The sequence below is a fragment of the Leptosomus discolor genome, chromosome 1 (genome assembly GCF_034619465.1).
Source record: "Leptosomus discolor isolate bLepDis1 chromosome 1, bLepDis1.hap2, whole genome shotgun sequence".
In the NCBI taxonomy this organism is placed as follows: domain Eukaryota; kingdom Metazoa; phylum Chordata; class Aves; order Leptosomiformes; family Leptosomidae; genus Leptosomus; species Leptosomus discolor.
The window spans coordinates 205,723,848-206,877,280 of record NC_141391.1 but is presented as its reverse complement, the minus strand read 5'-3'; the positions used below and the strand labels follow the sequence as shown (position 1 = coordinate 206,877,280).

Below are 1,153,433 nucleotides of genomic sequence, written 5' to 3'. Positions count from 1 at the left end.
ATACAGATATAATTGCAAATCTTTCTCCTAACATAAAAATACAATTGGCTGTTAAAGTAGCCATTTTAAATAGGCTCATGCATTACAAGTTTCATTTGAAACCAATACCTTTAGCTTGAGTCAAGGCACTTCAAAAGAAAAAGGCTTTGTCTGCTAAAACCATCATCATTGTTCTCTAAAAAATAGAAGAGTACTTAACTGAACAGACCTTGCACTTCCTTTATTGGGACAATAGAGTAATTAATTTTCTTCTTTTTGTTGTTTGTTTTTTCCATTTTAAAGCAACAAATAAGAATTCTGACAGGCCAAATTAAGTGCTTGCTTGTGTCACTCGCATTATCAGGTGATTTCATTAACTGGAGAAATTAAGGTAACAAGGACCTGCAAAATCACAAGTTTATTAACTGTATTGGCATAAGGAACCCAACATTAAATACATGAGTTTTATCACTGGCTTTATCACTTAAAGAGAAAGTGTATACGAATACATATACTTTTTCCCCCCAAGATGACAATAGGTGCCCCAGAAGAAAGCTCAGACAACTCTGCCTTCCTTTTCTTACCTGCATATTGGCTCAGCCAGATAGCTAACCAGAGATCATTTCATTCAAGTGTGGGATTCTGGAAGCAAGAAAATTACTACCTTTGTTCTCCGGTCCTAACCCTTGTTTTAGAAATGTGACATCATTACCAAGCACTAGTAAACTGAAATAAGACTGAGCTGATTTCCTGTTACTTTGCGTACCTCCCTTACAGATGTGTTTTACAGTCCATGGTCACAGCCTTGCAGGAAGACGTTGCTTATTTTTAGCAACATCCTTGAACATTTCTACCAGTGAGCAGATCTATAAGCACCAGTACAATTGCTCAGTCTCATTGATCCAACTGGTTTTTTTTGTTACTGAAGAACAAAGACTACAATGGTGGATTTATGTAATTCAATCAAGTGCCAAAGGCTGGAAGGAACAATATAATCATCTTACGTTCTTTTATTTCCATTTTAATTTAGGAAAAAAAAAAAAAAAAAAGAAAAAAGAAAAAAAGAAGAAAACAAGGGGTCACAGCGTATTTTGCTTATTTTTCCAAACACAATAATTCACATTTACAGTTACGAAAACATTACAAAATTCAGACCATGCAATCAATTCCTGTGGTAGAGATACAGAGCAGTTTCAGAAGATTTGAATTCAGAAACCTCCAGCAGCAAACCTGCCCTTTTCCTTTTCTTCCTGTGCCAACAGCATCTGTTCTGCTACATTATCTGCCATAGAATTCCTGACAGGAATTCTGCACTATTTCACCGGATTTTTCTTCACCCCAGTTAGTTGTAAAACAATATTTCTTGAACCAAGACAAGGACAGAACTTGCCGGTCCTCAGGTTTGCCATCTTGGCATCCCAGGGTACCAGAATCCACATCTCCATGTTAGCTTTCCTTGCATTTGGGAAATCCTAAGTATTCCATATTCTATAACTGCATGGATTCACCACCCTTGAGGTGCTAAGGCCATAGAAGGCCCCAAATACATCATCATCACCCATCCTTCTGCCTCCATCATAAACAATTCACCCCCATATCCTTTATGGTAAGGCAAAATGCAGAAACAGTCCTGCTGCACCGCTTTGCTTTGATCGTGCTTGCTTGGGGCAGGAGGAGGTGCCAACACAGGCTGCACGCTGGGCACAATATGGTATGGTTTGAGAACAAGTGGCTGGTGGCATCCAGGAGATGAACATCGCAAAATGCATATCATCCAGTACAGAAGCAGCCCCAATTATTGTCCCACTCCCATTGTCCTTGCCTTCCACAAGACCACTCCAAGCTCCTAAGGAAGCTTGTCCTCTATCAGGGCAGCCTGTCCACGGTACGGATCCCAAATGTTGACCTCCTCAGGAGAAGGAACAACAGCAGATTTTCCTGCAGTGTCTGCTCCAGGTATTTCACCACCAGGAAGATCAGCAGACCGCATAGTCTCAGTCCTAGATCTGTCTGAGGAGTAGCAAGACAGAGAGCAACTCCCAGCAGAAGAGGAGGTCTCCTCCAATGATGATGTGGCTATCATGATTAACGATGGAGCAAATTCTTGCAGCAGCACAAAGGAATCAATCCAATCCCTCCAGAGCAGTCAGCAAGGAAAAAACAGGGATGGACCATGAGCATCAAACCCTTCCCACACCAGACCCAGACCAACACCCCCATCTCAACTGCTGTTTCCCAGGGTTACAGGAAAGCTCATTCCAGGTTCTCATCTCTAGGGTACTATCAAAACAGAGGGACTGTCCAAACTGAACACAGGGCACTGCTGTCCACCCCATCTCCATGCTGAAGGATGCTCAGCAGTAGTCAGTAAGGCATCTTGCTGGCTTTAGGTAAAGGCCCTTCTCCAAGAAGTCTTCCTTTGGTATGATCATCAAACTGGAGATTTTTACTAAAAACTCTGGTTTTGCGGTCCCAGTAAACTAAGTACAGATATGGGCAACAGTGTGAGTCTTCAGAGTAAAACAGTTCCTCACCACGACAATATCTGAGAATTTAGCCTCACCTAATTATATGCACCTTCCCAGACTGGTGCATATAATTCAGTGTGGGTCATCCAGCAGCAAGTAAATTGTCAAAATGTTGCAAACGAGGAGAAGGAACAACAGAAAAAACGAATGTCTCATGGGCTGCATTTGAAGAAAGGTCACAGATACCAAGTAAGACCAGTTCCTTGGTTGTATTTTCTAATCTGAGCCTCCAAATCCAGAAGACCCCATGGCAGGACACTTCTCTAGCAGAATAGTAGGTGTCCAGGAAGCAGCTGCCCTGGCAGACACAAAGTAGGCTGCCACCAAGAGAGCTGGCAATCTCTTCCCAGTCTTCTCCCCACACACAGGCTGGCTGGATCCTGTCCAAAATTGTAAAAATAAATCTTAAAAAATTGTTTGTTTCAATGTTTTGTTGGAAGCCGTTTCTGCTCCTACTCCTCTCCCAAACAGCAAGCTTTTTGCCAAGAAGGCAGCCCACATAGAAGAGTTGATACAGAAATCCAGGCTGCTAGACAGGAGAGGTATTATGGAGGAACACTTTGTCTCCATAGATAAAAGGCTGGCAGCAATAAGGAGGAATGCCTAGAAATCTGCAGAGGTCTGGTGGTAGCTAAAGAGCAGTCTTTCACCATACATGCCCGAGAGTTTTTCACAAAATTTTTTCTAGCCCTGTAGAATAGGGACGACGTTTAAGAGGATTAAATGGTCTGAGTAAGAAGCAACATACTGCTTATGCCTCGTCTTAGACAAGTGCCCTCATAAGTGCCCTTATACAGTATAGGACATTTTATGCATATGGCACGTTTTCGCTGTAGAGAAAACATCAGTGCTTTAGGCGGGGAAACAGAAACAGTACAGATGAGTGCAATGTCTAGTTGTGCTAGGAGGGAGGCAGGGGTGTTTGGAGAAAGGCAGCCCAGGACAAGGCTGAGCCTCCTGACCCCTGCCCTGCTGAACAATTCACTGGGGTATGCCACAGCTCACAGCTCTCCGCTCCCTGCACAGTGATTCCAAGCACTTCGCACTGTTGGCAGAGAGGCTGTCACACAGCATCCTTCTCCACAGTGAGATAAAATTCTATGACAGAAAACACACTGCACATCAACACTGAGGAGTTAGGACCGTCTCAAAGCAAGTGCATGAACCTCTTGGTCTCCTGGTAGAGCTGAATAGTAACAAAGAGCGTAGGTTAATATACTGGTACCATGGAGGATGAGGTTTTGTTTGAGAAGAAATGCGTCTTCAGTGGAAAATGGCTGAGGTATAAAAGCCAATTTGTGATGTAAGCTGCTGCTGCAGAGACTCACAGAAACCACTGATCTTCCACAACGGTTCACAGGGCCTGTAAAACGACAAAATGATAATTACTAGTTAACAGAATCATAATTGTATTGCGAAAGCTGCACACAGGGATGTGTTCTCCTTTTTAGTTCAGAGATCCCTGATAATACCACGAATACTGATTAAGCTCGGGTTTGCAACCGTTATGGACCAAAACTACACTGAAAGTGAAATATGGCATCACAAACTGAGGCCACCAGCAGATGGTCGTCTTTGAACTGATTCCTTACCAGTGCAAGTGAAGGATTTCCAAGATCCAGACAGCAATGGCAAGGTTCTCTTCCAGAAGAATGAGTCCCCAGGAGACTGTATGGCCCTTCAGCAGAAATACCAGCACTGAGCATGGTAACTGTAGACAGGGGGCTGCCTGCTTCTATACCAGCGACACACAGCGGCTGAGCATCTGTGCATAGACTCTTACAGAGAGTGAATAGCACAAGGTGTGCCCACATTAGATTGAGTTTTCATTAGGAATGTGCTTCCATAGCAAATTTCCTAGTCACCCTGACTGGTTCCCACCAAGTGCCAGCTGCTAAGGGGCACTTGGTCCAGAAAAGCAGCTGGTTCAGAGTAACATCCCCTGAAACGCACAGAGCTTGGGCACTGCATCCTTAGCAACAGGCATTTTACTTGAACAAATCTGCTTCTGTTGGCCTGCGCTGCTTGCTGACAGGTATAGCAAAGGTGAGTGTGAGAGAAGTGATCCACGAGCACAGGTGACACTAGAGCCACATTCCAGAAGAAGCAACAGTTTATTCTGCAGTTGCACCACGGTACAGCCCAGGCAAGCCACTATAAAGCGCAGCAAGACAGAACAGTATGGTCACAAGACAGTCTGCAACTCTTGGAAGGGAGGACTTAAATGCCCTCCCTGATAATGCCTATTAAAGTTAGCATAGACACAACTTTCCTCAGTTTCTTTCTATACTCAAGGTGTGTTTGCAGTGTTCTGTATTTCTCTAAGGGATATAAAAAGCCCATCAGGCTGGAACAGATCTGGCAATTTCAGTTTCAGCTACAAGCTGGTTTTAGAATCAGTTTTTATGAATCCTTGAAAAGAGGTTCAGTTCCACTTTAGTAGGATTGCTGACAGATCATACTGTAAACAGTGTTACTACGTAACATTTACTATCTCACAACTGCATTTGAAAAGCACGCAAAAATGTGAAGAGAAGCTATGGAATATATTTCTAAGAAGTTAATCCCACTCTGAAGTCAGCTATTATTTTATGGCAGAGAAAACATGATAAAACAGACTAAGACAAGATTCAGGCAAACATGGTTTCTAAACAGACATACACATACATTTTCCAGGAAAAACATTATATACCTAATTTCTATAATGTTTTACTCCCTTTGGAAAGTAATTTAGACTACTTTTCTAACCTACGCCTTTAAAGAAAGGCTCAGTACCTTTCCAGGCCATAAGGATAATTAATCACTAAATAAATTGTCTGTATTACATCACTGCAGCCCAGAGAACCAGATCTCAGAAACGGCTGAACAGTAACAGTGCTGTTTCAGAGCCATTCTAAAGAGTAATGCTGAATATGATTATCTCATATTCACTTGTTCTGCCACAGACTCCACATGCAACCCACAGCAAGAAATTTATGATAATAAATTAGGTATGCCAGGAAATGTTCTTTGAGAAATTCTGCTGAAGTCAGTTTTGGCCTTTGTTTTCAGTAACAGAGTAACAGCCCATGCCATTTCCATCAGTGGAAAAGAACTCCCAGTTTGTTTTTACAGAAAATATCTTAAACACAAGACAGCACATTACAAGGCGCAAAGGGTCTGGTTTACAGGTACAAGAACCACCCTCCCCCCCCCCCCCACAGTACATGGTGTTGTTTGTATAGCCATACATAATGAATAAAAAGCAATTGAATTCAGAATAAAAGTGGGATTTTAAAGTATATAGCAGAACTATCTAGATTCATTAAAACATAGTATTAATACAGGAAGTCTTGTTGCTAGTTATTATGTGATGTTATTGTTTATGACAGCACTCGGATCTAATTGCATCAGACTAAACAGAGACAGTCTTAAATGCCCGCTGGATGCCAAATGTCTTGCTCAGAGTACTGCTACTAAACCATTAGGTATCAGACAACATCCATTGAAAGTACTGCCATGTTAGAAGGCGACCGTTCACCTGACTTACTAGCCTGCATGGTGCTCTGTGCCCACCACAGGTAAGCCAGTATTATGTTCGCCAGTCATCCTCTAACCTTAGTGGAAGCAGAATTCAATTGGGTGGGACAGACAACGTTGAACACAAAACTCCCATCTATGTTGGCAGCAAAGCAAGAGCAGCACCATCAGGTACATTTTGCTACTGTATTCTAGTACCAGTAACTTTTGGTAGTGTCTTGAGAGAAATTACCTGCCTCTGATGCTCTTTTTTGAGGGACGAAGTCTGTAAGTCTTCTGATGTCTGTGGTTTTGGATTTTTTTCTAAAAAAGGATTCATATCCCTTTCAAGACCAGGCTAATCTCAAGCTTATTTACTGCAGTAAAATCCTAGCTGACCAGTAAATCACGATGTCATCTGCACATGCTGCAGACTCCTTCGGCCGCGATTCACTTTGTGGGATGACTTCTTATGTGTTCCAATTAACTGTGGGAATTGAATCGTACCCATGTCTTACTTCCATGAAATGCTATTCCAGATAGCTTACCTCAAATGATCATCTATGGAAACAAAGCCAAAAGGATTTTGCATCCTTGGTTACAGCAGGTAATTGGTCTTGGAAACGAGGAGAGTTTGTTCACTTTAAATGGGAAAGATTTAGAAAGTCTGGGTTTGGCAGTCCTCTAAATCCCCTTGTATCATCACTGCTTCATCCCTAATTCAGCATGGTTTCATATTAGCACTCCACTGACCAGCTGTGTCTACCACCATGAAAACAGCAGCAGTCAGGAATTCTCTTTTTCCATCAGCAGGGCAACAGTGACTGAGAACTGCACTTTTAGAAGTACCCACCCCCAAAGAGACATACACGTAGTTGATAGTCATGCACAAAGCACTTAAAAACACAACACAGCAAGTGCTCAGAAACACATGCCAAAACCTCCTGTGATCATATACACAGCATGGAGTTCAGGAGTTGCATGGAAGACCGCCAGAGGCTGCGTGTACGACCGTATAATCATCATATGGAGAGTGTTACAGAAGAGAGATCTAGCCATAAGGTTTATATATTGCTTTAAAAGGGCTTATTCTTTGCCTTTCCATGTTGTGCAGACCCGATAGTCTCTTTCCATCTGCTTCCTCTTCAGAACATTAAAAATAGCATTCACAACAGAGACGTTAAAGTCTTATTTTGGGGCTATAACAAATCCTACAGCCACTGGCATCCCCAGCTGCTTCCTCTTTCCCAGGATCCACGCACTACCTTTCCTGTTACCTCCCTTCAACAATAAAAAACCCCCTAAATCAATGCATTAGTTGGCAAGTACATTTATTTTAGCCATAGATAAATAGCTTACCGTAAGTAGAAAGGTACAATGGCTCACAGCTTCAAACTACTCAGCTTTTACCAAAGTCTGTTTCATGAGCTAATGGCCCAAGTTAGGCTACAGAGAGATTTCAGGCAGGCTATACTGAAAAGTAATCTGAAAAAGCACTCAAACCTTCAGGCGGAGTCCCAAAACAGAAAAAGAAAACATGCATGACATTTCTAAACTGTGGAGGAAACATTTAATCATTGTGGTCCACAATAATCATTGTATCACCAAAACTGTAAGTATCTGTGGGGTTTGTTTTTCCCTCAATATCTTTAGCACAGCTGTAGTGCTAGAGAACATAGAAAAGACAGCAACAATAGAAAATAATTTTAAAAAAAAAACACACACAGAAAAAAAAAATCACCTTTTCTAAGTTTGACCTATGAAATATTTAAACCCATAATAGAGCAATGAGAATGGAGCTGTAAGATGGTTGAGGCTTCTTCCATATACTGCATAAGATCATAGCTCTGAAAAGAGGCAGATTTATGATGGAACACTTTGCAACAAAGACAATATGACATTTTTTCAAAGCATCACAGACTACCAAGGCCACAAAACTAAACCACCTGCCTCTTGAGCTGAAGAGCCTCCAGTGAGCAGCAGCCAGCTGAGATCTAAAGCAAAGATCCATTGAGCAAAACTATCCAAACACCCCACAGAAGTATTGAGTTCTGTCATTTGGCTCGTACTCCTCCATTATCTTCAGCATTAAAAGCAAATTCATTTTTGTGACTCAAAATACATTTTGATTATGCTGTTTCATGACTACCATGCTCTGTGGCATGCCCTCCATGTTGTTCCATAGCAATAAAAAATCAGATTTTAAAGATTAATAGATACAGGAAGGTAAATGACGGTAGCTCCTCACCATACTTCTCATGTCATCTCTCTTCCAAAGAATTCAGCGTAGAGGCAGAATGTAGCACCTCTGGGCACCTACTTAGAATACAAATGAAGAGCTCGGCTAATACAATGGCTAACAAAGTACCTTGTTTTGGTATAAAGAAATGCTATAAACATCAATTTGCTGTGCTTGAAGCACAGAAGCCTGTACAGACACATTAACTCCACTATTTTGCTTTCCAGAATACAGCTTATAAGAAAGATCTGCCTTAAAAGTCCGGCTTATACCTCCTGGGCCATTGACCAGTCAAGAACATAAGCGTCCCCTAAGGAGTTAAAGAAGAAAACTGACTTCCTAGGAATCTCTCTCTGAACCCAGTAGTCAAAGACTAATGGCTGTACCACAGAATTCTGGTTGGAAATGAGGCAAAGAAATGCCATAGCAGCAGCAGCCTTGATCAAATCAGGCAAGGGACAAATACCTTGCAAGGAAGCTGCATGCCTTCATTCAGAAATGTAAAGTGTTCTGCTGTCCAGTTAAACTCCTGCAGTCCTGCTTCCTTGATGGCCTTTCCTCATGCCATCTGAAATCTTCCAGAATGAACACAATGTTCTGATTTTTGTTTGTCTTTCCCTGGTCTAATAACATCATGACTTAATAGAAGTCATTCATTAATTATTCTAGTTTGACCAGAAACAGCATGGAGGCAAAAACGGGTTTTGGCATTACAGCCTAAGATAATCTACTTTCCTGTCTTTCAATCTGCATTTTTTTTAAAAAGTATATTAAATTGTTTAGTAATCCACAAATCTCTCAAGTAATGGTTAAGCTTTGGGAATGGAAAATTTTGAAGCTTGTTGAGATGATTCAAACTGATATCTTTCAGTAAAACACTCATTTTGTATTCTTTCCCCATCCATCCTACGAAAAGGAAAAATGACAAAAAAAAAAAGCTTTCCATTTTTAAACCTTTTCACTTATAAATAGCTTTGCAATTCAAGATACACAAGGAGAAATGGAAACTGATGCAGGAAAGAACTGCAAGAATGGAGGGACTAAAAAACCATGCACTGTACAGAAAGTCTCATCAGGCTGGATCCATCCAGCTCAAAGAAGAAACAGGTAAAGGATATAGATCAGTCTTAAGTGAGCCAAGTTTCTCCTGTTTGATAGTAGTTCAAAAAATAATTGATAAATTAATTTCAAATTTAATTAAGACACTGTAAACTACTATAAATAAGACGGTATCTGGAAAATGGGTGTAAAAGAATGATTTTGTTACCATTCAAAGGCGAAGAGGAAGGACATTGTAGTCTCACGTAACATAGAGCAGCTGGCCCAGGTACTCCTTCAGGATCCAGGTGAATGAGTTCAGTATCTGTGTTGGTTCACAGCAAGGATCTGAGTAAAGGTCTAACTCAGAGATCTTCTATTGAACTTATTTTACTTTGTACAAGACACGCACACTTGTTGCAAAAGAATCAATGATTAGGATTGGTAACTGTGATATATACAGATTCCAGGCCTTGCAGAAATGAGAAGTCAGTATTGTGTAAAGTGAAATCAATTTAACAGGGCAAGGTAAAAATAACCATTTCAGAGTATTTACTAGCCCATTCGTCAGGGCACTTTTCTCAATTTAAGGAGGTCTAATGCATTTAAAAAAATGAGACTGAGTTTAGTGTCCCAGTCGCCAGCTGAATAGCCTTGCAACTGGACCACGGAAAATACAGTCAGTGCCATCATCCCCTCAGTTCTGTATACAGTATGACAATGAGAAGTGCTACCTCCAAAATCCTTGCATAGATCTAATTCATAAATGAGTTTCTGAAATGCTGACATAACATGACTACATGTATGTATTACTGGAAGAATGCAAGCCTCGGTTCCCTAATATGCACTTTTAATTTTGCAAATTATCTTAGTGATCAAGTCTTCCTTACTTCTTAGATGTACAAGTTTCATTGTGTTTTAAACAAACTGAAGTCTATTGCCTTTGTCAAAGGCTAAGAAAATTGGCTCACTACCACATGCCAGCTGATAGGCGATCACTTGACAAACTGTTTTAACTCACTTGAGATGCTGAACATTGAAGTGAGGCAAATTATCCCACCTCTAACAGAACTGCTCGTTGCTTTCTGAAGTCCTTTTGAAAGTGATGAAACAGCTAACTCCTAAAGCTTTCACTGAAAGTCAGTTTATGTAAACAACCCTTCTACAACAGCCATCACAGTTTGGCCTTAAAGGACCTGAACACTTGTACTCTGGTAGTTTAGGGTCCTGTATCGTTGATACTATTTTAGTATTTCTTTCCTCTTTGTCAAGGATGCCAACTGTCAACGTACTGGATTAAAACACTAGAGTTACCAGAAAGCGCTATCAGTTCTTTGCTGCAGCTCCACAGAAGATGCAAATACTTTATTCTGCCTCTTTTGCAGCTTATGGAAGCATTGTATTTCAGCACTGGCCTCAGGAAGGCTCACAGAGAGCACTTAGAGCTCTATTAATCTTCCTTTCACAGATATACTGGGGAAAAAAATGAAGTGAAATTAATCTCTGTACTTCAATATTTAAAATACTATAAAACTCATTTAACAGCCTTGGGATTTATCTTTTAGATCATCTTTGAGACTCTACAGCACTAAAAATTCTGGTTTTGCAAAAAAACCACATTCAAGACTAGCAAACTATTACTCTGCAGCTATATTACCATGTTATTCTTTCTGGCATGGCTTTTAACTAGAGGAAAACGAATCTTCGAGGGCTGAGAATGTGGATAGGCCAAGATGTTTCAAGAGTAAGCATACAATACACCAACCACCTTCTCTCCTAGCAGCACCTAATACATCATCACTTCTTGTAAAATCGTATTAAACCCGGAGAGCATTTAAATACAAACTTTAACAGACATCAGAAGAGCAGCTGCCTTCCTCGCCCTCCATCCCAATTCACTCCTCCAGGGAATGCTCCCTCTCTCCTCTCCGGGACGATCAGGGTACATCTTGCCTGTTTCTTTTTGCTGAGTAGCTCACAACCCTTTTCCTCAATATTTGTAAGATTGGGCTGCGTGGGCCTTTAATACGCAAACATCCAACAGCCTCACATGGGTCAGTAGCTGAGAAACCGCATGTAACTCTCTGTGTCTCCCCAGTCAGAGCTCCAACAACAAAAACATACAAGAACATACCAAAAACCAACTTTATGCCACAGCACTCTCCCAAAGTCGCTGTCTTCAAACGCTGGACACAGCTAGGAAGTTCATCATGGAGTATTGTCTTCAAAGCTTTCCCAGAACATCAGACTCATATGCCTAACTGACTACAAACATCTTGAAAATGTTCTTCTTATCTCAGTAGATTATGTAGTTTGTGACTTTCTTCCATGCCTTAAACAGAGTCAAGTTATAAGTAGAACATCAAAGCAAACTGACAACATTTCAGCCAAACCAACTCAACTTGGCTATGAAAGATACTGGCAGAATCTATAAGCAACAGCTTCAGAATTTGACCAAATATACTCATCTCCATGTGCAGTATCTAACAAATTAGACTTTTTTTTTTTTTAAGGTAACATGTCTAGAAGTATGAAGGATTAAAACCATACTTTTGTTAGAGAGTAAAAATAGTAGAAAGATCATCATTAGAAACTGGATGCGATCAACTATCCTTGCTGACTTACAGGTATCTTAAGACATAATGCACTGGACAAAATCTCATCTTGAACATGTGTTCAAATACGTTTGCTACACTGAAGTCACTGAATATGACTGGGATATGCTCCTTCTGGTTGTTGGTGTTCAGATGTATATTCTAAATTACGCAGTTGATAAATAAAAATCAGAAGTTATTTTAATAAATCCCCCAGTAATTCTTATTAAAAAAAAAATATAAGTTTTGGCAATTTACACCAAGTGAAAGGTAATGCTATTCTCATTGGAAAATTATCTTTGTTTTAATAATAAAGCTCTCAATAAAAGTTAGACAAAGTATTTTATATTTGTGATTTATGGAATCAAAAGAGGAATTGCTGCATCTTTGTTTTAATCTACCAAAAAAATCCTGGCATACAGGACAAGTACTAGCCTTTTGCAATCCAAACTATGTAACATTCTCAGGATGACTGAGTTTCATAGGATTTTTAGAATAGATTTCGTGGGGAGGTTTTAATCACGTTGTAAGAGAATCACTACACTGGAACACAGAGGAAGAGCAAGAATCTGTGAGTATACCTCAGCATATTGATTTTGTTTTTTTCCAGAGTAAGACGTTGTGGTTCCTGAGGTAAATTATTACACCTTTGAGTTTATGTACAAAACTGATGGATAATTCATTGGTTTCAGTTTAGATAACTGATACATTACTTTGACAAATGGCCAAACCCTTCTGGAATTATCTCGGTACCCATTTGAAATGTGGCTCCCACTCAGCCATTTGTACTGTACAGTCTCAAAAGTGCATCCTGATTTTGTAGAAATGAGGTCACTTATTTGTAACACGTGTTTGAGATGTCCTCTCTGTCATACCATAAGGAATTCTGATCAGACTGTGTATCACTCTGGCACTGTATGCTACATAACTGAAAAGCTTCACCTGCTCAAGTTCCCGGTTTCCTAGACTTTTCTTCATGCTTTTCAATATAAAATGCAGTTTTAAGTACACTTACTTACTCTCTAATCAGTCTGCACAGTCTTGCATTACTGTAATAATAATGATAATTTTACATTACAGACATCTGTATGTTCTTTATCTGCAAAAGAAATTAAAGATCAGCATATTCCGCAGGATTCAAGGCACCCATTCCTTAGACATCTACACAACAGCCCAACCTGGGAGCGGGAAGCACAGTGACACCACCTCTTCCCAAACTTCTCTATTAGTGCAAGGACAGAAAAGTAGAGTACAAAGAAGTTAGCTGGGAACAGCTAGTTCTGTGAAGCTGCAGTGACTTCCACTGACAACATATTTGGTCTTAAACATCTTTGTTCCATTGCAATTAAAGAGTCAAATTTCAGATAGTACATTCTGATCAGTACATCCTCACACACATACATCTTTCTTCTGTAACAGCTGCTCTGAAAGTCCTTTCAGAATTCAGGCATTGCGCTACAGAAATACAGTTCCTCTATAGGACTGTATTTCTACACTGTGGGCTCAATCCTTCCCATTCTAAAATCCAGAAGGGAGTATGACCAAAACCGGTATAGCATTACACTCCCCCCATATGGATCTCAACCCATTGACTGCACTTTAAGAAATAACCTGAATTATGCCTCAGGTGTGTCAGGTAACAGTCCTAAAGCCTTCCCACTACCACAAAACAGAAACCACATGCAGAGCAAAGCAATCAGAAAACACCTTGTCTGGAACCATGCCGGACTTTGAAAAGCACTGCTCCTAAATATGCTATGGATAAAAAGCTTGATAAATGCATTTTAACTCAGCCATTTTTAAATACAGCATATTTTCATGACTTGGAAACATAACCAATTGAAATTCTGCTTCTAGCTTCCCCTATGTCAAGGCAGCTTCTTTGCAAGAACTCCAAAAAGATAGGTGTGGAAATGGTTTTCTTGCACCTATACAACTGAAATTTTAATATTCCTGAATTTTTGCAAAAACTACAGGCACCGATGTAGCTAATGACTAGCAATTATTACTCTTTCAGCAGTCTCATCTTCCTCATTCATAGCCTGTGAGTGCACTTTCTCACAGGCTATGAATTATTAAAGGATGAGCTGCTTGCAGCCTCTTAGAATCATAGAATCATTAGGTTGGAAAAGACGCCCAAGATCATCAAGTCCAACCGCCAACCCAACCCCACCATGCCCACTAAACCATGTCCTGGATTCCCACATCTACACGTTTTCTGAACACCTCTGTGGATGGTGACTCCACCATCTCCCTGGGCAGCCTGTCAATGTTTGACCACTCTTTCCTCATGTCCAGTCTAAGCCTCCTTTGGTGCAATGTGAGGCCATTTCCCCTTGTTCTATCGCTTGTTACTTGGGAGAACAGACCAACCCCCACCTCACTACAACCCCCTCTCAGGTAGCTGTAGAGAGCAATAAGGTCTCCCCTCAGCCTCCTCTTCTCCAGACTAAACAAATCCAGTTCCCTCAGCTGCTCCTCATATGACTTGTTCTCCCTCTACCCTTTTTTTCAAAACAAAATAGTCACAAATTTGAAGTTTCCAACCCTGGAATTACTCTTTGACCCACGGGCTCTTAGTTATTAATATGAAGTGTAACAACTTCAAGAGACATCCACACAGTAGGATAGCCAGTATCATGGCAGGGTTTCCTTTTTGCTTGATTTGGAACAGAAATTTACCCTTTCATACTAGCCACCATGCTGTTCGGCATGCTGCAGATTGATCTCTTTTGCTCCCTAAGGTTTCATGTGGAATTTAAATCACGAAGCTGCTAATTGCACACACGGAAACAGAAACTGCAATCCAGCAAATGCTATGCTGCTCCCATGCTATGATCCTGAACCCTGTTTCAGTTAAGTTACTACATCTAACACCAAACTTCCTCCAAATAGGTAGCAACATGAAGCCAAATGCGAAATTTTCCAAACCACACTTCCTGATTTTTAATTTGTCCTTTAAAATAACTACATGTTTAATGATGGCTGTGTTTTACTGAGAGTTCGACCACAGAGAATACGCTCACAAGACCACGGGGCTGGAGAAGCCTCTGTAAGCTTATAATTCCCTACATATATTACATTTAGAATACTTAAAATAATCTGAAGAAATATCTAAGCTAGTACAGGGAGCTTCCTTGTGTAAGGCTAGAAAAAAAAACGATTTTTCTATTTGCATAAAGGTACTTGGATACTTGGCATAAAGAAACGAGAGGAATGGAGAAGCAGAAGAGAACAGAGGCTCAGGTTGCTGAGGGACAAGACTGCCTTTCCCAGTGGCGAACCTGCAGGATTTCCTCCATTTCCTGCAGCGCCCTGACTGAGCAGCAGCCTCCTGACAGAGCAGGGATGGAGTGCAGCCTCATCACAACTGCAGTGAAAACCAAGTGTGCGTAAAGCTTCTGGTAGCTTTTCCTAGAGCAGTGGACTAGGCTGACAACTTCCATCTGAGGACAAAGACTGACCAACCAGTAGAGAGCATCTCTAAGGAAACACACCCGCTGTCCACTCATCAAGTCAGAAAGTACAAGGTTAACTGCCTAGACTAGCATGCAAAAGTATTTCACAGCTTTGTTCTGTGTGGAGATGTAAATACTTCTGAAAACACCAGCTATGAAAATTCCAAAAATTCTCCAATTGAAGGTGTTAGGAATAAAGGTGAAGGAAATATACTTGGGAGTTAACCAATAATCATCAACTTATGCTCATTTTCCTGTTTCTTGCATAAAGTTTTTGGATTTACTCTTGACTTCCTATCTTCTCATTTTTACTACCTAGTTACCTCCACAGGATGGAGATGCGAAAAGTATGCAATGCAATGGATGGATGCAAAAAAGATTTCCATCAGCACATTTAATGAAAAACATTTCTTTCAAGCAAGGCACAAAATTTAGATTTATTTATGTAGTTTGATTAATCCCAATTTTTGTTTTACATTAAGTACAAAAACCAACTTGAACGTAGGTGTAAATACAATTTCCACAAAATAGTTCAATGAGATTTAAAATCAGTTTATGTATCCAGAACTGTAAAGCACAATTAAAAGCAGCCCAGGATATACAGATTGCTTACCGTAACTGCTGAAAGAGCTCACACTGTATGACTATATTTAACAACCTCCAGTAATAAGTTACCTCCTTTCTAACCTTTCACTTGAAACGCATTTAGCAATTCTGTACCTAACAAACAAATCATTAAAGAATAAGAAGTGCAGATAACTTTTACTCAAGCTGCGGCCTAAATGAAACACATACACAATTAAAAATTAAATAACAGAATGACTTAAATACTTAGAACATTTCTAAGAACATAAATGCTAAGATAATATAGAAAAATAGCAACAGGTTCAAAGACTTATTTACTTACGGTGTACTGTAGCTGCCTGAAATATTTTAACAATTATAGAAAATCATATTTCCAAGTTTGGTACGTTTTCTAGATGACATACATTTAAGACAACCATCCATGAACTTATTTACAAATAGAAGCTTATTCGTTTTAAAATCTGTATTTAAAAAAAAAAAAAAAAATCAGTTTTGGCACTACCCATAAGGCAATGGATGATATGTACCTAGGACAGCATATCACATAATGAAAGCGTAACCAGAAAAAAAAAAAAATCATACTCTAACTCATTATTTAAAGAAATTGTGAGACTTTAATTATAATTAAAGACTAAATTAAAGAATGAGCATTTTCAAGTCACAAACACCCTATTAGAAATACTAAGATTCTTTTTATATGCAACAGGAAACTGCTTTAATCTGTGAAGCCACTGTGCGATTCTTGTGGGAGAATCTGATATTTCTACGGTTACTGAATTATCAAACTAGTTTTATTATCAAAGAATAGCAAAAAGTTTAAGGAGAACATGATGTTACTTCTTAAGTAAGCAGAAAAAAATATTAGTCTGAAATCCAGCCTTTGTTAACGGTCTATAAAAAACCCCAAAGGTAATTTTGCCATTCACTCCACTGAGCGAAGACCATAGTTTCAAACTCTTTTTTTATTGATATGAACGGTTTTAACAAGTTCCTTTTTGAATGTCTGTCACCTTCAATGATAGTTGAACCTTAAAATTTAATTTCTCAGTGTTTCCACATTTGCACTGCAAAGACTGCAAGCCCAGATTTCAAACTGTGGATTTAATTTAAATTTAAAAAATAATCTTTGCATTTATCTTAAATTTATAAAAACATTTTTTTTCAAAACTTAAGGCAAAAAACCAAGTTTTATTCGTTATGTTTCTTTAAGTCTGCGTAGGTGTATGAGGCTGTTTAAATATCAAAAAAGCTAATGTCATATACAGTATTACCAACAAAAGTAAAGAATAAGGCAGCATGCACCCTTAAGATGAAAAGAAAATTTAATTTTACAAGATGTTTAAATAATCCAAAGGCAAAAAGTGTCTGTCTCCTCTAAGAGTATCTTCATAAAACATGGAAATTTTAGAGGACATCGAGTCACTAAAATATTCCGTTCAACATTTATACAAATACATTACTACAATTATAAGTTTACATACAATCAACTGACATCTCTGTGTTAACTAATTACTTAAATGTACAGGACAAACATAAATAAAGCTGTTAAAACAGGCAAGTACAGTACTGATCTATCATTCAGCACAATGTATTTTTTATTTCTTTCACCTTGAAAAGAATCAGATTAGAACTGTGCGAAGTTGTTCTCCAAACCTAGAAACAAAATAAAAGGATTAAGTATATCTATGCAGGTTTTACATAGCATGGGCATATTCCAAATGCCTAAGTCCTGTTTTCAGGCATGTAATTTATCATTTAACAATCTTTTGTCTGTTCTCAGAAGAGGCCACAGTCTTTAAGGTTATTTTTAATAATGACATCAGTTACAGCATCGAAAACAAACTGCACATTTTTCGTGTCTGTGGCACATGTGAAGTGAGTGTAGATTTCCTTCGTGTCTTTTCTCTTGTTCAGATCTTCAAACTGACATTGAATGTAAGCAGCTGCTTCTTCATAAGTGTTTGATCCTAGAAAGAGAAAATTGCTCAGTTAGCAGGCTGCAAACTGAGAACGACCAAGATGCATGGCGTATCTTTGACAGAAGTGGTTCTCTGGAAATAGTTAACCTAAAGCTCAAGAGGAGTAATTCCACAGCCGTTGCTTTAAGATACCATAAATCAATTTTGAAGGAAACCTTTTGAGGTTTTTAAGACTAAAAACTAAGGACTCAATTTAATTTCAGCTGCAGGGAGAGTCTTTCCATTTACTTCAGTGGCAGACAGAGCACGTGATTAATGATCCAACACTGTTCCCTATATTTGGCTATTTTGTTTCCTTCATTCAAGTTATTTGCTTTCAATTGTTACATTTTTTAAAAGGTTTGGGTTTTTCTCAAAGATATTCAAGATAGGTATTTCCCTAAGATTTTAACGTGCTATTTTCTGTACAATGGAATAGTGAGGTTACAATGAAAATGATACATAAAAAGGCTAAGACTTGTTAAAGGAAATCATCCTCTTTTGCTATGTATTTCCTGAATAAGCCACCTACTTCTAATATGTATGTACACTCCCTGTTCAAATAAACCCTCATGTATGCTCGGGGATTCCTGCTAGTGAAAAAAATTACATCTAAGTACAAAAATAGGAGGTCAGCAGAAAAGGAATGGGCTAAATAAATAACACTGAAAAGAGCTGCAGCAGTAACGTGTAAATGCTATCAGTGGACCCAGCACTATTTCACCTGGTTAAAAAGATGAATCTGAATTTGCACTATTTGTGATCCATAAGACACCGCTCCCATAATGAAGTAATTTAACCAAAAACTACTTGACAACTGCCCCCCTCTTCCAATACCTGCGTATTCAGGGTAGCAAATAGTGAGAGGACTCCTTTTGATTTTTTCTTCAAAAAGATCTTTCTTGTTCAGGAAGAGAATAATAGAAGTGTCTGTGAACCATTTATTGTTGCAGATACTGTCAAACAATTTCATGCTTTCATGCATGCGATTCTGTAATTGAAAAAAACAACACCACCTTGTTGTATTTTATCAGACTTCAACGGTAAAATCAGAATACATATTTTTAATTAGTTACAAATGAACCAGGTAAGTTACAAAACTAAGTTTCTAGCATACAGAATCACATTTTACCACAGCGAAATACAGAGGCCAAGACCACTACAAAGAACACCTCCATGAGTAGGGTTTAAGCAACTACTATTTTTTTTTTTCTCATTTCCATGTTTAAGCCATTTAATATTTTAGAAATTTTTTGGTGTGTTTTGACATTTTGCAGTACAGATATTCCAGAAGAGTTGCTGAGTTACCTGAATTTGTCTTATACAGACTAGATCATCTGGAAATTGAAAATTAAATTCTGCACCTAGCTGAACGTAAGAAAAAAAAAAAGTTCTATAGAACTAGAAAATCAAGTGAGCAGGTTTTTTTCCTCTCATCCTAATTTTTAACTCTATAGAAAACTTAGCCAATATGTAAGAACTTTGGCCAAGCTCCAGTCATTTAAGTAGCAGGATGCTAGCTATGATCTTCTTTGACCACATTTGACTTGAAAGGTTTTTTTATTTCTCTTTCCTCCCCAAACTATATAAGAAGTTGCAGAACATGAGGAAGAGCACAGAAGTCTGTAAATAATTCGCAGACAATAGATAAGCATCACTTTAGATAGTAAAAAGCATGTACTCTTGTGCACACTGATATGGGAGGAGTCATACCTTGAAAGAGGAAAAAGGAGTGGAGGGTGTTGGATGGAAGAAGGAAAAGAAAAATTTCTGCAACCAAGGAAAGAGATCACAGAAATATATGTAGAAAGAAACAAAAACTGAAGACTGAGGAAGGAAAGGAAAACAAACATGTGGTAAAGTAGAAACAGATACGCAATTTCTTACTATATACTTCTAGCACCCATACAGAGACTAAAATGTGTACTGCTGACAAAGCTGCCTTCATTAGTTTATGTGTCCCTTAAAACATGAAAAATTGTAGCTGAAAAGAATCCTTGTCTCACGGTATTCCTTCTGAGAATATGAGGAAATACTTGGCAACCTGCAAGCATGAATTCTATCACCATTTCTCCGAGACCTTTTACACAAAACTCTTACATCTTACAAAGCAGTAATACTCTAGGAGATGTATTTACAGCTTTCCTGTCAAACTCATTTAGTTTCTATCCAACAACTACTCCCTTCTTCAACATTAAGGTACTTGCCATTTCCTCATCTTCAGCCAAGACCAAGTCATAATCACTTAATGCCACACAAAAAATAATTGCTGTAACACCCTCAAAACAATGAATCCACTTCTTCCGCTCTGATCTTTGGCCTCCAACATCAAACATTCTGCAAAACAGAAGTGCAAAGCAGGGAATGAACTTTGGAATTTCTAGCTTTCTGAATGTTAACCAATAAAATCCAAAAGTATCAGCTGTGTAAGTCCGACCACAAAATTTTTAAAAAGGCATAAAAATCTGCAACACTTAATGCTATTTCATGTTTCAGGATAAAACTCCGATTTTAGGACAGCCTTAAAAGCCTTCCTATACAACATTTTACAAAGTATGGTAAGTGTGAGATGAAAACTAAACAAAACTAATTGTTTACAATACTGTATTTCATTAAAAAAAAGTTAATTGCAATCTATAAACAACAAAAATACATGGAGTAAGCTTTACTAAATGTAAACTAGATTGAAGTTTTATTTAACCTTTAGTCCAAATGAATAAAAAGTCTAAAATAATAAAAGGTATTGATCAACAATGTAAAATTCTTTAGGGGCAGAATGATACCTGTTTTAATACTTGGAAATAATGCAATACTAAAGAAACTGGATACAAATAACACTGACTATTATTGTTGGTTTAGTATTCTGAATATAAATAGATAAGATCTAATTTTCACCTTTTCGAATTTCATCTGTAATCTTTAAATCCTGGCGAGTTTCAGCTCCTTTCTCTCCTAAACCAAATTACAACTTGATCTATTTTTCAGCTGTCCACATTTAAACGGGATATTTTTTTAAGAGATGTGAAAATTATTTTCACAATTCTTTTAAACGACAAAATAATAAGCATTACATAATAATTTTCCCTCTAATAAATGCATTTTTTGGAAATGTAGTTAAGTGGGAAAAACTGAGCTATAAAAGTGAGTCTTGTTTCTTTTGAATTCGTAGCTTAGCAGAAATACAGCAATAGGAAAAGACCACATGCCAGAACTTGACAGCAGAGGATTAGCAAATTAGCAGGAGATGAATGGATTTGCTTTTCTCTGCTAAATGCTTCAAATGGCCATTTACTAACTATTATGGGCTACAGCCACTCTGAAACACACAACTTTCATCAGACATCATTAGGAACTTCAAGTATTTTGCAAGCCAGATAAACAACATCCAGATGTAATGAACTGTGAATCATGGAGTGGGAGGGATGGGACCCCACCCCCCCAAAAAAAAGCAGCAGACAGTGGTATCCTGAAATTAAGCGAGATACACATCGTAGGATCTTCTCAGAGAGAGAACACAGACTTTTTCCATCTGTCTCCCTCCTATCACAGAAAAAGAAATCTGTTGCCTGAAATTCTTGTGATGGCTTACGGCTTCAGAACAAAGCAAATGCGTCTCACCTTACTTCCCTATGTTAGTCAATATTCTATCATGCAAAAATTTATTTTTTCCTCCTACTTACAAGCAAATGCAATTATTCCTTTAAAGAGAGGCCCGAGTTTTGCCTTTAGGAGTTTTCTCAAGTAATTTTAACTTTTTTTACATTGTCAAGAAAAAAAGCTTAGGTATAAAAATGTTCAAATGGGAGGAGGCAGACAGAAGAGAAAGAACAGGGGACAGACCGGTTCCTACATCTCCATCCTCTTTGCTGTAAGCAGCAGAATGGACAGCTCTATCATGAAAACCTTCTTTGAGTAAACACATCAGACAAGCAGGAAGAGAAATCCAGACCAGAACAACAATTGTTAAGATACATAGTTATAATCTTTGTAAAGATATTCCAGCATGGCCCAAAATCATTCAGAATTATATTAGTAATAAGGCTACCACATGGAGGGCTTCTGGTAAACAGTACGGCATGTAGGATTGAACAACAAATCTCATTCTTTAAGACGGAACAGAATACTGAGAAACTAATCAAGAAAATGGTTCCTTTTTCTTTGTGGACACCAGCTTCTAAGGAACCTGAGAAATTAAATGCTTATACTGATGGCAGTACTGTAATAATTGAATACAGATCAATATGCATAGATCTCAGCTAGTTCAGTAATATCTTAAGGCACTGCCCAAAGCAAAAATATTAAATACTCCTAAGACGGTAACCGAGAGGTGTAAGAAACATGGCACAATTTCCCATATTAATAAAAAAACTGTAGTAAAAAGTTCTTTCAAAGAATAGCAAAAATATGTAAAGAAAATATGTCTGCACAAGAGGCATTGTATGATTTTGGCTTGTTCAGGTTATGCTGTCAGCATGTATCCTGGGAAGGGAGGGAAAATGCAGCAGACGGTAACTTCTAGAACATAGGAGAAGGGTAATTTCCAGTTTTATTCGCACACATTGATTTTAGCCAGAAATGTTTGCTTCAGATCAGAATAGCCTCTTGGCCAGTGGTGTATTTCACCAGTGACGCTTGTCTTTTTTGGAGGTTGTTAGTACACCTAACAAACTTCCAGTTTGTTACGCAAACCATCTTTTTGCACTCATCTTTGAAATTTTTATATAAAATCTAGTGCTGGATGAAGTTTTGGCACCACAGTGAACACCTCAACAGCAAGTAGTAAGAACCTGTTTTATGTAATGAAGCTTCTCCATATGATATCAGTACAGAGAAATACAGGCACACAGGAAAAACACCCAACTACTTGGCACCGAAAATTCTTAAAAAACAGTAAGGCTGCAAGTACCTTTCAGAAAAACTAGCCATTCTGGACAGTGGTCTTAAAAGTTCACAAGCTTTCCATCTGCCCTGTTAGAAGTCCTACTGAGGCCTGTTAGGTCACAGTCCCAAAAGACTGAAACACTCAGAAGCTGCTTAATCTGCAGATAAATTTTTTAAAAGTTTTGAAAGAATGACTTACAGATTCCACCTTCCAACATGGGAGGGTGCACACACAGGGCTGTGTGCAAGCCCACCTTTTAAGCACTTGCCTGAGGTACCAAAATTCATAGCACTGCCCATGGTTTGACTGCTCAAAAGAACCATATTTTGCTTTTGCAAGTCAGAGTCTACAATGAACTAAAAAGAAATACAAGGCAGTGCTGAAAGAACTGAAGTTCGTAACAGCTGAATCTACCCCCTTATCTAAAGAATTAAGGTATTAGAGAAATGCCTTAAATGACTTTCCTTTATTTAAAGAAAACAGACATCTCCAATGAGATTAAAAGATGACTATGCCGGGTTAAGACAAATTACTTCACTGAACTAAATGTAAAGCATTAAAGACACTCCTCCAGTCACCACCCTACTAGCTATGTTAATGAGCTATATTAAATGGGCAGTTTTGGGAATGGTTTCTCTGCAATTGTGCAAATTTAAGGACTTGTGCAAAGTCCTTTCATTAGCATAATATGTTTTTGAAAGCTAGTGTTGCCAGCTTTGCTATGCTTCTTTCAGACTATTTAAGCAAAGCAGATGATTCCAGTATCCACATAAAATGTGATATGGGCCAAAAGGAGACCAGATATTTATTATTATTGTTTTCACTTCTTTTTTTAAGATTATACAAATTGTTTGTTCCAGTCCCCAGCACTGTGAAACATTTTGAATTTGACAAATATTTTTTGAGGCAGGGTGCTTAAAAAATATGATACATATCTGGCAAGTCTCACATATTACACATTTATTAAAACTAATCTGTGTTTTTTTATTACCGCCTTTTCCTGTATTCCCTGGGCTGTAAGGTTGCAGGGGGGCAGGTAGGCAAAAAACCCTGCCGATTTAATGTTAGTGTACTGCATGACTAGGTAAATTGCACTTGAAGGGATTCAATCACAGTTGTTATTTTTAGAAGTCTTCAAGTGTTCCGAGTTGCTAGATTTTTATTTAAAAAAAACACACTAAAAATAAGTAGAGAAGGAAACAAATTAGAAGAAAAACAAAGATCCTTCTCTCTTTGATCAAAAACTGTCAGAAACTTCATAACCTCTAACAAGGTCTTCTACTGGGTATACTTCCGTGCAAGTGGCAATGCTCATTGCCCATTTAATGTTCTACAATGGAATAACACCATTTTTAAAACATTTTAAAGATTACTCCTGTTCGAATTTAAAAGTTAAAAAAGAATTCCTTAGAGATGTTCCTTACCTTCAGAGATACATCTTTGAGGGGAAGTCTCTGGATATCACCCTATATAAATGCAAGTCAGTCACCTACTCCTACTTAGTTCTCAAATAATTAGTGATGGCTATACTCATAGGAAGATATTTTGTACTTGTATACCTTAATAATTAATACCTTAAATTTTAGGTATTACTTCTGTCAATTCTAATGTTTTATAATTTTGTACTAAGACCTGAATTTCCCTAAGAATTTGATAAATTATCAGAAGAACATTTCTACAAAATAAGGTGTTCATTGAAGACAAAAGTAACAAATAATCAGCCTGAACTTCTGAAATAGTGTATAGAAACAGGATTAAGATGACTTGCTATTTGCATTTTAGAATGAATCAATAATCAAAGCCATGCTAAGTGCTTTACAGAGAAGGCTGAAAGGAGGCTCAAACTCAAAGAATCTAAACACACACAGCAAAACAAGAAAGGAAAGATAATGAAAAAAATTGAAGTACACAATATTGCACAGCTAGTCATGCTTATATACCTTCACCTTGGTATAATCAAGCCTTTTATGCCTTTAGTTCACCTTAAGGGCTCTTTTCAATGTTGTTTCATAGTCTACCTCTTCAAGCCTTTCCAGTAACTCATTAAGCCTGTCTCCTAAGGCACCTAAATTTTAAACACCTGCTGTACAGGTGTTTAAATGTACAACATTACAGCTAAATACTTCCAACGCCCCGTCTTAAAGTTACATGTTTTACAAAAGTGTAATCATATGGTCCTGGTAATAGACTTAATAGGACTGTAAGCATATAGTCCTTACAGCACTCCTAATAATCAGTACAGACTGGAAGTAGCTATCTGCACAGAAATCCATTCAGAGTATGGAAGAATTTAAACCCATCTACAATAGGGAACTGAACAAGATACTTTAGAGAGTGACCGAGAAACTGGATAGCTCCTCAGAACACTGAAGGCCTCTCTTGAGGCTTGGCTAAGGACTACTCTCCTTAGGTTTGCAAGCGATTAATTCCTATTTAACCAGCTATTATCTTACGGATTAACACGAATTTTGTACACTTAAAACTCTAAAACATGGAAACAAAATTATTTCCACAGTACTGATGGCCCCAGAGCATCCATATTACAGTACTTGTTATGCATTTACATGAAAAAAAATATTTTCCATGAAGATACTAAACAAATATATTGTATAAACATGCTGGCAACAATCTCTGCACAATCTAAATGCAGATGCAATGGAAGTTTTACTGAGTTTTGTTCTCATTCTTCCTGATCATCAGGAGGTAGATTATTATTACATTTATACTATCCTATGCCTTCATCACGAATGTCTTTGGATATAAAATGTTCATATTATTAACATAATTTTTTAAATATCACACCACAGGAAACATAAGTCACGTTCTTCATCGCTAAAAATACTACCTTAAAGTACAACACATATTTGAATTCAGTTCTTCACGAAAATGCATCTACTCTTTCATACACCACCAGCAAACATTTATAAGCCTCCAGCTCCCCAACTGAATTTAAAGGGAAGAATCTGATGGAAGAACAGCTATTTAACATGGCAGAAAATGGAATATTTTGAAATTTAATTTGCATATAAAATACCTTTACAAAAAGCTTCCAATAAAACCAAAGCATTTATTACTTAATAGCTGCATATTTATTCTGAGTTATTACAGGAGTTCCAACAACTCCCACATCCCTTCAGAAAATAGAGCCAAGCACGAGGAATTTTTTTCAGGAAAAAAAAAAGGGGGGGGGGGGGGAGGTAGAGGGGGGAAATCAAAGTTGTGGTTAGACAAATTTATTAAATTACATCATTATAAGTCCATCTTCTAGAACTTTACAGAAACCATAACAGACAGATGAACATGCAGCACAAATTACATACTTAAAATGAAGATCTTTGAAAGTAAAGTGTGTTTCCACTATTCCTGTAGTTTTCACTCTAGTCCTGAGAACATCCTGTTGAGTTGGAATGTAGCTGGTTTGTGCTATCCTGTCCAAGTCATTCAAGTAACTGAAGGTAAAAATAAATACTGCTTTCAGTTATTCACAAAATAGTAACACGACAACTACAAAGAATTACAGAAGTTCTAGGTCCATTCATTGTATTGTGCTTGACTTATTTTATAAAATAGCTTTCTAAGATAAGACAAAAGACAAGACACATTATTCCCTTCAATTTTCCAAGGTTTTTTTAATAAGCTTTAGAGACATAAAGATATCTCACCCTAGAAGAAAGAAAACTTAGGCAATTGACTCCATTACAAAGAATTCTTCTTCTGAAATCCCAAAAATGTATGGTTCCATGTACACCTATGTTATTTGCACTAACTAGAAGAACACATTTATCCTTGTAACCTACTGAAGTGCAAGTTACTTTGAACTATAACCAAAGCCCAGAATTACCCTTGATTTAATAATAGGTATGAAAAGAACAACTCAGTGTTTTGGCCAGAATTAATGTATTTAAGAAAATACTTAATACATAACAATTAACTTTCTTTTGAGAATTTCTAATTGCATGTATTTTTTACATCAGTATACATTCATTGCCAAAATTCTTGCAATGCAGGCCAAGAAGCCCAGTGTTTCTAAAAACCATACAAATCTTTTTTTTGTGCTTTTCCCACAGTAAATAGGGAAGGCTTTATATTCTTCTTTCAGTAACCAGAACTTTGCAATTTTAAGGATACAACTGTACAGCTAGAAGAACAGTTTTCTCATGAAAATGGAAGCAGAGGTATTCAGAACAATAAAATAGGACAGAGGATGTTACCATAGGAAAGTAAGTGATCCTCCAAATTGAAGAAAGTTCATTGAAGTGCTATCTCTTAAGTCAAAAGATCTGGCATCACGAGCTCAGCTTGTTGCCATCTACCCTCGGTACCCTTAGAACAACTTCAGCAAACAATAATCATGCTGGAAGTATCAGTGTTGTTTCAGCACAGTTTAGCTGTAGTTTTCTCACAGTCTCCTTATCTGCATGTTGTCTATTTATCTACAGTTACTCTAAAGAACAGAAGCACCTCATTTTAAGGCAAGTGAAAACCAACTTCAAACACTACAAATTAATTCAGACTAAAGCTTTTAAAAATTGCCCTAAGGCCAGTAGCACAGCTATGCCATTCTTTACCACCCTCCCCCTCCCCCTCAATGGACTCTTTTCCTTGACTGACTTATCGTTGCTTGCTGCCACCATATCTTATTTCTCACACCCTTGATTCCTTACCAGTTTATTTTTTTAATGAAGTATCCTAGCATAGAAGATACATCCTGATTGCTACATTTGCTCAACACATTTCTAACAGAGAGAATAAATTAACAAAGAAAATGCAGCAACGTTGAACCATTGGAGAAAGTCTATTACAAACACTGAAGTAGTATTACCATCCTTGGTAATACAGATTCACATCATGTAATCAAGTTTCCCAGACATATTCAGATACTGAACAGGTACTTAAGTCATGTTTTTGTAATAAATTAAAGCAATTTTTGTCTTCCTCAAGAGGAAGAAACAACTGGTGAGAACATGACTAATTCGTAATTATACCACAACTCTTCCTTTCCAACCTTGAAGCCTAGTTGGAGCATTTTCACCCAAGTAGACTATATCTTTGTCTGGATACTTCTAGATTTTCCATCTACATGGGAGCAGAATTCCTCAAAAGATAAGGCTTCCCTTATATTCCTTTAGCTACTACTTAGAAGACAAAGAGAATCTTGTTTGTCACATAGCACTTACTAGGCAGCAGAGTCATTAAGCTGATATTCTCTAGATCTGTTGAAACAAGCTTGGACTCCACTGTCTTTCCACAGTCTCTTGATAACTCCAGCAAGTTCTGCAGTCATAAATCCTTCTTCTGCTGCTCCAGCTAAGACAAAGAGTTGACGAGCATCATCCTTTAGGATGTAAACAGAAAGTGGAGAGACAAACATTGAGAAATACAACAGAAGTATTATCACCTAAGAACTATATTCAGCAAATGAGTTATTTTCTTAACCTGGTAAATGTGAATGTAACCAAACAAAAAAATGTGAAGGAAAACATTTGGGTTTAATGTTCTGCATAGGATATTAATTCCCACATTTTTCAACAACAGAAGAAGACTAAAGTAAACTAAATTTCTCATTAGCTGATAAAGCTTCTTCTGATCTGTTTATAACTTGAACTAAGTTTCTATAAACGGGAGTAGTAACATATTTTGTGCTCATCTAAAGTTAACCTTATTTGCTTATCAAATACCACAAACTGAATAGAATGGTTAGCATACACACCAGAACCTTCAGAAATGCAGATGTATATTCATTGACTGAAAACACATTAATCACTCAAGCTTCAAAAAACAACTTTGAAAGTGACAAATGCTCATTTCTTCTCAAATCATGCATCAGGAAATGGAAAAACACTTCTTAAAACCTTTCCAGATAAATCAGTTACAAGTATCCATCACCTTAATTATTCTACAGAGACCAAGTTTTCTTGGTAATGTGATATCAAGCAAACATCAAGATTTTTTAAGAGAACAAGTACTGGATTTTAAGACTTTATATGACAACTGCTTTTGAGAGTGAGGCTGATGGAGTACAGGGTGTCAATCCACCAGTCTCCTTTGAGAGACTAGGTGGCTATCTTCATCCAATTCTGACTGAGGAAAGAAACTTAAAAAAATGTTAGACCTGTAAGGCATTGGAAAAAGAAGACAGCAGCTGGCTAGAGGAAAAGAGATCCACATTAGTACTCTCTTGTGGGTAGCTGCTTGACCTCAGTTATTAGCTGTATGTGATCTAATGCCAAGGTATGCCAGTCAGAAACATCAGCATACCTGTGGCTTGTAACTACTACCCACAGCATGTACTGTTTATCCAATAATTGAAAGAAAGAGAACAAATGATACTGGAAAGGAGGAAGGAGAGAAGCGAGGCTTAGGCACATCAGCTGGGAACTTAAAGTATTTCAAGAAAGATAAGGATTTAAAAAAGAATCATAGATGGTTATTCTCACAAAACAGTAAGTGAAGATACAGATGCTAATCTGTAGAAAAATCCAGTTCTGCCACCTTTGCTGTTTAAACAATAAGCTGTGAAAAAAAAAAAAACCCACAACCATTTTCAGGATAAGCACAGAAAGTAGGGATCGTTCTAAAGATATTGTCCGCTGTAGGCTTAAATAATTAAAGATTATGACAGCTAACAGGGAAACTGTTTACAGATGGATTGAATAATACTGATATTCACAGCTTGAAAGCAAAGTCAATTCAAGACAAACTTGAAGAGATTTATATATATATATATGAACAAAAGGTATCTGATATACAGTTTAAAAAGTCTTTTGAAAGCTAAAGTAGTTACAAATCTAGAAATGAACATTTGTCAAACAAATTAACAGAATACCGATTACTGTACATGTACAAGACAAATTGTGGACAATAAAAATTCAGTGGTTTGCACTAATAATTACATAAAAAGAAGACAGAGCAGTAAAGATCAAAGGGTTGGATAGTCAGATGTCACAGACTGTAGCTCAAGCAATACACCTGCATAAAAGAAACCTGAATGACAATTCTGGTCTTGAATACTGTTTGTGGATGCAAATGCCAGGGACCTACAACTCATAGAAGCAGCAGATCTTGAAGAGCTGCCAATATATTAAGACACATGATGGAAACAACTTAGACACTGACAGTCAATTTGTCATGAATGATTATGCCATTTCACACCTGACATGGTCCGACTTTTGAACATAACAAAATTTACTGTTTCAAACAGTGCTCATCTCTACATGCTCCCAAATGTGCGGGAGCAGAAAGGGGAGGTGGAACATGGGAATCAATTTCAGCTTTTTTAAAGCCAAAGCATTAAAATAAAAAGTGGTCTCCATTACCCACATACTCCCTTTCCTAAGGATGGCAAGTACTACAGACACCACAAGTCCTATTTTCATTACAAACTAATGCTACTTTAACTATACTGGAATGGGGCAGCTTCCTCTCTAGGTGTCATTATTTTTGCACTAGATTTCATAAATGTAAATAAACTAATTTAACCATCTCTCTAGCTAATCACAGCAAATCTCACATTCAGAAAGCAGTCCACAGTCCCTTAAAGCACATACACTGAAAGTCTCTTAAAACACAGTTTCTACTTTAGTACTGAAACATCCTGTAGGACAAAGGAAGATACACCAGTCTTGAGACTGATGATTACTGACGCTGCTGGTGTAATCTGTGCTCCCTTGCTTCAACAGCTTTAAAAAAGAAAATGTTCAACTCACTGCTTTACCATTCATCTTATGACAGACAAACAACCCATTTAGAGTAAAACTGTCAGAAAGTAACAGAAAAGAGTCTGAATGTAAAGGTTTCCATAAGGAGACACAATTTGGAGCTTTTTTTTTTTCTGAAAAAGATGACAAAATTACAACAAAATAGAATATAATTTAAAAGGTTATACTCTAATAAACAAGGAGTAACTATACATTATTTTTTTTTTAAGTAAGACTGATGTATAACACAAGCTCTGAATTCTTTTTTCCGTTTCTGACTTTACAATTGGCAAAATTCTAGTACTGACGTTCCATAGCAGTGTTGCTCTGAAAAAAGAATTTGGACCACCAAGACCTGCCTAAGTGCAAAGGGTTGGACAGCTATTTCAAGATTATCCTCATCAAAAGTTTGCCTCATCATTATATAGCTCTCTGAGGCACAGAAACTCAGATGACTTCAAATTGCTATCAAATATAAAATAGCCCCCAAAATCTTCTTGTTAGTCATTTTAGCTGCCAACACCTAAATTTACTCCTCCTCCGTTTTCCCTTACTATGTATTTAGCAACATGAGTCTACCATCTGCGTCTTTCCAACATTAACTGCCAGACTCCAGAGAGGACTCCATTGCATAAATACGAACCTAACATGCCATAAGATACTGTTGCTGCTCTTGAAATATTTGATCTTAAGGGAAGACGACAGCAAACGTGAGAACAAGTGTAGAGAGGAATAACCAATGAAAATGAAGCTTTTACTAGTTATATTTACAATTGAAGAGGTTTCAGGTAGAATGAACATATGTACATAAAATAATGACTACCGAAAAGCAAAATGAAAATTAACCAATAATTCACAACTGCCAATCAGATTTGGACGTCAGATACAACTTTATGATGAACTTTATGTAATCTTACAAATGCCTGTCTTCCTTATGACAACCATACACAACGCATTTCACGAGGTCACTGAAGGTACGCTCTCTAATATTTATAAGTTGTTTTTTAAGCAATCAGTAAGACCTTGAACACAAGACACTGCCATGAATGAAGAATTTACATACTGTTTCTTATTTTTCAAGACCCTCCTCTCTTCCCAAACTGTAATTCAATCTTAATACAATGGTAAGAACTTAATTATGACAAAATATCCTTCTGACTACCTTAAATACTTATTTCAATACATGAACAGCAAAAAAGTTCATCTTTCCTGCAAGACAGCCATAACGCAGCTAGTTCCTGCTTCAAAAACTGTACTGGTGAGCGTTCCATATTCTGACATGGACTTCTACAGAAAGAAAATAAAAGCACACATCCCGAACTAAGTTTCAGTGCTCTTCGGACTAACAACTTTGGTATCATTTTCAGCACTGCAGCACAGAGTGTATTCCTGTAACCAGATGACAAGCAAAACCACTTAAACTAAGTATATTACAGAGAAATTCAGAACACCTAACCTTCTGAACAGATGTGGACGCAATCAGGGTCACCACAGGTAAGAGTACACGGTTAGGACTGCAGAAACAGTAAGAATCAATTCTGCAGACCAGCTTTCAATTGGTGGAATGGTAAACAGACTCATCAGAATTCTGTACGTAGGACATTAGATGAAATGAGATGGCAAAGATGCATAAAAGCTTAGAAAAAGAGTCTCCTATTTCTTGGGAAAAATTCTTAATCCATATGGTATCATGAAAAAATGGAATACCAGCAGCAGGGCTATGCTCATGTCTCTGCTTTGAGTAAAATAAAGTCCTCCACACTGGAAATCAGCATGAAACAGCATCAAGCTCAGAGGCTGGAAATGTTTTAGGCACTGCTATGCTGATGACCTAAGTGCAGACAGTAGCTAGATGCCTACTTATTTAAGCTGTGGGTTTTTTTAAGGAACACGTAGATGTCTAACTTAAATGACTTACAGAATCTAACAGCCCACAAATCCATACAAATAGAGAGACATGACTGCATAGTTTTAGGGAGTTTTCGAAAAAAATTAAACACAGATGTTTAGTGCTCCAAATTTAGATAGAATTTGGACAACTGTATCTAAACCAAACAGTTGCTATGAATCAACCCAGTGCTGATTGCTCTGCAGGTCACCTTGCCATGCGAAGACCAATGGCTTTCAATCAAACTTTGTACCCTACAAAGATGATTTTTGGATATCAACAGATTTTTTTTTTTTTTTCAGGAAATAGTAATAGACAAAAATTGAAAATGAATGGGTATTTCAGCTGTATATCTGTGCGTGTACTTCAATACTCACAGCCCTGGTTGGATCACCAAAGTCTATCTTCAACCTCCCCATTGCTCTAATGATAGCAATAATGGACTGAATGGTGTTACTGTAGACAACAGCTTTGTACTGTTTACATTCTTCTTCCGAATAACCAGCTTCATGGATAATCCTATGGAAGGAAAAAAAATAAATTCTCTATTCAATCTAAAAAAAAAATTATTTCTCTATCATAGTATTTTTATCATACTTACTTCATTTGCTTGACAATTGTGCTTTTCCCTGATTCACCAGCTCCTGAAAAATAAATGTGTGACAATTCACTGAGCAGACTTCTATTAATCTTTGAAAATACATTTAGTTTCTACACCTGAAATATCTAATCAACATAATAACCTTCAATAGTTAAAAGTACATTTGTCACAAATTAATTTTTGGTATCAAAACGTAAGCGTCTCAAGATGGAAGTTTCAAAATCAAACTCCAAGAACAAATTACTCGGCTCTAAAAAGTCTTTTCTTTTTACAGAAGTGATCACAATCTTTACACAGCCTGCTGGCGTTTCTAATGCAAACAGATGATCAGTTGTTCAACTTCAAAGGGGTCTGAAGCTCAGTTCCTCTGCCTTTTTAATCAACACCTAACCAAAACCCTCCTTTTTAAGTTCTTCACACTGTATTAATGGTCTTCAATGTTGCAAAGAAAGGAACATCTTCAAACTCTTCAGGGTTCTAGTCCTTGTAAACATCTTTTGGCTCTTGCAAGAATAAACCAGCACAGTAAGACTACTTTTTGTTGGAACAGATTGATGAGGTTTGCCAGACATGCTGAAACCATTCTCAATGCTCAACAAATTAAAAAAAAAAAAAGAAAAAAAAAGTGGATGCTATGTTAAAATACAAAGCTTACAAAACCAATTAGTATGTCTGCCAGCAGACGGGGAAAAAAAAAATGCAGTTCTTGCTGTCTTAACAACCTTGGTTTACTTTACCTCCACTTTCTTTACTCTTGCTTCTTTCTCTGAAAAAATTCAGGAACTTTCACAGCTGTGATCTAATCCCTTTAGACAGCAAGCTCCCGGTTGGTCTGTGACTGGTGCTGAATTCTCCCTCTTACATTTCCTTTCACAATATGGGTTTGCAGAAGCAAGTCTTCACACAGTCTGCAGGCGTTTCTAATGCAAACAGATCACCAGCTGTACAGTTCCAACACAAACTAAGAAAACTCTCTTCTTTAGAGGTCACTGTGACCACAGGAAGCCACCGATAAAGGCTGGATTTATTCATCTTCAAAAAGAGAAAGAAGGGGAATCCAAGGCATTATGAGGCTTGGATTCACAGCCTTACCCTGATCCTCAGCCTAACTACACAGCAAATACTCCTGGAAGTGATTTCCAGGCACATGAACAAAAAGAAGGTGACTGGGAATTGCCAGCATGGATTTACAAAGTGCAAACTGTGCCTAACTTGACAATTTTTTGTGTGGATACAATGGGTTTTGGGGAGGAAGGACACCAATGGTTGTCATTAATTTTGGCTCTTACAAGGCTTCCAATGCCACCTCCCATAGCATCTTTGTTCCAAATTGAATAAATATCAACTTCAGGCTGTCTGAAAAATCTGCCTAGACAGCCAGACTTAAAGGTTTCTGGTCAACAGTTTAAAATCCAAGTGGAAGGCAGTTAGAAGAGGCAATCTTTGGGAGATGATACTGGGCTAACACAGTTCTAACATCTTCATCAATGACCTGAAAGCCTGGATGGAACACATCCACAGTAAGTCTACAGGCTACATCAGCCTGGGAGGCCAGGGAAGTGCTCACGTGTTGGAGAACAGAGCTGCTATTCAGAGGGTCCTCAACAAGCTACAGGACTGAGCTGACAGGAATCTCATGGTAGTGAACAGAGACAAATGTCAAGTCCTGCAAGTGGCACCGAATAACCCATGCAACAATACAGACCTGGGACTCGTAGGTTAGGGAACAACCTCACAGAAAACAACCATGAGGATCAACAACCTGAAGAGTCAGTAGCGAGCCCTGGAAGCAATGAAGGTCAACCACATACTGGGCTGCTGCACTGGGTCTGGCTGGGATGGAGTTAACCTTCTTCACACCAGTCCATACAGTGCTGTGCTATGGATTTGTGGCTAAACCAGTGCTGATGATACAGCAGTGGTTTTGCTCTTGCAGAAAGTGCATGTACTGCATCAAGGCTTTTTCTCTTTTCCACCCTGTCCCCATTCCTAGCGAGTAGGCTCGGGGTAGACAAGAGGCTGAGAAGGGACATAGACAGGACAAGTGACACAAGTTGACCAAGGGATATTCCATACCACATGTTCCCATGCTCAGCAGTAAAATCTTTGGGAAAGAAGGAGGAAGGGTGGACATTTGTGGTTACGGTGTTTGTCTCAACCTTTGTTTGTCACAACCTCTGTAAGTGTGGTTATTGTGAAGGGTCTAGAGAACAAGTCTTACGAGGAGTGGCAAAGGTAACCAGGGTTCTTTAGCCTGGAGAAATGACGGCTCAGGAGAGACCTTATCTCTCTCTACAACTACGTGAAAGGGGGTTGTAGCCACATGGGTGGCTGACTCTTCTCCCAAGTAATAAGTACGAGCGGAAATGGCCTCAAGTTGTGCCAGACAAGGTTTAGATTGGATATTAGGAAAAATTTCTTCATGAAAAAGTAGTCAAACATTGGAACAGGGAAGTGGTTGAGTCACCATCCCTGGAGATACTCAAAAGACATGTAGACATGGCACTTAGGGACATGGTTTAGTGGTGGACTCGGCAGTGTTAGGTTAACGGTTGGACTCTATGATCTTAAAGGTCTTTTCCAACCCAAGTGATTCTATGATTCTTCTCACAAAACCGTTACGCATGTTCAGGCTCTGCTTTCCAGGAAGTGGCCAAACATCTGCCTCCCAATGGGAAACAGGGAATTCATTCCTGTTTTTGCTTTGCTTGCGTGTGTAAGCTTTTGCTTTCCCCATTCAAATGCCATTATCTTGATCCACGAGCCTTCCCGCCTTCCTTCTACTTTCTCTTTATCCCGAAGAAGAGGAGAGTGATCAAGCAGCAGTTGGGTGTTTGGGTTGACCTGGGTCAACAGCTACCTGCTGCACTGGCAAAACTGCAGTCAAGAAGTCAAAAGAAGCTGTTATTCCCCAGCAGTCAGCATTCATGATCCTGTATCCAAGTACTCCTCCCCCCCCGTCAGTGCCCAGTAAATGAGATACTGATAAAATAGCAAAAATACAGCAGAAGGTCACTTAGTTGATTACAGGGCTAGTGCATATGGAATACAAGGAGAAGCTACACAGAACTGGGCTTTTTAATCCTGGAAAGGCTACCGGGGGGGGGGGGGGGGGGGTGGGGGGGGGTGGGTGTGTAGGGGTGTGTCTAATTGCTGTCGTCTCCATAAAACCCACTTAAAGACAGCTGAAGACAGAAACAAACTTCTCAGAAGCACACAACAAAAAGATGTGAGGCAATCAAGAAGCTGCAGCACAGGCTGCATCACAGACATAGGGGAAGCAGGGAACCTATCTCTGTGGAAGAGGTGAAGCACTGGAACCAATTGTACATAGAGGAAGTAGAAACAGCACTGGAGATCTTCAAGAATCAGCTGGACAAGGTTCTGAGCAACCTTACCTATTTTGATGTTAGCCTGGCTTTGAGCCAAGGGTTGAGCCAAATGACGTCTAGAGGTTTCTTCCAACATAAAATATTATTTGATGGCAGTATAACAGAATATTTCTATACTCTTACTAGTGTATAGTGATGCATTTGGGATAGTCCTCCTGTTAAATGAAATATGTAGCTTCATGACAGGCTCAACCCAATTTAAGATGGGCTGCCAAAAGTTGTCCCACCTCCTCCCCAGCACTGCTACTGATGTGGCTAGACTTCCCTTCCTCCAGCACACAGTGGAATGAGCATCAGCACCACCAGGAGCTAGTGTGCTGCAGAATTAAGTAGCTAAGGAATACAGTATGCCTGTTAACATCAATCTGGGATTGCTTACTGACACCTTCAGCTAATGTCCAAGTAAAAGATTTATTTTTTATAAACTTGCAAGTTTATTTATAGAGTGGCAATAGTTCTCAGACACTGAGCTGCCATGGAAGTTCAATATCAGTATACTAATATAAACAGAAAACAGATACACCAGTGAAAAAGTAATTTGTTATTGTGACATCTGAAGCATTTATAAACCAAAATAACACTTAATCTCTAAATACCTAATTAGGCACTTAAGCACAAATAGGTGACAAAAGTTTAAAGATTAGATATATTAATGAAATGACTATAATTTGCCTTGGGTTAGTATTTTTATTCAAGCAGCTTGAAGAAAGTGTATAACCCTGCATTCAACAGCATTTTGGAGATACTAAGAGATATTACTACAGCATTTAAGTCATGTAACTCTGTGAAGTGCTTTTTCTTTAAAAATTCACCACATTTGACTAACCAAGCAGGGCTAGTATCACAGCTAGTCAGAGTATCAAAACTTCATTATTTTGCAATACACTTTCTACTCAGTTTTTTCAGGAGTCAAGATATGCGTGTTTCTCTATGGTGACAGAATTCGTGTGTACCATATACCTAGAATTCTCATAAAAGCCCTCTCAGTAACATAACCACAAACACTCATAATAAATATGAGAAAAACAATTCAGTCACTTATTACAGAGTACCTAACATCAACAGCGAGTTCCTGGAAGATACATTCTCCTATTTTATTTAATGGAAATTAGAAACAGTTGTGTTTGGTTTGGCTTTTTATCTTTAACTGCAGGCTAAAAACTCCTGCAGCTTACCTAATAATCTTTGCAAAGTATGTAAGAAAGTGACACCTTACTCAATGTCCCACACCGAAAGGAGACTCATTTTTGCACTCCTGAATGCAGAGTTCAGCCAGATTTTCTAATGAGTGCATTTGTAAAATTTCCTCCTTTATCCCAGTACGAGTAAGTTTTCCATACAGTAAAATGGGAACTAACTCTATTTTAGAAAGTTTCAGACAGAAGCAAGCAGTATTAAGTATTTCATGTGACAGCTGCATATAAAATGTCAAAGCTAGCTGTTCTGTCACAACCAAACCCTACCCAAACTTAGACAGGCTTTATTGTATATTCCTCAATCATCTAGTAAAGGATGCTATTTATTGCCTGCTACTTAAATGCGAGCCTTGATTTCAGCTTCACTACTGCCAATAATTTGAACAGACAGTCTTATTGGCTCAGTAACTATTTATGTGTAACATAAATGCATAAATACATTTATTATGTATTCATAAAGAGACATGACAGTTCTAGTTCTTCTCAGACTAGAAAAACAGCAGTGTATCAGTTCCGAATTTGAAAGAATGGTGGGCGGTTTTTGTTTGCTTAGTTTTAAATGAACGTCTAAGTTAATTGTTAGGTCATCACTTTGGCAAAAGAAAGTTTCACTAACTGCTGAGTATTTTCATCTCTCTTGCATGCTTTGTGTCCTTTGTGCGCTCCTCACAAAAAAAAAAAAAAGAAAAATACAGGGGAACACGTCCTATGAAAATCCAATTTAAAGCACAGAATTTTAGAACTTTTATTCACATAGTTCAGTAGGAATATAACTTCGCTTAAGTCTAATACTCTTATTACACCTGCTTGTTAGAAAGCAGGTAGATCCTTATGCTTCATTGTGCAGACTGACCAAGTGTGGAAGCAAAGCACGTCCAACTTCATCAGCACAACTGAATGCAGGAAACAGCAGAACCACATCTTCCCCCATAGATTCTACTATAATCTGCTGGGTCTTCTGCCTCCAAGTTTAGTCCCCAGACTCTATCTCCACACGTCAATACTTCCACAGCTACTATTGGTGTTATCCAAAGCAGTCGTTTACTAGATCCAGCATGAGTTACGACAGCACTCTCTGAACTCATACCTAGCACATAAACCCAGGCCTGTGGCGAACCCTGCGGCACCATCCATGACATAGTTAATCTGAAACTCGGCTAAATAAGAAGGACTAAATTTGTATTATCATTCTTCTTTCAAAGCCAGCTTTCAACTTCGTAAATAGAAAAATCAAAGCATCTTCATGTTCAAAAAGCCAACCAAAAAAACTATTTAACCTCACGTATAGTGCTCTGAAGGAACCGAGCTAAAGCAACATTTGATTCTCCAAGCTGCTATTTGGCCAATTACACAAGAACCTACTGAAAAATATTTAAGAGACATACTCAGTTGGACCTGATGATCTTAAGGGTCTTTTACAAACTAAATGATTCTATGGTTCTATGATCCCACGACTCACTACTATGAAATTGTAGCAAACATCATTTTAGACAGATTCATTACTCTTTTACTTTCTAAATGGAGCAGGTCTGTGTTTAAAACAAATTGAAATAAGCATTTTATAATTTGATTAAAAATATCAGGTCAGCAAAAATGTTACTTTAAACCCTCATAGTGTCTCATGATTTCTTATCCCACACACTGCCTACATAGCAAGCATTCCAGAACTACAGATTTCTGGAACAAATGTTTTATGCACCCAAGCACAGAAACTGCTGTTTCTAAGTGCTGAGATCTTAATAGTAACATTTCTAACCTGAGAAGCATTTGCTAATTGCTTTCTGAAGTAACTAATGAAACACCAAAATAAAGAGTAATGCAAACTTCAAGTCCACAGTATCCCTCTTTAGAGGAAACCAACTGTCAAGTACAACAATTCCTAACAGCACAAATATATTCCTTGCAACACTAACACAGAAAAAACTGTTGACTAAATTTGGGTAAAAAAGAACCCAAACCAACCTAGATTAAGAGCAGAGTTAGATAAAGACTTAAGAGTAGAATGGGGCTGGCTTTGAACCACAACTAAGTGGGACACAAAGGCCCACAAACAAGTAGAATAGTCTTGCCTCCTTGCCAGGAAAGAGTTCAAGTATGGACAAGAGTAATTAATATAAAACTTTCAATGAATGCTCACCAGCTTTTCAAACTGTAAAACAGGAGACTTGCACCAGGTTAAACACACACACGTGCAAAACTTAAAACAAAACACATTGACTCCAAAATTGCTGGATTCACCTACTGTCAAGTCCTCTCCCCACAACTCTATCTAGTCTCCTGTCAGATGTGAATATTTCACAGTATAAAACACAAGATGAACAATGCCTGTTGCTCAGCTGCCACTGGTCACAACACAAGGTATGTGCTCAGTTTCTGCTTCTGCTACGGGGCCAGTAATCTCTTTATGAAAGCACATGACAAGCAGATAGCTTAGAAGTATAATCTCTTAAATTTATCGCCTCATGACACATTAGCAGACATGAGATTTAAATCAGAATTCAAGCTGCTAATCATTGTTACTATATTCAAAATACTTTAATGCTAGAACAAGAAATCCAGTGAAACTTGTTGCTACACATCCACTAGACAAGTTACCACTAAATGAAACACTCTGACACCAGCACCCACACTGCTCTGTCTCCCTGCAAAATTTTGTTTTGTCTTGTCTCCCCACTGCGCCTTTTTGAAGTCACCCAGCAGTTCCACTTCTTATCTACCATCTTGTATTCTAATTCTGGGGAGGCTTCTGTCACTGACAGAGTTTACGTTCCTTTTCCCCTTCCCAACAGTTTTCATATCGTCACCCAAAGGTTGATAGTACTTATCTCTTATAAGGTGGCATTAGTCTCAGGATTTCCATAGCTACTGGAATTTGAACGTGCCAGGAAACTTTGAACGAGTTAAGAAAGAGGGTGTGTGAATAATATCTGGAAGAACGTATTTCAGTAACTACGCCATGTAGTAATAGAGTGTGAATCCCAGACTACATTACTGGGTGAAGCCACAAGAGTGACAGATTCTGAAATCATGACACTGACTCTGAGACAACTCTCAAGGTTTCAGTAGCTGCATGCTGGCTTAGTCCTACAGAAGCAGCATCATTTAAACCTATAAGCCACTGTCACTGTTGTAAATTCCCTAACAAATCAAGAATTAATTACAAGTAATTTTTGTCTTTCCTAGGTCTTCAGTATTGCTCTTAGTAGATGTTTGAAATCAATAGGACACATAAAATATATACAAACGTAATTTAAGAAACCATTAATATAAAACAGTACCTCAAGAAACAATGCCATAACAACTCACATGAGCGTCCCGTGTGTTTATTCAGGTCTAGACCTCCAATAAATTGCTTTAAGCTTCTTAGATACCTAGCCTATAGTAAACATATAAGCAAGCAATAAAGACTGTATTAATTAGTTTAGTACTGGAACAACAAAGGAAAACTATGAGTTTATATTCAGCATAACCTCTGGAACTCAGTGAATTCAAAAAATAAAATTTAATGGGGAAGTGAGCAGAGTGCACACTCCATTTTGCAAACCTTGAGGTAACTTTTATTCATACCTTTATCTTTAGAAGTATGACTTGAGTTTCCAGCTATTTCAGATTTTCTATTAGTGCTTAAAATCTCTTTATGACAAAGGTTTTATGAAATCTTTTTGTTTAGAATTTGATGTATGTGATAAGCAGACACCTTAGCAGAAATTTTATTATGTGCAATTTTATGTACGACACACTTGAACGCATGCAGCTTTTGAATACAAATTGTATCTAGGTCTTCAAAGCTGTCCTTATATTTATATTCCTCAACTGTTTCAAATTACTGGTTGTACAGCTATGGCTATATAGTAGGAATCCTTTATCATTATGTGTGTCACTTATACCATATCCATGTTGTGGACTCATTGTCTTGCTGTACAGGACAGCATCAGTGCAATCAAGTGTCATGTTTCAGAAACTTTGTGAAACATTCAAAAGGAAATCTGGCACCTTGGAATTGAATCTACTTTAAGGCTATTGTTAAGAACGTACAAGAGATCTCTTAAAAAACAGTATCATTGCCTTACAGAGGGACAGTGCCGTTTTACTTTAAAATCAGAAGTATTTTCTTCAATTAAGATATAAGCATAGCTTCCTTTGTGTGAGGTGCCAAAGCCAGCAGGACCATGACAAACTGAGACTCAAAGGTTTGGAAATAAACCTCTTACTTATGCCAGAAATTAAACAAGGGAATGGATGCACATTTAGAGATGAAAACCACATAGTAACCATGCTTGCTGCCTGACAGCTATATGCCACACTACTAGTGGCTGAAACATTTGTGGATCCAGGTTACTTAACATGTCAATGCTGACGGCAGCTTGGTAAGATTATCAGTTGACTACCTGAATGTATCAAAAGCCAGCCTCCACGCTACTATCCTCTAAAAGATTTGGGAATCTCCTCAAAATTCAAAGCCCAGAAACTTGTTAAGTGTTTCTAACGGAACTTCACTAATCACAAATAACTAACCTTCTCTTCAAAATTAAAATAAGATTTAAATTTGTTGTTTACAGAAGTTGAAGTGGTTACCTTTTTCCATACATAATAGTATGCCCAGAAACAATCACTACGTAATTTCAAATAATGGTATGAAATATGACTAAAGACCTTCTAGAACAGGAGTTTGAGTATTACATATGACCACACTACATGAGAGATAAGCTGAGTGCTCCAACAGAAAGAGCCACCTCCTTCGCTCTGGCACTGTTTACCAAGACAGTTACTGTCAATTTCTGCCAACGGAGCACACTAGGCCTTACCCAGACCTCCAATAACCTCTTGAAATCCAGAGTGCCCTGACATTTTTCTTCACAGTGTGGTTGGCCTTCACATTCTTTTACTGTTCACTCAGCTATCAATACAGTGTGCAAAGACGGCAGGTTCAGTGACTGAGATACCAGACACAACTTCCACTACCAAGCAGACTACCATTAATCACAACCAAAGCTACTGTACAGAAAATTCCCCACTGCAACAGAGACATACTTAATACAAGTTATTCTGGTGGAGTGATACAACAAAAGAACTTGGAATTCTCAGCATATTTTCATCTTAGGCTCTACTAGGAATGCAGGACAACACTACTGTTGTAACTAGCTACAATTGTGAGAGTCCACAGTCCCTGCTACCTCATATTACTATGTAACTGTACAAAGAGTTGGGAAAAATCAAAAAGCAAAGTACATGCATCTCTATCAAAACAGGAAACAGATCTCTCACGTAAATCTCAACTGATTTTGTTCAAAGCTCTACTTGTCCTGTAACACTAAGGCATTATTTGCTAACGAGATAAATGGGTACTGTCAAAGTTATACCAAAATAAATGCAGTTACACCAAAAGTTAGCCCATTATTGAAAAAGCAGTGCAATGAACTTTAGCTCAGATAAATTCTCAGTCTTCATCCACATCTAACTTAAGCGTTTTTCATCTTGTAGTTCAAGGACTAAGATCCACAAAAATAAGGAAAATAAGCATATTGATAGTTGACCTAAATTCACTACAAAAAGGTCTCCATTTTCAACAAAAAATTGTGAAGACTTCATTTAACATTTCAAACTGTGTCACTTTAAAAGATCTAGCTATCCAGACCGATCTTTTTCAAAAGCACACATTTTGAGAACCCTTATTTGTATTTGAACCAGGGAAGAAAATTCACATGTATATTGAACCATATTCTTTTGTTACATGCACATGCATTTTCCACACAAAGCTACCTACAAGCAGAATATTATTTGTGGCTAGCAGTACTGAAACAAAAATCTCGCTTTTGTTGTCGTTTAAACAGGTTTTGTAATTAACTGGTCTCAAATTAAACTGAGAAAGCTCTGAAGTAGATAAAAGTTTCAACCCATTCAACTAGACAGTTGCACCCAAACAAATCCAGAAGCAAGGAATAAGATACCCACATAAACTACAGCTTGTTAGGCCTCAAACAAGCACGTGTCAAAGCCTGATCTAATCTAACCCCAAAAGGTCCTACGCACCAGAAAAGAGACAGAGAAAATAACCTAGGTAGTCTCTCATCTAGGAATTAAATGACAGCCTTTGCTGAGGCACTAAAGCTCATTAGAAGGAATCCCTGTCAATGACTTTAAGGGCTTTAGAAAGCATACAATGGTCTTCCTAACAGTTTACCGGATTTATTAAGGATCAGTAACTGAATCTGCATACAGCTGAGAAATCCACTTTCAAAACGCTTCAAGAAATACTTAATACACCAAGAACACAGATCACACTTAAATGAGACTTAGCAGCTTATTTTCAGTCCACCCTGGTACAGTACATCACTGGTAGATTCTGAAATCAATGACCATTCAAAGTAACAGTTAATTAAATAAAATCTATAAATTGTCAAGACAACAGTCTTATTTACTCCCAATGTTGTTATTGCAAGACATCTATCTTCAGTCATACCAAGTTTTAAACTGCATTCCAATACCACATTCACACTGTATTGTTTATAATATTAGTACAACTTCACTGTTTTAACTGAAGACTAATGTCTCCATTCTCCTTTCTACTGTTTGGACACCGAGCTGGCAGTTATGCTTCTTGTCCACAACCATCCTGCATTCTTCACAAAGCGCTAGGTAGAAGAGGATTCTTCCTAGTCAAGCCTATGACCCATAAGTTAGAATATCATAAGGAAACACACGTCTGAGACTCCTTGGACGTGGAACTAAGAGAAATTCGTACCTCCATTTTGCGATCAAATGCCCTAATCAACACACTCCTTGAGAAAGCCTGGCACTACCTCCTACTCCAGCAATGAGGTTTTAAATTACGTGGGTTTTGAATAGAGTTTAACATGTCTACCAACTGCACCTCACAAGTGAACGCAATTTCACGTGACTCCTAATGCGATTCTACAGTAAACTGTGACACAGAAATGCAGAAATCGAAAGAATCCTATTCTGCACCGATTCTCCCCTCCACCCGCTGCTATGCACTTCCAGTACTCCATCTGCATAAGGCATATATCTCTGCTCCTCATCATGCTTTTATTCAGGTCCTCCCCAGACTGTTGTGAAATACCGGTTAAATTGACCACTCTAGCAGCAAAGGAAGACCAAACAGAACAGCCAATTTAACTATTAAACCATCACAAAACTGAATTAAGCATTTGAAAGTGCCAGGGAGAGGGCAAAACCATTCAGCCAGATGCTGCAAGGGCACTCTCCCGTTTTAGCAACACAGAGCTTCTAGAATTGCTCAACTGCTTATTAGACAACATGCACTGCTTATTTCCAGCATTCTGATATGGATTTAGAAAGCGGGCAAGAACCTCCTGAGTTTTACTGGAAAGTATTAAAAAAACACCCAGATATTCAGAATATCCTTATGACTGTAACGGGTAACAACTCATATTATGAGCCAAACAACTAACAGCTTCATCCATGTAAAAAAAAACAACCAACATACAGTTCTAAGCAAGAAATTACTTTATCAACTTTACGAAAGGAAGATGGGATACAGTAGCCATTTGATTCCAACAGTATTCTCATTCCAAGAAACAGTCCATATTAAATATCAGAAGATATTAAGAATTATAAACCTGCTTCACAGCTTCAACAGGAATTTTCATTACAGTACATTGATTTCTTCTTTAAAAGCAATCTGTTTAGAGCAACGATTGTAAAGACTTCCTGTCCATTCTGGTTGCCTAGATACTGTTGTATTTCACTACAGATTTCATCAGGTACCTTTTGCTAAGTATACCACAAACCTCAAATGCAATACTCCATTTCTAAAAGGCATACATGAAAAAGTAATGAGGTACAGTTTATTTCATAAATCAAAGCACTGTAACTTCAAGTGGTGTTACTTTAAATATGTAGCTTTATGAAAAGTATTTTCTAATTCCAATATCAATTTAGATACATATAATATTGCAGTTTACACGCATCTCTAAATATAAACATGTAACAACCATATAAAGATATAGATATACGTCAACACCACTACTTGATTTATTAAATTGATACCTAAACATGCAAGAAATTATCTTATTCAGAGCTTCAGTGACCCTTCAATTACCAAAGCCAGGAAAGGAAAGCAATTTATTTGCCTATGTTTTACAACAAATCTCTTATTTACAGAATTGGTTCTTAAATGCTCTACGTCAATTACTCCCATCAGCTGAGATCCTGAAAGAATGAAATCAAGAGAAATTTTTAAAAATTACACAGAAACATAGTTTTCAAGGAAAGAGCTAGCCATCAATTAAACCATCAATTAAAAAGATCGGCAATTCATCAATTAGCCATCAATTAAACCAAAGTGGAAAGGAAAGCAAAAATTTGACCTGAACAGATAACATATGTTCAAATCAAGGAATAACACATAGGTGATTTTTAAGCCATTTTGCTGGGACAGTATGAACAGATACATGATACTTTACCTCCTGTTAAATATTCAAGCTATAGATTAATTCCGGAGATTTTGAAGCTGGCTCCACAGCTTTGCAATTCCAAGGGCAAAGCCACAACAGTGGGAAATGTCTTCCAAAGCCCCAACTCTAACACTTCTTACAGCATAGTGAAAGGGTTATGGGCAGTCACAAACATGGGTAATTAGTCTATGACACCATATCATTCCTTCATTTCCCACTCTGATTCTCGTCAAACAAATCTTATTTTGTCTTGTCGGCTCCTACTCAAGGGACAAGGAGAACAAAATATGCTCAGCATTAAGAAGAGACGAGTTCACATCTTTTATTGCAAAAGCATACATTCCTAGTACACAAAAGTGTCCTGGCAAAACCCGTTTATTTTTCTCTTAATCGACTGATAAATTTCAATATCTTAATTATCCTTCACTAAGCAATCTTACTAAGTCAAACCACTCCAAAAACTCTCCATTTTTCTGAATAGTGTGCTCAAAACTTCTTGCTCTCAAGATTAAAGCAGTTCCAACTGCTCTCCGTATACCTTACCAACTTAAATACTTTTCGGACACAGAATCTCTCACCTGACGCCAACTTCCATTTACAGAACAACAAAACAGTAATTTACACAAAGCCTGAGGTAACAGTAGGACACTGAGCAAACACAGGCAATAAATAGAACAGCTGACCTCAGTAAAGCTGGACAATGACTAAGACTGAACCTCAGAATAGCAAGATTTCATCACTACAGGTTCTCCTATACACATCTTGCAAAAAACCTTTTAACAGCAAATTATCAAGTCAGTTCAGATACTTATTTCAGCATTTCCATGGCAGAAAAACTTCACACTTAACATTGCGCTTTTCTACTTCCAGTTTTCTACCTTGACATCTGCTGGATAGAATATGACAGGAAACTCTGCAGACATCCACCAAGCTCAGCAGCAAAACTGACTTCAGAATTTTATGCCCTTTGAACCCGGACTCACGGTTTGGTTTCAAAATACTTAGTTAGACTTCAGGATGTGCAGACTACTCAACTCTTCCTTCTCAGAAGACCAAAACAACTAAAGAGTAACACGTGGCAGGAAAAGAACAATCCACTTTGGTGATATGATCATATAAATCAGCACAGCCTAACTCGTTGTAGCACAACACCGGAGTTCAAGTTGTGGTAACACAACTGCTACACAAGGAGCTATACCATAAACTTTAGTTCTCAAGTGAGTTAAAAATAACTTCACAAAAGGAGGTTTGCTTAAATACACGATCATTTCAGTAATATAATCTGTAGGACTGAAGTAAACTGTCCTATCAGCACAATGATGATATAACCGTGTTGCCAGAAAAACTAAGAAACTAATCAAATCAGTGTATTACAGAACTTACATACAGTCTTGAGGCACCACTGATGCTGGGAGTGAACAGCTTACCAAAAAGTACCTTACCAGTGGTTTCTGGTCTCTAATTCAGGGGGGGAACGAACACCAAAGCAGCATTATATTGTTTTTAAAAGACAACTTGAAGGAAAATAAATTTTTAAGCTTAAAATGTTTTCTAAAAATAAAATATAAAAAAAGCCTGAATGTCTGATACAAAAGATCATTTTTATATATCCATAACTACACTCTTTAAACAAGAGACAAAAAAGCCATGTCACCATTACTAGTATCATGGCATAGTACACAACACATGGTTTCTCTCTAGCTGTTTCTGAAACAACATGTACTGAAGGTAAATTTTTTCCTAAGAATGTTAAGGAATTAAAACCATGATACAATCGCAGAATGGGCTGGGTTGGAAGGGACCTTAAAAAGGAGTTCTAACCCCCCTGCCATGGCAGGGACACCTTCCACTAGATCAGGTTGCTCAAAGCCCCATCCAACCTGGCCTTGAACAGTGATTTTTCCAAAGAAAGTTCCAAAATGAAGATTTTAAAATAATAATTTTAACAACAGGTGACCTGAAATCACTGATTTGTATTGTAGTGCAGAAGTCTATACACACATTAAAAGCCAACATTATGACATTGTAAATCATTACATCAACATTCAAACAGAAAGAGATAAAGATAAAAGAACTCAAACTGCAATTATACAAACACAACCATTACTGAATGGCCATCTTCTCTGCACGTCCATGAGCTTCCTTTCACAAAAGCAAAGGGGATAATTACACTATGGAAATCTAATAATTTTGATTTTGTTCTTTGAAAATATTGTCACATTTAGTACAAAGGCTTGAGGATTTCATTAACTTAACTACCAAGTCAGATACAAAAGTCCACATAAAAAATATCCTGACGGCCAGAGTCCAACTGTACCATATTAAAATACAAGAGAGCTTCTAGTTCAGAACTCCTGCGAAACCTAAGCAGACAGGGGGGTGGCAGACAGACAAGACTAACAAGCAAAAAAAGAAATAAACCCAAACATTAAACACTTCTTTCAGGTATCACGAAACAGCTTTTAAATAAGCAGTAAACTCTGTAAATATCTATAGACAGCTGTCTCCGAAGGTGAGACAGGAAGTATTTTGTCAGAAATGTTTTGGACTAGGCTGGCATAGTCTCTGAAGTGTGCAATAGCTGTTTCTCAGAATAAGGCTTTTTTGAGAACTCCTGTAAGTTCAGACTTCTGAAGTCTTTTTTTTGCCTGCAAGGGTGGAGAAAGAGAATACTCTGGAGGAAAAGCAAGAGACATAATGGTACAAACAGCATGTATTTTTTTTTTTTTAGTCCAATATGCAGCCAGGTCTGGAGGAAGGCAGGTATTGCCAAGGACTGCGAGGATCACGCTGTTGAAAAGATGATTATGCAGTGAGAGTCGGTTGACTGAGCAGACAGAAAGATGCAGGTCTGTAACAAAAGAAAAGCAGCCAGAGAAAGATGCCCGAGATGTGAAGATCTGGAATAACAACCAAATTGTTCTAGTTACTGCCTTAAGGAACAGGAAGAACTGCAATGAAAAAGATTAAGAGCAGTATGCTGTCTTAAGTTAAAAACCAGGCATCTTTAAGAACGTGACATGTCAATGTTCCAGTACAAATTGCAAGGATCTATTCAGGAATGGAAATGTGACTCTTGGTGATGAGTATAAAGGTATCCATTGAACTGAAATCTACAAATGTGATTGTCCAGAAAGACAACGGATAATTACAGTTGTCAAATACATGGTCTGTGACCTCCTGGATCCCAGGACCCACTCCTAAGGAATGCTTAAGACATAGCTGCTGCCTTTTTCATTCAAGATAGTAAGAACCTGAACACTGAATTTGCTATATTAGGTGAAGAATGTGATAATCCACAAGACAAAGCGCTAATCCTATAAACTCATGCTGCCAGTTTGAATGTATTCATAAAACCTGATGAGTTAACCTCATACCAGAAGGCTTTCTACTAAATGAGGTACTGCCTGTTCTCCTGCAGTTGGCATAAATTCAGTCTTACATGCTTTAGCTAATTCAAGAGAAATGTACTTGCAAATCCACACCTGATCTGGATCACGTGTATATTAATGCAGTACACAGATCGATCGCAGAGAACTACCATCTCCCAACATGAGTAGAACTACATTCACTCTGCAAGCATCACTGGAATCTTTACTTGTTGAACACTAAAAGTTAAGATAAGGAGCTATGAAAGAGAAAAACAACTTGGGTCTACTGCTTCCTCTACTTGGAAGCCAGCCAAAATACACAATGCTTTTCAAAATCTCACTCGCACCAAGTATATGAGCTTACCTACAAGAAATGACAACAAATACCATAAGAATATTCAAACAATTAGGAACCAGAAGCTTAGGAACTATCAACTTGACACAAAATATTAAAGTGCTTAAGGAAAAGTACTTTTGTATGTTAAATTTTTAGTGTTGGACAATATACTAGAGTGCACTTATACTTTTTGTTGAGTTACCATGAAATTTAAGTATTTCTTTGTCACATATTGATTGAAAATAACTTTAAATGAAAGAAGCTCGCTTATTTAATGTTTTTTAAAAATAAAACCACCAAATTCCATGTATAAAGAAGTGTTTTCCATTTGTTTTACAAACTATATGCTCAAATTCAGCTTACTTCTAATAATGAGGATGGTGCTCAGAAATTTTCCAGAAAAGGTTCTCCTGCTGTTGGGAGCACACTGAAGTGCACGGACTTACAAGGTTAAAGTGTTGTTATACACGGATGGTGTTCCAAATCCAGTATTTTTATTCCAAATGACCTGCAGTCAAATTTGTACAAAATGATGCACCAATTTACTGATACAGCGAAAGAAGTGAGATAATCCAGGCCAACAATATTTTGCACAGCTGTGCAGTGTGTCTGCTTCTTCCTAGAGACACAACAACAAAACATAAATCTAACATGGATCAGTGATGTTGTTCATAAAGTCATGGTTTAGATACAGCAATGTCACATCTCTCAATTAAATCACCGCAACTTCCCATTTTAGAAAAAACTTTAGAAAAGCATATAATGGAACAAATTAAAGGCTAGAAATAGACTGACTTTATAAACACATCTTCCCTCAACTGAGCATTCTAGTTGAAGCTTCAGTAGGATCCTCTAATCACCAAACAAAAACATAGTTCTTAGAGATGCTGGAATAAATGTGCCTTGTTGGGTCAATAGGTATACAGCTACATGCTCTTTTTCTACGTAAGTGAAGTATTTTAGATGCCTCTCACACATTGCATTTCCCTGGCAGCAGACCACAATTTGTACTTTCATTTCAGTATCTTTTTAACAGAACAAGCCCATAAATAGATGCAGGAGTACAACCGATAAACTATGACATATGGGCTGAACAAGCAATTGGGAAAGTGAGCAGTGAGAAGACACTGACTCTAGTGGAAGTAACTTTAAATAGTTTTGCCAACGGATAAAGCATTCCTATAACATTTAAGAAATCTGACACAGTTGCAAGGAAAGTAACAGAAAAACGTTCATACACAAATGCATCCACAGGTGCATCACAAAACCTCACTCTGAGTTCAGTAAACATTTAGGTACTTTTGTGCAAATAATGACTTAAACACTGGTCCTAAAAGAAGTTAACCTCCTAGTTTTCACACCTCTTTTTAATAGGGGAGGCGGAAATATTAAACCAAGTGAAATACTGCTCAGAACACTATGAGAAAATACATGTAATTGAACATTTGTTCCATATGCTAAGATTTCATAGGATTCCAGCACAAAAATATACTTTCCTCAAAAGCTTTTAGGTATCAGAAACACAGAATTTACAAAATTAAAAACCAAAAGCTCATAACACAGGACTTTATACATTAAGAGAATTAAACAACTGAAAATAGTGACAAAAGTAATTCTCAAGTTTAAAGCATCTTTCTATTGATGTGGACTTTATCTGTACCCACCAAATATGATGAAAGATATGAAGATGACTACCAAATCACATGTACTAGAAGTTCCATACAGAACAGCAAAATACTGAAAAATTATCTTAAATGCCTTCCCAGAAGACACATAAAGCATTACTTTGCCACCTTTGAAAGAGACAGAAGCACCTTCTGCAGTACTGCTATTGATCACACAAGGGACAACCCTTCCATGGAACAATCTGAGCATTCCAAAAGTGTGCAGGACTAGGCACAGCATCCACCAAACACCTAACGCTCTCCAGAAAACAAACCAAAAAGAAAAGCTTTAATTGTTTCTTTCAGAAGTGACATTTTAAATCTATAAACACATTTCAGGACATTTGTTTTCCCATACTAGGTTTATTTCATCTCTTCACCTACACATTAAAATACTTCTGTTTCTTGTACCTTTCTGGACCTATTTTAGAATTCAATAACAGAAAGAAGCTATTTAAGAGGTCTACTACAATGTTTGTAGTGAATAGATCACCGTAGAAGAGCAATCTAGCAAAAACCAATGTCAAGGGGAGCAAGAAATTGGGCAGTTGTTTAAAAAGTTTGCCCAAAACTGTAGCTCTGGGAGGGAAAGGGCAGCACAAGGAAAGCTGCAACTCAACAGCTATTTAACTTTGGATTAGGAGTTACAGCTGGTCTGGTTTAGCTATATGGCACATGCTGCAAAACTCCCTACAACATTAGTACAATACAATTCTTGCAGCATTCAGCTGTCCACAAGTTGTACAGTAGTTTTAGTCCTGCACAAAGGTATTTCTAATAAAAACCTTCACTTCCTTTTTTCTTCTACATTTTTAAAAATAATCTTACTTACGTTTACACACATGCATATCACTTAAGATACACAAAAAAGCTAGCTTCAAGTACTTGCGAGCAAAACCGAAGAACACATGATAGCATATTACGTGAGTCACTACATTACGCATTTAGAACCCCCATCATGGTTGTACTTCCCGTTGTTAAGACTTCAGCAACATAAGCAACTTCCACCAAAAAAAACAAACACCCCACAACGCAAAAACTTAAATAGCGCTTTGCCTTGTGTTCCTTTGATGCTTTCTGCACTTCATTCTCACAGCAACAGTTGAGGAGATGTTCAGGTCTAAAAGAAACCTTAAGAGCAAACATCCTCCAACCTAAAATTTCCTTCCTCTGCGCAGAAGTACACAGAATCGACGCCAAAATTTGAGACGTTTTCCCCCCTCCATATGGAAGTTAGGGCTCGCTCTGAACAAGGGCCCCGGCACAAGCTATGCCGTGCCGCCTCCCCAGGACGGCCCCACCCCTAACCCTGCAAGAAGCCGAGGTGCCCACCTGCGCGAAGGGGCTGCTGTGCCTCCCCTCCCCCCGAAAACTTTTGAGGGGCCATAAGCACGTAACCCCACCAGGGCAGAGCGGCGCCCCCTCCGCCGCGTTACCGGAGGAAGGCATCCCCCTCCCAACCGCCCTCCACGCCCGAGGAGCGGGGCCCTCTGCGCGGCCATCCCCGGGTGCCACATTAGCTGCCAGCCGCCTCGGCGGGCACCCGCCCCGCCCTCGCCATCAAGGGGCCCTCACCGCCGGGCTGGGAGGCGAGGGGGCACCTCGCCTCGGGGCTGGGGGGGGGGAGCGGGCTGCTTCAGGGGGACCCTCGCCTCGCGGGAGCCCTTACCTAAGAGGAGCAGCTTGACCTCCCTGGCCGCCTTCTCGCCATCCTCTCGCAGGTTCCTGTCGATCATCTTGCTCCTCTCCACCGCCGCCTTGTCCTCGGCGCTCAGCGTGCAGCCCATTTTGGGAAGGGGGGCTGCTTTACTTCGCCGGGAGAAGAGAAGCAACGGAACGGCGGGGTTTCGCGCCCGGGGCCGCCGGAGAGGCGCTGAGGAGGGAGGGGGAGGGAGCGCCTCCCCGCTCGCTTTCTCCTTCCCCCCCTCCCTCACCTGAAACGCAACGGCGCAGGCACCGCTCGCCGAGGTTGCCTCACGCAGAAGCGGGCGGCGAGGAAGAAAGCGGAGAGCGGGCGGGCGAGGGGAGGGGAGGGAGGCTCGCCTGAGGGGGGGGCGGGCGACGGGAGGGGAAAGGAGGCTCGCCTGAGGGGGGGGGCGGGCGAGGGGAGGCTCGTCTGAGTGTGGGCGGGCAAGGGGAGGGGAGGGGAGGCTCGCCTGAGGGTGGGCGGGCAAGGGGAGGGGAGGGGAGGCTCGCCTGAGGGGGGGTGGGCGAGGGGAGGCTCGCCTGAGGCCACCCCGGGGAAGCGCGGAGGGAGAAGGCGGGCGGCTGCCGGGGGAGGCCACGCGCCCCGGGCTGACGCCGCTCCCGCCGTCGCGGCCCTCGCGCTCCCGCGGCACCGCCCCCGCCCCTCCGGAGGCGCTCGCTCGGTCGCGCGCACCGCCCACACGGGGGGGGGGGGGGGGGGGGCGGGCGGGGGAGTCGGGGAAAGCGCGCACAGCGGGAAGGGCGGGGCGACTGCGCGTGCGCACGGCATCCGCGAGCCGTTGCGGGGGGGGGGGGGGGGAGGAGGCGGGGAGGAGCGCAACAGGAGCGGGACGTAGATGAGGTTAAAAAGGGCGCTGCCGCTGCGTCTGCGTGACGCTATCGCGCGCGAGCCGCGGGGACCTGCTGGTGGTGGGGGGAAACCGCTGAGGGCTCGAGTTCAAACGGTTCTGTGCGGGAGGTTCCATCCCGCGGGGGGGGGGGGGGGGGGGCAGGGTTGTACCGACGCCCGCAGGGGCGGTTCGGGCCGCCCGCCGGGCGGTAAGGGAGCAGGCCGAGCAGGCCGCTCGCCACGGTCACCGCCGCGCCTGGGGGCCGCCGGCGGCTACCGGCATCCCCGCCGAGGTCCGTCAGAGGGCCTGGGAACCCAGCCCCCACCGGCGCTGGGCGCTCGGGGCTGCGGGGCGGCCGTCCCCTCGAGAGGGGCCTGGGGAGCAGCGGGCCTTTCGGCTCACGGCACTCGCCGATCGGCAGCGTTTTTCCCCTGCGAAAAGAAAGCCAAATGAAACGGTCCCACCCCACGGCTCGAAGCGACTCGGTCCGCGTTCTCTTGCTGTGCCTGGGATGCTTTCTCAGAGCTCAGGTGTGGGAGTGTTGTCCCGTAGGCGGCGTCCGGTACCCGGTGTGCGGAACGCCAATACAAACACCGAATCGAGGGCTTTTGTTTCACTGATGCGCATCAATGGGTGTCTGTCTCAAGACAGCACCCCAGCCTCAGAGCTTCGCAAAATTACACACTTCACTGATACACATTCATCATTATTCCCTTCGATGATTGGTTCTTCTTCCTCGCTTCTAATGAAAACTAGTGCACAGTCTCCTGTTGTCCTTTTAGAGCAGTCGGTAGCATTTGGGAAGGTAGTCAATGAGTTTGTGGTCACAATCTCCACTTGCTGGAATTACTTTTAACTCCTTCTCTAATCTTGCCAGTCCCGGGCAGTTCTTCATGGTTTGCTGACCATAGCGCAACCCATCACCCTTTCTGACAGAGCCATATTGTCTAATAGGTAGTTCCTAAATCTAGTGTTAAATCATGTCTAGTTACTGTTTCACAAAAATTGGATCAAGACAATACGAAGGACTCTTAGCAGCTTCCCAATTGCTTCAATCACATTTTACATTTTATTAATATCAATGATAATGGGACTGTCTGCATATGCACATCCTATCGAGGGTTGTTTTGTTGCTTCCTTGTTTTGTTCTTTAATATAAAACACCTCAGAAAACTGTATACAATGTCTTCAGCTCTTTCTCAACCATGCACATGTTGAGCTGCTTGGATTACAGAACAAAGATCCTATTACCTTATAATAGGATCACAGGAAAATTTGAGTACCTCGGGAGTTCGTCTGGTCCAGTCTCCTGCTCAAAGCGCTGTCAGCTGAGCTTCTGCGTGACTTTGTATCCACCCCGCCCCTCCAACTCGTGGTCAAGTCAGTTTGAAACAAAGTAGATTTCACAGATTTTTTTAGATAAAACAGCCTGCACATAAGATAAAGCTTCATGAATCTCAAGTGTCAGTCAAAACATCTCATAAGACACAAGAGTCTACAAGGCAAGTCTGTTAAATTAAGGTTCATCTTCCCCAGTGAGTCCTTCGGATTTTTTGTTTCTATAGGATCTCAAGAATTTCTGCACCCAGAATGAACTCAAAAAGAGCAGAGTTTTATAGTATGGCAGGTGTTTTAGCATTAAAGTACAAAGACTTGTAGTCAGACTCAGCTGTTACTGTACTTGGTAAATTAAAAGCTGTTTCCTGTAACACTTTATGTTGGTGGAAAAGTGTATCAAATGTTCAATTTTTATTGGGTGTGTTCGATTTTCTTCTTCACAGGGGTCTTTGAATGGTGACACTGAATATAAGTAATGATGTAAAATGAAGTAGGTAACACTCAACTAAACTGTGATTTAAATACTTTTAACACTTTCTGGTTGGTAGGGGTGCACTCAACCCTAGCAAGGTATAGTATAGAATACTTTCTTAAAGAAACCCTGAACAATATTAACTCTTAAGACTGCATAGGAACTCAGACACTTTATTTGGCCATCTTCATTGTGCTGCTGCTATGGAGAACAGCTGGGCAGCTGAGAGGTGTGACTTGCTTCTCTTCCACCAGCCATTTGTCCTCCTGAGTGGTTCATGTACCCAGTCCATTTTGTGTTCTCTTGTGCAGACTTCCACACTGGTACCATGGGATAAGAGTTTTTGCAAAACAGTTCAGCTCGCTTATGGGAACCTAGTCTTGTTTTAGGGTTCCCGGCATCTCCTGTGACAAAGTGGCAGAGGTAGTGATGTAGACCGCTGTTCGGGAAAGAATGGAATGAGGGGAGAGGAAAATTAATAAGCTTAGGGGTGGTTTTCTGGTTTGGAAATAAAGGACGAGGAATATTTATGAGTTAAATAACATGTGGTTTGGCTATTGGCAAGTGAAAGTTTGCAGATTAAGGGATGAGAAAGTAGTAAGTAGAGATTATGGTAGACAGAATTATGTGATAATGACAGAGGTAGATGTTATAAGGATGGAGATACTACAAGTAGGACATCCCAACCTTGCACGGATTTTGTTCCATTTAGCCATGTGCCTAGTGCACACATTTTTATACTTTAGACTAAGAGTGTCTGCTACGTTTCTGTCTCTGCCCTCTTGCCCTCTGCCCCACTGTCACTGCAGCCACAGGTGCGAAGTAGCCCCATGTTTGTTTTCTGTTCGTCACCCTGTAGCGGGAAAACAAAACTGTCTACTCTCTGCTTTTTTACATATTTAGCTAGTCTTAAATATAAACAGATTTAATTCTCTTTTTAGTCCTATTTGTCTTAAAAATACTTTATTTCATAATTAGGGACTTTTCTGCTACCTTTTTCCTATTACAATCCTGTGGATAACAGGTACTGTTTTTTACGTGGACAACATTACCAAAACCAGGACTACTCCTGAAGATGTGCTTGCATATGTTTTCTCTGATATACATGCTACTTGTGTTGAAATTTGAGGCCAATTTCTATTGATTTTTATTTTTATATGAGCAGAAGAAATAGTCATTACAGGTTACATATGATTCACCAATGTTGTTTCCTCCTTGGAAATAATAAAAGATTCTTTCAACTGTGTTCATCAATGTCAGTTGTTTAGTTCTACATACGGAATAATGGCCCAGATTATAAATTACTATATTCTAGAGTTACTTCAGACCAATAGAAGCTCTAGGGATCATGGAATAACACATGCTCTTTTTACAGTGCCCAAGAATGCTGAAGAATGTTTGTGCTAACTGTTGTGGCCAGGAAACTCCCAATATTCAGAACAAATTTTGCTAGTGCAGTGCTTTACAACAAATAATGTCTTACATGATAGTAAGTTTTAGAGCAGTGGAGGCCTGAGTCTGTATCTGGAGCTAGTACAGATCTCTGTATAATGTCTTAAAGTGTTTTCTTGTAATCTAATATATTTTGCTGCATAGTAGAAGAAACTATAGTTAAATATAGTCTCTATTTGGGCAGTACACCAGCTACCATTTTTATTCAAAATGCAGGAATGTGTTTGCTCTAATGCATTGATTAGAGTTGCTTTACAGCAGTATGGTTACATGAGACATGAGTGCATTTCATCCCTCTAGTTAGAATTACACAGCTTTTCCCTTCACCTGACGAGCTGGGAGGTTGCTTAGAAGCTGTGTGTGTGTTTTGCAGCCTTGTTCCTGAGAGAGGATTATTTCAAGAGATTTTGTTGTTTTGCTTGCTTTAACAACAAGTAGCTGTTGTTCGGTGTGACCTCCTTTTGAGCCCCCATCACATGCTCTTGGGCTTATTTTTCTGTAAGATTATCTTTAGCTGCCACTGCATGGACTTAATAGATAGAATTTCTTGTGTTTAGTATGGAATTTACGGTGTTTTGTGGGGATAATGATCAGCCTTCTGCCTTCTATTTTTCTGTTCTACAGATTTTAATTTAAATTATCTGATTCAACTACCTTATTTCCACTCATCTTTAACCAGACACAGTACACAAAATCATATATGAGAAATTGAATAGAATTGTTATGAAAGATAGAGAGGAAAGTGGGCAAGAATTTGAATTTCTATCTTTGGACCAAGGTAAAATACTTTCTGAACAAAGCATGTAACTATATGCATAATATATATAAGGTAATGTAATGCCTAAATGAAAATAAAATTTTGTCAAATTTATTTAATTTCTTTATGTGCTAAGAAAACAAAATGTTTCCAAGATTCAGTGCAAAGTATCTTCTTCCATACTACTGCTTCACTCTTAAAGTGTGTATATTGTAGTTTCTACTTTAGCCAACTTCTTGATTTTTGTGAGAGAAAAATAGAACATTCCTGCAAATTTTTGAGCAAGTTTGTAAGTTGATGATTTCAGTGTCCAAAACACTGTAGATAAGTCCTCTCATAGAATATGATAGGGCCAGGAGGAAATGTTCAGCAAGGCATGTTTTTGAAAGATTATCTTGTGAGATTGAATTCTGAATAGTTACGGCAAAATAAGCTACATGCACTACTCTCCATTGTAACCCTGAGCTGCAAAGGAACTCATCATGATGTGAACTTAATAAACAAAAGAAGATCTCACTGAAAAATTGAGCATGTTATTAATAAATAATATATTACTTTGTAAGAGAGAGACACACACACAGATAAACATTTGTTTCCATAGGGCTAAGAGGCTGTCACAAAATCCTGTAGAAGTTCAGAACATAATGCAGTTAGTATTCCCATAACAAAAATGGATTATACATAAAATAAAGAACAAAAAAATCAGGTAAACATGTAATATGCTGGAACATATGCCTCTTTGGGGTGTGGTCTGGGCAGTTATGTTATTCTTTGTTCCTTTGTAGGTACGGATAAATTCAAATTATTTCACAGTGAGTGTGAAATAACACTGAGAACCACTGACTTGTGTTTGTAAATGTTATTCCATGTGAGTAAAAATGAGATGCATGAATATATCCATGTGCACTTCTCACATCAGCAAAAGTTACAGAGTGGATATTATTCTATTTGTGTGAAGCTTAGGTAAATCTTTTTTGTAGTCACTGTTTCAGTTTTGAATTGTAGGAACATCAGTGTTTATGCAAAAATATCCATCAGTGTAATGTTTACTCTTACGATGCTAGGTCATCATAAATTGGTGTCTTTTTAAATGAATTCAAGATAAACATCTTTATTCAAGATCTGTGAAAGTATAGTGAGTGAAACAACTATGTAAGATCATGGAATCATAGAATGGTTTGGGTTGGAGGAGATCTCAAAGATCATCTAGTTCCAACCTCCCTGCCGTGGCAGGGACACCTTCCACTGACCAGGTTGCTCAAAGCCCCATCCAACCTGGCCTTGAACACTTCCAGGGATGGAGCATCCACAACTTCCTTAGGCAACCTGTTCCAGTGTCTCACCACCCTCAGGGGGAAGAACCTCTTTCTTATATCTAGTCTAAACCTGCCCTCTCCCAGCTTCCAGCCATTACCCCCTGTCCTATCACTGCAGGCCCTTGTAAATAGTCCCTCCCCACCTTTCCTGCAGGCCCCCTTTAAGTACTGGAAGGCCGCTATAAGGTCTCCCTAGAGCCTCCTCCTTTCCAGGCTGAACAAGCCCAACTCTCTCAACCTGTCCTCGTAGGAAAGGTGTTCCAACTCTCTGACCGTCTTGGTAGCCCTCCTCTGGACTTGCTCCAACAGATCCATGCCTTTCTTGTGTTGGGGGCTCCAGAGCTGGATGCAGTATTCCAGGTGGGGTCTCATGAGAGCAGAGTAGAGGGACAGAATCACCTCCCTTGACCAGCTGGCCACACACCTTTTGATGCAGCCCAGGATGGCTTTTTGGGCTGCAAGCACACACTGTTGGCTCATGTTCATCCTATCATCCACCAGCATGCCCAAGTCCTTCTCCCTGAGACTGCTCTCAATCCACTCATTTCCCAGCCTGTATCTGTGCTTGAGATTGCCCCAGCCCAAGTGCAGGACCTTGCACTTGGCCGTGTTAAAGTTCCTGAGGCTGGCCTGGGCCCACCTCTCCAGGTTGTCAAGGTCCCTCTGGATGGCATCCCTTCCCTTCAGCATGTCAACCTCACCACACAACTTGGTGTCATCAGCAAACTTGCTGAGAGTGCACTCAATCCCACTGTCCATGCCACTGACAAAGATGTTAAATAGTTAGACAGTACCGATCCCCGAGGAGCACCACTTGTTACTGGCCTCCGCTCGAACATCAAGCCATTGACCGTAACTCTTTGAGTGTGACCATCCAGCCAATACCTTATCCACCGAGTGGTCCATCCGTCAAATCCATGTCTTTCCAATTTAGAGACAAGGATGTCATGTGGGACAGTGTCAAAGGCATTGCCCAAGTCCAGATAGATGACATCAGTTGCTGTTCCCTTGTCAATTGATGCTGTAACTTCCTCATAAAAGGCCACAAGATTCGTCAGGCGGGATTTTCCCTTGGTGAAGCCGTGTTGGTTGCCACTGATCACCTCCACATTTTCCATGTGCCACAGCAGAGCCTTCGGGAGGATGCGCTGTACTAAATGAGATATTCAGGAAAATTACTACAGGAACGTTCCATTTTTCTCTCAAATAAACACAGAGTAACGATAATAAAATATAACAACTTTTTGACTGTCACATCTAGTGTCTTCATTTGTATTCTGAAAGGCAGCTCTTATGAGTAGGTAGCTCAAATAGTCTGTTTTCTTTTACTGTATTTGTAAATTGCATATGAACATTACTTATTGTGGTAAATAGATTCTGCAATATATTAATATAAGGCTTGAATTCCTAGCCATAAATATACTACAAATTTAGCAAAGATTTTGCTGACAAAGCGTATCAATGAACCAAAGAATAGAACTAATTACTTAGGAGATTCAGAGACTTCAAGAATTGCAAATTTAAAATGAATTACAGGTAAGGTCTGTTGATTGAATGGAGTAGATTATGATGGTGTTATCCAATAATTTTTTTTTTCTTGCAAATGAAAGGTATGTGATATTCACATGTAAATGAAAAAAAAAAAAAAACCCAACCATATTTTAATAAGTGGTCCTTTTCATTTTTGCAGACATTTATGTGTGGGTTATGACAGGGTTTTTTTCCATTTTGGAATGTTAAATACCTGTGAGTACTTATCAGTAAATACAAGGTAAAATAGCTTTGAACTATATATCAAAGTGGGTTTGTCCTTCTCTTCGCCAGGTATGATGACATAAAGTCTAATACTAGACCTTGTGGTTCTATTACTATGACTCTATAGGATTCTCTTGATTACATAAGATGGAGAAGAAACAAAGTCATAAAGCTGCCTGCCTCCTTTCAGTGACTATGATGGAGCAGCAACATGAAGCAGGTCTGAAGGAAGGCTTTTGCCATGGTTTTATGTTTACGTGTACACTGAATCTTCAAGGTATTCCTGGTCATTCTCAGTCGTACAAGGTCCCAGATTCAATCGAAAGTCATACTTAGATCTACGCTTGCTTTTACTCTTAGCTTGTAATTAGTTTTGAATTCTGCTGCTTCTTAAGAAGGGCTTGTGTGCCCTAGAGCTCGTCTTTTTTTTTTTCCTTAGCTACACCGGTTGACCTACATAATCCAACAAACCTTAGTTTTAAGCAGTTTATTAGAAGCAACAAAGTTCATGGTTCAAATCCTGGGTACACTGAAGTAAATGAAAATGTTACCATTACTATAACTTTACCATTAGGGTACTTCAGTACAGACAGAATTTCTCTTTTGCAACTCCTCGAGTGCTTTGGGTTATATATATACATATACACACACACACACACATATATATATATATAAATAATGTGTTTCAGTGCATTCCTGATCTACAGCCAGGGTGCTCAGCATCTGTCAAAATTCTTATGTAGTTAGATTATGCTGGCTTTTACTGTGTGGCAAAAACATTGTTTTTACTGGGTAAATGAAGAAAGTCACTATAATTTTTCTATCTAAAATCTAATTCTAAGCGATTTGAGAAGAAAGATATGCTCATAGTTTAGACCTTGAAATCGTAACATCTACGTTAATTTCAATCTCCATTCAAAATTCTGTGTTTCTGTGGATTTAGTAATGTTTTCATTAAGTTTCTCCTTAAATTGCCTAAAAAAAAGTATAATGTGGATCACAGAGATGTGGGTAAATATACAGGATATTCTCTAAGGCTGTGGCAGGATGGGTTGTATTTTGTTGGTTTATATGAAATGCATTATTAGTCAGAGCAAAACAGATATTAGCCTCATTACAGGAAATAGCGGTTTCTAATGCTTCTTCCTTCATCTTCTGGACAGGAACAAGTAAACCCAACACATGGTTATATTTCAGTGCTCCTTTGTTTGCCTTGGAATTTGCTTCACTTTTATATGAATTAGTCCAAGTCACCTGGGTAATGTTATTCATTCTATTGTTTGTTTACAAGTTCAATGTCCTTAAAGCTTATAGTAATAATAGGCTGATACTTTTTTTCAAGTAGACTAGTTCACTTTTCTCAGTGTCTGTGCAGAATACTGAAAATCAATGGTTGGAAAGTTATTAATTTTTAATTTTCATTGTGAATTGAATACCATTATAGTATTTAGCTGAATAATACATTATATCTAATGGTACCTGGTATTATAAGTTATATTTTGAATATAATCTTCCCTTTGAAAGACAAGAAGTTTTGCCTTGGAGTATTCTGTTGATCTGTTTAAATCTCACAAAAAAAAACCCAAAAATCACATGTGCCAGAGGAGGATTCTGTCTAAAGGTTTTTTTTTTCTTGAGTAGAGTATGTAGAATCAATTGTGTTAACAGAATAAAATCAAGTAAAACAAACAATTTTTTTTAGAAAAATGCAATCTTGAAACAGGCATAAAATCTATTTGTAAAATAACAAGAAAATATTTTCAGTAATATTTTGTCTTAAAAATGTTATAGTTAGCAGTAGAAATAATATATATTAGCTAAATACTGTCAACATTATTAATACCAAGTCCCAGATCCACTGTCGTCAATATTCATAAGACTTGATTGCCGCTTGGGATTACACAGTGTTGGAGAAAGCACTAAATAGTGTAGAAATACAAACCTTGATTAACAAAATCATTTCTTCACCTCTCCAGCATGCAAAAATAATTCTTCCTTGTCTGTCACAAGGTCAGGTGAGTGGATAATCTGGTGAACTATTCTATGCAGTTTATTCAGTCATGTTGAGTTTTGGCTAGTCTAGCTAGGCTTTATTCCCAAGAAAGTAGATGCTGTTTTCAGCTTCTCTCATGAGAGGCATTTGGAAGATCCAGATATTTCCCTAACTGAAGCAGAACCATAAAACTGAGCTGTAAGCCTTTGCTCCAAGAATTTGAGGAACCCAGATTAAGAAAACTATGTATTGATAAAACTGTCTAAGGGAGCAAAAACAGGAAATGTTTTTAGATGACAAAGAGCTGTCAGGAATTTAAACAGGAAAGACCGAGTCGAGTACTGTTTGTTAGTGCAGAATGCTAATGCTGTATGCAGAATGACCATTGCCCTAACGATTAGAGCTTTAACAGAAACTCAGTCCAAGGTCAGGCAATCCAGGTCAGCAGTGCAAAGTGGTCCACAAGGTACTTCGCTGGTTAAAAAAGCTGAAAACTGAATTAGAGACAAGGGAGTCAGGTATCAACTGTGCCCTAAATTAGTAGGACCAAGTCACAAACAAGAGTTATGATCAGAAAAAGGTTTAGGCCGCTCTAAAGACAGCAAGGTATTACAGCTAGGGTCAGAGAAGTCAGAGGCAAACTGTGAAGGCCAGACAAGCAGTGAGCTCCAGCTGGAGCAGAGTAACACAGTGCAGAGTAATCAGGAGGTGATCACAGATGGAGATAGAAGCAGGTAGGTGCTGGCACACAGAATGGTCTTTGTCTGCAGGACAGAAAGCCTTGATAAAAAAGGAAGAGGTGGGAATGGTTTAAATGCCATCCTGATAGCGAGCTTTATGGTGTGACTGAAGAGCTACACTTCCCTCGGTGTGGCAAGGCAGGTTGGGCCATGGACAGGCACTTGTTGGGTGGATGGGCTCACAGTGCTGCCTATCACCGGAAGGCTTGGAGGCTTCACTGCTCACCAAAGCTTGTCAGTTGAGAAATCATTACAATTCTTAGCAGCTCCTTTGCTGGTGGATTAGGATTATTATGTCAATGAATAGCTGCAGTTCCAAGTTTCCACTGCCTGAGGCTCACAGCAGTCCCTCCGTCTCCCATGGGTGAGCAAAGCTGGAGCCTGAGGCTCTGGTTTCAGAGCAGAACTGCCAGGAATGGGCAGTTTTCCTCCATAATTGTGTCTTAGACTGAAACCAGATAGGTAGTAAGCAAAACAGTTTGGGATCCACAAACTGCATTTTTACAAAACCAAACCAAACGAAACCAACAAACAAAAAAATCCAAAACTGTATAACATTCTCATAAGTTTTAAACTGACACATTTGGTAGGTTTCATTCATCTTAAATAATCCTTATCTCTCACTGGTCTATGCTTCCTTTGCATATTGGAGCAAAGTAAGATTAAGTCCCATCACAGCCTTTGTTTTTGCTAGGTAACGTTGGCATTGAGTTTGGGCTATATTGTGCTTTTTCGTTTCGGGAGCTACTCAGAAGTATGTTCAATCACGGTGTAAATAGTAGGTTTCTACAAGTTTCTGTTCTTACAAAAACAGATCTGATGTTATTGTATTCTCTATTAAAAAGTGGTAATGAGATTGTATATACAGAAATATTACAAAAAAATAAATACAATATTAACATTGAAGTAATGCTGCTGAGGAGTAACTTCTTTACTCTGAGTGACAGAGCACTGGAACAGGCTGCCCAGACTCTCCTACTCTGGAGATTTTCAAAACCTGCCTGGACACAGTTCTGTGCAACCTGCTGTAGGTGAACCTGTTTTAGCAGGGGGGATTTTGGGCTAGATGATTTCCAGAGGTCCCTGCCAATCCCTACCATTCTGTGATTCTGTGATTCTGAGCTATGCTACAGTAGACTGGTCAACCTACATCAAAATAACAGAAAACAGATATAAAATTCACTTCCTTATGGATTAAAAAGTAGGAACAAAATTAATTAAAATCCTCATTTTACTGAATTTTGTTTTCCAAAAATAAATATTTTTTATTTTTTGATTAAAATCTGTAAAATCTGACTAAATTTTCCATGACATTCAAACTTAAAATGCAGCAATATGCTTTATCCATGATTCAGACCTTAGAGATATTTAAGAGAAGTGAGCTGGCAGATTTTTAAAATGTATATAAAATTTTGTATCCTTATATAGATATGTATTTTTGTCATTTGTGACATTTATGTCAGTATTATGTCCAGATTTTCACCCATGGATGGGATTTGTAGAAGGGTTCTGCAGAAAACAGTAGTAATTTCTGTTCTGTTCAACACTGTGCTTGATAACTTGGAATTAATTACTATACCATATCTGATAAAACTTGCATATTATACACAGGCCAACAAAACATTAAGTAATGATGAGGCTAAGGCAGTTATACAGAATGACCTAGAATGATTGTAAAGCTGGACCTTGGGGGAAAAAAATATGTTTGTTTAGCTAAACAAAGAATAAGTGTATGAAGAGGCAATTTTACGAGGTAGTGTGGATGCACCAAAAAAAGGAAGTTGAAAATCTACAGCCAATGTATAAATCATCATAAAAATGCCTGGAGATAATTCTCTAACAAAAAGCATGAGGAACGAGAGCTGGTTGCACTGTGTCTCGCAGTGGCTTGGACAGTCTCTTCAGAAGGTGCTGCCCATCTGTGCCTTACCGAGAGGAAGGCGTGTGTTCAGAGCAGTCACCTCGTGCCAGGCAGTGCGCTGAGGAGACCGTTGACACTTGCTCTCTCAGTTGACAAGTACACAATTTAAGGCTCGGGAGTAGATGGAATCAAACTAGATAATGTGTCTTTTATACTTCCTTAACATCGGCATACCTATGATAAAATAATTTAGGAAAGAACTGTAGCAAATTCTTCTAATTAGAGATTACAAATTGCCTCAATGTGATCTTGCAAAAGATCCCACAAGTGAAGCTGATTCTCACAATGGCATGGTCGTTCCTTAGTTAAACTAAAGCTGTGTGACTTGCCACAGATAGCTGTCATATAGAATTCTGTAATTTGAATAAAAGGAACATTTAATTCATTATGAAATGTGGTGGAGATACCTGGAAATTTTCATGTTCCTTTGAACTGCTTTGTAGCTCATTGCTAACCTAACAGCTGCTAGGCTTTACAGTTATAGTTCAAAGCCTGATTTATGTTACTGATTAAAAATCACCTAAAAGCCATTGGAAAAAAGAATTATCGGCACGTAAAAATGCAGTACAGGTCTGTCTACCAGGTTTACCAAGCCTTTTACTGGATCTGTCTGCTGAATTTTGATTCTTACTTACTAAAGTTTTAGATCTTGGTGACTAACAGTAAAGAGAAGCTGCTGTTGGCATTAAAAAAATCACCTTTGTAGTTGTGTTATTATGCAGAGTAGTCTGATTCTTCAGGCTCTTAATCTGGTATCTGAAGAAGATAGTATAAGTAATTGATAAATATGATGAGAACTGGGGAGATAACAGCTAGCGCTGTTGTGGCATCATGGGTGAACATGTGATGCAAATATGTGACTTGACTGTGGAGATTACAGAGACAGAGGACACCAAGACCAGCACTGATAGTGAGTTGATTTTACACAGGATATGCCTACGCTGCGCAGTGGTCAGGACCATGGCAATTTCTGAGCTAGCAGGGCCACGCAAGAAAAATGCTTCGCATTACCATGCTTCAAGGAGGGCTTACAAGGTTGGGCGTACTGCAGTACCTCGCCTAAACTGCAGAACTGGCTCCCCATCTCCTCTGGCTCCTCAGCATGGTTTGAAAGTGTCTGTGGGACCCAGACACCCTCTGCTAGTGTCCACAATACAGAACAGTAATGAACGTTCCTAGCTTGTTATGCCCCACATAAGGCCATAATGAGAAAGCAAAAAACCCAGGTTTCAGGGATGAGGGTATCACAGAAACATGGCAGTTTTCTCAGGAATAGGTGTTGCTGCAGTACTGACTTGGCCACACCAGCCTAGCCTATCCAAATATAAATGTTATTTTTCACACCAAACTACTTCATTTTAACTTCCTCTTTATGTATGTATATATATTGTTTATTCAGAAGCACGTTACAGCTTCTGGTGGGTTGAAGCAGGCAGTGGGGTGTCTCTCTATTCATACATTTCTGCTTTTTAATAGGATCTATTCAGAGCAAGACAAAAGCCTGATTGAATGCTGGGAGAAATTTTGTATCGTAGAGTCATTTAAATGTGAACTAGGACATTCTCTGGACAATTACATAAAAATGGCAAGTGACCCTCTGTACAATAGTTACTTTCAACATGATCCAAGGCCAAGACAGGCTTTTGACAGTTATATAATGCAGATGGGTCATGATCAGCCAACACAGAAATGTTCGGCATTGTGCAAAACGAGAATCACATTTAGCAAAGTTGAAACCAAAAAAAAAAAGACAGACAAAAAAGCTTTCTTTTTCAGTATGCTGATCAATTTTCTAATTAATAATATTCAAATTTAGAAATATTTATTTGTAGTCTGAAAGCTAAATACTGATAGGAAGATTGGAAAAGACTAAAATAAGAAATTTGGGAGCTCTTCTAACTTTGACACACCTGTTTGCAAAAACATCTGCAGTATATTGTAAATTGTTGATGAAACTACGGGTTAGTGATCATATATGCTATTGATCTATATGAAATACATGTATTTTTATTTATAAATATTTTACTGTGCCTCTAAAATAGCTGTAGACTGATTTAGTTACAGAACTGAATTCCAGAATTCGCAAATCCAAATAATTTAGCTCACTGCTAGCATCTTGTCACCTCTGCTTTTCTTCCTGCTTTTTCCACTGCAAAAAATGTTGCTTAGTACTCTGTGTTAATGCTTATTTGCTCTTTCTTATGCCAAAACAGTAATTTCACAGAAAAATATCAACAATATATCTCAAAAAATACGCTTGCATCCATAAACACCACATTGCAGCAGTATGAATTTTCTCTTCTCCCAATGGTAATAAGATCTTAAACTACATGGAATTATGGTGTTTCAGTGTACTTAATTTATACTGTAAATGCCAAAGGCTTCACAAACAGATATGTATCTCTCTCTATAAAGATAAACTAGACTAAAAAGCCTTATTTTTATATAAGTTATATAGATATATAAAATCTGCTGCGGGGGAACTGTAGCACAAGCTTCTTTGCTATCTCTACTATTGTTTTTTCAATGTAGCCTGAAGAAAAATCTGTTGATATTAAGGATTATTTATGGTCTTCCTTTGCATTATCTCATTCACTTCCCAGATGATATGAATAATGTTAATTACTGACATACAGGAACTGTAATACAATTTCAAATTAATTATCCTTTTGTGGTATCCCTTCTTTCAGAGTAGCTGGCCCCTAATGTTCCCCAGTAAATATTCCAAATAGTGTAATGGACAATCGTGTAAAAACAAATCAATGAGGAAGCTTTTTTGTAAGTGAGGCTATTGAATCGTTTGTTTATAGAAATTGGTGTTGCAGATATTAGTATCTTCAGGTTGTGTGACTAAAGGCAATATTTTATTATTCACTCTGATCTTTTTTTTTTCCCTCCGTAAACCTTCTTACATCCACAAGAATACTTTATAGTAGTGAAGAGGTGAATTGTAAGTTGTGTTAAAAACAAGATTTCCTTATCTGTCCTTAGGTTCCTGCTTTTCATATGTACAAACTGAATTACAAGGTGAATTTTATCAAGAATCATGTTTTTATGCTAATTACAAAAAAAGGCCTCTATTGTTATGCCATCTTTTCTGCTTCGAGGCTAGCTGGTTTTGGTTACTACTTCTTTTTGCTACGATGTATGGCATCAGATCTGTGGAACAAGTATACAAAAGGCTGAATCTGAGAAGAGTTAAGATTTGTTTCAAAACAATACTAAACCTTAAACAAGTGTTATTCAATAAGAAATGTTTTTATAACTTAAGTTGTCAATCTCTGCCTGTTACCAGCATGATTGTCCTGAATTTGATAGTAATTAATCTCTTGAGGATGTTTTTTGTCACAGCTTTTTTTCCAAAGCCTAGTTAGGTAAGGAATTATTCTAAAATACTTCCATCTCTTAACACAGTAAATATACAAAGATTTAATCTTTAACTCTTCCATGGAGCCTTCCTTACTATTAAATGATAGTGAGATGAACCATAATTTGATCTTCTTTTTAAAGGTGGCTTGTTTCCAAACCCTCATTTCCTCCTTGTGGGCTCTTGTATGGGTAGACTGCTAGGGAAACAACATAAATAAGAGGAGCTACATCTTTTTGCAGAATGCTGGTACCTGGTCCTTCACTGAACCAGTGCATCCTCTCTGCATATCAGTGTAGAATTGCAGAATAACAGATCCTTGATAGTAGGAAATGTGTTCGTTATGAAAGTAGTATTGAAAGAGTTAATTGCCAAAAACACATAAAGAAGTCATAAAGCAATCAAGCACTGGATGACAACAAATAGTCAAGACAAGAGCCTGACAGATTAATCGTTCCTTCTTTAATTTTGTTTAATATAGTCTTTGATTAATAAAAAACTTTTCAACCTATAATATACCAAAATCCCATAAAATTCAGTAGATCTTGCATGAGAATAAACTGAAAGATACAGACAGAAAAGTAAGGTTTCCTCCAAACTATAGTACTTTTTAACAGAAAAGATATAAAGATCTTATTTATGACAGTGGGATTGAGTGAACCTTCAGCAAGTTTGCCAATGACACCAAGCTGTGTGGTGTGGTCGACACGCTGGAGGTTAGGGATGCCATCCAGAGGGAGCTTGACAAGCTGGAGTGATGGGCCTGTGCAAACCTGATGAAGTTCAACAAGCCCGAGTACAAGGTCCTGCACCTGGGTCAGGGCAATCCCAAGCACAGATATGGGCTGGGTGATGAATGGATCAAGAGCAGCCCTGCAGAGACGGACTTGGGGAGGTGCTGGTGGATGAAAAACTGAGTATGAGCCAGCAGTGTGTTCTCACAGCCCACAAAGCCAGTCACATACTGGGCTGCATCAAGAGAAGCGTGGCCAGCAGGTCGAGGGAGGTGATTCTGCCCCTCTGCTCTGATGAGATCCCACCTGGAATACTGCATCCAGCTCTGGGGCCCCCAACACAAGAAAGACATGGAGCTGTTGGAGCAAGTCCAGAGGAGGGCTACCAAGATGGTCAGAGGGTTGGAACACCTTTCCTACGAGGACAGGTTGAGAGAGTTGGGCTTGTTCAGCCTGGAGAAGAGAAGGCTTCGGGGAGACCTTGTTGTGGCCTTTCAGTACTTAAAGGGGGCCTGCAGGAAAGGTGGGGAGGGACTCTTGATCAGGGAATGTAGTGATAGGACAAGGGTTACTGGTTTCAAACAGAAAGAGGGGAGATTTAGATTAGGTATTGGGAAGAAATTCTTTGCTGTGAGGGTGGTGAGACATGGGAACAGGTTGCCCAGAGAAGCTATGGCTGCCCCCTCCCTGGCAGTGTTCAAGGCCAGGTTGGATGGGGCTTTGAGCAACCTGGTCTAGTGGAAGGTGTCCCTGCCCATGGCAGGGGGGTTGGAACTATGTGATTTTTAAGGTCTCTTACAACCCAGAGTCATTCTGTGACTCTGTGATTATTTAGACCCTTATCTTGATCCCACTGTATTTATAATGAATATTTAAAGAATTGCAGTGAACTTCAGATAATGCTCTTGCTGCACAGAGTATCTGATAGGGAGCTTTATTTACCACAAGGCAAAGCAAAAGTGCAAGCTTACAAATATTTTCATTCAGTTTGGGTGGATGAACCTGTATGGACTTTGAGAAATAAATATAGAGTTTAATAACACAGTACCCTCTGCTCTGTTTTTCAAAAGTAGGTCTTAGGATGCTGGCCAAACTTCACTTTGGGTCATTAGCTTCTATTTAAATTTCCCCTATGGTTCTTCCTAGTTGGAAATGTTATATTTCATTGCCCTTTTTTGGGGCATAGCTTGCTTTTTCCATATTAAATTTAACTACTTTTTTTATCAATACTCTGTCTGTCAACACTCTTTGACTTAGTTGCTCCACCCCATTATTATATATAAACCTGTCTGCCCCTACTGTCATGTTTCTACGTAATGTTTAGTTAAGGCTTATGCTAGGCACCAAACTATCCAAGGTATAGCCTAAAGCTCACTGTGTCCTAAAGAACCATCTGCACTCTATAAATAATAATACAAAATAAAAAAGACTTCATGGTGACATAGACTGCATTACTATGTTTCAGCTGCTATCTAGCAACATTACAGTCAGTGGCAAATGTGCACATTACTCAGCTTAGTTCTTTGTAATAAACATTAAATGTAGGGTGCCATTTTTGTTGGTACATAAAGACTGTTTGAACATGGAATCAGAAACTTGCATGAAGCAGAAACAGAACATACAATCCCTTGGATGATGTTCTTAACATACACATACAAAAATGTATTCTTTCTCCTAAGTATGGGATTAGTTGTGGACAATTTGAGGAAAAAGATACATGCTAACTACTGTCTGCTGTAAAGAGAAAGTGAATTTTCTTAATATTAACAATATTGATTTGTTGTAAAAAAGCCAAAATGATAGAAAAGATATGGCAAAGGTTTGTGGGAGAAAGAGTCCTATTCAGCTGTTATCTTGGGAGTTTAACCAAGTGATTTCCCCCCACATTATGGGAAGGATAATTTGTAAAGGCCTCTTAAGACTTGTAGTGTAAATGTAAAATTGCATGAGGAAAGCAGCCTGATGAGAAGCACATGATATGGCTAAGTTCATATTGTTAATGATTATAAGATGTGAGCAAAGCCAACATTAAAGTAAATCAAGTTAAATGAAAATTTGCAAATGGTTGATGAAATCTGAATATGGAAAAAATAGTGCACACAGTGATGCTATCCAAAAGTGTCAGAAATGCCATATCCCCTGCTGTTTGCACTCCTGAAAGCATTCCAATGACACCTTGCATTTAAAATCACAATTACCAAGCCTCTTCTTTTGCTTCTGTGCTGAGCAGAAGAGGGGAATTGCTATGGAGACAATATATAGCTAATAGCTTGAGGGTAGGTGGAATAAATTCAATAAATAAACAGTCACAGCTGAAAAGAAGGAATGAGGGATGACAACCAAGTCTGACAAAAAGCATCTGATTTTATATTGAAACTTTGAAAAGAATGTAGAAGTCAAATACTGTCACTAAAAACTGATAAAGCCATTGAAACAATCAGGGAAAAAACATCAGGAAATTATCTACTGTTCAAAATAAGAAGCTAACAGACTATCATAGGACCTTTTACTAAACTCTACAGTTGTTTCTATGGCTTTGAATTGGTCATTTATATTATTGCACTCTTTGAGCATCAGATTACTATGAAATCCCTCTAGGTTTCCAGTTTGGGCATTGTGTGAGCACTTGCCCTCTCTATTTAGCCAGTTCATTTCTTCATGTGCTCTTAAAACCAGCAAAAAGCTGGGCTGGTATGACAAGCCCACTCCAAGGGATACAATCAAGCAATCTTAAAAATCACCCGCTGATTTTAAGAAGCAATTATATGTCTGAGAAAGGTCATTAAATAATGCATAGTATGGCAAGTGACAGAGAGTTATGTTAATGGAAACACTTAACACTGTTACCATGGTTAGTGTGAAAAACATGCCCAAAAGGGGCCAGTGCTGTTGACTGCCACTATTGATTCCAGAAAACCTCATTAGTTCTGCTTCTTGAGTTAGGAAATACTGGAGAAATGCCTGTCATTGTTCTTCTGTCAATTAGAACCAAATATAACAAAAGTATAATCTGTTTTTTGTTACCATGTCTCTGTTATGTCTATAGCTCCTTCCCACAGTATATTATTTACTATTGATCAACAGAAATATTTTAATTGTGGGAAAGAAAAACTCTGACTGCAATCATTACCTTCCAGTAGTCTCTCTGTGTACCTCGTCTAGCTTCACATCTTTCATTGGAGAGCCAGATCATAAATACTTTTCCTTTAGTGACTTTTCCGTTTTCAATCAGATGGTTTTTAGTCATTAAGTTGTGTGGGTTTATACTGCCTTTCATCAGATTCACAGCCTGGTTTTGATTCTGTCACTGGCCGTGTCTTATGTCCCAAGGAAGGAGGAGGGTCTTTTTCATAGGAAAGGCTGAAGGGTTGTTGAGGTTTTTTTTGCTAGAGCCTCAAATTCTACACATCTCTTCTGTCCCAGTTATTCACCCAAGCTGTAACTAATCAGCATGACAACTTTGTTAAATTTTGGTGTTATTTTCAAGGAATTAGCTTTGTCCCTTTTATTAGCATACGGCTTGATCTCCTCATTACTTTTCTGTAAAATAATACAAATCTTTTAATAATTTGGAAATAGAACTGACAGAGCTATGCTTAGAATTTTTTTTTCAGCTTATTTTTCTCCCTGTTGTCACCTAGGATCCTTCTAATCAAACGTAGCAGTTGAGAAGCTGGCATACCTTAACTTTTGCTCCTCCTATTGCAGATGCAATAATGTACGGCAAAGAAACTATAGTGACTGCTGAAAGCAGTCATAGGCTGACATGAGTAGTTCCAACAACTACTGTTTTCCAGAAAAACTCTTGAGCTATTCATTTTAATTGCTGTCATAATTGGTGGAAGAGAGCAAGTGGATGTGCTAGGCTATGAAGAAATAGGAAGGATCACAACCGAGAAGCCTGGACTCTTACTGCTAACATGTCTTCATTTTAATGCAAAAAGTATCAAAAGGAGCTATAGTACTCAAAGTTTCTTTTACAACATACTGACATGTAGTGGATGTGAACATGCATTGTAGAATTCTGTATATAGAGAAATATAAAGAATCCTCAATTTTTCCCAGGACAATAAAGCCAGATGTGCACAGTTCAGTAAACCCTGATGTGCAACTGTTCTCTGACTACCACCTGTCTATCTCAGCCTTAGCTTTCCATCTCTCTGACCTCTACTCCTGGGTGGCCCACTAGACGTTGCAGCAGCACATGGCTAGCGCTGAGTTACTTGACTTGTTCTTGGTAAAGTAAGAGTCCAGAGAGAGCACCATGGAGCTGGCCGTGGGTTAACCTCTTTGCCTAGGGTGGGTTTACAGTGCATGCTGGCATCTGTGCTGCCACAGTGATTAAAGGTAGATCAGCCATGTCCAAACTGTGCTCCCATCACTGATTAAGATGGGGTTTTTCTTCTTATTCCAGCTATCTAGAAATCAGGTATCTGATCTAAGCAATTTATCTAGTTGGTGTTACCTCCATATAAGGAATGGGAAAGATAGAAACTTCTGAAAGACAATTTGTCTCCTATTTTATTCAACCATTTTGGGATTAAGTGAGTCACCCCTTAGGTTTATCAGTCCCTCTACACTGATTACAAAGAAAACCTGTATGACTAGCCTAGATTACTCCACTTTTCAGATGATAAGAGCTTGGAGGCAGGAATCCCACCTAAACTGAGTGACAGGGGAATTGGCTGAAAAAGTACTTCAGTGAGAGAAGCTGAAATCTAGGACTGCTCACAAGTGAAACAATAGAAGTAGTAAAACAGTAGATCTACATGTCATTGTAGTAAAGTGTTGTAAATGAGTTTGTAGTCTAATGAAGCCTTGTTACAAAATGCCATCCTATACTCCAGAAGTGGAGATATTACCTTGTGTGTTGAAATGCTTGTGTTTCCACTGAAAGAAGCCCTCAAAATTAACTAATATCACAGTATTTTGTAGTTTTATTTATATGCATTGGTAATATTCTTGAATATTTTACTGGCTTCGAGCTATGGATGCCAATGTCTAGGCACAGTAACTCGGTAAGCAAATTATCGACTGTACAAATAAACAGAATTCCACTGGTCTAAGTACAGCAATACTGATTTATGCCAACTGAGATTTTGAAGCTATGTATTTTGATGGAAAGCTTTGAGAAAAATAATTCCGTAACATAAAAAGTGTAAAGACAAATCTGAAAACAAAAATAATTCATTTTGTTTAACTGTCCAAGATGAAACACAATTGCATCTTTTCTTTTATTGTGCATTCTTATTTATAGTACACAGTAAACTATGGAATGGGAACAACTGGCATATTGTGTAGCTTCTAACAGTGGCTGACGCTAGTTCAAATAGATGATCTTGACAGCATGCCCAAAGAAATGTTTCAGCTTTACAGTGTAGAAAGTGTTGTGTTTCTTCTGTGAACTAAGTGCTTACATGAAACATATACAGATACAGTGTTTAGATTAAGAACATAGTCTTTATTTCATTGAGGCTGCATTGTTCAAGCTTGTGGCCCTACAGGGAGGAAAAGGAGTTCCTGGAGAAATGACTGGAGAGCTGGTTGAACCTTACTGCTCCTCTGAAGTAGCATGGTAACTTAATACAGCTGGAGTTGCTGACTCAATCCCCTGTTTTCATCTCTTAAGAATGGTATTAGCTGCCAGGGCTTAGAGCAGGAGACATGATTGAATCCTGAGACTTGCCAAATGAGGCTGTGTGAACTGTTTGGGTCTTCACCAGAGCCATAGCAATGTACAGACTGCAGCTGCAAGGGGGCCAGGGATCAGGCTTTTGCACTTTGTGTGAATGCATGTGAATGTGTAGCTCTGTGATTTCAGGGAGTATCAACTCCACAAGCAAACTACAGAAATAAAGTAAATTCAAGATGCCTGATGTATCAGAATGTGGATGTTTTAAAGTTTGTATCAGATTTGCCTGTTTGTACCAAAAGTGCGCGAGGTGCCTAGGCTGGAATGCTACCAACAGCAGAACAGAAAATGCAAGACCGCTAGACTTTCCTTTCTCGTGCATTGTACTTATAGGTCATTGGCTTCCTCTATAAACACAAAAGAGTTTGGTCAAACAATTCATGTTTGGCAAGCTGTATAAAAAACCTCATTTACTCAAAGCAATTCTAATTAGTACATAAATGTGTGAATAGATCAAATTCTTCTGATAGTTTTCATCCTAAGTATATAAGTTAACATTTATTCTTTTGATCATGGTCCCCTTCAGTCACAGGGATGAGGAGTCCAAACATCGCATTGTAACAAGCTGCAGCCCAAACAATTTCAGGAAAACTATGTGGACAAGGTGTGGCCCAAAAGGTGTGTTGTGTTTACAGTAAACTGACATGATCAGCCAAAGGTTCTGCATGTGACCTTGCTGTTTGGGACAAACCGACAGCTGCCATAGCTTGTATTTTCCATCAGTTTTGTAGGACATGCTATGCCTGTGATATGTCTAAATGTGAATTTTACTTATTTTAAATGAATAAATACTAAATCCTATTGGAATTCTGTATTGGATTTGTGAGGGAAGGTTTTGGTAGCAGGGGGGCTACAGGGGTGGCTTCTATGAGAAGCTGCTAGAAGATCCCCTATGTCTGAAACAGCCAATGCCAGCTGGTTCCAAGACGGACCAGCTGCTGGCCAAGGCCAAGCCCATGAGCGACAGTGGTAGTGCCTCTGGGATAACATATGTAAGAAAGGAAAAAAAATGCCCAGAACAATTGCAGCCAGAAAGAGGAGTGAGAATACTTGACAGAAACAACCATGCAAACACCAAGGTCAGTGAAGAAGGAGGGGGAGGAGGTGCTTCAGGTGCGGAGCAGAGATTCCCCTGCAGCCCTTGGTGAAGACCATGGTGAGGCAGGCTGTTCCCCTGCAGCCCATGGAGGTTAACAGTGGAGCAGAGACCCACCTGCAGTCCATGGAGGACCCGACACTGGAGCAGGTGGGTGCTTGAAGGAGGCTGTGACCCTGTGGGAAGCCTGTGCTGGAGCAGGCTCCTGGCAGGACCCATGGAGAGAGGAGCCCATGCTGGAGCAGGTTTGCTGGCAGGACTTGTGACCCCATGGGGGACCAACACTGGAACAGTCAGTTCCTGAAGGACTGCACCCTGTGGAAGGGACTCACGCTGGAGCAGCTTGTGAAGAACTGCAGCACATGGGAAGGACTCACGTTGGAGAGGTTTGTGGAGGCCTGTCTGCTGTGGGAGGGACCCCATGCTGGAGCAGGGGAAGAGTGTGAGGAGTCCTCCCCCTGAGGAGGAAGGAGTGGCAGAGACAACATGCGATGAACTGACCACAACCCACATTCACTGTCCACCTGCGCTGCTGTGGGGAAGGAGGTAGAGAAATTTGAAATGAAGTTAAGCCTGGGAGGAAGGGAGGTGTGGGGGGAAGGTGTTTGAAGATTTGATGTTATTTCTCATTATCCTACTCTGATTTGATTGGTAATAAATGAAACTAATTTCTCCAAGTCACATCTGTTTTGCCTGTGATGGTAATTGGTGAGTGATCTCTCCCTGTTCTTATCTCGACCCATGAGCCTTTCGTTATATTTTCTCTTCCCTGTCCAGCTGAGGAGGGGAGTGATAGAGCGACTTTGGTGGGCACCTGGCATCCAGCCAAGGTCAACCCACCACAAATACTCATTCCAAAATGACTATGAAATGGTGCAATATTACGTATTCTGACATTTCAATTTTTGGAAGCATTCAGCTGTTTAATAAAACACTAAGGAACAATATTTTGTCTTCACATGCAATGTTACATTAGCTATATGCAGTTAGTTATAAACATGAGTATATCTATTGAAATGATTCATTGTGATAATTCAGACTATGAATCACTTTCAGACAGCATGGGAAGTCTGCACTAGCTGATGTGCTGTTAGAAGGGCAACCAAGTTGTCCACTACTGTGCCAAAGTGTGACACATTATGGCACACACAAAATGCAGTAGAGCCTAAGGGGAAGCTTCTAGGCTGCTGTGAACTTGTTATTTCTGGGTCTCAGCTCCACTGCTTACTGGATTTGTGACTTCAGGTTTCTTTCTTACTCTCTCTGACCAGCTCTGTACTAACTGATTTTGCTCAAAACTGCCTATGGTTGCTGTCAGCCTGACAGATCCAGTTTAGGGAGCAAGAGTTGGAACCTCGTCACCTCTGACGCTCTGGTGACCGCTGGCAGCTAAATCACACCTGGGTTCTGTAGACCTGCTCTAACAGAGGGCTAAAACTCAGACAACTTCTACAAAAATCACCTAGTGATAACCAGGATGCATTCTATCAGACAGTGATGTGCCCAGCTTATATCACAACCACTGCTTTGTGTTAACATAATTTCAGGATAATGCACCTATGTCCTGCTGGTGCCAAGAGGTCAGCTGATGTTAGGTCAGATGCTAAGTAAGAATGAAACCTGCATTTTTGGTATCCAGCCTGTGTAAAAATAAGGCCTGATTTGGATTAGAAGAAATAGAAGAATATCAGGCTAAGTTTTAAGGTAGTGAGTATTATTTTTAGGAAGGTCAGTATTTTATCTCATTTACATTTTTATATTCCAGACATTTTTTAAAAATAGTCTTTTATTCAGTGTGCCTGCTCAAGGGAGAACAGACTATCCATTAGCATGTCCTAATTAAGAGTGTTTTCTACTAGATTACAAATGTGACCTTTTATGTACAATAATATTGACTGATTTAGCTCTGCATCTGTCAGTGAATCTTTACTGCACTCTCATTCCCTTGATTTTCTGTAATGTGAGTACTCCACAAATAACATCAGTTCCTCTATTCTTGGGACACAGCCTGCCTGGGGCTAGTTAAGTTTTATCAATGTATGGGTTGTTTTCCAGTTTGTTTCTCAGAAACATATTGGCAGAAATATACCGGCAAGTGTGGCAGATATGGAAAATAATTTACCTACCATGCCACAGTTATGTAAACTGTCTTTGTCTTCTTGGAAAGAAGTTTGGATGTATATTGAATTTGAACCGTGAGCTCTATAAAATTGCTTGTATTTCTGCAGAAATTATGTGCATTTTTCAAACCAGAAACTGAATGTTACTCATCTGTGTCCTGTCCTCTAACTTTTCTTCACAAGAAGAGCAAACATGGGTCTTTCTTCTCTTCTTCTGTACAAATATTTAAGCTTTGAAATTAAATCCAAAAATATTAAAACAAACAAACAGGAAAAAATTTTTGAGCATTGCCTTTGCATTCCTTAATGTTTTGTTCAAAATGGTCTGCGAATAAGGCTTTTTACCTCAAATTAAGATGGGAAAAGTGTGCAATACCTGCTGGTCAGTAAGTGAGCATAAAGCCTCAGTCCAATATACAGTCCCCACTCTAAAAGAGCAACTATTTTCTATTGTAAGTAGAAAGTGAGTTTTCCCTTGAAGACTATAATTATACAAACAAATGTTAACTAAAAAATGTGTTACAAGACATTCATAGTATAAACCAAAGGCACAGATGTCAGACAACAATGTAATTAAGATATGGTGAGAATTTGCAAAATTACAATCTTTCAGTATCGAATTTGAATCCGTGGGTACAGAAGTATTTACAGTGGTGTGGTGTGGTGTGGTATGGTTTGGTTTGGTTTGTTTTGTTTTTCCCATTTGCCAGCCAGTTCGCCTTGATTTAATATTCATGATTTTCAGCATTTACACCTGTCCATCCATTAATGACCTAATTTCATGACTTCATGTAATACAGGTGGGATGTGACCCTGAACGTGTGTACACAGGGCTGATTGACAGGAAGTCGCTGGGAAGGCTGACTGCAGAGCTGAGGGTATTTCTTGTGGGATGCCCATTGTGACCAGAGCATATTTAAAGCATACTCTTAGTTTTATTTTCTTGTTTGAGCACACCATGTTGATTTGAGAGGGTACAGCAGAATGGAAATCATTTAGACAAGATGTCAGAGGGTTTTTACTGCCTGAGACTGAAGTTGCCTTTGGGACTGGGCCTGGTTAGTACCAGCTGCCCATGCCTGAGATCTCACCAACAGGCAGGGAATGTCCCGCAGACTGGAGCAAACTCAAATCCTGCTGTTTTCTTTAAATATTAACTTCTTGGGGAATGGAAAATTGTTGAGAGTCAAAGAAAGCTGTGCTTGGCATCTGTTTGATTTGTGATAGTTTTAGTACAGCTTTTCCTCTGCAGGGTATTCTGCAGTCTATAGGCCTGTTAAATCGTCATATTTCTTTAGAAAGCCAGGTGCTCTGCAGCTAAAGCAAGTTTACAAGGGCAAATTTAGCTTGCAGAACAGATAAAGGAGTGGTTTGAGCCCAGTACAGACTGAGAAAAAGAAAAGAGACAACGTGAAGTGGACAGGGCACGCTGCAAAGGACATAATGGTGTTGGCTGGATGACAGGCTGCAGAGAAAAAGTTAATTCCATTGTCACAGTAGCTAGAAGCCAACAGGAAAGACTAATAAGCTGTGGTAAGTCCCATGCCCTTAACAGTATTTAAGGATGTCCCACAATGCCTTTTTCCATTTGAATTTCAGATTAGATATTAACTGCAGTTGTTTTATCGCTTTCCTGCAGTGTAGTGATGGCACTCTTTGCACATTACAGGCCTGTTTCCGTGGAGTGGTGGATGCTTCAGAGCTCGTGGAGGTGAGGCTGCTCATCAGCTTAAAGCACCACATCCCATCCCAGTTTACAGAGGAAATCTGCATTATCTATTTGGTAGTACCAAAACTTTTTATGTTTTATTTCACAGCATCTTTAAAATGTTGCCTAGGCTCTACCTACAAACAAAATCTGACTCTTCTCTCCATCCCACCTGTTTCATACTGGCATAATTCTCCTGAGGTCACAGTGGTTCCTATTTTACACTGTGTAAGATGAGACAGGTAAGAAAGTTTTGTAGTCTGCAAGCCTATGGCTGTGAGTGATTAGCTGTCTCATGTCAGAAGGAAATAAAACTAGAAATTGGGCGTGCAAATGAGCAGATATTGGCTACTGACTTCTGCTAAAGGTTTTCCAGTGAATGGAAACACTGCAACATTACAACGCACCATTTATTTCCAACCATCCCTGTTTTGGCAAGCAAGGTTTCTAAAAACAGCATCAGTAAACCTGTATCCCAGTGTTACTACATTGAAAACACCATTTTGCCACCTAGTGGTAGACTCTGCTTTTATCTTCTGTATGTTTTTACTTCTCGAACTTGCATCTTCTTACTGTGCTGTGAACTGTGTATTGTTCAGGCAGACAATTCTTCCTAGAAGGGGTATAGTAATTTTCTAAAATAGGAGTTACATGTTCAGTGTAAACTGAAAGTTTGTTGGGATGAACTGGCCAACTAATTTATTTTAAGTACTGTCTGGTTTGAAAAGTTTCTTACTGATCAAAACTTGTATTATCATGTTAAAGATGAAAATAATTAAACTTTTAGTCCTGTTGAAGGTTTTGATTACACAGCATCTTCCAAAGTTTTGCTCTGTTATGATTTTCAGAGTAGATGGAGGACTTCACTTTGGCTGTTCATGGCTTGGATGAGTGTACTCTTCACTGGGTAAAAAACTGGCTGGACGGCCGAGCACAGAGAGTTGTGGTGAACAGAGTTAAATCCAGTTGGCTGCTGGTCACAAGCGGTGTTTTCCAGGGCTCAGTTTTTGGCTCAGTTTTGGGACCAGTCTTGTTTAATATCTTTATCTGTGATCTTGATGAGGGGATCAAGTGCTCCCTCAGTAAGTTTGCAGACGACACCAAGTTGGGCAGGAGTGTTGATCTGCTCGACAGTAGGAAGGCTCTGCAGAGGGATCTGGACAGGCTGGATTGATGGGCTGAGGTCAACTGTATGAGGTTCAACAAGGCCAAGGGCCAGGTCTTGCACTTGGGTCACCACAACCCCATGCAGCGCTACAGGCTTGCGGATGAGTGTCTGGAAAGCTGTCCAGTGGAAAAGGATCTAGGGGTGCTGGTTGGCAGCCGGCTGAACATGAGCCAGCAGTGTGCCCAGGTGGCCAAGAAGGCCAACAGCATCCTGGCCTGTATCAGCAATAGTGTGGCCAGCAGGAGTAGGGAAGTGTTTGTCCCCCCTCAGCACTGGTGAGGCCGCACCTCAAATGCTGTGTGCAGTTTTGGGCCCTTCACTACAAGAAGGACACTGAGGTGCTGGAGCATGTCCAGAGAAGGGCAACGAAGCTCGTGAAGGGTCTGGAGAACAGTTCTTACGAGAAGTGGCTGAGGGAACTGGGATTGTTTAGCCTGGAGAAGAGGAGGCTGAGGGGAGACATTGTCGCTCTCTACAACTGTCTGAAAGGAGGTTGTAGTGAGGTGGGTGTCAGTGTCTTTTCCCAAGTAACAAGTAATAGGACAAGAGGAAATGGCCTCAAGTTGTGCCAGGGGAGGTTTAGATTGGACATTAGGAAAAATTTCTTCACTGAAATGGTTGTCAAGCATTGGAACAGGCTGCCCAGGGAAATGGTTGAGTCACCATCCCTGGAGGTACTTAAAAGATGTGTAAATGTGGTGCTTGAGGACAGGGTTTAGTGGTGAACTTAGCAGTTTTAGGTTAATGGTTGGACTCTATGTTCTTTTCCAGGTCTTTTCCAACCTGAACGATTCTATGGCTCTATGGTTCAGGCTGTCATAGGGCCAAGCAGAATCCCCTACCACACATAGCTTTTTGAGACTCATTGGGTTGCAGGAACAAGGCCGTAGGTGCTTTGGTGCATTGATGCATTGCACTTAATTTTGAGGGAGGAAGGGAGCTGCTGTACAGCCCAGCGATAAACCCTTCTGAAATAACAGCATCTCTAAAAGAAGGCCTTGCTGAACCATGCACTAAGTGTGGTATTCTGTGCGTACAGACACTCCCATCTGGGATATATTTAATTATAACAAAGCTGTCTTTTGTTTAGCATCTCAGAAACAGCTATGTTTTGTCCGTAAGCCAGAGAAAGAAACTGAGAAAAAAAAAAAAAAAGAAGGAAGGTGTATTATTTTAGTCAATGTAGTTTTATTTTGATGTTTTCTGCTTGTGGGGTTTGATGGAAGGAACATATTTCCTGAGTGGTTTGCTAAACATTTTTCTAATTTAAACTTCTGAAATGTATGCCAAAACTCCAGTGACCTTTCCTCTTGCTATAATAGCTGTTGTCTTACTGGAGAGGGCTAGCTAAGTATTGCTGGTGAAATTATACCTTCCCAAGACAGTATAGTGCTGGCTAAAAAAAGAACCATATAGAAAGGAAAAAGTCAAGACCTGAGATGCTAAAGAAATTGAGAAAATTGTATAGACTTCTTCCAAAGAAAATGGCCTGTTTCTAGGTTTTCTCAGTCACTGACACCACTATGTGAACTGATGAGAAGTCAGAAAATATTGTGTAAAGAGGGTCTCAACCTGGGTACTGTTGCATGAAGTCAGTTGGGGAGGGGCTAAAGGCATGCTTAGTAAAGGTGAACTCAGGTGTGTCGGGGCCATCTGGTGAGCGAGGACGATCTGGCAAGTGAGGACGTGAGGATGGAACTGCACACAAACATTCAGTCGTCATTTTTGTTTGCCTGGTTATTCATTCACAGCATGGCATCGTTGTGCATATTCCTTTAAAGATAGACTGACTAGGGTTCCCAAATGAAAGCAAATAACTGATCATCAACTCCCATAAAAATCCATCTAAAGTGATAAGGCTTTCTCCAAAAGGCTAAGATAAAATTCGGAGAGCAGGAAGACACAGTCCAGAACTGGATGTGAATTGACACAGGCTACCCTAATTTTTATCAACTTCCTGAATACATTTCGAAGTAAAATATCAAAAAGATCCTCAGAAAACTGTTTTAACTCACGCTGACAAGTAAGAATCCTAAAGAGGATTTATTGTTCAACTTTTTCTATCTCTCCTCTCTCTCCAAAATAAAAGAATTGCATTTATAAATAAAGTAAAAGTTAGACCCAACTTCACTGATTTCAGACCTCATACAAAAATACTTACGTATTTCATTGATGTTTTAACTTTGGTAAGATTCATGCAGATTTGTAGAAGTTCCCAATAAGGATGTTTACTCTAAGTTTCTTCAAATGAATTATTTCATGACACCTGTAAACTGTTAAAGAATGGTTTCTTCCTTGTGTGTATGTCAAATCATATACCAATTTACCAGTGAGTTTTACTGTGGTTTTGAATCAGGTTGTCATGGAACAGAAAACCAAAACCATGACCCTTATTTCCATCAGCTTCACCTCTTTGGTAAACAGATGGTATTTGATTTGGCTGAGTGAACTGAGATATTTCTGAAGTGACTTCAATGATCTGTCTGCACAAGTTGTTTTTCAACAAATTGTATGATCATAGGATAATTCAGGTGGGAAGAGACCTCAGGAAGTCTCTAGGTTAACCTCCTACTCCAAGCAGGGTTATCTATGAGCTCAGGCTAGGTTGCTCGGGACTTTGCCCAGCCAGGTCTTGAAACCCTCCCAGAATGGACATTGAAACAATCTCTCTGTGCAACTTCTGCTACTTCTTGGTGGTCCTTCCTGAACACTTTGACTGAGCACAGATGCCTGAGAGACCTTGCCAGTGAAGACTGAGGCAGAGAAAGCAGAGTACCTCAGCCTTAGCTCTGTGTGCTGTCACTAAATCACCTTCCCATTCAGCAAGGGTCCCACATTTCCATTGTTCAGCCCTGTATTACTAATGTAGCAGAAGGACCTCTCCCTTGTTCCCCTTGATGTCCCTTGCAAGTCTCAATTCCAGCTGAGCTCTGCCTTTCACAACACCATCCCTGCATTCCTGGGCTACGTTTCTTCCACTTGAATAGGCTACCTTTTTGCACTGAAGCTCCATCACACATTCCCAGGTCAGCCAAGCCAGTCTCCTGATATGTCTACTTGTTTTCTTGAGTATTGGGGTGGAGGATGATGTCCTTAAAGACCTACCAATTTCCTAAGCTCCTTTACCCTTCAGAGATGCCTCCCACAGGTTCCCACCTGATGGCTCCCTAGATAAGCCAAAGTCTGTTTTGCTGATGTCCAGGGTCTGCCCACTGCTGTTGTCTTTCCTCACTCCCCACAGGATCTTGAACTGCATGATTTCATGTTCACTACTAGCAAGGCTACAATGATTATCCAGATATGTCTGGGTAGTGCCCAACCAGTTCTTCCTGTCACTGTCTCCGGCAGTGCATCATCCCTGGCTGTCCCATCCAGTAACTACATTGAGAAGTTACCCCTGAGAACCATCAGAAATCTCACTGAATGGTTGCGTCCTGTTGTTTCCCATCCAGCAGATGTTGGAGGATTCAAGTCCACCGTGAGAACCAGGATCTGTGACCAGAAACATCTTCGAGTTGTTTAAAGAAATTGCTGTCCACTTCTTACCATGATCAGGGAGTCTGTAACAACGACCCACCACAATGTGTCCCTTACCAGCCTCTCCTCTTGTTCCTGACCCACAGGCTTTCCACCAGCCAGACATTCATCCCATACAAGACCTCCATACATCCAAGCTGCTCCTCTGCATGAAGATCAACCCTCCTTGTGTTCACTGCCTGTGTTTCCTGGAGAGCTTGCATCCATCCTGTTGCTCCCTCCAGCTGTGCAAGCTGTCCCACATGTGTCAGTTATTCCAACAATGTTGTGGTTTCACAATTCCATGTGGAGATCTGGTTCCTCCTGCTTCTTACCCGGTTGCAGGTCTTCGTATACTCTTAAAGTTGATGTCTCGTTAGCCTTTTTGGTGTCTCTTGATCCCAGCACCCTGCACCCTTTGCTTTCCGCCTCTGTTCACTGCTACTTCACTTAACCATAGGTTGTTATTTCTGTCCCTCATAATTTCAAGTAAAACTTGCCTCACCAGCTATGCCATCTTGTTGACAAACACTTTTTTACCCTACTTTGTCAGGTGGATCCCATCTCTCCCTAGCAGCCCTCAATCCTCAAAAAGGATCCTCTGCTTTTTAAAAGCCAAATCCCTGTTGATGACACCGGTTGCATAACTAGGTATTGATTTGCAAAACCATCTGCTCTTTCACATGCATTTCCCCTTCACCAGGGAGAACAAGGAAACACCACCTGGGCCCTGGGCCCTTTATCCTCATGCCTGGAGCCATCTAGTCACTCCCGACTACCAGTTAACAATATAAGCAACCTATTCCATTGCTGAAATTAGATACTTATATTTTAAACGTAACTTGAGTCTAAGATTATCTTAAAGAGACAATTATTATAATTTTAAGACTTTAAATAATTTTCTGTTTTCTATCCACATTTGATTAAACATTGAACCTTGGAAAATCAATTACTTAAAAGTAGATACAATCACAGAAATCCTTTGAACTTAGATCACTACATTCATCTTGCATCACTAGTATTTCTTGATAAATTTATTTTTCTTGTGAGTATTTAATCTATCTCTGTAGACTACACATTGGAAAAGTCTGTATGTCTCTATATACCTATACACTTTTCCAGTAATTTTTTTGTAGAATGCTGTCTCTTGATTTTGGTCTCACAAAGTAGAGAAATCTGACTGCCTTTTTCATAAGAAATGACCTTTCTGTTGCTGAAATATATGTTCCCTCAAGAATCTAGGAAAAATTGTCTGCCATGGTTAAGACTGTTCAAAAGGGAAATTAAATGCTTCCATTATAGCTCACATCTCTTATTGGATCTTGAACCTCAGGTTGCATGCGATGCAAAGCAGTTCTCAGAGAAACCCTGAACTCTCCTGACTTGACATTCAGGTTTTCTGTCTAAAAGTACAGTTTCCAGTAGGAATAATTTTTTACAAATTAATTCTATGATCTCTCAACACCTCTGCAGTGCCATTTAGTAGAGTCTTGGCTTCCCATTAACTACAGTAGTGGGTGAGATTTTTTACTACAGTATTTGTTCTCAGTATTTTAACTCTTTTCTGTGATTACCTCTGCTGCTAAAATGGCGACATTGTCAAGTCTAGTGAAAATTTAACAAACATTCATTGTCTGCACAAATGGAATGAAATCTCAGCTATAAAATGCTGGTTGATTATACAGCCTTGAATGAAACATTATACTTCTTATTTTGCATTATTATTACAGTTTTCTTTTATGTTCTGTTCTGAAATATGCAAAGCAGCTTTTTGTTGTTGTTGTTCAGTATCTATGTTGTTCAGAATGTTTGATATGAATTCCAAGTTATGAAATAAACATTTATCTCTGTAGGTTGTAAGCTTGGAAAACCATATGGCAAAAAGTTAGCAAACCAACAAGGGTGTCTTAGCAAAGAACAAAATACACCTTCTTTTGTAAAATATTAATTTCATATTGGTATATGGGACATATGAGGCATATAAGGTACGAGGAATAAAAAAGAGTGTTTTGCGTCTACAACCTCATTACTTTGTGCAAAAATACATACTGATCCAGCTAGCAATAACAGGTGGATAAAGTCCCTATTTTTTTCCCTGGTAAATCTCTGCCTATGTAAGGCTACAAAACACATTTCACAACTAATTAATAATTATATTCATGATTAGGAAACAGTCTGATTGTGTAGAAGTATAGAATGGTGTTTCTACCCAGAAAGAGAAGAGTTCAGCTATGACTGTGTATATGACACCTATAAATGTAATCAAAGACATGTGCATATTACTTGCCCCCTTTGCAAGCACACAAAAAGAATGCAGTGATGGGGGAACAAAATTCAGTGCTGTTGATCTGAAATGAAACAAAATTGGTGCTTCGTGATCTCCAGAAGAACAGTAACCTACCTCAAACCTGTCTGGATGGAGGAGATGACAAATTCTTGTGCAGAGAGAGAAAGGATCAGTGAAAGAAACAATTTGCCTGATTGTGAGAAGACCTAGAGAAGCAAGCAGAAAATTTTTGCTTTCCCTTCAGGGCAGAAAGGACCATGCTTGCTTCAAGAGCATCTTTTACCTCATCCCCTGCTAGCAGGATCGCAGTAGCAACTCCTTTTTTAGCAATGTGAATAAAATTTAACTTTAAAGAACTATCATATCCCCAAAATTCAGCATGTCCTCTTCTTTTAGGTGAGGGACTCCTGAAGTAATTGGTGATAAACTACAGCTTCTCTCGTAGATCCATTGTACTCAGCTAACAAGTCCTGGGGCTCAATCGCCTACCCCTCGCCACCACTCCATCCTCAGCCTCCCAGGAGCTGCTCTGGAGTCTACAACCTCCAACTCCTGCATAATGTTAGGCTGCTCACTCAGACACAGCTCATGCTTAGACTTGCCATGTCTCAGCTCTCACAGCTTTATGGCATGGTGATCTAATTAGTGTGGATGTCTTCACTTGTAGTAAAATAGGAAGGGCAAAAAGATGCTTAGGCCTGCTTATTGGTTTCTTCCATTAATCACCCTCTACCTCTGCTATATGATGTCACTCTGGACTTCAGTCCTTCTTAAGCACTGATTATCTTTCTTTTTTCTTATTTTAGGCCTTAGTCGTCAAACTCACAATTCTGGAAGGGTGGTAGTTTTAAAGAATTTGTTTTAGTTTAAAAAGCAGTTTTACAGCAGTATTGTTTTATTTTAATGGACATCTTACTAATAACCAGCAACCTTGGAAAAAGTTGCCTTTGCCCTCTGTGCTTTAACAGGAATAATTTTTCATTAGTAGAATTTGCCTATGAATTCTTAATGCGGAAGCTTTATGAAAAGCCGTATTCAAATGCTGAGGGACAGAGAATACTAAGAAAGACTGGATTATGCTGCATAAGGAAAAGCAGTCAGAAGACCAAGTATTTATTTGGGCATTGAAAGTCTCAAGCTGTGACAAAGTTAGACATTATATGGGTTGATTGTTCATCCTCTGTACCACGCTCTTCCAAACATCACATCTGCAGTTCCTGATTCACACTGCAATTACTAGAGGCAGCACAGGATTGCTATAAATAGGCAAAACAGAAAATGTTTGGGATCTAGTAGCAACTTTTGAATGAGAAAGCACCAATCCCAAACTGTAGCTAACTATAATCTTGGCACTCATTAGTGTACACTAAATCCTATCTTCCAGAAGGAAGAAAGAAACCCAAAATCTTCTCATCCAGCAATTTTCAAGTAGGCACCTGTAGCAGGTGTGTGTCTTTAAGCCTTCACACTGTCTCCTGCTTGCTTATATGTGTATGCAAACACTTAAGGCAAACATTAGTAAATACACAGTCTTAGACACTGGAACAGGTGCCTAAGGAAGTTGTTGATGTTCCATCCCTGGAAGTGTTCAAGGCCAGGTTGGATGGAGCCTTGAGCAACCTGGTTCCAGGGGGGTTGGAACTAGGTGATCTTTGAGGTCCCTTCCAACCCAAACCATTCTGTGATTCTATATCAGAGAGATGTGAGCTGAGCCCCTGCAGCTGGGATCATTACAATGCCTGTGAGCTCTCTCTTACCTAAATAACGGTCATATAGATGATGAAGTAAGCCAGGATCACTATACATATGTTATATGTTTGAAAACTCTCCACCATTACTTGATTGTAAGCCCACCCTCCTTCTAATACATTAATAGAGAATTTAATAGAAATAGTAGCTCAGAAGAAACGTGTATTTACAGGAATGAGGTGCAGCATGGGAAGTTCAGATGGATCAATTTATTTTGGGGAGACAGAAAAACGGGAAGTCTGAAAGTTCAACTGAATTCCTCCTTAATTGCAAAGTACAAATCCTGCTATAAAAGATGAACCCTTTATATTGCCATGTAATCTTATAATATGTATATAATAACTTTTTGTGTTAAACTCACAGACATGCCTTGGAAAACCACTTATGTGAGAGTTTCATGGATGCCCTGCACTGAAGGACCTGGATCACTCAAAATACTCTTTTTCCTTTTAGTACAACACATGATTAAAATTCAGTTTTCTTTTTTTTTTTTTTTTTTTTAATTTTCCAAATTGAGCACAATCCCCCTCCCAGCCATTCAAAACACTGATTTTATAGATGTGATGGGTTGGCCCTGGCTGGACATCAGGTAACCATCAAAGCTGCTTTATCACTCCCCTCCTCAGCTGGACACAGGAGAGAAAATATAATGAAAGGCTCATGGGTTGAGATAAGAACAGGGAAAGATTATTCACCGATTTCCATTATGGGCAAAACAGACTCAACTCGGGATAAATGTAATTTATTACCAATCAAATCACAGAAGCATAATGAGAAATAAAACCAAATCTTAAAAACATCTTCTCCCCACCCCTCCCTTCCTCCCAGGGTTAACCTCACTCCCAACTTCTCTGCCTCCTCCCCCCGAATGGCACAGGGGTACAGGGAATGAGGGTTGCAGTCAGCTCATTACACGTTGTTTCTGTTGCTCTTTCCTCCTCAGGGGGAGGACTCCTCACACTCTTCCCCTGCTCCAGCATGGGGTCCCTCCCACAGTAGACAGTTCTCCATGAACTTCTCCAACATGAGTCCTTCCCACAGGCTGTAGTTCTTCACAAACTGTTCCAGCATGGGTCCCCCACGGGGTCAGAAATCCTGCCAGCAAACCTGCTCCAGTGTGGGCTCCTCTCTCCATGAGTCCACAGGTCCTGCGAGAAGCCTGCTCCAGCACAGGCTTCCCACAGGGTCACAGCCTCCTTCAAGCATCCACCTGCTCCAGTGTCAGTTCCTCCATGGGCTGCAGGTGGGTCTTCGCTCCACTGTTAACCTCCATAGGCTGCAAGGGGACAGCCTGCCTCACCATGGTCTTCCAGGGGCTGCAGGGGAATCTCTGCTCCAGCACCTGAAGCACCTCCTCCCCCTCCTTCTTCACTGACCTTGGTGTTTGCATGGTTGTTTCTGTCAAGTATTCTCACTCCTATTTCTGGCTGCAATTGCTCCTGCAGAATAGCTTTTTTCCTCCTCTTTTAAACACGTTATCCCAGAGGTGCAACCACCGTTGCTGATGGGCTCGGCCTTGGCCAGCGGTGGGCCCATCTTGGGGCCAGCTGGCATTGGCTGTATCAGACATAGGGGAAACTTCTAGTAGCTTCTCACAGAAGCCACCCCTGTAACCCCCCCACTACTAAAACCTTGCCTTACAAACCTGTTACAATAGATTACACAGATATTCAGAAGTTAGACATGTTGGGGAAGCTTTATTTTCGTTGAAGAAAAGCTCTTAAAGAAGTGTTAACTATGCTTAAAAGTGAATGCAGAAATAGGCTTAAATAAGTTTTTCTATTTCATGCAAAAAATGGGTGCTGTTGGAAGAGTTATTTCAAGAAAGAACTCTACTAAGACAGAAAACATCCAATAAGCTTTTAACACCTTTTGTATTTTATGAGATTTACTTGGAGACTGAGCCATAAACTATGGGGCTTTTGGGACTTTCACCCTCTTCCATGTGTTTAGTTTAGCAATTATTTGGAAGCAGAATAGTTTTCTTTCCTCTTGTCCTTTAGTGACAGCTGTAAATGTTTACTTGGAGAGGCACATAATTATGGTTATCTGTCTGAAATTGCAGAATAAAAGGAAAACAGAAACTGAGACCCCTCATTCAGATCAAGGGAGAAAAGGGGCCAATAAATCACTCTTTCCTGGACTCTGTAGCTATCTGTCCAGCCCTGGGGCCAGACAGCATGTATCTGTTTCACATTGACTGGGTCCTTCCAAAGTACTGTCCAAAAATTGCAAAAGGTTTCGTTTTGCCTTCTGTTCTCAGCTGCACACAGCCCTCACCAGCTATGGCTGATAACCTGTCTCAAAGCTTGTCAAATATGTCAGAAGAGAGCGTTTCCTTATCTTATTTGAAAAAAGGGAACCTACTCCCAAATAAAATACAAGGTAGCTGCAGCAGAACACCAAAGCAGCTTCCTCAGAGTAGTCTGAGTGTTTGAATAGAAACTTGCTGTGATGTATTTGGAGTACAGCTTTGCCCTGTCCTTTGTTTCCTTCTGTTATTTGCCATTATCTCAGATCTGGGTTGCTGAACTGTCAAGGAAATGTGCAGACTGACGAGGCAGTTGGGCTCTGCACACCACTGTGGCACTGAAAAGCCTGCAAATGTCAGAGTCCTGGGGCTTCATGGCATCCTGGCACTGCCTCGTAGCCCTGAAAACAGTACTGCATCCCTGGATAATTTTGATTTTTGTGGCCTCGTATTTCTACTCTGATAAATGAAAACTGTCTCCTCACTATTCACGTGGGATACAACAGTATTGACATAATTACTCTGTATACACTGCACTGGAATGTGCAGATGAGATTTTGGGATTTCAAGTATCTTAGAATATTTGTTCAACAGTGCAAACATTAACTGCCTTTATGGAGTTCTGCCTCGGGATCAATTGCAGAATGTCATCGCTGACTCAGAAACACAGGATTGTAATGGCATGTTGTAAAACAGACAAAATCCTACCCATCAGCTTATTTGCATATTTAGAGATCCTAAATCCTTTTAATTACAATTGAGATAAGAAGGTGGATGTTTAAAGGAGTATTTTCTATAAAAATACACTCCAGATTAAATTTGGGACTCAGTAAACTCCAAATGAAATCCTTAAATACAGAATTGTTAAGTTTAAGATCAATAAATGTTTGAGGTGTTTAAGGTATATGTGATTCTTGCTTCCAAAAGTCTGAAAAATATTGTTATTCGGAGGGTTAAAGGTGTGTTTAGGATTAGCTGTTGAAAACTTTTTTGTAAAATAAGGATATGAATGTAGCAGACACTGAATAAACCCACTGTGCATGCATTGAAATCGATGTGCAAAAGATTTGATATCGTTGTTTATTTTCACTGTTGTAGACTCTATTCTGTATGCACTGCTGTGCACTTCAGTGTGATAACCAAACCCCTCTCAAGAGCACGCCAAGTAATCAGGCTAGCACATGCCAAGTGCAGAATCACTGAATCGCAGAATCACAGAACGTTAGGGATTGGAAGGGACCTCGAAAGATCACCTAGTCCAACTCCCCTGCCAGAGCAGGACCACCTAAAGTAGGTCGCACAGGAACATGTCCAGGCAGGTTTTGAATGTCCCTAGAGAAGGAGACTCCACAGCCTCTCTGGGCAGCCTTTTCCAGGGCTCTGTCACCCTCACAGTCAAAAAGTTTTTCCATATATTAATGTGGAACCTCCTGTGCTCCAGCTTGCACCCGTTGCCCCTTGTCCTGTCGTTGGACATCACCAAGAACAGCCCGGCTCCATCCTCCTGACACTCGCCCTTTACATATTTATAAGCATTGATGAGGTCACCCCTCAGTCTCCTCCAAGCTAAAGAGACCCAGCTCCCTCAGCCTTTCATCCTAAGGGAGATGTTCCACCCCCCTCATCATCTGTGTGGCTCTGCGCTGGACTCTTTCCAGCAGTTCCCTGTCCTTCTTGAACTGAGAGGCCCAGAACTGGACACACTATTCCAGATGCGGTCTCACCAGGGCAGAGGAGAGGGGGAGGAGAACCTCTCTCGACCTACTGACCACACCCCTTCTAATACACCCCAGGATGCATTGGCCTTCTTGGCCACGAGGGCACATGGCTGGCTCATGGTCATCCTGCTGTCCACCAGGACCCCCAGGTCCCTTTCCCCTATGCTGCTCTCTAACAGCTCAGTCCCCAACCTATGCTGATATATGGGGTTATTCCTCCCCAGGTGCAAGACTCTACACTTGCCCTTGTTGAACCTCATCAGGTTCCTCCCTGCCCACCTCTCCAGCCTGTCCAGGTCTCGCTGAATGGCAGCACAGCCTTTTGGTGTGTCAGCCACTCCTCCCAGTTTTGTGTCATCAGCAAACTTGCTGACAGTGCACTCTGTTCCCTCTTCCAGGTCATTGATGAATATATTGAATAGTACTGGTTCCAGTACTGACCCCTGAGGGACTCCACTAGTTACAGGCCTCCAACTAGACTATGTCCCATTGACTACAACCCTCTGACTTTCCTTCAACTAATTCACAGTCCATCTCACTACCTGATCATCTAGACCACTCTTCTGCAGTTTAGCTGGGAGGATGCTGTGGGAACTGCATACAACTGGAGCTTCTCAGCCAGGAGCCCCATTGTGAAAGACAGGCATCATACATGGGCATAAATAAAACATCATATTTGTGCTAGAAATGTTGCAATAAGGAATCATTGAAAATTTCAGTTAAATTCCCCGTAGTCACCTTGAGGTTCCACTTCGCTGCAATATCTGCTGAGCATTAAGGTCTGAGCAGTTCTCCTGAATTTGGTTGATCCTTCCTACCTCTGTGCTTTCCTCTCGCTGGTGCTGGCACAGGTTGGCCATGGAGATCTGGTTTACAGAAGGGATTCAGGTTAAAACTAACCTCTTTTTTTTTGACAGTTCCAACCTGGCAGTTTCTCATCTGACCCAAAAACATAAGCTGGAGGGGAGCGGGAAAAGGAAATGGAGGGACAGAGACAAATTGCCAGTATTTCAAGAAAGTCTAGAGCACCTCTTCCTGCAGCAGTGTTTGCTCGTGGAAATGCAAGGACAGCTACTTGTGTTGGCTCCTTCTAGGCAAGAGAGAGAGATGGGCACTTCCAGAAAGTGGTTTTAAGATTCCTTAACAAAAAGTATCTACTAATGTTGATCATCTTTGAAGGTGCCTATCCCTTTCCCCTGAAAAAATCATGGGGAACTAATTTAGAATATACAGCTAATTTATAGACTTCTGAAATAGGTGAGATAAACCTCCCTACAGGACTCTAATGTTAAGATTGGTACTTTGATTTCTCTGTACTATATGCTTACAATATTCATTCGTGATCATTTGTGTACTTGTTAACGTCATGTCATTTTCTTTTCCTGACATTTGTGTGTCAGTCAGTAGTCCATCACCAATCTTCTTTGTTGATCTGTAAAACAAGGATTCAGGTTTGAGACATTTCTACATCCATTTAATTTGTTTTGTATCTATTTTTCTGTGTTATTACTGCATTTTGTTCTTTGAAATCTTGATAATTCATTTTGTGAATGGCTGTTGCAGGGATGAAAAAAAGGAAAAATAGCTTAAAAACAGATCTTTGTGCTGCTTTTAAGCTGCTGTTGTTGATTTATGGAGCTTCCTGCCTACAGAACTTGATAAACTGCCTCATTCCTTGGATAATATGCAGTTCTATTACACAAATGGTACATTACATAAATGACACCCAGCGAGCTCAAGCATGACTTGTACTTTCTCGTGTCCAAATTCTGAAGAGTGAACCATAAGAGCAGGCTTGTCACCTAAACAGTATCTCTCTTGCATCACTAGTTGCACCCTGCTTTTGTGTGACCAGACTGTAAGGCTCCAGTCATATTATCTGGGTGGACATCCTACCTGTGAGGGGATGCCTTTGCTCACCATCCAAGATCTGAACCATGACTGATGACTCTTCTCAGCCCTGAGGTCCTCAACATGTTTCCTTTGGACAAACCTCATCTCTAAGTTAGCTAAAGCTGAGCTTGCTTGGTCCCTCTATAACCAGTGCAGAAAAATGGACACTCCTGGATGTGATTCATCTCAGTCCAGAGCAGTTACTTGAAGCAGGTCAACAAATTTCTTCCTTCTGGGGAGCATAAATGTCTCTCCATTGATGATAAAGGGAAATAGGAGCTACTGTCTGGTGACCCTCCCTTAATTAACTCCCTCCAGACACAGCTTAATTTCAGGACCATATGTAAGAAGATCTGTATAAATTCGTTTAAACTGGCTCTTAGCATAGGGCTTGTTGTCCACAGGTTACAACATGAAGGGTTTATCCTTCATAAGCGATACAATAAAATTAGTTTTATCAACTGCCAAAGCTATTCATTAAACACCAGCAGTTATCAGATACTGAGAGCTTCTTTAAGAAACTTTGGGGAGATTAACTCCATGACACCTTCAGCAGACATCTCCAGCCATGGAAATCAGATAAGTAATATGACTTCTCATTACAGGCAGCAGGATGAATAGGATGGAATAAAAACCCAGGGTCCTTTTTGCTGTTCCTGCTGGCAAACATCCCCTCTGAAAAAATAGAGAATGACAGATCAACATACCAGTTACTAGAGAGCTGGAAATAAGCATTGCTCCTTAGACTTCTGGCTGAATTAGAAAATGAAAAATTTCTTTAACCACTTTTGGGTCCTGAAAACAACTTAAAATATCTTTTTACAAGTCAGTCTCCTACGTGCTTTCAAAATTTGTCATCAGAAACAATTGCAAAATATAGGAAAATATTTGGTTAACCTATAATCTTACAAAATTGAACTGAGTTGATTTTACAGGTGTTATTTAAACCATTTTTGAAAAAATGTGTAAAAAAGTGTTGGTTTAGGCTTTTCAGTTTAGATTCTCTCAAGAATATTTGTTTCTAATTAAATATTAAATGTATATTAGCATTTTGGGTTTTCATATTTTATAAAACTGTTTCAGCCTTTAAAATGCTGTAATCACTTTTCACAAAAGAATCATAAAAATAACTAAAATGGAGAGCCTGCTTCCAGTTGCAAACACTGATTGTTGTGAGATGACATCGGAAACACTGAGGGGGTATTGATTGTGCCTTATTGCTATTCTCTATTAAAGAAGAAACAATAGATTTTAAAAGTTCCTGTATTTTAAACTCTGTGTGGTTCGAGCTGCTCTGTATTAAGACTTCCTGTTGTTGCCACTAGATAGCAGTGTATGTCTTCTGAGTTTCAAATATGTATTTTTTACCCAGCTAACCTATAGATCTCACTTCCTATGTATTAGTATTTATTTCAATTCCTCCTGAAGGGTGATGCAGGATTTGTGGAAAGAGCTATAGAGTAGTGTGTGCTAAATATATAAAGTAATATTAGCTGCTATTTGCTAATTTTTGTTGAAAATGATGAGCTGCAAAACAGCAAGGATGAAAAAGGGGTAGACCTTGTGATGTTCCACTTATGCAGACTCATAGAAAACCAATTGGTGAAAATGGAGTTCCTCTGATATATATTAGTATGGTGGGAGGAAAATGTGTCCCACAGTCTATGAATTCCTGAGCATCCTGAGAAAATAGAAATGAAAATATGTGCCTATTACAGGTTGAAGGGCCAGCAAGGTTGTCTGCTGTATTTATTGCTATGTTCCTTTGAAAAGGGTACTGCTTTGGTCAGCACTGTGGTAGTCAAAGGATGTAAGAGCACTGCTTAAAAATAAGTCACATGTCCATTACGACATGTTGAATAACATGATTCAGCAGTTTGCTCTCTCTGTTCTTAGCAGTATTTTGAAGTAAACCTTTCCCTGTTTAATGCATATGGAAGTTAAAAATGTATTCAGCTAAGAGGTAACTCAAGTCTTCTTTCCCACTGCCCGTCTCTGCTGAAATAAAACTGAAGGGCTTGTTAATGCAAAATTAAGAGGCTCTGGCTTCCAGAGCTTTACTCAAACAAGTTATCACCCTGATGTGAAGTGGGCTGTGATTCAAAAATTGCACATTTCTGATGAACACCATTAAAAAAAAAAAAAAAAAAAGAACTCCAGAAAAAATTAATGCCAACATTGTTACAAGGAGACATTGCTGAACAGATGGGCAAGCTTCTGGCAGGAGCACTTTAGAAACTAGCATCAGTGACTTGGCTACAGGGAGGGAGATGGAGAAAGGGGGAGAAGGGAGAAGAAAATAAGATAAACAGATGCTCAAACTTCAGCAGAATCCTAGCCAACTCAAAGCAGCAACTCTATTACATTAGAGAAAAAACAGCGTTTATTATGAGATGCCTTGCTTTGTTGGTGTACTCAGGAGTTCAAAGGACTTGAATAAATTTGAATACTTGAATACGAGAGTAAATATAAATATTTGAGGATTTTTCATTTTGCGTTCATTGGGTTTTGTTTTTTTTTGGTTTTGGTGGGTCAAGGTGGTGCTCTTTGGGAAAACATAACCTGAAGCCAAGGCACAACTGGCTGTCAAGATAGACTAGTTCTGATGTAAGGGTATTGTTTTAAACACAGAAGAGTCAAAAAATATGCAATGAAAAGCTTTTCAATGTTAGAGGGGCACTGAGCAAAAGAACCGTTGCTACCAGTGGTCTTGTCTTTCCTGGGATAAATGACATACTGCAAGGGCAGAACTAACCTTTTCCTTCCGTTGCCTTGAGTTTTCTCGGGATTCTTCCTGAGAAAGCCATTTATTCCTATAGCTCTTCTTTACCATTGACCATATAAAGGTTATATTCCCTTCATACACACTCCCCACCATCAATTTTCCATGGGATCACCTGGTGGATGCACTTGGGTACAGAACCTGTGGCCACCACTATGGATGGAAACCTTCTGCCTTGAGGAGGGAAATGCAGGGAAACCACAAGTAGCGGTTGAAATTGGCATTTCTAAAACTGGTGTTGAGAATTTGGCTAAGGCACTGTGCAATACAAATGAGAACTTACACTTTGTGGCCAGAACCCCTTAATTTCTCATTGTTTCAGAATAAGAGCAGTCCACTGCAGTCAAGAATTTTTGGTTTTGTCTGATGATGACCTAGTGCTGTTGGAATGAGGCTGATGTAAGTCAAATAAGAAGCAGGAGCACAGCTTCCACTGGTGACTGCAGTGCTTCTACCCACATCTTAATCATATACTCTCTGAAATGTTTCTCTTAATTTCCCTTGTGGCCCGCTCTTTTGTAGTTTTAATATGTGACCTGTTGCATATCTACTCAAATAGCTCTTTTTTTTTTCCCTATTTTCTATTTTTCTATTCTGTTTGGAACATTTCTTAGGTCCAGACCTTTAAACCTCTTGATATATTAATGAAAAATATTCACATAAACCAGTCCTTTCATCATAACTATTTTATGCAACAAACCCATATAGTTCATCTAGGTCAGATAATCTACTTAAATAACATTGAAATAAATGAACAGATAAATGTGAACTTCAGTCGGGTCATTTACTTCATCTCAGAATGCTACAAATTATACTGTACTGTAACTAGAGCTGGTCAAAATGAGTGAAAATTACATTAATGACAATTGCTTTAATTTTTCAAGGATTTTGATTTTTCAGAGATTTTTTTTTCTTCTGGGTTTTTATTTTTTTAATAGGAAAACAGTATAGTTCTGCACCTGTTTTCAAAGGCAAAAGAATCAAGAAAAAAGAAGAAAATAAATACAAAACCACATCTTTCACAATTGTTTCTGAGAATTCAGACTTTCATGTATCAGCAGAATCAATCAATTCTAGCAGCAGAGGATCTATGGTGTAGGATTGAGCTATTTTATACCTGAAATTAGTTGAGCAGAGTTTTACACTAGCCACTATACTGAGGCCAAACAGAAAAGTGCTGAAGTCACTTCAAAAAGAAAAGGGAAAAAAAAAGAAGAAAGAAGAAGAGATTGTATTTATATTGCTATTAAACTGGAGATGGGGACTGATCGTACTGTCTGTCTTGTTTCCATTTAGAAAGCCTCGCCTTAATATGCTTTTTTTTATCAACCAACAGGTCTTTAACATAATAACAACAGCCCAGAGGTACTGGGAAAAAGAAGGTCGATACACGCCTTCTTATTCCAGTCTGAATATATTGATGAGATTATTTCATAGAGCCACCCAACTAAACAGGCAGTAAAGTGGCCTTTGGATATGAAAGTGTAAAATGAAATTTGGAAAGGCTCCATACACACAGGAAACTTCTGCAGCTTCCAGTCAGCCCAATAACCTGAGTCTAAAACAACATTCTAGTTGTATGCAATGAAACAAATCATTAAAAAATAACAACTAATCGTATATACCTGGTATTTCTGAAAAGACACTTTCAGGGAAAGCTGGACGTTTATAATTTCAGGGCAAATCTTGGCCACTGCAGTTTGTAGATTGCTTATGCTGACACTGATTATAAGAAATCAGACTGTGTATAAACTCAATTTAAAATACTTTAATGAGATTTGGCAGACATTAGGAACATTACATAGCTTATGCATTACTTTGTTTTCATCCATCTCCTTGATCACATTTTCCCAGAAACCTCCATTCCGCTTCTTGTGGCGAAGCTACCGGGATCTGATGCCTCTGTGGCCTTTTGCCTGAGCCCTGCTAAAATGAACTGTGCTGGGCCTGTGGGCACTGTGGTAGCAGCTTGTTTTGGGGAAGGAACAAAAACTGTTTGCCTTCTGCCTGCCTTTAATATGGCCTTTTGCAGCTTTCAGGTTCACATGTTGTAAAAAATCATCGTGGCTGTGTGGCCAGATAGATGTCTCTACTCATAGGTGTTATCAAGGTCAGTGGACCAGTCCTTGCTAATACAGACACATTTAATGTGTTGACAGTGGTGCCTGTGGTGTCTCTAAGCAATAGCCAGCTCTAAAAGAGGCCAAAGAAATTTCCCTTCCTGCAATTGGCATTTTCTTGGGAGAGCAGCACAAGTCTGGTTTGAGTCAGAGCTTTAGGATGCTTCTAGCCCTGTAGCAAAAGACTTCTATAAAAGTCAGATCCTGAAACACTTACTTAGAAACAGATGGGTATGTCAGGCTGTGCTCTGTGAACCCAGGAGGGAAATGGGGCAGGAAGATTGGTAAGGAACTGGATGTTATGCCTCATATTTCCTCACGCTATTTTCTGCCTGATAAAGGATCTGAACTGGTAGTGCTATGATAATAAAATTAATTTGCATCATCTGAACTTTCTCCAGTTATTTAATAGATTACTCAATAAAAGGACAAAATCTGACCATGGTGGGAGGTACTTAATGGGCCAGTAATTAACTGATCTCCAAGCAAGTAGAAGCTGGAACACATCAGAATATTGAAATAAAAACTCAGACACAAAAAAGAGGAGATACTTTTCATTTGTAGGATTAGAATATACATTTCTTTTCTTTATTCAAAGTAATTTACAAATTTTAGGTTTGGAAAAATTACCTTTTTGGAAGTGATCCAGGTTTTTCTTTCTCATCTTCATCTCTCCTCTGTTGCCCCTCTTGAGAGGGAGATAGGTGGGGAGAAGAGAGAAAGGACACATAGAGGAAGAAATGAACAGTTATTATTCATTTTCAAATTTCATCAAAACAGCAAATGCTTCTTTTTTTTTTAAAAAAAAAGTTATTATTTTTTCACAGTTTTCTAGTTTAAAGGGCCCAAATTAATCATTTATTGAGTCTCGCTGGAATCTTCTTTTGTTACATGATGGTTTTTTGTCCTTTTTTTATTACATGTCAACTTTATAAATAAAATGTTTATGGCTTTAGCACAATGTTATTAAATAGCCATATCTTATTGGGCGTTATGAATTTCAGTGTGAAAAGTGCATGAGAATGGAATAGTAAGTCTAATAACCTTATTTATCACTGATCTTGATAAAATGTTCTGATAAAAATTTTAGTCACTCTAATTCATTGAGGACTAAGATAACCAGTTCATTATAATGAATTACAAAATAAATCAAACCATAGCTTTGGCTCAAAAAATACCCCAAATTTTATCTTTTCAGCGCATCATTAATAGTTTCAGCTTATATCTTTAAGAAGCAAGTTAGTATTGACTGGCTGACAAGGCAAGAGATCGTAACGATATTTTATCCTTTTATCTTGGAGAAAGTCTGGTAAAACTTTTTCTTAAAAGAATTGCTTGGTCAAAACAGAATTTGTAAGTTCTTATATTCCAGTTTCAACACAAAAAGTTTTCTTCTCCAAACCAAAATGCCACTCCAAAGAAGTCTAGAAGGAGTAGAAGAGTAAGCAAGAGCAAAAAAAGCTAAAGCTAGCCAGGGAGGTGGTGCGCATGAAAGCAAGTGAAGATGCAAGGGGTGTGCAGCTCTGGATTTGGACATGTAGTGCCGAGCGGGTACTTGCAGCTGCCCACATGTGGGCAGGGCAGTAGAAATCTGCTCTGTCCAGTGGAAGCTGGAAAGTGGCTCAGCTTGCCCTGAAGTTAACATGAGGGACTCTGTTCAGTTGCTCAAATGTGTATGTCCAGTACCACAGGGGACAGCCTTGAGCACGAGAATACTTGAGATGTGTGTGTCCCGCAGGCAGGATACCCGATGGGTCTGTGTGTGGGCTAGCTGACCAAGTCCTCACAGCCATCCATGTTGACAGCTGTCAGCATCTTGAGAAGGGAAGATTTTATGCTAGCTGTATAGAGAAACATGTTGAGGCTCAGAACAACGAAATTGTGAGAGCTCTACAGGTGAATACTGGTAGTGGTGGGCCTAGAGCCCAGGAAAGCAGTTCTGCCAACACACAGTATAAATTCATTTGGTGATTTCAGCAACCCCATCTACAACAGTACATCAAAGCACAAAAGAAGCAACCGGTCTATTCTAACTCTGTCTAAGTATGAATAATGTTCCCAAGGATGCTTGTTGCTTGGAATTCCTGATTTGTGAAAGCTCCTTCCTCTCATGCATTTACAAGATTTGGTGCACATATACCAGATTTGAGAATTTAGTAACCCAGTTTTGAAAAACCAAATTATCTACATCCCAAGGAACTTGGGGGGATTTGTACTTTAAGCTCTGCTGAAATTCTTTCACCTTTTACTTTAGGAAGGTATGGAAATAAGAAGGAGAGAGAAGGTGCTATAAAAATATTAACAATGTATGCTATAGTATATTAGTAAATGCTTCGGTACACTGCCAGCATATTTAGAGACAATAAAACTCAGATGCCCTAGAGAGGACATGAGCCTTGCTCTTGTCCATGCTTGATTTCCTAAAAGGACATAAGTGCCCTTGCCACACTGTAAAATATGTTCTGGTATTCCATTGGCAAGATAGTTCACAAATGTAAGTTATCTCCCAAATTTAAAAAATATTAACCTGACCCACCAGGGAAAAGAGGCTCTAAATGGCTTTGTTTCATTATGCTGTTGGCAGAATAAAGAAGAGACACTTTTCAAATAATTAAGAATCTGCAAATAAAAAGACTCAGGTCAGCGCTGTTTCAAGATTACATCTAGAGGAGGCTGCTGAGGTCATTGATTTTATTTTTAGCTACTAACACATTTGTTTCAACTACAGAAGCCGCTCCTCAAAAGAACTCTGAGAACAAACATTCTTATTCATTGCTTTCTTTTAAGAAATAAAACCAGAAAGCCTTGAAGATTAAGCTACTTATCAACACTTCCAGGGCTATGTTCTCCTTTTTAGCATGGCCTGTCTAGCTGGAGCCTCAAAATCAATTAACTAAGAGGTCTTCATCACCTCTGGAATTCGACTCATTCAGATCAGTAATTACAGAAGGTTTCCATGAAGCAGTGGTTTCTCAAAGAGTTAATTGAAATGCAGGAACAGCTTAATTCTGATTCAGCAGACTTAGCTCCAAACTTCAAAGGAATTGTGATTTACCATTTGGTTCTTTATTTGTCTATTTAAATTAATCATGTTGCTCAAAGGCAAGGGAAATGAAATGTTGGAGGCCTCAGAGTCGTTCCAGCATAAATGTTAAGATACATTAGTCCTGTGAGATACAAATTCTGAATTTATATTGTATTTTTATTTCTTTTATAAAATATTTATTTCATTTATCTTTCCTGGCAAAAATAGGACTTGCCCCTCAAATCCCTGAACTGTACACCACATCTAGGTTCATTAATCTTAAATACACTAACATAAGAAAACATTCCCAGGGCCTGGTTCAAATTTTACAAAGGTAATACAAAGCTTATCAGATCTGTGGTTTACTTACTCCCTCGATGAAGTAGGCTGCCCAGCAATCCCAGCACGATTCACAACTTCAAATAGAAACCTACTACTGCTTTAGACATCCAGACGTTTGACAGCAATTTATCTCAACACACACAAAATGAATCTGTGTAACACCTGCCCCGTGCAGTTGTATTTTGATCCCCAGACGTGCAAAGACATAAGGCCAGAAAGGAGGATTTAAGAGATGCCACCAGGTTTATGTCCATGCATGCTGTCTCCGTTCTCTGTCTATAGAGTGAATGATGGGAAGGTGAGACTGCGCAGAGACCTTATCCAGCTTCGTAGCTATTCCTGACAAGGTAAAGGTAAGATAAAAGCTGTGAATTCCTGGGCATGCTTCCCTGAGACGGGCTCGACCTCCAGCACTCACTAGAAGCCAGGGCACACGTGATTAACCAGCCACCTTCCAGCACAGGGATGGACTGATAACTGTCACTAGCTAGGTGCGTATCCTGCTGAGAAGGGAGAGCACTTTTTCTACTTGTGGTTCCAGAAAACTTGTGAGCTTGCTCTCACAGACATGGTTTCCCTGGTGTACTGACGTGGTGAAAGGCATTTACATCAGCATCCAGAAGCCACCCAGGGAGGTCTGCAGCAAAGGACATACACCAGGAAACAATGACTGTCTGTAGTGGCCAGTCCCCCACCTTTGCAGAGACCTCTGCCAGGTTCTCACAGCCTCTCCTCGATGCTCTTGGGTGATTCCAATCTGGCTTCAGCTGGTGCTTCACTGTGGTTGGCAGAGTGGCTGAATCCTCCACAAGACAGCTTCTGCAGCTTCCCTCTCCATCCGTAGCATCCATGCAGCAGGGATAGGCTCCATGGGTGACACCATTGCTGAATAGAGAGGGTGGACTTCAGCAGAAGTCATCTGCAACTACAAAACTCAGCTCCCTCCAACTCTTCATGATTTCTGATCACCAGTAATGCCTCATGAGATGGGCTGCTTCACTCCCTTTGCCCCATATCTCACGCTTCTCAGGAGCTGTTTGCCCAGGCCACCAGTAAGTCCCTCTATGTCTGCATAAATCTGTTTATTTCTATGAACTACTTATTGAATAACTGCTGCTGCTTCAGAGCCGGACATGGCTCTACTTCCTTTTCTTCTCTGACACTGCTCCAGAGGGTCTACTACTGGGAAAGATCCTCATGGTACTTATCCTGCACCATCACATACAAAAAAATCTCTTCCGCTGTGTCTGTCTGGCACTGTCTGAGCAGCAGGAGGTTGTTGTCAGCCAATCAGCAAGGGACATCTCAGCCACACACAGACATCTCTCACATGTCTATGTTTCGATGACTTCTGAGGATACGCCATCTAACATGTGCTGTGAGTCACTTGCTCCTTCCTTGCCATAGCTTTGAAAGTTGATGGGCAACTGTGCCCTCTCTGGTGTGTGGTCCCATGCCTGCAATGGGAGGAGAGGAGCTAGAGAGGACAGTTTCTGGCCAGCACCATCATTATGCTGAAAATCTGTACATGCATGCTAGGAGGGCTTGGCAATGACCTGGGTCAAGGGGTGTTGGAAAGAAAATCAATGTGGTGGATTCTTGCCTGCCCTCCAAGCTGGCGCAGCCCTCCAGTCTGACCTTCCTGATGGTGATGGCATGTGGTGGAGGAAGACAAGTACAGTTGGATCTAAAAGGCCTTGGGGAAGTCAAATAAACCCAGTGTTTCTCACCCTTGACTCTGGGGAAGGACAGGAGACATACATCTAATTCCTAACTGTACCCTGTCCTGTGGAAGGACAGGAGCATCTTGTCAGCCACTGTGCTTGGCACAAAGCCACACACAGCAGCTTGTGAGGTGGGCTGTGCCTTGGCCATCATTTCTAATTGGCAGTGGGATATTAGAAGTGCAAACAGTGGCGTTGTGCTTCCCCCAAAATGACATTCTTCTGATGGCAGAGTTTGAATTCCTTTCTGAAAAACTTTCCCTGTCAGTGAACAAATGTAGTGGTATTGGCTCTGATCGTTTCCCCATGTGCAGCCGAGCTGCGTGTCCTCTTCAGGCCCCTCTGCCCAGGACGTTGACCAGAACAATGGTCAGTGGGGCACCTGCTCCATTCTACCAAGGAGATGCTTTCCCTGACCCCAGGTGTGGGTGTTCGGGGATCAGTGAGTCACTTGAAGAGTAGCTGTACATAACCCCATAGACTTCCCTGGCTCTGATGTGCAGTATGTGCTTGTTGCACTGCTAAGGAAGACTTTGGCATTATTCCTACCTGTTATCCTCTGAAATGATGGGAGAATTGAGAGAATTGTGAGTGTGTGTCTCCTCTCCTTTCTGCCCTCTAGACTGCTCCATCCTGTAGCACACCACAGTGACTCCCTTGCTTCATTGGGTAAGCTAGTGTGTCTCCACCAAAAGCACAAGCCACCCTGGCAGCTATGACCAGAGGCTGCATTGTCCCACGAAGAAACATGTGCAAACCTGCTTCCTCAGGCTGACTGTGGGGGCTGGGGCCCCATATTGGAAGGATTAGAAGTATTAGAAGGATGTATCTGATGTGACAGTATGAGAGGAGGATCTGCCTCATCTTGCAGAAATGATAGAAGCTGCTCCAACTAAATAGAGTGTCTTTATGTCTTGTTGGGGTCTTTTACAAAACGATCCTCTGTCGCCTACTAAAGAGTGAGCCCTGACCCACAGGGAAGGCAGAGATGGCAATTCCTCACTTTTCTGTGAACTAAATGTAACTCTTTCCCATACAAACCCTCAAGAAGGGTAGTTGCTTAGCTTTCTCACTTCTTAGATGTGCAATCTTCTCATTATAGCTTTCAGGATGAGCAGAAATCTGTAATTTGATATTTAACTTGGAGTGAGTGCAAAGTCTGCTGCATCCTTAACATTCTTTGAAGTGAGAAGGGTCAATCTGTAGCACCATTTCCCTAGTCATGATTTCTGTCCTTGTGTTCCCTGTAAATACAATTTTAATTACTAGCTCATGATTATTAATCACTGTAATTGCAAGATAATTCTGTTCTGAAAAAAAGGCTGTGGTAAAATGGGTCCTTTACTCAGCAGCACTGCACTCTGAGAGTTTTCACAGCAGTACCTCAATGATTAAGTCTGGGATTTTCAAGACAGCTCCAATCCTCTGTTGAATTGAAATCAGATACAAGCACCTAACCCTCTTAAGATCCTTTGAAGATCTCAGCTGGAAATTTTCAGTGGTTTTTAATTTTTTTATCTAGTGTAGAACCATCATGGCTAAGACCAACTATTTTTGCCTGTTTTCTCTGAGATGCAGCATTAGCAGACCTGTTTTGGACTGGTGAAAATTGTGCAGTCCTGGAAACCTGGTGGGAGCCATGAAAGTGTGCAGATGCACTTGCAGGTATGATGTGAAGAGGCAGGGCTGATAGCTGTCCCTGAGCTTCCTGTGTCTGCTGAGGAACTCTTTCACACTGTGCAATACATGAATAGCAATTAAAGCCAGTTGGCTCTCAGGACATTGTTTACCGCAAAACTGACTGTAAAAGTGCCACCAGACCATGATCCCCTCCTTGGTTTTACCAGGGTACATCACTTTACCAAGGTGTAAAATGCAGCATAAGAGAATTCACAGACCCTTTGTTGAAAATTAGTGAGGAAAGTCAAGATGTTGGGAGGCATCACTTAATGAATGGTACATTTATTGCAGTTATCTGAAGCACGCAGTACCAGTTGCAGAGTGCTGAAGAAACATGTCATAACCTGGTCCTGGGAAATACTGATCTTTGTTTGAAAGGCCTGCTGGCCACAGCTTTCCTTGTGATTAGTGCTACAAATGAGTTGTCTCACTCCGCGTATGAGTCCCATCTCTCCTCCCCTTGAATATCTGAACTGTTTCAGCCTCAGTTCTAGGTCTCCAGTTTACAGAAGATTCTAGAGATTTAACTGGAATAAAAACTATGCCACAGATTGTTTGCTTAACTGAGCAGGCTATGGATGTATTTATCAATGGGCATGTACCTGTCTGCTTGAGTATGTAGCTACGCCCCCGCCCCCCCCTCTGCCCATGCATCCATATCCCTCTTCTAAGTAATCTTCTGTAGTGGTTTTCTGCTGCTTTTTGATTGTTCTCTGGTTTAAGTACATGACTGCTGTCCTTGCAGTTTAAATGACACCTATCACAAGCACTTTAGGACTGAAGTGAGTGTATAAATACAGTCTTATGTACAGCAAGGCATTAAACTAAAGTTATTTTAGGAGGTTTAGAAAAACTCAAAAGGCATAATTTCTTCTCTGTTTTCTCCTTTTCTTCCATAGGAGAAAACTAGCCTAGGGCAGTGCTGGGGGAATGGAAAAGAGGGATGGCAAAACAGACATCAGTGCCCCAGAAACTCCAGTGCTGGAGCACAGAGTGCCTGATATGGCACTACAACCTAACATAGGTTGCTCTGGGTCCCTGCCCAGAGCCTGACCCTGCCAACACCAGCTTGGCCTTTCTCTGTCCTTTCCCAGTTGACCAGCACTCTATGAGGGGGAGCAGTGGTGACATCAGAGTGGCGATGCCTTCTGGGTGGGAAGGATACCCCCAAACCAGCCTTGGAGCACCAGCCATGCCCCAGGTCCTGACACACGGACCATGCTGCAGCTGCCACTATTTCATATCCCAGTCATAGGTACCTGCTCATTTGGCTCTGAATTGTAATGTGCTTCCTGCTTTCTAGTTGGTTTTATTCTCCCCTCCCAAATATGTTTTTAGAAGGAGAGTACATTTTCTCCTTGTATCTAAAATTTAGTGCATCTCTGTTTACCTGAATTCCAACACCATTAACTTTACTCAGTAAAATTTTATTTTCTGTCTGTCATTGCTGGGGGGAGAGGAAAAGAAAACTGGCTTCAAATAGTAATATGTACAGTTCATCCCATTTTATGAGCAGAGCTATTCACCTGCCTAGAGCACACCTAAGCCTGGGCAGTGCTGGGCATTGAAACCTGATGAAGCCATTGTGAGGGAAAGGAGTGAAAGGAGCAGCCAGTTCTAAGGATTTAAGTATTTTTTCAGTAGTTAGACATTCCCAGAGAGCTTAACCTATGTGTTGGACTTCATAAATTATTCCGGAAGGTCACAGACACTTTCTGGCTTATTAAGTATTATGTCCTCCCTGCTTTATTTTTTTCTGAGTGTTTTTGGGCCCACAGACTTAGATTACACTATGACTCTAGATCATACAGCAAAAAAATACTTATGTATGTAATGAAGGTCTGTAGCAGAGACCCTTGGAGCTGCTGGTTTGGTTCTACACAAATGCACAATTACTGCAGAGCAAAGGCAGCCCTTGGCTTTCTAAGAAAAGACATAGCAATTGTGAGAAATTTTCATCATGACTTTAAGTCAAGGATTTTTCCTAGCACCAATGACCTTTGCTCAAAAGCTAAGCAGGTGGAGAAGTAACTACGGTGTATCTAGACTCAGTGTTGTGAATTAGTTTAAGTAACTTGTACTGTAGCTCTGTTAGCAAAGATTAACATCGTCAGGATCCCTCCCTTCCCGCATATGTGTGTGGTGGAGGACTTGACAGTTTTGGCTGTCAGATAGAATAGTTATTATATAATAATTATTATATAATATGGCACACCTGCCTTTGCACTAAACTCTGTCATCTGCGCCTCTGGAAAGATGAGACAGGCTAATTATCCTGTTTAGCTGTATATGTAACAGCCTGAGGCAATTGAGAGGGGAGTTCTGCCATAAAATGTATAATTGCTGGAGGCATGTTTGTCTGTGGTTTGTGTAATTTTAAGCATCCTGTTTTATACTTCTCAGAAAGAAACACCTATCCAGTTCCCAGCCACTGCTATCAGTGCTGGCACCTCATCCCTCCTCCTTGCCATGAGATCAGTCATCTGTGCTGTGTTTCCTTTTGGGAGCTGTGTTTGCTTTTGGGAGCAAGGCTGGTCTGAACTGGGTTTCCCAACTATTGCTATGAGTACAGTTCTCTACTACTGCAATACCTTGTGCTGTAATAGTGGCTGCACAGGAGAGAGTAATATTGTATGTTCAGTACTTCTACTGCTGTGAGTCTGGGCGGTGCAGGCTGACTCCCTGGCTGTGTGTGATGTTAGCAGTGATAGAAGTCGCCCAATTTGGAGTGTCTGTGACTAGGAAGTCCTCTACTGAAGTGTCTCTTTCTGGTCAAAGGTCAGGTCAGGATGGAGTGAAGCATTCCTAAATCATCCAGAAGTGTTTCTAACTGATCCTATATGAACTGGATAGCATCTTGGCTTCTAGACTCAGTGTCCTACTGGTGCCTGTTGGATATGTGGAGCTTGTGCCACAGGCAGGTTTCTGCAGTTAATAGGATTTTTCCTGGCTAGGTTAATTCTGGACATTGGGTCTGAAGAGTAACCTAGTGGGAGAACACCTACCAGCTACAGAAGAGATAGGTCATATATAATAATATAATAATGTAGGAGTCACAAATAATCACATAATTGAAATGCCTCAGGCTGAGGACAGGATCAAACATAACTCTGTTTCTACTGATTTAGTTCTTAGTTAATGGACACCCACCATCAGATCAGATTTTTAATGCCAGGCAGTTATAACTGCTTTGTCTTGTCCAAGTAGATGTTCCCTGGTATAGCAGAGCATACTCTTTGCAGGATTAGATGGAGCTTAGCTGCCTCCTCAGCTTGTCTGGGGCTCATGGCAGGGTTTGCGAGAAGTGGGTTCCTGCTGTGCCAGAGAGAACATGGCCACCCGACCATGGGCCCAGGCCAAACTGTCCCTGGTGCTGCCGAGGGAGGGAGCAGGGACAGCCTCGGGACCCAACTAGCTGCTCATGAGGGGCTGCAGTATCCTGTAACACCCCTCTGAAGCTGTCAGAATTACTCCTGGAAATGACAGCTTAACCGTGACACCTACATGTGCCTTCTGGCACTGGCGGCAGGTGCATCCAAGGCAGACATCACCCTGCTCCATCCTGCTTCTTCCCACAGAGATGAAAGCTGGTGCGTAGGCTGGAGGGAGTGCTGCTTTATACCACAGCGGATATCTGCCTAACAATTTTGACATAGCCTAAATCTATAAATCCCTTGATCCATTAAAGCTGTTTTTGTCAGGTCAAAATATGTTTATTTTCCTTTCAGAAGAAGCTTAGCTCACTTAAAGCAGCACATAGAGCTTTTTTCTCACTTTTTCCTGGTGCTCAAAGAGTTTTTCCTCCAACGGATGAAACAGCGAAGTAGTTTCTGGCTATTATAGTAACTTGGAAGAAAGGGAAAAAACAGAGTAAGAGTGAGTTATCAGCTATGTGACCCTAGCCTCTCAATACCTGTTCGTGTTACGAAGCTAAGGCACAGAGAAGTAGTTTTCTTTTGGTGCAGGGAATAGATCAGGTCTGAGGAAGGGGTCTGTGCTCTTTTAGGAATCTCAGACTGTAAGGAAAAAGCTGTCCTCTTCTCTCTACCTGTCAACACACTTGCCCTCTGCAGTAGGGTCTTTTTGGCGTCACTGTGATTAATTTCTTTTCAGGAATGGTTTTGAAGGCAGGGGGAGGTCTTTGTGTGTGTCCTGCAGTGCACTCAAACCTCCTTCCTACACCCCTGTTCAGTGGTGACCCCTCAGGAGCTGCTCGTCTCTTGCTCTCTGCTGAATTGCTGACATCTAAAAATACTAAAATCACTGGATTGTCAAGGACTAAATAAAAGCATTTTCAAGCTTCAACTGAGTTATTGAAAGCAGTTTTCTAGCTGTCTTGAGTTCTGCATGTGTGTCACATTTGAATATACTCTTTTGTAATGTTAACAGATACACTTTGGAGATAGCTGCTCACAACAAATTAATGAGACATTTCATGACAAGAATTCTTACCAGCTAATTAAATTACCTGCCTAGCTTACTAGCATTAATCTCTCCTCTCCCAATTTATCGGTGTAAACAGACAGATTTTCATGCAAATTAAGTGTTGTTTGAAATGGCTGACAAACATCTTTGAATCTCTTGTTTGGTGATTCTAACACAATATAGAAAAAATGATAAAATAACTAGAAATCACTCTTGATTACTGCTTCCACAGATTCGTAAAGACAGTACTTTATCAGTTTCTTTAACCATACATCACACAAAGGGACTAGCCTGCTCCGCCATTAAAAAAAAAAAAAAAAAAAGACATTTTATAAAGCCTTATTTCCGACACTTAATGATCAAGAATGGGAGTAACTGTAGCTGTCACAGGTATAAATTTCGGAGGCTTTAACAGACTTAAGTTATAATGGAAGTCTTTTGTTGGGCATCCATATGTCTCCAAAAGATTATAACAATGGCCGAAAAAGAAAAAAAAACATTTTATAGGTATGTTTTAGACCTAAACAGCAGAAAGCCTAAACAGCACTTTTCCTCTAAAAAAACTGTTCTGATATTTTTTAGTTCTGATCCACTCACTGCTTTCAGGGGTGCCCACTTCTCCAGTAGAGGGGGGAAAGTTTTAAAGATTTTTCTATTGAGAAAGATGCTAGAATAAGAATGAAGAGAACTGGTTTTTCTCCAGCCCTCTTTCTAATTCAGCTGTGTGAGCCACTTTGTCCTTCAGTGCCTGAGCTTCTTCTCTCTGTCCCTTCCCTCTGTCATCAGTTGTAAGCTTCATCCACTGCAAGCAGTCTTTTACTCCCTATGAGCAGTAAGACACCAATAAGAATGCAGTAAAATCAGATTATCTTGGTTTACTGCATTGAGCCAAACTGTGAAATTCAAATCAATTTCAGCCAACTGAAATATTTTCGTTTACATTCTGGAGGATGAACGTACCTATTTCTGCATGAATAAAGCTTAATCTCAAACAAATGGCTTCATTTTCAAGCATTTGACAAAAGTGCCTGGAAACTTGAAAAAAAAAAAAAAGGCTACTTCCAAAAAGCAGGATAAGGAGGTATTTGGGCTGTCTTCTTTCAGTCTGGAGCCTCATGTTTCCAAAGGATGAAGAAAGCCAAGTTCAAATCCCTTCTCTGCTTTCTTTCAGGTAAGGAGCAATTCCCTGTCTCATAGCCCATACTCTAACCAATGACAAAAATGTATTCAGCACAGGTGGGTTGTTTAAGCTCTTCTAACCAAGTGCTTCCAGTTTATATGAAAACACCTACATTTCAGTATGAGAAAAGTAGCAGTCCCAGTGACTAGTGGCCCAGTGATTATGGGACACTAAAGACAGATGGAAGAGCTGGATTGAACATTGTGACTATTACTTTTTTAATGAAACAAGCATCACTCCTGAAACTTGATTGCATAGCCCTCCTACTGACAAAGTCTGATCTGTTACCTCTTGCACATTGTGGATCAGCATTAATATTATTACAAGTAGAGACAAAATTCAGCCAAGGATGATAGAATGATTAAATTATTGATTCTCTCTTCATCTGAAATGTGCAGTCAACCTCAAATATTTGTTCAATTGCAAGGTTTCCTGCAATTCCATTTTCCAGAAAGCTCCTGCATAAGCAGGATCAGAGATTGTGCTTTCGCATAAATGGTTTCCTTTATGGAATATTGTTTCTAACACATTCCTGTCCCAGAATATTGAGAGCCATACTTAACTTACTTTACTTTTGTTGGTGGTGTTTTCCTTTTAAAGACTCACACGCAAAGTGTCTCTCCTAGGCTCATGAAATCTGATACTGTATCTGAATATATTGCTGTGGCTTTCAGAGGTCTGTTTATAACATGCAAAACTCATGATGAAGTTCATTAAAAAAGTACACAAAATTCAAAATGATTATGCAATCTTTGGACGCAAATTAGAGAAACTCAAACAAATATCAAGGACAGAAAACACACCAGCAAACTCCCTGTTCTGAAAAACTTCAGCAGACCAGTCTCAGGAAGCACATTAAAAAAAAAAAAAAAAAAAGGTGATTTCAGTTAACCCAAAACTGGTGTAGACACAGGATCTGGTAAGGGCTCAGAGGGAGGGCCCATCAGCTTGCCTGTGGTGAGCCCAGCAAGGAAACCCTTTGGCTTTCTTTCTGCTGCTCTAGTCAGGGTTAAGAGCCACTCAGCAAGATGTCTTGTCTGATGGCAGGCATTTCCTTCAAGAGAAAAAGATGTTTATTCGAGATCGAGTGGAATACCCCATACTAACCTGATATCCATCTGCACGTCCACAATGCCACCAGCAGGACAACAGCGACACAGCTTGCTGATGACCCCACTGTCGTAGGGCAGCTCAGCATCACACAGTGTCTAAATCTGCCTGCTGCGTTGCTGGGATTATCAAGGCTTTGCTACAACGGACCCCTTGGTCATGTAAAATGACATATCAGATATAATAGCCAGGCTAATGGAGGGTGCCTAATCCAATTCATCTGTGTTCTGACTCACACAAAGGAAACTGCATTTCATTAAATGAGCTATTTCTAGTACCTACATGTGTTAAATTAGGTATTTCTCTGTTGCAGTGCAGTGTAGTGTACACAGATTTGGTCCTTTCGCACCATGGTTGTTGCAGAGGTAGAGAGGAAGAAGAAGTGAACATGCAGCTCCCGCTGCTGTGCAGATGACGGGGCAGTGATGGCCTTGCACTAACGCAGCCCTTTGTCTCTGGAGACACAAACTGAAAGAAATGGCTTATGTGGCAAACAGACCAGTTTTTCTTGTGGCAATCAGCTACATTGGAGTGCTTGGTCTGTGAATGGCCACCTGAGTCGGGGCAATCCCTGGCATCAATACGGGCTGGGAGACGAAGGGATTGAGAGCAGCTCTGCCAAGAAGGACTTGAAGGTACTGGTGGATGAAAAGCTGGACATGAGCTGGCAATGTGCGCTCACAGCCCTGAAGGTAAACTGTGTCCTGGGCTACATCAAAAGCAGCGTGGCCAGCAGGTTGAGGGAGGTGATTCTGCCCCTCTACTCTGCTCTGGTGAGACCCCACCTGGAATACTGCGTCCAGCTCTGGGGCCCCTAGCACAGGAAAGACATGGACCTGTTGGAGTGGGTCCAGAGGAAGACCACAGAAATGATCATGGGGCTGGAGCACCTCCCTGATGAGGACAGGCTGAGACAGTTGAGGTTGTTCAGCCTGGAGAAGAGAAGGTTCCAGGGAGACCTTATAGCGGCCTTCCAGGGGGCCTATGAGAAAGATGAGGGCAATCTTTTTAGCAGGGCCTGTTGTGATAGGACAAGGAGTAACAGTTTTAAACTAACAGAGGGCAGATTTAGACTGAATGTAAGGAAGAACTTTTTTTTACAGTGAGGGTGGTGAAACATTTGAACAGGTTGCCTAGAGAGGTGGTAGAAGCCCCATCCCTGGGAACATTCAAGGTCAGGTTGGACGGGGCTCTGAGCAACCTGATCTGGCTAAAGACGTCCCTGCTTTCTGAAGAGGGGTTGGACTAGATGACCTTTAGAGGTCCCTTCCTACCCAAACTATTCTATGATTCTAATAAGAAGATATTTTTTCTTCAATGTCCTTAAAATTTCTGTTGGACAAATAACATTTTTTTAAGCAATGACAACCGATGACCAATATATAATTTGCAGCTCAGATATTTGAGCAAATAATGGTTTACGCTCAGCATTGTGGAACTTTCAGGATTCACAAATATTTCTACTAATAGATTTGGAGATACTTTAGTATAACAAATAACGAATAGGGCATACTTCCGCCAGAAATCTGATGATTTTTTCTTTTATTTTTATGACTTTATAGAGTATTTTTATTCTCCTTGTCTAACCCTACATTTTACGTACATACTATGTGTTTTGTAGTGGGTGACAACACATAGTTACAATTGCATATAAAAATACTATTCTGAATTTTTAGCTGGCTGCCTCACTATGATTTCTCTTTCAGTGCAATCATCTGAAGTATAATTATGCAGGAAGATCTGATAGATCATATAATTTTAGTTCTACATAAGCGGCAGGTTTCTGCACACAGTGGGGTGTTCCAAGGCCAATGAGAGCTAATCTATATATTGCAGGGAGCTCTGCGTAATAGTAGTTGTAGGTTTTAGTAAGCTTTAATTGAGTCTGTCAGAGCCCTGTAAGTTTTCAATATAAATTGTGATTACTGATTTCAGCCCATCATCTTAAAAAAGAAGTTTGCAACTGATGGGTGGATTTCCTCTTCTACCTCTTCCACAGAAAATTGCTGACAAAACTTCCAATGGTCTTCTGAAGCAATAAACCACTAAATTTATGTATTATATTTTAAAATAATTAGTCTGCTTACAAAACTTAAAGCTTGCAACATTTTGCAGAAAGCGGTCTTTCTGGAAGAAAATGGATGCAAAGAGGAATCTGTTGGGTGTGCTGTCTGCCTGCAGTTTGGTTCCCTGCCCAGGAACACTGAAGTGGCCCTGGCATTTTGCCTGCCTGGCTTTCTCCAGCATGGTTAGGCAACACTGCTGTCAGAATATTTGGGCTGATTACTGTTTTCAGCTAGAGGACACAATGTGGAATATCAGACCCCGTCTGCACTGATCTTTTTAGTTTTATAGCTTAAATCCTTCTTCTTCCCCTTTTCTGTTTGTTCCTAGAATATTTACAGAGCAAAATCATTCTGCACTCAGACTTTTTTTTCCCTTAACAAGGAATTGCCTTTAAGCCTGCTCTTGCAAGACAGATTATGAACTCTCTAGCAGCATTTCGCTGCACCTTTCCCAATGTTTATGATTTTTTTGCCTCAAATCAGTCTGACCCAAACATTACACAATATTCCAAATAAGATTTCCTTAGTGTCTGGGATGTTGTCATTGGTACTTCCTTGTCTCCACTGAAATCACCTTGCCTGATCCAGCCTGGGTTCACATTTCCCTCTCAAATGGCCTTTTTCTCATGTGAGAAACAGTTCCTTAATAGTGCTACCATGCGATACCTGTTCTATTTGTGTATTAATTTCCTTTTATGTGATTTCTGTTTGACTAATTACTGTGCCTTTCAAGTACTTTACTGAAATAGAATGAGACCTTAAGTGTCATACATATTCACCACAAAAAAACCCTCAGCCAGACACAGAAAACTCCATGTAGATTCCCTTATCAATGCAAGCAAGATTGTTTTCAGCCAAGTTTAACAAGGGTGGGGTGAACTGTAATTAAACTGCTGTAATATTCCAAGGAATTATGGTGGGGTTTGATGTATTATTTGTACTGTCTACTCAGGCTACTTTAACATCTTAATTAAGCTGTGCCTTAAAAGACTGCAGGAGCATGATTCAAAAGGCTGTGCTCTGTGAAGGCCATGAAAACAAATAAGCACTTGTAAGGGGCTGAGTTAGGCATGCTGGTACCTCGAGCAGCCTAAACGCACATACCCTCTCCAGTGCCCACCACGGAGCAGCTTTGGCTCCAAATTGGCTCCAAGTTCATCCTTCTTGAAAATCAAAGAAGAGTTTTCCACCCTGAGGTACGCAATGGCTCATGAGGCAGATGTGGACGCAAATATAATATAAAATAACGTAAATATGAAACATTTTCAACTATTCCTATACCTTGCTTTCATGAATTCTCTGGTTCCTGTAGGGTATTTCTAACTGCTGATGTCCTGACCACTTGATGTCTCTTCAGTGCTTAAATATTAATATACAAGTACAAAACATGGATAATTTTTAAATAAAGCTTAGCCATGTGTATTCCTTAAAGACCTGTGGGATGTGATAGTGGTAGTGAAAGGCAGATAAAACAGTTAAGATGAAATTTTTAATAAATCTCCGAAGATTTCATTTTCACTTTGCTTTGAAAGTGACCAGGTGAGAAAACACACTATCTAATGACTAATTACTTCTCCCATTAATAACGTGTTGACTGTACACTTCAGAAGATGTTTTCACTTTAACCTTCTTAGTGTGTTTTTTGCCAAGCAATCTGCTGTCTTCAGCTTACCTCCTAGCAATAAAAGTTAACTGATTTTTTTTTTCTCCCTACTCTCAACAAGGTCAATCTCTCTGTTCGCCTGACACAGGTTATAAGTCCTACTACAATCCTTTTGATCATAACACCAGGATTATTGACAAGCTGTCAAAACATGGGTTGTCACTGATGCTTTTCTGAGTTTCAGTATTGACTATATGCCCTAATAACAAAGAAGCAGCATCATAATAATTTCAGTTCCCAAACCAACAGGTTGCAGGTCCCAACCAATGAAGGACTGACAGACTGAGCAAAACAGCAGAAATAGCTATCTTACAGAATGCAGTAAACTAATAATGTTTGTGAACAATTATGTTTCAACACAGAATTTTAGTAGAATATGGTCCATCAAAGTTTCTGGGATATGACACCAAGCTGTTTCAGTTTCCATTGCAGACCTTTTGAAATAAATGGTCTTAATAACTCTTCTCTTCTTCTGCTCTGCAGAAAAAACAACATTCATCTCAGTTTTGTAACATATATACTCGACATTGAAAAAATGTTGTCACAAATCAACATGATGCTCTTTTATTGTTGTGTCTCCTAATATCTGCTAACATTCATCAATAATAAGAAAATTTTAACTAGCAGTTTAATAAAAAGATGGAGCCTAGATGGATGAAGAATGCCAACATCCTGGAAAGTAGATATTGGATATTGGGTGCATTAAAAGACTGATGGCTTAGGACTGTTTCCAGCCTTAATTCTAGTTTCTAGGCTCTGTCTGGGAGTTGGTAATGTTCGAATTAACTGTCTTTTGACTGCCTCCTTGCCCAGGTTATAGGAAGGAAGACTGATGATCTATGTCAAGTTCCCTTCTTTTATCTTTGCAAAAAGTTTATTGAAAACCTCATGCTGTGCCTATTTCCCTGACTTTTTTAGTAAATATAAAGTAGGAAGAAGTCTGTCCATTCTTGTATTGGAAACATGCTATTGAAAGTGTCAGTAGCTGGATGCTATGAAAGACTTAAGCATGTAGTTAAGCTGGTATCCAAGGCCTGAGTTTAGGTAATGCCAGCTGCCCCATACATGAATTACCATGGGTGGCTATATATTGAGTGCTTAACACTGATACTCAGGCCATCTGGAGATATAACCCTTATTAATTGCTCTGCTCATCTTTAATCTCTACTTTTTTAAAAAAAATCCCATTTTCTATAATGTTATTGTGGTGTGAACTTATACCACCAAACATGATTTATGTGCTCTGCTAAATCAGATCACATATACTATTTTAGGGCCAACGCATTTCCTCTCAAAATACCAAAGTACTTTACAGACAACCAAGCTGAACAAAGTAGGCCATTTTTACAAGGGCCTGTGGTGATAGGATGAGAGGTAATGGTTGGAAGCTGGGAGAAGGCAGGTTTAGACTAGATACAAGGAAGAAGTTCTTCTCCCTGAGGGTGGTGAAACACTGGAACAGGTTGCCTAAGGAAGTTGTGGATGCTCCATCCATGGATGTGTTCAAGACCAGGTTGGATGGAGCCTTGAGCAACCTGGTCTAGTGGAAGGTGTCCCTGCCACGGCAGGGGGGGTTGGAAGTAGATGATCTTTGAGCTCTCTTCTAACCCAAACCTTTCTATGATTCTATGATTCACAGTCTTATTACAACTTTGCCAAGAATACCAGTAGGTGCAGTGTATTTTGACTGACTCTGACTATTTTTCCATACGAGTACTAAATTTACTCTCAGATAGTTCCAGAAGCATCTCAGCCACATGGTCTCAAGTACTAAACTACAATAAATTTTACCTTGCTGGTTCATACAATTCCTGGGAGATTTCCTACGGAAATGAACGTAGTTTGACTATGACTTTCCAACTGTGTGGCTGGTTGGCTACCATTTGTCTGTCCCCTGACAGCCAACACAACGCCTTGCATGGTGTGGGGGTGATCATTGGGTAAAGATTAAAGGTAGTGGAGTGTCTCTAAGAAAGGGAGAATTCGGACTTCGAATCTGGCCATGTACTCCCCAGCCCACTGGGGAGCACAGGAGAGAATCAAGAAGCAGCTACATCAGGAAAGGGAGTCTCCTCTTTTTGTGATACTCCACACAGCAAAGAGGAGTTTGAGCCACAGATCCAGAAAGAGGAGGATTTGCCAAGGTATAAATAAAGGGTTTCAGGGAGGCATCCACAATGGTCATTGGTGCAAAAGTTGTGATCAGAGATGAAGCAACACAGCCCAGTGCATACCAGTTCCTGCAGGGAAGAGATCACTGCCTTTTCTTCTGCCTTTGTTTTTGTTCCTGGTTATTGAGTATTGGTTATCGTTTAAATAAGATTTGAAGAGGAAAAATCCAAAATGCAATACCTCAAACCCTGGTTTTAGTTCTCTAAAAAGGGACATATACATCTTTCAAGTACCCAAGACAGACAGCTTTATAAAGACTGCACTCCAAATTCCCATTCAGTCTCTGTGTAGGCTCTCGGCTTTACAAAGCTTTAATAAAAATACAGGAAGGGCCTACAGAATTATTCTCCTTCCATATGCCTGAGCTAAGAGTGGCTCAACTTACAAATACATTTTGTGAACCTCAGAGGCTTGAATAGCTTTTACCAATATAATAATTTTTGACTGGATTTCATCTGATATTGTCCCTTCACATCAGAGGGGGTTGCTTCTGAGAAATTATGTTTTTCTTAAAATATATTAAACTGGTTCTTAGTCAGTATTATAGCCTTGACAGGAAAAAAAGGATGGAGAAGCTCAAAGCAGTCTTGGAGCTTGATTATGTGTTTTGCTAAGGTACAGTACAAACTGGCATCAATAAACATTTCTGAGTTTGTGCATATGAAAGTCGCCAGGTGCTAGGTAAAAGAGTTAAATTAACAATATTTGGAAACTAAAATCCCCTCTATATCCACAGAACAATTTTATCCAGGTCTCTTCTCAACTCCTTCCCTAATCAATTTGAACTGTGATCTGGTGGGCTGAGTATTTTGGGGGAGAGGCTAATTCTTTAATCTGCATGCTAAGGCTGTCATTAGCAGTTTCCCAGTGATTTTGGCCTCACCAACTGTTGCAGGGAGTGTTGGACCAACATTACCAAGGAGCAGCTGGATGATGGTACAAGCAGTGCCAGTGACCTGGAGATAAAAAGCCTGGTGTTTCTTCCCTAGACCCACCAATTTCCTCAAGGATGAGCTTCTGGTGGTAGACAGATTTTTAAATGAAAATTACATTTTGTCAGATTTGTTTTGCTCTGTCATTAGATCTGATGGCCATGTGTAAACTATGAGCCTGAGTTGTCTAAGTGGGATCTGTTAGTTTACACAGTAATGGCTGTAACCTGGAGGCAATAATATGAGTTTAACAAATAAGAACAACTTACTCAGCATTCCTCAAAGGCTGGAGAGGAGGAACAGGCAGCTGACCCCAAATGCTTGAAAAATACTCCTTGTAGCAGTAATGCACTAAAGTAAACACTGAGAGGAAAGTGCTGTGAAACAGTTTCGTCAAGGACCAGTGTAATAACAGAGCAGCTCAAGTTAAGGCTAATTAAATTATTTTAGTTACTAGAGGGATGGGATTTTCCAGCTGTGTCCAAGCCGCAATAACAAACTTTCCTTAGAGTGCAGATTCTTTCTTGATTCTTTAGCTTTAAACAGCTCAAATGTTATTCTTGCCCATGACAGCCTTATCAGATATTTGGCTTCAGAAATGCTTGCCTGGCTGCAATGGCAGCAGAAGAAAGCAAGTGGGGTGAATTAGATAAAGAATCCAGAGTCCTTGACAGCAGTGGGTTTTTTGGAGGTGAGGTGAGGAGGAGAAGGAGGGAGGAGATGTTGCTTTGTAGCAGATTTTCTGTGAGCTGCTAGATCTTCTTTGGGCTTTCTTCATCTGTATTAAGACTAAATTTGAGATCCAGACTTTTGCTCCTTCCTCGTATAAATAATTCTTATTTGTTTCTGCAACCCTTCAACTTCAATATTTTCAGGAGTGGCTAAAAAAAATTTAGCTCCTTTTTTAGATGCCTGGCTAGTGGCTTTAATATAGGATGAAAATGTTGCTGCAGTGTCGCTGCTTTTTGGAGATCACTCCCTAGAAGTAAAAGAAAAATAAAGATTACTTATTAATGGCTCACTATACCTTCTAACAAAGGCAAGAAATTTTAATAGAGCAATAAACTAGACAAAAGCTGAGAAATTTTGACTGCAGAAGAGTTGTATATATACATGCACATAAATGTAAGATTTATTTTCTGATTTTAGTCGCTAAGCAATTACACCTGATGAGTAAGGACAGAACAGAGGGTCAGCTGTTCTTTCTAAATGATATAGACAGTAACAAGGCTTCATTCGCCACGGTAACTAAAAGCTTCACTGTCCATGCTTTAGTTGATAAGATGTCCAAGACAGGCAGCTGTAGCTTTACTCACTTGCCAACCCAGTCAGAGAAAAGGCAATACTACTCTGTGAAATATGAGTGACAGTGATGGTGGAATGAATATGTGCTTGTGATCAAGAACAACCTGCCTACAATCCACAAAGAAATAAGGCTGCTGTCATAATTTTAAATGAGGTTTGTGAAGATATCAAGAGGGACAGAGTTGGAAGCACCAGAGAACTGTGGTACTTAATACAGAGACACTGATCTAACTTTTCTACCCTACCCCACTCTGTAATTTTCTATTAAATAGACCAGTGACCTATACTAGGTACGAAGTGCAGAGAATTTTTTAATCTTTTTTTTTCCAGTTACAATGAAAAAAAAAATTAATAGCATAGGCAAATGTCAGCACAGAGCTGAGCAAAGAATTTACAACAAATATTCTATTACAGCTTAGTTTCTATTGCTGCTTTTGGAACTATGCAAGTGTAAACTCTTAGTGTCTATTATATTCCCCTTTGTATTTAACCCACAGACGATATTTAACTCTTACAGACTGGCTGTGAAAGCTGGGTCTTTAGCTCAGCCTGGAATCACTTAAGGGGCTAGTTCAGGAAGATGTTCCTGTTTCAGACTTTGGTGTGGTGTGGCACCCAACACACAAATATCCTGAAAATTTTACATCAGCTAATTGTAGATCATTTGAACTAAGGTCTTGCAAAAGTGCATTAGAATTTCATCAAAGGTTTTGTAAAATCTTATAAAAGCTCTGATAACACAAGCTAAGATTTGTATTCAGGAGAATGGGCACCATTCTTAGTTTATGTTGTTTGGGAAAGAATTTAATCTGAAAAGGGCACTAATTTATTGGAATTAGTATATGTATCCAAGGCTCTGTGTTGCAAAAAATGCATTGATTTAAATACGCTGGATACTTACAGTATGTATGTGTAAATGTGAAGAGGGGTCTTCAATGATATTTACGTTTTTATTTATGGTAATTTTTTTTGATTAGCACATAGGCCCAAATTAGTCAGTTTAGCTGAATAATCCCCACCGAGCATTCCTCGGCTCCTCAGAGCCTAACATGGGGAACTGCTTTCTGGAAGTGCCTCTCATTCCTCAGACTGTACAGGAAGCTTCACTGAAGCATCGAAATATCCTGGGATGGGCTATTTATTTTACTGTTTGAATAAATAAACTATTTATTCACGAAGGTACTAGTGTCCTTATGTATAGGGCCAGAGTTAGATTTGCTCATATGTTCTCTGAGGGATGAAACTTGCTGTGACTAGAAAGGTCCCAGCTGAAGTGATGGTCCCAGCCTTGGTGATGTTTTTATTGGAGGAATTTTATAGATAATGTGGTTATTAAATTTTCTGCTTTGGGTTAATGCCCCGTTCCTGTGAATTTCCCTCCTTAGTCTAACGTTTCTCTGTGCAATGCAAGTAGCATTCAATACAAAAACCCAACCTCATGAGTACACTGTCAAGAGTTTCCTCCCCCTTCCTTGAGATGTGAGTTTGCTGCCCCTCTCCCATTTCTGTCCCTGCTTCAAAAGCAAGGACCTTGCTCTGCAGTACTTTCAGAAGCCCAGATCTCTCAAGAGAAGCTTCAGTATGTGGATAACTACACAGAGCTACACAGACATAGTTGTCTGTTGTTCAGTTGTGAATTTATGAAAGGATAAAAATTTCCCAGACATTCAGGAAAAGCCGATGCTTGCCCTGAGAAGTGAATGTATAAGATAGACCTAGAAGAAAATTGAAGAACTAATGGGGAACTCCTCAGACACCCATCTATGATCCAGGTGTGATTATTTCAGAGATCAGTTTAGCTATGAAGAAGATGGGGAATTTTCTGGATGACATGAGAGATTAAATCCCTAGAAGGCATAGATGGTTTTATCTGTAAAGGTGAGAAAAATGTGCCAGGGCTAAGGGAAAGGGAAAAGGGACATGAAGTTCAAGGTGAGCAAGCAGCAGAGCGACTGGGGCCATGTGGGCGAAGATGAGATGCTGTGCAGATGCGACGAAAGGAAACCGTTGCTTTGAATTTCTTCGTCACCTGTTAAGCCATCTTTTCCCCAGTGGGTAGAGATGTTTTAATAGGGTCCAGCTGATCCCTGAGAACCACTTAGAAAGCTGGAAGTGTGCAATGTATAGTGCCTTGCACAGGAGCATTTCTGTCCACTCCCTGTAGAGAGAGGAGCCACTCCTCTCAGTCTTCCACAAAGTCCTGGGAAATGTAAAACAAACCAGACTTAGACGTCTTCCTTGAGATAAATCAAAAGCTTAGAGAGAGAAGCAACTGTGAAAAAAATATATAATTTCCCTCTGTCTTCTTTTTCTATAAATGCATTATCATGATAGTTGAAAGGCGATGCAGACCAATTCACATGTAAGCAATTGCTTTAGTTGTTTTTATTTCATCAACTGAGTTCACTGAGGAAAACAAGTGACAGTTATTCTACATTCTTAAACTGCTGGTGAATAAAACAGACACAGTGAATTTCTTGAATAAATGAAAGAGTAAGTCTCCCTTGAACTTCTGTTGCTTAACTGCGTGCAGCTGTTCACAAGTATTCCACATCATCAGAGTTGCAGATTTTCTTTAATCACCTTTGAAGGTAAAGCGGAATTTGTCTGTAAATAATTCTTGCTTGCTTAAACCTGTGTGCCTCATTTTCTGCCTTGTCCTGGGAAGCCAACCTGAAAAAAAAATATTTTACAACATGATTAGAAGGACCAGGTGTAAGACTTCATGGGCAACTGGGAAAAAAATATTTCTGTATTAACATTAAAGTTTTCACTGTAAGAAATATAAATGTTAGAAGGTTCTGAAATTCAAAGTTGCATTTGTGTTAAAATAGAACTATTTTTTCTGAAATATAAACAACATTTAATTTGGTAGTCCAATACTTTCCTCCATCTGCAGACTCTGTATTATAAAAATGAGATTCTATTCTGTGATCTCCGGCTTGTCCACACAAATATATTTGCCCAGTGTAGTAAAGAGCTACCAGTGAAAAGCACATTGACAAATTCAGAAACCTGGGAAGAGCTTAATTCCAATTTATTTGGGAGTTTTCTTGTGTGAATTCGACATTTATATACTTATTAATGTGTTATCAAAAACTGCATTTTTGGGGAAGATACACAACTGAAGAGATCACCATCTGAAAAAAAAATAAGCAAGGTCAAAATAAAAAATTCTGTGGAAATGTAGAATCATAGAATCACAGAACCATTAGGTTGGAAAAGACCTCCAAAATCATTGAGACCAACCGTTGACCTAATACCACCATGCCCACTAAACCATGTCCCAAAGTGCCACCCCTACAGGTTTTTTGAACACCTTCAGGTATGGTGACTCCACCATTTCCCTAGACAACCTGTTCCAATGCTTGACCACTCTTTTGGTAAAGAAATTTTTCCTATTATCCAATCTAAACCTCCCCTGGCACAACTTGAGGCCATTACCTCTCATCCTATCGCTTGTTACATGGGAGAAGAGACCAACACCCACCTCACTACAGCCTCCTTTCAGGTAGTTTTGGAAAGCAATAAGGTCTCCCCTCAGCCTCCTCTTCTCCAGACTAAACAACCCCAGTTCCCTTGGCCGCTCCTCACAAGACCTGTTCTCCAGACCCTTCACCAGCTTCGTTGCCCTTCTCTGGACACGCTCCAGCACCTCAATGTCCTTCTTGTAGTGAGGGGCCCAAAACTGCACACAGCATTTGAGGTGCGGCCTCACCGGTGCCAAGTACAGGGGCACAATCACTTTCCTGCTTCTGCTGGCCACACTATTGCTGATACAGGCCAGGATGCTGTTGGCCTTCTTGGCCACCTGGGCACACTGCTGGCTCATGTTCAGCCGGCTGTCAACTCAACCAGCACCCCCAGGTCCTTTTCTGCTGGGCAGCTTTCCAGCCACTCATCCCCAAGCCTGTAGCGCTGCATGGAGTTGTTGTGACCCAAGTTCAGGACCCGGCACCTGGCCTTGTTGAACCTCATACAATTGGCCTCAGCCCATTGGCCTGTCCAGAACCCTCTGCAGATCCTTCTTACCTTTGAGCAGATCAACACTCCCACCCAACTTGGTGTTGTCTGCAAACTTGCTGAGGGTGCACTCGATCCCCTCATTGAGATCATTGAAGGGCTTCCAAAACAATGAAGATCCCCTAACAAAATGATCAATGAAGTGTCTTCGTCCTTCATGAGGAGTGCACAGCATTGTACGGGGCTGTGCATGCTCCCTGCTGCAGGAGAAACGAGCAGTGCACTGAGAAAATTAATTGCATTCCTGAATGCTACAGCAACAAATTAGATGATTTTTGTTTCTTCTTTTTTTCCCCGCAGACCCACTTATGCATCACACAGATGGAAAATTCTTGTACGATGAATATGCAAACAGCTCCTCCTTTCCCACAGTCAGACCTAGTGAGATAATTTGGGGTTAGAATGGAATAAGCCTTATAATAGGCTTAAGGCATTTCATGCAGGACATCCGTGACTCATTAGCTCATTGTTCTTCACTCATGTACAAAATCTTTCTCTTCATACAAGATACTTCTTAGCTGTCTATTATGTTGACAACTAAGCACTGACTTTTCAGTGTTCATGCTTTATGTAACAGACAGCTTATAACAGTCACGCAGATAAGTAGGGAATGACTTTACAATGCTATTGGTACTTTGCACGATGTGGGAACTATTTTCTTCTCTATATGTAGATAAAAGACAGCAGAAGTATAATCTCCAGTGAAATCAGCCCTGCTTTGGATAGCATCCCTGCAATGCTTTGGCACAAAAGAAAGAAATATGCTTTCATTCTCACAGAAACAACGTCATAGCCAACAAAACTCCAGCTTCTCTGCCTCTGTGCTCTTCTAAGTCTCTGAGAAATGCACATTTCACCTGTAAAACATATTAGGTTAATCTTCTGGTCTATGCCACATTAGTAAAGCCTCACATGAAATATGGTGTCACTATGGGTCACTGTACTTCATGTGCACATGAGAAAGTTCACACGAGACCAACAGCAGTTACCAAAGAAAACACTGAAGTACTGAAAGAGCTTTTAAAAGAAAAGAAGATGGAGTAATGAAAAGATAATACACTTCAAATACACACAGGCGTGCTGTATAATGAAAGGTAATGACCGAATCTTCCAGGTTTAAAGAAAAATGCATGGAAATAAAATTTGTTTGGAGGCTAATAAAGAAAAATAACTCTTCTGGTTTAGGAAGTCCCAGGCCATATTAAAGTGAAAGGACATTTTGGGAAACAACCTCTCTGCTTGGCCTGATCTTTTACACATCCCTAAGTATTTCCTTTTGATCCTACAGGAGTAGGAGTTAGATGAACTTTTAGTCTGACCCTGAATGGTTCCTATTTTCATTTGTTAACATTGTCTGAAATAACACTTTGTGAAAAAAACATACTTAAAAACCTCATTGTTTCATCTGTCACTGAGGCAGTCAAGAAATAAGTCTACTATAATGAGTGGTTTGTGATCATGAGATCTGTTTTCCTTTCACTCCAAGCACTATGAAGAGAGCTGTACATTTTAATTTTCCTTTTTGTGGTTGACTGGTCTTCTTCTACTTGTATCACATCTGCTCACCACATCTCAGAGGTCTTCTGGGCTGTTTGTTGACACTCAGGGTGCCTAAGTTTTCCAGTTACAGGCCTGTATTCTGGAATGCAGAATTCTTTTTTCCAGTAGTCTGGATGCTACAATTTGACTACAGTGTACAGTTTGATGTGTTCTTGGGTACTTATCTCATGTCAGTCTTTTTGACACACTTCAGAAGGAGCTGGGGATCTATCTGTTGACCAAACAGGCTGAAGGAAAAATGTTAATAAATGTTTGTAAATGTTTGCCTTATGTGTTTCATATGATTCTCTCCAAATCTTTTCCTAAAAGGGATGTGAAAATTTATTGTCCAATGGTCTCAGTGTTCTCACATCTTTTATATTTCTGCAAAGGTTACAATTTCATATTTTTATTCACTTGTCTTTCCTTTAATGCTACAGTTCTTCCCTGGATAAGCTGTCAGTAATTGCAGTCCCTTTCTAGCAGGATATGTCTAAAATAATAGTGCCGCTCTCTCAGAGCGTGGGCTGAAAGCACTTTGGAGCAGCTTGCAGCGGCTTTTAAGAAATGTCCTCCAGTGATTTATAGTCATGTTCTACTTGAATGGCTTCCTGCTCCTGAAAGAGCTGGTTGAACTTTTCATGCACAAACATCACCGCAAGACATTTCTTTCAGTTTTGGTCTACCTTTGCTCTACCCATATTAGTGTCACTGAGGCAAAAACCGGCGGCTGTCCTCCCTTTCATAGGAAGGTGCCTCATCTCTTGCTCCTATGTCATCATTTTTATCTTTACCCTTTGTCCTGGGTTACAGTGTAAAATGTGCCAAAAGAAAAAAAAAATATATTCTATTACCATCTTCAGGAGCTGTTGAGACCAGGTGGGGTGGTGCTCCCTGCCTCCCTCCTCTGGACTATCTCCTGTTACTGGGCACAACAATGCCTTATCGCCTGACCCATCGATAACTCGCTCCTGGGCTATCTCCTGTTAATGGCCCATCAAGGGCCAACTGCCTCAGGACTCCCCATCCCATTGTGAGATGCTCCGCCCGGGGAGGGGAGGGAAGGAGCCAAGCAGTCCATGCCAAATAAAAACGGAGATTTTGAACACCCTAGCAGCCTTTCTTCCACTGGATTCCCAGAGGAGCTTTTCCCCCCACTGGAGTTCCAGAGGACAAGAGCTACCTACCTACCACTGGACCTTCGGAGGAAGACCAGACCAGACTGATTGCTGCTTCCACAGAACTACACCCATCACTTCAGGAGGACTGCAGCCAGCATCTTATCGGACTGCTACTGCCACCCTAGCAGGGTGTCAGGTTGTATTCCTGACTCTGTCAGTGTAAACCAGTGGGTTGTTTGTTTTTCCCTGCCTTGTGTTATATATATATATATATATATTAGTAAAGAACTGTTATTCCTATTCCCCATATCTTTGCCTGAAGGCCCGTTAATTTCAAAATTGTAATAGTTTGGAGGGAAGGGGGTTGCACTCTCCATTTCAAGGGAGGCTCCTGCCTTCCTCCACAGACACCTGTCTTTTCAAACCAAGACACCCTTTCATTCATGTCATGGGTATTTTAGAATAGGTCACTAGTTCTCTGACATACGGGATAAATGCATCATGTTGAAGAAACCATGGTTGTTTCATTCTTTGGTCAATCAACGCCTCAGAGTTTGCAATATCTGTGATTTATGGAAGATATTTTGCAGTTTTGAGATTTGTTACAGTGTTTCTGAATTGATTTATTATCTTCACTTAGGTTTTGTAATGATTTTACCTTTCCAGGGCCCATATCCCAGTATTTCCATTAACAATCAAAATTTCATATTTATCCAGTACTAGATATACTGTCCATGCTCTTTCTAGGTGTTTGAAAGATCTGTGATCCCAGTCTGACCCTGCTGTTTCCCATCTGGGCTCTGGGTTGCCATTGGCTGTTCTGCTGATCCATTCAAGTTCTGCTTTACTGGCTTCACATTCCCTCTTTCAGAGGCAAAACGCTCTTGTTGGTCATCTTTGCCTGACTGCTGTGCCCATGCTGCAGGGATGTAACCACCTCCCCCTTCATAGTATCTGTCAGTCTCCTTTTCCAGATGAACCGCTTGGAAATATTTTTGCCTTTCTTAAAATGGCAATAGTGCTTACGTTTTATTTTTCATTTTATTTATCCCCTACCTTTGTATTTCTGCATTTGCTTTTGTAACAATTTAATACATCTTTCTTACAATTTCCATATTTATATATATTATTTGATGGCCTACTTTTGTGCCTGACTCATATGCTCTACATTTGGTTCTGAGCTTACTTACTTGCTCTGAATGTAACTCTTGGTTGATTTATTATGGGCTGTCAGAGCTTTCCCATTTGAGCTCCTTCATACTTCATGGCCGTGATTAATCTATCACAACATTGGTTCACATTTTAAGATTTGATAATTAATCAGCCATTTTGCACAAGTGGGCAATATATATTTTGCACTTTTCCTAAAGAGTTGTAAATACGGTCTTTAAATAAGTATCATTTGTCTGGGCTGAAAATATTTTTGGACCATTGCTAGTATTTTGCATAGACACTTCTGGTCTATTATCAAGATGGCCAAGGTCTGCCGAATCATAAGATAGCTTTCCTTAGCACTGACAATAACACAGCTGTTCTTGCTTTTTTCCATTTCTATCTTCATTCAAATTTTATCATTTCCGTTTTATGGTGTGAAAATTTCTATTTGCAAAAGACTTCCCTTTCATAGCTAGATGCTTGGAGGTGGGTTTTCAATACAGCACCACCATTATATTTTGACTAAAACACTTGTGTTTTTCTTTTACTTTTATACATTTGCTTGTAGATAAGTGGTTGAGGGGACAGTCAGTTTGTCCTGTTAGTACTTGCATTTACTTGCAGGAGCTGGCTTTAGATACTAATTTTTCTGTTAAATTGTTAAAAATGAGGACAACATTCAGGTTTACTCCTTCTTTCATATATAGTATTCTTTTACATTCAGGATTTACTGGAGATAATTATTTTAAATTCCCAACATTATCTTATTTATTAAAACAATATACCATATAATGATTTTTATAAGAGAGTTATCTTTTATAACTTCATTTAATTAGATTCAGTTTTAATTGGTGATAGTTGACAGATGTGATTTTCCGAAGACCACCTCTCTCTTCCACATTCAGTGGCCATACTTTCTCACCTATTTATTTCACCCTGTTCCCTCTGTTACTTTCCCAGTAAAATATTTCTAGTCAATTCCAGACTGGCTGTCATCTCTTTCCTCTCTCTCCTAACACCTCTCTTCCTCTCTTCTCGGGAGCTGGAGATTCTAAAACTGATCAGAAATTATAATTGGAGGGTGCAGGAAAAGAGACAAAGAGGCCTCCCTCTGATTTTAGGAGCTGGGAATATGGAGGAGGAAACCAATATCAGTTGAAGCTGATAACTTGTCAGATAAACTCAAAAATACATGTTCATGTTAATAATTGATTTTCAATAGCAATGACTTCCACCAAACCCAAAATTGTCCAATTATGTGTTCCAAACATGGCCTTTCCAGCCAAGCAATAACTCTCTGCTCTTTAGTTAGTGTTTATAGTAGCACAACTCACTAGCTTGAAATCTACAAAACTGTTCTTCTATTTTGCAGGTCATTCTTATGGATTCTTCCTATAAGGCTATCAGTCATCTTTATTGCTTATTCACATCAGTCTCTTCTGAAATTCGTAGCTACCTATGGTAGGCTGTAGTCCACTAATTCCACTGACTCAAGGCAGGAAGCAATTATAACCAAAAAAAAAAAAAAAAAAAAAAGAATAAGAAAAAGTTGGCTTAAAGTCCCCTTTTATTACTCAAACTAATTTCTTCCATACATGACAACTCTGACAAGTTAATTTTTGTTTATTTTAATTGGAGTTTTATGTTATACAGGCACCTATGATTAATCTGTCACCCTGGACATATAAATTATACAAATTTAAAATTTAGAGTACTCACTTTAAATATAATTTCATCAAACTTCTCTAAGATTCCCTCCAGCAAAAAAGCACAGCATGTATTTTTACAGCTATTTCTAATATACATTCCTATTAATAGGGAACACTACAAGAATAAATTGAGGGCCTGCTGAACTATAAGACAACATTTAGATGACAGAGAATTGATTTTCTATAAAGCTGAGGGATTTTATAAAAAAATAAATAAAATCTTTAGGGAACAATTTGCAAATTAAATATGTGAAATTGGATGTCTCTAAGTCACATATCGATTTGATTTTCATAAACACTTTGCTTGTCGATACAGTAGGTGATCATTGCTCAGTCTTCTTGAAAACATCAAATGGGGTAAGACAATTATAGTAACAACATCCTGGACCTCCTGGAAAATTTGACCTGAGAAAGTCTGCTTTTCCTTTTGGAGTTCATCTTACACATCCAACGAAAAGTGGATGCAACCTATTCTGTCCAATGGGTGCCGATATGGAGCTGATTTGCGAACCTTGTGCTGCTGAACTGTGGAGGATGAGGCTTACTGTGTGTCCCCAGGTCCAGAAGAATAGAACAACTGCCTTCTGTGAACTCATCATGCTCTTCTGCCAGGAGGGCAAGACCCACCATGTTATGGCATAAGCTGTACCAGGAGTACTCCAAGAGGAGAGCTGGGTGGGAACAGTTCCTTCCTTGCTGCTTTTTTCTGTTTTACTGGGAGTAAACCACAAAAAGAAGTACATAGTTTTGACATGTCCATTGTGACCAATATTGAACTGTACTACAGAGCATAATAAATTTTTTTGAAGTTCAGTATGAACTAAGGACAGTCTATCCATTTTGTTGAGAACTGTTGAGAAACAATTATCAGAAAAAGAATTCTCAGCTCAGTTTTTCAAAACAGATCCATTAAACAATTAAAATTAATTTCAACCTTATATTGCAATCAGATTGCATCTATTATTTTAAATAGCATCACTGCCTTGCAGAATAAGAAGCAGGAGACAGATTGGTGTGGAACAGTCAGGGATATTTACTTCTTTAGTAACAAAGCAATTTGCAGCACTCTAGCTGTTGCTAACAGAGAATATGTAAGTCATAAAGTGCAGTTAGGTGATAAATTGATTTATAATTCATAATTTATCTAATTATAATTAATTTATTTATTTATAATGTGCCCTCTTCTCTGCTCACTAATCCTTCTCCCTCAGGAGTTATTCTGATTTTAATCCACAGATTAAGCAGATAGGTAAGTGGTATGCAGGGTAGATGAGAATGGACTCTTGTCTCCTGCTAATGTAGGATTTTCTGCCCAAACTTATTCCAATGTAAGGCACAGCATGAATGTCCATCAGTCTAATCTGAAATTTAAAATAAAAAGTTCACAACCATGAAGACACTGTTTTGTTGTCCTGAAACTCTACAAGTGGGACCCATACCCCTTCAGAACACATCCTTTTTCAGTTTCTCACTTTGAGTCTCAGAAACCTTGATAAAATATCTATTAAAGCTCAGATACCTTAAAGCTTCTTTAGGTTCTTGTTAGTTGGCTTTCACTGCTTCATACAGTTGAGTTCCTGGTGAGGAAGGCATATAGCTTTGTAAGATAAGAGTTAGAAATTAACTGTTTCAAGCACCTCTTTCAAAAACTCTGAAACGTTACTTGAAAACTTTTTCTAAGTCTCTGGTACACCTCATTCATACCATATCTACACATGCTACCGTATCTTCACCAACATGGCTGTGTTGCACGCCAACTAAGAAAGTCGTGAGCCGCTGCTTTTGCTCTGTGAAAAGGAAATCAAAAATAGAAAGGAAGAATGAGAAGTTCTAGACAAAAACTGTTCTGTCTTACAATGTTCGAAGAAGTCCCAACGTATACATTCAGACAGCTTAACTTTAATACCTGGCACTTTCAACTTTTGGACGGTTGAATCACAAAAGGCATTTGTGTTTACAGGATTTGTAATTTGAAGAGGTTGGAAATGTTTTTAAAAAAAAATATTAGAAAATAACTCCTGCAACACTAGGCTATTGTTTTGCAAATTGGTTCAAAACTTATCCAGAGGACAGCTTTCTTGTACATCCTAGTCTTTGAATAGGTTTGTCAGTGTCTCTTCCATCTGCCTTAGGGCTGCAAGCAAATCCAAGATCTAAGCAGGGCAGAGGGAGTCATCTTGTAGTCAATCTCTGTTTTGCATTAGCAAACCGTAAAAGCTGTTAATCGCTACTTAGCTCCTCGAAGCAGATTGTCAGGGACTTGGAGTGAAAAATTGAATAATGTTGGAATTTGTGGTAGATACTGGATAGCAATTCTAAACTGACTTCTTGGCAAAAAACAACTGTAAAATCCTACAAAGATAGCCCTCTGTCTCATAAATCTCACCAAAACCAGGAGGAATTCTGTTTTCTTGAAAAAATTTTCTCCCTCCTCCTTTTTTCCCATTGAAATGTGTATCTCTAATATATTGTTAATGAAATAACTAGATGTGGTTTAGGCTGTATGCAAGGCGAAGATTTACGGCAGATCTCAGAGACAGTGGTTTTCCTTTCCACAGCTCTAGCACTAAACCACTATCTACTCATGATCATTTTGTGAAATATGTGCATGCTGTTTGGTTAAGAATAACATCAAGCAGATCAAAATCTTATTAAAGAAAAAAACCCTGCCTCAGTGCCTTACTGATGAGTGAAGTCATGCCAAAGTTCAGTCTTTTAATGTGATAATTTTCGTGATAATGTGAGAATAGCAGCTCTCTGGTGAGAACAAAATTAACGGAAGAGAGAATAGGAGCTTAGGCAGCTTCTTGAGCAGCTTCATAGCTGTTTGCAGAACCATTAAGAGCGTGGTCATGAGATTTGTCATCCTACATATGTGCAATACATTTGTCACTGAAATAAATGTGTGTTACCATGTTATCTCCTACAAAACAGGGAATACTTCAGGGTTGCAAATCAGTTTTTCACAGGTGGAGAAATCAATTGTATGATAGCTCTCACAGTAATATTTTATTTCCATTATATGGAATCCATCTGAACATAAATAGTTACTAAAGGCACCTAGACAGTCCTTTTTTTCCAGGAATCCTGACATGAGCCTGGCTATCCAATGCCAGGAAATGGTTTTCTGCACCAAGAACTAGCAGGAGAGGGTGATGATAAAGAAAATTTCCTGTGGTCAAGTTTCCCCAGGCAGAGGGCTAGGATTGTGTGTTTTTTCTTGTATACCACTTCTGTGCCGAAAAATCTCATTCCCAAGGTGTTGTTGACACCAGCTGTACTGGCAGCTAAACAGAGTCAGGGTCCAGGCTCGAGAAATGCCCTCAGGACCAAAGAGCAGGCCATGCTTTTCTAGTGGTAATTTATCAGCACAGAGATGGATTTTCTGATCACATATTTTCAGATCCCAGCCACAGGACTCCTGGGACAGCACAGGTACGGCAAGGTGGATCCTGATTAACTGGTCTGGCCAGACGAAGAAGAGACACTTAGAAAGAGGTGTCAAGATGAAGGGGTGTATAAGGTGAGATGGGGAAAAAGGTGAAGGAAGAGAGAATTTGGAAGTTAATAGCAGGGAGAGAGGAGACAGAGAAAACAGGAGTGGCAGCAATAATAGTGTGTCTCTGCTTTCCATCCTCTTCAGCCTGTTTCCTAAATGCAATTCTACAGCCACTCATCCTCCTCTACCATGCCACCTTGTACCAAAGCAAGACTGTTCAATTTGTATTGTTATGGCAATCAGAAGACTTTTTGCACTGTTATCTTTGCAGTATTTTATTATTGGGTGCAACTTCAAGCCAGAGTTACCAGCAGACATACCTTAGTCCAGTGCCCTCCACGGCCCTTCCTGCGGTGCATGGTCTTCTGATTTCTGCCTCTGCTGGACAAGTCGGGTCATTCTGCTGCAGGAGGATACAGTGCAGCTGAATTTCAGCAGACAGTTCAAGTGTTTTGTACTTCTCAGCTTCTTCCGTCCTCATTCATGTGGAAATTTATTGTTTGTGAAGACATAGGGAAAAAGTGTGTTTGAAAGCTTTTGCTTTTGAATGATTTTAACTACAGTGACATTCAACACAAAGAAGGGCAAACAGGTGAATTTCCATGGATAAGCATAGTGTCTATGCTCCTTGTAGACCAGCTTCAACCAACTCAGGAGCAATATGTTTGGTCTTCAGGCAAATGTACGATTTAGGTATGAAAAATAAAGATGTGACATCCATACCACTTGCTGTAGACACCTTTATAACTTTTCTGATTATACTGTCATCTGGAGGAAAAATATAACTCTGTATCATTAATCAGATCATAAGTTAAATTGCAAACTAAATGTTCATTAAACTTTGTTATCATTCTGCAGCTGGGTAGCCTTTATGTTTCTCTAACCCACACTTTCTTACAGTTTCTAATAATTCCTTCAGAGTCAAATTTCTTAATATGAAATATACTGAGACATAAATCTATATCTTTGCTTTGATCAAAAGTTCCAACTGTGGATTGTCAGTAACTTCTTGAAAAAAAGATCCATCTTTATATTCCACGCGAGGTGCAGAGTAGTGGAAAATCAAATCCCTAACAACAGTTTTATTAATTTTAATGTGATAAAGTCAAATTTATTATTCTAATATGAAATCATTACAGTGCTTCCCTCTGAATTCCCTCTGAATCTTCTTCTTCATAAGACTAACTAGTAAATGTGCCAAGCTCTTTCATTAGCACAAATTAGAGCAAATGCAAGGATTTGTACTTCAATAAATTTTCACGGATGCATGAAATTGCATGGCCAATAATTGTAGCTAGCTCAGTTATTTTAGCAATTATACTGTGTGCAGAGGAAATTAAAGTAAACCATTGCAAACTCCAATCTTGACAGTTTTCCACAAGCAGAACACCGTCCTGCTACACTCAATGAGGGCTCTCAAGAGAAAAACCTTGGTAATTTTTTTTTTTGTGATCTGTGACTCTGGACCTCATACACCATGCAGGGGCACGAGCTCAGTTCTGGCACAGATTTCCAAGAGGCACCGCCTCTTATCTCTGTAAACCATGACTCATTGAGGGATCTTTAGAGGCCCTACAATAATATTCAGAAAACTGGGATTTCTACAGCCTCAGGTAGCATACTTTTATTCTGTTCTCCCAAGTTTTTGAGTAGAGTGTTATTTTTCGCCCTGCATCATTGGCGGTTGCGTACTGCTGATACAAACTGTTAAACAGCTGCTGAGTTCCACTAGAGAGCTTCTCTTTTATTGCAATATGGCTGAAATACAAATCTTTACAATTAACAAACAATTCTGAATAACAAGGAACCAACAGATGAAAACACATAAATTAGCCAGACAAATAAGTGCAAGCAGGGACCGCAAACCCACAGCACAGAAGCAACTAAACCTGCTCGCTCAGCACATGCCAGACTCAGGTTCAGAGCAGGGAAGTTCCCTTGTGCAAAATGCTCATTCACTGGCAGAGCCCAGCTTTGTCAGACATATTTTGGTAGCAGCCGCCGCTCTGCCCTGTGCCACAAACCAACCACTTGACTCACCATCTGCCTGCATGCTGACCTGTTAGCCAGGCAGAGCAATTTGGGTGGGCAATGAGTGATACTCACATGCATCCTGGTGTCTCTGGACTGCTGGAAGCATTCCTCATAGCTACAGGCACAGACCCAAACGCAATCTGGAACAGTCTCAAGCACTCTTTAATTATTCGTCTTGCCTGCAGCTCAAGTCAGAGACACGATATGTAGGCACTGATAATGAATCAGTTAGCAAATCTCTGGTGCAAACCAACCCTGACAGTTACAGAGAAAAGCAGTATTGGAGAGAAGAGAAAGCAAACTTGAAAATAAAAATATTTGGATACCCCAAAAATACAGGCTGCAAAGTGTCAGGGAAGCATCCCTTCATCCCAAAATACTGACTGAAAGTGAAAGAACCAAGAGTGACTTTGTCATGGGCTTCAGTTTATCTGATTACCTTACCCTTCATTGCCTGACAGGGCTGCAAACTTCAGAGGATACTACACGTCCTCAGGGACCTCAGTGATCTTCAGATATCCAGGGAGAGAATGAAATCAGAGGCTGTGGTGTAAGGAGCATGTATGGCTGACTCTGGCACAGGGTCTGAGATTCCACAGGAAGGATTGCTGGGGACAGGCTTGGTGAGGCCAGCAATGAGGAGACGGGGCCAGGAAGGCTGGGGGAGAGAAAGAGGCGAAAATGGAGGTAAGTGGTATGAGAAGAGTAGATACATACTGGTCCACAGGGTTCATCAAGTGTGCTAACAGCTCAGTTTTCCAAAACATCCAGCCTTTCTTTTTCTAGGACTGTAAATGACCACACCATTAGGGATAAGGAAAATTAATTTTTTTGCTGTCAGTGCTGTTTGTTCAGTGTCCCATTCATTCAAAAATTATCTAATGCATGGGGCAAGCAGGGCACCCTGGATTATTTTAACTCTTGGAGGAATGCCCTGTCTACACCATCACACTTGCACGTATTGTACAATCCCTTCTGTATCTGGTATCACGTTCCCTGCTGAAATAAATTGGTTTTTAAAAAAGCAGAACAATATTCGCTTCAAAAGTCAGGAGCAAGTGGAAACAAAGGTATATAAAAAGCAGTATCTTGGAAAGGAAACATTTTGTGCAAATCTATTTTCACAAGTGCCCAAAAATCCAATTTTCATTGCAGTAACATAGCATTTTACTCAGATGAGGCTCCTGTACAGCAACTCTACAAAGATAAATGAACCTTTCTACTATATATAAGTGATTTATTGTCTCTACACTGGTGCTATATTTTATAACGGATTGTATTAGGATTAAAATAAGGTTATGTATAATTGCCAGCAGTGCTTAGCCTAAGTACTAGTTTGTCCCACCTCTGTGCATCAAACCCAGTATTTTAAAACATGATTAATACCTGTCTCATTATTACCTGCTAACATTGATATCTAAGGAAAGAAATCCAGAGTTAAGAGGAAATTATATTCTGCAATAGTTTAATTATCTTTTTTTTTCTTGTTTATGGACTAAAGCCTAAAGGACTTCCTCAAAGATGACTTTGCCAGAATATAGAACAAGCATCTCAGTATTTGACCTTATGACTATAGCCTTCATAATTACAGGTAATTAGTGAAGTAATTGAGACTTATCATTCAGAAAGCAACATTAGTACTTACTGGGAGATCTGGTTTTCAGCAACCTGTTCTCCAATTTTATTGTGAGATTGCAAGTCACACTGAGTGCTGATATCTAATCTTTTAAAGATATTATTGTGGAAATCAAGCAGCGTAATCAAGTCTCCAAAAGTGCTGAAACCTGCAGAGGTCATTCCATTGACATCTTTGTAGGTCCAGCTCCGGCTCTGGGTTTCTTCATCTCCTGTACGATCCCTCTACAATTTACTGGTGCATCCTAATGCTGTTAACCTGAGCAGAAAAAGGTAATACACTATGGTTAATAGTACACTCTTTCTGTTCAGACTGTTTCTACAATGATAAGCATACTGAGAGTCCTGACCCAGAATAGATCTGGGAACTATCAAACAAACATATTTTCAAAAAAAACCCCAAACAATAACAAATGTACTCCATCACCACATGTTTCATTTTTCTTTTCTTTTGATAGTAAATCTTCTTTCATGTTAATTCAAGGATCCTGCTGTTTTAACTTTTTGAAATTACATATTCGAACTTATCTTCTGTTACACACTGCATATTTGTTCCCTACATGTCTGCAGGAGATTTGTACATGGAGTGAATGATAAATGCAACAAAAAAGAGATACACAGTGTGGATTAGGGAAGATCATTTTCATTTTGAATGATTTCTAATGGAGTTTGCAGTAATTGCAAGCCTTGTAGATAAGTTTATAAAAATTTGAATTTAAGAGCGACGCACTCTGTTGATGATAAATGACAGAGAAGAATGCAGTAGCCCTGACCTCCCACACAAGAAAATTCAATGCGGCCCTTTTGATGTCAGCTGAAAGGCTTCAATAGTTTTAAAAACTGAAAATATTCAGAAATAGGGGTTAATGCTACAGAAAGGACTTGGATTTTTCAAGATATAAGGCCTATAGATGTCACAGACAGAAGAGAACAAATGTAATGACAGGAGGCATTGATTTGTCCTAAACCAAGCATTTAGGGATTGGATTCAGTTAACATGTGTATGAAGTCAAGTGTCTACATAAAGGGGGACATTATGATCTGCTGCTGTCTGCGGTGCCTAAGGTTATTCTACACAGTTTCTTTCTGCCCTTCCAGAAGGACACAGGTCTTCTGTAAACCAGATATGCCCCTGTCATTTGTACATGGATATTTTGGAGAAATAGGACATATCAGAAAACGCCAGGTGCCAATTTTTAGGCACCAAAAATTCGCTTTAGATGTACAGAGCTGAACTCTGTGCCCAAGTTTCCACTGCAGTCAATGGAGAGTTGGTCAGTGCAATCAGTGAAGCTTAGAAAACTACCCAGGCGTCTGATCAAGAGATGTCTATTTTGGGGTGAACTGAAACTCTCTTGTGCCTCCACTGGTGCATTGACACCACTTCTGAGGACTAGCATTGGACTTGACATAGCTAGTTCACATGTAAACGCCTGCATTCTTAATTTAGAAGTCAGTCTGGACTGAAGTCTGATCTATATTCAAAGTGTTCAACAGAAAAGGGTCAGTTCGGCTACATTTGTCAGATGAATTGCCCCTAGAAGGGCATATCCTGGAACCCACAGAGGCTCGTTCAGACTCAGACACTAACTTTTAGACATCTAAGGTCAGATGGTATGAATCTATTTACCATCCTGATTTGGAAACTTAAGTGGCTAAAGAAGATAACACTGAAAAAACCTTATGAAAACACTCTAGGAGAACTGAACTGTTTTTTCTTTCCGTTGTAGAGTTGTTGAGGGTGGCAACATGGATAGAGACTGTCTCTGAGGGAGAAATCCTCAGCAGGAGTGGATCTAGCTTTGGTCAGTGCTAAAGGCCTTGTTAGCTGAGAGTAGAATCAGATTTATGGTCTATTTACTTCTGCAGGACCGTGTTCATTTATGGTTGAGTAATAAACATATTGTACTCCTCTCCCAAGACTTATCACCTTCTACTGGTTGTTTGCAGTCTGTTTTCCCAAGTTTATTCTTGTCTTAGTGATTTTAAACCATTTCTGATTGTGAGCGACTGTCAGACAGTGATTTACAGCAGCCTTTACCCAGATCACAGCACATTGCCGTAGATCCTTTGCCAAGGCTTCTTGACCTCTTTCTCTTTACACTGTCTAGGGTTGAAGGATTACTTACATGTCCATTTCGGTCATTTGAGATAAGGGCCCTGATATTTTCATTCACACACTGCTAACTTTATTGAATTGTCCTCTGTGCCATGGTGTACATCCTATGCTATGAGAAGGACACATTTTTGATGGAGAAGAGCAGATACTCTTTTTTTCCCTAGACTAAATCCTGCATGGTTCCAGATTCCTAAAGAAAACCCACCTTAAAGTTTGCCATCCAGTCCTATCCCTTGGGCACTTTCCCAACTAAAAGGGACAGACCTTCACTGGGCTTAAGTCAGCATGCTTCTACTGCAGAAACCTCAGGTGTGATAGTTTACGTTCAGAGATGATCTGATTTATACTTTGTGGCCTTTGGCATCGTAATTCTGCCCTCTCAGTCCTATCACCACATGGCACTACCTAAAGAAAAAAATAGGTCTTTTGCTGCCATAAAAACCAGTAAGAACAACTTTGAAGCAAGGTAGAGGAAATATCTATATAAGGACCTTCATGAGGAATATATTCAGGATTCCTTAAAAAGCATCTGTTATTGCTCCTTCCTCTGAGACACAGTCTGGGTTAAACTTCAAGAAGCCTCGCAGAATCACAGAATCACAGAATGTTAGGGGTTGGAAGGGACCTCTGGAGACCATCTAGTCCAACGCCCCTGCCAGAGCAGGTTCACCTACAGCAGGTCACACAGGAATGCATCCAGGCGGGTTTTGAATGTCTCCAGGGAAGGAGACTCCACAACCTCCCTGGGCAGCCTGTTCCAGTGCTCTGCCACCCTCACAGTCAAAAAGTTTTTCCTTATGTTAACGTGGAACCTCCTGTGCTCCAGCTTGCACCCATTGCCCCTTGTCCTGTCATTGGCCATCACCGAGAAGAGCCCGGCTCCATCCTCCTGACACTCGCCCTTTACCTATTTATAAACATTAATGAGGTCATCCCTCAACCTCCTCTTCTCCAAGCTAAAGAGACACAGCTCCCATCCATGCTTTCATTTCCTCACTCATTTTGACTGAGTGTGTACTATTCACGTCTGTGTTGCTTTTAATTCAGTGACTAGGCTGAAGAAGATGAGGCTTATGTCCTGCTGCAGGCACAAAAGCGTACAGAGCCACACAGTGCAATGAAGCACAGTCTAACTCAAAGCTAGCACAAAACTGTTCTGTCCAGAAACAAATGGGGTCACAGCTCCTTCCCCTTGAAGCAAAGGAAAAGAATTTATGACAGGCTTTGAAATGATGTAACTTACTTCTCCCCTTCCTTTCTCAAATGAGTCCTGCCCATTGCAGTGGCTGGTGTTAAGCTGTGTAAAGACCTATTACATTGCCTGCCATCCATCACATACCGTCTGCTCCTAAATGACCCCCAAAGGAAGGCACAGCAAAATCAGAGTTACTCAAAATCTTGCCCATATTGTTTCAGTGATAAGATATTAGATATCACTTCACTGATATCTATAGACACCTAAATCAACAAATTCCCTCTGGACAAATTTTATTCATGGTAATACCACACATTTTTTTATTATTAAGCTATTTATACATTTATTTATTGAACTGAATCTCCACCCTTTTACTCATAGCCAGTCCCTGTTATTTCCTATTTAAAAGTACCAGTAAATGCAAGAAGAAAATAATATTCATCTGTAAAAGGATATAGATTTATACCATTTTTTGGACAGGAGCCAAAGCCTACTCTAGCAGAATAGTAGTCTATCACAGTAATGTTGGCTGGAAGTAAGTGAAAGAAGAAAGACTGAACAAGGATGCTGACCTGTACTAATAAGACTTTAGCTGTTAGCCTGTGAGCACAGAAGCACATATAAGTATATAGTATAATCATCTTAACAGTATCTGTCATGGCATACCTTGGAAGGGCAGGGTATAAAGGATCTGTTTTGCTGGTTTGCAAAAAAAAAAAAAAAAGAAAAAGTCAATTCTTTATAGTCAGCAGAATTCTTTACAAAACTTCCCAAGGAGAAAGCAGATGCTGAGTAGCGCAAAATTAATCTTGTAACATACTAGCTATAAACTACGGTAACACAAATCAATATTGCAGCCCTACACTATCAGCTGCTGAGCATAGAAATAGTCAGCTGTATTGTGTAGGACATATGCTCTGCTCTCTGGTTTTTCACCCTGGATTTCTTTTTTAGGTCCCGAGTCAGTGCCTGTTGGAACCAGTGACAGAAACATGGCTTTGGATCAAGCCCTCAAATGTAGATTTATACTGACCAGTAACTGAGAAATACTGCAGTTGAGTCAGTGCTGCAAAAGTGTTGCTGGTTCTGCTATCCTCTGCTTGAGCCAAATTGCTCTGTGTAAGAAGAAAGCCAATCACTTTTGAACTGTATAATTTTACCACAGCAAAATCTGACCCTGTAAGTGTAAAACTGCACATGGCAATTATTCGGTTCTGCGGGAAATGAACTCACTGTGTATTTAAGGCTTCTGTCCAACAGCAATTAGGTTACTTTATAGCTAAATGTGTAGCTACTAATGCAGCAAAACCACTGCCTGTAACAACCATAGCTTAAAGCTTCAGCTGCAGAAATCCAGGCAGTTTCTGGTGACACAGTCATTAGCTCTTTTGTAGTTGACTGCAAAGGCAGCCCACGTTCTGCCGTAGCTCAGTTCACCAGGCCAAAAATCAGGGAACAGGGATATGTTGCAGGAATATTCTGTCCCCGAACCCTGATTCTCATTTTGATTCACAGACAGCCTCCCTCAGTCCCCGTGTTCAGCAGGTGAAGGCATGAAACAGGCGTTCAGCGCTGAAAATGGAACAGTCCAGGCAGCAACATCTCTTCCTCGAACTATTCAACTTTGAAGGCTGATATTTGCAAAGAGAAAACATGGTAGATAAACACAACTGCAAAATGTATCTATGAGCTAGTAGCACTCATTCAATAAGTCCCTTTGGCCCTGGCCACAAAGCCTGATACCGTCAAAAGCATCTCCCATTCTGCCTTCTGAATGTCTCCATGATCTACACTGTGTGAGGGTCTGCTATACCCTTCAGGTCCTGATACATTGTGGGATGACCCAGTGAAGCAGTTGTATGAAATCAAAATAGAGTTAAACAAAGTTTAATTTCTTGACCGCTGAAAGTGATTGTTGCCAATGAGCCTGTCCACAGACTTTCACTATAATAAAAGGTCAAATAGATTCATAGGTCAAATTGAATAATCTGTTGCAATATTCCTCTTTGAGTCTTTTCTAGTGAACAGTGGTCTGATGTAAGCTTTTGCAAAGGATGTGTTTCTACTGATATCCACAAATTCTGGGAACTTAGGAATCCCTTCCACCATCTCCTTTCATTTAGACCTCGCCCTGGACAGGGGCAATGTGAGTTAACCTGTTACCACCCCTTAGGGAGCACATTGCAGATGCAACCTTCCGAGCTGGTGAGGTAGAACCACTCCAATGAAACAAATCTAGTTGGTCTATACCAGCCTTTTATTCCCACCAGTGCCCCACTCTCTGCCTTTCCATTTTGTACTCTCTATGTCATACCTTTCCCATATGAAGTCTTTTCTAATAAACCAGCAAAGCCAAACTTTAAATGGAAAAATATATAAAGCTTATATAATAAGTCTCCTTAATCAGCATCTGCTGATGAGTTTTATATTTTATGACACTTTCTCAGTTTATATTTATTTACCATATCTATAAAAACGGCAATAAATCCCATGTTCAGAGCTTAGATGAGAGTTGCTGTTAATTCCAAGATGCAGCTCCTGTTTATACAGCACACAGAACGATGAAGAATGCATTAAGTAACTCACTGGAAAATGGAAGCTGTACTTGGGCACATATTTTTTGTCCTTTGTATCAGTGATATGCAAAGGCAATTATGTTTATTGGCGCTTTATCAAGCACTCTGGCAGGAAGATGCAGAGACATTGGAAGAGACATGCTTCATTTCCTTGCCAGTACCTGACTTTCAAGACATTTCAGACACAGAGAGAACTTAAAAAATATTCTCTTCACTTTTCCCTGTGCCCCATCATAGTACTAGATCTCTGAGAATAATGGGTTTTATAGTTCAGTGGCTCAACCTGGGGAGGAAAGAAATAGTTTTGGTTGATATCATTATTTTTCCTAAGGCTTCATTGAATTTTGAGGTCATAAACCTGTAATTTTTTTTTTCCTTAAAATAAATTACAACTATTTAGAAAAGAAAGCAAAGTTTTGAAAGAAACCGGGGGACAAAATATATCCAAACTTTAAACTTCAATATTTACTCAGATTAGTTTTAAATTAGTCTTGGACTTCTTCAGTCCGTGCCAATTCAGCCAAGTGCATCTGTATATAACAATGGTTCAGTATGTAGGACATCTGCGTGGCAGCCAGAGGATACCAGGACATACTCTTCTTTTCGTGGTCTTTCCAATTGCTGCTGTCCCTGCCATCTGTCCATCGCTGTGACCACTCTGTTCTGCTTCTAGAGGAGCATTAGCAGTGGTGACCAAAATCATAAGCAGGGCTCGGATACACTTGTCTCATCTGTGTTTCTGCCTATAGCTCTGAGCTTGAGTGGAAGCTGGGAAGATAACACAAAATAATATCTGTGGTCTAATGTATAATTCTTTCTGTGTTTTGCAATAGACACACCATTAGAGGCACACTACATATCTGTAGTTTTGTTTAGCCTTCAGAATGTAATATTTGATTAACTTTTTCTTGGTTTTTCATAATTTCTTCCACCTGGTACTTTATGACTTGCATGGATTTAATGTAAATTTAGCATGTCTGAAGACCATTAAGGAAAAATATTGCTAGAAAAGAGCTACCACTTCTTGATTGGTATCTATCAAATTCAGTTGGTTACTGACTTTTTAATTGGAAGATATTTCTTTCTATTATTTATGAACATTCAAGCAGAATTTCCTCTCTAAATTCCTTAGTTAAACTGAATAGAGAAAGTACAAAGAATTAGATTTTAAGAGTTTAAATGATGAGCTGTTAATTGACATACCACAGCCAGGCTCACATAATTAATTAATATATCAATCAGCCACTTAGCCTTCGTTATTGAAAATACCATTGGGAGTTTTGTTGCTGTTCTGAATATGAAGATATTATTGGGCTTATGAGCCTGCTTAAATGTGTAAATAAAAACACACTTCTAATTTTTTGTCAAAGATATAGACAACTAACACCACACCATGGGAAACACTGGCTGTATTATTTTAAGAATTGACATAGCCTCTGCAAATACAGAAAAATTTCTAACTGGCACATTCAAATAGTCTCATATTAAAGAAATATATAGGCCAATGATGGATAACAGCTGAGGATGTTAAAATATATAGGGTCTGTTACCAAAAGACATCAATTAATTACTATGTAGAAATTCAGTGAATATATCATATTATCCCGAACTCAGTTTCTATTAATACAACTATTAGTCTCGATTTGGCTGGAAATGGCAGGTTGATAAAGCTGAAAGCTGTGGGATGCTTTTGCAAATGTTGTAGAAACAAATATGCTGATTAGCGTTTCGTCACAGTAGCCAGTCAGAAAAACTTCATGTAGACATAAGCTGAATATGCTCCCACCATCCAAAATGACCTATGCTTGTCCAAGCTAGTCCCACTTTCTTCATATTTTTTGCATTAGCACTGAACTGCTGCAGCCACTGAGCAGGGCTCTGAGGTACCAAACTTTGCAATTGCAGTTAATAGGAGTTGTTCTTGAGAGTTTATGATTTACTCCTCCGTTCTGTGAACGCATGCCCTCCTTTGGCAGGGGAAGAGCTGCAGCCTCCCTCCTCCACCAAGTCTCTTTGGACAACAGGGACTTGACTTTTCCCATTTATCGTGTCTGTAATTTAGTTTTCCAATGCTGATAGCAGCATATCCTAGGCAACACACAAGCCTTGAGAAAGCAGACCTGTGGAAGCCCTTTTGCCCCTGGTATGTTCTGCAAGTGTGAAATGAGGAGGATGGAGAGGTGAAGGCCAAGTGGGGCCCAAGGACTCCTAAGGAGTTTCAGCATCCCAGAAGCTGGGAGGATGCCCATGTCCTGCACCTCTAGCCCTACTCCAAGCCAGCTTGCTTTCAACAGTTGGCTGCATCAGCCCCAGTGTTTTGTTGTTTTGCTTTGGTATTTTTTTTTTTTTCAAACGGTGGTATCTGAACCCCAGAATATCTATGAATGATTACTAAGTGGCTTACAAAAAGTAGCTATGAAAAGCAGAACTACTGTCCATGAGTTTCACCTGTTAGGGTCCACAGCTCCACTGGAAAGATGGCAAGGCTCTTTAGGCCATAGTAACCTCCTGTCCTCAGGGCTGACAGGGTCTCCTCCTTCAAACACTGTTCCCACTCCCCTCCTCGTGGACTGACGAAACACCTTGAGCCTGCCCAGTCCCTTATCCAGAAGTGTCTTTAGCAATGATGCCTGTACATTTTAGATGACAAATAGTTCATAAACCAGACCACTAGCTCTCAGTTAATTTACTTGCAGAACAGATTTAGATCCCAGTAACTGAAAACAACTTGTACATTACAGCCTATCCAGAGATGTAGATGGTTATGGGGTATCCAGGATCAATACCAATTCACAGAGGATGCTACCCAGGACCTGCTGTTAGGAGTTTCATTTCTGGCTTTAATGAAACCTGCATTCTACATTTGGTCAACAAGATTTCTTGCAGCAATAAACTGCGCTTTTTACAGCGAGCCTCTGCTGTGGGAACAATAATGCACTAAGCTCCATAGCTTGCTCCTTCACAGGAGAAGTCCTAGGCTATTAAAGTAACTATACCTACCAGCTGTACAAATTATTGTTTGTTAGTTATTTAATAACTGTTAAATATCATTAATGTAAATACATATATTTAGATAAATAGTCCATGAATGAAATGTTAATATTATTAAATATTAAACAATTTTAAGAGTGTCTTAGGAACTTAATTGGTCTGGATAAAAAATTGATTCTTTTCCTCTGCAGCATAGGGCATGAACAAACGTTCAGCTTTTTTGTGTTATAGAATTCAGCTGGTTTCAGTGAACTTTAAAAATCCAGCTTGCTGTGTCACACTACACTCATATTTTATTGTTTATGCTCAGGTATAAATGCAGGTATAAAATTTGTTATTGATTGCATTTAATTAGGAAAGACTGAAGCCCTACAACAGGCTAGCAGGGAACTTGACCCATTATGTTGAAAGATGTCTCCATTATCTTATCCTTTCTGTTGGTCTTTAATAGTGCAAACGCTTATGCGGTGGCTTGACATGCAAGTAACAGAAATGTATTCAGATCACACATAGAGAAACAGCAAGCACATTCCCTGATGTGTTTGTCAGGCTGCTCACTCCGTGGCCACCAGTGTAAAGTGGACAAGAAACCCCCCAAATGAGCAGGAAATCAGGCAGAGAGCTTACATTGCTACCAGGACACATAAAAATTGTCAGTTCTACATCAAGACATTGCATGGTAAAACAGCAAGCTCATACACCTTCCCTAGGCAATTCTAGTATCTTCACATCTGAAGTGCTGTGATTGTACCCATCATGACCAGGAAACTGTGGCAGAATTAGAGGGTATTCAGATTAAAACAGTAAAATTGATCTAGCAGCTGAAAGGTTAAATTATAACATAGAGGTTAAAAGTTAAAAACATGTATAGTTTGAGTTAAAAAAATCTGTTGGCAGTAATGTGTAAAATTAATTGGCTTATAAAATCACAATGATGTTGAATATTTATTTAGTGAGATACACAAAACAGTAATTAGGAGTAATAGGATATAAAGAGGAAAGATAATGTGTTGGACAGCTATCAGGATGTGTGTCAAAGCGTAATTCATTAGGTTGTGAAAAAATCTAATGCTGAACGTGGTGGAATATTAACATTTTGCAAATTAAAGATATACTAGGCAAAGCACAAAAAGGATTCTCGGAAAAAATCAGGCTGCTCTGACACCATTTTTTTTTGCTTGTTTTTTACTGTAGCTGTATAAACTATCGCTCAGGAAAGCAACGAAATTACACAGGCACAAATGAGAGTGATACTACCAGTTAGTTCTACAGCTAGAAAAAAATCTAATGCAATTATAACTGGGGACAGTTCTTGTACTCCTATAGCTAGATTTAATCAGAAGTGCTTATATATTTAGACTTAAAATATTAGTCCTCTCACCCAAGGTATCAACCACTCTTCAGTTCCCACATGAATTGCCTGTGTTGGACTGCCACTGGAAAATCAGTCACAGCCCTGCCAATGACAGTCAACGGTGGTTCTCCATGGAACTGGTGATACAGTCACACCTCTGAGAGTCAGAACAGGCTCAGGCACCCCCCCTGTGTGACCCAGTCATAATCCAGATGAACTGAGTCAGTTTAAGTAGTTACAGATCTATAAAACTAAGTATCAGAAAAAAAAACATCCACTGTGATCTTCTTAGCTTCTCTGCCAGTGTAAGCTTTTTGCAAGAAATTAATCAGAAAAAGTAGACAACGATATTTCTTCTCCACCAAATAATGCATTCAGCAGAAATGCTACTTTTAATACTTCAGTAGAGGGGTTCTATTTAAGTGATGGGGAATGAAAACTGTTAAAATGAATTTTCATGTAAGAATGTTTTTTTTACTTTTGTGAAATACTTCTTTTTTGAAACACCATTTTTCAATTTTCAATTGACAACAATTACAGAAAAAAAGTTTATGAGAAAGGTTAAAAAACTCATAAATGAAACATTTAATCCTTTATTCTGAAGTTGAGCAAAACGTTCTGATTTATTCCACAATGAATCCACTAATTTTTATGCAGCTTTAATTCTGAATCCTTACCTCCAACTAGGATGTGCAGAGTTTTGCTAACAGAACTTCTGGCGTGCAGAAAATAACTGATTTTCTGTTTAGTAGATCAATTCCTTAAGTAGCTTTACTCTTTATCACCTTGGAAAGGGATCAGTGCCAAGCACAAGCCAAGATTTTTTTTCCCATAAGTAACAAACTCATGATTATGGTGATCATACACTGAATAGCACAGAATCACAGACTGGTAGGGGTTGGACGGGACCTCTGGAGATCATCCAGTCCAACCCCTCTGCCAGAGCAGGTTCACCTACAGCAGGTCACACAGGATCACATCCAGGTGGGTTCTGAATATCTCCAGGGAAGGAGACTCCACAACCTCCCTGGGCAGCCTGTGCCAGTGCTCTGTCACCCTTAATGTGAGGAAGTTTTTCCTCATGTTGATGTGGAACTTCCTGTGTGCCAGTTTGTGCCCGTTGCCTCTTGTCGTGTCACTAGGCATCACTGAGAAGAGCCTGGTCCCATCCTCTTGACACCTGCCCTTTAGATATTTATAAGTGTCGATAAGGCCCCCTCTCAGTGTTCGTTTCTCCAGGTTAAACAGCCCCAGGTCTCTCAGCCTTTCCTCATAAAAGAAATACTCCAGTCCCCTCATCATCTTTGTGATGATTTGGCACAGGACCCTACACTTGCCCTTATTGACCCTCATCAGGTGCCTCCCTGCCCAGCTCTCCAGCCTGTCCAGGTCTCACTGAATGGCAGCACAGCCTTTTGGTGTGTCAGCCACTCCTGCCAGGTCTGTATCATCAGCAAACTTGCTGAGGGTGCACTCTGTCCATCCAGGTCATTGACGAATATGTTGAACAAGACAGGCCCTAGTACTGACCCCTGGGGAGTCACAGGCCTCCAACTGGATTCAGCACCCCTGATCACAACTCTCTGAGCTCTGTCCTTCAGCCAGTTCTCAACCCACCTCACTGTCCACTTGTCTGTCCCACACTTCCTAAGCTTAACTATGAGGATGTTGTGGGAGGCTGTCAAAAGCCTTGTTTTGTCAAAACATGACAAAACATGCTTTGTCTTTTTGCAGTTATCAAGGCGAAAGGCAACACTGATTTATATTTTGTTAAACAATGAACCCGACTGCTTTGTAAACAGAAATGTTCAGATGATCTGAACACACCTGGGGAACATCACCGGACTTGGAGTATTTTACCATTTCCAGGTCTATTTTAAGTTATGAGCATAAGCAGACTCTGAAATATGGTTTTAGTGGGAAACTAAGCACAGAAGATGTATGAGAGGTTTGCAATTTTCTAGTCACTCTCTTACCATTCTATTGTGTCATTGGCATCCTTAGGCTCCTAACTGGAAGTGCTGTTCAGAAATGAGTTACAGGGAATGGTTACAACAAATATCTCGTACTTAACGTTTTGTCTCAAACACTTTTTTTTTCTCAAATTCGGTATTGTTTGTTTTATGAAGCCTAACATACAGTGCAAGGTATTATCTCACAGGCATTTAGAATTAGATACAGAATACCTAAGGGTTCTCACAAATTCTATTACTGATTTGTAGGTGGTTATCTATTTATACTATATAATACAAACAGTGAAGAATATAAGCTCAGTGTAACATTAGAGATGTTTTCATGATGAAATTGTGTTTTAATTGAATATCTGTGTTGAATTGTTTCAGTATTTGTGTAAAGTACAAAGCAAACGACCCATTCTTTGGCATCTGCTAATAAAAATCTGTGACTTAGAGTAAATAATAACAAGTAATCTGCCTACTTACTGCAAATTAAACACAGAGTAGTAGCTTTAGGATGATGTATATAGGAATAAAATTTATCAGCTAGCACTCCACATATAAGGGCTTAAATTAAATCAGCATTTCGAATGGACAAAATGATACACAGTGGCCAGTTCAGCACTACTGCAAGAATTTCCTTTTCTTTCTGCAATGAAGCATTAAAAAATATTATAAATCAGAGCAGCAATAAGTCTAAATTACCTGTGGTTTTGACCTACTGCGTTCTCAGTCCTTGATAATAATGCAGGGAGTTAAAACAATGATATAGTTAGGAGAGGAGCACGCCTCATGCCTCAGCCTGCATGTATTGCTTTTCTGTCAATATCTCAGAGAAATGCCAGCATGTGCTTATTTTATCAGAGTGTGTGCATGCACGTGTGTTTTAGCAAAATAATCTAGTAACAACAGATGTACCGTAATTATGACTGAGTTGATTAAACTTCCAGGAAGAAATGCCTACTTTTTCTGTAATGGTTATTTCCATCACAATTCAAAACTCAGTATTGGATCCAGTAGGAGTCCTGCAATTTAATAGAAAAATAATTGCATCCTTAAGTAGACAACTTACGTTGCTAATTGCTGCTTAATGTTCTGTGGTTTAAAGATTGCACATGCTACCATGGTATGAAGGTAACCTGTGGCACTGATGGTGATGGGGACCGCAGAGTTAGGTACTCTTACTGTGCTGCTGAAGAGGCTGTATCTTTTGATGGCTAATAGTAGTCCTATGCTTGCCAGAGTGTTCCTACTGCAGAATTCAAAAGTGTGGTTTGACAGCTCTGGCTAGAGATCTCTATTCTCTCTTTGCATCTATGAAGCTTCCCCATGAAAGCAAAATTTTCTCAGCACCAGTTTCCACCTGTACAAGTTCACAAAGAGGATCAGAAGACACCGGGCTCAGGCCACGCCACAACATGTCACATTTCAAAGGAGCAAAGCAGAATAGAATAAAACCTTAGCACTGAAGTCAAGTGAGGATCGGCCTCTTCCTGAACCTCTTTAGCACATTCTTCAGTTGTACATCAAATGGGGCAGAAATCGTTCTCGGGGCTTATTTTAAAAATTAACACAGTAGAAGTGGCTTCATACCTACAGTGGGTCTTTATCTACTGTGAACCTCAAAGCACAGGAGAAGCCTCGTGCTCGATGAAGGAATATTTCTATGGACCAGCTTTGTAATGAAATTTTCTATTTGCCAGCCTTTTCCCATAATATAAGCAGTAGACAGAACTGACAGTTGTCTTTATAGTTCACACACTTTTACAGCATAACAATAGCATGTATCTACGCAGTTGCTGTATTTTGCTAGGAATTTTCACCAAAATCAAATTAAAACTTCCTTCTGCTATTAGTCTTTTAAAAAAATTGGACCAGTAAGCTGCAGGAACAGAAGGTAAAGGAACTGCAATATTTCTGTGGGGCTGAACTCATGGTAGAGTTCAGTCCTAGGCTGTTGCTTGTCCTTTTTGTATTCTTCCCTTGAATTTTGTTGTGAGTGCTAGAGGGAGTTAGGAGTGATGTGCACGGACAGAATGATGTTGTGCTTACAAATATTGCTTTTCAAAAAACCAGAGCTTATGAACTGTATTTCTGAAATATGTTACATACCTTGAAGTTTTATGGATCCCCAATGTGCTTTATTTTAAGATTAGTAGGACTCTTTCGGGCAGGGACAATAAGAATTGTGAAGAGAGTGCACTTTCTTTTGAGAAAATATAACTTTTTTTCTTTTCTTGCTTGAAGTGACCAACTAGCAGGAGAAACATTTTAGAAGAAACTTAGATGTTATTTTAATCAAGATTTATGAAATTATATTAATTTCAAAATGCTTGCATGAGATACAACAGGAAAGATGGGAGAAATAATAACTGTTTTCCATTTAAATATCCACTTTCTTCCCTGAAGGGATTCCAAGCACTTTACAAGCCATCAGACTTAGTAGGCCACAGGGACCATTTGTCTGAAATGCCGTCTCCTCCGAGGTGGAGCTGAGCAGGCATTTTCCTGCACGTAGTAGCAACATAGAATGCATTATCACAGAAACTGAGAAATACCTTCTCTGCCTAAAGCTGGTTAAGAGAAGCTGTAATGCCAGATTCCTGATGCCTCATCAGTCTATACAACAGACTTAATGACCTGCAGTTACACTGTCCTTGAGCCCAAGAACAGCAGTCCTGCCAGATGTGTACCTACGGGCAGCAGCGAGTGTTGTTCCTGTGCCATGGTTCTCGGGGGCCGTGAGTCTGTCTGTTCCCCTCAGCTTCTTCTGAGATGAGTTGTGACAGTTCCTATTACTGCAAGAAACCTCATATGTAACCTCCATCTCCCTGTGTCCCAGACTCCCATCCCAAAAAGTACTTCCCCACAGCTACCCCTTTTTGTATTCTGTCTACATGGCTTGTAAAACCTAGGGGACAATTTCATGTATAATGAGGTACGTCACCACAGAGATGAATATACTCCAAAAACTCTCTAACATTTACTTGTTTTGATTATGTTTCTAAAATGCTTCCTATTCCTATGGCTAAACATTTGATGTTCACCTCCCTTCAGTCTTCCTGATCTGGATAACTGCCAAAGAAGATGCTGTATCCTTTAGTTACACTATATTAAATCTCATTCTGGTTACAGGTCCGTGGTGAGTGACAAGAATGTGCACTGGGACACTGGTATATTGGACAACCCTGATTTCAGTGAGACAACTCAATTCTCCTCTGCCTAAGGCTTGGATCCAGTGCCCTCTGCAAGGTAATGGACTCCCACCAGTGGGTGGCCCGATACCAAACTGCTTTATCTGGCTATTAAGATCATTGTTAACAATTTTTCTTCCAGTGGAAGAGTCCGACATTTTCATATTTCTCCTAAAACCCAGTGGAGTACATTCATTTTTAAATTTATGAGGAAGAAGAATTCGAAAACATCTCATTTTAGAAAAATCTACAGTTCATCAGAATGCTTTATTTTGTTGGTGTCAAGATGGTTCATGTTCTTACTGTAAAAGCAACATGCAATGATACAGATAAAATGAATCTTTTAAAAGTTTAAATAATTGATGTTTCAGTGAATTTAAAACATAATGTTGAATAGAAAGCAAACAAAAATAGAATTTAAACAAAAATAAATACTATTTAAAAATCTGCTGAAAATTTCATTTAAATTAAATATTTTATCCAAAACATCCTAGTGCTTTTGAAACAGCATTTTTCAGTAAAAAAAAAAACTCAGTTATCGGAGTTTTTCCTCACCATAGCTCCTCTTAGTTAGAACTCCAAATAGTAGGTGCTTTCTGCCACATCCCAGTATCGGTGAAAGACTTTGAATAGCTTCCAAGAAGAGCTTATTTTGAGGATTTTTTTCCCAGCTCATCTCCAAGACACTTTGGGAATTTTCATATACAGTGAGAAATTCAGAACTGAATAGGCAGCATAATTGAAATACATGAAAAAGAGAATTATTTTTGCTTTTGAGAAGCAGTACTTCCTTACTGTCTCCACCTAAAAATCCTGTATGCTATTGATTTACATCTGTAGAGGATTCTGATGGTCAAAATGAGACTTGGACGGTGCGTAGTCAAACAGCAAAAGTAATACCATTGAGCAACACAGTGTAAAGAACTGAAGATGGATCTGCCTGACTGCACCTCAGGACATTGGGTATACACTACCCAAAAATGGCGTGCAGGGTTTAATAAGCTTAGATTGCATCTCTCCTGTTGAATGCATCCAACCCAAGGAGTTAACCGTAGCCCTAAGCAAACTGGTGAAGAGTGGAAAATACTTTTGATGATCAGGATTAGCCCCTTTTAAGTAGGCTCAGGGTGGCTTCGTCTAGGTAGTAACCTTGTTGCCTCGAGACATAATGATTATTATTTTTTTCTGTGAGGTATTTTTTAAGTGAAATTCAGTTCAAACATGGATAAAGTTGTGTTGAGGTCCACTTAACTGAATTTTTGTAGTCTGGAACTGAGAGTAGGCATTGCAACTCCTGGAGTATGTAGGACTTTCTGTCACTAAAGAGCAGTGAGGGTAGAGATGCAGCCTTGTAGGTGTGCGGCAGTCCCTGACATGGTCTTCAAACAAGTTTTCTGTCAGTGGCTCTGGTTGGTTTAACATAAAAGAAATCCCAAAAGCAAACTAACATCCATGCACTGCAGACAGGAATGGCACAGGATCCAGTGCCTGCAGTGAGCTCAGGAACTAAATTATATGGTAGTGTAGACAAACTCTAAAAAGAAATAAATGACACAGTTAGGGGTATTTGCCTGTTACATGATCACCAGAATGGAAAGGAAAAGCAATTATGAGTTGCTGACAAAGTTACCATGGAGTGCGTTTTAGTTATCATTCATGTAGTCTTTCTGATTTCCAGCTCTTATTCTTTCATACGTAGACTCAGTGATGATGAATGGGGAAATGCCACTTACTGAAAGTTCCTCAGGGAAAAAAATTGTGCTTCCAGAAACACAGACAGCTGTGTTTCTTAGGTTCAAGGGGAATGTTTGCTATTTGAACTAGTTCCCTGTTGTTGCTGGCATCTCACAGCAGAGGGCTTCCCACTCTTCAACCAAATGCAGGATTTTTCCCTTACACTATTAACTAGGAATGATACTCATCTATATTTAGATAGGTGAGAAATAGGTGCCAGTGTGAGCACTTCATCTAAAATACTCTCTATAACTGGTGGAGAAACTTGCTTGAATCAGCCTCTATCTGCTGGCTATAAAAGAAGATCAGAGCAGTGATTTAGGCTGCATGCCTAAATTTTATAAAGCTAAGTGAAATGAATCATGATTTGATTGGATAGTTCATCCTCTTGGGAAAAGTAACATAAACTTCTGTAAGTACTTCTTTAAGTAAAATGCTTAAGTAAATATATAGCCATGAGGATTTAAAGACAAAATGTAACTCTGACTATGAAAAGCATGACATTTTCCGATTTATAAACTAGGCTGATACAGTAGATTAACTAACTCCCTCTTACAAATGTAATAAAGAAGCTTCAAAGCGTAACTTTATTAATAATTTCCCCTAAAGTATTAAGGATATTTTGGGGCTGGAGATATGGCAAAATCATGTATTTCTCTATGGTATCGCCAAGGACACATCTACATAGCAAATAGCAAAACAGCTGTAATGATAAAGGAGAGTTTCTGTGGGAGTTTAAATATCTTCTTCCATGTCTTCAGAGAATGATTAAAAAAAATTCTATTCTACTCTCTACTTTGCTGCTTATCACAAACTAAGGATTTTGTTTTCATATTGGGAATGTATTTTGCTGCCTTTGTACAGGAGCTAACATAGTGAAACCCAATGTAATGCAAGCAGTGAATAATAATATTTTTTCTTGGTACAATTATAATTTTAAGACATTCATTCTTGTTTTCTTAAGCAATTGGAGAGTTACAGGCTATTTTTTTTAATGGAGTGAGACAATACTGAGGACAACAGAAACATCACCCTTACCTTCATTGGGGGCAAGTGATGATTTTGTAACTGACTGAATGTTAAAATGCAATTCAGTAAGAAATAATAAGCACTGTCTTAACACATTTTTGGTTTAGCTAAGAAGGTTAAGCTTTCTTATAGCTTGCTATATCCTACTGAAAATTTACTCCCGATCAAATACAGCATTACCACTGAATTTATTTTTTTACCATATTAATATTCTCAAGATAATGTGGTTCGGTTCTTTTGGGCCATTTTGCTTGTTCTTAAAACATTTGAGTGTATCATAGCAATTTGCTATGGCTTCCACTGACGTTTTAAATGGCCTCATTTGATGTAGAGCACTAGTATCCGTAAACACACGTGTATTTCAATCCAGATCAGCTAGGCATGAAGTAAAATCCCTATCCCAGCTCGAGATACCCCTGCTTACCTACAGTGTTACAGAATATATTAATGCGAAGGTTGTCTCCACTGCATTATTTCTAACTTTCACAACATTACCTTGGACTGCTGTTGGCCTCCAGCTAGACAGAGGCCATGACCAAATTCAAGTACCATGATTTATTTAGATGAAAGGCAAGGAATGTGACTTTTCAATTAAAGCCATTCCCTACAGAGCTGCAGGATCTCATTTACTTGGAATGCAAAGACCTTTTCTTGTGAACCAAACTCCTCCAGATTTAGGGAATGCATTTAGCAGTCTGTAATACTGTAGCCCTGGTTTTATCACATATCTGTGCTTCCTCCTCAAGAGTCAGATAACATATGTGGATTTTTATTAAGGTATAAGTCTATATGGTCTGATCCAAAACTCATCAGCAAAATGCTGGTCTCTGCTGTGAAGCTAAAGGGACTGATTTTAATCTTACTTAAACTTTTGGCATCATGAAGTTAGTCTTAATATGTACTCATATCTGTGATTACTCCCTCTCAGCTACCTGCTCCTAAGACTGCAGACTCATGCATTTTTGCATGAACCTTCAGTCATGCATTACATTTCTTCAAGGTAAGATTTTGCATAAAAGAAAAATTTCCTTTCTCACATATTTTCTGATTCGCTATAATCGCACCCGTGCCAGTCTGGAGTAACTAAAAGCTGTTTTTCTTCCTGGAGTTAAATTTATGCAATGGTATAAAAAAGAGACACAAGTATGCTTTCACGCGGGATAAGGGGCAACTAAACCAGAGGCTTTGGTGTAAGATTAAAATTTGGCTTAAAACTCTCACCCTTCAAATACCTCTTTTTCTGCACTCATGCATCCCTTCACCTCCTTCAGAGCCTTTAAAAAACAGGTTGGGACATATATAGGAGACAAAACCAAAGTGTTTTTTGTTTTTTTTTTTTTCCTTTGGCAGCTGAAATGAAACCTATCAGGTGGAAAGGATGTTGCTGGCTAAGTGAGAGAAGGAACTGGAGGTAAGTCTCAGAACTATCTGTGGGTTCAGAAAGGCATGCTGAGTGTATACCTTGGAATATCAGCGAGTTTATAGAAGTGCAGAGTGTTGTCAAAGCATTTAGGATCAGCTGTGAAAAGATCATTTAAGCACATCACAGTATTGAAGTACTATCACATGCCTACAGTATATTATTTTGAATCACCCCCCTCCCTGTGTTTCTGCAATGGGTGTATGTAGCATTGGTGCAATGAGTCGTATGAATGTGGCTGTATAATGGATGTACAGACACTCAGTGAGTGTTCAGACATTTTGGTGCAGAGCTGGGGATCCAAAGACTTTGGGGTTTATTATAAAAAGCAGAAGTAATATTTTTAAAGCTGAGGTTGTCTCTGTGTCATGAGGTTAAACAGTTGCAACACACAGCCTGCCCTGAACTTCTAGGAACAGCCGGTCCAGAGCTTATTTTTTGTACTATTTTGCACTGGTTTTGGGCAGTCTTTTCCCAGGCTAGACCAGTGTCCTAGGGAGGTAAGTCCTGCAGAAGTGGGTCAGCAATGATAGAGACAGCAGATAACAGCCCAGACCATACAGTGAGGGTTGGGGTGCTACTGCCTTAACTCTGCCTTCAAATAATTCAGCCCTGAATCTGAATCACCTGTCTTGAGTCCAAATCTGAATTTAACATTATAAAAGAGAAACCAGAGCAAGACTTTTCCTTTCCATGCCCCTTTCCCAAGAAATACACACGGAGTGCTGGAGGGTTATGTTGGTTGTATTGAAGAATCAGAGAGTTTAAGCTCCTAACTGAAATGAGAATGGTCACCACCTCAGCTGACATTATTCCCAGCAATAAGAGAAAGCTTTATGCTTTCAGCCCATGTCATGATCTTCACCTGACAGGCAGAGAGGTTCAGGGAGCAACTACTTAAAAAAGAAAAAGAAAAAAAAAAAAGGAGGGAAGAATTGCTTTTATGTTGCTTACAGTACAGAAGGATTATTCTGCTGCGTGTAGCTGTATGAACGGTCTTATAATCATGTTAGAAAAGCACTTTTAGTAGACTAGAGCACAGCTTTAGTCTCCCCCAGTGTTCACTGGACAACAACAGATGGAGCAGATGGAATAGTGTCAGAGGCTGCAGGAGCAATCTGCATGTTGAAGTTGAAGAGTCCCTCAGGCAAGAAAATTCTGTCTAAGTGTAGTTTAAGTCTCGGGATTTCATTCAAGCTTAGCGGAACTTTTAAGACGTGTAGTCCACTCTGAACTCTTTAAAAAAATGTCAACAGGTTTGCAACAACTACTGTGCTGCTTCAATGTGCAGCCAAATCGTTCTTACTGCTTTGGTGACAGACAATCCAGGCAGATGATTTATTTGCTTGTTGCGATTTTTCACTGCAGATTTTAGCAACTCACTAAAAAAAAAAGCACATTCCTCATAATGCAGAATGTATTGAAATTTGCCATCTGCTTCATTCTAAGTATCTATAGGGTTTGGTTGACAACTGTAGCCCATAACTTCTGGCCTTGGCTAATCCACAGCACCACACTTTTGACTCCTCTTTTCCTGGACTTGGCGTCGTTCTCTACAGGTTTGAAACAAGACCTCCACACCTCCTCACAATGGCTTTTAACCTTTTGGGCATCACTCGTAACAAGAATGTGCTCCTGGAGTGTGAAATCGGAATATTAACAAGAGTGTGAATCTTTTCTTCACACCACAGAGGAGCAGGGATGCTGGCAGATGAATCCTCTACTCCAGAAATGTTGGCAATTGAAACAAAATACCATGAAGTGGATAAGAAATATATATGCTGGGATGTAACTGTCTATTGCACCCAGCCCAGCTGGCACACACTGCACTCTAGGCACCAGCTGGCAGGAGATCAGCATCTATCGTAGACACATTTAGGATGCCTCTTAAGCTTTTAGCGTAGGCAATGGGGACTGTTATCATCTCTCTCCTGCTCTATGGGATCCCTTTGCAGTTTCAGTCCATTTCCTTGGAGAAAAACATCCACATGACAAAACTGTGGGTGCAATAGCACCCAGAAGAAGTACCTGGATGCAGTCCAAGGACTGAATGGCATCTCTAACTACTGTACTACCCCCAGCTCTTCCACTCCATTTTGATAAGCGTTCTGCTGCATTTCCAGACATCCAGCAGCCTGCCTGCCATGCTGCCTGCCCAGAGATCTCAGCCCCAGGGCCCCCATGCATGGCCCTGAGTGACACTCAAGTGCCACTGTCCCCTCACTGCCCACAGGATGGGGAACCGATTTCTGCTTGCTCAGTGCGATCCCCAGAAGATGAGGTTCTTTCTGTGGTCTAAGACACAGAATAGTTACAGAAACCAGACACTTTTTCTTTTTTAATGTTGCCTTCCATGCTCATTTGATATATAACGGTACTACAGTGCAGAGAGGCATATACTCCTTGAATTATTGTTGTCAATCAAAGGCAAACCACGCAATAAATTGAACAGTGACACAAATGACAAATAATTTTAAAGGAAAAGAGAACCAGGACTTTGCTGCCTACTCAGTACTTTTCCAGGAGACAGACAAAGGACTCCATATTCTTCTGCTGTCAGTCTTGCACTTTTTATAAGCACTAATTTAACTAAGAAATCTTAAAACACTGGAGAATGCGGATAAATATAGCAGCTATTTTATCTGCAGAAGAGCATTGCGTATTTCATGTAGCCTGTTTAACAATGTTTTATCTATATTAGCAGTATCTTCCAGGCAGCAACATATCTTTTGTGTCTCTTCCTTTTTCTCACTCCAGAGGGCTGAAATGTTTATTGAGGGAAAATGTGGTATAAAGAGTACTTGATTGTCACATGACATCTCCTTATTTTAAGCAACTTTTAATCCTATGGCTCATGAATATTTCCTGCTGCTCCAACATTTCTGAAAGAAAAAAATATAGCAGATACGTTCACAACTGGATATTAGAAGTTATGTTGTACCAGAATATTTTATGCTAAAAGATTTCCCATTTAGATCTTTTAAAAAACAATGTAAAACCTTTCACAAGCAACAGAAAGATACTGGTCATGGTCTGAAGTGGTTGTAATAGTGTAATGAGACAACAGTAGTCAGGTGTATAATTGATAATTTTTCATCACTTTAAGTTCATTTTATTGATAGGATGATACGCCCTTTCATTTTTCAATCACATTGTGTTACTCAGTTGATCCGAATACATATCTAGTATCAGCTATGCCAAAAATAATTTGCTATCTCTGTCTCAGTTTGTGATTGATAACTACATCTTCCACATTAAATTATTTAGTTGTTTTTCTATTCTAACATAGGTAAATCTTTTAAGTATTCAGTTTTAAGATATGAACAACAACTGCATTTCATGAAACAGTGCACATCTCCCTTTTAAAATTTCTTCTATAGTCCCATTCAACAAGGACATACCTTTAAAGCAATACTAATGCATTTTATACAGCTATGAAAACCCTTTAATTTAGAAATATAATGTAAAAATGGAGGTATTTATTCTGAATGTTGCCTAAATTAATAGTGTCTGAAAGTAATTATTACTAAAACTAGGATGTTCTTTACCTAATAACCTCAGTCTTTTTCTAGTGAAAACTGCCCTGTTCAAAAAGGACACAGTGACAACAGTGTGGTATTCTACCCTTGCCAAGCTAAGAAAGAAGGTCAAGGAGTCAAGGACTACAGAGATGTGTACAGTAGGAAATTTTGTTGCTCTAAGAGTTATGACAAGTGTAAGGAGAAATTCTGTTACACCAGTATACAAAGATTTATACAGGTACATGTCTTCCAGTTTGTGATGTGAAATAAGTTAAATCAGCAGAAGATCCAACACATTTGCTAGCAGGCCTATAGCATTAAAAATAACATATATGGACTAACAGATCATACATGAACTGACATAGTTTTATGGCTTTCACCCTGTAAACCAGGTCTGAAATGCTGCTTGTATCTAATGATCTTTGTATCAGCAAATGATAAGAAGGGCTTCTTCGTTATTTTTCAACAAATTCTCCATCAGTAGGATAAAGAAAAGAAGAAAAAAAAACACAGTAGGAATTTTCTTGCATAGTGTCTTAGGATAACTTTTAGAATATCATGTTCCAGTCACTGTTTTCCACTATGTCACACCTGCTTATGCCATTTATGACATGTTACACTACACAACCATAATAGAAAGTGACTTATCTAGTGTAACACAAAGTGAGGCATTAGCAAATGTATAAATAGCTTTGGGAGGGAATCAGATTTAGCAAGGAAATTTTGATTACTTCAGACAGTTCAGATTTTGATAGACTTTTAGTCAGTTTGCAACAGAAGTCTATGTGCTTGCATTATTCAGTGCAATTTAATATGAATTACAAGATGAAAAATGTAAAGAGACATTCCGGTAAAACTCGGTGCCAGAATACGCTAAAGAAACATGTGAGCTGTATTTATGGACATTAGATACCAAATTCAAAGAATAAAAAAGACCAAGCATCTAGAGACTCATGTCATTTACAGATCATGGTCCAAATATTGAAAATACTTAAGGCTATGAATAATTTAACATATTCACAGTTAAGGCAATACATGTCTGTTGTTCTATTGATATTGAGGAGACTAAGCAGGTATGTGCATTTAACTGTATGGACAATGCATAATTAGTCTCTTAGGCTTTTTATTGTCTAACATTTTTTCCTTATGACTTTGCAAAAAATTACTTTTAGTAATTAGGAGAATAAAATAAAATTTTAAAGTATGGAAATACAGAAAAAGATGCTAAATTATGTAAGAACTATCATACAGGAATACACTTTGTCTCAATCAAATGGATATTCATAATTACATGATTGCCTTACTTCAATGTTTTACTTGTGAGGAGTAATAATCAGAAAATTAAAGAAAGCTTCTTGCCCACATTCCTAGAATGATTGTAAAACATTTTTGAAAGTTTTACTCAATATGTTATCTTAAAAAGAAATACATTCTTGACAAAAAGAGTAAAACTTCCCATGAAAAATACTTTAGAAAAATAGCTAAATTTAAGCAGAATAAAACCTCAATGAATTTCCATTACAATATGGTAAATATAGAAATACTATACCTTATTAGTTCCATGACATAATTGGAAACTATCTGGAAAACATATATATAAGTTCACAATGTTAATAGAAGCAACCTTTACATTGCTGCCCTGTGATGTAAGACTTTTCTATTGTGCTACACCAGTGCTTCCTTTATACAGGTTTGGATTAAAAATACCTAATATTTTAGACCTCTTCCTTGATTACTCCAATATGCTTTACAGGAAAAGATAAATTCTATCAGTGAATGTATGGGAAGGCAGCAAGTCCTGTTCAGATCTGAATTCTGAAATATTTTTAATTTATGTAACATGACAGTGGTATTTCCATCTACTGAAAATTACACATATATTTCTGCAATGAACCACTCAAAAGTGACTCACTACAGTTAAGAAGTGGTAGAACATGTGCACTTAGCATGATTCTCGCATTGTAATTTTTGAGATACATTATGTTCCAAACAGGGGAACCTTTCTGCACTCATTAGCAGAGCTTGCTTTTTCCAACGGGATTGCACACATGTAAATTCTGACATGGAATATAGATAAACACTGGAGCACAGATTAGCAATAATAGGATAAGAAAAAAGAACAGGTTTAAATATTCTTTGTACCTAGATATATTTCAGGTTTGGCAATATGTTTGTGGTTTAGCAAATAGAAATAAATTCCAGAAACACCAACATCTCTCTTGGAAACAGGGGATTAGCTTCATTACAGAGTATTTTATCTTTTATTAACTGTTAGTACATATGCAATACAACGGAGAATCAGACTGCATAAAAATAAAGCACAGTTTTTTAATAATGAAAAAATTAATGATAAAATAATTTTAATACCTTCTAATGCTTTTTCTTTTTTTTTTTACATTTGTGGGATTAGTTGACTGTCTTTGGCACACACAGCACAGTTGAGATATATAAGACAATCACTCATTTCCAAAGAGTAAGAATAACTGAGTTGATTAGCTGATGTGAGCGTGAAATAGCTTTTCCATTGACGAAAATTTCAAGGTGTTAGAAAATAATTATCATAAAAAGGGAAGAAAAATAAAAGTTGCATACATTTGTATTACCCAGACCCTCAAGGAGAATATACTGCAGAACAGTTAAAACATTAGATTGGTTTCTAAATATTTCTTTCGATAATTTTGAGGTTTTTTCACTCCACCACATAGAAAATGAATCTACCTCTCAAATCTTAAAATGGAAAATTTTGTCATCCATGAAATATACCTGAAATAATGAATTCTGTAAAATTTTTAAAGCAAAATGCATTGTAGCTTAAACTTTCCATAAATTTGTAAAAATTTCGGTTTTAACAAATAAATACCACTCAAAAAACAAACCACGGACAAAACAAGACCTTGTAACACTTCCGATCAATTCTGTTAATCCATTCCTTTCTGGTGGAGATTTTTTTTCATTCTCAGATTCCTCCCACATTCTTCCACGCTGCAGAATCTTTCTAAGTAAAGCCATTCCTTGATGTAATGGGGAAACCAAATTTTCTTAGGAGGTTCCTCAAACACATTTTTCCAGTCATTCAGGCTGCAAAATCATTCTCACAGGTAAAATGTTGTTATGCTTTCAAGCTTTTGAGGGCAGAACTGAAGAGCTGCTGTTTGCTAGAGTCAACTGTGAAAATTACAAAACTCATCTTGCAGCAGTCAGATCCCATTTCATCTGTAGGACAGGACACATCTTCTATAAAGTCATTTCATACTATTTTTAATTACAGATCCCATGCATTTCAAACAGGGACATTTAATTCCCAAGAAGTGTCTCTAGGTGAGTCTGTTACAGCAAGATAAACACTGAAGAGTAATCTGAAACTTCGCCATTTCCTAAATCCATCCCCCGGCCAGTTCTGACAAGCTGCATCAGAATGAAATAAAATTTATGTGCATAACCCAGTTTTGTCTAAAAAGAACAATTTCTATTTATTTCATTAAAATGTAAAATTATGTAGGCAAAAAAAGTGATGGACCTCCAGAATTCCTGAAATAAGAGTTAAGTAGGCAATATAAGATTCCCAACTGCAGATATTGTCTTGGATTCATCTGATTTCAACTTGGAGTTATTCCTCTTTACTTCAAGCAATGACCACACCCACACTAGGAAAGAAGTTGTCCAATTTTCCATTTCTTGGGAGAGTAAAAGACACTTCTAGATGGTTGATCACATTTCAGGTGTACTTCGAAGAGCACAGATGCCAACATGACAAGTACGGTCCCAGTTAAAACTGAGTAGAACAAAACCTGTTTCCTATGATAAGATTCAGTGTTGAGGTTCACTGACAGGACGGTGACAGCAATAAACTTTTCTTCTAGCTCTGAAGATGGGGCTGCAGTAGCCAGAAAGAGAAAAATATTAAGGGCTGATTCATTTAAAATCACCAAAAATCTGAGGAAAAATATGTGGCACAATTCACACAGGAAGAGTAATCTGTTTTTTTGCTATAACATTTTTTACTTCAGTCTGAAGGAGGCAGGTAATTAAATGTTCTCATGGTTTGTGCTAATGGAGAGAAGGGACTGATTAGATTATGGCTGTGTGTTTCTGTTAGAGGCAGAGGCAGAAATCCAGCAGGAAAATTATAAAACCAAAAGACAACAAATCTGGAAAGCTATGATACTACTGTATAGGCATTTCTGGCATGGAGAGAGTGAAGAGAGCATCCATGACACTGCCTGGAAAGAGCCTGAGAACCACATGGAGGGGAGAGGCTTCTTGGTTTTGTTCCTGGTATGTTGGCAGAAATGGGATTTTGTCTGGAATTTCTGTAAATAGACAGGGTTTCATTCAAAAGCAGCTACTTCTGATCATCATTTTTTCATCCTCATGGAAATAATCCCTGAGACTGTGAATTCTGTTAGAATTGCAGAATCAAAGGAGGTAAAGTGCCTTCCTATTCATGTGTGTGTAATTACACACTTTCACATACTTTACATTTTCTTGAAGCTGCTACATTTTATCTCTAATATATTTTAATCTGTAATTTAAGAAATACAATAAAAATGGGTTTACTGAATAATTTCCTCTGTAAAATTTAAAACCCTTTTACTGTTACTTCTTAAAGCACAGTGAGGCCCAGGGCACTGTACTGTAACCTTTAGATTTCTTTAACACATTCTAATGGGAATTGGAAACACTTTCATAGCTGTGCATGCTATTAAACACTAACCTAATATTACAGCTGAGTATACAAGTAGCAACAGTACAAAGAATAAATTTTGATGTGCTTTTTTTTGAAGAGAGTAAGAGTAAGAAACGGTTTGTTGTTTACATACAGACTTCATATTTTTAAAGTAGATTTGACACAGTTCTTTATTTAAATCTCTTAACAATAAAAATACAATGCTGCATTATCCCCATTTCCCTGTTTCCACAAAGACACTATTTTATTTAATGTTTCTAAAAAGTAGTCTGAAGTAAACAGATTCACAAACAGACACAATTATATGCAGGAACATCTGGTTAGTTATTGCCCTTCTTTGATCTGGTACAGGTAATAGGGCAAGATGAATGATTTTTAAGCAGTCTAGCACAATTACACTGCCAAAAGCATCATATACTATATTAAGGTGAGTACTGAGGAGGAATTATGCTAAAGCTCAACAAATGTAGTTCAGCAGTCATACAAATTTGATGTAGAGTTCTATCTTTAAAGTTAAAAGCATGTTACATTTCTAATTTTGAAATATACTGGAATAGTACAAGACTCATTTTATTTCCTATTTCAAACATATTCCCTTGAAATGGTAAAATCACTTGGAGCAGAGTCCAAAACTTTGGACACTTATACCTTTGTTTGCTAAGAGCCTGAAAAGGTAGTGAAGGTCACAAAATGAGCTGTTTATTTCTCATGAAATCTTTGACTGTTTAGAGAAAACACAACCCCATCCTCCCCGAAACCTCACAAAAGACCACTTCAAAGTGGAAATAATCCAAGATGCTTGATAACAGGCGCAGCTCAAATTTAAGTGCTGCACAGCTTAACTATCCGCCATCTGCTTTGCTGCCTTGTGGGAATTTCCAAGCAAACACAGCCCGTCTCATGCTGCCTGACACTGCCAAGGGAGAATCCTGGCGTGGATGACTGCCACGTGCCACTGCAGACAAATGCTTCTCATCTGTGGCTTGGCTCCACACCTATGGTAGCATTCACATAGCGTGATTAATATTACTGACTACAGATCCAGTGATTTAGTCTAGGTGAGGCTGAAAAGTAAAAGCTCTCTATTAGTTCACTGGCGTGGTTGACGAAAACCAGTCCCTGGCAGAATGTACCCTCCCTCATGCTAGAAGCATTGTGGTGGTGCTCTTGCACTTTGCTGGAAAAGCTCTGATTTCCAACTAAATGAGAATGCTTTACAAGGTATTTCTCATTCATGGTAACAGTAGGAGAGAAATCAATAGCGCATTCACAGCTGATCCCCAGCAGCTCTCATTCTTCCTATTCTAAAAAAAAAAAAAAAAAAAAAAAAAAGAAAAAAAAGTGCTGAGCAGTTCCTTAGTCTGGACAACTTCATTATCTGACACTAGTCCCAGTTACAGAAGGTGTAAAACCTGAACAGAGCCCAGTCTCTTAGCTTTTGTTAGCTAACACCTATTGTCTTGGTAAGGGCAGGACTCATTCCGCCTTCCTGTTTCCCAGTTATTGTTCTTTTCCCATTATGGCGATCCTCTCTTATAGCCCATCTTCATCTTTAGGTGTTCTGGAGCACATTACTACACTACCCACTGACACTTCTTCAGAGCACCATTGCAGGAGAAAAGTTATTACTTTTCTTTTTTGTACAGAAATTGAGTTCTCTTAACTAATTATCAGAGTGTCCTCATCTGTGTGGGGTTTATTTTTCTTTTTGAACAAAGCAAACATAGGTGACTTTACTCACTTCAGACAATGATTCATAGTTTTCTCTGTGTTCAGAGCATAGACAGATGTGAACTGCTACAGCAGAGGATTCTGCTATAATTCTTCTCTTACACAATTTGATCTCAAAGTACAATGTACTGCTGTACTGCTGTTCTTCTTTAAATCTATTGCTGCATCTAGAAATCCCAATTGATTATGAACTTTCATTCTATAGTGTGTTTTAGAGGCCCACAGTAAGAGATTCCAGTTCTCTGAAGCTGAAAGTCTTAATGGTTGAGGGAAAGCTGTACCTCCAATTTGTAAAAGAACTAAGTTGCAGAGCAACTAAATGACTTCCTAATATCACTCTCAAGGACGGTGATAAGCAGGAAGCTCTAAACTTGGTTTCTTAATCAAGAAACATCTTTGAATTTTTAAGAAATTAATCTTGTGTGATCTGGCAACTTTAGAGAATTTCCAGCTGATGGTCTGAGTGTGAGAAATTAGATTTGTTCCCTTTCAGTGACAAAATATGTGGTACATGCACACAGGGATGCATGGTGTCGTTTCTCTCATCTTTACCTGGCGTAAAGCCGTTTGTACAGTAGATGCAAAGCAAGAAGCTGAGAAGACCTGAAAAAATTCCAAGATCTGTGACATGGAAAGAAAAAGAGTGGCAGCAGGGGCATGAATGGAGACACCCTCAGAACATGGTGCCAGATGCACAGGTGTAGCCTCTGGGAGCGAACATGCCTGAGTGACCCGGTACCAGGTAGCAGCATACCCTGTGCTCCAACGGAATAAGAGGGAACTGTGTTCTTGCAGCTATAGGACAGGTAGGGATGTTTTCCTCTCAGTGCTAGGACAGAGTTGGACTCATGAAGGCAGCAGTGCAGACACTGCATTTGGCAATGAAAAGAATTCTCTTGTCCAAAGTTAGTAGTTTGTTTTGGTTTTTTTTTCAGAAAAGGACAAAATCTGTGCTTAAGTCCATTGTAAGAAATTCTTTCAAACAGAAACTGCTAAAGAAGAATATTCAGTTATAGAGAATCTTCTTGGAAATAGTTTGATCTCTGAAACTTTCCATCTCAAGTAAAAAGGAGTTGAGAAAGTAATTTATGTACAGTGATGCAACAGAGCAGTGGGTAGTACATGCTGTCTGGAGGATGGCCTCCTCCTCTAGGCTGCTCAGGAGAAAGCCTGCCTGCACCAGAGACTCAGGAGGCAGCAACGCTGCTCCCCACAGGAGGAAGGCTGGGGCTGTGCCGCAGGGAGCTGGGCGGCCTGTTACCACTGCTTACCATGGCTGGAGGGGCCCAAGCCCCTGTTGGATGGAGCAGAGTCCTCTTGAGGAGGAGTACGCAGACCGAGGAAGGACCAGGGTTTGGACAAGCCACTGGGACAGGCGGGTGAGGAGGGCTCAGTGGGCCCATGGGGTAGGGCTGCCTGAACCCAGACATGGTGCCCCAGAGCAGTGGCTCCTGCCACCCCTTTCTCTCCCCCGAGGTCTTACCATGCTCTGGGTGCCCACGTGCCTCCTCCCATGTGGCAGCCACAGCAGGGCAGGACACTCCAGCCCTGGAGCAGCAGCACAGCTGCCATGCCCTGACCTCCAGGAGAATTTCCATGCCTGCTGGCAGACCCCCAAAGTCTCACCCCTCTGCCAGTCATGTGACCTATTCACCCCACCTCCTTCTGCCTGGAGCACCATTTTGTAAAAGTTCATATCCAGGTGCTCTCAGACAGGCCTGTGATTGGCTGACAGGACCATATGCCCCACCCACTATACCCAGAAGTACCTCAGGGCAGGAAGTTCCACTTTCCATGAGCTCATGGGTGCCATTTATGACATCATAACCCATGTGTTCTCGTACTGCTCTGTGACCGACCGGTTGCTATTTTTTGGAACTGACACACCCGCATGATCTAAGAGCACCCACTGGTTGGCTGCCTCTTTCCTTTGTAATGGTAATTTCTCATATCTAAAGATATGTTGCTTTAGACAGACTTATTTACCTTTGTCTATATAAATATCTATAGTAAAAAGTATACAAATGTACATAAATATGTATTTTATTTATACATAGCTACACCTTATACCAATATTCTTATATATGTGTATTATAGCACATATGTATGGGGTGCAGGCACAAACATGACCCTGCGGTGCTGCTGGGGCAGCCTCAGGGCTCTGCTCGGGGCTGCCCTGTGTGGCCAACACAGGCCCATCAAAGTGGGACTCCAGGGCGAAATGCCAACAGCAGAAGAACATGTGTGAAGTCTGTAAGGAAATAAGAAACTTTGTGTTAGTCTTGTCGTATTGGTGCCTTGGGACAGCATTTTCCTTTATCTGTGTACTTGATTCATAAAATCATACTGAGGCATCACAATCCTGAAAAATGGAATTTTATAGAATCATAGAATTATTAGGTTGGAATAGACCTCTAAGATCATCAAGTCCAACTGTTTTCTTATTAGTCTGGCAGATATTGTTGCTCTCAAGCTTTCTTCCAGTCTGTCAGAGTGCAAGAGATGTAGTAGGCACATGCGGAGTCATATAGAAAACTTTTAAATTATTTATTTATTTTACCTTTGCGCGAACTTTAGTATCTGGAGCTGGATGCCATGCCAGGGCTGTTATGGAGCACGACAACCCTAACCAATACAAAAGCCTTCACAGGTTACTCTTTAGTGAATGAATCTGTCTTTGAACATACCTTTTTAGCAGATTTTCATGATTATTCTAATGACTCTGAAGCAGCTTTCCAAATTATTTAATTGGTCTGATGATAAAGAATTGGAACAGTTTCTTCTTTCATATTATGAAATATTATTTCTCCAGATGTTGCTAACACAACATGAAACTGAAGGTACAAACCTTGTGTAGTTTTTAAAGTCATGTTTCAACATTTAACATTGTTGATACAAGCTCCAGGATGGAATCATGTGCAGAAAATAAGTTTCTTCTTGCTAATATGAACTCATTATTTAATTGGTCTGATGATAAAGTATTGGAACAGGTTTTTTTTTCATATTATGAAACATTATTTCTCCAGCTGTTGATTCTTGTTCAGCTCGGATTTCCTTGACTTTCTCATAACAACACATTTGTGGAACTGAATTTCATATTATCTATCTGGAATTGAATAGTACATTGCTAATCTCAGCAGAGAGTCAGTTGCTGCTTCCCCCTATAAATGCAGCATTTGAACTTGAATCGACATCTACATTTGACGTCAAATGACACCTCTATTATAACCAGTAAATTTCTGATTAGCCAGTGAGGTAGCCCTTGATAATATGTAGCAGGGAAGTTGGTAAACAGTATTATAACTCGGGGAAAGATTACTTAGAATATTATGTAAAACTGAAAGAAATAATTTTTTCCATTACTCAACAGATTTCTTTCTGTCTGGTCTGTCAATGGCAAGTGTCTCTTCCCCTTCCTCTGGAACCTTTTTTCCAGTTTTTCTTGGATAAGAAGAGATAATGTAAGGTGAGTGATGTACAATGAGAAAGCAGGGTGCCATATCATAAAGCTCATGATAATCCAGTAAAATACATATTTATGAAGACAGGATCAGATTGAATTTATAGACAAAATTATTGCATAGAGGGAAATTAATGTGTAATTCTGCACCAGAAAAAATTGAAAGTTTACCATAGTATACTGCTGTATTATCAGGGGCAACACCACAGGTCTGGTGACTTTTGAGAAGAAAACTTACGAATCATTAGAGGTAGCTGTCATTTTCTGCAAGCAGGTACTGAAGTGCCTACAATATGTTTGGAAATAGAAGCCTGGGAATCTTTTAGGGCTGTAAAAAACTGTAGGAAAAAGTGTTTATATTGATATGAATGGAGGGAGAATGTGAATATTAAAAGTAAATATTAAATGTGTTGTGAGGCCTCCAGTAGCAGGTTGTCAAGACACAATTGTTCAGGTTGGAAAAGATTGTTAAGATCATCAAGTCCAACCATTAACCAAGATCCTAGCCCACATATACCTGCAGGTAGGAAGCAGAGACAGTGACTAAAGACTAATGACTCACAGCAGTGGGACAAGGTAGAAGATTAATCACCATCATCTCCTGAAGGATACAATGAAAGATATACAAAACCAGCACACTCCTATGAAGAACCTGATAGATGTGGGGAGGGGCTCAAAAATGGATGCTCCTGGTCCTTTGCAACACAGGAGGGCGTTTCGGCAGAAGCAGGACATGCTGTGGGGCAGATGGGGACTGGCAAAGCCCCAGCAGGCTGGGGAGGCACTTTGACCTCTGCTGCCTCACGATGTCCTTTGCCAGCCTCTCTAATGACTCCTGCCCACCTGGTGCCTGCTGTGACACATCTTCTTCTCCCTCTTCTGTCAGTCTGTCCCAGAGTTTTGAAGAGCTCTACAGGTCATCATTGGCCAAAGGACTGCACCCCATAACAGTCTCACAGGTACTGTAGGCTCTCCCCAGCCACGGGCAGAGGGATCCCACCTCTCGCACTCCATGTGAAACTTCCCTGGAAGTGCAGTTTCTGATTCATGTGTTGATCAGACAGTTCCTCAGGTTCTCTTCTAGGGATCCTCTTGGGGCTTTTCCTTACTGTCCCCACACACATTCTTCTGCTGTTGTCATTTTGTCCTGGATTTCCACTTTGGCAGGCCATGTTGCCTATGCTGGGCAGCCCTGAGCAAAGCCCTGCGGTTGTCCCAGGAGCACTACAGGGTCCTATGCAGCAGGAGCCAGCAAGGGCCTCTCAGGGCTGGGTTCTGCTCTGCCCTGTCCGAGGGCTGTGCAGGGACTCTTGGTGGCCTCCTGGGACAGGTCTGTAGACCTAGGTCATTTTTCAACCTGTTCATGTCCATCACCACTCCTGAATCTGACACCCCCCGACCCTCGTCACCTTCCTCCACTCCAGAGATGTGAGGTCATCCTTTGAAGTTGGGAGCCCTGCACCTGCATTTTGAATGTATTTACTTTCTATTAACATTAAAATTTAATTACTTATTTAATTTTATCTTTTTAAAGAAGTAGTTTTTCAATATTTACCACATTTTTAAGAACATATATATTTAGTTTATATATGTTCAAAAGTAGGTTATTATATATACATATCTAAATATATTATTTAACTTGCAGCTGCGTATAGACAAATAAAATACATATTTATGCATAGTTGTACACGCTTGTCTATATAAATTTATAGAATTTTTAAGAATATCTATAAATAAAAGTTTATATATGGAAGGAGAAATATATATATATGTATAGGTAAATTTGTGTATTTTTGGATAGTCTCACTTCCTGGCTAAAAGGAAATGGGGAGCCAATCTGTTGGCTTCAAAAAATGGCAACTGGCCAGTCACCAAGCAATGAGAAAACATTTTGGGTATGAGGCAGTTGGGCAGGGTGGCCACTGTGTGTGCAGGGGACGGAGATACCTCATGCTATACGTATCCAGCACCGTCAGCAACACGTCAGGCAGTGCCCCTGCCAGCTCCACCCCAAGCTGTGCTGTGTCCAGCTCTGCCTAGTGGCTCTTCCCAGAGGCCTGTCCATACTCTGGTAGGAGCCCTTGGCAGTTTTGGAGTGCAAAATAAACATCCTCATTATTCAGCCATCTCAACAAAGTTTCCTAAAGCTTTAAATTGCTTAATTTTACTTTGCAAATCTTAGCTATCTGCCTATATTAATTATTCTAGCAACAGAACAATTGCTGAAATTGATGCTGTCAACTGTGTTGCTTTCTTCTTTGGCCACAGTGTCTGTCTGTGGACAAACTCAGGATGCCCCACATCAGTTAATGGAAGCATTTGTTAATGCTCTGCAGTTGCTGTGTATCATTCGCTTTCCAACTCTTGGCTGAGACAGGAAAATTAAGGAACATATTCTAGTCTCTGGTTTACCTCCCTCACTGGACATACGTGACCTGCAGGGCCTGCTTTAGCTGAGTGTTGGTGTGTTTTGTACAGACTACAAAACCACCAAAAGGAAACATTATTTTTGAAGTCCAATAGTAAGCAGAATTTCCAGTTACATGAAGGAAGTGGATTCAGGTCAAACGGAAGATTATATGAAGTTGTTCACTTGAACTGTAGATGTCTATGGCCACAGCAGGGGTGCAGAGTATCAGGTGTAAACTGGGCTCTGCTTTCTTTTTTTTTTTTCTTTTTCTCTTTCATTGTAAAGATAGAATTCACCTCAAATTTGCTGCTAGAGACCTAGAAAGTGGACACAGCTGCAAATCCCCAAAGGACATGCCCATGTTCACCTAGCCCAGATTTAGCAACCATTCACAAGTACTGCTCTATTACGTTATCTTTTTCTTTGTGGAATGAGCATATTACATTTTTTTCACCTAGGATATTGTTGGCTACTAAATATTTTCACATATATAGAAAATCATTAGGCAAAGGTAAAGAAGAAACCCATTGAGAACTATTAAAAACAAAGATGCCTGGAAATCCCTGGGATTTATTTGCTCTGTTCTTATGTGTTTCATGCCTGCTGCTATCCAGTGTCAGAGAAAAGAACCCAGGCCAGACAAGTAGGTATTACAATATTCACCACAGAAAAGAACCCACAAATCATGTTTATTTGCTTTACAGTGCTGCATTCACATGCAGCAGTACTGTTTCACTGCAGCATTTCAGTTTTCATTGGTGTTGAGATCCGATGAAGACGAGCTGTAGCTCCTGATTTGGTTTGATTCATTGTGCTGAGCCATACTTTGTTTCTACAAGATCACAAGGAAAAATTTGTTGAAGAGATGACACAAAGGATGTGTCAGGTACCAGGTAACCAGCATCTGGGGGTCTCACTGCCTAGTTGGAACACAGCCTGGAACTATCAGTCCTTGCAACAAATGCAGGCCAGTTTTATGTTGACGTAAAACCCATATGAAATTAATGAGATTCAAGTGAATTTCAGATGGAGGGCTTGTTAGACCGTGAAATTCAAAGCAAAATTTAACAAGATTAACATATAAGTAGAAAATGGGAGAAATAATTGCATGAACTTCTCTGTACCCAAGCACAAGATTTTTCAATTTTGGGTTTTGTGACCGTGCTTGATTAAAGATAAACATTTGCCTTTTGTGTAACATGTAAGAATCTCGGATACATTCTCATCTAGCTTGACTGCCCAGCCATAATTTCTTTCAGCACCCAGTAAATTTAGAGTAGGTTTACTTTGCTATATTGATTTGTGCTTGACTTACCCATGCGATATACTTCAGACTCAGTGTATGGCTTATGTTCTTTAATAAAAACAAAATCTTTGATATATGACCAAAACCCAAGCATTATGGCCTCACTAGAAGTTTCATTTTCTCAAGTAATTTGTATTTTTTCTGTCTCTCTACCAGGTCTATAATCCTAGTTCATCCTTGAGTTTTCCCATCAGAAATTCTTAACCGTGACACCCATATGTTGTGGTGCCACTATGTGTGTATGTGTGTCCACATCTACATTTATAAGCACGAGCCTGAAATGCAATTCAGATAAATGTAAGATTCAGTAAAGCTATATGGAAAGCAGAAGTGTCTCTTCATAAACAGAGCTTTAAGCTCTCAGTGTGCTCAACTATTTCCCTATTCTTCTAAATCTTCCCTTGCTTCTTTGCTGCCTAGGTGGGATGTGAAGGCTCTGTACCACTCTGAAGTGGAAAATCCTGAAAGCTTTCCAAATCAGAATTTTGTTTTAAGATTTTTTGCACAGAGATTCTGTATACAAGGGTTGTAATACGAACGGACCTTTTCAATGCTGTTCCAATTTGCAAGAAAATAGGGAAATCTGTAAGGCATGAGCAAAAAGAGTAGAATCTTCTGAAAAATAGGTTCTGGTTTCTGTATTTATTAAGTAATATAAATAAACATTGTAACAATTTAAAATATTCAAGAGATGGAATATTTCCAACAAGATGGTGAGAGGCCATTATAGAAAGTATCAAAGCAAATTGCTTCTGTGATACCTCTGTCAGGAGGATCACTATTCTATACATGCTGTCTCTTGCTAGGATGATTAGTAACAAAGTGATTTTATAATGATTTTATGTCTTTTTTTGTCTCCATACCTCAAAGTTGCAGAACAGTTTGCATTGTCAGTATGCCTAAACAATTACATTAGCCATGTTTATTCCACAGTATCTCAGATGATTTGAAATCCTAACTTGTGAAATTATTTCCATTCAAATTATTCTAGTTCTTCCTTAAGATAGAAGTTTCCCGTTATGTTTGTTAAAAACTTACCAAATTGACCTTTACTTTCCCTGCAAGCTGGTTCTTTCTGGATGAGAACAAGTAATAGAAGCTCTGAATTCATCAATTAACTTGTAGGACTTTATGAATAAGTATGATCTTAATTTTTTGTTCTTTATAGTACCTTGCAGGCAATCAGTCTTGAAGAGTTCAGCTATAGTGCAAATACAGTGCAAGTGTAAATCTTCCCAATGAACAACAGAGGATCTAAAATATGGTTCCATCATTTTATATAAATTAATACATATTTTGTAGTGATGATATTTTGGTCATAGCCAAATGTGTAAGTAAATAAGAAAGACTTTAAATGTCATTCTGATTTATCAGAGTCTGAAAACATGAACCGATCTATGAAGAAGCAAATACCCGGATTACCTGCTATTCTTTCCCACAGCAATATGGAGCTAGACAGGACAGAGATGTAATACAGCCTGAATCAGCTGGGAAATCAGATCATAGTGGCAATTCAACATAGCATGTCTGCACTCCTGTTTTGGTTAAATGAATCAACCTGTGCATGAGTAAATTACTAAAAAGCAAATCAAGTGCCTGAAAACCTGTAAGAAAATGGGGAACAAGAGTTGCTGAATAACTGCATAGAAATCATTCACCCAACCCTACAAACAATACACAAAATTACTTTCAAAATTTCTCTGCCAATATGTCAGACATATGTCTTCCTTCAGCAGGCAGTGGAGGCTGGTGCTTCTCTCTGGGCATCAGAATTTCTACCAATTTCATTACTCTGTTTCACTTGTATAATAAAGTGTGTGACTGTTAATAGCCCCCAAGTGCATCTGCTAGCTGGCATTTCTGAAGTTCATCAGGAGCTTACACTTTTTTATCTCAGGTGGGATGGTACCACATTCCCCCTGATTTACCAGAGCCATTTATCAAAGACATCTGCTGAAACACAAATATCAGCCAAGGTCATTTTTTGATCTAGTACACTGCCATATCCATTGATTTTCTAACTTCTACCACCTTTCCACAGCATCCTCTGGAAACAGTCTTTTTTGTTTTCCTTTGTAATGTTCATAGCCATACCTAATTCACATTTCCAGAAGCTATATCACAGGAGGATCATTCACTTCAAACTATTTTGCAAATGAGCAGGAAATTCTCCCATCAACGCCTGGGGAAGACATTCCTAATAACTTCCATTAGTATTAATAGAAGTTGCCAGCATGGATCTCTGTGCATTTTATTGAGAGCAGACTTCAAATTGGACTCTGAATGTTTCAATTTATTTTTAATTGTGTAAGTAAATCCATCCAAAAATCCAATGGAAGATTTACATCCTTTCTAAACTGTTTCTAGGTGAAATGTGAGCCCCTTCCTAAGGTAATAAAAAGTGAGTCAATATTGCTCATGAGAAGCCAGGTACTTTCCAATAATAACTATAAAAGCACACTTCAATGCAAAAGGAAAAAGAAGAAAAAAAGAAAGAGGAAAGAAGTTTGCTACTGTTAGAACTGTAGCAAACTTCTGCTTTTAAATTAGGTTATTAATTATTAAAAACGAGTGGTCCATCTTTAACTTGCACCGTTTCACATTTCAGTATAAACTGAGTTGCAGTAAAGAATATGTTTTTCTGGCTAATATAAAATACTCTTGTCAACAAATATGTCACTACCCTGACGACTAAAATGTATCACCTCAGTTATACCCTCCAAGCTGTATCTTCTTGACAGAGTGATGTCATTGTCACACTTCCCAATTGTTTTGATTCATTCAGTGTCCCTCATTGTACATCAGAAGCGGGCTGTCAACATGGTGAAATGGCTGGTGTGATACTGACGGCTTGTCAGGGAGAGACATTCTACAGACACAATAAGCAAGGAAATTCTTTGAATGGTGTTGTCATGGGTAGTGGAAAAACTGATTTTTGTGGTCTTTTTACTTACTGATTTATGCAAGGACTTCTGGAAATACCAGGGTAAGTGGCAGAACAACAAATTACCTGAATAATTTAGGACTTGTCTCTGAAGACCGAGACTATTCTCTGCGTCTGAAAAACTTTTCGGAGAAGAAAAGCAGCAATACAAATGAAGACATCAATGCATGTTAGCAAATCACCTACAGCTAGCACCCAAGATTTAGAAATTGAGATGATATAACAAATAGTTTAAATAATTTACTCTCTGTTTTGCTTAGCAACATTAGCCTTCCCCCCTGATTAAAGTTGTTTCAAGGGGCTCAGAATGAGAAGCAAGCTGAAAATTCAGTCCAAGTAAGAACAAGAAAACCCATTATGGTCAACCTAAAAATGCCTGAAATGAAGATAGGTTTGGCCAAATGCTCTATAATTAAAGAGTTGTGGGCTTTCAATCAGAGAAAAATGTCATCACATTCACTTATTAAGTGCCAGAATAACTTAGCTTCATTTCATGGTTCTTGCACACAAATTGCACTTAGATTGATTGGTATGGAGAAGTTCCTCTTTGTTGTACATAGCAATTTATGTCAGAGCAATTCCTTTGAGTTCTAAGGAGAAATAGAGCCATCCTAGATGAAATATAATCACTATGTAAACCATGGCTGTGCTACACCAGTCACCTTCATTTTCAGGTGCATGCTGTATGGTTGGGAAGTGCCAGGGAACATCGGCAGGTGAATTGTTCACAAAGTTCCTCCTCTTCTCATTGATCAATAGGAAGCAGAGTCCCACATTCATAGTTTGCATTGAGTTGTGGAAGGAGTGAGGATGTGCTATTTATTGTTAGTGTCATTGTGGGAAGAAGACGGCTAATAGATGGGTTTTGCTGTTTTGACATGAAGCTTGTTAGATCTGATATCTTTTTTCTGACTTAAGGAAGGCATCTCTATGGTCGAAGTCAGTCTGCCAAAATAAGTTTTCATCAGAGCTGTCAGAGATACAGACCTAAATCTCACGCATAAGCATGGGTAGACTCCTTCTCAAAGGAGATTCCAAGGGAATTGTATCAATTCCTTTGAAAACAAAACCATTTATAGGGGTGGAAGAATTTAAATCTGAATAAACAAGACTGAAAATTATGTACAAAATCACCAGCTGTCTCAAATCCATTTGATCCCTCTTGAACATCTCCAGTGCTATGTTCTGCAATTAATGTGAAAGTGCCTGGTCATTACAAGATAGGATGCCAACAAAGATTTTTGTTATAACCATTTATCATAACCTAGACAATGGATTCAGAATATAACGAAAATCTGACATACAAAAATCGAGCAGAATAGCTAAGAGAAAATATGGCATCTTAGTCATGCCTACAGATAAAAAGGTGTCACGAACTTCTTATGTAGAGTTATACCACTTAGGGAAGGAAGTTGATGTCAGTTCATGCACCTAACTCGGGTGAAATCCAGAGCAGCTAAATCTGGAAGCCAAATTTTCTGAAGAGTCAATATTAAAAAATAGTTATCCCCAAAAAGACAACTGAGTCTACCCAAATCCAACTCTTAAATTCAAGCTGTGTCAATAGCTATGTATAGTCTTTCAGCTATCAAAGGGGTTCATGAGAGGTATTTGGAGGTCTCAGTCTCGGATATAGACAGTATTCCTTAGCTTTAGCCTGCCAAAATATCCCAAATCAAGAAAGGATGATAATGTCCAAAGTCTATACTGACTCCTGAGTAAGACCTCCTTAGTAATGCTGAAGACATGGTTATAACATCTGACAGATCATTGGCATATGTTTTGTTAAAGTAGCTTCTAGAGTAATACACAAAGTAAAGCCATATTCCTTTAGTTTAAATTTCAAAGAGAGATTTTTATTGTTCATTATAAATCATTCATTTCATCAGTATAGGTTTTAAATGACCAATATATTTCCCTACTTGCTTAAACTAATTTTCTTCTTTCAGGTGTTGATCTTGAGGTTGATCTACTTTTCTTCAAAGAGCCAAAATACTGATTAAACAATAATTTATAAGAAAATTATCATTTATTGATCCATACTCTCAAAAAATCAGACAAACTGAGTTCAACTGCTGTCACTTCTTTTCACAGTGGGATCTCTAAACTTATTTTCATTTCTTCTGAAGTAGCTACTTACCGGATTAAGTATCACTATTGCAGTAAAGGTGTCAGAATCTAGCTAATAATTTCCTGTTTGCTTTGTGTAAAATGGAACCTTGTTGTTATCTTTTGTGAACAGTACAATTATATACCATAGTTTCCATTTAATTTCTTATTAAGCTCCCTTCAAATTATTTTGTGGAATACTCTGCTTTGACAAAGTCTGTCAAAGGATTTTAGGTGATTTAGCCACTGAAATAAATAAGAATATCGTCCCTGGTGATATTCCTTCAGAAAGTAAAATAGGAGAAATAAATGAGAGAAATGTGAGTATTCTGGTATACAGTCACAGAATCACAGAATCACAAAATCACAGAATCACAGAATCACAGAATATTAGGGTTTGGAAGGGCCCTCAAAATATCATCTAGTCCAACCCCCCTGCCAGACCTGGACAACCTAGAGCAGGTCACACAGGAACGTGTCCAGGCAGGTATGAATGCCTCCAGAGAAGGAGACTCCACACCCTCTCTGGGCAGCCTGTTCCAGTGCTCTGTCACCCTCACAGTGAAAAAGTTTTTCCTTATGTCCAGATTAAGCCCTATTACAGAGGAATCACAACATGTAAATTGCTGAACTGTGGGCAGGTACTCCTGCCTCTTTCATCAGGTAGGAGTAATCCTCAAAGACCTGCCACATTGCCAGCATGTCTAAGAAAGGAAGAGGTAAGGAAATCTTTACTCCACAATTCTGCTTTATCACAGTTAGAGAACTAGCTGCAGTCTGCCTCAGAACAGATGCAACACAATTATTTTGCCAGAGCAGATCTGGAGGGAAGTGATGGTTGACTGAAGTCCTGAATCCTGGATGGGACTAGCAGGCACAACAGCCTCTCTCCCCTGGAAATGTTCTTTAAATAAGAGAACAAGATTTGGGCCATTTGTACAAAATTGACAATTGATCTGCTTTTGCACTGTGAGTTCAACAGGTCTAGAGCACATCTGGCTCACTCTCGCACAGAAGGCATCTGTGCGACGTGTGTGCATTTCAGTCCAGGAAAACCCAGGCAAAAACGTGACAACCAGTTCCTGGCTTCCTCCATCAATTTACAAATGTTGTGGCGAAAGTCACAGACTAACATGTTCCAAAATTAGAGCATTAGGAAGATGTCTTCTAGTTATATATGTTATTTCAAAATGAGATGTGGGGAGATTTGTGTCTTGCTCTGAGATACCTCACTGTCACACATAGTGATGGACCACTGATTTGAGTCCAGTTTAGACTAGTTTGCAGTTTGGCCCTATTTATTTCCACCATTAGTAAGTCTCAAAAACTGTTGTCATTAATAAATTTCTTTTTCATGTGATCACAGATAGCATCCCTTTTACCTCTGTATCTCCTTGTCAGAATTTTCTTGAAGTTCTTGGAGGATGACCCACTGAACTTGGTTACAAATTAGCATGCTACGATACAGAACAGAGTGTCTCAGTGCAGATCTTCTGTCCCAATATTCCCACTTGTTTTCATACCTGCGCTTGAAATCTTCCTAGTCTGCAAGGTAAGAGCAGCACATTTCGCTTTTTATTTGCCCATTACCCTAACTAGGCCTCTATGGAGAACATGTGAGAGATGTGTAGTGTGGATATTTTTTATAAATAAGTTGTGCAATTTTGTCAGTTATATTAGTTTCCAATGCCTTCAGAAACAGAACTTCAGCGTAGCCACCACTCACGGCAACTTCCTCTTACATTTTTTTTCTTGTAAGTCGGCTCACAGAATGCCTCTTCAAAAACAGCTGAAAGAGATTATGTTCCCAAGCTCTATTGGATCACATCTAAAATAAGCAAATCAATGCAGCTCTGGTGCAACATTTCAGTCTTCAAAACAAAAACTACCAGAATCACTTATCTGCTACAGGAAACAATACAAATACTTGTAGATGCCTCCAGCAACAGTGGAGAAGAAATCAAGTGTGAACTGCAAAGCTCTGCATACAGATAACTTCAACACAATTTTTGGATGGGTACTTGAGTTGCAAAGAGCAGTGTTTAGTGCAAATGATACCTGTGGTGTTATATTCAAAGGGTGACACACATTGGGGGTTGGGAGATAGCTGGTAGGTAGATCTGTATGCTCCCTACCCACTTCTATGCCAATGTTGACTTGTGGATACAAATGAATACAGGTGAACATTCACCAGCTGTCTTGAGCGTTTACCAAAAAAAATATGGCCTTATCCTGTGGGATACCTCATGACTATCAGTGATTATAGATTCAGTTTGCACTCAGTAAATTTATGGTGATCTGAGGTAATACATCGTGTCTAAAGGGAAGTGTGGTCCAAACTGACAAACACTGTTTTAGGACCCAGACTCTGTGATTTGGTGATGGTTTTTTGCACAATCAGATATTTTTAAAGCAAGTTTTCAACAGATTGGAATAATACATTTGCACAGCCATTGCAAACATTTTCAAAAGTTTTGAAAACAAATCACAGGAATGAAGATTAATAGATTTCACTAGGTTTAAGGCAATACTGGAAAATGTATGCAGACTTCATAGAGAAAACAAATTTCTTTAATGATAGTTGTGAAATACTTGGAGATACAAGATTAACTGAAAAATGATTTTTTTTTTCTCCTTCGTCTTCTCTATTCTGGCTTCCTTCCAAACAAACAAATCTTTCGATAATGGTGATTTGTTTGAAGTGTCGTTTGTTATGACTTGCAAAAGTCTTCCCAAAGTCTCCAGACAGGACAGGAATAAAGCTTACGTATCATTAAAATGGGCAGAAATAGTTGGAAGGAATAAAAATATCCTGCATAAAAATATTTTACATGTATCTGAGTTTGCAATCAGTTTGCTGTCTTGTTTCTTATCAGCAAATTGTAAAGACAAAACAGCTTTCACAACGGCAACCTTTAAAACATGTTACTAATTAGATTAAATTAGATTTAAAATAGCCATTTAGTGACTTTCTCAGTAAACTGGTAAAGAACAATAGTATTCCTCAGAGTATACATGCTTTGGGCAAATACATCTACTACAGTGTTTCACGTATTAAAATTGAGCAATTCAATCAGCCTGCTTGATTGGATTGATGGCAACATCTGGTGTATGAGCTTGCTGATCCATTTAAGACTGTGAATAAGTTTGCTCTCAGTTTTACATGTCTCTGCCTTTTATCTGTCTTTGGATGGCTTTTGCTGTTGTAATTAGACAGCTCTGGTAAGTGCTGAAGTCTCTGGTTGTGTATGTAAATAAATTCATCACCTTGGCACAAATAAGTCCCCTTTTAAAACAATGTCAGGTAGTGAACGTTAATCTTGTACCAAATTATTTCATATTATTACATATTCCAGATTCAGCTTTCAAGAAGCCAGTGGCTTTACAATAGCCTCAATACAATTTGTCTAGCCTGGCAAAGGATGTGCAACACAGATTACACCAGTGCATGGTCAACATCAGAGAATTAGACTGAGAGCTTGAAGAATCTCTTCTACACTCTACCTTAGGTCCCAGAGGAACAAGTGGGTCAAAAAGGAAATGTCAAAGATTTCCAAGGGAAGGATGAAATTTAGCTGTGCAGAGATTTTCTTCTGACTTTTTTTTTTTTCTCCAAGATCCAAGTTGTGTATCCAAGTCTCATGCATCTTTAATGGATTAGAGTGTGCTGACAGTTAACTATGAGCAAGGGGAAAAGTGTAGGCAAACTAAATTCAGATGCCCACCAGATTGCAGGCAAAAGATATAATAAGTATATTTCCTGATAGGATTAGTGATGATTACTGAGTACCACAGGTAGAAATCAACTCACCTGGTTATTATCGAAGTACATCATAAAAGAGAAGCTTGGTTCTATTAATAGAAAAATCAATGAGAAAAGTCATATTTCACATTTTTAGATTTTATGTTTCATATTTCACATTTAATTTCTCCTCCTCAGTCTCATGGACAGAGGTGATCTGATGAATCCCTAGAGTAACTCCACTGGCTTTGAGAAGATACACAAAGCATAATACAGCTATGAATGCTGAGATGGCAAAACTAAAAATGATCTACTGTGAAAGGGAGAGTCCTATTTCCTGATCAGTCAGGTTGCAAACAAAGAGAGTGTAAACTTTACCTGTCATTCATTCAGTGACCTGGTGTTGGTAAACCCTGTGTGGACAGGTCTCATCTTCCACCTCAGCTTCTGCTGAAATGGAAAGTTCCATTGAATCTGTGTCATAAAACAACTGGATTTGTTATATGCTGAGATTAAAACCAGAGCCATCACTAGTTGAACTTCATTTGCCTCCTGCAAGGAGTTGTTATCAGTGTGTCTAACACAATAGAGTAAGACCAAGTTATTTAGTTATTCAAGTCATTTCCCCAGGGCTTAGTGCTCAGGCAGAGTGTTTTGCAAACATTAAGAGCCTGAAGACAGTGCATTGTCCGACACTACAATAATAGCAGATATTGAATGTGCTATTATATACATGTCCTTTCACACTGCTGGCATTTCAGTGCCTGCACTGTGCAGACTGGCAGTGATTTCTTTTGGTGAAAGACACGGAATGGCAGCTCTCAGGCAGTTAACAATCTTGTTGGACCTTACTAGCTTTTGTCTTATGCTGTGCCTATGTTCTGTTGTCTAGAGCTGGCAATATACTTTGATTTCAAGTAATTAATCTTTTGCTTTAATATCTAGTTTCACAGAACTAAAAATTTGACACTGATTTATTTATTTACAAAGCATAAAATTGTCATAAACTCAATAGCCATTAAACAAAAACATTATTCCACCAAAACTCTAGTAGATAGATCTTCACTATCATGGTCAGATTACGTACTCATTCAGTCCAATTGGAGCATGTGGTAAAGCATAAGATTACTTTTACAATCATGTTATATACAGAGAAGTTTTAGAACATTTGGATTATTCTTTTTGCATTTTTGTACATCTGCACATTCAAAATAAATTTCGTTTCCCATAAAGTTTTAATGGCTTTTCAGCCTTTCTAGGTAGAATGTCAAATTTACTGTTACAAGAAATATTTGGATTTTTAATTTATTTACAATGACTAAACACTTCCTTTTAAGTGTAGTGCACTACAAAGGCAAGGTACAACTAATAACAAATATTAAACATATCTTGAAAAACCAACCTCTTTAGATATAGGCGAATTTAAAATTTGACAGTTCTTTTCATTCTATGAGGATTTAAATTGAATTTTTAATTATTTCTTAATTTTGTATAACATTTTTTAAAGTATTTATGCATTTTTTGTAAAATACACAATGTAAATGTAAAATTTTGAGGATACCTTTTTTAGGGTTTTTTTTTTTAATTTTACTCAGATTGGAATTTTGATGAAGTTGGCTTTTTTTTTATTATTATTTTAAAATAGAGCATACAGTTTCTCTGCATTTTTCATTCATCTGTCAGAAACATTTAGCATAAGTAACAGAAGGCAAACTATCCAGCTGCTATTAATTCATAGAATCATAGAATTATTTAGGTTGGAAAAGACCTTTAAGATCAGCGAGTCCAACCATTAACCTAGCACTGCCAAGTCCACCACTAAACCATATCTCTAAGTGCCACATCTCCATGTCATCTTAGATCTAAGCAAATATTTGTGTTTTCTGTGTGAACAACCACAGAGACACTTTTTGTATTCCAAATATTTGCCCACTCTCACCACATTAATAAATTTGAATACTTGGATTTTGTAACATAAAATATCTCCATCTCATAGAAAGTAGTCAGTAAGTTAATTATGAGCAAAAAAAAAAGAGAAAGGAATATTTTAATTGTTTGGCAGCAGGAGATCACATAGTCAGTGATCACATCATAAATAACTCAGTCTGCAAGGCACACAGCCGTGGCAATGGTGAGTCCTGTGGCTGAGGTGTACAGGGGGTTCCCAGAGCCAGGGAAAATGGAAGAAGTACAGAGATCCTCACCAGGAGCTGGCGGCATTTCCAAGAGAAGCTTGGGCACGGACAGGAGCAGCCTTTGGAGATTTGAACAGCCCTGGAAAGCACTTGCAACAGCAGCGCTGTGACCAGGGCCTGCAAGCAGAGGTTGAGAGGGCACCACAGTTGGTGTAGCAGGGCATGTGAGAAGGGTTGTGCACCTTGCTTGTGGGACCACAGCCCAGGAAATTGCTCTAAGTCTCTGCCATAATAGTGGGCATTCACCTTATGGTTAAAACCAGTGTTTCTACAGAGAAAGCCCCTGAGATATCTGATGCTTCCACCCAGAAAGAACAGGTAAGGAAGGAGACTTCAGCACAGACAGTAGGTTGCAATCAGTGCCTAGACCCTTCTCCTGGAGAAAAGGTAAGTGCCTGCAAAAAATGCGCACACGTTGATGATCTGTTGCATCAGGTGGTTGAGTTGCAGGAAACAATTAAAAGGCCGTGCACTATTAGAGGGGCAGAGACATAGATAGATAAGTGGTTTCAGAACCATGCTTCTGTAGTAGACAACAGAGAATGAGGCACCTTGGACCCTGATGACACACAAAAGCAGGACTCTGCTTCAGTCCCTACCCTCCAGCATTACAACCAAAACCAGATATGAAGATTTAACAGCTGTAGATACCCACAAGCAAGGTCTGCAAGGAGAAACTGTACCAGCAGCCTACAGTGGATACTGCAAAATGAAATGAGTGCTCATAATGGGTGACCATCTGTTAAGGGGCACTAAGGTGCCCATCTGCCAGCCTGATGGGGAGTCATGAGAGGTATGCTGCCTTCCAGGAGCTAAGGTCTGAGATGTTACTGAGAGGGTGCCAGAACTTATCAAGAGCACAGACTGCTATCCGTTGCTACTCTTTCATGTGGGCATGAATGACACCACAAGCCAGAACCTGGGCAGAATCAAGGAAGACTACAAAGCCCTGTGGATGCAAGCGAAAAGTTCTGGTTCCCAAGTTATATTTTCTTCCATTTTACCAGTTAGAGGAAAGGGTGCAGGCAGAAATATACAATGCAAATCAACTTCTGGCTTCATGGCTGGTGCCGTTGTGAGGGTTTTGTCTTTCACGACAATAGGATGTCCCGTCTAGAAGAGGCAAGGGAATCTTTGGTAGCAGGCTGGTCAGCTTGATGAGGTGGGCTTTAAACCAAAGGACGTGGAGGGCAGGGTCCAAAGTAACAATGGCCACGCCATTGCAGCCAACTGGAGAATAAGCCAGGGCAACCAGACCAGTGGCAAATGTTCTTTAGCTGCCTCACAAGATGAGAACCAGAAGACCAACCACCTCAAGTGTATGTATACCAATGCATACAGCCTGGTGAACAAACAGGAGCTCAGTGCCCAGTCAGAAAGTTATGATATTTTAGGAGTAACTGAAACATAGTGGGACAACCCACATGACTAGAGGATTGCAATGGATGGCTATAGGCTGTTTTGTAAAGACAGGCAGAGAAGAAGAGGAGTTGCGTCCTATGTTAAGGAGAACCTTGAATGTATAGAAGTCAACCACGGAGACTGTGGAAGCACTATTGAATGCCTCCAGGTCAAGATCAGAGGGGCGGCCATCTTCAAGGGGGATCTTACAGTAGGCATCTGCTACCGACCCCAAACCAAGACAATAAGGCCAACAAAGAAATATTTGGGTCACTTAAGGGGTGACTTATACTACCCAGACATTTGAGCTCCATCAAGTTCCTGGAATGCGTAGAGGACTGCTTCCTCATACAAATGTTAGATTTCCCAAGCAGAAATGAGGAACTGCTGGACTTGCTATTCACAAACCAAGAAAACCTACTTTGAAATACCTAAGTTAGTGATAGCCTTGGCTGCAGTGATCACAATATTGTGGAGTCTGGGATCCTGCTGAGCACACCAAAGCTTAGTACTAAGACAAAGGTTTTAGACTTTAGAAAAGCAAATTTTAGCTTGCTCAGGGCTCAGCTGGGAGGGATTCCATGGGAAGCTTCCAAGGAAGATAAAGCAGCTAGTGAGTGCCGTCGGTTTTCCAAGAATGCTCTCCTTGAGCACAAAATCTGTTCACCCTTTTTAAAGGTAAGGGAAGTAGGCAGAGCAAGAGACCCCTGTGGCTTAAATGCGAGCTTCTGCGTCTGCTCAAAACAAAAAGAGAAGCGTACCAGAGAGGGAATAACCGATGAATACTCATTGAGAACTACAAGGGCATTGCCAGGGTGTACAGAGATGCAGTTAGAAAAGCAAAAGCTGAGCTCAAACTGAAATTGGCCAGAGATGTCAAAAACTGTAAGAAAGGGTTCTTCAGGTACGTAACCAACAAGCAGAAACAGAAGGAAAATATTTGCCCTCTGTTAAAAAGGAGAGGTGAATTAGTGACCAACAATGCTGAAAAGGCAGAAGTTCTCAACATTTTCTTCACCTCTGTCTTTACCAACCCTGTTGGGTCCCAGGCCTTGGGAACGAAAATCCAGGTTGATGCAAACATAGACCCGCTGTCAGTGAAGGAAGAGTTGGTATGTGAACTGTTACAGGAGCTTGACCCCTACAAATTGATATGCCCTGACTTTATCCACCCAAAGGTGTTAAGATCGCTGGCTGACATCATGGCAAGGCTGCTCTCCATAATCTTTGAGAAGTCTTGGAGATCAATGGATGTCCTAGAAGACTGGAAGAAGGCTAATGTCACCCCCATCTACAAGAAAGGCTTAAAGGAGGATCTATGAAATTATAGGCCCATCAGTCTTCAGTCCCTGAGAAAGTTATGGAACAAATCCTCCTGGGAGCTATCACAAGTCAAAAGAAGCACGTGATTGGGAAAAGCCAGCATGGATTCACCAATGGCAAATCACACTTGACAAACCTGATGGCTTTTTTTGACAAAGTAACCTACTCAGTTGATGTGGGGGGAAGAAGTGGACATTGTCTACCTGTATTTCTACAAGGCTTTCAATATGGTTTCCTACAGCCTTGTCCTAAAGAAACTGATGATTATGGTCTAGACAAGTGGTCTGTGTGGTGGGTGGGGAACTGGCTGACAGGCTGCTCCTAGAGGGTGGTGGTAAATAGCTCCTTTTCAAACTGGCAGCCTGTCAGAAGTGGGGTGCCCCAGGGACTGACACTGGGCCCAATGCTGTGTAATATCTTCATAAGTGATCTGGATGATGGGATCAAGTGTACTGTGATGAGGATTGCTGACGGAGGCCTACAAGCATCGGAGGTGGGCTATAAGAAAGATGGGGACAAAATTTTATCAGGGCCTATTGTGATAGGATAAGGAGTAATGGTTTCAAACTAAAGGAGGGTAGATTTAGGAAATTTTTCACGATGAAGGTAGTGAAACACTGACACAGGTTGCCCAGAGAGGTGGTAGAAGCCCCATCCCTGGAAACATTCAAGGTCAGATTGGATGGGGCTTTGAGCAACCTTATCTGGCTAAAGATGTCTCTGCTCACTGCAGAGGGGTTGGACTAGATAATCTTTAAAGGTTCCTTCCAACCCAAACTATTCTATGATTCTGTTCTATTCTATGTTACCAAACTGAATGGGGAAATGAACACTTCAGACAGGAGAGCCACCCTGCAGGAACAATTGGAATGGCTGGAAGAGTGGGCTAACAAGAACCTTATGAAGTTCAAGAAGGACAAGTGCAAGGTCTTGCACCTGGGAAAACATAATCCAGGAGGGCAGCACAGGCTGGGATCTACCTGGCTGGAGAGCAGCTCTGTGGAAAGGGACCTTGGAGTCCTGGTGGACAACAAGGTCATTATGAGTGTACAGTGCTGCTGTGGCAAAGAAAGCCAACAGGATGGCTGGGTTGCATCAACAAGGGCATCACCAGCAGAGATAAGGAAGTCATTATTCCATTCTACTCAGTGCTTGTCAGGCCACACCTGGAATACTGTGTTCAGTTTTGGTCCCCGCTATATAAAAAAGATGTGAACAGGCTGGAGAGGGTCCAGAGAAGGGCCACAATGATGATCAAAGGACTGGGAAGCCTGCTTTATGAGGAAAAAGCTGAGAGAACTGGGTTTGTTCAGCCTTGAGAAAAGAGGGCTTAGAGAAGATCTTACACCATGTTCCAGTATTTAAAGGCTACAAAGTAGATGGAGACTCCCTTTTTACAACCAGTTACATGAAAAAGACAAGGGGTAATGGGCACAAGTTACTCCTGGGGAGGTTCTGATTGGACACAAGAGGAAAACTTTTCACAATGAGAACAATTAACTGTTGGAATAATTTCCCCAGGGAAGTGGTGGATTCCCCAACATTAGACACTTTTAAGATTCAGCTGGACAGGATGCTAGGCCATCTTGTCTAGATCATGCCTTTCCCCAGAAAGCCTGGGCCAGATGATCCTTGAGGTCTCTTCCAACCCGGTGTTCTGTGATTCGACAATTCTATGATTCTATGATAGTGTAATGGCTAAGTAATGGAGCTCAAGGAGAACACAATATTAACTAAACAATGCAGCAGGGGATAGGTTAATGAAAGAATAAAGAAGCAATAATCAATCTTCCCGACTCAGTTGCTGTCAGCTTTTGTAAGCTGAGCAGTCATGCCTGCTAAAGAAATGGATGTTAGACTTCCAATGAAAACCCCTCTGCTTCTGGGAATGATGCTAGCATTTTAGACCTCAGTCCAGCAGTGCCCTTAACAGCACTGTATGGGAACCTGATAAATAATGTCAGGGCAGTTCTGTAGAGCAAAATAAGTTCATGCATAAGACATGTTCTCTTGCAAATTCACGTTTCAATCACACCTGCAGGAGGAAGGATTGAATTTTAGAAGGCAGTGAATCAGAACATTTTGGTTATCAATAAGGCATATGTTCTCAGTGTGATGTAGTGGCTAGTACAGTCTTTGGATGCATAGACATGTAGGGCTGTCTACCCAGTAAGGCATGTCTGAGTTATCATTCAGAGGTGGGAGCAGCCTGTCTGTCTCAGGGAAGTGCTCCACGCAGACTAATCAGTCTTGCTGAGAAGTGACACAGCCCTCAGTTGTGCTGTCTTAAATCCACAGGAAAACAAGAAAAAAACCCAACTCACTGCTCTTGTATACAGTATTAGAGAAATCTGATGAAATATCATACACGTTCTGTGGCCTCTGTTCCACTTAGCAAAGATTAAGATTAATGATTCAGTCACAGTGTACCAGCACAAATTCCCAGCCAGCATCACTCACTATTGCTGGACAGCAGTCGGACCCACTAAGATTGCTGACCTGTTTTGACTACAGCTGATACACTCATAAGAAATACATATGAAACCAAAGGGGTAACCAGCTCCATCTAAATTTTTTAAGTGTCTACAGTATAGGTGTTTACAGAGCAGTCAGATTTGTCAGCTGTCAGTACAGCTAATGAAGATCTAGTCAATGCAGTCAATGAGACAAGACTCAGTTGCCTAAATATGGATTCCTAATGCCATTTGAGATGCCCCGGAGGATGTCATACATCTACCCAGAGCTGAGTTATATGACCCCACCTCAGAGGGAGACCAGTGCCTTGCTGCAGCAGCAGCAGGAGGATGGACAGGTTAGCTCACAGCATCTAGCTGATGCTAGACACTGATGCTTGGCAGCTGAATATTGCCACTAGAGAGTTATTTTTCTTCTCTGAGAACAAACATCTACATTGGGAAGTTGAAAATCTCTCTGGATTCACTACGTTTATTATATTTCTATTGTCTGTAATTGTCTAAACTTATCACACACATAGGCACCAACTCTGTAATACCTAAACTTGGTGTCTAAATATAAGGCCTCATTTCTGACAATCAAAAAGACACAGGTTTGTGTAGTGGATGTTCCAGCCTATGCATTGCTGAGGCACAGTGCTACTACTGTTTTCCAAAGGGCTATCTCATTTCCAGAAACTAATCTTTGGAAAGCAAATTTTGTTTTCCTCAGACTTTCCAAAATACTGATTTTCAAGGGGTGATCCCAAGGATCAGAATTTCAGCACATGAGTAGACAAAGAATTTGCAGGTGTGTGAATGCAGGGCATTGATACTGCGAGCACAGCTTCGCTGCAGCCTCCCTTTGAAACTTCAGATTTGTGCTTTGACTCACACCTGCAAAGCAAATCTGTCTAATCCCAGTTCCAGAGTCAAATGACCTGAGACACGTCAAACGAAGTTTATCAATCACAATCACTAAGGTCAAACCTATTTCATGCAGTGGGGCAGTGTACAGCACAGGTCCAAACTAGTAACCAGAAGAGTGTGCAATACCTTGCAAATATGCCAACTTGGATCTGGAATTAGTAGAGTTCATTTATGAGTAGCCATTGGCAGGGTTTAGCTAAAGCAAAGCAGAGGAGCAGTACTGAGCAAGGCACAGATTTAAGCCCTCTCTGCACTACTCAACACTTCTGAATCCAGGGTTGGTGTCCCTGTCCCTCTTCACAGTTAGCCAGTTAGCCAGCAGCAGAGCTAGTAAGGAAGCCCAAGATGGATTCTCCACATCCCTGTCTCACAGAGTGCTATAACCTCCCATTAAAATATGAAACAGATAACAGGAAAATCTGATCACTTGTACACAGAAAGATGAAAATGTCACTGTTATAAAAATTCACTGTAAGAGGAAATGGTTTATCAGGTATTTTGTGTTCCCTCTGGCAACGTGCTGATAAAAAAAAGCACAGAATTCCAATTCTATCTTGAATAACTGTCCGTTCTGTTCTGTCTCCCCCGCATATGTTTGAGTTTGCTTTATCGGATAAGCAAGAAAAATATAATTTAAAATTTATAAAATACTGAGTTTATGATTAAAAGTAATGGGTCCAAAATCATAAGATTCCTGAGTGTGGCCCAAGATCTTTTAATTTTTTTTTTTTTTCAATGCATTTGAATGTTTTTTTGCCCCTATTGCCCCTTTTGGAAGATGGGAAAAAATAAATACACATTTTATTCAATGAGAACTGTAAAATGAAGTGCAATAAACCCCTGCTATTTGCAGATACTTCAAATAGGCAAACTTGAAAAGAAATAAAATAAGACTTTGAGGAATCTAATTTACATTTTCTATCAAAAATGGAGATTTGGTGTCAGGTGAAATTACACATTAACCAATCCAAGCTATCAAATAGTAATACAGTCAATGTAGCACACATTTATATTCATAGTCCTCTTGCACTAATGCAAATTATTTGTACATATTTTCCCTATTTAATTCCCTTTTACTTTTGGTCTCGTCACCTAGAACATCACTGACAACTTACAACATGTGGTTAAAATGTTGTCCTTTGATTTTTAACAGACAAAACCCCTATCTGTAGCAGATGCTTTAGGCAAGTCTTGATAGGTTACAAGGCTGCACCAGACATTAAATGGGTACCTGGCAAGCTTAGAGAAATCTGCCATTCACTGAGTCTGTTTTAGGCTAATAGCCAGGAGATCTCTTGGCCCAGGCGTGAGACGGAGATAACAAAGAAGCTTCCCACAACAAGCCCTCAGAAATGGCACACAGGGGCTTACATGATTTGGCAGGCTTTGCAGTGGAATGTGGAGGGAGGAGATAAATTTCACGTTTCTGGGCCGTTTGGATGCTCTGAGAAACAGTGATAAAAATTGTAATCAGATCATTATCACGTTGCCAGAACGTCCACTTAAATTATAAATCTTGAATGGAAAATAAATATATATATATAGCCTTGGGTCCATATTCTGCAGCTTTTCCGTGTACTAAAACTTCCTTTGGCTACAGTACAGATTTCAGACAAGCAGCAAACTTCAGGGCCAGAATGATATCATGGCTACAAGATGAAGCTCTCTGCCTGAGTGAATTTCGGCTTGACAGAGCGGAGGAAGAGGAGGATTAGGGCACTACTCATGTCTCCAGCACAGGCTCCACACTCCTGCCATGCACAGCCAGAGGCTCTGGCCTTCATTCTGCTTCATACTGTGCTTGTTACTGTGTGGCAATAGAATGCTGAAGAATCTGGTGAGGAATTCATTCTTCTTGGCCTTACACAAGCTTTACACAAGCTCTTGATTATGCTACGAGAGCCTCCTCCTCTGAAACTACATTTAGCTGCCTTGACATAATTTGTGATAACTCTGTCTTCAAGCTTCACGTAACTGTTCACACCTTAATGGTCCACCAATCTCTTCTTAAATCTGTGATCAGGCTTTGCTCTAAAGGCAGTGAAGTTTTACTCCAGATAAGGAAAGCAGTGCTTTGTCTGCTGCTAAAAGCATTTTCACCTTGCAGTTGCCCTTGGTCAAGTAACAGAGCTGCTCACATCTGCCTTGCTCCAGGCTGGTCCCTTCCGGACACACTAGCTGTGTCACCCTGCTTGGCATCACTTAGCGACACTGAGGCCGTGACTTTTTTTTGGGTTTCATTTCAAAGATCTCAACATAGTGTTGGTGCTGCTAAAGTTGTCACATGGTTCTGTCGTATGAACTGGCATTACATGTTGAGTGCTAGAGAGACTAGCATGATATGGAGAATTGTTTCAGTGGACAAGTCCTGCTGGAATAACACCAGATAACTGCATAAAGCAGGAATCAAACATCAGTGACATAGACGTACCAAAAGAACAACAGCAGGTGCAATGCAAATCCTGTTGAATTGATGCGTTGTAACAAGCTTGCTGAATCGTGAGTACACCACTTGTAGCAGTGAAAGCAGAATCATCATATGTAAACACAGGCCATACCATACAAATCAATGATCTGTATTAGTTGCTGAAACAGAGCTTGCTTCAAAACCTCTTTCGGTCAGTTGCCGAAGGCGCATTTATTAGGTCAATAGAAGTGTGAGGTTCCTTTCCTCCACTACAAAGCAGCTGAATAAGCCTGTATTTCTGTACTGGAAGAGGCTTTTCTGATCAGTCTGATTATCGAGACAAAGAAATTTATTTGCAAGCAGAGAATTCACAGTAAGGTAATTTCCATAGCCAACCACAGAGGTAGACTATATTTCCTCCAGAATCCTGGGCATACTAGCACTTTGAAATATTCAATATATCACAGCATCAACCCCTTAGTTTATCTACCATCACTCTCTGAGATGAACATCTTGTTTTGGAAGAAGTTTAAGCTGCTCCAGTTCATGTTTATTGACATTTTGCCCCTTTTTGTTGTCTTTTGGGCTAACTCCCCTGTGGATCTAATCCAGGCAGCTCAGCTAGCCTAATTGTACAGATACAGAAAAAATAATTTACTTTTTCCTTCTATCTCATTAACAAAAGTATTTATCATTCCAAGGAACGAGTTTTGTGAGGGAAAATCTTGTCCAGCTGTGCATGAATTCCCTAAGGATTGTTAGCTTTATCACGGCATTTTTCTAATTTATGGATGCAAATGTAAAGGTGACCTATAAAGGGAAAAAAATGTTAGATACTTCTTTGCTCTTATTTGATGAATAAAGAAAGACTAGAAAGTTTCTTTCAAAAATGTTAAAAGTGTTAAACGCACTTTCCTGTTTTGCAGGAATGCTCTGGGATTAATCAGAGAACTACTTGACGTATAAAAATCCTCTAATTCAGATTTCAGTGTCTAAGGTGGGAAGGGGGTTTAGTTAGACTCTTTGTTTCATTAAAAATTACAAAAATTAAACTTTAACAGTACTCTTGATAAAAATTATCTTTCAGAAAAATGAATTAAAAGAACAGCAGGAGGTGTAATGCAAAACCTTTTCTGTGATATACCAGGAAATACAGCAAGGACTGATGTTCCTGAAATAGCCTGTCTTTCTGTATCTTGCCAATGCATCTGTCAGTTCCTGAGAATTTTTGAACAAATTGGCCAACTTCAACCAAATCTGACTTGGGGATCTATGGCCCAAAGTACTACATTCCCATAAATTTCATTGAAAGTGGTAGCTCTGAAGAGAAAAATCCAAATCAGCACCCCTACAGTGGAAAATCTGGACTATTAGATAGTATTATAGACATCTATGTCAGCTCATCAGTCAACACATCTGTAGCTTCAAGTCTGACAGCTGATAAACAGAGATCATGGGCAGAAGTTGAGGGTACTTTACAGGACATGATAGGAAAGCAGGGTTATTGTAAAGGTTTTAGGGAACATGGAGAAAACTAAAGTTGCACATGGGATCCATTTTTTCTTAGCGAATTATTGTCAAAAGAAAAGGATTTAGGCCAGATTCTTTCCTGGTATAAATCACCATGTACTTAATTACAGTAGTTGATTATCTGGCCACAGCTGCAGTGGTTATGAAAAGGGAGACTTAGCTCATGAAGGAGATTCTTACCACAGAGAACTCCTTTTGCTGTTTGTCCCTCTTATTTTGGTTGGAAGGTCAAATAAATGTTTAATATTTAGATAACATTGGATATCACCAGAGTTCTGTTCAAATATTAATTAATGGTTTGCCACAGTACCCCTGTGAATGATGCGTACATTCCAATAAAACATGGTAATGATAATGATGTGGGGGAGACTGCATTTCTTGCTCCAGAACATGCAATGAGTCAAGAGGACAGGAATTCAGAGTATCTATGCACAGTCCTTAGGAAGACACAGCACCAGCACTGCTGACGACATAAACATTGAGAGTTCCCCAAGCCCTAGTCCAAGGTGAAGAAATGAGGCAGAGTGATGTCTGTGATCAGCCACCTGAGAGGAGCAATGTTGGCTATTTATTGCCCTTTTACCCTGTAATTCATTTTCTGCAGGCCTATGTAAGAGAAGCTGTGCCTGTCACACTCACACTACACCTATTAGTTGCTGAATATGTGATTTGTTGGAGATTGTTAGGCAGTCTTTAATTAGAGCATCTCTAGCAACTTTTACTTCATTAACTGAAATGGCAGCATCTGCATCCTTTCTTCCCTAACAATTTTGCCGTATTTTTCTTTCTTCATTCTGGGCTTTTCATCAGCTGCATCTCCTGTCAGCCTCCCACTCATCCCCCATCAGTTGCAGACAAAGATGTTGATTTCCATTGTGTGACAGCATCTTAAGAAACAAAACCTGAGCGGTTAACTCTAAATTATTGGAGCAAGAGCCATGACTGCCCCAGCAGTTATGAGTGCTGCTGTTCTGCTCTTAAATTTTCTTCATACTGCAGAATTGCCAATGCAAATCACATACTGCAGTGACCAAGTCAGCTAACAGAGCTGGCAACCGGCCAGCATGTGCTGTGCTGGAGGAGGTATGGGAGGAAAAAATCCTGTACATTTGGGACAGATACATGTACGTGGATCCCCTAAATCAGACAGGTGTAGAAATAGATCAAAAGAGTTAAAGCAGCAAACCTCCAAGATAAGAAAGCCATTTCAAAGACACTGCTGGAATAAGAAGGGGTTTTTTGGTTTCTTCAACTGTGTGCTTAGCTCAGGCCAAGGGAGAGAAGATGAATTCTATGATCTGGCAATAAAACTGCATAGCAATACTTTGCTTCTCAGTAATAACTTTCAGGGAGTTTCTCATTAAATCTGCACTACTGCATTGCACATATACACAGAGCTCAGCTTAACAGTGTAGCCAACAACATAGCACTTCACTGTAACTCTTTTATACCCAGTTTGAACATGATGTGCAAACTGTGCTTTATTTTTATTAACACCCTGATTCCAGAAGACAGAAGTTACGTGTTTAAGCCCATTCCTGTGAGAACTGCTGATGTGAACAATGACTTTCCAATATCAGGCAACTATATCTCACTATAGGAACTATCTGTCTAGAATTTTAATGGCAAGAGAAGACTCTGAAGGAGCTGAAAGCATAGCAATAGGGGTACATTAACATAGGCAGGCCTGGCAGTTCCTGGAAGGCAACTCTGGGAAATTTATCTACTGGTAGAGAAGACTGAGAAGACTTCCTGATGGTCTCAGACACAGTCCCGGAACCATTTTCAGTGTTTGCCCCCGCAAATAGGAATAGAAAGAGGGTGAGCAGTGGTAACGGGAAAATGGTATGGAGAAGTAAATAGAAAGTAGACCAAGAAGTGGAACTTGGTGAAACACTAATTAAAATTAAAGGAGGAAGATGTAAATCTTGGTCACTGGGATCAGCACCAGCCTCGTAAAGAAAGGTAGCAGAGGTTAATGTAAGTGTGACTCTTATTCATCTGACCCTTGGTTTTAAACTACAGCTATCTTCAGGACATGGTTTAGTGAGCATAGTGGTATTAGGTCAACAGTTGGACTTGACGATCTCAGAGGTCTATTCCAACCTAGTGATTCTGTGATTCCATATGCTATGTAACAGTTGCACTAGAGAAGACACCTATTGCAGGCAGGGAGAAGGAAGGCACTTTCTATGCAAGTTACAGATAAAGGTCAAGTGCTACTGAGAGATGAGAAAAATGCAGATTGGAAGTCAAGATTTTTCATTGGTTTTTAGTCTGATTAAGTCATTGGGTGAATGTAGCCATGTCATTTACTTGACTAAGCTCCCCCATCTACAAAACGAAAGTAATAATATTTAATTGTAATAATATAAACTCAAAGTTAGGTACTTTTCACCAAATAGCCCTTTGTTACATACACTTCATCCTGCACTATACCAAGGTCACTCAGGCTGCCAGCACAGAGATTGAGTGTCTGATCAGACTTTTCTCAGAATTTCACTATGTGTGAAATTGAAAGTTCTTGAAGTCATGGCTTACATTTCTTTCTACTGCCTGAATGTGCCTCTCATGTTGTGAAACATTACAGAAAACGATGAAGGAGAAAAAGAGCTTCTACTTTAAAGGATGCCTACACACTTAAATTGGCATGATGCTATTAGAGCATCATGTGACAGACTCACATTGATTTGACCTTTTACTACTGCATATTCACTGCTTAATCAGATGAAATAAATGCCTTACTACCTCTTGAAAATGTTGTACCATGAACACTGTCTAATTATCATTTATTTACATATATTCAGGCAGCTTTTGACAGACTGCACAAGTATTTATCTGTTAGTGTGGTAGCTGTCTTTTTCTTTTGTATTTAAAAGGTCTCATAAGTTTTCAATTTATTAAAAAACATCTAACATTAATTTGCTGATACACTCTAAAATGTCCTCTATTGTCTAGAACAAGCTGCATATTTCAAATGATACCAAAGGTAACTTGATGAAACCAGGTGGTATACTCTGGGTGATATTTGTGTGTTATGTATTCTGGATGATAGCAGTCTGCATTTGTAATGTGTTCAGAGACAAAACAATCCAGTTTCACTACCTCTTTCGCTTTCTTTGAGGGAGGCTTGAGCTAGAACTAACATAAGGCAATCACTGAATGATGTTTGTCCCTTGAAAGGAGTTTTCCATTGAGGTTGCTGGCATTATGGACCATGAAAGCAAGCTCCTAAGGAGTGGTTCACTCATTCCTTTTCTGAAAAGGTTAATCATATGGGTACTCTTCTTCTCATGGCATCACGTTAGTAACTTATCTTACTTAGGAGAGACATGTTAATCCCACAGATAAAGTAAAAATATCTCTTAGCCATAAAAGTAACAATCAGCAGCACCAGTTAGGAACCAGTCTACTCTACAAGAAAACGCTCTGAGAGAACAGAGATTATTTTTTAAAAGGTGCTAAAAATATGCTTATGAATGGGTGGTACTGCTGACAGTGCAATTCTTCTAATTAGTTTATCCCAACACTTATTATTGCCTGAGATGAAATACAGCTCTGGTATCACTATAAATTACTACCACAGATAACTAGCTAGCTGACAACAGGATAATATTCTGAACAGATGCTAGCCAAGAAGGCTAACAGCGTCCTGGCCTGTATCAGAAATAATATGGCCAGCATAAGCAGGGAAATGATTGTGCCCTTGTACTCAGCACTGGTGAGGCCACACCTCGAATGCTGTGTGCAGTTTTGGGCACCTCAGTACAAGAAGGACATTGAGGTGCTGGAGCGTGTCCAGAGAAGGGCAACAAAGCTGGTGAAGGGTCTGGAGAACAGGTCTTATGAGGAGCGGCCGAGGGAACTGGGGTTGTTCAGACTGGAGAAGAGGAGGCTGAGGGGAGACCTTATCACTCTCTACAACTACCTGAGAGGGGGTTGTAGTGAGGTGGGGGTCGGTCTCTTCTCCTGAGTAACAAATGATAGGACAAGAGGAAATGGCCTCAAGTTGCACCAGGGGAGGTTTAGATCGGACATTAGGAAAATTTTCTTTACTGAAAGAGAGGTCAAACATTGGAACAGGCTGCCGAGGGAAATGGTGGAGTCATCATCCCTGGAGGTATTTAAAAAGTGTGGCACATCTAGCCGTGGTTTAGTGGGCACGGTGGTGTTGGGTTGTGTGATATTTTGTGTCATGCCGGTACATTTACATATAAATTTAAGAGCAAAGGCCGTAATTAAACTCTCTAGCATTTCAGTAGGAAGACGTATTTTCCCATTAAGAATAGAAATACTTTAGTCAAAGTTAAGACTTGCATTACATCAACAAAACTTCAAAACAAGACCAAATCGAAGTAAAATCTCTTTTGTACTGTTCAGCCATATAAGCTGAATACAAAATGATTGCCTTTTTGTACAGCAGAGTACAGAGGTCTCAAAGTCCAATATTAAAAGGAAGTCTAGAACATAATGATAGACTGTTTTACCATTATAAAGTTGCATTGTATATTTGTACTTGAAAAGACAGACAAGACCATTATAACCTGCATATCCCCATAAAACAAGGAATTTAATTTCCCTGATTAACTTCTGCTTACAGCAGAAACTAGAGGAGTGGCCAGTGATTTTTAAATTTCCAGTGATGGAGAAGCTATCTACCACAGCTCTTGTTAAAGTACTCTAATGATTAATGGCCTTTGCTGTTAATAGTGCGTGTTCTACTTATTGACTAGGCTTCTTTAGGTTTAATTTCAAGCATTTATGTCTTCTTACACATGTCTCTGTAGGACAGAGGTGCCTCCTTTGTTATCAGATTTCTGTTCCACGTTTAGATATTCAAAAAGGTGATTGGATCACTGCTTGTAACTCTCTTTTTGATAAACTCCTACATACACAACCAAGATTTCATTAGCCCTTTGGCAAAATAATTTTACTGGAGACAATGCTCAGCTGATTATCACTATAGTCTCAGTATGCCTTTTTTAAAGCTATTTTTAATGTGAGTAGAGATCCCCATGCTGTAATCAGGTTCTGTATTCCCCCTTTCTAAATGAGTAATTTTACAGTTGATTTTACTGAAGGCCAAATTAATTGCTTGCAGCCTGAATTATCAAGTAATGATTTGGATTGGTTTATTTTTGTAACATATAGAATCACAGAACGGTTTGGGTTGGAAGGGAATACAAAGATCACCTAGTTCTAACCCCCCTGCCATGGGCAGGGACACCTTCCACTAGACCAGGTTGCTCCAAGCCCCATCCAGCCTGGCCTTGAGCACTGCCAGGGAGGGGGCAGTCACAGCTTCTCTGAGCAGCCTGTTCCAGTGTCTCACCACGCTCACAGTAAAGAACTTCTTCCTTGCGTCTAATCTAAATCTCCCCTCTTACGGTTTGAGATGGTTACCCCTCATCCTATCACTACACTCCCTGATCAAGAGTCCCTCCCCACCTTTCCTGTACGCCCCCTTTAAGTACTGAAAGGCCGCTATAAGGTCTCCCTGGAGCCTTCCCTTCTCCAGGCTGAACAACCCCAGCTCTCTCAGCCTGTCCTCATAGGGGAGGTGCTCCAGCCCCTGATCACCTTTGTGGCCCTCCTCTGGACTTGCTTGAGCAGGTCCATGTCTTTCTTACACTGGAGGCCCCAGAACTGCTCACAACACTGCAGGTGAGGTCTCACCAGAGCAGAGCAGAGGGGGAAAATCCCCTCCCTCGACCTGCTGGCCACGCTTCTTTTGATGCAGCCCAGGATGTGATTGGCTTTCTGGGCTGTGAGCACACACTGCTGGCTCATATTCAGCTTTTCTTCCACCGCTATCTTCATAGCAGTCTCGTTACTTGTGTCTTCTGTGAACTTTGTCAGCAGCAGTTTTAGATTTTCTTCCAGGTCAGTAATACTGTGTAGAATACATGAAGCCAAGGCCTTGCTTTTAATCTATTCTAGGCAGATTCAGGGTTCTCAGTGAAAATGGTCATCAATCTAAGTTTAAATACTTCATGGAAGTCTAAGTTCCCTCAGCCACTCCTCGTAAGACTCCTCATAAGACTCCTCATGAATAACGGCTGAACTGGTGTTATTTAATCTAGAGAAAAAAAAAGTCATATTGTGTTGTATATCTATACAATACGAGTCTTCAAATACATAAAAGTGACCTTAAAGGGGAAAGAAGGAAACCCTTCTAAATATCTGCTGCCAGCAGGGCAAGAAGTAACAGGTTTGAACGAGGACATGGGAGATTTACATTTAAAATCTAGGAAAAAAATTTCAATAGTGAGAATAGTTTAACACAGCAGGGTTCATATGAGTCTGGTTGGATCATTGCTATTTGAAGTTTGAAGTATTTGAAAAATATTGCAGCCAGCCATCTAAGGGACAGAGGGAAAGAGTAGGTTAACTGCCCCTGCCTTCTGCACAGGGAAGAGCCTGGCTGGGCTGCTGAGCTTCCTTCCAGCTTTGTTTCACTGATGATTCCATCTCTGTCTTGCCTGCAGCATCTTCCACTGTGTCATCCAGCAAGGGTTGCATGGTGTCTGCGGGGCTCTGACTGCAAGAATGGGGGTCATCACTACGGTGAGAAATGCTGTTTACTGTGTTGCAACAGAGCTGCTCTGTATTTACTGCTTCCGTTGGTTTTGTTGTGAAGCGCCTCATTGCAGCATATGGGTCAGGCAGCATAAAGCTGGAAAACTTCTCTGATTCTTTTCTCAAGCTCTTGCTGACATTCAGTCTTAGGGGGGAGGCCATGCACATGCCATCCTAACAGAAGGATGTTGTAGGTGCTAGAACTACCCTGAATATTTGTTGACACAGATCATGCATGTCTGCAGCATGTGTTAACCTCTGCCTGGGGCACAGTAAAGCCACTCTGATTAGCATATTTTCTTTCTGTGCTGCAGATCCTAGTTCAAAACTACAAATCTTGCAGGTGGAAAGGTCATTTGGATTAGATCTATCATGAGAAATTGTCTCTATTTGGGAGGGCTAAAAGCTATTCAACAAGAATAGTTAATGGTTTGTTTTCAAAGTTCTCTGTAGCAATGCAGTGTCTTTTGTTCTTGGTATAGATATAAGTGGGCTTAAAGGATATAGTTAAGAAATGTGCCTTGGTTTGCTCTGGTGGATGACCAGTTTAAATTCTCTTTAATCCCTTTTAAAAATCAATCTGTTTGTTTCAGCAACTTCAAAAAAATAGTAAAAAAGGCACAGTGAATGCATATTTCATTTTTCATGGATTTCATACTTTAGATTTGTCTTATTTGTCCATTTAAAATTCAACCTATTTTCATGATTTTTAATGTACTTTGAAACCAGCATTGCTCTGACTTTCTGGCTCAAGTTACATCAATTCACTATTATTTGAATTCTTGGCGTTTTTGTTCTCAACAATAAGGATGATCATTTTCAAATCAACACATTTCTGACCAGATTAGAACAGAGGAAGCACTGGCTCCAATGACACTTTAATGTATCATGGAATAAATATAGTGCTTGAGAAGTGAATTTTTTTCCTGGTATTGTAATTATTCTTGTGATTGAAGCAAGATTATTTTATTTTTATGCTCCATTACTAGATAATTTAAAATGTTACATTTATTTAATGAGTAAAGCAATACAAGCGCTTTGGCAGGACAATATTTTTGCTGTATCAAAAATATTTCTTTTACTTTAAGCGGTAAGTCCCAGCACCAGAAATACTGTGTTCTTGCTCACAATATGGTAAATATTTAATCATTCATTGTCACTGCTAAGCATAACTTTTCCTCTAGTTCTCTCTTTACAATGTGACATGACTAACTACTCTTGCCATTATGTCCTCATTTAATAATGTCATCATGAAGTAGTAGCTTGTCGTCTCCATAATGAGATCAGTGCCTGGAAAAAACAAAGCAGAGTAATCATGCATCATTGTCACGGATGGTGTCATGCACTTCACTTGGAAGAGAGAAGCAACAATATACTTTATCGATATAAAGTAGTGAGTTTACAAAGTTCAATGGTAAATGTGACAGTGATTTAACAAGATTCGGTGGCAAGGTACAGTCTATTTATTGCATAGAGGACAGGGTCAGACAAAACTGTCAGGGAGACCCTCCCACTGAGTCATGAGGCTCAGAAAGGACCCCCTTGCTTTCCAAACTCCTTCTCAGAGAGGAGTCTAGGTGTGGTTGGATTCAATCCTAGTCCCAGACTTAGTCAACAGTTTATGTCTAAAGGATTATATATGTGCAATAAATCCTTTATATCACTTAGCTAAGATTTTGAAGTTTAGTGTGCTATTAATCACTTACCAAGAATCTATTGTGGCAAGAAATCTCAACCTCAACGAGTAACCTTGAGAGGCATCCCTGCTCAAGGGGAGATCCTGACATGCAGCCCGCTGCCGTGCAGGAGTGCTCAATGGGCCTTGTTCTGTCCATTTTTTATCAAGTAAGTAGATTGACTTATAGTCATAGTTGCACACCAGCATCTGGGTCACTGTCCCAGACAGCCTTTGGTTACCATGTTGCCATCCACCCTGAGAAGTCCAGAGTGAGCTGGATGCAGACACCACAACCCCCACTGGAGGCTATGGCTTAAGCAGGGGGGCAGGGGAGTGGTGATGTCGGGGATGAGGGACACACATACAGATATTTTTTATAAGTAAACATTCTATTTCAGCCTTTCAGTACTTAAAGGCTTTCTTTATAAGAAAGATGAGGACAGGCTTATAGCAGGGCCTGTTGTGATAGGACAAGGAGTAATGGTTTTAAACTAAAAGTGGGTAGATTTTGACTAGGTACGAGGAATAATTTTTTTACAATGAGAGCAGTGAGATACTGCAACAGGCTGCCCAGAAAGATGGTAGATGTCCCATATCTGGAAACATTCAAGGTCAGGTTGGACAGGGCTCTGAGCAACCTGAAGATGTCCCTGCTCATTGCAGAGGGGGTTGGAGTAGATCACCTCTAAAGGTTGCCTCCAACCGAAACTATTCTATGATTCTCTGACGTGCTTGGACAAGAATCAACTATAATGGATCAGCGGCATTCAATAATGTGTCAGCAGCTTTCAATACTGAAGAGAACTCCAGAAGAAAGAAAAACAAGGTAACGGTCTCATAACACAAGAAGGAGGTTTTGCACCAGGTCAGTAAATGCTAGTCTGGGTGCAGCTCTGTAGAGGATGTAAGTTAACGTAGATGAGCTGAAATTAATGTTTATTTAGACTGACAATTTAGCTTATAACACAGAAGATGACCAGTGAGGGGAAGGAAATGTGAAACAGAGGAAAATGTTGTCACAACCATTGGAAAGTGCCCTCAATATGATGGCAGAAATGTATGGATGGTTACTGCTCTCGTTCCACACAACTTCAACCAAGGGGTGAATGAGGCTCATTAAAGGAAATTAGCAAGCAAAGCAAACGTCATATGAACTGGAAGATGAACAAAACATAATTAGTACCATTATCAGTCCTTGATATGAATTTCGCAGAAATTCCTACCCCTTTGTCCCTTGCGATGTTGGTCCGTATGTGCAGATGACACATTATATACACATTCTGCCACTTCTGCTTCACACTATGATATGCCATTTCCTCAGTCCATGGCTACTAGCATTTAGTACTGACTGTTTTCAAAAGTTACTTTAACAACTCTCTCTTTCTCTGAGAGTTTTTGTGCTGTCAGGATTTTCTGAGGGGAGCAATGTTGGTTTACATTTTGCACAGTCCAGGCTAGCATATAAGGGGTGAAATACTTAAAACGTTAATTCAAAAAAATTCTATGTCCAATGAGTCATTAGGGCTTCTTCATGCTGATTACACGGAGCCTTCTTGGCTTGACTCTTCTCAAAAAATGCTGTAAAGCATTCTTTTCTGAAGATACCAATGTCACTTGTATTAGTTCTTCATAAAAATTGTTTGTTAAATTAGATCAAAAAAGGACTCATATTCCCTTATGTCTTAACATTTTCTCTGTCTAAAGAATAGGATATCAGCAATGCAAAGGTCTACATCTGTTTTGGCTTAGGTAATAGAGCTGCCTGGACAGAAGCAAAGAGAATTCACAATTCTGTTTGTGACCTAACAATGCAGCCACACAAGAGGATGTTGCTGAAATTTCCATGCAACGATTCAGCCGCCCTGCATGGGTTTTATGGAGATGAACTGGAAATGGAGAACATAATTTTATTGCAGACTTAGCAGGAAATAGTAAAAATATCCAGTTCTTCTACAAAGATAATCTCATGGAGTTACAGTAAATATTACAAAACAGCTGGTGATTAAGATAACAGTCTGCATGATGAGGTGAGGGGTCCAGCTCTTGAGATCTCCCTCTGTTTTTTCTTTTTTATAAGTAGGAAAGTTCACAACGAGATGAAGTTTAACCAATCTAAACTTTTTATCTCCTTTCAGTGTTCCTATTCAAACCTCTTCTGTGCTCCACATGACAGTGAGGACACGAGGAAAAAGATGTACACAGCAGTTGCATTAGCTATACAGGTGCACAAACTTTATTCCTTACGTCCTTCGAGTAATACCTTCTAATCCTGATACCAGTTCTGTGAGCTGAAGAAATCCCTTCTTGAATGAATGTCTGTATGATGAAAGTACAACCATACCAACACTTTATATACACCCAACTACTCAGTGTTTACTCAGGGATTGCTGGGTGGCTGAGATGAAACATAAGAAAACACTTTACTCCTGGGTCTTGCAGTAGAGGGAAAAATTTTTCTCTTTTCTAGTAGGTAATGGCAATTGACATCGTAACAATGACATGGGAGAGGAATAGGCCTCACGATCTCACTGTAAAATTGTGTACAGCCTATGAAAAGGATAAATAAGCCTCCATATGCATTCTACAGGGAAACAATGATCTTTTGCTGAGCCTTTCTATATGGCACAAGCAGCCAGGCAATCATTCTTTGCGGGTCCAGAACGAGGGTAAAAATATTGTTACAGCAACACTTTGGTTTTTTTCCTTGTCTAAAGAGTGCATCCAAAACTTGAGGCTCCAGGCAGCTGGGACTTTTATAAGCTTTTCAGACATATAAAACGCTATTGTGCACAAATATCTGCACAGTACCCTGCACACCTTGATTATGCGTGAATTAATTACTGGTATCATTAAACAACAGTTACGATGTTGTTAATAATAGCAGTAGTAATAATACAAACAAGGGAGAATTTAAGTTTCCTGTCTAGGAAAGAAACAGTATCAGGAGCATGTCAGTTTTCACAAAATGTAGTGAAAGAAATAAACATGAAAGCAAAGCTTAACAAAGAACTAAACCATAAAGGAAGACTGGGTGAGATGCCTGGCCAGCTGGACAACATTTACATTCCAAGCAGTGTTCCCATGATTTACTCTGAACACATGGTGAGGTCATGACTATCAAATAACTATAGTCCAGATTCACATATCTTTGGGCCTGAAAAGAAAATTGAAGGACAAAAAGATTAAAAACCTGGTCATTTAAATAAGTGTTTTAATATATCACAGAAGAACGTAACTTCTTCCATCCATGAGGATTTTCAAAATCTTTCTGTAGGGAAATCATTTTCTCCTTCATTGACTTTGCAAAGATATTTGATATGGTGGGATGAAACTGAAGATGAGGTTCCCATAACATTTAGTTGAATTTTCATGTAAGCTTTATTGCAATAAAAATATTTGTCAAAGCCAAAGGCACGATACTGGAGTGCTTTGTCACTATAAAAGACATAAAACAAGGGCATATATTATGATGCTTGCTTTTTATCTATTTTTTATCTATTTTCTGGCATTTTTCAAACATACAGGAAAAAAACTACAGCAGGTTAAATAAGAAATGATAGGAAATTCCAACACTTATAAACTTGTATTTAGCAATTAATATGCAGATTGTACACTCTTGACTCAAGAGTGAATTCATCTCCACAGCTGCTTGTTCTTAGCCTTCTAAACTTAATCCTACATCTCCAATTCCATTCACTCTTCCGTGCCCTTTCTCCGTGTTCTACCAAGTGCCTTCTTTTTTTTCCCAATATGCTTAAATGACTTTTTCAGTTTCCTTCATATTTGACTATGTGTAAAAAACTTGCTGACTTCTTTTAATTGCTTCAGCACTGTCATATCAAATTCATCTAATCCTTAGATTTTTTCTGTCCATGTAATTCCAATAATTTTCAATGAGAATTTAAGCATTTTTAACTTTTAGTCTAATCTTGAGCATGAAGATCTCAGAGCAAATATAGTTGTTGTCTACACAATTCCCTGTGGAGTTCTGATTATAAGCTGAGTTTTCTACTTTTCCAAATCCTTTTGGTATATATCATAGAATCATGGAATTTTTTGGGTTGGAAGAGACCTCAAAGATCACCTAGTTCCAACCCCCCCCGCCATGGGCAGGGACACCTTCCACTAGACCAGGTTGCTCAAAGCCCCATCCAACCTGGCCTTGAACACTGCCAGGGAGGGGCAGCCACAGCTTCTCTGGGCAACCTGTTCCCGTGTCTCAGCACCCTCACAGTGAAGAACTTCTTCCTTACATCTAATCTAAATCTATCCTCTTTCAATTCAAAACTGTTACCCCTCATCCTATCACTACACTCTCTGATAAAGAGTCCCTCTCCACTTTTCTATAGGCTCCCTTTAAGTACTGGAAAGCTGCTATGGCATCTCCCAGCATATGGTGTTTCTAATCTCCTTCAAACAACCTGCTTATATGAAATACCTTGATTCATTAAGCCTGATCTTACATATAAGACATTATTTTGTCTTTTATTCAGACTTCCTTTTACTCCAGAATCATCAGGGTTTTCTGTCATTTCTTTTGGCTGTTGTTCTTATCTGAGAGAGACTAATTGATGAGGTTTTCCTCTGATATGCCTTTTTTTTTTGGTTATACATAGCCTACTAACCACATTCCTCAGGCAATAAGAGAGCCAAAATCATACATTCTGCAAACCTCAGACTTGTGAAGAACCTGCTCCCTGCCTTAGGTCATCCCTAAAATCTCCCAGGATTTTACTTATCATCTCTGTTAAAATGCAATGATTTGATGATTGTCAAAATTGAAAGACAAGTAGGATTCAGACAGTAGGTAGGAGATAACTCAGATGAAGTAAATTAAAAATTTATTGAGAAAGAAGAAAAGGTCCACAAAACAAGAAAAGATCCTATATTATTTGTTGAAATAAATGAAGACAAAAAAAAAGAGAGGACCCTAGCAGGTGGACCTAGGCTGAATCACGAACCCAGAAGTGGAGGTCAAATAGAGTTTTGCAACCCGTGAAAGAGTTTTTTCTCCTTAGTAATCATAAAGTCAAGATTTACAGTTTGTGACAAATCTAAAAGGTGATACCTCTACTACCGTCATACACTACGTAATGGTTCATTATCAGCGTGAACTGAAAGGGAAAAATACTGTTCTCCTAATGACCAAAATGGTGTATTGCAGTGTCATGCCCTGTCTGGGGACAGTACAAACGCCTAATAACTAGGACATGCTGAAGGATCGCAGCTAAATAAATTGTGCTGCAGTCTTAAAACATAACAAATAAAGCTGGTTTTTATATAGGTACATGAAGTGTTAGATCTTGAATTTTGAAGCAAGCTAGATGTGGAAAAAAATTCAGAGTAATATATTTATGATTTTCGTAGTTCCATTTGCTATTCCTAGTGTCTGCAGGCTTGCTTCCTGAGAGGTAATACAATTAAAGTGGACAATTAAGTCTCATTCAATTGCTGTAGTCATTACAGATTTGGAGTATCACTCAACCTATTAACATTCAGGTTCCATTAATCCAAATTTTTGTAATGGATGAAGTGAGGCTTTATTAGTATAACTGCAAACGACCATGTTCCTTATGCTTTCCAACTGCATATAAAATACTATAGACAGATTGAAAATTTTTACTTTGGGCACACTGGCAAAGGCTGACATCAACAGTGAAGTTCAACTGATCTTCTGACTACTCTGTTCATAATCACACACGTTGCTCTTCTAATCACATACTTATCCTGAGGTCTAATTCCTGTGTCCAACGCGTGGATGTTGAGAAACACTGTGTATCACATTCAGACAATACTAATTTCCACTAGTCCAGTTCTGGATTCGTGGGGGCAAAAAGGGGAGAAAATCTGTTCTAGGTAGAATCAGAGCCCCTTGCACTTTCCCAAGAGATTGTTCTAGCAGGCTGTGTCTTGAGATGCACTGCTGAAAGCCTGGCCATCTCCCACCAGCCTGCACCTCTGTGCTGTTGTCCTGAGAACTTGCTGTGGATGATCACACTGCCTTACTGGCAACCCAAGTCATGCAGCATAGCCCTGAAGGTTCATTTTTTAATGGCAAAGACAGAAAAAGTGTTCAGCCACCATCAGCTTGAACTTGTCAGAATTCCTTCTCGACTCCATGGCTGTTGATGAGCCCAAACTGAGCTCATATACTCAGTTATTCATGGTGAAATAAGTCAAAGGGGAGCATGTCAGCTTTCCTGTCTGCTTACCAATGGCCAAGCTTCCACACTAATATGAACTAGGTATAGACTCTTCTTGGCATCCATATCACAGTTCTTGCAATATCAAATCCTACCCCAAAGGTGCAAAATATCCTGGTGACTCACCTGGGGCACGTTTTCATTCTCATTTCCTCAGCTGAGTCTAACCAAACTTCCAGCTGAAAACCCAGTGTCAGCATTCTCTCCATAACTACAGCTCACTAACACCTTTTTTTTTTATGCTTTTTTGATTTAAGTGCATCTTCCATTTGCTAATTATAATTAATGGAGTGCTTCTGAAACTCCTGTGATGGAACATGATAACATTAGGATTGGTTTGCTACAACAATTAGACCATCTTCAATTTTTCTGTCTTATTTTTTCAGCTTTAACAGATAATAAAATCTGTTATCGGAACAGGCTGCCCAGGGAAGTGGTGGAGTCACCATCCTTGGAGGTGTTCAGAGACTGTGTAGATGTGAAACTTTGGGACATGGTTTAGTGGGCATGGTGGTATTAGGTTGACAGTCAGACTTGATGATTTTAGAGGTTTCTTCCAACCTAATGATGTCATGATTCTGTGATTCTGCAGAGAATAACATGTTTGCTATGACAGAAAATTCCAAAAATATTGTGGAAAGTCCTTCCTCAAGTAAACACTAGAATATTAAGATTTCCTAATATTCTACAATACACAAATGTGTGGATTGAAAAATAGCGGCATTAATTCTAAACGTTTATATTGAATTTTCTGTACTGAATTATTAAAATGATGTATTAATTATTTATGTGTAGCATTGATGTACTCCCTAATAAGAAAATATATGAAGTAGAGTTGCAGAGTACAAAAAAAGGAAAAAAAAAAAGTTAATATTTGCAGCAAAGAACTCCCCAGTCGTTCCAGGTTGAAAACTTCGTTGTTGCCATATCCATCACAGGTTGCCATGAAGTGCTTTTCATTGAAATACGTAGTCATAGGGACATCCAGATGATTATTGCCTTTCCACATTCACAGTATTAGGGACCAAAGAAGTGCGTCTACTTTAGGTTCAAAGGAACTAATTGATAATTTCTATTCTGATAGTCAAGGGATGGAATATATTAAATGTTGAAATGGCACATGTTTGAATGAGCAATGAAAACATAAATTCCTTAAGAAGGGTTTGTGTAGTGGATATTTTGGAACACCTGATTAATTATAGACTTATTTTCTGTCCATTAGTACTATAGGTAATATAACAGACTGCTAAAGGAAAAAAAATATTCCAAAGCTGGATCCTTCTGCAACGCACTTTGAATCTTGCTAACTACTATGGACCACATTACAGCACTGTCATTAATAGGAGACAGCTACAAAATCAGAACTAGGTCTTCTGAAGCACACAGTGGTGATACTCCGAAGACACTAACAGATGAAATGATGCTGACCTTCTCTACATGTGGATGACAAACAGTGTCATGGTACACTAGACAGGGCAGCTGACATGGAATCACACAAAATTAACTCATTGTGATCACAGGACTGGCAAAAGGAAGATAATAGGGTACAAGGTTGTGATCTGCTGACACAAGTACTACTTCTGCCCTATTCCCGCGGCAGTCAGACAGGGTGCTGCCCTTGGTTTAGGGTTTATGGAATATTTTAGATGTAAAAGCTCCTGAAGAAAAGGAGGAGAGGAACGCAGAATCCCCATTGGGCCTCTCACTACAAGAAAGACATTGAGGTGCTGGAGTGTGTCCAGAGAAGGGCAAGAAAGCTGGTGAAGGGTCTGGAGAACAGGTCTGGTGAGGAGCGGCTGAGGGAACTGGGGCTGTTTAGCCTGGGGAAGAGGAGGCTGAGGGCAGACCTTACTGCTCTCTCCAACTACCTGAAAGGAGGTTGTATGAGGTGGGGGTCAGTCTCTTCTCTCAAGTAACAAGCGATAGGACAAGAGAAAATGGCTTCAAGTTGCACCACGGGAGGTTTAGATTGGACATTAGGAAAAAATTCTTTACTGAACGAGTGGTCAAACATCGGAACAGGCTGCCCAGGGAAGTGGTGGAGTCACCATCCTTGGAGGTGTTCAGAGACTGTGTAGATGTGAAACTTTGGGACATGGTTTAGTGGGCATGGTGGTATTAGGTTGACAGTTGGACTTGATAATTTTAGAGGTTTCTTCCAACCTAATGATGTCATGATTCTGTGATTCTGCAGAGAATAACATGTTTGCTATGACAGAAAATTCCAAAAATATTGTGGAAATACACTTGGGAAATTCCTCATATCCTTTCTGTTCTGTTAAGTTTCCCAGAGACACTTTTGAAAGCCAGCTTTGAGGGAGAGAGAAAAAATACTGAAGTTAGAGAGTTTCTTAACAATTTCATATACACATTACCAAGTGGCCTACAGTAGTCAAGCAGGAACTTGATAATTTCTGAACTGTAGACATTGTATAATACAATCATATACAAGTGAGAAGAAATAAATTTGTAATTTAATGATGAAGGATACAACGATCCCAGTTTTCATAGACCCCCCTAAAATAATAAGAAAACTTACCAATAGTTCAAAGACTATGGCTAATCATAAAAGAGAATTTTCATTACATCGAGTTATTTCTAGTTCAATATTTGGGTTTTTTTTTCTATATTAAAGCAAGCTAAAATAGTAAGAGAGAGAAGAATGGTATACTCTGCAATATTTTATTTTAAAAAAATCGGTAATGATCTCTGTGTCCTTTGAACCATAATATATCCTAATGTCTGAGATTGATGAAAGTAATAATGATCCCTTTATGTAATTAAGCATATAGAAGTTTATTTATGAAACTTACACTTTATTTTTCTGTATCATGTATGCCATAAGGTTGTTTTCAGAATAACTCAACTGAAAGTACATTTCAAACTTCACTTATGAATTATATTTGCTGTTTGTCATAAGTTTTGTATGTAACTTCTCTACCTATCATGTAAGCATTTCATAAAAAAACTACCCACAACCCACCTTGTTCATAAATTAATATCCACAGTTATTGAAGGCAGTGGGATTGTGGATTTCACTTGATATTCAGCATTGATAATATTGCAATTTATCAACAGTAATAATATATCCGAGTAGGGCAAATTAAGTAAAGTTATAGGAGAAAAAATGTGTTCCATTATGCCTATAAAGCATTTGAGAGCTGATCAACTCCACTGAAGTCTCCAAAATTGCAATTATTTCAAGAAATTGGATGTATTAAGAGCAGCCAACACAGTCAGCAGTTACATACCCTCTTAGCTCAGAGGTTAGCCCTAAAGAGTATTCTACATCCGTTAGTGATGTGTAATACGCGTATATGATAAAGAACTATTTGTTGCTCCCTGAAGATTATTAAGATATCAATTATTTAAGACATGTTCATTTTTCTCTTTCATCTAGAAGAGTATTTATGCTCTGCTGCAGTTTTTAATAAAAGATTGTGTCACTCTTCAAGTTTAGATTCTGATTTAAACAGGTTTTCCATGCACTGTGTGACTGATTAGATGTTCCATCTATTATTTGGGGTAGCTACAGCTTTAATGTAATTCTCAGCTAAGTCCTTCACTTACCTAATCTATCGTGAACTAATCTATTAATACAAAAATTGATGAATTGGACTAAATTGTGCTATTATTATGTGCTGTATTACATGAGCAGAATATGGTGGAATGGGAAAAACACATTCTTTGGATTCGATATGCCTTTTGACAGAATTGCCAGCCCATGAACAACAATTGTGGAATGTGCCTGTAGTATTGAGCTCACCCTGATTTTCTAAAAAGCTTTGCAAAACAGCCTTGTAACTTCTACACAGCTTTCATGGAAAACAGTTATTTGATTTCACCCTGGTGCTCTTTATCTGCCATAGGAAAAAAGAGCCTTACCCTACAATAGTTTTGTGGTTCAAACCCTTGTCTCCACAGTGGGGAAGGCAGGAATCTGAAACATGAGATGTCTGAGGCAACTATGACAAGCTCCGAGCAGGAAACCTTCCTGCTGCTCAGAAGTGGCTGGGAGTCAGACTCTTTCTGGGCTTTCAGGCTGTTTTGGTTTATTTTGTCTGTGAAGCATCTTCAAAGACACTAGTTTCATCCAGACAGATTTGCAAAAATTAAGTGAATTGTTTTTTCAACCTTTTCCCTCACCCTTTGTCCTTCTCAAAACTAATAATTTCGGTGGGCAAAATTATAGCTTGGGTATGTATTATTAAATACCTCATAAGTAGTGCTGGGTAACATCTTTTAAGAAGAAATTTAACCCATGAATATAATGTTCAAAATGTCTTGTGCTGTTATGGCTATTGAATGCTATAATACTGCTGACTAGCTGGAAGTTTCACTCAAGATTAGTATTTCTTTGGGCTACACAAACACATTCAAAGGTGCATCTGTTGTGTTTTATGCACATAAAATGACAGAAACAAAATATACGATCAAGTCAAACTCACAGAACATTTGTGCAGTCTCAGATTTGTGCAGTGATGAACAAGAGATTTCTTAAACTGGGAGGAAATGTTTAAATTTGGTGCATTATTACTGAACATTTTAGCAAGGCAGCTATACTCATATTTGAAAATAGGAAAGGTCAGTTCCCTGAGGAATTGAGACCTTGCTGTCCATTTCGTCATTTCAATACCTTTGCTTTCAAATTGAGGGGTATTTTCTAAAACTTCAGATCACAAATGTATCAGGGACTGCTAGAAAGAGCAGACATTTATAAAAATGGAATATCTCCATAAAAGTTCTGGGGACTAAGACCCTGGAAACAGGTTTACCAACAGGAAGAAGAGCTGCTAGACCAAACCAGCTGCCTGTGTGGCCCATGCAATGAGCTGGAGTTCATGAGGGCAGAAAGTTGAAACACACAATAGAAGTCTTGCTTATTGTCTTTTGACAGTAAACTGAGAATGGATATCTTCCCTTTTTCTTTTCTGTGTCTCTCTGGGCTATTTGTTAGCTGCGCGAAAAGCAACAATAATATAGTAGATAAACAAACCATGCAAGTCCATTGATTTTCACTTTTTTGCAAGATAAAAAAATATTAAAAAATTAAAATATGGGAGAATACAGGGTAGAATTTCTAAAAATATAGACATGATTTAGGACTCAAAATCCAATTGAGGAGAAAATTAGGTAAGTCAATCAGTTTTAATGCTTTCTTCCAGAGGGCATAGGACTGAAACATTAAATAAAGAACTAAGTGGTCTTAGGTGTCCATAAACAATACTCACAGCTGCAGTTTAAAATTCTTCCCTTCTCACAGCCTATATAATTTCTTTTTTTCTTAACTTTGTCACCTTTTGAAAATATATTCAGTACTCATGGAAAAAGCACATGAAAATACAGAAAATAATCTTTCTCTATGATGCACCGAGAAGAGGATTTTCACACAATGTACTCATTCTCTCCCATTCCCCATCGACAAACAGTAATTGATCATCTAACTAACTATTTATTCCTGAAAATTTTCATCTCTTGTTCTGTTTCTCTCTGATATGCTTAGTAAATGAATGCTTAAAACAATCGTCATGGAGTTTTTACTATGGAGAAATAGGCCATTAAGTTTCAAATCAATGTGGATGATTGCAGTGTGAAACTAACAATTTTCTTGAAATTAATACTGGAAATGAAAAGCTGCGGCAAAGAAGTAAAATCAAGCTTCATTATTAGATGCACTCCCACCATTTCTACAGAACTTAGATGAGTATCTTATGTAAGGAACTTAACACATTTCTGATTTTTCACTCAATGCCCTTTTCCTAAAACCCACTAAACTCAATGAAAAGATTTTTGATAACTCTTATAAAACCTAAATTGAGCCTTTGCTTATCCATGTGTATATTCAAGTATATTTTCATAGCATCACCCAAAAGTCTTGAGAAACCACTTGGAAAGAGGACGGTCTTTGATTAGGAATCAGTGTGGTATGAGCCCTGACGAAGAATACCTGCGTCAGTCACACCAACAGCCACCAGCAGCATAAGCAATGCCCACAGAAACTGATGAAATCTTAATTTATGTAGCTAGAGCCTATGTCAAACTACGGTAAGAAGAAATAGGGGTACAGTCATCACAGAGGGCATATTGCTTATCCAAAAGGCACATATGCAGGCTCTGTAAGGCAACTTATTAAAACAGAGAGTTAAAAACTGTCTTTATCTCGAAAAGCTTGCAATCTAAGCAGAAAAGACAGGGAAAGGGCAGATAAATACAGGTACAAAGCAGTCAAATGGCTTTGGCAAGGTCAGTAACAGAGCTAGAATTAGAAATCAAATATCTTAAAACCCAACCAAGGGATTTCAGAACTACTGAAGGATGTGTGTTGCATATGACTTTAATGAAGCCTTTAAAATTATAAAGGAGATAATTGTTCAGGAAAAATATCTCATGTTGTAGCCTGGCTGCAATCAAATGTGTTTTTTTCATGGAAAGCCTATTTCTCTTCTGACTTTTCCAAAAGAAATTAAGAAAGAGGCAGAAATCAAAAAGAATTTTGATTAACAACTGGAAATTCTCTGCTGCTCAAGCATATTTTGCTAGTGTAGAACAAAGAAAAATAATAACAAAAAAGCCTGCAGAAAATGAAATATGTATATATATATAGATTAGCTAATTTGGATTTATTGGACTTTTCTCCTTTACAGCAATATAAAAAAGACTGGCTTAATAGAAGAGAATGTGAGGGACAAAGATTTATAGAGAGTAATATAATATTTAGATACAACTTTCCTTTAATGTTCTGTCTGGACATATACTTACTTTCTCTGATACAGCTCTGCTCATTTTTTCCTTAACATTTACTGTCCCAAAGGCCAGAGTAGATCAAACTATATCACATACCTGCAATACATAAACCAAACTATTCAATTCTCAGAATTACGATTTCTAAACCTTATTATTTCTTATTGACTATTTATTTTAAAATTATTTTTAAGGGGTTTTGTGTGAATATTTTTTTGCAGATGCAACGTGGAGCTCAGGAAACTAAGCAGTAACACATTGTAAGAGCCCTGCCCATCAAGAAATCACAGCTTCCTGCAGCAGGAGGCTATGAGACAAAAAGATTTGAGCTGTTACAAAGTGTTGTAATTGAGAACAGCAATAAGGCAGAGCAGGAGAGAGCCTTGAGCTGCTGGTTCAGCGACTGCAGCACAAGAGGCAGCTGATGTTGGTGCCAGCAGTTTCTCACACACACAGTATGAGTGTGAGCATGTGTATGTGTGCATGGATGAGCATATGTCAGAAAGGCTGCCAAAATTCAATGCAGGAAGACACACCTGAATGATATAAGAGCGCCTTTTCCTACAATTATTAGAGCAATGGATAAAGAAGAGCAAATTATTCATCTGAACTTAGCTGTGACAGACTCTGATACATTTCCAAAAACACATGTCCATATTATCTCCGTTCAAGTCCTTTGCTTTTATTAACTCATAGGATGAGTTTTTTAATATTCTTTGGACAATAAGGCAAATTTACTAACCTAGATTTAGCAACAAAAATAGGAAAGGAGAAGAAAACTGCTACATTTCTGGTATTAGCAGCTGCACCATTCTGAGGAACATGAGAAAGATCTCAGCTCTTAAAAAGACACATGAAAGGTGCACAATGAGCACAATGCAGTCCTAAGTAACTCCAGATGAGACATTGGCTGTTACATACAAAGCACAAGCAACAACTGTTGAGGCATAAACACGTAGTTCTGAGGGCAAGTGTCTTTTCCAGTTCAATCAGTGATAATGAAGCTTCCCCTTGCTTGATCAATTAGCTTTTAAATTAAAGAGGGAACTTAACATTCATCTAGCTTATAGATCCAGTAAGGATGTCTTTTTAAAAGAGATAGATGCAGAAAGGTGTAGCTTCATCTTACTTTAGACCTCTTCAATACTTAAATCTGAACTAGTCAGCCCCACCTCCCTAGTCAATGGAGAGAAACAGACACTTTGAATGTCTATCTTGAACAACTGTTTTAGGAAGGGATGAATCATGCCCTAGAAACATTTATTTTTCTTGAGCCTTCTCAACTGTAAATCTCTCAAGATAAGGGTCTTTGGTATGAGATTTTTACTCCTAATGGCATAAACATTGACATGTGACTCCTAGTTTCAGTCCCGAGAAGAAATAGCCTGTGAACATGTATAAAGAAGAGGTAAAAGATAATCATTTAGAGTAACTCTGAGCACCACCAGAAGCTTGGAAATGGGTGAACAATGCAAGCAGTACAAAGGTAGAAAGACAACCTTGTGGTCCATTGACTTTTTTTAACCTTGGTCCAGAAACCTATGTGCTAAGGGGTGATGGAGTAAATCAATACAGCTAAGTACAGTGTCTTTGTCATAAGATGAAATATTCCCTTCAAAACTTTCTGCAAACTTTAAACTTTATATCTATGGAGTAAATCATTAACTACTAATGCCAGCGTTTCCCAGCTAATGTAATGGAGATGAGGAACAGCTTTACCAACATCAAATAATGAGTCTATATTAGAAACAAGAAATAGCATGTGAGTCTTCTAACCAGGTTTGATTTCAGACCACTACAATTACTACAGTGATTTTCCACTTAATTCATCTAATACACTGCAATACTTAGACTAAAATTGTTCGTTCTTTCACAAAAGTGCTTTCTTTTGATGCATTGACCCATTGTATTAAAGTAATAGGTAAATTGTTTAAGAACATGCAGTGAAAGGAATTTGAACCTTTTTATTTCTGATCTTTCAAAAGGACCATATACCACCTAATAGCCTGCTCCAGCCTCCAGTGAAGTTCATAGAAAGACTACCATTCGTCTTAATGAGGGCTGACTCAGTCCTGTGGTTCTACTAATTTAAATCAGCTATAAATGAGTCCCCTGGTTTTTAAAATAAATGGCACAGTATTACCAGCAATGAGTATGTGTTCAGTAATACTTTCTTTTTCTTTTATTACTGACTCGACATCTTTTCTTATTCCCACCAAATAGCTGGAAGAGGTGAAGAATAAAACGTATTCCCCAAATAAAATATAAAATCCTACCTTTGGAGTCTTGACCATATTCCCAATTTTAGGTGATGGCTGCTTGCCAGTCTCAGTTCTTCTTCAGAGCCAATGAGTTACAGAGTTTCTCAGTGGGCTTTGGTCAGCTACTGCTACAGGCTTAGTCAGTTGGAGCAATGATAAAAGGTGCCACCAGTCATCAGTCATACCTCAGCCTCACCTAGCAGTGAGAGCAAAGTGATCATATTGCTGCCATGTGTGGGATGAAAGAGTTCAGAGACAGAGCAGAAACAAAACCACGGTTGCTATCAGTTGCTGAAACACTGATGCAGAAAATCACCTCTTAGCTAAATCCTTAGTGGATATAAACTGGCCTTTAGCTCCAGTGAAGTCAGTTGATGTCACATCAGTGGATATCAGCTGCAGAAGTTTCCTGTTGTCACTGCACGTTGCATGGCCTCAGGTTCAGGCTGTGCCTGTTGTTAGACTCACATAACCACAAGTGGCTTTACTTTGCCCCGTGGGCTCCAACTAACATCACCCCAAGAATGCAACATAATGCTTGTTGGCTTCACTGCAGACGTGCTTCTACCATGTATTAATTCTCTTAGTAACTAAAAGGTATTCTGTGTTATTCTGTCCATTCAGATATAAGCTTATGCGGGCATAATTTTGGGAAGCAATGATCCTTATTTATCAGTGTCGAAGACATGAAAGCAAGTACATTGTGCAGAGTTTGAAACATCTGCTTCAGCTCCTTTTAGCCATTCAGGAGGTTATTCAACAAGGAACAGGGAAGCAGAGTCAAACAGGTACTCCAGAGCTGGTTAAGGACACAATTGCCACCTTGCCTTGGGTGTCCTGTGGATACCATGCAGCACTTTGGAAGGCTTTGCTCCCTCTCATCCCCAGGAAGGAGAGAGACAGCAGAGGTCCTGGCAGCGGTGCATTGTCTCAACCTCACCTTTATTTAATAGATAGGAAAATCTGCAGAGCTTGGAGGAGTGAGACCAATACTTAGGGAAACTTTTTACTTCATCTCTTCGTTATTTCTTTATGGCTGTCTTGGATCAGTTGCTGAGCTCTATTCACTTCTGAGAATTATCACTTCCTTCCTCACCTTCTGGATTTTACCAAATGGTGTAATGTACTATATTAAAAAAGCAAACAAGCAGAGAGACTCAGAAACTATTGCTAATAGTTGCTTTTCAGACTTTTTTTTTTCTAAGTAGTTTATGTTTCAAGACAGGATTTCAGAGTTGATTAACTGTCTGCTGTTGTTGCAACCATTACTTTGGTAGGCAGCTCTCCAATATCAGTGCGTCTAGTTTAAATCTGACTCAAAGGATGCAAAAGCATTTATTTTTGTCCATCTCTTCTGGTATCTAGTGACGTTAAGGGAAAGCTTTACAGTATTGTCAAAGGCCTTGATTCTGAGTTTACTGACCCAGTAAGAGAGCCATTAGGCATGACATACCTGACAATCATTCTGCATACTTCCCCAGGAGAATAATATTTTGTCTGCTTATTAATAGATGTTATTGCTTGAGATGATACAAATATAATGGAAACTATGACAACTGGTTAAAAACACCATATCTTATGGCTTGAGCGATTTATTTGCCAAAATTTCTGGTCAACACTTAGTAAATATACTGCAGATAATTAGTGTTTCATGTTATTGACATCCCCATGTTTTCATAATAATGCTGTTTTATTTTGATAGTCTGTTCCCATAAGGCTGCTCATGTGATTGTGATTCATTATAGCCTTAAAAGCATTTGTTTTTATCTGAAAAGTGCAGAAATCAAAACACTGCATGCAAAGGGAAGATAAAAATTGAGGAGCACAAGAGACATAGAAGAGAGGGGTATTGATCTTGCCTTAGTAAAAATCAAGCAGGACAAGTGGGACAGTTGCACATCACCAAGTGTCTCATCACCATATTGAGGTCTGTAACACAAGTCCACAGATTTATAAACTTCTTTGGTCATCTCTGCCCAGTCCCTTTCCTGAAGGTGAACTGTATATGCAAGGAGTGGGCACAGATTTCATACTGAGGAGAATTGTATTAGGCATTTATCCCAGCTTGTGCAATCTGCCTCTGAATTAGTCCCGAAGAAAAACCTTGGCATTCTTTGGTATTCTATGCAAAACCTTGCAGAATCAAGGTCACAGCACTTACATGTACACATACTAGAAACAGGCTGGAAATGTTTGCATTGCAACACAGACCTTTGGGCACAGCTGGCACTGACTGGACTTGCTCTTTGATGCACTTCCCACTTCTACTCATGCCTGTAGGGTTGTATTTTGGACTGTTAGTCTTTAGCCCTCAGAAAAGCTTTGTCTGACAAGAAGTAATGTGCTTGAACTGAGGTATGAGATATTAAGGCTGTGTGTGATGACAATATTTAATGCTAAAACAGATGAAGCACTCATTGGTTGAGGAAGTTGTGGAAGCTCCATTGCTGGCTATTCGCGATGACAGGCTAGATTAACGTGACATAGATGATCCTGCTTAGGTCCAAAAACCCATCTGACGACTTGGCCTGTTTATCTCCACCATCCATAAAGGAAACCTAGGTGACTAGGTGTCTGTGAAGATTGATGTTGCAGGGGCATATAGGAAAGGAGATGTATCACTTTAAGAGTGAAGAATTTAATAGCTTTTGTCTAAGTAGAAATACATATGCACGTATCTCCTGTACTGTGAGAATGTGGATTTCCAAGACAATGGAGGCGTTCAACCAATTGCCAAATTCAAACAAATTACAAGTCTGGAATTAAATGCTGGCTGTGGCTAAAATATATATATTTCTGCATGAAGTTTACACAGTAGCCTGCATATCTATTTGCTGCATCAAAGCAATTGTACTGTTCCTTCCTTAACAAATGCCGTAAGTTACTGTGAAATATTATACTGTGTGATTTACTTTTTAGAATGGCAGCTTCACAAATCTCAATTCTGAACTGTCTGAATATTTTTTGCAGCAACAACAGAATCAGGTCTCACCTGAAAAATTTACAAGTCTTCCTTGCAGTATCTTGGATTGCTTCAACCTCTAACTTCTGCATGTTCAAAAGCAAAATTTAAAACCTCTCAAAATTATCCTAGCTTTTCTGGACTTTTCAGGCATTTTGAATTTTTATCTGCAAATGAGACTGAAAAGTATATTCCTCCAGGTGATTTGGTTGCTCTTATTCAAAATCTTGTCTGAACACCAGCTGCAGTCACTGCCTACTTTAATCATTAGAAGAATGGTACTTGTTAAAACAATAAAATTTTAACTGAAATGTGTCTTCACAATCATGATTGTCGGAAAAGAACTTCAGGACTGCTTGCTGCTTCTGACAAGACTACATTGGAAATTTGTATCAAGTGAAATGATAATGGCCTGCTGTTACAAAAATAATCCTCTTGGTTATTAATAATAAATAGCATTGGACACCAATTAATTCATGACACATTATTAAAAGAATTTTATGAATTAGAGTCAGAAAAAAAGGCATGTTTATGATTAATGAGTTCTTCGTTTGAACCATTTCCAAAATCAATACATAAAGCTTTAAAATTCCTATATCTAATGCAAAGCACAGCATGCTGGCCAACATCTACTACTGTCTTAATCCAGGGACTGCTACCCAGGCTGCCAGGTTGGTCTGGCTGGAAAGTACCAGTCCTGCTGCCAGAGGTACCACTGAACTCTGGTCTTCTCTATTTTTCAAGAAAACTGAGGCAGCACAACAAAAGGAACAGTAGAACATGCTGTAGGATCAGAAACAAAAAGATCAAGGGGAATGCATTTAATTTTAATCTGTCCACTTGACCTTCACATTCATTCCAGCTTTTCTTTTAGATAGTGTTCACTGCTCATTGTAGCTGTAAGTTCAAAATTTGCTACCTCAGCTTTTGGACCAACTCCCTCTGAAGAAACAAAAATCCTATTAACTTCTATAGAAAGAGGGTCATGACCCATGTGATCACTTAGCAGTGTTTCCTCTTTCCTCTACAGAGAACAGCCAGAAGGCTAGCAAAAATGTAAGATTGTTTTTTTGCTAAAGGAAGAGTGAAAGAATTCACAATGCTCCCCGCAGGCCTTAATGAAGGAAGGCTTCTGGGAAGTTTTAATGACTTTTGCATATAGAATCTCAAATTGATCCTTGGGATTGACCCTGTGCCCACTCCAGCAGCAGTGAGTCCAAGCTGCTCCCAAACACATCTCCAATAGTAGAAAGGTCTGAACCTCTGCAAGCAACGTGTTCTACTCTTTTGCTATATTACCATGAAAACCCTTCCCCTATTACCCAACCTACATACTATTCTTATTCTTCAGGGACATGGAGAACAGCTTTCCTCTTTGTAGCATCTTTTCATATATCTAAAGATTGTTACCAAAATCCCTCATTTTTTTTACTACATCTACTTTATATCTCCATTATGCTAAACAATTCTACTTTGTTCAGCATCTCCTTGCAGGTTATGTGTACTGCATCTACAATTGCTTAAATTTCTAGATATTCATATGACACTTTCTGTAGCAGAGGTGAAGAGCTAAGTATGTGCAGTATAGACAGTTATGAGTTCCTCCTACTCATGTTAAAAGAAGTTGATCAACTATATGAATACTACAAAAAGATAATACTTTTTTTTTAATGCAAAGAATAATAATAACTTTTAATAACAAGTGATTAAAGTGTTGGATAAAGAGTCAAGAAGATAAAGTATTTAAATCACCAGGAAAATGCCTTTAGAATAAAAGGCAAAGAATTTTTCATGGATGAGGGAGGAACTAGATAGGAAACAGAAAATAAATTGTAAAAATTAAAAAAGTTCATAGCAAAGCACATTGGGACTCTTACTGAGTCTAGTATTGTACTTAATGAACTAGAATAAGGACACAGAAACTACTTGAAAAATACCATATTAAAGAGGGTTGACTGAGATAATTTGATCTGTTATCAGGCATTACTTCTATAGTACATAGCAAGAAGTATAGCATCATGAACAACACTAATTTCTCTAATTTTTTATTCTTAGGTCAGTTTTTTAAGATCCCTGGTCATGTTTGTTTTTCCCCTCTACACTTTTTACAACTTTCCCTACTATTCATTATGTTTAGTAGTCACTGATAGGTAAACCCTCCATGAATTTAACTGATCCCATTTCGTCTCCACAGTGCATTATGTCAATATGTTTTACACTTCAGTGATATACTCTCTGAAAAAGGCTTTCCTTTTATTGTTTTATTGTTTTATTGTAAACAGATTATTTTTTTGGCTGCCCTGCTGTTGGATCATGAGAAACAGTGAATAATCAATTCCTATTCACTTTCTTCAGGAATTTATAGACTTTTGACCAAACTGCCTAAATAATCTCTTTTCCAATCTAATTGTTCTGCTCTGTTAATCATCTTTTATAGAAGTTGTTTGAAGTTTTGATCAGCTTTGTTCTACTATATCCTCTCTGAGATGGAGTGACCCGGAGTCCACAAAGCATTCATGGCTGGACATGATTTTTCTGCATAAAGTCATGCTTGACTGCTACTTGCCTTGACTTATTCTACAGAAAATACAAGGATTTTTATGTGATCCTGTACTTTTCCAAATGTGGATGTTAAAATAATGGTTAGATAATATTTTGGTTTTTCTTTTGCTGTGTTTGAAAAAGAAGAACTAAGACTTAGTGTGTGAAATCTTACTGATTCATTGTGATGTCTCTTATTTGATGTCTCTCATTTAGTGTCTCGCAGTTCAAATACACAGTAACTTCAAATGTCTACTAAATGTAAGTACTCTTTAATCTATTTTTTCATACAGCTTGAGCTTACATTTCTTTCTGTCCTAATTGACCACAGCTGACTTTGTTTTGTGGAGACTTCTGTTAAAAAAACACTTGTGCCACCTCAATATATTGATGTGTTTATCTTCCCCACTCAGTAGCCAACCAACTCTTCCCTGGGTTCTTACTCTCTCTCTTAAGGCACTTACAGTATGTTTTCTTGTCCATCTTAATGTCCCTTGCAAGCTGTACCTAATTTTGTACTTTTTTGTGCTTTCTGCTACTGTCCGCAGATGCTTATCTCTACTTGTGTCCCTGGCAACTTGGCTTAATTTGCTCGTCTCTAGACTTCCTTCCTATATTGCCAGCTCTTGATCCAGCCACAGCAGTCTCTTACTGCTTTTCATCCTCCATACTTGCACAGTTTGTGATTGTGCCCATACTATCATTTTCTTAAGAGAGCTACCTATTAGCTCATATTCCTTTTTATATGGATTTGCTTTGAATAGTAATGCTCTGAGTTTAATGATGCCTTCACTACGTGGGGACCAGACAGACAGTCTCAGTCTAAAGGATTTCCTTCCTCAGCAGATTTCTGTTTTGTTCAAGGACCCCAATGCCATTATAACTTGTGTCTGATTCCACCACCTACTCACAGATAACTGCATCTACCTCATCTTCACAGCAAATTTGTCTATAGAGGATCCCTGCTACGGCAATTGCCTTTATTACCTTTTAAAGAATTCCTATAAGGACATCCATCTATGTGTTCAGGATCTCAGAGCTTACATATAAATCTGATGTACATGGCAACATATTTTTTTACTGTAAAACATGCATATTTTGATACTAATATTCTCATCATGTAAATAATCCCTTTGCAAGACATAGAGTAAATAATGTGAACAATATAAGGACTATGTAAAAAAGCAAGAGTGTGGATGTATATATGGAATATTTACAATACTAGCTGCCTCCCCTGAAATAGTTTATTGTAAAAATAATAAGAATTCAAGAAAGAACAAGGGAAATGAAACTGTGCAACATTACACATAAGGACTCTAACTCCCAGACTTTAAAAACAACAATATCGTTCATATTTGTGCAAGATAAATCTAGAAGGGGATTCTCACTAGTTTCACTAAGATATGAGAACTTCACAGGGCCACTAAAAGGCTACTCATAGTTGTTAAAGTGTACAAAGTCCATTGGTCCCTTCTACACCAGCACCTTGGAAAGAACTGCAGCATCTCAGTGTGTAGTCAACAGGAGGCAGCACTACAGGCTTGGGGATGAGTGGCTGGAAAGCTGCCCAGAGGAAAAGGACCTTGGGGTGCTGGTTGACAGCTGGCTGAACATGAGCCAGCAGTGTGCCCAGGTGGCCAAGAAGGCCAACAGCATCCTGGCCTGTATCAGAAATAGTGTGGCCAGCAGGAGGAAGGAGGTGATCATCCCTCTGTACTCAGCACTGGTGAGGCCGCACCTCGAATACCGTGTGCAGTTTTGGGCCCCTCACTACAAGAAGGACATTGAGGTGCTGGAGCGTGTCCAGAGAAGGGCAACGAAGCTGGTGAGGGGTCTGGAGAACAGGTCTGATGGGGAGCAGCTGAGGAAACTGGGGCTGTTTAGTCTGGAGAAGAGGAGGCTGAGGGCAGACCTTATTGCTCTCTACTACTACCTGAAAGGCGGTTGCAGTGAGGTGGGGGTCAGTCTCTTCTCCCAAGTAACAAGTCATAGGACAAGAGGAAGTGGCCTCAAGCTGCGGCAGGAGAGGTTTAGATTGAACATTAGGACATATTTTTTTACCGAAAGAGTGGTCAAACATTGGAACAGGCTGCCCAGGGAAATGGTGGAGTCACCATCCCTGAAGGTGTTCAGAAAACGTGTAGATGTGGCACTTCAGGACATGGTTTAGTGGGCATGGTGGTGTTGTGTTGGCGGTTGGACTTGATGATCTCAGAGTTCTATTCCAACCTAATGATTCTATGATTCTATGATTACATTCCTACATAGACCATTTTCTTGAACCTTACAGCAGATCTCAGCTATTCAAGTCAATCACCTCATTAATTTTATTTCACATGATAAATATTGGTTTTCCTACATCTACCAGTACCAACAAATAGTATTACCTTTAAAAGCCACTGCTCTGTTTGATTACTGTCCTGGTTTTGTTGTGAATGTGTCACCATTGCCATTATTCAAGTTCACTCTCTATTCTTTGTAAGACTTCTATAAGCTTTGTAAAAGTCTTCTCATTTTTGTGAGTGCATATCAACTGTTCTGCTTCACTATCTTTATGGTATGTCATATACGTATGTTGGGACTTTTTCTCAGCATTTTCATGAACTGCCTGTAGAATTCTGATATTTTCTTCCTATTTTTTATGTACAGAAATTTCCTGATTACATTTCAAATATAATGTAAAAGTTAAAATCTATACTGAAGCTAATCCTTTGCGGCTTTTTTGTGTCAATTTTAGCATCAGAGATAAAACCTGAAATTATTCGAGCCATCTCTTTAACACAGCACTCATATTGGATATAATATTGTGGTGGTTTGGTCCTGGTCAGATGCCAGGTACCCACCAAAGCCACTCTATCACTCTCACCCCCTCAGCTGGACAGAGGAGAGAGAATATAACAACAGGCACGTGGGTCAGATAAAGACAGTTTAATGAAGAAAAAGCCGCGCGCAGAAGCAAAAGCAAAACAAAAGAGCTTATTCTCTACTTCCCATCAGCAGGCGATGTCCAGCCATTTCCTGGGAAGCAGGGCTCCGGTACGCGTAGCCGTTGCTCTGGACGACAAACATGAAACAAATGTGTCCCCCCTTTCTTCCTGTTTTCCCCAGCTTATATTGCTGAGCAGGCGTCATGTGGTATGGAATATCCCTTTGGTCAGTCTGGGTCAGCTGTCCTGGCTATATCCCCTCCCAAGTTTTTACCCACTCCCAGCCTACTGGGGAAATGTTGGGGAAACAGCCTTGGTGCTGTGTGAGCCCTACTCTGTGGCAGTCAAGACACTGGTGTATTATCTAGCTACCACTGCACAGCACAGTGAGGGCTCCATCTCAGGCAGACCCATTACAAATATCATCTTTTCTTACATTTTTTTCAGTAATACTTTCTCTGCTAACATCTATACAACATTTTTTTCTCATTGAGAAACTTTTCAAAAACAAAGGAAATATTTGTCTTTAAGTACTTTGCATTCCAGCTCACAATTAGTAGAACTAAGCAGCAAAAATCCCTAACAACATTATAAAAATGTAACAAAATTCAAAACACAAATAATATCAGGTGAAAAAGGAAATACAAATGTGATCAGCAATTAAAATTCATCTTCTATAAAAAAGAGAGTGAATGCTATTTTATTTCTTGATTAGCTAGGTCGCTTATCTGGATGAGATGTTCTGTGTCAGTATTTCAGGAAAACTTTATAAGAGAGTGAGCCCAAAGTATATCATAAATACTTTTAGCTTCTAATGTGAAGGTCTTAATAATAAACTTTCTTTTTCAAAGGAGAAGTCCAGTGTCTGCTACTGTATGAGTTCAATTTCTAATAAGCCCTTCAGCATTAATGGAGAAGAGAATCATATTCCGTATTAATGGATCCCAGAAGTGCTATTTGATGACAAATGTACAAGTAGTTTTATCTTTTGGGCATAGTAGCTGAATTTATTTGACTTGGCATGTAAAGAACTAAGATCTGCTGGTAGACTGAGTGTATTAAATGACATCAGTACTAAAGGCAATAATCTGGGAGCATCCAAAGAACAAAATCCAGGGTTATCAACAGAAGCAGAAGAGGATAAGATTTTTTTTCTCCACACCACATAGCCAGAGGTGGCTTCCTTATTGTTATAAACATTTTTTGAGGACTTGCACAGCCTTGTTGAAAGGCAGTAAAGAGAACAATCTTGGCGGTGCATATTTCTAAAGAAACAAATAAAGGTGTCTCAGCTACATACCAGTGGGCAGCTCTGAACTGCACAATGTTTTCCTTCCATGGCATGCAAACAAAGTTTTCCATCCTCAGAGATAATTCAGGAAAAAAAAAACAACAATAATCATGTAAACCAACCACACCAACAGGAACCCAAATCTCCTTTTCTCACATCAACCTTGAAGTAGCTTCCTTAAACTTGCTAAAGGGTAAATTTGGCCTATTCTATGTTATCAAGTATGTTTATTCATTGTTATGTGATTTTAAAGGTTAGAGACCTGTTTAACTGTAGCATTATTTTAAATTATTGTGTGTTTTTTTCTAAATGCTGCTTAGTATCAAAGGACTAGTTTATGGATTGTTGCATTTATTCATCTAAAACATGGACTAAATTGTACTGATACTGGCATTGTGTTGAGTTGGTTTGGGTTTTCATTTTTTTTCCCCAGAGTGCCATGTTCTAGCTTATGTAGGTGACTATTTTAGGCAGTTTTCTCATTCAGATATGATGTTTTACCTTTAAGTGTCACTGCAAGTGCTGAGGCTGCTGAGGTTTTATGCTCAGACAACTAAATTCAGTCACAGATTCTCATTTCTAGACGGAAACATTCATACAGATTGTCAAAGCTCTCTGTCCTGCAACTCCTCACAGACCCATCTGCGGTTTTAATGCACATAGTCTCCAGTTTACATCATTTAACTTTGGAAAGGTCCACTTTACTTTTTGCCATATCAGATAATATAATTTGCTCCTTTGTAACACTTCATTTAACAAACAAAATTAACCTCTGGAACCGGGCTGTGTATGGCCCTAGCTTGGCAATGCTGGAGAGCTTGGGGGATGTCTCTTCGCTGTAGTGCTGCAGTATCAAAGGTAGCAAGTAGGATCATTGCTGACTCCCCCTCCTCTCTGGGAAGGATGAAGGTAACCAAAAAGCACTAAGGAATCAGGAAAGACTAACTTCAGATGAAGAGTACTTGGTGACCAAGGTTCAGAAGGGAGCATGCTGTGGCTGTTCCACAGCTGTATTGGTAAAAGAGAAGTGAGAGTCTGAGGCATACCTCGATGGTACCATGATAGTGCTGTTTGCATTCGCTGCTGAGGGCAGCGCTACACAGGTCTGGTCCAAAAACCATTTAGAAACACAGCTGGACACCCATGTAGCCCATGGCCACCAGATCAGAGCAGCCCTGCAGTCTCCTGGCTCTGAGCACAAGGAAAACAAATGTCTGCCTGTTTGCACTTGGCCATGACACACCAGGAGTGTGAGAGCAACCAAACGCACGGGCTGTGTTTCTCTGCAGCTTTATTATAGTTTCATATTGGTAGGGATATAGTCACCCTGTATAACCCCCCAGCATGATGACTACATGCTGTCCTGCTATAGAGGCAGAACCTTCCCTTGTAAAAAAATTTCTGCACAGTTTTCTTCCAAAGGCCATCAGAACTCATTCTCTCACAAATCCTGTTTCCAAAGCCAAGTTGCAACTGTTCAAGTTGAGGACTAACTTTTGTGAACAAGCCTGTGCTTTTTTGCGTTAGTAACAGAAGTCTAGCCTGTGTTTATCATTTCTCTGGTACAGGTGAGAAGTGGCTCCTCGGACGCTCCCTGTAGGAACCCACCACCCAGCACCTCCCTCTCCTCTTTGGCTCACCCTGGCATGGTGACCTGCAGAGCTGCAAACCTCATTTTCTGTCCTGAGACTTTTTTGAATAGAGGAGGGAAGTACAGGAAATTAAAAGGGTGAGAAACGTTGGAATCAGGAGTGTATATGAGCTTTTGGATTGCTGAGCTTGCAGGCAAGAGTACGTTGAGCTGAACTTTTGCTATGATTTGGTATTATTTTTTCTGTTGTTTTTTTTTTTTTTTTAGAGCGTTTATTTGGGACATATGCTTTTTATATGTGTATGTGAATTAATGAATAAAATGAAATATTCAGGCTCATATAATTTCCAACTATCTGGTTTATGCAAGTTTGGCCAGCTGATATACAGCATGAAGCACATGAGTAAAGGATAGCAACATTTTTCTCCCCATCCACTTTATAACATACAATTTTACATTTTTATTTCTTGAGATATATTTGCAGTCATGCTGCAATTAACACACAGTCCTGGGGAGGCAGAACAGTATTAATATATATTTATAAGACCCCATTTAAGATAATATAAAATCACTGTTCCTTGAGATTACATGGGAAAGAAGTTTTACTGCCTATGTGAATGAAAGAAGGCACTATTGTGATGGGCAGAAAGCAGCAGACATAGCTATTTCTAGGTAAGCAGGTAGCTATCCTCATATATAATCTCATTAAAATATCAAAGCAAGTCCACCGAGGGTCCTGAGAAGTAACATCATGATGCCACTAAAATGTGAGATTACTGAAAAAGCACCACATCACTTTGCCAATGAAGCTTATTTCCACGCACGATAGCATGGAGCTGCCATGCCAATTGGTGTTACTGATTGGTTTTTTGGCCTTCCTAGACTTTAGCAGGTTTCTGCTACCAGATACCATATCTGTGTGTACAGTTAAATTACATCTCCCATTTTTAATTGTATGCGATACCGGTTTTGACTATTTTAAAAAATGCTTTGCACTGTGTATGCTTTTCAGCTTCACTGTGCCTGAGTGTTTTATTGGAACATTAACTCAGCTTACTTGAGAATTACTGGGTAGTAAATGCACTAGTGAGGGAATTTACATGTGGTGGGGTTTTAATTTAATTTATTGTTCAAATAATGACCTATGGTGCAACATACAATTATTTTGTCTAATTATTCCTGTTTGAAGGCTATTAGTCATACTTTGCTATGGATTAACCTTGCAGATTTGAAGCACTTATGAAAATAAACCTGTGATTTCAGAAGGGAGCACATGCCTTTAGTTATATATGTGCTTCACAGTAGAAATTATTTTCATACATTCTCTGCTGTGGTTTTATTTCTAATCTCCCAGTTCTAATGAGTCATATCTGTCATTTGTTCTTAAGCCGTGATGGTCTTCTGTTAATATTCCAGCTATATCTAGGACTAAAGTATCTGCAGCCATTCACTGGCCACAACTTTTCTGCCTTCACAATAGACCTGATGGTTTGAAATGTGTTTCCTTGAGGAACATTCCAGTCTTAAAAATATCTTAGTTAAAACTCATGACTCAGGTTTAGATCTTCAGGGGTACTGAGCACATACCCATTGCTGATTCAGTAGCACATGGACACTGCAGTGTTCCAATGATTGTCTACAGATGTATAAACATCTGTTTGGTCCAAAAGACTGATTCATTGAATCCACCTTAAAGACTCAGGATCCGTATCCAAATACAGGGAGATACCTCTCAGAAGGAAAATCCCAAAAGCTTTAGGGTGGCACCTGTCTCTCTAGCCTATATAAAGTGTATATTTCCTAACAGGGCGGTTCAGCTCCCCACACACAGAGCAAGAAGCTGCCTAGAACCAGTGCAAAAGGGAGACCAAGAAGGGAGTGGTCTGAACCATACTCAGGTACAGCCCTGCACAGGGCAACCCAAAATTCAGACCTATATTACCAGACCATTAATTTAAATTGGTTTTCTCCAAATGTGAGAGACAGAGGTAGCAATACTCACCCACAACAGATGATCTGGTCTTCAATGCATTTTCAGACAATGAAGTCTGTGAACAAGTACACTGGTGCTTGCTGGTGTTGGTAAGTAACTGTTCTCTCTTATTCCCATTAAATTAATTACCTACAGACTCTCTAATCTCACTTCAGGTGATGAGAAAAAAATAGTCTGATTATGGATCTAAGTTGCTTGAACACTTCGGAAAGCATTGCCATATGTCTACATGTATGTACAAGCACTGATTTTGAACACGTAATTTTCTTTCTTCCATAAAGTACTTAAATGCTTTTGCTTTCCCAGTCTCTGAGCAGACTGGGAGCTGTTTGCTGCAAAATCCAATTCTTTATTACAGGAGACTGCAGCTAATTCAGGGACCATCTGTGTGTGCTTATAACTTAAATAATTCCCTTCAAGGTGCATTATATTGCACTTGTCAAAGTTCAATTTAATCTCCACTGATGTTGCCTGTTTACCTGGTTTTGCTCTTTCCCAATGGAGCTCATCACATTCCTTTTGAGTTTGCACATAAATAATCTTGAGACAGCAGCATATATTACAAGTTTTCTGCATTTTAGTGAATCATGCAAAAAGGACAGTTTCTGCACATTTACAGTGCAAAGGATGCTCTACTAGAATTGCCACCTGTCCTCCCACATTGTTCCCTCTCACAGGGTCGCACACCACTGTCCCACGAAGCATACAGCAGCAAAGTGGAATTTCCATCCTAAGCACAGACAGCGGAGTGGGGGAGAAAGCTGTCCCACCTCAGCCTCCCTGATGCGCATGGATCCCAGTTCAGATTAACGAGGAGGAGCAGGTGTCTGGAAGAACAGCGGGTGGCATTTTGAATAGCCCACTGAAGATTCATGTGACATAGTGAACATCTTCTGATGGATGGCTTCTTTCAGCCAGAGTGTGACTACAGCACAGGGAGAGATAATTAGCTCTAAGTTAGCTGTCTTAGGTACCAAGAGCAATGATGCCTGAGGCTTCAGTGCAGCTATATAACTGTTTGCCAAAGACTGTGTTGCTGTGAGTATTCTGCTATTGACATCTAAGCCAGCTGGACTTCAGGTACTGCAGGCTTATCAGCTGCAACCCTTATGCAGAGGTGTGTGGATGCTCTTTAACTTTCTTTCTGTACATTTGCTGTCTTTTCAATATCTCTTATTAGGCCCAACCACTCACGGGAGGTATAAAGGACATGTGTTTCTCATGAGGGATTAATCTCTCTGAACTCTAGCCTTCAAGTGCATGCAGCTGGAGCTGCAGTACTGGCTGCTGGTTCTCCTGCGCCCTGCTCTGTGTTGCCAATTCCTTGGGTCTTATCATACAGTTTTGTAGCTTTTTGTGATTTTCCTGAAAGTCCTAGTTCTCCTGTGACTTTAAATTTTTCATAATGTGAATATTTCTTTGTCACATGAAGATCTGGAAAATGTTAAAACTAAAGCCCCAGGCACTGGAAGGAAAGAAAAGACTAGCATTTATGATTTTTAATGCCACATGATTTTTAAAGGCCTGAATTACAATTACCAAAAACTGATCACTACTAAATGTAACACCAAATCAGAACTGGAGACAACTTAGACAGACAGCACACACTGTGGTTGCTGTCAGCTGACAAACTACAGGGATGCCCATGTCTTCTCACGCTGAATCCTGGTTGTCTCTGAGAAAAAGTGCTGCAGGATTTACCAGCATCACAGGAGCCTGCAGCTAGAAAGGCGGAAACAAAGAGAAACCACAGGAGGAAACAAAATGGCTTCATGTCAGGAGTGAAAGCTAAAAAATTAAGCAATGGAAAAAACAGCAAATCAGCAGGTGCTCATAGAAATGGAAGAATGTAAGCATGGAATGAACGTGGTCACAAGGTTAGGAAACAATGAGGGAGGAGTACAGAAGACAAGGGTGGGTAAGACCCTACCTTTCAGGCAGAACCATTAGTGTGTCAGTTCCCATCTGACTGTCCTCTCCCACAGATTCTTGCTGAACAGGAATCTGCCAGAAGCTGATCTGAGGTGAAGGAAAGCAAAATACCCTTAAATATCTGTTCAGGGACATTTTGCACTTGGATAGAAGGGACAGTCAGGATAAATCCTTTGGGAGAAAGAAGGAAATACTGACAAGGGTTTACTTGGAGTGTTGCTTCTCTCTCTCATCTATTTAGACAGCGCATACATAGAAGCAGAACCTGTGCCTCTGTATCTGCACAATGCCTAGAGTATTTCAGGAGCTGCAGTCAAGTAAAAGAAGGGAAATACATTGAGAAAAGGAAAGCAGAAAGGATATTTTTTTGTGTACCCAAGAAAATGAAGACAATCCTACTGAATGATAATTTATCTATATTTAAGGATTTCATTCTTCCCATATATTTGCTGGGTATCTTCAGCCATCTCAAAACCTGAAAAATTATTTTATGGAATGCAGATTTTTTAGATTTTTTTTTTGTAGAAGTGTATTATAAGCATGTAAATGTGTGATGAATGCCACACCAGCATGCTGTTTCATTTAAAACTCATTGATTCTCTGTTGTGCAGATTTCCTTTCCTGGTTACTGGGAAGAACCATACAGAGGCAAGCCATGAAAGACAGAAGGAAGGTGCAGTGAATAGATACTCTTAGAAAGGACAGAAAAGACAAAAGGAAAATTAGACACAGAAAAGAGAGAAAAAGGGGGTAAAATGTAAAGAAAAGAAGACCAAGCCCAAGAACTACTTACCTATGTAAAGTTAAACATATGCATAATCTTTTGTTTTCTGCAAAAGACTTTTTTTTTAAATAAATTGCACAATTTTTTTGTGCATAAAATTATACCCTGCTATTGCATTTTTCTGCCAGAGGGCTATATAAGCCTTCTAACACTATTTCTTTTCTGTGCAAATCTTTTCTTAAAAATTACTTTATCTCATCTCACTAATGAGCGCAAAAAATCAGCAAAGTCTGAGGTGTATTATTTAATGCATCTTCTTCCAGCATGTAAAAACTGTAAAATAAATTTGTACAATTTATTGGGTACTGCTAAGGCTGTGAGCCAACATTTTGTCATTAAAAGAAAACTAGGAATGTTTGTAGCATTTGCTGATATGTGGTAAGATACATTTGTTGACATAAATACTGTTCCTAAGAGCCCAGAGCCGGTATGTAAATCTGCGATTTTCTGGTAATTCTGATTGATTGTCAAACATGGCACCCCTGCCAGACAGTCTTTCTTTTTAACCACAGAGATCTGCAGGACTATTAAGGCTTCCCAGGCTTCCTAAAAATTTTTAAGCAATGTAAGAGCTTCCCAAATAAGTGTATGCTTATTAAAGGCATGATAATCTACATAAAACTGGAGGTTATTGCAGTGCCTTGACTAGTGATGCAATCCTCACTGGAGGGACTTTCCTCTTAACTCGAGTTTCATGCATTTTTCAGCAATAGGAAACAATGAGGGAAATGTGTTTACCAGCTGTAAGTTGTAAAAGGAGCTTATGATGTTCAGAGTAAATGCCTTACACAGTTCTGATTATGAGGTAAATGCTAATAACTCACAATGCACTCAAAGTGCCACTGCATTACTCTGCTTGTTCATGTGAGATAATTATAGCAAATGGGAGAGTTTTTCAGGTGAAAGGGTTGTTCAGCTCATCTCCTTTTAGTGCATGACTATAATTTTAAAGTCTATGTGTCATGGTTTTATCTCATTAGATAAATTAGTAATAAATAAATAAATCCATCACTGACTTGGGTTGTAACCTTAGAAAAGTTTCTGCTGCCTTTACTTTTCTTCTCATATTTACCTGTCTATCAATCTCATTAGATTTCCAAGGCAGAGATTCTCTCACGAGGTATTTTGCTCTCAGCTATGGCCCAGTATAAAAGACCTCGAACTTATTTAGAGTCTGCTCACTAGTGTAATATAAAATAGCGTTAATAAAGAGTTCAAAATAGTAGCATCTCTATTGCTGTCATTGAAGACTATTCTATAGACCGATACTTCTGACTCAAAGAAAGTGTTCCTTTTTCATATTTTATCACACCCCTTTCATTCTCTGCACAACTCTATCTGTTCTTAGCTGTTCTGCTGAGCACTGTCCTGAACACTCCTCTACCTCAAAAGTCCACTCATCAAAGATTTATAAATTGGATTAATGTTTCATCACTCTTAAGTTAGATACACAGATTTCCCTTTCTAAATCCTTCTTCAAACCCCCCCCAGCCCCTTGATTTTTTTTTTTATGGTTCATCTTTAGCTATCCACTATTTCATGCAAAGGCACCCTTTTATGTACATATAGCGCAAACAAAATATCACCAAGGTAATTGATGGCCCTAAAAAATTGCTTTAAAAGAACTGAAATAACAAAGCATTCTTATTTATGCTGAATGTACCGTACTACAGGCAAGTAACATGGTTCCCCAGTGACACACCATAAACCGTGCTTCCACCAGTTTTAATGCCTTTCTCAGAAGAACAGCTTCTCCGTTTAAAGTTTAAAATATATATTTGATATTTAAAGCAAAAGGATTCCTTTTGCCCTTCAGATTCTTTGCCAGTTGTAAGGCACAATGGGAACTCCTTTGCCAGCACCGACATCCGGCTCTCATTCTGCTGGTGCCACAACTGATTACACTCTACAGAAATATGAGAACTGCTAGCAGCAGGTCCAGGAAGGCTCAGCCTTCCCCCACCTTTTAAAGGCTTTGATTCAAAATGTGATTCACAGCTCCAAAGTGTTTTTCCCCATGTGGATATGCATTTGAAACACTATGCCAAGTAAAAATGTTTGCTTTTCTTTTGAGGGGTATGAATACACCACATATTTTTCAAATAAAATACTTTAGAACACTGTATTAATCGATGGACTTTTTTTTCACACAGAGCTATTTTCTCAAGGTCAACCCCTGTTCCAAATGAAATCCAGGGGAGATTCACAACTGATTGCAGTGGGATCAGGATATTGCATTTAAGGTCAGTTTCTCTCCTCAGACCTTAGCATCTGTGTATGCAACAAAATAAGTGGTCAGACTTGCAGAAAACACAAGCAGAAATTGGTTGTCCTTGGAAAAAAATGATCCTGATGGTCCACAACAAGCACTGTATGTGTGATCATTTGCAGACTTTCTTATAGCTCCTAGTATTATTTTTGTAACTCCAAGTTAGAGCTGGAAGAACAGTAATAGACTCTAGTGGAATCCATCTACCTAAAATATTTAGTGAACAATCACAACCTATCTAAAAAGCCAAAGAAGAAGAAAAGAAGCTTCATTTTCCTGTAGAGTCATCTGAGTAATTTTTAGTCATTTTGCTTCCACTCTGTTTTCCTTTTACCCCTTCCTTCTCACTCCACATCCTCCATTCTCTCTCCCCTCCTCCTTCCGTTTCTCCTGTCTTAATCCTTGCATAAGAATGTAACTACCCTTCTGCCCTTAAGAAGATAGAAGGGTATATTTTGTTTTCCAAAGTGCATTTCTGCTGAATAATATGCCGTGTTCTGATACAGTTCAATAATGGCTTTTCATACATATTAACTCTGAGATTTCTAGAGACTCTAGCTCTGAACAGTTTCAACTGAACAATTCCTATGCTCATGTTTGTATTAGTGACTGTGAAGGTTATAAAAGCACATCAGTGCTGTCAGCGGTCATCTGCCTAACCAAAGTGCCTACTGATGAGATGCCCTGGGATATCTGAGACAGTGGTGGCAGACATGATAGACGAACCTAGCACTCTTCTGCCTGTATTTGAACAACAGTGTTAAGCCTTAGGTATCACTGTCCATGTAAGGTGAATTGCTATATGGGCTCTGTTCCCGGAACTGAGTAGGTGTCTAATGGTTATAAAGGGAATTTAGATGCCATAGCTGTCATATAGACACTTGCATACATATGCTTAGATTTAAATGTCTTGGTTTAGAGCTGGAGTTCATTCATGTGGTTTTAATTGGCATAAATGGCACTGTGATCATTGTCATATAACACTACTCCGTAAGGAATAGTTCCTTCTTATTACTTCATGACAATTTTGATGCCAAAGCAACATAGGCTTTTAAGAAGATTAAAAAAAAACCAAACCAACCAAAACCCAATAAGTAAACCAACAACCTGCTACTTAACAACCACTTCTAAAGGAAAGGAATGTCTGCAGTTTGTTTATAGATACACAACCAAAATCATACCATACCAGGCAAAGTATGGGAATCAGCTAATAAGTTTTGTCTGCCATGCTTAATTCTATGAAGAGGGTGACCTTTAGCCGGAACGAATGAAGCCTCTCTGTTGTGGCACATCATGAACTGAGACTTCTGAGTATTAGCAGAGATAATCTGGTGCTAGAATAAAGTCATCACTATTAATCTGGTGCTCGATGTGTGGAGGCTGCAACGTGTATGGCGTTATTGCCCTACTGAATTTGAGACAGGACTGTAAATTGTCTTTGAAAAAATAAACTTTCATTATCTCAGTTCAGAAACAACTGGCTAGCTTTAGTGAACTCTAATTCAAAGATTTTGGTTCCATACACCAATTAGATCATAGCAGACCTTGTTTGGAAACATTGTGTTTTAGCAATACAACAGTGCTAGATGAAAATCAATACTGTAACTGATGTTATTTTTCAAGAGGAGAGGGTTGTATTCGATTTCCTACATACTGGAGATCAGCTAGCTACAGACCTTAATAAGAACTAGACCAGAAATCCTTGACATGCAGCAAAACCAAGTCATGATTCAATCTCACACTGCTATAGAAGATTCAAATGACTGCAGATCCTAGAAGGGTCTTGAGGCAGAAAAACCTTCCATGGTGTCTTACATTATGATCATTTCTGACTCTTCATGCCATACTCAGCTATGCTGCTCTACACTCTTGATCCTACAAAGTGGCGAGAAATATGAAATCACGTTTAATCAAAGGCAGCTAGAAGTGTTTAGAATTTCATCTGGTTTTGATTTACCTGCACAGTGTTGGAAGTCCATGATATAAGATGTTGGCCATGTTGATGCCTGGGTAATGTCTTCTTCAGGGAAGTAGAAGCACATGGCATTTATACATAATAGAAAAAAGGATTCTTCTGTTGATATAAACCACTGCCTCCAATGTTTTACAAAAGCAATATATACAAAAGCAGCTACTCTGCTTCAACCCACTAAATTCCCCAAAACTGAAATTATAAAAAAGCATTCAATCTGGGGCACAGCAACACAACTTAAATGTTTAGAATTTAGGGTTTGTAGCATAGCAATGGATTTCTACCTTCCCTCATGTCAGCAGTTTTCAGCCGCATTTATAACTTTACTTACACAGCTTAGGACTACATCAATAAATAACACTAATATGCTCATTATTTGAGGCACAAACGGGGACTGTACATTTAGGAAGAAAATACTTCTGAGATTGTATGATTTTGATTGTATTTTCAGTATCTGAAGTGGAACATTTCAAGGAAGCACCAAAAGGAAATGCATAATGAATGATGACCTGAAAATTTCATGTGTTTTCTGATGGAGAAGACTGGTTTATTTGTGACTCTCTCTGATCTGACACCACATGTCTAAAGCCATTTTAATGCAATCAGTGAAGCTTTCAAGTGTGTAAAGCTAACACAGTCTTAAAATTGGACACATCTTGATTAAATCATCTTTAAAATCAACTTTAATTTATTGTGTCTATCTCTACAGTACTTTTTGAGTCTTAACTTCATCAATAAATTAGCACTGGTCAAAAGTCTATTTTTATTTAAAAAAAAAACCACATTCAGACACCGAGCCTGTGTGAGATGATGCCGTGTACAAATTCTATTAATGCAAGCCAGTGCTGCTGAATCCTCAGGTAAGTCAACAATTAAAGTATAATGTGTTGTTCTTCTAGGCTTTCACACCATGGAGGCTGTTACCAGCACTCTTTCAGTTTTATCAGATAATTTATGAGGAAAGAAAGGAAATTGAGAAATAGTTAATAATATGGAAAATGAGATAATTAATACAAAGCACCAAAGTTTTTTGAAACCACAGTTTCTGTAAAAACTCTTAATCACAGCATCACTCTTGATCTCCACAGGCTTGAAATAAACTGAGTTTACAGTAGTCTTACCACCCAAGGAGAAGGGAAAGCAGGATAACTCAGCTGCTCCTTCACTCATCATGGCTATAGGGGCCATGCAGTAGGCCCAGGGTGCAGCATCTGCTATAGAGTCTACGTACAAGAAAATTGCATATTCCATCCATCCCATTTCATTGATATGGGTCAGCCCTCAGCTAATGTCTGTGCAAGAAATGGGCAAGAATTAGAGAACTGGCTGAAACTCACTTGAGTATATTGGGACAAGCAGAGAATACGGTGATGCAGGCTCAGCCTTTTTGACTTAAAGCTTGTGGCCCTTCTTAAACACAGGGTGATGCATACCAAGAATGGCTTTAGACACTGTCCCTTGGCACATGCTGTTCACTGATCTGGGTACAGAGTCCATTTTGCTATTTTGAAACAGGTAACAGGCAAGTACACATTTTAGATGTGACCTTGCTATCTTTCTCTCAGCCATGGACACTTCCAAATTAGACTACCAAAACATGAGGATCCATCACAATACCATGATCCTGGACAAACTGCATTGGAGCTTACAGAGACAGTCCAGCATGCCTTTGCCTACAAAGCCCATGCTAGTTGCCTCATGGTTTTCCAACACTTTTCAGGGTGTGGAGCTACGAGCCATGCATTTCTTGATAGGACACAACACACCTGTTCGAAGAACACTTTGTTTCCTTTGGGTGTGCTTACAGGGGTGAGGTAAGCCAAGTGATCAAACTGACCGTCCTTGTATTGGGTTTGTATGGCAAGGTTTTGGTAGTCGGGGGGAGGGGGGGTTACAGAGGTGGCTTCTGTGAGAAGCTGCTAGAAGCTCCCCAGGATCCAATTTCTGGCCTGCCTCTGGCCAAGGACAGTCCAATCAGCACCTCTATGAATAAACCTACTTAAGAGGGGGAAAAAACTGTTGGGCAGGTTTTTGTTTGTGAATCTTTGTTTGTGAGCGGAGGAGAGGAAGGGGATGTGAGAGAAACAACCCTGCAGACACCCAGGTCAGTAAGGAAGGAGAGGGGGAGGTGTGCCAGAGCAGAGATTCCTCTGCTGCCCATGGTAAGATGGCAGGCTGACCCACTGCAGAGGAGGGAGATCAACAGTGGCCCAGATGTTTGCCTGCAGCATGTGGAAAACCCCAGGCTGGAGCAAGAGGCTGTGCCTGGAGAAGGCCATGGCTCCGAGGCAGTCCGCGCTGGAGCCGCCCGTCGGTGGGAGGGCGGCAGCCCTGGGAGGGACATGCGCTGGGGCGGTTCGTGGGGAGCGGCGGCCCCGCGGGAAGGACTCGTGTTGGAGAAGTTCATGGAGGACTGTCTGCCATGAGAGGGACCCCATGCTGGAGCAGAGGAGGACTGCGAGGGCCCCTCTCCTGGAGCAGGAAGGAGCAGCGGAGACACCTTCTGACAAACTGACCACAACCCCCATTCCCTGCCCCCTGCACTGCTGGGGGGAGGAGGTAAAGAAATTTGTAGCAGAGCGGAGCCAAGAAGAAAGGAGGGGTGGGGGGAAGGTGTTTTTAAGACTTGGTTGCATTTCTCATTATCCTTGATGGTAATGGTGCTTAAATTGATGTTGTTTTCCCCAAGTCAGGTCTGGTTTTTGCCTGTGACCACAATTGGTGAGTGAGCCCCCCCGTCCTTTCTCTTGGCCCTTGAGATTTTTCGTTATATTTTCTCCTTCTCATCCCACAGAGCAGGTAGGGGTGAGCAAGAGGCTGCGTGGTACTTTGTTGCCAGTTGGGTGAGCTTAAAATACAACATTCCTCTATGTTCAATGGAGCCAATGCCAGACGGCTCCAAGATGGACACACCGTTGGCCAAGGCCGAGCCCATAAGCAATGGTGGTAGTGCCTGTGGGATACATATTTAAGAAGGAGGAAGAAAAAAAACATGCAATGGCAACTGCAGCCAAAAAGAGAAGTGAGGATATGTGAAAGAAAAAACTCTGCAGACACCAAGGTCAGTGAAGAAGGAGGGGGAGGAGGTGCTCCAGGCGCCAGAGCAGACATTCCCCTGCAACCCATGGTGAAGACCATGGTGAGGCAGGCTGTGTCCCTGCAGCCCATGGAGATTAACAGTGGAGCAGATATCCACCTGCAGCCCATGGAGGACCCCATGCTGGAGCAGGCAGATGCCCAAAGGGGCCTGTGACCCCATGGGAAGCCTGTACTGGAGCAGGCTCCTGGCAGGACCCATGGAGAGAGGAGCCCACATTGGAGCAGGTTTTCTGGCAGGACTTGTGACCCCATGGGACACCCACACTAGAGCAGTCTGTTCCTGAGGGACTGCACCCCATAGAAGGAATCATGTTGGACCAGTTTGTGAAGAACTGTAGGCCGTGGGAAGGACTCGCATTGGAGAAGTTTGTGGAGGACTGTCTCCCATGGGAGGGACCCCACACTGGAGCAGGGGAAGTGTGTGAGGAGTCCTCCCCCTGAGGTGGAAGAAGCAGCAGAGACAACATGTGATGAACTGACCACAACCTCCATTTCCCATCCCCCTGTGCTGCTGACAAGGAGGAGGTAGGGAACTCAGAAGTATAGTTGAGATCAGGAAGAAGAGGATGGTGGCAGGAAGGTGTTTTTAAGATTTGTATTTATTTCTCGTTATCCTACTCTGATTTGATTGGTAATGAATTAACAGTAAATTTTGCCATGTTGAGTTGTTTTGCCCATGACAGTAATTGGTGAGGGCGCTCTTCCTGTCCTTATCTTGACCCACGAGTCTTTCATTATATTTTCTCTCCTCTCCAGCTGAGAAGGGGAGTGATAGAGTGGCTTTGGTGGGCACCTGGCATCTAGCCAGGGTTAACCCACCACAGCCTTTTATTTTAAGGGAAAGGGCATCATCAGAAGGACATTTCCCATGAAGTGTGGAACCAATCTCACAGAGCTGCTACAAGATCTTCTCATGCATGCAGAAGTTATTGATCTCAGAGCTCTGGGGGTAAGCTTGCAATTTTCATCAGAAGGAGAGGCAGAGTTCCTTCTGTTGCTTTTCCTTATTGGCTGGATGACTGAAGCCTTTACTTATACCTGGTTTTTGGGGGGTTTTTTGAGTCTGTGTGAAGAACTGTAATTACAGGTTTATTAAATTAAAGGCCATCGAGTTATTATATTGATATTTTTATTTTAATTTTTTCTCAACTACACAGTTAGGTGTGCAACCCAGATAAGTTCCAAAGTTCCAATAATGATTCTTTTTTTTACTTTCTGTAATGAAGTAGGATTAGTGAGGCGAGAATCAGAGGAACCACACTGAAGGTGCGGGTTTTGATTTCAGAAAAAATTAGAGATTAATCAAAAGCTTTAATGATTGAATTCTTTATTAATCTTATATTTCAATATATACATAATAAACAGGAACACAAAAACCTATTTGTACAAGGTCAAAGACGCACACCATAATTAATGCCCTTGTTGACAGAAAAGCACATCAGGTTCTTTATTAAATGTACGTCAACTTTCCTGCTTCCTCAACTATCCACCTAATTATCAGAGATTTCAGCAAAAAATATCGATTTACTTGTCCTGAGGTATATTCAGAAAGTTAGCATTAATTCTGCAAGGGATTGCTGTGCTCTGATTTTTTAGCATCCAAAATATTTTTACTGGAGGGGAAGGGGCATTACATGTTAATTGAATATGTGTATCTAGTCTTTCACCATAACATTGATCAGATGATGGTTCCTATAGCTCCAACTTTCCTGTCACTGTGTTTCGCTGTTTCCTCTATTGTGACAGGTGAGCTTTGACTTTCAAATGGAAGGTGATAATGTGCTAGTCACATCATCCCATTTGGTTAGTTATTTCATAAAACTATTTTGATGACTAATCACTTTTACTGTGTCAAAATGAATCCTACTCAGTTTGAAAGGTACCGTACAGGCATAGTAGTAATGGATTAAAATTGCATGTGGTTAATGTCTTTAACATTTTTAAAATGCAGAAAGAACCATTAGTGCTCTACATAGTTTGTAAACCATACACATGCTTATGCATAACAATAAGGGAACGCAAGACTGGTTCCCGAAGTCTAGTCGTTAATAACAAATACTGTACCATTCTTTTCATAAACCAATATAGCTCTATCTTAAAATCAATTAGGTTTTATACCCTAACTTTTATAATTGGAAGTCTGTTTCAGAATTTTGTTTCTTTCGTGGTTAAAAATCTCCTCATATCCAGCCTAATTGCATTCATAGCTAGTTTATATGCATTTATTCTTGTGTCAGCACTGTCCTTTGCCATAAATAGTTTTTCCCTTCCTGATGCTTACCCGTCAAGGATCTTTATAGAGCAGTCATATCCTCTCTGAGACTTCATCTGACAGACTAAACAAGTAAAGCTTTTTTAATAACTTTTTATAAAAATGTTCTCCATTCTATTGATCATCCCAGTAGCTATTATGTTTCTTGTCCAGATTTTGACTCAACTTCTCCACAAATAACCAGAAAAATCTGTGATACTTTAGATGGGTTTTCTCCAGCATCTTGAACAGGCATTAATACTTCTGTGATCCATCTATTACATCTCACCATTGCACTCAACTTCTTTTTTATTGCTAGTTATGATGTTTTGTGTATTGATTGGCATATGCCAGTCTCTACTGTTCCCAAAACTTTATCTCCCTATTAGTTTGTATGTACACATTTGTGTGTTTACTAAAATCACTAGCACTTTTGCTGTGATTAATTACAAAAATAAATGCAGAGTATCTGTTACATTGCAGAGTATGTCTGTCTGCACCTGATTTACAGATATTTCAACTCTGTTAATCTGAATTATAAGAGCCCAAAGCAATATCTTTTCATGTTTTTGTTCCAGAGATTCCAAGTTCAAAATTCCTGAACTTTACCAAAAACACTTCACAGTCTATTAGCAATAATTAAACCCAAATCCAAGTTTTTGAAACAAGTCTTAAAGACCTTAACATTATCAGCACTGCAGTTAAAGATACAAATGCTGACCCTGTAGGTGAACTCTAGCAAGCTCAGGTAGGTCACATAACGTGGGAACACAGAGTTCAAACTGCAAAATCCACCCAGTCTCTTGAGCAGAGCAGCCAGACATTGCTGAATGACATAATGATGCAACAACATTCCTCTCTATCTTGGAGAAATCAAATGAAAAATTTGTTGTGTAAAGGGAAAGCAATAGGCATCAAACTTCCATAAAAATTCTGTGACATGTGCATCTGGCCACCTTAGATACATGTGAAAGTTCCATAATCAAAGCTTAGGCAGATGGACTGAGTATAAAGAATAGGTCACAAAGATAAAATCATTTGCAATTTGTATGTATGTTTGCTTACATTTTAGAATAATATTGCAACTGGAGAAAGAATTTTGCCAGAAAGTGTTTTGGCTGAAAAACTGGGATAGACCTGAAATACCTTTGCAGCCTAAACTGAAATGTGCCCCTGATTTTAAAAAATCTGATTCAGCACAAAACGAAATTATGAGCCACTGAAATTCGTACAATTAGAAGTGATTGCTTTCTCAGTGAATCTCTCCACTACTATGTACGCAGGCAGTTAGTTCAAGAGTTTTGTCAGTTTGAATGAGTTTGCAAGCAGCTGTCACACATCTTTAGCCAATTTTTCCTTGTCACATACAAAAAGCTCTGTCACCAGGACTGGAATGACTGTAATTAGAAGTTATACAAACCACATGGATTTCTTATAATGTTTTGAAGTGAAATTTCTGTAATATTTCTTGAACTTATGCAAGATGACAGCTTGGCACTGTGGGATAATCTGCTAATACTCAGGACAGGTACAGCACAGATGCATTTTCCCACACAGCCTTGCAAAGCAGCACAGCTGTGTTTTATCACAGTGTGAGAACCTCAGGGAGGAAGGATGGGCTTGGGGCATACTTCTCCTGTATACTCCCTGTGTGACCATATTAAAAAACAGGCTGTCAAGCAGAGATGAAGAGGTGATGATACTTCAGAACTGTGCTGTGGATACACTTTAATGAATGATGGTGGGACGGGGCTCATACAGGGAAAGCTTTTCTCATGGCTAGGTGCAAATCAGCTCTGATCTAGAAGACATTTAGCCATGGTAACAGGGGAAAGTACCTCAGGATACTGAAATACTAATGTAGCTCTTTGGTTTCAAGAGTGGAGACCACTCTTGTCCAGACAACTCAGAAAACAAGTGATGGCATTTATAAATGTCCAAACCTATCTATTAGGCAGAAAGTCACATACTTAAGAAGACATGTTCGGAGGTATTTCTGCCTTCACTTCCATTATAAGGCTGATTGATTACTAATATTTGGGAGTTTTGAACTTTTCTGATGTATTTAAAATGGTAATAATGGCTTCTAGGATAGATACAGTCATACCAAAACAAAAGTATAACCTTTTCTCATTTGATTAAATGCTACTGCTAAAAAACACCTCATGGTGGTGTAAGAGTGTCTACACTGCTACATTACACATAAAATTCATACCTTACCACTCTGTGGTCATAACAGTAAGGCTTTATATGCAGGTACAGCAGACAACTCCCTTTCACACATATTTCCCGTGGAAGTGTTCAGATGAACTTCCATCAGTCAGAAGTAACTTTCAGTTATAGCTTTTCTCTAACACTGTGTGCTGGGTTTGTGTGGCATGGTTTTGGTAGCAGGGTGGGCTACAGGGTTAGCTTCTGTGAGAAGCTGCCAGAAGCTTCACTTATGTCCAATAGACACCACCCCCCAATGCCAAGGCCGAGCCCATCAGCGACAGTGGTAGTGCCTCTGGGATAATGTATTTAAGAAGGGAAAAAAGCTATTGTGCAAGGGCAACTGCAGCCAAAGAGAGGAGTGAGGATATGTGAGAGAAAGAACTCTGCAGGCACCAAGGTCAGTGAAGAAGGAGGGGGAGGAGGTGCTCCAGGCGCCAGAGCAGACATTCCCCTGCAGCCCGTGGTGGAGATCATGGTGAGGCAGGCTGTGTCCCTGCAGCCCATGGAGATTAATGGTGGAGCAGAGACCCACCTGCAGCCCATGGAGGACCCCATGCTGGAGCAGGTAGATGCCCAAAGGGGCCTGTGACCCCATGGGAAGCCTGTGCTGGAGCAGGCTCCTGGCAGGACCCATGGAGAGAGGAGCCCACATTGGAGCAGGTTTTCTGGCAGGACTTGTGACCCCATGGGACATCCACACTGGAGCAGTCTGTTCCTGAGGGACTGCACCCCATAGAAGGGATCCATGTTGGACCAGTTTGTGAAGAACTGTAGGCCATGGGAAGGACTCGCATTGGAGAAGTTTGTGGAGTACTGTCTCCCATGGGAGGGACCCCACACTGGAGCAGGGGAAGTGTGTGAGGAGCCCTCTCCCTGAGTTGGAAGAAGCAGCAGAGACAACATGTGATGAACTGACCACAACCTCCATTTCCCATCCCCCTGTGCTGCTGACAAGGAGGAGGTATTGAAAATCATGAGTAAAGTTGAGCCCAGGAAGCAGGGAGGGGTGGAGGGAATGTATTCTAAGATTAAGCTTTTATTTTCTCATTATCACACTCTGATTTGATTTGTAATAAATTAAACCATTTTTCTTCCCTGAATAGAGTCTGCTTTGCCCGTGATAGCAATTGGCAAGAGATCTCCCTGTCCTTATCTTGACTCACGAGCCATTCATTATATTTTCTCTCCTCTGTCCATCTGAGGAGCGGAGTTATGGATGACTGCATCCAAAGAGATACAGTCAATTGTTCAATGTCCAAGTGGAAACCATGAAAGAGTGGTATCCCTCAGGGGTCTGCACTGGGACTAAAAGTACTTGATATCTCCATCCATGACATAGGCAGTGGGATTGAGTGCACCCTCAGTGAGTTTGCACCAAACTGAGTGGTGTAGTTGATTAACTTCAGGGAAGGAATGCCTGTACAGAGGGACCTCAGCAGACTTGAGGAGTGTGCCCATGTGAACCTCATGAAGTTCAATAAGGCCAAGCGCACAGTCCTGCACCTGGGTCAGGGCAATCCCAATATCAATACAGACCTGGGGGGGGGGGTGGGGGGGTGTGTGTGGGGGTGTCTCTGAATGGATTGAGAGCAGCCCTGCAGAGAATGATTTAGGAATAATGATGGATGAAAAATCCGATACAAGCCAGTAATGTGTGGCCACAGCCCAGAAAGCTAATCATATCCTGGGCTGCATCAAAAGAAGCGTGGCCAGCAGGTCAAATGAGGCAATTCTTCCCCTCTAGTCTGTTCTGGTGAGACCCCACCTGGAGTGCTGTGTCCATTTCTGGAGTCCTCAGTACAAGAAAGATATGGACCTGTTAGAGCAGATCGAGAGCAGGGTCACAAATATAATCAAAGGGATAGAACACCTCTCTGAGAGAGCTGGGTTTATTCAGCCTGGAGAAGGGAAGGCTCTGGGGAGACATTATTGTGGCCTTTCAATATACAAAGGGGGCTTTTAAGAAAGATGGAGAGAGACTTTCACCAAGGTCTGTAGTGACAGGACAAGGGGCAACGGTGTTAAATTGAAAGAAGCTGGATTTAGATTCAATGTAAGGAAGACATTTTTTACAACGAGGGTGGTGAGACACTGGAACAGGTTGCCCAGAGAATTTGTGGCTGCCCCCTTCCTGGCAGTGTTCAAGGCCAGGTTGGATGGGGCTTGGAGCAACCTGGTATAGTAGAAGGAGTCCCTGCCTATTGCAGGGGCATTGGAACTAGGTGATGCTTAAGGTCCATTCCAACACATGATTCCATGATTTCAAAGCTTGTTCTGTTCTGCTTCTGGAAACATAAATGATGTCTTTTTTGAGCACCATAATATGTCTGCACAGATGTTGCAATTATAGCAGGATAGATTGTACAATTCAAAATCGGATTATCTTTGGCAAATTGTTTTCTTTGGCACTGTCATAAAGTTCAGCCTTCAAGCAAGGTAAAGCTCTAGGAATCAGTTTATTTAGGGCAAATATTTCTTCTGTGCCATAATTAAAAACTAGTAATTAGGCTTACAATACATGATTATTTGTGCTTTGAATCCTGATCACAGCAACACACTCTTCACTGATGTTTTGATCTTTTCTGTTCCCTATCATAAGCAACACTAACTACAATAGGCAGGGGATAAAATCTGCCAATCATACAAATTAGAAGCTCAGTGGGAGATCCCCACATGGATTATCAAAGGGAAGCAGTACAGTGATTGTAAAAAAAAAGGGAGAAAACTGGGGTTTTAATTCTGTTTCTCTCTCCAAGTTGATTATGCAGCCCCACTGCAAAGAGTAGAACAGAAACACTGAAGTACTTGGTCCCCATTCATTGATGTGGCAGAAGCAAACCTGTGGCATAGGCCTTTAGTCCAGAAGTATCTGTTTCTTAGCTGTGTGTAGCAGCTTTGTTCTGGTCCCCAGCATTTACACAAAGGAATAATAAAGAAGCTACGCTGATAAACTGGTGAGGTGTGAGATACTATTTTTACAGCTGTGGAGTAGCAGATGCAGACTACTGATGGAGTTAAGCTGCCTGGTTAATTCCTGCCTGTTGCTGTTATTAGTCCGTTATGGTAGGAAAATCACTTTACCACTTGGTCTCACTTTGACTTTAGGTTACCAAGTCCCATGCTGTAACAGCTCTTACCTTATAATGTGCTATTGCCCAAGTACAGGAAGTGCATTTGAGCTGTAAATGTCACTAAGCTTTTTTTTTTTTTTTAGCAAACTGAACTTAGTATCACCCTACGTTTTTTTAGATGCTTGGCTGAGGTGGCTGAACAGGTTAAGTCTGTGGATTCCTTTGATGTTCAGATAGGATCTAACACCCATTTGCTGGTGACACCTCTGAAAATCTCAGCCCTAATCATGGCTGTTAATCCATTACACTTTTTGGTTTATATATTAGACAGTCCACATGACCATACTGTGGTCAAGGAGTTATGAGCCTACAAAAGTTTGAGCTGAAGGTCATGCCAAAAACCATCTTTTTTTTTCCTGTGTGCTTTCCCCAGTGCCAGCTTTCACCATGCCAGCTTCTACCAAGGGAAAGGGAGGTCAGTCAGAGGCATGCAAGTTACAGTCCTGAGCTCAGTCCAGAGTGTGTCTACATGCTGGGTTAATCATGTATCTGAGCCCATCCCAAGCACCATCACAACTATGCACTCCAAGGTTGACAAAGGCAAAGGACCTTGAGGCAAAGGACTCTGAGTCCTGTGCTCCTAATGATACTCTATGGACAGATAAGGCACAGGCAGCCCTATCCATGAAAAGTCACCTGAAACTGGTTATTGATAAGCATATTATAAATCTTTTGCTCATAAGCTACAGAGATCATAAAATCTCTTATTTGAGAAAGCCAGCTGAAATACAGAGAAGGGAAGTGCTTTGCAAAAGCTGCTTCCCTAACACTCTTTGCTCTTGCCAGTCTCCTAAATGGAACCAAAATAATGTGTCACTCATATCAAACTGAGAAATGACCAAAATAAAACCAGGGGAAGTGTCCCTCTTATTAAGGTATCAGGTCACAGAGCGCAATTCAAGTGGTGGTCTGTCTCCTTCCAGGGCCTAGAGGGGTGGATGGTTGAAGGGATCAGAAACTGAACACCCTTTTGCTCAGACTCGCAAAATCTTTCTGGCCACCTCATTGTTGACCTAATCATAAATTCATGACTGCTGTGAAAAACTCAGGCTGTGAGCTTTATTGACCCAAGCATAACACCCAACAATTCAGGAGGGAACAATCTAAACATCTCATTTCATTTCCCCTCATGAAGCGAAGAGCCCATATCACTTTCAAGTTCGTTTAATCTTTCTTATATGTTCCAGCAGAAAAGAACGCCCATGTACACTTTTGGTGAACTAAAATTACGTGAAATTTACCTATGCTGAATTTTACAGTTTCTAAGGGCAACATTGTATAGTTTGCCATACAGAGAAATGCATCATGCTGAGGAAAAAGTGACATTTTTATATATAAATATGCAATGCCTGAGTTATTGTGTCCTTTAAATAGGAAAAGCCCTTGAAAAGAGTAAAGAACTGCACCGAGCTGCTCAGTGGCTACCTCATTTTAAATAGCGGGGATTCAGCAAGTACCATTTCTTCCCGTCTGCTTGCGTGACACTATAGGGAGTGAAACAAAATAACAAGCTTAAGATATTCAAAATCAGGCTAAAACAGAAGGAATGGAACGACAGGGGTTGGAAGAGGAATTTCTAAACATATATATGATTTGGAATATCCTTTCTTTTGTTTGGAAAATCCCATAGATGTTCTTTCACTCAGGCATTCAGTTAGTAAATCAGTCTTACTGGAAATACATTCAGTTTCCACAGAGAACTAGCTATACATTCCTTTTATGACTGAAGCACCGAAAATTTGACTAAGAAGAACTTCCATTATGTATAGTAAAGTCATCTTGTATCTATGAAAAACATTACCTGTCAGCACAATGTATTGACACACAGACACTCTAAAAGTTAATGTGAACTTGGTTTGAATGTTTGTTAGTGAAATGGCATTAAACCTGTGTGAGCAGTTTAATTCACTTTCAAACTGAAATAAGTGAAAGGAAATTGCCACCCCTTGAATTCTGAATAAGGATGCCAAATCAAGGATTCAATAACAATTACTTTTTGAATTTGTGTTTTTAATTTGGATTAATGGCCCTGAAAGTCCTCATGCAAAGAAATCCTGAGTCTTTTTGGCTCACTGAAAATTCATTTTTTTCCGAAGTTGGAAGCTGTGGTAAGTGGACAGAAGTGTTTTTAAAAGGTGATGAAATGTTTTCAAGGCCAGGTTGGATGGGGCTTTGAGCAACCTGGTCTAGTGGAAGGTGTCCCTGCCCATGGCAGGGGAGTTGGAACTAGATGATCTTTAAGGTCCCTTCCAACCCAAACCTTTCTATGATTCTATTATATTTAAAACCTCTTGAGTATTTTTCATATGCATATATTGAAAATGCAGTTAAAGTAACAAATGAGGCTTGTTTTAGTAGATAATAATAAAGTAACAGTAGCTGAATTTAGCAGGATCTTTGTCTGACAGTGAATCGTAAGACCGAGTCAATAAATTTTAACGTGTATGTTAGGAGAGTCACCTTCAGGTGAGCAATAAGGAAAACTCAGGGAGAGCTTGATCAGGTAACAGAGGAACAATAGGTTTTGGGAGTATGACTTTTTTTCCATCAGCTATATAGGAGAAATAGTAATGAGTTTATTTCCCACTGGCTTTACTCCTATTCCAGCGATGTTCTCACTCAGAACAAGCTTCTTATTTCAAGTCATGTAAGAACTTCAGAAACTCTTCATGCTGTCATGCGGTCTAGGATTTCCACAGAAAATGGGCAGCAGATACTGCACCAAAATGGCTGCTGCCAAGTTTTCTGTCAGTGCTGGAGTGCGTGTCTCTGCCCACCCTCGCATCTCCCCTCGCCCTGCCAACGGCCCAGGACCCTATTCCAGCCCCTGGGGCCATCAGTCCCCTCCCCAGCGAGGCCATAGGACACTGAGTCAGGCCCACCCGTGGCTGATGTCCCAGGGACGTGTCTGATGCCCAGGGCTGGGGGTGCCGTGGTGCCCCCCAGCCTGCTCTGCTTCTGTCTGGGAGCTTGTGCCCCTCAGCCCCTGCACAACGGTGTGCGGAGAGGATGGGTGGGATCCAGGCAGCCGTGAATAACGAGCTAGCAGCAAGAGAGGAGTAAATCACAGTCTTTCAGGAGATTCAATAACTTGCTGAGCAAAAGGGTAACAGGGATTCTCCTGGATTGCTAATAGGACAGAGCAGTTACAAGCTCTCCTTTATTTGGAGAACAGCAGCTGAAGCTGACTCACACAAAATGTTAAATCTTATACTGACCTACTATACCCTCTATTACAATTACTGTGTCTCTACCTGGAGAGTTATGTTCTCCATGCAACATGTTCAGCTTATCAAAGTGATGCATGTACACAAGCCTACATATTCATGCTGATTTTCAGGGATACATATATATATAAATAGATTCTTGAAAGTATATAAATATATATACATATTTAGATAGGACAAAAATCTCAGTGAAATATTTGTATATGAAATCAGATTGTCTGTTAAACATACAGTTCAAGCTCAGTAATTGCTCATACAAATGCTGGCTGGAATGTGGTAGGAGTTTTAGCAAATATTTGGATGTCCAGAAAATTTAGATCTATGCACGTACAGTATATTTGTAATGTGCAGAGGGAAATATTTCTTTGTGAATATTTAAAGTAATTGGTTGCAAAGGTCATCAATCAATCTTTAGGCAAGGAAGCCAAAAGTGAAAAGTCATTTTTACTTAATGCCAATGCCTCTTCCTCTGAAAGAGAAAACTCAAAATAATGAGCTTAAAAATAATAACAAATTATCAATAATATTTTTCTGATGTGAATTTTCAAATACATTTTTTAAAGTAAAATTCTTGATGTTTTCAGATCCGTAAACACTCCTAGGAAAAAACACTAGCCACATGCATATTTATTTGCAATCAATGAATGATATATTTCTAAGTCTCAAAGAATCAAATATTATGATTTTATTTGTAACAGGGATTTTAATCACTGTTTCCTAGACAGCTCTGCAGCAAAGCAGTACCATTGTGTTTCACAGATCCTTCAGTGCTCCCAAGCTGAACATACTGTAAACATGCCCTTAATGACCTTTCACATGCAAGGGATGTGTATTTTTTTCTTTTTTTTGGCCACCCTACATGTCTTGCTTTGCCAATCAAAACCTGAACTGGAAAGAAGTCACTATCAAGTTGACAGATCCTCACATTTCTGGCTTGATTCTGCATGTTTACCACTGTTTTATAGACAAATGTGTCTAACTGATCGATAAGCTAGCCTCATCAGGCCATGAAAAGTATTTACTTGCTCTCAGTGAATGCCAAAATTCCCTGTGTCATTCAATAGGCTGGCAAATGAGGACACATTAAATTGCTTTCCTGCATGTATATGTCTATTGACAAGAGACTTAAAGCTTATCTCCTTTATACCACACAACTATTTTAATGGGTGAATGCTTCAGCCTTTGTCTCTGCTGGGTAATAGAGGTAAACATGCTTTCTTTTCCATAATTTCTCTCCCCCAACTGCATGTGTACACAGAACATTTCCTCTGTAAGGTTAATGGAACAACTTTACATTTTTAAAGATAATATGTTTATTAATAATAAACACAAAGCTCTGTAAAGTTGATGCTCAGGTCTGGAATTCTGTATTTAATTAAGTACCATCACATACCTTCTGTGGTGTCAGGACATCATTTCAATACCTTGCCCATCTGCCAGGCCTAACCTATGGTATGTTTACTTGGTAGAAGACCTTGTTAGAGATTCCTCAAGTTTTATTTACATGACAGAGGTTTAGAGGCATTGTTCTGACCACTATCTGATCTAGGCCATCACAATTTTCAACAGTTGTACGTACAACACATCAGGCGTTCAGAACCTCATAGGAACTTGAAGTTAATCCTTCTCCCAGACATCATGGTCTCCCAGACGTCCAGGTAGAGTTGGATCATACAATAGTTCACTACCACTCCAGCCCGAAAAGATTGTATATGAAGCAAACTATCCAAGACACACATGATTTCACTAGCACAGAGGCATGTTCCAGTAAGTGTCATCAACCACGCCGGTTTAGAGACAAGACCTTCATTACAGATTTGGTCAATATTTCACTAGGTTGACGTGTATGTTAAATCAGGCAAGACTATCTGTGAAGGATATACTTACAACTTCATCAGCTATAATCATGGCATGAATTTTGCAAATGTACCATACAATTTGATCATTTTAATTCAGGGATGCATAAGTAAATTAGGAAAACCCAAACAACTCCTTGAATAAGTCATAGGGCAGAGTTAGTCATAGGTCCATGGTCATCAAAATACCACTCTAGCATCTAATTCATTCTCGTATTCTGCCAGAAAACAGAAAAATATTTTTTTGCCACCCACACATAATATTTGCTGCAGTATCATGACAGGGTCAGATGAAGTATTTTCAGTGCCTTTAACTGCTACAGTTTTGGTTTATGTTTACTTTCTCATGTTGAGAATACTTATGTACATGATTATGATTAGAAGCATTACTAACTTTATTTTAATAGACTTGGTAAGGTGGACATTCTTATCTCTGCTCTGATGAGACTCCACCTGGAGTATTGTGTCCAGCTCTGGAGTCCTTGGCACAGGAAAGACATGGACCTGTTGGAGTAAGTCCAAAGGAGGGCCACAAAAATGATCAGAAGACTGGAACACCTCTGCTATGAAGAAAGGCTGAGAGAGTTGGGGTTGTTCAGCCCGGAGAAGAGAAGGCTCCAGGGAGAGCCTTATTCAGCCTTCCAGTACTAAAATGGGGCCTACAGGAAAGATGGGGAGGGACTCTTTATCAGGGAGTGTAGTGATAGGCCAAAGGGTAATGGTTTTGAACTAAAAGAGGGCAAATTTAGACTACATATAAGGAAGAAATTTTTTATGATGAGGGTGGTGAAACCCTGGCACAGGCTGCCCAGAGAGGTGGTAGAAGCCCCAACCCTGGAAACATTCAAGGTCAGGTTGGACGGGGCTCTGAGCAACCTGATCTAGTTGATTGAGTTGAACTAGGTGACCTTTAAAGGTTCCTTCTGACCCAAACTACTCTATGATTTTATGATTCTATCATATTCTTTTTTGAAAAAAGGAATAACGCATGGCTTTCAAAAGACAGCCCTGCAATTTATCAAGTGATGTAATTCAGGCAGTGTCTGTCTGTGCCTCCATGGCTGTGTACAGGTTCCTATCTGCATCGTGAGAGCTGATAAGATAGTCAAATACTACAGGTCTGTGATTTGTAAACATCTGAATCAAGGGCACTGCTACATTCCCGATCGTTCATGCAGTAGAGTGCAGCAAAACGGAACAAAAAAGCTCTTTGGAGCTCTGACTGCAGTGCCCAGAGTTTAACAAATTAGCTGAATCTGTGGGAAGGTTAAAAGAAGCAAGCTGGTTTGATTCAAGTTATAATTATTTTGTTGATATAATTTCTGGCATCCTTAAAGCTTTTTCATGCCCTCGAAAGGCATGTACTTCTTCCAGCTTCATGCAAATTTTTACTCTATGCATGACCTTGTCAGGCAGCCACATTTAGCATTTCATTGTCTTTGAGAAAGCTCTGTTTTAATTCACTCAAATAATTGCCACAAAAGTGATGCAGTGAAAAAATAAAATCCCTGGGTCTGATGCTGCATTATACCAATTTTTTTAGTAATTTGCAAGACATACAAAATGGATGTAAGACAGTCTTAAATCAAAATAGTAGTGATTTCCACTCAAGTAATTGATAAAACAAAAGCTCAAGGCAACAAGGCCATACACATTTGTAATTCAATCATATTATGTGCTGCATTTCAAAAGGGACACCTGAACTGCCACCAATGTTTGACTGCAGTTCTTGTTACTATGTTATGCTGACATGGAATTTGCCACTGTCTTCCCACGTCTAAGTATTTGCCTGAAACATACAGAATCATGTGTATCAAGAAGAGCTTTTTAGCCCTCTCTCTTCATTTGACAGTTGTCTCTTCCATTGTAACAGGAAGCAATATCCAAGGATCCCCAACTTCTCTCAGACTTTTGGCACAAACATGGCACTGATGCTCTGTTTGGATCCATTGCCCCCAGAGAAGTAAAATTGCTTCAGATTCAGCCTCTTTCCCTGAGTTCACTTTAGAACATTAGGCAAACTTTAATGGAAAAATTTTTTCTTAACAAGCTGAGATGTTCATATCTTTATTATAAAAGGAAAATTTAAAAGGAAGCATTGCTCCTTGGGGAGCATTTCAGTTGCCTGAACATTGGTACCTGACAAGGAGGGGGTTGACGTGTTTTTCTTTTTCTTTTGTTTCTTTAAGAAAAGAAAAAATAAATTAGACATTAATCTAACATATATGATATGGATCAAATCCTTTCTTTTTCTGTACACATAAACACCCTTAATTTTCAGAACCTTAGTATTGCAATCACCCAAGCTGTGTTTCACTTAGTAAGTTCAGGTGAATAATGCAGCTATGGAATAGAGTTCAGGGCACCTGCCAGGTCCTGGACTGTGGGTCATTGCTGACCAACTTAGCTCTATGCTGAGGAGATACACCAACATTAACACTGAAGCTGATTAAAGATAATTCCTGTAGGCCTACTGACCTGCTGTGACACCTTTGAACTGCATGTACTATTAGGACATGAAACCACCATGAGAAGGGATTACAGTGGGACCCAACACATTGTACATCCCCTGCCTACACCAGTGCATTCAGTACTTTAAGGTTTGCAAAAAGGTTTACCCTGAATAGGTCTTACCCTGCATAGGGGGAAGAACCCCACACTTTGCCCTCCAAAACCGTGACTTTTACAGAACTTAAAAGTAGCACAGAAGAAGTAACTTCCCCCCCTGAAATAACAGTCCTGTCTTAAGAACCCTAGGTTTACCAGAGTAAATTAAGTGGAGTAGAAAACGTACTGTAATCAATGCTCATTTTAGGTTCATTTAATCTTAATTTTTATTTCTGCATTTCAAAAATCATGAATAATCTTCTTTACAAACATTTATATTGCACTGTAAATCTGATCGTGTATATCTTTACAGAAGTGCTAAATATATAATATTTAATTTGATTTTGTTGTTTTAGGACGAAGTTTATATTCTTACACACGTCTTGTCTAGCTTAGTTTTTGGTATATATATTTCAGTCGTTTACCCTCTCTGGTTTTAGGGGAAAAAAAAAAAAAAAAGAGTGTAATTGTCCATTGATCCTAAATCACTAGTGTTAAGCAGCAAAATTTTCTCTGATAATAAAGTAAAACCTGAAGTTACATTTCTTCCCTTCAGTTTTTAAGTCCTGGGAAGAAAGATAAGTGAGATATGAGGAAGAACCTGTTAATTAAATATTCCTCTTGAAAATTTCTGACTGCTTCTTTAAAGTCCTTGGTCACTTATTGATTGAAAAGTCTCCCAAAGCCAGATATTTCAAGGAAGAAAAAAATCAAGTGATATGTTTTAAATCTTGCAGCCACTTATTCCCAGTCTTTTCATGTGTTCAAATCTGGTTTTGTTGTAAACCAAAGGTCGTCCTTTGGTTAAGTAAACATAAATATAATTAACGACCGCGTAATACCTGTCTGTACTCACATAAGAGATCTTGTGGCTTTTTAAACCATAAAATTAAGCCTCAAAAATGTTGTTATTGGCTAGAATTTCAAGACAAAAATGGTTTGCGTTACCATATGCCTGAGTTTTCCTCTCATTTAATTTCTACTCCGCTCTTGTGAGACCCCACCTGCAGTACTGCGTTCAGCTCTGGGGCTGGCCTCCAGCAGAAGAAAGACATGGACCTGTTCAAGTGGGTCCAGAGGAGGGCCACAAAGATGATCAGGGGTCTGGAGCACCTCCCCTGTGAGAATAGGCTGAGAGAGTTGGGGTTGTTCAGCCTGGAAAAGAGAAGGCTTCAGGGAGACCTTGTTGTGGCCTTCCAGTACTTAAAGGGGGCCTGCAGGAAAGGTGGGGAGGGACTCTTGATCAGGAAGAGTAGTGATGGGACAAGGGGTGATGGCTTTAAACTGAAAGAGGGTAGATTTGCATTAGATATCAGGAAGAAGTTCTTCATTGAGAGGGTGGTGAGACACTGGAACAGGTTGCCCAGAGAAGTTGTGGATGTCCCTCCCACAGTGGGTCATCCAACTCCTGGCAGTGTTCAAGGCCAGGTTGGATGGGGCTTTGAGCAACCTGATCTAGTGGAAAGTGTCCCTGCCCATGGCTGGGTGGTGGGAACTGGGTGATCTTTAAGGTCCCTTCCAACCCGACCCATTCTACAATTCTATGAATACCCTTTGAATGAGCCTCTTTCAAGAGCAGCACGCTGGTATTGCTGGTGGCATTACATGAGAAACACCAGGAAGGTGCATTGTCCTCAGTCATGAAAAAACAGAGCAAAACATAAGCTTTATTCCCACTCCCAGAGAGTATCCCATCTGAAAGAATATATGAATATATGAAATTATAAATCCCTGTCTAAACAATATGCCATAAATGTCCTGAGGGTTTTACTGGAAACACAATAAAATAGAAGTCAGCAGTTAGATATGCTTGTGAAAGCGTACCTCACACTTGGTAATAATTGTTCAGAAATAATTATCAAGTCATATTTTGCACTGATGAGTGTAGCTTGGATTCTGTATCTAGCTTGTCACCTACTTTTCAAGAAAAATATCAAGTTGGAGAAAGACTACAGGAAAGCAAGAAAAGATAAAATGTTTATCAAATATAAAAGATTTTGTATGCGGATAAAATGGTAGGGAAAACATTCTGTATAAAAGGGTTGGTGATTTAGGATCCAAGAAAGTTTGCCTCACAGTTTGTGGTCCTCAGATGTGCAAGGGTTTGTGGACACATTCTTAGAGGTCAAAATGTAGCTTTGAAAAATATAAGCTGCCAAAATCAGTGGTCAAGGTACAGTTCAAATGTTCAAGGGTTAGGACATTCACTGGAAAATCTTTAGGACCTGCAAATTGAAAAATGCTGAAGATCACCTGGAAAAGAAAAGACTGAAAGGAGACATTGTAACACCTTTACGCTACACAGCAGAGTGTTAGAAATCGAAAGGTGATCCATCATCTGTTGATTTTGGCTGCTGGAATATGCCAAGAACAAATCAGCTTAATTTGCAACAAATGGCCTTTTTGACCATTTGATCAATAAATTGTCCCTCAGGTGGGGTATTAAAAGAAAACTTTCAAGCCCCAAGAATAGTGAAGCAATTCCTCAGCTCCTCCAGACAGGCACTCAAATTTGCTGCAATTCATGGAGGTGGTACCTTTGTAGCATATCCCTTAGATATCAGAAGTACCAAGGTATTTGTATATCACAGGATCCAGATTGCTATTCAGAGGGTCCGTGTAGTTTGTTCCCATCCCTAAGAACTGGCATGAAGACTGACCCCATTATCATGTACTTCTTTAGAGAGAGAATTTCAATTCTGAAGTGAAATCACAACTTTTCCAGCCATATTTTGCCTCCAAGCCAACTTCAAGGTAAATGGTCTCATCTGTCCCTCACGATGTACAGATGATGATGTTATAGCCTGCTGAACTTTCAGCTTCTTCCATCATTTTCTGCTTTCTTTCTTCCTTTTCTTCACTAAGTTAAAATATAGCTTGTTATAGGAACAGTGAGAACCAGAAGAACAGATGCAGCAAGGCACCACTATAGGAGGATAATGATATGTTCTCCAGCACCTATCAGAAAGTAAAAAAAGTAATCATAGTGCTATTTTGGAGGACACCCGGCAGAGCATTAAGTCTTGTGTATTGTCTCACTGCTCACTAAGCAGCACAGAAAATACCTGATACTGAAGCTTATTCCCAGGCTCAAAAGAAACCTCACATTTATTATTAGGGACTAGAAACAAACAATATCTGAAAAAGATACTCAAAATGTTTGTGGAGAGAGAACCAAGAATCATGCTTGTGAGCATTGTGTATTCTTGTAAACTAAGCCACAGACACAGTGAGATTAAAATGGAAGTGCAGATCTCAGCAGTCCTGTGCTCTTTTAAATCTCCAGGACAGCCAAATCTAATCTACACATTTTTGAAAAGCCAAACCTCTTTCAGAAGACAAGTTTCTCCTCCCAGGTTTACAATGCTCCTGCCTCCCAGTGAATCCCTGAGCTTCCATTTTCCACCTGGATTACATTCCTTTCTCAACACACATTATTTCTAAAAACATAACATAATCATCTTATCAATTTAACACCCAGAGAAAAACAGTCAGAAAAACACAAGCTGAGTGGATTTCCAGACTGAAAGAATTAATGAATTTATGTTTTTCCACATTAATTTATGCCTTTGGGTTCTTGGTTTAAAACTACTAAATCATCCTTTGCCGATGCAGATTATACTTTTGAAATAGAAACAGGCTGAAAAGTTCATTTACTATGATTGTAGGACCAGGCAGTGGGTTTTAAAAATTTATTTCTGCAAAGGAAAGGTCAGAGTTTTGAAGCACTGGGGAAATGTAGAAATCGCAAGGAAGGGGTAACATGGCTAGAAACATTACGAAATCAGAGGAAAGAATGCAGGAGAATTGCTTCTTTCTGTAGTTTAACTTCTTTAACATATTCTTGATGGTGAACACTGGGCTAGGTGTGATTCCCAGCTGCATGAGGCTCATGCTTTCATTATGCTGTTTATTTGATGCTCTGCCATGCATATTTCCTATACCAGTGCAGTTACGGTCTTCCTGACTTCTTGGCACTGTGCTAAAGAATGCCTTGTGCTACATTTTTCAGGCCAAATTCCTTGGTCATCAAATTGTGCCATGCTTATGAAGAAATCTTGGTAGGTACCAAAATTTCTCATAGCACCTATGCTGTAGGGGAAATCCTAGGGCTGTCACCCTGTATGTTGCCACATTAAATATTCTGGATGATCTAGCATGAGGTCCCACACCTGTGTGAAGACCTGAGGTCCACCATTGTGCATCCTACAGCCACATGTTCTCATGCCAAGGTCAGTGCTGCTGTAACTCATCAGAACCAAAGCAAGGACCTATGAGAGAGCAAGTACAAGATGACTGCAGAGATCCCTGAGAACGTAGGCACAGGGTGATACCAGGGACACCCAGGATATAAACACAAATGACAGGTGGTTGGCCTCTGGTCCCTAAAGAAATGTTTATGGGGGAGGTGGATAGAACAAGTTTTAGAGCATAGCAAAGAGAATGAAGAACATCTTTCCAACAGGAAATACATCCCATATTGGGTAAAGAAAGAAAAGCGGTAATAAGATGGTATATACCAGTCATGCCTCCTGCCAGAATAAGTGCAAGGTAAGTGCAGAAACAGAGAAAGTGTTCTATCTCTCTCTTGTTTCATAGAATCATAGAATCATAGAATGGTGTGGATTAGAGGGGACCTCAAAGATCGTCTAGTTCCAACCTCCCTGCCATGGCAGAAGCACCTCCCACTAGATCAGGTTGCTTAAAGCTCCATCCAACCTGGCCTTGAACACTTCTAGGGATGGATCATCCACATCTTCCTTAGGCAACCTGTTCCAGTCTTACCACTCTCAGGGTGAAGAACTTCTTCCTTAGATCTAGCCTAAACCTGCCCTCTCCCAGCTTCCAACCATTACCCCTCATCCTATCACTGCAGGCCCTTGTAAGAAGTCCCTCCCCAGCCTTCTTGAAGGCCCCTTTCAGGTACTGGAAGGCCTCTGTAAGGTCTCCGCGAAGCCTTCTCTTTTCCAAGCTGAATAAGCCCAACTCTCTCAGCCTATCATTGTAGGAAAGTTGTTCCAACCTTCTCACCATCTTGGTAGCCCTCCTCTGGACTTGCTCCAATAGCTCAATGCCTTTCTTGTGTTGTGGGCTCCAGACCTGGACGCAGTAGTTCAGGTGGCGTCTCACAAGGGCAGAGTAGAGGGACAGGATCACCTCTCTCAGCCTGCTGGCCACACATCTTTTAATGCAGCCCAGGATACGGTTGGCTTTTTGGGCTGTGAGCGCACACTGTTGGCTCATGTTCATCCTATCATCCACCAGTGCACCTAAGTCCTTCTCCCCAGGACTGCTCTCTTGGTTAAAGGTGCTGCACCTGATCAATGCTACTGCAATTCTGCAGTGGTTCCTCTATCGCTTCCAGCAGAGAAAGAGCAGTAGTTTCATGTGCCGTTTGTCACATTCTGCCACTGCAACTCAGCAGTCACTGCGAAGGGTTATCTCAGACTACATCATTGGGTTAAGGAAATTGGTATTTTAAAGATCAATAACTGCATGTGTGTGTTTTCTGGTCCAGCCTTCCCACATGACAAGATAATTGATACCAAAGCAAGAAGGAAGGGTGAAGGTGCAACCGTGTATCTTAAAAATAACCACAAAATCAGTAGAGCATTCAGCCTTCTCATTTACTAATCTCTACATAATCTAGTCTAACATAAAAGCGACTGTTAGAAAGAAGCGAAGGCTAAGGAAAGATTACAGACACAGACTCCTCCAAAGACAGAGTCCATCTCACCTTCTCAGTTCTGAGGTTAGAGAGGCGGCCTGGTACATAGCAGCCCCTATACATTCCTTGTCTCTTTGTTTACCAGCAGCAGGACATCACACCCTGCCATCCCCACACATGCATGACTTTTTTGGCACTGCTGGCCAGCCAACACAGATCTAGCAAGCACTTGACCAGTATATTTGGAAGTCCTTGTGATCTGAATGCACTCAGTAGCAAGGGATCCCTGGGTGATTTAGGAATGCACCGGTTTTGGCTGGGATAAAGTTAATGTTTTGGATCTGTAATGAAAACAGTGTTGATAACACAGTAATGTTCTAGCTTTTGCTGAGCAGTGCTTGCACAGAGCCAAGGCCTTTTCTGCTTCTCACATCACCCCACCAGCGATCAGGCTGGGGTGCTCAACAGGCTGGGAGGGGACACAGCTGGAACAGCTGACCCCAACGGACCAGGGGGATATCCCGTATCATATGATGTGCTCAGCAATAAAAGTGGGGGGAAAAAGGAGAAAGTAGGGGTGCATTCAAAGTCATGGTGTTTGCTTTCCCAACTAACTGTTAGTATGATGGAGCCCCGCCTGCCAATGGGAAGTGCTGAATTAATTCTGATGTTACCTTGCTTTGCTTTACCTATTAAACTGCCTGTTTCAACCCATGAGTTTTCTAACTTTTGCCCTTTGATTCTCTCCCCCATCCTACTGTGGGGTGAGTGAGCGAGCCTGCTAGGGTTAAACCAAGACAAGAGATTAATCCTGTAATAATCCTATATTGAATCCCATTGCTTGTCCTGAATGTATAAAGCATTGTAACACTGAAAGGTAACACAGTGTTTCTTGCGGGTCACAGCCTTTAACACTTACTGGATTTCTGGACACATTTGCACCTCCTAGCATAGTAAGTGCTTGTGAAGTGAACTCAAAGGTCAGAACCCTTCGAATTCTGTGATAGTTGTGGAGCTCTCTAGATCAAGAGACTATCAAACAGCTTTCAGTCAAAATTTTTTTCATTTTGTATAGATGAAAAGATGCATAGATTTACTTAGTGGATGTTAGAACAGAACTCAGAACATTTGGTTATTCAGTTTCTGCCTAGGCGTACTTCGTCACAGCCCAACCATTTCTGTAACTCCACAGTGATTATATAAGAGGTAAAGGGCCCATTAAAACACCATGGTTCTTATAAATCCTTATCTTGTCAATTTGTCAATTTTTCAGCTGAAAGGGTTGTTACAACCATGAACAAACATCCTAACAGGGTACAGGGACCATCAGTGCCCTTAAAAGAGCCATGAGCTTTGCAGTCATTCAGTATTGTTGTCTTTGAAGGATGGATAAGAAAGAGTTAGAGGTTGCAGTGTGCAATGAAGATTAAAAGTACTTTTTCTGTAGGGAGAGACACATCTGACATCCATTTAAAGATAATGATAGCAGTCTATTAAAGGCAGGTGAAACAAAGGGACAAGGGAAAATGGGTCTAAATAAAAAATAATGGCCATGAAGCTTAAAGGACTTAAAAATAAACACACATCAGGTCACCAACTGGTAAACAATAAAGTCCTAAGTGCCATTTGTCACAGAACTGAATAGATATAAATAAAAAGAACAATGTTTTTCACCTCAAATGGTAAATCGAAAGTATGCTTTTAACCAGGAACAGCCCAACAGAGGGAAACAGAGAAACTCTTTTGATTCAATCTTGACATTACAGAGATAATGGCATCACCTCTCCAGACAGTAGAGGCTGAGTCTGAAGTCCGTTCTTAGGGCCTTTTTGATTTAATTTAAAATAAAAGTAATTGAAAGGAAGATAGAGAGTTCAGGAAGTAGCCTGTGCTTTATTCTTGGGGCTGAGAGACAACTCCGTCCAGCTGAACCAATATGTCTTAAATGAACTATAAAACTATAAAAACCTATAAAACTTAAACAGAGTTCCCAACTAATCTGGTCACCACAAACTGTAAGACTCGTTTCATGAGGGTTTTAATTTTCCTTAATTCAGACTGTGCTGAGAAGATAAGAAGATACAAATACAGATTTCTGCCAGACTGCAGTTCACAGAACAGATTCTCAGCTTTTATACATGGGTGTATTTTATTAAACTCCACAGAGACATGCAGATTCAGAGAAGCTGAGTGTCTTGTCCATCAAGCAAGTAATGCTGTTGTATTTGTGGAAAGGAACAGTTTATTTTAGGACTAGAAAAGGAAACTATTTTATGCAAGATTGTGCTATCCTTTCGTTTGGTTTGCAATGAAATTTGTACATAGAAACTGGATTTGGTTCACCTACTTGAAAATCCTAAATAAGATCTTGCTCAACAGATATGACCAAATTTCCTCACCAAATTGTGTAACTCTTCTGTCCTAAATATCTTCCAGAGTCTTAAATCCTGCTGTCATAGAAGCCACATACACTTGTTGGATAGATACTTCATACCAGGATAATTTAGAACTTCAACCTTTTTTCTTTTATGCTAAAGGAAATTTGCTTGATCTTTGATATAGATGTCAGCAGTTTTGATGCTACCCAGCAGACAGCAACAGTATGCACACACAGCCACATATACGAGCATGTGCACATACACATGCATGCATGCATGCCAGCCAATCTATTACAGTGCCTTCAAATAACACTTTGCGTGTGAACTTTCTAAAATCCCACGTGTCTACTTTGGATGTAACCCACTTGGAAAATTCAAATGAAAAGCAGAAATACGAATGTTTGAGTTGATATTCTAACAGGCTTGGATTACTGAAACACACACTGCCAGTAAAACCATTCAAGATCTCTCATGGGAACTTGATATACAATTTCAGTATCTTTACTCATCTGGTAATGTCTCTGGAAAGCTAGTCATAACCATCATCTTAATTAAAAGATGTCCAAAATTAGACTGACAGAACCATGAGCCTAAGTCTGTCTTCTGTCAGACTCACCGTAATATGTTCTGAAGTTATCCTATATCCCACATACTGTCTTGCTAGTTATTATGTGGCTGTTACAGGAAAATGTTTTTCTTTGCATTAGGAAGCATCAGAGAAGAATATTTGTACATAGTAAATGCCAATTACAGAGGGATATTTTTCAACCCCAATTTCTGCACAGGTAATATATGTAAACCACTTAATGTAACTAGTCACAGTAACCCTTGCTTTGATGTCAATTCCAATAATTTGATCAGTGCCCCTTCAAGGTGGAAAACAGCTTGTGGAGAACAGTTTAAAATGGTTTATCCAGAGAAACAAATACTTAGAGAATTTGTGACTATTGCTCCACAAAAATCACATATGTATGTAACTGAAATGCTGGAATGAATTCAGAATTCAGAATGGAGAAGAAATGGCTAATGCCTACTTTTTAAAATTTTAATTCTGTAAATCAGAACAAAATCCACTGAAGCTGAAAATAATTCAGTGCTAGAAATATGATGCAAATGACATTTGACTCAGGGCTTCCTGAGTTACCTGTTTGTCTGACTTCAGATTCTGATGATTTAAGTTGTTCCTATCTCCATTGCATTCAAGTGTTTCACATTAATGAGCACATAGGACAAATTGTTATGTTAGTTCTCAGATTCCTCTTGCTTCTTCCTCCATCTGCCCAGGACAGACCAGTGCAATTCTAGGCAATGCTGCTGTTACGAGCATCCCTTCCAAAGAAAAGACTACTGAAAGCTTTTACACTTATCTGGAGAACGCGTTGATCTCTAGAAATTTATTACACAGGTGGTCCGGAGCAGAAAATACTCTATTATTTCCCATGTCAGTCTAGATATACCAGAGTGAGATGTACACGCCTTGGTGCCTCATGGATGCATGCTCTAAGATTATAAGTCTTCAGTTCATCAGGTTCTCAAAAGTGCAGGCACCCCATCATCCCTCCTTCCCTTTCCTCAGCAGAAGATGAAAAATATCATGGGGGAAATGTTTGGCTGGGAATAGAGCAGAAGATTTGGCAGAAGATGCAAGGGGTTTTTACATGCTCCCAGCAGATCTGCCACCACTATTCCTCCTTCTCTTCTCCTTCCCCCATTGGAGGAGGTGTAGACTTTGAACATGCCAGTGGAAAAGCCTGTAAGGAGAAAGGGGAGCACAGGAAAAGACTTTGCAAATCAGGTATCTTGGGCCATGCTGCTCAGGGACTAAATCTGGTACTCTAGACCTCCTTATTCATATTTCCAATGTATTTCCTACTTGCAGACCATTGAATTGTATCGCAGTCTCTGTTTTGTTAAGGGTTGCATGGTATTCCTTACAAGAATACATTACTGTAGTCCAGCACAAATCAATTCTGTGTCTATCCAAACTATTGTTCACAGAAGCAAGGGATAGGTAGAACAAATATTAATACTCTGTAAAATAATAACAAGTGTTTGTTCCCAAGTTCCTAATGCACCCACCCCATGCTCTATAAGGATGACTCATGCGTCCTTTCAACCAGTTCTTCCTCTGGATATACAGGGGACCTAAGTTGCTCAGGCTCCAAAACCACTTTGGTACTTTTGAAAAGGTTTCCCATTATGAACTGTCAGACTTTTTCATGAACTTTATGAGGTCTTCTGAAATGGATGAACATCGAAATGCCTTTGATATTATCATTGTCTCTCAGAGTAATAATTATAATTAGCTCTTTTCTAATATCCTCTTTTGGCTTTAGTACAGCTAAGGCTATAAAACAGACTTGAAATTTATCCCAGGCACGTTTGGGATCTCTTTTGTATTTTAAGTCAATATCTAAATATAATCAGCTTTCTTAATGTGAATGAAAAGTCTATACAAAGTCAAAGGACTTTTATGATCTTTTACAAAGATATTAGACTCTTACTCCTATGAAATAACCTTGACTAGATGCCTAGACACTTTGGCAAAGGGCATAGTAAAATGTTTCCTCCTCCCCCCATTTCATTCCTTTATCCCTCTCATGCTCCTTTCCATCTACACAGAATCTTCCTTTCCAAGTGACCTGAGCCTCTCCCACATTCTTGCCTCTCCAAAACCTTATTCCCTTTTCTCCTTTTCATTTTTAAATACTTCATATGCATAATTTATAGCCACTGTGTTTCCTTCTGCAGTCAGAAGCCATTTTCAAAGACATCTGCCCATGGGTCCCTAATAAAACAAGCTCATACCAAAATGATAACTGCTTCCTAAAAAGCAAGTATTCCATCTCCACCACTCCTTGCTGAGGTCTGTCTTGTCTTCTCATATATTTGAACTGTTGCTCTCTTTCAACCTTTAAGATTTGTTGGTCATCCAGCTGTCTACAGGTGTCCCAGGGGTTCAGTCATTGTCTGCTGCTCTTTCCCTTCTGCATACTGTCACCGAGCAACAGCATTCAAAGCACCTTTATTCTGAGGACTCTCTATTTTACTTCTGTGTGGAGCTTGCACCTTTAATACAGATGTAAATCTCATCTTGTGTTTCTGTCATAGTCTTGTCACAGGACCATATGAAAATTCAGATGGGAGGACATCAAGAGGTCTCTAATCTAACCTCCTGCTCAAAGCAGGATCAGCTCTGAAGTCAGATCCCTGATCTGGGCTTTATCCAGCTGCATCTTAAAATCCTTCATGGAAGGAGACTGTGCAAACCTGTTTGGGAAGCCTGATCTAGTGCTGGACTGTACTTGTGAATCTCAGTCTCAACATCCTGAAGAGTACTCAGAGTGTTGCTTTTCTTTACTACTCAGTTACTATGAAAAATCTGTATTCTTTCTTGTCATCAAATTACATCAACTGGGTGCTGGTGTTACACAGACACTCAAAGACATAATTCTTTGTGTAGAAATTAATTTATTTGGATTGTGGCTAAGTGTCATGCACAGAGCATAGGGGATTGTGGCTGTCAGGTGGCAAGAGGAGTCTCCATTGCAAGGGTTCTCACAGCAGTATCTTCAGCTGGATAGAGTGAGACTCCCTGATGTGCTGTTCTGCTCATTTCATATGATCTAGCTGGCCTGTGGTTGTACGTGACCACTTCAGCACTTGTGCGATAAATTGTTATTGATTGTCTCAACTATACACAAAACATCTCCAAAAAGCCTTACCAAAGAGCAGTCCTACGTGACCATTTCTGCATCTGTAGGAACATTTTCTATTGACTATTCACACGTTTTGTCCACGTACAATTTGATTGATCCTGCAGCAAGAATCCCTGTGACACTCCACCCACGACATTAATCAATATATTTAAGCAAATAAATTGGACTTGACTCAGCAGGAGCTGCCCAGTGGGATCTCTAGGGCTGTTTGAAATTCCCACCTGGAGAGTTCTTGCAACAATCAATAAAATACTTAATTTTCAAGGTGGCTGGCATTTCAGACAATCAGCTAGTTTTTTAATTCTCTGTTGGAAAGTGATGATGACAGTAAGCTTAATTTCTAACTTTCATGAGACAGGGAATAATAAAGTCCTAGGAGTCTTTTGCTGTCACTGGTACGTATCTCTGTAATTTCAATAAACCATATATTCCTCCAGGCACTAAGTGGAAGTCTCCAGCTGGGATTCAAATTAGCAAATTAGTTTACTATAGAACCATCATATTGACACGAGCTTAGAAATGGATTTTTGTTTGCTATATTTTGGTTACTGTATTTAACAGTGTATAAAGAAGAAGGGCATTGTATCCATTCATTCAGTATGGACAGGTCTGGTTTGTTCTCAGCTTGTATGTATTTGTTATTAACATACTTTTGTTTCTTTTTCCAGGTATACTTGTTCTATTTTATTCAATTCTGTTAAGCCAGGGTTGATGTCTGATATTGTTGTTGTTATTTGGAAAAAAAAAAAAAAAACAAAACTAATCCAAAACCTTGTCCTTTTGTCTCTTACTTTGTACCAATACCTTATTATTGGAAAGAAAGACTGAATGAGAATATTCTGATGTTACCTCATTTATGCAGATTCAGGGCTGGCATTTGCTTGCTGTCACTGGTACGTATCTCTGTAATTTCAATTTGTCTAAGTCCTACTTTCAGTTGCTCTGGTATGACGCAGCAAGGCTTTTCATTTGATCAAATTCAAATACACTTAAAACTCAGAATTTATGAGTTTGAGATCATGAAGAAAGGGAGGGCATAAGGCCTAAAGAATCTATTAGAAAAGTTTTACCCAAAATAAAACTTTAAGTCCTCTGGAGCTTGGATATCCAAGATGAAATGACAATGACTGAAAGAAATTACAATTAACATAATTTTCTTTTACATGTTACTTCAATCTTTTCCATGAAAACTACGGAAAAGTCTTGGTCCTGGTACTTACTTTAAAGCTGCATAGGAAAAAGTTTATAAAATTAAATTTCCAAGACATTCAATCAGTATTTGGTCAAAGAGTTCAGAAAAACTGTTCAAATACTATTAATTATAATTTCTCTATTTTGTGTATGTGTGTGATTTTTATGAAGACAGTCCTTACACATTGGAAAGTTGAAATATTCATAAATTTATTTCACCTGACATACTGGAGGATTTCCTTTGACTTCACTCTGAAGACCACAGTCAAGTTGGAGAATGTGTATACAAATGCACGCAGAAAACCAGATGCTTCAACCTGTGAAATATTTGCATTAATTATATTTGCACAACATAAAGCAACTTAAAAAATGCCTGTTGTTATCTTTGCTGTATGCTTTGGGTAAGGAAAGTGTCCACCAGCAGAAAGCTTAGAGAAGCACCTCAGTAAAAAACATAATAGCAAGCGGATATGTCTTATAAAAGTTGCTATCAGATAAGAACAAAAGTCTACCCACCATGGTATCCTGTGTCTGACAGTATCCAAAACAAATGCCTTGGGCATATGGGAGAGGTGTAAGCATATAATGATTTTCCCAGAATATTTCCCCATGCTCCTGCTATTTGCAATTCAGAGTTATCTTGGAAGAAATGTGATATTTTTATATTTAAGAGAACTGAGGTAGATAGATCACCACCTGTGCCAGCAATACTCCGTTCCTTGCTAAAAAAAAAAAACAAACAAAAAAAACCAAAAAAAGACAAGCAGTTAAAAAGCAATCAGCTGATGAGAAGTGGTGAGGGGGGGCAAAATCATCTTTGTTATTTTTGTTATTTTTCCTCCCTGGTAAATTATGTGATACTACAAGCACAAAACCTGCCTACATGGCCTTGTTGAGTCTAAGAGTAGGTAGTAAAAGAGCAGATTTCAGTTTGGGAATCAATATCTTTGTGTTTGACAATAGAGCATTTGGATGGGTTTCATGCTTTTGTGTCAACACTCACATGTGTTTGGCAGGGAATGCATGAAGGTGTTCAAAGCAGCAAAGGTTCACAGCCCTTTTCCAACAGAACATAGCTTGCCTGTGGCAAGTTACTTTGGTTTAAAAACGTGACTTGGATTAGAAGGTGCATGTATATTACTTTCAAAATATATTTAAATCTTCTGGAATGCAAAAATTTGCATTGATCATTTCAAGATTTCCTGAGGTGGAGGCACTGCTGATACCCCTTTGGAGTCTGATCCTAAACTCTCTTGCATCCATAACAGTGTTTCTATTGCCTGGACCCAACCTGAGGATATTTTCTTCCTCCTTCTTATTACTTTTGTTTAACTAATATGGTTAAGAAAAATCCGATCTGTTTAACCAGTTTAATTAACAAGTGTAATCTTTCTGGGTGAAGATTATTGTTTTGGATTAATTGAATCTAGTTCAAGTATTCTGAATCAATATATACAATTATAAAAAGAAATAAAACCAGTATTGGACTGGAATACTTGCTCACATACAGATTTCAGTGTTTCCCATTTAACTCTACAGTTTAGGTTAAGCTACTGTAATTTTGGACCTTGGACTACGTATGATGCAATTCCACAGAACTTTGGATTTTTAAAACAATGTTTTCTGGGGTTGCATTGACATCATCATATATTTCACCTCAAAAATTCAGCACTGAGCAGAGGCATTTGTGAAAAAAAGAGCTAGAAAACTATTTTCATGATTAGCAACAGCAAAAATCATACTTGGAGTCTACAAATGTTCAGATCCAGAAGCTGGTAAAATGAATTTATTGACATTAAAATTTTGGATCACATCCAGCAGATCAAATCTTCAGAACTGATAACAAATTTTATCGTGACTAACACTTTCCAATATTAAGTTTTTCTCTTATTTGAAATAGTAAAAAGAGCAGTTCCTTTAGGCTATTTTACAGAGCTGAGCATCAAAAGGGTCTATAATAGCTAAATTTAAGCTATCAAAAGAGAAATTTTTAAAGGCAATTAATGGAGTTTTTTGCAAGCCAGTGTCTTGTAATCTCCCAGTTGGGACAATTTTGTTACACTCTAGTAAAGAAGGTTCTTTATGCACAAACTGTCAAAGGAAGCTTCTCTTCTTACAAACATTATATTTTTAAGCTCAGTGAAATACTTGTTAGACGGAAAATATTGGCAATTTTTTTTCCCCCATCGGGAAATTATTTATCTTTAACTAAAGATGTGTGTCAAAATATTGTCCACCTATACAGTGCTCTATGAGGGACTCTTAGAATAAGTTTATTGAGATAAAACACAGAGCTGGTGACTGTGGAGGACATTTATACCTAAACGCCAGAGGCACTCAGATCCTTTGTATGTACAGAACTGCATAAAGCGTCTTTGAGAGCAAACAAGACGTATGCCTTTTGTCATTGGCTTTAAAAGGAGCAGGGCTGGGTCCTGATAAAGTGAGAGCAAGAACGCAACAAGCTCCTTTTCCTCGTGCATTAACGGTGATGGAAACAGAGAAAAGAACTGCATGGGCAGCCTGATCCACACCAGGAATGCCAGTGCCAGGGAAACAATGCACGTCATTGCTCTCCACAGCTTCCTGAGGGGAGGAAGTGGAGAGGGAGGTGCAGAGCTCTTCTCACTGGTATCCACTGATAAGACATGCGGGAATGATTCAAAGCTTCATCAGGGGAGGTTTAGACTTGACATTAGGAAGCATTTCTTTACCAAGAGGGTGGTCAAACACTGGAACAGGCTTCCTGGAGAGGCGGTTGATGCCCCAAACCTATCAGTGTTTTAAAAGCATTTGGACAATGCCCTTAACAACATGCTTTAACTTTTGGTCAGCCCTGAAGTGGTCAGGCAGTTGGACCAGATGATCATTGTAGGTCCTTTCCAACTGAACTATTCCATTCTATTCTATTCTATTCTATTCTATTCTATTCTATTCTATTCTATTCTATTCTATTCTATTCTATTCTATTCTATTCCTCATAGATCTTCTGTTCCAACAGTTTTTTCCTTCCTTACAGCATGGGGAGTGACCCAGAAGATATTAAGGAAAAAGGAAGGGAGGATGTTCTTCTTCACCAAACCATTTACCTGTCACCAAAATATGAAATTCCATCTATTCCTCCGTGTGCAGTAGATTCCTATTTATACTGTGATTCCTTAGCATTTGATGAAGGAGATTACATTGTTAGAAACAAGCCAAATCCCCACCCTTAAAGTCTAGGAAAGAGGGTAAAAAGTGTCATCTTGGATTCAGTCATGAATTCAGCAAGTTCACTTTTTGCAATAAAATAAAAGCTTCGTTTTCATCCTAAATTTTTCACAATATGACTTATTCTTTGAGCTCTGTCAGGAATAGGGATAACAGTAGTTCAGGAGATGAAAATAAATTATTCTCTGATTCTATGATTAGTTTTTAGCCAGATAAGTCACTTGACTTTCCTGGTAGACATGTTCTGAAGCCTCTTTACAAAGTTTTGCTAGGTCTTACCTTGTGTACATTCGACCCAGCTCCAAGTGGAACAGCAGAATGGAAAGAATATTGTGTGTATTCAGATACTTCATGTTCTTGTTCTAAAAATTACTCTCTCACCAGGCAAGCCCATGAGAGCTCATTAACACAAAGCCTGATTGTCGACTCTGTTTATCAGCTTGATGCCACTGAGTGCATGGAGTTACTCCAGAGCAAAATTGCTGTAACAGGGTGAAGAGAAAACCCCTTCTCATCATTCATATCTTGTCTCTTTTATTAAAAAGGTATAGGATTCTTCCAAATTCCTGTAAGAAATCTGTATTTGCTGGGAATTAGACTTGGGGTTTATAATATTTAAAAATAGTAAACTTATTATTAGTCTTTCTCCTGCTTGTTTTTTTCCTAACCAAAGTTAAGCTTAAATTGAACACTGAACTGTTATGTTTCAATTGTAGAAGTCAGCTCTAATTTTCATCTTTGATGGCTGGCTGGGAAGGGGTCCCAGAATCATGACTGTCTCCCAGCTTTAGCGGAGACAGTCCAGAGCCATTTTTGCAAACTATGGCAGCAGTATCCTTTTTAGGCCATTCAGACCACTTTATGTCAACACCTGTACTAGTTCTGCTCCCACTAGGCAGTGGTCAAGTAGTGTAAACTGAGTTTAAGCAGAACCCAATTATGTTCCTGGCACTGGCAAGTTCTGGAAGCAGGACGCATTTCTTCTCAAGGTGATCTCAGAAATCTCATTACCTCTCATTCCATCCTAGAGTTAGTATGGTTCTATTTGTGTGCAGATACCAAAGTAGTCTTGGAGAAAGAGGTAGGCTGTGGTCTCAGTGCTTGCCTTTTTTCTCTGTTCTCTGGAGTGTCTGCTGGCAACAAATGGTAAAACATGGAGATCCATTGTGTTTATTTATTGTCAATGTTTATGTTAACTTAGTTGTTTTAGCAGATTGCAATAGCTGTGAAACCCCACCACAGAGATGTTCCTGGAATAATTCTCTCCTGCTGCAGCCTAATCAGAGTAGAGAACGTGACTGGGTCAAAGCTTTGGAGTTTGCTAAGATGAGATCCATAAGATGATAAATAATGTATGGTCTAATGTGTTGCAACAAGATGTAAAAGAAAATTAATTCCAGCGGCAGTTTTTATTATTCTCGAGTCTGTAACCTGTCATCTTCGCTGTAAGTCAAATGCCAAATTACAGCTAAAATCCTGTTCTGCAAATGAAATCCTTTAGTCATGCTAATTTTAATTTTAAATTTAATTGTTTGCATTTTACAACTCTTACTATTAGCCTGGAAGCCAGTTCTACCTCTTAAATTTTAAGACACGGAAAAAGCTATTTTCCTATTCTAGTACTACAGATGCAAATGATGTTGTCATAGCCTCATCTCAACTGCTTCTCAAGAAGGCCGTGGGTAATGAATTGATGAGGAGATTGGGGCTATTGGGAAGGCCTGTAGGAAGTTGACGACTTGGGGCAGAAAGGATCTAGAGCCTTTTGGTAGATACAGTATGAAGGCTACAAAGCCATAGAAAACTAGGTTTCATCAGTTCTGCTATAACAGTTTGTTTCTACAGGAAAATATATACATATAAATAATCAGTAAAGTCTAACTATTGCTCAGATTCAACAAGCCATCAGTGGGGACTTATGTCACTTTGAACTGGGAGCATGCACAGCTACTGTGTCTGAGACCTGGGGATAGTAACTTCCTGTCACCTTTAACACTGTCTAGCTCACATGCTTCTCTTATACCTCAACGTTTGGATCTGGTCCTGAACTCCTAATGCTTAAGCTTCAAAATTACTTAAAGGCACTTCACCAGCCAAAAACACCATAAGATTCATTTTCCCCTTAAAGAAATGACTTTGGAGTGACATACGACCTTTTTTCACAGCATAAACCAATTCTAAACAACATTTTATTAGAGGAAATGAAACATACCAGGTGGAGTCGCCACAGGAATTTTAAATTGGCAAAATTAATCAAACTCTAAATTTGACAGGTTAGTAGAGTTAATATAACTAGACTTTCAGAAAATGCCCACTAGTGAATATTGGGCAAGACTGTTACTTTCAAAATGGGAGAAAAAACCCAAACCATTTAGATACCATCTGCTACATGCTATATCCCCTTGCACCCAAAGAGGTTACAGTAGTGCATTCCATAACAAGTGACTGGACATGTACAAATGGCATAGTTTAATCTTTTACTCTAAAAATTCACTAGCTCCAGGCAGACCTCTGTCTGGAACAACTGCAAAAGTGGATTTAAATGACCTTGATGTATATACCACCAAGTACAGAGATAATCATCTGAGAATATATATCTAAATCTAAACTACCAAAGCTAAGTGCTAGAACTCATGTTCAGCTGAAATTTATTGAACATATTTGCAAACCAGCTTGGCTAATATCTAATTTTTAACAGCAGAAGTTCTGCTAATTAGTTCAGTATTCGGCAACTCAGCTTTCAGACATCCTTTTCCCATTGACATAGATACAAGATGCATAGACCAGATTATGAGAAGGCAAATTATCCGGACAGGGAAAACTAACTGGTATCGTAGCACACAGAACAACTATTGGTCCAGCAGATAGTTTTGAATCTCTAACAGGACATTTCTAATAACCTAAATAAGCAACAGCTGAAAATACTTCTCAGAGGAAGAGAAGACAAGGACAATATGCACTCAATCATTCAGAACATGAAATGAATGAAAAGCTAAGAGTGCACATAAAATGAAATGGGAGAGATGATAGGAACCTTTTATTGAGGTGAGTGTAAGATGTTTTTATATATCTACTGTAGAGTATTTTTTGGTATAAACCTCAGGTTTCTGACTGACATTAGGTTGTCCTGAGATCCAGTAGTTACTAAACTGATAAAAAGAGCAGTAAAAAGTATTACTTTAAAAAACTCACTCCATCAGCGAGGGATACTCCTACCACAGAACCAGCAAAGGAGATTATATCATTTGCTCATGCATGCCATTCTGAAAATACAGTATACTCATTTTCACTCAAGGCCAACTGCATATGTGAAAAAAACAAGCAATATCTTCAGTTCCTGGATTGGACATATTGACCAAAACTGGGCAGGATGGAAATGTCTAAATCAAAAACTGAGAATGAAGGAAGTCTTTCATGTTGACCACCCGCTGTAAGAGCACTTAAGTCAATATGTACATGTCCATCTCACTCTGAAGGTTCTCAGGCACTTGAATTTCTGGTTTTATACATGTCCAGGGTCACGCCAGTGCCAGAATCTGGGTGCCAACCTCCCACCCAGCTGGGAGCAGGACTGGAGGCTCAATGGAGCATTCGCCAAGTTCCCCAAGGGACTATGCAAAAATTTTGTTTTTCTAAAATTGTATTTGCATCTGCTTCCCTTTAAATTAGTCCTAGAGGAGGTGTGCAGTCAGATGTGGGAGTGTTCCTCACTCTTCCCGACGATGCCTTCCAAAAAATAATTCAAAACATTTGGCTATAGTGGAGGCACAGGGAACATAACCCTGTAGCACAGCAATTAGTACAGTCCCATGAGATAACAGAAATTAAACAACTGATATAGTTACTTAGTCACACTTACCTAGCAGGCTTTCCCTACGTCCTACAGATTTAGAGGATCTCATGTTTCCAGCCACAAGACTCCCTTATTCTTGGTAAATGGCCTAATATTACTGAAGAAATATCACCAGGGGCTGGTGTGCTCAGGGGCCAGATATTTCATCAAGGACTACCATGTATCTGGAGATCTACAATGTCCAGGACTCATGTGTAGCGTTACTAGCAAAATGTGGTTTTTGGAAAACATTTGGCTCACTAATCCTCTGCTAGAAGTCACAACATACAAGGAGTCTGATACTTACTGTGCAGGGACTCTGCATTCCCTGCATAGTAGCCCCAAGGTCTTATTGTGTAACAGGTTTTTGTATTTGCCTAGATGGGTGTCTTCACTTCGGCAGTGTGAATACTCCTCTGTCTCCAACTTTGCATATGGGAAAGCTTCACAAAGCAAGAACTATTTTTGGTATTTTGGGTAAAATAATATGGACATCTCAAGAGAATTGAGATGCTAGTTGCTGTAATAACAAAATAGTAATAAATTAATATAGCCTAAGAATAAAAACTTATTTAAAGGTGATATGCAGGCATTTCTCATATAGATTGGAATTACCTATATTTGTACTGCATGTGTTTCCAGAACTGAGTGTAAGATCTTAAAAAGACAATGTGGACTACAGCCAGAAGAAAAAAGAAAAAGAAACCTGTGTGTTGCTGTTTTCCATATCATGTAATTCTATAGCAATAAATTCCTTAAAAAATAAATTGCAGCGAAACCTCCTGCTATTCTCATTGTAGCTTGCATATGCAGTAAACTGTATATAAGTCATAAAATAGTTCTTGATTCTATGGGCTAATGTTTCGCTATTTAGAAGGGGACATTTTCTGGGAGTAATGTTACAGTATGTTGCTACACTAGAATATGAACCACTTCTATGAGGTTATGCTACAGATAATTTGGATCTTTTTGTAAAACCTCTCCTGGCAAATGCTTCCTATCATATTGATTTTTGAAGAATACTTGAGTTTCTTATGCTCTTATCATGGCTTATTAACAAACAGTAATCCCAAAAATACATCTATTTTTGGACATTTTTTCTATCAATATTAATTAACTCCTGACTGTGCTAGAATGACTGAGACAGAAGGCAGATTTATTTTGCCTTTTGCTGGGAATCGTGCTTGCAAACCTTGAACAGCATATGTGTGTTTTCATGAAGAGAGACAAAGAAACAAAATCCTCCTGGGTTTCTAGGCCCAAAACCTCAGAAGAAAAATTAAGGTGTGGAATTCACATTTTTAAAAGCAGAGCTAGGAGAGAAAGGATGGCAGAAAATTCATTTATGTATGTAAATACTGTCAGTCATTCTTATGTGCATCAAAAAAGGCAAAGTGACAGGAAGACTGGAAAATAGGAGATTTTACTGATCGATTGTGATCAGAGAGCTCATTCCTCTCTTTGCCCTTAAATACTGTCCTTGCAAGACACTGTAGTACTTGGTCCTCATTAGAAATCTGCTGTCAGCAATAGCCTGAAGGCTTTTGCCCTTCAAGTAGTTGAGATGGAAAGTACAGCAGACATGACATAGCCAGCCCCCTCATGTTTGACAGTTCAGAGCATACTAGATGCATATAACTTTTAACAGCCAACACAGAAAAACAGTGAATGTCTTAAAGTATTCACTTCTGAACAGTGTATTCACCAATTGCTACTGCTACATTCACAATGAAGGAAAGACTCTTCTGAGGAATAATCTTGAAATTAAGGTTTAGACAGAAAATATAAGAAGAGCCACTAGAGATGATCTAAACCAGTACCTTGTGGTGCTCATGAATGAGTCCTTGTTTGATATGTTTCTAAGAGCCTGTAAAGAGATTTTGCAGTCTTCTTCTATGACCTTACATAGATCACTTTCACAATGATTAGAAAGTGTTTCCTAATATTTAATTTAAGTTCTTCCGTTCCAAAAGTTAATTCACTTTCCTACTTACTTCAGGCATATAGAAAAATAGCTTATTCTCCTCTATTATAACCTTTGACAAATTACAATATCATTATTATGATTTCCCCTTTATATCTCTTTCTAAGACCAAACAAAACTAAACCCTTTATGAATTTAGTTTTGATAGTTCTAGTATTACTTTAATTGCTGCTCTGGATAATAATGAGTCTTCTTATCATATGCTATCATTAGTAATGGTGAGACTATTATTTTTGTCTCACTTACATTCCCCTTAATAATGCTTGGAAGATAAAAGTTTATTTAATGTCTAAACATTCAAAGAAGCAGAGTGTTTCCAGATGGCCAGGATAACATTGTTCAACTACCAAAGAAATTTTCTATTACAATTTTAGTAAGATTGCTGGTTATTGTCATGGATTTGTAAGAAGTTTCTTGGCATCTCCATCACTGGTCTTACCAGTTGAAAATGTTCTGGTTTACAGATGACCTGCAGCAGACATGACATGTTGGAGTGCTATGCTTAGAAAAAGATTTTGTTTCTCTTATGACATGGAAAGTAAAGCGTCTGTCCATCAGTATCCTCCTCACAAATAATATAGATTTCTCATTGCTTTTGTAACTCTGATACAAACTAAATATTTAATAAAGGTCCTTAAAATTAGACATATCCAGCATCATGAAATTGTTCATTCTAGTGCCAAAGTCAAGCACTTCCAGGAGACACACAGCTCGAACCACCTTATCCTTCGTTAACAAGTGGCATTGCTCAAAAAAAAAAAAAAAAAAAAAGTGGAAAAGCCTCTTGAACATTACATCTTGCAAGGTAATAATAATAATTAAAAAAATCAAATTAAAACAAACAAAAAAAAGCTTTGCCTGTAACTGCTTATTTTGTCTTAACAAGCATGTCAACCTAGCCTCTATAGTGGGGACCAGACATGACCATAGAGGACCAGATCACCTTGTTATCTGTTTCTTACAAATACAGCACTCTACATCCTGCCAGCATGAGCTTGTGGTAAAAAATTTGATGAAAGAAAGAAGCGCATGTAGTCGCAAAGTTTCTGTGGACAATGTCACTCATGGGTTGAGAGTTTTGGCAACAGCTGATTTGTACATCATTGTTCCCTTGGATTTTTCACAGGGAAGGAAGAGTTCTCAAATCACTCTGAAGATAGTGGCTCTTTGGACTTCAATATACACTGCCTGATCCTAAAAGGAATATGATTTACTAATTGGAAAATTAAGGGTAAGAGGATGAGAATATTCAAATTCTTACACTGAATTAGTTCTGTCCAGAATAACCTCCAGTGAGAAACCATCTCCTGATAAGGCAAGGGACAGATTATTGATTCAGTCTTATTGCCATCCACTGTGTTGAAGGAAGGTTTTCCTTCACCTTCCAATTGTTAGAGAGGGGCAGGGAGACATCATGTGTAATTATTTACTGCTACTATTCTTGGGATTCTCATCTTCTTAAAAAAATATGAGAGATTCAACTTCAAAGTGGAGCAGAAATCATCAAGTCGACAGTGGATTAAATTGTTATAGTCAGTTCAGCATTAAAGAGATTCTCAGAGGTGAACTTAAATTGGACACAAAGCACTCTCCAGTCAGAGACGTTTCTTCCACAAAAGCAGCATTTACAAGGTAGCCAGAGTTAGGGGAAGAGAAAAGATATTATGGCTAGTATATTAAGCAATGGTGGGACTTGTGTTCAGGTATGCAAATACTGAAACCTACCAGACCACCCACCCCAGACAAATAAAGCCAATTCCATGGCCTAGAATGAAGTTAGCTTCATCCTGCCAATACAGAATAGTTAGCAATAACATTGCATATGCATGAAACATAACATGATTCTAGTTAATAATTTTAGGTTAATTTTTTATAGCAGTCTAAATTTAAAATGTGAGAAAAGAGTATTTTATATTAATTCATACATGTCAGTCAACAGTAGAAGAAACCTTATGATCGTGTGAAAAAGATATTTACAAACATTTCCATTTTGCCATTTTAAATTATATTTGCAAACATCTGATAGATTTTTGTATTTAGTAGATACCATAGAAGTGGCTTCCATTATATTATAAAGAAAAAAAGACTTCTTCCTTTAGGGTTTAAACCACCACTTGTTGTATATTCACTATTTTGAGATAGCATTTTTTATCATTTTAATCAGACAATGTAGTTCAGTCTTTTCAATCTATACAATGGCATTCAAAATCCCAACAAACTTTAAGGACAAAACAATATACTACCTGCAGCGAAAATACATGTGCTATGTATGCTTTTATATGTCAGCTTTTTTACTATGACTTAGCCTGAAGTCATTTGCTTGTCATCTCATGCACTGGGAGGGTGGAAGGATGATCTCTTCAAAGGCTTCCATGTGTATTAGGGTCAAATTGCCTTTAAACACTTTCTCCAGAGTCTCAGAGAAAATCTATTGCACTGATCAAATCAATTGCTTGACAGATATATGTATAGCACCTTTCAAGCACAAGTACTGAGCTTCTGGTAAGAATTTCTGGGAGAAATTTTATGCCTTGTGCGTTATGGAAGAAAACAGACTACACGATCATTATGACATAATCTATACATAAAATTTATGAATCTCTGAATGCACCCCAAAAGTATGTTTCAGAGAAATTAAAATAAATGTGGACTAAAACAAGGCAAAAATTCGTAAAGTGAGTATGTTTTATGTTTGGGCTTTTTCTGCAAAATGCTACTTCCTTCTTTCTCCAGAAACATTTGTGGTTTGATTAAAATAAATAAGCCCCCTTGTCCTTTGTTGGTTAAACATAAGGATTTTGAGCATTTGCTGGAAAGAAAGTAAAAAATTGAAAATATATGATGGGGTAAAAGTCAAAAAGACCCTTGAAATTAATTGAGAGTGACTGTCAAAAATTTAAAAAAAAATAATTAAAATGTCATGAAAGTAGTGGGACAAGTAGCACTGATGTGGATTTTCACTTTAGCCTGAAAATTCACAACAAAATTATTCAAAATTTGACTTGAGAGACATTTGAATAAAGTAAACTACTAATGTATTAAATAGCAGAATTCAGTAGACAAATCTGGTAAGTTTGAAACCATGAAGCATTCAAGTATCATCTTGTCAATACATCTGAGCTGGAAAAGACTGAATTAATGATGGAGCAGAGAGAAACCATTAAATCTAAAGGTCATAATTTTGGGTCATAAGAGAGATGTTGTAGAACCTATTCCACATTTAAGTGCAAAAATATTTCCAGTAGGTATCACGTAAAAATACAATACAGAGTTATAACAAATTAATTCAGAGCTGGTCATATGGCCAGCCTTTGCTGAACTGTGCAAACCCAGCTGGAAAGATGCAGAAGAGCCAGTCAATACCAAATCTTTACATCATCTGAATTAACTGAAAATATATTACACCGTTAAAATAAAGTGACAAATTGGAAAAAGAAATGTATTGGACTTGGGAATCAAAATAACCTTCTATGGAGTGCAGTTGTTTACTGAAACATAGCTATAAAGTTTATTGCATTCGTCTGGTTGGCTGCAAACAGAAATTTCCTGTAATATATGAAAGGACTTGATTCAAGATGGTGCTTTAGAAACTAATGCTCCTAAAAAGGCTGGATAAAACCCAGAAAGCAGACCCTTGAAAGGGGTGCAAAGGTCTGGGGTCATAAATACAATGCTTAAACTTGACTTCAGCATCAACAGGTCACTTGAGACTGGACACTTGTGCTACCATGTTGTGCTTTAACGCCACACTAAATTTCCCTGTAAGAAAATTGATACATAAAAGAGCCTATAGCTGAAAGTCAATCACCCCAAAAACATCATGAAAATCAAAAGGAAGCGGACTAGAAACTATTCACAGCCGACCAAGGTCTTTAAAAAAGTTGATAGCAAAAGAAATTATATTTTCTATTCATCACTACATTTTCTAGAAATTAGCAACAATATTAGTTAACACTAAATAAAATTCAACCCATAATCTTCACAGGATGCAGATGACAGCAAGTAATTTTTGCAAATGTGGATTTGCACACTTAAGAATAATCAACTTATTTTAATAAGTGTATAAGGAAACGAATGGCCTATATACTTTGCTTCTATTCCTATGTGCTCTCATCTTTAAGCTGGTGTTTACCCTTTTTCTGGAGTTCTCCCAGGTATGACTTTTCTTTGTTTCATTTGAATTAATGGATTCTGTAATGCTGTGAAAAAAAGACTCTTGGCTAATTCTGTAGTGGAACACAGAGTAGAAGTGTAAGCAACTATAGTTCCATAAAATTGATTTTGATGTCAAAGATAAATAAATAAAGAAATAAAAACCCCAAAACAAACAAAAAAAAAACTAGTTAGAAAGAAGGAATTCGGATCATTCAGCCTGGAACTGCTCGAAGTCAAAAGTGCTAAGACTATCCAAGAGAATAATTCTGTAGGAAAGGATTCCACATCTAACAGAGCCTACAAAAATAGAAAAAGGTTTTATTGAAACAAATGATTGACAGAGTAGTTATCAAAGGTTCATTGTGAAAATGAAAGGGTTTATTGCATGGGGTTCTGAAAAAGTCTATTGTGGATTGAAACTAATTGATATTTTCAGGAATGATTTGAATGATGGAATTAAGCATATTACTTACATTTGCTAATGACACCATTCTGGATGGAAGTGCAAATACATTCACCTAGAATTCAAACAATCTTGATAATTCAGGAGATTACATGAAGAAGATATGTCCTACAAAACAGGAAGAGCAAGATACTGAATACAGGGCAGGAGTAATCAGCTACAAAAATATAGGAAGGGGACAACTGATTAGGTAGCAGTTCTGCAGGTGTATACGGCTCAGAGAGGAATACAAACTGAACCTGAATCAATCAAATGTTGTTGTTGCAAAAAAGAAAAATACCATATAGGACCTGCAAGGAGGAATACAGTTTCCAAAGTACTTGAAGCAATACCCCAGAGACCTCATCTGGTGGATATTCTTGGGCTCAAGCGTGGTAAGGATCAGTGAAGAACAGTGATGAGATGAATTTGTAGCCATGTACACAATTCACCCTGGGAAAAAACGACCAGAGGAAGAGACAGCTGAGGCGTACTTCAATAATTACTCAAAATTGCAAATGGTTGCTGCAAAGAGGAAAGAAACAATCCATTATTCATGGATTTGGTGAAAAAAGCAAGCAGTAATCAGCTTAAATTCAAACAGAAACACTAGAATTAAACAGCAGAAAGTATTTTGATAGTACAATACTGGACTTGAGGAAGTACGATAACCTCTATAGCTGGAGATCTTTAAGAACAGTTTAGACAACCATGTTGCAGTGGTCTTGGTTTGGGACAGGAAGGTGAACTAAATGAACTCTCAAGGTCCCTCTCAGCACTGTGATTCTATATTTAAGGAGTTAGAAATTAAGTGATACTGCGATAAAGCACTTTGTCTAAGGGAATGCTCAGGGAAATCTTGAAATGGATTATGGGAAACAAGAGCTAATAAAACTGAATGGGTTTTATCCATATAAATATAAGGATACAGATAAAAAAAAAAAAAAAGAAATAGTGTGTAATGTAAGAAAAATAAATAAATTTTTAAAATAATATAGAACTAGAACAGGTATTTCAGCAAATAAATACTAAAAAAGTCATTGAAAATCTAAGATCAGGGTGGTAAATTTTTCTTCTGAGGTAGAAGTAAAAAGATTTAGCATTTTAGGAGGATTTGGCAATCTCAGCTGAACAATAAATTAAAAAAATCAGAGCAAAACTCTTGATAAAGTATAAAATATTTTTGAGAAAATGTAAATGAAAAAAAAAGTGCATCTTTATGAATAAAGAAAATAGAAACCATATGCCACAGGAAAAAAAAGATATCAGTAGCTACAAAATCACTTTTTCTGACCTTAATATTATGCAAGACTTTAGAACAAGTTTTTGGAAGAAAAAAAAAGGATTGAAAACATGCAGATAAATCAAAAATGGGATAAAGCATAATCTGTGTAAATCAAACAACAGATTGTCCGAGGCTTGCCTAATATTTCGGTAAGAAACTATTTTTGTAGGAAAATTTAAATATAGCAGGTTTTTTTCTATCTGGTCTTTGAATATGGTGCTCTATGGAAAACAGTTGGTAAAGCCTGACTGTGTGGGAATTAGTAAATGAATTCTGATGGGAAAAGGAAATGACTTATGGAAAATGACACCTGGTCATGCCTGAGGGGGAAATACCAGTCTAGATAGAGGTTATCATTCTCTACCACTGAACTTTTAAAATATTTTTTCAAAAACCTAGGCACTAAGGATAGTGCTATGCTGCCAAAATGGGACAGTCAGCACAGAGCACTGGGATATCATAGGGAAAGAGCAAGACAGCAAGACATGGTTCATGAATAGTAGAAACAGGGTGAAATTCAAGAGTACAACATACACCACAATGCATTTAGGGACAACAAATACAAATTTGCAATCTAAATTAGTGGAGAAAGGGGGAAAGAGCATCATCCTTGTAGATGACAAAAACTGGTTCTCCCCACCCCTCTTCTCTCTTTTTTTTTTTTTTTTTTTTTTTTTTTTTTTTCCCATCAGACAAGGATTCTGTCCTCTTGGTACATAATTTATGGTCAGAACTGCCACTTGGTTTTCCTTTTTTTAGAAGGTCTAGCAAAAAGCCTCACGCTGGCACATCGCTGGCCAAGCAGCTGGAGGAACTCAATTCACAGGCTGCTAAAAGCCCTAAGACACAGACTACTGCCTCCTGTTGAATGCAAGGTGATTGATATGGCACAGTATTACCCACCAGTGACTTGGCTATGTAGCTCTCCCACGCCCTTGCCATGCCTTAAGATTTCTGACATATACCTGTTCTGATTGATACACACATAGTTCAGAAAAGCACAAGCTTAAGCACCCCAGTTTAATTACTGGTAACCTGTTGCTCCTAAGTCCTCTTGGCACTTACTCAGGTATGTTAATTTTATCACTGTACCGCTTCCTTTTGTAGATCTACATAATCATCTGCACTGCCTGACCTCCCCATCTTTAAGTTTTAATATTTGATGTGGGTACTCTGTTGTGTCTAATTAGGCCCAGCTCACAGTGAAGAGAAGGATCTGGTCAGTCCAACCGATCTTGGGAACATTGCGCTTTGTGACCACAAGAATGGCCTCAATCCTGGGACATACATGCTGTCTCTTGGGCAAAAATAGTAAAACCCTGATGCCATTGTAAGGTAAGACAGATATCAAGTGAAATTCTATATGTAGTTCTCATTGCCCGTATTCAAGAAAGACCAGGTGCAGATAGGTTATTAAGCTTCCTTATTATGATGCTAGTGTGTCTACGCTAGCATTTAGTTCAGATCAGGAGTGCACTTCTCTAGCTAATCTCATCACCCTCATGTACTATGCTTGGGTTTGCTTCCCAGAGTCTCTCAGAGCACACGAACAAGAACATTTTCAAACAAAAGTGGGCAATACCCAGCCAGTGGGTGTTCAGTCCATAGGACCAGAGCAGAGGTTTCATGAAGTGAAGCCAGAGGAGCAGACAGGTCTAGCGTGCACTGGTACTCAACAGGAGCGTTATGGAGTGGAAGTGCCCCACAACGTACGTGCTGGTTTGCCTCTGAAGGGTTGTATTGGTGGCAGTAATGGTAAGAAATCACACTGCAGCCCAGCACACGCTCCACAGCCCAAACCCCTTGGAGTCAGGTGCCTGCCCCGATGTGTGCAGCCCAAGTTGTGGGTGCCATGGGAGGCCTGCTTGGGCTCGGTGGAGTGGAAATGGAGGGGGGCATCTCCTTGGGGCACGACCTGCAAGCAGGGGAGTGTTAAGGTCACAGGCAGATGACTGGGATGCTGACTGGGTGCTGGCCTGCGGTTAAGCTAATTGAACAGGAAGTGAGAAACTGCTGGACAAGACATAAGAAAAATATTGGGTTAACAAATAACAATGTGAGAAGCTGACAAAAGTAACAGCACGATAAGGAATAGCTAGATTTTAAAAAGGCATAAGGAGAAGGTATGTGAGAAACAGACAGAATTCACAGATAATTGGTGGGGGAGTAAGGGGGACCTTTAGGAAGCAGACACTCGCAAGACCAACAGTGCCCAAGAAACATTGTAATATTATGTAAGGTTATGACCTCGTTGCCTGGGTAACTATCAGAAATACTAACTATGGGTACAGATTCAGCAAAAGTGGGAGCAATGGTGAAAAAGTAACGAAGGGCATGTTGTTTGTGTTGGATGGGAAATGGGAAGAACAGATGCAAAAAAGGGACAAGAATAGACAGAAAATGCTGACAGAAAAAAAAAGAAAATTTAATTTTTCTTCTGAAGAAACAGGAGATTTGTCGACTGCTTTCTGACAGAAGAAGAGGCAAAATTTTGAATCTGCAAAATGTTGATGCTATCTTTTCAAGAGTCCAGGTGAAATCTATCTGTGTAGTACTGGTGCAACATTCTGACATTCACATCAGAAAAACAAAAGGCTGACCTAGTGAGAATAAGTGGCAGAAGGAACTGTAGGACTGAGAGTAAATAAAAGAAAATTGCTTTCACTTCCCAAAGGATTCTAACAGCCCTGAAGCTATGCAAATCAGTGTCTTCCTAACCTCAAGTAATCTAAAGCAATCCTGCACCTGCCCTTGCTTAAACTGTAAAACCGATACAACCTTGCAAGAAACCACTGCATGCTGTAATAAGCAAGATTATTCAACTTCAGCACAGCAACTAAAGTAACTAAAGACTTATGTATTCAAAAAAGAACTGTGTCCCAACTTAATCAAATTTGGAAGAAATGTATGATCTGGATGAACCCCACCTTTATGCGCATTATAGACAACATGCCTCTTGGACTTATGAAGAGTTAATATATTTTTATTGAGCACGACAAGAGCTATCTCCCTCTGCAACAGCAGTGATTTACAGTGGCTAATCAGAAAGAGGAAAATGTGTTATTTATATATCTCCTTGCTGTTTCAAAGAACCTGGTAAGGAGAGAACTCATATCAGAGCAGGATCCTAATCCAAATGGATCCATTCCTTATGAAACGGATTCACTCAACTCTAACAGTCCAAATGGACACTAAAGCAAGAAATTAAATTGGATTCTGATATTCTTATATCAATAAAATTTATTAATGCATGTTTTCGAGAATAAGAGAACCGGAAGTTCCCAGTTCATCTGCAATAGCATTTATATTTTAAATGCCTAAATTGTGGCCACTGAACAATTCTAGTTATTCTGGAGCCATCTGTTCAAGACAAAACCAAGCTCAAAAGTCTAGCAGAGGAAACACTTAGAGGAAAAAAATGTATTCTCTTGTTTCTTATTTTAGCATTTAATCATTTTTGGATTAAGGCATTCATGAATGATGATGGTGGGGATGGAGAATAGTAGAGTAGGGCAGGGTAGAGTAGAACAGAATAGAGTAGAACAGAACAGAAGGAACACATGCCCTTGTCAAAATATTCAGGTTGCACAAATGAAGGCAATTAGGAGCTCAGCTGAAGATCTCATTTCCTAGGCAGGGGGAATTCTTTCTACACATATAGCTTTACGTTTTCGACAGCTAGAGAAAATGAATATACATTTCTAAAGAAAGTAATAGCAATGATTGTAGCTAAGTATGAAAGGTCTCTTGTTTTGTGAATCATCCATATTTTTAAGTGCTCACAATTAGATGTTGAAAAATCCCATCTTCTGAAATGGTGCCCTAATTTGCTCTCAACCTGAAGAGCAGTGATTTTAGACCCTTAAGCAGAATTTGTTAAGCTTATTATAAACATCTTGAATATGTAGGCACAGCTTACTGATGTAATCTAGTAGAATGGTCTCTAAAGCAAGAAAAAAAGTTAGTGTCTTGGCTTTTCTTTAGTTTTTACTGAGATATATGAAGAAAGATAGCGACAACTTGAAAAGTTATGAATTTTTAAACATGCAATTTCATACAGACTTCCTAGATTGCTGAAAAAAACATATGGATGATGGACTTATTTTGTCCTTGTATATGTAAAAGTAGATATATACACATTAGGGGTTTGCCATGGGTTGTGAAGGCATCAACATTAGTAGTAACTCCCAGTTACTATATATGAATCATACAGATTTTTGGAGAAACATTTATATACTATTTGTTTAAAACTAATTGCGACATTTAAAGCTGATACAGCTGCAATGTATAAAAGGAGAGGGATGAGTCAGTTCTCTTAAAAGATGCAAAAAGAATCTAGGAGTGAATTTCTCTGTCTACTCAAATCGATGGTAAAACTTGTATTTACTTCAGTGGCACAGGCCCATGCACTTATTTTTGCTTGCAGTTGTCTCCTCAATCTGCCTCACCTGAAGTCATGCAGGTTTGGAAGAGAATTGTGATTCACTGATACTCTGCAAAAAAAGGAAGACATGTTATAACTTCTGCAATAACACCTCTAGGTGGATTCATTTCTAAGTAGGCAAGTACAAGAGGAAGAGGAATGACAGTAAAATGATCTTCCATTGCTCACCCATAAGGTGAGAACGGTTGTGAAAGTGCGAACTAGAGTTGGATATTGAGAATAGTCATGCAACTGACGTTATGGAGCAAGCAACACTGAATAATGATGCTGCAGATAGATATCTTTATATAAAACCCTCCATGTTTAACAATGATGAGAATAAACGAAGTCTCACTTACAGGCAGCACTCTATTCTTTAGCAGCAGAGGGGAAGACAGACCACTTAACACAACGTAGCATAGGAATGAGCTGTGCAAGTGCACCAATGTATGCCTCTAGCCTGTACAACATGCAGATGTCTTGTGACATTTTTTATAAGTAGATCTTTTTTCTTGCATAGTAAGACCCCTATTTAGCATAATTTTCAGCTGAATATTGTTATTGACACAAACAGGATCTCAAAAATGTTCTGGAGCGTGTACAGTGCAGTTACAAAGTCAAATAGAAAAATCATGCTGAATCAGAATATTTGCAACAAAATCATGAAATCAAAGAACAGGGAGGTCTCTCTCATGTGGTAGGCATGCCACAGGGGAAGGATCCTGCTCAAGAATTAGGGAAATGGGCAAGTCCGGAAAAGATGGCTAATGACAGGAAAAATGGTGAAGACAGTGGAGAAATAGAACTTGGAGGTAAACCTGCCTTTAAAATCAAGAGCTGTAATTTTTAGTAGCTGCTGGACCCTTTCACTCCCTTTGAATTCGGTAGGATTTTCAGGTGGTTCGCTTTACTGATAGCTAGAAGATCTTTCAGTAATTTGCACCAGATTCCCGGATTGCGTGTGAAGTCACTGGCAATGACTAATGAGGTGGATGATATAGCCTCTATTCCTAGTATAGCATGAGAGCAGGAAGAAGTGGTTTAAATATGCTTGGGTCAGCAAGGTGAATCTCAACTAGATGAGTGCTGTGATGGATGAGCTAAGATCAAGATTTCAGCCGAGGAGGTACCAGGAAACAGCCCTCGTGGATAATGCCAGGGTGCTCACAATAGGATGATCAGCAGACCCAGGGAGGCAATGGGTTTCAATATATAGCTGACAACACCGGAATAAAATTTCCAGCAATCCTCCCCCATCAGAGAGATACGTCTGGCTCAGGTAAGGACATCAAAGTGCAGCTGCCTTCTCAGTGACTGTTAATGCTGCCCAGTTGCTCAATGACTCCAGACTAATACAAGGGCCTCCAGCCACGCATTTGTTACTAAAGTTGTTCCACGAGTCTAAATGCCAAAACAGACTCAATCAGTCTCTAAACACGGGCAGTATCATTTATCAGACAGAACAGAACCTCACCAGTTGCTCATGCAGGAAATTGAGGGTCTCTCTTTAGCTTCTGCAGCATAACGAAAGTTGTGCATGGAGAACTCCTCTTGAGCTTTGATGTCTGAGTGTACATCCTAATTTGATAATTTAAATGGTCAAATTACAGACTCTTTTAAACACAGAGGACATCATTTCATTACCACTGGGATTATTTTGTCTCATAGGTATCTCAGTGGATTTCAACTCTTTTCATTTAACTGAGGGAAGAATTGGACTTCAGTAGGTAGAAAGCAGGATAAAATCTCACTGCAGTGCTGCTTTCCCTGCAGAATTACAGACTTAGAGTAAAAGATGTATCCCTGGCAGGGAAAAAGCAGTCCACAATGAACATAGCTTCATAAATTTGAAGGCCAAAAAAAAAAAAAAAGATTATTATGGTCATTTATGCCTTCCTGCATAGTTCAGGTTACAGAATTTCCCACAAGTGATTCCAGTGTCAAATCCAATAATTTACAGCTGAACTAGAATACATACCCTGAGAATGATGGGAGTTTTTCCATAACGACGATGCAGTGTAGCCCAGCGTGCCCTGTAATGCTGTACAGCAGCTCCCTTGCTAGAAAAGTATTGAGAAAATACAACCTCACACTTTTAAAAACTTTGTTTTAAAACATCTTTCAGCATTCCTTCATATATTGTTTTGAATATAGTTAGACTGAACTTGGTTTTCAAAAGCAAATACACTGTTACACTATTCACTGAGCTCTGCTACATGAAATATGATATATTCATCGACAATTTGTGCAAGTATCACCTCTGACTAATAGGAGACCTAACACATAGCTGGCACACCACAGATGCACTTCTGAAGCGAGGGTATATTTCTAATAAACAGAGTATGTGATCTGATTCCTTCGGTTTCTTCTCTGTATTATCCCTTTGTCAGATGTAGTTCCTCTGTACTTGTGATCGCTGTGCATCTAGGTACAGGAATGTCTAAACAAGTGAAATGGATCTCAGGCAGTTTTCTATGGGTGTTCGGTATATCTGCTTTTAGCTGTGTCAGGGTTAGTGTGGTATCCAAGAAACTGTTTGTTTGGTGCAAGGTCCTTGCAGTCATTCAGCTAACACTCTTATTAACAGATCTGCCCAAACCGAGGCTGCAAAAGAGAATTTAATCTTATTGTTATTGCAAGGTGGTGGGTCTCAGTTCCCAGCTGATGCAGAAATGGTTTATTTACTGAAGTCAAGGGAGCTGCAATAAAATCTATTGTGACCAGATGGGGCTAAAGTCATCTTCAAAAACTGCTGAAATGGCAATGCTACATGGAAAGGGCTTATTGCCCAGCTTCTGTGGCAAGAGCATTTCTCATCTGAGCTGCAGCAAGCTGCTTCTATAACATCAGTGCACTCATCAGCATGCAGCCACCATGGAAAATGTGCAGAAGAAGGGAAATGATGGACTCTGTAGTGTCTCTTCTGCCCAAGAACAACCACGCAGCTATTAGAAGTCCACTCCTAGTTCAGTGACTTTTATCAGCCTTGATAGCTCCTCCCCTAGAAAAGGTCAGTGTCTCCCCAGGGAGATACTGCTCACAGCCTGTAAGAGATTTCCTGGGAGTCAAACCCTTTTGTCAGCTGACCTTTAAATACAATAATGTCAGTTTGTTAACAAGAAAGTTTCATTTGCTAAAGTCCTTGGTGTTAGTCTGACATGACTTGCCATTTAAAACATTTATCTGATTTTTTCCTACCCTGTGATCTCATGATAATGCTATAGTGTTAATCTTTGAGGTCACATAGTACACAGATTCCCTCTCTAGCCCATATTTTCAAGCTTAATATAAATACTTTGCTCTGTCATTAAACTACTTTTAAGGAAGCTCAGACATAAGTTCAAAGAAACATCATACAATTTCTAAAAGTTTTTACACCAGGAGCTATGAATGCTCCTTCTGTCACTGATTGGCAGTCTTGGGAAACTTGGGTAAAGTTTTTGATTGATTTCATGGGTCTCATTAAATCAGTGCTCTGTTCTGCAAATCGAGTACCATAGGCATCCTCTCCATACTAAAGGGGCAAATACTGAGCATGTAATTAAAGACAACATGAGTGCAAAACTGTTTTCCTGACAAGAGTTTAGCTATAGTTGGGTGAATGTGAATCATCCAACATTGCAGCATAAATTCAGACATGGTTTCCTGAACTCCTAGGCTTCTTCTCATTCTGCCTGTATTCAGAATTACATGCATGACATTAGGCCTTTTGGTGAGCTCATGTATTAGTGGCAGAAAGAAAAGAATTTTCTGTTGGACTGCTTAGGGACATAATTTTACTTGCCACACTCTTACACAAACACGTTAGGCTCTTACGGATCCCCTCCTAGGAGTTACTCAAGTAGTTTATAGACAACAGGTAGCAGGTTAAATGTAAATCTTCCCTAGAAACTAGCCTCAGCTAGTTGCACAGCCCTTCTTCCTAGGTTGCTTATATAGACAATCTATCAAAATACCTACCAAAAATGCCTTTCTGCCTATCCAACAGGTTTGCTTCTAAAGAAAACTGAGGAAAAATGTGTAAGCTGGTAACTGCCACGTGGGGACTAAGGCTATGGGACACACAATGCATAGCACACCTGCCTCCAGCATGGACACACCCATGAAGAAGAGAAGAAACAATGAGGCCATCTAGGCTGACTGCCTACTATCACTTGAAACTCAGCTTTATCCAGGCAACTTGTATGAACTGTAGGATCCCAGACCCTCAGTCCTTGGAGTGAGACCAAGGGGAGCAGGGAAGAGCTAGGTATTGTCAGAGTCTGAGAGCTGTTTAGAGCCTGGACACAGTAGATGACATATGACTGAATATCCCTTACCTCACAATGCAAAAGCCAAATTAAAAAAAAAAAAAAAAAGAAAAAAAGAAAAAAAAAAAAAAAAGAAAAAATTTCCAAGCCACAGTCCAAACTAATCTGTCCAATCCCAGGTAAAATGTTTTTCCAAACTCTGATAATCACCTTGATCGTGAATGTGTGACTGCTTTACACTCGCAGCACATCTAAGGACATGGATTCCCTGCCACTCACTAGAGCACTGACTGAGCTGTGCTGATGATCTACCTCCAGCTGTGCCCCATAAGCAATGCTTCAGGCGAAGATGCGCACACACACACAAACCTCAGATTATTTTCCTACTTCTGCTTGACATATCTTCCCCTTAATGTAATTCTGAAATTTGCATTATCCCTTTTAGTCACAGCACTGCAGACAGCTCGTGTTAAGGTAATTATCTGTGATGACCCTGAAGTCCCTCTTGGAGTCTAATGTACCTATTATGTTCATTACCATAATATCTGAGTCTCCACAGTATCAAGACATCTGAGTCAGTCATGTCAATCTGCAGAGCACAGCCTGGAGAACAGCAGAAAAGGAAAGTAGATGAAGACAAAGATTCAAGAGCAAAAGCATAGGATTTTTAAACTTTAGAAGATATTTAGGAAATCAAAATGGGAATGTAAATTTTCAGTAATAAAATGAAATATTAGCGACAAATTTTCATTGGAAGTACTAATGCAGAAAGCATTGCAAAACACGGCACAAAGCTGCATTTCAGGAACTGACAGGAGATCTTTTTTGCTAAGAACAAACAGATTGAACAGAAGCAAACTGCAATAGAAGGCTAGTGCTGATGTCATGTACACTGTGTAAACCAGAAGTAATTTCATTGAAAATCATGCAGTTACATATGTGTAAGAGTGCTATCAGAGCAGAATAAAGCTCAAAGTAAAGGAAATTCAGCTGTATTAGTATCACTGTGTTGCAATGGACTATCATGTAAAAATAATGCACATTAACTAGCTTGTCAAATTACATAATCACTATACTCTTACAGTTCTTTCTTTGGTTATTAGTTTCTTGCTGGTTAGTCATTAACTGACCTCCTGTAACAAATGACACATGCTTTCTAACATCTATAGCTTTGCAACACTAATAAAGAAAGTATCAATCAATCAACCACACATTTTGTCTCTTGAATTACACATCTCCTATTTGTGACTCTATTGTGGGAACAGTCATGCTGGAACAACAGTGCCTCAGGGTGGGAACCATCTCACCTCACTTTACATGTCTACATCTAAAGCAGTCAAACTCAACTCTTCTTACAGCCAATTACAGGCATTTCTGTATTAGGGCACAAATGGCATCTACTTTAAGCGTAGATGATTCATGATCTAAAAGTGCCTGTTTCTCTTTATTGGCTGCAAAGGGAGCCAGGAGCAACTAGATCAAATATAGCCTTCTACAATAGACAGCTACACGGAGTCAGCTGAGTATCACCCCCGCAGTTTATAATTTTGACAAATCATACACACATTTTAAACCTAATTTGTTCTGTGGAGGTTTTTTTTTTTTTTTAACAGATCTTCTGGCAACTAACATGCACTCTAGAAAATAGGTCTTTCTGTATAAACCTTCCCTGCCAACACACATGCAGAGAAGTCTGTACCACTGCGCAGGACTTTCCCTCACTTAGAAAAACACTTTGCCACTTACCAAAGGACAGCTGTCCAAAATTGTATAGCTGCCTTCTAATTGCATATTAGTCCTCTATGGCCTGGCTATAGTAAAGCATTTTAACGAAGAGATGGAAAGAAAAAGTTTTCATGAACACTATTTGGAAATCAGACACTTCTTGCTACAGACGCCAGGTTATTCTAGAAATCCTGTGTGCTCTGTGGGATGTGTTGTCATATATTGCCTAATGCTTGTGTGGTTAAGCAATGTCCTCATTCACCTTGTGCTCTTCTCTCCCAATCGCCACTGCAGGTATCGAACCACACATGAGGAGCTAAAGGTACAGCAGTGCAGATGCTCAGAGTTGCCTACGTGCTTCAATCCAATCTAGTACGAGGTAGTTCTGGTCTGCAAGGCAACTGATCAGTGTAGGGCATGAAGGGCACTGGCTAGGACCCCTTCTTTCTTTCATTTTCATTCCCACAGTAACAGTAACATGCTGACATCTCAAGGTGTATGCTTTGCTTAGAAACAAAAAAGAAATAAATTTGTAACCCAGATGATCAAGAAGGAACTCACTCTAGGTAGAAAACTCCAGGTAGAAACTCCAGGTAGAACAGGTCACCTGGAGAGGTTGTGGAGTTTTCCTTGGAGATATTCAAAAGCTGTCTGGATAAGGTCCTGGGCAGCTGGCTCTAGGTGGCCCTGCTTGAGCAGTGGGGTGGGACAGCAAGGCAACTTGAGGAACAATTATGTTTTTAAAATTTCAAGCATTTTGCAAACAGAAGCACTGAGTCTCACTCATAATTCACCAGCTCATGTGAAATACTGAGTTTCCAAAGTGAACACAACAGTTCTGGGCTTTAGTCCTCATCTTACATCTTCAGCTTACGGTCCTAGAACCCCGCAACTGGACCATTTATACCACCTTACACTTGATTATGTTTTGAACCTTCCAGAGGTGCTGTAGTTTCAGTATCAAACAACACCATCTTGTACCCTTGGTAGTATTTTTTTGATATTCCCATGCACTGTCTTAGGAAAGACAGTCTGCAGATGCTGAGTTTTCAAGATAGTCTTAACTTCCTTCTATATTATGTTAGTTGATACAAGTCGAGAGAAACACTGAAGGAATTTGTGTTTAGTGTCAATTCCAGAGAATGAAGTACAAAACAGCCTTATTCTATTTTCTGCATACAGATTGCCTAGAATATTTTTTAAATCTTTCTTTTTGGAGGAATACATATGGAAAATTCTTATATGACACTGAATTTTCTTGGAATGTTAAAAATTTATATGAGGTGAGAAGTTGCCCTTTTAAAACATTTTGTTTTTCCAGAAATTGACTTTAAAGACATCTTTTAAAACTCAGATGATGTAAGATTGTAACTTTTTTTTTTCCCATCCTCAAAAGGTCTTAAATGTCATTCTGATCATTAAAGAAAAGCATCTAAAGCCAAAGAAATTATTTTCCAAGATGTAACTTTATAAACATAAACCTCATATATTAACTATGGCAGTTATAATACTTGTTCATGCCTTGTAGCTTTTGTATTAAGGCAATATGGTAGGAAATGAAGTGAGTTAGAACACGTGGACATACAGAACAGCTTTGGAAGTCACCTTTGCATTCATGTGGAGAAGAAACGAAGGGGAAGCTCAGCCAAAAGGGAAGTAGTTTCCCAGTTTACTCTATGACATGTCAAATGATGAATATCTTCCCTGTGGGAAAGCAGCCCACAGCAACAGTATCAGCATCATGAAAGCTTCAGAAAGAGAATTGGAGCCCATGGGACCTGGAAGGCTGAATTAAAGGAACCGAGAGAGATGGGGAAATTAATCAACAACACTTTCAGGGATATTTTTGAGCCATCTAAACTTCAAACAGGCATAAGTCCTACCTAAAAAGCAAACTGAGAGGTGGAGCTGTTCATTAAGGAGAGTTTCAGAAATATCATACAAGCTGAAAAAGGTAAAAATAAATATCCCAGTGACAGGTTTTCTCCATTAGGTAATATCAATGTAACATCCAGCATTAAGGATGCACCTTCAAAATCAGGAACCCAAACTGGAAGGAGGGGAAAGGTTGGTAGAAGATGTAATCATCACGAAAAAAGACAGATGTGTTTGCTACCTCAAAGCTGATTATATCACTTCCTTTTTGCTCATCACAAATGTGGTAGACACCATAAGGAATCTGAATCACCTACAACCCCAACAGGACAAGGCAAAAGGGAGGAAAATGCATGGTGATAAGATGATGGAAAGAGGAAATGACTCCAGGTTCATGGTGAACAGAGGCGGTCTGAACAGGAGAGGTGAACCGTAAGGGAACAAACCAGCTGTCATTTAAAATCAAGAAGGTCATGAGGGAGCTTTTAAAATATAATGGTGAGGGAGTTTCAGTGTTTGGGATGACACTTCAAAGAAGAAACTTGCTGAGGCCCAACGTACAAAAGAGAGCTCAGGAAAGACAAATCCGTTAAGAAGGCAAATGAATTCATTGCATGAGCATTCACTTTAGAAGAAACGTGGGGCATTCCTACATGAAAGCCTTTTCTTGGGGGCAAGGAGAAAAAGGACAAGGATGTCCACAGAGAATCTGTTTGAAACCAAAATAACTGTGGGAGACACTGTGCACCAGTGGACCTGTGGATAAATACTGTCTTATTAAAAAGTCAGCACTGCTTCTTTAAGGGGAAGTCCTGCTTTACAAGTGTCTTAGAGAGGAAGGATCTCCGGAAGGATCAACAATTATGTGAATAATAATTATTTGATTGATTTAATCTATCCTGATTTCCAAAGGGTTTTTAAAGGAAAATGAGAAGTAAGGGGTTAAGAAAGAAGGTCCTGGCATGTATAAAATATTCAATAAAATATAGAAAACTGAGAAAAGGAGTAAATAAATGTTCTTACAGATCACGGGTGTCAGCAGTGGATTCTGTAAGGATCTGTTCTGGGACCTATGCTCATTAATATATTCATAAATGACCTAGAAAAGAGAGTAATCGATGACAAGGTTTGCTGATGGTACAAAGTTATTAAAGGTAGTAAGATGAGAGCCAGCTGTGAAGTGCTTCAGAAGAACTGACAAGACTGACTGGGCAATAAAACGTCAGATAAAATTTAGTGTAGACAAATGTAAAGCAATACACATGTGGAAAACCAGTTGTAGCTTCAGACAAAGTGGTCTATTCTGAGCTGGCTTGATATGATAGATAGTTCTAAGAAAATACCAGCTCTGGGCTCAGCAGGAGTTTAAAAACAATAATTAAAAAAAAGTTAAGCACACAGTAGGAACATGTTGGACAAGCAATAGTGAACAAAGAAGAAAGCACCTCTTTGTTGCTGTATAAATTCACAACTCACCCATGCCGCATTCTTTAGTTTGAAAAATATATGACGTGAGAGGTGTGATAGAGATCTACAAAATCATGACGATCATGGAGAAGGCGGCAAAGGATGGACTGCTCAACAATAATGAAATCGAAAAAAAAAAAATCACTCTTCATCAATGCTTAACATTAATAACAAAACAGGAGGCAATAAAATTAAACTAGTGGGAGCATTTTAAAAACAAGAGGAGGTGGATCTTTACACACGGAACTGCAGAGCTGTAAGGGACCTGGGTGTCCTGGTGGACAGCAGGATGACCATGATCCAGCAACGTGCCCTCGTGGTCAAGAAGGCCAATGGCATCCTGGGGTGTATTAGAAGGGATGTGGTCAGTAGGTCGAGAGAGGTTCTCCTCCCCCTCTACTCTGCCCTGGTGAGACCGCATCTGGAATATTGTGTCCAGTTCTGGGCCTCTCAGTTCAAGAAGAACAGGGGACCACTTGAGGGAGACCAGCGCAGAGCCACAAAGATGATGAAGGGGGTGGAACACCTCCCTTCTGATGAAAGGCTGAGGGAGCTGGGTCTCTTTAGCTTGGAGAAGAGGAGACTGAGGGGTGATCTCATTCATGTTTATAAATGCGTAAAGGACAAGTGTCAGGAGGATGGAGCCGGGCTTTTCTCGGTGATGGCCAATGACAGGACAAGGGGCAACGGGTGCAAGTGGGAGCATAGGAGGTTCCACATTAACATAAGGAAAAACTTTTTCACTGTGAGGGCGACAGAGCACTGGAACAGGCTGCTATAAGAGAGAGGTTGTGGAGGCTCCTTCTCTGGAGACATTCAAAACTCATCTGGATGCATTCCTGCTCTAGGTGGTCCTGCTCTGTCAGGGGGGTTGGTCTAGGTGATCTTTCAAGGGCCCTTCCAATTCCTAACATTTTGTGATTCTGTGATGACTACTTGCCAAAGGCTGAACTGCATGCAGAATGTTTCAATGTCCAAGGGGAATCTGGATGAAATTCTGCAAGAGACATCCCATACAGGGTTAGTAAACAGACCAACTTTAACAGGCTCGCGAAGTCCACTGAGAGGAAAGAATTAGGAAGAACCTTGTCCTCATAGAGCTGATACCCCCCTTAGTCTTTCTTAGAGGTCTGTTTATGGCCACTGTTGGAATCAATGGTCTAGAAGGACCATTTTCCAGGACAGAATGTGTTTATGTGTTTATGTGTTTACGTGTTTATGGTTTGCAAAAGACAGTGCCTGCTTTGTCATCAATGACATGCCAACACTATTCATGACAGAATAAAGATGTTTGGTCCAATTGCAAGTACTGATCTAGAATATCCCATAAACTGTACAAGAAATATATACAGTTCCACGAAAACCTGCTTGCATGTTAGCAGAGTTTGCACTCCTAGACTGCAAAACATTACACAAAGCTATCTGCAATGTATGGAGACAAGGTTGTTTCATTTGTCAGTGAATAAACGAATTATCATTCCAACTAAAAGTCAGGATAAGGTGGAAAAATAAGATTGTTATGTGCCAAGAATGTAACAGAATTCTAGAATTCGAAAGCAACACACTTGGACCTGTGTTGTAGCAAGGGGGCAACCAGTGAGAGAATGTTTTCAAACTTGTGTACCTGAAATTAAGCACCTGAGCATTCAGCAGACATTGAAGAGATCCTTCAGTGCACTAGTGCTTCACACGTGCCACAATGATAGAAGGGACTGGACACTTTGGCTGAATAGATTTTGAGATCAATCCCTGCCCAGTTGGAAGTCTTATCAACAGGGTATGAGATCCATTTTGTTGAACTTTAGATGTTCACAGTTTGTCTATACCTGAATTAGTTGTCTGGACTTCTTTGGCAGTCAACAGAAAAATATTTTCAACATGCTACACAGACGATCATTTTAGGCATGTACAAGATGAGTTGTAACCAAAATGCTTGGTTGCTTCCAGTCACCATAAAAGGACTCTAGATAATTATCTCAGATACACAAAGCTATACTGTAGTCATCTCAAATTTAGGTGAGCTGTTTCCTAGCACAGATGCCCATATGTTGAATAGAAGAACCTATCTATAACTTTTCAAGGCTGTCACATACTCAACTGATTCCACAAATGAAGCCCACTGCCTACCTGTGAAGGACAGTCTGATTTTTTTTTGCCATAAACAACATATCTGCAGATATTATGTTTGTGTCTTGAATAAACCTGTTCTACAGTCCAAGATTTATGTATTAGCCCTAAAAACAACTTGCTTTGCAGTACAGCCTGCTCCAAGGAGGCAACAAGCCCTGAGAAGGTGGAGTGGTGCTCTTTCCTCAGAGATAAGAAGATGGAGCGGTGTTCTCCTTCAGAAACTTTAGTTGGGGTGATCGATAAGGGGGTTTCAGTTGGAGCAGCTACCCAACCTCCCCTATCCAAATGGACAAATCCTGCAGAAGAGGGGTGTTTCCAGACTTGGGGAGGCCCACTCTCTTATCTACAAGTGAACACTGGACTTGAGGAAGTCCACTCCCTTATCTATAGTGAACAAAACCCCCTTGGAGCCCCCAAAATGTTGTATACTGTGCCTGCATCCTAATTAGCAGGAAAAGTGAGAAGAGGAGGGGATAATGTAAATAGGACTCATGAAAATTGATGGAAAGGGACAATAAAAATACCAATAATCAAGACACAGGCATGCACCCACCACCAAAGAACCAAAGATCAGACTGGGCCTCCGAGACATTGCTGGACCCCAGGAGTCGTGATATTTCTTTCTTTCTCTCTTTCTTTTTTTCACTCTTTTTTTTTTTTTTTCTCTCTCCATATTATTACATAAAATTAGGGAAAGCCATACCTTTATGTGGTCTGTGAAATATTACTATTATCCGAACTGTGAAATATTACTAATAAAGTGTGTTATTGCTGCCAATCTACTGACCAAAGAGGGTTATCAACTCGCTACCTTTGCCAAGCAAAGGGTCTCTGCCATGCAGAGGAAAACCCCTTTTAAAAGGGAGGATACAAAAGATTCATCTACCCTGAAACCCACCAAGTGGGGTGGGACACTACTGCAGGATCTCCTTTCATTCTTCTAACCCCAACATACTCATCCCCTTTCTATCCCTTCCCATTGCTGTTCCTTTTGTCCCTTTGTTTTTGCCTTTCGTTTCTGAGCTGTGGTTCTTTTCCCCGCAACTGTCCACTCTTCCACAAATAAGTAGGTGTCTCACCCTTCCTGCTACAGCTGATCCCCTCCCTTGCTTTCCATGCCTAGATTAGGTGCTACTGCTGTACCTTCATGTCCCATCAGTCATCTTAGATCTTCTTGACAACAAGGTTCCACAATCCAATGGCTTCTATGGGATAAGGTAGGCTATATAACGTAAAATGAGCATCACAGGTTTTCTTTGATTATCTGGCATTCTGGCAAAAATCCTAAAATATGGTCAACTGATTATGCAAATCCAGTGAAAAGGCTGCTTTTCAAAGAATGTAATAGCTATTGAACAGAAAAAAATTTAAATTGTACCATAAAAGTGTAAATATCCAGTGATTATTTACACAGGGACATACACACACAGCACATACCCATGTTTTTCTATATTAGATTACTACAGATGAAGAGCTATTTTATAAGATGTATATTCTCAAATGTAAATTAAATATTTTTTCCTTTAAAAGAAAATATAAAAATATAATCTATACTCTGACTCTTTAATGGCTCCTTAACACCATCTACATTCACTTAAGCAGTGCAAGTTTGCCATCACAGTTTAAACAGAATCAGAGCATGAAGAGCTAGGACTTATTGGTTAAAAACCTAAAACCAAAGTCTATTGAAGTTCCTAAGCTAACTTTTGACAACACTTGTGTTTCATGAAGAAGCACAAAAGTATTTTCCATCTGAGTTTATTTGACTAATTTAGTTTAATGCTGAGCTGAAGCAAAGCTGTGAGGACCAGAGCAGGTTGAAAAAGGAGGAAAGCTCATTTTCCAGTTTCAGTTTGTAAGCAATGATGAGGTGAAATGATGAAACTTACCCATTTTAAAAACTTGAAGAACATGGTAAGCAAAAATAATCAATTGACTAGTGATGGTTAATACTTTCTTCATTTAATACATTAATTAATTTTGCATTACTCTTTTTTTGGGGAACCGTTTTTTTCAATCTCTATAGTATTCTTTCCCTAATAAATTATATCAAAAACTGGTTTGGTTCATTTTTAAGTGAGTATAATTTAAACTGAATTTCCTTTCAAATGCAACTTCATACAAATAGTAATTAAAAATATAAATTATTCACTAAATAATGAATTCACTATTCATTGATTTCCAGTATAATAAAACTGTAAGTACTAAGAAGCACAATAAAAGCATGTAGTTTTATAACAGGTTAGACAAATATGCAGCAGACATGAATCTTTCACTGAGCAAATAGCATCATTAAATTTATCAAATTATATCAGCTAATTAGAACAGACTTTATTTTGCAGAATATCTTAGGAAAAAGGATAAACATTATTTAAATTAAGACTTGTTGACTTAAATGATACCTAAAATCACTACAGTTTACATCTCCTATCTTTGTGCATCTATTGCATATATGCTCTGTTTTTATATGCAGAAAAAGACGTCTCATTTGGAAAAGGTTGAGATCTGCCCCTGTTCCATTGTTAGCTGTTGAAGATTTACATTTGCAAGTCTGATATTATTCTATCATCTGTGTTTTGAAGATGTCTGTTCTAAATTAATGTAAATTATAAGCGTTGCCTGCTTAATTTGCTGGTGAAAGATCTTTGTTAAGAAATTAGTACAAATAGCATTTCCACAGTTGTCATGGATGTGGCTAAGGCCTCATCCTTGAGGGATACACAGGAGTGAGCACATCTGCATTTTTTAACATTTGCAAGTGACAGTGTGATTTGAAAACAATGTGAAAATAGAAGTTTCATAGTACAGCTACAGGATGTAAAATGGTGGAAAATGATGAACTCCTAAACTACAGCACTCAGCTGCAGAAACTTAACACTTTACATGATTTACAGTGCCTCCAAACTCTTCGTGATTGTCACCTAGGATAAATCAAGATCTATGATGTTGAATTTTAACACATAGAAGAAAGCCAAGGTTAATTTCTAAAAGGTATTATGCACAGAAATAGTGCACTTGAAAATTCACGAAATAAAGCACCAAACTTCACAATATAAACCCCAGAAAACATGGAGTTGGCATTGATTTATTAAAGGAATTGTATGTAGAAAACCTGTTTTGATCTAATTTATCTCAGCTTCAGTAATCAGTACTTGTGGAACTGGCTACAGTAGTGAAATGCAAATTCATATGGAGTAAGCAGCCAGTTCACACTGCACCAGAGGATGCTAGAGTGAGGGAGACTAATGTAGCAATCAAAAATGCTGCACCACCTGCCAAGCAAACCCAAAGAAGATATGCCACTGACAAAGCAACAAACACAAGCCAAATAATTTCCACCTGCCTGTTCATATTTGTCAGAGGGAATTTTTTTTCTCCTGAAATGCTTCTTAAATTCAAATGCAAGTACCCATATAATACTTGGCAGGTAGCATAGCTGCAGAACAAAATGACTAATTTGAGGATATAAAAACCAATAGTCACATATAAGATTAGGTTTTCAGATGACATGATTTGTTGTAACAATTGAAACCTTTTGAGAACCATAGGAGAGCACAGCAGTTGTTTTAAAGCTAGATCATGAAGGATATATATGGCACATTACATATTAAATTGCACATTACATTGGAACTACACATTAATTGGAAGAATGCAGATGATTCAAAGAAGAGTAAAACTTCCATGCTTTCTCTGCTTTGGCCCTTACCAAAAAAAAAAAAAAAGTTGATTTTTAGTAGACATAACTAAAACATTTTTTCAAGGAAATCAGAATACAAGTCAGATTAAGAAAAACAGTTTACAGAATATTTAGCTGACATAGATGTATTCAGGTAGGCATGGCTAGATGTAATCAACCCTTGGATGATTAAAGAAATAGACAAAATAAGCTCTGATTACTATCTTTAAGAAGTTGTGATGGACAGATAATATCTAGAAGACTGGAAAAGAACTACCAAATTCTCTGTCTCCAAACTAATGGAGAGAAAAGAGGACTCAGCGAAATTCAGATATAATCAGCCTAGTTTTAAGTCTTCAAATATACTGGAAAACTTATTAAATGTTCAATTTGTGAGTATCCAAAAGTCAATTAGATGACAAACAACACCCAACACGATTTTGTCAAAGAAATTAATATGAAACTACTCTAGTTCCATTAAATTGCTTATTAGATAAGAACAAAAGAAAAATATGTGGTATAGGTTGATTTTAATAAGTTTCTGACATTATCTAGCATAACGTTTCTTAATGTAATGAAATAAGAATAAGAAGTAATAACTCCAAAATGAGTGAATAATTGGTTAAAAATTGGATTTCTAATTGGCTTTTACTTATGGTCAACTCTTAAAATACTATGCACAGTCCTAAACAAGTCTGATCTGGGTTTCGTTCTACTCAGAAACACATATTCAAATAGGAGATTGGGCATGTAATGTACTTCTCAGCTGGCCTAGAAATTTCAAACATTCTACTGAATCCCAGCAGATGAGAATCACTACATTTTCTCTTTCTAGAAAATTAGGCACCTCTTAGATGAAATATAGCAGATTAGTTTGGACTGATCTGATTTCATAAAACAATATTGCATTTAATCCCATTTTCCATTTACCTCCATGTCTTAATTATTCTTCTGTTCCAAATTTGCTCAAAAGCTTTTCATTACACTTAGGTCAAACTGGCAGATCTCTAGTTTTCAAGATTATATTTTTCCTTCTCCCAGATATCATTACTGTGATGTTGTTCTTGCTGCTGTACCATCCCCAGTTTGACAGATTCAATAAAATTCTTGCTGCCAACTTTGAAATTTTATGTACTAGTTCTTTCCCATATTACACAATGCACATTATTCTTTCCCTCCAGACTGAGCATGGGAACTTTGCTTCCACCTAAAATGGACAGGCACATTCATCACTTGTTTCCTAAAAATTGCAGGGGAGATGATGGATGCTGGTGCCAACCTTCGAGGCCATGCTGTTCCTGCCAGCCTGTTCTCTAACTTCTCCAGATATGAACTCAGCCTACACAGAGCAGTAACCAGCCTTCCTTTTATTCAAGCAGTTTGCCAGGAACAATGTCAATGGTGTCTTGCTGGCTGAACAACCACTGACATGCAGCTCTCCAGAACGTGGAAGTTCAGCTCCAGCTCCACTCACAACTAACTATGAGTATGCTCAGATTGTTAACCCTTTGATTGATCAGACCTTTCATTACCATCCATTTCAGTCCACTTTTCCCATATCTGGTCTCTTTATCAGGAATGATCTTTCTCTGTCTTATGGGTTTCCATGCATTACTACATGGACAGTCACTTACAGTTAGAGCCAAACCTACACCTGGCATTTCTCTCTTTTCTAGAGAAATTTTATCTTAATGGATCCCATCCTAGAGGCCTATTGCAGACTCTTAGTATTGCCATCCCCAAAGCAATCTGAAGGAGAGAAATTCTCTTTCACCTGTGTTATCACTTATCCCTCCAGTTTATTGTATGATTAATATGCAAAACTTCCTGCTGTCTATCTTTATTTCTACGTTTCCAAAATAGTTCTTACCCTGTGTCTTAGTCAAACTTCTTTTCTGCCGTATTTCTGACACCTCTGTAATATCCTGTTTCATTTAATTCACCAGTAATGTTTTGTTTTGTTGCATTCAATTAGTGTGTACTAGTGTCTTTTCTCTGTGTATGTCCAGTCCGGTAGCTAGATAAACAATCTTTCACTGTTTATATTCCTCGCAAAAACAGTGCTTTCATTTTTGTTTTCTGTTGTCTTACTTTCCTTTCTTGTAGGACTACTCCCTTTCTTCCCTTCTTCAGCTCTGTCTGATCCAAATCCCTCCTTCATTCATGAAAATTCTTCACTTCTAATTATTTTTTTCTTCATCTCTTCCATGATTCTGGATTTCATTTGTACCCATCCTCCTTCTTCACCCCAGTTAGCACCTACTCCAGGTTGTGCTCACCTGATCAGCACTCATGGGTAACACAACCTGTGGGTTTTTTCATTCACTCATCTTTGTTCTTTCTTCTCTCTGCATCATCTTCATTTCTGATATGCATTACTGCACTTATCTCTTTTAACACTTCCAAAATATTTTGACTTCCCTCATTTTTAAAATACAACTTATCGAAGATTTCCTGCCAAAACACAGTTCATATATAATATTGAGAGTATTCTCCCTTCTAAAACCTCTGTTAACATCTTGGAAGAAGTTTTCTTCAAGAAAAGTCATGCTGATTATGCAATACTTACTGTTCTCTGCTGCTTGAGCCCTGCAACCCTAGGATTATTTTTTTCTATAATTCCCAGCTTCTTGGTTAATCATGCACAAATTTTATTCTACTGCATAAAGCAAGTTGAAATTTTCCCAAGTGCTGATGTGCCTGATTTACTATTACTTCCCTCTCCACGCACACTAGATCATGGATTGTACTAATTCTAATGCCTAATTGTAATACAGCATATCACTAGTAATTTTTGCATGTGATTTTATAACATTGATAGCATTTATTTTTCATTGTTGTTAAAGCTAGACAGATTTTTGATCCTCTTGCATATTTTTAACATGAATTTATTGAAAAGTTTAAATAATATTGCTTTATATGTACAAGTATGATAATTATTTTATTTGCAAAGCAGCAGTCATAGAAAAGACATCTATGTTGGACTTTATTATGGCAGGAAGAAATAATTGAACTTCAAATTAAAAAACTGCTGAAACAGGGTGCAGTCCTGTCATATTTTGTGCAAATCACCAAAATCTGATCAAGTCACCTGGGCTTACGTAAGCATTAAAAAATTATTTTATTAAGTGAAATAAAATTTTACCAAATTCTAAGGCTCTGTTTGCCCTACCAGGCTGCTTACACCAAGTCAGGATATACTCTGTTCTGTTGAAAGTAGGATGTTGTACAGTCAGGAATAAATCTAAAGAAGAGAAAGCAGGGTGATAGCCAAGGCTTTCACCTGGAAAGGTGGAAATCTATGAAACCACTCCACAGACCTTCTCTAACTTTTACACCAGAGAATGTATGATGTCAACTGTATGAGTGGTGCAAGGAGTAGAGCCTAGATCAGGCCTGGAATAACTCATATTGGGAAACCCAGAATGATTGCACTAAATAATATGTATTACAACACTACCAGCCAAATGAAGAAGAAAAACCACCTTCAAAACGGAAAAGGCAAGCCTTCCATAGCCTCTTCGGTCATGCCTGTCTGCCACTTTTATTTCAAACCCAAGGTCAAGCTCATTAGCAGTGGAAGGCACCAGAATGAAATAGATAGTACCTGATCCCAGCGGCTGAAGTGGTAGCTCCCTGGAGCTGGATAGTCATACGCCATGACATTAAAAACTGTCTTGCCCCCAAAGCAGAAGGGCATACCAAAACAATCTGCCAGGATTTCCACACAGCAGTTTTAAGCCTAGAAAATGGAAATGCTAATTGTTTCAGATAATTACAAAATATGTTACTGCTACTCTGCATTTGAGTGTTGAGGTCTATTTATTCCACATTGGACTGGAAGAGTAGAAGGGAACATAAGCAAGGAATAACTCCTGTTGCTACTCTGTGAGACACTAGAGAAGAGTTAGAGAAGATAAAGATTTATGTTCATCTCTGGGTTTTGAAATAGTCAAAAGAAGTGTAGAAATTAAGTCTAGAGAGAGTCATGCTCACCAATGCTTGGAATATATTAGGCAACCTGTAATCTGCAGTGTATAAAAGAGTCAAAGGGAAGGTACAGGGAAGGTATATAATCTCTCTGTGTGGGTTTATGAAGTGACACATATATAACTCTTGTTCAACTGCCTTGATTTCTTTCTTCCTTCTCTCCTATTTTCTCTAACTTCTGTCCCCTTTTTTCTCTTCTTCAAGGTATCACTCTTTGAAACAAAGCTTTGGAAGTAATAGCACTTGCACAGCGCAGGATGGCTCTTCAGGAATTCTCCAGTTTGGACCTGGTTCATGGGATGCTGTTGTGCTCTCATAGAAGGCAAAGAGCAAGTTGCAGGAGCAGAAAATGTTGCAACTTCCTGGCCCTACAAGCAACAGCAAATTAGAAAGGAGCAATCATTGTTAACCAACTATCTGCTCATCTTCAAGGCTGCATTGGGTGAAAGGGCTAATGTGATTCTCTGATATATTTAGGAGAAAATACTGGATTTGCGTAGAGAGATTTTATCAGTGGTTTAGCAGCAATACCACTGCTACGACAATATTATGTTTATTCCTGCCATATAGGATTGAAGAAGAACTAAACAATGGAGAGGGTTCAGGATGACTGAAGGATTGGAAAACATTGCCCGCAATAAAATCTTCAAAGGTCTGAATCCATTTAGTTTAAAAGAAAAATAAAATGGTGATTTGATTATGGGCTGTAAATTCTAATTTGGGTAACAATCTGATTGTAGCTGGATCATCAACCCTGTAGATAAAGATAAAAGAAGAGCCAGTGACCGCAAATTGAAGCAAGGAAAGCTCAGACTCAGAAAGAAAAGAAGGTGAGAATTTTAAGAAGACGGATAATTAACCACTGAGATAACCTAACAAGATTATTGTTAGGTATATTGTTAGGTTGTTGGGTTTTGTGTGCCCTTTTTTTTTTTTTTCTTTTATAAAAGGAACATTTAATTCAAGAAAAATTATTCAGGAAAGCATTATGGCATGTATTATTCAAGAGTTTAGAATAGATGATGGTGATGATGATAATAATATGGAGATAACATCTATTCTGAGTGGAAGCCCAAGCTTATTTAATCCATGAGTATTTTGCCACTGGCTTGATTTCATTGTTGCTTTTGATTATATTAAAAATTATTTCACCACATCAAATTTACTGGTAAAATACACATACAGAAATCCTATCTTAAGCAAAATATGTTATTTCTTAAATAATTACAAGGAAATAAGGAAGAAATTGCTGAATATGATAGAAATCCTGCCATTGGTTACTCCATTTTCAGAGCACTGTAGCACAACTGTGCCAGGGCAACTGCTCATGGCCCAAGCTCATGAAAGGGATCCAATCAAATACAGCACTACAAGAATAAAAGGGTTATTGGAGTTTTATTAAGCCGAATTTCCATGCACCTGTCTACAGTACACCAGCACAAACATTTAAACTCGCACAACAGAAAACACAGGTGATTGTGCCAGGGCAGAATGACAAATAGTCAAATCTGGCTTTGACAGGGGGGAACGGGAACTTCCAAAGCCAGCTTCACCACCAAAAACTGCATCTCATGTAAGTGCCTCCTAAAGCAGGATACTGGACAGAAGAGGACAATACTGGTACATTGACCCTTCATTGCCAGGGTTGTTAAGATAGTAGATTTTTTAATGCAGTGTATTTGAAATGCACTCCTTGGGTTTGTTCATGAAAGAGTGAGAACTGAAATGCTTTTGCCACAGAACAGTTTTGATGCAAACTACAACACCGCATTACATTTGTTAATAGCTATACTTCACATTTCCAGTCTCTAAAGGAAACAATAGTCAGTCTTAATGGCATTCTTCCTTTTAAAGTTCAGCCTCTCCCATATGCTGTACATTACATCCAGCAGTCATCATGGAGGGAAAGCAGAACTGTGTTTTCCTTAGTGTTAAAGACTCAGCGAGCTGCTGACTCAGAATCACCTTGTTTGGAGATGTGCCTTCCTCACATGTTAGTGCTTTGCTTAGCCCACTAAAGACATTTAAAAAATATTTCATTCTCTACATGGCAGCATGAGTTTTGAGTAATATTCCCGTAGCACTTACCCTGTGGTTCAAAATAGCATCCATATAGAGTTATATCTTAAAAAGATAATTTATTTTTAGCGTACAGCCGAGAGCATTTTTTAATGCCCACATTTCATATTGCATTTGTCTTTGATTTGTGCTATGGAGAAGCCCTAGTTAATGCAAAGTTCATCCAACATTTTTTTTTATAGCATTTTTTAACTGATACGCTATTTTTAGACAAGATTAGTTATTCCCTCATCTAGCTACTATATTTTGATCTGCTGCTAACAGGCCTCAAGCCAAATTTAATATGTCATGTCCTGAAAAAAAGAAGAGAGAAACAGTGGAAAGGAGACATAGCGATGTATTTATATCTGTACAACACATACAGGGTAAAGAAACTCAGCTAAAAATGCCCACATGCTTGCAGGTAAGTAGTGCGGTAGCTAAAACTTAATAGCTTCTTATTAAGCTTTAGTTGGAGTGGCACAGCAGTTTAAGAACCTGACAGAACAAGCAGACCCATCATTGCCCCTGACCCTGGTGAATTACTCCAACTACCTCGCCTGTGATCACTCAAGCTTTTACAACCAAGCCGGAAGCAAGGTCAGGGACTCAATTCCGTTGAGTCCCTCACCTTGGTGGGATCAGCTGGATTAGGACCCTGGTTTTGTTGGCTGGATGACCATTGGTACTGTCACAAGAGAAAGCAGGAACATGCGTCTCAGAGGGAGAAAGCTTTGAAAGAAGCTGTTCAAACCGCCTGGCCAATGAATTCACACCTTTTCCATGTGTATTAAATGCTTTTCTACTACGAAATTAGGACATATTCAGCCTGTGTAAGCTGATGCAGAATCACTAGCACCAATATTATTACAGAGCATCTACTAGGTTTTATAACAGATAGATTTAAAAACAAGCTGTTTTATAGCAGATAGTCAGATTTAAAACTAAACTGCCATGGAAATTTTCTCTTGCACAGAGCTGGCTTCAACAGCCCCTAACCCAGCAGCTTCTCCATTCACTCCCTCCTCACCACTGTAACTCCATAGCCCTGGAGTACAGTATTGCCATTATTAACTTAGACGCCATAATGACTGAGGCTTGCCAGGTCTGCTCTGCCTGAACTTTTCTTGACCTGCCTACAGCTCTAAGATGCCTATGTCTAATTTACTCTACTGTTGCTTGTCTTTGTGTGGTACAACCACGGTTTTATACAGATAGCTGTAATGGGCAGTTATTCTGTGTAGAATGAGATATTTACAACTCTAACACAATAGCGTCATGTAGAGAAATACAAGCCTGCTACAATAGCTGAGACCTTGAGAAGCGGAGAGGCAGGATGCAGCATAGGAGACTGCAAGTCTGGGACGATAAGAAATGGAGTACAGGCTGGCACTGGGGTGCCCACAGCTATAAACCTGTGGTGGGCTGACCCTGGCTGGATGCCAGGTGCCCACCAAAGTCGCTCTATCACTCCCCTCCTCAGCTGGACAGGGGAGAGAAAATATAATGAAAGGCTCGCGGGTCAAGGTAAGGACAGGGAGAGATCACTCACCAATTACCGTCACAGGCAAAACAGACTCAACTCGGGGAAATCAGTTTAATTTATTACCAATCAAATCAGAGTAGGATAAACAGAAATAAAATCAAATCTTAAAAACACCTTCTCCCCATCCCTCCCTGCTTCCCCTTCCACCTGCTCTGGCGTAGGGTCCTCCATGTGCTGCAGGTGGGTCTCTGCTCCACCATTAATCTCCATGGGCTGCAGGATGACAGCCTGCCTCACCATGGTCTTCACCACGGGCTGCAGGTGAATGTCTGCTCCAGCACCTGGAGCACCTCCTCCCCCTCCTTCTTCACTGACCTTGGTGTCTGCAGAGTTCTTTCTCTCACATATCCTCACTCCTCTCTTTGGCTGCAGTTGCCATTGCACAAGGGGTTTTTTCCCCTTTCTTAAATACATTGTCACAGAGGCACTACTACCACCATCGCTAATGGGCTCGGCCTTGGCCAGCCGTGGGTCCATTTTGGAGCTGGCTGGCATTGGCTCTATCGGACATGCAGGAAGCTTGTAGCAGCTTCTCACAGAAGCCACCTCTGTAGCCCCCCCTGCTACCAAAACCTTGCCATGTAAAACCAATATAGCAGCAGGCAAAGCAACGCAGACCTGGAGCTGGACAAAGCTGGTTTTAATGGTAGCAAAGAGAAGAAAATAGTAGTATCTGACATAAAGAGCACCACATATAGCAATTTTGGATGTAACACGGAACTGCAGAACAATGAACAAAGAGAAAGGTGCAAATGTGTGTTAGGAAATGTATAAAAACACGTAGAGTAAGGAGGAAGAAACCAGCAAAATTAGCATTGGATTCTTCCCAGCGAAGCAGTCCAGAGGCTGATGGCTTATGGTCCTCTGATGGTGTGGGTGGAATTTGACCTGGCTCTTATCTAGTCGTAAAACCACATAACCAAAAAAAATAATCCTTATTGTTCCTGGGTTACCATCTAGGTGCAGGGTTCAGTGCACACACATGAATGTTTTCTCAGGGACAAGGTTGTAGAAGGAACATGTGGCTGTGTGGGGGAAGAGTGGGACTGCTCACTTCAGAAGGGCAAAGCACGGGAAGCCACTTCCACCCTTCATACTTTAACAGAAGGTAGAAATGGCTGTACCAGCTCAGATCCAAGTGCCACATGGCCCAGCACAGTATTTGCAACAGCGGACATGCATCAATTTCTTGGGCATGCATCAGACCTAGGACAGCATACGCTCTCTCAAGTCTAACAATTTTTGATTCAGGCACTTCATTAACTCCATACTGAAGGGGGACTGCTGGCACATGTATGTTAGTATCAAGCGGAGAGTAGCTCTGGTTGGAGCTGTGTTAGCTATCCAAGTAAAGAGCTTGTAAGGTGCTCTGGGGTCAGATGGGATTTATGAGATACCCCTATCTCCTGTGGGTCCTATTACGTTTAGGTGGCTCTTTGCTGACATAATTATTATCGGCACCACTTTGAATTTCTCCAAGGATAAGGAGCCAAAGAACATAAATGTTAGGACATTACAGTGCTCATTGCTCAGTGCTACAGTGATTATTTTATTTTATTTTTCCTTGGAACAAGCTGTACCTCTAATGAAACATCTTAAACCTGATAATAAATATCCCGTTTCATGACATAGGCACTAATTACTTCTTCAAATGAGCAGGTTTTGAAGTCCAAGTACTGAGATCTACTCTGAATCAAAAGGTAATGCTCACCTCTTTGAAGGGGACCAGAAGTAGGATAATGAGTGATAAGGACATCAATTACTTAGAGAGAAGTCTTGTTTGAGCTGCTCTGAGAGAAGAAACATTCTTTAAGCCAAATTCACCCAAGCTTTTAAGTACTGATCAACATTGAAGAAATGTGTTCAATAAGACATTTCACATGCTTAAACTGAGAAATTTTTAATTACCTAGTTGAGCTGCAGTCAAGAATACTTTGCAATCAGTAACATACTGAAGAGTTTAAGAGAAGCATAAGAAATATTTTCTACTAGTCAAGGAGGATCTTGAACAACAGACACAGAAGCCAATGTAAAGTCCTGAAATCCAAAGAGAACATGGTGCAAATTACAGTCTGGAAGGAATCATATGAATTTGAAAAAGAAATTTATTTATTTTTAATTGAGACAAATTTATTTTGGAACATAAACATCAATTTGTAAAATAATGATTTACTCATCTCAGTCACAATAGACTTAATCAAGCTGTTCAGAAAGCTCATGCAGTTCATAAAGCTCTGTTCTTTCTCTCCTGAAAAAGCTGATTCTGGGCTGTTTACCAAAGAGAAGGTATTGAAAAACGTCAAGAATATTTCATGTAGAAATATAATAAAAATATATGATACACAATTTCAAATATTCTTTAATCTTAAAAAATTAGAAATTTCTCTAAACATACGAAAAATTATGGTTCAACAAAAATAAGTGAAAAATCTCTAATTTTGTTAGTCTTTGTAAAAAGAAGGAAATCTAGAGTTCATTAAAAACCACTATTTTTTCTGGTGATGTTTTCCTGTTGAAAATGCTTCTCCTATAAAAAGAGATTATCCAATATCAAAGCAATTTAAGCATCTTCTCCCTCCCAGATATTTGAAAGCATTAGTGACCCTTATATCTCTACATCATGTCCCTATCTCAGCTATGCAACATGATCTCTCTAATGGCACAGTCATCTCTCACAGTTTTCTATGCTTTCCTTGGGGAATGTTCACCCTTGCATTTCTCCTCTGAAGAATCCAATGGTGATGTTGCAGGTTTCTTCCTCTTTACTCTACATGGTTTTGTACATTTACTAACACACATTTGCACCTCTCTCTTTGTTCATTGTTCTGCAGTTCCATGTTACATCCAAACTTGCTATATGTGGTGCTCTTTATGTCAGATACTACTATTTTCTTCTACTGTTTTGCACTTCTGTAATCCCTTGTATACAAACACTGCAGTGCACTGCAGAAAAAAAAAATTGTTAGGCTTGAAAATGACTCGTTATTGCCCATCATTACTCATCATTATTGGAGAAACGTCAGTCATATAGGTAATAAGATCAAATGTACCTGTCTAAAATCAGATGTGTGAAGTATAATTCTCAAACATGATTTCTAACTGCATGTAAAGGTGAGGTTTGATTCTTGAGGTTGCTGAATGACTCCAGCTTAAGTTATACTTTTTTCAGCTCCTCTGAAAAATCAAGGTGAAAAGTGTGAACATTGTCACCTAAGTGACATCCTGAAGATCAGCAGGGAAAGTAATGGCATTGATAGTACAAACCAGATCTTCCATTTTTGCCATCAGTTATCACAAACTTTGACAGGTACTGCATTCATTTTTTCAGTGTTACTTTTTCAGAATCTATTTTCATGCTTTTAAGGCTGCTCATCTAAGAATATTTCTGATCTGGGATCATAAAAGTTGCTAACTTGTTTGTATGAATATGCTTTTATCCCTTATTTTAAAATAGATTTTCAGATCTTGAAAATATATCTTTCCTCAACAAACTGCAAGCCTCAGTGTACGCACAAAGCCAATTTATTTCCTGTGTAACTAACTGCCCTTTTAGCATAGAAAAGATAATTGATATTAACATTGAATCACTCACCCTGCAGCACTACTTTTAAAAGCCCTGAAAGCCATATTGGTAACTTCATGTTCTGATCATTAACATCTATTACTGTTCAATCGAACACAGAAAATAAGGATCTTGATACATCCTCATGCAGAAGATTAATCAAACCCTCTCTCAACATATTATTCATAGGTATAGTGTCTATTTTTACTAGGATCCCTGGAATGCAATGCAATCACAGACAAAGAATGGACCATTGACTGCAACAGTAACACTCCTCATATAATGCTCTTCACAAATTTCCCACCAAAGGCGAATATTCCAGCCTGGGACAGGCCCATTTACAACAGTAGTAGATGAACTGTGCTTTGACTTTTGAGCTGTTCACAAGCAACGGCATAAGAGCCACATTTTGCTGTCTTTGAGTAGCTCCTAACTTACGTGAATGAAATGTTGCTGTTTTTTCACCTGATGTTTCTTCTTTGTACAGTGCAGAAAAAATCCGAAGCCCAGGGGAGTTATTTTTTTGATAACTTCCCATTATCAGTAGTGAACATTAACAAATCTTTTGTCTGGGTTATTAAAAGAAAGTTGGGAGCTACATAACCATGGAAACACAACTTCCAACCCCCTCAAGCACATGACTGTTCCAAGCCATGACAGGCAAAGCCCTGGCAGCAGGAGGGCCTGATCCAACAGATCTGCTGACAATATAGTCATTATTGTTCAAAATTTTGTTTGAACTTATATTCAGTGGAGTTTTCATCATGGAATGGGGCTTTTCAAAGGAAAAAACAAACACCCAAAAGGACAAAGTGGTTCTTCCATTAACTTGAATGAGCCTTATGTGGTTTTACCACTACTGCTAATTTGTGTGATAAGACACACCCCAGGACCTGACCATGGACCTGTTTTGGTTTAGGCACTTGCACAAGCACACAATGAGAGACAGTTCTGGTCCTGAGGAGCTTACATGGCTTACAAATAATATAGACAAAGTACATGGACAGAAAAAATGTCCTCATTTAACCACGTCTTTAAACACACACTATCAGTCACACCATCAAGTTGCTTACGGATTCAATGCCTAACTGATCCTAAGGATACACAGAAAATCTGCACTGGAGTCAAAAGTTGAATCTACGTTTCCCATGTACCACTCTTGCCTCAGCAACAAAACCCTACTGTCTTCCTAAAAGAGATGTACATCTCCTGTTCTGCTGATCAGGTGCTTTTCACAAGAACAGATTTCACTACAAATTTTAAAACTGCCACTATCACACTCTTTTCACTCCTCCATAAGGGAAGACTACAACTAAAGATCTTCACAAATGTCTTGGAAACAGCTGTTATCTTAGCATGCCAGGTACTCAGGATGGTGACAGAAAAGGTGTTGAAACACTGTGTTATTTCAACACTTCCTCTGGCATTTCAACATTTGGTCCTTGGGAAGTTCAGCTTTCAACAGGTATTATTATTCCTGACAGACCACCCTGTGAAAGGCTGTTTCCAGAACGTGGTCATCTTCCATATCTAAAACTAGAGAGAGAAAATCTTGTTTAGAAATAGCTTCAAAGATTTTTGCTCCTATTGATGCTATTCCTAATATATTCAACACAGCAAAATTGGTCTGGCATTCAAAGAGCTCCCCAGTCCTAGCATGTCCCAAGCTTTGGGAGGAACTGTATCATACAGCCCTGTGGCTGGGGACACCGACTGGAGCCGCAGAGTGCATGCTCACCACTTGGGAAGACAGGACCTCCAAAGGCAAGCTCAGACCACAACACAACCATTCGATGGCACTATCAGAAACTTCACTCTCCTTTTTCCTTCTAAACATACCTTCAGCACTATTTCCAAGCAGAGATTGCATAGTATGCATATTATTTATTAAATAATCTTCAAAGACACATGCAAAGTTTCTCCTTGGGGAAAGAAAAGAACTGCACATTACAGTAGCTAATCATGTTGCTTACAGCACTTTAAAAAGGCTTTAGTAGTACAGTGGTGAGAGATATATGCAAACCAGAGCAGACTATTGACACTGTTGTTTTAAACAGAAACATCCCAGCAGTACCAACAACTCCTGCATGAGTGCTCCCAGCAGGCTTCAGCAGAGGAGGTGATTCTGAGGATTGGGAGATACCATTTCCCAAGTCCAATCTGCTTTCTGTGCTGTCAGGAGAGAAACACAGAGATCCAACTTGGTGGCTGCATGACTGTCTCACCATCAGAGTCCTGCAGGGAGATGTCCTCCTTAAAATCTGGTTAAGACTTTGCTTCCTGGGATGTACATACGAATCTGCTTGCTGGTCACGTCCTTCCAAGCACCATCCCACTCGCCCACACAAGTTCTTAACATAAGTATTATCTCACCAAAATGGTAAACACTTGGATCTGGGGGCAGCCCAGGATGCCTAAAATATCTGCCTCAGATTTCTGTGCTCTCACTAGTGCAGCTGAAAACCTGCAGAGGGAAAGTCACTTGACCTGAAGTGATGTGCCTATGCAGAGTACAAGAAATCTCTAGGAAATGTCAAGGTTGTTCATCCACTTGTCATCCAGACTACTCAGCCCTCTTCTAAGGACGAGAACTTAATGGACCAGGACTGCTACTCGGTCTTTCACATTTTAGTCCAGTAGCTAAAGCAATGACCCAAGAAGTGAAAATCCTGAATCCATAGCACTGATTGTTGTTCTAGGAGCACAGGTAGACTCTTGCATCATTTTGCTTTGTCCCCCTCCTGTTAAAGCCAAACCACTGCCCATCAAGAAAGCAGGACCAAAACGTCTGGAAGGAGACCAAGCAACTGGGTGTCTGCTTTTCCTGTGTGAATAAAATTGCTGAAACCAGGAATTCTGTCCATATAACAAAATCTGAATTCAGCCCTGTAAGTATAATGAAAGCCTTGTATCATAAATGGCAGCTCTGTGGCAGATCTAATGCAGTGTGAATTGGTCAGCTCCCAAGTCACTGTGAGCTTCCCCACTGCTGCAGACAGACTGGCTCTGGTGTCAGCGCTAGCAGAACACACCATTCCCGTATCAGCCAGCTGAAGAAACGCCCTGGACACACTGCACTGTCAGCTGGAGTGCAAGAATGCTTTTGTCTCGTAAAATTACAATGTCAGATTTGAACAAATATAGTTGTAGCATTGTTAGGAATTCTGTCCTAAATGAGCAGATGTAATTACAGCCACCTGCAAGAATGCTGTGCCAGCCAGGTACAGAAAGGTTTCTGCTCACCACCATTACTGAGCAGGTCAACGCAATGAGAGGGAGAAGAGCAGGAGCATTGTGATCCCAGGTGTTATGCATCAAGCACTGGAAACATGGCTTCAGACTGCAAGGGCAATTTCATTAAGTGCCATCACATCTGGTAACTATAACACATTCAGTGACCTTTTGTTTTTTAACCCCATCAGCTGACTGATGCCATTTTAGACATCACTTATTGTTCTACTTTCTCTTAAAATGTCGGCTGGGTCCTCACATACTACATTTGTTGAACTATTTCGAAGCTAATGAAGGAAATTTATCCTCCCTATTCTTCAAAGTAGCCACCTTTCTTTTTATCATGCTGCATAAGCCTTTTACTTCTGTTGACTGTTAATGATAGTCAATATCCATTCTTTGATTAAGTTCATCCCAGCAAACAGTCACAGAAAGCTGCCAGTTATTATAACAATACTGTATTTTTGCACAACAGAAATGAAACATGAAATATCCTGTAATGTAACTTCAAGGCTCCTTGAAGCACAGGCACAGAACCCAAGTTCTTGGTGAACAACTCTTAATTATTAAACTGTTTAAAAAAAAAAAGGAAAATTGCGGGGGGGGGGGGGGGGGGGGGGGGATAAGCATCATTAATAGTTGTAGTGCTGCCCATTTTAACATTGGAACTTTCTCTGGGAATTTTGCCAGGGATGAGTGCCCATCTGGCTACAAAGCACCCTCAGGCAGGATATGGGAGCTCATCTTACTCCTTTTGTACTGTGCAAAAGAACAACTACACTTAGGCATCCAGAGATCATTTAGGCTAAAGAGAAGGGCATGTTATGATTATAAGCACCCACGGGGGCAATATTCTTGGAGAATAGGGAGACTAGGTTGCTGTTGACTCTTTGAGGTATCTTACGTGTACTTAATCTAAATTTAGGCAAGATTTAAATTTCACTAAAACTGAGGCTTAAAGGAGAAAACACAATTATAAAGATTATTTCCTTTATATTCAAAGCCCTATTGCCCGGATAGGAACAATAGATATCAGAGAATTTATCTTTGGAAAAAAGAACAGCAGGAAAACCTGTCTGTCAGTCATGCTTCTTTACCTCCCCAGCCACGTAATGTACTTTTTCACTTGTGAACTTTAACTACGTGTGTATTTTGGTATGACCCTTGGAATACCCTGTTTTATTTGTTAGACCTTACAGTTACGTCGCTTCAGCACTAAACACATCATTAGGGTCACAGTGCTGTCAGAGCTTGACTTGGCCAGTATCATTACATGTTTTGCATCCGCACAGTCTGAATTCAGAAATGTCTTACAATGTCAAAAGTAAATTATTTACATGCATGCATACTCATATGCCCATCATACTAATTAATAAAGCAAAGCATCTCAGAAGACTAATTGATTTCTATTTATAAAAGCAATGTTTAACATGTCTTAATATATATATTAGCTTATCTATATATAACAAAATCTTTGTTTCTTCTTGAATCAGCCTGTTGCCACCTGTTTGACTGTTTGTACCTTCATCCTGAGCACTGCTAACTCACAAAGCTGGTGCAAAAGCCATACGAGGACTAATCTTTTTCTATTGTGTAGGAGTTATTAATATATGGTAACGTATCAGGTATCTGACCATCACACTGGCAGCTACTCTAGCCCCACAAAGGTTCTTCCTTCTCTATTTTTATTTCCTACCCATCATAGAACCACACCAAGAAGTTAAAAGATAGAGTGCCAAACAGCAGGACATGTATGAGTGCCCAAATGAAAACAGATGCAATTGTTGCCATCCTTTTCTGTTTCTGTGCAGGGTAAATGATGTTCCTGTTACTCCCAATGGGAATGCTGTGTTCTGTGTTCATTAGAGATAAGTCTGTCACTGGGGCGGAGAGCAGTCCTCCAGAAGAACCAAACAGACCTTACTGGGGTCTTGCTGGTCACAGTGATGTACCCAAACCTCCACCAATCTCACAGTGGGCATGGCTATGTTTACAGCATGTTAAAAGCAGCCTAACTGAAAGACATTTCTGAGCAGAACTTAAAATCAATTTTGATTGATGAGCAGAAATTGGCAAGTATATAATACGTCCCTTTTATTCAAATCATTAGTCACAAAGGTGTCTATGCCATTCCCATGGAGGCCCTTAGTGTCAAAGAGGAAGAAGAAAATGCAATAGTGGGTCTGAAGGAGAAAATGAAATGCTGGGTGTGAAGAATTTTCTCTGTATCATAGTCCAGTGCTCCTCCCCTTGTGAAGGTGGCTGGCCAGGTGATGTGCTGTAGGTATCTCACATAAATTCAGCACAGCTGAAGTGCACTCCCTCAGCCAGGAGGTCGCAGTTCCTGGTTATGAGTATGGAAACCGCGAGAGCTCACTCCCACTCAGATCTAAGCGACAGCTCAGATCCCACTTCTTTCCTTGTGGCTAGGACCATAGCATCATGCTACAGCAGAGGGAGAAAAGGATATTGTTATTAGCAGACACCTTACTGTGTTATCTACAAATGTGGATCAATGCCTTTAGCACGCTTGGTACATGATGAATATATAAAGATTAAAACCAAAACCCAAACACTTTCAGAATGTGCTTACGCTTGACACTTTCCAGGCAGACAGACAAAAGTACTTGTCCTTCACTTGAAATGGGAATTAGAAATTTGGTTTTGTTCCTAATTCACTGAAACACTTTCTGCTACTACTGATCTAAACAAATAGAACAAAGAAAAGAATCAAACTCCAAACATGTACTGCCTACTGGTGTTCATGTTCTAGCATTTTTTGTACTCAAACACAACTAGTGCCTCCATATACAAAAATTTTATCATCATGAGATAATTTTTGTCATCACTGCATCGGGTCTTTAATACGATATTCTTCATCGTATTTAGTAACAAATACTCAGTTATGAGCCTCCAAAAGTTTTTATGGTATGCCCTGCCAATAATAATTAAGTTGATAGTGATTTTTGAATAAGTGAATATCCAGATCTATTGACCCAAGAGTTAAGTATTAACTCAGGAGATGCCAAGGTCAATATTCTCCTAGAGCAATAATAAATCCTGATGTTCTTCACAATAAAAAAAGATGCATCTAACACCACATGTACTGAAATCTCTTGCCCAGATCCCCAATCTCTCTGCCAGGCAAATAAAGGATGTTCATAACAGAGGGAAATCTCTGTATAGGTGAGAAAAAAGAGTGAAACGTACAGTCAGCCAGCCCAGAGCCCATTTTCCATGATGTTCCTTAAAGTAAACTGTCGTCCTAAAACATGCAAGGAAAGATTTCAATCTGTAACCAGCACAACATGGAGAGAACAGCTGGGTGCTTGCCTCAGCTTCAGAGTTTACTCTTCCAGATTCATGTGCTCTGACTATGACTCTTCATCCAAATTTAGGTGAAGTCACAAAGAGAATTAGATTTTATCTTACACAAATGCGCTGGGTAACCCATCTCAGCCTTGTTTGGGGAACACCTGAAATATTGGAAATTTCCTGTTATGAACATTTATGAGTATATATGAACATAAATGAGAACAGTTAAAAATGGACTTAGATAAGAGAGAAATTTATAATGCAAAAATCTCCCAATTCTTTTCAATTTAAAAAAAAATGAAAAAAGTAATGGTTTCAAGGAATTCACTAACAAATAAAAATTCAATATTCATAGCTGATCTGTTATTTGCTTTGCAGATAGTCAGAAAATGTTGAAGCTGACCTAAGTTAGATACTAGTATTTATATTTCAACCATCTGAATTATCTGCATGCGTAGGCTCAGTAAGGGTTTATTATTCCCCAGCTGCAGTTCTTTCGGACTCAATAGGATTTACTATGTGACAAAACAACATTCTAATCAGCAACAAGAGATGCAATTTAGGGCCTGAGTGACTCACATAGTCACTCAGCAGATCAGAAGGCAGGGCAGGAACCAAATCAGCATGATTTCCAGTCTCATAGATGGAATATCAACCCCTCAAACTGTTTAAAGTAAAAAAGTAATCTCTGAAATTATGAAGTGCCCAGTAAAAGCCTCTACTATACATTGAGTTTAACCATTAACAAGGTCAGAATTAGAAGGCAAAACAAAATTTCATTTTAAGTCAAAACAGCACTAAAGCAGCTGCTTGCTTAGTTACTGTTATGAGATCAAAGTGATCAACACAATGCCACCGTGAGAAGGAAAGTCATTAACATATGATTGATTAAACATGGTAACCAGATACTTCCACAGATAAACTGATTGTACCATGTTAAGCATCAGGCTCTAAGAGAGTGGCAAAATGATGCTACACATAACTTGTGCTTGAGGAGTAAAAGACCTGTGGAAAATCCTGACCCAATTAACTTCAGTGCATAGATGGAAAGCTCTGCGTTTTGTAGGGACACAAGGATGAGTAATGTAAGGACAGAAGCATAAAGAATGCAAGTCAGAATAGGAAATCCCATTCCAAGAACTGGAAATGTACATTCAAATAGCCGTGTCTATGTACCTTCGCTAGAATTTTATGAGCTTCTATATATAGGCCAAATAACTCACTACGCAAATTCTTCTAATTTTTCACACACATATAGGTTCAACAATACATGGTAGGATTCAACCTTGCATTAACAAGCTTTTTTGTGAGTGTGTGTTCATTAGTCCATTATTTCTCCATACAATTTCTTTGGAACAAGAGCTATGGAATAAATTCAGATAAACAGTTTTTGATTAGAGGGGAGTTTACAACCTATATGTCAAAGTGCATGATCCAATATCAGTTAAAGGAATTTTCAAATACTTATTCGTATTGCTGCATTTTCTTCTGTGTATGTATGATGTTAAGAATCCATCTCATTTATTTTTCCACTGTTTGATGCTAACCATGGGGGAAAAAAGTGAGGAATTTTTTATTATTTGCTCACTCTAGCTTCTGATACTTAAATGCAAATCACCTATGGTTAGTAGGATTGTTATTCTTATCTTCCTGACCCATGTCTTTCTTGTCTCTCTCATTTGTTCTGCTTTAATATATGTGAACTATCTTTTTTAATTCCTACAGGGAAGTTCCCACAGATCTGTTCTAAGAGGCACAGTGGTAAACGTTCTCTTCTTTCAGCTGGGAGAGCCACTCATTTACATTTCATTCTTATGCTGCTGGACGTTGCAAAAAATAATCATAAGATTTGTTTATATATCACTGTTTCTCTAAAGTTCAAACCATTATAATAAGAAAATCCTATCCAGTATTCATAGAGAAAAATGTCAAACAGAAAATATGGGCATATCAGGTGTTCAGGTGACTGAATCTCAACAGTGTTGTACTAGGGGAAGAGGACAAAAGCAATTTTGTAGTTAAATATTTCAGATAATTTAGAAGATGAACAGCAGACAAAGGTCTCTTATTCACAGCTCTTTTTCTTTTTGTGTGTGTGCTAAAATCCAAAATTGTAAGACTGTGACTGAGCAGAGAGATACTGCGGTGAAAATTGTTTGGTTCACTTTTTTGACTTACGAGTATATTGCCATAACTGAATTCCAATTTCCACCTAAGAAGATTTTATTGAAACCTGACTTTTCTGGACATTTGCAAGATGGAAAATAAACTAGCAATAACATGCACAAGTGAATAAGCCTGATGATAGATTGTTATGTGTATGCCCAGATTGCTTTATAAGAAGTTTAAGAAAACTGGAGAGAAAAACTAAAAGGATGTTTCTTCATATTACAGGCAATACAGATTTAGCGGATAAATAGTGGCCTTTAATTTTTTGTTGCTGCTTTCATTCTTTTAATTGAATTTAGTGTTTAGGGAAAATGCTAAATCAGCAAACTTTTTCTACACCCAGAAAAATGAAAACAGCCATAAAGCAGCTTGTTGTGCACAGCCCCATAAAAGTCCTTCTCCTGTGACCTAAGGGAACCATGTCAACAGATCTGCTCAGGTTTTGGGTAGTGTGATATGGCTTTCCATAAGGTAGCCCTGCTTGGGCAAGATAGTTGGACCAGGTGACCTCCAGAGGTCCCTTCCGACTTCAACCATTCCTGATTCTGTGAAGGTGGATAAACTTGGTAACTTTCTGAGAAGGGTACCTGTCCACTGTCAACTTCTCTGAGCCTGTTGTTAGGCTTTGCTCTTATGGACCACAGAATTATCAAAAGACTAATAAATTTCACTCCCTCATGACCTGTCAGGTTCAGACCTCAATACAGGGAAGTCATTTAAGCATATGAATAGCTTCAATACGTAAGCGGTGCCATTCAATCAAGCCTACAAGGGTTTTACCTATTTCATTAATAGGGCTACCTATATGCTTCAAAGCATGCATGTGCATTTATGTTTTGCCCCAGGCCTCAGCCTTGTCCTAACTTTCCTCCAAGCTGACCCCTAGTCCCAGCAGAAGCTGCTGCAGCTCTTCATGGACATTGGCCGTTTGGGAGTCAGTCGAGTACAAGGGTCGAGTGCCCCTCACTTTTTCCAATTACATTTTTAGGCTCTTCCATTTCTTTTGGTATTTATCATTGCTTGAACTGCAATACCTTTCTAAGCAGGTATTCCCTTAATTGTAATGCTGCAAGTCCCCTCCCAAGAGCTTCATTCTCCACTGCTATTCCAGTCTCATTGCACGTGAAGCCACTGAAATCCTTGCAGCTAAGCAGAGTGGTGACCCCTAGATTCTGAATCCTTTTTTTTTTCTGTATCATCAGCTGGTATGGGATTAGTCTTTGTAAGGTCAATATTTCTGCCTATGGCCAGGATAAATCCTCAAATGCTATTTAAAAACCTTCCATCAGCTTTTTCTCCTATAGGTTCAAGGATAAACATTTCAGCCTGGTTATTCTAACAGATACAACATTTTATTTAAATGTGAAAAAGGAAATTTTAAAGTGTATTACCACTTCATCTTTGTGCAGGTGTTAATAACTCAGTAGTAGGACTAACTAGAGATATCACCTTCTCCCCAACTGAAGCAGCCTGTCCTCGGTGAGCATTTCCCTGTGACAGGAATGCCCCTTCTGCTCGCAGCTTGTCTCAGTTCAGCCTGGGAAAAACAGTCCAGGAACAGATGGTGGTTCTTAGACCTTAATTTTGCCTCCTATGTCAGTAGTAAGACCTGGAAGTTCCTTTGTAGTCTGGAAATGTTGATATAAACCTGGTCCTCTGGGGCCAGGTTTTTCTTCATTTTTTGCGGTTTTAAAACCAGAGTATCTTCACTGACTCCTGTAACATTGTATTTGACAAATGAAATAACTCAGAAAAAACAGTCTTTACTTTGTCACACTGGAAGAATTACCAGTTAATTCCTTTTTCACAGAATAAAGTTATACTTTAGGCCTTAGTTTTTCTCTTGGTTAAACAAGTATGCTTTGAAAAAATAAATACTAAACAACCCAAAATCTCATCTTTTCCAGTCATTGCTCAATTGCTAATTTATTATTTATGTAATAAAGAGCTGGGTAGCAGACAAATTATTATTTCTCTATTTCTCTGAGAAAATATGGCTTATGAAGCATGCTAGAGCATTCTTTAGCTAGGAAAGAAGTCCTCAACTGGGCTTGGATAAAACCAGAATCTAACAATCAAAAGACAATGCTTCATAAAATTTCTACAGTATTTTTTCCCCTAGGAAAATACTTAAAAGGAAGTTATAACCTTCCCTTTCCTAAACTGACCCAAATCCAACTGCATGAAAACTTTTTAATAATGTGGCACAGTAAAAAGCCAGAAACTTAACACCTCCGTTTTGTTTTAGTGACAATCTATTTTCCCATGAATTTGTTCAGATATTGAAGCAATTGGCAACAGTACAAAACACGTAAATGGACGGGTCAGAGTGCCTATCAGCCACGTTCAGGTTCCAGATGACCTTTTCTCAGTGCCAATGACATTGACTTTAATTCTATTAGATATTTCTGTTGTGCTGCAGTGGTAATAGGTCACTGATGAACTGTATGGACAGTTTGTGTGGGAGAAAGGTTTCCTGTCTGTTTTCATTACATTTATTGTAGATAGATGGGCAGTGATTGTGTTCAGATCAGATTTACATTTCAGATGAGGCTTCAAAGTTTAAACCTGAGTTATATAGGTTTGGTTTTGATGATGGCCAAATTCTGCAGGCTTACCTTGAAAGATCTCTGACACTGCAAATCAGTAAAATTTTGCTTTCGTGATGTTCTTCCTGTGTTTAAAGTAGAACCAGAAGAATCAGGATTTTAGTTTGGACTTGTCTTAAGAGGGACTCCCTTGAAATAGATGGAAATTTGAATATATACATTTCATGCTTCTGGGAATTAAAATATCACTTTCTGTTTTTCAATCATCTTTAAATCCTAATCATTTGCTGTCCATTTCCAGTTTCTTCTCCGGCTGCATGAATGTGTTTTTTGGAGCCCATTATCATTCAAGCACTTCACATTTACTTGTTTTCTTCAGTGATCTAAAACATGGATTAGATTTCTATTCATATGTTAATATTGTGCCAGTTTCTTTGAAGAGCAGCTCTAATCTTTCATCCATTCTGTCCTTATGTGAGCTTTCTGTGAGAAAATAAATGCCTAGCTAGTGAAGTTCATATCAAAATACAATGCTAATAACAGTGAACTATTGAACTGAAATATGCAACTTTCAGATATCGTCATCTTTTCATTTTTTGTCTCTGCAGCACCGTTTCCTGGCCACACACCATCAATTTAGCTGGTAGTTTCAAGACTATTAGGGTTCACTGACTGTCTCCTACAAAAGAGCCATTTCTAAGAACACAAATGTATGAGTCAATTTGGTCAAAAAGCAAGGAAGATTAGTGCCTCCCTTCTGAAAACTAGCTTAAGAGCATAACTTCATTTAGATAGAAAGAATACAGTATATTGCTTTAAAGACAAATGTTTTTGCAGCATTTAAATACATGACAAGCATAAAGGTATTAACATATCACGTCTTTTTTTACAGAAGTAAAGCTTTTTAAGACATCCACAGAGGAGTATAACTTAAACATTTTGCAGCCTCTACTCTTTCTATGAATTAAAAGATGAAGTGTAGTGATAGTCCAAAGAAATTCTACTGGAGAAATTATTGAGATCAAACCTCTTTATTGGGATCAATACTAGTACTCTTACCATTATGTCAGAGTGATGCTGTATTCCCATAGCAGCAGAGCACACATTTTATGGCCACTATACTTTACAGAAACCTGCCTACAGTTTAAGAACAGCAAACATAACAGCAGCTCATTTCTAAGAGCAAATTCTGTTGGGGAAGCAAAGACTACATATGAAACATAAGATTTAATGAACACAAGAAAGAGTGATCAAATTCCTACTTTGTTATGCTTTCAACTTTAACCAGAAGCCCAGACACCCAAAGATATTTTTACTATATCTTAACTAATTCTTGTCAAGAATATTCACAAACCAGCTATTTCAGAATGAAAGCTTCATTGTTTCAATGCCTGTCTCACTTTACTTCAGGTTAACTGCTTCACAGAGTCTTGGCTACTATTTCACGATATTCAGAAATGTTATACTGTAACCTTGAAATGAAATGGTCAGGTGAAAGGAAAGCCAGAAATTTATGTTATTAAAACTATAATTTTTAAAATCCCAAATAAAAGCAAAATAATCCATTGTGACAAGTCTGAGTTTACTTGCCTTTGATATTTTTCCTTTTTGCTTCTAGTCTTCTTCCAAAAGGAAACAGAAATCAGAAAGAAATTAAGAATGCTAGCATATTGAAGTAGTAATCTTATTAAGTTTTGTCAGTCAGAGCTCATTTTTTCTTAACTTTCCATAATGCCATTCATCTGAATTAATCAACTCACACACAGAACGTGGTTCATGTTTTAAAAAGGGCTTTTTTTCCCCATGAGATACAGCAAAGAAATTGGCAATTGAAAACAGACGTAGAACGTCTTAGTGGGATGAAGTCAACTGCCTCAACAAACAAGTCAGATTGACACAACAATTAGGCAAGACTCTCAAAGCAGTCACTGTATCAGATACTTCCCTTATCAACCAAATTGCAACAGCTGATTTACATAATTAAATGCAATTCTTCTTGCCACCTGCATAACATGACAAACAACTAACAATTTTTAAAAAGCTTTAAACATATATTACCCTGAAGTGGTGGCTCTCCAGGCTAATGCAGGTCAAGATCCACCGAGGTGAGGTAAAATATTGAAGATTGTTCCAGGTGAGCAGAAATGGGCAGGTGATTCTGGTTGGCTTTACATGCATTTCTTCCCTTAGTTCTTGTATAAAACATCACAGGAATCATCCGCAGTCTATATGAGGTTTTGTCAGTAGTTTTCTATATATTTTTTTTTACAATTCTAGAAAAATACACTTTTTTTTTTGTCTGTTACAATACACATCTCTGCTGAGGAATTTAGCTGCAGAACCTAATTGCTATATTATGTTCTCCATCACTCCTATGATACTCCAGGGAAGAAAGAATGAGAAATTTATAACTGTGAAAGGAATCTTTTCACCCCTTTGGGCAGCTTTGTCTTGAAATACTTCTAAATGGAACTTCAAGCATTATTACTTTAGCAAACAGTCATCTTTATTCTAACCACATCTGGTACTCACCCGTTGCTCGCCAGCCCACCTAAGAACAGTAGTTCTTTTTCACTTTAAAACAATCCAAAATGAAACAGTTAACAGTGGTATCATTAGGTCTTTATTACATCTCAGAGTTAATGATTCAAAATGACACTGAGCTAACTGGAAACATTTTAATTCTGTCAGACCCATGAGACCTGGGTTTGATCTCATACCAAAATACATAGGAATTAATTTGGGTGAATTCAGCAAGTCCACTGACTGCAGTTGTGTTGGCAACTTGGGAACTTGGTGTTGCATTTCTGAAGACAGCTCCAAACTGAGTTTCATTTTCTGTGAACTTCCATCGTGCCACAGTTCTCCCTGAACTGGCTTTATTTTGTGCAAACAATAGAGTCACTCTGGTTCTCAAGCCTTGTAGGTAGAGTGGTTAGAACAAAACAAAAAAGCTTTCCAGGTCAGCACTTGTTAGACCATTAATGTAGTGACTCAAAGAGAATGGGATAAATGCTAATTAATCAGCAGAGAAGAATTCATAGTTTCATGCTATTGTAATTCTTCTGTGCTTGTTTGGTTCAAATCTTTGCCACAGGAAAATCACTTCCTAAATACAGAATATGCATTCTGTCCTTGAACCCATGACCTCTTACTCCTATTCATTGGACTCTACAGACTCCATGAGTCCACCCACTCTCCAAGATATTATCCATCACTCTTCACCAAACCTTTACAAAAAGCCTACAGATCATCTCAGGCTGTAAGAAGACACTGATACATATTTCTGTGTCCTGGTTTGACTGGGATAGAATCATAGGCCAGTCATGCTAGGCAGGCTGTTTGCAGTTTTGAGTCAGCTCTGAGTTAGCTACAGGTGTAGCCCATACCCTAATATGATCATCATAAAGGGAGAAGGTTTGCTCTGGGGAGATCTTTGCATAGTGAAAAAATTCAGTCTCCTCCTCTGAGAGGTCCCTGTTGGGGTTTTTCATCTTCCTCCTGCTCATCCTCTGGCTTCTCCCTGCTCCTGAGGACTGCTCTCTTGTCAGTCATGACTGTTGCATATTCATTTGGCTGAGCATGACTTTGTATACCTCTGTTGGTATCAGTGCTGTATCAGTTCAACCCATAGGTCTGTTATCCTTTTCCCATTTCCCCTTCCTGGCTGATGAGGGGTCATCAGGTGATAGAGCAACCATTACAGTTTAGCCCCAGATATGGGCTAAATGCAGACATTGTACTAGTTCTGATCATTTTGCTACCTCATCCTTCCAGATTATCTGTCCGAGTTGCCCGTTTGACTCTTCAGCTCAGATTTAACTCACCTATTTTTAGACACCTAATATAAGTGATAGCCCTTGTCCTCAGTTCCCGTAAAATCAATGGAGAAAGACAAGCCACTCCCGTGAGCCATTCACAGCTTGAGAGGGCTAAGTCCTCCCTGGAGGTGCCCATCCTTCTCCTCTGGCTGAAGAAAGATGCTGCAACAACTGTATATCTCACAGAGGCTCCTAAGCAATGTGTGTAAAGTTAGCTGCAACTGTTCCAGACATGCAGTCTCACCCTTAGCTGACTTCTGTTTGCATGGGGACAATAGAAGGGAGCCCTGGTCCTTGAGAGGGTTTTGGCATTTTTATAACGCTATTTGTGCTTGCTGCTTTTGGCACATTTTTCTGCGTCCCATTTTTTCATTAACTCCAGCTTGTGGATTGTAAGACAAGTGAGCCCAATGTGTAATATATGATCAAAGCAGTGACTAGTCCCAGGAAAGCAGATAGGATTCTTTCCTTCATAATTTTTCTTTTTACTTCAATTCTCGTATCAGTATCATCACAAAGTTTAAGGTCTGTTTTCTAGTGGTTTCTTAGCAGAACAAGAATTATACTCTAATAGATAGAGCTCTTTCCCATTCAACCTACAAAGCAACAAAAATGGCCATATTAAAATTTCTAACTTGAACTCTCTGTGAAAAGAGAAGTAAAGAAGCCATGCACTATGCAGTGCCAGCAAAAATCTTTCTCTCTTATCCCTTCCAGATGCACTTGAATTGACAAGGAGTGACTGTGTGGTGGTGGTAGTCAACCAACCTATACATACAGAATTGTGCTAGCATCTAATCAAGTCCAGGAAACAAGGATGACAGTATAGGAGGAAATGCCTGCACAATAGAGCAGTGCTGGTGCAGTTTTGAAGCCTGAAGGAAAAGAAGAACTTGCTCCATATCCCCCGGAACTACCCGCTCCTCTGTCTCCCAGCACAGCTGAGACGGAGAATTCATATCAGAATGAATGAGGGCATGAATTCACACCAGGAATGGATGCTATTGTAATTTGATCAAATGGAGACCAAACTCCTGAAACTGATGCCTAACCCATGTGTTCAAGCCCTGGAAGCCCTGGAACATCACAAGAGTCACAGCACTGATCCCAGGTGAAACCGGATTTGTCCTTAATCCACATAGTTTTTCTGGATAGTCTCTCTCTCTCTTCCCCCTTCCTGTTCCTGAAGTATCTGGGTGTACTTAGCTAAATCTGCCTGTTCTTTCTGTCATTATCATTAGGAAAGATTCTTTTTTATTATCTTTCACTTGACATCCTTGTATCCCTGATCAAAAATCCCGCCTACATACATTCTGTGAAGACTTGCAATGCCTTCAGACACCAATCCTGTTTACATACACTGCATATTTTCACTTCTACTTAATAAAGTGCTGTCACCCAACAGGTTTTTGTATCCCATCTGCCACAAACATAACACACAAACTACTTAACCTGAGTCTGTTGATAACAGGTATTCTTCAGAATTATTTAGAACGTGATTTAACATTGTGCTTTATACTAAAATTGAGCAGTAACTCATTCCTGGCAACCCCTCATGGGATAATATATACATGTGGGGTTAGGACCGAGGGACAAACCAAAAGGCCAAAGGACTTTCAATATTCTCAGAGTGCTCCTTGCATGTTAGAAAAACTGAGCTTAGCACGTCGTACTGTGAGCAGGAAATGAAAGGCAAATAATAAGATGAAAACACTCTGCATTAAAAATGCCAGGGTATAACCTTTCTGACAACAAAGCAAACAGATTCTTGCTTAACACTACGCTTCCATAATAATAATTATTGTTAATATTAACAAGTTAATTAGCTCTCCACTGTACTTAGTAGGTTACAGTAAGAATGTGATTTAGAAATTGGGACCTATGTGTGGATGTTTCTCACAGCGGAAACTGCTTAAACAGTTTTGAACCAGTAATATTTTGATGCTATAAGGTAGTCTTAAGCTCATCAAACTAAATGATATGGTAGTTTATCATTTCCATAGGCCATCTTCAGATAGTGCCCACTGACAATGAGCTACTTTTTTACAGTACCCTATGGGAAGAGCCACACAAAAGGATGGATTTAGAGGTAACTGAGCACATTAAGATGCTGAGAAGTACCTACTAATTGAGCTTTACAGAAGCATCTAAGCACAGCAGACTTTACCCAGATGGTAGTCTTTGCCAGACAAACCCAGCTGTGCTCCCACCGTTTCTTTGCCACCTGACTGAAACTAGTTGCGTCCACACTGCTTGCAAGGACAAAGTGCTAATTTGCACATGCCCCTCTGCATTACTAGAGGGTCTCTTCTCACTGAGCCTGCAGGTCTTACCCAGAGGAAGGCTGGGTGATGGGCAGATTCTGGCTTCAATGTCTGCTCAGCTTTGTCTTAGTCTGACAGCACAGCTGTCACCTGGGGCACCTGACATCCAGTGATTTTACTCTGGCCCAAAGAGCGAAATTATACAAACGAGCATCATAGGTAAATGCGGGATTACAATTCAAAAGTTTGGGACTCTGGAAGTGTACCAGGAAGACCATTTTTTCACTATGCAAACATCTCAGATAAATACATATAAAGCTTCCATGCTTCAAGTTAAAAAGAACAAAGAACAATGATTTCAGAAGTAGTTTTGAAAATCAGAGACAGAGACTCCATTGTTAACTTCTCTCTCATATATGTGAATATATACATGAATATTAATCTAAGCATGTTATGCTCCAGTCCCAAATTTGTCTCAATTTGTCAAATAGCACACACTCAATGTGTGCCTCTGAGGAAATAATTTTCTCCCCTGTGCCTTAAGATAAATAAATTGTACAAAGATGTTTGAAAAAGAACCCTGCATAAATGCCGAAAGATTTATCAAAAGGAACAATTACACCAAACACACTTTGAGTATTAAGTCTAAAATTTTCATAACTGTATAAATCTTCAGAGCAAATCCTTTGAGCAAAACAGTTCCTTTCACAAAAAAGTGCTATGCAAGAAAAATAATAAGATTAAATATTGTTTATGTATATACCACAGCATAATAATGTGGCTGCATTGGCTAAAAGCACTAATAACATCACATTAATTACTTTAAAGAGCTAAATTATCTCCCACTACAAGTACTAAAAGTCTCTTAGCTCTGAGCTGAGCTAAGATGATTCCTTGTCAGTATAAAATCTCTTCTTTTATGATACACTTTTTGCACTTAATGTGTCGCATTCATATGTGTGTTAAATGAAAACCAAGAAGAGAAGACATGATAACTATCTCTAAACAGCTGAGGTGCATAAATATCAAGAGTGAAGACGTGTCACAAGGTAATAACAAGAAGGTACACACAGAATAGTTCAGGCTGAATATGAGAAAAAAAATGTCTTAATAACAATAAGGCCTATTGGACTGTGGAATAGTCTTGAAAGGGAAATAATAGAAACCCTATCTCCAGGGACAGGTATAAGCACGCTGGAAAAAATAGGAAATGAAACATCATAAGAAACAATCCTGATGTGACTTGAGGTGAAGCAGGTTATTGTAATTGTTTTTGTTCATCTTTAATATCTGTGATTCACAGTGGACAGTGTCCTGGTTTGGCTGGGATAGGATCACAGCCCGGCCATGCCAGGCAGGCTGTTGGCAGTTTCGAGTCAGCCAGGGCAGCTGACCTGAGTTAGCTACAGGGGCAGCCCATCCCATAATGCCATGGTCATTATAGAGGGGGAAGGTTGGCTGAGGAAGGGGAGCTCCTGTGGGGTTCCTGCTGGGGTGCTGGTTGGGGTCCTGCTGAGGTTGTTTTTCCTCCTCCTCCTCTTCTGGCTTCTCCCTGCTCCTGAGGACTGCTCCATATTCATTTGGCTGAGTATAACTTTGTATACCTTCGTTGGTATTACTGCTGTTTCATTAAATCTGTTTTCACTTTGACCCACGCGTCTCCTTTTTGCATTCCCCTCCCTGGCTGCTGAGGGGTCATTGGGTGACAGGGCAACTGTTACAGTTTAGCCCTGGCTATGGGCGAAATGTAGACACAAAGACAAAAAGAAAACACACCACACAAGTGCTCCAGCCTCGCAGTGACAGAATCAGTTTGACAGATTAACATTTGGAAAACAGTTTTTCAGACCTATCAGTCATTCCATGAAAGCATTTATTCAGAATATATACTGATAATAACTGATTATTTGTTTTTAAGTTTTCAAGTCTATTCCTTCCTTTTATTCCTTCTGTGCTTCACTTAACAACAAATACAGTAAACAAAACAATGGAGTCTCTGATATTTATCTCTATATATCTTGTCAGGACATGATCACTATGGAAATTATGTTGTCAATAAAGTCAATTTCTCTTGCACTTTTATCTTTATTGCCATGGATACTTTCATTCTTATAAGCATTAACACAGAGAACTGATAGAAGAATGTGTTTTGTGTTCTTATGACTTGTGGAAAAAAAATACTGAAATTGTAGTTGTCTTTGAAGTTGAGGCCCTTGAGGTGAAGGAATACAGCAGTATTTTCCATTGGTAGAAGAGGACATTCAACTCTTGGACAATGCAAAAATTAGTGGTTAGCCAGACCGAGGTCAGCAGCCATACATTTAGTCTCTAGAAATGTTAAGGTCACAGAATGCTAGAAGGATTTTAGTTGAGTCTCATCTTCTAGTTTCTTTCCCAAATCTGTATTCTAGTTATAAGACAAACTGTTCAGAGAGGAATCTCTGAAGGTGCCTCCATCTTCCAAGTCTGCAGTCACTTCAGTGGACAAGGACTTAAAAGAACAAGTGACTGACCACGAGAAACTTGAAAGCTTTTGTTCTAGAAAGAAGATGGCAAAGCGCGACAGGGCATAGTGTACAGGTATCTTCAGGACATCATCCATGACAGAGGGCCTGTGATACCCTGGAGACCATAGTAACTCCTGAAAGTTTCCCATCAATGCCTATGTCTCCAGTGTAGAACCAGACGAAATATTTTAGCTAACCTGACTACTGTCCAGAATAAGAACTGCACATATGATTGTGCATACCATTTTGACTTATTGTTGAATAACTATATATATTCTTGTCCTTTGCAGGAATACAAAATCTGGCCCATATCTGAAGCTGAGGCAAATAAGATGTCATGGCTTTCAGTGATAAGGTTATTTTGATACAAAAAGGATAACCAGTCAAACATGAGGTTTGAGATCTCCTAACCTGTCTTGCTGTAAAACTAAAATACATGGCAGAAGCAAGCCAGTCTTGTCTGCTTCCTGCAGCTGAACTCTTGATCGTGCCTGTAGCATAATGTTAGCTGCTTTTATTTATACTCTGCTGCCATAGCAATTTAGTTCTACATTCTGATTCCCTTCAAAATGGCAAAGATAAATAGAGACTTCTTAAATAAAAATTCTCACCTCACTTCTCTACTTAATATGATACATTGCCTTTTAGTATGTAATACATATTTTCACCTCTGATTCCTTGTTCTCAGGTGTATGACATTATGGGCTTATGTACACTCTCTATCACAACCTCATGTACACAAGAACCAACAGTTCTGTTATTTCTGGCTGCTTTATTTCTCATTCCTCATTTTCACTAGCAAGAGAGAAATAATGTGAGCAGCAGAGGGCTAGTTCTTTTACAGAAGTACTTCACATGCCCCTTTTTTCTCTGAACAATTACATCGTATTCCAAGTTCCCACTCAGCATCCCTAGCGACTTTTCAGGGTAGGTGGTAGCACATGCGTTGTCTGCTTCTGAGTTTGCGACACACTGATTGACAGCCATGTATGCTGATCAACTAACTTGTGGGTATATTTGTCTTTCCCATACAGAGGGCAGTAATTTACTCCCTCTCTACTTGGCTGCAAATTTTAATGACCAGCTGGTTCATTATGGGGGTAGAGAGAGAGACAGACAGATGGGAGAAGAAAGAGGCAGAAAATCCACTATCACTGTCGCAGTTGTTACAAACTGTATGTGGAGAACATAACTTCAGTCTCTTGGTAAGTTGAAAATGGCTCACAATGGTATCCAAAGATTTCCAAAACTATAAAATGACAAATTATTTCACTTTCTATAGTCAGCTACATTTTCTAAATATCAAATTCTATACATACCCAGGATAATGAAGAGAAAGGTTTTTCCTTTACTGATATTTCCAATTATAGTGTAGGATGTAGGGTCATTATAACTTGCTCATACCTGGATAATGACAGAATCAGACAAATTCTGATAAGACCTTTTTTTTCAGAGGAATTCTGGAAAGCACCCAAAAACAAGAATAACAAGCCATGTAAATGCACTGCTTTGGCTAAAACTTTAAAGAATACAAATAATATTATAATTTGCAGACTTTAAGCTTTATGTCAGCATGTAGCTAAAACCCTAAGCTAGAGCAACCTTTGGAGAAAAGTAAAAGCATCTAGGAAAAATGGATAATCCTGAAGAAGTATCATTTTCTCCTCAGTTTGAAGAGAAGTGACTTGAGCCATTAGAAATATTGTCTTTAAGGGATAAGATTCCCAAATAGAAGTGATATTTATGTTATGTTTAGCCATCTAACGTTAGGTATCCAGCCTAAACTGGTCTTCTAGATTCATTTTGTAGGTGGAGAGAGGTCAGCATTCATGTCATCCTCCATTATTCATCTGAGAGGAATGAATCAGCCCTTCAAGGCACCTACTGCTTTCCACAGATAATTTAGAACAGCTAATTTTTAAGTTTTTGAAGCTGACTAGATGACTCCTAACCAGGTTGACTGGGTTGCTGTGCACAAGAAAAGATTTGCAGCCCACTAGAACGAGACACACAAAAATCAGCTGAATTGCAGGCACATTTATTATTGTGAGGTCACCACATACTACTAGGAGGGAAGAGGAACCAAGGTGCAGAGCCAGTGAAGGGCTTGGCCACCTCAGCATGGCAAAGGCAAAATATAGGTATTGAATGCAAAACAATGTAAGTTTGAAAGCAACTCCTGCAGTCCAGGAGACACCTTCAGGCTTGCCTCATTATTATACCTTACATTTCTCCAGATGCTGGTTTGCTTTGGTCCTGTCTTAAACTACCACCCGTCTGCTGAGCACCTCAGCACCCAGCTTCCAGTGTGTCACACTGTGATCAAGAGATAGGAACTTCCTTGTTTTATTCCCTTGGAAACTTGAACACAACAATCTTCTCAGACCACATCAACACACAACAGCAGGTTGTCCTCTTCAAAAGAAAAAAATTCAGAAAAGTTGCCAATACCTTTTTACCTTTCTCCTCATCCCCATTTATACTTTTTCTCCTTCTGGTTGAGAGAAGTCTTGAATGGCAAAACACACGCTTTGCCAGTCCTCTGTGCAGATACAGATTTTTATCAAGAGATTTTAAACCATCTATTATTAAGTATCTATTAAAGCAGCTGTTAAACTAATTCCATCTTAATAATCTTAATTGCATCCATACAGTGCTAATGAACTGTATTTTCTCACTGGGTGTGTAACTTGTCCTTCGGTTCTGTAACAGAAGTTTCAAGGCTGTGATTCCCACTTGCACTTGGATTTACCATGAAGGTTTCTAAAAATTAATTCAGAATACTTGTGAAAACTTGCTGAATCTCAGCATCAATGTTACAAATCCACTGTATAAGATGACACAGATGCAAAATACAGGACAATGCAGAATCTTAGGTCCTCAGACCTCAATGTTCATTTCTCAATCTGTGCATTAACATTTCCCTCATAGTTTTTAAGTTTTCAGAAGCCACTAGTATTTTAGATCTGCAGGAGGCTGTGAATAATAATTTGCATTAATAAGGCAGCAGAAGACACAAGTTCCTGCTGATTGCATATACAAGATTGTTGTTAATGACTACATTACTTGCTAAAAAAGTAAACAAATTCCTATTTGGAGAGATCCAAGATATGCCAGTTGCCTAGTTGCTAAAGAATATTAACATTTCAGCACAGAAATGTTCAACTGAGCTGTCATTTTCAAGGGATGAATTTCACAAGTAATGTTTTTTTAGAAAGGATATCAAAAACCCTTGAAAGTATGGTACATTTTCAAAAGAAGGATTTTAGTCCTTTCATTGTCCACACTATTATGGTCTCTAGCATCAAGTCCCACATTAAAATGGGCAATGAAGCAAACATTCAGGTGTAAAATGCAAATTCTATTTATTAAACTAAATGTCACCTTTTAGTGTTGCAATCGAAAACATCTGCATTTCTTTAACCAACAGCTTAGTTTGATAATCTTACATGCCTGGTTAGAATTAGAATTCATCTCATATGCTCAAGACAGATCCACATACCTCCAAATGATGCCAACAGGCTGAGACTTTCCCCATTGACTTCAGCTGAGTTTTTCCCATGATGCTGGATTGTAAAAGGATTAGGCTAATTTCATGAAGATTCTTACTTAGGTATATAGTGCTGAAGGAGCTTATTTTTGACATACAGGAAATGTAAGTAGACTGTTGCATTAATAGGTTTATAGAAAGTTTTGCAACATACAACAATACATTTCATGTTTAGCTTTCTAGATAAATAAAAAGCTACAGAATTCTGGGATCTACCTAACAGAGCCTGACTAATAATTTTGTCTAGGAAATTACTTATTACCAGTTGTACAACATATGGCTTCCCGAGCTGCATTGAAGAGAAAGTGCAGGCTCTGACTGTAGACACATAAATACAAAACAGCATTGTTTGGAGACTTCCATAGAAACCCAAATAAAGGCATATGAACGAGAGTTAGGTCCCTCTTCCCAAAAGTTTCCACAAAAAATAAGAAGCAACAAGTTGTGGACTATTCCAATAAACAATTTCATAAGGGACCAGCAGGGTGAGGTACCTAGTTGAGGACTGTGTGGCTGCAATATAACTCACTAAGAAAGTTCATGTAATGGTTGCTCATATGATGAGTGTTTTCTGACCAGGGATTCTAACTGCCATAGCTACTACCATGAAATAAACCGCTCTGTGACAACTATTCCAGAGTAGCTTCTCTATGTGAACATCTATTTCCAGACCTTTTGCGGAAAAATGTTCGTAATGCTAAATTGCTTAAAAACAAATTAAACCATAGTTGATTTTCCAGAATCATAGAATCATAGAATGGTTAAAGATCATCTAGTTCCAACCCCCCTGCCACCTTCCACTCAGAGCCCTGTCCAACCTGGCCTTGAACACTGCCAGGGAGGGGGCAGCCACAACTTCTCTGGGCAACCTGTTCCAGTGTCTCACCACCCTCACAACAAAGAACTTCTTCCTAATAGCTAAGCTAAATCTACTCTCTTTCAGTTTGAAACCATTACCCCTTGTTCTATCACCACACCCCCTGATCAAGAGTCCCTCCCCACCTTTCCTGCAGGCCCCCTTCAAGTACTGGAAGGCCACTATAAGGTCTCCCCGGAGCCTTCTCTTCTTCAGGCTGAACAACCCCAACTCTCTCAGCCTGTCCTCATAGGGGAGGTGCTCCAGCCCCCTCATCATCTTCATGGCCCTCCTCTGGACCTGCTTGAGGAGTTACATCTCTTTCTTACAGTGAGGGCTCCAGAGCTGGATGCAGTACTCCAGGTGGGGTCTCACCAGGGCAGAGCAGAGGGGCAGAATCACCTCCCTCGACCTGCTGGCCACGCTTCTTTTGATGCAGCCCAGGATGCAATTGGCTTTCTGGGCTGTGAGCGCACATTGCTGCTTCATATTGAGTTTTCACCCACCAGCACCCCCAAGTCCATCTCCCCAGGGCTGCTCTTGATTCACTCATCACCCAGCCTGTATCTGTGCTTGGGATTGCCCTGACCCAGGGGCAGGACCTTGCACTTGGCCTTGTAGAACTTCATGAGTTTTGCACAAGCCCACCTCTCCGGCCTGTCAAGGCCCCTCTGTATGGCCTCCCTTCCCTCCAGTGTGTCGACCACACCACACAGTTTGGTGTCATCAGCAAACTTACTGAGGATGCACTCAATCCCACTGTCCATGTTGCCAACAAAGATGTTAAATAGCATTGGTCCCAATGCTGACCCGTGGGGAATGCCATTTGTCACTGGTCTCCACTTGGATATCAAGGTGTTGACCGTAACTCTTTGAGTGTGACCATCCAGCCAATTCCGTATCCACCGAGTGGTCCATCCGTCAAATCCATGTCTCTCCAATTCAGAGACAAGGATGTCATTTGGGCAGTGTCAAATGCTTTGCCCAAGTCCAGGTAGATGATGTCAGTTGCTCTTCCCTTATCCACCAATACTGTTACCCCATCACAAAAGGCCACCAAATTTATCAGGCACAATTCGCCCTTAGAGAAGCCATGTTGGCTGTCACCAATCACCTCCTTATTTTCCATGTGGCTTAGCATAGTTTCCAGGAGGATTCACTCCATGATCTTGTCGGGCACAAAGGTGAGACTGACTGGCTTGTAATTCCCTGGTTCTTAGGCTTTTTCCCTTTTCAAATATGGGGGTTATGTTTCCCCTTTTTCCAGTCAGCAGAAACTTCACCGTACTGCTAGGACTTCTCAAATACAATGGATAGTGGCTCACCAGTTTATAAAGTGCTAATGCAATTTCTACTTACATGTATAAGCCACATTATATAGCATTTGTTTACACCATGTAGTTAAATTTTAATTTGCATGCGGATAATTTTACTTTGCACAATTGAAAACAATGAGGTGCAAAGTAAGTAGCATGTACAAACAGTGGGTACATTTTTAGAAATGTCAGTGTAGCATGTGCGTATAGTACAGGGGGCTATTCCTCAAGATACATCACACTGCTTTTGTCAGAACAGCAGTGTTTGCAATGCTTGCAGAAAGGTATTCTTGCTCGCAATGTTGCTAACACCCATGCCTTTATCACAACCTCACAACATTTGGTATTTTTCCTAAACTCTCAGGAAAAGTTTCTTTTTTTTCTTTTTTTTAAATGGAAATTTCCTACACCTTACAATATTACTGGAAAGTCTGGAAATGTACAGACCCAGAAAGTAGACCTAGAAATCCCCAAAACTATCATTATTTTTAATACTCAGAATTTTCATGTGTATCCTATCTGTAGATTTGTGTTACTGGCTTTTCTTGTAAAGTATAGCAATTTATTATTTAGTTAGTTTTGTTTTTATACTTGGCTACCTATATTATTACATAATTTTAATCCTACTTAAGGACCTAAAAAGCCTAATTTTTTTAAAAAAAATACAGAGTAAATCTGGATACAAAACAAGTTTCCAGACTTGCAGACTTATTTTTTCAGAAATGTGATTTTGGTTTGAATCAAGTGAAGCAGCAAATCAGTGCAAACTGTGTGCCAAACCAGCAGCTCCCTAGACACGGCAGCTGGTCAGTGAAACCGATTCCCTTGTTAACTTTGCTGTGAAGAGAAAGAACAGCAATTTTGCTGCTGAGAAGTTACTATGAGCTCCTCGCCTCCCTGGCACAAGGGCAGACCTTCCACTGAACTCCCCCAGGGACAGCCCGCATGGTCCCCTAGCCTTCTCCTGGAATCTTTTTTTATAATTTGACAAAGCACTCAATATACATAGCATAGAAGTTTTGAAAATGGCTAGACCAGATTAGACACAAATCTCCGGGAAGCTGTAAAAATAACAACTTTTTTTTTTTTTTTTTTTGTATTCATCTTCATGGGAATAATGGCAAAATTCAATGCATTTCTAGTATGGTAGCCTGAAACTGCAAAGTGATCCTCTGGACAGAAACAGACAAAGCAAAGTATGTTCTTGAATACGATAACATAGCAAAGTTTTGAGGACATCATCTGTAGACAGGTCGGAAAATAGAGGTATCTCTTCTCGATATTCTCTCTCAGCAGAGCAAATAAACATTAGTAATAAATATTGGGTGGGCAGAATGAAAATCTGAGCCTTTCCAAAACCAGCACTGGTTTAATCTTCAATTCCAATATCAGACTCTCCATAAAGAGAAGGCACAACAAGACAACATTAACTGGAAAGATGAGTTGTGAGAGAGAGAGATCTAAGTCACTTCTCCCAGTGATCAACTTATGTATTTCTTTCCTCATCTGACATTTCACACTGCCTTTCCTCTAAAATATTCTCCTTTTGAGGATCTCATCAGGAGTTGGTTCTGGGTACAGTTTCCCAGAGCTGATTAAGCACAGCGCTGGGTGTCCCTGCTGCTGTACTGGGATACTGCCCTCAGCAGACTTCTCTGGAAACCTGCAGAGAGATTGGAAATCGGGCAGCTGAGAGGTCTGCCTCAGGCTAGGAAAGCTGGATTTGTTTAATTGGGTGGGTAACACCTGTATGTGACTGGCAGCTAGCAACTGGCATTGGAAAGGATATAGTGGGCATGCAGAGCTAGACGAGGCTGAATACCTCCTGTCTGGAAAGAGAAATGTGGAAGCTGGAACACAGAAACTGTAATAAAAACTTGTCTGTGGTAAATGTTCAACGAATAGTGACATGATTAACAAAATAATAATTTTAGACACACAAAATACAGCTTCAAGCACTATAGCTTCCAGAGTGAGGGATCCCACTCTGCTCCCAGGCCTTGAGCAGTCACTGAGTCTGACTAGCAGGATGGGAGGGATAATGGCAGAGAAAGCCCTGGCATTGCAGGAAGTAAGCAAACTGAAAAGCCTTTTCAATCCCTTTCATCTTTATCCATCTGTTCTGACTGTTCCTTATAGCATAGGCATAGAATGAACCCTGAAATTAAGGTTAGACTTCTTAACATAGGTAGTTTTTCATGGTGGGCACTGCAAAGAAGTAGCATGTGGATCGTGGAAGACAGACATTAAAATGAATGAATAACTGTGACGTGCTTGGATTAACAGGGAGAAGCAGTGGTCCGTTTGTATTGGGGAAGGCCATCTTTAAGAAACCAGGCAAACCTTGTGTTAAGGCACTAGATGTGGTTTCCATTCCCAACTCTGCCTTACTCCTCCTGCCTGAATTTGAACAAGTCTCTAAGTCTTTCTGTGCCTCAGTCTGTAATGGAGTAATAATATTTTCCTGCCTCATTGTGTGACACTGTTGTCCAGATCTTGTGCTGATGGGTACAATTGAACAATCTACCATATATTAAAAAGAAAATATGTTCAGACGGATGGTGACTTTATCACTGGAAAATGTCAAGTCAATGAGGTACGCTTATTTTTTATAGGTTCCTTGTATGTGCTTTGTTATAATAAGAAGTAAACCACCGCTATGGGGACCTGAGTCATCTTTGTCCTTATCCTATTTTTTTTTTTGACAGTGTTGTTCCTTGAATGCAATACAGATAAATCAGCATAAAAATGGAGTAATATCATGGTGAATCAGAGCTTTTGTTTTTCTCCCTGGAAGTTGCACTAGCCCTGCAGTCCAAAACAATTATTACCATGTAATTTATTTTCACTTTATTATGTTTCTCTGAAATCAGCATCGGAGTTTGCTGGTTATGCAACAGCTCCCTATATTAATTTCCCTACACAATGAAACTTCAGCTGGGAATACATACAAATTAAGGATTCAAATCTTTCTAAGAAGTTTTGCAAAACTTCCTTTATAGCTAGCTTCTATCAAATCCCATTTGGTTTTATAAGCTGCTGAAAACCCTAATCAGAAACGTCTGTGCTTATGGGCTCAAAACAGTATCATCTATATCTTACCTTACTTTCCTGCAAGAATCCCTGAATAACGTTAAAATGCCATGCCTTTCCTAATTCAAACATTTGGCAACAACAGTGTTATAATAAATGATGTAACAAGGGAGATCCTAATAAGAAACATGTGTACAGATTGCTGAAGGCAAGCTCAAAATATGTCAGAGTCTAAGAATTTACCACAAGGAAAAATTACCGACAAAAATATGTAAAAAATGTTTATGTTCAATGTTGCTTAAAACGCAACATGAACAAAATGCGTAACAATACCACACAAGTAGACCACAACCTTCTTTTTATATTTACAAAGCTATTGAAGGGTTGGCACAGGGAAGCAAAAATGCCATCCCTGACTAGCAGCTGCTTAGAAATGCATTTACTGTCCGTAGCACAGGTCTTTCCATGGTGCTTCAAACCCATTGCAGCTGAGCCTCGTTCCACACAAACGAGCACATTCAGCCTTAAACCACTTGTGCAGGGTAGAGAAAGATGATTATCTCTCCAGTTTTGATTGGAAAATTCAGGTACAAAGAGGTCAACTCAAAATTGTTCCTCTAATCTGAATGTAATAAAACTTGGGCAATCAATTCCATTTACCTGTTACATCTTTGAAAAATGCAATGTGTCTGAGTCTTCCACTGCTTTCAGCTAAAGACAACGGCATTTGTCCTCCTTGGACACCATTTCCAAGATTTCTCAAGTCAGTGACCTCCAAACTGAGTATGAGAACTTGAAGGTCATTCATAGCATAAGGAATCTGTCTAAGGACCCTCCTACATTGATGATCCTAATAACCTGGTTCCCTATGCTTCAATACAATACTTGTTTTCCTTTCTTAAATGACTTTTTCTTCATCCAGCTGTACCAGTCTGAAATGAGTAAGAAAACCAAAGAAAAACATGCTGCTGAAACACACTACGATCTGCAAAGCTGTACCGAGCCCTCACCAGCAGGTAGGGAAGGCAGCCACCGAGGCTGTAAGTAGGGATATAAAAAAAAAAAAAATGCTCTCTGAATGTCATGCCTTTAGGGTCCAGGAGGAACAAGCAATGAAAGAAAAAGAATGTGGAGATTGGATGTATTCTGGAGAATGAATAATAAAGTTCGACAAGCGAGCAGCACCCTGTCAGCCTCCTGCTAACGAATGGCTGACTTTTCCAGGAACTGATGCCCTGTGCCTGAAGTGCAAGAGGCAAAGGTGCTCAGAGCCTTCAAGGTCTTGTACTTTCTTATGGGCTTGGTCAGGTCTAGAAGGAAAATACTTGAAGTATTATGTAGTATTGAGTGAAGATGTCTCTGCTGTACAAATATCTGATTATGAGAGCTCAGGGACTACTGACAGTGTGTTACTGATACTCAAACTAAAATTTTTGCTCCATGATTCAGTAGTAACTGGATTTTTATTTTATGTCACTCCTCAGAGCTTTTCAGAGTGTTTTAAAAGGTGGAAAGAAACCATTTCAAGGTTTTAGTTGATGGTAATTGTTTCTCCACACATGAGGCTGCATAGTTTGGAAGAGAGCTGAGGACGGCTTTTTAATAACAAACTCCGTTACTCGTAAGTACGTGAAATATTTTTGTGTTCTATAAAAATAATGCTGATTCTGTTCAAATAAACTCACTGCTGAGATGCTGCAGTGAGTTTCAATATTTTTAGACCATTTGGGCCCCAGGCAATCTGAAGTAAATATATTTATTTTAGCTTATCCCTGGTGTAAACAGAGAAAACCTGAACATCAGGGTAAAGGTCATAATCCCATGGGCAACATCTGTTCTCTTGAATTTTGAGGAATAGTTCTGACTGGATGTGCAATAAAGCTCAACAGCTCTGCTCTAGATCTCAGTCTTCTCATACCCCTCCAAGCCCCTCAGTTCCAAAATGCTGGAAACTTTGAATTTCACCTCATGCATCAGCCAGCAGTGGGTCAGCTACAAGTGCTGGACAAGCCTCAAACTGTGAGTCAGTCTCAGAGTGTCCCGGTTTAAGTGAAAATCTCCAACAGGCTTTCGTTACCTCTTATCATCACTCTTGAAATCAGGAAGCAAGAAATTCTACAGATGAAGCAATCTATTTTCATCTTATTTTTGTGCAATCCGTACTTATTTTTCTAAAGAAAAGTTGACAGTCTTCATTTAGTTAAAACACTGCAGACACAACTGATGTGATCTTTATGCTACATTTTTCTACAGGGATATACACATTTAAAAACTTACAGTTTGTATTAATTTGTTTTCCTTTTATTGTGCTAGAAAGTGAGGAATGGCATTTATTAATTATTTTACTCATGATTTCCTGCCTTGGCAGAAATCAGAATCCATTTCAAAATGCCAGGTATCTTAGTTATCCCTGATTATTATTTATGCAAAATTATTTCATATGTTCTGGACAAAGAACAAGAAATCATGCATCAAAACCATTTACTATTGAGAAGTGACTAAAAAGTGATAAGTAGTTATTGTTTCGTATCCCACAGTCCTTCAAGATTGTATATCTAAGCATATCACAGTCTCTCAGATCTCTGGGATATTCAGATGTAACACATTGCTGCAGGTCCATCTCTGTTTTTCTCAGTGTTTGCACTGCTTGTATACAACGGATCCCCTATCCTCTGTGTGCCTGATGTTGTAATTTATAAATAACAGTTCGTAACAAACTGTTCTTGCATTCTTCTGCTCACAAGAACAAAATATGCATAAAACATAGCTTCTTCAGGGATATTATGGACTGGGCTTGTATCTACTGAGGCTATTTTAAATGTAACCTAATGAAACAGCTAGGTTAATACCCCAGTATATTTAACCTCATGTATAGCAAAGCAGCTGTACTAGTTCAAGGCATTTTATTTTCCAAGCAAGCTTTTGCATACTGGTCTGTCTTTCTTGTTCAAATTATGAAGAGGAAAAAAAAAATGGCAATGTATGAAAGGAAGAAAGCAGACATAAGAAACACATTCCTAAGACGGATCCACAGTGACACAATGAAGACCCTAGTCTGGGAATTCACCAAAGTCTGGACGTATTTGGAAGAAAAGGAGGAAGTCACTTGGAGAGATCTTTCTCAAAGTCAGATATTTTCAGATGAGCTCTAGATCTCCTTGAAATGTCATGCATCAAACCAACTCCTTACTGCAGATCCAGACTCTGATGCTTAGAGGGTGCAGCCTCCCCTTAGCTATGGTGTTTTACTATTATAACTCAGCTGCATTACCTTTTGTTATCTAAACAAGCTGAAGTCATGCCTTTACTCCTACAAACCAGTGAAATCACAGAGGCATGCTGAACATTGTTCTATGCCAGCATTCATAGGAAGTTCCATTTTACATTAAATTAGATATTAACTGATAGTGAGCAATTATTTCTAATGCTATACAGAAAAGCTCTATAGGAAGAACACATGTAATTGGGTTTTCAAGCTTTACTCTGGCTTCTGACTGCTCATAGTTTGATTTTTGAAGCTGTGTGATGTGTGAACACTAGGCAATTATAGGCTATTTAAGATGTAGGCAGATTTAGATCAACTATGGATCCATACATTTACACATTATTTATACAAATGACAAAGGGCCACATCCCGGGGATGTTGGCAGTTTATAAGACCTCAGGATCTGGCCTAAAGAATCGCATGCAGCTTTCATATTTATCTGAGGTTTCGTGTCAATCAGACATGGACTCCCAAACCATCTGAAGCAAAGGACCATGTCCAGGGTCTCCATATCAATGAGCATTTTCTTTGCCTTGCAGGTGCAAGTGGTTCACACATCGCAGCATGGGAATCACTGTATTAAATTACATTTCAGTTCCTGAAGTTACATGGCAGCTTAACTAACCCTGGGAAAGACAATATGGGTCACCGATTCCAGTCCTGCATAATCTCAGGCAAGTGTGTCGTTGTCTCTGAGGCCAGAAGGGTGCACAAGGACATCCTCTCTATCCTCTATACCACTACACACTAAACATTCCACTGTATTTGACTTAAGACCTTTTGCTTTAAGGAACCAAAACCTAAAAAAAATGATCATGTGCAATGACAGGAGAAATTGAGACTCTCACCTGTGGTGTGGGCCCTTGCAATGGCCAGAAAACTGCTGGCACTAAAACTCATATGACCTTTATTTATGCTATCCTAAAGAGTTCTTCCTCATTTCTGCAAAGCAAAAATAACAGGTAGGCATTTAAATAATACAGGCAGTCTTATACAGCTTAAAACCAATAAATGGTCAGTACTATGAGAGACTTTACTGGTCCCTCCACGTACTGTTAGCATCTTAGCACTAAACTTGAACTACAATTAAGAGACCTGGATTAAACAGAGAAGAGAAGCTCAAGGCAGAAAGACTTATAGATCTTAGAAACGGATTTCTAAATCCCTAAACACAGTTTTTCTGAATTGCAGTGAAAACCTTTTATTGGAAGCTGTCTTGTCCACTTTTATATTTTATCATCGTAGCACCCACACAACTGCACTTGGGACATATACCATCATGGATTCAAGCCTGATGTGTGCGCTTGACCCAGCCTCTGCAAGAGAAACTCAGTGTCACATAAGTGCCTGGATTTCTTCTTTCTGCCATCAAGGACAATGTTGGCCACTTTCCAGAGTCCAAGCCTGCAGTGGTTCTAGGGCACGCCCCTGTGATGTTGAAACACTGATGAGATGAACTTAAAGAATAACCTAATTTACACCTGATAATTTCCATACATTCTCACAGGACATCACCATGATGCATGCCTGACACTTGCACCAGGAGCTGCCTGCCAAGCCAGCATCTGATGTTTATGCAGTATGAATAAGCATGAAGAGGCACAGCAGGACAGTCTGCACCCCTCTGCAGCAGCTGGGACTGAGACACCCTGCCCAGGGCTCTGCACTCAAAGAAGTCCTGCTGAATGAGATTTTCTACCAGGGTCCATGCAGCACACTCTCTTCCTCCTCCTGTGGCCTCAGAGGAGCTATATACATTGCAATATGTAAACTGTGCCCCTGCTACCTGGCCCACGGCATGAATCTCCCATGTCAGTTTAATCAGAAAAGCAGATGGTCTGAATGCGCCTCTGCATATTTTCCCAGGCAAACGCCTGTTTAGAGAGTACCCCCCAGCTAGGAAGATGAGCTCACTCAGACCCAAAACCTCCATGTGGATAACAACAGAGAGCATAACACCAGGCACATTTCTTTCATTAATAAGTGGTTTTATGCTGAGAGTTTCAAAGCTGCCCCATGCAAATTTCAACCTTGTCAGATCTCACCATAGATATATCCATAAAGAAGAAGTGAATATGACAGTACTCTAGAGACAACATAATAAATTAATAAAAATGAAATAATAAATAAATAAACAAAACAACCCCAAAACCAACAACAAAATCAAACACCCCCCGTTCCCCAAGCTGGATAAGGCATAGCTTGCCACCTACCACGTTTTCTTCCTTGGTCAGATTACCACAACCCCAACTTTTACCCTCTAGCAATGGATTTGTCAGTATCTCTATGATATAATTTAGCTGAAAATGTGAAATGATATATATTTCATACGCTTCAGTAGATGTTTAGATATTTTGTTCTTATTTTTCCCTTTGGTTTATTTAGCATATAAACAGTCTCTTTTTAGTGTTATGTATATTTTAGCTCTTCAGCAAAATATTATAAGCTACAGGTCAAGAACAGATTTTCAATAATACTGCTTTGTTTTAAGTTACTGTGACTGGTAAATTAGCAAATATATTTACTACCACAAAATTGAAGTAGCATAGAGAAGAACTGGCCCATGGGTTGATTCAATTCAGGAAAGCAAGAATCAATAAGAACCAACATGCCTACTTAACTCATCAGGTTACCGTGCAAATATGACTCAAAAATTATTTGCCCCATAGTGCCAGCCACAGTGAAATACAAAGCCTGCCTTGTGCGTACACTTTTTAGCTATTTTCACAGCCATGGCAAGAGGAAGAGGGGTGTTCCCAAGAGCTAAATGCACGCAGTCTCACTAGCTGCTGTCTCCAGCTCAGAAGTGAGTGCAAGTCCTCTGAACCAGGGAGAGCAGGAGATGATGAGCATGAGCTGCAACAAGCCTACGGAGGTAGCGGTCACTCCCTCTCTGACTATTACACAGCTGTGTGGGATATCTTTTTATCCAGTCTCCGAATAACCAATCAATACAGAAAATCCATTTTAGTGAAGTACTCACCTTTTGCCTAACTCTTCATGTGGTTTCACTCGTTAGAAACATGAAAGGTTTTATCATAATATGACCAGCCAGCTCTGTGTGCATCTTTCATGATTTCTCCAGGGGCCACAGCTGCCTGATATGAGGATCAAACCCATTTGACATCACTTGACATCATTTGACATAATTTGACATCGTTTGACATCAGTCTCATTTCAGCATCCAATGTAACAAAGATGGTAAGTCCCAAAAGAAACTACTGCATTTTTCTGAGGAAGGCACACAGTATTAAACCAAAGAATAAATTCTCCCACAGTCAGGTGTACTACCAAAGACCTCTCCTGCTTCTGTTTTAGGCCAGCACATAAAAGGAAGAACAACCATGAACATCTTTTAATTTTGAAACACATAACATTCTGTATTTCAACACAAATGGGAAAAAATCCAAACCCAAATGCAATTCTGATCCTGCATTCTGAAGGTTTTGGAGGAAATCCAAATCTAACTCCATATTCTTAATGAATACAGAAAAGCTGATTCTTCACAGTTGGCAGGTCAGTGTAAGCCATAAAACAGAAATTTGTGGCTGTTCTAGCTTTAGAGTTAGAACTAAGGCTGTCAAAGTAAAATGATGGATGGTAAGAGATGTTTTACAGTATCTGCTCCAAACTTGCTTACATTTTGCATGTAAGGCCCTTTCATTGCAATGTGCTGGGAGAGCAGCAGATCTGAATGCTCTCAATTATAATTATCAGCTTCAAGTAACTCAGGTGGGATTAACAGCGCAATACTGGCTTAGAAACAGCCCACATGAGAAGGAAATCAGGCCCAGCAGTTACAAAACAGCTATATTAGAAAAGGGTTAGCTGTTTCCATAGAAATGGAAAGGAAATAAAGATTCAGTCCCTTCAAATCAGAGCTCTGAACGAAGCAGGAGAAACCAAACTGTTTGTAAACATGTCATGTCAAACAGAAATGTCTGGTAAAAGTACAGACCTGCAATGCTTATAATGCTAATGTAACTAAAGTTTATAATATAAAGTTAGGCAAAATGCAGGCCATGGTGTCTCTGGCCTGCCTTGCTCGCTCTTGCTGCAGTGGGAAGGAGGAGGGCCGGAAGGCAGTTACAGATCATTGATTATCGTGATAGCTCTGTCCATGCCCTTGGGTAGAGCAGTTCACAGTGTCCTGATACTTCACGCTTACTGGTACTGACCCCCCCATACAGCTCTTGTCACAGGGGCATCGTTCCTCATGTAAACAGCAAGAGGACACAGTGCCAGCAGATGGCACTCCAGAATACTCAGCATCACCCAGCTCTTGCTGCGGGGCAGCAAAGGTCCCTCCCTCCCAGGGAACCAGAGGTCAGGGCTCATAATTAAATTACTAGAAATACTCCCAAGCAGAAATGTTTGTAGGATGTGGGCAAAGACATATCCCCTCCGCAAGCACAAATTGCTCTCCATTACGCCTGCAGCATAGAAGTCCTCACGCCGTGCCCTGCAGCACCTGGTGTGCCAGCAGCAGCACCAGCACCAGCACCAGCCAGCACAGCCGGGCCTCCCTCCGCTGTGTTTTAAGTACCAAAGTAACCATGGCTGGGTGTGCAAAGCTACAGCAAGCCACCCGACAAGAAACTGAAAAGAAAATCAAGGAGTGAGTGAAGAGAACAAGCAGCGAATTGTGAGTGCAGGAGACACCAGAACTGCAGCTCCTGCAAGGAAGACTGAAGACGGTTCCCTGTAGCTGGGAGATGATAATAACGCACCCGCAGCCTGAGCACCAGCAGTGTCCGGTCTTTCAGGAGGGAGCCACAGCTCTACCTCTAACCCCTCCTATTCCATACATAACGAAAATCAATTAGCCGACACTTTTCTTTTACATTTAATCCTGATCTCGTTTTTTCATTAACCTTGGGAGGGTGTTGGTGACTCCCACATCAGCAGGAATTTCCCGATAGCTTTCAGAAATGCTGCTTGCTGCATTCCTCTGAGAAATGCCTTACCATTGGCACAGCATAAACAAGCACGTGCATGGGCAACATTTTCTGAAAACCCTCTGCAGCAGTGAAAAGTGGACACTCCTCCCCATGCCCTTATTTCTAAGCACGAACTTTGACTTCTCTGCTTCTGCAGTTTTTAAAGAATTTTTTTACAACAAAAGGAAAAGAGTAAAGAGGATAAAAGCAGAAAGATTAAAACATAGCTAAAATAACTGTTTGACACTTCCTAGGGAAGACTGAAAAGAAACAATTTTATTACTTTGCACCACGCTTTATCCTTAATTTCCAGTATATCCTCTTGTCCACCATGGTTTCGTATGGTCTTTTAATTATCTTTGTTCATAGTGGGGGTTCTGGACCCTTATCCCCTATTTCCAGCATTTTGGCCTCCATGTCAGACTACTGTACTTGCAACTGAGTAGCAGATGTTTGTGCTTTGGGTCAGGAATTTATTGTGCGCCTTTGTTCTTTATTAGGAATGGCTGATTGGCTAGGCTGAAACTGTTGATGGCAATAACAAAAACATGGGAAAAATTCTGACATATTCCAAATATTAATTTCATTATTTTAAGAATAAACCCCATCTCTTCCATGGTATTTCTTTTCCTATTATGATATTCTAGGTCAGATCCTTCAATATGGTCTTGTATTTTCCTTTCAGCTCAGTCAGTCACTGTAACAATGGCCTAAACCATTAGACTTGGAGACATCAGTTCGGTATTTTTAATAACTGTTGCTTAAATATTTATATATTGAAGTAAATAGAGATATAGAACTAAAGCTCTCAAAATACTACTCAGATGTGCTCCATGCAGAGAGCTCGAGGAAGTCATGAAACAGCTGAACATTTTACACCCACATATTCAACACTGTGTTTCACAGAGCAGTAAGTTGGTTACTATGTCATAAATACCTTATGATTTCTACTGACTTTGACAGATAAAAAACAGGGAAGTAAATCCTATTTCTGAACCATGAACAGAAAAATATGTGGCTACATCAATGCTTAAAAAAAGAATTACTTGAAAAGCCCAAAGCATTTTTGAAACTAAATGATTAATTCTTGAAAATTCTCGCACATGTAGATATAGACATAAAAAGTTGAAAAAGTACAGAAAATCCTAATCTCCCTGATTATGTTTCATTTAAGCAACTGCTCATTAAAATGATTTCATGCGTGTCCTCCTATCATAAGTGCAAATTAGACTGACTGTTCTAAAAAAAAATAAAATGGAGTTTTCTATCTAGTTGCAAAACAAGGTTGAAAAATGAATATAATTTCCCCTCCATTATCACACCACCCACATAGTTTTTGTTCAGTGAGGTTTTCTTTTTTCATTCCTAAGCCTTTAGCCCTTCTCCAGGTCTTCCTTTGAACAGCAGAATCATAGAATAGAATCACTGAATCATTAGGTTGGAAAAGACCTCTAAGATGATCAAGTCCAACCACCAACCCAACCCCACCATGCCCACTAAACCATGTCCCGAAGTGCCACATCTACACGTTTTCTGAACACCTCCGCGGCTGGTGACTCCAACTTCCCTGGGCAGCCTGTTCCAATGTTTGCCCACTTGTTCAGTAAAGACATTTTTCCTAATGTCCAAACTAAACTTCTCCTGCTGCAACTTGAGGTCATTTCCTCTTGTCTTATCACAAGTTACCTGTGGGAAGACACCGATCTCCACCTCACTACAACCGCCTTTCAGGTAGTTGCAGAAAGCGATAATGTCTCCCCTCAGCCTCCTCTTCTCCAGACTAAACAACCCCAGTTCCCTCAACCACTCCTCACAAGACCTGTTCTCCAGACCCTTCACCAGCTTCGTTGCCCTTCTCTGGACATGCTCCAGCACCTCAGTGTCCTTCTTGTAGTGAGGGGCCCAAAACTGCACACAGTATTCAAGCTGCAGCCTCATCAGTGCCAAGTGCAGGGGGACAATCACTTCCCTGCTCCTGCTGGCCACACTATTGCTGATACAATGCCCTGATCCATCTGTCTGTGTACAGGCCATACGGAACTAGGTGGAAAGGAATTGCAGCTGCTCCTAAATTTGATTAGATCTCAACAGCTAGTCTAACTATGAACAAGTTTAGGCAGGTACACTCCCTCCTTTTTGTGGTGCCCTTTCCAGCTCCATGCCTCGTCCTTGTTGAAAGTCATATACCAGGTTTTCCACCACCTTTCTCCTACAAACAGCTCAACTTGCAAAGCATACTTACCTTTCAGTCCCCAGAATTAAGAGCTGATAAAAACACCTCCCTCTTACCTAGCAGCTAGCACAGTGTTCATGTGATGAACATGAAAAAAAGTTTTTTCTGCCCACAGCACTTTGAACCTGACACATGTTTTCCATGTTAACGCTTTTAAACACAAGGTTATTGGAACTTCTTAGTCCTTCGAACTGTTCCACTGTGCATGACATATAGAAATAGCCACCTGATAAAACCAAAGAGAGAGATTATGTGCGATATGATATATACATTACAAATATAAAAGTGATCAATTCCTGCTGGGAGGTTACATAAATTTCAGCCCTTGCTCCAAGTTCTGTTTAATACAGGCAATACAAAACTTAATGTGTGCTCTCTACCTGAAGCCAGCACTCTAACCAGGGGAGAAACGTCATACCTCCTCTCCCTTGAATACAAATAGTTACTTACTCTTTGTAAAATAAAAAGCTGCATCATGAGAAACTGAGAAGTGCAGGTATCATGTCACCAGGCTGACAAAACAAGTTGATTCCACGTGTTTCACTTATTGAATGAAGACTAACCATTAGGTGTTGGGAAAATTAGATATAAAACATGGTTTGAGCAGATAAATGTCCTTTCTTACAATTTTAACAGGACATGGGGCATAAGAATGCCATAATAATTCTCACGCTCATATTGAAGACATTAGTGGATCTCTTTCTTGGGCACCTAATTTTTCATATACACCACATAAACATCTAATTATCAACATATAATTTATACATATCCAGGCATATAGCTCCAAGCTTCCCTTGAGTCCTGCAACTCCCCTGGAGTCCCACATGTGAAACAAGTGTAATGTAATTTTGAAAGATGCTTACCCAGATCTAGTACCAATCCGTCAATTATTCTCTTCTGCAGGAGGTTTTAGAAATCAAGGTGATTATTTACAATCATAACCAAGGACTTTGGACCCCACTTGTTTAGTCCCGTTTGAAGTTTCACCACAGCCTTATTATCCGCTATCTACAGGATCTGGATTTGTTACAAGATTTTACGAAGTATATGGATTAAATATTTTTTTCCCAATTACGTTTTCCTATTTCAATGAAAACCTGGTTTTCAAATGATACTTTAAATGAACAATAGCTGATTTTGGTAGCTGCTCCACAGAAATATAGCATTTGGAGTCTTGCCCACAGTACAGCAGAGTTTTATGGATATTAAGTAGGAATTATATGTATAAGGAATTACGTATACGCTTCTTGCAGATACTAATATCAATTTCTCTGAACATAACCTGTTATACATCTTAATTTTAAGACTCAGAGTTCCCATACAAATAAGGAAATAAATATATATTCATACTTCACCCACATATATCTCCCCTGGTGCTCCTGAGACAGCCTGGGCTAAGCTGTGTGATTGAGACTGCTGGTAGGACACTCCTGTTTGACATCTACTGAGCAGGGGAAGATCCTACCTCTCTGATGTTACACCAGATGTTCAGAATGGACTTAAAACCCCATGATCAAGTGATTCCAGCAATCTCCTGTCTGTTGACAGCTCAGTTATTTCTCTGAGCCTTGCAAAGGTGCTTGAGAAGAGTCTGGATAGGGTGGACTTCGCTTAGTAGAGCCAGTTTTTTAGCTGGTTATCAAAGAAAGCTTCAGACACCAAAACTAAACACCTCATCATTTCAGAAGGAAGAATGATCACCAGCACCTTACACAAATAGTCCTGAATCTTACATTCAACACTTCAGAGAAGACGGAAGGCACACAGTAAGAAAAACAAATCCACTTCCTAATAATATTATCAAGTACCAATCTGCATCTCTTTCAGTCATCTAACTATCATATTCCATTAAAAACATTGCACTATATGTCATAGCATGGATTTGAACAGGTTTGCATGTACACATTTGTTAACAGATCATGGAAATAATCATAAATGATTGAAGTATTATACTAACTTGTATTTGGACACATTAGTAATATTTTTTTCTAAATAATATTTACATTACTGTTTTCTCACTTTCGTGCATATAGGCAACTAAAGTGCCCCCCTTGAGAAACAGGATCATTTCTAATTCACTATAAAAAGCTTTTTAGTATGACAGGTAGATTAATATTTCTAAGTAAGAAAAAAGCTAAACATGACTGTCGTTCAAAGCCAGTTTTAAGATAATTCCCTGCTCAAATCAGGGCTTGCCTAAATTTACATTAATTTCTTCCAACCAGAGTTATATAAAGATGAAGGAATCTTCAGGCTGATGGATCTGATTAAATATGCCATGTACAGAGAAGAAACAGAAAAGATTAGGACAAGGAAAATAATAGGGAAAGTTGCATTTTCCATTACTTTTCTCTTAGGTTTCTAACTAAATATTGTCTAACATAGAGAACAGTGTGTTTTAACTTCCTCCTACTGCTCCACAAATTATTTTTCTGTCCTTTTATATAAGTACATCTTGTTTGAGTGCAATAATACATTAAAAGGACAACAAATAAATAAGCAACATAATAGAGAAAGGTATTCTGCAAAGGGCGGTGCACGGGGACAGCATTCTGTTCAGCTGATTCTGTCCCAAGTGTGTGGCCCAGAGATCCAGAAATATTTAATTTGTTTAAGTTTAAATGCTTGAGCATCAGACTTTTATTACTGTGCTAATGAAACGGAATAATGGATCCATAATTCATTGTACTAGCTGAAACGTCATCTGTACTTGTAAAATTTGCAAGGTAAGGTGAACCTAAGAATAACTCCAGGAAATGTTAAGTACAGGATTATTTTAGAGCTCATCTGATGAAAATGAAGGAGAGCCTGAGAAAAGTTTGTGAACTCTAGATAAAGTATCTTTTAACTCATTTTGTACACCTCAAACATAATTTCAAATTCTCTCCCCTTTTGCTCCTTAAAGGTCATATCAACGTCATTTTCTATGTCACCGTAAGTACTTAGGGCACTGATCTGAGAAACACCTACACGAATTTTGTACTCCTGTAATGAGTAAACTCCCTAATGTTAAGAAACTGCTTATTTGTTTAAAGTTCAATGCATATTTAAAAATTTGTGCATTCAGAATCTAAATCCATTTGTATTGTTTTACATTGCCATAAATCACAGTTTTACAACAGGCTACAGTAATTGTTATTACTTCTGGGAAAAAACATTCAAAACCCAAATGTGAAACAATGAAACAAATGTGAAAAATGCAGGTTATTTTTAAAAGTATTAAGTACACTTTGATTTTTCCTGAAGATTAGATCATTGATTAATTTAGAAGAGAAGTTTAAGTTAACAGGTAATAGTTGCAATACTCTTATTTTAACTAAAAAGGGTCGATTAAATTCAATTCACCAACACCAAGATACCGTGATTATAAATGGCTAAATTTCTTTACTAGTTTAGTTTGGTGCATTAGATACACCAGTCCCTCTTTCAAAATTTTTATTTGTTAACCCAAATAAGGACATTTCAGGAGGTTTATTCCTATTACAAGAAAAGTGAGCTGCAGGGTCAGTGATGGAGCCACAATGCCATCCCATACTTGACTAAGTTTTGATGGTCAGGAGTCAAGACTGCAGTGTACAATATTTGCCCTTCAGTCTTACAAGCACAGATAATTATTGTGCTCTCTGTGTTAATTCATCTAGAAGCATGGAATATAAAAAAATCCGAGTCCCCCAAAGAGTTCACAAATCTGTATCGCAGCCAGACACAACAGTGAGTGAAGTAAGCAGATGGAGGAATAAGGGCTACGCTAAGGAGCAAGTTTTTCCTGGTAAGTAGTAGTCACAGCGTAACACCTGCCTACTGCCGTCCTCTGATCACTGCAGAAAGCCAAGTGTTAGTAGTAACAAATACTGTCGAGTGCCATGGTTTTGCAAAAAGGAGTGAGCTCATAAAGAGTAAGCACTCATAACAGTTAAAATTGCTGCTTGAATCATAATTTCTAGAATCTTAAAAAAGTCTGTGATTCAGAATAAAAAAAGAGCAGTTACATTCTTTGTCAGATGAAAGTAAAAATTTTATGTTGCCTTCTACATTTCCAGCAACTATCCTAGAAAATCATCCACTTTTCAAACGACAGACTAATCTTACAACCACTCGAAGACAAGACATAAATGTCAAACTAAAGGTAAACTGGGGTATGTACACACATATAGTAGAAAACTGAAGTACATCATTAAGAACAGAAATTCAAGTTTAATTTTTAACTCTTTCACATTAGGATTAAAGCGAGTCTGTTAATATTAAGATAGACTTTGTTTTGACAATAAATTATAACATACATGCTACACAAATCAATTTAATGAAGTTAAACACTATCATATTTACACCAAGAAGATGTGTAAATGACTTTATTTGCTCTTTTTGGCTGGAATAGACTTGCTATTTCTAAATCTCAACATTTACTTATTTTTCTTAGATGTATAAAAACAAAACCAAACTTTAAAAGGTTCAACTTCAACCTATTTCTTATCATTTTAGTTACTGCTAAGGAACAAGGTGACTTCTCACTCTTTTGCAATGACTGAAAATGTGTTCTTCAGAAAATCTTTCTGTAATAAAAACACCATGAAAATCTATTCTAATTCTTTGCTGTGGATTTTTTTTTTAATAAATAAACTGCCTAACTTCAGAAGACATTAGTTTAAAAATTAATATATTTTAGAAAGATGAGTGCATACACAAAATTTGCAGGCAGAAACCTGTGTATTTTTCGGGAGAAGAGCATCCTGAGGTTACCAAATAGCAAAACTGAAGGAGAGATACCAGGAAAACACTGAAGTACTTGAGAAAATAATATTGTTAATTGAGTTGGTCACACTTTTTCCCATACCATTAGTGCAGGGAATCAGCTGCCAGTGCAGCACTCATTTTTTAAGTGCAAGCAGTGAAGGCAGAAGATTTTTTCCACTGACATGCAAAAATGCATACACGACATTTAAGTCAGACATTAAATGCAGCAGTATGTGAGGCCCACTGAAAATTTGGGTTCACCTACTAAGACCTCCTGTAAAGAAGTTAAAAAATAATTCATTATTAGTTTATCTGCGTAGGATGATGCAACATTTTAGTCTATTTCCAGCACTCCTCTCTAAAATGTATCCCACAGAGACAATATCCTGTCAAGTGAATAATTTGACATTGTCTCTCATCACTGGGAGAGATCAGTTCCAATCCGAGACCAGCCAAACTTATACCAGTTGCACCCATTTACTACTCTACGAATGCCAATGTATTAATCCAGTTAATAAATTATTAATTCATTCAGGGCTCCTAGATCTGAAAATTAAGAGGGATATTGGAAAAAGTGTCTTAATAGTGTCAATTAAATTTTAAATTGAATTGCATATTAACAGCTTAACCTTCAGGTCAAGAGGTGCTCAGAAGTCAATTTAATACATACGTCAATAGGACAAGTGGTATGAAGGAGTATTACTCAATCTAATAATTGCAGAACCGATCTTCATCCATAACAATATTGGTTTTGTACAACTTTACGGCAAACATGATGTGGTTCAATGAACAGTTATGCCATAAGACTCCAGAGTCTTAGGTCTGGTTGACTCCACTCTTAACACAATCACACAGAATAAGTGAATTGTTGAGGTTGGACATGACCTCTGGAGACCACTTAGTCCAACCCCATGCTCAGAGCAGAGACAAGTAGAGCAGGTTGCTCAGGGCTGAAACCCACTGGGTTTTAAGTGCGTGCAAAGATGGAGACTCCACAGCCTCTCTGCACAACCTGCTCTAGTGTTCAGACACCCTCAACTTCTGTTATATGCTCAGAAAGTGATCTTGGACCTATGTGATCCTGCCTGCTTTTACCCATATTACCCATGATATCTTGATCATAAACTGTTCAGAGCATAAACCATCTCTTATGATGTAATTGCACCGCACAAAGCTCACGGAGATAGTAGCAGTCCTACAAGAAATCCAAGTAACAGTATCTGCCTAGAAGATCATTCAATTTGAAGGCTAAAATGAAAACAAGACACATCCCAAATAAATATATATCGCAATGTCTTGGGGAAGTAATTTGATCACTTTTAAAGTTCTGACGACAGTAGTTCTTTTCCTCTTTCTCTCCACCCTATTAAAAAACTCTTTTTAAAAAATCTCAGCACATGGTGTTAGCGTCTTTATTTACCTGATGGTATGCTTCTGCTTATTCCACTACCGCAGTATTAACTTTGGGGTGAAAAACAATGGAGTGAAGGACATCATGTTGCAGCAGCAGAACTGTGGTTTGGAGGCACCAATTCATTACCTAAAAGGGACAAAAGAGTAAGCGTTACTGTCTTCAGATACAGCAATCCAGACCCTGGCTATGACAAAAAAGAACAAGGCTTGAAAATAAGGAATCCTTATGAGAACAAAAAATTGCATTGAAGGTTATGAGAGCTCCAACATTCTTTAGGTAGAAGAAAACTAACATGTTTGTCTTTGAATGAAGTACCTCAGATTAATTAAATAATCTGCAGGAAATTTCCAAAATAATCTAATTGCTCATGCAGTGTTTCTTTTTCATGTGTGTTTCTAACCACACAGTCAGTTAGTAAGAAACTTTTTCCCTTTGAATAGTGATAAAAAATTCAACACCTATGCCAGTCTAGCAAACACAGTATTTCTTTCATTTCCAGCTATCGTATAACAAGGCAATGATAAAGTACAGTATCTTTTCCTCCCAGCACAAGCAAAAACATTTCCAAAGACAAAATCAGAATAAATTGTCTTTTGAAACTTTTTTTATCTATTTTTATATTCTATGTGTTCAACATAAATCTCTCAACTGAGCGCAGTAAGAACTAAATTGTGCCTGTCTTGCTTCATGACAGTGAGGCACACTTCTTTCTTCAAATTCAGTGCAAATGTCGATCTGAGAGGTTTCCCCAGGATAAACTGGGGTTCTGTGGTTGAGCCTCAAATATTCTTGGAGACTGTGGACTTGACCGACAATTTTCAGGAGCAAAAATCTTGAATTGAAATCTTAATTGAATTTTCTGTCTTCAAATCGTTAGATTTAGGTCATTACATCAGCTGAAGTTTCTCTTTTCTGAAAAAGTCATCCGAGAACAGACCTTCAGTATTAGTGACCTGGCAATACAGTGCAATCTTATTCTGTGAGCTACTATTGATGGAAGCAACTGTGCAGAAACATCCTTATTGAGTCTAATGTACAACCATTAGCATGAAGCCATATTCTGAGAATAACGCCATAATTGCACAATAATGTAATTCACCCTCCTTCAATGCACTTTTGTTCATCGCAATTCCAAAGCAAAGCCCATTGCATGCTTTTAAGCATGTGTGCACCAACTCCACACCTATATAAACAAAATTCAGCAAAACCTCGGTGATGAGTTTTTATGAGGATGCTGTGCATATGCATGATGTTGCAAATGACTTTTTGTCACATCATTGGGAGTACACACTCTGGGAGTAGGGCAGAGAGAAGGGGTTATCAGCCTCTACGTTTACCCTAGTATGCAAGTTTTTGGGGTATTCATATATAACTCCGGAATGAAGCCCTGATAATTCAAAAACATTTTTGCCACTAACCGTAAAGTGATACTTTTACCTAAACATACATCCATCACTAGATAATCTTTCAATACAACCAGCTTTTGGAAGTAATCTGAATGTTTTTGCAGTTGTGAAAAGCATCATCAGGGAGTCGAGACTGGAACCTGGTCCTCAGCACCCTCTGATTGGGCAGGGGACGCCCTGTCCTTCCAGCAGTCATGGGGCAGCACAAGTCAGCAACTCTGTTGAATTTAAAAGCTTTGTAGAGCAATGGAAATAGGACATCATCCTCACCCATCTAAGTTCCGTAAAGCTTCAGGCTTACTAAGGCAAAAAAGTTGAGAATTTGGCCAGTTCAGTGCTTTGGCACTGCTTGCACTGAAGCGCTAAAATGACTGAGGTGCAAGTCTTTCCTACACAGTTTTGCTCACGTTCAGCCTCGGAGCAGTGGCAAACATTGGGTGAGTTTGTGCAGGTATCATTTTAGAGCCGTTTTCTCCAAACTTATCACTGCACCATGCTCTAATATTTATGGAAATGTATCTACAAAACATGTAACCTTTTATAAATTTCCATGGTGATATCTGTATGAAAATAAGCTACTTCTAACTTTAGAAGTATTTGTTAATTTTCATGACAAAAAGTCTTTGCAATCACATTAAGCGCAAAAATTTTGACATGGAAAGGCGATTCCTCTCAAAGAGATGAGAGAGATGTGCAAATAAGGTTCTGAATGGACATGCTGTCACAATTTTACATGGAACATGAACAACACAACCCTCAAATAATATGCTTTCATTTTATCTTTTACAAGTTCATAAAACATTCATCTTCTTTTCCAGCTAAGCTGTGAGATCAATCTCAGCAGCACTGTTAGTTCATATGAAACGTAAAACGAACCTGATTATAGGCATGAAAGTGGAAAGTCTCATTTTGATCTAATCCAAGAGACATGAAAATGCAACAAGGAAAAAAGAATTCAGATAATAGGTCTTTTGTAGTTTGTTAATCTAAGATATCATCATATAAGAGCAACAACTAATTTTTTATGGATATTTTAATGGCGAAATAAATCACTGAATACCAACTACTATAATGGGAAATGAAGATACTAGAAATGCAGTGAAAGATACAGGCTAATCCACATTATTCAATGCAGTAATACCCTAGTGCTATCCAATGAGGCTTATCAGAGGGTACAGGATAATTTAAGCTAGCGAGTGCACAAACCGGTGCAATGGTGGTGGAAAAGCCATCTTTCCAAACCCAGGCAGACACCCAGCCACTTCATTCGGTATTTTCAGAATCCCAGCCAGCGTGGCCCTGTGTGCTGAGAGGATCTCAGCAGCAGTAATTCACTCTGCAAGCCTCACAGTACTCTTCCCATTTGCGGTAACAGATATTTGTAGGTTTGCTATCTTTCTAGTGCCAGGCTAAATTTAAAGGAATATTTTCTGATAGGTATTCTGTGCAGTTTTGCTTCTGTCTTATTCTGTCTCCTAGTGTGGGTATTTACTGGGATGCAATTTAAACTTGCATTTCTGTGGAAAGAGGCCATCATTTTTTTTATTTTAATGGCTCTTACGAAATTTATGTTGACAGCCTGTCTCCCAGAACTTTGTCCCTAGGGAAGTTTTTGACCTCCAACAAGTTTTCTATATCTCACCTTAATCAACTCATGAGCAGCTAGCAAGAGCAGCAAAGGAAGTGTACAATATCAAGGTTTGATAAGAAAAGAGAGAAAGGAAACTGGAAAAGATCACATTTAAAAAAACACCAATATGGAGATGATCAGGAGAGAACAAAATGTCTCCCGTAATCTTATAACCGCAATGTAAACTATACTATTTAGTATAGTATTAGTAAAGAACTCCACTCTTTAATTTTTCCTTCATTGCCAAAGGCTGCATTTATTTTTCAGTACAGGCATGGAGACTTCACATCCAGAAGCGATCAGATTTGCCCTCTGCAAGAGCTATTGCCACAACAGAAACCCTCTAATGGGTTGAGAAAGCTGAGTATTTCCCATTACTTTCCATTCTAACCAGATATATGCTTTATAAAGTTTTGAAGTAGACAGTTAAATAACAGATTATTTCAAAGCACTGATGGCAAAACTATGGAAGGTTTTGGTCTAAGACTTAAAAAACCCCAAACAAACAAAAATTCTTCTTTGCCTTTTAGTACAATAAAACACGTATTTTTTACCAAAGCTTTCAGAATTTGGAGAATGTGGAAAAAGAGGGTTTAGCTAAATAGCCTGAGGTTTTAGTCTTTCTGAAGCAAAAGTTCTCAAAATCTGAAGCCAGAAAACTGGGAAAGATTATATTAGCAATAATACTAGGCTTATAATAGTAAAACTAGGCTCATAGAAGACATGAGTGGCAGTACTGAATATTGTAAACTTTTCGTAACATTTTGGTGAAATTTGCAACTGCAAAGGCTAGGAATTCGCAGTATTCATCCAAAGAAAGGACAGACTTAGAATCTTCTCAGAATCCCACTGAGAACATTTAAAACTCCAAGAAGATGATAGTGAAATCAGCTAAGACACTCTGCAGCCCCACTGGTGGGAAGATTAGCTATCACAACCCTTTTGGGCAACTAGGGGCATAGGCGAAATTTTTGTGAATTTGGTTTTAAACATCTGAATTCTGCCCCCGTCCTAGATAAAAATATGTCCTGTGGTGTAGCTATGTTATAGTGTTGAGAAGCCTCACGTAAGAATAAGGCTATTGGGTAGCTGACCTGCTAAATAGAAAACTGAGAGAAAAGAGGAATTGTGCCCATATTAAAATGGAAAAAATAAGAGACAGCAATGTCATGTAGTTAGCATCCAGTCACAGGGGAAGCATGTGCCAATGAAGGAAATTCAATGTCTTTCGAGTTCAAGTCCAATGTTACAAACACAGTTACAAGGTAGAGAACTCCATTTCTGCATAAATAATAGTAGGTAATGGATGTATTTTCCTTTTTTCCTCTTTGGCACATGTAACACATCATTTTCTATTCAAGGAATGTACTTAACCAAAAATATGGCATACTGAAAATACAGACAGAATTCAGTTACTTTTTTACTGAATCTGTAGTGTTACAGTAGGAAGGATTACTTCCCAGCTACAAAATACATTTATTTATCAAAGTCTCACACTTTAGCTTACTTTGCTCAACTTTACTCCGAAAAGTACACTGACTTACTGGTTCCTGTGTTTACAGGCTCAGATTTAAGGGAATAATAAAAAGTATTTTTGTTGTATTTGGTGAACATGTTTCATTATGTGCTGGTGTTACTTTTACCCACAGGAAATACCTTCTGTTAGATACCATTACATTCACACTCAGGACCAGTTCAAGCCCTGCTGGGATGAAACCTAACGGAAGGGACTAACAGAGAGATCTTGGCAACTCACAAAGTCCTTTTCAGGATCTTCAGGGACAGGTAGAAAATCTGCAAACTCGCCCCCTCAGTCGCACACTGGGACACTTGCTCTGTCCGTGACAAGGATAATCTTGTTTTACAGCTACCTCTCTACCACCGTAAAAATGGAAAAAAGTTATCTGAAAGAGTGTAGCTGTTGCAAAAGGACCTTATACGAGGCTTAATTTCCTCTGAATATATTTTCAAATAGAAGACCAAAGCAAACTATGCATTTCCATTAGTGTCATTACTGCCCTAGACCCCAACAACATAAACCAGTGGTGATATGATGACAAGACTTTACCCATACACCGTCAACCCAAAACTCTAAAAACTTATGCCCCCTATACAAGAATGCTGCAGAGTAATACTGCATCCCTCAGTCATCCTTTAATTACAATATCCTTCACTCTATCCTGATCTTAACAGGTATGACCTACCATTCCACCCACCAACTTTTGTTCATCTCTGAATCTGAAAACTGCCATCCTTTCATGGTATGAAGATCAACTAACATACAGCTCTGTTTTGAGTAAACTGCTAAGGCTCCTTCCAGCTACCCCCTACCTTTCTGCCAAACTGCAGTTGCCTGTGTGGAGGTCTGTCTCACATTGCTAACCACCTTCAGAAGGCAAAGTTAATGCAACTGGACTACCACTTCCACCAGCTCTACATGGTATTATTTTAGATGAATACAACTATTTAAACCAGTTAGAAATTAAGAGTTCATTCAGCTTGATTTGTCCACAACGTGTTAAATCAGAAATTCTCTGACTTGTGGGGCCTTTAAAATGGGAGTTTGTGCCACCAGTTATTTAGCAAGGCATCCATATATTATCTAATATTAATGTCATCTGACTTAAAATGGTAATGAGCACTTAAAAACTTCTGATCAATAAAGTATCAGAGACCCCGAAGAAACAGTAAAGTAACACCCACACAATTCCCTTCCCCCATCTTCTAGGAATATTTCAAATATTTCCTGATATTTTTCTTAAAAGCTGCATTTTTGTCAGATGTCCTGGTGTTCATAGACTCATAGAATGGTTTGGGTTCGAAGGGACCTTAAAGATCATCTAGTTCCAACGCCCCCAGCCACGGGCAGGGACACCTTCCACTAGACCAGGTTGCTCAAAGCCCCATCCAACCTGGCCTTGAACACTGCCAGGGAGGGGCAGCCACAGCTTCTCTGGGCAGCCTCCTGGGCAACCTCTTCCAGTGTCTCACCACCCTCACAACAAAGAACTTCTTCCTAATAGCTAAGCTAAATCTCCCCTCTTTCCCTTTGAAACTGTTACCCCTCGTCCTATCACTACTCTCCCTGATCAAGAGTCCCTCCCCACCTTTCCTGCAGGCCCCCTTTAAGTACTGGAAGGCTGCTATAAGGTCTCCCCAGAGTCTTCTCTTCTACAGGCTGAACAACCCCAACTCTCTCAGCCTGTCCTCATAGGGGAGGTGCTCCAGCCCCCTGATCATCTTGGTGGCCCTCCTCTGGACTCGCTCGAGCAGGTCCATGTCTTTTTTACACTGGAGGTCCCAGAGCTGGATGCAGCACTGCAGGTGGGGTCTCACCAGGGCAGAGCAGAGGGGCAGAATCACCTCCCTCGACCTGCTGGCCACGCTGCTTTTGATGCAGCCCAGGATGCGATTGGCTTTCTGGGCTGTGAGCGCACATTGCTGCTTCATATTGAGTTTTTCACCCACCAGTACCCCCAAGTCCATCTCCCCAGGGCTGCTCTCGATCCACTCGCCGCCCAGCCTGTATCTGTGCTTGGGATTGCCCTGACCCAGGGGCAGGACCTTGCACTTGGCCTTGCAGAACTTCATGAATTCAGGCCCACCTCTCGAGCCTGTCAAAGTCCCTCTGGATGGCATCCCTAACCTCCAGCGTGTTGACCACACCACACAGTTTGGTGTCATTGGAAAACTTGCTGAGGGTGCACTCAATCCCACTGCCATGTTGCCACCAAAGATTTTAAATAGCATTGGTCCCAATACTGACCTTTGAGGAACATCACTCATCACTGGTCTCCACCAGTATGTTGCACGTATATTCTGAACACGGAGTTATTTAGAAATTTACATTTAATTATCAGACAAATCAACAACTGCAATACTATACTAGCAGAATGACCACAAGCTCTAAATTTAGAAATGGTGACCGCTTTAGTAGAGCACTCAGTAAAGAAGTAACCACAGAAACATTTGGGAAACTGAAGGATAGCAAGATGTTACATCTTGCAATTCCTCTTTTTAGCCATTCGCTTTCTACCCCACTTTTGAACTAAAAAGCAAGACAAAATGCAAGGTCAGGGCTACCTACTGAGTCTCTTGCTCTCTTTCCAAGTGTCTTAGCCCTGGTCTGGACAGGTACCGGCGCTCTGTCCAGATCTGGGACCCTGCTCCTAGTGGTAGTACGATACTCCTGATGGTCTTTGGAAAAAGAGACCATTACTGTAATCCTTGTCCCATTAGTGAAAACCTTTTAGTACCTTCCAGTCAAAGTACCTTTCCTGTTCCCCTCGCATCTTCAGCTACTTGTGCTTATGGATCTTTTATTTCCAGTTTTGTGGTGTCTTGGTTTTGGCTCTTTTTTATTCTTTAATCCCAGTTTTGTGAAGTCCCTTCACATACAGAGGTTTGCACCACTGGCCAGGCCCACACAGCAACGCAGGTGAAATGACTTGCAGGATACAAACTTTACTAACTTCTCATTGCTTTCTTCCCCTCTGCATGTGCCTATTCCACCACTGAGTGCACAAGGACGTTAAACAAGTAATTCTGGGAGAACATGAACTGAAGAACCCTGGTTTCCCACAGACTTACATGGAGGCTGATAATGAGCTGTAATTGAAACTTTTCTCATTACCAAGACATTTATATGGTCTCTCAACCATGTGAATCACTGTTTAATAAGAGGTAAGTTCATGTTACAGCCTCTGGGACGTTTACAGGATCTCTCAGTCCTACCCAGCTGCCTATTTTCATGAAATAACTTAATTATATTTGAGATAGATTTGGGTGAAACTGCCCAACAGCTTCAAAAGTTATTGGAGAAGTAAAGGAGACACAGCCAAGCATGATCGCATAAAGGCCTGTTTCCATAGGAACCTAGAGGGAAAACAGCAATACAATTTGTGAAAAATTTCATTGCGGAGTTACTTTAATTGAAATTTTAAAAATATCTGACCAGCTTTAAATCACGTGCTGTAACACACGCTACATTTCTCCTGCCTTCCCTCGTTCAGTACCCTGTCTGCAGACCCCTGCCTTCACGTATCCTACTCTACATTCTGCTGGCATAAACCCCATGCTTCTTAAAGTCAGGAGGTTGCTCTGCCTCTGTCAACCTCCCCTTCAGATGGAAACTATTTTTTTTAGGCAAGACAAGCTTCTCAGAAAGACACGCCAACTGCTACACTCCACTGCTCGCACACGTGTCAGGCATATGACAGAACTAATTAAAGGGAGAGCCCACAGGAGGGGCAGGTTACAGCATCACCTTCTGAACAAAATGCCACCAAGTGCCTGGGCAGAGTGAAGCCCTGGAGGCTGGAAATGTCGGTCTTTGGCCGCTAAGGTCATTTGGGGTTTAAGGCCATGGAGCAGATGGCAACCTGAGTGAGGGTGGTGAACATCTGGCGGGTGACGGTGAGTAGATTTTACAGAAAAAGTGCCACCCCTCTCTTCACAGCATCCTCTTCAGGTGCAACACCCATCTAAGCTATAAGTTCCTGCCTCCTGTGGCCACAGTAGCCAGCACTAAAAATTATGCCCACGTACCACTCAATAAACTGAAGCGCGGGACCTCCGAATGGAGGCAAACCACTTTGCAAACGTTCCTAACATCGAGATGCTCGAAGTAAAGGGCTGTTTTTCTGGCCACAACTGGGAGCCCGACTGTTGCTGGGTCCTTCCCTGCCGTGAGCAGAACTCCCGGACCCCAGCACCCCTCTTCCCCTCCGTTTCGGGCTGACTTCCCAAACTCCAGCAGACCACCGCTGCGGGTGACTCCCGGCATACGCTGAGGACGCTGCCGGGTCACCACGGCGGGCGGGGTGGGCAGCCTGCCCCACCGCAGGGGGAGGCCGGCCGGGAGGCACCCGAGGCAGCCGGGGAGCCAGCGAGGGGCGGCCGCGGGTCGGACTCCCCGCGCCATCTTGTCCCCGGGCGCCCCCTCTCGGCCGGGGCCGGGCGGCGGGATGGGGAGGCCGGGCCGGGGGTCGCCGCTCTCCCCGCCTGCCCGCCGGGTGCTTCACCCCCCCCGCCCGGGCCGCTCTCCGCCTTCTGCCGGCCGTGCCAGGCAGCCTCTCTCTCGGCCTTCACTACCGGGTCAGGCGAGGCGGGAGCGGCGAGGCAGCGCCCGCCTCGCTCCGGCACCGACACCGACAGCCCTCCTCCTCCTCCTCCCCCCGCCGCGGCCGTCCCTCCCCTCCCTCCTCCTCTCTCCCTCCTCCCCTCCCTCCCCGCTGCCAGTTTCTCTACAACTAGTACATCCACGCACAGGCAGGGTCCCGGCCGCCGCGGCTGCCATGGATATCAGCTAAAGCCGGACGGAGAGGGCAGAGAGGCGCTCCCCGACCCAGCTCCCGAGCCCCGCGGGGCCGCCGCGCCCTCCCTCCCGCCGGCCGGCAGCAGCGGCGGCCGCTCCCCGCCCGCTCCGAGCCTGCCCCGGAGGAGCCCGGCTGCCCCGGGGAGGCGGGGGGAAGAGAGGGAGGGAGGGAAGAAGCACGGCATACAGGGCGGGAGTCGGGCAGAGCATCCCCACGGCAATGTCCAAGGGCTTGAAGAAGAAAAGCCACTGGACGAGCCGAGTCCACGAGATCGTGATCGTGAGGAACCCGGAGGGGCAGCTGGGCTTCGAGCTGAAGGGGGGCGCCGAGAACGGGCAGTTCCCCTACCTGGGGGAGGTGAAGCCCGGCAAGGTGGCCTATGAGGGCGGCAGCAAGTTAGTGCCGGAGGAGCTCCTGCTGGAGGTGAACGAGACCCCCGTGGCCGGGCTCACCATCAGGGATGTGCTGGCCGTGATCAAGCACTGCAAGGACCCCATCCGGCTCAAGTGCGTCAAGCAAGGTAAGGCAGGGACGGGCCCCCCCTCCGCCGCGCCCCCCTCCCCTCCCGCCGGGGGCTGGGGCAGGTCTGGGGGGAGCAACTTTGTTGCTGCAGTTTGACTTTCCCCCTCCCCGCCGGAGCCGCCCCCTCCCCGCCGGCGGGGGGGAGGATGCGAGCGGCGCTGCGCGGTGCCCGCAGCCGGGCGAATTAAATGTGCGTCAGTGACAGCGGTTCGCCATGCCGCGGGAGGGGACGGGGGGGCGGCAGCGCCACCGGGCAGCCCCCCCCCCCCCCCCCCCCCGCCGCATCCCTCACCCGCCGCCCGGGCACCGCCCGCCGCGCCCCGCCGGCACCGGCCGCCTCTCCGGCTGCGGCTGCTGGCGCTGCCGGTGGGGCCGAGGGGAACGGCCGGGTACGGCTGCGGAGCGGGGCTTGCCCTGGGCTTTGCTGCGCTCCGGGAGCCTTGGCTTGGGGGCAGGGGCTTGCCGCGGCGCGCCGGGTCCCTGGTGGCGTTCAGGGCGGCTTTAGCATCTCTTAAGTGTCATTAGCGGAACAGGCATTCGTTTGATCCCCGGTGAAAACGATCGCCTAATCCTAGGGAACGGGGAGCTCAGAAAAAGTGGGAGGGAGAGGCAGAAAGAAACTTTCGGGAGAACGGTCTACTTTTGCCTCTCCTTTGATGCCCTTATTTATTTTTTGAAGTACTGTAGTAGGTTAATGCATTTCCAGGGAAGTCAATGGAGAAGAGGCGCCACAGATGCTGTTTACTTGTTTGTTTTCTGTCCTCTTTAAACTATACTGAGTTGGGCTATCTGCAGCTGAACGCTCGTAAGGAGGTTTCTGCTACCCCAGCAGCGTTTCTGAAGCACAGGAGCTGTGAGCTGCTCTGGGAACCGAGCCTGTAGGTGCTCCTTGGACGTGGATGGTGCAGCAGCTGTACATGTATTGCCAAAGTACGCATTCCAGACAGGCAGCAAGCTCAGCCTTTGAAAACTTGGGGGTTTCTGCGGTGGGAAGATTTTAGATGGTACGCACCAGAGGTGCTTGTGTTCTATAACTATAGCCAGCAGCCTTTGCTCAGAGGACATAGAGGAGAGTTCCTCAGACATCTGGTATAATTTTGTGATTTAACTTCCTCATTGTAATTGGCAGTTTATTCTTTAAATCATCATTTGTGATACTTCTGAATGCTTGAAGGATATTCCAATTATTAGTTTATGCAAACACGACAGAATCAGCATAAAGAATTTGACTTTCACTCAGGCCTTCAGAATGTACTTTATGATATATTCAGTTATCTACATAAGGTCAAACCTCTAAATACAGATACGATCTGGGATTTTTCTATTTGTCCTTTTGGGTAAGTTGTGCAATGTGTTGTAGATCGTATCTTGACAGTCAGGCAATGCAGGGAGACACAATAGTTTATGTGATAAGTGAAGATTAGAAAGGAGTATAATGGATTCTGTCTTGCAGTATAGTGTCGTCTCTGGGCACCTGAACTCTAGGAAACCTGCACTCTAGTTTCCTCTTGTTATTAATAATTTTAGTGTGAGTGATCTTACTGTGGCAGGATTCAAAAAGCAGTGGAATCGTCAAGAAGAGAAGGGTACATTGTTAAGTTATTTAAATTCTTACTTTTTTTGTGTTTTTGTTTGTTTGTTTGTTTTTTTCCCCAGAAATACTGTAGATGCTTTACAATAATGCAAATTTAAGGTTATGTTCATTTACTATGTGAAACAGTCTCTATCCCACCTCTTCCCTGTTTTTCTAATATTTCTCTGTAAGTCAAAGCAGTCACCAGTGATTCATTAGTGTTTACACCCTTAATAAAGATATCTGTCATATGTGAATTAGGGACATTAGTCAGGCACTTAGTCCGTGGATTACTGCAAGTTTCTTGAATGAGACACAGAGGATGAATCCTAAATTTCACCTAGTTTATCTCTCTGTCTCTCTCTCTCTGAGGAGTTTTACTTCAGTATGTTAACACAGTACACTTTTGATGCAAGTCCTCAAAGCACTGGCCAGATGACTGTGTGTTTGGAAGTGACAGTTCTGCATAGATTCTTGGACTGAGAGACTTCCTGGCTGGAATGATTTTTTTATGTGCTCCAGCGTCCTTTACGTCGCCAAAGGGAGAGGCCTTCTGGATCCAACTTCCTATATTTTTTTAAAAAAAAAGAGCCACAGTTTGTGTATTTTACCACCTGACTCCTCCTTTGGTGTAATTCTGTTTAATCTCTGCCTTCCTCAGTTACAAAGCACAGACCACAGGCATCTATGTTACAGTAACAAATTACTATTCCCTAACAGTACTTTGCAGCAGTGTGTAGGAGAGAAAAAGCTGGGCAATAAAATCTTTGTGTATTTTTGTAACTTTTGTTCTCCTTTTAATTATAAAACACCTTTAGTGTGCTGGAACAAGGTTAATGACTCCATTATCATTGTTTCCGCCTAATTTATCAATGATATCTCTGTAAATTAGAATAGCATGACCTTGAATGCACCATGTGACTGTAGCTGCTTCTTCAGTGCTGCCTAGGAATGAAGTCAGAGGGAGAAATGTGGAGGTAGGACACGACTATTTATAATGCGATGCTTAAGAGGCTGTGAGTATTTCTCTTGTTTGGAAGTTTTGATAAGTCAGCAGTGAAAATTCACTTGTAGATGAAATCAGGGAATGGCTATTTCAGTTTACAGGAATTAGCTTAGCTGTTTTGAAGTGTGGAAAATGAAGGTACTTTCATGATTTTTCATTATATTGTGTTTGATTAAACACCCTGCTTTTCGAAATATTGAAATAATTCATCTTTTATCACATTACAAGGTGAAATGGCTTTTTTAAAAAATCCAGTGGAATATTGCTGTTTTATGTGAGCTGAACACCTTGAGCTAAAAATATTAACTTAGAAAAAAGAGTCGTATAATGTAGGAGTTGCTGTATATCATCAGGAGGAGTAAACATAATGAGAAACTAATTAGCAGTTCCATGATACCATCCACCATAGAACTCTCCTAAGTATGACACCCCATAAATGAGGTTTTAATGCATGAAATTATTTCCTGGTTTTGCATGGGGAGAAAAGATTGTAAGAACCATTATTATTTTTTAATCTTAATTTAAGAGTTTGCAGAGAACTATTTCCTGCTTGGTTTTTTTAATTACGTTTTGGTTTTTTTTGCAAGCCACTTATTGTGCTGCTGTTGGCAGAATCACAGAGTTTCTCTTAAAACACACGGGGTGAAATCTTGGCCCAGATGAAGTCAATGTCAAAGCTGTCCTTGACATCAAATAAAGAAGGCAGGATTTCCTCTGTAAAAGTCCTATGCTTTTTTGAATATGTACCCTTCCAATGGGAGAATTTTGTGCAGCAGTCAAATTAGTCGGGCATATTTGCAAATGTTATGCATTCTGACCTTCTGCTTTCTCTGGTGAAGAGAAGAGCCTTACTGTTTCAGAAAGGAATACCTCTGAATTTAAAATGTGATTGTTTTTACATGCAGAACAGTTTAGATTAAGTACTATCTTCTTCCCACAGATGCACAGATGCGTAGTTGTAAAGTAGCAATGTGTTAAGGAAAGGCATCCTAATTTGGATAAGTAATCACACGGGGAAGAGTCATGTGAGGAGCAATGTTGTCTCCAGTTCCACACTCTGTTCATCACTGCTGTCTCAGATCCATGGTATCATTCTCTCGTAATTCCCATCAGTAGGCGACACAGGCCCATGATGTGCACAGACTCCAGTACAGCTTTGGTTTTTGTTTGAAGGGTTGCAGGAACAGCCCACTCAGTTGTACTGCATAATCCAGGATCCTTGTTCTTTGCATAGAGCTATAAACTTCCACAGATGCCCTCTGCAGAATCCCAATGAACGGTCTGAGAACGTGGATTTCAGAACTCAGGAGCTTTCATAGAATTGTTTGGGTTCCTTCCTCGAGGAAAATGGTTTGGACATACTAAGTAACCAAGTGATCTGACTAACTGAACAATTCAGTTTGCTTTTAGAAGTGTTTAAACCATATGAAATATGAATAACATTGATACTTTATATTGACACTTTATAATGTCTCTGATTTGACCCTAAATCATCGGACTTTATGTTTCAACCCGTAATGCTTTATCTCCTTATGCAAAAAGGCATTTAATACACATAATGTAAGGAGGGACTTAAAACCAGTTTTACTTTCTCAGTCTAATCATTTACTTAAGAGTAAGCATATGCTAAAATGTTTTGCTGACTGTAGATTGACTTGGGCATATTTGCAAGTGCTTTTCCAGTTAGGAAAAGATTTGGACCCTCGTTAGGATGGATACAAGAGTGGCCGTGTTAGGGCAGACTGCAGGTCTGCATCTTCCACGTCCTGTTCCTGGTAGTGGTGACAGTGGTTTCCCAGCAAAGGGTATAAGGACAGGACAGTACTGTCCCAGCACCCAGTGATTTGTGGCTCAGGGATTTAGTAGCCTTGTAGTGTTTTTGTTTTGTTTTGTTTTGTTTTTTCCTTAATCAGTTCATCCGTGAGTTTTGCAATTAAAACGTGGCTTGCAGTTAACTTCTGTTTTCTTTAAAAGGCTGTGACAAGACTTTTAACAAAGAAGTACAGAAATGTTTTGTTTTCTAAAGGTTTTCCCTGCACATGTAAATACCATATCAACTAGTTAAAATATTACTATTTTCCTACAGACTTTTTCATACACACGTGTAGTTATGGATTTAAGAAATTGCTTTGGTTATTTAAGTTCATCAATAATTCTCTTCGATGTTCATTAAAATACTCTGTGCATACAGACTGTCTTTTTGTGTTTTGTTTTCTGTTTTTTTTTTTTTCTTCCTGGGTATCAATATACACTGTCTTCCAAGATGTGAATGTTGGATAACATTTTCTTCACTAATATAAGGAACAATATTTTACAATAGAAAGCTGCATCTTCCCCCCCCCCAAAAAAAAAAATATCACAAGGGTCTTGCAAAAACAAAACCCAAATTATGAAAGCCTGCATGGTTGCACTTCTGGTATATAATGCAAAGATAGTTTTTGAAAATAAACTGTACTTCAGACCTACTCCTTTTTCCTAACTTGTGCTCCTTAGGATTTTACTAATTCTAGAAATAAAATTCAGAGTTCTCTTTTTACCATTACTTTATGTCACTCTTATGCTTGTCCATCTTAATTTAAAGACTATTGAAGCTGACTTCTGACTCATGTAGCCGGTGATTTATTCTTCAGCTCCTCCAGAGAGATTGTGATGTTTCATGTCATGAACTCTGTGTGTTCACTGGCAGTAGGATTATATTCATCACTCTTCTTCCTTCTCTGAGAATTACAAATGTGCCATTAAAGGATGGGGCCATGACTTTGTTAGTGCATCATTTCCTTGAAGAAATGAAATAATTGAGCGTGCTCTGCGTAGTTCTGTTGAGTCGCATATGGTAAAGTTCATCTCACTAACACTTGTCCATCTGTTAATACTGTTGACATCAAAGGAAAGTACTGGTATGAAGGGGCAAAATTGCATCTCCCTCGTTTTATGCATCCTGAAACCTCACCTGCATTAATTCAGCATTTTGTGAAAGATGGATTCTGAGCTTTTGCTTTCAGTGTCCGTGATACTCTCCTTGCTTCTTATAGATGAGGGGCTCCTTTCATGATATGAAAGAGTTGACAAATCATTAATATACATTTTTTGCATATAAGAAGCGGTGTTTACATGGAAAAAATGCTCCTTCAGAAGAGATTTATGTGAGGAGGTGGTCGTAACTGTGATTTAGAAAGGATGATGGAGAGGAAAGTGCTGCAGTAGTTGTAGAAGCAGATGTTTCTTTTTCTTCTCTTCCTCATATCGGTATAAACAAAAAAAAAGGGGAAACTTGTTTGCTGGAGAGCATCAGGGCAATGGTTGAAGAACATAGTGCTATTGCTTGACTGTGCTAACATTCTTGAAGTATTTTTTTTTTCTTCCATACATACGTGTTTATAAATGCATGAGAATATAGACACATCTGTATTTTTTTGAGAGAGCGTGCTATAGGTAGGACCTTTTATCTGTAGATTGAGAGTCTGTGAGACTTTGTATAGTATTGCCACATGATAATATAAATTATAATGATACTTATGGGCTACAGTACTAATCTAGAATGTTTTTCATACAAATTTGGATGCATATACGTGTGGTAGTTAAAATGAACCCTTTCACTCTGGTGGCCAAGCAATGTGCAGTAAAGAACAATATTCTACAGTAGGAAATAAATTTATCATAAAATTTAGAATAAGATTGACTAGATGCCTACCCAAGCAGGTGCAGTCTATAGCGCAGAGTTTGAAGGTATTGATTTCAGTAGCAAAGTGCCTATTTATGGTTTCTGTTGCTGAATGTCATTGCAATGCTGGCCTTAACTGAATTTTCTAAAACCACGGGGGCTGCGATCCCAACGGTATCTCCCCAGCACACCTAATATGTTGCAAATCAGCTTTCTTTCAACCTCATGGAAATCTATCCAGTAAGAAGGTATAATACTTTTGCTGGCCATTTGTATGGCTCTCTCACTGTAGGCTGAAGCTACCATAATGGAAAGTGGAATGGCAGACAGAAGCAAGAGCAAAAGGAGAGAGTGAAGGGATTTAACAAAAATGAACTTTATCTGTCATTCCTAAACTGAACAAAAATCCTCATTGGTAACTGATAATCTCTAAAACAATGATTGTAGTTCGAATGTTCTTTTAACATTAGCCTAAAAAGTCTAATTTATTCAAACCTCCTATCCGTAATTTGGACTCTTCACTAGAAGTGGAGTTGACAGAAGGCTGTTGTTTGTATATATCTGCTATGTATTTACCCTTTCTACAGTGTGTAAATGAACCACAAATGCATTATTTCTGAACTCTCAGCACAGGCAGATTGCTAGGATCCAGACAGCTTAATCAAAAGGTATGTTGCTGTCAACACAGCACTTCCAGGTGTGGTCTTGTTCATATATAGGTTATGATTAGTAATATATGAATAATGCAGTTTCACTCTATTTATCAGCTTCAGACATTTTTCCTGGATGTCTTTGATTATTTCCACGATACATGAACTCAAGATGAAGGAAAATAAGACAAGGAACAAAATGAAGGAAGTAAAATGTGGGAGAGAAAGTCCCAGGAAAAAAATTCAGAGATTATTAGACTGGTTTAGAAATCACATGTTCTGTCATATTCGAGAGAGACTGTACAGCCCAGGGAAGACTCTCCAGCACAGGGAAAATCAGCACAGGGAATGTGCATTTCCTAGGTCTGTCTTAGTTCCTCGAAATATGTTGAAACCGTAGAATTACAGAATCATGGAATCATTTAGGTTGAAAAAGACCTTTAAGATCATCGAGTCTAACCTACCGTTGCCAAGTCCACCACTAAACCATGTCCCTAAGCACCACATCTACATGTCTTTTAAATACCGCCAGGGATTGTGACTCCACCACTTCCCTGGGCAGCCTGTTCCAATGTTTGACCACTCTTTCAGTAAAGAAAGTCTTCCTAATATCCAGTCTAAATCTCCCCTGCCACAACTTGAAGCATTTTCCTCTTGTCCTGTCATTAGTTACTTAGGAGAAGAGACCAGCCGCCACCTCACTACAACCTCCTCTCAGGTAGTTGTAGAGAGCAATAAGGTCTCCGCTCAGCCTCCTCTTCTCCAGACTAAACAACCCCAGTTCCCTCAGCTGCTCCTCACAAGACCTGTTTTCCAGACCCCTCACCAGCTTCGTTGCCCTTCTCTGGACATGCTCCAGCACCTCAATGTCCTTCTTGTAGTGAGGGGCCCAAAACTGCACACAGCATTTGAGATGTGGCCTCACCAGTGCCGAGTACAGGGCCACAATCCCTTCCCTACTCCTGCTGGCCACAGTATTTCTGATACAGGCCAGGATGCTGTTGGCCTTTTTGGCCACCTGGGCACACTGCTGGCTCATGTTCAGCTGGCTGTTGACCAACACTCCCAGGTCCTTTTCCGCTGGGCAGCTTTCCAGCCACTCGTCTCCAAGCCTGTAGCACTGCAGGGGGTTGTTGTGGCCCATGTGGAGGACCTGGCCCTTGGCCTTGTTGACCCTCATACAGTTGACCTCAGCCCATCGATCCAGCCTGTCCAGATTCCTCTGCAGAGCCTTCCTACCGTCAAGCAGATCAACACTCCTGCCCAACTTGGTGTTGTCTGCAAACTTTCTGAGGGAGCACTCAATCTCCTCATCCAGATCATTGATAAATATATTAAACAGAACTGGTCCCAGTACTGAGCGCTGGGGAACATTGCTTGTGACCAGCTGTCAGCTGGATTGAACTCCATTCACCACAACTCTTTGGGCCAGGCCATCCAGCCCGTTTTTTACCCAGCGAAGACTACGCCTATCCAAGCCATGAGCAGCCAGTTTCTACAGGAGAATGCTGAGCTAAAGCTGGCCCTCTAAAATACACCCAAGTGACTCATTCCAACCAAAAAAATGTATTCCTTCTTCTTTAGTTGAAATCATGAGTTGTTCTTAATGCATCTGTGTTTCTGACCAAGTTCTCACCAAAGGGTGAAACAATAGTGCTCCCTGGGAAATGGGGGAGAAACACATATGTTTTGGGTGACATATTTGTGTAGGATGACTTTCATATGTGTGTGACAGTCCTACAAAAATGGAGATTTACCAGGTAGCGTTTAGTTACCATCACGCCAGAGCTGCATGCTGGGTCCCTTGCTGCTGAGGCGGCACCTTGACCTCTGTTGCTTACTTTCTGCATCCTCCTTTTCTGGTACCAAAAGGGTTGTAGTGTCATTGACCTTCAGAAGAAGGGCTGGCCTACAAACACTAAGTAACTTCTGCACCTTTCTTTTCAGACCCCTGACCCTGGGAAATGAGGGTTACAGTTCAGATGTTCAAGACCGTGTGAAAATGGAAGAAAAAACCAAACATGCATGTGTTGTATGATTTCCAGACAAAACAGAGTGGCTGTGTCCACTACCAGAAAAAAATCCATACGTGAAATAATGCCTCCTTTTCTATCTATATCACTTTTTTTCTGACTCTCTTGAATTATCCTTGGTTCAGATCAATGTTCTTCAAGGAGCTCCCCCATATACATTTTCTTTCTTACAAACCATGGAGCCCTACCTGTTGAAGTGTCCTTCTTCCTTGCCTGCTCCTTGGCTTTTCTGCTACTGAAGCATCTTTGTTCAGGGCTTCCTATATCCCTGGAATTCACCTTGACTCTTTCAGGTAGTGCATCTTCAGGCCTGGCCTTAGCACCAACTAGTTTATTCTGCCAGTAAGATATTTCTACCCTCTATGCTTAAATTTACTTCAGAAAGCATGTAGAAACTTGTTTTGACCCAGAATTTTGTCATTCCAGGATTCCAGATCATGCCTGTTCTGATGGGAGCAAGCCTGGTAATAACAATCTCCCATTGTCCCTGGTCTGGGAGATACGTGACACAGCCTTGACAACATATGGTAGTCTCTATAGCCAGCGATGGCAGTAATTTCTTTGAATTACCCAGAAGTATTAAACTGTTTGCAGAGTCCCCAGATTATCACACTAGGTGCCAGAGTTTTCCTTTAAAAGTCTGTTAGGTCAGACACCGAGGATGTGTAGATCACTTGCTATCTGCAGAGTCATAGGGAGTTTGTTTGTTTGTTTTTAAAAACTCAGAATAGAAGAAATACTGTGTCCTCAGTGTGCAGAGAAAAAAGAAAAGAACTAGAAATAGATTTTATAGTTATGAGTAGTGCTGATAGATCTGCTGTGAATAGCAGAACAACTGGAAAATAATAGTAGGTATATAATGAGCAAAATTTTCTGTGCTGTATACTAGCAACTAAATTGTGTAGCTGTGTTAATGTAACACTAGTATTCCAGTGTGGAAATTCTTCCTGGAAACAGGTACAAGTTGTTTTTTGTCACTTACTTATTTAATCTTGGTATTTTCATATCTCACAGTGTCCTTGCATTTGTCAGAATGAAATGTGGAATATGTTTTTTTAAATTGTACATTTTCTGGTGTGGGGGTTTTTTAATTAAAATAAAATTCTTCCAGCTTTGTTTCCTTCATGGCAATCATGAATTAATCTCCATATTTCAGATAAAATATGTCCATTTCATAAAGCCACACCTAACTCATGTTACAGAAGCTGGAAGGAAACAAAATAAAGGCATCAGTCTTATTCCAGGACAGCTGTTTCACATCTAAGTTCTTATAACTCAGATTGAAAGTGGAGGAATGGTGCTATTTGTACCCCATCTGATTTATACTGAATAGTTTCCAACGTGTTGCATTCACATGGCTGTTTCTTTAACTAGTATGAAATGAAATGGCTGTGTTGGTTTCTGTTATTTCCTTACTAAGTCCTTCTTTGTGGTAAATTTGCGTTAATAAATGTCACATAAGCCTGTCTTACACTTCCAAAATGGTACATTAGTATAAGCAAGGATTAATCCCATTATATTTTAATTCTCTGTCCTTGTATTTTTATAAGAACAGCATTTTATATGTCAAAGTGTCGCAGAGTCCTGTTGCAAACTTGATAAGTGCCGAGGTGCCAAGGTGCTCCCATCAATGAAGTGTAATCCTTGTGGAGTGGGAAAGGCAGTAGCTGCTAAACTCTTGTAGCAGATTGAGGCAGGAGGTGAACACTTTTTCAGTATAAACCATCATGTGCTTTGCTTAGGTAGTTACCCCCCGGATTTCCTGCACTGCACTGTTCTTTTTCACAGCTCTCCTTGAAGCTCAGTTCCACTGAGATGCCTGCTCTGCACTTGACAGTATTAGGTGGTGCGCTGTGATTTCTGTTCGTTATATTGACAGTGATTGGTTTTGCTGGTCTTTCTGATTTCTCTTTCCATGTGCGTTTGTTATATCTGTGTGTTGTCTCATGCATAAAGTCTGAAACCTTTTGGTGAGAGGAACTGCTGTTTTGATATAGCAGCCAGCATGACAATTTAAAGTTGGGAGTCTCTAGTTTCTATGGCAATGTAAGGAAGTATTCACATTCAATTCAGAGTTAGCCATAATGACTTTCTTGGTAATAGTTATTGGAAATATTCTGGATCATTTTGACATAGGACCTGCAACTCAAATTGGCAATATTTCAGTCTTGGTGATAGAAGCTGTAAAGTGGATGAAAGTTCAGCAATATGATTTAAGAGAAGATACCTAGTTATGGTTAATGTGGAGCTTCTGTTATTGTTGGTCTGTTGTCTCATGGTGTTTCCATTACAGGTACTGCTAGTTTAGCCTGTTCAGAAAAAACTTAGCTATACTGTATACAGAGAATAAATTTCCCGAAGAATTTAGTTTTTCTTTTTTTCTGCTCCATTTACTTGTGGAAGAACATTTCCCCCCTGTAATCTTCTAGAAGAATTACTGGAATTTCTGATAAGCCAGTAAAAAGAGCTTTTTCAACATTCACTCTATTTGGTCATTTTACAGTAAGAACAGCATAAAAGATTTCAGGAAAAGAATGCATCACAGCACTGGAGGTTTTGTTGGGAAACCAAAGCAAAATCAAAGATATTGAGTTCTCTTAATTAAAAATAAAAGTCAGTAATTAAAATATTAATTAAAAGATCTTCTGGATTCATATTTATGTTGAGTTTTTATGTTATGCCTGTGGTACTTATGTACTGAAATACTCTTCAGAACAGATGAACCCGTAAAATTTAAAAATGTCTCCTTTCAATATGTGTGAAATATTGTAGGGGTTTGTGTACAATTAATCTGACTTGCAGAAGTGTGACAGCTGCTTTGCCATCATAGGGATTCATGTCCATGTGTCTGTTTTAAGGGTAATAAAATTAACGTTTCTCAATGTAAAAGTTGGAGAAACAAGATTTTTTTTTTTTTCCTTTGGCATACCTGAGAAACCACCTCCTGCATGTGACCAGAACAGTATTAGTTTCTCTTAGGAAATGTAGCAGATCCAGTTGGGATACAATAGTGTTCTTTTGGGTCAATATTAAGTAGGTTTCTAGTAAGTAGTAAGCAACTTTCTCAAAAATTCTGTAGGAATTGGTTGCAGTGAGCTGCAGAATTCCTCCCTCTATATCTGCACATTGTTGGCCAGCTAGTGAGGAGGATGCTGCTGGGAAAGAGATTTTCAGCTGACACATTAAAACAGGAAGTTTTCACATGTGTCCCTCTAGACACTGATATTACTCTTGTTATTAAACTATCTGAATAGCTTCCAGATTCTAAAAATCCTTTACAAAAAGAGCTTATTCAGACTCCACCAACAGGGAGTTACCCTTGGTGTCCTCACCAACCTCCATGAATTTCAGTGTGGGGAGGGAAGCTGGGACTGCATAAAACTTCCTCACATCTTTGGCCTCCTGATCTAGGCTATGAGATATTGTTCTTAAAAACTCTTGGGAAATTACTGAGTTTCACAATTGTAGTGATCATATTTTCATCATGTGTGCTGTCTTTTTAGGGGTTTTTTAGTGTTGTTTAAAGCCTGTCTAGCTTTTTAGAAAGGATCTGTCTAAATATATGTGGTTTACCAATGCGTTTGGCACTGTATTTCTCCAATGCAATTCCTTAGGTTTTTTTCTTTTTATTCTTTAAAAAATTAATGTCTTTAAACATGAATGTTTTTGTTAGTCCATCAAGACAACTGAAATCGGATCCCGTGTAGACAGGTACTACAGGCTGGCAGTGAGAAACAGTCAGTGCCCCAAAGGGTTTATAAAGGCTAATTAGACACAGCGGATAGGTAGGAAGAGGCAGAACCGCACGGTGGTGAAATGACTTGCCAAAAGTCTCAGATCAATCAATAACAGAGCGAAGAACCCTGCAATGTAATTTAAAAGTCTGTGCAAGCAGTACTGCATCCAAGTAAAGGCAGACAAACTGCCGAAAAAAACCCTCTCCTGTTCAATAAGCATTTCTATTGATTGCTTGAGAAAAATATTTTTGTAGGTATTTGTTTTAAATTCCATGACAAATCCCATGTAAAGCAGAAGCTTTGTCAATAACAAAGAAGCACAAGTGTGCAAAGGTCTGTACAGAGGAGAGAGTGTGATGGAGTGTTGTCTCCTAAAATAAAACATGTTTCAGAAATATATTGGAAATGGTAAAGTGTAGGAAACGAAAGTAATATGTATTTATGTATTTTAATGAGATATTTATGTTTGTTTGCAGTGCTAATTGGACATGTATGTACATCAAGCATACTGTATGAGACATTTAATAAAATTCTTCTGGCCTGTTAAAGCCACTGCCTGACGAGTGGCAAATTATAAATAATTTGTGTGTGGGTCTTTTGGGGCGTTGTGTTTTTTTTTTCCTTTTCTTTTTGCTTTTAAAAACTCCTCATTTGTTTTGGAAATATGACAAGCCCTAAAAAATGTTGCCACAGGCAAAGTTGGGTTTGCCAAGTGACACGTACAAAATACTAACTAAAAACCTAGAGGTAACCTCTCACTTTTCATAATGCTGGGGGACTTCAGATCAACTTTGCTGGATAGTGGCTTCTTTCAGAGCCCTGATGTTGTCGTCTTTTGACCCAAACTGGGTGGGGTTATAGGCAGAATCCTGTATTTACCCCAACTTGCAAAAAGTTAGGGCTAAGGTTTAGAGTTGTCAGGTGACATCCCTCCAAATTACTGAGGAATCACGCAGAAGTGAGACTGTCCTGATGGTATGAGGACATCTGGTAGTCTTAGGCAGGGCTCTGTTAAGGCCATTTCAGTTGCAGTTACACCAACGTTTATACGTTGTGGCTCTGTGCTTTTGTCCCTGTATGGAGGGCTGTTGGTCCCTCTTTGTGCTTTCACCTCCTCTTTGGCATCGGTTTCTCACTTCTTACTGGAAACTCTTCCCTCCCACTCCTCTTGGAGAGGCTGACACGAAGGAAAGGGTGGGGGGACTCCCTAGCACTTACCTGGTGTGAGGAATGTCTGCCTGAGCTTCTGGAGTGTTTCACTGTGAGGGTCCTCTAGAAGGTCTCTGTGTCCTCTCAGTGCCTGGGGCCTGTGCAGAGTTAGAGAGATGATCAGTTAGAGATTGAAGTAGGATTTTGCCTTGTACAAGCAATGAGACTTAGGTCTTGCCGAATCCGCCCTCCTTTTTCAGGAGAAAGGAGTTGCGTAACATTAGGGATGACATCCAGCTGAGGTTCTTCAATCCTTCTTTTAATCCCCTTTTATGTACCACAGTACTTCTAGGTCTTTTAAATAAAACTGGCACAAGGAAGTGTAGCACATTATGGACACCTGAACTGATGAAAAAAACTCGTGTCTCCTTTTGACAACCACATAGTACTGCTTGTTGTACAGTACCCTTCGTTATGTAGTTAGTCTGATAGGACTTTGGTCCTGAAGTTGATCATGAGCACACTGTTACCCTGTGTTTGCGTTATTAATTCATCAAGGCTTTTTACAGGTGCGGTCATTTGTAGGGCCAAGGACAAAGGAAACCTTGAAAAGCTGACATCTCTGGCCTGAAAAAAGGCAGCTGGTTCACAGTGCAGGGTGATACTATGCAACAATTTGGTGCAGAAAACACGTAATGTTCTGTGCAGCCAATATCACCAGGGAATAGGTGAGACGCGCTGGACTTTGGCTCAGGAGCCAGAGCTAACAGTCCATACTCCTGTAAAGAAAAGGTCCAAGCTGTACTTGACAGAGTAGCACTGGAATCATTCACCTCCGAGGACTATCATCAGTTCTTTGCTGTCCTGAATTTGGGCTGTTCAGGCATGCCGCATGTCCTTGTAGCAGGAGATGAAAATGTCTGTGTTTCAAGGGCGCTGGGGTCATCCTGCGCTGGGGAATACTGAGTTTTTTCTTGTGTATGTGTCTCCCACTGTCATCACGATGGGATAGCTGAAGCTGCACAGAGTGCTGGGCCTGACCACATCCCAAAACAGATGAGTGAGTAGGGGATAGCTGTCTGGGTGTTAGGGGACCTGAGCTTTCCTTCTGGGAATGTCATATGGGGCACCATAAAACTGTCCCTGAAGACACGCTTGCAAGCAGGTAACCGAAATGGGCTCCTATGACTCAGAGACCATCCTGTGGAGCAGGTCTGTACGGTACTCTCCAGTGAACCTTGATGCAGGACTACACTTGGGTAGGAATTCCTCAAATAATACTTGAAAGATTTCCTTCTTTCTCTTCCATTTTATCTTTTAAAAGTACAAAATGAAACCAAATGTCAACCCTTCAAGTTTTTTTTTAAGCAGAGTCCTTGTTTTCTGACCAGTCTTTCTTAGCTTGTTTATATGTGTCTAAATTGAGAACAAGTCCTTTCTGATACGTTGCTTGGACACAGGTTATGCACAGAAGAATGCCATCTACTCAGTCACCAACTAGTTGCAGCTTTTAAGTTCCTGTTCAGAACCTTCCCAGTAAGAGCCAACCACATCTCATCATGTTTATCTTCTGAGATCTGATGGATCACAAAACTAGTGTGGAATTGCTCAGGGTCAAAAGTTTCTGCACATGTTTATTCATGTTTTGCCTGAAAACAGGGTTGTATGTCACTGCTGAGAGGCAATTTCTGATCAAATCCAGGAACAGCCTAGCCTCTGTGTCTCTATAGCCTTTTTTAATTCCCCCTCCCGCCCCGCCCTTGGGCTGGCAGCTACAGGTACTGCTGTCTCCTGAAAACAGCCTGCAGTTAGGGAGGGTGGACCTACAATGCATGCAAGAGTTTTTCAGAGTAGTAGCAGAAAAGAGAGGGGAAGAAAAATCCAACCAAGATGATTCATCCAGGTCTGCAAGTCAAGGATACCTTTTTATATTTTAGATTGATTTTTTTATATTTTTCTGTTATGAAGAACATATCTGTTGAATTTGAAGTAATTATTTTTTAAATTAGGTGGTTAAATTTTATTACGAAGTATAGATGACTTTAAAAATATCAGATTTTTTTTCTAGTCCTTTTTTCCTGCTTGCTACTCTAACCTGCACACTGCAAGGGCTGTTGGACTGCTCTGAATTATTTGAATTTTATGTAAAACCTATCTTCAATAGTAAAAGGGACTTATAGCAAAGAGGCTCAATCTTTAAGTCCTAAAGGTATTTTACACATTTGGCCTTTTGTATAGGAACCAAAGAAACCCCTACATTTGGTAAATGAAATAATCAATTTGATTAACAAAAATTCTAACTTTAGAATTTGGCTTTGAGGTGCTAGAAACTGCAGATTTCTCAGCATAAATTGCAGGTGTTCGGTAACTTTCAGGGTGAGATACACATTTCTTACAGCATCTGAGCCAAATGGAGTTGCCCATGCTGAGCAGCCCAGTGACTGGCCCAGCTGGAAATGACTGTCATCCCCAGAAATGCTTCACGGCCCTGCTGGAGCCTGCTCCTTGTTCCCCTAGAAGCACCTTGTTTCCAGGGCCATCCTAACATAATGCCATCGCTTCTGACTGCTCCAGCCCAGGGATGGTCATAACTACTTCCACCTGGAGTTTTTTATTAGTCAGCTTGGAGATCTTCCTTCAGCTCATTTTCCTTTGAAAAATGTTTGCCTGTTAACAATCAGCTGGGTGTCATGTTTGCTTGCAAAGCACCTGCAACACCACATAATTTCTGCTTCGCTTATGTCAAAACAAGACAGCCAAGAATTACATGCCCATGCTGATTTATGCTGTACTGCTTGGAATTACGTTGGAAATCCATGAATTTCATGTGTCTTGCTGAGCTTTGCTTTATTTTCATGTGCCGATATCAACTACTCAGGGCACTTTCACATCAACATTATCAAGTTCATAGTACAGTGTGGAGTTTTTTGTGTTTCTCTTGTAGGAGAATTGCCAATCAGCTGTTTGTAGATCTTGCATTTCTGTGTGTTAGAGCTGTGTTTTAAAGGTTTATAATTGAGTTTGGCTTACTAAAGTTGTCCGCAAGCAATGCCTGTAATTTGTTTCTGTCTCAGAACTGTTTATGAAACAAGGAAATTTTGGATTGTCTTGTTTTCAGACAGATTTGAGAGGTATTTCTGTAATTGCTTGTTATAAATACAAAGAAAAATCTGACCAGCAAAGAAAAGTGAGGAAAGAGGAAAAAGAGATAGGAGTGGAAGACAGTACTGAGTAATTCCATCGAGTTGCTTAACAGGCTACAAAGATTTGTCAGTCCGCAGTGCTGGTGCTACTGCATGAGAATTTCAGTCTTTTCAGATTACATGTCCTAGCATAGAACTCTTTAGTTGTTTTTTTAAGAAGGACAGCATCTAATGAAAGAGCTGGGAAGTTTCACTGGGAACTTGAGATGTCCTGCCTTCGGAGCCCTGGCTCTCATGCATGGGGGCGGGGGGGGAAAAGGGCTGTGCTACAGCCCAACCTAGGAAATGGAAGAAGCCTGGAGCTGTTGCCCTAACCATGACTACAGGAGGGGAGAAGGGAGGGAGGTTGCCCCACAAGGGCAGCGATTCCAGCTCCTTGTGCTTATTGAAACCATGGGAGACAGAGGGGAGTTGAGCTCTTAGCCCTGGGACAGCTGGCTCCCCACCATTCTTGCTGCCCGTCTCCAGAGAGGAACTTTGCTTCCCTCCCCTCTCCTCTTTCCTCCAACATCCCTTCCAGTCGGATTGGCTCCTAAAGAGGGAGAATCCGTCAAGGGCTTCACGCTGAGTATTGCGAAGAAGTGCTGCCCTGAGCTGGCTCTGTCACATGTACCCACCCGCTGCTGGAGCCCAGTGCTGAGGCTTTGGCTTTGCATCGAGCCAGCCGCCTTGCTGACCCAAAGGGCTTACCCACTGATGAGCTCTTTGCTGTGCTGCTTCCCCCGCTGCGAGGCTGCATGTCCCACGGGCTTTGGGAGCGAGGCAGGGGCCAGTGCTCTTGGCAGGCTCTGCCACGGTGCCTTGTGAGCCAGAATTGACATGCAGATATTAGTTGAAAAATCTCATCTTAACAGCTTGTTAAAGCTGTTTGTTATCCTTTATCATACAATGTAACTCAGCTTAGCAGAGGAAATCAAATAAATGTAAAAATACTATATTCCTCCCAATGTTAATGAATCTGTATAACAAAAACCTTTGGAGAAACTATGTTTAATGCAGAAGTGGTTAAGTTAAATTAATAAGAATTTGATTTAAACCAACAGAATCAAGGATTTCCAAATAAAAAACAAAATCTGTCTTTTCGTCCAAGCATGTTATGTAAACTAAACTAAAAGCATGATATGTAAAATATCCTCTTATTGTGGACTGTTTTCTGATTTAGGGAATGCTTTTTTTTCATTTTATTAGCGGAAGAGGTTCTGTTTTTCTGTAATATATCGAAGCAGATCCAGGGCAACTCCATGTGTTTGAGTCCTTACTGGTACATTGGAATGTGTTCAGCATTGATCAGATAAACACTTTTCTGTATCACAGTCTTCAGTCCTGTGATTTGAAAGGAGTAACATGCATAATCTCACTGTGTTTCAAAGATGTTGGAGCTCTTAGCTCTTTTCACACTTCTACCCTGTTTTTTAAGTATCTGTGTTATTCTATAGCTCAAATGCCAGAATACTCAATATATGAAGCTTTATGCTGTTACTATCCATGGCGTTTAATGGATGTACTCCTGAAAAGTTCAGTATTGATAAAGATACTGTCTCAAGGAGTAAAGATATAAACACCTCTCACCCCCTCAAAAAACCGAACAACAAAACCCGAACCAAACAAACCCTAAGAGAGAAAAGAACAAAGAGAAGGGAAGTTAAAATAAAAATTTGCAGTATTCAGAAGAGGGTTGGGAGACTCCATAATTAAAACCAGTATTAATCCATTACAGATGATGTGACGCTTTAAAAACCTGACAGCAATGTTTAGCTTGCAGCTGGTGGAGACTGTGGATGTCTCTGCTGCAGCTCATCAGCCACATATACAGGTGAAGGGAACCAGGGTGCTTCTGCCTGGGGCCGGCTGCTGCTGAGAGGGGAGAGCAGTGCTGGTGCCGTCTGGGGGCATCTGGGTGATGGAGGAAGGGTTGGAGATAGGCTGCATAACCACTCCTTACCATACGAAGGCAGACCGGTACATCACTTTTTGAAAATTCACTTTTGTAGTTACGTGTGTGCAGCTGTATATGTAGAGGGGTCTGTGTTTCATAGTCATGGCCAAAGAACAGTGGTTTGTGACATACCTCATTTGATACAGCACTGAGATATGATAATGTCAGTACTCTGTTTGTTACCTGTTTTCAAGTGACAAATGTACAGGTAGTTTCAGTATTTTCAATGAGGTGCTTGAAAAGTGTGGTGATGTAGGTTTTAATGCATTTAAGTAGATTATGCAATTGGCAAGCAGTCAGGAGATCTGGGCTCTGTCTGGTTCTCTAGAAACCTTAAATAAATTTCTCAGTCTCTCTGCCTTAGTTCCCCAATGATAATAAAATCATATAGAGTATTAAACTAATAATAGGTCTGTTCCTCAGAAAGGTGTTCGAGGGTAACTCAGTTAATAATTGTGGCACATTTGTCTGCAATAATAGTAAGGGTAGCATACTAATACAACTTAGAGACATGTAATTGCTAATTATTCAATATTGACCTGACCCTTGAAAACTAAACTCTGAAAGCTGAATCAAATCTTGAGTAAATAAGAGATAAACTATAAAGTTTTTTTAGTTCAAGGGTGATTTTGTCTTTGTTCATTTTCTCTACGTGTGATGTACTGGCTCAAGATGTTTCCTGCATCAATTTTGACTCTAATCAAGTCAGTGATCTTTTTTACTGTGTCTTTCTTCTTTTTTTTTTTTTTGGTGCGTGGCAAATATGGTCTCTTCCCTTAGCTGAGAAGTGTCTTTTCTGCTATTATTACTTTTCCAGAGGGGTGGTTTCTCTTTGCTATCTGGGAGAGGTAAGGAGGATGCTCACGGAGTGCTTTACCCTTCTTCTTTCATCAGGGTAGCATGTGTGCTGAAGGTTTTATTTATGCAGTTATTTAATAGCTATGGCCAAATGTTTGGACTGTGGGGCAGTTCCAGTCAGTTTGATTCCTTACTGTCCAACAGAACTGTAGTAGCAGAAGTTAATGTTGTTTGTGATTATTATCTTTGCACTATATTTTTCTTCTGAGGGTAAGTGAACACTTTGGAAGGTATCTGGCCAAAAATACATCTCTATCTTGCTTTGTTATTCTTCTTCTACAGCTTTACCATTCTATGATTTGTCTATGTTATTTCTTTATATAACAAATCTACTTTCTGCATTGTATTTCTTTGCTTTTCTAAGCTTTTGCACTTAATTTTCATCCAAATTCATACTTGTGGGCATTCTTCTGATTGTTAACTTTTGATCTGTGTTTGCTTGGTTTTAATTGCTCAATTCCTACAGGGTGGTTGCAATATTTCTGTAAAATTCAGGAGCACTAGGTATGTACAGGATAAGGCAAGAAAAATATAAGGCCTAACTTCACAACGAAGTTTTAAACTTGATTCCAAATGAAAGTGGTTTTGGAAAGAAAAGTGTAAGTTACTCCTTTGATCTCTCTGTTTTATATTAAAGAGATTGAATCTCAGCATTTTTTCTGAAGATATTGATTCTTTTATGCACTTTCAAACTGTTTAGGATTTGTTCGGTAGCTTGTTAGGTATTCTGGATTGCAGGACTAGGGTTTATTGTTCTCAAATGTCAGGTAAGACAGGGTATAGTCTTCTTTTCTTTTGCCTCAAAGTGATTTTTCAAAACTGTGGTTAGTTTATTTGGATAGTCTTGAAAGAATAATTCTTTTAAAGGAAAAGAATTCACCTGTCTGAGCAAATATAAGATGTAAACAGGCTGAAATAGATTATTTCAATTTGGAGATTTTCTACCTACGGTTTGGGGACAAAATCTGCTCTCAGTTAAGACATAGTAAACCCTGATTAAATCTGCTGTAGAATTGCTCTGGATTCATGGACAAAACTGAAAACACAATATGCTCCACTTTGTTGATTGTATGATAAGGTACCAGAGGCTGCCATTACTCCATTTACAGGGCAACATCTGAGGTTATGGAAGATAGATATTTTCTAATTTTTTTTTTTTTTCAATTTTTATGTATCCACTGTAAATTAGGTTAAATTCCCTTTATTGAGTTAAAAGGACCAAAATGTTTGACTTTGATGCGAAGCAAACTATTATCCATCAGAACATTAACTTTCAGTCACTCCATATTTCTGCTTTATATTTCCGTTTTATTATTTACCATGATGTCCAGTATGAGGAGTTGTGGCAGAAGGATTTGTTGTTCATTCATCTGGAGCATGAAAAGCTGAACTCTGGCTTGAAGTGATCTTTGATTCCGTCTTTCTACACAACTACAAATATCTTAACCTATCAAATATTCATGTCATTCACATATAAACCAAGAACCAGTAATGTAATTTTTTGTCATCTTTATTTTGTGTAAGATGCTGCCCACAAAGAAATCAAGGTGGTTGATACTATGAAGTCCAGTTGTACTTCCTCAGTTCAAGCTCTTAGCCAATGCATAACTTATAGAAATACTTGGGGGTTTTTTTTTGTTTGTTTGTTTGTTTTTAACACTATATGGTAAATTTCTGTGGCAAACCTGTATTCAGAAGGGATCAGTACTGCACCACAGCTGACTTAAGAACAGGAAAAGAAGCTCAAGTCAGATGGCTGCATCACAGTGGCTGCATCACATTGGCTGAAAAAAGCAGTTTGTAGGTGAAGCATTTGCGTGAAGTTGATACCATGATCACATTATCTGAGAACGAAGCAGCAATGTGCAATTTTTTTGCATTCTGAGCAAAATTCAAACTCTCTTTGTCAGCTTTGAGTTTTCAAATCCCCCATAAGCTATGATGCAGGTACATAGCTAGATTTTGCCAAGCAGTTGTATAAGCCTTGAGAGCATTTTTGTAATTTAATTATAAGTTTCTCAGATGATAGCTTTCTAATATATTCTAAAATAAACCCTTAAGTTTAGCAGTAGTAAGAAGGTTGATTCATAGGGTAGTTAAAATAGTATCAGGTTTACCTAGAATGAAAGGCAAATAGTTTTTCTGTATATAATAAATGAAAGAGTAAAGTATGTGATAATCAAGACTTTTACCTAATCAAATTTAGAAAAGGCCACTTGAAACTGAAAATATTTTTTGACAATCCTACCCGAGATTCACCTGAGAAATCAGGAGTATTTTGTATTTTTTTAGAATTGTTTTAATAATTTGTTTTTATTAAATGTTGAGCCATTCCAGCTTTTATTGATGCTAGATTCATGAGCTCTTGATGTTTTTTGATAGTAAGCTCTGGTATCAAAGATATAAATCCATTTGTTAAAGTGGACTGCTGAAGTTGAGGTGGAGATTGTTTTCATAGCTTCCCTGAATTTTCATTAATCTCAGTAGGAAATATGGACATCTAATGTTTTTTTGAAAATCATATTACAATTCTGGGCAGCCCAGACCATAGAACATTGAAAAAAAATGTATGCTTTGAGGTAGAATATTCACTATTGGGATGTTGCAGTGTGTAGACCTAGAGAAAAGCATGCCAAGACTCGGTTTTCCAAAGGACACAAGGGAGCAGGAAATGACTGAAATGCAATAGTCATTTTGAACTTCCTCTAAGACAATAAGGTTTCAGTACGTGGTTAGCACAATGTAGGTTTCCTCAAATGATTTTGTAATCTGGGGGACCCTGAGAGAGCTGTGGGACTGTCAAGCGCTAATGATCACTGGGGATTGAGGCCAAAGCTTGTCATGTATTGTCAATAAATGCAACCTGACCTCGGTCGACACCACAACTGTCTTTTGTTGTCTGGTGTTCTGGTGTACGAACTAAAACTGGTAGGGTTATGACTGATTCTGTTTTCTACTGTCCTGTAGTGCATGATTCAGTTCACTAATTTATTTATTTAGAAGAGCCATTTGACCGTTTTACAAGTTCATTGCATTTGGTGCTGTCTAGTTCCACTCAGTGATATATAGGTATATGGGTCTTCCTTTCTGCAAAGTACCTTATTCAAGAGGAGGAAGCATTTCATCTTATTTATTGGTGTATACACATGTAAAATAAGAATCAGTGTTACAGAAGGGGAAAAGGAAGTGGCTATACAACTTGAAGATACTAACAGATTATTTTTTATTTTCATGGAAGAGACAAATAACTGGACTATGTGGAGAGGAAGTGAGAATTTGTGTTTTGTTTTGTTTTGTTATTTTGTAGGACTGTCATACATTCCCCATAAATAATTGAGTATTCAAGTTTTTTTGCTCTTTGTAAAACACATGGATTTTCCCAGAGTAAGTGCGCTTGAGAAGTGGTGAGTTGGAAGGTACCTGTAATGCTACATTTACAGAGCAGCGGTGCCAATTTCTTTGTACCATGAACAGAGAGCAGCTCACCTCTGGCTGGGAGGGTCATCCGGTGGCTTTTGTGGTGGGGATGCTGCTCTGTGGGCATTAGGAATGAAGCAGAAAAATACCTTTCATGTAGATCACTAACTACAGGTAGGTATGTCAGCTACGGACAGTGCCCCGGGTGGCAGGTCTGGGCAGCCCTGGGCTGCATGTGCTGAGTATGCCTGGAGAGAATGGTGTCGCTGAGGTGTATCTGGTGTACCCTGCAGTAACTCTAACAGTTTTTTGACACGTGTGCGGTAAGGTTGTTCTGTCTCCTGCAGCCATTAATGCAAAATTTCTGCATGTCCCAGTTACTGTAAAAATAAAAACCTTTGTGGATCCCTTGTGTAAGAGCAGTTTACTGGTAAATATGATAGGGTTGGAGGTATCAATGGCAGTTGTTATGTAAATTTACTGCAATTTCCAGTAACTTGTACTCACTACCACTCTAGGCTGCATTTTACCGCCTGATACACAAAGATAAGTGGGTTTTTTTAAAGAAATGAAAGAACTATATTATATTTCTGGAATGACCAGGAATAGCCTGTGAAAATGAAATATGTAATCGTTGTCATCACAACCCAAAGAGTAGTTTTGTGTTTCAGTGTCTGCATCGTTTTCTAGGGGGACAAAAAAAGAGATTAATTTAAATTAGCTAAATCAGTTTTAAATAAGAGATATCTGGACCCTTCAGTAGCATAATAAGATGACCCAATAAATCATTGTCTCCATGTAGTTGAATACTATTTTATTTTATTTTTTTGTCTGATCTGGGCTGTAAGTTTCTTTTCTTTGGTCATAGCTGACTCCTCATAAGCTCTATATGCATTAGTATTTACTCAAACAATGTAAAAGCAATGGAGGAGAAAAGTAAAATTACCCTCTTTACTGCAATAAATAAATAGCTAGATTTTAATGCATAAGAATAAAATAGGGTAGTATTGCCAAAGGCCTGTCATAGTCCAAATTATTATCTAAGTTTATAACTCCATGGTGGAATTTTGCAAGAAATTCAAACTTCATCTGCAGAATTGTTGCCCAGAAGAATTCTCTTTAACTTTGACAATCTTAAAATTACTTGATTTTAAAAAATCTAAATCAATTTTAAAGGGCACTTTTTGAAAAGTGTATTTCAAGTGAGTTTCAATAATGAGAACACAGAAGCAAAGACTGAATTTTTGTTTTGGTTTTGATGGTTTTTTACTGCATGGTAAAAGAATAAATTAATCTCCCTTTCTCTATACTTCTGTTTGAACACTGAGGATAAGATTTACCTCATTTACTTGTTGTATTGATTCACATGTTGTGAAAATGTTTTGTATGGAAGGAAAGCAGATTTGGTCTCTTATTTGTGATGTGCTTAGAATCATGTGACTTAATCACTTTGGGTAGTAAATGGAACAGATAATCCCCCTTGGAGCTTAAAGAAGTGCTCCAAAATCAGGATATGATCTTGCAGTCCTTGATTACTTGACCAAGGACCTTCAGCCCTGTTTTTAAAGATTGGTCCTGAAAGGTATAAAAGTGGCTAGTGGGATTTTCAGGTGGTTTAGGCACAGAGGAAGACTTTGCTTGCCAGATGCATCTTCATACCCTCACAGACTTTTCCAGATATTCCCCAGTGTGTGTTAATATGGGATTACAAATGGGAAGTCTTTATTTTATTCTAACCTAAATATGTTCATGATTAAATGTAAGAATGTAGATCAGCCAGTTCTAATTCCTAAATGGATTAAAGAAAAGTGGAGTGGAGCTCCTCTTTAAAAAGCAGAGGGGATCTTTTCTTCAGTGGTTTGATGGGGTGTCCTTTCCTTTCTCGTAACTTGTTTGCGGAGTGCGTATGGATGCAGGAGAGAGGAAAAAGTTAACCCAGCTGGCTTCCAGGTTTTTGATGAGTTGATTGGAACAGCACTACCCCCTAATGATGAGTGATGGGGAGGGGGTTTGTTTGCATCTTTCTTTCCCTATCTGGGAATCTCTTGCTAAAGGAAGAACGCCTACGTTATGTTCTGCAGAATTGTTGTAGTAGAGTTTGTAGTAGCTGTGAAGTTCAGTTCACCTACCCCAGTTGCATAGCAGCCCTCCACAGTGCCCCTTCCTCCCTCCAAACCCCTTTGAACAACAGGACATACACGTGGCGGGGGGGGTTGGACTTGCTGATTTCTGTCTCCACATGCGTTGGTCAGATCATGAATCCACTTCAGTTCTTTAGCTAGCTGCGTGTTTTTCTGTCCTATTCTTCCCCATGCTGTGTCCCACCACCTTAGGAAGGGACATCCCTTTAATGCTGACTTATACTTACATTGTCAAAATCTGGTTACATTTGGAGAAATGGGAAATTGGTGGAAGTACATTCTTAAACTTGCGAACAGGTTGTGGAAAATAGTTCTTAAATGAAGAGAAAAAGCACAGGCTACCAGAGTTGAGTTTCATGGTTGTTGAGCCTTTGTGAGGAAGAAAAGTTTATTGTGGCAGAGAGATGTGCTGTTTTTTTTTTTTCCCCTAACAACTTGTATATGTGATTCTATCAACAGATGACCCCTCCCCAGGAAAAGGAGGGAAGACCCAAAGGCTGAAGCAAGGACAGATTTAAATGAAATTGTAAACCAAATAAAGTATACACTCAGCCTAGAATGTCTAGCCCTCACAGTCCTTGGGAGCAGGAGGAACTCAAGCAGGACCACAGCAGAAAATTCCACTTCTCCAGCCAACCTTCCCCCTCTATAATGACCATGACATTATGGGATGGGCTACACCTCTACACCTGTAGCTAACTCAGGTCAGCTGCCCTGGCTGATTGAAAACTGCTAACAGCTTGCCTAGCATGGCTGGCTTGTGATCCTATCCCAGCCAAACCAGGACAGCATTCCTCCCTTTAGCCCATGACATTTACATCATGCCCACATCACAATTATTTTTTTTCCCCCCATTTCTATATACATGTATAGAGACACGTACTAGGCCCCTGTTCATGGGTTATTTCTTCAAAAGGTTAATTGAATTCGTTCAGTCCAGAAGCATGGATTCCTTCTATTGTCCCTTCCAACCCAAACAGTTCTATGATTCTATGACATCACTCAATGAGACTAGCTCCAGTCAGCACCACTATGTTATCCTGAAAGACGCTTATTGAACACTGTTGGTATTATGTAACAATTAACATCATACAGCTCAGAAACAAGTGTTTTCACCTAGAATTAAATTCCCTTGAGGTACACATTGAGTTTCACCATCTTTCATCATTATCCACCAAGTATATCCAAGGTCCTCAAGCAAGAGCAACCCCACAAATGGGTGTGCCTTTGCCCAAAGCAGGAAATACCCACACAGTTTTCCCCCCACAAATTTCTTTCACACACCACAGGGACTTTATCCCTTTCTACTATATGTAAAACGTCAGATTGGGCAGGACCATCTCAACTGATAGATCCTCTGGTGTCAACCAACCAGGTGGGTGGCTTACGCTAGATGCTTGTCCCAGTCTTTAAAAGTTCCACCACCCATTGCTTTCAGAGTAGCTTTTAATAGGCCATTGTATTGTTCATTTTTTCTAGAGGCTGGTGCATGATAGGCAAGATGATACACCCACTCAATACAATGTTCCCTAGCACAGTTGTCTCTAAGACTTTTTGAAAGGAATCCCATTGTCCGACTCAATTCTTTCTGGAGTACCGTGTCACCACAAGATTTGCTTTTTGAGGTCCAGGATAGTGTTCTGGGCAGTGGCATGAGGTAGTGGATATGTTTCCACCCATCCAGTAGTTGCTTCTACTACTATGAGCACATAACACTTACTCTGGCAGGTTTGAGGGAGTGCGATATAATCAATCGGCCAGGCCTCTCCATATTTGTACTTCAGACATCATCCCCCATACCACAAAGGTTTCAACCACTTAGCTTGCTTCATTGCAGCACATGTGTCACAGTCATGGATAGCCTGCACAATACCATCCGTAGTTAAATCCACATCTCTTGTCACAAGTCCACTTGTTTGTTGCATCTCTTCCCTGATGTCCTGAAGTGTCATGGGCCCACAGAGCTAGAAATAGTCCACCCTTATGTTCCCAGTCTAGGTCTGTTTAGAACACTTTCACAGCCTGATCCTTTTACTGGTTGTTTTGATGTTTCTGTGTCCCAACTTTTAAGTGCATGTGCATCTACAAGACATACTTTACAACTTGTTTCTCTAGCCAGGCAGCAATGTCTTGCCACAATGTGGCAGCCCAAGTAGGTTTATGTCTGCCCTGCTGGTTATTCTGCTTGCACTGTTTTAACCACTCCCTCAAGGCATTTGCCACCATCTGTGAGTCAGTATAGAAGATAGACTACTGGCCACTTTTCCCATTTGGCAATGTCTAAGGCCATCTGGATGGCTTTTACCTCAAACTGACTTGATTCACCTTCACCCTCAGCAACTTCTGTGACTCATGTAGGAATCCCTGCAGCAGACTTCCTCTTCTGATGATTTCCTACAAGGCAGCAGGATCCATCAGTAAATAGGGCATATCACTTTTCATTATCTGTTAGTTGATTATATGGTGGGGCTTCTACAGCACACCTTACCATTTCTGGTGGCATTATGAAGTCTTTACCTTCTGACCAGTCAGTAATGATGTCTAAGATTCCTGAACAACTGGGATATCCTATTCAGGCCTGCTGTGTGATTAATGTGATCCATTTACTCCACATAGCATCAGTAGCATGATGAGGAGGAACCTTACCCTTGAACATCCAGCCCACTACTGGTAATCACAGTCCCAGGAGGAGCTGTGCTTTAGTGTCAATCACTTCCAAAGCAGCTCCAACTCCCTTATATGCTGTCAGTATTGCTTTTTGAGTCAGAGTATAGTCAGCCTCAGAGCCTTTGTATCCTCAGCTCCAAAATCCTAGGGGCCAACCTCAAGTGTCCCCTGGCACTTTCTGCCACAAGCTCCAGGTAGGACCATTATCTCCAGCTGCAGTATAGAGTATATTTTTAATGTCCTGTTCAGACTGGCCCAAAAGATACTGCATACACAATTTCTTGTTTGTTTTTTTTTTTTTCCAAAGGCCTGTTGGTGTTCAGGGCCTGAGTTAAAACTGATTTTCTTTTTAGGTCACTTCATTTAGAGATCTTATAATCTGTCTGTAACCAGGAATATGCATTTACCAAAACCCCATGATGCCTAAGAAAACTTATGTCTCCTTGTTATTTGGTGGAGACATAGCTGGTATTTTGTTAATCTTGTCCATCAGGATCTGGCAAAAGCCATCTTGCCATCTAATTCCTAGAAACTGGATTTCTCCTGCAGGTCCATTAACCTTGCCTCTTTTGATGACAAAACAGACTTCCAGAAGAATTATTTTCCTTTCTCAAAAAATTTAGCCGTATTACCCCATACGATGATGTCATCAATATATTGCGAATATTCAGGAGCTCCACCCTTTTCTGGTGCAGACTGAATCAGTCCATGGCAAATCATAAGGCTGCCTCAGGGGTAGAAGCACAGTTGATTCCACGTGTACTGGACACCCATCCAGGTGAAAGCAAACTGCAGCCTGCACTCCACTGCCAAAAGAACAGAGAAAAGCGCATTAGCAATATCAATAGTGGCATACCACTTGGCTGCCTTTGACTCCAGTTCATCCTGAAGTTCTAATGTACCCAGCACAGCAGCAGTCAGTGGTGATGTGACTTCTTTCAGGCCATGATAGTCCACTGTTAGTCTCCACTCTCCATTGGACTTCCACACTGGCCATATGGACTGTTAAAAGGGTAAGCATGCCTTGCTGATCACACCTTGGTTCTCCAGTTGACAGGTCAGCTCATGAATGGGGATCAGGGAGTCTCTATTAGTACAATATTGTCACCAGTGCACTGTTGTAGTGGCAATGGGCACCCTTTGTTCCTTGACCCTCAGCAGCACCACAACAGAAGCATCCTGCAATAAACCAGGCAAGGTAGACACCAGTTTAATTTCCTCCATCTCCACTGCCACTACACCAAGCACCCACCAGTACCCTCTCAAGTCCTTGAAACACCCTCTCATGAGATAATCTATGCCAAGAATACAGGAGGCATCTGGGCCAGTCACAATAGGGTGCCTCTTTCACTCGTGTCCAGTCAGATTTGTCTCTGCTTCCACTCCCATCACTCCAGAAATACAAATGGAGTCCGTTCCTTTGTAATTTAACAGTATTAAGGAGCATTGTGCACCAGTGTCAACTAAAGCCTTATATTTCTGTGGTTCTAACATCCAGGACATCAAACCCACGCAGTCCAATACACTCAGTTGTCACTCTCCTCCACCTGGCTGGAGGCAGGGCTCCTCTAATTTCAAACTGTGTCCGTCATCAACATTCCTGTTTGAGCACCTCATGTGGACTACACCCTCATCACTGTTACTCACATCTCTTAAATCAGGATCTGAAGCTCATCTGTGCCATCTGGGGGGCTGACCTCTGAAAACCGGAGCAGCATTTCACCTGGAAGGGCTCATTTTTGTGATCAATTTACCTTGTAATTCATTCACACATGCCTCAAAGACCAAGGTAGGTTTTCCATGCCATCTTCTCATATCTTCCCTATGGTTCCGCAGGAAAAAACACAGGATACCTTGTGAGGTGTGCCATATCTCTTGAGCAGGCTGTACAGGAAAATGCTTTCTCCTGATGGGAGACACACACATTGGTACAGACAGGGAGTGGAACCTGTCCTCTAACCAGGACAATCTTTCAAACACTTTACCAAGCAATTCTGTGGATTTGTCATATGTATGTTCTACGGTAGAAATACCAGCCCGTGGGGAGGCGTATGAGATTATCTGCATATTGCCACAGCTAGTCACCCATTTCACCCACCAGTAGTGCCTCATCATCCTTCCAACTAAATAATGCCAAAATGTTGCCATATGAGGGCAGCACGCTCAGTACCCATTTGCACCACATGGGTCTGGTGAGCCTGAATTCGTTTGGGTCTGCCCATGTCTGCAGGTTGTCCAGGCCAGAGAAAGTCAGTTCCCAGACAGCTATTTCTCTCAGATAGTTCATACCTCTCTCAATAGTTGTCCACTTTCTTGGGCGGTATACAATCTCATCTCTAAAGGCATACCTGCTCTTTACACTCCATGGGAGTTGCCTCTAGAGAGGGAGGGAGGATATGCCTTTTTTCCAAGACTTCTGTCGATACACATTTCTCTTGCCGTTGGTCCCAGCTGCTCAGCTTCTGTACCACTTTAGGCAACACGATCGGCTCCCTTATCCCAGCATCAGAACAAGTGGTTCTCCTTCATGCTGGCCATAATCTTACATATACCTCACAATTTGCCCTGGGATAGAGATAGAGTTAGGACCTCTTCTTCCTCTGTATGAAATGTCCCTATTTTCTTGTATTTAGTTTTCTCTACAGGGACACCTGATACTGGCAGTGGTTGAGTCCCTGAATCATCCATCACCAGAAGGGCTGAGTAGCTGTAGCACTTCCCAGAGGGGCTGAGGTAGCCACACGGTACCCTCCTTTATACCAATGTTTTCCTCTAACTAAAGCCAAGAACAGAAAGACATTCAAAAGCCCTTACACTAGAAGCAAGTTGGTGGAAACATTCCAAGGGTATAACATTCTCTTTACCCAGAACCGTTCCATAAAAATCAGAAATTGGTGTAATTACAAAAGACTTTGTAATACCATAACCTGCTACCCAAAAAGATAACAAAGCAACCCCTCTAACACCACACCCAGAAGCAGTAGACCTCACACCACCAATAAGAAATAGTTGAGAATTCCACTCAAGTGTTCATGCTACCCTTATCACCCATGTGATGAATGCTTGTAGCAAGCAAGTCAAATCTGTTAAAGCTTCAACCCTTTCAGGCTCTCAAATTTAAGATCTGCAGTTCTCTTGGATTAACTATCACACCCCAAATAAACATCAGGTGCCAAATTAACTGTGTTTAGCCCATACCAGGGGCTAAACTACAGCAGTGATTCTGTCACCCAATGACCTATCTCCACTTCAGAAGGAGAATCAGGAAAAGGAAAGGAGATCCAAAGGTTGAAAAAAGGACAGATTTAATGAAAGAGCAAAAGAATTGAAGTATACAAAGTCATATTCAGCCCAGAATGTCTGGCCCTCACAGTCCTCAGGAGGAGGAAAGAGGAGGAGCAGGACTAACCCAAGCAGGAAATTCCCCTTCCTCAGCCAACCTTCCCCCTCTATAATGACCATGGCATTATGAGATGGGCTGCCCCTGTAGCTAACTCAGGTCAGCTGCCCTGGCTGACTCGAAACTGCTAAGGACCTGCCCAGCATGCATGGGCTGTGATCCTAGCCCAGCTAAACTAGGACAAAACTACAGGTAAACTGCTTTTTAATTTTGTTTTCGTATTGTCTGTGGCAGGAGTATCTGGTACTGTTTGGAGATACCTCCTAATCTAATTATTGTAGAATACAGATACCTGAAAAATAAAAAAAAGCTATATAGGATTTTTCTTTGCTTAGACTGCTTAACAGCTTATGTTTGAAGAATGATTTCAGCATCTCACGTCTAGAATGGAATACCGATAGCCAGTTCAGACTGAAGAATGATGCTTTCACTGTCTTCTAGTGAATAGCAGCAGCCTGAAAAATCAAAGTGTCTGTGCCGTCTTCCCCATAGGAACATGTGCAACCACTGTGCAGTAGTTTGCATACTAAAATACATACTGCCCAAACTGGGTGAACAATTTTTTAAGTTGCCTTCATGCATATTTATGTTAGTGAATGAATTATTAGAGTGTCTTGCTTCTCTTTACACTTGATAGTTGAAATCTATGCCTATATGATCAGGTATCCGTTACACTGTGACATTTCACTGCTCAGCTGCTTTCCCAGAGGGTAATTTATTTATTCTTTTTATCTGCTTGTTTGTAAAACTAGTATAGAAGGGAGTTTTACATAAGGGAAAATGAGGTTTTGGCTGCAGGGAGGAAATATGGAGCATAAAAGAATAGCTAGAAACCCTGCAGGCTAAGAGGATGCTGTTTCATGGTGGTGTTATATCCTTCAGTGGTACATCAATACTATATTATGTCGGAAGCAACCCCTGCAGTTTCCCAGCCAGAGTGTCTTGTGAAGTCTCTGAGTCAGCAGATAATGGAGACAAATTTGGGATTTGAGAGAGTCCTTAAAACAGACTTTATTCTTTTTTTTTTAAATTGACATCAAAAAATCAACAAAGCTTCCTAAAAACACTTTCTTGGTCTTTCTATATTTACTTCCTTTGTTCTTATTCAAGTGTTATTTTCGTAACACTTTGTTTTAGTCTGGTCTGTTTACGTTTTTATACTATTCTCATCACTGTTGTTTCTGCATGCATTTGAATACTATATAAAATGACATGACAAACATCTGTCACATGCTGCTCTTTCATCCTATCCCCAGGGAAGAATCATGCCTGCAGCGCTGCATTTTTATAAGACTTTTGTTGTTAGGTTTGTTTTTTTTTTTAAGCTATATACATGTTGCTGTAAGTTTCTGTTAGAGCAGGATGGCTCAAAAGAGAATCCTTTGTGCTTGGAGAAGAAGGAGGTAAAGGTTTTGAATTATTATCTGAATGTCTCCCCTGTAAATATGGGAAAGGGTAGCAATACTCAGACATTTGCTCTGTACTTTGAAACCTGCTGATATTTTTGTAGGGTTTTCTGAGGCATGAGGAGGTTATTGGGGGAAAGCTAAAAGAGAGGACTTGGTTTTGCCTTTGGTTCAGCATATGGTAAAGTCAGCAGTTGTTCTGGTTTGTGTTTGTGATCCACTTCCAGCTTCTGCAAGACTTCATCTGTTGGACAAACCCTCTCCCCTCACGAGTGACAGGCAGATAAGAGTCTGCAGATGCAGTCAGACATCCTGAGCACTGTATCGAATATGAGCCTTACACTGTGGTGGTGGTATGTTTTATGGGAAGTCAAGAAAAGGGAGATAATAATGATCTTCCGTGTACTGTACAGAATAGAGTATGGCATTATGTCAGGCAGTAGATGAAGACAAATATTCTTGCAATCAGAGTTACCTGGATGTCTCTGCTGCAGTGACTGATTTGGTAGGAGCCTAAGGCTGCAAAGGAAGGTTAACTGGCAGAGAGAGATCATTGCAAGTGACTTCTCATGCTTTTAAGGCAGCTGGCTGCAAAACCTGCTTGTTCAGGTCTAGCCAACTACTCTTGATTGGCTTGGAAGAAATTAAGATGGTTGCTTGAGTCTGGGATGAAGAAGCTACTGGAGTAGGCAATTCTTCCCCCCCTCCTTTAAAAAATATACAGAAAATGAATGGTCCACCTTTAATGGAAACAGCTTTTATTTTTCTGACCAATTACATGATTTTAGAGCTACATTTAAATGACTTTCTAATTTCCTTTGCCTTCTTTTATCAGGACTGTATAGGATGTACTGTAACAATACTCATTTTTGTGAGAAGGTTACTTTTATTCAGTAATGCATTAGGTGATTGTGCAATATAATGCCCAGAGTCATGGAGGCATTGACTCTGGACAGATGGAGTTATAAGTGTAAGTTCATCTGAGTCTGGCCTTTCTTGGATTGCATCTTGTAGCATGTCTCATCTTAGGATTCATGGTTTTTTAGCCTAGGCAGGACTATTACCATCACACAATTGATTCCACCTCATACTCACCATGTAATCTTAACAGATTTTTTTATTTTCATGAAGGCCGTAAGTTTTGCATTGTGTGGGGTTTTCTTCTGGCTCGAGCTTTTAGGAATATGCACCATCTTAATTTAAGGCCCTTAAGGGATGAGAAATTCAAGATAGGCGAATTGTTCCACAGTTAATTATTCAAACTCTTAAAAAACCTTCTTTATTTCTAGTATATGTTTCAAGCTTCAGCTTCCAGTTGTTGAATTTTGTTAGGCATTTAAATGAAAATTAAAGAACTCTCTAGTATCAAAAACACCCTCATCCTTATATCTGGAAAGGTAGACTAATTGTTTCTTAACCTTCTATGTGCAAACTATACACCTCAACTTTGTTCGGAAATATCTGTTTTCCAGATCTCCAATTGTTTCTGTAGCTCCTTTTAAACCCTTTCTAATTTATAAACATCTGCTTGAAATACAGACACCAAATTCAAGCCCAGTATTCCACTAACGACCTTGTGAAGCCACAGTGTGATGCTAGTAAGGATTCTGAGCACTGTTTGAATATTCACCTTGTTATCCATGCAGTGATCATCTTCACATGTGATCACAACTTCTTATCCACTAGTTAGTATAACTGTATAGCTTCTTATTCTAAGACACAGAGGGTAGGTTTTATGCTCAATTAGGCAATAAATCTGCGTGAACAGAGCTGTGAATTGTGAAACTAGACCTTGTCTCCTTACTTGCATGCTCCAGAATGTGTGTGTGTATCATGTACAGTTCCTTTTAAAGTCGTATGATATGTAAAAGTAATCATTCTGACAATTGCAGTGAGAAAAAAAGGCAGAGGTCAAATATTTAACATTTCTTTGCAGTGAAAAAATAATCCCATATTAACAGGCATCTATCCCCCATCCAAAAACTTAGAAAACAGAATTATGTCATTACTAAGTCATGCCTTTATTAGTAACCCAGTTATTAGTGGTGACTTAAGCCATTCTTAGGCAGAGGCAATTTTGTGAGGTATGGTAGGAAAGGAAGACAAAATGGTGTTAGGAGATGAAATAATTAATTAGTTAACAAGCTTAGGTAGGGCTCCTAATCACAATTTCCCTGTCACAGTTTTGAGAGGGTGGTGAAGCAGTTAGTTTGCCATATTCCACTCAAATGCCACAGCTGGTATAGAGGAAAAAAAAAAAAAAAAGCAAAGTCCATCTTCTTCCCATAAGGACAGGGTTGGCCTGGTTATAACCACTCCTCTAAGTGAAGGGAATACGCCTGTCAGACCACTTAGGAGATCCATACTGTAATTCTAGGCTGGTGATGACTTGGACTTCAGCCTCAGCAGGTCAAGCTTGGTCTTAGCTGGGTAACATAGGATGCTCTTTTCCCTAAGATAAATCAATAGCTCGTGTCTGATCATCTAAGGCAGCATTGTACAACATACAAGCATATGGCAGGGTTTTTTAGCTGTCCTGGGAGACAGTGTGTGATCTGAGTTGATAGCTCGCTTAGATGCAGCTTTTGGCTGGCCAGCTTGGTGGTCAACCATGCAGAGAGTAGGTCTAGGTTGCCTTCCCATGGCCAAGCACATCAAGATCAAATAATACAGAAGGGGATACGAAGGTTAGTAGTTCAAGGAACAAGCAGGAGGGTCTGCCACTCATGGGGAGTAAGAAATGGGCAGGTAAGAGGCATTAATGTAGGACTGAAGAAGAAGAAAAAATATGGTCAAACGAGAGTAGTACTTGGAAGAATATAGCGGGGAGAGAGGTGGTAAGAAGGAGAGACATGTGAAGAATAGTGGCAATTTACAGGGGGCAAAAAGGATATGTGGACAGAGAGATATCCCAGAGGGAGAGGTGGGAAGGGAGTTGGTCAGATACAGCGTGTAGTGGCAGGAGGTCGGAGTGTGACCCTCAGTGTTGCCAAACTGGAATTGCTAATGACCTGCTCCTTCATCTGATCTGCACCCCACTCCCCTTTGGCTTCATTTGCATGGCTTACACACAGAAAGGGTATGATTTTCTGGGAAAAGTTATTTAATCTATAAAAAGCAATTTAAGAGGCAGACTATAAAGAAGGTGGTTAGGAAATGAAGAATGATATGACAGACAGGAATACAGTGGCTTAGAAACATAAATAAGAGAAATTTAGCAACATTATTTCCAATTGTAAAGTTTTTACTAGAGTACATGTCAGTATAACAAGTAACGTTTTTTGTCTTATCACAGTAGTACTCTGCACATTTGTTCTACTGAGCAAAGAGTAAACATAAACTATAAATAACTAGGGCTTCAGATAGTGTGGGTATTTTTCCCCTGACTTTTCAGATAAGATGCAAAATTGCCTCACCAGATCCTTGCTGGAAAGTGGCTGATTGTTCTTATTTCCCTGCTTTCTCCTTCTGAAAGGAGTTTGGCAGTACTGTTTTATTGTCTTGGGTCTACCAGTCCTGTGCCTCTGCTGTCCTCAGTAGATCCTCCTGCTGCTGAAACCTGCCCTGCTCCTGAATGTGTTACGCAAGTAGACAGTCGAGGCAGGAGCTGCCTCTCTGCATAGCTATTTGGGATACAGGTGGTATGGTCTGCCTTTTAAAAGATACCTAAAGAAGGGTGGGCTGTAAGTGTTTGCGTGTGTATGTATGTGTAGATACACTAGCCTATGTTATTTATATGCACCAGCCCAATGATTAGATCCCTTGCCCAGGAAGTGGGAGGCCCAAGTTGCAAATTTTTTTCTCCCTGGCGAGTTCTAAAACCTCGCTTGCTATGTTATAGGTAGATGCCCTCACCCTAGATGCCAGGCTCGCTTCTACAGTGAGAAAACACTCTATCAGTACTTTTGAAATTATGTGACTGTGAGGAACTGAATACAAGCTGGGCAGCTTTCTCATTGTGCACTTTAATTTTGCCTTTAAAGAGTGAAGTCATAGAATCATAGAATAGTTTGGGTTGGAAGGGACCTTTAAAGGTCGTTAGTCCAACCCCCCTGCAGTGAGCAGAGACATCTCTTTGGAGTTAAAATTGTCTTTTAACAATTATTTATCACATACAATGGGGGCGTCATCCCAGTTGAGACCTTTTAATTCTGAATCATTTTTCTCATGCAGTTAAATAAGTTGTTCAGTATATGAACTTATTGAAAGCCTGAACTTAAATGTTTAAGATCATCCAACACACTGTTCTATATATAAATCAACATAAGAAGAGTGTTTTACTAATTTGTGCGTGGTAGGTGGTTGCTCTTTAGAGATTTGGGGATAGGTCAGAATTTGCTGAACCTAATTTGTCATGGATTACACAGACAGAATTAACATAATATCTATGGGAATCCTAAACCTGTGGTTCTTGTCTCTTTTTAGTTATTTTTTTTTAGCATATCACCAATGAAGTATATTGCTGTAATATGTTTAATATGAAGCCTTTTTTAGTGTTAGAAAGGATTGCAAAATTTTATTCTGATCATTAGTGAATATTTTTTGCCTTACACAATTAAAGTTAAAACATTCAATAACCCTTTTTCCTTTGAGAAATGTCAGAATTACAGTCGGCTCCATTCCTCTCGTTCTGTGACTTCCATGTGAACTGAGGTCACTCCACCATTCACTGTGGTGACTTGCTTTCTGATATTAAGGTCAGATGAAGAGTTACACAGAACCTTGGCCATCGATGGTCAAATATATTAGTAATTTTTTACATTCCTCTGGTCTTACATGGAGAGTCATTACTGAATGAAGCTATGATAATCTGTTGACATTTGATGTGGTCTGATAGGAATGCTGGGGAACTGGCTAGAGTGGTGAATTCATCTTGATCCATGGCTGGTATCTCCTGAATTTGAGAAGTAATCACCCTGTGGCCAGCACATGACTCCTATTAGCATTCTGTACATGGATTAAGGCTTACAGTAAGCACATTGAGCATGCTATACATTTGCCATAGTTGGGTTTTTATGTAAACAAAGCTCTAGAAATGGCACAAAAGCTACTCTCCGTATGGGGACAGCCACTGGCATAGCTGCTTGGTGAGCTTTTGGGGTGGAGAAACCACAGCCATATTTCAACACACAGTTACACAGTTTACCAGGCATGCCATGCTTATGTAAATAATAAAGTTATAGCAAGTAATTAAGTTCTTACTCCAAAGTTGTAATTACTGTTTAAGCACTAAATTATTCCCATGTGGCACAAAGAATTATGAATATAAGCAGTTCTGAATTTTCTTAATTTTCAGCAACTGTGCGTTCTTTTGTAAGTCTGCTCTGTACTGCTTAGTGCACAGGCTTATATTAGGTCAGATTCTGGAATACAGTGTCTTTCACTGCGGGAAATAAGCACCGCAGAAGGAATTTAGGATTTCAGGGAAATTGAGGCTTACAGGACAAAGAAATGTTTTATACTGCAAACTGAAAGACAGCACGTGAATAATTGACTGGATGCTGAGATTCAGGACCAGTTTCACACTCACATCTTTTTTTGTGGGTAATGTAGCTTTTAAAAAAAAAAAAAAAAAAATAGCTTAAATGCTGGGCAGACTGAGTTCACACCATACTGATTACAGTCTGTCTACTTAGACGGTAAGCTTCTTAAGATACAGGTTTTTTCTTCACACAGCAGCTACCAGTATGGGGCCTTGATCTCAGGGGGGTTTTGTGCAAGCAGTATGGTACAGTCCTTAATGATATCTGAATAGCAGGACTACTTAGTAAAACCCCTTCCTTCTATGACACGATAAAATACTTTTTCTGGAAGACTTCTATATATAGAACTATGAAGTGTTTAAAAATGAGCTCAGAAGCTGCCCTGCGTGGGTGTGGAGCGTCCCCATTTATTTTCTTTTCAACTGGAATGCACCTGGTTGGTTTAGCCCTGGTTGATTTAGGCTTTTTTTCCTGTTATCGAGTCTTTATTTTGTAACATATTCACTTTGGAAAGTTAATATAACTATTTAATTCCACTTTGTAATTCAGTAGTTTGTTCTTAACTATATATCAGAAGTTACATAGATGATAACAGTAGTAGGATGCTAAAAGAGATGGCTAATTATCTATGCTATTTCTAAAATGCAGTTTTCTAAGTGACTAATTTATTAGCAGCACCTCAAAGCATTCTTCTTGAAAGAAAAAAATAAATCTGCTCATGAAGCTGTCTCCAGCCAAAAATGCCTATCAAATTTAAATTTGGTATGTCAGTAAATCAAAAGAATATACTCCTAATATGAACACCCAGAATTTAGGAAAGTGATGGGAGCTAAGGGTACATAAGATACTTGAGAACTGGTCCTTAATTAGAAGTTTTTGCATCCAAGGTTTTGTTCTTGGATAGACTGCACTTCTGTGAAAGTAGCTGATGTGGTTTGGTTTTTCGCACATAACAATTTATTCATATACAATCTTTATCTTTAATATATTGAAAATAATTTAAAAATAAGGGCTGTATAGTTTTTTTTTTTAATCTGTTGATGTTGTTTTGGATGTATAAATAATGAGGCAGATGAAATTATTTCTACTTGGGCACCCTCTGTGCCTTCAATCAATAAGTCTTACATTGTGTAATTTGTGTTTAAGCAATCACAGATGCTTAGTTCAGCACCTATATCGAGTAAAAAGTTCTGTTTAAAATTTTGCTTCAGAGCAGGTGTCTCATCCCTGGATCACTGTCAAGTGGTATCTAGTTTTGGGGCAACTCGTGGGAGTTTGGAAGAGTTAAAACCTGGTTCTCAGTTTTCTTATCTGTAGGCACCTTTCCTGCTTCCATCAAAGTGAAGAGGAGTCACTCACTTAACTTCAGTCAGAGTGTGTTTGGCTGTTCCCAGCTTTTAGTTTCTCATTGTATTTTTTTTTTTATTTTGGAGAGTAGCAAACAAACTTTAGAACCAGTAACCACAAAAAAAAAACCAAATTTTTTAATTCTTCTGAGAATTAGTTATGTATTTCTGTCTGCCAGATTAAAAAACTGAAATACACTGTTAGACCTAATGGATAAATTTGATATGTCAAGAAAAAAATCTCAAATTACTGAAAAATTAATGGGTATTGTACTGGTGCCTCTGAGGGGAAAGAGGCGCTAATGGTGAAAGAATTGGCATACGCTTTTTCTGTGAAAGGGAAAAGAAAAAAATCCCTTTTGTAGTAGTGCAGTTTTAGTTTGTGATTATCCAAAGTTATACGAAAGGCACAATTTTTAGAGAGAGATTGTCAGATAATTATTATTCCAACTAAAAGGAAAAAAAAAAAAGAAAGTAGTGTTAGCCATGCTTTGGGCACACAGATTCTTCCTCAGGTCTGGTTTCTTTTTGTTTGGCGCTTTTTTTTTTTTTTTTTTTTTTTTTGAGCATGGAAAGTAAAAATGTGAAGTCTGTGTATATTGAACTTTTCAGTTTCTTCTTTTTTTCATCTTGCAAAATGAGAACTTCATACTCGCTGAAAGGAAAGCAAGCCAGCATGTGAAGAAAAATGCCCACCCCTTCTTCTCTAGCATTCACAGCCCAGAGGATCCTGAGACTTCTCGTTTTCTCAGAGCTGTGTGAGGCTTGGCAGCTTTTAGTCCCATATAGTGAAACTCACTGCAGTGTGAAGTCATCCAAAGAGGCATTGTGTTTGCGCTTCAAGAGACAGGGGTTTCTATTCTGTAAAATATGAAGAAAATATTTAGCAATTCAAGGTAATAAAAGAGCAGCCAATTAGTTGCTGTGTAAGCTGACTATGTGGATGGTGTCTGGAGAGAATTCCCACTGCTGTCTCTGCACCTGCATTGCAGTAGTATCTAGACATATATTTTTAAAATTGCTTTCCTCTAAAAATCCCCTTTGGTCACTGCCGAAAGCAGGGTTCCAGGTGATACAGGCAGTTGATATAACTTGGTGTGATAGGTGTTTTACTCTTAGGTAAGTATAAGTAGTGGACAAATGTGACCAACTGAATGATACAAATAAACAAACAAACAAACAATTTAAAAATACACTAACTTAATGTAGCATGTGACCAGTCAAATCTAGACACGAAAGAGTCCAGCTGTACAAAACAGAAGTGTCCCTTGTGATGAGAGATGAGCAACGTGTATGGGGTGTGCTACTGATTTTGAGAACAATCATTCTATTTTTGGACTGTTGTGACCAACTATGGCACAATACCTCTTAGGGAAGGCTGTTACAGTACTACCCATTATTTGAGCTATACTTAATATTCTACCAGCATTTTCATGATAAATCTATTTCTAAAGGCTACAACAAGGCTGTAAATGTTCATTCAGCAGCAAAGACAGCTGCGATTAGCCATTTAAGCAATTTAGAAATAGAAGCAGAAGTTCACAAAAACAGTCTCGGATTCTGGCACTTGTATACAGGAATTCAAAAGGTGTACAAGGGATGGGACATGCCTCTGGTGTGGGTTTGTACAGAACAGAGAGCAATGGCTCTGTCTACCCTGTTCTGCAAGAGAGCTGCAGAGTTGCCTTTAAGACCCAAAACTTCTGATTACATTATCCAAAACTCTCTGAGCCATTAGAAGTCCCAGCTGGAGTGCCATGAGTGATCTTTGAGGACCAAGTAGACAGCTTGGTTGACCAATATTGCCTGAAGGAGCCTGATATGATTTCTATGAGCCTGAAACACTGGTTCCTTCCCCCCCCTCCCTCTCTCCCTGCCCCCCCCCCCCCCCCCCCCATCTTCCACATTCTGTTGTTGGTCTTTTTTCAAGACGTGGCTTAGCACAGGTGACCCAGTGTCGACTGGTCCCAGAGGACACCTGTGTCTATTCTTCACACGGGCAGAGTACACCTGCCACCACAGAGGACACCTGTGTCTGTCCTTCACACGGGCAGAGTACACCTGGCACCACAGCTTTGCCAAAGCCTCACTTGTGTAATGAACTCATTGCCGGTGGATATTCCAGCAGATTGTTCGCCAGTGCTACATTAGGGCAGAAAAGCTGGAGGAGGTTGCAGCATGGTTAAATACAGCTGCCCTTGCTTATGGATGATACCTGCTTCTACGCTGAGTATAAAGTTTTATAGAACTCCCTGGTGTTGCCATTCAGTTCCTGCTTTTATGTCAGGCTGTCTGTAGGGTGGAGAAGAGCAACTCTTTGCTCTCTGGAGAGGGCAGAAATGAAACATCTGGTATATCCACATAGGTTCAGGCCTTCTCTCGCCGTTGATAAGCTTGCAGTGCACTGAGGCCAGTGTGAGGGACCAACCTCTCTCGAGAACCATTGTCAGATATTTCTTGGCATGATCCTCATCCTGAAACAGGCACCACTTATGCCTGAAACACTCTGGCCTGTACTCTTGCATTGGGACAGCCAGTCCTCCTCTTCCTCCTTCTGCCAGCAGGCCCCAGCTCACAGACAGGACTCAACTATTCATCTTCAGGCCAGCACCAGTTGACGGAATTGTACACATCTGCCAGCTGATGTGGAGGAAGGCATGTTCCAGGCACTCAGCCCAGATCCTGCAGAAGTTCTTCCTTCCTCCTACTGGACAGCAAGCAGGATTCAGACATTGGTGAGTCTGGTTTTTGGTCTTGTGTTTGGGACAGGGAGGATAAGTTGAGGTACCTTTAGGTATTTTTAAAGGGAACAGCTCTGAGGCTAGTCACATAAAGCAAGGCAGGGACAAGGACAAGCTGGGCTCAGAGGACTGGATCTTTTGCATGATCTGGACCTGGCACCTTACAAGTTTTTTTGCTTAAAGGAAGAGCAGGTTATTCAGACTGTCTAGAAGAAAGTTTATTTGCTCAGCTACTGCCTGTCATAACAGTCAGTTAGGAGTGACAGACTTGTCCCTTGCTTTCTTCACAGAGTCATCAAAGTGGCTTGGTGTAATGGATTTTCCTGTGTCATGCCACCTCTCCAGCAGAAGCCCAGGCTGCAGAGGGCACACCAACTGTGTAACATCCCAGATCTCCCGGCTCTGGTAGATCTGTAAGATTGCCACCAGGCCATAACAAAGCTTACCAACAGGGTGGATGAGCTGCAGCAGGACCATGTAGAGTGGAAGTTTGGTGCACCACTAAGGGGCCTGGTGGGACATGAGGAGTTCCTGGCACTTCTCACTCCAGACATGAGAGCTTGACACCAGTTTTCTGGGAAACCTCATAACCACATGTTGAGTGGAGACAGCCAGGCATCCTACACCACTTCCAAGCAGAGACAGTGTTTACGGTGCCTGGTCTGCTGGCTCACTTGTGAGCTTTTGTATTGTCAAGTCTAGGAAGTCCATTCTGGGTCGATGTGTGATGCAGCTTTGGAGGCAGCACCTACAAACTCATCGATACTGGTAGTGGAGCGTTCATAGCCTTTGGTGGGACTGAAGGTCACAGTATTCTCTCTTTTTTTTAATGTTTTTTGTTGTTGTTGTAGACTTTGGCATTTGGAGGAGATGCCCTATTTAATTCTAATTAAAGTTGGAGGCATTCTAATCTAATGAAGAAGTGGACAGACCTATGGACCATTATTACAGGGCAGAGAAGACTAAAACCTTCATATTTTTAGTGCATTTCAACAGACCTTATCTGTAGTGCATTTCAACACACATATGCTGGTGCCATAGGTATATTTTTTTATCAGGTTGCCCTCAAGAACGTGCAGTATTTTTATTCTCTTTCTCTTTTGCCATCAGCCCAAGGGATAAAGCCCAAAAAGAGCCCCTTGGTGCATGTAATTTGTCTGAACTTAAGGCCTCGCTCACTAAAGATGGCCAGTTTCCCAGTCTTGTGTGGCAGGACGGTGCTTGATCTCATCCGGTCCTAGTGAACAAGGGTAGCCTGTATGGAAATTTATGTATGGGGCAATTCTACTCGTGGACTCTGAGTGTACTGGCTGCAACAAGGACAGCTGTCCCATTTTGAAATGCTTTCTCTTTTGCTTATCAGTGTCCTGTTGTGGTAGGTAATCCGTGGAGTTAAGTATTGGTTGGCTTTCAGGTCTACTCCTTGCCAGTGGCTTTTCTATATAAGGTTAATACAGTTGCTTTGCATTTGTCAAACCAGAAAACAAATGTGATAACAAATAAAGTTTTTTTGCACTGTACTGTATGTGACTGGTCTCTGTACTTGGTGTCCTTTGGGAAGCCTCAGCCGTCCTCTGGAGTTTAAATGCCACTTGTCCCAGGGCTGGGGGGCAGTTTTGGGATGAATGGTTAGTTTCTTACAGAGACAAATGGGGAATTTGGCATGAACTAGGAGGACCTGGCTCTGCAGCAAAGCTGCTGTACTGAGGAAAGAGGCAAATGTTGGCAAATGCGTGACTGGTATTTTCTGGGAAAACCTGTGGGCTTGGCAGGCGTCTGTGACATTTGCTGCTGCTCCTTAATGTTGAGTGATGAGCAATTCTGTGGTTCCCCACAACCCTTGGGATGGATCAAGCTTCCCTAAGTTGTAGCTACAGAGTTCAAACAAGAATTTTCCTATATTAAAAAAAGTGTTTTGGATGAGCAGACATAGGATACTTTGGTTAACTCTTAACAAAGCTGCTGTCCTTTTTCATGGCAGTTAAAGGAAGAACAGTCTGTTGTCTCCAAGTCTTCTCCAGGCAGTAATAGTCTGTGTCTGGCTGTATCAGAAAGACAAATGTGAAAAAAACAGATGAAGAACTGTTCAGAAGTCCAAACCAGGAGTTTGAAAGGATTGGAAAAACAGATGAGCCTGAAGTTGCATAATAAAACTGATGCATCATGCTGGCATAGGGGGGATCTTGGTGGTGGACAGGAGGCTTTGAAGATCACCCTTGTTTGCAGGAGCTGTGTTACTAGGGCTGTGTCCAGGGTTGCTGCTGGGCAAGGACTGGAGTATCTCATCCTCAGATGGCCCCAGCAGGATTTTTAAGGGCTCCCCATTGTCTTTGCATGTATTTGCATCAAGAGCACCTCATGGGCAATTCCATTCAGCAGAAGCTGATGACTGTTTGAAACTCTTGGGCACTGTGGTCACTGGAAAGTAGCATACATGCTGCTTGTGGCATTAGAGAATAAATAGCTTTGCCAGTGATAAAGGTGAGTACTTCCACTCTCGCATAGTGGGAGTTTCTGTTCTGGGGCAGGAACAAGGTAGCAGTGTGTCCCAGGAAGTACATGCTGGAGCTCTGAACATGTGTGAGAAGTACGTGGCTTTACCTGTGGAGTTTGTACATCACCATGGAGATTTCTGAAGCCTGAGCGCACAATGGGTTTTATGTCCCTTATCATCATAATGATCATGTATTTCCTGCAGTAGCATTGAAGAGGAAAATATATCACATTTGGACCCTTGTTTGTTACTGTGTCTCTTGGCTTTGTGCATCTTCAGCGGAGAATTACAGTCAGTACAGCAGTGGCCTTGCAAGCCTGACAGATCTGCTGACATTGTAAGAGTTTATAAGTCCTTAAAATAAACCCAGTGCCTGTCACTGCAACGCTGATGATTGTGCTTTTCCATTTGCCTGCCCCTCCTTGGAGCCTTTAGCTTCCTCCTGCTTTTACTGAACCTTGCAAGTATTCACCTGTCATACCACAGTATTGCAGCAAGATCAGTGTGAAGGCAGGAGGGTGCTGACAAACTGAGTCCTTCTTGGTGGATAATGTGATTACGTGTGAAACAGGCAGATGCTAAGAGAGCTGGGTGGAGGACACTGAACTGTGGAGTGTCTGGCGATCCTGAAAGTCCCCCCTCTTTGGTGTACCGAGACACAACACAAGGTCAGTAATGTAGACACAGGTGGCCAGTTGTAAACTGCAGCTTTCCCCTGAGGTCCTTGGGAGGTTGTACCTACCAGCACAGGCAGGTCCCTGGTGTTTTATTGGACTCTAATAATTCAGGTTTAGGAGGGGTGGTAGAAGTTTTAGAGAATTAGGTAGATAGTAGATTTCATTACCTTTTCTGTGTCAGATTTCTTAAGGCAAAGCAACAGTTTACAGTCATGAGTCTTTAAGTTCTGAGAATAATCATGACATGCATAGGGCCAAAATGGAGCTTAAAGAGCTTCATCTGGGATGTAAGGGGAATGTCGGCTTAATGTTCTCAAGGTGTTCAGTTAGACCCAACTCTTCCACTTTCTGGTTGAATGCCTTAAACATTACTTTATGTTAAATATTTAATACTTGCCTGTGTATTAAAGGTGGGCAGTGGCCAAGTCTTTTCAACCTTTGAAAGAAAGCAGCTCTGTCTTTTCAACTGGACTGAACATGGTACCTTTAGGGCATAATAGATAACCTTAGAGCAAGCTAACAAGTTACACATCTATGAGCATACGAGTCTGATTTATTGCCAGCATAAGCACTAGCTAATTCTGCTGAGGCAGCATGGTGTCAACTTCAGATGGGTGCAGTCTAGAGACCTCTGGATGCTGTTTTGGTTTACTGATGTAAAGTAAGATGCCTGTGAGATCTCAGGAGGCTGTGCAGTTAAATAGGGTTTCCGTGGCATGTTCACTTTGATTTATTGAATTGCCTGTCTGTAGAGAGTGGGTAGTGTGACTCCTGTACTTGACAAAGGGAGTTTTGAGGACAGACTGTTAGAAACTCTTGAGTGTTTATGTAGAGCCTTCCTCATTAATGTTTTCTTAAATGCAAAATTGTACAAATACTTACTTGGTTTTTATAGATTATTATAAAAACGTGCTTACAGAAAACATTAGTAGGCGGCCAACTCAGTGATCTTTGTGTAGTGTGGCTGTAGTATCAGACCAATAGATTTTTCCGGAAGAGAAGAAAAAAATTCTGACAAAATTTGGACAAGATAATTACCATGAAAATAGCAAAAAATCTTGGGCCTAAATATAGGGATAGTGATATTTTACAGAACTAATGACTGTTCTTTACAGCTAATTTTTCTAGTAAAAATTATACCCAGAAGGGGAAAAAAGGGTCAAAACCCAGTCCTGGACACTGATACATGCAACCCGAAAACTAACTTGTAGGTTAAAATTCCTACAATGTCATTGTGCTTAGTACTACAGTAGTCTGAATCTACTATGATTCCATGAGTTTATCAGTGCCCTGTGGAAAGTACCTGAATATGATTCACATAATTTACCGAAACAGTTCTGATAATTTTCTGGGTAAATATTCTGTGTCTGGAAATTTCCATACAAGATAGTTTAGCTGCAACCATGAGGAACTGGGGAGCAAGGAGTTTATACCTCTAGTTTGTAAAAAGTTTATGAACTATAATGGAATCTTAATCAAACTCTATAAATCAGAATGTTTAAAAGCGAGAAAGATTTTTCCCTTCTTTTAGATGGCCCAACTAAACCCACCTGAGGCAGCCTCAAGGCACAGCGTGAAATGGGAGCTGCCTCAGGTACTGAGTTATATTTACTTTTAAAACACATCCATAAAGAGCACTATAGAAAGAAGATCCTTCATTCCTGCTGAAAAGGAAAAGCTGTCCAAAGTTAAGGCTCTGTGGGAGATCTTACCTAGGGTACACTCAGAGACAAAACTTCCATCTCACTGCTTGGTGACCCTGATGCTATCAGGTACTGAGTACCTTCAGGTTCCTTTGCTGTCAGTGGGAAAAGACACCTCACAAGATCAGGCCTTTGGTCTTTGGTATTTGCACACTTATGCTGTCGCTATATGTGCAATGGGATGGATTCTTATGTTGGTGCCAAAAGACTGACACTGCAGGTGTCCTGGGAATACTCATGGCAGAGGCTGAAGGAGGTTTTGCTTTGCTTGCAGGGTAGGAAAAGCTTTAGAGCTTCTCTGGCATTTCCTTTTGAGTTACTAATAATTATGGCTTTATGTTTCTTTCTGTGCTTAACATTTTCTAGCTTGCAGCTGAGTCACTGGTGCTAGGTATGTATCTCTTGGAGACTGGAGACTCCTCCCCCCCCATTTCCTCTGCTCTCAAAGAGCAGAATTCATAGCCTCCAGTCACCCCCAGTGTTGTGATCTCCTGGGTGCCTTCAGTGCCCTCATTCCCACGGAGCCTCGTGTGCCGCTGCGCAGATCCCACGGGTCTCAGTCTGCCCGCTTTGGCCAGCCCGAGGCCCACCGGGCTCTCCCCCGCCGGCGCAGGCTCTGCAGCTTGCCCGGGGTACCGATGCCCAGAAAAGGGACTGGAGGGGTTGGTCACTGTATCGAGTCAATGTTCTCAGCTCTAATCTGCTTAAGGTTTCTACTCTAGTGTATTTTCCTCTTTGAAAGGCTGATTAGTAAGTATAGCAATTCCTAGTACTAATTCAGTGACTTTAAACAAATACTGGGCAACTAATGAAACTTTTCTCCAAGGAGAGGATACCTGAACACTGGAAAAGGTAAATGGCATATTTTTTTCCTCTTCAATATTTTCTTTGCTGAGCAAAGATGTGCATTTATGTAATGTTAGAGCCAGCACTAAATGTATTTTCATTAAATTTTAAGGGGGTTTTTGTTTTTGTTTTTTTTTTTTTAACCCATTACAAATTCTGTTACTGGTAACAAGAACTACATCTGGACTGTAACTAACATAATCATAGTTTTACTGGTTAAGTGTGGACGTCTGTATACAATGTTTTCATGTGCCCTGATCTCGGACAAGAATGTTACGTGCATTAGTGCATGTATTTCATGGCCTTTCAGAATTAAGTGGAGAAGACAGACTTTCAGGGAGCCTTAATGCCTTTCCATATGTAGGCAGTGCCTTGTTGTGCACATGATGTTTGATCTCTTTTCAGTTATGAAATGTCTTACCTTCTGGTGTATGTTCCTTTATTTTTTTTTTTTTTTTTTTTTTTTCATAAGGGAGCAGAATTAAGCTTATTATATAAAATGCACAGTTCTTTAATTCATAGTTGTATAAAACTCCCTGCACAGAGACATTTTTTTAATCTGAGCAATGGTATATTCATAATGCTGGAACTTTTGTTCAGTGGGAGAAGTTGTAAACATAATTATTTGTAACAGGAGAACAGATTGCTATATGAAACTGAAAAAATTTGCTGGAAGACCTATTTCTGTCCTTAGAATAATAATATAGAAGTATAGATTGGTATAGTATAAGAATTGCAGAGTATGAAATAGATTAATACTATCAGAAAAACATTTGTGTGTGCTGAGTGTGATTAGCTAGACTTTTTCTGCTCTAGAAGTTAAATTAGAATTAATAAACATAAATAGAGTTGTCTGAACTGCAAGGTTAAATTGAAAAACTCATCTCAGGTTTACTGAATCTTAATTTGATTGAGGTCACCCCTTCTCTCTGTCAGGGAATTTGGTTCCCTCAACCTTAAAGAACTGGCTGGGGTCAGATGCTGGGACCCAAAGTATAATCCAGTGCACTAAAATCCTTAGAGGCTAAAAACCCACCGACAAAAATTTACTTTGCAGGACTGCACAACCTAGTAAGCACCTCCTTTCCTAGCCTGAAAGCTTCCTGGATTCCTGTTATGAGGAGATAAGCACTTACCTCCTGCCTAGACTGTATTTGCAATTGGATTTAAGGAGGGAATCGTTTGTACCTTATCTGGGTCCCTCGAGAAGCCCCAGACAGTCAAAAATTTGACTGACTGTTTCAGGCTGAAAGCCTGTCCATCTTTCCGTGCTTTCTAAACAGAATCATGGAATAGTTTGGGCTGGAAGGGGCCTTTAGGAGGCATCTAGTCCAACCCCCCTGCAGTGAGCAGGGACATCTTTAGCCAGATCAGGTTGCTCAGAGCCCTGTCCAATCTGACCTTGAATGTTTCCGGGGATGGGGCAACTACTTCTCGGGGCAACTACTTCTCTGGGCAACCTGTGCCAGTGTTTCACCACCCTTATTGTAAAAGATTTATTCCTTATATCCAGTCTGAATCTACCCTCTTTTAGTTTAAAACCATTGCTTCTTGTCCTGTCGCAACAGGCACTATGAAAATTGCCCCCATCTTTCTTACAGGTCCCCTTTAAGTACCGAAAGGCCACAATGAGGTCTCCCCGGAGCCTTCTCTTCTCCAGGCTGAACAATCCCAACTCTCTCAGCCTCTCCTCATAGCAGAGGTGTTCCAGCCCCCCGATTGTTTTTGTGGCCCTTCTCTGGATCCAGTCCAACAGGTCCATGTCTTTCCTGTGCTGAGGACTCCACTGCTGGACGCAGTACTCCAGGTGGGGTCCCACCAGAACAGAGTACAGGTGTAGAATCACCTCCGTCGAGGTACTGGCTACGCTGCTTTTGATGCAGCCCAGTATACAGTTTGCCTTCTGGGCTGTGAGCGCATGTTGTCAGCTCATGTCCAGCTTTTTGTCCACCAGTACCCCCAAGTCCTTCTCAGCAGAGCTTCTTATGAGGTTCATACGGGCAGGTCCCTCTGAGTGGCATTCTGAAACAGCACCCAAAACACTCAGCTCCTGTGGTGTGTAAGGATGAGGGCCATATCAAGGCTGATGCCCGAATAGATCAGCATTTCTTCTAGTATGTCCTTAAATATAGCTCTTGATGAAGTGATATTAGCCATGAAGGGAGTCCCTCATTCTCCATGCTGCTGTTCATGGAGGAGGTTTCACCAGATGTGAAATGAGGACAGATAGTGTTGCCAGAGTCAGAATGAACATTCAGGTGCAGGTGTTGATCCTTTGGGTTTGAATTGTCCTGTTGGGAGAGGGGGCAATGTGACTAGAGCCATTTTTGCCTTTGTCCTGTTATTCATCAGTATCCTTTAGAATCTGTGCAAAATCAGAATGTGAACAAACCGTCAGAGTCAATACTATATTCCCTGTAGCTCTCAACCCATGATGCACCACACCCTTTGCCCATAGGAGTCATTGTGTGATAAAGCTTCAAAAAGAACTCTATGCCAAGCATCTTTTCCTTTTTGTTGTTGCTAATATTGTTATTGATGATTAATCCTTGTGTACAACATACCACAATCCCCTTGTAATTCAGCTGAATTTTGTGTTTTCCTAGTACTTCTTGCAATACTGCAATATGAGTATTCAAATGTTGGCATGACTATAAGCATTGAACCAGTTCCTAAAGTGATGGAAATAGGCTGTTTTGCCTTAGCAATTTGATGCCAGGAGTTGTGCTTCATCTGATGTGCCCATATTAATTGAAAATATCCCATCTATAAATTAGCAACATAAAGCCTTTTAATTTATATTTAACCTAAGAAGTGTTGTCAGATACGCCTCTTCCACAAGAGGAGAAGAAGAGCTTGCATTCATCAGTCTGCTTCCTAATGTTCTTAATAAAACTCTGTGACTCCGGCTTTGAATCTGGTAGCACATGTATGTATTGTTAACAAAACCAGCAGGGATCCAGACCGTTATTGTTACTTTAGTAGAAAATTATAAAGGTTTGATCCAGCTGAGCAATGTTCTCAAGGTGCTGAGCACCCTTAGCTTCCAGGAACTTTAATGAAATTGAAAGCATTGAATTAACTAGGTTGACCTGGTATGAATTTATCAAGACAAACTGTAAGCCATTTGACAGAGTAAAACTGAGCAGTATTTGAGTGGTCAGATATCACTGTATAAGATAGTGCTCTAAATCTCAACAGGAAAGTTATGTATCTGGTGTAGTACGTGATGATTTCTTGCTTGATGGATGAGTAACCTGCAGGATGATGAAATAAGTGGTCAAAAAGGCCTTAATTTTGGTTGCTTTTAGAAAACTTATATTTTTTTTATGAGCAACATGTATTATTTAGTTAATTGCTACTTTAGTCCTTTTTATGGATACTAATTATGGTAGTTTGAAAAGTGTGTTGGAAAGAAATATATATCCTGTTCATCATTGCCGTGTTCACTCTAGCATAGGAAGATGGGGACAAACACACCTTTTTAGGTCAGAAGCTACTGTGAGAATTCTGCAGCTGTTGAAAGAAGATGATTTCTTTCTGAGAAAATGATGATCTGTACTCACCGAGTCAATGAGAGCTGACTCATGGTTATGTGGCAAATAGCTGCTGCACTTTAAGGTACGATCAGCCCTGTAATAGAAATGTCAGATGAATTACATATGCCCACACCTTCAGTCATGCCAGTAAAAAACTGACATTGTAGCTTAAACCCATTTTTATCAATGCGCTGCAGGCACTTGGAGAGAAACTGTGTTATAGTGGGGTTAAATCAGTCCAGATGGGCTAGGAGGAGTGCTAGGACATCTTCTGCACTATATCTTGGGCTTTGGAACACCATCCCAGAAGAGGCCGTGAAGCCCATTTGCATTGAGGAACAGGATACGCATTTTTAACAGAATTGCACTCCTGTATGCATGCTAATGTGTAGCTCAAAGGAATAGGAATTTTTTTTCTCTTGTGGATGTCATATTGCTTTATAATTTTGTTTGTCATGTGTGTACCTGCTTCATCACTGAAAATGTGGGTTAGTATTTGTACGATACAAGCTTTTCACTTAGGCATAAACACAGATATATGCAGAAGCCTGTGCAGGCTCTGTGTGTCAGAGTACCTCAGACTCCTGCCTGCTCCCCCCATATTGACAGAATCATAGAATGGTTTGGGTTGAAAGGGACCTTAAAGATCATCTAGTTCCAACGCCCCTGCCATGGGCAGGGACACCTTCCACTAGACCAGGTTGCTCAAAGCCCCATCCATCCTGGCCTCCTAAAACTCTTGTGTGTTGTTAGGTTTAGGCAGCAGCTCTTGAAGCAGTATCTGTGGCTCTGGGTCTACCCAGGACTTCCTTCCAGCTGACCAACCTGCCAGGTAGATACAGAGCACATGGCCAGATGTGCTTAGAGCCTAATATCGCTAATGGTCCCAAGACATCCAGGAGTTAACAGGCAGGAGCCATTCTTCGTGACTGCTCGTTTGCAGCTGTATAGGCATAGTAAGGGACTTAAGAGCTAATGCTTGGTTTTTGGATTTGTTCCCTGAATTTTCCATCCATTCCTGAGGAGTTAGAACTGTACCTGTAACAGGCAAAGCAATTTGTCTCTTCAGAAGCTTTGCTGAGCCACATAGCGGAATAATCTCTGACGTTTTTGTTGAGCTGTGTTTTTTATGGGCAAAGAGATTATAAATTCTTATTAAAAGAAGAATCATGTAAAAATGGAGATTACATTGGAGATAGCATGTCCAAAATTCCGCATGCTCAACAGTGATTAATTATACCATTTAACATTTCAGAAGTTCAGTGAAGCAATATTTTAAGAGGATCCCTACAAATAGTAAGTTCTATCAATTAATGAAGGCTGGAAGAAAAACTGGAGTGTAAAACTCAGTAAAAAAAGGAATGTTTTTTTAAAGAAGAACAAGAAGATAAAGAGTGGTTTATGTATTTAGTCCATGCGTTCCCCCATGAGACAAGTATTTCTGTGAGTGAACAGGAAAATTGTCTGATTATGGTCACTTCCATAATTCATTTGGATTTATTTGTTGTATAATAGGAGGAGAGGCGTTGCACCCATTGCTTCTAATGTTGGCAGGACTAGAAAGGAGACTGCATTTCACACACTGAGGAATGCGACTTCTGAGACTACTATTGAGCCTTTTCACACGCTGGAAAAGAGAGCAAAAACTACTGGTAGTGTTTCCTCACATACTTTCTGGTTTTGTTGCTAGACAGCCTCTGGCAGAAGTCATGCTAGCTATAAAAAATTGGTGACATGGACTTAACTCTTTGCATCACAAGCAGCAGAAGTTCTTGACATTTCGTGTCATCTGCACCAGACATGCCTTCACCAGGCATTAAAAATTAACTTAATCCTGCAGCTGAGTCTCCTGAGACTTTGAATGCCTTTGGGAGTTCTGCAGTGGCAAAGAAAAAGAACAAATCAGGGAAAAACAACAACAACAACAAAAAGCAACCAGCCTTGACTGAGCGATCAGTTTCTCTTCCTCTAAGACTATGGGAAACTTTTGAGTTTGCTCTGTTACCAGGATTGGAAGCAAAGTCCTTTCTGTAGCAGCTCACAGTTCAGGCTGCTGCTCTGAAGACTGTGCTTTACCTTCATCAAAATTCTGTCAGGGAACATGAAACTCCAGAAGTCTGTTGTGCCCTCAAGACTCTGCAGGCTGGGGTTACTTACCTTTTACACCTTTCCCCAGAACTTCTCAGACCAGCAGGGACTCTTTACTCCTTTTTCTAGTGTCTGGTCCATATGATGATAACTCAGACTTCTTGCTTCTGAAGCTTTGTCTACAAGACAGAAATTCACTATCAATACTATGCCATTGTCGGTTCACAATGTGCCTTACAATACAAACCCATTATTACAAACCCAGTAGCTACAAAAATTCCAGAAATAGTTTCATGACTTTTCTTCTGACCAGGGATAGCCATTTTGTCACCCACTGTTGCCAGCCACAGCAGTTGCTGCAGTAGTCGTGGTGTCACTGCAGCAGCAGTGCTGAACAAAGGTACCACACAGACACAAAGATGCTGTGGATCTTCCCAGTGCAGTCATCTGTCATTGATGGCTTATCTCCAAAGCAGCACGTGCGGTGCCTGAACAGTGTCTTATCCCATTCCCACCATCATTTGTAGAACTCAGCTGCGGTGTTACGTGTCTAGCCTCAGCTCCAATTCTTCATTCATCAGCCCTTCTTCCTAGGCTCAACAGAGAGACACAGAGATAGTGGAAAATAGTACCAAAAAAGGCAGGATTTAGTTGTGGGTTTTTTCCTCTTGGGAAGATGATCTGGAAAAGTCAAAAGGAGACAGCAGAACGCACAGTGAACACACATACACAAAGTACACTCCACATCCTCACTGTCTTTATGTTCAGCTGTTGCCAGTGAACATCTACCCCACTTGTGACATCTGAAAACAGATCACAGGTCTGAGATGAGATAAGATAGATGAGATAAAACCCAATATTATTGGATACAAATAAAGGAAGCTGTCTTGGAACTCTGCTCTCTTCCCCATTTTCACTTTTTTTTTTTTTTTTTTTTTTTTCCTGGCATAGTACATACCCAAGGGAATAATGGGCAAAGACAACCAGCCTGGATCAGGATGAGAAGGCACATAGAGTGATATTCTCCTTTGGGCCTGGGCCTCAGCAGACCCTTTCTGTAAATGCTAGAAGAAACTGAAGACATAAAGAAAATAGTTAAGATAGCAATGGTTAAATTCCTCAAGAAAATAAAATTATAGGAGTCTATGAGTGAAAATGATAGGAATTAGAACAAAAGGAAAGGAATTAACTAATTTGCTTTTTTCCTACATTTACAATTCATTAAACTCTGAGAAAAGCCCTCAAAGTATCAGGGCACTCACTTCTTCACAAGTAGCCTTCAGGAATTGTCTCCTGTGTTGTACCATCAGCCAGTTTGAACAATAACAGCACTTGAGTTAGTTTGCCAGTGTGTACAGAACTCCTCCTGTCTTGGGACTCGGAACTGACGGTCTGGAATTGGCTTTACAGCCTTCACACATCAGGTTTTGTTTCAAGGATTTGTCTTGGCTTGCCTTTTAATTTTATTTTTGTTTTTTTAAGGCTGAGATTTTTTTTTTTGCTTTATTTTTTTTTAACAGAAAGCTACCAGCAATATCTAACCATGTTTCAGCCTTGAATTTTCAGAGTATGAAGTTACATAAGCAAGTATTAATTCTCACACATTAACTGTAAAAAAACTCCCGTGGAAGTTTCCTGCTTGTATGTAAATAAAGCACCTCAATTTTATACAATTAGTCTAAATTCTATTAATTTCAAATTAATAGCATTATTTTAATATAGGTTTATATAAGTATTTGTGTCTTCCGAACCTGTAGCATAGTTTCTCTCTTATCTTAATTTTCGTGTTAGTTATTGATTGAATCTCATCCACAGTTTATAAGAACAGAATGGTTCAGCAGATAGGTTGTAAATCAAACCAGACTCAGGCTGATGTCATAAATACAATCTTTTGTAGCCTCAGTCCACTCCCAGATCCTAAGATCCTAGTCCTTCTTGCCGAACTTTAAAAATTACAGAGTGAGGGAGACTGGTGACCCATTGCTCCCTCCCTTGGTCAGTGGCTATAAGTAAACATTTACAGAGGTTGAACCCACTCAATATGTGGAAATTTTTCTTCTTTTTTCATCATCTTCCTTGTTCTTCTGAATACTCAGTTGATAGGGGAGTTCAGGTTTATCTGAATGAGGGCAGAAAAAAACACAAGAACACTCTTTAAAAGAGTGGGACAGGTCTGCCTGGTGTACCATGCCGTCTTCTCCTGTATTTCAATTATTGCATGTTTAATAAAGTAGAAGTTTTAATTTTTTTTTTTTTTTTTTTTGCAGTTCAGGTGTTCATAATGCCTTTCTCCCATGTATTTTTGTTGTTGTCAGAGAAGGTGGTTGAGCAGACTTTCAAACTTGGCATTAATACAGATTATATTTTCTAGCCTGTGTGGCCAAGCCTTTCAGAAATACATTATCTCAAAGACCTTCACCTTCCTTTGAATTTGATTAAAATTAACTAGTAGGCTGAAAGGTATTTGAAAAGGCTTGATGGATAGTGGGACAAGCAAATAGGTTGCTTAGGCTTCATATCAGGCAGGTATATGACAAAGTAAAGAGTTCATTCCTACAGTGCTCAATAGAATCTACTGTAATTTTGGAAAATGCATTTTCAGTTTTTAATGAGAATTTTGAGCAGTATGAAGTTTCTTGGTCATCCTTGCTCCTTGGACACAAGCACAGCAGGAAATGGAATCTGATGGAGCCGTTTTTATGATGGATGGGGATAAACTAGGTCCACCACTTCACTCCACGACTCCGTGGAACTCCATAATAATGAAAGGCTCAGGTCCATGGGCTTGTGGTTCTCCTGCTTTTGAGATTTTATGGCAGGGAAAGGGAGCTTCCATTTATCTTTACTATGTTGTCAAAAATCCCAGAGTAGGAAAGAGCAGGAAGAAGTTATCCTACTAATGCAGTCCGTATGTTGAAAGCTTGCAACTTTCTATGCTCTGTATCTCCCAAATCTAGGGGCTTGCATAGGGTTCCCAAGGGAAGTGTTCCAGGAATCCTCCAAGGTGCATGGGGACTCCAGTGCAAGAGGAAGAGTGAAAGTTTTGTCAATACCCACTTTAGTTTAGTATTGCAATTGACATCAGCTGATTCTAACCAATTCAAAAAAATACGATATTTCTATCATTACTGAACTCAATTTGGCTGTCATACTGTATTCATCTAGATAAAAGGAAGTAATCTGAGAATGCCCATCATTATAAGAATGATGATTGCATTAATGTAACACATTTCAACTCAAAGCACTTCGCAAGCCACAGAGCTTTACAAGCATAGAAATGTAGGCCTCACTAGGATAAAGAAAAATTAATGGTAATATTACAACACAGTGCACAGCATTGGGAAGAATACACAATGCACAGAAATTTCTTACAATCCAGAAAACCCCATATAGATAGGAGGCGTGTTTTATGGTCTTTTTGCCATTTAATATCCTATTTTCAATTTGCTCGCATGTAAAATAATCAAATTCCAAAAATGCCCCTTCCAGATTTACCCTCATTGACAGCAAAATCTATCCCCTCATTGACTTCATGTTTAATTTAGCTTTAACAGTGATTTTCTTCAGCAATCTAGAATTTACTACTCTTGTTTTTAAGTTATATGAGATTCTGAGTTGCTAAACTGGTGGTATGAGTTTACATTAAGGAAAATCCTGTCCTGTGTACTTTGTAATCTTTGTAATAAGTTATTTTGGACACTTTGATCTCTCATATTCAAAGCCCCATGAAAAGTCTGACTGCAGTTCTGACACTTTCCTACTGTAACACTGAAAAAAACGTGAGAGTGTTCTGAATTTCAGGAGTTTTCCCTGTTTATACTTTGCTAGTCATGCTTGATGTACTTAAGAAATGAAGTGGTAATCTCCTGCTTTGATTTTGGGGGATTTGTGCAGAGATACAGAAGTTTACGCTTATAATTTTTTTCTGGGAAAGACTGTTTGGGACACTTAAAAAAATAGAGCACCTGGTACAGAATGTAATTGCAAACAGCCATAGGTGACATAATTCTTTTTTATTTTTGATGCTTACTTTACATTATTGGATTTAACCTGACCTGATGTAGTATCTTGTTACATACATGATATGACATGTAACATTCAAAACAGTTCCATTTTGCATCTTGAATAACTGATGATAGTTTATTTGGAAAATGAAATGTGAAAGCAAAGTAGCATGGCCTGCTTGTAAAAAAGATAGAAATTGTTTATGATTAAAAACCTTTAAATTATGTTTGCTTTCATCTTTTATTTTATGAAACACAAGAATTAAAACAATTTACATTACTAAAAAGATTTTTAAAGGCTGCTTCAATATGTACATTTTTTTCTAATAGATAATAGATATTTTGATTTGTAATCTAAATCATTGACTTGAAGGAGTTTTGGATTGAACACCTCATGAAATTGTTGCCATTAGAAATTTTACACATCATTTAAATCTATGTGAAGAAATACAGCATCGTGAGGGTGTAGGATCTGCCAACTAAATTGTATCTGTCTTATCTTGTACTCTACGTCTCAACCTTTTCAGCTCAGTGACCTGTGTCGAAAGTGAAGAATTTTCACACTCCTCTTAGAATCATAGAATTGTTCAGGTTGGAAAAGGCCTTTGAGATCATCAAGTACAACCCTAAACCATATCTCCAAGCACCACATCTAAACGACCTTTAAACACATTAAGGGATGGGGACTCAACCACCTCCCTGGGCAGCCTGTTCAATGCCTGACAACCCTTTCAATAATTTTTTTTCCTAATGCCAAGCCTAAACCTACCCTGGTGCAGCTTGAGTCCGCTCCCTCTTCTTCTGTCATTAATGACCTGTGAAAAGAGACCAGCACTTACCTTTCTACAATGTCTTCTCAGGTAGCTGTAGAGAGCAGTAAGGTCTCCCCTCAGCCTCCTTTTCTAAGACTAAGACTTGTTTTAGTATTAAAGTAAGAACAAAAAGGCAGATACACTAACAGTGATAAACCTATTAGTGTGTCTTTGTTTTGGAAAGCTAATGCATAATATTCAGCCTTGAATGGTAGAATCTTTTTGGAATAAGCTTTTCTATTCTTTATATTGCCTTTAAAATTCTAGCCCCTTGCAGTCTGTCTTAATTACCCTTGTGAATCTATAGGGACTCCAGAAAACCTCCAAAGTTCATGAATGGCAACTGTCCGATATTTGTAAAAATAACATACTACATAGATGGAAGGAATCTTTGCAACAGAGTCTACATAAAGGGATGGAGAAACTGCCAGAGACCTAGGCTGGTATCCAAAAAGAAGTCAGTAAATTGTTCCCAAGAACTGCATTTTAGTAAGGATAACTCAGTGGAAAGCAGAATTTTCTGTTTTATGAGCACATTTTGAAGAAATTGTCCTTTTTTATCAAAACTCAAAAAATTGTAGCACAAGAGTTTGCCCAATGACTGGGAGATCTTGTGAAACACTAGATTTTACACAAATCCAGCCCAAGACTTGTTAAGATTGGCTGGATTCCGAAAGCAGAACATGGACTTCAGCTTTGGTTTGGTCCTCCCAGAGTGATCACCACTTTGCCTGACTGAGTTATGTAATGTACAGGCAATGAACTGACAAAGAATAATGACGTATAAAAGATGAATAATTAGTTGAGACAATGTGATGTCAGCTGATAGCACCAGAAAGCATACTGTTGAGAATTTAAATAAAATAATGAAGTCTTCATACCATGTAGCCTCAGTTGGCTTTGTGTGATTAAATATCAGTAGAGACAAGAAAGATGAGAAAGAGTGGAAATGGTGATGGAGTGAGGGAGAGGAAGGAGAGGTTCTTATCAGTAGGTTTTCTTCAGATTGTTCCTAAGAGACTGGATTGCTCTTGCCTCTGCAGATGGGAAAATTCTTCAAGATCCAGAGGTGTTTCACCAAGTATCGTGCACCACAGATACTTGTGCCACATGGTCAGTATTGGGCTTCAGTTTATTTGCATATTCATGCCACTTAATATACAGGAGCTGTGACTCCAAGACTGCAAAAAGATTTGCGCATATAACTGCAAAGTTTTGGTGGGGTTTTTGGGAATTTTCAGACAATAAAAAAAATTATCTTCAAGTCGATGTTTCCATCTTATTTCACTTTTCTGTGACCTTGGTGGTGTGGGAAAGGAGCACAGAACCGCAGACACAACTGTCTTTTCTCTGTGCAGTGTCACTGTACATGGAGAATCCTTTAAATACAGATGAAAACTCTTCCTTCTCCCTTCTGAGCATGCTTACATCAGCTGTTTAGATTGTAAAATGCAGACTAGTAAATTTCCAGCACCAGATTTGAACATTTATTCAACAATGGGTAATCAGAACAGATAAATATTTCCTTACCTCACTGCAGCACAAGACAAAGATAGCTAACATTGCACAAAATGAGGACAAAGAGAAGGAACTTTGCCATTTTATGTAGCTGCTCAAATTACTAAAAGGCAAAAACTCTTTAAAAGATAGTTATTTTTTCTAGTTTAGGGTTAATAAATATGACCAAAAGAGCCACTTTTCAAGTGATAAATCTCTAGAGTTTAGCATAAAACCTCAAAAGAGGCAATTTATACTGTGGCTTCAACCATAATTTTCTTTCTTTATGTGCAAAACAGTCCAAGAAGTTTAATACATAATTCATGTATGTGAGTAAATTTATTTATTTTAATGGCATGGAACGATATTGTCTAAATAGAAGAGAATGTAAAAGCACCGCTATTCTGTAGGATCATAAGATAGGATTCATTATCTTCAAATGTATTCTGTGTGTTGTCAATGGATGATTTAATATAATGCAGCTCCATTGCCACTGTTCTTTATGCCACAAAAGCTTTAAAAGGCATTATCTGGCTAAAAGACAGAGATGGCCTTATTTAGATCTGTACTTATTATCTAACCTCTGAAAGTGAAGGGAGCTGAAGCCCACGAACTTTAAAGTTTTTTTATGTTAAAGGAAGATATTTAAAACCATTAATTTAAAGCTGATAAATCCCCAATAGGTCATGGGATGTTGAGATGATATATAAAGGGAACAACTTTGTAATTTAAATTCCTACCAACTCTTATTGTATTGCCATTTTCAGCCTACTTCATATAAATTCCTGCCTTCCTTAGTTCACAGTAGACTAATACTTGTGTCAAATACCAGTGAGTCAAAGTCAGATATCTAGATAGAAGAAGGTGATGTTATATATCCTAAACAAAACCACTTCTTAAAAAAGCAGTCCAAGTAACTTCAGTGGATGTCACAGTAACACCAAAGGATCAGTGATTCAATCTTTATAGATTCCTAGGTCTCAGTAGTCATCCTGCAGACCATGAGAGCTCAGACCTCCCAGCACACACTGGGAAATGTGGTGGAGAGGCTCTGAACAGACCCTGTACAAACCACTTTGTGTTTGATAGACAGGAAATCCTGCTTCTCAAAGTTTTGCCAACTTCCCATTACCAAAGTGATATACTGACAGTCTTACCTACATTAGGTAGAACTCAACCCCTTAAGTTGTTTCAGAAAAATGTATACTGATGGTTCAAGTAGGTCTTTGGGTACCAGGTGAGGAAAACGAGGATTGCAGGGGGTTGTTGTTTAATAAAGCCTAAACGACGTGCAATATTTTTTTTAAGATTCTCCTGGAAAAATTAATACAAGCAGGCAAATAGTCAGGTCAGCCACATCTTATGACACTTAGCATGGTTACATAAATTTTAATGCTTCCCTAAAATGGTTGCTGTCTTAGATTTGTTTGGTTGTCCTGTGTGAAACATCCTGTATGAAGTACATTCATTGGTGTTTCACAGCTGATAAGAACAAGAACAGTTCATTTATAGGGCTATGATTTTTGTTGTTGTCTCCTAGTTTTGAGGTATTTCATGCAAAATTTGGCTAAAGTGGTGTTATTTGAGGTTTTTTATTGAAGAAGTTGTTTGCCCACAAAAGATGCGGTGTCGTGAAACAGTTCTATTTCTTGCTCATTGCCAATTCATTGTATCCAGAAGCTGATGTCTGAGCTGAAAATACAGAAGTCAACATTATTTAAGGCTGTTTTGATCTCCATGACATTGTTGGCTGTAACTTCTTATCCCAGTAGTATTGTCATTGAGGGTATGGGAGTGACCTGCTGGAGAATTTCCAAATAGACTTGTGCTTGTGATTCATTATTCATTAAAGGAGACAATCTATACAGTCTTTTTAGGGTAGTTTAGTCTGATGTGCTGCTTTATTCCTCACCCCTTGTTCTCTTTTCTGCTGATTAGAAACAGAGTTTTCTGGGATAGAAGGGCAGCTTGTCTAAAACAAAAGGCAAGAATGATTTTTAAAACAATGAAAGGTCTTATTTTACTATGAGAAGTTAGTGTTACGTAGAATGAGCTGAAGTGACAGAACAAAACCAAGAGCCATGTCCCCAGCATGTAGATGCTTACTTACTGCTGCTCGTTCCACCCCAGCACCAAGGCTATAGCCAGAGGTGGTCCTGTAATGGCATTTCTCATTGTCCTTGGATAAAGGGCAGAGCCCCAGCAGGTCATGCTGACTTCCCCAGGGGAAGAAATCCAGGTGACTCTGAACTGGCAGGGACAGAGAACATGCCTTTTGGACAAATCTCTTGATAAAATAAGCTAGTTTATTTATGATTATGATGGTCACTGTGATGTGAAAAAATGAGAAGTGAAAAAATATTAATAAACTAATTATTTAAGGCACCTGAAATGATAAAGTGGAAGAGATGAAGATACATTTTCTACAATTATTGATGTTATTCTGGTATCTCTGTTTTGTACTTGAATATCCCTGTAATAGACATTTGGGAAATAGCTAAAGGACATTCCTTCTCTCATTCTAAGCATCTCTCAGACAAACAAATGTAATGAGTGATGGGAGTCAGCACTTTATTTACTGCCCAAAATTTAAGAGAGTGAGATACTCTGTTTATTTTTGATTAGTCATGTACCCCAGTCGAGTGTGATAATTGCATCATTTTCATATAAATATTTAAGGCTTGGGGTCTGTAAGTAGTGAATGATTCTCCTGCATGTTGAATTTTGAATAATGCACATCTCCTTTTCTGAAGTATAGGGCATCTGTGACTTTTAACACAGGCCCTTACTTCTCCCTTGCAAAGACTGTAGTTCAACAAGTTACTTATGCATGTGCATAGTTTTGTGTGTGTGGAGGATCTTACTGATTTTAGTTTAAACTTTTAAGCTTTAAAGATTTAATTTGTTTAATTACATTACTGAATTAAGGCCAGAGTTGTTAAAAAAAGTCTTGAATTGAAGACTCAAGGATGCTATAACGTTCATTTAAAATTTGTGAATCACTTATTATGGCATCAGTCACTACCCATTGTTAATTTGTACTTTATTTACTGACAAGCACAGGATAAAAGCCTCTGTACCGAAACTGGAACATTCTTTGTTTGCAATTATTTCACTATGTATCAGCCAAGGAGGACATGAAGATTTGGGGTATTTTTCTGTGGCAGCATTCTCCACTGTCACTAGGACACAGGGCTATCCTACAACCACAATGTTGAGAGAGGGAGATATAGTCAGTGAAGTGAGGGAGAAAGCATTCACAGACTGGTAGTGGAGGAACAGACAGTTGTAGAAGTGGGACATGACATGATTTTCTTGGTTCTCTTCACATTGTTTTATCTGTAATTGATAAACTGTGTATGGGAGGGAAGTATCTCCCCAGGGTCAGGTCTATAACTACTCAGAGCTTAAATAAATCAGGGGAGTTACAGCATAGCTGTGGCACATAGAGGTTTAGTTAGTCAGAAATGTCTGCTCTGATGGAAAGCAAAAAAAAAAAAAAACACCTTGAAAGATATTGTGCCCTTTGAGGGTCAGTATAATCCTGTCAGTATTTAAAATGGATTTCAGTATTGGTAATGTGACTGCAGTTGGTTCTGCACCAGATTCCTGGTTCAGTGAACAAAACTTAAGAGTCCGTGTCACTTTGAAGATAAAATAGTCTCTCTCAGGACATACTGTCAAAAGTGTGATGAGATGAAGTGCTGAAGCTTTGACTTGTTCTTTAGTTGTGCTTTGACTTCAGCGTCCTTTGGGTTATTCTTTATTAATCTAAAGAAATCACACCTTCTGGCTATTTCACACTGTTTGAATTGCTAAACAAGCCTGGCTGCTAGATTTCTAATTCCAAAGGAGTTCTCTAGATCATATGAATGACCTCGGGCGGTATTGCTAATACCTGAAAATGTTCTCTGGATTTAGTTACTAGAGATGTAGTCAGTATTACACAGGCTTGTTATGGGAATTTCTTTGAATGCAGAAAAGTCACGATAGCAGTAGTTGACTTTTTGGGGCTCAATCCTCAGTGCTGGGTTTGATCCTCAGTTCTGGGCTTAATCTTCAGCTCCCCATGCTCTTGATTCTATACTAACAAGGCACTGAAATTGATTGTTTCAAATTAGCTGTGGTCTCTAGGCTTCTTGGTATTGAATTATCATTGCACAGTCTACATGTGGAGACTATGAACACCCCACCTTACCACATGGAAACTCTAGAACCCTACCTACAAGTATCCTGGGTTTAAAAATCCTTACAGAGAACAAGAGAGCAGGTGAATTTTATTTGTTTCTTATTCTATGCCTATCACAATGAGGCCTTGATCTCAGTTGCTATCCCAAAATACCAAGCAAATAATAATAATAATAATGATAGTAATTGCTAATGACTTATGGGGTCTGCAGGCTCATCATGGTATTGTTAGGAGAGTTTTTTATTTACTGTGTATCACTTGTTGACTGAAAGCTGCCAGAGCCAAGCATGAAGACTTAGTCCTCTTCCTACTAATTAATTGGTTGGGCTCTTTCATTTGTATTATTTCACTGATGTGCTTATTGAATGTTGAAGTTACTTAATGCTTTAGGAGGCAAGGTATTTCGTCCAGATCTATTCATCCCAGAAGGCAGAGGTTTCAATTTCCTTCTTTTTACGCTACTCAGTGCAGAGTAAAAGCAGACTGAGGAAGAATTCAAGAGACTGACAGTACATATTCTCTTGAGATTAATTGTTGTCTCAGGTTGGAGACATTTGGCTCAGACTCCTTTATTTTAAAATCCTTTTCTGGTTTTTTGTTTTAACATTGAAATTATACTGAGTAATTCTACTCTGATAATAGCTTCTTTGAGAATAGATGTTATTTCTTCCCACTTTATTAGCAGTGATTCCTGATGTAAAACATTGTGGAGGATGAGAGATTTGCAACACAGTAGGTTATTCATTAGCTGTTCCAGTAGAGGAGTTTGGCAGAAAACTGTTCCAATCTACTGATTATTTTATGTTTTGAGTAAAATGAGTTTAATACTTTCGATAAATCCCTTGTTGGTCTGAAATTTTTTTTATCCTTTTGTAAGGGATTTCTTAGGAACATCTTCTTTAAAGGCAATATTTTCAATATCTGGAAAGAGCCCTCCATCCCTGCTCTGTAGCTTTGTTTCCCTAAAGCCACTGCCCCAGCTTTAGATCCTCCTGGTCCTTGACTTCACTCCAGTCTACTCCCATCCACGGGTTTGTCCTTTTACTTTCTTCATATCTGCAAAATGTCATAGCTCAAACTTCTCTAGTTTCACTAGCACTTCTTACTCATTTGTCCTGCTGGTCCTAATGGCTCAAGTCCTCCTGACAAAGCATGCTAAGGAGTTCAGGTCAGTCAGCAGGATGCAAAGAAATGGTGCAGCTTTTCAAGCTTTTAGAAATTTGGAGAAAATCACTCAAATCAAACTGCAAACTAAAATGTAGTCACAGTGTAGATCCTGACCTGTCCTACACAAGTAAATCCTAAATTAGTGTGGGTTATTTCTGGCAATGCAGACCTTGATACATGGAGCCGTCATGACACACGGTATTTTAGATGGATTTAATAGTCTGCACTGAATCATACAGTTGCACAGCTGTTACTGGCACCTAACCTGACTTAGAGTTTATATGTGTACATCTTTGTGGGCAAGATCATATAATAGATGTATCATGAGGCCATACATAGACATATCCATAAGGACCATCAGAAAATTGTGGTGAAAAACTGTTTATGACAAAAAGTCTTTGGGTTTTTTTTTTTTGAAAAATCTAATGAAGATGAAGACTTGTATTCTGGGAAAAGATCTACAGGGCAAAAAAATTCTAATAAACTTTCTGAGTTTTATTAAAACATTTTTTTGCTTTTCTTCCTTCTATTTCCAGTCATTTCTTTCCCGTCTCTTGTCATGCCAACTGTGCCATCTATGACCTTTATCATATTCTTTCTTCCAGTTCATTTGTTGGCTCCTCTGACTGTACCATACACTTTTTTCTCACTCTGTTTTCCCATGTTATTTCCTGACACAAAATGAAGTACTCTATTCCTGAAAGATTTCCATTGTTTCCTATTTTCCCAGCTGTTTCTGAATAATCACTTTTTGCTTAAGATCTTCAGACTTACACCTTGGCAATAAACATTATTTATTTCTTCGTTTATTAGATTCTTATTGTGCCTTGGGTAATCCTGCTCTTTACCTTTCCTTTGCATTGTAAATTCCTTTTGTATTAGTTCTCCAAGAATTTATAGTGCATCTGTTACTCTGATTCTGTGCCTGGCTTTTTGTCAATGATATTTGAGCTCATTTTTTTAAATCTATGGCAGTGAACAACTGTATGACCTTCAGACATGCTTTGAAATTGTGGAGTAAACATTCTGGTTGACCAACAGTTTTCACTGGAATCATCAGAAATTTATGTTATTTGTTGTGTAAGGGAAGAATATGCTTGTGGTATTGAATTATGAGTTTTGGACATGAATCTAAAAAAAGTTAATTCCACTTTAATGTCACATTTTTGACCATTCCCCTGCTAAATCAAAGGCTGTTGGTATTGTTCTTGAGAGGAAATATTGCTTATGTAGATTCATTTTTTTATGAGTATGAAAGGCCACAAATATTTCAAGAATGGTAGTGACATTTAACGCTGTTTAGTTATTGTGTTGCATCATACACTGTGCTGCTTTTTGTCTTCTTGCATTCTTCACTTTTTCTTGCTTCAGAGCAATAGAAAATAAAATTAATAAATTTTAAAGCTTGGATGTTTGTCTTATCAGAATTGAACCAGAGCCTAGACAGAAGAGAACAATCCCCTGACTGAATGATATTCTGTAACTGAGGTGTTGGGAGTCATTTTTTTAAATCATGGTAAAACAAACACTACACAACCCCCCTCTAAATTTCTTTTGTAGTAACAGTATTTCATGAAGCATAGAGCATAAGCTGCAGAGGCAAAAAAGGAGTGATCTCTGAGGAAGACGTCTGTGGCTTATTTCATTTGTTTGGTGGCACTTTGGTACCTTACAGGCATGGTTTTGAGAGCCACATTTCTTTTCCACAATGGAATATTTACTGTAAGTCCACAAAGATGGCTTATATATTAAAATCATATATTTTCATTTATGAACATCAGAATTTTCTGTTAAACACTCCTGATTTTTTAGAAGTTGGTATGAAATGAAAAAATTATTTCACCAGATCTCAAAAATGGTTATGATAAATCTTAAAATAATATTTTGGGCCAAATACTCTATTGCCATTATTTTAATAGAATTATACCACAAGCAGAGAACTTACCCTGTTATTACTCCTGACATTGGATATCACAGAAATGACTAGTAAGTGAAACAGTGCTGTCTAACTTAAACCAGTAGTCTTATTAATGCAGACTGATTCTATGGAACTTATTAGCACAATCAATGACTCTCCAAATTTTGGGGCTTGCAGACTGTTGCCAACCCTCTTAATTTCTCCATCTGTACTCTTAGCATTACACAAGAAATACAGTTGCTCAGCTGCAATCCGGTTATCGCAGAATTGGGGACTGTTTGTGGTTGGAACACAGTTTAGAAATCAGAGGGCAGAATACACACTCTTAGGAGCCTGCTGCCATCGGTGTGCTAGTCAAAGCACATTCTTTACCTCACGCAACAGTTTAGATCCAGAAGTACTGCATTCAGTTTATGGAAAACATCCTGTGGAGTAAGGCCTTAATCATAACATAGAATATATTTACCAACCCTCCAGAGCAACATATGGTTTCTTATAGACAAGTAAGTTATTTCATAGCAAGTTGGTGCATTACCAAGATTGGGAAAATATGCTTCTTATACTAACTTCTCTGATAACATCATTAAGGATATGGTTTTTTCCACTCAGATCTTAGAAGTGGAACTTGAAAATTTGAGTCATTAAATAAAACTTATGTTGTCATTTCTCTAGTGTTAGAAACACAGTGAATGGTCCCTATGCCTAGGCATAAGGGCCTAATGTGATTGGGGACGCTTTGGGATATCCACAACAGTTTCTCAGAGCTGGCAGATACCACCCAAGACCTTCATGATTGTTTTTAGGCTGAAAGCCGGAGGTAGGAAGACTATCCAGGAAGATGACATGAGATACCTGTGTTTACCTTGTGGTGGGGTTCTGTCTGGAGCTTAAAACAGGTGACTTTAGGTGTTACATGAACTATATGCATGGCCTCCTGTTATAGCAATTGGAAGTCTGGTCAGTAAGGCTTGATTCGGGTGCCTACATGTAAGTGCACAAGGCAGTTGGAAATCACATAGAATACAGTGCATGGCTTCCACTTGCTATCCAGAAGCATGCAAGTACCCCATAGTCATCTCTGCCAGGCAGCATGTCTTTAAGAGCATTCAGAACTAACGTTTAAGCAACAAAGTCCCATCCAGTGAAGCCTATGGACTATTCAGCTCACCAGGAAGAGTCCATTTAGCTCTCCGTAGACTATTTTGATTAGATCCCTTGACTATAACAGGACTGTAAACACATAGAACTTGATTCAGTTGGCCACAGGTAGGTAGCTAGAGCCATTGAATTGCCTTGGGATATCTGAGACATCTGAGATACCTGTGTGGACTCACAGATGTGACCCATGCCTTCCAGAGTGGTAGTTGAAGGCCAAGTGGAGTCACTGTAGCATATGTGCCACCAGACACCCACATGTAAACACTGGCCTTAGTTCACATGTAGATGTCTCAATTTAGATGTGTTAATCTGTGAGATTAATTCAATCCCTGCTGTGCATCTCACTGAAATGGAGAACTATTTTTTTAAACATCTTTTATTTTATGTTGCATTTTGCCTTAAAAGGTAATTGAATAACTGGGACTAATGTTAGTTGTGCTGCTAGAAATATTTTCTCTAACAGTAACTATGACTAAGAATATTTATACCTACTCTTCTTCATTCAGGATGAATGTCTTCTATTCAGTGAATGAAAGGGCATCTCTGTCACAGATGAGAAAGTCAGCATAAACTGCCTTGATTGCAAACAGCAACAGACTGAGAAGCTGAATGCCCCACCTCCATAGCATAACTACAACTTAATTTCCTCATATGGTATACAAAACTTTACCAAACATTTCCTATGAATGTTATTTTCCCCAAAAAGTGTGCAGACTATCCCCATACATTTTGGTAATAAATACCAAGTTTTCCATTTGACCGTTTGAATTTCTCTGGTTTGAATAGTATTTGAGCTCACAAGCATATTATAAACCTTAATGACTTCACTGAGAAGGTTTCAATGTTCTATCAACTGTTTGCATGAAGCTGTAGACACAGGTAAGAGAATGGAGTCCCTGTCTGGTGTATTTAAACTCTCTTCATGTGTGACTTAATTACCACCAGTGTGGATCTTCAGAGGACGATAATACATTTCAGTGACACTTTTATTTCTTATTTGTACATCTCGGCTACCATTGGAAACATGTGCAAAAGGAATTTTTTTTTTTCCTGACCTTATTATTGTCTCTAAAATATAAAAAGATAAGGAATGGTTTGTAAATCTAGTCTTCTAGACCTGCCTGTCTGCAACGTCTTCTTTGAATTATTCTTCACCATTACTAGCTGTCACTTAGATTATATTTCTGTTTTTCAGTGCTGAGGTGAATGGGGGAGGGTAAGGTTCTCTCTCACAAAGGCACTGGGAGTAGTATTTAGTTTGTGCAGCTCTTGAGCAGCTATTGCAGCTCTTAATGGTTCCTTTGCAAATAGTAAACAGGATAGTTCTTATGACATATTTAAGGATATATGATACACTTCATCCAGATGACTTTCTTAACTATAAGAACTTCATACATTGGGAGCCACTTAGAGACCTTAGTTAAAATCCTGTCTTCAGCTGAGTCAGTTGGAGTTCTTCTCTAAACAGCATTGATGCCAGGATTTCATCAATTCCCCTGCGAGCCAGGTGCAAAGCTACCCTCTGTACCAATATATTGAAGAGAACTGCAGCAAGACTGCAGCGGTGTTGCTAACTCTTTGTTGTGTAATGGGAAGGTATTGGGTAATAAGAAATTGTCTGAAAAATACTCAAAAGCCTCAAGGAGCACAGAAGGGTATAGGTGAGGAAATCCTCCTCTGTTGACTTCTAGTGGAGACGTACCCAGCATGAATAACGATTTGCATTCATTTTGGCAGACGCAGTATGCCGTGTGACGGTGCTCTTTTGACTCTCAGGCAGCTGAAATAGAAATACGTGGCAGTTTTAATTGCTCCACTCTGCAAGTGATAATTTAAATATTGAGGTCTGTTGTAACACTTTTAAGGATGTGCTACTCTCTGAGAGCTTTGGGTTTTAGCCGTGTGCAGTGTAGTAGACTGATTCTCTCTCAAGGAAAAAAAAGATCATCAAACTTCTGAAACTTTTAAATATTGGTGACTTTCCAATAACTGTAGTTGTGATGGTTTTTTATGCGACACCACAACCGTGATTTGAGCTGTTAATAATTTTGATTGAAGATATTATTTCAATGTAAGCTCACCAATAAGGGTATAATCGGGAAGTACAGTGTTTTCTTTGATATCAGTGTTACTAATGAGTTTGCCTTCCTATACACCATTTATCATGTGGAAAAAAAGTTACTATTGATGGAGTTTTGTTTGTCTGTTGTTTTTAAACCTGAGGCAGTTGTAGTTTGGTCATGTAAGATGTTACCTGTGAGCATGCTGCGTGGCAACATGAGCACTTTCCGTGTCTGCAAGGGCAAACTGTGTTTAGTTAGGTAATGCTACTTACAGAGAGGCTGCCGTTTCTTCTAACATTGTTTTCGTTTGGTGAGAGACTGGGACGTCATAGTGCCTTTTCATAGCTCTTCCGGTTTCTTAGCCTGTCGGCTTTCACACAGGTCACTACTTCTTGCCTGTTAGCAGTCATTTCAGTTATTGTGCTCTTTGTGAAAATAAGCTGATATAGTAAATAGTCTGCTCTAGGAGTGACGTCTTCACCTCCCGTTTCAGATTGGTGGCCTAATAGTCCTTTGTGGTTTCTCCAACTTCTGGTGCATGCTGCTGTTTCCTTCTGCCTATCGCGTCTTTCATTTGGTTGAGTGGACACCCACTGATCCATCTGTGCTGTTTTTACACATACTCCTGACTCACCTGGGTCAGATCTGCTGATTGATTCAGCATATCTTACTTGTTCCTGATCCTTTGTCCCTACTGATTGCGCAGTCTGGTTACCTGCTGATCCTGTTTGGTTATTTTCCATTCGTGCTCCAGGGCCATTCAACAACACCTGGAAGACTTTTTATGATGGTGTCCCATCAAAGTTCAGACTGTTGACTTTGCCATTCACTCTTTGCTTATTTGGTGGTTGGAGATGTATACATACCTCTTGCTGTAAACAGTTTTCTGCTTCACTTGTCATTCTCCGATGACTGATGTGTCATCTCATCTGTGTGGGTCTACAATAGCATCCATCGTAAGAGACAGTCTTGCTGGTTACAGGAGGAGAAGTGTGGACAGGATCAGATTTTGCTTAAAAAGGCATAGACTACCTTACTAGGAGATTTAAGAGAAGACACATTGCCCTAATGGATGCTTTACATCTTAGGAAAAATGCTTGAGACAGGTCAGGAATGATACTTACGCTAAGAGGTTTAGGGCTAATGTGGACCATTTGATCATGTTGTAGGACCTGCTGTACATCACAAACTGATTGTATTTCTTCTGGCTTTCCTGTCTTAATCCTAGTTTAAAAAGTAGACTTCCAAATATTGTATGATTTCATATCTCTTTTTACTGCAATCTCCAGCTAGACTGGTTTCCAGTAATACAAACTGGAAAGGATATTAAAAAAAAAAAAAAAAAGTATTTTGCACAATTCATCTTTGTACACTTCCATGTTTTCTGCAGAACTGAGATAAATCTTTTCAGCGTTGCCTACACATGTTTTCAAAAAAGATGCTTGGTTTTGAGCACTGAGCTGAAGAAGAATATATCCAACTGTTTCATAGCCTGCTGTAGCTGTCTTTCTGTAAACAGGTATTGATAATAACAGGAAGACTTGGAAAAGTAAACAAATTTAAATCCCAACTCTAGAATGCTCGTAATTATTTTGAATTTTCTGCTTTGACAGTAGTGCTGGGTGTCTGATAGCATTTGAAACCCAAATTCAAACTTGCTGTTGTTTATACCTGCATCATTTGGTATTCTGAGATTTGGAGGGGTCATTTTTACAGAAATTCCTACTGCATGCTACATCAATTTCCAGACTGTATAAAATTTTCTGTTATGTCGTATATGATTTCTTTTTATTTTCAAGCTTAAACTTTTAATACTTTTATTTTCCTGCCCTGTCAAAACACTTTTATCATGAAATTTCATGCTATCCTCAGTAGCTGGTGACTACAGCATGTTGCAAATATATTTGCTATATGCCTATTACTTATTTATGAAACATATGCCCAGTGTTTGTACAATACTTCACAGAAGGTAACATGCAGCACCTGCTCTTGGTTAAGGAAAACGTTGCTGATTCAATATCAGAGACATATTAAGGATCCTTTTGCTTCACACCCAAAACTCAACTGCCTGAGGGAAGAAAAGGAAAAAACTGAGTAACTTTTACTGAAAGCACTGTTTCATTGCCAAATAACTGCCTAGCTGTTATGCCGTCCTCATTCAAATCCTTCCTCATGATTTCCCTGCACGCTACTGTGCATTCACCGAGTCAAGCAGTTGCTAGCATCTATTAGCTGCTTGCGAAGTTAATCATGACTTTCTCCTGCTGTACTCTTTTCACAAGTATTTGTGGTTTCCATTAATTATTTCCTATCATATCATTAATATGATTGTAAAATCATCGTTCTTATTTTTTTTTTCTATATGAGTCCACAGTACTTAATATGTATAGGTGCATCCATAACTGATGTAAATAACTTCTAATAAATTTCCAGCTTGCTGCAAGAGGATTTAATCAGTTCTATCAGAGAGCTGCTGATTTCATTCACAGAAAATATATACCTATCTATCCCCTGAGGCTGTGCAGGAGATACATTTTAGATACAAGAGCAGCCTCTGTGCAAGTAAACTCAGGATTTTTCTCGACCTTGAGATGACACACAGGTCATTGTCTGCCCGAAGAATTCCCATGGACTTGTGGAATTGGGCCTTGCTGTCTCTCTAGTTTTATTTAGGATCTTCTGCTAGTTTTTTGGCTTCACTATCCCTTCTGTACCAGTCAGAAGTAAAACAATCTGGCCTTTGATTTTCAGTTAGCAGTCATTCGGAAGTATATTTTAAAAAGTGTATGATTTTCCTAAGATTCTTCAAAGAAATGTAAACTATTCTTAATATTGCTAGAGAAATGGAGATTTATTTAGAAATAAGACTGTTTGCATGCAAAAAAATACTTACGAATTAATTGTCCGTGGCACCAGCATGGTATTATATATGAGGAGCATAGAGGACAATCTGAGCAATGTTTAGTCTAAACTGATAGAAACTTGTGTTATCTTCTCTACTGGGTTAACCACCATTGTTGAAAATGTGGTTAGGGATTTTTAGAGGGTTTTTCATTGTTGTTGTGCATTCTTTTTTACATTTTGAATTAAATATTTTTTAGTTTGCAATTTCTTTCTTATCTAAATCCATTCGTAGCAATATTTTCCTTGCCTTAAACAGCCTGCTGTCAGTCTGATCCCACAATACCTTTTGACTCCATCTGAATTTTCCGTATAGAACAATTTTAAGATAAAGTGTTAAATATTAAATCCACAATAATATTTTTCATTGTTGCCTTGAAGTGTTGTTGAATTATATGCAATGAGCAAAGCCAAGGAGGCAGCAGGGAAAGAACTGTTCAAAAAGTGAAACAATATAAAGTATGAATATGAAGGACAGAGAGTTTGCATTAACCAAGCCTGCCAGGAAGAGATCCGAAGACTAAATGAGCAGCCAATTAGAGCAGTTAGTTCTCATATAAAGACTAAATGCAATATTATACCATTGATCCACACCTTAAATGCTCATTGATTTTTACAAGGTGTTTCATCTGTAAAAAGGCAGTAAAAGATAAAGCTTTTAATGAAAATTCGTTTGAAGAGGATAAATGAAGGTATAACCATACTATTTCAAACCACTTAAGAAGATATGCTTTTTGGGAACCAGTACATTATATTGGCACATGCCGTGTCCAGAACTGGGCTGCCCAGTACAAGAAGGACATGGACTGACTACAGAAGTCTGGGGAAGGGCTACCGAAACACAAAAGGACTTGGAGAATCAGTTCTATGAGGAGAGGCAAAGGGAGCTGGGACTGTTCAGCATGGAGAAGGGAAGGGTTAGGTGGATCTTAGCAATGCATGAAGGGAGGATGTAGGGAAGCCAGACCCAGACTCTTACAAGTGATGCCTAGTGACAGGACTAGAGGCAATGGGCACAAACTGAAACACAGAAAATTCCATTTAAATGTCAGAAAAAAATGCTTTTACTGTTAGGGTGGACGAAGACGAGGACAGATTGCCCAGGGAGGCTGTGGAGAATCCATCCCTTGAGATATGCAAAACCCACCTAGACACAGCCTGCTCTGGCTGACTCTTCTCTGAGCAAGGGGCTTGACGACATGGCCTCCAGAGCTGTTGCCAACCTCATCCAAGCTTTGATTGTGCAATTTGGTCACATTAGACCATTTTCTTATTGCCATAATATATTTTCTAGGAGCTCAGATTTTCTCCAACTTCTGCAAGGCAAGATTAATTTTATAGATTTTTCAGATTTGCATATACTGCTAAGGAGAAACACTTTTTTCATGGTCAGATCCATAGATTTTGTGCAAAGAAAAATGTCCTTGTTTTTCCCTAGGCTGAGTGGTTCTGAAGGACCATAAAATATTTGCAAAGACGAAAATACTTTTCAAAGGGAGGAAAACACCAAGAATTCATTTTGAAAAAGATGTGTTCTTGAAAGTGTGTAGCATTAGTTCAGGCTAAACATCTGCAGAATGATAGCCTGCAGTATTATATTCTGCCAAAATTTTGTGCAAATATATCCAAAAACTTTGAAGAAAGTATATTTTATAATTATATTTTTTATGTTTATTTTACAGTTCAGTAAATTGACCCACAGAGAATATAAGGAAACAGTGCAGCAAAGCAGTGGCATACCCAGAAATAGAAACCTATCCTAGGAGGTCTAATTTCTAGACTCTGACAAAAGATTCCATTGCATTAATTGCAAATTACATTGTGTTATACATGAATATTGTAATAAGGAAATTCTTATTATTATGTTAAATCCATCAGAAGTTAAAATTAATGACTTACAGATTAAGTAACATTGTAGAGAAGAAGAGATTTCCTCTTGTTCTGTAAAACAACTGGTTTTAAAGGGACCTAAGAAGGTGAAAACACATCTGCAATTGAAATTCAATGCAAACCAAGATCCTGACTCTCACTAGTGCTTTCAAAAAGTGCACTTTCTACATCTAACAACACATATTTCTGTAAACTAACAGAAGAGTAGCTGGAAAATAGTGTGAAGACAATGTTTGCATAAATATGAAGTTGGACACAGCTGTTCTGAGAAAGCATGAAGCTAAAATAACATAGGAAATGGAAGCAAGGAATTCTTTTATGTTTAAAATACAATCCTACATAAGAAGAGATTAATGAGAATAGTTGTGAAAATGAATTAATTTAAATATGAGCTATTTCCTTTTTTGGACCCAGTAAGTTATGATTTCATGCATATTTGTCAAAGTTAATGTTGTGAAGCTGGGCTGTTGCTTTTTCTTGGAGAATAAAACTTGTTGTCTTCCTTTGTATTACATATTCTCTTTTAGAAAATGAAGAGAATGCAATGATTAATACATATGCAGCTAAATTCTCAAAAGCTTGGTTCAGCTATGGAACATTTTCCTTCTTGTGAAAAAGTAATGAACTGTATAAATATAGGAACCAAAGCTTAAAGTTGGCTTAAAATGATGAACGGCTCTTCTCTTTGGAAACTTAATCTTTGTTCAGTTTCTTGGCTTTCAGATAAGAAGAGCCATCAGTCTTTTCCACACTTGCTTATGCAGTGTCACATCCATTATGGTGTTTATGGTCTTATGGAAAGAACAACGCCTTGTCCAGTTATGAGGTGATGCATTTGGAAGTAGTATAGCTGCTAATGCAGATTTAAAACAAATGAACAAACAAAAAGACCCCTCATGGTTTTCCACACTGAAACAATAAAGCAAAACCTTTGTCAAATGCAGTTTGCATATTTGTAAAATAAATTACGATAATAAGATTCTAATTCTAATTGCAAAAAAGCCTCAGATATATGCTTAATCTTGATTTTTAAGAAGCAGTACAATCATGCATTAATTAAACTTGCAAGTCTATTTTTTCTGAGATGTGTTTTCTTCTTGGCAGGATATAATTTTAAATTAACATCCTGCTTTGGGGCAAACTAATAGCAGATTTCCAGGAAAGGATAATTTGCCTTTCAAAGAGTTTTCAAACATGGAAGAAAGTCTGTATTCCTTTTTAAATTGTCCTCAACTTTCTTTGTCCTGTTTTACAGTAGGACACAAGGCACTGAAAATATAATTCATAAAAAAGTTGTACAAAACTGAGGCCTTGAGAGATGGATAAATGTCTTTCCACAAGTTGCTCATAACTTGTAACCACTTTGGCCTTATTTGAGCTGTACATTGTAGAGAATTTTGCCTAGAAATTAGATAGCAATGGTATTATTTATTATGCAGTATCAATTTATTTGATTAAAGGATTTGTAAAAACATGGATGAATTAACCAGGCTGTTTTAATGAAGTAATGAGGTTCCATCTAAAGCAGTATGAAACTTAGTGAGTACATACTCATATTCCAGTTGGAAATGATAGGTATTTGGATACACAATAAACATACCTCTCAATACTAGAGAAACACCCATGCTGTAGTTTGGTGAAATCACGCAAGTTGTAGGAATTGTAACATCTTAAAATTGTATGTAGAAAGACAAGAAATTGTTAATACATGTTAGTTCAGTATTTTAAACAGTGAATAGCTCTGATTTGTTGGTGTGTTAGCTGTTATAAACACAAGAGAGAAAATGTTTTAGATAACCACGTAGTTTAAAAAGTGCCTTTGATTGTTTCAGCTTAACTTCTTTGGGATCAGTGGAGTTACTCTGCTTGTAGTAAGCAAAGGTAGCACTGGTCTAGAGCACAGCTGCTTGCCTGAGCGTACAGCTGAATGGTTAAACATAATTGTACGTGCTAATGCCCTTCAACATTCACATGCAAAAAACTACATTGTTTTCAGAGTGTTAGGACTTCAAAATGATGTCTTCTGTGTAGACTTAGGCCAGTTTCATAGCACATACAACTCAATATGGCATAAAATCTCAATGCATGCTTATAACATGGCACTTTAAACACTTTGACAGAAAACCTTGGCATTGTTTAACTCAGAGGAGATTTTGCCATTGGCTTCATTGGATCCTTTTTTTTTTTGCTGTATATTGGTTTCACCTTGAAAACTTGTTTTTTAATGTTGTTTATTACTAAATTATTTTTTTTTTCTGAGGCAGTAATGTTCTGGCCTATGGAGATGTTTTTGAAAGTTAAAATTAGTGCTTCTACAGTTTCTAATCTTATTAAAGAAAAATTCTTCTTTGTGTATTGAAATGCTATCTTGAGTACTCAGGAACGTGCCTACACCTATACGCCTCGTGCCATGTGAGATGTAGTGTAGTCTGTAGCACAGCACAGCCAGAAGAGCAGGATTGTAGAACACAGGGCAATGGAGCTCCTGCACAGTTGAGAACACAGGAACGATAACCAGAAACGTCCCAACTGTTGTTGGAAACCTTTTAGACAGTTCAACTCAGGGCCCAGGTTAGATACCTAAATCTAGATTCTTACTCTGGATCTGAATCTCTACCTCATGCCTTTAATCAGTTAGTGTAAAGGAGCTGAGGAAAAGGACACAATACTGTCTTCTAACCATATAACCTACTTGAAATGTGTGTGTATATATATAGTTAACTGTAAACAATATAATAATTCCATGTGGTGCATTGGTCTTGGTGTACACATGATCTTTTGAGAGATCATTTCAAAATTTCTTTTGAGATATCTCTCATCCTTGGAGATATTCAAAAAACAGTACTGGTCAATCTGGTGTAGGTGACTCTGCTTGAGCAGAAGGATTGGACAAGATGACCTCCAGAGGTCCCTTCCAACCTCAACCCTTCTGTGATTCTGTGTGATGTTTGCTTATAAGCAAATTATGAGCTAATAGGGAATATGCCAAGTAGATGGTGCTCATGAATGTATAGCATTGTTCTGACGTCATTAACAATTTGTTCATATTGAATGTTAACAGGCTTCAAGCATATTATTTATATGGCTCTTTTAAAAGTTGCGTAATTAAAGGTCAGCACATACATAATTATTTGCAAGGTAAGAGCCTAAATGATTTCTTAAGATTGTAGGTGAAACTGATCCTGCACTAAGCCCCTCAGTTGCCTTTGTGTTAGCACGAGTCCTCCAAAACCAAATTATTTCTGCCCTGTTTGAATTCCCCTCTACAGAATGACATTGTTCCTTGGCGCTGGAACTATCCAAAATCAAAGAATTTTGAACACGTCAGGGAATTCTGAATGTGAACTGCTGGCCTCAGTGTTTTATCACTGCTAAATTAGGATAATAACATTTTCTGTTTGCTCAGGCTGCAGGAACTGACCTCAGAACTGTATTGGACTTGATTCTGTTGAACAGATGTTGTAATGAGATGATAAAAAAATCTAATTTGTTCCATAGAGGAAAGGAACAGGAAAGTATTTTATTTACATGAGAGGCATAACCACATTAAAACAGTTCTGTGAAAACATTATACACTTCAGAAAGTTGTTGCTGAATAGAGTTAGGGCTAGGGCTTGTAAAAGACACATCTACAAGCTGGTACGTCAGTGGTTGCTATAGACATAATGACCCATTGAAAATACTGCAGTGAGAACTGGGTGCCTAAGCTCCAGGAAATTGAATGGGGAAAAGTGGAAATTCAAACAGGCAACTTGAAAACCTGAGGCTGGTGAGAAGTTACCACAAATTAGCTGTTAGAGCGTGTACAAGAAGGGTATCTGAACTCCTACCCCATGGCAAGAGCTAATCTCTGTCATTTGATCCAGCAGTGGAATGCCTCCATCCATGGAGAGAGTAGTTTGGAGTCTAACTACTTCCAGATCGTTTTTTTCTTTTTTTGTGGAACAATTGAGCAGAACCTGCTGCTGTCGTTGTGAGGAAATAGGAGTAGCATGACAGTACCTGCCTTTCACAGGCTGCCATAAATGGGTGAAGCAGGAGAACGTGCCAGGAGGTAGGAGAGCTGCCTTCTGCAGCCTCCACTTACGTGTCTCCCAGGCTCAATTTCAACCACCACATGCTGGGCTGGTGCAGGCAGGCACCCGCTTCTGTGCGCGCTCTGCTCAGCCCAACAAACATCACTGCAGGAATGGGACTGAACTGAGGAAGCAAAACAGCCTGACCCTGCAGCCTGGTGCCCCAGCATCCCCTGGTGAGCTGTGCAAACATAGACATTTCACATAAAGTAGTCACTGGTTAAAATATAGAAACTCCTGAGACCAGGCACCAGGGATCAAGACTACCCCTTCTAGGTGATTTCCCTATTTATTCAAGTAGAGCCTGTTCCTCCATGCCTTAGCTTCCTATGTCCCCACAATGCTTGGTTTCCTATCCACACAATGCCTCTGTTTCAACAGCACAAGGATATTTCTCCGCCTATGATGGCTTACAGCCTGCCAGTTTGGTCATTATCTTGGAAAACATGGCTTTCGTTTACCACGGGCTAAGCAGGGAGTTCAGTTCAAAGTCATCTTTACCCCAGGAGAGGATTCTCTTGCATAGAGGAGAAGCTAACATTTTTTTTTTCTCATCTGGTGAAATAATTTCCATGCACCTTTCCAGACTTGTGTCCCCTGATGGAGACTGTGATGCTCTGTGATTTGGGAAATTTCTCCTATTTCCTGAATCCGACAGTGAAGAGTGTTCTTGCACAGGTCTTATAGACAACTTCAGCGTGCCCATTCAGCTCAGGACCCAGTGCAAGGCAGGGGGAAGAGCATCTGCTTGGTCGACCAGGCAGCTCTCAGCATGGGCAGGGTGCAGTGCAGCAGGGGCCTGTGGAAGAAGCAGCTGCTAGGAACTGAGAAAACCAGCCTGGATTGCAGCTCTTGTCCTCAGCCCGTTCTGGATCTGACCCATACTTGAATAAAATGCTGTTATTATTTAGTACCTTCTGTGAGTAAATTCATACTACTAAATGATAGGGAAATGGTGTTTTATAAATTTTAGACAGAAAATATACACTACCCTCGTTTATTGCAGCATATGGCAAAACCTGAATGGTTTATGTTAATGCATTCACGTACTGTTTTCATTTTATTCCTATTATTTTGTTGGTCCTCAAATACAAAAATATCAGTATAAATATTATAGATGTTTTCTACTTCTAAGTTCTTTTCCCACAGCTGGTGGTCCATTTTGCCAGTTTGGGTTAAAGGAACATCAACCCTTGGAAATCTAATCCATTTTAAAAACAGAGTTAGCAGGAGAATAAATTACACCTGCTAATAACCCCCCTGCCAGTTTTCCTATTTCTTTTTAAGATTTTTTTCCGCACTCTTCTCTGTTGCTGTGCCAGGGTTTGATCATTCACTCATTGCTGTGAAAGGCAGCATTGCCATCGGGTTTGCTAGGTGCAGGCTGTAAAGGTGGCTGCAAGGCTCGGTGTGGTGTGCTGTGGGGAGTTGCAGAGCTGTAACTGTGTCGCATGATGGACTGCCTGCAGCTGCTGTGGGGCTGCCCCTCATACATCTGCATCACGTATTGGCTCTACAGAGAGTGCTCTCAGTAGAGATTTTGGCGTTATCTTTAAATCAGCTAGCTCAGTCTCTCCGTGGCAGAGCAAAACATGGGGCAGGTTGGTTTGACATGCTTGTGCCCTCGGGAGAGCCCGGTGAGTAGCTGAAGGGACTGTGGAGGGAAACCAAACAACTGTCCTCAGCAGACCAAAGTACACACAAAGCCTTACATTAAGGGGAGAGGAGGAACGTAGATGCTCATAAACATACTGATAGCTTTTTTGTGTGTGCTTATAAAATTTATTTTATAGTACACAGACTCCTGACTGCATCATCTTCCACGAAGTACCTAGAAAATTTGTGAATGTGAATGCAGTACTGGCAGATGGAAAGCTGCTACGTTCAGCTTACACAAAGCTCCCTGTCAGACTGACTCATCTACCACCTGGTCCATGCTGCTTGTACCGATTCCCGCCCTCATACCAGCACATGGCATGCACTCTGCTGCAAACCTGCAGGACCACTGGACTGTCTTTCCCTGTTCTGCTCCCTTCTCAGCTGGGTCTGTCCTAGGATGCCTAAAGTAAATGAGGCCATCAATAATGGCAGACTGTCCCAGCAACCGGGCAGAATCTGGGTAGCTGATAAAATCAACTGATCTCTTTATCATTAGTATAATGGTTTTCCACCGATTACCCATCAGAATCCTTCCTCTTCATCCTCCCCTCTCTCTTCCCACACATGTACACGTAACCTTTCGGTAGCCAGACCTCCCTCCTACTTAGCATTTTGGAGGTGGGACAGCAACTAAACCGCCTGACACTCGTTCACAACTCCAAGATTGACAACTGCTGCCACAGCGCATCAGCTCAACCATTCATCTCATTCAGTGTCTTGCAACAACCACTTCCAAATGCTTCACGAAAATGTGTTACTCTCCCTCAGTATGCGAGTTATACAACTACAAACCTTAGAGGAGAAATTTCTTTTTAACCCCACGCGTCATAGCATCTAACTTGTCATTTAGATATTTTTTTTTCCCTGGGCCAGAAGGATATTTTTGTTTGTCACATGCATACCTTTTCCTGTTTCATTAATATAAAGGTCTTGATAAAATGACACAGTTTTTTCCAGATCATCTCAGGCAGGAAATGTTTTCTCTCTCCTCTGACAATTAATCAGTAAAACCCTGTTCCTGTGATGCATAAAAAAAAAAGCCGCCTTCAGCACTAAAGTAATGATTAATTTATGCAATGTTTGAATGATTTTCATCAGTTAGCAGATACAATGATATGATTTGCCTGTATAATGATTTCATCTTAGATATCTCACTTGCCAAAAGTCCTGACAGATCTGATGTGAATACTATTTTTTATTACAGTAAATCACTTTGTATTCAAATTTTTTACATTTTGATACTTGCTTAGCTTAAGAGATAATTCAAAATAATTATGCTTTATTTTCATTTTGAAGTTTCATTCTGTTAAATGAGTCATTGATGAACCTGTTAATTCCTTAATGCAATTCAGAATCCAGTTGGCTATTTTAAATAACCAGCTGCTTCACAAGGACCTTAAATGCCTGATTCCACAGTGAGCAGTTCATTCTGCCTACTATAATTTTGTTTTTTTCCCCTATGCATTCAACAGAGGCACTTCTGAAGATCTACAAGATCCAGCCTGCCTCATTTAAATACTCATTACTCTCCTTTGACTGCATGGGGTTTTTCAGCACCTTGAGAGACTTATTCAATCTTAAAAGTGCCAACCACCTTCACTGAAAATAGAGGGAAATAATAGCAAATGTTAGAGAAATGCATTGGGCATCCAGTCTGCCCAGCCCTTCTCACAGTGGGTAGTAGTATGCCAGCGTCCACCTTAAGCATTTTAATAAGGATTCATTTCAAACCATAGGGATCTATGAACTTTTAAGGAATCCATGAAAAGGAACAAGGAAAAGACAGCTAATTGTCAGTAATCTTACAATCACTATGCAGAGCCCTGCACTTCACTATGATTTAAGGTTATAGGCACTGCTCCCTGAACTTTTGTGTGTTTTACATTACATTATTGTTGTATAAAAACCTAAAGTTTATTCAAGAGGCAAAGCCTAGATCTCCCGCTTTTCACTGATGCTACAAGCCCAAAGTAATAAACTAAAGCCAGGCTCCCTCCTGTGTGCTTTCCTTTAGGGCTGCATCACTGGCCTCTGGCTGCTGGGGGTAGCTGCCCTGCTCCACCGTGTTCAGGGTAGCCCAGGAGTGGCTACTCTGGGAATATCTGGCAGCATAAAATGTGGCACCAATTTGCCAATATAGGAATGCCGCTGTCATCAAATCATCACGTACCTGAGTGATTACATTTAAGCACGCAAGGAATTTTCAGACTGACTGAGGAAGTACCTAATGAATTCATATTTTTCTGGAAAGCCAGCAGTGGATCACTATCTAGAAAGTCAAGTGGATATATAGGCTCACCTCTGCTCAGATAGAAACCTCCCCTTGTTTTTTACCTTCATTAACACCTTAATTGGGTTGTAAAGCAAACACCCTGGCTGATGGTTGGCCTTTCTGTTATCATACTTCCTGATCAGAATGCCAGCTGCTGTTCAGAGGTGGTTTCCTCTCTCAGTCAGTATGCACAAACATGTAGGTAGCTAATTAATTACTCGACCCTGTGTTAGTGAAGTTGGCTAAACAGCTAATTCCTTTGTCAGCTTTATCGCTGTCTGGTCCTTCTGACCTTCCATCTTTCCTCCTTTGTGTTGAAGATTGGGGAGGTAAAGAGCTCTTGAAGCTTGCCGGGTAAAGAGGGAGTATCCTGGGGCAGATGGGGGAAGAGCTGCGTGTGAGCGTGAAAAAGCAGATGCTGCAGAGTGGTTCTTGTGGGATTGGTAGTGGTGGAGTTAATTTGCGAGCAGTGGAGCTCTAGGAAAAACTTAGGGTTGGAGGGTGTGGAATCGATTAACTTTTATTTTGGGGTGGAGGGAGAGAGGAAATGCAAAACTTCTGCCAGGAGGCACAATGTTTTGGAAAGGTATGTAATTTCATGCAAATTGGAAATATCTTATTTTTTGTTGTACTCTGCTGGCAGATGAGATTGCTGGCACTTGCTACAGTGCAATTATGTTCATGTTGCTCCTGGGGTAGAATCAAATGCTCAAGTAGTTACCCATGTGTATTTGATGAAATGCATGTAAAAGTTTGCCAAGAGTGTCTGAGCATTGCTCTGTTTAGGAAAGTATTAATTGGAATGGGTAAGGTAGTAAAAGCTGTCTTTGCTGATTTAAAAATAATATAAATATTTAAAGAAAAAATCAGAAGCATCTTGAAGCTTAGGCAAAAAGGCAGTATCCTCTTCTGTGTTACTGTCTTTTATAAAGAGATAGTTTTGTTCTTTTTTTCCCATGGTAGTCAAGAGACTTGTTTTGGAGAAGTGTGCAATCTACAGCAAGGAGAAATTAAGTCTTGAATAGTTCATAAATCAGTAATTCCTGGTTGGATTATGAATGCAGCTAAATGTAGTTATTGTAAGGACATGCTTGCAAGTAAATTCAACTTTTAACAAAGTGTACAAAATCAATACTGAGGCATAAATGCTGTAATCATTCCTTTTTTTTTTTTTTTAATTGAGGCAGAGAATTTCCCTTCTAATAGTAAAAAAGTAATGGGTAGTTTTTATCTGTAGGTGTGTGTATTAATGTTACAGGCTCAACTGAAGTTGAGCCCTGTGTAGAGAGGCAGTACATCAAATTCTCCACTCAGTATCTCATTCTGGAAATTATGTTTATAGAGACTAGTCACAGAAATAAGTAAAAGTCTGGTAGTTGAAGGATCATGACTTTGATTTATAGGTTACATAGATTTTAATTAGATCTTGTTCAGTAATTATACATTAAAGAAAAATTCTGTTCTGAAGGTTTTCTACTTCTGTTTGTTTTACCTCTACCTGCTACAAGCTGTTTTTTAATTATTTACCTGAGATCGTAATGCACATCCTATTGGCTTGTAACTGTTTGGACTTTCCTTCACCAGATAACTCTGCAGCAGTGGTCTTTATCCCCTCTTGAGATTCCCTTGATGCCTCACAACCAAGGAAATGCCTCTCTGTTGAGTTGTAGTACCTGTCATAGGACTTGAAAGAGAAGCAGACAGGTCTGTGCCACTCTTCCAATAAGTAAATTTGATTCTTCATCATATAGAGTCTGCCCATCTTGTGGTGTCAGAAGAACATTCAAAGAGGACTTTTGTGTCTGATCTGGTCTGGTGGGGAAACAGCAGAAGGTGTTTTAGTACCTCACTTAGAAGTGCTACCATCAACTTGGAGACAAATTTGATTATGAATCTCTAATATTCAAACCCTGTGTGTAACTAAGTTTTCAAGGAAAGGGTTAGTTAGTTGTCAGTAGTTTAAGATTTTTTTTTTCCTGTGTTCAGCCTGTACTTCAAGAACTGGAATATAATTAAAAGCATTTCAAAGAACTAAGCGTGATATCTTCTTATACTTTTTTTTTTGAAGTTGCTGTTTCTCATTTTTTTTTTTTTAGTATGGCGTAAAGATTCGATTGGTGAAAAGACTTTAAATCATTACTTTGGTGTGTTGAAGGATGGGCTAGGGAACTCTACAGCTAGTTAAAACTCAAGTCACATTTGAGCCACTCAAGGAGTTGAAATGCAGTCTGTTATATAACTCCAATCATGAAAAGCTCATGAATTCTTAAATATGTACTTTGATACTGCCTGACAGATTGATTTACTCTACACAGTCTGCTTTGCATGCATACATCTATCTCTCCATACTAGAGCTCTGAACGTAAAGAGATTTGTCTCGCTGAAGTCAATGGCAGGGGAATCAGGCTTCCAGAATGATTCTAGGTTGTAGTAATTCCCTTTTTGTTGAAACCTAGTGTTAGTGTCTCTGATTTCTCTGTTGTTTTTTTCCTTTTTTTTCCCCTCCCTTTTTCTTTCTTGGAGGCATTGTATTTTTAATTATATGCAATTTTTCCTTATGGATGGGAAGGACAGTTCTGTTGTTGTGGTACATAACAGACTTGGAGAAATCTATCTCCTTTTCGTGGCATTTTTGTGAAATGTGCGCTAACAAATTTGTTGTGCTTAAGGAATGGTGAAATTTTTCCTTTATTCACTGTCCTTAAATGTTCTTATTCATCTTTGTTCAGTTGGACTAAACATTCTTCAGAGCAGGAAACAGTTCTTGCCTTGTAAGGAAGTCTTGTACTGAAAGTCTTCTGATCTTCCCAAGGTCTGAGGACATTACTATGCAACAAATACAGAAAGATAAACGTTCTTAATTGCATTGGTCTTCCTGCAAAATCTGTTCAGTAAAGTACCTCTTCACTCTTAAATCTGTTGTTGTGTGACACCTCGTAAAGAATGGAGTGTGTTCTTGGGTACATCTTATAAATTATTGCTGTCCTTCTTGAATGTATAATACTGCTTGGCTGAGAAACTTATGGTATGAAATGCTGTTTATTTTCTTCCCACAATACCTCAGCACTTGAAGAGCAGCATAAACTTCAACATCCCTAAATATCATGTGGCAGCTTAATTCACTGCATTTGCTTACTTCAGTACAGTTTACATAGAACACAGCATGATAAAAAAAAATCTTGATGTTTGAAACTTTGTTTTGCCACAGTTGGAGGTTTTAGCATTTCTCAAGCCACCGTTGCATCTCTTACTACTGCTTTGCTGCTTCTACATTCTCCATCTTTTGATATGCAATGCTTGATATGATCTTTAAATTGCAAATAGAGTTGAGAATCAATGATATATGCTACTGAAACAGGTACTTAAAAATGGAGAAAATTGCCAAAATATTTTATGAGCAGATTATTTTTAACTTTGACTCTTTATTGATGATTATTTTTCAATATAAAGCAATACATACATTCAGTAACTTGAGAATATAAAAAAGATGAAATTCAACTGCACTTGGAGAAGCACACTGAACAATTTGTTTCATTAATCAAGTTATTATTGAGTAAGTGTACATATGACAAGAAAGAACTTGTTAAATGTTAATAAAGACAGTATTTCTGACTGTCTGCATCATACCCAAGTATCCTTTAAATGTGTGCTAAATAGAGGATTTTTCATAGCCTAAAGCTGAACTGTTAACAATAGTTTCTAGCACTTGTGTTGACTGCCACATTTCTTTCATAGCCTTTTATCGTCTTTGAGAAACAAATTGGTGTTATTTGCATACATTTAAGGTGATTGTCTAATGCAGACTGTTCTGTTTGTTTTGAAGTCATTGATAGAGCACCAGGAATATCTTTTACAGTAGTATAATCCTGAAATTTTAGATAGAAGAATGTTGTGGGTTTTTTCAGCACAACAAAGTGAAGTCATGTGGCTTCATAGTCAAAGTGAAGAATGTGGCTAGAGGCTGAAATTAAATTGAACATCAGGATTCCTCAATACTCTTAGTAGTTGTCTCACCAACACCAGGCTGTTGCTGTAGAGGCAGTATTGTAGGTCTGGCTTTAAGATGCTAATTTGTGGATTGTATCTATGTAAAGCACACATTTATACAGTTATCTGCAAATAGGTATTTTATATTCCAATTGCAATGATGTAAATCTGTATGTTCTACTTAGCCACTGTTTGTCCATTGGAGTTGGACTGAGAATCAGCAGTCAGATTTCTGCATATGTGTCCTCGTGCTGTTACCGGTATCCTGGGATCAATGTCCCCATTACCAGAAAGGCCATTACTGATTGTTTTAGTTATTTGATCACCTTCTGATAGGTAGCACAGACTTACTGTACACAAAGCACTTGGAGCAAGTTGCCATTTTTGTAGGTGGCAGGAGTGTTCTGGGACTGAGCAGTTGAATACCGCGCATCCTGTAATATGGGATCTGAAGGGACTTCCTTTGAAAGCTGTTATTTTTATATAGCTACAGAATAGTGAAAGAAGGAGGCAGAGACCCCAGTCTTCTTCCTTGAACCCATCTCTTTCCTGTGCTGTCTCTGCAGTCCTTGAATCAAATAAACTTGTAAGTCCTCTTTCTAAGCCAAAACTATCCACTCCCAGGAATTCCTACTCTGTAGAAGATGAAGTAGTGTATACAGCTGACATACAGAAATGGAATGTTTGCTCACTGAGCATTCATCTGGCTTATTTCTATTGTGAATACTTTGTAAGCCAGAAAGTACCAAGGTAAAATTTCCAAGGAAGTGCAAAGCTTCTTTACGTCTCAGTGTCTATGTACGACTGTGTAACATAGTCTAGTTGTCAACTCTGAAATTCTGATTTAAAATGAAGCTATTCTAGTCTAGAAACATATTTCCCCCACAGACACAAGTAATATTCATTCTGTGAAGTGGCATAATTTCATTAACTTTGTTTCATTGTGTGTTGTAGGGATAACCGCAGAACTTTCCTGTGGACCTGAGAACTTTGGTAACCTGGTCAAACTGGCTAGTTTTAATTTACTTTTACTTTTATATAGAACATAATGATAAAGGGTTACAATTTTTAATTAAATTTCTCTTATCTCACTGTAATTCATCTTCGTGGTTGGTTTGGGGTTTTTTGTATTCACTGAATATGTGTACTGTAAATTACTGTAATTATGAAAAGGTAAATAATCATGTTCCTTAGCAACAATACAACATCTTATTATTCTGTTTTAAGTTGTGCCAGATGACAAACAACACTATTGTGTAGTGCTCAAGACACTACAGCAAATAAAACTTTAAGGATAAATAAAAGGCTTCTGTGGAGTATGTCAAAATTAATTTACTCCAGTCCTTTAGTAATAACAAGCTTGTTCACAATGCTTTAAATAAAGAATTGAAAAAGAGAAATGCAAACAATACATGAAATAGGAATGGAATTTATGCTATGGAAGTAATGAGGTTATTCTGCTCTCAAATCAGTTCAAATAAATTCTTTAAACTGTCTTTTCCCCACAACAGAAAGTTTATAAAAATGTTAAGAAAATAGACTGCATGTATGCAACAGAAACTGCCTGAGACTTTGTGATCTTTGTAGATTTTTGTACAGAAGCAATGATCTAATAACTAGGAAAGATTGAATCTTCTGCACAAACATTGCTGCATATCTAACAAATAATGCAACTCTTAAAAAAAATCTTCTAAATGTATTTATCTCTTTCAGCACCATTAGACTGAAACACATTTTATGTTGTTTACGAAGTACAATCTACATTTGCAGCACTAAGACTTTTATTAGTAATTAAGTCAATAAAATTCCCATTTTAAATCCCTTCATTATCTATGTAAGTGACAGATTAACCTTCTGAAGAAACCAGATAGACTCATCAGACCAGTAATTCACAGTCGAACAAACCCTCTAAAATTGATCAGTAGTAGGCCCTAATAGATAGCATAGGAAGCACGCACAGATTGTATTATCAAATAAATCTTGATAATATATCTTTACTTGAAATAATCTAGACATTCAGATTTATATTGGCCATACACTGTCTTTAGTCTTAAGTCATTACTTTTCTTCGTTGGACTTGCTTTCATATGTGGAGCTACCCTATCTCACGTAAAATGGTTCAGCTGTTCTCTGTGGATATAATGTAATAACCGAAATGATACTTAGCCCTCTCTAATACTTTTTATGCATTATTGTCTAAAAAAAAAATACTGCACTTTTCAAGTAGGTTATTGAAAAAGCTTCTTTTTGGTGTGGATACCTTAAAAGCCCGTTGCGAAGCTCGTTGGTTCTCTTGCATCTCCCAGAACGTTTCTTTATATCTAAAGAAATATTCTCTGTGTAGCATGGCTAAGCATTGCCTTCCTCAGTGCTGTCATTGGTGCTTTTAGGTGTTAATTCAGTGCTGTACCACATGTCAGTCTCTCTCCTTAGTATTTCTCTTGCAAAGCTGTCCTTTCAAGTGTCCTTCCAATTTTAATATGGTCTTCACCGTTATCGAAAGCATTTACCTTGCCAGGCAGGGTGAGAAAAGAAAAACAGCTTTTTTTTTCTTCTCTTTAAGCTGGTCACAGGCTTCCTTCTGAGGTCGTGAGGGTCACAGGCATATTGTATGTTCACAATACTCAAGTAGCTGTTTTCTACAATAAAAATTTGGGTCTGTATTCCATTGTCAGTGCTTTCACAATATCGGCTGTGATACTGCTACTGGTATTAGTACGCTGTGTCCATTGAGAGGCAATTTGATTGTTGCTGGGTGGCCTCTTGTTTTCGAGGCTCATTTTGTTTTGCTTGCTTTTTTATTTTTTCTGAAATATGTATGTATAATCATAATTTTCCTCCTGAGGTGTTGCTGTTCCTTTTACAGGTCTTAATGTTTAGATCTGGCAAAGGATTCCCATCTAAATTCTGCTTTATCATCTTTGGCAATTGGTAGAGGGCACATTATCTGTTGTTGCTTTTATTATGTCTCCCTCTGTAGCTGTGTCATATCTTAATTTGCTTTCCATGTTGCCTTTGTGTATTTTATAGAAGAGATGCTTTCATTTGAGAGGCCACAAGAATGTGTTCACTGAACTTCAATTATTTTATTTACCTGAGAAGGAATATTGTAAAATGGCATTTGATTCTTCTGTGAAAACACTGTCGTCCTGCAACTTTAACTTGGATGTAAATATTTCACAGATGAAGGTGATAAGAAGTGCATAAATTTATGTGCATAAACTAGCTAGCATAAGAAAATATATTGTTGACATACACTTTGTGTATGAATTTAAGGACTTGCAGGAATTTTCATTAATGTTGGTTTGTTTATGTGTTTGTCACTTTCTATCCACTGGATTTTTTTTCCCCTCCCTCTTTAAATTTGAGTTTATTCTCCATGTAGAAAATAAAAATATTCTAGGATAGTAGCAAATTTGTCTTTCATTTCATCCTGGAAACAATCCTGAGTTGGCCGTAGAAAAAGTTAAGCACTACAATGAGGTGATTTATCGAAGAATCACAGAACATTAGGGGTTGGAAGGGACCTCTGGAGATCATCTAGTCCACCCCCTCTGCCAGAGCAGGACCACCTAGAGTAGGTCACACAGGAACACATCCAGGCAGGTTTTGAATGTCTCCAGAGAAGGAGACTCCACAACCTCTCTGGGCAGCCTGTTCCAGTGCTCTGCCACCCTCACAGGGAAAAAGTTTTCCCTTATGTTAATGTGGAGCTTTCACTTAATGCTTTTGGCATAAGTGGAATAAATCCTGATTAAAAAGGTTAATTTGTATCTGAATATGTGAATATTCTAGACTGAAATGGGATGGAGGGAAACCTCTTCAAGGTGAAGACGATATGTCACTTGGGCCGGGAGGTTGGGTAGTTTTGTTGCAATTACAGTAGTAATCTGAGCAGGGCGAAGAACACCACTTGAGGCTTGCAGAATAAATTGGGAGCAGACTTAGGAGCACAGACTATGGCTTTAGAGTCACTGTGATAAAAGAACCTGTGGATCATGAAGGCATTGTAGTTTGCACTGTCCTAAAGCTTCCTTTGGAAGCATGGGGTGCCACAGACCTCTTCCCATTCCGTGTACTTACCATGTGTGTACTTTAATGAGTCAACGTGCTTTTGAAACCATCACATTTGCCTGACTTAAACGGCAATAACATGATGGCTTGTACACTCTGTCACGGCTGCTTTACATATGTGGGTTGATTAAGCGGACACAATGAATTTTTGACTTTTGTTCATTAACATGGCAATTGAATGAGGTCCTAACGTATTAAGAGCATATTATTAAGATGATGTGTTCATGCCACAACAGCTTAATTCCTTACTGCTTTATTTTGTTGTCAGAATTGGCTAAAGTGTCAGGTGCTATTTCTAATTTTAAATGGTGTGCATTTTTGGTAGCTAGAGGGAAACAGAAAGCACTGCTCATTAAATGGAATAGAGAGGGTGAAATGAAGTTCTTTATGACTGAAACTTTCAAATAAATTACTACTCTACCAGACTGACATGTAGGCAACCATCTTCTTAGAGAAGCCTGCCTTTCTGTATCCGAGGCAAGATTTCTTTATGCCTTTGAAAAATAAAATAAAATTATTTTTAGAGAATTGAGACTTCAAAATATATTGAACATATCCCTACCTTGATATATTGAACATATCCCTACGTTGCTGCCTGACGCAACTACACCTTGAGACTTGCTAAAGTCTGTTTTAAAGTCGCTTACCCTTGCTTGCGATATTTGCAGGGAAATTGTTGTGTCATAATTGTCATTCTTATCCTCTGTCAAATCAAAACACAGTGCTGGCAATCTGCACTGCAACCTGTCAGCTCTCCATGTTGTCTCTGCTCATGCTGCTTGAACAGATTTTTTGAGCTGCTGTTTTGGGGTGATGGGGGTTTTTTTGTTTGTTGGGTTTTTTTTTTTTTGATTGGTTTGTTGTTTGTTTTTGGTTGGTTGGTTTGCTGTGGGTTTTGTTGTTGTTGTTGTTGTTTTTACTTTGGAGCAGTATCCCCCTTGATTTCTGCTGCTGCTTTCACTTCTTGCTTTTTTTTAGCTGCCCAATGGTAATGCACACAACTGGAATCTGAGTCATCATTCATACTATTCTGAAGTTCTAGAAAGTCCGGGAGTATTTGTAGTCAATCTGCATTTCATGGAGGATTGGGATGTATATGTTTTTCATCTTACGAGTCATGGTACTTTTGTTACGAAGAGAATTTTCATGATCAAAAATGTGATTCTTTGGGAGACTGTAGAGAAGAAAATCTGTTTCACTGAGACGAACACTTCCAATATACTCGGAAAGGATTCTCCTCAAACCTGCCTTTGGACCAAGTCCTAAACTGACATGGTAGTATAGCTGGGACTGTTGCTGAGCCTTCAAAAATCTTTAAATGTAATTGTTATGACAGAAGTAAACAGGAAAAGATGGAAACACATTAATTGAAATTACTTACCTCTTTTTAGATACATGTTTGGTTTGCTCTGTTCTTTTAAAACTTATTTTCATAATATTCCAGAGACCTGATGTTTAGATTCATGTCCTTTGGCATTAGACAGTCATGGCACAGGCCTCCTCCAAGGCTTGTGTCCAGACTGTGCACCTGTGACAATTGTTAATTCTAAAAAGTTATCACTAGACAAACTCAGATTTTTCTATTTGTTGGCTAACCTAAAAGATGTTGGAAGGTACATGTGCATGAAAACATAAGTTAGGTCACATTATTTCCTTCTCTTGAAAATGGCCCAATACTCACATGGTACATTCTATACATTGGTGTGAATCTCTGGTACTCCGAAGCGGAGTACATGGGTATGGTACCAGGCAGTAGAGGGAAGGGTAGGAACTCCTTGGCTGAGTGTTAATTTGCTTTGAGTTCTAAACTGAGTTGGGAAACTTCTGTGCATTGTCCCTGGTAGGCTTTCTTCATGTGAAATCTCTCTGTAGACGGATCCCTATTAAGATCTGTGAACCAAGGAAAAGAAAGAGGAACGCTTTCTAGTCCTGGGTCAGTGAAGATTTCTGGAGTTGACTGGCTCTGCACCCAAAATTTTGACGTAATCTTGAAGCCTTATGCTCACAAGATATCAAATATCTGAGGTGCTGGGAAGTACTGAGGTACCTACAATCTTGGTGTCTTCACAAATAGTGTCCTGGACTTTACTCTCTTAACACAAATTTTGCAAGACTATTCCTTGTCTGTTGGGATCTGATTCAGTGAGGAATAGTCTACGGTTATCTTCAATGAGAACAGGCCTTTTTCAGAAGAAGATGATGAAATTTTGTCATTACTTTCTTATTTTGCAGAGATGTTTGGAACAGTGCTAACTAGAGCTCACTTTCAGTTTGCAATAGGTGTTAATCTACAGCAATATACATTTGACTTTATTAAAGCAGGAAATATTTTCTTGTTTTGCTGTGTCTTTTTAACAGTAGAATATCGTACTAAAAAGCCAGTCCAGATGCATGTGAAGTTCTACTCTAGGTAGTAGATGAAATGGTTTGTCTTTAAAACTGGAGTGCAAGCTATACACACCAAACTGTCAGATTTCATGTAAGGGTGCAATCAACGGTTGATGAAACTGTACAAATAAAGCCATTCCAGAGCAAGGGAACAAAATGGCTACGTGAATAATGTGTAAAGATATGTATATAAGTATGTGACAGTTACAGAAATGTAACTACAAAGATCTCATTCTCCAGGCTTTTTCCATTGCTATTCACAGGAGAGGTGTCTCAACTTTACATTAGGACTAGACAAGTGTCCTGAGCAACTCATTGACTGACGGCCTTTTTTCAATATAGGCTCTTCAACATCTCCATCTGATTAGTTTCCACTGAAGGGTATGTAGTGACTACCGCTGTCTTGGTTTGAAAGACTGGTGTCTGTGGAGGAAGGCAGGAGCCTCCCTTGAAATGGAAAGTGCAACCCCCTTCCCTCCAAATTATTATAATTTTGAAATTAACGGACCTTCAGGCAAAGATATGGGGAATAGGAATAACAGTTCTTTACTAATATATATATATATATATAACACAAGGCAGGGAAAAACAAACAACCCACTGGTTTACACTGACAGAGTCAGGAATACAACCTGACACCCTGTTAGGGTGGCAGTAGCAGTCCGATAAGATGGTGGCTGCAGTCCTCCTGAAGCGATGGATGTAGTTCTGTGGAAGCAGCAATCAGGTAAAAGAGTCTGGTCTTCCTCCGAAGGTCCAGTGGTAGGTAGGTAGCTCTTGTCCTCTGGAACTCCAGTGGGGGGAAGAGTTCCTCTGGGAATCCAGTGGAAGAAAGGCTGCTAGGGTGTTGGAGATCTCAGTTTTTATTTAGCATGGACTGCTTGGCTCCTTCCCCCCCCCCCCCGGGCGGAGCATCTCACAATGGGATGGGGAGTCATGAGGCAGTTCCTTGATGGGCCATTAACAGGAGATAGTCCAGGAGCGAGTTATCGATGGGTCAGGCGATAAGGCATTGTTGTGCCCAGTAACAGAAGATAGTCTAGAGGGGGGAGGCAGGGAGCACCGGCCCACCTGGTCTCAACAGCTCCTGAAGATGGTAATAGAATACTTTTTTTTTTTTTTTTTTTCCTTTTGGCACATTTTACACTGTAACCTAGGACACCGCTTTCTTTTGAAACAGAGCTGAAGGGGGAGGTGATCCTCCTACCTCTCTTTTTCACATAGTAATTCATGAATTGGAACACTTCTTCAGTACTCATGTTTCAGGTGCAGGAGATTCAAATGCCTACTTGACTGTATGTAAAGTAGAGAGTGGGTTGAGAAGGGGGAAAGGTTGAGGGACATTCCTGCAGTGTCTTGTTTGATGGGATGCATTTGTCATAGACTTGTGGGAAAATCAAAGTGTATCAGAAAAAGAGCAGTTAAGATAGCAGATAGGATGTTCATCTGTGACTGTGGAGTCTTAGAGTTCCGTTATATTTCCTACTTCTGATTTTTAATTACTGGTACATCAAACAGCCCTTGAGGAGACTGCAAACCCAACCTTCCCATAGGACATACCTAAGTGTCCTATGCAGATGGCCACAGACTCAAGCCTAAGCTTGCTGCTTTGTCCTTGATCCAGCAGTTCACAAAGTATGCACACTCTTGAGGATCACTTGCAACTGAGGGAGTTCCTGGACCAGACTTCTCTATACCATAACATTTAGGCAATGCCTGTAAAAGAGGGATTTGGGTCCCTGGAAATGAGGCAATTACTACATTTGAAGTTAGCAGTAGTCCTTGCCCACCTAATGCTCTGAGAAACTGTTGGAGAAAACTGGGACAACTAGCTATAGTTTAAAACACAATTATGATTCCTGGACTTTCTTGAAGGGTGACTGTTGAATGTCTGGTTTTAGGGCAGATGCTGATGTATGAAACCTAAGCATAGAAGAGAATGCCTAAGACTTTCTGACAAATAATATTAAAGGTGCACCTCTATCCTCTCCCTGTTTGTACTAACTGGATTAGATGCCTTCCTGTTCAACCTGTTTTGTCTCTTTTCTCCACCTCAGCCCCTCAACATGCCAATGTAAGAAGTTAAGGCAGGTCTGATAGATAACCTTTTAGAAGTGCCTGATTCTTTCTGTTGATGAGTAGGTGAACTCAGAGAGACCAGCTTTGATTTAGATACCTGAATTTTAGCTTTCTATAATTGAAAAAGATTGATCTCATCTTTAAAAGGAAGCCAAGTTGCTTAAATGTCTCACAGGAAATGAATGGCCTTTTCTTTTTTACTTATCAGTACAATTCATAGTATTTTTACCCTTTTCAAGGTCTTATGTGAACCTTACATTGTACTAAACTAGTACATTGTACTAGTTTAAAGAAAATTAATGTTACTATTAACTTTTGCTTTTCCAGGGCAAAGTTGGCCAGAATTATCAACTACTGTCTAATGGTACTGTTAAATACCATAATTCTGAATAACCTGTAGGCCACATAATTTTTTTTTTGTTGATGCTTTTTTATTGTTGATTGGTTTGGGTTTGGTTTTTTTTTTTATACAGCTTACTTTTTATTATTGCCTGATCTGAATAGCTATTGTATATCTTACTCTAAGTAGCTTAACTAGGGAACAGGGATAAGAAATTGGCCAAACAGTCTCTTTCTGATGGATGACTCTGTATTATATAGCTAATAGTGACAAGTCGTTTTCTTGGAAAAGTTTGATCAGTAAAATTCCCCTGGATTTATGAATGTGTTGTCTTTGTCTCCTTACAAAGTAACAGTTGCTCTTCTTGTAGGCTTGACTGGCATTTGATTTATCAGATGAAGCTTTCTGCTTTGTGTGGCTGAGACTGTCATTCTAATGCCCTGAGACTTTCAGGACACCAAACTGTAAGATAAGAATCTGTACATTGTTGGTAATTGGTGTAATGAAGGGGTTTTTTTTGTTGGGTTTTTTTTTTTTTTTACATTGTGATGTACTTCGTAGGTCAATTATCAAGGATTCATAGAAAGTGAGTTGCAGAAAGGAGCAGGTTCTGTTGTGGTTAGACTAATTGTGGTTAGAAGGAAGGGTTGTGTAAGGCAAAATCATAGAATCTTTGAGGTTGGAAAAGACCGTTAAGATCAAGTCCAACTGTTAACCTAACGCTGCTAAGTCCACCACTGAACCATGTCCCGAAGTGCCACATCTACACATCTTCTGAAATACCCCATCCTCTTGACATCCACCCTTTAGATATTTATAAGTGTTGATAAGGTCCCCTCTCAGTCTTCTCTTCTCCAGGCTAAAGAGCCCCAGGTCTCTCAGCCTTTCCTCATAAGAGAGATGCTCCAGTCCCCCCATCATCTTTGTAGCCCTCCGCTGGACTCTATCCAGTAGTTCCCTGTCCCTCTTGAAGTGGGGGGGCCCCAGAACTGGACACAGGACTCCAGATGTGGCCTCAGCAGGGAGGAGTAGAGGGGGAGGAGAACCTCCCTTGACCTGCTGGCCACACTCTTCTTAATGCACCCCAAGATACCATTGGCCTTCTTGGCCACAAGGGCTCATGGCTGGATCATGGTCCACTTGCTGTCCACCAGAACTCACAGGTCCTTCTCTGCAGAGCTGCTTTCCAGCAGGTCGATCCCCAGCCTGTACTGGTGCATGGGGTTATTCCTCCTCAGGAGCAGGACCCTACACTTGCCCTTGTTGAACCTCATTAGGTTTCTCCCTGCCCAGCTCTCCAGCCTGTCCAGGTCTCGCTGAATGGCAGCACAGCCTTCTGGTGTGTCAGCCACTCCTCCCAGTTTTGTATCCTCAGCAAACTTGCTGAGGGTGCACTCTGCCCCTTCATCCAGGTCGTTGATGAATGTGTTGAACAGGACCGGACCCAGTACTGACCCCTGGGGAACACCGCTAGCCACAGGCCTCCAACTAGACTCAGCACCACTGATCACAACCCTCTGAGCTCTGTCCTTCAGCCAGTTCTCAATCCACCTCACTGTCCACTCATCTGTCCCACACTTCCTAAGCTTCCCTATGAGGATGTGGTGGGAGACAGTGTCACAAGCTTTGCTGAAGTCGAGGTAGATGACATCCACTGCTTCCCATCCAATGCTTACTAGTAGTATCTTCGTTCATCTTGCACTCTTCTGCTCTGCCTCTGTTTCCAGAGGAACATTGGAAGAGAATGTTTAGTTATAAATTTTAATCATGTTATTTTATGACTTGGCTTTCATCATTGGCCCTGGGAATGACAAATCAATTCACAGAATCACAAACTTGGACTCCCTTTCACCCCATGTGAGCTGTGCCCAGCATCTGCAAAATCTCACACGCTTTATCCCTCTGCTGAAAGGAGTTCCTTGAGCATCGGTTGTCCTAAAAGCTACAGTTTTACAGAGTAGGTTTATTTTGAAGCTATAGCCTTTGTTCCTTTGGCAAGTAAGCAGCAAGTGACTAGGAAAATACATTCCTTCTTCACAGGACCTACTGGCTTGTTTGTGCTTGTCTATCAGCTGACCAAGTAGCTCTTCATTCCTAATAATATACTCTGATTTCAACTTCAATACTAACTGGTGGGGGTTTTTTTAACTATTTTAATTTTTTTTTCTTATTTCAGGTCAGGTAAAGGAGGATTTACTTCAAATCACAACTTGTGTAGAAGTGCTCTGAGGGAAATCTAGCCTACCAAAAAAAACCCCCCAAACTCTTAAAGGAAGGAAAGGTCTTCTTATAGACAGATGAATGTTAAAGTTTGCCTATTTTGTTAGCTAACAGCATAGTTCTGTAGCTGGAGATAATCAAATATATGTCAAAACAGTTAATGCCAGAAAATCTACCTGCTCGTCACAGTAATCTTTTAGATCTTGACTAAAAAAAAATATGCCAAGACTTAACTTTAAATGAATTTAACTGGTTGTTCTAACTGGCAGAATGCTACTTCATCTTAATTTTTCTAGTCTGATATCAGGACTTTATAGAATAAAGCCTAATTTCTCATAAATGCTAGTCATAACATACTAACATATAAACAATTCATGCAGAGTTATTTTGTGGGAGTTAGAGGAGTACAGGAGTTAATATTTATTGGTACAATGTACTAGGAATGCAGCCAGATATCCTCTGATGCAGGCTGTGTTCAGCAGCAGTGAATATAAGATCAGCAGCACATGGAGTGAAAGACTGGCAAAGACAGGACTGTAATTCATAAACAGAGAAGTTGGATTTGTGCATTAAAATTCTTATTGTACAACACTGTACAAAAGAGAGCACTAGAGAGAGCATTTTCCCTGGGTTTACCCGTACTTAACTAATTGCTCCCTAGCTAGCTGCTGCTGTTATGGTTATAAACCTCAGCGTAAGTGCCTCCAGTTTTCACTGTAATTGATAATAATAAATCTTTTGCCATCGAAGCTCAATTGAACCTTTTCAGTGGTTTACTAACAATTATTCTCACTGGTCTCTCTCCTAAGTTTGGCATACCTTTAACTTAATGTTAGTCTGCAGAGACCTGAGCTTGTCCAGATTATTTCCATAAATCTTGCATGTCCTTTCTCCAGAAATATTTTCGAGATCTCAGCAGTACTGAAGATCAGATAAATATATTCCATAAGCTTGAAATAAGCTCTACTGTGGGGGTTTTTTTGTTGGTTTTTTTTTTTTGTTGTTGTTTGAAAAAAAGAGAATTCAACCCAGAGGGGCCTTTGGAAGTACAATAACGACCAAGATAGAATTTATATTCTCAATAGCTAGAAAAAAATTGCAGTCAGATGGCCTATGGGCTTGGCTAGCAGTTGAGGGAGCTGCATCTATGAGAAATTGAGTGATTTGGATTTTGGCTGTTCCTTCTAATAGGAAGGCGCAGCTTTATTGAGGAGTGATGCTCAGGAAGGATACCTGTTGCTTGCAAAGTTATAGATTTGATTTGCATCTGTGCAAGCTCTTTGCTCAGTAAAAATATATTGAAATTAATAGGAAAGTATAAAACATTGGGATTATCTAATTAGGAAACATAAAACGAACAAGATAATTAGTCAGTCTTATTTACACAGTGTGCCTGGTTGACCTTTAACATAGTCACTCTGCCTGCAATATTGTTCAAATGGCAACTCTTTTGGTTATCTTGCTTGGGGTTGTTCTTTTGATCCAGGGATTGTGCTACATAGCACCACTTATTCTTGAGAGATGGAGTTCATGTAAGGAGTCCTCCTCTATGGTAGACATTCCTTTCATTAATGTGGCCACTAAACAGCAAAGACTTTGATCTGTCACTTGTATATCAACAAGTCCTGATGCTTTAAAGAATTCAACTCCTCTTCTAGAGCCTGTTTCCTTTCCAAACGATGACCTCTAATAGGATTCATTAATAACTAGCAATGACTTTTACAACAAGGACAACTTACAGACATATTAGTGTGGTAGTTGTACATGGGGTTATCCAGCCAAGGAGGGCACACAGCCTTTGTGACTACCATTGTCCAGAGGAGAGTGAAATGACTTGTAGAAAACCTACTTTTGCTCTCTCTGTAGGACTTGTGGTTGCTTTTAAGTATGAAATACTGAAGTTATACCTTACTGTGGCTGTATCGCTTGTCTCATCATATGTCCGTGACTCCTCTCTCATTTCTTCTTTAGTTTTGTATTAGGTACTCTATATTTTTGCAAAGTTATTTGATGTCAAAGTATCAATGCCACACTGGGCTGCACTGTGTCTTAAATTTCCTTTGTTCCTCTGAAATAACTTTCTCTACATGATCCATGGCACAGATATTTTTAAACGCCTTTCTTTAGTGTCTAGCAAGGCATTCTAAAACATTAAACTATTGTAGTCTATCCTGAAGGCCTTATTATCATCTGACCACTTTCCCTCTTGACCTTCATTTGCTCTACAATTTTTATCCAGTCTCCAAATTTTAGCATTCACTATATGTGAGTAAATAAGTGCCTTCAGGTTACATACTTCTTTGTCCACCAGAGCATCCTCATAAGGTAGTATGAAGCCAACCAGCTTTATGTTTTGTTTCAGTTGTTATTGATTTTGTTGCTCAGTTAAAGCCCTAGCTCTGAAGCAAATACTTACTGGGAAAATTGCAAGTTTAATGTGAAAGTGGTAGGATGCCAGTCCCCATGATGGTGGAAAAAACTTGATAATGGGACAATAATGTGCACCAACAAGTGAAAATGAGAAAATCCCAGGTCTTTCTTAAAGTCAGACATGTAATTTTCAGGGTACCAGATGGTGTGGTGGAGCTGGTGAGGTTTGTGTTTGGCATTAAAATGTATTGTAATTTTGCTTCTTCAGGAATAAAATAATTACAAAGCCTTTTGCAGTACATTGAACAGAGAATTTATTATCCCAGTTTATGGCTAAGGATTGCAAATGTTTCTTATTCTGTGGGGTTGGGGCTTATTTTTGTATTAATACTTGAAACTCTTAGGTTGTCAGTTTATTGTTCGGATGGAACTGGCAAACTTTCAGTGAACATCTTTGCAGTATTAGTTTAATTTGCTGACATTGAAAGTCTGGGTACATTTTCTTTCTGAACATCTAGGTTTTCTCTGTGTAGTGGAGGGATTTGAAGTTTATAGCATGGATATGCTTTTTTACTACGCCTGTAAAAAATCCACCCACATTTGGCAAAGTTATAAACATTTGAAAAATTGTATTTCACACATTCTTGGTCAAGTCTTACTAGGTTTTTTAGCAGCTACATTTCCAAAAGATTATGTATGTGTTGGATAATTGCCTCCCTCAAGATAGGGCTTTCATTGAAATTGCTGCTCTGAGTTGGACAGGTCTAACCAGAACAACCAGAGAAAATCAGATTAAGGAATCTGCTTGTCATCTTTTCTAGGGAGCATCCTGTTAAGATCAATTAGCACATCAATATGAATTAGAAATTGAGGATTAAACTTCAGAAGAGATAGGAATTGGGCAGGTGAGTGAGAGTGGTCGTTAGGTGGTAAGTAAGTTGAGTTTGTCTGCATGGCTAACCAAGAGAGGGAGCAGGACTGAGCTAAGATGAGGATCATAGAAGGCAGTTCTGACTGAGCAAGGGACAGGGGCTGAACTGATGGCTTTGAAGGAAGGGCATGACAAAGAAAGATCCAGTGAGGAACAGGATGCATGGAGAGGGTATACTGCAGCTGGAGAAAAACATGAGAAGGTAGAGATACTGGGTGGGATGGCTTTGATATGGTAAAGGAAAAAGACAGCTTGGATGTTCTGGATGCAGTCTCCTGTGTGACTTCAGCCTGAGTTCTACCAGGAGTTAAAGTACTTTGAGAATGCTAGTGGTGTGCTTGAGTGCAAACCATTTGACACCGAGTGTAGATGCCAGGCGTACTTTTTGCTATGAAATTAATGCCTTCAGTGCATTAAATTGCTAATATAGATGCACCCAGTGTTCCCCAACAATACTTGCACATGCTGCTCCAGAGTGCTCAATCATTCAGTTATGCTTGCTATCCCTTAAAAGTAAGGTTCTTGTGATAACTCTCTCCCCCATGTTTTTCGTCCAGAACACCTTCCCTTTTGTTCTGCATTGTGGAAAATCCTTGCGTTGATTAGACAGATAGCTATTGAAACCCTTTCCTGAAGTTGTTTTTCTATACCTTCTAACTAAACTTACTAGCTGCAATTAGAGAGGAGCTAGCAGGTTGTCCTTGGTGTCAGTGGAGAAACTTGGAACTTTTTGCAGCAGAATTTACAAGTTTCCAAGGTTTAAAAAAGAAGAGAGGAGAAGTTGTACATCTACTGCTTTAGTTCCCCTTGGAGGTCCTGCATTATGTCTACTATAGGTGGATACTATGTGTCTGCCTTCATTCTTTTGTCTGAAGTCCAAGGTATGCAAACCTCCAATATCTCCGGTTTTATTTGGAAAACTGCTGCAGTTGCTCAGTGCTTTTTTGGCCTGTTGGTTATCCTCTATGAGACAAGAATTACTTTCACGTAAATTTAGGATTCCTTCGATAGTCACCCTGCAAGGACAAATTGTTGTCTCCTCCCCCACCCACCCCCCCTTTTCTTTTTGTCTCTCTGTAAATACATGGGTTGTTTTGTGATTTCTGCACACGCACCCCCCCTGCCCCCAATGCTTTGTCATTATGCCATTACTACTCTGTATCTTTGTATTCATACTTTACATCTCTTCCTGTATGTAAACATTTTGGTTTTCTGTAATGTAGAAGCACCTTCATGGACCTTGATAAGTTTATGATATTTTCTGTCTTTGTATATAACCCAGAAAGGAGACAATTTGGTCTTTTATTTTTTCCTTTCTTGCAAATATTCTTTGCATAAAGAAAAAGCAACTGTCTGGCAAAAGGGAAAATCAAATGGTGTGTCAGCAGAACCTGAACCTGCTGAAATAACTTCTGTGCCCTGACCTGTTGGGTTGAAGCTGATTGACACAGCTCAGTATGATTGTTTGAAATGAAAACATAGGAAAGCAAAGTGAGCATTTAACGAATAGCTCCTTTGTGATTTGCCTGTTAGCTTAGGAAAGAAAGCCATTTTGTGACTTTAGGAAGTATGCTTTTCCCTTTATGTTTCAACCTCACTGTGCTTTTGGCCCGTGCACAGCTGAGTAGGTCACCAGTCATAGGTAGCTTCTCTAACTTGAGGCAGAAGTTATTTCTCTTTCCCTGCTGTTCTGTGTATGTTCTTCTACACCTGATGTAGGGGTTCAAGGTCTGAAGCAAGAGTGTCTGGGTTTGACTCATTATCTTCCTTCTGAATATCAATTGAACAAAACCATTCTGGAAGGCAGAATAGCCAAAGTATAGCAATGTCTGATTTCCGGACTATGCAATGACTTCTTGGGTTTGACAGAAATTTTCTAAAGAAAAATAGGATAGCATTGCAGCAGTTTAGCAAAATTTTTTATATTGAATTGTGGTTTGTTTGGGTTTTTTTTTCTTTTCTTTTGTTTTCTTCAAAACAAAGGGGAAAGAAAGAGCCATACATTGCTGATCTTGCATACAGGTTTTGATTTACTTTATCCTGGCCAAGACAAGTAAATCAAGTAAAGATTCAAAACTATACAGCTTTCTATAGTTGCTTACTTTTTTTTTTCCCCAATTATGATGTGTTCTTCCTTCTTTTTTTTAAGAAAAGTTGTTTCTTATAACTATGCAGCTGAATTCTTTTGAGATTGATAGAATGTAAAATCAGTTAATGCACAACAGAAAGGAGACCCAGCGTAGAATTACTAGGCTTCTCCCAGGGCACATGATGAAAGTTTCACCATGTGTTTAAAAGGAGTAGCTTAGGCCCAATCCAAGTTGTATTGAATTGAGCGGGAGGCATCACTGTACTTTTAATGGAAAGAGAGTTGGGGCCTTTATTTGTAACTTTAATATAGTCCTGTCTCAAGAGGTTGCATTCTACTGCATTTTATGTTTGAATATGACTGCCTTGCTGCAAATGAGCCGGTTATTGCGATTTCAGCAGCAGCAAACAATTTCTTGAACAGATTACCATTACAAGTAATGGCATGGAGGGAGAAAAGTTTATTGCCTGCTTGAATTTTTTTGTGGATGAAGATCAAGAAACACAGAAGTTCAAAGAGGAGATACATTCCTTAATTTCAATGCACAGTGCTGTGTTCCAGAAAAGGGGGGGTAAGGGGGAAATATGTGTGGGTGTGGAAAATGTGTCGTGAAATATCTGTTTCACTTGCCGTTGGAGCTGAGGTGCTACAACAGGTCCCAAGAAGGTGGTTATGAAACCTTGATATCAAGCATTGTCTGGAGGAAGTGGAGCAAAACTTCTTTTTATCCTGTTAGGAGAAATATGTAACCGTCTCCTTGCTTTTCCTAATGATGCATCTAAACACTACAGAGCAGTACAGGACAGAGGCAGTAGCTCCAAAGCTGGAGACAAGGAAATGGTGTCAATGTTGGGCTATGACAGAACTGATTTATGCTGGTGGCCCCATCTAAGTTCCGGGACTTGGTTTTGCATGCAAGACATCTAATGCCACAGCAAATATGTTGCCTACAAACTGTTGAGGGAGGGTTAGCTTTTTCCCCTCCACGCCCCTGCCCCACAGAAAAGAAAGAGGACCTTGGTAGATTCTGCCAGCACAGCTTTCCTCCTGACATGTTAGAATAAATTGGGAATAGTTCCCAGCTCCAGATGTGTATTCCCACATTCCCCACTACAGAAGTATGCAGGGTCTAGCTCTCACCTGAGTGGCTTTTATCTTCCAAATCCAGACCTGGCTTGTCTGAAGCCAGGTTATGTGTGTCTGGATGATGCTGTATTGCCACTTCTAGGTAATGCCTATCTGAAGCTTACTTGACTTTTGGCTATTTGATGATTGGTATATCTCTGGATTACTTATCTTTTCTTTTAAAGGCTGTATTTTGCATTTCTGTACTGAAATCAATCGGCAAACGTGTTAAAAAGTTATGTAAATCACATCTAGATGGTAGTCTGACAATTTCAGTGCCGTGTACGTGCAATGGAAATACAGCATTGATTAGAAAATCAGAAAAGATTAATTTTTTTTTAACAAAACAAATTTAAAATTTAATTGAAATTTACTTTTTCTGTCACCTCACTCTATACAGGCGTAGTATTGTGAAGTGCTAAAATGATACAAATTAAAATTTGCATTTCTTTTCTGATTTCAGTGCTGACATGAGGTGGCCCTGAGGTGAGATAGAACATAAGTTTCTTAAGCTTGTCTAAGTCATCTTCTAAACATTTAAGGAAACACATAATTTCACAAAGACGTTAGTTTTAAATATGGTCCCATAAATGTACTTAAAAATTGCTTTTCAAATGAGAATATAATAGAACAGCATTGTTTACAAAGTGTGCCATTAACTAGCCATGAAGCAAAGTACTTCTAAAACCTTAGTTTTGCCACTGAGGTTTAAATCTTCTGAATATTCAAAGGAGAATATTGGAATATTAATTCTAAAAAGCTTCAGAATAAGAACGAATATGTCAGAATTGGTTTTAATTGGTTGGGATCAGAAAAACCTTTTATATGTTGGAGGAAGCGATTGTGGTCTGCAGATGCCCTAGGAAACTGGCCATGTTTTGGCCCTCTTGTGTACCCAGAAAGAAGTGCTGTAAGGACTTTGCATCTTAGGTGCCTACTCATATGTAGTTTTGGGAAACATTTGTGTGCTTTTTTTATGTTGTCAAGTATAAATGTATGTCTAAAACTCAAAGAAAACCTTTAGCATAAAAGGGTTTCAATGTCTAAATTGATGTACTTTAATCTAGACCAACAAATCAATGAGGTAGTGATTAAAAAAAATATTAAAAGTAACATTAACAAATCTACTCATTGTATCACCCGATGCTCATATATTTTCTTAGGGTGATAGAAATGTTTCCTCTATTGGGAACCTGTGATAATATCACCATACAGCCAGGTTTCTTGAAGAATGAGGTTCGTGTATACTGACTTTTCTTCAAAGGAGTTGACCTGTTTTCCTTTACACAAAGCAAATTTCTGAAAGGAGGATAGTTACAAATAAGGAGATGGAAGTGTGCTGTGTTATGGTGTGGTAACTGCTTTCCTCTTACAGTGTTTCAGCAATGCTTGTGACTTAGCTGGTTTTTATTGTGACCGTTCCCAGCTCTCTTGCTCCTCTTCTGCCTTTATCAAGGTCTTACGGTGTTGGAGCTTAATCAGCTCTGTCCAGGTATCAGTTGGTGCTACACAAGGATCTTGTTCAATACCCCACAAAGAACTTGGAGGTTGGGCATAGAAGGATAAGAGATGCAGATTGCAAGATTGCTAGTTAGCATCAGTCCAAACCAGTTGGTCACGAGAGGAGACAGCTGTTGCCATTTTTTGTGTTGAGCCTTTACTGGTGCATCCATTGGCAGGGTGAAAGAGCATTTCTTGGCCTTGTCAACAAATGTTTTGTGTCCCTAGTTTTCTTAACAGTTTGCATGGGCTTAAATACTTACATACATAAATATATTTACAAATTAATCACCTGCATGTTGTTTAATGCCAAATTTTACTTCAGAGATGTGCAATTTCTGATTTCTATGCGTTAGCTAAAACCACCCCTAATACTTATGCAGAACACGAGTTTCTTTACAGAGCAATGCCAATGAAATTCCTTATCACTAGCTATTCTAATGCTTCACTTCCAATCAGTTTATTATTTCAAGCCAAAATGTACATTACTTTAGCTTACAGATAATAATAGACCAAAGTCTAGACTGAATTTCTGCTTTTGTTTCCCTTGCAAGCATTTATATCTAATGTTTCCAGGACAGAGAACTGATGTTCACATGCAGTAATTTGCTGCAGTATATAGTATAAAAGGGGCTAAAATAGTTTAGTGCTATATTTCCATTAAATATAAAATATGAAAACTCTCTGTAGGAAGCAACATTAAATTAGTACAATTACCTATCACCCTAATCACAGCAAGCAACATTATTATTAGCAGTATTTCTACTAACTGCTATGGGCATGAAGTAATTAAAAAAAAGAATGATTAAAAAAAGCAGTGACATGCACATGCACACTTTTCTTTTTCCTGAAATGAGCTAGTGATTGGGATGTCAGTGAGAGCAGAAGGCTTCCAAGAAAGAGACTTTTCTTATGGCATTTTTTCCTTCAAATATCTGGGGACTTGTTTTCTTCCAGGCCCTGGTGGTATAAAAAGAACACTGGGATTTTTGGGTTTGTTGGTTGTTTGGTTTGGGGTTAGTTTTGTTTGTTTGTTTGTTTGTTTTGGGGTTAGTTTTGTTTGTTTGTTTGTTTAGTCATTTGTTTGTTTGTTTGTTTAAATATAGTAACTGAACCGATATTCATTATAATACCCCTGCCACTTCTATGACAAGACAAGGCACACAGGAGACCGAGGGGAGATAATCAGCCTCTTCTTTCATCATGTTATTAGCTTCACCTGTCCAGGCTGGCATTTTTTGTGGTTATGTATGCCAAATATCCAGGATTGTTTGTTTGGTCATGCAGCAGCACTGCATGGCATTGTAACGCTTTGGTCAGTCACATTTATGTACCTCCTTTGATTGTCTTTTCTGATGCTGTTTTGTGTCTTGCCCAGTAGTTGCTAATTTCTTTCAATTAAAACTAACCCTTTTCTATTGATGAAATACTTCACTTGCTACTCTGTTCCATGTAGCATTGAAAAATTGTCCCTCTTTTTATTTTTTTTTTCCTCAAGGACTTGATTTCAAAGCAACACATGAAAAGTTTTTCTTTATTTTATATTGTTTCATTTACAGTAGCCTGAATTCAAAAAAAGAGGCATAAACAGAATAAATTAGCTAGCATATTTAAAGTTGAGAATATGTACTTAGTACAGGTATAAGTCTCTTGGGAGATGGGATCCAAAAGCTTGTGTAAACTGAGCAATTAGAATTCTTGCTTGGAAAGTAATTTACTTAAATTCTCTTTCCATTACAAATATGATCAGAGCAAGGCTGGTTTTAAGGAAGAATGTGATTTAAGTAGTTTTGTACTTAACAAAATTATTTTCAAACCCAGTTGCTCAAAAATAGTAATTATTCTTTTACAGCTCATTTTAAATTTGGATGATGGTTTTAATTTCCTTTAAAAAATGGTTTATAGTGAAAAATATATGTTGGTGAACAAGCGCTCTCTAGTGCAGATTAGAGGTCTACTATGTGCTGTAGAATCTAGTACAGCTCACGGCTGTTAAAGCACCTGTATTAAATTTTGTAGATAATCCTGTAACCCCTTCCCATTATTATGTTAGTACGGAAGTGTGGGTTTTTTTCTCAATTAAGTACCCTTTTGCCTTTAGGCTCCTAAGAGAGTGATCAATAGCATCTTCATAAATCCCATTGAACTTTGAGAATACAGCACATCCTTCAGTCTTTCTGGAATTGGGACCAATAATAATTTTACAAATATATTGGTAGTATAGAAAGTTCATGAATGACAGTTTTGTAGATGGTACTACCCACAGTCATCTATTCAGGTGCGGATAGTGGAGTGAAATAAAAACTAGTTAGGCTAAGAGGAAACTATGGGGGTTAATCTGAGGGGTTTAGATATGTAGGTTACATTAATTGCATTTTCTGCCTGTCCTTCCATCGAAGAAGAAATTGTGACATTTGCTTAGTGATGTGCTCAAATGCTTTGCTAAAAAGGATTTCTTTTTTCTTTATCTATTTTTTCTTGAAACAATGTGATAGAGGTAGTATTTATGGGATATCCAGCATAGATTTTTGAAGAATAATAGTGTTCTTTAGCAAATTCAGATGTTTTAAAATTTTAGGTTTAATTTTGACCTTTCTCAGGTTTCAAAATACACATAAATTTGTGCTATGTACGCTACTGGGTAGATGCTTTTTAACATTCCCTTTCAAATAGATTAAATTGAGGAAAGGACTTTAGTGATGCGTAGCTCAATCACTTGACTCGTTCTTGATTATTTTGAACTATGAATCTTAAATAGATACATAGACATCTTTTCATCATTGGGCCAGATGGGAGTAGCTTTCTCACTTAACAGAATCCAATTTGACGAGCATATCTTTCTCATATTTATTTTAATGTGTTTCATTTCATGTCTCCAAATGTTTTCATTTTTACCAACTCCATGGGTCAGTTCCAAAATTCACATGCTATAACCCTTCCTCTCCCCGCCTCTACCAGAATGAGCAATCGTATTTTATTCCTTATTCTCCCAAGTGGGCTACTTCTGCCAGACTTGTGTTTGTTTTGTTCGCCTGCCAAACTCCAGCAAATGTCTTATGTTTTAAGGATGATGGGCCAGTCTCTGCATGAATTCAGATGGTTCTGCAGATTTTTTGGAGGGGGGTTTTTGTTTCTTTTGAGCCTTTTTTTTAATTTCATTTTTACTTGCAGATTTTTTAGTCTGTAAGACATAGCAGCCAAAATGATCTTCAGCTAAAGGGTGAAGTTTGTTCTGTTCTTCCAGAATGGTAAATGTTAAAATTCGCTTTAAAGCAATCAGGAATTCAGAGCATTGCAAGGTCTTTCACTCATTTATGAAAGACAGATCAGCTGTCCAGGAATTTGTGGTTTAAACACAGTATTTACAGCTAATAACACTTTAATGGCTCTTCACTGTGTTTGCATGACCTGTTAAAGGCAAAACTTATGTTCACTCATATTCTTCCACAATCAGTGTAATCCTGAAACCTGCCATTCAGTTCACTGCTGACATTTTTATGAAACTCCTCTGGGATGTGGATTTTTATTTTACCACTGTGGGTGATGCCTATGTAAATCTGCCTGGGAAAATAAGCCGAATTACATGCAAGGCTGACATGAATTCCCCCTGCCCCCCTCCCGCCACCGAATTATTTGTCAGTTTTATTCCATTCCACAAAATGACAATGATGTGGCTGTCCAGGCTGTCATCTGGATATTACAATGTGAATATGATATTTTTCATATTGTCGAGAACTCAGCCAAAATAAAGTTAGGAGAACTAGTTTGTAATATTTTTTGTTTGCTTTTTTAAATTTTATTTTTATTTTTTAATATGAATTCAAACCCTTGTGTTCCATGGTGCTGGCTACTAACTGCCTGTATAGAAGGAGCGGAGGGTTTTTACTGATCATATTCTGATTGTCAACATATAGGTTGCACTTTCTTCTAAACATCTACTGTTGCACTTTGTAAGATTCTGCGGTAAATGCAAGTGATTGTGGGGATGGAAGCAAGGGGTGGGATGGAGGGTAACCTCTTAAACAAATATAGTGCTGATGGTCAGAAGTTATTGTAGAGAGAGCTCCCGTGTTTAGACATGATGCAAGTTTGAGGTGATGTAGAGATAAGGGGAAGAGGAGGATGAGAAGCAAATATAAAATAATAAAAGAATGCCTATTTTCAATTTCGTGAAAGACCTTAGTTTCAGAAGGGATTTTACTGCAAGAGGGTAGGAAGAGAGAAAGGCAGGAGAAAGTAGAATACATGAGGAAAAGGACAATCCTAGGTTTAGAAACATGCAAAAAGCATAGGCGGAAATAGTAATTGAGAGAAAATGGTGCAAAAGAAATAATTGATGTGCATTTTTCTCTTGAAATCCTTAGTGAAACAAAGGACATGACCAGAGGACAGGTGCTGGATGTGACTGATGGTGGCTTGAGTGGTTACAAATTTGACAGGATGATCAAAACAGGATGAAGGCAGCCAACAAGTCTTTACAAATCAATTGTCTTTTCTGTGTTGCTAAATCCCTTTTTGTGAGCAACCTTTACAGAGGTCAGGGTGATCTTTCCAGTCCCAGTTCAATCAGCAACATTATCATTAAAAGAAATAGTTCTGTTTATAGGTCTTTAACTTCATTGTGTCCTGTGCCTGTGCCAGCATTGAGCTCAGTGAAGAGAACATTGTTCATCTGATAGTGGAATGATGGATGTGTCATAGTCCTGGGAAGGTCATACCCTCACAATTCCCTGGGGGTTCCATATGTGCCTGAACCAGTTACGAGTTTTGGGAGATGGTGAAGGTTGTGTGGCAGCTCCTCTCCTAAGATGCTGCTGTCACTTGTACTGTTTTAGGCAACGACTCTGGGTAGGTTCTGAAGAATAGCAGGAAATCCTGAGAACATGCACTGCTGTCAGTAGTGGGTTTCCTCATTAAAACTCTTGTTCGATGGCTGGTGAGACCAGTGCCAACTAGGTGAGAAGGAACTCCGTGCACGAAATCTGTTATAAACTGTGGCTTCTGTTCCTCTGGTAGAGGTATCAGGGAAGTACTATGACAGGTGTCATGTCCAGTGTTGAGTCCAATTAATAACCCATATACTCTCTTTTTCCATAATTAACCATTTCAAGTGAGTCTCTTCTCCTACCACTCCCTTTTGTCTTAGACTTTGCCTACTTTCTTATTAGTAAATTCAAGGAGAAAACCATTGCTGTTCATCACAGGCAATAAACACACACAGACAAATAGAAAAATAAGTAATTTCCACCAGTTTTCATATTCCTGTCCTGTGAAGTCTTACGTCACAATCTACTTGTCAAAAATTGCAAAGTAGGGAGAAAGCAAGAAGACAGTAATTTCTTTATTATCCAATTTTGCAGCCCTGTAATAGTGAAGTGAAAAGAGAAATTTGGCATTTGTGAATTACCTGTGGATTTAATGTTTTCGGATCACCTTTATTTTGGAGTCATTTATCCTGATTGAGTCTGCTGTCATTCAGGTAAAATCGTCTAGGAAAGAAAAACTTTGTGGATGACCTTATAACATCTGGGTTTGTGAATCTTTTGATCCCAAAGTAAAAGTAACTGGCACTTTGCTATCTTGAACCTTGTGCAGTCATTTACAGCCATGAAATGAGACCAGATCGTTGTGATATCATTTTACTCTCACTTCAAAAATGTATAAATCATCCATAAGACAGTAAGTAGTGGAACACTTGACCTGCTCTTCTTCTCCAGGGAGTAACGATAATGTGCTAATTTAAGCTAAGTGGTATTAGAAATGGCTATTTAGCATATATTAAGTGCATTATTTGAAGTTTACATGTGGTTCACTTCAAAGAACAGATTAAGAGCCTCCTGCTCTTCACTGGGGTGGGGTTTTTGTGGTGTGTCATTGTGTCCCCCCTCCCTTGTTTTTTTGTTTCTTATGGAAGAAGGAACAACATAATGATATAAAGAGGATGTGCAGCAAACATAAATAAAGGAGGGCTCTTACCCTTGAAAGGGTCAGTGAGGTTTTTAGTTTCTTCTCAGCAAACCCTAGGTAGCTTGAATTAGAATATTTTGTCCAAGTACCAAATTTTACTGTTTTGGTAAGTATTTCATTTTTAAATAAGACTCCTTGATAGACCTTTTGGGCTCCCCACTTCTTTTTTTAAACAGATTTTCTTAATCGTGGCCTCTGAAGTGTCCTTTCTAGAGACTTAAATTTTGTACTATGAGAGTCTGTTTTGTTTATGTACAGGTAGTAGCGTATAGGTGGAGGCTGCTTTGTGGAAATGTTACTCTATGGTGAATTTTCCTTGGGTATTTGCACCAGGGACAAAGCCAAAAAGCTACAAATGTCCATTTTTTCTGACACAGGAAGTTTAGAGGCCAGCATTTAAGGCCATTTAAAGTAAGACTGCAATGGAGAGAGTGGTGATGCCTTCTGTTACTGCTAGTAGACCATTCAAGTTGAAGAGAGGAAAATGCAAGAGATAAAAAAGGCAGGGTGGGGAGAAATCCTACATCTGCATACAATAGCTTGACTAGGAAACGCTGTAAGTTTAGTGAGGAGAGGACAAGTCACCAAGTTTGAAGATGCGAAATACGTCTTCACTGGCATTTTCTTCATGGTGTAGGTAATTGGAGACTTGGAGGTGTTTTACCATCCTCTGTTACCAAAAAGTGGATTAAAACAGAAGTGCATCACATAGAGCCCTGATCCTTCTGGGCTTTTGTGGGCTTTGCTGTGTGCCAATCATTCATGGCAATGTTTGGTTGATTGCAATAGGTTGTTTGAAGAGACTTTAAACTAAGGGTAGCATTAGACTAAAATATCAAATAGCATCTTTCCCTTCCTAAGGTATGCTGGAGTGTGATAAAACTCTATGGATTTGGAGCACTATTATAGTAGCAGATGATGAGACAAATTAAAGGCAGCCCTTCAGCAGGACTAGGATTTCAGTGAACTACTGCAGAAACAGAAATAAGTCATCTGCACTTTCATTTGGCTGCACGATGCACAACAGAGATGCTACAAAAGATGTTATCTACTGCAAGGATAATAACCAAGGCTATTTTTAAGTGCATCTGCTGAGCCTGCTACACAAAATTTATAACTGGATAGTAGTCCTTAGTGACTGAAGTTTTTATGTACCCTATAGGAGGCTGTAAAATATTGCAGATTTTTAACCTACAAGAAAAATTATATTAGCAAAGAGGAAAGGGAAAGTGTGCCTCACATGTCTTCTTTTGCTATTTTTACTCTTACTAAGATGGGCTTTACCAGGATGAAGATACTGAGACCTGTCCACAGAATAAATTTTGAGCCCACCAGCAACTAAATTGTTACTGGAGGAGACCACGTTTGTGTGCGTATGTATGTTTGGTTTTTAAGAAACAGCCAATTTGCTCCCAGACTTGTGAACAGATGACACTGTATTCATGCAGACAGGTTTCAGGACACAGAAGGAACAACCAGAAGTCACTGAATTACATGTTTGAGGCAGACTTTTGCAGATGTACACAGTGTTTGGGTCTGCATGCCAACTCTCCTATCTTCACAGCAGGAGTCTGCTGCAGAACTGGGGCTGTAGCTCTCAAGGTGCGTTGTCCTGCTGAAGTGTCTGGAATAGAGCCTTTTCTAGGGCATGTGGTGTTATACAGGAAAAGCCTTATTTTGGTGTACATGTGTGTCCACGCACATATATGCACATACATGCCATACAGATGCAGTTCTAGTGTATGTAGTTTAAAGATGTCCTGTTTGACAAGACAAATGCAGGGTACATTAAGACATTAAATGCACAGCAGGAGAGAAGAGATAAAAAAACCCACAAACCCAACTCTATAGTAATGAATATTTTCTGGAATGGTCCTGAAAGAAATGGATTTGATTTTTTAAACTCCGTAATTCTCAAAACTTCAACTTTGTTGGTTAATGGCTGATTGCTTTTACCTGTTTCCAAAAGGAAAAGCAAATGTGTGTTGGTTTGGGGTTTTTTTGTTTGTTTTGTTGGGTTTTTAACTTGCTTGCTGACTAATACATTATAGTAGAGGACATAAGAACCACTGTAACTTCTATCCATTGATGGTGGGTGTAAGCTGACTACCCCAATAACAATGGGAAAATGTCAGATTTGTAAGAAATTGTCATTTCAGTGCATCCTTATCTATAAAGGCTGGATTTATTGCTAGACCTATTTCTGTACAATTCCATAACTGGGTTGGAATAGTTGTCGCTGGAGCTTTAATAGACTTGCACATCAGACAAGCAGAAAGAAGAGTGGCAAAAGCTTTTTAATACTTCATCAAAATTTTATTTCCTTACTTTTAATAAAATCTAGTTAGGGAAATATATTTATAGGACTTCTGGTGTATTTCTGTATCCTGTAATATAAGAGGAAAAGTCTTCATCACTTTCATAGCTCTAAACCAAAATGTTGCTCTTCAGACATTTTTTTCATTCTTCTGTTTTGGATAACATCTTACTGAATGAATAACAAATAGCACCAAACTCCTACAGTCTATCACACTATACCGCAGTCTCTTCTGCGCCACGCTGGATCAAGCTTGTACTTTTGTTTTTTTCCAAAATGCACTTTGCACTTGTGAGTGGAGCTGCTGTTCCTTCTCTGGCACTTGTGTTGCCGTTGCAGGGTGGCTTCCCCTGATCCGCACTGTCTGAGCACATTGGGGCATGTGTACCAGGATACCTGCTGGTCTGTTTTGTCAGGTCTGTCTGAATTGTGCTGCTTTGCACTTGTCTCATCCTCTCTCTTGGCTGGCGAGAGCACAGGATTAGGAAGCGTTGACAAAGGTCTCCATCTGACATTTCCAGGTGCCCTACTTGGGCAAAGAGAGCTGCCGTTTCTGTTGCTTCCCACGCTTGTCTGCTTGCTGACGGCTAGTGCTGGCCTTGGCCCGGTGGACGGGTGCTCAGCTGTTTCCCATGAAACACACACACAAGGTGTTACGGACACACATGAAGTGCTGAACATCTTTGATATTGTTGTGCCTGTCCTTAATTCTCCACAGCCCCTGGACTCTGCTGAGGCAGCGAGCTCGGCCCTGCGTAGCAAAGCCTTCTGGAGAGAGGCTGCACGTTCCTCCGGGACTGAGGCATTAACATTCAGCAGGCTTGTTCCTCCTCTCAGCGGTGTTTCTGATTAACCAAAAGCTGCCACGGTGCTGCTGAGCTTTTCTCTTCTGATGAGTTAAGGTCTACCAATATATACCCCAAAGCTGTTTTGAAGAACTCAGCATATAGATGTAGAATAAATTTCTTTAAAAATACTTCTTCACAGAAAATTTGAAAGCACTGTATTCTGAATGGGGGATTGCTTTACACTTGCTATGTCTAACAAGAAATGGTGAAGAATGAAGCAATTCTTTGGGGATAACTGTAAACAGTCATGATGTTAGTTAACAGTTTGTATTTTGCTCACTGAGAAAAGCATAAATAAGCACGTTTATTGTTTTTTCCCTACTTTATGATAACACTTTTCTAAGTTAGCAAAATACTTCATTATTTGACTTCCCAGTACTTCACAAAATGGTTTTCATTCCAAGTGTTTACTTTCTTTGAAATTTTGATTGTGAATGATGTATATTTGCTTATAACAACTTTTAAGAGGCCCAAACTGCTTTCCAAAAATAAAACCTGCACATGAGCTTTATAATGAAATGAAGGTGTCAGTCTGACGGCGCTACCATTTTTACAATTCTGATCTTGCCCTTTCTCAAGGAAGTTGGGTTGGGAGATATTAAATATAAAACAAGGCAAGCTGGAGGAGCACAACTGCTTTCAACAAGAATATGTGTGCTTCTGGGTTGGGTTTTTTTTTGTTATTTTTTTAAGTGCTTCATAATGAAATATTCATGCTTCATTTTATTAGAATTGTAATTAGGTCACATGCTTCTAGAGGGGGAGACTGCCAGGCATGACTGAGCTGTTGGATCTTCCTCAGTGTTGGTCCATTTTTGTTTTACACATTTAATTGACTCCAGATTCCCTTTGCGCGCTGAATACAAATGTATTGTTAGGTTAAAATCCTGACGTCCAAATCAGACATGGCTCCCATTGACTCACTGGGAAATCCTTCCTGAGCAGGAGTTGTAGGACTGAACCATCAGTTGTGCTAAATCTGTTTTGCTTCAGGGAAGCAAAAGCAATATTATCTGCTTTCATATCGGAACTACTTAGAAAAACATTAACATTATCAATCTCTCAGTTAAGCAGCATCAGCTCTTCAGGTTTTGGCTCCAGTTTTACTTCCTTTCTAGTTGCACAAAAATCCCCATGGGTGGGGTGGAGTAAAGCTCTATGAAAACTGAGTTGAGCTTTTTTAGGTTTTTCACCACGTTTCCCAAATCCTTCACATAGACATCCCTTATTTTCCTTTATCATTTTCTTTTGGGTTGCCTTATCCCAAGGAGGCCAGGCTGGAGCCAGGGAAGTATATCTGGCATGCCAAGCATTTTCTGTGGCTCGTGGGAAGACACAGCAGTAGACTGTCATGAGCACTGATCCTGCCTGTGCCCTGCAGGAGTGGCAGTGTGCTCTGAACATGTCACGCAGTGGGAGGTCCGTCTGGCTGAGATGGCAGACACAGGTTAGTCAAAATACGTGATGCGCTTGCATGCAAGCCCCAACTGGGACATCTCATGGCTTAATCTGCAAATGAAAAAGTGACTTATATGCAAGCAGAAAGTTCACATTCAGGCTTATTCCTTTCCAGAAGCCTGCAGAAACACAATAAATGAATGAAAGGCTGTTGAATTCAATGGAAACTGCTAAGAACAATCAAATTAATGTCTTCGTTGATGTCAAATACAGATACAGCTCCTCACTGGGTAGATTTCCCTGGAATTTGGCAAAAATATGACAGTCTATTTAGGATATTTCAGGGTTGCATTAACTATACTGTGATAACGAAAACACTAGAGAGCCTAGTTAAAATTCTTACGTAAATCTTTTTAAGTCTTCATAACTACTTGCTTAAATAAGAGCGCAAGCTTGTCATTTAGATGATCACTCAAATATATTAATTTTAAATGTAGTACACAGCAAGGGCCTGAAATTAATTCCTCAGTTGGAGTAGCTTTGGCTCAGGTACACTCTTACCATCTTGTGCACAAAGGTGTTGTAGTAAATAAAGCAATTTGAGAATCTTGATTTTTGGAGCTATGGTAATGTTGTTATTTTATTTTCTATATTCTTTAAGAGTTAGTAATTTCCCTGAAGAGTTAATTCCATGTCAGGACTAATGCTGCATTTAATATCTGTTACAAGAGGATGAAAAGAACTTCTGCTGCTATTCTTGCCCTCATAGTTTCTCTAGGTTATTTGTGTAAGGCAGAAAAAGCTTCAGCCTGGCTGTATGAGTTCAATTGTGGCTAAGAGCAGGGGAGAGTTAGTTGGGGTCAGTCAGTCACAGTAAAACCTTTGCTGAAAGGGCCAGGTGTACAAGAAAAATGGTTAGAAGGTCTCAGGTCTTGGAGAGGAGGAAGCTGGAAGTACAAGTGCCTTCTCCAGCTCTGGGGTAACTTGTTGGTGCAAATCTCTTATGCCAAATTCAGTTCTGAAGAAGGGTGCACTTCACAAACTTACTGCCATGTGTCATATTAAACTGAAACAAGTAACCAGGTCCCTTGAGGTAAAAGGGAAATAAAAAGATTAACTGGTGATGAGACTTCTTTTTTTTTCCCCTCTCTCTAATTAAATAAAAGATTTTAACTGTGGGATGGAAGTCTGACTGCATCTAAGCTATTCTGGTGATTAGCTCAAATCTACAGCTGGCTTGGACAGATTCATTTAAGCAAATTTCTATGAAATTAAATTTAAAGAATTCTCCAAATTCCTCTGAAATTTGGCACGGCTGTGGCTTGATTTCCCCTTTTTGGAGGAGGCGAAGAGGAATAAAAATTTTAATGTTATCAAAAATGTATGGTTTGCGAAATAAAGGGTGTAAATACTTGCTTTAAAAACAAAACAAACCTGCTTTAAATCAGTGAAATGAGAGGAGGGAAAAAAAAAAAAAAAGACAAGGAATGTTGGGAAGAGACAGACATTCCACAGACATTCCACATCAGCAAATGTTTTTTGTTCTTGGGTGATGATTTTGACGATGCTCTAAATTATATATTGGGAGTAGAAATGGCAGATTTTCCACATAAAAGCAGACGACAGCTACATGATAAAAAGTAAATGAGTAAATAAAGTGATATTGTTCACTCCTGCAGAGAGAGGGTGATAAATGTCTAGGAGAGTGCCAGATGACCAAAGAGAAATAGTTTTAATGTGTAAATAATTGCAGGATTTCACTCCTTAGCCGTATATTTTTGCTATAGACAGAAGTAAGAAGATACTGATACACTCTCAAACATACTTCAGAGAGTTTGTGATCTACCAGGAGTCTTGTATGTATGCCCAACTTATGTAAACACAAGTAGTATTTACTTAATGGAACTTTTGACATGCTTAAACTTATTAATGTACTGTAATGTTAAAAAGCAGACACTGCATTTCCACTCAAATTTGTGATAAGGTAAAGAGCATTAGGGAGAAACCATCAACGTGTATATGCCCACAAAATTCAGTGCAAGGACTAATATTTAGTAAATTGGAGCATCTGAGTTAGGAGACAGTCTAAACCATGTAGTTGTATGAGCACAGGTGCACATGTATATGTTGTTTGGCAAAGAAATAGGAAAAACTGTTCTTTAATTTGACAAATATTAGCTCATTCAAGATACAAACTCTGGTCTGTCAGGTAAAATTAACTGTAAAATGAGATCTCTTACTAGCTTTTTGCTATTAAAGAAAACTGTTACGTTAACATCAAAGATCAAATTTATCTTATAAACTACTTAATTTTTGCTTGTAGCATAGTCATTATCTTCTAAAAACAGTATTTATGACTTAAAATGTTAACTGGAAAAAATTATTGTAGAAAAATTAATTATAAGAGTTTATTGGGCTTTCAGTTTTTCTTTTGAGAAGGAGCAAAAGAAAATTTGGTGACCTTTGAATTGTTCAGTGAAAGCATACCAGAAAATTTCTGCTAAAATAATTTAGAAATGAGAAGTAGAGCTACATTATAGTATGTAATAAAAACATAAAAATATTATCTCTGTTACTTAGAAATAAAATAAGGAAAGGGTTGCCTGGGAACGTAAGAGTTCTTCTTTCTTATCTGGAGGCAGGATCAACTATACCTACATACTTCCTGACAGATGTTTATCTGGCTCTTTCTTAAAGATTTTCAGTAATGGAAATTCCATAGTCTTTGTAGCCAGGCAGTCCGTTCTAGTGCTTCTCTTACACCAGGAGTGTTTTTTTCCAGCTCTCTAACTAGAATCTGCGTTACAGCAGTTCAAGGTCATTTTATAGAAGAGGAAAAGAGTGTCTTTTATTTGTAGAAGCAACTACCATGTATTTATTTAAAGAGTTACTATGATCCACCCAAGTCTTCTGTTGGTTAAACACTATTCATTCTTCACTTAACGTTTAACCCAGGATTATACTGAAATGTAGAAACTGTAGTGTAGGGGATATACATCTACACTTCCAGTGAGATTGATTTGGAGTACTTCAATGATAGCCGCTTATTCTGGTAGATACTTGTGATGTCACCAATGATTGGGTGACAGAGCATTGGAACCACAACCTCTCTGGAGACTCCTCAGGAGATATTCAAAACTCACCTGGATGCGATCCTGCACAACCTGCTGGAGGTGAACTGCCTTTAGCAGGGGGGTTGGACTAGATGATCTCCAGAGGTCCTTTCCAACCCCTACCGTTCTGTGATTCTGTGATTGTCGTCCCAGAATGGGAAGAATAGGAAGCATGTAGAGTATTAAGAGCTTTTAACCATGTGAAGGTTGTGACTGTACTGTTTTAATAATGTGACACTGCTGTACTACTCCCAAGTACCTACTGTATTTTTGTTGCAAGTTTTGTGTATGATAATATTGAAAAAAGTACAGATTGTAATCTTTGAATTTGTATCAATTTGGGCGACTTTGTTATAGAAACAGTGTGAGATATGGGAGATTATTTTTTTTACATGTAGAATTGCAAGGAAACTGTTAAGAGGTTGAAGGGGATTAGATTAAAAGATTGCATCAAACATTAAAATTCATTTATAATAATTTGCAAGTATTAGGCAGACCTTTCAAACTTTTACTGATCTTGATTTTATTTCTTTTTGTACTCTTGCAATTCTAAAAGCCAGAAAATTTCATGTTCCCTTTTTTTAAATTCAGAGGAAATTGCAGCTTGAGGTTAGATTTATATTTAATGCATCAAATTTGCATTTGTGGTTGGCTTCTTGATTGGTTTTGTTTTCGTCTGGGAATAAAAGCAAAATGATCCTAAAAATTTATATTATTGAAATGAGGGACTACAAATAGAGTATAAGAAGGAAGCAGAAAGATCTCCAACGATACTGTTTTGTGGAGTATCCCAGGAGGGGTTTTAACAATGGAGACTTGATTAGCTTGAAAGTCCATTTATATTAAAAACAAAACCAAACCAAAATAACAAAAAAGACCCTAGCCTGTTCCAAATGGGAAATGTAAAAATGTTAACACATTTGTGATCTGCCAAATGTAGGGCTAGGGATAGCCGTGACCTGAACAGAAAAGAAGGGATGAGGTGGAAGGGGGCTGACCGTGCTCCCCTGCAGTGTGCAGTGAAGGCTGTGCTCAGCCTGTTCCTACAGCCCGGCTGCAGCAAATTGCTGGCAGCCAAAGCCATTCCTCTTGCCCTGTCCACACCTGAAACACCAATTGGATGTAGACTAAATATTAATACCTCTAATTATTTTTTCGATTCACTGCAAATCACTCAGTGTTTAAAGCAGTCTTTTTCTGGATGTAAGATGGATTTTTGTTAATTTGGTTCTAAGAGCAGTACAGCCACAAGCGACTTCCATGCATTGTCCTGACTTTAAGGTCAGCATGTTGGAGTGGGCTGAAATGTGAGTTCAGAGATACTCATCAGTAGGATCCAATAACTTGTTACACACAGTTCCTATACTGTCCTTATTCTGACTCTTATAAATAAAACATCAATTATTTTTTTTTTCTTCTGCTTTCTTTCCCCAGAAGGCATGGGCCAATAACAAACGGAAAACATCCACTACAACTTCTGGTCTGTGCAAGCTTTGAAAGCCTCATGAGCTTCACAGCTGTGGCATTCAGCTTCCTTTTATCTATTTCTATATCTTATTTTTGTGATATTTCAGTGGCCATGAGTGTTCACAAACGTATTTTTCTCTTCTTTGTGGGAGTGGCAGATTCTTCACATGAAGATCTGGACTTGGGTCATTCTTGCACCAACTTGCAGGAACTTGGGGAGCATTAGTTTAGGGTGGGAGTGGGGATGAACGTTAACTTTGTACACATATCAGATACTGTGGATCATAGAGAAAGGAAACCCATTGATCTGAGCACAGTAAGTGCCTGCTGTGGTCTTGAGATGCAGGAAGCCAATTGATTTCTGAACTCAATAGGTCAGCAATCCATGTGGAGTGTAGGTCATGAGTGATGGTCTTTCCTTTTAGATTAGTGACACTTTTACCCAATGCACTGGAGTGTTTTATCATGGTGAATTTTGAAATGGTGATTCCAAAGAATCATGTCCTTTGAACCTTTTCTGTTTGTGGTCATTATCTTGCGGTCACTTGCAATTTATTTTGGAATATATATATGTATGTAGTAACCCAATTTACAGTTTTGTTTCTGGTGAAATGAAAGTAATTTTAAAATTAATCATACATTTGCTAAATTAATAATAAATTTATTTTTAACAGTATAAAATTAAACGTGGAATTCGTCTGACCAAATGTAGTCAACTAAAATACATCCTAGAAGTATTTGCATATCCCCACAGAATTTGAAAGGAACTTGTAGTGATCAGCTAAATATATGTATCCACAATGAGACTTTGAAGTCAGTTTGTATTGGGGTATTTTTTTGGGGGTAGTAGTGGTGGGGGTTGCGTTTGAGAAACAAAAGAATGTATCTAACATCTGGCAACTGAGCTGAATTCTTGGTGCAATTGTTTTCTTGTGTAGAAATATGTATGTATATATAAGTATTTGGATGTATATATATTTATATATAGCTCTTAAAAAAAATCTGATGCAACTGTGTTTGTATAATTAAGCTTAGACCCAAATAGCACAAAAAAGTAAATAAGGTAAAATAAGGCATTGACCTAAACACCAGCAGAGCTGCTGCCATAAACAAATGGTTTCTGCATTTTAAATATATAACTTGAGCTAAGATAGTTGTGAAACATATTAAATTATGTGGTAAAAGTAATTTCTTCTTTGAAAACAAGAATATTGCTAGCAGAAATCCAAGTCGCCATTATTAAATTAATGCAATTTCAGGAAAGTAATTAAAAATCCAAGTTGCAGTTATTGAATTAATGCCATTTCAGTGAAGTAATTAAAGTTAAAGCAGAAAATTACTGTTTTGGCATTGTATCAAGCAATACTTTTAGGAAGTATTACCCCAAACACTTGAATAGTTAGCAGATACTTAAATGAAGCACATGCCGATAAATTAAGTGACTTTCACAAGCAGAATTTTGTAATGGTGACTTATTAAAGAAACCCATAGAATATAGTCAGGAAAATATAACTGTGGATATTAAAAACAATAACAAAACCCCTTGGTATTATAATGAATATAGAAATTACTGGTGCCATCTACTGTCGGCAAAATAGAGATGACAGAAAAATGCAAGATGAGTGGTGGAAACAAACATTAGAAAAGAGAAGTTGAATAATTCCATTCCAAAATATCAAACTGAAGAAAAACATAATGGAAAGATCAGATTATTTTATCAATTTTCTGAGTTCTTACCAATGAAAAAAAATAGAAATAATCGAGACAGGGTTTGGAAACTGTTTAGGCTTTTTTAAATCCCCCAAGCTCTGTGATTGATTGTTCTGAGAGGAAAGTGAAGACCGGATATGTGTAATTCAGCTATTTTGGGATTGGAGTTTGTCTTGATAACTTTATCCTGTTTTTCTTTAGCTTTTAAATCTAATGGGATCAGTTCTTCAGCTTGTACAAACAGGTGTTGTTCAATTAATGTTAGAGTTGAAATCCCATACTAAAACATGACTGTAAGGAATGCTTTTTTTTTTTTTTTTTTTAACTTGGCAGGAACAAATTTCTTTCTTTGGCTTCTAAGAAAGCAGGTAAATATTGGACTAGTTTGAACAGCGTTAGCAACGATAACACAGAGAACAAAAGGATGACTGCAGTAGAAATAAGTTTTCAAGAAAGAAACCCAACAGTAAAGAAAAAAATCTCTCAACATAAGAAAACACGTTAGGAATTTAAGAAATTCAACTGCTTACATTGTTCTTGTGAGCTTGAAGCAGTGAAGGAGGCAAGCTCAAAATATTTCTGTCTGCCTGCATGCAGAGAACTTTGAGGGCTCTCCCGCTGGAGATTTAGTCTCTCTCATTATAGTCTGGGTTGGGTGTTTTTTTTTCCTTTTAAGGCTACACCTTGGTTTTATTGAAATCAATATCAAAGGTCTTGATTACTTCAGCCAAGGTAGGGTTTCACCCATAGGTTACTCTGAAATATGAAACTTGCTTCCAGGTCCATCTCCTGGGCAGAACTGTGCGCCGGAGCATAAGCTGTCATTCCCTTACAGTATTCTTTCGTAACCTTTTAGATGACTTTGTTAATGTGACTAGGATTTAGTTTAAAGTTCAAGGTAAAGGAGGGACCACTCTGTCAGCAGCCAGATTGAAATATAAATTCAAAGGTCCAATTTTATTTCTTCATGCCGCTGGGATCTTGCCTGTAAAACTCAACAGGACTTTAAACCTCACTGGTGAAATAAATTTACTATACAGAAACGCACAGGTAATGCATCAGGTTTATTTTAGGAGGACCTTAAAGACTTCACTTAATTTCTGGGGGGGAGGGTGGGAGCAAAAATCAAAACCAAAACTTGTGCTCCCATGGTTCATAAATGACAAATTCAGCACAGCTCCCCAACAAATCAGAATCCCAAACATGGGCTGCTTCCCAGGCTCCCGTGTTGATCCTGGGGGAACATGAAACAGCCACAGTTGCTGATCTGGAAGGCCATGTCCAGAGCTAAGGAACCCCTTCATGTTTTCTGTTCACTGTCTCCCAGGCCTGAGGGATGGCAGGGAAATCCCTGCCCATCTCCAGAACGGACAGCAGATCACTGTGGGCTGCAGAGCTCTGAATTGACTCTTCAAGGCAGACACGAATGTGGTTTCTTAGAAATGGTACAGATGAGCATGAGGTGCCAGTGTCCTTTACTGTTTATAGCAGTTGAGTGCTCAAAACTTCTCACATAAAGGGATTCAAACCAGTGTTTCAGGTGGCAAAGCTGTCTGTTACCTTGTCAGGGTGAGGAGCATCACTCTGCTACTCCTCTAGCTGTCTGTTGAAGCCAGCTGCTATGCAGCTCAGGGTCAGCACATTTAGGTGAGGAAAATAACACCTGTCCTGAAGTCCCCAGACCGCTTATGCAGCCAGTTGATTACCAACCCCACCGCTGTTTCGGAGCAGGGAGTAAAGCCCCCTGCGGTGCTGCTGGCCATCAGGCCATGTCCAGGTGCTCTCGTGTTGTCTCATGAAGAAGCTGGAGTTTGTGGCTGCAGAGTGGCCCAGTGTCAAGGTGATGGTGGTGACACAGCCGGCTGTGCTTGTCTGCCAGAAGAAGCCTGGGTATGTGTAGATGTTGGTACACTTGCGATAAAGCCTTCATGATCATCTTCTTGCTTTTAATGTACGCAATACAGAGTTAATCCTCTCCTTCTGCCTGAAATGCCAAACAGATGAGTTTGCCCACTTGCTTATTTGCTATGGTGCCACTAGATGTATCAGTGAATGGAGGGGATTTAGGCAGAAGGGTTCCTGCATATATAGGGAGAGAAGGAAACTGCGGGACCGAGAACAGATACAGGCAGAGAAGTCCAAAATCGCTGGAAAAACTTTTTCTACATGGAAAAAAAATAGATTCAGGGTTCCTGTGATTCACCATGGATGATTTTTATAATCCTACTTCATTTAATGCAGAAACTGGAACGTATTGAGTATATCAAGCAGGAAGGGAGGAAGGGAAGGGACTGTCTTGTGTTTGAAGCAGTTCAGTGCTGTGAAGGACTGGATTAAAGTAATGCCTGTCCCACAGAACTCCTATATTGTGTTAATCAACTTCTTTAAATCTGAATTTTCGCAGAAAGAAGAACCCGGGAGCTCAGTTACAGGCATGCTGAGCACTCAAAACTGACAGAGAAGTTGAATGCTTTGGATATGTAAAGCCCAAGTAATGTGAAGAGTTCTAGGAAAGATCAGATTATTTTCCTTGCTAACTGGGCACCAAATCACTGAATAAGTGCTATTTTAAGGTCTTTTCATCTTACATTTCTTTATCTGAAGAGTGCAGATAATATGATTCCCTTCCTATAAGAAGTCTTGTGAAAATAAACTAGTATTTATGATGTTGTTAAATACTATGTCAAGGAACACTAGAAAAATACCGAAAAGCCAATTAATCATTCTGTTTGCAGAGCATGTTTGAATGGAGCACACTAAACTAAAGCATATGGTCACACATGAACACTGAGGAGAAAGACAGATTTTAAGTTCATTGAATGAGCATTGCCATCTATCTTTTACATTAAAATAGGCAAAGGTCTCGCAGAATAGTTTGTATGGTTGTACAGTTGAGAATGGCATCATAGTGCATACACATGGAAGCCTATCACTAAATTATGGCATTCTATAAGTTTTTGAATGTGTATTAAGATATAGCTGAAGTTGCTGTAAGCTACTGTGGTTTTTTTAATGTATTCTGCCCTCTTGCTTTTACAGCTCCATACCCATTTAGTTTGTATATGTTCTATGTTGCAGATCTGTTCCAAACACTGTTCTCTGTTAAACTGATGATTCAAGAGTGAATCAGTATGTACCAATGTATATAGACTGTGAAATTGTGCCTTAAAATGGCTCAAGGCAAACCTAGGAAAAAAAAAAAAAAAATCTTATTCTAAATGTATTCCATACCCAGGTAACTGATGATCAGACATAGTTTGACTCTGTGCCAGGAGTACAAATCACTGCGTAGATAGCTCTGAACTGTGAAATTGGTCAGCCCATCCAAGGTCTACACCGCTTAAAATATTGGCTATTAAATATATTTTTACCTTTGTGTGGAATCTGGATAACAGCACTGTGTTATCCTCCTGCTGCTTTTCAAGGTTTTTCACAGACTGATTAACTCCCATTTAGGACTTTGGTAATGCAGATAAAACTACTGGATTTATCCTGCTGTCTGCTTTATTTTTAGTACATCTTGCAACAAAAGCTTTTCTGCATTATACATATATGGGTTTTGTTTGGATGTTGTTAGCATTAGCTGTTCAAATTTTATTAATATTGGATTAATGCATTAGCACTGTTGTAAAGCTGTAGTGGTGTAAAGGCACAGCACTGACGTGCATGTGTGTGTATTGGCAGGCTTCCACTTCGGGTGCTTTTTTGGTAGGTTTTTTTTTTGGTTTTCCTGGGTTCTTTTGTTGGTTTTTTGTTTGTTTGTTTTTGGGTTTTTTGGGGTGTGTGTTAATGCTTTAGGATTAGTCAGTCTATTGTCTGCTGCAGAAGTCCTTGTTTGTTCCTGGGGAGATGACAGGAATTGTAGGAAGGGTATTGTACAAACTCTGAATACTAGTGATTTGTGCCAGTATCTTGCCTTCAAAGTGGATGGCTCCCAACCTTGATTGAAGCGAGAGGTATAACTTAATGATTTGATAGCATCTCTAAACCTGGATGGGTCAGGGGGAGGAGAATTCTATGTGAAGGTTAAAACTTTGACAGAATCCAGGTTAAAGTGTTCAGTGAAGTATTGTTAAATGAGTGGTACAACTGAAGGCGCAACTCATCAGCTGCTAATCTCATAGCACTGCTTTGCCTCTGAGCAAAGTCCAGGGTTACCGTTTTTTTTTTTTAGAAACATTTTGAATTGTTTAGTTGTTTAGGTTTTAGCCACTTCTTGTTGGTAATGAAAAGCCTCTTACATGCCACATTATCAGACTTTCCTGTTGCTATGTTTCCTTAAAAAATTCTGCAATTTGTTTTCATGACATTATAAGCCAGATGGGTGGAAAGGGAAATTTAAGTCATTTTTACCCTAATTATGTTGAAGGCACTTTGCCAACAGGTACACTAACCAAGTATATCACAGTAATGTATTTGCATCAGTTTGTGCATCTAAATTATAGCTTTATTGTATGGCAGAATCTATTCTAGATTCAGCTCATTTAAATATCAATATTGTAGATTTACCTCCCTTCTTCTGTCCTGAGAAAGTTTCTTAACAGTGCTGGTGACTGCATCTAGCTACACGTTTAAATAGCAAGCATTTGTCTGAAGTGTGAGAAATTCCTGGAAACTGTCAATTTTAAGTTGTTATAGTAGAGATGCATATTTAAAACTTTGGAATTGAGTTAGCAGCAGCTGAAGTCAGTGCATGTGGTTTTTCAACATGGCTTTCTCAGATGATTTCTATTCTGGTCTAACTTTAGTGAAATATTTTAAAATCAAACTGCCTAGGTTTGGTGTTTCATGTTAGTATATTCACAATATGTACTTTTAAGGCTCCGCATTTAAGTTTCAGATCCCAGCAGAGGATAAAACCTGATAACATATCTGGACTTCTGCTTTGAGGAGTCTTTTGTTGTAGAATGCTTCCTTTTTGTTAAGCAATTTTTCTTTCTCAATCAATAGAAATCATTTGTGCTGGTGCGATGGGGAAGAAAAAGATCAATCTTAACTTTAAAATATTTTGTTGGTTTTAGTTTGGAGTAAAGTGATTTTAGACTAGGTTGTGCCCAGATCCCTGCTAAATGAGCTGTTCATTGCAATGACCACTTGTGACTTGGCTCTTAGTGTGTTTTCTAACAGCAAGGTGACACTGCCATGAGAAGATTTGTCAGGTTTGGCAATAGTTAGAGTCACTGGGAGAGGCTTAGTAGAAAGCTCAAGGTCAAACTGTTTCCTTGAACTGATTTCTTTTTTCCTTTCCTAGAGAGGTGATCCTTGCAAAAAGGGCTTGAGGCGTTCCTGGGGTTGAATTGGGGAGGATAGATTTTTGTGCTTTTCTAGATAATTAGAGGCCTTTAGTCTCTGAAGTTCTCATCCTGCAGCTTTTGTGAGCATTGATTTTCACTGGAAAAAATCTGGGGGGAGAGAGAAAGCGGAAGAGACTGCGTTGCACTTCGTTTATGAGAACTTGATCTAAAATCCCAGACGTATCACGAGAAAATGTGCTCAGTGGACCTGGTGGTTTTTAAATGTTTTTTTTCCTCAGAAGACCAGACCGCTACTGGGTAGTTTTAGCAACATCCAGTCAGCAGAGTCCTGGCCATGAAACAGCAATGACCTTGCCAGTGCAGGGATATTTCTTGAGCAGCATTTGAGGACTCCTGTTCAGATCTTTCCCTCTCTGCGATTGTGCTCAGTTTGGTGATTTTTTTTTTTTCCTTAAGAAGCTCAATGATGCTTTTAAAAGGGAAAATGTAAATGAAGAAAGTAGCTAAAAGACATATCATTTGGATATTTAAAAAATATTACTTTAAATGCAAAATTGAAATTAAGCATGTTAATCTTTTCTTAGACTCAAGGTTTCCTCACTCTTCTCTGCCAGAATAACAGTGGAACTGTTCCCACCATAACTGTCTGTATGGTGTGTAAAAGAAGGAAGTGATATGGCGAGTAATTGTTTTGGTCTGGAAAGTGTTTTATTCAAATGTAATTAAAATACCTTTTGGATTAAAGAACTGAATAAGACTTTTATTCTAATATATTAACTACCCTTTTAGCTTAAAAACTTTTTTATTGTGCGTGGCTCTTTCTGGAGTTATTTTGGTAAAGAGTCTGGGCAGCTTCTGCCTTGCTGGTGAGCGCTCATGAATGCTCTTTTTCGTACACATTGCAAGATTTATCTTTTTAAAAGTATTGATGAAAAATGCTCAGCTACTGAATTTTATTTTATTTTATTTTTACAAAGTAGAATACTATACTAAACCAGTAAAATTATCGTAGAATCATAGAATGGTTTGAGTTGGAAGAGACCTTAACAATCATCTAGTTCCAACCCTGCTGCCATTTCAGGGACACCTTCTGCTAGATCAGGTTGCTTATGGGGGTTGCTGATCAGTGAAGTGACCAGAAGAAAGGTCAAATAATCAATCACAGCATCCTACGACATGTAACTCTTTAAATTTAGCAGTTGGTCTGGAGCATTCTCACTTGTTGTGAAGCAAAGGTGTTTGGAAGCAGATCAGGCCATTGCTCCGTGCTGTTTTTGGCTAGTAGGAAGCTGTTGCTATTTCTTTTTCACCCATGGGGAAAACTAACAAGAGAGAAATCAGATAGTCTCAGTTTTAGATGTGGACTTGTAGTTCTGGGCTCCCTTGTTCAAACATGATATTCTTCATGTGTGGATTACTTACGCACTTTCAAAATGTAGTGTATGGAAAAACCATGGCATTTACTATCAGGGAGTTCCCTGGGGTCAGGGGTCTGGGAGCTGTGTGTGGGGATCAGCGCCAGGCCCGGTGAGGGGAGACGGGGTCAGACCCAGCTCAGGGTGGATAGGCAAGGCTGAGGGGACGGGCGTGGGCCAGGACAGGGGTGTGTGGCTTGGCGGGGCTCGTTGTTGGGCAGGACTGGAGACAGCACCCTGTGGCTTTGCTGGGGCAGGGACTGACAACCCCAGGGGCTGGAATGGAGCCATGGGCAGGGCGCGGGAGCCCCAGAGGTAGGCAGGCGCATTAGAGCCCCTGAGTGCACTCAGGCGCTACATTTGCAACTCACGTCTTAATTTCTGGCAATGCTAAGAGAAATGTAACATAATGGGTAGTATTAACACTGGAAAAAACAGAGCCATTAGCTGTCCAACACTTGCAAACCATGCCCCGCAAAAGCTTGAAATGAGTTTTAGGAACTGAGACCAACTCTGTACAACATCATTTTACCTGTTACAGAAATTATTGTCTGTAAACATGCCTGCTGGCTTGCTAATAAGCACAGTCTTGTAACCATCTCTTTTTTTTCTGAAGCAATTGTAGACTCTCATAACATTGTACAGTAACCTTTCAGAGAAGAGCAGGCTTTAGAAGACATCTAAATAAAGCATCTCGTGTAGATACATGGCTATAGTCCCTTCTGTAGCTCCGGCGTCGACTGTGCTGTAGGTGAACTGGAAATGTTCTTTTTGCTGCTCAAGTAACAGAGCACACAGCTGGATTCCAGCTGTGCTGAGTTTGGTTAGAAGTGGTTTGTGTGCTCTTGCTCTCTCAGAAGAGCTGAGTACTAAGCCTACTCACTTCAACTTATATTGCAAGTTGAAAAATGCATTATGGTGCCTTTTGGGGTATGAATGTTTATTTGCAGAAGGTTTAATTGCAATCCTTAAATAATTTCTGCCATCTCTTTAAACTGTGTATTTGTCTTAATAGCATCATTGTAGTCTGTATACATCACTAATTTCTAAACATAGAAACATTGACTAAAACAATGGGGGGAAAAAAACCTTACTCCAGCCATTTTAAATTAGTACTTGTTCTTACTATGAGCTCCATAGTGTCTCCTAAAACCTAAGATATGGAATTATTGGAAGTGTTCTGTTTTTCTTTATTGAGCTCTGTGATTCATCTCATAGACTGAAAGATCTTGTATTATGAAAAGCCTGGTTAGTCTCTTCCTTAATATAGCTGTGTTTCGGTAGAATGGTATCTTGTCCAGCATTTATTGCGCAGAACAGGACATCAGACACACTCTATGCTTCTTCCTGAGCAACAGGAAGACAAACCAAGAGTATCTGAAATCCTGGTTTGGGAAAGAGTTGACTGGCCTCACTGGACTACAAGGCAGAAACTGGCTGGGGATATTTGATCTGAGAGGTGAAAATCTGTACTCTGAAGAGCAAGGGCATCCCAGTGCACTTAGTAGAAGTCTGCTTTATGTCTCTCAGGTTGTCTAACAAAAGAAACAGTCCATAAAGTTATTGTGCAAAATGTAAAGCAAGAGTAGTGAAAATAAATCGACTAAATTAAAAAAAATAATATTATGCAGTCTAATTTTCTTTTTATGAGTTGCTAGATAAAATTGCATCACTTACCTCTTACCTGTTTTGGTTTCGGCTCTGGAAATGTGACTTGTACAAGAAGTCTTTAAAAAATTAAAATGTTGAAATAGTTGTGCTTAGTGGTAATGAGCTGTTCCTGTCTTTCACCTTACAAAGTCGAGGACCAATGGGGAACACAATGACAAAGCATTTATGATGCTCCAGAAAGCCTGGTATAAGTATTCTGTGCATTGACTCCGCATATTAGCTGGTGGCAGACATAGGTTTTGTTTTTGGTTTTGGTTTTTTGAGTTGCTGTTCATAGTGCATGTTTGCTAAGACTTAGCACTCATCACAGGATGTTGTGGGTATTAATTTACAAAGGTTAAAAGGGGTATGAACTGTGGGTCAGGAATTCCCTCAGCTGCAAACTGTTTTGAAATATAGAGTATGCTAGATAAGTACAGTGTTACGCTATTTTCACACTATTATTTCTATATCCAGCTTTGATGGCTGTTGGAGACAGGATCTTAGGCTAGGCAGATCTTTGAAAGAATGACTGTACTGAGGCAGAACACCTTTTATGTTATGTTTTTGTGATATTCAGGGTAGAGGTATATGATAGGCAAAATGATATTCCAAATTCTGAATAAGTTAACAAAGTTTTCTATAAAATCATCCCACAGTGAAGCGGTCATTCTTTCCTTTGATATTTGAATTCATTAAAGGTGAATAGTATAGCTTTTGTGGAAGCTTAGAGAGTGTTCAAGTAATGTAAAAGCAGGGGACCTTTTGGCCTCAGAGCCATTGAAGAGGTAGTTACTGTAATTGAACTGCACTGGTTCCTTTCAGCACAGCTTGATGCATATAGTGTATATTTTGCTTAATCACAGAATGTTAGGGGTTGGAAGGGACCTCGAAAGATCATCTAGTCCAACCTCCCTGCTAGAGCAGGACCACCTAGAGTAGATCACACAGGAACACGTCCAGGCGGGTTTTGAATGTCTTCAGAGAAGGAGACTCCACAACCTCTCTGGGCAGCCTGTTCCAGTGCTCTGTCATCCTCACAGTGAAAAAGTTTTTCTTTATGTTAATGTGGAACCTCCTGTGCTCCAGCTTGCACCCATTGCCCCTTGTCCTGTCATTGGCCATCACCGAGAAGAGCCCAGCTCCATCCTCCTGACATCACCCTTTACGTATTTATAAACATTAATGAGGTCACCCCTCAGTCTCCTCTTCTCCAAGCTAAAGAGACCCAGCTCCCTCAGCCTTTCATCGTAAGGGAGAGGTTCCAACCCCTTCATCATCTTTGTGGCTCTGCACTGGACTCTTTCAAGCAGTTCCTTGTGCTTCTTGAACTGAGGGGCCCAGAACTGGACACACTATTCCAGATGCAATCTCACTAGAGAAGTATAAAACCTGTAATCCTAAATAATGCATGCTGTTCTTCATGTAAACACAAAGGTTTACTGTCTGTTTAAAAAAGAACAGTTTGACATACTTCATGGTTGGAGGGATGCAGCGTGGGCAGTGACAGCAAACAGAAAGATGGATCAGAACCATGGATCACTACCATTAGGAAAGTGTTGATGGAGGTTCTCTCTGTGCTTTATGAACACCCAGTGGATCAGCCCTGAAAGCTTCTCATTTAACTCTGATGACTAATAATTTATTTTAGTCATCCAAGTCTAGCTCTTGCTTTTTGCCGAGTCTTTCTCACTTGATGCTGGCAGCACTGGTTTCAAATGGAGGAGAAAGCCAGAAGAAAAAGCAAAGATACCTACTTCAGTCATTCTTACTTGTGTTGCTGGGTAGCTTTTCATACCACACAGAGTTGCCTTGGCCAGGATAGGAAGCACACAATATTGTAGCTGTTGGCATAGGTGTGAAAGGTACCCTGCTTCCTTTCCCTAAACAGATAACTGCCAGTGCAGTGCTGAAGAGACACCTGTGTCCTGACAGCTACCTTGGTAGTCATTCATCTGGATGAAAAATTCAACTCTCTGTACTCAAGCGTGAGCATGCAATTACAGAGTTTAGGGCTGCCTTCCTTCTCCATGCCAGGCTTCACAGGAGATCTGTTCTGATGTCTCAGCCCTTCATGAGCAATGCTGATCAGAGGTTTTGGGGCTTGATTTCGAACCATTTCCTGATCTTCAGGTACATCAAAGGTTGTTCAGAGGAAAATGAAGTCCTGTTTGCTGGAAAGCTGAGACATCTGTAGACAGATCTGGAAATGTCTGATTTCAGTTATGCTCATGTTTCCACAAGAGAATCGTAGGGACAGCTTCCACAAAGTATATAAAGAGGGCATGTGGTCTAAAAGATAATGTCTTAGCGCCATTTTTTCTTACTTTTGCAATTCAGTAGGGAGGGATAATCTTTTGGCCTTCAGTTCCCCTTCTGTCGTCCCAATGAATGATGAAGGCTAAAGAAGAATCAACAAGGGACAGATCTAAGCTGATTTCCCAAGAAATACGTACTGAAAGATGTTTTTTTGGTGGGGTGGGTTTTTTTGGTTGTTTTTTCCCTTCTTCAGGGAGCAAAGCCACCCATCTGAATTGGGAGATAAAATAGAAACATTTATGTAGGAGTAGTTATTCCTCTGTGTGGAATTTCAAGTACTGTGAATGTATACTTAAGAGGACCATGGGTATAGCTGCTCCAGAAAAGCTATAGCCACTTCTGATTTCTGTTGCTTGGGAAGCTGGAACTGAAGGAAAAAGGCTTTCTTGCCACTCATGACAAACTAAAATAGTATCTGGCTGTTTCCACAAAATACCAGTTCCACTCTGAGTTTCTGTGCCTTTACGCCTGTATCTGTAGCACAGCTGCTGCTGCTGCTGGAGATTACAATTTTTTATTCCTGCTCCTCTCTTCCTATGACTAAAAGGAGAAGACCTGATACAGAAAAAGTAGTTGCCTCTTGCTTACAACATATTTACTAGCCTACCCTCCTGTCTGCTCCATCTCGCAGACACACACAGTCTTCCCTATATTTTGTGAGGCTACGAAATTTATCAGTCCTAGTATCTGCACTCATGATATACATGACTGTCTGAAAAGAGTTTCTTCCTTTTTTTTAACTTGGAGATGTTTCTTCTTTTTCATGTTAACCCTTCCCAGACTGCAAATCAAAGATGTAACTTCAGCTTCCATGACTGTACATTAAAGAAAAACACTCGAAACCAAACTTTTGGCATGAGCCTAATACTGATGATGATAAAAGCCTGAAATGTCACGTAATTTTGTGCCCTTGCTTTCACAAGTGATCTAACACTGGTCTCAATTTATGATTTCTACCCTTTTTAAATAAAAAACCCAAACCACTTTAGCAGGAGTGAGTCACAGCTGTGTCGGCATGTTGTGCATAGTCTTCTATGTCCCCTCTTCCATTGCAGAAGTTTATCTTTGGAAGTGATGTACAGGCACTGGAATTATATGCTCTGGCAAATTCCAGCTCTTAGTGCCAGAGCAGAAAATTTTGCAGCAAGCTTGAGGCTAGCCAGAATCAATCATAGTTGTTTGTGAACCTTTTTTTTTTTTTTTTTTTCCCTGTCTGCCAGAATCCACAGAAGGGAATGTGTGTTGAGTAGCAAGTCTGAAGCAGTCCCCAAAGCAAACCAAGAGTAGTATCACTTCACAAGCAGTTTCTGGAATAACTCCAGACCTTAGAGCAAGCTGCATGGCTCCTAACCCACCCTTCCTGGAGTTGGTCCTTGCAAATAGCCGGGAAGTTTCAGTCTGGGAACAGACAGCTGACTATACCTTCAGACAAAAGGAGGGAAATGGACGTTGTCCAGAGGGGCAAACTTGTGGAGCTGTACAAGAGTCTTGCTACAAAGATGCCAGTGGAGTCGAAGCCATGGATGTTGGATCATAATGATGTAGGATCTTTGAGTGTCGTTTTGAATAAAGCCATGAAAAGCAAACCAGGATTCCATCTATAAATACCTCCAAAGGAGGTGCTGTTGTTAAATCACCACTCGCTGTCCGCATCTCCTGCAATACACAGATGTTTTTCTTAATTTAGACTATTAGCTTTTCTTTGCTCAGTATAAATACTTTTGTTTGATGTGAAAAATATTTCTAAATAGGCACAAGTCTCTTCAGGTTATAGAAATATTAAAATCAGTGTTTTAAAAAATAGAAGATAGCTGTTCTGCTGATCATCATTCCCTCCAGAGACAGAAAAATATCTGTATGCTTTTTTATGCAACATCATGATTTGTGATAAAAACCAGACCTGGTGTAGTAAGTCTATACTAGGAAGCCTGGATGGAATATGCAGCCTGTTTTAGTAAAGCTGATCTTGGAAGGATATTAACTGAAGATAGTCACACATGTCTGTGTCAGAAATAAAACTATAGCTCTTAGTGAAACCATCTGGGAATCGTAATTTCATTTACAAGTATGCTTCAATGAATTGGTGTTTGTGTTAATCCTCTCCAGTAATTCCTCCATACTGCATTATATTACCCTACTGGCAGAAGTCAAGATCCTAAACTTTGTCCATTTTTAAGGGATTCACCTGTTTAGCTTACAAATGATCCTTAGCCATGTGTTATCAGGAATAGTGAATTGAAATAATTTGTGAACTGGGTATCTAATAGAGAAGATGTGTAATATTCCCTGAACCTCAAAAGACCATTGTCATCTCTCATGAATCAATGCTTTGTTCCCGCTATGATAACCAGTGTGCCTGGCAGGCTTTGCATGAAGAAATTGGAAGATTTCAGCCCATCGCAGCCAAAAAAAATCAGCATCTTTGTTGAACTAGGTAGCAGTACCAAGGAGAAGACTCACACCAAGGCTTACAGGGCCAATCGTGTACAGAAAAACCTGCCCCCAGAATATCCACGTGCATTGTAAGTCAACCTGATGTCCTTTTTACTTTTTTACCAGTTATAAAACGCCTTGTGGTCTCTTCAAGTGTCGGAACTCATCTGAAAAGGTGATAAATGGTGCCTCATGGATTGGAAAGGTTGCTGCTATATATCTTCACATAGCTCTCCAGAGCCAGATAAAATATGGGAAGGAAGCAGCAGCAGTAATCATGCTGTTTTGCTGAGAAGCCTCTGGCTCACAATGGTGATTAGCATAAGAGGAGGATTTTCAACATACTTCTTTCTTCATTAGGGAGTTTTAAGTTATCAAATTCAGCTCTCAGTTCATAGCAACTCACAATAGATAGCTGCGTGAAACGGTGGTCACTTTCATGAACTTCATAGTGACACTAACAAATCTGGCTTATTCTCCCGCTGCAGTCAAAGCAATAATATGAATGTGTCTAGTGTCTTGGTACTTGGCTGTCTTGGTCCTGTTGCTGCATTAAATTCATGTTTTCTTGCATTCATTATAATGGTCACTTTAAATAGGCCTATGTTTAGCCTAAGAGAATCTGCTTAAAAGGTTAGTACATCCTGTTGGAAACCCTTCTGGCAGTGTTACCTATGTGGATTTATAGCTGATGCGTACGTTCTCTTTGGTCCTAAAGTAAAGCATTGATTATTATGATCATTTGTTGGGTTGGAAGCCTTCTTGGATGAGACCCAGAATGATACTTGTACTTGGGAAAAGTCCTCCTAATAGCCATAACCACAAATTTCCTCAGCAAATGTGATAAATACTTATTTTTCCTTTCAAGCATAAACATTAAGATCGTCGGTACTCTTGCAAAATGAAAGTGGGGAAATCATATGTTTTGTAGTGAGATCTGCTTGTTAAAATGCCATGGTGTACTGGAAACACTAACGTGCATTTGGGTCACTTGGTGACACATTTGAGCAGGTGTCTTTTTCAATGGCCAGAGGTAAATAAGAACACTTAATTCTTAATTATGAGCTGTCCATAGTTAAAGGTTAATTATGTTTCACATACTGGAGTTGATGATGCCATGAAAATCCCCTTTTGATAATTCTACTTCTATCATATAAGTAAAGAATAGGCAAATTCTGTTTACCTGAAATTATCTTTTTCTTTTGTTTTCTTTTTTTTCTTTGATGTAGCAAGATAAGTTTTTTTCATCAACATAGAGAATATTTCCAGGCTTATAAATGTAATTTTCTATCTGAAGTTGTCATTCTATTAAATTGGAGGCCTGCCCTGCCTGTGATCTGCGATAAGAGATACTAAGGAAAAAACACCAAGTAGGCATAACTCCTCTGTAATTTAGGAAAGCAGATTGGCGTTATGGTTATAAAAGTTCTATCAGTGGGTTAATTTCCAGGGGTGCTTGATATTATCAGAAGAATGTGTTGTGATGATATTATTTCCATTGTTATGATGGAAAGCTGCCCTCCATTTTGATGGATCTGCACACGTTATTAAAGGGCAGAGAAAGAAAAAAAAACCCAGTAAAAATATATGTAGTTTACAGTTGTGGTAGGACAGAAGTCTTAGTCTGTTATTTTGTGAAGCTACAACTGCTGACAACGATTTCCAAGCAGAAAGTGTGTAGTACTGTGGATTTGCCAACACTATTTGCATGAGAAAAACCCATGTTTTTCCCTCAGGGCTTCAGAGATTTTCTGAAATTTTGGCATTTTTTTGTGCTAAAATGTTAATGAGTATTACTAGCTCATTTCCCTTCATCTCCCTTGGGGAAATGAGACTTTTGCAGTCACACTGTCTCTAATAACTTCAGAATCATTTTCCAAGTTGTCCAGCTTAAGCCAGGTTTGATGGGAAGATGAGTTTCCAGTGATTCTGATACTGCAGGCTTTGGAAAAGTGAGATTCAAAATAGAAAGATTCGGTTTCAACACAGTGATATTAGACATTGGAGAATTCACATGGGAAAGAGCTGGTGTAAATGCTCCATGCTGGATTGGTACATTTATGAATATTTTCTTGTTCTGATGTTTGTAAATAAAAGGTTAGCAAATATAGATCAAAACAACCTCATCAACTTCTGGTTTTGTTTCTGTGTCTGATCTGCTTTTAGGAAAATTCCCACTTGAACAGGGAGCCAGCAGTAGAACTGCAAGAAGTGTAGTGTTCTGTATAGTTTCTCTTGGAACATAACTTTGTTTCTAACATTGCTCTTGATGTTCGTAAACGTTACACCTGTTTGTAGATCTTTTTGAGGAAAAAATAAAAGCTTATTTTAAGAAATGCTTATTTGACTTATAGTTCATGTAATAAATTCAAGCCAAATGGCACCTTTTACCTTCATATTGTCTTTAAAAGTTCATAAAAAGGTGTGTCCACAGCATCTTGGGAGTCTTGTTCCAGCCTGCAAGTGGGTGCATTCCGCAGTATGCCCTGGTCCCTGCAGACCACACTGCTGTGTCCTCTGTGCCTCTTGGTTCCTTTCAACAGGGAAGAAATTCACAGGCAAATCTCACCCCAGGAATGTTCCTGGGTTTCACAGCTCTGACATAGTCTACGAATGCTGTCCCTTGAGTTGACCTTCTTCATCATAAGAAGAGGGATGATCTCAACTAGTATTTGTCTCAATTCAAATGTCTTTTGTAGTGGCTTACAAATGTATGAAACCATTTCTTCTTCTTGCAGCTATTACCATATTCACATCTGTACCTCCCTTAATTGCGTTGGATGCAGAAATATCTCTTAATAGAATGAGCACCACATTTTTCAGTGTCACTGCAGTCCCATCCGTCAAGATCTTTATCCATCATCTAATTGTATTAACCTTGAGTGATTTCACTAGTTCAGCAGAACACAAAAGAAAAAAGCCTTTACCAGTTCTGTCTCTGTTCTTTAAATGTAGAAACAGCTCAAATATATAGGCAAATAAGCGCAGAGCCAGCCAGTCATATATTGCTACCTAGAGTAATTTTATTGGATTTCAATATTGATTTCTGTTTCATTAGACTGAGTTTTACAGTAGGCAACAAAAAAATCATATTCCTCTGGGACTGCTGTTGACCTCAACCTGGAACATATTTTCAAAATCCATCACAATACTCATGCTAATCATATTAAAGGTATTGACAAGGGAACTTTCGCGGCATGTGTTTCCTTGATAACATACAGAGCTGGTTAAGTCCATGCAGAAAGCAGTAGAGTCCTCACCAGCTTCTTTTTTATTTTGAGTGCATTTCTCAGGATAGAATCAATGATACTTCCAGCTCCAGCATCTTCCAGCCACTCCAAATTTACGAGAAATTTAGAACAAAAGGTCATGAAACCTTCTGGACATAAGATGAATCAGTGACTCTTCCTTGCATAAAAGATGTTATTTGTGGCACAGATTTGGAGGAAAGAATCAAAAGTGCATAAAGATTGGGGGGGAGGAGAGAGTGGTGGTCTTGGGGGGAACCTGTCTTACGATTGCAGAAATATATTGCCTTATGAAGTAGGTCATCTTAGTCTGGTTTTGAAATTAAATAATCATTTGAAAAAATTCTCTTCCTTTGTAAAAACATGTCCTATCTTCAGATTTTGTTGCACACTTTGTATTTTTTTAAGAGCTTGCCTTAGAAGCTCTATTTAAAGGCTTCAGTTCTTAATTTTACCCGTGTTGGATGTAATTGTATCTGCAAAAATGTTACATACCAAGTCCCTAGCTCCACTGAACATGAGCGACATCTTTTCTTCTGCTGTTCCAATTAAAACAAACAAACAGATCTAATTCAGCTGTGGCCTGCAAATCCATCATGAATGGTGCAAGATGTGATTATTACACAGTACTGTAACATACAGAAAGTAGTGAATGAAAATTCCCTTCTCATTCACATAGGCGTATCAACACTCGTGTCACAGCTCAGGACCATTTAGCTCCTGGCGTTGTAGCAGGAAAGTGTTTTGCGATCTCTGCCATGCTGTAATTTCTGCTGCTTGTTAGATCAAATGGGCAAGGACAACAGTAAAAATTCAAGTCTGTTATAAGTGCTTGGATCTTGTACAAAGATGCTTTTATGTAATCTGTAATAGTAGTTGTCTATTTTTATTCCAGACAATATAAACACTTATGGTGTTTTTCTTTGCAGCATACCCCTTCCATATCTTCTACCTTTGTCTTTGCTGGAGAAGATGGGTCTTACACAAAATGGTTTTTATTTGTTATTTGTAGTAGTGTTAAGAAAGTAAAACCTGATGCTTGCCATTTGAATAAAGGCACTGAACTGAATAAATAATTGAATTAAAAATGGAGAATTATCTAGGCATCAAATTTGTTTAGTAATTTGTCTTCACAGTGCCACTGTGTATGTGTTTCTTTTCTGCATGACAGTTGGTTAATCTGTTTCGACAGCTACTTAATTTTGCGAGCTAAAATACAGGGCTGAGCATCTATTAGAAAGTACTTCTTGTGAGGCACTTGCCTAGGGCTAGTTTCTTATTTAAATGAGGAGCCCTCTGAAGCACAGCAGCTAAGTAAATGTACCTGGGTGTGTTTGAAATATTATGCCTGTCTCTGTTACTAATCAGAAAATGGCATAGAAATGAGACTGAAAATCAGTGTATGAAAATAAGTGTTAATATGGGATTCTTGTTTTCTCCTGTTTTCTTTTGAAGAGCAACTAGTCTTTGTTCTTTCCTCCTTTTACTTCTATTATATCTCTTCTTTTAGGATGCTATTACTTTAGCTATCCCCATATGCATTAAAAATGTCAAGTATTTGTAATGTGCTATGATTTTAAAAGTTGCACTGTTGATGCTATTCTGGCTGATCAGAGATGGGCTGTTGAGTATTCCTGGTTGAGCATTTCAAAGAAAGAGGAACCAGCAGCCTCTCCTCTCATCATCTTGATCCTGAGCAGGGAAATTGAATGAAAAGCCTAAAGTAGTGCTCAAGTGTACAACTGTAACACAAGTGAAGGTGCAGCAGCTGAAGGACAGAACTGTGGCACACTCAGTCCGACTCTTGGCTGCCTCTTGCATCCAGCCAGGGCCACCCAAGCTTCTCTTAGCATCTCTCTGTACAGATACAACTAAAGCCGTTTAAATAGGAAGGGTTGCCCCATGTGCCAGGGAAAGATTAAATTATTTTGTATTCTGTTGATGTTCTAACCTCCCACTATTGCAAGTATTTTTAATATTTTTTTGGTGCTCAAAAAGGAGCCAGAAATGTGTTGATCACATTCTGGGGAAAACAAACAAACACCCTTAACCCCCTGCAAAATAAAATAAATTAAAAAAAAATAAAATTGAAAAGTGGACTGTGTATATTTTTTTGCTTGTCTTCTGTATTAAATTCTCATATACCTGCAATGACTGAGACCACAAAAGATTTTGGTGGGTTAAGAGACAATGCTGAACAGCTGAGTAGGGAAAAAAATGTGTGATACCTTTGAATTCTCTGTTTATGAATGATTAATAAACAAAATGTTTAGAGAAAGAAACTGCTTTTTGAAGAAGCATGGGTTTTCTATCAAGACTTGAGTCTAGATAAAAATAAAAAATCTGTGTGGTGGAAAGATGGAATGGGTGAGGGGAAATGTTTTCTGTTCATAACTTATCTGCTAGAAGCAAACAGATAAAGTTTCTTAAAAAATATCCTTGGTAGCTGACCTCTAAGCCTATTTTTAGACTCTATTTTTATTCATTTTTGTTTTCTGACAGGTGACAGTTAAAAAAACATCTTATTTCCTACTGATACATTTTATTCCCTTTCAATTTACTTTCTGGAGTCTTAAAATGACAAAGCTATTCCTACGCCTGTCCTTGTGGCATTTAAACAAAATTGAACAAAATGTGTATACTATCTGAACAGAAGCTACAAGAAAGGACAACCATAAGGAGAAACGTGTTTGTGTAAAATTGTTTGAGCTGTGATATTGCTTTGCATCGCATAACCAAATGCAAATATTGCATTTAAAGAAAAATGCTAAAAGGAGCCACAAACACTAGAGAATAACTGAAAAAAATAAAAGGGCAGAGAACCTAAAAGGTGGATTCTGGTGGGTCGTGTGTGACAGCAATGATGAAAAAATACAAAATGAAGCAGTATCTGCAGGAGAAGACAAGAAAAGAGAAAGTAATAGTCAGAGATTAAGGGAGCAACAGAAAGATGAAGAAAAAAAACAATGTAAGATTTGGACTAAGATGAATTGAGCTTTAAGAAGCTAAATGGGGAATTAAAGCAATAAGACAATAAAATCCAGAGTTGGGGTAAACTGGTGTCTTTGGTGGTTAAGGCTTAAGAAATGTTCAACACTGTATGTAAGTTTTCTCAAATATAATGTTATTCTGGTGGCACTAATATCACATAACCTTGTAAAAATTGTTGCTTTCAGGGAAGGTACCACAAAAGTAACTTCCTGAACAACCCCAGAAATTTTGAGTTTTAATAAGTAAAAGGCTAAAAGCAAGTAATGGAAATGCTCTGTTAAGTACTTGCTGGTAAAAATTTGTCTTAAAATGCTGTTTCTAGGATTACATCCCCTGCAGTTTTTTAAATATCCCAGGACTGGTAGAGTTCCCACAACTTGCCTTGAGCAATTATTTCACAATTTTAGAAAGCTGTGAACATAACTTCTGAGCTCAGCTTTGGTCTTTGTCTTTTACTCAGTTAATTACACATCCATGGGCTAATGTAAAGCAACTCTTTCAGTATTAGCTCTTGTCACTTACAAAACTGGTTCCAAGTCCCTTCATGAGCTGTTGTTTAACTGAATTCCATGTGTATTTAAAGCTATCTTTTTAGCTATTTCTTTCACTTCCCAGGTCATCTTGTGGCTCTCCTGTGGTTCTTTTCTGGCCTCTGTGCAGTTTTCCTTTTTTCCTCTACACTACGCAAATTTGAGAGGCTTGATTTTATGTGGGTGCCATAGTGTGTTACCAGAATAGAAACAATTATTGTTGTATCTTTGGTTGGGGTTTTTTTCTTTTTTTTTTTTTTTTTTTTTGGTCAGTCTCTCGCACAATGGAAGCATTTCCCCCTTCCAAAATAGGTGCTTGGACACTCCTTTATGGCAGAGCTGCCAAAATGGAGGACACAGCCCCCAGATTTGTTCACATAGACCTCCAGTGCCTGCAGCCAGATGGAAAAGCTTGGCGGGCTTTCATAGCAAGCCCTGTTCTGCTCCGGTGCTTCCACTAGCTTGGACATGAGCAATGGTTGTGTTGCAGCCTGTATGTGGATCCTTTAAACATTTGCACATGGAATATGCTGAGGCAGTGGTGTCGGCAAGCCAGGGGGCTGGCTGTGAACTGGTCCCTGGCAGACCATGGTGGGAGAGAGGATGTGTAGGTCCCAGAGCCCTGATCCCCCGTGATCTGGCAGCTCCTGGTTAGAGCATACGGGCAAGGAGGGCCCAAAGAGGCATGAATGAGGCAGAAGGCAAGGACAGATCAACAGCTTGGTTAGGTAAATGCAGCCCATACAGTTGAAGGTCTGAGATCTCCTGCATGCCCCAAGCTAGATGCAGTTCGCTATGCTAACAGTTATTGTTTAATTAAAGGCATGTCTAGCACATGTATCCAAGTAAGATGCTGCAATCCTCATCCACAGAAAAGAAGTTGGCAGGTAGTTGAAGCAATTCACCGTAAGTAAATGGGGATTGTTGGACAGCAAACCTCATTTGTGGGCAGCTATCAAATATTCTACTGAGATACCAATGCAGTAACTAAACCTTAGTTACTGCAGGCATACAATTAATTTTCTTCAGTAGGATTTTTATATCTTGTCAAGAGTCTTGCACTGGACAGTGTTGCCTGGCTTCCTGTGGTATTTCAGATTTGGTTTGTATGACCATGGAAGTCTCCTCTAGTTCCAGTTCTTCAGTAGTCCAGTTGCAGAAATGCTTCTTGCTCTTTTCAGTGCAAGTTCAGTTCCAGTCCCGCTGTTGACTAGAAAGAGACTAAATTACCACATCTGTTGAACGAGGAAGACAAGTAGGTTATTCCTATGTGAATACCCTGATTTTGACTGCACTAAGCCCAGATCTAAGATCCATCCCTATCCTTGGTGATGGCTGCCACAGCATTTAAGAGGGCCTCTGAGGATAGGATAGTCAGGTTGTGATACTTCTCCAGAATACTTTGGTGGCTTCCAGCGCATCACAACTCACAGATTTCATAAATTATAGGAGATGACTTGATATTCAACAGCTGTGAATGGATTTTTCTTCCATACGCTTGTCCAGTCATTTTGTGAACTGAGGTAAGTGTTGCAAGTCCTTTGGGAAGGAATAACATAGCTTAACAGCAAGATGTGTGGAGAAGTATCTTCTGTTCAACCTGCCATGTGATACCATCTTTTGATGCCCCTTAATCCTTGTATAGGAAAGCAGTGAACAAGCATTACATATTCTGTCATCATTCCAGATTTCATAGATTTCTTTCACGTCCCACTCTCGTTTTATCTTTTCCAGGTTCAAGAGTCTGAGTGTATACAGTCTGTGTCCTCTTCTGTAATATCTCCTATTTAGCCTTACTTCAGTTTGAGTTACTGGGCTTTGCATTCATTCCCCCAGTACTACTTAACAGTTGATGTGTTTGTTGGGTTTCTTTCTCTGAAATCCTAACCTTGAGATCTCGTTCCTTGGTGATGCTATTTCAAAGCCAACCACAGCACACTTTTTTTTGCCTTCACATGTATCACTTCACTTTCATTTATATTAGATTTTGTCTTTCTTATCACTCAGTGTTTTGATGTTCTTCTACAACATATCAAGTTGGACTTTGTCTTTACTCCGTGGAATAGTTTATATTCTCCACCACCGTTATTACTGCACTGTTCATTCCCTCATACAGATAGAACTTGCCCCCTTCCTGATTTTTTTTTTTTTCTTTTCTTTTATGCTGTTCCAGCTGTAACTATGCAAGAGAAAATGAAATGGACATCTCTCTCAGTCCTGAACAGGCTCATGCAAATTTGACTCAAGCCTGTGGCTAAACCTTGATAGCTGTAGAGATACCAGTTTACCGTCTCCCATCACTGACAGGCTATTCCACCTGCCCGCCAAAGAGAAATTATCTGCTTAAATGAGGCACAGCAAAGACAAGAGAAGATACTGCAAAGGCAATTAGCAGGGGAGGTATTAGCATCGGAATGCACAGAAGAGGCAGATGCCTCGAACTTAGCAGCAGAGGTAGAGAGGAATGGGGAAATGGCAGCCAGGATAACAGCAGATCAGTTGGTTGTGTTTTTTTCTCCACCTTTCACTGAGCCGACTGTGATACCAGTTTTTACAATATGTCTTTGCAAGGTTTTGTTTTGGGAGCTCAGATGCTGCTAGTGTATGATAGCTATGGAAACGTTACAAGGAAGAGAAATTGGTTCTGAGAAGTACTTTAGATGATTAGTGTCTGTGAATTTGTTGCCCAGTCCCCGATATTTTTAGAGGAAATTATTATGGGTATAGTAAACAGCTTAAATTTGATCCACTTGAAAGATATGACTAACTCACTCACTTAACAACATTTTATGTCATGATGTTTGCTCTAACTTTTTTCCCACTTACAGACTCTAGGTATGGCTTAGTAAACACACCTGTGGCAATGCAACTCCTAAATATTTTGTCATTCAAGATGTATCTCCCTGGTTTAAAATTAGTGCTCATGCCCTACAGGGTTTGCTTTCTCTTTTAACAAGATAGCCACAAATGTGCTTTTCAAAGAATTATTACAAGGAGATTTGCTGGTTACAGCTTGCTCACCAAATGGACGTTGTGTACTGGAAGGAATGGTTTCTAAAAAGAAACGATCTGTTTCACTGGAGTCAGAAATTTTAATGTACTCATTTCACATTCACAAAGATCAACTGAATACTTCTAGCCCAGATATTATTTATGCAGTTTACTTTTCTAAAGGGCCAGCAGGAAGGTTATTTCCACTAAAGTAAAATAATGATTCAAAGTGTTGTTCAGTTTAACAGTTAACTTACTGATTAATCATTCAACATTTAAGTGCTCACTATCAGGGTCAGATGAAGTCCTCTTGCTTCCAAAAATAACCATTAATATGTAATCTGCTTTAGTAACTATTATTAATTGTGTAGCCTGTGCTTACCTACGCAGTTTTGAATAACTAAGGTTATATTTGGCCAAATAAAAATAAATCAGTAAAGACATTCATCACTCTATCCCAAAGGAAGCCAAACAGTGTGCTATCTTGGAATATGCAAAGTATAGTGGATTGGCTTAGCTGACAATTTAAGAAGGGTGTGTCACCAAGTATAGTAGCTGTACTTTACATATAATTGAAAACAATGGGAAAACAATGTAGAACATACTACATCTCCACTCAAGATCTATTTTTTCCATAAGCTTAAATGTTTTGTGGGTTGGGTTTTTTTTTTTTGTTTCTTTGTTTCGTTTTTCCCTAAGATACTCAGAACCAATTTAATCTGAAAAAGAATGCTTAGTAAGTTTAAGTAAAAATTACTAGAGTGTCATTTTGATGAAGAAATCCTGTACTCATGTGTCACAAAGCCTTAGGGTACAGCAGGTCAGGATCCCTTGTTGCTCAAACTATTCTAATAATCTTTTTCTGTCAAATCCAGATGTTTCTGTTCAGTGTTGTTGGTTTGTTCTGTTAGAATCTGGTCATTCCTAATTCCCCAAACTCTGCCTGTTACTTTTTTGCCATTAGCAATAATCCTAGAAATATGAAAAACCAGAATGTCATTACAAGATTGTTTACAGAAGTTAATAATCTAAGAAAACTTCAGCAAAGCTTTTAAAATAAAACCCGTTAATTAATCCGATGTGCCTGAATAGATGAAGAGTATTTGAGCTCCTTAACAAGGGCAGTAGTTTAGCATCCACAGTGTAGTAGTTAATAGCATTTGCTTGATGTTATTGTAGGTTTTCCAGTATTTAGTCGTTCTTCAAAATGGATTGTACCTATCTTACTCAATGATGCCTTTCAAATTAGTGAGTTCAACTATACTAATTATATCTTCCATTTTTAAGGGCCAAAATACTGCCCTGGTTGCAGCTATGTCTTCTAAAACCAGAGAGGAACAAATACCCAGTTTTACTAAACTGTTAATTTGTCTTTGCTAGGACCGGTGTACTAGTAGAATATTCTCTTAAGACTTTGCACCAGGTGACATGCAGCAAAGGTAACAAATCCATGCAGCATTTAGCTTCCAACAGTCAATTCCCAACTGTGCTGCTTTGTGTGTCAGCCATAAAACGTGTGTTGTCTTTGTGAAGCCTGACTAAGCAGCTTTGGATATTACAAAGGCTCTGCTGCGTGCTTTAATTTGCATAGATTAGTCTTTCTCTGTTTTATTACATTGACTAATCAGGAGAATTTCTGAGCCCAGACATGTTTATAACCTTGTATGATCGTGTTTGGCTACATAGATAAAATATCCTCTCATTTATCTGATTATTGCATGAAAACAGTACTCTTAGAAAGCTAAAATACTAATTTAACAATCTTTCTCTGCCTCTCTACTTTGTCTTCCTCTTTTTCCTCCCAGAAGGCGCTTGTCCAAATTCTCACCTTCTTTTTCCGCTTCTTCACTTCAGTGAAATCTTTTGATGGCACAGACAGAACTCCTTGGCTCGATTCTCAGGCTCAAAACCAAGTGGAAATATTTAACGTGCATTTGGCAGGGACAGGGTTTGCTGTGGCTGGAGATGGCAGTGCTTGGCAATTGCCCCTTCCCCATGTCGTGCCTGGGGAACAGGGCAATCCAAGCAAGGAGAATTGGGTGAAGCCACTGAGGGAACAGAGGAAGGGAAGGACAGAGCAGTAGTTTACTGTACAGAAAGTCTTGGGAAGACTGAGGACATTTTTTTGGGTGTCTGAAGGCCTGCTGTAGAGCGGCTTTTGTGGCTGGCTGGTCTCTGTAGCTTCTTCCCAGGGCACATGCTGGCAGGCAGGAGGAAACACCCTGACACTGAACTGCTTCTCCATGCTCAAAACATTAACTGCCCTAAGTAGAAAAATAAATAATTGTTTTCACATAAAATTCAGTAAAATAATAGGTTCATGTCTTTTGGTTTCAGGAAATAAAGTTATGTCGAAGTGTTACCAAATCTTCAGAAAAGCAGCTATGGTAGTTGAATTGTTGAAGTGTATGGATGCCTAATAAATTCTCAAAGAAACTCCTGGCCTCTCAATTTTTCTAACAGATGGATAAAAGTGTGTATAGTACAAATTCAGGCCTGAATACTCATCTGAGTTTTCACTAGCTTTAGGCTTTGATATTTCATATCAAGTGTTTGATACCCGTGTAATGAAAACAGAAAATGTTGCCTTAGGTTCCAATAATGAGGAGTGAAGCGTAGAAATCAGTTATCAGTCAAAAGAAAGACTACTTTAAGGATGACACATGTAAACCAATCTGTCATCTTAGTTCTGTAAGATTTTCCTAAAGTATAGTGGATAAACTTCCAACAATGACTACTAACACAGTTTTGAGAGATGAGGAAATGCCATTTGAAAAGACGTGCTTTTTTTCATCTTGTTTGGAAAATGGGAATTTTTTCCTAAATTAATTTTTGTGGAAATAGAAATCATCTGTGAGTTTAGCAAATAATGGAGACAAAACACTTTGGAAATGTGACAACTTTTAAAATGAGGAAATTCACACACCTGTATGAGTAGATAAGAGATTTTTTCAAAACAGTGATTAAATTTGAAGGGATTTAACCTAAATGCAGCTTAAACACAGTATTTCATTTGCAACTTTCTTTTTTTCTGTTATTTCACCAGACAATGTAAAAGACACTCACCTCCCCAGTGGGTGGTCTGCTTCCAGCAACTACCTGAGCAGCTAGGAAGAGCAACAGTGACTTTCTTAAGTATGCTGGGGAGACACATCTGTCACAGCCTTGGCTTATTAGATCTAACCCCATTACAAATCAGCTTTGGCTGCATTCTCCTAGTGCCATCATGAACAATTCACTTAGTTTCCTTATACAGTCATCTAAACATTGTTCCAAGCAGAGAGAACAGAGTGAACTGTCTTCATAGATGGATGGGTGTTCACTCTGATTTATTCTATTGCTTCTGCAAAGCCAGCTGTTTTAATTAAACCAAGGACCATGAACTACAGGCTGAGTGGCCGTCAGAGAGCAAGGGAGAATGGCTGATAAATTCAGAAAGGGAAGGTAAAGTTGTCCTTGTACTTATTCTATCGCAGAACCAACAGACAGTCAACATGAAGCATTTTTGTACTCGCATGTGTGTTCTTGTTTTTCATGTGGGCTTGTTACATCTATTTCTTTGCTCGACCTGTTACCAGTTCCTTTGCTGACACATTCATGCCTCCTAAATCATCGTGTATTTGGAGTAACTACCATGCGTTGTAGAAGGGTTAACTGCAGAACTGTAGCATCATTTGTTGTTTTCCTCTGCTTTTCCCTCTCTCATCTTTTAATATGGGGTTAAAGAGCTGATTTGGAACAAAATGCACATTTTACCAGGCTAAGATCTTTCACTTTGTACACCTATTACCTATCGCAGTGGGTTTTCAATTCTAAGTAGCGCGTCTTTGCACTGCTGAAGTACAAATGCTTCCATACATATTCTAGATGAGTGGAAAAGTGTACCTCTGAACCATACCGGAACACCCCTTAATAGCACTGTTAAGAATGGTTTCCTGAAAATGTTTCCTAATAGCTATAAAGAGCCATTCTTTACCCCTAGCTTCACCTACATTCAAAATCTTTTTGCTAGGACTTGTATGATATAGTGTCTGATATTATTATTGATACTTATTCAAAAGACAGCGTTATGAGAAGCCAAATGTATAATTCTCGATTCATGACTTTTAACAAAACCAGACTATTTTTCTGATCTTACTTTCTCTATCTAGTTAGTATTGTACAAATCATCTGAGCTTGTCTGGAAGACTAATTTTGTGTTACTTCTTGGTCAGAATAGTAAATTCTAATTTTGATTTGGTATACATGAACTCTAGTTTTCATTAATTCTTGTTGCCACATTTTAAGGGAGGTGAAGTAGTGGTCTGTGCCTGGATTTTCCCTACTTTTTGTTTTTCAGTTTCCTTAGGGTATTGTGGATTGTGGAGAACTAATAGTTGGGACATAATATTTTTTTAACTATATTTGAATGGTAGAAGTGAGTACAGCAGTTCAAGAGTAGGAAACTGTCAGTAGAGGGTGGGCAGTCAGTGCTGCATTCAAATTCAGACCCGTGTTAGTAAGACAGTGATAACTTAAAAGTGAATTTATTGAAACTTAGTCACCTGACTATCCGTTTCAGGTAAGAAATAAGTTCAATAAACACATGTACAGTTTTTCCATTGACCAATCTCTATGTATCATCATAAAGTTGAATATTTACTAAGAGAGCTTACCCAGGCTTGGAAATCTTTTCCACATACTGATTCTTGCAAGTCATTCCATTTATATCACATGAGTAAATTGCAGAATCAAGCTTTAAGTTTTCTATTTGACTTTTATTGCTTTAAATTATAAGCCGTATACTGTGACAAGTAAAGCAGAAAATCTAAGGCAACACCTCTTAGAGTTGTCTTAAGCTGCTTATATTTCAGTTGTTTTGCAGAAACCTGACTTCCTTACTTCTTATTCAGCATGAAATAATGTTTGTATTCCTAAAAGAAAACTTAGAGAGGACTGTGGGAGGTATTTAACAATAGTGAATGGCTTTTCGCAAGTTACTGGTTTTAAATTGAAGTAGTTTGAAATATCATTGAACTCTGCACCTTTTAAGCACCAGCAAAAATGTGATAGCAAGGGCTGCCATGATACAGTTATGCTTATCTTAGAAAATACGCCATCAAGCATTCTGTATGACAGCTTTCTTTACATACATATTGAAAATTAATTTAAAATTGTCAAAATAAATGATACAATCATCCAATTGACACAAGTAGTAAATTAGTGTTTGACTATGTTTTTCAGCGAGCGATTCGAAAAAGTCATTTACTTATGCTTTGCTCGTGCAATTACATGATGGCCTGTCAAACCACCTGACTAAAAATTACTCATTAAAATGATTGTCCTTTTACTGAGTAGAATTTTGCAAATCTGTGTTGTGCAAGCATTCTTTTTTTCTGGTTTTATCATCAACTTTAATCATGACTGTGAATAATTAAGAGCAGGATGTCTAGATTTCCACTTAAAAGGTGTGCCCAGTAATCACACTGATCTCAGATGATAAAAAAGATTAATTACTGTACTCATCCTGGCTACTGCTGGAGATTCCACTAGAAGGAAGAGCAAAAAAAAGTGCAGAGCAATTAATTAATTACTCTGTATAAGTTCCAGTGCTAGCTTTCTTGCTCCTTTTAATACTTTGGAGTGTTACTATCTTTTCTGAAGCTTTTATGAACTCTTGTGAGTATTTAAGCACTTTTGAAAAATTACTTAACAAATATAATCTGTGGCACTCAAATCCATTACAGTCTTTTCTCCCCCCAGATTGTATGAGACTAATAAATCACATAGGAAAGAAAATAAAATGGCTATCGGTCTTTTTCCTTCACAGCAGATGTGGTATCTTATATGTGGCAGTGGCTGGGTACAATTTTACCTGGAAATTTAAATCCATAAGCAAACATTAATATTGAAAATATTTACAGTGATTTGTCATTTTGTGGAGAGTAAACCAGGTTCAAAATGTGCCCATGATTTTGTACAAGACTAATTGTATGTGACTAGTGTTTCCTCCTTTGCACTAAAACCAAAACCAACCACACCACACGCTGATTCTACACAGCGCCTGTGGACTACACCTACAAGTGATCGGTGCGTTTGAAAATAATGTTTCACACTCTTAAGTACACCTCTGAGGAATAAGGTTATCAGCTTTAGTAGAAACCACTTAGAAACAGTGCAAGAACTGGAGGAAACACTAAGCAATGGTGTGCATCACAGTTCAAGGCTGGCCACCAGCCCGTGCAGAAGTGCCAAGCTGAGTTGGCGCTGCTGCCCCAGAGGTGTTGGTGAGGCTGCAGGGTTTGCTGGATCAGGGTGATGGTTAACTGAGAGTGTGCATGTGTGCACTCTCCTCGACAGTGCAGTCACTCCATCACTGCATGGCAAAACTCTGCCTCTTAGCCGGCAATGATAGTGGGAAGGGATACTGATGTCTTAGTGACCCGAGTGAAATCCTCAGCATTTGTGGTCGGCAGTTCTCAGTACTGCCTTCCCTCGTCCTTGGGCTGGTACTTATGCTTCTTGCATTTCTTGGTATTAGCGTGACTTTTAACTCAGTTTCTTAAATAATGCAGTGGAGTCCTTTGGTCTTCATCCAGACATTTTTATTCATGAAGGCATAGATTACTATCCTTTATTAATTATTATTATATGGCATATAAGCCCTAATCAAAATTATGGCCCCATTATACTAGGCAGTGATTCAGCACAAAACCAGAATGTTGTTCTGCCAAATAGTTTTATAGTTCATACTTTTCTGTTTTATAGAAGGGAGTTAAAGTCAGGGCATGAAGATACATCTTTTCCAATGTCACATAGGAAGACTGTGACAGAATCTGGAATTTAAGACCATATTAATCTTAGTCCACTGCCTTAACCAGAAAAGCATTTTCTTTCCTTGCAGTAGTTAATATTATTTACTTAGTGTAGCTATGCTTTCTCCCTCAGTTGGTAAAAAACACTATTAAACTAAGGTATAATAATGCCATAAATCTAAAACAATTAACAGTACACTCACCAGGGCAAATACTTTGTGGTTTTAATATTTAGAGTATGTAAAAACTATTTATTTTTTGCTTTAAAGCAAATATGTGTGTGCACATTATGTGCAAATACTGTATTTACTTGTGTTTATCTTTTCCCCTGACGGAATGAACCAATTACTCCTCTCAAACAGAGCATGACATACTAGAGTAAATGTTAAGAAAAAAAATAGCCAAAATAAGTTGTTACGGTAAAAACAAAACAAAAGCATTCTGCGAATTCAAGAAATTTGGAGTTAGACTATTACATGTCAAGAAGAAAACTATAACAGAAATTTTGTATGTTATAAATGATGCTGCTCTGCAAGCAAGGATTATGTCGATCTTTCAGCTCCATTAGGATTCATTCACCTTTGAGATTATGGGATTCCCTAAAAATCTGAATGTGGATATACACACACTCCTGTAGGTGCCTGAAAAACAATGCTGTGTCAGTGCAGTGGGAGAGGAAGAAATCTAAGCAAAATAATACTGATTTTTATTACTTGTAATTTATTTGTAGAGGAGGAGGAAGAGGAGGTAAATGCAGTTTCTCCAGCCTTGTATTTACTATGCTTTGTGAGCATCTGTTTTGCAGAGACCCAAGACGTAAAAATGCGTATGCTCTTAGCAGTTCAAATTCAGCACTCGACTCTGTAAGGTGATAGAGGATTCTGGGGTCCAGTAACGCTCCGTGACCCAGCTCATGACCTGGACTCACATTGCAGAGCTGTGCTACAAAAATAGAGATCCTCTCTGATGGGACTGGGTGTAATCCCCCTCAGCAGATCGTGCGTTCAGGAGTGCTGAGTTGCAAAAGGTTCAGGTACATACATGGGTTTAGAATCTCTAGTTTTTGAGGCTCTGGCCTGAAGGATCTTGCCAGTGGCCACCAGTATGACAGCTGGAGTTCAATTCCTGCTAAACCTTGCTCATCCAACTCCCATCTCTCCACTACCACACATTTCTTCCAGAATTTGTGACATATTTGATGTTTCTAAGTATAATTTTGTGACATATTTGATATCTTTCAGTCTTTATGCTTCCACAGAAGTTTTTGTAACAAACTAATAACAATTATTCCATAGCTGTTAAGTTGAAAAAAGTCCTGTGTGCTGTGGACTGTATTATAAGAAGTGGCCTTGGTTTAATACATCCGGGATTTTAGCTGGTATTAGTGGATGTTAATAATGAAGCTTTGTCTTCCAAATTGCTAAGTTAACTAAGCAGTTAACCGCTCAGTTGTAAATAGCGGCTAAATATTAGCAACTATACCGAACAGCGTGGAGAAGGCCTGAACTTAGCAAATTTGTAACTGTGTGCTTTGTGAACAGTGTTTATAGAATCATAGAACAGTGTGGGTTCAAAGGAACCTTTAAAGGTCATCTAGTCTGAACCCCTGCAATAAGAAAGGACATCTTTAACTAGATCAGGTTGCTCAGAGACCTTTCCAACCTGACCTTGAATTTTTTCCAGGAGTTTAGAGTATCTGCAGTTCATTATACCCAAACTTTACTACCTTTATCGAGTTTTCATGTGAAAAAGGTCTGGTATATAAAGACTAGGACTCCTTGTTTAAGGGTGAGCCATAAAAGTAAACAAAGCTCTGTCAGAATTGTGATTGGAGACAAAAATAGCACATCTCGGAAAATCGGTTTTGGAACGTATTTTATATTCCTGCTAAACTTTGCTTGTCTTGTAGTTCCGGTTTGGTTTTCCTACTTGTTCTTTACTGGTCAGCCTACAGTGCCACAGGAAGGGCTGTTAGGTACAGGGGACCCCATTAAGAACACCTTTCTGAGGAAACTGAGTAAATGGAAAAGATGTATCAAAGGCTTACTGCTGTTGGAAAAGAAAAGGGTTTGTGGACAAGTGGCATCAGGCTGGAAGAACTGGAGGTGTGAACAGCCATGGCTGGAAAGAGCCTGGGGTAATACAAGTCACTGCCTCAATGTCCTTGTGGTTCTGAACATGTAGGAGAGACTTCCTAACACAGGGTTTTTGTGTTCATCTGGGAGCACTTTGTGAATCAAGACCAACTTACATAGGGGTAATATATGTGCTTTTGGGCACACAACTTTTCCAACTGTGTCTAGTAGCAGATATTACCTCTTCCTGAAAACTTGGCTTTTGTAGTCATGACGGTCTCAAGACACTACATTTAATATGACAGTTTGATGTATTTCACTGTATCTGCATATTTATGTGTACAAAGACCTTCTGGCTCTTTGGTACTATATAAATGTTCTTCCTCAAAAAAACACCTGATGTAATCTTTCTGCCTTTATGTTTTCAGCCTGTTTTCTATTCCATGTTTTTCTCCATCTCCTCTGCTTGTTGCGATACTGACAGCTGGATCCCTGTGCTTTGGAGGCATGTCCGCACTTGTAGGGAGAAACCACGAAGGTCTCAAAGAGCACCTTAATGTAATAAGCCAAGGGATCAGGAATTCCTCTTTCTTCTCAAAACAGAACAGAAGCTTGGAAAAGGGGAATCTGAAGCTTTGAGAAGGAAGCTGTTCAATTCCTACTTTTCAACATAAATTTGAGATCTTTTGAGTGAGTAGTAGCCAGGAGCCTGTAAGTTTAAAACATAGCATAAGAAAACCCTTTTTCTTATTCTTGTTGGCTTGAATGGACATGCATCAAAAGTGCATTGTGTACAGAAGATTTTAGAGCCTCCTGTTTATGCCTTCCTTTTAACCTGGAAAAAAGAATGTGTGATGAGGGCACTCCTAAGTGTCGGCATAAATGAAGGCAGAGTGCAAACTACAGTTTTCACTTGTATTTGGAAGTGAAATTAAGCATTAACCAAAGCTGGTTTTGGGAGATATGAAAACAGTTCATATATTGTAGGTAATGCAAATAAAACAAAATGTGCATTCCAGAATAGGTTTTCCAGAGCAGTGGTACAGAGTCCTCTAATCAGGCTCTGATACTTCTTTCGGGAACTCTTCCTGAACAGTCTGAAATTGTCCACTAGTTCTGTGGTCTAAACTGCAGATGAAAGGCAGTCAGTGGTGACAGAGGCTTTTCTTGAAGGAAGCTATAACAGCATCCTGAGCAAAAACGATTCTCAGGCAGAACACAAAGATCTTTGAGAGCCATACTGCTATTGTATCTCCTGATTTGTGGAGGAGTTTTTTTTTCCTTCAGTTTAACAAAGAGATGATTAAGGTAAGGTACTGTAGAGGTTTACAAGAGAATGAATGGATAGAAAGGAAAACACCTGCCTCATAACAATTGGTACAGAGTCACAGTTTAAAATCATCAGGCATTTAGTAAAAGAAAACAAATTAAGTACTTCATGCGGTACTTCATGTAGAACTCAAAATTAAGTTCTGTAGAATTAAATTGTAGAACTTGCAGCCATGGGATGTCGTACATGTCAAGAGTAGAAATGAGCTGCAATGTGATTGGACAGGCTCATTAAAAGAAACAAAGGTTCATTAAAAGAAACAAAAAGAGTCCTATTGCCATCTCACAAATACAATTTCCAGTTTACAAAGTCCTTAAGCAGTGGGTTGCCAGACCCTGGAAGGTACACTGTGGCAGTATTGCTTTGTACTCACTCTGTTCTTAATTACCACTGTCAGACAAAAGATGTGGCATGTGTTATAAGAAGTAGTTTTAAGGATGTCTTTGGTATTGTTTCAGACGCTTGGCTCTGTGGACTTTCCAGCTCAGGTTCTGTGCTGGTTGCAGTTAAGGCAACAGAAATCATTGGGCATTACCAGCAAATTTAATAAACCTTTTGTCTGATTTTGTAGGATAGAAGAGTATATACAAGGCAGTGAAAATAAGCAGCAGATCAGAAGAGGTGAAAGTATCCAGTTAGTGGGATACTGTTCTCTTTTCATATTTGCTTATTCATGAGATAAAGTTGAATGTCTCTGCAGGAAAGACATTCAAAGCGTTCCCTTGAAATAGCTCATTTTCCTTTGGGAATTTCATGATGGGAAAACCAAGCTGTGGGGGACATGCTGTTGTGCAGGTACCACTACCTTTCCAGCAGCAGCCTCTTCCACCAGAGCAGACTGGTTCACCTAGACAACAGTTAGACACATGCATCCTTTTGCCAAGTCTAGGCAATCCCTTGAACTGTATGTTCAGCAGCAGCAGAGCATCCTGTTCTGCATTTTCTGACCACAGCATCTTGTTGTGCCTTGATAGTGTGTTTGCTTAGAGTTCCAAATGGTTCTTCCTTAGACCGAAACTGAGAGTACACTCAGATTAGTCTGTGATACAGACCTGAGCTCTCTGGGATCCTGCTGATGAGCTTTTGAATTAACTGATACTGTCAGGGGACCTAGTGGGTAAGTGGGGATGGGTGTTTGAGGGAGAAATAAGGCATAACTGAAAGGAAGCAGCAAGAAATGAGAAGGTTTTGTAACTACAGCTTGCAGTTTGTGGTCATAGAATGAGGCAGAAACAGGGCTGAAAGAGTTGTCTGAATGCGTTTGGACATAAAAATGTAGCACAGGACAAGACAAACCTATATAGTCATAGAAAGTTTGTAATGAAGCTGTTCTTACTGGGTGTTCCTAAGGTTGTTGTCTCATTTGAACCTTTATTTTTAGTGCTTTCTGATTATGCAGTATGTATTTTCATTCTTTTGTGTGTGTGTGTGACTCCAGTTCATTGATTCTCTTGGCAGAAATTTTAACGTAACTAAGGTTTAATTAGACCATTAGACTGCTTAAATTAGACCATTGAAAAACACAACAGAGTAAGACAGGTGCTAATTTTTTTTATTTTTTTTTTTTTTTTTTAATCATGTTGGAAGGTATGAGGTCCTGGCAATTTGGAAAACTAAGTCACTTATTTGGACAGTTTGTTCATATTGAAAAGCCTAGCTTTTTGTTTCTTTTGGAAAACACTGACTTTGACTGAATGTGTTGAAATGGAAGGAGACCTGTGTAGATTGTAGGAGATTTCTTCCATGAAACTTCCAAAATAAACATTTAAAGCACTTTTGAAGTAGGTCATGTTTTGGTGAAACTAAACTAGACTTTCTTTCTTGTGATTAGTCAGTAAATATAAGAATTTGTTACTAAGACACCGTGATATGTGGAGATAGATGAATATACCCTTTACATGGTTATTTGATGTGGACTTCTAGTAAAAAAAAAATATTTTAGTGGAGATTGTGAGGTCAGGAGCATACGCTGTGATGTTTATGATATGTTTTAACTGTGAAACATTAAGGTTTAGGTTCGAATTTTAAAAACGGTTTTGATGCAAGCTTTAAGGACTGTTATGGAAACCAAGCTGTGTAGCTTCCCAACAGCTTTTGTCAAGTTGTAAAATTTGCCTCTCCCTTATATTTAAACTTAAAAAAATCCCAATACCAAACTCACTTTTTTTTTTTTCTCAATATTGAATCACTTTCTTTTTGACAATATTACAGGGGAGAAAATTCAGACAATGAGAAGCAGAGTTTACGTGATATAATTTGTAACCAAATGATGACTTGCAATGTTCTGTTCCTTCTTTTTATTATGAAGTAAGAAGTTTACATTTCATTACAATAGTTTTTAATAAAATTATTTTATTAATAAAAACAAAAATAGAGTTCCAGTTGTACTAACAAGGTGATATAAAATTTGCTGGTTTGTTGGTAACTAATTGGCTATGTATGTTCTAACTGTCTATGAGAATATTTTCAAAGGACATTTCTTTATAAGTGTTATTTTGAACAAAGCCAGTTAATGCCAGGTCTATGCCCAATTGAGCTGTTTGGATAGAGATTCCACGTGGAAAAATGTTGTACTGAAGCATGGTAGTATCACTGAAATTATATTTATTTGAGGAAACATAAAACTTGGGTCTGAACTCTTACAAAATCAAAATATACTGTATTTCTGGTTTTCAGATGTTTGGGTCAGTAGATATACCTTCATGATGCAAAATCATCGGGGACGTTGAACTGAAATGCTTCAGTCAAAATCCAGTACATATTGCTATTGCTGCATCTTTTGCACAAATACTGTTACAGATTCTTTTTAATAATCATGTACTTGGCTTCAGCAGTGTAACTGCCTTAAACAGTTGCTTTTCTCCCAGAACAACTTCCATTTTTGAGTTGTCAGAAATCATGTTAATCTATAAACAGTTTAGACATGCAATAAAGTTTTTGAGAGGAGACTGTACCTCATAAATAAGAAGCCAGTACTTCAGTAATTTTTTTGTATTTAATAAAACAGATAAACACTCGGAAAAAACCCAGAATTTTAAATATACCTTCCCTACTGATAGGCTAACAAAATTTAACAGCAGACGGTGAAAGATTTTCTGGGAAAATACCAAACCAACCAAGCAAACAAAAAACCCCCAAAACTTTACTGTCGTGGCTACCAGGGAAAGTTATAAAGTTTTGGGTTTTTTTTTTTAAATGCCTTCCCAGCAAATGAAGTTATTCTGCAAATCTGAAAGAAATGAGGAGTAATATGCTTTAAATGCTAGAGCTAGAGAATAGCTGTTTAGTTAAAATTCAATGTTAAAACTGAATATAATTATTTTTAGCATCTATTTGAATTAATATACCACTGTAAGCACAGAGAACCAGGAGTCCTAGCAATAAGCAAAGGGTGTATATTTATGAAAGATTTTGGATGTTTTTATGTACAGTGGAATTCTTTTGCCTATATACAATTTTAAAAATAAAAGTTTTTTACTACAATACCCAAACTTGAGATCTTTGCTTATCTAAAACTACTAGTGAAAGTGATCACTAAATTTAGTGCAAGTTTTCATCTGGATAAGGGCTGCAGCTCTCAGTTCATAATTATTAATGTATTCCAAAATGACTGTCATTATATCCCCATTATGGAAAGACTATGCTCCATGGCTCTGATGCTAATCTCAAGATAGGGTAAATTAGCCATGAGGTCAATGAAGTTACAGGTACATAAAATATGGGAGTAAAGCCTGTCCTACCATCTCTGAGCTGGGGAGAATCAACCTAGAAATGATCCTTCCTATGACTCAGTTGTGGAGGTTCATTTTATGTAAAATGGAAGGAAAGCATTAATGATCAAGGCCTAATGTCACTTTGATCCTGATTCATAGTCCACTGTCAGGTCTGTAGTTTACCTTAGGCCTCAAGCTGCAGAGCTGTTTTATTAGTGAATTAAATCCTTGGAGATGAGAGGAATGCACACACAGCATGATGAGAATCTTTCCAACCTTGCCTTTGCACTCTGAAAGTTAAAATGAGAAATGTTTGAATTTCAAAGCCCCCTAGAGCATGTGAACCAAAAAATTATTGGAAGAAATTCCATTAATTCCCTGTGCCATTTTGGAAACATCAGCCATTGTTTCTGTGGAAGCTGGTGTCCGTTCAGGAGACCAGTGGGTGTAATGCATGTAAGGGCTGAAACCTGTAGGACTTCATTACTCTAGAGTTGCATTTAAGCTGATACAGGAAAGACTGATACAGCTGAGGAAAGACTAACAAAATTCATTGTTTTAAAAGGAAAAAAAATAAATGTAAAAAGTTGTTACAGTACCTCTTGGGTCCTGCTTTTTGAATAAACATGCCCTCCTGCTTTATTCCCAGAACAGTAATATGTACAAGGAAGCAGTAACCTTTCCTTCTGCAGTTGCTTCATCGTGTAGTCTTATCCCTCATCAAGCTAGAATATGCTTTTAACTTGTACAGTCACATGTCTGATTACTTCATTACTGAGATGATCAAGACTTGCTCTATGACAGCAGGTGGCAAATTAGTTTTTAACAATCTTGCCCATTGAAAAAAGTAGTAAGTTCTATGCTCTTTTTAAAGGTTTGTTGCTTTTCATGCTTGCCTTTGTTTCTTTCCAAACTTAATACTCCTTTAGTTAGCTGTGATCCGTGATTGCCAGGCTGCAGGCAGCCACTTATTTGTACAACTAGAATGTAATATTTTTCAAGTAGATATCCGTTAAAAGGGATTTATCTGTCCCAAGTTTTGTTCTTTATAGGAAACAAATAGACATTATAGTTGAATTAGGAGAATTAGGAGAATGCTTATTGTTCATAACAATCTCCGGTTATTTTAAAATTATACATCTCCTCAAAGATATTTAAAAATTAAAAAATATCTCTAAACCTGTGTCAGAGTTCAGGTGTTTATCCAAGACCTTATCTGCAACAAGTAGTCACGCCTAATGTAAATTGAGATAAAGAATAAAAATGTGTTGAATTTTAATTAAAAAATCATCTGATTTGTGATACTGGGATAATTAGAAATATAGATAGATACATAGAAGAAGTAAAAAACAATTTCTCTGGTCAAAAAAACATTACTTGCAAAAGTAAAGGAGATGTCAGTCTGTAGTGGCTGAGTTACTATTTATTTATTCGAGTCTAAGCCCTCTTGCAGTGAAATTCTCAGATATGTAACTGGAAATTTAACCTTTACATAACCAACATCCAAGGAATGACACAGTACAAGAGCTTAGCAAAGTAGAGTTAGCAAAACTATGAAGCAGTTTTATGTGTATTTGGAATAATGAAATAATGATGGTTTTCAAAATAAGGAAAACACATTTCATTATGAAAAAATGCTCCATTTTTGGCAGAAAAATTTCCACCAAATATCAGTTAAGAATTTTTTATGACTGTAGGTACATGTAGTTGACATGGCCGCTGTTAAATAGATCTTTCTGTTATGTACTGCTGACCTCTGTTGGCTTATTGCCACTATACGCTGATGTTCTGGCGCTGCTGTTTTCTTCCCCTGGGAATTATGAGCATATAGTTGTAATTTAGGGAGTTTTGTATCTGGGTGACAAAAACATGAGCATATATGTTACTTGTCACACATGAGTACACCCATTAAGTTACTTTCCAATCTCAGGGAAGTAAATAGAAAAGCCATTGTGTTGAAATAGTGATTTGGTAGGGGCTTCTCATGTCTGTGAATTTACAAATATGCTTGAATGGTTTTACTGAGGTGGGGCCCTAGACGTACTATGCTGTAAAAATGAAAACAAATGCCATAGTTGCAGTTTTCCTTTGCTTCTGTTAGTCAAAATCTACTTTTGTTTTAAAGAGAATAATTCGGCAATTCATCAGACTGTAACGTAGCCTAATTGGTTTTGAAGCCACAACATAAAAGTTACATTTGAGAAGATATTTAACAATGCAAAATATTCTATTAATTCCCTCACAGAAGTCAATTCCATAATGTTGTTTTCTGAGCATTTGCTCTAATAATTTTTTAAGTCAATTCCTAATACCTTACGTCATCTTTCTGATATTGTACGCAGGTATATATTTTATTTACTTTTGCAATAACACTAGTGCCTTGCAACAATTCTTAGCCTAAAGTCACCTGCTCTGTCAAATGCAAGTATTAAGGGGTTCTAGGTCATACTGACACCCCCAAACCACGATTTTTGTAAGGGCACTCTGCTGATGCCTTCTGGTCTTTGAGAAGTGGAGACTGTAATGGAGATTTAATTTTTAACTTTGCTTTATCAGAGAGAGGGCCTTTGTTAGCTCTGTAAGAATTAGCATAGCCCTATAGAGTGCATGCAAGAGGTAAAGTGATGGTCAGTGTGCACTTCTTAGATGAAGCCTTGGTTTGGAGTTATTTTTAAAAGGAATAGTTGCTTTAACAATTAAATTTTAAAAGCATCTGTAGGATTTTGCTGGTTAAAGTACTGCACTGAAATTTCAGATCTTAATGACTTCACTGTCTTGAGAAGATAGTTCAAGGAAATAAATGTCTAAGAAATAGGATTTACGTCATGGCAGCATGCTAAGGGTTACAGGGGCCGCCTGTAAGATGATTCTCCACGTGAACGTTCTATAATCCGTCACACCAGTGGGAGCAGATGTAAGAATCAGGCTTCAGTGGCTACATTAGGTTCAATATTTCAGACAATCATGTCCAAAATAGTTGGGGATTTTCTTCTTTAATTCTCTCCAGGGAAACATAAGAAATAACAATGAGAGGACAAATAATAAGGCTTAGGAAACACTTAGGGAATGCTGTATCCCTATGGGTGAATTATACGACACATGCACAAAAAGAAGATCGTTTTTCTTATTCTGTCTCATAGCTGCCAGAGAAAGACTATGAAGTTTCTAAACCATTGGGATTCCTTCAGATCTAAATCCACCACGTTGTCATGTAGTCCTGAAACAAGCAGGACTCTTCTTTTTGAAAAATAGAGAGAAAACTGCTGTTCTGGCTGCTCCATACTGAAACTTCTGTTGGAAAGGAACATTTCAAAGGTCAGTTCCTTTAAAGCCAGGACTTCTTTAAAGCCAAAGTCTCTTTCTAGAGAAATGTTTCATAGTTCTTGGCTGTCCTAGTAATCATAACTTTGCTAGTGCTTACTGTGTCAAAAATACCCCATTGCCTCAAGGTGGATTTAACTATATCAAAATTCTTTATAGACTGTGATTATTAGTACTCTTGCTATATACTGACAATTTTTCCAGCCATGTACTCTTAGCTGGTGAAACTCTAATGGTTGTATGTCGTGTTTTAACCCCAGCTGGCAACTAAGCCCCACACAGCCACTCACTACCCCCCCAGTGAGATGGAGGAGAGAATTGGAAGAGTAAAAGTGAGAAAACTTATGGGTTGAGATAAAGACAGATTAATAGGTAAAACAAAAGCAGCACGCACAAGCAAAGCAAAGTGAGAAATTTATTCACCCCTTCCCGTGGGCCGGCAGGTGTTCAGCCATCTCCAGGAAAGCAGGGCTCCATCACATGTAGCGGTTACTTGGAAAGACAAACGCCATCACTCCAAACGTTCCACTCTTCCTCCTTCTTCCCCCAGCTTTCATTGCTGAGCATGACATCATATGGTATGGAATATCCCTTTGGTCAGTTGGGGTCAGCTGTCCCAGCTGTGTCCCCTTGCAACTTCTTGTGCCCCCACAGCTTGCTCACTGGTGGGATGGTGTGAGGAGCAGAAGGGGTCTTCATGCTGAGTGAGCACTGCTCAGCAGTAACTAAAACATCTCTGCATTATCAACACTGTTTCTAGCACAAATCCAAAACATAGCCCCATACTAGCTACTATGAAGAAAATTATACCAGCCAAAACCAGCACATTGGGCTATTTACAGTCATACCTAAGGTTTAGGCTTTGGGCACGTACCCAGGCTAATGAAGTAGCAGTGATTAGAAAGATTTGCTGAAGATGAGGTGAGGTAGAACCAAGGGTCAAACAAACAAAACATCCATACACCGAGTGAATCAGGCAGGAAGAGTAGGGACAGCTTTGAACAAGGCAAAGAATGACGCTGAGAGAGACCCAGAACTTAGATCCAGATTAACATAAGGATCAGGAGTAAAAGTTGAGCAGTACTGACTCCATGCTGGGCTGGCTGCCTCAACTTTGGAAAACATACTCCCCAGTGAAGGGTCGTACCTGCGCCTGCAGCAATCACTGAGGGCACTGTGTAGTGTTGGCCTTTCTGGAGCTTTCTGGCAATAAGTTTGGAAGAAGAATGACTGCAGATCAGGGGAAATTGTAGTGTAATAGCCTCTGGGAGCACAGCCTGGTGTGGCTACATTAGAATGAATGGAGAAGTGCCACTGGAGAGGTAAATCTGGCTGCCTTTTTTTAATGGGCTGCATACTTGACTGCCTGGTATCTGATGACTGAAATTTCCAGGTATTTCAAGTGGTCTATTAAACTTTGCATTAATGGCTACTAATCTCTGTTCACCAAATCACTATGTACGCAGCTAACCATATTTTGTCATTGTGATCAGGAGTTTCAAAGTGTCCTGTTTAATCTTACCTCATAATGTGTTCCACAGCTCTGCTAGGCATATGCTAAGGATCTAAACACTGTCTTTTCTGAAGTTCTTTTTTCAGATGGAGCTTTATAGTATTATTATTATTTTCTGAAAAAAAGTATTAAAAATTGCAGGAGGAATTGAGTATTTTCTCCTGGAAATGTTATAAAATTAGAGCAAGAAACCCCACTCTTCCATTTCCTTTTCTTATTTGAGTAATCAGCCTTGAGAAGCTTGAAATTAATAGAAAATGAAAGTCTGAGAGATTGTATTTTCAACTCAGACTGGTTTATCTGATTCCCACAAGAATTTTATAAATTAGATTTTTCTGTGTGTCTCTGAGAGTATACAGTTTCATAATGATGATATAAGTACTCCTGTGTTGATTTCAAAATAAGATCAAACCTGGTACTAAAAAGCATCTGATAGGCTGGTTCAGCTCAGTTTGCATCTTTTTAAAAGGCTCTACCTGTTTCTTACAGTGTTTTTTAGTGGGAAAGTAATGAGCATGAGGCATCATACATCAGTATGATGTTAAGATAGTTTTAGAAAGCTCTAATTGCAGTTTTCCTTGAAGCTCACATTCTTGTTCAGTGGTATTCCAGAAGTTTAGAAAAACTATTGTGCATTGAGTCTCTGTTAAGTCTTTGGCAGGAGTGTTTGATATTTTAATCAGCAGTGAGTGAATTGTGTTAATCAGCACTACAGCTACCCTGCCTCAGTGGTAGCAAGAATGTTTCTTAAGAAAAATATGTTTTATAAGGTATCTTTTATACATTTAATTTGTAAATTTATCCTCTTAAAATATTTATAATAGAGGGACTGTGTAACTACTCTGCTTGAGATAGGTTTGTAAAGCGGACCAAGCCATGTGGTATGTGCAGTGAGTAATTAGCACACTGGTGAGAGGGGGCAGAAAGCAATTTGTGTTTTCCTGTACAACTGCCAGGAGCAATGTGGTTCAAAGTAAAGGAAGTCTGAGGAAAACTCCACTGAATTCTGCAGGATTCAGTCTTGTGCACTGGATTAATTTTTAAGAGCATGTATCACAGCAATAGACTTACGTGAGGTTAAGAATTTAGACATTCTGTCCCTCAGAAACCAGAGAGAAATCCAGGTGTCAAGTACTAAAAGTCACCCTTTCTCAAGATCATCCCCATTGTTCAGTGAAGCACTAAGCTATTCTAACACCTATGTGGCAAGAGATGTGCAACTCCACATTTTCTTCTTCAGATGGACTTGCAATCAAAGAGGTTTCCTGCCAGCATTGCCCATCACACCAAGGGTACACGCACCCTATGAAAAGTTTCAGTGTTCTGTGTGTTTGCACTTTATGGCTGTAGGGGCTGTTTTCCTGGTGCTATGCGGAAGGCTACAAAAGTCTGATGTTTTCTTGAAAAAGCACTGTTGTTCCAGAAATAGATTTGATAGCCATTTGTTCTCCCCACCTTCAGAGTGTATATGCCCTACATTCAGACAGTTCCTCCTTTCTTCTTCATCTGGTCATGGGTTAGTAAGTGATGACTGGGGAACAGTGAGTGACACATACAGAAAACAGTTAATTATCATTAAAAGCGCTGTTGTCGGAAGAACATCCAGCAGGTCCAAATTCAGTTTGTTCTATTTATCTGTCTGTGCCACCAGACTGAATTTGTGCAAGTGAAACAGTTGATTGATAATATTTAGCCCAATGGCCTGCTCTGTGTTAGAAAAGCTTAAAATTTCCTGTGATTGAAATTTTACTGTATTAGCAATATTTGGAGCCTTAAATAAGAGATATTGAAGCCACAGGCAGTTTCAGTGTCACGTGACTTAGACTCCCCGAGAACATTTGCTTATGTCCATTGACCACAGGATTTACCTACTTCACATATGTGGAATCAAGCAGTATGAGTTGGAAAGTTTTAATGTCTGAGATAGAAAAAAAGGAAAAAACTTTTTACCAATCATTGGTGAAATAATCCCTTGTTTGGGGATTTTATTTTGCTTGCCAGACCAGGAAATGTAGCCAAGGGTGAAGAAATTACTATGCTTGTGTCCCTATTGAATGGCAGCAGAGGTGGGAGCAAGGCTGAGATGCTCACCCTGTCTTACTCTATACTAAAAATAGGAAGAGCTAAAATATTGAAAACAGCTAACTGCCTATTACCATCATGTATGCTTGTGTATTCCTATCACTGTTAATACCCTTATTGAGAAAGGAATTCACATTTTCTGAACTGTACCATTGACTTTAGGTAGGTGAATCAGTTTACCTCAGCCGTAATTTTTAAGGTTGTGTGATTCACACTGTACATAATATAATCCAAAAAAGTCATGATTTTGACTGTTGGTGATAAGACTTGTCAATGACTTGTAAAAGCTGGAAATCCAGAAGAATTTCTTGTGTGAAATTAAATGCAAAATCTGCAACTAAAACAAAAGCCAGTGGAAAATATCATATTTGGGTATCATCTTCCCTGGCTAGGAGGGGAATTCTGGATATGATATTGAATTTTCTGCTTAAGCATTTCTTCTAGTTGTGTTTTTCTCTTCCACATTCCCTTCTGTTAAAAAAACTTTCTGCTTGGAGAACATATCTTTCTACAGACCTGGTAAAAAAAGAAAAAAAAGAAAGAGGTTGTGACTGCAGGAGGCTACGTTTTGACAAAAGCAGATAAAGATAAGCCATGCTACTGATACATGTTAGAGTGGTGAACATCTTGGATTAACTGCTCTTTAAAAGTCTTTGCTTGTTTTAACACATATTAAGGTATTAGTTACTTACTGCTTAAGTAGCTGTGTTAAGGTAATAATGGTAGACAGCTCTGTTAGCAGCAGCTTTTACTCTGTTATAGGCAATTCTCAGTTGTTTATATTGTGCCACGTTTTCATTCTTCATATTATTATTGTATCTGACCGGAAGTTCTGTTGGAGATATGCTGTGCTGTAAAATATCAGCATATATTTTGCTGAAAATTCTGTTTTGAGAAAATGAAGTATTTTGTATGAGTGTGTTTGATATTTAATGGGGAAATAAAGCATCCTTCTTGTTGAGGTTGAAATATGTTGGCTTGGAAGAAGATAATCAAAGGGACTTTGTTGAGGTTGAAATATGTTGGCTTGGAAGAAAATAGTCAAATGGGCTTTGCATAAGTTGAAGGGGTTTATTACAATAAATAATAATTGTATCAGACTATTTTATGGTAACAATTCATCTGCATTATAGAACATATACAGTCTTTTAAGCCATATGGAAAAATAGAGCGTCCGCAAGACCTTTTTTGTATTTTCAAATAAAACTTTCACTCCTACGACAATGTTAGAACATTGTGTAAATGGAAAATTACCTTCCTGCTTCCTCATATTCTCAGGGATTTTAGGTCCTCTACTTGAGTCAGTGTGTGACCAAGTGTATGCCCTAATTTTTCCAAAATAGGGATGAAATTTTAGGAAACTATGGGATTTTAGTGCAATAGTTGCTGCCTATTAACAATTAATACATTTTCTATAAATAGGAGATTCACTCTGTTGCAATACAATAGGGAGCTTTTTATGTATAGGTGCTTATTCTCCTTAATTCACCCCTTAAAGTTAAAAGAACTTTTTGTGTCTTGCTGCTGTCCTTAATTTTTGTTATAACTAGAGTAGAGCCACAAAAAAACCCAAAAAAACTTGAGAAGTTCAGTAGTATAGTGAGTTCTTGATCACTTTTCCCATTGAAGTTCTTTGCTGTAACACCAAGCTGGCAGTGTTCAAGTTGCAGGTGCTGCCCTGCTTAAGCTTCAGGTGAACAGAAAGGAGCACTGAAGAAACCATGCATAGAAATGTTAAAACTGTTCTTTTTGCCTTACAAACATCAAGCAAATATTTATTTGAGGATTTTGTGTGCAGATAGCAGACGTTCAGTATTTCCAAGATTTCTCACTTGAGAAACTCCAGTAGTTCTATAGGATATTTGTGTTTGCGTTGTGGAGGTGCTCCCATGCATTACGTCAGAACTGCCCATTAAGAAAAGTGTTATCCTCATCTACAGTGCAGCCAGCTAAAGCTGTTTGCAAATTATCCAAAACTGAGCAACCATTCAGCTAAAGAAGAAAATAAGCTATGAATTAAATCAAAGAATCTCCAAGGAACAACAGTACTTTACTTTTTTAAGCCCAGCAAAGTCGTGCTTTTGTGCCTGTTCGGGGTTGTGGTCACCCCCCGGCTCTATCAGCTGAGGTAAAGAGGTGCGCCCTGTTGTTCTGCTGTGCACTGTGTAGCAGCTTGAGAAAGATCCTGCTATCGCTATCTCATATTAGCAGTGGGAGGTGGAATTACAGATCCTGAGGTAACACTGTCAAGGCTGCCAAGGATGATTGTGCTTGAGTTGGGAAAAGAAATCAGGTCACGTGCTGTCCCTCAGGTAATACCATTTCTCACCGTGCTGAGGACTTAGTCTAGCACACAGTCCAAAGAAAGTTGCCATAGTCCTTCTGTGTCCACTTGTTTGCTATTTCTACCTGTCAGTAAATTCTCTGTGATGCAGTGAAATACTCACTAATACTTGCTATGACAGTACTTGCTATGGCAGGTGTACTTAGAAGATTGGGAGAGGTGTTTTTTTTTCTGTCCAGGAACTGTGTGTGATTTAGGAAAAAGGAAGGAAAAAGTGCTTTAAGTCACCATTTGATCCCTTCAATAGTTATTTGCATCCATGTTGAGTTGTAGGAAAGTGTCTGTTTCCTTGTCAGTCTTCATGAAAACTAGAATAGTTGCAATGAAAGGCTGTCTATAAAGTGCTTATTCCTACAGGATTTCAGACTTTTATGTTAAGTTTTAAGATAAGAGTAGTTTTGCATATTTGCTTCAACAGGCCTTTCATCTGTAATAATAATAATAATTCTTAGCACTTTCCAGCTTCAAAGAGCCTTACAAATGATAATTCCACAACACCACAGTGATACAGTAAGTATTTTATTCACCCAAGGGAATGAAGGGAGTTGCTGTCAGCACTAGGATTAAAATAAAAAGAAGGGTATGTATGGAGAGGAATATATGCAGGAAAACTTTACAACCATCCTTTATTTCATGTGAACTCCTCTTTTTCCTTTGCCTTTTCCAAAATACACATTTTAATACTGAAATGCTGAGAGGACTAGAACAAAACTGAGAGAAAAGATCTCAGGTTTGGATTTGTTCATGGACTTATCTTCTACAGCTCATTGCACAGAGATGCTCTTTTCTGATCTCAGTACCAGTCCTAAACAACTAGACCTAGGTAAATGTGTCTTTTTGGGGAGGGGAGAGTGAAATCTAGTGCTTGAGATTGTTGAATGTACTGAAAACAATATGATATTGCATGCCCTTTAGAAAGTCAGGGTGTAAAAGTTAGAAAGGAAATGCAATTCAATTGTGAGTGTCCGGAATTTTCAGTTTTTGCTTGTATCTACAGAGGGCAGCAAAGAGCTTCGGTTTAAAACCTCTGCAGCAGGTAGCCTGAAATAATCTGGTTTGTCTTTGATAATAGCTTTAAAATAACATCATGGAAGTATTTTCAGAGCGTTCCTCAGTTTTCTGACTCCAAGTATAATGACAGGTTTTTTGGGGGTGGCTTTAAGTTATGAGACAGGATAGTCAGAATTAACATCTTGACCACAGGCAAAGGATGTTAGCAAATCAAGACAAAGTCTCGTAATCACAACCTAGCTCAGTTTATCAGTCTCAATGCCTCCAGGTAATTTAGTATATTAGAAAAAGGGTTTTTATTAAACCTTGGGAAACCTGTTCATCATCAAATCTGTTGTCCTGAAAGAGCAGGCTGGATGTGTGCCCGAGACAGACTTAGCAGACATGAAACTGAAATTCACTGCTTTCATTACTCTTCAAAAGGAAATCCTGCTGCCTCATGCACAGAAATTGCAGGAGGCTGATATACTGCTGGCAGAGGTGAGGAGTCTTTTGCAAAGTGAAGAAAGGAAGGTGGGCTATGGGTTATTTGGAGGTCAAATCCATAAACATCCCAACATTAAAGAAAGAGGAGAAAGAGGGTGGGTACTAGTCCACTTTCCAGTGGATTCAGTGGAGCTGACTCCTTTAGAGCAGAGGTGTAAGAACAATAGGACATTACTGTGAAGTCCAGACTCTTAGAACATGTGAACTTTCCCTCATACTGTTCATTATTCCTAGCTGTCTGGCTTAAGTCCAAATTTTCATCCCAAGTGATGTTAGTGGGAATTTTGCCACTAATTTCACTAAGACTAGTGTTTGAGATGAGCAGAAGTGTCCTTACTGACCCATGTGCTCACCTACAGCACTGTTGCAATGTCTCATGTTCACAGCCACCTCTGATTACCAGCTTGTACATTTTGGGATGTGTAACTATGCCTGCCAGCCTGAACGAACAACAGGTTTGTACCAGTTACGTTTTTCTCATGTTGTGGGACCTAAAAGGGCTTTGGTTTTACTGCAGTGTGCCACTTATGCACTTTAGTTCTTTAGTATAGATGGAAGAGGCGAAGTGCTGGCCCTGACTTTGTGCATTGACTAGAACTGATTTCTATAACATCCCTTGTGAAAGCAGGAATTTATATCCTCTTCTCAGTGGAAATTCACTGAGAGAGTGGGATCAGCAGGATATTGTCTATGTGTATCTGACGTGTGAGTAAAGAAGGCAGTCAAGACTCTGCTCAGTGACAGGGCAAGAGGTAATAGACACAACCTAAAATGTAGGAAGATCCGTTCATACATAAATAACTTTCGCTGGTGGTGGTTACACTGTTGGAGTGGATGAACACTTGGCATGGGTAGCTAGGAGAGCTTGTGGAATCACTATTCTTGGCTATACCCAAAAGCTGGACACGACCAAGTACAACCTGCTCTCAGTGACCCTGCTTTGAGCAGGGGGGTTGGAGGTCCCTGCCAACCTCTACCATTCTGTGATTCCCCACCCAGATCTTCTTATCATAACCTACTAGAAACAATCAAAAGCTGCATGAAATGTTTCTTTACATATAAAAATTAACACTTGTTTTAAATTATTTTGCTTCTTTTCCCTAATAGTATCAAAAAATTAATACAGTGTTTAATAAAAATATAGTTTGGTATCTGTTTAAAAGATGATCTCCTTATCCTGTTGTCTGATTTATTTTTTCTGATGTCTGCAATACTGTATAAATTCCCTTTAAATATTCCATTTGATAATCTTCTTTCCATCATAAAGTTTTGGACTTCAAATGTCATTTGAAAGTCCTGAGCACAAATAAAATGTGAATCATGGTAGAAATCTGTCAAAGATATAAAGAAAATGGGCATGCTTTTTCTTACTCTCTTTGTTTTATAAATGCTGTGACATTTCGACTAAGAAATAAAATACAGCTTTTACTGAACTGTGGAAAAGTGATGACTGAGTTTTTGGTAGTCTTAACTGGACATTCCTGAAAGTCAAGGCATGAAGTTCTTACAACACTCTTACAGCCTCAGTGCTGTTGTGTGAGAGATTTACTAGTCATGAAACAACACCAAAAATAATAATTTAAAAAACCCCAAACAAACGAACAAAACAAAAACCCCTGAAGCTGTGTTGAACATTCAAAGAGTGTCTGGCAGAGAGAAACAAAACCAGTTCAGAAACGGCTACACCATGCTGTTTGGCTTGTGTCAAAGAAAATTTTCAAGTGAGCTCTTTAATAATCTCATCTCATCTCGTATTAATCATTCTTGGATCTTGGGTCTATCATTTGCTAATAATCTCTAGCAAACATTACTTTCTTAGTCTTAGCAGCAGCCTTTTGAATAATTGAAGACTGTTTTCATGTTCTGTCTCTTCATTAGTCATCTTATTTTTAGACTAAACTATCCTGATTGAATGTTGGTTTGGGGTTCCCCCCAGATCCTTCTGTTTATTCTTGTTGCTGCCATGTGGACTCTGTCCAGTGGTTAACATCTCTTTTGATGTATGGACATACACTAGTTGTACTTTCTGCCGGCCAGCAGAGAGACTGCTACAACAATTGAGAGTTGCATTTTTGAAGTAAATGCAAATTTTTCAAAACAGGGCTTTCCTAAGGGCTGCTCCCTATCTGAGGCTTCTTGGCTTTGAAGGTTTTCAAATCTTTAAGCTGGAAATCAGAGCCTGGCCCTTGAGGTTTGGTAGGGAGGAAAAGCTACTCTTTTGAGTCCCTAAGGAGTTAATGTACTGTATCAGATACTGACTAATGCTGATCACAGCAGTCCAGTTGTGACAATTTACCTGGGCTGAATGGACTGAAAGGAGATGCGTCTGATGTTCTCCATCCTAGTAGGATCTTTGCCCTTTTTACAACAGCCTGAGACAGTTGACATATATGACCTGTGGATGGCAGAACCATTGAAATCCATGGGTCCTTTTGTACTGTCAAGCCAGTTGTTTCTCATCTTTAATAAAATATATAAGGAACTCTATTCCTCATTACACTTCATTTTCCTGCTTTGAGTCCCCTGTCCCTGTCCCCTGTGATCAGCTTGAGTAGCAGCATTTCTTTCTTTTGAAGTGTGTTTCCAATTTATCAAGAGTTAATTATGCTCTTCAGGGTACTGACGGTTCCTCCCAGCTTGGTGCCCTTCTGAAAATTTACTCTCTGTTCTATTACCCAGGTTCTTTCTGCTTCTGATGATTGCTATTTTTAGGTAAGGAAGAGGAGTAATGTTGAATAAAGAATATACACCCATCCATCATTTTCTACGTATGGAAAGCATATAGTGATGGAAACCATCTGCTATCTTTGTAGTTGTCCTTTCTTCTTCATCCATATTTTGGTCTTAAATACATGAATAGTATCACTGTGAGCCTCTTATTTATGTTAAAATCTATTACTGGAGGTGGAAATTTCTAATTTGAAAGATGGTGGGTAGATCCACCATTATATGATATGAAAGTTTTGACATGTGTCGTCTTGATCTGTAGAGCCACAGAAGTGCCTATATTGTCGCTTGCTAGAAGAAGAGAAGACAGGAGAGAATTGCCAGTGAGTAACCCTTTGGGGTTCCTGCAATGCTGTGTCAGGTTTCTACAAGGGAAGGGTGTAAGAGAGGGAGAAAATCTTCCGCCTTCCTGGAGAGTCAGGTCAGCCTGATCTCATTAGCTCCAGTCCTGAGAGAGAAGAGTAAAGAAATTAAATGGCCGAGAGAGAGAAGTAGGTGAAGGATAATAAACCTTAAAAGGAAACGTTCTTTGAACACCAGCCTGGGAGAAATATTCAAGCTATGCATTGTTATGTTGTTAATCTGAAAACAGAAGATAAGTCAAGAAATCAGTGGGTTAGGTTTGCTAATATCAGTGGGTTTGTTTGTGTTGAAAGTGATGTTTAGATTTTAGCTATTGACAGTTCCCTATGTTTGTTTTGGTTTGTTTGAAAATAGCTCAATTTTAATGAATTAGAGCACCTGAAATATGCCTAAAGGAAATCATTAAGGAGTGAAACACTGTATTAAGAAAACCAACCCAAAGCTTCCTGTATGCTTATTCTTACCATGCAGAATAAAAATGAATTGAAGATAAAAGGTCCCAGAAGAAAGAAACTTGGAGGCCTTAGAGAAAGATAATTTCGTATGCTCTGCATTTTGAATGAATGCTATTTTTCATGTGACTTTTAGACTTCCTCAAAAAAATTGCTTTGACCCTTGTGATGAGCAGGAGGAATAGAGTATGACCAAGAAAGAGCTAAGGAACCACAAGGGAACAGACATTAATGAAATAAGCATTGCTTCAATCTCAGCTCAAACCTTTTTTTTTTTTTTTTTTTTTTTTTTTTAACTGCCTGGTTTAATGCTGCATAAAGTACCATTAAATCTCCCTCTAGGCTTTAGGAGTCCTACTTTGTAGGTGATGCATCTTAGGCATTGGTAGCTAGTCAAAGACTGCTGAAAATCAATGTCGTAGGAAAGTTCAGAGAGAATATGTCCTGAGGACACAACAAGAAAAAGCTAGTCCCAGTCTAAGTTTAGTAGCTACAAATTTGGAGCCAGCTATGTTTTCTTGGCCTTCAAATATATCTCTAGTACTGCTAGTTTGCCAGCACTGTATTCTGGATTGTTCTTCAGGTAGGTGTTTCCTGCAATGTCTTAAGGTTTTTTTCGTTTTTGATGGTGTTCCACGGAAGTCACAAGCATGCATTTTGAAATGTAATATTAAAAGGAAAGAAGATGATCCCCAAAGCATTCCCAGTGACTAATGCTGTGTAAACACTATCATGGTACAGTTGGATTTATTTTTAATTATTAGACCAGCCTGGGGAAGTGCTGTCAGAGAGCAGTGATAGCTTGTCCATTGCTCGTTTGAGCATAACAAAGGGCTCAACTTGGAGCGAGTTGCAATGCAGATAAAGTATTGTCTGAGTTTGTTCTGCCTTTCTTGTTCTCAAGCAGCAGAAATGTAACCTAGAGCTGCAATGGAATTTAATACTAGGGCAGATCCCTGTGGAGTAGTAACTCGACTATATATTTCTCAAATTAATCATAGTCTTTCATATTATTGTTTTGATATGGTTTTGACTGGTTGGGAAATCATAATATTGCTCTATCAATCAGCGGTGTTGCTCTCATTAGTCTCTTCCCTCCTTTACTTACTGTTTTTCTTAAGTCAGACATTGTTTTCTTCTGAGAAGTGTCTTGTTATATTCAAATCAGCGTTGGACCTTAGGATTTTTTCCTGTACAGTTTTGTTCACATTTTGTTGGTTTAGGTTTTCAGGGTGTTTACACGTATGGAAATACTGTTGAGACAGAATTGGAATAAGCTGAGTGGAAATAAATAATTTACAGAAAGCATATCTTCTTGTATTGTCTTGCATACAATATGTTGTCTTTTCTTACCCTCTACTACAATGGTTCTGTTCTGTTTTATAAATCCACTTGTTCTGTCTGACTGTTGCTGCTTTTCAGAAGTAGATGTGTACTAAGATGCTGGTTGTTTTTTCTGTTGCAGAGCTGAGACAGATTGCTGCAATTATAAAAGGAGTTTATTCTATTTGTTTGAAGGAAACGATGACACCCAAGAGCAGCTTATGTTGAGACAGATTGATATTTGGAAAGAGGAGTTAAAACAACCTGAATAATTCTGTAAACTAAGAGATCAGAATATAACCAAGACATGACATCCGGACCAGGACTCTATTGCATGAACATGGACACCTAATGCCATTTTAGATGTCCTGGGATACCTGAGGCATGTGCATCATACATTGATATGGCACAAGAGCTAATGGAGACCCGTGCTGTTCTGGGTGGGCAGCTTACTGGCCAGGTGTCCAAGAACCATCTAAAATAGCCCCAGGTGCTTCTTTTTGGTAGGCAATTAAAAACTGCCCCTGTGCTCTAAGTTAGCACAACAGTCTTACAGTGAGAGGAGGATCTCAGATGCTTTGCTGTCTTTATTTCATCTCATTCTCTCTGCATCATACTGCCTCTTTTTGGGTGAGTTTTATTTGCTTGTTTATTTGATGGGGTTTTGTTTGGTTTTTCGGTTGTTTTTTTTTTTTTTTTTTCCATGCAGAAGTACTGACCCTCTGGAAGCCATTTGGAAAAGAATAGATTCATAGAATGATAGAATTATTCAGGATGGAAAAGACCTTTGAGATCATCAAGTCCAATCATCAACCCTACTCTACCAAGCACACCCCTAAACCGTATCTCCAAGCACCACATCTAAATGACCTTTAAATACATTAAGGGATGGGGACTCACCCACCTCCCTGGGCAGCCTATTCCAATGCCTGACAACACTTTCAGTAAAAAAAATTTTCATAATGCCAAGCTTAAACCTACCCTGGTGCAGCTTGAGTCCCTTCCCTCTTGTTCTATCATTAATTACCTGTGAGAAGAGACCAGCACCGACCTCTACAATGTCCTCTCAGGTAGTTGCAGAGAGCAGTAATGTCTCCCCTCAGCCTCCTTTTCTCAAGACTAAATAGCCCCAGTTCCCTCAGCCGCTCCTCACAAGACTTATTCTCTAGACCTTTCACCAGCTTCGTTGCCCTTCTCTGCACTCTCTCCAGTACCTCAGTATCTTTCTTGTATTGAGGTGCCCAAAACTGAACACAGTTGGGGCTGGTTGTATGTATGTATTTATATAGAGATTAAAATAAGTTTTAGGAGCCTAAATATGGACTCTTAAACACACTTCTTGAATCTCGTGCCCACACCCTGCCTGCAGAGGTGATGTGTTGGTTTGTGCCGGCAAGTTCAGCACATTGAAAGCAGCAGTGCACTGCAGCAGCTGTGGGTGCCGAGATATCGGGAGAGCCAAACTCATCTCGAGCTCATTGAATTCAGAGGATTACTGTGGCATAAGCTGTATTTAGTGTCTAAAGGAGCTATGCCATGTTTCATTCAAATCTCTGTCAGATGAAATCTTCTTCTCAACCGGGCTTAAGTACATGCATTTCAAATGTTTTGGATCAAGAGCAACCAGAACTTATTCTCAGGGTCTAGATGAGGAATGAAGGTCATGAAACCACACTGCACCATGTCAGTTCTCTGCCTTTTGCACTAGAAAGAAGTAATGGAAATGCTTGTGACAAGTCTGATGCCTGCAAACAGTGCATAGTATCTGGGTGACAGAACCATTTTGGGTGGATGGGGAAAGGTTGTAAACCCAGAGAAAACAGATATGCAGAATTATTGTAACTGTACCTTTTGAACCAGTTTGGAAGATCATGGGGATTCTGTATGGGAGCACAGCAAATATTGGCACTCGCTCCTTGCAGAGCACCGTGATATTCTCACAGTACGAAAGAGATCCCTATGCAGCTGTTAAAATATTAGAGTTTAAAATGTTAATGTGTTTAATTGCAGGAAGTTCAAAGAAGGTTGAAAATGTCATGTACAACTTATTTTTCATTATTCCTAGGCAGAACCATCCAAGTTATCATTGCAGCCATTTTAGTGAGAGTAAGCTCTAATCCCCTTGAGAGTAGGCAGTTCTCATTTTATAAAGGAACAGAATGGCAGAAAGGCTAAAATATTATTGTTCAGAGGATCGGGTGAGAAGAATCTGTTATTTGAGGCTCTGTATACGTATAAAAAGGGTATGTTCATAAAATGACAAATGATCAAGGTAGCTTCTCCCTCATCTGAGAAATGGTTACTGCATGTACTCTTCTTGTCATCTGGGAATAAGTAGCAAGACACATTAGCTAATCTGCTTTCATGGCTAAAGGAAGATGCAGTATGCTAGTTTAAACCTTAGTGAAACCTCCTGTTCACAGTGGGCTATAAACACACACACAGTGGCTTGAGCTGACAGACGATAGCATGGTTAATCTCAGTAACTAGATCGTGGGCTTTCAGCCCGGAGAGATAAATAGGGCTGCCGTCCCCCTCTTCTGTACAGGGAGCTGAGGAAGCCTGTGGGAAAGCCTGAAGTGCAACCCCTGGTTCCCAGACAAAGTCTCTATCCACAAAAGATCTCCCATAGTCTTCACAGTCTGAAAAATTGCTAGAAGCTTCAGTAAAGATTTCAGTTTCCCACTTTAGCAATGGAAATACCGGGATGTGTTTTTGATGACATCTAGAACTCAAAGGTCTTGCAGTAACTTCAGAGAAATGTAATGGAAATCAAAATACATTCTCTAATAAAAGTAATAATGTGGTCTTAAAATCCGTATTTATTATCCCTTAAATTTCCTTCCCTTTTAGTTTCATATATAAGATGATTAAATCTGTTTGCATGAGCTACCTGATGCTGCTCAAGTATTGAGAACTGGGAATTATACAAGTAAATATTTTCTTATCTGTGAGTGAGATTAAATTAGACCATATGTTCTGGAGTTTGTTCTTGTCATGCAATTGTATTTTCTGTGAAGACATTGTCACAGTCTTTCTTCCCAGAAGTTGAAGAGGATTGTCATAGCTTTTTAAAACCCCTTTTTTTTTTTTTTAGATATTTTTTGCATAATAAATTAGAAATATAAAGACAGTTTCATGTGAAAAGCATGTGTACCCCAATGCTGATAATTTTATCCTTTTTTTTTCCCACATAGACTTACTTCATTCAGTACTTTAGTCAAGCACCTTTTAAAAAGTCTACCATTTCAGGATTTCTGTTTGAATGAGAGAGTAGTGTTAAGCATTTGAGTAGCTAGCTTTTTTTTTTTTTCATTGCTGACTGCAGTTGTAATAGTAGAAAGTTGGCATCTATCCACAGGGTTTTGTCTACAACTATCTACAAGTTTCCTTCTATTCATAAAAGTACTGGGAAAAATGAAAAGAAAATATTCACAGAAATTTGCTCAAATGAAAGGAAAGCATGTAATTTGACCTCAGCCATGCCTCTATGGTAATAGTACTGCATAAATGTTCTAGTGCAAAAGTTAAACATGGAGATGTGCCTTCACTCAAGTTCTGGTCTTTAAAGTTATTAATTCTCAGAGAAAATGACCTAGCCTGGACTCCCATTACTCATCCCATTACCTAATCTAATGCAGATGTGGCCCTCACTAGTTAACCTGTACTGAGTTACATGCCAGGAGCAGCCCATGATTCATCAAGTTAGAAGCATATTCTCAACGTGTAATTTAAACAGGGACCTCTATACTTACTTTTGTTTGCATTTAAATTTTAAGGGACATGGAAATCACAGATAAAATCCGTATTTGGCATAGCTTGTATAGGTGCAACAAGATGGGTAATAAGAATATAATCTTCTCTAGCTCCTACTGAAGATTTCGCTGCTTATTGAGTGTTTAGCAACATTCTTTAAGATTTTGCAAACACATTAGTGGAGCTGATTGATTGTTGACATGGTTAATCTGATATCTTTAAATATCACGTAATATTTTGAAAATTTAAAACACATCTTTGTTACTCCTCATAAAACAGTCAGATAGCAGTGCTTCTGGCTGTGGACAAGGGCTGCAGAAAACAGCAAAATTGTTGCCTGCTTACCTTGAAATTAATTCCAAATTAATTACATGCACAAATTAAATGCCTAAAGTCTTGGTTTCTCCCTTCCTTTCTCTTTCCCAGTCGTTATTTTTATCATTATATTGCACCTCCTTTGGCTTTGTAATCCCTGGAAACATTTTACAGCCCTGATTTTCACATTCCAGCTCTAGGTTTTTGACTGTGCCCAGTCAGCTTTGCGTTCCTCATAATCTTTCCTGCTTTCATGCACATGTTTTTTATCTCTCCACATCCCCTTATCTATTCCCTCTCAAATCTCCTTATCCTTGATCCAGAATATACCCTAACCTTGCTCAGGCTCCAGTCTCCCCCTTGCTTTGATCATGCATATGTCTTTCAGTTGCCCAGCCCTACATATACGTCAAATGTTTATTGCTTCCAATTGCTTTTTCTCTGTGAGAACTGTTTCTGTCCCACTTTGGTGTAGTACAATCAGGAAAGCCCGAATGACTAGTGAATATCTATTAGTATCAATGTGAAAATCCCTTTTTCATCACTTCCTTCTCAGTGATCAAACTGATATGCTGTAAATCACTGCAGGAAACTGAACAAAAACTGGCTGTAATGTTTGCTGTAAGAGATCTGCGTTAGTCCTGTTTCAAACCTATGTCCATAAAACCTGTGAAAAATTCCCATTATCCTTATAGTAGGAGTTGAATCAGGTCCATTATTGTTCTTGCCTTCATACAGCTAGTTGCCACTAGCTGTAGACTGTGAAGTTCATAAGGACACTAAAAGAACATAGATCTTCTGAGCTTAATCCACTAAGTAGCCTGAAAATCTCACTGTCAGGAGTGAGATTTTAGGAGTACTATATTAGGAGTAATATTAGTAATATTAGAGGTAATGTTCTTCATTATGTACGACGCACTGTAGTTACAGGTTTATGTGGAGTGGCCCCAGCAAGAGATCCAGCCAAGGATCTACCAACCTGCTTCCATATCTTCGAAATGTGACATTACCTGGTGCTGTAGTAGTTGCCTCTTACACTCCATTAGTTCATAGACATGAGTGACTATTTAACACATTGATGTGTGTCCTAGGCTTTTTGCTGATTGCTTGCTTTGCTGTACTAAGTATGTTGAGTCTAGTCATCTCCTGTTTTGAAGAAGAATTATCGGGGGGGAGGGGGGGGGAATTAGCTAAAACTGTATACCTTACGTGAAAGAAAGATGGCGTTGAACTGAGATGGGCAGTTGGTACAAAGAACACTCTGCCATAGGTGAGGAAGGGTATGCTGAGTTTATCAAATTTGAACTTATTTTGAAATAAAATTACGTAGGAAAATCATAGAACTTTCAGGTGGGACTGGATCCTATCCCATGTTCTGGTAGTCAGGAGCAGATCAAAGGAGAACACGTATCTGAAACGTGCCGAGGCGTTGCCTTTCCTGCCTAGCTCCTCCCCAGTCAGCCTTCTCAATGGAGAAGTGACACTGACTGGGTGAGTACAGCAACAAGGAAGGGGAATCTGTTTTCTTCTGATGCGTGGGTTTTTTACCTTCTTAATAGGAATCTCTGTTCTCTTGGAGATGAACAATTTAATGCCCATGGGCACGCTTTGCAGTTCTGGTTAATATAATATTGTTTAGTTGCTGGGTAGCATGTCCATTGAATTCACAAGCTTTACTGATGTAGACGTACAAATATCCAGTGTCCTAGGATGCCTTTATAAATGAGTTTTGCTTCCTTTTTTTTTGTCCTGTCCTCAGCTGCTGATTTGTGTTATTCAACATCTGTTGCCTTTTATCACAGTGAATTTCAGCAATAGGCAAAGTGATTCTCTTCAGTTTATATATCATTTTTACAGCAGTTATGGAAGGAGGAGGACTGAAATGCTATACAAATATGGAAAAAAACAAACAAAAAAAAAACCCAACCAAACCACACTACTGCTGTGTGTAACAGTAATTCAAATATGTTGAGTTTCTGTTTCTTCTTTTGACTGTTTTGATCTGAGGGGTGATTATTCTGAAAAATATTATTAAACCGTAATATGTATGGAATTCTAAATGATAAAACTAAGTAATTTGATTTATAAGACAGTAAGTGTCAAGACTGCATTCCTTTTAATCAGCTTTAGAAACAAAAGGAGAATTTTGTGGATACCAAACATGACATGAAGGTGTCACATGTCAAGTCATTGGTTTAGACCTCCTTCACTCTTTTGCCAAAAGCTGAAGAGCTTTTTTTTGAATCACCAAGATTTAGTGGGTGATTAGTGAAAGCTTTACCCATCAGCTTCTGAAAAGGTATAAACAGGGATATAATCAGATTTGGGGAAACCAAAACTGAGTGCTACAGGACTTCCTTCTAATTTCTTTAGAGAGAAACTTTCCCTTTTTTAACATTCAAGAGAACTTTTACATTAAGACTTAGAGGTCCCAAAAGTATGAAGTAATTAATTATTTAGTACAAGTTCAGTTAATTCATTAGTACGAAAAGGCTTATGACTCATAGCATACATGAGGAAGAAGAGTACAGAGGGAAGAGAAGCAAAGGCTATGCTTGTCTTGCGCAGGGGTGTATGGTATTTGGAATATGCTGTAAGAATGAACTTCCAAGGTCCACGGAGAAGATGTGAATGGGGAGGGGGTACAGGATACAGCCTTGTATTCTGGAACCCTTATTCTGTAGGATTTAAAGGAGTATTCAAGAATGATAAGACTAATGGGGTAATTAAGAGATTGTATTTTTTTCTTTAGTAGCCAGCTTCATTTGGAAGGAGCCTAGGGAGGCTGTTATGCTGGAATTGTTCTTTACAGAATCAGGGGATCTGCCTCAAGTTGAGGTGGCAGTAGGCAGGTTATAGAATAAGATAAGAGAGAACATGCTTGCATTGGTTAAGAACAGTCAGGAAATGGGATAGGGATAATGATTTTCATATCAGAGGGTATTCATTGTAGAGTTTTAAAAGAATTTGTGTTCTTCAACCTTATCATGAATCATCTGGAAAATAATAGTGAAACTTGCTGATGATAGTAAATTATTCCGTATAGCAGAGACAAAGGCCAACTTGAAGAGCTACACTGAATATCTGAGAAATCCAATGGCAGAGGACAGGATGTTCAGATTTGAAAAATGCAAAATAATGCAAATAAGAGAGAAATATTCCCTACTTTTGGCTCAGCAGTGAGCAATGAGATACTCTCATTCTGGTTTTTATGCCTTATAAAACATCCCGGATGCTTTTTTTTTTTTTTTTTTTAATATCATTCTGGAGCTGAAGTTACCAGCTGGTGGTTTTCCCTAAAAATAGTCTTAGTGTGAGCGTGGTATGTGCATTTCCTTTCACTGATTTTGTAAAGGTACATTACTAGTGATACAAAATAGCCATAATTTACTCTTGGATACTGGAACTACACAAAAAGATGAATGGGGCGTACATGTACTACATAGACAGCTTTCCTTTTGTTGCTTTGGGCAACCATATAGTTAAGTGATAATGTTCCTGGAGATTGAGTCTATGAAGCAATAAATGGCTTTTATAGTTGATTAAATGCTGAAGTGCAGCTGGAGCTACAAAAGCCATCTCAAGCAGTAAGTATGTTATTACCACTATGGAAAGATAAAAGGAGAACATCATAGGAATAAGAATCTTTAAAATTCTGAGGCAGGGGGAAGAACAGAAAGGATAATATTTTCATTAAAACTATATGCAGGGTAGATGTGAACCAATGCTGTTAGTCTATAACCTTTGCATTTTCGAACAAATCCAGTTCCAAAATACATAACTGAACACAGTTAGTGTAATCTGTAAAACTTCAAAGCAATGGATGTGATGACACTTAAATTCTGAGCTGGTTTGGACCTGAATTGGGCTGCTCATTTCTCCATAGAAGCATTGGGAAGGAAGAACAGTGGGTTTTGCAGCAAGAGTAGTTTTGTGCAACTTTCTTAAATCAATGCTAGCTCCAAATTGCATCGGGCTTGGAAGCTAGCCTGTTAATTTTTCTTTATGAACTCTGGCCTCCTAAGACATCTCCCTCCCCCTGGCAAATGTCTTTTATCTCTACAGGAGGTTTGGATGGGTAGGAGCTGTGGAAAGGACTTAGGACTTTCTGACTCTGCCTCTAGTTAAGCAGACAAAAATACTGCTGCAACTGAATGTATCCATTCCTGGGTCAAACCCACAGCAGAAGTGAGGTTGCAGCTCCTTTTCCCAGGGAATGGATGCGAAACTCGATCAGGCTGGGACTGAAGTGAACAGAGGCTTCTTGTGTTGGTGTTATAACTAGGACTCTGGTTACCAAGCGGTTATTCCTGCTGCATAGTCTTGGCCTTCCAGGAAAAATTCATAATGGATTATGCCAAAAATTGAATGTCACGAAGCAGTTAGCTTTGCCTTAAATACCTGAAGTGATTCGTTTTCTTGCCCTCTCTGACCCAGGGGGAGATAGAATAGCTGTATGGCACAAAACACTCCATAGTTTTGTTGAAAATTATCAAAAGTGCTCAAAGCATGTGAAATAAATCTTCACAAATAATTATCCCAAAATCACATCCTCACTTTTGAACCAGCTCTTCAAGACTGGGCAGGCAAATACATCAGCACCTAAATGCATGAACTGAATGGTGAGCACACTTTCTCTGTCCCAGGCTGTTTCAATTGTGGGCATTATTTTATCCAGAAAAGGACTTGGGTGAATACTGGAGTACTAGGAGTTTGAAACTGTAAGCATGCACTGGTAGCAGCTGGAGAACCGGGTTTGTGCAACATTTAGCCAACTATGTCATGATCTCAGACCTTGTAATTAGAGCCAAACCTCCAGCAACTACTGTCCAGCCTATGTATCCCTGAATTGAAGAATGAAAGGTCAGTCAATAAACAAATAATGCACTGAGCAGAGCTGCTGCTCTGTGGCTTCTGCATTGCCTGAGATGCTTGGAGATCTCCAGGGCTATAGCTCCTGAATCATATATTTAGATTAACAGCTGTGTCTCTCTTCCACTTATTTTAAGATTCATCAAAAATGGTTCAGTCATAAGGGCCCAATCTGTTCCCATTAAGTCAATGAAACTTTTGTCAGTGACTTGAATGGAAGCAGACCTGAGTCCAATACAAAAAAATCCTGTCACTAGAAAAGCAAACTGAAAAAGCTTAATTTAATCAGGCTTGCCTTGGGTATTCTATTGTTTAGATTGTGTTGTATACAAGTAAATATTTCTTGTGGGTACCATAGCTTTAACTTTAACTACTCATTGAACTTGAAACGTATTTCTTATAAATAACATTATTTTCACTAGATCTTGTATATAGACCTGTAATGCATTATGTGACAATAGGAACACCCTTGTTCATGACAGCTATCTATCTGTAATGTGATCCTGATGAACAGAAACTCCCAGGGACTGAATGCCAATCTTTATTCTGAACTAGTTTGCTGCATATCTCTGATTTCAGCCATTTGTCTAAATCCTTGCCTTGCTTTAAAGAATTTTGAATGTCTCTGGAGGAAAAAGTCTTTATACCACATTAGTTTTTTATATACAAAATAAAATACATATTATATTTTGGTTTTGTTAAAGGCACGAGAGGAAAACCACACCTGCACTTTTCTAATATAAGTGTATTCTTTTGGTCTGCCCCTGAACAGGTTACAGTACTGAACTGGAAATTTTAACTTCATCAGGTAATAATAGCAGCATACATTCAGGTGGGAAGGATCTCAGGAGACCATCGGCTCAAAGCAGAAACAACACTGAATTCAGGGCAGGTTGCTCAAGGCTTTGTCCAAATGGGTCTTGGAAACCTCCAAAGATGAACATCCCACAGCCTCTGGGAAACCTGTTCCAGTGCTCAATTATCCTCACACCGATTTTATTTTTTTCTTATACCCAGTAGGATCCCTCTGTTTCAAGTTATGCCCATCATCCCTCTTTCTTCTACACTTCAGTAGCGAGCCTGGGTCTGTCTTGGTGACCCTTTTGTTAGGTATTGGCAGGCTGTGGTAGTTACCCCTGAAGCCTTTGCTTCTCAGGGCTAAAAACCCCCAGTCTCTCAGACTGTTTTCATAGGCACATGCTTATGGAATGATCTATGTTCTGTTACACCTGCAGCGTCTTGAGCTGCAAAGCATATAATTAATTGCATATTCTGCTGTGTATTTTTCCTGAGGTCAGATCGTTTATAGTATTATTCATTACAAATTTGAATGTCTTTCCAAAGTGGTAACTAAGCAAGTGGCTTATAGTTATTAAAAATTAGTCATAGACAATGTCTATCTGAAATTACTTGAACTCATAACTGTGTTTTCAGTCAATAGAGTCCATTATGATTGTGTGTTTATCTCAAAAAATGCTGATGCACACCTTTATACTTTATGTGCTTTAATCTCTAAACATCAAAACAAACTTCTGCCTAGGGAACTGTTATGTTGCTCCAGGCTGCTTTCGCATAGACATATTAACATAGGGTGCATACAAATGCAAACTTTATGGAGCCAGACAGGAGCTGAACATCTACCTTCTGATACACACACCAGGCATGTTTTCTGCTTCAGTTGAAAGTTATGCCAGTCCTATGGTCAGCTTCAGAGGCAGCAGATCTACTGATAACATGCAAAGGTAGCCCACATAAGACATCATGCTTTTATTATAATTACCTACTTCACCCAAATGGGGCACAAAATATCTTTCATTACTATATTAGTAACAGAAATCTCAAGAGAAATTCCTGGAGATTTTAGTGTTCAAATAAACCGAGTGTGGTGTCAAGTCAGTGCTTCAACATACATGAGTAAGGCAGCTCAGAGATTTCTCAGCAGGTCTTGTTCCTGTAGCATCTCTTTAAGCTGTTGGGAGCTGACGCAACAGTCAAGCTCATGCTATGGGACCCATATTTGAGACTAAATTATATCCCCTTTTTCTCAGTTGCCAATATGTGGATGGGTATTCATAGTTTGTGTATGACTTTGGTACCTATCCACAAGGTCAAGAAAGTGTTAGTTAAAGAAAGTATAAACGCATCCATTTACTTGTTTCCTACTTTTATGACTAGTAATTGAAGCAAGGTAATGTTTTCACTTTTCAGCAAATGACATAGGCATCCATTACTGACATTTCAGCAAATGACATGAAATGCTCCTATTCAAATCCATAGTCCACTAGAGTTGCTACAGTTTTCAGAACTTCAAAACCACAAAATTACAGGTTTTACATTTTTTTTTGGGGGGGGTATCTAAATTAAAAACAAACAAACAAAAAAACAACAAAAAAAACAAACCCTCAAACAAAATAAATTATCATGCTTATTTTTCACAAAGGTTGACATCTGACTCCTAGCAAAATAGGATTTTTTTTCTGTTTTGTGTTTCACCCATGGAAGCAACTGTTAGGTAGGTGAGGCTGCTGCTGATAGAGGAAAGAGAAGCTGTGCAAGGTAAGTAGGATTTCATAAGCCGGTGCATTTGAAGGAATAGTATCTTTTGGGTTCCTGATTCACGGGAACTGAAGATCGATAGAGATATGAACAATGTATTCCTAGTTGCATGAAATATATATAGACATCCTGCTGTATGTGCGACGTGATTGAAATGATACAGACTCTGTACAGTTCTAACATGCAGGTTATATGTTTCTGGTGTAACATATAAATTGTGTTTCTGTAAGGAAGGGAAATGCCTGTGAAATGTCGATTTGTAGCCCTCGATGACCTTTGGCAATGCAGTTTATACAGCAAATAATTCCTTGACTTGAGGCATGCATGAATCTTTCTTCTTCTTTATTTTATCCAATGGTCACATGCTGGGTCATTCTGTCATTAGGTGGCATATTTCTGTCTTGTAAACACAGATGTGTTTAGTGGGGAAGTTAGTGGCAGTGAGAAATGGTCAATATCTCACCTACTCTTGCCAATATTATTATTAATCATTTTTACAGCCCCCAAAAGTGTACTAGGAACTTGGAGGAAACATTGAAGCAATTTAATGCTTCTTGTAATACTCCAATAACCAGGGGATTTTTTACACGTATATTTAACTTTACATAGATAGTTTTACAAGATGCACTGCAAGTAATCACCTAACAGCTCCTTGTGTCACTGTCGTGTATCATGTGTAGGGCCCTGCTGATTTTTCCTGCTGTCTTGTTCTTTCCATTTCATGAGGGAGGCTGTGATTCTGACTTGTATTGTTACAGTGCTTTATATCTAAGTGCGATACTGGGTTTGCGTTAATTGCAATGTAATTTTGTAATTATGTATCTGCTTATCCTTAGTCATGCTTGTGTGTATGAAACCTATGGATGTACCCAGAGAGAGCATCTAATGTCCACAGATGTTCATGTGAGTCCATGGTTGCTACATGAGTTGTATCCTGAAGGAGAGTTTGTTTTCAAGGAGAATGAAGATGCCTAGTTCTTTTTACTCAAAGTTAGCTCTGGTCGTTTTATAGCCAAATCTCTGCATGTCCATTTGGAGCTATTGCCAGTTCATGCAAGGATTTACAACCAGAAAAGGTCTGTTGTATCATGCCTTAGCACCTGTAGTTCATGCGTGTGGCTGCTCAATGGTTTAGACATGATCTAGGTTAGTACTAGTGCTTAGCACATCTCTGTGTACATCTCTGGTAGCATAAATGCAGAATATTTCTCGCCTACAACACTGTTCAGAATTTAGTGTTCATATATGGTACAATTCCATTCCACTTGGCTTTACCACACAGATAAATTTGTTTTAGTTTAATTTATATTTTTATATATAATACATATATGTGACATCTTATATATTTAATTTTCTTTGTATGATTTTTATGATTGGAACAATCTCATGAACATTTTTTTCTACATAATTTGTGATAAAGCTTCATCATCATGTTGTTAAATCAAATGAGAATGCTTTTACATATAATATTGAATCATGCATGGTTAAGCCTGTAGCCATCAAAAATGTTCAAAACAAATGGACTATGACCATCTCTTGTCATTCTTAAGCAAACCTAAATCATGTCTTCTTAATTACAATTTAACTTTTTCTTTAATTTCCATTGACTATGAATGAAGTGGAATGAAGAGCAAATGCTAGGTTTAATAAGTATAGAAGTTATATTGAACATCCAAGTGGCATGCTGGAAGCACAGCTTGTTAATCAGATCGGCAGTATTATATTTGACATTGTAAATGGGTGCAGTAGCAAAAGACCATTAACTTTAAGTGCTATTTGTAATAGAAGTGTACTAGTTCTATTTGTATATGAGTTTTTGGAAGCACATATATACTAGAAGCAAACAATTTAAACTGCAAAGAATGTGCTTCTGTATTTAAAGGGTACACAGAATTCATAAGCTATTGAAACCAGCCTATTAATTTGAGACAGTTCCATTATCTAAAAAAAGGAAAAGGGAGAAAAAAGGAACTCGGTGAAGCATAACTGTATCCATTTATGTGCTGAAATAAAATCACAATGATGGAGATATGTTTAAACAGCAGCTCAGGGCAGACTGAAAGTTGTTCTAGAACCAAGTCTATGGTTTTTATTGCAGCTTTTTGATAGTAGAGGTGCTATATTAATATTTTTCATTTCAATTAGAGAAAGACAGGGGGTGTTTGTGAGTGCATGCGTCCTTTTGGCATTCGACAGCATTTCCGTGGAGTGGGGATTACAGCAATTTGTTTAAAAGGTCTATAAGACAAAGACAGTATTTTGTGAATGTCCAGAGAGTAGAAAGAATTTAAGTAGCTTTTTATAATAATAAAGATATCTTATTGTACTCTTCAACTTGCAGGTGAAATAGAAAATTCTTATTAGTGCTTTGCAACAGCATGCACCTGCATCAGAGAGGAAAAGGGAAATTTCTTTTAAGATTATCTGCCCATCTTGACGTTTGCTGCATTATTATTTTGATATCTAAGTTCTTCTCAGGCCTATCAGACTTTTGTAAAGTTGTTTGTGGGGTGGTTTTAATACCTAGATTTCCTACGTGTTATCACCTGCTCTCCATCCCTATTTATGGGAGATTCTCTCTAGACCACTTGCACACACATACAAGTTCTCTCAGAGCCCTCAGCACTGTAAGCTCTTTCTTTTCAGCTCAGTCCAGAGAGTTACATGGGGTGATTCGAGTTAGAATATAACACAGGCATGACTGAATTAGTGTAGTAAATTCAAAAACTTCTGCCAGAAGTATATGAATTGACTTGTCTGTGAAAATCTTGCTGTGGAGACGGGGAGAGCTTTGACGCCTGTGTGCAGTGGCCAATGCCCAAGAGCTGCCGGCTCAAGTGCTGCGCTGATCCAGCCGAGTGCTGAGCCTCAGCCCCGTACCAGTGGCACCAAGCATCACCACTGCTTTCACGGTCAGGCAAGGTATCGTTTTCCGGAATTAATAACGGCTATGGGAATGTTATTCTGCCTTTGGAGGGCAAAGATCTTTCCATAATAAAACATTATTAGCCTTCAGATGAAATGCCTATTTTTTTTTTTGCCATTTTGTTTCTGTTAGAAATAGACAAAAAAACCTATTGGAATCCATTAAATTAAATCCTTGAATTTATAAGGTGTTTAAATTAATTTGGTTATTGAAGCTTCCAGAATATCCTTATTCAGGACTTTTAATGCCCTGTTCAAATTGCTAGGGCTTAGAAGTTGTTTGCACTTTCAAGTTTAAAGATTGCCCTGAGTGATTTGAAGCTTCAGAAATAAAAAGCTACATATTTATTGCTATAAAGATAATCTTCCAATCATGAATTGACGCCTCTCTGAGTTCCTGAGGATTCAGCATTTCTACTGTAGAAAACCTTCCCAATCAACAAAAGAGGGAAACTGCCAATAATGCAGTAAGATCTGTTATTGCTACCTGGATACTTGAAGGACAAAGACAATGTGATCTGCAAGCATAAATACTCAAATATCCATGGGGGGGAATCACGTGCACAGTTGGTGGTTAGGAAATGCTTCTGAACATTCTGAGCAAAAATAGTTTTTAATTGTAAAACTATGCCTGACGTCTTTTTCACTAAACCAGTTTCTGTAGACTTTTAATAGATCTAATAGTTGGAATTCCTCAACTGAGATGTTAACTGCAGTCATACATTTTCTCAAGTTAACTTCATAAAATAAAAAAAATAGGATCGCCTATATTGAGTCAGAGGTTTTTACTATCAATCTGCCACTCCACTTACTTACAATTTTCTTTTGCCCCTGTTCCCTTGGAGATTCTTTGTAAATAGGGACAGCACCAATGGTGGAAGATAAGATAATACTTTTTCATAAAAATAATTCCTGTCTTCCTGTTGTTCCAAGACTCCAGGAGAGAGATTGGATTAGGCAACTCTTATATGTAATATATATTTTATATTTTTCACTAAACAACAATGGCAATAAAGAGTTGAAAATATTAGGAATTTTAGACATTGTGGTGCTGAAAAAACAAATTCAGAGATTCAATGCAAGTCAAAAATGTCTTCAAGATGAATGACTGAAGGAACAGGATTGGGGTGCACTGGTCAAGATAGATAGCTCATTTCACCTTACCTTTTCTAGAGCTGCAACATGGGGCTTCTGAAGGCAGAGGTAGAGATAATTAATATATTTGGAGGAAAATTTTGTGAAAAATGAATTAAAACATTAAGTAGCAAACTTTAAAAAAGGGCAGATCTATTTTACAAATTTCATTTTTAAGGAGAAAAATATGGCAGCATTAGGCTAGACTAAAACCCCTTAATGTTTTTTATCGGATGAATACACTATCTTTGAATGAGAAAATTGATGCATTGTTGATGTGCTAGGCAAAGATTTACGCACATCAGAATTGTTCCTGATGGATTAATTTTCAGGATAAAGGTGCCACTGTTCAGATCAGTATGTGACATAATTTTGTAATGCTTTCAAATGACTGAAATCGCTGCTTTTGGAAAAAGAGAAGAAAACCCAACCATATTTCCTGTAAATACAAATGTACAACATGTTCTTTCCCTTTTCGGGACCTAGCCTTTGCCTTTGGTTACAGATATTTTCTATGGACATGCTGAATTCAGTCACAGTGTGACATGACAGTTACATTTGTTACAGGTGTGACAAAAACAAAGCTATATTTTAAAAGGAGTTTTTTTGAAGACAGTCTAAATGCTTTGAGAGAAATACAAGATACACATCTTTCAAACCTGTAATTACATATTATCGTCTATTCATCATCTCTGTTAATCCTGAAAAAAAACTATTTTCATTCTGTTAAGGATGTGATCCACTGCTACTGAAGTGAATTGCAAGAGTCCGTTAGATTTTAATGGGCTTGGGATGCCATTGGCAGTGAGAAAGGATATTCTGGAACTGACAGCCTTGTTGCCTCTTGGTCATTTTAATTCAAACTTTGGAATCAGAAAAGATGAATCACTTAAAACTCATTCGTAATCAGAGATTGTATTTCACTGAAGTTATTCAGCACAACAGAAGTACACACCACAATTTCATCTCTCCCGTTAAGACTTGCAAGCTGTTCCAGTATTGAATAACTTATAGAAGTGAATTAGCCACCAGCTTCTTTTCTTTCATGAGTTCTGTAATCCACTCTAATCCATTTTAAAGATGTAAGTGATACTGGCGATATGTATGCTGTGCAGAGCTCCTTGGGATCAGTCATCTTTCCTATTGCTAGAAGGTATCTCATTATCTAATAAAATCAGGAATTTAACATCGACTATTCGTATTTTGAAATTTCTTTACTATGTCTTTATATGTGTTGTGCACGCATTTTGTACTGTGGAAAATCTTGATGAAAAAGCAATTCAGTGCGGTGTCAGCACAGCTTACTGCCAACTGGAGACAGAAGTAAGAGTTAGAAACATCAAGTGATTTGATTGTACTGAGATTACATCTTTTCAATACTTGTACATCTTTATAAAAAAGTATCCTATTCTACCCAGGTGTTAGAATCAAAGGAAAAAGCTAGTATTAAATACAATACATGGAACATCTACATACTCCCTAACTTTCCTAATAGCACTTTCCTAATAGCATTGAACCATGTTCTCAGTAAATAGAAGTAATTTCAATTGATTAATTGATTACAAGTTGAAGAAGTCCTACATGACATTCAAAGAGTGAAGCTCAAAGACTATTTCTATTCTAGTTAATAACATAAAGTTTAGTCTGTTCTGTGTCCACTGGAGTAGGTGGCATCGTCTGCCTCACAACCCTATTGCTGTATTCTTTTCCAGTCAGAGACAGTGGCAGTAGCGGTACTGCTGGAAACTTGATTATCCTATCCCTTACACTTTATCCACTGAAAAATCTCTTCACTTTAGGTATGTTTTTCATAAATTAAATTCTTATTTTGGGGCTTCAAAAGATTTTCAAGTCAGTCATGTACACTGAGTGCTACGTTCTGAAGCATTGTGTTTGCAGGCAGCTTTAAGAGTGGTTTATACAATTCCCTGTGAGAATTTTCAGTTAAATTTCCATTCTGGTTTACTTTGTAATCCACTTTGTTCCCAAGATGTTAGCCTGCTATTTAAAGATCAGAGCTGTGCATGTTTTTCTAAATGTCACCGTGAGCTGCATCTAATATTTTTTTGTGAATACCCTAGTCATCTCTGAGTGCTTTCTACTGTACAAGGTTCCCAAATAGTTAAAGCGAATATTGGTGCAGGAACTATTGTCGGGAATGCTCTGTTTATCTACTTATAAATCAACGGCATAAGAAGGCAACACTGGCAACAAATATGTAAGGAGCTGTAGAGGTCAGTGAGGTCTTCAAGGTGAGAAAGACAAGCTGGAATTTCAGATTGTGCTAGAGAAGGTGATGGGCTTTATGACTTTGGCTCCATTCCAGCAAAGTACTTAAAGCCAAAGCATAGTCACATTATGTAAATCTATTTTTAGAGGTAGATACATTCCTTCTTTAATAAATGCATGCAACTCATTAGCATTAATGGAATTTATGAGTTAGCAGTAAGGAGAAAAGTTAGCTATTAGTTTGAACTACAATCCTTTTTTTTTTTTTTTTTTTTTTAATAAAATCTGACCTTTGTCCACTAGAAAAAAATCTAAGTTAGGTTTGTTCACAGGATATCTCTGAGAGTCAGATAGTTGTGGCACACAGAAAAGAACATGATGTCTGCACATTCATGATTCGAGCTGCAGCTTTTGACTTATAGCTTATATAAAAAACCCCAGAATTCTAAATTAAACAACAATTGATTAATATGAACAAGAAAAATTTAAAGCAGCAGCCAAAGTATGCCTGTTTTGCAAGAATGGAAAGCCAGTGATATTCTCCCTTCCACGGTGTATTTTAAGAAAGTATTCTCAAAAATTGTAAGTCATTGATATGTCATTTGTTACAGGATCCTGCAATTATTGGTGGACGATCAGAAGATTAGTGTCAAGAGGCTCAAATAAGTTTGAGAGATACTTATTCAATAGGCTCTTGGGGGAGTAAAGGGATTATTTGACATAAAGGAAGAAGGGGCTACAGGCTACTAAAGTTTAGGCAATATATATTTTTGAATTACATTAGAAATCAAGTAAGAAGCATCGAAATGCTAATTGTCTGTGCTTTGGGTTTAGATGCGTGAGGGTCAGGTTTGGCCTAGTACTGCCTATTACAGATCTGCTTTTAGTCGCTGAACCTCAGTAATGTTTTCAGACCTGAAACATTTGGGAACTATGCGTCTGTCAGGAAACAGTGGTTGGGATTTGGCAGAGAGCAGTGAAGGCAGGAGGAGACATGGCTGAAGACCCAATGGAAACTGGAAGAATTTCTGCAAGATAGAATGAAAGGAAAGGTTCAGCAGAGGTAGAAAATAAGAGCAGAAGCCGAAACAGAGTAATTGCTGAAGAAGTGAAATTGGAGTAAAGCTGGAAGACTTACAAATGTGGAGTAAGGGATGCAGGGGGCAAGGAAAAGCCAGGGATGATATGGTAAAATTGTGCACCACTGATAGGGCAGGCTTACTGCCAGCCCCGAAGCCTGGCTTTGTTATTTCTCAGCTACACTTTGTAGTGAAAAATGCTGCTTGGCAATTTAGACAAAACTGAGTATTTTTGCCCTAAGTAAAAGAAAAAAAAAAAAAAAAAAGCCCTCTCTGGCTGTTGCAGTGTGGAGCAAGAGTGGAAACGCCTCCATCTGTTCCCGCTGTCCTCGCCCATGCACTCAGGCCACTGCTGGTGACAGTGACAGCAGCAAGGCCATCGCCTCAGGACCATGCCATTGCAGAGAGCTGGCAGCATGGACACCTCTTACTAGGTTAGTCTGACACTGTGGATGTTACTTATTTTGCCTGTGCCTGAAACTGGCCCTATGTTCCTCTCCAGGTGGTAAGCCCACATAGAAAGATTGTCCTCTTACTGCCAGCCATGCCCTTACTGGGTCATGTCTCAAAATAGCACTGTAAGAATTTTTCTTTTCAATTTTAACTTTTTTAAAAATACAGATAATTGCTTATAGTTTTCTACCTCCTTCTTTCTTCCTCCATGCCCCCCAAACCCTTGTTTGCTCTACAAAATCCTTGTCTCAGTCAGAGCACAGGATAGGGTGGTAATCACTGAACCAGTAACTACTCAATATTTCTTTTTAACATCAGCCATATGGTAAGTCTGTGATCATTGCCTAACTCGGTCAGGAGCTTAGAGATGCAAAGCTTCTTATGCCTTTGTTAGGCCAGCTGTTTCTATTGGGAGGCTGAAGATTAAGCATCCATACTGCTGAATTTATCTAAAAAATCTTACTATGTAAATCTCAAAAAGGGAGGATTTAAAAAAATCTGACTCTAATGTGTGCTAAGAATTCTTACCTAATATCCAAGGCCAGTCAGAAAGTGGCATTCCTTCTTTCCTGTCCCTCTTGCTGGTTTCCCCCAGTACTTAATGACAACTTCAACCATCCATTTCTTTTACTGTTTAACCAATTTCAGCAACAGGTCAGAAGGGAAAACAAGAATGGTACGTTTCCAGTTTTATTTTAAGCACAGTTCAAAAGTTTCCATAACAGCTGGTAGTAATGCAAGAAACATTGTCTTTCATACTAGTTTAAAATAAACTTTCTAGCACTATCACAAAAGCAGTAGCATTGTGATTGAAACAATTAATTGCGTATGATACCACAACTATATGACAGATTTCTAGTAGCTTCTCATTTTGCTGCAGATTATAATTGGATGTGCTTTAAGGGCACCTTATCAGATAACACTGTCCTTAAGCTCTTCAGGACATGAATAAAGTTCCTGGTGGTGTAGTTGTTGTCACAGGGGACGAAAAGGTTATTACTTAGAAAACTAAGAAAAAAAAGCTTGTGTTTTTCCAATACGCATAATGGCTTTACACTGAGAATAGAACTGGCCACTGAGTCAGCTGTGTTTGCATGCTGTGGTCCCAACCACAGCCCACCCAGCTTTTGCCTCTGGCTCACCCCAAAGCTGTCCCATCAGCCGAGGGACTGGTTGCTGATCCCGTTCCCAGAGGTGTGTCTTCTGCTACTGTAGGCTGAAACAATTGGATAGACTGGAATGTGCTCCTCTTTCTAAGCTTTATGCTTCAAAGGGGAAGAGAACTTGGTTGAGAGGATTTGAAAACGTCTCCTGGAAATAACCCACCATCAAACAGGTGAAGCACTTCCCCATCTGCAGAAGGGTGGTTGCTTCTGCCTCTCCTCCCCAGCTTGGGAACTGTGGTAGAAACAGATGAATTTGTCAATCAAAACGCCCTGTTCTTGAATGCAAAGGACAGTTAAGAGTTCTCAAATGCATCCTTCAAGATCAGTGTTGCAAAACCATTCCTGCCACAGAGCCTGTAGAGAGGGAAAGAGATTTTGTGCCTGCTGGAACAAGAGGAGGAGTTGCAATTCAGTAAATAGAGCAGCAGTATCTGGACGAATGCAGCTACTCCTTATTCTAACTTTCCACAGGATCTAACAAAACATCCTTCAATAACTGCTGGCAAGTGTTGACTTCGGGTGCATTGATCTCACAGTCGACTTGTTCAGGGTAGCAGTGAGTTGCTATTATAGTGTGTCAACGATTGTAGTTACTGCCCTTTCCATTTCTGCCTTGAGGTTAAGAGGCATTTTCCTGTGCTGTGTAATTACCAGCCAAACACCAAATTAACACTGTCCATCTGACAGATTCTGTGATGCTGTATGATTGCTCCCACTGAAGCAGTAACCGTTCACTGACCTACTAGTTCTTGCAGGGTGCTTGTTTTATAGTTCTATTCAAACACATTTAAGAAAACAAGCATCTGAGGAGAGAGTCAATGGGCTGATATAAGTAAAGCTAAGACATTGTAGTTTACACACTGACATTTTCAGAGCTTTCATTTCAGACAACAAATGGCACAGTCATAAAGGCAATCAATTTAGAATGACAGGAATCATTTAGATAAACAAAATCATCTATTGCAGAAATACAGGTACGGGGCAGGGGGCGGGGGGGAAAGGAGTTTGCTAATGGAAGGAAACATAAATAAAAAGCCTGCCTGTAGAAGAAAACTTAAATAAAAATGGAGTAACAGAGAGGTTCTCGCCAAATACTTGTTTATAATGTGCAATCATTTCAGTTTAACACCATGAGGAATGTAAATTGTAAGGCAGGCATTTTCAACAGCGAGGGCTTCACGCCAGATCTAGTCTGCTGATTGTCAGCAAATGGTGAAAATGCTGTCAATTAGCAAAAATCATTCTCTTTCCTCTCGCACCAAAACAGTGATAATGTGTCCTTTCATTGCCTGGCAGCGTTAGCATGAGAGAAGGCAGTCCTACTGATTGGAAAAGGCCTATACAGATGAGAAAACCCTGTGTATGCCTTGGAGGGGCTCATGACTGCAGCCATGGCTTGGATGAGTGCCTATGGGGAAGTGGTGATGTCTGAAAGGCTCTGAGGGTAGCAGCATGAGCCTGGGGTCTGGAAAAGAAGGGAAAAAAATAATTTTCTTGTTTATTTATATCATTGGGTGAAGCAGCTAAGTCATCCCCTCTGTTGAAGGAATGAGGAAAAGGAGATACTTGATAGCAGGTAGAGATAAGTGATTTTTCATTGCATTTAATATTTCAGGCAGATATATACAATCTGTATATTCTTTCTGAGATGCACAGGAGAGTGAGACATTAAGAAAATCAGATCCAGATTCAAAATGTTGCCAACAAATATTTAGGAACCATAGATGCAGAAGTACAATATTTTTGTTTAGGAAAGCAGCTTCATAGGCATTTAGCTGGGAGAAGAGGAGGCTGAGGGATGACCTCATTAATGTTTATAAATACGTAAAGGGCGAGTGTCAGGAGGATGGAGCCGGGCTCTTCTCGGTGATGGCCAATGACAGGACAAGGGCCAATGGGTGCAAGCTGGAGCACAGGAGGTTCCACATTAACATAAGGGAAAACTTTTTCCCTGTGAGGGTGACAGAGCCCTGGAACAGGCTGCCCAGAGAGGGTGTGGAGTCTCCTTCTCTGGAGACATTCAAAACCCACCTGGATGCGTTCCTGTGTGATCTACTCTAGGTGGTCCTGCTCTGGCAGGGGGGTTGGACTAGATGACCTTTCGAGGTCCCTTCCAACCCGTAGCATTCTGTGATTCTGTGAAAATGTGATCTTGATTATATCGCTATAAACCACTAACTTCAGTAGTAAGCATAGCTGAGAGCAGAAACTGATCTATAAAAGTCAGTTGTAAAACTGAAAATAGAGACAGATATTAGGAGTTTGTTAAAGTGGAAAGGTTATCAACAGAGTGTGTAAGAGCCAAACCCTTTATCTGGAAATTCAGATGTGGTTCTACTCATCACAAAGATGAGATCCTGCAACGACAAGGTCCTTAGAAGAAAGTAGACTGTAGAAGTGCAGAGATAAACCAAAGACTTGAAAACTCTGGTCACCTTTTGCTTTAAATTGTGGTAAATGGGAAGCAATTTTTCATGATCTTGTTCTCTGAAGTTTTCAGTTTGTTGAGTTCAACTATAAAAAATGACATCAGCAGCATAAAGTTTAAAGTAGCAAATTGATTTTTAAGCTCGGACAGCCAAAGGCAAAGTTCTCAATAACATAAAAATGTTAAGCCACGGGGTGGCCGAGTCTGAACACTAGCATAGATCATTTCCACTTGTAGTGCAATGTGTATATGACAAATGTAGATCTTGGTAAATGCCTTGCTTTAAATTCCTCTAGCACAAATACATCAAAATCATTCATAGGTACTTAGAGCAGCAGCATCTGAGTAAAAGATCTGAATGGGAATGAGTTTTCTGCATCCCTGTAGGTCACAGTCAGTGAAAATTCCTTATGACTAAAAGTGAAAGCACTTGCTAATGGACATTCAGTAGTGAACGATGCTATTGAATAATGGAAGAAAAGAAGATCTAGCCATTAGTCAGTATCCTGCTTGTAAATGTCAGAACCACTACTGTCCCATGGTCACGTCTTTGGACAGATGCTGCTATAATCTGTGTTCTGTGTTGCTTATTGCACCTTTTTGCTGTCCTTGCTGTTTTGCGAAGGTCTTAAGCTATTTAGAGCTGAACCTTTTTCTGATGCAGGCATCCTACACCACACAGCATAGTGCTATGTTCTTCTCACTTGCCACAATTACTGGTACTGCAGCAGTGGAGAATAATAATGCAGGTTGCATCTGCCTATTCAATGCATTTGGAACTTATTAAAAAAATCAAAATATTTTCTTATTTGGAAATTGGAAAGACAATACTAATTCTTAATTTAGTTTGAGTTCACAAAATAGCCTGAAATCACTGCTGGTATTAGAAACTGTGTGGTATATGTTTGCTTGCATTTTGCCTCTGTGATTTCATTGATAATTATTTCAGGCTGCTGAGCAATGTTTATTAAATTGTTCTTAATATTCCTGGGTGCCAACTTGTGTTCTGTGATTAGAATAGCAATCCCTTCCCACATTTGTGGACATTTATATAGTATAAAAGACTTCAAGGAAATAGATATGGCCCTCAAACAGTAGCTGGTTTGTGGAACGTGTCTCATTGTGCATCTCAATGCTTTAACCTTGGGAAGTGTTCTTCCTGCTGTCGCCAATGATCTTGGGGAGAGTTGGGTGTTTCCTGAGAGTGTTGCAATGTTAGCACTTATTCCACATTTGTACTGGATGGAGAAAGTTTTGGACTTCCCCATTTCAAAACCCAGAAGTTGCTATCCCTGTCTGCCATCAACCTTTCTTGTGTATCAACATACAAGAGCTGCAGATTGTGGGGTGTAGAAATTTATTTGTTATTGTTAGTTTGGATTTAGTGTTTCTTTGATATTGAAGAGTAAATCGGCAAAGGAAGTGATCTCACTTCTGTTGGTGGCAAAAATGGTAGAATGATTTCCTTCCTCCATCTGATATTGTGCAATTCAATGGAAGGTTTGGGTCGGTGTTTCTTTCAGCAATTGTTATTCATGTACAAATGAATTTTCATAAAACTACCTGAGCTTCTCATAGGGATGGCAGAAGTGAATGTGCTCCTCCCTTCTATCCCTCTAGGCTGCCCTGTCCTAGCCTTGCTGTTAACCTTGCAGTTTCTTTCACTGCGTGAGCAAACCTACAAGGCCCCTCTTGAGATAACAAGGTGTGAGAAATCTAGTATAAAAATACTGTAGTAAACAGACAAAGAGATATTGAGCAGTTGGAGAAAAAAGAGCATTAAAATTTAAAGTAGTTCTAGTAGAGAATCAGTGAAATTAAGGGTTTTTAAAATTCATGCATTATTTCGCCATTGCAGGTAAATAGTTACAAAGAAGAAATGTTGCCATATTAACCTTTTCTCATTATTTTTAATTCACATAATCTAAACACAACCACTGCACAGGAACACAGATAGTTCTGTAAGACAGTTATTCAGCTGGAAGAAACATTAATCTTTAAATATAAGATTGTTCAGTTTGTATTCTGTTATGGATTATTTAGCGCTTTCCATGTGCTATAGCTCAAAGTGTTTTACTAAGCAGTGAACTATGGTAGAGATGTGCCATGAATACAGAACTCGCCAGAGCTATGGATACAAATGCATTAGAGTTAGTTTTTGTGCCTGAATGCTGTCACTTGCACTGATGCAAATGATGGATAGGGATGAGACCTGTGCAAAATAGATGTTTGCTTTTATGGACTAACTGGAAAATGTGAATCAAGAATAATATTTGCAAACAGGAAAGCTGTCTTTGAGATAAAGGTTTTTTGCCACCCCATGGAAACACAAAAGGATACATGTGAAAAATGCAGACATGAAAACTATTAGTAAATATGAAGCAGTATTCTATATTTTTTTTAGTATATTTTTTTTTCACCAGCAGCTAGAATTCCACAAAGTAACCAGACACCATGTTTTCCCATGCATTGCAAAAGTGTATGGTAGGAGGCAGTTCTTCCCAGAAGACCTTGCAGTCTGGATAGAGAAGACAGTAAAAGGTTGGTGGTGGCACCTAAAAGATGAGGGTTGATATTTGAAAGCAAATGAGTTACAGCTGTATAACAAATTAATGCTAAGGAGCTGCAGAACAATGCACGTGTTTGTAGTCTGTTCAGTCATGAGGTTATATAAATTTGCTTCATCACCCCTCACTGGAAAGGCGGGAGAGTCCTTGAAACTGGTAATACTTCCTTGGCTGCTCTAAGGTGACTTTATTGACCACTTATTCGATCATTTGGCTACATCCTCAATCACAGAGAGATTGGACTGGTTTGCACAGTCTTTGAAATCTGACTCTTGATGTTTCTAGTCCTCTTTCCAGTATCTTAAACCCTCTTATCTTCCTTGGAAGTCCCCTGTCTTTTACTGTATTTAATCAGGCTTTTAAGAAGATAAAGAGTCAGGATGGAATTAAAAGACAGTATTACATCTACTGTGCTGATTTTCAAAGGTGTTTGCTTTAAGTCTCATTCTTCTGTAGCACAACAGTGTGAAAGCAGCAGTCCATAACTCTGGGAATAAAAAAAGAAATGTATCTTGAAAATGAAGGATTACAATACAGGGAGTATCTTCAGTCACTTGGTATAATGTTATAGCATTTCTTAATGGATCCCTTGGGCAAAGTGAGTATCATCACCACTTACTGCTTTTACTGGTTATCACAGAAAGGAAATGGATCTGAAAATTGTTTCAAATAAGAGGAAAAACATTACACTGAAGAAACTACATTATCTTTTTTCTAACTCTCTCTGTTCTTCCAGTTACCTTTGTTCAGATGAGTTAGGAGGATCACCAAAATCAAGTTTTAATAATTTCCAGCGCTAAGAGTTTTTCTTACTATAGAAGAGCAGAACCCCTGTTTTTCTCTGTATTTCATGCTGATGTATACAGCGTTGTACAAGAAGCACAATTTGATAAGTATAATAATTGGCCTGTGATATCAGCAGCAGCAAAGCATGAGACCATTGCCTTTTGGAAAAATCACAGAATCACAGAATGCTACGGGTTGGAAGGGACCTCGAAAGGTCATCTAGTCCAACCCCCCTGCCAGAGCAGGACCACCTAGAGTAGATCACACAGGAACGCGTCCAGGCAGGTTTTGAATGTCTCCAGAGAAGGAGACTCCACAACCTCCCTGGGCAGCCTGTTCCAGTGCTCTACCACCCTCACAGGGAAAAAGTTTTTCCTTATGTTAATGTGGAACCTCCTGTGCTCCAGCTTGCACCCATTGGCCCTTGTCCTGTCATTGGCCATCACCGAGAAGAGCCCGGCTCCATCCTTCTGACACTCGCCCTTTACGTATTTATAAACATTAATGAGGTCATCTCTCAGTCTCCTCTTCTCCAAGCTAAAGAGACCCAGCTCCCTCAGCCTTTCATCATATGGATTATGGTCTAGGTAGCCCACTTCCCAAGTATCAGTTCTTCATGTTATGCTACAGGTAATGGTCCAGTGCCTTATTCTTCGGACTGAAATGCTGAAATTTATTTTTCAAAGACAGTTTTACTTTATTTTGTCGTATTTTTACATCAATGCAGAAAGTTTGTTGAGTACATCTCCTTTAAGCATTGGATCAAGTTTCATTTTTATGTGATTATTAGACTATTATTCACAGTCTCTCTACCCATGACTCTTGAGTTTGAATCCTGATGTAGACAGACATCAATCTCTTTATTTCAATTAATCTTTATATGCTAAGTAATGGATGATCTATCTTGGTGTGCTCTGGAACTTTGGAGTAAATGCTCCAAGCAGATCGAACAGACCAGACCCATTTCTTTCAAAATCTTTCCTGTGTTATTCTCTGCCACCAAGGGAGGTCAGCTCTGATGCCCCACATAATCTTCATGGAAAGTCATTAAAAACAAATACAGTTTTCTCTGTGGCTGTGTTCTTTTTGCTGTGTGGGTTTAATGGTCTCTGTTCTTTGTTATGAATTCATTGGTTCTTGCTACAAGCATAACAGTACATTATTATAAAAAAAAAAAATCAGTTGACTGCTAACATGAGGTCCTAGTTCAGTGTAACAAGGCTATATTTTATGCTAGAAGATTGGCTATGAGTTAAACTAACAAGATCTGTGTTCTGCCCCTCACTCTCTAACAGCTTCTTCATTGCCCCTGAGCAAGTCACTTTAACTTTCTTCTCTGAGAATTGCAGATAATAATGAATACTTTGGTATCTTACAGGGTGCTGGAAAACAAAACTTCTGCTGGATAATCCATAAAGAGGAGGTAGTATGGCAAAGAAAAGATACATTATTTGTCATATTTTAAAAGCAAATGCTATTAAAAATATCATTAAAATCGTATGTGTTTCAGGGAAATGGACCTTCTGAGTAGGTAATAATGAACAACATCTATTACATACCATTGAGAGGGGAGAAGAAAAATATCAAATGTGCAATGCTTTGTCACAGTTCTCGATGCACCCATCGTGTATTCCAGGTCTCAGATCACCTTGGTGTCCCTTGCCGGACTTGCTCCAGTATTGGACGTTTGTCTCATGCTGGGGAGCCCAAGCCAGGACATACTCCAGGCCTCCAGCTGTAGCCTGGCCAGTGCCAAAGTGGGGTGTGAATCACTTCACATGGGAAAGTCACAGGTAGTGCAGAAATAGCTACTCACTCCCCCATTTAAGCTCTTCCAGAGCTTTGCACATGATTTCTTTCTTTCAAACCACTGAAGAGGTCTCAAACACTAGGATTGAAGCTACATTGATTTCTTCCTTAGTATTTTCTGTGTAGAAAACCCAGGATAGGATTCTTCTCTGTTAACTGCTATGGACCAGTCTCTCTGTGGAACAATTTATTCATGTTCTTGCGGTTGGAGTTCAGCGCATCATATATTAGTTGCCACAGAAATAAAAATGTCTAACTCTTCTCATGCATAATTTTTGTTATTGTCAAGGTTAGAATCTTGCTAGCAGAGACAAGACCGCTGTCTGGCATGGTGAGAGGGACGGGGCTATCCAGCTCCACCTAGCACTTGTATAGGAAAAAGACTTCGAGAGAAGTTACCTACGGAATAAATGGAATTGCTTGGCACTGATAAATACCATTGCAATTATGCAGAACTTAGAAGTGATAATAAATGGTAAAATGTGAAAGTTCATTTACTGAAACAGGTACATATTTTAACCAAAAGAGTGATTAAGACCCTGTTTGTTATTACTGACTTCTCAGTTCACGGTACAAAACAGCAGGGCAATATTCCAGTATTTGATGTGCCAAGTACAGCATGATGAAATAAAGGCTGTTACTTTGCAAGTTGTCAAACAGCTGTGTAAAATGTGAAACTGATCTAACAGGTTATGTTTTCTTTCTGATCATCCAATACAACTGATTTTAAAACCTTCACATTTATATAAATAAGGCTTTAATCACCTCAGAAGAGTAACTATACAGATAAAATTCTTATTTCTCTGGTTATGCTGTGATTTGGTGAAAAACTATTTTCATGGAAGGGGCAGCAATCAGTTCTTAAAGTACATAAGCAATCTCTTATACTTGACTAACATTTAAAGCTGTCTTATGGAATCTGTTTCTTGCCTTGCTCTTAGCCATTTGAACTTTCCTGTTGTCAGTAAAATCTATAAAAAATGACAAGGGAATTCTGGTTTATACGCAAGTGAACTTTGAGCTCTTCTAAGACAGTGGTCACAAGCACAAAACCTGAACATCTCTGAATTATTATTATTATTTCAGAAAGCAGTGATGTCTGACTGTTAAGTGCACTTGATGTTCAGCTCATCCAGCAAAAATAAATAAGCATTCCCACAGTCCTGCAAAAATTACCCTCAAGTAACTGATGTCTAGTATGAGAGATAGGGTGTTTCTTAAGTTTCATACTTATTTACCCATCAGTATATTTTGGACAGCAAACTGTTTGAATAGATCAGTTGTAGCTGCTGTTTGGCAGTGCCCTACACGCAAACATGTCCAATGCTTCTTCGGTCTTCAGCTATAGAGACTGTTAAAATATTCCAGTAGGAAAAAACCATAAGTGAGTCATGGGTTCACCTTTGAACCACAGCAGGATGATTTTCCTTAGTGGATAGAATACTGAAGTCTGAATAAAATATGGCTTGGTTTGTGTTTATCTGCTTTCATCTATAATGCATTAGCTGTATTCCTATATCATTTAAATTTTATACACTTTTTGGAGATAACTTGGAATGATTTTTTTTATATTTTCATTGCATTTATTTCCTTAGGTAAGTATCAGCCAAGGTATTGGACTGGGAAACAGGTATTCTATGAATGCTTAAATGAACATTGCATTGAGGTTTTAGGTCAGATTCTAGACTATATTATATATTTGTAAGAAATTACTTTCAAATTGCATATGACATATCCTTCAATTCTCAATAGTTTAGGAGGTGACGTCCAGTCCGAAATATGTTCGGAGACCTCAGGTACTTGATTTATAATAAAATTGCTTTCCTGATTCCATGGCATACTTGATAGAAGCTTTATGAAAAAGCAGATGTCAGGTTTTCCTATTCTTTGAGGACTGTCTTTTGGTATTTGGAATTTCTTTTATCTACTATCTGCAGTAGTATTGCAACAATTAGTAGATGGCTTCCTGTTTAGAAACTATGTACAGTTTCGCTAATGGGCAAATAATTTTTATTAAGTAGGCTGTAGCTTTCACTGTAGATGACTGAAGGTACTGTTTAAATGGATAAAAATAAAAGAAGTTTTAGACATACTGTTTTACTTATAATTTTTCTGTACATATAAAACAGCACTACTATGTTTAAGTGAAAATTTAAGACTAAAATAATATAGTCACATATATTCATCATCTAGTATATCATATATCACATTTTTGTTTAAATATAATTAAAATAACAAAAAAGTGTAAGGTAAAATCTCAGATCCATTCAGCTGGTGTTAAAATCCTTGCTGAGTTCAGGGTACCAGGATTTCACAACCAGCCTTGCTGAGCCTTGGAAACATGGTCCTTTCTGGCGATGTCATCTGAGGATGCGATTAGCCCGGTGTCACTTCGAGTGCTCCCGGAATGCTTCTAACCGGCCCTGGCAGCGTACTTGCAGGATGTGGTGCCTTCTGCCTTCACACCTAGACAAATGCTGCTGGTGTTTTGTGTAATATGCATGAAAGAAAACCCTTCAAATAATAGAATAATAGATCTTTCAGATCTTTCACCTGTATAATATGGTTTGTCCTTCAAAACTTACCTGCTGCCTGTTGTTAGTTCTTCTTGGATTCTAACCTCACTCTTCTGTGCAAAGGGCTCCAAAGGTATAAAAATCGATGGATGTTTGACAAGTAGGTTGATATCTCTATTATAGGAGATAGGCCAGCAGCAGGAAGGATGTAAGAATTCCTTAATGAAATTTGGAAAATCTAACTATATTTTATTGGAGGGGAAAAAACAGCAAATATTTTGCCCTATTATAACTTGGTTGTAAGTCACCAGTCACTTGCTAAAAGGCCATCCAGGACAAAACCAAGAAACCCCCCTTCAAACAGATAAAGAAATTTCTCTTTTAATTTGTTTTATGTTAATAAATACCCTTTAAAGTTTTTGTGTTCAGGCTGAAGAAATAAAAATCCATGAGCAGAATGTTGCCACTTACAGCTCCTTTTTTTACAAAATCACATTTAATTTTCTTGTTGGCCATGCTACTCAAAATGACACTTGCAGTCTTTACATCTGCACCTTTTTTCATTTTCTGTATAAAAGAGAGTTTGTTTCTTTTTCCAAGGCAAAATTAGGCAGTCACTTCTGAGAAACATAAACAATGCAATCAAACAGAAAATAACTTTAGCTCTTTCAAAGCCCTTTGTTGGTACCCCTGGAAATTTGTGCAGCACGGGCACCTGTGAAATAGTAAAGGCTGGGAGAGACATAATACAAATAGACAAATTTCTTAAACTAGAGGTGCTGCAGGATAATGACAAAGAAAGATTTAAGACTCTTTTGAGAGAAAAATCATTTACATCTTAATCCCAGTGTAGAGATGTAAATAGGAAGACAAACTGTTTGCTGGGGTATTGCACTACCTCATTAATTATATATATATAATCTTAAAAGACTTGATATTTTTGCTATTGCAAGGCACTGTTAGAACTTAAAATACAATACTTTAACAGGACAACCTCCAACCCAGAGTAGGTAGGTCAGGATGTGCTGTCTCTTGTTCAGGTGTGGATATGCTGCGGTATATGAGAAATTGTTGGGTCTCAGCAATAAACACAACAGTTTGGCTGGCTGAATCTTGACCTCGTTGAATTTGAAAACAGACATATCATTCTGCCACTCAAGTTTTTCAGCTTGAATAGACAGCAGGCTTTAACAAAGGTCAGCAAGGATATCCACAGGTTTATAGCTCCCCTTTGTTTACAGATGTTACCTGATAACCCTTGTTATCAGCACCAGCTGAAGAGAATGTGCAGGTTGTTACTGACCAAATTGCCAAAGCACCAAGAAAGGGAAAAATACACTTAAAATTATCCTGACAAAGCAGATCCAGTCCAGCAAACCTTAGGCTAAAGCCAGTTACTCTTACGGACTAAAATTTCATCATACAGTAGCCAAGTAGTTTGTTGTACAGTGAATTCTTTATAGATTTTGCAGTATTCTTTAATATCAGATGTGTCAGCTTTGTTTTTTCACAGCTGTGCTTCTGGGTAAGTACATAAACCCCAGTTTAGACATATGTGGACAATATATAATATCAAAATAATGGAGCTGAACTGAGCTGCAGAACAGCCAAAGTCCTCTGTTAAAAAGCGATGTTGTGCATTTGTCTTTTTTTCTGTGGTCACAGCAGTTCAAATAATAAAGCAGTTCAAATCCTCCAAACTGGATTATTAAAAGTTTTTATGGCTGTGCTCAGACAATTTGTACTGAATTTGACTGATGAAAAAACTTACTGAGCAAGACAGAACACTGTATGATAAGCAATATTTCATGTCCTTGCTAATTAAGAAAGGCAGCAAGAAAATATTTCACTTATTTTTCTGTAGTAATGAGGATAAGATAATTAATTTTTAAATAGAAAAAATACCTCAGTAAATGAGAACAAAACAATCCACTTCCTTTACCCCTCAGAAATACTTTGTTATAAAAAAATAGACTGTTTCTTTAACAATAAAACAAATTGTTACGTAAATTGATAGTTACATTGCCATAATCACAGTATATAAGTTTCAAATATATAATTTGATAATAAAACAATTATGATGTTTCTTTGCAAAGGCAAAAAGAGTTGGCAATAATAAATATAGAAAAAAGGTATAGTTAGAAAAGCAATAGAAAAATACAAACTAAAAATAATACCATTTTCTTGTTTCCTTTCTTATTTTTTTAAGCAAAGAGTGAGTTACAGTATCTTTTACTAGATCTACTTTCAAAATACTTAGGCACTTTACAAAGTTTTAAATCAGTTACTCAAAATCTGCCCCAAAATGGCATTGTTCATAGGCAACTGAAGACCTTTGCGTGACCTGCAACTGATTCAAACCAAACAAAATTACGTCAAATAAGGAAGAGAATGGTTAACACTCTGAAGAAAATTGACCCGGTACTGATCATCTCCTCTCAAAAAGAGTGTAACTACACAAAAGTGGTTTCACGGAAAAGCCATGTAAACAATCAGGGACTTTTAGGAAGAAATTGTCATATAAAAGAAGTGTGAAAAAGGCTGAGATTGAATGTTTTAGAAAGGGAACTGATAATAAATATATGCTGAAATTGAAGACTTAATAATGTAAAATTTTATATATTGATCTTCAAAATATTTAATCATAATTAATTTCAACATTTTTAAAAGGCTGTGAAGGTGTATACCTCAAGGCTTATACTAATCTCTACTGTTAGAAATAAATATTGATCAAATGTAGAGTAGATTACTGCACGTATGATGATACAGGATTCTCACACCTTTTTCTGAAGCATTTGTTACTGTTAGGAACAAGATATAGAGCCAACTAGAAATTTGTGTAGAAACAGCCTTGAATTTGATAAGCTCAGATCAATCAGTGTCTCACTGCTGTGTCCAAACCAAAACTATCAATCTGTGAGCAATTTTCAGTATCTACAGTTTTGCATCCCCTGTTAAATAAAAATAAATTTCCGAGGAATTAATCTTATTGTCCTGGAGCCTTACAATTCAAAAGGATCCCGTTATAAATGAGCTGAATTTTTTTGTTTAGTAGCTCAATGCAATGCACTTGAAATGTAGCAATGACCATGAGTATTTTGAAGACTTTATTAGTCTTGATGTTAAGTTCCTCAGCAGTGGGATCAGTGGGTATTCTGTTTTTAACTTGCATTATAAAAGGCCTCATGTGCTTTGTATTAGAGTAGGAAGTAATAGTAGTGTATTGTTGTTCTTTAGAAATGAAAAATGAAGCTCTCACCTTTTTGTGTTTTGAGGTTGCCATGTTATCCTTGCTCACATGCTAGGGACTACATTGGCAAAGGAGGTAAACAGTAAAGGTCCGTCTGTCATCTGCTTGACAGGTCTGGACAGAAGACTGACTTTTGAGGCTTCCTGCACTTGTAGACTTATAGCTCATTTGATCGCACCTACCGACAGTTGTTTCTGAAGTGTATTAGCTCCCCACTATGTCAGTGGAACAGAGGAGGGTGATTCCAGATGGAAATTCAGGTCTTACCGATTTGCCTGATGAAGTTGCTAATTTCTTTTGTTGACTGTAGAGGCAGTTTATGGTAATTATGGTGTGATTATGTTCACCTAATTTTAGATATCTGCAAGCATTTGTAGAGTGTGGTTTGTGTGGCATATACTAAGCAGCTGCTTTAGGATAAGATGAATCATGTCTAAAAATGCTCATTTCTCCCCATTTACTGTAAGGGAAGTCTGTATTACAGCCTCATAAGTAAATGTCTCCGTTTTCTGTGTAGGAGAATAATTAGGCCATCAGCAATTCTGTGATGAGGGATTTATTCTAAATTCCTTTCATAAGGGCTGCTCCACTTGGCCTAAACAATTAAGATCCACTAGCTAAAAAGAAAGAACATTAATGACTGTTAACATAAAAAAAGAAGAAGAATGTGGCTGTCACAGTTAATTAGCCGTACCACTGAGGAACGAGTAAGTTCTGATTTCAGGAAATGCTGAACGAAAAGGTACAAGGACTGGAAGCCAGAACGACCATCACAAATAAATGCCCTAAAACTAAGCCTTGTGCTGAATCTGTCTTTTACCCAGCAAATATTTATGCACAATGGAAATCGGGAACGATTTAATGTTGCCTGCAGCCCCTCCTGGAATACCCTACGGGCTTGTGCGTGGCTTACCGTGTTAGTTGGGCTGAACCTGGATGTGTTTGAATCACCTTCTGCAGAAGAGTGATTTGAACACAGGTCTCCTAACACATTTCTGAGCACATTTCTTAAAAGCTGAAAGGCAGAGAAGTACCTCTGGAACAACAATCACCATTTCCTTCAGCCATGTTTTGAAGGAAAGTATTCATTTCTGTATGTCTTCTGAAAGACTGGGCTCATGCACATAACTGCAAAGTTGGACCAGATGCCTCCATGCCTGGACAAGGTTCCAGTACATTGCAGAGTACAGGTTAGAGTTTGAGGTTGGGGTTTCTTATTCCTTACCTTGTGTAATTTCACATGCAGCGTATCTGTTGGAAATCCCCCTTTTTTTGTGGCATCCAGCTCTTCTCAACATTGTTCACACCATCAGCCTCACTCAGTACTGTGGATTCTAAGCGGGAAAAGGGAAGAATATGTGTGTTCCTTCATTCCTTTAGTGCTGAACTTTTCCAGCCCTATTCCTATATGACCAGACCTGTTGAACAACAGAGGACATACCTTCTATCAGCTCTGGGAAGCATTTCAATCTCAGCTGAAAGTCTGAAGGTTATTCAAATGGATGGAAATAGAATATACATATGTGCAGATTACTTTTTCAAGGAGCAAAAGACAGCTCAACGTCTGCTCCTTCCTGACATTCTTTTCTTTACTTAGTGAGCTACCTCTGTGAGACCTGGTTCATCTGTCAGGGACATAGTCTACCCTCGAAGTAAATGAAGGGACACTGGATTCTATAGGATAGTGCTGATGCTGTAAATTAAAACCCAAAAAAACCCTAACCAAACAAAACAAAACAAAAACCCAAACAGGCACTTCCAAGGCACCTTGACCAAACAACAGCATAATTTGACTGGGTTCAATCCAGAATACGCTTGATAGTAAGACCTTAGAATTATACAGAACTTTTTATTTTGAACAATCCATATGTGCTCTATAAAGAAACTATGAGTTCATGTGCCATGTGAGATCAAGCAGCCGATAAGCAGTGATTGATGCTACACAGGAGAACAGGGAGAGAGTAGGAATCACCTCACCAAACCCAGAATTTTACCAGACACTGGAAATAATTCCTTACTTACTACCTCTTGTTGATTTTTGACCTTTATTTAATTTGAATGAATGGACTAATGAAGTAACATATCAGTTTTAAATTAAAACTCAGTTTAAAATTTAAAAAGTCAGGGGTTTTTTACTATCCAGTTTGCCATATGAGTAAGTGTACTTTCATATGCAGACCTTACCATTGAATTTTTAATGCTAATATTTATCATGATAAAATTGTGCATGCTATTGTCACACAAGTTTAAATTAGATACTTTCATTTATGGGTGGAATGAATGAAAAAACAGTAAGGGAACCCAGGTAGGAACAAGAGTAACACTGAAGATGGAGCTAGAACTTTCAGATTCATCAGTAATTGAATAATGTAAATTTTAAGCTATATTTTTTAAAAGTTAAAAAGTTTCTTTTTGGTCAAAAATGCAGAATTATCCTACTAATTTTTTAATGTCTTTTAAAAGGAATTGCAAACTTCAGTGTGTAAAGTATGAAATTACCAATTAGTATGTGACTATGCAATTTAGAGAGACATAAAGTCAAGTAATCTTATAATATCTATGTTGTCTTTATTGCACTTTTCTATCAAGCATCTAGATTAGCTACAGCCAGGAGTTCATTGGACGAAGTGGACCCCAAAAGCAAGCCCAGTTTTGATTTCTGAAAGGAATTCTTCTTTACTTTTTTATTTTGGTTAAATATGAGCTGCAATGATAGGTACACCATTAGAAAAAAAATGCTACTCTTTAGAGTGCCTTCGTGGAGCTTACATATGTTTTCTATATAGTCTCCATATGAAAAAAAAAAAAAAAAAAAAAAAAAAAAAGAAATGGATTCTCTCTAGAAGCATTTGTAATTTTTGATTATTTTCTGTTTTTCTCAGAAATCATTGTAGTTATGTACTCCTTTGTAACATATGAATTTATAAACTTATTTAATTCTTGTTAAATCGGTCATAAGATGCACTTTGTACCACAGGAGTCCTGTTGCCAGTGTCCTGCTAAATGGCCAAGGGCCAAGCCAGACCCGTAGGTAGCTCTCGGCAGACGAGCTGAATGGTGTGTCTTAACACTTCAAGCTGCTCACATGGGAAAGCTGCATGCCCACCACGGTGTGCCCTGGTGGGTCTGCAAGGGATTTACTGCCTTCAGCCTGAGGCTTCATGACCTTGGCATGCAACCTCAGCACACAGCACATACAGGGCTATATCCTCCTGAAGCTCAAGCGTCTCACTTTGTGTGCTAGAGCACAGAAAAATAGGTCTTCATTAGCTGGCATTGATTTCAGGCTGCACAGATCCTTGTACCCGTAGTTTACAACAAACCATCACTGAACCATCATATTTTGCTAGCGAGTGTTATGAAGCTGTACAGAAAATAGGCAATTTTTCTTACTGCTTTGGGACCTATTAGGGCAAACATGTTAGTATTCATAACACAGACCATATAACTTACTGAGCCATGCTGAAAGACACCGTCGGCTGTCCAGTGGGTTTGAACTACATTAAGCTTTATTGCCTTCTGGAAAAGTACTTTGTAAGACTCCCTCTTCTGCACTGAAGAAAAATTATTCTTTTTCACAATAAACATGTTTTATTCCAGTAAAAATTTAGAAAATACGAAGCTGATTAAACTTAACTCTAAATAATGTATGCATAGTTAAGACCTGAACATTTGCTGTGTGCAACTATTTATTTTTTCTGTCTAAAGAGAAATGGCAAAATGTTGGCCTGTGACTCAGAGTAAAGGACACATGAGTCAACAACATGCCACGAGAATATCCAATTGTCAAATCAGATTTATCATTTGTGTTAGCAGACTTGTTAAAGTAGAAGGAATTATTTCACATTGGACTTTAGAGAATTAGGTCAAAACTTTATTTACAAAACAGAGAAAAAATAAGCTGCCATTCTATTTTACTATAACATTAGTTCCCACAGTAGTGTTTTGGTCTTACCTAAACTTCTGTCTTGGTGAGAGACGCCATTGTTTTCAAATACACAAACATATCTCAGTTTAGAAGGATTCATTGCTAGCAGAAATGTACCTGTACTGGTGTTTGAACATTTCAAAGTGAGTATATTCTCTTTCCCAGGGGAAGTATGCCTCTCTAAAATGTGTCTTGGAACTTCAAAACAGCTCAGATAAATTCACTCAAGATTTTGCTGTTCTTATGATTCCTGAAACCAAGCCAATAATTTAAAAAAAATCCAACAAAACAAAATAGAAATAAAACCGCAAAACGAACAGATAGAGAATTATTAAAATAGACTGAACACACTGTTTTGCACTGGAGCAACTCCAGTTGGTGGCATGTGGAATAACTGTTATTTCACCATTTAAATGTGGTTGTTCCCAGTATAGATCCAGGTGCAAATTCAGTTTGTTTCTACGAAGACAGCAAAGAGCTGTTCCTGTGGGTCAAACTTCTTCCTGCACAAGTTTTCCTTTTCTGTCACAGGCTTTGTGCCCATGCAGGGGGCGCAGGGCAGGCAGTGCCCTACAGTGAGCAGCGTGGGCTTCGGTGGGGGCTGGGGAAGAAGGGGGAAATGAGTTGATCTTTGCAACATCCAAACTGGTTCCAGTTTATTAGTTCAAAAAGAACAGTCTTTAAAATTGTCGCTTATACCCATCTCAGAAGTCTTTTGATTCAGATATGCAGATAAAACTGAAACCATCTCTTGGGGAAAGCTAAAGGACTGCCATCCAGAACTGTGAATATGCTGCTTGGCCAATATCAGCTTTTTAGCTTTTCTGAGCAGCTGCTTAGCTTTTCAGTAATTACATACCTCTGCAAAAGACTGTGGCTTCAATGTGTTGTAAGGGGGAGCCTAAATTAAGTTAATTTACCCTCAATGGCTATTCCACAGCTGAGATACTAAGCTATCCCTTGTCTTTGTGTCTCTCTTTGATGTATAATTGTGGTTTCTTGATTGCATTTTAATACCATCAGGTTTTTAATTCTTCATGCTCCTCTAGGTACACTTTTATTCACGCACAAGATGAATGAACACTTTTATTCTAATATTTTTGCAAATAGGTCATTTTGTTTGCTTTTTAGTTACAAAATTTATTTTAAAACATAAAAAAATGCCTAGATCGATCTTTCATACATGTTTCAGCATTGTCATTAAAAAATACCTGATTCAGAGGAAAAAAATGACAGATTCCTATTTTTAGATGGCAACTCGTCTAGTGATTATAAATAACGATTAAAAATCTCAGCTTGAAAGTTATCTGTTTCTGCACAACTTACTGCTACCAAAAAAATTCACAGAAAGTTTCTTAAACCTTAAAAAATTGCTAGAGTCAGTCCTGACTTCATTTCTTGTGAAAATCTCTGGCAAAATGTCCTCCTCGAGAGCTTCATGCTGTAGTGCCCAGTTACGTTACCAATTTGGGAGCAGCACACAGCACCTATCTGAGTTTTTCTTTTTGAAAGGTACAGACCCTTAGACATTTCCCTTATTTGCCAGTTCTTATTACCTCCATCTGCAGCATCTGTGCAGTTTGGTTGTTTCAGTGGAATTATTTTTGATAAAGAGTGGACGAAGTGGCTCTCCTGGATGCAAGCAGCCCATTGTGTGAGTCCATGGCTCTTTGTGCTAGAATTCAAGTGAGACCTTTCCAGCTCTGCACAAACTTTTGAAAATAAAATATTGTCAGCAGAATATCTTCTGGGAGGAGTGAGGAATCCTATCAAACGGACCTTCCTTCCAGGAAAAATTATTGGTAGAAATCTGAGCAAGCAACAGAACTAGAAACCTTGCTGCTGCTTCTTTTTCTTAATGATAGGATGATGGTGACGGATGTCTGTTGCTTTGTGTTGGAAGGCAATTAGTTGTGGAAATGGAACATTGGAGTAAAATTAGCCTGTAGGTAATGTGTTGGGTACAGAGAGAGAAAGGGGAGTGGTTCATAAATAGGTGGTTTAAGTAGAAGGACTTATAAATGCAACATAAGAAGTTGCTGAAAAATTTCAGTAGGCCTGTCTTCCTTTTTGCAAAAGCAAGCTTGATTATGCTTGTTTAGAATCAGATTCATTAAAGTATTTAAGTACTTGAAGGTTAAAAACAGTAGTCTTCACATTTTAGGCGCCTAATCCCAAGAGGGGAATCTGAAGACAGAGTTGAGCAACCCAGTTGTCTCCGTGAAGTATAAGGAGGGAGAACTACTTCAACCAGTCAATATTAGATTAAAATAATGTGAAAGATGGAGTGTATTAGGTACAGCAGAGCAAGGGATTTTTATTCTCATCTGGTTTCTAGGTCCAGATGTAGTTTGTTTAGGACCTCAGGCTCCTTCTGCTCAGCCGTAGCCACACTGATTGTGAACCAGATGTCTGTGCCTGAGAAATTTTCAAACCATGAAGCAAATGCTTCCATACTTAGAGTGCTGCTTTGCTTTGGGAATCGCACTTGAGATGTTTTTGTACCTAAAGTACAACACACTGAAGTATGTCAAATCTTTTTGGTTTTGCATTGGGCTCAAAGCATATAATATGCAGTTACAAAGCAAATAAGGAGCTATACATGGTTTACCATAGTTCTTTGATAGTATGAGATATAGCTGTTCTCCTTCTGGTAGCACCAGTTAGAAAAAGGGACACCAGGAGAAAGGTCAAGTGATGTTAGCATGAATTGGTCCAATGTGTAATTGATATGTTTTAGCTTTGTTCACAAGACCCTGTGTTTTATGCATCAATTCGTAGTCTCACATATTTCTGTCTCACTTAGAAATTCTTTGCAAGTAGTAACACTGGTTTTGGCAATTTAAGGAAGGTCTTCCTTTTGTCAGTGTTTTGTGCTTGTGCTTTAGAGATTAAGATTTTTTTGTAAGGTATTAAGTTTAAGATGTTTCACATGGTAAGTACATGCTGAAAGAAAGGATTATAATGTAGTTTAAGCACTGGACGCGTCATGCTATGAGGCCATAAGTGGTTCAAATCCAAGGATGTGGCTGTTGTAAGTGTTTGACTATTCAGAAAGGAGAAAGCAACAAATCAGCCCAGGATTTTAGTAAGCCTTCAACAAATTATTTTCTCTGTTGTGGTATGTATAGTAATTTTAATAGGTCTTCCTGGTGCAACAGACCGTGAACTGAAGTTTAGAATATTAACTTGTACTGTGCCATCTAAATCACCATACTCCTGCCAGAAGCACAGTGCAAAAATAGTTTTGCAGTAAAAGACAAAGAACGGTGATTGAGTCATATGTGGGTCACTACAGAAACATTTTTTAAAAATGTTGCCAGCTAATGGTTGTAGTGCAGAGCCCCTCGATTTGAAAGTCATTATTTCTGCCAGAAACTTCCATAGAAAAATAACAGGGTTTAAAGTTTGCGAAAGAGGTTAGAAGTTAAGGAACTGGAAAGATGACTTACTAGAACTCATACATATTTTATTTCTTTTAATACTTCACTTTCCACCTCTCCAAAACAGCTTCTGATGGATTCTCAAGTGACCCTTGGGTTTTTTACTCTAGAGACAATTTTTAGCATTATTTTTTGATAGGATAAAGTGCAGCCATATGTCTCCTTTATTGAACGTTTCTAATGCTCTTTGGAAAATAGCACTCCTGTTGACAGCAATACTTTTTTTGCTTTCAATTTCTTCCGTTAAACCTTTTGGAAGACTAATCCATACAGATTTAAGATCAAATCCTGATTTTTGGTCACACTGCTATATAATATGGTGTAAGCAGGTTTAACATTTTATTAGATGCCTGAAAAGAATTAATTAAAAGATCCCAGTTTCTATGTCGCTTCATCGCTGTTGTGTCCTAAGTCAGGTAAGGAATCAAAGTGATATTCTCGGTACAACACAAGAAAAACTGTAACAGTTTATTCACTTCCATTATGGTATTCTAAAAAGAAATTTAAAATCTAGATTGATGGATACTTGGGCAAATTTTTGGTTGATAGTTTCACTGCAAAACTAACTGTCCCATCATGAAATCTAATTAGGAATTATGCCAAAATGTTGGGAGTGGGGGGAGTGTGTTGGGAGGAGTGGTGGGGCTGTTGGTAGAAAGTTTGGAAACAGGGAGAGCAAAGGTTTCACTGCGGGCAGTCTTAGGAGACATTTTGGTTTTTAAATACTAGTGTCGAATTTTCCTGCATTTTTTTCTCCTTACTGGCCTTTGAAATCCCACTTCTCTGTTGCCCTGTCTAAAGATATGTCTACAGCCAGGCAGTGTACGCTCACCCTGCATAGCTGCAGGTAGCCTAGCATAGGCAGTGGAAGTGATACATCACTGTCACTGCACTGTGTTGTGCCCGAGAAAATCAGCCTTGCTGGGAAGCAGGACTTGCAGCATGAGCGCAGCTTTCTGCTGCTGGAGCTGCATCAAGCTTCGGTCTCCTTGGGCTCTACCGTGTGCTGCAGAGGCACTAGGCAGGACGTCTCCTCTCAGTTTAAGTGTATAAAAGTTAGGCATATAATTTTCAGCCCCTCTCTTGGCATTTGAAAGAAACATGCTGTCCAAAACAGTCATTCTCCAATCTCAGACATTTGTTTCAGTATTGGATGATGGTACCCATCTTGCTATATTAACTGCAGAGGGAGACCAAATGACTAGTTCAGACTGGGTGCCTGACTCTTAGATAGCTACGGATGAATCATATTTCTTCTATGTTAACATTTAATTTATAGCCAGGAAGTGAAGAATGAAAGATGAGTGGGGCTGCAAGTCAGGAATCCCTCAGCTTCAGTGCTTTGGGTTGTTTTCAATTTTAATTTTCCTTTTCCAATATCTGTACCATTAATTCCCTGACAACGCAAAACAGCATCAGGGAGGCCTTTACAAAATTAAAAGCTGAAAGCGAATGAAAGCAAGTAGTGTATGACAGTGGAAAAAGGAAGGGGGATAAGGACCTCTGTAACAATTTCCAATAGCCCAGGTGGTGCCCCATGGCTGTAGAGAACAGCCAGACTTTGGCCATCCCTCTGCTTCTGTGGCCTCTTTGGAGTTTGTAACTTCAGAAGTTTAGACACGAGTATCTTCTTTTCCATCAAAAAATATGTGCCTTAAGTATCATTACTATCCTAAAGGGATTTTGATAGGAATCTGAAATTTATACCCTCACAGATAACAGAGCCACATAGAGTTCTGGTTTTTTACTATTAATACAGAGGTGAAAGATGAGAAGTATAGGAAGTGGGGACAAAAACAAATGGATAACAAGTAGAATAAAAATAATTTGATTTAGTGGCCTAATACCTTTTCTCTGTAGCTGTCATTCCCCTGTTTTATAAATGTGGTATTTTTATTCAGGATTGTGCAGTACAAGAGGTACAATGCTGTCTTATGTTGGGATAAGAGAGTATGGAGAGAAGAAAACTGATTGATGAGAATAAGTGCTGACAGCCTAATACCTCTACTTTTATACAGTTGAATCTATGAGATTGTAAAGTGATTGCCTTAAAGAAAACCAAAGATTGTATTTCTGTAGGTATGGCAAAAATCCTATTGGAAGGAATCCTCAAGTCTTTTCTGAGACTCATCAAAACATTTAAAAAGGTCTTTCTGTAACAATGAAACAATTTTCTTTTTGTTAAAGTGTAGCATGCTGCGGCTGAAACCTACTGACGTGAAAACACCATTGAGATATTTTGCTGCAAAGACGTTCATGTGCAAATCACAAATTATGAAGCAGAGCAGCAGATTATCTGTGAAATTTGATCTTGTTTTCTGTAGGTATGTGTAGAATTAGAATTTCCAAACACAGTAAATTTAGCAGTTGCGTGGTCCAGAATGCAACCTCATAAACATCCTGGTTTTACAAATTGCTTTTAAATGGTGGTTTCAAATGCAGAAACTAAATGATCTTCACAGATAGCACCTCAGCAGGAACTTACTGGACAGCCCAGAAGGTGCATACTTAAACTGATTTAATTTTATGGACAGGACAGCATTATTCTAATTGACCTTCAGTACATAAAATGCAAGTAGTTTTTTGACCACCTAATATACAGTGAAAAGAGAAAAAGGTTTTGTTTTAAAAGCATATCCACTTTACTGGAAACTTCAGCTTTTTGGTGCATCTAACATTTTTCGGATAGTCTTAATATAGAATGAAGAGATATATTGGACTTTTTATAGACTTTTATCACTTGTTAGCTGTTAATTCTTGCAGAGAAAAGTCTTTCATACTACTGCGAGGTAAGAGAAGTTCCATTGATTTTCAGGACATCACTTCCACCTCTAATGCACTCACCAGCAGTGGACACAGCACCTGTAACTAATCTGGCTCCATTCCAGGAATCCCTGTTTAAACAGTTGTTTTCAGAGCCCAGCACCAGCTACAGCACTACAATATGTGAAATACTGTTCTTAAGAAGATGGTTACAGTTTTCATAGAAACATAGAATCATAGAATGGTTCGGGTTGGAGGAGATCTCAAAGATCATCTAGTTCCAAGCCCCCTGCCGTGGCAGGGACACCTTCCACTAGACCAGGTTGCTCAAGGCTCCATCCAACCTGGCCTTGAACACTGCCAGGGATGCAGCATCCACAACTTCCTTAGGCAACCTGTTCCAGTGTCTCACCACCCTCAGGGGGAAGAATCTCTTTCTTATATCTAGTCTAAACCTGCCCTCTCCCAGCTTCCAACCATTACCCCCTGTCCTATCACTGCAGGCCCTTGTAAATAGTCCCTCCCCACCTTTCCTGCAGGCCCTCTTCAGGTACTGGAAGGCCACTATAAGGCTGCTCGCTCACTGCCCCCCAGGAGGATGAAGGGAAGAGAATTGGAAGGGTAAAAGTGAGAAAACTCATGGGTTGAGATAAGAGCATTTGATAATTGAAATAAAATAAAATAATATTAATAATAGTAAGTTGTAATGAAAATGAAAATAACAAAGAGAGAGAAATGAAACCTAAGAAAGACAAATCATGCAAATGAAAACAATTGCTCACCACCAGCAGGCCAATGCCCAGCCAGTCCCTGAGCAGCAGCCCCCACCAACCTTCCCGCTAGTTTTATTGCTGAGCATGAATGGTATGGAGAATCCCTTTGGTCCGTTGAGGTCAGCTGTCCCGGCTGTGTCCCCTCCCAACTCCTTGTGCACCCCAGCCTGCTCGCTGGTGGGGTGGTGTGAGGGGCAGCAAAGGCCTTGGCTCTGTGTCAGCACTGCTCAGTAAAACTGGAACAGTAGTGTGTTATAAACACTGTTTCTAGCACAAATTGAAAACATAGCTGAATGCCAGCTACTATGAACAACAATAACTCCACGCCAGCCAAAACCAGCACACCTAGATTTAAAATATTTAAGAAGATACATTTCAGTAATACAAGAAATGTGATCTTATTGTAGTATCTTTGTGCTGTAAAATACAGAGTTTGTTCTGCATCATAAACAATTCACCTTTTAGGGGTATCAGTACCAATAAACTTTAGGCAAGTAGGTGAAAATTATATGGAAATATACGAGTTAATGGAAACTAGATACTTTAGAGTTATTTGTGCAAGTCCATTTTTCATAAAGGAAATAATGTTTAAGACTTTATTCTTACTTCTTGCAAACATTTTTCTGTTTATCTTACTTCAGGTTTACTCCTTCATTTTTTTCTTGCAATGCTGAAGTTTTCTAGGCCCAGATCAGCAAAAATATATAGACATCCACCTCCTAATCTGGTGCCTGACTTTGAAATCACAGTACATACTTTTGTCTTTTCAAATTCCTTAGAACATATTTTGTACTGGTCACAAGTGCCATTGAACAGTGTGATTGACACTATGACTAAATTATTTCCTACTTTGCTTTGTAATTGTTCAACATTTTTCTTTCCCTAAATAGTTGTCTTGTATCTTCTTTTTATTCTGACTCCTGTGAGTTTCTGTTGGAAGAGCTTTGAAAAAATTGAAAGCTTCCTTGTTCTGGTACTGAAATATGCTTAAATATACAGCATTCTGCAGGCAGTGTGAAAAATTAAGGGTTTTTTCAGAAGAGCTAAGAGTTTATTTCAATTAGTTCCTGTAAAAAGGCATTAAATTCCCAGCAATTTCAGTTGCGGTGCAGTCACGGGTATGCTGTGGCTTTTGGTGAGTCAGTGGTGAGTCTGTGTGCAGCTCTGCTCTCTGTTCTTTAACCGTGGTGTAGACAAATTAGAAATTACCTGTAGGGAAAAACATCCATGAGATGTAAAACCAGAGAAATTCAGTCCCTCAGTTTGTTTGGCTCAACAATAAGAGGGCAAAAAGGAAGAAAAAAGAAAGAAAAATAAAGTGGTTTAATTTACAATGTACACATTATTTTCATGAAGCTATTCCAGGTATTTCGTTATGGCAGGGAAAGAGAGATACTTTAGCCAAGGACTGGCAACTGAAATCAGAGTCACTCAAATTAAAATTAAGGCATAATTTTTTTAGACCAAGGCCAACTAATCTAGAAAAGAAAGAGAGGATTCTCCGTCTTTTTTCATCTTCAAGCCTACAGACCTTTATGGAAAGTGGTGTAGCAAACTTAAATTAATAGGCTTAATACAGGGGTCACTGGCTGAAATAGCATGTCCTGCAGTGTGTGGGAGGTCAGACTAAATCATCTAATGCTTTTTTCTGACTTTGAACATCAAGCATTAGTATGCGTAATCTTAAAATGTAACTTCATGCCTTTGCGTATCTTTGGAGCAGTTTTTGATCTTTCCAAATCTGCACCCATCAAATGATAGATCTGACTTCTTTGTATAATGCTTTTAAATTCCCCACATTTGTGATGCAGAAATTCAGAAAATGTAATTTGCCTTGAAACATAAAATTAAAAGAAAAGTAATACTAAGTCTGTCTCATGCTCAGTTCCATGTTTACAGACATACAAATTGCTCAGTGACATTTTTCTAACCCAATCACTGTTTCAGTAGCCTTTGGCAGCCTGGCTACTTTGAATCTGAAACTCTGAATAAATTATTTATAACATCCAATATTTTTCAGCAATGTTTTTCTTGTTTGTGGTGTAGTAGTTGGCTGCTATCCCAAAATACATCCTTTTTCCCCTTGTGGTATTCTATTTTGGGCACAAATTAATACATGGATGAATAATAATAATGGTAATAAAACCGAAAGTAGCAATAGTATTGAGTATCTCTTCAGGTACTTGTTAGGGCAACAGATAACCTTTATGTGTTGCCTGTAGAACAGGAGCGAAAACAAGAGGCATAGGATACATTAGTATAGCATGAAAAGAAAGAATTTTTAAAAACAGGAGAAGCCTACTTGCAATGAGAAATTAATTTTATATTATTACCAGAGCAATTCTAATTTATTAATGAAAAGTGATTTATTCCCAGCACAAGTTAATCAAATTTGTATAGTGATCATAATGTAAATTCCTCTGAACTGTTACTGAAACAAAGTTATAAATATAATCAGAATCTACTTTAGTCACCGCTTTCATCAAAACACACGTTGAAATATGTATATAGGCGTTACACCTTACATCACAGCTGTTGATTGAGGAGATGAATTCTACAGTCATTGTGAAGTTTTTTCTTCAGATTTCAGCATACTGAAGGCAATCAGCAAGAAAGTAAATATGGGTGCATATGCTTTAGCATTTCAATTCCTATCAGGAATATTCTTCTGAAGTAAATATCCTGATGGTTCCTACTTTGATGCATTTTAGTTCATCCTGCAGATCAGTCTCACAGGATGCAGGGTGGGTTCATTTTGGATGAGGATAAACCAGGATGTGACCAGCTCTGAGTGGTCACTGAGTCCATGGGATTAGGCTAGAACAAGTCTGAATGTTAGGTCCTCGAGCAGTTGCTCTACCAGTCTGCTGCCATCAAACTGCAATATTTGCTAATATAGATATGTCCTCTCTTTAACCATTCACAAAAGCATTCAGTATTAGTTGATAATTTTTAGGAGATACTACAATGCTGGCAGCATTCTCAGATGTTAGCTTTCCTCTTACTTTTCCTTGATGTATGGTATTCCCTTTATCACTGAAATATCTCCAACCAAAAAAGTTGTTAACTCCATACATTGACTATTCCCTTTCTGAATTAGGGCATCTGCTAACTCTTCCTTACAACTAGTGAATTAGTACATCTTTTATGTGTTCCTTAAGAACAAAAATCAGATCCTTTTTTCCTGGTGTCTTTGGTCTTTTGCTGATTAGAAAGATGCCTGTAGACTGCAATACAGGAGAGACTATTCTACTCAATTTTCTTTGAAATGTCTCTCCTCCATTTGTTTAATTAAAACACCAAAAAAACCCTGAGACCTTTGTGGGATACCTCTGAATTCACCTCATGAATAAGATCACAGCATCAACTGAAGTCTGTCTTGAAGCAGCCAGTCAGGCTTTCTGATGATTTTTTCCAAGCTTCAACCAACATTACACATTTAGAAACTTCTTGAAATGTTTTGGGTTTTTTTTTTTTGCTGGGGCAAACATGATTTGCATTTCCCTCACCTTCTCAGTTAAAACAAGAGTTCCTCAGCTCTGAATATTCCCACTCAGGAGTTCACTAATTTGATGTAGAAAGCTAATACTGAATCTGGGTTTTGAGTTAAACTGACACGCCAACACTATTGCAACTTGGTTTAAATATTTCTGCAAAAATATTTTATTATTAGCAAGGGCTCTAAATGGTATTTCATTTATTATGTTCTTTAATAGCAAGCAAAAGTATTTTTTCCCCTCAGTATTATAGTCTGAAAGTCTCTAGGCTGGTCTGCCTGTACTATACTGATACAGACATACATAGATCTTTCCTGTTTTGTAAGATATTTCCTTAGCTCTGACAACTATGGCATGAAACAAGTATAAGGACACTAGATTCATGCAGATTTATACAGACCCATCTATGCTTGCTTGTTTGGGACATCAAGAGTTTTGGCCTTTCAGATATCTCTTCCTCTGGGGAGGACTCAGTGTGACTGGCATGCCTAGAGCTCCCTTCAGCAGTCACCACCTTATGGCAGGCTTCAGTTATCATACTAGAAAGTAAACAAGTATTGAGCATCAAAAAAAGAGAGGAGAAATGGGAAAGGCAAGATGAGAGTGTGACAGAGGAAGAAAAAGGGTAGAAGGAAAGGCTAGAAGGAAACTGAAAAGGAAGAAAAAGAAAGCAGTTTTAGACAGGGTCTCTTTATAGATTTCATGCCCTTAAGCAGTGAATTGGATTTCTTAAGCAGTGGATGTTTGTGAACTGAAGTCTCAAAGATTCCAATTAGTCAGGCTAGCTGACCGAGCTAATTAATGCTAGTGTCAGTGCAAATTTTTGTGCAGGATTCTTCATGAAATATGTCCAACATGTTTCAGGCCAAGCATAACTAACTCCTTATCAGAACTGCTAACATATGAAAAGTCAATAGGTAGGGCAGGCTGTCGATTAATATTGATCCCCAAGCCACATCATCTTTTCAGATATCCATGCAGTTTTTGAGAGCTTCAAATAGAGTAAGTCTGATGCAGGAGTTGAGTTCTTCTGTCATGTAAACTAACTTATGATTTTGGGTGATCATTTGGCAGCTCAAGGAGTCTTCAGAAAGCAACTTCAACATTCAAATCAAATGCTTAGCACATTTTACTCTGAAATAAAAAAGCTCCTTCCTAAAGTGCAGTGAATGCTATGGTTTATTTATTGCATGAAATATGCATAGCAAAGTAATTTTTCTTCCTGTGTGATCATCCTTCGTCTATCTTCCTAAAGCAACAGAGAGAATTGCAGCATCCCTGAATGTAACCCTCTGGGTTCAGCTCTGTTTTCTCTGCTCTGACATCTTACACCCCAAAATCTGAATGCAGACCCACTCTGGCATACGCATTATTTGAGCTTGTTAGTATAGGATGAGTAAACAGTCCAACTTGCACGCTAGCATTGTTCTGCATATGAGGCTGAAGTCTACCAGTATGTGTCCCGGAAGGCCTCACAGTAGTGTTACAAGTGGATATAGGTAAAATAAAGCCAACTGCTGAAGTTTTCTGTTTCCTTTCTGTCTTTATGATATAGAAGAATACATGAGATGAACTCTTCTTCTTCACCACAGCTACATAAGGAGCCAAGAATCTGTCCCTTTATGGGTTTAATTTCATTTTTTTATTGCAGTCTTTTAGAAACAGAAAATTTTTACTAGCTTCCTGATTTAAAAACATAGATCTGTCCATTATCTCTGCATGCTAGTTTAATACTGTCAAGCAGTTAAAAAAAAAAAAAAAAAGAAAGCAAAGAAATTGACTGTCAGCATTTCTTACATGGTCATCATGGGTTAGGGCTGGGAGGACCACTAAAGAATGACAGATGGTCTCTATTGACCCCTCTCCCTCCCCAGAAGGGGAAGGGAGAGAAAGTAAGGGAGAGAGACTTATGGATGGGAAAAGAAAAATAACACAGCTTTAATGAAATAACAACAATAATAAGAAAAAATAAATAATATTAATAAGAAAATAATAAAATATATACAAATATACAAAAAAACAATACCGAACCCAAACTCCCTAATGCCAGTACGTCACCGCTAATGGTGCAGGGCTGGCACTGGGTCAGTCCCAGGCTGGACTCAGCAGCAGATGGGTTGCAGGAGCTGGGTTCAGGAATGCAGGGGTCGGGATCACAGACAGGAGAATGGACGCAGTCCTTCTTGGATGTTGGCCATCGAGGAAGAAGAACTTAACCCTTGTGATCCCTTAGCTTTATACTGGATGTGACTTGTATGGGGTGGAATACTTGGTCATTTTTGGATCACCTGTCCAGCTCGCTCCTCCCTGCAGGTGCAATCTTTCACTTTGCTCTGACCCCTTCTCACTTCCAGCACCTCAACACGGGATACAGAATTTAGCAGTGACCTGGTTTGCTTACAGGAGCAATTATAAGCAAGAGCCTTTCTGCATACCATTCCTTGGTATTAACTATAAACATCAAGTGTTGTTACTGCTAGAAGCAGTCACTGACTGAAGAAACATGCTGCTGTTTTTCAGAAAGTGCGGTCACTTAGAAGAGACTTAACTCAAAAGTAAAATCAGAGTTAGTTCTGTTTTAGCTCAAACCAGGACAATGGTGTAAATCTTACTTGTAGCATATAGGGTCTATAGCACTAGAAGGCGGCTATGGCATTGAGAAAGTACAGATCTAACATTTTATGAGGTGCCTTTTTCAACAGAAAAAAGGCAGGTGAAATTGCAGGAACATCCTCCTTGACAGTATTCATATCTGAGGCACTTTTAATGGCTTTGTACCATGTGCACTGATACTGACCTTAACATGCGCAGATAAAGCTGGAAATGTGTAGCTATTAATCCACACCTCAGTGGCTTGCCAAATTCTTTATTTTCCCATGATTTTAGCCCTCTAGTTTTCTCTTTTAATTAAGTAACAACTGTGAAAATGTAATATATTCTGTATGAAACAGCTAAGCATACTTCTGAACTCCACAGTGTATTGATTTCAGTCCTGTAGATCATAGCCATGGGGGCAATGTGCCTGAAGGGTAACAAAATGAACCTACAACTCTGTCATCTCATTTTTTTCCCCTGTTGTGACACCTTCCTGCTTCTGGGAATGCAGAGTGAGCAATTTTAGTCCAGCTGTAATCCTGTATTTTGTTCTGTGGATCAGCAAACTGGGGTATTACAGAAGTGCAGCAGCAGTCTCTTCCCCAGAGGTTGAGGGCATCGCTTCTCTGCAGGCGAAGTGCATGATCTTGCTGGAGTACCCACCATCTGTCTGCCTAGAGCTCCTGGGAACAGGAGCATTTTATTTTTTTTTTGTTGAAACATATTATGTAAGCACACACATTTTGCACAATGTAATTTTGGACAATGCACAGTGTCTTTTTTGGTCATTTAAATTTTCCGGCACTGCTAATTAAATCAACACAAGGAGAGTCAGCTAACCAACTGAGACTGTCCCAGAATGTAACAGCTTCTTCACGCACTGAGCAGCTGGTTCAGTGTTCCAAGACCAAGTGCTGTCTTTCATGCTAAAGTACCGTACTACACAAAAGGTCCCTTTGTTTGCCTAAAGACATTGCTTTATTGGCTGGTCTTGGCAACATACAATAACTTGAAAGTACTTATTGAGTGACATTACAAAGACTTTTATTTTTTGATTAAAAAATCAAACGTATTTTTGTATCTATTTGAGAACAAGCTAATTTGAAACTACCTTTTCTTTGCATGCTGGGGATCTGCTATTGTTCACTAATAGAGAGATGTGAGTTCATCTAGCTCATATCCCCGCCTAGAAGTGAAGAACAGTATTGTCACTGCATAGAAAACACTGTCAGCAGTAAGTACAGGGAAATAATTTTCTTGGTCACCTACAAATCTCTCAGTTGTATTTGGTGTTTAGTTATTTGTTTGCTTGAATTTTATCCTGCCAGCTTCTCCCTGAAACAAGTAGGAAGATTTGCCTTTCTATATGTGGAAGAAAGAGGGACTGTAGGAATTGTATCGTCAGTGAGAGTGATTCAGAGGCAGAATTAGAGAGGATGCCTGCCCTGCCACATTGCAGAGGCTGGAGCACCCAGGCTCTGATGGGCACGTTGATTTTTTCTTTGCCTTGGCAAAGTGTTCGCCACAGACAGACTGCTAAGCATAACGGCCCAGAGCTTGACCCAGAGCAATATTTCTTCTGATCTGAAATGTACTGGTACCTGTAGCTGGGAGATTTTATGACAATACTGCTGGATTTAATTAAGGCATAAGTAGGGTAAAATGTCAAAGTTATTCTAGAGACATTCTGTAGCAAACCTGATGCATGTTGCTGCACAGGGCTATTCAGGCCTCAACAACTTCATTTTAATTTTTCATATTAAAGTATGACTCAATCTTTTACCAAAATTTACACTGCTTTGATTGTACTTTTACTGTACATCGTCAAAGCTTGCCTAGTGTGATGGATGGTGCCAGAAAATGCTTTGAATGGGTTTTGTATTAAGGTAACAGAAACTGTCTGTCATGCTCTTGTGCTAAAATAGCTAGTAAGTTTGTCACGATAAAAGATGCTTCACTGACAAATTAGTACTTTTTTCAACTTTACATCAAAACCAAGCAAATCTCTTCATTTATTTGTACCTTCACATGTCTTTCCCAAACTAAAATTTATTCTTTATGCCAGTCTTTAATATTCTCAGTATTAATTATTAATTATTCTTGTAAGGTTATTAAACACTTTATAAGGCGGCACAAACAAAGAATGTTGAGGTTTTAGATGTCTTCAAGAAAGAAAATAGGATCACTTATGCCTTTTTATGCAGTCATTTTAAACAGTAGATGCTTATTTTCTTATAAATTTTTTCTAGCTATATCTAGCTTTTTAAAAAATTAGTTTTATAGTGAAATTGTGTACTATTTCCAACTTTTTACATACATTTTGTCAGAAAGTTTTTCTGACAGTCACTTGTATAATCTTTAACTGTCTTGGATGCCCTATAGAGAATGGCCTCCACCAGGCAAGGGAAGAAAACTTCTTGGTTAAAGGCTCTAATTCCCAAGCCAGTATAAAATGAAAACCTGAATAATATATAGCCTTAGAAATATGTCTGCTATACTTTCAATGGAATTAATAGTGCAGTCTTCTTGTAAAGCTCTAAATATGTCCACTGCTAGTCTAGTTGTCTCTTGAATGGTTTGGTTTTAAGCCTAATAATGACCTGTTCAATTAGTACTGCAATTTTCATTCCAGAGAATCCCAAACACTTTACAGACTTCATCTGCTCTTCTGTCTTGACTGAAATGCAGGTTTCTTAGTCTGTAGCATGTATCACCACTTCAGCACTATCATAGGACTAAATAGTGCATCCACTGGTCCTTTGGCCTCGACATGCTGAGGCATTCACCCACACTTGGCTTAGTTTCTGTTAGTTGCTCAGTTTCCAGCATGACTTTCATTTTGGTTTCATGTGCTGAGAAATTTTCTATTAAGTTACTGGCTGGGCAGAACCCTGGTTAACATCTGTGACAGCTGCAAGATGGTATCACTATGGACTTCAAGCTGAAAGTAACATGATCCAGAAATGAAACAGAGAGGACTGTGTCACTTAATTGGGCTGAGTATTGTGTAGTGTATAAAGCTGGAGGACACCTTCTTGACCTCAGGCTTATTTCCATGTTTTGTGTTGTCTTAATTTCCATTACTGAAAAATAGTTGTAAAGCACCTCCTGTTTTAATTTTTCTCATCGTTTTACTCTTTCTTTAACTTGATATGCAAGTCATGACACTTGATTCAGAAAAAACAGGTTTTTGGGTGAAGGATATGCATTTGGTAACATACATGCAATTTGATCTCAGAGAACAACAATAATTTTGTGAACTCTGCTTTCAAAGTTCAGTTTATCTATTGCAAGTTGAGTTACCACTTGGTAAGTGTCATGAGTATAAAGTGTGCAAAGTGGTGTTCTGCTATTTATGCAACAAGCTATTGGAAAGCTAGGAAGAAATGATTTTTCATGGTACATTATGGGTTCAGACTAAGATGCTGCAAAGACTTAAAAAAACTGGGCTCCCATGATTCAGATACCAACTTAAATCGTATTTTGTAACTATTAGTAGAATTCATACAATGGTAGCCTCTGTGAGCTTGCTTCCCTCATAAATTGTGTGTTACTGAGATTTTTTTTTTTAACCAGATTAATCTTTCTCTTTTTACAAAATGTCAGCACGCAGTCAACAGCCTATTAATATGGCAATATTATTTCCAGAAGTAAGGAAAATAAGTCTCTATCTCAAGCAATTAAAATTGTGCAGAATGATTTAAGAAAAATACCTTTCAAATAATTCATGTCTGGTAAAACTATGCCACTACTCCGATCCAGTCTTTCATATTTTATTCAAATACGCGTCAAACCTCAAAGTTCCATTGCAGTCATCTTCCACAAAGAATATAAAACTGGAAGTGTTAGAGAAAAAAAAAACCACGCATTTTTGTTCCTAGTAGATGAACAATCATATTGCTGTATTCACAGAAAAAGAGTATTAAACAGAACAATAACTTTTCCATTAAAGGTGAAAAACAGGTGCTGTCTACTTTTAAGAGGAGTTGGGTTTACCCATTGCAAAGCAAGGACAGGAGAACATTTTTCCTCAGTAAGACAATTTTGAACATATTCTTGTAAGTTCTGCTTTTGTTTGAATAATAAAACTTGTAACATTCTTCTTGAAGACCGACAATCTAGCTATGTAGCTCTCAGCACAGGCTTTTAGGAGCAGGCAGCCTGGAGGGGAGGGCAGAGAGGATGTGGAGGCTCTGGATATGGAGAGCAGAGGTGTTGTTGGGTGCAAGTAAGATGTGTGTGGTTGGTTCCTGAGGCATACTGTCTGAACATGCCCTTGCAGGTGTTCTGGGCATTAAAATTGCTGCTCCACCATACGCCCTGAGACAGGTTGCAGGGTTTCAGTGTTAGGTGTCTCACCCTTACAGCACAGAGAATTAAACTGACATAGTAAGGCATAATTTGTACCCAGCCAGAATGAATGACCCCTGCATTATCATCATTATTATCTATCAGAGACTAATGCTGCATTTGAGCTTTTCCAGAGAAGTCAATTTGTAAGTGTGGTTTTTTTCTAATGAGCATGTCATTAAGCAGCATGCAGAGAGAAGCATGGAGGTTTTTTTTTCCAATTGCATACAGAAAAAAATATTCTGCTATAGTTTGATTAAAAAGTGAAATTTATACATTTTTATGACTTTTTTTCCCCCCCTTCATATACTTGTGTATTGGACATTTGTGGCTAATGTGGATTTTTCTAGAATTCAAAACAACTTTCTGGCAATGTATCCAGCCCAAACAACAATATAAATGTTTTTTCTGAAGGTACAACCAGACTTATTACTTCTGTTCAAATGTTCTTAGTATTCTGCAGTCAATCTCTGGTTAAATTATTCTATGAGTTTTCATCTTTATGTGCCATCAATTTTCAAAGAGGTTTTGTCTTTAGAAGAATACCAATAAGGTGTTTTATCTCCCTTTTCCAACTGTTCTTGTTGAAGTCAGTTGGGACTTTTCTATCATTTTCTTTGGGAACTGCATCTAGGAGTTAGGTCACATAAAAAACATTGGCCTGAACAAGTTTCAAGCTCTGTTGTGGTACCCTTTGTCCAAATAAAAGGAGATTTCTGTGAGTAGGGGCGTCTGAATGCCACGTAGTATTTGAAGTAAGACTTCTGTAAATCTGTCAAATTTCAAGAGAAGTCTATCCTTGCAGATATTGCTGGGGGCTCTGTATGACTGTGCAGGCTAAGTGTCGTTTTTGACGTTCTCACTTCATAAGTAAATGTATAATCCCTTACAGTTTAGTGATTGTCAAAAATCTCTGTAAAGGTAATTATTTCCCTTGTAGTAAGTCTTGTAGGAACAAGCATAGTCTTTTAAATATCTCAGTAGCAATCATTAATGTTTGTGAGTAAGCTGTCAGTCAAATCAATGATGTTTTGGAGGCACCTACAAACAGATGTTTCATAATGAGCTTTAGTGAATTTCAAAATGAGAGTAAAAGGCAGTTCATTTCCAGACAGGCTTTGCAGAGAAGCAGAAGCAGTATTCGAACATCATTTTTACTTTATTTATGCACTTTCTAATTAGAACACCAAATAAAACATAAGTATTCTGAAACCAAAGTGCCCCAAACTGTCCTCTCTATTATAGGAAGTACAGCTTGATTGGTTTGTTACCAACCAGTTCAGTCATGCTATTTCCCAGAAACTCCAGTCGAGAACTGTGCTGGGTGGTCAATTAAAAGAAGAGGACAAAACAAAGTATCTCTAAATCGCAAAGCTACAAAATGGTTTTACTAGTGAAATGGCAGGTTTTTGAAGTTAACTTGGGAGTGCCTGTCTCAAAGTCAATGTGGCATGCTGCCAGCAGGCTCTGGAAGATGCTGCAACTGGCTTCACAATGGAAGTGTGTTTCTGTAGTCACAAGGACTGGAGATCTAGTATCGTAATAAAAGCTGAAGTTCAGTAATCTGTGATAAGGTGGAAAATGCAGATGTGTTTGGCTCAGCTGACTCGTTTGCTAACACAGTCTCCCTGTATCATTAGGAACCACATTTTTGCTTTTGGCACAGTGCGCACTTGGGTCTCGTATTTCAAACTGCCACAAAACTAAGAAAATAAATCCAGGGCTCGATATGGTTTCACAGCATTCCAAGGATCAATCTAACCTCAGTGTTGCTGGTCTCATCTTGTTGCTGCTGCAGGGTGTCCTGTTGATCTAGTCCTTACTCAGACTGCCCCAGAAGGTACCATAAGGGTAGGTGTAACACAGTGGTGAATTGAACCCAAGTTGTCCTTAGGCAGTGAGGATTCCTCCATTCCTAGCAACAGAGAAAGTGGAAACTTTCTCCCCTGTGAAGATCAAACAGTGTGCAAACCTCAGCCTGTCTCCTGATCTGAGGAGAGCAGGTGAAATACATTGCCCACAGAGATTAAGGAATATTTGTACAGAGACATACATCCAAATATGAATGCTCATCGTGGAGAAAATTATTCATAGTTTGTCTAGATTTTTTAATTATTTTTTTTTTAATACAGCCTATAGTCTGTATATAGTACCATCCCTATGCAATTTATCTTGTAAGCCCTACACTCCTGTGTTTTAAAACTTTGAATTTAAAATCCTAGAAGGGAGAAATCAAAGGAGAGATATATATGAGGATGGAAGTGCAAGTGTGTGGTAAATACAGTATACATTAATAAGATATATAATATAAAAGATCAATAAGCAAAAAGGTTAGTAATATAATCCATACACAAAGAGAAAAGGAAAGACTAAAAAATAGTGGGCTATAAAAGAGAAGGTCATTTCCCCATCAATAAACTGAATTGTAAAATGTTTTTCATCATATAGGGCACATATAAGAACTCCAAGATGTACATTTTTCCAAACCTTTACTCTTGAAATTTGTTTAGATCTCCAGTAAAGGATCATGAAATAGAATTGTTTGGAGTAGTCCCAAGTATGAAAGAAATTAATTTTCTTACTGAGGAGTCTAATTCTCATCCATAATTCCCTCTTGGTTCTCCGTCACATTTTATCTTACTACACGTTCCACAGTGATGATAGCTCAGCCCCGATGGTTTGAGATTGAAGATAAGTCTGATGGCACACTTGGCTGAAGGTAGTGGTGGAAGGCAAGCAGAAGTTCGAAGAAGACCCATAGAGTTTAATCTAGGGACAGAAAGGCTTTAAAAATAAAATGTGTAATCTTCAACTGACGACTGGAATGTAATCCATACTTCTTAAAATTTACTGAATTTTTGTTGTACTGTTTTCAGATTACTGTTATAGTGATTACATATTTTACATGGGAACCTGAAGGAACTTCCAGGGTTGAATATGCCCAATATACGATGTTTAACGAAATGCCAGCATTCAACTTTATACTTCTCTGAGTATTAGCTAAGTTTGTTGAGAATAATTTCCCTTAAAAAAGGCTTACTTGCAGGCTGTATTTTAATAATGAATACTTATATAATGCAATCAAGAGTTTTAATATTACTTGGAATTTTCATATTCCCTTTTAAAAGTGATTTTTTTGGTTACTTTAGCCAGTTAAACAAACTATTAAAGCAAATAATTTCATACTGGTTCAGAAATGTTAAATGCATGACATCCTTATTAATCAAGTACTAAGATAAGACATACTTCATTTGTGTAAAAAGTATTGTTTGTAGTACAAACACTAGTAATTCATGTGCGTGATGGTAATCATTAATTCATCTTTAATGAATTCTTTATTAAGCATTTTTTAAAAAGTTTATTACAATAAAATATCACTGGACTTGTGGAAAAAAAACCCGCTTTGGTGCCATTCTCCTGAGAAGACCACTTGCGGAGAGAAACTTTGAGAGAAGAGGGAATGTGGCAGTTAATATTTTTTTTATATTTTAAATCTTTTCAACTGCTTGAGGGAGCTCACAGTGAGAAGTGTGCGCCCTGGCTGACACAGGGGCTCTCACAGCTGGGTAGTGCCAGTCCCTCACTGATGCTCAAGCTTGCCTTGCTGATTATTGTGGTTACACCAGCCTAGGGCTGTGTGGGTCTGGAGAACAGGACTGGAGGAGGGGGTTATAGGTCTCCTCAGGTTACGTTGTATATGGCAGAATGAAAAAATCATAGAAATTTTTATAGGTAAGTAGGCATCCTGTCACTGAACCGATGGAGGTGGTTGAGAGGGGTTGTATATGACGATTTCAGGTATCCTGAATTCTTACTGGACTGTATTTAGAAATGAGCAATTAAACTATGTACGCAGCTTCTTATTTCTGATGACTGTAATTTTCTTGATGTATCTCTGAGAGAGTCACAAAACAAAAATTCTTGCAGCCACTTTCATGGGCAAAAGTCTTTTTTTGTTTCATCAGCAGAGAATAGAACTATTAAATCAGATATTTCTGGTATCTGGTTTAAAGAATCCAAGTCATCATTTAGGCTACTGATTGAAAGGTCAGTTAAATCATCTGTGAATGATGAAAGATAAGATCATCTAGCATGCACCAAATTGTGTGTCTTCTGCTGAAGAGGTGCAGAAGAAACTTGAGCTATTGTCAGATGTCCATGGAGGCATTCCATAGTATTAATATAAAGCTCCAGGTAACACCTGAGTAAATATTTGGGGTGACGTTCTCCATTAGAATAGTCCTAATGAAGCTGATGAAAGCTTGTTCAGCCGAGGCATTTGGCTTTGCCAAATATGTCTTAAATTTACAGTCAGAAGTGGAAGCTTTTTGAAAACAAGGGGAGACACAGATTGATGTAAGTAGGGCAGTAGAAGAGGGGAGGTAGTTTATACTAAAAGTTTATGAGCTTGTCTGCTTTCACAGGGTACAGATCCTAAGATACTTCCTTTGTTTTCCTCAGACACAGGTCATGTACAAATGCAAATCTAGATGTAAGAGTCTTGCTTGCTCATAGATATTTCTAACCAGGAAGGAGTATTTATAGAACCCAGGGAAATTGAAATCTTTTACATTTTATTCCCAGCAAATAAAATATCTAAGGCAAATTATTCTTGGCTGAGATGCAATTGATTATACTGTTAAAAACCAAATAATTTACTGCACCAGGTTTTGGGAAGGCAATTCACTGAAAGGTTGTAGCACAAGATGGGAAAATACTAATGGGTGAATGCTCAAAAATGTTTGTTCAGAAGTTATAACCGTAAAAATTGTGTTAAGGATAAGAAATATATTGTTTAGAGCTAACATTGTGGGAGCAACAAGAGGGATGTTCATGTTTACAAGCAGTCCTTCACTGAAAAATAAAATACAAGAGTAGACTCCAGCTGCAGCATCAGTGGGTTACAAAATAGGAAGTTACTAAAAACCAGTTACAATATTTAGGGATAGAGAAAATTATAAACCTTTATCCTTATCATTTTCTTGGCAATGGCAATTTTGTTCTTCGTGTTTGAGTCTTTTAGTGAGCTACAAACTACTCAATAGCCTTTTGTATGTGTTCTGTATTTCTTTTCTGATTGACTTTGCTACTAGATTTTATAAAGGGAAGGAAACTTGACAGAAATGCATTAAAACACTGTAAAAAGATATACTTTGCTCATTAAATTCATGAGTATAACAAGCAAACAGAGCATTTTTTAGTTCATCCAAGTGTATCTAATTTTATAATCTCCAGAATCAAATTCACTCATGGTTATGAGTTTACCATCATGATTGGTAGCTGTATCTAAACCAGACATATGTTATGCAAGAGGTCATTACTGGAAGTATTTAATTCGTGTCCTATATTTCCCAGCTAGCAAAGCGGTGGGATTCACTGGAGTGGAATGAAACTGAAACGAAACCGAAACAGAGTATGGGCCTCAAACCGGGAAAAAAAGGGAAAAATAAAGCCATGCATGGCTGCAAGCCAGCATGTGCTCCATCCCGCTGTTGTCAGCCTCCTCCCATGGTGGTGGCCAAAGAACAATTTAAATTATGGTCTCTGAGTTGGGTTTCTAAATCTTGTGCTGTGTAACACCTCCGACACAACAGCTCTTCCTTTTGCTGTCATGCATGGTGAGCAGGATACGGCCTGCGTGAGCTCCTTCTCTCTGAGCTGCCATGGGGTTGGTGGTACAGTGTGCCTCAAGCATCTTTCCAAGGTCCTCCGTTGTGGGCTGGCTGGGAATAATAGAAAACTAGGGGTTTAGGTTCATGTCACAAATTTTTCTGCTTCTCAATGGTTTTCACTGTACTACAAAAAGAGAAAATAAAGGAAAGCTGAATTTTATAGAAACCAAATCAGTCATATGTCTGACTGGGTTCGACGAGACCATTAATAGTGGAGTGTTGTTACTGCCTTGAAAAACAGTTTCTCTCTGATTACTTCACTTTCTATAAACTTATTGACAAAATCATTGTTTCTTTTTTTCCTTCCAAAGTAAACCAAATAGTAATATTTTCTGTCTCTTATTTTAATACTTTTTAATTTTATTATTTTTTGTTTTTAAAATATTTTCAGATTCTTGTTTCAGCCTTTTGAAGGACATAGTCCTATTATTATTGCTCATGTTATTCTTTATTTGTATAGTCTGTAACACAAGATCTAATTCACTGCTGCTAAATCAAGCTAGTTTACATACTTACAAATCATTATAGTTTCTTGGAAAAGGTCTTGTGCCCTCATACTAACATTCTCAAGATTTTGGTCGGCTTGTACTTTAAAAGGATCAAGCTGCTCAAAAGCTCAGGTGTTATAAATACGTGGAAAGCATATCTGGAGTCAAGCTTTTGACAAGCATCAAGTAAAACAACAAAGCTTTTTTGAGGAAAAAAGAACAGGAATGACAATTGGAAGGATTAATTAAAAATGTTGCATCTGCTTTTCAGGACTGTGAAACCATTTTATTTTTTACACTTTCCAGGTTGTAAAATTCAGTGTTATACCACATTCAAAAAAAAAAAAAGAAAAAAAAAAAAAAAGTAGCTTATGCCCAAAGAATTGAAAAATGTCAGTTAGGTCAGAAACTTTCTTTCTGAAACAATTTTTGTTTCAAAGAAAATTTGTAAATTGTGCATGTGCTGTCTGTAGTTCATCTGACTGCTCTTTAAAACAGACTTTGCGAATGTGACAGTATATACCCAGATATTAAGAAAAAAAACATGTGTTACACTTGTGCTTGGAAGCTGGTAAGTTTTCTTTCTCTGCACCATATACAGGTTTTATTTCTGTTACGAACTTTTGAATCTGTATGTAACAAATATAATGCTGTAGGTATCTCCTCTTTTAAATATCCTATGTCATACTGCAGTTTGGAATATGCAATTTGCCAAACAATATCAGGTGACTCTTTTTATGAAGTGCATAGGAGGTTTTAGTGCATTTGTTAACACATGGTGAAGTAAATGGCTGTGTTTGAAGCAAAAGGCTGTAAATAAAAAATGGACTTTGAGGGTCAGAAATCTGTGTAGGTTCCCAAACTTACTTATGTCATAAGTTGAATGATTCAGGTTTATGTCAGTGGGCAGGCTACAGCTGTTGTTCTTGAGCTGGCATTTTCTCAGGCTGCCAGAAAGCATCTGCATCACTGGGCATGTTCCTTATATTAGAGCAAGAAGAGCAAGAGCTGCAGGACCTTTACTCTCTGCAGCCGATCAGAAAGGACAGCTGATTCTGAACAGGAGCAGAATATCTCTCTGCAGCCTCCTCTACCCTCACCTCCTCTGAAATCTCATAAGAAATTAGCAGGAGTAAGGATGGTCTGGTCTGCAATCAGAGCTCATGGTTAGAAGCAGGGTTAGTGGTACCCAAGTAGCAAGCTAAGTGGCTCAGCTGGGATTCTGGAAGAACGGAGATCTGTATGGAAGTTCTCAGCTTCTGGGAACCAGGCACACAGGTATTTCTTTGGGTCTATTATGAGTTGGGAATCTTTTTTTAAAAAAAAATTATGAAAGTGTGCTGCTATTTTGCCTTTAGCTAAAGATGGGAGAAATTATTTATAAGCTTTTTATAAGTCTAGAACAAAAGATTTTGAAGTTATTGACGAAGAGCAGCAATAATAAGATTATGGACATGTAATTGGCAGATAAATAGGAATAGCTGTAAGGAGAAATATATTTTAGTTTATAGCTATTTGTGCTCTGGAGTGACTTTCAAATAATTAGGTAGGAATGTTATTTGTTCCTTTTTACAGGAAAATCTTTATATAGTCCAAGTCAATAAGACATTTGGCAGAGGGTTCAATAGCAACTGCCATTTGAAAAATGTTTCAAGGTCGAATGTATGAAGCAACAAGTTAGTGATCTATCTGCTTACAATTTTTCATCTCAGGAATATATGCCAGAACTCAGTGTAGTAATGATTTTCTATGTTCTTCTTATGTCAGAATTTCAGAGAAGGAAGAAATGCAGTTATTTATAGACTTTTTTTCCATAATTATAAACATGATCCATAATCCATGTTAAAATAAATGGAGAGGAACTGTATTGGGAAATGTTTATTAATCATGTTGCATTAGATTTATAGGTATGCCTTTAATAGTGGAACATGATACACCAGTTAGTGGCTAATCAGTACTTTAAGTTGTTTTGTCCTAGAGTTATCGTAAAAGCGGCAAATACAGGACTTTTAACTCAATCTTTGTCCATGTTTGCAATGTTATGCTGAGATGTTGTGTTACTAATTACTCTTTTCCGTGGTGGAAATAAAATATGTACCCTCGTTTGTAATAGTGTCTTTTTCAGAAGTGACTGCTATTAGAAATAGATAACCCAAAAGATTATATCATATTTATATGATCATTAAGTGCAACTGCATTTTATTCTGGTTATACTTGGACTGAAAACACCGAACACTACAGAGACATTTTGAATCAAGATTTTTTGGTTTAATAAGCAGGTGGGAAATTGGTACGAGGTCATGGGGAACATAATACCTAATAATGTATTATTTAGATATACATGGTAGTTATATAATAACAATATGTTCCAGTTTTGTGCAGAAAAAAAAAAATGACACCTTTGTCTACAATCTTATATGTATCTTCTGAACTGTACAAAATTAGCCAGTTAATTGTTGTTAACTGTTTTTAACCATTACAGTTAGCAATACTAAATAATATTATACCAACTGCATGCCTTAACAAGAAAGTTCTTTGTGCTTCTGTCATCCATCGTGAGTGAAACCTGAAAGGAAATGAGCCACTGAGACTTTACAAGTGATTCATTGCTTCCGTCAAAGCAATATATTTTTAAATTATGCTTTCATTTGTCTTTTCCTTGACAGGAGGCATTGTTGATAAGGACCTTCGTCACTACCTCAATTTACGGTTCCAGAAAGGTTCGGTAGACCATGAGCTCCAGCAGATCATAAGAGACAATCTCTACCTCCGCACAGTGCCATGTGAGTAGGGTGGAGATGAACAAATCTGTTTTCTTAGTGGCAACAGACTGTCTGAATTAATGCTGCTGAGGCCGTTTGCAAGGCGTGAAGAGGTGGTCTGCAGATGAAGCAGTCTTCCCGTAAATAGATTTGTGGCTTGGTTCATATCTTCCACATTAACACTGAGAAACTCAACCGTGTAATGCGGAATTAGTTTCTGAAAATGCATGGTGTTTTTGAAGTTGTAGTTCTCAAACTGTGGCTCTAGACTAATAATCTTTTCCTTCTGCAGTTTTAGAAAGCACAAATTTAAGGAAAAAAGCAGTTTTCTGGGCTGGTTAAATTGATATCCAACAGAGAGAGTTTGATCTGCCTCGTATTTCACAGTATTATACGTTACATAATAATTCCATGGGGTTTAGAATGCAATAGGGCAACAGAGGAAACATCTAAAATAGGAAATTTTGTTGTTTAGGAGCAGCAGGCGTGGAATGAAAGTGTGTATTGTCTTGCATATGTGTTCTTTTGTTGTCACATAAGTCAATGGTACCTATACGTGAGATATTCTGAAACCTCTAAGATCATTTTTGTAGCTATTGGCATGACTCACCTATTTCTGCAGTAGACATGAAATTAAGCAGAGTATCATAAGCCATGTCTGACTGTCAGGGCCATGCATTTCAGAACCAGTCTGCTTGGCTGACAGAAAATACATCATTTAAAATGGACTGAAGTTCCATTAGTCTTCCCTCATAAAATAATTGCCTACTAGACAAAACATGGACCTTCTGGTTTTGGCAAAAAAAACAGTGCACCTTTGAACTTGCAGGCTTGACACTGGAATGATAGGCAGAAGAAGGTATACTGAGTAAGTGACTGTGCTATTTATATGGTAATGAGTGGATGTTCTTTGAAAGCTGTGTTGTGAAGGCTACTGTGTGTTTTTTTCTTTCGTTTTATTAAAGAATGGAGCTTTGAAAAGCTCCACCAAAAAAAAAGATACTCAAGCATTTCCCTTTTCTTTTGGAAGCTGAAGATAAATAAATATAAATTCTAAGAACCAGATTTTCAAAAACAGTATAGTGTTGCGGATGACAGCTGCTGAATTGATAGGTAAGCATGCATGTTCTTGGATAGAGTGGAAGATTCCTTTCAATAGCGGTGTAGAAAAAAATAAGACAAAAAATAGTGCCCAAGTGGCATATTTTTTTGAAAATCCTATGAAAGTAGCCCTCCTGAAATGTGGGTATTTTACAATAAAGAAATTGACAGAAGCAGACAGGGTGGTATGTGGTTAGCTAAAGAAGTTTCCATAATCAGATAAAAGGACACCATCGCATAGACTGCAACCCAGACTCCCCTTAATCATAACTAAAGGCAAATCTTTTTTGATGCTATTTTATTCTATCTCTAGCATTCATGTTTAGGAGGGAAAATGTTCTCAACTGTTTTCTTTTTTTCATGTAACTTAACTAATTTTTGAATCACAAACTTAGTTTTCAAGACTGCTGGTATTCAAAATTGTCTGCTTTGGGCATTTTTTTTTTTTTTTTCAGCTCTGTACATAGGCTAAGAGTAATAGGTAGCTGTCCAAACACTGTACTTTACAACTGGTAGGGAGAGTTCTTTAGTAAGCAGCAGTAATATTAAGTGACTATACCATTGCCCACAAGCTCGCTTAGTGAGTACAGACTAACCGTGTATTTATTACAAATCTTGCAATGGATGCCAGCACAGCAAAAGCATAGCCTTTAATTCAAATGACAAGGATGTAAGAATAAAGAGAAAAAAAAAAATCTGAAAAGTAGGTGGCAACCTTCTCCATTTAAAAATGCACCTACAATCTTTCCTCGGTTATAGAGGTATAATTGCCAATGAAACCAGGAGAACATTTATATAGAGAGTCCTTGACCTTGGGTTTTTACTGTTCTTTGCTTTTTGTTCAGACTGACAGCACTGGCCCTAGCAGCGCAGTGGGCATGACCCCTGGTTCCTCAGCCTTCCAGGTCAGACTAAGACATCTTTCACTTACATTAAGCGAGTGAGTATGTTCTGTGAAACTAGGAAGCAGAGAACTAAATCTAAACCTGTTTTAAATCAGGAAAAGCCAAATGAGGTTAGAATGGGAAAGCCAGTATTTACTAGGTAAAAATTTGAATTGTACATTGTACAAGTGTACATCCCTGTGTGCAACAAAGGATGGATGGGCCAGAAACGCATGACATGAGGATAATGGATCAATTCTCCCCTTGGAAATTGTGGCCCCTGTGGATGGAATGAATTGGTTAGGTTTCTGATCCTTACATTTCTCTATTTTTGATAGTGCGGTGGTGCCACTTCCTACCAAACTAGAAATGACTGTGTAACCCTAAGAGTCAAATGCTGCCTTCCGTAAGTGGTTGCAGTTCTCAGTGCCATATGAAATTGATTTTCCCTGCATTGTCAACAGGAATTACATGCATATATCCCAGGGCAGAACATGTGACTGTGTGTGCAGCAGTCAAGAGGCAGCCGTTAACTAGCTCTGTCCCCAGAGCTGTGTGACAGCAGTAATGAAACTAATACGTAAACAAGGAAATGAAGAAAAGTTCTGTTAATTTGAAGCTGAGTTAGAAAAGCAATAAAGCTTTCAACAGACAAGGTCAAGAAACTGAAACTTTTTAGAGATACAGTATTGCCAATAATATAAAAGAGAATATGCACTCTTGAGAAGGAAGACTGGGCAGTGGTCTTCTGTCAGGGCCCACAGCTCTTGTTTTCGTGCAAGCAGGAGGACTGGACTTCAGGTGTTGGGAAATCTGAAGTAAGACAGATGAGAAGTATGCTGAACATCTCAGAGAAAAACAAAAATTACACAAGGCAGTTCTGGGGGATAGAAATGTTCACTGTTTTCCAAGTTCAGAAGACTTGACTGAAGTTTCTCTCATGCATTTTCTTCCCCTTTTTCTGTTGTGTCGGTTTTTAGTATGGTTTTCGTACCCTAAACTTATTCCTGAAGTTATTCAGGAGCACTAGCCATTGAGGGTGTCCTACAAACACAGGTAAGCAGTATCTTACACACTCTGTCCGAGTCCAGGGGTCTGGAGAAAGGCCACAAAACACATGTAAGACTCTGAATGCTATAGGCAGACAACAACTTAGTCATGCTGCACCTTGTGCTTGGTAGTGCTGTTGGCAAACTGCAGTTGCCATGTGGGGCAAGCAGCTTTCCAGTCTTCACTAATGTGAGAGGAGATAGCTCTGACTTTGTGACATCTCAAGAATAAAGCTTTGGGGAGTGTATGTGACAGGAAAGCAGTTTTGGTAGTGACAGTCGTGGTCAGACCTGTCTCCTTTGATATGTCCTTCCAAGCAGTTGCAAATTCCTTTCCTTTAAGAGCTGGCAAAATAGTGGAGCTGTGGTTGAAAATAGACTCTGCATGCTTCCTTCCCAGACAGGGAATATGAAATAATTGTGGAAGACATTGTGATTAAACAGCACTCTAAAAAGTCAAACAATGACATGCTGATTCATAGAAGTAAAAAATCATCTATTAGTTTGAAGAGATTCTCATTGATATCTTCTGGGATATAACCTCACATTGACAGTAGCTCAGGTGAATTACTCTGTCCCACTGCACTGATAAACACCACTGGATGATGCAGCCCAGAAATGCATCCTCCACAGTGCTAATGTGAAATAATGGGGGGGAGGATTAAAACAAAATAAAAACAGAAGTTATGGGGATAAGGAAATTGCTTTCCTAGTGTTTGCATTTAGACAACAATCATGAAAGAATGGAGAGGACTGGGTGTTTGGCTCAGGTTTATTGCAATGGATAATGCAGTACTACTGTTAACACTGAAGACTTGGAGGAAGGATTATTTAAGATATTTGTCAGCAACATAGGTAAAAAGTTTGTGACTCAACCACATGCTATATGTGAGTGACCACAGGTGAGAAATGCAGTTATTATGTGCTATAGTTCCCTACATAGGAACCTGTGATAATAATTCCTTATTTTGCTTAGTTTGCTTATTGGCGCTATGATTACTCTGTATTAGGTAAATATATGTAACACTCTGAACTGCAAATCTGAAACCTATGAACACTTAATATCCTTCCTTTCTGCTGATTTCTTATTTTTATCCATTTTCTGTGAATAATTAGATTCTTAGTTCACTTTGAGGGACTTTAAATAAGAGCCTCATTTTCAAACATGGCTTTGTTTTATTCTAATATAATCTGGTCTATGTATAAATATATTTAACCTACATGCTGCAGTATTGCCTGTGTAATATTGAAGCCTTATATATTACAAAGTGCTCCTATTTATTCTCTAGTCCTCTTCCCAGAAGAGAAAGTGTATGCAGAGATTTTTTTTTTTCTTTTTTCCTGCTGGACTTGCTTTTATTTGCCATACATGGCAAAGGTACTGCCATTAGCTTTTTTGGTCTTGGGGTTTTTTGGGGGGGTGGAGTTGCTTTTTTTTGTGTGTAGATATTTATTGAAGTCAATAAAAAGTGTTTCTACTTGAAGCAGAAATTGCTGCAGGGTGGTGAGGACACTCAGCCTCAGAGGAATTCACACTTGCAGCCCTGAAGAAATTTCCATCTCCAAAACAATCAGTCTCTTTCCTTCTGGCAGAGAGGTGTATTACATTAGGAGACTATAGTCATTCATAATCTTCATGGGTACCAATCAGAAATAAGGCACCTTTGGGTGTGCATATACTGAGTTATGATGAGACTTCTCTCTCCTGCCCCTCCTCCCTGGGGTTGGAGCTCATAGGTGTTATACTAGAACAGTAGTTTGTATTAATTCTAATACCTTTTATATTAGTCGCTATAACAAGGGAGTGACAATGTTGAGTAAATACTGAAGGAAATCCCAATTACATACCCAGGTTTTCATCTGAAGTTTCTGAATTTAAAGGTCAGCAGAGTGGCAGAAGTCAAGTGGGGAGTAAATATATATTGGATGAGGGTACAACCCATACACAAGCTCTGTGTGTGTAGTTCTGCTGCTCTGAATGAGGATGTGAGATATATTTGACTAATCTATAGTTGGACAAATATAAGGCCTTTCAAATTTCATTTGTAAAATACTTTGTTCCTCTTCTAAAAAGTATGTGGCCAAGAGCATTCAAAAGGGGCATGTGTGAAACAGACTTGCCAGTGGTTTCATATATTTTTGTTATAAGTTTGTTCAGTGTCAAAAGTGTCTTTCAAGAGAGGAAATTCGGTGCACAGTTTTGTTCGTGGAAGAAAGAAATTAGAAAGTCCAGATATTGTCAGTTAAAAGATCTGCCAGTCTGACGTCATATGGAACTGTTTTTAAAATAAAAATAACCTGTGCTTAGCACACCGTACTGCCAGGAAATGTCCGCATCACTGGAAATAACAGTATCTAAGTTTAATGACTACTTTATTCTTTCAGACAGGTGCTAGCTATTGCTTAGACTTGACTTTGATGGCTCAGAATAGAGCAATGCAGAGCTCTAGGGAAATGTTCTTGTGTATCTAATGGAACACACCTCCAAGGTGTATTTAAAGTGGAATCATTGGCAAATGTATTCAGCCTTTTTTTTTTATCTCTAGAAAAGTTAAACCAAATCAAGTAATTACATGAGACGAAGACCCCACTGTGCTATATGCAGCACAGCCACGTGTACCAGAAGATGAGGAGGTCACTGCTTCAAATAACTGACAGCCTAAATAGAAGAGCAAAGAACAGCTGACAAATAAACCCATAGCACAGAGAGAGTTTGAGTTGACTTGCATGAAGTGGAGTGGTGGTTAAACTGGTGCCTGTGGACCTTGCTTTCTTTTGAACTGTTACACTTAGTATGCCTAATTACCTCCTGGAAATTGCCACAGTACGCTGCCCTGGTTCTCTGAAGATACTGGGAATGACTGGCTAAGAGATTGGCTTATGCGTCTTTGTATTGACTTTTCTGTGTGATTTTCATGGGAGTTTTTGTCTGTTTCAGAGCAGGGTGGTAAAGGTTGGGTTACAGTCAGCACTGCGCTGCTTCTCAGGGAGCACAAAGCATTGCTTGGGCTCAGTGTGTGTTTGAGCTACGGGCACTGCATTGCCATCAGTGGGAAGCAGTGGATGAGAAGAAAACCAAGCAAAAAAATTTGATTTTGTCTATTGAAGTGAATTATTATTTTATCTTAATTAAGATCTAGGGTAAACAGATGCCCAAACTGTGTCTACAAATAGCAACACTGATAGAAAATATTATACTGTTTGTTAGTCATGAAAGAGAAACCACGCATCATTCTGTCACCTTTTCTCAGAAATTTCTCAGCTCTACATACTGAGGACATCATCTCTCAGCTATTCAGTGCCGTCTGTTTTAAATATTCATGTTAAAATAACAGTTATCCAAAGAAAATAAAAACTGTTCAAGACAAAGTGGAGATGGAATGTGTCTGATGTGGTGTAACTGTATTATGAAGTGAGAATAGGTGTAACAAAATCGAGAGCAGTAATTGTGTACCACTTATGATATTACAGCTTGAGTGTCCCATAAAAGATCATATGAAGACATCAGGATATTTTCATTGGCTGTAAAGTTACAACAGCTTGTGTTTCTCTGAGATCCTTGCACCTAAATTATATCTGTAAGAAACTGAGACTGCTAATTCTGCCCACTACTCCCATTCTTTTCACTCCTTCATTCCCTCCTTTCTGCTCCCTCAAACACCTTGCTTTTTTCTCCCATTTTCAAAATCAAATCGTCCAAAATCAGTACATTTTTTTATACTGCAGTGCCAATATAAATTATCTGTATAACAGGTAATCTGATTCATTGCCAACTGGAGAATTGATATAATACCACTAAAGTCCCTAGAAGCTTTTGCAGTGGAAAAAAAAAAGCAGGAAAAAGTTCTGAAATTGAAAACTTGACTTTTTTTAAAGCAGTTTCCCTACAAAAGAATATCGTATATCTTCCTAAGCGATTTTAACCACCATGTGATTTAAAGACTAATGTCTCTGGCAAGCAGCTTGAGTTACTAATCATATCTGTCTGTAATTATTTATATGTGATATAGCACATTCATAATACCAGGTGAGAAGTTTAGTTACAGTATTTGTGCTGATTGCCCCCAAATATTGATCCATTTTTCTTTAAACTTTGAGAAGTCTTTCTAGTGTTGCAAAATGAGTTCTCTAATGATACTGAAAGGATAAGGGGTAGTGACAGTTTTAAATGAATTTTGAAGATAGCACTAATCTTATTGATTACTTGGGAACTAGCAGGAAACTAGAGGGGCGATAGCATAAATCTGATAAAGTGACTTGTCTCTGCAGAACAAGAACAGCGAATAATAGAAGAGGCCACAATTAACTTATTTTACAAGTATAAGTCATAGCTCTTGACTCACCTAAAGCAGCTTGAAGTTTGGGTATAGACTGTATCTCCCTGTGACAGTAGGCTTTTACAGCCTGAAGGTCTTAGATGTACTATGACCTTTTTCCTCAAATAACAAAACTCTTTGAAATTATGAAAATTATAAATGTGATTAACAAAAATTGTAGCATTATTTCTAAATCTATTTTTTATTTACTACATGATCTTTTTGAATTGCATTCTTGATATTAAAAGATTTAAAAATATATCTTCTAGATAAATTTAGTCTCCATCTACAGTCAAATACATCAAAAAACTGATTTTTTTTTTTTTTTCTTGAGGGAAGCTGAGGTGCTTTACATAAAGCGCATGCCAGAACTGTACAAGTTTTGAGATAAAGTATGGGTAATGCAATTTGCCTGGGAACAGTAGAACTGCTTAAACTGAAGTTGGCTCAAAAAGCTTCTTCACTTTGAAACTTTCCATGTCTTTGGACGACCTTTGGATTTGTTGTCTCTGTTAGTATCATTTAAAACCTTTTTTTTTTTTTTAATACTTTCTGTCTTCTCAGTCTGTAGAAGAGAAACTGTCAGAGACAATGGATAATCTTACTTTACTTGGTGATTTTCATCTGAACAACTGAACAGTGAACATGGAGCACGAACAGCTGCTCTTAGAAATTCAGAACAATAGCAACGAAAGAAAAAGCATGAGCGTTCTGTAAAAGATTTGGTATTCAGAGTTGGATGACCAAATTGAACTACTAAATCCATATTTACATCATCGAATAAAAAGGTCCAATACCAATTTTGGCAGAATGTGCTTTTTTGTTTTTCTCTTCTGGAGCTTTTCATCTACAATCACAACAAATCAGTGGTAACGAGGATGGGCTTCCTTGTGAATAGATCATCTGGTGCATCTTGAGCAATTTATGTGAGTTGCTAAGCAGTTGGCCAAGTTTGGGTTCACCAAATCACCAGCCTGCTCACATCCATGTCTCTGAAACGCATCTACAGTTCAGAGGTTTTTCACACCAACTGGAGCCCAGGTCCTAGCTGAATTGTTTGGACACCATGCTCTGTGCCACTGCTCCCTTTCTTTAAAAAGGTCATGACTATGTTGCATGAATGAGAACATACAACTGAGACTACTTTAAAGCTGTTCTCAAGCTCTGAGATTTTTGTCATGCCCCCACCTTTAGAGAACAAGGTAACCTTCATATTTTCTGCATCTTATGAAAAAAGAAAGAATTTAAAACCTTCTGTGTGTGGTAAGCAAAGGTCAATGGACTAGTGCTTCTAGTGGCACCATGTTTTAGATTCGAAAGTAGCCTGGCTAGAATAAATCCTTTTGAGGAAAAAAATTAGAGAATGAAGATTGAAGAGGTGCTTTTTTAACATCTGAAGAGTGAATAAAGCTTTGGTTTCACCAGTAGGGGTGAGATCAATTTATAATTTACTGCTGGAAAACTTTTTTTCTGCAAATCCTTTCCTTTTTGCTTCCCTTTATCCTGAGGGTACCACTGTCCTGGTTTTGTCCTATGACAGTTTGTCACAACTTTCATATTTCTTCTGTATCTCCAGGTTTTGATTCTATCCAATGCATTTTTCTTTTTTCCAATATATTGCAGTTATTAACACATCAGCCTCTTGACTAGCTATCAATCTAATATGGATTATTCAAATCACTCTGTCAAATTTATTTCGATTATTCTGAATAAGGAAATGTTCTTACTGTGGAGATGGCAGAAATATATTTTGATTTAAAAAAATAATTATAGTATTGCAGAAGTTCCAGATTGTATTTCGAATGAAAGCAGTGATCTGGATTTAAATGCAGAACAGTGTTGTAATTTCAGCTTTAAATTTCTTGCCTTTGTGTTTTAAAAGGTTGGCATGGACATATATCAAAAGGTCTAGAAAACGATGTGCTTTCCAGTTAAGAGATGAGATATCTTTTGTGATTTCATAATAATAAATTACATATACTGTTATTTTATCAATGTATTTTCTTTGCATTTTTGTTAAAAATAATCAGTAATACATGTGGTATGGTGCTAAGATATTTTTACATTGTTCACAAAAATAGTGGATCATTTTATATGTAGGAAAGAATGAAATTCACTCTAGGCTGCTGATGGTGCAGTCTCTACCTGCGTTCTAGTGGCCTTTAGCTAGTGTCAAAATGCACACCACCACTCAGTTCAAGTCATCTGTATTTTCTGATTCCCATTTTTGATTTTGATTGACTAATAAGCTTTGGTTTTCAACTCGTATTGTTACTGATATGAGTTCCTCAACTCCTATCAGTACTGACTTGACTGGATGCTTGACCTGTCGTTTGGCATTTGTTAATCTTAGAGAAACACAGAAATGTCTTTTTTTTTTCTTTTTTTTTTTTCCCCTACCAAGTTTTAAATCGATAATGCCCTACTCCTTCTTGCAAAAACAGAATCTCTTTTTTTTTTTTTCTCTGCAGAAGTAGTTGTGGAGCACTTCTGGGAAAGTTTAATTGCAGGAGTGTCAGGAATCATGCTCATTCCACAGGAGACTTCATTTAATTAGCAAGTGCACATTGCACTGTACTCCTTGAAGAGCTCGCCAAATCCAGAGAGCAAAGAACAGCCTGTCATTTAACGACCTTTAGTTCATTGGAAAATGTAGACTATGGTGGCATTTATAATGGTGATTCGGCAAGATTTCCTTTCAGAGGCTGTTTTTACAGGAGATTTCCTGGTAGTAGTAGCAGCATCTATAAAAAAAAAAAAAACCAAAACAAACAAAAAACCAAACAACTAAAAACAACAACTCTTGTTCCTTTAGAGATGTTGTACATTGACTTTCACTAAAAAGTTGAGTGATTCTGAGCCTCTGCTTGTTCTGGGTGCTTGTGGAAGGTTATCAGCACTACCTACATTATTTGCTGATTGGATTTGCGTTGCTGGTGTAGCAGCTCTCTTTCCTTCACCGTTTTGGAAACCCCATGCAGTGAAGAACTGGGCTACTGCCTCTTCGTTCTATCTATGGAAATCCTCCATGAATCTCTGTGTAGCTGTTCTGTTCTGTGCGGTCTCATAGAATAAAAAGGCTTTCCCCCTTTTGCCCCGCCAGAGAGAGGGACTGGGGGAAAAAGGATATCAGGAACACATTCCTATACAATTCTATTATACAGTTGTTAACATTCTCAGTTTACAGTTGCAATATACACAAGTTAGCACAACTTGGTGCAGAGCTCCTCAGTCTGCTGTTGTGCAGCTTTTCCCAGTCGCCCCATGCTTTACTCAATTGCAGCTGATGAGGCCCAGCTGGCTGCACACTTTTTTTGTATTTTTCATGTCTGAATAGACACAATATATTTGCAAAAGATGGCAAAATCATTCCATGTGTCTGAGTGCAGGTAATCTAAAGCATTATGGGCAGACTGAGGCTCTTCCAGTTATTTTACAGCTTTTTGCAGAGAATTAATCTTGCATTCATTGAAATACTTGGTTATACCAGGTCTGTGGAGTGCATACTTTGTCATTTCTTATTAAACCTATGTACCTATATATTGTCAACATCAGTACCTAATGATTCTTATTTTCTTGTTATGAATAGCTTTGTATGATTTAAGCAGAACATTATACTTCATATGCTAATTTCATGTTGTAGTGTTATCTAATCAGAATAATTTAAGATAATATGGCTTGCAATTACATTTTTCAGATGAAAATTTAAAAAATTTTGAACTAGAGGCAACAAAGAGAATCTTTAAATAAAGAAGATGATGCTAATACACTACTGAAATTTGGGAGGTGCTAGAGTAAATTAAAAATAGGTTAAAAGCACTCAAATTCCTCAACAGCGTCTGAATTGGCACATCACATTTGCTTAGTGGCCAACACTACCAGAACACTGCTGTGAAGAAGCTAGTACTGTTGCGGCTAAAACAACATCTTGGTAGTATATACAGCTTACAGTGCCAAGTTTTCATGTGTCTGAGCGGAATGAAATAGAAGGTAGCTGCTTGTATGTCAAAAACAGCCAAAGGTGCCTAAAACCATCATTCTTATTCATACTCCAGTTGCTTTATATTTCCATAGCAACGTAAAGGACCTGAGGGTTAGAACCGCAGAGAGACATAGGTAGGATTAGGTGGACTTTTGGTTCTTGTCTAGATCTGTGGTCATTAAAATCCATGTTCTTTTGCCATCTAACTTTACAGAGAGATAAAATTCTTAGTTGCTTAAGTTTTCATCAGTACAAGCACTGAAGCACCTATAACATTGGTCTGGGCAGTCATGTGAATGTCCTAGCTCGTATGAGGGTTGATTCTATTAAGGCAAACATTCGGGTCCCCTGGGTACGTTTTCTAGATGTTCACTTAAAATATATCAGGTACCATACAAAGCACAGTAGAAGTCATTGCTTTTGTTTGAAAACATTGCTGGTGGAGAGAAACACCCTGTGTTGTTGACTCCATATTACTAAACCCTGGCTGACTCCCCACTCAGCAAACTGGTGATTTGGTGTCTGATTCTAAGCCTTCAGCGTCTGGGCAGGGAAAGGAAACTTATGACATTTTACACAGGTTGGAGAAGGTGGCTTACACCCAAGGTAATGCTTAGGTGATGGAACTTTGTATGTCTAGGCCATACAATAAACAAGGCTCTCTCCCAATTATGCTTCAAGGTTTATGTCCTCTAGATAATCTAGTACAGCTGCCTTCTCAAGGCTAGGATAAAAATCAGGCTGTTTTCATATTTCTCTTCTTTCCATTTAAATCCTGTGAGGACATGATGAAATGTACAGCTGAGTGGTGACTCATTCTACTATTCCGGGTTTCATTCAAGGAGTATGGGAAATAATGTAGAGTTCCCCATCGATTACCAAATAATAATATAATTTCCTATAGTGCATCTAAACTTGCCATGAGATCATCAGTCACTTTTATCTACAATGCAGGTGCATCTGTACTTTTATCAAGATTTGGGCACCAAATCACTACTATTTAAATACACAGTTAAAATTGTACTGACTCAGAAACATGGCAATTAGAGATAGAAACAATTTAGTAATCTGAATTTTAAAGCTATCAGAGAATAGTTGTCATTCTGGTTTTCTACTTTATAATGCCATGTCCTGGAAGAGAGCGAGGACTTTTGGAGAAACTTCTTCCTTTCATCATCTTCACAAAACGAGAACATTTAATTACTCCTGTTCTTTCCTGTCATTATTCTCAATTTGCATCTCCCAACTCTAATATGTCTGATGGGCTTTTGTAGATATTTTTACTTTTCAGATGCTTCTGAGTAAGATACAAAATATTTTTCTGGCCTGCATCAGCTGTTCCTTCTGAACTGGAGAAAATTAGTGGAAGAAAGGCCAGGATATCTGAGGGATTCAGTGATGAGCAAGCTTCCACTAGCTTCCATTTTTTAAAAAAATATCTGAAGTCCATGAAGCATTGTGTTTCTAAGAGCTTTTTTTGCCTACTAAGTTGAGGAAAATAGCCAAGCTCTGTGCTTTAAAGAATATATTTCTATTAAGTCATTCCTATTTTATTGAAACTCTTTAAAAAGTTCTGAAAAAGCAGTAAAGTCTAAAACAAAAGAGAAGGCTTCTGCAAGATGCAATTATACTGTCTCTCTTTGTCCCTCTTTTATTAAATGTGGAAGACTTAAGCAACAATAATAAACATAAGAAAATGTTAGTTCTTGTATAATCCTTCATTAGCATCATAAAAGATAATTCTGAATAAAGATTAAAGGTTTGTTTTCAATAAAAAGGTTAGAAATTTAAGTTCTCCCTTCTACAAAAGAAGGAACCTTAAAAGAACATGAGCGTAAGGAAAATGGAAAAGATAAAGTAGAAGGGTTTTCTATAAAAAACAATGTCTTTGCTTTTTGTGCCTGATATTTTTTGTCTATCAGACAGTGGAGTGGCCTGAAATGCAGTCACATCATGGGGGAAATGGAAGTGCAGCTTTGTCCTTTAGCTCAGTACAGACTTTAGAAGTGACGTCATTTTTCAGTAAGTGTTACATGCAGTGAGCAGTGTGCACATATACCAACATTTCCATAACACTGTGTCAATGATAGAACTTCTTTTGATAATTTTAGGTCAAGTGAAACTAATAATGACTTCAAAATGAAAAGATTCTAATGGAAATTCTAGAAATAAGGTTATGATGTTTTGTACTGAAGTAACAACCCTGATAGAGTTGCCTTTCAAGGTCATGTGTAAAGCCTAGCAAAAAAGCATTAAACATTTATGTACCATGTGTATCACTTTCATTTTTAAAAAGCAAAACTCCCTTTATAAATTCCATACAGCTTGTTAGTCACTGCAGCCTTCTAGTGGTAATTTTCACATAGTATGGAAGCATGGAGGTGTTGCTGAGGGCATGTGTTTAAATGCATTATGGCCAGAAGCCAAATTGTGCTCTCATAGAAAGCCAGAAGTTTTCCTGACTTGGGCAAGAGCTTCCTGAGGCTCACAGCATTGCTGTCGTCATTAAGGAAACGTTATGGCATGGACTGCAATATAAAGTACAGTAACTGATCTTTTATTCTGTTTTGGAAATGTCTGTGCTCATAAACAGCTACCAATGACTAGACAAAAGCTGAATTTTAAGAGGATAATTATGGTTTTGGAGAGACAGTAAGCTCTGAGTAAAAAATACACCTTTTGTCCTCCCATTGAGTGACCTCCCAGGTCTCTGGGTACACGACGCAGGATTACACCATGTGGCAGTTGTCTGTGAAGCCGTTTTGGTGACGGAGGAAACGTGGGTAATTTCTGAAGATCAATTTATAAGGGATTGTGTGAGACATTGAAAATTTTCTACAATTTCTTGATTTTTTTTTAATACTCAATCTGAACCAGACCATTGGTTTAGACTGAAGATCACCTTAAATACAGTTAAAAAAAATACATGCAGTTAAAAAAAAAAAAAAAAAAAAAGGCAGAACACGTTGTGTTTCATTTCTTGAAGCCTTTTCTGAAGTTATTACTATTTATTTACCCATTTCTGCTGTGACTGACCTTAAAGGAGGAAGAACACTACCACCTTATCCGGGCTTAGGCACTGAAAAAAACCTGTAAGTCACGCTAGGGATGATTTTAACCTACTAGGTAAGAACATAAGCAAAGTTACATAGGAAATGTACAGAGGCACAGTCATAACTTGGAGCGCAGTTTTTACTGCTTGAGTGAAACATCGTCATGAACTTTTATTGAGTTGAAGTGAGAATTAATTTAGTTCTCTATGTCCCTGGTAGAATTTAGTTAAATTACTACAGGCCTTAACTTTCTGCATCTTGTAAAATAATGCACTGTTTCCTCAGACAATACAGTGATGTTTATAGCAGCTTAATTTTCTTCCATTATGTGATTCCGTGTAGCACCTAGAAAGATGTGATCTGCACAACATTAATAATCCTTCAAAGTTGAAGCTTAAGTAGATCAATGCCGTCAGGGCCATTAAACTCAAAGCACAAACCACTTGAGGCTGCTGGCTAGAAGGATTAGTAAAAGTGTAAGAACTATATAGAAATAAGAAAACAATGAGTAATTATAGAAACTAGACTCTCAACCTGATTATTCCAGAAGTCATGCACAGGAGGCTCTGCCGCGCTCTGGCTCTGCGTTCTTCTGGTCCACTTCTGTGCTGCTGCAGGATCATGGCACGAGGTTGAAAATATCTTTTCTTCCTGTTAGGTTCTATTTTGATGTTAAATATATGCTTATAGAAACTATTTCTAATTTAGTGCCGTAACAACACAGAAGGAGAAGGGGGATATGCTAGAGAAAGAGAGGAACATTGAAAGTGCGTTGGTCTGTATTTTGGGTCATACCATGTATGCTCATCATTGTGCAGAGCTGCTTTGTTCCCCATGCATTGTGTGCTGTCCCTGTTCAGACAATATTGTGCAAAACTGCAACATGTGGCATATAGAGAAATGTGTGTCTCCATACAGTGCTGTAGTCTCCTTTCATACCCCAGTTCTCCTTTCATACCCCAAAAAGAGACCACAGAAAATATGGGAACACTTAAAGAGCAATTTCCTCGGTCAATGTGGGGTGGCCAGTGGCAACAACACACAGTCCTACCTCTTTCAAGGTGATGACTGTGTACGTGCTAGAAAAAACACAGAGAGATTAATAGAAAATAGTGACCCTGTAGACTGATGGGAAGGGATTTCTTTCCCTTCATCTCTGCTTATAAAAACATATCACATAGTTAAATGTTCTGCTAACTTTGTCTCCACTGCTGCACGGATCTCTCACAAAAGTGTCCTTCCAAGCTTATTTTCCAATGACACATGGTGCCAAGTTTGAGATGAGAAAACTGATTCTGAATGCTACAGCCCAATTTTCACTTCTGGGAGCTGAAGAATATCACGTCACCTGGGCAAATGTTATTCTGCAGCTATTCTATCAAAGCAACTGTAGAACTTTTAAAATACGTCCCTTAGCACACATGTAGGTGTTTTGTTTTTCCTTGTTCTATGTAGGATTATTTAAAAGAGCGGGACTCAGAGTTTGGGTTATATTCTCTTCATGATTCTGGCCAGCTGCTTTGTTAAATCTGGGCCATATACTACTACTCTTTCTGTGTCACTAAAAAGCTTGTGCAGAGGAAAACAGCCACAGCCTTACACTGTGGGAGAGACTAGTAGTAAAGAGAGTACAATCTCACCTTCCCATCACTCTCCAGCTCCACAAATAAGTTCTACAATAGCATAGGAATAAGGTGAGTATAGGTAATAAGAGTCTACTATAGCTACATAGGTTCACTCATCACGGCCAAAAATACATGAGCCTAACTTGTCTGTTTATTTGCTGCAGGCGGCATGAGGACCAATATCACTCTGCTAAGAATTTGAGGAGTTTTGCCATCTACAGAGGCAAGGATTCAGTTCACTGTATTTCACTCTATCTGTGAATACAGTAGTACTGCAATAATGCTGTTGACTGGATATAAAGCTGCTATTATGTATTGTTCATACAGAATACTTGAACAATGGGTCAGGATTCTGCAAGATATTTCAGATGAGCAATGCCATAAAAGTAAAAATAATTCTTATTAGAGTTTTTTGGTGATTTGAGGAAACACCCTATTTTACATAAATGCAAAGAAAAGGAGTTGGCAACTAAATAAACCACTTCTTAACTTCTTAATTTTCTTTTCAGTTTTGAGTTTTATTTTTTTTCTCCTTTATTGTATTATTCAAATGAAAATTCAGTGCATGACAACTAAATCATTCATCACAATTCTACTTCTTTCTAAGCAGGCCGAATTTTCTGCTTATCCACTGGTGTTTGAATCTATGTAAATTTTATATTAATGGTGATATATGTTTTTGCCTATTCATACTGCCTGCAGTTATTGTATTCATGCAATATTCATACAATGTAAAGAGAACACAATGCCTACATGGATTGCAGATGTGAAGGGATCCATACATCCTTGATGAACCGCGCACAGCATCCTGTGAGACCAAGGTCTAAAGTATACTACTCACAGGGACTTCGGTGGAACGGGGGACCTGAGCATGTCAAAAGCTGTACGTTACTGATTTAATAGGTGAATTAGGTCTGCAGCTAGAACTCTTCTCATCCTCTTTTGGATCTTATTCTGTACAATGAATTTTAAGTCAGTACTCTTAAGAGTTTCCATTATTCTGAATATATACCAACAACCAATTTTCCGCTGGTATATATCATAATAACTTCATTACTGTTGGTGAGTTTGGAGATGAATGCTATCTTGGACTTTAACCTTGTTATAATAGCCAGGAAATGATTGCATTTCCAAATGCTTACTGAATACTAACAGCTCTCTTGATTTTACTGATACAGATTGGCACAAATGGCTGTGATCATTGCTGAGCTAAATAAAATCCTGAAATATCAAAATAATTAAACTGATAGTTTTGCAGAATTTTTCTATGGAGACTTGTAAATGACTTTGTTCTCCAGAATTACAAAAGAAATTAAGTAATAGTTTAATCATAGAACTGTGAAAGGTTGCAAATGTGAAAAGCAGGAGCTTATTGTTTTCTTCAAATAGTATGCTTTTATTGTCGATTCAATAGTTAAAAATAAAACAAAACAACAAAAAAACTCACCCTCAAGTTCAAATTAAGAAAACTGTTTCCATTTATTTTATGTTGTTGAAAGAATTCAACTTCGCATGCTAATTTTGCAGCATAGGGAAGTTCTGACTGTCATAATTGCTGTCTGGGAAGGGATACCTTTGCCAAGGTAATTTCTGACACTTCCCTTGATATTTTTCTTTAATCTTTACCTCTGAAATAAATGTCGTGTTGTAGCTTAAACACTATCATAAGCAATAGCATGCCTGAATTCAGCTGTAATTGAGGATCTACCTACTCTTCCTTTCACAAAATTGGTGCAGACTTCTCTGCTAAACCCAGGTGCACACATCTCAATTAAAGGCAGGGTGAAAAACTGCAATTCTATTCTATTGCATTTTAATATTCTATATTCTAATATTCTATATTTAATATTCTATTCTAGTCTATTGCATTTTAAATGTGATTTTGATTGGGGCTGTTTTAGCCCACATGTGCCTCTGTGAACAGGGGCAGAGCAGTAGGACCGTAGGCTAGGACTGTTCACATAGGCAAAAGGCATTCATTTCCTTGAAATAAAGAGGAGAACAAAAGATGTTGGAGGGAGCCGGTATATTTTTATGACAAGAGGAGGAAAATCGTGTTTTATCTCATCATTCTTCTGAAGAAATCAGTGATAAACCAAGAAGTTTTGAGGAGCAAATGAAGTCAGAGAATTCAGTTACTTCAGTGATGATTTTTGGACTAGAAGTGACTTTTGTAGAGAAGGAATTCAGGCTGTTCCAGGGATTTTCACCAGAGCACAAGCAAGGTCAAAAGAAACAGGTGAGAGTGAGCCAGGACAGTTTGGTAAAGAAGACCTAACTAGGGACAGAGGTGGGAAAAAGAGAATGGAAAAAATAGAATGAGCTTGCAGTGATTGATGATGACATGATGGAGAGGAGATTCAACCGTTTAGATCTGACCTCCTTCTGGAAAGTCAGAAGCTGTGTAAACAGCCTTTTGGTCAGTGGAAAGGTTGGATTATACCTTTTGGATGAAAAAGGACATGAGAGGTAGAAAATATGTTGCAGTATGGCTGTTGCAGTCTGCAGGATGAATATGACAGGTTGAGAAGCACAGAAGAGAAGCTAGAGGAGCAATCCAGGAAGGTGGCTAATGGAGTTGGTGTATGGCTTCGCTGTAGATGACAGCTATGAGCAAACAGGGGGAGGAGAGATGTCATTGAACAGTTACAAGGAGTAGGACAGGTACAGGACAGATTTAAAAACAGGAAGAGTGGAGAAGGTGACAGACATCCCCAGCCTGGACCAATTCAGGGTAGGAACTGTAGGAAAATTAGAAGCCTTGTTGAGAGACAGCAGCTGCCCAAACAGTGCTTGACATGTGCAGCTATGCTGATAGACCATGAGCTTCCTCTGGAAGTACTGGCTGGATGTGATCTAATGGGGTGGTCTGGGAGGTTGCAGCACTAGCATAGGCATCAGCCAAGGGTAGTACAGCCCTCCTCAGCTGGTGTATGAGGGAGGTATGGTGCCATACTAACATTGCTCGCCAGGTTCAGCTTCTGTACACTTGCACTTGTTTCTGTTGACTTTCTGCATGAAAACTAAGAATCAGAAGAGTGAGACGAGGCTGCAAGGTCTTGTGATCATGGGTTCAGAGATGGCAGGAGGGTAGGTGGAGGAGGTGGGCATGAAGTTCTGTAAGGTAAATGGAAAAGAGGTGGTGTAATTTTTCAGAAGACTGATTGAAGGGGCGAACCTGTGGGGAAAATGTTGTGTGACAGGATCACTAAAGAGTGCATTATAATAGAAATCGAAAAGGAGATGAATAAAAACAACTCCTAACTATGACATTTTCTAATTTTTGAGTGCTGTGTTTTACAAGTGTAATAATGTTCTTGTGTCATAACTTACAGAGTAGAGGTAGTCATGCAAGTTTGTTTTGTTTTGTTTTGTTTTTCTTGGAGGAAACAACAACATTTTTAGGCGGGAAAAAAAGCCATATGTGCTGTAAGAAATTAAGGTTAACCTGTGGTTAGAGGTGAAAGTTATTTAAGGTGAAAAAAGTAATTGCTTCATTTTAGGATGGGTCTTGCTTCCTCTGTGACCTTAATAGGGTCACTGAACTTTTGCTGCAAATTCATTTTATTCATTTTATTCATATACAAAACAAGAGAAATAATAGCCTTTGTAGGTTTCTTGTGAAGGCAGAGTAATGAAGATTCGTAACATGATTTCATATCACTAAGTGTGATGTGGAGCATGGTATCAAGTTAAATATATTTAGTTAGTATTGTCAAAATTAAACTAAAAAATTGACTCAGATCAGAAAAAAATAATCCCCAGGTATATTTCAAATAATGATATGTTGCTACACGCAGTCCTTTTAGGTTTTGTTTCCGCCCTCTCTATGTACTAATTCCTTACTATTTTGTTTGTTACAAGTAACAATACATGCTCAGTGGAATACTTGAGCAGGAAGTTTTGTTAAACCCTAAATTGTAAGACTTACAATATTGTGGAAGGACTGGGATATTTGTTCTTTTTGATCTGAGAACATGTTTTTTATTTTCATAGTTATGGTTAATAAACAAATTATTTCCTACCTTTCAAGAGGGAGAACATTTATTGAGAAAAATGCTTAAACATTCCTTATGTGAGTAATGTTTTTAGCTTCATGGCACACTTGTGTCATGAAGACTTAGTCTTGGAGGAGAAAGTACTTTAGGCCTGTAGAAGTTAATTGATTTTGATTATTTTCATGTAAGAATGGTGAAAAAAGATAAAACCAAAAATAAATAAAAATTTTTAGACTTGGTTTCCAAATACGGAGCTTAAATACAGATCTAGGTCCATGAATAATCTATAGCTCAATATTAATTTCAGCTAATAGAAGTTCAGTTAAATGGAAATTCTGCAGTACCTTTGACTGAGGTAGAAGTCCAGTTCTAAACTGTCACTCAACTTTGAGTCAAAAATTCACAATTAAAGTTGCTGATTGTAGGTTTATTATAGGCCTTAGCACATTTCTACTGCAGCTGAGAGTATCTCTGATTATTATTCATTAAACTTCTTATTTATAATTTTAAATATGTGAACAGGAGTTGATAAAACTGTTAGAAGTGTTATGGCCTACTGTGTTCATCACCCTGAGAATTGTTTTAAGTATCGGGTTATTGTCACTTTCACATTCAAGCAAAACTTCTGTGGACAAGAAACAGTCCTGTTTCTTTTTGGTACTCTGTGTTGAAAAATAATGCTTATTCTGTAGATAAAAACATCACCAGTTGGGCTATAGCGCAAAAAGCATTATAGCTAACACAGTTAGTGACTCAGATCTCAAGGCTCGCAATTGCACATTTATATCAGAGACATTTTTATAGGAGAAAGCAACAGTTAAGAAAAATGTGAAGTATCATTTTGATGGTATACCACATATATGTGAATTAAGCTCCAAACATCCATTGTCAGATAATATCTCATAACTTTCCACTCGGAAGACACTGAGTAAACACTCTGGTTTTATCAATGGGGTAAGAAAAATGGCATTCACTTCCACAAAGAAAATTTGCCTTTAATTTTTTTTTTCCAGTTTGTTTTCTCCTTTGATAATAAAAGATCATAGAATCATAGAATGTATTGGGTTGGAAGGGACCTCTAAAGGTCACCTAGTCCACCCCCCTACAATAAGCAGAGACATCTCTAACTAGGTCAGCTTGCTCAGAGCCCCGTCAAGCCTGACCTTGAATGTCTCCAGGGATGAGGCTTTCACTGACTCTCTGGGCAACCTGTTCCAGTGATCCACCACCCTCACATTAAAGATAAGAGTGTATGACTGAGTTGAACATGAAGAAAGCAAAAAAAGGTTGAAGGATGCTTTGACAAATAAGCACAAAACCAAGTACGTGTATGTTCACATATTAACATGTATACTTTTATTATTTACAGATTTTATTCAAAGATGTTCTTTTTGCAAAAGTAAGGAGCTATACTAAGGCAGTTAACTTGGGAAATTTCATAGCCGAGGGGTTGGAGCTTCTGTGAGATGAATATGTAAAACCATCCAGAATTTTCTTCCAGGCGAAAGCAAAAGAAAATCAGAGAAAAATTTAACCTTTAACAATCCTAAAAAAATATTAGGAGTAAGTGAATAGTCTATAAGCAACAGAGAAGATGTTTATCAGCCAAGAAAGTAAATGCTGTTCTAGAGGTTGGAAAGTAAGATTGAGAAAAATAAAGATTAATTAGACATTCCAGTGAACAGAAATGAAATAAGGAAAGAAGACAGGGGTTTCCTTATGAGGGGGAGGTAAGGATTAGATACACTCCAGACTAAAAAAATATTTAGTAGGGATCATTCAGAACCTAGACATGGAGGAAGGATTCCTAATGAGAAAGTGTGTAAATTTATGGGGTTTGGGATTTTGTTGGTTTTAAAAAAAAAAAAAAAAAGAAAACACAACAATTTATTGCATCTGACATAGAAGCAAAACCAAGAACTTGTCTTGAGATGTAGAGGAGCAGATTACCTCCATATCAGAGTATCTGAAGAATTTAAAAATCAAATTGCAAGTTTGATGTCCAGGGTGTTTAGTACGTTTATAACATCACAAGTAATACTACGAATAGCAAATATAGCTCTTTTTAGAAAAAGAGCTTTCAGGAAACTGTGTATTTATTTGTTAAACTCTGTAGAAAGCAAAACTTTAAAATAATGTTGAAGTTATGACAAAGCAAAATCATAGAGACGATTGGACAATGAGATAAAATACGAGAATTTCATAAAGGGTTAAAAATGTCAGACTAATGTGATAGTTGTTTGATGGAATTATTGATTTTTGTCAGTTGAGGAAGTGCACAGTAGAATTATTCTGTCTGTAATTCATTGTCACATTTGGCATGGAGAGGTGGGAGGGAGTAAAGCTGCTATATAGGAGATTGGCAAGACCTCATCTGAAATTCTTTGTACTATTTTGCATGCTCATGCTCAAGATGTAAATTGGAAGAAGCACTCAGAAGGTATACGAAGCTGCTCAGCAGAGCAAAGTACCTGTCTTACTGAAATAACTCAGCTTAATTACTTTAGCAAAGTAAAGATCGATAGATAAGAGGAGTTTTATTCACGTCGTATAGATTCGGGAATGAATCCCAAAGTGAGAAAAATGTTTAACATAAAAGAGGTTAAAGAAATGGATAAAAATGGAACATTAATCCATTAAGGCTGGAAATTATTGGCACTTTTGAAAATCTGATGGGTTTTAGTTTTAAAGGAGCTAAAAGAAACTCGTTTAAAATTTATGAAAGAGGCTACTTTGTTTTCTCCCTGTAACTGTAGACTGAACTTGATGACAGAAGGAATTTCATTATAGCCATTTGTTCCTATATTATATGTGATACAGCCAATTATCATCAATTATGTGTTTGTGTGCCATAGCCCCATTGACAGGACTGGGATTCTTCTTGATACGAGTTTAAGTTTTAGTCCAGATTAGCAACACACTTCAGTATGTGCTTAATTCCCAGTGAAGTCATAGGTTATTGAATTTAATTACTAAAAACTGCATCTTTGTGTAAGAAATACGTAAAGAAAGGAACTATATAATTATTTTGTTTAAATCTGAATATAGATCATTCCTTTGATATTTTAACCCTATAAAGATAGAACTTTGACTACACAGTGGAAGGTATCTCAGCCCTCAAAAAAAGCTTTTCTTTGAATCTCATTCAGTTTTGTGATTGTCATCAGGTCACACCAGGCGACAAAACAATGCTGATGTTAATCCATTATATAAAGCCATTATTATCACATCAGAAGTGTAAGTTTCTCTCCGAGTTGGCTGTTCATGTGCTGAGATGATATGCACAGAGAATTATGGTCTATTATTCTAAATGCAGTCACTACAGTAATTTTTTTAGTGTATGTGGCATAATTGAGAAATAGAGGAAGCAATAGACAGTTGTATGTCCTTCTATGTTTTGGCAGCTTCTATTAAATCAGATGTCTCTACAGGTTAGGATTATCAGTGGGATACTCATTAGTGAGAAGTAAAAGGATAAATGTAACTTTTCACAGTTGCACAGTTTTCACTGAAGCAAGAGAAAAAGCTACCAAAAAAATGATGATAATGAACTTTTTGCAGGAAAGGCAACTTCTTAAAGTTAGAAAATATTATAATGGTAGATAATTTATTTCATTTCACTTTTTAATTCGTTTCAGACCATGGTGACTTTTTTATTTTTCTAGCTATTAGATTTTTATTAGTTTGTTTATTTAATCGTAGCATAAAGGAGATCTGTGTACAAAGTGCCATTCAGTCAGTTATTCAAAGACAGTTGTTGATTTAAAAGTATCTTAAGTAAAATGAAAATACAACAAATCTAGTGAATGGAGCGGAAAGCATGTTGCAGAATGAGGGATTGTTCATTAGCACAAACAGCTTTTCTTTCCCACATCAACTGTTTCTAGTGAAGAAGGGCCTTTAGAGATGAAGATAAAAATGTATCAGTCCAAAATTGAAGGGTAGCTTGTATAGCACATTTTCATACCAAGAAAAAAAAATGGGTGGTAACTTAAACCTTCCCTGATACCAGAAGAGAAACTTTGTTTATTGTCCTATTCTCTTCCCAATCCCTCTAGTGTATGTGTGTGAAGTAATTTAGAACGTAACTGTACAAATTAATTGTTAATTAAATAACTTTTTTGTGTGTGTGAGAAAAGAGCTCTACAAAGCAGATAAAACCAAACACACCTACTGTTTAATGTTTATCAGTACAGAAGTGCAGATGGTCACCCACCCAATACACCAAGTCTCCTGGAGTAGAATTGAAGTAGCTATTTGCAAATATTTGCAAAATAGAGGTAGCTTCAAACACAGATGCTATTAAAACAAATCGTATATGGTAAAACGAGTGTGGCTGCAGTCATCAAATAAATTGCATAAATAGCCTCAGACCTCCAGAACATTGTTTGTACAAAGATTTCACTGCCAAAAATGAAAAATATATCAATGTAATGAGATAGAAAGAGATAAGTGCCTTGATAGTTAATAGCATGAAGCTTTTCCTGTTTTGAATAGAAACCTTTTTACCCGGAAGTCAAGAAAAAGAAAGAACATTTCATTGTCAAAGTTGAGTTAGATATTTACTCCTAGAGTTTCAGATGCACAAGTCTCAACACAGAATTTGAAGCAGTGATGCTCTTTAGGAGTTACTGATAGGGTAACATAGTATTTTAAGGCCTTTTGAGTCATTGAGCAGCAATCATCCATGCAGTGTACATAATCCAACATAATTACTTTTCTGGACTATAGGGAATAGCCGCTATTAAAACTTGTTCATTTCCATCTCTATACCTCTGTTTCTGGTTATTGAAAATTAAAAGCCTTGCTTATTATATTTATAAAAAAATCATTTCTGGATTGGTTACAGTTTTGACCATATTTAAATATGCTTCTGCCATCCAAACTGCTAATTTGTTGTTAGTAATTTGGTTGGCACATTGTGGCTGCTGACCTCCTCCCTAAGTGCAGAAGAGCAGACCCATCAAGAAAGGGACTTGATTGCAAAATTTCATCACGGGAAATTTTATGTTCTTTCTTATGAGAAAGTGGCAGCATTGCTTTTGAATATCAGTTGTGGACGTTAAACCATTCTGATAAATTTTTGTATCTTTGAATAGTAAGTTTTTAAAGTATGGTTGCATCATGGATTTTTACTAAGAAAATCAGTCTGGAAAATCAGCAACGCCACATCTATTTATGCTTTTATCCTTATTTTAACTTTCTTATTGACTGACTTTTTATGTGTTTTTCTGCCTTGAGACTTGAGAATTGCTCAATGATTACAGAACATTCTCGATGATGAAAATAATGTCTTGATTTATGAGTCTTTCAAAGGAAAACATTCAAAAATACTTAAAAAGCTATCCAGGGAGACTTTTAATGGGATTTACATTATGTGTGTCTTTCATATATATTCAGAAAGCTACTCAATGAGTTAGGCAGGAGTTTCCAGGCTAGTTGGCTCTGTTACCACCCATCAATGACAGTGACAGCTGCTATCATTGCAGATCTACATTTATGCACAGAAAGAGAGGTGTAATTTCCCTTGCCACTTTCCAAGCTGGAACCTACATACTATTATCTTCTTATTTCCCTTATGCGCTTCTCCCTCTCCCTCACAGACCTTCCCTCATTCCTGCAGGAGCCCAAAGTCATCCCTTCACCGCTTTAAGGAGCATCCAGTCTAAGCTGTAATCATCTTAATACAGACAGAGCTAAAAGCTGTTGTATTTTCCACCTGGTACAAGCATGCCGCATTGATCTGATGGCTACACCTCACCTGAGGAACTAGTCTTTTTAGGTAATAAAAATTTTGTTCCAGATCACACAACTAAGATGATGCAAACATCTAATCAGCAGATTTCCTTACCAGAATCTCTGTTATATGTAAACGTTAATATATGTGGAATTTATTTATTACCAGCTTTGAACATGGCATGAATACCATTTTCACAGCCTATTCTGTTAGTGTCATTAGCTTTAAATATCAGAAACCACTAGGATTTTTTTCTTTGTATTTTGCTTACTACTGCCATAATTCTTCCCTTAAAAATGTCATTTGGAGATTCCAAGTCTACCACTGAACATTGCTCCTTCAGTGCCAAAATATTGCTTTGGTCACATCTATCAAGTAGTGACGAGAACACTAATGTTGCCTTGGTCTCACTTTTAGGCAACAAGGCTGCAGGGCTGCACCACTGTGGAGTGGTGGGTTTGTGTTGTTTTATTTCTGAGTGTATTCCAAAGGATGCATTTGATTTATTCTGACATCTATGTTGCAAAAAAAAAGTGCTCATTTCTTTTCACCAACTATACACATAGGCTAAGTAAGCACCTTAGACACAGATGTCTAGATATATAAAGTTGAGGGGGATGAATTCCCTCCCAGTGTCACTATTCTGTTAGTTCACCCCTTGCATTCATGATGCCATTTTCAGTTTTGCTTGGTAAATTCTTCATCTTTTCCTTCAGCAGGTATTTTAAATTCTTTGCCTGTCAAAAAGCCCTTTGACAAAGATAGGTTTTTCAAAAGTTGAAATCTTTCATCCACCAAATTATCAAGAAAATTTAATTCACTTTCAAGTGTATATGAAGGAAACTGCATTACAATTGATTCTTCTTCACAACTTCTTTTCTCTAAGGTGAGATTGGACAGACAAAAGAAACCCTGCAGCGATGGGATCCCAGTGGTGCCTCACTTGTAGAGATTTTTACATGCAACGTTTTATAGAAAATCTTTTGTATATATTATGTAAGTGATCTTCAACTGGTTCTAAGTTAGTTCTGAAGGGGGCTAAAGGAAAACCTTTGGAAAATGAACAGAACTCATTTTTAAAATGAACAAGTACTGAACTACATTCATCACTACCAAATGCAGCCAGAGAGCAGATGGTGCTATTTTTGTGGCTGACTCCTCAGCAGGTGAACAACTCGCCACCTTTCCCCCCCAGCCCCAAATGAGGTGTGAAAAACTGGAAAATGCTGTCATCAGTAGTGCTGTTTTCCATTGACTTTTATTCCATGGAAAGTGAAATTCTGCCTGCATTAGGAATTAATGAAGTTTGTCTTCTCTGACACATATCCATCCGAATTCTGTGGATCATACTGATTCCCTCAATTTATTTTACATTTCTTCATAGCTCCCAAAATGTGATAAAGTTACAAAGCCCAAGGTAAACTTTCCCTTTAAGTCTGGCTTTTCTGAGGTGTGCTCTTTGCAGACATCCATTCTGGATCTCAGGAAACACCCTATAGCTAAACAGACATTGACAAAATCTATTTGTCATATGCAAGTAAAAACTAGTTATCATGCTTTTACCATGAGGTAGAAATGAACAGGGGAAAAAGCTAAGGTGAAGTATTTCACTGTATGCTAATAAAAGCTTGAGACTGCAAAAATTTCTGTTATGACTTTGAGACATTATTTTCATTCCTATTGAAGAGGTCAAGGATCTATCAGGCTACTTCTGGCTGACTGAATCCTTTTTTGTGTTCATACAGTACTCATAACAAGACACTAGCACTTACCAGTGCTTCTGAACTACCACTATATACATCTGATTATAAAGATAATACTGCTGAAAAATATGACTATAATACTAATTTAGTTCATGTGCATTCTCTGACTTAGTGCTGCCATTTTCTTTAAGTCAAATTAAAGGAGAATGCTTGATATAATTTAAATAATCTAAAATCATGTACAGGTGGGTTTTATTAAGTGTTTGCCTGCCTGAATAATTATATGCTTTCTTTGCCATGTCATAATAATGCTGTGTTAGTATATATATGTTAGGATTACATGAGTTATTAACCAAGGAAAGAAAATTGGTATTGTACCAGTGTCCTTCAGGACATGTATAATTAAGGGCCTGTCAGCTTTTCTGAAAAAAAATGTCTCCAGTGTGTCAGGACTTAACAACATCCTTGTAAAATTCTGATATACAGGCTGAAGTGTAAGAGATGAGAGAGCAGGTACTGCATCAACTGTAACACACTTGTCTCTGTCTATGAAGGTGTTCATCAGCAAGCTATACATACAGGTTTTATATTTGTCACTGCCTTTTTCGATGCCTTCTCAGTTGCTCACAGGAAGCAAATGCCTCAAAAATAGAGCCTCCATTTAAAATTCATCTATTGCACTGAAATCAGTAGCTGTTGAAGACATTGGGCAAATTCCAGCTGGATAAAATTGTAGGATTACAGTTATTTTAGATGTTGTAGTTCTCTGCATTAAGACCATTCATCTCACCTAACCTAGGTGAAAACCCCGTCCGGTTTCACATGTGCCTAACTTGAATCTCAGTCACATGGGCACCTACTCAGGACATAAGGCAAAAGTGTCTCAATAGGTGAAGATAAGTTGTATGTGTCTTTGCAGACCCTGAGAGGAAGATCATATCCACTTGAATACCTGCACCTACATTGGACAGGAAGACCTTTAAGGGCACCTGACTCTTTCTGTTCACTACATAGATTGTTAAGGTACTTGGGGAAAACTGTTTCACTAAGTGCTTAAAATTTTGGCAAATTTGAGGTGGCTAAAATGGGCAGATGGGATCCCATACATGCCTGTCACAGGGAAAACATGGTCAGTTCGTGTAGTTCAAACCAAGCCAGGATCAAAGCAGTTTATTCATTTATTAGCAGCATGCGGTTTTCTGGCAATCAGTGAACTGTATAGGATCAACCAGTAACCACCCCCATGAGGTCCCAGGCACACCCCAGTGTGGGTCTGCAGGCGCTGTGCCCCACACTGCCACTTCTCTAGTGGGGTGGGGGTTTGTCACTGTGCCAGCTGGGGAGGCAGTTCATGATACTGTGGCAGCTGCTGGCAGTGACAAACACGGTTTTGGCTGCTGCTGTCCCCACTCCCAGGTCTCTTCCCAGTGTTATGAATTTCCATGTTTCTTTCAATCTTCTTTAAAGCTGATGTCTCCTTTATTTTAAAAGTCTCCTTATAACTCCCCAATACTGTTTAATCCAGCTAAAGATCATCTTCGTCTTTAGCGTAATTTTTGGAAAACTTCTAACAGTCCTGGTTACCCAGGCCATTTTGCCAAGGGCTGGCCATGCAAGCACCCCCATAGATGCCCCCTTGTTCTCCTATATTAACTGGGAGCAGGTGCTGTGTAGGGAATGGGCCAGATCCTAAGGGGTCTGAACAAATATGGAAACTTGGTGGACAAGAGAACCTTTGGCATTTCAATATGCAGACACTAATTTTGAAGAGGACCAGAGATGATTTCTACATGGTTTTCCAACCCTTTGATTTGATATATGTGGTTCATCTTTTTGATTGTGGGTGCAAGCCAGAAATGTATATGTAATTTGCACATTTTTCATAAGAAATTGTAAAAATTGTATCTGTCATAGCGCATGCTGCTATTTCTAAACATGCTTTTCTGAAGTATTGATGTCTTAGTCTGATTAAGGTTTTTTATTTCTTTTTTTTTTTTTTGTCCTGTGCAACAAGAAGGGCTCTATACTGACAGTACAATTAAAATAATGACTTAACGCTTCCCTCAAATCAAGCAGCTGAAGCTTGACAGCTTCATAGTATTTCTGATAATTTTAAAAGAGCACATACTGTAACTCAGAATTTGCTGTGAGACACAAATAAAATATTGGTGAAATATGCTCATAATAAAAAATCTTAGAACATCATTTTTTGCTAACTGTCAAACATGGTGCTCTCCCATTAATCTATATCACTCAGAAGAGTCGGCAGTAAAAAAAGTTTGGGTAGCATACAAAACTTCTCTTGGACTAAGGAGTAAATTACCTGACATCTCATCCATTTATCAAACGTGCAGGTGCAGAAGACTTTAGAGCACAGAAAAAGAAAACACAGCTTTATCTCAAGGTGCTTATTTGTTTAAATAACAACAAATCGTGCTTTTCCTAATATTTTCAGTTATTAAAAATGGCATACTGGTATGAACTGGATCATGTAATGACTAAACACACAAAACAAAGACTAGGTCATTGAGTTATAGGTCACCTCCTAATGTGTGTGGAACACCCCTTCAGCTTGCATGAGTGTGAGGCAGGATGCCCCCAGAGTTTGCTGCAGGTAAGTTTATGTCATTTCTTCAAGAACTTGCTAAAGATGTATTGTTGTAGAGGCATAGGACAAATATATGTAACATTTGTCCTTTGAAATACAGAAAGCAAATATAAAAGTCCAATTGCTTCTGTGTCGCCATATATTAAAATTGTTCATGCCTTTCACAGGTAAGACGTTCCATGCTTTTGGGACTTTTTGTCAACTTGCATTGAAATACAGCGATGTTTTCTATAAAAGAACCCATTTGTTTTTGAGGGCATTTAGTCAATTGGGTCTGCTGTGAACTTTTTGCTGTTGGCTAACTGGCCATGTTCTGAGTTACACATCTGAGATCAAACACTATAGAATAGAATCAAGGTCGCTTCTAGCATGCAGCAGAGACCAAAACAAAACCAGGTGATCATTATTGCCACACACTATACCATAAAGATGTAGGCACTTTAATATTTTTTGCAGCACGCTCTACAACTGCGTGAAGATAATATGTCACAGCACAAAAATTGCATCATAAAATTGTTCTGACACCTCCTCCAAGCTGTTGTCATGGCAAAATTCTCAAATCTATTGAGAATGCTTTTAATTCAACAATGTTTCAGTGGGCCTTAAAGAATGTGAGTTAGAGCCAGCTAAATAATGCTCATGAGTGAATTACAACCTGCTATTGTCTTGTCTCTGTCTTGTCTTTGTGTATTTTAGATTTTATTTTTCACCATAAACTCAGTACAAGGAGTATGGAAGAGTGTGATCTTTCTGCTTTGTGCACCTGCCATAGATAATTGCTCGACAAGCTGCAGTGTGATATAACAGTGAGGAACGAATCACTCCATTGTTACCCCAAGTCTTTATATAGTGTGTGGAAAATGTCACCACACTGGGAGGCCAATTCTTTAGATCTCTGAACCTGAAAGATGTAAAATTATCCCTGTTTGGAATCTTTTATACAACAACTGAAACAATCTCAAATTACTTCTGCTTATGATTTCAATTTAGGAGTAATTTCAAAATAATCTCTTTGGAAAAAACAACATTCACTTTTCTCAGTAATTTTCACTGTTTCCAAGGAAGAAAATAAAAAGATGATTGGTCATTCATCTGTTCGGTGTGGTGGCTGGCATCTGTGTGCCAGTGAACACAGTTAGGGAACAGATTTATTATATGAACATTTCAGAATCAGTAATAACACTAATTAGTTTTCTCTTTTCCTGGAGAGAAAGCTGAGTAACCCATCTTTGTGTCTGTGGAAAAAAATAGTTCAAGATCCAACAGCTGGAAATAGAAGTTTGAACTATTGAGATTGGAAATAAAATGCTACCTGCTAACAGTGAGGGCAGTTTGCCACTGAAAATTTTCTCTTACAATGACTGATCAGAGAAAATGAGGAATCCATCTTTACTTGTAATCAATAATTGCAGAATCACAGAATGGCTGAGGTTGGCAGTGACCTGTGGAGATCATCTGGTCCACCTGCCTTGCTCAAGCAGGGCCATCTAGAACCAATTGCCCCAGATCATGTGTAGATGACTTCAGAATATCTCCAAGGTTGAAATCTCCACAACCTCTCTGGGCAACCTGTTGCTCAGTCACCCTCATGGTAGAAAGAATTTTCCTTAAGTTCAGAGGGAACCTCCTATGTTTCAGTTTGTGCCCTTTGCCTCTGGTCCTGTCCCTGGGCACCACTGGAAAGAGCCTGGCTCTGTCCTCTCTGTACCCTCTCTTCAGGTATTTATAAACACTAATGAGATTCCCCCTGAGCCTTCTCTTCTCCAGGATGAGCAGTTCCAGCTCTCTCAGCCTTTCCTCACAAGAGAGGCTCCAGTCCCTTCGCCATCTTCACGAACCTTCAATGGACTCTCTCCAGTGCATCCATGTCTCTCTTGTACTGGGGAGCCAGTGTGTCTTGAACTGAACATGCACCAGTGCTGAGTGATGAGGAAGGATCACTTTCCTCAACCTGCTGGCAGTACTTCATCTAATGCAGCCCAGGATACCATTCATCTCCTTTGCTGCAAGGGCACATTGCACATGTTCATCTTGGTGTGCACCAGGACCTCCAGGTCTTTTTCTGCCAAGCTGCTCAGTGGCTGAGTGTCCCCCAGCATATATGTGTGTGGGGGGGGTTGTTCCTCTATACTTCTTGTTGAACTAGCTGTCCACAGAAACTGGAAAGATTTTTAATTTCTTTAGTTACAAGATGATTTTAATTTCATAATTGGAAAGAATAATACTTTTTTCTTTAAAGTGAATTATTGCTGGGGCTGTGTTGTATAGGTTTGTCAATACAATGAGATTAATTGTTCTGGCCTAACAAAAAGTGCCAAACGTGAGATGCCTGACGTGAATCAGTAAAAGTGGTTTGAATTTCAGAAATATAACTACATTTTAGTACTATTCTGTTTTATTTTTCATGCATGTTCAAAAAATAGTTGAAGCAGATATTACCAGCTAACCAAATCTATAAATTTAGTTTATCATTTCATATCATGAAGTTCAGAGCAGAAGAATAGTTACCAAATGGTTAGGTATTGCCATGGTTTAAGTGGTGGTTAAGTATTAATTGCTTTATTGCTATAAACAAATTGTTTATAGCAAAAAAAAAAAAATTAAAAAATCTAGAGTAGCTTGCGATTTTTTCATTATTTATTAATTATTTATTATTTGTTGCTTATTATATTTATTACTATTTAGTTAGTTCTCACAAAATAAATAAATACTTCTGTTATAGTTGACTCATGTTATTATTTTTTTTTAATTTCAACTTTAATTAAAATTTATCCATCAGGGAGAAATGAAAGATGTGCTACCCTGTCATTGTCTTTTCAGGACACTGGAAGGGTGAAAGGCATTAAGCAGCAGCTCTCATTCTAGAAGCAAAAGTTGATGATTTCCACCTAGTTTAGAAGTAGTGGGTGCTAGTCTTCTGATTTTTAATGTGTAAGAACATGTAATCCACCCCAAAGCAGAAGAATGTCACATTTCTCTATTTTAATAAAAATAAAAATGGTCAGAAATGTTCTAGATGTTAATTACTGGTGACCCCATTACTGACCTCAAAAGTAATTGCAAGAAAAATAGTATTCTACTTTCTGCTCTAAGCCTTAGCTGAATTGGGACAGAGCTCCTGGCAGAGGAAATTGGCAAGGTTGTGGGGTTTATTTGAATGAGGAGCTGGATTTTGACAGCAACTGGGGCTCTTCCAGGTCAGAGAAAGATGTCTACTAGATATGTAATAAAGATAATCCTGTCACTAGGAAAGTAAAATATAAACATGAACTGAATGGGCAGCAGGACAGTTTGAAACTGAATGCATGTTCAGTAAAAGCAATGAAAGAGTAAGTAAATGCTGAAGAAAAAAAGGCAAACATGTAAAATTAAGTTAATTTACTTGAAAGAGAAAGCAACTTTGATTACAGCATTATCCAAGATAAACATGTCAAAAAGTTCTCCCAATCCTTGTGATGCAATGGTACACCTTTTCTTGGCTTTCCATTAGTGTGTCACCTAGACTTGAAACAGAGGTGAGCTAAAATGGATGCACTGGAAGATCATGATGAAATGAGTGTTCCTGCAATGGGTTTAGTGAGCAGCCTACATGTGTGCCATAACCTTTGACTACAAAGTGAACAGCAGGAACAGATTAAATTGTAAAAGAGCTAAGAGGTTCTTTGTTGTAAAGAAATAAAATTTCTTAGTGCAGATGCTTATGGAGCTGTACCTATGTGTGTAAAAATCCCGAATCAGAAGGATACGTGCTCGCAAGTATCCCAGTTGCACGCTAATTGGAGGAAGGATATGAACGGTGCCGTGTTGCAGGATAGCGAAGAGTGATTGAGTTGAATCATGAATGGTTTCAGTTCTCTGTGTCAGAGCAATGCCAAGGTAAAAAAGCTATCCTGTCATGCTTTAAGTGACTTAGAACAGCTGATTTCTAGAGTACTCTAGTTCTAATAAAAATGCAGGCCTTGGCCCATTAAATAACAATAATTGAGTGTGAGGAATGGTGTCCATAAAATAAGGAGCTTCTCTTTATGATGAATCACAAGGAAAACTTCCTTTCTATTACCTTATTTTTAAAAATAGGGATGTGAAGGAAATGGAGAAAGAATTAAAAATTATGCTAGAAATGAGATCTCAGGTTAGAGTTTAGTTGATCACAGTGATACAAATTTCACAATTAAGCAAACTCCTAAACAATCAGGAAGTCAAGAACAGAAACAGACCCTAGTGGAAAGGAAGACACTACTTTGGGTGGGGCACTATTTACTTTCTCTTAATTTAAGAGAATTTAAATAACCTCTAAGAATATACTGAGTCATTTATCATTTTGAGTTGCTGCCCTTAGGAAAATGTTGAACAAAATGGGTGACAATTTTGAGATGTTAAAATATCTTGTTGTCTGACATGTTGGCATCATTTTTTTTGTTCTTGCATTTCTGCAAAGCTATGTCCTACTTGAACAATAATCTATGGTGAAGTCTTTAATCTGTAATTTCCCATGTTTTCAGTAGTGGAGCATGGCATTTAATCACATTTTCGAGGCTTCCTGATCCTTTTTGACCTCCTCAACTCAGAAGTATTACCAAGATGTATTAGTAAAGTGAATCTTACCCTTCATCAAAATAGCATGAAGCTTTATTTAAGGGAAATGGGGTCACAAAAGCAGTGATATTGTCATAGAGTCATAGAATCACAGAATGGTTTGGATTTGAAGAGCCCATAAAAACGTCTATTTCCAAACCCCCTTCCATGGGCAGGGACACCTTCCACTAGACCAGGTTGCTCAAAGCCGCATCCAACCTGGCCTTGAACACTGCCAGGGAGGGGCAGCCACAGCTTCTCTGGGCAACCTGTTTCAGTGCCTCACCACCCTGAAGGTGAAGAAAAATTATCAGGGAAGGAGATAATCGGGAGTAGTGGATATGGGCACTCTGTGGTGTTCTGGGTAGGGATTCTTTCCAAAAATAGACAGATCCTCTTTGGTCTGCCCTTAGTGCTGCCATGAAGGGAGGCTGCAGTGTCTATGTCCTCTCCAGATATACTCATGCAATTTTAGATGCTTTTTCCCCAAAGAAAGACGTGATGCCCCTCAGAGAATACTTCTCATTTTTCTTTTTTTTAGTGTGGCTATGACATTTTTACAGAGCTTTTAACAGCTTGAATTCTGCTTTCAGCTAACTCTGAGGAAGTCCTGTTCAGAGGTACAATTACGTGTATGGCAACTGTCTCTTCTCAGTAATTCTTAAATAGTCCACATAACAAAACCTAAAAGCAATGCATACAAACAGCATTTGTTCCAACATTATTTTTATGAGAATTTTGTTTAAAGCCACTGTTTTCTAGAAAGTTCTGGAGTACAGAATTGTAAAATGTAACACTTTTTATATTTTTCCTTTTTAGATGTCTCTTAAGTTAAAGTGTTTCAATTGTGAAAGTGCTTCATTGATTACCCTGGTCAGACTTAGCTAAAGAGATGGGAGAGGAACAGTTCCTCCATAGTTAAAATGAATAGCAGGGCTTCACCCTTTCCAAAATAAAACATGAACGAATACTGATGCCAGCAGACAGTTTGCACATCTCTGGCTTTTTGTATCCAAATAGTAAAATAAATTATGCAGGCTGGTGCATACCATCTTTAAGAAAACACCAGATCCCATACTGCCATAATCACTGTGCATGAAGTAATGAAGAAAAAAACAAGTGGTAAAGAGAATAATAAAATTTATGAGCAATTGGAAAAAAAAAAAATCAGGTTTGTACCAGCAATACCTTCATTAAAGCCACTGGAATAACTACAGAGCTTTTCTGAAAGAAAATTCAATGGAAAATCTTAATTCCTAAACTGAAGCCTTCAGTAATGTCACTTTTATTTGTTTTTATACTGAATATGTTTCTAATAGGCTCCACTAGAAGAGGAAATCAACCATTCCATTAAAAATGTTCTTTTATTAAATGTTTATTTTGGGGTTAGACTGCAATCTGTTAAAAAGAGCAACCCTTCCAAAACTGTCAGAGTAGATCATGTAGGAATTTGAAAGATGCAGAATATTTACTTAAGAGGAAATGGCCTAAGGAATTATTGCTAATTTTAATTAAGTTTTTTGCATACCCCGTTGGTCTGCTATATTTGGACATCCTTAGAACTACTCGTTTCCTGCAGAACATGTTGCTTCATGACTACCTTCTGGTAATTCATTCGCAAAGATTGCTTGTCATTTGATCTTTATTAATGCAAAATAGTAAAGAACAATGTTATTTTTAGTATGGTTAAAAAAAATTTTGGTGAAAAAAATTTATGTGTGATACTGTGACTTTGGAGTACTTACTACATTCATAATTTATGTCCTTTTGCTTTTTAGTATGTGTATATTGAATGAAATATCCTAAAAATCTCTCAGTGATGCCTACATGTTTTCCTTTTCTTATACAAGGTAATACGTTGGCCATTTGAGGTCAGCTGAGACTATAGAATCACAGAAATTTTAGTTCAAAGTGACTTGCATAGCCCAAACTGCACTGAAAGCCAATTTGCTACCTGACCCATGAAGTTTATGGAGGACATGAACTTGCTTAATGTGCCATCTAATAACCACTAATGTTCTATTTAGGGTAGCTAAGGCTTTCTGCTCTTCTTCATCTCTTGTCTTGCATCCAGAAAAACTTTGCATACTGGCCTTTTCTTACAAAATTGCTAAGACCTAAGGAAGCGTTCAGTATTCCTGTAAAGAAGTGAAAAAAGCCCCAATTCTAACCAAAAAAAAACCCAAAACAAAATAAAAAAACCCAAACCAAACAAAAAAAACAATCAAACCAAACCAAAACCCCTTTGCTAAAGCTGTATTTCAGTCAAGGTAATGATACAATATAACAACAGTCCAAGCTGGGCTGTTGTATTGGATTTTTTTTTCTGTACATGTTCATAGTCTGTATAATAAAAATCCTAATCCAAAGAGCTACAAAATCACAGGTGCAAGGAGATTATGAGAAGTCTCTGGGTAGTTGCCTGAGGCATTGTTGTGGTTTTTTCCTATTGTCTTTATTCAATGGCTATAATTAGACTGATTATTGTACAAGAAGCTTTTTAATGAGGTTCCCATTCCATCTTACATGGCAGATACCCAGTTTATCTCAACAGATTTCTAATTACCTGCAGTGAGTTGAAGGGAAGCGACTTGCCAAAACTACCACCGTTCTCTGAGTAGGGAACCACTTTAACTCAATGAAGATAAGACATTTAAAGATAAAGTTCTTTAAAAGAGCCATAAAATTCAGCAGCTACAAAAGCCTCCTCCTGCTGGAGAGGAGCCCTTCCTGGAAGCCAGGAAGTTGCTAGATATCTTGTAGTTCCTCACAGCTTGCTTGCAAGGAGTTTATTGCCTCGGCATTCACCAATTCTTTTTCCAAAGTGAGGTGTTGTTTTGTTACAGTCCAGTACCAGAAGGCAGTGAAGGTCACTTCAGAGAACAGAGTGGGGCTTCTTGCGTAGTATCCTATCGTATATCTTCTTTGATATAATGTCTTTACTCAGATCTTTTCCCTCTTCTTCATCACCTTAAGTGGGAAGACTTTGTTTCTTGCAAAGAAATGGTTTTAGCTGAGTGTCCAGAATTTGCATTGCGTTGTTCTTCTTTGGAAGGAACATCTGATTGATAAGAGATAGCAATGCACAATGGGAGGCTTTTACATCAGCAGAAAACAAATCAGCACAAGATTTTTTGGGGTAGAAAGCATGATTCCATGGATACATTTGTTGTGCAGTAAGTTAGCTTTCAGTGTGTCAGTGATATAGTATAGCTTTTTGGTTTTCTATGTTTATAGGGATCTGCCTGAAAGACTTTGAAAAGGCCTATCTCCACTGTACTGAATAACTGGACCTGCAAATGCTAGTCTTCCACGGGAGGTTTTACTTTGGGTAAAACAGCTGTGGATTTTGGCAAACACAGACATGAGTCTACTCCAAATGAATCAGAATAACCACAGATGGCAGCTTCATCGAAGCTGATACACCAGCATTCCACCTCAGGAAAATTAAAATCCTGTAGTATAACAACTCATTAAAAATGCCCTTCCATGGAAGGATTTTGGTAGTGAGTCTCACAGCCATCCTGAACCCTGCAGCAAGGTTTGTCATGGGCACTTTTTTGTGATCAAACAGCTCAGCACCATGAACAAGAGTTTGGCTGTTGATGCTCAGAAAGCGTCTTTGTGAATAGAGCAGCCTTTTCAGCAGTCTCTGCTCTTAAGAAAACTAGACACAGCAGGATATCTCTACAGGGGAGTATTTTCATTTGGAGAAACAGCAGATGAACATTTTTTATCTGGATGCAGAGCTAGGTGACATTGATAGCGACCTGATAGCATTGAAATGCAAGCTTGCCCTTTAAAACAGCAGTAAATGCAGAACCAATACAAAGAGAAGGTGGATCTGTACATAGGAAATTTGTTTCCATCTGTCCTATGGATAACAGATTGCTTAAAAAATATGCTAATGTATGTAGTGCTTGCACACTGCAACAGAGGGTAGATGTCTTTAATGGCTCCTTAACCACTTTAGATATGTTTTGCAGTTTCAAAGAGTTGAAGTGTCTGGAAGTAAGTAGTTTAAAGAACCAACTCTCTTCCCGCTTCCTCTTATGCAACTCTTTCCCCACTGCTATCCTACCTAACACATGCTGTGCATCCAAGCATGATTTCAAATGGCAAAAATCATTAAAAATCAATAGGGCAATGTTGTCCACAGATCTTGTTTTTACTTAGAGCACTGAATAGGTATTTTCCTTCAGGATGAATCGTGATCCATTTTTGTATGGTAATAAGAAATCATGGAACCAGTTACAAGGTTAATCCGAACAAGGTGTGCAAGAGCTAGAGCATAACTTGTCATCCCACCAGAGTGAATGTCTGTGAGAAGGATACTTTGGATAATTACTTTTTGTCTTCTTTTTCTCTCTGGTTAAACACAGACACACACACACTTACACACTCATTCCAGCATCCTGGCCACCAATGCCAAGAAGATGAAGGAGATTATTCCCTTTTAAAAACAAAAGTAAAAATATGAGTGACACCCAGATTTTGTCTGGACCTGTGGACTGGTGTCGGTTTTGGCATTCCTAAACCTAGGTAGGAACCTGGTCTTGTCAAAATACCAGAATGCGTATATTAAGGTCCAGGCAAGCACACATCCATCCCCCAACTTGGATTTTTTTTGTGGGAAGGAGGCCCAAGGGCATAACCTAGAAGGGAACTGTTGATCTCCCGTCTGGATAGGTGAGACACTTGGGCTGACCGTCGTGTGTGTCTGTCTTTCAGCCTGTGTGTAGGCAATCTGTGCACTGCCCAGACTCTCCTTTCCTCCGTGGAATGTGTTAGAAGGCAATCCTGCCTCTGGTGTACATGCACTTCTGTGAGGGCTTCTTTCATCTTCTTGTTCTTAGTAATGAGGGATTAAAAGTCTTTGAGAAAAGAATAAGGTCAGCTGAAAGTGCCTTTTTATGACTGTACTTCTCAGTTGTATGAAATCTTAAATCAAGCATCTGACTTGGCATGAGAACTCAATGCCACTAAAATTAACATCTGAGAAATGTATTCATGTTTCCTAAGCAGTTAAGGGTGCAGTTGTAGTTTCTTTCCTTTTAGATCTAGGTCAAAAATGTCAGTACCTATCAAAGAAGTGCAGCCTCTAAAAGAAAAAAAAAGAAAGAAAGAAAAACCCCAACACTACAGAGTGTGTGGATACTTCTACGGAGACCATCACTGTAAGTCTTAATCAGGAAAGAATTCTGCCATCCACCGTATACAGAGTATGAGCATATGCCATGGAAAAGAGGGGTTTTTTTAAAAAATCAGTAGAGAGAAAATGCAGAGGTAAATTTGACTATCCAGTCAACATTTGAATATAATTTAATATGTCATACTTTTTTCTTTCCTGAGAGGAATCTGTTCAAGTTCTTCATTCCAGACAATGGAATAAAAACAGCTTTTAGCCTAAGGTAATTACTCATTATCATAATCTTCACGAGAACCTCCTCAGACGGACATGAGTGTACCTGGGGATCTTTAATCAGATTGAATGGGTATTTTCCTCTTACTAATTAAAGCTAGGGAGTTTAGTGTGAAACAAATTCTATGTTCTATGAAATGATAATACAGTACTTTATTAGCACATCTCTATATAATTGAAACCTAGTATATCACGCATCATAATGGTTCTCTAGAAATGCATACTGGAAAAGAAAGGCTTTTGAGGACTGTGAAGTATAATATTTAATTTAGGAGGTGGAAAGTCATGCTGATACTGCAGAAAGCCATATATCTCCACCTGTTGTGGATGGATCACGAAAATATTCGTGTTTCATACAAGACTAAAAATTCCATTTAATTACTTTTACTCTTTGTGGTTATATTCAACACAGATTTGCCAGGAAAGAGAGGGATTTCAAAGCAGCTGTAATCCCTTCTCCCGTAGCCATTGGCATCAAAGGCAGTGCATGTATTGGATGCCAATGTTTTGGGACTGTCTCCACTGCAGGTCAGGAGTGACTGCAATGAAGCTGGGTGTTTGATGCAGCCATTCAATTTCAATTTTTTTCAAATGTTTCACTACTTAGATGTTTAGACTAACATATCTAATGTATCTCAGTGCATATATGTGATAACTCAGCTTACATGTGCCTCTTTGCATTTTCTCTGGTCCTTTTTTGCCATTATCACGTACAACAAACACTAGCTTTAGGCAATAGTTTCATTTGAGAAACTTAAGCATCAAGATGAATTAGGCATAAGGCATTTTTGTTTTAATGTTAAAACAAGTGTTTCCTTAGAGGACTGCGTGAATTTAAATCCACCTGGAAGGATAGGCATATCTGATCAAAATTAATTCAGCAGATAAGATTAACATTGGGTTGTTTAATTCATATCTTGTTATATTAATGTTAAGGTCAACCAAAACCAGGCTTCTCGTATTTTGTCAGCACTACTGTAAAACCTTTTCTGCCCTTCATTCTGCATGCTTTGGTATATGAACTTCCTACCATTATCCTTAATACTACAAAGTATATAGCACCTTTTGGTTTTTACCACTGTCATGTTATTGGAGGCCCAGGTCAGCAGTTTCAAAGCAAAGACAGTTGTTCGGTGCTGTCATCTGGATGCCTGTCTTTTCACTTTTTCTGCTTGTTTAGCTAAAACCTTGCATTTTTTACACTTACAATTGACAAGGAGCAGGAATCCAAGGGTGCAGAATTCTATTGTGCGAGAAGGTACGCTGACCTCCTAATTGACAAAAATGTTCTGTTACATTTAAACCTGTCTCAGGGACTTTCTGAAATACAAATGAGTTTAAGAGGGGCAGGCAAGGTTATTCCATACCCTTTTTTAAATTTTCTTTTATAGAAAATCTCAATGACTTTAATTTTCAAGATGAAAACAGAAAGTTTGACTAACATATAGGCCATTCCATTCTTCTGGGCTGTTAATTTTCTTTACAGATCAACTGGATCATTTGTTGTCATCATCTCAATAGTAGATGGCTTGTATGCAGAATGAGTGCTTTATAGATGGGTTTGCTAAACTGGGCCCTGGCATGGCTCCTATCCTTCCAACCTCATATTTTCTTTTTACTTTATCCTTTCTTACCTCTGTTCTACAATATGTTTCAAACACTCCAGCTATCTGTGTGTTCTGCCACCTCAGCTTGTGAAGGACTGCATACTCATAAGAAAGGCCTTATTTTAATGCACATGATGACACTGAATAGTCTGTCTTTACACCTATTTAAAAACAGATAATACATGAAACTGCCTGGTTACTGTTAAGTATCATTTAATCTTTTGCAAGATTACTGAATTGACACCACCAAAATACATCAATCCTTAAAAAAAGAGTTAAGGCCCTGATGTAGCAGAAGCAGTTGACTGGATGTTTAGCTTCAATCTGTGAGTTGTCCTATTGGCATTAGTAAAACCACGTACAGGTACATGGAGAATATTCTGAAATGGTTTTCAAGGATAAAGTCTTAAGAGGGTTTTCTTGTAAAAAAATATCTGGTTGTGTGTAAGGTATACAGCCACCATGGTATCAACAAGGACTGAATTTAAGATCTTAAAAGTGCAAAGCCCTCCATAATACCTTCATTAAATATTCTTAAGATACAGACTCTCACCTGTTACATAACTAGTCAGAAGACTGCACTCGGTTGCAGGTGTGTTAGTGTGCATAGTGTATTACATTGGCATTGTTAGAACCTCCAACTCAAATGGATTTGGGAATCTGTTACAGCATGTAATTTAACCCTATACAATCCAGTTAATACTTTATCTTTGCTGAAACTATAAAGATGAGGTGTTTCTTTTGAAAGCAAATTCAGTCTGAGGCAAAATCTGAATACATACAACTCTAGTGATCTATCCTTTCCCCCTTAAGACTGTAGGAAATACATGGCTTCATTGATACTGTGCAACTGTTTCCTAGCTGATCTGTAATTTGTATGCAGTTCCTTCTCACTTATGCTCCTCCACATAGATACTTGACATTCAAACTGTGTGAATGTCCTCCTATGGAGGATTTGGACATGAAAGTACATAAAGCCCTAAAATTAAGCAATGATATTCAAGCTCCCAAAGACCAGGCGGTAGATCTCAACTAGTATATGAAGGAGAATTTGAGCCTAGTTTAGACTTCATTGTGGATTTCTATGCTGTATGATAATGTAGCGTTGGTATGAAATTAGAAAGGACCTTGTAGCTGCTTGGCATATTAGAGTTTTCTGATAGATAATATTCAAAGAAGGATATTTCCTTTGTCACAGTTTAGTAAGTGGATTTTTTTCTTCTCATGTGGCAGTGGTCCCCATATGCCTTTGAATATTATAATCATGTTCCTATATTTCTGTGATGTGAACATCCAGGTACCAGGTGTAATTCCAAGAATTTTAGTAACTCATCCACCATCTCCAGGCATAATCAACTGTGATTCAGGAAGTGATGAATCCTGCAAAGCTTGTGAGTGGCATCTGGCTCAGTTTCTATTTTGAGTTCCAGAAAAACAATTGTCACAATATGTTCTGAAAGTGTATTGCTACTAAAGATGAAAAAGATGAATGGTAGCAGAGGATCTGAAACTTTAAACAGCAGCTGTGAAGTACCATGGCCAAGAAATTACTCTCCTTATTAGAATGCAGTAAAGGTCTTGACTGGTCCTAATTAAACTTGCAGAGTTCTTTAAGGCAGTCAGATTTTGATTCCTCCTTCACCTCAATGAATTCTTGTGCAACAGCTAAAACCAATATTAACTTTCTAAATTGTTGACTAAGCAATTATCTGTGCATATGCAGCCTATATATCATTGACATTAAAATACTATTTCCATTTGAAATCCTCACGTTTACTTGAGGTTTTCAGACTATGGGATCTTCCTAAGCGTCTGTTGTGGAATAAATACGTTCCCTGGTCAATATTTCTTGTATTGAACACTGCATTATTAGCGAACTGAACAATATATTCCTTCTAAGACAATTGACCAGGAAAAGCTGTTGCTATGTATATGTGGGTTGGTCTTCTGGTTCACTATGTCACCAAGAGAAGGCTTTCACTTTTCAGTGTAAGAATTTCAAGTCAGAAAACAGAGTGAGTAAAAGTAAAGTTTACCTTCCTTCTCAAATTCTTAAGGAACAGCTTCAGTAACTCAGCCAGTAGAGGGAACCCTAATACAGTACATGGCAGGTGACCTGGAACTGCAGAATAGAGTAACATCACAAATACAAGACAAGACAAAGTGTAGAATGTATTTATGTCGTGTATCATGTGTAAAGCAAAGTACCTACCTCATATGTCCCATTTATTATTTAGTGAGTTTATACCTGTTGGTTTATTTCCTTTCCTTTTCCTTATATCCTGTGCTAACAGTTCACGTACAATGTCTGCTAAATTTAAGACATGGATTGACAATGACAATGTCACAATTCTAATAGTTCATAAGTATTACAGATCGTGTACCATTGGCCATTTAGTTGAAATTTGTCCAGAATAAAAAATTATAATTTTGTGAGTTTTTGCTTAAATTTGCCTTTTTTTGGTGAATTTTGTAAGATGACACAGTTATGTGAGATAATGGCAGACAGTAGTCTCAGAATGACTGGCACATGTCATTTGGAGGAGAGGGGAACAGTTTACAACCCTAAGACATAGTCACCAAAAAAACCCCAACATTGTATGAAACTACCTTTCTATGGAAGGTCCTGAAAAGGAGCTCACTTTCTTTTTTTTCTTTTTCTTTTTCTTTTTTTTGACCTTTAGTCACCTGGATATACTTTCAGTTTGTGTGTCACTCTTTCATTGTTTTTAAGCCTTGATGCCTTCACTCAGTCATTTACTGCTTTCCTTTTTTTGTTGTCCTTAGGGATAAAATGTCACCATGTAGGTTGATCACTAAATAGGTTTCTTAGAGAAATCATCTCTTTTTCTTCTGAACTGTTGAAAGTGAGTGCATGGAATAGATGTAACAGTTCTCTGTTGCTGTTGAACTTAAGATCCTTCACGGGTCTGTCTTCATCAAATACCCTTAGTTCTGCTCCTATACTACATGAGAAAAAAAAAAATCATTTTACACATTGAATTATTCTGTGGGCTTCTATAAAAGATGAAGAAATGTTTAAAAAATGCAAAACCTGCTGACATCAATGAAGATTTTTTAAGGCTTTTTCAAGATATGTGCACATAGGTTGAGGTGTTCAGTATGAAGATCTCACATGAAAATGAATAATATGGTTTTAAGGAGTATTATTCTCATAGAAAGGGCAAACATCTCTGCATATATTATGTGTTAGTATTTCCAGTGGCAGCATTTCAGACTCCGTGCCCAGCTGTGAAATAGACCAAAAGTCTAACCCAGCATCTGCTGGGGACTTGGCGAGTGCCTTGGCCATGCCTGCTGAAGCACAGTACAGTTGCCTCTGCTCTGCTTATATGCATTTCTGGAATTAAAGTTGCAGAAGTATTGGCATATTAGGTAGTTAATCCTCCTTTTTCATGAAGTGCAATACAGTACTGTCTTTTTCAGATGAAACTCAACTAAGCTTTCCGTTATAATTAGGTAGTAGCTTTTTTTTTGAAAGGAAATCATTATGGGTTATCTAGGAATGGTTGTTAGTAAAAGAAGTTTCAGGGAACTGGGTTTATTTTGGTTACATACTTATGTAACACCTGATCTTTAATGCCATTAGTCAACGCAAAACTATTCTTTAGCATCTGCAGATCTAAGAGGCAAAAAGGTGCAGGTATTCATATCATTTTAACCAATAGTATTTTGTAATTGCAGTGGAATATAACTTTTGAATCACAGAATCACGGAGTGCTAGGGTTTCCAAGGGACCTCGAAAGATCATCTAGTCCAACCCCCCTGCCAGAGCAGGACCACCTAGAGTAGATCACACAGGAACACGTCCAGGCAGGTTTTGAATGTCTCCAGTGAAGGAGACTCCACAGCCTCTCTGGGCAGCCTGTTCCAGGGCTCTGTTACACTCACAGGGAAAAAGTTTTTCCTTATGTTAACGTGGAACCTCCTGTGCTCCAGCTTGCACCCGCTGCCCCTTGTCCTATCATTGGCCATCCCTGAGAAGAGCCCGGCTCCATCCTCCTGACACTCGCCCTTTACGTATTTATAAACATTAGTGAGGTCATCTCTCAGTCTCCTCTTCTCTAAGCTAAAGAAACCCAGCTCCCTCAGCCTTTCATCATAAGGATTTGAACCAAATGAAGTATAGGTGTCAAATGTAGTCTTTTTCTTTACTCAAATATTTTAATAAGTTTTGATGAAGCAGATCATTCTTTCTTAGAAATTAGTCTAAAATGCTAAGATGTAGCACAAAACCTAGGAGAAAATGAAGCCATGCATTCCAGAGGTCAGTTCAGGATGTCCTGAGGATGCCATAGCTAAACCTGCCAAAAAATAAAGAGAAATTAACTTCATGTTACCTTGACCACTTCATGATCACTCAGAATATGCGTTGATTTCTAGATAAAGAAGTAGGTGAGATTTGCAGCTATGGCATTAATAACCATGTTGTTAACCATTCCTGTTACGTACCCTGCTATTCTGAATTGCAATCAGAAAAAGGTATCTGAGGCTCCAGTCTGTGGTAGCTCTATTAGCTTCCTGTAGAGTACCCTCCTATTCAATGTCTTGTGCATTAAATATGTTAAATGCATTAAATCCTCCTTTAAATGTGTCTGCAATCAAGGGGGGGGAAGTAGATGCCTCAGTGAAGTTGGAGTTCTTCATCAGAGTTCTGCAGTGATGTCAGACTCAAGAGCATCCCTTAGGCTCCCTGAAGCCTCCTCCTCATTACGCTAATGCCAGATATTTTATTTTATGTATTACACATCTAAATCAAGTGTAAAGTGGACAGTCGGAATAGGACTCTCCTTCAGTAAGCTTGTAGCATGATATGTTGCTCTCAGGGTGGGTTTTCTGTTCTCTGGTCATTTGGGATGGCAAAGGAGGATAGCTTACTTTGTTTAGAAAAGCACTTTCAAAAATAGAAAACTGTAAATGCATATTTATCCACTTAAATAATTTGAAAGCACCAGTCTTGACAGCTGCTGAAGTGTAAATGCTAAATGATTATAGTTGTAGAGCCTTGACACACCATGTCTTGTGTGTATTTACTTTTGTTGTTTGTTTCAGGATAATTTTTGCTGATTTTTTTTATTTTCTCTTTGTTTTCTGGTCTGTGTCTAGAGGCAATTAATGAGCACCAAACATTCCCACAGCATCTTTTTGATCAAACAAGCAGGTTTGTTGTGCAAGAACAGGACTTCATCTAGTATTGAATTCAGTGCCTTCTCCAAGATGCTATGCACTGTCAATTCTAATTGCTATTAACAGAGATACGAATGCAGTATATAGTGTGCGGGATGACGGGGAAAAAACAGACCAGAAAAGGTATAAGGACTTATTTTCATGAATTGTTCATAAATGAATTGTTCTCTGTGGGAGGAGTGCTGTAATGATGCAAGATTGCTTATGTGGCCCTTGCATTTTCTAGAGGACATTTCCCTTTTATTGGCATTTCCACCAAATTGCATAGAAGCCTTTACATTTTTGGTGGTGTGTATTTTTCTCTGTGTATACACAGCACAAGGTGAGTCTATGCAAATAGATTGCCAGTTTATGTTGTAGTTTCCCTGCTATTGCTGGGATCTAAAATATTTCTCATTTATCATTTTAGAAATTGATTTGGATTTTTACTGTGTTACTCTAAGTGATGGAATGGATAATAATTTCCTAAAGTAAATGCAAAGCACATCATACAGTATTAAAGGAAATGTGTAGAGGGCCACATGTACAAGACTGAAAGGTAATTTGATCTCTGTTAAATTATTAAGAGCACATTTCCATTTAAGTAGGAACTAATGATAAGCAACCAGGTGACACTTTGTACATTGATTTATGGATTTGTATTAAAGATTTCACGTTTGCTTACAGTTCAGCAAGCTTTCAGGGTCTCTCTTGTATATGGAACATTTTATATTCTGTGTGTTGAAATGAAAGTGGACATTTATGTTTCCAGTGCGAACATGTGCAATAGGGCAGATGTAAAAGGACAGACACTAAAATAATAGATTTCTTTTTTTTTGGTTGTTACTTTTGTGATACACAGTGCTAGCATTGCATCTCAGGAATGATAGATTTGCTTAAAGAATTTTGTCAGTACGTTATTATGCTATATTTGAAGAAAACATTGAGGTGTTTTAAAGTTATTGCTATTTTGAGTTGTTTGGAATGTTGCTAATTAATAGATTATACTACACCTAGTACGCAGTTGATGCCAATGATACAGTGGGATGCCTGAATCTGATTTATCGGAAAATATGCAATAGGCTTTTTTAAAGCTGCTACTCTTAGCAAGTGATTTGGTTTGTAACTATAGCCAAGACTAAATCCAATGTGTTAATCAACATCATAGTTTTATATTAGAGATATGATTACCAACTTAAAGGGATTTTGTTCTACATTTATACTTGCAACATAATATTCATTGGATGTTCTGCATCAGAAGATAACTGACATGCTGAACAAATAGGAGGTCCACAATTCTTGTCTTTCTGAAGTGCAAAATGACACAGAAGCCAAGTGCTTGTCTGGCATGGCATATAAATCTTTGCTCTTGTGGTACATAAATGTTGCTGAGCTCATTTCCTGATTAACAAACAGTTTGGCCTGTGGTTTGCTGACCTCACTTAGAGAGTTTAGACTGATTGTTCCAACCAGTAGCTCAGAAGCAGCTCTTGGTGTCCGACATCCATTCCCAGCCATGCTTAATCTTCACTTCCTTCTGTGAATACTCCCCTACACAGTTTGAGCCAGCAAGATGCACTAAAACTGCAAGATAATTTTGTAATGATTATGATGTGTTGAGCAATGTACCTGCTCAAGTAAAAAGTCTGGAGTGCATATCTGCTCCCTACAAACCCTTAAATAAATAAAACTGATAGAGCCACCATAGCCCCATGGATCAGTGAGTCTAGGACTCTTGCGAGTACTGCTAATGGGGAATGCATTATTAGCATGATGTTCCAGAAGCTCCAACTGATGGTAAGTATGTCTTTAACCATTAGTGTATTTTTTTTTTCCACGTGAAATGGGATTACTCTCTTTTGCATAACAGATGAGGAAGATTTCAGTAAACCTTAACCTCTGCTAACTGGTTCAACCAAGCAGCATAAAGAGGTGTGTGAATTTCCTATATATAAAATAGGAGGAAGAAAATTAGCATTTGATCAATGAAGTATGATGGTCAAAAGGGCATTTATAAAAATAGCTATTATTCCATTCACTTTATCGGTTTGCCAGTCTACTTGTTCCCAAGTGTTTGCTTAGTCAAAGATGAAAAATACAGAGTGGATTTTCTAGACATGTATATGCAAACTATATAGGGGCTACTCATGCCTTGGCAGAAAGCAAAAATATGAATATAAAAGATTTTAAATTTTTATTTCTGACCTTAAATTTTTAAGTTCAGCCTCAGCATAACAGTATAGTACAGGGGATTTATTTCATTCAATTTTGAGGCCCTTCAGCACGTTTACAAGATCATATACAGGTAGTGCTATATACAATATCTCTCTCAGGTACTTGCATGATCCCATTATCATATTATCTGGGTACTTCACAATTTTTATTGTGTAAATTTACAGCACCTTTGCAAGCAAGAAAATGTAGTTGGGCCCATTATTCAATTAGGAACTTAGGCACACCATTAGAAAATGGTTACAGTCATAATAGTTTAGTGGGTCTAGCATGTTTCAAAGTATTTTTTTCAATTTTCTGGTATATTTTGAAGTGATTTTTAAGTTTTGCTTTCAAATTCAAATAAAATAGAAACTCTTTTGTAGCCAGTGTGCCTAGTGCCTCATCTAGCCAGATATATAACACAGAACAACATTCCTCCCACCTACCTTTGTACATTTATAATTTAAATTTTACATTTGAACTAGTTGCTAGACTAGTTGCTAGTCCTCAGAGAGAAATGGGTGTTGAGAGCGTGAGTCATCTCATCCTACTAACAACACAAGGAGCCTGCATAACTGGCTGATATATCTATGGAGAAGATGATTAATTAATCCAAATCTCCCTTGAAGCCATTAGATAACTGGCCAAGACCACAAAAGAGCAAAATGGAAAGCTGAAGTAGTATCTCCCCATTACTAGGTCTAAACATTAAAGCACCCTGTCCATCCATGACCTCGATTACATTCTTATGTCCTGATCTTAATACCCACCACAGTACAGCCATAAATTATCGAGTGAAATTCATCCAACTGAACTTCCAACACCTATGATGTGGCCACCAATACAAGCACTAGTCACTGTAGGCTTTGCTTATTAAAAATGTGTTGTAGAGATACTTATTCCATTGATTATCAGTGGAGATTAGAGCATTATCTCAAATGCAACCCATTGACGCAGTCTCATTGACAAATAGCATGAGCTTTTGTAACCATGAGGAGTTCATTTAAGACAGATTAGATGAAGACAACTGAGAAACCAGGTATTTGAAAAGAAACTACTATCTGACATTTCAAAGAGACAAAAAAAATAGCAGGAAACTCTTGCCATGTTTTTTTTCCACGTTTATTGGTGATGCTGCTGTTTGTGGTTTGATCACATTCTTTATTCCTGAGTAGTGGCTATGAGGAAGCATTTGTGTATGGATGTTACACATATCATGATATATTTTCAAATTACATTGTCTTTATTATAAATTTCTTGGATGTCACAAAGCTCAATTCTTTATCTGTAATTGAAGCACTGTGAGGAAGTGATTGACAACAGGACCTATATTCCTGATGTAATTTTGATAGAAGTAGAGCTTTTTATACTCTTGACAAGATTATCCTAATTTATCCAGTAAGAGTTGAATCTGTAGCACACAGAGTGTTTTCTACTTTCTGGAGTAGAAGTTTTTGTTTTATTTTGTGCTGTGTTGTTTGAAAGTAAAAGCTATATAAGCTGATAGGCAGGTAGATTTTATATTTTTCATGCTCCTGTCTAGTTAAGGAATCTGCTGAAGGTGATGCCAGCCTTTTTTTTTTTTTTTTGTAGTTCTATAGATGATACGTGAAAGTCTTGAGACAGGAGATTTTGTTGTATTTCATGAGGGCCCTTAAGTCAACCAAGGTGATGAATTGTGTGACCAGGAATACCTCTAAGAAGCCTCTCGTTTGCCAAGATTTATGACTTAGTCAAGGCTAGTCTTGTAAAGTGACTCAAAAAACATGTGAATCACCTAAGAGATTTTGATTTGAGTATCCTTTTCATTCATTTGAGCCCTAAAAAGAGCAGAATTCTTTCTCTGCATTCTATTTCTATCCCTGAGTCTCTGTTTGAGTTCTGAGGCTTAGAATTGCCGCGATGTGACCTGCTTTTTTATTTCAGACTATCCTTCTAGCCTTTTTTTTTTTTTCTCCTCTGTAAAGAGCATAACAAAGCTCATAAAAGTTCAGGATTTTTTTCTAAAGTGTGAAAGGGGACAAGGCAGAAAACAGTGGTAAGTGGAGTGATTTTCTGCACCTGGGATTTGTGTTGAGTAGTTATTAATCACCAGTACTCTCTCTGCCCTTTGTAGTCGATGAAACCACTCATCTGAGTAATAGTGTAAACTTTCAGAAAAACAGATTTCAACAGGACAGACATTATAACAAATTCAGATAAGTTATAGTACCAGTGAGTAGAAATGAATGTGTATTGATTGCAAGGAAAACACATAAAAACTAAAGGGGGAATGACATTAAAACAAACAGAAGAGTTAACATGGAAAGGTATGTGATCGGGAATGGTGCTCCATTAGCACATTTTGAGAATAAGCCTGACACTCATTATCAAAACAGCTATTTTATGAAAATCAAAGAAAAATATTGTACTCTAATATTCCATATTCGAAGCCTTAAGGATATCCCTTATTTCTTTTCTTTCTACTTTTTCACATCACTTGCTGATGGAGACAGATACGTGTGTTTCTAATGCATACAACTGTCAGATTATTGTAGAGTTATACAAATAATTTTATGTCTGTGCTATGAAACAAGATGCACACATCTTAAGTGTATATGGGAAAGAGCAGGGCAGAATCTGGAGCTTGGTCATGAGTAGAAGCTCCAAAATAAGGAGTCAATAGTGCGAATATGTGGTCATTTAAAAAAAAAAAAAAAAAAGTTTTTACTAGTTTTTAAATATCATACCTATCAGGGACTTGAATTTGAATTTCAGTCCTGGAGTCTTAGGAAATACTGTGTGAAACAAGTGCTAAGTGTTGAGGATTCAAAAGCATTAAACTATTCAGAATTTGCTATACTGCAATGCTAGTGAAGCTGCAGCAAACAGAAATTAGTATTTCATATGTGTAGTGTGGGCAGAGAAAGGGAAAAAAAAAAAAGAAAAGTAAACCTTGACATAAAAATGACTGTTCTTTCTATTTAGGGCAGCTTCTATATAATATAGTAACCTGATTGTTTTGACACTTTTTTTTATGCTGAATTTTGGCATTATTGAATAAATTTGTTACTTGGCCAAAGAAATAATGTGAAAGGGTCCAGTTCTGAATAAAGTGCAATGATATTAAAATGTTAGTTGGAACTAAAAGCTGTATTACAGTGATGGGGTAATAACAGTGTAGTTATGAAATATAGAATTTGTGGCTTACATCCCGATAAACAGTAGCAAGATAGGTTTATGATTTAAATAAAAGTTACAAGAATTAGACTTGATCTGGGCAAGTACTGGTCTTGCATCCCCCCCATGGAGGGCACAAGGTGGGATCCTACGCTTTTCCTAAGGAAGCAAACTGGGGCCTCGCACTAGTGGAAACAAGACCAGCTCCAGGTTTTTTGTTGTTTCTATGGAAACCAACTCCCACTTTGTTTATGAGGCAGAAGAAATGACTTATAATGCATGAATTAAGGGGACGAAACATTGCGCATAACAGGTGAGCCTCAAAAAATCCTAAGAGTCAAGACCTGCAAACCCAGCTATTGCAAACCAGGGCTTAACAAAAGCTCATCTGAGCACTTTGCTAGTTAAATGGAAGAGAAAACTAAAACATCAGCTGCCGCTTTAGGGAGGATGGATCACTGCTATTATGCCAACGAGTGTTTCAGAGGTTCCTAAATTGTCTTCTGTCTCACACTCAGAACTGCCACATTTGAACACTGAAAAATATTGTTTCACTTCCAGCTAAATGCACTTTAATGGCTTCTAGACAGCCGTAAAGCTGTGCAGCAGGCATAATTCTTCAAACAGGATATAACATCTAGTGGGTTTCTTGATTATCCAAGTCAATCTGATTCTCTACAGATTTCCAGTGCCTCACACTTTTGTATAAGATATATTTCTAATAGAATGCATTCATTTACCAGCTTGGATATCTTTATGTTACACTGTGAGGATTTATCAGTCCCCATCAGTCTATTTCATCAACCTACCCTCTAAATTTCTGTAACAAGAAATTATTTTATTTCATGATCTCCGTTAACTTGGAGGTCATATTTGGCTTTCTCCAACATTTTTTCAACCCAGCAACTTCAGGAAGTTTGACTAAGTAACTTGGTCAAAAGTGTTAGGGCCAAGTAAGCTGCATGATGAAAATTATGGGGTGTATAAACATTTTGTAGAAAGTATTTTATTTCTTAGAATTATTAGAAAAAAAAATCAACGTTGAATCCTGTGCATCCACCAGTCACACCATCTTCACTGATATCCCACGTATACCTAATTTTACCTTCAATGGTCCTCTAAAATCTGTACTAATGAAGTAGAATATCATAGAATACCTCAAGTTGGAAGGGATCCATAAGGATCATCGAAGTTCTAGGTATTTGGTATTTTATGTTACTCGTCACATCTTTGTAGTAAATTAATATTTTGGAATTAGATTGGGATAAAAGCTCTTAAATAGTATCTTCCTCAAACTCATTGCACAACAACATTTGCATATATCTGCTTCCACTTACTAATATTAAAGTTAGTAATTCTCAGGCTACTGTGCTATCTGCTGTCCTGCAAGCTTTCGTCACTGTGACTTTCTGGTTGCTTGGCTTTCATTCATAGTGTTTATTCCTGCATCTTAAGTGAATTGATAAACTTCAGTGATTTTAGAGGCTTTCATGAATGAGGTCAAACGGGTTTATTTTCTGCAGTAACTGAGAACACATGGTTGTAATGTCTGGTGAGGCTCATGCATGTGACAGTGAATATGAAAGGCAGGAGATGGACAACTATCCAAAAGAATGAGGTTAGGATTAACACTGAGGGGTTTTGTTTGATTCGTTCAATCAAAGACATTTATAAGAATCTCTCCTGACAGTTCTTTTTCAAAGTTACCCAGTAATCCCAAAGGCAATGGCATTTTTGTTAGGTTCAATACAGTTGTATTGCTCTCCATTCTAGCTCTGACATTTTGATAGTTAAATAGAAGAAACCTATAATCTTAGTCATCACCCTAGGTCATGCAATGTTGAGAAAACAAGACTGGATAAAAAATTAGGTAGTACTTCTACACATTTTTACTTCTCTCAGCCTTACACTTCAACTGACAGGTCTTCCTGATCCATGGTGAACACCCATTCAAAAACAAAGTGAGGATTCATCTACTATGATGACAGAGAAATGTATTAATACTGACTGTGATACAAAAAGCAAAAGGTTTTACAATAAAAGAAGAAGAGAAAAAAAAACAACCGACAACCTGGATAATGTGTACTATTGTCCGATTGCCCTGAAATTTCATCATGTTATTTGGTGCTGCATATTATTCAGTGGCAATTAAATATTATTAGTTTGCTTTTCTCATTGTTTTTTTGAACAGCATTTAGTGCCAGGAAAGCTGTTCAACATTTCAAGTTGGAAAAATATATTGGCTACATTTTACTCACAATTGGACTTTATGATCTTAAAGATCTTTTCCAATCTAAATGATTCTATGATTCTACTCTCATAAATAGCTAGAAAACTACAAGTGGAAGTTAAAACACAGTTTATGTGTTCAGTTACTTTGTTAAATTACATGCACAACTACCCTTGGAGTTTTCTTTCCTGATGATGCTGTCTTCATTTTGAACTGCTGTTTTGACATTTGTAAAGTTTTAGCAAATGCTTCAGGAAAAGGTCAGTTTATAGTGACATTTTCCCTTTTCAAAAACCTGTGGAGAGGACACTGAATACAGGTTTACATGATAAGCCATTGTGGATTTAAAACCAGCTTTTCTTACTGTGTTTTAGAACACTTGTTTTTCACAATCTTGTTTTGTTTTCGGACTGCTGCTCTAACCATTCGCTAGAAAGTTCTTTTCATATAACTCAGTTCTGAATGTCTTCTTTGCACAGCATTAACTACAAAAATACTTCACAGTTCAGGGTTTTTCTGTTACAAGAATAGAATGTTTAGAAAACATAGGGCTACAGAATCCATATTACTGACTCAGATCCAAATACACTGAAATAACTCCCGTGAAAGCCTCCCTGCGTACCTGTGTCGTTGTGCAGTATTTGCTCCTGATCAGCCGTGATGGGGCTATACTTGCAAACATTTTTTTTCATATCCTACCACTGGGTCATTTCTATCTATCACTCTGTTCTATAATGGTTTGAAATACACCAAATTAATTAGAAATTGTCCAGTAATATGTGTCAATATTTCTAACACAGGTAAAGCTTCTATCAATGATACTGTGGAGTAATTTACTGTTTGGGGGTTAAAGGTCCATTTATGAGTTAGAATATGTTGCCAACCTTTTCTTTATGTTTTCGAAATACGAAAATTCCAGTGCTTTCTCTGACATATTTTATGACAAAACTTATGGTTCTTCAAAGAAATTCTCTAAATACTAAAGAAGAAAGATTGCACTTTTTAAAAAGTACAGATTTGTAGAATGAGAAAATATACTGGAATGTATATTTTTATCTGGATATCAGCATTTTCTCTGTCCCTGAGAATTCTGTGCGTTCAGCTCTCCGGGAATTATGCTGGTGCCCTAGTGAACACAAAATCTGTTTCTATCAAAGCAAGGCCTATTAACTTTAAATAATAACAGCTTAGAGGAAGATTGTAAGAAATTATTCAATATTTCTATTGACAAGGTGGTTCTTAGGAAATAAATACCATAGAAAAAATGTCCATAAATATATATTTTTAACTGTGGAATTTACAACACCACAAGTGCTGTATGTTTAATGACTGAAGGAACTGGCCTTTAGTCATTATGTACTATGACTGAAGCAACTGGCCTTTAGTCATTATGTACTATATACTTCTTATACAGCAGTGTGACAGAATATGTAAACTGACCTTTTCTTTGAATGAATTAAAATATAAATTCTATTGAATTTTCAGGACTGTGTGTATGTAACCCTTTAGAGGTGTCAAAGTACCTGTGCTACACTGGGACAATATGATAGCAATACTTTACCTGGTCAGATGATAGAAGTCCCATGAGCAAAATGGTTCAGTTCAACTTAGATGAAAAGACTAATCAGGACATCTCAATGACATATATTTAGTCAAACATTGTATAGCCACTCTACCATCAGAAAGCAGAGAGATCTGATTAGATATACTTGGTGAATTTGACAGATGAGGAGGATGAAAATGTTCACAGCAACATTCTTCATTCCTTGAGAGCCAGTAGACATTCCTGTGAATGTTCGTTTTTTCTCAACTATTTAGTTTCCAACTTTCGTAGTTTTAGAGGACAATTTTTATTTTGGCATCAACGTAGCATGTCCTTCTCGGTACTCTCATAGAAAATATCTTCGGTTCCATTAAGTAAAAATAAACATTTTACAAATTGTTTATCTCTCTTTTGGCTGACCTGGTTTGCATGACAAAGGTATCACCAAGTGAAATCTATATTCATGTGTAGCTAATGAGAAGCACATGGTTATGAAATAGATGTGTTAACTAGGCTAATGAGAATATACATAGCATACACTCTTCTGAACTGCTGCTGCGCTATTAGTTTTGGTGACTTCACTTACAAAGTGGTAATATTCATGGCAGAACACTTCACCAGATCCTAAGCAGAGATAGCATAGCTTTTTATTTCATTAATTGATTCTTTGCTCTAAAGGAAGTATGTATTTACAAGTTGTGTATAAGCCTTCTAGACTTCAATTGCAAGGTCTTGGACTGAATATTGCAAGCAAACTGAAATGCAAGTGATGTGCACTATAGCATTCAAGGATGATTATTATTTCCAATCTTGAATTTTGCATTTCTTCTTCTAACAAAAATTTAGTCAATCAACCCACAAGAACTTAAAAGAACTTTTCTTGAAATATTAGCCACATTTACAAAAAAAAAAAAAAAAAAATTATTAGATTTGTGATATTTTGACCTAACTGGATTTAATAGTTTCATGGGTTTCTCTTGGTAACCTCTTCAACTATTATAATTTATTACCTTTCATGTTTTTGTGTTCAAGCCAAATGAACAGATTGCATGAATTATTTCTTTTCCATACTAACTAAATAATTCCATTAGATATTTGTGAGCTTTTTTCACTCTTCAGCTCAAAGCAGTAAAACTTCCTAAAATATACAGCTTAAGCTCTATCAATGAAAATCTCTCTTCTACCTTCCTTCCTTCTTTTCTTTCTTTTTTCCTGTCTTTCTTTGTCTTTCTTTTTTCCTGTCTTTCTGTCTTTCTTTTATCCTGCCTTGTTCCTTCATGAAAATTCAGTAGCGATGAGTAACCTGCCAGCAGAGCAATTGCCCATCTGACCTAGTTCACTCAATATGAGCCATAGTCCATCCTGTTTGTAATTGACCAGTGGTTATTTGGGGAGTTTAAAGCTCCTGTCTTGTATGAAAGGGGCCTAATTGAAATTTTTTAGCTTGAATTTCCAGTACCAGAAGGTTTTAGGATAGACTCCACACTCCTAAACATATATGTAAGCAATGACATACTAAATACTGAGAATGAAATTGAGTTTTGATTTGATTTTGCTGTAGTGTTTCAAAACTATCCTTACCCTAGGTTTGTGTACCTGCTGAGGTTAGGGTTACATGCCCTTTGGAAATCATTGAAATTAACTATATGCATAAAGTTAACCACATGTGTGTACTTTTGCTTTCTCAGTCTATGCCTTTAATATGAAAAGGAAAAACAGTTTAATGATGTTTGTAAACTACTGAAACAAAATACAAGACTTAACTGTGGTTCTTTATGCCACTGCACTTTTTTAAAAGCCTGTGATAGTTGTCAGCTGGAGTTACTTGGAAAGCATCATTTTGAGTTTTCACTAGTCTAAGAGAAAAGAAGTTTCATGACAGAAGTAAAAGACATATTCTGTTCAGTAAAACCTGCATTTTTGGAAAGTATTCAGAAAATAACAGTAAGACTGATTGAAATTCTAGAAAACTTGCCACAAAATCCAAGTGATCTGAACATATTTATTATAACATAAGAGAAATGAAGAGCTGACTTGATCATGCAAGTAAGTACTTAAGGAAGAGGTGCTTATGGAAAGAGTAGTTTCTGACAGGAGAAACTTTTTATTTTAAAAGGGAAAGACATAAAAAAACCCTATAGCTGGGGATTGGACATAGGCAGATCCAAGGGAAAATGAAGGAGAGTAGACAGCTCTCCAGCTCACAGTGAAGAAGAAGAGCAGTGGATTATTCAGTTGATTGTTCAAAGTCTTTCTAGAGTCTTTTACTGAGTTGAATCAATTTCTGTTGAATGGAATCGTAGTTAAAATACCTAGCTTAACTGTAGACACCTGTGTTCAGGTTTCTTAATCTCAAAGCAAATCATTCCCTTCATATTTTTCTAAGGAATATTCTCTAGGTCATGAAGACAAACAATTGATACTGGATTTACTGTATGGAATCCTGTATGAGCCATGCCATTGAAAAGGTCAGATTAATCTATCATATGGTCCTGTGAAAGGCATGTATTTTTTTACAGCCTGGAGCTTTTATTAATTGGTAGCTGTGCCTACATCAGTAGTAGAAATAACGAAGGATTTTCTACATGCTTTGTCCAATAGATCAGCTGAGCTTTCAGGTTGTTCTCTGTATGTCTGAGTGTTTTTGTAAACAACCATACATTTTTGCACTTATGTTAAAGAAGGGAGAATCATGGTTTATCCTGTAGATAAGCAGTGAGCCTTGTACTTGATTCAGATGTCTCCAAGTGAGCATGGAGGCAGGTGCGCTTCTGTGTACTCCACAGGACTGAGAACACATGGTGACTTTCAGGGCTAGCTGGAGCTTCTGAGTGCTGATGCATCAAATGAGATGATGTAAAAGTCTTATGCTGGTCTGATGTCCCATTGGCATTCCTGGATGATGGGGGCCAAGTCAAAGACAATAACAGAGTCTGTAAACAAATTAGCAGTGTTCAAGATGATTGCTTCTGTGTTAGAGGTTAGCATCTAGGATACTTCTGAATTAAGAGAAGTGAAAAGTTTGTAAGAGACTTTGGCATAAAATATATATCTCATAATTCATATCTGCTGTTTCAACTAGAAAAACATTCTTCTTTTAAAAGGTTAAAGAAGACATAAAATAAAAAATAATAGAGAAACCATTGCATTTATATATTTTTGCAATATAGATATGGTAAAGCTGTATACGAAAAATGCAATGCATTGATTGATTTTAATATGCCAGGTAATCACAGAATTACATATCTAAACATTTCATAGTACTTTAGAAATAATGCTGCATATTCTTTCACTATTTTGCAATTAAACACAGTATTGTTTTCTTTTAGATGATTTGAAGTACATCCCAAAATTTTGGTCCTTTTATTCTTGTTTGGTCATCTCAGTGTGCACTTACATTCTTTGCTGTATTAAAAAATTAAAATTTCTTCCCTTTTAGTCACTAAAATAAAACATATAGTGTTCCATAAAAAGTATGCATTATTCTTAAGAGTGAAGTTGGGGGAAAATGTGTATTAAATGTGTTTTCTGCAAGGCTTTAAAATACATCAGAGGGTAAATGAATGATAAATTTTACAGTTGGTTAAGAAGTTCACCTCTCTTCTTATTAAAGTTCTGAATCATCTCTATCTCTGATATTTGTAATCACTTCCAATGGAGCACTAAAGGTTGGTAGTCCGTTGGAGCAGTGGTGGATTTTTTCTGCAAACTGCTTGCTTGATCAGCTTTTGATTTATTACTATGTAAAGTGCTTTGAAATATCTTAGGTATGAAAGGAAGTTAAAAAAAAAAAAAATATTCTGTTCTGTGCAATTCTGTGCACACATTTTCTAGGATGAAAAATTTGTTGAAAAGATTGTAGAGGAGGTCAGACTAGGTGATCACAATGGTTCCCTTGGGCCATACAAAAATCTGTGACTAAATAACTAGTAGCAGTTTCTGTGAAGAAGTGAAAATATAAGAACTATTTTAGTATTGGAAAAGTATTGCATGGGGTTTTTATTTCTAATAAAGTCAGAGAAATTGCATCTCTCTTTTCACTTATGACATATCGTATGTATTAATCTCTTTGAATTTTGTTTATCCTGTTTTAGGAGAGTAAGTGAATCATTTCATCAGTTTTGTGTTACTTCAATCTGTTCCTTCTCATTTGTAAAGAAAATAGAACCATTGTAATGCTCTCTAATCATTTACATAACATGTTTTTACAGCAGGAAGAAAAACATCCTCAAGCAATAACCTCTGTTGTCTACTGTGAAATTACTAGTATTTATTTAGGGTAAGAAGTCTGAAAAATATAGTCAAAATTCTTATCACAAGACATTATGGAGATTATCAGAGGATGATGAAAATTTAACTGGATTAAAAATTTAGAAGTGGCAGACCTATTACTTAGCTGAAGAAATGGTCAACCCTGCTCTCTGATTAGGTGCACATGCTGAAGGACCTAGGCCAGGACTTTAACTTTACAGGAAGGAAAATGTGTATATGTATTTCAAATGCAGCTTCACAGTGTTGGTTTTGTTGGTCCATTTTGATATCAGGAAGTTTCTAGCAGTGTTGGTTTAAAATAGATACCCTGATTAAAATCAAAGAATTCAACACTTCTCCCCATTACATCAATACTAAGTCTAGGTACATTTTAAAAAGATTAAGGTACATAAACTTTTTCAGCTATCTAAAATACACTGAAAACCTGACATTTCCTTGGCGTTCTTTGTGTTTTATACAATAGATAACATGTGAAGCTGAACTGAAAGCTAAGAGCCTTTAATGATATTGCAGTACTACTACTGCCCTTCTGAAGAAAAGTGAAAGATATCTAGGTTTCTATACATCATTTTGCTACACTAAAAAAGAGTAGTGGTGAGTCTAGGCATAATTCTAATTTGTTGAGATTTCTTTAGGATTCTTTTAGGTTTGCTCTTGCTCCATCAGTCCTTCAATACACGTTCTTGCAAGCCCAGGGCAGTAAATCTTGCCTTTCAGGGTCTCTGTCCAACCTGACTCTCAGATTGAGTTTCTTCCTGATGAACTCACTGGACCTGGAAGACCAAGGCAACAAGAGATCATCTTTGATGCTTGCAACAGCTGCCTCCAGTGCAGTTTTCTGCATAGCAATGAAGACAAGGAACTTTTCCCCAAAGCTGGACAGAACTACTGGGCCAGGAATAATAATAATAAACAGATTAAATGCGGTAACTTTTATGACTCATGTGGTAGAACCATGCAGTGACACTCACGATGCAATACGATTACAGTCTTACATCTTTTAACCCACAGCACATCCAGGAACCATTTCATACTCTCTCTCAGCATGGCATGAGGCAGTTTAATAGGGCATAGCAATACTATAAAGCCATTTGGAGCAGGAATAAAGACTACCCTAACCATCCAAAATTCTAAACAGAATTTTAGAATTAAATAGAGTAGAAACTTGTGCAAAAAGACCACCACTTCATGATAGCTAGAAATAAAAATAAAAATAGAAAAGGAAAATCCAGGTCATTACAATAAATATTTAAGAATTTTATGTATCAACTGAAGTCATGTTGCTTACTATCATTCTCATGTTTATCAGGCTATTCAGTCGGTGTTTCCTGTTTGAGACAGTCTTTCTCATAACCTGATGGGAATGAAAGAAGAAAAGATAACAGAAACATTCTGTCAGCTTTGCTTACTGTTAGTAAACCTGTCTTTCACTGGCAGAATTTTATCTCACAAAAGTGAGATCGGTCCCTTTAACTCTGGGAAGATATGCATTAAAGGATCCTCTCTTTGATTTTTTTTTTGTATATGAAAAACTACATTGCCAACAAAGGCATTCTTTGTGCCTATAGCTGCTCAATTTACAAAACAGATGTTTGTGGTCTCTGACTCCAAAACTGCAAATGTCTGCAGAGAGATCAGGCCTGAACATAATATTTGACAATACTTTTAACTAATTTTAAAGTCCACATGCCAGATTTCATTACTATTAGTGATTAGAAGACACATTCATATCCACTGCATGTTTGAAAAGTCTTGTTCCAAATATAATCTTGTTTAGCTCCTGACAGGACCTAGCGAACAGTAGTGAAAGCTCATCTACAATCTATGATTTTTCCCATAGACCTGGTTGTTCCTCAGGGTGGCTTTGAAGACTTGTAAACCCATCCTCCCTTAGCCAAACATAACAAGATATCTTGATCCGAAAACAATCCTCATGGTATTTACCTTTCTCATGCTGCACCTAGAGTATCTTAGAGGCCAGTTTTTACACTAATAAAACCCAGTGGAAGGCATGATTGGGGACCATTAACCTTTAGAACACGAAAAGCTTAAGCTCAAGGAATATTTCCGAGCTGCCTCATAGTGCTTTGATGCCACTGCCTCCATCCTTCATCTAAATTGCTGAATTCATTTTCAGGGCTGATAAACTGTCAAGTGAATTATGAGACATAGGCCTTGGGTTAATTTATAGAAATGCTCCTTCACTGATGCTGAGTAAATCCACCTTTCTTTGTTGAGTATACTTGCTTCGGCTTACAAAACTATCTTACTTTGCCCGATTACAAACTCTGCATTTCAAACTCTTCTTTCTTAATTTGCAAAAGAATAATTTACTAAACAGACTACTATGAGGAGCATTTTTGTGTCACCTGTTTACACTCCTTCAGATACAGTAGCAGCAATACAATATGAAAAAGATGGTCAAGTTGACTTGTTATTTGTTTTTATTACGATGAGAACTTCCATCTCACAGTACTGCCAGCACTTCACCTGTCAAAAATTAGTTCAAAGGAATAATTCATCTTCTGTCTTGCCTTATTGAATGGCTACACAGGCTGCGATTTATGCTTATCTGGCTAGCTAAGTTCAGAGGAATTAGAAGAAAATGCTGTACTAGCCGATTACCTTTCACTGTTAGGTTCTGTCTCTTTTTTTCTATATATATTTGGTATATATAGTATGGAACTGGAAATAACTTGATTGACCCTTTAAAATTAATTATTTTGCATATTTTATAAACAAGGGAGACAAATATCTCAAGCTGAGATATTTAGATTGTATTCCCCTGAAAATTGCTAACAAAAACCCAGTTAATCACTGCCATGTTATGTTTACCTTTGGATAGCTCTCAGATTGACATTAATGTTAATCTTTAAATATTTTTATGATTGGACATTCAAATGTATGATGATAACTAGAGTATAAATTGTCTTACTGAAAGAAAAGATGTGAACATATTTCTTTCAAAAGATAGATGTAAGTACACTTTTTACACTTTTTTTTTTTTTTTTTTTTTTTATATATCATTGTGGTCTCATAGCACTTCAACTTGGGTAAAATCTACTTACACTTCAATCTTTATAGTATATGCATGATTAGTTCTCAAATCCTGTATCAACAAGATCCTTTTCATGGTAATGGTTATAAAGACCTCGCATGTATAGCAATTATAGCATAATGTGCCCCTAGAGAATGCTTAGATTTCTTAGTACTATGTAAGCATCTGATAATCTAAAAGTCCTTGGGGATGAACAGAGTTTACCAGGCAGTCATGGACTGTAAAAGGGACTTTTAGAAAGCATTTCTTGTTCAGAGAAGGGGTACTATCCCTATCACCACACAACTAATAGTTACCAGCTCCATTTTGGTCACTTCTTTACCAAGAAATCTCCATTATCTGTACACCCATTACAATTGTTTTCAGGAATGAAATAAGGCTTAGTAAATATGCATCCCATTTACTTCAGCATATCTTACTAAAAAAGCACCACATAGCTATGACATAGTGCAAACATTTAATATTTGAAAGCAAAATGCATAGAATAGTAATGTAAACCCAACAGATATAGCTTCAGAGATCTTTAAACTTAGTTATATATTTGGCTCAAAGAACTATGAAGTTCTGCAAAGAGAATGATTTTTTTTTTTTCAATTAGAATACTTTGAAGGAAGTTACTTTTTTGCTCTGAATTTTCTCCTGACCTGAATAATTAGAATGGTAATGTGTTCATACTTCAGAAGTATTCTGAAATTTAATTCACTCAGCACCATAGACAATTAGTATTGAAATGGTAAACATTATTTCCTGAGGTTCTGATCTTACAAAGAGAACCATGTGAAAAAAACTTGGAAAGCGCAAACTCACTGCATGCAGAGAGGTGTGGAACGAGATGGAGGAGGTGAAAGAGATTGTGGTTGCGTGTCACCAATTACACCCCTACCATGGAAATGGCTGTACCCTTAGACAGTTCCCATTCCCTGCATTCTGTACACAGCTGTTGTTGGCAGTCCTACATTTCTTCTCTTTTCTTCCTAAATGTCATCAGAACACCATCCTGTGCAAACACAGATGCCTTCAGACCTTATTGTAGGGCCTTGATAGCACCATAGTAGAGACGTTCTCCACAGTTGTAACACAAAGTTCTTACCTACAAAATTATCCAAGTAAGATATACAGCTGCACACGTATGCAGCAAATCCCTCTAGTGCAAACCGTTGTTGCTTTGCATAGTTGTGATCACAGCTGTAGTGAAAGGACTCTTTCTTTCTTTAGGTTTTGTGTTGCTCTCACTGCATTGTCCAAACTTAATAAACAGAACATAAGAATGAGTAAATGTAAGAGAACTAGCGCTGATCAAACATGCTTATTGTAATGATGCATTTCTTTTGTATTAGTTACCTATGGAAGGTATATTTGAGTTATAAAGACTAAATTGGTTGTGTTTTCTAATTAAGAAGAAAATGAGGAAAGAGGCTGAGTATTTATTCCAGAATTGCAGCATGCAGTATTTAAAATGCATGACAAGCTACAGTCTTGCTTCCTAATTACTTAGTCCCTGTCACTTCTCATTAACATGTAAATCATGTTATAAACATAGTAAAGGTGGAGTAAAATATGTCCTGAGGGGAGGGGGCATACTGGAAAATTGCTTTGGGCAGTGTGGTGATGAGAGTATTTCATTTGCAGCTCATCTGTATTCCACTCCCATGGGAAGCAGCATATATGAGATTTAAGGCATTCATATTTTCTTTGTCCTAGGCTGGAGTGGTTGTTGCACTTAAACAAATCGATCTGCAGGTTTTGAATTATCTACAAGAAAATTAGCATACAAAATCGAAGTCTATCAAAAAGTTGATAATTCATTTATGAATTAATTGTATTCATCTTTAAAAAGAAAGAAAAATTTGTTTATGATCTTAGATGATTGTCCTGAAAATAAGAACATTGTTAATAAGGTGGTTTGATTCATAGCAATACAGTAGCAAAAGCCTCTGGGCACCTTACTATATAAAAATAGATTATACAAAAATAAGACAACATTCAGAACATGCAGAATTAATTATGTTAATTAGTGAAGTTATTTGAAAACTGGAGATATGACTTCCATAACTCACTCACCTTTTAGTATCTAATCTTTAATATTTGAAGGAATAATTGTTTCAAAACTAATTCATGCAATAACATTAACACTTTTTACTTACTCCAAGGACTCCCATGCTGAAAAAGCATCGATGCCTCTAATTTTGTTGAGAAAATCACTTTACAGATATGACTATGCTCTTAATTTACTTACCTGTCACTGACTGAATGACGAACAGGGTAGAACTGGAAGGATTTCTTATCAAACACTACACTCAAAGCTGAGGAAAAATACATACTTTAAAAAAAAAATAATTGTGGTGCGTTTTTCTCTGCTGACAACTACTTTGGAGTCCTTTATCTGAACCAGAAAACTAAATTTGAAAATTTCACCCTCTTCTTGTAGTCAAATTTCACAATTGTTCATGAATAAAAATATCTGTATTAAATATTATATAGGAATGACTGGCTTATATGTCTTTAGCATTTAGCGTAGTTATTTGATTTAGCTCAAATTTCACTGATCTGTGAAATGTAGAAAAAAAGATGATAGAAAGAAAAGAAAGAGGTGAGCCCTCAATTGTTTCAATAAATTTAGCCCACAGCACACGGTTATATTATTAGGTATATATCATATTATACTGTGCTTTTTAGCACTTTCCATAAGAATATGGCAGCGTATTTAAAAAAGAGATATTGGCAAGTGATTAGTGGACAGCTGGCACTTTTGGCATGAAGGATGTCTATTTCACACATCTAGAGATTACTGAAGCATTTAATATTGAGGAAGGGATGAATTTTCTATCCCAACTTGAGAAAGGGGAAACAATTTTCTTTAGTCTGGGGAGAAGGATTATCTCATTCCCCAGCCTCTGAGGATTTTGACGGCAGCTAGTTTTCCTAGGTCATGCCCCATTATCTGCCATTACATCCACTTACAAGGGATCAGTTGTACCGTTCCACTAAAATGGTGTAAGTGCTATAGTTAGCAATAGTGGAAGTAAAAGTACCAGTTTTGAGCTAAGTTTTCACTGGAATGATTAGGACAGTTTGAAATTATTAGGACCTCTGAGTCATCTTGTTTCAAGAAGCCGGTACTTTTAGGAAGATGGAGTTCAGGTTGTTCAACCTGGAGAAGAGAAGGTTTGGGGAGACCTTATAGCGGCCTTCCACTACTTAAAGAGGACCTGCAGGAAAGGTGGGCAGGGACTCTATCAGGGAGTGTAGTGACAGGATGAGGGGTAATGGTTTCAAACTGAAAGAGGGGAGATTTAGATTAGATATTAGGAAGAAATTCTTTACTGTGAGGGTGATGAGACACTGGTACATGTTGCCCAGAGAAGTTGTGGATGCCCCTCCCTGGCAGCATTCAAGGCCAGGTTGGATGGGGCTTTGAGCAACCTGGTCTAGTGGAAGGTGTCCCTGCCCATGGCAGGGGGGTTGGAATAGATGATCTTCAAGTTGTCCCCCCCAACCATTCTATGATTCTATGATTCTGTGATGGTGTTCATTGTGTTACCTACACAGCCAAAAGATCTGGAGATACATATTTTAGTGAATTGAAGTTGAAATTTTAGACCATGCTTTGCAACATATTTTTTAATTGGATGGCAGTTACAGTACAATAACCACTTCCTCAGCTCACTGTGTGGTTTACTGGACACAAGGGGCTCTCAAACAAAAAGCAAATAATGATCACAGTGAATATTAAATGAACTTTAAACTTCCTGAAGAGATTTGAGCAGGTAAGAATGATGAGAGAAGAGTTTGAAGAGTGGACATAGAAAAGGGATGGTCCTCAGTGTTGTTGTATGCAGGGGTATATGCTGAAATATAAAGTAATATATCTTCAGCTAAAAGGTCTTGCACACAGATTTGCCTCAGCGTACCAGGAGTCAGGGTGGTTACTCACTGCACTGCAACGTTATTTCCTAAAGAGAGGTGGTTTAGTCCATACCTGAAGCAGACTTCTGGCTGAAGGTTCAGAATCTGTAATTTGATGTAATCTGATGATATCATGGATTTAAAGACACTGGTAAACTCGTGTGCTTGAGTCACATGGGAGGAAATGTCTTTGCTCGCAGTGGCAGGGAGAGGGAGGAGATGGGAAGTGACAAGTTCAGGAGGTTTCTCAATGGTTATATAATGTCGCGTCAAGGCAGGAGGAGAGATAAGGCTGCCAGAGGTCAGCACACTGGCCAACCGGCAGCTCAGCTGCACTCTCAGCCCAGGTAGATCAGCAAGCCCAGCATGGGGCTGACAGGAAAGGTGGCCATTGCTCTTCCCGTCTGCAAGGGCAGCTGGGTGGCAGACCCTGAAGAAGCTGCAGGTTAGCCTCTTTCTGAGCCTCCTGCGGGATCTGGGTGATGGGGGACAGTTCCACATATAGAAAAAGATGATCTTTATCGAGGGCAAGTTACTGGAGAAAGGGTCTCGGAGAAGCTCATGGCTTTTCCTCTGGCACTGCCGTCCACAAGTCACTCAACGGCACTCCAGCCAGCAGGCCATTCCCAGATAGGTCAAGCTGAGAGGCCATGTTGATCACACATTTCCTTATCCCAATAGTTTTTTACCTGCCATTGTAACATCATTTCTCCCTGCCTTCTTCACTTTCCACCTTCCCTTTCACCCATCCCCACCTCAGTTGCCCAAGAGCACTTTTGCTCCCCAGGGCACTATTCCCGGACCACCAGCCTTACAGAGCTAATCTGAAGCATTTGCTTAGTTGCATGTTCCTTGCAAGTCTGCAGACTCACTCACAGGTTCAGCGCAGAGCACCATGCACAGGGCCAGCAGGAATCTGGGACCTGTTGCAAAAATATCAGGAAGGCATTGAAAAGGTGAAAAAATTCCTTTGAAATAGAAAGGAGGGTCTGGAGGAGTTAGCGCAGAGGTACAAGATCCTAAAATGCATCATGCACCGAGCAGGAAAGTGTAGAGGGAAAAAAAGATTAGCACCAAAAGCAACCTTCGGGGAACTGCAATAAAGAACGGGTGGGAAAAGACATGATCACAGGGTGTGGGTGGGTGTTACAGTGAATAGATATTCAGTGGTGTTCTACAAACACTAATTATTTCTGCCTCTGTACTTGTCTTCTGTTGTCTGTGGGGTTTTTTAGTGGGTTATTTTAAAAAATAATCAAAAGACCAAATTGTATAAGAAATGTCAACAGAAACTCTTACTTCCAGTTAATGAGAGCAAGAGAGGAATAGTTAAGGAAACCAGAAGATGGGCAGTTAAGAATAGTTTCCTGGTAACGAAAAAATTATGTGAAGCACAAAGCAGAAAATGAAAATTGAAATAGAAGGTGGGGAGGAGCTATGCACTTTGGTTAAATTTTTGCATTTGAATTCTGACCTGTTATTAAAATTTTCTGAGCCAGACAGAAAATTGAAGGCAGGCTGGGAACAGTGCTCAATGACAGTGACATTTCCTGACAGAGCATTTCTTTGCATATCAGTTGTACTAATTGTATTCAAACTGACAGCGACAGTTTAACCCATTCACCAGAGGAATTGTCATGCTGCAAGACCGGTGATCTATGTTTTCATTTAGAAGTCAATCTAGCCTTGTGCTGTACATTTTAAAGGTACAATTAGCCTTAAATGATAAATACCAATATGATAAACATCATCTCCCCTTGAAATGTTGCACAACAGAATCTTAAAAAAGCGGCTTATTTTCTCCTGCAGAAAAACTTGGAAAACTAAGATTTTTTTGCCCTTTTCAAAGCCAGGTTGAATGAAATCACTTCTTGCCTAAGGCGTTTTTCCTTATTTGACCATAAATGAAAATAATTTTGAGCATCAGAAAGTGTTTTGCCTTCACGAATACCCGGAGTGCATCGTACACTTGGAACAACTGAAATCCAACTGCCTGTGCCATTTTCTTCTGGTCTAAGTGGGTTTATATTTTTTACATGAGAGGCAGGAGACCCTATCAGCCTGCAAGACAGGAACATCAGATGAAAATCAGTTAAATACATCCATTTGTTGTAGGAATTATTCTCCCCATAGAAAACTTAATCGTGGGTGGAAATGGAGAGAGATGAAAATCCTGTATGACTGGCCAAGCTCAGAGGGTTGGAAGCTGCTTTAGATGTGTATTCGATTGTCCTTTGGAAACTGCCAAGCCTTATAAATGCTCCCCATGTATGTTTCTCTGCTCCTACAACACTGCTAGCTGCTGCAGAAAATATCACCAGAATAAATCTTCAGAAATTGCACCCTGCCATTGGGTGGTACTGAAGACGATGGGTACCTGAATAGACTTCTGAAATACTGCTTAAGTAGTCACTAAGTGCCATTATGGTGTGGAAAACTCCTAGATACAGGATAGTTAGTCTATTAATATAAGATATGGGCTTAATTGCAGAAGGAGGAGAAAGGAAGCGGAGAGGTGGAGGGCCATTGTAGGTAAAATCCAGGACCTGAAAACCTGTGGCTTTTTACATATGGCTGGTTTCTGCCTGGTGCTGTTGGCTTGGGTGGGAATAGGTTATATACTGTGTTAAGAATTATGGGAGCGAGCACTCTTAGGAAAGACCAGACAAAGAAAACAAGCAGAAAGTCTGAAGACAATTCCAGAAAAAGAGATATGATTAAATGCAAGAGGAAGAATAAAAATTTTTTAGAGAAATTAAAGAAAGAAGGGAAAGATAGATGTAGAAAGATAATGAAGATATTTTGCATTTTGCAGAAAAACAATATAGAAATGTTAACTTAAAAAAATTGAATAAAATATTTGGCATAAAACAGAAAACAACAGTACCTGACACCTGTCAATATATTTGGGTTTTAAGATCACTTTTGCAGAGCTGTGCTACGAAGACAATATTCACCTGTTAGCCCAGACTCAATTAGTGTGATGCAGATTTTTCTTTAGGTGGAGTTTGATCTCTCTTCCCATGGGCCCTTGAGAAATAAAGGCTGTGGAGCATTCTTAAAGCTTTTAGTGGAGGGACTTCTACATTTTCCTCCCTGAGAGATGAGGAAAAGCTTAAGCTAGGTGAATAACCAACATGATGGCGACTGAATATTTAACTGAAAGTAGTGGACTTTGATCCAATGAAAAGTTTTTTTCACAGACCTTGTGTGCAGGCTCAACAGTAACTTGACCAATGTATTTAACTCCAGTAAGGAATCTGTGCATTACTGTAAAGACTGCAATGAGGTATTGCATTAATGTGTAACTACTGTCTAAAAATCCTTACAGATATAAACCCAAATATAATATTAAATGCAAATATTCCCGTGCCAATGCTAAAATGAAAGACAGATCATTTGAACAGGTTTAATTTTCTGCAACTTCAGTCCATTTAAAGTGAGTTGTCTAATTTCATGCTAGTCACACATGCTTCCTTTCCAGTAAATGGAATAAATAGGCATAGCTGAAAGATAAATAATCTGGCCTACTTTAGAGGCTATTTTAGGATGAAACGTATTATCTATTGGAGGTGCTTGTTTTTCTTTGACAACAATGAAGAGAACATACAGTGACTGGCTCAGAGTAATAGATTTAACTTTTAGACCCCTAAATTATGGCAAATCAGTTGCGTCCTTTGTTACATGAAGGAGGGTCAAAGTGTAAAACACTGTTCTGCCAACAAGTAGTGTTTTCATTTTTTTCAGAAAACAGGAGTTGTTTCCCATTAGTGATTCAGACATGGAGTAATTCAAGAATCGTCTGCTTTATTCTGCCTTTGTTTTCTCACTGTTATCTGCAGCTCTTGCTGGTCTATGTTTCAAAGGCTAATTAGCAGAAGTTTATGAAGAGTCTTAATGTGATGTAGTATTTTTAAAGTACAGGAATATTTTGTGGAGGCTTTATATTTCCATATTATATATGCTCCACTGAATAGCATAGTAAAGTTAAAAATATCTTCCAGTATGAATTTTTTAACAAACAAAAAGTCTTTAGATGTTTTTGAAAATTGTATAAAAATAGAACAAAAAAATTCAAATGTAGAACAGCACATAGGAATGCAGCTTATTTTGATAGATGACTACAGATTGCTTATTCTTTGCTTTCACCTGATGACTAGTTTTGTGTATGTTAGCGGCAGTTCCCCGTAAGTATCCAAGTTGTGTACTTCTCACAGTACCACACTAGAGATGATATTGTGCTCATCCTCTGGATATTTTCCCTGTGTTATGTGGCAGAGTTCCTGTATATCGTATTTCCATAAATTATGCACGATGATCTATTTTCCTTTGAATGTTTGAAGCTTGCTGTTGTGAAATGCTTATTGTCATCAGCCCACTTGTTTTAAGTAAATATTTGGGGTTCCATCTGAGTAAATCTCCTCTTGTGTGGCTAATGGCCTTGTTACAGACTGTCAGTAAGATGCGGTGTGGGGCATATCCAGTTGTGGTTCGAATACATGCAACTACATGTAATTCACTGCAGAAATTGAAGACCTGCTTTTGTCATTTGCATGTCATCAGTTATGATACTAATCTCATTTTGTACTATTTTAAAATTACAGATCCCTGCTAAGTAGACTATTTGCCTTTTTTATTCTTTTCTTCAGGGTTTTATTTTATTGTTTACTCTAAAGACTTTAAAATAGGAGCCACTCTTAGCAGAGCTACTGTAATGTATCATTGTGATGTTAAAGCTGTCAAGGACATGAAATATCATCATAATATTTTGACTGAGTACAAGTGACTGTGCTGTAGTTTTGAGATTGTGGTTTGCAAGTCAAGTGTCAGCAGAGGTAACTCATTAGCTACGTGGCTTTCAGTAAAAGACCACATAGTGGATTGGCAGTCACGTAATGTTTAGCTATATCCTCACAAGAGTTTTTTGCAGAACGTAGCTTCTCAAAAGATTTGCTTCTACTAAGCAACCACATTTATTTTGGGTCCCCAGACTCCAATCTCTTCCTTATTAAAACACCACCACCAAAATAAGACTCTTATCTTTCCCAAAGTAGGTTAAAATTTTTCAAAGTGGGCTAGGCCATGAGATGAGCCATCTTCTTGGAGAAGTGTTGACCATGTTGAAGTATCCTGGGACTTGCTGGCCTCTTCTACCAGACCCAGTGTAAGCAGAGCACTGGGTTTTAATGAGATGTGTTGAAGACCAGACGGATGGGTAAAAATGCTGTGCCGTATACACTGGGATCTCCAAAGGTAACTGAGGAATCATGAGCAGCTGGTGTGGAGGCAGGAAGTTCCAGTATGTGCATTGGCACAACCTAAATGACAAGTTGGTGCGGTGAAAGCAATGAATACCAAAGATCAAGAACCTGTTTTCAAAAGGTGGTATATGCCTGTGAATTTGTCCAAGCCAGATTCCCAATTTCCTTTTTAAATGAGGATACAAGATAAGGAATGGCTATTTCTCTGTCCTGACAGTAAAAAAAAAAAAACAAACGGACAAACACACATGCACAAAACCTGCCTGTTAATATGAAGTCACAGTTACTGATCAGAGAACAGTACAATATATTGACTATTTTACTTTGAAAGCAGTCATAGTTTGGTGTAGAACACATGATATTACAGGTGTTTTGAAATCATGTTGTTTACTTTTTTAAACATGATTTCAGATTGTATTTTCTTCTGAAGTTGAACCTAGGCTGTATTTAAAATAGATATGTAAATGGAGCATCTCACATAAGAGATCTGTTAATAAAGAACACATTAGCAACTTCACTTTTCTGCAGTCATTAAGAGCACTGATTAAGAGTGCCTCTGTGTCAGTCATCTGGGGAAAAGTCAATAGTGTCAAAAAGGTGGCAGTCAGGAAGTTTATTCAGTGTGTCTTTTTCTGTAGACCGTTAGCAGTTATACGTAACATATATTCTAGCTTCTAAATTCAACAGTGAAAGCAACTGTGATTTCTTTCTTTCTAAGCAGTGAGTTTACATATTTTGATGGAATTTTAATGAAGAAAATTGAAAAGGTGATAGTTCTGTTCATGAAGTCAAAAGATCTTTCTTGAATTACCACAATCTTCCTCCAGACTTTATAGGAGTTTGAATAACTTAGTGACTTTTTTAAGTGATTGAGGAAAGAAGTGTCAATAGAAAAATCTCCAATTCAGGGTAAATTATTCTTATGTACATTGCATGATATAGATGCGTAAATATTACCAGAGCTATTGGAAGATGGATAAGCTATCTCAGTCATATCTCGGTCATATAGGAAGAAGAAGAGGGTCGAGGATTCTTCTTCAGAAATACACCTGTCTGTTTGAGAAGAAGATTGCGATAAGGACATGAAAGCTTTACAGATTTAGATCAGTTCAAATCAAGTAACAATTTGAGACAGCCTATTTTCCCCTATATTTTCAAACTGTGATTTATTTTTCTTAAGAGCATCTAGGAAAAAACATCCTGTGATTTCTATCTTATTTTGTGTAATGAAATTATATTTTTGTTCTTTAATAGACACCACTGAATATTTTAGTCGTGCCCATGCTTTTTAAGCAAATCAAATGTGGCTCTGAAAGTCAGATATTACAATAAGAAAACTGAGACTCTTGGAACACCAACAGCTACACCACAGAAGCCTTACTAAATCTTGGCATGATATTACATGTGATGGGTGTCATCTGTCTAAAATGAGTGAAGGATTAAATACACCAAACATGAAAAGATGTGCCTGTGTGAGCCACCCTTTATATTGGTGCACTAAGAGTGTGACACTATGGGAGGCAGAACTTGTTCTAGTGTTTTTTTCTCCATCACCCCAAACAGTAGCTTTGAACATGGATGGTAAAGAAATACCGATTACTTGTGTGAGAAACTTTGTCATTCATATTCAGGGAGAATCTAGTCATCGTTAAAGCACAGATTGTCATTTCAGTTCAGTTGGTGTTGAATTTGTGATTGACTGTAGTAAAGACATTGTCGTTGAGTGGCCATAAAAGAGTTACCCTTCCTATCAGTCTAGGATGATAAAAAGCCTTTTCAGTGTTTTGATTAACATACTTAGTATTGCACCTAGGAAAAGAATTAAACATATTTCTCATATTTGATTTTGTACTGAGAAATTATATTTGGACAATTTGACATATTTATCGGACTCAATATAAAAGGTAGGATACCATTATCAGTTGGGGACTGACCTGTTAGTAGCATAGAGGAAAGGAACCAGGGGTCCTGGTGGACACCAGGATGACCATGAGCCAGAAGTGTGCCCTTGTGGCCAAGAAGGCCAATGGCATCCTGGGGTGTATTAAAAAGGATGTGGTCAGTAGCTCGAGAGAGGTTCTCCTCCCCCTCTCCTCTGCCCTGGTGAGACCCCATCTGGAATAGTGTGTTCAATTCTGGGCCCCTCAGTTCAAGAAGGACAGGGAACTGCTGGAAAGAGTCCAGTGCAGAGCCACAGAGATGATGAAGGGGGTGGAACATCTCCCTCATGATCAAAGGCTGAGGGAGCTGGATCTCTTTAGCTTGGAGGAGACTGAGGAGTGACCTCATTGATGTTATATATAAAGGGGGAGTGTCAGGAGGATGGAGCCGGACTCTTCTCGGTGATGGCCAATGACAGGACAAGGGGCAACGGGTGCAAGCTGGAGCATAGGAGGTTCCACATTAACATAAGGAAAAACTTTTTCACAGTGAGGGTGATAGAGCACTGGAAGAGGCTGCCCAGAGAGGTTGTGGAGTCTCCTTCTCTGGAGACATTCAAAACCCGCCTGGATGTGTTCCTGTGTGACCTACTCTAGGTGGTCCTGCTCTGGCAGAGGAGGTGGACTAGATGATCTTTTGAGGTTCCTTCCAACCCCTAACATTCTGTGATTCTATGATTACTAAAAGTGCAAAGCACTAGGGAGGTTAAGACATTGGCAATATACTGTTTTAATCAGTATCTCTGGATATGAATCCAAAGATAGTGCAAATTACAGTGTAGGGAGACCAAATGACCAAGTATAAGTTTGGGGTGATATCTGTTATTGCTGTAATGTCAATGACAATATATTGTCAATATATTACAATACTCCATACAAAGAAGTAGCAATGATATGTCAACAGTTTATCAAAAGTGATCACAACTCAAGCAAACTGTGTTTTGACAAATGAGATGAGTTTTGTTATGTTTTGAATAGAAACACTAGAAACATCTATTGCAAACCATTAACTCTGCTAGAAAAAGAGGAAAAAAAAGATTTCCAAGATGCTTTAAAATACAATATATCCCAGTCAAATGAAATATTAATGGTCTAGGTATCTACTGGTATAACACAGTCACACAACAGGCATCAAAGGGTTTCCTAAGTTATAAAAGAGCTATCCTTGTGATTGTGGAAACTGAGATTACATCTGGAAGAAAAGGCATTCTGAGTTGATTAAAAAAAAAGTTTCAATTGTCTGAGAATGCACTAATAAGAGAGCTCTATACAAGTTACTGTGAAATCAGCAAGGATGTAAAATAGGTTCTGTATTTAAAATAATTCACAAAATTACTGTGTGAGCTAATTAAAGACGACTAGAGGGAGTTTTATTGCTTGGGGTGTTAAAAATTAGAGTGGATGAGACACTAGGGGGCCTGTTCAAAAACCTTTGAAACCTTTTGAAGTCATCAGAAGCCTGTCCCTTGAATTTCAGCAGTTTTTGAGTCAGCCATAGATAGTTGTGCTAAAGGAATTACTCTCCATTGTAGGATACACAAGTACATTGGCTGAAAGTGTTTTCCGTTTTCTGACTTACACTTTTCTAAGTGTATGAGAGTATAAAACTTACATTTGTTATCTCCCAGAATGAAATTAGTTGCAATGTGAATAGAAATGAAAATAGATTTCCCTCTTACATAGAATCATAGAATCATTTAGATTGGAAAAGCCCAACTGTTAAATGATGTAATATGATATATGAGCTTAATAATATGATAATAGGTTAAATAATATGATATAAGGTTATATACTCCATATTTCTCAGTATTAATAAAGGATCTGAACTCTGATCTTTGATTAAATTCAAGGTCTTTTGCTAGCCAAGGTACACAGAAAGCAGTAAATTTTCCAAGCAGAAAATTACTGTTGAAGAAAATTTAGTAACTGTATTAGGAGTCAATATGAAATGTAATTTCTCATTATCATTACTAATTAATTAAGTTGTGAAGACATGTGGACTCTAATATGGAACCTAATAGGAAGAAACCATCTACTTCCCATAAGTTTTTTATTATGTATTCCAACATTTCGGGATAAAATTTTTAAAACACTTTAAAATGGATGAGTAAATTCCATTAGACTTACGTATTCATAATTCAGTTTTTCTTTCAATAAAGACCAGAAAAGTCCATGTGAAGTATAACTTCTACTCTTGCAAATCTTACAAAACTGTATTATGCGTAAGAATAGCTGTATTTGAAATTCACATTTTTCCTTGAAGGACTAGACTCCATCAGGCTGTTTGTGCAGATATTTACATATACTATATTTGCGTGTCCAGATGCATACATGTGCTCCCTAAAAAGCTAGTTGAGTGAAATTACTCTTCCACTCATTAATGTAACATCAGAACCAGATGAACCCTGATTTTTGGATATGTCGCTGAAATCAGTGTAAATGATGACCCTTAACTGTGGTACACTGACAGACAAAACAAACTGGAGGAGAGTAAAACCAGTGGTCAAACACCAGCATCTGTAGCTGTGTTAGTGTCCAAGAGGATCTGCCTGCAAGAATTTACTTGGTGGAGCTGTGCCCATGTGAAATGATAGCAAAATGAAAGTGGCTGATACCTGCTCACTCAAAATCTCTTCTGAAGGAGATTTGCTCCAGACCTCATAACTATTCCACTTCTTTCTAAATTATCATTAATTTATCTTTCCATATAACCAAATTTCATATCTTCTAGCAGTATAAGAAACGAGACTAGCATAACCATTTTTAAGGTAATTATGAAGATAGCAATTTGGGATGCCTTATATATAACTTAAGGATCAGAGCTAAATTTATAGCCTTTTTTTTTTCAGTCTTAGTTATCCACTCTGCACTCTTACAGCCTTTTCCAACTACTTTTTGCTTAGGTGAAAATTCCATTGGTCAAGCACCAGTCATCTGTATGTTCTTTAACTAAATCAGCTGTTCATGGCTAATAGAAACACAATGAGCAAAATCACTCAGAAAATAAGGTAAAATCCCCAGTATGCATGGGTTCCGACACTTTGTATAGAAAAAGGCACAACTTTTTAAAGTAGCTTTCAAATTTAAATGGCACTCTGAAAACACACCTATGAGAAGAAACAAATAGACCTTAAAATTGTCCAAGATCTGTTTTATACAATCAAAATCTTTTTTCCCCAGAGTTAGAAGGAAGGGACTTTTTAGTTACTCAAGCTTGAGTACACATTTAAAAATACCTAAAAAATTGCAGTTCAAAAAAAGTCCAAGTTGATCCATTGAAATTTACAATTTCTGTTCATCCCTGAAGTGATGAATTTCTGTCTCTAATACTTGAATAATCCATTCAGTGTCTTGCACTGATGCAAAATCAGGTAAACAAGAAGTGGAGTTGAAAAACCAAGATAATTATGTTTTTAAAATATCTGTAGACATTATTAAATTGTAATAGCAGAGTTTTTACTGTTTGCATCTTATTATATCTGTATTTCCTAGTGGGAAGTAGACAATAGCTTTTTCTCAAAGATCAATGATACTCTGCCCAGAAGTTTGATGTGTTTGATTAATGTATTCCACAGACAAGGTATGCAGACAGAAATATCCCCAAAACCCTCTCTCTTCAGTCTCCCTTATAATTTATAATTATTCTATAATGTATTCCTTGGCATAAGAGGCTGTTACAAATTAACAATAAATTATGTAAAGCGATGCAACATCGCTTCAGTACTATAAACTTGAAGTTAGAAAAAAACCCCAAATTTTCTGGCTTTCTATCATGACTAAATACAGAATTAAAAATACTTGCAGTGTATCTTTTGAAACCAAGTGAAATATGGAACAAAATAAATTTGGTTTTAGTGATCACATATTAAAGCGTCTGTTTTTAGTACAAAGAATTAAATTAAAATGACAATGCTATTCATACTTTTTGGAGAGAAAGCTCAACAGTAAATCTTTTGGAATGATAATAACATGGAAAAGTTGTAGTGAACCTAGCATAACTCTGTGAGGGAGGCCAGACACAGTCCTGACAAAACTGATTGAAAGTCATTCTGATCTTTTGGCTATAAACGAACCTCAGTGAATGGAAATTTACATCAGATTTTGTCAGTGACTTAGTTTATGTAGCAAAACCATTACAGACTAGACAGAAATGGCACGCTTTAGTCAGGAAAAGCTTAGGAAAAAAAGTACCATAGGCATTGCATAATTGCTCTGCAGATAAGTTGCATGAAGTATGGGCTTCATAGAGTATGCAAAAACCTCAAGAGTAACAGTCCATGGATTGGCAGCGTCCAGGCAGAGTTTAGACAAGTGCATAAATGAGTACTGACATCAAAGAGGGTATGGGAAATATCATCCTCTCTTTGACCATAACAGAAAAGATGCCATGATGAACAAGCAGGGTTTGATAAAATATTCCTATGTCAAAACAAACTGGTAGCCAACAATTTTTGCTAGAGTGCAAAGCATCACTACAATGTTTTTCCAATAATAGGAAAGAGACATCACATCACAGAATACTCTTGTAGGTTTTCCAAGGCTAGAATGAATCTTCAAATCATATGCTGTACATATTGGTAATTATTACTGAGGTCCTTTTTTCTTATAGTATGTTTCAGTTTCCTAAAAACTACTGTTTCACTGAAAAAAAAAACAAAAACAAAACACAAAACTGTTAAGGGAACAAAAATACATAAAATCGGTAGCCTTATATAGTGTGAGAAAGTTTTCACTTTTACCCAAGAGTTTCTTCATCTTTACGGATAAGACTTAAATAATATTTCTTAAAAATGTATAGAATATTTTCTTCAGCAGAAATCAAAACACTGTGAAAAGATGTAAATAAGGATGTCCTTGTGGAGATGTGAACATGATAATGTAATGTCTAAAACTTCCTGATATCACACAGAAAGCTAGTGGAAGACTTAGGAATAGACCAGATGTTTTGCTTATCATTTAAAACACCTTGCCCCCCCAAAGTAATTTTGAATTCATTAAATGTAAGACTTTTCCCAATGCTTGAGACAGAAAAGATGTCCTGTGTATATGGGAAAATAATTTAAATGCAATTTATGATTTTCCAGAAGTTTCATATTTTTTTGGTGAGAAATGAAGATTTTTGCTACATTGTTGAAAGGCTTAGATCTTACAAGGTCAAGGTTAAAATAGTTGTGTGTGCCTCTACCAGCAGTTTAAAAGAATCTAAATATTAGACAAGGCTTTCTATGATTGTGGACTGACAGATTTTAATTTTTGGTTCTGATAGTGCAGTTAGTGGCAGCAGAAGTATTAATAACTGGACGTTTGAACAGTGATATTTATTTCAAAGTTCCAGTAAGATTGAGAGATCTATTTTGCTGTTTCCAAGCACAGAATATTCTTAACCAGAAAAGATAATTTCTAATAAGACATATAATAAAATGAGAGTAGTGACTTAGAATATGACATTCCAACAAATAAATGTAGAGCTGAATTGCGTATCAAATTTCCTCCAGGGCCCACATCTGTGAACACAGAAACTTGCTAAAGCGGCTTGAATGATTAGGTTGTGTAACTCTCTAAGTTATTTCAAAATTTATTTTCTGTGAGGAAGTGCTATTTATATATGAAACAAGTTGGATGGCAAAATCCATATGAACAACAATGGAAGCTTATTGACAATATGAAACTTATGTTTAATTATGTTGCCCTTCATCCATTCTAAAATCTAAAAAACCTGCAAACATAAACATTTTTTTATTGCACCAGAAGTATTAAATCAATTTTCTCAAAGAAGGTAAACTTAGATTCCAATTTAACCCTGCAGAAATGTCTATGTGATGTAGGGAAGGAAGAAAATGGAAAATAGTGACATATGCAATACATCTCAGTCATCTAACATTACTTGATGATGCTATTAGTAGTTTTCTTGTAAGACTTACGCATAGGTTAATAATAATTTCAGATTATATTAAGCATTTATTTTTGCAGTCTTCATTTACAGTGGTCTGTTAACATTCACACTTCAATATATAATTGCTTCAATGAAGGAATTTCTGTATTAACTGAGAGATAACTGAATATTTTGTGAGTTTGCAAAAATCATTATTAGATCTAGTTGACTATAATAATAAACAGTTTTATTAAATACGGTGAGTGAAATTTAGAAAATTGACTCCACCAAATAAGACTGTCTTGGAGCACATGTAATTGTTCAGATGCTTCTAACATTCTCCCTCAGCAATGTGATGTTATGTGCACAAAGATTTTCCTCTATGATTAAACAGTATCTCTCTGGAAAGTAGTGGCTGATAAATTAGGTGCTGATGGGGAGCCCACAGAGTGCAGTCAACTGTGAGTGTGAAGATAGTGCTATTTGCATTCCTTATTATTCATAAAGAATTACAGGACGCCCACACATCTGACATGATTAGAACGCATGAACAGTAGATTAAAAATCATACTGTATTAAACATACAAAATGAAGTGGAAATGAAAATACATTTTGGGCATTATAAAAAAGTAATGTTTGTTCAGTGTTTCCTAACTGCTCTCTAAATTTCTGTGCCAGTTGTCTTTTCAAGCAAAAGAAAGTTTTACCTTTCTCTGCCTTTCGGTTTCAATAGACCTTATTGCCTAGGAATTACATCAGAGGCTGTTTTGCTGACCCTAAGTCACACTGGAGCTGCCAACTCAGAGGTGATATTTTTCCCTGCTTTGTTTCCCCTTCATTGTGATTGTAACTTTAAGTAGTCTTAATGTGAATTTCTAATATTGAAAGGTTATTATTGAAGTTAACGTATCAGTCTTAAAGGGTGGTAGAATGTAACTAAATCCTTATATTCTGCTGAGCAAATATAAACTTACTTGTCTAAATAACTGCAGATAGTAATATATGTTCAATGTGGCAAAAATACCACAAAAGAAGAGAAATATAACATACCTGGAAAGATACATGCCTGGAAGTTGGTGCAAAACTCACAGGAGTCAAAGGGAGACTGTTCACAACATCAGTGAATTTTCGATCAGCCCCATATTCCTGAAATCACAACATATATCCAGAAGTGTGTTACTGCTTTCATTTAACTTGAAGTTTTCATGAGCCTTGAGTTTCTCCTTTCTGTGAGGACTTTCAAGCTGAAAATTCATTGACATTTTGTGACAGAAATCTGACTGACAGACATTAATAAAAAAAATACAAGCTCTACAATCACATGCTTAACTTCTACTAGGCACCTACCTTGATACTTACATTGGTATACAGTAAATCAGCAATAATTCTATTAAAATCACACTCATTTGGGTATCTTTGCATGAGTAGACATAATCAAGCATATGTTCACTCTGCCTGTGATCCTGACCACCAGTTGGCTGTGGTCCAGGTGGCAGGGAGCTCTGTTGGAGTGGTTATATACCTATTTCAAAACCACACAGCTTCTGGATCAGGCTAAAGAAACAGTGCTTTTGTTTGATTTGACAATTCATTTGTTTGATTTGACAATGTCTGTCATACTCTTTGAGCAGAATTTTTCAAAAGCTCTACAGGAAGGGTGAAGAGCAGCAGAGTAGAGGGGTTTGCAAATTAAATCACAGTAGTTAAGGGTTAGGCATACTTAGCTTCTGAGAGACTTAATGAACCTTCATTACATAGTTAGCACGATAGCAGAAATTTGAAGATGACAGGTGCAAAATAAAGAATGTTAAAATATATACTTGAATTATCCTTATCCCTCACTGGACCGAAAGATATTGGAATTGTCCCTACTGAGGACCTAGGTACCATTTCAGACACTTTTTTTTTAATAACTCTGTTCAGTGCACAGGAGCTTTCAAATAGACAATGGTGTTAACGAGATCAAAGACCAAGTAGAAAATAATATGGAGAGTATTCAGTATCATCTTATCAGTTTAAATTTAATGTGCTAAATTTTAATCACCTCCTTTAAGAAAAATGGATAGAATTTGGAGAGCAAAATAAATAGGAGTGGAAGAGACTTTGAAAGGCACAAAGAGAGCTTGAGAAGTCTGAAGCTAACTTGTATACAAGACAAGTGAGATGTAATAGTAAGATGTAATACATTAGAAGTGCCAGTAATGTAATCATGGCCCCTATTGTATCTTTTATCTTTATACCAAACAAAAGGAATAGTCACTAAAATTAAAAATAGTTACTAATATTGAATGACAATGTGCTTGATTATTTTCTATTGTCCTTTCCTTTGCAATGTTGAATTTGTCTGTGAATAAATTGAGACTTAGAGTTTGAAAGTATTAAAAAACCCCACCAAGAGATACATGTGACTATGAAGAATACCCATTGTCATATCAGATCAAGCATGTCCATTTTAGAAGGGATACAAACACATAGATTTATGAGTTTAGGACAAACCATTAACTAATGGCATTTTTTTGCCTATGGGTTGATAGTTTCATAATTGTCAACTAAAGTGTTCCTTTCACCTTCCCTTGAAGTGTGGGGTGGTGGCCTCTGTCAAAGATGTAGTAGTGGATTAGATGGATAATTGGTCTGATTCCTTATGACAGCTCAAATAATTCTGTATAAAATCAAAGTAAAGGGGAAGAAAATCAAGCTCCTACATTTTGCTGAATGAAAGCAACTAGTGTCTAATGTGGTGGGGTTTTTTTGGGGGAGGCTAATTCTTGCAAGCATTTCTGCTACATCTGAATAACCCTGAAGTGAGGATATTTCTGGAGATTGTGCCAAAATGCAGTTCATTGTAGAAATAGCTGTGCTAATTTAAGTGCTGGAAAAGGTCTGAAGTTGTATGAGCATGGCCTTTTGCCTGTACTAATACACTCTGATGTGCTGCAAGCCTCGTTCACCCAGGCAAAATGCACCAGTAGGTACGGTGATGTTCATTCTGATATCTGAGCCTGTTTATATTTGACCAGTTAAATATATGTGTGTGGTACCATATTCTGCTGTATGTACTTATCCTTGTGGAACAAACATCCAGCGGTGACTGTATCAGCCATTTAGACTGGTTGTAGACATTTTAAGCTTTTTTTGTCCATTAGATTGTCAAAAAAAGATAAATATAGATGTAGCTACCTTTCAACATCTACATGTTTACCAGATCTGTAAAATGAAGTCATCAGTTCATTAGAGAAATAGCAGGAGCAGTTCTTTTTATTCTGAAGGGTGCTTGAAAGAAAGAAGAGTCCTTTCCTTCCTTCTTGGCTTGCTTTTGGCTTTCAAGGAGAGTATGCATACAGCCCTAGGTTATATTTAACGAATGCAACAATAAACTTTTCTTCTGTGCAATCTCTACTGCTTAAAAGTACATTAGGACACAGAGAACATTCTGGTTTTCATCCATGTTCTGTTGCTTTTTTATGTCTGTTTTTACACTGCTTTGGACAGCTGTGATCACTGGAAGGACAAAATGCTGATCACAAGATGAAAGGAAGCTTAGAGACAGAAAAAGAGACAATGTTTCTGGGAGGAAAATGAATATATGGATAAAAAAAGAAAATGCCAAGATTCATTATTCTCAGAACAATGTAACTCATATTTTCTGTGATGACTAATACTGTGTGGATCCAGCAACACTGAGTTCTGTACACTTCTAGTATTAGCTTTTGATAGGAGTTGATTATCTACTTTAGACCACTTCTAAAAATCACAGTATAATTCAGTTAGTAAAAGCCTGCTATGGAAAAAAACAGAAAAACAACATTTTCTTGACAGACTGCTTGTCAAGTGGCAAAAGGAGAGGAATGAGAGTGTAGAAATATGAGGTTAAATGGTCTTGACCACCCTGGATTTACAGCAGTAGCAATTAGAGCAGCACTTAGCTCTTAATCTCTAAGCCAGACACGTAGTGAGATCTTAAGCAAGTCATAAATTTCTTGTGTGTGTTTCTATAGATAGCTATACGATGACCCTTACAGCCCTATGCTTCTTGGGGCCATGGGCATACCTGAAGCATCTTTTAACCTCATCAAAGCCATCACAAGTCTTCCAGGCTGTCAGACAGTGTCCACTGAACCAGCTCTTCATTGATCAGGTGACCAGCAACAGTCGTTATTGGATGACCAGTGAAATCAGAAACCTTTAGCTGAATTCTCTTGTACTGGATGAATAGCATAAGTCTGAGAATAGTACATGGTACGCATGAGTGATGGAGTAAATCTCATGCATTGAGCTTTCCACCTTTTTACGTAATGTCTGCTATTTTTTGTTATCCTAGCACTTTGGTTAGTTGATTGCTACGCTATGTCTTCAGCTAGATAGTGTACCTACAAAGTATAAAATGGTAGTGGGTGCTCTAAGCAAGAAGATGGTAGCATTCTGCTTCACCTGGCTCAAGATGTAGCTTCTCTGGAATAATTTCCCCATACCCATAATACAGCCAGTTCCAAGGAGAAATATATGTACCGATATATACAGAATATACCCGTAGCTTCCTACATACAGGTATTTTGAAGAGGAAAGGACAGTTCTTTAGCCAGGAATCAAGATGATTTTTTTAGACTTATCGTGGGATTTCTTAATAGACTCATTTGTCAATGCCTTTATTTTTAGTATTATCTGACATCAGAGGCCGAGTGATAGAAACAAATTGTCCAGCTGACTTGCCCGTATTCTTCCACGTAGTGCCTGGATTTTTCTGGGAAGCTCTAACCAGGAATTGCAATGGTATGGGAGACTGCTCAGCTCATGCAGTTGAAAGCAGTATATTCAAATGTCAAGCACTGAGTGAACAACTGATTTCCACAGTTCCATAATTAAGTCCTTTCTCATGCATTTATAGTTAAGCACTGTAGCCTTCTTCACATTTTGCGGTCCCAGGTGTGAGAAGCAGCTCTTTGGCTGACCTTGCATGGGTGACCAGCTGTGCCTGGCATACATTCACAGAAGAGAAAATTGCACTGCAAAGGTGCACTGCTCAAAAGAACATGCTGTGTCCACAGGTTAGTATCATAGCCTGCCCTGTACAGCAATCAGATGAGCCTCTACTTTTCACATGAATGAATATATCAAATGTAATAGTTCCACAGACTCCTCTACGTGTCCTAGTGCAGATGCGGTGCAAACACCAGATAAGATACGTTGGGGAACTCAAGATTACGTTTCATACATAGACTGAATTACATACCTATTTTACATATCGGTATATACAGACCCTTTGTGTCTGAGTCGTGCAAGTTGAGATCCATATATAAACATTAAAAATCTGGTATTTATAAAAAGAAATTCTTTGACATGTAACAGGATGCTGCTCCAGAATGCACTGAGATAATAAAGTCTTAATGTGAGAAGATTTAGATTTATCCTGAACAAATGAACTGTGTTTAATTTTGCAAATGTTAATATCATTGGAAAAGAAAAAATCCACATTTCTGTCAATGTGGTTAATAGCTCATTTTTTCAACTTAAGATAACACATATTTCCTTTTTTAGGAAAAGTACAATTATGGTAAATGCCAGATTCTGTATTTTTCATTATTCTTGGTTAGAAATACTGATATTAAGTTTGACTGATTCACGTTGTACAAATGTGATGCTTTACACTATGGACTGAAACACGAAGTAAAGAGTTTCATGTGGCAGACAGGAATGAGTAATCCTGGGCAAGCACAGGCTTACCAGTAATATAACCTTCAGGCTATGCCGTTTTTGTTCTCACTTTATTAGACATTCTCTAAAAGAAAAAATCCTCAATGATTAAATGCCTCAGTCAGACAACAACTGCATAGACTGGAGAAGGAAGCTGGAGAGTATGCCTACTTCCAATATATCTCTCCATAATCCTAGTTTTTAGACTTACCTACAGTATGTACATGCATAATATTCAAGCATCATTCTTCAATCACCTGCAACAAAAACAGCCTAAAATGTTATTTTTTGTTTTGTTTGTGGTCTTGTTTCACAAGATTGCAAGAGTTTTAGCAATGTTCTAATTTTAGAAAGGTCAAGAGAGGTAATCTGAATGTGGAAGAAGGTTCATAGTAGAGGATAATGGAGTAAAGGTTGTTTTGTGATAGGTGGACAAAGAAACCAGAGCTGCTAAAGGAGATAATGGGCAAAAATAAGGCTGGAAGTAATGAAGAAGTAACAGACACCGATAGATCATGGGCTTACAAGGTACTGAGCAGAAAGATATGGAGAAGATTAATGATTTTGAAGGAGACGAGGTGCATCCAGTGAGACACAGAAAAAGAAACAAAGCAGACTGATGACAAGGTTGACCAAGTGGTAAATGGATGAGTTGATCCATGACTGAAACACAGTCTGGGAGGTGGTGCTAAGCAGTTGGGGCTGTCATTGCAGCTGCACCAGTTGCCCAGTATGAAAAAAAGAGGTTTGTGTAGAGGAAGAGCTCAGTTAGCATTACTTTTCTCTTTATTTTCCTCAGCCTATGTAAGCTGTGAAATATTGCATATACCCTATCTATATTAAATTTTTTTAGGGTCTGAACTTTGGCCATGTCCATAATGTAATGGATAGAGTTAAGGGATTGTTTGGTTCATAAATATTTTCCTTTCTTTGAGTATTCACATATATGAATTTAGATTTATATATCTAGATATTTAAGGATGTTGAAGCGAGTAGGATAATTTTGTAAACTGCCTGCAGTCTTCTCTGCTTATATTAAACATAAACATACTGAATGCTAAAGCCATTATTATCACACAATCAAGGTTGAGGCACCAACGTGGAGCTATAAGCTCAGGAGCTAATCTTTTCAAAGGCTTAAAGAAATTAGATTAATAAATCTCATCCTGGAAGAAAGTACCGTTTTTATGTGGATGGATGGGATTTGTTCATTGTATGCAGCCTTCTTCCCATATGATGAATATAGAGGCAAGATTGGTTTGGCTTCTGATTTTAAAGAAAATGTCCATGTCTGAAACATGGAGGAAAACATGTTAACAAGGTTTGTCCACATGTGTCTTCTGGCTACTGGAAAAGTCAAACTGACTTGAAAAGGTCTCTCTCCTGGGACTCTACTTCAGAGACCATCTTTGGAGATGGCTGTAAAAGTGAATTGTCATCTTTTGCAGAGTTTCCATGTCCTTACTACTTTCCTCTAGTATTTTTCCATCTTTACTCTTTTTCTATATTCCTAGATTATAGAGGGAGGATATAATTCGAGCAGTTTCATTTCCAGTGGGCAATTAGCATACCAGTATAATTGGTCTTATGGTTTTCTCCCAGACAGAGATGTAAAGGAGCACTTTACTTAATATTTCTTTATGAGGTCCATAGTTAGCATCCTAAAAATGGGTCTGAGGGAAATGTTGCAGTCTTGCTAAAACCCACCGCTCTGAGACTGCTTCTGCCCCCCACTCTCCTGTACCACAGCTGTGACTGACCTCCACAAAGTTTCATCATGCATTCATGTGAGCTCTGCTTTTAATTCTATAAGTAGGAAAAAGACAGAGATTTCATGAAGCAAGTTACTAAAGGCAAAATTTTAAAATACACAGCAGTTTATCCTGCAATGAAAGCTAGTGCCTGACAAATAAAATTACAGCAGCAATAAAAAAGAAGTGTCCCAGTCTACAAAGCTAATGATATCTTTGGTAATTAAGATACAAAACTAATGTAAGCACTGCAGTTTCTAATGTATAGCAGAGCTGGTGGAGTGCTTTTGTCTGTTCTATTTTCTTTCTGAGTGAACAGATAATAGGTTTAAGTTGAGAATAAACTGTATTACAACATTAAGTCCTTAATTATTTGACCATTTGGAGTACAATTAAATATCTCTAAAAAGTGATTGGTAGTATAGTTAGCATTCCCGATTTTTAAATGAAAAACTGAATGATATTTTAAATCTAATTTACTTAAACAGCCAAAACAAATCTTGCTGTGAACACTTACCAAAGTTAATCTCCACTTATGCTTTTTACAAATCGGGGAAAACAGCTGGTTTCAATCTCATTTAAACCTGGGTTTCTTTCAGTGGTAGTGAACAGACATCTTGTTGAGTAGGTATTATCTTGAACTACGGTAATTTTTATTCAAAAGCGTGCTTGCTGTCATATGATTAAAAATGAAGTGTAAAAACCTACCTAAAGCTTTGAGAAAACAGAAGATATGGCAGTAATCTTGTATTTAGATTGTCTTTTCTGCAGTTGTGCAGACATTTCAGCTGGAAATTTAAATGATCAGTAGTCACTTTCAATTAATTAACTCTCATATTTAAACAATGAGGCCATCTTTTTTTCATCCAGTTTCTATTTATTCTTCATTGTCCATATGGACTCATAAAAGGAAGAGAAATAAAATGTTCTGAAATGTGTTCATGGGCATGTATTTCTGATTTTGAATATTTTTTGGCATAATAGACCATTCAACGTTACCTGATTAGAGGAGAGGTATCCATCAGCATCTATCTGTAATTTGATTTTATGCTGATCCCATTTCCTACAGGGTTATATTTCAAACTCTGTATGCAGCAAAGCTGTCTGGCAGCAAAGTCCATGGAGCCAAGTAGAGATTTGCTACCAGATAATTTGATCTTTTACTTTCTGCACTTTTTTGAGCTCTTCTTATCCTACTTTACTATCATTTACACCCCACAAGCCAATGTGAAAGTTATCAGTGATTGCATGAATGTTAGTAAAAAATAAAACTTCTCTGATGATTGAGGAATATACTGGAGCTATATAAATAAATACTGTATTTTACTTTTAAAGAGCATTGCACTGAGTAACTCCTGAAAGTTGAGGGGGCATATCTTTATATATATATATATATTTATTTTAAATGTTAACCAGTTTCCTAGCTGATGATTGAATTTATTTGAATAAAGAAGCAAGGTCATACTATAATAATGTATTTCATTTAGACCGAATTGACCGTATCTGTAATATAACTCCACCCAAGATAATAGAAATATGCCGACAAACAGTTTGACCCTACTACATACAAAAGCCAACATTTAAATAGTGTCTGAGTTCGAGTACAGAGACCTTAGTCAATTCAGTCCCATGCCAAAGCTGTATAGGCTGAAAGAAAAAAAAAAAAAAATTGAAATTGAAATCAGAATGCGTAAGCAAAATAAGTTAATGCAAAAATTATTAAACTATCTTTTTCAGGCTGACAACATTGGTTAGAATTGCTTTTTTACCCATGCACAAGTATAAGTCAGAACAGAGTAGCCCTGTCACTGAATTTTGAGTGGACAAGTGTGAATAATAGCTATTTTCCCAAATTTGTCAAAGCAAACCATGGTAGAAAGAGCAGAACATATTCTCAGTATAAATGGCTGTGACAGCGACAAACAGGCACTCTAATGTGGTACCCGCAGTTGTAGTCAACAACTACTGCAGTCTGTCCTCCACAACCACCTCTTTATTTTTGATTATTTCATGTCTTGAGACACCATCAGGCAAGTTACTTTCCTTCTCTGCAGGAGCTGCTGCAGCCTGTTTTGCCAGAGCTATGAAGTGTAGTGAGGCTCAGGGTCACTGTGAAATTGAGAGAGAGATGGGTAGAGAGAGGAAAAATAAGAAGATAGTCAGGAGGACAGAAGGGAAAATGAAGCAAAATCTCATGTGTGTCAGACAGGATTGTTTTGGTGCCCTGGTACCAAGCAGAAATCCTTGTGGCTGTGCTTGTCTAGATGTCCTAGTGATCCTGGGCTCTCAGGGCTCACTATCAAAGGGCAGAGTTTCTAGACCACAACAGAGACTCACTGGCTTTTGCCAAAGGGTTACCCCAGGAATCCTTAAGTCTTTCTTTTGAAACTTGAAAAAAAAAAAGAAAGAGGGAAGGAAAGGAGAAAGAGGCTGGAATTTATTTTCTTCATCCTTAAGCCTCATGTCTGATATCCTTCATTCAGTGTACAGATTTTCTGATGGCTTTTATTCTGGTTTGTTGGCAAAGATCCCAGCAGTCCTTGGATTTCATCATCTTGTCATTTATGTCTGCATTCACCTGGAGGTTTGTTGCCTTCTTGTGCCCTTTCTATCAGAATTCCGTCTTACCCATTAGCGTAACACTTTATGAACTTGCTACAGCTGAGATGATTGCAATTGAGATAGATCTGTAGGCCCAAGTTACAACAATAAGATACAGACACAGTGGATACTGAGAAGCTTTCTCATACAGCTTGGAGACTGTCCATCACTCTCACATCAGTTACTCAAACACAATTCTACTTTTGGGATTTTTCTGCCCAGATATTACCTGTTACGCCTATTTGAAAAAGACACAGAATGATACCCCATGGATCAGGAGTGATTGGTTTTAGCACTCGTCCTAAGAAATGCTGAGAAAAGCTTTGTTAATTTAAGACCTACTGGTGGAAGATTTGCCATTGTCTTAAATGAGCAGAGTAGGCTGTGTACACAATGCTGTGTACCCTGGAGATAGCTTTAGTACCTGAAAATGCCCTATTCAGGGAAGCTGACTGAGGACACTTCTCATTACTCAGTTATCCATACACTGCTATGAAGCCCTCTTTAGAGATACTCCCACAAGAGTGGTTCTGACAGGATTTAGACATCTTTTGTACCAGCCACTTCTAAGTTCATTTGAACTTCACATCACCTTTCTTCAGTTTACACGGGCAAGCACAGTAATTCTGCAGATGTAAGAGGGTAAGTAAGAAATTTGCCATTTAAACTGTCTTTATACTTGGAGAAATCTTTTTTGACTTTGTGTGCGAAAAGACTGAAAAGTATTTTTCCCAAATAGGTCTGTGTTTTTTTGGTTTTTTGTTTTTTTTTGACCCATGTGTTTATGTTTCTTTGCCTTCTGGTGAATTTCTTCTTTTACTATTGGTTAAGTTGACGTAAGTGCTACAGACAGGAGTAAATAATGCCATTATTTGTAGGAGTCCCAGAGCAGACCACTTCTGCAGCTGCGGTCTTATTTTTGCTTTTGCATTTCCATTTGTATCCCCTGACATTTGCCTGGAGCTCTACTCTTTTCGTTTATAACCTTTACCTGTAGAGTGCAAAGGAAGGTGAAAAGACCTATGTCAGATGTATTTACTGCATGCTTATTGTTTTAATTTTGATAATCAATTACAGCTTTAGATTTAATGGCTCAAAGTTTCTGCAAGCATAGCAGAGATTTTTCTTTGTAGCTTTCTCTCATCATTTGCATGGGAGGCAAGGATCACAGATCCCCACTGCCTGTACGTGTCTGTGTCTTTGTGTTCCCTCTAAAAACTTTTTAACTTGGTGTATTTTAATGGAATGTGACAGAAATAGAGGACTCTAAATAATTATATTTCCACAGATGTATAAATGTTTCAGTTGGACATCAAGGTCAATCAGTCATAAGGCACTTCTATAAGAAATCACGTTTTATTAGTTCCAGTGATGTCAGAACTTACTATTGACTTTCATGAATCATCCAATTACTTGGTGCTAGAGGATATATAAACACACACAATAGATGTAGATGGCTGTGCAATCAATGACTTTTTAACAGCCCAGACTTTCAAACATCTTTAAAAGCAGTTGTGATGGTATTTGAGAACCCAGTAAAAATGTAAATACATAACAGGGTTTAATGTCTGAACACCTTGGGTTTTAAGTGGCTAAGCATTTTCAAATGTGTGTCTCTGTGTATCTTTGCAAGTACATGTATAATTTGAAAGTAGAAAGAGAGAACACGGTTGTGCTTTTGTGAGTAAGAACATCAAAGATGACTTTTCAGTCTCAGTGATGCGCTCATTTTGAGGACACACTGACGCTCCGAGTACCAAATTCCTGATTCCCTGCAAATAAGCATATGGACAAATAAGTAAAAGAAAAAATAAATAAATCTCCAGATTTCTTACTCTGCTATCTGAAGACTTCTTTCTTTTCTGAGGTGCATTACAAATACTTCACAAATAAGATGCAATAATCAATTAAGCCTATAAATACGAGATTGTTGCCTAGACTTTCCTAATGGTTGGCAGAAAGAGACAGGTGCTGCCAGAGGTCAGTTCATCTACTCTAAGACAAGTATTAAAGGTAAGTGGAATACATTGCTCTGTGGACGTTCCTGTCTCTTTTTGTAAGGCAGTCTAGGTGATGAGCTTAGATTTGACATGTAGCATTTCTGTTGCTAAAATCAGACAAAATGAATCCCTCACCTGTTCTGCAAATAGACATATCAATTTCTGTTGGATTACATGTGAAGTAAAGTGTTCCTCAATGTAAACCAGGTAAGATCTACCCTTTAATATTCTTTTAAATTGCGTGTTCTTTTTCATATGAAATTTATCAATATAGTTTTGCCCTCATATTTAAAACTTAAAAAGTAAGGGCCAGTATTCAAAAATAAGTACTTAAATACAGGTTCTGAATACTTATCTTTTCAGAGCCTAAGGCAACTTCAGATCTTCCTTAAACTGATTTGGAGCCCAGAGGTTGATCTTGATTTTGCAAGCATTTTCCCTACTAATTTCCCATTGTTTCCAGGGGAAGTTTCATTAATTGAGAACTGTTTGCCTTGACCAGTCTAATATCATGCTCATTACATCTCAGAGTCTCTGGAGTGTTTATCTTTGTTGTTGACAGATAAACAGTGCCAGTTCTGTGTGAAAGTTAAGCTGAAAAATCATTACAATGTACTACTTAAGGAATGCTAAAGCTTGGAAAATATCTAAGTCTTCTGTGAATTTATTCTGGAGTTCTGCTAGGAAGAATTCGGTCCTGTGTCTAATTAATCAGTTATATTGTTTGTGAGGAGTTTATGTTGTTGCACTAATCCACAACAAAGCAATGTGTCCTCTACTGGGAAGTGTGCAGTTCATTGTCTCTGTTAATAAAGTACTGTCAGGCTTGAGAATGTGGAAGAAAGTTTGGGGTTTTTTTTAAAAAAAAAAAGGTATTTCCTTTTAAAATCTCTTGGTACAAAAGATCCTAGGAGCAGTAGGCTTGCAAGCAGTATACATGCTGCTTCTAAATAAAGCTTTCCTTCCAGGCTCTCTTTTTTCTTACCTTATGCACACAGACACACAAGGGACTCCCTCCTGGCAGCTTCTGCCACTTTGTCTCTAAAAATGGACAATAGTCTGTCATCTACATTGTAGGCTCTTGATGTCCTATTACACCAATGACAATTAAGGCAAAGAGAGCTTCCGAGTTTGGCAAAGGCTACAGTCTCCTCTCCTTCTTTTTATTCATTCTCCAGAAGTCTGATAGAAGCATGAGAAAGGAGGGATGAAGCTCACTGAGAAATGTGAGCAGCATCCATAACCACCACCATGCCACAGGGCAGTAGATCCAGCAATGCCACACTTTAAGGGACAGAGCTATAACCTTCTTTTCTCCCCTGTACCACTAATCTTTTGCTCATTATCATGGAATTTCCAGGGTTGTAACAGAACCAGTTTCCTTCCAAGACTGGTGTTTCTGGATGACAACACAGGAAGGGCCACCTTCAGATTCTGAAAAGCAACATTTCTGCTAAACAGGCAGTGGTTTTGCTTTGGTCTTAGAGGTCACTGCAGTGTCTTGCAAACCATCAAAAATAGAAATGGATCCCATATGTCAATGGAAATCTACTTTTCTGGAAAAAAAAAAAAAAGATAAAAAGTTATTTACCTAATATTTTATTTCTTTTTGGCTATAATGTGTAAGAACAAAAATAAGCGCATTCTGTTCTTGAAGTGAAAATCTATTATGAAAGTATTTTTATAACCACTGCTAATTCGCATTGGCTGAATTTAGTAAGGAAAACAATGTTCATTTTGGAGGGTTGCTCTGGCTTTTCTAAAAACTATTCCAAGACCTATAGAGACATTGCAGATGTGAGAAAGGGAGCTGGATCCTATGCCCTTTTTGTGCAACAACTAGACCATGAGCCACTGCAGCCTAGGTCAGCCCAGCAAAGGATTGCACACATGTGGGAAAAAGCATGGATGCAGTCGCTGCCCACTGGGGTCAGTGGAAAACCTGAGCACATTTGCTCTGAAACCCACAGAGGATCGCAGTAAAGGTTGGTGCCCAAGCCAATGCACCGCACAGAGGGAGATGTGCTGTGGTGCACTGCTCCCCACAGAGTTGCTTCTCTCCTGCTGACACATATCATTACTGCCTATCAATCTCCAACAACTTACCTTCTCCTAGTAGCGTACATCACATTTTAAAAGGCGCTTAAAGAGGATTGTCGATGGTATCTAGAAATACAGCATGCAGATGTTTTAAGACCAGTTAAACAAGTTGCAAACACCACTGCATATTCAGTCTACCATCTCTGCATTCAGAAATGCCATTTCATTCCTTTGTATGATGGAGTATTGTTGAGAAATCAGCTGCAAATAAACACTACTTTGGAAAAGATGGAGAAGGAGGACATTATCACATTCATTTAAATAAAAAGAAGTGAGCACAACTGACAAGGTTATTTTTTTTTTTTTCTTCACTGCTTGATGTGGTATAATAAATCATCCTTGATGTTTCCCCCATTTTATTATCGGTATCTGTGAACAAGCTTGAAGTAAGTTGATTCTTTATGAGCTATGACATTCTTCTGAAAAACAGGACTAAAAATTCAATCTCCAGAGGAAAAAATTAAAATCATTAGGGAAATATGGAGCAGAATGTCTAATCAAATGATTATATTGGATGAAGGAAAACCATGATTTGGCAATGAGGCGTTTTGCTTTGTAGTTTGAATTAACTTGGTAATTATAACTAGTTATAAGTTTTGCAATTATTATTTTTTAGAAATATGTAACTGTCCAAGAGGGTGGATTTCAAAACAACAGTGTTTTCAACATCAGAAAAAGTTGTACTAAACTCCAAATTACTAAATAGAATTAAAGTATACATACACACAAAACATAACTGTAACTCTGCAAAAAAGCTAAATATGCATTGAAAGCATAGTATTTACCATTGAAAGCAGGGACATGTGACCTGGGAGGAATATAGAGACACTGTCCAAACATGCAGAAACAGGGTTAGAAATATCAAAGCCCACCTGGAGTTGAATCTGTTGAGGGTCATGAAGGGAAACAAGAAGGTTTCTACAGGTACATCTGTAGAAGAAACAAAACTAGGGAAAATGTATTCCTGCTGCTGAATGGTGCAGAATACCTGGTGATGAAGGATGTGGAAAAGGATGAAGTACTCTTTGCCTTGGTCTTCACTGGTAGACTGACCTTCAGCAATTCCAGATTCCTGAAACCAGTAGAAAAGGCAGGAGAAAGGAAGACCTACCCTCAATGAAGGAGAATGTGGTAAGAAAATGTTTAGGCAGATGGGACAAGATAGGACTTAAAAAGTCCATGGGACCTGATGGGATGCACCCACAAGTGCTGAGGAAGCCTGCCAGTCACTGTGAGGCCACTCCTGATTATATCTGAAAGGTCACAGCTGTCAGGAAAGGTTCCTGAGGATTGGAAGAAAAGCAAATGTTACTCCTATCTCTAAGAAGGACAAGGAGGAGGATCCAAGGAACTGCAGGCTGGTCAGCCTCACCTCAGTCCTTGGAAATCTGATGGAGTGAATGATCTTGGAAGCTGTTACTAAGCATATTAAGGACACGAAGGTGATTTGGAATAGGCAGCATGGATTTATGAAGCAGAAATCATGCCTAATCATGCCTTTGTACAATGAAATTACTAGCTTGGTGAAAGAGAGGAGAGCAGGAGATGATGGTTATCTTGACTTTAGCAAGGCTTTCAACACTGTCTCCCATAATATCCTCATGGACTAACTGATAAAGTATGGGCTAGATAAATGGACTGTGAGATGGACTGAAAACTGGTTGAACTGCTGGCTCAAAGGGTTGTGATAAGCTGCTCAAAGCCTCGCCTTTGAATTAAATCTGTAAAGACAGTGCCATAATGAAGCGCCAAAAGCATCTTGCTTAGCAGGCTGCTGTGAAGTTTATACCACACTTGTATAGATGTGCTGGTGCAATACAGATGTATTTTTCAGGTAGGTTAAGCAACTATGTTTAAGTTTAGGGTAGTCATATCTTAAGGAGCGCCTACGCCTTTGTGCTGGCATGGGGGTTGTGTAACTTGTGAGAGAGTTTGAGGAGCAGATCTGGCCCAGAATTATTCCTGTAAAAGTACCTTTGTCAGCTTTGGGCCAGATCAGTACCTTGAACTAGCATAATTAATGGAGGAAGGCAGAGAGAATGAAGCTGTGGCAGATTTGTTCTGCATTGACATAAACGGCTGTGTGTCTCTCAATGTGAGGCTCTAGGTATAAATCAAAGAACAAGATTTCAGGAACAAGCCCGGTATGCGGGCGCAACTTGCAGCTGCAAATCATAAGGCTTTTTCCTGCTGCAAATATATCCTCAATTGCTTTCCATTTATTTATAGAGTGATCACCTTTCAGTGTATAAATCACTTGACACCATACAATAATGTTGAAAGGAACAGCAGTTTAGGCAAAGTCATACTTCTCACATGGAAACAGGACTGCTTTGAAATGTTCCTATTAGATTGACTTTATGCATATCTGTTGTAAATTTTACTGAGATGAGAAATATTCTCTTTGAAGTAGGGTAACTAGATCTATATTGTGTTACAAATGAGGTTAGAAATATTTCATTATTGATTGTGTGATTAATTAAAATGGTAGCTAGAAGGAAAATCTCTATTAATGTTCAAGTGAAGTTGGTTTGTTTTTCTTTTGTTAGATAAAGTACTAAGTATATTAAGGGAAATTGCTTTGGAATGAATCAGCTGACTTAAAAGGGTTAACTGCAATTCTGGGAGAGCAAATCTATTTATTTCCTTATCTGTCTTGTACCAGAGAAAAGTAAGTCGCATGGAAAATATTTTATAACTGTAGCTAAGCTGTTAATTAGAACACTTCTCAGAAACAATGGATTTTGTGAACAAAATGAAACAAATCTTTGATGGAGGAGAGCAATCCAGAGCAGTTAGTTATTACTTTTGCTTACAGTTTTTCAATTATTATAATTTGGAATTTTCATTTTTATAAATATGTATTTTTAAAATTTGTAGATGTGTGTTAAAAAAATGTGGTTTTAAATTTGTGTATTAGAAAAATACACAAATATTTAAGTGTAGGAATAAAACTGTAACAGCACAAAATCTTTTTTCTTTTCTTTTCCACTTCAATGTGTAGCTACCTAGCATAAGGTAGTCGTACAAATAGACTTAGTTATTGGTGACTTTTTTGTAAGGATTAACATGTTTCCTGAAAAATGGATTTTAGATGTCAAACTCCATGAGAATTTTGCTATAACCTCTTAGAATTATGGAGAGGGAAGGGAAGTATCTCCTTCTCCTTTCGACTTTTTTGAAACTAAATATTGCAGCTTTTTTATTCCAAAATATGACATTTGGAGACTTTTGTGTAAAAGTGAGATTTTTAAGTGGTTAAATACCCTGGAGAAAGAAAGCATTTTGTTTTGGAGGGGAGCTCAGGCATGATGGGAATGTTATGTGTATGAAAAGGAACATAAAAGTGGATTAATTATCACCAAAAATAAGCATTATTCATGCTAATGCAGAAACAGACTTCCAGTATTTACCTGCCTTTGCCATTGTTGTGTAGGGCATTCTGTATGAAAGCTAAGGTTGGAGTGTAATTGTTTCTACCTGAAATATTCCTCCCAATTTTAAGTAGCAGGAAAGTGTTATTATGCATTCACGTGTATTCTGGAAATTGGTCTTTCTTTGAGTTATGTGGCTGGAATTATTTCAGTAAAGTGTAGGTCACTTAAAAAATTGGAAGCCTAATATGAATAGAGTCTCTGTATTTTAATATACTGTTATTACTGTCATGCTTTTTCTTTAAAGAATGTTAATGTCTGTAAACATTGTCCATTTATTTTTCTAGTAAAAGTTGCTTAAAGGGGCAATTTCTACAGTTGTTGACAAAGATAGTAGAGCAAAAATTAAATCTTAGTTCCTTAATCTGTTATTACTCTTAAAACATGCAAGTTAGGTCACAGTCATTGTTACCCATGTGGCTTGGTAATATGAGAGTGCGAACTTTATAGAATTGGCATGGAAGCTGAGGTGCCCTTCCACTTATATCAAGCAGTCATCTCCTATCAGATAGGAGCCAGTCTGGGAGAACTTTGTGAGGAACCATGCAAATCTGTTGCGTTTTACTCATTTTGTGGTGGTATGAACTGCTAGGCACATTTGCAAAACAAAACAAAATAAAACAGCAGTGAATGCTTAATTCTGTCTATGCAAAACAGTAAGTTTATATTTTTGAAGCAAACTGAGCATCCAAAGTTCCAGCTGAGGTCAATGGAAGGCATCACAGCTCAACGTTTCAAAAACCAGCTAGAGACCTTGATCAAGCAGTAGGTAAGAGTGCCTTATTAGTAGACCTCCTGATTTAAAAAAAAAAACAGCAAACTTAAAACCAAAACAGCTGCCTCCTTCCCCCAACGAACCACAAATCCAAGGTGACATACACGGACTGGGAATTAAATATAACCAGACAGGTATTAAAGAACTTTATAAGAAAACACTGAAAATTATGTGTAAATTCCTACCTAAGAATTAGTGCAAAAAAAACTTACGCAAGAGCAATAAATTTGTTGTGTGAAATATAATAGAGACCTTAAAAAATCAGTAGCTTAGTTATCTCACTAATATTTGCATTTCTGCATTTGAGTATACAATTATTTTAAACTTCTTCCATTAATTACAAACAGAAGAAGAGGAATATCCATTTTTTCATATTACAGAACAGGGACTTGTTGGAAACACGAATAAGGCAGCTGGTCCTGATGGGCTTATCCAGTAACACCCACTACTTGTTGCTGACTGGCTACATGCCGTGAAAACTAGGGGCTGCCAAAAGAAAAAAAAAAGTTTTCTTTTGTTAACAAGAAATGTTTTACAAATATTGAGACTAAATTTATGCCACATTGCCTGTATACCACATGTATGCATCTAACATCTCTCACCTCTCTTTTGATGCAGACACTGAAAATAACAAACCTTTTATACACAGGTAAGGAAGAAAGCAAATACTGAATCTTCAGACTGAATAAAATAGCTGAGGAAAATGATGCAGAAAGAGGCAAGCACTGGAAATGAATGTTAATTTTATCATATATGTGACTTTGGTAGAGTTTAGCTAAAGAAATAAACTGCCTCTGGAGATGCTTGAAGAGTACGAAAATTAAGCACTTCTTATTCAGAAATAGCACTGTATTACATACTGCACTAGTCCTGAAACACCAAACCTTTCAGTGAATTGATTCCATTGAAGAAAAAGTACATGTCCCTCATATACACATCTGTTTTCACATCACTATTGATGGCATTATCAGATCATTATTAATTAAAATAGATGCTGGGTTTTTCTTTGTGTATCCATCAATGTGCTCAACAACTTATGACTATAGGCAGTGGCAGTCTGAAGGGAATTTGCCTTAAACTGTGTTGATCTCAAAATCTGTAAAACCCTTTGCATGGGGGAACTGCCTCTGGAACCAGCATTACGCTGTTTCCCAACTGGTGTATTTTAGCCACCAAGTGAGAATCAGGTTTTCTTTTGCCTCTGCTTCACAGTGGCAGGATTTGAAGAACATCTTCAAATTTACATGACCATCAAAAGTGCAATTTTGGTACTTTCAGCTGGTACTGGAGTGCAGTGATTTTTATTTTTTTTTCCTTAATTTTAGCATCTTCTCAACATAAGCTGATACATTCAGTTTTACATTTTCATTTCCTACTGGTTGTAATAGATCGTGAAGGTGCCTGATTTAAAATGGTATATTATATACTTAAGTACTTAAATAAATAATTGATTCTTCACTTTTTGTTGCAGTGGGTGAGTGACAGAGCACCCCAAAGGCTGGCTTCCTGTGGCATTTTCCTTCCCAGTTATGGAGTTGTACTTTTGAAAATCCTATTCCCAATGTTGATGGCATTGGCTTTTCCCTCTTCACAGGCACTGCAAGTCCTGTAATGATATATTTGGAAATGTGACACATTATATTGCTTTCAAATCTTCTTTTCTATCTGATAAAGTATTAAATTAATTAATTTACTTAATGGTAACTTTAGCAACCTATTCAGTCACTGAATTCTCATTAGTCAGTAATATTGTACTGATATCAAACCTGAACTACTAGTTCACCTTATCTCCCAAACTATTATCAGTTGGTCATTCTTACCAGTACTTGTAATTGTTAACATACTCTGCAACATCTATCCAGCTCTGGGTTTACAGAAAGAAACACAGTGATTTCTGCTTCTGCTTTAATCTCCTGCCTTGGAATGAAAATGAAATGCAGCACTCCTGTCCTTTATGACCTTTTCTCAGGTTTGGCATGTTCACTTTTGCTGAAGTAATTTTCTATGAATGAGGAAACTTTTTTCAAATAGCTAGTTTCTTCCTTCGAATCTAAATGTTTTGTTTTGATCTTCAGGAAACTGATGTGTTTGCATCAAATTTTACAAGGTAGTTTGTCAGCACTTGAAATAAGAAATACTGTACAACAAATTGTCCATACTGGAGTAATGCAGTTACAGTATAATTAATACAGCTTTCAGGGCTCTCCTGCCTTCGTTAGTGCATAAGAGTATTTTCCATTCATAATTCTCTCCATGACAACTCATAAAATGAACAATTTGTGCTCATTTTGTGCTAGTACTCGTTTTGTTTCTCAGTCATCCAAGACCATCTGCACATTCCTTTTACTCTAAAGATACATATTTCCATTTCAAATCAACTCGCACTTTGCTGAATATAGTAACCCAAATACTGTACTCAAAGACCTCCTTAGATAAATTCAAATACTTTAATTTCTTCCTCTAAAATTCCTCTGGACTAGGTACTTCTTCTAACAGTATGCATACCTCTTGAGTATGTATTGACTTATCTAAATTTGTCTGCAATTCAGGAAGCCCACAATGATTTGCAGTTCTCCATCTTAAGTTGAATGTGGTTTAAAGCCCAGATAGTGTGTTTCAATTTGCAGGATGCTATTTATTCTAAATAATCTTTCCCTAAAATCTAGCAGAAGTCAGGAAAAATGAACTCAGAACTGACTTTCTAAAAGACTAACGCTTGGCAAGTTGCTATTATGACAAAACCAATTTTCAAAATTGTCTGCCTTTTTTCTTACAAAAACTATCTCCTCCTGAGTCTGCCATGTTCTTTCATCTGACAGCAGAAAGCGACGATAGTGAGGACGCATCTTTTGCTCTGTTACCCCCAACATATTTTTCAGTAGTTTGCATCTCTCCTTTCAAGACTTCTTTTGTACTGTCTGTCTTTAGGAAAAACTTGCAGGACAAAGCATTTTAGAATTTAGGAAGTGTCTGCTACTTAAATGCTATACATTTTGCTGATGTATTTTTGATTCTGTCCAGGAATTTCTCACCTAACCTTTGTCTATATTATGTCTGAGAGGTTTTTTATTTTATTATTATTTTTTAGCTACAATTAAAAAGGTAACTGCAATGATTTAGGTGTGGCTGGGACAGGCATGTAAAGTCACGTAAAAAGCAGCTAAACATTTCAGTCATAAACATAAGGGAGGAAAAAAATCAAGTAGTTTTTATATATTATACTGCTCCATAACATCCAGGTAAAATTGCAAGTTAACTAACAAGGATTTCACTCTTCTATGTTCAGGGGTTGAGCACATTCTTTCACAAAGAACCTGCAACTCAGCAGGTCCTTCACCAGCCAGGCTCTCTGCTGATCTTTAAGAAATCCCTGCAAGGAGCCTGTGGTCAGGGAACATTAGCCCTGTACATACTCTTCCAAAAGTAGAGATCTGTAAAACTTTTGCTGCCTTTTTTGTACTTAGAAGCAGTGTAACCCACAGAGACTGATGCTATTTAGATTTGAGAAAAACTAATAATCTATCTTTCTTACTGTCTTAGTAATTCCAGTATCTAGTGACAGTAATGATGGGAATGATGATTACCCTTCCACTGTAGTAATGTGTTCAGGAGTGGAAAAAACACTTTGCCTCATTGCAGCAGCATCTCAGCTTTCAACTTTTGCAATAGCTATAGCCACCTAAATCAGCTTCAAGTCTTGCATAAAAATATTTTTTGCTCTTATATTTTAACATCCACAAAACCTAAAAAAAGTGAAATTATAGTTGATGGAAAGTAGTCCAACAAGTGAATTGAAATATGTATGAGCTACCTACAAATCTGTAAATTTCCCTCTGTAGCCTGTTTTACAAGCTAACCATCAGTATCTTGACCTGTCAAATTCAAACTGGGAAATGAGGAAACATAAAATTAGCCTTAACTCTGCCTTTGCTTGTCTGTGGCCTGTGATACGTATTTTGCATTCTGTTTTTGCAGGCAATATAAAAGAATCATGGAAAAAGCACTTCACTTACTCCACAGAAACACTGTTTGTTTAATTTTTTCCCCCTTTACTCACTATATCTTTTTACCACTCTGCCCTGCTTTTGGAGATGGGCTGTCACAGATATTCCCAGTGGCTTATGCAGAGGTAGAATTGGAGTGAGTTAGACTGAGCTGTCATGTACTGCAATTCTTTATTTTATGCTTTTCAGAAGGTTCCATTTTTCTGAAGTGATGCTCTCTAGGACATACTACTCAGAGTCTTAAATGTGCATTAACAAACTTTATTTGTCAGAGGATGTGATTTCTTAATGTAGGAGGATATAGATTTATATCTGATTTCTGCCATGCAGGGGTATTGTCTGTAAGATTGAAAAACTAACTAAAACACAGAATCCTCCCCTAACATCAAAAACAATAAAAGAATGAAGAGAAACTCAACACAAAAAACCCACCCAAACTCCACAAAATAACCCAAACTAAAACAAAAGAGAAAAAAAAAGAAAGAGACTAAAACTGACTTGGGACTGTTGGGTGAGTTGAAGGCACCATGCATACAAATATCTTACTGTGTGAAGTAGGCAAGGACACTTTAGAAAGCTGCTGAGGATGCACCTACCTCTTCAGCATGACTATCTCCACAGAAGAATATATGTAACAGTGTTTTGAAATATATAAAAGGTTTCATGCTACATGGTAAGATAATTTGCTGAACTATTTTGTCCTGTTGATAATGCAAATGTCATAATTAAAACTATCATTTGGCATAGAAATAAGGAGCCAATCATGGTTTGTGTCTGTGCCACACAGTAATAAGCAACGTAATTTGTAACAGTATGAACAATGGACTTTTAAATTTCGGTGCATAACCTTGACTATGTTCCAGACAAATGTCAGAAAAGTGTCCTAAGGCTACAGATTATTACATTTCAGATAATGAGTGTTGGATTCTCGACACAATCACAAAGTTGCCCTGTTTTATCTGTGTTGCTTTTTCTAATTATGTGTAATTTACTATACGATGGAAAAAAAAAATGCCTTCTTCTTTACACCTGCACTACTGCAGATTTCATGTCTTTTATTATTCAAAGAAGTGTTGATACAGATGTTATGCTCATAAAAATTCACAAGCATATAATGTTTCCTACAATGATCCCATGTATTTAGGAGCATAATTAAGCCCTGCAGCACAGTTAAATGGGATTCCGGTTTCACAAACAGGTAAACTGAGGCATTGCAGTCATGACTTGCTTAAAATTGCATTAAAATGGCAAGATTAGTGCTGGAAGATGGGGACTTTCACTACCGATTATTTGATCTGAATTGTAAGAACATACGGCCTCCATTAACCCAGACTGACTTCAACTACAACCACGCTTATTTATAACTTTGTATTTCAAATGTTTCACTTGCATTAAGCTATTATGGTTGTTGACATTTATATTTCATCAGCTACCTTGGTTCCAAGTGCCTCTTTCAGAGGGTTCAGCTTTCCAAAGCCACATCATAAATTTCTTTTTAGAAACTCGCATTTTCCCCTTTTTTTTTCCATTGAGTTTCTACCGTGCTCTACGAAACCTTGTCACTATGACCCTGTAGTGCACTAAACACACTTTAAAATTCTCTTTCCTTTCCTGATGATTTCTTTCATTAGTGACATTCTTCAAATCAAATGTACCTAATCCATGGTTCAGTCTACTAACAGGAAATCGGTTCAGTGAACAGGGATTTATATAACAAAAGAAGTGCTCACTTAGGGAGTACTTTTAATACTTTGTTCATTGAAAAAAATGCTAACCTTCAGATTTTTCTGGCTTTAATGCTCTGGTGTTTCAGTTTGGATTTAACTGTAAATGAAAGCCTTTGAAAGCCATATAATCCATCGATCTCATATTTGCTGAAGCACAAGTTTCATGGTACATGAACATTTTTTTAATTCTTTGATTTTGTTTTTGTCCTGTAATTATGTCAGCTATGTTACTTCCAGGCATGCTTAATTCCATTGTCTGTTCTGCTGTGCAATTCTTAACCAAGGTCCAAATATCTATTTTATTTTATATTTGTTTTAATTTTGAGATGATGATTGTAATCTCAGCATCTGAATTTATTTTTTGTGGGAGAATGTTTCTCGTTTTTTATGCTATCAGTACTTCAGCTATTGGGGTGCTGAGGCTGAATTATTCTGCTTTGAGATGAGAGTGTCTAAAGATATAGTCATCTTACTTGATAGATTTATATTTTTTTGTATGCACAGATTTTTAGATATTTCCTGAGACAGGAGTTTCCTGTATTTATGACAGGAATAAGTTTTTATTTCTCTTAGCTTTCCAGAAGGGGTATTGTTATGAGAAATATATTAGACTGCAGATCATTAGATTATCTCATCACCTCTCAAATTAGTTTAACTAACTGCACAATTTAGTGTTCCAAGAAAAGACCAAAATCTACTGTCACCACCACCAGTGTTAGCTTGTCTGGCTTTCAAAATTGTTAATTCCTTGGTAATACTCCGGAAAGAGAGTATTTCCCTCAGGGAAGAATGATTCCACAGTGTTATTGATTAGAATATACAGGTCCTAAAGTAGCAAGGCCTTTTTACTGAGTCATGTCATGTGTCTTTTATTCTTTCATTTTTAAATCTAGTAAAATAACCTCTGCCCCCCAAACGCAAATGACTTTGTGCAGCTCAGCTATAGTTAAATTATTAATGTAAATACATTTTACAATAGAATGGTGATCACATTTGAATGAAAATAGGGTTCTGAAGAAAGGAAGTGAAAAGAACCCATCCAGAATGTGAACAAGAATTATATAACATGATTTTATACTCTTGGTAGATAGTTGTAGAGATTTTTTCTTATTTGTCTCATGGATTTTACGTTGCAATTCAATGGGATATAGGTTTGCTTTCAAAATTGTAGCCACAGAATGATGAGACAGGCACATATCTTCTATACACAGATCCATAGTTTTCAAAGAGGAGTCATTGTGCTACTCTCAATCACTACTCAAAGCAATGGTCCAGCTCGTCACTTATCTCTGACAATTCTTTTCCTTCCCTCTGGGATACTTATCTCATGAAATGAGCCACGTAGATGACAGTGTTAACCATGCCCTAAATAGGAAAGCAGTTCCTCCCAATATATCCTGCTCGACCTTCTGAAAGAGAGGACAGAAGCAATCCAGCCATTCATTATCTGGTTTTCAATTCAAAATTTTTATCTGACTGTAGCCTAGTTTGAAAGAAATGAGTTCTCCGCATTTCAATCATCTGTTTTTCCTGTTGTGATGAAATGCCAATAGTATTTAGTAGGCTACTCTAGTGGCAATAATCTCATTGTATTGATTAAGCAACTCTTTCGTATCTAAGACTATCTGTAAAATAGAATATTTTGCTATGACATGACAAAGTTGACTAGCAGAAAAAGAATGCCAAAAGCTCAGTGTAGCATCTCCAGTACATCCCAGTACTGATGAATAACTATTGTTCTTTATTCACAGTTAAAAATACCCTTATTGTTCTATATATGAAAACTGCTGCCTATACTATCACTGGAATCAGATGAGACTTATTTGCAAGGCAAAAATCCACAACTACACTTAAGAATCCTTTAGAGAACATGAGACAAGCATTCAAGGTCTACAATTTAGCCAAGGCTTCAGCTCTCATTTAGCAGTAGCCATACATAAGTTACTCTTGCCCTACTCTTTCATTACAATGAAAAGTCCTATTGTATCATCTTTTAATGGAGTAGCAAGGCAGAAAGATTTGCAATACAATATTCTGTTTGTATTTTGTGCTTCTAGCCTATAAAGACTTTTTAGCAACAATACTCAAAAGTTAATGCTCAAAAATGTTTTTATCAAATTTCATATCAGAAAGTAAGTTAGCATTCAATACTGGAAGGGTCAAATGAATATACACTGAATTTTGGTATATGTGTTCAAATGTTCAAGGCCGGGTTGGATGGGGCTTTGAGCAATCTGATCTAGTGGAAGGTGTACCTGCCCATGGCCGGGGGGCTGGAACTAGGTGATCTTCAAGGTCCCTTCCAGCTGAAACCATTCTATGTAACCTTTGTTCACAAGAATTTTGTCAGTGGAGAACAGGTGCAGTGAGGTAAACTGTGATATTAGAAATCTTGACATGTATGTCAAAAATGGGTTTCTCTTCATGTGAGAAGGTGTTCCATAGAATAAAGAAAAATACAGTAGAAGAAAAAGCAAGATTAAGCTCTTGGTGTTGAGTTTGACAACTGGATAAAGGCCTGACACTGGAAAATCAGCAGCTGCAGCTACCTACCTTCTGAGGAGAGTGTAAACTGTGTGCTTGGGATGCCAGTTCATAATGGTAAATCATGAAATTTCCACCTAAAGTATCATTAAAAACTGAGCTTTTAGTATTATTTATGAGTTTTACATATAGCAACTGCAACTGTTCATCTGTATTTTAAGTGTTTCTAACGTCCCCATTGCATAGGATATAAGACCTGGGAAATCTGAACTCTCTGTAGTTCTACACTAGGTCTTCTTACTGATTGTCTCACTGCCCATTACCAGTCATAACTTTTAGCTCAGATCAACAGAAAAGCAGATAAATAATTATGATTTTTTGTAACATGAAAAAAAGAAAGGTAGTGGGTGTTATTTACAGATCTTTGTATCTTGTATTGCAGCTAAACATGATCACATTTGAATTCACAGATTGCCTTTAAAATATTTCCTTGTCATGTTTCTTCTGCCAAATGTGGGGCTGCTTAATTCTAAAATCCTTATAGAAAATAACACTTCTGGTGGGTTATGGATAAGTTGTGATCTCCATCATAGTCAAGTCATCAGAAATGCTTATAGAGAAAACAGTTTTATTTTTGCTAGAAAAAAACAAGAGCCATTAGAGATGAAAAATGATTTATTACTAATCAGGTTGGTTTCCATGTGACATTCAGTCTCAGTGCCTATAGAGTGAGTGGCATCATTTGGTCTACTTTTGAATTTGGAGGCATGGAATCTCAGTAATAATAATGGCACAATGAAGAGCTACTGGCCTTGTAAAAAAAAGAGAGGCTACTTCTGATTCTTATTCTGATGGGGAGGCCATCGCCGAGGATGCACTCTGAATTCCATGTACCAGAGTAAACTTACAAAAGCCACAGTATTAAAACAGAGATGTGAAATATCTTTTCAGAACTCTCCCAACTTTTAAAAATAAAGAATGCTTCCATGCTGCCAAATCCACAAAACTGGTCTGTCATGAATCTTGTGGTTGAGCTCCGGCATGAGCTCTTTATTCATCCTTTCCTTTTTTCCCCTACGCCTTCGTATCTTCACAAAACTTGTAAAAGCTTGATAGCTTGAAGATGTCAATTGCACTATAAGAGTAATTTGAAATTGGCCATTGTGCTTAAGCTTAGTAGGGGAAATTGAAGGATGCACAAATGCATATATGGGTATAAGTTGTACCCACATCCTCCTCTCCTCCCTTTTCGCTTCCTTCTCATAATGCCATCGCATAAACCTGATTTTCCTTAAGAAACCGACATAAAAAATTTCACTGAGTTACACCAATGAATCTGTGCTGACTTTTGGGAATCATTCCTGATTTATATCTGTCTGCGAGTTAATTAAACACTGAGCGCTAATATGATCATTTAAGTACACATACTGCAAGGACATATCATGTGGCTTTGTACAGGTGAACAGTTCCATGAACTGACTGGGATTTTTTACACCTTTTTAGGTTTTTGCAGAATCAGGTTCTCAGTTGTAATTTCGAACTTCAACTGGTCTTTCAAGCTTTGATGATAACCTCAATCATTCAAATGTGTTGCGGATAAACGGGAAAGCTGCGACAACAGTAAATGTCACTACGAAGGAACAGCCAGTTCGAGAGCGAGGGAAGGCGGACGGGGCGGCCACGGGCGCCGCGGAGGAGGGGCGGGCGTGGCGTGGGCGCCGCGGGAGCGCGGGGCGCCCCTCCCCGGGCGGGCCGGCGGCGGCTGCTGTCCGCGGTGCTGAACGGGGCTCCGGCGGCGGGGCGGCGGGGAGGGGAGCCCTGCGGAGGGGCGGCCTGGGGCCGGGGAGGGCCCGGTGACTGACGGAATGTGAATAGCTGATGAAATCGCTTGTAGGCGGTGAGAACAGACAGGAGTTTGTTTATTTGTTTGTTTATTGGAGTTGGGATTGTGTTCTGCACAGCTTGTGCTCTTTCGCTGGGGTTCTTGTAGGGAATACGTACGCGTGTGGTTTTGCGTGCCCGTGCACAATATTTAGAAAAGAGTTTGATGTGTTCTGCTGACACAGACTTCCCATTGTTGCATTCCTTGTGCATTAGATCTAATCAGTGATATGCTTCCATTCTGCTTTTCATTCTGAGTTAATTCCCTCTTCCAGTGGGCAAGCACACCGCAGAGTGTTTCATTTACTCGTCATGGTGAGATCAGGAAATCTATTGTTAATTATTATGGTTTCAATTCCCAACTCAGCTGCCTGTGTCAGACATGCCATTGTGTGTGTGTTTGACTATTAATGACTAGATGGAATATTACTGTGTACACTGTGAATACAAGGTGCTTTTTTAGGCAAACTCTTCTGGAAAGAAAAAATCAAAATGGCACCAGTAAAGTCTGACAGTCTCTTACACAACTATCCAATAATTGTTTTAAATAAAAATTGAAATTGTTGGGTTTATGTGTGCATATATGAAATAAGTCATCTAATTCTTCAGACTGTTTTAAAATGTACATAACATGCAAAGAGGTGTCTTTCAAAATAGCATTTGAATACAAAGTTGGATACTAGTAATAATACTAGCACATGGCTATAATGCTGAAAATACAGCAAGAAAGATGAAGTAAAATAAATAAAATAGTATCTGATTCATCAAGTGTCTCTCATACCCCATACTTACAAATAGATGCAATTATTATTTGCATTATTATTTTTTGCAATTAATTTGAGCCATTTCATTACGGCTTTTTGTTAGCAGGAGCTATTGAGTCAAACAAACAAAAAATCCAGAATTTCAGTTTAAACTCCTAGCCTGTAGAGGTCCAAATGAGTTCCTCACGTTGGGATTTTTAGAGTGGGAGAGCAATGCTATGGAAAATGCTTACCTTCTTGTCCCATATGTCATAGTAAAAAAAAAAAAAAAAAAAAAAAAGAAAGAATGTGTAAAAATTTCCAATTGTTGAGTCTCTCCAGAACAATCACAGTTGAAATTTAAAATTAGCCACTTCACAGTAAGATGTTTGTTGGCCTCAGTGGAAAATCCTAGTCTTTGGTACCAGTAAGAGTTACAGTAGTGAATGTGCTACCATTCTCTGACTCGCAAACTGTGGAGTTGAGATATTTGTGCAAATAGTATAGGACCTCCATTTTCCTTTGCAGGTGGACTATAGCATCCCCATATAAATATAATTCATTTTAAACAAGGTACATTAATAAAGCATATACTAATAGAATACCAAAATGGATTTTGCAGTCTTTTGTAAGTTCCTTTATTTTATTATAATGTTACATACATATATAAATAGCATTTTTTATAACAGCAATGAATGGAAATATAATAAATTAACAGACATCATGCTTAAATTTTTTTTATTTTGTTATTAGTTTATATTAATCCAAAATTTGTAATTAAAATTTAAAGAACTGTTTTAAATGGAGTTTCTATCATATGTAGGGACTAGTGAGGGCTGAGCAAACATGCAGATGAGCAAAGATGTGATAACTTGGAAGCACGGTGCAGAAATACCAGTGTAAGAAGGCTCAGTCAAGAGCCTTGTTATTTTATAATATTACATCTATCCCTCCTACAAATTTTAATTTTCTTATTCTTTCTGTTTCATTCCTACTCGTAGCAGGATCAGTATTGCACACAGGATTAAGGAATGTTTGCTAACGTGTAATTTAGCTCTTCTTCAATCAGGGTGAAATAATATTGAAGTAAAAACACAGTCATGTCATTATTAATGTTGATAGAACCACAGTGATTTTTCAAATTTACATCTTAGTAGTCCTTTACAGGTCAGGAAATTATTTTTCACCATGAAAAAGTTTTACAAGTCAAAACTTGTTATACTTGACTTGTTAACAGAGGAAAGAACAATCATACAAAACTACTAATTTTTATTTAAAATTATATTTCATAAAAATATCATTTATGCAAAAGGAGAATCAGCAAATTCTTTGGCCAGTTTTAATGTCTCTAGTTCATTTGTTTTGCAACATACTAAGTGCTTTTAACAAAAGCGTTTGGTGTCTTTATGGTTTCAGATCTTAAACCTGATAAAAGAGGACTAGGAAGCAATGAGGAAGATAGATTAAGGGATTCTTTTATTTAATGGGTTCACATACCTTAAATAGTTGAAATCTGGGGATATTCTTTCCAAATTATTCTATCTATTTTCTTATATGAACAAACAAGCATACATTCTTTTTCCCCTTGGACAAAGGATAGTTTTTGCGTAATTCATAAAATGACATCTTTTCCCAGTTCTAGGGAGGAAGACTATCGACACATGGGCAAAGTCACAGAAGAACTTCCAGAACTAGCTTTAAATAAAGTAGGTCACATGCTGCAAACTCAGACCAAGGAGAGCTTTAATTTTTGCAGGCAGTGCCACAAGAGTTGTGTGATTATGCTGCTGTTCAATAAAGAGTATGGCATCTTTGTACAATACTTATTCTCTGGGAAGAAGGGGAAGAGGTCCTGTAATAAGAGAAGTGTGCAGAGTGAGTCAATCAAGGGCCATTGGAAGAAGAGGTCCACACTGTGAATATACCAGTAATTGACATCTTGTGTCTCCCCCCATTGTAATCCAATTAAACTTTATTGAATTCCAACAGGGAAAGCGGTAGGGGCGCAGATCCACACTGCCATACTACCATAGGCCATCCTACTTACAGGCACTGGAAACCAATTAAAAACTTACTTATCCAAAATAGCGCTCTTAATGAACACTGCCTGGAGAGGACTATAATTATCTTCTTCTCATCATGGGCCTATACAGGCAGTAGTACAATCTCAGGGAGAAAGAGTTGAGCTATCCCAAGAAAGTTGAATTAATATATTCCAAAAAATAACCAGACGTTTTTATGTTGTTTTTTTTCTTTCCATCACTGCCCACCTGTTTCTGCCAAAGTTATTTAGACTACTGACTTAGAAGTTAGACGAAGACATTCAGTCTTCTCTGAAACACACACCTCAGAATTGTTTGGCAAATGAGCTGGCAAGAATTTTTGTAAAAGTTTGGCTGTAAAGTACGCATTCCATCCCCCAAACCCTTTACAAATGAAATTATATTGTATTGAAATGAATTGAACCCTCTAGAAATTTTGTATAATTTCCATTTCATGGAAACTTTGCCATTTCATGAATGGAATGCAATGTGTATGTAGTGATTAACAGCACCACTAAAGACAGCTTAGATACAAAAGTCAGTTGTTTACTTTTTTTTTTTTTTTTTTTTTAAAACTATATTGTGTTACTATGAGGGATGCATCCTATTTTCCTTTTTGAAGACTGATAGGAATTAGCTAGAGCAATGATCACGCACATGCATATACACGTGTGTATATATGGCAAAGTAAAGAATAAATTCTTTCTCTCTTCCATCTGGGTCAGCAAAACATTTATCCTGGCTCTAGATTCTAGCCAGGATATTGGTATTGAATTCCTGCTTCACAAAAAGAGCTGTGAGATATTTCAGTGGCTACACGCAGTGCAAATCCTCATTTTTTTATTAAGAGGTTTCCTGTAGCACAGTGTTTTGAAGCGGCAAATAAGGGTCTGCTGCTGACATCAGTGTTGAGTGGTATCTATCCATTCAATTTCCATTTTGCTCAAGCAGTTTATTTAGTAGTGGCCAAGAGCTGATGTCACTCCTGTATCACTCCCATGAGGAAAAAAAAAAACATGGACTTTCTAGCAGACTAGATGGTTAATTTCCTCCTCACTCTCAAAGGAATTTTATTTCTTCTATTTTTATCTTTCATCTGGTTTTTGAAGAAGGGAAAGTTTCCATAATCTCTTCCTGTGGATTCCCATAATTTGACAAGAAAATGCCAGGAGCTCCAAAGGATATTTGTATTAACATGGCTCATCATCTCTCAGTTCCTTATGTCTGTTTTAAAGATAATGACTAATTCATTCCGCAGAGAGGCCTGTCTCTAATACGGGTCACAGCCCACACATGTCAAATGGCTTATTTATAATGTCACTGGAATAGGACAACATCTCTACCTCAGCCTTCCTTCTGTCTCTTTCCTCTTGGCAATATTTCTCCTATGAGCACGAAGGACTGTAGGTACATCCAAAAACCAAGCCAAATCTATCCCAAAATTGTGAACCTTAGTGATTTTAGCTTACTGTATTTCTGAAGGTGCGAGATATTTAAAATAACTGTCAGTTATTATGGTTTTCTCCATTACGTTTGCCACACAAATTCAAAAAGACTTCATAAACACACTTACATGACATATCTGTTTTCCTGCTGATTGGACATAGTTTCGTTTTCAAGCATATACCTTTTTGACTTGCATATAAATGAACTGAAAAAAAAAAAGAAATCCAACCTAGTTCTATGACTTCTTTTAGGAATAAATCCAGCCTTAAGGCTAATATGTATTATAAATAAAATAGGGATTTTTGTTGTTATTTTATGTTGATATATGCATGTTTTTACTGTTTTGAAATTAACATTGCAAATATTCAGACTATTTCTATAACAAAGTAAACCATTAATTTATTTTTGTCATGCCTCAATAATTTGATTATGTATGTGGTGTTGTTCAAATTAAAGCTCTAATTTTTAAGAGTATAATTTTAAAATAGTGATTCTGCTGGGAAACTTTCAAATTCCTCTCAAAGGATTACAGGTGATAAAAGTAATGATTAAAAAATACCGTATTTACCTCTTGAGTAAAGTATCAGTTTGTGCAGATTTTTATTTTGCTAAGTGTTATTGCACAGAGTTTTCAAAACATAGTTGTTGTCTGCGTGGCTGAGACATCCATGTTTATTATATCGGTTTGATTAATTATGTATACGTGTCTGTATATGTGTCTATATATCTATGTGTATGTATACATATAGCCTTTAGATGGAAAATAATCAAGCTGTTTCTTCTAGTGGACTGGGCCTGAACTTATTACTGTATCAACACGTAAATTTAGATTGACTTGTTCCTGTCAATATGTATGGCAGCCAAGGCATTTTAAGAGGCTTTATGGGAAGTCTAAAATCATTTATTTCTTAGAAATTAAATGGCTCTCTTTTGAGAGTCATAAATGATATTTAGCACTAGATGGGTGACCACAGTATTTTATTGTTGAAAATCTGTGGTGTACTCTCTTTTGCTAAACTGAATAATTTTGATGCCTGTAATAAGTGTGTGTAAGATGTGACCCTCTTGCTCATCAAGAAGCTCATCACATTCAATAGGACTGTGATGCCCAGGGTGACACAAGTGCATGCTAGTAGTTGGCTTCAGGTTGGAAATTTTGTTGAGCAGCTCTGTGTTTTACACAGTATTATAACCAGTATGAGTGGCTGGCAGGATAATGGTGTCTACTTGCTTTTCAGCAATGACAGTTTAGGCCTATTTTTTTACTAAAACCCAAGTTTTATGTTGAATTTATAGCAATAAAAGACTGTTGCTGATATCCAAGTCAGAAAACACCAGTAAGTATGCAATTCTGTGTTATGAGTTCTGAAGAAATTAAGAGTAAGAAATATAATTTGGCTGTCCCTGCTAGCCTCTTCAGATGATTTTCTAACTGACTCTCTTCTATTTGACCCGTTCTAACCAATATATGTCATTAACCTTCTTTCACTATTGTTGCTTCAGGAGGGTGAAGGGAAAAAAACTATTAATGGAGTAACTACATGTGGATATACAGAGTCCCAAAAAACTGCAGAATTCCACTTATGTCCATAAACTTAGATGATCAAGGTGGAATTGTCTGGTTTTCCTGGCTTCTGTTGGCTCCTATGGTGTCTGTTGTTGGGATCATCATAAAGGTGTTCCAGTGTTAAGTGTGCAAGGCATTAAATATTTTTCTACAAGGTTATGCTTATCTTGGCATGACAAGAGTCCCACTTCTGAAATTTCTTCAACGTATAATTAAATGAAATCTGGCACAAGCAAAACTCCAGTGATTTTTTTTTTCTCTCTTTATTTTTCCTTTTTATTTTTTCTCTCTAGGGATACTGGTTTGAATGAACTTCATATATTGTAGTTATGGGAATTTCACCAGCCCCTTGGAGACAGTATTGACTTCTGCTGAAAGCTCATGGACTATGGCAGAAACTTTGGCTGTGATAGGAATGATGTGAAGCACTGCTACTACAACATCACTGACAAGGATGTATCAGAGTTAAAAACCTTAAGTCTCTGAAAGTCAGAGCAAGATAAAGAGAGCTGGCAGTACGGATCTCATAGAGATCCCCTAGCAATATGGTGCAGATAATCCATGGTATCTCATACAGCTGTTTTTCCTCTGAGTCCTAAAACAGATTCAGGTTGCTCCTTTGTGTGCTTATCGAGAGAATTACCTTACATCATAAGAGTGATAGTATGGGGAAAAAGTGGAAATTGGTGTTCTGTGTGTAGTGCCAGAGGGACTGAAGTGTGATCTGTAGACAGATCTGAAGTAAGATGGGTAAACGGTTATTTATAATATTGTTGGAGCCATTGGGAAGCATTAGAAGTTCCCGTGCTGGATGATGGATGGATGGATGGATGGATGGATGGATGGATGGATGGATGGATGGATGGATGGATGGAGGGATGGATGGAGGGATGGATGGAGGGATGGATGAGTAGGGTTTCTGGGTTTAACTTGAGTCTTTAAGAATATGGTCATAGCAGGGTGGGCTTAGATTTGTTCTGGAATAGGTGATACATTATATTTACACATTTAAAGTTTTTCAGAAAGACTGATTAATTAGGAACACGTACTTTACCTTTAGTACCTAGTTTTACAAATATTTCCTGTTTGCTAAAATTGTATAATGAATGCAAAGGAGATATGTTGGATGAAAATCTGGTCTCATTAAACTTGATAGAAAATTTGTAGTGATAACTGGGGTTAAAAATTCAGTGTTTTATCAAGACTTACAGTTTTTATTTCTCATAGGATTTGCTTTCAGCATATTGTTTGCAAGTAAATCTAACCTTTGCAAAAATAGTTGGGTATTTCTGAAAACTTGGCAATAATTAGGACTCTCACAGAATCTGGGGCTCCAGTTTCATTCTTTCAGTCTTTTAGAGCCTAAATCTCCAAAGCCCTGCACAGTATGGTAGCTTTAATCAGGGTAATCCCAGGGAACGGGGCCATTGGATAAGCTACGATTCTGAAAGTCAGGTTTATATGTAAAGACCCTTGTGTCAAAGATAATTTGAATTACAATGTAATAATGCGAATAAAGAACTAATAATTGTTTTCAGTTGTGTTTAGTCCATTTGCTGTTGAGATATTAAATATGGCTTCAGCATAAATATTTAAAGAGTGTATGGTAAAAAAAAAAAATACAGTTGGGAAGAAACTGTAAAGGGACTTACAGAACGAGCATAGCATCTATGAAAATATGAAAAATAATTATGCTTATTTACAAATAAGTCCCTACTTTTAAATATTTAGGAGTGCCATGTTCTACAAACTATGTGTGATTATAACCACTGAAAAGTTTAATTACATATCTTTCCACTGTGCCTGCCTTTGTGGATTGCTAGAGGAGAACTGGAAAGCCGAAGAATGCCTAATGATCTCCTCAGAGCTATATTTTTCTCCCTGCTTTGTAATGTAAATGGCTAGTTTGAAAACCACCACGGATTCATGCGCTCCATCCCCGAGCATCCTTGCTGTTTTTAACAGGAAGATCACCTGACCGCCACCTAAAGCTGCCCCTTTTACTGAAAAATCTCGGAAGGCGCTGGCTAGGGCTGGGGTAGGTGGTGGCTGCCGGGGGCTGGGGGGGACCACGGCGGAGCCGAGCGCTCCGGCGGCCCCGGGGGTGGGGACAGGAGCGGGAGCGCCGGGAGTGCCGCTGCTCCAGCCCCGGGGAGGAGGGAAAACAAAAGAGCTCAGCTGCAGTTTTGTGTTGCTGTGTCTGGCTTAAGCAGAAGATTCTAGACATTCGTGCCGAAAAATCAAAGCACAGCTGAGACTACATCTACCGGGAAGATATTTTCTGCCCCCAGAATGGGCTGGATCAGTACAGGTGGTTTGCACATCATGAGAAGACAAACGGGCTGAGAGCCATGGAAAGGTGAGACAAGACTCTGCCTCTCTTTCTTGCTTTTTAATTATTTTTTTTCTCTGTCTCTTGATTTGTAAAGCAGTATAGTGGGGACCTGAGATGGGGTCAGTTAAAGAGATTAGATGGGTTTTAATCCCACAAAACAAAATCAAAATGAGAGGCACTGCTGCGTTCAGCCAGATGTTGAATCCAAACTTGGGCTGAGTCGGACTTGCTTTGCGCGATTCTTGTGTTGCTTTTGATGTTGTCTTTGTTTAGAATAGTTCCTGTATGAAACACTATGCTTTAAGACAAACTGCATGCTTCTTTCACAAATTGTCAGATGACAGTTCCAATGCTGTTAGGATTTTGCCAGGGAAACTGCAAATGAAGGCTTTGATTATGATGCTTATGGAAATAAAAGGAGCTGTTGACTTTGAATTTCTTGTGATGCGGGCATGGTTAGAAGTTGAGCTGTGATTGTTGTTGTACATTGTCTGAATCGTAACAATGGGCAGTTCAAGTAGAGCAAGTTTGAATGGTGTTTCTTCAGCAATTCCAAATGCATTTCACTCTTATGATCTTTGGCTTTTCACTGAAGGCAAGGAATGTGATTTTTTTTTTTTTTAGGAAAAAGCCAACAGAATTTTTAGAAAGATTGACAGACAGAAGCAAATTAACATTTTCATTCGAATGATTGTTGTTAACACCAGCATGCCTAAACATCTAAAACAAATCCCAGCATTTTCTCCTTTCTCTTGCCAAGCAGATGCATTTCTTTTGTTCCTGAAATTTTTTTCTCTGCCTTTTTAGAACAAAAGGCATTTGCTTTTTTTTTTTCTTTTTTTTTAATGGCAGCAGGGGAGTTATATATAAATTAGCGATTTTGTACAGGTTAATGCTCTGCTTCATTCTGAAGTAAACTGCCTTAAGGTATTAGGAGGAAAGGGGGTGGGCAAACAGGGGGGAGGCTTGACCGATGTCCAAGAAATATTGAATTCAGGTGGATTTAAATCATATAGAGAAGCATACATTTATCTGTAGCTGGATTTCAGCTCCATGTCATGCAAAATCTGCAGACCATAGCAGGGAGATTCTTAGCAACCAATAAATCAAATTTGTAATAGGCCTTTAAAATTTGTCTGTGAGGGGTGACTGCCTGGGTCCCCTTTGGCCAAATTAAGATGCAATCTGACAGTACAGTAGCATCTGTGTGCTGACATTTTCTTGTGAACCTAGTGAAAAATGGCTCCATATCTCTTCCTCAGTCCCCAAAAGACGATTTCTGAATAGCCATGCATTTTCCCCCTGTATTGTTGTTTGTTCTAATCACCATTCTCTTTGATAATGTCTGACTGGCTTGTTTTGCTTTGCTTGCTTTGACTGCTTGACTAGCTGAGGAGCTGTAGTGGGCAGTGGTTGTTTTACCTGAAATCAGAACCTCATGCCAATACTACTGCTTGGCCAAAAAAAAAGAAAAATTAAAAAAAAATAGAATGCTTATTGCAAATGAGTTGTATGAATACTGCTAATAAAGCAGCTTCTGCCTATACTGCTGGAATTAGGTAAGCGGGTTGAAAAACATGTGTCTTAGATAATGTGACACCCACGATACAGGTGAAAATTAAATGCCAGGCAGTAGTGAGTGCAGCTGGCAGGTAAAACTGAAAATCCTAAAAAAAAAGGGATAAGAATAAATTCCTTAAAGGCCAGAAGTATACCTATCAGTACAAGTGTTTGTTTATCCAAGGGAGAAGTTCAGGTTCAGATACTCCAAGACCGAGTGGGAGAGGAGGAGGGAGGAAGGCACTCCTTTAATTGTACTACAAGTGTGCTTGCTGGAAAGAGCCTCGTGTCGAATGGCCATTCAGTCTGACACCGCAGCTCTACTTTAATGTTCCTCAGCAGAAGTTGCAGCTCAGGGGTGAGAGAAGCCTCCATCTGTGCATGTGTGGGTGAGTGCAGGGGAGTGAGGAAGGGGCCCGTGTTTGTCCGTAGTGACCTGTGCGAGGTGATTGGTGGGGCAGCAGGGAAGCTCACTCCGGTGGAAATGCTGCTGTGAATGTTCCCTGAGATAAGGTGGCTCCATAGCACAAAAGTAGGGCAAGTAGGAGGCAGAAGGATGGCTGAGAGAAGTTGTTAGTAGTACGGATCCTCTCCAGAAAATGTGGCTGGTGTTATTTTTGTGCCTGTTTAATAGTGCCTATGGAGGCTTCTGAAAAATCACTGTATTTACTGGACTCCTGTACTTCCTCTCCAATTTAAAGTAATAGTTTCTCTGTATTACAAATATGATTTTCAGCAGGAAAAGAATAACTTTAAAAGCTTCCCTCACAGAAAACAAATGGTATAAATATTATCCCATTTACCCTTTGCAAGAGGCATTACATTTTAGTCAGTGCTTAGAAAGCGTGTTGTGCAGAGTACTTATAAAACCCCCAAATGTTACTTGCCAGACTTGTTACAGTCTTTCTAGATTAATTTTCATAGACCTAAATGCTTGGAGTTATGGTATAAAATTCCACTACTGCTGGAGAGGAGTGAAAATGGAACTTTAATTTCACATGCAGATCCCATTACTGCTTTTGTACAGGTAGATAATTTGACAGTAGTAAACAGTTTGCTTCGTCAAAAGTGACACAATTGCACTGTGGGAATGTGAAAAAGAAAACAAACATCTTGCAAACCATCAGACAAGCAGAAATGTCAACAAGAGATATTCAAAATAAATAGAGTTAAAATGCTTTGAGTGACAGAAAGATTCCAGATGCCTAATTCACATTGACCATAGTTGTAAAACAAGGGATTGTAGCTGCAGTTTTAGAAGCTAAACCAAATCAGGCTGATTTCCAGATGTGTATGTACATAATCAGAAAGATTGGGAGTCTAATACGGGCAGGAACAAATCAGATTTCAGAACTTAACTGGGCACATATAGAGAAACTGAATTGAAGGTCCACTACAGACAGAAAAGTTTTAGAAGAAATGGAATGAGCAAACTTAACCCAAATGAAACACACACACCCACCTAGTAACATTGTCTAGTGATTATGTGATTGTTAACTACAAGTTCATTTAAAGCGGGCTTTAACAGTGCAGATATATTTTAAGAAATGAAGCAAGACTTTTGATGTTTATTTTCATTACAAAGTTAAAACTGCCTAGGGACTTTGCTTGAAAATACACATTTTCTTAGGGCGTACCACTGACACATTGGACCTCTGTAAAGGGGGAGAGGAAAACAAAGATAGAACTAAAATGGTGGTGCTCGGGAAACTTCTCACCATCGTTTTCTACAAGCTGCGTAAATACATCTCATGGTTAAACATAAAGGCTAAGATCATCTTCTTGTTTTGATGTAAATAAAAAATATCAAGAATTAAATAGATTAATATATACTAACATTAAAAAAGACTCAGATCCAGAGTATTGAAGTCTGAGAAAATTATATTTACATTGAAGCAGTCCAAGTAGCGTTTGTCAGTATTCCAGCTGACAGACTCAGCAAACAGCCCACCTATTTCCCATTTCAGCAGCAAATGCCTGTACAGAAACCATCATGCTCTCACTACAAAATAAGCTTAAGAACATTAAAGGCCATATAGTATTCCCTGTTGCCCTAATGCAACCAGTTTAAATCAAGTTTGTTGTAAATGATATCACTACAACAGAGCTGATTGTAGCCCATAGAGTCAAGAAAAGAGTATGGTCAGCAGAATTTATTTTTTTTTTTAAATAAGAACATCCCAGCTGTTCCTCTGTCCTTGCTTCCATATGTACGTAGCACATTTCAGACCCATGTGTCTTTGTTTCTAGTACTGGATAAAAATTTCAGAGGCAGATCTATCTCTTGTCACTGTTGCAACAGTTTTCTGACTATATTATACTGTAGGATAAAGAGGAAGGTGATTCTTCTGGTGACCATTGGTGTTTGTATACTGAGCATACCCATGTATTGGTGACTGTCCATTATTTTGTAGCAAATGAACCAACAATGGTAGGGTTAGCTGAAAACTGTACTGGCTGGGTTTGCTCATTCTCTGAGCATGGAAGGTTAGGTTGAGTTTTTCAGATGAAGAAAGAAAACCACTTTTATGTGGAAAGTTGCAAGATATTTATAACCTGACCTTACCATCTTTTCCCTGGCACCCTTCTAATTTCTTTGGGTTTGCCTCTCATAATTTTTTCTTGAATCTCCATAAACTTCTTTATGTAAATCTTTGATTTGACCTGGCCAACCATCTATTGCTTCCCACTCCTGCCCCAGCTCCATGTTCTGGGACAGTGAGAAATACTTTCTGCCACTCGGCCTTTCTTTGCTCCAGGCAAAGTCAGAATTTGATGCTGGTGAAGTAGGTTGTAGAGAGGTGCATACCCAGGTGGCTACAGAACGAGATACTCTCAATCTTCTTGTCTTCCTACTACAAAAATGAAATTATTTTTCATCCCAACATTAGTCAAAACTACCATAAACAATTTAGCCAATATTCTCATAGTTAAAACTGCTGAAAGAAGCAATGAAAGCTGGTGGCTTTCTCAGGACAATTTGATCATCTCAATCTGTATCCTGAATACCTATATCATCATATGAATAATCCTAAAGGAGTGTGAGGTTTAGGGCTCAGCTTTGCCTCTAGTGGAATTGGTGCTAAGTTTCGATCTAGCAATGAGACAAAAAAAAACTTTTCGTAGAGAAAAGAAAGCCAATCTTGCAGAGGAGCTCAGGTTAAATATGTTTTGGCGCCTTCCTGGAAAAGAAAACAAGGAAATAGGATTGGCAGTGGGTGATCACCGAACCTCTAAACCCTCTAACTGTTATGCCTTGTAAAAATGTGAACCAGAAAAAGTGCCTGCAAAAAATTCTTTAATCTGAAGGTATTAGGAGTTAAGTCTTTACAGCCATGACAATCCCCATTGACAGAAATGCTCATAACCCAGAGGTGATGGAATACAAATGGGCATGGATGTGGGAAGCATTGCAATAGAGAGCACATCACAATAAAAGCTCTCTTTCTCAGTTATCCTTTCCAGTCAAATAAATAAATTGCAGTGATGTACAGTGTGAAAAATTATTGCAGCTAGAGTGCTTTTCTGATGACAGAGATGACATAAGTTATAAAAGCCTGTCCCAGATAATAGAAAGTAAAGATTGCTGGAAGTTAGTAAAGATTTAGGAACTCCTGGGGTCTGGATTGATTCAAGCATACTAATTAGATGCAGGTTGCTTCACTCCCAACTTGGTCATCTGCTGAGAAACCTGCAGTGATGGGAGCACAAAACCATGGCACTCCTGTGCTGCACGTGCTCTCAGTCTGACTCCACTCCCAAGCTCCTGGCTTAAATCTTCAGGAACACTCATGAAGTTTGCCAAAGTTGTTGGAATCAATTGTACCCATCTCTGAGAACCATGATGGCAGAAGCCATGGTGAGCCCAGAAGGTGACAGTGATCGTAGAGAAACATTGGTGAGCAGTGCCTCTGCAGAGTTCCCTTTCATCCAATGTTTCTTCATTTTCAGAGTCAGCTTCTTGACAGAAACTCTGAAAGGTAACTTGGCATCACCCTGTAATGCTATGCAGTCAGATACAATCCAGCATTTTGTACTTTAACAGTGCTGTAATCTAGCACATAACCTAAAGAGAAGTGAGGAACAATGCTTTTCTCGCTAATTAAGGTTCCCCGCCACATGATTGGGATCAAGTGCATCTAAAAACAAAGCTTAAATGTGACACCAGCTTTCTGGAGTAATCTAGAACATCTGAGGAGGTTTGCAGAAGGCTGAATAAAGGAGCTTGGTCAGTTCATAATTGTTCACTGTCTGTGACTGGGGCAACTAGAAGCACATGTGCTTCTGTCTTCGGTGCTCTAGCTCCTGAATAACATAAGATGATACTCTTGTCTTGGTGTTTCTTGTTCAGAAGATGCGATAGAAAGAGGTTCTGGGAAACAGAAGTGAGGAGCTTGTGGAAGTGTAGGTATCTTTGCATCATTTGCTTTTATAGTCCTGCACCCCAGAAGTCCAGAAATCTTTATGGGATGGGTGGTAGCTATCACTTAGATAGCAGTAAGAGGACTGTGCTGCCTAAAAGGAAGGAGTTACTCAAAACTTTCCTGGCTTTTGCATTGCTGGATTTTAAAACCTGGAATAACTGAGCGGCTAATCTGTTCCCATCACCTCCCATTCCATCATCACGGCCATCAAACACTGTTGTCAAACCAGCTGCTGTGACATAATCATGCTAAAACACCTGCCTGTACACCTATTCGAAAACCCTTCTGAAAAAGGAGTGTGCCAATAAGGACCTCTTTATTGTTGGGGTTTTTTTTTCTTCTGCAGATTCAGCTGGTGCTATATATTATCCTTTACAACCTTCAGCCATTGGGAGCTAGGACACTGTAATTATGTTTCCCATCCGTGGAAGTTACTGCCTATTACTGTGTGAAATATGTGCTCTTCTCGGGATTCAAAACTAAACTGAGGAAGCATGTTAGCTGCTGCTTTCGTACCAACAAAATAATGGTAGTGTTAATTTATGGTAGTAGAACCTGTATAAAAATATGTTGTTGTTGATATGTAAAGAAGTTGAATTCCCAGTGCTGACAGTTCACTTCCACAATAAATACTTTACATTTATGTAGTTCCTTTTACTAAAAAGTCTTAGGGATTCACTCGTTCATAAGTGTGAAAATAAACTGGGAGGTTAAGGCATAGAAATTACAGGACCATTTTTATGCGGAGGTAACTTGAAGTCATCTCTGTAGAGATAGTTAGGATCCCACAGCCCTTCCCAACAAGTTGCCTTAATTGCTCATTGCTCTTGCATTTGTATGTGTATTGGTCTTTAAGTACCTGGACCCAGCTCCCACAATGACTCAGTAGCACTCAGGAGAAAACAAAAGTTTGCTAGCTCCTGCAGCTCCTACTTTTGTGGCCTCATCCACATGAACATTGCCTTCTGTGAGGTTTCACCACTTTTTGACTAATAAATTGTAGCCTAGTTTTATCTCGCACTGTTCTTTCCTGAAGTTATTCAGAGGAAGTAAGATATGGTGGGTACCTCGCACACTATTCCTTTACAATAAAGAATGTATGCTGTCTATTGTGTTTAGAAGAATGTGCCAAAGAAAAATATGGCATAGTTGTGATAACAAACAGGAAAGAAAGAAATAAGAGGAGAGACAGCACAAGAAAAAGTAGTTACTTTGGTATAATCTGCTAGTTCAGCATTACAGTACTTGATACTAGTGTGATTCCTTTGCCAAGACTTTGACAATAGCCATAGCAGTTCACAGCATAAGATGCTGTGTTGCCTGTACCTGCCCTAAAAACAGAGAAAGTTTTTGTTGCTATGTACCTTCAGGACACAATGTGCACACCATCCTTGGCAGGGGCACAGTGCGGGGTGACCAACTCTTGAACATTTTCTTGTCCTGTTCATTTCTTCTTCCCACTTTCGTTTGAACAGGAAAGTCCCACATGTCCCCACTGTCTCTCACAGGACTGACTTCTAAGAAGTACCAAGACTCTCAGTTTGTCTCTGATCACATCACGTGAATGAGGCTGTGAGTGATTATTGCTAGATATGTCGGGGCATGAGACCCACCAGCTCAGGTGTGGTAGGTCTTGAAGGTGGAGGACACATTCTTACCCTCCTAGCATACATTATTTTGTAATTATACTGGGTGTTTGATATTCAGTTCTGTTTATAAAGCTTGGTATATTGAATTATCCACTGTGATAATAATATGTGATCAGACAGACCAGACTCGACCTGAACAGCAAATACAAGAATTATTGCCAAAATATCTTAAATGTTTGATATGAAATTTGCTTCCCCAGCTGGAGTAACAGCAGGGTATTTGGTCCAGCATCCTGCTTTCCATACTGTCCAGTAGTGGACACTCTGGGAAAAGCAGAAGCACCAGGGCAGTGTAGGGTATTATGTTCCTTTCGTACCTTCTCGTTTCCAATAGAAGTTGCCAAGATCCTATGATGTGTTCCAAGTGACATGACATTCCTTTTTTAAAGCATGAATTGATGTTTATGTGGCCACACAATGCAGAAGAAATATCATTTCCAGCGTTGGTCCTATGGTTACATGCTCACTGGTGTGTGTGTAAGCAGACCTCTGCACCTCAGTACAGAGTGACCCAGTCATGGAGGAAAATTGGTCTGTTATGCCTTCACCTGAGCTTAGTGCTGCCTTGGTGGTGAGCCTCATATCTTCAAGCACATCAGACCTTCCTCTCATCATTAGAAATACTTTAAAACTTTAAAAGTCAAAAGCTTTGAGTTTTGGCTACCTCAGCATATAAATCTGAAAATGTGTTTCATTTGTGATAAACACATTTTTGTGCATATGAGTCATGCCCAGCAAAGGAATGTAATCAAAAAAAAAAAAAAAAGAAACAAAGAAAAAAGAATCAGAAGAAACGCTTTTTTTGGAAGTTACTATCAAAAAAATCTGTTAAAGTGTTTGACACAGAATGTGCCTTCTCTGCTGGAATCGTAGTAGTGCTCCTGTGTATCACGTTTTCTCTGTTACAGGAACATTTATCCCTCATTTTTGCAGGCATGCCTTTCAAATGCCAGTTCATCTTATCACTGTGCATATTATTTTGGTTCACCTATTTACTCAACTTTGTTATGGTTCTCCCACCCTTTCCCAAAGCTGTGAGGAGAGAGTGAATCGAAATAAATAGACGTTGATGAACAAATGCTTTTTTTTCTTTTTGAATGCAGTACTGTTGTCTCTGAGACACAGCTTCTGTTTTTCCTTAGAATTACTGACTGTCTCTGAAAATGGCTATCCTTGAATCTTGGCTTGAACCCTTCACAGTGAAATAGAGAATAGGCTATTGTCTACAATGGGTTGTGACGGGCTGTCGCTGCACGAGAGAGGTCAATGGGAGAGAGCACATTTAACAAGCTGTGAGCGAGCGGCATGGAGGAAGAAGGAGCACAAAGAGGAGCTTAGACCAGAGAGCTTGGAGTAAAGCTCCAAGAAGGAAAAGAAATCCAAGAACTTAGAGGGAAAAAGGGAGGACAGCAAAAAACAAAATTAAGAGAACTGAGAAAGAAAAATTAAAATTACTGTAAGCAGAAACAGAAATCCTCGTGCGCATCCTCAAGCTGTCATGGTAAAGAATAGAATCAGAGAATCATAGAATAGTTTGGGTTGGAAGGGACCTTAAAGATCATCTAGTTCCAACCCACTACTGTGGGCAGGGACACCTTCCACTAGACCAAGTTGCCCAAAACCACATCCAACCTGGCCTTGAACACTGCCAGGGAGGGGGCAGCCACAACTGCTCTGGGCAACCTGTCCCAGTGTCTCACCACCCTCACAGGAAAGAATTTCTTCCCAATATCTAATCTAAATCTACCCACTTTCAGTTAAAAGCCATTACCCCTTTCTCTGTCACTATATGTCCTTGTAAAAAGTCCCTCTCCAGCTCTCTTGTGGGCACCATTTAGGTACTGGAAGTCTGCTATAGGGCCTTCCTGAGGCCTTCTCTTCTCCAGGCTGAACAACCCCAACTCTCCTAGCCCATTCTCATAGGCAAGGTGCTTCAGCCCCTGATCATTTTTGTGGCCCTCCTCTGCACCCACTCCAGCCTGTCGATATCCCTCTAGATGGCATCCCCTCCCTCCAGCGTGTCGAGCACACCACACATCTTGGTGTCATCAGCAAACTTGCTGAGGGTGCAGTTAATCCCGCTGTCCATATTGCAAAAAAGATTTTAAACAACACTGGTCCCAATACAGACCCTTGAGGAATGCTGCTCGTCACTGGTCTCCACTTGGACATCGAGCCATTGACCGTGACTCTTCGAGTGTGCCCATCCAGCCAGTTCCTTATCCACTGACTGTTCCATCCATCAAATCCATATCTCTCCAATTTAGAGATAAGGATGTCGTGCAGGGTAGTTTCAGTTACTTTGCTTGAGTCCAGGTAGATGATGTCAGTTGCTCTTCCCTTATCCACCAATATCATAACCCTGTCATAAAAGGCCACCAATTTTGTAAGGCACAATTTGCCCTTAGTGAAGCCATGCTGTCTGTCACCAGTCATCTCTTTATTTTCCATGTGTCCTAGAATAAATTTCAGAGGATCTGCTCCATGATCTTTCCAGGCACAGAGGTGAGACTGACTGGCCTGTAGTTCCCCAGGTCTTCCTTTTTTCCCTTTTTAAAAATGGGGATTATGTTTCCCCTTTTCCAATATAAACCCTACAGCTTTTCCTTCACTTCTCCATGGAAATAAAACAATTATCATGAATCTATTCTATTTTATTCTTCAAAGAAATTATTTAAAATCAGTTCCCCATTGTGGGAAGACTTGACATCAAGAACAGTTAGCGCCTCTCACAAGCCCTTCTTTATGGTTACTGTTTAACTCAAATGCCAGAAAGCTGACGCCCAGATGCCACCAAGCTACCTTAACAGAAATGGATAGTTTTGCCTTATGGGAGCTGAGGGGTAGGGAGAAAAATGTCTTTAAAAGGAAAAGAAAAATAATCCTGAGCTGGATCATTTCCTTTGGTCCTCACAAGGAGAGTTAAACTAGTGTTAAGTTTCCCTCCCCGGATGGGAGAGGCTTTCAAGGCAGAGAGGTCCTTCCCATCCACCCCAGGCACTGCTCCTTGTTTGTGGTGCTCATGCCATTCTCCTCTCACTCTCAGACAACCATGTCCCACAAACATGATTTCCCCTCTTCAAAAGAGACCCTGGGGCTGGTGTGTTTTACCAGGCTCCTCTCCATCACAGCCATTTTGGGAAGGGTCAATGCCAGGGTTCTTGCTGTGGCAAAAGGTCTTCTGCAGGTTTCCAGCATCCTGGTGAACCACGAGCTGTCAATGGAGGAGAGGGTGGGAGAGTGAAGATGGAGAGGCCCAGTCTTTGTGGCCTCTATCCAGCAAATGTACTCATGAGAAAAGGCAGAGAGGAAACTAGGAAAGAAATGATCCATAATCCCTACTGCTTTGTGGCATATTATTATATGAGAGTAAGAGATAGCACTGTGCTTTTTGATAGAAAGTCACCTTCTAGCACTTTGTCATTCAGGTTCTTTGAAACTCAGCCTGAACGAAACCTGCCTGAATAAAGCTCTAAAACATGTGCTTTATCTTAAAGTACCAGAAGAAGAAGTGGCTTCACTCCTGAAATACGTTGAAGCTTTATTACGAGCTGTATTCTGATCTCAGACACAGCGGTGTAAATCTGCTATTACTCACTCAAAATCAGTGGTATTATCCTAGTGGTGGAAGAGAGCAGGTTCATCCCTTCCTCCCAAGCAGAGGGATTAATTCATTCTACATTGTTGGCACTGCAAACTTCTCCCAACATCGTGCTGGCACTTACTTTGATCCAGATGATTAGAATTAAGCATTGCCTTCCTTTTGCAATTATACTAAATTAAGTTAAATCATTATGTTTTCAACCTTCTGTTACACTGTAGAAAACTTACTTTAGATAAAACTCACTCTTTTATTTCACTTTAAAATTCTGTGCTCAGGAGTGTCTCCCAAAACACGGAAATGCATATTAAAAACACTCAGAGCTAGTTGTCTCTGTAATGGTGCTACCGGTTTTTCTCTGTTTTCACAGTTAGAGATACAATAACGTTCAGGATTGTGGAAGACATTTTGTTAGTCAATTTGACTAAATTGCTGGGTTTATCAAAAAAGACGTGTGGATGGTTAATGAGGAGTCAGTATTGGAGTTTGTATTAAAATGAATGTTTAAGATAGCAACAGGTAAAACTTTAGGCGAGAAGAGCAAGAGGAAGCTTGTGTGCCAGAAGGCTGATAATGTAGCTCTCACAAACTTTCAGCCAGCGCATTGCAGAGGTGTCGACCTGACCATGTCTCACAGATGCAGGCAGCCTTGCAAGAGGCAAAGAGTGAATATGCATGTGAAATCCCTACAAGGGGATCCCTATGAGGAAGAAATTGAGCAAAGGAGGCAGAAGGCCTCCTTGGATGAGCAAGTAGCTCCTGGAAACACTCATAGGGAAGAAGGGAGTTTACAACATGTGGAAAAAGGAACTGGCCACTTGGGAGGAATATAGAAATATCGTCAGAGTAGGCAGGGATGCATCAAGGAAGGCTAAGGCCCATTTGGAATTAAGTCTGGCTAGGAACATCAAAGACAATAAGAAGGGATTCTTCAAATACATCAGTAGCAAAAGGAAGACCAGGGAAAATGTGGGCCCTCTGCTGAACGAGGCAGGTTCCTTGGTGTCTGAGGATACGGAGAAGGCAGTTACTGAATGCCTTCTTCGCCTCAGTCTTTACTGCTAAGGCTGGTCCTCAGGAATCCCAGACCTTGGAAGTAAGAGAGAAAGTCTGGAGGAAAGAATACTGCCCCTTGGTTGAGGACAATTGGGTTAGGGATCTCTTAGCCAGACTGGACACTCACAAATCCATGGGCCCTGATGGGATGTACCTGTGAGTGCTGAGGGAGCTGGCAGTTGTTATTGCTAAGCTGCTCTCCATCATCTTTGACAGGTTATGGAGGACAGGAGAGGTGCCTGAGGACTGGAAGAAAGCCAATGTCACTCCAGTCTTCAAAAAGGGCATGAAGGAGGATTTGGGTAACTACAGGCCAGTCAGCCTCACCTCTGTCTCTGGAAATGTGATGGAACAGCTCATTCTGGTTGTTGTCTCTAAACAGGTGGAGGAAAAGAAGATTATCAGGAGTAGTCAGCATGGATTCGCCAAGGAGAAATCGTGCCTAACCAACCTGATAGCCTTCTATGATGGCATGACTGGGTGGATGAGGGGAAAGTGGTAGATGTTGTCTACCTCAACTTTAGCAAAGCTTTTGACACTGTCTTCCACCACATCCTCATAGGTAAGCTAAAGAAGTGTGGGATAGATGAGTGGACAGTGAGGTGGTTTGAGAACTGGCTGAAGGACAGAGCTCAGAGGGTTGTGATCAGTGGTGCTGAGTCTAGTTGGAGGCCTGTGGCTAGCGGTGTTCCCCAGGGGTCAGTACTGGGTCTGGTCCTGTTCGACATATTCATCAACGACCTGGATGAAGGGACAGAGTGCACCCTCAGCAAGTTTGCTGATGACACAAAACTGGGAGGAGTGGCTGACACACCAGAAGGCTGTGCTGCCATTCAGCGAGACCTGGACAGGCTGGAGAGCTGGGCAAGGAGGAACCTAATGTGGTTCAACAAGGGCAAGTGTGGGGTCCTGCACTTGGGGAGGAATAACCCCATGCACCAGTACAGTCTGGGGGTCGACCTGCTAGAGAGCAGCTCTGCAGAGAACGACCTGGGAGTTCTGGTGGACAGCAAGTGGACCACAAGTCAGCCATGTGCCCTTGTGGGCAAGAAGGCCAATGGTATCCTGGGGTGTACCAAGAAGACTGTGGCCAGGGGTTCTTCTCCCTCTTTACTCTGCCCTGGTGAGGCCACATCTGGAGTCCTGTATCCAGTCCTGGGCTCCCCAGTTCAAGAGAGACAGGGAACTACTGGAGAGAGTCCAGCAGAGGGCTAAAAAGATGATGAGAGGACTGGAGCATATCTTCTATGAGGAAAGGCTGAGAAACCTGGGGCTCTTTAGCCTGGATAAGAAACAACTGAGAGGGGGTCTTATCAATGCTTATAAATACCTAAAGGGTGGGTGTCAAGAGGATGGGGCCAGGCTCTTTTCAGTGGTGCCCAGTGACAGGACAAGGGGCAATGGGCAGAAACTGGAGCACAGGAAGTTCCACCTCAACATGAGGAAAAACTTCTTTACATTAAGGGTGACAGAGCACTGGAACATGCTGCCCATGGAGGCTGTGGAGTCTCCTTCCCTGGAGATATTCAAAACCCACCTGGATGCAGTCCTGTGTAACCTACTCTAGGTGAACCTGCTTTAGCAGGGGGGTTGGACTAGATGATCTCCAGAGGTCCCTTCCAACCCCTGCTATTCTGTGATTCTGTGATTTTGTGAAAGGTGAATATTTTTACTTGCTTAGACACTATCCTTTTGCACCCCAGGTGGTGGTGTCAAATAGAGAGGATATTCCAGGAAATAATCACAAGAGTTCATTTCTAGGGCCATTAGTCCTAATCCTCTCATCATCCTTATTTTTTTTCAGTAATATCATGCGCTATTTATAATTAAAGTCACTCCCTCTTTACTAGTCCTTCCCAGATAATTCCTTTTTCCCCTCATTAAGATGACTATTCACTTATTATTTATTTTCTGTAATGCAGTAGGTCCTACAGATCTTGATCAATGACATTTGTACACATTTATAAAAGAAGAATTCAGTGTCTGCCTTAAAGGAGTTGTGAACATGTGGTTCTACATTTAACATGTTCTGTAGCTGTACAAATGGTTACTACTGTTCCAGGAATTTGGGATTCTTAATATAAAAGCAGATTTTTCAAGGGTAATTTTTTAGAAGTATAAACCATGCAGTATTAAAGCATTTAAAAGAACATATCCATCCATAATGGAAAGAGAGACCCTAAGAGTTTCATATACAAGATTATAGTTTTCCACTAGATTTTTGCATAGTAAGGACCAAACCTGAAGACTTCCTGCATACTAGAGACAAAAAACTAAATTATTTGACAATTTCCTATTAATGAGAAACAAAATAGTGACCACTCATTGAAATGACCAAAGTCCTAACACTGTATCACAGATTACGTCCCGTCTTTTCAATTAAAATACCTGTAGCATTTTTTCAGAAGTGTAAAACTGGAAGAGACCTCTGGGCCATTGAATTCAGTCCCCGTACAATCACAGGAAACTAAATCATGTAACCTCTTGCATAAACATATCAGTTTTGCTGCACTAAATGCATGGAGCACCATGTTCTCCTCTATTATCAATGTTTTCTAGTGATTCCAGTGCTGTCCTCTATTCACCAATTAACTAGACATATCACCTTCATTGACCTGAATACAGACACTTTGCAGAATAATCTCTCATCCAGCAGCCAGATTTGCTGCTTTATGCTCTTCCACCTGTCTAGCTGCATTGTGATCATATTTTCTCTCTACTGAATTCTTTTCCTTTTATTTATTCTTTTAAAGTCATAGTCATAATATATTAAGTAATGGGTAATTTTTAGATGGGTCAGTCAATACAGGGGAGAATAATTTCTAATTTATGCTTAAAAGTAAATTTAATTTAGCAATTGTGTTCACTATAGAGGCTGGTTTAACTTTGCCCAAGTACACGCCCAGTTTGTGTCAAACAAATCTGATTTGGTAATGCAAACAAACATCATCCTTGGCTCTAGAATCAAGGCGTGTGCCACAGAAAAGAGTAGATTATTAAACTGTTAAAAATGCTTGATGGTGAGACTGCCATTATGCGAAGTACTCTTCTGAACTCCTGCTTGTATCTGAGGTGTTGATGGATCAGTAAAACAACCCTCACGTATAAACATTGTTGCTGTATTTACTGCACTCCCAGTTCTGGATAAATGACATTTCATTAGGAGTAGCCCCTTTAACTGTGACGTTTACTGTGTTCTTCATTAAGTTGCACATGATGTTAACTTTAAAAGAATTTCGTCACAACCCTTTGATCATGTTACATTTTTTCATTTTTGTTCTCTCACATTTCAACATTATCTTAAATTAATCTTCCTGTGACCTTGGTTGATCCAGACTTTCTTTAAAAGATTTCCTTATAAAATTAATGCAGGCCATTCCTTCCACACCGTTTTGTTGTAGGGATCTCAGAAAGTCCGTAGTCAACAACTAAAATGAATGCTTCAGGAGACTATTAGAATAGTCCCTTGACTATTGAAAAACAGCAGTGAAGAAAGAATTGTTGTTTATAGAACACCCAACTCTTCCTATTAACAATCTTTGATCTTTTCCTGGAGCTGACAAGATAGGAAGCAAACTGGTAATTTTCAGGGTTTTTTTTTTCTTGAAAGAAAAAATAGGGCGAGAGAGAATTGCAAAAGCATTTTTCACACCAATGTCAGACTTGCCCAGTTAAAGATCCAGACAGGCAGAAAACAAAAATTGGATTTCTAACAGTAGTTTAGGTGCTGTGCTAATGCAGTCCTATGGCAAAAAAATAGTATTTCCTGGTTTTAAAATTGCAGTTCGTGTCATAAATTGTATAACATAAACAATCTATGCCATCTAGGTGAGGTAGCTTGTGCTTCTTGAGTGTTTGTTTTATCTTGTTCTTTAAAATAGTGTTCCTTTGGCCATTAAGAGCTGCTGTGACTCTGGGCTGTTACATCTCTGTCAAGGAGAATTCAAACCACTTGTCGGTTTACAGACAGCATCGCCTGCAGAGAAATTGGAGACTGAACTCAGTAGCGAAGTGGTAACTTTTAGCTATATTCACAAGTGTCTCTCAACTCTGAGATGTCACTTGAGAGAAAGCCACATTCCCAAATGCTTTGAGATGCTGCCTTTGAAGTGACAAGGTGAGAGTGACAGAAGGGAGAGCTGGCTAAAATCAGGTACAAGAGAAACAAGAAATGGCCACATATGGATGACTGGGTGCTCTAGCCTTTGATGAGAGAGATGAGTGATTTAGAATTTATATATAAAAACTGCTGCCAAGCTTTTATGGCCACAGCACTGAAGACAATCAAAGTGAAAATCCATTTATTCCAAATTTGGTTGGAGAAGATATTTAGCTTCCTGAAACACTGTTTTTTTTTTTTCCTGCAACAAAAGTTATATGACCTATGAAGAGATGACTAAGGAATATAAGAAGTATCACAGTGACCAGTGTATTCTTAATGAGGAATAAATTCTCACAAAAGAATTTCAAAACTGAGTGTATTTTGATCAGCTCTGCAAAAGCTGCCATTTTGGTAAACACTCACAATAAATTTCTGGGAGATTTCTATATTTAACATTAGAGATGTAAATTTAAGAAGTTGTTTAAATATTCTTCACCCATGTAGCATGATGTAGGAGGAGTGTGTACCACGCTTTTCACCCCATGTAGCTTACTGTCCAGCAGACCAGCATTTCTGGTCTGCTTACACCTGTGCCCTGATCACGTGAAGTAGGTTGTGCCCAGCCCTGCACAGTTCTTGTTCTCCCAATAGCGTGTTGCACCCCCAGGTACAACTGGACTATCTTATACTGGCAAAGGTGGGTGTTAAGGGAGCTCTGTGAGTGTTAAGGGGGCTCTATATGTGTTAATGCTCACAACATTGATATCCCAGGAATGAATCAGTTATTAATTTTGGTTCAGAACAGTCCACAGTAAGGAAATGTGATGAAATGAACAAAAGATAAGTATCCAAGGATTGTACACCTACATTTATGAGTGCTGATTCAAAATTAACAGAAATAAAGAGGTAGCAAATCACTCCAAGAAAAGTGTTAGGACCTGTGACACAGCTTGTGGTAAATGGAGAAATAATGAAGAAAAATGCTGTGCATTTGTTTAGAAAATAACAAAAGGATTGACATAGTAGGAGGCTGTGCAATTGCTAAAGGAAGGATATTATTATTTTTTCCCATTAACCTGATGATGGTGTTGGTACAGAAACCAAACCTAAAAAGAAAATGTTTTTGTAAAAACAAAATCTGTAAAGGTCAATAAGCAACTGGAGGAATAAGTAGAAACTGCTCCTGCTGTTGACAGGCATTTCTAAACAAGCTGAAATCACAAAATTGCTAAAGATTAACTCAATAATTTAGAAATTATGAGGGAGGGATACAGTGGCTAGTGCTTTACACTATGCTAACTTTGTGTAATCACCAAGCCCTTAATGGGACAGTACATTTGGGTTGCTCAACTGTAAGACCATGGCAACTGAAACAAGACTCAATCCAAAAAGAGGGTGGGAAGCAATGGGAGTCACAGGGATGTCTCAGCTCAGTCTTGTTGTTGTTTTACATAGTGATTCTGCTCTCATTAAGATTCATAGTTAATGAAAAAAGGCATACTTGGGAGTTTGAGAAAAACACTTTTATTTTAACTATAATCTACATTAATGTGAAACTTTCTGTGTTTACACTGTGAAAGTGCTGACACAAGCTGAGAGCCACTCATAAAGCAAGTTTATTTTTCAAATACATCAAGTACAGAATACACAAAAGAGTTTACAAAAGAGGGAAGTATATCTCAGACAGACAAAGAAAAAAGATTTCAAAATGCATTTTATTAGCCTAAAAAAAATGATGCTGGTTTTCATATACATCGTTGTGTTTTGGGTTTTTGGGGTTTTTTTTGTTTTTTTTTTTTTCTTAAAGACTTACCCATAGCCTGTGAGAGAAACTGTATAACTCTAGAGATACATCTTTTTCAGATTCATTGGGAAATGTCCAATATTCCTGCTTGAACCTTTCATATAACCTTAGCTAGAGGTTTTACTTAAGGCTAAAGCCTCTCATGAAGTATTAAGGCTGTCCCAGCTTTTCCCATTTCATTTCTTCAACCATGCAGTTGAAGAAATGAAAGTACTAATCCTTCCCAGCATGGCTTTTAGTTCCAGGCAGAACAGGAGTTCACAGAGCAGTTGGGCTATCAGATTTTGTCATGCCTGGAAGCCGCATCCCATGTTGCCATGGCAATGACATACAACAGTTTCTCACAGCTCTACTACTTCCACAGAACAGCAGCTCCCAATAGGTGATACACACAGGTTAAGGAGCACATCCAATTTTTAAGTTTTTATAACCATGTTTGGTAGAGATGGGTTGTGGAGTCTGGCTGTGTATGTCCTGTGTAGTTATCATAGTAAAAATCTGAGGTAGCATGTATTTACTTAGGCTCTGTGCAGCAATAAAACTCAGCAGCTTTCCATACAAATAGGTTATGGTGTTCTAAGTGTATCCACCTAAATCTGGGAATTATACTAATCTCAAATATACCGGTACAGACACAGAGATTAATATTTGTGGCAACGTTTTTTTGTGGAGAAGTCCTTTGTATTGTCTCCCTCAGAGATGTGACTTGGCTGTGCTCTGTGGGGCTGAACAAGCTGTGACTTGGCTTTTTAGAGGCAAAGGCAGCACTGGAGATTGAACTGGGATTGAGATGAGTTCTGAGTTTGTTTGGGTTTCTTTTTGATACTGGTCTAGTCTATGATCATGCCTAAGTCTCCAATGCCTTTGATCTTTGTCCATGAAATACAGACATTGATAATTATGCCAGTCCTTCTATGCAACATGCTTAAAAATTAGAGATTAAATGTGTGAATATGCATTTTTCCAAAGTGACCAGATTTTTATTAGCAATAATAAGAATTATAGCTTCTCATAGGTGAGATTGTTGGCTACCTTTCATAAATACTGATTAGCTCATTTTTAAGGGCTTGTTACTGAATATTCTAGTCACATCTTATTTTTGTCTACAGTTTTCATGAGAATGCTGCCACTTCTGTCAGGTGCATAGCAAGTTCCATAAATATCCACCTTTGAGTGTGCAAGGGTAGGGAGAAAAGAGCTTACTTATAACAAGATTGCACTCAGATTTCACATATGTTAGCTTTTTCTGCATTGGAAGTTATTGGAAAAGATGTGTAAAATGGAAGAAAAGGATTACATTTCCCAAATATGCTCATCTTACAAGAATTGCCCTCCATTCATTTTTACTCAGCGTCTCTCCTACTCACGATAACTTGATGACAGAAATCATTGCTCTATAGGGAAGAAAAACTTCAGCAGTGTAACTCTAAAACTGATGAAAGGTTTGTTTAAACATTGGGAGAATAATCAGCTCACCTTAAAATCATCTCTCTTGTTGCGATGAGCACAGCGTTATCTCAGTTTGGGAGAATAAATGGTGCTGATGTGTCTAGTACTTTATATAACTGCAGACACTGTGTGTTTAAAAAGCAACACATCAAAGTGATTTAATGCATTAATTGGATAAAAGAAAAAACAAGTAAGTCTCTAAATGAAGGAAACTTAATAAACCTGGCAGATCTTTTGCAAATAGACAAGTATTCTCTTTGTATTTTACAGGATTTTTCTGAAAGGGAATTTTTTCTTTGATTTAGCCTTGATTAAGTGTTTCAGGGGTAAAAAATCCAATTATACCAAAACTCAATGTGTTGAAAATACCCAGAAGAGAACTTAAATCTAATTGATGTATATGAATTCATATTCAAAGCGAGGAATTACCTAACATATGTCTGTAAAGCATTGTACCAAGGTGTTCTTTTCCTTGCAGCATCTTTCTTCTTTCAAGATATTGCCCTCAAAAAATTAAATCAAAGTAACCAAATCCAGTATCTCAAATGTACTGATTGCTTTTCAAATTGTCTAAAGAGTTCAAACCATGTGCAGGATTAGTGGATCAGAATTCTCTAGCACTCTTTCCTTGACTCTAATTAACTTGTTTGTGAGCTTGGGGAAAGTCATTGGACATTTTTTTCTATACATCAGTAATATTTTGGATATTACTCTCATTTTTTTTTTAAATGCATTTATGCTTATAGATCAAAATGTGAAGTACTACTGTTGCTAACTTTCCAGTCTCTTTAAACCCAAAATCTCTAACTCAATGTTACTTTTTTTGTTGCATATGAATGCTCTGTTTTCTGTGTGATTTTTATTGGGGTGTTGTTAATGTAGCTGCACCTTATCAGGGGCAAAGGTATAATTTTATGTTTCAGTGGCCTAAGAGTACAGACACCCATCAACAGTAAGAAACCAGTGAGATAATAGTGAGTTCGCAATTTCTCACTCTAAGAAAAGAACTACTTTGGGCCTCTCATGTGGCGAAAGAGTTATTTTCCCTTTTCCTTATGAGCTGGAAGATGAACTTCTCTCAAAGCTAAGGATTTAGGACAACACCAGATAAGCTGGCGTATTTTATTGGCAGTATTCATTTGTTTTCTTCATGCTGTGCAAGCTGACACCAATAGGTTGTAAAAAGAGGCAATAACGCAATGATAGTTACAAAGAAAACTGGGGGAAATGTAACCATTTTATTTTCCTCTAAAATGTAATTTAGGTTTTCCAAACGGCAATAAAGCACAGGTTTTTAGGATGGTAAGTGGAGGTATGTATATGACACAACTGGACTGTGTATTTACCAACTGGAGTGATATCATAATGATATTGATATCTGTTGAAAATGTTCAGCAAAGATCAATTATATGTCATGTGCTAAAATAGTCAGAAAATTATATTTCCTACCAGGTTTTTAATTCGTACATATGGTCAATTTTCAGGCAGGGATGAATTCTCTGCTCTGTGGATTAACTGTGCAACAGCAAACGAGACACTGGTAGTTCTTTATAGAGCCAAACTGTGCCTAGCAGAATTTACCTTAGCTACAGTGTGGCATGAATCCAGTGAATGTCTTTCCAGGACCAGTCCAGAGCTGGACTGCTTCTGGAACAGCACTGGCTAATAACTGGGCTAATATCTATGTAGATCCTCACCTGGCCCAGTGCAGGTCCTCTGCACCACCTTGACATGACCAGGAGTTTGCTGATTTCTGTGCATTGATACCCCTGTGACTGGGTGCAGCAGCAGAGCAGGACCCTGTGAGGCTCATTACGGCTATGCACTGAAATGCAGGTATGCTGATGCCCAGTTCCCAGCTAGGTCAGGCTCAGTGCTGCACTGGGAGGTGACTGGTGCATTCAGGTCCATGAGCTGATAAATGAAAGCAGTTGTGAAAAGCCGCTGTGGATGGTTTTGCACCTCCCTCCCAGCCTCAGGTACAACATCTATCCACTAGACATAAATGTCATGTTACTCCTCAGTCTCGGCTGGTGCTACCAGTACGCTATATATTTACAGTGGTCTTCTAAATATAGATAGTTTGAAGGCAGTGTACAAAGGATATAGCAAAGGCTCTGGGCGCCTTTCCTTTGACGTTTTGAGTTGTGGATCAAGCCTTCTCTACAAAAAGAATTTTTTAACGTGAGATCTGTTCAGCTCTCAGTTTAGCACCAAAAAAACTGAAAATATGCTATTTTTGAGTTGGTATTGGTATCAGGTTTTACACAAAACTGTAAAGTGGATAAGCTTAAGAATAATTTGAATAGTTACTTCTCATGTTCTTCATTAGAATTAAGTGAGGACGAACCGAGACTATTAGACTTCAGAGTGACTGTTCCACTTAACCACAGATCACTGGTCCATGAACTTTGTTTCTATCAATACAATTGTTTCTCATGATTTGGGGGTCCTACTGCTAGGATGTCAGATAGGAAAGATGTACACTCGTGCTTATGTTTGGGTTTATCGATGCATTTAAAAGTACATAAAAGAGGATACAGGTGTATAGATAATGCATAACAACTCCGTTTTTAGCTCATTGCTTTATATTCTGACAACAGTCTAGGACAACTCTGCATGGCCAACTCTGTGTGGGGAGGACTGGCACAGCACCGAGCACTGGTGGAATCTGCTGACCCACACAGACTTCTCCCCACACAGAGTTATCCCCGTGCAAAGTTGGCCCCACAGAGTTGTCCCATTCCCTGTGACGAATATATCCTCAATATCTCAGATAAGGATCAAATAAACAAATATAATCAGACCTACATATGACATAATTGAATATGTTTTATGTGATTATCTTTATTTGCACCACTCTTAACTTCAGCCATTCAGCTTTTCTTCTTGAATGATATAAGTGAACTTTTCAGCTGTTAGAGGCCCTTTTATCAGCTTTGCCAATGATACGCATGTGCTTCTCAAATAAAATGCATTTTAGTCTGTGGCTTACTCAACACTTCAGAAAATAAAAGGGAAGTGTAGAAATTGTGAAATGTATCATACACAGTGACTGTTAATTATCTGACAGAATTGGAATTTAGTCAGTGGAAATTCTACGTGGCTGATAAAGTTTTTGAAGTATGGTGGGTATGATCAAAAGTAACTAAACATTGAAATGTTTAAATATATATATATGAATGCTGATTCAATAGAAACATATTTAAATATTGTTCTCAGAGATTAGTACCTGATGTCTTTATTGACTTCAAGTCTTGCACCAGTATTAAAATGACATCAGATGATTCAGTTATAGAGCAGGTTATGTCACTGTTTTGTGTAGCAGTTTGCCTGAGTAAACTGTATGAAAATGTGTTTCAGGTACTATAAAGGATCAGCACCCCATTAGTTAGAGCATCTCCCCCCATCTGAAGGTCTTTGACAATGTACTGTGTGAGGGCGAACTGATGAACTGTTTATTTCGTTTCACTTTCCCTGTAACCTCTGGAAGACCTTGCTTTGTCTTAGACAGCAGACAAATGAAATCGTGTACTTTGGAAAACATATCATGACTAAGAAAATATAATTCTGTCCCACTGGAAATCAGGAGTAAAACTCCAGCTGATTTCTGTAGTGTTGGGGCTTGCATACTCCTACACATGCAAAACAGGACCAGCAGAAGCTGGATCATCAGTTAATTTTAGCAATACCCAGAAGCAATCATGCTTTGCACGTACCTAACATCTGTTGTCCAGAGAATCGCATTGGCTTTTCCCATTAGGAGCCGTGCATGGCTTAGCCTCTGTGAGGTACCTAAGTGTTAGTGTTCAGCTATGTGCATGGGGATAAACTGTGTCATAGAGGTATCCAGAAACACTGAGCAGGCAGGTCAGGGACACAGATGCACTGCAGTCCCAGGTTTCTGTCCTCACCAGTAAACATAAACTCTTTATTTAGTTTCTGTATAGCTCAAGAACTGCAACAGAAACCAGGAAAAATGCTGTCTGTTCCCACTGATTTTCAAGCCTGCTGCTAATTGAGACATAACACTGACTCTGTAGTGCTGCTGTATGTGACAACTCACACCCATTTACTGTCTATTAGTGTTATTCTTCTGGCTTTAGAAACTAAATCTGGCATCTGGCATCACATTTTACAGCTTGGGAAAAGATACTATGAGGAACTTTAAAGCACTAGGATACAGTCAGAAGTGTCTAGTCATTAATACCTGCCACTATCTCAGTTCTCAAAAGTGCCTAGATTAGTGTTTGACAGGAGCCTATTTGTTAAGAGAAGGAAAAGGTCTGTTTTGAAAGAGAATGTCTTAGTGGGACACCTATTAAAACAACAATTATAGCCTATAGAAAAAGCACTTCTGAAGGAACCCTGGAAAAGTTTTGTTTGCCTTCTACCCATCCCGTGCAAAAAAATTATGTAGATAACGATGTCTTGAGTTTATTAAGGGGATTCTTGCAAGGCTGACAGACCAGAAATCTGAACTTTCCTGAAAACAAACAAGCCAACCCTACAATTTTTTTCACATATAAAAATATTACAGTGATAGCCAACATTTCAAAGACCAGGTATTTTAAAATTGCAGCAAGAAGGGGATCACTTGGAGCATTGTTCATGAGCCAGAGTGTGCCTTCATTTCTAGGGATGCTAGTTACTACTAACCTTCAAGTTAGGTAGTAAATTAGAATACGTCCATGCTGCAGAGATAGGTCAGTGTATCACTTCAGTGTTACCACTAACCAAACATGCACAAAAATTCCTGGTTTGAGTGTGCTAGCACATGAAGCCTGTTCTTGATGGCTCATTGGGAGAGCAATGATGCTGGGGTGAGCTCAACTCTTGCTGATCACTACATAGGGCTGCAGCTGGCACAAGCAGGTGCTCAGCCATCCCTCCCTGATGCTCCCAAAAACTCCCTAGTTGACTTTGGGGTTTCTAGTTGCTTATTCCTGTGTTCTGGTATGGAAATTTTCTTCAGCTTTCATAAATAGTCAATAGTCAACAGAGCTTTTGGCCCAGCTCTGTTCTCGTAACAGGTATTTACTTCTTCTAGAAAACATTTCCATCCTGCAGCCAGCGGTCTACAATGCAGATCCAATCTGCTGGTCTGCTCTCAGAGATTAGGGTACCTTTTTCCTCTCTGTAAAGTCTGTTAAGGCATATAGTCCCACGCTCAGGGATCCACATGAGGCCCTGCCACTGTTTGTTGCTATCTGAAATTAATATTTAAGCCTGACAACATATTTGAGGACCTGTAGTGTAGGGTTATGAAGATTGAGGCTACAGAGCCAAACCCAAAACTTCCTGGTCATTTTGTCTCCAAAGCCAGATGGAAAAAAAAAAAACCAACAAAATTTCTATATTAACCATCAGCTTTGGAAAAGAGAAAAGCCATAATTCCTAATGCAGCACTTCTCCTAGAATATACGTTCTTTATAGGAAGCTCAACCTTTGCCTGAAGGTCTTGTGCGTGACTCAGAGAACCTGGATCTGGAGTAGACAGTAGCACTCAACACCTCTGTCCACCTGTAAAAAGCTGCTTAGTGAGGAAGAAACTACAAAGAATAGGAAAAAAGGTAGATAAAGGGGAAGAGGCATGCTTCTTAAAGGCAGGATGATATGAAAGCATAGAAGGTCAGCACTGCCTGTTTAGGGCTAGTCTCTTAATTTAATGCACAGAGTGATGCTTCATGCTGGAGGGGAGGCTTTTCGTGCAGTGTCGGTTTACATTCAGCCAGGGGAAGAAGGATTACCAACTCCTTTCCAGAAATGTGAAAAGGAGGCCACCATCCCACTCCTCTGCAGGCATGTGGAAACAGTGGGGGAAATTAAACTCACAAACAGCTCACACTGTTTCATGTGTGCAAGTCAGAGAAGATTATATCCAAAGCAGACAGCACCTCCAACACATTGGCTGCAGTGGCTCCAACAGACTGCAGTTAGTCTCAAATCAGCACTAAATGACAGCATTTTTACAGTTTTTCAAGTGTTTGGAGAGGACAAATGGCTGAGGAAACACTTCTGTCGCCATTGCAAAATCTTTTAGCGATATTTTTGAAAAATCTTTGTGAATTCATCTTCTTCAGGATGGCCAGATACAGCTGCAAAAGTGCACTGGGCCATCAACACACTTTTTTTGTATGACCCAAATCTAGCCTGCCTATCTAGCAGCTCCAGGCTAGTTTCTGAACGCAGCAACCTCTACATAGCCTGTCCTTACTCCTTACTGGTACAATCCATTCACAGGATCCATCCAACAGGCTTTGCACCATTTTCAGTCCATGATCCAATCTTCACACTCCATTTCATGGTCTCACACATGGAGCACTCCCACAGCTGATGTAGATCCCATGGCTGTATAAAGGACTTCACTCTCAAAATTGTTGGTCATCATTTGTGAGCCTTGCATTTCCCACTATTGCTCTCCCATGAAGCATTCCAAATCAGTCTGAGAAATTCACTGCTTTTTCTGCTCTCCCCATAAGTCACCACCTCCTTCTCATGAGCTGGCAGATGATTGAAACTGATATGAGATTTTCAAAGCATTGAAATAATGTTTAGCACTCTAATTATGTTTTTGTAGGTGCTAGTAATAATAATGTAATATTGATTCATCAGATCTCAGGCTTGAAAACTCAGCAAGTCAGCAAGATTGGGAAATGCAAAATTGTCTTTAAAGGCACCCTGTTCTCCAAATGTGTAATGAAATGCTGACTTAAAAATTGTGATTGTGGAGCAATAGTGAATGTTTCCACACACTCTTCCCTAAATGAAAACTTTAAATAGCAAGGTATATATTGGTACGTGGCAGAATTATGTTAGAGCAATGTTGAGGCAAGGAAGAATTAAAAAAAAAAAAAAAAAAAAAGAGAGAGAGAGAGAAGAAAACTATTCATATTAAGTTAGAATAAAAGGAGAACTGAAAGAAGTCCCATCTGGCTTTATGAGGTGCCTGTGGGATGGTGGGGTAAAATCAGGGGTGCGTATGCAATGCTGGAGAACAGAAGGCTGAGGTCTGAATTGCTGCCTTGTTGGCTGTATTTCTTTCTTTGGAGTCCTTACTAGTGTTTAAATTAATTTATTTTCCTGTGGCTACTCCTGTGGAATACATTAGCTATTCATAGGCATTGAGAGCTACCAGGCAGGAAGGGCACTGGGCTAGAGGAAATTTGCATTAGCCACTGCGGTTGAGGGTTCACGTAAACTCTGCAGCTGAGAATATGACTCTGTTTAGTAAGGGACACAATCCTGAGGCTGCAAAACCTCCGAAATTTGTTGGCATTCTTTCCATCGTGCACATATCTATTTCCTCTCTGCTGGAGATACTTCCACTGAATGTCAGCTGACAACATAAGAGGTGCTTTGGAGCTATCATGAACAGCTTAACTTTGGGTTTCAGACATAATCAAGAAGACGAGCTAGGGGACAAGATCCCCCAAAGGTCACAGAAAAGAAAGGCATCCCTGTTTTAACAGCTGTCAGCTACATGGGCATGACGAGGAGACACTGAATCTCTAGAGGTCCGTGCAAAGCAGCACACAGGGCACGGGGAGCTCAGTTAAATGAGCGCTGCTCACCTGAGGCAGCTCTGTAATTGCCATTGCCAGTCTTGTGGCTGAACAGGTCTGGCTGCCTGCAGAGTTAGTATTCCCCGGGTTTGCATGGTTCTCTTCCTTAATGCTCTCTAATGGATAAATGCCAACACAATGCAGTAAATAAATATGTGCTACCAGTACTATTGACACTGAAGATCAAGCATTCATACTTATGGCTTATTTTCCTCATTTGCTTACTCAGTTACAGAAAGAAAAGGGAAAAGGTGCAAAAGGCAAAGTGGTCTTTTTGGAGGAATAGCAGCAGTAATAACAAATGAGCCTAGTTATTGAACTGTTCAAAGCTGTAAGAAGCTAATAATTTCCTGTTGTTTTTGATGGCAAAATGGGAAGGCAACCTGTTCCCCCTTCTACTCTCTTGTTCTTGAGAGAGCTCATCCTTTCAGGAGAGAATTTGAGGGATAAAACTCATATAGACCTCAAAAAGATCAAATGCAGATGCTGATGCTGTCATAGAGGCGACGTCCTGAAGCTGGGGTTGGCATTGTGTCTGTTCAACAGCAAATCATGCAGCCATCTGACAAGCTATAAAGAGTCGCCTCAACTGCCTTTTCCTAGAAGAGCGACCACAGTACATGAAATCCAAAAGCTGTTCAGTGGGTTCATCAGGAAGCTAACAAGCAGTTTGCAGGAAGAGTATGACTTGCAGGGCTGATTTTAAAACAGATTTATGGTTTATCTGTTTTTTCAACTTCTAGTTACTGTAGGAAACCATTGCTCGACTTTTTTAATGACAGCAAGGGCATGCACGTAAGCCATTTTCCTCCCTTACTGCCCTGTGCTTTTGTTACTGCAGGCAGACAGCTAAGTGGGATATGCAAAAATCCTACTGTTTTGTTCTGTGAAGTACTCACAAAGGCAGAATGCTTCTGCATTTCACCTCACCACTATAATAAGAAAACAGAGCAGACAAATATGGCTGGGAAAAGCATAGTGTGTACATAAACCCCAGTCTAAAACATAACTGCTTGGTCAGATCTTTTGAGAGCAATGATTTCAGCTCAGTGTCTCTGGTAACAGCATTCATCTCTGCACACAACTTCTAGCCTGTAGATGAGAGTGGGTATGGATGAATAAATAAGTGTTTCTTTCTTTTATACCAGCTACACAAGAACAAGTTTGAATCAAATAATTGTAGAGCAAACTGTGCAGGCAAGTAGGCTAACATGAAATAGCAGTGCTTCAGAAATCCTACATCTTGTTGGTAAAAAATTCAGAATTTGGCTTCTCTCATTAGACAAAATGCTGCACACGTCAGCCTGGATGTGAGGCAGCACCAACTAAAAAAGTTTGGAGGCCATTAACTTTGGAGTTTTATTTTGGGTTCATACTGAATTAAGAAACTTGCTGAAATTGTGGTCTGAGTTTAAAGGGGGGGAGGGACACAGATGGCTCCTGTAAAGTTGGTTGTTGTCCAAAAGTTTTGTTTCTATGCTAACTTTACAAACGTAGCTAGGATTTTATAAATAGGTATCATATGAAATGCAACATGGCCTGTGAAATTTAAGCAGCTCTTGGCCTAACCTCCAAAAGACTGATTTGGTTTAGATAGACCCTGCCAAGTCAAGAGTTGATTTGAAGGCAATTACCAAGCCATATGTTGTCCTCATCTTAACACAAACAGAAACCTTTTTTTATAACACAGCTCCGGTGCTATCACGTGCTCCTTCCCAGGAACACAGCCCAGTCTCACACCAGTGGTTGTTTCCCCTTTGGCTGTGCCCACCTCTGCCCGCAGACCCCAGTGAGCTGGCCAGCTCTGCGGCTCTCCTTTCAAATGTGCTTTGAGGCTTGGCAGGCACGGCAGCCTCCACACACGTCCAGCTCCCTGGGCAAGATGCCATGTGAGCCATTGCCCACAGCACAGGAAGGGGAAGCAGGAAGGTGTGATCATTAAAGGCAGCTACCACTGCATGTGTCCACATATCATGAGGTCCCAGGATGCAGTTCACATACAAAGTATTAAAAAGTTATGGTGATGGTTAAGGGGGAAGGCAAACTGGCCTATAGTCTGGAATAACCCAACAGGTGAAAAATGGCTTTGATTCTGCTATGTGCTGAGCTTTAGGGAACATATATTTCTAGCATCAGCTAATAAGAGAAATGTCGTGATAGTTTTGTTAATACTTTGTGTGCAGGGAGTTCAGTAAACTGTGGACAAGTCTCAGGCAACAGGCAGAGAGGGCATGTCTCGTGCAAAGAAAATTTTTTTACCCAGAAACTACTTTGTCCAGCTACCTGTAACTCAGGAATCTCAGATGGAGAATTACTTTTAGAAGTGCTTTTGACAACTGTTTTCTCCCTGATGTACAAAAACATGCTGAAAATGGTGGCATATGTTGTTTGTGCCTTTGGGGATTCATTACAACTCAGCTAACACTTCCCGCTACAGATTCCTTCAGTGGTAAGCCAGTTGCTGAGAAAGGCAGTAGTAGGAACTTATGGGGTTACAGGCATTTGCAAACCTATAGAAATTAGAGAGAGAAAGAAAGAAAGAAAGAAAGAAAAAGCATCTAGTCCTCCCCTAGGGAGAAATGCAGTTTTGTTCCTCTCCACTGCTTTGTACAGCTGAGATTTTATTGTTCATTCGTTTGCAAAGGGACTTATGTATTTTCCCATGAGAACAGAAAGAATCCACAAAATCCACCTCCCTCAACAAAAGCCCTTAGTACCATGCTACCACAAGACCTCAGCAGAAACACTGATTTCTGAAGTTTCATGCAAATTTCAAGAGTATATTTAACATAGAAGATTCTTCCACTACAACGTACTTCTTGAAATCAACCTGTTGACGGTAAGGATGGAGGTACAGAACTTGGAGGGCTGGGCTAAGTCTTCAGCATTGCCAGGGTTTTCTGTCCTACCAGGAATAAGTTCCAATCTTAAGCTTTTTAATTCATAAATTGGGTTGATGATACTGCTGAATCTCCTGCAAGTGCTCTGCAACCATGTTACAAGAATGGGCATGAATTGGGAGTATCTTTTATTGATTCCTCTCCTCTCTTCTCCTCTCCAGTCCTAGCCCATCCTAACTGCAAGGCCATCCTTCCTTTTCAGATGACTGAATGTGTTAATGCACAGTTCACTATCAGTAAGCATTACATGGTCTTTAGCGCTGGAGAAGGTACAATTGCTTTAAAGTTATAGTATGAATCCCTTGGGAAGCCTGTGCCACGACTGCCAAAATACAATTTGCAGGGAAGGAGTCGTTCGGCTGTCTCAACACAGAGCCTGGGATGTGAGTTCAAGCTACTTGCAGACCCTCTGTGTAAGTACACTTCTGTTGCAAAGGGGGAGGAGAGGAAGGCAGGACATGATGGTAGGCATATCACTCCCCTGAAGTGCCTTTAACTCCCTGCAAAACTCATTAAGTAATATATTATAGAAAATACAAGAAGAATACACACCAGTATATGTTAACATGTAAATAACTTATAATGCCAGCTAAATAATTTATTCTAAATATTGTTCTATACAGCTACAGTGTATTTTAAAATTTCTTCTCTGAGAACTTCAAGCAAACACTCTTCAATATCCATTGTCCTACTGATTTTAAAGCCAGATGCTTCCCAATATATGTATTATTTTTCAAAGACTCTAAATAATTTCTGCTTGAAATGTTTTATAAATTAATTTTAAATTAGAAAAATGCATTATTTGATCTATATACTCGTGATAGATGAGGTAACTGCACAGATATTTAAAGCTAGGAAGGACCATTCCGATCAAGTAGTCCAACTTTATACATATCTTTAAGCACAGAATTTCACCTGATAATCCCTAAAGCAGAGGGAATTATTTTTCCCTACCATATTAGCAAACGTTATTAGGCCTAAGAACCTCTGGTAGAATTTGTGTACATCTTTATGAAAGACTTTGCATCTCAATTTAAAGACGATTTAAAGATGAGGCTTGCTTCCCTGGTGCCAGCCCATCACACTGCTTCAGGCAAGCAGGCAGCAGCACAGTGCATACAGTAGGATAATTAGCAGAAAATGCGATGGTGCTTTCTCTTGTGTGCCACATCCTTAAATGGAGGAGCCTCTTCTGGAAGCTTAAAACCAGGCAGAAATATGCCCTCTTTTCTTTGTCTCTCTTGCCTGTTTCCTTCCTCTAAAATGTCATTGATATGAAAATGCAATTTCTCTTTGTTCACTGCACTTGAAAGGCCCGTTGTGTCAAGGCCCTCTTGCCACTCCACGCACTTCACTAAAACCCCTCCGTCATTCCTCCTGTACAGCTTCCCACAGTCCCTGTACATCCACCACAACAGGGGAAATACGTTCAGGTAGTGACAGGGTCCTCTGCCACTCTCTGGCCTTGCTGCTGTGCAGGGGACCGGACACAGAAACATTTTTCTGCACTGCTGATGCTGCGTTAGGCCACATCTGGAGTGCCAGCGGGAGCGTGCTGGGGGCTGGCTGGGGGCACCTCACATGCAAAGGTTTCCTTAGTGGCAGATGATGAGCTAACCAAGCTTCAGTGATGCTAAATTAGACTTTGGGGTGTTTAAAGTAAGGAAGTAAGGTGACACACAGTCATATTTGGGGGTGGGGAGGGAAAAATCATTAAATGATTCCAGATTAGCAAAAGAAAATGGTGAATTGAAAGTGTGGCTTTAAAATGCCACATTGTACGCTGCATCCTGCTTTCCCATCCATTTTATAGTACAGTAATACCATTGACTTCGCTGTAGTTTTTTCCTAATTTACACTCATCTGAGATAAGCACAAAGCCCAGTGTCTTTCCAAGTCATCCATCTTTGTGGAGAACTACTTGTGAGAAAAAACAGCTCAGCCATGCATAAGGGGAAATCATAATCTGACTGTAAGATCTGCACTAGCACAGTGTATTATTAGCTCCTGAGTAGTCTGTTTTATAGCACAGATGAACTGAAACATACCTTTTTTTTTTTTTCCTCAGCTTCAGAGAAACTATTTTTTAATGCAGACCAAACTGTGTCAATTATCTAGTATACAAGTTTTGCTATTTTGCTCGTATTTTCACTGTGCATGAAAACTTGGGCTGCCCTGGTATATTTTCTGCAGTGAATTGAGGGCCTGTTAAATTTGGAAAATACATTCCAAAGATGTGAAACTTTGTTTCCAGAGACCTTGGTTTTATTCCCTTCCCAAGGTCCTGAGGTGGGTTATAGCCTTTGCTGCCTGCAAGATCTGCTATGTAAGTTGTGAGCTCTTTAAGACCTGGTTTTAGTGAATTGCATTTGCTCCCTTGGTGTGTTTCTTTGACTTCCATTTGCAAACATGGGATGAATGTAAAATTATACATCCTATGTATGTGCTATTCTAAATTGATTCTGGTTTAGGATGCACTCAAGAATAATGCTTTTCCGGCTGTAGATAGCGAGTGCACAAAGCTTCACAAAAATAATCCCCCAAAAAACAGGGAGTACAATGACTTAGGTTTCTTCTTTATTATGCCAGTGTACTTTAGGTTGTGATCACCTAATGACCTGAAAAAGATATTGTGTATCATTTTATTTTAATTCAAACGAGTTTTCATACATTCATCCTCAGAAAAGGTAGAAAAATACAGAGATACTCCAGTGGACTATAAAAACTTTAGATTTTCTTTTTATTTACATGGAAATTTCTGGTTGAAGGGGATGATCTGCATATTGTACGCTGTAGTTGCACAGCCATTTCTAATTTCTGGAATCGGGAATTTTTTAGATTTCTCCATTCTTGCTTCACAGAGTAAACTGGAAACAGTGTTGGTCACGTATTTTTGCTTTCTTTTTCTTGGAGCTCTGATCTGTGTGATGTATCCTTTCCAACTTTTACTCCCTGCCACTGACCATGGCCCTGCTTCCTCTTGCGGCAGACACCAGTGCCAGGAGTGTCCACCTTGTGTGTTGAATGCCTGTGGTTTCCTCTGAGCAGCAGTAATCTCCCACTTTCTTCCTCTACAAGTTATCCTTTTCCTCAATCTGTACTCACTCAGGGTTCACAAACGATAGTACTCCAAGGCAGTGACTTCTTTTTTTTGTTTTATCCATGCTTTGATACAAGTCTTCTATTTTATCATCATCATATACCTGATGATGATGACATGATATATATAACTGTAGAGAAAGTTCACAAGAGACTAACTTTAGACTTCAGGCAGTTAATTTATCCTTTTAAATTCATTTTGCATTTCACTCTCTGAAGGTAATTTCATGCCATTGTCTGTAGTGGTTTCATTGGAAAGCTGTGCTATTTGTAGTGGTATCCACCTTTTGACCAATTGATCTGCATTACGGATTTAAAGATTGCAATGCTGCAATATCAACTCGGTTTTCACAAAATTATTCCTTTCACCAAGAACCTTCAGGAATGTCTGTAAATTTCAGATTTTGTTTTGAGTCAGGCTACAACTCAGAGAAACCAAAAAAATTAAGCCTCAGATTGATATACAAAGTAGGTAATAGTGCTATGGGATACAGCAGTGGGGAACAGCTCACATTCTGTGGTTCTGCATTATTGCAGATGTTAATTAATACTGTATTTCATTTTTCTTTTCAGAAATTTCCTTTCTTTAAAAAAACCTAAACTAAAACATAGTGAAACATTCTGACTATTCAATAATAGATATTTCAAATTAAATATCGGTAGTCCTTCCTGAATCAACCCCTGATTTTTACATGTACTAAATTTCTTTACATTCTGCAGTTGGAAAATGCTCAGAATTTTATAAAATGTAGAAACAGACTGAGATGCCTTACTTTTAGTGCTTATTTTTGAAAAATGAGGCCAACAAATATAAATATTTGGCACAGATATGGTACAGAAAATGTATCAATATCACTCTTTCCTTTACTGGCTTTAGATCAGGCCCTACATTTCTCTTCATGTGCAGACTGACAGTGAGTTGTAATGGTAAGACTAATTATAATAACAGATGCAATAGTGGCTTTTCAGCACTGGATGGCTTTTTCAGTAACTTATTGAGGTCACTAATTCCTTTCATGCAGGCTATGAATAGAAGTGATTTTCCAACACTAACCTAGAAGAAAAATAGTCTGTGATCTGTTATCAATTCATAAATCTATGTCTTCCAGTTCTTGAAAAGTGACTGATAGTCTACTAAAAAAAAAAAAAAAATAATTAAAAAGTGATGTACTGCATACAGAATCAAAGGTGCAGATTATATTTATACTTCATAATAGCACTTTCTGTACACTAAAAGTAGTGCTAATGATTCCTCTGTTATAATTTACAGCTACAGAAATTGCAAAGGTATGTGTTTTATTTTAAACATTTTATGCACGCGAGAAGACTCTAATCAGAATGCATTAGCCTTTTGAAATTCAAAATTAGTAGTACTACAGAGTTCTGAAATATTGGATTCTCCTGACAGCTTCTCCAATGGTACAGTGTCAGCCTGTAGTGTATTAGTAATTTGGTGCAGCTGGAGCTGAACTTTATGTGTTTGAGCTAGGTGCTACCACTGGGCATGCTAGAGGACAGAAGTACATATGCATGATTTTGGTATGTGTGTGACAGTCAGTTTGGGAAGCATTTGGTTGCCTGAAGGGACCAGAAGCAGTATAACATGAGGATTGCACATGAGAACAAATGCCTGTCTGTCATGGCCAGTGGGACTACTCCTGAAAGCACAACCTCCAGACTTCGGAGAAGTGAGATTTTCTGTGCTCTGCAATCTTCAAAAAGGGATTCTTAAGATGTATTTTATTTGCTTTGGGCAGATGACTGATTGGGCAGTGCATTCCAAGCTGAAGGTATTTAGGGCTAAGAAAAAGGTCTTTCTTATAAATCTAAGCAAGTTTCTCCATATGTATCTGATTTCAGAGATTCACTGGAAGCTATCTTAGGCAGAATAGAACAAAGGGAGACAAGAAATAAAAACATTAGCAAGCATGTCTGCAATCTTTCTTCACAGGATTCTCTAGAGTCTGTTAAAGGCAGGATTTTATCTGTGGGAAAAGAGGTTCTCCCTCCTCTGCTGTCTGGTGACTATTGCTCTTAGTTCACTATTGTCTATGGATAAAGGCAGGAATAAAGAGTATTCTAATAGTAATATTGCTACTTTTCGTAGCAGTATGGACTATATAAAGATTATGGAGGGAAATACAGGCTATTAGCATGTGGGAAACAGTCAGTATATCTAAACTGCTTTTTGAAGGGCATCTTAAGATCATGGTTAAGACTGGTTGTGCTGTCCACCCAGATATCCAGGTAGGCCCTTGATTCAGGTACAGCCTGTCCCTAGAAGAAAATGTGCTCTGGCATCACCAGCAGGAAAATGTGGCATCAGGCCACTGTTTAGGTGGCTTAATGTGCTGATGAAACACAGTCCATACGCAGGCAAAGCAGTATGTGATATTAGTAGGATTGTAATATCATATCAGTAGAAACTTACTGCAATTTTTTTTTTTTTTTGTAAAAAATAAACATAAAATTCATGCTGAACCTTTGAGATTATTGTACTGCCCATGTTCTGAACACAGCCGTACTTCCTTTTTAGTGAGACACTAAAAATAGCCATGGCTGTAATGTATGTCATGATTCATAAATCAATAAGAATGTTCTGCAGGACGGTCTATTGATTTAGTGCAATTAAAGTATAACATCTATTTTGGGCTTCTTGAGCGTGTGAAAAGTGTACCACTTCTGTCAATGGATTGTATTTTGGATGTAAAGTTTGTTCAGTGCTAGTCTGGGTCTATTAAAAAGGATATTCTTTATTTTGCATGTTTGCCTACCTCAAGAAATAAGGAGATCTGGTTAAGAGGAAGAAACTAGGCATTAAAGAGAAGTATTTATTCAAATATGTTTTTAAAGAGGACGACTAATAAATTCTTCATTTAAAGTACAAACATAACATTTTTTTAATGTGCAAGGCATCAGTGATAAAAGTATTATCTGTAGTAGTGTTTACAAACTCAATGTACAACTGAAACATGACTTAATGTAGACGAGTTTGCAAATGTATTAATCTAACTTGTTTTGAAAAAAGTGAGAGGAGCCACTGACACCATGTGGAAAACTTGGAAAGTGCCTTGTTAAAAAAGTTTCCTTCTAACTCGATAGCTTGTTGTATCTTTCTTTCTGACTCATCAACTGTTAGTAGGACAGGGTGGAGAGGTGATGGTACTCCATGAGACTGCACTCTTTTAAAGGTGGAAATGCTGCTCCTTGTGCTTAAGGCCACATCTGTCATGAAAGACCATCGAGTAGGGATGACTGAGTTGGGTTAAAAGAACTCATGTCAACAAAGTCATCCTGTCTGGTCTGCGGACCTGAGTCATGAGAGGCCATTAACAGCAGAACAGATAGTACTTTGAGGAAAATAGTGTGCAGAGAGATATTGAGAGTGTCTGCATGTATTATGTGACTGATCGTAATAGCTAATGTGTCTTTTTGTGGGCTGGGTCCCCACTTGTAGGGCCAAAACTCTCTAAATACAGGCAAAATATGTTCCTTATGTTTTGGGGAGTGGGGAAAAAACCACCTCCCTTTCTCAGTATCTCTTTTTCTGTCTAATGACAAATTTTCTGAGAATGAATCTTCCTCCTCACCTAATTTCATAGCAATATTTAGATCATGACATTATGTAGAACAGGATTTAGTATTACCTTCAGAAAGAGAAGATTATCAAGTGGCAAATGAACTACAGGCAAGCTACAGGAGGGAAGGACACTCCTCTGGAATTAAACCTGTTTTCACTCAATATTCCTAGAGATAAAAATGTCCCAAATAGTGTACTAGGTGAGGCAAGAAAATGACTCAGAGACTTTGTTTTCTCTAAATAGAATGGTTTTGAAAGCACGGAAACACCAACAGCTTTCTAATGGTACAGTGTCTCAAGAAAAATGTTCACCATACCTATAATAAATAAAACTTCTGTTCCTTCTCTTTCTGAAGGGTATGTTTAACAGATTCATGATGTATCATTCCTTTTCATAACAAAAACATTTGAATGGATTTTTGAAAGTTTTGTTGAGACAATTCAGCTGCAAAAGGAAAAGCTGTATTAAAAATTCTTTGACTTCTTCAACTTTTTCTTCAGTGGAGTGTTTCTGTTTTGCTCCAGTGCATGTGATGTGAGCTTTAAAACTAGATTTTCTTTCATTTTCTATGTAATTATTTAAATTGTCTGCTTTCATTATTGAACTCATTCATAATTAAGTGCCACCCATTAGGGTTTTCTACAGTGCTGTCATTCGCAAGTCTGAATTGTTTGATAACTTTTATGCAATTTTTGCTTATTATTCTAATGACATCCTATGTTTTATTTAGAATAATTATTATTAAGTTCCTTGAAGAAAGTGTGTAATTAATAAAATATATTGCGAAGCATGAAACATACCCACAGATGTGTTGACCCATTCTCATAATTTCCAATTTATTTTTCAATAACTTTGGTTCTTCAAGGGAAATCTATTTGTTACAAGACAGCATTATTTAAATGAAAATGCTGCTTAATGAAGGAACCTGATAACTTTTATGAAGACAAACTGAGAAATTATGTGTCATTTAGGTCAACATTTCACAAGTAGGCCGGCAGAAGCTAGTGATGAAAAGTGGTTGTACACTTATGATATGCAATCACACGTTTAATACTACCACACAGATGTTCAGTATCTTATGTGTGACAAATGAACTATCTCTGTGTAATCTTAAGGTCTAATCAATCCCAACTGATTTCAGTGCTTATTTCTGTGCAATGTATCTACTGCTTATTTAATATGAGTTCTATCAGTCAGTTAGTGCTGAGGTGCCTATAGCATAAAATCGTCTGTAGTGGTCTCAATAAGCCTGTGATTGAAGGAGCTGCATGATAGAGTAGCATCTGGGTTTCTAAAGTGTATTTTTGTGTAACAGCAATGCGAGTTCTGATGGACTAATAATACAACGTTGTGACTTTCACTCTGGTTTCAGTGATTCTGTATTGTTCCCATCTGGGCTTCAGTCCTCCAATTGATGGATATTTGGAAGGACACCTGCACCTCATCAGATCCCTATTTAAAGACTTAAGAAGTCCTCACAGGCTCAGAAGCCTGGCCACTTGTGGGCAACTGCAGAACCAGGGCCTTGTTCTACAAACTGAGGACTTAAATGAACGAGGTCATTCCACCAAGCACTCCTTTTATAAAATACTGTATTCATTTTAACAAACTGAGAATTTTAAAACTACATACATTTGTGGCACTTGGAGTTCACACTAAGGAGAAGATCACCTTTGTTTTACTGCACACAATTCTTATTTATAATTGTTTTGGTATATTATCTACTCTACATTCCCTATTTTTAGTAAGATATTTTTTCCTAGAATAGTACCTATTGTTGACCTGATCTTCAAAAGATGATCAACTTTTCATTTTTCCAGCAGGTTTTAACTTACATATTGTATTTATAGCTATGTTAGAATACAAAATCAAGGTGAATTGGAAAATGATACTGCAGCAGCTGTCGAGTCCTTGTGTCATTAGAAGCATTTCTTCCACAACCTGTAAGATATGGAAAATCTATCAACCTATATAAGCACTTCAGTAATGCCACCATTAAAGACTCAGAGTTTTGTTGGTTATTGTCTGCCCAAGTTTGCCAGACATGATCTACTTGTAGACCTATTACTTATTACTGCTACGTAAGGAGCTTCTTGTCACTCCTCATGGGTTATTTAGGGAACTTGAGCTTTTATTATAGAAAGCAACTAAAATGTGAACGGGCAACCAAATCCCATGACTACACAGAGAATTCCATGTGGTATTATGAAAAAAAATATAGGCTGGATTACTCCAGGGCCTTAATTACTATACCATAACTTAATATTTAAGACATTCTGACTTGTATATAGGAGAAAGTAATATAGTCTCAACTATTCAAAAAAACAAAGCCTCAACTATTTAAAAAAAAATCTTATTCCTTTTCCTAGTTCAGTTGAAACAGCATGTTATGACACATTAAGTGACTTTAAAAAGCCTCAGCCAAAGGATACGAAAGATGTTCCACTTACCACCAATAATATTTCCTTCTGATTAAATGGTAGGCAGATGGGGTTTGGAGGTCACTGACAATTTTCGTTTCAGTTGCATGGGTTAGAATTAAAGGAAGATTCATATAAGTTTGTGCAGAAGACAGCATGCTTCAAACCAACCAGAGACATGAAGGTTCTTTGTGCCCTTTTACCAATTGCCCTTCAACTTTCTAGCAGAAACACTTTCCCACTTCCCCATTGCATGCTCCAAACTCCACTGTCCCCCTTTTCAGGTGTCTGCAAAGTAAGAATTCGTTGGGTTTTTTCCTTGTGTTAGCTGCCTGTGTTTGACTCAAAAGGAGGTTTAACTCCTTTAGTTCCTTTTAGCCCACAGCTGATTTCTCTTCACCAACTCTAATCTTGATGTGTAGGAGCTTCTCCCACTCCATTTCTCCTTGGATTGGGCACACAAATTTTCTAGCATCCTTCCCCCCATGGTGTGCACTAAGACATGCATGAAAAGAGCAGCTACGTGATATTGCTGGAACAGAATTTATCAGTATGCTGAGTGTGCCAAGGTAGCCTGCCCTGCTTCTAAATCGATTACAAACCTTGGATCTTCATCTAGAAACAACCAGATAGTTGTTTAGGCAAGACTAAGATTTGACACTTGGAGTGGCTCTGGCCACCAAGTGATAGGCTGTCACGTCCTGGTGGCTGTGCAGCTCGGGTCACACAGATTCCAGCTATCTAAATTCCTCCAAAGCTTTCTGCATCTGTGTTGATGTGCACAGTTGAGAAGAATGATGTCCAGATTTTAGATACGCCCTGGCTTTAGGTTTTTCTGGGCTTTGATTCATTGTTCTGTATGTCAGCCCTGATAGACTGCTTTCAAAGATGAAGGGATAACTTCTTGCAAGATGGGCATTAAACATGAAAAACAGTGAGGAAGGAGATAACTCTTTGTCATGCTATCATTATTAGAGCTGGACATTGGTATCAAGTTGCTATTCTTCATACTGAATCTAAAAAAGACATTTGCAAATAAAATTAGAAAAATTGCAGGAGAAAAATATGCAGAAAAGGTGTCTGCACATCTGCTTTCACTAGTGACTGATTTTAATAATTAGCACAAAACATATTTGTGCCTTCAGATATCCATGTTTAACCAAGTATTAATTAAAAATTAATGTGATTATTCATATTGACTTTCGGCAATATTCTTCTTAATGTATTTGTATCAAATGAGTAAAACCTGAAATTGGAATGGAAAAGTCATTATTCTAATGGACATCATTTTATTATTTTGAAAACACTAGTATCAAAATTTTGAGACATTGGAAAAACTGAGGTTGAGTGATGATAAACACACCTGAAATCAGGGCCCAATTTAATATTGCTGCATACAGGCTGAGGTGTCTGAAAACAATTTAAGTTTATGTTTAAATACGGCCAAATCTGTTACAAACTGATAAAGCTTGCAACTCCCATATTTTGCCAGTCATGAAGAATTAGTAACAATTTTTGGAAATCATGACTTAAAGTTACTTATGGGATTGTTTAAGGCTGGCCGTTGTGTGGACAATGGCACCTGGTTCTGGTGGTACTTCATGTCAGTAGCTCAGTGGAGATAAGTGGGATGACTCAAGTGCAAAGTTTAAGCTTGTCCAAAAGCAGTTTCAAGGAAGAGTTATTTGCTCCCTCCTGTCAGATTTGTGCATTCCCAGGTCATCTGGCAGCTGGTGTTTGATCCAGAGCAGGTACACAACTGCATTTCTGTTGATCTAGCAAGAGTAAGCACTACCAAGTTTATGTTGGTTTTGAGACAGGGTAGAGTTGCAGGAAGGTACCTGGGCAGCCAATGTCTGATCTGGGGGAAGAAGTCTTCCATTACAATTTAAGCCATCAAAAACATTTTGACACATTTGAAATGACAATGTGTGTTAACACAGAATCAACACTTTGTGTCATATGGTTATGGCATTTTTGATCTGGTACTAGGAACCCTAAAGCTGGATTTACTTTATCACTGAAGCTCGTGTGGGAGTCAGCAGAACCATACACATGGGAGTTTCCTACTTGAAAGCCCAAAGACACTGATACCTGTTTTTTTCACTTCTTAATGCCACCATCTTTTATATTCTGATAGCCGATGTAAACACGTTTACACAGTAAGTAAAGAATTTTATAGAAGCTGTATTTATCTTATATTAAACTGAACTCTTGTTTATCCAATAGACTAGAATTGTTGCAAGTCTTTCCAGTCCATTGCATAAGTACATAATTACATATTTAAGAGTGAGAGAGAAACTTATAGTAGAGGTATCAGTGAGGAAGGTTTTTAGCTGCTGTAAATTGTTACAGATTCCTTTGGTGTACATTTATAGGAGCTTAAGTTTTAATCAATATTATGCGTATAGTTATGGACTAGACTGTTCTACTATTTACATTAAAGGAACAATAATGCTATTAAAATGAATACTAAAGAGGAAATTATCTTTAATTTTATTGTGTGAAGAGCAGCTCTTTACCTGTGCTTAATACTATTGATTTCAGTGAGAATATATGAATATATGAATTCAATTCTTGTTTTCCTTAAATGTTTGTCAGAACTGAGTTTTAGATGCAACCTAAAGGAGACCTTGTGTAGGCTGTACAAAAAGCAATTTTTTTATGTCAAATTTTGTTGTAATTCTGACAATTTTGAGTTTCTACACTTAGAAATTAGCCATCTTTCCTCCCCATGCATATTTATTATGCAAAAATAATGGGATTCAGCTAATCATATTCATTCTCAGTAGAGCAAAGAGGACTTACTCAAGTTATTCTTGAATATGATACTTATTAAACATGAAATCCAACAAAGTTAAAATAGACATTGCTGACCATAGGTGAGATATACCCATGAGCCATAGTCTTGCTTCTGCTTCTGGTTTCCTTTTCTGGGATCATAAGGCAGCTTGTGTTACCTACCATGACATGCAGTTGCTAGAATTTGAAATGAGATGACTTAATGGCATTGCATTATCTCCTGATGACAAATCCATTATCATATGTCACCACTCTCACTTATAATTCAAGTCTCTGCTTGTTTGGTGCTCATTGCAAGTGAAAATCTGCAAGGTTTTATATTTCCATTTCTTTACAAATGTTTTGTACAGCTTTATAAGGCTGAGTAATGCATTCAAATGAAGGACTAATTTGTGTGTTTTAATGGCTATACATAGATTTGTCATCTTAAATTATTCAAAATCTTCTTCATCAACTGGAATGACCTACAGTATATAATTCATATCTGTTATATGATCAATTGCATGAGTTTTTTTACTCTACTAAAATGAAAAATTTAGATAACTGTTCTATAATCTTTGAATAATTTGCTTTACAACAAGTGTATGCAGTATACAGAGGCAAGTTTTCATTGTGTTTTACTCTGTGTGAAAGATTTGGGATTGCAGAAAGAAGCCTTAGTGGTCTCTGATTTTACTGACCCTCCCAGGACAGGGGGTGAGGCAGGGCAGCACTGCAGAGCATGTGAACAGCATTACACTTCCTAGGATGGGATGAGTTAGATTAAGCTGGCCCTTCAGGGTGGTGTCACTTATGGAAATCGCTGTTCAAACACAGGGAAGCACTGATCTGAGGAGTAAGCATAATGGTTGGCAGACACCTTAACCTGTCTAGCTGCTGGGTTTTAATCTGTTCTTTACCTCCTGAAGTCAATGCAATAGACATGAAAGATTTGTACTGAGAATTAGGAAAGAGATTTGTCTGACTTTGGTGAGGCAAGAGGCCAGCAGTGAGGGAGGGCAGGAAATGTGTTCAATGCATAATAGTTGGAAAAAAGCAAAGGGAAGATAAAGTCAGAGAAGTGAAGACAGAAATGGATGGATAATTGTCCTGAGTGGAGGCAATAATGAAACACTGATCTTTTGAAATGAAGATCAGGAATTTGTAAGGAGCCATAGGTGGGGAAAAAGTCTTTATGGTCAGAAAGTCAGTTAGAGAAGGGGACATAACAGTAACGACTTAAGAGCAGAGTATAATTGCCTTGTCAGAATATCAGTCCATGAAAATAACCATATAAAACTGCATTTAATTTGCAAAAATAAACAAATTGAGTAGCAGACTTAGCAAAGAACACCTTAAAACTAACTACATCGGTGGACAAAGGAAGAGCCACAGATGTCGTCTGTTTGGACTTCTGCAAGGCCTTTGACATGGTCCCCACAACATCCTTCTCTCTAAATTGGTGAGATATGGATTTGATGGGTGGACTGTTCAGTGGATGAGGAACTGGTTGGATGGTCGCATCCAGAGGCTAATGGTCAACTGCTCAATGTCGAGATGAAAATCGGTGACAAATGGTGTCCCTCAGGGGTCCGTACTGAGATCAGCACTGTTCAGTATCTTCATCAATGACATAGACAGTGGGATCGAGTGCACCCTCAGCAAGTTTGCAGACGACGCTAAGCTGAGTGGTGTGGCTGACATGCCTGAAGGACGGGATGCCATCCAGACGGGCCTGGACAAGCTCAAGAAGTAGGCCCATGTGAACCTCATGAGGTTCAACAAGGACAAGTGCCTGGGTTGGGGCAACCCCTGATATCAATACAGGCTGGGAGATGAAGGAATTAAGAGCAGGTCTGCAGAGAAGGACTTGGGTGTACTGGTGTATGGAAAGCTGGACATGAGTTGGCAATGTGTGCTTGCAGCCCAGAAAGCCAACTATATGCTCGACTGCATCAAAAGAAGTCTATCCAGCAGGTCGAGGGAGGTGACTCCTCCTCTACTCAGCTCTGGTGAGACACCACCTGCAGTGCTGTGTTCAGCTCTGGAGTCCTCAGCACAGGAGAGACATGGACCTGCTGGAGTGAGTCCAGAGGAGGGCCACAAAAATGGTCAGGGGCCTGGAGGACCTCTTCTATGAAGAAAGGCTGAGAAAGTTGGGCTTGTTCAGCCTGGAAAAGAGAAGGCTTGGGGGGGACTTTATTGCAGAATTCCAGTACTTAAAGGGGGTTCACAAGAAAGATGGGGACAAACTTTTTATCAGGGCTTGTTGTGATAGGATGAGGAGCAATGAATCAAAACTAAAAGAGGGCAGATTCAGACTAGATATAAGGAAGAAATTCTTTAAAATTGAGAGTGGTGAAACACTGGCACAGGGTGCCCAGAGACGTAGTAGATGCCACATCCCTGGAAACATTCAAGGTCAGGTTGGATGGGGCTCTGAGCAACCTGATCTAGCTAAAGATGTCCCTGCTCACTGCAGAGGAGTTTGGACTAAATGACCTTTAATGGTCCCTTCTAACCCAGACTATTCTAGGATTCTATGAAAACCAATGGTCTCTTCATAACAAGATTTTTTTTTTTAACTTAACCTCCTTTGAAGTCTACAAATGAAATAGCATGGCCTATAGTCACCCTACCTAGCTTTAAGCATTTAACTGACCCGTTAAGTTTAATCAAATACCAAAGCCAGATAACTAACTGGCATTTAGTAAAGCAGCCGTCTTCCAGGAAGTGCTTAAACTCCTTAAAAGTACCCAAGAAATAAAAGTCTTAACAGGAAGAATTCTCTCTCCCAGCATACGTGCTTCATTTTTATTGTCTTCATAGGTATTCATATTATATAAACCTGTGTTTCATTAGATGAACTCTTACAGAGTATTTCCTATTTTATAAGATTTATTGCTAAAGCAATGGCCCCATATATGTTAAATACCTACCAGCATAGAAGATACTCAGCTAATTTAGCCATCATCACCTTCCAAATTCCAATTTACACAACTTCAAAATTTAGCACGTGGAATTCAAGTTCTTTCCCTCACCAGTAAAGACCTTCAGGCAGAGGGAATACATAAGTGGTGTCATTTCATTCATTATTATTCACCCATTGTTCCTTGCATTATTCTTTTATGCTTTTCTTTTTCCCTCTAGTTCTCTTTCTCTCATTTTACAATAGGGACTGATGAGGACTCTCCATTTTAGGGAATCATGGCATAGTTTTTTCAGGGCTGACCATGCAGTGTTTAAATTAATTGGCAATGGTTAATGATCTGCCTTTTCTCAGTTGGGTTAGAGCAATCTGCACTGCTCAGGATTATTATATAGGGCATCATAATTGCAAGAGAAAATACAAAAAAAGCAGGGTGGTTTTAGAGTGCAGACATAAAGAAGGGCAGCTTTCTATGACTCCATTCTGATATCTTCAAACATTTAAATCTCTCATTGTTTTACTTTGACTTTTGGACTGTATTTGGAGGGGGGGGGGGTTAACTTGTTCTTTGTAGGTTTAGTTTTTATTAAATTTATGATTGTGATTTTCTTAAAAGTTCAAGATACTACTTGCTTAGGAAATAACTTGTTATTTAATATTCTACAGAAAGAAAATGAGTAACTAGGCTTCCCTGGTAGTACTTAACAAAGGAAGAAAACCCTCACTGACACCATTTTATGTACAGGGTGACCAATGCAAAAAAGTGAATGATTTCTCTGCTGCCTTCATGTTTCCAGGGTGGGATCCTCATACATAGGACCTAAGTAGCATTTAACTGCCTTAAATTTTGAAAAATTTCTGAAGAAATCTGGTATCCTTCTAATCCCGTGTAAAATATATTTATGTACCCTCGCCTTGCGTGGTACTGAGCAAACTTCATTCACTGACTTTGGTAGCTGAGAGTGCTCAGCATTTATTAGATGAAATCCTTTCTAATTATAAATGGGGAATGAGTCAGGCTGTTCCAGTCATGATAAATGAACCTGATTAAACATTATGTGTCAAATATAGCACAGTGGAAAGGAAAGTTAAGAGTAAGTGGATTGAAGGACTGCATAATTACCAGGAATGGTGCTCATTCACTTCAGGGAGGTAGCGCTGTGCAGCAGCGTCAATGCCGCGAGGTTAGCAGAACTACAAAAATGATACCAGCCTCTGTTCTCCACTGGAAATCAGCCTGGCAGCATGTGTATTTAGCTTTCTGGCCTCCAGATACCCTCTGAACTTTGTGTGGTTTTGCTGTACATGCCTCAAACTTTAAAGGTGAACTGAATGACTCCCGGTGACCTGCTCAGACCTTGACTGGAGGGTTCATGAATCTTCTGCTAGAATTGCCAATGAGGTGCTAACGCCAGCTTATGAGCAAAAGCCAGCTGAGGCAGATAAATAAAAAAGGAAATTATTAATAACAGAAAGAAATTGAATCTGTTCTCTATTATGCCATATTTACACTGTATTTTAATTGATTCTGAATCTTAAAAGTCTTATTTTATTATTGTGGATGAATAAGGTTATTAAAGTAATTTTTTCAAAATCTGATGAATTTCTACTTACATTTCTGTCTGTGAATGACTGTTTTATAGCATTTCTCTTGATTAAGAAAGCCACATTGTTTGCATTTAAGGTTTCCAGGGAGTTCTGATGTATACTGGCAAATAAGGGGAAACAGAAAAGAAAGAAAGGACAAGTATGTTTTACTGTTTTGTAGAGATTTAATAAATAGAAGATTTTTCTGTTGCATAGAATAAAATTTATACAGCTGTTGGAAAATGGTTGCTGCACAGGACTGGATTTTTGATTCCTTGCTGGAATTGTTTGGATTGTTTGCTGTAAGATTTTTTGCCAGTGCCACATTGCAAGTTTCAATATAAAACATATTTTTAGTATGGCCACCAAGGGAAAAATGCAAAGCTGGCAATTAGCATCTCCTACGTTTCAGATGAAATATCAATAGCGCAAAAATATTCAATCCCACAAAGACCCATCCATGAGCTTTACTCTGCATACACCTTCAAAGTATTGAGGCTATGCAAGGGCTGCAGAATTAAGCATTTGTGTCAGGATCAGGCATGGGAGAATGCAATGAATATGTGAGAGCCTTTGACATTTAGCCAGTCTCTAGCATTTTCTTGCCCTGACTGCTTGAGAAACCACTATAAATTGAGTTGCATGATCAAGGAGAAAATGCAGTACATATTGTACTCCATGACAGCATGCTTTACGGTGGGGCTTGCTTTGGAGAGCAGGTCATGCTGCAGGGCAGCCTCCACCAGCAGTGCCGTCCTTTGGCCTTGTCTGCCTCTGCAGCCTCACATCCCTGCACAGCTGATCAGCAGACTCATGGGATCCCGTAACAGGAGAGGGGCCATAGAACCACACGGCAAGTCTGGGAGATGCCAAATGATGAAATGTGTCATAAATACTGCCTGTGTTTTGACAGGACTGGAATATGGGTACAGCAATAAGGGTTTTCTTCACTCACCTTCCAATATGAGCTTCATGGCACATCTGAATGCATTAAGCCATAAATATTATATGTGGCTATTAAAACATTCAGTCTTATTTCTAAGGTAGACACAGTGCTTGTCTCTTATCTGTCATGGTCACTCCTGTTGCAGACTTCTTTTTCGAAGCACAGCTGCATTTCTCAGAACAAATAGAGACTTCTTATCAAAATTTTGTCATGAAAACTAGTATATGGAAAATCTCACTCTGGTTTTCAATTTAAAAACAGATCTTATTTTGTATGTGGAGTTCATGGGGTGTCCAGTAGAAACATCTCTCCTGTGCTTTATTAAAATCTCACAAACTCAGTAAGCTGAGAACAAATAGGACTGGAAACATCAGACATAGTTTGTACTGCAGAATTAATTCAGTCTTAATTTTGATGAGAAGCAAGGTGATGCAAAGATTCAGAATCTCTGATTACCTTTTAAAATATTCCACTTCTAACTCCTGACCACATTTTGACACATTTTTTTAATGATGCCCATTCCACTAAAGAGTTTCAAAGACTTTGGATACTCTGCAAATTTATCATGTAACATAGAAGAATGTACTCTTAGAAGGATATAATATGTACCAGATTAATTAAAGATTGTTCAGTTTATTATAGAATACAACTAAAAATCCTTATTTTTTTCTCCTTACAGAATAAATTCAAGGATGATGCTTTAAGACAAATTAAATAATCCAATTCTATATCTCTTTGGACATGCATGAGTATTTTGATTTCAGAAAGTATAAACAGTAACCAATGAAGTAAATTTGATATTCTGCTTTCTTCAGAGTTCTATGATTTTAACAGCAATATTGCACAGAATGCCTGTGTGCTGTGATGTAGACTTCTACACAAGAGGTATTGTCATCACACCCTATTTAACAGTGAATGTGTTATTAAAAACTCATTATTTCTTCTTCTTCATTACTTTTTGAGGATTTTTTAATTTGATTTAATGTGGATAATATCACCCAGAGGTTAAAATTTAAATATTACATTTCTTTGTAAATGTAACTCAATCAAGATCTTTTCAGTTCCCTTTGCTATCTTATCATTGTTTGTCTAAAACAATGAGAATGATCTTCTATCTCTTGCAGTCCACCATAATTCAAAACTCTGACCACCTTTGCCAGGTGTTCCTCCCATGAAAGCAGCTAGGCAATTCTGAGCTTTTCTTCCCCCATCCCCTTCAGCTTTGTCTCAGGCTAATGTCTTCCTGGATTTAGCTCTTAAATTCTCCAAAAAATGAGAGTTTGTTAATAATAGGTGTGCAAGGCATAATCTTCAGAATTGCCTGGACCATGACGATAAACTATGGTGCCATTTGAAAAAAAAAAAAAACAAAAAACCCAAAAACCAAAACCAAAACCAAAAACAAAAACAAAAACAAACAAAAAAAAACCACAACAAAAAAACCAACAAAGAGTACATATTGTTATTAATGTCAAGTAACCATTGTTCAAAGACAGGTCAACCTTCCAGTTTATTGGCAGGAGTATATTAATAAAATCATGCTTATAAGATTCATAGGCCATAAAGGAGAAGACCAAGTGAGTTAGAGAAGACAGGTCTTCTAAGTGGCAGAGAATGGACCAGGGAGTTAGATGCACAGTGTAAAACGTTATTCTGTAATCACCTATGGCATAGATTATCCCAAACTAATGAGTATGTCCTTAAAGCAGAGGAAATACTTTAGCTTTGCTCTCATCAAGATTTTTTTTTTCAGGTAATTGTGTTGGAAGGCCTCATGCTCCTTGAATTCGTGGCTCATCTAAGGACTGAGCAGGAGTTGCTGCAGACATTTGTGAAGGATAGAATTTAGCCAGAGGATTAGAAGGATTAGAAGGACTTTTGTAATTATTCAAAGAGTAAAGATCTGAAATGAACCTCCAGTATAAGGGTCATGGATGCTAGCTTCCATCTAAAGGCTTGATCAGTTGACTTTCAGGGTTATTTGGCGTGGTAAACGCCAGCAGGAGGCAATGGGATTTGAGGACCTAAGAAATTCCTCCTAGTCTTTCTCTTCTGGTGGGAGCTGGTCTGCCTGAAGGCCCTTTTGTCTTGAACAAACTCTGGAGTCCTTGTATCAGGGAAGATCCAGTAAAAGAACACTGTCAGGATCCTTTTGCCTGTGGCTGCCTAAAAAAGTCTCCCTAGATGAACTCATGCTGGCAACATAAAGCCTCAGGCTACAGGCACGTTTCAGTATGAAAATCCTGCTTCCCTCCTGGAGTTACATTTCTGTCACCAAATCAAGAAAAGGTCCCACTAATGACTGTGGTTTATATCTCTCTCAAGCGTGTACCATGACTGGTTTTGGATGCCTCAAAATCTTTCCTGGTTCTCCACAATGACCCTTTGAGGTAGCAAGATTTTTGGTCTTTTACAGAGAAGGAAATGAGGCAAAGAGATTTTTCTGTAGAATTTAATGCACTGCCTTTTGTTCTGGTAAGAAAGGATTTTTGCATGGATAGCTAAACACTGTCTCCCAGAACAGCAGCCAGAGTGGCAGAGCTCAGGTAATTTTGCAGAACAGTGCATTTTTTTCAGTGGACATACCTGGGAAGTCCACCTGACTTTCTTGCCCACAGGAGGGAAGACAACTGACACTGGCTTTTTTCAGTCCCCAAGCCACAGCCTCATTTCAGATTTGTACCTATGCTTTGACTATGTTGAGGCCATCTTGCAAACATATGCCCTGAAAGCAGCAAAGAAACTGCCAGTAATTATATGGCTTCCTTAGTGAAAAGTAACCAAGGCTCCAATCAGCTGTGATTGTCAACACCTCCCTCAGTGTTGGCAATCTACTAGCAATGTTAAAACAGTCTATAATCTGGCCTTGGCTCAAGAAAATATAACTCTAAACTAGCAGTCTTGCCAACAGCTATCCTATTTCTAATCTCTTCTGCTTAAGTAAGGTAATTGCCTTACTTTTACCCCCAAAACCCAAGAGCCTTTTGAATATATTTTAGTTAGACTGATGCATGTTCTTGTAACAACTAAGGAGAAATATACACACTTTTAGGTCTATCAGCAGAATTCAACCTAATTCATCAAAAGATGTTAATATGCTTAAAGGATCTGGCAAACAAAGCTAAATCGAGCTGATTCTGGTCTCTTTTCAAATGGATTCTGCAAAAGTTGGGATGAGTCGTCGTTTCTTATTTCAGTGTCCCTTGACTCAGTCCTATTTGTCTGAAGTTTTCATGGTAATGTTGCAAAAATTTTCCCTCCTGAAATACAAACCCAGCCAATATTACTAGAAAAAGATCTTTATTCTTAAGCAGTGTTCACCTGAGATATTGAAACCATGATTGTTTACCATTTTATATATAAATGTTTGTATGAATGCATGCATGTATGTGTTTGTATAATGTGTGTGTGTGTCTGAATAATAGGGTTTTCCTCTGTTTCTCTGTATCAGATGATGGACATCACTTCTGATCGTTTTCCTCTTTTCTCCTTAGTTGTCAACCCCCTCCACCCTTGTAACCCAATTCCTAACTTATCTTTGCTTCCTCCTAAAAATGTAAAATCCGGTTCTGTCACCATAATTAAAATATCTCATCACTAAATGCTTTGGGTTTGTCTTCACTGATTGAAATACGATTATTTCTGCCCAGTCTATTAAAAATCTGTAACTTTCCTTCCCTCTTGGAATCTCTCCATGGGAAAGCATTGGAAAGGATGGCTTCATTACCTCCTTTTCCCTGTCATGCACTGTCCTACTGTTCTAATTTAACTCTGAAGGCACCATAAAGATCTGTTAACATTCATGATCATAGACAATTTAGGAACAATGATATTTAAGCACATCCAAAAGGGGTGGAATTTTATGGGAAATGCCACCAAAGTTGGGAAACTTGCTGTCTGCTGAAAAATGCTGAGGAAGTGAGGAAACTGAGCTCTGACAGTTTTTTTTTTCTTTTTTAATATAGCGGACATAAATTAAGATGCTACCATTTTTGCTTTCTGCCCACAACTTTGTTAAAGGTTATTGTCCCAATAGCAATGGAAACAAGAGCAATATTCCTGTGCTGTTTCCTTAGCCACTGCTATTCACAGTCCTGTGCTTTGTCCTAAAGCACCTTAAGCAGAGATTTGTGTTAATACCACCCTGTGAGTGGCAGTGCCTGAGAAACTGGTATGTGTTTTACTTCTAATATGCCTATTTTGGGACTACTAACTGCCTTGAAAGCACACAGTGGACTGCAAGCATTGCTATCACCTTAACCTGTGTCTGATGTATCCAAGACAGATGGTCAGTCTCCAACTGCACTCTTTAAAAGTGAAAAACAGAGTTAATGGGAAATTAGGAAGCCTTCAGTTTGGCTTGAATATTTTTAACTAGTTTTATTGGTCCCAGGAGGGACTAATGTGTTGATCTTTATAAAGGGGTTTGCAGTGTATGTGGCCATGCTGCCTCCATATCATCAAAACATCACGTTACTTCTCCATGATGCACAGCAGAAATGTCTTCAAGATTGTTTCTGGTGCTTTCTTTAATATTATGACCACTAAGAGATTTTATACATAGAGTAACTGGTTTACATGCTGGGATATTTCTTTTGTTCATCTTCAAATTGTACCGATTCATTTCACCAGCCTGGTGTGTCACTGGCAGTGTTCTCCTTCATTACCTTGGCTGGTAAAGTTGAATCACATGCTGAAGGTCTGGTGCCTTATTGTTGCGTATATGTGAACAGCTTTTAATGAATACAAGCACTAAAAGATTTCATGTAGCTCCTGTTTCCAGAGAAACCTGTTTCCTGTTGTCTGGGCATGTTCAAAGAGGGTAGGTCAATTGTAAACTAAGCATAAACCTTGCTGTGGCTTTGCCCTGAGAAAACAAACAAGAAAAAAACAATGTGTGATGGAAAGGCTGATTGTGATAACGAAGTATTAAAGGAAATTCTTTTAACACTTGGATTGGTGAATGGGTGAGAGGGCATCTCCAAGGATAAAAACAGAAGCTGTTGGGAATGTTCTCAATTTTCTGAGTTTCTTTGATTAATTCTCTGACTTCTTTTTTTCTTCTTTTTTATTCTACACAGCTATTTGAATTGGATCGAGGGAAGGAGGGGTAGGGTGGGGTGAGATACATCTTAGGAACTTTAATATTTACATATAGCTCCTTTTTCCATCCTCTCAATATGGGAGACAGAATTTTAAAAACCTTTTCTGGCACGTGTCTTTTTCCCTGGGATTTAGATTTAAATTTATCAGCATTATCTTGCTTTATCCACCTATGAACATACCATAACCACCTAAAATCCTAGGGTTTAAATCCCTATTTCCTGCCATTCTCCCCCAAAATAAGCTGAGCATTTCATCCTATATAGTGATCCCATGATACCTCATGCTAACAAGGCCACATTTGAGTTGCACATTAATAGAGGACTGAATTTGCTCAACCTGTTCCCATCACTCCAAATTTCTCAACTCATCATAATGCTTAAACGTACCTGATCTGCAGCAAAGAGCTTCTGGGTTAAATGGCAGGGTGTAAGCAAGGGGAAGCAAGTGTTAAGGAAATAAATGTTCTCTAAAGCCTCCCTTTTACTTCAGCTGGTTCAATACAGTGGTCTGTACTACAGTATTGACTAACAGGGATTGTCATTAAGAGCTATCTTTCATTTCAAGGGAAGCATTCAGAAAATATTAGCTCCTTATGGGGAATTAGCATGGATCAGTACGTATTTGTGCTGCCTGGGAGATAAGAAGTAAACAAGTTGTTCCGTCAAGCAAGAGTATAAAAAGTCTGATTTACTTTGGATGTTTGTCCTTCATTCTCACTCTATCTACCCCAGATGTAGACACCATTGTCCCCCTTATTCCACGTTTACTCTTTCACATAATCACAGAATCACAGAATGTTAGGGGTTGGAAGGGACCTCGAAAGATCATCTAGTCCAACCCCTCTGCCAAAGTAGGACCACCTAGAGTAGATCACACAGGAACACATCCAGGCGGGTTTTTAGTGTCTTCAGAGAAGGAGACTCCACAACCTCTCTGGGCAGCCTGTTCCAGTGCTCTGTCATCCTCACAGTGAAAAAGTTTTTCCTTATGTTAATGTGGAACCTCCTGTGCTCCAGCTTGCACCCGTTGCCCCTTGTCCTGTCATCGGCCATCACTGAGAATAGTCTGGCTCCATCCTCCTGACACTCGCCTTTTACGTATTTATAAACATTAATGAGGTCATCCCTCAGTCTCCTCTTCTTCAAGCTAAAGAGACCCAGCTCCCTCAGCCTTTGATCATGAGGGAGATGTTCCACCCCCTTCATCATCTGTGTGGCTCTGCGCTGGACTCTTTCCAGCAGTTCCCTGTCCTTCTTGAACTGAGGGGCCCAGATCTGGACACACTATTCCAGATGCGGTCTCACCAGGGCAGAGGAGAGGGGGAGGAGAACCTCTCTCGACCTACTGACCACACCCCTTCTAATACACCCCAGGATGCCATTGGCCTTTTTGGCCACGAGGGCACATGGCTGGCTCATGGTCATCCTGCTGTCCACCAGGACCCTCAGGTCCCTTTCCCCTACGCTGCTCTCTAACAGCTCAGCTATCATTAGTTCTTCCAGATCCCTAGACGTGATTCCTAGTACACTCAGATCCATGGATGAAAAATGCCTGGTGCGGGGGCCGTTTGGGGGCAGCTGTGCACCAGTCAGTAAATGGAGCTGATGGACCAGCAAGCAGGCCAAAGGGATTGCAAATGTTGAGTTCTCACTTTAGTCCTGTCTGTTTGGTCTGGCTGCCCAGCTGCCAGTGTTCAAACATTATTTTTGACATCTAATTATCTCCATTTAACTTTGGGAAAATTAGAAATGGCTTTAAAAGCTATTTGTTGGTTGAGGAGGGGATAGCAGGCAGATGGCACAAGCCTCACTTCCTTAGGAAGCCAAGCTAAACACCTTGTATTTACAGGTGTCAGACCCACAGCAGAAGGACACCGAAACAAAGTATTCACCTTTGGGGTTTTCAGCCTTATTTTTTCTGGTGGATCAACATCACCAGCTAGAATAGTGACTCAAAAGAGACTTGATGGGGATGCTAGGGTTAGAGGTCTCTTTCCTTTCCCAGTGATGGGAAAACCAGTATGAGGCTTTCCCTTTGTAACATTTCCATAGTTATTTGGGCTAAGAAGTGGGATCTCCTTAGGTCTATCTGTAATGACAGGATAGCACTGACTGAGCAGAAAATCCATAAGCAGTCATTACAGAATCACAGAATGGTTGTTTGGAAGGGACCTCTGGAGGTCATCTGGTCCAATCCCTCTGCTCAAGTAGGGCCACTCAAGTTGCCCAGGATCATATCCAGATGGCTTTGAGTATCTCCAAGGATGGAGATTCCCCACTTCTCTGGGCAACCTGTGCCAGTGCTCAAACATTGTCTTCATGGAGAACTGCAGCATCGGACTGGTCATCCCAGCCCAAAACAGAAGTGTCTTAGGTCATATTCTGATCTCAGTTAACTGTAAATCTGATGAAGTCGAGAAAGTGACACTTCGTTTATACTGGTGTTAGTAAGATCAAATATGCCCTGAGGCTCTTATTCTTACATAGTTGTCTTGCACGGAATGATTTTGTGTTCTTTAAGCAGCCAAAATGTTGAATTAGGAGGGGTTTGTTTGGTTGTGGTTTGGGTGTTTTGGGTTTTGGGGAGGAAAGGGGTGAATGTGCGGGGGATTGTAGAGGAGATTATTATTTAGAATATAATATAGCAATAATGTATCTGGGCGATATTTCTGGTGCTTTTTTATAGTAAACATTTATTTTCCTGATATAAAGAAGTAATGTTAGCAACAGGTTACAAATGCAGGACCACTGTATTCCTCACCTATTTTTCTTTTACAGAGAATGATCAGTCACTAAAGAAAAGACTTCAGTTATTTACCTAGATAAAAGTTTATAAATTGTTTTCAAGTCAGCATTTATTATTCTTAATTTTGCTGGGAAAAAACCCAACAAATGAACAAAAAACAGACTACCTAAAGTTGCTCAAATAATGCAGTGGAAACTTTTTTTAGCAAAAAATAAAATAACTCTATTTGGGGAAGCATATTGTTTGCTGATCTGTTTTCCCTAGATTAATGGCCTTGTGAGAATAATTTAATGCCCTTGGTGACATTTACAAAATACAAGGGAGTACACTGAAGACAAGAGTAACATTCAGTACAAATATGAAGATTATCATATACCAAATAATACCAATTGTTTATTTTACTTCATCTAAGTAGTATCTCAGACCTTGGTGCTTCAGGTTTTTAGTAAATTCTCAGAATTTTTTTAGAAGCTATTTGTTATGTGTATAGCTACTGTTATCAGCTCTAATTTACACTTTCAGTTATCTAATTACCTTAAAGAAAATACAGCATTGTGGTACATACATGACAGTTTACCTCACTCCTACCATCTTTCATACTGTACTCTGCACAATTCTGCTATCCACTACTCTATTACTTCTGTTACTATTTTGCATATTATTTTCCCCTTATTTTAGCATTCAGCTCCTTACCAATAGGATTTGCTTTTCATCAATATTCCAAATGATTGCACCATGACAAGCTGTATTCAGAAGTAGGCATCTTCTGGAAAAAAGTGTTTGGGCACTTCCATGTTGTATAGCTAGATGGAAGGAAATTTATTTCTTATTTGTAAGTTATATTTCATTTTAATTCTTTTGTGTTTTTAATAACAGCAATATACTTTTCAAAGATATTTTAATAGATCATGCTAAGAATTTATCAGCTTTGTAATACAGTTAAATCAGTGATCCTAATGCAGTGCTTTTCATCTGGTTTTGGATTTGTTTCTTAAATGTTATCCAGTAAGGCTTTCTGAAGTCTGTTTAAAATAGATATTATCCCTATTTTACAAACTTGGAACTTTGCCAAGCCCACACAGTTAATCAGTCCTGTGCCTGGTAACAAATAATGTACTATTTGCAATTCACATTGCAAAGTTGAATGATGTAAACCCATAGATTAATTTTTATCCTCCTACATTTGCACTGTTTGAAACAATGCAAGACATTATGAATACATTTGCTGTATGACAATCCCCCAACATAAACCTTAGCTGCCTCAAGAAATGTTCCCGAAAACCTGACATTGCTCAGACTTCCTTATCATGCCTAAAATTTAGATCCTGTACTTCACTTATTTAGATTTAATAATTAAACCACTGCATAGTGAAATGGGAAACTGTACCCCAGCCTTTCTGGAACAGCTGAAGTACTAAATACGGTAACAGGCACTGGTGCAGTCTGTACAGGGCCTTTTTTTGAAAGTGGGAAAAATGGGAACAGGAAGCTTCATCTCTGATGATCTTTCTAATGGGACTGAGGACTGGAGTGAAAAACCTGTATGGGAGTGTTACTTCTTCCTAGAAAATTTAGAAGCAATAGACTAAATGTTCTCAGGCACGTTATTTTCCAGGACTCTTCCTTTCCTTGCAGGTTCCCCATCATTTGCCTACATTGTGGATCTGTGAAGCCATAGCATTTCCAAGGGTAGGTTTTGGAACAGAGGCTCTGGAGTGGGGGCAGGAGGACAGGTCCTTGGGGGTTACAGCGCTGAGGGCACGAGGCACCCTTGTCAGATTGCCCTAGGAGAAAACCTAAAACTGAACCTCTTCCTGGGTGTGCTTTTGTGAAGCATTTTTCAAAAAGACATCCTGATTCCTGGTACCAGGTTGTCACCACTGCCTTTCTTCAGGAGATGCTTCTTAATCCTCCACGGACAGAGCTGGAGGACATGGCTGGCAGTGTACCTTCCTTGAGCTGCTGCTTGTGCTGCAGTGTGGGAGACAAATCAGAGCCCAGTGCCCTTACAGAAGGCACTCATCACGAGGATAATGTCAGGGGCCCTTCAAGAGAGCAGAGATGAAATATGACATTTCATGACTATTCTGGGGGAGAGGAGCTGTTGCTGATAGACTATGTAAACAGCCCAGCTGGGAAGGAAGCACAGACACAAGCACCTTTCCCTCCTCCATAAACTCCTTTCTCAGCTCATTTACCTTCCAAAGATTCAATGCAGTTTTAAGATTATGTGTAGTCATAAGGTTCAGCAGCCCTACAAGAACAATGTCTCATTTGTTTTTCACTATATATGTCCTATCCAATTCAGAAAAGTCTGTGTTAGGGGACAACTTCTAAAATGTCTTTGAAGGATGTCCGCAGCGAGTCAGGATAGCTTTTTGGTGAAACCAAAGACATCTTGGAGTTGTGTTGGCTGGATGGCTCCCTTTCAGGCTGGTATACTGCGGGATGCAACATGAGTCAGTGTGATTGGTGAAAATTTAGTGCACAGGCTTCCTGAGCATAGCAAAAAGCTTATTTGCAGTGACTATCTATTTTTCTCAAACATACATTCATTGAAAATGAAGTAGTTGTGTAAGACTATGATTCAAAACAGTATTTTAGTATGCACAGTTATAACAGCCCACATTTTAATGTATCGTATATTAGAAAAATATAGTGAAATGGCACTACATTATCAATAAAAATAAGATCAAAGTGTCACGTGCTTAGTCCTTCAGCTGAAAGAAAGTTATCAGCAAGGATAAGTTATCCTTATCAGCCTTCACTGATTTCAATAATAGTTTAATTAGAAATCAGGTTTTTTGAGAAAAGAAAGAAAAAAAATCAGATTTCATGTGAAGCCCACTTCATGGTACTTTGTAGTCAAAGTCTGTATCACTAGTTTCAAATTTGTTTCTTTGCAACATTCTTTGAAAAATACAGTTATTTCAGAAATTGTCCATTTCCTCCTATGTCAGTATTGGTTAGAGATGCCTACATATATCAGAACATTAATATATTGATAGTAATTGCCCTGAGATGTACATATACTTGAAGAGAAAATTCCTGCCTTCTTTTAGGAGTCAAAATGAGCACAGTCCAATAGACAAAAATCCAGAAATTGTTAACTTTTTTAAGTTAGCTCTGTCCTATGTAGAGGTTAATAGACATAATATATGGCATAACCACCACATATTGTGCCATATGTTTCTCTATGTTATTGATGGAAAAGGTCTGTTGTGGACATGAGCTATAATTCCTGTTTACTAAGATTCTTCTTTGCACCTAGGGAATAAGTTTTAAGTTAGACATTTTTCAGTGCCTGCTACTAATGATTTTGAAGAACACCTCATTTGTAATTCTACAAAAAATGAATACTTTTTGTAAAAAAGGGTACAAATTGATGATAAAACCATGACTGTTTAATAGGAAATGGATTTGTGACTATAACAATATACGCTGTAGTTTTACCATGCTATTTTCTTTGGTACTTCATTTACCTCTGTATAAATGATGTAACAATGCTATCGCACTACAAGAAAATAACACTGTACTGTGTTGGGGTAAGAAAAGCAGTAATACAAACCTCTGGTTTTTTTTCAGTCTGTTAAATCCCTCTAGTTCCTGGGGAAGAAGGTTGAAAGCATTATAATCACATGAAAATAAATAGGGGGCTCAGAATTTATTGCTTCATACCAGGAAATAAGTTTGAAAAAAAAAAAATCATGTTGTTTTCAGCCTGATTTTAATGTAATATATAAGAATGGCATTAATGGATAAAGTAATACTGCAAGATGAGGAATGGACATGGAAAGAAATTACTAGCACTGAATGAGATCAGTAGACATAAAAGGACAAGGGTTGTGCAAAAGCATGATACATCAGAGAAATGATAAAAAAACAGGATAGAAAATAGATAGATTCTGTTGAAAACTGTTGCTGGAAGTACGGTAAGAGGTCCTGTTTGGATTATATTATGACTCTTCTGTAGGCTTTTCTGATCAGACTGGGACATAAAGCAGAAGCTCTGCCCTATAACGGCAGGTGTGAAAACTGCAGTAAGTTTGGTCATAATGGAATATTGTAAACATCCAGCTATAGCCTGTCCTTACTAATAGCAGTAGGTTCCAGTTATAGTCCTTTTGTCACCACATAGTCCACAAACCAGGAAGAGGTGATTGTCTTCTGAACTTATTTTCAGCAAAATAGTATAGAAGTTTTGTTGAAAGCAGACTGAATGTTCATGAGTTTATTCAGTTTAAATTAAATGGAAGAATAAACAAAAATAGGTCTATAGTTAAAGACTTTAATTTTGAAAAGGGAAGACTGAGAGATTAAGGAAACTAATTAATGAAGTCAACTGGAATGAAGAGCTAGAGGAGTTTAATGTAGACAAGACTTGGAATGTAGAGGAGGCTGAGCTAGAGTGCATGCAAAACCTATGAACAAATTTTGAAAGGAAGAATAATTAGGGATATAGTGGTTAAATGAGAAATGTATCATGGATTTACTAAGGTTGATCATGCTAAGGTTGTCTCTCTCTGTAAGATAACTGATTTTCTGAAAAAAAAAAAAGCAAATAACTTTCTACAAACAAAGTTAAATTTAATCTGTCAGTATTTCAGAAAAGCATTTAGTATGGTGTCACACAGGAATTTATTATGTAAACCTTAGAAAATGAGGATTAATACAAGAATTATGGGGTAGTGGACCATAAAGAAATCTAGCTAACAATAATAGCACACTTTCCTAAAAGGGCACTATTGGTCTGAAAGGGATTTTATTGATAGAGCTAGCAAGGATTGTTATTAGGATAAATTGTATTTAATGATTTCTTCAATGGTGTTAGTGTAAAATACAGAAGCTAGATGAATTTTCAGTACAAAGAATGAATGGAATATCATAAAAGAGTACAAATAAGATGAAACCTGACATCTGATAAAAAATCACTTTGCTTTGCACTAAATATTTCTGCTATAATTCGGAGAGTCATCAACACAAAATGTTGACAGAGATAAAACAGCATGGACTAATTAAACTGGTGTGACCATGTCTGGAATTTTATGCACAGAGGTGGTAATGAATATTTAAGAAGACAAATTGGAATTGTGTTAGGAACAGAGAAGAATATCCTTCTACTAGTTGTATTAGGAGACTATTTTATGACAGGGAAAAGAAAGGGCTTGAAACGAAGAAAAATGTGTGTTGATAAACGATCACTTTGTTCCAAGGTGCAAACACAAAGGTGGTAAAAGAGACACTTTACTGAAAGAGCAGTCTTGGCACAAGAGTAAATGGGAATAAATTGGCCATGAACAGATGTTGGTTGGAAATTGAAAGATGTGCCTGGTTACTCAAAGGTGCTAGACCACTTTTTCAGAGGAAAGTATAAGGGTAAAACTTTAGTTTTAGATGAAGCTTGTAGCCTTATGGAAGTGAAAATAGGTCATGTACCTATAGGAAGAGTGGACTGGATTTGGTAACTCTTTTAGTCATCTCTCTTGCATTACGCATGCAACCATAAATGCAGATAGACATTGTATGTCTTGATTGTTTGCCTTGCCAGTCTTTTTATCCCAAATTCCTGAGCTTCACAAAGCAGAAGCATTACATTATTCCTGCCAATATTTATGCATAGTAGATATATAATGCTTAAGTGTTCAAAGTATTCTGTAACACATCTGACATTCTGACATCCCTACAGGTGGGCGTATATTGTTCTTAGTTTCCCAAAACCACAAACATGTTAGTTTACTCAAGGGTATATTACAAGCCAGTGGCAAAGATTAAATTGGAGGTCCATCAGACATCGATTGCAATCTTAGGTTGTAAACCCTGAACTACGAAATTTTTTTTTCAGGAACAAAGTATGATCAGTTAAGAAAGAGGTTGGTATGAACTCTCTTTTCCTAATTAGGGATTCTTCAGAACAAGATTATTTCACCTCTAGTCCTTTTGTTCATTCTGTATAACCATTACCCAAACATTGTTCATTGTTATGCTGAGATGGTAAGACTAAAGAGTTTATGGATAGGTAAGCAGGTAATGCTAATTCCAAATAGTAATAAAATTATAGCTATGTAAACCCAAGATGATCTCATTAAAGTAATAAACTCAGAAGGATATTGAAGACCAGATGGAAATCCAAATAGGAAAATCTATAATGGGACATAAGGATGCAAATTACCCGGAGCAGAGTTTTTCCACATTTCAATGTAGTTCCTTATGCCATAAAAAAGATACATACATAAAATACAATCTGTTAAAGTATTTGTATTGAAGTCACAATTTCTAAATAGATATGCTCTGGATGCTTCCAAATCAATGAATATGTATGGAACTGTTACCTTTCGTGCAAAGATTCAGTGGAAAATGTCAAACTTTGTATGGTGTGTGGAATCAAAACTTCACATTTAACATGTCTGCAGTTTTTCAGAGGCTTTGTACCTGTGTATATATATGCACATGGAAGCATATTCACTGAACAGTCCATCTATAGAATGGGTAATTACAGATCAATAGGAGACTCCTTGTTTAGTCAGTACGCATTATTCTCCATCAGTCTCTATTAAGCTTTGGTAGTAGGAACCATGCCAGAAGGATTTGAATTTGATCTGGGCAGAATCTGGGCAGTGAAGTGCAGAAAAAGCCATCATACTGGCTTCAGAGATCCATCTGTTGTTCTTGTACAGATAATATTGCAGTATTAGAAAAACTGGCTACTTTGAAGATCCCTTTATCATTGTCACAAGTCTTGCTTAATTAGTATCTTAGGATAACTATCAGAACAATTCAGTCTTGGAAAAAGTCCTGCATATCTCTGTCCAAAGACTGTTTGTGCCTTTTATGTAAGATTTCAGACTTGTGCCCAACAGCCTTGTTCACATTCCCTCTCCAATAGTCCTTTCAGGCTTGGTGGGTATTTATTTGTCTTTTCTGTGGAAAACACACTTGGAGACGAAACAGTGGAGACTGATAAAGCCTACTAGAGAACAGAATGAGTGGATTAGGATGTCTGCTATAGGCACAAGTATTGCCTCTGAATCAGTTTCTATCATCTATAGACCATATGTAACAGTAAGGCACAACCAGGTGTTTGTCTGAATTTAATCCTTTGTATCAAAAGAAACAATAAAAGGGTATATGCATGTCTAGTCTTAAAGGTAAGAGAATCAGATGAAATAGGAAATAAACACAATAAAGTATTATTCACATCCTGGGTAGTGTGCATGGTGTCATTCTGTGGAGTGCTCCAGGGAAGAAAGCAGACATTGTTTCTATTGTTTGTTTGGGTTTTTTTTTCAATAAAAGATACTCCTAACAATGCAGAGATAGTGTTTAGCACTCACTTTCAGTTACTAGTATTAATGAAAAATTGAGCATTTAGCAATGGCAATGTTCTTACAATGTGGTAACACTTGCTCTGACTTTGTTTCCTAGGCATACTGGCTAGCCCTGGCCTGGAGATCACCCTCAATAGCACTTTGCAGCAAAAAAAGAATCTATCATGTAGGATGGAAATGTCAGGTGTAAATCTTTTTATGCTTCCTTCCCTTCTGCTACTTCTTTCCCGCAGTTACCAAATTTAAAGAAGACTCCTGTGGGGATTTGGCACAAGGCAAAATAGAGCAGTTGGCAGTCCCTAAACAGCAGAACAATCCCTGTAGTCCTTTCAAATTAATTGATCTTAAGTCAGTCTTTAAACTACATTGCTTTACACTAAGGTCAGTTTGGTTTTCAGTCAGTCTGTAAGTCGTGGTATCAAATAGATGTTTTGGAACTGGCTTCTGCAGTTTCTGTAATCTGATCTTATTCTAGTAATAGGCAGGTGATGGTGGAGAGCTAGTTCACAGTTAAAATTAATGAGACATCACATATACTGTAAAAAAAATAAAAGGCTTGGCAACGAATTTCTTAATTGTTTGGGACTGGAGAGTGAAATGAAGGTTGCAGTGCATATTTGGGCTTACTATTCTGGGTGGCAAATGTTCGGAAGCACCTTTAAGCCACACTTCCAGTTTTAAGTATAAAGTTAGAAACTTCCTCCATCATGAAGCTTACAGTAGACAGACAACGTGTATTTTGGACTAAACAGAGCTAACCTTCTTACAGTAGGATTGCTTTTAGAAATCAGTCAGCATGTGACATAGACAGCATTTAATAAAGAGCTGCCAGATTCTGACCTCACCCTGGTTTCACTCCAGCAGGAGCTCCAGTGGAGTTACCAGAAGTCAATGGGACTACTTGAAATTTACACCAGAGGATATTAATTTGGAAGGTGGCCCATGCCTGGGTAGCATCTCCTGAAGCAATGTAACTATTCTAGCTGCTATCTGAATTTGGTGTTCTGGTTATGGGGGTTAGAAGACTACCCTAACTTTATTTCAACAAAAGATTGTTATCCCATAAAAATGGAATAGTAAGTAGTAACAACACTTGGTCCATTTTTGACTTTTGCGTCATGGATTCTTCTGGTAAGCCACACGTGATTTTGGACCCTGTTCAGGTTCTAAACACAGAGGGGGCTAATTTTGAAAAGGGGAATGATGTATAATCAGCAGCAAAACAATTAAAAGCAATATAGAGTCTAGTTCTTCAGAAAGGATGGGCTGGACAAAACCACTATTCTATACAAGTGGATTATTCTAAAAATGCTGCAGCATTAATTTCATAAACTGCAGTGTTTACTCTGTTACTTCACATTAATCTTTCCAGATTAAACCCATGCTCAAATACATATCTCCTTTAAATTTAAAGTCAGAGAATATGTCAAATAACACTTCTTTACCCCAGAATCCTAGGTATGAATAGTAATGACCTCTTGGTCATTACTATTCATAATAATAGATTATGAGTAAAGATGGCTGATGCCTCACGTGACAAAAAAGATTTTGAAATTTCAGAGTCCAAAAGGCAAGTAGGACTGCAGATTTATTTTTCAATCTTATTTTTTTAAATAATTTTCATAGTTTGTGAAATCTAACTATTTTTGTTAGTTGGGATTGGTGGAGCCAGAGGAGAGGCAGAGTAGTGGCTTGTGGCATGAGGTCCCCAGATGAGGAAAGTTCTTTGCTTCTCTGTGCAAACATCTCATTTTACAGATTCATTTGGGTATTTATTCTCCTGGGAGACAGAGCCATGCCTGAGAGTAAGTCATGAGAGTTAGTCACTCTGCAGAACTCATAAAAGCATTTAAGATGCTTATAGAGTGGGAAGTTTTGCCTTTATACTTTTTTGAGTCTTTCAGTGTGGAATACATGGGACTATGAATTAATATTTGCCACCAAGGATTAAGTGAATATTTTAGACCACATGTCATTTGTTTACAGGGTTAAATGTGCCTGAGAGCCACTGGTGAGCAGTTCAGAACAGACGATTAGCCTTACATTGGGGTTTTAAGTTCTGTTCTTAATCAGTTCCTTTACTCTTTATTTCTGTCTCTGTTTACCTTCAGAATCCATTTGCAGCACACGTAGTCAAAACTATTATTTTCTCTTTTCAAAAAATAAAGAAAGCTGGGATAATTGAAATAATTGTTCAGGTTGCTTGTAATAGCTTTTGAGAGAGAAGGCATTAAGCTGAATATTGTGTTAGGATTCATACTTTCTGCTTTACTTGTTTGTTTAGTCACATAGTGCTCTTTAATCACTGGTTATATGGAAAGAAACTTCTAAACGAAGTCAAGATATGGAAATATATATCTAATTTCCCTCTTATGTATCTAGTCTCCTAATTTTGTGTGGCTATTCTGACATCTAAAATGATCAACTCAATTATGATCTATAGAGTAGGTCTCTTTTTTCTTTCCACAGCTGCCGTTATGATTATCTTGTCTCTCCCCTGACTGAAGTGAACAGTAACAATATGCACAGAGCTTTCTCTGACAACTGCCAGGACTGACATTCAAACTTTGTGTGTGACTGGATGTAATAGAGGTTTGAGGCCCTACTTTCCCAAAGGTTAAATGAAACCGGCTTTTCTGGAAACACACGTACACATTTTTTGGGGGGTGAGGAGGGGATTTCCTGCAGCAGTTCAGAAATCTCTCTCTTCTTTTAATAAAACTTTTGATATTTCTTCCCTGTATAAGCTCTCTTTTTTACTGTCTAAGGTCAGACCAAAGATGGGCATAAGAATGATGGGTCTTAGAGTGTACTTAATTCAGTTTGAATTTCTTAAATGATACCACATCTGGCTCAGTAATTCTGTCCCTTTCTCCCTTCTCCAAACCACAGTGAAGTCTAATAATTGTGCAGATTTTAGACTACTTAGAATGGTTGACCTTTAAGCAGAAAATGATTCTCAGTCCTAGCTAGAGAGGAAATTGTACTTTGCTGTAGTAATTAAGAGAACTGAGATATTAAAGTTAGTTTAAAGCATATTCATGGGAATTGAATGCATTAATATTAGAATTTAATCATGACGCAAGAGTATGATTGAAAATTCTAGTCTCATCTGTGAGAAATAAATAGATGTCACTCATCAGTACTGAGAACAACAATGGCTTAAGCTAACCTGTTTTCTTTGTATTGGAACAGGCTGGGAACACACGTGTTCAGCTATTGCATGTCATCCAAACCCTGGCAGTTGAAAGGTTAAAAGCGGTTAATTTCTTAAGATGAGCTAACTCCATTGCTTAAAATCATAAAAGCATAACCTGGCTGATAAATTGCACACAAGTATATGTTTGTAACCGTGTTACTCAAGAAGAAATGATTGTATTTTAGGAATAAGTAACAGAAGTGAATGTGTAACATCAACTGCATTTTAAAACTAAGTAGCTCAATCAGTTGCTGAAACTTGTAATGGATGTCTCCTGCTTTTCCCTTAACATGGGCAGAAATAACCAAAGTGCTTAACAATGCCATGGAGTAGCAAAAAGATAATTTCAAGCCATAGAGAAATTGTGAGGTTGTTACTGTTTTGGTTTGGGTTTTTTTTAACAGTCTGAAATATTTGGCATATCTGATACTTCAGACATTTCAGACAGGCAATGGTGTGTCTTGTCATGCATACTTGTTGGATCTTCTGTTGGATCTTTTCATGTGCTGAGATCCATTTGCTACAAATGTTCACAGACTCACCTGTCATTGATTTACAAACTAGAAATTGTCATTTTAATCACAAACTCTGGACTTTGATAAATGGTTCTTGCTTGAACCTTACAGCTTCTGTAGTTACTTTCACTTTAAAGGCTTCATATGAGGCAAAACCTCCAACACAAAACTTGCTGTCTCTGCACTGGGTTCTTGACTCTTCACCCTTGCAGTACATTTAAACCTATACTGCACATTTACTGATTTTTGCCAATTTCAGTTATAATAAATACACTAATCAAATTTGTCACCAAAATGCCATTAGTGAAGCAATGTTGAGAGTTGTTTCTTGAAAGGAAAAAGTCTGTTAAGGGCTTATTGGAAAGATATTGAAAAGATAGAAATTAGTTAGGTGATGCCAGCTGACTCTTTTCCTGTGATACCAGACTATTTAAATTTTCATTCAAGTTTACTGAAACCAATGTAAAGGTGATAAATCTTTGAATGAAACTCTAAGTTATCAGTTGAAGCCCTGAAGCAAGACCTCATAAGCCTGCAGATTGTGACGGACATGTACCCTGGCTCTGCACAGGCTCAACTGGTCCTACCTAGGCAGTTGCCTCTTCTTAGCATTTGGTTGAGATTTCAAGCTTTGCTTCTGAATGTTTTTCCCACAGTAGAACTGCATCCTTGCTTGGTTCGTGGTCCCAGAGGCTGCTCAGTGACCACAGAAAAGACTGCCGGAGTGACGCTGTTTCAGACAGCAGTAACACTCAACCACATATGCACTCAGATCTGCAGGTCAAGCAAAAGATTTCCCCCCAAAATTTGGCTACTTCCTCCTTTAGCCCTGCTCCCCCTAAGCCTCACCCAGAGCAAACTAATGAAAGTACCTACAACATACAAAATAAAGTGAAACAAGAAACTGCAAGAAGGGAGCAGGTCCAGCAAAAGTTCTCTGAGTCTTCTGGAAATTTCCTTATGCAGTTTCACTGTTTTCAGTCTATGATTCTTGTGGTTTGAAGATTTTAGTCTATGATTCATGTGGTTTTCAGCCTGGCTGAGTCAGGCTAAGATAGTGCTATAGCTAAGATAGATATCTCAGCTAAACCAATTAGTCTTAGTAATACTCAATGATGTTTTATGCATTGGCTTGTTGATTATGAAATTATTCATCCCTGCAGTGCATAAGGAGCTGTGTAACTTTCAATCAACTTGTATTCAAATCTTCTTTCAAATGGGACTTTATAAAACATAAAATGTTTTTTCAAGTAAAAACTGGTTAGCAAAAAAGAAAAATTATTTTCTAAATGTGCTAAGAAAATTATATCAATATAAAAGGAAGAGAATGCTGTCCTTGGAAATGCTGTTAGTGCAAGCACAGAAACATGGAAACCTACGCATTAAGTGGCTTTTTTAAATCTACAGCTCTTCACCAAAGTTTCTCATAGACAATTCTACATATAAAAGAAAACACATTCTTTAGTATCGTTTCTGAAGCTGTCTTGGACTTTGCTGGTCTTACTTTGGCAGTTCTCGCACATACTAGCAAGCATAGAGAATAAAGTTGCAGTAAACTTTGGAAAAGAGGTTGGAATGGATTTTTCTTTCTTTTTCTCTTTTTCCTTATTTCCCCATCTTCCTGCTTTCCTTTCTTCCTTTCTTTCCTCTACTTGACCCTTTTTCTTCTTTTTCTTTCATACCTTCTTTTTCTTTCCTTCTCTCTCTTTCCTCTTTCTCTATGTTTTTTGTTTGGTTTTATCTATCCTATAGCTTAGTTATGAGTAGAAACATTCATTTTACTTTGAAATGATAACCATTTATGAAATCACATGGAAAGCTTTTAGCCTAAAAGGAAGAAAAATTCAAAAATATTAACTGAAGTATTGGAAGGATTCTATTTCAAAATTATGCTTATATTTGGGGGAAAAAACCCCTCAGTTTTAATCAAGGTGGGTTTTTTTAAACCCATTATAAGCCTGGAAAGAAAATTTACATATTTCACTTTGTTTAACAATATATACTTGATCCACAAAATGTGAAAATGGATTTTTAACATATATTTTTCCAGTTCATCCATAGAAAGTCAATTCTTTGCACAGCTCTAACATGGTTTCTGACTTTCTGTTCTTCCATCCAAAATCTGAAGGTCACTAATTAGCTGACTTTTGTTCCAATACAGAAGAAACAATATTAACTTCTGTAGCATCTAAAGTTAATATATATGTCTCATTAATCTTAGATATATCAAAGCAAGTATCCAATGATGGATGAAAATGTAGAAAAATAGCCCTGGAGAGGAAGACATAGAAAAATTAGACAGTGTTTATTATCATAAGGCAATTGTTATGTGCTCTATAGACTGAGTGATATAAGGGCACAATGCAATGCTGTGAATGAAGAGCAACGCTTTGAAGGAGTAAAGGTGTTCTACTGAGCAAAGCATTGTATTTCAATGGTGAGAATTGTTTCAGAAATCCTGCCTAAGCTGTGCCAAAAGTTCTCCCAGAGCAATGCTGAGCACTTTATTAATTTTTGAAGAAGAGGAGGTAGTTAATATATTTAGACAACAGAAAGCTTCCTTCTAGTACACGGTGTTTCCACTTTATTACCATATATTTTATTGCTCTCTTCTCAGAGGTTCTTTGATAATGCACTGAAAATGCTTTAGGAAACCTGAGCAGGTCCCAAAGTCCAGCTGGACTCAAAGCAGTGACCTGAAACAAAATTTGTGCAAACATCAAACATACAGAAAGCAGCATCCCATCTGGTCATAGCAATCTGCAGGTGATTCGGTGTTCGTTTAAATGAATTAAAGGAATCAATGGATCATGATTTTACATAATCATGTATAAATTGGAGATCATAGAATCATAGAATCATTCAGGTTGGAAAAGACCTTCAAGATCGAGTCCAGCCATCAACCCTACTCTACCAAGCACACCCCTAAACCATATCTCCAAGCACCACATCTAAATGACCTTTAAACTCATTAAGGGATGGGGACTCAACCACCTCCCCAGGCAGCCTATTCCAATGCCTGACAACCCTTTTCAGTGAAAAAATTTTTCCTAATGTCAAGCCTAAACCTACCCTGGTGCAGCTTGAGTGTCTTCCCTCTTGTTCTATCATAAATTACCTGTGAGAAGAGACCATCACCTACCTCTCTACAGTGTCCTTTCAGGTAGTTGTAGAGAGAAATAAGGTCTCCTCTCAGCCTCCTTTTCTTAAGACTAAAAAGCCCCAGTTCCCTCAGCCGATCTTCATAAGACTTATTCTCTAGGCCTTTCACCATCTAGTGCTATCTATTACAGCAAAACACGGAAGATTTCATATGTAAACAGAGATTTTGATATTTTCATTCATTCCAGCTGGACTGAAAAGTCAAGTTGGTTTTTTTGTGGGTTGTATTTGGGAATATTTCAATAGTAAATATATGGTATTAGATACCTAAAATAATATTATAATCCATAAGTTCTACATGAATAGTAGAGATGAAACAGTAAAATTCTAATGCCTCATTTCCACACATTTGTTACAACTTTTTAAATTGACATGTTCTGACAACACACTTTGATTTTAATGAAGCTGTCTTTCCAGTTGAAGAATCTTCCGCTGTAGTAATTAAGATTCTCTTAGTTTTCCAGTTAAAGTACTCTACAGAATTGCTTATTCTTTCAAAGTGTTTCTTTTCAAAGCAAAAAAAAAAAAAAAAAAAAAATCAGTCCTTTCAAAAAGGTTTGTCTCTGTTAAATCAAACTAGGCATAAGTTTCATTTTGATGAAATCAGCACCACTTCTTAATGTCCCTTAGTAAAAAGAAAACCCCACAACTCAACCCAACAAACTACTATTCTTACCTTAGCAACATCCTTCCATAAATATTAAGGGAGAACATGAGAAAGGTGAGACTGGTGACTGTTTTGTGTTATGTTTCTTTTTAAGAAAACTTTAAAGATCAGCTTAAGTCCTTTTTATAACTTATTCAATCATGTGGCTGTCAAACAAGTTGCCATTCATATGCTGGTTGATGTAGCTGTGAAAATTTGTGGACTGTAAAATCCTGACATAAATTTTATCCATGTTCCTTGCCTAATAATATTTCTTTAGATAGCAGAGAACCAGAAATATTGAAAATAGATGAAACTTGGCACTGCCATTTAAACTGAAGAAACCAAATCTTATTACTCTACTGTTTTAACTCATTTTATACTCTTTGTTCCCCAAATGAAACTTCAAGAAACAATAGTAACACTTTCTTTTCACTTTCTAGTATCCCTGAAAAGAACTCACAAGGGAGATTAAAGTATTATTTTCTGCAATATTAACAGCCAGTGCTGTGTCCCAGTGTTATCTTTGTCCCTTGTGGGAAATTTGATGTACATCATTGGAAGTTTCCTTTGGCTTTTAAAAGACTAACCTGTTTATAGGAGTGGAGACTAGAAAAATGCAATAGCTTTTTTACAATTTTTTACAAATTAAAAGAATCTTTTATTCCTGTTATATTTTTGCTTCCACAAAAGAAATTTACTGCGTGAGAAGAGGCCGCAGTGTGAAATACTCATTCTCTTTTATTAACAAAGCTATCAAAATGACAGTTGCCTAAGTGAAATTGAGAAAATTTAAAAAAAAAAAAAGAAAAAAAGAAAGAAGAGAGACTCTGGCCTCCTACATAAACAATAGCCTTTGCCTATTACATCATCACATTGTAATTAGATTTATTACGGCTGTGTGCTTATGGTCTGAGTAAGTGGAATATGTGATGTGATTTTAATTGGCTTATGTGTCACACTGAGTTCACTAATGCATTAGAGCCTGCCTTGTGCTGCTGCTGTAGGAAACATTTCCTGTAAAATATCAGTCAGTCCACAAGCAATCTTTCAGAAATATTCCACTGCAACAAATGGCACCATGTTCTAAATTAGATTGGAGAGTTAACCCATCAACAAAGTAAATATTACCTCCTGCCTTTCCCCTCCTTCTCATCCTATTTGAGAAATATCTGTTGAAGTTGGTCCTTCCAGGTCTGGTGCAAAATCTGGTCATCAAGAAGCACAAATTCTCTTTTTATTTCTGCCACAGGCTTCAGACTATTTCTAGCTACCCAGATAATGAGTAACACTGGGCAGCTCATTTCATCTGTCTGTGTCTTTATATAGCAGCTCTGTGAATAGAAAAAATAAATCTTAACCCATCTCAGAAATTTCTGAACGAGGTATGAAGTATGAGCATAATTTGTAATGAATGTTATGATTACTCAAAAATAATCATATATATTGATGTGATAATATATTTGCCCATATTATAAGTCTTCCTGTGTGTACATTACACCAGCCATATCAAGGCGGATTATGGTTAGGGAATCTGAATCTACAATTGAATGGTCTGAATTTGTTTCTCTTTTCCATCTGCTTATAAAAAAAAATTGTGATGCCTATTTTAACATTGCTATGAATAATGATCAAGTCTACATGGGATTTAGGCATAAACAGGTAAAAATAGGGGGGAAATAATTTAAATCTGATCTTAAGAAAATGGTCATAGCAAGTGCAAGATCTTATAGAGGCTGAAATCAGCTGATAAGTTGTACGATTGTCTTTGAGTAATCTGTTACTATGAATGCTAGGCACTCTCTGAATGTCTGCAAAGATTTTTTACAAAACTTCTATTTATATTTCATTATCCGTGCAGTTTGCTCCACAAACAGATAATGAAGAGTAAATCATAGAATTGCAAGTGTACACTCATACATTTAATCTCTTTAAATTATTAATGGCAAACAAGTTTTTGGCAAACACTCCTTTACTCTTCAGAGAGAGAATTGATGGTAATTCTCCGGTTGCATCCTCAATTAATACAGTATATGGATTTTATTGTCTTGTTATCTTAGTAGCAGGGGGTGACCCTGTATTTCAATCATGCAACAATACTTAACAAATACACACATAAATTAATAAATAACATTCAAATATTTGTCTGAATCTGTGAGTAATCTAGACTGAGCCATGGTCTGGCATCCTGTCTGGTCAGATGATGTAATTTGAGTTGTCTTTGTGCATCCTGAGTTCAAATTTCGCTTTTGTTTGAAATCAGTAGACTTGCACCGATAGTAAAGTCCTGTCTGCTCCCTTAGGACATCCATTATGTTGGGGACTTTAAAAAACAAACAAAAGTTAATTCTTTGGGTTTTCCAGGTTACTTTATGATTGTGCAACATATCTCTTTATTTCTTCTTGTTTATTTTAAGAAAAGAGTTTGGTTTTGGTGTTGATGAGCTCTAGACGTAGCTCTGGCTATGCTGTTTGTTGCATGATTTATAAAAGTATATGCACGTATGAGGAGCAGATAGCTTTGAAAATGCTATTCTAATAAATTATTTAAATAAACCTATGAAATAACATGAAGAGGTATTTAATCTATAGGCTGCATGTAAAATGCCCATAAATTGAGCACTGAAATGAAATGCAATAATGGGTATAACATGTTTAAAATAATATAACACTTTGTGTAGAACTGTTTTCAGTACTATTTTGTCTGACTAATAGTATTTGTATTTTTTTAAAATATACTTAAAACTCTTTGGTGCCTGATGGTTTGTAATTTTCCTTTTTCTGCTTTGCAGGTGACATAGTATGATATTGTTTGCTTCCAAAAATATAAAATTTAGTAATAGAAGTGTCCTACTGTTTGATTTAGAAAGAGAATCAATTATGTACAAAACTCGAATTGCTGTTAGAAGTTTTTGGCCAAAAGGTAAACAATTATCTTAAATTTAGCAGAAATGTGTGCACAAACTGTGCACATTTGTGTTACTGAGCTCTCTGATGTCAAGGACATGTAAGAAATTCTGTACTAAAACGAAATTACCTATGATGCGGTCAGCAATGGCAAGTTTTATTTTGAATTACTCTGCTAAGCTTTGGGAACCATGTCTTGATCCTGAACTGCTGGAGTCACAGGAACTTTATCATTGACTTCAGTCTATATGGGATAAAGGAGAAAGAAAAGCATGAAGAAGTAGAGAATAAATTAGAAAACAATTAGATAAAATAAAGTAAATTTGAAAAGTAGGAACTAACAAGGTTGGTCATGTAAGATCTAGCCATGTTCACTGAAGGAAAAGACAGAGAAGAAACATGAAAATTATCTACCAATGTATAAATAAGACCATAAAAAGAGTGAACAATTATTATTCTTTATTAATAAACACACAGCTAGGCATAATGGTCTTAGTCTTCTTTATATAAACTTAAGCTTAAACAGTAGAAATAAACTTTATAGAATACAATTACGTAATGAAATATTCTGACAATGGAAATTTCAGAATTACTGGTACAGAAAATCACAAGTATAGGAACACAAATCTAGCCATAGGTAACAGCTGTAAGAGAGTCCTATAAACTCCAGTAGTAGCTGAGCCAGCAGTCCCACAGTCTGCAGTTCTCATTCACAGTGCAGTCTTACTGAGCTGCTGGGTAATCTTCTCCTTTTGCACAAGAGGAATGATGGTATTTTCTTCCTGCCTGCATTTCAGCTGTTACACCTAGACACTGTAATGTGTCTTAGTGTGTAGGATGAGAAGTAATATAGAAGCACAGGGAAGAAAGGTGTGTCTGTATGTGGGGTGTGTGTTTGCACCTACATTCATTTCCTTAACTGCCGTGGTCTTAACTTTTCCTGCATGGAAGCAAATGTCGGCAAGTTCCAGTATTTGGGGCACAACTCCATATGCCGCAGTCCAAGAGGGGCATTTGTTCAGTGCTGAAAGGGACTCCTTCTGCCTCCTCTCTGTTTTGTATGCTCCCTGCTCTGCACTTCAGGAAGCTGATCCACAGTGAACAATACCAAAAATACATTTCACATGAAGCAGTGGAGAAGGTGAAAGTACCAATTAAGAAAGTCACTGTGATACCAACCTTGACTGCCACCCCATAGGTCAAACTGAAGTACTTACTCTTTCAGAAACCTTTTCACAAAGCCACACATCAACAGGTTGCACAGACAAGTGGTTGTGGACATTAGTTCTCCAAACCTTTCAAGAACATATAACCACAGAGTCCAGATTGAGTCACCACAGTGGCTAGGACAGGAGTTGTATATGGGAGGTGGATGAGAAGTCAGGCCTTCCCTGGAGGCTTTCTGCCTTTCTTTAACACCCAGCTTGTACCCTGTACATGGCTGGATCTGGGGTACTGGAGTCTCCTTATTCTGCAGTGGTTTATACATGAAGTTTTCTGAACAGAAGACCCATGAGCATCTTTGAAAGTAAAACTTAATGATGCATGTGCATCTGTTTGGGAAGAAGTGCTTTTGAAGGTTCTTGTTTTCTTGTCTCCCTGTGTGGTCTATAAATGCAGTCTGTAATTAATGTGACATAACCTTGTCAGGTGTTTGCAACCATACATTTTCACCTGTAAAAATCAGGCCTGCCTTGAATCTCAGTGAAAGGCAAATGCTTGTGAAAGCACTGAGCCAAACCCATAGGAGGACTTGCTGCAGTTGTTTGAAATATGAAATATAATTTATATTTACGGAAAGCAGGATTCATGCACTAAATAGTTTTTGTTGGTTTGAATCCAATGGATTTACATTAGGAGTGGATTTGGCCCTTTATACGTTATCATCTAGAAGCTGTCACAGCTCGTGGATTCTTCTTACAAAGCAATAGGTTCCCATAAACCGTGTAATCTCTTCCATGCCAGACTGTGGATTTGCTTTCCTGCCTCTCCAGGAAATAAAAAACTGATGTCTGGTATATAGGATAAGGCCAACATTTGAAGGGATAAGGCATCACTTCAGTACATCTAGACAAATCTCTGAGTGTTGGTTTCTGGTGGGGAATGACATTATCACTATTTTCTTCTTTTTAACAAATAGATTAAATAGATATGTAAATTCCTCAGGGTCAGTAATAAATAAATGGAAATAGCATCAGAAGAGAGGAAAACAGATAAACATCTGAGCTTGTGCAAGTCTCTAAAATGACACTAAGACTGCCAATGTAACTGATGCTTACCAAGAAACCTGAACCAGTGTAAGTGGCATTTGTACCTCTTAGAGGCTCTGTCAAGGCAGAAGAGACAATAATGGAAATGATGCAGCTGAATATATGCCTGCTCGATTAATTTTGAAGTTTTAAATGTTCTGAGTATTTCTCTTAGCGGTATCATATTAGCCTTTACTGTGTGGTTATTCTATAGTAATCTGTTAATGTTTTGTAACTATTCATCCCCTGAAGACTGTTTATAAAGTGTTTGTGTACTGCTAGAATTGCAGAATGGGCGTTTCAAAATGAGTGTGCATTTTTTCTTAAAAGAACCGCATTTATATAGGTGTAACACAAAACAAAGTTGTTGATAATCTTTCTTGCACGCTGTTTCCTCAGATGCTTTACCTATTAAAATAATAAAACCATAAGAATTAAATGATAAAGAAGATGGAGTAGGAGAAATTGAGAAGAAATGGGGTAAGTAGTGGTGAAGTTATTTTGAATGAGACAGTTGCTGAAACGGAGACATGACAGGAGTCTAATCCGGACAACATGATCTGCAGGGACTTAATTGTCCATCAGTATTTTGGGAGGAATTTTGTACTTTGTCATTTCTTTAGTGAGGTTTGCATAAGTATATTAGGCAGGTAACACAAATATTTAGAAGCAAGGCAATTGTAATAGTCTATGGATACCTGCAGACTTCTCAAACTCTTAAATGTTATTTTATGCAAACAGGATGAAAGTAGTATTAGTCAGGGTTTTGCCAAAGTTGTACCTTTGGAGCAGTTTTCTGGCTAGAATCAGTCAATGATCTGAGTGATAATAGAAAATTAGAACCCTGCAAATACATGCAGTCAGTCTTGCTGTTGTTATTTTTACTATCCCAAGCTCACCTAACATCTCTAGCTTGAAATGTTCCTTATTTTGGACTCAGCATATTTTTAGCAGAAGAAGAAAATGTCAGTGTTTTAAATTTCTCATTTCTATGGGCTAGAGAATGTACAAGCATGTAGATACATGTAGAGCAGCACTGCCTTAAAAATTGCAGGAATGGCAGTAAATGTCTGCAGAATTGCTCTACAGGAGAGAGAACTTCTTCCTCCTTACACTATGCTCAAGACCTCCATCCTCAGGAGTGTGAGTTATTCATGCCTGTAAATTGGACCACACCAAAAGCTGCATTTATAGCTCCTCTAGCTGGCCACAGACATGGAATCTGAAATTAGTCTTCTTTCTCTTCCTGAGTAGGTGGAATTATTTTCAGAGCAGTCAAAGTCTTTTAAAGTCTCAGGAGAAATATTTCTGCATGTCCAATGCAGAGTCCTTAAATGGAATTGCCTTCAGGGGCATTCACGTATGTTCCAACTGATTCCATATTTAAAATCCAACCTGATGAAAACAGACAATCATATACACAAGTTCAGGAAAGGACAGCAGGGTGTATGTTTTAAACCAAATCAAGAATAAGGAAAAGTTATTGTGTGTTGCAGGCATATTTTTATAACATATATACTCATTATATATTTATGTGTGTGTGCACGCCTATGTATCTATATTGCAGACAAACCTGTCTGCATGTAAAACTCAGCAATAATATGTAATATGCAAAAACAGCTATTTCACCAGACCTTGTGGTGTTCAGCCAGATAATAATGAATGAAAAAATCTGTATACATCTTTGCAAAGGATGATAAAAGTGGCAATGTTCTTCCAGACTTTAATTTAAAATTATCCATAGTGAATTAATATGCTACTGTGGAGTAAGCAGGCAATGCTGAGACATCTTGGGGATGAGATGTATAGTCCAAGTGTTGAGGTTTACTAAAAATTACCCGGAGCTTTCTTCTGGTTGTTCTGCAAAAGTCTATCCAACAAAAATTGTTGCACCCTTTCCATGTCTTGGCACTTTATTTAGGAAATTGTTAGCCTGTCGTGGGCCTTATATTTTTCCTCAATATGTATCTTTCTCTGTGCTCTCAAACCTCATGGTTAACTAGATTCTGAGCTTGTATTCTCTCCCAAGAGATATTCTTGGTGTAAATAATCTGAACAAAAGTGTGTCAGCACCAACTTATTTGCACATTTAGACAGTAAGTAGTACTTGCTTTATCTGTCACACATAACATGAGCAAGGTCACTGTAAGACACTTTAAAAGATGCATTTCTTAAATGTGGGGTGCAGGCTGGACATCACAGTGTATATAATCATATGAAAAATGCTTCCGGGGCTGAAATGGTGTTTTCAGTGATCTTCTTCATAACGAAACACCAGCTCCTGCATTTACTACCTCTCACCCATTATTTCTCTTACACTGCAGGATGACATGAAGATATCAAGAGTGGACTGCATTTTTCTATTATTACTTTGAGCTTGAATAATTTTTCCATCCATACTAGCATTTTCATTTTGTGGAAATAAGTACTGAGCTAATAATTTTGCCACTCTTAATGACATAGTGTAATGATGAACAAAACTAGAACAGAATAGCACAGCATAGCATAGCATAGAATAGACCAGACCAGACCAGCCTTTCAGAGGACTTTTCAGATGTGAGGGTGGTTATATCCTAAACCTTAACTGAAAGTGTAACTCCAAGGTTTGTACACTGAGAATGTGGGGCAAAATTCCAAGAAAATTTGAAGATTTGCTATATTTGTGTTATATTTATAAATTAGGTCCCTGAAGTAGTGACTGTTATGGACTAGTAGTATATAAGACTTTGTTTTCAAAATAAAACTTTAAAATATAAAAATCCAAATTTTTGAGATTTTTATTTCAGACTTTTTATCCTTTTCCTCAAACACAGCTGAAATCTGCCGTGGTGGCTCTAGGTGGCATGTTCTAACTGTTTTGTCAATGCAAATGGCTTAAGAGAATGTCACCTACAGGTCAGCAATTGATGCTAATGAGTGAAAGAGACACAGTGAAAATGTTTTGGATATACATGGGTGAGCTCATTCCAGTATCTGCTGGATGGAGACAGAATATGACACTTGGGATGCACCAAGAAGTTAATGAATGAGAAGAGACTGAATGTTTTTCATATGTGAAGGGTTGATCCTTTCAATAGCAAGAGCAGAAAGCACAAGAGATGTCTCTTGTGCAATCTTAGCTTTGTTGTTCTCTTACATGTAGAAGAGCATTGCGTTTCAAGTTTTCAGAACAAACCTATCCACAGGTAGTAAAGAAGAAGGGAGTTTTATAAGAAAACAAAGTGAAAATAGACAGTAATCTCATAACAGGTGTGGTATGTTTGTCCCTCCTTGCCCTGCATTTATTTCAGGCCAACTTTTGTATGTCAAACTGCACTGCAGGATGACTATTTCTGAACATTTTTAGGAACAATTTCGTGAAGGCATTTGTACTAACCCAGTATTTTTGATAATATAGTAAAAATTATTGTAAAAATAAAAGAAATAAAATTTATAAAGTATCTGACCTGAAATTTCAGTTTTCATTTCCCCATTAATTTTCTTAAAATAAACTAGATGAACAAGCTGATTTTCATTTTTATCTGTTATGGTACATTGCTAACCATTTGGAAGTCTGGAATATTCCCAATGACACGACAGAAAGTGGTATAATAATCGATTTTATTGCATGAAGGTGAAATGATTTCCCTTCATGCTGTGAGCCAAATATAGAAGATTGTATTGCAACTGGTGTAGAAAATTTATACAATGAATAGTGGTTGTTTTTTGGAAGGAATGGATGTTAGGGAAAAAAAATACTCAAGACAGGAAAAAGCCCAGTATATCAAGGAAGGACACTGGGTTATCTGTTACACCTCTAAACACAGTACAGGAAATGTTTGTACTTCAGGCATAAGGTGATATTTTCTTGTTCACCTTTCAAAGCTAAAAAAAGCTTCTTTAACTAACTTCCTCTGAGTTCTAGGGTTTAAATGTTTTAGGTAACAAATTTAAAATCACTACTCCATTCTTACATTAAATGCTGCATTGCTGAGAACACCATTACGTTAGTTGTATTGCCCATATTTTAAATAAACTGTCATCTGCACTGGGAATTCTGTTGTCAACTTTATGTCAATTTCTGCTTTCTGTCATTTTAAGGTATGTTTTGCTTATAGTTTTATGCTGTGTACTTCATGTTGTTTCTTTTCTCTGATTACAGTTTTTATTTAGCTGCAAAAGTTACCAATAGGGCCTATATGAAATAATTAGGAATTTTAGTCTAAGCTTTGGCGAAACACCGACCTATCTTATGATTAATTACATTTTTTCCTGCTCTTCATATTTATGTGGTAAAACAATGTGAAGTAAAATCATTCTAGAGCACCTTGGGGAATGCAGTGGAAAACTGTAGTAAGTGAAATGGAAAGAAAGGTGAAATTACAAGGAGATTCTCCTTTTTCTGAGTAGAACATAATTTCCAAGCAGGAGGGAAATAGTTCTCTTGCTAGTAGCCAATCTGTAGAAAACATGCAATAAATAAATATGACATAAATAAATAAATACAAGTTTTACAGGATCAGCCACATTATATTTACTTTACCTCAATATAAAAAGTTAGCAAAAATATTATCTCTTCCAGAAAATAAAATAGCCATGTATAAGCATTTCATAAAAAAGCAAAGTAAGTTATGCATTTGAAAAGTGTCTCTTCATATATTGGATACATTTTTACACCAAAACTGCTGTTTCTTGGAAACTTGTTACAACCAACACAATAATGGGTAGCTCATTCAAAACCTTTTTACAGAAACATAGAATTCTCAGTAATGATCTTTTACAAACCTTCTTAAGTTCATCATCAAAGTATCTTGTTAAATAAGCTGCAGAATCAAGAAGTCCATGGAGAATGAAAAGTTAATTTCGAACCTGTTAATTAAAGAAAAGTAAAAAAGTGTGTTGCCAGTGGGAAAATGTGTGTCTCCACATCTGTACCATCATGGCTTTACAACATACAGCTTAAAGAAAGTGGAGAAATTACATATCCCCTCTAGGGCCTTTTCATGCTAATGTGTTGTAGAGCCATATGAGGTGAATGCGAATCCAGTCATTAGTTTTCTTTGACATCATAAAAGAATTTTCTATAAAAAATAGAAATAATAGTATTCCAATAAACCTGTTTATGTTAGTTCTGTATTCCCTGATCAGCAAAACTGAATCATTATGTCACAGCAAAGGGGAGATGGCTTTACATGTTGAGATTTTAGGTTCACCTGTGTCGGATTCGTAATTATGAGTATCATGTAACATGACCCTGCCTCGGAAAACGTATAGCTATACAGTTGTGTACAACCTGTTCTGTTGGTAATATCTCTTCTGTTAATACCAATTAACATGGATGAGTTCCTGCAGGGGTCCTGCAGGGCTTTAGAAAAGTGGAGTGCTAGAGATATTAGGTTTCTTTGTTCAATAAACATTACTATGGTTACTTTTATGTAACATATTTCACTTTTTATTACAGCATTATATCTGTCAGCAGAAGGCAAATAGACATTGTTTTTCGTAAAGTAACATCACTCTTTAAAATGCAGTAAATTTCATTTCCTATTTTTCATTCCCAGTGATTGGCTTACTGTAACCAAGTTACAATGTATTTATTCCTTGGCTCCATTTTTACATCAGATAACATTTTCTTAAATGTCTTCCTGTTTGCTAGCCAGATGGGGACAAAAAGTATAGGTGTAAATGAGCGTTCAGGATGGCCTTAAGTGCTCATGGCATAGTTAGTGAAGAGTCTGCTACGTGTTTTGGGAGTTGTGCTAGACACTCTCAAGTATCTAACTGGAAGGGAATAGGAATGGTCCCTCCTAAATACAAGTTTTGATTCTAGATTCAAAAGCATGATCAAATCTCAAGGCAAGCCTGGTGCTGCTGATGCATTTAAACTTCACTTGCAGAAAGGTAATGCCTTATTATGCATTGTAATTGCAGCGGCCACTTCTTGTATTGATAAGATTCATTATCACAAGATCATCAAATAATTAGTCTGGAAAGGACTCCTGGAGATCATTTGGTCCAACACTCCACTCACAGCAGGAAAAACTTCAAAGTTGCATCTATCTTGGGAGGTAGATCATGTTGCTCAAGACTTTGTCAAGCTGACTTTGAGCATCTACAGGGATATGCAGTTTCTCTGGGCAACCTGTTCCTGTATTTGATTATGTCTAATGCATTTTTTTTCCCCTCTTAATATCTTTATTGATAGTGTTTGCCCCTGTTTGTTTCCGTATATATGGCATAGTAGGAGACTTTAGACAGAGGAAATTAGTTCCCCTCTCATTCTTGGATGTCTCTGACAAAACCACTGTATTGGCAGATCCAGTTTCAGTTAGAAACAGTAGACTTTTTTTTTTAGGTGAAGAAAAGACTAACCACAGGGTGACAGATAGCAGTCTGCTTGCATAAAATATTTGAGATTGGTGACCAATTCTTGAGAAGCACTGGGAAGTTTTAATCTCTGGGACTTGAAATCGCTGAACTATAACTATGCAAGATAAGTGTCATACATCTTCCACAGACTATAATTTATCACTGGATGAATGGAGGTAAGCTATTTTTCATGATTGGAAGCTTCTACTTATGTGCCAGTCTCATCCATTTACCTGCTTTGGAGAGGAAGCTTGAGGAAGAGTAGGGATATGCTACCCAAAAATGAGTGTGCTAACCCTTCTGTAGCTAGACACATCACTAACTACATGCTGAATTCATAGAGTCAGAAGTTCTACAGCCAGAATGGATCATTATATTCACCTTGGCTGACCTTCTGTGTTACATAAAGGAAAGATTTCTTCAACCATTTTTAACAATGAAGACCAATTCCTATGAAAAAAAAAAAAAAAAACCCTTAAAGATACAGAGTATCTACTACATGATAATAATTCAAATAGTTAATTAGTCTCTATATTAAAAATGTGCACCTTCTTCTAGTCTCGGGGCATAAATGCTCAGCTTCTAGCTACTAGATAGATCATAGTAATAGACATTTTATGAGGCACATAATTATTCATTAAACTGAATGTTTGCTTTAAAAATATTTCATAATGGAAGACATCAGTCACTTTTCCATAATGTAAAATTTTGAAATATTAATTAAATCTCTCCATTATGAGATCCTAGAGCATACATGCCCTGGACCTGCATCTAATATCATTCGTACTCATCTCTACTCTTCTGTCTCCCATCTTCCTGTTATCTATTCATATACTACGTGCTGTAGCAGAGTCAACATATTATGAGCTCATTTACTTTATGTATGTTTAAATGTGTTTCTATAATACCACAATATCTTTAGGGACTCAGAGATCATTTGGATAAAGAATGTGTATACTATTCTTGTATTTGTCCTTCTGTTTTCTGGTAGCTAGTATATTTATTTCTAGTATACAACCGTATGCATCAGGTTTTCCTGTACCTATGTTGTCATTACCATTATGAAGAGAGTTAATGAATATGAGATTGACATGTACTTCAGCCTTTATAACATTTTAACTTTCAACTTTTTCAAGAAAGAGCAACAATAAGAGAACATTTATGGCACTGTTCAGTTTTTCCTTGTTTGAAGGACAGTTATAATTACTATTAAAATGCCTATCAGTATAAACTCAGGTGGGAATGTAATCAAAAATTAACACATCTACATAGTCAGCAACATACAAGGTCAGAGAACCAAAGAATGAAGACACATTCACATTGCTATAAAACAAGGCCTTCTAGGGTGGTGCTGCATGAGGTGATGGCAGATGATTTGGTGTTTTCTTGTACATTTTTTCTCTATGCTTGTTTCTTCCTACTGAGGATACTTTTGAAAGAGTTTAGGACCCATTATGTTTTAACTTAGGATATTTTAGCTTTTTCTCAACTTGGGAGAAAAGTGTTTTATTTCATTCAGCTAAATGTATTTCCTGTTGAGATGGCTGCCATAAAAAACCAGTTCCTTTTGCAATGCTAACTGCTGTATCTTCCAAACATTTTCTCTGTCACGTCTGCTGCTTCTGCCAGACACTTGGACTTATCTACCTTTTAGACAGAGAGCAGATTTATGGATCTCACAATTGTTCACAGATTTTTAAAAAAAGCAAAAAGACAACCTCCCACAAAGAAACTCTACACAAGAATCCATGGAGGTTTAACAGGTGATATGTTTGGTGCTTTGTGGTATTAGTGAACTAATTCACCTGCAGTGAATTCCTTGACTTTAATGGATTATAAAGTAGATAAAGTAGCAGAAAGATAGAGAGCATTATTTATTGAATAATTTTAGACTGAAATTAGTATTAAAGTAGGACGAAATTGTACTGTGTGATTGATGAGCTTGATTTCAATCACTTGAAAATTTTTACAGTTGCAGGTCAACTTCTTGGCTGGTTTGAATCAATAAAATTGCTTTGATTTATGCTAGTTGCAGACATGATTACGTGTTTTTAGTTTCTTCATAACTGTATTCTTTCCTTCAGATATTTCAGAAGAAAAGCCCCACAGCCATGATTCAGAATGTCAGGAAGTGTAGAACTGATTCCTGTGGGAGATTTGCATCAGCTGAGCCCATTTAACTTGGTCGTTTTTTACTTATAGCTCATCAAAAATTCAACAGGCTATATTGTGCCTTTACCTTCCTACATAGTGACAGTTAGGGACTCCTTCGAAAAGATATGAGATGGGTGTATATTTCTTTAAAAAGTTGGATAAATCACAGGGGAAAAAAAAGTGAAAGTGAATCAGAATTTAGATTGTTAATAGATCATTACAGATAAGAATATAGCATACTGCCTCTAGTGATGAACAGGTCATTTCCAAAATCTTCCTAAAATTATAAGATTACTTATTCAAAATGTTGTTGACTATAGTAAAACTTGGAAGGAATCTGTTACATTCTGGCAGCACATGGTATGCAATATGCTTTATTGCACACATATTTTGGATAATATCTCAACAAGAAATTGAAATGTTTCATTAGATGTACTCAAATGTAAGATTTCTGGATATATATCACCATCATTAGTTCCATTTTCTGTGAAGATTCTGTGAATAACAGAACATATTAGTAGTGAATTAATTTTCTCGACTCAGAGAAAAATAAATTCACAAAAAGAACAACTGTGAGTGAAATAATAAATAGGCCAATTTGCACTCATAATTCTTACATCCTTAAATCTTCCTAAAGTGCCATTAAAATTCAGTGTTCCTTATACAGAATGATGCACAAGCAATACATATTGCAAAAAATAGATTCAATGGATATGTAAGAGGTGGGTTTATGCAATAATTATAGCACTACTTAATTTATAATTATTATCTCTATTAGATGCAATTTAGCCAACCAGTATAATTTAGATAGACATAAGCATCTACTATAATAAAAATATGCTTGTTAGCCTTGATAGCTTCATGCCTTAAACAAACCCAATCTATTGAAAGCTCTACTTCTTCTTCACGTTTTCTTCTTGTGGAGTTCAGCCAACACAAAGCTTTTTTGGTGGTCCCATTGTTTTATTCTACTTTCAGGAAACCATTTACTGTAGCGAAAATTTAAAAAAAAGACCTTGTTTCTAGTCATTTCTCTTCCTTGGGGTCAACTGATTTAGCAACTAGTGTTCTTGACTAGGTTTTCAAAACCTAAAAAAAAGTGTTACTAGATTTAATGTTACTTATTCAGGGAGCTTTTCTTGTTGGAATTCAAATTAAATTATTTGAAGTACATTCTTTTAAACAAACGATCAAAAAAACCCAAGCAAACTTCTTTTAAAAGCAAGAAACACAGTTAATAAATCAATGAACTTAGTGTTAAACTATGCAGATTAAATGATAAAGTCACATCTTGATGTGGGATCGAGTTACTGAGCCATTGAAGATATGCTGGTTTTTTCAAACAATTGTCAAAGATGTTCCACCAGTGGTACATCTATGTTTTACACAGGTTGATGGTTTTCTCTGGAGCATTTCTTGAGTTCTATGCCTGTCTGTGGTAAACTAGTAGTACAAAGTGGGAGCTAATGTTGAAATTCCATCTGGTAGCCTGGCCGAGAAGGTACATGACTTGAACGTTACTCCATGTGAGCTGGTTCAACAGCTGTATAAAAGTCCTACTGCATGGCAAACCTGAGGCTTGTCGGTCACTTCCCAAGGTGTAGAAGACTCCTCCCTTCTGCTGAATGTGGTGGCCTAAGAGTGGATGCCTGTAGTGTTGATGTGTTGCTGTTCCAGTAAAGACTGCAGCAATGCCTCATCCTTCCAGAACTCATTGTTGTTCTCCCCTGGAGAAATAATTGTAACAGCAGTATTAGCTGAGGTTTGGCAAGTCTGCATACAGCAGTATATCCTGACTAGCATTGAGCAAGCACAGCAGTATTCGTATTTAAACAGCTCAGTGACAAATGTTGTGCGCCACAAAACCCCAAGGAAGGAGCCTGAGCCAAAATAATCTGCCTGTCTTCCTGTTCTCCATCACTACAATACCAGAGGTAGCAACACAACCCTGCAGTGTAAGTGTAGGGACGCCACCTTTTCGTAGAAAGGATCACAATGCTGAAAATTTGTCCCAAAGGAGACAACTTTCCTCTACAAATTCTTCCAGATAAAAACGTTTCATTTAATTTTTATTTTTTGTTCTGTTAGATTTGAATCATTATTTTTTGTGAGTGCAAGTGTTTCTACTACATTCATGTTCTGCGTCTGAACTTTATTAGTCTTTGGACTTAAAAGTGATTTGAGACATATCTAATTTCTCTGACTTCCCTGAAATAAATTTTGATTTTCACTGATATTAGTAAAAATTAAGCCAAAATTAAACATTTTAAATTATTTCTAAGTAATGTGCCAGCATTCCTTGGGTTTCGATGGAGGTGTTTCTTTAAAGTATACTGTCTTGCTACCATTAATAACACTGAAATGTAATTTCTGCTTCAGTGTCACTGACGAGAGGAAATGCTCAGTTGTTATGTAAATGTCATGCATGTATATGACTTATTCTTCATGACAAAGAGAGCTCGTGATTTGGTAGATACAGCACTCTATATTGATGTTTATAATGTAGTTCTCATTTATTAATGTTTGGGCCCAATTATATTCTTGTTTCAGTGAATTGTAGTTTTGCTGTTGAACATGGAGTAAAAAGGAGTGGCCTATTACTATTTCACTTGTTGCTTTTAGGGAAGTCACTTCCAAATTACCAGATGAGATTACCAATTGCAAAATATTGTCCCTAATGCCTCCTGTGTTATCTAGAGGCAAAACCACAGTTTGGTGGATAAAAATCAAGCAACAGAGGAGAGGCAGTAGGGAACAGCTTCTGTAATCATCTTTCAGTTTTGTATAACCACATTTTAGTGTAGTTTGAAATGCAGTTACTCTGATTAATTTAGACTTCAGAATTGCTTTAAACTGAATTTTTACCTTTCTGCTAAAAGAGTAGGATCATTTACATTGTCAGATGCAGTTGATGTTCTCTTAGTCTTTAATACTTCTCAGATGCTCATTGGTAATTTAGCAGCCACCACATAACATTGACCATGTTTCAATGTAGAGCTCTTGAGGTAAGCAATGGTTATCACAGAGAAAACATGCTATGTTCTATCCAAGGCCAAACACATAGTGTGCATCCTTTCTTGTGGGTAAACTCAAAAAAGAGATGTCTGCTGAGAACATTTTGGTTTGTTATGTCAGTTCTCATCCTGGTTAGAATTTACTTTCAGATTTTAGAAGCTAATTGATATTCTTGTGGCTTATTGTTGGTTACCTATCATTATATGCTTTGCTCCAGGTTCACATTCTGTTTATAGACAAAGCTTCTAGTGAGCAATCATCATTTGAGTGTATTGATAACAAGGTCTACTTGCTCGGGGAGGTTGTGGAATCTCCTTCCCTGAAGATATTGAAAACCCACCTGGATGCGATCCTGTGCAACCTGTTTTAGGTGACCCTGCTTTAGCAGGGGGGTTGGACTAGATGATCTCCAGAGGTCCCTTCCAACACCTACCTGTCTGAGATTCTGTGATTCTGTGATTTGGCACTGGCTGGCCTTTGCCAGGTTTGTTGGCAGTGTAGTTTTCAGTTGAGAGTAAGGAGGCTTTCTCACTAACTCCAGAGATCATTTGAAACAATTATAATTGATTGAAGTTGTCATTCCTAAGCCAGTGGACTAGTTGCTGCCATGATGTATTTCAATCTGACTCATCGATGTCTAAATTACTTAAAAGTATGAACTGTCTCCTCCTAGTGGCTGGGACCATATTTCAGATAAGTGCTTTCCAGAAAAGTGATGTTTGGATAATTTGAGAAGTTTCTTGGTGGGATTATTAATTGTCTGCTGGGAGAAAATGCCATGGACTGGAGGGCCTTGTCTGGATTTTAGTGAAAGCCCCTTAGCTGGGACCTACTGCAAAAACTTCTTAGCTTGTGTTCACCTCACCTAACTTTAAGCACATACTGGAGGCTAATAAGCATGAGGCTACTAATCCTAAACATCTTCTGAACTCAGTTGAGAAGCTAGAAGTGTCAGACTGACTGAAATCACCCTCTGCTGAACACACAGGAAGCCTTGGAGGTTCCCCTGTACAGCACAGGCCTGTGTTGCATTGTCTCAGCATACTTATGAAACCATCAGTGGATATTAGCCATTCCTTTTAGGAGCTTAAATTAGGATGGAGCAGCAGAATAGTATTGCATTAGTAAAGAAAAGCAAGGCAAATCTGCAAAAATGGAACTTCCCTTTTTTTCTCTTTTGTTTTTTTTCCCTTTTATTTTTTTTCCCTTTCCTTTTTTTGGGCAAAAAAAAAGGTAAAGAGTCCTTGTGCAAGGAAGCTGGGAGAATGATTAGGGAAACTCAAGGGCGAGTAACAAAGGCAAGTTTTCCTAATGTTAGTGTCAGCATTTTGATGAAAGTACATATAATTAAATAAGCAGATGTGCTTAAGTGGAAGCTATGGAATCAGTTTACAAGGACGTAGGTATAAGCTTTTCTCCCAGATTCTCTGCTAGCCTCTTTTTGCTTCTACATGTGGATTTTCGTTCTAACATGTGGAATCTAGATGCACTTCTGAAACATGACCACTGAAAATTAAACCAGTTTTTTGTTCTAGACAATTCACAAAGGAGAATCAGGGTGTTTGGTCTAGCATCATTTGAACAAATTATATACAGTTGGATCATACATATGTATATATGTTGATTTAACATTTTCCCAAACTGTAGGTAACAATATCTGCTGAAAGGCCACAACACTGTGGTAAAGAATAACACCACAATTCCATCATATAATGAGATTTAAAATTCTTTCATAAGTAGGGACAATAATATATGGTTTTGTTAGCCAAGGCACCAAGGGGTACGTTTAACAGTTGTCAGAAACTCTGTTTCACCAAAGATGAATTTAAACACCTACAACTAGTTATTATAACTGTTTGATATTCCCCTACCCTGAGAAACTAAGCAGCCGTCAACTGTCTCAAGACTTCACAAGAAAAGGGATAAGACTAAAAGGGTAATACACCCAAACCAGTGATTTAAGTCTTCTAGGGCTAGTAGATATAATTGGAATTAGAACACACAGCAAAAATACAAAGATTATACTGTATTTGTTTCATGAAGATATTTTATTTTCAAGAGGAACTGTTCAGCTACAGAGATTGACCACTGCTCAAACGAGGAGAAGGTAGGCTGGCATGAAGATTTCTAGAACTGCAGTGTCTGAACATGAGCCATACTTCATGACAAGTATTTAACAGAATGAGCTATTTATCAGGCAATGTATGTATGCCATGTACACCACTTTCAGTAAATGGACAAGTTATAAATACATCTCAGATTTTAATTCTATTGAATACAGAGGCAATTCTACATACTGGGATGAAGGGACCACTGTATTAATGGCATGTGGCACCAGAAAAAAAAAAAAAAAAACAAAAACAGCACATCATGTTAGGATTTAAATCAGAGAGATGATAAGTGTGAAAAAGCAATAGTGATACTATATGTAGCTATATAGAGCTCATAAATGAACTTTGAAGAAACAGAAATGCTAAGATGCTTAAAAGGAATGAAAGGGCATACTTATAAATTAAGAAACGTTCACATGCTCTGATAGCTGGGGAGCTAGAATCATCGACCCACTCTTCAAGGAATTCAGTTCTCTGATACTAATCATTAGAGCTACACACTCTTAAATAGTAATTAATTACATCCATAAAAATAAAAGTAGTATGGTTAGATATGTTTTAATTGGATGTAGGTACTTTTAATTTGCTCTGTTATCATCAATAGCAACAGATGCCAGGTCTTGCTATTTGTTTTGAGCTGAAATAAGTGGAATTAACTCACCTCTAGTGACTACTGCATTGACTATTGAAAGGTTGATGACTACAACTCATCATATCAGAAAAGGAAGCCTCACTGTACATGAAAATCAGCAATTTTAATTAGCCAAACAGAGCAGCACTTGCCACTCACCAACAACTTTTCTTTCAGCACTGCTGAATATAAGAAGAATATCAAGGTCACACCTGGGACTGAAATCTTTCAGGCTGTTCCAAGGCCTTCTTTATTCAGACATAACCCTCCACATGACACTTACGTTCCTCTGGAATAAGGAAATTGTCCATTAGTTGGAGCATGTAGTCCTCATGAAATGACCTTCACCAGTGCTGTAGTTACACCTCAGAAATAATTCCTGTAGGAGATAAGAATAGCAGTGGGCTTCCCTGCATTCAGAATTACGTGACATTTATTTCCTCACCTTCACTGGATTTGACTCTTTTGAAGTTAAATCTAAGCTTATTTTTTTTTCTATCTTCAAAAGAAGAATGAACAAGGCTTTTTAAATTTATTTTAAAAACTTGAAGATAGTCACAATATCTAAATCTGCAGCATGCACTTTTAAGTTTGTGAGTATGCTATAAAATAATGTCTCCTGTATAAATAATTTATCCAACTTGTTACTGAGGAATAATTTATATTTTATTAATGTGAGTTAAGCTGAAAATAGGTTTTTTCCTAAAATCAGATTGGAAGAAATCTGTTTCAAATACTTCGTTTTTATGGGGAGTCGTGTTTTTAGGGAAAATAATTTAGTATAAAAACTAAGATTGTTTCAAAATAATACATTTCTTTTCTGAATAACATAGTAGAAGTGTTCCATGATGCATTCATTTACCTGAAAGAGGGAGAATACATTTTCTCTCCCACTGTTTTAAACTGGATATTAGAGAACAGAAAAATCAAACATTGTGTTTCCTTGGAATTTACTGCGTAAGTTCCTAGTTCAGTCAAAACTTTACTCCCTATGAGAAATAGTGGATAAAGAAGAGCAGCAGAAAAGATTTTACCAAGGAGTCCACATCATTATTGTGTATATCCTACTTTTGCTGTTTGTAGGAAGGAAAGAGGAGGAAAGAGGGAACAAGATGCTTTCTCTTATGCTAGAAGCAGACAAGAAAATATGTGCTTGCTATGCCGATGTGTCTGAGAGGTACAGCATTCGACAGCCTGTAACTTTCACATGAGAAATGTGCTTCTACACGGACAGAGCAGCGCTGCCGTGGGAAGGAGTCCCACAGGATGACTTCTCCTTCTGCTCAAAGCCTTCCTGCAGCATGTGGTGGCAACCCACAATAAGAAATTCTGTCTAGCGCTGATGGGATCCCTGCTGAGGGAATGCAGTTCCCTGTGTCTGCATTCAGTGTTTGCTCTGCTGGAAAGCCATTGGCCACCAGGGATTTCAGCTGTGAATCTGCTGGAGGTGCTGCACACAGTATTGCACAGCCACTCATTCATTTCTTTGAACTCTGTTCATTAAAAATGAGTGCAACAGTATCTGCTGTTACGTATGAGCATTTTTTGTCACCAAACCAAGGTCTAGTCTAGCTGTCTGGCGAATGGTGCAGAGATTTGGGTATATATCTGTATATATCAACTTTTGGGGTGAAAGCCAAGGAATAAAACCATCAAAACAAATTATGGCCTGGAAAATAAAGAAAACCAAGTAACTTGTAACTTTTTTCTATCATTCAGGCACCATCCATTGCAGTTTGCCAAAGTACTTTTTGATTCAGAAGAGATGTGCTCTGTATTTGCTCTTGCTCCCATGGCTTGTTAGATAGATATTGTTCAGAGGTACAGCAGAACACAACTACGAAGACTATGGAGAGAGAATAGACTTGTGTCCGAAGTCTGCCCCATTTTAAGTACAGGGTTTTTTTCATTCGCACATACTAACTAGTTTCCCTATCTTAAGCATAAACTCCCCTTAATTTTCTGTATGTCACCTGCCCTGATCAGTAAATAAGGCTTAAAATCGTGTTTTTGTTTCATACTATTAATTCATTAATTAACTGTTCTGTATTATTGACATAAACTTACAAAACAGCTGAAGTGAGTTTGGTTTGGAATACATCTGTGGATGATTTCTATGGTACCTATTCCACAGTCCCTCTTTTAATGTCTCTCAAAGTAAGACTGTAGATTTAGAAAATCCATTTATAAATATTTTCAGAGATTTAGTAGAAACAGCTAACTTCACAAATCCTCTTAAAATATACTATTAAATAGACATTATACAAGTCTTCCTAAGTTTGAGTAAAATATATAGAGTGAATATTAGTATTTTTTCAGTTTAAGAGTTGTTATTGCGGGCATTGCAATTTATCTTTCAAGGTACACTATGGTCTCTGTATGATTTAAGCACGTTCTCTGTAGTAATATGTACAAGCTGCCTAACAAAGTAATCCACAACAATTTATTCTTAGTGTTAATAAAATCCAGTGGTATAAAAGTAGGTTCTTTTGTTGATAGCAGAAGTGTTTTCCCTTATTCCAGATGTGGTTTGTTTCCAGGATTTCTGAAAGTGTATTTGAATGATGTGCAATATAAATAGATGTTTTAACATCACAGTTGAACAAACCACCAACAAACCACCCCAAATCTCTGTAATATTTTCACTGATGCTCCAATCACTTGGACCATCCGTAGGAACAATAGAATTGATAGCACCAGGCAAAAATTCGGCTGTAATACCTGACTGTTTAGCAGGCCTACATGTGCCAACAGGCTACTAGGCAACTCATTCTAACTACATCACCTATCCTCTTGAAGAGCTACAAAAAACCCAGACATTTCCCAGAAAAGGCTTTGTTCTTCCAAAGACCTTAAAAAAGCATGTTCTAATTATGCTTTTCTACTAGTAGAAAGCATTTTGCATGTAGTTAGGTATACCTTTATTTTATTAGTAAGATCAAAAGTCTCTGTCTAGATCTCGTTAACAGAAGATTTTCATAAACCTGAAGGAATATATGGCAACATAAATGCTCATGTATACATGATTCTCTTATCAAAATGCCCTAATGCACGCCTTGATTCTTCAGATAGTTCTCTTGTGCACATATGTTCACTTTCATGTAAAAAACCTGTTGTTTATAGTTGGAATAAAGATTTATGAATGTGTAAACAACTCTGTGAAGTGGGAATCAAAGTCTAGGTTTCCAAAAGGAGTTGCGTTCCAAAATCGTCGTTTAGTTTATATCTTTACCTGAAAGAGTGGAAAACTATAAAAGAGCAACACTGAATGTCTAAAGCATGCACAAAATATAATCTTTGAATTTATTAATTATTTATTAGCTCTATAAGTTCTTAATTAACCAAAATAAAACCCCCAGCTTCCTACTACCACAACGTACCATCCATTTATTATCAGATTTTCAAATTTCCATTCTTAAGTGTTTCTTTAGAGCAGTTCACTGCTCGCTTTCCTGTCTATTTGGAAAGCTGATGCAGTGTTTTAGTTTTGTAATAAGCGTGAAAGATATTGGGATATATTGCAGAGTGTCATGCTTTAACCAGCTACTAGGAAGAAAATTAACTTTATCCCAGCTGAAACCAGGACACAGCAGTGTTTGCAAAGACATTAACATGTTTTCTGAAGATAATCCCAATTAGAGTTTCATGGCTGGTACTAATTCTTGCCTTATTAAAAACAAACAAACAAACAAAAAACCACAAACCAAACAAAACCAAAACAACAACCAAACAAAATCAAAAAACCACACTCTTTTGAGGCAATAATATGGAATCCAGAATGATTCATACTGGTCTTCCCTCTTTTCGTCTTTTCACTTTTCAAGCACTGGAAATCAGATTTCTTCAGGCACTTGGCTATCCCCTGTAAGGTCTACACTTCCAAATCCCAGAAAACCCATAGTTTCCCAGTTTGGTATTTTCCAGGAATTATGTAGAACATATTTTAAGCGTTTATGATACCTGCATTAGCAACAGCTTCTCTGATTGTTTTTACAAGTATCTTCTGCAACATTCCGTGCTCAATTTGACACAAAGTATTCACACTTCTCTGTTATTAGCTTTTATCTCTCAAGTTTATTGTTAACATCTTGAAAGATTCTCTTGGCAAAGATAATGAAAAAAAGTTGTTTTATTTGCTCAAATGCTGTGCTAGTAATGAAACTGGGGTCAGAGATGTTCTTAAAAAGAAAGTACTCTGCAGACTTAATGAGGAATTCACCAATAGCAGGAAAGTGACCCAGTTCATGCTGCGATTACCAGACAATGATAATCGCGTACCTTTGTAGAGGGAACACTCAGTGTATCGATGCCTGTCACAGGATAACAGCATGAAAGTGCAATGATCAAATCCCCGCATGGTGTAATGGGTAGCTCTGAATATGTCACAGTTTATTTTAAAGAAAAGTCTTCAAGTGTCTGTCTCAGCCTGAAGCTCTTACGCTGCATTTCTTCTCTGGTCTTGCTGGTTCCTGTACTCCTTTCATAATTAACCAAATAAATAAACAAATAAACAAATATATAACCTTTCTACCAGCAGTTCTCAGCTAGAACAGTGTCATTCCCATCTCCTAATTTTACTTTGCTGTTTGGCTTCAATAAGACTTAATTTTTAAAATGCATAAATTATCTTTGGGCTGTTTTTATGCACATTGCACAGTGTCTGCAACATTGCATGAAACCAGAAGAACAAATAGAAAACCCAGGCTGTGTTTAATCAGAAGCTACTGAATGTATGTTGAATCTGAAAAGAAAAAAAAAAAGGATTTTAAAGGATGTATGCATCTGGAGTGTAATAATCCTGCTAACCACCAGGCAGGAGCTTATCTAGCTTACCTAATGCGTATGTCTCAAGTTTAGAAAAAGTGAAAATCTAAAGAACTACAGGCTGAATGCATACTCTTTCCATAAAGGACATGCTTATCTGCTACTGTGTGCATTGTAGATCTCAAATCCAGGAAATCACTGACTCTGTTTTGCACTCTAAAATATAAAATATATTGTCCTAAGAATTATGTGGTATTATAGAACATGGACACTACAACCTGGTACACAGTCCCTTAAGACTGCTTTTCACAATCTTATATTTTACTTCTTCAGGAAAAATCAAAACATAACAAACAATGTCATTAGTCCCAGAGGTGTACTAGAAACTGTTAAAAATATGGGTCAAGCTTTTTTCTTTTTTAAGGGTTTCTTTTGGTATGATCCAAATTCTCCACCTAATTTCAGTGGACACTGGATTGAGCCATGTAATTAATCCATTATTTCTGCTAGTATCAGTGAACACTGATGATGCACAGGGATTGGAACACTTCCTTATAACTCACATGAATTAAACACCCAGAAATGAAACTATTAGTTCTGTGATGAAGTACAACTAAGTGCTTTTCCCTTTCTACTGAAACTTGGTCAGAAAATCCTGGAGGTAGTAAAACCACACTGTTTCTTCCAAATAGTGTTGGATTTTTCTCTCTGTGTACAGGTAATATTGCAAATAATACTGCAGTCTCACAACTCAGCAACTGCTAAATGCCTGAGACTGCCTCACTGTAGACCATTTAGCACCTTTGCTAGTGACGTTTGAATGGATTAACCTAGAGATCTCAGCATCACAACCTGCTTATTAATGCAATTTGAAACTATTACACCTGAAAAATATTTTCAGGAATCTGGAATTCATTCCTTTGCTTCTGCAATTATTTTTACAGGGGTGCATTAGAGAAATTGCTGGTATTTTACACTTGGAAAGAGCAAAAGACTTTTCCTCTTCGTGACCTTTGGCAAGAAAGGGGTTATGCCATTGTGTTTTATGTTGTTGTTGTTATGAGAAGTATCACAAACATTTGAAGCTTCCTGCTTTGTAGTACATCTAAAATCACTTTACTTGAAAATTATGTTTATTATTCTCTTCAGCTGGGAATTCAGTAGATCAAGACAAATGTGGTGTTTCTCTGCTTAATGCAGTTAGTAATTTGACAAGATAGGTATAATTTCCCATACATTTCAGTTCCTCACAGTAATAGTGTCCCAGAGTAATTTGGCAAACAAACAAAAGAGCTAATTAAACACTGTTGAATTTTTCTAAGGCAAAGTGTATACAAGGTCGTACCAAGGGCTCAACTGAAGTTTATTAAAGATTAGCAGTCTGTTTCTGCAGGAGGGATCCCTCCAGCTACTGTAATGCATGACAGCCTGGCGTACCACTTTCCACAACAAGCTGTTGTACTGAGCAGAATTACAGAACAGATTTTCAGTAGAATGTCTAATAAAAGGGCTTTATATATTAAAGGATTTTTAATCTTTATCTTTTGTTATATTTGGAACGAATAAGCAAAATAAGGTCCTATTTGCTTCCATACATTTGGAAAATGAACTTAGGAGAAGATCATTTTGCAAAAAGTGCTAGGTTATTATTGTGCCTTTCATTTACACTGTAAATCCTTGTGGCAAAGACATACCTTTGCTTTTGTATTTACCTCATGCAATAGCAACCAACCTATGAGTCCAAATGCAAATCAGCTAAATAACTGTGAAGGTGTTTGGATAGCGAAGAGGTGTGCCATGTTTGCCCTTGCAATTAAAAAACATAATAATATAAATATTTATAATATGCTGACAAGCTCGGAGCATTAAAACCTGTGCATAGAGTCTGGGAGTAGGTATTGGACCATGCAGGGACTCAGGCCTTTACTTCTACTCTCCTGACCATCATATAGACTGTACAGGAACACTATTCATGTGATATTATCCTTGTAGTGCTGCCAAAGACTGTAAAATACAGATTATTTACTGTGCAGGGATGAAGTGTTCTTGGAAATGTATCTATAGTGCTAAGCACAGAACACCTTTCTGAGTCTTTCCTGTCATAGTTCTGGGATTTTTAACTAACATGCATATTCCTATGCTGACACATAAATAAATTTGCCTCTTTTCCTATCATGCATCACTACATGGAGTTAGCAACAGAAGAAATATTGGGAGAGCACCTTTCCTGCTTTTGAAAGCAGCAGAGCTGGACAGAGACTGTGAAGACTTGGTGCTTCTAAGAAGTAGAAATATTTTCAAAGTCAAACTGAGCACCTTGTTCCCAAATGAGCAGTATTATGTTCTAATTATGTGCTTGGATGCTGAGATTAAAAAACAGATATATAAATTCCTAGTTGTTCTCCTACCTGTACAAACTGGTGTGGAGTTTTCCAACCCTAGAGTTCTTCCAGGGTCCATAATTCTATAGTTTTTTACTCATAATGGGAATCTGGACTGAATGCCACATGAACATCATTTTTCCAATCTGCACAACTGACATGTTAAATGTTATTTATTGTCCCCCAAGCTCATATAAGCAGTATTTCAAAAATAGTTTATTGCTATTAAATTGACACACTCCTTTTCTTACTCATTGTAAAGATTTTTTAGGAGTCTAAATTAATACCCTCAGGTGCTTATATATATATATGTGGTTATTTATATATACTCTCTCTATATACTTATATATACTTATGCTTGTATGTGTATATACTCAGTTAAAAGAAAAATGCTTTTTCAAAGGCTATTTATGTAAACAGCACCTAATTCCTTTCCAGAAACACAGCACCATCATATAACATAACACTGAGCATGGAAAGCCTGCACTGAAGTATGGTGAATCACCATGCTTCCCTTGTAGAACAGAAGAAACCAGGTGCAAAGACAAAGGGTCTTTTTTTATTTAAAAAAAAAAAAAAAAATCTGCCACATAGCTTAAATATCTCTAAACTGTACCAACTATCCATCTTGAAGTTATAAATCCAGACAAAGTAGTTGCTCGGTGAATGACCTTAATATTGGTTTTGAGAGTAAATTGATGAATGATGCAAGCAGTGCTCATGAAATCAAAGAAGGTCACTATCAGTCTGGATTTTGTAGACCAAGCTCCTGTAATTTCTAAGGTACCTGCACACTGTGTGACAGCATTCGCTTGTATGGACTGGTTGTGCTTACTTGCAAGCGACTCCTTTTGTGTCTTCTGTTCAACAGTGACAATAGATTGCATTTGTCATAAATATGCATAGTGCAAATATCCCTTGCTGGTTTTGATCCTGCAAGATCTAAAAGTATCGTGTTCTTTCATTATGGAATTCAAAGATTATTTTTTCGTATGTTACCATGGTAACTGGGTTCCTATTTTCATTTTACATTAATAAAAGGCTAAATATTATAAGCAGTAGCAAGTGTGTACTATTAAGCCTTGATGCTGTTTAACAAGAGGTGTTGTGTTTCTGTAAAAATATGAGGCTTGGAATTAATCCTTTGTTTTAAGATTTGAATCACCATAGCTTTCAGTCCTGCTTATCTGTCTGTATGATGTAGTTCGAGACAAAATCTATTAAGAACAGTAACTGCATTAGTTTAAAAGCAAGGAAAAAGAAAAATTTCCTAAGGTCTAGAAGACTCCTATATATAGACCTCAATGTTCAGATCTTGATGGGTGTTTAAGATTCTCCAGTAACTACCTCCAAGTCTCTAAACCTGCACATTGCAAACCCTATGGTGCTTACAGAAAGGTATAAAAGAAGGCAGAAGTATTAATAGCAGCAATTCAGTTTCTCCAGGGTGAAGGAGTAAAAGAGGCAATAACTATTGATTATTCCATTAGCCAAGGAATTGCTTTAACCATTTGCAAGGTCTCAGATCCTCCAGGCTGAGGGAATGAGAACAGAGCAGGAGGGACATGGGACTCAGTGAGATTTTATCAAGAGCAGTAAAGTTCTGGTGGGGATGGAAACTGCTGTACCTGAGGTAGGAGTCACCCTGAATATATGCAACTAGTGATCATGTTTTGCTCTTCCATTTTTTGAAGGAAGTGAGTAGTTCATATCTTATAGGAGTACAACCCTCAGTATATGATACAATGCAGAGCTGTTGGAGCAGGCTCCCTAAGGATTATAAGAAAAAAGGGTGGAACCTTCCATGTTACCATCTGAGTGACAATGTTATCTTCTGGCATTGTAGGAGTCATAGCAGGTATAGGTAGAACTGGCAAGAAGTTTTGTAGAAAATCTGCTTTTCCTTAAGAATATTCATTTGTGTAATTTGCCCATTTCGATTCAGCTTTCAGGAAAAATGATTCCTCATCTCCATACTGGGATACCTAGTGACACCATGGGGTGTAAGAGAAACAGAGAAAGGAAAACATTCTCTAGAATTGCTAGTAGCTATTTAGTCACCTAGGAAAATCAGTGGGAAACAGATTCACGGAGACTAAATTAAGAGGCTGCTATGTACACTAGCACGCTGATGATTCTGAAGTGGAGTTCTGGCCACAAAAATGCATTAGTTTCACCTTGACGAAAAATAGGAGCTATTTGAAATCTTGGGGTGTTATAGGACAAGATAATTACTACATCTGCAGCTCTAAATACAGGGCATCTCATGGCTACCCTACACATGGGGATAGATGATGAGCAATTCGACTGGAGGACAGGCTAAATTTAAGCTGGGTGTTAAGAATACAGAACCAGTCTATAACTGGACCATGCATTCCATTTGAAATAGGGGAAGCAGATTAGGCAGAATATTCAATTCATAGTGCAAGTCATATGCAAACATTATCATACATGTACCACATCTGAAAGAATGTGTCTAAGCCACATAAGGGCAGAAAGATCAAGTCTTTAGCTTCCAGTTTAAGAGAGGGATTCAGAATCTGGAATCTAGTTTGTTACACTTTTCTAGGCAAGTTGACCAAAGACCATGACCAAAGTAGAGAAGCACAGGGATAACTGAATCTGTTGTTGGACCTCCTGTGAGACTTTACAGTCATCCCTGATGAATATGACTCCTGAATATCCATGTGTTTAAAACAAACTGCAATGTATTAACACTTAATATCATAGAATCATTGAAAATTTTGATTAAGAGGGAGCTCAGTAGGTCATCTGGTCCAACTTTCCACTCAAAGAAGGGTTCACCTTCACATATTATGTAACTTGTATTTTTGTTTCATTTATAAACTTTCGGTGATCCTAGTTTGGCTACATAAAAAAAAAAATATTGAAGAAACAGTAAGGAAGAGGTACTCATCTAATATGCCAGCTTCTTCCCTGTGACATATCTAGGCGTAACATAACCTTGATTTGCCAAAGTGTTTTATGAGGAAGATACAATTCCTGTCAATAGACTTTGGGAGTGAAAACCTCAGGAGAGATCATGCAGTTCAAACATCTGATTCCTGCACTCTTAGCAGAGCTTCCAGGAGCTGAGGTGCTTGCCAGAATCCTTGTGCTTCTGCACAGTTCTCACATTCACATAGGGCTGGAGATCTTTGAGGATGCTGCTGCATCCCCAGGGGTCAGTTATTCCATGGGGTGTAAATTCAACATATTTACAGACAATCCAAGTGCCTGAGTGCTTTAACCATATCATCCCCGAAACACAATAGTAATAATCCTAACAAATCGATTTCTGCAAACATGAAATTCCCAGAAATAAACAGCCAAATAAGATGAGTTTTGTTTTAAAAGTTGAGATGAAAAGGGATTCGGAATCAGATAAATGAGGGAACGTGTGTTATAGATTTACCAAACCATATTCCTGCTATTAGCTTGAATTAGCTTCTCAGGCATTATGTCTCTATGTCTCCACTGACAGCAAGGAGTTTGGACAACTCTGAAGGCCATCTTTGGCAAAGCTGGGCACTTGCCAGTAGGAATCACTGAGAGCATGGGAGTCCTGTTATTGTCACTGAGAGAACCTTGCACTTCTAATGTGCTCTTTAAGTCTCCATTAGATCTAGCTATATGGACTGGGATTCTGCACGAGATTAAGACAGCTGCATTTTGGGCAGCGCAAAGGATTATTTTGTGCACTTGGGGCAATGCAAGAGATATTTTGTCCTTTGGATATCTGCTAGCTTCACATGGATATCTGAGGCATCCCACAGAGACCTATTGTAGACAATTACACTTAGTTTTCTTCATGTTACAGTGAACGTCACACAGAAAGGTTCAAGAGGTTTAAATGCAGATGTCTGAATAAAAGACATAAAAACATAGATGAAATCATAAATTTTCTGTTAGCTAACCTGAAGACATATCTGAATCACTACTGCATAATATGAGAGTCACGATACATTAATAACTGAGGAAGAGACAGTGTCTTTTGCACAATTTTATAATGTTAAATTTTGTCCAGGAAGTGGAAAATCTGGTTTCTCGCAACTTCCCAGTGTCAGCAGTCTTGAAACCAAACCCTGGGAGTGTGATGTAATCACTACAGTATTGATAAAGAATTGATTGATTAAGAAGTTTCAAATACTCTTGAGACTGAGGAGGATCTTAAAAAATTTTCTATTTCCAAATGGAGTTTTGAGACTTATTTAGTGGTTTCAGCCAAAGTAGGGATAGCGTGACCACAATAATCTGGATCATTAGGAAATTAGGTCAAATTCAGATGCTCCCCTGCTAACATCTGAACTTCTGCTAGCTAAGCTGAGTTACTTCTCAGCATGTACAAAATATTGCCTGTCAGCATTTATGGAGGTCTGTCATCCAGAGGTGACAAGAGAGGCAATAACTAAATATGAGCACCTTTGTAGTTTGACAGCATGGTTAGCAGGTGATTTGAATCACTCAGTCCCTTAAGCCTAACCATTTATCAAGTCTACTTATGGCACTGAAACAAGTCATGTGAATATAACCCTTACAGGTTTACTTACAATTTATGATTTTGAATACTAAATAAATGTTTAAAATATCGTTAAGAGGTTTAATTGCAGACGAGGCTTTGCTTGAAGCCATAGAAAACACATCAAAGATTTGTGTTACCTTTGAATGCCTGGTCTCACTGAGGGTCTTTCTAGTAACAGAAAAAGAATAGCAGTATGACACATTTTCATTAGTGGGAATAAATAATATGGATCCAAAGAATATCAGGTCTTAAACATGCATCTCATATACCTCTGTCAGCTTCAACAAATGTAGCTATATGGTTTTGAAAGGTGTCCTCACAAGAAGGATGTGCTATATAACATGTATAAATGGTTTACTTTGTCAACGTTCCAAAACTTTCAAAGAGATCATTCTACATTTAGGTCATGTGCTTGACAGTGTGTCTTTTGTCTTATTAATAGGCACCACAAGGCCACATAAGGAGGGGGAAGTCCCTGGTGTGGACTATATTTTCATCACTGTTGAAGATTTTATGGAATTGGAGAAAAGTGGTGCTCTCTTAGAAAGTGGAACATATGAAGGTAAGCATGCTTTTACTGTTAAATCTGTCTCATGTTTCCATTATGCTTTTTTCTGATTTGATGGAATTGCACTGGGACATCCCATTACAAATGTGTCATTGCTACTGTTATCAGAAATTTGTGAAGAGCCATATGGCTCTTATGAAAATATTTTCTTATGTAAAAGCTAAATGCAGATGGGTTCATTGTAGTTTTAGTATATTGTACTGGTTAAGAGAAACAGGATAATACTTTGCACTTACAGGAAACACTAGTTCTTTACGCCAAATGCTTGAGGAGATTTCAAAAAAAAATCAGGAAACAGCTGCTTTTCTAACATATGACAAACAAACTCTACAACAGAAATCAGTTATAAAGCTGATACTTTTCTTTTGCACGTGTGATCCTGCAAATACCAATCTATATTAGAGGTTGAAACCTCACTATTTAAGTAAAACAGGAAGGATTTGGTATGTCATGTCTTATGGGCTTTGTAAAGTTATTGAAAAGAACTCATTAATTTTGTAATATGACAGGGATAGGAACTATCCTAATGACTGTATTATAAAATGTCTGTATATGGGGCAAAGAGCCAGCAGCTTATTGCAGAACAAAGCTTCCCAGGAGAACTGATGATTCATCTGATTTTAAACCTTTTCCAAAACACAGCTATCCTGAAAGTGGAACTACTGTAAATGGAAAGGCAGTTACATAGCAGTGTTTTAATAAAACCAAAATAATGCTATACTATTTTAAACCAGATGCTTTTTAGAAATACACTAGTATTTAAGATAGTAAAGAATAGGTCTTTTTATTGTAATCTTCAAAATGACAGGGAATATCCTTTACATGAAAAATATGACCCATACATATGAGAATACCTGGGTAAGTAGAACCATTTACAGGAAGCAGCTCCGTACTTTTACCTTGTAGCAAAAGAAGTAATGAAGACCTTTTTGTCCTGACTTTGTCCCTGTCAAGGAAAGCAGCTGAAGATAAATAAGAAGCTATTCACCCCAAAGAAAATCATTAGCTGTGTTATAAATAGCAGGAAAGAAGGTAATCCGTTCTCACCTAATCAGCACAAAGTACCCATTGGAAAGTAAATAAATTTTCATTAAGAGTTATATCAATACAGAACTTTTAACAAAGATTTCAATTAAAGAAGGTCAAATAAAGGAAAATATATTGTCTTTTCGCTTTCTACTTTTTTCCCCACTGTCTGACACTAAATGGTAAAAGTTACCTAAACATTAATACAAGTACAACACCTCAATTTTATGTTTGTCAGGGATTCATTAAATAACAAGCCTTTCTTGAAGTATGATTTTGTTACCTTGGGTATTTGAAACTAACATTAAAGTAGCTTAAGTGTAGCACAAGTCTGTCATTGCTTGACCGTGTAATTTCATTAGTTTGCAGCAAGTTTCTAGAGATTGAACTGCTAAGTTAAATTAATTCATAGTGCTCTTCTGTCCCTCGAGGGATACTGAGAGGTGTCTTTTAATACTAGCTACCAGAGCTGAGTGGACAGCAAGGTGAAATACCAGTTGGGGAAGTCTGCATAACTCCTTAAACTGGCTAAGGACCTAGCTGAAGGGAGGTCCAAAGTCATGACTATGCAATATCTCATCATTCACTGATCACAGATGACAAGTTCACTGAAGCCAAGAAGTCAGAATCTAAACGCAAAACAAAATAACCTCAACAGACCAATTTCTGCATAATTCCTGTCTGATTCCCAGGTTTCCCAATCACCATATGTGTATTCTGACAAATAATAGATAGTATATTATCTGTCTATGTATTATGGCAAATAATAGGTTACACGTTAGAAAATATACCTAGTTTACAGATGCTGCTTCTTCTTTTGGACTCGACCTGATGAAGTTACAGCCTCTGTTTCCTGATTAATTCCTGATGACTGTAGTACCTTTCTCAGGGAAGGATTTTGCTAATCATTCCACCACAAGTTTTCCTGATCATATTAAGTCTGCAGTGATTAAGTTTATCAGTGACAATTAGACCAACCAGAGAAAATAAATTTTCAATTTCTGTCACTAAAAGAGCATGATTTTTGGATCCTTCCATAGCTCAAGAAACTTATGCGAGCATGCATGCTCTGGGACATGAATTTTCTCTCCTTGACATTTCTTATCAGGCCTCTGAAACAAAATCAGGCTTCTTTTTAGTGATTCTCAATATTAATAGATTAGTTTGCAGATTTCTTTATTATTTCTTTGCCATTTTTTGTCTTGAAAAAATAATTTTGTGTTTAGTTAAGTTTCTATAAATTAATTTTGTCAGTCTATGCTGATTGTCTAACCACGGCCACTAGGTACCACTTTGTCTCTAACAGAAAAAATGTTTTAAAAAAGCAATTTCTCATTTAGTTGAAATTAAAAGACAGCCTCTGTGTATATGTGAATTTTTCCACTATTTCTTGACTAGAAGGTTTGATTCAGTCAATTTACATTCTCCTATATGAATTCCAAAAAGAATCAGAAACATCCAGGTAAACCAGAGGAGAAGGAGGCCAAGTGGAGACTTACCTGAACTGAGTCTTTGTATTGTTCATTGGTGGAGTGACCATCCCTGGAGGTGTTTAAGAGACGAGTAGATGTTCTACTTAGAGACAGAGTTTAGTGGGGTTGATAGAGCTGGCTGGAACAAAGGTTGGACTCGATGATCTTGGAGGCCTCTTCCATCTGAAACTGTTCTATGATTCTATGATTCTATGACAGTATTCAGTATTGTTGGGAGCAGGAATATTTTCTCACAGTAATGAGAAAACCAATGAAAACAGTAAGTTACTTTTTGTCCTGGTGCAAGCAAATAGTGGTTGTGAATAGACAGGATCTAATCTAAAAGTGAAATCAGTATATATTCTTAGAAAAGTATAGTTCTACAGTTTTGTGGGTTTTTTTAGTTTTAAAATATATTTTTAAGTTATAAAAGCTTCAGAATTAAAAATAGGATGCTCTGTGACCTCCTTACTGCTAAGGCTTTGAATACACCTTTCTTTGTCTACCACTTTTGTGGCAAATGTGAGTGACTGTAGTATTCCAAAGTGTTGTAGAAAAGCAACAGCATGTTCCTAATAAAAACTCTACAAATTATTTTTTTTACCAGTTTTGCAAATATGAAAATATTCAGTTTCAGTAGGACCAAATCCATTACTATTTTGACCTTTTCTATTTATGCTTTTTTGAGCAACTGCTGGGAAGACCAACCCATCTTAATGGTACACAAAGAGTTGCAGCACGTTTTGCAGCTTACCTGTGGTAAAGTTCCATGGCAGTCTAGGTGAAACGATTCAAGGCAGAATGAGAGAAAGAAGAATACAAGGCTCACTTCCACTCTCACTGAGATTAACAGTCCAAGTCAGGTTAACTTCAGTGAGACTGTCATTGAGTTCTGAATTTGTAATAAAATTTCAGTGAATTCCACCAACGCATTGCTATTTGTAGGAGGGAGTGTTTCCCTGAAGCACACCAAACTCATTTATTTGGAGGTCTTTGTATAATAGTGCAGCCAAATCCTAAAGTTTTCACTTAATTTCTTTTTAGCAAATTCCAATTTACTGTACCGATTAAAGGAAATCTGATTTGGCCCAGAATGATAACTTTGTTGGAGATAAAACTTGTTTCCAAGGCAGATATTGAGGTAAGGTAAAATAACCATAGTTCTGTACCACAGGCAGAAGTCCTGTGCAGAGTGAATAACCTGCCTGTTATGACAGGCTCATGTAGCACAGGACGTGCCTCTGCAAAATAATCCACATTCCTTTTCCATTTTCTGGATAGAAGTTCATAGATGGTCTTTGAATTGGAACAATATGTGCAAATCTATAAAATGCAGAATAAAAAAGCTGTGATGAACAGACAAACTGTGTGTATATATGTGTGCTGTCTTTTACAACTCTCCAAAAGGAGGGTTGTCTCAGTATACTGTCATCTCCCCAATACGTCAAAACTTGTATGGAGACTTCATGGATCACTGACTTCGAAGGCTGTTCCCATCTCCTTATTAGATCAGCAAAATTTCTTAGCCAGTGCACGTATCAGTAGACTGAAAATGTACTTGAAATGTGTATTGGTTAAGAATGCCAATGCTTATAAACAGAAATGTAATAGCTTCAATATTTCCAAAACCCAGATGTGTTAAGGCACATGATTGAAGGTTATGGTAAGGCATCGTTATGAAGTATTAATAATGTAAAACTGTAAGAGTAATGCATGCTGTGGGTAGAACTGCCTTTTAAAAGTAACATACGCAGTAGCCGTACCAGAAATAACAAGAATTGTTCAGTGTACAAATACCGAAAGAAAAAGAAGTTTGTTGATAATCTGTAAGGACATAAATGAATTTCAAATACACAAAAGCAAGAGGGATTTTAGCAGCATGGAACTCTATAAGAAATGCAGACATAGAAAATCTTGTTCATAACCCTTAAAGATGTGGCAAAATTATGACAATAAGTGAATTCCACCAGCACACCTATAAATAATGTACCAAGTAGAACTCTCTTCTATCAAAATTTTGTTTGCCTCAGAAGAGTTCCATAACAGTTGTTTTATAAAAGACATCTTATTTACTGTTAATATAAGAATAGTCCTTAATTTATCCCATGAAAAGCAATCATTTTATTTATTGTGCCATTAATTTTGTCAAAAATACACATTTATCATCTGTTTGATTATTTGGAATTATCTCAAATTCATTCACTGGTTAACATTCAAAGCTCCCTGAAGCTATTTAACCACTTACATGATCATGGACTTCTCTTGGCCCTGCTGGTAAAATTCCAGCTGGCCTAAATGGAGACATAATTTCATCCGTATTTTTTTTGCTGATGGGTTATTATTTGGCAGACATCTGAATGTTAGCTAGAATTTCCTTAATATTCCAGAACTCTGTGATTATTAAGTCTTTAAAAAAAAGTTAAATACATCCCATCAGTAAAACAGTAGTGTTCTGTACTACTTGTTTATTTGAGGATGCAAAACTCACAGTTCTGTTAGGAACAGTTTTAAGAGGTCAGCTTACATGTTTTCAGTTGAGTCACCGTTATGATGAGCTCCCATGGGAAAGTGAATGTGGGTTGAAGCTGAGGTCTTGCCTGTGACTCTTCTCGCACGCTGGCACGTAAGCAACACTGGGAGGTGCTCTGATTCCATTCACCTGGAGAGAGTCCTCATACCAAAGAAGACATTAAGTTTTACATAAGCTTTCATTCCATCTCTCAAGACAAATTTAGCCTAAAACCTTCTAGATGATATAAACTCTTCTGTTCAGCTAATGCATTTTCAATTAACATTTCATTTTACTATCTGCTAATTTAAAATATGAGTTAAGGACTACTTCATATAGGCAATGGAGTTTTTAATTACTTCGTTGTGGTGACAATGGTTTTATAAAGAGGTGTTGTTTGATTACAGTAGTTTTTATTCCATCCTTCCACGTAAAAAAATTTAAGGAATTCAAAATTCCACTCACTAACTGTATGCATCATTGCCTTATGAGCAGGACATCCTGAGCACTCTACAGCAGAGTGATACAAACGAAATTAATCAAAACAAAGATAATAAAACACTACCCTCCTAAGACCTAAACGCAGTAGTTAACAAAATATTCTGATTTAAAATTGAAAACAAAGGAATCGTGAGGGTAGATGTATATAGATAAAAATAGTAATCCTTCAAAAGCTGTGTCTTTTAACAGCAGAAAATGTTTTCAAGGGCATAGAGGAGTGAAATTAGATACTTTATAGTAAAGATCACATTCCTGTTGAAGTGCCTCTTGAAGTGGTAGAATCCTGTCTACATTTGTTAATGCATTTTAAGGCATAAAATATCACTTCTTTTTTTTTAAAGTTTATTAAAGTATTTTGTCATTTTCTCAGGGAATTAATAAGGAAGGAATCAAAACTGAATAAATATAGTTTCCTTTTTGTAGGAAAAGCAGCTGGTTTTTTAAATTATACTACTGCAAATAAAGGGTGACTTTTATAACTTCTACAGTGCCTTTTCAAACTTTTTGAAACGTAGCATTAGTGTGACAGAATGTACCCCTCCTTTCTGTTCTGAATTGGAGGCTGTATACATGTTCATTATTTTAATAACTGATATTCCTGGCATGTGGTTGCTTTTGTCTTAGGAAATCAGGCCTCTGTCTTAGGACAGGAACACTGGTGACAGCAAAACACTAACTGTTTTGTGAACGATGCTGCTTGCCTCCTGCTGCCGGGGCTGTCAGGTGAGGGTAGTAGTCCATAGTCCTGCTGTGGTCCACTCGCTCTTGCAGCTTGTCTTATGCTTAGAGGATTCCCTCCTCGATGTGGGTCGCGCAGCAGGTCACCATCCTCCATAGCACACTGGTGGCACTTCAACCAAGCTGCTGGCTAGGAAAAGCTTACAGATACCCAAGGCTGCAGGTCATATCAATAGGCAAATACTACTCTTTCAGAAATATTGAAGATAATGGTCAGTTTTGACCTACTGTAAGGATGTAAGCAGTAAGAAAGATGACATCCAGATGTTCAGCATAATGCAGCATGAAAAAGTGGCACCTGGGCCACATGTATCAGTATAGATCAAACATGCTCCCGCAGGCATCCAGGAAATAGTTTAAGTGACTACAGTTTTATGCGTGCAATTAGAAGAGTGGGAGCACTCTGCCTTTAAACAGACAGCATCCTGATGCAAAGATATGGTGGCTCCTTCATCCTATGCGCTTCCAGAGAAATCAGAGTTCAGTGGCTTCCCCACAGCTTCTACCAGGGTTCAGCTGAAAGAAAACCAACAGCCATTGCAACTGTCTCTGTCTCCAGCAGCATCTTTCTGCTCACATCTCCCACCTAGTAGATGGTTGCACCAAAGGATGGCCATGGATAGATTTGATCTGTGCGTGGGTTGAGTAGGCTGTGATTATGATGCACTTGACTTAGCTGTGATGCAGTCATCTGCTAGACTGAACTCCCTGCCTGGCCTGTCAGACAGCACTGCTGCCTAAGTAGAAGGTACTAGGTGGCCAGAGCTGTGTTTCTGACCATCCCACGATGCTGGCTAGCGCTCTTCCTGAGTCAATGTGCAGTATTTCTTTCAACCAGTTGTGTCAGGCATAAGGTCAGAGACTAGCCACTGTCACATATGGCTTGGTAAAGCCCATGTGGCTACCACAAGTGGCAACTTATTGTCGGCTCAGAGTTGCTTTAAATTACATCAACTGGTAGTTTTCCTAAGGAAATTAGATGGATGCATGTTCCCCAGGCACACAACACTTTTCTTTTCTCATGTGTTTTCCCAGGATGTAGAGCAGGACCAGGTGCCACAGAGCATATATTATATGGGTCTGTGTGCTCGAGAAACCCTTTCTGGTCAAACAGGCTCACCGAAACAACTGTCAATGTACTTTATTTTGTATCAAAACTAGATCAGCACCAAGAGGATCTTGGCTGCAAAGAAATCAAGAAATGACCTTTGCCTTCATGCTTTTTTTCTGACCCAGGCTCACTGTGTGTAAGCTCAGCCCAAGACCTGCCCTATTCTTTACAATTCTGTGTAGTCGTTACCAAAAAGGTATTAACAAACTGAAGTGTCCAGACAAAAATAACACAAATTACCAGGAGAGCTGCAGGGAATAAATTTAGAGAACTCATCAGATGACAGAGCTTTGTTGAGCAATGACTGAGAAGCTCAGAGAATTCAAAATGTGTGAACCCAATGGATGAATAAAGATAATTCAAAGTTGGGCAAATAAGTAACCAGGGCTAATGTGATGAATCTGGAAAAAAATCAACAATTGGATTTAATACTGGGAACAAATTTTCTCATACTGATGTGATCTAAATGTTAGAATAATGACCAGAGGTGGAGATTCAAGTTTCATTTCTTAGGAAGTTTAAAAAGTAGTTATTAGTAGAAATATTCCTGCACTAGTAGAGGGATTAATTAAAGGCTGTAGTACAGTATTGTCTACTTCTGTATAGTATTTATTAAATCTGTCTATGCGACATGTTAGGTTTTGACTGTGGGGGTTTTTTCCAAATGGATCACAACCACTTAATGTGCATATTTCAGTTACCTTTATAACTGAACTTTGACTGTTGTATGTATTGTGCTGTTTTAGTTTACATGCAGATTGTATTAGAGAAACGCTGTCAAACTGTACAGCCTGAGCTATAAGGCATGGTTATCTGTTGTTATTACAAAAGATGTTGAAGAATTTAACATGTCAAATTACAAATCATAATGACCCATCATTGCTCTGGAGAAATGCTTAGCTACCTTGCTCAGTTACAGAGATCTCCATTTTTCTAAAACACCTGGAAAGACACAATGTGTGTTATATCATATCCAGTCTATATGCAATTATCATGTTATTGTGTCTTTATGAAGTTTCTCTGGATTTTATATCTTCCTTGATTCTACACATTCATATTTGTGATATTCCTCGTTATTTGGCTTCAGATGAGAAATGATCACCTTCCTGTAACAAATAGTACTCTGCTAAATACCATAAACCAGAGTCCAAAAAGTGTTTTGGAGGTTCTTTCTAAAACACGTGGAGAAAATCCCCATTGCTACAAATCTTTCCATTTTGTCAACCTCAAAATTCTCCAAAAATATTGAAACAGTTTTATTTTCTAAAGACGACATATACTGAAGCTTCCATAATACCTTCCTATTAACATTCCTCGGAGTCAAAGGATTACTTTTTTCTCTGTTCCCTAAATACTTCTTGACTTTTTTGAAGATAGCTTTAACAACAGCCTTCTCTAGTCTTTGCTCCCTTAATCACCACAGCTTTTCTAACTTGATAGAGAATGGTCCGAAAAATAACATCAAGCCAGCTTCTCAGCACGTTGTGATGCATCCTATCCAGTCCTATGGACTTGCCTACGTCCAGCTGGACTAATTAGTTCGTAATTTGATCCTTCTGTATTATGGGTAGTACCTGTCTCTGCCAGTCTTTGCTACTAAGCACCTGAAAGGCCTGGGAGTGAGCAGCACGCATTGCCCATAAAAGCTGAGGGAGTAAAGACACTGAGTCCTTCACCCAATTTTCCTTTTCCATCATTTCAGCACCTACCACATTGGGCAGTAGGCCTACGTTCTCCCTGGTCTTCCATTTGTTGCTGCTGTGGCTGTAGAAACCTTTCCTGTTGCCCTTGATGTCCTTCAGCAATTTCAACTCTAGCTGTTCTTTGGCCTTCCTAATTCTGCCCTGTGTATCCAGGAATGTTTCTCTATTTCTGCTTGGTTGCCTGTCCATGCTTCTGCCTTCCTGACACACCTATAGTGAGGAGTTTCCTGCGAGCAAAACTGACCCTTTAGAGTCTTCCTTTGTTTGCACAATGTTCCATAAGACCAGGATAAGGCTTCCCTATACTAGCAAGGATTGGATTGTAGTTTCTATATTCCTATTCTTTTAGCAGAAATTGCTTCTCAGCAATACATAAAAAAATTCCTTTTTATGCCCTTGGGAGGAGTTGTGGATTTTTGAAATCTCACTTTGATTGCTTGGTTTCTAGGTATTCTAGGACTTTGCAGTACTGCATGCAACCCTGGTCATGGCTGCTATGGTGGACTCCAGACAGGTGGACAAAAGTGTGCATCTTGCTGCCTGCTGGCACAAAACAAGGGAATGGGCTGTTTCCTGTCAAGAAGACCTTAAAATAATGAAGGATGTTGAGAGGAACAGGTTGTGCCAAGTGTGGAATAATGCAGTATAAGTGTGGGAAGAGGGCCTGGGTTTGTATGGTTAATTGAAAAGAAGGATTCAGCTACTGATACAGCTTTTTCTTCAATAGAGTTGTATTACTTCCCAAGTGAGCTAATTAAAACAAGATAAAAGACCAACAAAACCCAAGCACTAAAAGCAGTGTTTGTGTTTCAAAGCAAGGCTGTTTCTGATTAAAAACAAAACAAAACAAAACAAAACAAAACAAAACCCCTAAAGATATTAAAACCAAAAAAATCCCAAAATCTTTTAAGTGTAGGGAAATCCACATATTGGGTTTAAACTGTTTTCAAAAATAATTACTCTGTGTGTCACAGTGTGTAAATGAAAGAATAAATAGATCTATAGGGGTTTTGGCCAATGGAAGGCTCCACTTGTATTTCCCATAAAAGTAATGGAGATACAATCAGAAATGAAGGTCAAATATTCTGGTAGAGAATGAAATATAATAGCCCAGTTGATGACCTACATCTATAGTTATTTTATGTCATGAATACAGAACAAAATATCCGAGAATATAGAACAAGCTTTAAAAGATCCTACTGATGCAGAAAAAGCCTATGCCAGTGAAGGAAAATGCAATATATTCAATGTACCAGCACTGAAAGTGGTGCAGGAGAGGTGCCACACAATCTCCAAATTGAGTGGCTTTTCAGGATTTAGTTTTATCTTTCCAGACTCATATAAGTGTAAGTCTAAGTTCCCTCAGTCATCACCAGGAAGAGGTAGGATGCGACTTAGCCATGACCACAGCATGTTGATATCTGACCTAGTTTAGAGCATCCTCAAGGCTGCTGAAGATCAGACGAATGCAAAGACAAAAATCTTGCTTTGGTCTCAGTTCACCCTCAAATTATGTTGCGTACTGTATCACTGAATTCAGGAGTCCAGGAGAAAAATCTACAATTAAAAAAAAAAACCAAAACCAACAAAGTCCTGAGTTGCATAGTGATGTGCCTGATAAGAATGATGAACTTTCAAATCAGTGATAGGGAATCAAATACTTTTTTTTTGTCCATGGGTAGACACATTTGCAGGGTCTTCCACAGACATTGAGGATGATTGTAGGGGAATGATATAGTCCTTCCTTTGTGTTCTGTGTCTATGAATGATCTCTCATAATAAGCATAGAGGTTATAGGACCTTTAAATGAAAGAACCAAATTGATCTTATTTGTTGTTGCTGTTTGTATTTACATGGTGTCAGAGAGTCCCAGGCATAGACCAGAAACCATTGTCTAGGTGCTGCAGAAGCAGAGTGAAAAAAAAGAGAGTCCTTTCCCTCAAGAATTTACAATTGCAGCATAAGACGAAAGACAATAGGTGAAAACAGCCAGTAAAGAAAGCAGCCGTATGTCAAGCAGTGGTCTCCATGGAACAGCGATTTGATTGCTGTCACAACTGTACATAGGAACCCTTAGACAGAGATGTGAAAGAGGTAAAGAGAGGAATTGAAGAGGCAGTGGGCACAAACAGAAACATGGGAGGTTCCATCTAAATATCAGAGAACACTTTTTTACTGTGAGAGTGACCAAGCACTGTCACAGGTTGCCCATAGAGGTTGTGGATTCTCCATCTTTGGAGGTATTCAAAAGCTGTCTGGGCATGGCCCTGGGCAACCTGCTCCAGGTGACCCTCCTTGAGCAGGGAGGTTGGACGAGGTGACCTCTGGAGGTCCCTTCCAACTTCAGCTGTTCTGTGATTCTGTGAAATCATGAACTTAGTGACATTATAGTGTGGATATAAATAGTTCTTCCTGAGAGCATGCCAAGACAACAGGGAGATACAAAGAGATTTTTTAAGTGCTGGTGCTAGCAAGAACAAGAAAGGTGAAAGCAAATGCTGAGTTGATTGTGGTGTTACGTAATGAATGGTGTAATGAATAAAAGGGTGCTCATAAATTAGCCAAAAGTGGCAAAACGAGTCTTTAAAAGGTAGGCAAAGACAGTGATGATTGAATGGCTCTTATGACTGGGAGTGCAGTGTCTTCTCACTCTAAGGAGGTGGAAGATCCCATCACTGGGAAGATCTAGGAATGGTGTAGCTCACAGCTGCCTTCTTGTCCAGTTTAGTAAGAAATATGTTCTATTAGTTTAACCACGTACAAATGGAGAAGCTGAATGATTTCACTGCTTAAAGCTTCACTAAGAGTTAATTCCCACCTAAAAAACTAAAGCTGAGCTTCTGGTACAGAACAATATATTGCATCAGCATTTTTAGCACATTCCGTTAAAGAGAATTATATTAAGTCTATTTCATAATAACCCCAAAAGGATTATTCTAAAGCAAGCTAGTTTACCTTTTTTATATTACAATAGGCTGCACAGGCTGCTTACTATCACAAAATAGCCCATTAACAATTTTCTATGATAAGGTTTCAAAAGATTTTTATACAGAGACAAGTGGGAAGGTGCAAGTATTTCCTCCTCCCTTGCCCAGTGTGTGCAAGGCCTGTTAGAGACCCCATGGCAGAGGACAAAGGCTGTGGAGCATTTCCTGCACCACCACTGTTTCAAGGAGCCCTTCACTTGCTACAGATAGACAGAGTGTGCCAAAGGAAGCAGCATCCTCCTCACCAGGGTTGCACTTGGGATAGGTCAGAGGAAAGTTTTAGTTATGAGTTAGACCTAATCAAAAAACGCTGGCTGTTGTAACTTCTTAATTGAGAGTCGTTTGAGAAAAATTCCGTCTAACCTCCCTGTGGAGATTTTGGTTGCAAGTAGTTGTGTTGGTAATCCCTAGCACACGTTTCATTGTCATATTTTTCCCAGCTGTATTTGGATACTAGTCTGCTGAGCATAAAAACTCTGCAGCTACAAGAAATAGAAATAAAATCTCCTGTAGGCTACTGAAATTGTTATTATCTTTGGAAAACCTCTACTTCTCTGTCTGAGGCAGGATAAAAATCTCTTGATTGATGAAAATTAAAATTAAAACTCTGACTGATTCAGCTATAAAAAATATGAAAGGAGACAGATGGTATGAAGATGTGTGTGATTATATGCTCAGTGGTGAAATTCAGCTGGAAAGAGAAAGGAAGCAAATCAAAGCGATGGAAATGAAGGAATTCCCCCTATAACACTATTTAACAAATTCGCTTCATAACCTCACCTGGTAGTGCCTTTGCTGTATTAGCCCCCAGCCTTTGCTATCTCGTTGCAACCCCCACATTGAGGGGTTACTGTCAATGTCAGGGTGGGTTCTACTAGCTAATGGAAGAACCTAGAGATGTGTAGAGTATGCTTGGTTGATTAGGGTAAAGCAAAGATACTGATTTGCCGTCCGTAGGAGGGATGGGGCTGTTGCCTTTTCCTTACTGGTATTATATTTAAGGGTAAGGTAGAAACCTCTGACAGGAACACAGTCAACAGGAAGTGCTTTATGTCACACAGAGGCTAAGCTGACTACAGCTCAGTAACCCTCTTGCCTCACTCTTTAGTGCAAGCTCAAAGAAGCAAGAAGAAAGATTATTTTAGGAGCTGTGAGGTGAAAAGTTGGTGTTATCTTCTATGTTGAGGCTTAGGTTGAATCAGCTGGAGCAGAGCTTGCATCTGTGACCTTCTGGGCTTTAAGCAGTCTCTACCTAAATTCTGTGTGTTTTTTTTGTTTTTATCAGTTATGAGTAATTTACTGCATCCTAAACTGGTTTTGACTTGTGGTCCTAGTGATTTTGTCAGTGAAAGTCACACAGGGGAAAAAAGGAAGTCACTCCAGGCACAAGATTAAAGGATGATGTCTTGGGAAAATCATTCTGGTTTTCGAACGTTTCATCAGTTTCTCATCTTATGTGTATAGAGTGTGGTTTTGGAGTGTTTACGTTCATGGCACATGGCTTGTACAGAGCCTAATTTTTATGTTGTGTCTTCCAATGGTGACAAGTGACAGGAACTCAAGAGAGCCTTTTTTTGAAGTGTGTCAACCGATTCGATAAGCAAGGTTCAGGAAGAAATCTGCATTGCATAGATAGTAAATTTTTTGAGACAGCTTTTTCACCTTAGAAATGGATTGTTATTACAGAATGTTGTTAATGTATATAAAAACTGGGGGGGTGGGGGTGGGGGGGTGGGTGTTGCAGTGTGTGTTTAGCTTTGTTGGTTTAATTACATGTTACAGTTCGCACTGTTTTCAGCACTGCCATAACTTCTCAGCTTGTCAGTATAATCTTTATTTGTAAAAAAAGAGTTGGGCAAAGTGTAGTGATATATTTTTATAGTGGTCTTCATGCAGCTGAACTGCAATTTACAGAACAATTACTTTGCTGCTTTATCTCATTCGTTCCACTGCTCATTCAAAGTTTGTTCAGTAACACATTGGTTTGTGAGATAACATTTACTTTCAGAAGTACTGTTCCACGTAAGTCATCAAGGCAAAAGAAGGTAAAACAAATCAGGTACTTTCAATGCTTTATTTGTGGGTTTTTCTTATTAGAGAATGAAAAAGTTCTCCACAGCACCTCTATTTCATCAACTGCAAAAGTTTGCATGGTGTGTGTTATGAAGACATACAGCATTCAGATAAAAATAAATATTGAATACCTATCTTTCTCACTGAACTTTTTCATTCTGTACATTGTCATTGTGTGAATGAATCAGGAATTCACCAGGAAAACCAGCATGTGATTGAGAGGTTATTCACACCATGTAATGTTAAGTGTTTAGCTTAATGCTCTTAATCACCCCCTAGAGACATTCAATTCTCTCTGTTCTCTATATTGAGAATTTCAGTTCTTAACTTTGGGTACACTAAATTACAGGGCACATGCTGAAGGAGTTAAGTAGATGAGGTGAACAGTCTTACCCAGCTAAAGACCTGTTTAAGATCCCAGAAGAGGCCCTTAGCAGAAAGAGCTAATGATCAAACAGAGGAGAGTGAAATCTATCAGTATTTTAGTCTCCTGGGTACAGATACAGAGACAAGCTACCATTTTTGTCAGTACCCCTGATGAGCATAAATTTAGAGGAAGTCAGCTCTAAAATTCTCTAGGATTGCAAAAGAAGCCTGGTAGGTAGGAATCAGGTTCCAGATTTCCTCGTATCAGTAGACCTGGTATTACTCAGTGCCAACCACTTTGACATTACAGTGGCTCTCTGCTATCTGACAGACAGATTGCCACAATCTGTCTTGTCTGGCAGACTATTAAGCAGTCATCCTCAAGATCACAGACTCAGAGAATTATTTAGCTTAGGAAGGGCCTCTTCAGATCATCTATTGACTAGCTTTGTGAATGAGGAGAGGGCAGCAAATGTTTTTTACCTGGGCTTTAGTAAGACTTTTGACACCGTTTCCAACAACGCCCTCGTAGACAAGCTGACAAAATATGGATTAGATAAGTAAACATGTAAGTATGTTCACAATAAGTAAACAATAAGTATGGTGGATTGAAAACTGGGTGAACAGCCAGGTCCAGAGTGTTGTGATCAGTTACAAAGCCGAGTTGGAGACAAGCCACTTGTGGTGTAACCAGGAGTTGATACTCAAGCCAATACTATTCCTCAAAGATCTTAATTAATGATCTATAAAACGGGGCAGTGCACAAGGCAGTGTAGTGAAGGCAAGTTCACAGATGATGTAAAACTGGGAGTGGCTGATACACCAGATGGTTGTACTGCCATTCAGATGGACATGCTGGAGAATTAGGCTGAGAGGAAACTCATGAAGGTCAGCAAAAGGAAATGTGAAGTCTTGCACCTGGGGAAGAATAACCCAATGCACCTGTACATTATCCCCAGGCAGAGCTCCAGGCATTCCAGCTGCAGTCTCACAAAAATGTCAACATGCTCCCCTTGCCTTCCCAGCCTGTCTTTCCAAAACAACCTTTATCCAACCATTACAGGAGTCTAGTTGTGTGAGTTATTGTCATGGTCCACTTGGTGGACTTGTGATGGTTCGTTTGCTGTGATCTCAAAGTGCAAAATTAAGGCAACCATGCGAAAGGGGTTTGCTTTAATCAAAGAGTGAAACTTTATTGTTCACCCATAAAGCAGCATGCGATAGGTAAAGAGGGTGAAAGGAAAGGGGACAGTGAAAAGAGGAAACAGATTGATAGCTACCAGCACAGGTCCAAGGTGTCCCTATGGTCCCAGGGCCAGGCAACATCCTGCCGGTTCTAACGATCGCCATGATCCTTGGTGGGGAAAGCTTCCAAAGTTCAGTTGCTGAGGAGCCATCTTTTATGCCAAGTAACACACCTTGCTCCTCCTCTTTATCTCTGCCTCTTCTTGGCTCCATCGATGCTGATCAATGTTTCTTGACAGCAGTTAGGCGGTCCACCTGGTCAGCTCACGCTTGTCTCTGGTACCAGGGAATGGCACAGCACTCTTTGTGCCATACAGCTCTCCCTCCTGGAGTGTTCGTACTACATTCCATTCTCGGGATCTGCCACTGCGTCTCAGGCAGACTGCTGCAGACCCATGTTGTTAGCCTAAGTTTTGGGGTACCTTGTGGTCCATATCCCCGATGACAAGGTTGAGACAATGCTGTTTTCCGGGCCGACTCTTACAGTTATCCCATCACATCTCCATTAGCTCAATGACTGTAACTGCCCATAGACTTCTAATTCCTCTTGTTGGTTCCCATGCTGCGTCCATCAGCGTTAAGTATTTAGAGAGGCACCCAGGCACGCTCATTCACCTGAACAGAAGAAAGAAGTTCTTCACCCTGAAGATGGTGAGACACTGGAACAGGTTGCCTAAGGAAGTTGTTGATGCTTCATCCCTGGCAGTGTCCAAGGCCAGGCTGGATGGGCCTTTGAGCAACCTGGTCTAGTGGAAGATGTCCCTGCCCATGGCAGAGGAGTTGGAACTAGGTGATCTTTAAGGTCTCTTTCAACCCAAACCATTCTGTGATTCTATGATTCTATGAACAGTCTCAAGAGCTTTCCCCACAAGATAGTTCCACAGGCACTTCCTTCTTTATATACCTATGCTTAAAATGATTCCACTTCAGTATTGCTATGTCCCCTCTGTTCCCATCTCCCCTGGCTCTTAGCTTGCCTATCCCATCCACAACTTGCTCACTTCCTTGTTGAGGAATCTCTACATCTCCTGTAATTCCTAGTTTAAAGCTCTCAGTTTGGCCGTTCTGTTAGCACACATTTTATGCTTCTGGCTGGATGCTTGGGCTACAAGACCTTCCTCCCTCATTCTGCATCATTAGATTCTTACTAAGATTCCAGTCTTCTGCTATTGTAAAATTATCGAGATCTGTCTCACAATCGTAGAATATCTTGTCCTTATTTCATATGGAAATACTGCTCTAGAACATCAATCCTACATAGAAAATGATCTCTGATTCCTAGCCTTTGTTCTTTATAAGCCCATGCCATTCAGTTTTATGTCAGTACTGGATTTCCTTTACATGACTTTTTGCTTTGGTAACAAATCCAGGACCTAAACTTAATTGTCCTTTGTATTTTTGAAATACACTTGGATATGAATGATATCCAACATAGTCCGCCTGTGGGACTGGAAGATACACACATGAGATACACACACACTGTAAGATTTGCACTTTTCTGGAGCATTTTCTAGAGGTTATACAAGATAACTTAAATGTCTGAAACAGCATTAAAAATCATATTCAAGTACCAATTCATTTTTCATTTCACTCTTACATCACCCCTTACAAATGTAGCATCTTTGTCTTCTGCTTCATCCTTGTTCTGCTAAGCTGAACAAATCATGTCACTTTAGTCTTTTCTTGTACAAGGGTCCAAGTAAAACTCTCCAACTGAAGAGACATCACGTTACCATGTCTGTTCTTCAAAGTGTGTTTTAAAGCACTGCATAGTTTTGGGGTAAGAATAATGGGCCAGTGTAGGTACTTTTCCCTCTTTCCAGAATATTGATATTTTATTTGCTATTCTTGAAACATATCATTTGATAAATACATTAAATGTCCTCACTACTAGTCCAAGAGGTCATCTACTGGTTTTCTGCAATGGAGATTTTGAGAACACTGAGCTCTTCTTTGCCATTCCACTTTTTTGCCCCCACATTCTGCAACATATAATTACAGATATTGCAGAATCACACAGAATGGTAAGGGTTGGAAGGGACTCTGGAGATCATCTAGTCCAACCCCGCTGCCAGAGCAGGGTCAACTAGAGCAGGTTGCACAGGATGCGTCCAGGCAGGTGTTTAATATCTCCAGAAAAGGAGACTTCACAGCCTCCCTGGGCAGCCTGTTCCAGTGCTCTGTCACCCTCACAGTAAAGAAGTTTTTCCTCATGTTCAGGTGGAACTTCTTCTGTTCCAGTTTGTGCCCATTGCCCCTTGTCCTGTCACTGGGCACCACTGAAAAGAGCCTGGCCTCATCCTCTTGACACCCACCCTTTAGGCATTTATGATATGTTAATTCCTTTTTAATCATGGAAAATAATTTTAAAGAATAATAGAGAGAAGAGTGAATTTCAATAGTAGAAGTGGATTAAGAGTCAATTATCAACTTGCTCCCTGTGTTCTTTTCCTATAAACTCCCTCATGACTTCATGCTAAATCTTCTGTTTTCTCTGTTGAGCCCATGATGGCTGGAACAGAAGGAAAAACAAATGAAGTATTCAGTCCTCTGAAATATATGCTAAAAATCTCAGGGGAGCAAATTTAGGGTGTCTTGCTATTCAAACATGAATGGTTTCTACCAACACTCTCTTCCTTTCTGCTGCTACCATTTTTCTTTGGCATTGCTCAAGGAGTGTCTGCAAAGGTAGGTATTTCAAGCAATTGGAGTCCAAAAATAAATGCTCTAACCATAATCATTCCAGGTATAACTAAGTCTTGTTTATGTATTTGATTGCCCCCAGCTGGCTTACCTTCTGGCAAGGAAAATTTGTCATTTCGGTAGGGGGAGAGGGGGAATGTTTTAAAACCACTTCCTAAATAATAACACAAACCAGGGAATAGTTCAGTTAATCATTAGTTTCACCTGTCAGATGTCTGAATATTTATGATAATTTATGTATTTTTCATTTGTAATCAGTCACTTGAGAAAACAAATACGAGTGCTTCACAAAATGCTATTTTTTCCTCATTTTCCTTAATACAAACAGACTAAAATTAAATGGAATGATAGAAAGGAGAGCTGGTTAAGACTTGTCAGGTCATTGAGGTTGTCTGCCTGCCAACAAAGCTATGTTGCCTGCGGTATATGCAGGTGCTTTGTTTCAGTCTAATTTTAAATGACTCATACAGTGAAGCTCCTTGCACCACCTCCCTTGGGAGACAGCTCTGTAATCTAACATCCTAACAGTGAGAAAATGCTTCCTGATAGTTGGCTGGAGATTTCCTTTTGCACAGCATCAACCCACTGTTCCTATTTGTAACCACCGAGGCTACCTTAAATCGTTTTTCTTCTTAATCTGGGTTTGACCCTCCTAAAAGAGGTAATGATCATATTCCTCCCTGATTTCTCCCACCCGGCGTTCAGCCTTGTAGTTTGTTCAGTCTATTACTGAACTATTCCTAAATACTTTCTAAGTATTCCTAGAATCAGTGCATGTATTCTGATGTTATTCTTTCCTGATATGCTTTTTTTTTTTTTTTTTTTTTCTTACTTGTTTTTGGCACTGAGAAGCTTTGAATTCTGGACCCGAGGTGTAAATTATCAACATGTCACTTCACTGCAGCTCTTCCAGTCAGTGCTCACTGTCTTTTCTCCACCAGCTTCACTGCTTTAACACACTCCTCACTAGCGTGTGGACAGGTTTGCAGTGTGTAACCTGGGACCTCATCACAAAGCATCACAGGAAGGGATAAGAAGAACCAAGGTGAAAAAGTAAACGGAAGGACTGAAAAAATTAGTCTTTACAGATTAAATTAGAGTGAGTAAGGTGGTATTAAAATTAAATATCTTTGGGAGTTATGGGAAATTGCAGGATATTTAGTCTTGAAGAAAACAAAACTTTGATGTACTACAAATTTGTGTAGGATATCTGGAGATTAAGTAGATAATATAAGGTGAAAAAAAAAGTGAATCTGTACTATTCTTATTACAGCAGCAAGTAATTTAATTTATTTTTTTCCCAGAAAACAATTGCACAGAAAGCTATGCCATCTGTGCTTTATTTCACAGTGGAATTGCTTTAGAAAAGCCTCATATTCTGTGGCACAGAGGAGGATCAAGTTAATGGTGCTTGGATCCCCCCATCCCCTTCACCCAGGCCTACTGCTCAGAGGAATGGGGTCTTGCAGCAAGACTGCCTGACCTCCTCTCCAAAAAGGCTGGGAAAAGGACTTCCTGCCCACAGAGACAGGCTGGAAGCTTCACGCTCCACACTAGGCCCTCCTTGTACCTCCAGTGGAGCTCGGATAGCAGCTATCATTACTTATTAATAACTTTGCTTTATGCCAGCAATTTTCCCCTGATATATTGTACTTGCAAGTCAAATCAAGTACAGCATATGTCCTTTGTCTCTCTTGGCTAGAGTTAGTTCATTTTGTCCTTTGCTGATGGTACCTTTTTCCTGCACACCTTCACTGACTTGTGGCTCCTTTGACATATTCTTGTTCTTGTTTTCATTCAGCAAATATAAGTCATTCCTGGAGGAACTTTCTTGCCCATTTATTTTATTAGTTTCTGAGAGATAATGCTTGCTGGTCCAAAGTATCACTTTGCAACTTTTGAGCTTCCCCAGCCTTCTTCCAGCTACAGGGTTTCAATGGTGCCTTATGAAGAATCATAAGGACTAAATAACTTAAATCCCCAAAAACCTTATTTCTCAAAAGTTAATGTTTTCACATTCATGGAAAGCATTTCTTAATAAATGCAATCAATACTTCATCACCATCTTCACCAAATATTCCATTTTTCACCAGTTCATAGATTATTTCGTACTTTTTAATAAGACATTTGTTTTCTCTTACTTCTGTTATTATTTATACTTTCTAGACTCTAATTTTCAATCTGTTCTGCTACTTGTGTGGTATGCTTTACAATGATAATTTTTACTCTAGAAAACTGTAATGGATTTGCATAGCAAGGTTTTGGTAGCAGGGGAGTTACAGGGGTGGCTTCTGTGAGAAGCTGCTAGAAGTTTCTCCTATGTCCAACACAGCCAATGACAGCTGGCTCTAAGATGGACTTGCTGCTGGCCAAGGCTGAGCCAATCAGTGACAGTGGTAGCACCCCTGTGATAGTGTATTTAAGAGAGGAAAAAAAGTTGTTGCGCAGCAATAATTGCAGTGAGTGAGAGGAGTGAGAATATGTGAGAGAAACATTTCTGCGGACACCAAGGTCAGTGCAGAAGGAGGGGGAGGAGATGCTCCAGGCACCAGAGCAGCGATTCCTCTGCGGCCTGTGGTGAAGACCATGATGAGGCAGGCTGTTCCCCTGCAGCCCATGGGTGGTGGAGCAGATGACTGCCTACACCCCGTGGAGGACCCCACGTTGAAGTAGATGGATACCTGAAGGAAGCTGTGACCCCGTGGGAAGCCTGCACCGGAGCAGGCTCCTGGCAGGACCTGTGGCCCATGGAGAGAGAGAAGCCCACACTGGAGCAGGTTTGCTGCTAGTGACCCTGTGAGGGGGGCTCACGCTGGAGCAGTCGGTTCCTGAAGGACTGCACACCATGGAGGAGACCCACGCTGGAGCAGTTCAGGAAGAACTGAACCCATGGGAAGACTCACTCTGGAGAAGTCATGGAGGACTTTCTCCCGTGAGGGGGACCCCACATTGGAGCAGGGGAAACGTGTGAGGAGTCCTCCCCCTGAGGAGGAAAGAGCGGCAGAAAAAACAGTGTGACGAGCTGACCCCAACCCCCATTCCCTGTCTCCCTGTACCGCTCAGGAGGAGGAGGGAGAGAAATCAGGAGCAAAGTTAAGCCTGGGAAAGAGGGGAGGGGTGGGGGGGAAGGTGTCTTAAGATTTGGTTTTATTTCTCATTACTCCTCTCTGAGTTAATTGGTAATAAATTACGTTTGTTCCCAAGTCAAGTCTGTTTTGCCCATGATGGTAAATGTTGAGTGATCTCCCTGTCCTTATCTGGATCCACAAGCCTATTGTTCTATTTTCTCTTCCCTGTCCAGATGAGTAGGGGGAGAGTGATAGAGTGGCTTTGGTGGGCACCTGGCATCCAGCCAGGGTCAAACCACCACAAAAACTTATGAGCTTTTTCGAAGATCTGTGTTTAAGACATATTTTTACACAACAGATACATTCCCAAACAGTCCCATATGAGCCATCAGTAAATAACTGAAAATGAGTAACTTTCACCTATAATTGGAAATCAAGGATTGCAACTGCAATGAACTAAGATAGTAATAAGTTCAGTAAAATAGACATCAATAAGGCTGAGATAATATTGCTTCTGAAACACATCAATAAAACAAGATTTGAAACATATGTGAAAAGGAAACTATATCTGAGCACTTTGTCTCCTGCTATCCAAGGCAATTCATTTAGGTTCCAGGCAAATCAAACTTGCCTTAGTAGGAAAACATGCTTCTTTTTTTTTCCCCTAAACAGCATAATTTTTTAAATAACTAAAATGACACCAGCAGAATGAAAGGCAAACAAGGGAGTAAAGAAAGGAAAGCTACAGAAGGGAGGATGTATAAACATAACCTGGAAGGTTCCAAAAAAGTCTAGAGAGGACTTTCAATATTAGAAAAAACTTCTTATACAAGAGACAAGATAAAAAAATAGTGTATCTGAGGGATGCAAACCACTTAATTCTGGGATGCATACAATACTTTCGAAAATATCAGGAGTTTGATTAAAACTTTGGTTGAATATGAGATATTATTTTGCTGTCATTAATCATGATTATGATGTAAGTTAATTTTAATCATTTTATACAATAAAAGCATTAAGACTTGAATTGTATTAATCATTTATTGTATTAAAGACTTCTTATACTAAAACATACTTGCGGATATATTCAAATTAGCAAAATATTCTTGAGAAGATCTAGTTTATGTTAGCAAGAGAGGTTTTATAAGGACAGAATTCCCACTGGTTCCTTGAAGATAAACTATCCTAACAAAAGGCATTATTTGCTGGTATAAATATGTCCAGTCTGGGGCTTTTGCCCGTGCAGTCATTTTAGTTTGAGCGGGCTGTGAGGGATATTTTTTCACACTCCTAATCAAGTTGCAGTGACAAAAATTCTGATTAGTCCTCAGTCATTTCACAATTGAGGAAAAAACTAAGACATCTACGTGATCTTCCTTGGCATCTGTAAGCATCATCTAAGCATCTACTTACTGTGATCCAGTTAATTAGCAAGGGAAGCCTGGAGAGGGATTCAGCTGATTAGCCACTAGATATCAACTTCAGGATGAACCAAATCTCCGCAGACAGTGTCAGGCCAGGGGATTTCAATTGCTTAAACAAAGGTGTTTATTATCATTTGGAAAATTGCAGACTGTCTTTGCACTAGCAGGTAATATAGGTAATATAGGAGCAGATTTGTAAAGAGAAACATGCGTTGCTGTGGTACCAGTGCCTGCACTGCATACATCCTGCAGGTTATACTCTTATTCTAATCCTGCAGATTGAACATGCTTTGGTGGCCAAAGGACACCATCTGTGTGAGTTTCATCAGAAAGGAGTAGTTTGTGTGCTCTGAGATGGCTTCACATGCACAACAATGCAAGGTAAATAGCAGCAATGGAAGGTTGCATCATATCTGCACTTCTGATCCAAACTCAAATGCTAATATATATGCAAACCTTGTGTATCTCACTGGACTTTCAGCTGCTGTTCCAGGAGGGCACGTCTCCTGTAGGTCCTGCTTCAAATCTTCCACTCCTGTGTGAATGTCCCAGTACCTTACTGAGTCCAAAGCTGCAGAAAGCACTTGCACTTAGTCAGCTGGATTGTAATCCTGATGTCCACCGTATAGCCTAGGAGTTTATAGGTAGACACCTAAGTTCAGATGTTGTTGTCAATTGCCCAATCCCACCCAATGAAATGGATTGAAGTTACAAAATTCACTGTCAGCCTCTGCTATTGCTAACAATGAACTTTCTGTTGCAGCCGTTCCTATCCCTATTTCTGACATTTCATATTGTTTCTAGGTTCACTTCATGCTCTAGTTTCACATACTTCATTTTTCATTTATATTCGTGTTTGAGTAATGTGATATTTATACATTTAGTCTTGGCATCCAGTGAATGTTAATGATAGTTAGATGTTCTCTCATTCCCAGAAGAACTAGTAAAGAATTTTGTTAATTACACATTGCTTATCACATAAAATCTCAGACAAGTATTTGGCTGTGTGTCAAATGCCTCTAGCTCACAAATGTAGAATTAAACTGCCGAAGATTTGGGAGTGCTGTTTTCTGCTTTATCGTAGACCAGTGTTTCCAGTTTCTATATTTGGTAACCTTGTGGTCTTTGTTTTATCCAGCATCTAGTAGACAGACTCTTGAGTGAACTTTCCCAGTTAGTCATGACTGGAGTTTGAAAGGGTTTCCTTCACACAAATTATAGTCTTATTTTGTTCTTCTTTAGACAGACATTCTTGGAAACAATAATGAAGACCAGGTTAGTGTAAAAGTAGCTGTGAAGACAACATCTACCGTTAGCATCCCCAGTATGGTACATGTTCCCACAGTCATATCAGGTGGAAACAGCACTCATCACCTATACTTACATCAAAGATGCATATAGCTGTAGAGGATGAGCCATCTTACAAAAGGTGATGATAATCTGTAATTGTAAATGCTGAAAAGATGGTGTGAATGCTAAATTACAAAAATAGACAGATAACAACTCCATCCAAACAATTACAACTTGTTTTTCTCATTTGGTTTCCCTTATATTTTCCACAACATTAATAGCCATGGGAAAAATCCATCTGCAGACATCTGCATATTGTAGGATGAGCTGAAGTGTTAAAAGAAACCCAAAACAGTCAAACCTGATGCCTGGGTAGCAGGTCTGGGAAGAACTCAGCTGAGGGCCAACAAGCCACAAAGTGGTCCAAGCTTTCTTCAGAGAATTGGATCCAAATGGCCACTCCATTCTATGGTCCATTAATTAACTGCTGCTTTTTTCCCCATCTCTTGATGGCATTGAATGTATAACCCATGCTTTACTTAATCTCCTGTATGTTATAGCTATAAGATCAAACAGATGGTAAAAATAAAGTTTAAGAATATCTTGCACACAGACTGACACAATAAAGTATCTCCTTAAATGACTCACTGAAAATAGTATGAATAATTCCAAATGCTGGTGAATCTGAGTCATCTGATCCGCTAGTTTATAAATAGCACAGGTACCTTTGCTTGCTTTCATGCTGTCTCTAGCCATTACAGTTCATAAGATCAGATGCATGTTGCTTTTCTCTGCTTTTTGGATTATTCAAGCCATTAAGAAGACACAGCAGTGAGAAAGAAAATCATGAGAGCTTTTGTGTTGATATTGTTGCTAGGGAAACCACTTTCTTTTAATTTCAATGCATGGGACACTAGTGTCACTTTGAGTCTGACTTGCAGAAAGACAACTTCAGAGGGAGGTATCAGGGATGAAAAACAAAATTAATGCAATCCTAAACTTCCATTGTAAATAGAAAAAGAGTTATAGAAGATGTTTACAAAGGAGCCTGAATGACCTGTAAGTTCTTTTTTTTTTTTTAAATCTGACCAGAGTTTTGAAGGGAATGTTAAAGATGACAGATAGGAGAGACTTGTGGGTTTCTCCAGACATGTCTTAGATAATCTCCCATGCCTTTTTCTGTCCATGCATCATTGTGGTGCATCACCATTTAAGCAGAATGGAGAATGTCTGACTGGAAAGAAAAAGAATATTTAATTCTCTCCAGAACTGTCTTCCTCTGCTCACAGCTATCTGTGCAACCTCACTTGTACCCTTGCATGCCTAGAAGGGTTTCCCACTCAATCTGATCAGTCTTCAACCCTTCTGTTCCTTAAAGCCCTTTATGAACAACATTTCTTTTAAGAAAACCTTTATATGTATTTTGTGAAGAGCAATAATAATGAATTTAGAAATGGAAGTCAGAAGAAATGCAAATCCAGTCTAAAGCTTTGAAGTCCATGTATCACATGAGAAATTTCACCACTGGATTGCCTTATGTCATTTAAAACTTGTTTGCCATTCTCATTTTGATGAGATATTCTTGAGAATTAAACTGTACATAAAAGGAAGCTGAAGCAGCATCAGTAAAATAATTCTAACAGTAATATTTTTTCTTCCTTCTTTAAGAGGAGGAAACTGACAGGAAAGAACCACTGCAGCAAAGCAACTTGAATGGTGTTATCACTTTCAGTGCAATGCTTCCAAGTTGCAACATTCCCCCATCTCTCACTATGAGGAATGAGTATTCAGACAGTGGCCGGATAAATAGTGTGTAAAGTGCTCTTTTCAAATTACGATATTTGGCAGACTCTGATTTCTTCTTTCTCAACAGAATTTATCTTCACTATATACTTCTGTTTCTTTTGGGGGGATTGAACACAAAAAAAAGGATGAGTTAAGATTGATTTGATACCTTAATTACATTTAAATACTCAGGAAAGTACTATAACTGCAATGTAAGAAAAAAATCTGTACTGGTAGGGGCTGAACTAGATAATACTATGCGTTATTTTCTGTCTCTCATTTGTGATGTTCTAGTCATTAAAGCACCTGGAAGATGAATGCTACTAAATAAATAATAAGTTTTGAGTGATCCTTCGGAAGACTAAAAAGCATAAACTTTTCAGAGTAAGTGGGGATTGCAATCATTCCTAAATGAAACCAAATAGATTCCTAACATCAAAGCTTGCCATCTTCACATTGGTTTTATCTCCTTCTTACACTTCTTTCCATTTCCCACTCAAAATAAACATGAGAAGTTGAAGCCAGTTTTTCATGACGTATCTGAATCAGGTTACATTCTGAGACAAATTTACATGCTAAGGCTTTTTCAGTCATTTTGTGAAAACTAGTTTTTCAGCTACATTTATTAATGTGTCATTGACCCAGTGTGTTCTCATCATAATCTATAAAGGTGTCTTCATTAACAAGCCACATTAAACAGTTACAAACTACATCAGCATAGCTTGCAGCAGGTCAAGAGGATTAAAAGTCTGATTCCCACCTTTCTTCCACTATAGCACATACTATAGCTGTAACCAAATGTCCAGGCATGTTGTGGCCTGGATGGGAGTACCACTAGGTGACTGAAAACTGGTTGGATATAATTTATTATGTAATATATAAATATCTAAAGATTGTAATAAAGATGTTTAATATTTTAATTAAAATATATACATTTAAATAAATCATAGATGATAAAAAGCTCATTATTTTGGTAGCCTAACTAGGAGTCAAAATACCTAGTGAGTTTCTCTAATGTGGAATGTTGATAAAAGCCTTGATAAGAATATACCTCTAGCTTGAGCACTTAAAAAGAGATTATTAGAGTGTAAAGAATTGTATTTACATCAGTTAAAAGTCAGATTAGTTGAAATTAGACTTTGTGCTTGCTTGGTGAAGGTTACAGTGTTTCAGTGCATTTTGATCTATTGTATATCATTTATTCTTCAGTTACAAAACCATAATGGTAGGTAATATCACCTCGTGTATCATTTTTGCTTCGGTTGTTTGTCATGCAGTCACTGTCAATAACAGGATAGAACCCATGCTTTTACAGGTAGATACCTTTAATTGTTTTCTGAGGTTTCAACATAGGTCTTCCTGTTATGTAAACTTTTGTACGTCAAACCCACTGAAGGTTTCTCAGTGATAATGACTTACTACGAAGCAAAGTGTTTTAAAAAATACTTGTCTTTCTGTGTTAGCTTGTAACTGTTAGGCTTAATTCATTTTATTCTCACAGTTCCTTCAGTGCTACACAGCCCCACAGAAATCTTTCTTATGCATCGGTAGGTTTAAAACAGCATATAAAAATTGTGGGTTTCTGATAGGCAAAGACCATAACTTTCAGTGCTTTCAGTGTGATTTTAATATGTGTTTAACTGAATCATACACTACAATCTTAGAAGCCGAAATCCAAACATTTGTAAACAGATGTTTTATTGAGTGGAGGACTGTGTGCTAAATAACAGATGACTGATTAAGAGCCACCTGCATTAGATGATCTAACTAAATGATAATAGGTTGTAAACATTAAGGTTTTTTAAAAAGAAACGATTAGTCAGGGTCACATTTATATAAGTGTCATTTTTTTTCTCATAACTGGTGGCAGTTAAAAGGTGTAAGAGCATAGCAAACTACATTAACTGAGTGTAAGCTCCCGCTCTGGTGTAGAGCAAAGAGATAATAGGACTGTAGAAGGTCTCGGACAGTAGGACATGGGAGGTTGCATGACCTTTGTGTATGAAGCTGCTTGAGGCTCTCCTGGCTGTCTCTGTCCAGTTGTGGTGCACACAGTTCAATCAGGAATATGACAAGTTGGAGAAGAGTTCATAACAAACACTAAAGCATTGGAGAACATGATTTATGTGGGATACTCGACCTGAATCTCTCTGGCTTAGCAAAATAAAGCTGAAGGGGTGACTTTGTCACACTTTGCAACTATTTCTGGGGTGTTTGTAGAATATCAGGTTATAGATAGCGCTTTGGTCTCGCAGCCAAATTATAACATGATCCATTAGCTGTAACTTGAAGCTGTTCAGATCAGATGTAAAGGACATGTTTTTAGCAATGGAGGCAATTAATGAGATAACCAGGGTTATAATGTATTAAATTTTTAAAACTAAGATTGGAATTTTTTCCTAAAAGGCAGGCAACAATTCAAATGTCAATTAATTCAGGAAAGTTCACAGAAGGATGTGTCCACAAAGGTACCATGATATTTTACAGTCTGAGTATCTGGATATGATCCCCTTTTACCAATTAATAAGATTCCTATAGGGAAGAAGAGAGGCAGCTTGTTTTGGATCGCACTAGCTCCTGCAGAACCCTGCTCCTGCAGAACCCTACCCTGAACCTAGTATTTCATTGTGTTGGTACATCCCCAACAGTGACAAATGCCAACAGCCTGGACGAGGTCAGAACTGGAGTCATCCCGTGGCAGGGGTCCTTTTTCTCTCCAAGCGCAGGTCAGAAGTTGTGGCTTGCCTGGTGCACTGCTGTTGCATCGCATCACGAGTGAATCTATTTCTGGCGTCCTCCGCATTCACAGCAGATGGGGCCATCTAATAGTTTTGGCATTCCTAGTGTACTGCCACCGGTAGTGACACTATGGGGCAGGCAGTTTTGTGCATGAAGAGCTACCCTGAGTACGGTTAGGGGCTTGTATGGTTAATGGACATTGCCAGAAGGCACTCTGTGAGGTGCAAGCATGTCCCAGTGCACCGCAGCCAGCTTTAGGGGGCACTGCTGTGTGCCAGGAGCCTGCATTTACAGCCGAGTCTGACGCAGGCACTCTGCTTGGGTATGGCACGGCACATGGGCCATGTGCACGTGAGATTTTGGCTGCTTAGCAACTGCATAATAGGGCTGTCCCAGAAGGACACGCCGTCTGTTTAGTCTATAAATGTAAAATGTCCATTTAAAATCTGCATAGTACAACCCAAAGAACATTGGAGCTCTCTCTGCTTTTACAGTGCCAGAGGTATTTGGCATTGTCAGTGCAGCACCTTCCCAACACAGCAGCAGTGCCAGAGGTTTCTGATAGACGGTGGCTGTGCAATGCGTTGACCTCTTCAACCAGTGAAAGACTCCCTCTAGTTTTCTTCCTGTCCTTCCTGCCCTGTTCCACTCTGTAGAGAGCATCATCAGCCAGGAAATTGCTTCATTTTCACTCAGCTTAAATAAGTACCAATGTTTTTAAAAATAAAGATTCACAGAGTGTACAGAAAAGAACTGTAAGATGCAAAGCATGCATGGGCAAAACACTTCTTTTAAAATATGGTTCTTAATCTCAAATGTCTTCTGTTATAATATCTTTACTAAGAAGATGTATTCCAAGTTAGATGCAAATATGTTAAATCTTAGGAATAGATTTGCTAAAACAATTTGCATCTGATTATTTTTCTATTCCTTTAAAAAACATTCTCAGTTCAACAATTTTTACTTAAAATGTAATCAGCTGAATGACAAATACCTGCTAGCTTTCCTCATAGAAAATAGTTCTTCATGTTAACTTTTCAGTTTCATCTAATGACATGTTATGTATGGAGAGTTAAAAAAAGTGAAATAACGCCTGGCTATTAGTGTGTTTAGCCTGCTATTCAGTCGGTGACTGACATCTACATTGGTAGTAGATAAGTTAGATTTAGCTCAAAAGCTTCCAAGAAGAAAGTTCTTACGCAAGAATTAAATGCAAGGAGAAATATTTTTTAAAGGAATTAAATATTTTTATTTTTCTGAAAAAACACAGTCGAGTGATTAATCAGCATGGCAATTTATAAAGCATGTCACTTGGGTGAGAAAACCATCCATATTCATGGCAATCCATAATTCACTTTCTTCAAATAAATTCTCTGAATGGATTTTGTCCAAGGGTCTCTAACCACTGTTTAAGCAGTTAATTCTGGTTTAAAGCTTTCTCTCCCAGAAATAGTCTTGCTCTTGTCAAGGGTTGAGGCTGGGCTGGCCAATAACGAATGACAGACACTCTCTATTACCCCCTCTCCCCTCCCAGGTGTGGAAGGGAGAAAGAATAAGGGAGAGAGATTGATGGATTAGAAAAGAAAACTAAAACAGCTTTAATGAAACAATAACAATAAAAGAAAAGATAATAATAAAAAATAATAAAATAATGAAATATAGACAAATATACACAGAAAAATACAAAACCAATACCAAACCCAACCCTCCGCCTCTGATGATGATATGTCACCACTGACGTTGCAGGGCTGGCACTGGGGAAGTCCCAGGGTGGACTCTGCAGCAGATGGGAACTGGGTACAGGAACTAGATTCATGAATGCACAGATTGGGATTGAAGACAGAAGAACAGATGGAGTCTTCCTCGGATGTCGGCCATCAAAGAAGAGAACTTGACCCTCCTGATCCCTCGGCTTTGTACTGAATATGATGTAAATAGAATGGAATGCTTAGTTGGTCAGTTTTGGGTCACCGGCTCGCTCCTCCCTGCAGGTGTGATCTTTTCGCATACTTGCAACCTTTTTCACTTCCAGCACCCCAACATCAAGCATTATCACTGCTAGAAGCAGTCACTGTCTGGCAAAACATGCTGTTGATTTCAGAAAGTGGGATTTCTTAGAAGAGACAACTGAAAAGTAAAATCACTGAACAGAGTTAGTTCTGTTTTAGCTCAAACCAGGACAGCTGTTTAATGAACAGACAGACTGACATACAAGTGGTCAAGTTATGTGTCCCAAACCTCATTCCAAGCTACAGGAACTACTAGCAAAATCAAGCAGTCCTGATTTTTCTTCTTTCACATTTACCGAATACAACTTCTACATCTACTTACTAACATTCAGGTTTCTGGATTTCCAGTTACTCATTTCTGCAATGCAACCAGTGTACAACATTCTTTGTTTTATAACCATCTGAAGGGCTTTTAGTTCTGCACTTACAAAGCTTTTTTGAATATTAACCTAAAATGTCTGTATTTAATCCTGGCTTGTAAAAAACTAAAGGAGGTTTAGAGGTAGACTACAAAAGAATCAGATGTTAAGGCAATACTAGAACCAAAAAAAGACATAATGGGTTAAAAGAAACTTGTATCCTTTATTGTGCAGTGTTTAAGGTGAACTAATAACATCGGTATGACAGCTGGGTTTCACTCATTTGTTGGGGCATTGACAGACATCCTCCCCAGTACCAGCTGCCCTGCTGAAGAACCAAACACCTTGGCTGGTTGCTGGCTCTTTGTCACACCCCTCACTTTCCCATAGTTTCCATTTATCTGCCAGCAGAGCAGTTTGTACTTAGCAGCCCTCTAGTCTGCTTCAAACAACATCAGATAGGAGCACTCCTGTGAACTATCAATAAGGATGATGGTCCAGTAACAAGGCAACAATGAGGGATGAGGTCAGGTATAACTTCCACTAGCCTTGGATTTTGTTCCCAACTTGCAAAGCTGCTGCAGTCCAAAAGCTATTTTGGGAACTTTACACAAAAATAGGTCTTGCTCTGCAAGGCTAGTGAATATAGTGACAATGACATCTGTAAAAGCAGTAAATTTAGTTTTTCTGGACAGAAAATGTGCATAGAAATTCAGTATTTCCAAAGAAAACACAAAAACTTTGTAGTAGGAAGGCACCAACGAATTATATGCTAACACAGCGTTTTAATAGCACACAGCAGCAACTTTCAGGATCATTCTGAATGACACTGCTAATGTGGGACATTCAGCTTAAAAATTAGAACTGACAGTAGCTCTGTAAGTTTTTTCCTTGCAGCCTGCTCAGTAATCATTGATCTTGCTTTCTGTCTGAGGATCTTATTCTTGTGCATTCTCCGTGCCTGTGTCACCTTCGATCTTTGACGCGGGGAACCTTTAATAGCAGTGCTTACACCATTGACTTATTTTATAGTAGTAACTACACATTCCTCTGATTTACTATAAATTTTGTTAGAATATATGTAGTGCCCCAGCAGGGGCAATGTCTGCATCACCTTGTAGTGGCTTCAACTTGGCAAATCTGTAATTCTGTAAACATTTCTTTTTATACATACTGGTTCAAGTTCAGCTGTAACAACCAGTCACAATACCATCAAAGCTCTTTAGAATTGAACAGAATTTGACACACTTCATAATAAATTATTGATTTTGCAATTTTGACTTGTCATAATTTTGTTTAGTACAAACAAGTTGGACCAAGTGTTAACTGGCCATAAATATGAAAAAGGAATATACTAGTTTTAGAAATAAGGAACTCAGCTTTGTTGTCATTTATAGGATTAAAGACATTGATTTCAGCAATGTGTTGCTGTATCTATGTCAGAGTAAAGAGAGTTCCTTGCTGGGTTTCATATTAGGAAGGGATTGTTGGTATTGCCCAAATAAATTGTTCTTCAAGGTTCCCTGCATATTCCCACTGGCTGCTCATGGTGGACAAGGTGGAGACAACCCAAGAAACACTTTCAAAACTCTCTTTCATGTTGGTGCATGAGAAATCTTGCCTGAGCATGACATTGCTACTATATGTGTGTGTAAACAGATGTATACACATGTGCACATATCTGGCTGCATAAGCTGCCATTCTTTCTGATGCTAAGAGGAGACGTAGGTTGTTCCATAGAGTATTCTTATGTTGTCTGCTAGTTATTAAGTTCTATAAAGGATTATAGCTCATGCTTTTACACACATAATTTGCCCACAGGCTCACAGACCAGCACTAGAGTCCGGAAGGAATTTGGATTTATCAACTAGCTGAAGACTGACTCCCATATCATGTCTAGTCCTTATCCTTCACTCTTTCAGGGACAGGAGCGTGACCCATGGGTCTCAGAACCTGCAGCAACATGGTGCTTCAGAGCCTCTGAGAGTATCAAGATTAGCCTTTGCACCCTGCTGCTCTGGCTCGTGAAGTAACTGCAGCCTCATTCCTGCCCTCTATCATGAATTGTAGGCTCTTCTTTGTCTTTTATCTCAGAATCAGAGGTACAAATTAAAAGCAGTACCTTTATAGACTGCTCCTGTTATGCCTTGGTGGGTACATCCTTTCTTGTCCCATCACTGCTTGTCTGACACCTTTGTCTTAGTGATGACTCAGGATCATCCTCTGGCACTAATAGCTGTAACTGTGTATGCCCAGTGCATACAGATGCCCAGCAGTGAAAAGGACAGAGTCAAGAAATATTGCTAGGAACTGAATTGGTAAGAATTCAACCTCCTCTGTAATAATACATCCTGACTTTTAAGAGGGAAAAGTGGCAGTGGCCTTTTGAAAGCTTATAAGGCTTTTCCAGTCTAGGCAAAAGTGATGAGGGGAAAGATTTCCTGACTTTCCAGCGCAGTCGTGTGTTCCTTGCTCTTTCTCCTCACCCCACACTTTTTTAGCTACTTCTGTCCATTCTTCTGATTTCTCCAGGTTCAAATCAGAACCCCTTTGCTTTGAAGCTCAGGTCAGCACTAGGCAAGGCATTGGGCATTACGGTTGCTAAGAGCAGCCCGTCCTCTCCCAGCTGCATGCTTGTGCGTTGACAGGGTCAGAGCGTGATTGAAGGGTGAGAGATGCACAAAAGCAGAGAAGGCTTGAAATTAAATAGTCTTTGAAGCTTTTTCTTAACTAGTCTCACTCTGGCACAGACCCCTGCCTTAGGGGGATGATCCAGTAGAATAGCAATGACCTAAAGCTACTGCTCTGCCCACTCAAGCATGCAAGGAGAGAATTCATCTCAAAAATGACCATATGAGAATATCCGGGCTGCAAATAAATGTTTGTAAAATATGTACATTAACATTAAAAGAATGAGGACTTTATTTTTTTTTCTGAATAAAACTGTTTTTTCTGAAATACCGAGTGCCACACAGAAACAAAAAATGGAAAAGTCCTGGGGGGCGAGATCTTCATCTCTTCTCTCATTTATTACTAGTGCCAATGGAGTAGCTGTCCTAATTAAAAAGAACTTGCCCTTTCAAACAGAGGAGCTGGATTCTGATCCAAATGGCCTTGTAGAAAAGAAATTGCTGAATGAAGTCATTACTCTAATTAACATTTACGCTCCTAATGTTAACAATGTACTTTTAAAAGGAACCAGTAGCATAGATATTCCTCCTTAAACCATCTAATAGTCTGGTGTGGGTGCTGATTTTAATTGCCCTTTGGTTATCAATTTAGACAGATCTACTAGGGGTGATTGCATTGTAAATCAAGTATCTCAAGAAAGTCATTAATGAGCTAATGAATGATAGATGTTTGCAGTGATGAATAGCACAGCTGATAATGCTTATTTAGCCAAGTGGTTTACTTAAGTGTTCTGTGTTGCATATGGAAAGAAGTGACCATTCATCAGTAACTAGGTAATAATGTATTAGCTATTACTCAGTCTACTCCATGGTTTTATCTTCCAGTTCCCTTGATTAGCCCAGTCACCTGTGCTCTCCATCCCTAAGCTGTTTCTGTGATTAGTAATTCACAGAACTGTAGTTTGGAGCCCTGCATCTCTGTTTGACTTTGTTTATATATTTCTTGTCTCCCTTAGCATAAATCATAACGACAGCTTAATTGGTTTATATTTCTGAAGCAGTTTGAAATGTGAAGTGTTGCATAAGTGTTCAAGGTTGTTATTACTTTGTGACTCTTCCCAACCATTTTATTTCCAGAATGAAAATTAAAGAGAAATTATTTGCCATTTATGAGAGTAAATATGGTGAATCCTGTCATAAGTAATCACTCAACGATCACCCAAAAAAAACCCTTTCTTTCACAGAATTGCACTTTTCAAATACTTGAACTTTGCATTTCCTTCATAACTCAGTAAATTCATTAACTTCACTAGAAGTACTTGATTTATGCTCGTGCAAATGGAGAGTTAGATCTTTAATATCTGTGTCTGTGAGAGTGTAGTTTCACGATAGGAAAGGTTCCTGGAAAATTCAGGTCTTCCATAACGGTTTTGGTATAATTAAAACATTGGACCATTTGATACATTTAGAATTTGAGATTATGACTTCTTTATTTCACAGGAGGAACATGTATAATTGTACCAGTCTTTAAAGCACAGTATTATTACAGATTGGAAGATTCCTTTGTTCACAGATGCATATTGTACATAAAGAATTTACATATACCAAACTAATTTTTTTTTTTTCTTTCGTGGAGCAATGTTGACTGGAGACTAATGCTCTAGCTTTTCCTCAGGACCTGGGCAGCCCTTAGCATTGCCAGATAATTTTCATCAGGTGAAGTGTTCAAAAAATAAAGTCACATGGAGACAGATTGTGCATTTAATTCCCTTTGTTGCTTCTACTGGCTCACAGGGCAGAGTCAAGAGATATCCATGACAAAGTAGAAAAGTCTTTTACCCCAGAACAGGATTTTAGGATCAGAAATTAAGCGGGCAGGCAAAACAAGGGCAGCCAACAAAAAGTAGCCTGGGGCAACACAGTGTGTCAATGAGAAAGAGAGAGATAAGAAACACTTGGACAGTTGTGCATGTTGGCTTCAATCTGTAATGACTGTGCAGACCACACATCAAAAACAGTTGGCTGTCCTTGACAGAGAACAAAAAAAGCCCAGAATTTTCAGCTATTGGTTTGTTGTTGTGGGTTTTTTTTTGGAGGGGGAGGGGGGTGTGTTCAACTGAAATTATTTAAACAGTGAATAACAATTCATTTACTCTGCTCTGTTTTTAATTCTTTGTCTTACTGCCTTCAGGCAACTATTAGATGTTATCTTAGAGAGAGGAAGTGAAAGCTCTCTTCTCTTTTAACAATTACTCTTTCTGCTGTTGATCAGCTGGATCTACAGCTCTCACTGGCATGAATTCCATTTGTATTGTATCTTTCTAATGTAAATTAGGGGCAAAATTTGGACCTTCGGAACAAATAACACTTAATTCAGTCAGCACTGACAGCTGCTGCATTTCTGCAGTTCCATGCATTCAGAGATGTCTATGGCCTTGGGACCAAAGTGTCTATTTGTGCCTAAGTTCTGTCATAGTCGAGAAATGAGTGGGAAGCACCTACATCCCACACGCATCCTCAACAGTCCTTTCCATGCTCAGAGAACACGTAATACAAGTTGTACACATGGCAAAATGCCCATCAGGAAAGTATCATCATGGTGATAATACTTTCCTGATAGCCTTGTGACCATTTTCTTGGTAGCCTTGTGGCCAAAAGCAAAGAGGCAGTGGAAGGTCAAGGTTTATTTAATGTCTCACCAGAGTGTGCCCTAGCTACTGGATGAAGGTGACTCTCCATTTCTCCTTTTGGAAGAATGATGCTGTAAAGCTTATCATTTGTGGGGCCTGAAGAAAAGTAAGCTAAAAGTGGCCTAATTATATAGTTCAGAAGTGAGAAGACTCATCAAGTGTGGGCAAGTTAGAGACTCCAGGACTATCTCTTTGCCTACTCTGTTCTTCTACTAACATGTGATAAACTTATCCCAGGAAATATTGATTACATCATTCCCCAATATCTATTAGTTTGTTTCTAATCTGAATTTTTTTCTGAATGGCTCAAAAACATTCATTTTCAAAACCTTTTTCTTTCCTCCTGGCTGAAAGTTGTGTTACAACACAGGTAGGTTGTGTTTTTTTAGGACAGGTTTTTAAGACTGAGGATTGCCTCATCATGCATCTTTATGTAGTAACTGAGCTCTAGAGAAGCTAAAGTTCCTTGTTATAGCACAAGAACTTATTGGTAGTAAAGTTATGGATTAAAACTCCCATGAGAATAGTAAAGCTCTGTATCTCTGTCATATCGGGACCAAGGTGGTAGACAGCAAATTGAGTAAAAAAATACCACGTTAGAAAGAGATAGCATACTGGCTTTAAGGGAAAATGGGAACACAGAGTCTCCATTAAATGTCTAGTTATTGCTTATTATTTAGGATTTATAATACCAAATTACCTTAAACAATCCCTGATGATTTACATTAACGTGGCCAAATACCAATCTTCTGTTGATGAAAACAGAATTCATAGTTTTTTCGCTGGGTTGTTGGGTTTTTTTAAGTTTCTTTGTTTATTTTCTTTACCTGGAATTACTGGGAATCTCTGAGAAGTATTTTTATTTGTTCTGACAACTCCTTAAGGGAAGAACCAATAGGGAACATCTGGTTTATTCCTGTTGTCCAAGATGACTATCCAGGACAATCTGCAGATGTCTTTTTAGGCACGTAAGGCAAGGATTCCCTATGTACCTCTCCAATTGGCAAGATAACTTTCTCTGGTAGCAGCTTGAATAAATGAATACAAAAACTGATTGACTACAGGAATCTCTTTTTTTCTCAAAAAACACGTTTGAAGAAAATGTCAGACGAAATTAACAGTCTAGAGTGCTTGCTTGAGGTTGTCAAGGAAGTTGGAGATGACAGGTTTCCAACTACAACCCAGAGAAAATGCCACTGTGAAATCGTATAAGGTGTCTATAAATGCAGCTTTTAAAATAAGCCCGAATTCCTATGAGAAAAAGGAAACACAGTACTGATTAAACCAGGGATGGGGGCATTAATCCAGCATCTTGTCTCACGGAAAAGACAGATCAGGCAATTCTCAGGACTTTAAGACCTATACAATATATATTTTTGAGTAAATGCCACCTGATCCATCTTCCCCTACACACAGCATTTTCAGATAGATCCGTAGCAACTCTGGATTGATTTAATATGTGAGTAATCTCTCAAAAATTTCAGGTATAGCAACTGTGTGTTCTTGAAACTCAAAACTTGATCTGAAAAACCTCAGAAGTGTCTACAGTTTATTTTATTTTGAATGAGAGGTGCTTCGTCTCATTGACCTTTAATTTCTCATCTTCAATTTATCTAAATTTTGTATTTATTTACTTTTATCATATCCCTTCCTTTTTACCACCTTTTTACATATATTCATTTGATTTGTACAATTGAAATACATTTGATTTTTATTATAGTATGTTTATAATTTTCTTTGATTTTCTCAGGAGGTCTTTTATTTCTGTAAAAAATGTCTGGACCAAAACTGTATAAAATAAAGATCTTAAATACATTATTGAACATTTGCTTTACACATCATTCTATTCCTTCCATTAGTTACCTTCCAGTGTACAGCTCTAGCTTTGCTTATTATTTAGCAGAAGGAAGCTGCTACTGTACAGTTAGCTGTCTGAAGTAATGCTAGACATCCTCTACAAAGGATAGCCATTTTACAACCCGATGGTTCCCTGGTTTCCATTTATTAATAATAACATGATGCCTTCCCATACACTTACATTTCTTCCCTTTTCTTTTTAGTTCATCTGAAGCTTCAGAAACATCCACTTGTGTGGCTCAGCCTAAGTTAGATAAAATTTTGCCTAGAAATGCTCTTAGTCTTTTCTTGTGTTTCCTTTCCAGATCATTTGTAAGGGTGTAAAACCATGTAGGCACTACTGTCAAAAGTGAGGGACTGTGCTGCAAGCTGTTCTCTAATATGGCAAAGGACTTTTACTTCTACAAGAACCTTAGCAGTAATGTATAAATTATATAAAATCAGAGTTCAAGGAAACTAGGCAATCTCATAGTTCGTTAAGCCTAAATCTTTAAATGATGGCAGAAAGCAGTACCATGATTCACTGTGTTGGGACCTTGGTTATTAAAGGTTTGAATCATGTCATTTATCGTTAGCCATCTAAAACATGTCTGGACCTTCTTGTAAGGTCACCAACCAAAACCATGTACACTCCCAAAGGTCAATTCATCCCACCTAAGTTCAGTACCCAGGGCAAGTGAGTAGAGACAGCTGGTTATATTAAACTAGACACCTAACTTTTAAGCAGCAAAAGTGAAATGAGTTAAAAACCTACACTCTTATTGTTTAGGGATCAGACACAATGACAAGTGACTACTCAAGGGCTGAATCCAGACCACAACGGCCAGCTGAAGTTATCTCAGTATCTCTGCTTAACTGCAGCAAAGAGTATACTGTTTAGGAATTGTACCATGACTTTTATGGGAACGTAGAGGTTTCAGATTAACTGTACCATTGCTTTTCCAAAGATGAGGTCAGATGACAGAATTGCTTTTAAATGTGCAAAATACTATAAAATAGTTACTAATCTATTTATCAAGCTTTGTTGTTGCACAGTCTTCTTCCAATATCCTGCATTCATATCTCTGTGATTCTTGCTTGTGAAGTCCAAGTGCCCTTTTGTATTAATTCCTGTTCCTTTGTCTACAATTTTCCTCGAATAAATAAGAGTAGCCTTTCAAAAAGCTTTATCTAGATTTTTCACTTCTGGTATGCTATGCTCAGTATAAGATCAAAACACAGAAGTTAAAGGTCACTTCATATTTGCTGGTTGTTAGGAGATCTGTGATGATGTGCAGTGCGTTCAGCACACTACTGTATCTGATAAGCAGTCATCTCTCTTCTGGGCCATTATCTAAAATTGATTTGTTCTGCTTCTCAGAGAGAAATACAAACTTGAAGAATATTTGGGAGAAATAAGGTCAGAACCTTAATCTTTGAGGAATCTTAAAGCAAACCTGTTCCCTCTCCATGGCCACCTCCAGCTGGACTTAATGCATGACAGTTTATAGTTACTTTATCTGAAATGTATTTACAACTTCAACCCGTAGGATTTCCAGGTCTGATGGGAGAACTGTTATTTCCCAACTGTGAGAGATTTAGTGGTTGAAAGGGTTGTATCTGTTCACATGGTTTGTTCTTGGCAGGAATTAAAGGGATGATGAAAACAGTTCAGGCAGTATCTAATTCTGTAAAGGTGAAATTGTTCTTTCTACTTGCTTCTTGTACTCTTACATAGAATTTTTAGGGATTAGTCTTGCATATGCGCCTAAATTTGTAAATGGGCACTACAAATAGATAAAAGATTAATTAACAAAATCTAAGGAATGCAGAATATTTGTGGGATAAAACCACCCTAGTAATAAAAAAAAAAAAAAAAGAAAAAAAAAAAAAGAAACAGGGAGGAAAAAAAAAAAGAATACTTCAGTTAAAAGAAGGAGCAGCTATGCAAAATGGAGCTATGGAAACAGAGACGAAGAAAATTTGGAAGCCTGCACTAAAGCACAAAGTGACAACTCTGACGAAAATATTTATTTTAAAATGAGGATTAACTTTGTATGCCTTAATTTTGGGGTCTTCAAAATTTCTGAAAATCACAGTTGTGATCCCCTATGCAGATCTGATATACTCTATCAGTACCTTAAGGTTACAAAATCCGATTTGCTACTGATATGTATCTTGAAAAATACCAACTAAGAAATAGAAAAAAACTTGTATACCCATGCTTTTACAGTCTTTTTCAGTCTGTCTAGAAAAAAAGGAGATTCTTATTTTGGGCAGTTGGGGTCCAATAGTAAGAGAAAAGCAGATCTGTCATGTTGGAAGATTTGACAGCTCGTCTTGTCTCCAGTCCTGCATTTGTGAATTTAGAAGCTTCCTCTGCTATTGCATTCATTGGGGGCCAGAACACTCTTGGGCAAAAATCCACAGCTATAATTAGTGATTTAATTTTAATGTAGATGAATAGACAATCCTGAAGCCAGTTATTAAAATGTCATTAGTTGACACAGAAGTTAGCATATCTGCCTAATGTCTGTTAGCAGAAGCTGCAGAGACCAGCCCAAAGGAGATTTCTGCCTGGGGAAGAGTCACATCAACACAAGGCATCAAAAATCTCCCTGCCTCTGGGAAACAGCTGGACAGCCCCTGCCAGAAAATGCTCAAGTGTTTGTTGGGAATGATGAGCAATAACTCTGGCCCCTCTGTTCTAGCAGAACCCTGAGATCTCCGGAAAATATTCCTTTTGAGTAGATTTCACCATAGCTAAAGCCCAATACTGTTAGAAAATAGCAAGGGTGAAAAACAGACTTTATAACAAGTATCCCTGGGGGTCTCTATATCCAACAAGTGTGGAATTAGTTCTGTATATCATGTGTAACTCATTCTGACAGCACTCCCAAAGTAAATAAATTTTAATTTGTATTTTTAATACAGACATTAATGTAACAGCAAGGCTCAGAGAGCTAAGCAATCTGGATTCAAAGGCTTAGAAAAAGAAGAGCAAAGACTTCTCTGGGATCTTCAGTCTCTGGATGAAAGTAGAGAAACTAAAAGTAGCAGTAAAGATCTTAGTAAAAGTATAACTTTGCTTGTAAATATTTCAGAGAACACAGTAGAAGTTAAGAGCTGTTGTTGAAAAACATAATCATAAATCTATAGTAAATAACTGTTTTCCCTAAATCCTGAGAGACCTGAATTATGATTTTTCTTTGCCATCTTAATGACACATGATCACGAGTAGAAATTATACCAATATAAATCTAAAGTCTAGAAGTTTTAGAAGGCATCATGTTTTAGTTCCACTTACTTTGGCACCACACTAAAAGTTCTGCAACTTTGATCCATCAAGCAGCATTGCAAAACCATCATGAAAATTTATGAAGCCAAGAACAAAATCTACTCACCCAAACTTACAGCAATGATTAAAAAAGCCCTCATTATAGTATAGGCACCCGTCAAAATAAATTACTCACTCAGGGTGAGTGGGTGAAAAGAAATTTGCTAGGCTTCCTTAAGGAGGTGGTAATTGTCTTGAATTTTGTTAAAATACATCACTAATTATATTTTAACAATGTCTATGTACTGTTTTCCTCTTTGGGAATTTTGTAAGATGGTTATAAGAATTTTGAGGGAGGGCTTTTTTGGTTTGAAAATATTCTATACTTGTCTATTTGCACTGCAGCGCATGTTTCATGACTTAGAAAAGAATGCTCTAAATGACATGTACAAGTGACCAGAAATGTTAGAATAAAATAATTTCATAAGAAGATGCCAATTGATTGGATGGACTTCCACACAAAGTGATGTGTGGATCTGACAGCGTAGTGAAGCCAGAGTATGGTTAAGTCACATGGTTCACTCCTGGAGTTCTACACAGTTTAGGAGGTCCATGGAGCTTGCATTTAGGAATCCTTCCTGTCTTCAACATCCATTGCACACAATACCAAATCCTTCAAAGGACATATCTGTGACCCATTCACCTAGGCTGTTGGCCATGAAATTTCAGTGCAAAGTTTGAGAGACTACCAACCACCTGTGATCTTACCCTGCTGATTATACTGCCAGTGTGTTGGGCTTGCCCTAAGCAATACCAAAAACAGAGGCTTTCTTTCCTTCTGTCTTCTTGAGGTTGCCAGAAACCTACACTTAAATTTGCATTCAAAGAATGCTCAATGCTTGGACTCCAGACTGCAGCAGACTTGAGCATGATGTCCCCGGGCTTGCAGGCTGTGGGCCACTATGGATCATAGAATCATAGAATAGTTTTTGTTGGAAGGGACCTTTAAAGCTCATCTAGTCCAACCCCCTGCAGTAAGCAGGGACATCTTTAGCCAGATCAGATTGCTCAGAGCCCTGTCCAACCTGACCTTTCCAGGCATGGGGCATCTACCACCTCTCTGGGAAACCTGTTCCAATGTTTCACTACCCTCATTGTAAAAAATTTCTTCCTTATATCTAGTCTAAATCTACCCTCTTTCAGTTTAAAACTATTGGCCCTTGTCCTATTGCACCAGGCTCTTATAAAAAGTTTGTCCCTGTCTTTCTTATAGGCCCCCTTAAGTACTCGAAAGCTGAAATAAGGTCTCCCCGGAGCTTTCTCTTCTCCAGGCTGAACAACCCCAACTCTCTCAGCCTGTTCTCATAGGTGAGGTGCTCCAGTCCCCAAATCATCTTCGTGGCCCTCCCCTGGACCTACTCGAACTCATCCATGTCTTTATTGTACTGAGAACTCCAGAGCTGGACGCAGCACTGCAGGTGGGGTCTCACTAGAGCAGAGCAGAGGGACAGAATCCCCTCCCTCGACGTGCTGGCCACGCTTCTCTTGATGCAGCCCAGGATACAGTTGGCTTTCTAGGCTGTGAGCGCATGTTGCTGGCTCATGCCCAGTTTCCATCCACCAGTACCCCCAAATCCTTCTCGGCAAGTCTGCTCTCAGTCCCTTCATCCCCCATCCTGTATTAATACCGGGGATTGCCCCGACCCAGGTGCAGGACCTTTCACTTGGCCTCGCTGAACCTCATGAAGTTCACATGGGCCCACTACTTGAGCTTGTCCAGGTTCCTCTGGATGGCATCCCATCCCTCAGGGGTGTCAACCACACCACTCAATTTGGTGTCATCTGCAAACTTGCTTAGGGTGCACGTAGTCCAGCTGTCTATGTCATTGATGAAGAAATCAAACAGCACTGGACCCAATACACAGCCCTGAAGGACACCACTTGTCAATCATCTCCATTTGATTACAAACAGACATAGATTATAAACAGATGCTTCTTGATGTATGCGATAGGCCTTTAGTCATAAACAAATGCAGCTATTGTCTTTGAATCAAATAATAAAATATTCATATTTATTCACATTATTATTTTAATTATAAAATTAAGCTAATTTCTACCTGCCTAAAAGCCTGTACACCTTTGCAATCAGTTATATTTTGATATGTATTTGTTTGTGAGCTGTTAAAATATCAAGTGTAACTCTTATATCCAGACAAGAATTAGACTTCAGAGTACTTTCCCTTAATTTATTTTCACCGAGTGACCACAAAAGCAACATGTAGAGATTTAACATTCATTGTAACATTTGCAATTATTGTTCTAATAACTAAAAAATAAGGTTTTTCTTTCATTTCCTAGAGTTGTGGCTGACTCATACAATTTTGACTGGATACTTCAGCAATTCAAAGTTGTATAAACAGTACAGACAGATCAGTCTAAATGAGGGTGCTGAATAAGCAGAACTAGGGGTGTATTTGTCACTGGGTATTGTTTCATCCCACTCTAAAAATAAGTGTGAAAAGGACTCTGGGCTCAGAATCTGAGTCACACCATAGTTGGAAGGATTTATATTAAAAGCTTTTCGTTCTGGCACACCTCTCATTTTCTGTTTGATTGTTCATTCTTACTATAATTTCCTAATTCCTCAGCAGCCCTTTTAACTTTTCATAATGCTTACATTTTTAAACTAGAATTTTTCATTTCTTAGATGAGATCAGTGGAGTTTCAGGAGCCGAGGACTCTCACAGCAATAACAACATTCCTCCACAATCTGATGGTTCAGTCTGGCCAGTGCCAGGAGCTAAGGGAGTACATCCTCCTCCAGAGCCAGGGATGCAGACACGGCAAAAAGCCCCTCCTCTTCCTTCCCTGTGAGGAAGGATGGAAAGCAAAGATGTTCGCTTTACACTGCATTTTGGGCTCTTTCCTCACGGAAGGGGAGAGGGGCTGGGGAGGCTGGTGGTGAAGGTGCTTGGCAAGGCCAGGCACAGGAAAGGGCATGCAGGTCAGTCCCAGCAATGTAGTGCAAAGAGGAGCACATCATGGGAGACACAATTATAACTGTGTCCAGTAATGGAGATCACGGGGTGTCAAGCAGATTGGAATAGTGACTGTCAGTAGATCTGAGTCTTGTTATCATTTCAGCGTGATGATTCTTCTGCTTTTTTACTGCCACACAAATGCTTTGTCTTTTTTCTTTTATAAGGGCTTAGTTTTTCTCAGGAAGCAAGTTAGGATCTATTACTTCATCCTCAAACACTTTATCAATAAAATAAAAGTCTTACTACTTCCTGATGCAGGTGAGCTCAGGTTAAGAAAAAAAAATAGCTGCTTTGTCCTCTGCTTTTTCACCTTTTTGTGCCTCTTCTGACTTTCTGACTTCCTGGTCTGGTCTTTGTCATCAGGGCTAAACTCCCCAGTGATTTTATCCAACTCCCTCTTTGCGGAATCAGGTAGACCTTTTCAAACAGCTTAGGGGTAGCAAGAAACACTTGGTAATTGTAATTGTTCTGGTTTGGCAATAAAGTCAGACACGTTGGGTTAGACCATCTTCAGTATTCAGCTGCACTCAGAAGCAGGCTGGGGGCCCTGAGCAATCAGACACAGCACAGCAGTAAGATGGATTAAGCACTAGTAGTTTTTCTGCAATTAAATATGCGTTCTGCACTGCCTGTCTGCGTGAAGGCTTTTAGTCAGGTCCAGCTCAAAGAGCTTAGCTTAAGCTCTGCTGGCTTAAACTGACCTCTTGACTTTGTTCTGGGCTGACAGAGGAGTATGCACATATTTTTTAAGTATAACGAGGAGGCACTTGAGTAAGAGAGCAGCTGTAGCCCCGTACTCTGTCTCTACTGCTGCCCCTTGGTAGACGTTAACACAGAAAATATACGAACAGGCAAGGCACGCAGAAATACATTCTGCGTTCCACTGAGCAGATTCAGAATTTGTACCTTTACATTTAATAGGCTTTCATGGGTTTCTTTTCTTATATGACTTTGTATAATTGCTTTTTGACTGCATTTATGATACTGGCAGCATTTGACAGTGAATGCCACTATTATGCTGTGTGAAAAAAAAAACCTACTTCTTTTGCTTATTTTAAACCTGCTAATTTCATCGGGCATCCTCTTGTTCTCATGTAGTGAGTAGCCAAGCATCCATTCATTTATTTTCTAGGCACTTTCCCAGGGTTCTCCTGATTTTACACATATCTGCCATATCCCCTTTCAGTTGTCCCCTTTCCAAGCTGAAAACTCCAAAACAATTTAAGCAGTTCCAAGCTTTAATTGCCCTTCTTTTAGATCCCCCATGTAATTTTTGAGAGGCAACTACCAGAACAGTAGGCAGTAAACAAAAGGGAGGGTACTATGTGGTTTTGTATAAGTGCTATAAAGGTGTTTTCTGGTTTGTGCTCCATCCTGGTTTTTTTAAAGCTCCTAGCTGCTGGGTTTTTTGGCTGCCAAAGAGCATATTTTCTCTTAGTAAGCTTCCTCTTTTTTTCTTTTTATTAATTCATTTTTTAAAATTAAACGCAATTGAAATTATTTATCTGCTGAGCTCTTTGTACTTCTTCAGTACCTTATGATTAGCATTTCAACAGTAATGTCTTGAACCAGCCCTGTCCTTTGCTCAGGCACGATGGAAAAGAGTTATTGTTATCAGAGATTTTCCAAGCACCATTGCAACAAAACTTATGGTGTTTAAACATTTAGACTCTGTATTATGCCTAGATATGACAATTTCTGACACTTTTTGAGAGTCTCCCATTAACTCTAATGCTAATTTCTAGGGCTCAGGCAAGGAATTTCAAGACACTGAGAAACTCTTTTTGATAGAAGATTCGATTTACATTGATTCTAATTTTTCTTTAATGGAGCATTACTCCGTTGAAATGGTTTGGTCTCTCATCCTATATATTTTTTCCTTTGGAACTGTACGGATTCTTTTCATCATTTTTATGATGCACTGATTATGTCAATAGCTGTAGACCAGTTTCTTATTTTTATTTGCACTGCTTATGCATGTATTTGAATGAAGATTAGATAGATAGACAGCAAATAATAGTGCAAAACTCACTTTTAAATCAACGACTATTGTATTATAAAGCAAATAACATGGAATCATGGAATCACAGAATGGCTTGTGTTGGAAGGGACCTTAAAGACCATCTAGTTCCAACCCCCCTGCCATGGGCAGGGACACCTCCCGCTAGACCAGGTTGCTCAAAGCCCCATCCAACCTGGCCTTGAACACTGCCAGGGTCTCACCACCCGTATTATGTTACAGGACAGAATTTTGAAATTATACTGCATTTTCAGTTTGACACTGCAAGAGTGAAATCCTCTTTGGCTCCTAATCTTAAATGTGCATTTTTATTTCTTATATTTTTACATACATCATGTTCATAGAATTTTTTTTGTTATGACATTTGTCTGTCTCCCACTAATGCATGCAGTCAGTTGAAGTGAAAAAGTGTTAATATCCCAAACTAGAATGAGCATGTCCTTCGTTTAAAACATCTTATCTTCTATTCTGGTTATTAGCATTACTGCTAATTACTAATTACTACGACACTCAATTTTTTATGGCAATGGCAAAACTAAGAGCAAAGTGAAAAAACCCAAGGTACTGCACTTTTAGTTTCCCAGTTTGTGCCACACTGGTCCTATAACCCTGGGATTTGTGTGCTGGTATTTATGAAATCAGTAGAAATCGGTAAATAATTTACAAGTTTTGTGAAGCTTATGGCATCTGTGGCACTGATTAACTTTCAGACTGGTAAAATGGCTTAGGCCAGGGAGGAATTTTTTTGATTGAGGAATCCTTTTTCCAAAATATGTAATTTTTCAGACATGCAATCTCACCAATAAAGGTGACATGCTTTTAAGGAAACACAAAAGTAGACTTCTAACTGAGCACTGCCTTCAAGACTGTTGGTTTTCAGGTACTCCCAAAATATCCTTCACTGTCAGAGTTTAGAAGTTTGACTGTCACCAGATCTGCTTTTGACATACTTTGGAGGTTTTGCAAGTGGATCAATGTAGATTTCCCTTCACCCCTCAGACCCCAAATCCTGCTCCCTTGCTTTAACCCTGGAAGTCAGAGAGACCTCCTGCAACTGTGGGAAGGCAAGTCACAGACAGCCATCCAAAGGTACATCTCATTGCCCTGCTGGCATCAAGGCTCTGTGTTAAACCTGCTGGCATCTCATAAAACCAAAAGAAAATCTTCAGCAAGTCAGTTTTTCAGAGTGAGTATGAGGGCCATTTAGCACAGCAAATTTTCTAGTGCATTACAACTACAGAAACATCTGTATTGTTTTGCTAAACTACTGTGAAAAATTCATAGAGTATTCAGGAGCTGCAAGTCTGCTCAATTACTTACCTGTATTGAGGTGGTTGTGTGGCTGAACACTATAATTCATTGGAAACACACAAGAGTACTAGTACCAGTAATAATTTTTAGTCTGCCTGCAAAATGCATCTTACGATGGTTTACTGTGCAGATGTAACATTTTTTTTTTATCTGCGTCACACTCACATGTAGTTAAAATAATTTTTGTCAGTTGCTACTATTATTTGGTTGCACAGAAGTCCTATATTGTGGGATAAGAATTAAAAAATGGTAAAATATCTTCAAACTAATATCATGTAAATATCTTCAGCAAACTAATGTCCTTACCTAGGTGCTTTTTTCTTTCAAAAAGTTTCTCAGAGCTGGACAGTATTTTTAGTTTCCCATATTAACTACTGAAAATCTGCTTGTGAGGCATTGTGTTCACTGCCCTTCAATATAACTTGCAGATTAAAAAAGATAACTGCATAAATAGCATGGTTTGATCTTTATGTCTTATATTACTCTTTATGTTTGCTTCTAGGGAGAACTTACTAAATTGTTTTTATATTCTTTTATTTGATTATTTTAATATTTTATTTTTAACCATATTTTTGAAGACAAATTTGAGGTATCAGTAAGAAACCACACTGAGACCAGATGTGCTAGAAATGCAAACATACAGATATTGATAGATAAAATCAGACCATAGTCCATCTAATCTAATGATCCTTCTGACAGAAAGTAGATGATTCAGAGGAGGTTGCCAGAAATTTCATGAGAGACAAATAGAAGGTAATCTTCCAGTCACATTAAGTCTTCTCAGAATTCCTTAGTACTTTGAGATAATTTTAAGTCCTAAAGCATAAGGTTTCAACTTTCTTTGAAAATATATTAGCATTAACTATTACAAATCTGGAGCTCATGAATAGCAAAAATTTTACAAATATGAAAAATGAGATAGGGCAAGCATTACTGAAGACTGCAAATCTCTGAATCATTGAATGATTATTTACTTTCAGAGCAGGTGAGAGAATTTTGGGGGGTGAAAATGACACAACATAGTGAACAGCCAATACTTTTATGGTCTTTTTGATCCATCAGAAACTCTTGTATCGTGGCGTAAGTGTTACAAAACTAGTTTGTCCTAAATAACGGTTTGAAATAGGAAAACAGTTCTGGTATCCTGCCTATTTGTCAGGTATTTGGACAAGAGGAATGTTAACTTACCCTGTTAAAGTTTCAGGAAGTGTTGATATGGTATATACTTGTGAGCATGATTTGATCGCTAGTGCTACCACCCAGAAAATTAATTACCATTTCATGAAAGTATTTAACTTCACAGAAAACATTTTGAGCTAACCTTCATATTAGCTGATGAACTAGATCCTACCTCACATAATCTCATTAATCTAAGACAAAAGAAGAAGCAGTAGCATATATTTTTCTGCTCATTTATGTGTTTTTTCTTTTCTTTTCTTTTTTTTTTTTCCAGACAACTATTACGGCACTCCGAAGCCTCCAGCAGAACCAGCTCCATTGCTGTTAAATGTAACAGATCAGATCCTCCCAGGTGCCACTCCCGGGGCTGAAGGCAAACGTAAAAGGAATAAGTCTGTGAGCAATATGGAGAAGACAGGTATTGAACCACCAGAGGAAGAAGAGGAAGAAAGACCTGTGGTCAATGGAAATGACGTGACAGTAACACCAGGTCTGTTCTTCCTTCTTACTTTGCAATGCCTTTCTGTTATTCACAGAGTCCTCAGTTACCTGCTTCTGTGGTGAGAAAATGCATGTTCAGGTAAGGATGTTCTTGCAAGACTGAAAGCCAGGAATCTTGAATAATAGGATTTCTCTGAAGCCTAAAACAAATTACTTAATCTCCATTTTGAGGAGTCATCTCACTTACCTCAGCTACTGTAAAGTTATCTGTCTCTGAACTAGTGCCTTTGAACCCTCTTTATAGACCAAAGAGAAAAAATACCTACTTTCTGAACACAGCTCATGTGAACTGTTTTAGATTTCTAGGTTAGGAAATCAATCAAAAGTGCCTGTTTCTCTCCATTGACTATAGAGGGAGTCTAGAGAACTGTAATTTGGTCAAATGAATCTAGTCTCTGTGCTTCAGGTCTCTTATTCTCAACCGTTGATACTCAAAAGAAAGTTCAATATATTATGAAGTGAACTTTTGTAAATTGTTACTAAATCTTAGCAATATTGTGGAGGAGTAAATTTTCATCATAGTAATGAATTAGTGGCAGCGCCGACAAAACTTAGCTGGCAATGTATCAGGAAGGACCCCTTTCAGCAACGTTCCAGACCCTGCATAAAGCTGTTAAAGATTTCAGATGTCTAGTCCTAAAAGACAGCTGTTGTTTTACTCCTTGGATCATAGTTCTTCAGAAAAAAAGGGGCTCAAGATACTGACTGGGATCCTGAGTGAGAGCACTCCAGCCTTTTCCCAAGCAGGTAATCAGCTTCCCGTTCAACAGTTCAGCAAGTCATCATTTCACAGTTCTTAATAATTTTTATTCTGAAATGCTATTTAAGAAATGATCTTTTGTCGTTGTTCAAGTAGGAAATTAAAGAATTCAGACTTTTATATCTCTCTGAGAAATAACTCTGTGAATCCTTTTTGGTGAACTTAGAAATTCAAAAACAAATTATTGAAGTATAAGTCTGCAGTGACAATCATACGGATGAGAAAATAAAATGGAATATTGAAAGTTCCTTAAGTGTATAGGTTAATGTGAAACAAAAAATCCATTAGCTAATCTTCTTAGCACTGTAAAAAGTATTTTCACACTGAAGATTCTCTCTATATTTTTTTTTCTCCTACTGCATTAGAAAGTATGTAAAATTGAATATCTTCCCATCAAGGGTGTTTTTCTGTAGTTGTTGCATACCATTACACACAAGGGCAAACCCCTGTGCAGAATCCATCCCTGTGTACCAGGCGGGTGGCAGGGAGTGGTGGGGTTAGTGGATCTTGTTCTCCCCTCTCAGCTCGCCAAAGAGCTACAGCATTACTCCCCAGCGATTGACATCACATGCAGTATGAGCCCTGCTCATCCCTTCCACACAACATTGCATCTGTTGGCAGTGCTCTGATGTTTAGTGCCTTTCCTACACAGCTAAGCAGAAAAGGATGAAGCCCAGAAATCCTTACATAAAACATCAGCACTAGCTCTGTTGCCAGGATACTTCCACAGCAAAAGAGGCAAAGGCAGGATTTGATCTCTGATATGTATTGCAGAAATCATTAGAAAGATCATTTTTTGCAGTTATTGGAAATGTGCCCCATAACAGACTATTGCTGAGGAGCAATTTCCAGGGCAATATGTTTCACCTTGAACTGGATCAAGAAGCAATGTTTACCTGCTTTTCTCCTTGCATTGCACACCTATAATTTGCTTCTCCCAGGCAAATTCTGTATGAACAATGACTACAAAGCAGCCAAGAAACATGCATTGGCATGTGCTGCGTTACAAAATGAAACACGTGAGCATTGGTGCAGGACATCCCCCCTCCTCTCCCTTCTCGCCCCCCACGAAGTAATTCCTGTAGGTGTGGCCAGCAGAACAAGCAGTGCCTGTGTTGGCTCTCATGGTTTCATAAGCAGGGGTTTGTTGTTCAGTTACACTGATTGAGGACTTTGGGGATTGTAGCAAAGCAGCTCTGTACATACATGCTGTGTTGCCTTTGTTGGGCAGTGTAGCTCCCACGGACCCTGTTACTGCAGTCATTTTCCCTGTGAGCTGACAGAGTCTTAGCTACCTCTAAAATGTGTGTGCATTTGTACTTTGTGTCTTTGAACAATCAGAAAAAAACAGAATATGTTCAATATATTTTTTTTTAAAAAAACTCTTGGTGGAGGGAGCAATCTAGTTTTTATAAAGAAGCAAAGAAGGTAGGATATTTGTTATTTCCAATTCTGTTAGAAAGTGTATTCTATTTTAAATGCTTCGCTTCTAACAGGAGTCTTTTATTAAATATAGGACCCTTGAGACATCTGGAACATTGATACTTTTTTTATAGATGCTCAGCAACTTAATGGCTTATTAACTCTCAAATGTATCAGAGTGTGGCAACTCAAAGGACTGCTGAAACACCTAGGACTGCTAGGTTGAAATAGTAACAGATCTAAGATAAATAGGAAGAAAGTAAACCCATCTTTATCAGACCAGTAAGTGACATTTGTAGTTGCAGAGATATTTGTGCTTTTGGTCTGATATTTCAGACCACTTTTCAGTGTCTGTTGAGATAATCGGTGCATCTATTGAGGTTCACTATTAGGAATGAATTTTTCATTAATTCACTTCCACATACCTGGCTTCATAGGCCATCGGATTTCCTTCAGATAGTTGTATATGGACAGACTGGAGGTCTTCAACCATGATCCTTAATTGTCATCTTGTTAATTTGTGCTGCCCAATGTGTTTATTCTTTCTGATTTTTCTCACCTGCTCTCAGCCCAGAACCCAACAGGAATCCTTCTCAGTTCTCCAGGATGGAGCTTTTGGCCGTTTTAGAATGGAGCACTCCCAGTCCTTCAACCTGGATCAGGTTCTCTTAGAACAAAATAATATTAATTGCGAGATGGGATTTATCTTATCCAACTTTAGTAAATTATATGCCTAAATGTCTTGCTTTTTGTTTGAGCTACTTGTCTCTGCTCTCTTCATATAAAGTAAGGAGAAAGAGGCAATTCTAAAGAGTAAGAGATCACAGCTGGTTTAGATACCCTTTTTCGGGGACCACCAATCTAGAATGCTTAATTCAGCCTACATATACACAGGAGCCTAGACGGCTAAATTTAAATGAAGAATCCTACTACTCGCAAGCAGCATATGAGAGAGACAATCTATAGATTAGCTGTTTAGATGGCCAAGTTTAGTGTTAGCATAGGGTTTCTCACACCTAGTGCAATTGCCCACATTACTGTACTTCTGGCTGCTCTGGGTTGGGTCTCTGTGATTTGCTGGTTTGGGTGAGACATTTTTCACCTGAGAAGCCTTTCCTGATGGACACTGCATTGAAATCAATAATTTCTGCAAAACTGATGCTTTGACAAAAGAGGTAAAAGAGTCTTGGTCAAATTGCAACCTGCTTGACAGACATTCAGTTTTCACTGCTGTTGCTTGTTCGTGTCTGCAGAGAATCAAGACAGTCTCCTTCACAACCAGCATCCTGATTTGACACTGTGCTGGTCAAGTCACATTGGCTTCACACTTCTGACTGATTGTTTATCATCCAAACTCCAAAAGAACCACACTAACATTGAAAGAATCCTTATGTATGTGCATTATTCTGACATTACTCGAGCAATGATAAGTTACACCTACAGAACGAAAGTTCTGGCAAGCTCAAATTAACTGAGGGATAAGATATGACATAAAGTTTCAAAATGTTCATTCCACACCTTAGGTTGATAATGAAGCAAAGTGCTAGTCCCAATGCCATCAATCACCATGCAAGGTGCAGTAGTTCCAGGCAACAACTATTCATTTATTATTGTGCAGCAAAGAAAGACAGCTAGAGGCATGAGAATAACACATACGGCATGTAAAAGCCATGAGATTTAAAAAAACATGAAAGGTGGTTTCCATTGATATTTCTGTTATAGTTGTGTTCTCTAAACTCAATTTATCACAGCAAGGTCAAAACCTATGACCTACAGATCACCCTATGCTCAGCCAGTCTCCGTATCTCCCACTTTCCTTTGCCCACACCAGCTCCTGGTTCTTACAAGCTCTTCTTGTGTTAGTGGGAACAGTGCCTCCATGCAAAGCACCAGCTCTGTGGGAAAGGGAGCAGCTCCAAGGCTGCAGAGTGATTGATGCACATAACTCAGCAAACAGGAGTTAAACTATTCCTGTATCCAATAGTTATTTAAAATAGATGGACTGTTTCCTGTACAGAATTTAACAAATTAGTCATTTAGATACAATAAGGGTATAAAGAGCTGCAATGTTTTCTGTAGGAGCTGCTAAAACCACTCCATAAATTACTATTTAATAATATTTCCTTTAATTTGTTCTCTGCTGATATTGCTTATGTCATCTAAGTTGGTTCTTTTGGAAGAAAAGAATAAGGTCTTAAACTACTGCATAAATAATATGCAGCATTAAAATAAAGGAATAAAGTAACAAGGTCCTCTTACATGTTTAGGTGGCAAATTTCAAGAGTTAGACTGTAAATAATAGAAACAATTTAGAGTGCATCAACAGCATTGAAGAAGGCTCAAATTCTGAGACTATCACAACATAACTACATTTTTTTAAAAATGGTCACTGTATTGCCTAAGGGCTGTATAGAGAGTATGTCATATCAACCAGTAGTATTTTAACTGCTGGTATTTGGAGTCAGACTACTACAGAGATGAACTTACAGTATTTAATGATAAGTAGGTATTTTCAACATACACATTATGTTGTTCTCACAGTTCTTTGTATTCCACATATGCAATACCTTACAGGTGCTTTACTGGTGCCTATTCTGTCACTTCCCAGGACACTCACTCTTGAGATACTGTCCTAAACTACTTTTGAAAACTGGACCATGTAATCTGTTTCGTAGTGAGACAGCAGCTCTACTAGGCTATTTCACTTGACATAAAGTCAATTGATTGCTTTTTTAGTGACAAAAATACTTCTGGACTCATGGTACAATTTTAGGATTTTTTTTATATCATATTATTGTCTGAAGATAAATATTTGTGCTGACAGCGCAGTACTGTAGTACTTCAAACTTTATTTGTACATTTAAGACACTGCTAGTTTTTAACCAGAACACCTGTTTTTTATCAGATCAAACATTATATATGAATATAAATTAGCAGAAAGAAAACCAGTAAGGTGAATATCTACCTTACCTGGAGTATATGGATGATGGATGCATATAATAAAAGATAAGATGACATCGTAGGGCTGTATTCCAGATAAATGTGACTAGGATGTCCATTGTGTAAAACTTAATGTTATTAAGTGGCATTAGGCAATTCTACCTTAATCGCTTGGGTTTTAGTCATCATGATGCCAGTAATCAATAATTCATCAGAATGGCTTTAAAATAATTATATTTTTAAGTTGTTAAATAAACACCAGGTTCATTTTTTCCCACGCTATATTTTGACAGCAATCTCTGTCTTAGACAAGCTCAGAATATTTATTCTAATCCTCAAGGCTTAATTTTCGCTTTTTTTCTGCCATCATGATGGCTGGGATTTGTTAATATAGTTACTGAAAATAAGAATGTGACCTCTTCAGACCTGTTGAAAATCAGATCTTGAGGAAGAACACATATTACAGATACCATGGTAAAATCCCAAGACGCAGCATGTAACCACACCTATGGTCTATCAGACCAATTGGCTGATCATTGTGTGTGATGCACCTGTGCTCCAAATTTATTTGTTCTACTGCAGTCATATGTACCACGCGGCCTTATGTCTTGTCTTCAGTTTAATCTGTACAGCATCCTAACTGTAGTAGAAATGTGGTCAAGACTGCAGGTAGCCTCAGCAATACAACTCACAAATCTGTCAATGATGCTTGAGACAGCTGAGAACTTACTCTTGCTTCGCATAGATAAGAACAAAAAACCCCAGAGAATTTATCAGCAATTACATTGTCATATTCTCAGGGAAAGCAGAGACCAAATACATTCTCTGCTTTGCAGGAAACTTACATATTTGAAAATACTTCCCCTATCCATCAGTCTTTTCTTTTCAAGACTAAAACCACCTGGTTTCCAATCTTTCCATACTTCCAATCGTTGCCTTTTTTTTTTTTTTTCCCCTTTCCTTTTCTCTCTTCTGTCCTCTGATCTGTTTCCCATCTACCTTGACATGAAATTCTCAAAACTGGGCACAGTACTCCTGATTAAACCTTACTGAGTTGAAGGTGGAAGGACCTGTATCACATGCGCTTACTTTTCTTGCTTATTACGATGCTTGTTTTTCTTTTGCAATAGTATCATTATTGACTGAAGATAATGTTTAGACATTCCTCACCCATTCCCACACCTCCATTGTATTTTCACTAGGAATTCTGCCTAGGCATTTGCTCACGATCTTGTGTTTTTACAGCTGCTTGTGGCATTTTGCACCAGACAGATGCCACATATTTTGGAAAGCAAAGGCGAGGCAGCAGGGGGGCGGATTTTGGGAATGGTAAATAAGGAGGAGGTGACTTCAGCTTCCCTGGGATCCTACTGCTCTGCTGTGGGATGCAACTAAGCAAAACTTGAGTTTGTGCCTCTTGCTAATTCATTTCTTACCACAGACAGATTCACATTTCCAAACAGCATAAAATGATTGTAATACCACATGCCACATAGTTCGAGTATGAGTTAAGATTTAGCAGCACGAGCTGCATATGGCTATAGAGCTATAGACCACCACCCTGTTCAAGACCAGATATATATAATAACCAGATATATTTTTTTTTTTCATGCTACTCTAAAAGGCTGCATGTGTCAGTGTCAAAAGTCTTTTTTTAAGATCATGAAAGCTGTATCTAGCATTTCTCCCCAAGGAGTAGCACCTGTTACTCTGTCATGAAAGGAAATAAGTTTAGTTTGGCAGAATTTCTTCCTGAAAAATCTTGACAATTATTTATCACCTTTCAAGAGCTCACATGTAGGTGGTTTGATTGCTGGTCCCAACATCCTTCTAGGAATTAAAAATAGACAGATATGAAGTTACAGTTTTGTGAGTCTTCCTCCTTTTTTACAAAAAGATGTAATGACCTAATTGAGCAAATTATTTCAAAGGGAACTTAGATACTTGGAAATTAAGAATATAAAACTATGTAAAAAACCTAAATCATAGATACTTTTCTGAAACCAGGACTGTGTCTGTCCTTTCTAAGTTTCTTTTCTCTGTGAAGTCTCAAAGATGCAGCCATTACTAGCCATAAGTCTTCTTTACTGATTGCCTCAGTAGCTTAGGTTTCATTTCATCAGGCTCCACCAGCTGAGAATGGCTGCTTCATCTAAGTTTTACCTGACCTGTTGTCTGCCCGCTCTACTCTGTATTCTTTAGCCCTATTGCTGACATTAATTACGTTAGTCATTTAGTCACAGGTAGTGACTGCAGTAGTGACTGAGGCAAAAAAGATCGCCAGCTGCCTTCATTTTTTTATGTGTCATATGCTGTTAGCTTTCCTTTACTATTAGCTGCTTTTGTTCTTCCTCTTAAAACACTTACAGAAAGTTTTCTTGTCACCTCTAATGTCCCCAACTCTATGCCATTTCCTAGACTGACTGTTCTGCTTTGCTCTTAGAAGCCCATATTGTTTTTCTGTATTCATCGTTAATAATTTAATCTAGTTTTCACCTTTTGTACAATTCTATCTCAAGTAGCAGACCACTGAAAAGTCATGGCTTAATCAAAATTATCTCTGATTATACTTACTATTTTTCTTTTTTGTTAGAATTATTTGTGCTTGCATTCTTAGTATTGTTTATTTAATCTTTACCAGTTCTCCTGTTCCCTTACCATTTCTTGCCATAATATTAAACTTATTAGTTCTGTGATTTTGTTAAAATCTGGGGTTTCTAAGACCGTTGTTAATTTTTTGTTGCTGTTCTTTCTTGCTGTCCTAAGCATCACAAACTAGGTCATTTCACCCAAGTTGTCTTCCACCTCCTACATGTTTCACACAAGTATCTGCATTTCACACATATCTGCACTCTGGTTGCACTGTTGGTTCAAGAAATTGTCACCTTCTTGAACTTTATTGTAGAATACATTGCTGACTTCTTTTGAAAACATATTTTCTCCTTTCTTTTTTTTTAAATTATTCACAGACTTCAATATAGTGCACACAGTATTATTCAGAGCAAGCGTATATACATTTTTGATGATACAAAACCATACATACTTCCTTCATTCCCTATGTATCTTTATGAACAAGCTATAGTATTCTCAGTCTAGTCTCTATTACATCAAATATGCATCATTTTGATTAAACATTGGTGTACAAGTTCACAGTTTGTTCTCAGTTCTCTGCTGTTCATTGTCTGTATTGCTATGATTTGTATCTTTTGGTGACCTTATTACATTAGCCTTCATGTAACCCAATGTAAAGCCATGCTTATGAGGTCTCCCATTCATCTTCCCTCATTTAACTATCTAGAAACTGAGCAACTAGCCTAACCAGGACTGAATTTGGTTTACCTAACTTAACCGAACTTACCTATTACCTAACTCTACCACACAGGGTCCCTTCAGCCATCTGACCAGGATCCTGTCATAGTGGAGACTGAGTCAATACATTAAAATTGTGAATTTTATTCAGTTGCGGTTCATTTGGCCAAAAGTATGGGTCTGACTACTTTTTCAATGAGATCAGGCTTCATTCAAGTGCAACAGAAAAAAAGAATCCAAGGATGAGATAACCTGTTGTCCACTGAGGCAACAGGTTCCTGCCACGTTTTTTCAAGAAATAGTTCCTAGATAGACCATATCATAAACCACATAAAACACAGGTTACAAACACATACCTAGTAGACCGGTTAACCAAATTTATTCACCTCCAAGGATGAAAGAATCTTTCTTTAGTAGGACAAGGTCTCTTTACCATCCTCTGAGCTAGTAGTTGTCAAGAAAAGATAGTGTTTTCCTCTCTGTCATTACTAGTGTGTGCGTGGTAGCCTTGCTATGTGATACTCATTCATGCAGCTGAACATGTAGACTCTTAAGTGTGGAGGTGTTTAACAATGTGGATAAGGTACATTTGGACTCCTAATATTGCACACCTGGTCCCTTTTTAGCTGATTCTTTGAGGTATCTTTGTGGTTTTGTCTTATGTTTCTGTTCAGCAGAAGTTTTAACAAGTGTTGCTAAGTTCTACTGCACTTGCTTGGCTAAAAGTATGTGGACTGGACTGTGGGAACTGATAGGGGTAGAGATACCATTGGACACCACATTATTTAATTTCTGACTATCTGGAAAGTAAAATCAATAAAAAGTGAAAGACCAAGTACTGAAAAAGACAGGAAAGGAAAACGTCTTCCTGAATATTGTCCTGGTCACAGTGAGACACAACCACATTGGGTATAGGAAGCATTTGGCATTGGTTGTGGGAAACTAAGCCTCCCACAGGTTTTATCAGTAATGAAATCACAACCACTTTCAATACGGTTAATATATTGCTATGAGATGATGGATGGCATACTGATTTCTTTGATGTATGGGTATAGGTAAAGCAATTAGTGTATGTACTTTTTTAATTTAAAAGGATCTGTTGGCTGTAGTAAAACAGCAGGGTAGTTTATGCGTGTATAGTTTGAAAAGTTAAGGCACAAGACAGTAGCGCTGCTGGATACGAAGCTGCTTTCTGCTCAGTGTTAACTGCTGGTCTGGAAGGACTCCTGGGACAGAACAAGCCAGAACTCTTTGGCTTGTTTCTTAGCTCTTTATTAGTTTCTTGTTTCAATTTGGTTTTATTGCTTTATTTTCTTTTATTGTGTTCCAGGTAAAATGTATTATCAGAGGGACCCTTCTGTAAACCCAACAGAATTTTTCTCTTTATTTTAAGATTTGCAGTTCATAGAGTATTCCCTGGAGACTTGCACCTGGTAAATTCTCCACCATTAACTTGGATATCCAAAACCTGTATTTTTTCTTCTCTTGTAGAATCAAGTGAACATGAAGAGAAGAGTACAGGTGTCTCAGGTGAGGTATCTTCCACCCAACCTTGTCCTGCACCAGGATACACTCAGCCTGAAGAAGCAAAGGAGGATATGGATGTAACAAAGCAGACTAAACCTGAAGAGAATGATGACTTGGGCCCACTGCCTGATAACTGGGAAATGGCTTATACAGAAAAGGGCGAAGTCTACTTTATTGAGTGAGTCTTATTTCTTTCTAATAGCTGTATAGTATTTGACTGGGTGGGGAAATGGTTTGTATGGTGGAGTGGAGCACTGCACTCCTCATTAAAACAGCAGGAATGTTCTGGCTGTCAAGGCTCCTGAGAGCTGGTGGCAATCCCTGCATTACTGACTTACATTGAAGCACGCTGGTTTTTAAGATAGGTACCTGGCCTTCTTAATGCTTGGACGGCAGCAATTAAAGCTGTTGTTTCTTCTGTTAAAGCAAGGCTTTTCTGCTGTTCTGGTGCTTGTGGGAAAATAGCACAATCGCTGCATTCTTCCTTCCTTCTGTGGACAGAGGTGGAACCAGTTGAGCTTTTTGCCAATTTAAGGAAAGAAAGATAGGCAGGCTAAAAACTAGCTAGGGAACAGTAGAGGGAGGCCATGCTATATTTAGAAATAATAAAATAAATGAGTGGGCAATAAGGAGATTACGTGTAGAAACATTTTCCTGTTTGCAGGCTATACGTACCTGTTGTGACTGTTGCTAGTTAGCCAACTTGCTGAACAAATGGATATGAAAGTTCTTTCTTCTCTAAGTACTGACATTAATACACGTTACCAGAACAAGAACATAGCAAATGAGTGAGTTCATATAACATCATGTTCCAAAAAAAAAAAAAAAAAAAAACCAAAAAAACCCCAACAACATCATCAACAGAACTAATACAGAGGTAGCAGTAGCAATTATGTTTGCTTTAAGGAACTGCTTCGAACAACTTGGAATGTTAGCCATTATTCTGATTATTAGTAAGTAAAAATAACATTTGGTGGTGTCATTTCTGCTTTAATTCCCTTATCTCATGGAAAATTTTATGACTATCAGATCAAGTGTAAACAAATTATAAGAATAAAGTTTGTGCACATGCTTTTTCATGAACACTGGCATGACCAACTATAGTTTCTGGCATATACAAAAGGCTGAAAAGGGCTTCTTAAAACATAAGTGTCTTTGCTGAAAAGCGCAAAAATATGCTTATTCTAGAAAAAGAGTAATTATTGTAACTTTGTCCAAGCAAGCAGAGAAGAACTAGAATGACCTCAGGGCTAGCTCAAACCCTTGTTTCCTTCTTACCTCACTCCCAAATTTAATTTTTTTGCACATATTGAATGCCCAGACAGGGAGCGTACTGAATTATGTGGCACTTTTGTTTTATTTGTTGTAATGAAAACCTGTGATATGTTTGGGGGGTGAGGGAATCATGGCTAAGTCACTAATACACCAAATTGTGACAGTGGTAAATATTGCAGCAGGCAATTTAATAGAAATTAATTGTATATTTTGTAACAAATACAGTGAATGCAAAGAGCGCTGCCGCTCTACAGAGCAGCCATTCCACTCCACAAATTCCTTTGATGTTACAGCTTACTTCCTTTCCTGGAAATGCTCTGGTTTACACTGCAGATCTGACAATGCTCATCATTCACTTCCACTAAATGAATGTTACATAAAGCAGAGAAATCAATCAGAGGTGCAGACTGGATAGAAAGACTGTTGTTAGGGCTCCTTGCCTTTGGGATTATATTGTTGAATAATGTAATTGCAAAAAAAAAGTGCAATTACACATCTGTAAAAATACCAGATTATTTACTAGAATCCTAGCAAAGGAACAACTCTTTGGTCGTTTGAATTTTCACATTGCACAGTCTTCACAGGGTTAAGTGGAAATGTAATGCTGCAGGGATGCTGTTAAATTGCCTCTTTGTTTACAAGTCACTTTGGTTAATGGCATGAAGAGACTCCATTTGCTTTTGCAAAAAATCAGAAAGATAAAAAGACAACAAAAACCTATTTGTCTAACAACATCTCCCCGAACAGTAGTAAAGATTGTACTAGATTATTAAATAATAGATGAAAACCAAACATTTTTAAAGTGTACATCACAATGGGCAGAAAGAGTCATACTAGGCAGCATCTTTTATTGCTTTTTTGAGGCTCATGTGAATTGTGCCTTTAAACCGTAAGGACTTCAAGCAGTAAGTGACCTCAGGTTCCAGGTCGTCACAGGTAAACCCACAAGTCTTAGATTTCATGATAGCATTTTCATTCATTCACCTCAAACTAACATCTAAAATTTGTATGCAAGCTCATTTATCGATACTGCTATCAGAAGTAATATGGCAGATTTACAGTGAGAGAGGGAGTGACTTCATAAGAAGATAACTGTCTGTAGACAGTATTATTTATTTGTTACTCATTAGTGGCCCAGTTAGCATTTTGTAAAGCACACCGGAAGGTATTTCCTCTGCCTCAAGGAATAAAAAAAAAAAATAAATCATATACTACATATATGTGTATATATATATATATGAAATAATCATATACACTGGATGATTCAGAGAATGGCTGTTATTTTAGAGCGTGGTTTGGTCTGTTTCTTCCTTTTTTTTCCTTTTTTGACATAGGTGCATGACCTTATGTTTACCTATACGAGCAGTCACAGGCAGAACAGAAAGTGTATCCCTTCTTACTGCATAATACTTACCACTGTTTTTCAGGAAAAGCTACTTCAGTACATTTCTTGGGCTGTTTCCAGCCTCCCTTACATATGAATCTGAATTTTCAAATACAGGCACACACCACACGAATAGGAGTCCATCTCCTACATTTGCTTTCATTGAGAACATATGCTAATGAGAACATGCAATAATTAAAACACTGTATATAAATTGGAATACCACCAAAAAAGCCCTCCAGTTCTGCTCCTTCTTTCCTACTTTAAATATGACTGATGAGTATGCCCTATTTCGGTGTGCTTAAATAAATTTTAGCCATAACTGGTTTTTAGTTTTTTCTCTTCCAGGCCTAAGGAAAGGCTGCAATTCCCCACAGCCTTCAGACCTCTCCTTGCCAACTACTCTCAAACCACAATCTAGAGACATGAGTGTCATGTTGTTCTCACAAAGTCAGCAGATGTTGGCTATGTAGGATCCCAGGCAATCGATGTTTGCTGTGTAGGTCCAGTGCAGTGCTGAAGGGAATACAACATATCTGCTATCACCTCCAGTCAAACTCATATGCAGTACTCACCCAGCTCTCCGAGTCCATCACATATACCATTACATTATAGACTGTCTTGTACAGTTGATTACATATTATGATACTTTTTTTCTAAAAGGCAGAATTGATTTTGCCTCTTTCTCCATCCCTCAATCCACCTATAGGCAGCAGAGCTCTCTGGAAGGGGTGCAGGGAGAGTAAGTTGTTAAACCAGGAAGAGCCACAGTTTGTTAAGCTTAGCTACAACGAAGCCTTGATGAATGGTCTCAAGGATATTACATAGCCTATAACAAAAGCTATTTAACTCTATACTGTTCAAAAGCACATGTGGTTTCCTGTGCTTATACTACACTAATAATTGTTTTGTTAGTGGAGGAAAGACTAGAATAAATCCAAACCTCTGTAATATATCTTTAAAGGATCATCTTCTTTGGCTTGTGGTGATGATTTTTAGGAGAATTTGGCCACATGAGGTTTAGCAAACCACTTTCCAGAACATGTCACAGACATTCAGTCTCTTCCTACTTCAACACCTACTTCTCTGAGCAGCATAGTCAGCATTGCTTTTTGGACCTGTTGCAATATCTTTTCTAGTTAAAACTGCCTTTTTTTTTTTTTTATGAGAGCACCATAAAAGACTACAAAACAGCTATAAAATAGGCCTCTGCCAAGGAGTCTCCTCTTCACAGTAAAAAACAACCATTAAGTTTTTGAATACAGCTGGTAGTATTTCAGATGTTTCCTGACAAGAAGCACAGCTACAAATTGGAAAAGTAAAATCCTGACCTAGTTTGTTTCTAAGAATATTGCTACTGACTTCAATGGGATCAGTATTTCTTCTTAGTAGTTTTTAAGATAGTAAAGTCTTTTGATTGCAGGAATATCCTAACATCTTGCTTGCCTGAAGAATCATGATATATTTACCTGTTCCTGGTTGCTCCACCAGTTCACCATCAGAAAGCAGGATATATTAGCTAAGCCTGGCTACACCGTTACATTTGATAACTTTATCATTTGTACTAGAAGGTACTACAGGTACTGAGGTGGAAGTATACACTTCTACCTGCTCAAGATTACTTCCATATCCTGCAGTAATTACCCGATTTCTTATAAGCTAGCTTGGCAGTTTTGCAAGTGTGTTACATCATCAGTGTGTCAGTGCATAATACTGAAATTTGCCATGTTTTTGTTGTATGATTATTTCTGCTACTTTAATTAAGTAGCAATTAAGATGAAGAATTTTTTTCACATGCTGTTTTTATTTTCATTTCTGGTGGAATTCTTCTTCTTTGGGAAACAAGTTATCTTGTATCAGTATGACTTTATTGTGTGGACAATTCTGGATCATCAGGGCTCTTGTGAATATGATGGTAGATGTCTGTAATTCTTTTTCCTTGTTCATATGTTGTACTGAATTAATCAGTTTTAGTCAGCATCACAATGATCAGACCTCTAACGCTCTTTGGATTTCAACATGACATACATTGGGACAGGCAACAGGAAAGATGTCTCCTGGATTCTTGCTGCTGAGACCAATTCCTTGCCTCATGACAAATTAATTAGGAATGGGGAGATGGTAGAACTGAAAAGAATTTTGGGAATGCTGAATTTTTTACTTCTTTTGTCTTTTGATGTTATAAAGACATTCTCAGTCTGTACTAATGGTGTATTGTCCCTTGCTCTCACTTGCTGTTTTTGTCTACACTGACATCCAGGTCAAACTGCCAGCTCAACTCCTGCTGTGTTTCATCACTTTCTTATTTCTTGTCTTTTCCCCAAAGGTCTCTGCTGCCCTGCTTTGCAAAATTCCTCTTCCAACACCTTTCCTCTGATGTTTGTAGTGGTATTATAATTTTTCTCCTTTGTATTTATTGAACTAGAAGATTTAGCTCACCTGGCTTGCCATATAGCATTAGGTATCTAGTATAAACCAGTTGCCAAGACTCCTTCTGTGGTCAATGGAGAGAGATAATTCCTCCAGAGGCTGATTCATCCTGTCCAAGGATAAGGAAAGAATTAATTTGCCTAAATGTAGATGCTTTGACCAGTAAAGATGCCCTCGGATATCCAGGCTATGCCTGCAGTAGTATGTAATTTGTGTCAGGAGTCCACTTTCGAAGCAAATCTTCTGGTTGTCTCCATGCACTGTGATTTGGTTCATGTTTCAGAGTACATGAACTGGATTCCTTTTAGATGAAACTAAAAAGAAAGTTGATCTCTAGGAGTACACTTAATTGTCTCCAACCCCTGAACGCAGTCCATGAGACCAGATTTGAGTTAAAATCAGTCTGAATGCCTTCCGATCTAAACCATGTCCATATCTAAATTAGCAATGTCAGTAGACTGCAGAGTGAAACACTTGGTGCTGATAACTCAGCATCCACAACTTGGTCTTTTCAGGTGCCATGGGCTGCATGCCTGTGAATGGCTTGTAGTACATTAAGTGAGCTCTTGCTGTGTATCATCTGGTTTAAATTCAAGTGAAAGAAGCTTACAAGCTGAGAGAATCCTCAGTGTGTAAATTAAGATAACTGAGAGACTCACTTGAAAAGTGACCTCCTGATCTGAGTCAAAGCACTGATGTAGAGGCATACTAATAGCCCAAGACATCTCCATGAACATGGCAGATATGACACAGAACCTGTCAAAAACAGTGCCCTTCTGGAGTGGCAGCCAGAGGCCATTTGGGAGATGTCACAGCACCTAGTATGTCACTAAGACCATATGGTTAGGTCTTCAGTCCCACCAGAAGATAGGTAAGATAAATTATTCTATATAGGTGACGCTCCCTTGAATAGAGAGGAATCCTACACAACTAGCTGTGTAATTTCTAGATGGCTGAAGTCACATGAGATGAAGCCCATTCTTTGTCAGAAATTAACTGCCTAAGTCAAAGAGAGGGACTTAAACAGCAGAAATTACCGTGGGAGACTTCAGGCATTTATATATTCCAAAAAAAATCTTACATAAGCTCCGGCAAATGCCTAGAGGCACCACCACTGTATTTGGGCTGAGAATGAGTGCTTTGTCTACTGCCTGAGGCCATCTGGGATTCACAGGACAGGCACCCCTAAACCTGTGTCTCCTAAAGACCACATACTCTGAGCACGTCTAACAGACTGACAGCATGAAATGCAATGCAAACTAGCAGTCATAGCTGCTGTCATTCAAACCATAGCTGGAGGACAACTCCCCTTTGTATCTGTCCCTACATATGTGCAAGAAGTTTGGGTAACACCTCACAAAGGATGAATTGTAAAATTGCCATTTTAATGCTCTGTTTTCCTGTCACTGTCCCCCTACACACAAATTACTTGAAAATCATTCCTGTGCTACCTGAAAAGCTCTGCAGATCTACAAGTCTTAGGCACACAAAAAGGAGGGAGAAGTAAGCATTTTAGAAGTCATGCGGCCTACAGTGCACTTTGTTTTCTTTGTCTCATATACTCCACTTTACTCAAGCTGTTATATTGAGGACCATCTTGAATGTAATATATTCACAATAAAAACCCAAACAAACCCATATGTGCTGTCCCCAAATACACTGAAGCAGCACATTGGTAAATACCCATTTTGAAATGCCTTTCACAATAACGTGCAAATTACATCCCTTGCAAGAGTCACAATTTAGAATAGGTTTGCAGTGTTTTCAAAAGACATTAAGGCTATTACTGTCAGTTACTACTTTCTATATTCCCTTCAAAAATATTTCAAGAGATTGTCTAAGGGCTTTGTTAGTACAAGAAACTTCATCTGTCAAAGTGCTTTAAACTGACAGATTGCTCATACAAATCCATTATATTCAAATCTTAAGTAAAATAATATACTGTCTAACAAATAATTATCATAGAAAGATAATACACTGTTAAATAGAAAAGCCACACTCCTAATGCTTTTTACTTCCTAAAGGTATTGAGGAGTACCCAGTGAGATTCCCAGAGAGGCTCTGATCCTGATACTTAGCTCCAGTGGTAGTAACAGAGAACTGGGGCATAAACAGTCTCTGCGAAGTCTTAAATGCAGAGCTACAAAGAAAATCCTGAGGAGAACAGGAGGTTGAGTCAGGGTTTCTGGGAAGTATTCTGAGCTTTCTTTCACTTTGTTTAAACCAGCTGAATAATACTTTTTCCACATATGTTTAAAATTGTCTATAACTGATACCAGAGGACTGATTATAATAAACTATTTCTGCTGGGTGCAAACACTTGGCAAAGAGGAAGGATTTAGTTAGTTCGGCTATAATTGTTTTATTGACTTTTGGCTACAAAGTTAAGCTCCACTGATTCACTGAGTGACTTCTTTTAAAAATTATTTTTCAAATTTGCAATACACTTCAGGCCTCTAAGCGCTTTCTATTTTGTATAGCAGGTAACAAATTAGGATGAATTTAAAAATGCTCCACCTGCTTGAAGCAAAACCAAAAGTATCTATCATTGACTGCTTTCGAAGTTTCCAAAATTAGAAATTTGCTCTTGATTTTAAGACAGATTCCAAGACATGCTTAGTTTTGCCAGCACTTATCTCTTAGCTCAACCATCCTGGCTAGTAATCAAGATCATTGAAATTGTGTAAGGATGGACTTTCTAAACCTGCCCTTTAATGATGAGGTGTGGTTATTACTGAGTAATGAAGCAGTGGTCAGTAGAAAATGCTGGTGGAGGCACAGCTGTATTTCTCACAGGATGCTTCTGTTGCATCACTTCACTCTCATTCAGTCAGTGACAACTGCTCCGACTGCCTGTTCATGTATTTATTCCACAACGGCGGCAGCTATTCATCTGCAATTCATTCATAACACATCTGTAAATCCTCAGCCCCTTTTCCTTCTTGTCTGTCTGTAAGACTTTCCAAATGGACATAGATGATTAGACCTAGTGGTAAGGCAGGGAGGCTATACACTGTACAACTTACAAAGTTGTTAGGGCTTAAAAAACATTAATGGGCAGAGCTTATGCAGCAGATATGTGTTAATGTTACTTTTGCCATTGGTGTTAATTTGGCCATTTTAATGTTCCTTCTGTCTTCTTTCCCATAGTTAAAGCCTTCCTATCAAGGTTTCTATTAAATTATATTAAAAACTTTTTAGGAGATAAATATTGTTTCCCTTTAGCTTTTACAGATTCTAGTTCATTACAGAGCTGAAGAGGGAATAGGCAGAACCCTGGGACACAGGGGAGGTGGTGTCTTTCCTCAGGTGTCCCTGCAGCCTGTCCTGGGACATTCAGCATGCTGGCACCACCATGCTTTTGTTCTTCCTCTGATTCCCAATGTGTCCTAGCAGTGTGGTGAAGAAGCCCGCTCTTTTGTTTCTGTGGTTGGCTAACCCCTATTCTAGTCCTTGCTGGAAGACAGACAAGAGCAGGTTACTCTGAACAACACTGCATAGTGCTAACACAGCAGTGGCTATGGCAAGAGCAGCACCACTCCAAAAACCACAACTTGAAAGCTGACACAAGGGAGGTTGAAAGAGTACCCTGCCAAATGAACCTCCTGAGCAGGGCAGAAGCAGGCATGTATAAAAAACCACTATGCTGTAAGTCACGGCTACTTATTTCCCTCTTTCACTGACAGCAGCACAACAGTAGTCATGCCTGTCCTCATTGCAGGAGTGTTTGTGTGTTGTGTACCTGGTTGCTAAGATGCTTGAAGCAATCAGCACTATGTGGCACTAAAGAGGACACTGATGGTGTTAAAAAACAGGTGGGGTTGATTCTGCCATCTTTCGAATAGAGTCTGTCTTCAGAACAGGAAAAGATATTTTGCCCACTGGACCACTTGTCTAGAAGTGTTTAAAGTCCCATTGCAAGAAGTAGCATGCATGTTTAGTATAGATATTAAAGAGGAGAAGCAGTGCAAGAGAGCAGGCATGGAGATGTGTCAGGAGGAGTGGGATCGTTTTCAAAAGGTACTTTGCTCCTTCAGTTATTTGTTATGTGTAAAAAGTTCTTGCAGATGAGTTTTGCTTTTACTAAGTAGCTGAATGGGTTTAAAAGACAGTGACTAGAAGAGGAGATGGAGTGTTGTAAGAGCTGATCTAGATGAGATACCATCTTCATCCTCTGAAATTTCACTGCAGATTGAAGGATCACTCTTCTTCTGGAAAAACTGTTGACTTTTTGTTTATGGTTTTGTTTAGAATGGCCACAGTGCACAAAACTAGAAGACAGCAGATATTCTGAGTTTACCGAAGACACATTTATGCTGAAGGGAAGCGTAACCATTTGATTGTTTTTGTTGTCAGTTTCAACAAAAGCATTTGAGGCTGTAATTCATCTAATTCACATTTTTAAACAGCAATACTGAATGGGACTTATTTTCAGCTTGTCACCTGTCTTTACAGATGCCTGAAAATTCATGTCTCAGGTCTATTCTAGAAATGTCATAGGGGTGTTTTCAGAGCTAGCGAACTGGTTTGTTCTGATGCGTGGACTCGTGAGGAAAACACTGGCCAGCTGACTTGCAACAGAGCTAGCATCTAATGCTGACTGCCACTGGCTTGTTTGGTGGCTGTGGACACTCACTTGATTCTGTAACTCCATTTTCCCACCTTTAAAACAGGGGTGATGATTTATACTTCCTTTGTAAAATGCTTTGAGATCTGATTTATACCACAGCAAACATTACTAATAGTAGTCATATATATATATATTACTCTTTTAAAACCATAGGAAACTATCTGTGAAGCTGACTTAGTCCCTGCAACCAGTGGGGGTCCCTAAAATCATTCAGAATTAGTAGCTGGGAGAGAGTGGCAGTTGTGCAGACATGCCCACGCTCCAGAGATGTGACTGCAGCTTCCACAGGTATGCCCAAGCTCGCTCTGAGCTTTGGCACTGCTAACGGGGTACCCACAGTAGTGTGGAGCTCAGCATGTGCTGCTGGCTGCACCCAAGTGGCTCAGTAGATGCTGGGGTGACACACCCACGCTGAGCTCCATTCTGCTGCAGTGACGCTGCTGCCAGTATCCCCCCTAGTTAAATTAAAGCTAGCTCAAGTATGTCTGCACAAGCTGCAGTTAGGCTGTGACTGCAGTATAAAAATACACCCTACAGGAGACCACAGGCAGATAGAGCTTCAGAGAAAGCATCTTAGTTACATTTGCAATCAAGCACGGGCTGCTGGCATCATTTCAAATATACCTTACCTTTGGCTTACCATTCTTCATAGTTGCAAATACAGCCCTGCTCTCAAAGTAAGGGAAGGTTTAGTTTATCCTCTTCAGCTGTTGTGAATGGTGTTCTAGACTAGGGCATGTTTAAAATAGGAATTTAAATGCCTCAATTTTCATTTTAGTTGCCACTTTATCCATACATAGCTCTCATCTACCTTTTTTCCAATCCAAAATGTGGAGGAAGCTTTAACAACGTGACAATAATGTTGAGAAGTAGGTAGTATTATTCTCTTCTGAGAAAGAGAGAAATTGAGGCAGAGAAAAATTGTCTGCCACGGACTAAACAGGGAGTCAAGGTGGGAGAAGGAACGGGCTTCTATGCTCTTATTTTTCCCTAGGGGAACCAGTGGTGTTGGACCACATGGACTGCATCAGTTAATCATTAACTCACCAACTACCGATTGCATACTAATCCATTTTTTTGCCAAGTCCACTGTTTTTGTACACCTAATACTAATGTTTTTAAAAGAAGTCTTAAGTACACTTTAAAATGACACAGCAAATTAATAAACTAAATAATTCAGTACTATATAAATTGTATGGATCAAGCATCCTCCTAGGATGTATCAGATAAATAAAACATGGGTTAGAAGTGACTCTGAATGATGGTATTGTAGGAAAGGGATCTCAAAAAATAAAGGAGTAATGATCACATCCTTTTCTGCTTTATAGTCTCCCTTTCTTAACACATTTAAAATATTTGGCTCCAAATTCAAACGCTTATGGGAAAGGTATACAATGAAAAGATCTGGTTTTAAGTCTCATTAGCCATCAAGTATCAATTCATTTGGCAAAATATTCTCCCTGAAAACAGTTTGTGCTAGTTCAACGCGATTTGATGGCTGATTCCTCAAAGATCTATTCTGAGTACAGAAAGGAGCCACATGATTCATTCAGCTTGTGCATATCTATTTTATCTCGATAGAAGGATTATATATGGAGAGATAAAGGTTTGTTAAACAAAGTATCATTAATCACTCTGTCCGGAAATGTAGACTTTGCAGGAGCATGCTTTAATTTGCATCACTTCTGCTATGCCTTGCCAGTGTTGCTGGTGGGAAATAACAAACCTGTATTTATGAAAAGGACAGGTTTAAGATGAAAATAATTCTATCCGAAAACTGTGAGAATGCTACAGAATCCTGTCGCCTGCACTCGTTCAACGGGAGAACACTGTATTTGTAATAAATTCCTTTTGCTCTGGATGAGTTCTGCATTTTCAATGAGGTTAACTTGGCAACATTCTAGTTGATTTTAATAAAAATAGCTGCTTTGAGGACAGGGAGCTGAGGTTGCCAAATTTACAGCTGCCTTGCACAATTACTCTTACACCTCCTTCAGGGCTACTTAGAACCAGTAAGCAAATTAAGTGTATCGATTGCAATTTTGTTGGACTAACCCTTTTTTCTTAAGGAATAAACTTGATTCCTTTCAGTATGTGTCTGCTCAGAGTGATCTCTTTTCTTTTCAGCCATAACACAAAGACAACATCATGGCTGGATCCACGACTTGCGAAAAAGGCTAAACCTCCAGAAGAGTGCAAAGAAAATGGTAGGTTATTAAGTTTTCGTTGCTGCTCAGAGGGGATTTGCCTTTGTGTGTGTGTCTCTCTCTCTCAGTTTTAACAAAAATCAGGCATTTGGGGGAATGATGAAAGGTGTTTAATTGCTGCTTTGGTTAGAAGCCATAAGTGATACCAGTTCTCAGTGTGCCATGTGTTTCTGCTTTTTATTCCCCTTTCTGATGCTATCCAAAGCTGAGGATCACAAGTGTGTTTTCTGCCTGTTGTGTGTGTGACTCCCGGACTGACCCTCTCCCTCATCTCCTACAGAGAACTTTGGTCTGCAGAACAGAATCCCTTTTCAGATTCTGAGCTTTTAATCTACAGGCGATTCAATGCATAAGGGAAACTAGCAGCACCGTGGGAATATGAATATTGTTTGATTTGTATTTAAAGGTACAGTGCTATGCTATTTAGTAGCCAATTTAAACAAAATAGTGTCTGATAAAACAGGGTGTGGGAGGGAGAAAAGAGAGCAGTGTCTGTCAGAGTTCAAGGCTGGATTTGGGGTGTACTGTATTGTTAATGGTTTAAAATTTAAGAGCATAAATACTGTTGAGGATGCTTAAAGGAGCTGTAGCTGTTGTGCAGGAGATGGCTATATTGGCAGATTCAGAGATATGAAATAATACAGATCATATTGAACTACCTTGTATGCATCCAGTATAATTTCTATTTTTATTCTGGTAAAGTTTCAGTAATCAAAATTATTTCATAAAGGCAAAGTAAAAATATATTGTAATAGATCTTTTTCTGAGTAGGTTCTCTTTCATTGTTTTATAGTTCAGTGTCAGTTCAATTAGCCAGTTAAGAAGTAATGATTTCTAAATACTGCTACTTATTTTATTATTGTGAGATACAGAGAATTAAATGCATGCATGCTATATGCATTAATTCAAAGCATTTTTAAATACTTTAAATGTATTAATAGGTTTTCATGTACTGCATCCGATCTATTTTAAATTTTCCAGAATACATTCATTTGGTTAATGTAAATACTATTAACAGGAAGAAAACTCAGTGCCGTTTTGGTCTGATAAAGAGGTCACTGAGCAGTTGCTGGCTGTATGAAATGCAGGGTCAGTGGTTTGGTAAAAAATGTTCCTGGGGGTTTTTGTAAATAGCTTCATTTTGAAAGATTGCTATATTCCAAAAATCCCTTCCTTATTTCAGCAGTAATTCTGACGTTCTCTTCTGACATCAGAAATTACATGTCTGAATGATTTTGTGATGCTTATTCTAGTGCTGACAACACTAGCTCCCAGAGTAAATTCTACAGTGAATACAACAGAAGTGTGTTACTGAAACAAAACAGGGGCATAAGAGTTTTGCAATCTAAATCTCTCACATTACTTATATGAAGCTATATATTTGCCTGCTGCTTAAGGAATACTAGTGGAAAAATCCACCAATATCTATGGAATAACATATTACAGTTACTTGGAGTAAATGCCTATTGCTTTTTTTTTTTTTGCTTTTGCTTTTTTTTTAGCTGTTGTATACTGATATCACAGAAGCACTGAAATATTAAAAAAACACCCAAAGTATCTGAACCATTTAAGATGAAGATCGGTGCATTAAAGAAACAGCATTATTTTGTAGTTATCTGACTACAGGATTATTGAATTACTATAGTGTGCTGGGTCATGTTGTTCTTTTAAGGGTTGCTCAGCTCATTAATGCAAAGTACTTGAAGTGAAGCATAAAAGACTTTAGGGAGAGATTTTCTGTTCTTACAGAGATTGTTCTTGCAACATTCTCTTTTCCTAAGGTTCTTCGGATGTTAAAAAATGTGGGTTTGTTTTTTTTAATCCAACACCTGCAGAAGAAGAAGTTTTTAAAAATCACTAATATGCCTTAAAATTACTGTACCTTGCCATTGAGGTGCCACACCAGGGACTTTGTTACAGCACACAGGGATTTGGAATTTTTGTTTAGATTTACTGTCAGATCAAGAATTATTTTCACACGCATTTCAGCTATGGCTTGGTAGATGTTTTTATGCCAAACATCTTTTCTGTTACACTTTATGATTTATTCTGGCACATTTTACTCAGAGATATAAAATTTTAGAAAGACAGCAGTGTTTAGATAGGAAATGATACTTACCTTGCTTCTTTATCGCTATCTGCATAACTCGTGTTTTTCATTGACATTCATTGTGTCACATCTGAAACTTGTATTGATTCTCTGAGATACGTTATGATATCCTTATCACCTATCAGATTCTGCTGTCAGGTTTTCATTCTGAACAACCCAACTTTTGTGTTCTCCTTTCATTGTAAATCCTGCCAAATCCTCCTTCTTCGTCCTGCCACCAGCACGGTTTCCACACCAGACAACATCCAAGCAGCATGCAATATTTGAGTCCTGATGTTCTGGGCTACTGATATTAAGGGCCCCCTCTGCTCCAGTCATTTCCTCTCTTCCACTTTCAGCTCTTCAGTACCCCTTTGCCAAATAAGATTTCTTCATTTTCTCTGGCTTCTGTATCTGCAAATCCCAGTGCTTGCTCATTTCTTTTTGCAAAATCTGAACCAACCTTCCAGCACATCCCTCCTCTTGGAAAAATTTTCACATGCCTTTGCCAAGAGACTGACAAGCTCCACCAAGTCAAGCTTTCTTTGCCTACGTGCTGTGGACTCTTTCTGTTTTCTTTTAATGACACCCACTGCTCCAAACCCCTTTGTAGGTCAGGAGGTTTTAAGGGCTGATCTTTATTTCTGTCTCTGTCATGGAACTTCTGTGTGAGTTTCAGCAAATTACTTTGACTTTTGCTCTGTCAGATCTACTTAGATGGCAGGTCTTTGAAGCAAGAATTGCCTCTTACTCTCTGTTTGTATGGTGCCTATCTGAGTTTCATAACAGCAATAAGAAGAACTAGCCAGCAACTCTTCAATAAGAACTAGAATGTTTTATACATTTCTGAATTCCTCCAGAAAATCTTGACTTTATTAAAAATAATTGTGTCCTGCAAATATGAATTAAATATTTGGGTTTTCTGAACTAGAAAACTTTTTTTTTTTTTCACATCAAAATTGGTTAATCAATTTTTATCTGCAGAGTGCTACAGAAGTTAGAGTTCTGCCCCCTTTGTGAGCTAGATTCCCTGGTTGCTACATTTTCTGTAAAGTCATATTACATAGCAGACTCACAGGATTTGCATGATTACAGGCATATTGTGTTAGTGGTCTACTAAGAGAGTCTGTTCTTTGGCAGAGAATATGGAAAAGAATGACAAGTCCCATAAGGCAGTAAAAAATGTAGTTTAATATTGAAAGGCAGTTCAGCCTTAATGACATGAAATATCTCAGGTTTTAGAAAGTTCACTTTCGGTTAAGAAATGTAGTAATTAAATTTTTCAAATTCTTTAATTCATTTTGGGGAACTTCCCATTCTGGAGGAAAGTGAACATTTACTTCTTTATCTAATTTGGGTATTAAACAGCTGTTGAAATTTCCTGGGATCAGATATGTCAAATTTCACTTATTTCATTACTAATCCATCCCAATCAGTAGTCTTCATCACTCTTAACCCTCCCCTTCTTTTTATGTCAACCTCCTTTCTCCTATCTCTTAGTTTTCAAATACAAGTAGGCTTAAGACTATAAATAAAGCTTTGATTTCACCTAGCATTCATCTGTGTTTCCAGCTCCTCTACACCCACTAACCCAACTGCAAAACATAGATGTTTATTTAGGGTGAGCTGAGTTGCCTTTAAACTTATCGAACTGTGAAAATCAGCACTATTTTGATAATTAGAGGGCACACTTACCTGTTTCACATGTAAACACCTATACACAGACAGACTACTACATGTCTTCATCTTGAACTGAACCCCACCCTTCCGTCACTCATGATTTATCAGGTTATCCTTTTCCCTATTCCTGTAGTCACAGGCAATAACACTTTCCTGTGCCAAGCAGTCTTCTTCAAGCCACTGACACACACATCTACCCTTGTCTTCTTCATCTTTCTCTCCTAGTTGAGACTTTTTTTCATGCTCCATATGACATCTCCCATTGGACATGTCCCATCATGAGTCCTCCAAGCAAAGTCCCTATTGCTAATACCAGTACTCTCCACCTCCATATATCCTTGTCCTGCCAATTCACGTCATGTAGGATTTCTCCCTTTTCCTTTTCACCTAGACAGGACTCTGCATGGCACATGCAGTGTGTCATAGCATGTGCAGTGTTCACACACAGTCACACATTGAGGAATTCAGCTCCCTTTCCTTCTTTGACAACACTGTAATCATCTTGATCAATCATCTCTAAACAGTTCAGAATTTCTCAAAAAAATGAAAGCTATAGATTTATTGCTAGAACTGAACATTTAAACATATATATTTATATATTTAATATGATTCTTGCTAGGAAAAAAACCCAAACCAAACCAAAACAGAAAAGACAAATGTTAAATTCAGAATCATAAGGGCAATCACCGATTAGGCTGTCTGTAATCTCAAGGGTATAACTATCTCAGGAGGCCAATAACCTTTCACATGCATAAAGAGGCCCACTTTCCCTTGCTTTTTTCTGAAACATTATGTAGTACATTTTTAGCTGGACATACTGCTTGTGAGACACAGGAGCACCTTTAATCACTACATTTTCCATTTGGAAATCTCTTTAAACGATGCTGAGATTTAAGAAAAAATGTTTTCAAACCATTTTGTGTCACATTTTATGAGTGCTTTAGTGCTGAAAAATGCTTCTTTCTCAAAACCTCACCATGTAACATCCAGTCCCTCTTCATATTCCTGCTTTAAGCTACTGCCTCACCATTTTTACATGCCCTGCACTAATCCTAGAAATGACTGAAGCCCAGCAATTAGTCTGCAGTCGTGACTATTTTGCTTGTTTCCAGCAGGTGTTAGTCCTCCCTAACTCTGGTAGAGATTAAACTCAGACCTCTAGTGTCAGAGGAAAGTTTATATGGGAACCTCTGTTATATTTCCACAAATGTTAATACAAATCCAAAACAAATAGTTTCTCAAATTTCACCTGACCTTCTTAAAATTAATAAATTCTCATAATATCATTTGTTTGTTTGATTGTTGGCATGAAAGACATAAAATCTGAGACTGTCTTTCTCATCTTGCTTACATTTACTATATTGTAGATTTCTTGTTAAGGGTTCAAACTACATAATGTACCATTGCATGTATTCATTTTAACTTCAGCTGCTAGCAAATAAAACCTATACAAAGAAATCTTGCAGATTTATGAAGTTGTTATTGTTATTAGGCATAAAATTCAACCTACTCAACTTTTTTAAAAAACAAGATTTTAAATTCATTGTTCTTTTTTGTATTTGCTATCTGATACTTTTCTTCATCCTTTGAGAAGATTATTTATATGGAATAAAAATAAATAATTGAAAGAAAGAATAAATAATTGGCACTATCATTAATCTCCATAATTCCTGTTTCATGATGAACATCTCAAAAATCTGTTTGTGTTTGAAACCGGTTTTGTTTTATTTAGAAATAATTTTTCTTTTCACTTTTAAAGATTTTGCAACTGAACAACAAAATTAGCAAGAAATGGTCTCAAAACTGGAGCACTTGGTTTCTTTTTTTAATTCATAGTGAACACCTATCAATACTTTTTTTTTCATCAAAAAAATAGATGTGACTCAGTCTGCTTTATGACACAGTTTTGTTAGCCACACTTTTTTTTCTTATTAACACAGAATATTTGAGCATTTCTGTCATGATCAAACTGCAGAATGTCTGTCTGTATACACATCCTTCCTTTTAGTAAGTGCAAGCTACTTTATAGTTAAACATATGCATAACTCTATCCAACATTGCAACTTAAAGTAAATCACAAATATAAGAAGAAATAGTTTGTCATTGCTTACCTGGTTCTTCACTATGCTGTAGTAAGACATACTGACCCTCCACATTTTTGTTTTGTAGATGCATTTGGGCATAGGCATGCCAGTTTTGTGGGTAAAGCATTACTTCTTGATTCCCTTATATGTATTTTCACTGGAAAGCAAGTACTGAACTTTTATATTATATGGATACCATTTACGTGTGGCAATGCCCACTAGTGGCAATTGTAACAGATAAATATTTACCTACAAATAGGTTTTCATTTGATTGGAGTAGAGTAGTGGGGTTTTTCTACCAAATCTTTCAGCAGTCTAGGGTACAAAGGGTGTGGGACTTTTTTGGCTCATTGCAATGAATCCGTATCAGAGATTTACATATGTAACTTGGATGGAGCAGTGCTGCACATTGGTAGAGGCATGAGGGTTGAGTGGACAAAGCATTAGCAGGACAGCTTGCAACTCCAGATCAAGCCCGTTTCTGCTGAATGAATGGATCCCAATATGAACTGGGAGAGAAGGGTAGCTTTTGGGTTTTGCCTAGTTCTGTATGACCCTGAGCACTCTCAACATCATATTCTGCTCATTGCTTCTTACAAATTTTTCTCTCAGTAGCTTATAAAATGTGGTTTTTGATTGTTTGGGGGTTTTTTTAAGTTGTCTTTGCAAACCAAATCAGCTTGTGCAGGCCAAGCACCTGTTGAGCTCAGGCTATAATATTATCTGATGCAGGGACAACGTATTTATTTTTGGGATACCTGTGTCTCAGCTAAATTTAGTTGAAAACTAACAATAAATTCAGATTTTATCAGAGAGAAATGATGAACAGACAGTCAGTATGAACCCATAAAGTTCATTTCCCCAAGAACCAAAGTAGAAAAGATGTCATCTTCAGAAAAGTAGTTTTTTTCTTAATCAAAACAAAAACTCCTAAAATTATACAAGTCATGATTGATATCTAATGCTAAGTGCTAGTTACATTGTGTGTTAAATAGTACCATTTGTTCCACTATAGTAAAGGGTCTACCAGCATTACTATTTTAAACCTTGTTTCCAGGGAAATATATTTGCTGTTGGAAATACATTGAGGAGAGTGTCTTTTTTAGACTTTGTACCAACATAGCTTAATTCTTTTCTTCAAACACTGGAATGCTGTTGGTTATTAAATAGGTCACCATATAAAATAATGCTTTTATGTAGAATGAGACATGACTATATACAGAGAGACCTTATTTTATTAGCAGTTCATATGTGCATTTTTCCAGGAAAGCTGTCTTGGAGAATTTTATCTTCATTTAAAAGGTACGACTAAGCCACGGCTAAATAAAGGCCACAGAAGTGTCTGTCTGTAGTAGAGGTTTCAGTCCATGGTCCATGGCAGCCATGCGATTCATAAAGATTTAGTTAGTCTATGTCATCTTTTGTTATTCCTGTTGGCCTCAGTCAATAAAAAACAGCTCCCAACCACACTGAAAAACTTTCTGTCTATCTACCTGTCCACCTCATGTGAAATTTAAGAAATATTTAAAGTGGGTTTAATTCTTCTTCACTGAAGCCATTTGGAGGCTGGAATCTATCTACATCCTAGTTAATATTTTCCATGAAAAGTACAGAACTGTCATGTCTCAATATAGACACATTAATTGATTTCAAATGGGAGAGGAAGTATCATGCACAGTCATGATGGATAGGAGATGGCAAAGGAGGTGTTCCCTCTGTGAAAGGAAAAGCAAAGAATTTCTTATTGTAGCTGATGTGGGCACTTACCAGGTACTTGCTGCAATATCTGACATGTAGTGACCTGGTACCTGAAAGGGAATCCAGATCTCTATGCTGGGAATTTATTTGTGGGTAGGGAATAGAGTACAAAATGACAAGTCAGAAAGACTGTGCAGTGAAGAAGAAGATAGCTGAAGACAGAAAAGAGGAAAGGTTAATCGCAAGTTTGCATCTCGAATCTTGAGATCCTCTCCAGAGCTTAGCAAAATATTCAAGGGTCTGAAGTACCACATCCTTCTAAGAGCCAGAGTCTGGCCTTCTCTGCATCTTCTCTTGAGGATGGGGTTTATACATGTTTCTCAAAAAAATGTGTGGGGACCTATTTCTTTTATTTTAAAACACAACAACTTTCTCTGTTACAGCCTGGAAAAAGATACTATCCTGCAAGTGAGAAAAACATGTTGTGTAAGCTCCTCTGCCAGGTGAGATGCAGAATATAATGTCAGATTAACCAATCCAGAGAGAAAATATGAGAGCAACATAGAGCATGACATTGGCCCTAGACATTTTAAACCATCTCCTCTGGGATGGTTTGGGTTGCTGTGCCAAGGACTGTCTTTTTTATTCCCAAGGGCAAGTAAGCAATGTCTACAGAGTTCAGTTGAGAATGCCAGACACACATGAGTAATTTTGCTGCAAACTTTTGATATTGCTTTGCAAATGGTTTTCCATACAACTATCAAAACCCTTCCTGTTCCAGGCCTGAGCCACTTCTGAGTAGGGACTGCCCTTCATGCACTCCTGCCTGGTGGCTTTGTGATATGAACAAATGACTAGGAATTAGGAAATGGTTTGACAGACTACCAAATTCATTTCCAGTTTTGACTTAAATCCAGGTGTTTCCAGATGATAAGAATACTGCACCTTTAAACCAGAGAATTTTTACTTAGAACTCTTTTGCAGATTATTAACCTCATTTTTAAGTAGTATTTAATGCCATCAGTTTTGTAATGGAGCTGGCATTACTTGTAATAATATTGATCACAATGAATTTTTCTGTCATTTAAGTACATATCGAACATGCTTCTTTCAGCTTGCATTTCAATTTTGGTTTAATTAAACAACAACAAAAATCTCTTGAACTGTCATGACATTTGGAAGGGCATTTTGTGCTGGCAACACCAGCCGGGCATTAATTGACCAAAAAAAAACCTTCAATGCCAAAGTCACAATAATGATAATAAAAATAAGAAAGAGGGCACCTCATTAGTGTTTCTTCTGGAGAGTTCAGAAGACATTTCTCTAGACAACCTGATTGCAGTGACACAGTTTATGAGAGTAATTCTTCTTCATCCTTGGATAAGATTTAGGACAAAATAGCTGTCCACATGTACATACCTTGGCTGTCTATGCCTTGGGGCCAGCCCTGGGCAACCTGCTGGTACCTCCCTGGGGGAACTCTTGGGTGCAGGGAGCGCTTCCTTGGAGCACACTTATCAGTGTGACAGATAAGTTCTTTAAGCTGTAATGGACTATTAAGTATTACTTTTCTTTCAGAACCATCACAGTCCCAGACATATAAATCCCTGTAGTGTACTAACCTTAATCTTAAATAGAGATGGTAATTGCAAGGACAAGAATTAATAAAAGTGTAGAAAAAATGTCTTTTTTCCTTGATTGTTCAGCTAGTACTTGGCTGTCTTGCACTTTCTGCTCTCACTGCTCACCCAGATTGTGCGCTTAAATGGGGAGATATCTGGGACCCGGAGGCATCCTGTGGCTCTGCTGACACAGTGCACAGACTACAAGGATCCCTGCCTGTACAGGTATTGTCAGCCTGATAGTAACTCTTCCAGCAACCTGAGGATTTTAAAGGTTGCAGACTATTGAAGAGATTAATCAATGACCTGGGCAGACAGACCAAACAGATAGGACTAAAGTGAGAACTCAAAATTTGCAATCCCTTTGGGGATTCCCTGCTTGCTGGTCCATCAGCTCCATTTACTGACTGGTGCACAGCTGCCCCCAAACGGCCCCCGCACCAGGCATTTTTCATCCATGGATCTGAGTGTACTAGGAATCACGTCTAGGGATCTGGAAGAACTAATGATAGCTGAGCTGTTAGAGAGCAGCGTAGGGGAAAGGGACCTGGGGGTCCTGGTGGACAGCAGGATGACCATGAGCCAGCCATGTGCCCTTGTGGCCAAGAAGGCCAATGGCATCCTGGGGTGTATTAGAAGGGGTGTGGTCAGTAGGTCGAGAGAGGTTCTCCTCCCCCTCTCCTCTGCCCTGGTGAGACCGCATCTGGAATAGTGTGTCCAGTTCTGGGCCCCTCAGTTCAAGAAGGACAGGGAACTGCTGGAAAGAGTCCAGTGCAGAGCCACAGAGATGATTAAGGGGGTGGAACATCTCCCTCTCCCTTAGGATGAAAGGCTGAGGGAGCTGGGTCTCTTTAGCTTGGAGGAGACTGACGGATGACCTCATTAATGTTTATAAATACATAAAGGGTGAGTGTCAGGAGGATGGAGCCGGGCTCTTCTCAGTGATGGCCAATGACAGGACAAGGGGCAACGGGTGCAAGCTGGAGCACAGGAGGTTCCACATCAACATAAGGAAAAACTTCTTTACTGTGAGTGTGACAGAGCACTGGAACAGGCTGCCCAGGGAAATTGTGGAGTCTCCTTCTCTGGAGACATTCAAAACCCGCCTGGATGTGTTCCTGTGTGACCTACTCTAGGTGGTCCTGCTCTGGCAGAGGGGTTGGACTAGATGATCTTTCAAGGTCCCTTCCAAACCCTAACAGTCTGTGATTCTGTGATTCTGTGAATGCAGGCTGAGGAAGCTACTAACTTGTCCCAGGCTCCTTGATGAGGAAAATCACAGGCTTTCATTCTAATTAGTTCATGACATTACAAAACCAAAACACTTCAAGTTTCAGTGTTTTATGAAAGGGGGTCATGTAAACACACCTTTCATGTGGCTGTGAAATTTATTTGCTTTTAAAATCCTCTGAGATTCTCAGCTGAAAAAGTTCATACAGATATCAAGTATTCCTTTGATATATGGCCCTTTACAGTTTAAGTCTTTATTATAACATGTACAATAAATGCCCACCATAAGGAACGCAACATGTTCATCAGTGATGTAAGATACAATAAATGATTTATTTTAAAATGGAAATAAAGGTTGACTGTTATTCTGTAAAACTTTTTCAATTAGAATTTAATTTCAGAATAAAATAAATACATTCACCAGTGATGGACCCCAAAACAGAGCCATGGAGCTTACATGATAGTACTGTTCAAACAACACAGTAAAAAACAACATCTGAAAAACGGTCAAAGGCTACGTGACCACCACAAAATGGCTATGGTAGCTTGAGTTTCTGCTGGTGCTGCTGGAGCTTGCCACGTCCAGTTTCTGATAGCATCCCTTTTCCGTTTTGCTGCCAAGTTAACTGGCTAAGCTTAAGTAGTTTTCAGATGGAATGTGTAATGAAATTTAGAAAGGGAGGGAGAGATATTTTTTAAACTCATCAGGAGAAACAGGGCCAGAGTTGTAACAATTCACATCTTTAATGATCTATAAATTGGATTCCACTTAACCACTGAAGCAAGTATCAAAATTCTCACTGACTGCACAAGGTTGATTTTTGCCACTAAAATGCAAGCATTGTGTGGTATGAGAATAGAGGTGCTCTGAAATATTCCTACAAGGACCATTGAAAGGAATGCTCCAATGTCGGAAATTCTGAAAGAAAATCTTTTCACATACAAAAGAATTGACAATACCATATTTAGCAAAGATCATACTCAAGGCCTTGATGCCAATAAAGAACAAAAGACTGGAATTCCTTCTGAAATATTATTTAATCATAAGTAGAAATCAGAGTACATGATTTTTAATCCTATTCTCTCTATAACCGTAATCCTTCAATCCTTGACTTCTAAATGGCAATGAAGCATGATAGATTTAACAAAGAGGGGCTTGTGGGATTATATTCATTACAATATGTCCAGCTACCTTCATTTTTATTATTTCTCCTCCCTTTGGCTTTTTTATGAAAGCTCTTCTTTTTAACAGAGATCATTAATGAAAAAGGAATGACAATCTTCTTTTTAAAAATTAATCTTCATAATCACCTCATTTTAAACTTCATCCAGAAAGTCAGCATTGTCATCGAATTTAGAAGTTAAAAACAATTTGGTGTTCTTTGAGGGAAAGTTTGCCTTGTTGTGCAGACCTGTTGGGTATTTCCTGGCAATCATTTCAAAGCACATTGCTACCAGATAAGAAATACAATGACTTGCTAAAATCTCTAGTAACATTCATCTTTCAGATACTTTTAAAGGTAGATTATTTGTCATTTTTTTTCAACATCCTTTGATTATTCTTTGCTTATAATGCAATGCAATTAAAGACAATTGGAGATGCATCCAAACATTTCTGTACCTTTAGCAGCCGTTCTTCACAAATACAGTTACCTCAGTGTTTCTTCTTAGTATTAACTGAATTCCTTATACTTACAACTCCCTGGCTTCCACTTTCTTTTTATTTTTGTAATATGCTTTAAAAGAGATCTCAGTAATTTTCCTTTTGAGAGACCTGGGCTTCGATTCTAGCCTAAATTCCTCAAAGTGAGTGTTGGAGTGCCTGTTAAATAGAGCTGGAAAATCCTGTCTGAGCACAGATGTCCTGTATTTAAGATTTGACAGATAACGCAACACTTTAAAAAGCCACTGTCTTTCATGACTAATACCCTCGCGGACCCAGTGGCACATAATCTCTGTTTGTGGGAGAGAAAAAAAAAATTGTGGTAACATTTCAAGCTTTTTGAGAAGTGTATCTGCCTGAGTGGGAGGAATGCATAGGCATTTATTATGTGGATGGTGGCTATCGCAGAACAGTTGGGAAGGGAAGAACTACATTTTCAGAATTCATAGTAGAAGCCTTTGGAATAGAATAAGCAGCTATAAAAGGTGGAAAGTATAAAAAGCAGAGATGTGTAGAACACGTTGCAGGCTATATAAAAAGAGATTTGGATTTGTGATGTCTTAAAACATTAGAATTATTTCAGCATAGAAAGACAAAGAGGGAAAAATCTCTCTGGGTATGAGAAAACCCTGCGCCTAGTAAAGACACTAACAAAGGACTGGTGAGGCAAAGGAGCAGGACTCTGGAATCCAGATGGGAAGTGTTAGAATTTCTTTCTTTTGAACATCAAATCTTTATATGTAATTAAATTCTACGGAATATAGTCTAACGTTTCATCAAAATAATAATTTCTGATTACACATTCTGGTGAAGTGTTGGCTCTTTGTTGTCTCTGCTACTACAAAAATGAAAAGGCCATAGAAATGCAGAGGGATTCCAGATCAATGTAGTCACTTTCTATAAACAAACACAATCGAGCCTAACTTACATATCTACGTATGTGCTATTTCTGTAGCCATGCAGGCCAGATTCTGTAACTCCTGAGACTGGAAGGCTGGCCATGGAGCTTCCCTGTACAAAGGAGTAACACCGAGTTCTTCCGTTGGATCTTCTTCTTTCTGGCACACGAAGGAGGGGAAAAAAGTCCTATCTTACTGTCAAAACTAGTAACAGTCATGCAAACTAGCAATTTTGTCTGAGAAATTACTTAGTCTATATAACATCTCACTGTTGATAACCTACAGCTTTCCTGTATCGGCACTGCAGTGGTAACACTGCTCTGCTTGACTCTGGAGATAGCTCAGAAGCTACAGCATCTTTTGTCTGCATAGTTAAATGTACTGGATATTGGACTTTGTTTCAGTGTACTTTTGCTCAAATGGACTTTGAAAAATGTGAGAATTGTTTTAGTTTTAGAAATTTTGATTTCATCTTTCAGCTCTGACACCACCGTGAAAGACATGACATGCTCTGTCCAAAAGATTTGCTGGTTTGGGGGGAGGGAGCAAAGGGGTAAGGGAAGGTTGCATTTATTTTTTTGAACTAGCAGACACCTTTTTCTTCTTTCAGTCCGAGCTGGATCTCTCTAATCTATTTTCTCTTAAGTATTCCACAATTTTCCCTTTTTACAAGAAAAATTTTTGCTTGTGGAATTTATAATTATAGTTTGCCTTCTCTATAATAGAACACTTACTTGTGGAAGCAAGGGTTTCCCTTACAGAAGAACACAATTCTGCATTTTTCACTCCTTTAAGAAAATTTTTCAGTGATCCCAATTGTCCCATTACAGAAATAGAAACATTCTGTCCATATCAGAAAGTCCTGTTCTTTCTGTCCGAAAAGCATCCAGAATAATTGTGTATCACTTTCATAATTAAACACTTTTAGAGATACTACGGCAACCCCTTATAGATCTATCATGGTCATGTGCAGCTGCTTAACCTGAAAGTGTCTACCTCTGCTCTCACAAGATGGAGCTCATGCTCTTCGTACTATGCCTTTTGCTTGACCACAAATTTATCTTCAATTTCTGTCAATTTTTTAGAAATTTTCACTATTGCAAACAGGGTGAACAAAGTCAGCTTTAGCTATTTTATACACTTGGACAGTCATCTTTTAAGGGTTTCTGTCTGGCATTGATCCCCTATTTTCCTCCATTGGACTGGAAGGATCATTTCATTTCTTTCTGGTTCAACTGTGGAAGCAGGAAAGCTCTGCCATCATTGGTGGTTTGGGGGGGCAGGTGATTTTGTAGACTTTTCAGTCTCGCCATGTTTTTCCAGTAGGTTTAATGGCAGTCATTAGGCTATTGCAGGTTGTAGCCTCCACTAGTATTCATTAAAACTGCCATTTTTTTTCTGGTGGTCCACTTTGTTCAGTGACAGATGTGGGCACTTTCTGTGTCATGATGTTTCTGCTTGGGTATTCTGTCCCCACCACTATTTGACTTATTTTGCCTCTTCACAACTCAAAAATATGCCTGTATTTGCAAGCTGTACATTAATAAAAATTATGTTGCCTTGATGAGTACTGAAAAATGGTATGGAATGACCTTAAATTGTATGGCTTCCCAACTGTAAAAGGCATGACGCATAATACCTGTTCACAACATAAGGAACTTTCAAAATTGTTTGAACTTTCTGTTGTTTTATTCCCTTCATGTTCTCCAAATTCTTGAAGGATTTTATCACCTTTAGTTTCTTCTCTCCATCCTTCTGTTCTCATGCTTTCCTATGACGTCTAGTCTCATAGTGCCCTTATTTGACATCTACTGAGTAGTTTATTCATCAAATGTGGGTGTTAATTTTTGGGAAGTTAAATTGTGGTTTTGGACTTTTATTGGCCTAGTGAAATGATCATGGTAAGTACATTATTGACTACCTGCTGCTTGCTACACTAATTGCTGGAATTGGCACATCACTTTTTTCTTTAAAAAATTCCTGAATATATATAGCTAGAATATATCTATTAATATGTAAATTTCTGTAAAAAAACTAAACAGGTAATGCTGGGTAGAAAAATATAGTCCTAGTAATCTATTTCAGTAAATGGTATTTTGGTGGGTTGACCCTGGCTGGATGCCAGGTGCCCACCAAAGCTGCTCTATCACTCCCCTCCTCAGCTGGATAGGGGAGAGAAAAGATAATGAAAGGCTCGTCGGTCGACACAAGGACAAGGAGAGATCACTCGCCAATTACCATCATGGGCAAAACAGATTCAACTTGGGGTAAACAGTTTAATTTATTACCAATCAAATCAGAGTAGGATAATGAGAAATAAAACAAAATCTTAAAAACACCTTCCCACCACCCCTCCCTCCTTCCCAGGGTTAAATTTTCTCTACCTTCTCCATCCAAGCAGCGCAGGGGGACAGTGAATGGGGGTTGCAGTCAGTTCATCACACGTTGTCTCTGCCACTCCTTCCTGCTCAGGGGGAGGACTCCTCACACACTTCCCTTGCTCCAGTGTGGGGTCCCTCCCATGGCAGACAGTCCTTCATGAACTTCAAGATGAGTCCTTCCCATTGGCTGCAGCTTCACGAACTGCTCCAGCATGGATCCCTTCCATGGAGGGCAGTCCCTCAGGAACAGACTGGTCCAGCATGGGCCACTCGCCAGCTGGACAGCTGGATGCTTCCAGCAAACATGCTCCAGCGTGGGGTCCTCTCTCCACAATTCCACAGGTCCTGACAGGAGCCTGTTCAGCACAGACTTCCCATAGGGTCACAGCCTCCTTCAAGGACATCCACCTGCTCTGGCCTGGGGTCCTCCATGTGCTGCAGGTGGATATCTGCTTGACCATTGACCTCCATGGGCTGCAGGGGGACAGCCTGCCTCACCATGGTCTTCACCACAGGTCTCAGGGAAATCTCTGCTCTGGCACCTGGAGCACCTCCTCCCCTCCTTCTTCACTGTCCTTGGTGTCTGCAGAGTTGTTTCTCTCACATGTCTCACTCCTCTCTCTGGCTGCAATTGCTCCTGTGCAATAACTTTTTTCCCTCTCTTAAATCCGTTATCCCAGAGGCGCTATCACCATCGCTGATGGGCTTGCCCTTGGCCAGTGGTGGGTCCATCTTGGATCTGGATGGCATTGGTTCCATCGGACATAGGGGAGGCTTCTGGCAGCTTCTCACACAAGCCATTTCTGTAACACCCCAATACCAAAACCTTGCCATGCCAACCCATTACAGGTATTGCATTAAAATTTTGTTACGCCCAGCTTGAATTCTCTGTTGTTTTGCTGACTGAAATGGAATCTAACACATGGTTTAAAAGAGTGGAATTTGGTCTAGCAGGGAGTAAAAGCAAATAATCTTTTTCCTCTAATCTTAATCCTGCAAGAAATAAAGTTAATTTAAGAAGCATTTACATTAGCAAAGATTTGAAGAATTTATTCTATCTGCTCTATCACTAGGCAGGCAAAAGCAGAATTAGAATGAATTGTTATAGATAAAGGAAGGTAATAAACATGCTTTCATCTCTTACTTGAGCAGCAGTAAGATTATAAGTAACACTAGTACAAGAGAAGAAGACAGATGGCAAATCCTGTTGCTAATTTTTTTTTTTTAGGTTAATGTTGAAAGAACCCTACAGATTTATTATTTTTTTAAAGAAGACCAAATAAACTCTCAATTAGTGAAAGGTGACAGGGGACTTCTTCAAAACCCACTGAATGGCTTCTGTTGAAATCCACTGAAGAGCACTGGATTACGTGGAAAGGCATGTGACCTATAAGAAGGAAGTTTTGCCTTTTTCTCAGAGTAGGCTCCCATTATTGATTGACTTGAAGGGATCCCCATTCAGATGAGGAGTGTGCTTTTTGAGGTTTTGTTTATGCAACATCAAATACTGTAATTACATCTTCATGAATATTCTTTCCAGAGAGAACAATGTGTATGCTGGTGGCAGTGCAATCCACATTTAAAATTTGTGTGCAAACAGTGTTTATTCTGGATTGTGTGTGCCTTTGTGATAAGTTTTCATTCTCTCACTTCTAATGTTTTTTGAACAATTGTGGCAGCAGTCACTGACAATTAATGGCTGATGGGCAAATTGCATGTGTGCTGGCTTTCTTCCTGTGATTACTGGGACAGTTAGAAAACCAAAATCAACCCCCCACATACTTTTCTCTGCCAACCATCTCTCAGCTACTGTTCTATTCATGTTTCCTTTGTTCTTGAGATTCACAAATATGTAATAATTTTTTTTCTCCTTGGCTTATTTTTTAATAATGACCAGGTTGATAGAAAGCCCAGCTAGAATATTTAGTGTGTTCAGGATACTTTTTGTTGCGTAGCTCTTAAGCTGAGAAAGAGACATAATGGCAGATTCTTATTCCTTTCCTGGGATAATAAATGTGCCACAGTAATTAAGTTAGGCATTGTTATTACAAATACAGAAGGTGTGAAAAATCAGTAAGAAAACTTTTTAAATGTTTCTCTGGAGAAAAGGTGTAGCTGATATTTATATAATGTCCTGCTTTGCAAAACAAATACCCGTGTTCCCAAAAAGAAGACTTGCATTAGTAAGTTAATTGTGCTTTATGGTCCTGTTGCATGTGCAATGTTATCCAGAGATAATGAATCTGCATATATTTTAGAACATTCACAGTTACTAGTGTGGTCAATTTAATGCTTATACTTAGGCAATACTGAGGGAATGCTCATCTCATGTCCTATTGACCTAATCTAGCTGTTTCTACCATTCTAATCACCATAACTTCTAAGCCGCTAGTTCTCTGTTTTGTTATTCTGCTCTCCCTGTGTATGCAGATCACCCACTGATGTTGCTGTAGGGAGCTCTATAAGAAAAGCAGAATATCGAAATTCATTACTATCATGTGCAACTGAGAGATGTTTGAACTGGGAATATTGCCCTTCAGCTTTTGCTGTTATGCATTGCCTTTCATATGACTTGGTGCCCATCAGCTGAAAATTTGTACAGGCTTGTTCTGAATTTGAGGTTGAAAGAGTGCCACCATGGATTTGATCCTTCTGAGAACTGAGTCCCAGCTCTTATTTTTTAAACATTATGTGTGGCCAAACACTAGTTCAGCTTTGCATATATTCATGCACACAGAATTTTGCAACACCAAGCAAAGGAAGATAAGCTTTAAACTGGTTGAAAGAATTAGGAATTTCTTCTTGGGAGTTTCTCCTTCTGTGTAATGTATTCCCATCTCTGTAAATCTTTGAGTTTAATGCCAAAGATATATTTTCTCCACAGACTTAAAACATTGCCTTTGGGAATTGCTCATCAAAGGAGCTGAACTAAAAGGATAACCGTGATCAGGTGTGCCTAGGCTGCACAGCTTACACAACGTGGATTTTTGTCATGCTGTGATGAGAGTCTCTGACGAGAGATGCAAAATTCCTTGCTACTGTTAAAATTAAAATCATTGCCCAGAAAAGTTGTGGATGCTCCCTCCGTGGAAGCATTGAAGGCCAGGTTGGATGGGAGGCTTGGAGCAACCTGGTCTAGTAGAAGGTGTCCCTGCCATGGCAGAGGTTTGGAACTAGGTGATCTTTAATGTCCCTTCCAACCCAAACCATTCTGTGATTCATTCATTCTAAAACTCAGTTGTGATAAGTATGGAATGCCTGCCTCAGCTTGGATTTTACAGAATGTTGCTTGTGTGATGGCCTTTATCATAGTTTTTAGTTGTATTTTTTATTGTAAGGTGCTTTGGCATAAATAATTTTTTCTTGGAAGATAAGGAAAGACGACTTTCTTGAGCCTTGAGCACCAGAACAATGCACTAGGTTTGTGCAAAAGCAAGTCTATACATTGCAGTTCTTTCAGGCATACTCAATGTTGGTAGTTTTCATGGTCTTCAGTCAGAGCTGGGGAAGTATTGTCCTACAAATATTTTATTACATATCTGGATGATGAGATGTAGAAGTCTTTTTGGTCTAAACTTATGTGTGATATTGACCAGAAAAACTAGAGATATCCATAGTTTGAAAGCTGCTTTTATACTTGGACAAGTGAAACATGGTTTTCTTTCTATTTTAGCAACTAGCCAAGTTGTTTTAAAAATAATACATTATTAAGTGAATTAGAATTATTTGTTTATATTAGAAAGTTTTCATTAGAATTAATTAGAATTAGAATTATTAGAATTAGAATTAGAATTAGAATTAATTAGAATTGAACTCTGGAGTTTTTTATTGTGATTCCATAGCTGAAATAAAATTGGATCTTGTGCTGAAGATAAATTCCTACTTTACACATAGTGAGGAAAAACATAGTAAGAACATAAGGTCTGCTTTACTGGCTCAGAATAGCTCTCTGCCTAACCTGTATCCTGTCTCTAAGTACTGCTCAGAGCAGATGGTTGGGAAAAGACTACAAGAAACAAAGCAAACATAATCTTCTCCCTCTCACACCTTCCTACTTTCTATCCGTCAGTATCTTAAAGAATCTCTGAGCTGGAGGCTGCCTAAGGATCATTGTGCTTAACTGTCCTTTATAAATGCATCTAATTCCTTTTTAGGGCCATTTAAACTTTCCTCTTTCCCTGCCTCCTGGGGCAATGAAATCCACAGTTATGTGTTCTTGGGAGGTGGCAGGGGACATAGAAAACAGAACCAAAGAAAAAAAAAACTTTTCTTTTTTGGGTACCTGCTTGCTGATATTTTCACCAGGTAATCAAGTTGGGTTTTTTAATTATGAAAAGTGCTAAATAATAATTCTCTTTGCACTTTATCCATATCATTACTAATTTCAGATACCATTATTGTATCTCTTTATGTGATATCTGTCCAGCAGGAGAATCCTAGTCCACTAAATCTCCTATTTGCAAACAAGCTCTTCCAAGCCTCTGATGACAGTGGTTGTCCCCCTTTGCACCTCTGCTAGCTCTGCTACATGCTTTTCGGATTCAACAACCAGAACTACACACAATACTTGGGATGTGATTGCACTATTGATGACATTATGGTGTTTTCTTTCTTAGCCTCAATTCCTTTCCTGAGATTGCTAACGTTCTGTTTCCTGTTTGAATATCACTGGGCTTAAGCTGGTGTCTTGAAGATCTTTTCCCTGAGTGGTAATAACTACTTTAGAGCCCATCATTATGCATGTATGTGTATGTACAGTTAGGGTTATTTTTCCCTTTGTGCATTTCTTTGCATTTATCAAAATTAAAATTCATCTGCCATTTTATCATTCAGTATTATGAGATTGTTCTTCAGGCAGCTTTCATTTGATTATCCACAATAAGCTTTCAGAGTCTTTAATCAATGTCTTAGAATCAGGAAGGTGACTTCAGAATCACAAGATCTTGAGAAGGAATGTGTGGCAGTTTTTATTTACTTTTGTTTTCCTTGATCCTTTAAGATGACTATTTGCATACTTTTATCCACCAGTGAAATGGACTAAAATCATGCAAAAAAAGCCAGAAAGAGAGTTAATACGGTCATCTTGTTTCTGAAATGGAGGCTTTAGGAATGCATGGCAACAGCAGCTCAGTTTAATTAGCTGAATTTAATTACTCTGTAGAAATGAAACCAGCTGGCCCAATGTAGCCATGGAAAAGTGGGATGTTGGAATCCAGAGCTGAACACCATGGGCTCTTTGTAGCTGTAGGCACCTTGAAACGGTATTTCATCTCACCTTTAGCTTTTATGCTAAATCAGATGGATTTTCCTTCCCTGTCCTTTCCTTCACTGTCCTCCCGGGCAGCTCTAAGTGGAGTCAGTGGAGATTGACCCTGAGAATGACATGGAGGTCTTTAAAGTAGGCGAGATGCTTCCCACCTCAGACTTGGCAAGCTCCAGGGAAAGCCTTCCCGTTTATAGGTCCTGAGGCGTCTAATCAGGTCAGGGGATTGCCAGAGAAATTGATTTAGTGTGGGGTCTCCTGCAAAATGGACCTGACACAGCAGCAACAGCCATTACCTTCTTTTTCTTTCACAAGACACAACAAGCCTTTTGCACTTGACCTTTATCTCTGCTCCCCTGCAACCTCCTGTTGATGCCGTGCTACTGAAAAGCTCTGAAAGAGGTAGACAATAGGCACATTTATTGAGGAACAGCTTCTGGCTTCACTTTGTTGCTTTGAGAATGTTTTCTAGAATCTATTTGGTGTTTTGTTCCTAAAGGCAATACTGTTTTGCTGGGATAGAGCTCTGGATTCAGTACTATGTTTGATGGTTTTAAGCACTGCAGGAAAAGCGGAAATTTTGATTTTTATATATATATATATATATATGTATAATTTTTAATTCTTAAAATATTTTTCCATATGTTATCTATTTATCAAAGAACTTTGAAGAACTTTTAGTGAAAAGATAAAAATTTGGGGCTGAATTTAAGCTAAATTCATCCTCTGATATGTTTTGAAATGTGAAGCATGAATACTGTAGTAAGATTGAAAATGTTAAAATGTTCTTCAAGATTAAAAATTCTAAGAACTACAGAAAATAAAACTTGTAGCTTTAGAAATTTTTGCTACTCTGTTACATCTCCTGAGTGAACTTAGACATCACTGAGAAAAGGAAAAAAAAGAAAACTTGTATTAAAGGAACTTTTTAAGAAATAATGTTAATGTTTAATCGCAACTTGGTGACACAGTACATGGTTTCTTTTGGCTTATTACGAGTATATAATACTCACAAATTCAGATTTGTTTGCAATATAAAAGCATCACACTTCAGCAAAACTCTCCTATAGCTTAGTAAACTGCAGGACACTGCATCTGGGAGTTTCTGAATAATTTATCTGAAGTAATGAGTATCATCATGTGATGCTGTATCAAAGCAACTGCTCGAGTGAAAGCCAGCTGGGTACAGCCGTTGTATATCAAATAGTTGCTTGAGTTGTCTCTCTGGAAAAATTAGAGAACATAATGAGCAAAATTAGAAAACCTGGGGAGCAGCCTCCATGAATACCTATTAGCAAGAAGTAATTTGATTAGTGTGAAATCTGTGAAAGTTCATTATTTACAAAGTTTGCTAGCATTACAAGAGAAATGCGTGTCTACATACAAACGTCTAATTATACAACATGGACGTACAAATACATAAAGTATGAGATGAGTACTAGGTGTACTTATTTTTCTGTATCAGCTTTATGAAACACTAATAGAGTATTTATTTACTCAGAATCTAAAAGGAATTCATTTAATGCAACAACAGAAGCTTTTAGTTTGAGGTTCCCAGAAGGCTTTATATAGTCTCAATAAAAGTAGATGCTTCAAAATAAGATCCAGAAGAGGCTGACAAAACACATTTGCTAAGGGAAAATGTACAGCTCTGTTAAGTATTAGATTGATGCTTTTATGAGGCATGTATATTTAAAGTGCCATTTGTGCACACTCTGCACGATGCTGACTAGGAATACAGAGCCATGATGTGCAGAACTGAGAGAGAAGGACAGACCTGTAGAATTTGCAGCACAGCCAATACAGAATTTTGAACACAGCTGGTCTTCATCTCTCAGGATCAACTCTTGCTCTAAATATTTTAACTGCTTTTACTAGCTTGTCTCCTAGTAAATCTAATATCTGGATGACTTAACAATGAAGTCATTTACGACGCCTTTTGGATTCACTGTTTGAGACCACAAAACCAATCTGATGATATATTTGTGTCAACGGCTTTTGTAGCTATGGCTAATTGTTTTTTTCTTACAGACATGAGAGAAATACTGCTTCATAAGGTTGTCATTAGCCTGGGAAAAAAGAGGCCATTGATTAGAGGAATGAATAGAATGGCTTGTAAGCTAAATTACCAGTTGGGGATCCCCGAATAGCCAAGGGCATAGCCTGTCTGATCTTAGCAAAACTTTGCATTGCAGTGAGGAACTCCCTAAAGGATGTATTATCTTGTGATGTTGACCTTAAATCAACACTTATTGTTTGAAGGAAATGAAACAGAAAGCTTTTATTTTCAGTAACAGATTTGAAGTGTGCTAATTCACATACAATCCAAAAGCAAAAAAGTCTATAGCAGTTCAGAGCAACAGACATATTTCTTTGACATATTTATGTATGTTTCTGTAGTGTATGAAAGCAAGAAAAATATTCTACTAGAGTACATGGAATGTGAATGTTGCAGCATTATTCTATTATATGGAATTCGAAAGTGGAGGACTGCACAACAATTCTCTAATGTTATATATTAACATGAAGCAATGACATTCCAAGATTTTCATAATAACCAGGAAAGTATGATGTACATCCAGCCAATGCTTTTGTTTCTCTTTGTGCAAAGATATTTTACAAAAATATGCTTTTCAAACTGATAGTGCCCTTTGACACACATTAAAAATGACAAAGTGGAATATTTAGTTATTCAAGTTCAAAGGCCTACTGTTATCCTATTCAAATTCATTCTGCTAAGAATGTAATATAAATATGAAATGTGTATTGGAATGCTCTTGTCATCTATTGAATTTAGCTAGGTAATATCTTTCTAAAGGAATAAATATTAGTAAATTTCCTGTATTTAAATGTGAAATGGCCCATTGCACATACATGTACAGAGGTGTGCATGATCAGCACATCAGTTTACAAGTCAATAGAGAAAGGTAAAAAAGAAAACTTCCATTCATAAAAGAAGTTTGTAATATTTACATGCTGAATGAAGCATTTTATTCTTTTCTATCTTTTTTTTTTTTTTGTATGTCATGAAGGTTAACTGAGACAAAATGACAAGGACAAAACCGATCTCTTTCACAAAATTTAATCTGACCTACAGATTTTGGACCATTATGGGAACACAGATATTTGTAGCGAGGCCCACAGTATTGTGATTTCATAAAATGTCATATTTTTAATGATTATAATTAAATTGCTGAAACTGTGATGAGGAAACAAAGATTTCATTTAACATTGTGAATCTCATCCGTTTAACCCCTTAAGACAGCTTACATCTGCTACCTATGACAAGCACATTAAGGCATCAAAACCTTCACTGAAATCCTCAAGTTCATTTCTCAAGTTACTACTCAGCATAGATGGACAAGGCTCAATAAAGCTTTTTGAGAGAATACTTTAACAGGAGCTTCAAACATATTGTCCTGACAAACACAAAGCACTCTTCTAACTTCCCTTTTGCAGAAGGTGAGATTGGTAAATTGTTCTGCAACACCTCTGTTAGTGAATGCTATTTATTTTACAGAGACCTGCTGTGGTGATTGGTGTTTAAGGAGCCTTTGCTTGTTTTATTTTCCTCTTGGATCCCACAAGTATTGTCTGGTACCACCCCTTTTGCACTTAAACTGGATTCTGAGGGTGAGAAGTTCTCTGATTTCCACTCCCTCACCTGGCAAGGCAACATGAAACAAAGATAGAATTTAGTCTCTGCTGGCTACTGGAATTATTAGTGTTAAATACTTTATCACTGCTGGGCTGAAAATTGAGTGATTTATTATCAATTGGAAAGCCATTCTGGAGTTCCACTACAGTTAGTGCTGCACTACATTCATTATAAAATCAATTTCCTGGAGATGCCTATCTCCATTGGTTTAATATATACCAGATTGAAAGTTGGCGTAGAGGTGCTGGTGCTCTTCCAAGGTAGAGGTACTGACTGCTGAAGAGGAGGTGTAGTTAAAATAAGAAAAAGCAATAGATTTTCCATGTTTCAGACTCTTGGTGTTCTCCAAGCCTAAAGGACACAGCTCAGCTATTTCTGTACTTTTAAGCGTGTCCTCATCCCCACTTTAGCTGTATGGGGACAGCTCCCATTTCATCCTGGCTGCCTTTCAAGAAGTACCTCCTGATTAATCCCAGCCATCCTTTTTCTCTCACCTCTCAATTATCCTTCAGTGGGTCTTCTCAGAAGGATCTACTCTAGACTTCAGCTTAAGCAACCTTCTCTACACCAGTATAGAGCAGATGGAGGAGCAGAGCTCCTGCTGGGATCATAGATGTAGGCTGCCTGGCTCAAGAGGGACCCATGTTTCCCTGGAGTGATCCATCATTTTAGGCACTCACTGCAGTGCAGAAGGGAGATGCTGTGCCCAGCTCTAAACAACCAGGTTTGCGTGCTGCCAGCATGGCCATGCAGAGCTCAGCAGGCTCAGCTGCCCTGCGCTAAAAACTGGGTCACCTGTATCCAGTAAATTTCAGACTAGGAAATCCCTGTAGTAACTGAGAACATAAAACTTATTCAACATGGAGAAGTTCACGGCTGGCCTTGCTTACGCTGTGGCAATGTCACTGCAATCACAAGGTTACAGGAACAACAAGGGCACTTCATCATGCTATTAATGCGTCTGGGTTTGGGATGTTTTAAGAGGATTTTGCAGCTTTAACAGTTTTATGTGCCTACAGATACTCTTAGTCATGGATTTATTAGGATATTTTTTTCTTTTTAAGTCTTATTAGATATATCTTCAGAAATGGGGTTTAAACCTGAGGTTTTTTTACATAATTTATCATGCATAAACACCACAACTTTCCTTCCTCTTGACTAAAGGGCTACTTCAACTATTAAACTGTTTATCAGAGTCATAACCTTCCTTTACCTCATTTCTATTCATCCTATTTCCTTTTCCATCTCTCTTCCCCTCCCCACCCATTAAGCGATCTTAGCACATGCTAAAGACATCAGACTGATAGCTCTGCAGATACAGGCTCTCTCTTTATCAGACTTTAAAGACGTTAATTCAGGAGTAAGCAATGTCAGTCCTAGATCTGTCACCCAAGCCCCTATTTAGAGAAGGAAAATCTATACAACATGTTCTTTATCTCTCTCAGTGCTGGCTGCTGAAATATTTGCAGATCGACCACTGATGATGTATTAGTAGGTAACAGGTATATGCTAATCTGCATGTCATTGTGTCAGAGGCTCTGTGCTTCCTGGCATTTGGGCTATTAGCCACTTACAATCATGCCTATTCAGTATTTGTACCCCATAATACCCCAAATAAAACCATTATAAACGCATCACTAAAAATGCAAAACTGAAGGCCTCAAATGCTGAGCCAGTTAGAAAGATCCTAGACAGAATGAGAAAGGAAGGAAACAGTACAATTTCTTTTGCATAATTTATTAAATTCTGCCCTAATTTCCTCTTTCTATAACAGTTTAACCTTTACATATTTTTCTTTTGCTGTGTATTGTAAACCCTGTCTATTTTCTCATGTGGTTTTCCTTTTTAATAACTTACGTGTATTTGCTTTCTTGATTTTTCTTTTCTTTATTAAAGTCCCCTTTTCTGACCACATGTCTTTTATTTAGGTGTTTGCTCATCATCACTCTTTCTTTGGAGTTTATCTGAACTCTAAGCCCCTAATTCTGTAGCCTGCTCTGGGGTTTCTGCAGGCAGGTGCCTCTGCCCAGGCACAGACCAGACCCAATGAGCTACAAAGTATTGGAGATATCATTACTCTGCCTTTCGTACTTTTGTCTGTATGTAAATTGTTCTGTTCTTTCAGTGGTTACTTCTTTCCCTAGATCCTGTTGTTTTTCTTATCAAGTTCCTCAGATGCAGGATGTCTTCACCAGACAGACAGTTATAAAGACCTTCTGTAGAGAAGGAGGCTGCATGCTACCTGTGTTGGGCATGTCCACTCAAAACGGACTGAAGAAAAACCTGAAAGATGATTTTAGCTCTGCTGGCTTCCAATTCCATCATTTCAAGAAAATGGTTTGGGTTTAGGTTGTCTAAAACTAATAAAAACATTAGCATTGTTTATCAAGCTAACTGCTCTAATTTCAGCATTATCACCCACCAAGAAAAGAGAACATACAATCTATTTTTGCTTTTATCCTATCAAGAGATATATTAACACACTAGTACATGAAGATAATCCCTGCCAGCTCCTTTTATTTGTTTTAAATGCCTGTTCAGAATCATCACTACAAAAAGGCACGTAACAGTTTAGAAGTTTTAAACAGCATTTCAGGAATCCATCACCATTTTAGAATCTGCTGTTCAGGCACTGAAGGTCAAAATAAAAGCTATCAGCTGCAGAGCAGGCATTATTGTATAAAATGAATAATATAAATGTAAATTTATAGCTTGGCAATTAATATAAATTTAAATTTAGAGCTTGGCAATTGGCCAAAGACAGTCACCTGTTTGTTACGTAATGATGTGTCCAAAGCTATCAAGCTCTTCATTTAGTCATTTTCTGTTATGATATTGATAATGAATACAGTAATCTTTGTGAAAGTGTAATCTAATGGGAAAAAAGGTTATGCCTGTGTTATATTTTTGTTTCTAAATTCGTATTTTGCATCAATTTAATTTTGTAAGCACCATCAGCTTTTACTGGGCGGGTATACTTTGATGCATAGTCCTAACCTCTAGCTAGTCCTAACAACCTAGTCCTACCTCAAGCTCATTTTTATCAGGAGTTTAAAGTCTCTTACATGAACATCCTTGCAGCTGAAGGAACGGCCTGAGCCCACACATTCTTCTGTGGTTACAATTGCCAAATACATCTTGTGCCTATTGTCAGACATAGACTTTGGGGTGACTTAGCAGTAGAAAGCAGGTCTAAAATCTTTGTGGTACTACAAATACCACTATTCAGCAATTTTAATTTTGTAATTGTCACTTAGGCTTGGGTTATTCATTGAATGATCAGCTTTTAGTAACTGAGGACAGCTGAGAGGACAACACTAACTGCAAATGTAGTTAAAGATAAAAACAGGTTAGTTTTTTATTTTGGCGTTGAAATTGGACTCTAAGTGCTTGCACAGCCATTTTGCATGTTTCTACCGCATTATTTTACTTAAGTGGATGAAAGGCAGAGAAAAACAGCTTTCCAAGTTGTTATTCACCTATTCCTGATGGTGCAATCAGTCCTATTCCCTGCTAAAGACAGTGATAGTTAACTTGATAAACTTTGTACCTATATGGGGGAAACTATCACCCAGCAGAATCATGTCTGAAGCTGGTGCACAAGGAAACATCAGCCTGTACCTTGAGCTTCTGCTTAGCTCACCAGGAATGCCCAGCACTTTGTTTTTTACAGAGTATCTAAAAATACAGCTCAGACTCTCTCTGAGTTGGACAGGGTTTCACCTTCCCGAGAGAAAAGACTTCATCAGATAATTGAAAAAGGCATTCTGGCGTAAACAAAGGATTTTATTAAGTGGGTAGAGAGCAGATGTTTTGTTTGTTCTGGCCTAGACTTGAAGTATAGGCCTGTCCTTAAAACTTGTGTCAGGGAAGTACAGAGAGTTTTGAAGATGAGGTCTTCTGTACCAGCTTCTTCTTTATCACAACAAACACTAATTCAGTAACTTAGTGTTCATCTCAATGCATACTACAATGCACAGTCAATCATTTTTCCCTTAATCATTTAACATGTCATTTTTCCAGTTTGCCACTTGCAGCTGGCAGTTTTGTAATACATTTTATTTTTCAGACATCTTTTAGTGAATCACCAGATAGAGCAGCTGTGACAGCTACCCATTAATTATATGTCTGTATTAAAGTCTAATGAAAATATGACTTCCAAGGGAAAGTCTCCAATAGTGCCTAAGTATTGGTAGTTAAACTACCACTATCTGGTAGTTGAATTGGTAGTTGATTAAATATTTGTAGAGATATTCACATAGCTGTATTAACCTCAAATATTATTTATGAACAATTTGCCTTTGGGATCAGAATGAAGAAAAGCAATGGAGTTTTTATGTCTCCATAGTAATTAGTATTGCCTTGATGATACATTTACACCATGCTGATCACAGGCAATCCAAAATCATCAACGTGTATGCTGTGGCCTTTCACTTGATATAGTCTAAGCCAGGCAGGACTTCTGCATTTCAAATACAGGAAAGTAGAAGCTGTGCTGCCTCATTTTATCTACTCCAATTTATCAGAAGTGAAAATAATCAATGAGAGTCTAGAGGTCTTTTAAGATAGCAAAAAGTGAGTGGCATGCAAGATGAAACCAGCTATTTCACTTAATCTAGAACCAGAAATTGAAATCAGAATGCAATACATAAATGCATTCATAATTTTGTATCACAGCTTTCTGTAGTGTTGTGACTCTCCCAAATCCCTGATAAAAGCAGACTTGTGTAAAGGTCAGATATGAGCAATCTGGGGACACATAATTAACCTAAAGGCCAGACTCTTCATGTTGGCTGAGGCTGGATAGGTCCCACAAGCTGCAGCCACTAGAGGTGGGCATAAATGAGAGGAGTTTAATTACGCAGCCACCTACAAAAGGAATGGCTGTGTCTCAGGGGGAATTCCCAGAAAGATCCGTAATAGCCCAATTCAAGAGGTTTCCATTACAGGCTCATTCAAGAGTAGATAGATTGAAGCTTATACTGGGGAGGAAGACCTGTTTCATTGATCACCAGAACTTTCTCATCATGTGTTTATATGATTTTGACCTTTTTTAAAATGAAATGGAAACTTTTCAATTTTCTCATTGAAAACAGAGGCAAGTGCTGTCTGCAGGAACCACAGACATACCATTTCTGTCAGCTTTGTGATTTTTCTGTCAGTTTTTTCTTTTTGTTACTGGTATGCCATAATGCTGACAGCTTTTATTCTTTGAACAAAGCCTAGCAAGGAAGTTTCTGCTCAAATGTGATTATTTCTTTCACCAACACGGATGGGGACTTACTTCTGATTCTGTAACTGCGGTCCTGAAACTGTCACCCTTCACCTTGTTGGATTTTTACAGACACCAAATATTTTCTAGAGCCTGGCAGCATTCCAGGGAGAGAGCTGCTCTGCTCCTGCTGAAATCATCAGCAGAAATCCCATGTAATTCAGCTGCAGTGCATTCATGCATAGATTTTTGCTTACCACAAATACTGTTTGTTTACCTTGTATCCATTTTCTTCCCTATGAGCCACAAAAAGGAGCTTCACTATGGTTACATTTAGAACCCATTTCTCTTTCAATGATATCTTTTCTTAGTGCTCAAAAATCAACATCTGTGTATTTCCTAGATTTTTTTTATTCCTACTGGAGGAAAATTAGTATTGCAGATTTATTGCCACCAAATTTAATAATTCCCAAAAAAGAATATGTCTACTAGCTGTTTTCTTGGAAACACAGATGGTCAATGGCGATTTTCAGTATGCTTCAAATGCTCTAAAACACTCAACATGCACTTCATCCGTTATATGGCACCCACAGCATCTCTGGTAAAGCAATTTGAAGTCATCAACAGAGAGAGCAACTACGAAGCTCACTCTTCACCCTAGCCCAACTGCATGTGCATGAGAGCACCTCTCTGCTCTGTTCTGTGAACTTAAATTTTTCATGAACTGACATGTTGCTTTTGCAGGGAATAGCATCCATAGGGGTTTTTGGTGATCTAAATGGATCCCGCCTGCTTCCTATGTGTGGACTGAAAATAAAGTCCTAAGACCAAAAATATAGTGGGTTTCTCTCCCTGTCTCTTGTCTCAGTAAAGATCAAGGAATCCTGATGGTAATGCAATTGAAAAAAAAATGATAATTAATAAATCTAATTAAGATGTAGTTCCTTGTACACACGACACATAATTTCATTCCACTGGTAAGGAAAACGAGATGGAGGAAAATGGGACGGAGGGATAGATAAACAAAGATAAAAGGGCCTGTCCAAAGGGAGGAAGGGCATCCAGATAAGCAGAGCATTACAGTGGGAGCTGAGGCCTTGGTCTGAGAAATAGCCACATCAATAGACAAGGAGGCACGAAATTTTGCTGTAGAGAGCTGGTTACAGGGAACTTTTTGTTGCTGTTGTTGCTATGATGACTTCTGAAATGGACTCCTGGATGTTTAGTGGCAGATGAATGCTAAGAAATTCAATGACAAACAATAAGCTCGTAACTCAGCTGAATTACCTCTCACCCCAAATCTACAAACACCTGGGAAAAAGAATCATGGCCATATATTTTAAATCCCTCCTCTTTAAGCAATGCGCCAACACACCCAAATGCTCGCTCTGTGTACACAATACATCATGAGGCTGTCTGATATGCATATGCAGTCTACTCCACAAAACACCATAACTGTAAAATTTACCACACCTATTTGCCCCTAATCCTTCTGCCAGCACCCTACAGGGAGTTAACTTCTTTTTACTGATGCTGAACAGTATGAGCAATTCAAAGTTGACTTTTCAAGGGAGATGTGTACCTTTTTCCTCTGATCCTTGAGAGTTAATCAAAGATACTTGATCCAGCAAGATCATGTCAATATGTGCCAACTTGTTCTGAATGACCTCTTGACTGGTTAATACTTTATACTGCATAGTGACCCAGCACTTAGAACGGCTCTAAGTTGCTTCCATTAGCTTTGCCACTAAATGAAACAGATAGGAACACGGGGATTAGAATACGATTTGTGTATCGTTCACCCCTAATATATAGGCACTAATTCATAATACAATAATGATCAAGACAACCACCATAATGATTACACATGGTAAATACATTTTCTTACTACTAGATTTAGGACAAAATTATACTCATACATAATGTATTGATATTCTTTCCAGTTGATTTCCTAGAACTTTTAAGTAATCCTCAGGTTTCTTTAAAGATTTCTAATATTTAGAATCGTAACTTCTTATATGCCCTCTTTAGATATCATCTTCATCAGGGAAGCCTTGCTAGTTTCCTCTATATTCTTTCACTTAGGTGAAACAAAATGCAGTCTGTAACAAAAGACAATAGTGAAGAGTTACAAAAGCTCTTTCTAAATGCTAGTACTGGCAATGCTTTTAAAATAAGGAAAGTAGCATTATTCCTAAAATTATTTTTCTCTGGTTTACTGCTCTTCCTGTTTTGTTTATCTAAAGTATTAAACCACTCCTCTGTATAGCTGCCATTAAACATAAACTATGGATAGCATTTCCACATTCAGCTTTGTTAACAATTAGAATACATGTTACGCAGGCTGTCTGGAGGTGATATATGTCCTTCTCCTCTGCAGTCTCAGAACCCCAAATCTAATCAAGTCATGAAAGTCCTAGGGGAAAGGCCAGGATCCAGTAGTGCTATGGAAGATGATGGACAGATATTGTATAAAGGACAGTTTATTAGTTAAAAAAAGCCTCTTGACTTCTATGTATTAACTGTTAATGCATTCTAAAAGAAAATTTAGCGTAAAAACATTGAAGGACTTACTCCAGTTCAAAAAAATTACAGTAGACATTCCACTATGATTCCTCTAGTGCTCATTTTAGATTTGAAACTGCAGATCAGTTCAAGAATGTAGTGATTCACTCTATTAAAGGACTACGAGCATTGATGACTGAACAATGAATGGTCAGGATTTTTTGGCAGCTTGACATATTCATCAACTTTATTCTACAGAATTGATTTAGTAGAAAAAAAAAATCTATCTAACGACAAGAAACTACTAATAATTCAAAACCTAAATTGATAGGTGGGTTTTTTAATCCATGGTGGTTTGTTTGGGGTTTCTTTTTTTTAGATCAGCAATGCAAAGAACTTTTAACACAGTAAAAGGAAAAAATACTTCAAAAATTATAAAGAAGCAGATGCAGATCATTAATCCAGTTTACGTATACCAAACAAAAGGTAAAGCTTTTGTCCATTTGTGCAGGAAAGGTTTTGGTTTTGACAAAAGAGAAGAAAAAATATTTTCTGTTTTTTTTCAGGATGTTGTAATGGTTAAAAAAGTAGTTATTTTAAGTTTGCAAAACCAAGGCAATACACTGATAAGCTCAAATTGTATTCCTGATTTTATCATTAAAAATGCTGATTTTATTAAAAATGTATTATCATTTACCTTCTGCTGGGGGATTGAAAAATGGTGGTTCTAACATTTCTATGTTTAATTGGAAGTGGCAGAATAAATTCTTTTTTTGGTGAGCTGATTTAGTTCTGTATCAAAATGCAGTTTGTCAGATATTGTTATAGTATAGGGAAAGCAGATAGTCTGTAGTTCTTGCTGTTTGGGTTTCCTCTCTGGAGCCGTGAACATTGTGTAAGCAGATATTGATAATGGTAACTTTTGAAATCACATTGAGCATTCTGCTTTAAGCACTATGCACATATTATTAGATACTGTAGCCCTACATGTTTTCTTAAATTCTGCTTTGTGCACCTAGCTGACCATGCCTAGGCATATGGGACATTTAATAACCAATGCTTCTAGGTTAGTTACCCATCACCACAAAACAGAATTCATTTGGCAGTTGTGTCCAGCGTTAATAACAGCTCTATCGTATGTGAACATCAAAACCAGAAGGTCTGCCACCTGAACTTTTGCTTTGGATAGGCCTGAATTAATAGATTTTAAAGCACACACAGTGTACTTCTTAACGAAGAATTTAGTGTATGGGCAGAATATTTAAGAAAAATGTCTATTTGTTAAAAACACTGGAGGTATGATCTTCCTTGAGAAATAAATAACTGGAAATGGAAACCAAATCCTATTTAGTTCTTCATTGTGATTGTTAACAATAGGCAGTATGCCACGCTGTCAATAATAGAGAAAAAAAGCACTTAAGTGCATTACAAGCAACTTGCTTTTCTGCTTTGCTGAACTTGCTGTATCATGTCCTGTAGTATTTATTAATACACTCCTCAGAGGATAATGATAAAGTGTTGTCTGAACTTGTCACTTAGGAGACTAAAGCCACACATGAGAGAGCAAATAAAAATTACAATCTACACTGAGTCACATACGCAAAAGTTTCTGCATTATTAGTTAATCCAGTGACTAAATACAGCAATAGAAGCTAGCTTTGTTCACAAAAGTCTTAAATCTAGTTGAACATCTATGCCCATCTACCTCTGACATTTCAGGAAATATTACTGATTTACTATTCTTTTGGTTAAATTTGAGTTAAAAATGGGGCAAAGAAAAATAAGTATATTATGAAATACATGCACCTTGAATCAAGGTGGTGTAAAGCTGTTCGGCTGTGCAACCTTAGGAATCTGTAATGTGCCAAGCTGGGGTTTCTGCTCCTGCCATATAAATAAGGTCAGTGAGGGATTTCTAATCTTGGTGCAGAAAGTGGTCCTGATGATTTGTTAGAGGGTCTATGTTTTTCAGGCACTCCTGACCCACCTGCCCAGCTTAATAATGGGGATACTTTCTACTGAAATTGTCAGAGACATAAGACTGGCCTTTAAGAGTCCCATAGCATTTATGGCAAGGGTAAAGGCACACCGGTCTACTCAAATCTCATCCGTTCCAGTGTACAGGCTGAAGTAGTAAGTGTGAAAGAGCTCCATGTCTTGTAACATCTCCAGTACTCCAGTTCCTCACTGAAAATCAGGGTTTCTTCAGGACTGGCTCTTAAGAGAGTGGGATAACTGACCAAGGGACACCACTAGCTCCTAGTTTGTGTTTGGGACTCATTCCTCCAAACTCTGAAGAGTGAATTTGAAACACCCGAGGAAAGCAACGCTCTGCCATAAGGATCCACATTTGCCTTCATGGACCTCTTTCCATCCTCTCCTACACACCTTTCTCACCCCAGACTGAAATATTGTTGGTTCAACTATATGCCTAGGAGAAAGCTACTTCTGTGTCAGGGGACAACTGAATTCACTCAGCCAACTAGATAAGGTTTTTGGTAATGTTGTTTAGTGTTTTAACAGTCTCTGCAACTTAGCCACAGCAGGAAACTCTGTCAATGTACAGTAAACAAGAGCTGATTGATTTTGTAATCTCACGAGGGAGGCATGCCTTCACATTTGACTAAAGCTCTCATTTCTTTTTGCTCTAGTAAATCTACAGCCTACAGAACAAATAGCACTCCAGTACTTCATACGTTTAAAAAAAAGAAAATCCATTTCCATCTTCCAAAAGACAGAATTGAAGGTGCAGAAGGTCAGCACAAGTTCCCAGGCATTCTGTAGCACCACACTCTTGAAAAATTTTAGCATCAGTTCACCTGTGGTATGAACTGCATCTTCCTTAATGCATGAACTTTCCTTTTATACAATTGTATTTGTACCAACAGTGATAAATAATTTTTGTAAAATGGAAAAGCAGGAAGAAAAGAGTCTATAGGTGTTAGAGTGTAATACAAAATTTCTGCTTTTACAATGAAGCCAAGATTTCCATGAATTTTTCTTAGTGTTTTTAGAGCCTTCTTGTATGCCTCCTCAGAGGCCAGTAAAGCCATCTCCTATAGCATGTGCTGAGGGTTTAGAAACGAAGATCAGTTAAAGGCTGAGGCTTTTGGACATTCAATATTTTACCTGTCACTCTTGTGCCAGTACTGTGCACCTTTTCAATGCCTTGTAATTATCCAATGCTTGCGGGCTTTTAGCAATGCTATATTTTCCTATAACCTGCAAATATTTTTTTTCTATTACTTATGGTGAATGTAAAGAAAATTAGAAGGCCTCAAGAAACTTACTAAGAATAGCTTTTCAAAAATTGTGATGCACATTGAGGGAGCACCTTGTTTATTCCCAAGAAGCTGAGAGCAGTCTCAGGAGTTGCCGCACCAGAGCTGAAGAGCCGTGAGCTCCCAGCCGGGTCCTGAGTCCACAGGCATGCCGGGCAGATGGATGCATGCTGCAAGCCTGCACGCTTCTTGGGAAGCTCTGCCATGGTGGGAAGCCAGTTTTCAAAAGCCAGTTTTCATTAAATTCACAGAATCACAGAATGATAGGAGTTGGAAGGGACCTCTGGAGATCATCTAGTCCAACTCCCCCATCAAAGAAGGTTTGGCTAGAGCAGGTGTGGTGGGTTGGTGTTTGGCGGGGTTTTGGCAGTGGGGGAGGGGGCTACAGAGGCGGCTCCTGTAAGAGGCTTCGAGAAGCTCCCCCGGCTCCAATTTCGTTCCCGCCAGACCAATGGCGCCTCTGTGAACAAATGAAAGAAGCGTTTGATTGTGTCTGTTTGTGCTGGTGAGCGAAGGGGAATGGGAGAGGCAGCCCTGCGGACACCCCGGTCAGTGAGGCAGCAGAGGGGGAGCTGTGCCGGGGCGAAGGTTCCCCCGCGGCCCGCGGTGGGGTGGCGGCTGAGCCCCTGGAGCCCAGCGGTGGCCCAGAGGTCGCCCTGCAGCCCGCGGAGGGCCCCGGGCCGGAGGAGCAGGGACCGGGCCCGGAGCAGCCGCGACTGCGGCCGCGCTGGAGCCGCCCGTGGGTGGGAGGGCGGCAGCCCCGGAAGGGCCCCGCGCTGGGGGGTTCTGGGGAGCTGCGGCCCCGCGGGAAGGACTCGCGTTGGGGCAGCGGGAGGAGGAATGTCTGCCGGGAGAGGGACCCCGCGGTGGGGCAGGGGAGGGTGCGAGGGCCCCTCTGCCTGAGGGGGAAGGAGCAGCGGAGACCCCTTGTGCCGGAGGGGCTGTGACCCCCATTCCCTGCCCCTGCGCTGCTGGGGGGGAAGAGGGAGCAGAGCTGAGCCCGGGAAGACCGGAGGGGTGGGGTGTTGTATTTAAGACCTGCTTGTACCTCTCATGCTCCTTGATGGTGGCAGTTATTTTGTAGTAAATGTGTGTTGTTATCCCCAAGTTGAGTCTGTCTTTTGTCCGTGACCATAACTGGTGAGTGAGCCCTCCCTGTCCTGTGTCTCGACCCTCAAGCCCTTTTGGTTGCAGTTTCTCCTCCCCATCCCTCAGGGAACCGGGTAGGGGTGAGCGAGCGGCTGCGTGGGGCTTTTGGAGCCAGCTGGGCAGGCTCAAACCACGACATCACCAAAGGTGCTCAGGCACTCCCATTCTCAGCTGGACAGGGGATAGAAAATAAAACAAAATGCTCATGGGTTGAGACAAGGACAAGGAGAGATCACTCACCAGTTAGTGTCATGAGCAAAACAGACTCAACTTGGGGTAAATAGTTTAATTTATTACCAATCAAATTAGAGTAGGATAATGAGAAATAAAACCAAATCTTAAAAACACCTTCCCACCACCCCTCCCTCCTTCCTGGGGTAAACTTTTCTCCCAATTTCTCTACCTTTTCCACCCAAGCGGCGCAGGGGGACAGTGAATGGCGGTTGCAGTCAGTTCACCGCGCATTGTCTCTGCCACTCCTTCCTCCTCAGTGGAAGATTCCTCACACTCTTCCCCTGCTCCAGTGTGGGGTCCCTCTCACAGGAGACAGTTCTCCATGGACTTGTCCAACGTGAGTCCTTCCCATGGTCTGCAGTTCTTCATGAAGTGCTCCAGTATGGGTCCCTTCCATGGGGTGCAGTCTCTCAGGAACAGTCTGCTCCAGCGTGGATCCCCTGTGGGATCACAAGTCCTGCCAGCAAACGTGCTCCAGCGTGGGGTCCTCTCTCCACGATTCCACAGGTCCTGCCAGGAGCCTGTTCCAATGCAGGCTTCCCATGGGGTCAGAGCCTCCTTTGGGCATCCACCTGATCCAGCACGGGATCTTTCACAGTCTGCAAGTGGATATCTGCTCCACCATTAACCTCCATAGGCTTCAGGGCGACAGCCTGCCTCACCATGGTCTTCAGGGGAATCTCTGCTCCAGCATCTGGAGCCCTGCCTCGCCCTCGTCCATCGGACATAGGGGAAGCTTCTGGCAGCTTCTCACAGAAACCACCCCCCTGCTACCAAAACCTTTATTCACAAACCAAATACAGTCATAGAACTTGGGTACTTCTGTTAGTACTTCTCCTTGTATGCCAATCACTTCCATTTTCACTTCCATTGCATAGGAAGAAATGGTAATATCAGAAAGGAAATTAGATAATTTTTTTTAATTTTGCAGTAAATGTCAGTTTCAAAACTGTATGAGAAGTAAAAAGAACATCAGGCAGTGTTAGGTCCTTAATCTTCAGGTTTTACTCCTCCAGGGTGTCATTACTCATTGATAGTCTGAATGATGTGAGCTGGACAATTTGCATGATATTCTGAAGTACTGATTTTGATAAGGCAAAGTTAGTAACATTTGCAAAATGCTTAGCAAATCTCTGGCATATTGGAAAGGTGACATTTATTTCTTCAGAAATATTTTTCTGAGCCCTAGAACTGAGGATGCAGAATCCCAGGAGAGGATAATTCCCTTCAGAGATAAATTCATGTCAGCTTTCCCTTTGGAGAGGTGGATGAATTTTAATAGGGTGCACCTGGGACTTTCCACAGCCCCACAGTGAGTCTCTCTGCTGACTTCCAACTCTGGCAGGGTCAAGTCTTCACAGCTGTGGAGTTGCACTTGATCCTTTGAGAAAGTATCTGTTGAGTTTTCATAAATATAGCTTGAGAAAGTGTGCCTCCATCTCCATATTTACTGCTTTAACAAAGCCACACTGGAAGCACTAATGTATAACACACGATACTGAAAAGCAGAAAGGGAGCAAGTTATGCAACCCTTTATCTGTTGTGGTTAGATATGCAACTTCCAAAATGTCAGAGAAACTTAATCTTTTTTTTGGTGGTGTTCTGTACATGTCCAGAAAGAGTTAATACTTATGAGCATCAGATTCCCCTGGGCATCCCTATCCCACTATCCTGATCGCCTGGGTAACCTCTGTCCCATGTTTTCTAAGCTCATCAGTCAGATTCTTCCTGGTTAGTCCATGTCAGTGAATCCAGCATAACCAGAAGCTGCTTTTCTGTCACATATTTTCTATTCCAGGTTTGAAAACATGTATTGATTAGATATAGTCCATAGTCCTTCCCATGGAGCTGTTAAATTTTAAAGGGAAAGTTACATTATTGATCTAAGAATTGTAGATTTGCCTTAGTTTATAACAAAAGCAAAGGTCTAGTTTTCTTTGAAAGTCATGCTAGGGAATGTAAGGTTCTGGTTATCCCTCAAAAGGAAAAAATCTTCCAAAGTCTGTGATCCTTCATAGCAATATCTCATCTCTTTGTCCTTCAGACAGCCTTGCATCACTCCTCTAATGCATTAGTAACCTTCCCCACCCAGATCTCACTGAAACATCAATAATTATCTGCCAACTAGAAACCCAGTGCCCTGCAGGAGGCTTGTGTCACTTCTGAGAGCATGTCTGAGTGAGGAAGGAAAGCAGAACCATGTCTGACTGTTTGCCAAGAATGCAGAGGAAAATGATATCGCCAGCAAGAGCTGGAGGGCATGGAGTGGCAGAAGAGGTTGGGTACCTTGCCCTGAAGTCAAGGTCAAGCTGAAGGCAAGAACACAATCACAATTAGTTCTTTTGCTATGATTTTTTTGTTCTTTTGGTTCATATTTTTTTAAAGAAAGGTGTCATCAGATGGGAAATGCTGAGCCATGGAGCAAAGTCAGTTGCTACCTTAAAATATGTGCCTTAAAATATATCACCCAAATTCTCTCTGATCTGATGTCTTCCTTGCTGACGAGCTGGAGAGGACATTTGGGAAAAGTCACCAAGCTTGAAACTTAAGGATGTCATCAAAAGAGTGCAAGTGAAAGAGAAGATGATGCGAGAAATGCAATTTGACATGTACAGTATTGAAGCTCAAACTATATGAGGCTGCAGAAATGCTGAAACTTCATTATGGACAACTAATTAATATTTGTTGTTCTTGATGTTAATAATATCTATCTTGGCACTGGATGCTCATGATATCTCTCTGTCTAGCTTCATCAGATCTCTGTCTCTCATCAGATCTCTATTGAGACAGCCTTTGATAGAAACCCACTAAAGTTATTCCATGACATGAAAGTGTGTCTCGGTCATACACATTTTTAATTGGTCAGAGCTGTTTTTTGTGCTGTACCAGACAGTTCCTTTACAATCTTCTGTTTATAATTTAATAGACTATCAGGAATTAATTATCATTTTTGTTTCATTTTGTCAAATTGGCTGCAATAGGATTGCAGTATAGGATAGCAATATAGGATTCATTAAGGATTGAAATAATTTTAAAGTGTTGAATTGCATGTACTGTCTGGTTTTCAACTGGTAAAAGTACATATCAATATAACATCCAGAAAAGGAGTATCTGTTTGCTAAGGATACCGAGTAGCTTCACTCTTAGGTGCTAACTTATTTCTTTTCCCTTTATAAATGAACATAAAATAACTCATTTACTTAAGCATTGCAGTATGTCATTAATTCTATGCAGAGGCTGTAACTACTGTTCTGTTCAAATGTATAATTTAAACGAGGCTTTGCACTCAGTCTGTATGAACACAGGAGACAAATACCATAATAGCTTGCAATAATTGACCTGGTGGAGCCATTTTGGAATCATTTGAAAGTAATATACTTGAACCTGCAACCTTTCCTCCCACAGGCAGTCTGATTTCAATCTTACAGTTGCAACAGAGGCTATTAACATGGCATCATCTCTGATTCATGGGGATAGGAAGAATGAATGCACTATATAGGGAAAATAACATTTTGATCTCTCAGCCATAGTAGCATGTTGGAATCGAGAGGGATCAAAACATATTATTTGAATCTTGTAACTGAGGTGATGAGGAGTGATCAACATGGGGGGCAATGGATGCCAACGGGTTTCCCTGTTGCAAGTTGGGAAGTTTAAATATCTTGCCATTGAGTCAGGCTGTCTGAACCGGAACGTTTTTGGGAAAGGGGAAATTCCTCAGTGACTGACAAGTATAGTCTTTTCCTTCCCTTTGCTCACGTGGGAGGCACAGTTTAAGGTAAGGCCCCTGTTCTCAGAGGAAGTCCAGATTATGACCTTTTTGCATTCTCTGTTCTCTTCAGTAAGAATTTTAGGAGTAGCAGGAGAAGCAAAGCTGGTGTCAGAGATATGAACAACCATGGGATGGATTTGGTGGGGAATTGAAGAACACAGTGTATTTGGTGACAGAATAAACTGCTTGGGCAGGAAAAAGGGAAGATGTGAAGGAATGATTTGTTACACCACTACCACCCCAGTCAGAGCAGGGCTCTCCTCACTCCTCTCGCAGTTCTCAGCTGTGTTGAAGGGACACAGGGTGTTTGTGCTTGGGTGTGCACACGCACTTGCTGAGATTAAACATGAGAAATGAGACACGAACTTCTATAAGAGGTTGCATGTTATGGACAAAAATAGCAGAGCTTATCAATAAAAGGATGAGATATATTTCACTGCTACTGAAATTGCACAGAGTAAAACCATGCTGGCCATCCTTTCCCATTGAGCATACCACACATCTGTGGCAACAGTGTGTGTTGCATGTGGCTGCATACACTTGTGGCCTGCTCCCTGCCTTGGAGAGCTAACAAGAAAGAAGTCACTTGCCGTGTACCACCCTCCAACCTCAGGATTCCTCATACTGAGGGTTAAATGAATTGGAAGGGCATAGCAGCATCCCTCTAAGTAAGTGCTTGGGCCTTTTTTCATCAGGGCCACCAACAGTCCCCAGGTAGGGCGACAGTCAGGTGCAGCAGCTGGAGGCTGTATGGAGCTAAAGACATATAGACTGAGAATTACTGAGGTAGTCTATAAGCCAGGATGGGAAAATCAAGCCAAGTATGAGGAGTGCCATTGCCACTGAAGTTCTGGGTTGTCGGCAGTGGTGTCAGACCTCCCCCTACAGACCCCACACCTGGACAGCTGGTATGGCTTTTCTGAGGTTTGGTGGGTGAAATAGAACTCACTCCCTGTGAATGCCAGGATGCCAAAGGCTGTCTTGGGTTGAACTTGGTGACATCATGGTTCTGCTCTTTTTCAACAAAATAACCTAAACTGACTCTAGAAAAGTGACTGGAAAGGTGGGAGGACTGGGCATAGATGCTTTGGATGTCTCAGCCTCTGATTAAGCAATGCATCCTTAACAACATTGGAGGGGGGTGTGGGAGGAATTAGCCCCTTCAGATAATATCTAAAGCTTCAAATTGTCTCCTTGTCAGAGGAAAAAAAAAAATCTCTGCTGCAGCAGAAAAGGTATTTGTGTTTCAGGTTTGTGGGGCCACGTCAGAGCAGATACTTCTGTAAAGACTCTTGTGCTTTTAAGTGGCTCCAATTATTTTTGAACAACTAAGTAGAGTGCTCATTAAGCATTTCCCTTAAATGAAAATTATGACCTACAAGGTCGTGTTAATTAAGAAGCACACTAAGTCAGTGTGAAAAGGTTCTGTTAGCACAAACAGTGGGCCAAATCCTGCATAACACTGTGCTCACTGTTAGTCTGGGTTTGTGTTCATCCTTGTAACATTAAGAATTTGTAGGACAGGATCATTGCACAAATAAAAATTGCTGCAGGTCATTTCAACCCAACAGCAGTCACAGGCTCATTATGTGATCTTGAGATGTATCTGCTTTTAGATAATACTGACCAGAGTGCTCTGGCTTACTGTGGTCAGGAGCAGTGCCAATTTGCCTTGTTGAGAAGAAAAGTTGACATATTCTGAGACTTTTACTTGCTTTCCAGAGTTTGTCATTTGTGCTGGTGTGGTGCAAGATCATATGCAGTGATGAAATTTTACAGTTGAATCATCACATTTCAGCCACAAGTCCCATTATCTGCAGGAGGCTCTAGCTGTCAGACACCCTGCGACTCCAATTAGTACAGCATAGCCCAGGCTGGGGCATGAATTTCTGCTCTGTGAATCAGTTTAGATATGCTGAGTCTCACATGTTCTTGCAATACATTTACTAGCTCTCACCTCCCATTGCCCAATATCTTCTCTCTCAGCCTTTCTCAGCACAGCCCCACCATGTCCAAGAGGGAAACCCATCCAGCTGCTGGATTTGGGATACACAAGATCCCAGCGCAGGGAAAGGCTGTGGACGCTTGGCATCCCAATGGTTTGAACTTTGGGAAGATGAAGCATGCATACCGCTACCAGGACAACAAAAGCTTAAAATCGGAAGCCTTCTCAGTGGGTATATAGGTTCATTATAGCTGATAGACCTCTATGAAAATGGAGGAAAATCCTCTGAAATAAGGATTTGCCTCTAAAACTGCAGAACACAATCTTTTAAATTTGGGTCTTACTTTTGTAAGGGGTTTAAAAGGCTCATTTTGTAAATGCCTGTACACAACAGTACACCCCACTAAAAAATACCAGAGCTTGGAGCATTCTTGCTCATCCTTGCTTAAAAACACCATTTTTTTTTCTTATTATTAATAAAACTTTATTGATAGTGGAGGATTTATACTGTTTTTAACAAGTTTATATCCTAAAGTCACTATTTTTTCCATTTAAACAAGAAGAGTTATTAATTTAAATCTACACATCAAAAAAGAAAAATGCAGAAATCTGTAATTTGTGTTAGCAATTTTCCTCAGGAAATATTAAGATTTTAAGGTGGAATTTTGTGCCTCATGTTACAAGATTGTACGTCTTACTGTTGCCTCTACATCTTATAGATGGCTAGCTGCTTTTTTGTGTTCAGTATTCAAGGGCATATCTCCGCTGATGTAAACTGTGACAGCTCTGTTGAAGCCAGCAGAGCTCAGACAATATATGCCAGCTAAGACCTGCCCCTTAGTATTCACCCCCATCTGCTGTGTGACTCAGTCATACCAAAACTGCCGAGCACCTGCTTTCCTGATGTTTCTTTAATGAGTTGAACTCTTCGTGTTGGGTTTGTGTCTCTGCCAGGTTCCAGTTTAATCACATATAATTTTTAGTGTGAAGTTTCACCTTGGGCTTTGAACTTGTGGGCACAGAACAAAAAGTCCTGTTCTAGAGGAACTTACATAGTAATAATGATAAGAGCTAGAATACAAGGCAAGTGTTTTAATTCATAGGTTGTGACATTCAGCTTTTATGAACAGGAAGGAGGAATTATCCTCGGTAGACAGGAAATAATGAGGTTGACCCATATTCCGTAATAGTATATGAAAATTAACTAAAGACTTGTATAGCTAAGATAATGAGCACTTATATTTAAATTTATAGCCTGGCCTAATTGTGTAAAAGTTTGTGGGAGAAGATGTGTGCGTACACTAATAGGTTAGCGGCTGTCTCTGGAGTTTCCATTTAATCCTATAAAGTGGTTCAGTATGTAATAAATCAAACTCAGAGCGCTTGCTTGTAGAGTGTTTGGCTAAAAGTATCCTAAGATGCCTAAGACCTGTTTTCCCAAGAGTGTGATGTTCTTTTTTGACTTTCAGATAAGAGTCAATAAGTGATACATGTTTTGCTGTAGACCAAAATACGCTTATTTAAGTAATACAATTTATTTATTTATCAGGAAGTAAAACTGTCAGTAAGAAGATAAAAAAAAAAAGCTGTGAGATCCTGGAACCACTAATGTAAGCTTCTGGTGAGCTGTTTCAAAAACATGAATACCCACTTACAGTGGGATTTCATAAATTCTTAGTTTCTCCTTAGGAGAAATGATTTTAATCTTTAAAATTCTGGTTTTGGAAAAGCATTGTAAGGGACAAAATAAATGAACACACACAAACTTGTTTTCTTAATGAAAATGGCTTGTGAATTTCTTAGTTGCCATAACTTTAAAGTGGCTTTGGAAATACTTGATTGATACTAATAATATTATTTTTGTAGTTTTGTCTGGTAATTTGAGTGCTTTACATGTTCTCCCAGTGATTGACGAAATAGAATAGATTTTCAGCCTGGGACAATGTTGAAAGGCAAAGTTCCCCTAGTGGTACATTAGAACATTTTAGTGAAATACAATGTTAATAAAGAGACATTTTAGAACAGGAAGTGAAAATAATATTGCTAATCTACTGAAATGGCAGGAGAAACTTGCGGTGACAGTTCATTGTCCCTTTACCAAGGTAGGAATTTCACTGAATAACTTGCATTTACATTGTTATAAGAATACAAGTAGCCAAGCTCCACTGATTGAAATATTATCTATAAACTTTGTTTGAAGAAAAAAATTCTGAAATATCATTTCTGTAGCTCACAAAGGACAGCCATCAGGGAGCAACTTCAACATGATTATTTAAAAATTGAATATGCAACAAATACTTAAATATAGAACCCTTTAAACTGCCTGTCCTGCTTTGAATGTAATTTATTCTAGAAATGAAAGGATGTTTTCCATTGCCCTGTTGCTGTTAAAGATAATCATTTGGGACAGCCTGACAAAAGCGTATCAAAGAAACTCAGGCCCACAATTCTGTCTGTCTTTTTTTTTTTTCTCTCTGCATCCTGCATCCCTGTATGATGCCTTTTCAGAGTTTCACATTTTGCTGTGACTGGTGGAGTGTTACTGCTGAATATTCTTTTTGCAGCCTGAGGAAGGGAGAGTCCGTCAATGAAAGACTGACGCACCAATCCACAACATGCTGCCAAATCAGGGTTAAGAAAAACACACACACACAGAATTTTCTTAGTGGCTATTTCTTACAATAGAAATTACATCATTTTTTATAGAATTATGAGGGGATTTTTAAGTTAGTGGTTTTGCTTTGCAGAATGTTATGCTGTGAGCATAGGCACCCCTGTTGCTGATTGACACCAACAATGTCAGATGCTTCAGAGAAAAGCACAGGAAACCCAGGAGTGGCAATTAAAGATTAATTTGAATTAGAGGAAGTTTCCTCTTAACCTTCATTAGCTTGTGATATTACCTCAATCTGGAGGACATTTTTCCTTCAGTTATTATCACAAATATTCATTATACTTATAAATTTCTAATCCTATTTTAAATCCTGTTAAGTCTCAGTGATACTCTGTGGTGGTGAGTTTCCCAGGTCTTATAAAAAGAGTTTATTTCTGTCACTTTTAAATTTACTGCCTTTAAATTTCCTATTTAAATGGGCAGAAGTAAGATAACCACATTCAATTTGTTTTCTGTATGTCCATTTGTAAAACAAACCCCATTTAAAACAGTTCCAATCCTTTCAACCTCCCTTTGTAGAGAATTAATTTGCCTCTACCTTTCTATTTAATACTAATTAAATTCCCCAGTGTGATGCTGAGGATCAATGGCCTTATCTACATCTGGCCTGCATTACAGATAGCCCTGGACCACAGGCAGTCCTCCAAGCTATTTCTACACCCATTGCATTGTGTAGGCAGAAGTATTTGCCCATTTAATCTCCTTCAGCACATAGAAGTTGGAAGAGACAGCTATGAAAGCTTTTTCTCTCCTCTATCTGACAGCTGGGCTTTGTGGTGCATTTAGCCCTCATTGATGGGCTTGGGTGTGTCAGGGGTAGGAATCCAAGTGTGGCTCCCAGTCCAGCTTCTCAGGATATTTCTAGAAATATTTCCAAAGCTCATAGGAGATAGGAGGCATCTGATGGGAAAAAGGCTGGTAGTGCGCATCTGCAGCAGTGGTGCTTCCTCCAGGATAACTGCACTTAACACACAGCAGCCGACTGGCAGTGAGCGGTTCCCAGGAGAGCTTATTCCCAAATGAAATGTGATAGTGGATGACATGGTGCTGGGCTCCCAGTTTCATGTATACGCAGAAGAAAGGCAGGAGTAATAGAATGAAAGGAGGAAGTCTCTAATACCTGCATCCCTGTGACAGGTGATGCCAGGAGCTTCCTAGGGTAGATGGTAGGCAGTCTAGCCTACCCAGATTGGCAAGTATTGCTTCACAGGCCAATGGCTTGGTTGAAGGCTACTGAAACAGCTGCAAACCTCCTGGACCTGTCCATAAGGTCTGTCCGTAAGCATGACAACAATACTCAAAAGCACAAGATACATCCAAAGCTCCCACTTAGAGCAGTAGCACCTGAGCTGCCTTACAGCAGTCATTTAGAGCATTTCTGAAGGCAAAAGAGATGGGTGGCTGGTGAATTTTGTCTCAATCTTTGCCTCATGTGTGCTCTTACATTGCATTGTAAGTACAAGTGGTGTGAGTTTGGGAATATTATATTTTACATAAGACAGAGATTTTAGTAAGTTTTGTTACAGAAAAATCCTATGATGCTTTCGCTGAAATTCTGGCAAACTTCCAAAGCAAGTAAATATGCCAGTGACCACAAGTTCTGTTGCATTGGGGGGTAGCTTGTTTCCATGTGCCCAGATAAGATGGTGGGGAAAAGCATTGTATTGTCCAAAGCATTTGGTATAGGATTTTCTTTGTAGTGATTCTTCCCGAACTTTACAAAGACATAAACTAAAACTGTTGCTATAAAGTTCTAAAACCAAATTAAACCTCTAATATTATTACAGCAGCTCAAGGGAAACTGTCTGATTAGTGCTAGTGAAAGTGCTGTAACAACTGTGTACCTGACACTTATTCAGCTGAGAAGTAAATATTCAATATCAAGAAGACAATTTTATTAGCTAACTGTACTGTGGAATCGCTATTTCAGCCTATACATATTTTTTCAGTATCAGGAAAGAAGATGGAATGGTACTAAGCATTAAAATAATTAATGCCTGGGGCTACTTCTATGATAAATGTGCTAACTATATTTGTATTGTTAGTTGCTTGGTGCTACTTACCTGCTAAGAATGTTGCTGAGTGAGATTAATTAACAGTATTTCTATTCAGAGGTCAGGTCACCTTATGTGGATCTCACATAATAGAATCAGTAAAACCTTATTATTTAGCTGTCCAATTTAATTATCAGATGGATTCTCTAAAGACTTATAATCCACTATCTGCTTTTTACTTTTATTTACCTGTTTCAACTACTTGGTAGTAGTGTGGGGTTTTAAATGAGTTTAAACCTGTTTAAACACAACTGCTAATTTTAATATACATATACAAGTGATCTAGGTGTCCAGTTTCCTTTTCTGTCACTGTGCATATACAGCTATTTTTTTCCTCTTCCAACTTTCATTACTCTGTATTTTGGTCCCTTCAGAGATGTGTGCTCTGTCTTCTAGGTACCTTAAAAACTTGTGTTCTTGGTTAGAGTAACATTATTTCCATGTTGCTGTATATATTAATTCGTTTACTGTAGTATCATGATGCCACCAAGCAATAAAACAAACTGCAATATTAATCTTACTCTCTGTGTTCCATTTGAGCTTTTAGGAAAAACAGGATTTTTATAAGTGGGTTGGCTTTTCTGTGAGCATATCAGTGTGAAATGTATATTGAAACAGATCTCAGGTATGAAGAAATTGCCATGTGATAATTGCCTTCCTGAAGCTTATTATACACCCGGAGACAGAACAAAACTTTGGCCTAGGTGATATAACTCAACATGTGAACACAAAAAAAAAGAAACTGTTCAAATAATGCTGTTAAGATGGCAGAAACATACACCTGAAAATAGGAACACATTAGAATTCGAGTTTCTTGTCCAATTTCAGTTTGGGTCTTTTGTCTCTATAGACTGTAATATTATCTTCTTGTTACACAGGTAAGAGTACTTTTCAGTTAAGACTCTTATTTCACTGAGTACAGAGGACAGGCCTTTGTATACTCACTGGCATGAGTCAAAGCTCTGTAGAAGGTCAGACTTACAGCTCTGAGATGTTTTTGCTTCTTTTGCAAAGTGCCTAATGCAAGGAATTGCAGAAAGAAAAGGCGCAATGGGGCAGTTTGATCATTGATTTATCTTGCTGTAGTTGAGTGTAGCCCTGAAGAACTGAATTCTTATGCTGCAATTTGGTGGTGTTCATTGTTTGAGTGGTAAGTTCAAGGCTCTGGAATCCGTCTTAAATTTTTCGTTTTAACAGCAAAATTTTAGTATAACTTTTTGTATGTTTTATTGGAAATAAGAAAAAGGAAAAAAAGCAACTGTAATATTTCTGTCCATAAGTTTCATCTCCAGCTTTGCAAACAGTAGCTTCAGTAACAGCCTTTTTTCATGTGAACAAATATCACAATGGATCGCTTATGGGTGTAGATTGTAGGCTACTCTATAGGGTCTTCTGTTAGTAGGGGTCTGGATAGTCTATAGCACACATGTACTCCCAGCAGCCAAGGAATGGTGAAATTGGAGTATCTTGGATTCCATTATCTTGGAAACAACTAGTATTTACAAAGTCTCCTTTTGTCACTTGTCCCTCTGTTATCCCATGCCCAAGGGACAGTGTGTGTGCAGTACAGTTGTGCTATGTTGGGATATGAAGATGCACATTGCTGTCTCACCAGAGGTCAGATTTGTGCATGCTCAACATGGACACAATGTCCAGAATTTCCCCTGGCCAGGACAATGGCCACATGCAAAGTGCAGGTTTTGAAATTTTAATGGGTTTTTTGAGGCTACAAAAGGCCCTACTTGACATAAAGACATTCTCTTCATAGGTTTAAGTTCAGTTCCTAAGCAGATATTTTCTTACAGCATTTCCAAGTCAAGCTATATTGATTTTTTTATCATTGTCCCAAGTATTTTTCTTTGACCTCATTCTAGGAAATAGCTGCACCCTTTTGACTTCAGTTTTCTATCGGAAGTTCCGAGGAAGTAGAAGGAAGGTTATTAAAGGAGTTTTCTGACAGCCTGGTGACAGGTGGTAATTGTGACCAGTGCTGCCTACAATATAAGGATACTGCTCCCAAACCACTACAAAGCAGCTCCACGGACAACTTGTCTTCCAGGCTATTGTCCTATCCAGAAATGTTCTCGTGTTTGCCTGCAACACTGCCAGAACGACCTAGGTCTGGGCCCACATTTTAGTCGTCACAATTGCCACAGAAGCGTGGGCTAGTTGCTTTAAAAGACAGTTGCCATGTGTTTGAAGGTGCATATGGCCCTGGTAGGATGGACATATCTCTTTGTATGACAAGTTTCCTGAACAGTTTTTCTTTCAAATTGCTTGATCAGAAAGTGATACCACAGGAATTGGTTAGATCTATTGAGACCTACCTGACCCAGCTGTAAGCAGGAGGAACCATCCTGCTTTCATTTATGTAGTGCTTATCCTACCTCCACTCCAGAATATCATTGGCTGAAACTCCCATTTTATTACTGATTATTTTCTGCATTGCAGTTTCTTTTTCCTATGCTGATCTTTTTTTTTTTTTTTTTCAAGACCAATTATTTCTTCTTTCTCTCTAGATCCTAAATTGAAGTGAGTCACACGTCAGGCCCTAAGTGTATTTGAGGAAATCCTTCTGAATTTAGTTTAAAGAGGCAAACCAGGTGGACTTGTGTCCTCTAAGAAATGGTATTATGGGGATGTTAGCATCAGATACTATGGCAGGATTTTATTTCTTTTGTTGGCTTATTCTATGTTCTTTTATCAAAGAAGTTTAAAATGACAGAGTTAAAACTCTACATAACGTCGTTTTCCAGCATGTCTTTGCATAAAAATATGACTGCAAAAACTGAAATACTGTTTCTACCTGAGGTTATTTAATATTTTAAAGATGGTAATGCTGTGTTGTAACTTTAAATTTAATATATTCTACAGTGAGATAGTACCAACTCATACACTGCCTTACTAAGATTTCTTTTTTTCATTTTGGTTTGGTTTTCCATTTGTTTTAGAGCAGTTCTCTGTTAGCTGGATATTTCTGCAATGAACAGGAAAAATGATGTCAGTGTTAAAAAGATAATACTGTGAAAAAAATCCATTGAATTATGAAATCAGGCCTCATATGTCTAGAGGTTGAAGACTGAGAACTGCAAAACATTGCATGCCTTTGGATCCACAAAATCAGATGCATAGGGATTTGGGCGCCTGCTCTGTTCCGACTCCAGCCTGGCTGCTCTTCAGTCAGCTCTGCTCCTGGAGCTGTGTCACTGCATTACTGGGGCAGTGAGCCCAGCTTAATATGCCATAACTTTGGTTTTTTCCATATTTTACATGATACACTAACGATTCAAGTGCCTGAGAAAGACAAATAAATGTGAACAAGCGTAAAGCTTGTTTGGAACACCCACAGTAATGATTTTATCTACCATTTCCTGCCTCAAATTAGGAGAATAAAAAATACAGACCAGAATTTGTATTTTTGAAGTATCTGTTCATAAAAGTTGAAAATTTTAAGCTATTTTAATGACAGAATCAGCACAATATACATCTTGCTGTTTGGAAGGTCTGTTATAAAGTATGTCATTGTGGTCACTTCTATTTTCATTAGTTGCTTTTTGTTTTTATTTAGACAAACAGATTCCAGTGTAGTAATGTTAAACAATATATGGTAACTAGGGCTGAGAAAATATTACCGTGTAGTCAGCAGATTTCTAATGATAGTAGAGAAAATAATTGAAGACCTAATTTAGAAGTTACATTTTGACACTTGCACAATGGCTTGTAGTTTTTCATGAAATTAAATATGCTGAAAAATACTTTTTAAAATATTGTGTTGTATATAAAATATTCTACAACAATATTCAACTTGTAGAAACTCACACTTTCTGTGAGAATGTTTGTTTCTGGCACTGTATTTCAGAGGCCGATTTTGAAATTTTGACATAACATAAAAATTTACCCATTTGCCAAAATTTGACACATAAAATTTCTACTCTGTGATTGGAAAGAACAGCTTTCAGGAACAGTGCAGCAAATCACTAGATCATCATAATTACCTTTCTCCATATATTGTGACAACCTTATCATTCATATAGATGTTCCTGACCACTAACTCCCACAGTGGGAAAACCAAAGAAAAAGCTGATGTGAACACAAAAATAGTATATATTTACGTATCCACCTTTTCAAATAAATCCTGAATGTTGTGTTGTAATGCACAATATAAACCAGACATTTTGTTAATCATGTCCATCATAACCATCGAAGTCGTGGCGTGGGCAGAGGTTTACCCAGTTATACCAGGTCCTTGTACATCATTCCTTTCTTAATCCCTCCTGTGCTTAATTCTTGCCATTTTGTACACAGTCAAACAGTAAAAATACAGAGTATGTGTAATTTTTTAGCCTGGTGAGAAAGATGATCCCCTTGTAGGAAAATATGTAAACTCCAGGTTCCACCCTGTTTGAATAAATATTCATGAGAAGTGGAAGAGCAAAAGCAAATTAAAATCTTTGCTTTTTGACTGAGCACACTAGTAAGGCTGTGCTTCTGGAAAGTCAGAAATTCGATTCAAAACTCCTCTCAACATGAAGACCACATCTCGATGGGGGATACTTGTACTCTGCATATAAATTAAACAAATATTATCCCTTATGAATCTCACCCAGAAAAATATCAGCAGACAAATCTATCCTGAATCTTATTCTCAATTTCTGAATAGTTATGGAGTGACCAATTTATGATCTTCAGGAAAATTTATTTTTCATCCAGCTCCATTCAGAACAAATATTGTTAAGCTTAAATCCTATCTTTTTCATATTTTGGTCCCTGGTTATAGATTTTGTGTTCTTACAGCATCATTGCAACTTTCAGTGACAAAATTAATTCCTTGGTAAATTCTCAATTTACAATACTATTGTCCACATTATTAATTGTAATTAGCATTATCTGATCCATAATCCATGTTTGGCTGAAACTCAAGGTTCTCAAGAGCTAATCCCAAAGCATATTGCTAAATCAAAAACCTGAGAAATAGGATTAATGGAAAAAATCGGAATTACAACTACTGCATCTGAAACCCTGCCGAGAATCTTTTGCAAAATTATATTTTACAAAGCTCTCTTCTGAGATGGAGGGTGGCTATTTAAATCATGCTGAGAGCTATTGTAGTCTAGTGGTTCACAGAGAGTCAGGAGTCCTGGACTCTGTCCCATGCATTGCCAGTAATTTAATGTGACTATGAGAAATTCCACGTTTTTGCATTTCAATATCCCCATCTACAAAAATAAGTATAATAATATTTGTGTGCTTTATTTGAGATTTAAAAACATTGGTGTATTCTGAAGAAAAGACGTTATAAAGCTTCTGCTTCTCCCATTAAATAAAATGGGAACATTTTCCATTTTTTGTCTGAGTTGAGCACGGCTCCCCCTCATATGAGCCAAACATATTATTAAAGGGAATATTTAAAGAGAATTTTAATAGGAGCCGTGAGTGCCATTTGTGCCTTTGAAAGTATCTCTATTTTGCATTTCAACAGTTCTTATGATAATCGTTGCTTCTGTAGGTAAAGCATCTATGCTTTTAGAAAATTAAGGAGCCAATACATACAATTTTGCCAGCTCCAAATGTCATGAGTTCATTTCTGATGAATGTCAGTGCAAGCAAATCTCCCTTCCATCGATTTCAGTGTGAGCTGGCCCAGATCCAAGGGATTCAATACAAGCTATAGCTACCAATCTCAAAGCAACTTTAATGATTCCATGAGTAATAACAGCTCCACATTCAAAACCAGGTGCAGTTATTATTTCAGATTTTATAAGTTATCTGTTGGTTTTAATACCATGAATCAACAACACAGTTTAGGCTACCGTATCTAAATATTTCTTAACATTATGTCACTGTATTTTGTAGGTATTTTGGAGTAATCTGTAAACACATATCAGTAGCCATGGGGAAAAGGAAAGCTGAGTACGGTAACCAGATTTAGCACTTCATACGGAAAATATCCTGCAAAGCTGTTGGAGAAATTGGTTATTCAACTACACATTTGAAAAACAAGTATTGCTTTGAGCAAGTAATTTAAAGAACAAACATAAAATACCTCAGTAGTGAGGAAGATGCTGTAGAGAACTATGATTTACCTGAAGTCAGCACATAAACTCGAATGTAAGGATCCTTGCAACTCAATAAATGCTGAGTTGTAACTAGAGGCAAATTCAGCCTTAATTGAATAGAAACATATCTGCACATCCTGGAAATCTCAGAGAAGCAAAAATGTTCAACAGTATGGCTCAGAAGCTAAAATGCCATCCATCCCATTTTTTATCATTTTCTCCGTCTGCTTCCATCCCAACCTGCTGATAAGAATATAGAATTGTTTTTTGGTTTGCTGTTTATAGTAGCTAAAGCTGGTTTCATTATATATCTCAGATAAAAACTTTTACAACATCCTCCATGTGTTTCTTTATTGTGTTTGCTTATAAGTTTTCCAGAATAAATAATTTTAGATTACTGTGGCTTTTTAGCAAACAGTATGTTTTGCCACTACTTGACCTATTGCTACTATAGTTTAGTGATTATTCATTTGTACTGTCACAGAGCATAAAAGACAACCTTTTTTTGTACTTAGCAAACAAATGAGTATTAGCTGATCTCTGCCCAGAAGAACTTACCATCTAAGAAATCTCCTGACATCTCCAATGCAGTGAACAGAATAAAATCAGCTTTGAAAACATGTTGAGGGGATCCTGACTAGCTCTTAAAGGTCTTATTCTGCATCAGAAGCAACAGGATAAATTTAGTTTGCATGCAGCTTTGTGCTGCCAAGTCTATGGCTTGGCTGCTTCTGGGACCTAAGTTACCTTATTCACACTGGTAGTGTAAATGTGTCTGCAATTCTTGCGGGTTACGCACCACAGATTGGGGCAATATTTTGTCGCTTTTGTTCAGTGGAAGTTCTGCATGTACCCTGTGGTTAGCAGTGAGGAAAAAAAAAAAAAAAAAGAGGGCTTGAATGGGCCTGAGGAGAGAATTTAGATGAAAGAATTTAAATAGGCCATTTTAGTGTCTGAGTTTTACATTTTTACACTTAATTTGTTTTTTTTACGTTCTGCTCTTCTCTTAAACATCAGAACAGCTGTGTTTAATGAGCTGGAACTGAAATAGGTCAATAGAATGTTACCTGCATGATTAGAGAGATCCTACTGGGTATGTGAGTGTGATTAAGAGTCCTATAGCTTAGATTTGAGTGAGATGGCATGCACAATTTTTGTGAAACAGAAAGGCAATTTTTTCTTTAATATGCAACAAATTACAATAAAAAGTATTTAGATTAAAAAGATATAGACAGTAAAAGCAGGAAGTCAACAACATGTAAGTGTTTTCAGAAGGTGTGTGCCTTCTGAGTAGGCTGTGTGTTGAAACACATCTTGGAACCAGAATCAAAGACTGAAGCTGAAATGGACAAAAGGAGGAATAAATATGGACACTAAATTTATTTCACCGATTATATTTTTGGACCATTTTACTTTTTTTGTACATTTGCATTGTCTTGTGTCTATTTCTGTGCAGTTCTTTAAGCATATTTTTTTCGTACTTTTGCCAAATTATAATCCAAGTACCTAGACTACTTAAGACCTTGTAGATGCTGCCAGATTCTTCTGCCCTTACAGAATTACAGAATGATTGAGGTTGGAAAGGACCTCTGAACTCCATCATCTCATGGTCATTGCAGCCAAGGCTGCCTTTGACCTTCACATCCCCAAGTTGTCCGTCCCTGTTGACGAGTATGACATCCAGCAGACCAGCTCTCCTCTTTGGCTCAGTGATCACTTGGTTGAGGAGGTTGTTGATGCACACCAGGAACCTCTGCTGTGTTCTCCCTCCAGCAGATATCAGGGTGGTTGAAGTACCACGTGAGGATCAGGCCCTGCAAATGTAAGGCTGCTCCTGTCTTTCTGTAGAGAGTCTTTTCATCCTTTTCATATTTCTGCTCATCTTTAACATTCTGTCCTTGTTTATACATGGTGTTCAGTACTCAGCTGAAGGTTAATCTAGTAAAAGATACTCTTATCCCAGAATAATACCCACGCATAGAGAGAATTATACAAAAGCAAAGCACAGCCTACCTTAATCCCAGATTTCTTTCAATTGTGGAAATAAATTCTGATGGGAAAAAGAAATGGGGATGAAATTAGAAAATCTAAACTTTTGTTAAAACACTAAATTAGACAAGCCATGTTTCATATTGACAAAAAAAAAAAAAAAAAAAGGAATTTTGACAGACTAGCATATATAACACTACAATTTGAGCCTCTGAGGACCACTAATATGTGGGCTGGGATTTTTTTGATGTATCAGACATAAGAAGCTTACATATTCTTGAGCTGTTCAAACTGTAGCTCCTGGAAAATATAGTTGCATGAAAAATAAATTTGGAGCTACTGGTCAAAGATAACATCAGGATCTCTAATAGTAAAAGGAACTAATGAGAGAATCTGTAACAATAGTAATAATAGGAAGTTTGGAAAAAGAAGAGGAACCTTGGAGGGAAAAAAGGGGGAAATAATATTTTGTATTTTTCCTTTAAAACTATTACCTTAGCCATCTTTTAATCCTTTAGTAGATATTTTTTTTAGGGAACATTTATCTTTGCAGCCTTTTTATATGATAGTGATGGGGTGTTAATGTACTATAATATGCTTCTCTACTGGAACATATGGCAACACTGTCTGGTTTTGTTATTTCGATCATTTTCATCTTGCATCAACTGCATACAAATGGAGTTACAAGGTATTTTCTTTGGCAAATGTGAAAAATAATTTGTAGATTTTGTCAGTCTAATGTATGGCTTGGAATGGACAACAGAAAAGAGACTATCCTAATTGAAAATTACACTTTGTTGCTTTCGAAGTCTGTTTATGCACATTTGTTTCATTTCTGTTGTTCATTTTGTTAGCTTATATCTCTTTGAAAGCAAATGTGAAATGCTAGAAGTAGAACCTTTAGCAGAGAGTCCCATTTTCTGAGCTCTAGATAACTCAAGGGTTATCATAAATATCCACTAAGTTTTGTGGTTTTGGTTTTTTTCTTAAAAAGAAAAAGAGAATACAGAGGTAAAAATTGATCTAGGGGAAATATTAAGGACATTTGTGTGCTGTCCTTAGTAGAGCAAGGTCTTATTTGGGAGGAGAAGGGAGAAGGTTATATATTTTATTCTGCTGTCTTTTCTTTCTTCCAAACGTTTTCTTCTACTTAGTAAGATTTGCATTAGACATGAGTCTAAATCAAAGACTGCAGACATACACTTTTAGATAGATTAAAAATTGAATTTCATATTCATATTTGGCATCTCAAGACCATTCATATTGCAGTAATTGAATGAATTTTCCCTTTGTTTAATCCAATATTTTATTCTCACAAGATCAAGTGCTGATGTCCTTGATTTTATTTTTATTATATTTTTTCTTTTATTGTCAGTCTTTAATTGTCCTTAATAACATAAATGTTTATCACTTTATCAAAAATTAAAAAGATAAGTAGGCAAGCCTACTTATGAGGCAATGGCAATAATTTCTCTTAAGGATTTATCTCCTTCTGACCGTTAGATTGGCTAAAATAAGACAGAAAGCCCCTGTGTCAAGAGTTCTTGTTTTCTAAGATAAGAGAGTAGATAATGGGCAATTACCATGGATTAACCTCTGCTTCGCCTGAAGCAGCAAAACTGGTGCGGGTTCTTTGGAAGAGAAGCAGACTGTGCTGCAGGGCAGAGGCTGCCCCGTTGCCTGTGCAGAGCTGAATCCCACCAGGGCTGGACACTACGCGGCTGCAAAGACCACCCAGGGCCAGAAAGCTGTTGCAAGTGCGAGATGTAAATTCCTGTGTCTATGTGCAGAAGTGTTTCTACTGTGGCGACTTCCACATGATGTGCATCTATTTCCTCAGTCTTCTGCCCTGCTAAATATTCCTTCTCTTTCATTCCTGTAGAATTACCCAAATTATCTCAGGTTGGCATAGCATCATGAAAGAAAGGCTTTGGCTTATTGGAGTAGCCTTGACTTGAAGAAAACCTAACAATATCTGTACCAAAGTCATATGCTCTGCATCACAATTTGAACCCTTTATTGAGCGCTTCTTCTCATGAGGGACAAGTGTGATTACACAGAATAGCACAGTCATCAATACAGCCACAGCAAAATTTCCAGTCTTTTAAAGATTTTTTAATGTTTTCTGTTAGAACAAAAATAACTAATCCCCTTGCTATTAATGGTTAAAAGAAAGATCCTGAAAAAAGATAGCAAAACTTTCAGAAGAATAATAGTTAAAGAGAACAGAGAAGAAACATGAGCAGGTCTTAATATAAGCTCCCATCATTCAAGATAGTTGGAGCTGTGAAATAGTGTTAATTGTTGTCTGGTTGCAGTGAATTGCTTTTGCTACAGCAAAGAATGTGCTGTTGCCTGTCATTTTAGCCTCCAGACTCCAGATTTTGTTGTGTGAAAAGATAGGATTGAGAACTGATGATTACTGAGACTTTGATGCTAATACAGTATTCTTCATTACTTTCATTGGCTATTTCAGTATATCTTTCCACTTGCTGTTGTAACTAAGTGTGGATGAGGATGCTGGTGATTGGTTGCTATGAATAGCTGGTGTCTTGGTTCGCTTTATTAAATTATTTCAGAATCTTGGTAATAACTGAACAGCAGAAGTCTGACCTGCAAATCGAACAGTGGGCAGAGTTTAGCTCAGAGATACTATCTGAAACCAATTGCTTTTAACAGCCCTGTGCTGAAGGAACATGAGAATGACCTTGATGACTGTAGGATTGCAGTTGCTCATGAGGTCCCCATTTTTTTGAGTTCAGCAGATATTGTCATATTTATCCTAAGAGATCAGATACCGGAAATCTGAGCAAATAATGATTAAGGGTTGTGAACTCCAGGCTCTTTAGGGCAAAGTAAAATTGATAGACCTGATACAGCCCATAGTTATCCTGTTTACAGCTGTGGTCCTAAAACAACTGAGTGGCATTAATTACCTTTATTAAAGGAAGACAAGGAAATGCAAATATTCTCAGGAGAACCTTAGACTGACACCTAAATGAGTTTTAATTTTATAAAACCCTTGTCATGCTAAGCACTCACTAGTGAGTTACATGTTTGTATCACAGGGTTTTCTGGGTTTTAAAGGAGCAGCCAGCTCAAGATCTTAAAACCGTGTTAGACAATCCCTGTTCTCATTTAGACTTCGTACAGATACCCAGACGCAGCTTCTGCAAGCTCAGAAGTTACAAACACTGTCCCTTCTTTAGGCTGTGTGGTACAAATTGCATGAGCATTTGTTCCTATTTTAACTTGCAAGAGGTACTATTGTCTTCCATCACTTGTTGGAATCCAAAAGGTATGCTGTTTGTTACTGACTCAAACAATTTGAAAAAAAAGCGGAAAGGAAGCTAAAAATAAAATTTCAGAAAAGAGAAAAATTCAGGAAATAGAGAAGAGGTTGACAAATAAAGGACAAGAGAAGGATATGGAGGGAAATGAGAAATTTCAGGGCCAGTCCAAGCAAGACTTTCCCAGCCATTGTGCCAGTTGTAGCAATGTGTCTTCCTCCCCTCACTGTCACACTGATGCTTTCTTTCACTCGTCTCCCACCTGTCTTTTGTGCTTTCCTTGTCCCTTTGCCCTTTCACATCACCTACTCATTTTAAACTGGTAGAAGAAAAGAAAGGGGTTAAAGAGAAAGAAGAGACAGTTGCAAAGCAACACCGTCTTCACTCCTTCCACTTAAAATCCTTTGGTGTTAGACAGCACGGATTTTCCTGCAGCGCCAGCTGCATTGTGTAATTAGGACTGCAAGTGCAAAGTGGAAAACTAATACATTTTTATCATTTCACTCTGTACTAAAAGGCTGGCAGAGGCTGCCTCTGCCACAGGTGTTGCAAGTGCTCAGAGCCAACCATTTTAAAACATGGCAGTTGCACAACTGACTGTCAGTGGAGCAGAGAAAAATATGCATGTAAAAAAATGCATGTAGCATTGAATTCTCTGCATTTGTAGGACTTTTTATAAAAGATTGGAGGCTTATTTTTTCATATGATACACAAATAATCTTTCTCTGTGAGAACAGAGCAGTGAACCAGATGTGAACCAAGCCTGTGAAATGCAAGAACCTAATTACATATCAAAGAAGAAAATAGATACAAGTTTAAATCCACAAATCCTGACTCCAGTTCAGCACAAAAGGCAAACTTAGGAATTGAACATGCGTATTCTGTAGACATAATAACGTTTTCCTCAAAACAATTAAAGTTCACCAAGGATAAACATAGCTAGCTATTGATTACCGCACACAACGAATATATCATAAATTAAAGACAAAGTTAATTTAGCCCATTCTGCTGCATCTGAAAATTATGAATGATAAACCATACATATTACATTTTACAGCAGTAACAGCAAATATTCCAGTTAGAATGTCAGCAGTGCCTGTTGAGAGAGATGTAAAATCAAGTCGTTTCCAGCTCTGCTTGACTTTAAGATAATAATTATAGTGTCTACACCTGTCCAGTAAAGAAGTCTCAATAAAATTCTCATCCTCTTCATTCTGCCTGCGGATGGCCAGTAGAGTTTATTAAGTTTTAGAAAGGCTGCAAATGAATGAAAAGAAATATTACCAGCCACCAAAAGTTGTTCTATTCTGTGCTTATTTGCACTTCCCTGGTTATATTACAACTGTGTGTAGTTACAGACAATGACAACAAAATCAATCTTAAAAAACATGTTGCCACAGCCTAATTTCTCCATTTCTCCTGCTTGCAATTTCTGCAGTTTATTTGTCTGTTATCCTCATACTCCTTTCTACTTATTTAGGGACAGCTTTGAGCAAATAGTAGTTTTTATGTTTTCTTTTAGGCCCTTATATATATATTTTTTGAAGTAACTGAGGCTCTAATCATTATGGTCATGCTGCTGCCCTTCTTACTGAGCCTTCTGAACAGAATGTGCTGCTGCTGCTGAGGTAACCCAGTCTAAGCACTCAGTCTGAATTTTTCTTATGGGCCAGAAGGAGAAATCCTCAAAAAATTTCAATCAAGCATCACTAGGTCAGTCTGTAAAAGGCATGCCTTTGTATGCCTATATTTGATTACTTCTAAGATGGCTTACAGAGGAATTAGAAAGGTATAAAATAGACTCAGGCAAAGCTGGGCTGAAATGAGTTAACTGCAGTGAGAGATCTGTTCAGTCTTCATGTTTGGTGTTCCTTTAGGGTCCCTGTAGGGTCTGTTCTGTACTAACTTTGTGGCAGACCATACATCTCTTGGGATAAGTTGTAGGGGAAGCAGTTTGGAGGGTCTTTATTTTTTTTTTTTAAGAACTTGTAGTCACCTTGATATTCAGAGCTGAAGAGACTGGAGAACAGTAAAGAGCGGAAATTAAAAGACTGACAGAAAAAGAGGAGTTAAAATTGAAGATTTGTTTATTATACCACTGAGTTGGTACAGCTTGAGTTTGGAGACCTACCTTCAACCATTAAGTACAAATGCAATTAAATGTAATTAATTTAATTTAAATAATTAATTAATATAATACCTGTGCAAGGGTATACTTTCTGTTGGAATAACTCAAGTACATCAGTTGCTGATTCCAAAATTATGTATAGCAGTGTTGTGAAAGTGAGATGCCTCATTTCTCTGGGTTGATGTTTATGATAAAGGCAGCCATACGACTGAGTAATCTGAAAGTTCTATGACTTGTGCAAATAGACTATTGCTGCACATGAATAAAAAAAGTGAGCAAACACTCTCTTCTACCATTAACTGTTGTAGATATGCCTTTTCTGAGGTAGCCACAGAAGTCTTTTGGTTGTCTTTATAATCATAATCTCCTCAGAAGTTCTGCGAATGGAAAAGACTCAGGCTTACCTATGGCAGCAGAGGTGTTCCTGCCCAGCAGAATTAAGGGGGTCTGCATCACCAGTGGGGCTGTAAGGAAGGAGTCCCAAGAACGAGGCAGTGGGAGGAAAAAATTCTTTTGGTAAAAAATACTAGGTTTGGGGAGGACTAGGACTAGGCTGCAGTTTGTCTTTGAAGGAGATTTGGATTTTCCTGGGAGAAGTAAGGGGCTGTTTTCTTTGGGAAATGAACCTGAAGGGTTTTGGAGATGCTTAATAATAAACATGACACATGGAGAACCACCATCTGCTCTTTGTTTTTTTCTATTTTTCTGTCCCATCTCCATCCTATGCCTCTAACACATTAACTAACCTCTTAGTCCCCTCTCTAGTGTTTGGGCTACTACTGTATTCACCCTTATGAAGGTTTTACAGTGAAAAGGAAGAGAGGAAGGAAAATGGGAGTGGAAAATATGTGTGTCATCACTTTTCATGACATTGCAGCGGATAAAAATAAAAAATAGTGACTATAAACATGAAAGTACTACTTTGCCTTCCTTTTTTTTCTTTCTTCCTTTAACATGTTAGCACATGCCAATATTACTGAACATTAAAACATGAAGAAAACTTGGGTAGATCTTAACTGTCTTTTACTATTATCCCACACAGTTAAAACTCTTGAAGGAAAAGTGACTTAGAAACCTGATTATTTTGTCATTGTCACAAATTGGACACTACATTTGTGAAGTAAGAATGCAAACAAAATGCATCTAATAGATTAACAAAGGACCACACACCTGTTTCTCATGCAAAGTTGCTTTCTGATGCTGTCACAGAAGCATTATGAGAGAGCGTTTTGGCAGATGGCATTACATTTCAAATAAAGAAAAATAAGCTTCTGAATTCATACATATTTCCTTGTCATTCAAATGCCATGGGATTTTTTAACATAATGTTTAAAGTACAGAGTGACTCAATTTGAGTGTCCTCATAAATATAACTAATGCATAATGATGAATAAGTTATGACAAGAAGTTTCAGAAAGCAGTTATATGCAACTAAAGCAGCTTTTTAACTATTGTGCAACAAAGCAAAGAGTAATATAAGATGAGACTTTTAAAGTTCTCACCCTCAACAAGGCAATGAAGCCACTGAGGAGACAAAACCAGATTCTAATCTTATTTCACTAGTATAAACTAAGAATTGCTGCCTCAGCAGCTGCAGTGTTAACCTGAATTTTCCAGAGTGCAATCAATTGTATTGATTTATCTATTTCATCAAATACTATTAAACAACTAATGTACCTGCATTACATATATCCAGCTACTGTTCAGAACTGTGAAAACGTATTATTAAAAGGAATAGGAGCCATGGAAACAGATCATGTAGGAAGAACCTTGAGGAGGATTCGTCTATCTGCATACAACTTCATTGGCCACTTGGAAATAAAATACAGAACTGTAAGATGTCTTGTACTTGATCAGAGCACTAGTTTATTTAAACTGCTCTGAGATTTCCATCCAAGGCAAATATCTGATGCTTCTGAGGCAGTTGCAGCTCATCACAAATAAGTAATGCACCCATGCAATTTTACAGTCTGGGCAGGATAGCTTTTTATTAATGGACCACCCACAGATAATCAGTTCATTGAAAGCATACAAAGTAGTTCTTGGCTGGTTTTCTTTTTTTCATTATCATTGTAGATGCTACATTTTCCCATCTCTTTTTCTAATGTCTGTCCATTTGCCTTACTGGCGTGTCACATAATATCAAGTAATTGACTTTTGGTGTAATAACCAGGCAGAAAAACAAAAAAAGAGAAAGCATTATGCTGTGTACTTTGTTTTGAAACATTGACTTCAGACTCTCAAGGCCCAGTGATACAAACGATGTCATGAAACAAATGTTTTTCTATTGTTGATTGAAATTTTAATTAAAGTTTAGTGTTATTATTTTAAAAATCAGTCAAAAGCAAGGTAAAATAACCTGTTTGACTAGGAAAGATCATTAGGGAAGATGAGGAAAAGGGGTTGTCCTCCATGCCGAGGGACAGCTTGGGTGTACCAGCCTGTCCTATGGGATGGATGGATGGATGGATGGATGGATGGATGGATGGATGGTGGAGAGTCTGTGTGTCAGGAACAGAGGAGAGGCCAGTAAGGGAGACCATAGTGGGTTACAGATAGAGACCCCCTGATCAGGGTGAAGAAGCCACATTTAAACAACTCAAGGAAGTCTCTGATCAGAGATTCTGGCTTTTGTGGGGGACTTTAACCTCCCTGACATCTGCTTGATTGGCAGCAAAGCAGAATACAAGCAAGCAACAAGATTTCTGGCAGTTTTCAGGGCTAACTTCTTGATACAGATACCAGATGAGCCAATGAGGTGACACACAGCTGGACCTGCTATGAACTAACAGCAAGAACTAGTGGAAGATGTGATAAACAACAGCAGCTTTGGCTATAGTGACCATGAAATAGTGAAGTTCAAGATGCTGTGGCAGAAGAGCTCAGGACACTGGCAGGTGTCAGGCCCTGACAATACCCCTGACAAAACCATGAAACAAGTCCTCTGAGAACACATTTCTGGACACCTGAAGGAGAGGGTGATTACTGGGAACAGCCACTGTGGATTTACCCAGTGCAAATCTTCCCTGACCATCTTGATTGCTATGCTAAAATGACTGGATTTGCGGATGAAGCAAAAGCAGTGCATGTCATTTACCTTGACTTTTGCAAGATATTTTGTGCTGTCTCCCACAATATTTGTCGCATTTAGGGCATTAAAGTTCTGGATGGATGGATGGATGGATGGATGGATGGATGGATGGATGGATGGACAGATGGATGGATGGATGGAGAACTGTACAGGTAAATAACTGGTTGGGTGGTGAGGCTCAGAGGATAGTGGTTAATGGGCTGTACTATACCTGAATGCCTGTGCAAGAGGAGTACTACAGGTGTTTATAGTGGAGTCTTTCCTGTTTGACATCTTTATGTACAGTCTGAAGGAGGCAACAAAGTCAACTTTGCAGATCACCCCAGGGGGATGTGTAAATATGATCAAGGGCAGGGCTGCCATTGAGGGAGCTAGTGAGGCAGGAGGAATGGGCCAGCAGAAACCTTGCAAAATTACCAAGGACAAATGAAAAGTCCTGCACCTGGGCAGGAGGAAAATATTGCAACAGTACAGGTTGGGAACTGGCTCATTAGACCACATCTGTAATACTACATCCAGTTTTGGGGCCCCCATACATGATAACCTAGATTGATACACAGGAGTGAGTTCAGCAGAGGGCCACCAAGATGGGCAGGGGCAGGGGCAGTTGCCCTGTGAGGAAAGGCTGAGGGTAATCCTGTTTCCCCTTTAGTAAAGTTTGACACTGAAAATAGCACAAAAATATGTCATTTGAGTTTGTTACAGAATAATAGGCTTTCTTTCTTTGTTATACCAGAGGTTAAGAGGTGAACAGCTAGCTAAAGGATGTTGAAGTTATATATGAATTTGGGATACTAGTAACAGAATACCTAGCTGCCTCCCATAAGGTCTAGCCTGCACTATTAGTAGCCACATACTTTTATGAGTCTTTTTAGGTCAGCAGGCAAACTGAAGGTTTCAGGTTATATAATAACAGTAAATTCAATAACTCCATAAATTCACAGGGTATGTTGTTAAACATTTAACAGCAATGGAAATAATGCAAATAAATGAAGAGACAGAAAAGCAAATAGAAGAAAAGCCTAACTTCATGAGATCAGGCAGTTATTAGGTAGAAAACACTGGTTTGTACCAAGTCTGACTTGATACAGTCAGTAATGAGGTACAAGCACCGAGAAATCTGAACATCCAAAAGATCAAAACCAATATTTCTATTCAGTCTGTTTTCTTCAAAGTCTAAAGAATATAGCATAAAAAAAAGCTGACGTTAATAAAATCAGTTTCAAAGGCAGAATCTTCCACATTGGAGGTGTACGTGGCGTGCAGCAAATCTGCTGAACTTCAGGAATACAAATTGATAATGCAGCACGCAGTGAGTATACTCGGGGCTCCTTTTCTGCTGGTAAAACAAGCGTGTTGGTGACAGTCCCTTTTTTGTGCATGTCTGAACTTTGAACCAGCTCCTCGGCATGCGTGTGAGTAACTGCTGGGCCATGCGCTGAGCTTCTCTGGCAGGGTCGCATTCTGCACCGAGATTCATCCTGAAGTGACTGTACTCCTAGCAGTGCTCGCGTTAGCTAGTTTAAAGCTAGGATCTGTGAGGGTAAGAGTTTCAGTGACTCTGTTGAGATGTACCCTTCATTATACTAAAAATGAGATAACGTGTAATTAACACAGAAAACAGAAATTATCCCAAACTATTCTTGGAAGCTAAGGCGCATAGCAGTTTAGTTATTCTATGGAAGCCTGGATGCATTCATACCCAGTCATCTGGGCAAGAACTTATAGCTAAATAATGAGATTTTTTTCAGCATTTCCTAGTGGTCTCTATTTCCCCAGCAAACTACTAGTCACTTTAGTTGGAATTGTGAGATCAACAAAGAGCTGGTTTAAGCTTGTCTCTCCCCAAACATTCTGTAATACAAAGCAGGTACACAGCACAAACGACACAGGAGTAAGGACAGAGAACAAGAAAAAAAGGTAACATGATTTGATGAAAAAAAATAAAGTTTTAATAATAAACGTTTTTCAGTGAGTATTTCTGCCTTCCTTAAATCTATTATTTGTAAATAAATGGAAAACGGGATTTTGTACTTTGTTTGGAAAAAAACTCTAAGCTTGCTCTTGAAAAACTCAAACTCTGACCAGCTTCAGCTATTGCCCACTAAACTGTTCAGGCTTTATTAAGGAACCATCTTAGGCACTGCCTAAAATAACCTAACTAAATTCTCAACGTATAAGGTAATTTTTCTTCTAATATTTTTAATTGCATTTTCTTCCTTTTTATTTGAATTAATACCTAACAAGACCTTTATGAACTCTTTATTGATAGTTAAAATGCAGTAATTCAGTTGGTACTTTTCACTGTGTTAATGCAAATCTTGATTAGATGTTACTCAGTTTTGCATGTCAGAGGGATCAAGTACACCCAATGTTAAAATTATCCCTACTGTTGGCAGTATTTCACGTGGTAACAATGCTGGGAGAAAATATTAGTGAATTGATAGTCATATTTAGTAATCTACATTCCGCACAATTAAGGATGTAGCATGTCACAATAAGCTGCACAGAAGGAAGAAGATGCATTTATCAGATGTGAATGTTTCTTAGACATTTGTTTCCATTGTTCAAGAAGAAATTATGCATAATGTCATTTTATTTGTGAGAATAAATTACACATGAATGGTTTGTGATTACAGACAGAACATAAACAGTCATGACTGTGAAATTTGCTGGTATGAGAATGGCAGTTGGAGAACACAAGTTTAATTGAAATTGAGCTTACATGGCTTGGCTTGGAGTTGCTGCATTCCCTAAGTTTTCCAGGCCTCCCATGATAGGAACAAATTCACAATTTGGTTTTGCTCTGGAGGTGGGGTTATCCATCCTGCCTTTGTTGTTATTTTCACTGAGACAGTGAAGAATTCAACTTCCAATTTTTTTATCTAATGTATTTTTTCCCACAGCTTTTGATTTGTATGTTAGCATACAGAAGTCTGTGTTAGTAATTGCATTTTCCAGCACAGGCAGTGACATTTGAAACGTGGCTAAGTGGAGGAACCTGTTGGGCTAGTTTAAAGCCTTTTACCATAGCATATACCTGTCAATTTTTTGTTGGATTTTTGAGCTTCCAGATGGTACACAGATAGGTGACCTAGCAGTGTTCCCACAGGTGTGTGGATATTAGGTTAAATACTGATTTTCAGTGAGCAATGTTATCCTCTCTTTCCTTATGACAACTTGTAACAGAAGGTTTCAGGAGCAGCAGCGCAACTACTGTATCTGTTTTGTGTATCAGCTGGGCAAAGTGGACATGCACTAATGAATGCTTTCAAACTGGACACCTCCAGCCCTCTGCTCCTGAGAGAGCAGCACAGCATTCCATAAGCAGCATCTGATCCCTGGTAATCCACGTGCTGTGCCTTAGGGTACAGCAGGCAATGTTTTATGTGTAAGCTATGCAGTAAGGAACACTGGTTAGACTTACAGGTAAATATTTGCAAAGACTATATGTCTTAAAGAAACTAGAAGAATGTGCAACTGCATTGGACTGTGGAGCTGCACGGTATTTTGTGACTTTTAACCCAGCTCTTTTGATACCCTCTATAGTGGGTAACTGACTTGAAAAGGCAAAATTGAATTTGAAACAGGGAGAAAGAAAAGAGAAGAGAGAAAGCAAGAGATAAAACAAACACGGGCTGTTGAGTGGAAAGATACATTATTTTTCTGAAAAGTCTCATATATAGGTCAGAAAAAGATTCCTGACTTGTGCCTGGATGTTAACAAGGCAGGTGAACCAAACTCATGCTGACTTCCACAGCTTCCACTTCCTTATCCACAGCATTTTCAATAGCAGCGGGCATTATATTTTCTTTTTCTCTCTCATACTACATTCTTTTTTACTATACAAATATTTTGATTGCAGATGATTCAAGAAATATGCTCTCATCTTTCCAGTCTGTGAGGAGGGTAGTGACACAATGCTGGCTGCTGTTCAGAAACCTTGAGAGGTTTTTATGACTCTCTTTAACACAGTTAGTACTCCATAAACTTCAGAGAAATTAATCTTTGGGTTTGGTAACATGCTTTTTCATCTTGACACACAGAGATCCAAAATGTCCTCCCTCCTCCATCCCCAGAGAAGGTTAAGTGGCACCATCAAAAATCATTCTGAAACACAACAGCTTCAGAAGGCAGAATAAGAGCATCTGGACCATTAGCATAAGCAGGCTGTAATGAGAAGGCACTACCATTGATTATCAAAGTGACTTTCTTTAATTCATTTTAGTCTTTCTTTTTTTCCTTCTTTCTGTCCTTCTTTCTTTCTTTATTTGAAAATACGAGTGCTTTTGTTACCATTGGACATTTAACTTTTAGAAATGCAGCTCCTTTTGCATACATACTGAGCCAAGTGTCTTAGTATCATCTGTACCTTTTTGATCTTTTTTTTTTTTGGAGGACTGCTGCAGTGTTAGCTAGATGCTGCTTCTCTGGTATGGAATAAAGCATAAAATGTGAAAACTGGAGCATATATATATACTATGCAGATTATCCAGCACCTGTCCATCCACTCATGGTATCAGCATTGCCAAATGCTGCACAATTACTGATTTTTAAATGGTGATTTTACGAATGTTCCTGAACAGACCCTCCACTGGATGATAGGATGAGATCTGTGGGAATGCAGTGTTAGATGTTGAAGACCAAAAATAAAGGATCGAACAGTTTTATTTGTCCTTCTATACAGAGACATCCTTCTGGAGTCAATAGAATTGAAAGACGTGGATGATAGAAATGTTGAGCTCATGAAAACAAAGACTTTGTATATAGCATAGTAACCATGAAACTGTTGGTTGCAGAAATTACACATGAACTAGCATGCTAGTGCTACCAAATGAATATCAGAAATTGCTATAATTTATAGCTCCCTTCCCAATTCAAATCACAGCAGCCAACAGTAATCTCCTTTGCAAGTGTTTCATAACAATTCTCTTTTGTAAATGTTTACTGTTCACTCTCATCCCTAGTGATCATCACTGGCCACAGTGAAACAAAAAAGAGAAACTGTAATGCCCTCACCACTATTTTGGCAAATGCTTAGCTTCCTATTTTATGAAGCACTAAAGTATTTCTGTCCTGTAGTCTTTCATTTCAGTGGTGAAAAATTGAATAGATGCCACTATTTAATGTAATGAAAAATAATCACAGTGCACCTGCAAGCAAATGTAGCAGAAGATACTTCTAACAGAAGCTCTGTAGTAAACTACACTCCACTAACCTTATCTGCCATACTTTGTGGGGGTGCAGGGGGCTTAGGGTCTGTGGTCTAGAAATTTCATTTTACTGGTCAACACAGAATTTTAATTAAACATAGCTTACAGGCTGCGTCTCAAATGGAAAAATAAAATTAGAGCATAGCTTTACATGGAGTTTATATCTATTATGGTACATGAAGGTAATTTCTTACTTCCTTTCTTCTGAATCCGTGACTATTTTATGATGTTAGATAATCAGTGGTTCAGTCCATGCATTTAAAAGTGGGTTCTCCGTAATATGTCCAATTCATTAAATTTTTACAGACTTTTACACTAGAAAATGGGATTTGCCATTTGCCTTCTCAGTAGTTGTGCCAATTCATAAATACAGTTATGCATCATTACTTTAGGAAAAAAAGAGGCCAACAGGTTAATAGTAAAACCTCAAATTATTTCAGATTTTCATAAATATGTAAAATAAAATGTGTCCTCTGCATCTATAAACTTTAAAGTGTATATATTTACAGAAAGATACCTACTTTTATTTTTAGGCAAAACGTCCACTTCCTTTTTTTTCATTTCATAGTTGGAAAAAGCTCCATCTACTAACACACTTTAGGAAATTGTACACATCTGTGTGTATGTGTGTTTGTGAATATTTTTAAGTATGTACATATTTTACTGGTACCTGCCTCACTTTTCTCTAAGGGAGTGTAATTTTAGATGGCCAGATATAAAAGCAACATTAAGTTAATCAGGGAAGAAAAACTCACAAGGTTACATGAAAATAAAATATATCTGTAGCACTTAAACTAATACTTTACATTTATTCTGTATCATAGGGTTAGGTAAATGCATATTTTTTTAATAGGAAATTATTGCCTTATTTATCATACATGCATTGGAAATGAAACTTACTGTAACAGTAATACAGGATTTGTGCATCAGCTGCTTTCTTTTTGAATATTTATGGACTACATTCCAGAGTCTTTTCTCAGGATATACAGGACTTTGTGGGAACCATTGTAGGATCAGTCTCCTACAGATTTTACTAAAGTTCTGGGCAGGTCTGGAAAGAGCAACACCAGGGCTTTGTAAAGCTTGGTGACCTGACAATGAGCCAGTGACATGCCCTTGCAACAAAGCAGGCCAATAGCCTCCTGGGCTGTAGTTGGCAGAGCAGTGCCAGCAGATCAAGGGAGATGATTCTTCCCTTCTACTCAGCCCTGGTGAGTCGCAGCTGGAGTTCTGGGTCCAGTTTTGGCTCCCCAGTGCAAGAGACATGGACATGCAGGAAGAGCCTAATGAAAGGCTGGGGAATGGAGCTTCTCTCCAATAAGGAAAGGCTGAGAGAGCTGGGACTGTTTGGCTGGAGAACAGAAGACTTGCAGATATTCAAAAGCCAATTTGAGATAGTACTGAGCAACCTGGACTCAGTGACCCTGCTTTGAGCAGAGGGGCTGGGCTAGACAACTTCCAGGGGTCCCTTCCAACCTCAACCATCCTGTGATTCTGTGACCTGCTTAAATACCTAATGCTGCATTTATTCCTATGGAGCAACAGTAACAAAATAGCCTTGACAAAAGCAGTTCAGAGTGCAGATTTGTGAAGATTTCAAAGCTAATGATATTCTAATAGGAAAAATTGAGTATCTACATCAAAGAAGTCCTTGAGCTTTTTGTCACAAATTTGTGGAGTTCCTCATCTTCCAGTCTTAGCCAGAGGGTTGTATCCTTTATTGCAGTATTGGAAAGGACTGAGTGGGAACATCCTCTGTGGGCAAAGTGACATGAAGGCTACAGCAGTCTAAGCAGGTTCACTCAAGAAAGAATAAGATATTACAGATGCATTTAAAGGTGAAGTAACAAGCAGAAGTGAAACACTTTCTTAACATTGTTTTTTAACTCTTTAATCTCCTTATTGCCAGTCAGGCTTTACTTTCCTGTTTGCCTTTTACAGCACACCAGTAATTGTCTATTCACATTGTCTCTGAAAAAAACAGTTCAAATCATCCAGGAGTACTTATTTGTGGCCACTTTAATGACTCTGTTCAGTATGAGTTACATCAGTTCTGTCTAGTTTGGTATTCTTGCTGACTCCAAAAAGTTACTTTAAAAGTGCAAATGATTTTGAAAACAAAAAAAAAAAAATCTGAGATAATGAATTCCACAATCAAATTGCCTTATAGAATCTCAGTACCACTCCCTGTATATTGTGACATAGCCTTTAACTACATAGAAATCAATACTTGTGTGTGATGGGAATGCCTATACTTTTGAGTCTCCTCCATCAAAGTCATCACATCTGGCACTGAGATTTTTACTCTGTTCATGTCAACTGAGATACTTGTCACATCCATCTAGTGCCTTGTAAACACAAGATGAAGTTCTGTTGGCGGTATAATAATATTTTAAGTGTTCAGTGCGAGTGATAATAAAATATGTATTTATTGATGTACATGAGTTTGCTTATACATGAACACAGATTGATTTCCAAGATCATTAAATTAATGTATTTAACATTTCAGTTGTTAATACCTGAATGTTTTAGGTATTAACAATTGTCCTCTCTATTTCTGCAAAATGTAATTAGTTTTAAGGCCAGTAGATGCTATAACATCTTATTTTGGTTTGTACTTCCATGTACTACTATGTACTCTGATGTCCCTGATACATAACTAAATTTTAGAACAAGATGCCTTTGGAGGCTGCAGATTTACCATCACAGTACGACAAATAGTACAAACTTCTCAGGAACATTTAGGTATACTTACATGGCAGAAGGCAAGTTCTTTTTTCCCTTCAAGGCCAGCTTTTCCAGGATTCCCAGGGAAAAAAAAAAAAAAAAAAAAAAGTAAAGTACTTTTTCTTGTATGTACCTATTTGGGAAAACAGAATGCCCTCAGTTTCTCTGGCAGTGATGTCACACAAGATGTGCTACCGTTGATGGCTGGCACAGCTGTTAGAACAATGAAGTAGTTCAACTAAAATGTGTTGTTCTAGAGACTGAGATCTGTGTTTGCATGCCAATTTTCAAGTTACTACTACTTATGGCTGCCATGGTATGAGTTAAAGATTTGGCGTTTGCTTTGGTCAGTGTGTCTAATTTCACTTTCAAGTTATTTCCCTCAACACTCAGCAAAGATCCACAATTTCGTTGCTAGAAATCTTAGCATTCTGTACTGCATTTACTGAGAGAGATAACTCTTTGTTTTTCAGAGCTTCCATATGGCTGGGAGAAAATTGATGATCCCATTTATGGCACTTATTATGTTGAGTAAGTTCCCAAGTTCAATATTAAGTTGCTGTTAATATGTGATAACCTAATACTAGTATCCTCTGCAGTGCTTAGCCTGGCAAGGCGTGAGTATGATTACTTGACATGTTAAACTGAAGGTATACCAGGAATTCTCAGTCATCAGTACAGCTAACGTGTCCAAGTATATTGTGTCTCAGTGTGTCTCAAATCAGCGAGTCAGGCATTCAATCATTCTCTTTCTCCAGGGTCTGATTTCATGGTATCATTCCAGATGATACTCGTACAAAGATCATATTCATTAAAGAAATATTGTATTTTCTATGTAAAGTTTGGATATCCAGCAAAGTAAAGAACTTGTTAATCAATCAAGATAGCATAATCAAAGCATAACCATTTTAGCTCAGTTAAGATCCTTTTCTGGGTAGTCCTTCCTTTCTGCAGATCAGATGTCCATGTTGTTTGTACCAGAAGGCAGGTTGCTTATATGCTACATATAAAACTTTAGGGATATTGTGTTTTATTTTGTACTTAAAATTGCAGCTGAAAATAAGAGAATGTAAATTTCTATTTTCACAGCACAATCTTTGCTTTCATTTTTTCCCAATTTTATTTTGGTCATGAAACAAGAAAAAAAAACAAAACAAGATTCTTACTCCCCTGTGCAAAGGGCAACAGAAAGCTTTTGTTTGAAGTACTATGTAGAACCAGTTCTGGCCAGTTCCTACATAAAATAATTGAATCAGAGAAATTATTTTCTCTGCTTTTTAGCTTAATGCAGTGAATGAGACTTATGCAAAAATGAATGTAGATTCAAAACCATGATACGTGTTCAGAGTGGTCAGTTCTCACTCTGCTCTCTGCACAAAGTGTACAGCAGAGGAGGGAGAAAGCCACTCCCCATCACTGTGCAGACAGTGCTTTGAAAGGTTAAGATCTATCCATTAGTGCCACTTATTAAAGAAGAGAGATCTTTAGAAAAGATGGCCCCTGACCTAAAACTATCAATTTCAAATCCTGGCACTCAAGCAGTAAGTTTACTCTAGTTGTTTCATACAAAATAGAAAACTTTAGTTTGTGTATGACAACATTCCCTTCATCTCTCAAATTCATATCAACACTTTGGCTGCAGAATCACTCTGGACAGATACTGAAGCTGCAGCTTTTCCAGACCTCAGGATGTGCTGCTATTAGCATGCACAGGGTAGAGCTGGACAGAGAGCTTAAAAAAAGATTTGATTTCTGCAGGTCTAGAAGATTAAGATTCACTTTCCTTCACTGCTGTAACAGCAGCAGCTTGTGGATGCTCATGCACCTTCCCTAGCCCTCTTAGAAAGCAAGCAAATAAATGTGAGAACAGTGTTTAGCTACTGCCCTGCTGACTCCTCCTGTCCTGTTCTCTGAATGCAGTAGCACCTGCTCTGCTTCTTTGTCCCTGTCTTGGTCCCTGCCCTCAGGTGAAAGAGCCAGCAGTTCCATCTGCTTTGCCGCCCAGAACAAGTCACCTTAGTCAGTCCAGATTCAAGCAAAAAGACAAGTAAGTTTTTGAAGTCCCTACATAATGCCATTAAACTACCCTCTCTCTTTATGCCTGAGTTCTTTTATGATGCCCCCAAGTAGCTAAGGGCTGGAGTTCTTGTATCTCTTTGTACTACCCCCCCCCCCTCGAAGATTTCTGCACATGCAATTGTACAGCTGCTGGGTGTGAGTACGTTCTGCCCCAGTGCTTTTTAGTGTATTTTGGCAAGTAACAGGTGTTGTACAATTTCTGTGTGTTAATCTCTTACTGAGACCCCACTTGGTTGGTAGCACAGCCTAAGGCATTCTGGCACCGGTGGGGCTCACACTTCACTGCAGAGTCATAAAAGGAACAAGTGTTTATCTCCATTTCATGTCCAACCGCAGGTAAACAGGCACAAGGCACAAGGCCCAGCTGTTATTATGCAATTACATACTTTAAGGCTGTTAGTGCCAAATTTATTAATCCTACCACAGATAAGACTTGTGGAAAGATAGATCAAACCTACTGCTGGCTCAGAGGTTTTAAGAAGTGGAATGGATGTTCACAGAATGGCATTAATACTGCATCCACGCTAAGTTCATAGGGAGTTTTATGGTCAGTAAAATGTAGCTGTACTTTAATTTGCTGTTTGAGCTCAATAAGATTGAAACAAAGATTGCTTTCCATTTTTCATGCTAAAAAGTAGCAGTCACACCTTTTTTATTACCAGTATTAAACAGAGGAGTTCATTTTTAACTAGATAAAATCAGATTACAATAAACACTCTTAATTATGTCATAAAAGTGGGTAAATCATGAAAAGTTAGATTATGAACATTCACACGTTCAAGTCTAGTCCAACTTTACATGCAGGCCTTTAAAACTGTCAGTGAAAGACGGGCTTTTACTCTGCTCACTGAAATGCTTGTACCCCATGGGAAGTTTGTAAGGATGAGCAGTGAGGCAGACAGACATAGTTTCACCTTGCTGAGCTATGCTCAGCTCCAATATTCTGAGACAAGGGGAAAAGCTTAAAAAAAACAAACAAACAAACAAAAAAAAAACAACCAAAAAAACACCTCAAAGGTCTTGCTACTAAAGTTAATAAAGACCAATCACAACATATTTGCAAATTATGATCAAAAATAAGGTCTCTACTATAACTTCCTCTTAACTGTGCATGAATGTAAGTGTGAGACATTAAAATTTTCATTTGCCTTGTTATGCAAGTCCAGGCTCATCTGTAAGGTGTACACCACATTTATCATAAATGAGAAACATTTGCTATACATGGATTAACTTTCATGCAATTTTCTTTTAATTTATAAACTAAGAACTAGCAGCACTTAGCTGAGCAGGGCTATGGAGAGAATGTGGTTGTTAGAGTGCACTGGGTTTTTCCGCATTCTACTTGCCAAAAGATTATTTCTCCCTTTAGGGATGATTAACTAAAACACAAAGCTCAATTTCCAGACATGGTCTCCTTAATAGAACAGCTGAATTAGCCATACAGGTATTTATTCTGGAAAAATATGCCACCTTGACTTACAATATCCAAAAACACTCTGTTACTACTCAAATAGAAAAATTTATTTCAGGTCTTTTTGTCATTGTAAAGTATTAGTAACTGAAAAATGTGAATGTAAAGAGAAGTTAAGCCATAACAAGTTATGCATCAGCACATCCATCTTTTAGGTATCTTGATCCTCAAAATTACTTTGGTGGGTTATAGGCAACAATTTTGAATGTTAGAGTCACAAAATACAAAAAAAAATAAAGGTCATTAAAGTAGCTAAAAAAAGGAGGTAGGTTAAACTCCTTCTCTTGATGCACATGCCTAGATGTGCTACCATTTTGGCAAGGCTCAGTATCTCAGCCATCAACTAAAATCTGCGTACTAGACATCCCTGCCCATAAATCTCCTAAAAATGTGTTTCAATTGTCTTAAGCACATCTAACATGAAACTCCATCACAAAAACAACTTAGCCTGGTCACATTCACCAGTGAGATGGTAGAATGGTGCCTATGTCTTCTAGGCTGGCTGATGGCGACAGTAAGTACTCATTACACAAGTAACAGTACTTCAACTTCACAGCTAAATGCAGCTGAAAACCAAATCTGACCTCTGAGGGGTTGTCTCCAGTTAGCATGTGGTGAGCTAACAGAAGACAGCAGCACAGACTACCCCTTCTTCTCTGCAGAGGGAAATTCAGGGTTCCTAGAACTAGAAGGCAAACAAAAGGCAGCATGATTCTTCTGTACAGCCACAATAACACTAAATGGCACTAGGAGAAATTAGTTGGATTCTCATTTTTGGATTCGGCTTTTAAATTTAATATTTATTGAATAAAATAAAGGAAGAAAAGTGAAGATAGAAATGCTCACTGAATTAGATACTATGAACAATACATTTTTGGATCACATCCAAAATCTATTTTAACTACAAAAGTATTTATTTGTAACCATCCCTAAAAGTCACATTTGGCTTCTCTTATTAAGGCCTAGGTTAGTAATATCTATTTTGCATGCAGCTGAAGTAGCTAGATGTAAGGCTAGAATGTCCTTTCAAGGGAACTACTTAGCTTAACTTCTTTCTCAGGTAAACTCACCTGTAGCAACTTTTCCAATTTAGCCATGAAGCTGTATTACACTTACAATTGCATGAAAGGGAGGTGTTTCACATCTCATCAGTCTAGGAGCATAAATCTAGTGTTACTGACTGATAAAAAACAACTTATTATCAGTATAATTTTCTTTGACTCTTCTTGGACACAATATTTAATGCAGTTGTTTGAATTTTTTTGAATTCTCACACTGTGCTTTCAAGAGTGCACACTACCTTAGAACAGTCAAAATGTGGGAATAAATTTGAGCTAAGAATTATTAAGGTTGCACCAACAACTTGAAGTGCTGAGTACCTTTGCTAGTCTTCCTGTCTGATCTGCTGAGACAAAAAAGTTATTTTCAAGATAACCATTACTGAAGACACTTCTGTGTAAATGGACTAAACCACAACTTAAACTCTACCTAGAAACTGTAAAGTGGCAGTAGATAACAGATTCTAGCTGTGACAGCAGTACCACAGGAACTGATGTTCCTTGAGCCATGGACACATCTAGCTAAAATCTTATCTGTGTTTATATCACAGAAGAACCACATTGTCTACATTTAGCCCATATCCAGAGGTAAACTGTAGCAGTTTCTCTATCACCTAGTGACCTCTCACCTGCCAGGAAGGGGAATCAGGAAAAGGAAAGGAGACCCAGGGGCTGGAGTGAAAACATTTAATGAAACAGCACTAATACCGACAAAGGTATACAAAGTCATACTCAGCCAAATGAACATGCAGCAGTCATGATCGACAGGAGAGCAGTCCTCAGGAGCAGGGAGAAGCCAGAGGAGGAGCAGGAGGAAGATCAGAAACCCCCACAGGTACCTGTCAGGGGTTCTCCTCCCTCAGTAAACCTTCCCCCTTTGTAATGACCAGACATTATAGGATGGGCTACCCCTGTAGCTAACTCAGGTCAGCTGCCCTGGCTGACTCAAAACTGTGAACAGCCTGTCTGACATGGCTGGGCTGTGATCCTATCCCAGCCAAACCAGGACACACGTATATGTTTTAACTTAGGTCTTCAAGAGGCTTCCTGTGGCACTGAGATGTGCCCTGCAATTATAGCATGACACTAGGCATAGTTCAAGGTGTGAAATGCAGATCTGTAGTGTGGTCTTGGGTATCCATTACATCTGCATAATATTGAACAAAAGCTATGGTAAACCCATGCTCTTCTGGAAGGGCAGGGCAGGATACTTTAGAGCCTCTAAAATAGGACATGATCCCTATGTTGAAGCAATTAAGCCACTCTATAACAACTCTGTTTTTAACCTTCAACTCTGTTTTTAACCTTATCAAATGCTAACAGAAAACAAGCTAGATATTTTACCCCATATTTACCCTGCTATTGGAAGCTGTTTCATAATTTCACACTTCTGCTTGTAAGAAGCCTACAGATATCAAGTCTGAAATCCTGACATCTTCAATACATTCTAGTATTTACTTCCAAATGTATTCATAGAATGCAATGGTACATCAGAATTAATTCTGCTTGACTAAAAAGATAAAACTGCTTTGGTCTTCTATCGTAGAAGACTCTCTGTTTCACTGGTCTTCCTTTAAAACCTTTTCCATAGATTCATTTTATTTGGTCATGGGTGATCAGAAACTTTATGTAGTATTTCACGTGATGTTTCATCACTTCCTTGTGTAATGGCAAAAGTAGTATTTCCTTTACAATATTGAAATAGATCACATGATAGGTGGTAACATGAAAATTACCTTTTTCGTGCTTATGTTAGTAGTTCATAATTACCTTATTTAATGCATGTAAGTCTTGTCTTTCTCCATTTTTAACTGGTGAAGTTTGTCTCCCTTCCCTCATATGCTTCTAGGTTTGCAATAGTCTAAGGTGCTGAAGACACTGACACTTACAGCCTGGTCTAACTAGAAAGAAAAAGTCTAGGAAAGGAAAGCCTACAATCATAAACAGCCTGTCTGAAGAAGAAAGAAACAAAAGGGACTTTCTCTGTTTGCAACATAGATTAAATTTTACAAGAAAACTATTAATTAAAATTTTAGAGTACGAGAGTTAGCAGCCATTTGAATGAGTTACGGACATGGTAACAAAGTAGCAACTCCAGGATTTATCTCATTTACTTCCTCGCATTAAATCAAATATACTTTTACATGACTGGAAACCTTTTCATTGCATTAGCTCTGGCCACTAAATCCTGGTTTTCCAAGTGTATTGCGCTCCCATAGGACTTCTGCCTTTCTTCTACCTCACTTAATGGTAATTCCACTTACTTTCTTTGAAGCAGTAGTAGGATCCGAATCCCAACGGACCTGAAAAGCACTTAACGTGGCATAAAAGGTCACTTCAATATAAACTGAAGATATTCAACCCTTTTTAAGATTACAGGGCTTCAAAAGTTACCAGGTCACCTATCCACGTGCTTAAAGCCCATGATTTGGATTGGATCTTCAGAAGAACTCAATACATAGTAGCTCAGTGAGGACAAATAAGGAAATGTTTGAAAACCTGCTCTTCTGTACATATGTATTTATTTCTCCAGTATGTTCGCAGCACAAGCTGCTTTTCTCAGTTGTGATCCTATCGTGATCCAGTCTTGCAGAGTTGTTCAATGCAGCCTACTAAATTGTTTTGCCTTCTTCAGAAAACATAATAAAACATATCTCAGGACAGGATTGTAGGATCACTCATAGATTGATAAAATGTATGCTTTAAGTTAAAGAATTAAAATCAAGGACATGGAGACAGTATGTAGTTAAGATAGCGGTTCTAAACACAATGTAGAAAATTAGTGGTGTAATGAGAGAGGTGTACTTACTGACCTGCTGTAGGAAATTTAAAATCTCAGGAAAAAATGTATACATTAACTTTTCTTATATTTCATATATATTTTTCTATGTGGTTCTGTTTTACCTTCTGACTTAATTTCTTCAACATCTGATTTTTCTGTAAAGCTGAGCACATATATAGCATAGAAGTAGGAAGAAATCCTCTTCAGTTTATTTCCTATGTTAGATTTATGTCTAAGCTGTGATCATAAAAGCAATCTGTGTTCAAGGCTTTACCTTTTCTGTAGGTGATTAAGTAATTTCACTTACAGCTAATTGACAATAATGCACAAAACTAGTTCAGATCCTTTGAATCATGCACGGAACAATGCTGGTGCTAAAGACATGAAAAACTGTCATTGTAGCATGCTTCAGCAATACTGCTATTTAATATGTAGTCCCATAGATCCAAACCATTTGTCTGTAGCAAAGTTCAGCATATTGAAATGACAGGACACTTCTTAGGGCTGTTCATTATGCAATGCGCTACATTGTGCATTTCTCATTCCCCGCAAAATTGGGTGGAGTGTAAGGGACATATTCAGGCCCATTGGGGATTCATGATGGTTTCACTCTCGAACTACACACACCTAAGTCACATATAGCATCCTACTGTGAAAATGATCATATTCCCCAACTGAACCCAGTTTTTAATCAAAACCAAATTTTTTCCAGCCACATAAATAGAAGAACACAATTTGAAAACCCTGTCCTAGAAGCAAAAAGGAAGCTACAGCAGCATAACATGCCCAACGCAGAACTTGGAACAAAGCCTATGCAGGCCCAAGGTTTCCGAGGTACAGTACCGTGTCAGCTATCTTAGTTAAGATGAAAGATCCTGCTCTCCTGTTTATGTGACAATGATTTTGTCATAGGCTGATTAAAGGAGCAGTGTTGCCAATTCTCACAGTGTTATCACCTGTCTCCTAGCATCTTTCTCCCCTGAATGTCCGAGCTGCCTGAGTTGTGGAACTCATGAGCCACCTAAATACTATAAACTTCAGAGGTACAGAGAGAAGACAGAAAAGTTGACCCTAGCATTTCCCAAAGGCTGAGAAACAGAAAGAACAATAAGAGCCCCAAAGTAATTTTCTAAATAAAATCATAAATTCTATTCTTGGGAATGTATGACTCTCTCTTGAGCACCCGAGGTTGGCAACACTGAAATAATTAATTGTACTTTCTCTAAATTACCTTTAATTGATGTTTGGTATGTTTCTAAGCTAGCTCATCTAGCAAGCATCAATTAAGTTAAAAGCCTCAAGCACTGTTTTATAGGAGTTTACAAGAATACAGCCTCTTGGTAATGTAGAAATTAATGTGCTTAAAATGAGCTGTATAAGCAGCAAACAGTATTGGTAGAGACTTTAACGTAAGGTTATAGCCAGAGAATGAGGCTTGTTCTCCTTTGTAACAGTAGAAAGCTCCTCATCAACCTTACCTAGACCCAAATTCGCCCACCTGCGCCCCGCTCCCAAGAGGTCTCGCAGCGTGAATGACCTGTCCCAGTGCCGGCGTGACCCTGCTGGGACATGCAGGCTGTACGGTATGTCCTCTGCTGCCGGCCAGCCCAGCCCCACCACTGCGGGCATAGCGAGAGCAGTTGAAGTCACAACCTTTGCACCTTCCTCCCACCCTTCCTCACCAAGCACAGCATGGGCGACAGGCACGGGGAGCTCCCGCCACCCACACTGCACACCAAGGCATGTGGAGAGGGCATGCGAAGGCTGTTATGTGTGTCACTTGTTGGATGCCAAAACCCCACATGTTCGGAAAGAAGAGCGCACCTAATATTTAACACTGCTTGTTAACAAATGGAACAAGATATTCAGGGGATACTTTCCTTATTGCAGTTGGGAGGGAAATTACGGAGAATGTATTACTTTGTAGACAAAGCTGAATTTATAGGTTAGGAAAGAGGTTTTAAAATTACCTCACAGATCATTTTTATTGTTGTAATTATTTTAGCTACACAATATCCACTTCTAAATGTGAGAGAATATTTATAACTCTCCACTTATGGCTGATCTGCCATAGATAAGAAATACGTTTTAAGCTTTGTATTAATACAAGAACTCACAAATATTTTTTCCTGGAATGCCTGCACTCTTTATTTTCTTGGTTTTCATACACTATCACCTGCTGTCAGCCAGTATTGTTATCTGCTGTCCTCACTGTGTTGTGACAAGATCAGAACTTCTGTTTTTCTTGTTTGTGTTGACTGATGTAGAAAAACCACTCTTCACCCGTGATGCATCACAGCTGAAGGGGACTTTCCTCAGCACAACTCTTAAGAAAAGCAACATGGGTTTTGGATTTACCATCATTGGTGGGGATGAGCCGGATGAGTTTCTCCAGGTGAAGAGTGTAATTCCTGATGGGCCTGCAGCACAAGATGGGAAAATGGAAACAGGTAATCAAGACGGTTCCTCTATTCTTTTATCTGAAAAGTAGAATGAGACACAGATTTCTGAGTCTCACTCCCTCCATGAATGCATCCATTTTTCCATATGACTTTCTGTGTTAGTGTGTAAAACATCCACTCTATATGAAAAGATAAGAATCATAGAATCGTTAGGTTGGAAGAGACCTCTAAGATCATCAAGTCCAACCATCAACCCAACACCACCATGCCCACTAAACCATGTCCCGAAGTGCCACATCAACACGTTTTTTGAACACCTCCAGGGACAGTGATTTCACCATTTCCCTGGGCAGCCTGGTACAATGCTTGACCACTCTTTTGGTAAAGACATTCTTCTTGATATCTAATCTAAACCTCCCATGGCACAACTTGAGGACATTTCCTCTCATCCTATCACTAATTACTTTGGAGAAGAGACCAACACCCACCTCACTACAACCTCCTTTCAGTTAGTTGCAGAGAGCAATAAGGTCTCCCCTCTGCCTCCTCTTCTCCAGACTAAACAACCCCAGTTCCCTCAGCCGCTCCTCACAGGACTTGTTTTCTAGAGCCTTCACCAGCTTTGTTGCCCTTCTCTGGACACACTCCAGTGCCTTGATGTCTTTCTTGTGATGAGGGGCCCAAAACTGAACACAGTATTCAAGGTGCAGCCTCACCAGTGCCGAAGGGGGACAAACATATCCCTACTCCTCTTGGCCACACTATTTCTGATACAGGCCAGGATGCTGTTGGCCTTCTTGGCCACCTGGGCACACTGCCAGCTCACGTTCAGCCGGCTGTTAACCAGCACCCCCAGGTCCTTTTCCGCCAGGCAGCTTTCCAGTCACTCATCCCCAAGCCTGTAGCGCTGCGGGGGGTTGTTGTGACCCAAGTGCAAGACCCGGCACTTGGCCTTGTTGAACCTCATACAGTTGACCTCAGCCCATCAATCCAGCCTATCCAGATCCCTCTGCAGAGCCTTCCTACCCTCGAGTGGATCAACACTCCTGCTCAGTTTTATGTCATCTGCAAACTTACTGAGGGAACACTCAATCCCCTCATCCAGATTATTGATAAAGATATTAAACAAGACTGGGCCCAAGCTTCTCAGATAAAACTTTCTTGATTTTCTTTCTAATAATGCCAAGTAGCTTATTTTTCCCATTTCGCAGTCTTTAAGGGAGTAAAGATCTCTGCATTCTCCTACATAAAAATGGGGTATCATGTTCTTCAGTTTATAGGCTGTTTACTCAAGAGAAGTCTGTGCACAGAAAGAAAAAGAGACAGGCAGAGAGAGAACAGACTACCAAGTGCAAATTTATTTCTTTAGAAAGTATGGTTTTGCAAAATAATCAAAGTCGACTCTGATCCAACATTGTTCTCATTAGAAACACCAAAACAAGAGTTTTCAGTGTGGCATATGGACACGTAGGCTTCTTTGGCCTACTAATAAAGAATCTGTGAAAACTAACCAAGTAGAAGAAACTTCCTCTGAAGAAATTTAAAGCTGCTTTTAAGATCTGGACCACCACTGGAAATATTTTCATGTCCACAGATTGATAAATATTGCAGACCACTGTCTTAAAGGCTTTCAGGGTCGCATCAGGTCTATGTATGGATGAAACATTTTTGGAGGAAGATGAACTTGGTTTCCAAGCCAGCTATTACCTCCTATAGGAGAAGACAATAAGAGAATAATAGAATAATTTCAGTTGACAGGGACCTACATTCACTAACCTCCTGCTCAAAGCAGGGCTAAGTTCGTGGTTGGATCAGATTGCTCAAGGCTTCATCCGTGGTACTTCAGAAAATTTTATAGGGCAGAGACCCCACAGCCTCTGTGGGCTCCTGTCCCAATACTTAACCACTCTCACAGTGTGGATTTTTATTTGGGATTTCCACTGGTGCAACTGGTTACCAGTGACTCTAGTCCTGTGTTAGTGCAGCCCTGTCACTGTGTACTGTGTCTCCCCAGCAGTCCTTGTTCCTCAGATAACAGTCAGGCTGCACATTGGTACTGGGACGTGCATAATTTTTCCTAGCATTTCTCACCAAGACTCAATAGAAGAAATGCTAGTTTGGGATTTATGTTATCTCTGCAGAAAACCAAGTTCATAGTGGCCAGAGTCACTGTGAAGATAAAAGAGAATTTCGTCACAGATCACTGTGAATGGACCACAGCAGCAGAGCAGGATCCTTTTCGTGTGTTACAGTAGAGGAGGCAGGCACAAAAACACACAGAGGCACGAATAACATGGGTGGAATAGTCCTAAGTGATTCTTCTGGAAATTTCCTTTCATCCTTCTTTTGTTGTAGCAAAAGAAATGGACTATCATATGTTGGAATAAATCACCCTGAACTCTAATCTATTCTGTAGGACTGTCTAGGACTTCACAAGTAGGAAGTGTGAACATTTTGAAAAACATTATTTTTTAAAAAATGCAATTTGCCTCAATTCTTATATTACAGCTGTCATGATGCTTCTGATGCTAAATAGATAAACAGGTAACTTATATAAAGAAGTAAAATGTAAGAAATAAGTAGAATATAGATTTTTGGCATTGTCTTTATAAAAAAAATGGGTCTAACAGCTTTTTAATTCTCAATTCTTGTTGCCATATTAACGTGATGCAATTCGGTTCCCAAAGGCAAAATTAAATTAGATGATTAAGTGAACAAAGGATACAACAGACTTCCTGAAGTTCAGAAGGCTTTAGTAACATGAACTTAATTTTTCCTAATAGTTTCATATTACCTAATACACTGCTTGAGAGATTTTCTTCTTTGTCATAGTTTAGCATTCTCAGATCCAGCACTCAAATATAGTTAACTTGCTGATCCATCTGAAGTGTGGGCTGCTTATTGGTGGATTTGTTTATATGGAGTTCTTTTCTCTGGAAAAGAGAGTATTCTTGCAACTTGCTTAAATTTTGATGTTGAAATTGAATATGGGTGTCATAATAATATTGATGGTGATCATTGTAGTCATGGATTGTGATGACAATATATAGGAAAAATGAGCTTTAAAATGCGTAGAAATAACATTACTTTTTTCTAAGGTAATTAATTCAACTACATTAAGAATGCAAGACAGAAATGTATATTCAAATATATAATCACTCTATAATTATGTGAGCCAAATATGTACAAAATTATATCTCAGAATAAATTCTGGCCTCAGATGTCTTCATTTTTGAGAAGAGTGACAGAGTTCTGATGTAAAGTAATTGGAAAATCTCAGGCTGATGATTGTGGCGTCTAACATGGTTTCTATGAATATTTGAAATGATTTCTAAATATGATAATGTTAAACTGAGAAAAGATATTTAAGGTCAGAATATTTATAAAAACACTGTTCAGCAAAGTGCTTGTATTTCCTGATATTCAATTCTTCTCGCACTTCCTGAAGTAGGATTTCTCTCCCTATTCAGACATTTTACAATCTAATCAACTGGAGATCTGAAAGCCTCCCAGATTCCATCAATAGTGTTTTGTTCATAAAGATGTTAAAATCTCGTGTTTTGACACTATTTGAAATTACACATGTAGCTTTTGTTTGTTAGGTAGGCATCACTGGATGATGAATAGTGCTTTTAAAATAGAATTTATTTATCCTTTTGACATGAACTGTGTGTTGTTGTGCAATTTATGTGCACTCCAGCTATGATCACAGTCATAGAAGGCTTTGATAAATGATCATAATACCATATTGTGGCAGTAGGACATCATGGTAGAAAGCTTCAGGACAATGGCACTATGATCTGTGAAGCAACCTGGGTGTAAGAGATAACCACAGGTGCTGGTGCTCCCAGGTTTAATACAACTCTGGAGCTTTTCCCTTTCAGGGCTGATACTTCTGTTTGATCAAGTGGTAAACAAAATCCTAGTGTTTCACACCTGCGTCAGATATGGGGAAAAAGGAAGAAAAGACAGCATCTCCTTCATCTTACCTGACCTTGGCCACAGGCTGAAGACACCAATGCTGTACTTTGTCCTAATTGTTAAAGAAACAACCTCATAGAAAACTAATATTGTGACTTTGGTTTGCTTCTTCACCTGCAATCTAATTTAGGGGGCAGATACAAATGCTACTCAAAGAGAAGGGTGAATCTATGCAAGATGTTATTGTCACCCTTTAACGTGATCACAACACGGTGATTTTAATTGCAGGTTTCAAAACTAAATCATTTTGGATTTCATCCCTTGGAACATAGAAGCAGCTGCCTGACAGTGACTTGGCATTGCTGTGATGCTATGAAACAACTAAAGCAGTGAGGCAAACTGGGTGCACTGGGATGCAACAAGAGACATCTGAGGTCCTCGTGATCTACCACCACCACCACTCAGTGCCTAGTGCTGGGCACTAAAAGGTAGCTATAATTATCCCAGACCCACAACAAAACTCACAAGCAGACTCAGAGGAACCACATCTCAATGGATGAGTCAAAAACCAGCCAAAATTATGTTCTTGATCCCATTTGCCAGATGTTTCAGAATTCCTAAGGGTTATTATGTCCTTGTGTAAATCTAGCATCTGTGAGCTAATGGCTGTTAATAATACTGCAAATGCCTTTCTAGGACATGTTTTAGCATTCGGAGCTCAATCAAGCTGTTGGATATGAACATTACACTCCACAGCATCTCTGTCTACCTCAGGACAGCCTAGGAGCTGATACCATATTCTTTCCTGAGAGGTTACATTGCTTTGTCTTGTTTGAAGTCTCATGCTGCTGATAGAAAACTGTCTGCATTTAAGAGGCCCCTGTATCCCATTAAAATGCTGAGTGAACGTCACTGGTAAAAGACCGCATCTACATGAAAAGATTTTTGTACAGTGAGTGATTTTGAATGACTGCTGTTCTAAGGCAAACAAAGATTTAGGCCTGCGGCTGAGTCAGATAAAAGCTCAAGCTGCAAAGGCAAAAACTTTCCTACAATTCTCAAGGTTATTCAATGGACTAGATAAACTGAAACACTCCCACATAATCAAACTCAGGAAAGATTCTCACTCTGCGCATTTCAGCAATTTCCAGTTTCTTTGGTGAAAGTTTCCAGGAAACATCTCAAAGACATGGCACACAAGTGGTTAATTGAGTCTGTTGATGACCCTTCTGACTAATGAATAGCTATGGTCACTGCAGGTGGAACTTTCCAGAAACATATATACATCTGTGATGAATTGTCATAGCTCAACAATGTGAATCAAGAAATGGGAAACATAAACATACTCTTTCATTTCATCAGCCAAGCATAAACTTGGCCAGTTCCAAGATGCTAAATCATCTGTAAGCAATGTGGACTTGGGCTTTTTTAGATTCTCTTAGGAATGCTTACTTCACTATATTAGTTAATCTATTCTAGAGATAAAAATTCATAAATGTAAGATAAGGCTCAGCTAACAGACATGGATGTCTTCAAGACAGATGTCTACACCTACCATATGAGTAGACATCTCCCACTTCTGGGTGACTGTATTAGGATGAAGTCTAGAGACTAGAGATGGAGAGATCAGTCCCACATGTACCACTCAGAATTTCTGCTGCACCTGAGAGATCTCCAAAGGCAGTGAGCAAGATGTTAGAAATACTGGAAGTGACCCGTGGCCTTGCTGCTGTCTGTGGCCCTACTCTCAAGACCCATAACAATCTTCTATACATGATTAATCTCTCAAGAAGTTGAAGTTACTCTAAATGTAAGCAAATTGGAGAGACTTCACACTTGTTAATCTACAAAGTCATAAATGTTGTCATTCACTTGAATAAGAGCAAAACTAAAGCCATTATCAGGCGGTTGACCCTACAATGATCATTCATGCATATTTTTGTGAAGTAAGGCTAATATCTCACAATCCCTGTAAAAAGTACAGTACTCAAGACAGAAGGGATTGGGGACATCTGCACAACGATGCATTTTTACAAATTGAAGCAGATCCTTATTTCTATTTCCTGTTTGTTTGTTGTCAGTTCAGGTGAACAAACCATTATCTCACCTAATGTCAAATCAAATGAGATGCAAGCTGTCCAGTTTCAGGAACACCAGAAAAGGTGAACTACATATGCACAAGGAATGCCTTCAATCCAAAGAAGGAAATATATTAAAATAAAATAAAAAATGTTTTGTCAGTCATCTAGGAACGTGAATACTGTCATGATATCACTAAAGGACACAGTACTTCACAACCACACACCACTGTACCTATCTTCTTTTTCAAATAGGTCAAGTCTCTCTCATATACTTTCAGTCAAGATCCATCTGACAATATTCTCTTTCACAATATTCCCTCCCTCTGGTAGCCAACTGTTTACCACAGTTGTCATCTCATGAGGCTCAGTGACCGGGAGCTCTGTGAAGAACTGATCATATACATATGTAGGACTTCATTTCCACAATACCAGAAGCTGGCTGAAATTTAAGTTAGCTCACCTGCCTGACACCAGACACCACCTATCCAGTGGCACCAGGAAGACTGGCCTCCCAAAATTAAGTCATCACATTAGGAACAAGAGAAATTGTGCTACTTGTTGGACTGCAGAGGAAGGAGTATCTTTTCATTATCGTTATGCATGTCCAGGCTAAAACACTGTATATACCAAAGCCTCAACAAATGTCAGGTTTGCAGCTGCAAGCTTATGCCACATGGCAGGTCTGTGAGAGCGGAGCAGCATACATAAAAACAGTTGTGTTATCAGCCTCCCTTAACACCCTTCCTTTGTTTGGAAGCTAGAATATTTTATCTGAACTGGCAGTGGTCTTTTGTCTCCCCATTTCAATCTAGCTCAGACCGAAGATCTCTCCCTCTCTTTAGGTGTTGCTATTAATTCCATGCAGTTAAGAGAAGGAAAATAAATTATTTGGAAAGTGACTAAAACCAGTAACAAAAAATATTTCAGGCATCGTGGAGAGTGATAATTTCTCCCACCCATGTTAAGCCAGTCAGTGTGGATTTTTATGTTTGCTGCTTATATTTCTACTCCCTCCAGCACAAGCAGCTGAGGAAACAGTGCAAAACACAACAGAAACAGTATATTTGCATCATGTATAACCAAAACCACTGCATTCTCTGTTCACCCACAACACCTACAGTTACCTTCACCAGTGTTGCTGGTTACATTTTCCTTTTTGTGAGCCAAACCAGGAGTAACTATTTGGTAAAACCTCAACCTGGTTTTCTAAAACCAGTCTTTCATTTCATAATTTAATTTGGCTTTTCAAGGAGAGGAGATTGAAACTGGAACTGCACTGTGAATGCTGTGGTCTTTACACCCCACATGAGGATAGAGTCAATAGATGCCCTGCTAGTTCGTAGCTGAGATGAATAGACAACTAGGGGCTGCACTTCCCTTTTTTTTCCTTTGTGCAGTACACAGCATCTCACTTCATTCAATCCACTTTATATTTCTCACCATAAAAACTTGCATATGATGTATAACTAATGCCAAAACTATTCAAGAGATGTATGGATAAAATTAACCCTGACTTTTGAGAATCTTCCCAAGATAAACTGATACAGTGTTGCTAGTCCTCACAATTTTAGCCTGAATCTCTATGTAACTAGAATTCTTCAAAGTGTAAGTCTTAATTTATTTTTTTTTAAAGGTGGCTAAATGTGAATCTTAGCTTAAATTTTACAGGATTTCAAAACCCACCTGGATGTGTTCCTCTGTGACCTACTCTAGGTGGTCCTGTAAAAATATACATGTGCATGTGTGAATATATATATACATCTATATAGATAAAAATAAACATAAAATTTAGTCCATTTCAGAAAAAAAAAAATGCAGTTGTTTCTAGGAACCAGGGGAGGTAGATCAACTATAATTTCATTTCATCATATCAAGTATTCTTACAGATATATCACTGCGGGGCTCCGTGCCACAGAGCAGTCACTTTTACAATGATCAGCCTGGTCCCAGGGATGTGGATTTTGACTATAGAAATAGAACCACAAGTAGATGTTAGCTTCATTTTGCATGTGTGTGTGTTAGAACTAGGAGCTAATTTTCTTCTTGGGGGGTTGGACTAGATGATCTTTTCAGGTCCCTTCCAACCCCTAACATTCTGTGATTCTCTGTCATTCTGTGACTCTATTCCCCTAGTTGCAGAGGAAAGCTCTGAAGTATGATTAAATTATATTTAAGAAGTTTCAAACAGAAAACAAAGAAAAAAAATGCCAATTTTATTACTTATTTGATATCGTGTATTGAGGCTGTCACTTTAGCTGGGGAAAGGGATATGACTTGTGGTTTTGAATGCTTGATGGTGACAGTAGCAATAATACTTGCATTTTAGGAATATTAGGAATTAAGAACTTGCTAGCAGAAAGATAGTCTTTTTCAATTCCTATTTCTTTCATATTTTAAAGTAGGCAATTCGTTGAACTCTACATGCCAGTAGACCAGAAGATAGCACTTAGGTTGCTAGAAACTTTTAGTACTTTTACTATTTTTTCTAACATTAGTTTTCCATTATATGTTTTGTGGTTTATTGGTTTCATATAAAATAAACTTGCTACAATGGTCACAGTAATATCCGTAAATTTCTTCTTACATTAACCAAAGACCCAGGAAAAGTGTCCACTTCTGCCACAAAAATACTGAATTCTAATCTCCATGAGGTTCCCACTTCAGTGTTTGCCTCATATTTTTATTCTTTTGCTACTTACTAGATTATTAGGTAGTCGTTGAATGATAACCAGGACACAGATGAGCCTAGACTAAAAAAGTGTATCCATACTTTGTGTACCACATGCTGTTACAATCTGCATCTGAAGTCTTTGTGTGCATCTTGTCAGATTTCTTTGGTTCACTGGTGTGATATTCAATAGCCTTGTGTTCTCCCTGAGGTGCAAAAAATCCATATGTCACTATCTGTTCTGCCTGATATGGAGTTAGAGCTTGAGTCCTTGTTGCCTATCTGTCAAGCTACTGAGCATTCATTAAGCATTGCATACAAATCTTTCCTATTAAAACCACTCCATTTTGCATAAATATTCCTTGAGGTATGAAGAGAGCTATTGATTCTTTTTAGCCCTGTCATTTGGCTATTCCCATGAAGTCTTCAATTAAAATTATTTATACAAACTGGAAGAGCAATTACAGCAGAGCATCTAACTTGGATTTCAAAATACTTCTGAAAATGTTCTTTAAGTCACAGGAATAATTAGAAAAAATTTCTTAGGAATTCTTGTCTTGACCTTTTCACTTCATGAGATGATTCTAGTTTTGCACTGCTAGTACAAAGGGGATTCAAATGTCTCTGACTCTATATTGCTTTTTAGCCCTAAAGTTTGCCATAATCTAGAAACTCGGGAATCTTCTATCTCAAGCTTTTGACTTAGTACCTTAGTTTGAGGTGGTTCAAAGCATCACATTAAGGAACAGAGATCCCCAAGTATGGTGTCAATGGCGAGGAAAAGGTTGCCTCCAGCAAACAACTGAGACCACCACCATTTGGGGTGAAATTCAGTTGTGTAAACATAGGTACCCAGTGCCATTAAAAGTGCCAGATTCCCACCTAGCCTCCTCCTGCCCTTCCAGACAGCAGTCTCTTGTAAGTCACGTGTCGTATCTGCAAGTCCCATATGAACATCTCAAATGCCCAAGGCTATTGTAAATGACATTAGATGCCTACTTAAACAACCACATTCCTCCTTCAGTGTCTTCAGAAGAGCATGTTAATAGATGCCTTTGTTTTTTTCTTATAATCTATTAGAGCAAGCAGTGACTGATTCATTACTGTAATAATAACCCTAGCCTAATTCACAGCTCAAACTTGTGATTTTATGAACACGTAAAAGAAATGGCAAAAGCCCTTTTAAACTTAACAGGCTTAATTATCTCTCATTTAACCACTCGAACAACAACTTTATAAGAACTCTGATGGTTGAGTTAAGCTGTATACTGGTGATTATAAATTCATTTTTATCTCCAGCACTTAGAATATTTTGGTTCAGATATCATTGTTGCCCATAAAATATATACAAATATTAGGATTTTATAATGTATGTAACTTGTTTGCTTTTCTATAGTGACTTTTCTCGTTTTTTAAGTCCAGATAATACACAGAAATGCAGCAGGATTCTGAAAAGACAGCAATCTTTCATTTTGCTTTCATAACATCCATGTGTATACACAGGAGACAACTCATAATATGCACAGTTTATGGCACTTAGTTCATTTCAAAAGAAATTCACATTTGTCTACGCTATATTTTGATCTATGTTTATCAGTCCTAAGAGTGATAATATGTGCTTGCTACTTGAAACAGGAAAATATTGGACATGTAAATAGGTGAAGTTCTGGGTTATGTAAGTGTGCCGCATAGTCTTCTGCAGGAGACATAAGCAGATCTGCTTATATGTAGTAAGTTAATTCTAATGCATAAGCCATTACAGCAACACTTCCAGCACTAACTACAGAAAGTTGAACGTGTTTGATTAGAGATAGCTGAGGTATGAATATGTCCAGGCACGCCAGATTCCATATGTACAGTATTTACTGTCTTTTCATCCAACTGTTTCACCTTTGACCAGCTTTTCACTGCAATTAATGTTTTTATTTAACCCAGAAACCAAAGCAGAAGCAATTTGATGGGAAGAGAGGGCATAATGCAGATACAATCTGTGATAATATAAACAATCCTGTCTCTTATGGACAAATGCAACACAAACCACATACACGAGACACATCCTGTTCAATCTAAGCCGCCAGTCTAAGTCTCTGTAACAAGAGTAAATGGAGATCTTCTGGTGCTCAAAGGTGCCATAACTTTAGCAGAGAATGAGATCATACAGAAATCAACATGGTAAAGTAAAAAACAAAAGAGTAAAGTGAAAAAGCAGAGAGAGTATTTGGAATACAGACTATTCAATTATGTGCAGCCTCACTTTTCTATTAGTTCAAGGTCTGACTCCATGGAAACCATGGCCACAAAGGCCAAAAGCATCGACAAGGATACTAAAATTATGTCATACATGTTGCAGTATGCAAAATACAAAGGCAGAAGAAATGTTAGATGATATTTTCTGTCTACTATCACATACTAATTCACTTTTATCCCATTTTAATATTCATATTGTCATACAAAAAACAAGTGTGTATGACAAGTCTCAGAAGCCCAAATTCATTCTTCAATCTGAAGTCTGTCATCCAAAATCTGCAGATTCTGCTATTAGGATATTTAACACAGGCCAGGAGATTATAAATATGTTGTCATAATAATCACATTTATTAGGACAATTTTGTAATTTTTGCAAGTTGACAGTTGAGTAAGTAGTGTGCAATGAACTCAGTGGCTGCCAAAAATGCTGCAGTTGCAGAAATAATTTTTCTCCTGTCAAATGTAAAGAACATCTATCTCACACAATTTGGCTATTTGTATGAACAGACAAAAATACACATTGAAAATAATAGTCATCATCTTCTCATGTACTATTTCGTTCAATAAATAAAGACATGTAATTTCTTCACATTTCTTCTCACAGAAGAATCATCTGGGAGGGGGGAAAGAGCTTCTTTCTATATAAAGAGGTGAGGGGGAAAGTGAGAACTTCATATTACCCTAATGAAATTAATAATCTAGAACTGTACTTTTCAATATTATCAGCCATGCCACCTTTGCTTTTCTTTTAATTTTCTTGTTTTGGCATTTAAGCTTTATTATACTGCTCAAAACAAAAAAAGTAAATATATACCTGAGTTTCAGATTTTTTTCATTTTATGTTAAAAATTAAATAGATTAAGAATCTATAATCACCTCTGCCTCCACATTTGTGCGAGCAAATACGATCTGTATCTATTTTAAAATCTGAGAGTTCAGAAATTCAGCTCTTCATTTGTCTTTAACTATTCTTTGAGAATAAATTTTCAAGCTCAAATTTAAAGCACATTTTAAACCCTTTGAAAATTTAAGAATAAATTAAGTAATTACTTTTGAGATACAATTTCTGCTGTATATTTAGAATGGGAAATATCTTTCTTGAGAGTTAGCAAATATTTTATTTGGACAAATTAGTTAACATCCCTGTACCTGAATTTCCCTGTCCAAAAGAAGAAATAGTCATTTTAGAATTTTGTACAGTCCAATAATTATTGCAGTTAGCAACTCTCATCATAACTACTACAAATGTTAGTGAAGAGAAGCTTAATGGAGTTCAGCTTAAGATATTTAAGTTGAATACTGTATATGTCCAATTGTGCAGTATACATTAAAGCAGAAATCTGTGCTCGATTGCATGTAGATCAATTTTTTTGTCAGTGCTCTGAGTTTCTCACTTGATGCATGGCATAAAGTAAAATATCCAGAGTTACATTAGAGATGAATAAACATTTCCAGGCATATAAATCATTTTCCAGGAGGTTTGTGAACCTTTAACTAATGGGGGTTACAGAGACATTTCAGGCATTTTTGTTAAGAGTTCACTTCTGAAGCATCTTTCACTGTCTATTGGTGGAATCAGGATACTACCACAGATGCACCTCTCATCTGACCTTGTTTAGCTCTTCACACAGCCTTTGTAAGAAGAGCAAAGTTTCTTCCAGCATTTATGCAACTGCCTCTTTTTAATTGATGATTCTGACATTTTGAAAAATGGATTGTTTGTTTTCCCAGATGTGCAATATTGATTCTGATGGAGGTGGAGCTCGAGATGCAATGCTGCTACTGTATGCTCTGTGCATGCAGCAGCAGGGAGCTGCTCAGGCAGCACTCGCTTCTGTTCATCTCCTCTTTCAGTAGATAGCATAGGAGAGCGGTTCCATGGCAGCAGAGCCAGGCTCCCCTAAATGCTGCTCCTCTGTCATGCCCCGATAAGGGAGGACTGTGTACAGGAGCTAGACAAATTCTTGGTGACTGGAGCGCAAGAGTTTTGTCAGGTCTCAGCTATCAATCTCAGGGGTTGACTAGATGGGGGAGGGAGAAGAGGGTCCCGTCTCCAGAGGTTGGGTGCAGGACTTGGAGAAAACTGATTGGACTAAGATTTGCTGGAGCATAAGATGTGAAAATTTGTTTTTTCTTCTGCAGGGAGGCAGGGAGAAAAAGCAGTAATTTTATGCTCAGAGATGGTTGAAGAGTAGGTGTTTAGATGCATATGTGTGCGTGTAGAAGGAGGTGGGAGAGGGGAGGGCAAGGTACTAAAGAAAAGAAGGAGCTCTGCAAGAAAGGTCTGAGAGCAGTGATGTGAGTATAGATCTTTTAAACACTGGCATTTTCACTCCTTTTGATGTATTGCTTTCTTCTTCAGCTCTTAATGACAGTAAATTAAAATTCTTTGTATTCAGCTAATTTCTTCTGAATTTAAATCAGCATCATTGTATGCAGTATTTACTGAGACTTTCTTTGCCATACTGAACATCACCTGTGGCACTGCTGAGAAAAAGTCAGATAATATTGGACACCTCTTCTTTTCTCGATATGCCTGTTCCTTGAGAATTTATTCATAGGCTTATAATGAGTCATGAATCTTGTGGGTTATGCTACTGCTCTGTTATTCATGATCTTTTCTGTTCCGCCCGTATGTACACAAAATAACAAATCTCAATAAGCAAAATCTATCAGCAGTTGATGATTATTGTCCTGAAATCGCACCTTTGAATCCTGTGAACCTATCAGCTCTGCAGAAGCTGGCAGTGCTGAGCTGGGGGTGCCTGTAATGCAATAAAGGACTGAAAGAACACGGGAAAAATTGGTGGTTTCGTGCTGGGGCAATTCAGAGAAAGGAGGCAGCAGAAGGAGTTGGGAAACTGGAAAAAGAGGGAATTGAGGTAGTAATGGGAACCTGAGAGTGCTTTCGTGTCTTGTAAGGGAGAGGTGCAGGTTATAGTTTAATAGAAATATCGTTGCAATTGTATGGGAATGAAAGACAATGTTAGATGTGCAGGGTGGCATTAACCATACCACTGTCACTAGCACGTTACTAGGATTATTCCCTGATGTTGGCCAGAGCCTCAGCCAGGTCTCTCAGTACCCCTCTTTTTTGATAGAGCCTGGTTGACTTTCTTCCACTGAAACCTCTAGAAAGTCCATGCACCACAAGGCAGTCAGTTGAGCTCAGGTGGGTTGTCCTCAGGCAACTGGAGAGGAAGTCATCCAGGCACAGCAGGGACATTGCCTCCCATCAGACCTCACCACTGGCACGAGAAATCAACTGTGTATTTAACCTTAATTAGTAGGTGGGTTTGGGAGTTGGATTTCACATGAAATTCATGCAACACTGCAGTGCTACACATGGTAACAAAATATTTACCACATTTATGTGTTCATACTTTTTATACTGATTTAGAAGGTTGCTTTGTTTTAGGCAGGGGTTGTTCTAACATAGAAGTTAAAAATACTGTCGTTTTACCTCTGGTCGTTTTCTAGACAGGTTAGAACAACAGCATCATTACTCAGCATTCTAAAAAAGCTTTCTGTTTTTTGGTATGTCGTTTTTGGCAATCTGTTTAGTCTGTCTTATTCCAATTCTTTTCTGTATATCAGATAGAGTATATTTTTAGGCCAAACTTGTTTGCATCAAAAGGAAACAAAGTTGACTATTATATAAGAGATTCAAGTGTTTCTAGTGCAATTCTACCTATTTAAAAAATAGTTCTGAATTGTTTTGGGAAATAAGGATAATAATAAGAATTGCACTTGAACAATTGTTCATGTCAAAAATGTTACTCCATCCAAGGCACCGAGCCGATGGATTTTTATTTTGAACTGTAGCGGTTTGTAAATACTATCTTTCAATAGTCTGTTCAGTTCTGAATGCAGGATTGTGATATTTTAAACATTTAATTTGCTACAAGAATAATGAATTCTGCCTTGCTGGAGCATAATATGTGTAATTTCAAGTCAACTGGAAGAAATATTTTTCCAAAAATGTTGGCAAATAATTTTGCTTTTAAAAAGTTCAAATTGAAAATAATACGAGCTTAAGAAAATGCAATGAAGAAACAAAACCATAATGTTTCCAATTTTTAGAGTTTTTTAATTTAACTATTCCAGCAAAATTGTCGCTGACTGACAATTTCTTCTAGCTAACCCCAACCTAGAAAAGAATTCTCAGAAAACATACTATTTGTATAACCTCTTTTTACTTAACTTACTTAAATTTCTATTTACCAAAGCTACTAACGATGAGAATTTTCTTAAAGTTTGTAAAGCAACATGCATGTTTGTAGCGTGTGTATAGTCATAGATACAGTGGTGCAGCATTACACTGGTGCTCCAGCAGTGACACTGGTATCAGCGCTCCCCAAGGCCACACAGCCCCCCAGGTCTTTTTACAGCAATGTCCTATGCAATCATTTTCAAAGGCCGGAGTTTCACCTGAGTCATCGAATTCTATGTCACACTTCCGAATATATAATGCGTTTTCTAACCAAAGGCTGTTGGAGATGATCCATTATAAAACATACTATATGTTGTGCAGGTATCTGGATGTGTCTAAAAGTGTTAAAAACATAGTAATACAACATTGGTTATAATACTAATAGCAGATGTTGAATGTGTATGATGAAGTGCTTTTATATGTGAATGTCTGTGGGCAGGTGTTCCGAAGGTGTATCTCTGTGTAAAAATATACTTGTGCATGTCTGAATATATATACATCCATAAAATATAAAAATAAACATAAAATTTAGTCCATTTCAGAAGAAAAAATGCAGTTGTTTCTAGGAACCAGGGGAGGTAGATGAACTATAATTTCATTTCATCATATCAGGTATTCTTACAGATATATCACTGCGGGGCTCCGTGCCACAGAGCAGTCACTTTTACAGTGATCAGCCTGGTCCCAGGGATGTGGATTTTGACTATGGAAATAGAACCACAAGTAGATGTTAGCTTCATTTTGCATGTGTGTGTGTTAGAACTAGGAGCTAATTTTCTTCTTGGGGGGTTGGACTAGATGATCTTTTGAGGTCCCTTCCAACCCCTAACATTCTGTGATTCTAACATTCTGTGATTCTTCCACTACGAATTCTGTGTTAGACACGCTTTATCCTGGGTTGACAGGAAAAGCCAGGTTTTCCCTGATTTGGGTCTTCTACCAGTTAAGTGCAGGTGTGGCGTTGGACGTAGAAATCAACATCAGGTCCTCCCTCTTTCTCTTTCTCTCTCCCTCACACACATAACTGGAATGCCACTGAAGGAAAGAGCCAGACCAAGTACAAAAAAAAATGAGGGACTGCAACAAAGACCCTAAAGCAAAGGATAAAGTAAATATAAAGTGTAATCTTGATAAAGACTGTATCAAAATCTGTTTGTGCAATGCAAATACATTGAGTGCATGTAGATGACCTTTAATCTATCATTTTTCCCAATTTGAAAGTTTTCTTTTTGGGTATGTAATAGATATCATAAAAGAGACTTGGGACAGTCCCTCGCTGAGTCAAGACTGGAAGGGGAAAGTCAGTGTGTTTAGTCAGTGCCTGATAGCCTTCCTGTGGCTGTGAAAGCAGCCCTGTCCAGTTGACAAGCAGAATGACGCATGAGACCTTGTACAGTATAATTGCATCCACTTCACCAGGCTTCAGCAAGATTTCCACTCTTTCTTGCAGTAGCAGCAAGTTCTCCCAAATCTTAGAAATGGCACAAGCTGCCATGACTCTGTGACCTGTATGCATCTTGCAATGCAGTTTTTAGGGACAGGCTATATATTGAACCTACTCCTTCAGAATAATTTCAATTTCTTATGCACTGTAGCCTTGCTATTATATTGCTATCAGTGATGGAATTAGATGTTCTTTTAAATCCTCATTTAGCTGGAAAAGAGAGAAATCACGTTGAGCTCATATAATTTGTATTTTTTTTCTTTCACCTCTTTGCATTTCAGCCAATTTGATGCAACAGTATTAATTTGCCGTTAGATGAAGGCACACCTCATATTTTTGTGTTTTAATTTGGCAACATGTCTTTTTTTTAATTTGGGAGAGTGAGGGATTTGAGAAAATTGCAGAATGCTCACATAACTAATTTCTCTTTTAATGGAGACAGTTTTTAATCTCTTTCACATCTTGTTGGTATCTGAGCACATCTGGGTCTTACTTAGGTATTCAAAATCTTTGTTATGCCTCAAGAGCATCCTTCCCAAATGGATTCTATTTGTGCAATTGAAAAAGAAGAATATATTATCAGTCATCTTAAACAGTCTTGCTTTTCCACATTCCCTTTAACTACATGAAAATAACCATACAGACAAGTACTCGTTGTACTTGTAGGAGGGGAAGAATCCTTTGGTAGAAGAAATGTAGAGAATGGGTAAGAACCAAGTTGGGAAAATATTTAATTATAATCCAAAGTAGGACCTGTCTAGACTCCAGTGGAAGAGAAGCACATCTGTTATGTGCAAACAGTTCTTCCCTGTGCATGCAGAAGAATTGCAATTGGACCTAAACCTCATCTTTGACATTACTCATTTTAATGATGGTACCATTTTCTGAAAGCCAGGACAGAGTCATTAATAGGTTTGGGGAACATGCTTTTTGTAAGGTTATCTACTGGCAGGCAAGAACCCTGCAAACACAGAAAAGCTTTTCAGCTTTCTTGGCCAGCATGTGGGACCGTAGGCACTGATACCAGAGGGATTTATCCTATGTTTTCTCCACGTCGTCATGTTTTTCCCTCCATTGCTGCTAGTATTTGCCTTTTTCTCTAATTCTGTGTCACTTAAATAACATTATCAGTTCCATTTTTCCCAGCTCTCTTGTGCTAGGCTGCTTTCATGGGATCTCTGGTGTTGTGGAGCTATTTCTGATAGCAGCAGCCTAAAGCTGAACATAGAGCCAGATGGTCTCAGCTCTGTCAGAGTAAAGGCTGTCCTGTGCCTTCAGGCCCAGCTAGAAGAAAAATGTGCCACCTATGCTTATCAGCAACAATGCCCAGAGAAGTATCTATGCTTACTGTTATAGGGATTCAGGATTGCCTCAGAATCTAAAACATGCTCTCCAGTTTTTCAACTAGATGGACGACTGATTCTCCTTGAAAATCACTACTGGTTTTTAAGCTAGCTGAAGCTATGTGAATATGTGTGAAAATATGCATACCTCCATTTTCCAAAGTTACCTTTTAGATAAGTTCTTCTAGAAGCACTTTATGGTATTTAGCATTTAATCCATAGGTCATTGCAATAAATCCTGGGGGAAAGTGAAGCCTCAGAAAGAAAATGGATATGGTCACTGCAAATACCAAAGTTAATGTCCTCTATTATGATGGTCTTTATCATATAGTAAATAAGCACACTGAGAAGCATTCACATCAGTTATCCCTAGCATATTAAATAATCCATAGAAGTAGTGTTAGTAATTGTACTGTAGTGGTATTAACAGCATGGTATCACACTTTTTCATTGCATAAATCTCTTCCACTGTCCCCAATTAATCAGAATACTCCTTGCCATGAGAATGCTAGCAGTGCTGTTACAATAGTTCTTTCATGTGGGGTAATAATATACATATTTTTGGAGTGATAGTGAAAAGACTGGATATTTTCATTCTCAATGAAAATAAAATGACAGAATTTTTCACATTGTTTATTGTGAAAATCAACAATTCTTCACAGTGGTTAACTAGAATTCCACTTATTATTAATGCTGAAGATCCAGTCTTGACAACATTTCAGTAGTAGTTTACAGTATTCTAGGTTCACTAGACATTGAATACATTGATTGATTAGTTCATCTTTATGTATGCAAAATTTGTCAAGACTAAACAATTTTGGGATTGCTTGCTGAGAAAAGCTAAAGGACTGCCAGTTTGAAAATAGAGTAATTCATTCTTCTAAATATTGACTGGGAACATAATATGTTTTAATAGTGTAAAATTAAAAATATATATATTATAATTCTATTTTGTAATGATAACATTTAGTACATTGTTTACAATTACTGTAAAGGGTTGTTCTATTTTACAGACTCATTTGTCATCCTATGAACAGGTACACATTCTCCCTGCTGTATCCATTGTAAAATCCATGAAATCAAAACACACTAAGTCAAACAAACACTGAGTTCATTCACCCAGCCATGCTTAACTTTGCTGGTAGGACAATATTTTTTATAGTGATGTCTCTCCTGTGTCAGCAGCCCCACGTTTAGTTTGAGTGATTCATAAAGACAAATTTGGGTTTCTTCTCATAACTTGTATTTTTTTTTATTCTAGTAAATGCAGAAAGAATTAAAATGGACAAGGAGCCCTGTTTTAATTTTTATACCTGGAGTTGTTTGGTTTTTTAGTTTAACTTTAGGTGAGTTTCTTCCGATTGTGGTCCCCATTGGAATTAGTGAATGTGACATTTCACTGTATTTCTAAAAATCACTCATATATACAGTTGACACCTTTCTGTGTTTTTTGTCTGGAAATTGCTTTCTGGTGGGTCATATATGTCAGCATTGTGTGCACACAAGCCTGCAAAATTCATAATATCATACTTGAACTGTCATGAGAAGCAAAAAGAACAAAAGAAGTTTTATAGACAAATTGCCATCCATTTTTAAAACATTAATTTTTGGAGCAGGAACCACCAATTTACTCTGGGTACTTTGTGCCTTCCTGAAGCAGGACAGGGCTCTTAGACATGCAGCCAGTTAGGATATTTTTTAAGACAGGGAAGAAAAAAGCACCCGGAGCACATCTGTTTCCTTTCTGCTTTCTCCAGTGCTCTGCTGCTGACGTTCACATCCCAGATTCCTCCTGCTCCTTCCGTTCCTCTATGCCACAGCACACACACTCATCCATTGCTCATCCTTAGTTATCCCCTGTCTCTAATGTGCTGCATCCCTGCACACATCATACTTTTACCCTTCTTTGTGCACTTCTCATGCCACAGCTAGTTCTTAGAAGGAAGTTTGTGAAATGGCAGTCCCATTTCCCACCATTTTCACAGGCTTACCAAATAAGGGTAAGTAAGTTGTGCATAAAATATGCTTGAGGGAAATTTTCCATGAATTGCCTTCTGTCACTATGGCTGCTATCACTGATCAGATGGGGGACTACAACTTGCTCTCAATTTTTGATGGACACAGAAACAATACACTGTCAGGAGAGATGGTACCACCTACTTTGTCAGGAGCGGGACAGAATACAGTGTAGAAGCAAATGGCGATAAGTAGTAGCCTTTTCTGGGAAAAACAGATAACAATGATCATTTTTGGAAGGACTTCTTAACTACAGGCCACCCGTAGGATGATTCACAGTGAGAACATTAGGAAATGGCAGGCATACTGTGAGAATACTTTTTCCATCTGAACAAATAGTCTGATATGGGATCACAGTCATTCATAATAACCCATTTTAATTTACTTTTATTCGTTAGCTAATTAACAAATTAATATCCAGAAAATTAATTCTTTTCTAAAGAGGAAGATATGGTGTGTTCTCATACAGAACAGAGGATTAATGCCTCTTTATGTATATAATCTGAGATTTGACACTATTGAGCAGTAATTGATGTATCCATAACGCAGCTTAGTTTATTGCAAATGTTAGGATCCAAGCATTAAACTGAACCCCTACACTGCACTAGAAAATGATAGGGTATTTACCCTGCAGTGGTGGTATTATTGTTCAAATATTTACTGAAGTAGAAATGAAGTCACAACAAAATTATGACTTCTCAGTGCTATAAACCCTACAACAGTACTGCAAATTCTCATCTTTCTCTTCAGAAAGCTTACAAACCAAACCAGAAAATTGAAAAGGTGAATGAGACATACAAGGAAGCAGAATAGCTAGTGGGAGATTGGATAATCCTTATAAAAGGAGAATATGATTCTTAGCCATGCGGCTGTAAGGGTGAAAAGTGACCTTTTCCTAACCTAATCATTATAACGCTAGCATTTCCTGTGTTTTATAAAACAGTCTTAAAGAAAAGGCTTGGTGGGACTGCTGTTAGTGATTTTGCCTCCTTCATCTCACCAAAAAATTATTACGCAATCAGATTTTTGTAGTTTAGACTCAGTGTAGTATTCAGGAACGGGCTGGAAAAGAAAGCGTACATTATTCAGTGGTGAAGGTGTTAAATTGTTTTGCAAAGAATAAAAATATATTGTCCTTGAAAATGAGTGCTTGGCAGTGAAAGAGACTCTAGAGATATTAAGATAACATTTGCTTGGAAGGAAGGTCAGTTTGATAATACATTACCCTCTATTAACCTGGAAAAATACAGTAAAACCTGAGAGCACCATAAGGAACTCCAATATTTCTCTTTGCCGTACAATTTTGAGGCAAGTGATATATTTATACATGTCTGACAAACTATCGAGTAGACCTTTGGTATAGACATGATGTAAGAAGCTCTCTGAAGTAGAGGTAGCTTTTATGTTGATAATTCTACTATCAAAAAAGATAAAATAGAGGTAATACGAAAGATAAGCATGTATCAACATAAAGGCTGAACAGCCTTTACGGAACTCTTAAGTAGAAAATTATTCATACACTAGTCATACGTTTGTATGAGATATCAGTTAATGAATTAGTAATCAAAGATTACTCCATTTTAAATGCACTGAAGAATTTATACATCGTAGACTATTAGTAAAAATCCACTTATTTAACTGGAAATTATTTCACTGTTTTGATACATTTAAATTCTGCTTGGTACAAATATAATGCTTCCTGTCAGTAATTTTGCATAAAAGCATTAACTTGTAGTAATCCAGACTTCTTTGAAGTATCTTTATCTATCTCTGGAAGGTGCTGACCTTGTAAATCCAGTTAACTGCTTTCAGGATACGGCAAGATTTGAGGATTTATATGTACGTACAAATATGAACACATATAGAAGCTCTAGTAACTTGGATGAAGCAGTGAATGAGCCCACAGTTCATTACAACTGGCAGGATTAAGGACACAAGATGTTTAGCCAGAATCAGATTCTTCAGCATAAAGTTTGGGAGTGAATTTATACTGTTAACAGCAGCATCTGGGGTGGCTAATTGTAAACATTTCTTATGGGAAGCATTTGGATGCATATTGTTATAACAATATTATCACAGATTGAACTTGCTAAACAGTACATCATAGAAACACCTTCAGATATGGTGCCTGGCATTTGGTTCCCCATCCATGTTTTGAGTCTGAAATAAGCACACTGATTTTCAGAGGTGCTGTGTGCTGGCAGTTCCCATTGAGCTCCGTCAGCAGAACGTGGACCTGAGCAATGAATACACAAAAAAAATCCACAAATCAAAGCTTTTAGTCTTAGATTTAAATTAAGTTAATGACCTGACTGATAGTGAAATCAGATTTGCATTGATCTCAGAGTCAGCTGCTGAAGTTAGGCACCTGGATGAGCACTCTTTGTGAGTTTAGCAAGAAAAATAGAGCATTGATCAAACTATGATGAAAATCATGGTCTTAGTAAATAGTAATGCCCACTTCAGTTACAGGGAGTGTCCTCAGAAACTGTAATATCTCTAAATTCAAAATAAACTTTCAAGTTGTACCTCTATAGATTTAGAATGGAGACTAATGCTACTCATATGTCTTTGCACATATTTTTTAAGTGTCCAACTAACTACTGTTACTTTCACTGAGTAATAATTTCGTGTGTGACTAGTTACTGCTTGTCCTCATGGTGATAGCAATTCTCAAAGAAAGAAAAAAAGCTCTATTAACCATTTCAGTTCACAAGTACAACATGACTGCCTATTACTAAAATTTCCCAGTTACATATATATTTCAACATATAAAGACATTTGTCTTTGTGCTGCAGCCTCTTTGTAAATGCTCCATCCTGTTCCTCACCTCATTCATCTCCCTCTTTCCTTACTGACAGTTTATGTCAAGAATTAGCAGTTGCAATGGTGTGCAGTCGACAATGCTGCTGAAAATGTCTTCCACTGGGGACAGGTGGCACATTGCCAGGACTCCCAGGCGAGGACAGGAGCTGTTTGGTATTTACATCATGCTTTGCCATACCCTTATGCCTTTAGGCTGCTAGGGAACTGGCTGGGCTACTTTCCTCCTCCTGGGAGACATTACCTAGATAAATATGATGCTCTGTGTACGGAAATAAAATGTTGTGCATACAAAAGCAAATGTGTTGTAAATTTTGACCTCCTTTTTCTAAAGAAAAAAAAAGAGTTTCATTTCTGCATGAGCCTCTGCACACAGTGACACCTTTCAAAGTGATCCTAAATAGCTATGCAAACATGGCATACTTTTTTTATCCTGCTCTTCAGATCCAAGCATGTTTTATAACCCAGCTCATTCACACCAGGCATTTCAGGATGCGCAAGTACTTCCTGCAAGCAAAACCTAGACAGAACAGGCTTACATAATTTGTAAATAAAAGGCTGCCTTGAAAATTGGATCTTTTTCTTTTTATGTGGTCTTGCCTCCAAATTACTTATCATCTTTTAAATAATTACTTTTTTGTAAAGTGGCAGTTTTAACATCCATGCTATGTTTTCAGATGCTTGAAGAAGTGAAAAACTGTCTAGCTAGGAAGAGAACTTGCCTGCTCTCTAGCACTTTATGAGCAGCATTCATTTAAGGGTTTTTTTGCTATTGCTTTACTTACATTTTTAATCTGCAATTTTTCATGTTTACTGGATCAGCAAATAATCAAGGTCTTTAGATTTTTTTTTGGAATGTATTCTATTCTTCTCCCGAAAAAAAGTTAAATGCCTCTATTTAAATAGCTTTTACCACTATATGCAAAGTACAAATAAAATGTAAATAGTTTCTTCTACTAATCCACATCTGCCTGGGTGTAATTACATGATACATGCTGGTTAAGCACAAAAATTTTGAATAAACAGCTTTTTAATTAGGCATGTGCATTGGGTCACAGTAGAATTAAAATGGATTCTAAAAAATTGGTTCTATAAAAATGACACCTGCTTACTCAACAGATCTGATTCTTGGGTAAAGTTGCAGACATCTGTGTCACATCCTTCTGTTGGCCCTTGTAGAGGAAGCCCTGTTCGGAGATAGTGTGCCCAGTCCTTCCAATGATGGGGACAGATTTTAGCCTGAGTTAACCACTTCTACAGTGATGCATTGTAGATTACTGACTCAGTTGTGACAAAGAACTGACTTACATCTGGTGCTCAGGTTTTGTTAAGAGGAAAATTTAGGCCTATCTAATGCAAGTTGGAGTGCCTGAATGCCTAGAAATACATTTTGATTTCACTTTTTGTCAGATTTAATAAATAATTTTTGTAAAACTTTCTTTACGAGGTGAAGAGTGGGAAACAGTTCTCTCATGCCAGTATGAACAGAGGTATTTTTATGGGCTCTTCAGTGTTCTCACATACCAGCAAGTGGTCCTGAAATTATTTCTGAGTACAGAGGCAGCTGGGCATTATGTCTCCCAGTGGCTTTTTTTATTTCACTCTGACTGCCACAGTACTATCTATTAGATAAAGTTGTTATAGAGCTAATAATAAAGTGGTCATTTTTAATTTTAGCTTTTCCAATCAGTAACTGTTGTTATTATATGCATGTTCTCCCCAGGTTACATTCTTTGTACATTCTAGCAGTCAATTTAATGTTCCTTTTTAAAAGAAATAAGTTAGAATATTCTTGGCAGGTGCTTTAAGTATTTCACTGTTAATATGCAACAGTCATCTTACACTGCAATCTCCTTTAAGAAGTTATTATACTTCAGTGAATTTTATTTTAAAAATAAGGGTAATTATGTAATAAGTATTAACAAAAAGTAGGGCCATATTTTTTTCAAAAAGATAAATCAGACTACCATGAACTGCAGGATCCTAGGGGGTTTTTTGTCTATAAAAATTATGCTATGCAGATGTTAGCAGCTAGAGCCAAATTGTTTTTACAAGGTTCTATGGCAGGTCAGAGTACAAGAAAACAGAGAATTTCTGTTTATGCAAAAACTTTTGAAATATTTTACATCCAAAGAAATGCCTCTACCCATTCATAACAAAAATTACTTATTCACACACTGGTTTAACACCTATTGGAGGTGGAAGGAAGTTGGAATTCAGTTTCAGAATATAATTTGGCTGCTACAGTTTAATTAAATGATCCCTCATGCACTAGTTCTCTGTACCACTCTAGTAACTGTATGTGCACATGTAAAAATGTTTCTCATTTCTAATGAATCTTTGCCTCTTTCATGACTATCAATCTTGTGCCATTGTTATTAAAATTATCCCTTGTTTCATATCTCAGTACTGGAAACACGCTAACTCCTCTGAATTTATTACAAACGGGCTATAGTGCCAGCAATCTTGCAGCACTTTGCAGAAAGAGAAGACAAGGTCACTGCTAAGAAGTGACAGAAATAACTGGTAATGACAGTGTGGGTGGGCAGGTGAAGTGAAAGCTTCAACAATAAAGTAATCATGGTTCTAAAGCTCATGCAAAGTATGCATATGCAGAATGTAGAGTATACGGTTGAGAATTGCAAGTGGGAATAAGTAATGCTGGAGAAGTTAGTAGAGTTTACTTGGGCTATAATGCAGCAAAAAAAAAAAATGTAGCCTGAGTCTTTCAGAGCTGGTGCTTCCTGCGCTGTCTTGCCAAACCATGGGCTATGATTAGCTCCATTGGTATTGGCTTGTGCTGGCTTCAAGGGGGTAGCAGTACTGACCTTGCCCCCCACCAAATCATGGCATTCTGTCATATTGTAAGCACACAAACAGATACTAAGAGCTTGAGACAAAACCCGTCAAAAACAATGGAGACATTTCTACTAAACTTTGAATGTGATCATAAATTAACAACAAAGATCCAATTGCATTTTTTCATCTGCATTTAACTTCAAAGTTTATAGAATTCTAAATATTAAGAAGTATGCAACTCAGTACACTGAGGTACCGTAAAAAATTCTGGCCAGGGAACCAAGTGCACAAGAAACATTAATAATAAGAAATAAGCGAGATGTTTGTATACAAATGGTGGGAACATGGGTAGGAAAATGGAGGAACTTTGCATACTAGTGCAAGATGCGTATACAGATATTCTAGGGGTAAAAAAACATAGCAGAAACGATACCTGTAGTCACTGAATAATATAGGTTCTTCAAAAAGGAGGGAAATAGACTTGGTTGCATTACGTGAAACACTAGGATAATTTGTGATGTAATAAGTTATGTCAATAAAACAGATTCTGTTTGGATGCAGCACTTCAAGCACGAAAAAAGGTTTTTTGCAGAATTAATGCTTGTGGAAAATCCCCAGGATGTCAGATTTAACTCTGCAACATTATTGTAGAAAGGAATGTAAGTGAGAATGTATCATTAGAGGATGTTGAAGCTTACGAATTTCTTCACGAGTCACTAAACCAACAAAAAATAATGATACTTTAGATCTGGTTTTTGCTTTGAAATATGTAGATAATGAAACGTAACCTTTAACCAAGCATTCAGGCATTGAGTCCACTAACGTTACATGACAAAGTAAGTAATGGTCAGCAAACTTCAATAAGCAATACAAGCTAGTTAAAGAAATGGGGCTTCGTGGATATTTCTGTGAAGAAGACGTCAAATTTCATCAAGTATAACATATCATGTTGTATCTGATTACAGGGGACTAGGTTCAGCCATACAGGAAGTCCCCTCCAGACCTATGTTCCTAAATTTCTCAGTTAAACGCAAAGGCCTTAAGTAAAACAGAAGTAATTTTAAGACAGTTTCACAAGTTTGGTCGCTGTCAGTATTCTCTAACATTCTTTGACTCAGTGCTGAATTTGGACATTGGCTGCCAGAGAGCAGAACCTGTTCTTGTGACGATGTAGATGTTTGAGATGTAGGACAGGATATTTATTGTATGCTCTACTGGGTATCTATCTAACCTGATACTTCATCTAGAAAGTCTCATTAAGATATCTGCTTCATAGACCAGCCCTCCTGATCTCCCTCGTCGCTGAACAGTCTCAAGTAAGACAGGGTTGGTAGGGTGTATGTAGAGTTTGTACAAACTAGTGAGGATGATGAAACTGGGAAGAGCACTCAATAGTGAGGATGTTGAAGTACAGAGATGTTCAGCCTGGAGAAGAGAAGACTCAGGGGGGATCTTACTAATGTATGTAAATACCTCAAGGGAAGATGCAAAGAAGAGAGAGCCAGACTGTTTCGGGTGGTGCCCAGTGATAGCACCAGAGTCAATGGGCACAAACTGAAACACAGGAGGTGCCATCTGAACATCAGGAAACACTTTCTTACTGTCATGGTGACCAAGCACTGGAATAGGTTTGCCGGAGAGATTGTGGAGTCTCCTTCCTTGGAGACATTCCAAAGCCACCTGGACATGATCCTGAGCAACTGATTCTAGGTGGCTCTGCTTGAGTAGGAGGGTTGGACAAGATGACCTCCAGAAGTCCCTTCCAATCTCAATCATTCTGTGATTCTGTAAGCAAGCTCCAGTCATTTTAGTAGGTTTAATTCTGAAAGCCAAGCAAAGTTTGATGCTTAATATAAATGTTCTGCATAACTTCAGAGATACCCACTCACTGTGAAACTGTGATTTCTGGAGGCAGACTACGGCTTGCTCAGAAAATCAGGCAGGAATTATAAAGGGGATCACTATTGTGCTTGTCCATATGCACCCATTATTATTAGAAGCATCAGGAGAGAACAAGCAGAAAAGATGCCACAGGAACCTTTCAGGGAGTTTTCCTAAAGTAGAGAGGTTTTGAACTTTGCATTAATGTGGCACTGGCTCTGTAATGCTCTTAACTTATCTCTCTCTTCCTACCAAATGCTGCATACTTCTCTCTGTGTCAGCAATGAGGAACTCTCAGCCTGGAAAATGAGTTAGATTTGGAGAAACTTCTACAGTGCAGAGATTTATTTGAAGGATTTCTGAAATTAACCCGTTTTATTCCTCCTTCATGTTTCATGATCTGAAACTCTATTTCTTCCCAGTTTAAGACCACTGTAGCTATTTCTTTGAGTTGAACTGGATGACTCATGCTTTTTTCCCCATCCCTCTTAACCTTCAGCTGTATGTTCTCCATATGACAGCACAGCATCATGGGTCCCAAATGGTTCAACTGTGAGTTACAACTTCAGTGCCTAGACATGTTATTCATGTTATACCTTGGAAACCACGAAGATCTTTAAAAATGTTGACTCAGGAAATTATGAAGAATTTTCTGCTGTCCTGTGAGGGATCATTATTTGAAGAAGGAGTTCTTACCCAAGACCTTCTAATGCTCTTTTGCCTGTTTGGTGACTGGGGAAGGGGTCTACTTGGCCTATATATTTCCTGACCACATTCCCTGTGCGCAAGCTAATTTTTTTCATTGGAGACTTATGTAATGTCAACTAGTTTATCTGATTTTCTGATTTAAGAAAAACATATTGTTTTATGTTTTATATCATAGCTAATCCTGTACAAATGCATAAAGTGAAGGAGTGAAAACAGACAATGATTTACTTGCCCAACACAATAAATGCATTATGACTTTTGCACCCTGCTTAAATAATGCAAGAGAGGATGAACAGATTGGTCTCCTCCCACGACATATCTGCATTGTTAGCATTCAGGGAAAGAAAGACCGCATGTATTAAAAAGTTGCAAGGGTACTATTAAGGCATAAGCTACTGAAACAGGAGTAAATGCGTTGAAGAAGTCTCAGTTCAACATTATCAGTCCTATTATGAGCAATGTCAGCCTTACTGCCAATGTGGAAGCCAGGGATGAGAGTGCAGGTAAGATCTTTCTATACCAGGGAAGGACCAAATCACAATGCAGACATTGCCATGCTAATTTAGTACAGTACGTTCTTTCTGTCTTTTAAATATCAATTTTCGCAAACTGTTCTACTCTCAGCTCCTTGAGGCAGAAGCATTGGAGTTCTTTCAGCACTGCCTATGAAGTGACCTTACTGCTTTTGCTTAGAGTTAGAAATCTATTTATGATGCACATTTAAGACAGTATTTGCAACTAATGTTTCTGTAAGTAATATTGACAAACATTTAAACAAACTCTCTTAGCATTTTTTCCCTAGATGCTGGCTGAAGAAATCTTTGTCTGAATCACAGTTTGTGCATGTGCAATTAATTACTGTCAGGCTGTTAGGCAGGCTGATCCCACGGGAATTGTCCATTTCATTTTCACATAGAAACAGCCTTTGCCTTTTGTTGTCACATAGAAGCAGCTCTTGAACTGGCATCTCGATGATGCTCTTTTTCCTCAGTTTGCTTGGTTAGATCTTCTGGTTGAAGTACTTGAAGGATATAATTTCATAAATACTCTTGAAGCAATTCCACACAAACCACCTCATCCTCCTTAAATCACTGTTATTTTATTGCTGAATTTTGAAATACCATTAAAAAATATTAGGATAGGTCAGTTATTGAACTGTGTACCATGTAGACACCTCACAGTGTTGTCTGTGTAATTGATTATTTGTTCCCAATTAATGGTGGGATAATAAGACGACCTTCACTTAGAAAAATACTTTAACTTGTGAAGTTCTCGAACCAAGCATTCCTCTCCTTTGTTATAAAGATGCAAACTCTTTTATTAGAGTGGAAACTGACTGTGGATCACCAAACTATTCTGAATATCATTTGCACTAGTTACTCATTTTTATTTTAATATTAACCTTAACAGTACCGTAAAATAAATATATAGATCCATTCTAACAACAAGAAGGAACTTGAGCTTATTTCTGAAATTTTCAGTAACAGAAGCTGGTTGGTGCATGAGCAATACAGAGATCTATAAATAGCCTGTTGACTTAAAGTATTCTACTTTCATATATGCTCTGACTGGTAGCTCTGTACTATACATGAGGAAAGATTTAGAGGTAAAAGCAGTATTTTTATTTTTATTTGACCAGCTGTTCTAACCAAAAAAATTAAACTGATTTTCAGACATTTGCCTGGATTTTTCTAATAAAAAGCTATTATACCTACCTACAAAATTTGTCCTATCGTTGTCCTTGAACCATCATAGCTACAACAAAATACCACTAAGCATCTCTACGATATGCAAAATACAGTTTAGTTCATGCTTAGAATGGGAAATGACTGTAGCAGTCCTGGATACCTGATGGCAAGTAATGACATTTAATAGGAAACTGTCAATATCATAATCAATGCAAAAAGTATTTCCTTGTGCACATACATGCACAGTCTTGCATCCCTATTCATTGGTTCTTAAATCCATGATTGTTTACAATTTCCTTTTTTCTTCCTTTTACGCCTCACCAAACTGTATTTCTTGATAATCAACCCTCAAAGTAAACTTCCATTGTATCTTATAAAAAAGTAATCTGTGGACTACACTGAAAGGCATCAAAAAACAGGGAAGAAATGTTAAGAACAGGTGTATGTCTGAATCCAGCTTAATTCTCCAGCTGTGACCTTCCACAGAAAAGACATATCACTGTCATTTTCAATTTATATTACATTTGCTGGCAGACAAATTTTACTTTTTTTCTCCACTAATGAAGCCAGTATGGTGATCTAATTTATTTTATTCTTTAACAGAGTTCTAGCTTATAAATAGAAATTTGCACTGTTGCAACTGAAGTTGTCTCATGTTGTCACTATTTTTTCTTCTCTTTCTAGGTGATGTCATTGTCTATATTAATGAAGTTTGTGTCCTTGGACATACTCACGCAGATGTAGTCAAACTCTTCCAGTCTGTTCCTATTGGTCAGAGTGTCAACTTGGTGCTATGTCGTGGATACCCTTTGCCCTTTGATCCTGAAGATCCTGCCAACAGCATGGTGCCACCCCTTGCAGTAATGGAGAGGCCTCCGGTAGTGGTAAATGGAAGACATAACTATGAAACTTATTTGGAATACATTTCTAGGACTTCTCAGTCTGTTCCAGACGTAACAGATCGACCACCACACTCCTTGCACTCCATTCCAGCAGATAGTCAGCTTGATAGCACATTCCCACCACCTGCCCATGATGATAATGTATCAATGGCTTCTTCTGGGGCCACTCAAGCTGAACTCATGACCTTAACCATTGTGAAAGGGGCCCAGGGCTTTGGCTTCACTATAGCAGACAGTCCTACAGGACAGAGGGTGAAGCAAATTCTAGACATTCAGGGATGTCCTGGTTTGTGTGAAGGTGACCTCATTGTTGAGATCAACCAGCAGAATGTACAGAACCTGAGCCATGCAGAAGTAGTGGATATACTTAAAGAATGTCCTGTTGGAAGTGAAACTTCTTTGATTATCCATAGAGGAGGTAAGTTTGGAAAGTCTGTACAATTACAAAAATGTGTGTAAAAGGTTCTAAACCATAAGACATACATATACTCACTACATCCTTGTGTGCTAGAATGGAAATTAATTTCCATGTTGTGGGAGGTAACACCATTGGTTCTGGAAAAGTGTGTCTGCAATTAAGCATCCTAGGCAAAATCTAAGTTTGTTGTACATATCTTTTTGCATTTTGAGTGTCAATGGTCCCACCTCTGTTTAAGGGCAACACTAGAGCAGTTCCAGACCTTCCACCCCATAATAGTTTGAATGGTGTCTGCAGCAAACTCTTACAGTCCCAAAGCAGAGCTGCAAGCTTTATATTTAATTGCATATGTTGACTCATTACAGTAAATCAAAATCAGAGAAATCTATTAGCTCGTTACAAGGTTACTGGTTTTGATGAGACATTTTGCCTCCTTTTCCTTCATTGTAAAAGTATTGTGCAATGATTGTTTTGTTTCTTTCTTGACAAGATCAATAGTATGTTTTTCTCTGGTAAAAAAAAATAGCTTCTAGCAACTTAGTTTTTCTGACCAGCCTAACACAGTAAGCTTGAATATACACCACTGGAAAGCAATAGTCAAGACTTATCTGTAAGGAGGCAATAATAACAGAGGAAGCCTTAATACTCTGACAGCGATAACTAATTTCATAGCTTTTACTATTTTAGCCAAACAAATTTTCTTCAATTGTTTGAGATGAGCAACCATCAAAATTTATTATTACCTGAACAGAATAATGATGGAATTTTTTTAATTAAATATCTTTGTTCCTCTAAAGGCATTTGTATGTCACTGAATGTATGTCACTCTGTGCTTCAAAAGGAAAAAAAAAAGGTTCTGTACAAAAATACAAATTACTTTCCTTCTGAAGATTAGAGGCTGGGAAGTGAAGCTTTAGTGTTTGCGTATGCCAAATGTTTGTCATTAGAAAACCTACAAATCCTTAGAATAAGGAATATAGTAACATTTTATCAAACTGCAGAAATAACAAACATAAGGTGATTTAAATATCTGTAGATTCATGTAGTCAATAAAGTATTTTTCATATCTATATTTTTAAAAGTTATTTATAAGAGGCAGAATCTGACATTTCTTTTGAATGACATCAAATTAAGAGTGATAAGTAAAGGCCAATTTGTGTCACAATAGTATATGATTATATGGTACAGTGTATAGTATATATTATATTGCAGAGGTGCTATATTAGATGGTATTAAATGTAATTTTATTTAACATCTATTAAGAAACTAACAGTGGAGTAAGCAACATTTTTTTCTGAAGAAGCTGACAAATTAGGGAGAATTGCATAGCAAAAAAAGAGTATAAAGGGGATTAGAAGGGTTAATGTAACCCCAAAAGATGGAATTTTATTTTGAAAAATGCAAGCTGATCTCCCTCTAGAGGAAAACAATTCAGAACACCAGTCTTCAGAGAGAAGTGCAATGTGACATCCAGTGTGCTGAACAAGTCTGAGTAATAATAGACAGGAAAATAGGTATTTCAGCAATTGGTGCGGGACAGCAGAAAAAAAACCCTGAAGCAGCAACATACACAGGCCTATGAGGATAATTCCTCTCTCTCAAGAGAATTTCTTCTTTAAGCATCAACTCATGATCAAAACAAGGTGATCAACATGATAGTTTTACAAGTTCTGCTACCTTAACTGAGCTGTGGTTATTTTCTACATATCACTGTGGCAGTGGCAGACAAGAGATACTGCACTGAGCTCAAGTCTCAATAAAAGCAGTGTAAGTTATGTACACCATCTTGTCTTTTTTCAGGCCAGACACTGAGGTACAGATAGTTTGTGTCAGCTGACACAAAATACTAGGTCCCAATGCAGTAACATGTTCCTGAGTCTTAACCCTCTGTTGCTGAGGCAGGGGGTCGTTTGTTACTTTAAACAATGCTAAAACAGTGGCTGAGACTAAAGCAACTGCTTGTGATTAAACTTAATGGGATGATACAGAACAAATTAAAGTTTACTATCAGAAATTTCTGTACCTCACAAATGAGGAATATACCTTAATGCAAAGTTGTTAAACTAGTTTGAGTGATTCAAAAGAAGTTAAAAAACACAGTGGATGAGACAAATCTACTCTACCTGAGAGATGGCTAAAACATAGCTTAACAGAAATACAAGAACTGTTTTAAGGTGCCAGACTGGGATTTCTTCCATAAATTCATAGGAAACTGGAATCCATGTGATCAAATATACATCTATAATGCGGGTAATTATATGTATGCTAGTCATCATATCTTCTTTTATAGTCCCTGGGCAGAAATAGGCCTTTCTAGGGTGCAATTTGTAACATTGCAAAGTAGATGTTTCAAATAAGTCAGGTATACCCTAAAAGTATATATTCTGCTTGACTGACTATATAAAGGGAATCGAGGATGACTGGTTCGGATGTATGTGTCTATCTATCCCACATGTTATGAATAAGAAACAGATAAGATTTGGTCATGTGAGATAATCTGAACACAAAACAAAATTCTAGTACTAAGAGAAACCTGCTATGATTCTAAAATATTTAATCTGTGTCATCATTGAAGCAAGGCATACTTTCTCATTACTCATGGATCCAATTTTTATTTTATTATCTCTAATGTGTAATGATACTTGAACAGCACCATGCTTTTCCATCATTACCCTATGCATCCTGTCTTTAGCATCTCATTTTTAAGATTAAGAACAGAGTACTATTCCTGCCTATGGAAGAGGAAGGGTATGTTTTACATAAGGTTGTGTGTTGCCTTATAATGTATTCTCTCTGATATGAATATGGCCTGACTGCATAGTTCACTGTGGCAAATCCGTTTTTGTAAGTGATTTAATTTCTCTTTCTCATCCAGCAATTTTAGCTACATTGCAGACAAGAAACAGATTGACATTGGCTGAGGTATGTTCTCACTGTAGGAAAAAAGCATCTTGTACAGGAAAATATGCTTTCTCATATGCATATACTATGCATTCTACAGCATTTAAAAAGCCATTGTCCCTCAAGCCTAGGAGGTCAAGAGCCAGAGTATGCAGGGGAAGGAAAGACGCATGTTTCAAAAAGATGGAGGGAATAGCAGTACTCAAGTTTAAAGAGGCCACTAAAAAAAACTGCCTAAACCAACACCAAACAGACTTGTCACGAGATACAATCCAGCTGGAGGAAGTCTCGCTGAATTTGTAGTGAATTCATCTTAAAATTTGTAAAGCAGAAGTAGTAATTTACCTGCTTGTTAAAAAAAAAAAAAAAAAAATCATGGAAATAACATCATAGTATATCAAAGAAAATACAAAGCAGCACTTGTTCAGATGACAACCTTCTTTCTGTTTATTAGTCAGGTTCTTTGCTGAACACACATGCATTGCTTAGTTTGGTTTCTTTGCATTTGTTTTTGCTGACCAGCCATATAGTTTCCACTGATTACTATAAGCTGACAGAAGTGTTCATGCCGAAAAAAAAATAAAATGAAAGGAAAAGATGGTGGAAAATTGTTGCCTGAAAAAAAAGGGAAGAAAAAGGTATGAAAGTGTTTGTTACCCAAACAGATTTACTCCTTTCCAGCTTTACTTAACCTTCACGCTTCATCCTCAGCTTCTTCAGCAGTCTGCATTGTGTATAGGCTGCTGAAATAGTGTGGAAAATCTCTCAAAAGTCAGTCTTTCTGAATGCAGGCAGAGCAGAAATTCTGCATTAGTCCAGAACTAAATGGCTGAAGCAGTATGTACCAAATTTATGTAGAGCAAAATATTCACTAATTAGGACATCAAAAATTGGTTTTGGTGTGTTCTACTAAACGAGCATTCCAACTACTTGACATATGCCATCTCTTTTGGAAAGTACGTTTGAAATTTATGAACCTATATACAGCAGCCCAGCCCCAGAAGTGTTCCTGTCTAAAAGAGAACAGACACATTCAAATGCAGATTCAACAGAACTATGTCCGAAACACTGTTGTTAAGGAAATCTGAAGACAACCCAGGACTGATTCATGAAGCTATGGCAACTCCTAAACAATGCTGTGAGTGGAACATTAAAACTAAATGCAAAAAGTGGAAGCCTGACAGTATTCCTACCTCAGATGGCTATTGTATAATGGTGGAATCCAAACAGGCTCTGAGAAACTGAGACTGTTATTACAAAACAGAGCCAGAGAACCGCTGCACTGTCTACACTGGTTAATTCTTGGCCCAATTCTGGCATGGGACTGGAATAAGCAGCCAGTTTCACCCTGACACGGTATAGGACGTAGCATGGGCCACACACAATGCACAAACAGTCAAGATGAGGAGGGAGAATTTAACTATGTAAATGTAAACTGTGGGAATAAAAGGATGGCCAAGTATCTTTCTCAGATTTTGTATAAACTCCAGTAGAAGTTTATAACTCCTTAAGAATGCTAACAGATACCAGTACATCACATGAAGCATCAGCAATTTCCAAAACAGACAGAAATTTCACCAAAAAAAATATTTCTGCCAATTCTAGTGAATAAGCCTAGCTCCTCAAAATGAGCAGACTTCAATGGAAGGAATACTGCATCATCAGTGCCCTTTCCATGGACTGAGCTCAGATTTACCTCTCTACCACAGAGATGACAAATTTTTTTTGTCCAGGCTTGCTATACGATGTCTTTCAATTCCTCTGGCCAGGAAAACTCATACTTCTTTTTCTCCAAGTTACCCTCTCTCTTGGGTAAGCTGCACAAGGTAAAGCTGCAGGCAGCACCATCATCCTGCTAACACTAGTCTGGCCCAGGCAGTTCTGATCTCCTAGTTCCATGATCTCAGCCCACCACTGAGATCTCTAGAGCTTTGATTCTGCTTCTGCAGTTCTTCGTTCCAAATATTAAGAGAGTATCTGGTGCAAACTGGGGAACCTGTACCTCATGGCTTGATCATCCCCGATTCAGGACTTTCTAGTCAAGAGTACTGAGGGTTTGAAGAAATTAAATTGTTAGGAGGATGGTGTAGGTTTTTGATTTGGGACTTTCAGAGGTTTCCTATCATCCTACTGTCTCTACTCTTTTACATTCCTGAATGGTGAATTTTTTCATTCCAGTTGCTTCCTAAAGGAACCCAGTCTTGGTTTAATTTCTACTTATGGATGCACTGAATTAACAGCAGTCTGTTCATGCTTACTTTTTCATGAAGGTATGCTTCTTTTTGTTGTCTCTGACAACAGACATTGGGAGATACAAGGTCTGGTATCTCTCCTGCTTCCTGCCATAATTTCTTCTCTCCAGACAGTGACTCCAACCGTACATTTGCTCCTGATCCCTTTTACCCCATTTCTTGGGAGTATTTTAATGTTGAGAGGAACTTAGATCCATTTGGCAACATCTGCATTTTTAGCCCTGCTGTATTCTTAAATGCACATATATCTCTTGTTTATGAGTTTAAGGGACATTTGATCCCACAAAGGGAATGTGCACGTGAACCTAATAGTGAACCACTGACCCACTTGAAATTAACCATGTGTACGACTGAAACCTAGAAGTCAATGAAATAAACTTCTGTCCAACATGCTGCTAAAACATCCTCTCAATTTCTTCTTTCCAATTTACCACAACGTTTTGCTTTGCCATCCTTCTGTGAAGTGCTCTCTTGTTTCTGGGTCTGTCTGCTTTAAAACCAATGGAAAACAAAAGCTTGTAGCTGACCTTTTTCCTTTCCATCTCAAAATTATGAGCTTTTACATGACATCATAAATTCAACAGTTTCCTCAGCATGAGTTCTCTGTAAATGTAACCTTCTCATGCTGGCTTTTCAGTTGTTTCTCTTTTTTTGCTCATTTTTGTTGCTGTTATTAGCTAGTAATGCCAGAAATATTTAATGATCAAAAATATTTTGCGTCATGCTACTTGTCCACTTCATTGACTTCGCTGTTAGATGTCATGTTGTCCTTTTCCCCACCCCTAGCCTTGGCCACTTGTCCCTTCCTCTCTTCCCTACATAGAAATCAATATTTTGTGGAAGGTAGTTTCATAACAGCCTTGTGAGAGGGGCAGTTGCCTTTCCTATGTTAACTCCAGAAATAAAATCTCTGGAAGATTTTTAGAAAATAATGTTACCATGCAAGAAATACTGCTGTTAGATTAACATAACTCCTGGAAGCACTGCCTTCCCAACTGATTTTTACAAGGCACATCTCACCTTAAGAGTATCGTATTTTTAGCTGTGAGATATTTACTTTCCTAGTAACCTGCAAAATATTTATATCCTTTTTATCCTGCACATTTGAACTGTTTTATACTTTGGATTAACTTGAAATACTTTTTAAGCATCTTGTGGTAATCATCTGGTATAGAATATATTTTAATAAATATTTTGCATGTTATAGCAGGTAAATGAAAAATGAGTTACATATATGGCCTAGTTTATGAAGGGATTCAATCTAAATCTTGTTAGTATGAGAAATGGTAATCTTCAGTAGCACAGGGAATGACAAATTTGCACGGAGGGAGTCATGACAGTAGATCAGTTACCCTAAAATTCACACTAGTGAGACTTTCATATCTTTTCTTATATAGCTTTGATTAGCAGTGAAACAGTGTGCAATTGCTTCCATATTTCTGAATAAAAGAAAAAGAAACCATAGACCTCCTTAATGAATATGGATTCCTGAAAAAATAGACATCAATAATAGTTAGCAGCTATTACACTGTATTAATGGAAGTAGTATTAATTGCATTGCGTTTCAAAGTGGTAGTGTTGCAGTTTTGCTGCTTCTTTCCTATTAATGTTTGTGCAATTGTGGTACATTTGTGGATAATTTTGCAAAACATTAGATAAATCTTTTTTACATATATTGCATAGAAGGTTTTTAATGACTATTAGCGAGCATTTTGTTTCAAAAGTACTTTTATTATTGGTGAAACTGTTTTCTAATGTAGGCTTATATGGTCTGTATTAAATTTGAACAGTGCTTCTGTTACAACTTATGGGGACACTTCTCCTAGGGATGTGTGTGCTTGACTTATGGTGACATTAAGAGGAGTTACTCTGCACACTGGAGAAATAGGTCCCTTTAGAAGACCTTCTAGCAAAAAGAAATACAAGTGTGTAGACATAGATTCTCATCATTACATGTCATAAAGAGGTAACTGCCATTGCTCCATTAAATTCTTATGCCCAAGATAAGGCTACAGACAGTAAGCAGTCAGATATTATCATTATTAGGTCTACACAGAGACTTGCCATGCACCTAGGCTTTGTGCAGAACTGCAGGAACTCTGCCTTCAGGACAGTCAACTACTTGTCTCTGTTGAGGAGTGCGGGGCACGTTTGCATTTAGTAGCTGCAGCCCTCCTCACTGCTAGAACACAAGAGATCTGTTGGCAGCAGTGCAGACTGATTTCAGACTTACTGATATTAGTGAATGAATTAATATTGATTGAAGAATAGTTTGTTTGAGAAAACAGAATTTTTGGCTTGCCTATGCTGGAATTTGGCCAGGCCAGAGAAGTTTCTCCTCTGTTCTTGCAAGCAGTGTTATGAGAAATCTCACCGGGTTATCTTGGACTGTGTATCTCAGTGAAAAATGGCATCTTTTGAAGCCAAATACCTCCCGAGCATGGTACATGGGAAAACTGGGGCATGAAGAAACTCTTTTTTTTCCTAATTGCCCATAGTCTAGTCTCTGTGTGAATCTAGCCTTCCTCAGAGCATGTCTGGGAGATCTCAGCCTAAAGTGGGAGAACTACAGAGCTGAACTCTAAAAAAGTACCATATAACCTGTGCTTTGTACTGAGGCATGTCAAAAGCTTAGTCTAAATGTGTTGAACAATGTTTCTGTTGGTTCAGTATAATGTAATGTCCTATTAAAAACATTTGTTGGGTTTCCAAATCTGTTGTCAAAGTACATTGTGTAGACATTGTGACATCGTGATTTGTAATATAGTGCAATATTTTATAGTAATAAAGTAAGCTAATATACTATGAAACAAGTGAGTACATTATCTATTGTGCTACAGACATAAGACACAGCTCTGGGGAGATGGGAAGATGTGATTTTCAGGCACTTCTTAAGCCACTTACAAGAGCCACAAAACTCTCTTGGCTCCTACGGTTTGCCTATCCAGTAAAAACACAGAAAGTAAATTAGTCTTCTAGATGAGGTATTTATCCCTGTACAATTCTTTAAGCAATTTTCTTTTGCATTCTTAAAAAGGGAAGGAAGGCTTTAACAATGGCTACACTTGCCCTCTGTGAGTAATGCTCAACTTCTGTATTTTTTTATAAACCAAAAGCATAGATTTATTAAATGCAACACTGCCCTTCTCAGGAAGCCTTTGGGTGACTCATAATTCAAACACAATCAAAACCAACACCAATATCCTGCATCCATACACCTTTGCTGTGTCACCTTCAGATTACAGTATAAAAAAGGATATGGAAGCCAAAGCTGTCAGGCACAAACTCTGAAAGTTGACTCCCAAGTGTGTCAAAACAGATTTTTAAAACAAATAAATTGCTTTCCAAAGCCAGATTTCTCATAACTTGGAACAGTATTTCAGAGTATAAGAAACATACTGTGCAGTTTTCCTGTTTTGTAAATGAGAAAAATGTTGACTTTTTTTTATTTTGTACCTTTTATTACCTTGAGCTAAAAGAAGGCAAGCTTTCTATGCACACATTCTTAAGGTCACCTTATTTTTAGTGTATATTTCAGTTAGTTGCAAATTATATTTAATGGACATTTTAGAATATTTTTTTTCTGTAATGTTAGCATTTTTATGGCATTTCATGTGTTCTAGATAGAAAGCTTCTAAAGATCCTGTGATAATTAGAAAAAGACTCTATATGTATGAATAAAAGCACAGACTCAAAACCTTTGAACAACAAAATATTTTAATGATCTTTAAATTCATTTTATCAACTAATTTCCGTTTCCACAATGAACTGTTTTTTTCCCTAGCAGAAAGTTTGCTAATATTTTAAAAGGAAGATTATGATGATGGTGATGGTAATAATAATAATAGAGTTTTTCTGAAAGAATAAAAAAATTCATTAAATAATACTTCAGGGATTAGTTAGCATCATAGAAAAGGTTTGCTGATTATGGGAAATACCGCAGTATTATCTGCATATATTTTAATAGCTTAACTAAATACATTTGTCAATACAAAGTCAGCATCTTTTTCTTGCTATCCATGTAAAATAATTTCTGTCTTTTAAACTATTTATTCTCAATAAATGTGATTCTTTTAGGCATCTAGGGCCAAGCAGTGCCTCTCTACTGCAGTATATCTGAAGTAGCGTGGAAGACACCTTATTCTGTTCCTTATAGAAAAAAAGGATGACCAGGGGAGAAACTTGTTCCTTTTTATTTTGTAAATATGATCCTAGTGGGATAGTGTATCAGAAGACTCAGTTGCTCTTTTGCATAGCTCCTAAGCCTCACACTAGTTAACATGTAAGGTTCTCAGGAACAAGTATCAGGAATTATTAAAAGAAGATGGAAAGATTCTGGCAGAGTAATTCAACTGTGTAACCAAAATGAGGGATGATTACATCAAGGTGAGGTCCTAGAGCAGTCCAGACAGAAGTCTGCGGAAAAGTCCACACGGCTTTGATCTGTGGCCAGTGAGAGCCAACGGATGTGGTACAACCAAAGACAGCCATCTCCATCCAACTTCTGCCCTTCTTCACTAGCTTTTTCCATGTTTTACCAGGGTCCTTCCTCAGTCTGTATGTTTATTGCTTGTCAATCTGGCTCCATTTTCCTCCCTTTGAGCAATTCAGAGAAGCTGTCATTCTTGAATATCAGCCCAGTCTTTGAACTTAGCCTTGCTTTGAGCAGGAGGTTGGACTAGATGAACTCAAACTGTCCCTTCCAATCTGAACACTTATATTATTCTGTGGTTCTCCATCTTTCTCGTGTTTGGGGCCCAAGGTGATAAAAGAGAGGTCTCTGACTGATTGCAGTAAATCAACATCTGAATAATTTTAAACTTCTTCCACAGTACTTCTCAGAGAGAAAGAGAAGTTATTTAATCTTGTCTCCTTATTACACCGTATTAGATGTATTTATATAAAACAAAAATGTTTCTTTATATATGAAAGTTCTTTAGAAATCGATGCAAACAGAAAGAGTTAAGACATGCTTTTTGATTTCAGCTTGCCAGATGTTTTCATTGAGATTACATACACAACAAATTATTCTCAAACTGTATTTGAAAAATAATGCAGTGTTTATTTATTGTGTAGCATTCCTGAGAGATCTCAATGGCTTATGGGGTTGAGTCTAAAACAGGAACAGCTAGATAGCCTGATCCAGCTAACATTCACCACATGGCCATCAGCTACAATTATTTCTACTAAGTTAATCTTAATAAAGCAAGAGGTTTATCTTGTAACTTGTTCGTTGTGCACCAGACTTTCAATTTTATCAAGCCATTCACCCTAATAGATGCATTGTACTAAAAGAAGAACCAGCTATATACACTTTCAATCAAAATGGCCCTTTTCAAACAGTCATCTCATGGCAATTAGTTTTGAATGTACGTTTTTACACGCCCTTAAAGGCAGAGAAGCTGAAACTGTTCTACATGCCACATACTTCAGCCTGTCTTCCCAGGCTTGCCTTGCAACACATCCCGTTGTTATCAGGGATCCTGTGTAGACAGCTACGGGGCATCCTTCCTCATCTGAGCTGGGCAGCCAGCAGGGATCCCTGTATGATGAGGAAAACAGGCACCTCTAAGGTGCCATTCAGCTACTGTAAACATCTGAAGTAGCTGAAATGCATAATGTTCTAAAAGATACTGTTCTTCTCTGTTGATTATTAAAGTTTTTAAAAACTCATCTACCAAACTTCCATATTTAATTTTCCCCTCTATTTGGTCAAGATGAATCCGAACTTAACTGTAAAAAAGTTGGATTTCTAATCTACACTAGTCAAAATACTAACCCTTACAGTCAGTGGTGGGAAACAGGCACCTGTATCGGATGACTTATGTCCTTTTATTCAGCCATTGCTTAAGCAGCTTGTTCTCTTGAGTCTGCCCATCATGCTCCACTGATTACACAGAAGTCTGGCTGAGGACCTTAGCTTAGTTGCCCAGCCAGCCAGACAAGGGTGTATGAGATGAGTCCTGGCCCCACACCAGAGGCAAGCACCAAACAATGGAAGGTATTAAAAAAAAACTGTGTTATCACAAAAGTTGGAATTTTTCTCATGCGGTATAGCTAAACTTGGAATCTCATTTATGCTACCATAGAAAGTAATCTGGGTTTCTTTATGAAAAGGAAGTTATAAGTGTGGGCTTGCAGAAAATAGATTATTTCATACTACATATACGTATTAAAATTGTTATTAATGTTACAAATTTGATTATAAAAATTAATTGTTGCAACAGCCCCACTCCTTATTTTAAAATGGAAACATAGTATGGCTTACATTGAATTGAAAAATTGGTTAACTGATTGATCTTTTAACATAATTATAAGTAGGAAATCAGTGAGGGAATTTAATGAGCTTCCTCTAGGATGAGTTCTTGGCTTTTGAGTATATTACACTTTCTATGAAGATCCTGTAGAAAACATAAAATCAATACTGATAAAGTTTGCAGGTGGCAGTGAGATTGGTCCAAGTCATTGGACAGATGACACATTACTGATAAAGAGCAATGTGGAATACTTAATAAATTAAGCATCAGCAAAAAGGAAGCATTTTTATGCAGTCAGTGTAAGTTAAATCCTGAAACACAGAGCAAAGAATGCAGTCCAAACTTTTGAATCATTATGGATAATCAGCTGAGCATAACATCACAATGAAAAAGGCAAATTCAGCACAATTTCTTAAAATAAAACTTATTGTTTATATATTTTTGTCAGTAAGATGCCACTGGTAAACTATGTTATTGCATTTATTATGGTTAGTAACAAAATCAATGAGATCCTGTTCCAGATAATTTTTCCCAGCTTCTTAAGTTCCTTTTTTTTTTTTTCCATCTTTTTTTCCATTTTCCACATTTACGTCAAAGTTATTACATGACACTTTTTTTGCATGTACTATGCAAAGACCAAGCCTCTTACAGGACTCTTGTCTTTAACTAAAGTTTCTATTATTGTTAGTAATGACCTGAAACATGGGTTTCCTCTAGGATTTTCTATACACTTCTTCATTAGCAAAAGTAATAGCTGATTCAATTGTCCATATGCATGGTAGATGGAAAGATGTTTCCTTAATACCCAGCTCCTATAATATGTCTCATTTCCTGTGCAGACAATTAAGCATATCATTTCAGAATTTATTTCCTGTATGGGATCTTGCAAGCAGTTGCTCATTAAAAGGTTGTAGAAATGGAAGAAAAGGACCTGGCCTGGGAAAAGTGGTCTAAAACAGAGCTGAAAGGATAGAAACTGGATAGTGAAGAATTAGGGATTCAGAAAAGATGGTTTGGGTCATATAAACAGTTCTGTAAGGAGTCGTATTGTGGGATGATCCTTTTTTTCAGCAGAGAGGAGGCACAGTCCCTGACTTACAATACTCAGGGCAATAGAGTCTACTATCTATAAAAGTGCTTGAAAGACATTTGTGGTTAACATGAAAACCTATTTACTTAAGACGACTACAACCATTCTCTGTGTCAAGTAGATAATAGCAGTGGGGTGGAGACCGTCTATTTGGTTCCTTCCAAGTGTGTATGCTACCTTTCTTCCTCTGAGAAGTACGTGGGTCAGGCAGGTCCTCCTGCAGTGAAGACAGATTGCTCCTGCCTGAGGTCCTCCTCATGGAGAGACATTTCCAATGACTGAGATCTGAGCAAGTGGAAGAGGACTCAGGGCAGAGAGCTGGAGATCTGAAGCCTAACCTAGGAACCTGCTGAGAAGAGCAAGGAGCAGACACATAGGCCTCAGAGATAATGGGATGAAAATTTGGGGACTGGCAGGGAGTACACAGAGCTTGTTGTAACTCAAGAAGTCATTGATTTCATTGGAAACAAAGACCTGCAATGTAGGGACACAGTGAGCGAGGCAAGCTGTTCAGAAATCTCTTTTGCTTCTAGATTCTCCAGCTAATCATTTTACATTTTCTCTGTCTGAAAACTTCTGTATTTTAGTTATATTATGATAAAGCCTGGTGGTTTGGGGTCTGATGCGGTTTCATATGTGTGTGTGTGTGTGTATATATATATATATATATATGTATAAAAAGCCTTTGGAGCTGTCTATAAGAAGAGGTCTAGACAGATCTAGCTTAAATCTTTGGCTAACCTGGGATTCCATGTCAGGTGGGAAGAAAACAAATCAAAACAGCTACACTGCCACAAAATAAAACATATTTTCTTCACCAGCATCCTAGGTTGGCATGTTCTGCACATTGCAGATCAAAGGTTCGAATACTGGAATTGAGGACTGATGATGCTTCTCCTCCTGAGCTGTAACTGTGACATAATTTCTGTGGTTATTTAAATGTGAATTTGTAATGAAGAAAGAAAATTACACAGAAATTCTACCAATTTCAGAGATTTTTACAAAAGAGAAAAATCCTGTTACACCAGTTTTATTTTTTGAGGTGATAATACACAAAGACAATATGCATCACTGTAATTATGAAGTCAGAAAGAGAGCCCCAAATTGAAATGTACTACTACCACTTTCTTTTTTGCTATTTAAAACTATTAAGGTTGTATTTGGAAATATACACGGATCTCAAAGAATAAGAAAAATAAACCATAAATAATAGTTGTTTAGAATGCAATATAATAAGTGAGAAAACATTCATTTTCTGTATTGGAAATTATGTTGCAAATTAAACCCAACAGATTTAGGAAAGAAAAATTAATGCCTCTAAAATTTTGCAGGTGAAGGATCAAACCTCTAGAGAGCGAGTATTAATTTTGACGTATTCACAAGATTATTTTTTTTTTTTTGCTCCCCTGTATTGCCTGAGAGATAAAGAACTGCAGTGTAAGAGGATACATATTTTTGCCATTAAATCAAAATGCATCTATTACAGGGTGCTGGTGTAGAAGTTGCAATTCAGTTGCATTTCTAACCCATTCATATTAGGAAAGGGATAAATAAAAATTCATGATTTGTGTTTGTGCACAGAGGTACCCACTTTTATTCATTAATATGTGATAGCTACTTGCACACTGTTTTTTTTCAGTTGTCATTAACAGTAAATAATCTTGACCAGATTAAGAATTACCGATGTTCGTCGTCTCCCATTTAAGGCCTTCCTTTATATAGCAGAACACACAACTTCTAGAAAGTTCTTCATGGAAACACTGTTCGATGGAAGATCTGAAGATATTTTTGTTTGCTTTCTTTGTATATTTGTTTATATATTCAAATTACAGCAATAATTTCTGAATTATTAAATTCTGAGTAGCTGGACATACAATGTAGTCAAAACTAGAATGGGATTGTAATTAGTTTCCTCCAGTTGGTTGCCTCTGAAATTTTATTAAGTTTCAAACACGTCATACCAAGATTAAGTTCTAGACCTTTTAAAAGATTTCACCAAAGAGAACATCCACTGAAAAATAGAGTAATTTAGTCTAGAACTGTCAATTGTCAGGTTCCATGTTATCAGGAACATCTAATATTTAGTGCTTGCTAAATATTAGATGGTCCTGCTAAATACTAGATGGTTGGTAGGTATTTTATCTAGAACTTAACTAGAAATTTAATTTGAGTTCTGTTTTTTTTTTATTTTTTTTTTACCAATTAAATCCTCAATAAATTCTGGAAATGCAGTTGCTTTTCACAAAAATAGCTTTAGTGAATCACCATTGACCAACGAAAACTCGCTTTGTCAGAATAGCACTAACAAGCTCTAATTTGAATCAACCTTTTCCTTTGTCTTCCCTTGAAGTAGACCATTTGTTGTTGATCCCTGTGACATGAATTATACTTTTTAAATTAGCTCATAAGAGTTAAAACCAAACCAAAACAAAACAAACAAAAAAACCCAGAGCTGTATTCCCCTACAAACTATTTCCTATCCTAGCAGATTGGGATTATACAGCAGCAAAACTGTGTGGTGACTGGGTAAAGAGCACACAGATCTACCTTTAGTGTCTTTTTATTTACCTAGTCTTTGGGGAACCCCAAGGGAAAAATATATATCACATCCGATTTGGTGACCATCACTGATTAATTGTACTGTTCATCCAGATTCCTTCAGCCAGCTGTGGTCTTCAAGCATAAATTCATCGTTTTTCTTCTGTGATCATAGGGGCACACTGAGGTATATGGGTATGCTGAGGAAGAAGAAGTTTTACAGATCCAAAGGCTACATCCAAGTTTGCTTTCTTATGCAGTTAAGTTCTGATTTTAAAAATGAAGTGACATATCTGCTAGGTACCCTAGCAAGTCTTTCTAAAAATGCTACTTTTTAAGCTTAGGCCAGCTGTGAGGTCTACAAGGTGCTTCACGGTTGTCAGCACCATAATCTTCTCTGTTTAACTTGTCATGTTTATGTACTGTTCCAATTTTCTCAGTATTGAGGGGTTATTTCCATTATGTTAGACATGTCATCTAAATCTCGACAGTCTGAAGTCAATTTATGTTCCTTTGAGAGACAGAGCACTGTCACAGGGGAAAAAATTACCTATTCACAGTTTTTCTTGCTTTTCCTTGTAATGCATTCATTTAATACTTATCACTTCCCAACTATCTTGTCAGGATCCGTTATCAGCATCATTTTTTAGTGTTCTGTTCATTAACTTTTTTAAGTACTGCACAAGAGTACATGTGACCAGCACACAATCTAAAAATCATAAAATTCACATCAAAACTGTTCCTCTTTCATTAGAATTAAAAACACGGCCCTTCTTTACGTTAATTGCTCATCTCCAGACCTTCAGACATTCAGAAACATGTGACATTTCTCAACCTTTTTTTCAAGCCAGGTCATCTTGATTGATTTATCATGCTTTATACTCGTTAGTGTTCTGTGCTGCAATAGTATCATGCCCATCAATCATTATTTCTCTCTCATTTTTTTCTTTCAGGCTCCTGTAGTCTTATGCTAAAATCCTCTGAACTTCATTTCATTTTAACCATTATAATTTAGATCACTGTAAAGCTTTTACTAATTCAGCTTTGTTCTTCTTGTTAAGTTGAATACTGAGAGTTACCTCCTGACTGGGTGAACGTGAAAGCAGAGTTTATCTCTACGAGGTACATGTCAGTGTGGACAATATAAAATCTTCAGCAGCTCAAAGCGAAGTGAACAAAACTACCTAAAGGTTCAGCCAGGGAACGGAGAGTTTAGAAAGTCACTGTTCGTTTCGCAGTTTTGTTACTCCTTGGACATAGGCCTTCCACTAACATCTCTTGCCAAATACTCCTCTACACTAAATTATATACTTTCACAGCTAAGACTCAACCATGTAAAACTTGACTCTTGTGATAAGTTTTAGGCTTTTCTTTCACAGTCTCCCACTGTTTGTCAATCTTTCTGTTCTACCTGAATCCATATAACTAGGAACAAACTGGTATGTTAAGCTGCTGTGAAGGAGCAGGAAATTGGAAAGAAATTAATACTTTGATCTGGAGAATCAAATAAGCATGCTATTGCTTATTCCAGCTTCCACCACTGTGGCCAAGTGCCATGATTACCTTTTCATTATGTTGCTATTGAGTGTATGAAAATCAGCTAATTATAGTTAACACACCTGAGCTCCTGACACTTCCCATTGTCACAGAAGAGATTTCAAAGGAGAATCTATAAAATTTGGAACCATGCTGACAGCTTAATGCATATTAAAGACAAAATTCTGAAGTTACTACAATATAATTTAATAATGACAGAAAGGCAATCATGTGAAACCAGCAGGCTCTCTCAGTCTCTGTAATTTAGCTTATTAGTTGCTTTATGGTGAACTTCTGTCCAGTGCTCCCAACCTCAGAGAAATCAGAAGTGAGATTCTGAGCTCAGTTCTGAGCTCACCAACAGATATCCAGGACCATCCGAGATGCACTGGGGTGTCAAGAAATCTTCACTGGAATGGCAGATTCAGTAGGATACTCAAGATTGTACAGGATGACAGCTGAAGCTCTGAAGCCTCCCATAGATTCTGTGTCACATCTGCCAATCCAGCAGAGATTTCTGAGTAACATAACGTATGACACCCTTGATACTAGACCTAAGGTTGTGCAGATGCATTAAGTTCCTAATCCACAGACTATGACATCAAAATTTAGTTGTCTGAACATCAATGTCTAAATTTGGCACAGGTGTCTATGTAATTGTAGTGAATGGGGTCTTCAATAAAGTGTATAAATGCAGGCATCCTATACTAATTGAGATGCCCTTGGGTATTCCATGTCACCTCCCACCTATAGGTCCTTTGTCACACCTGGCAACGTCATGACGATACGTATTCCAACCCAAAAGACACTAGATGGTGATGCAACTGAGCTGATATCTGGAAAACTATTCAGTACGAACAACAGATTCTAGACATTTTTTCAGGTCACTGCGAGGCTGCCGTCTCCGTTCGGTTAGCTGAAATCTTTCAGTTCTCAGCTGTTCTACCTCACTTGCATGGTTCACCACTTATTCATGATGTGCTTATTTTTTGTCTCCCATTAGAGTGGAGCGTTGCATTGCAAGGTCTCCTATTTAGAAATAGTCATGGACACCAAGGACATTTCCCTATATTTATCTATTTTTATTCTTTTATTTGGGATCTTTCTGATCAGTTTCAGGGATAGGAATAGCTGGTTTACAAATCAGGATCAGGACACAGAAAGGGAAATCCTGGGAACAAGGAGGAAAAGTCTGTCAGAGTTTGGGAACAGGCGTCTCAAGAAGGGGGTAGCTGAGAGAAAACATGGATGTAACAAAGGCGTTTAGAAGAGGAGGAACTGGCAGCATAGATGTCAACAGTAATGTCTGGTGACTCCTTTTCATCTATGCCTTCATACAAAGCTTACATATAAGCAAAGGAATGGATTTATTATTGAATATTTTTCCCCCACACTTGCTGAAGACTTTTTGTGAATGTATTTAAATGAAAAAGACTTTAGGACACTGTGTACAAACAAGTTATGCTCCATCTACATTTTAACAGAAAATGTTGGGAACATGCCTTGATATTATCAAAGTGACATGTCATAGCATAAACTGAGGTTTCTCTAATGTGCTTAGAAAGTGTAAAAGCTTAAATGGGAGCAGGTTCTAAACACACGAAAGAGCAAAGACACCAGCATAGTCAGGCAGAGTTTCTGACTGTCAGAAAGCTCTGAAAATACAGTGCAGTATTCCTGAAGAGTTAGTTTTGAAGCTTAAATTAGCTTTCAGTAAAGCCAGGCTGAGTTGTCAGACATGTTCTTAGCAAGCATACAGAGTTTTTATGGGTATGGCAACACTTGCAGGCCCTTCTAGAAGCAACAGACACCAGCTGTCAGGACTCTGAAGACTCAATTTATATTCTAAGTTATGTTGCTGATTCAGTGTGTGTGACATATAACAGTCTTTTTACCTTGCTGTGTCTGCTCTGCTCAGGGGGAGTTGCATGCAACAACAGGTTTGCCTGAGATGGTGCATTACCTGCATTACTAGCTCTTGCAGTATTAGAGCAGTAGAGCAGTAAAGTAGAGAGCATAACCCCTAGCCTGGGCATGTGAACTAACAAGACTGTTTTCAGCAGCATTCATTGAGCAAAACTGGAGATTCTTCAGGGAAAATTTCCTTCTGCCAAACAAAAAGTTCTTTCTCTTGTCTGTAGAGAAAAACAACCTTGACTTTTTCAAGGTGTTGGTAGGTTTTGCAACCTGTGAGCAGACTTCTGACATCTCTATCTCCTCTCATCATGTATTAGTATCTGGGCATGCAGACTTTTGCTAATTGGATTAGTGTTTACATAAAATCCATATATTATAGATCTCAGTGAGGAAAATAACAGTTCATCCAGTACTATGTGCAGTCAGAATTCACAAACCGGGATATGGAATAAGGATTTGAACTTTTAGTAGGAACTTCTGTAATAAAAGACAAGAGATGAGGGTCTTCCTCTATTCCATAAGATATCATTTTCTATTCCAGGTCAAGTTATCCCAGTAAAATTCATTATGAATTGTACTGTAGCAGCATTTTCTCTGTTCTGAGACATAGCTGTCCTTCAGATAACATGGTATGTTATCAAGAAAATAAGTCTGTAACAGTGTAACACTGTTCTGGTAATAAGTGCCAGAAAACAGAAGGAAGTTCATATAAAAGCGTCACCCAATGAAACATTCTGTAGGTGTTTATTATGAAACTTCATCTGGGGAAAATAATCTACTCTTGCTGACCACATACAAAGCTACTTGTTCCAAAAATGTATTTCTTATTTCCAGAAATTGTTGTAGAGATTTTTGTTATTTTTCCCAAATCTAGTATATTCAAGCATCAAAAACTGTTACTGACAATGTTGCATTTGCTTCTGCACTATTTTAGCTATGATCCAGAAAATCTCTGCTTCACATCCAGATTAATCAGAAGGAGATGGTATTTAGTTTGTTGGGTTTTATCTAGTTTCATAGATTATTTTAAATCTCTGACTGATAAGCAATTCACAGAGCTGTAGCAGCCGAGCAAAATAAATAGCTGTATGTCCATTAGAATGTAAATTAACTCATTACTATGCCAGCTTCTGACCTTTTCTGATGGCTGTATTCTTGCTAACAAAGCCTCTTTGCTATTCATGAAAGTGAAAACTTAATGGTAGCTTGAGACTCTCTGGTGTATTTTAGAGGAAATTCTTATAGACGCAGATAACCAGTGAGGGTCTCAGCTTGAGCAGCAAGTATTTCTGTCATTCATGACTTTGAATAGCTAACCTTTTTTCTAATTATTTGTGAAGATCTGAATATTATTGAAAAATAGTTGCTTAAGAAGGCTAGGTCAATCATGAACTTCACAAAAAGTGTTCCTATGTATATAAAAAGATTAATATTGGTTTGGTACCTGATCACACAGTCAATTAAGCTTTTGTATCAGTTCTGTAGACTTCAGTGAGATGAGATCAGATTTAATTTCCCAAGGTACTCCTCTACCTTCACATAATTTCTGATAAACCTCTCAGTCTCGCACTTTATGCTATTCATCAAGAAATCTGAAACTCTGAAGGGAAGAAATATAGACTTGAACTCATGATGCCCCCAAGTCATGTGGAGAAGAGATGAGTCACAGAAGGTGCTACCCCAGTGGTGTTGGAAGATCCAGCTGACCTCCCTGTGAACTATGCCTGCTCTTTGCCTTACCTGTTCATAGAGTGCTTGTCTGTGGCCAGGAATGTATTCATTCTTTGGAGTCACTTTTCACAAGTATAGTACACGAAAGAGAGTGAAAAATAGTGCTGATTTGGACTGGTGCACTACTGTAGCAGTCTCACTTGGGTTGAAATCAGGAGCAATGGAGTAGCAGAGTGTAAAGCAAAATGCCATCACAAGCAACTGCTGAGGATCCGTTTGTACCATTGTGGGTCTCTTTCAGGCAAAACTGTTTAGTAGCATCTGGGCATATGTATATAGTCCTAAAGAAGACAGATCTGTTTCACAATTTTATTAATCTGAACCTTCATTTGATATAACAATTAATAACTGTAACAAGCCTTCATCTCAGTGTGGCACAGTGCTACATCACTTGCCATGCTGCGAGTGTGCAGCCTAATGCAAGGGAAAAGACACTGGGTCTAACCATGTGTAATGTTGTGGGCCTGATCAAACGTGATGGGTCATTCATCTCACTGATGTGGGCTGTGTTGATTTTTGACCCATTGCATTGGGTGCCAGCCCAACCAAAGACCAAATGGACCCTCCACAGCACGGCACCATCACTCTGAAGCATGCTGACAACAGGACTAGCTAACTATGCTTGAAGAGCTAGATCTCCCAGTCTTCTTACATCTACTCTTTATTTAAAGGTAAATCAACTTTTTGTTGTTGAAAGAGTAATAACGCAATACTTAAAGCTGTTTGAAAATGATGGACCTTGGAAAAATACTACACAATAATGATTGATTTTATTAGAAACAGAACTTCTGCCATTCCCTGTACATCATCCAATATTTTAAATATGACATGACAATTGAAACATGTTTATCATCTGCTTATTTTCATAAGTATTATTTCCATATATTTTAATTCATTGTTTCCTTTTCGATTTTATTTTCTACAGTATATAAATTCATTTAACTTACTTGTTCTCATTGATAGGTTTTGTTTTCCTGAAAAGGGGAAAATATTTGAAGAATAATTGAATTAATGCTATATATTTGTTCTATGTATGAAAAAAAAAAAAATTACCTCTCCCACCACTATTTTTGGTATTTTGTCTGGCGGATATTTTGCATCTTAATGAGCGAGCCAAATTGTAGCTTGAGTTGTGTGCACCTAATCCAACTACACCTAGCATAGCTCATCAAAGTGTAAACATACAGAAGGAGAGGCCAGATGTAATGTGAATGGTAAGAATCAGTTCCTTGCATCCTGCTAATGGTGTACACCGTGAGTCTGAACTCTCAGAGAAGTTCTCCACTGTCAAATCCATTCGAAGTTAATGGCTGTTTGACACCTCTGGAACTGAGGCCCCTGTGTAGGCAACTGATAGACATCTCAGGGATCCCAGTAAGAGAAAGAAAAAGCACAGGAAAAAAAAATAATCCACTGTTAAAGTAAATTTATACAGAAACTTTTCTAGAAAGGAAAAACTTTTGCCAAAGTGAAGTGTTGTCACACGGACATTGATAAGATGCCCGTGGAGTCAGTTAATGCTCTGGGAGTGCTCATCAGCCATCTGTTCATTGACTTCCAAGCATCTACATGAGAAAGGTTTGTGCAGTGCTTGGGACAGCTTTGCTCAGGAAGCCATATGCAACAAGGCTTTTATAGCAGAAAAAAACCCAAGAAGCCCAGTGAAAGCTAATGGGCAAAACACTTGCTGTATCGTCAGCGCGATAAGTGATGTGGAGGGAAGATGACTTGCCCTGCACATTGCTTTTGGTTAAAAGGCTCTATCTCTGATGCTGTTGAGTTTCTCCCTGCAGCACTACCACTCGCCGTCTCTGCAGAAATCAAACTGTTCCTAGGCTTCAGCTTAATTATACATACACGTCTGACATAGAGGTGAACATCATTAAAGGTCCTGTGGTTTAGCAATACCTATGTTAATTACTTTTGATTTTAAAAGGTCTTAAGAACTTTTCCAGGAATCAGTACAAAACAGTGAGAATAATGGAGATGGAAATGTAGCAAAAAGCATCTACATGGCAGCAGACTAATAACCAAATGCTGGTTTTGTATTACTGACATTACAGAATATGCCAAACTCAGGATTTTTACTGGTGAGGAAAAAAAAAAAAAAAAAAAAAAAAAAAAATCAGGACTATTTTGCAAAGTCCTGTCTGATAAGCTGCTTTTAGAAAACTAAACTTTCCAACAATAAATGCTGGCTGAAGCGTGAGCCATGTGAAATCTGTAATCACATTTTATGACAAAAGAACACTTACATTTGTATATAAGGAACAGATACAATGAGTGCTATGTGATTTGTCTTTTGTTATAGGATATGTTCATTGAAAAGGAGAACCACAGTAAACTGAAACTGGAATTTGCCTTAATCTGAAAAAACAAAACTAAAAAAAATTTCCCCAAATACATTTGTATCCAAAATCTGTTTTCTGTTACTGGGGTTTTTTAGTAAAGTTACAACATAGAAACCACCACAGCTCTGATTTCCAGGGAAGCTCATTTTGGAAGGTGGTAAATATTATTTAAAAAGCAATGTCAAAAATAATTTTTCTAACACTGATTTATGCGAAAATGTAATTCTGATTTTTGAGGAGCATACAGTTGTTACTGTACCTCAGCTTATTAATTTAAAGTGATACAATAAAAGTTTCAGTAAATGTGTTGGCCACCAGCTTCAGTACCTTATTACAGTTCAAATGTCCAACACTGAAAAATAAATCATTATATTCTCAAAACAAACTTTGAAGAAGTATATGAAGTTATGTATTTTATCCTCACGTGCTTACATGTTACATTACACTAGGTGGTGACTATAGTGTTTTCCTGCTAGCATCTTGCTGAGTGGTGGTGGTTGCTCTTTGACACAAGCCAGTAACTCCACTCTCCTTTCCGAAACTAATTTGGACCTGTACTTCTGCCTTTACAAGGTTAATAAATACTTTTTTAAAAGTAGAAAGACACGGGAGTCTTCAGAAAGCGAGCCACAGTTTATGCAGTGAAGCTGGTATGAGAAGGGGTGGCTGTCAGGAGCATGGGTGAGCCGAAAGCCACTCTTGGGAAGAACAGGATGCATGAAGTGTTTTTAGATGGATTTAAGTTGGTTTTTATTATTCCAGATTTTAAAAGTGTACGTGAATATGGGGATGAGTGGTGTATATAAGTATATAAGTATATAAGTATATAAGTATATAATATCCTCAGCTGCTCAGGTTTTTCTAAAAGATATCACAAGCTGGACAGTAGGGGGTTGGGAGTTTGGGGAGGCAGAATTGGAAAACTGGAAGTAGGATAAGGAGGTTATAAGAGCTTATCCAGTATGTGTGCCTAGTTTGATGTGAGTTGATTAGAAGGTTGAACAGTATTAGTACTGTATTAATACTCAACAGAAGTTGAAAGCTGTGGTCTCTGCTTCAGGTGGGATCCCACTGTCTCTGGTGGGGAATACTCACAGCATGTAATGAACCAGCACCAGAAAACATGGTGTTGTGAAGTGAGGTCAAACTAAGTGAAAGTCCACTGCTTCTCATTGCCAGCTGTAGATGTGGCTGCAGAAGGCCAACACACTTGAGTATGCACTAAATACATATTATTAAGATATATTCTTCAGGTGAGCTTTCAAACCTCAATTTTCTACATGCAGAGGATTTGGTCCCGTACTTATGCAGAACAATATTTAAAGGTGAAAGTTAGACAGGAGCATGCAGAATACACAGGAAAGTGCATTTTGCTTTTATGCTTTTTCATGTGAAGTTTCTGTTACACTTACAATGTACTACATATGCATTATACTCTTGAATTCTTGAATTTGCAGCAATGGTTGCATGTGTTTAAATACCAATAATAATTCTGAACATGTTTAGTTCACAACAGTTACCCATAATCAGTCTCATGTTGAATAACTGATAATGCCATACATTGTCTGAAGGTTAGTTCTGTTTAGATTGGGCAAAAAGGATATTTAGTTCATCTGAGAACACAGATGCTACTTTTGCTTTATGGAACTAGGCCTTATTCTGTTTAGTCCAACACCTAGTTTTTGACATCAGTGAGAGACCGTTTCATCTTATATGAGGTCTTGGTCTAATAGCTGAATTTAAATCTGAATAAAGATTTTTAATATTAATTCCAAGGTTTGTTACCTTTAGAGTCTTTTGCTTCTAACATGTTTTTGTACACATACAGATATTCAAAACTTTTTTAAAATTTTACTTTAGATGTTTTACTTCTGTGGCATCCTATATCTGTTAGTTTTCTTAACATAATTTCATGCTATGTGAGTAAATTTTGCCTTTTATTTGTTTTGAGTGTAGATGTTGTCATTTGTATGTTGCAGTCCGTGCCTATAGCCTCCAAGCTAAATTTAAGTACCAGTTCTTGTTTGGGCAAAAAATTGAATTTTTTTAATTGACCTTTTTAAAAAAGTTTCTTCACTTCATGCATGTGCATTATTTACTTGATTTATAAATACTTACATTTTTAATTATTTTATTAATAACATTTTCTGATAACTGCAGCAAAATATATTTTTATGTCGTGACAGTAAGTAAACAGGAAAAAATGGCTTTTCAGTTTAACCTGGAGTAATTTTTTCTGACAATAAGTTATGGGAGGTTCAGCAATACCAAGGGGGAGGGCGTGTTACCTCTACCAATTTTTTATGAACACCAAATCAAGGTAGTAAGTTGATTTGAGATACCTTTCAGCAAACCTCCCTGCAAGTTTCAAGTCTCATCTTTAGCTTTGTAGGGAAAAATTCTTTTTAACTTTCAACAGCTTATTAGCTGTACAAAACGATAGCAGGTAATAAAAAGGTAGCCATCTTCCATCCAAAAAGTTATTAAAGAAGTTTCTACTACAGAATCTTTAATACTGAAGGTGATGCACAAGCCAGATCTATACAGGATGCCTGTAATCTCAGCTTGAGTTTGTAGACGGAAAGAAGTCTGTCTCCATGTTTGTATAGCAGTTTTTAACCAGACACTGTAGAAACAGTAAACATGAACACTTCCAGGATTACTTTTCCCAATATACTTTTTGTTTAAAAACACTCTCAACTTATACATCAGCACTACAGAACAGCCAATGTTTCTCTGCAAATGGCTCAAGTGCTTTTTCACTCCAAGATTTTTTCAGTCTAAATGAATTAGATATCATGGCAGAAAAAAATTACATCATCTACATTTAGCCTGTATCCAGGACTAAACTATAGCAGTTTCTCTATCATCTCGTGACCCCTCACCAGCCAGGAAGAAGAATCGGGAAAAGGAAAGGAGACCAAGGCATTGGAGTAAAAACAGATTTAATGAAACAGCACTGATACCAACAGAGGTATACAAAGTCATACTCAGCCAAATGAAAATGCAACAGTCATGACTGACAGGAGAGCAGTCCTCAGGAGCAAGGAGAAGCCAGAAGAGGAGCAGAAGGAAAATGAGAAAGCCTAGCAAGAACCCCACAAAAGCTCCCCTTCCCTCAGCAAACCTTCCCCCTTTACAATGACCAGATATTATGGGATGGGCTGCCCCTGTAGCTAACTCAGGTCAGCTGCCCTGGCTGACTCAAAATTGCTAAGGGCCTGCCTAGCATGGCTGGGCTGTGATCCTATCTCAGCCAAACCAGGATAATCATTGTAACAGAGTCCTAGGAACCTTAAATACTGTGTGCAAATATAATTCCTGTTGTGATTTGTCTGTAGAAAGATCTTTCCCTAGTGTTCTCATGATTTTAGTTTTTTCTAGACTCACCTTAGAAAAAGAAATAATGAAGTCAGTACTACTCTTACAGCTTAATCAATTTTCTGAATGAAACAGCAGCCTTCCTATTAGATGTTTCAATTTAAGCCCCATTTCTGTTTCTGACAAAACAAAAGAATTCTTTGTTACTAGCTTTTAATCTTACTTAGGAAGGTCCGCAGGCTTTTTTTTTTTAACCTACTATTAAACTGAGAATGAGTTTTTTAATGAAAACTATGCTTAAAGCTGGCATTTTAAAAATTGTGACTCAATATCCTTTGAAATGCTTTTTATTTAATATTTGGTACGTTTTTTAACATTGTGCTGCATAAGGTAAGAACAGTGTTTACAATGACTGTTTCAAATTATATCCTTTTATTAAAAGGACATATCTAGAGTTTTAAACATTTGTAAGCTACAATAGTTGAGATTCATGAAAATCACTGAAGCAGGTTATCAGTCAATCAATAACCAAAGAAAAGCAGTTAACTAGTTGTGTAGAAGAGGTAGTCATGTCTGACCACTTGCTATCTATGACAAAAAACAAGACAGTATCAAAACAAGCAACCCTCCAAAGATATGGCTATCCTATCTAGACTGATGAAACAGTTAATTTTCTCCAGGCTTTTCTTCTAAAAAAATCTCTTGTATTATTAGGTTTTGTTGATGCGATGTTCTGAATTGCTTCTTCTTAAAGGTGCGACTGCATTTGACACATCAATATCAGGTCATTTGGTGTCTTATCCAATGTCCACCAAGACATTTGGAAGTCCTTTTGTTTAGTTCTTTTAATTTCAACCTAATCCCATGCTGTTTGTAAAGTATGGCAATGATCTCGATAGCTCCATTTGCATATATATATATATATGTATATATATATATATATTTGCATTTATTTTTTCTTAGAAATTATCCCTTGTGGTTTGTGTTTTCACCCCTTGTGTGTAGAAAATTTTCGTGTGTATCAGTATTATCTGCAGACCTGAATGAGAACAGGAGCATAGGCACCACTTACCCTCCATTATTTATGCATCAGAAAAATCTGCTAACATTATTTTTCATTTATTTCAGGTTTCTTTTCTCCATGGAAAACTCCAAAGCCTGTAAGTTCCCTTTAAAAATTGTACACATTGAGTTCATAAGATGACTACCATTCAAAGCAAATTACTGTAGACTTTCATCTAACCCTCCTGCTCCCAGCTCATGAGACACCTTTCAGCAGTGTCCCAACTCTAGGTGAGACAGCATCTGTTGACTTGGAGTCTCCCAGCAGCGGTCTGGATAAAGGAACATCTCAATGTTAAGATGGGTGTCAAGAACCAGACATGCAGTGGCTCAAAAATGAAGGGTCTGGAGGAGAAGGCAGCAGAAGGCCCTAGCAATGAGGCGAATCTAGTTGGCCTCCTAGCTGGTGATCTTTTTGAAATGGACAACGTGCACCTTTTATGGTTTACAGGCAGTTTGAGCTTAACATCCTTAAAATGATTGTTATTCTTTTTTGCATTAGTAGATACAGAGTTGGAAATAGTCACACTTCAAGTGAGAGCTTGGACTAGGTAACTTGCTGAGCTGCTTTCTAACCAATATTTCTATGTTTCTATGATTTTGACATTAAATGCCAAGGTATGAAGACCTTTCCTACTGTAAGCAGCAATGACTGTATTTATTCTGTTGGCACCACATTATATCATTTTTTGAAGCTGTGACAACATTCACAGTGTAAAAAGAAATCATAAGCTACTATTTTTGTTTGTCGGGTTTGTTTTGTGGGGTTTTTTTAATTTGGCTTTTTTATTTTGATTGTACAGACCTTGAAGTAGTGCTTATCTCTCATCAGAGGTGTGTAGGGGAAAAAAAGAGCCCTGACTCTGCCTGAAGGCTTCTAAGAGCAATAGGAATAAAAACAGCAATATTTTTTAAAGGATTTATAGCTTTCTTATTTGGGGGAGGGGGGGTGGGGTGTAGTATGTTGAATCTGGACAACTCCTCATCCTCTTATATTGGATCATGGCATGTTTAATACACACCAAAATAATTTTTGTAGCCTATCAAGTACAAATAGCAATTAATTAATCAGCTTAATTAATTAATCAATTAGTTAACTCATCAGACTGTTTCACCTTGTGGTGGTTTTGATGTAAAAGGCAAGGGGATGGATGCAATACATCAGAATAGGTATTGCATAAGGTTTTTTATTCATCTAAGTAGCAGGACAATTGTGAAAATCAATCTGACTATTAAAGACTAGCTTGTTCTCAGCAGTTTGAGGTTCCTGTCTGACTGAGATGTTCAACTTTTAAGCTCAGGTAAAAAGTGGTGAAATGGAGAACTTGAAACTTACTTGCTAAAGATCCGTATTCAAAGACCTCCCACTGTCAGTGCTCACCCTCTTTTCATACATGTCAAATACATAAATATCACCATTTTGTTGGTGATTGTCTGCACAGTTTTGTTATATAAACAGTATAGTAGTTCATACTCAGGTAGCACTTGCCAATAATCAGAATCTAGAGAAACAACCTGAGTGATGCAGTTTTTCATGCAATAGTCTGAGTAAATCAAGGCTCACAGAGTATAACAGCATTGTGTGCAGATACTGTACCTGCATGCAGGCTAACCATTCACAGCTAGTCTATTTTGGGGTAGTCTCAGCAAGAGAGCTTAGAAGTTATTAATCAGGTTCAGGTAGTGTGCATTCCTCTGTCTGTCATCGCTTTAACTAGGGAAATAATCAGACATAAATTTCTAGTGCCCAAGACGTGAAGAAAAGATCGAAACCAAGTGCCCCTGAGGCACTGAGTGTCTGCAGACAGTCTGAAGCTACAAGGTCAGCACTGATAGGTTTAGAAAGTCTTCCCAACACCACAGCACACCCCTGTAGGTGTGTAATGGGAAAGAAAAACTGTATATGGCCCAAAACCAGCTTTGTTTTCGGCTTGGGTGACTACTGCTGACACCTTGTGTCTCTGGCCACACAGGGGAGAAGCACCCATCATTCTTTAAAGCAGAAAGGGGACCATGGACCATTGGCTCAAAGAGAAGAGACAAGCTCTTCTCCATGAGGCAGAGGCTCAGGGATGGTGTGCACTGCATCGCAGTGTGCCTAACGTCCCAGGGTAACCTGGGCTGTCAGAGATTTCCTGTGGTTTCTATGTATATGGTGCATATATTATGTATATCATATGTAATACAATTTGATCAGTGCTAAATGAACTTGAGCAATGTCACCAAACCATGACCCTGACTTAGTTTTGATGCCCTGCACTCAATGCCATGCTTGTTCATTTCCAAAAGGGCCTCCATCTGTGAGCTAGCATTATGATAATTCACACTGCAAAACACTATGCAACTATTCAACTAATTGATATGGGTTTGAGAAATATAACTATTTATGTTAGCAGTATTAACCACAAGTAAGAATGTTTTGCTCGGTTTTTAACTTCACACTTGAAGATTTAGAGCTAAACAGCAAGCAAGAATTAGACGTATGGGACCCACTAGCGTTTTGCCGATTGTCTCCAGCTTCTCGTCCTTCCTCCAGGGAAAAGTTTACTCATCAAAGATAATTCTGTTTTCCTTTCTCTTTTTAAAACTTTCTTTAAATATTTTAATTTTATTCAGTTTCACATTTTGAAAAAGGTAAGTGTTCTATTTCTCTGGCATTTTCCAAGAAATCAGGAAACTTTAACTTCTAGATAGACAGGGCCCCACATGCCTTTCTGCTTCAAGTTAGATAGTTTAGTTTCACTGACTTGTGTTCTTTTTTAGTTTCCTCACTGAAAGTAAAACCTCAGCATAATTCCCCATTATTTTCCTTGATTATAAGGAACTTATGTTGAGCCCTGTGCTCCTTTCTCATTTAGACATAGGGGTCATAATCAGGTTTGTTTCTGGAGACCTTTGAATTTACACTTCCATGATACAATGATATACTGTATATATGTTTGTATATACCCGAGGTAATTCCTTTAGAGCCAGAAGAGCTATCAGGAATATTATTGTGGCATTCATGTGACTTGTCACATAGGCTAATTTACCCAACACAAAGGATAAATTTATCTTGGTATAAAGGGTACCTTAAGGTACCCTAGGTACTTTCCTGTACCTAAGCTATTTTGATGACAACTCAGTATCTCCACATGTCACTGTATTTCACAGGATCTACCTACCTATAGTGCCCTCTTAATATCACATCCTAGTGATATCCTTTGTATCTGACCCAAAATAAACGTGTCTTTCTTGAACAATATTGGCAAATATTGAATGCAGTATTCCATAGCTTCATCATTAGCACTTCATAGCACTAATACTTTCCTTTCTCAACTTAAATATCATACCCAATTCATACTACTGCATGAGAGCCATCTTGTGATTGAGATAGATACCTAGATATTTCTTTTCTTCATTGATTCTAATGAACCAGCCCTACTTACTGCTGAAACTCTGACAGAAGCACAGTTTGAATTGTAACACTACTCTATATAAAGAATGAGGTCCTCAACAGCTTAAAATGGCCAATACCCATATTCTGTTCATTTTGAAGTGTGAAGCTAAGAGTACCAGATCACCTGGGATGTGCAGAGTAGGAGTTACTCAGCATGTTCACCAAGAGGACTCTAATACATCTGTAGTCCACACATACTTGGTGTGGAAAAAGCGGGATGTTGTTAATCATCAGAATGGAGAGCAAAGCCTGACTGCTGAGCCAAACACCTTCCGAAAACAAGGACTTAAAGGGAAACGATACTCACAGAATTTGTAGAGCAAGCTTGCTGTAACCTTGCAATCATCTTTGATAAGGCACTGCTGATACAAGGCTAAAGTTGGTGGTATTTAATTACAGTTCAGTTTGCTTCCAGGAGTCATTATTTTGTGTAATTAACTGATTGTTTGGTTATGTGCAACACACTCTTCTGGAGGCTTTACCACTCTTTACTTCAGGAGGGGTCACAGGAAAAGCCAAACATTTGTTTCCTGGAATAAACATTTGTGTTTTGTTTAAATTAGCCTCTTCAAATATATCTGCTAGTGAAATTTAATTAGTAGCTGACTCCTTTAAAAAAAAAAAAAAATGCAGATCCTCAAGTCTTCTTTTGCACAGTCTATCGTATTATCTCTTTCTGGCTTCCTGTACTTGTCATACCACTAAGGGCAGTCTTGAAGAAAACATGGATTGAGGTGACTTGTGCATAGGCAATACACTGCTAATTACTTCTCTCCTGTTAATGGTCTGGAAGAGTTGGAAAGCTTATCCTGTGCTTGGGAGTTTGGTTGGATGACACCAACACAATTTTTTATGTAAGAAATAAACAGTAAGAAATGAAAAAGACTCTATCAGACTAATGCCCACTTTTCCTTCACCATGTTTGTGTTTTATCATTGAACACTTGACTATCACTAGATGCTCAGATACCTGCTGTAATAATTTTCGCTCTGTTTTTTTTTTCTTCAATTGAAGCTGTAAATTATGCTCACAGTCACAGTTATCTGATTCTCCCTGGGCAGCTAGCTATTTTCATGCATTCTCAACAGATAGAGCATTATGATCATTCAGTTGCTACCTAGTCTGGCCACTTCTGTTAAGTGCTACTTTCAGTTATGTATTTCGATGAATCTGATAATTGTATCTTCACGGACCCACAGATTCTACCTTTAGCAGAATCATTTCCAATAGCTCAGCACATTCTGTGAGAGGCACACAACATGGTTCAGGGGTAACGTTGGGCCCTAAGCCACAGGGGATCATATTATCTGAGAAAGATCACATCTTTCCATGAGCAACAAATTAACAAGTAAATTTAACCAAGTCATTTTATAAAGAGCACAGCACACACCTTTCACCTCAAAAGACAGCAAACAGGTTTGCCAATTTCACAAAACACATCTTCAACTGAAATCACTATCTTTGGTCTCACTGTGGAAGTCACAGTTTCTGCAGAACTTTGTCTTTATTCTCTATATGTTTTTATTCCAGATGATGGAACGATGGGAGAATCAAGGCAGCCCTCAAACAAGCCTGTCTGCTCCAGCTATGCCACAGAATATTCCCTATCCTCCCACTCTTCACAGGAGTTCATTTCCTGATTCAACAGAGGCCTTTGATCCGCGAAAACCTGACCCATACGAGCTGTATGAGAAATCAAGAGCTATTTATGAAAGTAGGCGTAAGTGAAAGCCCTGTTCACCCTGCTGACCATTTAATATTTTAAGGTTTTGCCTATGAATGTGTCACTGCTGACATAATTTTCTGTCATTATCTTTTGTAATTTACAGAAAGCAACTATAATCCCAGTTAATAGAGGCCATTATAAATTGTTCAAAAATTCTGCACATATATATTTTCCTAGATCTTGCCTAGATTCCCAAGTTTGACTTCCAGAGGTTTTTTCTTTATATTTTTGCTCTTCTCATTTTGACTGTTAAACCCTCAGTGAAGAACAGTATATGTGCTACCACATTTTGCTGTGTTACTTTTCTTTATAGTTAACTGATAGGAGGATGTGAATTTATCAATAAGAAATCTTATTTTTAAAGTGAAGTTTATTAAAGAAGTTTCAAATGTATTTGTTTTTATAAGAATTACTTTGACAAGTTTTGACATTGTCCTTGAGAGTTAGAAAGAAATCCATAGCGCTAAGTACTATTTGAAGATCTGTACAAAATTATACAAAGCCGTCAAGATTTCCATCTTGATTTATTTCTCATGTTTTTAGGGGATATACCACATATTTTTCACAACAAGGGCAAAAGGGGTTAAACTTATTTACTCCGTAAATTTATTTACTTGTAAAGAACATTTTAGCTAAAAATAAACTGTCCAGAGCTTTTGCTCTTATTAAGATCAAATCTTCAAAATAGTTTTTTTACTGAAAGCTTTTTCATAACAGTTACTGCTTGCACACACCACCTTTCAATTCATTTTAGAAATTACTTTAGTCTGTAGACCAAAATACTTTATAAATTACATATAAAATATTGCACTGCAGCTGATCCAGATTAGTCCATTAATATTAATTTGGCCCAGATTTAGAGATAAACCTAAACTATCATACTCCGTGACTACGAATGTACAAATTTCTCCAGCATGCAAAGGTATAGTCTGAAGGAAATACATTATTGTCCCAAACACTGGGTTGGTGCCGCTTTTACTTGCTTTGGCCTTTATACTTCACTTACAGCATCAGCCTCTCCTGTTTGGCTTTGGTATTTCCAGTCCCCAGCAGGATGGATATGCTGGAGGAACACGAGGGTTTGTTTTACATCAACTCTAAGTTAACTCTAATATAGTGTTTAAATTTCATCTCAGATTCCTCAATTTTTTTGCCACAGTAGACAGTGCCACCTTCTTCTGCCACCCTGGTACTACTTAGAGGAAGATCTTTCACTAGAGTTTGTTACCATAAAACTCGCTTTCCATAGTCCATACGTTTTTGGTGGGGGTTTCATTTGGGGGTTTTTTATTTATTTAATAGATGCCTTAAATTAAGAACCCCAGTTTAAATCTAAGTACTTAAATAAATTGCTGGCTTTTTTCAGCAATACCAAGTATCTTACTCCCCCTAAATATGGATTTGAGAACTTACTTCAGACCACCTATAAAAAGTATTTGATCTTCAATTATATACTGTTAGGCGTAGGAGCTAAGCTTTCCAGTGTATTTACAAATACCATGTAGCCCATGCTGACTGGTATTTTATTATAATAGATATTATTTACTAATATATCATCTTCCTCTGCTCTAGATGTTATTCCTGATTGGACAGGGCACCAAATTTACAAGCAGAGGCTACAATTTTGATATTTTAAAACTTTCTGAAGTATGCATCAGGATACAGTGTGGAGTAGGACAAAAAGGTTTGAAAGAAGTAGGACTAGCTTTGAGTGAAGTTTGAAAGTGATTTTCAGACATCTCTCTCCTTTTCTTTCTCTTTCTCTTTCTCTTTTCCTTGCGCATTAAGGGCTAGCATGACAAATAAATAAAAAAATTTGCCAGAGCTAAAATCAGTTCGACAGAGTGCTGGGATCTGTGATTATAAAGAGAAAATAAAGGGAAAAGAAACAATTCCATAGTTAACAAGGTTTAACATCTCTACTGAAAACAGTCTTGATTTCATATAGTGCTTTAAAGGAAGGAAAACCCTTTGCAAAGAATTGCTTCCCATATGGGTAGCTTCTAGAGGTGAAGTATTTTAGCAAAAAGCTTCACTTTCTACTCAGCAGAGACAAAACCATCTTCTGTGGTTAAAGCCATCATGCCAAGAGTGGAAAAGCACAGATATCGGACTTCCTGCATTGCAACAAATATCTTTGTAAGACAATTAAGAAAAAGTTATACATGCCATATGTATACATGGGACACATATTTATACTGTGTCTTCTTTCATCTTGAACCCAATATGAAGTCTTATATTTACAGAATTGCCCTAAATATTAATGAAAGCAAACAGGCTCAGTCCATGTTTGCACTTCATAAAACTGTAGGAATATAGACCTGATGTCAACTACAAAGATTGACATATACCCCAAAAGACGATATATTACACCAAAAGATATGTTACACCATTCAATAAAAGAATGAAGTGATTTATTACTATTCATGGGTGTCTTCTACAATTTTTGGGGATACTTCCTTGACCAACATGAACTACAGCCTTTTACTCATACAATCTGCTGTGTTCAGGAGCATATCCTACACCAGGGGAAGAGCTGATAGCTCATAGGCTGGAGTTATGCTAAAGCCTGTGTTTAAATGGTTTAATCACATTTGAATTCTGTCCAAGAGACAACTGAAAATTGTATATACACGCCTTTTTCAGCCAGCTACCTAGACAAAGTAAGAATTAAAAATAATGAAGCTGCTAGGCCCAAAAGGAGAAAGTGAGGGATGAAAAGCAAGACTGTAGTAACCGCTCGTCCCAGATTTCCAGCAGTGTCCTGATCTTCCAGTTAATCCTCAAAGCTTTAATTTTTTCTCTTCTGACACTGGTATCCTTTGAACATTTTCTCTAAGCCTTGATTCCACAGTTCCCAACCAGATCTCGTCTGCATTTATTCATATCCCTTGTTCATAAATAACTGCCTCCAAACATCTCTATTCTCCCTGACATTTTTGTTTCATGAATGCCATAAGCACACAGTTTAGTAAATTCAATTTGTGAAGACTTTGATTGCTTTTATTCTCTACATAGTGCTAGTATTTCCTAAAGAGAGAAACAACAGGCAGGAAATCCATTACTGAGTCAAGAAATTGTCATCTAAACTGAGTATACAGGAGGGAGAGTTTCAAGATAACACACACTTAGTTTCCTACCATATGGCTGTGTCAGGTTGGTTATCTTCAGTAAAGACATACCCTTAAATTGCACAGGAAAAGTTCTGCTACATCGGATGTTTTTAAGTACTTCTTATCTCAAAGCAAGCTTGCCTTATCTCCTGGCAAGACCAGAAAAGAAGGAGGTTCATCGTCTAAAAATAATGCAAATAGGCGAACAATCACAACCTGAAAAACTCAAAAAGAAAGAGATAGTGCTAGATTATTGTTTCTCTCACAGTGCAACTCTGTTACTAAACAGTTCATTTTCATACTGCTATAGCTCTGAATTTCTACAGATCCTTTTATCAGAGGATCTCACCACAGTTAGGACTCACCAGGACCTCATCAAAGCCTCCTGCTTCCCTATCAGGTAGTTGAACAAGCTATGAATCACAGCGTAGTTCTGTGAGGAGCACAAGTGACAAGACTCAAACCAGTGCAAGGACTAGACCCAAGGAACCTGATTCACAAGCTGTGGCTCTAGCTGCTAGTTATGCTCATCCCTAACTTATGGTAGCAAGAAAGGGGCTTCAAGCAGGAAGTCTGCATGAAAAAGGATTATTTTCATTCTACAGGAATGTTTTTCTATCTTAGGAATGTGAAGGACCTGTATGACCCTATGCGGTAGAGAGATTTCAATTTTTAATGATCACATATGAATTACAAAGGACTGCCGCTTCTGCACTGGAAACAGTTTTGTAGAGGCAGCTCTACCAATACAGCTTGCAGACAAATCAAATGATACATTAGTACAAAAGCAGAGTGCAACTCTATTTTGTAAGTCATAGCTCCTTGGAAAATTGTTTGTCATGAGTTATCTGTTACCTGTCAGCTCTTACCTGTTAGCTGTCACCTGCCTCTCCTGTCACCCATCAACTGTGCTCAATAGCTTCAAGTAGCCAAAAAGGAGCATAAACTGTTTCCAAAGACTGATAAAGATTACTATACCATCCAAAGCAGCTACCTAAAATCAAAAGAAGGGAAATTGTTTTCTTCTTTCTTTGTCTTTCTTTTCTGCAGTTACATCTCTTCATCTCCCTGCTATTTTTTCTCTTTTTTTTTTTTTCTCTTCCCTCCAGCCCCCAGCCTTCCCTGATTTCTTCTCCTTGGTGAAGAGAACCTACCTTACTTTCTGCTGTTACCTAATTTTGCAAAACTCAGAAATGGAGAAGACCTGCTTGAATAACTGAATACTTTCTCCTTTTTCCATCCAACTATTAATTCTAGGCAAATCCTTTAACTCCTTTCTCCTTATGAAAACTCTTAGAGTGTAAGTGACAGTGTGACTCTGCTGATAACTATGGAAGTTAGGTACAGAAGCTAGAGAACGGAACATCAGATCAGGAATTTCCTATTAATGAAAAAAAAAAATATAAGACTTGATATGCACCAGTTGTTACAGCTGTAGCTGGAGGTCCACCATTGTCATTGGGAGAACTCATTCTCCTGGATTTAACATTTTTGCCTTTATAAATTCTCCTTATCCTCTCTTACATTTTATATTGAACTCTGTTTATTTTAAATACACGATTTATAACAAACTTTGTCCAGAGGCGTGTGTCAGCAGCCATTAGTGAAACAGGAGACATAAAGCTGTTTGGAATCATGATGCTATAATATCTCTCCAGTCATAAAAAGTATAGTAGAACTTTGGTTTTATATTCCTCTAAAGAAAGCAGGAAAATAAAACATTTTGCTGCATTTGTCCTTTGGTTAGTGTAGTAGTCCAAGACTGGTGATGTGACACGGAAATGCCAGTAGGAATGAGATAAGCCAGTGATAAGCTCTCATTAAAAGTGAAATCTGAACAATTACAGTTCCATCTTTTGCTGGAATTGCAAGGGTTTCTTCCTTCAAAATATCCTACATTATTTTCTCTTCTGACCACAATATCATGAATTTGCCAAGTTCCTTTCAAATCCATCAGCTGTCTTATGCACTGTAATTTTTTTTTGCTTCCAGAGAGATACAGAAATTGGAAAAGAACCAAAAGCAAAGTCCACCAACAGCTGTGAAACATGTAAATAGCAAACGTATTAGCATAATGTATTACTAGCCTTCAGAAAATAAAGGTGTTTTCTTATGCAGACTTATGAATACCTTTCTCTAAGGGTCACAGCCTACTATTTCAATATGTATTAACAGGTTACCTTCCCTCTGGAATATCACTGCAGGTATTCAGCACAGATATGCGTTAAAGTATCAGCAATAGGAAAGACAGCATTATACTACCTCATAATGTGTGACTTTGAAAATACTGTGCTTGCAGAACAATACTAAGGCCATCAGGGTTTCCTAAAGTCAATATTCATGGAACATTAAAAAAAAAAAAAAAAAATGTTCAGTGTATAGAACTGAATGCATTATCACCTGAGGGGGTGTATGACACAGTGAACAGCTAAGCAGAATTTTCTTGTCAGTGCTTGTTGGCTGAAGACCTGCACAGTTGCAGTCTTAAAAACTGAAGGAAATTTTTCACATAATTGTTACTGCAATTCTTTCAGATGGTATCTTCCTGACAAAAATTTTGCCTCTAACAATTTTTCCTGTTTTTGCTCATCTCTAGTATAAAAAAAAATCACATTATGGTTATGGTACTTTAAAAAGATATATACATATGTGTGTATATATATATATACACATAGCACTATGATAGTGTTAAATACATAGTATTCTGAAGTATTGTATAAATATAAAGGGGGCTTTGTATGGAAAAGGGTTTGGGACTACAAATTCAGAAAATTAGGTTCTAGTTTCAAATCTTCCTTGAGCTCAGTTTGCCGTATCTTTCAATATTTCTGTTCACCAGTTACTCCCCTTTATATCAGTAAGACATGCCTGCATTCACTTAGTATATAAAAGAGTATTGGCAAGTTACTAACTATTACATATTATCATCAAACTACTCTTTGACCTAGAGTATGAGCAACTGAGTTATAAGAAGGTAATTTCTCAAAGTAATTTCCGAAGAGTACAGGTTGGTTTTATTCCTTGCATCTATTGCTACGTCAAGAAACAGCACAGAGAAGGTTTAAGAACTTATACTACTAAATGAATATAACCTTTTTTTTAATAAGACATACATAACAAAAGGAGAGGAAATTTAGCAGACCAATGTCAAATAATTTTGTATTGTTCAGCACTGCAGAAAGAGTTACTCGCCATGACAAAATGGATTTGTTGGTTATAAGAACTGACAGTGAAACCAAAAGCATTTTCAAATGGAATTATGAGACTATCATCATCACAGTACTTTGGATGTAAAGTGATTTTGATTGCTGGATTGCAAAGTAGGTCCCAAATGACCTATGCTAATATGAAATGTCAGTTTTACAACTGATGGTGGTGTTAAAGATGCAGTATTCCTTTCTCTTGAACAATTTACACTTTACTAAAAGGTATACAAATAGATTTTCATCTGCAAAGCGGTAGGGTGTACTTAAGAAGTCAAAGTCATAATTTCAGAAAACTGACTTGTAAGCATTGGGGAATTGGTCACAGGCACGTAAGACCAGTTGGTACTGCATTGCCTATGCGCTCTTTCAAACTGCGGCTTGCCCAGCTTTGGAAAGGATATTGCAGCATGATCATATTCATTCTGCTCGTTTGTAAAACTCCTATTTATCTAAAGCATGGCTAGGACTGAGATGTTGAAATATAAGTATTTCCTAGTGCTGGTTTTTTTGCGTGTATTAGCAATCAACAAAGTGTGATCCAGAAAATAATGCACTATGGACAATAAATATCATCCCTATCTTTCATCAGCATACTTCTTCCTCCACAGAATACCAGTGACTCCACTGGTGCAAATAATATCTGTGTCCCATTGTAGGTGAACTGTGCTCCTAGGGCTGCATCTTGACAGCAAAGTCATTTGGTATTTTCACCATTGGTTTCAGTTAATTCAGGATTGTGTCCTAGGTCTTGTTTACTGTTTATCTGTTTTCACAAAGGTTTTGCAGCTTTCAGTTTCAAAACTGTGGGTGTAATTTATTTGGGATTAAACATGAAGCCAGATGTGCAAGATTTTTACTATTCTATCTTCTAATAGCAAAATTAACCTTGGCTTTGCATTCATCTGATATCGAAGGAATATTGATGTGCTGCAAGACTCTTTGAAATGCACAACTGCAACCTCATACTCCAGAGCACACAGAGTAGTCCCCATGGCGGAGATTTAGTTCAGTTACAGTTATATACAAGTAGCAGTTTGGAAGAAGGCTTCTTAGTTTTGCTTTCCCGATTCTTGTTTCTAGGACAGGTTAGCTGAACTAAAAAAATAATGCAGCCAATTTACCAAGTATTTTATTATTCATTCAAGTTCTACTTTGTAATTATTTCATTCCTATTTCACATAAAAGACTACAACTACTCATGGCAAAGCACAGAAGTTCAACCAAAAAGGCTTTGTATAGAGAATACAGAAATCTTATGTCAATATTTTAAAACTTTCTGCTTTTGGATGCCTGTTCATGATGACAGTGTTGGGTAGTCCGGTATATTTGTCCTGGCCTCTCCAAACATGCCTTCTGCTGCCTCATTTCCTAAGAGGTGGAGGCAGGAGGTTTAACATAGTAAAAGTTTAAAAAATGTCAAAATGAATTTGATAATAAGTAAATGGAAAGTTTCAAATTGCCTTGTGTAAAGGTTAGTTTCCTATGAAAACTAATCGACAGGTTTTTATAAAACAAAGCTCACTAGTCTCTCAGTATTTTAGTAGAATTACCAGTTCAATCAGTTTGTTCTTAGCAGATACAAGGCACCAGGATGTGCACAAATGACTTGCGTTCTGCTTGGCTGAGGACCAGTCCCAGCGGTCCTTCCTCTTCACTTGGAAGCTGCTGTTCTCTAGGGTCTTTGAGCCCAGAACTATGTGAGTTTTGAAAAGAACTACCTGTATTTGACATAGGGAGATACTGCTAATAGAGTCCCTTCTTATATGTTAAATATTCTTCACAGATCTTTCCTCTTTTGAAGTTTTCTACTAGTTGCTAACATTTTGCCTGTCACATGAGCACAGCTGTTTAGAGGTTGTATTCTATTTTTCGAAGTGCCAGTGCCATAATTACAAATATCCTGTACTGCGCACAGACCCAGCCTGCTGACAGCAGATTCTTCCTAAAATTAACAGTGCTTTACTGTAGTTACCAAAAATACAAGTCTGCGCTTAGGTTTATCTTTCTGGTGATCATACGTTTAAGAACTTTAAGGCTTGATTAACGCCTTCAGCACAGCACAGACTCATGTGTGTGGATTCCTAAACTACAGTGAAAACAAATGCCAGATGCTGAACGGTTGATGACAAGATGATAATTAACACTTCTATATGAAGTTCTGCAAGGCAAAGAAAAGACACCTGTTCAGGAACAAAAGCCAGATCAGACTTAATGAGATTAACTCTAACTTCTTCTCAACCACAAACAATAGTTTACAAAAAAGACACTGCTAACTTACTTAAAATATATGGCTATCTTAACATAGCAAGTTGTTCCCTAATTTGTCACAGTTTGAGCATGGTGTTACTTCTTTCATTTTGCTGCTTGAGGCCAATTCTGGGGCAAATTAGGGTGACTGCAAGCAGAAATGGAAACACAGAATGAACCAATCTTACAGCAGCTCCAAAGAGTAATTCTAGCTGGATGACCAAGAGAAAAGGCTTGCACCCTTTCAAACCTAAAAGCTTATTGAGACTATCAAGATGAAATTGCTTTTTGTACATTAAAATCACTCTGTCTCTTTTAAGAATGCCATTAAAATCTTGAAAGGATAGGAGTAAAAAGATAATTTCTACAAGTTTTCAGTGGAGCAGCATCAGTTTCAAAGGTTTTGATTTTCAGGAGTTGTGCTGGCCGACTAATTTACATTTAGATAACACCTCTCATCTTGAAGGAACCCAAATCACTTTACAAAATCTGAAGCATGTGAATGAATTACCTCCTTTAACCACCCAAGTAAAGACGTACAGCCACCTATAAACTAGAACACCATAGCCCACCTGACACAACTCTTAACACCGCTGGTGAACACAAATACAACAGGAACACCAAATCCAAAGGGTTGTTCCCATGAAGTGGAATCTCTACACTGTATTTTAGGTAAGCAGGGTAGCAGCCACCTGAATTTGAGCAGGTCACGGCTGTTATGTAAATACTTATACCAAAAAAGTCATAAGACATTCAGTAGCCTCCACCTCCATTTTTGGGAAAACGCCTTTGCCCTAGAGCATTAGTTCAGTATTGACTAAGGGAACTATGAATTACTTAGCTACTATCATTACAGTCCATGCTGCCTTTAGGAAGCAGTCCACCAGAAGGCAGGTAGCTTTAGTCCAAACTCTTCCAAAGTGATAAGGAGCTGCCCACAGAGGAAATGCTGTCTTCTCATTTCTCTCACCACATCCATATATTTCCAGAAGGCTTAGCCAAAATTGCTGGCCTCCAGTCCACTGTCTGACTTCTTTCTTCCTGGAACTACCTACTTACAGTATTAAATCCACTCCTGTCTTCCTTCTATCTCAGGAAGATAATATATACTCATATGTTGCATCACTGTTCTACAGATGGTGTTGTGACAGACCTTTCCTCATTTATACCACAAAATACGCATGGTATGATATTCTGGTTTAGAGTCACATGAATGTGCTACTGCTTTATTTACCATTTTGTTGTTGGTAGGCCAATGGAAATCACCTCTGGTTTGGGATGTTTTGTAATTTACTCTGGACCCTGCAGAGATAATAAAAAAATTTCTTAGACCATTTCAAAATCAGCAAAGGAGGTGTGACAGTGAATTCAGCCATATTCCTCTAATGTCAGGAAAGTAGTTGTATATGAAAACAGATCAGTTATTTGCTGCATTTCATCCAGCGAAACGCAAATGCTTTGAAACTACCTGCATGAAAAGTAGATTAAATGGGTTTCCCTTCATGTAGAACCAGTTGTTGTTATTGGCAACATACATCCTTCTAGCAAAATATTAATCTTATTGATGATAAAAAACATTTTGCAATTGAGTTGAATAAAAGCAGTGGTCAAGTCATCTAAACACAGCCATTAAACTTTCTCTTTTATTGTTGTACCTGAATAAGCACAAATATTGCCACTGACTTTCCCAATTTTAAACACATAAAAAAATTTATTTTCATCATAACTTATGCTTTGTTAAAGGAACGTTATCATCTTACCATCTGTTTCACTTTGTGTAGAAATAGACAGGGAGGTCTACGTCTAGCAAGAATACGTACATGTACCACCTAGGAAGGAGGGGAAGAGAAAAAAAACCTGTAACACAATGTAGAAATTGCACTTCAGTAATTCAAAACACAGCAGAGAAATTGGTGCTGCATCTTTAAATAACTTGAGAAATGTATTTCATCTTTAATTCCCCATTTTCCTATTCAGAACAAGTGCTGCCCAGGACTGGTTTTCGAGTGGATTCCTCTGGCAAGTATTCTTCAGCCTTCATTGTTCTGTAAACTAGTTGTCCTTCATTTTATGTTTTAGTTATTCTTCTTTCTTTAATCATTTCTCTAGATAATGGCCAGCCATGACTGCCCAGTCACCATTTTATTTTCATATGAGCTTTGTGGGGTATAGATTGCTAACTCTAAATCTTTTTATAATAGATTTGCATTTTGAGCAAGATAAAGTATTTCTTTTTACTCAGCCAGTCTTTGTGTATGTTTTATTATGTTTATGTGTTTTTTCATAAGTTAGTGTTCACTTTTTAACATAAAAATGTATCTCTGTAGCTCATTCCCAAATCTAAGCTTAAGCAAAGTTTTGTGTAAAACTGAAATTAATTCTATCTTCATTTGCAAAAGAACAGAACTGATGTATTATGCAGATCCTCCTATTCCTTGTTCCTATGCATATATCTTGTTCTGTAAAAAACAAAAAGCAAAAACTTTGAAAAACAGAAGCTTTTTCAGGTGTTTGAATTGACAATGGTCTTGTAAAGTGGCAGCAGACTTGTTTAAAAACCAGCAATATTTGATTTCCCAGTGTGATCATGTTAAGTGAATGGTTAATACAGACATCTCATACAAAAAAAGGCTGTTTTGACAATCCCATTATAGTCTTTTTTAGTCCTACACAGGTTGGACAGAGATCCTAATTTAAATATTATATTGGGCTGGTTTTGCATACCCAGTCTGAATAACTCTGTTAGTACATTAATTCTTTTTTTCTTTTTTTTTTTGCTTTGCTGATTTTTATATTGAAGTCTTTATTTACCAGCTTTTCCTCTCTATAAATAGCAAGCGGAAAGGAAAGAAATATGTGTTTTTAAAAAGCCACTCACATTGGAGACCAGCAGACCCACAACTGTTCTCAAGCTTCCCATATCTTTCAAGAGCATCTGAAACTCAGATAAAAAGTTATTGTAGAATTGTGTCAATCACAATTCACAATTCATAGGAATGATTTATATGAAACCAAATCTTCACCGTCTTCAGCAAAGGAGGCCAAATTAATTTTTATTTTTAGCAGGAAAGTTGAGTAAACCTGGAAAGAGTGTAGAATTCTTACAACAAAACTCTTCATCTTTGTTTTAATTTCAATATAGAAGACATTTAGTTTTAAAAAAATCCATCTCAACATTCACAGCATCATCCCAAATACCAGGTTTATCACTATAAAAATCATATAGCACTTGTGCAACTTGGCTCACAGAAAATGAATTAAACATCTTCAGGGATATATATTCTCTACATACTTTTAAGAAACAATTGCAGGTGCACTTATCAATGTGTAATCCATGTAGCAATTCAAATTAATACAGTACAGAAAATGTAGCTGAGACCTGATAATCACATCTTCACCTGTGAGATCTCACTATTGTTCAGTAACAATCTATTCTGGTCCCTTTACGTTTAAAGCAAATTCCCCATCATCCAGGCACTAGAAAGCAGAATTTCCCAATGCTCTTTGCCATCCTCACTGTGCAGCAATGATCAGATCACAGCTCATCCAATACTGTTCTCAAATTCATGGGGGAGACAGCTGGTTTTATAACTTAGCAAAGTGAAGTTTTTTTCTCTTCTAGGCCAAATGATCAATTAACAATTTTTCCTTTACACAAAAAGAAGAAACAAAATACTGTAACTATAAAAAAGACAATTAAGTTACTAACAGGGAAATCTAGTTTCCTTCTTCTACTATAGACATGTAGAGAGGCAAGGGAGAACCAGGAACGTTGTCATTCTTGCACAGAATACCATATTACACAATCAGAAATATTGACTTAAGCTGAAATTCTCCTTTCAATGAGACTAGTAGGATATGGGACATTCAGGTGTATGAAGTTGACTGGAAGGAGAAGCAAACCATGTAAAAACCTATGCTAATTCAGTCTTGGCTTGACTCCTGTGTTCACATGAACCACAAGGTCCTAACCTAGCTTACCAAGAGGAAAAAAAAGGGCATATTTTCCATCATGAAGTTATATTAACCAACAGTTTGCAGTACATTGCAAGACACAGGACCATCATTCTTCTGCAAGTATAGGTAATTTTCTTTGTATGATCAAATGAAAATCTGCTTTAGCAAGAAAAGGCAAAATTTAGTTTATCTAACAATCCTTTGCAAGGAAAAAAAAAAGTACCAGAATCCTAGAGAAGCAAGCACTGAAGAAATATCAAATAAAGCATAATCAGTTACATGGGTAAGAATTATTGATCAATGTACATTCAGGAATATTGAAACTACTGCCACGTAATAGTAGGGGCTTTTAGTATAATTACCAAGCTTGAGCTCCTGTACTAAAAACACATAGTAGTGAACAACTTACCTGTCTTTCAGAAACAGGAAAAAAATGGGATCTCAGCAGCAGCAAGACTTTGGAACGTACTTTCAATTAAGAATAATTGCCGATACAGAGATAAACTGAGACCTAATGCAAAAGTTGATTGTGTCAGACTAACCTGATAAATGATTTTTTACACCAATCAAGCAATGCATGCTTAATCAATCCAGACTTCAACTAGACATTTTACAAAATGCCAGTTATAACTGAAGCACGTTAGCATGGAGAAGACAGTGCTTAGCACAAAATGTAAAGAGGAATGGCTAGAAAGCAGATAAGCAATTCTACTAAAGAACAGTTTCTAGACTCAAAGGGAAATATTAATGGAGAGCCTTGCAATAACTCTTCTGTATTATTTCCATTAATGACCTAAGCACAAAAACTAAGGGTGGAAATCTGGTCCGCATTCAGACATGTAACTTCAGGTATCTATGGTGTAGTTGTCTCCAGATCCATGGGGAGTTGCTGAGTGCAGCCAACAGTGTTGTATCATATGAAGCATGAAAGCTAAAACAACCAGCAACAGCAGTGGAGGAAACGCTCTTAAGTGTACTAGTCAGTCACTGGAGATAGTATGATATTACTGTGAAAAAGTAAGTAAAATCATGGAATGCAAGCCATTAATGAAAATTCTGAACAAGGCAGGTGACCTAGTGACAAAGGGCAGAAATGAGTTCAGGTACTAGTGTCTTCTTTGCCTAGGTCTTTACTGGTGAGGTCTGTGTGGTCTTCGCTTGCCAAGGCTTGCAATAACAGGGATCTGGACCAGATGACCTAGGGATCCTTTCCAGTCCCATGGTGTGTTTGCTTGGTGGAGCAGAAAAGAACATTACTTTTTAAAAGCAGTTTTTGGTGGCCTGGTAAGAGTTGGCAGAGAATGGACTCCATAGGCTTCCAGCTCTTTGAGAAGAAATACTTTTCTGAGCAATCATGATGGCATAGTCAGTTAATCCAAAGGCTTCCAGACAGTGTTAGAGCTCACAGAAAAGTAAGACTGTATACAGTATTTTTAGCCTAAACCTGACTTACCTGTTGCATTCTAAATAGGTAGAAAAACAACCTCTTTTAAAAAAAAATAAGTACCTCTTATTTTGGAGTCTGGTGCCAACATTGGTTTGGATCAGCTTTGCCAATGTACGTGTTTGAGAGACGTTTTCATCTCAGTGTGCCAGAGCACGTATTCTTCACAATCTGACATTCTTACACTTTCTTAGTGTATTCCAAACTGTGCGTATCCATTCACGTGTGCGCAAATAAAGGTAGTGCTTGGTTTGTGACAGATTGCTGGAAACAATGCCTTTGACTGTTAGATCTGGGCTATAAATGATGATCCTACTGCGTCTATCCACAAAGCCCTCACTCTAGTAGTAAGGCCCATCCTTGTTACACTTAGGCACAGCAAATCAGGTAAAGATAAGGTGTTGCTTTCATCTTAAAATCCTTTTGCCTCTCGCAGCCTTGAAACAACCTTTGCACACATAGTTAACATACTATACATGCACAAACTTCATTTGTTCATTTATTCACTGTTGAGACACTTATCAAATAAACTGAAAAAGTCAGGATAATAAGCTGTTAGAATTTATTTGGGTTTGTCTTCTAAATATGTGAAAAGCAAGTTAGTAGGGAAAGGTAATACTTTTATTTTACCAATTGAAATATTTGTGATTCAGTCTCACTCATATCAATATACATTGCTGAAATGATGTGCTATGCTGCTGTCTAGAGAAGATTTTTATTGCACGGTCATAGTATAGAGCCACTGTGCGTAGTTCTGCATCTCTGTCTTTGCAAGACCTCACTGAAACTGAATCGGCTTTAGTCCCAGACTAAAGCTGGGATCTGCCCAACTCTGCAGTTTGTGAGGTGTCCACTGGTGGCTCTGGGAGGGGAATCTAAATCAGAGACACTGAAGTACCATGTTTCATCCATTTGTACTCCCTCCCCTCCTGAGGAAACAAGGCACAACTGGAGACACTATGAACAGTTTGACGAAAAAAACCTATTCATCCTTTTTTGTTTGTTGGACTTGGCAACAACCCACTTGTCAAAAACTGTCACAACTTATAGACCAGAGTGCAATCTGTAGGAAAGACCATTCCTCTTAATCACTGTCCTGCTTTAGGTGCCTAAAGCATCTCTGAACATGCAGACAAAGCAATAGTCAAATAGACAACTTCTGAATCCTCTAACTGCTTACAGTTTCACTTTATACTATCTGAAATTTTATTCAGTATTTCTCTTTTGTATTTTGAGGGCATCGAGACCCAAAACAATGGGCACTTTCAAATGAAGCTAAAGACACTTTTATGAGAAACTGATTTTTAAAAACCACTGCATTTCTGAACTGATATATTCCAGGGCAGAATGTATGTTTACAGACAAGTTATGCAGGCATATGGAAGCACAATCTTAATGATTCAGAAAGCTGTTGAGACTTAATTGAGTAGCATTAAGGAATTCAAGTTAATGATGTTAGCTTTCAATTTAAACCCTAAGATTCAAAGGTTTATAATGATAGCTTTTGTCAGAAGTCTTTGATTGAGAGTATTACCTGAAAGTGGAGTACTTAAAAGCTACATTACATAAAAAGACGTACTGCTTTATACCTGTATATGGAACTAAAATGGCCTGTAATGATGATTCATTTTTTGTAAGTTGGACTGATAATTTTTCTGTGTATCTCTATCTCCCATTTCAGTTTATTCTCTTTAGGTTTTAATGAACAGCAAGAAAAACACAAATTAAATACCAGAGGTGGATGAACAGCAGTATATTTTGCAGTCAGTTGTAGGAAGAAGGCACCTTTATAACCTCTGTTTTGGACAGACTTTTCCAGTACTGTTCTTGAGTGAATGTATTCCAGCTTGGTTTAGTCTGTTCTACTGAACATAATCATCCTCCAAGAGATACCTACATTTGCAAGTCTCTTTCTTGTCTGTGTACAACACATTGTGTCCCATTTGTTTCCACCAGCTCTAACCAGGATGCCATTACTCATGTGCAATGAACACAAGGTGGGAGGGAAGATGGTGCAAATTCTCAAGACAAAGCCAAAATGCTTTGCTCAGTGGGATTTCCCTTTAAACCAGGTCCCGATTACAAGGAGCTGGATGTTCACCTTCGGAGAATGGAGTCTGGTTTTGGCTTCAGGATCCTGGGAGGAGATGAGCCTGGACAGCCTGTGAGTTATTTCTTCCTGACTTTCCTTTTTATAACTCTGAAATTTGTGTAAAGGTCAGAAAAATATTACTACACAGCTGAACCCAAGTGAATACTATGTTAAGGCTGAGTAAAATGGCTTTTTATTCATCCATAGAAAAAGACAGGACTCTCAGGTTGTCCACATCTAAAAGATGTCACAGTAAATTAAGTTAGAATCAGAAGGAATTAAGTTATAAACAGTACATCACTCAGCCCTTTACTGCGGAGTGGGACCTGGCATCTTTTAAACTTGACTTTCCAAAACTGAGTTTAAGCAGAAGATTTTAAAAATCAGGTTATGTAAGACTGTGTATAACTGTGTTCAATGTAGGCAAATTATATATGCGTAAGGGTAAAGATGCTGTTGACAATGCAGTTTATTTCCAGAAACACAGAAGGACCCACCAGGGCATGGTAGTCCATGTTTCATGTCAGATGGCATCGTGTGATGCATTAAGCATAAAAATGTTAACTTTATACCATTAGGAGGGAGACATGCCTGTAACCGAATAACAGGTAACAAGACCAACATATTCATTGCGGGTGAAATAAAATATAAAATAAAACATATACACAGTTTTTAAAAGAAATGTGTGCTTATTTTGGTAAATTAGTAATATATATAAATACTATAATTTTGAGAGACCAGACAGAATTAGTACTCCTTCAGAATAACTTTGATGATGTAAATAGGGTTTGTCAGCAAGGACTAATCCCAAGTCGATAATGATAATATTTTGTTATCACAACTTTGTTCATAGTCTGAGTCCTGTGTTACCACATTTCTGAGATAATGTATAACTAGTTGATAGATTTATATATTCTATACTCAAATTCATACAGGATAATATAGTTGTCATTCAAGCATTAACATTAACCAACACATGGCTCTCAGAAACAAAGGAGCTCCTCTGTTTTATAATTGTCAATATCTCTCAAAGTACTGATGAATATTAATAGTTTACTGATGCCTCCTGTAAAAAAAGAAACAAATGCACTGTATTCTAAAAAAGGTGTTTCAAGTGCTGATTGAAATGCAGAAAATTTGTAAAATAGGTACAGGAATGCACCTACTTTAGAATAAGTGTTTTGGAATGGATTTTCAAGCTAAATGACATGTAGCTGTACAGAAGGACTCCAAAACAACACTGTTTCATCATCTACACTTGCAGTGTGCCTGAAGGCCCTCTGGCATCTAACTTTCTTCCATGGAGCATGTCCCAATGCACATAAAACAAGGCCACTGAGCCATCATCTGCACATTGCCCCACTAAGTATTTTTCCTGTCCTTTCTGGAGGGCCCAGCCAGTATGGGTTCTCAAAGCTCACTGACTAGGTGAAGCCAAAAAAGAAATGTGTTAGGATCTAGAGGAAATGTCCCACTGTACCATTTTATCCTGCAAAGTGTTAACACTATTGGAAGAACTGGAAATCTCCCTCTACCTACTTCGGACAGTAGTGTCTAGTGGCATTTCCCACCTCCCAGGAAAGTGTCCCTGACTACAAGGCTGCTCAGTATTCTGGGAAAATCTGTCTTGGTGTCTCCTTTAAGGCTTTTTAAATTACAAATGAATAATTAAGTAGTTACAGACCGAGTGTCTAACTGGCTCTGCAATTGGGGGTTTATGACATTCTCATGGGGAAAAACTGCAGCTCAAATGCCTCATCTAAAAGATGATTATTTATATAAAATGAAATGATTTCAACCTAAAGGACTGTGAGAAAATGGGTTTAGAATGTCTAATATTCTGATGGTTAGGAATACATGCTGGAGTTCTGGGAGACCTGAATTTCTGTCTTTTCTCAACAATCAGTAGAGTGGGAATCTGGAAACGAGTCGTTTGCCTCCCAGCTACATGCATTATGCACTGAACTGTTACAGAGGAAGCAGCTCTTTCTAGTTTCTTTTCAGCAAGACTGACCTCACCTTACAGTCCAAAGTCAAAGAGCCATAGCTGGATACCAAGTGCAGAGATAAGCACCTTGCTATTTTTGGATAGCAGGACCAAAAATTATGCCTTCTGTGAACGACCTTCTGAGATGTTTTACTGTCCTGCTGAACAATTACTCTCAGCCTGCACTTAGCCTCGAGGCTGCTATCTCTATTTCAGGGCTTGCAAATACAAAAGCACTTTCCCCCCAGACTTACCAATTTAACAGGCTCTGCATCACCCCACAAACCGTGTCCTATAATCCTCAGGAATTAGTAAGGTCCTAGCTTGAGGCTGAGGATCCTTCGAGGCAAAAAGGCACCTCCTTAGAGCTAGGTGTTGTAGTGCTGAACTTCTCAATTCTCACTCTGTCTTTGTTGCCCATCTACTTGTTTTCTTTACTCAAATTCATCACTAATAAAAAGCCACAGATGTACTCCACTTTTTTCAGTTTCCACCTATTTTGTATTCAAAATACAAAACTTCTGTGGTGGGTTGACCCCGGCCAAAATACCAGGTGCCCACCAAAGCCACTCTATCACTCCCCCTACTTAACTGGACAGGGGAGAGGAAAAAAAAAATAACAACAGGCTTGTGGGGTTGAGATAAGGACAGGGAGATCCCTCAGCATTTACCGTCACAGGCAAAACAGACTCGACTACAGGAAAATGTAATTTATTACCAATTAACTCAGAGAGGAGTAATGAGAAATAAAACCAAATCTTAAAACACCTTCCCCCCACCCCTCCCTTCTTTCCCGGGCATAACTTTGATTCCGATTTCTCTCCCTCCTCCCCTGCAGCGGCGCAGGGGGGAAACAGGGAATGGGGGTTGGGGTCAGTTCATCACTGTTGTTTTCTGCCGCTCCTTCCTCCTCAGGGGGAGGACTCCTCACACGCTTCCCCTGCTCCAATGTGGGGTCCCCCTCACGGGAGAAAGTCCTCCATGACTTCTCCAGCGTGAGTCTTCCCATGGGTTCAGTTCTTCATGAACTGCTCCAGCGTGGGTCTCCTCCATGGGGTGCAGTCCTTCAGGAACCGACTGCTCCAGCGTGAGCCCCCCTCACGGGGTCTCTAGCAGCAAACCTGCTCCAGCGTCGGCTTCTCTCTCTCCATGGGCCGCAGGTCCTGCCAGGAGCCTGCTCCGGTGCAGGCTTCCCAGGGGTTCACAGCTTCCTTCAGGTATCCACCTACTCCGGCGCTGGGTCCTCCACGGGGTGTAGGCAGTCATCTGCTCCACCGCCCATGGGCTGCAGGGGGACAGCCTGCCTCACCATGGTCTTCACCACAGGCCGCAGGGGAATCGCTGATCTGGCACCTGGAGCATCTCCTCCCCCTCCTTCTGCACTGACCTTGGTGTCTGCAGGATGTTTCTCTCACACATTCTCACTCCTCTCACTTGCTGCAATTACTGCTGCGCAATAACTTTTTCACTCTCTTAAATACGTTATCACAGAGGCGAAAAACACTGTCGCTGAGTGACTTGGCCTTGGCCAGCAGCGGGTCCATCTTAAAGCCGGCTGGCATTGGCTATACCCGCCATAGGGGAAACTTCTAGCAGCTTCATACAGAAGCCACCCCTGTAACAGCCCCGCTACCAAAACCTTGCCACGCAGACCCATTACAACTTCTTAACTCTCTTTTTTCTCATCCACTGCTTCCCTGCTCCCCCCATGGACAGCCCACCTGCAGCCTCCCATTACTTTCACTTCCAGAACAGGCGAGACAGTTTCTGCCTGTCCTCCAAACCCCCACATTTCCTAAGAAACAAGAACTGAGATGCTTTGAAATGTTTGTTTCAGCTCTCCTGCTGAAAGGAAGCTTTCATTGCCTTTTTTCTTTGTTATTTGGTTTCTAAAAAGGAACATGGATTCTTCAGCATATGGCAACAGGTTTTTCAAAGAAGCAGAATCCACATAAAGTTTTTTTTAGAAGGATAATACTGATACTAGAGAAAGACTGTAGCTTAGTTTCCTTCAGGTTATATCAGCTACCTGGGACCTTAGAAGGAGAAAGTGCTGCTAAACTACTCCACTTTCCATATTTGTAAGCACAAAGATGCTTTTCAAAGGAAAGACATAAATTTATTGAGAAATTTCAAATATCAGGACTGTGGGTTGTGCCAGTTCCAATAACCTCTTAAATCTCAAATACAACCACAGGTATTTATCACATTTACCAGTAACCTGAGGAGTTAGAGATAATCTGATTCTATTATACTATTACAGTGAATTATAATATCACTGTAAGATTGCAAATAGACATAAATTGGAACCTTACTGAAGCTGCAAATTGCTGTCCCAATGAGGAGAAGTATTTTGGATACATTTGTGCAGCTCAAACTCAAAATCACAGGAACATATACATAATTACACTAAGAGTTTCACCTTTTCAACACAGATTGACTAGGATTCTTAAAAAAAAAAAAAAAAAAAAAAAAGCCTGCAAGATGTATGTCTATATTCTTTTCATGATCAATGCCAAGAAACAGACATTTCTAAGACATAACAGATGTCCATACAGCAAAATGTTAAGATAGTGCAGACCACACTTTAGGAACTCCTATTTTCAGCAGAGATTAGAGTTCAGGTGATTATCTTGGATTTAGACATCACAGGCACTTAAAATTAGGTGAGATTATTCACACATTTATGTGTATTACTCAAGTTTTACTGCATGCCTGTGAAGCTACTGTGTTATATTCAGAGAAACTGAAACACAAAGTCAAATAATTACCAAGAATGACAAAGAAACTTAGTATCAAAACAGCTTAACCTGAATGAGTTAATAGACCCAGGCTTCAATTTCACATTATCCTCTGTCATATTCTTCCTAATCCCAGCATTTCTTATGTTTAATCTTAAACAACAGGTGAAATTTTCCTTTTTCTCTACAACACACTCTTTATTGCCTACGTGTCATCATCCTTTTCCTTGCACATTCAAAGCAATCTCATGCCAGTGTGAAACTGCATTACAGAGGTAATATAATCCTGATAAATATTTTTCCAATTTATGTTTTGCTTGTAGAATTTATAACTGTTATGGAAACTAATCAGCCATGAAATGTGAGCAGATAGTGGATAAGTAGTTCAGACACAGGAAATGAAAACGAAGGAAAATTAATTTATTCTTGCTATTAAATAACCAAATAACAGATATGGTGGCCATCGTCTTGATAAACACACCTACCTGAAGTGTTTAAAGTAGGACTCTGCTGCTTATGTTAGGAATCAGTTCCACCACTAAGATGAGTTACATGACCACATTCCATTATAGGCATGTGAAATTTCAACATTAATTACTTAATTAGTCAAAACGAGAAAGAGTTTTTGCACTTTGCTGTAGATACTGATGAACTACCATGCTGTGAGCTGCATTTGTGTTTCTCCAAAGGTTAAAGAAGCACAAATTGTTCAATACTTCAGCAGCTAATTATAAAGAAAATGCAAATGCTCAGCAAAACCACAGGAGGAAGGCAGTCCCTACAATCTTCCAAGCTGTAGAGAATTATCACCCATCCCTTCCCAAGATAACTAGGAAAAAATTCTTACTCATATGAATGCCCAAATGTAAAGGCTTTGAGAATACCTTGTGGAGATCTAGCTTTGGACAGCTTTTTTCCTGTCCAGTAAAGGAGCATAAATTCATAGTTGGATTTTGCACAAAGTATTTTCTAAAGCTTTGAGGTATATTCTTTCACTATTTGAAGAACAGAATGGAGAACCTGAAAGAGTGTCTCTGACAACTCAGCCTGGCACTGCATAACAGGATCCCAGGAGCACCAGGAAGCAGGAAAATGCTGCATCATGTTCTTTCTTTGCTAAGATTTGAAAGCAAAGTGAGCCAAAGGGAGGCTAGAAACTGGGGAAAATTCTCCACACTCCACAGGAAGTTTCATTTAAACACTCTGCTGGGATACTTGCAACTCTGCAGCTAAGACCGCAAAAGAAACACAGGACCACCTACATGACTACCACATCTAGATTTTGCAGTTCATCATGAAAAGCAATACTTGATAGCTTTTATCTTTTATTTAAAGTGGATTGTCACATGGCGTGTCATATCCATCATTCTGTGCTCACTCTCATACTGAACAAGAGAAAGGAAAATTTGGAACACGCTCTGTGAATGCTTTAATATTCTTTCAAAGAAACCAGGTTTTGTTTGAATCAATCTCAACTGTTCTACCAGTTATTCCACAGGGAAAATATATATGTCTTCTTCTAATAAATTATGTGAATTTATGTGCATAGAAAGCAGAGAAAGTCATTAAAAGGTTTTGAACAGATTTTTTACCAGTTTATATGTCCCATACAAATTACATTTAAATGTCTATTTGGGAAAACAACATCTGCCCAGAGTAAGCTGACATTTTTCCTCTTTTTCCATTTTGTTAATCAAACACTACCTGAGCAATTAGTCATTATGAGTAACAATATTTGATGTATTACTTCTTTTCCTCTAAAGAGTTCCACAGCAAACTGTGTAGTGGGGTCACTTCCACTACTGACCTCAAGTGTATTACTCCAGGTGCTTAAATCAAACAGCAGTGAGGAACCTTCGATAAGAAATATTGAGATTAGCTAATTTTAAGTCAAAAGGACACTTAACATGGAATTAATCGTTTAGATCTTCTGCATAATGTAGTCTATATAAACTAAACACTCCTTATAGACAGATTGTCTTGATTTGAAGATATCAGGTAGATCATCCGTAGATTCTCAGGTGTATCACTCCTACACAGGTAGGAAACACCTTACATTCTTGTCAAAGGCAAGGAAGCATCTTCAATCATACCCGCACAGGAGGAGCACAGCTTTGAGACACACAAAGATCTCTTCACCTGCACTGAATCGCTAGCTTAATTTTGAAAGAAAGGGACAATCACTGCAACATTGATGACGCTAAATTGGGGGCTCAGTGTATATATGACGGGGTTTTGTTTCTTTGCTGCCTAGATTCTCATTGGAGCAGTAATTGCCATGGGCTCAGCAGACCGAGATGGTCGTCTCCATCCTGGTGATGAGCTGGTGTACGTAGATGGGATTCCAGTGGCTGGCAAAACCCACCGATATGTGATTGATCTTATGCATAACGCTGCCCGAAATGGGCAAGTGAACCTTACTGTGAGAAGAAAGGTGCTACCCACGGGTGAGTGAAGGCTCGGAAAGGTGAAAGGAAAAAGAGATCTCGGTGTTGGCAGCACAAACAGGTGCTGTTTAAAAAAACAGAGAAAATTAAAATCAAAGTGAATGTGTGTGTCATTTTGAAGAAAGAATAATTATCCTTTGTTTCTGTGACAAAAACACTACAACTAAGTATTGTTTCATTCAGAAGTGGAAGCAATATTGGCAACCCCAGTGTGGTGATCATGAGTGCTCTGGATTTGTTCCATGCTGTCTTGGTCTATGCTGTCTCCTCTTGTCCACTTTCAGGACAAAACGTTCATTTAGGTTAAAGCTGTTAAATCTGACTGTCAATAAGCAATCGGAGAAAGGCTCAGACTGTTAAGTGTTTAGGGCAGGAACCCATTTCACTCTTCTCTGTGTTAAAAGCCCATTTCTGGTCTCACTGATGTCATCTGGAATTTCCCCCCTGACTGCAATGCAAGCTGGCTGAAAACCTTCTGTATGGCACAAGCAGCTCCTAGGAACAGGGCCAGATCCTCCCTTCAAGCAGACATGTTCAGAAAATATACCTAAAATGATACGAAGAATTTGAAGTAAGTTACAACTTTAGACTAGCTCATTCTAAATTATTGAGCAACACTGGAACCTGGAAAAATGTGTGGCAGCACCTATTAAAGCTTTAATGAGAGATTTTGCTGCCATTCCATTGCAACCTTTGCTTACTCAAGGAGAGAAGTTTAAGAACTTTTAAAACACTTGTGGTGAGTACACTTCACTGACGCACCAGAAATGAGCAAAACCACATTCCCAGCCTGTCCTGTCTTCTGCCTCCCCGTGCTCTAGATCTGCTGTCGTTGCCTCCACCATTCCCCTTCGCTCCCCTGCCAAAAAGCCGCCCTCCCACTCACCCTCATCTTCGCAGTCCCCCTCCCACTGCGGCACCGCAGCTCCCTGCCAGCCGCGCTCTCGCGGGACTGACTTTCTTCTGTTACTGACTCCAGAGTCCTCCAGCCAGAAAGGTCCCCCTCCGCCCGGCGCGACGCCCCCTCGCAGCTCCCCCAACGCTAGGAAAATGGCCAATAACCAAGGTAATCCGCCGAGTGCTTGCGATTCCGCTGAGTGCTTGTGATTAGCACCTTTCCTGGGTCAGACGGCTGTACAGACTGCAGGCAAAATTAGCAAGAGGGTTAGCACAGAGTGGATGCCATCCTTCGCTGCTGCTTGTTAAATATTAAATAAAAGGGTCTATTAGACACTCTGGTCTCCTGCCACAGAAAATGAAGCAAGCTGGTAAAACACCTGGAGTTATTCTTGGGCCTTGAGAGTGCCACACTGGGGAATATAGTGTGTAACTCATTAATGTTTAAACATTTCAGGAGCTGAACAGGATTTTAATTTGGTGTGTTACAACATAAGCTTTATGGAAAAATTTTAAAACTAATTATGTTGGGCTTGACTGAAAAATGCTGTACTAACACATCAGGCCGTTTGATTGCGTGTGAATTTCTCACTAGTGTGAATGTATACAACAGAGGGATCTGGGGCTTTCCTTACCTGCCTGACAGCTGATGTACATATCTTAGCCCTCGTCTGGAGTTGCCATTTTGCACAGATACTTACACAGATTTGGAACAGAAAATCACCATTCACAAGCTCTGGAAAACAATTTGATAAGCAAAATGTGGTATTCAGAACAACGTGGATTAAAATGCAATTTTTTCACAGGCAGAAGCAAAATGTAATTTTTCTGATTAATATCTATTGCACAGCTGACAATAAAATAGCCATTTAAACTTTTCCTCCTTTATCTTTCTTTTCCTACACCTAATTGCACTCAGTTCCATTCTTTTATGGCCAAGCCAGCTCTTGGTCATTCTGCAGTGTAAGATAATTTCCTTTCTGTTGCAGCCATACCGACATAAACAATATTCAAGTTTCTGAAACACGACAGCCAGAAAATGAGATCTCTCTTGTCGCTGACTATGGCATTTAGTTGCAGATTTGGTTCACTAACTCTTGGAGATTTTCAATTCTAATACAGGAGTATAATAATTGTTTGTTTTTCTTCCTCTTTATTCTCTCTAATCACTTTATTTCATAGTTGCAGAAGGACTGTTAAAGGACACACCTGACTGAGAAAACAACAGCTTGTCCTTGGATGATGTTTATTTTATTAATATATACACACTGAAGGTCTAATTTGCAAGCTTGCTTCCTAGGATGTATGTGTGTATGCGTAAGCTCTTCACATGTTCAGTAGAATGACTCTGCCACTCTCATTGCTCCAACCAGAAAACATATTACTTACATTCATCTGAAAGTTCTGAATTAAAACTGTCAATAAATGCTGATTTGTGTAAACAACTTAGATCTGCAGGGAATATAAATCTTTTTTCCCATCTGGAAGTGTTACTTTGCTGTTTTCAATTACCAAAATGCTTGTACTAAAAAAGTGCGTAATCCCACAAGATTTAACTTGTTCCTTGTTCTTGTTACTATAAAGCAATACTGAAGTGTGGATGGATTCCATTTTCATTTCTGCCCTTTCAAACTTACCACACAAAAGCATCTTCAAAGCCTTTAAATGACCACTGCTTCTGTCATGACATCCAAAGAAAAACAATTTGTGATTATTTTTCATTGTATAACTTCTTTGTTCCATGAACATCTTTTAAGCATGCTAATCAACTTGTAAGAAGAACATTATGCGGCTAATCCTAATTACTCTATGTTAGCTGCCTGCTTAAATTCTTTTAATCCAAACACAAATAATTTTTTATTGGATTAGACAGTCACATTTTCCTCTTGATGACAGATCAACCAGCAGACAAGGGAATAGTGCTTGCTAATGTTTTTACAATTCACATAACCACTGTTTCCTACTTTCCTTTCTGCTCTTGTAGATAGCTTAGCAGTCAGTGTTCATGCTTGCTTTGTCTGATTGCCCTTGAATGTTTTGCATAATTGTGTAGATTCCTGTCTCTCTGCATCTATTACAGCTCCTAGTTTAATACTTGCGGTAGTCTGGGCTATAGACAGTCAACTGTATTCATGTTGCATTAGCAAATGTACTGTAAGTCACAGAGCCACTGAGCAAGTCAGACTATAATACTGGTGTGATTTATGTTGTAGGAGAACCGTGCCCAGAGAATGGCAGAAGCCCAGGCTCGGTGTCTACGCACCACAGTTCTCCAAGAAGTGACTACACTACTTATGCTAACAGTAATCACGCTGTCTCTAGTAGCAATGCTACACCCCCTGAGGGCGTCACTTCTCACAGCCTGCAAACCAGTGATGTGGTGATCCACCGCAAGGAGAATGAAGGCTTTGGCTTTGTTATCATCAGTTCCCTGAACAGGCCCGAATCTGGGTCCACAATAAGTAAGTAAATCACATTTTTCAGTTAATATTTTTCCAAATTTGCCTCAAATAAAAAAATAAATTAAAACCTGACATCTGCTAATTAACCTCTGCAGAAATTAAAACAGAAGAGACTCTCAAGGTTGCTTCCAGAGGCACTCTTTGTTTGTCTGTTGTGTCTTGGACAAAACCAAAGGTTATTCTGGCCTCTGAGGCTCTGTGCTTCACACACTCATTTGGTTGTCAGAGTACAACAGGATTCACCCACAAAGTAAATTCACTCTGTATATCCCAAAGAGACGCTCTGCAGGTAACTAATAGGGTTATGTGAATAAACAATTCCCCCACACGCAATAAAATTGTGGCTTGGTTGTTCGTTTGGGGTTTTTTTTGTAATCAAGATGAAGTTCAGGAAGTTGAAATAAAAGCTTAGATTATGGCAAAATCCATGACAGCAGCTGTCCAGTTAGGCACTGCAAAGCAACTGGAAAATGGGAAAACTGGTTAGACACAGGCACAGAGAGGTTGACTTTTTACCTGATTGGTGTATAGATAATGTAGAAGTTACGAGTGACTATAGGGAGATGATGTATATAGTGGCAGGATCTGCCCTTAATAATTGTAGCTCACTTTCTGTCCAGAAAAATCATGTTTGCTAGGGCTCAACTTTATTACTTTAATATAGGCATCTGGTGCCATTTGAGACGTCCTGGGTGCATCTAGGGACAGGTCAGTCAGGTGTGACATAGGACCTACAGAAGACTCAGACCCTTTGGTAGAGGCAGCTGCAGGCACAGGGACACCCTTGGGTGTTTCAAATGGCATTTAATCAACTGAGAACTGAGCCCACTGGAAGGAGGAAACATGAAAGGCTTTATGTTGAGAGACAGCCACAACTCCTACCAAATCCATCTGAAATTACGAATGCTAACCACTGCTGAAAAAACAAGACAAGTGAGAATATTTGTCATTTTGCAAGTTGCAGCCTAACGCAGTCCTTTCCCTGCATTCAAAACATATTTTGAAGGAACTGTTCTTCTGCCCAGAACTGGTTCCTGAGGAAATAAAATCAGAATTTCGACTTTATGCTCTTCTATATTCATAACAGAAAAACAACTCAGAGAGTACTGGGAAAGTGATATCTCACAACAGCAAATGATCTCAGAAAACTTCTTTGCAGTATTTCATGATCATGCAATTATTAAAAGAGTTGCTTTTCACATTACCTCAGCTGAATTTTAAAATTCCATGATTGCCGGAATTAATATTGTAACAAAACCATGGATAATTAGCCTGTTGGGACTTTGAGTTTTCACTTTATTGAATATAATATCCAACTGGAAGATCTTTGCAGAAGATCTGACAGGAGAAATATTAATCCGTAGAGGACATTGAGATGCATACATATTAATTCACAGATAGGGATTGTTATTGGGGAAGATGGAGAGGGAAAGAGCAGAGGAAGAGAAAGAGGAAATGCCCAAGCAGTCAAAAATTCTGTGACTGGAGTATTCTGCTGAAGACAACAGACCCAGATTCAAGATCCTGCTTTGCCTCCTACCCTCCAACGTGTTCTTGTGGTACTTTTATTTCTGCCCGAGCAACTACATAGGTAGCCACCGGTGAACCTCAGTTGAACATCTTCACTAATAAAGGAAAATGACAGTCTGCTGTGGAAGTGACAAGTGAATTTATTCAAATAATAACTGCATTGAATTTCAGTGATCCCAAAGAGCACCCAAATCCTAAGTTTAGAAGAACAGCAATGAACCAAAAAATGACATTTACTCTAGACGGTGACAGAACAGAGAAGAAAATATCCTTTCTATGTGAATTCTGTTCCAAAACTAGTAGAAAAAATAAGCTGAAAATGACATAATCTGTCATTGGTAATCAAAACAGTCTAAAAATCATTGACCATTTGTAGTTTAAGGTTGGGTGACTTTTTTTATGTAACGTTTATTTGGGTGTAGTAATTTGGGCTGTATTAACAGGAGCATAGCCAACAGATTGAGGGAAATTACTATCCCCCTTTACTCAGCACTCTTTAAGACCCATCTAGAATATAGCATCCAAGTTTTGGGCCTTTTGGTAGAAGACAGAACAGAAAAACTTCAGCAGCAGCCACTGAGACCTCCTGAGGTCCCTTCTGGCTTGATATAATCTGAAATCCTTTGATTAAAATGCACAATCAGGGGTAGAAAATACATTAACAGTAGGAGAGCATCAACTGAATGTAGGAGGTGTAATGTTCGCAATATAGCTTACATCAGTGTCAAAATACGGATCTGCAGGGCACCATGTCAAGCACCTTGACGGTCACTCACTTCTCACAGCAGTAGTATGTTAATTTGGTGAAATGTTGTACTATTGTTCCAGTGTTTCTGGTTTGGGAGACGATGCGCTTGTTGCCGGCTCATGCATCCCCCTGTGGCACAGAATGGTGCTGTGCAGACATAGCCTAAACATACACAGTTAATTGTTAATGTTGTAATTGCAAAGCAACTCTGAAAGAATCAGAATGGACAAAATAGGTCAGAAAAGGGAATATCTTGTACTACCAGACACTATGAGGAATAGCGCAGCCTAAGAAGTCATTTCACTGGGAGCATCCTCAGGGCAAAGTGAAGAAGAGTTCCTTTGATTTAAGAATGTTTATTTTGATAACTCTGTTCCCTTCTCTACTTTCTTGTAAAAGAAAAAGACTTCAGGACTTGGAAGTGAAAGTATCATCATCACTTTCACTCAAGAAGGCAATTAATTGTGCACTGCAAGTATTTTCCTTGCTCTTGAAATCAAACTTATAAACTATGTTTTACAATCCAACAAATTACAACAACTCCTGCTGAGTACAGGAGGAGTTGTACCTTATGTTGGTAGGCACTTGTGCTTCAAGTACTATTAAAACTGAGGTATCATTTCAACAGAGCTGCTACTAGCCTCAGAGCCACAGGTTCGTTTGTTTGCTGCTTTGCAGTTGGCCTAAAGTTTGAGGGGTTATACAAAAGCTCACCCTCTGTTTGCCAGGTGAGTTAAAACTACTTCAGGCTACTTTGGGCTCTGGCTTTACTGTGAAGGTTTAAGACCACCCCATGAAGTCAGAGTATCAGTACTCCAGCTGAGTCTCATATCCACTGATGGGATGTGCGCTATGCTGCTCCCATGTGGCCTATTAGGAGTGCCTCATGCTCCCTCTGACCTGGAAAAGAGCCACAAAGGCTCAGGAGCAACCAGAACTAGGAATGTAATTCTTGTCCCAAGAGGCTTAAGGTCTTCCGTCAACTTTTGTCTCAACGTGCTTTGCAAGGGGTTTGGCGTTACTGTTGACTTACAGACCTGCCTTTGCCTTGCAGAAATTTTCAAAATACTAAACACATTTTATTACCCTTGATTCAGGCACAGGTTGAGGGCAAACTACAGCCATAATGAGGGAATAGACTATTTTTTTAGACTATTATATTTTGTGATAGGCAGCGCTGTAGTAGCTGTCATTTTAATAATTACTGTTAAGTAGTTTGGAGCCAGCCTTTAGATTTGGATGTCATTTTTACTAAATTCTTGTGGCACATTTCTTCTCCTGTGTTCTATAACAGTAGAAATTTTGTCTCCTGTTTGTCAAAGCATTGCTTGGGATGTTCTCTAATCCAGCGTAGGGGATTACCTTGCACCAGACTACAGTTCTGATGTGGGACAGATCAGGAGTGGAAAATTAATGACAATGATTGAATGAAGAGATTTCACAGGGCAAAGTAGAGGCGTAGACAAGGTCAGCCATGCATCAAAATTATGTCAGTAAAAGGAGATAAAGTGGATAAACAAAGAACTGTGTTTGAGTGGTACATCCAGGAGCAAGTCATTTTGGCTAGTGCAGAGCGCAGAGGATCTTAGAGTGCTAAGAGATTAAAAAAAGAAAATACATCTGGCTAGGCTCCTGACCTGTTCCTAATGAAAGGATTACCTTCCACTGCCTCTAAAACATATTATCATACTTCCCCCAGACCCTATCCCACCAGCATTAAAGGGTGCTTTGGCTGTCGTCCTTTCTCCAGATAAGCCACCTAAAATTGACCTTACTCTGTGTTTTCTTTTGCTATGCAGACTACACATAGTTTATCAAAATTTGGTCGTCTCCAGTGGGATTTCTTTAGAGGACTCAGTGTTGCATTCCCAGCTGAATATTTGGAAGCTAACGCTAGTTTTTCACTTTTAGTTTGGGGTGGATCTGGACTGATTTAGCCTCACAGCTCTGTGGAGGTCTTCCCAGGCAACATCTTCTAAATGCCTTGGTTCAGTGACAGATTTAAGTGGCTAAACTGAGCAAACTACAGCCTATTTCTGAACTCCTGTCCTGAGGAATACCTTCATGCTTCCCCCTCGCAGCATGTGTGGTTCTGCAAGGAAGGGCTCCTCCTGGGGCTGTCCCCTCCGAGTCTCCAGCACCCTGCAGCAACACGTGAGGCTATAGAGGTGCAGCTGTGCCCTGGGGTGGCATTGCCTCACACGACAGTACTGTGTCACATTACAGCTAAAATCCTGAAGCTGAATTAATTAATCTACCCTTTAGGATAATACTCAATAGTGTGTGTCCTCTGTGGTAAAACACCGTTCTTGTGGAGATTTTTAGTGCATCAACATAAGTTCACTAGCTGCATCCCATGGAAAAGCACTTACAGCCAGCCAAAAGGAGATTTCTGGATGAATTTGTCCCAGAGCTTTATGGAGTACACTTGTCCCTGCCTACTTGATATCTGCCTACTGCTTTTACTTCATGTGTTTGGGATTCAGCTTCCTCTAGGGGAAAAACTTGTGATCCCCTGTAAATCTCTTAACACTCTCATTTCTGTAGAAAGAAACCATGTGTTGTAAACAGATCTCATTAACTGGCAACTTCCAGTGAAATTGGAAAATTGTCAATATTTCCATGAATATTACTGTAGCAGGTACTGTCAAATAGCAGTTATAAGGTGCAAACAAATTTAAAATACGAGCATAATCAATAGATAATTTTTAAAAAATTATAGGCAGGTGACCGTCCATACTTGTTATGATCTTCCTTCTGTTTAGCAGAAGAGGTGTTGCAGATTTAACTTGCCACTACACTGCATATGCCAATGACTACTGAATTTTTAAAACATGATAAAGCAGAGTCTAATGAAAGAAGTTTCTCTCATTTCTCAAAATGTGCAGTCTTAACTAAAAACCGTAAATCCAAGATAAGCCTCTGCTGACTGCAGAAAACAGCATTCTGAAATAAGTCCCATTCAGCCTCAGAGTTTCTTTGAACTCCTTGCAGTTTAGAGATAAAAAACAGCTTATTGATCAATGATAACTGTGTGATCTGAGACAGTTATTTGTGCTGCAATTTCACCCATGCTTCTTCCTGGGCAAGATGGTGCCTGGGGACACAATTTTCTGTGACCAATCTGAAGAAAACAGAACTTTGAAAATTAGGATGTCTGTTCAGCCCACCTTGGAGATCTTTGGAACAGAGCAGGGAAAACCCACCTGCAGCGTGAGTCCCCTGTGGAAGATACTTGTGACCGTGGGCTAAGAATCTGGTTTTCCATTTCTACTTAGCTTTGATATTCAGGTTTGAGCTGTTCTTCTGCCTCTTCAGCTACAAAAACACGCTTTCTAAACTCATTTAATGGATTGTATAATTTTGAGCTAAAAGAAATTGTTACATGATTTAGTTTTTCAAATCAATATATGCCATTAACAATAGTGAAATAACCTTAAAAAGTGAAAGGGATTTTTAAAATCACTGAAATAGCATTGCTGCATTTTGCAGGCCTAAAATACTCAGTTGGCAATTTGATATCTTTTGGAGAATAAAGCATGGAGGATCTTAACCACATCACTCCCCTCTCTAGATTACTTCTGTCCTTCAGCATGTTCCTAAATAGATTAGGACCTAGTGGTGCTGGTTCCGTGTTTTCAAAGAACAAACTCTGTGAGATTCCGCAGGGCACATTTTGCCTTCATGAGAAGCCTGAAATAAAGTACTTAAGTTCCGTTAATTTTTTCTTAGATCTTCAGATTTCTAAGGTATGTGCACTCTTTCCCTCTTAGCTCCTTACACCTGTGATATGCAGGTAAATATGCTTCATATCAGCACACAATGGGATATTTCAATTCATAGATCATTAACCTTATCAACAAAAGAGATTATTGTTATCTGCAACTATGCAGCATGCCACAGATTTCTATTTTCCAAATGAGTGCCACATAAAATAGTCCATCAATTTCAGGAAAATATTTTATCTTGATTCTAATATTAACCCTGATAGAAAGTCCACCATAGTCAAGCTTCCCGGATTTTAGATTATTCAGTAGCAATGAAATTACAGATGTTCACATTTAATACATTCTCCCAATTAAAACCTGATATGCTGGAGCCTGCTGGTTTGAATGAAAACTCTTGCACCTTTTGAGAATTGAAGATATAATAAATATTCATGTGATCAGCTGCATAACATTGAAAAGGACAGCTGGCTCGGTAAGATTCATTTGCTTGGTTTACTATCTATATCCGTTAACATTAGGAAAGATTGCAAGAATTTATCTGCTGGAGGGCTTAATAGATAAACTAGAGGTTTAGGTTTTTTCCCCTTAACTGATCATTTTTGACATTTAACTACTATATAAGGGGAAAAACCAGAAAGCTACTTTCTACAAAATACAGTCTCAACAGTTATGTCTAAAAGTACTGAATAGATGTAAAAAAAATTCTTGATGTAAACCAGAAAAGCATTATTTATTGGCAACATCTTCTTAGAATCAGCTACTTCTAGCATATGGGTCTCCCAATTGAAAAGAAATTTTTACTTCTGAAAAGTAAGAGGCTGATAGATATATACAGTGTTAGAAGCAGTATCTGTATTCAGCAACTACTCTGGCTTTATGTGCAGCTGACCCAAGCATACGGACCCTCATGTGTAGCGCTACAGATTTTACTCTTTCTTTTCTATGACATGAAGCTGTGGGAAGGTTGTTAATTTGTGTAATTGAGAGCAAAAATGGGTGATTTTATCAAATAAAAATAGTATAGAGAAAAGTGTGAATTTGTAGTTACCAGTAAGTTTCTGAAAGCAGACCTTATCCACTTTCTAAATGTAAAGATTTCTTTTAAATCATTTTTTCTTTTATTTTTTTAATTTAAGATCTCTTTGGATAATGAGCTTAGAGCCGATCATTGCACAATTAACTACCTTCTGGGAAAGCATCAGCTGCTTGGTGCCAGTGCTGGGTCACTTCGTGTTCCTGACACAAATGCTGTAAATACCTGAAGGAGATATAGCAGGAGAGGTTAATGGCTTCAAATATTTTAGAAGTTTTAGTGCTCTCAGGATTCAAATCTTACTGAAGTGATGAATTTTTTAAAAAACACACTGCAGAAAAGTTAGATCCCATCATAAGTTCCGTTGTTACGAAATTCTTCTGTAGCCTTGCTGGTCTCTGCTAGATTTTTTTGGATCTAGGATTATGACTTCTGCCTTGGAAGGATTTATTTTTCTTAAGGTAGATACCCATATCACTCTTGAGTACCACATTTTGGGTGACTTGATAGTATTAGAGAAAAAATCCTATACATCTATTTTGAAGGACCGTATGTTTAATATACATATAAACTGTATGTCACCAATTTCCCACGTTTTCAACAGTTAAAAAAATCTGTATAAATCCCTGCTTACAGCAATATTTTTCCCTTGCAGTCTCATCCATTGGTAGCCTGAGAGAACTAAGAAATTAATTGTCCTGCAAAGGGGCAGCTTGTTTTCTGTGCTAAGTCTTAGTGTGAATAATGGGATTCTTGAAAAAAAAAGCGACAAATCCAAGTGTTTCTGGATAGCCTGCTAATATTAAATGCTGCTCAGGTAACTCAGTGTTTTGAAATAAGTGGATCAAATTCTCTGCAGAGTCTAATCCTGGCACGTGCTGCCACTGTTCGAAATGTACATATGTTGGGAGAACAGCTTGTGCTGAATTCTTAAAAGAGGTGTGAATAGATTAGTAAAAATTTTTAAGGGCGAGTGGAATCATTTACCACCAGTCAATTGATCTGGGACTTCCTTTAAAAGGTTATATTATTAAATGGCCTGCTTAGATGAAAATAAGGCACTGAAGGGAATTTAGGAAAAAATACGATGTGTTAACAAAGCTCTAATTAAATGCTAAACATGGAAGGTTTCTTGCCAAGAAGAGACCTGTGATGCTGGGAGAGACGGAAAAGCTGCGCAGCTCTGCACTGTCCCTGGCCATGATCAGTGGCAGAAAGGAGAGCACCTAAAGCAGACAGGGACCTTCCCTAGGCATCTCTTCAGCTTTCACAATTACGACTTTCTGATTTAATCAGCAGAGGCTGTTTTCTGCTTCTGACTGCCATGCGGTCTTTCTCTGAATCTTTGCTAGTTCAGTGCCATGATTTGCCGAAACTATCAGCAATACTCAAACTTTAGGTGCACAGCAGTAACTACTGCTAGTTTGTTTCATTTGCTGTTCTTTTTCTAACTCTTAAAATTATATTTAATGTTTTACTGAGTTCATGTTTTTAGAGAAGTACGCACACTTATTTCAAGATCTCTTGAGTGGTAATAACAAATGTAGGGCTCATCTCTGCTCAAGCTTAGACAGGGTTATTTTTTCCCCAGGTGCATCATCTTGCGTTTCTTTTCATGAGAACTTGTCTGCCACTGCACTCAGCCCACTTGATACCGACAGTTTTACAGCTCTTACACTCCTGGTTTGGATGTGACCATTCTAAATGAGAAAAACTCTCCATTTTTGAAATTCACAGTTCATTTCTACCTTTGTTCCTTAGCTTTTACCTAATTAATCCCCTATGAGAGTAGCTCCTTCTTATCCCTTCACAGTAAGTATTTCACCACCAAAGGCTCTTAAAAATGAAAAGCTTTGTAACATATTCTAACATTTTCACATTTTCATGAACAACCTGCACATCAGATGACCTGCATCCCTTAGAAGCACTTGTGTTTGTAAATAAATCCTTAAATAAGTCCTCCCCTCCCAAGGCAGCAGCAGGGACCATGGTGGCCAGGATATTGTGGCTTAGGAAGAAGCTCAGGCAGAGGTCCTCTTGGGAAAGCAAGCAAAGACCAGAAACTCCTTGGGATATTAACGGGAGAGAAGGAGCCAGGAGATAACCTTCTCCTCATATTGTCTAGAAATGCACAGAAACCTGCTTCTGCTGAATGGCTGTGAGTTTCAATGGTAATTTACTAGATTTGCCCATAAAAATTTCTCCTTTAAAGAATCTGATAGAGATTCAGGTACCTTCTGCAAAAGCTTTCCATATCCCGCTCTGCAGCAAGTTCATATGACAACATGTTGCACCAATATAACCTCAGAAGAGAAGCATAAAAACCTCAAAAACCAAAGTGCAGTAGAAAGGTACCTTGACAAACACGAGCTTTGTTCTGAAGGTCACCAGCTGTTGATCCCTTCATAACATAGCAGGATGAAGAGAGTGCAGTGTAGAGTAGATACCTTTATCAGGAAGGTAAAGGCCATTAGGTTTAAGACAAAGAAAAAAGAATACAAAGTTCCTCTTTCTCCTTCCCTTCCCTCTTCTCAGGATTTGGAGCAGACTCAGACTCTCTCAGCTCTCCCACCACCAGCTTTGATTCTAGCAGACATCTCAAACATGCAGACATCTGCTTTATTCACTTGTCAGGTGCAAGAAGTCCAACAAAAATTGTTCTGGCAAATTAATAGGTCTTCCAACCTGCCCACCCCCCTCACTACTGAAATGATGCCTCTACTTAATTATTTAGGCTAGCAAAAGCATCTTCTTTGGGGTTAGAAATGGCAAGTATGAGAATTTTAACTATGTCATCTCAGCCATAATCCTTCCTTTTTTTCTTCCTACTAAATATCTTGCTCTTTCATATAAGGCAGTCTCATTTTCCAGTCTCCACTGGTGTATAGAGCAGACATAGTAATTTCAGACAGATCTTTTATTACATATACCAGCAACAGGCATGTTTTGGTGACTGTAAACTCTTTCAGTGTCAAGTTACTCTTTTACTTGCTTACTTACTGATCTGCATGCATGGCAGTTATGAGTCTGCATTGAAGGCAAAATAAGTGCATGTTTTATACAAAGTGTGGCTATCCATATTTAGTGTACTTTAAAACATAGAAAGGTTTAGACATAAATTAGACATAAAAAAGTTGTGACATAAATTAGGTGCTTATTTCCTAAATAGACTAGTTGTGTCCATATTACTAAAGCCATAATTTAATTTGTATTCTTGCCTGAACTGTAGTGATAAAGACGCATGCAGTTTGATTATGGCTTGCACTTCAAAGTACTCACTTATATTTTTAGTTCTCAGAAAATTAATTTTTAACACTGTAAACAACACTTGCATCCATACTAGAAACAAAAGTCACTTTGAGGTATGTGTGTTGTGACTGCATGAGATGTACAATCTGTGTTCGTCACCATCACCTTCAGGGAATTTTTATCAGAGGGCTGAGAAATTTGTTCTGCAGTGGTGGAGTATTCTGTACCCATCTCCTGTTAGAGCTTTGTTTTATATGAGCATTGATAGTCTAGATATTTTTAAAAAAAAAAGTTTGATTAATCTTTTCTTTCACCATTTTCCAAGTTCTCTTTAGATATTAGAATTTTAAGGATGTATTATTTAAAAACTTTTTTTTTTTAAAAAAAAGGAAATATGAGTGTTTTTAAACACCAGTTGCAGGTGGATAGTGAGGCCAAGCAGCTTTGTGCTGTTTGCCAAGACCAAACTGTGGGATTAGTGAGGGATACTCAGACACCATTAGGATATTAATGGAATATATGGTCTAATTTGATTGTGATAAGCATATTTATGAGTAGTAGAGAGAAAGAAAAATAGCATTCTCTTTGGGGAGCCTAGATAGAGAGAAGACTAAGGTATAGTATATGCATTTAGTTAAAAAACAGAGGAGAATAGGGAAGAAACACTGGGAGAAGGATCAAGAGTAATATTTAAAAGATTCAGTGGAAAATGAGGGAAAAAACAGAAGAGAATGGATAGAGTACACAGAAAGGTGGAGAACCACAGAGAAGAGCAAAAGGAGAAGCAAAGCTGATCTGTAATGTTTTGAGAATGTCTGTGTGGGTGGGGTGTGTATTTGATGTAGTAAATGTGTCTATGCACTCCCAATTAACTGTAAATTCATGCTGGCATGTATCTAATTAGAAAGCTGCACATCTCAATAATCTTCAGTATGATTTCTATTTATCAATTAACGTATTTGAATGGAGGAGGAGAACAATTTAGTGAACCCTGCGCATTTTCAGTAATAACATCCCCTTGTATATAAAATAAATCATGGTTGTAGTGCTTCTATTGCAACATGCAAGTAAAGAAATTCTGTAAACTAGAAGGTGGGAGGCAATTTATGACTACTACTTATTGTGCAAATTTATACCCTTCACTATTTTAATGTCTTATTTTTCTCCTGTTCTGTTTATTGTCTTGTTACGTGCCACGTTTGCAAACTAGCTGAACCACAAACTGATTTTGGACTTCATATGTATATGCCATGAATATATGCACATCTGGATTCTGAATTTTTAGTGAAATCTCTACTGTGTTAATGCAAATGACACTGTGTAAGAATTTATGTTCTTACATGATTATATAAAAGCTGTTTTTTAATTCATATGGAACTTTCTTCCAAGTGAACTCATTTTCTTTTGCTTGTGAACATTGCCACTTATTTCAGCATGTGTTAACTGTGACTACTGTTCTTTGTCTAGCTGTACCCCATAAAATAGGGCGGATAATTGATGGAAGTCCTGCAGATCGCTGTGCAAAACTTAAAGTTGGAGACCGGATCTTAGCTGTGAATGGCCAGTCTATTATTAACATGCCTCACGCAGATATTGTGAAGCTAATTAAAGATGCAGGTCTCAGTGTAACTCTTCGCATCATTCCTCAGGAGGGTAAGTCAATGGCCCTTAAAAACAAGAAGAAAATTTTAAGTAGCCTCCAATTAGCTTGAATTATGTCACCTCTTGAAAAACGTCTTTTGTTTCTCTTTCTCAGCTGTAATGTACAGCACACCAACATTACAGTCTTAGAACCAGCTCAAATAATATCTGAATTCTTGAAAAGGTTTCTAGTTATGAAAAGGGTATTTAAAGGAAACCTGGAGAAACCTGAGATAGCTGAGTACTGGAGAGTCAGATTTAACATCTTTGTGAAGAATTGTCTTCTACATGGAAAAGCATCCTACAAGAAAGACAAGTTTTGAGTTCATTCCCTTACAGCCTGCCCTAAACCAAACCAAAGTTTGGCAAAGTGACTCACAAGAAACTGCAATGGCTGTCACCAAGCTAGCAGCTACCTGTCACAAAAACTGATATGAAGGAAGAGTTCAGATTTGGTAGTTTCTTCCCTGTTTATCACTGTAAATGTACAAGGCTGTAAAGAACTGAACCTTAAATTATCTCATTTATAAGGTGAGGATAAGGGGACAGACTCATTCGTCTGGTCATTACTTCACAGCTATCAGTGAAGATTTTTTGCGTTGATTTTGTGGGGTTTGGGGTTGATTTCAGGGCTTTTTTTAGTGTAGTGATATGCTGTACAAGTGTATGAATTGTATCATATTAATGATGCTTTATATACAATGCTTTATACCTCAGCAACAAATACCATTAAAACTGAGAATGTCCCACAGCAAGTAATGTAATTACTTAATGATCCATGCTCCTGTTAGATGACCTTCACCTTCTGCTGCTGCATCCAGCAGCGGGACAAGGAAATAGTCTGACACTGGCCAGGGACTGCAACTGGAGGAACTTACCTACTTTGTTAAATGAATTCAGTGAAGGGAAAAACACAATCAAACACAAGTTCAGAATTCACACCAAAGAGCTGCTGTATAATCACTGGAGGTCGGTTTTGCAAGCATCTACAAACAAGTGTGATGCTTATTTAGGCCTTCCTGGTACCCACATTAATTCATATGAGCAAATTGCTAATAGTTCCGTGTTAGAGATGCATATCTTAAATTAGAAAGAAAGTACAGGTACGTCTGAGATGCAATGCTACAGGGTGTTTGTGGGTGCTAGTGGTGAGAAATTATTTGTTCCCAAGGCAAGGCTTCCCTGTGTGACTGTGTGACACTGGACACCTAATTTGCCTTCTGATATTAGCTTCCCAGCTTATAAAATTAGAAAAAATCTAATATCTCTGTAATGTACTTTCAGGTGAAAAATACTATATAAATGCAAAGCAGTTTTAGAAGCAGCTTATGATTTGACTACTTCATCCATAGTTATGAGAGCAATGTAGAAATGAGGGACAACATTCCCAATCTTTCTCTCTGAAACTTTGCAATAGAAAAGAGACTCACAGATGCAAAATGGGCAATTAAAGCCTTAAGCATAATAATTACACAGACAAGTATTGCTCATGCCTGCATGAGGAGTGTCTTAAGTGCAAATATACAAGCTTTTTTGACAATTAAGCCAAAATTGAAAAGATTTTTAATAAAGTAGCCAAAACTTTAAAAATAATTATGAGTATAAATTAAATAGGGAGACAGCCTTTAGAAATGTGCAGTCACAGAGGACAAACTCATACGCTAAAAAATAAAAAATAAAATAATTCAAAATTCAGACTGGATTCAAATACAAAACTGGGCAAGATCTGAATTGTGCATAGCTGTTGCTGTTAGGGATGCTCAGCCATATGCATGTCCATTATGGATGCTTTGCACCACACCACACTGGCCTCAATCATTCTGTTGCACGCAGGAATAAAACCTACAATGTATAGCTTTGCTGGTGACAACACACGAGCAATTACTTCTGCAGTGCTCTGTCCTTTTCTGGATGGAGTGTCTCTTATTTACACTTCTTAATAGGTAAATGATGAGCAACATAACTGTGCCAGTGTGTCAGGAGAAATATATTCAATATGAGCTCAGTGCCAAATGTGTCTTCCCCCAAGTGCAGCAGGAAGCCTGAAGGAAGATTGGCATCCTTTATTTGTAACAAGGCCACAAGGCCACAAGTCCACATTTCCTACCCCAGCCTCTGTCTTTTTTAATTTCATGTTGTTTGGAAAGAAGGATTCTGGTTTTCTGCACTGTTCCTATGTGAAACCCTAATCATTTGGCACAATAGAGTGAAATAAAATATCAGTTTAGCTGATTAGTCAGAATTTATTGAGATTGGTTTTACTGTTGACAGTGCCCAAATATTTAAAAAGACAGGAAACTCTTGTTGAGCTCAAAGTCAGCAGAAGGTAACACAAGCATACCAGTGTTTTAGCTTTTGTGACAACAATCTCTCATCCCATAACAGTGGTGAAAGCAACAAGATCATTCATTCTCTCGAAATTAAAAGTTTTTTCAAAATTAAAATTATTTCAAGTATCTAGAAGTTGTGCTGAGTCACGTGGAGGATAAGGGAGGTGATTCAAGACAGCCAGTATGGCTTCACTAAGGTCAAGTCCTACCTGACCAACCTAGTGGCCTTCTATGATGGAGTGACTACATCAGTGGACAAGGGAAGAGCTACAGATGTCATCTATATGGATTTCTGTAAGGCCTTGGACACAGTCCCTCACAACATCTTTTTCTTTAAACTGGAGAGATATGGATTTGATGTGTGGACTGTTTAGTGGATGAGGAACTGGTTGGATGGTCGCATCCAGAGGGTACTGGTCAACTGATCAATATCCAGATGGAGATCGGTGACAAGTGGTGTCCCTCAGGGGTCCATACTGGGACCAGTGTTGTTTAATACCTTCATCAATGACCTAGACAGTGGGATAGAGTGCACCCTCAGCAAGTTTGCAGATAACACCAAGCTGAGTGGTGTGGTTGACACCCCTGAGGGACGGGATGCCACCCAGAGGGACCTGAACAAACTCAAGTAGTGGGCCCATGTGAACCTCATGAGGTTCAACAAGGCCAAGTGAAAGGTCCTGCATCTGGGTCAGGGCAATCCCCAGTATCAATACAGGCTCGGGGATGAAGGGATTGACAGCAGCCCTGCCGAGAGGGACTTGGGAGTGCTGGTGGATGGAAAGCTGGACATGAGCCAGCAGTGTGCGCTCACAGCCCAGAAGGCTCAACCATATCCTGGGCTGCATCAAAAGATGCATGGCCAGCAGGTCGAGGGAAGTGATTCTGCCCCTCTACTCTGCTCTGATGAGACCCCACCTGGAGTACTGTGTCCAGCTCTGGAGTCCTCACCACAGGAAAGACATGGACCTGTTGGAGTGGGTCCAGAGGAGGGCCATAAAGATGATCAGAGGGATGGAGCACCTTCCCTATGAGGACAGGCTGAGAGAGTTGGGGTTGTTCAGCCTGGAGAAGAGAAGGCTCCGGGAAGGCCTTATAGCGGCCTTCCAGTACTGAAAGGGAGTTTATAAGAAAGACAGAGACAAACTTTTTACTGGGGCCTGTTGCAATAAGACAAGGGCCAATAGTTTTAAACTGAAAGACGGTAGATTTAGACTAGATATAAGGAATTTTTTATGATGAGGGTAGTGAAACACTGGAACAGGTTGCCCACAGAGGTGTGAGAAACTCCATCCCTGGAAACATCCAAAGTCAGGTTGGATGAGGCCCTGAGCAACCTGGTCTGGCTAAAGATGTCCCTGCTCACTGCAGAGGGTTGGACTAGATTACCTCTAAAGAACACTTCCAACCCAAACCATTCTATGACTCTATGATTCTATGATCAGTATTTATTGGCTTTAAAAGAAAACATGAAACATGGAAGCAATTTGCCTTGTTCAGCTGGGGTTTAAATGATAGAGATGTCAACCAGAGTTATAGAAGTGATCAAGATTTCAAATCCCACAGACTATCAAAAGGAGCCCATTAGGTTCTGATGTCTTAAAATCTAATTATAACCCAAGAGACTAAAAGTGACAAAGCATAAATTTTCAGAGGTAGTTTGTGACCAAAAATTTTTATTGTCTACCTTTGCCCTTTATTAAATGCTGTGCTGTGACAGGTCTTTAATCTCCAGCTTCCCATTATGCAGAGCTGAACAGCCCAGCCTCAGCCCCCAGCTCGGAGAAGCAGAGCCCCATGGCCCAGCAGCACAGCCCCATGGCCCAGCAGAGTCCCCTGGCACAGCAGAGCCCTGTCGCCCAGCACAGCCCTGTCACCCAGCCACCACCTCCACAGCCCCTCCAGCTGCAGGGACATGAAAACAGGTAAGAGTGGCTCCTCCAGCCTCTGCCTCCAGTGAGGACCACGGGACACCCTTGTGCTGGGTCTTCATGCTGTTTCAGCAGCTGTGAGCCATCGCTTGTGGGCTCTGACAAGCCACGGTCCCCTGATTGCGCTCGCAGAGCATGAATTGTGCATGCCAGGATGATCTGTAAGTCTCGTTCAGGTATGAAACACGTTATTATGAGCAAGGGTTGTTTAAGCCAGCCTTCCTCAAATATCCATCAGAATTGTATGTTTGCCATGGAACTAAACACTGAAGTATTCTTTGCTAATAATTTCATTGCTGACATGCTACATCCTTATATCACTATAATGTACAAAATATGGGTATATCAGTATCTGATTGTCAGGTGGCCTTTTTTTTCAATATATTACCTGTTGGTTTGTTGGGTTTTTTTTTTTTTTTTTGGTCTACTAGGGTTCTGGGGTCAGGAAGATATTTTTATAACAGGTTTTATCTATGGTGTATCATTTTCCAAGAAATTTCCTGTATGTAATTTATGCATATGCATTGACAAATTTATCTGTGATGGAAATTAAACAGTAGGGGGATAGAAATTTTGTGACCAGATGTATCAAAAGCTGTATATATAAAAAGCACACTCAGGCTGTGGGATGATACAACTTTCTGTGATCTCAAATGAACACTATTTAGTCTTTGGATTAATTTTTGGCATGTCAAATGAGGCTGATTACACTGACTGTCTTTATGCTAATCTTCAGTAACCAACATACCTCATCAAGACCCTCTTCCCTAAATAGTAGATGCTGGTTACAGGATTGTAACTTTTTGCTTCTGGGGATACTTGAGTTCAGTTGTGATTTAGACACTATGCCCTCTAATTCTCCTTACTACAGATGTAGCACTTTCACTTGCACAAAACTATTTGCTCTCAATTAGTCACACCTGGCAAATTTCTTTGACTTGTATTTCATTGAGTAGTTTTTCCAAAAGTAATCAGCTCCTGAAAGACATATGTTTCTGACAAAGTCCAATGCAAAGCTTTCACAAAAGTCTCTCTGCACAGTTGTAAGTCAGTATTCAATGTCTGTTGAACTGGGAATTTTCAGAGGGGACCAATAAACTATACTAATTAAAGTTCCAAAAAGAAATTCCATAATAGTTTTACTGAAAACCTAAGCTATAATCGGTCCTGTCACCATTTACATATTCAGCAAAAATTACAGTGCCCCCATCTGTAAATAAAAGCTTCATCTTCTGGGATACAGCTGTGATTGTATATTGGGAGCCTGCCTAAGGATGAGACTTATTCCAGGAAAAGGTCCGTTATTGCTAATTCATATAACATCATTTTTCACTAAATGGTATAAATGAGATTACAGCTTGTTTAGCTAGCCATGTTCATCGTTTCTGTATCAAAATCAAAATACTATATTTAAAACTCTTAGGAATAATAACTAGTATTTTTACTTCCAATATTAATAAGGCTCAGTATCACAGTAAGCCTGTTTGTTCTCTGTCTTATTTTTACAGGACCATGGTACTGAGAAAAGTAAGAGGATTGCATGCATACATACAGGTCTTATTATAGATGCCATGTACAGGTTTTAAAAGAAAATGTGGCAGAAGGCTATTTTCATCTTCTCTGAAAAGTGAATGGGAAATAGTTCTAATATTTTTGTGTCTGGTTAGACATTCAGCTAATTAAAGCTAGTGTGTACAAAGATTTGCCATAATGTTGCTGTAACATTGATAAAGTGTTAATAGAGTAATGAAGTTTTGAAACATATCTGAAGCATTTTGAAATGTTTAGATTATTTAGATTATCTTTTTATACATAAATTAACGTGATCAAAAACAATGCTCTCATTTTTTCAAAACGTAATTTTTTTTAATCAATAAGTACATTTCAAAATCCCTTTCACAGTCTACATGCGTCCATGTATCTACACGTGTACATACACATACGTGGTCTCTTGGTGGACTGAAAACTTCCTGGATGTTATTAAAGCAGAGTTTGAAATGTGTATCTCCTGTGTAGGAAAAAAATATTTCCTTTGGCACCTAGGGAAGAGTGTAAAAACATCTGCTATGTGAACATTTTTGTCAAATCCAACTCAAACCACCGTTACAGAATTACCTTACTAAAAAAGGTTCGGGACTTCCTTTGTGCGCATTAAGCATGTTACATGGATGAAGTACAGGGGTTTGTAGTAAGAAATATTCCGTACTTCACCATGAAGTGTGAAATGCCATTGTGCACCATTTCCGTGTGGTAAGGGAGCTGCTCATTCCCATCTGAGTAAATTAATTAACTACTTGCTGCACTACAGAAAGTCACATTTTCTTTCAAATGTCAGGACTCATCTTCCTGGAACCAGTTACCTATTAAAGCAATATTTTGCTTGTTATTAATTCCTCATTAGCCAAATTTGTTTTCTTTTCACCCTGTGTTACTCCTATGTGTAACTAGTGATACGACCTTCTACAGGCTTGTAGCCAGATAGTATTACTGGGAGTGTGTAATAATAATAATAATACATACTATGTTAACAGATTTTATATCAAAGAATACCTTTCATTAAAAACATAACAGCTAGTACAAAGAATATCCTTTTTTAACCTTAAGAAGCTCACAATAATAATAGTTTGTATCAATGAAACAGAGGGGCTATAAATGACTGCACTGATGTTTCATTTAATCTATAGCAACCTTAACTCTGGAAGAAAGCGCTTTATAAACTCAGTGCTCACATTATTTTGTAGGGAGTATTGTGGGTGTTTTCACATGCAGTTTCATCTTCCAAGTAGGCAAGCTAAGTGGGAATCAAGATGCTTTTCCTGTTCCTGTCCCTTTGAGCTAATCTTGATCTCACTGATACAAGCTGGAAAATTGCACGGTACGACCGGAGGGAAAATTGCTTAAATCCATGTTTCAAAAGCGCTCATTGGTTTTGGATGACTTGACTATTCACCCTCAAAAGTTTTGCTTCTCTGTGAAAATTTGTTTTATGCAGTCAGGCAGTTTGCTTTCACTGTTCAATATTGCATGTAATTCATATTCTTAACGTTTTGCCACTTTCTGAAACTGAGTCATTTTGCCTTTCTCAGTTATAGGTCAGAAGTAAAAGCCAGACAGGATGTGAAACCTGATATCCGGCAACCTCCATTTACAGACTACAGGCAGTCCTCAACGGACTACCGACAGCCTCCGCTGGACTACAGGCATCCTCCGGTGATGGATTACCAGCAGCCACCACCTCTCGACTACAGGCAGCCACCCTTGATAGATTACAGGCAGCATTCACCCGACACCAGGCAGTACCCTCTGTCAGACTACAGGCAGCCCCAGGTACAAACTGAAATACTTAGAACACTCCTAAACCGAAAGCATTAGGGTCTGCAGAAGAAATCACGAATATTGGTAAAAAAGATGACATTATAGAAGAAAAAGGCATCTTTATTGTTTTTACTCTGAGTTACTATTTCTCTGTAGAGAAGAGTACTTGAAAACCATTAATATTAATGAAGAACTATGTTATCTGTCAAATAGCACTACATTTATAATTGTGTGACTGTAATGCTAAATAAATGTTGTTTTCAAGGTACTGAAGAGTTAAATAAAAGTTCTACAATAAGCTGTCTTTGCATCAGCAGAGGAATATTTTCATTCCTAGGAACATATTACAGTCAACAAACAGAGGATGTACTTAGGTCAGACTGCATTTCCACAGCACTGTTGAAAAAGAAGATTTTATCTAATCTGAATAATTAAATAAATGTGAATCCTGATTGATAAGATAACATTTCTATTGGTAACAGTCTGGATGAGGAGAAACCAACTCGTGCAACTAGTTTCTTTGACATCAGGCATGAGCTTACAAATTCAAAGAAATAAACCTTAGATGAGAAGTTGTGTCACCTCGGCCAAGATTCTGCTGATGACAAATACTTACTGACAGCTGTGAAGGTTTGAGGGTTTAGCCCAAAGTTCAGACTTCCATAAACATCCTCTGTTGTCCTTACATAAAGGCAGAAAAAAACAAAGGCCATAAAAATATTAAATAAGGGAATGTAAACTTCTGGACACTATATGCTGGAACCATATATAGATGGTTTCTATGTCAGTATTTTCAAAGCCAGACACATAAACTGTATCAATGGAAATATCCAGATTCTTAAATGGGATACAGAGAACCCTCTGAGAATGTTATGCATTTCAATATCTAAGTAGCAAATTACCATCCACATGTGCATACCCAGTAAGATGCTTCTCAGCCTCTAGAGAGTTGCTTAGCCTGCCTCTTTGTCACCATCTCCAATGTAATTATCTAACCACTGGTGTACATAATCCAAGCTTGCTCTTGTTTTTCTGCTGTTCCCATGGGTCTCGCACTCTTGCGATCAGAAGCAACAGAGCAAGTTCCCAGAGCAAGACCCCTCTACGAGGCTGGTAGTTAGCGTCCAGCAAGGAAAAACTGGAAAGGTGAATCTCAGTCTCTGAAGGACACAGAAAGGGTGAAACTCAAATCTCCTACTTCCCACCTCCTTCTCACGGCACATGTTTTAACCAAAGTGATGAGAGTTGCTCTGCTTTGTAACTCCATGCACCCCAGCCTGCTCATCATGTTAACTTCTGCCAGGAATTTAGGAGGTGTCTCCCCTACTAATTTTTAGATGCGATGATGCTTATACAGGAACACCTCACTTATCAAAACAGCACTTCCATATAGACACAAACACTTAAACTAGGGTGCCGCGAAAGTATTGAGGGTGAATATGGAAACCATCCAGAGAGCTTTTGGTACCAGAAACTGCTGGAAGATGCCCTTTCAGGGTGGTTCAGACTTAGGCATTTGCATCTTGTTAAAGTAGTTTTTCAGAAACAGCCAAAGTCTGTCAGTGCAGAAGTATACTTTGAAGGTCTGTTTGCTTATATCAATTGGATAGATGCACTTCTGAAGAGAAGCGTTTTAAAGTTTTCTTGAATGTATATGATGACATTCATATGGTTAATTGTCTTTCATTTTGTATTTGTCTGTACAGGACTTTGATTATTTCACTGTTGATTTGGAGAAAGGAGCCAAAGGTTTTGGGTTTAGTATTCGAGGAGGAAGGGAGTACAAAATGGATTTGTATGTGTTGAGGTTAGCAGAAGATGGACCAGCAATAAGAAATGGAAGGATGAGGGTAAGTAAAATGCATTGTAACAATTTTTTTCAATATTTACAGGTCTGTTTGTTGATGGGGTCAAAGAGAAGGCAATTTTTTCATCTCTGATCAGGTTTTAAGGAACCAGTGCCAAATACCTCTTATGATGTAAACTTGTTCTGTAGGAGTTCAAGAAACTAGTTGAAGCAGATAGTAGGTCTGTTTAGTTTCTTTGCAGAATAAATGTATTCCTTCTTGTTGATAATAGCTTTTACTGTGTTAAACATTTTTATCCTTATTCTTTCATTCATATCTAAGCAACTTAAAAATCTCTGACAAAATGTTTGATGTTTCTTTGATAATAATATCGGCATAATTAACAGTTATGTCTCTGATCACAAAAGCAAAGTGATAGCTATATGACACTTAGCGGATAACTACGAAACCTAAGACCTGGTCTGTGTTATTTTACTAATTTAACCAAGATGCCTTCATAGTGTTTGCTAAGTTTGTTTATTGATATTATTCTATCTTGTTTGTAGGGATCAGTTTTCACTATTTGTCTGCATAGGTCTTAGTGCATTTGAGTCCCCTATTTATAGAAATCACAGTAACACTACATCCATGTACTAAATCTAAAAGCATTCACTTAAGAAATTCCATGATTAAAAAAAAAAATTACATGTTCTGTGTAGGAAAAATAACCTAATCAAAAATAGAAGGTTTTAATCTGTGCAGTTGTGCTAAAGAGGAGGTATGAACTCATCAAGGGTTGCTGATACCTTGCAGAATAGTGAGTACTCAAAAAGAAGAAGAGAACATAGGTGAGACTACCAAGAGTCAACATAACAAGATTGTTTATGTATCTAATTAGTGCAGCTTCGTTGAACCAATATTTAATTATAAAGATGGGCAATGGAAATTGTGTTCTGTACAGTAATAATAGCAGATTTTTCAATGTCATGGTTGTTAAACAGATTCTGTTTCATGATCCTAACAATCTCATCAAGTTTGACTTCATACTGAAAGAGCATTGTCATCAGTCTAAAAATACAATCAGAGACTTTCTGTATATAACTCAGGAGTTTAATATGCTTCAAATCACTCTTACCTTGCCCACCTTGTAGAATTGTAGAATGCAGTTAGTCCTCAGTCATGTAAACCCCTGGCACTGGGAGCTTGCGTAAGGGAGCAATGGCATAAGCAGTCCCTGTGACAAGGAAGCCAGGGGCAGGCAGGCAGGCAACAGGTAACTGAGAAACACTCCCACAATATTTGTTGTGTGAAATATAGGTGAGTCCATGCTGCAGCTAGAACCTTAACTTAAGAATATCTTCTCCTCTGAGTGTTTTCATTCTTTCCTTTACTATAGCACTATTATAGCCAGTTGCTCTTAATGAAAAGCCGTAAGCAAGATGTACATTAACAGCCATAATATGATTAAAGATGGGGAAAAAGTTGTGCTTTTAATAAGCTCTGGAATCACATGTTTGGAAACATATGGCTAAGACTACAGAACAGAAGAACAACGCCTTTGGAGAGGGTTCATTTCAAATAATAGCCTGTATTAGGCAGAAAACCAACCTGTTAAGATCTGTGCATCATTTGAAGAAACTAGTACTACAGGATAAAGTTAGACTATCCACTCTGTGAATAGCATAAATAGAAAAAGCGTGTAAAACAAATATAGTTTTTTTCAATTTTGTTAGGAAGTCATGTATATTATAATGAAACATGTTAATATATTTTCTAAAATAACTTTTTTTAAAGCTTCTTTTTTTTTTTTTTTTTTTTTTTTTTTTTTTTATGTGGCCACAATACACAGCCAAGTGTTATTCTGGCCAAATAGTTTAAACCGGGTTTTTTCTCCCCTTTAAAAGCGTTGTACTTTGGAATCAGTTTTACCCTCCAGTCTTGTCACCAAGTCTTGTGTTGTATTCTGTTTAACAGCCGTTTTAACCTGACAATCACAAATGGGTTTGGAACTTACAAGACTCCAGTGACATATAACTGACAGACAGCAGAAGCTCAAGAAACATCTTTTTCAAAACAAAAATAGAAAAACAAAACAAAAATAATAATTGCTGAAAAGAATAGAATATATAGGAAGATAAGCAAAGGAAGCAGGGTTCTTTACGCATATTTCCTTTCCTAAATTTACATCAGCTGTTAATAATCCATGTTCATTCCAAGTTCTTGGCTGGGACCATCAGCCTGCTTGCTGCAGTTCTGTATCTCTCTGTTTCACAGGTGCATCACTATAGCAAACTATACAAAAATCTGTTCAGTGCTTCTCACTTCACATGCCATCATCTTTAAAGATAAATTCTCTGATCCTAGGCTTTCAGCACTGGGGATAATAAACCATGCTTATGTGGTAGAATCTTATCAGGAGCATTTTGCAGCTACTAGTTCTTCTCGTGATTCACTTATCTCCATTATTGTTTTACTTCCTGTTTCCTCCTCCTTGAACAGTCTTTCTTGATTAAACTGAAGCCTTGCAGAAAAACATGAAGCAGATAGCACAAGGTGCAGATCATGCTTATAGAAAGAAACAATGCACGTAACTCCACCACTAGTCCCCCTCACCAAGCCAAGAAAAGAAAAATTAAACCAGCTAAGCTGTTGAAAAAATAGGTTTTATAAAGAAACATGTTACCTGCAAAGCATTTAGATATAATAAGTAAACATATTCCACAAGTAACATTTTGTTGCCAGTCTAGTTATAGCCAGCAAAAGCCCTGATAAAGGCACATTTGTATTGATATAAATCTCCCTACTTTACAGAAATAAATAAAAAAATATAAATTATTTCAAAGAAATAGAGCTACATCTGTACTAGTGGGTTTAGAAATTTGTATATTGGAAGCAATGCAATCACTACCTGAAGACAGCTCCAGATAAGCAAGTCAAAGTCTGAATGTTGTATTCTGTTAGTGGGCACTACAAAGCTGTAGTGATAGGCTGAGCCCAACAGCTATATTCCACTCAGACAAGTGTTAAAAAATCTCAGGCTCTATCAGCACACATTCAAAAGATTCTGAAGTCTAAATACATGTAAAAGTGTTATGCATTACAGATGAAGAGTATAAATTTAAAGAAGTAAAAACTAAGATTATAGGAAATCAGATGTAAATAAAGAACTGGTATGGAACTTTCTCTTGTAAAAGGGAAGGGAGTATATCCATTACTGAGGAAGGTAAGTATGAAAGGAATACAATATACCAGTAATAGGAGCAAAGGGAAATTGAACAAAAAGGCAATGATGAAACAACATGAAGAAAGTGACACCTAAATTGGGCATCCTTATGACATGTTCAGTTTGATCTTCAGGCTTTTATGAACTGCAGTGAAGCCTGGAAGCAGATGAGAGAACAGACAGACTCATAGAGCCAGCACTGGAAGTGATGGTCTTCCCCTGACCCTGCCAGAATTGTCTGGTTTTGAAAAGATTGATGGAAGGGGGAAAAGGGTTTAATGAAGTTTGTTATCACATCACCATTTCCAACCAGAAGTCCTGGTCTTCCTTCCCACTGGGAGTGGCATGCTAGGCACTTTGTGTTTTTATTTGAAACAAATCCACTGAGGAACATTCCATTTTAGGATCACGAGATCTAAAATAGTCTTTAATTGACGTTCATGACTGATGGAGCTTTCTGCTTTGATTTTCTGTATAATTGTTCTCGGAACCAGAAAGGTGAAAGACTAGTGAGTTGATGTCATATAGAGTTCATCAATCTCACCAGCATATTGCTTTTTCTACTCCAGGATCCCTTTCTGCCAGCCTATATAGACACTGCATTATGTCTTAGGGTTCTACAAATCATTCTCTTAAAAACAGTTTTAAAACTTTCACAGGCTTATTATACTGTTCTTAGTAGTGGCACTTTTACATGCACTGAGACTTTTATTTGGGCTTATAGACTCTACTTCTGCAGAAAGCCCAAGCATACATCCTAGTTTAACTTCGATTCATCTGTTACTAGACATGGGAAGGAAATGTTTATCAAAGGACCCAGAAATCTACAGGAAGAAATGTTTCTTCACATGCATTCTTTGCCTGCGTGGTTGGTAAAATATTCTCAAGCACTGTTAGAGAGCCACAACCATAAAGATGTAACTTCATGTAAAACTATACGTGAGGTCATAAACCACAACTAACTTCGGTAGGATTTTACTGCAGTTCATGGATAACACATATGGAGATTCCAGGGAACCTCAAAGCTGCACTGGAGGTAAATACAGATCCCTCTTAATTCTGACAGGCGAGCAGAGAGCAAGTTACAATGGTCAATTCTGAAAAGCCTACCACAGCAAAGATTTACAGAACTTGAAGCATGTGACTCAAAATACTTCCAGTAAATTAAGTGAATTTTTCACGAAGAGCAAGGTATCTTGCAAATTAGGAGTAACAAAAAGCTTCATTAGGTCTAAGGAAAAGACTACAAAAGAAAACATGACTATCCAAAACTTCAAATGGCAGATAGACTCGCTGAGAGCTCCGAGTTAAAAAAAAAAAAATCTCCATCCTCCTTTCTTTTTCAGGATACGGGAGTACCAGAAATGTAAGACTCTGTCCACACCATGGCAAAAAAGGACTGAATAGGACCATGTCTGTGCTCTGTAAGACAAGGATGTATTAAAAGAGCCAGGAGAAAAGTTTGGAGAATTATTAGTACGTTTGATATCTTATCCCAAACTGGCAGAAGTCTGAGCACATCAGGACTCTATTTCTCAAGTAATCCTAACATCAGGGAAAAAAAGTGGAACTAGTTGGTGATGGCAATATTTAAAAATAAAGCTGCAAGGCCTAGTCTCAGAGTAGGGCAAGAATATGGCACACACGCTACCAATGACAGTAGTATTGAGTTGAATGAGCCACCAGAGATGATGGATGTAACATGGTCAATGTGGAGCACAGTCCCTACAGCCTTTGAAGATACAAACACTACTGGCGACAATTTTACAGGTCTATTTAGATAAGGCTCACAATAACTCATATTTTATTTTTGTCTCACATTGAGGACAATGATCAGCTCTGCCTGCAGATCTCTATCTCTTCCTGTTTTAGAGTTGGGGAGCTACTGACTGCTCTCAGGAGAATTGTTAAGGATGGTCATAGTGTTTACTAGACATGTGAGATACAATCAACAGATCTCTTATTGCCTTGAATGATACCTCCTGCAGCCAGCATGTTTATTGAAACCAGCATCAAACAAAGAGCCTGTGGCTGAGGTCTGTAAAAATACAGAGTATCTTGCACAAATGGGTTTAGTGAATGTGAAATTCAGGAAGAATGGGGATGAAATGTCAGTTTTTATACACAACAGTCATCTGTGTCATTTTGTCACTTTGTGAGTCACATTCTTTTTTTTCACAACTTCCACAAAAGTCATACTTCTCATCTCTGACATTTCTAGTTTCATTGTCTTGTCAGCTCATTTTTCTCAGTCATGTACACCAGTTAGCCCTATCTCTAGCTTCATCATATCTCCTAACATTACATTATTTTTTCACGTCTTTTTGTAGATTTTTCTTACATATTTGCAGAACAGACATCTGAAATACAGGCACTGCAGAATTTTATATCATTCATGCTTTGCAATCCTCCTTTGACTCTTCAATCCAGTTTGTGGCTTTTCCTGCAGTCTATGCCCCTCTCTTTATTTCAGATAAACACAGAGTTAAAAATAGGCACAGGGGACAGGAAGCTCTTGCGGTGTCAATTATAAGCTTTGTGTTGTTGCATAGGTTTCTATGTGGCCTTGCTTGGTCTGTTCTAGGTTGCCGAGTGAGCAGCATAGGGAGAATCACAACAGTAACCAAGCCATGCTATGGACAACATTCCACAAACTAGCACCGTTTGTGTGTTTCGTCCTTTCCCATGATAAAAGAGTTCACACCAACCTTATTTGTGATTATTCAGGAAATTTTATCCACCTACACCAAGAATTATTCCTAGCAAAAAAGGAGAATTCAGTATTCAAGCACCAAGAGTCAAAAAAGTCAGGCAGACAAGAGGGAGTCTGTCTCTCATTTAGAAAGAAACAGAACTGAAGTTTCAAATTGTGGAAGGCATAAGCATTACATTTGAAACTGCTGTCAAAACCCATGTATGAGCATTTGACAGCATTCAAAACTGACATTTCCCTCTTTATGATTGTCCTAAATACAAGGTCAGGCAGCTTCTGGGTTTTTCCTTCTGACAACGTGATTTGTGCATTCATGTTCGCAATAAGGACAGAACACCTATGAGACTCATAACCTGATATTAATGCCCTCTCTTGAGCCATAGGAGACATAATTTTAAGTCCCCTTTGAAAAACCTAGAGGACATGTTTCTAAACAGTAGGGTGTCATGCAACAGTTGGTTGTTGCTAACTATGTCTTCCAGAAGAAATGAAATAGGATCAAGACTAACTCTTCGGGCTTCTCAAAGGAATAGCCAGTATGTAGGTAGCTATCTATTTGGGCTCTGTAAACGCTGCGTAACGGTGGAGTTTAACAAGAGGATATAAACCTATCTCCCCGGATCAGGAGACTCCTAGATGTTTCAAGTCAGGCACCAGAAATCACTTGACCTATTCTGGGTTCAGTGAATAGATAGGAAGAGCTGAAAAGTAGGAAAAGTTTAGAGCAGCTTTAGTTAATTATGTCCCTACAGTGTTTGGAACGGTTTTTATATGACGCAAAGCAGAAGCCTATGTCTTTTGTGTTCATCATGGGTTATTTCCATTTCAGCTTTCCTGATTGCTTGTTGTTGCACACATTTAGCTTCGTGTTCATCTAGTCACTTTATCACTGTATCCATTTTTAGCAGACCTTGATTTCTAGGTTTTTAAAAGATCAAAGTCATCTGTTTCCACCTGTTAAGGAATCATTCTCTGTCTGAGTCTTGAGAATAATACAGATTCCACAGACACTTCTTTTAAGTCCATTTCATCATGTGTAAAGTATCATCATTCTTTTTAAAATGTCTTTTTAGTAGCTGTTGTCTTGCATCTCAGAGAAGACAGAATCCAGGCAGAAATGGGTGGACTGTCACATATACTGTTTTGTGAGATTCCACAGCCAAATTTTGTGCCAGAAATCACATGCAGTTCCTGTAGCTTCACACACAGGCGCCTTCTCCTAATATCTGTGATTCTACTCTCCACGCATTACTGCTATATTTCTTCAGTCCCTCCAGAACAGAGTCCTTGCAGCATTATCTCAGCTTTTTGTAGTCCTGTTGCCAAAGGAAAGTGGTAACTATGAAGAAGCACTGATAGTCACAGGACTGTTTCCTGTCAGAGATCATCCAATAAAAGCCCAAAAGGAAGAATGAACAATTTCTTACTCTACAGTAAACAGAAATCTTTAGAGGCATTTCTTTATCCAATCAAGAATGCTGCAGCAAGGAAATGGGAAAAAGGCAAGAATCGCTTGATCAGTTGTTGCCTTCTTACAAACATCTAGGGCAATCACTGTATCCAAAAATAAATCAATGATTGACTAGTGTAATCCTTAATTTTTGCCATAGTAAACTTCAAATTCCTATTTTGCATCAGAAGAAAAGCTGAAGACTTTGAGATATACTGATGAGCGACTCATGCAAGTCTCCAAGTCTCAAAAGACAGTGAAGTCCTATGTTCAGAATATTGGAGAAAAGTGGATATTGCTGTTGGAAATCCTCTTGCAAGTTTACTCTAGTCAAAGCAAACATAACTGTGGAAGGAGCAGTGGAGGGTCCTAAGAGCCAAAAAGAGTCAGCTGCTGAGTGCTTGACACAAGTCAGGGCTTGAGAAGGCTGTCAGAAACCCCACTGAAAAGTCACTATTATTTAGATATAAAATATTAACATTATGCCCACACATAAGAGACAGAAGTATACTCCAGGAGCGTACAGTGCTCCACCAGCCTCTGTTTGACTAAGGACTTGAGCACACATCTGAAAGAGAAATGCCTCCAGAGTGATTCATGTCAGTTAAGTAGCCAACCTTTTCTACATAAGTAGCACTTACTCTTAAAACCTGCAGCATACCTGGCTTACTTTACACAGTAATATAAATCTTACCTTCACAGTAAGCATTCAGTGAATGTCAACACTGTCATCACAATGGAGCACAAAGACAAAGATATTGTTAGTCCCATCCACTTATTCTGTGATTTGTGATCCATCTGACCAGCACAGGAAGATGTTAGCTATGCTTTCCCACCGAACTGCATGTCCCCTTGGGGTAATCTCATTCACACACCAATTCCCTACTACATACATCACTGTCCAACGTCACTTGTAGTGAGACTAGGTGTGATTGATCTGAACTCTGGAAATTCAACTGGGATACTTGAGCACATTAGTTGTATGCCAACCTGTGGCAAGAGGAGCTTAATGCCGGCTTACTGTAATTGGCAGAACTCAAGGAAGAATATATTGACGTGCAGACATAAAGCTGATCAACATTCTTGTGTCTGCACAACAAAGAAATGCAAACTGAAGTCCTCAGGGATCCTGAATATATTTTGACAGCATAAAAGCTCAATAAATCAAGAGTGAATTAACTGTAGGTGAACTACTATTCAGCATTTCTCGAAACAGCTGTGTGTGGTTTTTAGAATTTGTTTGCAGAAAGGTAAGGGAGAAAAAATATTCCTCTCACACGTGCAATTAACATCGTTCTTGCAGAAATGTACTCAATTTGACACATTCAAAACATCCATGTAACTTTATGCCTGATAGCAAAATCCTTCAAGCCGGCAGTGAAAGGAATGAGTTAATAATCTTGCTAAAAATGGTTTAGTATGAATTTTGGAGACTAAAATACTTATTTGGCAGGCAGGCAACATATTGAAATCTGTATTTTATGGAAGATTTAGAAAAGTTTTCAGGTCTAAAAAATTAATTAGCCCTAACTTTAAAAAATTAAAAATCAAGAGTGTTAGGAAAAAATGAAGATGCCAAATGATGCCACTCTGATGACTGAAACACTTTGTCTAGCAACAGGAATGACAGAGGCAGCCTCTCTTCTGTGTTTTCCCAAATCACAACAGGCAGAAGTTGAGAGACATCACCTATGAAGGTAAAGGATACAGATATTAGGCCCATTCTTATGGCCCACCCAGCCCAGTATGCTCACTCCAATAAGGACAAGTAGAGGATGCTTAGGAAAGCAATATAGGACAAGTATGAAACATTTCTTCACTGGGTATAACAACATTGAAGCTCCTGGCAATCAGCAGTTTACAGATTTTTTTTTATGCTGGAATTTTCATATTTAGAATCTACGACTATTTTTTATAGCCATTTGTTTGAATTTTCTCATGCTTTTGGCATTCCTGATAGACGATGTCAATGGATTCTAAATCAAAATGCTTGCATTGTTTGAAAAAAGCTTTTTTGTTTGTCACTAACATAAAATAATCTTATGATTGCCTCCGCATTCTCCATATCGTTTCTTATTCTATTGACTTATATCACATCCACCTTTTTCTCACTGAAGCTTACCAGTCATCTCGCCTCATGCGGGAGCTGTTCTTTACGCCTGACTAGGCTCATTGGCCTTCTCTGAACCATTTTACAATCACACTCATTTGGAGGTGGAAGCACCAAAACAATCTGCAGTTTTTAAGATATTAGTACTCCTAAAGACATTAGGATGGCTTCTCCTTTATTCTCTATTCTTTCCCTAGTGGTTAATATTCTGTTTATTTTTTTGACTGGCTGACATTTTCAGGGAGCTAACCTCAAGGATTATGAGATCTGTCTCTTCAGGGGTAATGGTTAATTTAGAGTGATTGTGTATGTAATTTTCCACGTGTACTGTACTCAGCGCTTAGCACTTAGCACCACTGAATTTCACCTGCTGCTTTAGCACACAGTATTGTGCTATCTGCTTACAGCTTTTAACATTAAGTTTAGATTTGACAATCCTGCATGGTATTGTGTTCCCTGCAAATCTTATCACTCCGATCTTCAACCTCTTCACCGTGCCATTTACAAATATGCTGAACAGAACAATCACTATGGTAAGGTCTTTTGATTGTGAAAATTGACCACTTATTTAAAGCATTTCTTTCTTAGAATTTAATCTCATATCTACAAGATCCTATTCTTTTTCATCCCACAGCAAAGCCTTTACTGAAGGCTTTACTATTAAAAGCTTTCTGAAAATGTCAGTATACTAACCAGATCACATTTATCTATATAGTCACTGAGAGCTCCAGTGACCTGCAACAGATCTGTGAGGAATGGCTTCCCTCTACAGTAACCACACTGACCCTTCCCCACTATATCATCATTATCCATGCGCCAACTAACCCTCATCATCCTTATTGCATCCCTCCGTCTGCTCAATTGAACATGAGACTGGCTTGGTTACTTTCCAGGACTGTTCTTAAAGACTGGTGTCACACTTGCCACTTCCCATTCGTCTGCTATTCAGCAATTTTCTGTAACTACTAGTTCAGCAGCTTCATATCCAAATTCCCCTAGAGTTGAAGGTGAAAGCCATCTACTTCTGATGGTTTCTTACTATATATTTCATCAGTTTGTTATAAAATCTTTGCCACTGACCCTGCTGTTGGAGTCTGTGCCTCAGACTCACCCCTGTGGTGAGCAAACCCTCTGCAGGAGTTTTTCTGCCCTCATCTCATCTAACTCTTTTCTGCAGTCTCTACCTTGTACCCAAACTGTCTTTTGAGGTCTTGGTTCTCTGATGGGCTCTGCACATCTGGTATGTTTGAAAGTATATTCTTAGCTCTTACGTTTTGGCATTTTTCCACCTTAAAATCCTTTTGTGGTTTTAATTTAACTTGTCAGAGTTTATGTTCTTTTCTGTTTTGCTATTTGCATGCAACTTTGGATGAAGCAGTCTCCATGCCCAGGCTTCTGTGTAGGATCTATAAAATCAGCTTGTCAAATCTTGAATTTGCTTTGCTTTTGCCTAATGGGAACTGCCTGAGACCATCAAGAAGATAGCAGAAAATTTTTGTCTTCCTTTTTAACAGTCTCTACTGGTTCCCATCAATGATTGTAGTGGTGAAGTACATGCTAGCAATATTACATTATGCTACACTGAGTCATCCTAGCTCTATTTTAAATGATATATCAATTAAGTGCAGTAAGATAATGAATTTTCCTTTTATCTTTGACACCTTTAATTCACATATACACAAATTACTTTGCAGCAATGCTGCAGAAGGCCTCAAGTCTACTGTGGTACCAGAAGGCCACTTTGCTGTCTTGTTAGCCACCCAGCACTGCAAACTCCATTTCTCTTGCCTGCACCCCCCATCCCCTGCAGACTCACACTCGGTCATGCACACCTTCCACTTTCCAAGCTCTTTCTGTAATAGCACTTCTAATGTTTCTCTCTCTCTCAGGAAAAGGTGAAAAAGTTAAAAGAAAAAAAAAAGCTAGAGCACCTGCTGAGGAGTGGTGTGAAAGCCATTTCTTGCTCTGCATCAGCTCAGTCCATGTCCTATGGCCCCTCTCTTCCCTGCAGCGTGCCTCCCCTTTTGGGCAGGAGGCAAGAACGTCTCTGTGTAGGAACAAGGGGCCCAACATTTTCAGTGGTAAGAAGCCACATCTGCTTAAACAGCTGGTTGCCCACAGAAAAAAGGTTTGTGACTCTAAACCTTCATGAGTGGTTGTTTCAAAAGTGGCATGGGACATGTTAGTGCAATTCTTCCAAAGAGAAATGCCACGTCTCTTACTGAAACACCCAAGTTCACATACTTAAAATGCACTGGAGGGAGTCCAAGACTAGAAATAGCCCATATCTTTGCTCAGGCTACACGTTACACCTGGGATTTCAGGCAGTACAGATTCTCTGCCGTGAGGAAATTTGCACAGCAGATATCCAGCCTGTGCCCAACTCCAGGCAACGATATTAGGGCTTGACAGTACTTGGAAATTCACCAAAACAGATATTTTGGAGTTGCTATTCAGTCTCCAAGTACAGACAATCTCTCAGCCTTTTGGACTCATTAACAGTAATAACAGCAACAAATAACATGCAAAAAATGTTTCAGTTATAAAAATAGAGTGCCTGTATAAAAGGAATTAAGTGTAATTAGTCTCTTTCCTGAGGTTTAATTATAAAATGCATTAATAAAATGACAGATAGCAATGCCCTCTGCACAAATCATTTGAGGCTGCTTTTACCATTAGATTTCCTCATTTAACATAGAATGAAAGTGTGCATACACAATTAATTTCATTTCGTGCAACTGGGAAATATACACCTGCTTAGAGACCGTTCCTTATGTACTGACAAAGGCAAACATATTTGGCTCTCATAAGGGCTATCATCAGTAGTTTAAAGGTACATTTGAGCAAGGAAAAACCTCTTTACTACATTAAAGCTGTATGTATTTCCTTCTGATTTAACCTGCTTTTGAAATTCTGTTTATATGTATGGTTGGCTTTTTTTTTAACAAGACAGGTAATAATTACTATAAAATATGGCCAGAACAAAGACTCCACAGATAAACTCACATGTACTAGAGGCACTTTATTCTAATGATTCAGAGAAGCTTTACAATTTTCTTTCTAATTAACCTATCAATAGTGATGTCACTTAAACATTCCTTAGGAATATTATCTTCTCATTATTGCCAGAAAACATGCTGCCCAATTTTATAGCTCAGTTGCTCTTATACATGGATGGAGCATCTGAATTAACTTGAACCAAAACAAATTTTTTTGAGAGACTTTTCCCATACGCACAAACTACTCTCATGATTACATTTAAATCATTGATATTCAAATTTAAAAATATTAAGGATGGGGAAGAGTTCAGTGTTTATTTTGTGCTTGCACGTTTTAAGAATATAATAGAGGAGTGTTCTCTTTATCAAATGCCATCAGGTCAGGAGGGGAACCAATGGATTTGGGTGAGCATTTATCCCAAGCAGCATGGAAATTCAGCCAGGGCCACATTCTGCAGGAAGAAAGAAACACAATGTGAAATCAATGTGTGTAAAATTGCCAGATTCATAGCTTCAAAGAGTGTGTTTCTTCAGAATAAATACAGCTCAGGCAGCAGCTCATGCAAGCTTCCCAGGATGGCTTGCCAACGCGCTTCAACCTTAAGCTGGTGGGAACGTCTGGAGGTGAGGAGGTCGACCACTCCGGCTTTGTAGTCTTTGCTGAAGACTGCCAGGAAGGTTACAAATCAGAGTTGACGCCAGTTCGGGGAGTGTCCTGCGATGCAGGACCTGGCTGTTGGGAATGGGAAGGCATCCATCCATTTGTTTCGCGTGACTGGCCACCAAACAGCTGCCAGCCTTGCAAAGGGATGCATTCATTGCAGCTCTGCACACAGATCACATGTAATGACACCTTCAAATTAAAGTTTATTTCAAAGAGCCAAAGGCAAGTCTGTGGCTGGGTGAGATTAAAATATTGGATTTCAAGGGCTGTGCTCTCAAACGTTTTCCCTGCTATTTGTGGATTAAAATTTGGTGATTAAGATACATGTGTCCTCTCATGCTGTCGTGCAAAAACTGCAACGTATGGCATGGGAGCTGAAGGCATTGTTTTAGGGATGGTTAACTCTCCAGATTTGGGGAGTTGTTTTTTTCTATTACTTTCTTGATAAAAATGAAATGCATAAAGTGTAAAATGACAGAGGACCTAAATGCCATGCAATACAATAATGTTGCTACATTTCAGTTTACTTTTTAAAGTATTCTGGTGTTTCATCTGAAAAGCTTTATATCTCCACAGAAGGCAGCTTGCTGAAATGATTCTTAAAAATATTTGTCTGACATTCAAATGTATCGCTTTCCACGAGAGCAGCTAATGCCACAGGGTCATACCCAATAAAAGATTTAGACACTCAAAGCTTGATGCTGCAACACCTGTTAGGTGGCTGCTGTCCTGCTAGATGCAGAGGGAAGATTAAATGTGTCAGAATGATATCGGAGCAGTCTGCAAGGAAAGTATAAAAGGTAGCAAGAAAAGGTAACATAAATATATTAGAAGAAATACAAAGAACGGGAAAAAAAAGAGGATCATTGCTTGCTGAGAATGTGGAGAAGGATGAAATACTCAGTGCTTTCTTTGTATCGGTCTTCATTGAGATGTTCAGAAGGACCATAAACTTATATCAACTTCAACAAAGAGGAATTAGCATAAATCAGAACAAGGAGAAAACTGCTTAAAGTATACTTAGATTCAAGTCAGCTGAATATGCTGATGTTCATGTATGCTCAGAGACTGAGAAAGTAATTTCTAGACTATTAGTAATTATGTCCAAGAAGTCACGGAGGACAAGAAAGTTAGTAGCAGACTAGAGAAAGGAAAGCATATTCCCTATTTTTAAAGTCAAATAATACATAAAAGTTCCTTTAACTTTCATTCTCACAAATAATCTGTGACAAATTAACAAAAAGTTGAAACAGTTCATAAACATAAATTGTGGAAAGCAAATATTGTCATATCAGTCTAATTTTCATTTCTTATTTCTGATTTTCTTTGTTATTTCATTGTAGAAAAAGGGGAAGGAGAATGTACGAAGTATCTGTTTTTCACCTTTTAACAGCACCTTGTATGAAATTCACAGAAAAAGGATGGGGAAATAGACTCTGTGTGGAATCACTGTAATGTGGTTACTGAAAATAATTCCCGTCAAAGGCTGCTCTGAATGGCTTGCTCCAGAATAGTAATTACAAGTGTGAAATTGCAAGTGTGGTTCTGAGCAGTCTAGGATGAAACTAGCTCAATTCAGTAATTTCATTAATAATTGGAGACCTATTGATAAGTAATAAAATAAAATTTGCTGTTGCCAAGATGGCATCATTCATAAAGGGTTTAGAAGGACTTTGAGGAACTGACTTAGATTTCAAAATGAAAATTTCATGCTAAAATAGTCAATCTGACAAAATTCACTGAGATGCACTGTGCTTGGTTTAGGGTGGAGAAATCAGATGGATGATGTAAAATGGGGTACAACTATCCAGACAATACTGCTGGGGATAATCTCGAAATCCAAGCTAACCATGAGTCGCAAATCTCAGGTGTTACAAAAAGGCAAAGGTCTCATTCTGGGAATATTGTTAATAATGTGCTTAATAATGTGCTCCCACATGGGAAGAATGTTTTCATTTTGATCTGTTCTGCCTACCCCCTACCTTAGTAATATCTCCAGTTTGGAGACTGTGGGCACACTTGGAAGGATCCAGAAGAGAAGTATAAAGAAATGTCATGTGTGCTGCTCCTGCAACTATTCATTTTACCTCTGGTCTCATACTTTCTCATGCAAATTTCAGAGAACCTAATTTTTACAGGTGTGTTTGTCTCCCCTCCTTCGGTCACATAACCAAGATGCTGGCCTTTTTTAAGTTTTCCCGTGTGATTTGCACATAAGATTTTATAATAAAAGGAACTATCAAATCAGCTACATGCTGCCTACAGAGAAAAAAAATAGTTTAATCCACTGAAATACAGAGAAGGTTACATTAATACAAGATAGTTCCTATATATTGGCCAATGAGAATAGAGGAAAGGCAAACAGCAAGAGAAAAATGTGACATTAACTTAACCTTTTTACATATTAAAATGTATTAAAATCTTTTTCTGTCTGCTCCAGGGTGCAAAGGATTTTATTTGAAGGACTGTACATGCTCTGCACAGTTTCATCAGTACTCATTTTAAAGGATATTTATCAAGGAGTGTTAAAAACACCTCCTTCATCTGATCTAATCTGGCACTTCTCTCAAAACACACTAACAAGATAATTTTAAGTACCTTCTGCAAAACATCGTGTGTCCAAGCAGCATAATCAAAAAAAAACAAAGGTCTTTAAGCCTTTGGAAAATCTGGGTTTACTTTTATAGGATATTTACAAGGGGTTTATTGTTTCATATTTAGAAACCAGTTCTCCCAAAATGGTTGCATTTTGGCCGTATTTGGCCTGACTAGTATCCTTGTGAGGACGCTACAAATCCATCTTCTGCCTGTGTTACAGAAGTGGCAAGAGAGATTTTCCATTTTTGCTGTGAGTGTGTGCAGCAACTACATCCTACTAACTGCTCCAAAATGAGGTTGATGCAAAAACAGCCCTGCATGGCCAAACCTGGGGGAGGTCTCTCCATGACCCAGAGAGCAGCTGCCCTGTGTGTCACTGAGGCCTAGAGGTCATCAGAAATTTCTAAAACTGCGTACTACATAGTACAACCAAATGCATTCTTCCTAACAGAGAAAATTGGCTAAGGAAAAAATTTGCACTGCAAAAATAAGGCCTTTTTGCACAAAATAATCCTGACTTTTTTCCCCTACTGCTCATTCTGCAGTATTTACAAAGTGTGATAGCAAGGCTGAGAGGTTTTATTCAGATCAATGGCTTTTTAGTCAAGTAAAGTACTGGCATAGATTGCATACAGAATCCTGGGAGAGTTCTTAAAATAAGCTGCAACTCCTATTGACAAAGTATGAGTTCCCATTGAGAAATACTGCCATATTGCTTTTAGTGGCATTCTTTCTGTTTCTGAACAAAAGTGGGAACTAGATACCTTCTTGACATCCCTTTCAGTTTTCTTTGATGCTATAGTCTTGTTGACATATTATGCACATTTACTTGGTAAATACTATATTTCAAACTCAGGAAGGAAAGAAAGCCTCTGAAGGATTACACTTTTAGTTGACAGAAATACAATAACAGCAAAGAAACAGAAAACATTTCAATGTCCAAGGCCAGCAAAGAGCTCGTTTTGTCAAGACAGGCTTGTAAGAGGGAAAGGAAGTACCCATCATCTTGAAATCTGTATAGCCTCCTTAAAACCCTCTCTAGGAGGTACGCAGCATTGTTATTTTAGTGTAGTGGGTACGCACGGTGAGCAAACCATAGATGTGGACCAAGGCAGGTGTGATACTGCCAAGCAGATGTGCTCCTCTGGCACTGACAAGCGAGTTTGCTGAACCTGCTCAACTGAGACCCTCACACACCCCTCTTGGCCGCCTGTCATCTAGACCAACACCTCTACTAGCGCCAGGAGATCAGCCCTCCTTCTGGCCTTCCCTTAGGTCACCCCTCCCATGGGGCTGGGAGGCTTCTGCAACACAGCTGCAAAACATGAACTCCAAAGGCTGTGGTGCTGCTGATATGAGGATCACACATCACCTCACCATGTTGCTTGTTTAACTCTCTCACAAAATAAGTGGGTGGCTGTGGTATCGCAGCACCAAACAAGCTGTGCAGCTGCTGCTTCCTACATGTGCTGTTTGCCACACTGACCAGGCACAGCAGAAAGCAACCAGTCTCCTATTCATGGAGAAGGTTTCCAGCCAGCTCTTCTCATGGCGAGAAAATTAAAACCAAGACATCCCGACAGGAGGCAAAGCTGGGAGGGAGATTGGGGTGGATGGCAGACAGAGGCATCTATGACCCATTTTACAGCTGTAGAAATAGAGGCAGAAAAATAATAATGAAGCTAATTCTGACTGGAAAGCTGGCCAGGAGATGAGTGGAAGAAATCTGTAATCAGAGCCCTGGAGTCGGCCACTTTAACTAGACAGCTCAGCCAGGGGATTCTGTGGATCAATAGTGCAAAGCATGCTCTTGTAAGAACTCCAGTAAATCTGCTTGTCCTATGTCATAGCACTTTGCTTATTTGTTTGCTTCATAGAATCATAGAAACTTTTTTGTTGGAAAAGACCTCTAAGATCATCAGGTCCAACCATTATCCTAGCACTACCAAGCCCACCACTAAACCGTGACTCTAAGCACCACATCTACACTTTTTTTCAACACATTCAATGATGGTGACTCCACCACCTCCCTGGGCAGCCTGTTCCAATGCCCAAACATCCTTTTGGTGAAGAAATTTTTCCTAATATCCAATCTAAATCTCCCCTGGTGCCACTTGAGGCCATTTCCTCTTGTCTTGTCCTTAGTTACTTGGGAGAAGAGACCAACACCAGCCTCGCTACAGCTTCCCTTTAGGTAGCTGTAGAGAGCAATAAGGTCTCCTCTCAGCCTCCCCTTCACTAGGCTTAAAAACCCCAGTTCCCTCAGGTGCTTCTCATAAGACATATTTTCCAGACCCCCCACCATCTTCATCACCCTTCTCTGTACCCGCTCCAGCACCTCAATGTCTTTGCTATACTGAGGTGCCCAAAACTGCACACAGTACTCAAGGTGTGGTCCCACCAGTGCCGAGTACAGGGACACAATCACTTCCCTACTCCTTCATAACAACTGTTAATTTGGTATCAAAATTTACTATGAAGATTTGGATATTCAAATGATGGATCTTGTGCTGGTGCTTTGAACCTCTCTTTTCTCTATGAAAACAGCAAAGCTAAAGGTAGCAAAGGTCTTCTCAGGCCCACACAGCACTGCAAGTTAAGGTGTAGGACAGATAATGTTTCCAGTGATTCCAACATATCCAGCAATTCAAAAAAAACCCTCTTACATGTAGAAGACGTGAGGCAAGATACAAATGTATTATACTGATTTTAGCAGAAGACGAGCAGCATTTGATATACGACATTCAGAATCCAGTTTGGAGGTTATTTAATCTGCCAGTAATATCCCTCAGACAGACAGGAACAAATTTACCTTGATGTGTCTGTCTGTCATTCAAGTAACCTGTGATCCACTGAATTTGTCTCTTTCTGAAACGCTCATTTTACTGCAATTCTCTCTGACTCAATATTCTTCTTACCTGACAGGTAGGAGATCAAATAATTGAAATCAATGGAGAAAGCACAAGGGACATGACACATGCCAGAGCAATAGAGCTAATCAAGTCTGGAGGCAGGAGAGTGCGACTGTTGTTGAAACGTGGAACAGGCCAGGTCCCAGAATATGGTGGGTTTTCATCTTTACATTTTTCTGTGTGCATGAACCTATATAAATTAATGATATTGCTTTTGAGTTAAGTAGCAATTGCAGATATTTATATATTGTAATGTCCCGGGACACAGTAAGCATGGATCTAAGTGCTTACCTGAGTAGAGGTGGACTTATTACATGTTTAAGTGTTTCCTTGGCTCAGGATTATATATGTGTGTACATCATTGTTGTCTGCTGCCCTCCTAACACAGACAGTGGCTTATAAGATGTGCATTGGAGGAAGCACCTTGAGGACATCTCTGAGTGTGCTGGGAGTTGCTGATTTGTCCATAAACTGTCTTTTTCTTCCTCTATTGGTATTTCTCTGCACATTTTCAACCACAGCAGATGATCTTGTTGCCATGCAATTGAGTGGCTCAGGTTTAAACTCAAAGCATTAACATGAATGTACTTCTTTCTTTGACAACCTCACCCAGAGATAACTGACAATACACACAGATGATCAAGTAGAAGCCAGCTCTGAATAAAAAAGGAGACTTTGCTCGTTGTGATGAGAAAGCGGGATCCATTCTTCTCATGTTTTGTTTCAGTGGGACTTCTGGGATTTTTTCAAGTATTTCAAAAGTGTGAGTCATTTAGACAATATAGAAACCTTATTTCACTACTGAAATGACAAGAAGTAAAAATAAATTATCCAAAGGTAAATCCAAAGACAAAAGGCTCTTTTCTAAAATTGAAATCAGGGCTTACTCTAAAGTATGGTATGAAAATGTCATATATTTACGTAAGTTCTGGAAAGGGATTTTTTAATGAAAATTCCTTGATTTCTTTATGCTAGGAGGTCCAAAACTCTATTAAATTTTTCTAATGTTATTTTTGAAGTTCCAGCATCATTTCCCACTAGAATCAGAAATTGCAGTAGCATATGAAAATTCAAAGTAATGCTTAGGCTTAACTGTAGGTTCAGGTCAGTCTTTGTTACCAACGCATACATTTATCTCTTCTGTTGGAGACATTAAAGTCAATTCCGCAGAAAGTCAGCGCTTTGCCAGCTGTCAGTATACATGGTAACTGCACTATTTTCTTCTCTAAACTAAAGCAAATTCTGTGGCTGAGGCAATACTCAAAATAGTGTATGCTGCATTTTTTCCAGCTTTCAAGAGCTTCTGAGTAAGGGAAGCAAGGATGGGCCATGGCCCACTCATCTGGTGATAAAGTTAGTGAGTTACACTTTTGGTGAGCAGGAACAAAGCCAAAATGCCTTTCAGGGATTATGATAAATTTGGACTAAGACATTTAATATCAGTTTTAACCAGTGTATAATCCTTTCAGAGAGACCTCCAACGGAGATTCAGATCACCTCCAAAACTCTTTTGTAGGGAGAGGTGCATAAATTTTAAACAAAGAACAAACAAATGTCCAGGATTAACATGGCAGTAGTAATCCTTCTCAAACAGCAGAACCGTGTACAAGCAGTTCTCTAGTTTCTCAGAAAACAATTTGATCTGAGGGGGGGGGTCACTGGAGACTGCTATGAACAAAGAATTGATTGCAGTTCAGACTCACTCCAAATCTGACTGTCTTAAGATCCCAACCCTGGATGGCCCTTAAACCTAGGTTTACAGGAGATCCAAAATAAATTTCTATGTTTATATAATCTTACAAATCTGTTCATTATCCCAGAATCATAAGAAAAATTAAATAGGTGTAAAAAAAGTTCAGTGTAAATAACATTGTTTTGGGAAAACAAATCTCCCTAAAGGTGTAAATCTGCACAAGCCTTCCCTTCTTCAGAAGAACATGAGCAAAAAATACAGGTAAACCACTACAAATCCAGGCACAGTTTATAGTGCTAACAGAAAGAAACAAGATGACTTCACAGGACTATTTAAAGCCATGCTTGCCATTCAGAAAGGCATTTGGAATGCCTAGCATTAGTTGTGTAAAAAATAAAGGTTTCTGCAAAATAAAAGTTGCTACAAAGAAGTGCTGTTTAATCAGATCGTTTCCCTACCTGCATCCCCAGCTTACAGCTCCATACAGGAGGAGAACTAAGTAGCTGTGCTTAAAAGCCGTGTTGTCCTATGGCACTGAAAAAGCAGTAAAAGTGTTCAGGAATTACCTTATAACATACACGCAATCTACAGAAAGCATTACAGCAAAAGATAACATTCACATGTCTGCAGTTCTTAATATGTGCATTACACAGGCAGGGAAATGTTAGTGCTGTGTCCAGTCTGCAGGCAAAATGGAAGCAAAGATAAGAAGATGCCTGTTGAAATCAACTGAGATATTAAAGTCCTCCCTAGGTCATCTCCCAAAGCAATGCAAAATACTCTAAGAACAAACAGAAGGTGCACATAAAAACCAACAGCAGCCTCCTTAGAAAGTTAAAAACAGAAATTAACAACCAGGAACAATTAAAACAGGAGTGCATGTCTCAAGAAGGCCAGATCTCAAGGGTAAGTCATCATGCTGCAAAGAACGTCTGTCAGGATATTAATGACAGCACACACACACACACACACCCCCAAGAAAGAACGTCCTTTCTATATAATGGAAAACTGAACACACAGAAGATTGTGATAGTAAGCTCGAGGACAAAGTGGTCCTGAGGACAGCAGATAACCTAGTCAATATTTAGTAGTTCTGTCTTCTTCCCGCTAGAATTGCACAACTGAGATATAACAAGACTAATTGGAGCTTTTTTAATTGAAATAATCAGCCTTTTTTTTTTTTTTTAGAATGTACATTTCAGAAATATGTCCTGTACTCATTAGGGTCCAGCTCTGAAGACCATCAGTGGGAAATAAGACTTAGTTGAGTATAAAAATGCAAGGCTGGAGGACTGAGCTGGTATCTGGATTGCAATGGTGGTGTGCAGCAGAAGCCTAGGGACAAATATAGAAGCAGAGCAATTGTACCAGGGTCCTCTCCTGGATGTTCTCTCTCAGTCTCTGACAAGTGAAATGGTCAGGGACTTCCCAAGTCAGTTGTAGTAACGCTGTGTTTAAAGACCTTTCCAACAGCAGTGGCATTCAGACTCACAGCATTAAAAAGAAGGAAGCTCACCTATAACAACCTAAACCAAACAGTCAAAAATCCTCATGTTATTGCCTCTCAGTATCCAGCTTTTTAATTTTCCTTGTGCAATATAACCAATGCTTTTTAAATTCCAGAGCTATGATTCTGTTAGTATAAAATATGGTGGTATATATTTAAGTGCAAGAAACGTCAGTGTCTGAATGATGATGTGATCGACATCAGTTAAAACCAGTGTTAAGGAAAAAACATCAATGGTGAGAAAGTGATCTGTGAAAGAAAAGACTGTGGATCAAAAAGAAGAAAGCACTTAGTGAAGAAACAAAGAACAAGTTGCTGAGAGGATGCAAATCTCCTGAGTTATGTCAGTTTATGCTGCCTGGAAATCTGTACCTACAAGTGCATCTCAGAAAAATCTGGCTGAGCTGAAGCACTATTCAAACCTAAGGGAAGAAATAATGTGTGTTGCAAATGCATCATTTACCTCAACTCCAGCTGCTGATTTTGCTTGAAAACAAAATGCCAAAGATCCCAGAGCACTTCAGAGGGAGAAATCCCCTTTGCAGCATGCATGGTAGCGTCAGAATGTATGGGAAGGAGCATGGATATGATTAATGATCCAAAATGATAGTTGGTTTCACAGCAGGGTGCCAGAAAAGAAGCTTAGAAAACAGATGTTTTATCATCCAGCATCTCAGAACATGTTTGCTGAGGATAAGGATAGCCTGAGGAACTGTGCTTCCACTGAAGGTGAATTATCACAGCTCATCCAAAGCCGAAGAACATCAGCATCGTGTTTCATAGGAAACAGTCTGCCAGCCAGTTCTTCTTCAAAGAACCAAGTCATAGAAAGAAATCATATTAACTGTTCAAGAAAGACTAGAGGTATTGCTGGGAATCCTGATCCCAAAATGTACTTAATGCCCATGGAGTCTGGCTGGAGGGAGTGGGAGGTTTCATACATGTCACAGGACACAAAATTCTGTCATCACAGTAGCACTGAGAACTTCTCAGACCGGCATTAAGTACAACTTGAACAAAATGACAGACCAAGATTTTTCTTGCAATGGCTACGTAATTCCCTGTGTATTCATCTACTTAAGAGGTTATTGACTTCAGCAGGAGCTCCTGGGTGTGCAGCACTTTTAAAAATCTGTCTGCTCACACTGTGGGAGCCTAATTACAGATGCTCATATGTTTCAGGCCTTAACCATTAGCTGTATAAACACCATGAGAAGGACATGTACATTGCGCAGCCAAACATTGGGATGAAGCGACATCCCTAAAGGCAAAACACGGGAAAACTGTTCACAAAGCCCCCAGATAGCAACATTAAAGATTAAGTAAAACTAACAAATAACAACATCTCCACCCAGCAATAAGTTCTGCAAGAGGAAAGTTAGTTCTAATGACGTATCAGCCCCAAGAAGCTACTTTTTTCTCTGAGAAAAACCACAGTTTTCTCTAAATATTTGTGGAAGAAGGTCCTTAGGAAAGCCTGGGATGTTTCCATTCTCAGTCCCAGCAGTCCCGGCATCTTGCTGCTTCTGGCTTATTGCTCCTAGCCTTTCCCAACTGGAGCTTTCATTACTCAAAGCTACATTAAAATATATATGTTTCTAGAAGCATCTGAGTCTTATAACCAAATAATTTCGAACACGGTGTAAAGGTAGAGGAGGTTGAGGCACAGTTAACACTTGTAGGTGGACTCCATTCCTCTAGCAAGGCACAACCTCCTGCCCCAGATGCTTTCTGTCTGGCACTGCAGAGACAGCAGAAACACTGAATTTCACCTGTGAGGAACACCTAGAAGAGAGCTAATACATTTTCCTTCCTGCTTTTACAGAAGGACTTCAAAATAATACTTTTCATGTTTGGTAGTTTTTCATTTAGTTTTAAGTTGCTTAAGAGCTCCTGCAGAAAGTTGTAAGTTTTAGAGACTCTGGCCCATTTTCACTGAGATTTTGGAAAACTCTCCTATTGCTTTCTCTTGGAAAACTGGATCTGGCCCTGAGCATACGAGGTTACAGTGTGATGCTAACACGCGCAGAGCCACGAGAGCCAGAATCACAGAACCATAGAGTCACAGACTGGTAGGGGTTGGAAGGGACCTCTGGAGATCATCAGTCCAACCCCCCTGCTAAAGCAGGTTCACCTACAGCAGGTCACACAGGACTGCATCCAGGTGGGTTTTGAATATCTCCAGAGAAGGAGACTCCACCACCTCCCTGGGCAGCCTGTGCCAGTGCTCTGCCACCCTCAGAGTAAGGAAGTTTTTCCTCATGTTGAAGCAGAACTTCCTGTGATCCAGTTTGTGCCCATTGCCCCTTGCCCTGTTCTTGGGCACCACTGAGAAGAGCCTGGTCCCATCCTCTTGACACACACCCTTCAGATATTTATAAGTGTTGATAAGATCCCCTCTCAGTCTTCTCCAGGCTAAAGAGCCCCAGGTCTCTCAGCCTTTCCTCATAACAGAGATGCTCCAGCCCCCTCATCATCTTCGTGGCCCTCCACTGGACTCTCTCCAGTAGTTCTCTGTCCCTCTTGAACCAGGGAGCCCAGAACCAGGGAGGCCACATCTGGAGTCCTCAGCAGGGCAGAGTAGAGGGGGAGGAGAACCTCCCTCAACCTGCTGGCCACACTCTTCTTAACGCACCCCAGGATGCCATTGGCCTTCTTGGCTAAAAGGCACATTGTTGGCTCATGGTCCACTTGCTGTCTGCCAGGATTCCCAGGTCCTTCTCCACAGAGCTGCTTTCCAGCAGGTCAACCCCCAGCCTGTACTGGTGCACGGGGTTATTCCTCCCCACGAGCAGGACCCCACACTTGCCGTTGTTGAACCTCATTAGGTTTCTCCCTGCCCACCTCCCCAGCCTGTCCAGGTCTCGCTGAATGGCAGCACAGCCTTCTGGTGTGTCAGCCACTCCTCCCAGTTTTGTGTCATCAGCAAACTTGCTGAGGGTGCACTCTGTCCCTTCATCCAGATCGTTGATGAATGTGTTGAACAGGACTGGACCCAGTACTGATCCCTGGGGAACACCGCTAGCCACAGGCCTCCAACTAGACTCAGCACCACTGATCACAACTCGCTGAGCTCTGTCCTTCAGTCAGTTCTCAACCCACCTCACTGTCCACTCATCTGTCCCACACTTCCTAAGCTTAACTATGAGGATGTGATGGGAGACAGTGTCAAAAGCCTTGCTGAAGTCAAGGTAGACAACATCCACTGCACTCCCCTCTTCTACCCAGCCAGTCATGTCATCATAGAAGGCTATCAGGTTGGTCAGGCATGATTTCCCCTTGGTGAATCCATGCTGACTGCTCTGGATAATCTTCTTTTCCTCCACATGCTTAGAGATAACAGACAGAATGAGCTGTTCCATCACCTTTCCAGGGATAGAGGTGAGGCTGACTAGTCTATAGTTTCCCAGATCCTCCTTCTTGCCCTTTTTGAAGACTGGAGTGACATTGGCTTTCCTCCAGTCCTCAGGCACCATTTCTGTCCTCCATGACCTGTCAAAGATGATGATGATGGAGAGCAGTTTATCAATAGCATCTGCCAGCTCCCTCAGCACTCATGGATGCATCCCATCAGGGCCCATGGATTTGTGAGTGTCCAGTCCAGCTAAGAGTTCCCTAACCCAATCCTCCTTGACCAAGGGACAGTCTTCCTTCCTCCAGGCTTCCTCTCCTACTTCCAAGGTCTGGGATTCCTGAGGACCAGCCTTAGCAGTAAAGACTGAGGTGAAGGCGGCATTCAGTAACTGCCTTCTCTGTATGCTCAGTCACCAGGGCACCTGCCTCGTTCAGCAGAGGGCCCACATTTTCCCTGATCTTCCTTTTGCTGCTGATGTATGTGAAGAATCCCTGTTTATTGTCTTTGACGTCCCTCAAGTCATTGAGGTTTGGTGAACAAGGAATCTGTGTCACAGGGCTGGTTGGTTCTTTATGGACTTAGTAGTTCTTTCACTCTTTCCTCCCCCTTGTTTGACTTCATTAAAAGACATGTCCTGGAGTTGCACTGTGCATTTTGGGAATCTGTGTTGCTTCACATGGTGCTAAATAATGTACAAAATTCACCCCGTGGGTTCACAGCATTGATGAGATTTTACAGAAATAGAGTTTAGATTCAATTTTGGCTATTTAAGGGGGGAAGAGTTCTGTATGCAAAAAGTAAAGTTTCAGTATAGACAAAATCTTTGCTGGTTAACAGATAAAAGCTAGAAGTTATTTAGCAGTAAGTCATTCTTGAAGGAAGAAACTCTCAGCTTGTGTTTCAGCACTACCACATCAACAAAACAAAAAAATGTCAGAGATGATACCAATACAAGGATTTTTCATACAAATAAATTGGCACAGTTCTGAAATGCATTAAACCTTTTGCTTTTGATTTGTTATGACTCCTTCAGAAAGCACCTCAAGATGTATTCCACATCTGTAGTCTAGGTGAATCTATGTCCTGAATATACGCACAGTAGTTTCAATCATCCACTAATATTTAGACTTACAGCATGCTTATTTGTCTCAGCTTTACAAAAATACTTCTTTCCTGTTACATATAAGCTTTTTACTCAGTTGTTCTAAACTTACTAAGAATTCTCTGCTCTAACAATAGTAAAATATCTGTATGTCACTGGTTCTGTTAATTCTAATGATTGGTCCTAGGCTGTTCCTCCCCTTCCTTTAGGAATGGTACCTTCCAGTCTCTCCATGTGCATGAAAAGTGACAAGCATGGGTCCCCATATTTCTACTTATTGGGCCACCCTAAAGACACGGTTTGTAAACTCTGCATGTATATTATCTTTCTCTAATACGCTTTTGTTTCCCACAACTGTTAATAGAGTCTTTCCCAACTTTGTCTTACATGCTATCTCGCTTTATAGTTTCTACAGTATTTGACTTTTCTTTCATAACTGATTATCTTAGAAATCAAAGCAGCTATGCACTTTACAAATGTCATTTAATATCCTAGATAACTGATTCTTCACGTTACACTGCTGCTAGTGCAAGAAACACAGCCATAGGTCTGCTATATATCCACTTTTTCTCATGACAAAAATTTATTTTGAGAACCAAAGCCATAATTTTCCCCTTCCTTATGGTACTTGGCTTTCAAAAATATTAGTAATGTGAAGGTGGAAGTTAGATGCTGATCTGAAACAGCATTTATATGTAGCCTCTTGAAGAAATAACCAATGTAAAATTGAAGACATTTTGGAAAATGCTCTAAGGCAATACTCGTTTTTTAAACCCACTGGCTATGCTGAATTTACAGATAGCACTTTGCACTTGATTTCAAGCTATTTTCTTCATAAATCAGATCCAACTGCACAGATCGTTCAGATATACAAAATTTGTAATACAGAGTCACCGCCCAGAAACGATACCTGGAAAGCAAAGGAAAATAAAAACTTATTTTTCCTAATGTGTTTATTGATAGCTATTATCACAGAAAACACAGAAGTGTTCAGATGCATTCAGTCTGTCTGCTGCTGACTTGGCACAGTGTAGTATATTTGCTAAAATTATAAGGCCGGTCTCACACTATTGAACTAGACATATTGGAAATAGAAAGGCAGTTATACCCAAAGGTAACCTCCTAGCCTTTGAGCTTCGAGCAGCTCCTCCAGTGTGATGCTCACAGAATTCTTGCCCCAGCACCCAGGCACTAAGCCGTGCTTAAGTTATCAGTCTTGTGCATGCAAATCCGAGTAATCTAGTTGATTGTTTACATGTGTTTCTTGTTACAGTTATTTCCAATTTGTGTCTATAAATAAGAATTTTTTGAACACAGACATGTCCCTATACTTTGCTAGTGCAGAACAGGACACATCTAGAGGCCATTTGAAAATTGTACCCATGTAGTTCAAGCGTCTATGTCACCATCAGAGACCTCCTAGCAACAAAGAAGTTCCTGCATCATGCAGAAATATGAATTGCACCATTCCTTGCAGTCATTCTCACGTTACTTCTGCTTTATTCTTCACTAAAAGTAGCCCAGAGAGATCATGAGGTTAAAAATCCAGGCTGACATTAGGGGCATTTTGCAAGGCCCAGTTGTCAAGCATAGAAAGTTCAGTGAACCGCAGTTCCACCACAAGTGTTATATATTTATAGCCACAACTTTCTGTGTGTTATCTTTATTTTTCCTTCTAGAGCATAACATACACAGGAAATAAGTCTTTTTTCCTCAAATAAGTAGAAACGTAAATCCTGTATAAATACAGCTAAAGTTAGTTTTGCACAGTCACTCAGCTGTGAATGGTTCTGATTATTTATTTGGCAGGAAGTGTCAGGACAAAATTTTTTTCCCACTAAAATATATCCAGAAAATCAAAAGCAATTTAGTTTGGGTCAACACCAAAATCAAAATACTTGATTGATAAAAAAGTAATATCAGGTCAAATGAAAATACGGGTGTTACAAAATGTTTCCATTTCAGGTGTTTTTAATGAAAGAGTTTTGAGGGGAAGGATTTTCCTAAAGAGCCAGTTTTGCAATGGGGCTTGTCTCAACCAAAGTTGTGGCTGTGCTACCATTTGTTAGACCAAGGACGTGGGTCAGATTTCCTGATGTAGAACAGATAATATTGACCATCCAGCATATCATACGTAGGAGAGGCTCCTGCAATACCATCACGCTGCAGTCTGCTATGACTACTCATTTCTCCCACAGGAATTGTTCCATTTTGTGTAAATAATCACTTATTGAAGATGATCAGCAGGCTTACTTGAAGTTGGATATAGCACAGGAGAGAGGCAAATGCTAGGAGGTGGTTTAGAAAGTACATCCAGAGCAAGTGATACATGATTATGCTTCCTTGCACCGTGGGTTTGGTCGCCCTTACTAGTGACCACTGCATTTATATTTGCAAAAATAGATGAAAAATTTGGAGCTTCTATTGTGTTTTTATTGTCTGAACACAGTTAAATCCTTCAGAAATCTCCAGTCAGCTGCAAACTGCATTTTTCTAGTTCTTTTAACTCTGTTAGTATGTCTGAAGCTTTTATGTCTGTCTAATAAATGGCTAAAGCATCTTGGCCTGTACATTTAAGCCAGATACTCCTACCTGTTCAGAGTACTGATCAGATAATCCTATTCATCCTATTTTTAATGTTCATTTTATAAATCTCTAGAGCTGAGTTTGGGTGTTATTCGAAACTTGAACTACCCCATATATCATTCATCTGATGTGAGTGCAAAAATCAATAGTCATTTTGGAAAAGTGCCCTTTCCTTCTGTGACCACCTTGGTGGAACTGCAAACATTCGTTCATATTCCTGCTGCATTTCCAATACCACCTTCTTATTTCTAGCAATACCAACTTAATTTCAGGAACCTGTGGTGTGTAAAAAAAAAAAAGGAAGGACTAACTAAATGAATCAATATACTGGTTAATAAAATTGGTCTAAAACCATCAGGCAATTTGAATATGGGCTCCCAAAGGTTCTAGCTGTTTTATTGCCCCGGGTAAAAACTATTCAAGGGCAAAACTGGTTATTAAAATTTGCTTTACAAACATGTCTTTAGTATTTAATAAATACGAAGCGGCTAGCAGGGAAATAGACCATTCTTCTGCTAAATAACAGTGTATGTATATGTGGGTGTGTATAGTTATTTCCATCTTACAGCGAATTTCTATTTTAAAAGATATGTAGACCTTTTACACAGGTATCCCTTGATACAGAAACAGAAAACAGTTTTGAAAGAAAGAGGGACACATGGGAAGATATATTCAGTTTTGTGGTCATGTTTTTGATTTTCCAGGGAAGTGATACCTTTTCCTTACTTTTTAAATGCAAAGATAGTGAGTCCTTTCCATAGTCCTAAACATTGCTTTGCCAATTACACTCCTGTGGCTTTCGCCAGTCCAGCTGAATTCTAATGCTTCCTCCATCTGTATAATGGGAATGGTAATATTTACTTACCTATCTCATGGGAGTGTTATGGAGATTAATTATTTAATGCTTGAAAAGCACTTTAAAGATTAAAATTCCTAGTCAACTACTCAGTATTATTATTAAAGCAGAACCTCACTAATCCACATGCATTGTAATCCACACACATTGTAATCCACACCAAAATTGGCAGTGTCCCCCCACATCTGAGCAAAGATTTAATAATAAGGCTGTTAAGCAAGTTCTCTTATTACTAAGGCTTAATTATAGTATGATATTCTGGAGTAAATCTACTAATGTGGTATAAAGTGTAGATAATTACAGCTAAACTACAGTGAATAAAGCAGATGAACAAACATTATCCCTGGTTTTGTTCACATAAACTGGCAATCAGACTTACCAACCCACAAATCTTTTTTCTACTTTTTTTTTTTTTTTTGGGGCTTCCTGTATTTTCATCCAGTTGATAACATTAGACGATAAGCACCCAAAATACAGGGCCTGAAAGAACACGGCCATCCCTCTGTCTTCACAGCATCATTTTTTCCTTTCTTCATGTAATCCAGATAACTAGGAAAAATGGCAATTCAGTAACACTTACTGTCTTTGCAGTTTGACATAGGATTTAGTCATCTTCTGCTGTTGCAGCATAACATCCTGTAAAACCCCATTCCTGCTGCTCAGTGCCCAGGCCCTCTCATCTGTAAACTTGCAACAAGCCCCCAGTTACTAGCAAGACTGCATCGCTCCAGCTTGTTTTTAATCAAAAATAGCTTCCCTACGTGTCTGTGATGGTATCCTTGCAATACAGAGCTACGTATCGAAGGGAATAGTATGGAGGCACAAACCATTATTGCTATGGAGTGGCCCAATAATTCTCATCATGAAGGCTGTGCAGTCACTGCTTCAATGGCTAGACTCCAAGGGATCTAAAACTGGGTTCACATAGAGTCATAGAATCACTTGGGTTGGAAAAAATCCCTAAGGTCATCGAGTCCAACCCATTAACCTAACGCTGCCAAGAGCGCCACTAAACGATGTCCCTAAGCGCCACATCTACACATCTTTTAAATACCTCCAGGGATGGTGACTCAACCACTTCCCTGGGCAGCCTGTTCCAATGCTTGACAATCTCCTCAGCACAGTCAGTTTGCTGCAATGGCATGCATTTCCCCATATGAGAGCAGAGCGACTCATCTACATTTTTAAGCAAATAGTGATTTGCAGAGGTCATACTTCATACTCTTTAGAAGGACCTGGAAACTATCTATTGTATGTCCTCCCCTGGCTTGACATGAACAAGAACATTTCATCTTCCTACCTCCCAACAAAGATTCCATCTCTAAGAATATCAGCTGAACTGGGGATAAAATGGCTTTGAACTCATTTACGTGATTTTTTAATTGATCTGTGATTATCCACGTGTAAAAAGTCTGGCTTTTTACCTTGCTCAAAATAATCCATAAACAACTATCAGCTCTTTTAGGGACAAAAGCACAGCCATGAAAGGACAAAAAGTGATACAAAAGTACAAGAGGCAGTATCAGAAAAGCCTTGCCAGTGGCCTGATGCAACGATACACGTAACTAAATTAAACTAACAAGGCATCTTACAACTCTCATCATCGGCATTGGAAATTTGACGAGTTTAAGTGGTCACGTAGAGAGTGACATAAAAAACTCTTATCCTAACCATTAGAGAGGAGAAGGCAAGCTTTGTCCATAGAGGAGCTTGCAGTTGGTCCTGCCTCTGCCCTTCTCACTCTGCCATCCCATGGTACAATTCCCAGCTGATGCTCTGTGGCCCAACTGCAGGGAGAGGTTAGCAGAGCTCATGGCCTCTTTCAGATTTCTTATAGCTTGTTACTCCTAGCTTGGGGAAAAAACTCTCCTGAAAATGAAATGCTCTTTTTTTTTTTTTTTTTTTTTCATTTTGACACCATGAGGTAACTGTCACTGTCTAACTGACACTTAATGAACATGACCACAAAGCATGTTACAATCTTTTGAGCTACAGCAACATATATGCAACCCAGAATTTTAGACATCTGGATTTTCTAACAACATATAGTTTGTGTTTACTCATTAGGAGCTGAATGTTACAGCGTGACATTCTTTTATTTGTGCACTCACTTCCAGCTCATCACACAGTTTTTAGAGAAAATTGTCTCATCATCCAAAAGACATCAGACACCACAACAGCCCCGACAGCAAGTGTAGTCCCAGGGTCACTTCTGCACCTTTAGTGCCCAGTGGCCTCCAGTATGAAAAGATTTTGCTAAAGAAAGGCTAAACTAATTCTTTAGATTCTACCCTAAGCAGGATGGGAATATTTATTCATGAGCTTTGTAAATGAGGATGTGTTCAAACGAAGTTGTATCTTTTTGCTTAAGATCCTGCTGAGACCTTAAGTGAGAACCACCAACACTCAGTGCCTGCCACAAACAACTTAGGAGCATTTCATATACAGTCAAAATGCTCTGAATTCCTCACTTATTAAATACATTTTATATATTATCTATATACCTTTAATAATGACAGCTATTTAATGACCAGACAGGATGTGATGCCTACTGTTAACGCCCGTTTTAGCTGTGATAATTAGTAATTTTAATATTTAAGTTTAATTAAGTGTGTAATATCCATCTCCTAAATTATTCAGTCTCTGCAGAATGTTTTTCATTAATACTACACATTCTATTAACATATTTATGAACACCTTTTATGACTTAATGTGGCTTAATTCTATTAATAAAAACTAATTTTAAAGTCATTATCTTTTTTTAATTATACAGTAACTTGCAATGTAGATTTTCCAGCTCCAACATGGCTCTGGAAGAGAACTGCTGAGGTTTCGGCAGCTTTTACTCTACTGCCTGACCACACAGAAAAAAATAACCTTCTTTACCAAAGGGATGAGGTTCTTTTGCCTGAGTGGCTCTGATCCGGTAGATATGTGAGATGCTCAGCACTTCAAAAAGGGTACCAAACTGCCTGAAGGATCTAGTGAATGATAAAGCGTGGTTAGAGCAACATCACTCAAGACTAGCATTTAGGCCCACCGTAGACTTAACACTGACACAGCAGTAAAGAGCTTTCTGTGGAGGATAAAAGCATTGTACAGACTGCAACTCTTCATTTCAGCTGTTCACAGTATTAGTGAGTAATCCTGTAACATTTCTGCAGATACTTCAACTTGGTTCAAGGAAAAATCAAGTTTACCAAGTTCACTCAGCTTAGTGATCATGTCCATTGACTTAAATATTTAATGGATACGATAGTTTACTAGATCCATATCTATTGAACAAGCTAAAATGGGCCTTCCAATGAGTGATAAACTGTGTAATCATAATTATCTGGCCTTCAGATTCACAGCCAGGAGGCTATTACAGTGAATTAGTAGACTATTTTTTAAATTAATGTACCTGTTTCAGGTCTAAAATATAACCTGTTCGTAAGTGTGGCTTTTGATTATTTTTTCCCTCCCCGATTCTGCACTTTAGGTAGATTTTTTTATGCATAGAAAAAATACCTTTTTTTGTCCTTGCTATTATAAGGGCAGTGTTAAAATTATCTCAGTCCTTACCACATGTAAGGTGTGACTGATGTTGTTGGAAAGAGCCAAATGATGCAGACCTGAGGCATTATTACAAAATCAGAATTAATTACTTATGGATGTGATTTACATTTCAGTGGTGAACAATGGCAGGGTAACCAGGAGAGGGCTAAAGCAGCACCTGGAGACAACCCAGTCCACCTGCTCTCCAGGGCAGAAACTCTGAGTGCTTCTGAATTCATTAGTTATCTCCTGTAGTAGTCTGAAAGGTCTCAGGCTACTTACTTGCAAGGACCTGATGTGGGGCGATGGATGTAGATTCCTGTGTCCATCCACTCAGCTTTGATCCATAGCCTCCAAAGGGCTTCCCAGAAGGAGCTCCCCAGCATTGGTTGTGTGCACATTCAACAGAAGAGCAGATATCTTTCCAGAGGTCTTCTGAGACACCTCTCTCTCTGAGTCTGTCAGGCAATTAAATTATCATCTCAAGTGATTAGGACAGTAAAATACCGGTGAAGCAGTGCATAATTAAACTAACTTAGGGAAAGGGATTTACTGAGGATGCACTGCATGTAGTGTAGGATCAGAGACAGGGCAGAATAAGAACAGGGACTCTCCAAGTCAGATCAATCACTTCCTATGTTTCTTTGTTAACCATATTTAAAGAATATGTTACATAAAAAAATTGAAAAGTCCTTTCATCCATAGCGCTTTCTACAGATTAAAGCTACCACAAATCAATGTGTGTCTTGTTTCAAGAAAACATTCAGCATTTTTCTGAAGTGATTTTTTAGGTTTTTTCCTTGCAATATGCAGTTTTGCCCTCTCTGCCCCAAGTTTAAATTTGCCTTTCTCTTTGTTCCCTTAGCTCCAAAAACAAGCAATATCATCTCCTGAGCTTCTGCAGATTTAGTCTTCCAAGCATAACTAACAATCTGCTTTTCTGAAGCGTGTTTCAGTAATTCTCAAATTAGATCTCTGAACATGAAAGCAGTGTTTCTAACAAACCTCCATGCAGAGTACAGAAATGGTGATGAAAGTGAATTTTACCTGAGATGAGACTGTTCAAACTCTCATCAGATGGCCTTTGCAAGGACTCTATGAACACCATCTCGGCTGTAAAAATATTTGGGGCATCTTCGATTTAATATCTAGGTAAACGTAAACAATGGAAGGTGGATATAATGAACCCAAAGGAACTAAACTGTTGCTCGTCAGTAATGATTAGCAACATGAAAAGAAGTAGGACATCAGAGTGTCAGTGGCATTGGGAACTGAATAAAGCATGAGTAGAGCTGTGCTTCCTGATGTTGTAATAGGTTAATGACTGAATTCTCTGAATTTTCTAGATGTAAAATTAAATATTTGAAGTTCATGGAGGAGATAAAAGTATTCCTCACTTACCCTACATTTACAGTCACATCTTTTCTGTTCTTGTGGACATCTGCGATAGCTCCCAGCAGTAGCAGAGCCCCTTCTTCCAATATTAGAGCAGAGACAAAAATGAAAATGCAAAACAACTTTGGTGACAGAGAGACTAGGCCTGGCATTGTTTCATACTCCAAGCGCCAGTCTTAACAAGTCATTCTGCTTTTCTGAAAATGCAGAGCACAAAATTCAGAAGTAAAAGGTGCAGGGACTTAGATGCTTGTTTGTTTTCCTGTAATCTTCCATGACTTTGTTAGCTCACTCTGGTTACCCTGACCAACCATCCTCAATCTCTGCAAAAACAAATGTGCAAAGCCAAAAAAACCCAAATTACTAGAAAGCAGAAAAATTCCACTCTTCAGCAAGGTTATATTTACAAGCTACTATAAACATTCAGAATCACCATGACATTACTGAGTACAAGCTGGCAAGCAGTGTAATGAACGAGTGTACGTTAAGGTAGCAACAAATTAGGTTAGGTTTTCATTGCATCAGAAACAAGGCTTCACAGTACCGAACAGGTCACTTAACTGCATGTGTAGGAAAGGAAAAGTATTCCATATGCCAAAATAACTGAGTATAACCTAGCTTTATTTTTGAAAATACTGCACATAGAATCAACATTTTGCATCCATAACACACTGCCATCATAGCTTAAAAAGAAAAAAAAGAGTAAGAGCAGTGCTAATGATGAAAAGGCTGTCCCAGCTGAATGAGCCCATGGTGACTGACCAAACAACAAACAATATCACAGCTGAAGGTGCCTGAATCCATTGATGTTTATTTCCAGAGCTATTGGTGTTGAGGGATCTGAACATGGATAAGTGCAGTGGAAGGGGAGCCAAGCAAAGTGTAATTTTAAGCAAGTAAAGTGTAATTTGTGAGAAAACATTTGCATAGCATTATTGAATAATTAACAAGAAGTGCAAGTTTATAGACAGAAGGATAGGGAGCCTGTTAAGGTGAAGGCACAGCCTATTGCCACTGACTTTCAGGGAGAGGCTGGGGGAAAGGGTGGCATATCGTGTCACATTTGCACGAGGCTGACAGCCGGACAGAAAGCACCAAGAGCTTTTCTAACCATCAAAACCTAAGAGAATCGTTTATTTCAGAAGACAAAGTGTGCTGCATGTCTGGGTTGTAGAAGCTCCAGGATGAAAGATTAAAGATTCTTTAAATATTCTGAAATATCCCTCCTTAGAGAGCGTTACAGACAAGCTGCAGGAGACCAATGCAATCAGCAACATCACAGACATGTCAAGCTATAATGAGAAAGAGCCAAATGCATTCCTGGTGTAACACTGCCAACATTAGTGGATACTCACCAGGGGATAATTTGTCCCATTTTCATTATTAGCAGCATCTGTAAGAACTGTTTGCCACCTTCTGGCAATACATAATTTCAGACAAAAAGTGAGGGGGAAAAAAAGCACCATATTTTTTATTTAACCAAAAACTTTTTGATTCCCTAGGAAAATAATTCTGGAAAGATATGAAAACAGCTGCTTAGACATTTCAGGAAATGTTTCCCTCAGACTATTGAAAGTGTTCAAAGCTTTAATATATTGTTCATTATTCACATAATTTGGAAATTAAAAAGATATTGATATTCTATTATTGTACTTAAGTAATAAAATGTGATGTCCTTTTTACTCTTAACATTACTATTAAATATCAAATAAATTAATATTAGTACTTCATGGTTAATTGTATCTGATGAAAAATCTCACAGTCTTGATAAACTACCAAGCAATTCTTTAAAATATTTTTATGGAAAAGTAGAATCTAGTCACAAATCCAAGGTCTAACCTCTCTTGACCTGAGATCTTGGCAGAGCAGGTAAGCACAGCAAGACTAGAGTTGACAAAATCTTAGAAGGGCAACCTGTATAGAAAACATATCTACTGCAGGAAATTAGATAAACTTATCAGTAGGCTGAGCTCTTTCTTTTGGCTAAGGAGCTAGGCAATGCTCAGAAAGTAAAACAGGCAGACGTCTCTTCTACATTAGCAGTAAAGCCAGGTTTCTTTTGCTAGTGGTTCAGACTTGAGCCATCAGCAAACACTGGATCCAGGCAGAAGCCTAGGCTTTAGTTAAGAGAGGAGAGAGTAGACACATGACAGTAGAACCCTCATTTCCACTCCATTAAATGTGTGTAAACTGATGTAGCAAAGCAAACAATTCATGTATATGGCAGTTCTACCTCAAACAAAAAAGCGTTTAGACAGAAAACTTCTGCTCCTGATGTTTTCCCCTTGTCACTCTTCCTCCAAAATGGCTGTGTTCACCTCCTACTTGTCCTCCTACACACTCAAGATCTTGTGTCTGTGGTGTCTCTTACTCAGTTAGCAGTTTACTCCTTGCCTGGGAGTTATGCGAAGCAGGTTGTAGGTGAGTCATTCTTACACATCCCATGGAGAAGTGCCACCAACCTGCATGACAGTAGCTTGTGGAAGCTAAAGCCACCCAGAAAACACGTACTAAATTATACCAAATCAAATGCCATCACAGCGCTGCTCCCAGCTCATTTATCTTGCCTAAATTAGTAGGTCAAGGGGGATTTTCTCCTTTCAAAGAAGGGAAGAATGCATCTATTAGCCTTCAGTGAGATGTATACCTTTGAAAAACAATTTCTTCCACAGCAAGGATGATATCACAGAATCACAGAATCACAGTGACAAAGTCAGAAACAAGTTTAAAACTACATCATCCCTAAATCATTCCAGTGGTTTCAACCAAATGTGATATCCTTACACTTCACTTGTAAGTTTTTTGGGAGTTAGTAGTCCATGCTCTCTTAAACAAATACTGTCTTCAGTTCCTCCCAGAGCTGAAGGCAGAAAAAAGTAAATTCGTTCCTTTGTCTCTGTTTTAGTGTGTTAGTGTGTTTGCAAAATATTTTGAGATACTTTGGAATAACAGACAGTAAAAGTAGGTTATGTTCACAATTAACACACAGGGGTTTTATAAAGCTTTAAAGCCACAGAAAAAAATTTATTCAGAAATATTACAACTCTGACCAAAGTGCAGCTATAACCTCAGAATAAGCATAAAGAGAAATCACTAGTTTAGTTGCTCTACAGAATAAAATTTTACATTTTTCTCCTGTTTATATTTGTTATGGAAAGGCAATCATTTTAGTGCTGGTTGAACAAGTCCAAATGAACCCTTATGGCTTGAACACAGCTCTTTCTTTAAAAGGTTTTTCTTTTGAGCAACAAATTACCTAGATTACTGCACTTTGCTCTACTTCGATATTTTCCCATAATGTTCAAACGCTAGAGGAAAGTGGGTTACAATACCTTCACATCAGTATTCTCCTCACTAGCCGGTGACATATTGCAGCAATGGCTTGTTGACATTAATGTCTACCAGGCTGAGGATGACTTTCTACATAATTTCATTTCATTTGAAAGAAAAAGCAGGTTGAGTTTTGGTTGTCTCAGACTGATGGTACTTAAACCTTATAGAAAGTCATTTTGTCAAGTTCTTACTTGCAAGTACTATATTGCCACAGAATATGAACGATGGTTTTATTTCAGCAGCTTTTTCCCCCAGCCACAGGAAATACAGCCCGTATAGGTAACGCACCAGCAAGAAGTACAGGCACAGTAGTATAAACAAACCACAGCCAGTGGCCCATCTGGGGTTTTACCACAGCCAAACTTCCCTTTAAGCTGTGGCTACAAGTCTTCTTGCTTAGTTGACCAAATTGTCTTTTTCTTAGTGTTGACGAGGGGAGAGGCAGAAATCCAGTAACATATAAAATATTGCATGCCCTAGCTTTTAGATACCTATATTTATATATCATTACATGCAATAAATATGTTGATTCAATTTTCTTGGAGCTGGTTCTAAAGCTCTATGATTTCTCACTGCAACATTTGATGTTTTTTCCCTCCCCTCCAAACAAGAAAATAGAAAAAAAATGAAAATTTTCTGGGGGGACAGTGCATAAATAAATCAGTTCTCTCGTCTCTAGGGAATAAAACAGCAGGCCACTCACCCCCAGGTCTCCTCCCCTGACTGTCCCACAAATAACTGGTACAATATTGCCCTTTGTGCCTCAGAGAAGCCATGAAAGGTGTTTTCCACCCTGGTTTTGAATGGTGGCCATTTCGCTTGTCTTCCTGGAGGAGAAACAGGTGATTTGAGCATAGTGGCACATTTTGCACAGAGGCACTCTTGTTACCTGAAAGCATCTCGCTACTTCAGGCAATTTGATGTTTGTACTGTTATGCAGCTGGTACTTCCCAAAGTAACAAGCCATTTCTGTAACTTCAGATGCTCTCAGAGACTTGCACGATATCTAGTAATGGCCCACTGCTCTTCACGGCCACTCAGTGAAAACAATATCTCATGGACAACTGGGAAAGAAGACTGTAGTTAGGTCAAATATGTTGGTCAGGCCAATGCTCAACGCCACCTCTACCTTGGGGAGATGTGACAACGACATAAAAAACCCACAAACTTAATTTTCTAAGGCCCCAGGTGTCTTGTTTAGTGCGAGCTCAGGTATCTCACTGGTGCACATATGCAGCTTCACGCTGCTCAGCAAAGCCCCAGGATAGTTTTAGAGAACAAGGCAGAGTTGGACCCTATGCATGGTCCCTGATTCAAGTATTAACCAAGATGGGATCCCCTGGATTTCAGATCTAAAAAGAGCAGGGGTAGGATCTGCGCCTCCCCCATCAGGCACAGCCTGTGGTCCTCTACTGGGGGAGTTGGCTCTGAGGAGCAGAAGAATCAGCCCATGAAAGTAGATGCTTTTTGTAGGCAAGCTCCTAACAGCTGATCACTCTACATGCGTGAGCCTTCCTTTTACTTTTTCTTGCTCAAGTGCCAAGCAGGGAGCAGATGGTACATTACTCAGCCTTAACTGGAGGGTAAGAAAGTGTGATTTTTTTAAAAAAAAAAATCAGTTGAGACCCTCAGCCCATTTAGATTCCCAGCTCAAAGTTTATTTGTCTTACACAGAACTTGTACTTTCTACACCTCTCAAATGCTAATCCTCTCCACACATATGCTCATTATGCAAAAGCATATGACAAACACCATCTGGGAAAATAAATAGCTCCTCAGCTAACTGCACTGCTCCCTCCCCTTACATCACCCACCTCACTATTGTCTCTCCTATTTTTATCTGCAAGACAGCAATCACTCAATCAAGCTATTAACTTAAAAGTGCCATCTCAGTCAAGCAAGCTGCAGATCCCAGCCTGGGCAGTCAAACCCGTTCCTTTTTTCAAGATGTTGTGCATCTTCATGATAATTTGAAGGCAGCCATAGCACTGAGAAAAATAAGTGTATCTTTTAAAGGGCAGTTGATATCACTGAGAGATACTAGTCATGACCCTCAGAAGTCCATGCTTGTTTTTCAGCTAGAAGGTTATATTTTCTCCTCCATGAAATATGCAGCTCTTGCCACAAGTTCCACCTTGTTTCCATGGATTCCTGAGATAGTCCTTCATCTCTGACAGATTATTGCTCATACTGTTCAGAGCCAGGCAATGGTGCTAAATAGGGAATGACATTAGCCAAGTTCAGTGATTTCTCTAACCTCTGTGTGGATGGATAAGAATAGGAGTCGTGCTGTCATTAGTCATGATGGATTCATTGTCTGACAGAATGTTAATCAAAAGAAATGAGGATCGTGTATGTAAGAGAAAGACATCTCAGAATATTCTGGTTTGTACCAACGGATTAGGAAAATCATCATGATTCAGCAAAGGAGATGTCTATTTAGCTAATTTAAACAGGATCTGCACAATCTAACCATATTGTGTTGAGGCTAAGTAACCAGGAGAAATTCAAAATGCACAGCAGAGACTCAGCGGCTGATGCTGTGATATAAAGGCAAAGCTTTGTAAGTACCCTGTAAGAATTGTGGGGCCATAAACACTGCAATATTATATCTGTTTAGAAAAAATATGAGACAGAATTCAATGATGACCTTATCTGAGCTACAAATTCTTGTCAATTATTATATGCTTGTAGGGACATGTTTAATAGATGGCAGAAAGTCCTTCTCATTTGTCCTCAGAGACAGCACTGATATTGCCCAGCTAAGAAATGCATTATACGGCTACAAAAGAGGCAATTTGATTTCATGAGCACGTGCCTTTATTATTTTAAGAATAATTTAACTTAGGCGGGGGAAAGCAGAATCTGTATGACAAAAGACCAAGTTTTCCAACATTTGCAGTTACCAGCCCTGTAGTTCTTGCTTTTCCTGGACTCTTTTTCTTTTTTTTTGGCAGGGAGGGGGAGGTTATTTTTGTTTTCCTCCCCATTGACTCCCCTGGGAGTTTCGCCTCACCTAAGGCAGAGGAGTTTGTCTTATATTCCTAAGACGTGCGAGTTTTAGCCTGGTACATGGTTTGGGTGTTGATGTTGCTCAGAATGCATATGCCTATGCAATACTCGCTCTGTGCTGCTGAACGTGCCCTTAACTCCCTTCTCTTTGTTGTTACAACAGACGAACCAAACTCCTGGAGTGCTCCCTCTGCCACCTCCCCAGGTCTGCCGGAAGTAGCTCTTTCCCTCGATGACATAATCTCACCATTATCTTCATCACACATAGCCCCACCCTCTGACCCTTCTCACCAGATAAGCCCAGAGCCAACATGGGATATCAAGAGGGAACACGATGTAAGGAAACCAAAGGAGCTTTCAGTGAACAGTCACAAAAAGAAAAGGTTAGGAGAACAAAGAGAAAGGTCAGCAAGTCCTAAAAAGGTAGACAGGTCAAAGCATGAAGAGGCTTCTTGGAAAGGATATTCAGAAAGCAAAAATAAGATCACTGATGGTGGCAGGCCCACCTCAGAAAGCAAAGTGGTGGGACACAGCATTATGATGGAGGCTGGCGCAAGAGAGCACCTGTGTGCTGGGACCAGTGATGAACAGTTTGGGAGGCTGAGGAAGCCAGAAAGCAAGAGAGGAGGATCTCTTAGCAAAAAAGAAGATCACAAATCCACAAACACCAGTGAGAAGAAGTCAGCTGCAGCATCTGACCATGTCAAGCTTGATACAGGTGCTACCAAGACGTACAGTAGCAACCGCTGCAGCTCACCTGGAATTGATATGGACCACAGCCAGAGGGACGCTGATGGGAAACCCAGCGAGTTCCCCAGGAAGGGACATCTCCACTCCATTAGCACTCGCAGCACCAACACCACAGTTCGAAAGGCAACGGTCTCCCCAGGGCCGTGGAAAATCCCTGGCTCAGATAAGCTACCTAGCGTTCTGAAGTCTGGTACTTCTGCCATGAGCAGATAAGCAAGGGACTGTTGCCCTCTAACTGTCTCAAATTGACGCAGAACATTCTTCTTAGTTTTTGTCTCACATTGGTTTGTTTTAATTTATTTTAACTATCACACATATACACAAAGCATTGAGGAATGAAAACATTAGTGTGTAATTCCATGACAATGTGCACAGTATCTAAGAAGTTCGGAAGCATATAGTCAACACAGAGATTTAAAATCGACCCTAAAGTCCCAGTTCCATTTTAGGGACTTTGGCAGCTATGGAAGAAACCAAAACAATATGAAGGACAGTACATCAGAGAAGGATAGTGCAGTGTAGCTTTAGCATTTTTTTCCCACTGCATGAAGGACTTGGATTTCATTCAAACTTTGTATCAAGAAACTGGAACAAGTTAGAGCAATCACAAACTGGAACATCGCCTTAAATAAAACTGCACGGAGCAAGCTGAAATCGAGAGAGGATCTTTTCATGGAGCTAAAATGTTGTAAATAAATTGTTCTCAACATATCTAGACAGGGGTTAAAGGGTTTCTTTGAAGCATCGTTTGGAACTGTACACCCATGACGCGTCTCCACTGTTAACGCTTTGGGATAGTCCGCGTGATAGCCTGTAGCATAGTTCACTGGGCGCTACGGGAGGAGTGGGGAAGCCAGTGGATTAGTTTCTGTGATACCATTTCTACTGCCATTTTTGTGAACAAACCATGTTTCTGTACATTGGAAAGGAGTTAGGGTGGAGTTGTATTTGCAAATTATTCTCAAAAGCAATTTACTACAGGTTCCCCAAATCCTGTGAGGTAGCACATAAACCAATTGGTCAGGCTCAAAACCCAGACATCTGCAAGGCCCTTGCTATGAAAAGAAGAGTGCTACAGAGAAGAAGCTGCAGTTTCCTTAAGGAAAGGCCTTTCCCTCCTGCAGAAAATGAGAGCTTCACTTATCGACAGTGCTATGTTTCATACCCATCTACATTTAGTTAGGACACGCTCACCTTTCATCCCCTCAGTTTGGCAGAGCAGGTGCCTCTAAGGCATATGTTAACAATAATTAGACTGGTTTCTGAAATATAGTTGTCGGTGTCCTCATTCAGTAAATTCAATATATTTCCATTTTTTAAATGGTTTCCATTTTGTCATTTCTTCCCTACCTCCATTTTTTTTTTTTTAGTCTTTTTTGGTTTTCTCTTTCTTGCTTGTCTGTTTTGAATTTCAAGCCTTAAGTGCCAGGTAAACATTCCAGTCTGCCTTCACAGGAAATAACTCCTAGTTCAGTCAATCAGTCATTATCTTGTTTCAAAAAGATGCGTGTATGTCTGTGTAAGTGTGCATATGCTTATTTGTCTGTCAAAATTAAAACAAAATCCTGGGCAATAATACATTGGTAATTAAAAAGAAAAAATCATAAAGCTAAGTACTGTTGAAAATTCATATTTAAAAAATAATGTTCTCTAGCAATCTTAGTTCCTCACATGCTCTGCTGAAAAAATAGATTGAGATTGGCTTTGTTCCAAGAAATTAGCACATTACTGTATGTCTCAAACATTGCACTGGACTGAGAAATTTATAGGCATGTTTCTTCCTGTCCAATTATTTGAAAAGCCTCAAGTCAAGGATTTTGCAGCTTTCAAACAATTTTTTTTAGAAAGAAAAGTCCACTTATAATTTCTAAAAAAGCACAAGTCCATGTAGCTGTTTATAAAACTTATTTAATGAAAAAAAAAAATCATCTTTATCCCCTGAACTAGAATCCGATATAATTTGCCATTAATTTATTGAATCTGATTTTGGACAATGCTTCTGTAGTGTAGATGCACGTCCCAGTATCTTATTTTTATGTGTAAAGGAAGCAAACAATGAAATCTGAAAAACAGTTGAGATTATGCTTGCATAAACTCTAATTTGCACAGTTCACAGCTACTCCTTGTGCAGTAATTGCTTTATGCGGCTGTAATCGATAACCTGTGAAGACAGCACATCATCTAAACCCCATTCCAAATAATATTTCTGTGTAGTGTTAGCTGTGAATTTACCCTGTACAGCTCTATCTCTATAAATATAATTCCATGTATTAATAGTCACAGAAAGGCTGTAAGTGAGCAACTATTTTTATGAAACGCACCACTATGGATAAATTAACTTTTACAGAAATCTTGTTTACTGTATGATATTCTAAACCACTGTCAAATAAAATATATATCCAAAAATCCTTTTTTTTTTCAATTGTACATAGTCTGTGTTAATTTTGAGTGACAGGCTTCAGTGTTACACCAAGAAACAATCCTTCACGTGCATATGATTAGAATTAACTTAATTAATGTAGTTAATTAACTACTGCATTATAAAAAAGGGAAAGCTCTGTTTTGATTTCTTACGCCAAAAAGGGGTACAATTCATTAATAGACCTGTAGGTGACCAAACAATTTACGTACAGGCAAGTTACGGTGTATGGGGCTGCAGAAATGAAGAGAAATCTTTCCCTTGGTGGAGAAACCTGAACTATTATTCTCGTTCTAGTCCCAGGAGACACAGGACCAGGGTGGCCAGACTCCTAGCACGGAGAGACAACTTCTGAGCATACACTGTATATACAAAAGGCATCTGGCAGCCCTAACGAGCCCTAGAAAGGTTTGTTTACAAGCTGAGTGAAGGGGGCAAAATTTGATTTCCAGTTTACTTTACAGAAACAGTGTCTCAGAAAACATCATAAGGGTGTAAAAACAATGGTAACCAGACAGCCTCTTCTGGGGCCTAATCCATCCGCTGTTGAACAGAACAGAAAAATGCTCCTTACCTTCAGTTAAGCAAAATAAATCACCAGTTTACAGACTGTAGGCACTGTAAGATGTGCTGGCTGGAAAACTACCAATGTTTTTCACATAATTATGACGGGTTTTAAAATAAATATTTTGGTTTTCCTTAAAATAACATGTTCTTCAAAAAATAATAATTTGGCTTCATACACCCTGAGTCAGTTTCTGTAGAGCCTCATTTTTTAGAAGATTAATGTTCCACATAAAAAATTTCAACCAGCTGAACTAATAACATAATTTTTCATTGCAATAAACACATAACAATTTTGTAGCATCTTTAACACTCCAAAAATATTTGCTGCTCTTTAAATAGTCACCATTTGCATGGCTGGAAATCTGAGTATGAGTCTGATTCAGACCCAGAGGTATCACAGGGAAGCATACTGAAGCCATATAACCTCACTTAGTCTAACTTTTTCTGCTAATAATATGTCCTTTCTCTCTTAAACATAATAGTACAGCATTTGCATTGTGTTGCCATTCTTATGTCCCCCTTTTAGCTACTTGTTCATACCTATGCAATAACATAGGAAATTGGATGTTTATTTTGATGCAGATTCTCTGCTCCAAACTCCAATGCACCGGTGTAAGTAAGTTTGCCTGCATGTGATCAGCAGTGCACATTTTGGAGGGAGTTTTGGTAAAAGCTCATAGGCAGATGTTGGTGCAGCCCTTTTCTTAATCAATGGCAAATGTTGGCTCTGGGGCTCGCTCTGTCTTCAGGTATTTCTCTGCTCAGTAGCTTTAGGAAGTCCACACAAACTGCAGACCCTGGAAGAGTAGATCTTCAAACAAGTTTAATAAAAAGGCCAGAAAATTTAACATCTCCCACAAAGTCTTGCCAAAGATGTTTTCTTTTCTTCCAGAAAGCAGCTGGACTGACAGCACTCTTCATTTAGGTACAACAGAACACAAACTGCACTGGTTTCACTACACCACCCTCCTGTAAACAGGAGGGACATTTGTAGCCTGTGTATCTACCTACTCCATAGCCTCAGTGACAAGACTGCCAACAATTTCACAGCAGTGTGGATAGATGTCTGCTAGGAATTAATGCAGAAGTTCAAGCACAGCCCCATTCCTTCCCTGATATTTTTCATCTCCCGTCTGAATGTGCAGCCAACCACCATTGTCAAGAATTTCTCAACTCCATCAAAGATCAGCTTCAGTCTGATTTGCACCATCTCTGCTGAATATGAATATCTCATACTTAGCCTCCTCTGTGTCCCAGATGCCCTCATCACTGCCAGATCTATCATGGATCTCTCCTCTTCCTTCACAGCTCCCTGCTGCTCTTGTTCTTAATCCTCCCTCTAAGATAAGTGCTGCTGTCTTTCAGTGGATTGAATCTTCCATTCTCCATTTTCCCCCTTCTATCCCTCAGAACATTGTCTTCCTTTTTTTCCCTCTTTCCTCCTGGCCCTCTCTCACCAGCTGACATCATTTGCCACTCTCAACCTCTACCATACATGTCTCAGCAGCTCCACATTAGACACCTCTGCTGAGAGGTGTCATGACTCACACTAGACAAGTCATTAACACACTCCTGAGTGTCATATAAACATATAGACACACCTAACACCTTGTATTGAAGCCCAACTCATCGTCTGCCTTGGCCTCCAGAAACTAGCAGCAGTTACTGATTAAACTAACTCTACCTGCAGCCAGTAACTCCCTTTGAAAGTACAAACAGTGGTTTTTCTGCAATGCTATTATAGCTAAATGTCCGTACTGATAATGGTGCTTCAAGCATTCAGGCCAGGTTTTGTGGCTTCAACATGCTATGTTCTCTACTGGAAGTCTCCAAATTCATTTTACAAAGGCGAGGACAGGCAAAGCTGTAGGCACATTTCTCTCTTAGCCACCAAACTCTTCTTGTATATCACTGTTGCAGCAGAAACCTGGGGCCAGAACTGCAGAGATGTAAGTAGAAGAGCACACCTCAGCTAATGAGGATGTTGCCTTCCATGTTTCTCCTTGCTTGGAGGGAAGCTTTGGTGTGAGGGGGAGAAGTTCCTTGGTACACTGCCATGGAGGTCAAAGTTAGAGAAGCCTTTGGACTTGCCCAGGGATGACTGATCTCATTAGGGATTTACTTCACAGTTCACTTTGATAAGTCTCCAAAAGAGTCCTTTCCCTCTTTTGTCCCCATGACATCTAGGATATTTTCTGTAATTGTTGCTAAAAAGGCTACCCAGGCAAGGCAGGCTGCCTACTCTCATGACTGATAGAGGACTTGGAGAGAATTTCCACGGCTGTGTCACGCAGGGCTCCTAGCCCCACATCTGTTAGGCTCAAGGACTCCCAAGGCTGTTTCTCCTATCATGTCAGAGCCAAACATCACCTTTACTTTCACAGCTGCCATCAAAACAGTGAGCCTTTTTAATTAGCCATTACTCCCAAAGGAAATCCAGTGCACCATCTGCACAGAAACAACTGTGTTTTAGGGGGGGACAGGACTCTAACACCACCTATGCCCCAAGCCCCTTGCTAGACAGCCCTCAGGTCCCCTCCTCAGCACCCAGGACTGGCCTCTCCCTTGGAGCAACAGCCTCTTCCCACTGCCCAAATAAGTACCCGTAGGCTCTGCCTAGACAATCACCCTCCTGCAGCCTTCATGGTCCCAGGATACCTTTCTTGGTATTTCTGATAGTAATGATGTGGTCACACATTTGTCTCCACAGCCAGTACCTAAGCTTAGAGTAATTTTTTTTTAAGTATATTGTCAAGACACAGTAACATAAGCAATATCTCTGAATTACAGCCAATCTAAAAATGATGTTCTGTCCTTTCCTGCCTTTAGTGCCTCTATGGCAATAAGTCACTCTGCCAGTTCAATTAATAGATAAGGAGAGTTTTGCTTACAAGGTACAAATATATCTCCTTTAAACAGCTAGGGGAACATCAGTGCACAAATACCTGCTCCCACTCGCACACATGGCGGCCTGGAGCACCACCTTCCACTCCCACTCAGGAACTTCCAAATATCCGTGTCTGAGATGGGTGACTGTGCCTCTCAGGAAAAAAAAAAAAACACGTAAGGATGCAGACTGATCCAGAAAGCTGTCGGTTTTCCACAGGTAAACTGCTTTATGTGTTTTAAAGGCAGAAGATATTTAAACTGAGAAATAAGCAAGAAAGAGTGCAGGGAGAAAGAGAAGGAGGGACAGGGCTTTCTGGGATGCAGCTGCCTGCTGACCTGCTTTATTTTCAACTTCTTCAAGCTTAAACATGAAAAAAAATTACCTATCAAATATGACAAGTGCTGCAACAAAGCACTGCAAGTTTTGGGGACAGCAAGAAAGGATATTTGGTGGTTACATTTCTGAAAAAAAAGAACAATTTATCGGAGTAAAAGGCCTGATTAAACACAAAGAGGGACATGATGCCAGAGGAGAGGAGAACACTCTGTCCTTTGCCCTCCAGGGGCAACTCGGGTGCTGATGGGCTTTTCCGACACAGACTAATCCCCCGGTTTCCCCAGAGGTTGCAGCCACGTTGAGCAGCCTCAGCAGCTCACTGGCACTGTAGCGATAGGCCAGCAGCAGCAATTACTTCCCTGTGATGTAGGAAGGTCGAGAATCCAACCCCTCTGATGCTTCTTCTCTTTACCTCTGTGCCCCAGGACTGCTGCATACCACCAAGGGACAGCCTTGTTGCTCTCCCAAAGATGCTGTAGATGTGGAAGCAGTGGGAGGACTGACTAAAACATGAAAGCCAAATCCAGATCTGCAGTGAGAGCCCCAGTGCAGCTTTAAGTTGGGAGAAAGGTTCTGAGCAACTGCAGAGCTGCAGCTACAGCAGAAGCCCCAGCAGGAGTGAGGTCAGGGCACTGGCATCCTTCTGTTCCTTCCTCCCAGTAAATTGGGGCCATTGATATCACTGAAGCCACATTAATTTTTATGCTGCTTTTCTAACACTCTACCAAAAAAATGTAGGTTTTACTTCCTGAATTGCCCTTTGCTCGAAAGTCGTGAAAAACAACTGGCAACCAAACCACTCCAAAACACCCTCTCCTCCCATCACCAGGCTCTGCAGATTCTATTCATACATATCACAGAATCACAGAATGGTAGGAGATGGAAGGAACCTCTGGAGATCATCCAGTCCAACACCCCTGCCAGAGCAGGTTCACCTACAGCAGGTCACACAGGAATGCATCCAGGCGGATTTTGAATATCTCCAGGGAAGGAGACTCTACAACCTCCCTGGGCAGCCTGTTCCAGTGCTCTTCCACCCTCAGAGTAAGGAAGGTTTTCCTCATGTTGAAGCAGAACTTCCTGTGATCCATTTTGTGCCCGTTGCCCCTTGTCCTGTCACTGGGCACCACTGAGAAGAGCCTGGTCCCATCCTCTTGACACCCACCCTTTAGATATTTGTAAGTGTTGATAAGGTCCCCTCTCGGTCTTCTCTTCTCCAGGCTAAAGAGCCCCAGGTCTCTCAGCCTTTCCTCATAACAGAGATGCTCCAGTCCCCGAATGTATGGATGAAATTAATGAATTTTGGTGTTTGTACTTTCCTAAAGTGATTAAAAACTATGCCAAGAACTTTAACGAAATTATTTAAAGAATTGCAGTCCATAAATGAGAAAACTGTTCACCCTATCTCTAAACCAGCAAGTACAAAGAGCTACATTTAGGTACCTGTTTCATTCAGTAAGAAAATCAGACCTTTCCGTGTATAGTCCACAAAGCTGGCCATGTACAAAACACCTATTCCAATTAGCACTTCACTCACTCCAGAAATTTTTAAAAAATAAGCCCAGCAGGCAGTATGGAGCACTGTAGTGTGTTAGTACAGAATATTTCAAACCTCAAACATCACAAACAATACCAATCAATTACTCTTTTATATCACCCCAGGAAAGATGAATGCAAGCATATGCCTTCTCCCGAATGACTCGTGGGGCTGCACGAACAGCTCTGCATCCCCGGGCACGCGGCACTAAGTCCTGTGTTGTGACATCTCCCAACAACTAGCACACAGCCCAAGCCCCCAGACTAGCCTTGTGTCAAGGAGTAAAAGCTCTTTCCCTAACTGCAACAGTTCATACTGGGACCATTTTGGGGGAGTACAGACCCCTTCACCTGGCTACTATTCATTTGTTATATTGATTCATCGCAAGGCACTTTTCCTGAGAAAGGGCAGCTTCAGCAATGCTTCTGCCCTGACTTCACATCCCAATACAAGATAGGCTCCACATTTAACAAAGCTGAAAGAGCCTGGCCACAGGCTCTGCTCATAAAGCACCTCTGGAGGATCAGCAACTTCACTCCCTGTGGGCAGGCTCCCCAAGCAGCCTCTGCCCAACTCCCTGCTCTCGTCTCTCATCCTGTTCTTTTTATACTGAACATTTTTCACTCTGACATACAAATGCAAATGCAGCCTGAATTGATCCCCTCCATACCTTCAGTCCCCTGAGGTTAACAAGGTCTCTACTTCACAGTTTTATAGGTCTGATATGTTCTTTGATTAGCAGCTCCTTCCCAGACTAAATGGCTTTGAAATAAATTCAGAAGGTTTGATAGCTAGAGTTTTTAAGACTGATTGTTGAAGCGTTTTACAAATTACATAGAAATTATTCATATTTCAGCCCTGCTTATAAGTACTAGCACCCCCGAGCTTCATTAGCTGCAGCAAAATGCCAGCAAGCACCCCAGCGATGGGACTGGAGGTGACCAGGCACCAAGTGCATTGGGCCTGGATGCCACCAGAACTCTCCGCCCTTTGCCAGATCTTCCCACTTAGGTGTCCACGCTCTGCTCTGCAGGAGCTGTCAATCCCCGTTGCTTATGCCGCTGCTGAAGTCCAAAGGGACTACATGATGGACCGACCTAATGACAAATCCCCCCTGATTTCCCCATTCATTTCAGGCATTTTCCTCACACCAGGAGAACACAGTAAATAACCTGCACAGCAGCATACAGCTCTGCCACCATCAGCCCAAGAGCAGGCTTGCCTGGGGCAAACTACCCCAGAGAATCAGATGCTGATTTTCACCATCCGGATCTGGATTGCCTCCTGGTGACCCGGACAACAGAAAAGTGGTTGGGAATCTCTGATCCATGACTGGCCATGTAAACATTGCAGGCTCAGATGGAATAAATGGGGCCCACAAGTCAAAGCAGGGTGGTATGAGCTGTCGCTATACAACAGTAGCAATTACTCTCACATCAAGCGGCCAGCATAGCCTGGGGGACAGTAAGGAACTATTACATCTTTTTTATAGAAGATTGTATTGAAGTAATAGACAAAAAAGCAAAAACGCAGTTGTAGCATGTGAAATATGAAGCATGAATTGACCCGCTCATTTTAATGGCATTTCTTACTCCCTTTTCTTGCAGTTAGAGACAGCCTTTGTATGTCAAAAACCCATCCATGGCCAGATTTTATAGGATGCAGGAATGGTGGGAGCTGCTCTATGGGGAAGGGGGGAAAGTTAGACAAAGTGGGCTGCCGCTGTCGTTACTCAGTGCCCTTGAACACGGTGCACACGTGCGCACATGCATCCGAAGCAGAGAAAAGCAGGCAGCTCTGTGGCTGATGCTGACTCTTCCTCGCAGCCTCACCACTGGGAACAGACGACTTGGACGTGTGATCTCCGTGGTCTCTCCAGCCCACAGCAGGCTTGCTGCTGGGCTGTTTGGGACCGTGCCACTGGCACGCAGGGTATGCCAGCCGTGCTGGAATGGACCTGCTGAAGCTCTTCTGTTCTGTATACAGAAGTATTTATAGGTGAGAGAAAATAGACTCTATATCCCAGTGTTGATCTTCTGAGCTTTAGCAGTAAGCATCAATATAAAATGCAAATGTAATATTTTCTACTAATGTCTTTCAGTATTCACCAGTATAATATATAATAATGTCACAGGATTCACCAGTATAATAAAAAAAATAATACTTTAAGAGGAAACAATTTTGTCCTTTAAGTCCAAATAATATACATAGTCATAGAACTCTTATAATTAGCTACCATTTTAAAAATACTGTATTTTACCTTGTAAGTATGCAACCTTAGGGAACTACCAGATATTTTATGATGTCTAATGGAATCAGGGCATGAAAACACAGAATAAAACTGACACAGAAGAAACTACCAAATCATAAGAACTCAAATCACAGGAACACAGTTGCATAGACTGACCTACAGCGTAACCCACCCAATGGATATAATCCATAAACAGTAAAGAAAAACACAACTACATAAACTTATAAAAATAGTATGAAAAAAAAATCAAGTTTTTTAAAAAAAATTAAAGAATCTTTGTCAAAGAGAAAATATCCTTCCCCAGGTTGATGTCTGCCTGGTGTCTGGTCAGCCTAACACCAACTGGGGTCAGTTTGACAAGACCTTTCAGCCAAGAAGATCTGTAATTTCTTCTCTGTGTGTTCATTATGCAACGTCTTTTAATTAGTTTTCCACTTTGAAACAGACTGAGTTTCTTCCAGCATGACAACTATTGTGTAGTGCGTCACTGTCAAGAACTCAAAGGACATACAGCCATAATCAATGTTGGGAATCAGTAATCGATGGCTAAGTCTACGCTGTATCGCAAGGAGCTCTGAACACACAAATATAGGATGGCAGCAGAGGAACTCTGCAAAAGATGCATTACAGGAATAGGATGACACCAGGTCCCAAGGTCACAAACACAAAGCACAAATTACCAATCAGTGGGCCCAAAAGGAGTGTGGCATCAAACCCTGGGAGGAACCCATTTTTAGGGCACAGCAAAAAACATAACATGAAATATCCTGCATAAGGTGACAGAGCAAATGAGGTAGCAAAGGGGTACAAAGACCCTTCAAGGCTGGGAACAAAGGGTGAAGAGAGAAAGGAATTGCTCTAGCACTGTCTCCCTCGGGTAAGGACTCTACACATGATTAACACTGCTGCATATCTGCAGTGGTTCCTCCATCTCCTCCAGCAAAGAAAGAGCTCTGCCATTGGATTTCCCATTTGCCACATTCTGCCACTGCAGCTCAGCAGTCATCTCTGTAAGGTTCTCTTTTACTATATCACTGGGTAAAGAAGTGAGAATATTAAGAGCAGTGTGTGTGTGTGTGTGTGCTTTCTGCTCCAGCTTTCCTCCATGACTCTGTGATGCTGCCGTGCTCAGAAGTACAGCTAGTCAATATGGATTCAAGGTAAGTCCTCATTCCCTGCAAATATTTATACAATATAGAGCAAACGAGACTGAGAACACTTAGCAGCCCAATAGTTAGGAAGATGAATATTAGTGTCCCAAGTTCAGTCCCTGCTGCAGAGACTAATAGGATACAAATGCAGAGGAAGATTCATTTCATCCAAGTTTAGGTATCTACAATACTGTTACTTGTTCCAGGCTTTTTACAAAGGAGACCAATAGGCACGTTTAGAAAGAGATTTGCCCAACACCCTTAGGGTGAAATTAATTGTCCTGAAGAAGCATCTAAATCTTTCCATTGACTGGAAAAAGCGCGCAGGGTTACTAGCTCCAAGTCACGTCTGTGGTCTCAATTTCTGAAGTCAGGATAGATAAAACCCTACTAAAATGTTTCCAGATGCCTTCAACTTCAGACATGTCCTGAGCGTATCTATAGGATCAGGCTGGATGAAGGAGATAATCAGGGAAACCCTGAGGGTTCAGTCAGAGCTATTAGTTTTATTATCTGTGTGCAACATCTCCACTCAGGTGCCCACGACTGACACAGGGACTCAGCCCCACGGCCAGTTAGGATGCAGATGAGCTGCAGCTCTGCCAATCTGGGACGACCCAGAGGATTGCCACTGGCACTAACGAGGCAGGAAGGTGACCAGGCTCTTCTGAGAATCCAGACCTTCCTTCCCAGGGAGTCCTGCTGAAACCAAAACTCCCAGTGTCTGTTATTGCCCTCTCTGCACAGCCATTGCCTGCCGCTGCCCCAGAACACACGTGCAACGCTCAGACAGTAACACAAAAGTGAGTAACTGTGGATGTCACGGGTTTGTAAGAAAAATATTTCACAGTGCATCTAACTAGCAGGTAGTTACTAATGTGTTCGCAAAGGTGTCATGTTGGTAACTTAAAGTGTCTCTTTCCAAAGTTCACATTTGCATCACAGACCCTATGTCCTGATCCTGAAAAGATGATGCTGCCTTTCACCATGATGTGCATTCAAGTGTCTAGAGACAGCAGCTCAGGGTTTGGTGTAGAGCCATTAGAGGAAGATGCATGTTTCTAACAGACTGTGCACACAGTTTCCCTCAGAGCGCAATTCCTGTGTGGGTCATCACGGGGCCTTTCTTTCACGTGCTTCTGCCTAGAACCCGTCAACACGTCTGTCCCTGACACATAGTCCACCATCCCAACTCTAACTACCCCAGACATGTTTACCTTTCCTTTTTGCAGACCTTCTGAATGATTTGATTTGTTTGGTCAGCTTTGTTCCCCCATGAATTGTCTTTATGACTTTTTTTCTGTTTTAAAAGAATGCCAGATATTTTAAAAATCCTAGCCCAGGTCTCTCAAAGAAATAGGAGCAGGTTCTTACAGTGTATGGAGAAAATCAATACCTGGGTACTCCCTTCTTCCTTTGGGGGCACAGAAGCAGAATTTTTTTCTGCCTCACTGCACGTGTTGTGTGATTGATGAGGAATAGAAAACTAAGCAGAACTTCCCTGCCCAAACAGGGCGCAGCAAAGAGGATCTATACAGGCACACACACAGACACACATTCTCAAAAACACATCCTGACACTCGCACAAGCAGCCCTGCTTAGTTGGAGTTTTGTCAGTAAAGTCTGTGTAGGTCTATTCAGGCCTGAAGTTCTCTCATAGTGGGATCATTTTGGCTTTCTCTCCTGAAACCTGAATTTTGCATTTCACATTATTTTTCTTAGGTAAATCATGTATCTGTATTTATGTATATCAAATTATTATCCCATTCTCAAGGAAATAAAATGTGACCCACATGAAACAATGAAGTGAGAGTGCTGAGTGAGCACCATCTGCACCATGCCTGAAACCCAAGATCGTCTTTAACTCCCTCAGTTTTCTGAAGGATGGTTACGGGATGGTCAACAGACAAAGTGATTAAAACTGTTAGCCCCCCCTGCACCTGGCATTGGTAGAAGAGTAGGATATTATGATCATGATATGCTGAACACCATAGGTGAACTATGTTTGTCTGTTCTAGAATTAACCCTTCCAGGATTTTTCATATCATAAGAAAAAGGAGATTGTAACACTACCAGGCAATGACTGTAGTTACAGTACATTTGCACCATTCACAGCTCAGTTTGACACTCCGTTGCTACTAAGTAGGTGACATAAAGGGTACTGTAGGAGTTGGGACACACCAGAGGTAATTTTTTATTTCTTACCTAGGTGATTTCTTAATCAGTTGTGTCTGTAGCCTAGGGATTTTGAGAATGTGAATTCAAAAGGACTTTTTTTCCTAATCCCTTTTACCAACTACAGAATTTTTATTTCCTTCTAATATTTCCTCCAAGGAAACAAAACCCCTTTGGATTAAGCTAACATTAGTTGTCTGTTACTGGATAGCACAAAGAGAGATAGAAATTAAGGACCAACGATATTCTGAAACTAGCATGACCTTAAATTACAGCAGGTTAATAAATCACTTCAAATGTAAATCTCTGTCTGCTCTCACCTTGAGTTCTGAATAACTTTAATCAAGTAACATAATAGAAATTTTGATGATCAAAGGCTGTAACTGCTGGCAGAGTGGGACTACAAGTTGGAGAGACAGCTGGGACTTACAGTTTGGGCTGTTCAACAAAAAATGCTTTGGAAATTCAGTCTCTCAGGAACCTGTAAAACCAAACAAAGTGATGGAAAGTTTCAATATTTAACAAAAGGCTTTGTAAAGCTTGTAAAGCCCAGCATGGGTGATGCGGATGGGAACTCAGAGACATCAAGGAGATAGAAATGGAAGGAAGAGGCTTTGGGGTAAGTTAAAACACTGACGTTCACAAACACAACGGTGTGGGATGAGTTGTGGCAGCAGGGCTTTTCTTCCCTGGGATGAGATCAGTTGACACCACCAAAGTGCAGAGATCTGCATCCTGCAACACAAGCACATAGCATGTATAGTGAAGCCACGACTCGCAAACCTTAGAGAACCAATGATAAACGTGGGGTTTCTGTCCTGCTAAGGAACCCGAGGGCAGCTGCAGCACCGGCATCCTAATGCCTGCTCTTTGTGGAAGCTGAGGAAAAGGTCTGTGGTCTTTCTGTGATCATCTTTCACATGAACACAAAAAAGACTTGTACGCATCTACATACCAAAGACCTGCAAGTATAAACAAACAGTGTTTATAAGCCTTCAATCTGAAAATCTGGGAGGAGGAAGACATAAGGGCCAATTCAAGACACAGAGCAAAATTCACAGTGGCATTAACCTGCTTCACACTCCTCCCTCCCCACATGGAAGTTGTACTGGGCTGCTAAAGTTGAGGTGTTCATGTTTTTCTGAGCATGTTCTTGTTCATGCATTTGATCTCTAGGGTCTTTGTAGTGGGGTGCAAGGCAGCATAAGGCTGTCATAGTTTTTTCCCTGTTTATTGATATTCCAATTACAGTCACATCTTCGAGACATAATTTGTGGGTATGCCTGTCCCTCCACACCTAGGAAGCTTCTAAAGGGGCAAAAAATGTATCCTAAACAAGAACAGTAAGTTTTATAAAACTCTCAATAATATAAATCAGAGAAAACTCCCTATGAAATAAAAATGAAAGCTTGGCTCCACTGAAATCAAACATAAACCTCTGATTTCAGGGTGGACAGAATTTCATATAACACCTGCAAGATAAATCGGCTGTTATGCCCAGTTTATTACAGTTCAGGGAGAAGCACCCCCAGCAGAATACCAGGCTACTTGAGCACTTCAAGCCTTTTACAAGGAACATAAAAGCCAGAGACCTGGTGCCGAGTCCCCCGCTTCAGCTCTGTCCAAAATGATGAGTAATTCTTATATATCATGGAAGAGTTCAGCACGTTCTGGAATGCAGATACCTAGGTTTGCTCCATCCAAAGTCAAACACTTGCTGCAGGGGTGCTGCTTGCTGCAGCACCGCTCTGGCCTGTCATGGTGAAACCCGGACACCTCCAGGCAGAGCCACCGAGGCAGCTTGGTCGTGCATTGGCACGTTACCTCCAGAGCTAAGCTGGCCTGGGAGTACGCATAACCACGGTCACACAGCACTATGCCTCAGCTAAGAAGCGTGATGCGCAGCAGCCATCACTGATTATCCGTGTAACAAATGCAAGCTGGATCATCTGCAGTCCAAATAACCCATTCACAGAGAATCAAAGCAGGCTTGCCAAGCTGCCTTTCCCTGCTGCTTCTCGTCCCAGCATATGTAATATGAAAGACACTTTGGCCATGGTTTTCTTTATCTAGCATGTTCTATTCGATATAAAAAACCAGAGCATATTAAATGCATATGTGTGTGTGTGTGTGTGTGTGTGCGTGCATATTTGTATGCAGTTACACATGTTTGAGCCAACATCTTACAGCAATCTGCACTGATAAATTTTACCTATACTGATCCTTTAGGTTCCTTCTGCTCTTCAGCAGAGGACCTGTGAAGTCAGCTCAAGGGGAAGGGCTGCTGCTCCTTAAACACTGTGTGCTCCTCTTCAAGAAATGCAGGTCTCAGGAGGAGACAGAGCCTGGCTTGCAGGGGATGAGTAATTGCCTTCTGGAAGGGAGCTGCAGCACTCAGTAGTGTATCTGCGCCTTCAAAATGCAGTTTTCAGTCCCCATCTGCAGGCAGGATGGAGCAGAGCAGCTCAGCACCCCAACTGTGCTGTAGGGCACTGGGCTGAGCTGGGCCCAGGGCTGGGGGGCACTGAACTGAGCTGGAGTAAAGCCATGGCACTGCAGTGGATGTTGAAGAACAGCCCTGCTGTGCGAATCATGGCAGTGATCTGCAGATAAAATCCTGTCTACCATTCATTGCTTAATCACCTTCCAGCCAATGCTTTAAGGGTCTGGTGTCCTTACGTGGCTGTAAATGGGCAGTTGTTCTGCACTTCTGCCAGAAAGTCAGGCTGGGGGTTAAGTGTAGGTCTGCGCTATGCATACACACCTATTTTGGTAAAATGGCAGAAAGTAATGATGTTTAAATTAGGGAGGAAAAAGATATACACAGATGTGTATCATATTTGTGCACAAGGGCCCAAGCAGGCACACGGGTGGCAGGCTTTGGGACAGCACCAGGGATGCAGAGAAGAGCAGCACTAATCCCCGCAAAAACTGGGGGACTGCATCGAGTGCTCAGGCTGGCACCTTGCTCCAGTGACCCAAAGCACCCCCTCAAGCCACAGCAGCTTCCCAAGTCTCACACCAGACTGGAATTTCATGACAGCTGAAAGAAGAGAGTAAACTACCTGCTCAGACAGCAACATACGTATCAATTGCATGAGCAAAACCAGACTGATTCCCAGATTTCCAGGTGAAGGAAAGGGCTATACACATAAAGAATTTGGGGAGAGGCATGTGCGCGGTTGGGCTGCGAGCTCCACAGCACCTGTATAGTGGCTCACTGCTCCCTTGAACATGGAAAACCACCAAGCCCCTGCCTATACCAAAAATGTTGTCTGCTTGATAAATTGGTGCCCAAACCCTAAGGCAGTAAAATCTTAAAGGCAAATTTTCCTTGCTACCTACTTTGGAAAGCAGTGATTGAGAGCAAGGTTTTAGCTGCAGCCCAAGGCGAAAGGAAAGAACAACTCAATCAGTACTTTCAGGTAAGAGAATATTCCCTTCAGCTGAGGAAGCACAAGGAATCCAGAGGTTTTGATTAAAGTCCACCTTCCAGCCCTTCTTCCTGTTAGGAGGTTCCACCGTTATCTAAACACTGTCCTTCGCTTGCTGACGGACACCTTGCTAATATACACAATATTATTCAAACTTGTCAGAAGTCATTTAAAATCCCATCAACATCAGCAAAGTGCAAAGGGGAATATTAACGCCTAAATCCAGCTAGTCAAGAACTGCCCTTTCACTAGTTTCTAATGAAAATTACTCTGTAATAAGTTTGTCTTCATTTTGTGTGGTGACACAGTCCTTTCATTAATACATTTTCACAGCCAAAGAAATGAGTTTTCTCTATCTGTCTGTCTGGTAATATATCTTCTAAGAAAAAATGAGATTAATCATTATTTTTAAAATTTGGCTTCATGATTTTACAATATCTGCATAGATAACTTTTTTAAAAAAGCAGTTTCTATCACCCTTCCAGAATGGGATTAATTTACTGTAACGAAAATGGATGGGAGCATCAGACGTGCTCACTCCAAATATGCTCACAGTGACTAATACCATGAATATGAAAAGCTATCTTAACCGATTCTAAGTTGCAGATGGATCTTGGCAGAAAGGAAGCCAGAGGAAATGAATGTAATAGCTGCAAAATATGTAAAAATGACAGAGAAAGGAAAGTCTAGACAACATGAGATGATTGCCATGTTCTCCAGCTTGGAATGCAAAGCTCATCTTCTGATTGTTCTGTGGTTTAATCTGCCGAACACACATCGCTCTTCGAACCCATA

At 38.7% G+C, this 1,153,433-nt stretch overlaps 2 protein-coding genes across 5 annotated transcripts; one reads left to right on the top strand and one right to left on the bottom strand.

Moving 5' to 3' along the window:
* Nucleotides 1–17,418: 17,418 nt before the first annotated feature.
* Nucleotides 17,419–53,130, bottom strand: GNAI1 (G protein subunit alpha i1). Its single transcript, XM_009953146.2, has 8 exons — nt 53,013–53,130; nt 32,946–32,988; nt 32,722–32,863; nt 27,937–28,094; nt 26,080–26,208; nt 20,085–20,214; nt 18,715–18,868; nt 17,419–17,886 (listed from the first exon to the last, which is right to left on the bottom strand). Exons 1-8 carry the CDS (start codon nt 53,128–53,130, stop codon nt 17,696–17,698), a joined length of 1,065 nt encoding a protein of 354 aa, XP_009951448.1. The 3' UTR covers nt 17,419–17,695.
* A 318,191-nt stretch (nt 53,131–371,321) lies between these two features.
* On the top strand, nt 371,322–1,136,091 carry MAGI2 (membrane associated guanylate kinase, WW and PDZ domain containing 2). Of its 4 annotated transcripts, XM_086474383.1 has the most exons (23): nt 371,322–371,622; nt 611,290–611,406; nt 829,944–830,063; nt 879,436–879,651; nt 889,585–889,798; nt 901,467–901,546; nt 973,607–973,664; nt 981,236–981,357; nt 982,791–982,973; nt 1,013,442–1,014,077; nt 1,041,100–1,041,131; nt 1,046,003–1,046,192; nt 1,056,742–1,056,783; nt 1,062,238–1,062,329; nt 1,069,240–1,069,432; nt 1,070,412–1,070,498; nt 1,072,543–1,072,791; nt 1,084,547–1,084,732; nt 1,088,801–1,088,975; nt 1,092,068–1,092,308; nt 1,094,003–1,094,146; nt 1,112,766–1,112,904; nt 1,135,292–1,136,091. In XM_086474383.1, exons 1-23 carry the CDS (start codon nt 371,322–371,324, stop codon nt 1,136,089–1,136,091), a joined length of 4,617 nt encoding a protein of 1,538 aa, XP_086330509.1. The 4 variants fall into 4 exon arrangements, with proteins under 4 accessions (XP_086330509.1, XP_086330517.1, XP_086330524.1 ...); XM_086474391.1 differs by lacking the exon at nt 1,056,742–1,056,783; XM_086474398.1 differs by lacking the exon at nt 1,070,412–1,070,498.
* The last annotated feature ends 17,342 nt before the right edge of the window (nt 1,136,092–1,153,433 follow it).

Coding starts and splice junctions, on each gene's coding strand:
- GNAI1 (XM_009953146.2), bottom strand. CDS start 53,130: ATGGGCTGCACGCTGAGCGCCGAGGACAAGGCGGCGGTGGAGAGGAGC. Junction 32,864..32,945: donor ACAATTGTCAAGCAAATGAA/GTAAGTATGATA, acceptor TTCCTTCCATAG/GATTATCCATGAAGCTGGTT. Junction 28,095..32,721: donor TTGGTGATCCAACCAGGGCT/GTGAGTATTGAA, acceptor TACATCCTAAAG/GATGATGCTCGTCAACTCTT.
- MAGI2 (XM_086474383.1), top strand. CDS start 371,322: ATGTCCAAGGGCTTGAAGAAGAAAAGCCACTGGACGAGCCGAGTCCAC. Junction 901,547..973,606: donor AGAAGAGTGCAAAGAAAATG/GTAGGTTATTAA, acceptor TTTGTTTTTCAG/AGCTTCCATATGGCTGGGAG. Junction 1,062,330..1,069,239: donor GAGATGAGCCTGGACAGCCT/GTGAGTTATTTC, acceptor TTTGCTGCCTAG/ATTCTCATTGGAGCAGTAAT.